Source organism: Ranitomeya variabilis, chromosome 7 (genome assembly GCF_051348905.1).
Source record: "Ranitomeya variabilis isolate aRanVar5 chromosome 7, aRanVar5.hap1, whole genome shotgun sequence".
Taxonomy (NCBI): domain Eukaryota; kingdom Metazoa; phylum Chordata; class Amphibia; order Anura; family Dendrobatidae; genus Ranitomeya; species Ranitomeya variabilis.
The window spans coordinates 26116381-27040264 of NC_135238.1; the positions used below are offsets into that span (position 1 = coordinate 26116381).

General features: G+C 44.0%; 14 protein-coding genes and 2 long non-coding RNA genes across 34 annotated transcripts; 11 read left to right on the plus strand and 5 right to left on the minus strand.

Annotated features, from left to right (window-relative positions):
- Positions 1-27403: 27403 nt before the first annotated feature.
- On the minus strand, positions 27404-56952 carry TEDC2 (tubulin epsilon and delta complex 2). Its single transcript, XM_077274658.1, has 11 exons — positions 56819-56952; positions 54735-54803; positions 54435-54533; positions 53444-53493; positions 41119-41587; positions 40623-40676; positions 39588-39666; positions 35483-35603; positions 32613-32711; positions 29756-29946; positions 27404-27740 (listed from the first exon to the last, which is right to left on the minus strand). The coding sequence occupies exons 2-11, from the start codon at positions 54761-54763 to the stop codon at positions 27600-27602; spliced, it is 1332 nt and encodes a 443-aa protein (XP_077130773.1). The 5' UTR covers positions 54764-54803; positions 56819-56952; the 3' UTR covers positions 27404-27599.
- A 70-nt stretch (positions 56953-57022) lies between these two features.
- On the plus strand, positions 57023-326160 carry LOC143785632 (ankyrin repeat and fibronectin type-III domain-containing protein 1-like). Of its 6 annotated transcripts, XM_077274664.1 has the most exons (26): positions 57023-57163; positions 59116-59240; positions 67904-68015; positions 70977-71114; positions 122620-122795; positions 126587-126801; positions 169894-169934; positions 225297-225425; positions 258091-258292; positions 258541-258748; positions 258940-259134; positions 260245-260358; positions 278477-278574; positions 284573-284663; positions 285754-285861; positions 286047-286146; positions 286807-286939; positions 287016-287135; positions 288882-289097; positions 290392-290558; positions 307465-307615; positions 307800-307968; positions 308890-309056; positions 321647-321860; positions 322238-322953; positions 324727-326160. In XM_077274664.1, exons 6-26 carry the CDS (start codon positions 126616-126618, stop codon positions 325015-325017), a joined length of 3816 nt encoding a protein of 1271 aa, XP_077130779.1. In that variant the 5' UTR covers positions 57023-57163; positions 59116-59240; positions 67904-68015; positions 70977-71114; positions 122620-122795; positions 126587-126615; the 3' UTR covers positions 325018-326160. The 6 variants fall into 6 exon arrangements, with proteins under 6 accessions (XP_077130779.1, XP_077130777.1, XP_077130775.1 ...); XM_077274660.1 differs by lacking the exons at positions 57023-57163; positions 59116-59240; positions 67904-68015; positions 70977-71114 and adding exons at positions 104916-105129; positions 115465-115755; XM_077274662.1 differs by lacking the exons at positions 57023-57163; positions 59116-59240; positions 67904-68015; positions 70977-71114; positions 225297-225425 and adding exons at positions 104913-105129; positions 115465-115755.
- Positions 169026-176051, minus strand: LOC143785635 (uncharacterized). The gene is made up of 3 exons (XR_013218041.1): positions 175986-176051; positions 172736-172853; positions 169026-169187 (listed from the first exon to the last, which is right to left on the minus strand). It is a non-coding gene; the product is annotated as an uncharacterized LOC143785635 (long non-coding RNA).
- On the minus strand, positions 324680-657999 carry LOC143785634 (uncharacterized). 10 transcript variants are annotated; one of them, XR_013218039.1, is made up of 6 exons: positions 657848-657890; positions 641492-641554; positions 584808-585017; positions 539424-539544; positions 326009-326117; positions 325145-325282 (listed from the first exon to the last, which is right to left on the minus strand). XR_013218039.1 is itself a non-coding variant. In XM_077274670.1 (4 exons), the coding sequence occupies exons 2-4, from the start codon at positions 641544-641546 to the stop codon at positions 325198-325200; spliced, it is 249 nt and encodes an 82-aa protein (XP_077130785.1). In that variant the 5' UTR covers positions 641547-641554; positions 657638-657836; the 3' UTR covers positions 325145-325197. The 10 variants fall into 10 exon arrangements, 3 of the variants coding, with proteins under 3 accessions (XP_077130785.1, XP_077130783.1, XP_077130784.1); XR_013218040.1 differs by having other exon boundaries at positions 657843-657886; XR_013218038.1 differs by lacking the exon at positions 657848-657890 and adding an exon at positions 657638-657836.
- LOC143785631 (noggin-2-like) lies at positions 414435-417705 on the plus strand. The gene has a single exon (XM_077274659.1). The coding sequence runs from the start codon at positions 415902-415904 to the stop codon at positions 416556-416558; it is 657 nt and encodes a 218-aa protein (XP_077130774.1). The 5' UTR covers positions 414435-415901; the 3' UTR covers positions 416559-417705.
- NTN3 (netrin 3) lies at positions 534140-600839 on the plus strand. The gene is made up of 7 exons (XM_077274667.1): positions 534140-534930; positions 551522-552492; positions 574773-574961; positions 585171-585320; positions 586078-586131; positions 594276-594350; positions 597573-600839. Exons 2-7 carry the CDS (start codon positions 551544-551546, stop codon positions 597899-597901), a joined length of 1746 nt encoding a protein of 581 aa, XP_077130782.1. The 5' UTR covers positions 534140-534930; positions 551522-551543; the 3' UTR covers positions 597902-600839.
- Positions 658000-658072: 73 nt separating the features above from the next.
- On the plus strand, positions 658073-692106 carry TBC1D24 (TBC1 domain family member 24). 2 transcript variants are annotated; one of them, XM_077274671.1, is made up of 8 exons: positions 658092-658247; positions 679287-680306; positions 683299-683316; positions 684979-685137; positions 685522-685585; positions 686451-686546; positions 687056-687281; positions 688229-692106. In XM_077274671.1, exons 2-8 carry the CDS (start codon positions 679342-679344, stop codon positions 688405-688407), a joined length of 1707 nt encoding a protein of 568 aa, XP_077130786.1. In that variant the 5' UTR covers positions 658092-658247; positions 679287-679341; the 3' UTR covers positions 688408-692106. The 2 variants fall into 2 exon arrangements, with proteins under 2 accessions (XP_077130787.1, XP_077130786.1); XM_077274672.1 differs by lacking the exon at positions 683299-683316 and having other exon boundaries at positions 658073-658247; positions 688229-692103.
- LOC143784736 (uncharacterized) lies at positions 666818-669112 on the plus strand. The gene is made up of 2 exons (XM_077273305.1): positions 666818-667177; positions 667256-669112. The coding sequence occupies exon 2, from the start codon at positions 667447-667449 to the stop codon at positions 668785-668787; it is 1341 nt and encodes a 446-aa protein (XP_077129420.1). The 5' UTR covers positions 666818-667177; positions 667256-667446; the 3' UTR covers positions 668788-669112.
- Positions 692107-733650: 41544 nt separating the features above from the next.
- On the plus strand, positions 733651-753574 carry ATP6V0C (ATPase H+ transporting V0 subunit c). 2 transcript variants are annotated; one of them, XM_077274673.1, is made up of 3 exons: positions 733651-733973; positions 752208-752391; positions 752565-753574. In XM_077274673.1, the coding sequence occupies exons 1-3, from the start codon at positions 733889-733891 to the stop codon at positions 752767-752769; spliced, it is 474 nt and encodes a 157-aa protein (XP_077130788.1). In that variant the 5' UTR covers positions 733651-733888; the 3' UTR covers positions 752770-753574. The 2 variants fall into 2 exon arrangements, with proteins under 2 accessions (XP_077130788.1, XP_077130789.1); XM_077274674.1 differs by lacking the exon at positions 733651-733973 and adding an exon at positions 744015-744060.
- Positions 753575-765196: 11622 nt separating this feature from the next.
- On the plus strand, positions 765197-784210 carry AMDHD2 (amidohydrolase domain containing 2). Its single transcript, XM_077274677.1, has 11 exons — positions 765197-765376; positions 766421-766557; positions 768048-768187; positions 769275-769329; positions 769623-769835; positions 769922-770010; positions 771067-771211; positions 771348-771455; positions 781683-781751; positions 782075-782176; positions 782480-784210. The coding sequence occupies exons 1-11, from the start codon at positions 765294-765296 to the stop codon at positions 782560-782562; spliced, it is 1224 nt and encodes a 407-aa protein (XP_077130792.1). The 5' UTR covers positions 765197-765293; the 3' UTR covers positions 782563-784210.
- An 8974-nt stretch (positions 784211-793184) lies between these two features.
- C7H8orf33 (chromosome 7 C8orf33 homolog) lies at positions 793185-798247 on the plus strand. 2 transcript variants are annotated; one of them, XM_077274678.1, is made up of 8 exons: positions 793185-793281; positions 793516-793568; positions 794531-794621; positions 795312-795449; positions 795826-796460; positions 796880-796970; positions 797146-797292; positions 797752-798247. In XM_077274678.1, the coding sequence occupies exons 2-8, from the start codon at positions 793560-793562 to the stop codon at positions 797973-797975; spliced, it is 1335 nt and encodes a 444-aa protein (XP_077130793.1). In that variant the 5' UTR covers positions 793185-793281; positions 793516-793559; the 3' UTR covers positions 797976-798247. The 2 variants fall into 2 exon arrangements, with proteins under 2 accessions (XP_077130793.1, XP_077130794.1); XM_077274679.1 differs by lacking the exon at positions 793516-793568.
- An 878-nt stretch (positions 798248-799125) lies between these two features.
- LOC143785642 (uncharacterized) lies at positions 799126-813623 on the plus strand. The gene is made up of 5 exons (XM_077274680.1): positions 799126-799915; positions 810242-810287; positions 810364-810445; positions 810805-810837; positions 813450-813623. The coding sequence occupies exons 1-4, from the start codon at positions 799520-799522 to the stop codon at positions 810812-810814; spliced, it is 534 nt and encodes a 177-aa protein (XP_077130795.1). The 5' UTR covers positions 799126-799519; the 3' UTR covers positions 810815-810837; positions 813450-813623.
- A 23044-nt stretch (positions 813624-836667) lies between these two features.
- Positions 836668-881147, plus strand: LOC143785643 (uncharacterized). Of its 2 annotated transcripts, none has more exons than XM_077274682.1 (16): positions 836668-836786; positions 836974-837058; positions 840211-840352; positions 843033-844009; positions 846109-846322; positions 847489-847631; positions 847831-847938; positions 848800-848991; positions 855008-855537; positions 857653-857977; positions 872651-872861; positions 874406-874557; positions 875623-875736; positions 875830-876012; positions 878112-878205; positions 880504-881147. In XM_077274682.1, exons 4-16 carry the CDS (start codon positions 843163-843165, stop codon positions 880565-880567), a joined length of 3177 nt encoding a protein of 1058 aa, XP_077130797.1. In that variant the 5' UTR covers positions 836668-836786; positions 836974-837058; positions 840211-840352; positions 843033-843162; the 3' UTR covers positions 880568-881147. The 2 variants fall into 2 exon arrangements, with proteins under 2 accessions (XP_077130797.1, XP_077130796.1); XM_077274681.1 differs by having other exon boundaries at positions 840288-840352.
- LOC143785644 (uncharacterized) lies at positions 872893-874399 on the minus strand. Its single transcript, XR_013218042.1, has 2 exons — positions 873922-874399; positions 872893-873344 (listed from the first exon to the last, which is right to left on the minus strand). It is a non-coding gene; the product is annotated as an uncharacterized LOC143785644 (long non-coding RNA).
- A 955-nt stretch (positions 881148-882102) lies between the features above and the next one.
- Positions 882103-891665, minus strand: LOC143785646 (uncharacterized). Its single transcript, XM_077274684.1, has 5 exons — positions 891541-891665; positions 888013-888508; positions 887699-887880; positions 886716-886823; positions 882103-885633 (listed from the first exon to the last, which is right to left on the minus strand). Exons 2-5 carry the CDS (start codon positions 888458-888460, stop codon positions 885325-885327), a joined length of 1047 nt encoding a protein of 348 aa, XP_077130799.1. The 5' UTR covers positions 888461-888508; positions 891541-891665; the 3' UTR covers positions 882103-885324.
- A 2231-nt stretch (positions 891666-893896) lies between these two features.
- On the plus strand, positions 893897-912655 carry RNPS1 (RNA binding protein with serine rich domain 1). Its single transcript, XM_077274685.1, has 7 exons — positions 893897-894044; positions 906344-906499; positions 906587-906781; positions 908014-908116; positions 908645-908798; positions 910336-910480; positions 911199-912655. The coding sequence occupies exons 1-7, from the start codon at positions 893968-893970 to the stop codon at positions 911296-911298; spliced, it is 930 nt and encodes a 309-aa protein (XP_077130800.1). The 5' UTR covers positions 893897-893967; the 3' UTR covers positions 911299-912655.
- The last annotated feature ends 11229 nt before the right edge of the window (positions 912656-923884 follow it).

Here is a 923884-nt window from a genome sequence, read left to right on the forward strand (position 1 = left end):
CAAAATTAAAAAAAAAATTAAAGTTCAAATCACCCCCCCATTTTGCCCCATTCAAAACAAAACAATAAAAAATACACATATTTGGTATTGCTGTGTTCAGAATCGGCCCGATTTATCAAAATTGAAAAAGAATTAACCCGATTGCTAAATGGCATGACGAGAAAAAAAACCAAACCACCAGAATTACGTTTTTTTGGTCGCCACAACATTGCAATAAGATGCAATAACATCACATCTACCTAAAATTGGTATTAATAAAAACATCAGCTCAGATCCCCAAAAATGGAGACGCTAAGTGTCTTGGGCCATTTTTTTATTTTATTTACAAATTTGGGATTTTATTTTCACCACAAGAACCTAGACATGTTTGGTATCTATGAACTCGTAATGACCTGGAGAATTATAATGGCTGGTCAGTTTTAGCATTTAGTAAACATGGTAAAAAAAAAAGCAAAAAAGAAATTGTGGAATTGCACTTTTTTTTGCAATTTCACTGCACTTGGAATTTTTTTTCCCATTTTCCAGTGCGCTATATGGTAAAATCAATGCTGTCATTCAAAAGTACAACTCGTCTTGCAAAAAAACAAGCCCTCACACGGGCATATTGATGGGAAAAATAGAAAAAAAAAAAGTTATGGCTCTGGCAAAAAGGGGAGCAAAAAACGAAAACGCAAAAATGGAAAATCCCAAGTTGGTGAAGGGGTTAAATCACAACAAGGAGAAAATATAACTTTTCTGTATACATCATAATAGTTCATAGAAAAGCAGATAAAGTAAATTTCCACTGAGCTCACATAATGGTTGCTAGCTACAAGCACATAATGAGGCCCGGTATTCTCGGAATATGATGGTCCGGCCATTTAGGAGGTGAGCAGAAACCAGTAATGAATAAATGGCTCTGCTGTGCTCCTATTTGGTGCCCCTTAAACAGACTCGGTATGGGCTTAATACTGTAATGGCGCAGACATTATTTGCAATTTACAATTCATTTCTTGCACGTATGTCAAATGTTACCAAAGACACATTACCTTATTGTAGGCTGGATAAAAAGACAAGGTCAGATCAAGCAGAGAAAAGCCAGAGAAAGCCCCAGGAAAATAGAAAAGAAGCGGCATAAGTAAAAATAACGTTCAGATTAAATCCAATATATATTAGTATAATCAAAATTATTCCCCCCCCCCCCAAATTAGGTTCAGTCGTAAAATGCACAAACTTTTTGCAATAAACCAAATGTGAACAATATAAGTAGCTCAACCCAACTAATATGACGAGTGGTTTCTCCAAATTCATCACAAAACGGACACTTAGAATTATTTAACCCATTGAATAGAATTCCTCAGAATATGTCTCAACACATCAGATGCAGACAATGAAAAGATAAAACAATCATGAGAAACATCAAATACCTAGACAGGCTGGGGGTTTGTTGACTGTGACGTTTTATTGCATGTTAGAAATATGGCTAAGGGCGCGTTCACATTTACCGATTCTGTGACGTTAAACGACCACTGATAGGTAGATATTTACCATATCGGCGGTCAATTAAAAAATATGCGGTGAACGATCCGTAATAGATTATTCAGTGCTCGTAGGCTGTCATTGTTCTCAGGAGCACAAGTCTCGTTAACACAGAATGATGATCTTTGGTCAAACTATTTCACCCTATTCGCCTTATTGTCAGGTGATTGCCAAACTGTCTACACTGTACGATTATCGGGAAATGAGTTTCTAGGAATGCTCATTCAGGATAATTGTGGAATGTAAATGCACCTTATGGTAAGAGATCGGTACAAACACATAAGAGGAAAAGAATACAAAATGCTGAAACTCCAAGATGTTCACCTCTACTGACCCAAAAGTGCAAGAGTTTGTCTCCAACAGGCTGAAAACCATACAAATAAGTCATAGAAGTTTTTGGACTTCATCCTGTGGAGCGATGAAACAAAACTGGTCCTTTCAGGCCTATGGATCAGCAGTAATTCTGGCAGTGAAGAAAGAAACACATCCTGAAAAGAACACCCTGCCTACAGTGAAGCATGGTGGTGGATCAGTGATGTTTACAGTTAAACATGGAGGTGGCTTGGTGATGCCTACAGTGAAATATGATGATAGCATGCTGATGCCTACAGTGAAGAATGGCGGTAGCATGGTGATGCATACAGTGAAGCATGGAGGTGGCTCTGTAATGCTTACAGTAAACCATGGCAGTGTCTTGGTGATGTCTACAGTGAAGCATGGTAGTGTCTACATAATACCTACAGTGATGCATGCCAGTGGCTCAGTGATGCCCTAGGACTAATTTGCTTCCTGGTTCCCTTTCTTCCCAGGTAAGGTACACGCACCGATTAACACATGATTCATCAGACCAAGCCATCTTCTTCTTCCTCTGCTCCTTGGTCTGGTTCTGATGCTCACATGCTCATTGTAGGTACTTTCGGTGGTGGACAGGGGTCAGAACGGTCAATCTGACTGCTCTGCGGCTACTCGGCCCCATAGTCAGCGAGATTTGTATCATAGCCAGCAGTAACGTTTCCAGCAATTAGTGCTACAGTAGCTTTTCTGTGGAATTGGTACAGATGGGCTAGCCTTTACTCCCCACTCATTAATGAGCCTTGAATGCTAATTACCCTGTAGCCTTTTTGTTGGTTGTCCTTCCCACAACCACTTTTGGTAGGTACTAACCACTACATACCGGTAATAACCCACAGGACATGCCAAATATTGGGAACACCACACAAGATCTGCTGTACACCAGGAGCACCCCACAATACCCGACATATACTGGGAACACCCCACAAGACCTGACATATGCAAGGAACACCCCACAGGACCTGCCGTATACAGGGAACACCCCACAAGACCTGTCATAATAATAATCTTTATTTTTATATAGCGCTAACATATTCCGCAGCGCTTTACACTTTGCACACATTATCATCACTGTCCCCGATGGGGCTCGCAATCTAAATTCCCTATCAGTATGTCTTTGGAATGTGGGAGGAAACCGGAGAACCCGGAGGAAACCCACGCAAACGCGGAGAGAACATACAAACTCTTTGCAGATGTTGTCCTTAGTGGGGTTTGAACCCAGGACTCCAGCGCTGCAAGGCTGCAGTGCTAACCACTGCGCCACCGTGCTGCCCACATAGACCGGGAACACCAAACAAGACCCACCATATAATGGTAACACCCCACAAGGCCTGCTGTATACAAGGAACACCCCACAAGATCCGCAGTACACCAAGAACACCCCATAAGACCTGACATACACTGGGAACAACCTACAAGATCCGCTGTATACTGTGAACACCCCACAAGACCTGCCGTACACCAGGAACACTCAAAAAGACCTGCCATTTACTGGGAAATCCCCATAAGACCTGCTGTATACTGTAAACACCCCACAAGACCTGCCATATACCAGGAACACCCCACAAGACCTGCCGTACATCCCGGGAACACCACACAAGAGCTGCTGTATACTGGGAACACCCCACAAGACCTGCCGTACACCAGGAACACCACACAAGACCTGCCGTATATCCCAGGAACACCCCACAAGACCTGCCGTATATCCCGGGAACACCACACAAGACCTGCTGTATACTGGGAACACCCCACAAGACCTGCTGTATACTGGGAACACCCCACAAGACCTGCCGTATACTGGGAACACCCCACAAGACCTGCCGTATACTGGGAACACCCCACAAGACCTGCTGTATACTGGGAACACCCCACAAGACCTGCTGTATACTGGGAACACCCCACAAGACCGGTTGTATACAGGGGACACCCCACAAGACCTGCTGTATACTGGGAACACCCCACAAGACCTGCTGTATACTGGGAACACCCCACAAGACCTGCCGTATACTGTGAACACCACACAAGACCTGCCGTATATCCCGGGAACACCACACAAGACCTGCCGTATATCCCGGGAACACCACACAAGACCTGCCGTATATCCCGGGAACACCACACAAGACCTGCCGTATATCCCGGGAACACCACACAAGACCTGCCGTATATCCCGGGAACACCACACAAGAGCTGCTGTATACTGGGAACACCCCACAAGACCTGCCGTACACCAGGAACACCACACAAGACCTGCCGTATATCCCGGGAACACCACACAAGACCTGCCGTATATCCCGGGAACACCCCACAAGACCTGCCGTACATCCCGGGAACACCACACAAGAGCTGCTGTATACTGGGAACACCCCACAAGACCTGCCGTACACCAGGAACACCACACAAGACCTGCCGTATATCCCGGGAACACCACACAAGACCTGCCGTATATCCCGGGAACACCACACAAGACCTGCTGTATACTGGGAACACCCCACAAGACCTGCTGTATACTGGGAACACCCCACAAGACCTGCTGTATACTGGGAACACCCCACAAGACCGGTTGTATACAGGGGACACCCCACAAGACCTGCTGTATACTGGGAACACCCCACAAGACCTGCTGTATACTGGGAACACCCCACAAGACCTGCCGTATACTGGGAACACCCCACAAGACCTGCTGTATACAGGGAACAGCCCAGAAGACCTGCCGTATACTGGGAACACCCCACAGGACCTGCCGTATACCGGGAACACCACACAAGACCTGCCGTATATCCCGGGAACACCACACAAGACCTGCTGTATACTGGGAACACCCCACAAGACCTGCTGTATACTGGGAACACCCCACAAGACCGGTTGTATACAGGGGACACCCCACAAGACCTGCTGTATACTGGGAACACCCCACAAGACCTGCTGTATATTGGGAACACCCCACAAGACCGGTTGTATACAGGGGACACCCCACGAGATCTGCTGTATATAGGGAATCCCCACAAATCCTGCCGTATACCGGTAGCAGGACCTGCTGTTTTGAAGATTCTCTCTCGGACTCATCAGTCATGTAGACATCACAATTTAGAACTTGTCAAATTCACGGAGATATTTCCAATTACTCATTTTTCCTTCTTCCAACATATCAACAAAGGACTGTTCACTTGCTGATAATATCTCCTACCCCCGACAGATAATCAATGATATTTACGTCACCTCTCAGTGGTTTTAATGTTATGGAATATATGTGTGCGCAGTCAGATGTACATTGTGAAGCTCGTGGGATCGAGTTATTCCGTAATTTTAGTCGGACTCGTTGCTTCAGTTAGGATTTTTATTTTCTGCGGTAAACGTGAATATCAGAATCTATCAATGTGAACATTTCAGGATGAGATCGGGGGAGGTTACAACGGCTGAAAATAGCACTTTTCTGCTCTTGGGAACCCTGGCTGCTCAAATACTGTCAAAAAAATTCTGATTAGCGGTGTTACTGTCAGGTTTCCTTTCAAAGTCGTTTTATTTCCAGAAATTCTGATCAGTGATTGGGAAACCGAGTCGCTTTTACCGTCACAAGAGGTTCACACATGAGCTGCAAAGCGACAAAAATGTACAGTATGGAAGGAAAAACGGCAAAGATGGCGGCGCATCCGAGCTCGGACCTCGGACCACATCCTCCTTTCTATTCATTATTCATCTAAGCTTCTCCACTTACATGGCCAGTGAAGCGCCTGTCGATACCAAGACTTCTCATGCAAATGGCGGTCACGTAAATTGGTTCTTAGGACGGGCATGACTCAATGAGCAGGATTTGCCGGAGGGTGGAATTTTGCTCTTCGTAAAGATATTCTTGATAAGATATTGTTGTTTTCTGGCTAATTGTCACATTGATCTAAGAAATTGTATGTTGCGTCTCAACTGAACAGGTTGATTCTCAAACCCCTTGATCCAGATGAGCTATTCTAATGCAGTACTGATAGGAGGCGCCGCTGCAGCAACCAGAACAGCAGTAACTGGAACAATGGCAGCAGAGCTGGAACCGGGATGCAGCAGAGGTAACTTAATAATGAGAAACCAGTGTAGGAAAGCTGAGATTGCAACTGTAGCTCAATGCTACAAAAGTGGAAAGGTGATGTAGTGGTTTATTCGGTAATAAGAAACGTTTGTAGCACAGATGAGTTTCGAACAGAGGCTGAATGCAGCAGAGCTGGAACAGCGATGTAGCTGAGTTGATTCAGCAATGAAGCAGTGTAAAAGAGCAGAGTTGGCAACAAAGACTCAACTGAGATAGCAGCATGAAAAGGAGGATGCTGAATATAGCAGATGGGGAGGAAAGCATTTATGTTATTATGGAGGGCAGCTAACTGAGGCTGCAGAAAGGGAGCAAAGCACATGAACTTTCACATGAGATGTAAAAGGGGAAATCACTCCAGGAATGAAAATGTGCTTTTACAGGAAAATTAGTGAAGACAGCAGGACCTTGGATAAACACCGACCTCACATATATCCAGCATGTATTACTGGGCGAAAAAAGACTGAGATGAGGAACCCTGCATATCTCAGGAATGGAGAGGAGCAGGAACAAAAGGAAAACAACGTCAGATTCAGGAGAACAGCGGCATTTACACCTGGTAAAAATTACTTTTGTATGGCAGTCATTCAAATCCAGAGCTGTATTCAAAATTCAGTTTGATGTAATGGTTTTCTGAAGAAATGGGGTTCAGTAATGTAATACTTTACGACTTCCTGGAATGTAAATCACCAGGACAAACTCTATACAGGAGCTGAACCAGCAGCGGCTGAACTAAGCTCAGAAGCCTACACGTGTAGATGAGAAAGGACTTAGATCAGAATACAGTAAAAATGGAAATCGTAAATTAGTGCAAATACATAAAACTAAAAACCAGTGTTCCATCCGGATTGGAACCGACCATTCCAACACCATTTGTAGTTTCATGATTGCTGGAAGCTGCAACTTGCAGCAAAATGCCCTATAATAATTAGAAAAATGCCTTTTTCTAAGAGGAATTGAGTAAAAAGAAAGTAGAATCGGATGCTGTCATTTATTGTTTTTTTGTTTTTGAATTTTTTTAATGTAATTTTTTGCGCAGTTACTCGTGGTAATTGCCTAATTAATATCCCAAGGCGCGCTGTATACCATGTGCATTAGAAATGATCGGTCCCGAGGGACGGTGGGGCTTTGTGACAGTAGAGTACACAGGTTGCTTAGCAACAGCACAGAATTCTGACCTCACCGATACGCCGCCACGGAAAAAAAAAAAAAATCTCTTACATAAAGAAAATGTATTAAAAACACATATCTTCCCATTACACGAGAGCATCAGAATTGAGACCCCGACTGGTGCATATGTAGATCAGAGGTCCCCAGGCTGCAGTAATGTCAGATCTATACAGAACGAAGAGACATGAAGGCACTGGAGGGTGATTTACCGGGAAATACTGATTTACTGAAGTGTGTGGGTATCAGTTAGGAAGCATGGGATTCATCACCGGCAAGATTGTTGGCGATACATCATGCGAAACCCCAGAGTAAACACAATGAACAATATAAACAGCACAAAACAATAAAAAAAAACATAATAAATCACATATATGAATATTACTATAGAGTTCTTACATCCCTGAGATGAGCGATACTGTGCAATGTGTCCCCAAGACCAGTACTAGAGTCCATATGTACGGATTGGGGTGCCGTGCACCGTCCATAGCACCACAAAGCCAAACTGTGCCCACGTCGTGTTAAATATTTCCCATGGAGTCTCGAACAGTTCCAAAAGAGTGTCCTATACCACCCACATAGATATATAGCGCTCACATAGCGACCAATGGAGCCATATAGTATTAACGCTGCTAAACAAATAAGCACATAAAGCGCCGTAGGTGCCAACATAGTCACAAGTTATGTTCAAATATATCTAAATAGTTAGAAAATGCCGTAATTTACAATAAAGTGGAAAATATGCAAGGGAAATCGTGAATAACGGAATAGTGTCCATTTAAGTCCCAAAGTTTAACAGTCCCCCCATTGCAGAGCAGCAATCATGTTCCTCTTCCCAAACTCCTGAGTTACGCTGCCTTCGCACTGGCACAGTGGAAGGTTGGCGATCTGCAGGATGGTATAATTTAGAAAAGTTTTCACATCAGGGTCGTATGAGAATATGTGCCATCCTCCCATCTCATTGAAAGACTGTTAAAGTGACCCTCCATGCCAGGACTGAAATGTCACAATACATTTCTCGCATATTGTACCAAGTGCCCTCCATTTACCTCCCGATGCCATGTAGCCTACCTGATGGCCTTGGCCTCCATCTGCCATTTACCCTACCTGGTGCCCTCCATCTGCCTCCTGATGCCATTTACCCTACCTGGTGCCCTCCATCTGCCTCCTGATGCCATGTATCCTACCAGGTGTCCTCCATTTACCTCCCGATGCCATGTATCCTACCCGATGGCCTCCATCTGCCTCCCAATACCATGTATCCTACTTGATGCCCTCCATCTGCCTCCTGATGCCATTTACCCTACCTGATGACCTCCATCTGCCTCCCTATACAATATATCCTACCTGGTGCCCTCCATCTACCTCTGAATGCCATGTATCCTGCATCTGCCTCCCGATGACATGTATCCTTCCTGATGACCTCCATCTACCAACGGATACAATATATCCTACCTGATATCCTCCATCTGCCTCCCGATGTCATGTATCCTACCTGGTGCCCTCCATCTGCCTCTCGATGCCTTGTATTCTACCTGGTGCCCTTAGTCTGTCTCCCGATGCCATATACCCTACCCAGTGTCCTCCATCTGCCTCCCGATGCCATGTATCCTACCTGGTGCCCTCCGTCTGCCTCTCAATGCCTTGTTTTCTACCTGGTGCCCTTAGTCTGTCTCCGGATGCCATATACCCTACCCAGTGTCCTCCATCTGCCTCCCAATGCCATGTACCCTACCTGATGCTCTCCATCTGCCTCCCAGTACCATGTATCCTACCTGATGCTCTCCATCTGCCTCCCAGTACCATGTATCCTACCTGATGCTCTCCATCTGCCTCCCAGTACCATGTACCCTACCTGATGCTCTCCATCTGCCTCCCAGTACCATGTACCCTACCTGATGCTCTCCATCTGCCTCCCAGTACCATGTACCCTACCTGATGCTCTCCATCTGCCTCCCAGTACCATGTACCCTACCTGATGCTCTCCATCTGCCTCCCAGTACCATGTACCCTACCTGATGCTCTCCATCTGCCTCCCAGTACCATGTACCCTACCTGATGCTCTCCATCTGCCTCCCAGTACCATGTATCCTACCTGATGCTCTCCATCTGCCTCCCAGTACCATGTATCCTACCTGATGCTCTCCATCTGCCTCCCAGTACCATGTACCCTACCTGATGCTCTCCATCTGCCTCCCAGTACCATGTACCCTACCTGATGCTCTCCATCTGCCTCCCAGTACCATGTACCCTACCTGATGCTCTCCATCTGCCTCCCAGTACCATGTACCCTACCTGATGCTCTCCATCTGCCTCCCAGTACCATGTACCCTACCTGATGCTCTCCATCTGCCTCCCAGTACCATGTACCCTACCTGATGCTCTCCATCTGCCTCCCAGTACCATGTATCCTACCTGATGCTCTCCATCTGCCTCCCAGTACCATGTACCCTACCTGATGCTCTCCATCTGCCTCCCAGTACCATGTACCCTACCTGATGCTCTCCATCTGCCTCCCAGTACCATGTACCCTACCTGATGCTCTCCATCTGCCTCCCAGTACCATGTACCCTACCTGATGCTCTCCATCTGCCTCCCAGTACCATGTATCCTACCTGATGCTCTCCATCTGCCTCCCAGTACCATGTATCCTACCTGATGCTCTCCATCTGCCTCCCAGTACCATGTATCCTACCTGATGCTCTCCATCTGCCTCCCAGTACCATGTATCCTACCTGATGCTCTCCATCTGCCTCCCAGTACCATGTATCCTACCTGATGCTCTCCATCTGCCTCCTAGTACCATGTATCCTACCCGATGCTCTCCATCTGCCTCCTAGTACCATGTACCCTACCCGATGCTCTCCATCTGCCTCCTAGTACCATGTACCCTACCCGATGCTCTCCATCTGCCTCCTAGTACCATGTATCCTACCTGATGACCTCCATCTGCCTCCTAGTACCATGTACCCTACCTGATGCTCTCCATCTGCCTCCTAGTACCATGTACCCTACCCGATGCTCTCCATCTGCCTCCTAGTACCATGTATCCTACCTGATGCTCTCCATCTGCCTCCTAGTACCATGTATCCTACCTGATGCTCTCCATCTGCCTCCTAGTACCATGTATCCTACCTGATGCTCTCCATCTGCCTCCCAGTACCATGTATCCTACCCGATGCTCTCCATCTGCCTCCCAGTACCATGTATCCTACCCGATGCTCTCCATCTGCCTCCCAGTACCATGTATCCTACCCGATGCTCTCCATCTGCCTCCTAGTACCATGTATCCTACCTGATGCTCTCCATCTGCCTCCTAGTACCATGTATCCTACCTGATGCTCTCCATCTGCCTCCCAGTACCATGTACCCTACCTGATGCTCTCCATCTGCCTCCCAGTACCATGTATCCTACCTGATGCTCTCCATCTGCCTCCCAGTACCATGTATCCTACCTGATGCTCTCCATCTGCCTCCCAGTACCATGTATCCTACCTGATGCTCTCCATCTGCCTCCCAGTACCATGTATCCTACCTGATGCTCTCCATCTGCCTCCTAGTACCATGTATCCTACCTGATGCTCTCCATCTGCCTCCCAGTACCATGTACCCTACCCGATGCTCTCCATCTGCCTCCCAGTACCATGTATCCTACCCGATGCTCTCCATCTGCCTCCTAGTACCATGTATCCTACCCGATGCTCTCCATCTGCCTCCTAGTACCATGTATCCTACCTGATGCTCTCCATCTGCCTCCTAGTACCATGTATCCTACCTGATGACCTCCATCTGTTTCCAGGGCCTGCTCCACACAGATTGGCAATCCTTCTTCCTGCTTACAAGATAGTTATCACAGTGGGAATCCAGTGGTAAGTCTATACCTTGGCTCCACTAGCTTTCCAGAGGAGGCGTAGTTTACACTCATCACTACTCTCTCCATTTTGCCGCAGCAGCCAGCATAGAATCAGGAGGAATGGAAGGCCAACCTGAGAAGAGGAGCCATTGGGGGGGAGCAAACAGAGGAAACCGGGCAGAATGATTCCAGTGTCCGGGTCGCTTAAACCTAAAAACCATTAATACAAATGTGTAGCCCATTAAAAGATAACGATGTTGATCCCTTGGTGACAGCAAAGTGCTGCTCTATCAGCAAGAAATCACATTTTTGAAGTTCAGTCTGGAAGTGCATTGGAGCATGATAATGCACTTACAGCTCCTTAGCTTCGGCTGTATTCCTATACTAGCAACACCTTCCTTTGGCTGATTAACAGGTCAGTGGCCAGTGTGCCAGAATAAACAACTTGTCAGTCAGCCAGAGAAGAGAAGAGAAGAGTGCAGCTAGTTTGGAAATACAGCATGAGGCTGAGGAGCTGTAAGTGCATCATCCTGCCCAATGCACTTACAGATTCAAAATGTGATTTCTCGTTGCTAGAGCAGCACTTAGGGTCACACAGGGATTGAATGGCCTGTCTTTTAAAGGGCTACACAATCATATAAATAGTTGAGGGGGGAGTTGCTAACAGGTTCCCTTTAAGACCCCCACACACAGAGAAAAATTGGCAGATTAACCGATCATCATATATCAACACAGAGCAGCCTGCTGCCCTCCTGCTATTGTTCAACTACATCTCTCAGCATCTTCTGGCAGCTATCTGATGACCTATGCTGGGAGTTGTAGTTATGCTGGATATTGCTGACCCCTGACATAGATGATGTTGGTGGCGAAGGACTGAACGTCTTGAATTTCACAGCTCGATCTTTTGGTTCTATCCGGAAGAAACGCCTCCATTGTTGGTACATGTATGCTCGGCCCAGCTGAACTTGTGCATGAGGAGCCGGGAGAGATAGCCAACAGTCAGTTGAGGTATAATAGCACATTTCGAAGTGACACTTTCGTGGCCACCATTAATCTCATCACTTTGACCAGCTGTAACACAGCTGGAGTACGACCCCGCTGGTGGGAGGAGTAAACTGCAGAAAAAATTATAAATCTTACCTGAAGACCAAAAGTAGCCTTTCCACCCTTAAAGAAATGGTTACCTCACAAAAGTAAGTGGATTATTTGTTTTTAATCATTGGGGTTGTGGTGATGTCTTGAAGGGTCCTCAATCCAAGCTGGCAAATACAACTGCAAAGCTGATCCCTTCTGTTGCGTTTTGCTTTGGTACGAGGCTCGAGGCAATAGACGGGGATGCCAGGGACACTGCAGTATTCATCATGAAAAGTTTTCAGCACATAAACACCCACTTCTCTCAGGCAATTCCGTCTGACTCATCTCAGAAATAATGGATCTGTTCAATCTCTTCGACGTGCCTGAGGCGGAGGGCGAGGGGGGTTACGCTAATGAATGTGAAAGGTGTACGCTACAGAAATAAATGTGATTGCCAACGCTTACCTTCATCAAGCTTGTGGCCAAGTGATCAGGGTAATTTGCTTATTAACATAAAATCTTAACTTGTGATTTTCAATACAATAGGACTCACTAGTAATACAAGGTGACATGCCTGTTATCAGGGGCACAAATGTTCAAATTAAGCAGTGAGTGCCCCATTAAAATTCATGGTACAGTATGTGTTCTGTGCAATGGATCCTCCATAGAAAGACAGAGACAATCTCTGTAGTAGCTCTCTTATTATCAGTTAATTCAGATTGCCCTAATAGGACATGTGAAAATGGGTGGTATACTAGACCACCTCTTAAAATTAACCTTTTTTTGTTAAAGCACCCTTTAAAAAAGGGTATTCTCAAGTTTGAAAGCTATCCCCGATAACTGGGATCTTGTCACAGTGGGAACCCACACGAGTTCCCAGCGCTCTGCAGCTCACTAAGTTCGCCGCTCTGCTCCTTCCCATGTCAGGCTGCTGCACCGAGTCCTCATGCAGCTCTTTCAACTCTGCTGCATATCCCTGCTGTGTCCACCTGGCTACAGGGAGACGTGGCCAGATCCTGCAGGAACATAACCCTGCTGGCGTGGACAGATCCTGCAGGAACTTAACCCTGCTGTCTACTGTAGGGTTTATCTTCCCCAGCCTATCCATAAGCAGCAGGGGGATTATTAAGCAGCTCCTAACTTCTTGCCTGAACATTTGTTCCTACTTAGTTTGTCTGCTAGTATCCTGTTTATGCACTTATTTGTATTGATTCTCCAGTTATCGACCAGGCCTGTACTCTGATCCTGTCATGTCTGCTGTGACCCAGGATTGTCTGACAGTCTTTGTCCTCCTGTACCTTGTACCCATGTCTGACTCTTCGGTCAGCTGCTAAAGTCATAGACTGCCCTGCAGACTGACTTCATAGACTGCCCTGCATCCTCCCATCAGAGAGGTTCTAGTGAATACCAGGATGTCACTTAGTGACGCTCCTTCAGGATAAGTCCGGCGCAATCCATGTCCAACAACGTTACAGACTAACTGTAAACCTGGGCTTTATTGGAACTGTGGTCAATCATACGCACTGCTGCTCCAGAGGAGCCCCAGAGATAGCCAAATGCTGCACTTGACTGGTCTTCGGCACCCCCATAACAATGAAAGGAGTGGCAGAGCGTATGATCAATTTCTGCTCCATTCATATGGGATCTTCGGGTTTGGTGGGGGTCAAAACAGTCAGAGATCAGAAAGTTATTCCCTATCTCACAGATAACTTTTCATACTTGAGAATAACCCTGTAAGACTATGTGGGAAACCACTGAAGTAGGTGCCATGGCTCAGTTTCGGGACTCGATCCTGTGACCTTTCGCTGCGTGGTCGGTTTCCCTCTCTGTTGAGCCACAGCCTGTGTGGTCTCTGTCCAACTCCATAATTCTCGTCATTTCCTTGGTTTGCTTTTACTCAGGTGTCTCTCAGTTCCCTATTTTGTTCTGTCCGATCACATCTGAGGAAGAGCTACTTATACTCACCTTGCACCTGCCATCTTTGTGGCTATACTTCAAGTTTGAAGGGTGGTTGGAGATCCAGCTCCTTAGCTAGAGATTATCTTATTTTAGTAATCTCAGTTGCTTTCCTGCAGTCTGTTTGTGCGTTATCCTCCCCAGCACCCTTTCAGTCCTTCTATTCAGCCAAAGTCGCCATGGGCCCAGGCGTAACTGGTACACCTGTATAGTTCAGGACTTGAGAGGGCAGAGCATAACATAGGTGTTTAGAGAAAACCCTTGTGTCCTGTTGTACCCCCTTGGGCCTTGCACTAGCCATAACACATTGTATCACTTTTATCTAGACAATCCCTTTAAATTACACTGTTCAACCACAATGCTCTATTCATAGTACTTAATCGATGCCAAAAAAAGCCATCCGCAACCTGTGTGTAACACAAGAGACACAAAAGTGACAATTGTACTTGTTCCTCCACGACACGTGCCTTGCTGATGAGTTGCAAAAAACCTGTTTAGAAAAAAAAAAGGAAACCAGTCCGTAAGTTGTATACAGTGTACACATAGAAACAGCAAGAGAGAAAACAAGAAATATCAAACATATTCTAGGTAACAGGTCTGCAAATCTCACATGTAAAAAGCTCATGAATAAGAACGTAGCTGTTTCTACACTCTTTCTAAAGTCTCACGTGTTTCTCCAAAATTCTAAATAAAATGCCAGAAAACAAGACTTGGGGAGAGGAGGGGGATGCAGTTGCAGTTTTTCCCAGTGTGTTTGTGGGACGGCATGTGAGAGGGGAGGAGCATAAGTAGGGAGACATCTGATTGGTGGTCAGCACTGTGGAAGCCCATCCCCTGTGCATCATAATATACCAGCACAGATGTCTAATGCATAATTGGAATTATTTTTTTTTTTCTTTACTGATCTGTGCTTTTTATTGTGTTCTGTAGCTCAGTACCACATTGAGAAAACTTGGCTTCATTTCTATTATTTTTTTGCAATGTTTTACAATAACTCGTTGCCAAAAACAACATATTTTCCCTGTGATCTCATGACCTAATTCACAAGTGGAAATCGCGCTTCTGTGGGTGACAGGAACACTGACAAATTGTTTCCTAATACCGTGTTTGGGTGAATTCACAGATTTGTTGCCGAAATTTCTATGACTGTTCTTTTTTATTTCCAGAGAGGGTTTTTCATGAATCCCGGTACCTGCTGCAGAAGCAACTGCATTCAGTATCTGAAAAGCTAGCAAGAAAAATATTCTTAAAGGGATATACCCCCAGTTTACATTTGTGTTTAAAGGTGTTGCAAAGGATTAGAAAAAAACATGACCTCCTTTTAAGAAAAACAACGCAAAATCTATGGTTTTTTCTTTTTTTTCAGTTTTGCAGTCCAGTCCCTTTTCATCACAATGAATAAAGCTGTAATAATTTACAACTTCTTTAAATATGTAAAAAGTGTCTAAGACAATTAAATGCGGTGAAAGATATGTACGCATACCTGCAACCTCGCAGGCCTGCTAGGTTACTGGTTTTCTATCTACTTTAGTTAGAATTCTGAAATTCTAGGTATTCCTTGGGTATATAATTGTTAGTAATTTCCAGTTGTTCATATATTTTTTATGTTACAGGCATTTCAGTATAACAACTCTTTTTTGGGGATACCCCATATTCACATACCTGGGGCCTTTTAGGCCTGTACTAGGTTTACATGTGATACTCGGTCTTTTTGTCTTTACTGTTGCTGGAGAAGACTTTGTCTTTATGACTCAGTCTTTGACTCTGGTCATGTGAGCTCCGTGTTGCTGGAGAAGACTTTGTCTTTATGACTCAGTATTTGACTCTGGTCATGTGAGCTCCAACATCATCACAGGTCCTTAACACACAGGACCAGGAGGACAGACAACATCCTGTTCATTGTGTGCTACTTGCTGAAGAGACTTTGGAGGAAGGAGTCGGCTTTCTTGCTTCTTGAAAAAGAAACTTTCGGAGATACAAAAATCCAGAGGCTTCTACTGCACCTAAAAGAAAGTGTTAACCTGATGAAGGTGAGAGGAGGGAGGCTGCACTTTACCCTTAGCACACACACTAACAAAGAGTGTACAACCCTGATTGTAATCATTATTTTATTTTTTTTTCATTTTAGTTTACTGACATCTAAGGTTACAATGGCACAGTCTACATCCAGGGGTTTGTCTGACCATGAAATCGAAGTAATCATTTTTGATAGTGATGAAGACAGTGTACTTTCTTTGTCTGATGAAGAGTACATGCCACCAGCTAATGTCTCTACTTCATTGTCCAGTGATTCTTCAGATGATGAAGAAGTAGTGGATCCAGCAGAATGTATAAATAGAACATCCAAAACTAATGTTTTTTTGGAACAGTACTGCTGGGGTTCTTGGATGCACCCCATCACATAATATTGTAAGAGTTGCTGAAGGAACTGTAGGAATTCCACAATTCTTGTCCAAAAGAGATGTTTTCTGTAAATTTTTTTCAGATGATATTGTAGATGAGGTAGTTTCGTGTACTAACTTAGAAGGAAAACGTATCGCTTCAGGAAGAAAAAAAAACATGGAAAAATATAACAAAAGAGGAACTGTATGCTTATATTGCCCTTACTCTTCTGGCAGGGTGTACAAAATCGTAAGATGTTCCAATCAGAGAATTCTTTCTGAACCCTTTTTTAGATCCACACTACAAAGCTACGATGTCAGTCCATAGATTTGAGAATATTCGGAGAAGCCTTTGTTTTGATAAGAGACCTCGTCCTGTGAGTTTGGAAACAGATAAATTAGCCCCTATTAGCTACATCTGGAATCTTTTTATCAAGAACTGTATAAAACCTTACCATTCTAGTGACAATGTGACAGTGGATGAGCAACTTCTTCCCTTTAGGGGACGTTGCAAATTCATTCAGTATATGCCCAGTAAACCAGCCAAGTATGGAATAAAAATGTTCTGGATGTGTGATTCTGCAAGCTATTATGGGATGAATGGTCTGATTTACTGTGGCGAAGAAGTTGATGCTCCAGTCCAGAAAGACTTATGTTCTAACATAGTAAAAACACTTGCTGTACCAATTTTCAATTCTGGAAAAAATATAACAATGGACAACTACTTTACCAATCTTGAACTGGGCAAATGTTTGCTTCAGAAACAACTTACACTTGTTGGTACTATGAAGCCAAACCGCCGAGAAATTCCTCCAATCATGAAGCACAATCCACAGCGAACACTTTATGAGAGTGTCTTTGGTTTCTGCAATCAAGCGACAATGGTGTCTTATAAAGCGAAGAAAGAAAAATCTGTGATATTACTGAGTACCATGCATCATGATGGAAGTATTGACACCAATGACAGAAAAGAGAAACCAGAAATCATCCTGCATTATAATAAAACTAAAGGAGGTGTGAACAAGATGGACGAAATGATTAGAGAGCTTTCGTGCAAGAGGCAGACAAAACGTTGGCCTGTAGTCATTTTTTCTAATATGCTCGATGTGTCAGCCCTCAATACCTAAATTGTTTATAGTGAAACTCATCCAGAATTCCACGCCAACAGGAAGGACAAGAGACATCTATTCTTGACGGAACTTTGCTATGAACTTTTAACGCCTACCATGATGGAGCGAAGCAACACGAAATGCTTGCCAAGGCAAACTACGGATGCGATGTGGTATACATTTTCAGGAACATCCAGAGCCAAGACAAAAAAAACGAAAGCGTTGTTATATTTGTCCAGCAAAGAAGGAAAGGAAATCTGAGCATATCTGTACTACTTGTGGACAAAATGTCTGCAAGGAACATTCTTCCGAACGGATAACATGTGAAAATTGTTGGGGTCATCAGTAAAGTTGAAAAGGAAAGTTTGAAAAGAAATATTCCTGCACCATGTTTACTACAACTTTTATATAAAAAACGTTTAGACAAAAAAATCGTCATTATAAAGAATTATATAGAATGCATATATTGGGCGTTTTAAGCCCGTGTACTTATTTTTTTGTTGTTTTTTTGCACATAATTATGTTCTGAAATATTCACATCTTAGGCTGAGTTCCCACTGGCACTGGGATCCGCCAGGAGGGGATCCGTAATGGATCTGACCACCTGGTAACTCCAGTTAAGGCTGCCGGAATGGTGGCGGACCTCAGCGCTAGTGGGAATGCATCCTTACTTTGCAATTTTCAAATAAACTTTGAAAAGTATTTTTATTTGAGTTATTCCATGTTAATTGCACACAGGCCTAAAAGGCACCAGGTATGTAAAGTGTAGATTTCTATGGTTATGCGTTCTAGGATGCAGGATGACATCTTGGGACGTGGAACAGCAGGACTGAGTGTGCTGGATAGCACTTTGGTAGTAGAATGGCCGAGCTGAGAAAGCAGGCAGGCATTTTGGAACAAAAGATTATGTAGACAGGCACCTTGGAATAGCAGAGCCGAATATATTGATAAGCACCTTGGAACAGCAGAGCTGAGTATGTAGACAGGCACCTTGGAACAGCAGAGCCAAATATGTACACATACAGTACATCTTGGTACAACATAGCTGAATATATAGATAGGCTCGTTGGAAGAGCAGAGCTGAATATGTCGATAGACACCTTGGAACAGCAGAGCCGAGTATTTAGACAGGCACTTTGGAACAGCAGAACTAAATATGTACACATACATCTTGGTACAACATAGCTGAGTATGTAAATTGGCAACTTGGAAGAGCAGAACAAACTATGTAAATAGGCACCTTGGAATAGCAGAGAGAAGTATGTAGAAAAGGCACCTTGGAACAGAGGAGCCGAGTATGTACACATGCACTTTGGAACAGCTTAGCATGTAAACAGGCACCTTGGAACGGTAGGGACGAGTATATAAGCAGATGCCTTGGAACAGCAGAGTCAAGTATGTAGCTTGGCTGTGTTTGTCTGAAGATTCACAGAGGCAGAGTTGAAAATTGACTCAACAAAGAAGTCAGCAATGCTGGAGCAGTGTGGCCCTACTATCTGAATACTCAGTCCGCATGTCGCTGCCTGAAGAGACCTAGCCACATGAAATCAAAGGAGCACGATTATGAAGCTCAAATGGATCTTCAAAGTAAGTACATGAGCCTCATCAGGTATAAGAGAACAATTTTTTAATTTGTCTTGTGAAATGCGGCAACAGATCTGCTTGAAGACATTATTCAGAGCAGGATTTTGGAACCCAAGACAATTTGAGAATGAACAGGAGGAGATTCGCCGTACGGTCTGCGTTGTCTTCAAGTGGTCAAAGTAGGTTATATTTACATATAAGCTGTATAGTGGTATTAAGGGGTAAGTATGATATCTGGTCAATGGGACTGTATTATTCCTGGTCTATTCATGTATTTAATAAAATGCCTATTTATTCAGACGTTGGAACAACTCTATGGAAACATTTGATGCCAACAAGACGTTCTTGGTCATCTGCTGCCACCAGCGTCTGTAATAAGGCAAAAGTATTCAAACCGGTCACAATTTATGTTCTGGATGAGCCTTAATTTGCCATCATTTATGTATGTTGAAGCAACATTTACTCGTATGATGAATATTTATGCTCCATTAGACATATTATTTCCGGAATGACGTATACGAAATGTTGATATCAAACACTCAAGCCCCATTCCTAAACTCCTCCATCCCCCCTCTGTATACAGTGTATACATGTGCGGCCTCGTCACCCAGATACTGACAGAGGAAAGGCACGAAGGGTGGAAGGTGGGCGCTAATGGAGCCGCGGTGTCTCCAGGCAGAAAAAGAGGAGAGGGGAGGACAATGTGACGGGGAGGACGAGACAACAATCTATACACGTGCAGGAAACGACACATCAACGCAATCTCATGTCTATCCAGTGCATAATGAACTACCTATAGTACATATCTCTGTTATGTCTCCATTTCTCACATCTAGAATACATCTTTGTATCCATCACATATACACTATATGGAGAAAAGTATGTGCCCCCTCCACATTACACCTCCGGGAGCTTTCCTGACCTCCCATCCTATGTCCATAGACATTAATATGGAGTCGGCCCCTCTGCAGATAGAACAGCTCCCGCTCTTCTGGGAAGATTTTGGAGGAGTCTGTGGGAATTTTTGCTCCTTCATCCAGAAGAGCATTTGTAAGGTCAGATACTGATGATGGGGAGATTGGTGTTTAAGGGGAAATATATCTCTTACCACTGTAAGGAGACTTATAGGCCTGATCTTCGATGGGGGTGAGACTGGGACATTGGACACAGTCACTGGGAACAGAAAAGGGTGTTCCCCAAACTGGTCCCAAAAAGCTGGAAGCTACAATTGTCTACAATGTCTTGTCTGATGAAGTATTAAGATTTTCCTTCAATGGGACTAAGGGGCTGAGGCCGACCCCTGATAACAGCCCATAGCATTATCCTCCTCCACCATCTGTACAGGGGGCACAATGCAGTCCGGGGGGAACGTTCTCCTGGAATCACCACAACCAAACTCCTCCATCAGACACCAGAGAAGTGTGAGCCGTCACAGCCGTCCAGTGATGGTGGCTTTACACCACTTCATCCGATGCTCGGACTTGTGCTTGGTGATGTACGGCTGCATGCAACTGCTCGGCCATGAAGCTCCCGGTGGGGGAGCAGTGTTTGTGCTGATGTTATACCAGACGAGGTCTGGACTTTGCAGTTATGGAGTCAGCAGAGCGTTGGCGACTTTTCTGCCCTCCACTGAGCTGAGTTGCTGTGGTTCCTTCCTCTTCTTAATAATATCACTCACAGGTGATGGGGGAAGATTTAGGAGGGAAGAAACGTAATGGATGGACTTGTTAAACTGGCGGCTCCTCTAAGGATCGTGCTGGTATCAGTGATCTCTGCAACACCAGCCATTCTGTTACGCGCTAGACGGCATGACGAGGGGCCGGTGCCAGTCTTCTATCCATCTATCACATGTGATGAATAATTGACTTTCCCAATTAACGATGTAAATTATTTTTTGCATGATTAGTCATCTATGAAATTGTGCTTATGTGCAAACAGATGTTAACAGATTTCCAGAAGACTGAGACCCGCTCGGGTTCTGTATCTCAGACTAGATAAATCCCTTGTTCACGCAGATGTCTCGCAGGGCACCGGCCATATAGGTCTTTGCTTGATGCCCTGATAAGAGAAGTCAGCTACTTCCTCCCTCACTGATGAGTCCTACTCTTCTCTGCCTCCTGGGTAAGTATCCATCACACAAGCGCTCGGCCACAGATTTCTCAGGTATATGGTCAACTTTAGATTCCATCATGGCTCTGCATAGTGAGCAGGATGGAAGGGAGAAGTGACCGAGTGACGAGGAAAATGACTACCACGAGAGCTAACGAATGGTAATCTCGGCACAAGAACTTTATATATAATAACCTGATGGCAGGCGAAGTCTGAAGCAAACGGAGACGGATCTTATTGTACATGACCATGTACAGCACTTCACATGGGTATATTGGTTTGTTAGAAAAGTTCCAGTAAAACTTGTGCTTATTTTTATTTAATTCTTTGCTTAAGAGTCCAATGGGCGGTCCTATCAGTGAAAGATAGCCATCTCTGTATGCAAAGTAGCTGTAGGCCTGCCCACTGGACTCTCTAACACAGAAAGAGCCGTTATTTGAATGACTAAAGAACAAAATATACTAGAACGTTTAACAAATCTATATATCAAACTCCTTCTGCTATATAACCTGCTGCCTGCAGATGGGACATTTTTTAATTTGATAGGTTCCTTTAACGCTGGCAACAAATATAATTGCTCAGAGAAGATTTTAAGTAAATTAATGACGCCCTCATTGACACATACCTTTGCCATCTTAAGGTGACCATACACATGATGTTACCTTGTCCTGGTGCCAGCACCAAGAGCTATAATGTGCCTCCTACTCCAGCTTAGTCCTCCACTACTGCTCCTCAGCTATGCTGCATCCAAGTCCCCACTACTCCAGCTGCGCTACACCCAAGTCTTCACTACTACAGCTGCGCTACACCCAAGTCTTCACTATTCCAGCTGCGCTATACCCGTCTTCACTACTCCAGCTGCGCTACACCCAAGTCCCCACTACTCCAGCTGCGCTACACCCAAGTCCCCACTACTCCAGCTGCGCTACACCCAAGTCTTCACTACTCCAGCTGCGCTACACCCAAGTCCCCACTACTCCAGCTGCGCTACACCCAAGTCCCCACTACTCCAGCTGCGCTACACCCAAGTCTTCACTACTCCAGCTGCGCTACACCCAAGTCCCCACTACTCCAGCTGCGCTACACCCAAGTCCCCACTACTCCAGCTGCGCTACACCCAAGTCTTCAGTACTCCAGCTGCGCTACACCCAAGTCTTCAGTACTCCAGCTGCGCTACACCCAAGTCTTCAGTACTCCAGCTGCGCTACACCCAAGTCTTCAGTACTCCAGCTGCGCTACACCCAAGTCTTCACTACTCCAGCTGCGCTACACCCAACTCTTCACTACTCCAGCTGCGCTACACCCAAGTCCCCACTACTCCAGCTGCGCTACACCCAAGTCCCCACTACTCCAGCTGCGCTACACCCAAGTCTTCACTACTCCAGCTGCGCTACACCCAAGTCTTCACTACTCCAGCTGTGCTACACCCAAGTCTCCACTACTCCAGCTGCGCTACACCCAACTCTTCACTACTCCAGCTGCGCTACACCCAAGTCTCCACTATTCCAGCTGCGCTACACCCAAGTCTTCACTACTCCAGCTGCGCTACACCCAACTCTTCACTACTCCAGCTGCGCTACACCCAAGTCCCCACTACTCCAGCTGCGCTACACCCAAGTCCCCACTACTCCAGCTGCGCTACACCCAAGTCTCCACTACTCCAGCTGCGCTACACCCAAGTCTTCACTACTCCAGCTGCGCTACACCCAAGTCTTCACTACTCCAGCTGTGCTACACCCAAGTCTTCACTACTCCAGCTGCGCTACACCCAAGTCCCCACTACTCCAGCTGCGCTACACCCAAGTGTTCACTACTCCAGCTGCGCTACACCCAACTCTTCACTACTCCAGCTGCGCTACAGCCCTCTTCACTACTCCAGCTGTGCTACACCCAAGTCTTCATTACTCCAGCTGCGCTACACCCAAGTCTCCACTACTCCAGCTGCGCTACACCCAAGTCTTCACTACTCCAGCTGCGCTACACCCAAGTCTTCACTACTCCAGCTGCGCTACACCCAAGTCTTCACTACTCCAGCTGCGCTACACCCAAGTCCCCACTACTCCAGCTGCGCTACACCCAAGTCTTCACTACTCCAGCTGTGCTACACCCAAGTCTTCACTACTCCAGCTGCGCTACACCCAAGTCTTCACTACTCCAGCTGTGCTACACCCAAGTCCCCACTACTCCAGCTGCGCTACACCCAAGTGTTCACTACTCCAGCTGCGCTACACCCAACTCTTCACTACTCCAGCTGCGCTACACCCCTCTTCACTACTCCAGCTGTGCTACACCCAAGTCTCCACTACTCCAGCTGCGCTACACCCAAGTCTTCACTACTCCAGCTGCGCTACACCCAAGTCTTCACTACTCCAGCTGCGCTACACCCAAGTCTTCACTACTCCAGCTGCGCTACACCCAAGTCTTCACTACTCCAGCTGCGCTACACCCAAGTCTTCACTACTCCAGCTGCGCTACACCCAAGTCTTCACTACTTCAGCACCACAACTCCACTATGCTACAACCAAACCTCCACTACCGCTGAGCAGCTCTGCTGCATCCAAATCTCCACTACTCCAGTATTGTTGTTCAGCTCCGTTACACATCCTAGTCTTTAAGTGTCACTTCTCGGCTCTGCTACATCTAAGTCTCTGCTACCCCCATTCCGCTGTTCAGCTCTGCTTCATTGAAGCCTCCGCTACTCCAGTTAGGTTTTTTCCACATTTTCACTACCCTGGTCGCTTTGCTTCACCGATACACCTGCTCCACTACATCAGCGTCACCTGTCCGTGCTGGATAAGATCTGCTCATCCTGATCTGAGGCTACGTGAATCCACAGAACCAGGTGAGACATAACCTATATAACAGATATGTTTTACGGCTACAATGAAATCTATTGATCTATGCTCAGCGGGATTACTTATAATAGCCAAGCTGGATACCCCATCCTCTGTGTGACATCAACGCTGTGTGATCTCTTGCTATTCATAGACCTCAGTCCCATTCATTCCTCCACTGAAAGGGTTGCCGCATCTATTTTAGTCCATGAATGCACATCCTCCATCCCCCAGGCTTTATGCTTTTGAAGCTTCTGGGCAGGAGGATGCACTTGGGGGATTTGCAAGAGATACTGCTTCCAAAGCAAAGAAAGAAAAAAAAACAAAACAAGTAAAAAGTCTTAAAGGTTTGCAAAGCTGATTATGTTAGAGAAAGTCGGTGTCGACCGCGTGCCTGCAGTCGAGAAGGTGTTGAGGGCGCTAGGATCGGCTCGGACATTAATGATCTCCATTATTGTATGGTAGTGATATAGGCAGAAATGGTACGTTGTATCAATGTTCTGCCACTAAGTGCAAACACCTACAGATCTACTTCTCAAGAGACTCTTATATTCTCCCTGGACCATTTATGTGAAAGAGCCGAAGCCATTAACAACAATTGACCACATCATAAAGAAAGGATGGAGGGTTCCTTTGATCTGAAATAGCAGAAAATTAAGACCAATGGCATCTATGATGGTACAATTACACACACACACGGACAGGTATACTGTATATAATACACACACAAAAATTTATATATATATATATATATATATATATATATATATATATATATATATATATTTACTGTATATGTGTGTCAGTTTTGTACAAAAATTTTAGGCAGGTGTGGAAAAAATGCTTCAAAGTAAGAATGCTATCAAAGATGGAAATGTTTTCATTTATTTAAATGAATAAATAAAAAAACCTTAAGTGAATGACCTAAGGAGAAATCTAAATCACATCAATAATAGGTGATCACCCTTTGCCTTCAAAACAGCATCAATTCTTCTCTGTACACTTGTCACTTACACACAGTTTTTGGCAGAGGTTGTTCCAAACATCTTGGAGAACTAACCACATATCTTCTGTGGATGTCGCTTGTGCACAACCTTCTGTGTCATCATGTTATCCCGGCAGACGGGATGATGTTGAGATCAGGAGGGCAGTATCATGACTTTTAGGCCTCACACGGGTCCTACTCTCGGTCATACAAAGTAGCGTTCATTCGGTACAGCGCTCTTGTGTTCCCTATGAAAAAGCTCCTGCGAAACATGCCTGGTGCCGTCTTATTTCTAGAGAGCAAGAAGATCAGCAGTTCCAAATCAAACCCTCTTAACTCCTCGACAATCAATTGTCTGGGCCCCCCATACACATAAGAGTATGGGCCAAATTCATCGATATGGGCAGGTTTGGCCGACATTAGCCTGATGTGTATGGGCGGACAGCATAAGAGGAAACTTACTCAGGAGATTCAGCCTACAGAGCGCCATGCTGCAGCTCTCACAACAAAATTTAGAGGTCTGTTAGAAAAAAAAAATGAAGATCTTCCTGCTACAGAGAAACAGATTATCGCGAGTGGCGATTGTGAGAGCTCGTCTCATTAGACAGCACCGCTGTTACACAAGGACCAGACAGCTCCAGTGTGTAAACAACAAAATCCATTTTGGTTCATCCTGAGTACATAGTTGGTGCAGACAGAAAATATCCTGGTTGTCTTCTCTCATGATTAGTTCAGTATTGATCGAGCAACAACCTTAGTACCGCAGACTCCAGAGCACTATTAACCATCTGCTCCCAGAAATCAGCCTGGTAAAAGAGATCAAAATGTAAAAGAAAGAACGCATAAGAGTGAGAAAAGCAAGCAAGCAAGCAAGGAAAGCGAGCAAATATATCAAAAGCATGGAAGAGAGGACAGTGAGGGAATGAACAGCGAACATGAGCAAGAAGGAGAGCAACCGAGTGCAAGGTGAGTGAGCAATCATGAGCAAAGTCAGCTCCTTTGAGAAGATGCGCAAGAGAGCTCATTCCAGAAAGAAAGCAACAGAGCTCGCTCCAGAAGGAGAGCAAGAGAGCTCGCTCCAGAAGGATAGCAAGAAAGCTCGCTCCAGAAGGATAGCAAGAAAGCTCGCTCCAGAAGGAGAGCATGAGAGCTCGCTCCAGAAGGAGAGCAAGAGAGCTCGCTCCAGAAGGAGAGCAAGAGAGCTCGCTCCAGGAGAGCAAGAGAGCTCGCTCCAGGAGAGCAAGAGAGCTCGCTCCAGGAGAGCAAGAGAGCTCGTTCCAGAAGGAGAGCATGAGAGCTCGCTCCAGGAGAGCAAGAGAGCTCGCTCCAGAAAGAGAGCATGAGCTCGATCCAGAAGGAGAGCAAGAGAGCTTGCTCCAGAAGGAGAGCAAGAGAGCTTGCTCCAGAAGGAGAGCACGAGAGTGTGAAAAGTATAACAAGTCAATAAGGAGAGAAGCAGACCAAATGAGAAGGCGGGCTAATGAGCAAGAGATGGAAAACAAGCGAAAGGGCAGGTGGGTAAGGAAAACTGTGGGTGAGCGAGCAAGGAAGAGAGGAAAAAAAAAAAAGAGAGGGCAAGAGAAAAGAGAGTGAGACTTAAATATTAATTATGGTTATTAATTTTTTACTCTCAACTCTGTACTGGGCATATTTGCTGACAGGACATTTATTCTTGCACACTTAGCATGGGTGGATGTACATCATATGGACATCCATGAATGGACAGAACAGGTGTTATGTGAGACTTATGCCTTGATACAGGACACTCGGGAAGAGGGGGAGCTGGTCACTCTTCACTCTCGCCATTTGGGGGTCTCTATGCTCAGCTGACATGTGCTCCTGGAGCCTACTATATCCTGGAAATGACACTAGTGGATAAGTAGCTGACACGCTTCTGCGACCTACTGCAACTTGGACGGACACTCATGGAAAAGCAGCGGATAAAACTTCTACGCAGGATCCAGAGAAAGATGAATGAATAAACCGCAATCAAATTAATGAGCTAATCATGGGACTAATTCACATATTTTGTATTTTGCTGCAATGATTCTTTTTGAGGACAATACAAATAAGCCATTACATTTTGAATTATCGTGATATTTTCTTTGGAGCATCGCATCTGGTAAGAAGTCCTGAATAAATAATTAAATATATGGAAAATGTATATTTAACAAACAGACAGTGTGAGATTTGAGACATTTCTATTGCAATTGTGTACTCACCCAGCTTTCCAACCATCCTGAACAGAAAGAGTGCACCTTATTGTAGATATACAAGAGCAGATGTTGGATGACTCCATGGTTTTGTTTCATGTACCAGTCAAATCGAAGGCCTGTTCCTGTGACAAATCTACCGATTGTATATACTTACATACTGATGTTAGGGAAGCAAATGTAGAAAATGACAGCAGTGATCTTTCTAAATTCATATTTATTAAAAAAGTAATTGACATATATATAATAAAACACACATATTACATCCGATTCAGATAAATGGGAGCAAACAGGAGATATTTTACCATTGACTACTGGGTGGGAGGGTTAAAAAAAAAAAAAAAAAGTGGACATGATCACTGGTATTTGACAGATGTGTTTTATTCTGGCCGGGCGTTAGCTATAGTCTTGCACCAGTACCGGGAACGTGTCTCCCCCCTCACACAGCTGGGTGTAGATCGCCCTGAACGGCAGGCAGGAGGTAGGGGCGCTCTCGCTCCAGGATTGTGCTTCGGCAAGCAGCTCCTCACTGAACACCTGGGAGAGATCACAGCTTTACACTAATGGCTCATTTACAGGGTGAAGGTAGCACAGCAGCAATTAGACGCTATTAATGTGGGCAAAGTGGATCCAAGGACGCTGGGGGCTCGGGAAGAAGATAATCAACAAATGAGAAAAAAACAAAGTAATCATAAAGAGGCAGGGTAATCACATGCAGGCCCAGAAGAGGAGGAACAGATGAAGGAGGGAGAAGCAAGATAACAACGGAGGTGAGATGAGAGAGAGAAATGGATATATAGATGAGGAGGAAGATGGTGATTGGGAATAGAGGGAGACAGGAATATTGGGAGACAGAGAAAGAGGTAGAAGGACACACAAAGAGGTGTGTGGGGAAAACGAGAGACCCAAAGAGGTGTGGGGTGCACGCGAAAGAGCCAAAGAGGTGTGGGGTGCACGCGAGAGAGCCAAAGAGGTGTGGGGGGCACGCGAGAGAGCCAAAGAGGTGTGGGGGGCACGCGAGAGAGCCAAAGAGGTGTGGGGGGCACGCGAGAGAGCCAAAGAGGTGTGGGGGGCACGCGAGAGAGCCAAAGAGGTGTGGGGGGCACGCGAGAGAGCCAAAGAGGTGTGGGGGCACGCGAGAGAGCCAAAGAGGTGTGTGGGGAAAACGAGAGACCCAAAGAGGTGTGGGGTGCACGCGAAAGAGCCAAAGAGGTGTGGGGTGCACGCGAGAGAGCCAAAGAGGTGTGGGGGGCACGCGAGAGAGCCAAAGAGGTGTGGGGGGCACGCGAGAGAGCCAAAGAGGTGTGGGGGGCACGCGAGAGAGCCAAAGAGGTGTGGGGGGCACGCGAGAGAGCCAAAGAGGTGTGGGGGGCACGCGAGAGAGCCAAAGAGGTGTGGGGGCACGCGAGAGAGCCAAAGAGGTGTGGGGGGCATGCGAGAGAGCCAAAGAGGTGTGGGGGGCACGCGAGAGAGCCAAAGAGGTGTGGGGGGCACACGAGAGAGCCAAAGAGGTGTGGGGGGCACGCAAGAGAGCCAAAGAGGTGTGGGGGGCACGCGAGAGAGCCAAAGAGGTGTGGGGGGCACGCGAGAGAGCCAAAGAGGTGTGGGGGGCACGCGAGAGAGGCAAAGAGGTGTGGGGGGCACGCGAGAGAGCCAAAGAGGTGTGGGGGGCACGCGAGAGAGCCAAAGAGGTGTGGGGGGCACGCGAGAGAGCCAAAGAGGTGTGGGGGGCACGCGAGAGAGCCAAAGAGGTGTGGGGGGCACGCGAGAGAGCCAAAGAGGTGTGGGGGGCACGCGAGAGAGCCAAAGAGGTGTGGGGGGCACGCGAGAGAGCCAAAGAGGTGTGGGGGGCACGCGAGAGAGCCAAAGAGGTGTGGGGGGCACGCGAGAGAGCCAAAGAGGTGTGGGGGGCACGCGAGAGAGCCAAAAAGGTGTGGGGGGCAAGCGAGAGTGCCAAAGAGGTGTGGGGGGCAAGCGAGAGAGCCAAAGAGGTGTGGGGGGCGCGCGAGAGACACAAAGAGGTGTGGGGGGCACGCGAGAGAGCCAAAAAGGTGTTGGGGGCAAGCGAGAGTGCCAAAAAGGTGTGGGGGGCAAGCGAGAGAGCCAAAGAGGTGTGGGGGGCACGCGAGAGAGCCAAAGAGGTGTGGGGGGCACGCGAGAGAGCCAAAGAGGTGTGGGGGGCACGCGAGAGAGCCAAGGAGGTGTGGGGGGCACGCGAGAGAGCCAAGGAGGTGTCGGGGCATGCGAGAGAGCCAAAGAGGTGTCTCAAGTTCGCTTGGTCGCTAAAAGACTCTACAGAAGAGATGGTATGGGATTGGGGTTGTGTTACTATTGTAAGAAAAGTTGGGGATCCCAGATCTATAGGATGCAGGTGAATGTGGGATATTTTGAAAGAAAAAAAAAAAAAAGATCCCACTTCTAGAAAATTCCAGAAATGTCCGTATAAAAAAAAAAAAAAAAAAAAAAAAAAAGAGACAGAGGAGATAAGCAGCACCACATCACCGATATCCCCTGAAATATGACAGCCGGATGGAATAAACTCCACTAATTACCTTTTGTAACTGAATCTTCTGCTGCAGCTCCCGCACTCTCAGCCGGCTGCGGCTCAGCTCACAAAGCTCGCTGGGATGATGATATACGAGTACAGGGGGAGACCTGATGTACCCAAAGGGGCAGCCTACGGACTCCAGACACCTCGTATTGATAGAAAGCTTTTCTGCCCAATGTCTATACTCTTCAGCCACTATACAGGGAAGCAAAACACAGAATTACATGAATAATGGGAAGAGAAGAGTAATGGCAGAAAATACTGAGATCTACGCATAACATTGATCACATATCGTGTCTTTTTAACATCAGGTTGCTAGAATTTTACATAGTTACCTAGGTCCATCAAGTACAACCTTTCTCCACCAATTATACATTCCTTTAGACTTTTGGAATCCATTTAAATTACTAATTGCAAATCTTCTACTTTTCTGTCTACAGATCATTTGCAAACCTATGTGTTTCCATGGTTACAGACCACAAACAAAGCTTTTGTAGTCAGATCCTGCCCCTTACTCTTCTGGCTGTAGGTTATAGAGGTAAGAGAGCAAAATAGAGGAATTTTTGGTACTTACAGTAAAATGTCTTTCTTGGAGCCTTCATTGGGGGACACAGCATAGTTACCTGTGTCCCGCAATGAAGCGATAAAGAAATATGTTTTTGGCAGAGATGAGCCATAACAGATCTGAGCGGCTTTGGCTCATGAAATAAAGACAGAAATGAACATGGCATTACACAGAGTCCGTTTCTGGATCCCCATAGTTCATGGCTGTCATTAAAGGTTAATGGTTTTATTACAATCCTGAGAAATATGGCGGCTGACGAGAAGCTATAAAACAAGGTTATTAAGGGCCAATACCGAGCACTGGTCACATCATTGCTTGTCTCGCTTTCCTGGAATTATATATTCGGCCGGTATTAAGAATATACTTTATGTTCTGTGCAGCCGTCATCATATCCCACCAGCTGTATAGCTGCAATGGCATCATTTACTGGAGGAGATACAGAATTTGGGAATGGGGCGAGGAAAAAGGTTATTCTCTATCATCAATAAGAATGAATTCTGTCATGTAGATCCCAGTAACGGATTTCACACAATATCAGGCAGAAACATTCTGCAACTTTCACTGATTTTATAGTGTGTTCTCTATGGATGGCCATCAGCAAGGAGGCTCCATATCTACAGACCTATGGGAAGAGATGATCAACCAGATCGGCCGCGTCCTGGTGGACACTGAATCCATAGGTGGCTCTTACCATCTATTCTCCTTCTGGATTTGGTACTATTGGTACAGTAAGTGGTGGTAATAAGAAAAAGTAGACACAATTCCAAGGGGGTCAAACTGTTGACATCTTGCATCTGGCCAAGATTGACCACACTACCCACCATCACTGAATATATCCTAGCTTTTCATGTACGACTTTCAGTTCCCGACTGGTGGGAGGTGGGTTAGACATTGGTTATAAGATACTCAAACTCTCAAAAGACCATCTGACACTTTAGATGACAGTGGAACTGGAAATAGTAAGTGATGTAAGGAAACCCTGAGACAGGTCTTACATCCGGGCCCAGGAGCCCCAAATCTCTGCCACTCACCATCATACTAATTTTCAGTTATTCTTGGAGTAAATGTGTCGTATTGTCTCCTCACACTTAGCCCCTAAGTCACTTGACACATGGTCTCCCAAACCACAGGCAGCATGAATCAAAAAACTGGATGCACAATTGCAGACAGATCTATTTTTCTATGAAACGTTCCAGTGTTTAGATCAACTTTCCCGGACCTGCTGGGTAGACCCGTCAGTCCCCCTCTGGTGTTGCAGGAAGGCCCGGACTGACTAGTCTGGTACCTGGCCTCCACTCCAAACCATAACTGTGTCTGAAAACACTGGAGCATTTCATAGAAAAATATTCCAGGCTGCAATCGTGTAGCCAGGATCGGATTCATACTGCAGGAATTTGGGCAGTGTGAATCAAGTGACAGGTTCCTATTAAAAAAAGTATCAAAACCATTACATAGTTGTAAACTGTTATGCAGGTACTGCTTGTGTGGCTTTTTAATGCCCGAAAACTGGCGTAGGGCCAGTTAGATATTATTATTATTTATTATTATAGCGCCATTTATTCCATGGCGCTTTACATTGTCGTATAGTTCTTCTAATTCGCCATGTCGCTTGTCTCATGTGCAGGGCATTGCAGTAGCTTAGGTAGCCATGGTTATGACCACTAAGAACTAACTAATTTTCACTATATAAGTGGCTGTAACCATGGATACCTAAGCTACTGCAATGCCCTGCACATGGGGTAAGCGACACAGCAAATCAGAAGAACTATACTACATGTCTAATTGGAGGTATTGGCTAATATTCTTATTATTACACCTACTACATACTGGGATAGGATCTTGGAGATGGGAATAGGTGCGACATTTGAGAAATATGGAGTGGCGGAGTTGAAAATAAAGATTTTTTTTAGTGCAAATTAGGCTATTTTTTTTTTATTAATGTGGGCCACTGTCTGTCCGGTAGGTACTGCTGTGCCTGGCCTCCTCATTTTAACACTATAAGGGGCACGGACAGATGCAGTGTACTAGTTTTCATTAACGATCGTCGGTGGCTGTGTTTAATGAATCTTCCAGAAATAACATGTTGGTTGAGACCAATTATTACAGTAGTCACACTGCACGGTGGAAGATGTTCTACAGAATATTCTGGTGTAATTCTGCACTCAGCTTTCCGGGCACACTGGGATTTATATGAAGCAGATGGCGACCTCCTGTAATCCAAATGATGGATAGTGACTTCAAAGCCTCCGGACGCGGCGCTCTACACTGCCTGGTGTGATAATGTGCCGTCACTTACCCAGCTGGAGGTTCTGCAGCTCCCATTGGTATTTGGCCACTTCTTCTTGTAGAGCTTCCAAAAGCAGCAGAGAGCGGCGATTCTGGCAGCGCGCCGGACCTTAGAGAGCGGAGAAATGTCAGTCCTCCCCACAAATGTCAATATAATTAGCAGACTCTGCTTCCTGATCTGTGGAGACGCCTCGATTCTTCATTCACGACGCAAACCTTCATCTGGAATGCCATCACTCTTGATAGTATGCCAAACGGAAGGATGTCGTCTGTGTGTGTCATATTGGAAGTATCTACTCTGTGGTTGAGCGCCTTGTTGTTATATATATCTATATATTTTTTAAATTTATTTACAGTAGTCAGAGATTTATTTTTCCAGATACAGAGCTCAAAATTCCCTGTATCTGCCTTAATCAAATGAGAAATGTTGTGCTACCTCCAGCTGCCTCTAGAGGGAGCTCAGGAGTTTTCTGTATGCAAAATATATATATATATCAGTATGCAGCAAGTGAATCAGCTCCCTCTAGTGGTGGCTACAGGCAGCTGGAAAATTGCAATTTATTAAAATATGGCAAAAAACTCCCCAAACCTTTAATAATACAAATAAATTACTGTATCACAGAACTTTGTACCTACTTAAAGGGATATTATCAAAATAGCAACTTGCTAATCGCCAAGTTCTAATCGTTGGGACCCTCCAGTGAAGCAGAGATCGGAGCTATGGAACCGGGCTAGAACCCTACCTAAGGGGACTGGAAGGGAGGTAGAACATAGGCACCTCTGCTACATTCAGCACGGGGCTGCAGAGCTCATTTTTGGGGGTTCCAATCATGAGATCTCAAGGGGGGGGGGGGGATGTGTTCCAGCGGTCACACTTCAAGCAATCAGAAAATGGTAACACCCAGTTCTTCATTTCCGGTAGGAATAATAGAGAAACAGCACAACATAGAAAAATAAGAATGTTAACCATTGTAATTAAGCCCTGGTGATGACCCCAGATCGGAATCTACTAATTGATTATGTTAGATCAGTAATGTGGGCACTTTCACACTACGATCAGTCATCTCATCGAGCATCGGCCTCAGTCTAACAATACGGACGGGATTAGATGTTAAACACACATGAAGACGAATGGCTCCTGTTCGCCCAATGTCAAATAATGAGCACAGGTTAATTAGGTGAAACAAATTTATCGCACGGCAATATGTATTTATAGCCGGCCCATAATACAAGCCACCGTGGGGGTCTATCTCCTATTAACATGCCTGTTTCTATCCAGAACACTCTCGCTGCCTGACGTGAGTCACATAATGCCGCCATACAGAACAGAGCCGGTGTGCCGCACACAATAAGAGGATTGCCTCTCATGCTTCTCCTGATATGAACCCATAAAGAGTAGGGGTTGTAAAATAATACACGTGTACACTAATATATGCAGCACATGTATATATTACATACTGTTCATACATATAAGTATGTACATATATACAAATGTATGTAATATATATATACACACACACACACATATATGCATACACACACATACATACATATTATTTATTATTATAGTGCCATTTTTTCCATGGACCTTTAAATGTGAGGAGGGACATATATTATATATATAAATATATATATATATAAATATATATATATATATATATATATATAAATATAAATATAAATATATATATATATATATATATATATATATATATATATATATATATATATATATATATATATACACTCACCGGCCACTTTATTAGGTACACCATGCTAGTAACGGGTTGGACCCCTTTTGCCTTCAGAACTGCCTCAATTCTTCGTGGCATAGATTCCACAAGGTGCTGGAAGCATTCCTCAGAGATTTTGGTCCATATTGACATGATGGCATCACACAGTTGCCGCAGATTTGTCGGCTGCACATCCCAAAGATGCTCCATACAAGGCAGGATGGATCCATGCTTTCATGTTGTTTACGCCAAATTCTGACCCTACCATCCGAATGTCGCAGCAGAAATCGAGACTCATCAGACCAAGCAACGTTTTTCCAATCTTCTACTGTCCAATTTCGATGAGCTTGTACAAATTGTAGCCTCAGTTTCCTGTTCTTAGCTGAAAGGAGTGTTACCCGGTGTGGTCTTCTGCTGCTGTAGCCCATCTGCCTCAAAGTTCGACGCACTGTGCGTTCAGAGATGCTCTTAGGCCTACCTTGGTTGTAACGGGTGGCGATTTGAGTCACTGTTGCCTTTCTATCAGCTCGAACCAGTCTGCCCATTCTCCTCTGACCTCTGGCATCAACAAGGCATTTCCACCCACAGAACTGCCGCTCACTGGATTTTTTTTCTTTTTCGGACCATTCTCTGTAAACCCTAGAGATGGTTGTGCGTGAAAATCCCAGTAGATCAGCAGTTTCTGAAATACTCAGACCAGCCCTTCTGGCACCAACAACCATGCCACGTTCAAAGGCACTCAAATCACCTTTCTTCCCCATACTGATGCTCGGTTTGAACTGCAGGAGATTGTCTTGACCATGTCTGCATGCCTAAATGCACTGAGTTGCCGCCATGTGATTGGCTGATTAGAAATTAAGTGTTAACAAGAAGTTGGACAGGTGTACCTAATAAAGTGGCCAGTGAGTGTGTGTGTATATATATATATATATATATATATATATATATATATATATATATATATATATATATATATATATATATATATATATATATATATATATATATATATAGGGAAGCAACTGTCCACAGGCCTGAATGCTCGTTATGGTGTAACTGACAAGACATGCGTTCCATGGTCACAGATTTTCCCCGGCACCTGATTGGGGGTGGTGCAGTGGGGATCACGGTGGTCGCGGTTCCTCACCTGATGCTTGCCAGTTACCGGCAGCGTCTGCTCTCTGCTGCCAGCTCCTGACCTCTCTCTCCCAGCGCACGGTCTCTTCCTCGATCTCGAAAAGGCTTCGCTTAGGAGCATCAGGATCAAACTGACTGGTAATTAAGGATCACAACATGAAAGTTTAATATTGTAAAACGGTGGAGCGGTAATACGTGCGGAGATTTCAGAAGTGATGAAGTAGAAGAGATTAAGAAGAAACGGAAGATGTCACAATTCAATAATTAATGAGAAAAGAAATCATTACATGTAATTAGATAGGATTATCGATTGATTTTTTAAATTTTTTTTTTGGGGGGAGGAGGTGCACCGATGTAGGATAAGTGATTTTCATCAAGTGTTGCTAAAATGAGCCATTGAGAAGACATGAAGCATCGCCATGGTCAGTCAGACCTCCGCATGTGGACGAATTGGGGTTTACTCAAATGGCGATTTATTGCTAGGACTAGTGGCAACTATGACCAAAAAAAAATGCTTTTTGATCTTAGTGTGTGAATACACACTTACAGTCAAGTTTTCCATGGGATTAAAAGGGAGGTGAGTGCCACTCACGACATCACGTCTGCACACACTGGCCAGGACGCACAAACATCAGGTCCTACCGATGAGGCATGGACGCATCATTGGCAGGTCCCGTGCAGGAGTCCTATTCTAGCGGATGCAGGATACCTGCTGACTGTACTTTTATCCGCATTTAATAAATTGCACAAATGCAAAATATCTGCCAATGATGCACGCTTCCACTTCTGTGTCTGACAAGGACAGGTGCAAGATACCTGCCCATCACACTCATATCCACATGCAACAGGAAAGTTGTATGATCCCAGGGAATCGAGCCGTGACCCTGAGTGGATACGCTCTGTCCCTTATAAGACAGGCTTAAAGTATGGCAGAATGGACCACCTTTCGAAGAAAAAAAAAAAAAAAAAAATCGGCTGAGCAGGAGACTGCGCCGAGGGAAGCCGACATGACATACTTCCCTGCGTGACCAATCTGGTCCGCTCTTTCGAAAGAGGAAGCGCCCGACAGAATTCATTAGCGAGGGGTGTGGAGTCTCACGTTGCGGAACAGAACAGGCAGAGGGCTTAATCTGCAGCCTCTAAGGCCAATTTGGCGAGGGCCTTGGTGTGCCTGTCGGAGAGCTCCTTTAGCGAGGCATCATCTGAAAGGGGGAGGATTGTGTTAATGGAGAGCCAGGAGACCGGGGGATCCACCGAGTGAGACTTTACTCATTTCTGTAGCACGTTGGTCAAAAATGGATACAAAACCTCCTTTTCGTCTCTGAAAACCCAGGAAAGGTGCTTCATCTTTCTGAAGGATACGGTCTGCTCAGAGGGTGAGGACTCTACGTCCTTTACATTAAGGGTCTCATTAACAGCTAGAATCAGACTACATCATGTCAAGCAGTTTTGAGATTTCTTCGGAGATCAGATCGAATCTGACTCAGAATGGGGAGTCTGACTCCTGGATCGCCGGAGGAAGGGGAGCGAGATGGAATCCTGGAGGATGTTGAGGGGGACGGAGAACTACATGATGAGCTAGTGTGGGAGCACTTTTTGCAACTCCTGCGTAATCTACCTTGTTTGGGTTGGGAAACCCCGAGGTCCAAAACGTCCATGGAAGTGGACAGGACCCCCGTGGTGGTGGCAAGATTGGGATACTTTGGTTAGGTCATCGAATGATTGAGAGAGAGCTGCAGCCCACTCGGGGTGGGGAGCTCCTGCGAAGATAGCATGGTCGATGGGCTGCAATCCAGGCAGAGGGAAGAGGTCTGACCAGAAGGAAACCTTGTGTTAAAGGGAAAACTTTCAAAGTGCAGGATAATAAGAGGAGGATGGGAAGACTCCTTGTGGTTAAGCATAGGGGAAGAGAAATGTCCAAAGGTAGCTATGCTGGGGATATACAGCTGCCCCCTGTGGCAGACCCTGGATCCTGTGGTCGCTGATGGCGGAGGTGGTACAGCGGAGCCAGGCAGTGAGGGGCAGAGTTCGTGGTAGCTGTGGCAGTAGAGTACGAACCGAAGACTAAATGAAGGAGCCGGGCAGAATTTGAAAAAGGCGGCGTCAGAAAATGCGTGCAGCGCTCCCGCAAGATAGAATACAAGGAGCGCCTAGATAGGCTGAGGATGGTGCGGCGAGAAACAGCCAGAAGACCGGCCAGTGGAGAAAGCCCAGGTTAAAGCCAGAAGCGACCTTTTTTAAGAGATGCTACCGAATAGTACCAGGGCAGGGCGGAGGCTGCAGCAGGTCTAGGGGGGAGAAATAAAATGGCTTTCGTCAGGGGTCAAACAGACCATGAACTGGGAAAAACTAGGACCTTCTGCAAGCCCTTTATTTTTCTTGTTTTTATAATTGGAGCCCCCTTCACTGTCACACCTGATCTGGATATACCTATCCTAAAGATCCCCAATACTTCTTTGCAGACAGGTAAAAGGAGATGGACATCAGATGTTGTGGGCGCAGACTGGTTGATAGGCAACGGATCCATCTTTTCCATCGGGCATTGGTGGCAAGGACCGTCTGCTGGGGAGCCCCAAACACTCTTGTGTTAGGGGGTTAGCCTATCCCCTGTGGTCTGCCTTGTAGACACGAGAGGGTACAGTAGTGTCGAGTCCACACTGCGCTCTCAGTCTCTAGGTGGGAGATCAGAGTGACAACTCCACACTGTGCTCTCAGTCTCTAGGTGGGAGATCAGAGTGACAACTCCTCACTGTGCTCTCAGTCTCTAGGTGGGAGATCAGAGTGACAACTCCACACTGTGCTCTCACAGTCTCTAGGTGGGAGATCAGAGTGACACAGCTCTACACTGTGCTCTCAGTCTCTAGGTGGGAGATCAGAGTGACAACTCCACACTATGCTCTCAGTCTCTAGGAGGGAGATCAGAGTGACAACTCCACACTGTGCTCTCAGTCTCTAGGAGGGAGATCAGAGTGACAACTCCACACTGTGCTCTCAGTCTCTAGGAGGGAGATCAGAGTGAAAACTCCACACTGTGCTCTCAGTCTCTAGGTGGGAGATCAGAGTGACAAAACTCCACACTGTGCTCTCAGTTTCTAGGTGGGAGATCAGAGTGACACAACTCCACACTGTGCTCTCAGTCCCTAGGTGGGAGATCAGAGTGACACAATTCCACACTGTGCTCTCAGTCTCTAGGTGGGAGATCAGAGTGACAAAACTCCACACTGTGCTCTCAGTCTCTAGGTGGGAGATCAGAGTTACAACTCCACACTGTGCTCTCAGCCTCTAGATGAGAGATCAGAGTGACAATTCCACACTGTGCTCTCAGTCTTTAGGAGGGAGATCAGAGTGAAAACTCCACACTGTGCTCTCAGTCTCTAGGTGGGAGATCAGAGTGACAAAACTCCACACTGTGCTCTCAGTGCGTAGGCGGGAAATCAAGAGTGACACAACTCCACACTCTACTCTCAGTCTCTAGGTGGAAGATCACAGTGACAGAACTTCACACTGTGCTCTCAGTTTCTAGGTGGGAGATCAGAGTGACACAACTCCACACTGTGCTCTCAGTCTCTAGGTGGGAGATCAGGATGACAACTCCACACTGTGCTCTGTCTCTAGGTGGGAGATCAGAGTGAGAAAATTTATTTTAAGCCCAAAATACACGTACTCAGCTGAACAGAGTAAGGTGTGTATTCACCTGTTATAATACAGGAAAATAAATATGTCTATTAACATATATTAATTTGTTATGAACTGTGTTGTACCAATATCAATTTGTGAAAAGAAATATAGATATAAGTCAGCAAATCGCAGATTTCCATGCACAGTCATATGGAGAGAGAACAGCATTTAACCTGTGCTGAGGCGCCCTGGGAAGAGGCGTGCAGACATTAGCATAAAGGAATATAATGGGATTCACAGACGCACAGTCGCCCCATTCCTTACATAGATCTGTACTGCTGCACGGATGTCACTCAGAATACAGGTCTGGCAGCTGGGAGTGCAGGACGAGGCATGGGATAAGCCTCTAGGAGCAGAAGCGCAGAGCACGGTACAATGGCCTATTCTCTAAGGACCACTGGACGGGGCTTTTACGTCACCCGGCAGGAACAGGATACAGTTGTTTGCAGCTTCTGAATAAATGAGGGTCTGGAGCCAGGAAGGTGGTCTTGAATGGCAAAGAACTTCTCCCATAATCTATAAAACACAGGAAAACAGTATGGTTATCTCAGTATGGAATCGCCAAACCCAATTTCCTCACCGCCTCTTATTACACTGCACGTAAAAAGCTTTATTGCATTTCTTGTAATGGAATCCGAAAATGTGAAATGTGCGCTACGTACGTGATGTGAGAAATATGAAGAACTGAACCTGCAACTATTACAGATAACTAAAATAAATACAATCCATTCTGACTCAGCAAAAGCATGTCAGAATTTAAAGGGGTTGCTCGGGCTTATCATGAAAGTCTCCAGTCACTCTGTGACTGCAGACTTGGGAATCCTCACAGTGTGTGCACGGCACTCTGCGAGGATTCTCCGGCGTTGGCGGCGAAGTGTTATCAGTTATTCTACAGGAAGATGAGGAGGTGAGCTGTGACTTATTGTGAATGGTGGATCCTGCTTTATTTGCTGTATATAGAGGTGTTATCAGTCATTGTACAGGAGGAGGAGGTGAGCTGTGACATCATCTATTGTGAATGGTGGATCCTGTATTATCTACTGTATATAGAGGTGTTATCAGTCATTGTACAGGAGGAGGAGGTGAGCTGTGACATCACCTATTGTGAATGGTGGATCCTGCGTTGTCTACTGTATATAGAGGGGTTATCAGTCATTGTACAGAAGGAGGTGAGCTATGACATCACCTATTGTGAATGGTGGATCCTGCGTTGTCTACTGTATATAGAGAGGTTATCAGTCATTGCACAGGAGGAGGTGAGCTGTGACATCACCTATTGTGAATGTTAGATGACTGACACTTTTCCCTTGTGAATGTGATAAATTTCCCTCACTTCAATGGAGCATCTTCGACAACTGGAAATGTAGTGTAGAAAAAAAGAAGCAAAAAATCATTATATAAAAAAGATCAATGCCTTTTCTATCAGTCACTGTGCAGTCCCCCTTCTTGTACAGTATACAGACTTATCTCACCTCGTCCGTCTCATGTACGCCCGCTGATATTCTGCTGGCAGTCTTAGGCTTGATCTATTGGGACACAAAAATAGCAAAATTCTTAAACCAACCATTAAAAAGCTGGGTTCATACATGGGCAGCACGGTGGCAGCACGGTGGCACAGTGGTTAGCACAGCAGCCTTGCAGCGCTGAAGTCCTGGGTTCAAACCCCACCAAGGACAACATCGGCAAAGAGTGTGTATGTTCTCTCTGTGTTTGTGTGGGTTTCCTCCAGGTTCTCCGGTTTCCTCCCACATTCCAAAGACATACTGACAGGGAATTTAGATTGTGAGCCCCAACGGGGACAGCGATGATAATGTGTGCAACCTGTAAAGCGCTGCGGAATATGTTAGCGCTATATAAAAATAAAGATTATTATGGGCAGTGATCACAAAAAAAGTTAACGGTTAATAGGAAAGACTTTGCCCAGGCACATGATAATTATATATATATAACAAATGAGATCAATCTCACCCCTTTTCTTTCAATGTAGAAGGTTTTTTTGGTTGCAAGGACTCCGGACATGAAAGGGTGGTTGGCGGAGACACAGGTTTTAATGCACTGCACGCTCGGGTGGGGCTCGCCTTCATCCCAGGTTGCTTGCCTTCACCACCATTGCTTTTTTTAGGGATTGGTGGCTTCGAAGGTCTTAGTTGTGCCGATTTGTTGCTTGATGTTCTTTGCCCGGGCCTAGGGCCCCTTCTACTGTCAGGGACAGTTTTGTATGGAGGGTTCAGACGGTATGTCGCGGACTTGGATGCTTTCTGTGTAACTTTAATTAAAGCTTTAAGGGGCCTTTCTTCAGTCACCGGGCAAGAAGAAGGTGCTGGGGCTTTATTACTGGGGGAGTCTGTCTTGCTGGTTTCTCTAACTTTTAAGGCCTTCTGTAGAGCTTTGTTTAGTAGTTCCACCTCCTGTAGATCTTCCGGTGATGGTTGGATCTCTAAGAGGGAGAAAAAAAAATGATGGCAAGAATCATTATAGTTGCTGCCCCGATGTCACCGGGGTGGCCACAGCAATACGTAAACTTGTACTAGGTCAGAACCACATATTACAAGTTCTGAGACCAGATGACAGACCATATTGCACAGAGGGTACTCACCTACATGCACGAGCCGTCACAAATGCTTCATCCTCTACTGGCAATGACCAATGTAAAAGATGTGCAACACAACATCCCACCTTTTCAGGGTCCCAAAGTGGGCAGTCACCCCTGGCACTTCTGCAAGAAAATGGCTAACACACTAGGACATGAGAGGTCCCAAAATCTTGTGAACTTTACTTGGGTTGTCAAATAAAGATAGATGAAAAATAAAAGATGATTAATGGGGGTCTGGCTGTTGAGACCCCCATGGTTCCTGAAATAGGGATCCAGAGTAAGTACTCTGCTCACTACCACTCCAGTCACACAGAACTTTGGGCCCTCACTCTTGTGATCCCAATGGTTGCACCCCCAGCAATCATACATGTATCACCAATCCTATTCTGTTGGGTTCCTGGAGCAAAGTTTTGACATTATTAAGTTTTTGCCATTAAATTACACTGCTTTTAGAACAGGTAATTTAAGGGTAAGCGTAGAAACCTGCATCAATCAACCCGTCCTCCCCCACACACTTCTTCCAGCAGTGGAGAAATGAACATTGTAGATTGCAGCCCACTGCTTCCACAACATAGTAATGCTAATAAAAGCTCACACCAGTCCCTGGAAGCACAGATCCATTGCTACCAACTCCCACCAAGCAATAAAACATTAGTCATGTGGCCTCTGTCATTTATAACTATGGCAATCGAGGGAAACACAACTCTTAAAGTTGTCCCAGATCCCTCATCTGCAATGCCTTTTCCATCAAAGCTTAAAAGGGATGTCTGGTGAGAAGCCATTACCTCTCCACGAGGCAACATTTAGATCAGATCGGTAGGGTCCCCAGTCCTGCGACCCCCATCGATCGGCACCTTTATACACGTCACAGTGCAGCAGTAGTGATCATGGTCGGCCGCCGCTCACTCCATATTCTATGGGACACTGCTTTTTCCTAAAAACCCCAGAGAATGAATGGGTTTGCTGGTCGAGGATAAGCACTGCCGCCCCAGACTAATTGGGATAAAAGTGTCCTATTCTGCTGATCGTTGGCGGTCTGAGCAGACAGACCCGCACCTATCTATAAGCTTTCACCTATTCCATGGATAGGTGATAACTTCTTATCACCAGACAATCCGTTTAACAGCACGTGCCACAAAGCTGACCTTAATATTTATCTAATAGGAAATAATTATAATAGTCCGCCATGTTACAGATGCCGTGGAGCTGTAGCCTGGTCCTGGTCTGTGCGCTTGCTAGCTCATATTAGCTGCTTGCTTGACTCAGAGCCAAGGCTGCTGTGATCCCAGGACTTTCTTAGTTGGCATGCTTTTCCTACAGAAAAAAACAGACGAATTTGTAATTCACTGCCTGGAAAAGATATCATGTTATTTCGGCCATTACTCTATTTGCAAAGAAAGAAAAGAAGCTGCTTCTTTGGATCAGTGCCAATGCTGCTGTGATCACAGGACTTCCATTAGCAAAGAGAAAGTAAAGAAACTGCTTTTTTGTATCAGTGCCAATGCTGCTGTGATTAAAGGACTTCCATAAGCAAAGAGAAAGTAAAGAAACTGCTTCTTTGGATCAGTGTCAATGCTGCTGTGATCACGGGACTTCCATTAGCAAAGAGAAAGTAAAGAAGCTGCTTCTTTGGATCAGTGCCAATGCTGCTGTGATCACAGGACTTCCATTAGCAAAGAGAAAGTAAAGAAACTGCTTTTTTGTATCAGTGCCAATGCTGCTGTGATTAAAGGACTTCCATAAGCAAAGAGAAAGTAAAGAAACTGCTTCTTTGGATCAGTGTCAATGCTGCTGTGATCACGGGTCTTCCATTAGCAAAGAGAAAGTAAAGAAACTGCTTTTTTGTATCAGTGCCAATGCTGCTGTGATTAAAGGACTTCCATAAGCAAAGAGAAAGTAAAGAAACTGCTTCTTTGGATCAGTGTCAATGCTGCTGTGATCACGGGTCTTCCATTAGCAAAGAGAAAGTAAAGAAGCTGCTTCTTTGGATCAGTGCCAATGCTGCTGTGATCACAGGACTTCCATTAGCAAAGAGAAAGTAAAGAAACTGCTTTTTTGTATCAGTGCCAATGCTGCTGTGATTAAAGGACCTCCATAAGCAAAGAGAAAGTAAAGAAACTGCTTCTTTGGATCAATACCAATGCTGCTGTGATCACAGGGACTTTCTCTTGCAAACTCTTCCTACACAAGAACATGCAATTACTTGCCTTGAAATATATATTGTTTTAGCAAATTTTCTATTAGCAAGGAGAAAGTCAAGAACCTGCTTACTTTGAATCACTACCAAGACTGCTGTGTCACATGACTATTTAGCGGTCAAGCTTCCTCTACAATCAAATTTAACAGCATGTAGTTTCCTGTCTGGACAAGGTAATAATAATACTTTAGGCTTATCACTATCAGAAAGGAGAAAGTAAAAGAGCCTGCTAGCTTGAACCAGTGCAGAGGCTGCTGTGATCACAGGACTTTATTAACAAGGAAGCAGCACCCTGTTTAAACACCCAAAAAGTTTGTAAGATCGTCTTTGCTGATAGAGAAATAGATAAAAAACAAACGATCAAGAATAAGTAAACGGCTCATCCTACTCCGGGCTATATTAGAATGAAAGAAGTTTGTGTTCTACAAATTAATTAAACTAATACACAGCACAGGGGGTACGATTGAAGAAAGTGAGCACACGGCTGACAAAGACATGCTGCTGGTGAATTCCTGTGCCCGGTGAGGCGTCATAGTACCAGGCTCATGTGCTTGAGAGAGTTGTACACCTCTTGAAAAAAAAACATAATTAGAGATTTCGGAGGGCAATGCTGGCTGATATTGAACAGAGGGAAAAACAATGCTAGCTGGAATAAACGGAATTAAAAAATGAATTACGCTCCGGCATAAAATGAGGGCATTCATTATGATTAACGCATCTCATTGTCCAGATAAAGGGCTCTATATATAGAAAGCAGAATCTCACTACTTCTGCTGGCGAAACCGGGAGAACAAACCTCATCGCCGAGCAGGGAATTAGCATACATTAGCTTGTTCTAATCTAAATATGTATTATGGCGCCTGTCTGTGAGATGGATCCTATTGTGAGGGCTGCCCGTCTTTTCAGGCTAATATGGTGAATTTATGCTGAAACTAAATGGATTTCAATCGCCGCTCAGGAAGGGGACGGCTGCCCCGCTGCTATACTTTCCTTACAGTCAAACATCAGCCTCCGTATTACAGAAACAAACCCCGGAGATGTTTAACGCTAATATCTCCAAAGTTATAAGATCGCAGTCCTCAGTCAGAGCGTCGCTGCCGGATACTTGCCAGGTCTCCAATTAATAGGAAAGGTGCGCGAGACCTACCGATATTTGCCGGCAGCTCGTCAGCGCCTCCTGATGCGGAGGCGAGAGGAACTGGATAAACCTTTAAGCACTTTTCTGTGATACTGACACATTAGTGTTTACCTATCATGAATCTGACTTTTGGGGCCATTTTAACCCCTTACCGACATGTGACGTACATTTATCAGCTTTTTGCTGGCAGATGATGGCTGTGCTATTCAGCCATCATCTGCCGCTAAGAGCTAGCATTTAAAGCACACGGTCCCGGTGGTGGCGCTGTTCTAATTGCCCATTGGCACCCCATGATGCGATTAATGGATCGCCATGAAAACTGGGGGTCTGCTGAAAACTCCCGCGCCTGTCAAGACGGTATTCTTATGAAGTCTAGCATACGTAGTTGACTGTGATCTTTGCTATGCACAGCAATACTGTATTGATATCGCAAGCAATCGTGCAATCTCAGGTTCAATATATACATTACATTTTATAAGTATATATATATATTTTTTTTTTTCAAAACACACACATATGTATGAAAAAAAACACTAAAAATTTTTATTTTATAAACATATATTTACATATATTTATTAAATGTCTTTCACACAACATGTGTGGAAAAAATAAATAAATAAATAAATCACACCCTTCCCCCCCCCCCCCAATTAAAAACATAAAAATAAATTATTATTTTTTTTTTAAAATACACATATATGGTGACGTCACATCCGTGAATAGCCAATCTATCAAAATATATATATCAAAAATAATAAAATGAATGTAATCAAATGCTATTGTAATGAGAAAAAAAATCGAATCTCCAAAACTGCGTTTTTTTTTTTTCCGGCTGCCAAAACAGCATATAAAAATGAAATAATAAGAGGTGATCAAAACATTGTTTCTACCCCAAAAAAGGATTCACATTTTCTCGGGGTGGGGGGATCTCGGAAAATGGCAATACGGGCAACCTTAATTATAAACTGTAATTTTTTTCCCACTTTTTTTTTTATTCCATACATGCTTGGTATCGCTGTAATTGTACTGAACTGGAGAACCATATTGATGTGTAATTTTTACCATATCATGAACAATATTAAATAAAAAAAATAAAAAAAAAATTGTGGAATTGCATTTTTTTCAATATGTTGGCGCGCTTGAATTTTTTCTCCCCGCTTTCCAGTACATCACACGATAAAATAGCTGGCGTCATTCAAAAGCACAACTCGTCCCACAAAAAAGTTCACTTTAATGGAACTGAGCTGCAATACCTGACACGATCTGCGGACAGGCGTGGCGCTGTTTCCAAAAGAAAGCAGTCATATTTTTCTAATTCTGATCACCTCTGGATCGTAGGCCCTACTAGTATCTATATACATCATAGAGTAGGTTCCTCTGCTCTCCGAGAACATCTCCCTCTCTGGTAGACGTGATCCGACCATGATTTACATGGACAGCAACTCATTTGAAAGAATACATGTAACATTACAAGTCCGACAGAAGTGTCTTTTCTTATCTTTTTCGATAACGGCAAGGGGTTAAGAAGTCAAATTTCTATCAGGAAGTGCATCCACGCTGGCTGTCACATTGTGATTATGGGTCTCAGCATGCGAGCGCTAAAATGTCGCTTACGAATTGACAGCGCACGTGACAATATGGCAGGCGGCTGTCATCCGATTCACTGAACACCTGGCAGCTGCAGAACAAAACCTGACACTATATGCAAAGTGTGAACTTCACAAACCCTTTCTAGAACACTACATTCCCCTGATGACCGGTCCAGGACAGGAACACGACAGACACCAGTGTTCGGTGAATGACATATAGTCATATACCACTCGTACCATTTGGGGCCAGAATACATTTATAGCGGTATTTAAAAAAACAAAATAAAATGAATGAGATGCCTTAACCCCTTAGTGACCGAGCCAATTTTGACCTTAATGACCAATTTTTACAATTCTGACCACTGTCACTTTATCTGGTTATAACTCCGGAATGCTTCAACGGATCCCACTGATTCTGAAACTATTTTTTTTTTCGTGACATATTGTATTTCATGATAGAGATAAAATTTCTTTGATACGACTTGCGTTTATTTATGAAAAAAAACTGAAATTTGGCAAAAAAAAAGTGAAAATTTAGCAATTTTAAAACTTTTCATTTTATGCCCTTAAATCAGAAAGATATGTAATAGAAAATAGTTAATAAATAACTATTATAAATTTCCCACATGTCTATTTTAGATCAGCAGAATTTTGGAAACATATTTTTTTTTTGTTAGGAAGTTACCAGGGTTAAAAGTTGACCAGCGAATTATCATTTTTCCAACAAAATTAACAAAACCAATTTTTTTTTTTTAAGGGACCACCTCACATTTCAAGTGACTTTGAGGGGTCAATATATCAGAACGTACCCAAAAGTGACACCATTATAAAATCTGCACGCCTCAAAATGCTCAAAACCACATTCAAGAAGTTTATTAACACTTGCGTTGCTTCACGAGATCTGAAGCAACATGGAAGAAAAAAAATTAACTTAACTTTTTTTCACCAAAAATTGACTTTAGCCCCAAATTTTTTTATTTTTACAACGGTAACAAGAGAAAAAGAACCACTAAATTTGTTGTGCGATCTCTCCTGAGTACGCCAATACCCCATATGTGAGGAAAATCTACAGTTTGGGTGAACGGCAGGGCTCGGAAGGGAAGGAGCGCCGTTTGACTATTTGAATGCAAATTTGTCTGGAATTGAGAGCAGCCGCCATGTCGGGTTTGGAGAGCCCCTGATGTGCGTTAACAGTGAACATCACCCACAAGTGACCCCATTTTGGAAACCACACCCCTCAAGGATTTTATGCAGGGGTATAGTGAGCATTTTGAACCCACAGGTAAGACAGAACATAACATTGGATTGTCATACTGAATACATTGCAATTAGTGTAAAGCGCAAGTGTTTGCTACTCCAGTTTGCAGCAGGTGCTCGGGTATGCACCAAAGATTGTGGGTGCTCGAATCTCTGCCCTGCATGTTTCATGGCTGTTAGACACCCCCAAAAAAAACATGTGGGGATCCGAGATATTCCGTGCATACCTGAGCACTCGCTGCACACTTGAGTTGCGAGTACATGCGCTAAACACTAACAATCATATCGCCATCATTTTTTTTCCCTTTTGAAAAACCCCAATTTTAACTCCAACCTTAACTGCAAAGAATGGAAATTTTTTTTAAAAAATTACTTTATAATTATTTTTCTAACTGAAGGGGTGACAAAGGGGGATTTGATTTACTTTTTTTTTTTTATTTTTTTTTATTTTAATCATTGTGACAGGGTTTATCACAGTGATCAAAAGGAACCGATAAGAAAAATTTCCTATTGTTGCCAGCAGATCCCGACGGGCGCGTGCTCTTGCGCCTGACATTTTTTTCCTGGCAGAGGATGAAAAGGACAGATCAGGAGTTCCCAGGGATGGCGGAGGTACTGGAAGGGCACGGGGGACTCCTTTTCTCTCTTCTCTGATATGCTAGATCATATTAGGTAAAAGAGAAATTAATTTTCAATCTGACTTTTTAATTTGCTATCGCCGTTATCACTTGACAAGGGCCCGTAAAAACCATCCCTGATCATGTTCTCCAGGGTCTGAACTACCCCCAGTAGCTGAGACCCTGGTGATTTTAAGACGCCGGGGTGTGCAATACCCTTATTTCTCAGCTCCATTAACCCCTTCACCCCAAAGCCTGTTTTCACCTAAGTGACACGGCCAATTTTTACAATTCTGACCACTGTCACTTTATGAGGTCATAACTCTGAAACGCTTCAACGGATCCTGGTGATTCTGAGATTATTTTCTCGTGACATATTGTACTTTATGATAGTGGTAAAACTTCTTCGATATGACTTGCATTTATTTGTGAAAAAAACAGAAATTTGTCGAAAATTATGAAAATTTAGCAATTTTCAAATTTTTCCTTTTTATGCCCTTAAATTAGAGAGTTATATCACATAATATAGTTAATAAACAACATTTCCCACATGTCTGCTTTACATCAGCACAATTTTGGAAACATAATTTTTTTTTGTTAGGGAGTTATAAGGGTTAAAAGTTGACCAGCGATTTCTCATTTTTGCAACAAAATTTGCAAAACCATTTTTTTTACGGACCACCTCACACTTGAAGTGACTTTGAGGGGTCTATATGACAGAAAATGCCCAAAAGTGACACCATTCTACAAACTGCACCCCTCAAGGTACTCAAAACCACATTCAAAAAGTTTATTAACCCTTCAGGTGCTTCACAGGAATTTTTGGAATGTTTAAAAAAAATTGAACATTTAACTTTTTTTTCACAAAATTTTTACTTCAGATCCAATTTGTTTTATTTTACCAAGGGTAACAGGAGAAATTGGACCAAAAAAGTTGTTGTACAATTTGTCCTGAGTACGCCGATACCCCACATGTTGGGGTAAACCATTGATTGGGCACATGGCAGAGCTCAGAAGGGAAGGAGCGCCATTTGACTTTTCAATGCAAAATTGGCTGGAATTGAGATCGGAACCCATGTCGTGTTTGGAGAGCCCCTGACGTGCCTAAACAGTGGAAACCCCCACAAGTGACACCATTTTGGAAAGTAGACCCTCTAAGGAACTAATCTAGATGTGTGGTGAGCACTTTGAACCTCCAAGTGCTTCACAGAAGTTTATAATGTAGAGCCGTAAAAAAAAATTAATATTAATTTTCACAAAAAATGATCTTTTTGCCCAAAATTTTTTATTTTCCCAAGGGTAGCAGGATAAATTGGACCCCAAAAGTTGTTGTGCAATTTGTCCTGAGTACGCTGATACTTCATATATGGGGATAAACCACTGTTTGGGCGCATGGCAGAGCTCGGAAGGGAAGGAGCGCCGTTTGACTTTTCAATGCAAAATTGGCTGGAATTGAGATCGGAACCCATGTCGTGTTTAGAGAGCCCCTGACGTGCCTAAACAGTGGAAACCCCCACAAGTGACCCCATATTGGAAACTAGACCCCCCACGGAACTTATCTAGATGTGTTGTGAGAACTTTGAACCAACAAGTGTTTCACTACAGTTTATCACGCAGAGCCGTGAAAATAAAAAATATATTTTTTTTCCACGAAAATTATATTTTAGCCCCCACATTTTTATTTTCCCAAGGGTAACAGGAGAAATTTGACAACAAAAGTTGTTGTCCAATTTGTCCTGAGTACGCTGATACCCCATATATGGGGGGGAACCACTGTTTGGGCGCACGGCAGAGCTCGGAAGGGAAGGAGCGCCGTTTGAAATGCAGACTTAGATGGATTGGTCTGCAGGTGTCATGTTGCATTTGCAGAGCCCCTGATGTACCTAAACAGTAGAAACCCCCCACAAGTGACCCCATATTGGAAACTAGACCCCCCACGGAACTTATCTAGATGTGTTGTGAGAACTTTGAACCCCCAAGTGCTTCACTACAGTTTATAACGCAGAGCCGCGAAAATAAAAAATATATTTTTTTCCACGAAAATTATATTTTAGCCCCCATGTTTTTATTTTCCCAAGGGTAAGGCTGGTTTCACACTTGCGTTTTTATCTGCATGCGTTTTTTTAAAAAACGCATGTGTGAAAAAACGCATGTAAACGCGGTAAAACGCATGCGTTTTTATAGAAAAACACAAGAAAAAACAAAAAAACCCTAACCCTACCCTAACCTGAAATACGTGGCACTGAAATACGTGGCACTGAAATACGTTTATATACGTATATAAGTGCCACGATATTTCAGTGGCCACGTATATAAGTGCCACGTATTTCACGTAAATGCCACGATATTTCAGTAGCCACGTATATAAGTGCCACGTATTTAAGTGCCACGTATTTAAGTGCCACGTATTTAAGTGCCACGTATTTAAGTGCCACGTATTTAAGTGCCACGTATTTAAGTGCCACGTATTTAAGTGCCACGTATTTAAGTGCCACGTATTTAAGTGCCACGTATTTCACGTAAATGCCACGATATTTCAGTGCCACGTATTTCACTGAAATATCGTGGCACTTAAATACGTGGCACTGAAATATCGTGGCACTTAAATATGTGGCACTGAAATATCGTGGCACTGAAATATCGTGGCACTGAAAGACATGGCACTGAAATATCGTGGCACTGAAATACGTGGCACTGAAATACGTGGCACTATGACTGTCAGAAAATGTTCATTAAACGGTTAGGGATGAGTTTAGGGGTAGGGTTAGGATCCCTTTATCACCTTGATGGTGGTGGGTGACTTTTCAGTGTGTTCTGTTTTTTTTCTATAAAAACGCATGCGTTTTTAACGCAAACAAACGCGTTGAGATCGGACGCCATGTCGCGTTTGGAGAGCCCCTGATGTGCCTAAACAGTGAAAACTCCCCAATTCTAACTGAAACCCTAACCCCAACCCTAACCCTAGTCCTAACCCTAGCGCTACTTTCACACTAGCGTTTTTTTGCATACGTCGCAATGCGTCGTTTTGGCGAAAAAACGCATCCTGCAAAGTCATCTGCAGGATGCGTTTTTTCCCCATAGACTAACATTAGCGACGTATTGACACACGTCGCAAGCGTCGTGCGACGGTTGCGTCGTGTTGTGGCAGACCGCCGGCAGCAACAAACGTTACATGTAACTTTTTTTGTGCCGACGGTCCACCATTTCCGACCGCGCATGCGCGGCTGGAACTCCGCCCCCAGCTCCCCGCACCTCACAATGGGGCAGCGGATGCGTGGAAAAACAGCATCCGCTGCCCCCGTTGTGCGGCGCTTGCACAGTATGCGTCGGTATGTCGGGCCGACGCAGCGCGACGGCCCCGTACCGACGCTAGTGTGAAAGTAGCCTAACGGGAAAATGGAAATAAATATATTTTTTAAAATTTTATTATTTCCCTAACTAAGGGGGTGATGAAGGGGGATTTGATTTACTTTTATAGCGTTTTTTGGGCGGATTTTTATGGTTGGCAGCCATCACACACTAAAAGACGCTTTTTATTGCAAAAAATAGTTTTAGCATCACCACATTTTGAGAGCTATAATTTTTCCATATTTTGGTCCACAGAGTCATGTGAGATCTTGTTTTTTGCAGGACGAGTTGACGTTTTTACTGGTACCATTTTCGGGTACATGATATTTTTTGATCGCTTTTTATTCCGATTTTTGGGAGGCGGAATGAACAAAAACCAGCAATTCCTGAAATTCTTTTAGGGGGGGCGTTTATACCCTTCCGTGTTTGGTAAAAAGGATAAAGCAGTTTTATTCTTCGGGTCAGTACGATTACAGCGATACTTCATTTATGTAATTTTTTTATGTTTTGGCGCTTTTACACAATAAAAACTATTTTATATAAAAAAATAATTGTTTTTGCATCGCTTTATTCTGAGAGCTATAACTTTTTTATTTTTCTGCTGATGATGCTGTATGGCGGCTTTTTTTTTGCGGGACAAGATGACGTTTTCAGCGGTACCATGGTTATTTATATCCGTCTTTTTGATCGCGTGTTATTCCACTTTTTGTTTGGCGGTATGAGAATAAAGCGTTGTTTTTTGCCTCGTTTTTTTTTTTTTTTTTTTACGGTGTTCACTGAAGGGGTTAACTAGCGATATAGTTTTATAGGTGGGGTCGTTACGGACGTGGCGATACTAAATATGTGTACTTTTACTGTGTGGGTTTTTTTTTATTTAGATAAAGAAATGTATTTATGGGAATATATATATTTTTTTTTACACATGTGGAAATTTTTTTTTTTTACTTTTTTACTTTGTCCCAGGGGGGGACATCACAGATCGGTGATCTGACAGTGTGCACAGCACTCTGTCAGATCACCGATGTGACAGGCACATTGCAGAGGCTTGCCGGCGCCTGCTATGAGGAATTCTCAGCAGACGCCGGCAAGCAGGGTCATCTCATGACCCGGAAGGAGTCCCGCGGCCATCTTGGATCCGGGGACTCCTTCCAGGTCACCGGAGCAGCGCGATCTCATCGCGCTGCTCCGGTGGGAGAGCGCAGGGAGCCCCCGTCCCTGCGCGATCCCCCTCTATGCCGCTGTCACTATTGACAGCGGCATCAGAGGGGTTAAATGCCCGCGATCGGCGACAGCGCTGATCGTGGGCATTGCTGCGGGGTGTCAGCTGTCATATACAGCTGACACCCGCACCCGATCACCGCGGCGCTCAGCGCGAGACTGCGGTGATCGGGGCGCCGTACTAGTAATGCGGCTGGCACTAATGCAGTGCCGGCAGCGCAGTACTAGTATGGCGCATGGCACGAAGGGGTTAAAAAGCACATTAGAGGTCGTTAAGAGGTTAAACAATTTTGTGAAGGTGTTGGAACGTCATAATTTCTACGGCAGATAACTCACCTTGTGGCTCACTGGCCACATCATCCGGTTTCAATGGCTTGTCAGCATCCCTATTGGAAGAAAAAATAAAAATAATGAATGCTGTTGTCTGAACATCTCGACACGATGTTCCCTTTTTCAGAAGAAAGTTTCCTAGCCAATCAAAAGATCATCGCAAGTCGAGGACATAAATTCAGCAGCGATTTGCTGTTAAAGCGGTATTCCCATCTCCGAGATTCTATCCCAATATGTAGTAGGTGTAATAATAATAATATTAGCAAACAACTCCAATTAGAAATGTAATATAGTTCTTCTGATTTGCTATGTCGCTCACCCCATGTGCAGGGCATTGCAGAAATTATGATATCCATGGTTACGACCACTAGCGACCTGCTAAGGGCGATGTCACAAGTGGTTCTACCATACATACAAGCATGAGCTAGCTGCTTATATGTGGTCATATGTCACATCAGAGAGGATCGGGTAAGGGAGGGGGGAATCTGTGATGGAAGTGGTCCCTCTAATGTAACATCAAGGACCGCACCAATCCTAAGAAACAAGGGTCTGCAGTGCTATTCTCTGCACAGAGAAATAGGGGGTACAATGTTTAATCAGTGCTTAAGCATCATTATTCTCAAAACCAGTGAAGGTTAGAGGTCGGATCCTCACCAAAGTGATGGCAAAATCATGCGGAGGGGGAAAATGGTTGGTATGATCTGAAATTATGTCTATTTAGCTTAAAGGGGTATTCCCACCTACAAGATCCTATCCTAATATGTAGAAGTTGTAATAATAATATTTGCAAATACCTCCACTTAGAAATGTAGTATAGTTCTTCTGATTCGCTATGTTGCTTACCCCATGGACAGGGCATTGCAATAGCTTAGGTATCCATGGATACAACCACTCATATACTGACCGTTAGTTGTTAGTAAACAACTGCAATGCCCTGTACATGGGGTAAGAGACATAGTGAATCAGAAGAACTACACTACATAGCACAGAGACATACCGGTTCTGTAGCAGCGCCCGTCCCTGCCTCAGCTGTTCTTCAAGTTGCTTCTCTTCTTCTTTGCACTTTAGAAAAGCCTGATTCAGCAGCGACAGCAGCCTGTGTGAGGAGAGATGTTTGGTAAAGAATAAGGGGCACCGATGAAATCAGATATGTTCTGTTCACACATAGGATAGGCTACAACACGTGCTGCTCCAACGCCTCACACTCGACAGGATGACACACTATATCCGGACATCCCATTTAATGCGCTATCTATGTATATGAAGTCTGATGTGTAGTACTACTCTTAAACAATACCTGTGAGAGCAGGCCGAAGACAACATCATCGGCCCATCTGGTCCAGACAAGAAATCCCTCTTCAGTCACCTGAGAAAAAGAAAAAAAAAATACAAAAGGTGAACAAAATACAAAGAAAACTTCCTAACAAAAATAAAATATACACTAACAATCCCAACACCACCATTATCCTGCACATCTGGATATGTATTTCAAGCGGATCTGTCACCAGATTTTACAATGCAACCTGCATCCATTATTAAACAGATGTGTAAGACCCAATGAGGCTGGTGTACTGACTTGTAAAAACCATGTCTGCATGGAGGTATAATCCAACTTGCCAAAGTGCCCAAATATTAAAATGCTTGTTTTAATGTTAGGATTACACAGCCATTCTGACATGGATTTTCACCATAAGTACACCAGCCTCATTAGGTCTAAGGAATATATATATATATATATATATATATATATATATATATATATACACACCTTTTTTTAAAATAATGTAGAAATATTGTATTGCGAAATTTGGAGATAGATCTGCTTTAACCTCAGCAGATGCCGGCCGACTATGGCATAACTTAGGCCCGGGAGAAAAAAAAAAATGTAAAAATCTAGACTGACAGACCAAAAAGACCTTGAAGAACGCTCGCTAGGCAGTCAACAATTTCGCCAGTTTCCCTCATTGAATGCACACTTGGAGCAAGGGGATTATGATGCCCCTCCAACAGCGGCTTCTCTACCTGGGGGTCCCAGTGGTTGGACTCTCAGTGATCAGCAAATTATTCCCTTTCCAAAGGATGCAGGATACCTTAATTTGTGGGAACCTTTGAAGCCCTTTGCACCCGTCCTCTGGCATTGGAAATTTGCTAATTTTACTACAAGTCTTTTTTGTTCACAAATTTGCAATTTCACACTTTTACAAATGGGAGGGGTTAATTATGCAAATTAGGGTTTTTAACAAGATAAATATACGAATTGCAACTTTTTAATAGCAAGTTGCACGCTGTCTACAATAAGAGGGGAAGCGCTTATAAAATATTTTTGGGCAGAAGTGCTATTTTTTTTCTCAAACGAGCCAAATTTATCAAGAATCGTGTGACGCTTTAATAAATGTGAGACAATTAATGGCTAATTGGCTAAAGTCCCGTGTTTATAACTCCCCCCAAATGTCTCTGGCCAGTTGTACTTGTGCTGTGTGATGGCCCCTAATCTAATGACATCATGCAAAAGGCTTGAAATTTGGGAGAATAAGAGCAGATCTTACATCCAATTTCCTGCAGACTCCAACGCTGTCCCTGCTTTTATGGCTGCCATTTTTTTTTTTTTTGCAAATCAGACAATGCACTGCTGCTATTCCTACTGCCAAAAATATAGGCTCCCTTATGAACCCTATTATGAGTTAAAGGGTTATTCCCATCGTCATAAACTGATACTTGGTTGGATAGTGCTGGTAAAATAAAGCACTTTTGCAGTTTACTGCTTATTAAAATGTGCAGCCGTTCTTGAGATATCAACACTTTTCTTTTGCTTCTAGCTCGTCACCTAGGAGACCGACCACCGCTGCCGATCTAGCTGGTAAGTGCTGCAATGAAGCTGGCTGCGATTAGGAGGCAACAATCGCGCTCCAGCGATCCCGGACAGCTTTAAAGCAGTGCTTACAAACTGAATAGAAAAGAGCTTGTAAGCACTGAGTGTGTTCTACTGTCCAACAGCGGTGGTCGGTTTCCAAGGCAACGAGATGTAAACAAAAGAAAAAAGTGATATTTCAAGAACGGCTGCAAATTTTAACAAGCAGTAAATAGCAAAAAGACTTGTATTTACCAGCTCTATCCGACATGTAAGAGGTGCAAAACTACAACTCCCAGCATGCCCTTACACCCAAAGGCTGCCATAGAACCGCCTGTGTGACTTATGCAAAAGTTGTCAGGGCAGGATGGGAGTTGTAGTTCCACAACAGCAGCAGACTGTCACTTAAATATACAGCCACTATGTCAGTGCACGTCCACAACCACCTGTAAGTGACCCTAGCCCACTATGCACAGATTACAGCCCTCCATGTAAGACCAGTTTATACACTGCACCCAGACTGGACACACAACCTGCAGCCGCGCTCATTCCCCGCCGTCCGTGCACTGGAAACGTCACTGCCCGGGAAAGAACACGATAACAGGCTCACAGGAAGTGCAGGAGCTACCGGCCATGGCAACTGTTACCATGCAGGGCAAGCGTTACCGCTCCACCAATCAGTGAAGGCGATAAATACCCGAAAGGGGACAGGCAGCCAATGAGAGGACGGCTTCTATTTTGATCCCTGCAGGCGGGAGATTTCTTTTCAACCGAACTTTATTGACACAGTGACATACCTACAAATTTGGATAGGGTGTGATAAATTCCTTTTTCCTCAGGCGGCACTCCGTCGCCTACAGGGGCTACAAGAAGCTGAGGTAATTCTGTGAATGTTCCTAGTAAAAAATGTGTACTCTACTAGGACCGAGTTCACACCATGGTTTCTCGGCTGTTTACTTGAACTACACGTTGCAGCTGTTCCTTTCCTTGATGCAGCACTGTCCTTCTCCAGCGGCTGCAACTCTCCTCTCGTCATGGAAACGCAGCGCCCTTAGAGACCACCGAGTATTCAGGTAGTTGGCATCCACGCCACTACTCCAGACTGCTCTGTCCTTTCTGAATTCCTAGAACAAATCCAGCCCCGCTATGTTATACTGATCTCTGTGGCAAACACAGCTCTGCTATATCCCAGAGTCATCTGGCAGCTCTGCACTGCACTCTGTGGCAAACACAGCTCTGCTATATCCCAGAGTCATCTGGCAGCTCTGCACTGCACTCTGTGGCAAACACAGCTCTGCTATATCCCAGAGTCATCTGGCAGCTCTGCACTGCACTCTGTGGCAAACACAGCTCTGCTATATCCCAGAGTCATATCTGGCAGCTCTGCACTGGGCTCTGTGGCAAACATAGCTCTGCTCTATCTCAGAGTCAAATTTGTCAGCTCTGCACTGTACTCTGTGGCAAACACAGCTTTACTATATCCCAGAATCAAATCTGTTAGCTCTGTACTGCACTCTGTGACAAACACATCTCTGCTCTATCCCAGAGTCAGATCTGCCAGCTCTGCACTGGACTCTGGCAAACAGCTCTGCTATATCCCAGAGTCAAATCTGCCAGCTCTGCATTGCACTCTGTGGCAAACACAGCTCTACTCTATCCCAGTGTCAAATCTGTCAGCTCTGCACTGGACTCTGTGGCAAACACAGCTCTGCTATATCCCAGAGTCAGATATGTCAGCTCTGCACTGGACTCTGTGGCAAACACAGCTCTACTATATCAAAGAGTCATCTGGCAGCTCTGCACTGCACTCTGGCAAACACAGCTCTGCTATATCCCAGAGTCAGATATGTCAGCTCTGTACTGGACTCTGGCAAACATAGCTCTACTATATCAAAGAGTCATCTGGCAGCTCTGCACTGCACTCTGTGGCAAACACAGCTCTGCTATATCCCAGAGTAATATCTGGCAGCTCTGCACTGCACTCTGTGGCAAACATAGCTCTGCTCTATCCCAGAGTCAAATCTGTCCGCTCTGTACTACTCTGTGGCAAACATAGCTCTGCTCTATCCCAGAGTCAAATCTGTCAGCTCTGCATTGCACTCTGTGGCAAACACAGCTCTGCTATATCCCAGAGTCATCTGGCAGCTCTGCACTGCACTCTGTGGCAAACACAGCTCTGCTATATCCCAGAGTCATCTGGCAGCTCTGCACTGGACTCTGTGGCAAACAGCTCTGCTGTATCCCAGAGTCAAATATGTCAGCTCTGCACTGGACTCTGGCAAACACAGCTCTGCTATATCCCAGAATCAAATCTGTCAACTCTGCACTTCACTCTGTGGCAAACACAGCTTTGTAATATCCAAGAGTCAAATATGTCAGCTCTGCACTTCACTCTGTGGCAAACACAGCTCTGTAATATCCCAGAGTCAAATCTGACAGCTCTGCACTGCCCTCTGTGACAAACACAGCTCTGCTTTATCCCAGAGTCAAATCTGTCAGCACTGCACTCTGTGGCAAACACAGCTCTGTAATATCCCAGAGTCAAATATGTCATCTCTGCACTGCACTCTGTGGCAAACACAGCTCTGCTATATCCCCAAGTTAAATTTGCCAGCTCTGCGGCAAACACAGCTCTGCTTTATCCCCGAGTCAGATCTGCCAGCTCAGCTATATCACTGTCTTTACTCTGCTGATCCAGATATGCCTTCCTGCGTTGCTCTGCTGTACCAGCTCCTCATGGCTGAGCATCCTCCTCTTCCTTGTGGTCTATAACTCACACACCTTCTGTCGTTTTCTCATCTGCTCCTGGGATTTCCATTTGCTTCTCCAGTTGCCGTTCTGCCAGCACAGTTTCCATTGTTCCATCTGGATCTCATTGCTGCACCAACGTCACCTGTCCGTGCTGCATCACAACTGCTTATCCGGACCAAGACCCTCGAGGATCCTCCTCACCAGGTGAGACATAAGACACGGTCTCTAACAATGTGGCTCATGGCATAATGGTGTCATAAAAATGGCATTCGTGATGAAAACCATGGGGTAGATGCAAACTTGCCTGTCCGGTAGATTACAAGGGTAATGGGATCACCTCCTAGACTCACGGTAGAGTTGGCAGCGGTTACAGAAGGTTTCTTGTGACCTAGTGTCCAATTGCACATTCATTGATCTGGGGGGCATTGCTGGAAACGGCCCGTGGAGAGGGGACGACAGTTATGGTGGTCTGTAAAATGTGCATGGCAATGGAGACAATTTTAGTCCGTGCTCTTTGCTCAAAAATTCATTGGCATGCTGCGTGCATAAGGACCGCACGGCCAGGAAGAGGGGGCTTCACGCATGCACATGGGGCAGTATGATAGGGCATTGGGACTATACCACAGTGCATGGGACAGTAGGGCAGGGCATGTAGGAGAGGGCACAACATGTGGGTTTCATGGGGGCTGCACAGCAGTGTGTGGTCTACATGGCAGGGTATGGGGAGGGCTAGTAGACCTGGCATGGGTCCTGCACGTCCGGCCATGGGGGCTGCATGCAAGGGCATTGAGCCTGTACCAGAAGGCATGGGGGGGATGTATGGCATGGGAGCCACACGGCAGTGTATGTGAGGTACATGGTAGGGTATAGGGGGGATATATGGCAGGGTATAGGGGGGATATATGGCCGGGCGTAGATCTTTAGGGCAGTGCATTGGGGCTGCACAACAGCGTATAGAGAGCTACACTACAGTGTACGTGGGCTATGCGGCGAGGTACTGGGGTGGGACGACATACGGCTGGGCATAGGGCCTGTACGGCAGTGCACGGGGGATTTACTGGTCCATGGTAAGAAGCCAGACGTGGTGCCCATACGAATGAGCTTTACTAATATATGTCCTAGGAAAGTCTGCAGCGGCTTTTATGCAGATTCTCACATTTTCTTGCTGCTTTCCATCTGTGTGACTCTACCATTACCTATTTCTAATTAACACAACCACAGATGCACCAATCACTGTATACCAATAACTTATAAGCCAAATAAATAAAATACAATAAAATATGTGTATATTATACCAGTGACTAGTGTTCTGTGGAGAAAAGTGTGGAAAACCACTAATCAGAGATAGCAACCACAGCCAATATAGAGTCACCCAGAAACATTACCAAGCAGAGGTGAGATATAAAAATGCCTTTATTATATTTAGTTTGGCAGCAATAAAATAAAATATAACAATTGTGCGCACAACAGGAACAATATAATAATTAAAATCCAAATCAATATGGGAGATGGTACAGGCTGACCCAATTATATATTCGAAATATCAGGTTAGTATAACCCCCAAGAAATAAGATGAATAAGGCTACTTTCACACTAGCGTCGGGAACAACCCGTCGCTGCGCGTCGGGCCGACGTTCCCGACGCTAGTGTGGTCTCCGCCGCACAACGGGGGCAGCGGATGCATATTTCCCACGCATCCGCTGCCCCATTGTGATGTGCGGGGAAGTGCGGGGAGGTGGGGGCGGAGTTCCGACTGCGCATGCGCGGTCGGAAAAAGCGGACCGTCGGGAGCAAAAAACGTTACATGTAACGTTTTTTTCTCCCGACGGACCGCTACCATACGCCCAAACGCCGCCAAACGCATTCACCGTTTGGAAATGCGTCGCAAATGCGTCGCAAATGCGTCGCTAATGTTACTCTATGACGAAACAACGTATCCAGCAAAAACTTTTGCTGGATGCGGCGTTTCGCAAAAACGACGCATTTGCGACGTATTGCAGTTAACGCTAGTGTGAAACTAGCCTAATCCGACAAAAAAAAATAAAAAATTCTATGACAAAAAAATCTATATGTGGGATATAGCATAAATAATACATGCATATGACAATTACATGCATATATATATATATATATATATATAGGCCCATATATTAACCACTCAAAACGTGAAAAAAATGTGTGCAAAAAAATGTTTTAAACAATATTACCAAATTTGTATAGTATGTGTGGAAAAAAGTTACAATATAAAGTGCCAAATAATAAGTATATATAAAAATATACTTTAAGACATATATAGCCTATATAATATGTTCACAATATTTTGTGCAATTGATGCAGAGGAAATAAAGTGCAGTGTGCAATGATTGTGCAAAAATCATGAAAATGATCACATCCGCACAGAGTGCATAAATGAAACAGGTGTGACTGTTATTGATAGTGCACAGCTACAAAAAAATGTGCAAATAGTGTCAATGAGGAAACTAGGTATAGATAGCTGGAATATATTTAACAGCACAGCACCCGAAGTGCCTAGATTATATGGTGATGGATGCAGAGTGCAGCGCTGTAATCCAGACACTGCCAAAATCCCACAGCAGGTTATCAAATGTACTAAGTAAACAAAGGGGGGAAAGATATATACAATATACCTGTATAGAAAGGGTCAGCCAGGTCCCGTGAGGCGCACCCCGACGCGCGTTTCGGATCTAAGTCCTTCGTCAGAGGGTGGCCATTGTATCAATAAGGGAGCCTTTTATATGATCCCCTTATCGAGCACTGCGGCCCGGGTGTGACCGGCGCATGCGCAGTTGCGATACTCAGGAACTTCCGCCGCCATGCAGCCGGACGTACGGGGGCAGAGTACCCGACGTCACCAAAGCAACAAGGACGCGATGCGGTGGAGCTCCATCGCAACAACCAGGCATGCGCACAACCAGGCACCGAGTCTCGAATGGTGCAAGGAGGCCATTAACTCTATTATAGCAACATAAAGGGGAACATATGTAGATTTAATTAGTGTCCTATTTTATAGTACAATATAACAATACTCATTTAAAAAAAGTGAATTATAAACAATATGTAAAAATGGAAGTAATAATAACCGCTATAGTGCATATAGATTATACTTAGTGTTATGGGTATATATATATAGTAAGAGTCATGTCGGTCTGGTAGTCGGGGGCAGGTATATCTCGCCCAGGTATTTGTCCTATGTGAATTAGGCCGCTCAGTATCTTCAGGATACCGAGGGGTTAATAAGTGCAGGAATAAAGGCTGACCAGCTGGAGGTTTCAGGTGTCAGCCTGGGGCACACAGAATGCCTGTCTGTGTGAGACAACGTGAGTGAGAGCTGTGCTCGTGATCTGTGTAATGTTAGCTGGGTGGGAGAAGCCCCCCCAGTTGTTAGATAGGAACGTATTTGTTTAGTTAGCGCCGGACAGGCTAGGATTTATTTTTATGTTTTGTTTTCTGTATTTGCTTTCACTTTAATAAACCTGACTTGAGGTCAGTCAACTTGGAAACCTGCTGTCGCCTCAGAGTTCAATGCACAAACCACGTGACCTTTGACCCCAGCAAAGGCGATCCCGGAGTGTTTTTGTCACATTGTGGTGGAGAACGCGGGCAACGCGTGGCACAGGCGACAGCATGGAAGACGTGGTGAAAGCCCTAGTACAGTCCACTGCCATACAGCAGCAGGCCACTGCGGCACAGCAGGAAGCTAATCTCTTGATGGCCGCACAGCTGAAGGAGTTACTGGACATGACGGCTGCAGACCGCCAGCTTCTCCAACAGGTGGCGCAGCGCCTGGTGAGCATGCCTGAGGTGGACCCGGAAGCAGAGTCCAGGAGGATCCATGTGAGTCGATACTGGCAAAAGCTGACTGCAGAAGATGATGTCGAGGCGTACCTGACAACGTTTGAGCGGACGGCGTTGAGGGAGAAGTGGCCGAAGGAACGATGGGCCGATCTAATTGCTCCGTTTCTCTCCGGTGAGGCCCAAAAAGCTTACCATGACTTGGACCCGGAAGTCGCTCAGGAATTTGAGAGGCTGAAAGCTGAGGTCCTGGCCCAGCTGGGTGTGACGACGGCTGTCCGTGCACAGAGGGTACATCAGTGGACCTATCGGCAAGATAAACCGCCGCGATCGCAGATGTTCGACCTGATCTACTTGATAAAGAAATGGCTGCAACCCGAGGTACTGACAACTCCGGAGATAATCCAGCGGGTCGTTCTGGACAAGTACCTAAGAGTACTACCACCGGCGCTGAAAAAGTGGGTGAGCCAAGGAAATCCCGCGATAGCGGATCAACTGGTGGACTTGGTGGAGCGTTATTCCGTGGCGGAAGGACTTCCTGATGATACTGCTACTACCCGAACTGTACCTCCTCCTCGTGGAACCGGTAAGACTGTTCCAGGGACTGCGGGGGAAGGAAAATTGCCAAAAACTGTGGGGGAGGAACACGGGACTGCTCGCACCCTGAGATCAAGGGTGTCGGACTCTGGTTTCAATAGGGGGCTTGTTAGGTGTTTCCGTTGCCATGAGAAGGGCCATGTTTCTGCGAACTGTCCTGTTACCACTGAACCCATGCAGTGCGACGTTACGGACTCTAAGAAACGCATGTCTTTGGTTACACGGCTAGTAAGTGTGGATGCGGGTCAAAATTATACAGTAAAATATCTGTGTGAATTGTCTGTAGATGGGAAAAATGTTGTGGCATTACTAGACTCTGGAAGTGTGGTGACTCTAGTGAAAGCCAGTCTGATAGCACGTCCAACTAGTCCGTCTAACAAGTTTTCTGTAACGTGTGTGCATGGTGACACCTGCTCATATCCTACAGCGGTCATATGTATCTCCACTCCCTATGGGTCTGTGCAACACAAAGTGGGACTCGTTCCCGCATTGTTACAGGATATAATCTTGGGCAGGGATTTTCCTCTTTTCTGGCAGTTGTGGGAGAATCAGTTGCTCCTTCACGGTAGCTGTGACCGTGAATCTTCTCCCATGCTACCTGGAGGTCCCGAGCTCCTGGAGGAGACCCCACAGGAAGATGCTGCTGGGGAGATTAGTGAATCTAACCTTCAGTACCCCTTCTCAGTTATGGCGGGGGAAACTGAGGAAACTCAGCGAGAGGCAGTACGCTTCTGCCTACCTAGACGACATCATAATTTACAGCGTGGACTGGGAAGCTCACCTCCGGAAGGTACAGGCGGTGATTGATGACCTGAGAGACGCAGGCTTAACGGCGAACCCCAAGAAATGTCACATCGGCCTTGAAGAAGCCCGATACTTGGGCTACGTGATTGGCAGAGGAGTGGTTAAACCCCAGATCGACAAAATACAGGCAATTCAGGGCTGGCCGCAACCAGTGAACAAGAAACAAGTTCAAGCTTTCCTGGGCATTGCCGGCTATTATCGCCGGTTCATACCCAATTTTGCAGCCATGGCTACCCCCTTGACGGATCTTACCAAAGGGAGGGATTCCGTCATGGTAAAATGGACCTCAGCGGCTGAAGAGGCCTTCCACAGTCTGAAACGGGCTTTGTGCTCTCAGCCCGTACTAGTGACTCCTGATTTCAGCAGCGAGTTTGTGGTGCAAACTGATGCTTCTGATACTGGTGTCGGAGCTGTACTTTCCCAGGTAAGGGACGGAGTCGAACACCCGGTCCTCTACCTCAGTCGGAAACTGAATGTACATGAGCAGAGGTATGCCGTGATTGAAAAAGAGTGCCTAGCCATCAAATGGGCTCTCGACTCCCTCAAATATTACCTGGCAGGTAGGAAGTTTAGGCTGGTCACGGACCATGCCCCTCTCAAGTGGATGCATCTCCACAAGGACCGTAATAGTCGGGTAACCCGGTGGTTCCTTGCCCTGCAGGCTTACTCTTTCACGGTGGAGCACCGCCCCGGGGTGCAGATGGGGAACGCTGATGCCCTGTCCCGAGTACACTGTTTCGAGAGTATTCTTGCTCGACCTGAGTGGTCTGAGCAGGGGGGGAGGATATGTAAGAGTCATGTCTGTCTGGTAGTCGGGGGCAGGTATATCTCGCCCAGGTATTTGTCCTATGTGAATTAGGCCGCTCAGTATCTTCAGGATACCGAGGGGTTAATAAGTGCAGGAATAAAGGCTGACCAGCTGGAGGTTTCAGGTGTCAGCCTGGGGCACACAGAATGCCTGTCTGTGTGAGACAAACGTGAGTGAGAGCTGTGCTCGTGATCTATGTAATGTTAGCTGGGAGGGAGAAGCCCCCCCAGTTGTTAGATAGGAACGTATTTGTTTAGTTAGCGCCGGACAGGCTAGGATTTATTTTTATGTTTTGTTTTCTGTATTTGCTTTCACTTTAATAAACCTGACTTGAGGTCAGTCAACTTGGAAACCTGCTGTCACCTCAGAGTTCAATGCACAAACCACGTGACCTTTGACCCCAGCAAAGGCGATCCCGGAGTGTTTTGTCACAATATATACAGTGCCTACAAGTAGTATTCAACCCCCTGCAGATTTAGCAGGTTTAATAAGATGCAAATAAGTTAGAGCCTTCAAACTTCAAACAAGAGCAGGATTTATTAACAGATGCATAAATCTTACAAACCAAAAAGTTTTGTTGCTCAGTTAAATTTTTATAAATTTTAAACATAAAAGTGTGGGTCAATTATTATTCAACCCCTAGGTTTAATATTTTGTGGAATAACCTTTGTTTGCAATTACAGCTAATAATCGTCTTTTATAAGACCTGATCAGGCCGGCACAGGTCTCTGGAGTTATCTTGGCCCACTCCTCCATGCAGATCTTCTCCAAGTTATCTAGGTTCTTTGGGTGTCTCATGTGGACTTTAATCTTGAGCTCCTTCCACAAGTTTTCAATTGGGTTAAGGTCAGGAGACTGACTAGGCCACTGCAACACCTTGATTTTTTTGCCTCTTGAACCAGGCCTTGGTTTTCTTGGCTGTGTGCTTTGGGTCGTTGTCTTGTTGGAAGATGAAATGACGACCCATCTTAAGATCCTTGATGGAGGAGCGGAGGTTCTTGGCCAAAATCTCCAGGTAGGCCGTGCTATCCATCTTCCCATGGATGCGGACCAGATGGCGAGGCCCCTTGGCTGAGAAACAGCCCCACAGCATGATGCTGCCACCACCATGCTTGACTGCAGGGATGGTATTCTTGGGGTCGTATGCAGTGCCATCCAGTCTCCAAACATCACTTGTGTGGTTGGCACCAAAGATCTCGATCTTGGTCTCATCAGACCAGAGAACCTTGAACCAGTCAGTCTCAGAGTCCTCCAAGTGATGATGAGCAAACTGTAGACGAGCCTTGACATGACACTTTGAAAGTAAAGGTACCTTACGGGCTCGTCTGGAACGGAGACCATTGCGGTGGAGTACGTTACTAATTGTATTGACTGAAACCAATGTCCCCACTGCCATGAGATCTTCCCGGAGCTCCTTCTTGTTGTCCTTCGGTTAGCCTTGACTCTTCGGACAAGCCTGGCCTCGGCACGGGAGGAAACTTTCAAAGGCTGTCCAGGCCGTGGAAGGCTAACAGTAGTTCCATAAGCCTTCCACTTCCGGATGATGCTCCCAACAGTGGAGACAGGTAGGCCCAACTCCTTGAAAAGGGTTTTGTACCCCTTGCCAGCCTTGTGACCCTCCACGATCTTGTCTCTGATGGCCTTGGAATGCTCCTTTGTCTTTCCCATGTTGACCATGTTTGAGTGCTGTTCATAAGTTTGGGGAGGGTCTTAAATAGTCAGAAAAGGCTGGAAAAAGAGATAATTAATCCAAACATGTGAAGGTCATTGTTCTTTGTGCCTGAACTACTTCTTAATACTTTAGGGAACCAAACAGAATTCTGGTGGGTTGAGGGGTTGAATAATACATGACCCTCTGAAAAAACTTTTCCCAATTTAAAAAAAAAAATAAACAAAGAAATAACATTCTTTTTTGCTGCAGTGCATTTCACACTTCCAGGTTGATCTACAGTCCAAATGTCACAATGCCGAGTAAATTCCAAATGTGTAAACCTGCTAAATCTGCAGGGGGTTGAATACTACTTGTAGGCACTGTATATGTGTATATATATATATATATATACACATACACATACATATATATATACCGGTGTGTGTATATATGTATATATGTATGTATATATATATATATATATATATATATATATATATATATATATATATATATATATATATATATATATATATATATATATATATATATATATATATATATATATATATATATAGGAGGGGGGGGTTCCTTATATATATTCACATATAAAAAGTGTTTAAACAGAACAGAGTATAATAGCAATAAGGGGTCATATTTATTCATCAGATAAAGTATAAATCCCACCCCTATACAACCACAATATAGTATACCAATGAACTATGTCAAAATTTTAATAACATATCCCCACTTATACAAATATTATACTGGGGTGGGACGACATACGGCTGGGCATAGGGCCTGTACGGCAGTGCACGGGGGATTTACTGGTCCATGGTAAGAAGCCAGACGTGGTGCCCATACGAATGAGCTTTACTAATATATGTCCTAGGAAAGTCTGCAGCGGCTTTTATGCAGATTCTCACATTTTCTTGCTGCTTTCCATCTGTGTGACTCTACCATTACCTGTTTCTGCAGATCAGCTGCGTATGTTGAATACATCCTGATTTTTTTTTTCTATTGACATCTCAGCTATTTTGCATGAATGATTCATCTCATCAGCATTTCTGAATATCTCCAGAAGTGCAGATGATATTTTGCATTCATACATTGGGAAAAGTTACACGAAATAAAGCTGAGCAATTACTGATAAAGTATGAAATGGAAAAGTAACAATTTCTCATTGCTGCGCAGGATTAGCGGTGTCTGGAATATCATACGTGACAACATGTGCTTGTGCTGGTTATGAAAACTGCAGTCTTCGTGAGATAACGACCACTAATTCTGCCTCGCTGCCAACACTCTGGTATTTAATGACTTTTATGATTACACTGTAATAGGATTAAGTGCCCTACATTATTCCCATTGCTTCCTTTCTGTGATGATTGTACATTGTGAATGTTTAAAGAATGAACTGCCCAATGGAATCATTGCTAATCTATCATGTACTGAGCTGGGAGTACTACCCTTTTTTATTGTTGTGCTGAACAGACATTAAACGGGAACACTGATCCATTACATGGGTCCCACAATATTTGGGATGCTCGGTCATTAACTGGAGCCTCGACTCTCCTAGAACGATAGGCTGGTTGTGAAGCCCTGACACCAGCGCTGTCCTGTAATAGGAACCATCACTGTAAAAAGTCCATTCATGACATTTCTTCCTCCTAAATCTACCCCCAGAGGGATATTATTGAGAAGTTGAGAGAATCGCAGCAACTCAGCCACAAAGTGGAGACCCCGTAATGTTACAGAGTGGGGGGCCGAGTGCTAAGGAGAAGAGGGGAGAAAATTCACCAATGCTCTACTGACCCTATACCTGCAGAGTCCATACCTTCTCTGGTATTAACAGCATCACAAACGCTGTGCCCCTGGCGGGAGCTTCATGGCTAAGCAGCTGCATGCAGCCGTACATCGCCAAGCACAATGCCGAGCGTCGGATGGAGTGGTGTAAATCTTAATGATTGAGCACAAAACATTGTGGACAATTGTAGCTTCCAGCTTTGTGGGAACAGTTTGAGGAAGGCTCTTTTCTGTTCCCCATGACTATGTACAATGTCCATAAAGGCAATGAGGGGTAGTCTGGTAGAAGAAATTGATCGTCCGAACAGCGGCAAAACCTAAACCGCATCCAACACCAAAAATGGAGATTGTGAGCCAGGCCTCTCGACGTCATCAGTATCTGACCTCATAAATGCTCTTCTGGATGAAGGGACAACAATTCCCACAGACGCCTCCAAAATCTTGCAGAAATCCACCCCCAGAAGAGCGGGAGCCGTTATATCTGCAGAGGGGCCGACTCCTTATTAAAGGGAACCTGTCACCCCCCCTAGGTGTTTGAAACTAAAAGAGCCACCTTGTGCAGCAGTAATGCTGCATTCTGACAAGGTGGCTCTTTTAGTTATTGGTGCTGTAACTGCAGAAATAATCCGTTTTGTAATTTGTCCTAAATACCTTTCTTCAGTCCTGGAGGCAGGCCTTTCCCCCCTGCTGCAGACGCCACACAGCTGTCACTCAAGTCTTCTTGGCGCCGGGCGCCGCCTCCTCAGCTCTGTTTTGAAATCAGCCGGCGCCTGCGCTCTTTTGTCATGCCTTGCGCAGGCGCAGTGAGCGCTGCCCGTCCTCTGTCCTCATATGCAGTCTAGCTGACTGCGCCTGTGCGGCCGCCCTGCTTGTGAATCCCAGCCCCGCAGTGTCTTCTGATTTATTCTCACTGATGGATTCCAGTACCACCTCTATGCTGATGACACTGAGATCTACCTCTCTGGCCCAGACGTCACCTCTCTGCTATCCAGAATCCCAGAGTGTCTATCAGCCACATCCTCCTTCTTCTCCTCTCGCTTCCTCAAACTCAATGTGGACAAATCTGAACTCATCATCTTTCCTCCATCCCATAGATCTTCCATACCTGACCTATCTCTCGCAATTAACGACATCACACTTGTAACCCTTGACTCTGCCCTGTCCTTCAAACCGCACATCCAAGCTCTCTCCACCTCCTGTCGCCTCCATCTCAAAAATATCTCCAGAATCCGTCCTTTGCTCAACCGTCAATCTACTAAAATGCTTGTGCATGCCCTCATCATCTCCCGCCTTGACTACTGCAATATCCTTTTCTGCGGCCTCCCTGCTAACAACTTTGCACCTCTCAAGTCCATCCTTAATTCTGCTGTCTGACTAATTGATCTCTCTCCTCGCTACTCCTCCGCTTTCCCCCTCTGCAAATCTCTTCACTGGCTCCCATTCCCTCAGCGTATCCAGTTCAAATTACTAATACTGACCTACAAAGCCATCCATAACCTGTCTCCTCCATATATCTCTGAGATAATCTCCCGATATCTTCCCTCACATAATCTCCGGTCCTCCCAAGACCTCCTCCTCCCACACTTATTCGCTCCTCACCCAACCGCCTCCAAGACTTCTCCCGAATATCCTCCATCCTCTGGAATTCTTTGCCCCAACACATCCGACTATCAACCACATTCGGATCCTTCAGACGGAACCTGAAAACCCACCTCTTCAGGAAAACTTATAGCCTGCACTGACCCCGCTGCCTCCTCATCACTACCGGAGCTACTGCCTCACCAACACCGGAGCTGCTGCAACCCCCAACCTATTGTCTCCTTCCCCATAACCCTGTAGAATGTAAGCCCGCAAGGGCAGAGTCCTCGCCCCTCTGTATCAGTCTGTCATTGTTAGTTTGCTTACTGTAAGTGATATCTGTAATTTGTATGTAACCCCTTCTCAAGTACAGCACCATGGAATCAATGGTGCTATATAAATAATAATAATAATAATAAAAAATAATGGTGTATAATAATAATATATACGACTTTCTTACTCTTTTATATATGGCGCATAGAAAACAATTTTTTGATATTGAGAACCTCTGGGACCGGTGAGCGTCAGAGGAGAATCAGGCATTGCTGCGGTGATTACCTACTGTAAACCGTACATTGTGCTTTCTAATTATACCGCCGTGTCATTTTGCACCTGATGTAGATTGCTGCTGAGAAACGCGGCCTCGTAATGAGATCTGAATCACAATCTTCAGTGTAAAATTAGCCGGATTCCCTATAAATAGAGACTTTCTGTTGGGTTATTGTGACAATCTGCATGAGGAGAACATTCTGCTTCCCTGGCTCTACATCTGATGCAGAGCTGCTGAGCTCAGTCAGTGCTATAGTGACATCAAATCTGCAGAAAACCCTTCGGACATTTTTTAAGCAAATAATTATATTTCCTAAAAAGAAAATATTTTTTGCAGGATGATCTGTGCATTGTGATGTTCCACTGTTATCCTTCCTGGAAATGAATGAATAAGGTGGCAAAGATCGCTCTATGCAGCCGCTACATTGCAGCGTAATGCAAGTGAATGGGGTCAAAGTTCCTGCGTTCGCGCCAAGTAAGTCTTAATTAATCCTAACCTGCTCAGACTTGCTTGTCATGGTTGTGGTCCCCTGACGGGGGGGATTACTGATGTCAATCTCTGAGATTTGGTTTCAAATGAGACCGTGATTTTGTCCATATACTGCAATAATGAACTCCTACAATGTATAGTACAAGGGATCAAGAGAGTACAGGTTCAAGTGTCCTAGGGGAGCTAAAAAATAAAGTAAATTGGAGTAAAAAAAAAAAAAGATTAAAATTGACCCTCTTTTCCCGCATCCAAAAAAACAAACATTTTTGGTATTGCCGTGTCTGTAAAAATCTGATTTATCAAAAAGATATCTAAAATTATTTAACCCATATGGTAAATGCTGTAAAGGAAAAATAAATCAAAACTGCAGCATTGATGTATTTTGGTCGCCGTTGTACCTTAATGTAATAAAAATGTATGAATCTCTAAATGGCAGCAATAAAAACTACAGCACGGCGTGCAAAATAACAAGCCATCACACCACTCCATCAACGGAAAAATATAGAAAATGACGACTCTTGGAAAATGGCAGCACAAGCCAATTTTATTTATTATTTTTTTTTATAAAGTTAAGATTTTTTTTCAGCTGATAAGATAATAATAAAAGGAAAAAAAGCTGCATAATTGCATTTTTTTCACCATTACAAGCCACTTCGGGTTAAATTAATAGTGCCCTTAGCTGCTCTACGTCAATAGAGCAGATTTTTTTTCCTGCTTGACTGCTGACAGCATGCTGATTGACAGCTGGCTCCCCGCTGTTAGGTAGTAGGGAGCCGGTCATCAATCAGCGTGACATAGTCAGTCGCGCCTGGTCAAAGGAACAGAGTGGAAGAGAAGCCTCTGCTCTGTTGACATGACGTCAGCAGAAGCCGCAGGTTCGGTCCGTGAGCACTCTCAGCCGGCAGAGAATGGCTGCATGTTAGTTCTTAGGTCCATAGTTAAAAAAAAAAAAGTCCTAGATATCCCCTTTAACTTGTTTGTTCCCTGGGTGAACAGAAGCTCTGACTTTTCATCAGTCATCAGTCATGCAGTAAGCAGAATTTTCCACTAGGTGGTGATGCTGAGCAAGGATTAAAAGATACCGCAAGTATTGGGGGAAAAAGTCTGCCTGATAGGAATGAAAAATGTAAAAGTTTTAGGCAGGTGCCAAACAAATGCTGCAAACTTAAAAGCTTTGAAAAATAGACATGTTGATAGTTTTATTTTTTATAATTAGATTCTAATGTATGTTAGAATTATACATTAAATGCATTTAATCAAATAAATAGATGTAATAAATACATTATATAAATTGTATATGAATTATTATACATCGGTACCAGATGAAGATGGGGAGGGGGGGTTTTGTCTGCTAACTCTTCCAGTAATGGTCCTTGAATGTCACATATATGATACAGATTTATTCATAGTCTTCATACAATCATTTTCTCGGCTCCGTCATCCTCTTCTTTGCCATCACAGAGTCCAGGATTAGACTCATTCCACAACACAACAACATCTAATCGATTTCCTGCGTGAAATCAATCGTCTGCTTCTTGAAGATGAAGAGTAAAAGCCACGCGGAGCTGTCAGTGAATAGATCTGCAGCAAGAGGTTTATGTACCGCCGGCGTGCTGCAACGGTGATTATATCGACCATACATACATTGTAATGTGAAACCGTGCCATGAGCATCAATGATGCCGCAACCCTGCGAAGGGCTTGTGCTTTAGATTTACATATAACATGGAAATCGTAATTATGTTCCTTGGCCGGAGTGCTGACTGTCTGAGCTGTATTGGGAGCCTGTATTTATTTATTTTTTTTTTTGCTTAGATCCAATGTTTTGTTCTTGTCACGTATCTGTACAGCGTTAATTTGGTCTGTGATCGGTGTCAGCTCCAGGCCCTATCACCGCAGGATAGGTGATAAATTGCTGATCAGTGGGAGGCCAGCGCCGATCGGGTGATCAGGGAGTCTTTATCCCTGTTACAAAATGGCCCGGCAGGTTGGACGCCGCACAATGCATTCTCTACAACGCTGCTGGGAAAAAAATGGAGCATAGCGCTCTTCAGCCTCATATAAAATGAATGAAGTGGATGTCAAGCCTAATAGGGTTCATCCTCTGCTCCTCTTGACAGCGTAGCGTTGCAGTATATCAATGACATTATACTCTGCCCCCCCTTCAGCTACAGACGTTTCTTAGCATTGTTACACACCTCTCCCGGATTCAGCGCTGTGCTCTGCATCCTATGTCCTCTGGTGCCTGCTCCCTGCCCTCCTCCACTTTTCTGGGCCATATTGGCCGGCTCTGGCAGCAGAACACTGCCTGAGTATTCAGGTAGGATGGGTCCTGTTAATGTTGGGATCCTCCCCAGCTACAACTCTGCTGTATACTGCCTGCACTGTGTCAGCTCTGCCATACTGTTGCACAGCATTTCTAGATCATGGTTATAGCACTGTAATTCTGTCGCCAACTCTGCCACATTAAATTTCAATTGCAAACCTAGCTCAGCTAAACATATTGCTCACCATATAGTCAACTTTGCTGCATAGCTGTACCAGCTCTGCCGCATTGAGCCTCTATTGCAAACCCAGCTCTGCTAAACATTTTCCTCACCATATTATTCACTTTGCTACATTGCTGTGCCAGCTCCGCCACATTAAACTTCCACTGCAAACCCAAATCTGCTACACAGGATCCTGACCATAGTCAATTTTGCCACAGCACCTTGCCTTTTCCACCACATTGAAACTCCACTGCAAACCCAGCTCTGCTTCACCATTTCCTAATTGCAGAGTGAGTACATCTCTGTGGCTCAGCCACATTGAACTTCCTTTGCATATCTACTCTTTTACACTTTTCCTCAACTTTGAGTCAACTTTGCTACATTAGTGTGTCAGCTCTGCCACATTGAAACTCCATTGCAAATCCAGCTCTGCTTCACGTGTTTATAATCTATTTTGCGTCTACGCCACCTGTATGTGCTGCATAAGAACTGCTCATCTGGACTAAAGGCTATGAGGATCCACCTCACCAGGTGCGACATAACACCCATTCACTGATAGCATGGTGGGTGCATAACCACGGAGAGGAAATGAGACAGAAAGTAAGTTTGAACATTTCAGAATGAAGAGCTGGAACATCGTGAACCAATTACTCTACGTGAATGTCTGCACATGCAAGATATAGAATATCATTCTAGTGCTGTCTAAGGAAGGGACGAGGCTGCCATTGAGAGGAAAGAAGACAGACTGTAAATCATATTCTGCCTGGAAAGTTGAGATGTCATCCAGAAAGAAGCAGCTGACGACCGCTGTATGAGAGGAGCTGCATTATAAGCGATGGCTTGTACACACAACTGATATATCTGTGCAGAATAAAGATCGATGGGCCGAATCACACCGACAACCTCAGTACTGAGAATGTCATGCTGCAAGAATCACTGTACAAAACCCATCGCAATGATTTCTGTGAAAGGCCAGTCATTCATATCATTCCTCTAGAAGCGCCGAACTGAAATGATCTATTATGCTTTCGTTCGCTGTGTAGATGAATGAAATATAATGCTCTCTGTTATCAGCCATTTTGGACAGACTAGTATATTCCTTGATGACCTTGTTATAAAATACAAACCAATCCAATTTTGCTCTGCGTGCACTAAGGTATATGCACAATTTTGACTTGCATTACTGATAGACTTTACTCATTTGATCAAATAGTGTGAGCCCATCTGTCCTGCTTTTGATCTGGGCCTACACTAAGAGACTTGACTCTCCTGGGCCTATAAAGTTAAAGGAGACAACTCTAAATAAAACTGGCCGCGGACAGATGGGAGTAGAGAGCAGACCAATATGGAGGCAGTCACTACCTTCAAATTGTAAAAAATGAAATTACCAAGCATCTTTTCTAATTAGAACTGGACCCTACCTGACCGTTTTCCAATTTGGAGACCTAGACATAGGAGAGTTAAGTCTGTTAATGAGGTTGCCTTCTTGCTGGCACATGGGCTCACACAATCTGATCAAAATGTGCTCACATTCTAGAGCATGGCTTATATAGCAGTAATGCAATTCACAAGTAAACTATTCGGTGGTCACACATAACTTGGCGAGCAAAGAATACATTTGTAGGTTCTCATCTATAGAAGTTGCTGACAAATGGGTTCACACAACTCTCAAATCTATGATATCATAGCACACTCAGTCTGTGCTTGTATTTGTGTGTATGCTATAGTGATGTAGTGATAATGATTAGGAGTTGCTTTGCTGACATAAAGCTCCTAATAATCCCAGCGCACATGGCCAATGTTTTGACATATTTCCAGTTCTTTTCCCTCCTACCAGAACCTTGTAATTACTGTACCATTTGTCTTCATGCTACTGAAAAATGTCTAGTCCATCAAAAATAATATCTAGTAGTAAACTGCAATTAATGCCCAGACTGGAGGATGTGGAGGGGGATGTAGCTGCAGAATCTTTGTCAGTGAGACTCCATGCTGTGAGAGGGGAGGAAGAGCAGCCAAGGGAGAATTAAAGGGCCGAGAGCCAGGGATCTACATTGCCCAATCCTGCAGTAACAAAGCATATGCTGAATGTCAGCTGAGGTGCCTATAAATCCTTAGAAGATTGATCTCATTGCCACCGTTAATAGAGACAAGATTTCAGGCAGATCTGGAAGCACACGCTTGTTCCCATTAATATGAGCATGAGTTGTTACGTGATGAATGAATTACTGTTGTATGGACATTACATTCATTATTTCTTCCTCAGGCACAGATACGAAGTGTCTGGAGGATTTTTAAGATTAGAGAAAAAATCTGAAATCCTCACATGACTACTTTATCTTGTAGCGTATGGTCGGCTTCGAACACCACTTCACGGTTTACTTATAGAATGAATGAGTATTTCTACGTTATCAAAATTAACACTTTACTGGCAGATATAAGGTTAACCTGCAGATAAATAGCATTACGATGCTGCCCGGCCGCCTAACTGAAAGTGCGGCTACTGGGAGAAAATTAAGTTATGAACCTCCAAGGAGGCACCGGCTTTCAGTCATGGGGGTGGTGCAGGTAGTGATTACAGTCACCGTGAGCGGTGGCTATATGCACGTACCGACGCTTTTATTGACAGCTCACTTTCCACTAATGCACTGCTCTGTTAGCTGTCAATCAAAGTGCTGAGGCACACATACAGTTGCTGCTGACAGTTTAGTGAGCGGCGACTGTAATCATCACTTCCTGCACCGCCCCCATAACTGAAAGCCAGCAACTTCTCGGGGGAAATCTCTCAGTAGTCGCACTTTCAGTGCAGATTAACCCTATATCTCCAAGGTGATTGGATCAAAATGCAAAAAAGTATGCCAATAAGAAACTCCCTAAATCTAAGTTCACATGTTGCAACAGCGGTACGTTTTAAAAACAAAATTTTTAATCAAACACTTTTGCCATCATTTTCTAAAATAGCAGCAAAAAGCTGCACTGTGTGAAGACATCCTATCTTAACTTCGAACGAGATGGGGTAGAAAATGTTTCATTCACGGAGCACTTCTCTCTCTGGAGCACCTATGGTATATTTGACAGAGAGGCCATTGAAAACAATTGTAATGTAATGCTTCATTTGACCTGTGATGGCGCTGTATGAAAATTGATCACTTGCTGTAGGTTACAGGTTACTGCTGATCGCTGGGGATTTAAAGACAGGAAAAACTAGTTAGGACTCATTGTAAGGCCATGTTCACATGATGTGTTCCCAATGCAAATTTTTATTTTTGCAAAAGTGTTGTTTTCAGAAAATGAAAAATCAAGCATCAAGAAAACTTTTTTCTCTTAATTTTTTCAACTAAATGTTTTAAAAAGTGCAATTTATTAACCCTTATAATCATTGTGATATATACAAAACACAGAATTCACTAATATCAGCTGGTGATAGGCGGGCAAGGCATGTGTCCCGGTGCCAGTTGGCATCAACAAAGCCTTTCCGTCTTGGTCAGGGTATTTAGATAGCGGGCTAGGATAGCAAACAAAATCTTTGCCCCAGGTGAAGAAAAGCCAAGCTACAGTGCCGACTGTGATCAGATTATATAAAGCACAGATAGTGAGTTGAAGATCAGGGTTAAACCATCACGAGGAGCTTCTCCTCCCAGTTCCCTTCTGCTCTGTCCCCGCTGGTGCTCTGTGTTACTTTGATGCAGATGAGTGATGGATCACCGTGATGCAGATGAGTGATGGATCATCGTTGTATGGACCGGCGGATTCTGGACGCTGCAAGCGGGTAAGTACCTGCCAAGATCCACATACTTCTGCCTAATTCTTAGTGCCGAGATCATCGCAATGCATGGAGCAGAGATACTTTAGATAACTGCAATATAATATATTCATTGTGAGAAGCAACTTCTCGAAAAACTAAAAGGGGTTGTCCACTAGTTTAAAGGGAGCCTGCTCCTTTGGAAAACAGTATTTACCTGCAGATATAGGGTTAACCTGCAGGTAAATCGCATTAAAATGCTGTCCCGCCATATTACTAAACGTGCAGCTACTGGGAAGAAATAAATCAATTTCCTCTCAGGAGCCGCCAGCTTTCAGTCATAGGGGCGGTGCAGGGAGATATTACAGTCACAGCACCACTCACTATACTTGGGCACTTTAATTGACAGCTCACTTTGCATTGCATGATGCGACATACATACAACTGCTGCTCACCGTGTAGTGAGCAGTGATTAAAACTAATCCGTGCACACCTCCATGACTGAAAGCCGGCGGCTCCAAGGAGAAAAAATTTTTCTTCCGGTAGCCGCACTATCAGTAAGGTTTCCAGGCAGCATTGAAGCGCTATTTACCTGCAGATTAACCCTATATCTGCAGGTACATAGCGTTTTCTGAGATGCATGTTCCCTTTTAAAAAGACATTCTCCGTATTCAACACTGTGTTCCTCACTGATCTCATGGATTCTTTTTATTGACGGAGGAGGCAGTGACCATTGTAGCAAATCAGCTTCACTCATCGGCTGCAACTTCACATTCGGATGGAATATGAAGGCTGCAACCGAACAGTGGCCTGTGATTAGCTGCAGCGGCCATATCACACAACCCTGAAAGGAGGAGATGGGAGACACTGCACAGAGTACAGAGAAATGGCACAATATTTTTGCAATTTTCCCACCAGCCTGGGCCCTGGTATAATGTACTATAACCACCCTGCACCACCTTCTCCTGCTTGACTGACGGCTCCTTTTCGTGAAGTCACACAGCACAGAGGATGTCAGTCAAGTAGGAGGCGGCGGCGCTGGATGTGGCATAGAGCTGGAGTGACAGAGGCTTTGGATCTTCAATATAATTTGCATATCAATTCAAACGCTGGTTTCTCAGTAACTGAGGAACGGACTGGTTATGTAAAGGTAATGCTGGACTTGTCTTTCAAAGAGCTACATACTCATATAAATAGTTTGGGGTGTGAAATCCTGCTGACAGATTCCCTTTAAGACACTGAACATTTGCCAAAAATAAAGAAAAGCCTTGCTCCAAACTTCCCTAGCAACACCTCCCATTAACTTTTCCAAGATTTCTCCTGTGCTGCACCTGTACTCTAGAATGCTTTTTCTCGGAAAATAACATTCACACTTTTAAAAAGTACTTTTCTTTTTGTAGTACTTATCACCTATCAGAAAACATTCCACAATACAGTTACGATTCTTGATTTTCACACCTCTACAGGGATCCATTTGTATTTTATTTTGCAGTGTTACTCAGGCGGCACGTCTACATTTCTATCTACGCGCTTTATTGTAATTGTTTTTTTAACTAGCTCCATTCAAAACTTATAAGAACTTTAGTCCTTTTTGCAGGGCGATATTGTCCCAGTGGGTCCTGAAGTATGTTACGCACGGGCATTTTGTGACTCTGAGACTGGCGCATCTCCGAGCTCTTGTTGTGGCATCTACGATGAGCCATCGTGCAATTTCGGCATCTCAACACCACATGTCTCATTTCACCGTTTTTCATCCCTTCGCTCGGAAATGTGTGTTTAGGGAGAATGCTCGATATTAGACATATACATTAATCTGCAGTCCCCAGACAATAAAGGTTAGAACAAAAAGCATATTTAGCTTTTCCTGTCTGCGCTCTCCCCGGGTGGATCCCCTGGCGCTCAGGGTGTGAATATTTTGTTGGTAAAGACTGAAGAGCCTTTATTGCATTTTCACACTTCAGTTCATTCACTCTATTTTTAATCGTCTAGTGCTTGGCTTGAAAAATGCAGAGCGTAGGCGTAAGGGTGGATGTAGTATCGTAGCGAGAAGCTGAGTATTATCGGCAGGAGGGTTTAGTCCCATAGATATATTCAATGAAGGCTCATTCACTTTGGACCGCTAAAGCATGGACTGGCCAGCGGCTCTCCCAACCCGAGTGTGACAGTTGCATAGAAATACATGAAGCTGTCACTCCTCTGGTCGGGAGAGCCGTCGGCCAGTCCGTGCACTGTGTTCCGATCTCTATCTGATTTATACGGCTATCTTTCTGCATCCTCGGGCGTAAGGCTGGGACGACATGGCGACTTTGGCTGCGCCACAGATCAAGCAGCTAAAGATCATTATGTGCCACTGCAACATTGCAGTTTAATGCAAGTAACCGCAAAAAGCAACTTGCAAAAAAAATCCTACCGGCTCAGACTTTTTGCAACTGGCTTGTCGCGGCCGCGATATACGGTAATAATAATAATCTTTATTTTAATATAGCACTAACATATTCCGCAGCGCTTTACAGACATTATTGGCATTGTCCCCGATGGGGCTCACAATTTAAATTCCCTATCAGTATGTCTTTGGATATACCGTGGGTCGCAATGTGACCTTTTTTAACGATTTTTGGTTGCACAACCTGTGTCACATTCAAAGACGTCATACAACTCCAGCTTTAGTCGATGTAGGAAAGAATTGCTGCAGATTTTGCCTGCAAGTGCTTGAGGTTTTGCATACTTTATCTGTGCGGAATTGACTAGCGATGCAGATTCTGTCAGTTTATCGCACATTTGACATTAATTTTTTATTTAGCGTGGAGTAAAATCATTATTGATATTTGCTTAAATGCAGATTTTTGCAGCAAATTCACAGCTGATTTGCAGCAAAATCTATAGCTGTTTTTTTTTTTTCCTCCAGTTCATGCGGATGTTCCCTAAATGGTATATCTTGATATGTCCACTATCACTCTAATACCCTTTTAAAGATTTCTGTATGATACATGTGAATGAATTGTTTGAGAAGAGGGTAACAAAAGGCAAATATAATAATGATTCTCATCTGGCAGGTATGGTGATGAACTTCAGAATCCAAGGGAGCTTTCACCACCCAGATTTCAGAAAGGTTGTTAAGGACTGAAAATAAAAAGATGTTTGCAGTCTTATAAAGACAGCGCCACATCTCTACTCTGGATGCACGTGGTATTGCAACTCAGTTTCAATCACTTTATGAGCTGCAATACCCAAAAAAACCTGGAACAGGTTTGGCACAATGTATTTTGGGAAGAAAGCAGCCATATTCTTACCGTGACACAACCTTTAAAGGGAATTTCCAATCATTTTCATTGTTACTCTGATTTTAAAAGCTACCTTTGCACCTTAAGAAGGGGAAGATGAGGGTCATACAACACAGATCAGAGGTCAAAGAGCATTCAAGTTATTAGTGAGGGCAGCTCAGATGGGGCAAAAAGCACACAGTCCTTCATGAGCTGTAGAAGGGAAATCACCGCAGGAATGAAGCTGTGCTGATGCATAAGAGCTAGTCAAGGTGGCAGCTTTCTGGGAACATACACCTTACACCTTCAATACATTACTAGGGAAATAAACTTGCATGAGAAAAGTGTAAAAGTAACTCGCACAAGGTTAACCTCGTCCAGTGATGCTCGTCCTCACTCGGGGTGGTCTTGTCTTGTGGCCACAAAATCTTCAGCTTAGTGGAACGACAGGATCTGGACTTCAGCAGAAACATCTGGTCCGGACACATGAGATCCCAGAAGATGTGCGGGGGACCCCTCTAACCTTTTCGCTGCATTTATAGAAGAACATAGATGACAAAATATAATGTGTCCTTTTACATAGAAAAAAAAATAATCTCTGGGGTGTAGTAAAAGCACAACACTTATTTATGGTCACAACAATGCAAGCCAATTAATGCAGGAGCCAAAGAAGGGAAGACACAGGTACCTAAGGAGTTACACCTTTGGATAATTTAAAGGTCCCAATACACAGTTAGGTCCAGAAATATTTGGATCGTGACACAAGTTTTGGCATTTTAGCTGTTTACCAAAACATATCCACTGTACAGTAATATAATCAATATGGACTTGTAGTATAAACTCTCAGCTTTAATTTGTGGGTATTCACATCCAAATAGGGAGTAAGGATTTAGGAATTACAGCTCTTTAATAAGTAGCTGCCCCTTTTTAAAGGTACCAAAAGTAATTGGTCAGTTATTTCAAATGCTTTTTAATGGGTAGCATGGGCTTTTCTTTTTTTAATCCATCATCAATGAAGCAGGTAAAAGGTCTGGGCTGATTCCTGGTGTGGCATTTGCATTTGGAAGTTGTTGCTGTGAACCCACAACATGCGATCAAAGGAGCTCTTAATGGAAGTGAGACAGACCATCATTAGGCTGAAAAAAGAAGATAAAATAAGACTTTGCCAAAAAACATCTAAGAAAGCCACCCAGTTCTGGAAAAGGAAAACTAAGATCAATCTGTACCAGAATTATGGGAATAATAGTATGGAGAAGACTTGGAACGGCTCATGATCCAAAGCACAGCACATCTCCGTAACACATGGTGGAGGCAGTGTCATGTCGTGGGCATGCATGGTGTTGTGAATTTGGATTCTGGGCTCCCCCGGTGGCTACTGGTGGAATTGAACTGGTGTCTTCATCTTCTCTGTTCACCTGTTCCCATCAAGATGTGGGAGTCGCTATATAACCTTGCTGCTCTGTTAGTTGCTTGCCGGTCAACAATGTTATCAGAAGCCTCTCTGTGCTTGTTCCTGCTCCTAGACAACTACTAGATAAGTTGGACTCTTGTCCATGTTTGTTTTTGCATTTTGTTCCAGTTCACAGCTGTAGTTTCGTTACTGTGTCTGGAAAGCTCTTGTGAACGGGAATTGCCACTCTGGTGTTATGAGTTAATGCCAGAGTTTTAAAGTAATTTCTGGATGGTGTTTTTGATAGGGTTTTCAGCTGACCATGAAAGTGTCCTTTCTGTCTTCTGCTATGTAGTAAGTGGACCTCAAATTTGCTAAACCTATTTTCATACTACGTTTGTTATTTCATCTCAACTCACCGCCAATACATGTGGGGGGCCTCTGTCTCCTTTCGGGGTATTTCTCTAGAGGTGAGCTAGGACTAATATTTTCCTCTGCTAGCTTTATTTAGTCCTCCGGCTGGGCTGGGCATCTAGAATCAACGTAGGCATGCTACCCGGCCACTGCTAGTTGTGCGTTAGGTTTAGTTCATGGTCAGCTCAGTTCCCATCTTCCAAGAGCTAGTTCCTATATATGCTTATGCTATGTTCTCTTGCCATTGAGATCATGACAGTTTGACCGGCCCGCAAAGTGTTAATTGTTTGGGCAGAAGCAGGAGAAAAAGAAGTGTTGAAGGGAAATTTTTTTTTTTTTTTTTTTTTTCCCCTCAGAGTTTTGCTGCCTAGCCCTTAATTGCTGTCTAGCTGCTTCTTACCTCCTCTTAACCCTTGAATGGCTCTGTGTCCACCTGTTTGTAATGGATCTTCAGAGTGTAACTGCAGGTTTGAATAATCTCGCCACGAAGGTACAAAATTTGCAAGATTTTGTTTGTCATGCACCTGTATCTGAGCCGAGAATTCCTTTGCCGGAATTTTTCTCGGGGAATAGATCCGGGTTTCAGAATTTTCGAAATAATTGCAAATTATTTTTGTCTCTGAAATCTCGCTCTGCCGGAGACCCTGCACAGCAGGTCAGGATTGTGATTTCCTTGCTCCGGGGCGACCCTCAAGACTGGGCTTTTTCATTGACACCAGGGGATCCTGCGTTGCTCAATGTGGATGCGTTTTTTCTGGCCTTGGGGTTGCTTTATGACGAACCTCATTTGGAGCTTCAGGCAGAAAAAACTTTGATGTCCCTATCTCAGGGGCAAGATGAAGCGGAAATTTACTGCCAAAGATTCCGTAAATGGTCTGTGCTTACTCAGTGGAATGAGTGCGCCCTGGCGGCGACTTTCAGAGAGGGTCTCTCTGATGCCATTAAGGATGTTATGGTGGGGTTCCCTGTGCCTGCGGGTCTGAATGAGTCCATGACAATGGCTATTCAGATCGATAGGCGTTTGCGGGAGCGCAAACCAGTGCACCATCTGGCGGTGTCCACTGAGAAGTCGCCAGAGAGTATGCAGTGTGATAGAATTCTGTCCCGAAGCGAGCGGCAGAATTTTAGACGGAAAAATGGGTTGTGTTTCTATTGTGGTGATTCTACTCATGTTATATCAGCATGCTCTAAGCGCACTAAAAAGCTTGGTAAATCTGTTTCCATTTGCACCTTACCGTCTAAATTTATTCTATCTGTGACCCTGATTTGCTCTTTGTCATCTATTACCACGGACGCCTATGTCGACTCTGGCGCCGCTTTGAGTCTTATGGATTGGTCCTTTGCCAAACGCTGTGGGTATGATTTAGAGCCTTTGGAGACTCCTATTCCTCTGAAGGGGATTGACTCCACCCCATTGGCTAATAATAAACCACAATACTGGACACAAGTAACTATGCGTATTAATCCGGATCACCAGGAGATTATTCGCTTTCTGGTGCTGTATAATCTACATGATGATTTGGTGCTAGGATTGCCTTGGCTGCAATCTCACAACCCAGTCCTCGACTGGAGAGCTATGTCTGTGTTGAGCTGGGGATGTAAGGGGGCTCATGGGGATGTACCTGTGGTTTCCATTTCATCATCCATTCCCTCTGAAATTCCTGAGTTCCTGTCTGACTATCGTGACGTCTTTGAAGAATCCAAGCTTGGTTCGTTACCTCCGCACCGAGAGTGCGATTGTGCCATAGATTTAATCCCGGGTAGTAAATACCCAAAGGGTCGTTTATTTAATCTGTCTGTGCCTGAACATGCTGCTATGCGAGAATATATAAAGGAGTCCTTGGAAAAGGGACATATTCGTCCATCGTCATCTCCCTTAGGAGCCGGTTTTTTCTTTGTGTCAAAAAAAGACGGCTCTTTGAGACCATGTATCGATTATCGGCTTTTGAATAAAATCACTGTTAAATATCAATACCCATTGCCGTTGCTGACTGATTTGTTTGCTCGCATAAAGGGGGCCAAGTGGTTCTCTAAGATTGACCTTCGTGGGGCGTATAATTTGGTGCGAATCAGGCAGGGGGATGAGTGGAAAACCGCATTTAATACGCCCGAGGGCCACTTTGAGTATTTAGTGATGCCTTTTGGTCTTTCTAATGCTCCGTCAGTTTTCCAGTCCTTTATGCATGATATTTTTCGCGATTATTTGGATAAATTTGTGATTGTGTATCTGGATGATATTCTGATTTTTTCGGATGACTGGGACTCTCATGTCCAGCAAGTCAGGAGGGTTTTTCAGGTTTTGCGGTCTAATTCTTTGTGTGTGAAGGGTTCTAAGTGTGTTTTTGGGGTACAGAGGATTTCCTTTTTGGGATATATTTTTTCCCCCTCTTCCATTGAAATGGATCCTGTCAAGGTTCAAGCTATTTGTGATTGGACGCAGCCCTCTTCTCTTAAGAGTCTTCAGAAATTTTTGGGCTTTGCTAACTTTTATCGTCGATTTATTGCTGGTTTTTCGGATATTGCTAAGCCATTGACCGATTTGACTAAGAAGGGTGCTGATGTTGCTGATTGGTCCCCTGATGCTGTGGAGGCCTTTCGGGAGCTTAAGCGCCGTTTTTCCTCTGCCCCTGTGTTGCGTCAGCCTGATGTTGCTCTACCTTTTCAGGTTGAGGTCGACGCTTCTGAGATCGGAGCTGGGGCAGTGTTGTCGCAGAAAAGTTCTGACTGCTCCGTGATGAGGCCTTGTGCCTTCTTTTCCCGTAAATTTTCGCCCGCTGAGCGGAATTATGATGTTGGGAATCGGGAGCTTTTGGCCATGAAGTGGGCTTTTGAGGAGTGGCGCCATTGGCTTGAGGGGGCCAGACATCAGGTGGTGGTATTGACTGACCACAAAAATTTGATTTATCTTGAGACCGCCAGGCGCCTGAATCCTAGACAGGCGCGCTGGTCATTATTTTTCTCTCGGTTTAATTTTGTGGTGTCATACCTACCGGGTTCTAAGAATGTTAAGGCGGATGCCCTTTCTAGGAGTTTTGAGCCTGACTCGCCTGGTAACTCTGAGCCCACAGGTATCCTTAAGGATGGAGTGGTATTGTCAGCCGTTTCTCCAGACCTGCGGCGGGCCTTGCAGGAGTTTCAGGCGGAGAGACCTGATCGTTGCCCACCTGATAAACTGTTTGTTCCTGATGATTGGACCAGTAGAGTCATCTCTGAGGTTCATTCTTCCGCGTTGGCAGGTCATCCTGGCATTTTTGGTACCAGGGATTTGGTGGCAAGGTCCTTCTGGTGGCCTTCCCTGTCACGAGATGTGCGAGGCTTTGTGCAGTCTTGTGACGTTTGTGCTCGGGCCAAGCCTTGTTGTTCTCGGGCTAGTGGATTATTGTTGCCCTTGCCTATTCCTAAGAGGCCTTGGACGCACATCTCGATGGATTTTATTTCAGATCTGCCTGTTTCTCAGAAGATGTCTGTCATCTGGGTGGTGTGTGACCGTTTTTCTAAGATGGTCCATTTGGTTCCTCTGCCCAAGTTACCTTCTTCTTCCGAGTTGGTTCCTCTGTTTTTTCAAAATGTTGTTCGTTTGCATGGTATTCCTGAGAATATCGTTTCTGACAGAGGGACCCAATTCGTGTCTAGATTTTGGCGGGCATTCTGTGCTAGGATGGGCATAGATTTATCTTTTTCGTCCGCTTTCCATCCTCAGACGAATGGCCAGACCGAGCGGATTAATCAGACCCTGGAGACATATCTGAGGTGTTTTGTGTCTGCTGACCAGGATGATTGGGTTGCTTTTTTGCCATTGGCGGAGTTCGCTCTCAATAATCGGGCCAGCTCTGCCACTTTGGTGTCCCCGTTTTTCTGTAATTCGGGGTTTCATCCTCGATTTTCCTCTGGTCAGGTGGAATCTTCGGATTGTCCTGGAGTGGATGCTGTGGTGGAGAGATTGCATCAGATCTGGGGGCAGGTGGTGGACAATTTGAGGTTGTCCCAGGAGAAGACTCAGCTTTTTGCCAACCGCCACCGTCGTGTTGGTCCTCGGCTTTCTGTTGGGGATTTGGTGTGGTTGTCTTCTCGTTTTGTCCCTATGAGGGTCTCTTCTCCTAAGTTTAAGCCTCGGTTTATCGGCCCGTATAAGATATTGGAGATTCTTAACCCTGTTTCCTTCCGTTTGGACCTCCCTGCATCCTTTTCTATTCATAACGTTTTTCATCGGTCATTATTGCGCAGGTATGAGGTACCGGTTGTGCCTTCCGTTGAGCCTCCTGCTCCGGTGTTGGTTGAGGGTGAGTTGGAGTACGTTGTGGAGAAAATTTTGGACTCTCGTGTTTCCAGACGGAGACTCCAGTATCTGGTCAAGTGGAAGGGATACGGCCAGGAGGATAATTCTTGGGTGAATGCATCTGATGTTCATGCCTCCGATCTGGTTCGTGCCTTTCATAGGGCCCATCCTGATCGCCCTGGTGGTTCTGGTGAGGGTTCGGTGCCCCCTCCTTGAGGGGGGGGTACTGTTGTGAATTTGGATTCTGGGCTCCCCCGGTGGCTACTGGTGGAATTGAACTGGTGTCTTCATCTTCTCTGTTCACCTGTTCCCATCAAGATGTGGGAGTCGCTATATAACCTTGCTGCTCTGTTAGTTGCTTGCCGGTCAACAATGTTATCAGAAGCCTCTCTGTGCTTGTTCCTGCTCCTAGACAACTACTAGATAAGTTGGACTCTTGTCCATGTTTGTTTTTGCATTTTGTTCCAGTTCACAGCTGTAGTTTCGTTACTGTGTCTGGAAAGCTCTTGTGAACGGGAATTGCCACTCTGGTGTTATGAGTTAATGCCAGAGTTTTAAAGTAATTTCTGGATGGTGTTTTTGATAGGGTTTTCAGCTGACCATGAAAGTGTCCTTTCTGTCTTCTGCTATGTAGTAAGTGGACCTCAAATTTGCTAAACCTATTTTCATACTACGTTTGTTATTTCATCTCAACTCACCGCCAATACATGTGGGGGGCCTCTGTCTCCTTTCGGGGTATTTCTCTAGAGGTGAGCTAGGACTAATATTTTCCTCTGCTAGCTTTATTTAGTCCTCCGGCTGGGCTGGGCATCTAGAATCAACGTAGGCATGCTACCCGGCCACTGCTAGTTGTGCGTTAGGTTTAGTTCATGGTCAGCTCAGTTCCCATCTTCCAAGAGCTAGTTCCTATATATGCTTATGCTATGTTCTCTTGCCATTGAGATCATGACAGCATGGCTTCCAATAGCACCGGATCACTAGTGATAATTGATGATGTGACTGAAGATAGAAGCAGCCGGATAAATGCTGCGTGTACAGGGTGAGACTGTCTGCTCAGATTCATCCAAATGCAGCAAGGGTGATTGGACGGCATTTCACAGGACAGGTGGACAATGACCCAAAACATCCTGCAAAGAAGTGGAATATTCTGCAGTGGCCGAGTCATCACCAAATCTCAGCCCCATCAAGCAGTATTTCACAGGCTTCAGACAAACTCTAGGGAGAAAGACCCAGAAACAAGCAACAACAGTCAGTGCAGTAAAGGCGACAAAGCATCACAAAGGAAGAAACCAGTGTTTGGTGACGTCCATGGCTTCCAGACTTCATGCCGTCATTGCTGAAAAGGATTCTCTGCAAAGTATTAAAATTGAACATTGTATTTATGATAAAGTTAATTTGTCCAATTACTTTTGAGCCCCTGAAATGAAGAGGATTCGTAGAAAAAATAGTTGCATTTCCTAATTGTTTCATGGGATATTTTTTTCAACCCCCTTTAATTAACCCTGAAACACTACAATTGCTTCTCGGTTGTTTCATTTTAAATCCAGAGTAGTGGCCTGCTGAGCTGAAATCACAAAGATTTGGTCACTGTCAAAATAATTCTGGACCTAACTGTACATTATAGTGAAGAAGGTCGACAGTCTAATGTGTGTGGGGCCTCTGACTTTCCCAACAAATGAGGTCCAGAGAGGTAAGGATCCGCCGAATTTTAGCAGCCGGTCCTTTTCTTTGGTGGGGAAATAAGCCACAGACAGGAGTCCGGCAGCGGCTCTCGGAGAGAGCACAGAAGCGCTCGTCTAGGTTGCTAGACAGGCTTTTTGCGTAGGGACATTTAAATTCTGCCCCAGTCTCTGTTGTGAACACTCACAACCTGCCGTGACACACATCATACAGCACATCCACTGCAGAAATCCGAGTGTCAGCCTCAGATATCTCATGTAGATACTCTAGCAAATAATTATTGGATTTGCAATCAGGATTAAATAGGCCTTGCAGTTTTGGAAAGCCCTGTCTGCAGTTTGTGTTAAATAACAAGCAAATGTGCTTTACTCACCCTCCCCAGGTCCTTATCTGAGTTTGCATTGCTGCTCATGGTGTCTGTTATTATCTGTAGTGCTGACGTCACATTCACAGCATTGCAGCCAGTAAATGGGCACTGCTCAAGGTGACGGTAGAGGCTGTTAAGAGCTCCTGCAGTGCTGTTGATGTGACCTCTGAGCCCCTGCAGCGCTGTCTATGTAACCACAGAGTTCTTGCAGCTCTGTCAATGTAACCTCGGAGCTCCTGTAGCGCTGTCTATGTAACCACAGAGTTCTTGCAGCTCTGTCAATGTAACCTCGGAGCTCCTGTAGTGCTGTCAATGTAACCTCGGAGCTCCTGCAGTGCTGTCAATGTAACCTCGGAGCTCCTGTAGTGCTGTCAATGTAACCTCTGAGCTCCTGCAGCGCTGTCGATGTAACCTCGGAGCTCCTGCAGTGCTGTCAATGTAACCTCGGAGCTCCTGCAGTGCTGTCGATGTAACCTCGGAGCTCCTGTAGTGCTGTCGATGTAACCTCGGAGCTCCTGCAGTGCTGTCGATGTAACCTCGGAGCTCCTGCAGCGCTGTCAATGTGACCTCGGAGCTCCTGCAGCGCTGTCGATGTAACCTCGGAGCTCCTGTACTGCTGTCGGTGTGACCAAGGAGCTCCTGCAGCGCTGTCGGTGTGACCAAGGAGCTCCTGCAGCGCTGTCGATGTAACCTCGGAGCTCCTGTACTGCTGTCGGTGTGACCAAGGAGCTCCTGCAGCGCTGTCGATGTAGCCTCAGAGCTCCTGTAGTGCTGTCGATGTGACCTCGGAGCTCCTGCAGCGCTGTCGATGTGACCTCGGAGCTCCTGCAGCGCTGTCGATGTAACCTCGGAGCTCCTGCAGCGCTGTCGGTGTGACCTCGGAGCTCCTGCAGTGCTGTCGGTGTGACCTCGGAGCTCCTGCAGTGCTGTCGATGTAACCTTGAGCCGCTGCACCGCTCTCAATGTAACCTCGGAGTTCCTGTAGTGCTGTCGATGTGACCTCGGAGCTCCTGCAGCGCTGTCGGTGTGACCTCGGAGCTCCTGCAGTGCTGTCGGTGTGACCTCGGAGCACCTGCAGCGCTGTCGGTGTGACCTCTGAGCTCCTGCAGTGCTGTCGATGTAACCTTGAGCCGCTGCACCGCTCTCGATGTGACCTCGGAGCTCCTGCAGCGCTGTCGATGTGACCTCGGAGCTCCTGCAGCGCTGTCGACGTGACATCCGCGTTGCAGACAGTAACAGACACTAGGTGCAGCAATGGAGACTCTGAGCTGGACCCGGAAAGAGGGAGTAAAGCACTGATTGTTTATCTTAAAACAAACTGCAGCTGGGGGACAGTGCTTTCCCGAAACTGGAAATCTGCTTTCATTTGATCTTTGTGTCTGTGTCCAGTACTGCTGCAGATTTTAGGATTTCTGTTTTTCCGGGCAGGAGATCCCGCCGTCAAGTCCGGCACTGCCTGTGCACTCTTAGCGATTGCACTGTACAGGACTGAGCACATTTCTCCTTTCTTCTTTGCCTTTGAGCACGGGAACTTATCTCTCTATAAGTACACCATCAAGCAATTGTAAATCATCTGGCAGATTTTATTTTTGTGCAGAATCAATTAGTAATCTAACCCTGCCGGAGGAAACGAAGTTGCTTTCTGCTGTGTACTTTGTTATATATTTATTACATAATAACTTATAATTAATTATTTAAGTAAAGCATAGAGAAATGCTGTTTTTCTGGGATTTTTCTTTTACATTTTTTTGTTGTTGCTATTTTTGTTACTATAGACGACGATGTTTAGTCCCCTACAATATTAATGGCATTCACATTCAGTATAATACTAAAATCGTCAGTCATATTCAGTACCCCCATATTAAAGAAGCACACCTCCCATCAAAATTTTTATCCTCTTACTATATTTCAGTCATCATATTATATAACACTTACAATTGCTCCTTTTGCCTTTCTACTCAGCTAATTCTCCTCTATTCCATTAGGTCTATGACATCACATCTGACCAGCTGAATTCTTCTAAGCTCTATGACTTTTCCCTGCATGAGTCATTGCTGCAAAAGCCCCTGACTGTAGAGAGCAGCTGGCAGGAGTTGAAGAGAGGGATGACTCATGCAGGGAAAAGAGACTTCCTGGTTCTACGTAGAGGAAAAAGAGAAATTAACTGGGTAAAAGGCAAAAGGAGCAATTGTAAGTACACAGTGCTACTTAGTATGACTGCAATATATTAGCAGGATAAAAACTTTGATGGGAGGGCTTCTTTAATGTCATTTGCTTTCAGTGCCCCCGTACTAATAATCTTCACATTTAGTTTAGCCACAAAATAAAAAGCCACAATGTAAAATGGGGAAAAGCTAGAATAATGGACCAATCAGATGGGCCAGTACTCGGCAAAAGACAAACTAGCTTGTTCCTAGCTATCAGCCCATCAAAGGAGGTCGGTAATCGCCCAACAAATGAGCAAAAACCTTTTTGATTGTTTTGTGCAATGATTTTTTAAAATCCTTGTTATTGGCGGCAATGATGATTTTTAGACCACACAAAAGAGGCAATAAAATGACAAGCGAGTATCTGGTAAGCTGATTGCAGGGCATGTTTACACAGGATGATAGTGTACTAATGCTCCTACGGATGTACGTTTGGCCAAATTCTCACTGCAGAAGGAGCCTTAGATAATGACTTGGACATTATCTCATAAGGGGTAATAATAATAATAATTTTTATTTCTATAGCACCAACATATTCCGCAGCAAGTTACATTACAGAAGGGACTTTTACAAACAATAAAGATTTAGCAGATACCAAGAGGACTGAGGTTCCTGCTCACAAGCTACTGTCTATGAGGGTATAGGGGAGACACGAAAGGTGGTTGGTAAAAAGTGCTTGTATTGTATGATCCAGCCATCAATATAATAAATACGGTATTTGCATAACGCTGCATGAACCGGTCACCAGCCAGAATGTGTGCAGTACAGACACATAAAGGGTGTGTGAACAGATGTTACAAGGGACCAGATTTGGAAGAACAATTTGGTAAGGCAAAACTAGAATAGTTAGATAAGTGAGGTTAGGTGATAGACCAGTCTAAAGAAGTGCGTTTTTAGGCCACGCTTAAAACTGTTGGTATTGGGAATTAATTGAATTGTCCTGGGTAGTGCAATCTAGAGAAGTGCCGCAGCTCGGGAGAAGTCTTGGAGTCGGGAGTGGGAGGTCTGAAATATTGAGGATGTTATGTAGTCTTAGGTCATTAGCAGAACGAAGGGCACGGGTAGGGTGATAGACAGAGATGAGGGAGGAGTTTAGGGTGGTGAAGAACTATGGAGCGCTTTGTGGGTGAGAGTGATACATTTATATTGGACTCTGTAGCAGATGGGCAACCAGTGCAATGACTGGCACAGGGTAGATGCATCGGTGTAGCTGTTGGAAAGGAATATGATCCTGGCAGCTGCATCCAGGACGGATTGGAGAGGTGAGAGATTAGTAGATAGTTGCAGTAGTCCAGACGAGAATGAATAAGAGCAACTGTAAGAGTTTTTGCAGAGGCAATGGTAAGAAAAGGTTGAATTTATAGATGTATTTTTGAGGTGTAGGTGACCTTGCGTATATCCAGGTAGTACAGTGTGCCCCTTTTAAATCGTACACATACTTTGGTCTTTGCTGGACTAAGGTGTTGGTGAAAGGAATTGCAAGTGGACACCAACAACATTTGAAATGGATTTTCTTTACTGGGAGGCAACAAGATTGATGGTTGCAGAATCTCTTTAAGAGGTAGCCGGTTTGAACAAGATGGTTAGATGATTAGAATACAGCACAAACTGTATATTAAATGCAACACTTTGCTTGTACTTTCCACAATCTGCTGGCAAACACCTCAGCAGCATTTCCTTCTTACTGACACAATCTCTTAATCTCTTACAGAGGACTCTGGGTGGTCTTTCCACAAAATCTATTGATTCACACGTCTCCAATCCACGTCTCCCATTCCTCCCTGCATCTCCCCTGGCTCACTCCACATTCGATCCCATCACAGAAGAAGAAGTCTCCAAGCTCCTCTCCTCTTCTCGTCCAACTACATGCACCACCGACCCCATTCCCTCACACCTCCTCCAGTCTCTCTCTCCAGTCATCACAACTCACCTAACTACAATCTTTAATCTCTCCCTCTCCTCTGGCATTTTCCCCTCCTCCATCAAACACTCTATCATTACTCCATTACTAAAAAAACCCACCCTTGACCCATCATGCGCAAACAACTACAGACCGGTCTCCAATCTCCCCTTCATCTCAAAACTCCTGGAGCGCCTAGTCTACTCCCACCTTACCCGTTACCTCTCCACTCATTCCCTCCTAGACCCTTCACAGTCCGGGTTCCGCCCCCTACATTCAACAGAAACTGCACTCATCAAGGTGACCAATGACCTTCTGACAGCAAAATGTAACGGTGACCACTCTCTGCTCATTCTCCTCGATCTTTCTGCAGCTTTCGACACTGTTGACCACCCTCTCCTACTCTCTAGGCTCCAGTCACTAGGCATTAAGGACACTGCTCTCTCCTGGTTCTCTTCCTATCTTTCTGAACGCTCCTTCAGTGTTCTGTTGTCCGGCTCCACATCATCTCCTCTTCCTCTCACTGTCGGGGTACCTCAGGGCTCAGTCCTTGGCCCCCTTCTCTTCTCCCTCTACACGGCCCCAATTGGACAGACCATCAGCAGATTTGGCTTTCAGTACCATCTTTACGCTGATGACACACAACTATACACGTCATCCCCTGACCTTACCCCCGCTGTACTACAGAACGCCACTGACTGTCTGTCTGCAGTCTCCGACATCATGTCCGCTCTCTATCTGAAACTCAACCTCTCCGAAACAGAACTTCTTATGCTCCCGCCTTCTTCTAACCTCCCTAAATCTGACATTTCCCTCTCCGTGGGTGGCACCATAATAACACCCCGGCAGCAGGCACGCTGTCTGGGTGTTATGTTTGACTCCGATCTCTCCTTCACCTCCCACATACAATCTCTTGCCCGCTCGTGCCGCTTACACCTAAAGAACATCTCTAGAATCCGCCCTTTTCTCACCATGGAGACAACAAAAACTCTCACTGTCGCCCTAATCCACTCCCGTCTGGACTACTGCAACTCTCTATTAATTGGCCTCCCCCTCAAGCGACTTTCCCCTCTCCAGTCTATCCTTAATGCAGCAGCCAGGGTCGTCCATCTGGCTAATGGTTACTCGGACGTGTCCGCTCTTCGCCAGTCTTTACACTGGCTGCCCATTCATTACAGGATACAATTCAAAGTACTTGTTCTCACCCACAAAGCTCTCCACAGTGCGGCACCCCCTTACATCTCCTCCCTCATTTCGGTCTATCGGCCTAGCCGACCGCTGCGCTCTGCAAACGACTTTCGACTAACCTCTGCACTAATCCGTACCTCCCACTCCCGACTCCAAGACTTCTCCCGTGCTGCGCCAATTCTCTGGAATGCTCTACCCCAAGATATTAGGACCAGCCACAACTTGCATAGTTTTAGGCGCTCGCTCAAAACTCATTTGTTCAGAGCGGCCTATCCCGTTCCCTAATCAGTCATTTTATGTTTGTGTGTGTGTAGCCCATTCACTATCTCCATCTACCCCACTCCCTGAAGATGGCTGGACCATCATTGTAAATACATCATTGTAAATACACACCTGTACTTTGTATCTCCCCACCTCATTGTAGATTGTAAGCTCTCACGAGCAGGGGCGTCTTATTTTGTCTTATTTTGCTTTATTACTGTATTGTTAACATTGTTACCTATGACTGTTGTGTTTGAAACTGTTAAACTGTAAAGCGCTGCGGAATATGTTGGCGCTATATAAATAAAGATTATTATTATTATTATTCTCTGGATCTGCCACACTTTTGTCACAGCATTCACATGACGTGACACAGTATGTCTTATTGCAGTGCATATAGATGCAAATGTTAACATTTAACCTGACGTATGCCTAGTGAGACAGCAACTTGGGCAACCATCTTTTGGATGTCATCAGCACATAGCAGTGCTCTGGTTATCTTGGAGAGATATCCCTGAAGGGGCTTTCTGAAGTCGCACATTTACTTCCAATGAGATTCCTTGGTCTCAGCAGAGGAGATGACTGAGGGGTCTACCCTCCATCTATACCGGGCACGTACTCCTCCACTTTTAATTGCATTGTTATCTTGGTCTCCCAGGGAGCAGGGTCTTGCAAGGTCCATATTTTCCTCGCTGCTTTTTCCTGAGGAACAATCTATATTCTTGTGAGGTCGTTCTACCTTTGGAAACATTTAATTAATCTTCAGACGCTTGTTCGCACATTTCTGCCTTTTAAGACGGAAATGATTATTAAAAATGTATAAAATACAAATTACGGCCACTGGGGCATTGCCTCGTCGAGTAATTAGATGTAATCTGCATCAAGGCTGCAATGCAAATTGTATTTAATTGGTCATCTGGTTCTGACACCCCTTTTCCATATTCCCTGTGAGTCCAGCGCAGCTCTTAGAGGGGGTGTCCCGATCTATTAATGGGAGCTGTCGTCAACATGCCCCCCCATCCTCCCACATCCATTGATTTCTCTATATTGATAGTCGATTCCTCCCTTCCCCCCACAATCTGTGCTCATCACCCCCTATACCAATCTCTCTGTGATGCTGCAGAAAACATTAGCCTTCCAATCTCTAGGTTTATAATAGGGGCTTTGGAGACTAGAATTTAATCACATAAGTTCTCTCACTGTAACAATAGGAGAGAAGAGATTAAATATCCTTTCTCCATTGTTCTAAGCCCCGCTGTGCCATGACTTTAGACTCTACACAAGAAGAGCCATAAACCTCTGCAGCAACGGCGTCTTACAATAGTGTCATTTAAAGCGGATCTGTCACCAGGTCAAAAGAGGCCAGTTTTTGCTTTCATTTTATTCCCCCTGCTACAGGTTTTTTTTTGTGTAAAAATCCGCCATACGGTTGCAGAGATATGAGCCTTTTTTTAGTGCTGATTTTTTAGTGGGCGTGGCCTATAGGATTCCCTGGGGGCGTGTCCCTTGACTGCTCTGCTTTGTTACCCTATGAGCCACACCCTCTTGATGAAGACCATAAAAAGCAGCACCAAATATAAAGGCCCATATCTCCGGAATCGTAGGGTGGATTTTAAAAATGAAAAAAGCAAAATACTCAGGGGAGAAGCAGGAATAAAATGAGAGAAAAAGCTGGCGACTTTTGACCTGATGATATGTCCCCTTTAAGATAATCAACCAGGGGTACCTGGCCTGTTCCTTGATTCTTATATATTACTCACTGAGTATGTGGGGCTTTGATACCACTATATAAGATGAAGGATGGTCCTAAGATGCAGAACCTATGTATTAATACTTCACTTGGAGGCAATAAAAAATAATTATACTGGATTAAATTTAGTATTTATTACCCTAAAAAATGTTCACATCCCTGTTAGGCAGCAATATATGTACATTAGATATAGTGCAGTCAGAAAATGTTATTGATAATGTGCATATTTTAGGTTTTATCCCTTTTATTGAGTTTTTTTAGATGAGTTTTTAGAGGAGAAACTCTTCAAAATAATCCTCAAACACAAAACTCTTCAAAAAGTTAGTGTTTCTGCTCTAAAAACTCAGCAAAAAGGTTCACACAAGTTTTTTGAAGCATTCAAAAATCACAAGTTTTTAAAGCTGAATCTTCTTCAGGAAGCGCTCCCTTTTATGGGGAGTTTTTGGATGAGTTTTTCTGTTCCTAAAGTGGTTCTTTGCTACTTTTTGACTTGTCTTGTATATAGAGATTACCTTCAGGATTCGCTTCAACAATGTGACATGTACTTTTTTATTTCTACCACGAATTTATCAAAATCTTTTCATGAAAAAAAAATAAACATTGAGTTTTTCAAGGAGTTTTTGGAACAGAACGGAGTGGAAACTAAGCAGAAACTGTCCAAATCATCCTCCAAATCTTAAGGCTCCTCAAAAACTAAGTTTCTGCTCCAAAAACTCAGCAAAAGACTCTGCGTGCACAAACCCTAAAGTAAATTTCCCATGTAAATGAATAGAGAGAGTTTTCCAAGAGTTTTTTTTTTTTTATGTTCTAAGATTTTAGAGAGGATCAGCTCCAAAAAAAATGTCTCCTTAAAACACACCATGTGAACATAGTCTGTAACGTCATAATGAACGTGGGAAGGTTGTGAGTGTGTAATGACGCACACTGCCCACATGATGGCGGTACGGGTTTGCTTATTGCGCATAGTTTATTTCTGCAGATAACCGTGAACGCCTGACTGATTTCATTCAAGATAAAAATGATTGGATATTTAGACGTGTATTGGATTTTCTGATCATCTTTGGTGCCGTCAACTTAAACCACTTTGTTTTTCTGCACAAATAAATCTGTTCAGAGTTCACATCTTCCATACATAATCGTACAGCTGATATTGCTCCCTCATAGGGGGTCTTGGACAGTGTTTTGTTTTGTTTTTTACATATTTGCTGTAGGGATTTTTTTTTTTCTAGAAAACACAATTAAGAGATTTAGGGCAGATTTACAAAAGTGACTGTCGACCGGTTGTGTCGAGTTGGGTATACGACCGTCTGCCATCCTCAGAATTAAGCTTTGGCTGCCGCTATCTGCTAGAGACATAGCTGACATATCTAGCCGTAAATTTACTGATTAAAGGTGTCCATGTACATCAGATAGTGGCCAGCCGAACCATATAGTGGCCCCATTAAATAGTAACATCCCTCTTTGTGTCCTCCATGTAACTGTAATATCCCCTTTGTGGCCCCATACAGTAGTAATGTCCCTTTTTTGTGGCCCCATACAGTAACAACTTCCCTCTGTAGCCCATGGAGTAGTAATGTCCCTCTTTGTGGCCCCATACAGTAGTAATGTCCCTCTTTGTGGCCCCATACAGTAGTAATGTCCCTCTTTGTGGCCCCATACAGTAGTAATGTCCCTCTTTGTGGCCCCATACAGTAGTAATGTCCCTCTTTGTGGCCCCATACAGTAGTAATGTCCCTCTTTGTGGCCCCATACAGTAGTAATGTCCCTCTTTGTGGCCCCATACAGTAGTAATGTCCCTCTTTGTGGCCCCATACAGTAGTAATGTCCCTCTTTGTGGCCCCATACAGTAGTAATGTCCCTCTTTGTGGCCCCATACAGTAGTAATGTCCCTCTTTGTGGCCCCATACAGTAGTAATGTCCCTCTTTGTGGCCCTATACAGTAGTAATGTCCCTCTTTGTTTCCCCATACAGTAGTAATGTCCTTTTTTGTGAACCATGAATTAGTAATGTCCCTCTTTGTGGCCCCATACAGTAGTAACGTCCCTCTTTGTGGCCCCATACAGTAGTAATGTCCTTCTTTGTGGCCCCATACAGTAGTAATGTCCCTCTTTGTGGCCCCATACAGTAGTAATGTCCCTCTTTGTGGCCCCATACAGTAGTAATGTCCCTCTTTGTGGCCCTATACAGTAGTAATGTCCCTCTTTGTGGCCCCATACAGTAGTAATGTCCCTCTTTGTGGCCCTATACAGTAGTAATGTCCCTCTTTGTGGCCCCATACAGTAGTAATGTCCTTTTTTGTGAACCATGAATTAGTAATGTCCCTCTTTGTGGCCCCATACAGTAGTAACGTCCCTCTTTGTGGCCCCATACAGTAGTAATGTCCCTCTTTGTGGCCCCATACAGTAGTAATGTCCCTGTTTGTGGCCCCATACAGTAGTAATGTCCCTCTTTGTGGCCCCATACAGTAGTAATGTCCCTGTTTGTGGCCCCATACAGTAGTAACGTCCCTCTTTGTGGCCCCATACAGTAGTAATGTCCCTCTTTGTGGCCCCTTACAGTAGTAATGTCCCTCTTTGTGACCCTATACAGTAGTAATGTCCCTCTTTGTGGCCCCATACAGTAGTAATGTCCCTCTTTGTGACCCCATACAGTAGTAATGTCCCTCTTTATGGCCCTATACAGTAATAATGTGAACCATGAAGTAGTAATATCCCCTTTGTGCCCCCATACAGTGCTAGTATCGTCCATTTTTTGTGGCCCTATACAGTAATAACAACCCCCTCTGTGGCCCCATACATGAATAATGTCCCCTTTTGTGGTCCCCATCTATTAGAAAATATCCCCCTTTTGCACCTCCATTACAATAATAATAGTACCCCAACAGTGATCGTCCTCGCACAGCAATTACAAACCCCCTCCATGCTTCTAACTTGACCCCCCACATATAACGAGCGTCTCGCTCTTCTTCCTCCATCGCCCGATGCATGCAGTCATTGTGCCGCCTAAGACACCGATGTGGAGCAGGGAGCCAGTGACCACAACAGCCTGGTAGCGGTTGCATCCTCTGCTGCCACGATCTTTATGCCTGAGTCCATTATCTATGGGCGGCTCTTCTGTAAATCATAATAATAATAATAATACATGGTATACTCTTTATTTACTGGATGCTTGTGTATGGAATAGCTTAGTCTTCTAAAAACAGGTATCCCTGACTAGTACGGCTCAAGACAGGCCAAACGAAGATGCTTTTAGTCACTTTTTATAGTAGCGCAAATGTTTTATTTGTTGTTATTATGCTCCATTTACAAACAGTATGCGGAAAACTCCCGAGCGCCCCCTAGTGGTTGCTGTAGTCAGACATAATTTTGTCACTTAGATCTCTGACAATTCAGGGAATTTAGAGCTTTGTATCAGGAAAAGTTCTAAAAATTATTCACCACAAAATCTTCAGCAAAAATGAGCATCTTTGCATTCATGATTCTAAATAATCGGTCCTTTACTCCAGAGCTGCATTCATAATTCTGCTAGTTGCAATTGGAAATAGAAAGTCCACCCTAACAGCTTTTGCTTTGCTGTTATACTACAGTGCTGCACTGCATTTGGGAAGAGTTTGTGCTTCCAAAATAACACCGAAAACCACTAATAGTCCTGTTTATGTACGCAGCACCTATGCAGACATATGTGCTTCCCACGATTATAGACTATAAACTCGCCCAGTGTTGCCTAATCCTGCAATCATTTGTTACTTCAGTCACTCTCCATTTCTTCTTGACAGATCGATAAAAGAAAGTGACACCTTACTGCAGGAACAGATGTAAACATAGATCTGCATAGGAGCTGTATACACAAAACGGTAAGATTTTAAAAAAATTCAAGACTGTTTGCAAAGTTGCTTAATTCTTTTTAGATGAAATACTGTTGCAATGTGCAGGTCTGTGATGGCCAAAATAATTTTCAGCAGCTGCATACGGGATAATGACTTTATCTCTTTGGTCACCTGCAGTCACCACTAGAGGGAGCTCACTGAAGACAGACTTGTAAAGCTCTCAGTGAAGTCAACAGTAAAACAGTGAGCGCCACCTAGTGATAGTGAATAGAATTACACTTTGATATATTTTTCTTCATTTATTGTCCATTTGCTAGGGAAAAAGCTGCATCACAAGTTTATTTAAGCTTATAAAAAGTTGATTTAAGTTGGCCAGGAACGCTGGAGTGCACTGCTACTCCCTAATCCCAGCCGGTATCAGAGCAGTATTTATAAGCTAGACCGCAGCGGTGGTCGGTCTCCTAGGCAATAAGCTGTAAGCAAAAGAAAAGTGGTAATATCTCAAGAACGGCTGCAAATTTTAATAAGCAGTAAATTGCAAAAGTGCTTGTATTTACTTCCACTACTCAAAAATACTCCTATGTGAAGACGGGAATAACGCTTTCAAGGCTTATTCCCTATGTAGATGCCAGCAACCATTGCGGTCTAGGCCCATATGATCGGGGGAGTCCTGATAGGGGTAAGTCTAACGTTCTCTCTCGTGTGCTTTTTGACCGACCGACATGTTAGGAAGCAAAGTAATATCTGATTGTGCATGACATAGGTAATATAGATTGTGAGCCCATTTGGGGACGGGGACTGATGCATTGTGTATACAGCGCCATACAGCACATCATTAAAGCAGCAGAGCTGTACCTTCCCGGCGGTTGATACTTTTCCTTGATTTATATTGTGGTCTTACCACGTCAAACTGTTTGAGCCAAAAATGGAAAGGAAAAAACATCCAGGCTACCCCCCAGGCACGGAGGCAATAAGTGAATTACAGGCAAGGGCAATGTATCCAGGCAAATACGTTCCTATAGGACTGGTCAGGAGCCGAGAGGGATCATCAGGTCAGGTAGATTTCTCATCACACTGTGTAATGATTGTCCTCAAATTAATGGGTGCTTCTGTGATTTTGATATTTATGCCCCATCCTTAGGACAGGTGTCAGATTAGTGGGGCTCATAGCCAGGAGCACTGCATCCACTATTTACTAGCCACAGCGCCGTACAATTTGTAGTGGCTGTGTCTGGTATTGCAGTTCAGTACAAGTCACCTGAATAGGACTAAACAGTAGTAAGCTGTAATACCAAGCACAGCCACTACAAAGGGATGGAGCTTGGTTATGCAGGACAGAGAGGTGGAGCTTAGTAGTGCAGCACTGAGGGGAGGAGCTTAGTAGTGCAGCACTGAGGGGTGGAGCTTAGTACTGCAGCACTGAGGGGTGGAGCTTAGTAATGCATCATTGAGGGGTGGAGCTTAGTAATGCAGCACTGAGGGGTGGAGCTTAGTACTGCAGCACTGAGGGGCGGAGCTTAGTACTGCCGGACAGAGGGGCGGAGTTTTGTCCTGCAGGACAGAGGGGTATAGCTTGACGATATACTATGTTTTGATGACTTTGACCATGACACTGGTCACACAGATCGCTGTATGCACCCAAGCAAAGTGCAAATGATCGGGATCACATTGTTCCCATGGCAAGTAAGTCTCAAAAAGTCAGAACCCTTTGTATTCTTTGTGACTTGCTTATCGCGGCACCATGCAGGTAACAGTATGGTCCAATTCACTTGCACTATGCCTCTATTTAGCAGCGTCCAAATTCACCGTGTAGCCCCAGAATTAGGGCGGTGCAACCTCCTCGTTACTGGCGGGCCCTGAAGTTTTGGCACTGGATTTAAGGATTTTATCTGCAGCCTATGTAGTAAATTAAGGACACATGCCTGGATGAATTACCTGCTGCCTCCAGAGTAGCGATGAGTTAATCCATCAATCTATCGCCCAGCTGCGACTAACCAGGTACTGTATGTAGCCGGCGCAGCTGTGGCGCACACCGCCTGCAGTCCTCTGCACAGCTGCCCCAGCGGTGATCACTGCAAGGGTTAACCTGCTATATATAGAAAGGGAGCCATGGTCTCTTCTCCTGTAAACGCTTCTGCACAGCGAGGATGGAAGTGATTTGCACTGGGCCTCTCCATTCATATTTCATGTTTTCCCTGCAGCGCGGCTGTTTACTGAGCTCAGCGGCGGCTTTGATGGAAATTGGCAGAGACAGCAACCAGCTAAGAGTAAATCCGAGGCCGCTCGGCATCTCCTGCTGCTTGCAGTGTGTCAGTATGCAGCGTAGTGACTGGTGGCAGCCGCAATGTGCAGTGTCCGATCCATGAGCATGCTCATTGTACGGCGCTGCATACGTGTGAGGGCACTAGGATTGTAGTAGATCATCTTTTTTTTTTAAGGGGTACTGTGGTCAATCAATGGTCTTTTACTGCAGGTGCAAAATGTTTTGGGGGCGAACTTCCTTTTTGTTAGGCCTTGAAGTATGAAAAGTTAAGGCCCGATGCAAAGTCCATACACTGAGGTGCATAAAATCACTCCAGGGGAGGACTGGGGTACATTTACCCAAAAGTTTAGCAACTTTTTTTTGCAAAAGTCGCCATCAATTGATCAGCTGAAATTGTCTGAAACCTCCCCAAACCCGGCCACATTGACTAACATGAAAAAACAACAATGTTCAACCACATATAAAATACACTGTAAAAAGGCACAAAATAAAAGCATAATAAGGTGCAAATCCAAAATAGACTAAAAGGAGCCAAAAATAGATAAAAAATGTACAACTGAATTGGACACTTGGAATTTTTAGGTAACTCGGAGAAATATATAATCTATCCTTAAAAATACATTACGAATGTAAAAAAACCCCCAAAACCTAATAAGCTGTGAAGGCCTGAGGCTGCACTACTGAGACACACTGATGACAACACTTCCTGCGCTCCTCTCTGTACGGTGCATGGTTGTCATGGAGACCTTGTGTGGTTCCAGTCCCCGGCTACAGCAATATCCACACATATCACTATATACCAGGCTGTGGATGGCGAGGATACGCTCAGTACCACGAGACAGGCTTACGATGATTTACTCTACACACTTTTTCTACTGCTTTTCAGTGGGAATCATCTTGGGGCCTCGGTATTATATGAGCCACCATCTACAAAGATGACAATCGCACCAATGGGACGGCCATGTCTCTCACACACGACCTGGTAAATGGACATTATATGGACAAGAGAATCAATCATTGAATTCCAGTTTCTCATTCAGTCCCATTGCACCCAGCATATAATGTCTGCCTCCTCGACACCCGATGTATAACATCTGGCTCCCCGGTCTGTAGAATATCCGGCCCCTCACCCCCTGGCAAATAACATCCGGCCCCTCGTCTCCTGGCAAATAACATCCGGCCCCTCGCCTCCTGGCATATAACATACTGCCCCTCGTCTCCTGGCAAATAACATCTGGCCCCTCGCCCCCTGGCATATAACATCCGGCCCCTCGTCTCCTGGCAAATAACATCTGGCCCCTCGCCCCCTGGCATATAACATCCGGCCCCTCGCCCCCTGGCATATAACATCCTGCCCCTCGCCTCCCAGGGTATAACATCCGGCCCCTCGCCTCCTGGCATATAACATCCGGCCCCTCGCCCCCTGGCATATAACATTCAGCCCCTCGCCTCCCAGGGTATAACATCCGGTCCCCTGGCATATAACATTTGGCCCCCAGGTGGAGTGGTGTAAAGCTACCAGGTGGACTCTGGAGGAGACGTGTTTTGTGCAGTGACTGATCACACTTCTCTCTCTGGCGTCTGATGGAGGAGCCTGGGTTTGGTAAATGCCAGGAGGACATTACCCGCCTTAAAGGGGAGGAGGATGATACTATGGGCTTGTTTTTTTCAGGGATCGGTCTCTGCCCCTTAGTTCCAGTGAAGGAAAATCTTAATGCTCCAACACAAGACATTGTGGACAATTGTAGCTTCCAGCTTTGTGGAAACCGTTTAGGGTAGACCCTTTTCTGTTCCCCATGACTGTGCCCAGTGCACAAAGTCTATAGCAGGGGGAGTTTCGCAGAAGAACATGACCGGCCGAGCGAAGGCCCAACCTCAACCCCATCCAACACCTTTAGGATGTGCTGGAGCGGAGACTGTGAGCCCAGCCTCTCCCCATCATCAGGGTTTGACCTTGAAAATGCTCTTCTGGATGATTGGGCAAAAATGCCCACTGACACCTCCAAAATCTTCTAGGAAACCTTCCAAGAAGAGCTGGAGCCATTATATCTGCAGAGGGACAGACTCCGTAGTAATCTCTATGGATATAGGATGGGAGGTGAGAAAAGCTCCTGGAGGTGTAATGTGGAGGGGGCACATAGTTTTGTCTCTATAGCGTAGCTCTAACCATTTATCTCCATGGGCCCACCAAGCCTAGTATCATCTGCCCAATTTTTTCTGGTGCTGACCCCCACCCTCATACTGCTGTTTTTAGGTGGAAAATTGAGAATATTTTAGTTCTTCAGATAAAATGCAAAAAATGAAAGGACTTCATTTACTTCGAGTCTGTAGTCCTTTCCCCCAGAGGAAGCATTAGGAGCTCTTGATGAGGTCCAAATCTGTAATACGGCAGGTAAATTGCTTAATTTAATTTCTTAGGAATGAAAAATCAATCCCTTAAACTCTGAAATCCTCAAGCGGCACATCTTCTCCTCTAGGAGTATGAAGCCACTTAATCCCTGACCCTTCATGGTTCCCGAGCATGGACCACCAAGCTGCCAGTGACTCGCCCAAAATGCAGAGGTATTGGTCCTTGATAATGAGCCCATGAGAAGGTGGTGGGACCAAGGTGAGTGCCAGGGATGATACGACCAACTCCTGACATCGGATGCTATCTGGTGATGAGCGGACTGTAGTGTTCTGGAGAAGGCGGGGGGGGGGGGGATTAAGTGAAAGATTTGAAGAATCACTGAGGAAAAGGGAAAACGGAGGGGGCGGGAGAAAGGTTTTGAAAAGGGAAAGGAGGGGCAAGGATGGAGAGGGAGAGACAAGCGAAAAGGCGAAGATTGTCTATAAAAGAAGGGGGGACCTTGCTGGTAGTGACTGACAGGGAGGTGATTCAGGAGCTCCTCTCTCATTAAACATTCCTGAGAGAATCAGTCTGAGCCACAGACACCGAGGATCCGGCTGCGAGGACCATACTGCGGAGACGACGACGCTGCTGCCTCTATGGTATCCTTTGAAGAGAGCATTAGGGGGTGGATAGATGCAGTAAGCAGGAGATCTATGCTCTGATTGCTTATGTTGTAGCGGATTGGGATGGGGGGGCGTTCTGGAAGCTGCAGACCCTTTGCCACCCTAAAGCTCAGGTAAAGGTGATATTATGGAGTTAACAGCTTTACCAGACAGGCTGGTACAGGATGCTCGGTGTAGGTTCACTGCCCTAAAAGATGGTTCCAACAGGATTAGCAATGACTCCTTATAGTCCCAGCTTAACTCTTGTGCTGCTAAGATTTCCGTCAACTGCAGCAGGACATGAACCCCGGGGTCATGTCTAAATTGGCAGGAAATTGGCATCATCATGAAAAACTTTGCTGTATTTTCGGGTGGCTGCAGCAGAGGTTATTACCATCGCACAGCAAAAACCTCTGCATCTTGTCCCCCTGCTTGGCTGGAGTTGATTACTCATAACACTCTGCATCTGCTGAACTCATCTGCAGATAGGAACAAACACACCGTCTGTTTATTTTAGGGAAGATAATATTTCCACCATCCCCCTCCTCAAAAAAATCCACTAAATTTCTAAGTGACCTCCTTACAAGAGCGCAGATGTTGCCGGGAGCAGTGGCATGCTTTACGCCATCAGTGTGATGATGGTGCGATCAGTCAGCAGCTGTAATTCTGTGAATGTCCGTGTGACTTCATGTCTGCTGGAGACGTCCCAGGTAGATGTCCCTGAATATCGCGGCTCCTATTATTGTGTCTTTTGTGTTCGCAAAGTTTGAGATGGCACTAGATGCTTTGTGTGACTAGATGAGTGTGTATGAAGGTTGAGCGCCCCTATTTCTGGAAATATATTTATGAATCGGTGTGATTATGTAAAGGTATTTTTATCCTGATGTCTGTGTGTGAAGCTATTTGTGTCTTCGTGTCTGTGCATGAGAATCCTGGTGAGCTGATATCTGTGTATGAAGCCATTGGTGATCTGCTGTCGGTGTATGAAGGTTTAGTGTCCCAATATCTAAAAATATTTATGAATCAATGTCTGCGTGTAAAGATAATGTTGTCCTAATGTCAGTGCATGAAGGATATTCGAGATCTGCTCTCTGCATGAAGATGTGTGTGAACCTATAGAATCCGTGATCTGATGTCTGTGTATAGAGAGGTTGGTGTCCTGACTCCTGTGTAGGAAGGAATTGGTAAATTGTCTTAGTATAAAATTGTTTTTGTCTAGATGTGTGTGTTTTATGGCATTGATGTCTGTATACTATATATTATATGTGTATGCTGATGCTTGTAATGTATCTGTGTATGAAAGGTCTGTGCAAAAAGTGTTTGTGTACTGATGTCTGTGTATGAAGGTGTGCGTGTGTGTCTAATCTAACACCTGTGTATGAAGGTGTGTATATTTGTATGTGTGTGTGTCCTTGTGTGTGTGTGTGTGTGTCTGATCTAACTCCTCTGTATAAAGGTGTGTATATTTGTGTGTGTGAGTGACCTGACGTCTGTGTATGAAGGTGTGTGTGTGACCTGATGTCTATGTATGAAGGTGTGTGTGTCTGATCGAACACCTGTATATAAAGGTGTGTGCATTTGTATGTGTGTGTGTGACCTGACGTCTGTGTATGAAGATGTGTGAGTCCTAACATCTGTTAATGAAGGTTTGTGTGTGTGTGTGTGACCTGACTTGTGTATAATGGTGTTTGTGTGACCTGACGTCTGTGTATGAAGGTGTTTGTGTGCGTGTGTGACCTGACGTCTGTGTATGAAGGTGTGTGTGTGTGACCTGACTTATGTGTATAATGGTGTGTGTGACCTGATGTCTGTGTATGAAGGTGTGTGTGTGTGACCTGACTTATGTGTATAATGGTGTGTGTGACCTGATGTCTGTGTATGAAGGTCTGTGTATGAAGGTGTGTGTGTGTGACCTGACATCTGTGTATGAAGGTGTGTGTGTGTGTGTGTGTGTGACCTGACTTATGTGTATAATGGTGTGTGTGTGTCCTGACGTCTGTGTGTAACCTGCTTTTTATGTGTGGCCAGACATCTGTGTATGATGGTGTGTGTTATTTCAAGTCTGTGTGAAGGTGTGTGACCTAACGTCTGTGTATGAAGGTGTATGACCTGACGTCTGTGTATGAAGGTGTGTGTGTGACCTGAGTGTGTGACCTGACTTATGTGTATAATGGTGTGTGTGTGACCTGACGTCTGTGTATGAAGGTGTGTGTGTGTGTGACCTGACGTCTGTGTATGAAGGTGTGTGTGTTTGTGTGTGTGTGTGTGTGTGTGTGACCTGACGTCTGTGTATGCTGGTGTGTGTGTGACCTGACGTCTGTGTATGCAGGTGTGTGTGTGTGTGTGTGACCTGACGTCTGTGTATGAAGGTGTGTGTGACCTGACTTATGTGTATAATGGTGTGTGTGACCTGACATCTGTGTATGAAGGTGTGTGTGTGACCTGACGTCTGTGTGTGAAGGTGTGTGTGACCTGACGTCTGTGTATGAAGGTCTGTATATGAAGGTGTGTGTGCGTGTGTGTGCGTGTGTGACCTGATGTCTGTGTATGAAGGTGCGTGTGTGACCTGACGTCTGTGTATGAAGGTGTGTGTGTGACCTGACGTCTGTGTATGAAGGTGTGTGTGACCTGACGTCTGTGTATGAAGGTGTGTGTGTGACCTGACGTCTGTGTATGAAGGTGTGTGTGTGACCTGACGTCTGTGTATGAAGGTGTGTGTGTGACCTGACTTATGTGTATAATGGTGTGTGTGACCTGATGTCTGTGTATGAAGGTGTGTGTGTGTGACCTGACGTCTGTGTATGAAGGTGTGTGTGTGTGACCTGACGTCTGTGTATGAAGGTGTGTCTGTGTCCTGACGTCTGTGTGTGCAGGTGTGTGTGACCTGACGTCTGTGTGTGCAGGTGTGTGTGACCTGACGTCTGTGTGTGCAGGTGTGTGTGACCTGACGTCTGTGTATGAAGGTGTGTGTGTGTCCTGACGTCTGTGTATGAAGGTGTGTGTGTGTCATGACGTCTGTGTATGAAGGTGTGTGTGTGTCCTGACGTCTGTGTGTAACCTGATTTTTATGTGTGGCCAGACATCTGTGTATGATGGTGTGTGTGATTTCACGGCTGTGTGAAGGTGCGTGACCTGATGTCTGTGCATAAAATAATTTTGTGATCTGATGTGTGTGTAGGAAGAGATTAGTGTCATGATGCCGGATTATAAAAGGATTTGTCCTGATGTTTCTATAAGATGGTATTTATAAAATGATGTCTTTATATGAAAGTTTTTTTGGCTTGTCGTCTGAGTTGATGTCTGCGCAGGAGGATGTGTGTGTGTGTGTGTGTGTGTCTGAAGATGTGTTACTTAGTGTCTGTGTATGAAGGTATTAGTGAAGTGATGTCTGTGTAAAGACACAATAATGGCCTGATGGCGGGACATGAACAGATTTGCATCCTAATGGTTGAGCTTGAAGCGATTTGTGTTCTGACCTCTGTGTGTGAATTCTTGTTTTCTGATGTTTGTGTTGCAGGTATTTGTGTCCTGATGTCAATGTGCAAAAAAATTGTCCCGTTGTTTGTGTAGAAACATTTTTGTAGTGATGTCCGTATACAATGACAGTGGGCTCATAATGTCTGTGTGTGGATGTGGTTTTGTTCTGCGGTGTGTGTGATGTGTACCACGTGTGTACGGCCTCTTTCTCACATCCAATGTTCCTAGTTATAGATCAGAATTACTAGTGATGAGCGAGTGTACTCGGTGATCGGGTCTTTCCAGCTCGCTCGGGTGGTCTCCGAGTACTTGGATGTGCTCGGAGATTTAGTTTTCATCGCCTCAGCTGCATGATTTACGGCTTCTGGACAGCCTGAATACATGCGGGAATTCCCTAACAAACAGGCTTTCCTCACATGTATTCAGCCTGTCTAGCAGCCGTAAATCATGCAGCTGAGGCGATGAAAACAAATTCTCTGAGCAGTCACAAATACTCGGAGATCGCCCGAGTACACTCGCTCATCACTAAAAATGACCTATTCAAGTGTATGGGTCAGTATAAACTCAAACAGCTTGGATGGCATCCTGGCGCTGTACGTTTTTTGCTGTTTGGTAAGAGAAGCTTCAGAAACCTACCTCCATCAGTTTAATCATACCTCCCAACCGTCCCGGATCCCGCGGGACTGTCCTGATTTTGACAGCCAGCCCCGGGATCCCGGGCGGGGACACTAATGTCCCGCACTACGTGCCTGGGGCGGGGACAATGCAGGGGGCGGCACCTGAGTAGCTTAGGTTTGTGGCTGTTTTTTTTTTCTTATACATGCTGGGTCTCCTCCCGACCGACCCCGCCCCCTGTGCGGCGCTGCCAAGCTGAGGCAGAGAGCCAGCAGCGATCAAGATGAGAGGTCAGCCACTCACTTCCTCCTGTGTGTGCACGGAGCTCCGGCGTCTCCTGCTCTTAGCTGCTATCCCGGCAGAGAAGGAGAGACGGGGGAGGTGCCGGGACAGTGCAGAGCTGTGAGCAGCCGGAGAAACTGAAGAGCTGCAGTGCACATGGACAGATCAGCCGCCCCTGCACCACAGAGGAGATTGTGTGTGTGTGTGATGTGTGTGTGATGTGTGTGTGTGTGTGTGTGAGATGTGTGATGCTGCATTTGTGTGTGTGTCATGTGTGTATGAGGTATCTGGTGTGTGTGATGGCTGGGTGTGTGTGTGATGGCTGGGTGTGTGTGTGTGATGGCTGGGTGTGTGTGTGATGGCTGGGTGTGTGTGTGATGGCTGCGTGTGTGATGCATTTGTGTCAAAGCTGCATGTGTTTGTGAGCTGCGTTTGTGATGCTGCGTGTGTATGTGTGATACTGTGTGTGTGATGCTGCATGTGTGTGAGCTGCGTGCGTGTGTGAGCTGTGTGTGTGAGCGTGTGTGTGAGCTGCATGCCTGTATGTCATTATACAGTATGGAGAACTGTGGCCATTATACAGTATGGAGCATCATGTGCGGTCATTATACAGTATGCAGCATCATGTGCAGCCAGCATACAGTATGGAGCATTATGTGCGGTCATTATACAGTATGGCGCATCATGTGCGGTCATTATACAGTATGCAGCATCATGTGCAGTCATTATACAGTATGCAGCATCATGTGCAGCCAGCATACAGTATGGAGCATTATGTGCGGTCATTATACAGTATGGCGCATCATGTGCGGTCATTATACAGTATGGAGCATCATGTGCAGTCATTATACAGTATGGAGCATCATGTGCAGTCATTATACAGTATGCAGCATCATGTGCAGTCATTATACAGTATGAAGCATCATGTGCAGCCAGCATACAGTATGGAGCATTATGTGCGGTCATTATACAGTATGGAGCATTATGTGCGGTCATTATACAGTATGGAGCATCATGTGCGGTCATTATACAATATGGAGCATCATGTGCAGCCAGTATACAGTATGGAGCATCATGTGCGGTCATTATACAATATGGAGCATCATGTGCAGTCATTATACAGTATGGAGCATCATGTGCAGCCAGTATACAGTATGGAGCATCATGTGCGGTCATTATACAATATGGATCATCATGTGCGGTCATTATACAGTATGGAGCATCATGTGCGTTCATTATACAGTATGGAGCATCATGTGCGGCCATTATACAGTATGCATGCGGTCATTATACAGTATGGAGCATCATGTGCGGTCATTATACAGTATGGAGCATCATGTGTGGCCATTATACAGTATGGAGCATCATGTGCGTTCATTATACAGTATGGAGCATCATGTGCGGCCATTATACAGTATGCATGCGGTCATTATACAGTATGGAGCATCATGTGTGGCCATTATACAGTATGGAGCATCATGTGTGGCCATTATACAGTATGGAGCATCATGTGCGGTCATTATACAGTATGGAGCATCATGTGCGGTCATTATACAGTATGGAGCATCATGTGCGGCCATTATACAGTATGCATGCGGTCATTATACAGTATGGAGCGTCATGTGTGTTCATTATACAGTATGGAGCGTCATGTGTGGCCATTATACAGTATGGGGCATCATGTGTGGTCATTATACAGTATGGAGCACTGTGTGGCCATATTTTTTTGTTTATAACTATTGTATATGAAACAGTGTGATCGGCAGTGCTAAATGGGTGTGGTTGGGACGTGGATATGGGTGTGACTAATTATGAATGGATGTGGTCAGAGGCGTGGCCTAAAATTTGCCGCGGCGCACTTTGCGCGCCGCAAACTTTGTCCCTCTTTCCCATCTTCAAAAGTTGGGAGGTATGGTTTAATTCATACAAGGAAAAAAAAAACCCGACAAATGGACTGAATGCTGATGGAAATCTGTTCCTGCACAATGATGAAATTTGGTAAAAAAAAAAAATTGTTGTGCTGTCCGTGTTAAAAAGGACCAAGTGCCCGGGGGGGGGGGGGGGGGGGGGGGGGAAATATATATATATTTTTCTCTATTGTTTTTTGCTCTCTCTCTCTCTCTTTCCTCGCAGTACACACTCACCTGCTCCTAAAGGGACAGCGTGCAAATAGTAAATGCCTTCAGCTTGTAGCGAGTCATAAGTAGATAGGTGTACTACTCGTGAGTTGTGAGGTCCCCTGGTCCTTGGATCAGCCAGTATTCGGAAGTCTTGTATCCGTAGTCCCCTGGTCCTGGATCAGCCAGTATTCGGAACCTGTACTCCTGGTCCTGGTGTGGCCAGTCTTGTATCCGTAGTCCCCTGGTCCTGGATCAGCCAGTATTCGAAACCTGTACTCCTGGTCCTGGTGTGGCCAGTCTTGTATCCGTAGTCCCCTGGTCCTGGATCAGCCAGTATTCGGAACCTGTACTCCTGGTCCCGGTGTGGCCAGTCTTGTATCCGTAGTCCCCTGGTCTTGGATCAGCCAGTATTCGGAACCTGTACTCCTGGTCCTGGTGTGGCCAGTCTTGTATCCGTAGTCCCCTGGTCCTGGATCAGCCAGTATTCGGAACCTGTACTCCTGGTCCTGGCGTGGCCAGTCTTGTATCCGTAGTCCCCTGGTCCTGGATCAGCCAGTATTCGGAACCTGTACTCCTGGTCCTGGTGTGGCCAGTCTTGTATCCGTAGTCCCCTGGTCCTGGATCAGCCAGTATTCGGAACCTGTACTCCTGGTCCTGGTGTGGCCAGTCTTGTATCCGTAGTCCCCTGGTCCTGGATCAGCCAGTATTCGGAACCTGTACTCCTGGTCCTGGTGTGGCCAGTCTTGTATCCGTACTCCCCTGGTCCTGGATCAGCCAGTATTCGGAACCTGTACTCCTGGTCCCGGTGTGGCCAGTCTTGTATCCGTAGTCCCCCGGTCCTGGAGCAGCCAGTGCCTAACTCTCCTCCCCTGGTCCAAGAGTGGCCAAAAACTGATCCAGAATTCTACAGCAGCGTGTCTGAATTTAGCCTGAATTTGTGTCCGCAACCGTTCTGTAGAGGTGTCTGAACGGAGACCTAGCCCTAATCTGTGTCCGCGTACCTGACCCCAGCTGCAGTGCTGGCCTCTGCCCATCAGTGGTACCTGGCAGCTCCCTGCAGCCCAGTCTGTCTCCACCATCAGGGGCTCCAGTGAACACAGGTAGCCACTTGGCTACGCTCCTTCCTAGGCAGGCCTGACCCTGTGGCACAGTGGGTCCACAAATCCACATATACGGCAACCTGATTGTCAGTGCTCAAAAAGTAATTGTAACCTGTACTGATCATCCGTATTGAATTCCAGTTTTACGGACACAGTGTTTGGTCTTGCAAATTATATTAATTGGTCATATATAAAAACGGGCACAAGGCTGACAACACATGTGCGGTCGTCTGAGCCCAGCCGTAGGCTGTATCGTGTGATGGGGTGCACTGCGGGTGTCTTCACGCACAGTGGTTACAATTAGATCTATGTCGTTCTCTGTACGGTTATTATTGTGCCTGTGTGTATTTTCGTGTGTATTCACGTAGAGCAGTTGCTTGTATCTGATGCTTATAAATTACTAGGACGGAGATATTTGATGCAGACAAAAAGTGGAGCAGCTTCACATAATAACTATTCAGATCCCTTTCTCGCTGCGATGTGGAGGACGACTTGTTACAGGAATCTGCTTTGCTTTTTTTTTTTTCTTGCATGGTCTTAAACAATGATGTCTGGGTCTATTTGACCCAATGACTCAACAAAGTACTTCTCTTTGGGTACATTGTATCAGCATCATGGCGGACACTTCTCCGGTATAGCAGGAGGGTCATTTACTGAAAATGGGTTTATGTTCTCGTAGAAGTTCCATGTCTTGTGTTTTGTTTTATTTTTTTATTTTCTTTTATGATATTCACATGTGGAACATTTGTGTTATGTTGTGTGAAGTCAACGTTTTGTGCATTTAGACAACATCTGGCTGTTCGTTTGGTTGTGTGGATGTTCGGTCCCAGTATGTTCCTTAGGCCACGTTCACACCTCAGTATTTGGTCAGTATTTCACATCAGTATTTGTAAGCCAAAACCAGGAGTGGGTGATAAATACAGAAGTGGTGACGAGTTTCTATCACACTCTTTTCTCTGATTGTTCCACTCCTGGTTTTGCCTTACAAATACTGATGTAAAATACTGACCAAATACTGACCGTGTGCACATGGCCTTATTATGTGAGTTGTGTGCTGCTCTCTTTATTTGGGAAAACTGGTTTCATAGTTTGTAAATTTGTGTCACGTTTTGGTTTTTCAGGTTGCATTTTCTTTGTTTGTATTTAAGACTTCAAAACTTTTAATTCACGAGGGGTCTGTGTCCTGACGTCTGTGTATTAGGAGGAGGACGGGACCGTGTCCTGATGGCTGTGTATAAGGAGGAGGACGGGGCCGTGTCCTGATGGCTGTGTATTAGGAGGAGGACCGGGCCGTGTCCTGATCCCTGTGTATTAGGAGGAGGATGGGGCCGTGTCCTGATCCCTGTGTATTAGGAGGAGGACGGGGCCGTGTCCTGATCCCTGTGTATTAGGAGGAGGACGGGGCCGTGTCCTGATGGCTGTGTATTAGGAGGAGGACGGGGCCGTGTCCTGACGGCTGTGTATGAGGAGGAGGACGGGACCGTGTCCTGATGGCTGTGTATTAGGAGGAGGACGGGGCCGTGTCCTGATGGCTGTGTATTAGGAGGAGGAGGACGGGGCCGTGTCCTGATGGCTGTGTATTAGGAGGAGGACGTGGCTTTGTATTATGAGGACAGGTTTTGTAGATGTAGGCTCTTGTGTACTTATTTAGTAAAGTATCTGATCCCTAATCATAGTGGGATGTACATATTTCCAATAGAACTTTTTCACATTGTCCCATTCGCCTTTTTGTCACTATTATCTTTTATGTTTGTGTCTGTTGTACTATTATAATACCCATTGTGTCCCAATGAGTCTGATGACTTTTATGATGCTTTTCACACATCCATTTCTTTTTGGTTTTCTTCCGCTCCATATGTCACATCTGCCATATTTTCTCTTGAGATATGTATATTTCGCTGTTGTTAAAAAGTCCTTAAACCTGTCGTTGAGTGTTCACATGGCAACCACTATTTCTATGAATACCACTATAATTAGGTAGCAAAGAGCTGGATTTTATTGTAGCCTGACTGGCAAAAAATTAAAAAAGTACAAGAAGTGTGGTGAATGAGTGTATACTTTCTATACAATCCATGGCACTGCACATGGGACTCGTACATTTCTCCATATTCACTGTTTGAGCTCTGCTGCATCGGTGACTCCAGCCTATCTGCATAGTCTGTTGGAGTTTCCAGTAGTGAAAAACGCATCACCGTTCATTGCTGCGTCATTTATACTGCCGCTCGGCTGGTTCGGGTTGGCTTCTGTGTATAAACACGAGCACTGCATGTTTTTAAGTGTCCCTGCATGGTATAATGACTCTCCTAACTTGCTGCTGGAAAGTGTTTTTCTTTTAAGAGGATGTGTCACTTGGTATAAAGGTTGATATTTTTTTAATCTGGTCTAAATGCCTCTGTTCTCCTGAATCCGGTGATGTTTTTCTTTTTTTCCTACCCCTCTCCGTCCCTGAGATATAACCTCCTCTTATCTGTATATAAATCTAGACTTTTTCTCCAACTGGGTGTGGTGCTCAAGAGAAGTGTTGAGAACCACACCCACTTGTAAAACAAGGTTTAATTTACCCACAGGGAAGAAAGAGCCATATCTCAGGAACCGAGAGGCGCAGGAACAAATGAAAAACAACGCCGGATTCAGGACAACGGCGGCATTTACACCATTTAAAAAAAATATATATATTCAGGGAAAGGAAACTTTGTACCTCAACATTGTGGTTGTCCTCTTTAACTTGAAGCCCATAGGATTGGTTGCGGTTCCTGAGATGATCATTACCTAAGACGCTCGGGATATTGAAGAGAGAATCTCTGCTCCTTCTCCCTCAGGGGATGCTGCCAGAATTCACATCATACCTGCCCAAGCTTTGGGGGCAGAGGGTGAAGTCCTCGTCACATGAGAAACTAGGGTGGCAGCATGTCCTCATTTGGGAAGCTGACCGAGTATTTCAGCTTGAGGAAATCAAGAGAGGACATCCGGCCCGGGCGCAGCACTGGAAGGAGGAGCGGCAGCTATTGTTGCACTGTCACACAGTCCAGGTAGAAAACTTATCATTGTTTGGATTGTTTTTTCATATATTTATGCAATATTTTTGCTTGCTGACAGTGAATGGAAACAATTATTTGTTTTTTTGCACTCAGCTTATTTAAAACCTGTACGCGCTATAGTGCCATACCAAACTGTGAAAGGGTGAAATACATGGTGGTCCTCTAATGTAATGTTGGTCATTCCATACCCTAGTCTGTGAGGTCCCAGTGGTCAGATCTCGACCAATTCAGACCCCCAGCAATGAGCAATTTATCACCGAATCCTGTGAATATGTAATAACTTCTCTTGGTTCAAGCCAGGCAAAATGGTGGTACTCCACTCGCCTATAAGGGTTGACCTGATAAAGAGATCTTTTCGGGTTCGGCCCTGAAACGCGTGGTCAAAGCTCAGTACAGTTTACCCCTTTCTTCTGAACTATTTTTTATATTGTAATGAGTTGTGTCATGAACGGGCATAAGTAAGAGGATGTTTCCATTCACTGATGGCAATTCGAGATCTAGTAGATGAGTTTTAACTTGACGTTTCTGTAACTGATCTGCATGATGACGGGTTTTTGTGAATCTTGCATTGATGGTTTATTGACCCGAGCCCATATATGCTTGATACTGAAACCCATTTGCGATTTTTAATTCTTTGGGTAAGTTACTTAAGTAATTATTGTTATAATTTACTCTAATCCCTTCCCCAGTGAAGTGTCCCTACCACAGGCAGCCATTGCTATAGTAGAAGTATGTAACTTTCTTCTTACATTATATTAGTCAAGTATGGCATTATCACATGGATCAGGGCCCTGGTGCTCCTCTAATCCCATTCCCGGTCTTGGACCCCATTATTCACTGTAGAATGGGGATTATCTGTGCTGCCATTTCACTGAGGGATCAGATTACAACTGCCTCTTAAAGTTTATAGAGAAGTAAGAAGGAGCAGAGTAAGAAAGAGAAGCAGAGAGACACACACAGACAATGCTGCAGTTTTCCAGTAAGTGTTTTATCTCACCTAGAGCTGGATTCATGGCTACACTGCTCAGTGCTGCTTTAGAATGTTCTACATCAGGGGTGGGCAATTAATTTTGCCATGGGGCCGCATGAGAAATTGGGATGGTTTTAGAGGGCCAGACTAATATATGCCCCATACAGACACTTGAGCCATATAGTGCTGCACAAACGTTATGGCCCCATATACTGCAGCACAAACGTTATGGCCCCATATACTGCAGCACAAACAGTATGGCCCCATATACTGCTGCCACACATTATGGCCCCATATACTGCAGCACAAACAGTATGGCCCCATATACTGCTGCAAAAACGTTATGGCCCCATATACTGCAGCACAAACAGTATGGCCCCATATACTACTGCACACACATTATGGCCCCATATACTGCAGCACAAACAGTATGGCCCCATATACTGCAGCACAAACGTTATGGCCCCATATACTGCAGCACACACATTATGGCCCCATATACTGCAGCACAAACAGTATGGCCCCATATACTGCTGCACAAACGTTATGGCCCCATATACTGCAGCACACACATTATGGCCCCATATACTGCAGCACAAACAGTATGGCCCCATATACTGCTGCACAAACGTTATGGCCCCATATACTGCAGCACAAACAGTATGGCCCCATATACTGCTGCACAAACGTTATGGCCCCATATACTGCAGCACAAACAGTATGGCCCCATATACAGCAGCACAAACAGTATGGCCCCCATATAGTGCTGCACAAATGTTATGGCCCCCATATAGTGCTGCACTGTCGGCTGCGCCTGGGGCCCCCTGGATACGCCACTGCTGAGACCACCGCTGATACTCACCCGAAGGACGGAGACCATCAGCCAGCAACTTTCTTCACCGCAGCACATCCCGCGCGGCGCTGGAGTGACGTACGCATGTGACGTTCGCACGTGACGTACGCACGTGACGTACAGGGCCGATGCGGAGCGCAGCCTCTTGTGACCGGTGGCATAATGCTGCCTCCGGTCACAAGAATAATTGACACAGCCGGGAGCCAATGGCTCCTGATGCTGTGTCAATCACATCCTGACCCTGGAGGACTCCAGTCTGGAGGAACTGTATGCGCTGCAATGCGCAGCGTGTGGATGAGCTCGGGGCCTTCACTCCAGCCGCCAGCCCTCATAAGCATCTGGCGGCTGGCCGAGCGGTGCCGGCGGCGGCTGTCAGAAGTGACAGCTAGCTGGCGGGCCGTTAAAAATCATCAGGCGGGCCGGATGCGGCCCGCGGGCCGCATCTTGCCCAGGTCTGTTCTACATGGTGCTGTCAGCCCTTACCCAGCTGTAGCGTTTTAGCATCCATAATCAATGATGAATTTGATGACTTTTCCAATATCGGGTATCGCCCTTTGATCCTTTGCTCCTAACTGGTAAATCTGCTTTGTGATATGGAAGCGACTGATCTAGAACTGACATTCAGAAGTGCGGGAAAGCTGAGTGATAATTCTGCATAGGATGTAATGTGAACAGACAACTCTGAGAGCTGATGTTGCCAGTTTGAGGCCACACAAGTGACAGTATATTTACCAGCTTGGTGTGTGGAAAGCTGTCTAATTACCGTATCGCTTCCTAATGTGTCACAGTAATGTGACGATGACTGCAATGCGCTTTTCCTATACAGCCAGGTGACGGGGCGCTGCCAACAATGTACAGAAATAGTTCACTTAGCAGATATATTTGTAACTTATGTCTCATTCCAAGTGTTTCCGCTTCTCGTGTTCTGTGGATGTTACCGTCAGGAGATTGTAGATGGATGTGTGCCAGCGAGATATAAATGAGAAGCTGATAACGTGTATCTATCCATCCTCACTGTATGGGGAAATGTATCAGGACACACGGAAATCAAAGAGTTCCGGTTTTTCATTCATCCCCATTGCCCCAGGTGTATAACATCCGGACCCTCATCATCTCATCTGCCGTTACAAACATGGTGGGGCAGAGCTCATCGATACCTGAACGGTCCTGTAATAGAAGCCACCGGGGTAACAAGTCCGTTCTTGACATTTCTTCCTTCCTAAATCATCCCCCATCACCTTTGAGTGATGTTATTAAGAAGTGGAAGGAAGCACAGCAACTCAGCCACAAAGTGGAGACCCCATAATGTTACAAAGTGGAGTCACCGATGGAAGAGGGTAGAAAAGTCACTATGCTCCGCTGATGCCATAACTGCAGAGTCCAGACCTCCTCTGGTATAACATCAGCACAAACACTGCGCTCCTGCCGGGAGCTTCATGGCCGAGCAGCTGCATGCAGCCGTACATCACCAAGCACAATGCCGAGCTTCGGATGGAGTGGTGTAAAGCCGCCACCACTGGACTCTGGAGGAGACGTGTTCTGTGCAGTGACGGATCGCACTTCTCTATCTGCGTCTGATGGAGGAGTCTGGGTTTGGTGATTCCAGGATAATGTTACCCCCTGACTGCACTGTGCCCCCTGTACAGATGGTGGAGAGATAATACTATGGGCTGTTATCAGGGGGCGGCCTCTTAGTTTCAGTGAAATCTTAATCCTTCAGCACAAGACATTGTAGGAATTGTAGCTCCCAGCTTTGTGGGAACAGTTCGGGGAAGACTTTTTTTTTTTTGTTCCCCATGACCATGCACAAGGTCCATACAGACATGGAGGGGCAGTTTGGTGGGAAGAACATGAGCAGGGGCACAGAGCTCGGACATCAGCCCCATCCAACCCCTATAATGGAGATTGTGAGCTCGTCCTCTCCCCAACATAAGTATCTGACCCCACAAATGCTCTTCTGGTTGAAGGGGCAAAAATTCCCACAGACGCCTCCAAAATCTTGTAGGAATCCTTCCCAGAAGAGCGGGAGCCGTTATATCTGCAGAGGGGCCGACTCCATATTAATGTCTATGGATGGAAAACGGGAGATCAGGAAAGCTCCCGGAGGTGTAATGTGGAGGGGGCACATACTTTTATCAGTTTGGTACAAAGTATCAGTGTAAGGCTACTTTCACACTTCAGGTTTTTGCCGTCTGTTTTGCACAATCTGTTGAATGTTGAAAAAAACGGATCCGTTGCAGAATCTGAAATACTGATCCGACGGATCCGTTTTTTCAACAGATCAGACTAGCATATCCAGATAATTGGATTAAAAAAAAATTGGAGCATGCTCAGTTTAAAAAATCGGAATCCGGTGCTGGAATCCGTCATTTTCCAGATCCGTCACTTTCCGGCTCCCATAGGCTTCCATTCTAGCAAAAAGCTGGAAGCGCCGTTACTGTGTGCGTTTTTTTCCAGACGCTGGAAACGACAATTTTCTCGGATCCGGCAAAAACTGGACGAAACGTAAGGTCATCCGGCGCTAATACAAGTCTATGGAAAAAACTTGATCTGGCGGCATCTTTCGCCGGATCCAGTTTTTTCAAAATTTGCCAGATTGAGCCTGACGGCGAAGACAGATGTGTGAAAGTAGCCTAAGCCAAATGTTTTACAAATATCTAGATTGAATTCAATAGTACATAAAGGGGTATTTCCATACCGGCCATTTATGTGATGAGAGAACCTCTCTTTCCGATGTCTAGAGGTGAATGGGATTTAGGAAGCACGAGCGGATGCGGCTACGCTAATGTCGTATCTTTCATGGAAGTGGATGGGAGTTCTGGCTGCCACATATAGATGGGTAATCTAACCCATCAGAAATGGTGCATGCGAGAACCCCAAAGAGAGAACCCCTGCCCTGCCCCCGTCCCTTTAGGTCCTGCGCTACAGTAGTGCAATGCGCCAGTTTTGGCCGAGAGCTTTAATTTGTATGTGCAGCATTACACAGGGAAATCGGTTTGTCAGCTCTCTTGGTGGCGGGTGACTTGTGAATTATGACTTTGCCCTGTAAATGAATGCTGAATGTGCTGGCGCTCTATAAATAAATGGTAGTAAGCAGATAATCCACAGCAGAATGAAGTATTGGCATCTTGCAGAACTGCTGGAAGCTTCAAATTAATTACAGTATTATCCGAGCCATTTGGAGGGTTACGTCTTCGCTGCCGTCCAACGCGAGCCAACCAGATCTGAACGTCAGGATTCCCAGCCAATTTTCAGAGTCTTGTAAATTCGCTCGTTAAGCCGTCTTTATGAAGGGCAAAGCTTCACTGAAGTCTTACAAATATATTCGTGTGTCTGGGCTCGGGTCGGGATAATTGGGCAGAGTCGTCCTCTGCCGTTGGGAAACTTCATGTTTGTTGACTGCAGACTTCGAATTAGTAACCCCTGTGGCGGGACACGCATCCAAAGCATGCGCTATACCACCAGGATGAGGAATGTTTTGGCCCCCTACACTTTTATATCTTTTTCTACTGTGGTTCCAACTCTTAAAGGGGTAGACCAAGGTTAGGCAAAAGGATAAGATTCAGCTTTTTTTCTATAAAAAGCACCGCTCTTGTCTATGGGTTGAGTCTAGTATTACAACTCAGTCCAATTAATATGCATGATGCTGAGCTGCAAGGCCAGACATGGTCCTGAAGCTTGAGGGGTGCAGTTTATTTTTGTAAACCTTTAAAGAGGGGACATGTCATTGTAATAACTATGTATTTTTTTTCTACCTCGTGTAAATGCCGCTGTTCTCCTGAATCCGGCAATGTTTTTCTTTTGTTCCTGCGCCTCTCCGTTCCTGAGATATGGCCTCCTCTATAAATCTAGTCTTGATAGCCAAGAAGGCGGAATCATCATGAAGAGTTGAGGATCCTGCCCCCTTGGCTAACAAGACTAGATTTATATACAAAGAAGAAGTGGCCATATGTCAGGAATGGAGAGGCGCAGGAACAAAAGAAAAACAACGCCGGATTCAGGAGAACAGCGACATTTACACCAGGTAGAAGAAAAAAATCCATATGACAAGGAGATATTAATCAGCTGTAAAGGAGGGTCTTCCATTTAAGGAGTTCACTAACTAAACCGAATGAGTCCTGATGGGACTCGGGTCTACTAGCATAACTTTATTAGGCTGGTTTCACACTTGCGTTTTGATCTGCAGCGTTTTAGCGCTAAAAAACGCATGCGTTTTTTTTCTATACTTAACATTAAAAAACGCATACGTTTTTTAGTATGCGTTTTGACGCGTTTTCGGAAACACATGCGTTTTTTGATGCGTGCGTTCAGTTGCAGAAATGCAACCTGTAGTAATTTCTAGCGGCGTTTTTTTGCGGCAAAAAAATGCATTGCTGTCTATGTAAACGCATGCGTTTTTAAGCACATGCGTTTGCTTGCGTTAAAAACGCATGCGTTTTTATAGAAAAACACAAGAAAACAAGAAAAAACAAGAAAACCCTAACCCTAAACACAAGAAAAAACAAGAAAACCCTAACCCTAGGGTTACTAGGGATCCTAACCCTAACCCTAAGGTTAGGATCCCTAGTAACCCTAGGGATCCTAACCCTAACCCTTAGGGTTAGGGTTAGGATCCCTAGGGTTAGGGTTAGGGTTAGGATCCCTAGGGTTAGGGTTAGGGTTAGGATCCCTAGGGTTACTAGGGATCCTAACCCTAGCTATTTCTGTTTATAGTGGGTTTTCTAGTTGATTTTGATGATTGGCAGCTGTCACACACTTCTCAGCATGCGTTTAAAAAACGCTAACGCAGGAAAAAACGCATGTAAACGCTGCAAAATGCCCGTTTTTTTTTTTTGCATGCAAAAACGCATGCGTCTAAAAAACGCGGCGTTTTGCCGCGTTTACATGCGTTTTTACACCACATGCTTTTTTTAAAAAAACGCTGCAGATCAAAACGCAAGTGTGAAACCAGCCTTACCCATGTATTTTTCATAAAAATGTATCGGTTTGGTTGTAGGTGTGATACATTATTTTTATTTGCTCTCACATTTAGGTCCCTGGATAGAAAGTTGCAGAGACCTGTCCTTGGGAAGTCCCTGACTCTTCCCAGCATCCCCCAATCTCCAGTCCTGACCAGGGTCCCGCAGCTCCAGGAATCGGTCTCTCGACTTCCTTCAACATGTTCAACAAGTACAGACACCTTAACGTCCTGCAAGTTGCCGCCGGCTGGTAAGTTTTTGAGGGTTTTATTTGGGCAATAAAGCTGGAAGATTTTTTTTTATAGCGGATCTATCACCAGATTTTACTATACAAACTGTATACACTGTTGTACTTACTTTGAAAATCTACATCGGAATGACTTTCCAACCCTGAAATTAAAAACTGCATTTTATGAGGTGGAAGCTCCATGTGATAGTTCTCCAGAGGTTCAGATTGGAGAAAGACGGCAGATACAGGACACGACTGGTGTGAAGGATGTGTGTCCGCTGTCGGTGGTGGCCGGGTGACTGCGCAGGGCCGGCTCTCTCCATTCAATTCTATTGAAGCTCAGGAAACTTCTGCATCCTGGATCCCAGTCTTGAAAGGATGGTGGAATATGCATCTTTCCTATTTCATTGCTATTAATATTCCCTTTAAATCCTCATTGGGCCAGAGTGGATTAGTAAAAGGGTAATCCAGTAAACATTGTCAGATCCTTGCACCACCACTCCATCTTGGAATCTTGGGTCATCTGTAGGCTAAATATCCATATGTATGGCAATCTAATTTTTTTTTTTAAAGGGATAGTCCCATCTTTATAAGTAACCATCTATCCACATGATACTTGAAGATTGCTGGGGGTCCAACCACTGGGAGCCTCATTGATCCCTAGCACAGGGCTCTGCATAGCCCCTTCTGAACGGAGCAGTGCTTGAACATGGGCAGCTCTGCTCCATTCATTAACTATGGGACTGCTGTAAAAGCCGAGCACTGTAGTTGGCTATCTCCAGAGAGAATAGATGGAGCGGTGGTGCACATGCCTGGCTACTGCTCAGTTCATAGGAGACAAGTCAAAACCCCTATCTCTGGATTACCGAGGGTCCCAGCAATATGCAACATATGACCCATCCTAAAGATGGGTGATAACTTCTAAGGATAACCCTATAAAGGGGTCCCTCACTATAAACATTTATTACTTATTCACAGGATCGGTGATAAAAGGCTGACTGCTGAGGGTCCTCATTATCACAAAATTGGGCGTCTCAAGTGCCCCATTGCTTCTTGCACAACTTTAGTGAGGCAGAGCATGAATGGAGTGGGGGTTTATTATGAGCACCGTCATTCCTTGTCAAATCTATGGGATTGGTGGAGACTGTCAAGCACAGCGCTTGCAATTTCTGTTATGGGGTGTATGCATGAGCAGCGCTCCTTTCCAGTTCATCCATGCAGTGAGGACCAGCAGGGAGAACAGGACCCCTATTCTGGTGATCGATGGGGCCACCATGATGAGACCTATGTCATTCATTCTGTGTAGTGTCTCTTGAGAGAAAAATCCTTTAACTTCAAATGCAAAGGCTCTCCAGCACTACTCTTGTCGAGTGGCGGTGTCTGGTATTGCAATAGTCCTCTAAATGATTGCAATATCATGCAAAGACTTTGGACAAGGGTAGTGCTGTTTTTTGGCCCCTTTTTTCTATTCTCAGACAACCCCTTTAAGCGTATAATAGTAGAGAGATATAGAAGATTATGTTACAAAGTGGATTAATAAAATCTAGACATATGGACAGGCCCTCGGGGGACAATGAACTCCAGCTCTGCTGGAGCAAAATCGCTCAAAGCTGACCCTTGTTCTACAAGTAAGAGTCTCGGGCTGGCTGCGTTCCCTGCACTCCTTGACATCACATCTGTGACTGGAGGAAGACATGTGCCGAAAGCTGCCAGAGCCGCTTTTGTTCTCCACTCAAACAGGCAAATGTTTTGTCAAGTAAAGCTCAGTCACCGAGCTGCAGATCCTGTGTGTGCGCTGCGTGCGTTATGTTTGTATTATCTTATTTTTCCCTTTATATTTATTTTTTTTACATTGAATGACTTGGTGTTTTGCTTGCTTATTTGTCTTCTCAATTAATGGCATTAATTACAACAAGACAACGTGTTTATGTATGGCTGCTTCTGGTCTGTGCTAACAGTGCAGAACAAGTTCTCACTGTCATTGCATTTTTCACCACTAGAGGGAGCTCTCTGCATACAGTTATTGCTGACACCCAATTACATAATGCAAGGTGTATACCTCCCTGTCTGGTGAGCTCCCCCTAGTGGAGGCTGCAAGTGCCAGAAATTTATCATTTGCATTTATTTTTTTAAAAATTCATCAAAAAGTAAATCGACAAAATGCAGATCTCACACAGTGTAACGTCCCCTCCAACGAAGAGCCTAAACTTGACCTTGAACCAGGGCTACCACTAGGAATATCGGAGCCCAATATTGGCAAAATTTTCAGGCTTCCTTGAGACTTCAGCCAGGCTCTGTCACCACCTCTCGAACCTTCCACAATCCCACCGCCCACTCTTGGAAAAACTCCACTTCTGCACCATGTCCTCACCAATCACACGTTAACAGTTCCCATCGAACACCAGATCATATACAATTTTTTTTTTTTTTAATTCTGTGGAAGCATGATTAAAAAGCAATGTCTGACTTTCATTTCATCATTTTCATAGATCTTTTATTTATTTTTATTTTTTCAGATTCAAGTTATTTCTGTGACCATTGTGTGTTTTTCTGTCATTAAACGAGGGGTACCAACAAATTTGACCACGTGTGTACATAGCCAACCGCTTTTGTTTTGGCCAAAAGATTTTTTAAGTCAGCACCGTACCAAGGGAGACTCTTTTGGCCGGGCCCTACTCTACTCTAACCTGTTAAACATTTTTTTTAAATACCAATACTCACAAGGACCCGGGACTTTGCTGGCAGCTTAGAAACAGACAATGGGCCGGCAGCATCTGGTGTCACTGGTGTCACACTTGGCCGATCCCCTCTGCTGCTGACATACAATCTAAGTAGCTATGGCTGTGACTGGCAAAGTAAAGTAATTACCCCAGGCCCTAGCGTGCCATGCAGTCTGCCAGGCCATTTATACAGTGGCTTGGCTGTGCTGCCTCAGCGCAGGCTGTCAATGTCTGGGCCCCCCTTTGCTTCTGCTCTCAGGGCCCCATACACCAGTAATAACAGTAATGCCATGATGGTGGCCCTGCCTTGAACTAAATATCATTATTTACTAGCCATGTAATTAGATATTCTTGTGTGTAACACATCCCACAGAAAGGAGGAAGGATTATACAGCTTATTTTAAAAGGTAAATTTTCAAGGAGAGGAGGCATCTGCTTCAAAAGCATTCATCTGCAGGAGGAGAACATAGCTCCTTATAAAGGGTTAGTATGCAAAAGATTAGTTGACTGCTTGTAAAAGATTAGTTACATGCTTATAGTTGATGTTTCTGGCCACCTTCTCCTCCTGCCCTCCGTTTCCTGACCACCCCCATTATTCTCCTACATAGTGGTATCTCCCATCTGAGAAGCAGGAAGTCTCACACAGCTGTAAAATAGTGAGACAACAATGGGCCCTGACTTCAGCCTATTTTTTTTACCTTATGATATACAGTATATTGGAACATTTTTTTTTTTCTTTTGGTTTCATGAAATTTCTTAGGAAGTGATAGATCCTCTTTAAATTTTACTTCTCCTAAGCTGGTCATACCTTCAATGTTGGATAAACGCTCCTGTTATTTCTCCTGATATTTCCATTCACATGCATGCTCAGATTGGCCAGTCGTGCATATATTCTAAATCGGGAAATGAGAATAAGTTGCTGCCAGACACCACTGAACAAAATGATCAGGCATGTTGAAATTCAGTATACCCTTCCTATGGAGTCTCTGATTGGTTACACCATAATTAGTGTGCTTGGCTGATTTTATTCTAGTGTGACTGGCCAGCTTTATTAGTATCTTATTTTAAACCAGTTTGTTTGTTTTCTCCCAGTAAACTCATGGCTGACTGGAGAAAGTCTGATGAACACCAGTGGTTTGGGTCCCACGCTCCTCTCCTCTCCAGAGGAAAAACGTCTAAATTTCCAGCGCTCCTTTCACATGCGGAAGAGCATCTCTGTAGACAACCACCTTAGTTCTTGTCACTACCCCCTGCAGCCGCCAGACGCCCAGGGACCGAAGGTGAAGAGCAAGCTGAGGAGGCAGTTTGTAAGTAACTCATCTCATAGCAATAAAGCCTATAGATCTCTGCTATCGGTCAGTGATTGGCAATTGTCTTCCTTGCATTTAGACGATAAAATCCCAGTGCAGACCCCGTCTGACCACAAATGAGGTGGACACAATTGTATGACGTATCTTGGACTCACTACTGATACCATATTGCACCAGACCCTCAGCTGTGAGCAGGATTTGGTCTGTGCAGGTAGTCACAAGATTGTGCCCATTCACTGTCTTGAAGCAGAGGTCTTTAAAAATGGTAAAGAATTGAATCAATAATTACATCCAGGACTAAACAATTGGGCAGAATTCACAAAAGATTTCTGCAAACTTCTGCAGTGCTGCAGATGCCCATTGCACCCTCAAGAGCTGGAATCATAATTATGCCCCGTTATTAATAACCCTAATAATTTGTGTTGCCAAATATGTCAAAATACCCATTTAAACATACAAAGTACTTGTTTTCTCACCATGTGTGGTGGGATTGATGACACTAAACAATATGTATAAAGTACAAACCGTAGTGATTGGGCCTGATCTTGTTGGTATCTGTTTGCTTAAAGGGGTTCTCCGTTTTCAATATAACTCATTGAGGGGTCCCCCAACAAGAAGATGATCATATCTTGCCCCAATGTTGAAATCCCTAGTGATTTGCTGTGATCTGTTGGAAAACCTTATAAGTGTTGTTTCCCTACACTGCCTCCGCAGTTAAAATAAGGAATTACACTTTTTCTACTGCATTCAATAGTCTGTCAGTGTAATGTATGGACGTTCCAGATCCTCCAGACTGAAAGGATATCTTCCTAATAGGTGAGGGTCCTGATGGGGCGTTACTTTTCTTAATTTTTTCTTTTCGTTACATTTTTTTTATTTCTCATACTATTGTGACCATATGTGATGCCAGACACTTTCTAGTGACCGTATTTTATGGGATGCAGTCATAAGAACATGTTTTTTGTATGTCACACCTTTAGTTTTCTGGGCATTTATTGGAATATTATTATTACTAGTGGATCCCGTGGGTAGTGACAGCTATCCACTACTAGTCTCTAGTTGGGTAGCTTCTTTTTCTAATGCTTCCAGACCTGTAGTAGGACTCTGAGCTTTTGGTCCCACCAGTGTCATCTCCAGCTTCTGCGTTCTACACCAGTGTTTCCCAAACTGGGAGGAGGGTGATGTCCCGCCAACCCCGAGGAGACACTTTTGACTGTCGTAAACCCAGGATTTGCCACATGTTTGACTCCCTGTGTGCAATTTTGTCATGGACCCCATGTGTTACCATGTTCTTGTTGGAAACGCCACAGGAGAACACACACGAAAGGCCTAATTTGGTAGAAAATATTCCTGCCCCTGCTTCTTTTTGGTCATTGTAATCTAAACCTTTAGTAAGTACTGGACTTCTACAGACGGTTATCAAGTATCTACCATTATAACCCTCCATCTTTGACCCCACGTTATGTCTTCAGATCTTTCTATTCCTCTATTTTCTTCTTGGTCTGGGTAATGAAGGGACAAGTGTTCCATGATAGGGGTGGTGACAGCTGAACTTTCTTTAAAGTTTAATGCCCGCACGTTGTGTCCTGTACTTTAGCAGTAACCCGATCCGGAAATTGATAGCCCTTTATTACCCTCCTATCCACGCTCATTACCAGCTCTGGGGCTGTAATGAGGTTCTCCAGTTACTCTTCCATGAAACCTAAGACCACCAATTCCTCTACAAAGAATATTCCAAAAAACGCATATCCTTCAGCTTTGAGGAAACATCTCGCTTCCATTTGGACCTTCAGAACCTCCCAGGAGGATCCATTGGATTTCGTCTAGAGATGACATCACATTAAGGGATAATCGGAGATGTTTTTGATGACTTCCACCTTGTCTTGTTCATCATGGCTGACAAAAATTATCCCAAGATAGTCCACATAATCCTCCGCTCATGCAGGTTGTAAGGTGCGAGGAGGAGAATTTATTCCTCCTGGATGACGAAGTCGGAGTTGGAGGATTTAGAATCCGAGAGAAGATCTCGAGCTTTCCTATGACTCTATATTAATTGACGAACAATTTTTGTTTCTCTCCTGGGATGTAATAATTTCTCTGACCGTGCAAAGTCTCTGTGAGGAGATGTCATAGGACACTTCAGTGTCAACTACTTGCTGCAGAGGCAGAGCGGAGGGGATGTTTAGGAGGGGAAAGCTGTGTTTTGGGGTAAGGACTGTTTATTATCCCAATTTTGTATCTCAAACGTTTTGTTGTGAGTTATAAAGGAAAGTTCTTGGTGAGTTTGCCTATCCAACGATCTATCGATCTAGTTCCTAATTAGTCATCTGCGTACCTAATTCTATTTGTTTATCTGTTGTATCTACCTACACAGTTCTCTATTGACCTTCTCTTTTCTATCTGTTTCTTTATGTATTTACCTATTCTACCTGTTTATCTCTCACATCCTCATATCTGTCCATCTACTGTATTTATCGTTTTGCCTTAGTGTCTGCTTACATGGAAACAGGTAAATAGTGAGCTGACGATGTAATAGGCCCCAGACACAAAGATGGAAGCAGCAGACGGATATGAGAATGTGAGAGATGGATAGAAAGGAATAATGGAGAAAGAGATAGAAATGGGGAGATAAATGGAGAACTCTGCCGAGAGAGAAAGTCGCTATAAGAGAGAAAAGACATGGGAAGGAAGATAAATGGCCAACTACTTACCTATCTCTCTATTTATTATTATTTACTTATATAGCACCATTAATTCCATGGTGCTGTACATGAGAAGGGGGTTACGTACAGGGTTATCGTTTACAGTAAACAAAATTACAATGGCAGACTGATACAGAGGGGAGAGGACCCTGTCCTTGCGGACTTACATTCTACAGCCTCTCTCTGTCTCTCTCTCGTGTCTCTCTCACCTTATGTCTCTTTTTATCTGTCTCGTCATCTTTTTACCTCTTTCATTCTCTCTCCCTCTACCGCTATCTCTCTTTAGTGATCTCTCTATCTTTCACTTTCTCTGTCTCTCTCCTTATCTGTCTCTCCCTCTCCCTATCTGTCCTGCTATTTCACTCTCTCGTTCTCTCTTAATCTCTCTCTAACAATATCTCTATCGCTCTCTATCTCTCTCCTTATGTCTCTCTAGCTCTAGATCTCTCTAGCTCTCTCCTTATCTCTTTCTTGCTCTATCTCTCTCTAGCTCTATCTCTCTCTGGCTCTATTTCTCTAGCTCTCTCCTTATCTCTCTTGCTCTCTCTCTAGCTATCTCCTTATCCCTCTTGCTCTATATCTCTCTTGCTCTATCTCTCTCTAGCCCTATCTCTCTCTAGCTCTATATCTCTTTATCTCTCTCCTTATCTCTCTAGCTCTAGCTCTCTCCTTATCTTTCTTGCTCTCTCTCTATCTCTCTCCTTATCTCTCTTGCTCTATCTCTCTCTTGCCCCATCTCTCTCTAGCCCTATCTCTCTCTAGCTCTCTCTCCTTATCTCTCTCTCCTTATCTCTCTCTGTGTCTCTCTATGTCTCTTTTGATGTCTCTATCTCTTGATGTGTCTATCTCTTTTTATCTCTTGACTGTCTCTCTGTTAGTGATGAGCAAATATACTCGTTACTCAAGATTTCCCGAGCACGCTCGGGTGTCCCCCGAGTATTTTTTAGTGCTCGGAGATTTAGTTTTCATCGCCGCAGCTGAATGATTTACATCTGTTAGCCAGCATAAGTACATGTGGGGATTCCCTAGCAACCAGGCAACCCCCACATGTACTTATGCTGGCTATCAGATGTAAATCATTCAGCTGCGGCGATGAAAACTAAATCTCCGAGCACTAAAAAATACTCGGAGGACACCCGAGCATGCTCGAGAAATCTCGAGTAACGAGTATATTCTCTCATCACTACTCTCTATCTCTCTTTTGATGTCTCTCCATCTCTTGACGTGTGTCTCTCTCTCTCTTTTTGTCTTTCTATCTCTTTTTGTCTCTCTTTGTCTGTCTTTCTCTATATGTCTCTATCTCTCTTGATGTGTCTCTATCTCTTGCTGTCTCTCTAACTTTTTGTGTCTCTCTTGATGTCTCTCTAGCTCTCTTGATGTGTCTATCTCTTGATGTCTCTCTATTGTTCTCTTGCTCTGTCTCTCTCTTTGTGTCTCTCTATCTCTTGATGTGTCTCTATCTCTCTTGATGTCTCTCTATCTCACTCTTGATGTGTCTCTATCTCTCTTGCTCTGTCTCTCGATCTCTCTCTTGCTCTGTCTCTCTAGCTTTCTCTTGCTCTGTCTCTCTAGCTCTCTCTTGCTCTGTGTCTCTATCTCTGTCTCTCTCTGTCTTTTTGTCTGTCTCTCTCTTTTTGTCTCTCTTGGTATCTCTCTCTCTCTTTTTGTCTCTTGCTGTCTCTCTATCTCTCTCTTGATGTGTCTCTATCTCTCTCTTGATGTCTGTCTCTCTTTGTCTCTATCTCTCTCTTGGTGTCTCTCTAGCTCTCTCTTTTTGTCTCTATCTCCGGCTGCCCAGAGTTATAGACCGTTCTGTGTGCTGCAGTATACCCGGATCTGTGTGATGAAGCTGATGACATTTGTGCCGTCCCTGTGCGGGCGCGGAGTCTGGATAATGTTCTGCATTCTGAGCACCGCTCATTTCCTCCGCGCTCCGTCCGCTGTTTCCCATGGTAACGTGCTGGAATATTATGGGGATGGTTTCACAAATAGCTGCACCTGAATACATCGCACCCAGTGATTTTTGCCGACCAACGTCATCTAATGCTCCATTATACCTGCTGATCCACTTACCTAGCCGAGTGCTATTTCCATTCTCTACATCCGCAGTACAGTAGATTTAATTAAGGAACATTTAAAGGAACACTAAACCTAACGCCAATGGCAGATAACGAGCCTGGGCGCTAATATAATTCACGGATTCGTATGTTACTAAGCACAGAAATGTGACGGTGGAAGAGAATCCGGACGTCCATCCGGTCTGCGGACATTTTATCTAATTTTTATTAACTTTTTTTTTGGTAATTTTGTCAGTGGTCTGTGCCCTGAGTAGCGCCTCCTACCTAATGGCATCCGCGGTTCTTCTTCTTGGCGTAATGTCATCCTTGCGGAGTAACGTGCATGTGACATCGCGCCAGAAGAAGAGCGGTCACATTAGAGGTGTCCTCTGGGCTCCCATCTAGCGGCCACAGACTACTGACATGGCCGACGGATCGGCTCCTGCAAATCCATGTGCCCCAAGTCTAGTGGCCACCAATCTAGGGGCACGTGCCCGATCGCTGTCCCTAAATGTTGTCCCAGTTGTCAGGACGAGAGTTAGGCAATGTGAAACTGTTGCCGAGAGGATCAAATATGGAGGTTTCTGATATTAGACAAGGAGCCTTCACATAAATACCGAGCCCAGGTCGTGAGGAGCGAAGTATTTACTGGCAACAAAGGCTTCGAGTGGCTCCCAATTAGAGGAAGGATCCTGTATATTAGCCCCCCGTGCCCCTGCACTTGTTGCCAGGTTGCACACTTGTTGTCATGACAACTGCTATTTGTCCTGCCTCGGTTTACCTGAACCACGGGATTATTCCTTCTCCGTCTCGGAGCGGCACATCCGTGATTTTATGTATCATCATTTATTGCTCGTGGTTTTTAGGATTTTTCAGACTGAAACCCATGAAGCGATCGGTGCGACGGCGTTGTCCTGGGCGAGCATCGGCTGCAAACTCTTACGGCACAGTGTTGCCAATAGGTTTGTGGCTGATGCTGCTGGTATCAGTTTTGTCAGGGACCTGGCGCTACAATGGGTCAGATGTGAGCAGATTTCGGAGAATAAAACTGAGCCATCGCTCTTGCCGTACTGCACCGTTCTCATTCCTTCAGGGGTGAGAATATAACGCACATCGACCCTAAATGGCCACACACATTACCCATAGGAAAGCAGTTCGGACCCTTTGGGACCCCATATGCTGCCTCATTGGGGTCTGTACGTTCAGCAATGCTATGAGAAAAAGAAAAACAAGCTTATGCTCACTCAGAGCTTTTTCTTTAATGAGAGAATCTGCTCCAAAGTCCAGATAAAAACAGTTTCAGATACTCCGTGATTGAGCGTCTTATTGATGTCAAGGTGAAATCATGTCACCCGGTGATCTTTTCTCTTTCCATATGGAAAAAGGAAGCAACATGTCAATTTTGGAGGCATTTCTGCTTGAAATTTGACTTCTGCAGACGCCTCCCCCCCTCCGAACACACACAAAAACAAGCAAAAACCCATTAAAAACTTCTTAACCAGACCAAAAAATTTATGTCAAAGAATCTGTGTGAATGTATCCCAATATGTCAATTTTGGAGGCATTTCTGCTTGGGAAGCAAAAACTATTCCAAATTTGACTACTGAATGAGAAAAAAACACCTATACACAAAAAGCATAAAAACCATAGCTAATGTTTTTTTTTCTTTTTCTTTTAAATATGTTGTTATTTGATTTTTTTTTTCAGACAGAAAAAATCAATATAAAGTATCTTGGTGTGAGCATACTCTTAGGGTATGTGTCCACGTTCAGGATTGCATCAGGATTTGGTCAGGATTTTTCATCAGTATTTGTAAGCGAAAACCAGGAGTGGAACAATTAGAGGAAAAGTAGAATAGAAACATATGCTCCACTTCTGTATTTATCACCCACTCCTGGTTTTGGCTTACAAATACTGATGTAAAATCCTGACCAAATCCTGATGCAATCCTGAACGTGGAGACTTACCCTTAGGTTAATTATAAGGAGCAGGTGATCTTTGTTAGTAGTTATTTCGTAGTACTGTTTACCACCACCAGGTGGCAGTATATCCACACTCTAAAGAAAGAGCCACCCGAAGATCTCTGGTTATAATGGTGGATGCTTTAGCTTGTAGAATTTAAAGAAAAAAGTTAATAATAATAATCTATTATCAAGCCTCCATTCTGGACTACATTGGATGGAGCAAAGATCATGTATCTGCTCAGTCCCATAGACTTACCATAGACATATGCTCAATCACAGTGAGGAGGAAAGGAGAGTGGGTCAGGACCCCAATTCTAGTTATTGTCGGGGGTCAAAGCAATTGGAACACTATGATTTATATGCTTTTCACCTTTCCAGAACTACTAACCAGTCGGCGTAGATGTGAACTCTGCTGTAGGTGGTGATGTCAGTTCTCACTGTGCTTGTACTTATTACATTCATTCTCTGCATCGGAACAGGGATTTTATTAGTATGGGTGACTTTTTCTATACATGATGATATTCTGGCTATCACCACTAGAGGGAGCAGCTGCATATAGATTTATAAGGGAGTGATGTAGGTCTGTGTACAGAGAGCTCCCCCTAGTGGTGACCGCTGCATGAGACCTGTATGACCATCATCATGAGCAGGAGATGCCGGTCAGTGTCCCAGTGTCACGGTCCCCATAGCAGTCGCATGGGGGATATCCCACCGAGCACATGCAGGAAGTGTAGTCATAAGGACATAGGACCAGAGAAGCCTTCCGGCCTAGAATTTGAGAAAACTGATGTGATGGCTCCTGTTACATGGTTCAGGTGATGTCCTGGTCTGTAAATAGCAGCCAGACAAGAGCTAAATCTGAGTAATCGTAGACGTACGAGCTTTTGGCTCCTGCGGGTATTAAGGATAAGGAAGTCTAGTCACCTCGGGACACTGTTACCTTGACAAGACAAATGTTTCTTCAAGTCACAGACTGTCCTCGGGCGGCTGGAGACACATTTTCCACCAGTTATCGAAGAAGCAAACCCTTGAAAATCTGCAGCATCTTAAAGGGCTTATGTGTGGTGCCATAAATAATGGTTAAAGGGGTGTTTATCACGTTCAGTAGTAAATTTGTCTGACTGTGGGAGCCCACTGCGGTCCCAAGAACAAAGCTCTTGTCCGAAAGGAGCAGAAGTCGAGCATGCTGCACCTCCGCTCCATTAATCTTATATAGGACTAGATGAAATAGAGCGCTGTGCATTGCAGAGCAAAATCGACCTCCACTCCATTCATCCTCTATGGGACTGGCTGAGATAGCAGAGCGCTGTTTATTGCAGAGCAGGATCGACCTCCTCCATGCATCCTCTAGGGTACTGACTGAGTTAGCAGAGCATGATCGACCTCCCCTCCTTTCATCCTCTATAAGACTGGCTGAAATAGCAGAGCACTGTGCATTGCAGAGCCAGGTCGACCTCCGCTCCATTCATCCTCTATGGGACTGGCTGAAATAGCAGAGCTCTGTGCATTGCAGAGCAGGTCCATTCATCCTCTATGGGACTGGCTGAAATAACAGAGCTCTGTGCATTGCAGAGCAGGATCGACCTCCGCTCCATTCATCCTCTATGGGACTGGCTGAAATAGCAGAGCAGGATCGACCTCCACTCCATTCATTCTCTATGGGACTGGCTGAGATAGCAGAGCATGATCGACTTCCGCTCCATTCATGCTCTATGGGACAGGCTGAAATAGCAGAGTGCTGTGCATTGCAGAGCAGATCTGTTCATTCTCTATGGGACTGGCTGAGATAGCAGAGCATGATCGACTTCCGCTCCATTCATGCTCTATGGGACTGGCTGAAATAGCAGAGCAGGATCGACCTCCACTCCATTCATCCATTAAGACTGGCTGAAATAGCAGAGTGCTGTGAATTGCAGAGCAGATCCATTCATCCTCTATGGGACTCTGGAACAAATTCCACACATTTGTGACATATGGATTGTGCTGCAGATTGTGCTTCCGATTTCATCTGTAGCCACAGATTTTATTTTATTTTTTGCAGCATTTTGCTGAATCTCATCCAATGTGCCACCTGGGAACCTGACATAAGGGATCGGTGCCAGTGTGGTTCAGATCTATGTACTGTTCCTCTGACTTAGGCCAGTGCCGTAGTCCATTGCCCAGGACTGAGGTTTTTGATGCCATCATCTTCCTCATTAAAGTTAATGGCGTCAAGTGTATGGCGAATTATTCCTCGTCTTTGGGATCCTGAGATTGCTCCTAGTCTTCTTGCAGTACGTGACGATGGATGTTATTCTACACGGCTGAAATTGTGCTGAAAAATGGTGTTAAAAAATATTCCCGAAAAAAATTGCAGTTTTCTCTGTTACCTCTGATGATCAAATGTGTGAAGTGCACAGAAAAGATAATATTTTATGGTAATTCTCATTAAGTGTTTGCTCTTCAATGCTGCATTTAGTCAAATACATGGAAACAGAAAGATGCAGGCGGCTGAGACGTGATATTAACCTTCGCTATATAGATAAAAGTATGTGCCCCCCTCCACATTACACCTCCAGGAGCTTTCCTGACCTCCCATCCTACCATAGACCTTAATATGGAGTCTGCGCCTCTGCAGATATAACGGCTCCTGCTCTTCTGGGAAGGATTCCTATAATATTTTGGAGGAGTCTGTGGAAGTTTTTGCTCCTTCATCCAGAAGAGCATTTGTGGGGTCAGATACTGATGATGGGGAGAAGCCGGGCTCACGATCTCCTCTCTAGTTCTTCCCAAAGGTGGTAGATGGGGTTGAGGTCGGAGCTTTGTGCGGTCGGCCACGTTCTTCCACCAAACTCCCCCAACCAATTTGGCACAGTCATGGGGAACAGAATCTGTTCTCCAAACTTCCCACCAAGCTGGAAGCTACAATTGTCCATAATGTCTTGTGCTGAAGCATTAAGATGGACCGGGGATGTAATACCACATACTGAGCAAATACTATGCATCAACTAAGAAAATAGCATTAGATAAACCCCAGTGTGGGATAGGTGATATATATATTGGCTAGGTGGATGAATGGTGAACCATTCGGGGAGACAGAGTACCAAAAGAAAACACCGAACTTGCGGTCCAAAGAAAAGAATTGTGGGACGAACAATGGTAGAATAAAAAAAGACTTTATTAGACAATTGTTAAGAAAAATGAGAGTTGACAATAAATAATAAGGTGTATAAAGGGGCAATGCTCAAGTGTGGCTAAAAAGACATATGTCTGAAGATAGTGAAAAGCGCACAGGTGTGGGGTGAAAAGTAATGTTGGCAGTCGATAAATACGGAGACAACCTAAATAATGAAGGTTCCCCTGAAATAACTAGTAGTCACATACACCTATCTGGAACTCATGGAGATAGCATAGAGATGACAGAACAGGCAATGTTGGAGTACCTGGGTGATCCATGGTCCAATTGCGGCGCAGTGTAGCTGTGAATCTAGCCCTGGGGTGAGATTAAACACTCACTAGAAAGCTGTAGCACCCACCCTGTAATATAGAAATATTACAGAGTGGGTGTTGCAGCTCTTTAGTGAGTGTTTAATCTTACCCCAGTGCTAGATTCACAGCTACACTGCTCACTACCGTTGTATAATGTCCTGTATGTCTTGTACCTCTCCTGCTGTGCTCAAGTCATTTGAGATGGCATGAAGAGAGGTAGAAGTATTTTTTTCTTTATACTTGCTCATACTATTGATTTATGCAAAGTTTGCTGCAGTGACAGCGACCATGTTAGTCTATGTTGGGGGATGCAGTGCAGCTAGCTCCGACCACTATAGCGATATATTAGGAAACTACCCCTAGCAGAGTTTTGCACAGGAATGGATATCCATTTTACCGTAAGCGTCACGTGGACTGTTACTTTGCGGTAGACTGAGAGGTGACAGGTCACAGGTAGATGCTCGGAGGTCTGCGGCACAGGACCCTCGCTCAGTATCTGACTTGTTTACCCCAGGTTACAGATTGAAGGTTATGGTGTAGTATGTGGCGGGGGCTTATCTGTCTTCTCACCAGTCCGAGCGGCATTGCAGCAGCTGCTGTTAATATCTCCACATTCATATAAATAGTCGTTCTACCAGTAAGTGGGGCGATTTTTAGACACATCAAGTTGCTTCTGTGCACAAGCTCAAAATACCCTCCGCTTGGTTTTCTTTTACTGGAAAATGGCTCTAGCCGATGACCTGTTAAATGCTGCGAACTTAGTGATGCCACTCATAGGAAAGGTGACTGAGCCTAGGGGGCACATCCGAGTACTGAGCACCCCCACAGGCTGTCTCCTAAAAGATAAGGAAAGGGAATGGCACAGTCAGCCAGGTAGTGTTACATGATGGCCGTTCATACTGTAAGAACACCCGGAGCTGTCCAGAACAGGAGCGGAGCTCGTAAAATTGGCTCATAGAGATGGGTGCTAGCAGGGGGTGCAAGCAGGGGGACCCCTCTGTAATGTCCAAGTACCGTACTAGAGAATATGGACTGGGGAGATCTCCATGTGACAACCCAATAAAAGGGACACATTGTCACAAAAGTAACTGCTTCTTTAAATCAAGTTTAATGTTGCAAAATTAAATAATTATTATTTTTTTTAAACTTTTTTTTCCATGTTGCTGTGTATTTTATAAATCCTGAAATTTTTCCGATTTCACTATGGCTACTATATCTCCTAAAAGGCTGATACTTCTAGGGATTACAGAAAACAAAAACCTGACCAGCACCTCCCATGCAATGTGAATAGGTGCAAGCTGCAATGACGGCACAATATGCAAAAAGAGAGCGCAGCAGCTCTCTAAGGGCCGAAGTATATGCAAACACTGTATACATGAGATCAAAAATGTATTGTTGCTAAATAAAATGTACTTCCAAAACTGAACTTGCAAAAATGAAGGTTCTTGTAGGGATTACTTCTCAGCAGTTACCTCATTGTTATCACAAGCAGGATTATAATGATTGATAACACATCTATGTAAAATGGATAACCTCAGCTCCACCATTCACAATAGGTGATGTCACAGCTCACCTCCTCCTGTACAATGACTGACAACACCTCTATATACAGTAGATAACACAGGATCGACCATTCACAATAGGTGATGTCACAGCTCACCTCCTCCTCCTGTACAATGATTGATAACACCTCTATATACAGTAGATAACACAGGATCCACCATTCACAATAGGTGATGTCACAGCTCACCTCCTCCTCCTGTACAATGACTGACAACACCTCTATATACAGTAGATAACACAGGATCGACCATTCACAATAGATGTCACAGCTCACCTCCTCCTCCTGTACAATGACTGATAACATCTCTACGATAGATAACACAGGATCCACCATTCACAATAGGTGATGTCACAGCTCACCTCCTCCTCCTCCTGTACAATGCCCACAACACTCTCTGATAGAAGCCAATGAGCATTTTGCAGACTGTAGACTCCTGTGCTCCATGTGACTGCTGTAAAGCATATATCTGAATGCTGGTAAAGTTAGCTAAAGTTATACAGGAAAACCATCCTATTGCCACCTACATCACCGGAAATACAGCGGATGTCCGTGCTACTAATGAAGGTAAAGTAGAAAGCAAACTTCAATAAAGCAAATATAAATTCAGAAAATGGACGCGGATTATAATAAAGAATATATATTAAAGTCTGGGGGTTTTTTTTAGCAAAAAAATAGATTCCTAATAAAGCCTTTGTCCCATCTTTAGCCTTCAGGAGCCCACTGCTCCCCTGCCTCCCAGCCTCCTGTGGTCCTGATGATTGACAGTTTGGACCAGTCACACGCTTGAGCCGCTGGCCCGAGCTATACATTCTCCACTGCTGTGGGCAGCATCGGCGGAGTGCAGCAGCTGGGTCCGGCTTCCATCAGGCTAGCTTCAGAGCAGCACATGCAAACTCTATAGCAAAGAGCTTGTAAGCGCTGCTCTTGAGAACAGAGAGGATTTTTAATTAGGTAAATCGCAAAGTTGCTTATTTTTAAAAGCCCTTTGCAATTTTATTCATTTTAAGAAGATGAGACAATCCCTTTATGTATGCCACACCTTAAAGGGGTATTTCCATCTCTGACTTTTGTAGCATATCCATAGAATATGCCGTGAATGTCTTATAGATGTGAGTCCCACACCAGACCTGCAAGTATCTAGAGTACGAGGGTCCTGTTGTTTCCAGTCACCAGGAATGGAGAAGTAGTGGTGGATATGAGGCTCCCTCCACTATTCTCTTCCCCCAAAATTTAGCAGGCCCTCTTTCCTTGAGGAATGTAAATCCAGATCTGGCAGTACTACAGCTGCACTATCACTCGGGATCCGTAAGCACAGTATGCATTATTATCCAGATTCAAAGATTTTGGTCCAAAAATGTGGAATATTACAACCTTTATCAGATGTTTTTCACCATTTCTGAGCCGTCAAGAGAACTCCCAGCACATAGTGAAGGGACTGTTGTTCTGTTACTTTCCACTAGACGGCGCTCTAAGCTAAGAGTCTTTTGGAAAAACACCTTTTTAGTTCAGAAACGTTTCCGGAGATCGATGGCAACATAATCTGCTCTGAACATTTTATAAAGGATTATATAGCTCTCTGGATTTATAAATTACTTTTTTCATTAAATGTTCTTTAAAAAGAAAAAACATAATTTTAGATCTATAATAAATATGCAACCGGTTGTGGCCTGCCTAGTCAAGTAATCACTAAGAAATTCTGCAAAATTAATTACAAGGTTATTCCTCTCCTCTAAAGTTGGCATTTCTCAAGGTTTATGATTGATGGTGGTCCGACCTCTGGGACCACCACCGATCTTGAGAATGACGGGGATGCAGCTTTTGTTTTAGCGCTGCGTTCCCTTCTCGGTTTTACGTGCACAGAGATGCCCCTGCCACCGAACTGTGCAGAGACCTGCGGTGCTGCCCGACTTAAATGATTGGCGTGGCCTTCGGTCCCTGCACAGTTGGGTGGTCAGGAGTGTTGCTGGACAGGGAGAAATAGGTGGGAACACAGTGCTGCACCAAAGCTATGACCCCTACACTCTTAGAACCAGTCATGTTGGACCCGGCCTATCATAAAGTGGTGGCATATAGCAGCAATATGCAATCGCTTTTCAAGAATACATCTTTCATACAGAATTCGTGAGATTTCTATAAATTTGTATTACATTTCTTCAGACATTATGGTTGTCCCCATTGCCCATATTTTAATACAGCGCTAAGAATAGCAACACCTATTACTTACGTTAGATGGATGACTGACTGTATGACAGTCTTAGAGGACTTGTTAGGCCATCATTTTTTACCCAGTATAAATGCCGTCGTTTTCCTGAATCCGGCGTTATTTTTCTTTTGTTCCTGCGCCTCTCCGTTCCTGAGATATGGCCTCCTCTTCCCTGTATATAAATCTAATCCATTTATACAACTGGGTGTGGTTCTCTTCTCTTGAAGACAGCACCCACTTGGCTAAAAACACTGGCTTTGTATGTAGTGAAAAAGGGGCTATATCTCCGGAACGGAGAGGCACAGGAACAAAAGAAAAACAATGCCGGATTCAGGAGAACAGCGGCTTTTACACCGGGCATTAATTGAAAAAAAAAAACATTTGTGGCAAATGACCCGGGGGAGACAAAAAAAATGTATTTCCCAAATTTTCCTTATTGAGAAAAATCTGTCAATGCATTCATAATCTCTAAAAGCACTCCTAAAATAAATCAGTTTATATATCAGGATTATTATATTACATGTCTTCAGAGAAGAAGTAGAAAACAAGCAAACAGGTTTATCGTGAAAATTCTTTGTGAAATGAGCTGTTGACTGTCACTGGATTACCTAGAGATCAGCTGTAATCCTGCAGAAGTTGGCAGCAAGTGTTCAATTTCCCCGCAGTGCTGCCACTGGTAAAATTAGGTATTACAGTAATATCATATGGTTGACTGTAATTCAGGACATGCTGGATCCTCCAGAGATTGAGACTCTCTTTATAGCCGATCTCCAATTCCACAAATTGATCTTAACTTGGGTCCCTTACCAGTTTAAAAGTATTTAAAGGGTAACTGTACTTTCAAGAAACTTTTCCTTCATATGTATATGAGGAATAACATTCTGTCTGGCCACTATATGGCTGTAACGAATGTCAGATGCCATAAGTTAAAAAGGCTACCTTGGACTGACTTGGCCCAAGCCACTCCATCTGACAGATTCCAGAGGAACTCCAAACCTTCACCCTTTAACCCCTGTGCAGGGATCTGGTCTTACAACGGGGTCCACTGGATTGCTTCCACGAAAGGGCTGCAGTCCGGTGGAGCGAACCAGAGGCAGGAAGGGTCGCTAAATGGGGTCAAAGCCAAGAGATCGTCAGGGACAAAATGGAAAAATTGGCATGTAGTCAAAAGTCAAGCAGAGGTCAAAGGATAGGAATAATAAGAACAACCAAACAGGAGCACAGCAGTATATACCAGGACATGAAGCTATTGACTGGCAGTGGGAGTCAAAGCTTCAGGGGTTTAAATAGCTCTAACGAAAGCAGTGGTCAAAGCCTGGACCTACAGTAACCCCATAGCTACCTATAGAGCAACACCAAAAGTCCCAGGAAAAGAATAGGACTGGCGCTGTCACACATCACAAACAATAAAGGCTGACCAGCGGCCAAAGCGGAAACAGAGGGGACACGAATTGGCATAGATATTACAATGGCTTGTTTGCTTCATTTTTGCAAGTCTCTCCCATGTAACATACAGAGAGGGATTTCTACTTTTCATTCTTTTTTTAGCACACAGAAAGAAGCAGCAAAACATGTAGGATAGTATAAAGCAGAGCTGAGCTGTCTGAATGTGAATCGGCTCTGGGGTTAGGTAAAAGACTTGTTAAAGCTGACCGCAATCTTTCTATTTCTCCCTCTGCCTGTTTCCCCTCCCTGCTCATAATTATCTCTCCATAGTATATAATGGGCAGTCAAGATGTAGGATATCATAAAGTAGAGCTGAGCTGTCTGAATGTGAATTGGCTCTGAAGTTAGGGAAGACTTGTTAAAGCTGACTACGATCTTTCTATTTCTCCCTCTGCCTGTTTCTCCTCCCTGCTCATAATCCTCTCTCCATAGATTATAATGGGTAGTCAAGATGTAGGATATCATAAAGTAGAGCTGAGCTGTCTGAATGTGAATCGGCTCTAAACTGAGGTGAAAGACTTGTCAAAGAGCTGACTGCGATCTTTCTATTTCTCCCTCTGCCTGTTTCATCTCCCTGCTCCTCCTCATCTCTCCATAGATTATAATGGGCAGCCAAGGTGGTTTTGAGTTTGTTTTTTTTCTGAGTGGATGACAAGTTGAGGTGGGAGAGGAAGAAGTGTCTGATAAGTGGGGAAGGCAGTTGATTTATCTGATAAGTGTCTTGAAAGTACTGCTCACATTTTAGAGGGATTGCTTAGTGGGGAAATCCAATTTTTAAAATTGAACTACTGGGCTTTCGAAGATGCAACTTGGAGCAATGCTCTAATGATGTGTAAGAGGGAGGTGAATCTGGATGCGGGATGGTCCAGATTGCTATCTGGTTGGATTTCGTTGCTCATGTAACTGACTCTCCTCGGTTGCTAATGTAGAATGTTTATCCAGGGGAAGCGATATGAGTCACAGCCTAGGCCATCCTGGCAGCCAATAGTGGGCTACTGTGCTGCGCTAGGAAAGGTAACATCTGGACTTAAACAGCTTTCGACTTGCAATGGGAAATCTGGTGCTCAGTAATGGAAAATAAGCACAGTAAAACTGCGATTGTTCCTTTAAGTTATTGTTCTAAGGCCTCTGAGAATTTGGTCCGGGGGACGGCTATAAAGCCCCCACTCTTCTCCTGCCAAGCCTGTCTGCATGTGCTAATTCCCCCTGTAGCTCTCTAAAGCTTCAGGTTTTAGAGATATATTTATATGAGGAGCAGCTGCTGGAGGTTTTATATTCGGGGTTTCTCTCATTCAACGAGTCTCTTTGATGCTTTGCTATAGGAAAAAGGTTATTATCTTCCGTGATCACGGCCCTCAAATCCTCCACGGCCCCATGATCTGTCCCCATTTGTGAGCGTCCCCCTAATAAAGTTATAGCTACTAAGGTTCAGATGTGCTCCCGAGTTTATATAAAAAGCTCAAAATGATCAGCAGTGGAACGATCAAGGAAAGCATTAACTGCGAAAATGTCCTGCCGTATTGTATATGCAGATGTGTCTTCATGATGGCCAGCAAACGGTGACGTCTGACACTGGAAGAGGGGACACATTGAGTAATATGTGACCGTGGGATCAAAACATATAGTTGTTGCTTTTTTTTTCATAAGTTCTCAATTTATCCCTGCAGACCTGTCAATTATCTGATCGTTAGAAAAAACAAAACGGAATTGTGAGAGTCCAACCGAATATCTCATTGGTCTGTAATCCGGTCTCCTGGTCTTCATCTCAGCCATCAAGAACATCAGCATATATCTGGTCTTCCATCCTTGCTCTTCATGATTGTTTTCCTACTCTCAAAAGTTGTGACTCTGAGGCCTGGACTCCACCAGACCTGTGAAGGTGTCCGGTGATATTTGGCACCAAGCTATTGCCTGCAGATTTTTTAAGTCTCGTAAGTTGCTCGCTGTCGTCTCCGTAGATCGGAATTTTTTTTCCAGCACATCCCATAGATGATGGATTGGACTAAGAATTTGGAAACCAGTCCTCGCCTTGATCTATTTGGGGTGTTCCTCAGACCATTTCTGAATGTTTTTGTAGTGAGGTAGGGGCAATATTCTTCAGAAATTATTCTAGGACCAATGGTTTCGCAGTACAACGTTGCCCATCACAGCACCAACGCCGGCTCGTCTTGTTCTCATAGTGCATTTTGCTGCCATCACTCCCCAGCATGTATCGGCTGTCCTCATGATTAATCAGACCAGGTGTCTTTTTCCATTGCTTCTTTGGTCCAGTTTCAGTGCTTTCATCCCCCATTGTGAGCACTTTCTAGAGTGAACAGTGTTTAACATGGGAACTGTGACCGGTCTGCTTCGACTCATCCCTATTCACAGCAATGTGCCATGCTCTGTGTGTACCCACACCTATCCGTCCCGGACAACAGTAACTTCAGCAATTTGTGCTACAGTAATACAATTGTAGGATCGGACAATATAAGCCAGCCTTCCCTGCTCCCCATGCATAACTTTAGACACCATTACCTGTCCGTGGTTCACAGGCTGTCCTTTCTTCCACTACTTTTAGTAGGTACTAACCATTGCATACTTGCAACACCCCACAAGACCTGCTGTATAGTGGGCACACTGCATTAGAAACAGTTTATGCTGGAAACACCACATAAAGACCCATCGTATACTGGGAACACCCCACAAGACCTGCTGTATACCGGGAACATCCCACAAGAGCTGCTGTATACCAGGAACACCCCACAAGACCTGCCGTATACCGGGAACACCCCACAAGACCTGCCGTATACCGGGAACACCCCACAAGACCTGCCGTATACCGGGAACACCCCACAAGACCTGCTGTATACCGGGAACACACCACAAGACCTGCCATATACTGTGAGCACCCCATAAGACCTGTATACCGGAAACACCCCACAAGACCTGTCATATACCGGGAACACCCCACAAGACCTGTATACCGGGAATGCCTCATAATATGTGCGGTTTTGGAGATGCCCTGACTCTGTCTTCTACCCATCACAATTTGGCCCATTAGAGTGCTGAGATTCTTACTTTCCCATTTTTCTTGTATATGAAACACATCAACTTCCATAACTGACTGATAATCTCTCCCACCCCTGACTGGGACCATTTTACTAGGATAATCAATGTTCTCCACGTCACCTGTCCTGATAATGTTATGGTTGATCATTGTATGGTCCTGTGTACATCACTGTATGGATTTATACAAATGACGGTGAGCTGGTGGTATTACATGGTGTTAGAATTGATGCAGTCATACGGACTCTCGGGTAGGAGTCATCACCTGCCGTAGGTAATGAATGGACCATGATGTCCCATAACGTCTCCTTGGACTGAGTCAGATGATTTTGGGCAGAGATGGCCGCGATCTGTTGTCCAGCGATGCGGAGTGGTGATGGGGAGGTGCGATTAGCACCGGGCAGCAGATGATGTCATTCTGATTTCCCAGGCTGGGGGGAGGGGAGTTATAATTACCATGACCATATCCCATAGTTTCCTCGTCACAACAGGGCATTCCAGAGGCATCGTTTCACCCATTCCCGGGCAACAGATGTTTCACACGTGCTAAGAATCGGAGTCAACAAAGAAGCCAGAAATAGAGTTGTGTGAGCTCATGGGGCGGGAGCCAGCGCAGCTTTTGGGCCCCCTTGTAAAAGGCTCTTGCACAAATCCATTGGCCACATGGATCAGATAGCCGTAGGGGTGACATCATCCGGTCTCTGGCCAACACAGGATTTTCGCTCTCACTGTGAATACCAGGGTACGGGGTGTCCATTTCCGAATGCAACCCTCATCCATTTCACTCGTGTAGATGATATGTTAATGGCTGGTGCTTGCAGAGGATTTGCGCAGAACCCCTCAGTGTTATAGACACACAATGGTGGAGACATAGGCTCCCCAGGTGTCACCTCAGAATAGGCGACAAATAAAGAAACACGACCTCAATAGGATCCTTAAAAGGGGCTATGCCTTAAATAACATTATTTGCATAGGTGATCAATAGATAATTGTTGTGAATGGATCCCAAAGTCCCATGGTGAATGATGCAGTAGCGCGCATGTCTAACCATCACTACATTAGCGCGCATGTGTATACAGAGGTGATCGTGCATGCGCACTAGTGCTTTATTTGCATGGAGGACACAGAACCAATGGGCATCTCAGCAGTACGACCGACAAATAATAGTATTTGGATAGGTGACAAATGTATGATCGGTGGGGTCTGATCCATGGGATTCTCACCAATCCTAAGAGCAGGGTCTTAAAGGCACATTATATATGAAGTGATAGTTCACATCTGGGATTATGGCTCCATTGACTTCTATGGCCACTCCTATAGACAGCAAAGAACAGTGGTCGCGCAGATCAATGGTGGGCTTTCCAGTAAGACCCACAAATAACATTACTTGGATAGTTGATTAGTGGGGGTCTGATTGCTGGGATCTCCACCGATCCAGAGAACAGGGGTCCCAAAGACCCGTGACTGGAGTCATTCACTATAGGCACCGAGCACTAGATGTTCTGCATGTACAATTCAAGACATGTAGTAGAGAAATAGCGTTTCTCGGTCAGTGAATAAAACACTTTTTAATTACTCCCAGAGAATAAAAACCTTCCTTTACAATTTCCGTGGCTTCCTTTATGACTAGAAACCACAATGCTAGTGTGAACAGGTCCTAAAGATAAATATATGCGCTGTTCATTTCAGCTTGAATAATTTGTGTCTGTTTATAGGGAATCCTAAACTATAAGATATTGTTAGCCTGACCTCCATTTCGCTCAAGATCACACCGCAAAAGCTAAAAACATTTTTTTTTTTTAATTATCTAAGTGCGTCTCTTCCTCTGGAGGCCTCGCCTTGTCCTTGCATTATATGCCCATCTTATTGATTTCAATGTGTAATCCTTTGTCTTAACTGGGGGGGCGCTGCAGGCAATTTGCACACTTGCTTCACAAATAGCATCTTATCCTTGGGGATCCCAATGACCTGTGATTTAGCTCATGGAAAGGGTTTGTCGGGGGGGGGGGGGATATTTTCTTTTAGAACATGAAATAGGCTATATTTACAAGCCATCACATGTTTGGAGATTTTTAGGTGTCCATTTAAATGTGGTTATATAGAGTGTATTAAGATGTTTGCTTGTAGTAATTATAATCCATCACTAGGGGGCACCAGAGCTCCTTCTTTCGCATACATAATTCCATTAAATACTCGTGTAGAGTTATATGGTCGTCTTCGACATCAGTAGAGAGCTGATAACACCTTTATCCAGGACATACAGAGATGAGTACAAAACTTTGTAATTTCTATTAATATTAACAACTATATATCTAGTTAGACAGAAATGTTCACCCCAAACTTTGTGTGTGCGCATCCAGACTCGGACTGGCCCACAGGGCAACAGGTAAATTCCCCGGTGGGCCCCCCACATAAGAAGTTACAATTAATACAGTATTTACACACTGAGACCGTATCTCCTCGTTCATTTCACAAACTACCCAGTTTATAATAGAGAGGCATAGTTAATTTTGTGAGCGAGGGTCTGGTAATATTGCCTGCGGCTGAACAGTGGGACCCCAGAGTCAGTACTACTGATGTACACTTGCCACCCCAGTCTGACACGGTCCATATCCAGAGGTGATTTCCTCCATTTTGCTCTGATTATTTGGTCTTTTTTTGGCAAAATTGTGAATGCACTTGACCTCTAGGGTTGCTTAGATTGCACTTGCACCCTGGTCCTGATGACCAAACATGGGCCCTGGGCCGAAGGGCCCAACTTCATTATTACAAATTATATATCCTAGGTGAGGGACTGATGCAGATCTTGTACTGGGGTCCGGGATCTTGAAGTTTATGCCTCTGGGGAGGGGTAATTTAGACTATATAGATTCATAGGAGCAAAGGCTCTCTGTGTACGGTCTGCTGACAATGGACCACGTCACGGCGCCCGCCACATTCAGCAGCTGCTTTAGCTTTTCTTCCAGGTTTGTAGGCACAACCAAGAGGGGTTAATCCCACTCCTAAACCTCCCCCTCCGTCTCCCCTCTGAACCACTTTCCCACGCCCTACTCTTTTTCCCTTCCTGATACTTCCTTTCATATAATGGAAGGGCTCAGATAGCGCTCACATCCCATCACTTTAAGACCCTCCATTTAGTGTGTGATGAGTTTGTTTTTTTGTCTGGGGACTGGTGGATTTTGAGTGTTGTCATCCCAGTAGAGTAAGGGGGAAAAGAAAACCCCCAAAGTTTTGCAGTGAGCAGAGAAGTGCGCCGTGTGGACCCCTCCCCGCGCCCATTGAGATGAGACACTATTTAATCTGATCTGTGTTTGCGGATCGAGCTGTTGTGTTGTGAGTAACGTGGCAACGAGCTGGGTCATCAAACGCATAAATCAGCTGCTCATGTTCGGAGCCCTCCAGCACTCTGCAAGTAACCAACTTACAAAATTAACGACGGCGGGGCATGGCCGCTGCAGATCTGGGATAAAGCCACATGTGACCTCGCTTCAACTTATGTCTTCAGGAAAGGCTTAGATGGCGCACCTGCTGCAGAGGCTGCTGTAAGCCCTTCTATGATCCCGTCACCACCGGGCCAGGGACTGATCTATACTGCACTCGGTCACAAATTCAGCCTAATATTGACGACCCCATACAGGTCCAACTGTGACCTTTTAATGTCTGGGTTACAACACCCATTTTCAAATAACCCATAAAGGAATCCCTTTTTAGGACCCCCATCTATCAGCCAAAGCAAAGATCATGGAGGACTATAAAGTCCGTGAATTATCGAGACAGCTCATTGATTTCAGTGAAAATTGTGTAATACTTAATTTCCTCTGTGGAGGCGCTGCAGGGAAACTGAACACCTGCAGATTAGATCTGATCGCTGGATGCCCTGGAATCACATGTGATTGACCAACATGGACACCTCCTTTTAATAGAGGTGTTGGATGATGATTTTTTTGTTTGTGGAGGCATTATTCTTTTCAAAATAACAGGGGTAAGGTTTCTCCTTCTGCAGAGCGCCAAGTCGATGTCAGGAGACTTATAGGCCATGCAGTGCTCCCCTGGGAATTTAAATGTGCAAATTCCCTCTTCAGAGAGGAAGAGAACTGGAACTCTAGTGCCACCTATTGGAAACGGCAATCCTGGAGGTCAATAATGACCCTTTAAATAGCCTCTTGCTCTCTGAAGAGGCTATTTGCATATTTAAATTCCCAGGAAGCACTGCATGGCCTATAAGTCTTTCTACACCAACTGGGTGAGAGACCTGTGACAGGTGGTCTAAACTTACTCCTTAGGCCAGCCAAATCAGTTTTCCTTCTTTGCACTGATGAGGGGCAGGGACCCCAAAACACATCTCCAAATGCAATTTCTGGTTTGGCTTCTTATCCAAAGTCACTTGAGAAGACCTTTTTAAAGGGTCGATATTGACTTTTAGGATTACTACATTCAATAGGTGGCACTTGAACCCCAGTCCTCTTCCTCTCTGAAAGGGGCTATATGCGTATAAAAAAATAAAAAACCTGTGCACCCTCTGTCACTGCCGTGGATCGAGAGCAGGCTACACTATCCAGATGGCAATGAGATCACTGAAGCCTGTGATTGGCTGCAGCGGTCAGGTGAATACAAAAGTGCATAATCAGAGATGCAGCGAATAACGTGCTCTTCTAGTCACCTGACCGCTGCAGTCAATCACAAGCTTCAGCGGTCCTGTTGACACGAGGAGAGGGTGACGGAAGGTGGGGTTAACTATTTTGAAAACATTCATGGCTGCCAAAAAAAGAAACCTTTATCGAACCCCTTTAAGGATCACAATTTGCAATGGTTTCTGCCTATGGATTGTTGTAATTTTGTAATTCGGAAGAGGTATATTTAAAAAAAATATATATATATTTCTGAAAATAAGTTTTCATTTTTGCTGTAGTCACGGCTTTTCCAACCCTCGAGGTCCCATGCTGCCTCGGTATCGTTACCACTAACACATTGTAACCGGTCTTTACGCTGGTGCATCACCCTCCGTCTGATGGTGCAAAACTACTACTGACAATGGGGGGGATGTTTAAAATTAAAATAAAAAGTATCCTTTGCTGAAATTTGGTGGCTTTAAAGGAGGGTTGAAATTGAGCCCCACAAAAAAACATGCAGTGAATTCCTGCAGGGTGGGATCATGGGAGGGAATTAGAGAGCTGTGAGATCAGGCGGGTGGAGGATGTCGCCCTTCTGCAGGACTCTTACCCCCGTTTCTCCCTTTCTATCCCCCCCTCCTCTTCCGAAAGTTATTCAACAGTTGTCTTTTCCATGCATTCCTGCGTTAAAGAGACGATCGGGTTTCCTCAGTGATAAAGTAGAGTCGTGGTATGAAGAAAAGTTTCCCTTCTCCCACCATGTGTTAGCGTATATCTCTATAAAAACTGGATAAAATGCACTTACATAAATGAAAAACTAGAAGTTGAATTACGATTGCAGTTAAATGACCGGAACCTATAAATTTCATCTTTTATAGATTTCAGCAGTGATCAATGACTACTTCTCTGGCTGGATGCAAAAAAAAAAGAAAAGCTTTTCATAGTTCCCTTTAGAAGGATACAGAGTATTCATGAGCTTCAGCCTTATACGTTCTGAATCTATATCCCTGAGAAAATATTTTAATCTCCTCCACCCTGAATCCAGTATTGTTTTCAGTATACTGTAAAAATGGAGATTGGAATCTATATTTATAGAGGTCAAAGGTTCCGTTTTTCTGATATAGAGATCCATATCCTCTGTATAGACCGAGACAAAAGAGATACCAAGTATTGCCACTAGAGGGAGCTTACTGCATACTGGGTTATTGTGGAGTTCTCTATATCTGCAGTATGCAATTAGCTCCTGAGCTCCCTCTAGTGGTGGCTGCTCTAGTGTTTTTTTTTTTAAATCTACGTCCATGTAATAGAAAAAGGGCTATGAATGTGATAAAAATGTATTCAAATAATTGTTAAAAGAAGAAATTTAAGCCTATTTATTTTGTATGGAAATTTGCTTTAAACCACTCATCTATACTGAAATAATAGAACATATATATGCAGGATATGTCCTCAGTCACTGTAGCATTGCTGTGTTAGTATATATGTATATTTGCAGCAGAGCTGTGTGTGTGTATATACTGTATATGAAGCTGAGATTTGTGTGTGTATGCAGCTGAGCGGTGTGTGTGTGTACAGCTGAGCTTTGTGCGTGTGTATGCAAGAGAGCTGTCCGTGTGTATGCAGCACAGTTCTGTGTGTAGCACAGCAGTGTGAGTATGCAGCAGAGTTCTGTGTGTGTGTTTGCAGATTTTTGTGTATGTATGCAGCAGAGCTGTGTGTGTATGCAGCAGAGTTCTGCGTGTAGCACAGCAGTGTGAGTATGCAGCAGAGGTGCATATGTATGCAGCAGAGTTCTGTGTGTATGTATGCAGCAGAACTGTGGGAATGTAGCAGAGCTGTGTGTGTATGCAGCAGAGATGTGCGTGTGTATGCATGTATGCAGCAGAGCTGTGCGTGTGTATGCAGCAGAGTTCTGCGTGTAGCACAGCAGTGTGAGTATGCAGCAGAGGTGCATATGTATGCAGCAGAGTTTTGTGTGTATGCATGCAGCAGAACTGTGGGAATGTAGCACAGCTGTGTGTGTATGCAGCAGAGCTGTATGTGTGCATGTGCAGAAGTGTTGTATCTCTGCAATACCCAGTTTTAACATTAGTGCCACTTACCCCTCCAATTGTTTAAACAACTAGGGAAGTTTTAATTAGCAGGAAACATGTTTTTCCTATTTTCTAATATCTAAACCCGAAGTGCATCTTATAGTCTGAAAAACACGGTACCGTACCAGTCAGCGTTAGGAGGGGACGTCCCGTTGCGGGGTGGGTGGGGGCTTGTTCCACAGTTTGCATTGGGAGCCTGGGTCTGCTGGTTGCTCCCCAGGTAGAAGGGCGGCATTACTTGCTGCAGAGTTGTAGTTGCGATCATAAGTCAACCATTTTGGAGGCTATGCTGCAGTCTTTGGTCACTTGCATACAATCTTACATAAATTGATCATGTTTCCTTTCTCTGTCCCAGCTATTTCCATACTTGTATATATTATGTAGCCACCCTTCTGTGTCTTCTGCATCAGCTCGGATTATTGCATATACTGGGATAGGAACGGCCATATGATAGCCCGCATACACCATGCAAGAGAGGAAGCCAAATTTCACCATTCATCTCCACGAGTTTGTTTATTCTTCAGTGCACAGGTTATATAAAAGGAAACATTTGGGTTTCCAAGGCATGCCCCATACCCCTGCCCCTGTGTACCCTGCATACCTCCCTAAGTGATTTATGTGCCTTGTGGCATTTACACTGAGCATGGATCCAGACATAGAGACCACAAATGTATTAACAGAGTTTGTGAATGTTTGACTAATTGAAGGCTGCACAAGTGTGAGGTGCAAGATGTCTCCAAATTTTGAAAATCTGATTGGTCATCTTGGGCCACCAAACCTAAATCTTAATGGCGTCCTTGTTGGCCATGACTGGTGGATGTTTTAGAGGACCCAAAATAAAAACAGATATCAGGGATGAGCGTGGGCTAGTAGGAAGTGTGCCATTTATGTGCCAGCTCTCTTGGAAGGCTCCTGAAATAAAGGGCAGACTTCCCAGACTTTGGGAAAAGTTGTCAAGTCCCTCGGATTATAAACATGTTTGTTAAGTTTGCGTTTAGTGGAACAACACAAAAAACAGAAGAAAAAAGGCAAATTGGACATAATTTCACACAAAACCCTAAAAATGGTTCAGTCAGAATTGTTGCCACCTTTCCAAATTTGTGGGTAAACAGCTTTGTTTCAAGCATGTGATGCTTGTTCAAGCTCACTTGTGGCAAGTGACCTGTGTGGGCAATACCTAATTACACCTGAAACCCGATGAAAAGGGGAGATGTTGTCTCAATCTTTGCATTGTATGTGTGTGCCACACTAAGCATGGAGAACAGAAAGAGAAGAGAACTGACTAAGGACTTGAGAACCAAAATTGCTGAAAAATATCAACATTCTCAAGGTTACAAGTCCATCTCCAAAGATCTTGATTTTCCTTTGTACATGGTGCGCAACATGATAAAAAAAAAGTTTACAACCCATGGCACTGTAGCTTATCTCCCTGGGCATGGATGCAGAGAAAAATTGATGAAAGGTTGCAATGCGGCATAGTCCGAATGATGGCTAAGCAGCCCCAATCAAGTTCCCAAAAAATTAAAGCGGTCCTGCAGAATCAGGGTGCATCAGTGTCAGAGTGAACTATCTGCCGACATTTGAATTAAATGAAATGCTATGGCAGAAGACCAAGGAGGACCCCACTGCTGACACAGACATAAAAAAGCTAGACAGCAGATTGCCAAAATGTACGAGAGTAAGCCAAAATCCTCCTGGGAAGGGACTCTTGTGGACACATGAGACCAAGATAGAGCTTTTTGGTAAAGTACATAATTCTGTTTTTTTACCGAAAGAGGTCTACAAAGAAAAGAACACAGTACCTACAGTCAAATATGGTGGAGGTTCCAGGGTATATGTTTTGGGATTATTTTGCGGTCTCTGGCACTGAGTGTCTTGACACAAGCCATCATGAAGTCTAAAGATTACCAAAGGATTTGGGATCGCAATGTAGTGTCTAGTGCCAATACACATAAAGGTAATAAACAGATGTATAATGTATAACAAAAGATATAACAATTTTCTGGAAGAAATACTTCATTTTCTGGGTGCCAACACTTTCGGCATGTCTGTATACACATACATAGACCCACACACATACATAAACACATACATAGTGTGTGTGTATATATACAGCTCTGGCAAAAAATTAAGAGACCACTGCAAAAGGTTCAGTTTGTCTGATTTTTCTCTTTATAGGTATATTTTTGAGTAAAATGTAAATTGTTCTTTTATTCTATAAACTTCTGACAACAGGTCTCCAAAGTTCCAAGCAATAAATTTTGTATTTTTTTCTGACAAAGAAAAATGGTCAAAATAAGAAAAAACCCAGTGCTTTCAGACCTCAAATAATGCAAAGAAAACAAGTCCATAATCATTTAGAAACAACAATACTAATGTTTTAACTCAGGAAGAGTTCAGAAATCAATATTTTGTGGAATAACCATGATTTTTAGTCACAGACTGTAGGTACTGTGTTCTTTTCTTTGTAGGCATCTTTCTGTTTTTGGTAAACAGTAGAATGATGTGCTTTACCAAAAAGCTCTATCTTGGTCTCATCTGTCCACAAGATGTTTTCACAGAAAGATTTTGGCAAACTGCAGTCTAGCTTTTTTATGTCTCTCTGCCAAAATCTCTGGAGATGGACTTATAACCTTGAGATTATTGATATTTTTTCAACGCTTTTGGTTCCCAAGTCCTCAGACAGTTCTCTTCTCTTTCTGTTTATCCATGCTTAGTGTGGCACACACAGACACACAATGCAAAAATTGAGCCAACTTCTCTTTTTATCTGAATTCAGGTGTGATTTTTCATATTGCCCACACCTTTTACTTGCCACAGGTGAGTTTGAACGAGCATCGCATGCTTGAAATAAAGTTGTTTACCCACAATTTTGGAAAGATGCCAACAATATTGTCCTATTTTTAGGGTTTGATGTGAAATGATGTCCAATTTGCTTTTTTTTCTCACTTTTTTGTGTTGTTCCAATAGACACAAAGGAAATAAACATGTGTATAACAAAATATGTGTAATTGCAATAATTTTCTGGGAGAAATACTTCATTTTCTGGAATAATTTCAGGGGGGCTAAAGACTGAATATCTGCTGTTTACAGCTCCTGGGAAATGTTGACAGTGTCCGGGGAAAGCTATGCTGGAAATGTTGGTATTTCAGATGTGTAACAATAGTGATACTGTGAGATGTAGGGACAGACAGTTTGCCTAAATCAACGACACATTCCCAGGAGATGACATTATGGATTGATGTCATATACAGGCAGCAGAGCAGCTGTATACGGTCAGATACGAGTGGGACAGGTGGGCCGAGGCCTCTGGCTGCCCGTGTGTAGCTGGGAGAACACTGTATTCGAAGGCTTAGAAAGTGGCGATGCTGCTTTTTGTAGCGACGGGCCGGGGGGGGGGCGCTGTTCAGTGACTCCTTATAGCGATGGGCCAGGAGGGGACGCTATTCAGTGACTCCTTATACCATGCTGATTTCTGCCAGCCCATGTGCTACACAGGAATGAAAGTGTCTTACAGTGTAATATAAGGAAGGCTTGTCACCAGCTCACAAGTGGCCAGTTTTTGATTTATTTTATTTCCACTGCTCCCCTGATAATTCTAATTTTTTTCTTTTTAAAAATCCACCATACGGTTATAGAGAGAGACTGGCCTTTTTATTTTAGGCACATTTTTGTGGTATTTTCCAAGATAAATAGACCTGCTGCAGTCTATAAAGACGCGCCACATGTGCATATACGCAGGTTTGCCCCCCTGCGTCTTTGTACGCATAGTGGAGATGGGATTTCATAAAATACCATCCACTATGCTGTAACATGTGGACGCTGCGGCTGTACGCAGCGTCCATTCCACATCAAATACGCCACGTGGAAACATAGCCATAATCATCAACATTTAGGGTGACAGCCAATGAAAACCCAAAAGTCATTATCTCAGTAAATTAGAATAATTAAAAACCCTGCAAAGGCTTCCTAAGCTTTTATAAAGGTCCCTTAGTCTTTCACTAGCTCCACAATCATGGGGAAGACTACGGACCTGACAGATGACCAGAAGGCAGTCATTGACACACTCCACAAGGAGGGGAAGCCACAAAAGGTCATTGATAAAGAAGCCGGCTGTTCACAGAGTGCTGTGTCCAAGCATATTAATGGAAAGTGGAGTGGAAGCAAAAAGTGTGTAGAAAAAGGTGCACAAGCAACTGGGATAACCGCAGCATTGAAAGTATTGTTAAGAAAAGGCCATTCCAAAATTTGGGGGAGATTCACAAGGAGAGGACTGCTGCTGGAGTCATTGCTTCAAGAGCCACCACACACAGACGTATCCAGGACATGGGCTACAAGTGTCGCATTCCTTGTGTCAGGCCACTCATGACCAATAGACAACGCCAGAAGTGTCTTACCTGGACCAAGGAGAAAAAGAACTGGACTATTGCTCAGTGGTCCAAGGTGTTGTTTTCAGATGAAAGTACATTTTGCATTTCATTTGGAAATTAAGGTCCCAGAGTCTGGAGGAAGAGTGGAGAGGCCACAATCCAAGCTGCTGGAGGTCTAGCGTGAAGTTTCCACAATCAGTGATGGTTTGGGGAGCCATGTCATCTGCTGGTGTAGGTCCACTGTGTTTTATCAAGACCAAAGTCAGCGCAGCCGTCTACGAGGACATTTTAGAGCACTTCTTGCTTCCCTCTGCCGACAAGCTTTTTGGAGTTGGAGATTTCATTCTCCAGCAGGACTTGGTACCTGTCCACACTGCCAAAAGTACCAATACCTGGTGTACAAACAACAGTATCACTGGGGTTGATTGGCAGCAAACTCGCCTGAACTTAATGCTATAGAGAATCTATGGAGTATTGTCAGGAGGAAGATGAGAGACACCAGACCCAACAATGTAGACGAGCTGAAGGCTGCTATTAAAGCATCCTGGGCTTCCATAACCCCTCAGCAGTGCCACAGGCTGATCGCCTCCATGCCACGCCGCATTGATGCAGTAATTGATGTAAAAGGAGCCCCGAGCAAGTGTTGAGTGCATTTACAGAACATACATTTCAGTAGGCCAACATTTCAGATATTAAAATAATTTTTCAAGCTGGTGTTATAAAGTATTCTAATTTACTGAGATAATGACTTTGGGGTTTTCATTGGCTATAAGCCATAATCATCAACATTAACAGAAATAAACACGTGAAATAGATCACTCTGTCTGTAATGACTCTATATAATATATGAGATTCACTTTTTGTATTGAAGGACTGAAATAAATTCATTTTTTGGCGATATTTTAATTTTGTGAGAAGCACCTATAGGTCAAATAGTGTCAGCTTCCCAAAGCTGGCCATAGACATAAGCGTGATCTACACTGAATATAAGCAGTGCATGGGTTTTGAGTAATGGGGCATTGAGTAGCCACTTATCTCTGGAACCAATAAAATAAATTCCTGTTCCTCCAGTGATCGGGGATGGTCTGCACTAACTACTGAAATAAATCTCATGTCTACATGGTATTTTGTCTTCACCAAATTTCCTCATAAGTTTTTAGATTTGGCTTAAAGGGGTTCAGTCACTTAACAAAAATATGTAATTTTGTTACCTGGTGTAAATGCCGCTTTTCTCCTGAATCCGATGAGGTCTTTCTTTTGTTCCTGCGCCTCTCTTGTCCTGAGATATGGCCCCTCATTTCTGAACATAATTTTAAACTTTTTAATCAGCTGTGATTGGTCCTCTTCACTGTGGGTGTGTTTTTGTGGACCACACCCAGTTGGCTTAAAAAAAGACTAGATTTATATGCAGGGAAGAAGGGGTCATAGCTCAGGAATGGAGAGGCGCAGGAGGAAAAGAAAAACGACGCCGAATTCGGGAGAACCGAGGCATTTACACCAGGTAAAAAAATACATATGTGTGTGTCAAGTGACCATTTCTCTTTAAATGATGCTGTTTATGCTGTCAGCTCCCCGGTCTGTAGGACACATAATAGTGATTATTTTTAGGAATTATCTGAAACCCTAATCCTTATGCGTAAATTCCCCTCCCTGCTGCGTAATCCTGATGTGTGTATGGATCCAGTTCCTAGCCTGACTGTGATCTTGGCCGTTGCACAGAGTATTTAGTCGCTGACACAGTCCTCCGGTGCCTCCTCTCATTCCACTGCAAAAATCTGGACAGCGAACAGCAGCCTCATTGCAGGCAGGGAACAACCGCGGTGGGTGGCAGTGGATGATTTAAATTTTGTTTAGGCAAGCGATTACTTTTCTAGCCGTATGAAATTGCATCTGCTGTGTGTCTGACCGTGCTGGGAGTTGTAGTTAGTGCTATAATGACGTGAATGGCATTAGGTCACCCATTTAGGTCCTGAATAACACAACCTAATGGACCATTACAGGAGTCCCGAAGCCACATTTTTCCATCCAAACTGACTGGAGATGGACAAGGAGAATGGAGGCTTAGTATATGTGTTGACATGTCCAGTAGGGCCATGAAAGTGCTCCATGTCTGTACTGGGAGCTCTTTTTGTCTAATTAAAGAGAAGTTGTCACTTGCCAGACATATATTTTTTTTTTACCCATTTTAAGTGCTGCTGTTCTCCTGAATCCGGCGTAGTTTTTCTTTTGTTCCTGCGCCTCTCCGTTTCCGAGATATGACCCCTTCTTTCCTGTAGATAAATTAATCTTTTTACAACTGGGTGTGTTCCATAAAATGTCTCCCAACAGATGAGGACCACGCCCACTTTTCTGAAAAATACTAGATTTACACACAGGTATGAAGGGGCTGTATCTTGGGAATGGAATGGGGCAGGAAAAAAAGAAAAACATCTCCTGATTCAGGAGAACGATGACATTTACACCAGATAATAAAAAATACTTATATATGGGAAGTTATAGGTCCCCTTTAAAGGGATTTTCCACCTTCCTTATGTATTAGAAGCGCTCCCTAACTCCCTGCTGAGACAGTCAGTCAATAATGAGTTGTGATCCGTGGAAGCAAATGGTCAATTTTCTTGCTGCGCCACCAAAGGAGAGAAGAAGCATGACATGCCCGTTCTACTGTAGGGCAGCAATTTGAAAGAAACTGTTTATAGCCACTCTCAATTCTGGCGAAAAGATTTAGATCCTAAAAAAAGGACACCCCTGTAATAACTCAGAAAATTCTTACAGGGTATATGGAGATGTTTTCTAAAGTGGACAACCCCTTTGAAGTAATTTTAGCTGCCTGTAGTCACCACTAGATGGAGCTAGCAGCATGTGATTGTAGTCAAGCAATATAAATATTGTAAGAAGTGGGCTCCCTCTAGTGGCAGCTGCTAAGACTGCATCTCGTAAAAAAGGAGTGCAAACAGCTGTACTAGTCTGCATGGTGTGATTTCTTTAAATGTTTTCCTATGGTGGTGTGTGTTATGATCAAATGGCAAGATTTGACTGTAGTCATTGGTCTAGATCTTTATTTCCAGGAATCTAGAACACATTGTTTCTGTAGCATCTTTTCAATCTAGTGATTCCTTGGAGTTATCGGATCAGTGACAGTCGGATCACCTGAATCAGCAGGTGAGGAGGTCAAAACCGTACAATCCGCGCAAGCAGAATTGGATTCTGTAGGAGTCGGAGGGAGTCTGAGAATAGCAGGCAGTGTGGGCTGATAGAAAGCTGACTCACGGCTGATGTAAAGTGCTCGTTTACCCTCTCAGCCTCCATCAGGGACCATCGCTATTGGACCTGCGGACAGTTGCGTCACAGAGGCAGGCATGGACTATATAAATATTCTGTACTGGAAGGAACGCAGCGTGATATCTGACGTGAGAGAGGAGCCTGACCGATCCGCCGCCCCGGAAATAGCACACTGGTCTCCATTACTTGTGACCTTCTTAAAGTTTTCCTAGTTTATCTTAATAAAGTTTAACCACCTTAAGGACACAGCCAATTTTAGATTTTGCACTTTCGTGTTTTCTTCCCTTTTAATTTTTTTTTGTATTTTCCTATTTTTTTTTTTTTTGTGGCACTTTTAATTCATTTTACCATTTAGTGAGAAATGGGAAAAAATCCAAGTGAGGTGCAATAGTGACGTAGTTTATTGGGTTTCATTTCAACTGCATTAATTGCGCAATAAAAATGACCTGGTAATATAATTCTCCAGGTCAGAACGATTATAGCGATACCAGGCATGCTGAGGTTTTATGTTTGTTTTTTTATTTTTACTATTTAAAATAAATAGTCTTCCTGGAGCAGAACAATATTGTATCATACAATTATTAGGTTCTGTAGAAGGACGTAGATCTGGGGATTTATTATGATGGAATATAGGCTGAACTGGATGGACAAATGTCTTTTTTCGGCCTTACTAACTATGTAACTATGTTTTTTATTTTTACTATTTAGGTAGCTTTAAAATAATTCTGAACTTTGTAAAAAAAATAAAAAATAAATAATTTTACAATTTTACAAGACTTTTTTCTATTTTTCTGCAGATTTTCTTTGTACAATACTATGTTTTCTTCCCTTTATTGCATTTTTTTCTGGGTGGTGCGGTGACCAAAAAATGGCAATTTTGCCTTTTTTTTTTTTTTTTTTTTTAAACGATATTTCCTTTACAGGAAAAAAATAAATAAATAAAGTTTATATTTTGATTGATTAGCCCTATACAGACCTGGAGATATACAACCCATACTGAAGCGGTAACGCTGCAGAACATTACTCCATCGCATTAATGCAGAATATTTCTTGTTCTTTCTGCACCTGCTGATAACTGCAAAGTTTTTCTCTACAGATATTACTTTTTTTTAATGAGAATTTGCTCCAGGAATTACTATTCTTAGTGGCACTGATATATCATTGCTTCGGGTGCTGCCGTTAGAGTTGTGACAGCGGCGGATCGCTGGTCCAGGATTTTATATTTTTTTGCTATTTCCTGCAGAGTATTTCCTTGGGCAGCTATAGCGCTTGTGATCAGCCATTTGTGCGGTATTATTACCGACAGCTGCAGCTTCTATATATGACTGTTTGTACGTCATGAAGAAAAAACAAAAAAGTTTTTATTGTTTTCACAGGTTGGATCTCCAGCATTAATATTAACCTATTTAGGGTGGATTTATATAAAACCCTTCTAAATCCAGTTGGTGTCAAATCCTCATTAGTGGTGACAAGTATACTCGTTGCTCGGGTTCATATCTCTCTTTCCGGGTAGAGCGTCATCGTCATTCATAAGGCTCGGTCTGGAATTGTAGCTCTGTCTCATTCAAGTGAAATCGGTTTACATGCAATACCAGACACCACCTATGGACCAGAGTGGCGCTGTTGTTAATTTTTTTTATATGCTGTGGTGTCTGCTTATCTATAGCCATGGTGAAGGCAGATGGGACAAGCGTCACGTACCCCACCCTCGAGCATGTAAGTGAGGCAACATTGTGCCCTGATTATTTTAGTAATGCATCTATTGATTGCCTGCAAAGTCAAGACTAACTTTATTTTTATTTATCCTCCAGCCATTGCAAAATTACAAATGTATGTAATACACTTAATTACCTCATTTTTCTTATTTCTGGCTCAACAATATGCTATTTTAACTGCCTAGTTCATGCTCCTTAAGAAGCTGCTTTCACCTGCTGCTCAGCAAGAATCGGTCCTCAATTTACAATCTAGAGTAAAGGACTTTCCCTGTATGAGCCTCTCTGATCCCTTCCTGATACTCGGACAGGTAGATACCTGCACTCTAATTGTAAATAGAGGATGGATTCTTCCTGAGCAGCAGGTGAAAGCAGCTTCTTAAGGAGCATGAACTAGGCAGTTAAAACAGCACTGTTTGGTGGAGAAGGAGGCAAAATAAGGTAATAAAGTATATTTTAAAATTGTTTAACTTTGCAAGGGCTAATATATATTTAAATAAAAAAAAAAATCTCTTTAACCTCATAACGACCTGTAACGTACTGTTCGTTGGAAGGGGTATGGAGTGGCCTGAGAAGCTGAGACCACTTCATACCCAGCAAATGTTGTTACATCGCTGGAATCTCCCTGTAACAGCAGCGACCGGAGGTAGCTCCTATCGCTGCTGTCAGTAAATGGTACGCTTGATGGTGCGATGGCTGAGCCAATGGGTTACTATGGCTACCTGAGGGAACTGAAAAACAAGGGATTTTTTTTTATATAAAAAAAAATATCAAAGTTTAAATCGCCCCCATTTTCCCCATTCAAAAATAAAGAAATGTGAAAAAAATAAATATATAATTGTATCTGTAATAAACTAGGAAAGTATAAAGTTATTTAACCTGTACATTAAATGCCAGGAAAAAAATCAAAATACCTGAATTACCGCATTTCTCTCTATATTAAAAAAAAAAAAAAAAAAAATACAAAAAGTGATTAAAATGTCGAATGTACCCCAAAATGATATCAATAAAAAGTAGGGCTTCGGGCAAAAAATAAACCCCGATAACTATTTTATATGTAAAATGAATAAAAAATAAAAAGTTGGATGCTCTCTATAGGCTGTAATGTAAATAATTGACCCAAAGTAGTAAAACTTATGCAAAAATATAAAAAATAATAATAAAAAAAATCTCGCCGTGCAAATAGGAAGGGGTTAAAGCTTGCATGGCACGGCAGACTGGGAAAAGAGCAGGCGGTGGAAGCGGCGCCCCGGCCACATGTCACATTTAATATGTCATCATGTACACAGCTTATGTAACAGAGCGCGTCCCCGCCACATAGGCTTTTACCGTCAGAGGTAATGGAGGCCTAATCTACTCAAACGGAGCCAAATTATCACCCAAATGGAAATCGGTAGAAACTGTGGTTTTTCGTCTTGGGGGTCTTTACGAAATTTGTAGAATTATAACCTGCGAGTTATGAGAAGAATGGAGCTTTTATATGATAATGATACTGCTGCTCGTAGGAATCGATGGAAGACTCTCCCGGAGATGGGAGCTGTTCTGTGCGTCGTGTGTCCTCATCACCAGGCCGAGAACCTCGGAAACACTAGAGCGGTTAAAGGGATTTCCCATCGAGTATTTAGGGACTTTTTTTCGCCTTGTACTGTTGTAACTCGTTAAAGGGGCTAGTCGTACATTCAATCCGATCTGTGGACAGCACAGAATAGAGGAGAAGCTGAGCAGAATGATGTATAGGTATGTGGGAAAAGATTCAGTATAAATTGTAATGTATTCACTGAAATCCCTGATGTTCGAATGCTTAGGAGTCCAGTGGGAGGTCCCAGTAGTGATTGACAGCTCTCTGCATCCACAGTATTACAGGGAGGACTGACAATCACTGACAGTCCTGATGTTTGTATGCTTAAGAGTCCAGTGGGAGGATCCTAGTAGTGATTGACAGCTCTCTCTACATGCGCAGTCACACAGGGAGAACTAACAGTCATTGAAATCCCTGATATTTGCGTGCTTAGAGGAGTCCAGTGGGCGGTCCTAGTAGTGATTGACAGCTTTCTTCACCCACGGTCTTACAGGGAAGACTGACAATCACTGACATCTGATGTTTGCATGCTTAGGAGTCCAGTGGGCGGTCCTAGTAGTGATTGACAGCTATCTCTGCATGCACAGTCACACAGGGAAGACTGACGATCATTTTCTGATGACATCTTGTCTTTGAGCTTACCTTTTTGTAAATGGTATAGAACTAAAGCCAAAACCTCATTATGCACGAGGGTGCACCTGCTCGATGTAACCAAGAACGTTTCCATTCACTGACAGCAAGAATAAAAAAAATTAAATATTGAGACTTAAATTTTATTAAAGTTGTGTGATTATTTTATTTTAATTATCTTTAGTTGATGGAAACTTTTACATTTCCGTCCTCGCTGCCTAACTGCAGAGGACGTAGCATTGGCGTCATCTGACAAGGAACATAAGTGAGGCGTGTAATCAGTCGCTGCCCGGCTCCAAATATCTGACCTCTCTAACAATAGATGTTTCCAGGCGGCTCCTTTAATATAGCGTTGGTGATGCAGTGTGGGTGGCAGCCGGATGTAATGCCGATCACCATCACCGCTGCCCACACTGCTGCTACTTAGCACTCGGGAACATTGGCCAGAAATTATGTTCTTGTGTTTTGTTTTTGTTTTTTATTTTTGGTATATAACTTGTATATTGGGAGGGGGAATGTACTACACTATAACCCATAGCAATAAGGTGGGAGCTGCACCTGATGTCTGTCCCGCCCTCTTATATGGACTAGTACTACAAGTGCCAGCGATGCCCAAATGAACTGCAAAAGGCCAGAAATGATTTTCTTCATCTGTCTTTATAGCGGTCTGAGCTGCCCTGTTTCCATACATAATTAGAGCGGTTATCCAGGACTTAGGCCAGAAGTTGCTGACTATCTGCCTGTTGTGCCCGGTGCCGATCTGCCGGCAGAGAGCAGTCGCAGCTCTGCTGACGTCACGGTGACAGCAGTGGCTTTTTTCCACTCTACTCTGTTGACGGGGTGTCACTGCCCACGTCATGCTGATTGACCGCCGGCTCCCTGCTACCTAACTGCGGGGAGCCAGCTGTCAATTAGCATGACGTCAGGACTCACGCCCCGTCAACTGAGCCTGAGCTGCTGTGTCGGCGTGGAACAGCTGAGTAGCTGGCAGGAGCTGTTGCTGACTGCTCTGAGACAGTGCTGGGTAGCCCAGGCAGGTAGTTGCCGCTGCTACCAACTATCTGTCTGTTCGTTTTTTAGGTCCATAGTAACAGAAAAATAAAAAATCGTGAACAACCACTTTAATACAATTCTTTCTTTCTGCAGCCACCACTAGGGGGAGCTCACAGCATTTGGTTTATTAATTGAAGTAATGAATAAGTGTCTGCAGTGAGCTCACAAGCTCCCTCTAGTGGCGGCTGCTGGCGGGCACTTGTAATGCAACTGTACAGGGGTTTTGGATCAGTATATGGCAAACGATAGACATATTATGACATTTGTGAGTCCATGTATGGTCCATAACAACTATCTGCTGTGATAGATAGATGATAGATTGATGATAGATAGATGGATCCATCCATATTTCCTCTTCTATCCATTCACCATGCTCTGTGTACAGACTGTGACATTGGGGATGCTTTCTGGAGGGATCGTGTGTTGTTTGGTGTCGGATCCCCATCCGCCCTCACATCTGATCACTGCGAGGCCTCGGGCTGTGGATACTGATATCTGTGTGAACGCGGATCCTAACAGGTTAACACGGTCATGTGAACAATGGGGGATATAAAGCCTGGGCATGTTCCCCTGCCAGCTCCTCCTGGTAGTACATATCGGACATGGCCGGCTGGGTGATGGTCCTGGGCAGGGGGGAGGAGGAGAAAGTAAACTTTTCTTTGCACCCATTAGCATGCGGCCTGTGATTTCCTCGGTGTTGTTGATTTTGCCTTTAGCCCATTGCCAAGCAACCTGATAGTAAAAGTACAACAGGCAGCGAGAGGGAAGCATGCACCCGGCTCTCCCCAATTCTCCCTGGGCGCTGCACAGGAGCTGGCTGCAGGATCCCACATTCCTCTGCGCTGCCCTCCTTGGCGGAGGAGATAGGGGTGACCTGCTGGCCCAGCGCCATGGGGCATCGGGGGCGCACCGGCTGCTCTCCAAATTTTGGGTGCTAAACCGAAGGCGGAAGGAAGGAAAGTTAAAAAGAGGAAGAGAAGGAGTGTCACCCTGCATGCACCCCGGTGCTTCAGTCAAGGTTTGCATTACGTTCCATTTCCTATTTAGTCTTTTCAGGAGTTTTTATCCCGAATTACTGTACATACAACCCCCCCAATTCATCCATCCCAAGACTACGGGGAGCGACTGCTGTGTTGTGTAGTGAAAAGTTCTGCAACTTTGCAATTTACTGTCTCTATAAATTCCTTATTCTTTGTTTTCAAGACCTCTGCTTGCTGTCAGCAAATGGAAAAAGCATTGTTTTATATGCAGGGGCTGAAAGTTGGTCCTGACACGACTGCAGGGCTCATCAGTACACGGCTGAGTCATGATACAATTAGCCTAAGGTTTCATGGCGACACAAGAGTCGTGGAAAGATAATGATAAAACCGTGACTGTAATTCTTCCTTACGACTGAGCCACCAATGTGAACACGTTGAGTTTCAGACCTTACGCCAGACTTCTGTTACCGCCACTTTAACGAGGTTTTGATAATGCACCAGGTGCTGTTGGCAGTGCCACGCTGCTCCGTAATATGAAGGGGTCATTTCAGAGCCATGTTGGTGGGATTTGAAGCCAGGACCCCATCTCTGTTAAGCAACAGTGCTAACCTTTGAACCACGGTACTACATGCTGCCCCGTCCTCACCCTAACACCACTGTTTGGATCTTGCACCAGTCTCCAACTTTCTTTCTCCTTTCAGTCCTGACAGACACCCCATTGTTCAGTGTTCTCCTGATGGTGGACTCATGAACATTAACATTAGAGGGGGGCCTTTAGTTGTTTAGAGGTTACCTTGGGTTCCTTTGTGACCTTATGAGGCTTATTCAGATTTCAGTTTTTCCCGTACGAGTTCTAGCCGTGATCTTCACAGATAATCTATAATAGCTGCTAGTTCACATGTCTATGTATTTGTGCACAAAGAATGGAGATATGTCCAATTTTGATCCGAACTTTTCTTATGGAAAAAAAAAAGATAATAAAACTCTAATAGTAGAAACTAATGCAGTGACCAAACACTGATGACACTCTGATCCAAAACATCAGAAAATCCATCTTTTTTTTGCCTTTAAGATTAATAACTGGCGTCTGAATAAGGCCTTGATCTTGGAGTGATCTTTGTTGGTCGACCACTCAGTCTTAAATTTCCCCTGTTTGTACACAATCTCTGTAACTGTGGATTAGTGGAGTACAAACTCTTTTAGAGATGGTTTTTTATCCTTTTCAGGCCAGATGTTTAACCTTTTCAGGCCAGATGACCAGAAACGACTCATCTTCTGAGGTCCTCAGAAATCTCCATTGTTTGTACAATGATACAGTATCACATACATGTTGTGAATGTCACACTTTGATAGATCCTTGTTCTGGAAATAAAACAGGTCGCCCACTCACTCCTGATCGTTATCCCACTGATTGACTCTAATTCCATCTTCAATTTATCTGCGAATCCTAAAGGTTCACATACTTTGTATCGCTTTAAATGAGGAAAATTATCCAATGTCACATGTCTGTGAGCGTCAAAAGTCTAATATTTTTGACACTTTCGTCTGATTTGCTTCCCTTTATCTACTTATAGGACCTGTGTGAAAATTCCGATGTTGTTTTACGTCAAGTTTAGGCAGGTGTGATTAAAAAATGCGAGTTGTGTATCTTTTAGAAGATGTGTGGTTAGTTCTCCCAGATGTTTGGAACAACCTCCATGCTAATTTCCTTGAAAAACTGTGTACAAATATCTAGAACTGAGAGTAGGGTACACCAAATATTGATGGCATTTAGCTTTTTCTTTTGTTTACTCACTTTGCATTTTGTCAATAGCTAAAAATAAACTATTAGCACTTCTATTTCTGAAAGATTCTTACTGGGCAGCATTTTTTTTTCACACCTGCACAAAACTTTTGCCCAGCACTGTGTGTATATAAATATATATATATTGGTATTACAGTGGCTTATATTTAGGTGTTGGACTCCTCTAATAAGTCAATCACTGAGTAAGTCATGAAGAGTCAGGCAGGAAGCCCCCCTCCGTCTCCGCAGAGTCAAAGGTTAACTCCTTATCCACACGAATCCCGGTATGAAAGCGGCGCTGGGGGAGCTCAGCAATTTACACACTGATTGCTTTGTGCCTGTAGCTGGAGGTGAGAAGAAGCAGTTGATAATGAAGTGGTAACTTATGCCCAATTAGTTTTTCCTTTGTCTGACAATGATTAGTAATCTGCAGAATTTCCTGTATCTCTGCAGGTGTATAATAGGGGCCTGCAGGGCTGGGATACCGCAGGGGCAGCATACCTTCCCCAGAGAGACTAATCACACCTTGTCAGACAGACCTTGTTCACACTGACCTTTGACATTACAGACAGGAGTCGTGTCTCTCCATTACGGGTCTATACATCATGACTGTGAAACATGAAACTGACTCTGTGTTATGAGTGCTCCATGTCTAGTCGTGCACATACAGTGCTGTGCAAACGTTGTCGGCAGGTAAAAAATAAATACAAGTGTTAATAATAGCTTTATTTTTTATCAGTTAACAAGATGCAGAGTTAATGAACAAAAGAGAAATCTAAATCACATTGTTTGGTGACCGCCCTTTGTTTTCACCAATTCTTCTAGGTAGTTGCACACAGTTTTTGATGGAATGCCAAACATCTTGGAGAACTGACCCCAGATCTTCTGTGTATGAGGCTTGTGTAGATCCTTCTGTCTCTTCATGTGATCCCAGGCAGATTGGATGATGTGAGACTAGGGCTGTGTGTTACGATCAGGCACCAGCAGAGGGAACTTCCATTTAACTGTTGATGTTGTTGCATGCCACAAGATCGCCCTCCATGAAGAAGTTATCATGGTTGCGGAACAAAGAAATCCGAACATCACCGGCTAGGAGATTGCACTGCTGGAACCTTGAACCTAAGAGCCTAGCCTGACTCTTGGGTAGATCCAAATCTCCTTACAAGATCGCTCAGTTCACTGTGTGTTATAAGTTCTGGTTCAGTTCAGGTTGCTGACAATCTGGGTCCTAAGAGGAAGATGCTTCACGACACCAAGCGCCCTCTTCTTTCTCACTTGACTCAACTGAAAATGTTTGTGATGCTTTTGGAACCGGTAGTACTTCTGTATGTGGGACTGGGTGTAGTGCAGATGGAGTGTTTGGATACTGTAAAGTCTAATGGAGAGCACCGTACAGAAATAACAAATGTCAGTGTGGTGGGTTGGCTCTCACCAGATCATTAGGACTGCAAAAGGCATAGATTGCTTCTTCCCACGCAACCACGGGGTAAGATGTGATGCACGTCTATTGCAGCTTATGTGTGGAGCCCAACTCTTGTCCCGATGCCCTATTCTGCAGCCAATATACAGGCTGTAGGCTTCCTGATCATCTTAGTCAAGTTTTGCCTTTGTGACTTCTCCACATATGTAGTAAAAATGATCCGCTGCGTTAATGCAAGAACGAGGCATATCTGGAAAAAATATTTGGAAACCTGTCAATATGCAAAGAAATCCTAAAACCGTATACCTTACACAGAGAGCATTTATAAAAGTTGCAGGCTTTCCTTATCCTGGGAGTCAAGTTTCGCCTTTGTGACACAAAAGTGTCTTCTCCGCCTTTCTTAATGCAAGAACGAGGCATATCTGAAAAAATATATAGAAACATGTCAATATGCAAAGAAATCCGAAAACCGTATACCTTACACAGAGAGCATTTATAGAAGTAGGTGACACAACTGTTGTTAGGATTACGTCATCGGAGCCGAGTTGGATTTTTTTTTCATTGGTCGCCCTAAGATGTTGTAATACTGAAGGCCCAATACATTAAACAGCTGATGAAATAGACGAGTTACTGACAATGCAATGATGATGATGAAATAATAAAGACGCAATTTTTCTATAAACCTGCATGAAATGTGTCATAAGTAATTACAGCCTCCTCTGCATCTTGACAATTAGAGCCAGTCGGCAAATTTAAGCATCATATTCGTATTCAACACCACAAAATTGGGGACCAACCATTGGGACCCCCACTGATCCCCCCCCCCCCCCCCCAGAACTGAGCTCTGCAGAGCCCGCCTGAATAGGGTGGTCGAGCATGCCCGCTTCTGCTCTATTCATTCCTTATGGGACTGCCGGAGATGGCGGAGTACCATGTTATCAGAGGGCCCCACTTAATGCCAAATATACGGCATGTTGGGGTCAGCATGGTGAGAGTAGTGGCTTTAGTTTCACTCTAATAATGTTGGGAACCATTAAGTTAATCCTTTCTCAAGTAAGGAATGTATGTGGAATTTCCTCCTCATCCTCCATGCAAACCATATCTAAAAGGGTCTTTCTTGTCTTACAGAGTCTGGGGTCAGCGGACCGGAAAGAATTTCAAACTCCAAGGTAAGAACTGCTTCCTTGTCATTTATTTGTTACTACAGCCTATTGTATGGGAATTAATACCGCAGGAAAGCGTAAATGCTGCGCAGTGACAGCGGGTAGTCATGGCGTGCCTATACAGAGGATATAATAACCTGCTATATACCGGTAATATACATCAGCATGAAAAAGAAATCCAGTGTAATTGTAGCATAGAAACAAACCATTTTATGCAAGCAGATTATAGACGGAAGAGAAAAAAACGGCTGTACGTTTCCAATAGGACGGTATAGGGCAGCGGTCTTTATACTTGTGGCTGGATCAAGTAGCACAATCACAGCAATAGTCCTTTAAAAAATGTCCATAATGTGATCAAATAAAGCAGTATGCAGTGCCTAAATAATACCGCTATACAGTGCCGAAATAGTCATACAGTGCTTAAAAAAGATGCAATACAGTGATTAAATAATACTGCCATACAATGAATAAATAATATTGCGAAACCGTGATTAAATAACACTGCCAAACAGTGATTAAAAAATGCAGTCAAACAGTGATTAAATAATACCACTATACATTATCCATATAATAGTTATAAAGGGCTTAAATAATATTGCCATACAATAACCAAATAATACTGCCAAACAGTGCTCAAATAAAACTGCCATAGCATAGTTAAATGATATTGACATACAATGTTTAAATAAATCCACTATACAGCGCCCAAATAATAGTATCGGTATATACTATACTATAGAGGTATAGTACAATAGAATGCTTAAATAATACAGCTGTGCAGTGCCTAAATAATACTCCCACAGTGCTCAAATAATACCACTGTAGTGTCCTAATAATACTGCCATTGAGTGCTCAAATAATACTGCCATAGAATGCTCAAATAATAGTGCCATAGAGTGCTCAAATAATAGTGCCATAGAGTGCTCAAATAATACCGCCATATAGTGCTCAAATACTGCCATATAGTGCTCAAATAATGCTGCCACATAGTGCTTAAATAATACTGCCATATGGAACTTAAATAATACAGCCATTGAGTGCTCAAATAACACTGCCATACAGTGCTTAAATATTATAGCCATAGAGTGCTCAAATAATACTGCCATACAGTGCTTAAATATTACAGCCAGAGTGCTCAAATGATACTGCCATAGAGTGCTCAAATAATAGTACCAGAGAGTGCTCAAATAATAGTGCCATAGTGCTCAAATAATACTGCCATACAGTGCTCAAATATTCCATAGAGTGTGCAAATAATAGTGCCATAGAGTGCTCAAATAATAGTTCCATAGAGTGCTCAAATAATACTGCCATACAGTGCACAAATACTGCCATAGTGCGCAAATAATAGTGCCATAGAGTGCTCAAATAATAGTATAGGTATATACTATAGAGGTATAGTACAATACAATGCTTAAATAATACAGCTGTGCAGTGCCTAAATAATACTCCCACAGTGCTAAAATTATACCACTGTAGTGTCCTAATAATACTGCCATAGAGTGCTCAAATAATACTCCCATAGAGTGCTCAAATAATACTCCCACAGTGCTCAAATAATACCACTGTAGTGTCCTAATAATACTGCCATAGAGTGCTCAAATAATACCGCCATAGAGTGCTCAAATAATACTCCCATAGAGTGCTCAAATAATAGTGCCATAGAGTGCTCAAATAATACTCCCACAGTGCTCAAATACCACTGTAGTGTCCTAATAATACTGCCATAGAGTGCTCAAATAATACTCCCATAGAGTGCTCAAATAATACTCCCATAGAGTGCTCAAATAATACTCCCATAGAGTGCTCAAATAATACTCCCATAGAGTGCTCAAATAATACTCCCATAGAGTGCTCAAATAATACTCCCATAGAGTGCTCAAATAATACGGCCATACAGTGCTCAAATAATGCCACACAGTGCTCAAATAATGCTGCCACATAGTGCTTAAATAATACTGCCATATAGAGCTTAAATAATACAGCCATAGAGTGCTCAAATAGTGCCATAGAGTGCTCAAATAGTGCCATAGAGTGCTCAAATAGTGCCATAGAGTGCTCAAATAGTGCCATAGAGTGCTCAAATAGTGCCATAGAGTGCTCAAATAGTGCCATAGAGTGCTCAAATAGTGCCATAGAGTGCTCAAATAGTGCCATAGAGTGCTCAAATAGTGCCATAGAGTGCTCAAATAGTGCCATAGAGTGCTCAAATAGTGCCATAGAGTGCTCAAATAGTGCCATAGAGTGCTCAAATAGTGCCATAGAGTGCTCAAATAGTGCCATAGAGTGCTCAAATAGTGCCATAGAGTGCTCAAATAGTGCCATAGAGTGCTCAAATAATACAGCCGTATAGTGCTTAAATAATACAGCCATACAGTTGCCAAGTACAGTACATAGGTAATACCACCATACATTACCCAAATAACAACATTACAGTGCTGTACAATGACAAAATAACAGTGCTCGGGCCCTAGGATTTTAAGACCAGCGGTAGTTTTATCCTGGAGTGAATTATTTTTGGAAGGTGGCCGAGGCGTCTCAGTGGTCTTTGTCCTTTCTGTCCTTCCCAGAACTGAACTGTGTTGGTTACAATGTATCCATTGCACACAAACTGATCAATATGTATTTCTTGGGTTTAATGTATTTGGCCTATCCCTCTGGCTGCTCGCGGGCGACCATGCTAGCCCAGAAATCACACTATGGAGGTGATGTGCATGTAGGAGTTTAAAGGGGTTTTTCAGATGATAAAAATGATTCTTTAAAGCACTTGGACCAGTTAAAAAGAAAATAAAAAAAGTGATACTCACTGTCAGCGATCCAACGCAAGTCCCATTCCAGTGCTTCACCCAGTCTCCTCGTAGGCTGGGCAGACACCTCCGTCCTGTCCACAGGCCAGCGGGGACCATATAAGCATTGGATCTGGGCCTGTGGGTGACACATGGGGGTGAGTATAATGTCTTTAATCATTTTTAACCATTTTGAGCTCTTTTTATGAATAATTTTCTTTGTCTGGGAGATCTCTTCACGGAGCCATAATCAGAAATTTCTCTGATCCTGGCTGTTGTAGCCAAATCCAAAATGCCAGTCACAGCCGTGTGAGTGTAAATACATTGGTGCATATTCAGATTAGTAGACTGCAATTAGAACGAAAAACTGTCTGACAGCTCTGATGCGTCACACCAGGAATATCCTGCCCTGTGAAAAAACTGCCAAAATTAATGTCCCGCTTATGTATCTCCTGGACTTGGATGCTCAGGAAATTGGGAAAGTTAGTCCATGCTAATAAACAGCAGCAGTTTAATCTGCCGGCACCTGTTCACTGCCACGGTCGGAGAATATTTTAGACCTCTATGTAAGCCAGCTGTTTCTGCTGGTGCTCTTCATGTGTGTGAACACGGGTCTCCTGCCGTCTGCTGCTCTGTGCACATTGCAGCACAGAAGTGAACCTGTCAGGACAATGTTACTAATAAAACTAGTGGTGTGACTGCATGGGTCCCAGTACAACAAGGAAAGTGATACCTGAGAAATCGGGACACGCTGTTACGACACAGTTGTCTTGTGACCCTGGACCAGAGGCTCCTTCCCTTTCTCTAACACTGGGGGGCGCCCTAGCTCATCCTACTCCCCGGGATACTTCTGAAGGTGAAGATGCCGGGGCCTCCAGCCTTGCCTTATTTCCTGAGTTATCCCGCCATCTGTTCTCTTCCCCCACCCAGGGAAGAGGGGCGCTACTGTGCACCGTAGTACACCAGCCCGACCAACAAGGCAACACAAACAAGGGTTAACAGAAAACTCCAGGCATACAAAATATTCACTCACATATAACAGAGAAATGCTCTGGGGTGTGGAGGCAGGGGAATAAACTAAAATACAGAATGATAAGGAATTACCACAAACCAAGCAACAGTCACAGATCTCTCCTCACATGAACACCTCTCCCTCCATTAGCCATGAAGCAAATGCTAGCTCTGACAAGGATATGTATCAGAGCCCAGGGGAAAAGGAGTGGTTAACCGAGCTCAGCTGCGAGCACAGAGATTTCCAACATGGCCGATTAACCCCTAAACACCATTAAAATGAAGAAGAGGTGCTTCTTCTCAGTGCCGGCGTAGGAGTAGTCAGACGCTGCGGTCTTCTGGCTCCACACTGTCGCGGTAACCCCGTAACACGCGATGAGAAATCGAGCTTTGACGTGTAAGGGCTTGATTTCTCAGTGCTGGCACATCAGATTACTAACGACAGACCAGTATATTTTTTATTGATGTACTGGGACTTGTATAGCCTTACCATTAGCCTTAGTGGTAAAATTGTCCTGACAGTTTCCCTTTAGTATGAGTATGGGATTTGTGGCTCATAACTGGATACCACAGTGTAGTCTGACCCACCGATATAATAGCAGAAAGAGCGCGCCATCTGTTATGAGCACGGTAATGGTGACTATACAGGTTACAGACTATTCTCATCACCGTAATGCAGCTTCCATATTTCGGCTTCATTTCCCATAAATCTGATGTCTAAGAGTAAGCGCAGCATATATGCCTATGCTGCTGTAAGCTCAGGTCAGGAGAATCTAGGCAGTGTGCCCTTCATACCACCCAGGTACTAGTCTAATACTAGCTTCACCTGGCTCCCCCTAGTGGTTGTCTTGGCTACACACATTTTTGGCAATCAGGAGAGGGACCGTTTTACAGTCCAGGATGTAAGACAATAAATCTGTTGTCTTTATGTAACGGCGATGTGATACGTGACCCCATACTTCCTCATTCTTCCTTCGCACTCATATTTCCCCCCAGCGGATCACAATATACTACAGGCTGGATAATCTCTGTGTCCTAGCAGTAAGAATACCCGGTGTCGTGAGTGCAGCTGTGCCAGCAATAATAGGGGATAGAGTTATAGGATTTCCCGCGAGGTGGTGCTGTATTATGATGCAGTGAGACCTGACTGCGAGCAGATCGTTAGGTACCTGGCACATTTATATAGTTATATCGCTGCAGTGAAAGGCGACGTTCACACTAAAATAAGGGACAGAAGGGGCACACAACTGAATGGGAAGAAGCTTATTATATTAAAAATGTGACTGCTGACCACGATGCAACATATGCCCATCTAATCACTCCTTCAGATTTTTAGGTCTTTATTGTAGTTAGCAACCTGCTTTTTTTCCTGATACAGAGCTCCAAATCCCCTGCAGAGACATAGATGCATGATAGAATCGGAATTACCGACAGCCACCACTAGAGGGAGCTCACTGCATACTGTTATTATTGAGTTCAATGTATCAACAGTATGCGGTGAGATTGTTAGCTCCCTCTAGTGGTGGCTGCTGGCAGCTAGAATGTGAAAATTATTATTTTTTTGTCTGTGCAGGCAATACGGAGCTCTGTATGAGTGGGAGAAATAGGGTCACTAATAGGTTGTACCTTGATGTTAAAAATGTTTTCCCACCAAATACTTGTATCACAAGATAGATAAGTAATTACTGGGGGTCCAAACATTGGGACTCACAAAATCACATTTGTGAGTTGAGTTTTAGTGCATATTTGTAACCATCGCTCCATTCACTGTTGATGAAGGTATCTCTAGTTACACTGGGGACAAAGGGACCACCTTTCTTATAAATCCTAGGGGGTCACTGTGGTCAGACTCTTCTCCACAATCATTTAATTAAAATCTAGGAACAGTTATAAATATTTAGTAGGAATTCCTTTCCAATTCACCATACCCTTTTTTCCCCATTAAAAGTGAATTAGATTATCCTGCAGTACCAGATACAGCCTCTGGATAAAGAGTGGCGCTGTTTGCAAAAAGAAAGTACAAAAATGTTTTACTTCTTTTCCCCCCGAATTTCCTACCACCCTCTGTAATTAAGTGGAAGCCTGCGCTATACTCCTCTTTTAGCATTTAGAAGATGTGAGATATATTAATAATACGTTATTCCCCCAGCAGCAGATCCCGGTTGGTTCGATGACTACGACGTATTTTACTGTTCGGTATGAGAAATGTGAATGAATTAAATTGCAAATGTGGCTCCCTGCTAGGAAAAAGGTTCCTTACCGTACAGAAAATCTTCAGCTGTCATGTTCGGGGGCAGACGTGGTGTCGTCTGAGATCAGCCTGGAGGGGAGAGGAGACACATTACGATATAAATGTATATATACAATGATCGGCCATAACTTTAAGACCACCTACCAAATATTTTGTGTTGGTGCGGCCTCCATGGATCAGCCGTGTATTTTCAGCACATCCCACAGATGATTGTCCCATTGAGAACTGGGGAATTTGGAGACAAGTCATCATCTTAAAGGGGTTTTCCAGGCTTATCTGTTCTTAGGATAGGTCGTCAATATCAGATAGGTCCGCTGTAAACAGCTCTGCTTGTTGTGTAGTGGCCGCTCCCGGTACTGCAGCTCACCTCATATTGAAGTGAACAGGAGCAAAGCTACCGCACCAGCAGCTGCCACTCCTCAGTATAGTAAAGGAAAGCCCCGTTATCATTTCTGCAGTTCCTACTAATAGTGTGACTTATTTTACTACGTTATGCCTTTCTAAGTTGTATTCAAAAATTATTTTACTTGGCTGGACAACCCCTTTAAGTGATGTTCTATAGATGTGTAACATTTATTTATTCATATAGCACATTGCAGGGTTAGTATCAGTGCGGCATCGTCTCCTTTTTGGCTCCGTTACGAGCTATGAAAAGACTTTCATGAGTCACCACACGTTTGGTGGTACACAGACTGCGAATAGTTTGTGTTTAGTAATGACGCTTCTCTTTATTGTATCCATGGCACATTGCTACGGATCATTTACTGCTCACTGATTACATGGCGTGCGTACACTGTGTGCAGTATTGTAACACCCCCCCCGTACACACCACACAGTGGTGACCGAGATCTATCTATTATCTATCTACTATCTATTATTATTATTATATTATTATAGCGCCATTTATTCCATGGCGTTTTACATGTGGGGAGGGTAGAGCTGGTCGTGCAGCGGTTTGGTTGATCGGTGGTTACTGCAGGTTGTAGGCTTGTCGGAAGAGGTAGGTCTTCAGGTTCTTTTTGAAGGTTTCGATGGTAGGTGAGAGTCTAATGTGTTGTGGTAGAAGGTTCCAGAGTAGGGGTGATACGCGAGAGAAATCTTGTATGCGATTGTGGGAAGAGGAGATAAGAGGGGAGTAGAGAAGGAGATCTTGTGAGGATCGGAGGTTGCGTGTAGGTAAGCACCCAGAGATGAGGTCACAGATGTATGGAGGAGACAGGTTGTGGATGGCTTTGTACGTCATGGTTAGGGTTTTGTACTGGAGTCTCTGGGCAATGGGGAGCCAGTGAAGGGATTGACAGAGGGGAGAGGCCGGGGAATAGCGGGGGGACAGGTGGATTAGTCGGGCAGCAGAGTTTAGAATAGATTGGAGGGGTGCGAGAGTGTTCGAGGGGAGGCCACAGAGCAGGAGGTTACAGTAGTCGAGGCGAGAGATGATGAGGGCATGGACTAGGGTTTTTGCAGATTCTTGGTTTAGGAATGTACAGATCCGTGAAATATTTTTGAGTTGAAGGCGGCAGGAAGTGGAAAGGGCTTGGATATGTGGTTTGAAGGAGAGATCAGCGTCAAGGATTACCCCGAGGCAGCGAGCTTGTGGGACTGGGGAGAGTGGGCAGCCATTTACTGTAATGGATAGGTTTGTTAGGGGGGTCACGTGAGATGGGGGAAAGACGATGAATTCTGTTTTGTCCATGTTGAGTTTCAGAAATCTAGCGGAGAAGAAGGATGAAATAGTGGAGAGACATTGAGGGATTCTGGTTAGTAGGGAGGTGATATCTGGTCCAGAGATGTAGATCTGTGTGTCATCAGCATAGAGGTGATACTGAAAGCCATGAGATTCTATGAGCTGTCCCAGGCCAAAAGTGTAAATGGAGAAGAGCAGGGGCCCAAGGACTGAACCTTGTGGGGCTCCGACAGATAGGGGGCGAGGTGAGGAGGTGGTGTGTGAATGGGAGATGCTGAATGTCCGGTCTGTTAGGTATGATGAGATCCAGGATAGGGCCAAGTCTGTGATGCCAAGGGATGAGAGGGTCTGTAGTAATAGGGAATGGTCCACTGTGTCAAAGGCAGTGGACAGGTCCAGGAGGAGGAGGACAGAGTAGTGTCGCTTGCTCTTGGCGGTTAAGAGGTCATTGGTGACCTTAGTTAGGGCAGTTTCAGTGGAGTGGTGTGACCGGAAGCCAGATTGTAAGCGGTCGAAGAGGGAGCAGGAAGAGAGATGGGAGGACAGTTCAAGATGGACGTGTTGTTCCAGTAGTTTTGAGGCATAAGGGAGAAGTGATATAGGGCGGTAGCTAGATACAGAGGATGGGTCAAGAGAGGGCTTTTTGAGGATAGGTGTGATGGAGGCATGTTTAAAGCTTGAGGCATGTTTAAAACACCAGTTGTTAGTGATAGGTTGAAGAGATGGGTTAGGGTTGGGATGAAGACTGTGGCGAGGTTTGGGATAAAGTGGGATGGGATCTATCTATCTATCTATATCTATCTATCTATCTATCTATCTATTTATCTATCTATCTTCTATCTATCTATTCTCTATCTATCTATCATCTATCTATTACTGTATCTTTCTATTATCTATATATTCTCTATCTTTCTATGATCTTTCTATGATCTTTCTATGATCTTTCTATGATCTTTCTATGATCTTTCTATGATCTTTCTATGATCTTTCTATGATCTATATATTATCTATTATCTATCTATCGTCTGTCTGTCCGTCCAGTCCGCTGTGTATGGAGGTCGCTGGGTTGGTCGGTCATTTCTCATACAGTGCAGTGTGACGGAGCCGCAGCGCCCTGAGTTAGTGGCTGCTTTTCTTTCCTGCACTGTATCTCGATGCTGAGAGCAGGAGGATCTTTTCTCCTTTGCAGCGAGCGCAGGGTCTGTACTGCGCTCACAATGCTGCTGCTCGCCAGCCCTATTTCTTTTCCTGGATCTGTGGTCTAACCACAGGAATGACAGCTTCATTCTGCTGCAGTGACTCCTGTAGGCCTCCCGCCCTCGTCCTATGGTCCCTACAGCTGCAGGGCATGGAAGGACTCATTTCTTACTAATCCTGAGATACCTTCTATCAGGCGGCCACAATTAGTCTGTGTAACTGTCTGCAGCGGTCCAGTGCTTGCCCAGCTGCTTGTCATCTAGGTAGTCACATCCACATGGCCATGCCATGACTGTGGCTTATGGCCTTAGGATGTGATATCTAAAACCGGCTTGTATGTCTCAATATCCAGCAAAGGAGTTTTAAGAATTTCACTTGGATTTTGGAAAACGCCCTTAAAGGGACCTGTCACTTTCCAAAAATTATGTAATTTTTTTTACCCGGTGTAAATGCTGTTCTCCTGAATCCGGCGTTGTTTTTCTTTTCTTCCTGCTCCTCTCCGTTCCTGAGATATGGCCTTCTTTTCCCTGCATGTAAATCTAATCTTTTTAGCCAAGTGGGAGTGGTTATCGACCTATATGTGGGCGTTGTCTTCTGGACCACCACGCCCATTTGGCTATTAAACCTAAATGACGTACAAGGAAGAGGAGGCCATATCTCAGGAACGGAGAGGAGCAGGAACAAAAGAAAAACAACACCGGATTCAGGAGAACAGCGGCATTTACCCTGGGCAAAAAATACTTATTTTATTGCAAGTGACACATTCTCTATAAAGGTTTTTTTTAGTGGAAAAAAAAATCATTTTTAAAGGGACTGGTAAAAATATAATAATAATCTCCTCACCAATCCCCCACAACGCCCATTCCCAAGGTTACTTACCTGTCTCATAGTTGGAAACTCCTCACGACTCACTGAAAATGGTAACAAGTGCCCCTCTCTATGATGCCCAGATGCACATCTAGAATTTGGACAGGGATTGTCTAGAACAGTGCCTTTAGCATGTCTAATATGTCCTGGACCTGTCAAGCACTATAGGTACTGGTATAGGTCATATGTCCTGAGCACTCTTTCAGCACTATAGGTACTGGAACTTTCCCTCACTTTGTTCGCATGCTGACATGCATATTACAGTTTCATACCACTTCTAGGTAATACAATGGTAATATGATACTTTGGAGATTTACTGATGTATGATACTTTATGGCCTTGTTTGTTTTTTTTAATGTATTTTTTGTAATGCTGTTTGAAAAATAAATACTGTATGAGCGGGCTAGTGCTTTAACCATGAAGAAATTACCTCACTTTATATGACAAATGAAGGGGGAAAGAAACGACTGATTAGAAGTCAGTGGCTTTGGTAAGCCCAGAGCTGCGGCAGTGATGGCCGGCTGCTGCTGTGCTGCTCTGCTGAGGTACAGGCGGAGCGGGATGTCACCGCACAGGGCCACCATGTTAATGTGTGCAAGCGCCAGTCTGTAATGCTGTATTACCAGCTATCACCTTCTGGTATTTTGGGGCAGTCATTAGGCAGGTGTCAGCCGTAGCTATGTGTGGCACATTTCCCTCATAGAAGGTAGCGGGGAATGAAAAATTACATTTGTGCAAACAAATCCATGTAAAATCCTCTGTACAGGCGCCGGGAAGCTTCATGTGACCTGATATGTCAGTGCATGGAGCGTCGATGGAAGTATATGGGCCTCATGTGAACGTGCATGAAATATGTATGGGAGTACAGGGCACTCTAGAGTGAGTGCGGGGGGCTTGTGCCTGAGTGCAGGGGGCTTGTGCCTGAGTGCGGGGGGCTTGTGCCTGAGTGCGGGGGGCTTGTGCCTGAGTGCGGGGGGGGGGCCTTGTGCCTGAGTTCAGGGGGTCATTGTGCCTGAGTGCGGTGGGTCTGTGCCCGAATGCGGGGGGGCTTGTGCCCGAGTGCAGGGGGCTTGTGCGCCAGGACCTGGGAACTCTTACTGAAGGTCATGTAGTTTATGATAGGGAATGTCTGGGAATTAGACGCCTTATCTTCACACACCTGCAGTAACTCTCTCCAGGCTGAGACATACATCGCCATATTAAGCTGAGCTCACACTGTAGTATACACTTTCTCTGTACATCAGGCTTTTATTTCAATTTCATGCAAAACCTATTTTTCCTAATCCTCCTGACACTCAGACCTCTCTATGGCCATTCATTTGCATGGCATTACCCAGAGTCCTCCGCTGCTGTTGTGGAATTATGTAGTAAGTCAGTTTCTTGGAGCCGTGTGTGAATGTGCTCATAAGTGTTCTCTATCATTAATGCACAAGAGAATAGAGCCCTCTATTCATACACAGAAAGAGGGCACTTCTACCACTATTTACAGCCACCTTGTATAGAACAGACATTATACCATGCTGAAGGACGCGGGAGGTACACCGGCCCCCCAGGGCTGGATTCAGAGCCTGAGCTGATGGAAAAATAATATGTTAATTACTTGGGAAAGTGGCATTAAAAACAAAAAAAATCTGTCTTGGCATGGGCTGGTGATAAATGTCAGGATTCAGAGGCTGGTGGAGGAAAATATTTCTCAGCAGTTTTCAGCGAGCCTTACACCGAGGGACCGGGCTGAATAGGATTTAACCCTCTTTATATAGTCAGTCTTCACCATGAGGTCCGTGTGAACCCCCAAAACAGCGTTATCATCCATGGAGTTTATATAGTGACTCTGATCCACAGACCCAGGAACTAGAGCAGCCCTGTAGCCAAAAGTGGCGCCGTGCATCATTCATGGGGCAGGCGTAGCGAGCGGCTCGGACTATGTGCCAAAATTGGCCCTTTTTCAGAACATTTCGGTGCCAATGTTTCTGCACCCTAATGGCAACGGGCACAGGACGCCCAGTTATAGACCCCTATAACAGCTGCAGTACCCTCAATCATTCTCCCTGCTGCCTGTAACAGCTACAGCCACAGGACCCCCAATAACATTTATAGACCCTTATAAGTACCATAGGAAACAAATGACCCTCACTAACCGTGAAGAACCATAGGGAGCAAAGGACCCTCAATAACTGTAACACCCCCTAGTAGCGGTTATAGACCCTTTAAGTGCCTTTGGACCTCCAAAAGAAAAACAAAAGGAACCTCAGTAACCATGACAGGACCACCAGTATCAGCTCTAGACCATTATAAGAACCATAGGAAGCTAAATAATAGTAATAAATCCCCCCCCATATGAAAGCTATGGCCACAGGTCTCCCAGACTTTTTAAGAGCCTTTGGAGCTCCAATTGGAACCAAAGGTTCCTCAATAATCATGACCGGACCCCCAGTAACAGTTCCAAACCCTGATAAGAGCCACAGGACCGTCGATAATGAGAACAGCTCCCCCAGTCACAGCGACAGCCACAAGACCCTCAATAACAGTAAAAGGCACAGGACTCCCAATAACTGCCACGGTCAGTGGTATCTTCTCAACCTTATGTCCTGGTGGCTCGGTGGTCCATTAGGAAAAACCTTTTTTTCCCTCCCTTAGGCCCCTTTCACACATCAGTTTTTTGCTGTCAGTTACAGTCCGTTGGCTCGACAGATCCATCGCAGATTGTGAAAAACTGATGTGACGGATCCATTTTTTCGATGGATCCGACTAGCGGATCTGGCTATTTGAATTCTAAAAAAGTCGGAGCATGCTCAGTTTACAGTTGCCGGATCCGTTTTTTTTCAAAATTCGACAGATTGGAACTGATAACAAAAAACTGATGTGTGAAAGGAGCCTTAGGTCTCTCTCAATTAAATAGTTCATTCCCCCCAAAAGAAGCAGACCCCATAATGAATATAGACTACACATTAGACCTCCTCACGAAGATATAGACTACAGCGGCCGGACCCTCCTAGTAAAGGTCTCTCCCCTGCTGCTTTTTGCAGTAAAAAGACAACTACTCTTTAATCGCCCTCCCCACGTCCAGCGCTGTCTCCGCCGTTGCTTTTGATGTCTGTTAATGTGTACAGGGCTGACATCACAGCGTCACCGCTGCAGCCAATCAGTGACCTCCAGCTGCACCGCTATCCGCATGTACTCATTTGGAGTACAGATGATGGCAGTGATGGGTCAGCACTTGTGTCTGTAGATGAACTGCTGCAGGAGATGATTCTGATAAGACAACACTGGGGCTGCTGACCCATCACTGCCATCATCTGTACCCCACATGAGTACATGCTGAGATCCGTGCAGCTGGAGGCAGGTATTAGGATTGGGTAAAGCCACATACATGCAATTTTGTTTTTTTTTTGTTTTTCCAAGAATGAGACAAATCCACCTAATAATGTAATTTGCAAAGTTTTGAAACTTTCCATGCTGGACAAAATTATAAAATAAAAAAAAATAGTTGCAAAGTATTTTAGAAAAGTTGCAGAACTTTTTTTTTTTCAATAAAAGTAGAAAATCCCTTTAAGTCTGTTCAGTGACCTGGATGAAAGATCAGTCCCATTACGGATGTGCCCTCCAGACCCTGCAGTCACGGGGAGCCTGGTATCGACGTGACGGTTTATATATGGCTCCTTGACATTAGCTGGAGGCAGGCGCCACAGGCAAGCGAGGTATCCACATCAGAGGTGGTCTTTCCTCTCTCTGCTCTGCTTCATACTGAGCCGAGTTGTCATTTTGGCTTCTTGCGGCAATGGTTTCCATAGAGACTGTATAATTCGTATTCTCGCTCCTCTCTTAATTGCTCTGACTGCAGTGTCATTAAAACTTTCCATCTAACTATCCAGATCTTACCTGTCGTGCGGCTCGCTCCGCGGTGCACGGATATATTGGCTGCTGAGCAGACCCTGGATCTAATGGGTACAGTCATCCCAATGTGGAGCTCACGGAAAATGCCTCCTCCGCGTGTGTGACAGTCGTTTCATCAATGGCCGCGTCGGGACACGGTTCTCCGTTTTCTGCACGCAGCGACAACGCCACGGACGGTGCACAATAAGTAATGATGAGGCTCTAGTACTTGGACTGATGATTGGCCCTGCTATGACGGCCAGACGACAGTCTAATAAATGATTTGTAGCAAAATGAAAATCATTTGCCGGAAGCAAAACGCTACGTATAAATTGGGTTGTGCTGCCGAAAATAATGAACTTGTGATCGACCGATCCACCACCAGGGCTGATGACTGCTCAAAGAAAATGGAGCTGAACAGGTGTAGAATAGTTCTCTTTCTGGAAGACATGTCTGGCTGCTGCTTTCCCCCCTCTCCACGTTGTGAACACATGTATGCATAGCCAAGCAGAGCGTGCATGTGTATGGGAGGGTGGGATGTATAACTGCATGCAACAGATGTGTGTTTGTACAATATGGACATCTCAAATATAGGAAAGAAAGTCCAGAGAAGGATATAACATGTCTGGCTGCTGCTTTCCCCCCCTCTCCACATTGTGAACACATGTATGCTCAGCCAAGTAGAGTGTGCATATGTGGGGGGCATTGAGATGAATAGCTGCTGTCCAGATGTATATTAGCCCGCTATAGGCATCTTTTAATTGAGGAAATAAAGTCCAGAGAGGCATATAAATATAATTACTATCTGGGTGCATGATATGGAGGGGCCGGCGGTGCTGTCTGTGGGGAGTAATCCTCTAATTGTACATTATCGAGAACGTTTATACTTTATAAGCACCTACAATTGTATCGCAGATCAGCTTAACCTCCCTTTATCCCGCAGCCTTTGTCAGTACCATGGACAGTAGTAAAGAATGACCTAGTCCGGGTTTCTTCCAAAACTTGGCAGCAAGAGCAGCTTCCGTTTTGATGACTACCTCCCCCATCCCAATATTGTCAGTGTCACGTTTTACAAATCCAGTCCAGATGGAACGACTGTAGATTTACATTCGCCACTTCCTAGTCATTAATATTTAAAGGGGTTGTCCACTTTTTGTGGGATTTTTTTTCCACTTACTGCAGGCATTTTTGCAATTGGGTTTCATTAAACCTTTTTCTTTTTTCCACGATTTACCTTTTAGTAGCCTCTGGGTTGCACTGTCTACAACTGGCTGCAGAATGATGTAATGGGGAATCTGTCAGTGAGATTATTCACATCATTCACAGAGATTGTAACTAGTGATGAGCGAATATACTCGTTACTCGAGATTTCTCGAGCATGCTCGGGTGACCTCTGAGTATTTTTTAGTGCTCGGACATTTAGTTTTCCTCGCCGCAGCTGAATGATTTAGCCAGCTTGATTACATGTGGGGATTCCCTAGCAACCAGGCAACCCCCACATGTACTTATGCTGGCTATCAAATGTAAATCATTCAGCTGCGGCGAGGAAAACTAAATCTCCGAGCACTAAAAAATACTCGGAGGTCACCCGAGCATGCTCGAAAAATCTCGAGTAATGAGTATATTCGCTCATCACTAATTGTAACTCTTTTATCTGTCTTTCTCCGAGCTCTTCTCAGCTGATTTATTGCCCCAGACCACATCAAAGTTGAATATCCAGGGAAGCAAACAGCCTGTAAAAACCAAATGGTCAAAATTTTTTATTGAAACCCAAATAGAAAAATGAGTTTTAGCCCCAAATACCTGCATTAAATTAAAACAAATAGTCCCTAAAGATGGACAACCCTTTAAGAAACAAACTGTTATTCTGCTTATTGCATTTATGTCATTATCTAGTAACGTGGCCACTTATTCTTTCAGGTGTCTGATAAGTAGCTGCCATAATTGATTCTTGATAATCACTAGTTCCAACACATGACCAGTGCTTTATGTAAAGGGAGCTGCTTGACTGTTCTTATCATTTGCTAAGCCAGCCCCCTTCTGTCAGTCACCGCCAATGTATAGGCAGAGCAGGGGACTAGGTTAGCTATTAAAATGAGCGGTCAGACAGTACCCTTCATACACCGCTTCGGTCACGTGTGCTGCTCCATCACATCCAGTAGGAAATTGGACCGGAAAATCTTTAGAAATGAACAGCCAGCCAGCCCCCTTCCAGCTTCAAATACTTTCTTCTGTCTGACCCAAACGGGAACCTGTGAGTACCGGAACTCGTAACTAAGGAGCAGGACACCTTTCAGACATAACAAAGATTAGTAAATTCCATAATTTCCTAATTTAGGTTAATTTCACGCAATTTTCATAGATCATGCACTCGGTTACAGCTTTGTTAAAGCGGTATTCTCAAGCTTGGAAAATCCATGGGATATGGAATACTTTCCCGATCGTTGGGGGTCTGAGAATTGGGACCACCGTTTGAATGGAGCGGTGGCCGCTCATACACACTGCTGCTCCATTCATTCCTAATGGGAGCTGGCTGAGCGGTGGACTCGGCCGGCCTTCAGCACTCCCATAAGAGTGAATGAAGCAGCAGTGCGCCTGATCGACCTCAACGCCATTAACATTGGGGTCTTCACAAAGAGCGCGACCATGGCTCTGAGTATGGCGGCTCCTCCAGACATAATTCCTGATGTGTTTGAGTCACGGACGGGACCGGATTACTCGCCATACGGCTATTTTTTCTGTCTCTCCCCACCATGGCGTTCAATATCGGTTCTGTTCAGGATGAATATCTCGGTGTCATTTCAGTCCTGACCGGAAATCGCAGAAACAATTTCTTTACTATGGAGTCCGGCTGCTATTTAATGAATGTGATGGCGGGGATACTATCAGTAATTCCCCTGACAGACGGGCCCTACAATCCTCAGTACTTCTTCCTAATCCCGGACTCCCTAGACTTAATATATCAATGGTCTGACTATTTATCCTCTCTGTTGCAGGTATACATGGCGGTGATGGCGGGGGGGAGCCAGAACAGCCCTGGTCCTGTGCTCGCTTCGCCCCAAGCTAGGACCGTTCTGTATAAAATTAGCTCTCCAGAAAAAGAAGTCTAAATTAAAAGCATAAATATTTGTGAGCAGCGTCCTCGCTTAAAGCCCCGGCACCCCCCTGCCAAACATTGGAGGTGTCACATGTGATTACAGTAGGACAGAGAGAGGCCTTTTCAGCCGCAGACACTACTCCTTTAATGCCAGAAGACGCGGCAGGCGGCTTCAGACCCACAGCCGATCGAGCTCTCATCAATCAGCTCTCGCTAGGGCTCTGAAAGGGCCAGTTTGTTAAACAAACACACTTAGTGTAAAAAGTTTATTCCAGGTAATTAGGGCTTCACTGCAATGGAAACAAATTATTCTGGCTACTGGTGCCAAGCCAAACAGCGGCGGGGGAGAGACTGGGGAGAGGGGAGAGCCACATACAGCGCCAAAGCAGAGTTATCATCAGCAGAAGTGACAAGTACACATCACGGCGACGTCTGACGTTTTAGTAGAGCCGCCGCGGAGGTTCTTTCTAGGTAATAATCTTTCATAATCCAGATTATAAAATCAAGGACGTGGAAAAGCCGATGACAACCCCACTCCTCCATCGCCATCCAGTAGGTTAGCGCTAGACCACATCTAGAAACCCAACAGCACAATATTGGCCACCAGGATCACCTGGCGGCATAGGTGGATCCAAGATCCCATATGCCATACGGCAGGCGGGTACTGGACTAGTGAAGACCCCTGTACAGCATATACGTCCCCTTCTACCTGCATACCCAGAACTGTCTATAATCTGGCTTTAAAGAAGGGTCCCGAATTGGGGACCCTCAAGTAAGAACAAGCCTGGTGATCTAGGGTGGGGAAGGGTTTAATAAGAGCATCCCTGCTAAACTAGGGCTTTCAAGTGAATTAGGATTATGGTAATATCCCTGGTGGTCCTTTCCTCCTCTGTACCAGTCCGTCACTGTTAGTTTATGTGTTATACTTATGTAAACCCTCTTCACAAGTACAACATCATGGTTTTAATAGTGGTTTAAAATAAATAGTATTAATAATAATGTTCCTGGTAGTCTAGGGCAATGAAGGGTTTTAATAAGAACATTTTTGGTTGTCTAGGACTGTGAAGTGATATGTGGTCCATGGCAGTAAAGGGTTTAGTAAGAACATCCCTAGGTTAATGAAAGGTTTAATAAGAACATCCTTTGTAGTCTAGGACAGTGAAGGGTTTAATAATAATATCCCTGGTGGTCTAGGACAGTGAAGGGTTCAATAAGAACATCCCTCGTGGTCTAGGACAGTGAAGGGTTCAATAAGAACATCCCTGGTGGTCTAGGACAGTGAAGGGTTTAATAAGAACATCCCTGGTGGCCTAGGACAGTGAAGGGTTCAATAAGAACATCCCTGGTGGTCTAGGACAGTGAAGGGTTTAAAAAGAATTTCCCTGGTGGTCTAGGACAGTGAAGGGTTTAAAAAGAATATCCCTGGTGGTCTAGGACAGTGAAGGGTTCAATAAGAACATCCCTGGTGGTCTAGGACAGTGAAGGGTTTAAAAAGAATTTCCCTGGTGGTCTAGGACAGTGAAGGGTTTAAAAAGAATATCCCTGGTGGTCTAGGACAGTGAAGGGTTTAAAAAGAATATCCCTGGTGGTCTAGGACAGTGAAGGGTTTAAAAAGAATATCCCTGGTGGTCTAGGACAGTGAAGGGTTTAATAAGAACATCCCTGGTGGCCTAGGACAGCAGTGGGTTTAATAAGAACATCCCTGGTGGCCTAGGACAGCAATGGGTTTAATAAGAACATCCCTGGTGGTCAAAACAGTGAAGGGTTTAGTTGAAACATCTCTGTTGGTGTAGGACAGCAAAGGGTTTAATAAGAACATCCCTGGTGGCCTAGGGCAGTGAAGGGTTTAATAAGAACATCCCTGGTGGTGTAGGTTAGTGAAGGGTTTAATAAGAATATCCCAGGTGGTCTAGGGCAATTATGTTTTTCCATAAATTTGGCTAGAATTCCAGTGTATTTAGCTTGATAAAGGTTTCTGGTATATTTAGCTTGATAAATCTCTCCACTGTATCAATTCTTATGGAGTGTTCCTTTTGAGATGCCCTTTTATACACATCTTTATTTGGATTTCTACCGTTTTACATTAAATTTATAGCACTTTTTATGTATGATATGTAGAAAGGAAATTCCACCCCCAAAAAATGAAATTTCCAATTACTGATGTTCGTGAAATCTACTGACCAGCCATACAATATTGCCTATTAGTCATTTCCACCACCCTTCTTTAATGGAAGTGAGTGGCATTTTGTTACCACCCTGGCCGACATTGGCATGATTGCATAGTAATAGGATATGGTTCAAAGCCTGATGAGTAACATGTCACCATGTTCCTAACCAAGTAACCGGCCTCCTTAATACCTGAGCATTAGTTTACACACATCTTATAGAATTTTTGTATCATACTCAGCACCTCTACACTTACATTTCCACAACAGTAATAGTGACATGTAGGAGTGTTCTGTGACATCACTGTGTGTATTATCCCTGCACTGTGACATCACTGTGTGTATTATCCCTGTACTGTGACATCACTGTGTATTATCCCTGTACTGTGACATCACTGTGTGTATTATCCCTGCACTGTGACATCACTGTGTGTATTATACCTGTACTGTGACATCACTGTGTGTATTATCCCTGTACTGTGACATCACTGTGTGTATTATCTATGTACTGTGACATCACTGAGTGTATTATCCCTGTACTGTGACATCACTGTGTGTATTATCCCTGTACTGTGACATTACTGTGTGTATTATCCCTGTTCTGTGACATCACTGTTGTATTATCCCTGTACTGTGACATCTATGTGTGTATTATCCCTGTACTGTGACATCACTGTGTGTATTATCCCTGTACTGTGACATCACTGTGTGTATTATCCCTGTACTGTGAAATCAGTGTGTGTATTATCCCTGTACTGTGACATCACTGTGTGTGTTATCCCTGTACTGTGACATCACTGTGTGTATTATCCCTGTACTGTGACATCACAGTGTGTATTATCCCTGTACTGTGACATCACTGTGTGTATTATCCCTGTACTGTGACATCACTGTGTGTATTATCCCTGTACTGTGACATCACTGTGTGTATTATCCCTGTACTGTGACATCACTGTGTGTGTTATCCCTGTACTGTGACATAACTGTGTGTGTTATCCCTGTACTGTGACATCACTGTGTGTGTTATCCCTGTACTGTGACATCACTGTGTGTGTTATCCCTGTACTGTGACATCACTGTGTGTATTATCCCTGTACTGTGACATCACTGTGTGTATTATCCCTGTACTGTGACATCACTGTGTGTATTATCCCTGTACTGTGACATCACTGTGTGTATTATCCCTGTACTGTGACATCACTGTGTGTATTATCCCTGTACTGTGACATCACTGTGTGTATTATCCCTGTACTGTGACATCACTGTGTGTGTTATCCCTGTACTGTGACATCACTGTGTGTGTTATCCCTGTACTGTGACATCACTGTGTGTGTTATCCCTGTACTGTGACATCACTGTGTGTGTTATCCCTGTACTGTGACATCACTGTGTGTATTATCCCTGTACTGTGACATCACTGTGTGTATTATCCCTGTACTGTGACATCACTGTGTGTATTATCCCTGTACTGTGACATCACTGTGTGTATTATCCCTGTACTGTGACATCACTGTGTGTGTTATCCCTGTACTGTGACATCACTGTGTGTGTTATCCCTGTACTGTGACATCACTGTGTGTGTTATCCCTGTACTGTGACATCACTGTGTGTATTATCCCTGTACTGTGACATCACTGTGTGTATTATCCCTGTACTGTGACATCACTGTGTGTATTATCCCTGTACTGTGACATCACTGTGTATTATCCCTGTACTGTGACATCACTGTGTGTATTATCCCTGTACTGTGACATCACTGTGTGTATTATCCCTGTACTGTTACATCACTGTGTGTATTATCCCTGTACTGTGACATCACTGTGTGTATTATCCCTGTACTGTGACATCACTGTGTGTATTATCCCTGTACTGTGACATCACTGTGTGTATTATCCCTGTACTGTGACATCACTGTGTGTATTATCCCTGTACTGTGACATCACTGAGGTGCCAGCGTTGCCGTCAGACCTGGTACTTGGAGTGGCCCAATGCTTCATCTGCCATATAAGAGGACACCGCCAGCGTTGTAAATGTCACGTACGGTCGCGTGCCCTACTACAGATTTAGCTTTTGGTCCCGAGAATGTCAGTTATGCTTTTTCTTGGGTTATAATTTTTACGGTATATGTAGCCGCTTCTCTGACATCAGTGCCCAATCTCAAGAACTTTCTAACTTGGTCTTTACCCTTCTGATTTGTACACTTCATCCTCACGATACGGACAGTTAGTCTTCATGAAATATCACATTCCAGATGTTCGATTGCAGTCGATGTGATTGTGATGAACTGGCTCCACTGCGTCTTTATCCTCAGACATGGATTCTTGGTAACAACACCCAAATAATCGGCTGGCACTCACTTTTCGTTGCTGTGACATATGACTGTGCCCCGTGTCGGTACTCTTATTAGGCTGTGGACTTTTTCCCAATCAACCTTAAGGCAGATATTTAACCTCTTAGAGTTTATTTAGATTTTCGGACCCTACTTCTTCATTTTTTTTGGCTCTTAGGTCTCCGTAGGCCACAAGAATGTAGCTGAGAGATATTAAGACCTTCCCGCTGAAGGAGAAACTGGTAATTATTATTTTTTTTAAGAGCCGGCTGCAGTTTGGAGCTCGAGCCTGAAGAAGAAAATTGAAATTTGGAATCATGGAGAAGCGTTCTATAGGTGGCTGTGTTTATCCAAACCTTTGGCGGCTCGTTCCTTCGGGGTGTCTGAGGTCAGAGCCTCCAGAACTCGTTTCCAGACTGGAGATCGGGTATTCCCCCCTGTGTTTTGCGGTGAGGTGGGCCGTGTGTTTGTGTTTTGTGGTGAGGAGGGCTGCGTGTGTTTTGTGGTGAGGTTGCATGTGTGCAGTTATAAGGGGTGGGGAGGTGTAAATAGGTTGGAATGCACTCGCATTCCCAGGGAGCATACTAGACCTTCTAGGGAACCCGCTCTCCATTGTCACAGCCCTTCTGATCCTCTTATAGGAAAATGCATGATGGACGGGATGTAAATCCATCCGTCGGAGTCTAGTGAAGTGGTAGAAACATAGAAAAAGTTATATAACTATGGAATGAATTAAAAGGAACCTGTCAGCAAGTTGCGACCAACTGTGTGCACTGCCTGGCAGGATCCAAAACCACTAGACTGCTAGATCAGCTGCCGAGCTGTGATTGTCAGCATCTGGGTGGGAGGAGTAAAAGTACACACCCCCAGAGAAGACTCTGAAGAAACGTCCAGTTGCACAACAGACAGAGATTTCACATACTGCGTTCCAGAAGAAACTGATATGAATATCTCTGCAATGGAGTGACGCAGCATAAAAACGGTAAAAAGCAGCAGAATTCGGGGAGCTTAGGGATTTTTGCAAGGTATTGATCCTACTTTTTTTGTGATAGTGACAGGTCCTTTTTAAAACCGTAATCTGCTGCTATTTTATGCTGCCTGTGATTAGGGCATAATCTGTAGCGCGGCCCCTCCATCTCCATCTATGGTCTGTTACTTTGTGCTGAAAGGTTTATGCATCGTGTACACAGCAGAATCCCCATAATTGTGTGTTATAGAACTATAGGAACTCTGTGCGCCTGCACAGCATCTCCACCAGGCTCGTATTGCTTCCAGGCGAGAAGACCCCTATAAAATTTGTGTAAACACTTTCTAATGTCAGACCCTGATGATTATATAGAGATAAGCAGTGTTATATGGGCACTGTTTATATCTCCTTGCAGAATCAATCTGATATAGGGGAAAGAACTTTCTGCATAAGTGATCTGTGACCACTGATATATAGTGCCCTCTCCCTCTTTAAGGGAGTTGGGCACCCCCGAAAAAAACACTAATTATACTGAGCACAGGGTCATACAGAGGACTTAGCCCTTGTAAAAGTGTAGTGATTGTTGCCTTTACTGTCCAGAAAAAGCCATTTATTCAGTGTACACATTAGGATGCCATTAGGGTTCCCATTGCACCCTTGGTGTGGCTGAGCGCTCGGTGTACACTTGGTGTGGCCGAGCACGAAGTACACTACTCCGCTTTCTTAATTACTATGACTTGCCGCCTACCTGTATGATGATTGACAGCACCCGCTTGTCCCGCTGCCTTAACAGAAACCATGGTTGTGTACTTTTGAGGGGGGGGCACTTCTTTGTAAAATTGAGGTTCTTCAACAGCTGTGTCTTACAGTACTGTTCCCTAGCTGCTACAAAGCATTGTAATCCACACCCTGTAGTGTAGACCACCCTTAGTAATAGGTAGATTTTATATGAACATAATCAAAGGAATGTCCCCTGTAGTCTTTAAAAAGAGGTTATGCATCAGCTGAGCCTATCAAAACTAAGTAATGTCACCTCAGTGTGTGGCCTGTACAAATGCCCCCCCAGGGTGCGACTCGGTGGTCACAACAGTCCTTTGTGACTTATGATATTCTTATAATGTCCGGGGGGGCATTATCTCTCTGTATAATGGCCGTTCTGTGGGTTCTCTGCCGTCGCTGGTAAACATGTTATTTGTGCTGTGAGAGATGTGGTGTTATTATCACTAGCCCCTTTTTCTCGGTGGAATGTTTGCCGGTTGTTTGTGCCGCTTTTCAGTAGCGCCCTGTGAGTCGCCCCAGACAAGAGATGGTATGTCAGGAGATCTGCCCACTGGAGCCTCTGCATTAAGTGAGACTGCTGACTCCACCGGTAACAAGGACTCACTTTGATTTCCCTCTTTTTGCTACTCAGCACCAAATGTTTTGATTCCTAATTTAGATTATCCATCCTGACAAGTTCCAAAACGTGCTGTCTCCTGAAACCAGCACTGATGGGTCTGCAGCGAAATGGTGCCCCCTCTTCTGCACCAGCGAAAATCAAGGAGAGAGCGCTGCTCTGGGAGCACAATGTAATACATGTCTTATTATTAACATATTGGGGTATTAAGAAGCCCCCCCAACAACAAGTAAGGGCTAAGAGTGACTATATTACCTTGTATAATATTAGGAGGCATCTTACGTAAAATAAGAACTCTGGAACGTCTTTTCTTAGAATATTACATTGTGCCATTCCTCTGTTATTCCTCCTGGTAGTGTATGAATAAATTAACAACTGGAGGTTAATATGCCCCTTGTCACAAAAGCATTTGCCTACTTAGTCTGACACTATCAGTGGTACTTGGAGATGAACAGATTACATGGGAACACACCTCACTGATAAGTTGAATGGTGACGCCCAGTTGTCAATTTACTTATATATTTCCAAGAGGAATACTAGAGGTGCAGGTTAGCACAGACTTATAAGAAAATATCCAGAATCCTCATTTAAGTGAGAAGGCAAGTATTTACCAAAACGGACGCGTCATGGGGGCTGACCGGTCCTGTTTAACATATCTATAGCATAAAAACCTGTAGAAAAGTGTTGGATTGTTGCCCCCCCCCCCCACACACACACACACACACACACAACAAGGTAAAACTGCTTTTCGTTCACATACCGGTTCAATATATCCAGAAACTGCACTGATTCTCATTCTCTCTAACATCCACTATTTCTGGTTTATAGTTACTCGCTATCAGGATTCTACCAGCATCATAGTAGCTGGAACTTCCTTTGTCTCATTTCCCAACATGCATTGCTTCTGTCACTGTCCAACAGTTTGTCTTTATTGGACTGAAAGCCTCACTTACTTTACATGGATAATGACCTGCCCCTACTTACCGTAGATGGATATTGACCCACCCCCACTTACTGTAGAAGGACCGACTTACCGTAGAATGACTGAGACCTGCCCCCACTTACCGTAGATGGATATTGACCCACCCCCACTTACCATAGAAGGACTGACTTACAGTAGAATGACAGACCTGGCCCTACTTACCGTAGATGGATATTGACCCACCCCCACTTACTGTAGAAGGACCGACTTACCGTAGAATGACTGAGACCCACCCCACTTGCTGTAGATGGATATTGACCCGCCCCCACTTACTGTACAAGGACAGACTTACCGTAGAATGACTGAGACCTGCCCCCACTTACTGTAGATGGTTATTGACCCACCCCCACTTACTGTAGAAGGACCGACTTACCGTAGAATGACCGAGACCCACCTCACTGTAGATGGATATTGACCCACCCCCACTTACTGTAGAAGGACCGACTTACCGTAGAATGACTGAGACCCACCTCACTGTAGATGGATATTGACCCGCCCCCACTTACTGTAGAAGGACCCACTTACTGTAGAAGGACCGACTTACCGTAGAATGACTGAGACCTGCCACCACTTACTGCAGATGGATATTGACCCACCCCCACTTACTGTAGATGGACCGACTTACCGTAGAATGACTGAGACCTGCCACCACTTACTGCAGATGGATATTGACCCACCCCCACTTACTGTAGAAGAACCGACTTACCGTAGAATGACTGAGACTCGCCTCCACTTACTGTAGATAGATAATGACCCGAACCCAACTTACTAGAGGGATAATGACCTGTCCCCACTTACTATAGATGGATAATGACCCACCCCCACTTACTATAGATGGATAATGACCCACCCCCACTTACTATAGAGGGATAATGACCTGTCCCCACTTACTATAGATGGATAATGACCTGCCCCCACTTACTATAGATGGATAATGACTCGCCCCCACTTACTATAGATGGATAATGACCCGCCCCCACTTACTATAGATGGATAATGACTCGCCCCCACTTACTATAGATGGATAATGACTCGCCCCCACTTACTATAGATGGATAATGACCCACCCCCACTTACTATAGATGGATAATGACCCGCCCCCACTTACTATAGATGGATAATGACTCGCCCCCACTTACTATAGATGGATAATGACCCGCCCCCACTTACTATAGATGGATAATGACTCGCCCCCACTTACTATAGATGGATAATGACCCGCCCCCACTTACTATAGATGGATAATGACCCGCCCCCACTTACTATAGATGGATAATGACCCGCCCCCACTTACTATAGATGGATAATGACTCGCCCCCACTTACTATAGATGGATAATGACCCGCCCCCACTTACTGAAGACTTGAAAAGAAGAGATCCTCCAGTGACGATCAGGTGAGTATATATATGTCCCCGCTTAATTGTAAAGTGCTGCGGAATATGTTGGCTCTATATAAATAAAAAATTATTATTATTCTTATATATGGTGAAACTTCACTTTTATTCCAGAGAAATTAAAACATTAAATAGTGAGAAGAGCAAAACCGGAAAACCTGATGGGCATACACGTTTTGGCATGTAGCCTCATTCTGGTACCATGAAAACATAGTTTGTTGGGGCCCCTACAGCTTGTGCGGAAAAATGGTATTATAGTGCTGCTCTTGTGCCGAGGCCTGTTCATAGTCTTGCTTTGGCCAATATAAAGCTTTGATGTCTTTGCAAACACCCAAGCTTCGTTATACAAAGGTCCACATGAACCTATAGACATGAGACTAAAGAAGTAATAGTAACCATGGAAGTAGCCATCAGAGTGTAGGAATGCAAAGTATGCCACTATAAAAGCTGCAATAAGGCTCCATACTGGATGTCGGCTATGGAATCTCGTTATGGTATAGGATGCTGCCTTTCTGGGCTATTCAGAAGCCTGATTTGAGGATTATACAAGCAGATTAGATGCCTGCTTTATGCATTAGCCACCGGAGGTCTGCTTTATAGACTAGCCACCGGACGTCTGCTCTATACACTAGCCACCGGAGGTCTGCTTTATACACTAGCCACCGGAGGTCTGCTTTATACACTAGCCACCGGAGGTCTGCTTTATACATTAGCCACCGGAAGTCTGCTCTATACACTAGCCACCGGAGGTCTGCTTTATACACTAGCCTCCGGAGGTCTGCTTTATACACTAGCCCCCAAAGGTCTGCTTTATACACTAGCCCCCGGAGGTTTGCGTTATACACTAGCCCCCAGAGGTCTGCTTTATACACTAGCCCCCAAAGGTCTGCTTTACACACTAGCCACCGGAGGTCTGCTCTATACACTAGCCACTGGAGGTCTGCTCTATACACTAGCCACCGGAGGTCTGCTCTATACACTAGCCCCCAGAGGTCTGCTTTATACACTAGCCACCGGAGGTCTGCTTTATACACTAGCCACCGGAGGCCTGCTTTATACAATAGCCCCCAAAGGTCTGCTTTACACACTAGCCCCCGGAGGTCTGCTCTATACACTAGCCACCGGAGGTCTGCTTTATACACTAGCCACCGGAGGCCTTCTTTATACACTAGCCACCGGAGGTCTGCTCTATACACTAGCCCCCAGAGGTCTGCTTTATACACTAGCCACCGGAGGTCTGCTTTATACACTAGCCACCGGAGGTCTGCTTTATACACTAGCCCCCAAAGGTCTGCTTTACACACTAGCCACCGGAGGTCTGCTCTATACACTAGCCACCGGAGGTCTGCTTTATACACTAGCTCCTGGAGGTCTGCTTTACACACTAGCCACCGGAGGTCTGCTTTATACACTAGCTCCTGGAGGTCTGCTTTACACACTAGCCACCGGAGGTCTGCTTTACACACTAGCCCCCGGAGGTTTGCGTTATACACTAGCCCCCAGAGGTCTGCTTTATACACTAGCCCCCAGAGGTCTGCTTTATACACTAGCCACCGGGAGTCTGCTTTACACACTAGCCACCGAGGTCTGCTTTATACACTAGCCACCGGAGGCCTGCTTTATACACTAGCCCCCAAAGGTCTGCTTTATACACTAGCCCCCAGAGGTCTGCTTTATACACTAGCCACCGGGAGTCTGCTCTATACACTAGCCACCGAGGTCTGCTTTATACACTAGCCACCGGAGGCCTGCTTTATACACTAGCCCCCAAAGGTCTGCTCTATACACTAGCCACCGAGGTCTGCTTTATACACTAGCCACCGGAGGTCTGCTCTATACACTAGCCCCCAGAGGTCTGCTTTATACACTAGCCACCGGAGGTCTGCTTTATACACTAGCCACCGGAGGTCTGCTTTATACACTAGCCCCCAAAGGTCTGCTTTACACACTAGCCACCGGAGGTCTGCTCTATACACTAGCCACCGGAGGTCTGCTTTATACACTAGCTCCTGGAGGTCTGCTTTACACACTAGCCACCGGAGGTCTGCTTTATACACTAGCTCCTGGAGGTCTGCTTTACACACTAGCCACCGGAGGTCTGCTTTACACACTAGCCCCCGGCGGTTTGCGTTATACACTAGCCCCCAGAGGTCTGCTTTATACACTAGCCCCCAGAGGTCTGCTTTATACACTAGCCACCGGGAGTCTGCTCTATACACTAGCCACCGAGGTCTGCTTTATACACTAGCCACCGGAGGCCTGCTTTATACACTAGCCCCCAAAGGTCTGCTCTATACACTAGCCACCGGAGGTCTGCTCTATTCACTAGCCACCGGAGGTTTGCTTTACACTCTAGCCCCCAAAGGTCTGCTTTACACACTATCCCCTGAGGCCTGTTCTATACACTAGCCACCGGAGGTCTGCTTTACAGACTAGCCACCGGAGGTCTGCTTTACACACTAGCCACCGGAGGTCTGCTTTACACACGCCACCGGAGGTCTGCTTTATACACTAGCCACCGGAGGTCTGCTTTATACAGTAGCCACTGGAGGTCTGCTCTGTACACTAGCCACCGGAGGTCTGCTTTATACACTAGCCACCGGAGGCCCGCTTAACACACAATCATTTAATGGTCAGAAGAAGTTGACCAATTTTAATTTTTTTTGCACTAAATTGCTGGTCCAAGATTGTTCCTTACGATGTGCCATATCTGCATGAGATGAAAATATACGGTAACTCTAAAACCTCCTTCTTATTATCGTGTAGCTTTGGGGTCTCAAGCTCTGTCAGGCAAATGGGCCGCAAATAGAAAAAAAAAATAATTTCACGGGCTGCATTCTTTGCAGGACAAAATAAATGATGTTTTCAGTGATAGTTTTTTTTCTATAAGACATTTCAATCACTTTCTTATCCATTTTTAGTGTCCTGACACCTTTCTATCATAGCTGCGATGCTCCGTGTAGGCTGTCACCTTTCTAGCATAGCTGTGATGCTCTGCATGTGCTGACACCTTTCTATCATAGCTGTGATGCTCTGCGTTTCCTGACACCTTTCTATCATAGCTGCAATGCTCTGCGTGTCCTGACACCTTTCTATCATAGCTGTGATGCTCTGCGTGTCCTGACACCTTTCTATCATAGCTGCGATGCTCTGCATGTACTGACACCTTTCTAGCATAGCTGTGATGCTCTGCATGTGCTGACACCTTTGTATTATAGCTGCGATGCTCTGCGTGTTTTGACACCTTTCTATGATAGCTGTGATGCTCTGCATGTGCTGACACCTTTTTATCAAATTACAACTCATTGACCTTAATAACAGACTGGTCATTTGCTGTCTCATATGTGACAGACAGGTGACAATGTACGGAGATAATCATTGTCATCCACTTGACCTGTCGACAGTTTTAATGCTGTAACTGATCAGTGTGTACACAGTCCTACAGAACGAGGTGTGTTTTATACTTTTTTCACTAAACTATATAACGGTAATGACTTTACATGTTGAATCTCTTTATGGATCCTTTGAGAAATGTACGTTGTTTTCATCAGCAGGAGCACTGCTGCTATACCTGCTAATTACATGGAGCTGATCTCATTAGAAACTAATCTCTATGGTCCTTTCATGCTAAATTATAATATTAGAGTTATTTTAAAGGGGTATAAACATTTTGGAAACACTTACCATGGTCTTCCGTCCGTTTTTGCGGCCCCTATAGATTTCTATGGGGCCGCAAAATTTCCACGGAGCACCATACGCCGTATGGCCGTGAGGGCCGTATTTACGGCCGTGAAAAAATATCAAGCCTGCTCAATCTTTTTTCACGGCTTACGGACACGGCCCCCATTAAAAATCAATGAGGCCTCCAAAACAATGGAAGCTTGTTTTTGCTGTGCACCGTAACTTCCAGTTTTGCGGAACGCTGTTATTTTGTTTCTAATACTTTTTCCATAGTATTGGAAACCCAAAAAACGGCGATCCGCAAGTTTTTTCCGTTATTGCAGCAGACCATGAAAATTGCGGCGCTACGGCCCACAAAAAAACACGGTAAGTATAAAAGAAGCCTAAAAGGGTTATTCCCATCTTCATACATGGATATTGCCGGATAGAGCTTGTAGAAGCAAGCACTTTTGCAATTTACTGCCTATAAAAATTTGTGTCCGTTCTTGAGATATTAACACTTCTTATTGTTTACATCTCGTTGCTTAGGAGACCGACCACCGTTGCTATCTTTCCTGTTATCACTGTGCTGAATCTGGCCGGGAATTGGAGTTAACGGCGCACTTCAGAGATCCTGACCAACTTCAAACACCTCTTACAAGCTCAATAGATCAGAGCTTGTGTGCACTGTGCATTTTCTACTGTCTAGCGGCGGTGGTCAGGTCTCCAAGGCAACCAGATGTAAACAAAGAAAAGTGTTAATATCTCAAGAATGGCTGAACATTTTAACAGGCAGTAAATTGCAAAATTGCTTGTATTTCCAAGCACTATCCGACAATACTCATGTATAAAAATGGGAAAATCCCTTTTAATTTTTTTTTTTTTGTGCACAGCTGTAATCCGTGATCAAATCTGAATACCGCTGCAGCGCCATCGCAGGAGAATAAAAGTATTAATATACACCCATTGACATCATTGCGATGGGCACTCCGGAGAGAGCTGCTGTCTGCTCCAGTTGATTCATGGGGGTCTTAAATGAATGGACCCACTGCATGCAAATGTAGCAATGAAATATCCCAGTGTTTTGGGAGCTGCCTGTGACTCATGGCTAGTGACCCTCAGATTTTAGTAATCTGGCGAGTGGCAGCTGTGAGTCTCTCCCACCAGGACCCACTTCACAGCCGCGCTCACCTCTCCCTCTCTCTGCCCTGTGCTCCTTTCACGCTGTGTGGTCGGTATCAAGGGAGGTTTACATTGCTTCATAAAAAAAAAAAAAAAAAAAATTCATCAAGGCAGTAGTTGCCAAGCCTGTGTAACCGCATCTCGGCATGGCTTCCCCCGTCATCACTGTCTGGGCTCCTGCAGAAAATCAGCTTTCCCAGGCTGAGAAAAAAAGTTTGCTTTTCAATCCTGGCACCACTTAAATTGTTAATATATATAAGGTTGTATTATGTTTGGGTGGCGTATTAAAAATCAGCTAAGCGTTGCCTCGGGATTAGCATTCAGCAAGGAGCATGGGGTTTTTGGTGGAGTTATTAGGTTATTCGATGCTCAGCTGACACCCTCGCTCTTTGCCACTTGAAAAGTGTTGATTTAGTTAAGGGGGCACTAAACTTGAAACGTAAGTCAGTCCAATAAGAAATAGTATCTGTTCCAATAATACTCAGAGTTCACGGGGCATCCCTCATAGCCCGACAACAGACACGCTGTTCTCCCATATCGCCACGATGTCTTCATGCCCTATGAGGGGCCCTTTCAGGATCTTTTTCTATAAGAAATATAGCTCCTGCTCTGGAGGACTCAGCTCAGCCATGTATTACATGATCACCCATTCATTTCAATGAATTTGACTTGTAATACTCAATTGGTCCAACAGAGGTCACTGCAGAGAAAATTGTGTGGCCGCGGCACTGATCACTGTTAAAAAGAGGATTGTCTTGGTGCAACAACTATTTCAGAATGGCGCAAAACCTTGTACCTACCCTTTCACATGACTTTCCAGAATGAGATGTTAATGGTGTGTATATGAAGGAGAATATAATTTATGCATTTATCACCAGTTTTCTCATCTGCCGGCCCTATCTCTAATTTACAGCCATCTCTGAGCTTTAGTGAAAGGAGACTAGCTGCTATATCTCCCATGCACTGTACCCACATACATGAAGAAATCATGCTCATCAGTCTCTGTATAGCACACATTCAGAACCTACTGCATGGAAGACATTTTACAGCCGTACTGAGCAGTGTAGCTGTGAATCTATCACCGGCATGAGAAAAAAAAAACCTAATAGAAAGCAGCAGCAATATGGAGGGCTTTACACAGCAGTAAAGAAAAGTGTATCTGTGAATCTTTCACTAGGGTGAGATAACTGACTTACCAGAAAGCATCAGCAGTCTTGAGAGCAGTCTTGAGAAGTGCAACTGTGAATCTTTCACTAGGGTTAAATAAACAAACTGCTAGAAGCAGCAACAGTATGAATGACATTACACAATAGTACTGAGCATCACTGCTGTGAATCTAGCACTGAAATAAAAGAGCTGCTAGAATGCAGCAGCACCCTAGAGTACATTATACAGCTGTATTGAGCAGTGTAGCTGTGAATTTAGCACTGGGAAGAGAGGAACCTACTAGAAAGCAGCAGCAGTATGGAGGACATTACACAACAGCACTGAGAAATGTAGCTGTGAATCTTTTACTAGGGTGAGATAAACAATCTACTAGAAGCAGCAACAGTATGGAGGGCATTACACAATAGTACTGAACAGCCCAGCTGTCATTCTAGCACTGGGATGAGATAAAAGACCTGCTAGAAAGCAGCAGCACCATGGACGACATTATACAGCTGTATTGAGCAGAGTGGCTATGAATCCAGCACTGTGGTGAATAAAAGACCTGCTACAAGCAGCAGCACCATGTACGACATTATACAGCTGTATTAAGCTGTACTAGAATCTATAGCATGATCTACCTCTGCTTTTTTTCCTCACTGTGCTCCTTAATTCTCCTCATCGCCTCCTGTATAACGGATCGCTAGCGATATCGTTTAGTGTGAAGGTACCTTAAGTAGGCAGCTGCAAGCTGATCCATTAGTGATCTATCTTACTGGCCATCTTGTCATGAGCAAGACTGATTTGAACTGTTTTCAGAATGAAGGATAAGTACGGGGGTGGGTAGGTGGGGAGAGGAATGGCTCATAAATAAAGTAGCAGATTTCTCTGATAATATACATTAGAAAGTTATTACTGCTGCTTTATGCAAAATTTGTTAAAGGGACAACAACCATTTATATTTTGGCAGATTATAAGAAATCTGGGAAACAATCAGCATTGCTGCCATCCCAGTTCTCACATGATGGTTGTTTTTGTTATTCTTTTCTATTGTGCCAACAATAGCTTACATAATCATCTCATGGTGAAGGTTGTCAAAGACCCCTGAGCAAAGAATATGGTTGGTACCATATCTGCTGTGATCTGCGCCTTTCCCTCCTTCATTGGATTTGCACCTTAGACATACATGGCATATAAACAGGATATTTTTTCTAAATGTCTGACAGATGTAGCTCTCCACTTATGACTTATGTGGAGAAAAGGGGGGTCTCATAACCTACTTGGCGACTAAGTAGAGAGGCCGTGCATGTCCGTTCATCATTATAGGAGGTATGGTAATGGCAAACTTGGTTGGCTCCACAAATCCCATAGAAGTGAATGGAGGGAGACACACAAAAGCACCATCTCCTCTCTATCCGTTCTCCCCCTAGATCTGGCAGATACTTCACCTGGCAGACCTGGGACCCCTGTTCTGCTTTGGGATGTGCATCAGACATTTATAATCTATTCTGTGGATATGCCATAAGTGTCTAAGGTGAGGATACCCCTTTAAATTGTGTGATATTAATGTAGCAGGTCCTAGATAGAGTGAGCTGGAAGTGAAAACCACTAGGTGGTGGAAAATCAAGAAGACTGTACTCGTTTCAGCCCATCCAAAGCTTTCATTAGCAGAGAAGATAATCACCCACCTGGCCTACACCTACACACACTGGCCGACTGTTCCTAATGCCAATAGGAAGTGCAGCTCTGAAGCACAAGCTGTTTCTATAGCAAGCGAATATTTCGTTTGGGTTCACACCTCCAGCATTTGTGATCTGGTTACAGAGCAGGATATCTGGACTGGCCATGGGTCTCCACCCAACCCGGAGAGCCTCGTAGGCACCCGTTACCGGTCCGGACAGCACGTTCCGTACATGGACCATGAATAGCTGACAAGTGAAACCGGCCTTACGATTACTTTTAAAGAGGTTATCCAAAATATAGAATTTAAAAAAAAATTCCAATAATGTAAAATACCAAAAGCAATACTTCTCGCCTGCTGTCTCCCAGCAATGTAGCACTGACCCTCCTGCAGCGCTCCTGTAAACAGCACATGACTGCTACAGCCAATCGGTGACCCAAGTGATCACATGATGTGTTACTGGCACCACCATTCAGTGATGATGGAGCCATGATGCCAGTAGTACAGCCATCTCCACTGTGGCCCCTGACTGGTCAGCTCTGGATAATTTTCATATGACCTTTGAGTTTTTATTATTTGGATGTGGTTGTGCTTTAAAAGTTAGAGATTGTGTCAAAATTTGATTTTCTGTAAAAGCATTGTTCAGTTTTGTTAAGAAGTTACTGTAGAAATAAGATGAGAAGGAGTCTCTCTGCTGCGATCCCCAGCGATTAGCTGTGATCTGCGCAGCTAGTGTTCAGTTTCCCTGCAGCACTCCCAGAGGTGAGATGAAGCATTACACATTTTTGGTTTCAATCAAATAGGGCATTCTGGAAGTAGTAGTTTCATAATAGTTGGAGACTTTTCCTTTTGTAATGATACTTAGTAGTGTGTTATATATTTCCTCATTATACTATGTCTCAATAATTGGCGTAACTGTAGGAAAGTGACATCTTCCGTGCTTTCCCCAAATGCCACGACGGCTCCGGGCACAGTTGAGGCTCCTCTCTCTGCCGATCCTCATGTTTCCTAAAACAACAGAATCATCCGAGTGTTTTCTCTACAGATCGTCTTATTGTTCTACAATTCATTGCCCGAGGCCTAAACTTTCCTCCCGAGCAGTGGCGTCTACGGCCGCTCAGGACTCAGCCTGCGACACTAATAGCTCCGCGCAACCTCCTCGTTTCCAGTGTTCACTCTTCTCGTCGGTGGCTGATTGCTAGGATTTTACTGGATCGTGACGGTGGTTTTATTTATAACTGTTGTGTGAATTTCCACTTCTCTATTGTATTTGTATCACACGCAGACCCTTTAGAGGACGTGTCCTGAATTAGTACTACATGGCTGATTTCTGCAAAGAAAACTGTCCTCAAGTTGTGTGCAGCATTGCAACTTCAATGAAATTGACCTACAGTACTTGCCACAACCTGTGGACAGCGGTGGCGCTGTTTCTGAAAGAAAGCCGCCATGTAATTCTAATCTGGTACAATCTTTTATTTAATCAGAAACCCAGAGATCGTCTCTGATTTTCTCCTTGTGCTGATCATTTCCCCTGCAGCGGCCACTACAGGGGATATATGGTATTACATGCAGCCATTAATATAAATAATCATTTTTGGAATATTATTTCTTGTTCTCCATTACGAGATCTACTGCTTGTTTAGCAGCCCTATAAAATGGATCATAGATCTCAGGAGAGCAGTAAACCATAATTAATTTTGTACATTTCTCCCTGGGAAAAAAAATCACAGCCATAAGGTAAAAACACCTTGTTGACATTTCTAGCCATACCGGAAGTGTTGTCATAGGGGAAAAAGGCAAATAAGTTTTTTTATGAGACGCCTGTGCCTTCAACCTCTGATACTTCGTCACATAAATTCATATTTTCTACCAGACTTATCTGCTGAATTGCTTGATGCATAATTATACTTTTAACGGATGAAACAGTCAGTGACTAACATTTGCCATAGATGTTATTACAGCCCATGTCAGGCAGTTCGTCAGCTGCATGAATTGAAAAATAAAATAAAAAAAAGTTGTGGGTATTTGCTTTACTCTGTAGACCACCATAGTGTAGGAGTGTGCGACGTATGAGCTGAAAGTATCGCCCTACCCTAAAAAAAAAAAAGTGTCTCGCCCTCTGGAGGACCAGGCACATCGCCGGCAGCCTATTCATTTAATTAGGAACTATGTGATGCTTCCTTTTTCCTGCGGGGGCACTGTAGGAAAATGAAAAACTCCCTACCAGGATCTCTTACAGATGTTGATCGCTGAAAAGTTCAACAGCAAGATGCCTTGTGATCCGCTTATTGTTGGGGGCGGCATTTTTAAGAATAAGGGAGAGTCCAGAGGGAAGAACCCCTTTAATAATATATTCTTATACAAGAGTGGGCTCCGCTATGTAGTAGAGATTTTGTAGATCCCCCTAAGGAGCAGCTGCAACCACTGCACCCCCTGTAGTCATACTATATCCTATAACAACCCACCATCACAGCGAGAGTGTGGCGACACACTGGATAATGCTGCGACTCTGAAGATAAAGCAGAGCCGTGAGTGAGGTCCGAGACCTTGTCAGACAAAGGGTTAAGCAGCGACACTTCTGCCTTGTATGCTGACTAATAGGATTATCCTTCATGCAGTGAATTGGACCCCTAAGGCGCGCTCAGGGGAGTAGAGACAAATGCTTCCAATATCTCCTGTCAGCAGTTCTGCCAAACATGGAGCGGATACATGTGTGATGGGAACAGATCGTCACCATTCATAATGTATCGCAAAACGCATCAGTGTATGGATTGTCCATGACACGTGGGGTGCAGCTGGAAGCTCGAACACCTTCTCCTCTAAATGTCATTTGCCAGCTATAGTGCCATGGTAAAGGGGTCTTTGGTCTCCCCCAGGCACCAGAACCCAAAACTGGCTTCCAAATCTGCAGCCCCGCTATTGATGGTTCTCTAAGTACATTCTGCCCCTTACTCCACAAATACAACTAATCATAGAAATACCATTTGGGCATGCTGGGAGTTGTTGTTTTGTCAACTGTCCCAATGTTTTTTTTTCCCTGCCGGTCTCCTCTTGTATTTTCTCACCACTGTGATTGTCCCATGGCTTAAATGGTGCCAACATCCAGTATATGGGGAAAGTATTGGGACAAACATCTTAAGTCATTGAATTCTAGTTTTTCCAGCCCCATTTCCCTGGTGTATAGCATCTGACGTCATCGCCCCCAGAAAATAACATCTGGCCCTGTTGCCCCCGTGGTGCATAACATCTGACCTTGTCGCCCCCAGAATATTCCAACCGACCCTGTTGCCCCCTTGCAACTTGGAGTATATCCTCTGCCCCTCCCGCCATGCCGCCTGTCTTTACTAACATGTGATAGAACTGCCGGTGGTGCAGAGCTCACGGATACCAGCACGGTCCTGTAATAGGAGCCACTGGGGTAACAAGTCCGTCCATGACATTTCTTCCTCCTAAATCTTCCCCCATCACCTGTGAGTGATATTATTGAGAAGTAGAAGGAACCGCAGCAACTCAATCATGAAGTGGAGACCCCGTAATGTTACAGGGCGGCGGGCTGAGTGCTGAGGACCAGGGGGCAGAAAAGTCACCACCGCCCTGCTGACCCCATAACTGCAGAGTCCAGACCTTCTCTGGTATAGCATCAGCACAAACACTGCTCTCCCGCCGGGAGCTTCATGGCCGAGCAGTTGCATGCAGCCGTACATCACCAAGCACAATGCCGAGCGTCGGATGGAGTGGTGTAAAGCCACCACCACTGGACTCTGGAGGAGACATGTTCTGTGCAGTGACGGATCACACTGCTCTAGCATCTGATGGAGGAGTCTGGGTTTGGTGATTCCAGGATAACGTTACCACCCAACTGCATTGTGCCCCCTGTACAGATGGTGCAGGAAGAATAATGCTATGGGCTGTTACCAGGGGACGACCTCTGCTTCTTGGTCCCAGTGACTGGAACTGTAAACTCTTCAGTTCAAGACATTGTGGACAATTGCAGCTGCCATCTTTGTGGGAACAGTATGGGGAAGACTCTTTTCTGTTCCCCATGACTGTGCCCAGTGCACAAGCTCCATACAGACATGGGGTGGGGGAAATTAGTGTAAAAATATGAGCAGCGGCACAGAGCCCAAATCTGTCACATCCAACACCTATAACGGAGATTATGAGCCTGTCCTCCCCCAACTTCAGGGTCTCACCTCATAAATGCTCTCCTGGATGAAAAATATTTACAATTGAGAGTCCTCTCAAGATATATCTCTTCTGTATGAAGGGACACACATTCCCACAGATCTTGTAGTAATTATCCCCAGGAGAGTGGAAGCTGTTATAGCTGCAAAATGGAGATGAATTCCATAATGTCCATGGAATGTAGCACAGGAGGTGAGAAATGCTCCTGTCGGTGTAATGTGGAGGGGACACATTCTCCATCTTGTATCCCACAGCTCTGTACTGACATTGCCATCAGTTGTCTCTTTATGACCTGACATTGGAAGAACAAGCTAACGCTATGAAGATGTCGGCCATAGTTGGATTGACCCCTAGATCAAAGTACTCGAAAATTACATGAATTCTTGGGGATACACACTTCTCTGTGGGCCGCATAGTGCCCCTGTGTTTGGCGCCGTTCTATTGCAGCATTGGAATCAGACCCATGGGAACATATCCTTGGATCTAGTCTGTTGTACATATTTTACTTGAGTTTCCTTTAATAATCTAAAATGTACGTTTTCTTCTTTTCAAGTTTTGCAACTTTTTGTACTTTGTGGTTCCATTCATCGCCATATTCTAGAATTCTCCTTTCTGTCAGTGAATGAAAACCTTGTGTTGGCACTCCAGAGTGACACAGCGATGCCCTTTATCCAAGCTAAAATTGTGAAATTACCCAGCAATGCGTCCTTATAAAATATAGTCACAAAAGACCTGCACATTGTCTGTCAGTGCACGCCAGACAAGGACAGTATATATATATGTATATATGTATATATATGTATATATATGTGTGTGTGTGTGTATATATATATATATATATATATATATATATATATATATATATACATATATATACATGCATACATACAGTGAGTACGGAAAGACCCCTTTAAAAATTTTTCGCTCTTTGTTTCATTGCAGCCATTTGGTGAATTCAAAAAAGTTCTTTTTTTTCCCATTAATGTACACTCTGCACCCCATCTTGACTAAAAAAAAACAAGTGTAGAAATTTTTGCAAATTTCATAAAAAAGAAAAACTGAAATACCGCGTGGTCATAAGTATTCAGACCCTTTGCTCAGGGGTAGAGAGTTCCAGAGTATGGGGGAAGCACGGGAGAAGTCTATGCGGTGGTGGGAAGAAGAGATGAGAGGGGAGTAGAGAAAGAGGTCTTGAGAGGATCGGAGGTTGCGTGTAGATAGGTATCGGGAGACCATGTCACAGATGTATGGAGGAGAGGTTGTGGATGGCTTTGTATGTCATTGTGAGGGTTTTGAACTGGAGTCTCTTGGCAATAGGAAGCCAGTGAAGGGCTTGGCATAGGGGAGAGGCTGGGGAATAGCGGGGAGACAGGTAGATTAGTCGAGCAGAAGAGTATAGGATGGATTGGAGTGGTGCCAGAGTGCTAGAGAGGAGCCCAGAGAGTAGGAGGTTGCAGTAGTCAAGGCGGGAGATAAGGGCATGCAATAGTGGTTTTGTGGTGTCATGGTCAAGGAATGTGCAGATCCGGTAAATATTTTTGAGTTTGAGTTAGCAGGAGGAGGCAAGGGCTTGGATATGTGGCTTGAAAGAGAGGGCAGAGTTGAGGATCACCCTGAGGCACCGAGCGTGTGGGACTGGGGAAAGTGAGTAGCCATTGACATTGATGGATAGGTCGGGTGGAAGGGGTAGAGTGAGATGGGGGAAAGATGATGAATTCTGGTTTGTCCATGTCCAGTTTTAGAAAGCGAGCAGAAAAGAAGGCTGAGATAGCAGACAGACCGTGTGGGATTTTGGTCAGTAAGGACGTGAGGTCGGGTCCAGATAGGTAGATCTGCGTGTCATCGGCGTAGAGACGATACTGCAAATCATGTGGTTCAATGAGCTGTCCCAGGCCAAAGGTGTAGATGGAGAAGAGCAGGGTCCCTAGGACTGAGCCTTGGGGAACACCGACAGACAAGGGGCGAGGTCAGGAGGTGGTGTGGGAGAGGGAGACACTGAAAGTTCAGTCTGTTAGGTATGACGAGATCCAGGATAGAGCCAAGTCTGTGATGCCAAAAGATGACAGAATCTGTAGCAGGAAGGAATGGTCCACAATGTCAAAGACAGGTCCAGGAGAAGGAGGACAGAGTAGTGTTGCTTGCTCTTGGCAGTTAGTAGGTCATTGGTGACTTTGGTTAGGGCAGTTTCAGTTGAGTGATGCGTTCAGAAGCCAGATTGTAACCGGTCAAAGAGGGAGCAGGAAGAGAGATGGGAAGACAGTTCAAGATGGACATGCTGTTCCACTAGTTTTGAGGCATAAGGGAGAAGAGATATCTGGCGAAAGTTAGACACAGAGGATGGGTTGAGGGAGGGCTTTTTGAGGATGGGTGTGATTGAGGCGTGTTTGAAGGATGAGGGAAATACACCATTTGTAAGTGAGAGGTTGAAGAGGTGTGTTAGAGTTGGGATGAAGACTGTGGCGAAGTTAGGCATTAGGTGGGACGGGAGCAGGTCAAGCGTGCAAGTGGTGAGGTGTGATCTTGACAGGAGGGTGGAGAGCTGATCTTCTGTCATGGTGGAGAAGCTGGTTTTGGAGGAACAGGGCTGAGCAGCTAAGAAGGGCATTGGAGGCGGAAGGCCAAAGCTTTCTCTGATCATATCAATCCTCTGCTTAAAGAAGGAGGCAAAGTCTTCAGCAGTAAAGAGTGGAGAGGGAGGAGGTGCTGGGGACGGAGTAGAGAATTGAAAGTGTTGAAAAGCTGTTTAGGGTTGTGAGACAGGGAGGATATGAGAGATGAGAAGTAGGTTTGTTTTGCAGCAGTGAGCGTAGACTTGAAGCTGGCGAGGGACTGCTTGTATGTGATGAAATGCTCAATAGAGTGGGATCGCTTCCATCTTCGCTCAGCGACCCTGGAAGCCCGTCTCAGTTCTTTGGTCAGGCTGGTCAACCAGGGCTCTGTTGATTGTATGGGTTTTGCTATGCATGAGGGGGACGGCCGAGTCAAGTGTTGCTGTTATTTTGGTGTTATAAAAAGTGGCAGCAGCATCTGTGTCATGAAGGGAATCTATGTCTTTAAGAGGGAGAAGGGACTCAGAGAGTGATTGTAAATTGAGGTGTTTGAGATTTCTGTGAGGGTGAGTGAGTTTGTGAAGTGGGGGTTGCACACTAGGAGAAGGTTGAGGTCAAAGAAACTGGCAAAGGAGCTCAGCGACAGAATTGTGGCAAGGCACAGATCTGGCCAAGATTACAATAGAATTTCTGCAGTACTCAAGGTTCCTAAGAGCACAGTGGCCTCCATAATCCTTAAATGGAAGAAGTTTTGGACCACCAGAAGTCTTCCTAGACCTAGCCGTCCAGCCAAACTGAGCAATCGTGGGAGAAGAGCCTTGGTGAGAGAGGTAAAGAAGAATCCCAAGATCACTGTGGCTGAGCTCCAGAGATGCAGTAGGGAGAAGGGAGAAAGTTCCACGAAGTCAACTATCACTGCAGCCCTCCACCAGTCAGGCCTTTATGGCAGAGTGGCCCGACGGATGCCTCTCCTCAGTGCAATACATATGAAAGCCTGCATAGTTTGCTAAAGAACACATGAAGGACTCCCAGACTATGAGAAATAAGATTCTCTGGTCTGATGAGACGAAGATAGACCTTTTTGATGATAATTCTAAGCAGTATGTGTGGAGAAAACCAGGCACTGCTCATCATCTGCCCAATACAATCCCAACAGTAAAACATGGTGGTGGCAGCATCATGCTATGGGGTGTTTTTCAGCTGCTAGGACAGGACTACTGGTTGTCATTTAAATAAACATGAACTCTTCCAGAGTGCTCTGGGCCTCAGACTTGGCCAAAGGTTCACCTTCCAACAAGACAATGACCCTAAGCACACAGCTAAAATAACAAAGGAGCGGCTTCAGAACAACTCTGTGACCATTGACTGGCCCAGCCAGAGCCCTGTCCTACACCCAATTGACCATCTCTGGAGAGACCTGAAAATGGCGTCCAGCAATGTTCACCATCCAACCTGACGGAACTGGAGAGGATCTGCAAGGAAGAATGGCCGAGGATCCCCAAATCCAGAGGTGAAAAACTTGTGGCATCATTCCCAAGAAGACTCATGGCTGTACTAGCTCAAAAGGTGCTTCTACTCACTACTGAGCAAAGGGGCTGAATACTTATGACCATGTGATATTTCAGTTTTTATTTTTTAATAAATTTGCAAAAATTTCTACATTTCTGTTTTTTTTCAGTCAAGATGGGGTTCAGAGTGTACATTAATGAGAAAAATGAACTTTTTTGAATTTACCAAATGGCTGCAATGAAACAAAGAGTGGAAAATTTAAAAGGCTCTGATTCTGAATACTTTCCGTACACACTGTATATTAGAAAAAAAGGAAATGCAAGAGACAGAATTTATATAAGTAGCCGGTTATGAGTATGGAATATTGCAAAATGAATCATAAGTTACAAATTTATTATTTGATATCATACAATGAATATTCTACTCTGCATCGATTAAATGTGCAATCTTCATCATCATCAATATTATGTGTAGTGTGTGAGATACAAGCTGTCTGTCATCACACATCCGATCCCCCGTGTATCTATAGATTTTACCATGTGGAGCCCTGTTGGAGCATACTGCAGCTGTCAGTTTCTCATCTTACTCTCTGTGGCAGAGCTGCGCTGCAGAGAAGGAGGATGCGATGATGTGACTTTCACTGCGGTGCAGAAATGATTATCATTGGTAGCATGTATGTATGATGGAGAATCTGATCACGTTTGTGTATAATGACGCAACCGGTCGTGTGTGTATAATGGAGCCTGGTAAAGTGTGTATAATGGGACAACCTGTTGTATGTGTATAATGGGGCGCCTCCTCATATGTGTGTATAATGGGGCACCTCATCATGTATGTGTATACTGGGGCACCTCATCATGTATGTGTATACTGGGGCACCTCATCATGTATGTGTATACTGGGGCACCTCATCATGTATGTGTATACTGGGGCACCTCATCATTTATTTGTATAATTGGGCACCTCATCATGTATGTGTATAATGGAGCCTTGTCTTGTATATGTATAATGTGGCCTCGTCATGTATTTGTGTAATGGGGCACCTCGTCATGTGTGTTTAATGGGGCACCTCGTCGTGTGTGTGTAATGGCACACCTTGTCATGTATGTGTATAATGAGGCACCTCGTTATGTGTGTGTGTATAATAGGACACCTTGTCATGTATGTATAATGGGGCCTCATTGTGTTTGTGTATAATGGGGCAACCCATCAGGTATGTGTGTAATGGGCACTCCGTCATGTATGTGTATAATGGGGGCCCTCATCATGTATCTCTATAATATGGCACCTTGCCATGTATGTGTATAATGGCTTACTCAACATGTATATGTATAGTGGTGCCCCCGTCATGTATGTGTGTAATGGGGCATTCCTTCATGTATGTGTATAATGGGCACCCCATCATGTGTGTGTGTGTATCATCAGACACCTTGTCATGTGTATAATTGGGAGCCTCATCTTGTAGGTTAATAATGGGCATCCCGTCATGCACAGTACTTGTATAATGGGGCCTCGTTGTGTATGTTTATCATGATCTCTTGGGGCACTCCATTATGAATATGTATAATGGGGTGCCCTGTCATGTATGTGTATAATGAGGTACCTCGTTTTGTATGTGTGTGTGTGTGTGTATATAATAGGGCACCTTGTCATGTATGTATAATGGGGCACCCCATTCATGTGTGTGTAAATAATGAGGCACCCCGTCACGTGTGTATAACAGGGCACTTCGTTCTGAATGTGTATAACGGGGCACCTCGTCGTGTGTGTGAATAATGGGGCACCCCGTTATATATGTGTATATATATGTATAATGGGGTACCTCGTGTGTTTATAATAGAGCACCTTGTCATGTATGTGCATAACAAAGCACCTCATCGTGTGTAGAACGGGGAACCTCGTCATGTGTGTATAATGGCACCTCATCATGTATGTGCATAATGGGGCATCTCATAATGTGTGTTTAATTGGGCACCCCGTTATGTATGTGTATAATGCGGCACCTCATTGTGTATCTATATAATGGGACACCCCATCATGTGCTTATTATGGCGCACCCATCATGAATGTGTACAATTGGGCACCCTGTCATGTATGTCTGTAATGGGGCACCCCATCATGTATTTGTGTAATGGGGAACCACCTCATGTATGTGTATATTTGGGCACCCCATCATGTGTGTATCATTAGGCACCGTGTCGAGTGTGTATAATTGGGGGCCTTACCATGTAGGTTAATAACATGGCACCCCATCATGCACAGTATGTGTATAATGGGGCCTCGTCGTGTTTTGTATAATGATATCATGGGGCACCTTATCATGTATGTGTATAATGAAAACATGGGGCACTCCGTCATGTATTTGTATAATGAGGTGTCATGTCATGTATGTGTATAATGAGGTGCCCTACCATGTATGTGTATCAGTCACTCCGTCATGTATGTGTGTATAAAGGGGCCTTGTCTTATATGTGTATAATGGGGCAACAGTCGTGTGTGTATAATGGGGTCTCATTGTGTATGTGTATAATGGGGCAACTCAACATGTAAACATGCATCTCACAAAATTAGAATATCATCAAAACGTTAATTTATTTCACTTCTTCAATACAAAAAGTGAAACTCATATATTATATAGAGTCATTACACAAAGAGTGATCTATTTCACGTGTTTATTTCTGTTAATGTTGATGATTATGGCTTACAGCCAATGAAAACCCCAAAGTCATTATCTCAGTGAATTAGAATACTTTATAACACCAGCTTGAAAAATGATTTTAAAATCCCAAATATTTGCCTACTGAAATGTATGATCGGTAAATGCACTCAAAACTTGGTCGCGGCACCTTTTGCATCAATTACTGCATCAATGCAGCGTGGCATGGAGGCGATCAGCCTGTGGCACTGCTGAGGGGTTATGGAAGCCCAGATTACTTTGATAGCAGCCTTCAGCTCGTCTGCATTGTTGGGTCTGGTGTCTCTCATCTTCCTCTTGACAATACTCCATAGATACTCTAAGGGGTTAAGGCCAGGCGAGTTTGCTGCCAATCAAGCAGCAATACTGTTGTTTGTAAACCAGGTATTGGTACTTTTGGCAGTGTGGACAGGGGCCAAGTCTTGCTGGAGAATTACAGTTCCATCTCCAAAAAGCTTGTCAGCAGAGGAAAGCATGAAGTGCTCTAAAATGTCCTGGTAGACGGCTGCGCTGACTTTGGTCTTGATAAAACACAGTGGACCTACACCGGCAGATGACATGGCTCCCAAACCATCACTGATTGTGGAAACTTCACACTAGACCTCCAGCAGCTTGGATTGTGGCCTCTCCACTCTTCCTCCAGAGTCTGGGACCTTGATTTCCAAGGTCTAGTGGAAATATTCACAATCGGTGATGGTTTGGGAAGCCATGTCATCTGCTGGTGTAGGTCCACTGTGTTTCATCAAGACCAAAGTCAGCGCAGCCGTCTACTAGGATATTTTAGAGCACTTCATGCTTCCCTCTGCCGAAAAGCTTTTTGGAGATGGAAATGTCATTCTCCAGCAAGACTTGGCCCCTGTCCACACTGCCAAAAGTACAAATACCTGGTTTACAAACAACACTATCGCTGTGCTTGATTGGCAGCAAACTCGCCTGACCTTAACCCTATAGAGAATCTATGGGGTATTGTCAAGAGGAAGATGAGACACCAGACCCAACAATGCAGACGAGCTGAAGGCTGCTATCAAAGCAACCTGGGCTTCCATAACCCCTCAGCAGTGCCACAGGCTGATCTCCTCCATGCCACGCTGCATTGATGCAGTAAATGATGCAAAAGGATCCCCGACCAAGTATTGAGTGCATTTACTGATCATACCTTTCAGTAGGCCAACATTTCAGATTTTAAAATCATTTTCAAGCAGGTGTTCTAATTTACTGAGATAATGACTTTTGGGTTTTCTTTGGCTATAAGCCATAATCATCAACCTTAACAGAAATAAACACGTGAAATAGATCACTCTGTCTGTAATGACTCTACATAATATATGAGTTTCACATTTTGTATTGAAGAACTGAAATAAATTTACTTTTTGATGATATTCTAATTTTATGAGATGCACCTGTATGTGTATAAATAATGGGGCATAGTCATGGATGTGTATAATGGGGCACCCCGTCATATGTGTGTATAATGGGGTGCCTCGTTGTGTGTGTGTGTATAATGGGGCACCCCGTTGTGTATGTGTAAAATAGGGCCATATCATATATGTGTATAATGAGGCCATATCATATATTTGTATAATGGGGCCTCGTCATGCATATGAATAATGGGGTTCACCGTCATTTGTGTATAATGGGGCACCGTCCTGTGTGTGTATAATGGGGCCTCATCCTGTGTGTGTGTGTGTGTGTGTATATAATGGGACACTCTGTTGTGTGTGTATAATGGGGCACTGTCGTGTATGTGTATAATGGGTCACCCCATCATGTGAGTGTATAACGGGGCCTCGTCCTGTGTGTGAATAATGAGGCACTGTCCTGTGTGTGTGTGTATAATGGGGCCTCATCCTGTGTGTGTATAATGGGGCCTTGTTGTGTGTGTGTGTGTGTGTATAATGGGACACCCCGTTGTGTGTGTATAATGGGGCACCGTCGTGTATGTGTATAATGGGTCACCCCATCATGTGAGTGTATAATGGGGCCTCGTCCTGTGTGTGTGTGTATAATGGGGCACTGTCCTGTGTGTGTGTATAATGGGGCCTCATCCTGTGTGTGTATAATGGGGCCTTGTTGTGTGTGTGTGTGTGTGTGTGTGTGTGTGTGTATATAATGGGACACCCTGTTGTGGGTGTATAATGGGGCACCGTCGTGAATGTGTATAATGGGGCACCCCGTCATGTGAGTGGGCCTCGTCCTGTGTGTGTGTGTATAATGGGGCACCGTTGTGTATTTGTATAATGGGGTCTCGTCATGTATATGTATAATGGGGCACCCCGTCGTGTGTGTATAATGGGGCCTTGTCATGTATGTGAGCAGTATAGACATGGGTTACAACTTCCACCACTAATGATAGACCCGTGCCCTGCCGATGGGCGTAGATTACTGTAGGGGCTCCGTGGACCCTGTACATCCTTTGTCGGCCCCATGCGATTAACCTACGAGTCGTGTTGTCTCCCCGTCGGCCAATTCTCACTCCTCGGGTACCAGCGACAATGGCTTGTTGTTATGTAAAGAAGCCTGTATCCAGCAAAAAACGTGGAGAGATTCTTCAGTATTGGAATCTTAGTCACATGGGGCCGTGACAGTCCACCCCCCCCCCTCCCCCAGCTAATCTAGTTTCTATAGAAACAAGATTGGGAAAAAAGACCGACAGAGAGGGGCAGAAAAGAGTAAGAACGAGAGGGATAGAGAGGTGAGCAGCCATAGGTACGAGGGGAGTCGGGGGGACCACAATGGGCAGCGAGGAATCTGCTGACGGACAGGTGACGCATCAAGTTCCTCCACATAACTGATGTGCCGGGATGCTGTTAACGGATCCTAGATTCTCCTGGAGGTGGACAAGGAGTCAGGGTAGAGTAAGAGCAGGTAAGTGTTAATGCAAGTGAGCGGGGACGGAGAATAACGCGGGTTTCCATCATTTGCATGGTACGATCCGATTACAGGATATTCATTGCATCTATCGAACCCACTGCAAAGTTGTTACAAGACCGAGTGGCAGAAATAGATACAGTATCTTGCTGAAAAACCATAGATTAACCCCCAACAGGTGGTTGGCACATCCTGCTCGGAGCAGGAACACGGGACGCCCGGGTCAAGAGACTCCTCTCCCCGTCTCCATCTGTTGTTCCCATTTGCTACAAACACCCGCCTGTCATTTTCATGCGTTTTTTTCCCCCCATTATTTGATTCGGGTCCAGAAGACGTCCACAGGATGGAGTTACAGCCCGTCTTAGGTTATCCTGCAATAACTCTTCTCCACTCCGGGGAAGGTACCTCTCATTACCTTTCTTGGCCCTTGTGCAGATCCCTCTATTAATAAGAACATCTGACGTGGACTCCGCACTTTCTGTAATAGTCGAGCAAGGTTTGCATCGCTCTCATCGACAAGTAAGTGAAGCGCTCCAGGATTATGTTAGTCCCCTTCTCTGCAAGTTAATAAAATTGCTTTTCAGTACGTGGTCTGACACTATTTCTTCATTTGCATATTGATATATTATGTAGATATTAGACTTTAGATTAGTAGTGTATACACCAGCCATCGGCAGCATAATGTCCACCATCACCAAGCTAGAGACCTACAAATTGCTCTTAAAGGGGTTTTATTACCAAGTTAGTTTTCACTCTTATTTTATTCATTCTCCTTCGCTGAGTATTTCAGTTTTTGTCTTTTTTAAATCTGCCATATGGTTCCAGAGATATGGGCCTTATTTACTGCTAATGTTTATGACCTAAGGGGGCGTGGCTCACAGGGTAATTATGCAGAAGTTCTTAAAGACACGCCCTCATAAACTCTTAAGAGACACCCCCCCTTTGGTATAGAACATAAAAAGTAGCACTAAATAAAAAGCCTCATATCTCTGGAACTGTATGGCGGATTTCTAAAAGGAAAAAAGTGGAATAATCAGTGGAGAACTGGGAATATTATAAGAGCAAAACCTGGCCACGTTTGTGCTGGTGACAGCCCATCCTTAAAGGAGCATTGCAAGCTTACACGTTGAGATTCTCGCCCACCGAATCATGACCCACACCCACCACTTCCGTTTAGCCGTCAGTGGCCACATTTACCATTATGAATGATGACATGGTTCCATGTTCTCTGCTGTAGAAAATGCAGCCACCTCTCCGTTGAAACCCATGTGTCATGCTATGGATGACAAGGGGACATTACTAAATGTTGCTTAAGGTTTTTCATTTGTACTTTGCTGTTTTATATGTAAAAGTCACTTGCTCGTAGTGGAAGTTGTTTCCGAGTTTCTTGTATCGACACTGATGGGCAGAAAGTAATGCAGGATACCCGTCTATGGTGGTCTACCGCCGAGGGTCTTGTTTTCTGTGTTTAAAACTATTTATTCAGAAATGCAATCCCAAAACCTAATACCGCCATCGATCCCTCGCGATGAAGTGACTGCTTTGCCGAGCGTACACCTGTTCTCTGGCTGATGACAGGTGCAATAATTGCGTCCTCTCGCCTGCGCTATTATTAAACCTCATTAACATATGTTGACTCCCATTCCGTACGGCAGATCGAAATAGGGGAGCGATATGTGAGATGGTCCTAAGCCTGGGCCACTAAAGGGGGAAGCGGAGCAGATCTGTTCATTGTCAGTACCTGCGGCACCCTGTAACCCTCCAACTGATAGAAGTAGCCGCATACCCCTCCATCTGCAGGTCACAGACATTATCAAGCCATTTTTAGATATTTTGTTTTGTGTATCCCTTTGTATCTATTTTATTTTTGTATGTATCGCCAACCTGTTCCACAGCGCTGCACATCAGTCCTTGTTCACAATGGGGCTCACGAACATCGGTCCTGCATTCATGGTATCCCCTGGCTTTGGACTATCTACCTACCTATCTATCTATCTACATAACTATTCTCGGAGAGTGAGTGGAAGTACAAGCAATTTTGCAATTTACTGCCTTTTAAAAACGTCAGCCATTCTTGAGATATTCATGCTTTTGTTTACAGCTCGTTGCCTTGGAGACAGACCACCACTGCTAGACAGCAGAACATCACCAGCGTTTACAAACTCTCTTCTATTGAGCTTGTAAACAAAGTTTTTAAACTATCCAGGATTGCTCTTAATCCCAGGAAGTTTCAGTGCAACCCTTAAACGCTAGACAGCAGCATTGGTCGGTCTCCACAACAATACGCTGAAAACAATAAGAAAAGTGATAACTGCGCGATCCTGGTCAGCTTCAAAACAGTGCTTACAAGCTCATTAGAGGAAAAAAAAAAGCATGTTCTGCTGTCTAGCAGCGGTGGTCGGTCTCCAAGGCAACAAGCTGTAAAGAAAATAAAGCTGATAATGTCTTAAGACTTCACATTTTTTTAAATGGTAAATTGCTAAATTTCTTGTATTTACAAAAGTGTCTGTCTGAAAATATCCCATCTAAGAAGGTGGAAATAAGATTTAATGGCGGCTGCCTGAATATTAATACTCGACCGATTCTCATTTAATCGGATACAATTGTATTTAGCCTGACGCTGATACAATGTCTGTTTTATGGTCCGATCCCTGGAACCGAACCTTGACCACCATGAGCTTCAATGTCACATGGAACAGGAAAACCGGAGCTGCAGTTACCAGAGAGCCCGAGGCGCTCTGATATCTCTGGATTTGCCCTGTGTTTCTTTAGTTACACCCAATTCACACTATGGTTTTTAATACTCTTTGTTTTTCTTAGCCAAAAAGTAGAAGTAGAGAGAAAAGCCTGACATGTCTCATCTGCTGCAGAACCTCTTTGTAAAGAGGAAGCTTGAGCTTCGTGAAAGTGTGATTAATTGTTCTTTTTCAGGCACCTATTCAGTGGCTCCGTTCGGGCTTGTGTGTGAACCTCCCTGCAAAACGGGATTCAGGCGTATGTGCCAATGGGGACATAAGAGATAATAGTGCCACTGAGGCACGTCTCACTTAACCCTATATGTGCACAGGTCTGACAACCCTTGCCCCACTTTTTCATGTCAGAGAATTTTTAATGATCTAGTGATCTCCAACCAAGATTATTGGTCCACCTGATCTAATAACCTTACTTTGTCCTGTAACTGATGAAGGTCTAATGTAAGACCAAAATGTTTTACTTACTACTAGTGTGGACAACATTAAATTATCTGATCACTTAAGTTGAGTGCCAAGTCTCTTAATATATGGTAATGGTGTGGGAGCCTACTCTGGCTGTGCACACGCCTATCTATTCAACCGTTAGTTCCAGTTGCATAGACCCGCCTACAGAGCACTTCCAATCTTATTTGCATATGGCTTCTACATCAGATTTTTAATCACTGGCACACCAGATCTCTACAAGAAAGGTATTATACAGTGCCAGCCACAGTATTTACACAGAGTGCCCACCATAAAACCATGTCAATGTATTGTCAGCCACAGTGCCCCTGCTAGCAGTACCAGCCACGTGTTCCTTGAATCATAGAATCATAGAATGGTAGAGTTGGAAGGGACCTCCTGGGTCATCTGGTCCAACCCCTGCTCGCTCAAAGCAGAATTCACTAAATCATCCCAGCCTCTGTTTGAAAACTTCCATTGAAGGAGAACTCACCACCTCTCATGGCAGCCTGTTCCACTCGTTGATCACCCTCACTGTCAAAAAGTTTTTTCTAATATCTAATCTGTGTCTCCTCCCATTCAGTTTCGTCCCATTGTTTCTAGTCTTTCCTTGTGCAAATGAGAATAAAGATGATCCTTCTACATTGTGAGAGCCCTTGAGATATTTGTAGACAGCTATTAAGTCTCCTCTCAGTCTTTTTTTTTTTGCAAGCTAAACATTCCCAAATCCTGTAACCGTTCCTCATAGGACATGGTTTGCCGACTGGTCACCATTCTGGTCGCTCTTCTCTGAACTTGCTCCAGTTTGTTGATGTCTTTTTTAAAATGTGGTGCCCAAAACTGGACACAGTATTCCAGATGAGGTCTGACCAAAGACACGTAGAGGGCAATAATGACTTCACGTGAGCTAGACTGTATGCTTCTGTTAATATATCCCAGAATTGCATTTGCCTTTTTTGCTGCTGCATCACACTGTTGACTCATGTTCAGTCTGTGATCTATTAGTATACCCAAGTCTTTTTCACATGTGCTGTTGCTTAGCCCTATGAATCCTGTTCTGTAAATGATTTTTTCATTTTTATTGCCTAGATGTAGTACTTTGCATTTTTCCTTGTTAAAACCCATTCTGTTAGTTGCTGCCCACTGCTCCAGTTTATTTATATCTTTTTGAATCCTCTCTCTCCTCTTCCCTAGTATTAACTATCCCTCCTAGCTTTGTGTCATCAGCAAATGTATTTAGTTTACCCTCAATACCTTCATCCAAATCATTGATATAGATGTTGAACAATACAGGGCCCAGGACAGAACTTCTGTGGTACTCCACTTGAGACAGTCTTCCAACTGGATGTGCAGCCATTTACGACCACTCTTTAGGTCTGATCACTAAGCCAGTTATGAATCCACCTAACAGTTGCCTTGTCCATTCCATACTTAGTCATTTTTTCAATAAAGATGGTGAGAGATACTTTGTCAAATGCTTTGCTGAAGTCAAGATATAATATATATCTACAGCATTTCCCTGATCCACCCAGTCAGTGATTCTGTCATAGAAGGAAATTAAGTTAGTCTGACATGACTTATTAGTTACAAACCCATGCTGACTTTGGTAAATCACTTCATTCTTATCCAGGTACTTACATACATGTTGTTTAATAATTTGTTCAAAGATCTTTCCTGGTATAGACGTCAGACTCACCGGCCTATAGTTCCCTGGGTCCACCTTCCCCTTTTTGAAGATAGGAATGACACAGTACAGTGCTGTGATATAATATCTGCTACAGTCCTAATGGAAACACAAGGACAGGGCATATCTACCCCCTACATGTCCTGTCGCTTCCTCCTTTTGTGCCAGCGACTAGTGAGATTAGTTCCTTGGGCTCATAGACTCATGGAGGGGTCCTGAATTGAGTATGCCCTCTATTATAGGGAACCAAGCAGCAGTGCTGACATTTTTACTCATATAATTACAGATTTTTAGACTTCCAATGCAGCGCTGTAAAGCGAGACTGAAATCCTGAAGAAGGACTTGACATTAACCCATTTGTCACTATTTTTCTATTCTAGAAAAATGTGGGTTTTATTTATTACTGTTTGGCCTTTTCGTGACCACGGTCTGACTCCAGGTCTATGCGGGGCTCCTGCCATTGTAAAAAGCGTGGAGCATAGTTATATCGGTCAGACTGGAACCACAAAGACAGGCCTTTGCCCAGTGTTCCTTATTTCTGCCTATGCAGAGTCCTTCACAGATCCCCAATATTAAAGAGAGGAGACCAACCTTGACTGTTGGGGCCAATATGGGGGATTCAGGGTTTGCCCCCTTTGGGATAGAAGCCTAGGCTGAGAAGTTGATCACTGGTTTGGATACGTTCCAGCCATGATGGGATTGTAGAGGAGATGGACAGAACCCACCCAGCACATAACGCACCCCCATCCAAGATCAGTACCCAGACCGGGCTGCGGCCATACTAGACAGTGGCTCCGTTCTTCCCTGCATGATGTATAGGTCATATATCTCTGTAAAGATCAAAACCAAAACCGACGCTGCTCGAAAAATCCTCTAATAAAAGCATTCTTCACTTCATTGCCCCCCTCGTTTATTCCCTTTGGTGCTCCCGTTTTGCATTCGGCAACTCCCCCCGCTAATGAGGGAAGAGTCGCTGCGCTCCACATAGCGGCTCCTCTGGATGAAGCAGAGCCGAACAATACCCAGCAGCGGGGCTGAACGTGCCGCCATCTCCCTTCCGGAGCTTATTTTGACAACCAGCTGACATCACAAATTCCAGATAATCATTGGGGCTGACAACTTGAAATGAGATGTGAAATCCGCGCTCAACTTTTCATCGTCAAAGAACAGTTATGAAGGTCGATCCCATAGGGGGCCCGAAAAATGTACATTGCCATGTAGTCATAAAGACGCATCACCGTGGGTCCCCCACCGCAGGGGATTCTGGGTAAAGACCATCACATTCTATGTCTGCTAATGAGAGTATGTGTTTTGTCTTACTCCCTGTCCTTACTCCATTATTTATTGCTTCCATGTCAGTAGGATGTTAGTAAAGGAAGCGGTGACAGGTGGTGGGAAACGGCCAGGGACAGAAATAAATGCTAAAAGAACAATAAAAATAGATCCCTGCACCTTCAGATAAGACGTAGACTAACCCCAAATAATAGAAAGAAGCAAGTCCAGAGTATAATCTCCATGCATTTGTGTACAGGGTTCCATTCACTTACAGCAAGCGGAGATCGTACAAAGGCTGTGGCCATTATACTGTATGCCATGTTAGGGCAGAGCAATGTGATAAAGGGGTGAAATTCTCATCTATTATCTATCGATCTATCTATTATCTATCTATCCTCTATGAATCATCTATTATCTATCTATTATCTATCTTTCCATCATATATCTATCATCTATCTATCTATCCTCTATCTATTATCTATCTGTTATCTATCTATCATCTATCTATTATTTATCCTCTATTATCTATCTATTGTCTATCCTCTATCTAGCATCTATTATCTATCCGTTATCTATTATATATCTATCATGTATCTATCTATTATCTATCCATCTATTATCTATCTTTCTATCATATATCTATTATCTATCTATCATCTATCTATTATCTATCTATTAAATATCTATTATCTATCCATATATTATCTATCTAATATCTATCATATATCTATAATCTAACTATTATCTATCTATCTATCTATCTATCTATCTATCTATCTATCTATCTATCTATCTATCTATCTATCTATCTATCTATCTATCTATCTATCTATCTATCTATCTTTCTATCTATCTATTTTTTTCAGTCTTTTAGCCGGGATATGTTCTATAAAGCAGCGCGGCTTATAATTACTAGACCTATTAACAAGGGTGAGATTGAAGCATTAGACAGAGCCATGAAGGTGATAAATGTGCGTTAAGTATCCTCAGACTGACAGGCGGATCAGCTGAGGGCGCGAGGTTTAAGTCGATGCTGGGGAATGGCAGGAAAAGAACTGAATTATGCGCAGGGCTTCACTGCACATGAACCATTCATTCCGCTCGCAGACATATCGGGGCTTCCCTCGAGAGCGGCTCATCATATCGCAGTCCATTTATAAATGAAGCGGGTTATTGAATTCCTCCATTTGCTTGTGCAGCGCTCGCAGCTGCATCTATACGCGCACGTCCATCGCACATACACACAAGCACTAAGTTTGTGCCCAAAGGGAAGCTGCCGCCTCACTGAGATCGCATAATGTGATTTCTCCTTGGGTTACAATTGTTTTCAGTCAAGACTTTGACCATCCTGAAAGCTCAGCCGTTACCCCGGGGCGAGCGGACGTCGCAGCCCATCCGAGCGCTGGTTGTTTGTGTGTGTTGGTAGGGGTTGTCCATGTTACTGTCAGTGGTATTGGTTACATATGCCTGCACAGACACTGCATATCTGCCATGATTCATCTCGCTGCTGCAGCACAGTCTGTGCACTCTATAAATAGCCGGTGATACAATGCGGTACAGTACCATTCTCCAACGTTTCTATTATTTAAGGAGAACCGTCATGGCTTAGTGGGAGAAATTGTGATTTTTTTTTTCCCTGAGAAGACCCATAGATGCTCTGTCCTTGGTCCTGAGAGCAGCGAAGAAGGAGAGTTGTCCAGGAGGCTCCAGTAACACCTCCTGTTTTTATCCCACCCGCAGGTCCACTGGAGGCTTCTCAAAGCTAACCCACAGGTTGTCACTGAAGGAGAGGTCCGAGAAGAAGAACGATGCTGAGCCCGCACCGCTGGAGCAGCCCGCATTCAGACCACGATCACTGAGCATTGAATGGTGAGAATAGTGGGACAGAGTCAGACTGGTCTGCGGAAAAGACATGGTGGTTGTAGAGTAGACCGTTCTGGTGTGGTGCCATGTTGGATGTTCTTCGTAGACTTTACAAGGTTTGGTTGGGGTATCTCAAGTTTTGCATGAGGCATAAAAATGGTTAAGATCTCATTGACCACTTTAAGTATTGCAAGGGTTGTTGTCTTACCAAACGAGACTTGGTCTAATGAAGGTTGTCTTGGTCTAATGAAGGTCGTCTTGGTCTAATGAAGGTTGTCTTCTACACAGCTTTATTGATATACATCCCTCATATGCAGATCACAGTTGAGAATAAAGATTTCAGTACTGCATGGACCCTGAACCAGAGCCCTGTGAACCTCCTACTTGTCGGCATCCCCAGCACCTCTTCTGCTTAGTAGGCCTGGCCCAATGTCATGCTATAACGATGATGTTGCACCAACCTGGTGGACATGGACAACCAGTGTGGCTTCTTGAACAGGTTCTAGGGAACCTTTTCGCTCAACTCTAGTGTAGATCCATTGTGACACGGAGAACCTAAACTCAAGTTTATGTATGTTAGGTATCAAATTAGTTTTGGAATCCCGTTGATCAACTTAGGATCTGGCCAAGTTCACCATGACCACCTTCCATTGGTGACACGATGGGCATGAAAACTTGGTGATATGTTTGGTCTTTGAATTCCTAGCCATCGGCATTTGTTTTTTTCTCTGCCATATCGACTGCTATGCCGGCTGCCATGGTGGTAGAGGTTCTTCAGAACTTTTGGGAAATTTGCCTCTTTCTTCTAAAATGACTGAAGATGCAGTTTCTTCCAGAATGATGATCATTTTTGTAGGCCCCAATTACTGTTTCATATTTGGAGGCCTTGGCTCTATGGAGTAACCAGACACTACGACCATTAGACAATCCATAACTGGGCTGTGGTAACAGTGATTGGGCAATTAGAAAGCATTTGGAAATGTACTAATAATGGTGGTGCCTAAAAACATGACACACCCTTTAATTCACAGTGTACATTAACAAAGACGTTTCACCCTAAAGATGTTCTCTACTTTGTCAATGGGCTCGTCTGACAAGTAGATGTTGTCCACACAGCCATCCCCCTGCTGGGACCTCCATTAATCAGATGTAATTCATGTGTAAAACGGGCAGTAAGTGTTCAGTTTTCCTGCAGTGCCCCCACAGGGGAAATTCAGTATTACACAGCTCCCATTGAAATCAGTGAGTTGTCTGTGAAATGCAGGACAGGACATGTCTGCCCGAGAGAGAGACGCTCTTTGTAACCATTTTTCTTTCTGGGGTAACAGATGAAAATCCTGAAGACTAAAGCGGATCTGGCACCAGATTTCACGATCCATTATGAAGTAGATTTCACAGACTTGATGAGGCCGGTGAACTTACTTTACATCCCTGTTCTGATATGGATTTTAAATCCTAAACTTGAATTGAGACTTTTATACATTGAACTGCTAAAAATATTATTATAAATTTTGATGGCAGCTTTTCTAATATGGATTTTCACAGTAGGGACACCAGCCCCATCAGGTCTAAGTGATCTAACAATGTACACGGTTTGTATTGTGATATCCGGTGATGGTCCTCTTTATGAGTGACGCTGAATCTTTATATACCGATGTGTCTTACAGGAATGACCGGTTTCCTGCCTCTTTAGCAGCGATTGTCTGATCTCACAACTTGGCCGTTGTCAGCCGTATATAATGTGCTTGACGAGAAGTAAACCGCAGTGGAGACAGTGCGATCTTTGTCATTAGGACTCGGCCTGACATTCCCTCATAACTAACATCATTGTCATATCTGCCAAATTTTTCTGAACCAGGTAATGTGCCCTAAGGAAGCAAAAAAAAAAAGGTATTCTGGTCACATCCATGGAAAATCGCGTCATTCCTGCTGTGCTGGCAGCCGTCACAAAGACGTATACAATGTGCAAGTGACTGCCGCCATCGGTCGGGTGTCTGCAGCTGGCGGAGGGGCTAGATGGGGCTGTATACAGGGGCGACACAGGTCATTAATATATACTGGAGTAAAGTCTTCACATCAATCAGTAACTTCTAATATATATTGTATGTCAGCTGTGCACTTTCAAGATCTGTATTTCCTGTCAATGAATGGAAACGGCCATTGGGAGCATCCAAAGACTGACCCGAAAATGTGCAGCAGGCGCAACAGCAAAGAGAGATCATCTAGCTGCGATCAGTCTCTCTAAACAATATTCCCTTCTGCCGCCCAGGAATATAAAGCAATGGCTCTGACAGCAAGCAGAGGTCCTGAAAATAGTCAGCAATGGGAGACTTTCAGCTCTGGAGTATAATACAGGATGTAACTCAGGATCAGTAATGTAATGTATGTACACAGGGACTGCACCAGCAGAATAGTGAGTGCAGCTCTGGGGTATAATACAGGAGGTAACTCAGGATCAGTAATGTAATGTATGTACACAGGGACTGCACCAGCAGAATAGTGAGTGCAGCTCTGGGGTATAATACAGGAGGTAACTCAGGATCAGTAATGTAATGTATGTACACAGGGACTGCACCAGCAGAATAGTGAGTGCAGCTCTGGGGTATAATACAGGATGTAACTCAGGATCAGTAATGTAATGTATGTACACAGGGACTGCACCAGCAGAATAGTGAGTGCAGCTCCGGAGTATAATACAGGAGGTAACTCAGGATCAGTAATGTAATGTATGTACACAGTGACTGCTCCAGCAGAATAGTGAGTGCAGCTCTGGGGTATAATACAGGAGGTAACTCAGGATCAGTAATGTAATGTATGTACACAGTGACTGCAGCAGCAGAATGGTGATTGCAGCTCTGGAGTATAATGAAGGATGTAAAACAGGATCAGTATAGAATAAGTAATGTATGAAAGTGACTGCACCAGCAGAATAGTGAGTGCAGCTGTGGAGTATAATATAGGATATATCTCAGGATCAGTACTGGGTCAGTAATGTAATATATGTACACAGTGACTGCAACAGCAGAATAATGAGTGCAGCTCTGGAGTATAATACAGCATGTAACTCAGGATCAGTAATGTAATGTATGTGCATAGTGACTGCACCAGCAGAATAGTGAGTGCAGCTCTGGGGTATAATACAGGAGGTAACTCAGGATCAGTAATGTAATGTGTGTACAGTGATTGCACCAGCAGAATAGTGAGTGCAGCTCTGGGGTATAATACAGGAGGTAACTCAGGATCAGTAATGTAATGTGTGTACACAGTGATTGCACCAGCAGAATAGTGAGTGCAGCTCTGGAGTATAATACAGGATATAACTCAGGATCAGTAATGTAATGTATGTACACAGTGACTGCACCAGCAGAATAGTGAGTGCAGCTCTGGGGTATAATACAGGAGGTAACTCAGGATCAGTAATGTAATGTATGTACACAGTGACTGCACCCGCAGGATAGTGAGTGCAGCTCTGGAGTATAATACAGGATATAACTCAGGATCAGTAATGTAATGTATGTACACAGTGACTGCACCAGCAGAATAGTGAGTGCAGCTCTGGGGTATAATACAGGATATAACTCAGGATCAGTAATGTAATGTTTGTACACAGTGACTGCACCCGCAGGATAGTGAGTGCAGCTCTGGAGTATAATACAGGATATAACTCAGGATCAGTAATGTAATGTATGTACACAGTGACTGCACCAGCAGAATAGTGAGTGCAGCTCTGGGGTATAATACAGGAGGTAACTCAGGATCAGTAATGTAATGTGTGTACAGTGATTGCACCAGCAGAATAGTGAGTGCAGCTCTGGGGTATAATACAGGATATAACTCAGGATCAGTAATGTAATGTGTGTACACAGTGATTGCACCAGCAGAATAGTGAGTGCAGCTCTGGAGTATAATACAGGATGTAACTCAGGATCAGTAATGTAATGTATGTACACAGTGACTGCACCCGCAGGATAGTGAGTGCAGCTCTGGAGTATAATACAGGATGTAACTCAGGATCAGTAATGTAATGTATGTACACAGTGACTGCACCAGCAGAATAGTGAGTGCAGCTCTGGGGTATAATACAGGATATAACTCAGGATCAGTAATGTAATGTGTGTACACAGTGATTGCACCAGCAGAATAGTGAGTGCAGCTCTGGGGTATAATACAGGATATACAGTTAGGTCCATATATATTTGGACAGAGACAACATTTTTCTAATTTTGGTTATAGACTTTACCACAATGAATTTTAAATAAAACAATTCAGATACAGTTGAAGTTCAGACTTTCAGCTTTCATTTGAGGGTATCCACATTAAAATTGGATGAAGGGTTTAGGAGTTTCAGCTCCTTAACATGTGCCACCCTGTTTTTAAAGGGACCAAAAGTAATTGGACAGATTCAATAATTTTAAATAAAATGTTCATTTTTAGTACTTGGTTGAAAACCCTTTGTTGGCAATGACTGCCTGAAGTCTTGAACTGATGGACATCACCAGACGCTGTGTTTCCTCCTTTTTGATGCTCTGCCAGGCCTTCACTGTGGTGGTTTTCAGTTGCTGTTTGTTTGTGGCCTTTCTGTCTGAAGTTTAGTCTTTAACAAGTGAAATGCATGCTCAATTGGGTTGAGATCAGGTGACTGACTTGGCCATTCAGGAATATTCCACTTCTTTGCTTTAATAAACTCCTGGGTTGCTTTGGCTTTATGTTTTGGGTCATTGTCCATCTGTAGTATGAAACGACGACCAATCAGTTTGGCTGCATTTGGCTGGATCTGAGCATACAGTGTGGCTCTGAATACCTCAGAATTCATTTGGCTGCTTCTGTCCTGTGTCACATCATCCATAAACACTAGTGACCCAGTGCCACTGGCAGCCATGCATGCCCAAGCCATCACACTGCCTCCGCCGTGTGTTACAGATGATGTGGTATGCTTTGGATCATGAGCTGTACCACGCCTTCGCCATACTTTTCTCTTTCCATCATTCTGGTAGAGGATGATCTTGGTTTCATCTGTCCAAAGAATGTTCTTCCAGAACTGTGCTGGCTTTTTTAGATGTTTTTTAGCCTTTTTATTCTTGATGCTTATGAGTGGCTTGCACCGTGCAGTGAACCCTCTGTAGTTACTTTCATGCAGTCTTCTCTTTATGGTAGATTTGGATATTGATGCGCCGACCTCCTGGAGAGTGTTGGTCACTTGGTTGGCTGTTGTGAAGGGGTTTCTCTTCACCATGGAGATTATTCTGCGATCATCCACCACTGTGGTCTTCCGTGGGCGCCCAGGTCTTTTTGCATTGATGAGTTCACCAGTGCTTTCTTTCTTTCTCAGGATGTACCAAACTGTAGATTTTGCCACTCCTAATATTGTAGCAATTTCTTGGATGGTTTTTTTCTGTTTTTGCAGCTTAAGGATGGCTTGTTTCACCTTCATGGAGAGCACTTTTGACCGCATGTTTACTTCACAGCAAAACCTTCCAAATGCAGCACCACACCTCAAATCAACTCCAGGCCTTTTATCTGCTTAATTGAGAATGACATAACGAAGGGATTGCCCACACCTGCCCATGAAATAGCCTTGGAGTCAATTGTCCAATTACTTTTGGTCCCTTTAAAAACAGGGTGGCACATGTTAAGGAGCTGAAACTCCTAAACTCTTCATCCAATTTTAATGTGGATACCCTCAAATGAAAGCTGAAAGTCTGAACTTCAACTGCATCTGAATTGTTTTGTTTAAAATTCATTGTGGTAATGTCTATAACCAAAATTAGAAAAATGTCATCTCTGTCCAAATATATATGGACCTAACTGTAACTCAGGATCAGTAATGTAATGTGTGTACAGTGATTGCACCAGCAGGATAGTGAGTGCAGCTCTGGGGTATAATACAGGATATAACTCAGGATCAGTAATGTAATGTATGTACACAGTGACTGCACCAGCAGAATAGTGAGTGCAGCTCTGGAGTATAATACAGGATATAACTCAGGATCAGTAATGTAATGTGTGTACAGTGACTGCACCAGCAGAATAGTGAGTGCAGCTCTGGGGTATAATACAGGAGGTAACTGTAGAAGGGATCTTAAGTGGGTTTTGAAGGTGGGCGATATGGGGGGTCATAGACAGCGTAGTTTGTTAATAAAACTGAGTAAATGTAATATTGTGTGTTTCAGTTGTGGCCTATCCCATAATCCATGTCTAACAGCAGCCGGATAATGATTCATGTTGTGACGATAATTTATTACAGATATACACATTTGCTTATGTCGTGTTTTTGGCCGGTGACCAAGTGATTACATTCTTCATGTTAAAAGATGCCAACGTCTGCCACATTTCCCATGCCGGCTTCCCTCGCCCTCCTTTCTCCAATCTCTTACTAATGACCCTGGAGTCTCTTTGCTTTCGCAAGTAATGCTATCTGGGAGTTGTTGTACAAGCCGCTCGGGTTCTTGGACGGGGCCCATGTTCTTGTGGACTGCGGTGTGTGTGTGAAAGTACTTCGTGGTGGGCTCATAAGCCAAGAGGCGAACGCAGAAACTTGGCCGGGAACTTTCAGAGGGTGGATGGAATCGGGACTGGAAGGCAGATAAACAGTAGGGCTTTTCCCACCCATTCTGGGAAACCTATGTGGGCCTGTGGTGGGGGGAAATAAATGAAGTCTGTCAAGTTCGTGGTTTCTTTTCCTGGTGCCTCGTTAATATCTTATTGAGATTCTGTCTCACAAAATAGAAATCATGTTTATTGGAGTCATTAGATCTGCTCTTAGGGGCAGGATACCAACGTGAAATTCATACTCTGGGTTTCCTGTATTAGGTTTCATGGCTTGCGGCGGAGCTGAGTACACATTACGCGGCCATGTTAAAATGTTCTTGTTGTTGAAACTCTGCAGATATTCTGGATGGTGCGGAGATGTGGACTCCAATCGAAAGGCCAAAAATGAGAGATCAGATTCAATTCTTCACCGCTGTCAAAAGTCCACTGTGATTGGTTGACGGACAGTTTTAATGTCCGATGTTTTTGATCAAGTGAAATTTAAAGGGGTTATTTTGGGAAATATCTTTGACTGCCCTAAAATAATGAAAGAATGGATAGTCTGCATCACCGGTCCCCTTCGGATCCTGTTCACACAGTTACCCAGTTTCCGCTTGTCTCTGTCCTTCTCTATTAGAATGGTGGAAATGTTTGCTTAGCCCATTATTGGCTGCAGCGATGACCCTCCTCATCCAGTGATTGGCTAAGCAGGCATTTTCGGCAACTTCTGGTGTGTCGAAAATGGAACCAATAAGCTTGAGGCCAGATGAGTGCCGAAACGAGATCAGCAGGGGATTGGCGAGGCCGAGCATAAGGGATAATTCACACATCCAATTTTATCATACCAGTAGTTTTCACTTATAGCACTCATACCTATGATATTCTATGGGCCTGCGCATATTTCTGATTTTTTTTTCCTCTGGCCGAGTGGTCCGTGGTAAATACCAGAGAAATGTTCGATCTTATTACTAGCATCCGATCAAAATCGGCAGCGCAAGTGCATGGGTCCGTGAAAAATTTGGACCACCCTCGGATGACATCGGAATAAGAGAAAAACTGATGATACTCAGACCAAACTCTGATCAGAATTATCTGTCCGTTTTTCCTACGTCTAAATGAGGCCTAATTGCAGTGCATGTAACAAAAAAAATCACTTTCAAGTAAAATTCTCCTGAATTTTGTTGTAATTTGCTCCAAAATGTAGGAAATGGCGCATAACTGGGGAAAGTTACCATTATTGGCACAGAGTATGCACAGTGCACCGATCGATGTTTCCAACAGGGTGCACGGCATTTTGGAGAATGTGTCGCTGGCAGGAAGCAACGCCAGGTAGTATAAAGGCTCAAAAATAAGGCGTTCAGCTTGAACCCCAGATTTTCCATAACATTTACTGCAGAAAACATGACATATCAGACCCCAGATAAAATTAAGATTTACAAAGCGAAAAGAGGAGAACACATGGGCCAAATTGAGGGTGTTCTAAACAATGTTTTGCACTGGGGCCACAACCAAATCTGCAAAAAAACTTGCCTCAATTTGTTTCATTATTATCATTTCATGTCATTTACCATATGTCACATCCTATTCACTTGCATGTAGAAAAGCCGCGGAGACACCATCACGTGTTTCTCAACGCAAGCAATGAATAGCCAGGTCTTTCACCGGGAAGGAAAGCATCCAATAAAGGAAAACCACCTATACCAAAACATGGTATCCATCCACAGACAGCTGTTTCGGGGTATTTGCCCCTCATCAGTGTGGAGTAGGAAACTGGCTATTAGGAGCAGTGCCTGGTGAAAAGGCTATAAACATAAGAATGAATGACCTCGGGGAGATCAAAACATCCAACACCTCGGAGAGGGACAAATACCCCGAAACAGCTGTCTGTGGATGGATACCATGTTTTGGTATAGGTGGTTTTCCTTTATTGGATGCTGCCCTTCCCGTGGTTGTTCCTTCCCGGTGAAAGGTCTGGCTATTCATTGCTTGCGTTGAGAAACACGTGATGGTGTCTCCGCGGCTTTTCTACATGCATTTGCATATTTCCCATAAGGGATGGGGGCAGTGTTCTGGATCACTGCGTTGAGAAACGTGATGGTGTCTCCGCGGTGTTGGATGTTTTGATCTCCCCGAGGTCATTCATCCTTATGTTTACATCCTATTCACTGTCACGGAGAATGTAAAAAAGTCACGTACGCCACTTTTGTGGTCGAGTTTACACCAGTTTACTTATCGGATCGGAGGCCTGGACTTGTGCCAAGGTGAAGGCAAATGTCCGTAGATGCAGCTCTCTGCCAGCTCCCCTATTCCATCTGTCAAACAGCAACTGAACGGAAAGAACTAAAGCAAATGTGGAAAAATGTAGCATTAAGCTTCTGTTCTGTATTCGTTAGAAAAAGAGAATTTACACCTGACATTGAAAACTGACGGACCTATGATAAATTGAATTTGCCTTACAATGGATCCATTACTTTTGTCATGACCCCCAAACCTGTGAATATATCCGTTATGACTCTCCAACCTGTGCGTATATTCGTGATTTCCGTGCCTGGGTGTACAGTATATCCGTCATGACCCAGAACTCATGTGCCCAAGGTTGTAGTCACTGGGGCTTCTTTTACAGCTGTAGTTCTCATCATCTCTGTTTGGTATCATTCACACGTCCGTTTTTCTCATAGGGTAATATCCATATTTTCAACTCTTGTACCTAGGATGAAAATCTACGAGGATGTTCACTTGTCAGATTTTTTTTCGTCGGACTGAGTGGTCCACACAAAAGTGCGGAGACTTGTCCAATATTAATCCAAGTGTCCAATAAAACTCACCAATGCAAATCTCTGGGTCCGTGAAAAATATTGGACAGCACTCGGATGCCATCTGTGTACTGTCTGGTTTTCACAGATTGTTTGATATGAGAAGCTGTAGAAACCTCCATCAGTTATTTATTTTTATTCTAGAAACACTGATGAAACCGTGACCAAACTCTGCTGACTCTGCTCAGAACACTGATGAAACTGTGACCAAACTCTGCATACTCTGATCAGAACACTGATGAAACTCTGACTAAACTCTGCTGACTCTGATCAGAACACTGATGAAACAGTGACCAAATTCTGCTGACTCTGATCAGAACACTGATGAAACTTTGACCAAACTCTGCTGACTCTGATCAGAACACTGATGAAACTTTGACCAAACTCTGCTGACTCTGATCAGAACACTGATGAAACTTTGACCAAACTCTGCTGACTCTGATCAGAACACTGATGAAACTTTGACCAAACTCTGCTGACTCTGATCAGAACACTGATGAAACTTTGACCAAACTCTGCTGACTCTGATCAGAACACTGATGAAACTGTGACCAAACTCTTCTGACTCTGATCGGGACACTGATGCAACTGTGACCAAACTCTGCATTCTTTGATTAGGAGACTGATGAAACTGTGACCAAACTCTGCATACTCTGATCAGAACACTGATGAAACTGTGACCAAACTCTGCTGACTCTGATCAGAACACTGATGAAACTGTGACTAAACTCTGCTGACTCTGATCAGAACACTGATGAATCTGTGACCAAACTCTGCTGGCTCTGATCAGAACACTGATGAAACTGTGACCAAACTCCTCTGACACTGATGAAACTGTGACCAAACTCTGCTGGCTCTGATCAGAACACTGATGAAACTGTGACCAAACTCTGCTGGCTCTGATCACAACACTGATGAAACTGTGACCAAACTCTGCTGACTCTGATCGGGACACTGATGAAACTGTGACCAAACTCTGCTGGCTCTGATCAGAACACTGATGAAACTGTGACCAAACTCCTCTGACTCTGATCGGGACTCTGATCAAACTGTGACCAAACTCTGCATACTCTGATCAGAACACTGATGAAACTGTGACCAAACTCTGCTGACTCTGATCAGAACACTGATGAAACTGTGATCAAACTCTGCTGACTCTGATCAGAACACTGATGAAACTGTGACCAAACTCTGCATACTCTGATCAGAACACTGATGAAACTGTGATCAAACTCTTCTGACTCTGATCAGACCATTGATGAAACTGTGACCAAGCTCTGCTTACTCTGATCAGAACACTGATGAAACTGTGACCAAACTCTGCTGACTCTGATCAGAATACTGATGAAACTGTGACCAAACTCTGCTGACTCTGATCAGAACACTGATGAAACTGTGATCAAACTCTGCTGACTCTGATCAGAACACTGATGAAACTGTGACCAAACTCTGCTGACTCTGATCAGAACACTGATCAAACTGTGATCAAACTCTGCTGACTCTGATCAGAATACTGATGAAACTGATCAAACTCTGCTGACTCTGATCAGAACACTGATGAAACTGTGATCAAACTCTGCTGACTCTGATCAGAACACTGATGAAACTGTGACCAAACTCTGCTGACTCTGATCAGGACACTGATGAAACTGTGATCAAACTCTGCTGACTCTGATCAGACCATTGATGAAACTGTGACCAAGCTCTGCTGACTCTGATCAGAACACTGATGAAACTGTGACCAAACTCTGCTGACTCTGATCAGGACACTGATGAAACTGTGATCAAACTCTTCTGACTCTGATCAGACCATTGATGAAACTGTGACCAAGCTCAGCTGACTCTGATCAGAACACTGATGAAATTGTGATCAAACTCTGCTGACTCTGATCAGAACACTGATAAAACTGTGACCAAACTCTGCTGACTCTGATCAGGACACTGATGAAACTGTGATCAAACTCTTCTGACTCTGATCAGACCATTGATGAAACTGTGACCAAGCTCTGCTCACTCTGATCAGAACACTGATGAAATTGTGATCAAACACTGCTTACTCTGATCAGAACATTTTTGAAACTGTGACCAATCTCTGCTGACTCTGATCAGAATACTGATGAAACTGTGACCAAACTCTGCTGACTCTGATCAGAACACTGATGAAACTGTGACCAAACTCTGCTGACTCTGATCAGAACACTGATGAAACTGTGACCAAACTCTGCTGACTCTGATCAGAACACTGATGAAACTGTGACCAAACTCTGCTGACTCTGATCAGAACATTGATGAAACTGTGACCAAACTCTGCTGACTCTGATCAGAACATTGATGAAACTGTGACCAAACTCTGCTGACTCTGATCAGAACATTGATGAAACTGTGACCAAACTCTGCATACTCTGATCAAACTCACCAAACTCTTCTGACTCTGATCAGGACACTGATAAAACTGTGACCAAATTCTGCAGATTCTAGTCAGAACACTGATGAGACTCAAGCATTTTTTGCCTACAAGAAAAATTACAGACAAGAAGGAGCCCTTAAAGGGGTTGCCCAATGAAAACCAGTTAAGCCTCCCATACACATTAGGTGGCTGTCGGCCGATGGATGGTTCTGCCGGCGGCCATCGGGTCAGTTCTCTCATACAACCCCTGGCAAAAATTGTGGAATCACCGGCCTTGGAGGATGTTCATTCAGTTGTTTAATTTGTAGATAAAAAGCAGATCACAGACATGGCACAAAACTAAAGTAATTTCAAATGGCAACTTTTTGGCTTTAAGAAACACTAAAAGAAATCAAGAACAAAAAATGTGATAGTCAGTAAGGGTATGTGCACACGATGCAGATTTAGTGCAGAATTGGTGCAGATCTGCAGCAGATTTTTCTGCTGCAGAACTGCACTGTGATTTACCAGGGGTGTCGAACTGCATTCCTCGAGGGCCTCAAACCATGAGTGTTTTCAAGATTTCCTTCTCATTGCACAAGGTGCTGGAATCATTCTGTGCAGGTGATTAAATGATCACCTGTGCAATACAAGGAAATCCTGAAAACATGACCTGTTTGCAGCCCTTGAGGAATGCAGTTTGACACCCCTGATTTAGAGTACAATGTAAATCAATGTGAAAAAAAAAAGCTGTGCACATGGTGCAGAAAAATCTGCGCAGAAACGCTGCAGATTTCAAATAAGTGCATGTCACTTCTTTTGTGCAGTTCTGCAGCATTTCTGCACCCTCCATTATAGAAATAAAATCTGCACAAAAAACGCACTAAAAACGCAGCTGCGGATTCTGCCAGGAGATGCAGATTTTGTGCAGAAAATTCTGCACCTCTTTTCTTACGTGTGCACATAGCCTTATAGTTACTTTTTTTACCCAAGCATAGGGAAAAAATTATGGAATCACTCAATTCTGAGGTAAAAATTATGGAATCATGAAAAACAAACAAACAAAAAAACACTCCAACACATCTCTAGTATTTTGTTGCACCACCTCTGGCTTTTATTACAGCTTGCAGTCTCTGAGGCATGGACTTAATGAGTGTCACACAGGACTCTTCATCAATCTGGCTCCAGCTTTCTCTGATTGCTGTTGCCAGATCAGCTTTGCAGGTTGGAGCCTTGTCATGGACCATTTTCTTAAACTTCCACCAAAGATTTTCAATTGGATTGAGATCCGGACTATTTGCAGGCCATTACATTGACCTTATGTGTCTTTTTTCAAGGATTGTTTGCACAGTTTTTGCTTGATGGCAGGATGCATTATCATCTTGAAAAATGATTTCATCATCCCCAAACATCCTTTCAATTGATGGGATAAGAAAAGTGTCCAAAATATCAACATGAACTTGTGCATTTATTGAAGATGTAATGACTGCCATCTCCCCAGTGCCTTTACCTGACATGCAGCCCCATATCATCAATGACTGTGTAAGTTTGCATGTTCTCTTCAGGCAGACATCTTTATAAATCTCATTGGAACGGCACCAAACAAAAGTTCCAGCATCATCATCTTGCCCAATGCAGATTCGCGATTCATCACTGAATATGACTTTCATCCAGTAATCCACAGTCCACAATTGCTTTTCCTTAGCCCATTGTAACCTTGTTTTTTTTCTGTTTAGGTGTTAATGATGGCTTTCGTTTAGCTTTTTTGTATGTAAATCCCATTTCCTTTAGGTGGTTTCTTACAGTTCGGTCACAGACGTTGACTCCAGTTTCCTCCCATTCGTTCCTCATTTGTTTTGTTGTGCTTTTCCTGTTTTGGAGACATATTGCTTTAAGTTTCCGATCTTGACGCTTTGATGTCTTCCTTGGTCTACCAGTATGTTTGCCTTTAACAACCTTCCCATGTTGTTTGTATATGGTCCAGATTTTAGACACAGCTGACTGTGAACAACCAACATCTTTTGCATTATTTTGTCTTATTTTGCTTTATTACTGTATTGTTAACGTTGTTACCTATGACTGTTGTGTTTGAAACTGTTAAACTGTAAAGCGCTGCGGAATATGTTGGCGTTATATAAAGAAAGATTATTATTATTATTATTTTGCACCATTGCATGATGATTTACCCTCTTTTAAGAGTTTGATAATCCTCTCCTTTGTTACAATTGACATCTCTCGTGTTGGATCCATGATTCATGTCAGTCCACTTGGTGCAACAGCTCTCCAAGGTGTGATCACTCCTTTTTAGATGCAGACTAACAAGCAGATCTAATTAGATGCAAGTGTTAGTTTTGGGTTTGAAAATTTACAGGGTGATTCCATAATTTTTTCCTCAGGAATTGAGTGATTCCATAATTTTTCCCCTATGCTTGGTTAAAAAATTAACCATCACCGACTACCACATTTTTTGTTCTTGATTTCTTTTAGTGTTTCTTAAAGCCAGAAAGTTGCCATTTGAAATTACTTTAGTTTTGTGCCATGTCTGTAATCTGCTTTTTTTCTACAAAATTAAACAACTGAATGAACATCCTCCAAGGCCGGTGATTCCATAATTTTTGCCAGGGGTTGTACACAGGAGCACTCGTTCGGCCGGGTGATCCTGTATTCTGTACGAGAGGGCTGTCGCCAGACACCTCCTGGAGACGATGCCATCGGCAGTCCGAGGCTCACATACACATTAGATATTGATGGGTTCGGCTGACATTAATCTTACGTATTTAGGGCAATTTTCACCTGTCCATAGGATAAATTACTGAACGGTGGGGGTCCAAGCTCTGGGACCTGAACTAATTAACAGAATAGGGACTTTTTCTCCTAGGGGGGAATGATTATCCATGTTACGACCTGAAGTGGCGGGTCGGATGCCCGGCTGCGGCCCCGTTCATTCTCTATGGGGCTGGCGGAAAAATCCAAATGGCACTGAGCGTGTGCACTGCCACTTTGCTCCAAAAGTGCCCCCTTCTGGTGACCGGGGTAGATCTCAGGGGTCGCATCCCAGCCGTTTACCTATTCAGCCATTTCCCCAGACTACCCCTTTAAACTTTTAGAATTTTACCTATGTCGGCACTGGTTGAACCACCTATGCCCACAACATGCCTGAAGCACAAAGCTAAAAGATTGCAAAAACAAGAGTTCTTCATCTCTGTTGAAGTCTATGGTCGTACGTGTCGTCACAAGTCTACTGTGTGCACTTGGTGGTTTCATGGTGCGGCTCAGACATTCATCGGGGCTTTACTGAGGAACATGCAGAGCTGGATGTGCTGCGACGGGGGGAATAGCAGGTAGTGTGCACAATATGACGCCCCGCGAAGGTGTCAGGGCTGTATGGACATAGAGGTATGTAGAAGATGGTCAGCAACACCCCAGGCTGTAGCTGCTTCTCCTTCATGGCCGAGAACAGAACGCAGATTAGAAAGAAGGGCCTGCACCACTGTTGTCCATGGGCTGTGTGTATGTATATATGTATATGCTTTATTTAACCCTAAACAACCCCTTTAATGCTCCAATTTTGCATAGTGTAGGTGTACATGTAGCTCCCATCATCGGGCGCCCGCGGCTCCATACAGGATCCAATACTTCTAGCCTACAAAGCCGAATACAGACAAAGGGTGATTAATTACACGAAAATATGTAATGTATTTATAGTCGACGTTCGGCCCCTTCATTAAAACTAGGTTAGGCGCACATTAGCGCTGTCTGTCTGCTGCGCTGTCATCCGTACCTCAGCTTATCCGGCCGCCGACGTCCGATTATACGTCTCCTCAAATCTCTATAAATAAACGTAATATAATTATCTGGAATCAAATTCTGCAAGATTTACAATTTACAGAGGAGAACCTCTCCACGGCGCTCATAGCCTGTATTGTACTTCAGAGCTGCGTGCACAATTCTGCTGGCTTCAGAGCAAAGCAATCTGATGTAATATAACGTAACTGGTCCGTTATTTTATAGACGCTTATCTAAGCTGTTAAGTGTATATATAAAGAAAAGATTGTTTACTGTTTCCACCGATGACGAGCAGAATTATGGGTGATGCTCTGGAGGTAATAAAGTATTTAACTTGGGATCAATACAAGATGGTGTAGGCGATGCGTCCAGGGAAAGGTGCCATTCCACATAAAGTTCCACCCACCTCAGGATTTCCAGATGTAGGTGCCTCTAGGCTCCTTTGCTTTACATTTTTTAAATGGATGCTTCTTCATACAACGGTGGAGCCAATGACCCTATAATATACAGCAGAGAATAAGAGGGGCATCAATATAAATCTGCACCCTGTCGGCGCCTGTCGGGTGAATGAAGACTGTATTTGGCAAATGCAGTGTGAATACACCCCAATACAGCGTACATTGCAGCATGCCATAAATCGCCCCTAAAATATCAGGTCCATGTATGCTGAAGACTAATACAGCCGTGTGCACGAGCGCCCTAGCTGTAGCCACTTTGTCCACAGTCATGCCCATTCGCTTACACTGCAGAGTGACTGTTGTGCCACAGGTATACAGGAGACGGGCATCATCACACCACATATACTGTCACATTGCATTCATTTTCACGGCAGGGCAGTAGGGGGCGCTCATGGCTCATCCTCCCCTTGTAAACCTTGCAGTTGTCCATCACATTCCCTAGGACAAGGATGTTCTCTGAATCCTCTTGTCCTATATAAACCATGTCGGTGCAGTACCATCATCATCATTGCACACTGCAGGGTCTGTAAACAATTGTGTATAAAGACCACTGCAAGGCGGTAGCCTGGAGCCTGTGATTGTGGGACTACAACCCCCAGCATGTCCATACAAGCAGCATTATCTCTTCCCTTCTTGCATTTTTATTCTTTTTTTTTATCACTATGTGCTTTGTGTGACAGCCGCTAAATATAGGCAGGATAAAGCGGATTGTATATGATATCCGCAGCGGCTCCAGCCATAGACGAGGTAAACATTCGCCTGCTGTAGGTGCGGACATCACAGGACGGCACTCCGGGAATGTGGCAGGATAATCTGCACCATGATTGGCGGGGGGAAGTCTGGCAAATATTTGGAGCTTTTAGGGGACAGATATTTTGGGCTGTCGGGAGTTTAATATAGTCCGGGTGCTTATCTATCTCCTATAGGAAAAGTTATATAGTTATTTATATTCTATTGCTAATTTCTGTGAAAAGTTCTGTGTATGGAACGTCCGTACACCCCAGGGAGAACAAACCAGAGGAAAGCCCCAAAGAAAGGCGCTGATAGCCCCAAAATGTTCTCTAAAGGAGACAAACACCTTTATAAAGTAGTACCATGTGATTAGTAAAAATGTTCTTAGAAAGCTGTTGTATCCTGTATTTCACTTCAGAGCTGCACTCCCTATTCTGCTGGTGCCGTCACTGTGTACATACATTACTGATCCTGAGTTACATCCTGTATTATACTCCAGAGCTGCACTCACTATTCTGCTGGTGCAGTCACTCGTCACTGTGTAAATACATTACATTACTGATCCTGTATTATACTCCAGAGCTGCACTCACTATTCTGCTGGTGCAGTCACTGTGTACATACATTACATTACTGATCCTGAGTTACATCCTGTATTATACTCCAGAGCTGCACTCACTATTCTGCTGGTGCAGTCACTGTGTACATACATTACATTACTGATCCTGAGTTTCATCCTGTATTATACCCCAGAGCTGCACTCACTATTGTGCTGGTGCAGTCACTGTGTACATACATTACATTACTGATCCTGTACTGATCCTGAGTTACCTCCTGTATTATACCCCAGAGCTGCACTCACTATTCTGCTGGTGCAATCACTGTGTACATACAGGTCCTTCTCAAAAAATTAGCATATAGTGTTAAATTTCATTATTTACCATAATGTAATGATTACAATTAAACTTTCATATATTATAGATTCATTATCCACCAACTGAAATTTGTCAGGTCTTTTATTGTTTTAATACTGATGATTTTGGCATACAACTCCTGATAACCCAAAAAACCTGTCTCAATAAATTAGCATATTTCACCCGTCCAATCAAATAAAAGTGTTTTTTAATAACAAACAAAAAAACCATCAAATAATAATGTTCAGTTATGCACTCAATACTTGGTCGGGAATCCTTTGGCAGAAATGACTGCTTCAATGCGGCGTGGCATGGAGGCAATCAGCCTGTGACACTCCTGAGATGTTATGGAGGCCCAGGATGCTTCAATAGCGGCCTTAAGCTCATCCAGAGTATTGGGTCTTGCGTCTCTCAACTTTCTCTTCACAATATCCCACAGATTCTCTATGGGGTTCAGGTCAGGAGAGTTGGCAGGCCAATTGAGCACAGTAATACCATGGTCAGTAAACCATTTACCAGTGGTTTTGGCACTGTGAGCAGGTGCCAGGTCGTGCTGAAAAATGAAATCTTCATCTCCATAAAGCATTTCAGCCGATGGAAGCATGAAGTGCTCCAAAATCTCCTGATAGCTAGCTGCATTGACCCTGCCCTTGATGAAACACAGTGGACCAACACCAGCAGCTGACATGGCACCCCACACCATCACTGACTGTGGGTACTTGACACTGGACTTCAGGCATTTTGGCATTTCCTTCTCCCCAGTCTTCCTCCAGACTCTGGCACCTTGATTTCCGAATGACATGCAAAATTTGCTTTCATCAGAAAAAAGTACTTGGGACCACTTAGCAACAGTCCAGTGCTGCTTCTCTGTAGCCCAGGTCAGGCGCTTCTGCCGCTGTTTCTGGTTCAAAAGTGGCTTTACCTGGGGAATGCGGCACCTGTAGCCCATTTCCTGCACACGCCTGTGCACGGTGGCTCTGGATGTTTCCACACCAGACTCAGTCCACTGCTTCCTCAGGTTCCCCAAGGTCTGGAATCGGTCCTTCTCCACAATCTTCCTCAGGGTCCGGTCACCTCTTCTCGTTGTACAGCGTTTTCTGCCACATTGTTTCCTTCCAACAGACTTACCATTGAGGTGCCTTGATACAGCACTCTGGGAACAGCCTATTTGTTGAGAAATTTCTGTCTGGGTCTTACCCTCTTGCTTGAGGGTGTCAATGATGGCCTTCTTGACATCTGTCAGGTCGCTAGTCTTACCCATGATGGGGGTTTTGAGTAATGAACCAGGCAGGGAGTTTTTAAAAGCCTCAGGTATCTTTTGCATGTGTTTAGAGTTAATTAGTTGATTCAGAAGATTAGGGTAATAGGTCGTTTAGAGAACCTTTTCTTGATATGCTAATTTATTGAGACAGGTTTTTTGGGTTATCAGGAGTTGTAGGCCAAAATCATCAGTATTAAAACAATAAAAGACCTGACAAATTTCAGTTGGTGGATAATGAATCTATAATATATGAAAGTTTAATTGTAATCATTACATTATGGTAAATAATGAAATTTAACACTATATGCTAATTTGAGAAGGACCTGTACATTACATTACTGATCCTGTACTGATCCTGAGTTACCTCCTGTATTATACCCCAGAGCTGCACTCACTATTCTGCTGGTGCAGTCACTATGTACATACATTACATTACTGATCCTGTACTGATCCTGAGTTACCTCCTGTATTATACCCCAGAGCTGCACTCACTATTCTGCTGGTGCAGTCACTGTGTACATACATTACATTACTGATCCTGTACTGATCCTGAGTTACCTCCTGTATTATACCCCAGAGCTGCACTCACTATTCTGCTGGTGCAGTCACTGTGTACATACATTACATTACTGATCCTGTACTGATCCTGAGTTACCTCCTGTATTATACCCCAGAGCTGCACTCACTATTCTGCTGGTGCAGTCACTGTGTACATACATTACTGATCCTGAGTTACCTCCTGTATTATACCCCAGAGCTGCGCTCACTATTCTGCTGGTGCAGTCACTGTGTACATACATTACATTACTGATCCTGAGTTTCATCCTGTATTATACTCCAGAGCTGCACTCACTATTCTGCTGACTTTAAAGAAAAAAAGAAAAGCAATCTAATGTAGTAAAAACTAACTGTCCCACTATATATACCGTACATACATATATATATATATATATATATATATATATATATATATATATATATATATATATACTGCTCAAAAAAAATAAAGGGAACACTAAAATACCACATCCTAGATCTCTCTGAATGAAATATTCCAGTTGCAAATTTTTATTCATTGCATAGTGGAATGTGTTCAGAACAATAAAACAACAATTATCAATGTAAATCACAACTAATATCCCACGGAGGTCTGGAGTTGGAATGATGCTCAAAATCAAAGTGGAAAATCAAATTACAGGCTGATCCAACTTCAGTGGAAATGCCTCATGATAAGGAAATGATGCTCAGTAGTGTGTGTGGCCTCCACGTGCCTGTATGACCTCCATACAATGCCTGGGCATGCTCCTGATGAGGCGGCGGATGGTCTCCTGAGGGATCTCCTCCCAGACCTGGATTAAAGCATCCGCCAACTCCTGGACAGTCTGTGGTGCAACGTTACGTTGGTGGATGGAGAGAGACATGATGTCCCAGATGTGCTCAATCGGATTCAGGTCTGGGGAACGGGCGGGCCAGTGCATAGCTTCAATGCCTTCATCTTGCAGGAACTGCTGACACACTCCAGCCATATGAGGTCTGGCATTGTCCTGCATTAGGAGGAACCCATGGCCAACCGCACCAGCATATGGTCTCACAAGGGGTCTGAGGATCTCATCTCGGTACCTAATGGCATTCAGGCTACCTCTGGCGAGCACATGGAGGGCTGTGCGGCCCTCCAAAGAAATGCCACCCCACACTATTACTGGCCCACTGCCAAACCGGTCATGATGAAGGATGTTGCAGGCAGCAGATCGCTCTCCACGGCGTCTCCAGACTCTGTCACGTCTGTCACATGTGCTCAGTGTGAACCTGCTTTAATCTGTGAAGAGCACAGGGCGACAGTGGTGAATTTGCCAATCCTGGTGTTCTGTGGCAAATGCCAAGCGTCCTGCATGGTGTTGGACTGTGTAAACAACAAGAAACAAGATAGACCAATATGGTATGCACAGCCACAATTAGTAAAACATATCAAAACACCTTTATTAACACCTCACAATATGCATAAAAACATTTAAAACACAGTACAAAAAATATATGTACAAAGATCACACCCCAACAACCTGAGTCCCTTATAATTGCAGAAAGGACATGACAAATATTGTTATATATGTGTTAAACTCTGTGTACCCAGAAATACAAACCCTACATAGGATCTATGTTCAGTCCAGACCAACAGTCTATATATCACAGGTCAACAAATGCTTGGATATCTCTGTAATTAAGAGCCAGGATAAATATCCCTAGAAACCGAAAAAGCCCCAAAAGGAAAGCAATATGTACAATCCAAGTGGATACAACCTGATCTTGTCACTGGTGGCAGGATCAAGGTACAGAGTCCCCTATTCCTGGGGTCATTAGATAAACAGGACAAACTGTGAAAGTACACCGGAGATGTATAAGAAGGAAGACTCCAAGAAGTCGCTCCCTATCAAGAGGGAAAGTCAGATGTAATAACCTAAGAATAAAAGAGGGGGGGTGTTGGGCTGTGAGCACAACACCATCTGTGAACGTCGGGCACTCAGACCATCCTCATGGAGTTGGTTTCTAACTGTTTGTGCAGACACATGCACATTTGTGGCCTGCTGGAGGTCATTTTGCAGGGTTCTGGCAGTGCTCCTCCTGTTCCTCCTTGCACAAAGGCGGAGGTAGCGGTCCTGCTGCTGGGTTGTTGCCCTCCTACTGCCCCCTCCACGTCTCCTGGTGTACTGGCTTGTCTCCTGGTAGGGCCTCCAGCCTCTGGACACTACGCTGACAGACACAGCAAACCTTCTTGCCACAGCTCGCATTGATGTGCCATCCTGGATGAGCTGCACTACCTGAGCCACTTGTGTGGGTTGTAGAGTCCGTCTCATGCTACCATGAGTGTGAAAGCACAACCAACATTCAAAAGTGACCAAAACATCAGCCAGAAAGCATTGGTACTGAGATGTGGTCTGTGGTCCCCACCTGCAGAATCACTCCTTTATTGAGGGTGTCTTGATAATTGCCAATAATTTCCATCTGTTGTCTATTCCAACTTCCTAAGTGAACAGTTTGATTTCACAGAAGTTTGATTTCCTTGGAGTTAGATTCTGTTGTTTAAGTGTTCCCTTTATTTTTTGAGCAGTGTATATATATGAGCACTTGCTCCTCTCCATCTCTGAAGTTCAGCATGATGACTATCGGATGGGTAGACTATATTCATGTCATTATTCCCCATCACACCCTTTCAGTCCTGTATTTTGCCCCATCACACATGTTGCCATAGGCAGCTGTCTGCGTTGCCTTGTGTCTCTTGTCAGGCAGCAATGTGTATGTAAGTCACTGGGCACAAAGAGACATTTACAATTGGACACCATTTACCATGGGTACGGAAAGTATTCAGACCCCTTTAAATTTTTCACTCTTTGTTTCATTGCATCCATTTGGTAAATTCAAAAGAGTTCATTTTTTTCTCATTAATGTACACTCTGCACCCCATCTTGACTGAAAAAATATCAATGTTCTGAAGCCACTCCTTTGTTGTTTTAGATGTGTGCTTGGGGTCATTGTCTTTTTTGAAGGTGAACCTTCGGCCAAGTCTGAGGCTCAGAGCACTCTGGAAGAGGTTTTCATCCAGGAAATCTCTGTACTTGGCCGCATTCATGTTTCCTTCAATGACAACCAGTCGTCCTGTCCCTGCAGCTCAAAAACACCCCATAGCATGATGCTGCCTCCACCATGTTTCACTGTTGGGATTGTATTGGGCAGGTGATGAGCAGTGCCTGGTTTTCTCCACACATACCGCTTAGAATTATCACCAAACAGGTCTATCTTCATCTCATAAGACCAGAGAATCTAATTTCTCATAGTCTGGGAGTCCTTCATGTGTTCTTTAGCAAACTCTATTTGGGCTTTCATATGTCTTGCACTGAGGAGAGGCTTCCGTCGGGCTACTCTGCCATAAAGGCCCAACTGGTGGAGGGCTGCAGTGATAGTTGACTTTGTGGAACTTTCTCCCATCTCCCTACTGTGTCTTTGGAGATCAGCCACAGTGATCTTGGGGTTCTTCTTTCCCTCTCTCACCAAGGCTCTTCTCCCACGATTGCTCAGTTTGGCTGGACGGCCAGGTCTAGGAAGACTTCTGGTGGTCCCAAACTTCTTCCATTTAAGGATTATGGAGGCCACTGTGCTCTTAGGAACCTTGAGTACTTCAGAAATTCTGTTGTAACCTTGGCCAGATCTGTGCCTTGCCACAATTCTGTCTCTGAGCTCCTTGGCCAGTTCCTTTGACCTCAGGATTCTCATTTGGTCTGACATGCACTGTGAGCTGTGAGCTCTTATATAGACAGGTGTGCGCCTTTACCAATCAAGTCCTATCAGTTTAATTAAACATAGCTGGACTCCAGTGAAGGAGTAGAACAATCTGAAGGAGGATCACAAGGAAATGGACAGCATGTGACTTAAATATGAGTGTCTGAGCAAAGGGGCTGAAGACTTATGACCATGTGATATTTCAGTTTTTCTTTTTAAATAAATTTGCAAACATTTCTACATTTGTTTTTTCCCGTCAAGATAGGGTGCAGAGTGAACATTAATGAGAAAAAAATGAACTTTTTAAAATTTATCAAATGTCTTAAACAAAGAGTGAATAATTAAAAGTGGTCTGAATAATTTCCGTACCCACTGTATATTGTGTTCATTGCCAAAAAGAGAGACTGTCGCAGGAGGAACAGGACTACACTCTGTCTTGGAGACCTTTTGGAGAACTTTCTCTTTGAAGCTGTTTTTCCTACCAAGATATTACACTTTTGATGCTTAGTAGAAGTGTGTCGTTTTCTTCTTATGTAAAAAGCTGAAATGACTCCATGTAGGAGTCGCGGATCAGTGTGAGACACCATCAGTTACCCATGGTGCCCAGGCCTCGGCTCTTTGTGATGAGGATGACAAGGTTATGATGATTGTGCTCCAGTAGTAATGTGATTGGAAAAGCGTTCTGTGCATTCAGTGCAGTGTCCTTGGAGCCTCATGAATATTGCTGATTAGTGCACAAGATATCGAGAAGGTGGAGGTCACTCTGATAATGAAAATTCAGAAAGCAGACAGATTAGGAAGGACATGGCCACATATGGTAATTACCCTGTCAGCTGCTGGCACGACAATCATGAGGAGGGCTACTAAAACGGTCAAGAAAATAGAACTGACGATGACTAGTACTGTAGATGAGCATTGACATCTTTAGTTCTTCAGCAGATCTTACGAGATGGACAGGTCAATGGTTTGGGGAAAGAAGTGTCACAAAAATCTTGGGAGTGAGAAGACACATGGGCAAGGCCACACTGAGTACCGAGCCATAAGGGCAATTCACAGAAGGACCGTTCGTTCTGGAGAGTCATAAAGTCGATCCTTGGCCAAAGGTTGTGATATGGAGGATCTGTGGTAACCAGAGTGGTACAGTATGGCTGTAGGGAAGGCAGCCAACTACTCATGAGGGGAAGTGTGTAGCTGTCTAACAGGGCAGCGTCTACAGCACCCACGGTCTTCCCCAAGACATCAGAAGTTCGTGATGAACCTGTGTGGTGTTCTTTCTTGGAGAACTTCTCAACATCTTTCCAAGACTTTGCACAGTATTTTCCCTTTTTACTCCATCTGTGAAATCTGGTGGGCTCTTTCTAATGGTTTCCCAATAGTTATAGACAATGCTGACTCTTCTTTGGGGACTTGACATGATTCTTTGTTTTTCTAGGCACCATAATATCGATGACTTCCCACCATAATAAGATGAAATATTCATTAGATAATGGGTCACAGTTTTGACCACCATTTAACACCACTGTACATTAATCAACTCAATTTGCATAGTAATTACATTTGCATTAACTCCAGATTCGATATCCGCTTAGTACAGAGAACATGACTATACTTCCACTCATATGCACCGAAGATCAGCATCCAAATGTTCCTATTCTTCTACAGTATATAGTGACATACACACAAACACTTGTTTGCTTACAATCTGCTAGGTTGGGGATTTTGTTGTGTGCTGGGCACTCTATTGTATGGTGGGCACTCTATTGTGTATTATGCACTCTTGTATACTGAGCACTCTATTGTATATTTGGACATTCTTATACATTGAGCACTCTATTGTATATCTGGCATTCCATGGTATATTTGGCATTCTATTGTATATTATATTGGGCACTATTGTATACTGGGTACTCTTGTATGCTGGACACTCTGTTGTATATTGGGCACCCTTGTACATTAATCACTATATTGTATATTGAGCATTCTATTGCATATTATATTGGGCACTATTGTATACTGGGCTTACTTGTATGTTGGGCACTCTTGTATACTGGGCACTTTGTATGATGGGCACTCTTGTACATTGAGCACTCTATTGTATATTGGCCATTCTATTTCATATGGGGCACTCTATTGTTTATTGTGCATTCTATTGTGTATTGGGCATTCTATTGTATATTATATTAGCCACTCTTGTATGTTGGGCACTTTTTAACATTGAGCACTCTTGTACATTGAGCACTCTATTGTATATTGGACACTCTATTGTGTATTGGAAATTCTATTGTATATTATATTGAGCACTATTATATATTGGGTACTCTTGTATGCTGAGCACTCTGTTGTATATTAGGCATTCTATTGTATATTTGGCAGTCTTGTACATTGGGCACTTTATTGTGTATTATTGGGCACTCTTGTGTATTGGGCATTCTATTGTATGTTGTATTGGGCGCTATTACTTACTGTGCACTATTGTATATTGGGTACTATTATATGCTGGGCACTATTGTATGCTTGGCACTTTATTGTATATTGGGCAGTCTCTTACCAGGGCACTCTATTGTATATTGGTCAGTCTTGTAGGTTGAGCACTCTATTGTTTACTGGAACTCTTGTATACTGGGCACTCTATCGTATATTGACCACTCTATTGTATACTGGGCACTCTAATGTATATTGAACACTATCATATACTGTGCACTCTTGTATATTGGGCACTCTACTGTATATTGAGCACTCTTGTATACTTGCCACTGTTGTACACTGGCCACTCTATTGTATATTGGGCACTCTTGTACAATGGACACTACTGTATATTGAGCACTTTATTGTATATTGGATACTTGTATACTAGACACTATTGTATATTGGGCACTCTATTGTATATTTGGGCATTCTATTGTATATTTCAGCACTCTTGTATACTGTGCACTCTATTCTATACTGGGCACTCTATTGTTTACTGGGCACTCTATTGTATACTGGGCACTCTATTGTATACTGGGCACTCTATTGTATACTGGGCACTCTATTGTTTACTGGGCACTCTATTGTATACTGGGCACTCTATTGTATATTGAGCATTCTTGTATACTGGTCACTCTTGTATACTGGTCACTCTTGTATATTGAGCACTTTATTGTATATTTCAGCACTCTTGTATACTGGGCACTCTATTGTATACTGGGCACTCTATTGTATACTGGACACTGTATTGTATACTTGGCACTCTATTGTATATTGAGCACTATATTGTATACTGGGCACTCTAATGTGTATTGAACACTATCATATACTGTACACTCTTGTATATTGGACACTTTATTGTATATTGAGCTCTCTTGTATACTGGCCAGTGTTGTATTCTGGCCACTCTATTGTATATTGGGCACTTTATTGTATATTGAGCACTCTATTGTATATTGGACACTCTTGTATACTGGACACTATTGTATATTGAGCACTATTGTATTTTTAGGCACTCTATTTCTCTATTTTATATTTGAGCACTTTTGTGTACTGGGCACTCTATTGTATACTGGGTACTCTATTGTATATTGAGCACTCTTGTATACTGGGCACTCTTGTATACTGGTCACTCTTGTATACTGGACACTCTATTGTATATTGAGCACTCTTGTATACTGGGCACTCTTGTATACTGGTCACTCTTGTATACTGGACACTCTATTGTATATTGAGCACTCTTGTATACTGGGCACTCTTGTATACTGGGCACTCTAATGTATATTAAGCACTCTATTGTATACTGGGCACTCAATTGTATATTGAGCACTCTATTGTATACTGGACACTATTGTATATTGAGCACTCTGTTGTATATTTGGGCACTCTATTGTAAATTGGGAACTTTATTGTATATTGAGCACGCTTGTATACTGAGCACTCTATTGTATACTGGGCACTCTATTTACATTGAGCACTCTTGTATACTGGGCACTCTTGTATACTGGGCACTTTATTGTATATTGAGCACGCTTCTATACTGGGCACTCTATTGTATATTGGGCAATGTATTGTATGTTGGACACTTGTATACTGCACATTATTGTATATTGAGCACGCTTCTATACTGGGCACTCTATTGTATATTGGGCACTGTATTGTATATTGGGCACTTAAGATGAGTTGTAGAATGCTGTATTGTTCCTTCATGCCATATCTATAAATTATAGCATGGGTGTGACAATAGCTGGACTGACAGGTAATTGAAGATGTACGCACCTTTTAAAAAAAACAAAAGAAAATTAGGAATGTTGTTGCTTATTTGTTTCTAAACTTCCAAACAACAACTTCCAAGGGGCTTTCCAGCTTTAAAGAAAACACTTCAAGCAAAACTGATATATTGTTACATCCTGGGCGAGTTCTGCGGGGCCGATTATGACATGAGATTTCATAGAAGCCTTGTGTCACGCTCTGCCCCTGCACAAGACGTAATAAGGTGTACTCTTTTTTGGATCAATAAATGGGGATGGTTCATTTTAGGCAACTCCTGAAGGTAATGTTAGCCTCTCTTCTTGCAAGAAGAATGATCTACAAGAACCTCTAGGCCAAAAGTGCCCGAGCGTCGGCCGGATTCTACGTATTTCACATTGTATTTTCTTCTGACCAAGGGCTGGTTGTGCTTATAGTTAAGAGGGAGGATTACTCCTTTGCCAAAGGAAATATATATTTATCATCATATTCTGCTTCCTTACTAAGGATTGCCGTGCTGGAGGCGGGTAGGAAGAGCCGCTAATGAGGGTTATTTACCATCTCGTGTGCGGTCAGACTCCGGCTTCGATGTATGTTCCCACAGCCTCGTCGTATGTTCATCATCCGCTCCGGCAGCTCCGATCACCATAGAAACACCTATAATGGCCTCCTCCATCCCATTATTACCCCCAGATCTTCCATTCTGCTCACGGACTGCTCCGACTTCCACATGTGACAGATATTTGGTGTCCATGGTTTTCACATGTAAAAATATTTGTTACATTTTGTACTAAGTATAGTGTATATTTTTGTTTGTATATGTATGAAGGCTGCAAGCTATCGATCCCGTCCTTATTGATACTCCCGCAGATCATTGGGACCTGTAGTTCCTCTTCTTTGCATTGTGCTAATTGTGATACACAGATGGGGTTGTCGCCCTTTACACCACAAATTATTCTCTATATGAATAGGGAAGTTATGTCTGGTGAGTGAATTCACACACGTACTTTTAATAATCAACCGGGTCCAAGGGATGGGGTGCTGAACAGGTTAATATCAGCATCCCTGGTGGTCTAGAGCAGGGAAACGGTTATTGTAAGTATCTCGGGTGGTCTAGAGAAGTGGGGGATAAGATGTAAACATTCCTGGTGGTCTAGAGCAGTGTGTGGGGGAGGGGTGTAAGCCTTCTTGGTGGTCTAGAGCAGTGTGTGGGGGAGGGGTATAAGCCTTCTTGGTGGTCTAGAGCAGTGTGTGGGGGAGGGGTGTAAGCCTTCTTGGTGGTCTAGAGCAGTGTGTGGGGGAGGGGTATAAGCCTTCTTGGTGGTCTAGAGCAGTGTGTGGGGGAGGGGTGTAAGCCTTCTTGGTGGTCTAGAGCAGTGTGTGGGGGAGGGGTATAAGCCTTCTTGGTGGTCTAGAGCAGTGTGTGGGGGAGGGGTATAAGCCTTCTTGGTGGTCTAGAACAGTGTGTGGGGGAGGGGTATAAGCCTTCTTGCTGGTCTAGAGCAGTGTGTGGGGGAGCGGTGTAAGCCTTCTTGGTGGTCTAGAGCAGTGTGTGGGGGAGCGGTGTAAGCCTTCTTGGTGGTCTAGAGCAGTGTGTGGGGGAGGGGTGTAAGCCTTCTTGGTGGTCTAGAGCAGTGTGTGGGGGAGGGGTATAAGCCTTCTTGGTGGTCTAGAGCAGTGTGTGGGGGAGTGGTATAAGCCTTCTTGGTGGTCTAGAGCTGTGGGGGGTAAGCCTTCTTGGTGGTCTAGAGCTGTGGGAGGTAAGCCTTCTTGGTGGTCTAGAGCTGTGGGGGTGTAAGCCTTCTTGGTGGTCTAGAGCAGTGTGTGGGGGAGTGGTATAAGCCTTCTTGGTGGTCTAGAGCAGTGTGTGGGGGAGGGGTATAAGCCTTCTTGGTGGTCTAGAGCTGTGGGGGTGTAAGCCTTCTTGGTGGTCTAGAGCTGTGGGGTGTAAGCCTTCTTGGTGATCTAGAGCTGTGGGGGTATAAGCCTTCTTGGTGATCTAGAGCTGTGGGGGTGTAAGCCTTCTTGGTGGTCTAGAGCAGTGTGTGGGAGAGGGGTATAAGCCTTCTTGGTGGTCTAGAGCTGTGGGGGGGTAGCATTCTTGGAGGTCTGGAGCATTGAAAGGGTTGATATAAACATCCCTGGTGGTCTGGAGCCAGAGAGATGGGGTGTAAGCTTTATTGGTGGACTAGAGCAGTGGGAGGATGGTGTAAACATCCGTGGTGGTCTAGAGCTGGGGGAAGGGGATGTAAGCATTCTTGGTGGTCTAGAGCAGTTGAGGGGCTGATGTAAACATCCCTGGTGGTGTAGACTAGTGTAGGGGTTAGTAAAAGCATTCCTGGTGGGCTAGAGCTATGTGGGGAGGGTTGTAATCATCCCTGGTGGTCTACACCAGTGTAGGGGTTAGTGAAAGCATTCCTGATGATCTACAGCAGAGAAGGGGTAATTGATCTGCTGCAGAACACGACAGGAAGTGTTGTCATGGGGACAAGGAAGAACAGACTATAGACGTTCTTCTATAGACGTTGTATAGACGTTTCAGTTTGCCTCCATTTTCCAGCTCCCTGCTTACTGTCAGCGATCAGAGCGATTCTCGTTAGTGTAGCGAGACGTGGACATTGGTCAGACATGATGGGAAGGTTCTTACACCTAAATGTAATAAATGTGGACTCTCTCCATTCACTGAAGGAAGCAGAGAGCTTGAAATGTAAAAAATTAAGCACAAAGTGTAGAAATCGTCTGACCCTGCAGTGTAATACTGATAACATTAGACATGCCCTCCTGTATCCTGTGTATACTAGCGCAACGTGGCCTTGTAACGAGGCCTGGCAGCCATTTTCTGCGGTCTACCCCTCGGTCCTGCATCATGAATGGCATCCAAAATTATATATATATATATATATATATATATATATATATATATATATATATATATATATATATAGACTTCAGCTATAGAATTACCTATTGTAATGGAAAAAGCCCTTGGAAGTACTGAGGAGGCCCAGAGAGCTACAAGCTGGGCCGGGGGGTGTATAAACTGGGAATGTGTGGTCCTCGTAACCCCGACCCTGTGCCGATTCCAGTCAGCCTGGTGCCGAGGTTCAAGTTTCACCCTGGAGATCGAAAGTAGCCATATTTAGCATGAACTTGTACTGGCCACGAGGGAAGAGAAGGGAGGGCTGCGGGAAATAGCCGGCCATACAACAAGACAGCGGCCCGTGTCTGAGAGGGAGAATGATCGGAGCTCTGCGGCCATAGAAAGGCAATCTAAGCATAAAAATATACAGCAATTAGCCAGATTACTAGCCACCTGTTCCCCAGACTGCGTATGGCTGCTACAATTAGCATGGTCCATGTAAACCTGCATTATTGGGCACTTTATATAGTGCAGACCCGCGGCCGGGGCCACCAGGGTGATGGCTTATAAGTGGCAGCCTGCTATATTCCTCAGCGGCAGGCAGGGCCCCTAGACGGGCTGCCCGGCCTCATTAAGTGGAGTATAGGCCACATTATAGGCCCGATTCCTATGGAGACAGCCGGAGGAATTCTCACCCGTCTCCCCCCAGTGCCGTATTTAAATGGTTTGAAGTGGCACCGTCTCCAGAACGAATTCTTGCACGGGGGACGCCAGTTCTTGTTGGGATATGTTTGACTTATTAGCTCCCCCCACAGAGACAGTCTGAGAGAGCGCTCCGCACCTAGTCTGGCACAAAGACGGTTAACAGATTAAAAGCCTGCTACTGTAAATCGCATCGGGGTATCCGATGAAGGGGTGCCAGGCTTACCATAACACTTCTGGGGAGAATGAGACGTGTTGTGACACTGCCGTGTAATAAATGTGTTCATGAGGTCATCTCCCTGCGCCACACGGACAAAGAATTTCCTGACTGTGTATACATCTGTCTCAAGTTTGTGAAACAAATCCCTCGTAAGGCCGCTCTCTTCCTGCGCTCCATAAATAGGGTTTCTTAAACAAAGGTTAAAATGCAGCCAAGCGCCTCCATGTACAAATGATCGTACTTTAAAGGGGACGGGTCATTTGCCTTAAGTATGTCATATTGTTGCAGCAGTGTAAATGTCGCTGTTCTCCTGAATCCGGCGTTGTTTTTCTTTTTTTCCTGCGTCTCTCCGTTCATGAGATATGGCCTCCTATTCCTTTTATGTAATTGTAGCCATTTTAGCCAAATGGGTGTAGTCCTCAACTCTTCTTCATGGGCGTGTTCTTGAAAACCACTCCCAGATGGCTAAAAAGACTAGATTTATGTGCAGTAAAGAAGGGGCCATATCTCAGGAATGGAGAGGAGCATGAACAAAAGAAAAGGAACGCCGGATTCGGGAGAACAGCAGCATTTACACAGGGTGAAAAAAATTACATATTTATGGCAAGTGACAGGTCCCCTGTAAGTCTGCATGGTGACTTTGTACCCTACAGTTTATTCTGATTTTATACTGTAGGTCAGCTCTCTATTCATAGGGCTTGTGTTTATTTACAGAAGTCAATCAAAATACAAAAAACGGGATGGATACAGGGGCAGCCTGAACCCCTGCAGTCATTGATAATGTGCCAAGCTAACCCCAAGACTGAACAATAATGGGACCATCATTATAGCTTGAGTGACTGGGAGGATAAAAAAAAGGCTCTGCCAAAAACAAAACACTCAAAGTGGTAATAAGTGGGTTTGCTTAGGATAAATGCACACCATGCATAGCTGGGGCGGATTTTCAATGCAGATTTGCATGCGGAAATTCTGCAGCAAAATTTAGTAGCAGCTACATAGATGAGCTAGTCTCATCTATACCCCATGCATAAATTGAGCTGTGGTGAGGATTCTGGAATCCGCAGGATATGATTTTATTTTCTGCTGATTTTATCTTTTGCAATGTAGAAGGTGAAATTCAGCACAAATCTGCATCAAAGTTTGCATGTAATACATGTGGATTTTGCTGCGGAAAATCCTCATCATGTGCACGTATCCTAAATTCTTGCTTTGTATTTTGGTGCCAGACTGGGACCTTCATTGGGTAACATTAGTGAAAGTCTGCAGTGACATACAGAAGTATGAGAACCTTCCCAACACGTTCTTGGGTCACTGTGGCCCCTTCATTTCCGAAATCAGTGTTGTTCCCTTGTGATCCCCATTTACTGATAAACATCTAAAAAGACTCAGTGGTGAACCTTCCCTTTAAGGGCAGGTAATAAGTGACACATGGTACAATATACAAGTCTTTTAGTTGTCATTTCCGTCTTAAAGGGTCAGTCCTGGAGTGCAGAACTTGATCTTACTCTTTCCTCTCTCTCCGACTTAGGTCTTCCCCACCAAAAATGACGCAGCAGATGAGGGACCTCCAGATGGGACAGCCCAAGAAGCCGTCAGGCCCCTCATCGCCCAATGCTGCCAAGAGACTCTACAGAAACCTGTCTGGCAAGTTCAGAGTCAACTACACGTCTTTTGACGAAGGCAGCCTGGCCGCGCGGAATGAAAAGGAGAGGCTGCGGAAGTCATGTCTTGTACGTCCAGAGTATATGACCCCCAAATTATTTTTTTCTGGCTGATCCAGTGAATGCAAAATAAGAAATTAAAAGTAATTTTCATCTATAGTCTTGCTTGAAAATGTCCTATTGTTTTGTGTATACAGCTCCCATGCTGATCTATGTGTCTCTATGATTACAGACTACAAAACCCTTCCTTTCATCTGCTGCCTTTTCAGGTCACTTAATATTAGTTGATTATATATAGAAATTGTTTTATTTTGCAGTTTCAGGGGAACGCTGCTCTCTTTGAGGCAGTTGAAATGCAAGATCTTGACCGGGTGCAGGAACTATTGAAGCAATACAGCGTGGAGGAGCTGGACCTCAACACTCCTAATAGCGAGGGCCTCCTGCCGCTGGATATCGCCATTATGACCAATAATGCTCCAATCGCTAAGACACTACTGCAGGCGGGAGCCAAGGAAAGTCCACACTGTGAGTATAGGCAGATGTCCGCTGTCCACGGTGTCGCTCGCCCTCACTAAGTATGTCCTTTGTCAGAGCTGTAATACCAGGCACATCCTATTGGCCAGAGTGGCACCCTTTCTGGAAAGATGCTGCTGACCCATTTGTTTTTTTCATTTTCACAGCACACATTTAACTATAGTCTCTCTGTTGCTCTATAGTCATGAGCTTGGAAAGCCGATCACTCCACCTGTCTACACTAGTCCGGGAGGCGGAGCAAAGGGTGAACGACCTCACTGCTCAAGTGGTCAATGAAGCCCCCAATGTTGATTGTTCAGAGAAAGAAAAGCAGCTGAAATCGTGGGAATGGAGATACCGGCTCTACAAACGCATGAAAGCTGGATTTGAGCATGCGCGTAAGTCCTACTTCTATGGCCGTCCTTCCTGGAGGTGATTGATCACGGCACGCTGGGCTCCCTCCACCCCAACTGCGTACCTCGTTCACACCCCCTTATGCCTCTGTCATGCACTTTTAAACGTACGCTTGATCTCGGAGCTCTGTCTAATGATGGAGTATCTCAAAGTCTACCAGAACTGCGGAAGGTTTCATTAGTGCACAGGAGATTTTCCAACTCTTCCGGGAGTCCTGGACGTCTCCCTCCTTTCCTGCAGCATCCTGGACATTCCAGTAGTGCTGGCAAGTATGTAATAAGTAAAGCTCATTCTGTACTCCAGGCAAAACTTAGGCTCACATCTTTCATTAAAGGGATTAGTCCAGGACTTTACCATTGACAGCTTATCCTTATGTGACACCGCCACCGATCAGCTGTTCCCCAGCCAGAACTGCTCATTCCATTGGTGGAATAGTGGCCACGGCCGGGTATAGCTCATCCACTCCTATTGGTTTGAATAGTTGGCGGATGTGCAGTCCCCGACTGCGGCCACTATACAGTTGACAGAGCTGTGCAGTTCCCGGCAGTGATGGGTGTCGCACGCCACCGATCAGACATTGATGACCTATCCTTAGGATAGGCCATCAGTGTTAAAGTCCTAGACAACCCCTTTAAATCCATGTGTAATGCACCAGCTCCATTAGGCACAAAGCGGTGCACCAAGTTTTGCCTGGAACGTTCCTTTAAGCTGATATCGTCTTGCAACAGAAAACTCTTGGCTACTTGGATATTAACGCTACAGGAACCGTAATAATGGCAGCTATCCTTGATCTACTCCTTCTTTGTTTCCATTCTTAGTTATTTCTAAGATCTCTGCCTGCAGTCAGTGAATAGCAACATTATTACCTCTACTTAGGGACTGAAAGCCATCCTGACCATATCACAGATGTATTACTTATTACTACAGAGAAGATCCAGCCTCTCCATAGAAACAAGAATATTTCCATTCAATGACATCAAGCAGAAATCTTGAAAATTGAAATATAAGGGACGTTTGACTATGTAAAATATTTAGCGCTTATTAACCCATTATACAAAGGAAGCATAATGTGCATCTTCTGTGCCGTTTTGTAGGTGCGCCGGAACCCCCGACCAATGTACGCCTGGCCGTCACCAGCAGCACCACCCTGCGAGTTACATTCCAGGAGCCGCTGAGCGTCAACTCTGCCGTTGTTACAAAATACAAAGGTAATGAGCAAAACGGAGCAGTCACTCCTCATTTACACGCTAAAATAGCGTTAGAAAATAATATTAAAGCTTCATTACCGAGAGCACCTGCTTCTTACAGGGCAATGCCAAGGCATCGATGCCAATGATAACTGTTGTGAATTCTGCTTTTGGGTTCCCTCCGGTGGTAGTAGGTGGTAATGCAGCTGTCCCTGGGTTGCAGTCCTGGTCAGGTGTGTCTGCTGATTGCAGTTCTGACTGGGGTATTTAGGTGTGCAGGATTCATTAGTCCTTGCCAGTTGTCAATTGTTGTTGGGAGGTGTTGGACCTCTGCCTGGTTCCTCCTGCCTTTCTGCCAAATCAGCAAAGATAAGTGTCTGGTTTTTTTTTCTGTGGCACACATGCTGTGTGCTTCACAATTCAGTGCTATTCTTTGTGTTTTCTTGTCCAGCTTAGATTGTGTCAGTATTTTCTCAGTCTTGTTGGATTCTCTGGAGTGGCAGATATACATTCCATGTCTTTAGTTAGATTGTGGAACTTTTTGTATTATCTGCTGTGGATATTTTTGGAAGGGTTTTAATACTGACCGCCTAGTAATCTGTCCTATCCTTTCCTATTTAGCTTGAGTGGCCTCTTTTGCTAAATCCTGTTTTCTACCTGCGTGTGTCTATTCTTCTCCTACTCACAGTCATTATTCGTGGGGGGCTGCCTATTCTTTGGGGGTCTGCTCTGAGGCAAGGTAGCATTCCTATTTCCATCTATAGGGGTATTTAGTCCTCCGGCTGTGTCGAGGTGTCTAGGGTTTGTTAGGCACACCCCACGGCTACTTCTAGTTGCGGTGTTAGTTCAGGATTTGCGGTCAGTACAGGTTCCACCGACTCCAGAGAAAGTTTCATGCGGCTCCAAGGTCACCAGATCATAACAGTACAACTGGCCAATAATGAGTTAAATGCATCTCAGAAGAAGGGAAGAAAGGTGTTGAGCCATTTTTTTTTCTGCAGTCTGTTTTGTCTTTTCTTCCCTCTTTATCTATGGGTGGCTGAGGAGTCTTGTGCCAGCATGGATGTTCAGGAATTAGCTTCTCGTGTAGACCAGCTTGCTGCTAGGGTACAGGGTATTTCTGATTATATTGTTCAGACTCCTGCTTTAGAGCCGAAGATTCCTACTCCTGATTTGTTTTTTGGTGATAGGTCCAAATTTTTGGGTTTTAAAAACAACTGTAAACTGATTTTTGCTCTGAGACCGCGATCCTCCGGTGATTCCATTCAGCAGGTTAAAATTGTCATCTCCCTGCTGCGTGGCGATCCACAGGATTGGGCATTTTCCCTGGAATCTGGGAATCCGGCCTTGCTTAATGTAGATTCCTTTTTTCAGGCTTTAGGATTATTATATGATGAACCGAATTCTGTGGATCAAGCGGAGAAAACCTTGTTGGCCCTGTCTCAGGGTCAAGAGGCGGCAGAATTGTATTGTCAGAAATTTAGAAAATGGTCTGTGTTGACTAAATGGAATGATGATGCTTTGGCGGCAATTTTCAGAAAGGGTCTTTCTGAATCCGTTAAAGATGTTATGGTGGGGTTTCCCACGCCTTCCGGTCTGAGTGATTCTATGTCTCTGGCCATTCAGATTGATCGGCGCTTGCGGGAGCGTCAAACTGTGCGCGCTGTGGCGTCGTCCTTAGAGCAAAGTCCTGAGTCAATGCAGTGTGATAGGATTTTGCCTAGAACGGAACGACAAGGATTCAGACGTCAGAATGGGTTGTGTTATTGTGGTGACGCTTCTCATGTCATTTCAGTCTGCCCTAAGCGGACAAAAAGGATCGCTAGTTCTTTTCCTATCAGGGCCGCCTTGAACTTAATGGATTTTGAGTTTGCCAGGCGTTGTGGTTTTCCCTTGCAGCCTTTGCAGAACCCTATTCCTTTAAGGGGGATTGATGCTACACCTTTGGCTAAAAATAAGCCCCAGTTTTGGACACAGGTGACCATGCACATGGCGCCAGCCCATCAGGAAGATTGTCGATTTCTGGTGCTGCATAATTTGCATGATGTTATCGTGCTGGGTTTCCCGTGGTTGCAGGTACATAATCCTGTGTTGGATTGGAAATCTGTCTGTGACTAGTTGGGGTTGTCAGGGGGTTCACAATGATGTTCCTTTGATGTCAATCTCCTCTTCTTCCTCTTCTGAAATTCCAGAGTTTTTGTCTGATTTTCAGGATGTATTCGATGAGCCCAAGTCCAGTTCCCTTCCACCGCACAGGGACTCTGATTGTGCGATAGACTTGATTCCAGGCTGTAAGTTTCCTAAGGGCCGACTTTTCAACCTGTCTGTGCCTGAACATACCGCCATGCGGAGTTATGTTAAGGAGTCTTTGGAGAAAGGGCATATTCGGCCATCTTCTTCACCGTTGGGAGCAGGGTTTTTTTTGTTGCTAAGAAGGATGGCTCCTTGAGACCTTGTATTGATTATCGCCTCTTGAATAAGATCACGGTCAAGTTTCAATACCCTTTACCTTTGCTTTCCGATTTGTTTGCTAGGATTAAGGGGGCTAGTTGGTTTACGAAGATTGACCTTCGGGGGGGCATATAATCTTGTTCGTATTAACCCCTTCCTGACATCAGACGTACTATCCCGTCGAGGTGGGGTGGGCCCGTATGACCACCGACGGGATAGTACGTCATCACCGATCAGCGGCGCTCACGGGGGGAGCGCGGCCGATCGCGGCCGGGTGTCAGCTGCATATCGCAGCTGACATCCGGCACTATGTGCCAGGAGCGGTCATGGACCGCCCCCGGCACATTAACCCCCGGCACACCGCGATCAAACATGATCGCAGTGTACCGGCGGTATAGGGAAGCATCGCGCAGGGAGGGGGCTCCCTGCGGGCTTCCCTGAGACCCCCGGAGCAACGCGATGTGATCGCGTTGCTGCGAGGGTCTCCTACCTTCTTCCTCCCTGCAGGTCCCGGATCCAAGATGGCCGCGGCATCCGGGTCCTGCAGGGAGGGAGGTGGCTTACCGAGTGTCTGCTCAGAGCAGACACTTGGTAAGCCTGCAGCCCTGCACAGCAGATCGTCGATCTGGCAGAGTGCTGTGCACACTGCCAGATCAATGATCTGTGATGTCCCCCCCTGGGACAAAGTAAAAAAAAATTTTTTCCACATGTGTAAAAAAAATTTTAAAAAAATTCCTAAATAAATAATAATAAAAAAAATATATTATTCCCATAAATACATTTCTTTATCTAAATAAAAAAAACAAAACAATAAAAGTACACATATTTAGTATCGCCGCGTCCGTAACGACCCAACCTATAAAACTGCCCCACTAGTTAACCCCTTCAGTAAACACCGTAAGAAAAAAAAAAAAAAAACGAGGCAAAAAACAACGCTTTATTACCATACCGCCGAACAAAAAGTGGAATAACACGCGATCAAAAAGACTGATATAAATATCCATGGTACCGCTGAAAACGTCATCTTGTCCCGCAAAAAACAAGCCGCCATATAGCATCATCAGCAAAAAAATAAAAAAGTTATAGTCCTGAGAATAAAGCGATACCAAAATAATTATTTTTTCTATAAAATAGTTTTTATCGTATAAAAGCGCCAAAACATAAAAAAATGATATAAATGAGATATCGCTGTAATCGTACTGACCCGACGAATAAAACTGCTTTATCAATTTTACCAAACGCGGAACGGTATAAACGCCTCTCCCAAAAGAAATTCATGAATAGCAGGTTTTTGGTCATTCTGCCTCACAAAAATCGGAATAAAAAGCGATCAAAAATGGTCACGTGTCCGAAAATGTTACCAATAAAAACGTCAACTCGTCCCGCAAAAAACAAGACCTCACATGACTCTGTGGAGCAAAATGTGGAAAAATTATAGGTCTCAAAATGTGGAGACGCAAAAACTTTTTTGCTATAAAAAGCGTCGCTGGTTTCACACTTGCGTTTTTGTCTGCAGCGTTTTTTGCACAAAAAAAGCATGCGTTTTTTCCCTATATTTAACATTGAAAACGCATGCGTTTTTTTTGTACGCGTTTGGTCGCGTTTTCAAACGCATGCGGTTTTTTTCTGCATGCGTTCATTTTCAGAAATACAACCTGCAGTATTTTCTTGCGTTTTTAAGCACATGCGTTTGTTTGCGTTAAAAACGCATGCATTTTTATCGAAAAAAAAACAGAAAACACACTGAAAAGCCACCCACCACCATCAAGGTGATAAAGGGATCCAAACCCTAACCCTAACTCTACCCCTAACCTCACCCCTAACCGTTTAATGAACATTTTCTGACAGTCATAGTGCCACGTATTTCAGTGCCACGTATTTCAGTGCCACATATTTCAGTGCCATGTATTTCAGTGCCACGTATCACGTATTTCAGTGCCACGTATTTCAGTGCCACGTATTTCAGTGCCACGTATTTCAGTGCCACGTATCACGTATTTCAGTGCCACGTGTTTCAGTGCCACGTATTTAAGTGCCACGTATCACATATTTCAGTGCCACGTATTTAAGTGCCACGTATTTAAGTGCCACGTATTTCAGTGTCACGTATTTCAGTGCCACGTATTTCAGTGCCACGTATTTCAGTGCCACGTATCACGTATTTCAGTGCCACGTGTCACATATTTCAGTGCCACGTATTTAACTGCCACGTATTTAAGTGCCACGTATTTCAGTGCCACGTATTTCAGTGCCACGTATCACGTATTTCAGTGCCACATGTTTCAGTGCCACGTATTTAAGTGCCACGTATCACATATTTCAGTGCCACGTATTTCAGTGCCACGTATTTCAGTGCCACGTATTTCAGTGCCACGTATCACGTATTTCAGTGCCACGTGTCACATATTTCAGTGCCACGTATTTAAGTGCCACGTATTTAAGTGCCACGTATTTCAGTACCACGTATTTCAGTGCCACGTATCACGTATTTCAGTGCCACGTATTTAAGTGCAACGTATCACGTATTTCAGTGCCACGTATTTCAGTGCCACGTATTTCAGTGCCACGTATTTCAGTGCCACGTATTTCAGTCACGGTTAGGGGTAGGGTTAGGGCTAGGGTTGGAGGTAAAGTTAGGGTTGGGGCTAAAGTTAGGGTTGGGGCTAAAGTTAGGGTTAGGGTTTGGATTACATTTACGTTTGGATTAGGGTTGGGATTAGAATTATGGGTGTGTCAGGGCTAGGGGTGTGGTTAGGGTTACCGTTGGGATTAGGGTTAGGGGTGTGTTTGGATTAGGGTTTCAGGTAGAATTGGGGAGTTTCCACTGTCCAGGCACATCAGGGGCTCTCCAAGCGCGACATGGCGTCCAATCTCAATTCCAGCCAATTCTGCGTTGAAAAAGTAAAACAGTGCTCCTTCCCTTCCGAGCTCTCCCGTGCGCCCAAAAAGGGGTTTACCCCAACATATGTGTTATCAGCGTACTCGGGACAAATTGGACAACAACTTCTGGGGTCCAAGTTCTCTTGTTATCCTTAGGAAAATTTAAATTTGGGGGGCTAAAAATCATTTTTGTGGGAAAAAAAAGATGTTTTATTTTCACGGCTCTGCGTTATAAACTGTAGTGAAACACTTGGGGGTTCAAAGTTCTCACAACACATCTAGATAAGTTCCTTGGGAGGTCTAGTTTCCAATATGTGGTCACTTGTGGGGGGTTTGTACTGTTTGGGTACATCAGGGGCTCTGCAAATGCAACGTGATGCCTGCAGACCAATCCATTTAAGGCTGCATTCCAAATGGCGCTCCTTCCCTTCCGAGCTCTGTCATGCACCCAAACAGTGGTTCCCCCCCACATATGGGGTATCAGCGTACTCAGGACAAATTGGACAACAACTTTTGGGGTCTAATTTATCCTGTTACCCTTGTGAAAATACAAAACTGGGGGCTAAAAAATCATTTTTGTGAAAAAAAAAAGAATTTTTATTTTCACGGCTTTGCGCTATAAACTTTAGTGAAACACTTGGGGGTTCAAAGTTCTCAAAACACATCTAGATAAGTTCCTTGGGAGGTCTAGTTTCCAATATGGGGTCACTTGTGGGGGGTTTGTACTGTTTGGGTACATCAGGGGCTCTGCAAATGCAACGTGACGGCTGCTGACCAATCCATTTAAGTCTGCATTCCAAATGGCGCTCCTTCCCTTCCGAGCTCTGTCATGCGCCCAAACAGTGGTTCCCCCCCACATATGGGGTATCAGCGTACTCAGGACAAATTGGAAAACAAATTTTGGGGTCCAATTTATTCTGTTACCCTTGTAAAAATACAAAGCTGGGGGCTAAAAAAATCATTTTTGAGAAAAAAAATAAAAATTATTTTCACGGCTCTGCGTTATAATCTGTAGTGAAACACTTGGGGGTTCAAAGCTCTCAAAACACATCTAGATAAGTTCCTTAGGGGGTCTACTTTCCAAAATGGTGTCACTTGTAGGGAGTTTCAATGTTTAGGCATATCAGGGGCTCTCCAAACGCAACATGGCGTCCCATCTCAATTCCAGTCAATTTTGCATTGAAAAGTCAAATGGCGCTCCTTCCCTTCCAAGCTCTGCCATGCACCCAAACAATGGTTTACACCCACATATGGGGTATCATCGTACTCAGGACAAATTGCACAACATTTTTTGGGGTCCAATTTCTTCTCTTACCCTTGAGAAAATAAAAAATTGGGGGCAAAAAGATCATTTTTGTGAAAAAATATGATTTTTTATTTTTACGGCTCTGCATTATAAACTTCTGTGAAGCACTTGGTGGGTCAAAGTGCTCACCACACATCTAGATAAGTTCCTTAGGGGGTCTACTTTCCAAAATGGTGTCACTTGTAGGGAGTTTCATTGTTTAGGCACATGAGGGGCTCTCCAAACGCAACATGGCGTCCCATCTCAATTCCAGTCAATTTTGCATTGAAAAGTCAAATGGCGCTCCTTCCCTTCCAAGCTCTGCCATGCGCCCAAACAATGGTTTACACCCACATATGGGGTATCAGCGTACTCAGGACAAATTGCACAACATTTTTTGGGGTCCAATTTCTTCTCTTACCCTTGGGAAAATAAAAAATTGGGGGCGAAAAGATCATTTTTGTGAAAAAATATGATTTTTTATTTTTACGGCTCTGCATTATAAACTTCTGTGAAGCACTTGGTGGGTCAAAGTGCTCACCACACATCAAGATAAGTTCCTTAGGGGGTCTACTTTCCAAAATGGTGTCACTTGTAGGGGGTTTCAGTGTTTAGGCACATCAGGGGCTCTCCAAACGCAACATGGCGTCCCATCTCAATTCCAGTCAATTTTGCATTGAAAAGTCAAATGTCGCTCCTTTCCTTCCGAGCTCTGCCATACGCCCAAACAGTGGTTTACCCCCACATATGGGGTATCAGCGTACTCAAGACAAATTGTACAACAACTTTCGGGGTCCATTTTCTCCTGTTACCCTTGGTAAAATAAAACAAATTGGAGCTGAAATAAATTTTGTGTGAAAAAAAGTTAAATGTTCATTTTTATTTAAACATTCCAAAAATTCCTGTGAAACACCTGAAGGGTTAATAAACTTCTTGAATGTGGTTTTGAGCACCTTGAGGGGTGCAGTTTTTAGAATGGTGTCACACTTGAGTATTTTCTATCATATAGACCCCTCAAAATGACTTCAAATGAGATGTGGTCCCTAAAAAAAAATGGTGTTGTAAAAATGAGAAATTGCTGGTCAACTTTTAACCCTTATAACTCCGTCACAAAAAAAAATTTTGGTTCCAAAATTGTACTGATGTAAAGTAGACATGTGGGAAATGTTACTTATTAAGTATTTTGCGTGACATATGTCTGTGATTTAAGGGCATAAAAATTCAAAGTTGGAAAATTGCAAAATTTTCAAAATTTTCGCCAAATTTCCATTTTTTTCACAAATAAACGCAAGTTATATCGAATAAATTTTACCACTAACATGAAGTACAATATGTCACGAGAAAACAGTGTCAGAATCGCCAAGATCCGTCAAAGCGTTCCAGAGTTATAGCCTCATAAAGGGACAGTGGTCAGAATTGTAAAAATTGGCCCGGTCATTAACGTGCAAACCACCCTTGGGGGTGAAGGGGTTAAGCAGGGTGATGAATGGAAAACTGCATTTAATATGCCCGAAGGCCATTTTGAATACCTTGTGATGCCATTCGGGCTCACTAACGCTCCATCTGTTTTTCAATCCTTCATGCATGATATCTTCCGGACTTATATTGATAAATTCTTGATTGTATATTTGGACGATATTTTGATTTTTTCCGATGATTGGAAGTCTCATGTGGAACAGGTCTGGATGGTATTTCAGATCCCTCGTGACAATGCTTTGTTTGTGAAGGGGTCTAAGGCTATGTCTCCACGTTCAGGATGGCCGGCGGTATCGCCGCAGCGGCGAAGCCGCTCGGCGCTAAGCCCCGCCCCCTTTCTGGGACGCGATCATGCCGGATGTGTTAACTCTTCACATCCGGGATGATCGCTCTGTCCCATAGCGCCCTGTGATATGCCTTGCGGGGACGCTGCGTCCCCGCAAGGTGTACGGACATGCTGCGATCTGAAAAGACGCGCAGCATGTCCGGAGTCGCAGGGCCGCCGTGTGCGGGTTTCCACGCATAGTGGAGACGGGATTTCATAAAATCCCCTCCACTATGCTGGAACATCTGGATGCTGCTTGTTTGACGCTGCAGCTCTGCGCAGCGTCAAACAAGCAGCGTTTCCTGACCGTGGAAACATACCCTAAGTGTCTCTTTGGGGTGCAGAAGGTTTCTTTTTTGGGCTTTATTTTTTCTCCCTCATCTATGGAGATGGATCCGGTTAAGGTTCAGGCCATTCATGATTGGATTCAACCCACATCTGTGAAGAGCCTTCAGAAATTTTTGCGTTTTGCAAATTTTTATCGCCGTTTCATTGCTATCTTCTCCAGCGTGGTTAAACCCCTGACCGATTTGACAAAGAAAGGTGCTGATGTGGCAAATTGGTCCCCTGTGGCTGTCTCTGCCTTTCAGGAGCTTAAACGCCGATTTACTTCTGCGCCGGTGTTGCGCCAACCAGATGTTTCTCTTCCGTTTCAGGTTGAGGTTGATGCTTCTGAGATTGGGGCAGGGGCCGTTTTGTCTCAGAGGGATTCTGTTGGTTCTTTGATGAAACCGTGTGCCTTCTTCTCCCGCAAGTTTTCGCCTGCTGAACGCAATTATGATGTCGGCAATCGGGAGTTGTTGGCTATGAAGTGGGCGTTTGAGGAGTGGCGACATTGGCTTGAGGGAGCTAAGCACCGTATTGTGGTCCTGACCGATCATAAGAATTTGATTTACCTCGAGTCTGCCAAACGGCTGAGTCCTAGACAGGCTCGATGGTCCTTGTTCTTTTCCCGTTTTGATTTCGTGGTTTCGTATCTTCCGGGTTCTAAGAATATTAAGGCTGATGCCCTTTCTAGGAGTTTTTTGCCTGATTCTCCTGAGGTCCTTGAACCGGTCGGCATTCTGAAAGAAGGGGTGGTCCTTTCTGCCATTTCCCCTGATTTACGGCGGGTTCTTCAGGAATTTCAGGCTGATAGACCTGACCGCTGTCCTGTGGGGAAATTGTTTGTTCCTGACAGATGGACTAGTAGAGTGATTTCTGAGGTTCACTGTTCTGTGTTAGCTGGTCATCCTGGTATTTTTGGTACCAGAGATTTGGTTGGTAGGTCCTTTTGGTGGCCTTCGTTGTCACGTGATGTGCGTTCTTTTGTGCAGTCCTGTGGGACTTGTGCGCGGGCCAAGCCTTGTTGTTCCCGTGCTAGTGGGTTACTTTTGCCTTTGCCGGTCCCTGAGAGGCCCTGGACGCATATTTCTATGGATTTTATTTCTGATCTTCCGGTTTCCCAGAGGATGTCGGTTATCTGGGTTGTTTGTGACCGGTTTTCTAAGATGGTTCATTTGGTGCCTTTGCCTAAATTGCCTTCCTCTTCTGATTTGGTTCCGTTGTTTTTTCAGCATGTGGTTCGTTTGCATGGTATTCCGGAGAATATTGTGTCCGACAGAGGTTCCCAGTTTGTTTCTAGGTTTTGGCGGGCCTTTTGTGCTAGGCTGGGCATTGATTTGTCTTTTTCTTCTGCATTTCATCCTCAGACAAATGGCCAGACCGAGCGAACTAATCAGACTTTGTAGACTTATTTGAGATGCTTTGTGTCTGCCGATCAGGATGATTGGGAGGCCTTTTTGCCATTGGCCGAGTTTGCCCTTAATAATCGGGCTAGTTCGGCTACTTTGGTTTCGCCTTTTTTTTTGTAATTTTGGTTTTCATCCTCGTTTTTCTTCTGGGCAGGTTGAGCCTTCTGACTGTCCTGGTGTGGATTCTGTGGTTGACAGGTTGCAGCAGATTTGGGCTCATGTGGTGGACAATTTGGTGTTGTCTCAGGAGGAGGCTCAACGTTTTGCTAACCGTCGTCGGTGTGTTGGTTCCCGGCTTCGGGTTGGGGATTTGGTTTGGTTGTCTTCCCGTCATGTTCCTATGAAGGTCTCTTCCCCTAAGTTTAAGCCTCGGTTTATTGGTCCTTATAGGATTTCTGATATTATTAATCCGGTGTCTTTTCGATTGGCGCTTCCGGCCTCTTTTGCTATCCATAATGTCTTCCATAGATCTTTATTGCGGAAATATGTGGTGCCCGTTGTTCCCTCTGTTGATCCTCCAGCCCCTGTTTTGGTTGATGGGGAGTTGGAGTATGTGGTTGAGAAGATTTTGGATTCTCGTTTTTCGAGGCGGAGGCTTCAGTACCTTGTCAAATGGAAGGGTTATGGCCAGGAGGATAATTCTTGGGTTTTTGCTTCTGATGTCCATGCTGCTGATTTGGTCCGTGCCTTTCATCTGGCTCGTCCTGATCGGCCTGGGGGTGCTGGTGAGGGTTCGGTGACCCCTCCTCAAGGGGAGGGTACTGTTGTGAATTCTGCTTTTGGGTTCCCTCTGGTGGTAGTAGGTGGTAATGCAGCTGTCCCTGGGTTGCAGTCCTGGTCAGGTGTGTCTGCTGATTGCAGTTCTGACTGGGGTATTTAGGTGTGCAGGATTCATTAGTCCTTGCCAGTTGTCAATTGTTGTTGGGAGGTGTTGGACCTCTGCCTGGTTCCTCCTGCCTTTCTGCCAAATCAGCAAAGATAAGTGTCTGGTTTTTTTTTCTGTGGCACACATGCTGTGTGCTTCACAATTCAGTGCTATTCTTTGTGTTTTCTTGTCCAGCTTAGATTGTGTCAGTATTTTCTCAGTCTTGTTGGATTCTCTGGAGTGGCAGATATACATTCCACGTCTTTAGTTAGATTGTGGAAGTTTTTGTATTATCTGCTGTGGATATTTTTGGAAGGGTTTTAATACTGACCGCCTAGTAATCTGTCCTATCCTTTCCTATTTAGCTAGAGTGGCCTCTTTTGCTAAATCCTGTTTTCTACCTGCGTGTGTCTATTCTTCTCCTACTCACAGTCATTATTCGTGGGGGGCTGCCTATTCTTTGGGGGTCTGCTCTGAGGCAAGGTAGCATTCCTATTTCCATCTATAGGGGTATTTAGTCCTCCGGCTGTGTCGAGGTGTCTAGGGTTTGTTAGGCACACCCCACTGCTACTTCTAGTTGCGGTGTTAGTTCAGGATTTGCGGTCAGTACAGGTTCCACCGACTCCAGAGAAAGTTTCATGCGGCTCCAAGGTCACCAGATCATAACAGATAACTTTGACAACTTTACACACACGCACTGTATCACACACATTTCATATAGTGGTTAGTGAGCACATTTCTGGCGGGTTAGCAATCAGTCATTAATGGGTTATTCTCATCTTCACAGAGGGGTATTATTGGACAGGACTTACAGCTCGTTGCCTACAAGACCGACCACCGCTGCTGTCTAGCTTGTAAGCGCTGCACTTAGGATTAGGAGATAACAGCGCACTCCAGTGATCCTGGCCGGCTTCAAAGCAGTGCTTACAAGCACTTTGCATGTTCGACTAAAGCTTCTAGACAGTAACAGTGGTCGGTCACCTAGGCAACAAGCTGTAAACAAAAGAAAAGTATTAATATCTCAAGAGCGTCTGCAAATTTTAACCCCTTAACGACCGCCGATACGCCTTTTAACGGCGGCCGCTAAGGGTACTTAATCCACAGCGCCGTTAATTAACGGCGCTGTGGAAAAAGTGAATAGCGCCCCCCAGAGTCGGATTTTCTCTGGGGTCTCGGTTGCCGAGGGTAGCCGAGACCCCAGAGAACATGATTCGGGGGGTTTTTACCGACCCCCGAGTTGCGATCGCCGGTAATTAACCGTTTACCGGCGGTCGCAACAAAAAAAAAAAAAACGCGATTTGCCGTTTAATTTCTCTGTCCTCCGATGTGATCGCACATCGGAGGACAGAGAAATGTGGTCCCCGATGGCCCCCAATAGCCCCCCAATACTTACCTACCTCCCCCGGTGCTCCTCGTGTCTCCCCATGGGCGCCGCCATCTTTTTTCCGGGAAAAAATGGCGGGCGCACGCGCAGTGCGCCCGCCGCCCGGCACCCGGATGTTCTTTGGGGTCTCGGCTGCCGGGGGTAGCCGAGACCCCAAAGAACATGATCGGGGTCGGTTTGCACCGACCCCTGCTTTGCGATCGCCGGTAATTAACAGTTTACCGGCGACCGCAAAAAAAAAAAAAAAAGCGATCAGTTATTTCTCTGTCCTCTGATGTGATCGCACATCAGAGGACAGAGAAATAGGGGGATTCGGGGACCCTATCATACTCACCCGGGGTCCCTGGGTCCTCTTCTGTCTTCTCCTGCCAGCCGGCTTTTTCATCATGGCGGGCGCATGCGCAGTGCGCCCGCCATCTGCTGCCATCTGCCGGCCGGCAGGAGATGACAAGTTGGGGCTAAAATTAGGGTTAGGGTTAGGGTTAGAGTTAGGGTTAGGGTTAGAGTTAGGGTTAGGGTTAGGGTTAGAGTTAGGGTTAGAGTTAGGGTTAGGGTTGGGGCTAAATTTAGGGTTAGGGTTAGGGCTAGGGTTAGAGTTAGGCTACTTTCACACTAGCGTTTTTTGGCTTCCGTCGCAATGCGTCGTTGGAGAAAAAACGCATCCTGCAAAAGTGCTTGCAGGATGCGTTTTTTCTCCATTGGCTTGCATTAGCGACGCATTGCGACGGATTGCCACATGTCGCATCCGTCGTGCGACGGATGCGTCGTGCTTCGGCGGACCGTCGACACAAAAAAAACTACATGTAACTTTTTTGTGCGACGTGTCCGCCATTTCCGACCGCGCATGCGTGGCCGGAACTCCGCCCCCGCCTCCCCGCACCTCACAATGGGGCAGCGGATGTGTTGAAAAAACAGCATCCGCTGCACCCGTTGTGCGGCGCTTACAACGCTAGCGTCGGTACGTCGGCCCGACACACTGCGATGGGCCGAGTACGACGCTAGTGTGAAAGTAGCCTTAGGCTTCTTTCACACTTGCGTCGGTACGGGGCGGTCGCAATGCGTCGGCCCGATGTACCGACGCACGTTGTGAAAATTGTGCACAACGTGGGCAGCGGATGCAGTTTTTCAACGCATCCGCTGCCCAGTCTATGTCCTGGGGAGGAGGGGGCAGAGTTACGGCCACGCATCCGCGGAAATGGCGGACGCGACGTACAAAAAAAAGGTTACATTGAACTTTTTTGTGACGACGGGGGCTAAAGTTATGGTTAGGGTTGGGGCTAAAGTTAGGGTTGGGGCTAAAGTTAGGGTTAGAGTTGGGATTAGGGTTAGCGTTTGGATTAGGGTTGGGATTAGTGTTATGTTTGGGATTAGGGTTGGGATTAGGGTTAGGGTTGGGATTAGGGTTAGGGGTGTGTTGGATTTAGGGTTTTGATTAGGGTTATGGTTAGGGTTGAGATTAGGGCTGTTTTGGGGTTAGGGTTGTGATTATCGTTAGGGTTGTGATTAGGATTATGGATCGGGTTGAGATTAGGGTTAGGGCTGTGTTGGGGTTAGGGTTGGAGTTAGAATTGGGGGGTTTCCACTGTTTAGGTACATCAGGGGGTCTCCAAACACGACAGCCAATTTTGCGCTAAAAAAGTCAAATGGTACTCCCTCCCTTCTGAGCTCTGCCGTGCGCCCAAACAGTGGTTTACCCCCACATATGGGGCATCAGCGTACTCGGGATAAATTGGACAACAACTTTTGGGGTCCAATTTCTCCTGTTACCCTTGTGAAAATAAAAACTTGGGGGCTAAAAATCTTTTTTGTTGGAAAAAAATATATTTTTTTATTTTCACTACTCTGCATTATAAATTTCTGTGAAGCACTTGAGCTTTCAAAGTTCTCACCACATATCTAGATAAGTTCCTTAGGGGGTCTAGTTTCCAAAATTTGGTCACTTGTGGGGGTTTCTACTGTTTAGGTACATTAGGGGTCTGCAAACGCAACATAACGCCCGCAGACAATTCTATCAAAGTCTGCATTCCAAAATGGCGCTCCTTCCCTTCCGAGCTCTGCCGTGCGCCCAAACAGTGGTTTACCCCCACATATGGGGTACCAGCATACTCAGGACAAATTGGACAACAAATTTTGGGGTCCAATTTCTCTTGTTACCCTTGTGAAAATAAAAATTTGGGGGCTAAAAAAATCTTTTTTGTGGGAAAAAAAATATTTTTTATTTTCACTACTCTGCATTATAAACTTCTGTGAAGCACTTGGGCATTCAAAGTTCTCACCACATATCTAGATAAGTTCCTTGGGGGGTCTATTTTCCAAAATGGGGTCACTTGTTGGGGGTTTCTACTGTTTAGGTACATTAGGGGTCTGCAAACGCAACATAACGCCCGCAGACAATTCTATCAAAGTCTGCATTCCAAAATGGCGCTCCTTCCCTTCCGAGCTCTGCCGTGCGCCCAAACAGTGGTTTACCCCCACATATGGGGTACCAGCATACTCAGGACAAATTGGACAACAAATTTTGGGGTCCAATTTCTCTTGTTACCCTTGTGAAAATAAAAATTTGGGGGCTAAAAAAATCTTTTTTGTGGGAAAAAAAATATTTTTTATTTTCACTACTCTGCATTATAAACTTCTGTGAAGCACTTGGGCATTCAAAGTTCTCACCACATATCTAGATAAGTTCCTTGGGGGGTCTATTTTCCAAAATGGGGTCACTTGTTGAGGGTTTCTACTGTTTAGGTACATTAGGGGTCTGCAAACGCAACATAACGCCCGCAGACAATTCTATCAAAGTCTGCATTCCAAAATGGCGCTCCTTCCCTTCCGAGCTCTGCCGTGCGCCCAAACAGTGGTTTACCCCCACATATGGGGTACCAGCATACTCAGGACAAATTGGACAACAACTTTTGGGGTCCAATTTCTCTTGTTACCCTTGTGAAAATAAAAATTTGGGGGCTAAAAAAATCTTTTTTGTGGGAAAAAAAATATTTTTTATTTTCACTACTCTGCATTATAAACTTCTGTGAAGCACTTGGGCATTCAAAGTTCTCACCACATATCTAGATAAGTTCCTTGGGGGGTCTATTTTCCAAAATGGGGTCACTTGTTGGGGGTTTCTACTGTTTAGGTACATTAGGGGTCTGCAAACGCAACATAATGCCCGCAGACAATTCTATCAAAGTCTGCATTCCAAAATGGCACTCCTTCCCTTCCGAGCTCTGCCGTGCGCCCAAACAGTGGTTTACCCCCACATATGGGGTACCAGCATACTCAGGACAAATTGGACAACAACTTTTGGGGTCCAATTTCTCTTGTTACCCTTGTGAAAATAAAAACTTGGGGGCTAAAAAATCTTTATTGTTAAAAAATATATATTTTTTATTTTCACGACTCTGCATTATAAACTTCTGTGATGCACTTGGGCATTCAAAGTTCTCACTACACATCTAGATAAGTTCCATGGGGGGTCTAGTTTCCAAAATGGGGTCACTTTTGGGGGGTTTCTGCTGTTTAGGCACATCAGGGGCTCTCCAAACGCGACATGGCGTCCGATCTCAATTCCAGTCAATTTTGCATTGAAAAGTCAAATGGCGCTCCTTTGCTTCCGAGCTCAGCCATGCGCCCAAACAGTGGTTTACCCCCACATATAGGGTGTCGGCGTACTCAAGACAAATTGTACAACAGCTTCTGGGGTCCATTTTCTCCTGTTACCCTTGGTAAAATAAAAATTTGGAGGCAAAAAGATCATTTTTGTAGAAAAAATGCGATTTTTTTATTTTCACGGCTCTACGTTATAAACTTCTGTGAAGCACCTGGGGGTTTAAAGTGCTCACCACACATCTAGATAAGTTCCTTAAGGAGTCTAGTTTCCAAAATGGTGTCATATGTGGGGGGTCTCTACTGTTTAGGCACATCAGCGGCTCTCCAAACGTGACATGGCGTCCGATCTCAATTCCAGCCAATTCTACATTGAAAAAGTAAAACGACACTCCTTCTCTTCCAAGCTCTGCGGTGCGCCCAAACAGTGGTTTACCCCCAATATATGGGGTATCAACGTACTCAGACCACAAAAGTTGTTGTGTAATTTCTCCTAATTTCTCCTGTTACCCTTGTGAAAATAAAAATTTGGGGGCAAAAAGATCATTTTTGTAGAAAAAATGAGATTTTTTATTTTCACGGCTCTACGTTATAAACTTCTGTGAAGCACTTGGGGGTTCAAAGTGCTCACCACACATCTAGATAAGTTCCTTAAGGGGTCTAGTTTCCAAAATGGTATCACTTGTGGGGGGTTTCCACTGTTTAGGCACATCAGGGACTCTCCAAACGCGACATGGCATCCGATCTCAATTCCAGCCAATTCTGCATTGAAAAAGTCAAACGGTGCTCCTTCAATTCCAAGCTCTGCGGTGCGCCCAAACAGTGGTTTACCTCCACATATGGGGTATCGACGTACTCAGGAGAAATTGCACAACAACTTTTGTGGTCTAATTTCTCCTGTTACCCTTGTGAAAATAAGAATTTGTGGGCGAAAAAATCATTTTTGTGAAAACAAATGCGATTTTTTATTTTCACGGCTCTACGTTATAAACTTCTGTGAAGCACTTGGGGGTTCAAAGTGCTCACCACACATCTAGATAAGTTCCTTGGGGGGTCTAGTTTCCAAAATGGTGTCACTTGTGGGCGGTTTCCACTGTTTAGGCACATCAGGGACTCTCCAAACGCGACATGGCGTCCGATCTCAATTCCAGCCAATTCTGCATTGAAACAGTCAAACGGTGCTCCTTCACTTCCAAGCTCTGCGGTGCGCCCAAACAGTGGTTTACCTCCACATATGGGGTATCGGTGTACTCAGGAAAAATTGCACAACAAAATTTGTGGTTAAATTTCTGTTTTTACACTTGTGAAAATTAAAAAAAATGGTTCTGAAGTAAAATGTTTGCAAAAAAAAGTAAAATGTTCATTTTTTTCTTCCACATTGTTTTAGTTCCTGTGAAGTACGTAAAGGGTTAATAAACTTCTTGAATGTGGTTTTGAGCAGCTTGAGGGGTGCAGTTTTTAGAATGGTGTCACACTTGGTTATTTTCTATCATATAGACCCCTCAAAATCACTTCAAAGGTGATGTGGTCCCTAAAAAAAACATGGTGTTGTAAAAATGAGAAATTGCTGGTCAACTTTTAACCCTTATCACTCCCTAACAAAAAAAAAAATTGTTTCCAAAATTGTGCTGATGTAAAGTAGACATGTGAGAAATGTTATTTATTAACTATTTTTTGTGACATATCTCTCTGATTTAAGGGCATAAAAATACAAAGTTTGAAAATTGCAAAATTTTAAAAATTTTCGCCATATTTCCATTTTTTTCATAAATAATCGCAAGTAATATCGAAGAAATGTTACCACTAACTTGAAGTACAACATGTCATGAAAAAACAATCTCAGAATCAGCGGGATCCGATAAAGCGTTCCAGAGTTATAACCTCATAAAGTGACACTGGTCAGAATTGTAAAAATTGGCTCGGTCATTAAGTACCAAATTGGCTCTGTCACTAAGGGGTTAACAAACGGTAAACTGTAAAAGTGTTTGTTTTTACACTTCTCTGTGAAGATGGGAATATCCCGTTTATATCCCTGGTGGTCTAGAGTGTTTTACTGGTCAATACCAGTTGGTGTAGGATGGTGGTAGTTAGTGCCGGTGGTTTGTAGATACTGTGTATATATTTATTTTTTGTTGTTTTATAGTGGAATGGAGTTTGTCATCCTCGTTCTCTCCGAACGTGGGAGAAGTCGTCATCGAGAAGCTGAGAAACTTACAGTTCAACATCCGGGGTCTTGTTTCAGTAAGAATTGTTTTACACAGCTACACTGAATATATGATGAAACAGAATGTGTGTTTTATCCCTAAGTTATTTACAGAAGTTTTCTACTTTTTCGTTTTAATTCATCACCATTTCCAAAAACCCTGTCTGCTGTCATAATAAAAAAGGTTTCCATTCACACTTTCAAGCCTGGAAGCCCATTCTGATTTTTTTTTTTCCCAGTTCACACAGCTGTAGTTTTGTATCAGTGTGTAAGAGAGTGATACATTATAACAAGCTCATCAGCTGTTGAGTTTTAATCCCCTGAATCTGTTTCCATTCACTGACTGCTAGAAAATCATGTGAATGGTGAGAATATTTCTTCATTTTCAAAGACTATTTTAGGAGACGGTTCCCCAAGTGGAGACTCGCCAGCATTTGTAAAACCAAAACTTCTTACCTGCTATGCTGGGAGTTGTAGTTTTGCAACAGCTGCATACCCTGTGTGTTAATGAAAGGCTATTGTTTTTTTCCCTGTGCATGGAGGGTATAAGTCTTCCCCTAAGCCGTAGCCATTATACTGGTGATAATGAACGGCCCAGCGTATCTTTGGCAGAGCCGCCTTGTCTGGTGGCGCAGCCTTCTCCTGGCTAGACGGTGGTGGAGCAGATGGGCCATAGACAATGCAGCAGGTGAATGCACATTTGCAAAGCAAGTTTCTGGGCCTGGGAAATAATGATCAAATTCCTAATTACGTCTCTTGCAAATTCCCTATCCTCTTCCATGTACAGATAATATTAGGTCCTTGACTCAGGCGTCTCCTACAAGTGTCTGTCATTCCTCCCACCCTTTATCCCAATGCTCATAATAAATCAGGACTTGGCCTCCCGCCACCTACTCAGATCAAAACCCTCTCACCAGCTCCATAGCTAATTGGAGAACAGGAGCTGTGACTCCACTCCGTCACCTTCTCTATCTCTGGGGCTCAACCCCTACAGCGAACAAGGTCACAGGCTGGTCGGGGGCGGTGAGCCCTGCTGTTTTATCTCTCTGAGAACTGGCATGACAGCTGTATCTGCATCCCCAGCCATGATTCCCCAAACCACTGCGGCCACCTCAGCATTGTGCCTGCACTGGGATCCTGAGCCCCCCCATACACATCAGACTAACAGGCCTACACTGGGATCCTTAGCCCCCTCATACACATCAGACTAACGTGCCTACACTGGGATCCTGAGTCCCCCATACACATCAGACTAACAAGCCTGCACTGGGATCCTGAGCCCCCTCATACACATCAGACTAACAAGCCTGCACTGGGATCCTGAGTCCCCCATACACATCAGACTAACAAGCCTGCACTGGGATCCTGAGCCCCCCATACACATCAGACTAACGTGCCTACACTGGGATCCTGAGCCCCCATACACATCAGACTAACGTGCCTACACTGGGATCCTGAGCCCCCATACACATCAGACTAACGTGCCTACACTGGGATCCTGAACCCCCCATACACATCAGACTAACAAGCCTGCACTGGGATCCTGAGCCCCCTCATACACATCAGACTAACGTGCCTACACTGGGATCCTGAGTCCCCCATACACATCAGACTAACAAGCCTGCACTGGGATCCTGAGCCCCCTCATACACATCAGACTAACGTGCCTACACTGGGATCCTGAGTCCCCCATACACATCAGACTAACAAGCCTGCACTGGGATCCTGAGCCCCCTCATACACATCAGACTAACAAGCCTGCACTGGGATCCTGAGTCCCCCATACACATCAGACTAACAAGCCTGCACTGGGATCCTGAGCCCCCTCATACACATCAGACTAACGTGCCTACACTGGGATCCTGAGCCCCCATACACATCAGACTAACAGGCCTACACTGGGATCCTGAGCCCGCCATACACATCAGACTAACAATCCTGCACTGGGATCCTGAGCCCCTCATACACATCAGACTAATGTGCCTACACTGGGATCCTGAGCCCCCCATACACATCAGACTAACAATCCTGCACTGGGATCCTGAGCCCCCCATACACATCAGACTAACAATCCTGCACTGGGATCCAGAGCCCCCCATACACATCAGACTAATGTGCTTACACTGGGATCCTGAGCCCCCCATACACATCAGACTAACAAGCCTGCACTGGGATCCTGAGCCCCCCATACACATCAGACTAATAACATGCCTACACTGGGATCCTGAGCCCCCCATACACATCAGACTAATAACGTGCCTGCACTGGGATCCTGAGCCCCCTCATACACATCAGACTAACGTGCCTACACTGGGATCCTGAGCCCCCCATACACATCAGACTAACAAGCCTGCACTGGGATCCTGAGCCCCCCATACACATCAGACTAATAACGTGCCTACACTGGGATCCTGAGCCCTCATACACATCAGACTAATAACATGCCTACACTGGGATCCTGAGCCCCCATACACATCAGACTAACGTGCCTACACTGGGATCCTGAGCCCCCTCATACACATCAGACTAACGTGCCTACACTGGGATCCTGAACCCCCCATACACATCAGACTAACAAGCCTGCACTGGGATCCTGAGCCCCCCATACACATCAGACTAACAAGCCTGCACTGGGATCCTGAGCCCCCCATACACATCAGACTAACGTGCCTACACTGGGATCCTGAGCCCCCCCATACACATCAGACTAACGTGCCTACACTGAGATCCTGAGCCCCCCATACACACCAGACCAATAACATGCCTACACTGGGATCCTGAGCCCCCCATACACATCAGACTAACAAGCCTGCACTGGGATCCTGAGCCCCCCATAAACACATCAGACTAACGTGCCTACACTGGGATCCTGAGCCCCCTCATACACATCAGACTAACGTGCCTACACTGGGATCCTTAACCCCCCATACACATCAGACTAACAAGCCTGCACTGGGATCCTGAGCCCCCCATACACATCAGACTAACAAGCCTGCACTGGGATCCTGAGCCCCCCATACACATCAGACTAACGTGCCTACACTGGGATCCTGAGCCCCCCATACACATCAGACTAACGTGCCTACACTGAGATCCTGAGCCCCCCATACACACCAGACCAATAACGTGCCTACACTGGGATCCTGAGCCCCCATACACATCAGACTAACAAGCCTGCACTGGGATCCTGAGCCCCCTATACACATCAGACTAACGTGCCTACACTGGGATCCTGAGCCCCCTCATACACATCAGACTAACGTGCCTACACTGGGATCCTGAACCCCCCATACACATCAGACTAACAAGCCTGCACTGGGATCCTGAGCCCCCCATACACATCAGACTAACGTGCCTACACTGGGATCCTGAGCCCCCCATACACATCAGACTAACAAGCCTGCACTGGGATCCTGAGCCCCCCATACACATAAGACTAATAACATGCCTACACTGGGATCCTGAGCCCTCATACACATCAGACTAATAACGTGCCTGCACTGGGATCCTGAGCCCCCTCATACGCATCAGACTAACGTGCCTACACCGGGATCCTGAACCCCCCATACACATCAGACTAACAAGCCTGCACTGGGATCATGAGCCCCCCATACACATCAGACTAACAAGCCTGCACTGGGATCCTGAGCCCCCCATACACATCAGACTAACGTGCCTACACTGGGATCCTGAGCCCCCCATACACATCAGACTAACGTGCCTACACTGGGATCCTGAGCCCCCCATACACACCAGACCAATAACGTGCCTACACTGGGATCCTGAGCCCCCATACACATCAGACTAACAAGCCTGCACTGGGATCCTGAGCCCCCCATACACATCAGACTAATAACGAGCCTACACTGGGATCCTGAGCCCCCATACACATCAGACTAACGTGCCTACACTGGGATCCTGAGCCCCCATAGACATCAGACTAACCTGCCTACACTGGGATCCTGAGCCCCCATACACATCAGACTAACGTGCCTACACTGGGATCCTGAGCCCCCCCATACACATCAGACTAATGTGCCTACACTGGGATCCTGGGCCCCCCATACACATCAGACTAATAACGTACCTACACTGGGATCCTGAGCCCCCATACACACCAGACTAACGTGCCTACACTGGGATCCTGAGCCCCCCATACACATCAGACTAACGTGCCTACACTGGGATCCTGAGCCCCCCATACACATCAGACTAATGTGCCTACACTGAGATCCTGAGCCCCCATACACATCAGACTAACAAGCCTGCACTGGGATCCTGAGCCCCCATACACATCAGACTAACAAGCCTGCACTGGGATCCTGAGCCCCCCATACACATCATACTAACGTGCCTACACTGGGATCCTGAGCCCCCCATACACATCAGACTAACAAGCCTGCACTGGGATCCTGAGCCCCCCATACACATCAGACTAATGTGCCTACACTGGGATCCTGAGCCCCCCATACACATCATACTAACGTGCCTACACTGGGATCCTGAGCCCCCCATACACACCAGACCAATAACATGCCTACACTGGGATCCTGAGCCCCCCATACACACCAGACCAATAACGTGCCTACACTGGGATCCTGAACCCCCCATACACATCAGACTAATGTGCCTTTACTGAGATCCTGAGCCCCCCATACACATCAGACTAATGTGCCTTTACTGAGATCCTGAGCCCCCCATACACATCAGACTAATGTGCCTTTACTGAGATCCTGAGCCCCCCATACACATCAGACTAATGTGCCTTTACTGAGATCCTGAGCCCCCATACACATCAGACTAGTGTGCCTTTACTGAGATTCTGAGTTGCCCATACACATCAGTCTAACGTGCCTACACTGGGATCCTGAGCCCCCCCATACACATCAGACTAATGTGCCTACACTGGGATCCTGAGCCCCCCATACACATCAGACTAATGTGCCTACACTGGGATCCCGAGCCCCCCATACTCATCAGACTAATGTGCTTACACTGGGATCCTGAGCCCCCCCATACACATCAGACTAATGTGCCTACACTGGGATCCTGAGCCCCCCATACACATCAGACTAATGTGCTTACACTGGGATCCTGAGCCCCCCATACACATCAGACTAATGTGCCTACACTGGGATCCTGAGCCCCCCATACACATCAGTCTAACGTGCCTACACTGGGATCCTGAGCCCCCCATACACATCAGTCTAACGTGCCTACACTGGGATCCTGAGCCCCCCATACACATGTCTAATGTGCCTACACTGAGATCCTGAGGCCCCCCCATACACATCAGACTGCAGAGATTAACACTGAAACGTTTCTCAGCTGTGATAAGGCAGGTGTGACATTCCGGATGTTGGCGTGCCTTACACAACACAATTCCATTGATTCCTGGCTCACATTACATAGGAGCGGACTGCGGACAGTACTGGAGCTCAATGACAATCATAGAGGCAGCTGATGTCCTCCACATGTGATTCCTGCACTGCTCCTCTGCTATTCCTCCTGGAAATGTAGGAATAAATTTAACGACTGTATGTTAGGGCAGGCGCAGACGACCCTGTATCCTCTCATCCGACAGAATTGGGTCGATTATACAAATCACACTCTGATCAAACTGTGATCAAACTCTGATCCGATTCTCTCAGATGAGGGTAAGATGGAGAAAAACATTATGCCAAGGGCACACGTACTGGAAATGGGCAGTCCTGATCTGTAACCAAACCAATGGCTAAACACTGTCCTCCGACCATAATCGTATCCAATCCGAGATCATGAGATTGTGGTCAGGGATGGAAGTAGAACTGCGCTGGTAATCCGGACAGAAATGTGGGGCTAGCCGGGTCGGCAACAGTGGGTCACCAGGCAAGGAGACTGAGCACATGGGAGCACGTCCGGCGATCAGAGGGTGGATCCAAATGTCTTCTGTGGCTTCTTACTGGTTCTGCTGGGCAATACGATGCCGTACGTGGCACATGTGACCCTACATGTGTATATGTGCGTGAAGCTTCTAATATATATGATTGTTCACAGGGCACAATATATTATGTCCAGGTTTCTGCGTATAATATGAAAGGTTGGGGGTCTCCGCAGACGTCGCTCCCAGCGTTTGCCATCCCATCCAGTAAGTGTATCACATTCTCACAGCACCTCGTATACATGGTATTATTCTTCTATATCGCTTCTAGAGAGACCAGTATAAATAGCTGTATAAATGTATAATCACTATGGTATGTACTGTGTCTGACAAAGTGGGGTTAGAAGCGCAATGGACTATTGTCATGGAAAAAGATGGAATCCTATATGCACCGATGTACCGAGGAGGGAGAAGCCGTGCAGTATTTTCAGCCATTTTTGGATTCCTTTTATTTTTTGGCTAGTCTGCTTGTGGATCTGCAGGTTCAGATCTCCCATGCTATTCTCCATGAAGGATACTCTGTCCTCTCACTTTGCCTCAGTTGTGTGGCTTCTCTTCTCCCTCTCTTACGTGGTCCTAGAAGCTAAGATTTCTGGGGGCAAATTCAGTCCTTGGGCATATTTAAAGGGAACCTATCATGTCCAGAACCTCTATTTCCTGCAGATGAACAGCATTTACCTTAAGTCATGTTTATCCGGCTTACTGGAAGCGCATCTACATGGAGAAAATTATGTTTTATTCTCCCTGCAGCCGCTTGCTTCCAGTCACCACTCACTATACTACCGTGAATGAGCTGTAATCGCTCCCTGACATCTTGACGGACAGCCTGCAGTGCAGCATATGTGTGCAGTGTGTCTGCAGGGAAGGCTGTCAATCAAAGTGCCAGGGAGTGGTCACAGCTGAGAGATGATCGAAGGTTCTCCCTGCCCTGCTCCAATGACTGAAAGTGAGCAGCTACAGGGAGAATAAAACATATTTTCTTCTCCAGTAATCTGGCAACTCAGGATTTAAACTCTTATCTTCTCACACATTACCAATATATCTGCAGATAAATTGCATTTCTGGATGTGACAGGTTCTACGATTACCTGCCATATGCTGGTATTACATGTGTTCTTCCATTTTGTGGCTAGAGCTTGTATGCGTACCTATGTGTTTCTATTTGCAAAATTACTTTATCATGTATCCCCCAATACATATAATTGTTGAAGGGTATAAATAGATATAAAGAACATATATATGTGACAGCCTGGGCCGAGAAATGAAAGCATCAATATTTTCCCATTGCTGTTCTCTAGATTGGCGCGAGTACGATGGTCGGCCACCGAGAAGAAGGGGCCAGGCAGAAGCCCTAGATCTTCTGCTCAGTCAGGTGAAGACCGGTCACCAGCATTGTGTGTGCCATGGTAAGATGCCATCACCATCTATATAGGCAAATCAATAACGGACATAGCCGTGTGTGAGAGATTGTCTATGGTGCCTGACAATACGGCATTGAGCAGTGGTCTCTTAGGGGGTGGTCTAAAGAGAGCTTGGATAAGGCGGTCTTTCATTGTATTACTGTTATATTCAGATATCATTTCTATTCCAGAGCCATTCAAGAACCAGCCACAGAGCAGAAAACATTCGGTGTCAAAAAGCTTGAAACATCTTTTCCATCCGAGTAGCAAGTTTCTAAAAGGCCTCAGGAGGTATTGTACAAGGGGACACCACGGCTGGTCCGTCGCCTGTTTGATGTTATCGAACGGTGCATTCCAGTGGTGTTTTGTGGTTTCCATCGGCAGTACAGCATACATCCCAACATATAGCTCCGAGCTGGACAGTGGAGCAAGATATGGGGTCTACAGAGGGTAGTGCCTGATCATAGAATAGGTCGTGGCTGGAAAACAACAATGTAGGGGTTGACTTAACAACAAGCCAAAAGTGTAGGGAATCTGTCAACTTTGCACATGTAGTCCAATCTGTGGACAGCACGGACCAGAGAAGTAGAAACTGGGCGGAATGATATATACGTTTATAGGAAAAGATTCAGTATAACTGGTATTGTGTTCATTGAGTCCAATGGGCGGTCCTACCAGTGACTGACAGCTCTCTGTCAGACTTCCCTGTTTGACTGTCCATGCAAAGCTGTCAATCACTACTAGCATGTAAACATCAGGGGTTGTTGGTCTTCACTGTATGACTGCAGGCAATCCCTGGTGTTTGTATGTGTATGAGCCAAGTGGGCGGTCCTATTCAATGAATACATAGCAAGCTTTACTGAAACTTTTCCCACCTGATCAGCTCGTCCTGCTCTGTAGCCTCTTGCCTACAGGTTCCCTTTTTTTGAGATGTTTCTGTTCCATTTCCAGGGGTCTGTATTTGGCGTCCATATTTTATAAGGATGACAATATTCTAGTGACTCATGAAGACCAGATCCCGGTGGTGGAGATAGATGACTCCTACTCCTGCCTCCTCATGCAGGACTTCCTGTGGTTCACTAAGGTGAGATCTGTGGCCACGTGTGGCAGTGGTAAATGGTTCCACAATACTAAAGACCCTGCATTGCTTCCCCCTCTAGGTGTCCTGTATGTGGGACGACATCTTGTGGCTACGACAGTGCGTCACGGTGTCACAATCCTCCTGCTCTTGCATTCTTCAAACCCGCTTTAAAATGCTGCTAGCCGTGTCACAGATGCAGGTATGAAGCCGAGTGTCATCCTGTCACCGTCCATGATTAGATCGATGAGTTCCAGGGACACGGTATTCATTTAGACGAGGATCCAATGTGGCTTGGAGTCGCCGCTATTGCAAAAGGATTCAAAGTTTCTCTATGGGATACAAAGTTGCAATCGACCTGGTAAAAATCTCAAAAAAGCTGAAGTCGCCGTTTACCCCGAATCACAGGCGGCTCCATGTTGTCGGGGAGTCGGAGCTTTATATTTTTCTTCTTTAAGCTGATTCCAGTCTCCAATTTGTGATCCTTGTCCTGATTATACCGTGGATACTACTATTATTGTTATGAGGCCGCACTTGTCACACCCGACATCTGTACAATGTCCGCAGGCAATTACCCTGGAGCCATTTAGCTCCCAGAGGATTCTCTGCACTGGATATGAATGCAGCCTCTTCCATATTTATGTAAATGTTTGCTCTCAATGAATGAAAGCAAAGTTGCTGAACATCATCTAGGCCGTATTTACAGTCCTTGCTTATTGGCGAGCATTGCGTCCAACATAGGTGAGCACGGTTTACAGCGGAGGTGAGCACGATGTACAGCATAATTGAGTACAGCATAGGTGAGAACCATGTACAGTGTAGGTGAGCACGGTTTACAGTGTAGGTGAGGACCGTGTACCACGCAGGTGAGCCATGGCCACTTACCACTCTGTGAATACCAGCCCCTAGCTGTCTGCTTTAGCTTGGCTGGTTGTCAAAAATGAGTGGGACCCCACAACTTTTTTTTTTTCATTATTTACTAAATAATGAAAAAAAAACCGGCATGGGGACCCCTCTATTCTTGATAACCAGTTTTGCTAACGCAGACACCTGAGGGTTGCAGCCCGCATCTGTCAGTATTGCCTGGCTGGATATCAGTAATACAGGTGAATCCATGCTGGAGCGCAGGCATCGGCTGATGAATACTCCTATCAGCCACGCCTATTCTCGCTGGCAATAGCAGCAGCAAGCATAAGCTGATGGTAGTAGTCACATCAGTCCTATGCCAGTGACCGGAAGAAAAGTATTTACCTCCGGTCACAGCTGCTCATCTCTCCGACCGGCGGTAATGATTTTACTGTCGATCAGAGGCAGTGTTTGCCCTGCTGTCATGCACATGACAGGGTGGCAAACACTGGATGTTCGGGCCCCCTATTCAAGTGAATGGGATCCGGGTTTTGTTACTGTTCTGGTACCTGAACCTAACTTTTTTTTTTTTTTTACATGTTCGGCCAAACCAGAACACCCAGGGGTTCGCGCATCTTCAGTGTTGGCCTACGCCAGGTGCAGTGCCCCCTACCTTGTATGCAGTGCCTCCTTAGTCTGGCCGCAATGCTGACCTACACTGGATGCAGTGCTCGCCTATGCAGGGTGTAATGCTCGCCTATGCAGGGTGTAATGCTTGCCTTTAAGCAAGGTCTGTAAATAAGGTCTATATGGTGTTCCAAAATATTACTTTCATTCATAGAAAGCAGAGATCTTGAAAAAAAAAGTAATCATATATAAAGTATATTAGAAAGTTCCAGAACATTTTGTTATCCAGCGATTGAGCTTTGTTATCCTAAAACCTGAAGAACCCTTTAAATTCCAATGGCGATGAGAAAAATGTCATTGCCATATGCAGGACTGACAGGATGGCAGTGAATCCGCTCCTAGTCATCAGCTGCTGCAGATCTGTCAGATCAGGTGTTACTGTGTGTCATTGTGAGCCTTTGCTCCCCTTCTCCAGGGTCTTTTAGGATTCCAGGACCTGGGACAAGTGTTCTTTGAGCCGATTAAAGATAAACAGGGAAATATTCTGATTGTGACTCTGAAGGAGGTGAAGCTGAGCCAAACGTTGGAGAATGTACGCTGGATACCCGTGTGCAAACTGCAGACTCACAGGAAGTCCGTCTCATCCCCGGACGAGCCCAGCGCCCTGGACGTCCTGCTGATGACACTGCATGTGAGTTGACCTTCTCAGCTTACAGTAGTTGGAGGAAGGAAGTGAGCGAGGTGTGTTATCTCCAGGAATGTGTTCTGATCCGACCTGTCACTCCAAATGCAGAAATGTATCCGTCCAAGAGGCGAATCCAGCTCCGCATTTACAGCAGAGGAAATCAATACATGCAATCAATATTTATCCGTTATATGCACTCGCCCTTTATTCTCTGTTAACTGCGTTAGTGCATCTAAAAAAAAAAAAGCAACTTTATAAAAAATGCTTTGCAAAAAATAATTACCGTAGTACTACAGTTTTGTGTTTCCAGCTGCTTTAATGTAGAGTTGGTGTGAATCGATTTAGCAAGATGCAGGCCACTGGCCACTAGACAGGAGCCCTAAGAGTCACCTGTTCTTTTGATTACCCGCCTGGAGTGACTTCATATTTCCGGCATGACAAATGTGACATGACGCCAGGCTGGCTAATCAAAAGAAGAGCAGATGCCGGGGAGGTAAGAGGCATTTTGGTGGCTCTTGTCCAGTGGCCACAGGTTACCAATATGGCCGATGGTCTGGATCTTGCAAGTCTTTTCGCACCATCTCACATCTGATGCACATTAGTAAGAAGCAGCCAGGTCAGATGGAAGTGTTGCATGCAGAAGACAAGTTGCCCCATAGCTGTGAGGTATATATTGCGCCAGGGTTTGCCACCTAGGTCAGAAGGCTGCTTTTCTTTCCATGACCCTTGGGTGGCTAGTACCTATGCTTGGTATGGTGAATTTGTCCTCGGGCAGGAGGAGACAACTACACAGGGTTTGTTTGTATTCTGTAACTGTGTAACCAGGAGCTAATAAATGGTGATGAGCGAATATACTCGTTACTCGAGATTTCCCGAGCACGCTCAGATGTCCTCCAAGTACTTTTTAGTGCTCGGAGTTTTCATTGCCGCAGCTGAATGATTTACATCTGTTAGCCAGCATAAGTACATGTGGGGGTTGCCTGGTTGCTAGGGAATCCCCACATGTAATCAAGCTGGCTAACAGATGTAAATCATTCAGATGAGGAAAACTAAATGTCCCCTGAGCGTGCTCGGGAAATCTCGAGTAACGAGTATATTCACTCATCACTACTAATAAACTTCATAACTCATGATTTCTGGGGAATGTTATAGAGAAAAAAAAAGTGCTTTATGATGAGCTGTTGGATAAGTTTAGTTCTTGCACTTGACTATGTATGAAGAACTCTACGATGCTGCGATCAATAGTTTTCCGGTTTCCATTAACCCTTGGTGTACTCGGCGACTTCTCTGTACACTCCAGGACAAGTTGGCTTATCACAGAAGAAGCAGCCAAGCTTTGCCCCCTGGCCTGTATTTGGGATATCTGAAGCTGTGCAGTGCCGTAGACCAGATCCGAGTGCTGGTGCCCGATAGATTACCAAATATCCTTTGCCATGTGAAGGTCAGAGCCAACGCGAACGTGTCCAGGTGAGTAGATATGGAAATATGTATATTGTGTGTAGAAGCGGCGCTCAGTCGCTGCTCCAGATCTTGGTAAGCCCAGACCTGTGACATCTTTTTCTGGTTCGATCAGTCTATGATGGATATCATGGACCAACTCACTTTGAGCAGGGGTTAGGTGGGCCGTTGGGAAGCACAGTCACAAATGAGCCCCCTACATAACCTACACTTAGCTTCACAAGCCCTGAGCAGGATCACTCGGGGGGACCATGGGCCTCCCATGTCTCTGACACCCGCCCGGGATTGCCTGCTGCAGATCTCCATCCTGACTTCATGGCCAGATCCCAGTCTTGTTCTTTTGGAAGTATTGAAGACCCCTGAATTTGCCCTTTCTTGTAAAGAAGTGACTAAAACTCTTGCATTTTTCGAAATGTTGTCAACAAAATGTTACGTATGTTTTATTTATTTTCAGATAGTAAAACAAAAGTTAATTCTAAATAATTGGGTTGAGGAGAGGTGGCGGTCAGTAATCTTTTCTTATCCCATGCTTGGCTCACACCTCTGGAGGCAGTTTATCTTGAATAAGAAAAAAAAGGATCAGGCATGTTGAAATCCAACATGCCTAATCATTCTTTTCCACAAAATCTGCTGTTGGGAAAGTTATCACACTTACCAGGTCCATTTGAGGTTCTTCTTATTTGTATGGCCACCTTAAAGTAGGGGGGAATCTGCGCCACTCACTTCCACCTGAGAAAGTTAGTGACCTTTATCTGCACACACCTTCCGGGACGGGTCCATTATACCCGGTCTTCGTGCACACATCCTGGCAGCCACATTGGTGTTCATCAACTTCTGTGTTGCCGGACAATCCCTTTTTATCTCTTGGATGTTTTCTCAGATGCCACCATATTCGTAGTCGCATACATCGCTTACAAGTCAGGAGTATTTGCCATTTTTAGCTCTCTGAACTTTAACAAGAACCTTGGTGTTTTGTGTTTTTTCATGGAAGTGAATCTTAGAAGAAATATTTGTGGTTCGCGTTGTGCAGCCTTTACACAGAGCCCATGCAGCAGTGCCAACAATAAGAGATGTGTCCTAACATTTCAATACATTTCCAAATATTTGTCTTCATATTATTGGAGTTGGGATCCTGCTTCCTGCATGCGGTGGACGTATGTAAACATTTATTGGAAGAGTCATTGTAAACGTTTAGAGAGAAAGTGATGGTCCGCAGAACGTTCTGGTCAGGAAGGTGGCGTCTTCTCCAAAATAGATAAAATACTTCAGCTCCTCTCGGTGATACACTGGAGCCTTGTTACTGTAACCAGAGACGCTTCTTATTTTTGCTCATGTAAACAAAGTGGTGATCGGCCATTCTGGTTTTCCAGCAAATCTTCTATTTCTATATTCCAATGAGGCGCTTTATGTCAGTAGTAATAATTACCCCGCCGCCGCTGTCTTTAGTGTGTTTTGCAGGATGTATGAGATCCTGTTGCCTACAAACCGCACAACTTCCTATATCGGTGACCACCATTGCAGAATATGTGAGCTTTTAAAGGGCTTGTTCTACAATTACAATACTATGCCCATGTCTGAACTCTCTCCTGCAACCTCTGCGCTTTCACTGCAGCTGGTGCTGGAGGAGGCCGGCGTAGTTCTGTGTTACATTAGTCTGGCTGGGACTTATGGTTCTGCCCAGATAGGAAGTCTCTATCTTGCTACAGGTTTATTATCTGCTGTAATCAGCTTTCCGTTGTGAGTCTTAGTCAGGACCAGTCCCTATTTAACCCTCAGCAGCTACTTGTAGCTGCCAGTCATAGCTTATTCTACCCTGGTTTGTTGCTGTGTCTAGCCCTTGTTTTTCTATTCACACGCCTCACAATTCTGTCCCTGATTTTTACCTCAACTTATCTCTGCCAGCTTGCTCCACCAGCCAGCAGCCACTCCGTGGACTTGACCCAGGAGGCCATGCTTAAGTTCAGATCTTCTATGGATTAAAGAGTGAAGATCGGGGTTACTCTTTGCCCTGCTAAGCAGGGTGGCTTGTGCAATGCCTATCTGCAGAAGCCCTTTTAAGAGCTACCAAAAACAGAATTTCATAACATACAACTTGTCACCTCTCCACAAGATAGGTGATGAGTATCAAATTGCTGTAATTCTCGCTGACGCTCCATTGGAATTGAATGAGATAGATAAAATTGCTCATGGCTGTCTTTGTCAACCCCCTAGACAATGAGTGGAGCATCTGTGCACAGGCATGATCACTGCTTCCTTCATTTGAGGAGTGCAGGACCCATCTTCATGATCTGTGGTAGAGGATATGTTTTAATTAAGGGCTTATATAGGGTTTTCCTACATCCGATGGGTCTGTACCGTGGAGCTGTAGAGCTTCTATAGACCCCCAATACAATATGGGCAGTATTATGCCTTGTACATGAGACCTACAAGTTACTGAATATATAATGCAATTCAGACAATTAAAAAGGAGGAAAAAAGATGATGGTAAATGATGATATTAAAAGAGATCCACGTTTTATAAAGTAGCTCACAATATTGAAAAAATAAATAAATAAATTGTACCGTTCAGCTCCCCAACCCACTGCAATCCTGTGCCTACAGTTCCCTGTAAGTGAATTTCATGAGGCTGGAAAACCCATTTAAAGGAAACCTATCAGGAGGATTAAACTAATAAAACTAGTGATGTGGCCGAAGAAAAAGATCATAGGAAAACAATACAAATTACACCATTTCTGTAATAATCGGATGTACCTGTGCAGGGTAATCGAGCTTTAAAAACACATGCAAATTAGCCTGGAAGTGCATAGGGGGTGTGCTGCTGCACTTGATACATTGACACGCCCACAATACACTAGCATGCTAATTTACATGTGGCTTCAAAGCTCGATCTCATTAGTACATTTTTGCTGACAAATTTTAGGTTTTGGAAAGGATTATGCCAGGTAGACTTTAAGAACTTGCCTCCCTTTTTTGTTTGAGGCACAGCGCCACTTTTGTGCAGGGGCTGTGTTTGGTATTGCATCTGACTTGGCTTGGATGGGACTGACCTCTAATTTTATGGATAGAAATGGCGCTGTTGTAGAAAAAGAAAACAATAGACCCATTTTTGCAGAACCTTATAACATTGAAGTGTTTTTTTTTCACTTTAAACTATTAACACAAGGTAAAAAAGAGAAATTTGGGTTTCACTTCTTTTTTTTTGTTGTTGTTGCTAAGCTTAATGCTGGCTATATCGGTCCATGTTCATGTGTGCCTCTATTTATATCTATATCTGACAGTAATGTAATGAGAGCTCTCCGTTACACTCAGTTATGAAAGCCGCGCATTGCTGTCTATCAATATTTACTTTAGCGCGGCGCTGGGTCAGGATTCCGGCGACTCCTGGACCGGAGTAATGGTGGACCGACACGCGCCCAGGAGGCGGCACCGATACCTGCAGATAACGGGACTAATCTCAGTCATTGAAAAAAATCTAAATTACTTGTAAATTGAGAAAGAGGGGTATAATACCAGGACACTTCCGATAGTGAGCCCCGCTCTGGGCACTCACTGATCCGCATTGACTCACCAGTGTGCTTCTATTTAAAGCTCCATATGATCGGAGCAGCTTAGCCGGGTCCTGGAAAGCTCAGGTTCTTGCTAGTGATGGCTTTCTCCACACTGGGATACATTTCATCGTGCATTCAGCTGTCTCCTGCATTCAGCTCCAGGAATGACGGACATAGGCGGCTCAAATACAATACAAGCCCCGGCCTTTGCTTATACGGGGGTCATCCATCTTATTTTTCGTGAATATACTCCTTTAACTCAATTTTTTTTTCTAAATGGGACTAAAATTTACCTGCTTGTTAAGTTCATAATATATCTATATTGCAGTATTAATTAATTTTTTTCATACAGAGCTCCGAATTCCCTTCATAAACAAAGTGAAATCAGAAAAAAAAAATCTGTCTTTCTGCAGTCACCACTAGGGGGAGCATAGGAGCTTATAGCAAACTGTTTATTCATAGGACTCAATAATAAATCTGTATGCAGTGAGCTCCCTCTAGTGGTGACTGCAAGTTGACTGCATTATATGATTGTAAGGGAACATCATCCAAGTTTGTATTAGTAAACTAATTGCCCTCTCTATTTTTGGGCATATATAGTGGACCTGACACTTGCTATAAATATGTATTTTTTTTACCTGATGTAATTGTACCTATTCTCCTAAATTTGGTGTTATTATTTGTTCCTGTGTCTCTCCGTTCCTGAGATATGGCCTCTTCTTCCTTGTAAATACATCTATTATTTTGAGGGTGTGGTCTTCAAGAAAACAATAGAAAAGAGTTGAGGACTATACCAAATGAATGTCCATCTTTAACACATTTTTTATCTGAACAGAATTAAAACTCTGTGCTGATTAATTTTATAACATAGCTTTATTACAGTCACAGTTATCTTTATTTTCAGAAATAGAGCTCCAAATCCCCTGCAAGGACATGAGTAAAATCATGTCTGCCTGTAGTCACCACTAGGGGGAGCTCAGGAGTTTATTGTAAACTATTGAGGCAATAAACGCAATAATAAAACAGTATGCAGTGAGCTCCCCCTAGTGGTGACTGCAGAAAGACAGTGCCACATTCTTAAAACTTAATTTTTACTATGTCCATAAAAATATTCAATGAACTAAGCAGAAGAGATCTATGTCATAATAAAACATTGGAAAGTTTATTAGAGAACTAGCTGAAAAGCCCGGCGTTGCCTGGGCATAGTAAATATCTGTGGTTAGTTATAGCACCTCACTTCTCTGATTTTCCCATCACGCCTCTCATTTTCCCCCTCACATCTCTCATTTTCCCCCTCACTCCTCTTATTTTCCCCCTCACTCCTCTCATTCCCCCCTCACACTTGTCATTTCGACCTCACATCTGTCATTTTCCGATCACTCCACTATTTTCCCTCACTCCTCTCATTTTGCACTCACACCTTTTCATTTTCACCTCACACCTCTCATTTTCCCCTCAGTATATACATGTTTGAAAAATATTTAGAATTGAGAGATATACATGATATACATGTTTGTCATCTCCCTTATATATAGTATATACCTGTATGTCATCTCCCCTGTAAATAGTATATACCTGCTGTATGTCATCTCCTCCTGTATATACCTATGTGTCATCTCCTCCTGTATATAGTATATACGTGTGTCATCTCCCCTGTATATAGTATATACCTGTGTCATCTCCTCCTGTATATAGTATATACGTGTGTCATCTCCCCTGTATATAGTATGTACCTGTGTGTCATCTCCTCCTGTATATAGTATATACGTGTGTCATCTCCCCTGTATATAGCATATACCTGTGTCATCTCCTCCTGTATATAGTATGTACGTGTGTCATCTCCCCTGTATATAGTATATACCTGTGTCATCTCCTCCTGTATATAATATATATCTGTGTGTCATCTCCTCCTGTATATACCTGTGTGTCATCTGCTCCTGTATATAGTATATATCTGTGTCATCTCCTCCTGTATATAGTATATACGTGTGTCATCTCCCCTGTATATAGTATATACCTGTGTCATCTCCTCCTGTATATAGTATATACGTGTGTCATCTCCCCTGTATATAGTATATACCTGTGTCATCTCCTCCTGTATATAGTATGTACGTGTGTCATCTCCCCTGTATATAGTATATACCTGTGTCATCTCCTCCTGTATATAGTATGTACTTGTATGTCATCTCCCCTGTATATAGTATATACCTGTGTCATCTCCTCCTGTATATAATATATACCTGTGTCATCTCCTCCTGTATATACCTGTGTGTCATCTGCTCCTGTATATAGTATATATCTGTGTGTCATCTCCCCTGTATACAGTATATACCTGTGTCTTCTCCTCCTGTATATAGTATATATCTGTGTGTCATCTCCTCCTGTATATAGTATATATCTGTGTGTCATCTCCTGCTGTATGTAGTATGTACCTGTGTGTCATCTCCTCCTGTATATAGTATATACCTGTGTGTCATCTCTCCTGTATATAGTATATATCTGTGTGTCATCTCCTCCTGTATATAGTATATACCTGTGTGTCATCTCCCCTGTAAATAGTATATACCTGTGTGTCATCTCCTCCTGTATATAGTATATATCTGTATGTCATCTCCTCCTGTATTAGACCTCGTTCACACGTTATTTGCTCAGTATTTTTACCTCAGTATTTGTAAGCTAAATTGGCAGCCTGATAAATCCCCAGCTAACAGTAAGCCCACCACCTGGCAGTATATATTAGCTCACACATACGCATAGTAGACTGGTCATGTGACTGACAGCTGCCATATTTCCTATATGGTACATTTGTTGCTCTTGTAGCTTGTCTGGTTATTAATCAGATTTTTATTTTTGAAGGATAATACCAGACTTGTGTGTGTTTTAGGGCGAGTTTCATGTGTCAAGTTGTGTGTGTTGAGTTGCATGTGGCGACATGCATGTAGCGACTTTTGTGAGATGAGTTTTGTGTGGCGACATGCGTGTAGCTACTTTTTGTGTGTCGAGTTGCATGTGACAGGATAGTGTAGCAAGTTGTGTGCAGCAAGTTTTGCGCATGGCGAGTTTTGCGCGTGGCGAGTTTTATGTGTGGTGCGTTTTGAGTATGTGCAAGTTTTGTGCGAGGCAACTTTTGCATGTGTTGCAACTTTTGTGCATGTGGCAATTTTTCTGCGTGTGCAAGTTTTGCGTGTGGCGAGTTTTCCATGAGGTGAGTTTTGCACGTGTGGCGAGTTTTGCATGTGGCGAGTTTTGCGCAGTGACTTTTGTGTTTCGACTTTTATGTGGCGAGGTTGGTGTTTGTGTGGTGAAATGTGTGCTGAGGGTGATATACGTGTTCATGCATGTAGTAGTGTGTGGCGCATTTTGTGTGTGTGTTCATATCCCCGTGTGTGGTGAGTATCCCATGTTGGGGCCCCACCTTAGCAACTGTATGGTATATACTCTTTGGCGCCATCGCTCTCACTCTTTAAGTCCCCCTTGTTCACATCTGGCAGCTGTCAATATGCCATCTCCTCCTGGCTGTCAATTTGCCTCCAGCACTTTTCCTTTCACTGTTTCCCCATTATGTAGATAGGGGCAAAATTGTTTGGTGAATTGGAACGTGCAGGGTTAAAATTTTGCCTCACAACATAGCCTATGACGCTCTCGGGGTCCAGACGTGTGACTGTGCAAAATTTAGTGGCTGTAGCTGCGACGGTGCAGATGCCAATTCCGGACATACACACACACATACATACACACATTCAGCTTTATAGATTAGATTATATTAAGACACATGGATAAAAAAATGTCTTGAAACAGGGACATAAACAAGCTGATTATAATTTCTAAATAGACACTGGATAAGAGAAAGGGGGCTCCCAACTCATTAATAATGTGTATTGGACACAGCGTATATGAAAATGGCCCACAAAAGCAAAGAGCTTATAGTCAATCACTGTGCAGCTATGTCAGCAGTGTTGTAGCTCTATAAAAGTTTATATAGAAAAGTACATAAGCGTTTCAACTAATGTAAAAAAAAACCTTTACAACTATATTGATGTGTAAAATAGAGAAGTCTCTAACATGGAGCACAAGGAAACACCATTGGTATCAGAAAACATCTACGTGTTTAAATCACAGGTACTAAATCAATGTGTAGGTATAGAAGGACGCTCGCAGGAAGAAGCTAAACGTCGCAAAACGCGCGTCGGGGTAGCGGGACTTTCGCATGTCGGTGGTCTGTGAACGCCATTTTATCCAAAGTCACCTTACCACGATAAATACCGTTTTGATAGCAGTATGTCCCTCTCTACAGGGTGGCACAGCAGTTGTTAACATGCAGTCCTAATGAACAGGATGTACTAATCATGTAGTAATATATAGGTGTTAGTATATGCACTGATATTGTACTATAACTATTCCTTCTACACCTACACATTGATTTAGTACCTGTGATTAAATCAAGTATGTGTTTTCCGATACCAGTGGTGTTTCCTTGAGCTCCAATTGTCAGTCTAATAGTAAGGAAATGTTATATGTCGGCACATGCTGTGTGTGAGTAGCATACCTTGAAGTCACCACGGTAGGATAGTCATGGCTCTTCATATGTCCCTTCCTCTTTGATTGACACCCCTGAGTTTACAGCACGTGCTCAGTTCTGTTTCCCCATTACTAGGGGTATTTAGGGATGTCTATGGTAAGTAACACATTATTGCTTATATTGTCAATACTCAGATTTCTAGATGGCGACGACCCAATGGCTAATTCTTATTATGACGTCCCTATTCTTCTCATTACCTGATGGCGGCATTGTTGTCCGGGAAGTTCTCTGTGCATGGGGTGATGTGTAAAGATCGCAGGAACATGGTTTTAAATAGGAGCGTGGAAGTACAGGAAATGGTGTGAGTGTAAAAGGATCATTTGCTGGCTGAACAAACAGGCTCTAGTTAGGGCTTAGCACGGATGAGTACAAGAACCTTTCTGCAAACATCTGCTATTACATAAATTGTAACAGCACTAGGGCAGAAGTCAATCCGGACAGACTTTTTCTTTATTAAATATATTATAATACAGTTATATGAAAAAGTTCGGGCACCCCTATTAATTAAGCTTAATGTTTTATAAAAAAAAATTTTTTTGCAACAGCTATTTCAGTTTCATATATCTAATAACTGTTGGACACAGTAATGTTTCTGCCTTGAAATGAGGTTTATTGCACTAACAGAAAATGTGCAATCTGCATTCAAACTAAATTTGACAGGTGCATAAGTATGGGCACCCTTATCATTGTCTTGTTTTAAATACTCCTACCTACTTTTTACTGACTTACTAAAGCACTTTTTTTGGTTTTGTAACCTCATTGAGCTTTGAACTTCATAGCCAGGTGTATGCAATCATGAGAAAAGCTACTTAAAGTGGCCACTTGGAAGTTGTTCTCCTGTTTGAATCTCCTCTGAATAGTGGCATCATGGGCTCCTCAAAACAACTGTCAAATGATCTGCAAACAAAGATTATTCAACATAGTTGTTCAGGGGAAGGATACAAAAAGCTGTCTCAGAGATTTAACCTGTCAATTTCCACTGTGAGGAACATAGTAAGGAAATGGAAGAACACAGGTACAGTTCTGGTTAAGGCCAGAAGTGGCAGGCCAAGAAAAACATCAGAAAGGCAGAGAAGAAGAATGGTGAGATCAGTCAAGGACAATCCTCAGACCACCTCCAGAGAGCTGCAGCATCAACTTGGTGCAGATGGTGTCACTGTGCATCGGTCAACTATACAACGCACTTTGCACAAGGAGAAGCTGTATGGGAGAGTGATGCGAAAGAAGCCGTTTCTGCAAGCACGCCACAAACAGAGTCGGCTGAGGTATGCAAAAGCACATATGGAGAAGCCAATTTCTTTTTGGAAGAAGGTCCTGTGGACTGATGAAACCAAGATTGAGTTGTTTGGTAATATAAAAAGGCGTTATGCATGGCGGCAAAAAAACACAGCATTCCAAGAAAAACACTTGCTACCCACAGTAAAATTTGGTGGAGGTTCCATCATGCTTTGGGGCTGTGTGGCCAATGCCGGCACCGGGAATCTTGTTAAAGTTGAGGGACGCATGGATTCCTCTCAGTATCAGCAGATTCTTGACAATAATGTTCATGAATCAGTGACAAAGTTGAAGTTACGCAGGGGATAGATCTTTCAGCAAGACAATCATCCAAAACACCGCTCCAAATCTACTCAGGCATTCATGCAGAGGAACAATTACACTGTTCTGGAATGGCCATCCCAGTCCCCAGACCTGAATATCATTGAACATCTGTGGGATCATTTGAAGAGGACTGTCCATGCTCGGCGACCATCAAACTTAACTGAACTGGAATTGTTTTGTAAAGAGGAATAGTCAAAAATAACTTCATCCAGGATCCAGGAACTCATTAAAAGCTACAGGAAGCGACTAGAGGCTGTTATTTTTGCAAAAGGAGGATCTACTAAATATTAATGTCACTTTTCTGGTGAGGTGCCCATACTTATGCACCTGTCAAATTTTGTTTGAATGCAGATTGCACATTTTCTGTTAGTACAATAAACCTCATTTCAAGGCAGAAACATTACTGTGTCCAACAGTTATTAGATATATGAAACTGAAATGGCTGTTGCAAAAAAAAACAATTTTTATAAAACATTAAGCTTAAGATTAATAGGGGTTCCCAAACTTTTTCATATAACTGTATATGCCAAATGACAAGAAATTTAATATTGTAGCACTATACAGGCACTGTTCACACTTCTGTTAAGAATTCTCCATTAAAAAAAAGTCTTTATGAATATATTGTTAAATACCTGTGTCTGGGAGAGTTTGCGCCCCATCATATTATGTGGGGGAGCTTTCATACTGATATTAGTAGATCAGATGACAGGGTGGGCAGCTGTGTGAGCAGCGTCTTCTTACCTCAGCACCCTGGTATCTCCAGTGCTAGGTCAGGTAGACACTGTGGATAGCAGTGTGAGCAGCATCTTCTTACCTCAGCATCCTGATATCTCTAACATTAGGTCAGGTAGACAGGGTGGACAGCAGTGTGAGCGGCGTCTTCTTACATCAGCACCCCTAGTATTTCCAGTACTAGATCAGGTAGACAGGGTGGACAGCAGTGTGAGCAGCGTCTTCTTACCTCAGCACCCCTAGTATCTCCAGTATTAGATCAGGAAGACAGGGTGGACAGCAGTGTGAGCAGCGTCTTCTTACCTCAGCACCCCTAGTATCTCCAGTATTAGATCAGGAAGACAGGGTGGACAGCAGTGTGAGCAGCGTCTTCTTACCTCAGCACCCCTAGTATTTCCAGTACTAGATCAGGTAGACAGGATGGACAGCAGTGTGAGCAGCGTCTTCTTACCTCAGCACCCCTAGTATCTCCAGTATTAGATCAGGAAGACAGGGTGGACAGCAGTGTGAGCAGTGTCTTCTTACCTCAGCATCCTGATATCTCTAACATTAGGTCAGGTAGACAGGGTGGACAGCAGTGTGAGCGGCGTCTTCTTACATCAGCACCCCTAGTATTTCCAGTACTAGATCAGGTAGACAGGGTGGACAGCAGTGTGAGCAGCGTCTTCTTACCTCAGCACCCCTAGTATCTCCAGTATTAGATCAGGAAGACAGGGTGGACAGCAGTGTGAGCAGCGTCTTCTTACCTCAGCACCCCTAGTATCTCCAGTATTAGATCAGGAAGACAGGGTGGACAGCAGTGTGAGCAGCGTCTTCTTACCTCAGCACCCCTAGTATTTCCAGTACTAGATCAGGTAGACAGGATGGACAGCAGTGTGAGCAGCGTCTTCTTACCTCAGCACCCCTAGTATCTCCAGTATTAGATCAGGAAGACAGGGTGGACAGCAGTGTGAGCAGTGTCTTCTTACCTCAGCATCCTGATATCTCTAACATTAGGTCAGGTAGACAGGGTGAACAGCAGTGTGAGCAGCGTCTTCTTACCTCAGCATCCTGGTATTTCCAATATTAGGTCAGGTGGACAGCAGTGTGAGCAGCGTCTTCTTACCTCAGCATCCTGGTATCTACAATATTAGGTCAGGTAGACAGGGTGGACAGCAGTGTGAGCAGCATCTTCTTACCTCAGCATCCTGGTATCTCCAGTGTTGGATCAGATACACAGGATGGACAGCAGAGCAAAGGGTTAATAGGGAGGCAATAGATTTATTGCTAGGGTTTCTCAGCAGCATGTGTATTATACAAGTATAACTTTACAGCACGCACATTATGTATACGCTGCATTGTGCACATATACACAACACTGCTGCATGTAAAGTGCAAGTACAACCAGCTCTGTTGTATATACAGTGGCATGTAAAAGTTTGGGCACCCCTGTTCAAAGTTACTGCTGTTGTGAACAGTTAAGCAAGTAGAAGATGAAATTATCTCTAAAAGGCTTACATTTAAAGGCTATATCCAAGACTTTATAAAAAAACAAAAAATGTACCTAAGCACTAACAGGCGGTTGATTGCAACTTACCTGCCTGATGTGCACTCCTGCTGGGGATTCAAAAGCCTCTTACCTGCCTGTTAGTGATTAGGCAAATTTTAAGTTTTTCCATAAGGTTCCAGATATACAATACAAGGATGACACCTTTACATTGTATTTTTGGCAAATAAAAAATATTTTAATCTTTTACATTTTAAAAAATTACAAAAAAGGAAAATGGGCCAATGCAAAAGTTGGTTAGTACCTAGTAGCACCCACTTTTGCAAGTATAACAGGTTTTTAACGTTTTTTGTATCCAGCCAAGAGTCAATCAATTCTTGTTTGATGGATTTTCATCCATTCTTTCTTGGACAATTCCTCCACTTCTGTGAGATTCCTGGGTCATCTTGCATGCTCTGTGATTTTGGTGTCTAGCCACAGATTTTCAATGATGTTCAAATCAGGGGCCTGTGAGGGCCATTGTAAAACCTTCAGCTTGTGCCTTTTGAGGTCATCTATTGTGGATTTTGCCGTGTTTAGGATCATTATCCATTCGTAGAAGCCATCCTCTCTTCAACTTCAGCTTTTTTACAGCTAGGGTTGTTCTTTTCCTGAAATTCTGTGCTCTTTTTTTCTCCACACATACCTTTGATCATTGTGGCCAAATAGTCATATTTTAAACTCATCAGTTCACAGGACTTGTTTCCAAAATGCATCAGACTTGCTTACATTTTCTTTTGCAGACTTCTGTCGCTGTATTATATGGTGAGGACGCAGGAGAGGTTTCTTCTGATGACTCTCCCATGAAGGCCATATTTGTGTCTCTGAACAGTAGAACAATGTACCAAAACTCCAGTGTCTGCTCAATCTTTCTGAAGGTCTTTTACAGTCAAGAAGGGGTTCTAATTTTCCTCTCTAGCAAACCTATGAGCAGCTCTCACTGAAATTTTGCTTGGTCTTAGGGTACTGTCACACTCTGCAACTTTCCAACGATCACGACCAGCGATACGACCTGGCCGTGATCGTTGGAAAGTCGTTGTGTGGTCGCTGGGGAGCTGTCACACAGACCGCTCTCCAGCGACCAACGATGCCGAGGTCCCGGGTAACCAGGGTAAACATCGGGTTACTAAGCGCAGGGCCGCGCTTAGTAACCCAATGTTTACCCTGGTTACCAGCATAAAAGTAAAAAAAAACAAACCGTACATACTCACATTCCGGTGTCCGCCAGGTCCCTCGCAGTCTGCTTCCCGCTCTGACTGAGTGCCGCCGTAAAGTGAAAGCAGAGCACAGCGGTGACGTCACCGCTGTGCTCTGCTCTCACTTTCTGGCCGGCAGTCAGTCAGAGCGGGAAGCAGACGGCAAGGGACCTGAAGGACACCAGAATGTGAGTATGTACGGTTTGGTTTTGTTTACTTTTACGCTGGTAACCACGGTAAACATCGGGTTACTAAGCACAGCCCTGCGCTTAGTAACCCGATGTTTACCCTGGTTACAAGCGAACGCATCGCTGGATCGCTGTCACACACAACGATCCAGCGATGACAGCGGGAGATCCAGCGACGAAATAAAGTTCCAAACGATCTGCTACGACGTACGATTCTCAGCAGGGTCCCTGATCGCTGCTGCGTGTCAGACACTGCGATATCGTATGGATATCGCTGGAACGTCACGGATCGTACCGTCGTAGCGACCAAAGTGCCACTGTGTGACAGTACCCTTACAGACCTTATCTTGACCTCAACTGTTCCTGTTAATTGCCATTTCTTAATTACATTTCAAACTGAGGAAAGGGAAATGTGAAAATGCTTGCTACCCTTCTTACAGCCTTTTCCTGCTTTGTGGGCCTCAACCATTTTGATTTTCAGAGTGCTAGGGATCTGCTTAGAGGAACCCATGGCTGATGTTTTTTGGCACAAGGTCAGATGAGGTTAGGAGTTTATAAAGCTGGAAAATTTGCACCACTTAGCCTTTCCTAATGATGATAGTGAACAAGCCATGTCACTGTATATACACACAAAGTTCTCCAACACACACACACCACATCTCTCCTACATACACACATCATTATTCTCCTACATACAAACTCCACAGCTCTCCTACATACACACCAGTTATCTACATGAACTCCCACATACACACCCCACAGCTTTCCTACATACCCACACCGCAGCTTTCCAACATATAAAAAACACGGTTCTCCTACTTACAGCTCTACTACATACACAACCCACAGTTCTCCCACATACAGCTCTACTACATACACACCCTACAGTTCTCCCAAATACACACCACAGCTCTGCTACATAAGCACACCACAGCTCTACTATATAGGCACACCACAGCTCTGCTACATAGGCACACCACAGCTCTACTACATAGGCACACCACAGCTCTGCTACATAAGCACACCACAGCTCTACTATATAGGCACACCACAGCTCTGCTACAGACAGACCACAGCTCTGCTACATACACACACCACAGTTCTCCTACATACAGCTCTACTACTTACACAGCCCACAGTTCTCCCACATAGACACACCACAGCTCTGCTACATACAAATCTGTACACACACACATGCTTATTATATGTAACAACTATTAGTAGACTGTCATTTTTATCGGCAGCACACATCCTGTTTCTTGGCGAGAGCGATTATTTTTAAGCAAGCTTGAAAATAATTTAATTCAACGAATCACCGTTTCGCTCGTTTATCGTGAAAAGGGCAGTCTGTTTTACACTGCCCAATTATTGGAAAATTACACACATTTGACAGGTCTTTTGAATCCTATTGTTGTTGCCAAGTCTGGGCCAACCGTGATATCCTCTAGACCTTTCTGTGGACCAGATGGACTCTAATAAGCACAATTTAGTGTGATGGAGGATACTGCAGATTTTGCCGCAGATACATTATATGGAGGTTGTAGGACAAGCAGCACACGCTTTCTTCTAAGGCATTTGTGCCTTCATACACACAGTGCCTACTCCTTGTCCTTTTCCCAGCACCTTATATAAGAGGAGATTATTTTTGCGTACACATTGCTCCCATAGGATGTAGGATATTTTGTTAGCATCGTTTTCCCAGAGTCGTAGTATCGTTTGGCTTAAGAATTTTGCAAGATGTATAGACTGGCATCACCCTAAACGAGGAATGGATGGAGACACCTTACACTAGGCAGCGCAGCATGCTCAGTTTACCTTCGCCATGCCAAAGTCATTCACTGAGGCACGTACCCGGCCACTGTGCTCTATTTAGGTCCTCGGCTAGCTTTCACCTTCCCCCATCCACCAGTGCACAGAGCGCACACACGTTGCACATTTGAAATTAACTCATGTTTCAGGATTTTAATCCCACCATCATCAGTTGCCTGGATGGACAGAATTGAAATATCTGCCTGTAGTATCACCTGTCGCTGCTTTTCCCGATGGTCACTAATCCTTGTGCACAGGGTTAAGCCATGAGAACTGAGGCTGCAAATTTTTTCTGATCTGTCTGTATCTGGGGATTTAACCCAGTCAATCCCCGAAGCCCCTTAACAGCTCCTGAGGCGCCATTCCTTCTGCAGCGTCTGAGCACATATTTCGGCACAGGGTTTTGAACAGCAGGAGAAGCAGACACATTTACTATACGCGGCCTCCATTGGCTGGAGTCTAGTCTGACCCTAACAAGCAACAAACTACCAATTCCTAGTAGCGGCAAAGACAGTCCTATCTCAGGGGAGAAAATCCAGAATGGTTCAGCATAAGGTCAAGCTAGTGAAAGTGTTGATATTGGATAAAGGGTCCATATTGTTTCTGGAACTCTTCCGCATTAGGTTCAATCAGTGTTGGAGCCGTTATCGTCTTCCTATGTATATTTATACTTGTACAGTCTAATGTGGTGAATGAAGAGCTAAATAACCATATATTTCGGCTTTGAGAAGACATACGGGCATATATGCTAATCCTATGTGATCTATAGATGACATAGACTTAGACTAGACAGTCTAAAAGTGAACCACAGTGGTGATAAATTGGGTGCATCTTAAGACACACTCTAGATCAGATTTTTTTCAACAATTTTTTTTCCCAATTTTTGCCACCTCTTAAGCCACCCCAACTAAGACACATCCTTGAGCTCTTCCGTTTTTTTACATCTAAAAGTAGACAATTTGCGTCAAAATTAGCCAATTTCTGCCAGATGGCTTCTGTCAATAAACAAATTGATTAGAATTCTTTATGATCAACTAATCAGTAAGGAAACCCGGAAGCAATTGCTCAGTTTCCCTGCAACGCCTCCACAGGGTAAATGGAGCATTACATGCTTAGTGGAATCAATAGGCTGTAGGGTCCTCCACTGTCAGAGACGTTCTTTGTAGCTTTCCTTTCACCTACATAATGGATATCCTGAACAGGGACATCCCCGCCTACTCATAGGAGCATCTGAAGGAGACCAGACAATCACTGTATAGCTGAGCAATGGCCCACATGTTCCCTAACCATAAATGAGCAACGATGGACTTTGATTGTCCCTTTCACAAGCGCTGCTACAAACTTATGAGGTCAAGAAGATTATTAATAAGTTTTACCCTGTACCCCATACATCATGCATGTTGTCGACAGCACATGCCAAATTTACACATGAGCTGCCAACATCACTTATTTCATGGCACACCTCAACGATCCAAGTAGCCAAAGAACAAGCTTGGTAATCGATGGCCGGGAACGAGCTGATTATTGGCTTTAAGGCTTTGTTCTCACGTGGAAACTAGCCATGATGGCGCCGTCTTAAAATGGGGTCTGTCATACTGTTTATCGTTTTGTTGCTACATTTCGAGGACTCATTTGATTGACTTTATCTATCACTTTGGCCTTTTTTCTGATTTACGTAGTTTTGCATGACTTTGTGTTTTCGGCTGTAAGGTGTAATCTGATTGTTGTATCCTTCCTAGGGAAGAATGGGAATGGCTCCAGACTTTGGCCAACGTGGACGAACCGATGAACAACGAGCAGGACTCAGAAAGCAGCCAAAACCTATTGCTGCAGGAACTTCGGACGGCTGTGAAAGATCTAATGAGTCAAGTCAACATTCCCCTGCAAGAGGTAGCCTTCCTCTGCAAAGCCGATATCTGTGTGATAAAGGAGAGGGCAATGTAACCTCACCCTTCTTAGTGCCACCAATACAACGTGGCACACTAATGTCAGTGAATTTCTTTTGGAGAAGTGTTCTAGTCAGGACACAACTGCGAGGAAAGCCACCTCATTGCTCATCGTACTCTGTTCACAGGCTAAAGATTTCCGGCTATACAGTCAAGAAGTGCTGGAGTTCGGGGGTCAGGTGTCTCTGCTGTTGTTGCTTCCTCCGTCTGATGATGTTTGCACAGCCCCGGGCCAGAACAATCCATATACCCCTTTCTCAGGATTCCTCACACTGCCACTGCAAATATTTGAGCTGGGTAAGAGTCCTAACATCACTGTCCGTCCCACTTATTCCCTGCCTGTCTTAGCCAGTAATACGCTATAGCACCATCACCGAGCCAGTGTTAGTCCAAGATGGCCATCAGTGGTTCAGTCAGTAAATGAAGACGGTGACGGCATCCAAAGTTAAAAAGGTTCCTGTTATTACAGGAATATGACAACATTTCAGCCCCAACAGATGGGTCTTCATCAATCCATAACAGTATCAATGCATAACTCACATATTTAACCTCTGAATCACTAATTTAACCAATTGCCTATAATATAAATATAGACAAATCATATGTGCTCATTGTCCTGATGTGAAGGACGTACGTCAAATAAAGACGCGACCGACTGTGTTTCGGAGCACAATGGTGGTCATCGAGGTCTCCCCGACCACATGCAACATCTACACATCACACAATGAACTAATAACAGATAGCACAGAGGCGGTATTACACATTGACCTTATTATTAACAGTTTTGGATTTAGTTTTTCATTTTCGGTGTGTTTCATTCTAGTAAACGTGACGTGAGCTCTTTGTATCAGGTACTTGTGATCACGCTGGGATAAGAGCTGTAAGGCATTATTAGCTGGGAACGTGCCAGTCCCTGGTGTCTTCCCAGGAAACCAGGGATAGAAACAAAAACATTCATGAAACCCACAATCCCATCAGGGGGCTCCACATCACGTCACACTTAATTAAAAAACAAACAAACACAACTGCCGAATCTGAGTAGTTTTTCTTGCTAAAAGTAAGAAAATAATTTCAAAATTAAAAAAAAAATTGTGGCGGCGATCACAGCGTGTGACAATAACAGACATGTGGAAAACATCCTAGGGCGGCTCTGCTTTTACTCCTCCATTAATTGTATATTGTAATGAACTGGGCACACTTTTCCTTTTATTTTTACAGTTCACTTTTTCACTTATGATCGGGATTTCATCAGTCAGTATTGTCAGTTATCAGCCCTGTTGGAATTGGAGTCTCTCCTGTCACAGCAGAGTCTCCGGGAAGCCTTCTCCGACACGGAGCTTACAACTGCAAAGCAGCGACATCAGCAAGTTCAGGACTTTATCCAGGTAACGAACACCAACCATAAAAAATGGAAAACTCCTTGTCTAGGGCCATATAATTGCAGTGACTCTCCTTGTTCAAGGCCACGGGTCACATACTGTACCAGAAGTATCACTCCTTGTCCATTATCATAGGCCACAGACGTAAATTCACACTGCTTACCAGTGCCATGGAATAGATACTTGCACTGTCCTGTTACATGGTCACATACCTGCAGTACCTCTCACTGTCCTGTTTCATGGTCAGGTCACATACCTGCAGTATCTCTCCCTATCCTGTTCTACGGTCACATACCTGCAGTATCTCTCACTGTCCTGTTCTATGGTCACATACCTGCAGTATCTCTCACTGTCCTGTTCTATGGTCACATACCTGCAGTATCTCTCCCTGTCCTGTTCTACGGTCACATACCTGCAGTATCTCTCACTGTCCTGTTCTATGGTCACATACCTGCAGTATCTCTCCCTATCCTGTTCTACGGTCACATACCTGCAGTATCTTTCACTGTCCTGTTCTACGGTCACATACCTGCAGTATCTTTCACTGTCCTGTTCTATGGTCACATACCTGCAGTATCTCTCCCTATCCTGTTCTACGGTCACATACCTGCAGTATCTTTCACTGTCCTGTTCTATGGTCACATACCTGCAGTATCTCTCCCTATCCTGTTCTACGGTCACATACCTGCAGTATCTCTCACTGTCCTGTTCTATGGTCACATACCTGCAGTATCTCTCACTGTCCTGTTCTATGGTCACATACCTGCAGTATCTCTCCCTATCCTGTTCTACGGTCACATACCTGCAGTATCTCTCACTGTCCTGTTCTATGGTCACATACCTGCAGTATCTCTCCCTATCCTGTTCTACGGTCACATACCTGCAGTATCTTTCACTGTCCTGTTCTATGGTCACATACCTGCAGTATCTCTCACTGTCCTGTTCTATGGTCACATACCTGCAGTATCTCTCCCTGTCCTGTTCTACGGTCACATACCTGCAGTATCTCTCACTGTCCTGTTCTATGGTCACATACCTGCAGTATCTCTCACTGTCCTGTTCTATGGTCACATACCTGCAGTATCTCTCACTGTCCTGTTCTATGGTCACATACCTGCAGTATCTCTCCCTATCCTGTTCTACGGTCACATACCTGCAGTATCTTTCACTGTCCTGTTCTATGGTCACATACCTGCAGTATCTCTCACTGTCCTGTTCTATGGTCACATACCTGCAGTATCTCTCCCTGTCCTGTTCTACGGTCACATACCTGCAGTATCTCTCACTGTCCTGTTCTATGGTCACATACCTGCAGTATCTCTCCCTATCCTGTTCTACGGTCACATACCTGCAGTATCTTTCACTGTCCTGTTCTACGGTCACATACCTGCAGTATCTTTCACTGTCCTGTTCTATGGTCACATACCTGCAGTATCTCTCCCTATCCTGTTCTACGGTCACATACCTGCAGTATCTCTCACTGTCCTGTTCTATGGTCACATACCTGCAGTATCTCTCACTGTCCTGTTCTATGGTCACATACCTGCAGTATCTCTCCCTATCCTGTTCTACGGTCACATACCTGCAGTATCTTTCACTGTCCTGTTCTATGGTCACATACCTGCAGTATCTCTCCCTATCCTGTTCTACGGTCACATACCTGCAGTATCTCTCACTGTCCTGTTCTACGGTCACATACCTGGAGTATCTTTCACTGTCCTGTTCTATGGTCACATACCTGCAGTATCTCTCCCTATCCTGTTCTATGGTCACATACCTGCAGTATCTTTCACTGTCCTGTTCTATGGTCACATACCTGCAGTACCTCTCCCTATCCTGTTCTGTGGTCACATACCTGCAGTACCTCTCCCTATCCTGTTCTACGGTCACATACCTGCAGTATCTTTCACTGTCCTGTTCTATGGTCACATACCTGCAGTACCTCTCCCTATCCTGTTCTACGGTCACATACCTGCAGTATCTCTCCCTGTCCTGTTCTACGGTCACATACCTGCAGTACCTCTCCCTATCCTGTTCTGTGGTCACATACCTGCAGTATCTCTCCCTATCCTGTTCTACGGTCACATACCTGCAGTATCTCTCCCTGTACTGTTCTACGGTCACATACCTGCAGTATCTTTCACTGTCCTGTTCTATGGTCACATACCTGCAGTACCTCTCCCTATCCTGTTCTATGGTCACATACCTGCAGTACCTCTCCCTATCCTGTTCTGTGGTCACATACCTGCAGTATCTCTCACTGTACTGTTTCATGGTCAGGTCACATACCTGCAGTATCTCTCCCTATCCTGTTCTGTGGTCACATACCTGCAGTATCTCTCCCTATCCTGTTCTGTGGTCACATACCTGCAGTATCTCTCCCTATCCTGTTCTGTGGTCACATACCTGCAGTATCTCTCCCTATCCTGTTCTATGGTCACATACCTGCAGTATCTCTCCCTGTCCTGTTCTACGGTCACATACCTGCAGTATCTCTCACTGTCCTGTTTCATGGTCAGGTCACATACCTGCAGTATCTTTCACTGTCCTGTTCTATGGTCACATACCTGCAGTACCTCTCCCTATCCTGTTCTGTGGTCACATACCTGCAGTATCTCTCCCTGTCCTGTTCTATGGTCACATACCTGCAGTATCTCTCCCTGTCCTGTTCTATGGTCACATACCTGCAGTACCTCTCCCTATCCTGTTCTGTGGTCACATACCTGCAGTATCTCTCCCTGTCCTGTTCTATGGTCACATACCTGCAGTATCTCTCCCTATCCTGTTCTATGGTCACATACCTGCAGTATCTCTCCCTATCCTGTTCTATGGTCACATACCTGCAGTATCTCTCCCTATCCTGTTCTATGGTCACATACCTGCAGTATCTCTTACTATACAACCAAATGCAACTAAAAAAGCTAAATAAAATAAAGTTAAGCGGCATCACCTCATGTCATTAGCTGGTGCTTTTATTGATGGAAATCTGGCTGACTCTTGCGATAAAAATGGAAAAACTACCCAGAGCAATATGGCTGTTACAGTTGAACACAAGGGCCTTACAAGAAATGCATTTTCACAGAATTGACGTTTAATTCCACGTAATCAAAAACACAAAGTGGCTGCAGTCAGATTTGCTTGGCTGAAAATGCCATACAAATACCATTGCACATTATGAAGCGCCAGCAAAATCCCACATGTCCTTTCAATCGATCATTCACACAATATTTTCACACAACCATCAGCCAAAAAATAGAAAAAAAATCATTTCAGCTCAGTTCTTTGTAACATATATAAACAGCAGAAGGATGATTCATGGCAGCGTCACTACGGCATTTGGGCACGGTGAGGCGCCATTATTTGGCCATGGTACGGAGGTGTGAATTTGTATGGGATTGTAGTTAGGGCACTGCTGTATCTGAGCTTCGTATGGCATAGTTATTTGTGTGGTAGTAATCAGCCTCTGTATAGCGGTATTAGTCGGGCACTGCATGCAGTTTTTATTTGCATTTTCTATGGTCGTTTTTAGCTGTATAGATTTGCACTTTTAGCTGTAGCCGTTGCTGAAATGTTCTACCTTCCTCTCCTTACAAAAAAAGAATGGGGACACGCTCTACAGATTGCTTCACAGATTCCAAACTAGTCCTGATGTTTCAGAAAAATGCTAAAAGCAGAAGTGGCTGTCCTCTGAGAACTATTCCCCTAAACCCCAATATTCCTACACGCTCCGTTCAGCTGAGTGTATATGTGTTCTCAATAGGGATTGGGTAGTAAGCCACTGCCAGACACATCTTGTGGCGGCTTATCTCCCAGAGGACAAATGATCAGGCATGTTGACTTCCAACATGCCCAACCTTTTTTTCCCCCCAAACTTTTGCCGTAGTAGGAGACTCTGTACACCCCATACACATTAGATAATAAAGTTTGGTTGATCTACATTGCCACATAAAGAGAAAGCAGTGCAAAAACATAGCAAATGATATTAACATCTAGAGGTGTATTTAGATATTTTATGTTTTTGTGTTATTTCCATTTTTACTTTTTGTTACATTTTTTTTTTCATCTTCTGTTGTTATCCTTCCTGTTATTACTTGATCTGTCATTATAAGAAGACAGACTCCGGAATAAGCAAATATATACCGCACTTAATTATGGAAATACCAAATAATGGACGTGAGCTAATTCCCCCCCGGGATGAACGTCTACTTTAGCTTGCGGTAGACAACATTTCATTTCGTCTGGCAGGAACGCATGTAAAGTACAGGTATGAAGCCAAGGGCAGCTCTAAATCAACAAGTCTATTGACGAGGACGCATAAAGTTTAATTGTAGGGAAGGGCTGCCTGATAAATCCGAGATCTCATTCATTCTTGGCTTCGGACTTGAATCTTGACAGTTCCTCCCATTACCACTTATGAAGCCTTTCTGTAAACACGGCCATTACACTGTGTGTAATGGGGGGTTGGATGGAGCCATTGGCATTCCTATAGATTGCATATTGTCCTGGTGTCTGGGTCAGGCAGTATGTGCTATTAACTATTCGGCTGCCCACAGGTGCCATGAGTTCTAAGATGATAATTTTACAAGCCGCATAGGACACTGGTCGTATTACTAACGTCTTCTGTGTTTTTGTTAATGATTATTACTTAGTAGAAGCCAGCGGTGTTTTTTTGCCCACGCATCCAAATAGCACTTCTGTGGCCCTGCTGGAAAGGAATAGCAAAGCAATCCCCCTATGAGTAAGACAAGTTTGCTGGCACGGAGCGGGTATGCGGGAGGAGATTTAATACATGCTTTGATAACCGTATAAGTGTATGGCTGCACCAGCCAACAGGATAAAGACTGGGAGACCTTTTCACCACTAATACAGACCTGGCCTTGCCAAGTCCCACAGAGGAAGTCGGGGAGATACGCTGTGTATGAAGGCGTGTGTACTGATTCTGCTTGGAGCAGACGTCTCCGTGCCATTTATTTATCATGGCAGTCTGTTCTTTGGCTAATGGGGCTATTGGTTGGGAGGCAATTGTAGGAGTCGTCTGGTCTGACCAGGCCGTGCTCCTGCAGAGTTGAGTCTGCAATTTTTATTCTTCTGCTTTTTTTTTTTTTGTTTTTCATTTGATATCTTGAGTTACATAAAAATGCAGGTTTTCTCCCATTAGGTTTGGAAAACCGAAACATTTAAGATTTGTTTTGTTTTGCAAAATATTGCGAGCAGATTATTGTTTGGATGGGGTGAATGTCTGTCGTATAGCACAGTCCGAAAATCTTTCCAGTCTTAATGTTTTATACCCTACTCTTCTCCTTGCTGTTTGTGTACTGGAAATATCCACAGTGGATAAAGCATTAAAGGCCACCAGATATTAGATGAAAGTCAGCCGAACCGGGCTATTTCAGATGGACCGGCCGACCATCTCATGTGTACGGGGGTCTCCCAACTATCGCCTAACAGATGATCCCGAAGTTGAAATTTCAATGCCTGATCCATTTGTTTTCAGGGAAGATAAGCCGCAGCCAGAGGTTTCTGGCAGCAGCTTTTATTACTCTCTCCCTCTTGGCCAAATCGAGAATTCCCATGTATAGCGGAGTTGGCGGTCAGTCTAACGATCGGCCGACTGATACCTCATATGTATGGACCGCTTTAACAAAAGGTCCTATGGGAAATACACTGATCGGAGGGCGTTTTACTGCTGGAACTTTCCAAGATCAACAGCGGAAACCTGGTATCGAGTGTTTGATTTCAATGTCACAATGTAACGCTGCATCTTCCCTGTGGTATCTCTGCAGGGAAATCAATGGGACGTCCATATAATGCATAAATCTAGCCAGCCATTCAGAGAGAGTAAGACAGTCTGTGTAGCCATTCACATTACATAGAAGTCTTGAGCCGTTGGACGGACAATCGTCTGGAGCGGTCGTTACACCATTCTCATTTTAGTCCACATTGGCAGTCACCATCATTCAACCCGGCCATCCGTGTTCACAAACACTGGGTGAAGGAGGATTCATCTTACTGGGAATATTTTTTCTAAGAAAGTTAGTCTATAGAAAGTTCTTTCTTTTTCACAGAAGAGCTTTCATTCATGAATTATTAGTTAAAAAAATGTAAACATGGCCAAATTAGTTTGGATCGATTAGCAGAGGTGTCAAACTGCATTCCTCGAGGGCCGCCAACAGGTCATGTTTTCAGGATTTCCTTAGCATTCCACAAGGTGCTGGGATCATTCTGTGCAGGTGATTAAATTATCACCTGTGCAATCCAAGGAAATACTGAAAACATGACCTGTTGGCGGCCCTCGAGGAATGCAGTTTGACACCTCTGGATTACGGAGTGTGATTGATTGGTGTTTAATTTCACCTATTACACAATAATATGGGTTGAAATAATTAATTTTCTAACTCCCCTCTCCCGCTTTCGGACCACAACCTTCTTTCCTTCTCTGTCAAGAATTGTCTCCTCACTCAGGACACCCCCACTTACCACACTTATCGGAATACACGTTCCATTAATACCCAGCAGCTTATGGACAATCTCCACACATCTTTAGCCCCCATCTCCTCCCTCTCCTGTCCAGACTTAAGGCCCCGTCTCACTTAGCGAGATCGCTAGCGAGATCGCTGCTGAGTCACAAGTTTTGTGACGCAACAGCGACCTCAGTAGCGATCTCGCTATGTTTGACACGTACCAGCGACCCGCCCCCTGCTGCGAGATCGCTGGTCGTGTCGGAATGGCCTGGGCCGTTTTTTGATCGTTGAGGTCCCGCTGACATCGCTGAATCGGTGTGTGTGACACCGATCCAGCGATGTCTTCACTGGTAACCAGGGTAAACATAGTTACATAGTTATTAAGGTTGAAGGAAGACTGTAAGTCCATCTAGTTCAACCCATAGCCTAACCTAACATGCCCTAACATGTTGATCCAGGGGAAGGCAAAAAAAAACCATGTGGCAAAGAGTAACTCCACCATGGGGAAAAAAATTCCTTCCCGACTCCACATACGGCATTCAGACTAGTTCCCTGGATCAACGCCCTATCAACGAATCTAATATATATACCCTGTAATATTATACTTTTCCAGAAAGGCATCCAGTCCCCTCTTAAATTTAATTAATGAATCACTCATTACAACATCATACGGCAGAGAGTTCCATAGTCTCACTGCTCTTACAGTAAAGAATCCGCGTCTGTGATTATGCTTAAACCTTCTTTCCTCCAGACGTAGAGGATGCCCCCTTGTCCCTGTCTCAGGTCTATGATTAAAAAGATCATCAGAAAGGTCTTTGTACTGTCCCCTCATATATTTATACATTAAAATAAGATAACCCCTTAGTCTTCGTTTTTCCAAACTAAATAGCCCCAAGTGTAATAACCTATCTTGGTATTGCAGACCCCCCAGTCCTCTAATAACCTTGGTCGCTCTTCTCTGCACCCGCTCCAGTTCAGCTATGTCTTTCTTATACACCGGAGACCAGAACTGTGCACAGTATTCTAAGTGTGGTCGAACTAGTGACTTGTATAGAGGTAAAATTATGTTCTCCTCATGAGCATCTATGCCTCTTTTAATACATCCCATTATTTTATTTGCCTTTGTAGCAGCTGCCTGACACTGGCCACTGAATATGAGTTTGTCATCCACCCATATACCCAGGTCCTTTTCATTGACGGTTTTGCCCAGAGTTTTAGAATTAAGCACATAGTTATACATCTTATTACTTCTACCCAAGTGCATGACCTTACATTTATCCCCATTAAAGCTAATTTGCCATTTATCAGCCCAAGCTTCTAGTTTACATAAATCATCCTGTAATATAAAATTGTCCTCCCCTGTATTGATTACCCTGCAGAGTTTAGTGTCATCTGCAAATATTGAAATTCTACTCTGAATGCCCCCTACAAGGTCATTAATAAATATGTTAAAAAGAAGAGGGCCCAATACTGACCCCTGTGGTACCCCACTGCTAACCGCAACCCAGTCCGAGTGTGCTCCATTAATAACCACCCTTTGTTTCCTATCCCTGAGCCAGCTCTCAACCCACTTACACATATTTTCCCCTATCCCCATTACTCTCATTTTATGTAACAACCTTTTGTGTGGCACCGTATCAAAAGCTTTGGAAAAGTCCATATACACTACGTCCACTGGGTTCCCTTGGTCCAGTCCGGAACTTACCTCTTCATAGAAGCTGATCAAATTAGTCTGACATGAACGGTCCCTAGTAAACCCGTGCTGATACTGGGTCATGAGGTTATTCCTCTTCAGATACTCCAGTATAGCATCCCTTAGAATGCCCTCCAGGATTTTACCCACAGTAGAGGTTAAGCTTACTGGCCTATAATTACCGAGTTCAGTTTTTGCCCCTTTTTTGAATATTGGCACCACATTTGCTATACGCCAGTCCTGTGGTACAGACCCTGTTATTATGGAGTCTTTAAAGATTAAAAATAATGGTCTATCAATGACTGTACTTAGTTCCTGCAGTACTCGGGGGTGTATCCCATCCGGGCCCGGAGATTTGTCAATTTTAGTTATTTGTAGACGCCGCTGTACTTCCTGCTGGGTTAAGCAGGTGACATTTAATGGGGAATTTTTATCACTAGTCATTTTGTCTGCCATGGGATTTTCTTTTGTAAATACTGATGAAAAAAAGTCATTTAGCATATTGGCTTTTTCCTCATCCTCATCCACCATTTCACCCAGACTATTTTTAAGGGGGCCAACACTGTCATTTTTTAGTTTCTTACTATTTATATAGTTAAAGAATATTTTGGGATTATTTTTACTCTCTCTAGCAATGAGTCTCTCTGTCTCAATCTTTGCTGCCTTGATTTGCTTTTTACAGAATTTATTTAATTTTCTGTATTTATTTAATGCCTCCTCACTACCTACTTCCTTTAATTCTCTAAATGCTTTCTTTTTGTCCTTTATTGCGCCCCTTACAGCTCTATTTAGCCATATTGGTTTCCTCCTATTTCTAGTATGTTTATTCCCATACGGTATATACTGTGCACAGGTCCTATCCAGGATGCTAATAAACGTCTCCCATTTTCTTTGTGTATTTTTGTGTCTCAGGATATCGTCCCAGTTAATTGCACCAAGATCCTCTCTCATCCGTTGGAAATTTGCCCTCCTGAAGTTTAGTGTCCTTGTCACCCCCCTACTACCCATCTTATTAAAGGTTACATGAAAACTTATTATTTTGTGATCACTATTCCCCAAGTGACCCCCAACCCTTATATTTGATATGCGGTCTGGCCTGTTGGTTAATATTAGGTCTAGCAGTGCCCCCCTCCTTGTTGGGTCCTGAACCAGTTGTGAAAGGTAATTGTCTCTCATAGTTGTTGTCAAAAACCGATTACCTTTGCTGGAACTGCAGGTTTCTGTTCCCCAATCTATTTCAGGGTAGTTGAAGTCCCCCATAATAATGACTTCTCCTTGAGTCGCAGCTTCATCTATTTGCTTTACGAGGCTATTCTCCATTGCTTCCATTATTTTTGGAGATTTATAACAAATCCCTATCAGTAATTTATTATTTTTTCCCCCTCCCCTTATCTCCACCCACAGGGACTCTACATTTTCATTAAATTCACCTATATTATCACGCAGGATGGGTTTTAAGGAAGATTTTACATATAGACACACCCCTCAGGGCCGGCCGGAAAGTGAAAGTGAGAGCACAGCACAGCAGTGACGTCACCGCTGTGATCTGCTCTCACTGTACGGCGGCACTCAGTCAGAGCAGGAAGCAGACGGCAAGGGACCTGACGGACATCAGATGGTGAGTATGTACTGTTTTTTTTTTACATTTACGATGGTAACCAGGGTAAACATCGGGTTACTAAGCGCGGCCCTGTGCTTAGTAACCCAATGTTTACCCTGGTTACCCGGGTGCTGCAGGGGGACTTCGGCATCGTTGAAGACAGTTTCAACGATGCCGAAGTCGTTCCCCTGATCGTTGGTCGCTGGAGAGAGCGGTCTGTGTGACAGCTCCCCAGCGACCACACAGCGACAAAACAGCGACGCTGCAGCGATCAGCATCGTTGTCTGTATCGCTGCAGCGTCGCTGTGTGTGACGGGGCCTTTAGCATTGTCACACTTCAATAATACACTGAAGAATGCCCTAGATGAAGCAGCACCTTCTACACGCAGAAAGACCCGACACAGACAATGGCAACCCTGGCACACTATGCAAACACGCTTTCTTCATCGTTGTTCAAGGTGTGCAGAGTGGCAGTGGAGAAAGTCTCTCTTAGCAGAAGACTTCATCCACTATAAGTTCATGCTCAAAACCTATAACTCTGCCCTTTATCTGGCCAAACAATCCTACTTCACCACCCTCATCACCTCACTATCCAACAACCCAAAACGACTTTCTGAAACCTTAAACTCCCTCCTGAAACCTAAAGTACAGGCCCCCATCACCAATCTCAGTGGTGAGGATCTGGCCACTTACTTCCTAGAAAAAATCAACCACATCCATCAGGATATCTCAGCCCAATCCCCTTCCCTGCCGCACCTCAAGCTCACTAGACATCTTTGAGCCTGTCTCAGAAGAAGAAGTTTCCAAGCTCCTCGCTTCTGCTCGGCCTACAACCTGCAACAGTGACCCCATTCCTTCACCTCTCCTGCAGTCTCTCTCACCAGTGGTCACCACTCACCTGACTAAAATATTTAACCTCTCTCTTTCTTCAGGTATCTTTCCCTCCTCATTTAAACATGCCATCATAACCCCTTTACTTAAAAAGCCATCCCTGGACCAGAACTGCACTGCTAACTACAGACCTGTATCTAACCTTTCCTTCATCTCTAAACTCCTGGAACGCTTGGCCCACTCCCGTCTAATCCGCTATCTCTCGGATAACTCTCTTCTCGACCCATTACAATTTGGTTTCCGCTCTTTACACTCCACTGAAACTGCCGTCACTAAAGTCTCTAATGATCTAATAACAGCAAAATCCAAAGGTCATTGCTCTCTGCTGATTCTCCTGGATCTCTCTGCCGCATTTGACACTGGATCACCAGCTCCTTCTCACTATGCTCCGCTCCATAGGTCTCAAGGACACATACCTCTCCTGGTTCTCCTCCTACCTCTCTGACCGCTCCTTCACTGTATCCTTTGCCGGCTCCTCTTCCTCTCCTCGTCCTCTTACTATCGGGGTTCCGCAGGGCTCAGTCCTAGGCCCCCTCCTCTTCTCTCTATACCACGGCCCCTATTGGACAATCAGCAGATTTGGGTTCCAGCACCATCTCTATGCTGATGACACCCAATTATACACTTCTTCCCCTGTCATCACCCCTACCCTAATTCAAAATACCAAGGATTGTCTGTCTGCTGTCTCTAACATCATGTCCTCCCTCTATCAAACTAAATCTCTCCAAAACAGAACTTCTTGTGTTTCTCCCTTCTACTAACCTCACTCTTCCCAACATCGAAATTACCCTGGAGGGTTCAACCATAACTCCCAAGCAGCATGCCCGCTGTCTTGGGGTCATATTCGACACCGAACTTTCCTTTACTCCCTATATCCGATCACTCACTCGCTCTTGTCACCTGCATCTTAAAAACATCTCCAGAATCCGACCTTTTCTCACCTTTGAAACTGCTAAGACTCTTACTGTCGCTCTTATTCATTCTCGTCTGGACTACTGCAACTCTCTTCTGATCAGTCTCCCTCTTACCAAACTTTCTCCTCTCCAATCCATCTTGAATGCAGCAGCCAGGGTCATATTTCTGTCCAGCCGCTTCACCGATGCCTCCATCTTGTGCCAGTCATTACACTGGCTACCCATTTGCTACAGGGTCCAGTATAAACTCATCGCTCTCACCCACAAAGCCCTCCACAGTTCTGCACCGCCTTATATCTCCTCTCTCATCTCTGTCTATCGCCCTACACGTGCCCTCCATTCTACAAACGACCTAAGGCTAACATCCCCCGTAATCCGAACCTCACACCTCCGTCTCCAAGACATCTCTCCTGCTGCGCCAGCTCTCTGGAATGCACTTCCCTAGACAATCAGACTGATACCTAGCCCCGACCTATTCAAGCGCGCTCTAAAAACTCATCTCTTCAAACAAGCCTACCACATCAACTACTCAGTAAACTAACTTAGCCCTGTTCCCTCCTTCCAAATATTATTCTAAATCTGCACCCTACTATTCATCTGTCTCCACACCCTCCATGCACATGATAACTGCACTTGATACTTGACTATTGCACTTAAACACACGGGCTGATGACCGGATCATGCAGTTTTATATGAAAATCCCTATTTATTATAATTGCCAGACCTGAAACAACAAGAACTTTTCACCTATTGTGTCCTCCCCATTTCCTTGTAGATTTTAAGCTTGCGAGCAGGGACCTCACTCCTAATGTCACTGTAAATTGTCTTAACTTGTATTGAATTTGTCTGTATATGTCCCCGCTTAATTATAAAGTGCTGCGGAATATGTTGGCGCTATATAAATAAAAATAATAATAATAATAATTATTATTATTATTATTATTATTATTATTATTATTAATTTTCACCAACTAAAGTCTAATTGATCATTACTCAATTTACTCAAAATCTTGTTGGTCAATTTTTGATCCTGACAGCAAATGGAAGAGATCTGGAGGGAGATGCGATGGATGATGGATGCCCTACAACATGCCAGGTACAAACAACCATCATGTGCTGTACCCCTCACCTGGTTCCTCAATGGTTCTGGAGAAATATTCTTCAAGGAGAAAGCTCAGTCTACTTCATCGCACCTGGACTACTTTCCATCTCCGACTCCCTCTCCTGAAACGAATCGAAAGCTGAACACAGGTCAGTAGGAACTTTTCTGTACTTTAGAAGGTCATAGTCAGTGGGTGGATGACGGGTCATATAGGTACAAGTCTGTCAATGGCTCTGTTTGTATCATACATCGTCTGTTTCGTCAGATTTGCATGCTTTGAAGTTCTTCCTGTGAAACTGACAGTAACCACAATGTCATACTCCATTTGTATCTGTTGTGAGGCTATGTCCACACAACCGCTGAGGCAAATCAGTCAAACACCATCCCCAAAAATTCCAAAAATGTACAAGTCCTGCAGTATGGGAACCTTATATATTGTACAATAGAAGTCCTTGTGCACAGATTAACTGTAAGATGTATCTCAATGAAAGTATTATAACCCATTTCTAATCATTTGCACTTCTAGATCTCCTTGCTGCTCCCTACTCCGATAATGAACTCTTGGATGTGAAGTTCACGAGCCAGTCTTCCCCTCTTCTAGATTCCCATGGTGTATCAGATGAAGAGGGCTCTTCAGAAGTCTTCCTTGCTACCGACAGTGATTATGACTCTAGCAGAGCCCAAAGTCCGAAAGAACTAGACCTGGTTTACTCCTCTGGGCAGGAATGCGGCAGGAGGACCATCCGTAGCTTCAGAGATGGAACGCCCGATGTTCTGCAAACACATGAGCCCAAAGTATTGACTCAGGAAGATGATCGTCCACAACAGCTTTATGACAGTGACTTTGTGCTTCCCAGCCGCCAGATTGAACTTTTACGCATTACTGAAAAGCGGCAAGCTTACTGCGTCCGTACCAGCAGCCTGGACTTTCCCAAGCAGCCTTACAAGGCCTCTCGAAAGTCCTGTCCAGGATCCGTAGACAGCTCTCCGACAGAGTCCAAACCTACAAGTCACCGCAGTGTCCGGGGCTTGAGGACAAGCACTTCTTTTACCCCGGACAATGATCAGCCGTGTGATAACTCACAGAGAATTTACCGCACTCACTCTGTGGAGTGGACACACGACTTCCAAGAGCCTTTGGAACGGAAAATTGTATCTGGCCAAGGAAAAAAGAATCACTCTGTAACTTTACGGATATATCCACAATACGAGACTGGTCTGTCTAAAGAGATGAGTGTTAAGGTACTGTAGCTGAAGGCCTGTATGTGTTGTGTGATTTGTGACATATTTTACTTTTACAATTTTCACAAAAACTAAAAATGTATATTTGTCAATAATCTTTGACTAAAGCGCCAAGATTTATGTTTATGTCTATCAGATTTTATATATCTCAGATTTTTTCATTTGCCCAGCACACTTAGTGATGAATACATTAATCATAGAGATATTTTAAAGATTGGAGAGATATACGACAGAATAAAATGAAAATGCCATTTTCTTTAAAAAAAAATAAAATATATATATATATATATATATATATATATATATATATATATATATATTATGCTGCATAATCGCGACCAGGGAGGATAAAAATATGACACCGCTGCTCCTTGCTCTAAATGAGAACTTGCCTGTTCTCTTACATCTTTGTACTTTTACACTTTTTCTAACATTAACTAGGGTTAGGGCTAGGAATTGGTTTAGGATTGTGCTGCGGTAATAAAATAGTTACATTAAAAATGTAATAAAGAAACAAAAAAGCAATGAAAAAAATTTAACAATATATAACACTTACGTATTTTTCTGCTTTTTGCTAAAAATAAAAAAAATAAATAAAAAGGTCAAAACTACAAACTATAATTACATCAATATTATCCTGAAATCAGACTGTTTAAAGGGATTGCTAATAATTCATTTGTTATGGGGTGCAAAATACTACATTGCCCGGGTTCTGGCACCCCATGCTACATCGCTGTGCGTACGAACAGCATACAGTCCCACGGTCGTCAACAGCCCTAGTTACATGACCTATTCTTCACATGGCGGCATCTCTGGTTTCCATTCAGTGTGGGTTCAATTAGGCCAGATGAGACACATGGATGTACTGCGGACTGGGATACAATTGTATTCACCCCATATGTGATACAGCCGATCCTCAGCGTGAAGATCATCATACTGGTCCAGGGCTTCTTAACCTATTTTTACTACAGTAGTTACACCAAAATAAGAATTGTTCAATTATTCGCAAATGGGGGAAGGACGTCCCCAGTGAGGCCTTTCCTAAGCTTTACAATGCACTGGCCTACACCAGGTCTCAAGTTGAACCCAACAGAGATGTAGCAGGAGCAACTGGTGAGAGCTAAACTCGTTCTGAAAGAGCAACATAACCGTATGGCTGCGTATTGATTATTAAGGTGGTGTGAATTTATAGGGGTTGCCCAGCTAATAATCATCCAGAAAAATGTTGGCAACTGTGATCTAAGAACTTTACAAAAAAAAGTTACGCCCTGACCCTTCCACAAACACCCAATTTTGGGCAGGAAGTACATAAACCCAGCCCCCTTATGGCTGAGAAGTCACAGGAAATCAGTAAGAGACGGCAACTATGGCTTAAACCGATTTTAAAGAAACTAAAAGAAGCCATACTGGTCTCTCTAGTCCTCAGCAGCTCCTTTTCTGAGCCTCACCTGGTCCACGCTGATATCTTCTTTCTGGTCTTGTCTTGATGCCAATCACTGGCTACAGAAGTGACCCACCTCACCCAATGATTGGCAGAGGAGACAATCGAGTCAGGACCAGGAACTGGAGGACCAGCACGCACGGGCGTCAATTACTTTTCCATATTGGCAAATTGCTGTGACAAATATGTAATAAAAGGGGACATCTGGAAGGAGGTGGGGGGCAGGATGCTTTAGTACAGAACTGTTAGGATTTTGGCAACTTTGATGTGGACAGAAGCACCGTACCGAACCAATAAAATATTTTATTTTTCTTTCCTTTCTGTATGACCAGTTACATATAACGAGCAAAACAGCAGCTCGGGAAGTTGTAAAGCTGGTGGTCCTCCAGATGAACGAGATCTCCAGGAGCATGCTTGGAACTTCAGAAGGCTACTGTTACGCTGAAGACCAGTTGGACCATTTTGCACTGGTTTTCACTTCTGAAAACAATAAGGAGCAGTGGCTGGACGATGACTTTCTGCCTTTCTCACTTCAGAGCTCGTGGAACATAGGTCACTTCTCTGTCCGCATTCGAGAAACCTCTCCTTTGCATTTTCAGTATGGTCCGGCGACAACAGTATGAGAGTCCTCCTCAGGTTGGGGCTTCACCCGGTCAACCTGTCAGGTCAAATTTAATGCTTCCTTCACGTAATAAAGTATTACTCCTTGCGCTGAATGGTAAACTCCAGTTGAAAAGTAAGAGGTTTAAGATGCATTTGCGCTTTTTTTCTTTCTTCTTTTTTTTTTTTTCCTCCTTTTCTTGTCAACCAAAGACTTTATTTTCCTGACCATGAAAGAGAAAAATTTGACTGGCACATGAGAATGTATCTTTTACCACAACGTCTTCACTGGAAAGGAATTTGGAAAGAAGTATTTTTAGAAGAACATAGAACATACCACTCACACCAAAAGAAGCAATACATATTTCTCCTCCCTTACCCCCATCCATCCTTTTTCACAAATAATAAAAAAAAAAAAAACATTTGGGTTTTATTGATGTAGAAACCGCAGAGACATAATGGGACATTGGATGGCGGTCCACCCGTATGTACCCAGAGGATAGAACAAACAAATAATAACCACAATATTTTTTTTTCTATTAAATAATATTGTTTTTTTGTGCTTGTTTTACTGTATCCTGGAAAAAAAAATATTTTGTTGCACAATAAGACAAAAAAAAAATCTAGGCATCTGATGCCGTCTGTTGACTACTCCCCTCTTCGTATGCTTTTGTTTTTAGGTAACTGCATCTCACTGATATATTTTCCCGTTATTGCCATAAAGTCTGTGCCACGGCGGAGTTATCCCTTCGTTTCAGTGCTGTGAATTGGCTTGCCTACGTCCAACCGCATGATGTTTTCAAGTACGCCTCTGTTTAGTCGATGGGTATATTGAAATCTTTTGTGCTTCACAGTACAGATTGGTGGTGCTGCCGTGAGAATTTCATTGAACTCGCTGCTCCTCGAAGGCCGTACCAGTCCAAGCTCCGACATAAGCAAATTGGTTTTTGGATTCTATTTGTTGAATGATGTGCTCTATACTGATGCCTAGATCTTGTTACTCTATGTTCCTACCTCTGATGCCCATCCTCCGCCATTCCGAACTTCTCTCTCTCTCTCCTCCTTTTCTTTTGTCTTCTAATGAGCCGGACGAGAAGAAACATATCATTGGTTGTTTCTATTTCTGTAATAATAAAGACATCACGTGGTGATGAACAAAACGTTTACAGCACTGGTGCTATGATTGTACAAACATTAAATTGTTTTATCATTACACTTGTCAATATTATAAGCAATTCTGTGCCGTGTATGTAGTCGGATCATAGTGGTGACTGCCGGTAGCCTTTATTAAATACTTAAAAGGGGTTATCAGGGACTTTTAGTATTTTTTCATGTTGGGCTAAGAATTAACAGACAAGTAGTCCCCCAGCTTCTGCTGACATTACGTCGACAGACCAACATCTTTTCTTCCACTTTCTCTGTTGTAGGGGCGCCTCTGCTAATGTTATGGTGATTGACAGGCTGGCTGTCAATCAGCATGACGTCCCGTTCAAAAGAGCAGAGCGGAATAGAAAATGCTGCTCTGTTGATGAGAGAGGAAATGAAGCAGGGGAATCGCCTGTAAACATCATCCCTATGCAGAACAGGCTACCTGCCTGTTAGTTCTTAGCCCCATATTAAAAAATATTAATAGTCCCCGTTTAACCCCTTTAAAGAGAACCTGTCATCAGATTTATCGATTCTAGTGTTGGGTCATTTACTGGGCTCCTTGCTGTTGTTTTGATAAAACAACACTTATCTGCTGCAGCTCCTTTTGTTTTCTTGCTCCTGTTCTCTAGTCCTCAATATTCATCAGCCCTGACCAACCTCCACCATTAATTGACAGCTTTCTGCTTACCCTGGGTATAGACAGAAGGCCAATCAATGGTGTGGGCTGGAGAGACTGAGCCTGTCAGTGAGGGGACAAACAGATAACACATTGATATCTTTAAAACTACAGCCAGGAGCGCAGCAGTATGTGACAGTGATGGAGTCAAGTATTGGCTCTCATTGTTCAGATCCAGCAAATGTATGAAGTCTTTAGGCTATGTGCATTGTGCACATGTGGAGAATTTCCAGCAGATTTTTTTTACATGGTTTTGATGCATTTTTACCCCATTCATTTGAATTGGTGAAAACCAGAAGTGACATGATGCAGAATTGAAAAAAAAAAAAAAAACGCTTTGATGGTTGAAATCTGCAAGGAAAAATAAGCAGCGTGTGCATGAGATTTCTGAAATCTCATTTACGTTGCTGATACTGGAAATAGGGTGTTTTTTTTGTTTCAGAGAAAAAAATGCAGCATGTGAAGAAGCCCTTACAGGAAATGCTCAATGGGAAAAAGTATGCAAATTAGCTCTCATCCAGAAGGAAGAAAACTTTCTCTCTAGTACAACCGGTAATGCCTTTAGTATGACTACGGAGCCAAACACCTATCTGTAGACAGCTGCTTTGGGGTTCTGGTACCGGATACTTGAATGTGTTAAGCTCCTGGACCAGACCCGCGTGCTGCTCCAGTGTCATATGGAATTAAAGGGGCTCCCTATATCAGATCGGTTAAGGACCGGCGCCCCACCAATCAGCTGTTCACTCTCGTGGCTGAATGGAGCTGAATATTACAGCTCTGTTCAATCTAATGGCTATATTCAAGTGAATAGGGTCTGAGCTGCAGTACCGGGGAACAGCCACTAGAGTGAGCTTATATGTGAGTGTCACAGGAGATGAAAACAGATGATTGCTGGTGGGCGGGTGTCCGGTTCCCCTTCATTTTAGTTGTCGTGCGCAATGTGATTTTTTTGGTACACTGAGTAATTAGCTTATGGCGGTGGGACCTCCCAAGTCAGAAGACATTGTTCAAACCTGATGCCTTAAGGATTGCTTTATTATATATTTGGTATATTTGTCTTGCACCCCTGCCACCCTTTGCATACTGTATGCCCCCCTCTTCAGTCATGCTTTGCAAAAAAAATTAAACAATGTTCCAAATGATTTAATTGAATGCTCTTAGTCAAAGAGATCTATCTCCATGGTAACAGACTACAAACAAACCCCTGACTGTAGTCAGATCCTGCACTCATTTGTTTAACTCTTTCATGCTCCTTCTCGCCTACATTTTGCAGGTTACCAAGGAGCAATGGATTAAATGAAAGGGTGTAAAGGTCCATTGACAAGGGTAGTTTTCTGCCATAACGAAGTTTGTGCAGAACGAAAAAAAAACTGTGTGGAAAGAACAATCGTTAATGACTGTTCTGTCCCCATGAATCATATTATTGTCAGAGCACCCCCTGCTTACACGGGGTGATGTGTGACCATGTCAATGATTTTTAGGCCACATACATGAGAAAATCAGCAGGTAACAAGTGTTTTGCTCTGCACGGGCCAATGATCGGGAATAAGTGCACTTATGAACGCTCATATTGGTGATTATCATCCTATGTAAAATCGCCTTAACTGCAGGGTTGGACGTACACAAAGTTTGTTTGTAACCATGGAGACGCATAGCTCAGCATAGGAGCTGTGAATGCAAAACGATAGAAAAATGAAGCAAAGTTGCAAATAGACCCAAAAATCTTCTGCTAGATTCAATGGAGTCTGAAATAATGATTGCACAAACTTTAAATAAGAAAGTCGCCCAAACAACTAGTGTAGTCCCAGAGATCTGTACAAGACCACCCATGAGGGCACAGCACCGTAGAGGAGGCCTGATATGGCCAATTATTTGTCTGTTTCCTCAGCAACTTGTCCTCTTGGGTTGACGTAAGGAAGCTATTTCTATGCTTCGGCGAGTACATTACACATTTCATCCAGCATCTGCCTTACTGGAATAATACAGCACAGATCTCAATCACTTTAATTGTCACTTAGTAACTAATCCTCTATTTACTTTCATCTCGGTTTACTCCCAAACAATGACATGTTAGCCGTGATGAACTCAGTTGTCTTATGGCTTTTATTAGACTCCACACAAGAGTCCATTAGCCATCGCTAATACATAAATAACTCAATATTAATAGCGCCATCCAGCAGCAGTCTAATATTACCGCTCTGCTCCATCTGGGCACTTCTGCTAGAAGCCCAGGCAGATCCTCGGCAGCCTGGCATCGGCGGGACATTTGCTGCTAAGTCTATGGCACAAGGGCAAGATCTCTAAATTCAGAAGTCTTGATGGATAACATTATAAAAGTGGAAAAAAACCATATCCATATAGTTTAACCTTTATTTCTCACAAAATAGAGAATATAGGGGCAACGAGATCTTAAATGGTCATAGCCGTTTTGACAAAGTTGCATAAATCAACAATACAAGTGAATACAAGCAACTTTATAATATATCTTAGAGAAATATGCTTCTTTCTCCACCTATGAGCCTCTTTATGTCCTCCCCACCTCCTGAACTTATAACTCACTCTGTCTTTTGACCAAGATGGATTTTAGCTGTTTTTCAGACTGCTGGCTCACTGAAGGATAAAATTACAGCTCCTTATTAAAGTCTATAAAGAGAGGAGAAGGGTGGAAGGGCATACTAATAAAGGCAATAGAGACAGACAACGTGCAGCTGCTTTCAAGTGTTTTATCTCACTTTAGAGCTGCAATCACAGCTACACTGCTCAGTACTGAAGTATAATGTCCTCCACGTTGCTGCTGCTTCTGCACATAAGCTGTATAGAAACAGGAGAGCAGGAATCTGTCCTGTGTGTCTGCTGTGTATGGGAGCTGTCAAACTAGCAAGTCTTTGCCAAGTACTTCTGAGACAACTGAAAATGAGAGATGGTTGAAAACTGGTGAAAAATGCAGGATACAAATCATAAAACGGCCAAGTGTTATTATTTATGTATTTACACAGTTTACTGTAAAAATGTACCTGAAAAGACAGAAAAAAGTCTTTAAGCGGCTGTCTGGTGCTTTAAAATGGACTCTCAGGATCGGTCATCAATACATAATTGGTGGCGGTGTGACAGCCAATCAGCTGGGGCCGTATATGATCAGTTACAAGGCACAGCTCCATCAACTGCATAGTGGCCGCGGACGGGTACTGCACATCCGCCCCTATCCGAACTCCACCAGCAGAATAGAGAGTGCAGCTCTGAAGTCTAATACTGAATGTAACTCGGGGTCAGTGCAAGATAGCTAATATGTAAGGTATTTACAAAGTTCAGCGGTGGATATAACCTTTAATACTAGGACTATGCCGTTATTAATTGTCTGCCAGTGTCCCATGGAGACAGCAGCATTCCTCCAAACTGCCAGCCACACTAACAGACGTAAGTAACTCGATTCTGGAAAATTAAAAAAATTGTGAGACATTTGTAGACACAAGCGAGCAGTGATCCTTATATTAGCCAGGCCGTCTGTCCTGTAGCTGTGACCTCGCTGGTGAAATTAAATGCTAACACTTTCTAAACCAGAAAGCAAATCTAATTTTAGGCCTGTATATCTTTAAAGAAAACATTCCTCGAGAGGCTGTAATCGATTCTGATTATTCGGTCTGTGCACTTAGGGGTGAGCCGATCTCCTCCCAAACACATGCACTTCTCCCGCTGGAGCTGGGGCTTCGCTTCCGCAATCCTCCCTTAGTTAAGTAGCACATTATTCTGCGCCATATAATGGTATTACCCCGTCTGGCATGTGTTAACGTGATATTCCCAACATGCCAGAAGAAGCTGTCTGTATTAACAATGCATCAGGCTTGTGTGAAAAACTACAAGTATTCTGCACAGTGCGCTGGGCCCTATCTCTCCACATATCCAGGCGGCTGCCGCCTCGGAGATCGCTAGTAATTGCAGAATTAGCGGTAGCCGAGTTGTTAGCATTTTGTCTGAAACATGTTAATGAGGTGCTAGATGTATGCAGTTGGCTGTGTACAAATGTTCCGTCGCTCGTACTTCTGACTAAGCAGGCCCATGTTAGCCTGTGACCTCATCCTGATACGGCTCACCCGCTCATTGCCATGATTTACTGAGAAGATCGCAGCTCTGGTCCTCTGTGTGTTGTGACACCCAGCATGGTCGATGCAGAATTAAAAAAAAAAAAGCCAGCCTTGCATCAAAGATGCCAACCGTCTGTATATTCATGGACAATCCAAAGTAGGACATATTTTTAAGAGTCAATAAAAAAAAATGATTGGTCAGTGCAGTGGGCCACAATTAAGGGTTTTATTGGACCTCATGATTACTGATAATACCTTTTGGCCCCTACCTTTGGTGGAAAAGATCAATTCCATTGGAATCATTTGAGCCAGTTCAAACTAGTTGGATTATCTAGGAGGAAATTCATATAATTGCAGCTTTACTAGACAGTTGGACAATCTATGGGACCTGTATGAAATAGAGGAAATATATATATATAGCTATATATAGTAGCAATGGAAGGTAGGATAGAGTTAAATCCTGGCTCTGGAAGCTTTGATTAGTACACCTAGCTAGGTCTCCATATAAACGGGCCAAGTGTTCATCTAAGGCAGTCCGCTCAGGGAAGTTGACCAGACTGGATGTGTTTTGGGGCTCGAAAGAGAGAGACCGCCATATCTCTCTCAGGAGAGTCTGCACGGGTCGTGTGCAGAGAACCACAAGTATCAGTGGTTATTATGGACAATACAGTGATGAAAATAAGTATTTGATACACTGGTGATTTTGCAAGTTTTTCCACCTACTAAGAATGGAGTGGTCTGTAATTTTTATCATAGGTACACTTACGTGCAGGTCTACAATTTCGTCCCTGGTGTCCTTAGACAGCATTTTGGTCTGAGCCATGGTGGAGAGGTTGGAGTGTGATTCATTGTATGGACAGGTGTCTTTTATACAGGTAACAAGTTCAAAAAGGTGCAATCAACCCCTTTCCGACATCAGGCGTAATAGTACGCCGATGTTGGACTACCTCCCTTTGGTGTGGACTCCGGCACTATGCCCACATCTTTTCCAGCACATGTCAGCTGTTTTGAACAGCTGACATGTGCCTCTAACAGCTGCGGGTGGAATCGCGATCCACCCGTCTGTTAACTAGTTAAATGCCGCTGTCAAATTCTGACAGCGGCATTTAACATGCGCTTCCGGCAAGCGCACCGGAAATCCCGCCCATCGGCACTTGTGTCACATGACCGCGGGTCACCGATGGGTTGGCATGACAACCAGAGGTCACCAGGAGACCTCTATGGTTGTCACTGCTGGATTACTATGAGCGCCACCCAGTAGTCGGCGTTCATAGCAAGTAAGCAATTCTGCTACATACAGGCGATCTGATCATTGCCTACATGTAGCAGAGGCAATTGGGTTATGACAGCTTCTATTTTCCCATGGAGACTATTGAAGCATGCTAAAAGTAAAAAAAAAAGGTTTTAAAAAATATTAAAAGAAATATAAAAGTTCAAATCATCACCCCTTTTTTGCCCCTTTCAAAATAAAACAATAAAAAAAAAAATCAAACACACATATTTGGTATCCCCGCATTCAGAATCGCCCGATCTATTAAGATAAAAAAGAGTTAACTCGATCGCTAAACAGAGTAATGAGAAAAAAAGTCAAAACGCCAGAATTATGTTTTTTTAGCCACCACAACATTGCATTAAAATGCAATAATGGGCGATCAAAAGAATGTATCTGCACCAAGAAGATTTTCGTCAGCTCGAAAAATGGAGATAATACGGGTATTGGAAAATGGTGCCATTTTTTTATTTTCTTTTTTTTTGTAACAAAATTTGGAATTTTTTTTTTACCACTTAGATAAAAAAATAACCTAGACATGTTTAGTGTCTATGAACTCGCAGTGACCTGGAGAATCATAATCAATTCAGTTTTAGCATTTTGTGAACATGGTAAAAAAAATAAAATAAAAATCTAAGATTGCACTTTTTTTTGCAATTTCACCGCACTTGGAATTTTTTTCAGTTTTCCAGTAGAAGATATGTTAAAACCAATGGTGTCGTTCAAAAGTACAACTCGTCCTGCAAACAACAAGCCCTCACATGGCCATATTGACCAAAAAATAAAAAAAAGTTATGGGTCTGGGAAGAAGGGGAAAAAAAAATGAAAACGCAAAAACGAAAATACTTCTGGAGTTAAGGTCTTAATACAGGTAATGAGTGCAGAGTAGGAGGCTTCTTAAAGAAAAACTAACAGATCTGTGAGAGTCAGAATTCTTGCTGATTGGTCGGTGATCAAATACTTATTTCATTGAATAAAGTGCAAATTAATTATGTAAAAACCATACAATGTGATTTTCTGTTTTTTATTGTTAGATTCTGTCTCTCACAGGAGAAGTGTACCTACGATAACAATTACAGACCTCATGGGATGTAGAAGGGAAATCAGTGCAGGAATGAAGCAGTGCCGATACATACGCTGTAAGGACACATATCCAGTGTCCACGTGATCTGTAGACAGAGCTAGTCTTACTAGACATTGGATGGCAGCTGTGAAAATATGGATCCAGTAAGCTCCCCCTAGTGGTAGCTACGGGAAGCCGAAATGCCATCATTGAACTCTATGGCTGTGTGACGGTGAGCAGGGGATTTGGAGCTCTGTATCAGAATTACAGAACGCCAACCTTTACACAGATATATGACAGATAATAACGCATAATTTTGGATCTCTCCAGATAAAAAAAAAAAAAATGGGTAAGGGCACTTCTGACTAATTACCCCCCACCCCTCTGAGCCTGATGAATAAATTAGACATGACTAATAATCCTTAACGTCGCATTCAGCTCCCAAGTAAGCAGCCGGCCATTATCCTATTTGTTCTGCCAGGTCCAGTTTCTCTTTCAGGAAGTTTCTAATTATCCGTGTACATTGTCCAATCATTAAGGAATGCACAATGGAATCTGGATGTGTTCAGAGCTTCATACAATATATTGACGGTGCAGATACATATCCCCTTGCCTTGCTTCTTTACCCCAGTGATTAATTAGTGGGGGCTTTGTTGCATGCTGCAAATCCACCACTTCTGCTAAGGCCGGTTTCACACGTCAGTGGCTCCGGTACGTGAGGTGACAGTTTCCTCACGTACCGGAGACACTGACACACGTAGACCCATAAAAATCAATGCATCTGTTCAGATGTCATTGATTTTTTGAGGACCGTGTCTCCGTGTGCCAAACACGGAGACATGTCAGTGTTCGTGGGAGCGCACGTATTACACAGACCCAATAGAGTCAATGGGTCCGTGTAAAACACGGACCTCACACGGACGTTCTCCGTCTGGGGTCCTTGTGCGTGCAGGAGACAGCGCTACAGTAAGCGCTGTCCCCCCCACATGGTGCTGAAGCCGCGATTCATATGTTCCCTGCAGCAGCGTTTGCTGCAGAGAAAATATGAATAATAGTGTTTAAAATAAAGATCTATGTGTCCGCCGCCCTCCCACCCCCTGTGCGCCCCCCCGCTGTCCTGAAAATACTCACCCGCTCCCACGTTGGCTGTCACTCCTTCCTCTCTGCCCCGCGCCTCCTACTGTATGCGGTCATGTGGGGCCGCTCATTTACAATCATGAATAGTCGGCTCCGCCCCTATGGGAGGTGGAGCCACATATTCATGACTGTAAATGATCGGCCCCACTTGACCGCATACACTAGAAGCCGCGGCCAGACCATTTTTCAGAACAGCGGGGGGGGGGGGGGGGGGGCGGACACATAGATCTTTATTTTAAACACTTATTCATATTTTCTCTGCAGCAAACGCTGCTGCAGGGAACATATGAATCGCGGCTTCAGCACGATGCAGGGTACCACACGCTCCGTGTGGTACCCACTCGCCATACGGGCGGCACACGTGAGTTCCCAGGCACACGGACACGGATAACTCCGGTACCGATTTATTCCGGTACCGGAGTTATCTGGACGTGTGGGACAGCCCTAAACCTCAACAGTGTTTGGTAAGATTCAGACGAGTGTATGGATTTATGAAGCGTTCGGTACGGGTCCTTAGACCCGCGGTCAGTCCGGGACTAGAATCCATAATATGGGGCACAATCCTCTTGAGTGAGTGAACCAAGGTGAGACCCGCTTTTTGCAGCCGCTCTGCACTGTGGCTCATTGACTTGTTCCCATAATTTTCATGAGGCTGAAGTCTGGGGGCCTTGCGGGTGCCAGGGGTACATAAATATTTTTTGCTGAGGCAATGTTAGCTGCACACTCTAATGGTTAAAGACATTTTGCACTGTAGCAATGCAGGTACCCATATATTTATCACAGCAGACTAACGGCGCACTAGTGTTGTGTGGACATCACACCGCCACCACCTTCCTTATTACACCTCCATGAGTAATACAGCCTTGTCGTGACTTTGCATATGCTTGAACATTTCTACAAACCACTGCGATCAGTCAAAATTAAAGTTATTTTTTTAGAGGACTACACAGGCTATAGGATGTAGAAAAGCCGCGGAGACACCATCACGTTCTCAACACAAGCAATGAATAGCCAGGTCTTTCACCGGGAAGGAACAACCACGGGAAGGGCAGCATCCAGTAAAGGAAAACCACCTATGCCAAAACATGGTGGTATCCATCCACAGACAGCTGTTTCGGGGTATTTGCCCCTCATCAGTGTGGAGTAGGAAGCTGGCTATTAGGAGCAGTGCCTAGTGAAAAGACTATAAACAGAAGGATGAATGACCTCGGGGAGATCAAAATATCCAACACCGCGGAGACACCATCACGTGTTTCTCAAAACAGTAATCCAGAACACTGCCCCCATCCCTAAAGGGAAATATGCAAATGCATGTAGAAAAGCCGCGGAGACACCATCACGTGTTTCTCAACGCAAGCAATGAATAGCCAGGTCTTTCACCGGGAAGGAACAACCACGGGATGCTGCCCTTCCCGTAGTTGTTCCTTCCCGGTGAAAGACCTGGCTATTCATTGCTTGCGTTGAGAAACACGTGATGGTGTCTCCGTGGCTTGTCTACATGCATTTGCATATTTCCCATAAGGGATGGGGGCAGTGTTCTGGATCACTGCGTTGAGAAACACGTGATGGTGTCTCCGCGGTGTTGGATGTTTTTATCTCCCCGAGGTTATTCATCCTTATGTTTATACACAGGCTATAGGGACATGTACTGCAGTGTAGGACTATAGTGGGATGAAAGATGGAAGTGTCTATAGGGGGTCCACAATGTCTGAAAGCCCATTCTTGGGTTCATACGGCCCCATGATGCCCATATGTAATAACAGACCATGGGCATTGCTGAGTGTCCAATTTAGACAACCCCATAAAAGTCAATTAAGGCCAACCGAACAGGTCTGCTGCCTAGGCCATCCGAAAAGTTGACGTAATATTCTCACATATCTCCAATTCTAATGGCCACAATACAAATTGGACTAACGTTGGCAAAAGTTGCTGATTTTGGCAGGGTCAGCCTTATGTGTATGGCCTTCTGAACTTTCTCTGACAGTTTATGTCGAGGAGACAGAAGGATCCAGCACATTGTATTTTCAATGGCTGATCCTTTCGTTCTTGGCAAAATTGACTGCCAAAAGAGGAGTCTGGCAGCAGTTCTCTCAAAGAGAACACAAGAGTTCTTGGCCTGTATATGGGGGACTTGGGAGAAAGTCGACAGTCTGTTCATATGATAGCTATCTCTTGTGTATGGTGGGCTTAAGACCCTCTGGAGTCAGGAATTCGGTACATAATTTACAAGATTGGACAACTAATGCCCAAAATACTTTTTTTCAATTTTGGATAAGATAATATTGAAAAATGTAACTTCTCAAATGGTTGGCCCTTGTTCAAGGATTAAAGACACGCTTCCCTTCAGATGACCCCCTTTTTGAGGTAATTTTAACGATAATCAGATAACAAGGTGGGAAATGTATCTGTCAGCAGCAGGTGCCCCCACAAGGGAAATAAGGCATGGCGACTTTCTAACTGAAATGAATGGGCTGCCTGTATAAGGTATGGACGTGCTAGGTCCTCAACAACGAGACATGCTCTTTGTAGGTTCTCTCCTCTCTGGATCACTGATGAGTGTCCTATAGTTGGATTCCCCTATATGTATCCATAATTCCCTAATCGAATATGTGAATACGGCTTTCAGAATCAGAACCCTTAAATGTTGGTTGTGCATTAAGTGAAGGACACACAAGAGCCGCTAACCTTAATTGTGGAACAGCCGTTCCTGCTACGTCTGCCAGCTCCTCCAACCATCGAGGGCAGATGTCATCTTGACTAGCCAACCCAAGCACATGCCCAGGAAAATGAGTGCAAACGCACAAAAATAGGTGAATGACATCATAAGAAAAAGAAGAATTAGTGTTTGCTCTGGACCACCGTATTTTCCTGAGCTTATAAATGATTCTTTAGACGTATTTATGGAAAATGTACAGTTTTATGCCAGACCTCAGAAGAACAAACAATATTAGTCTGCAGTAGTGATAGAAATACAGATCTCATGGACTTTCAATCACAAAAAGGGAGTAAGAGAAGAAAGGCCTCATAGTATAGACGGTCTGGTGAATTGGTGCGTGGGTTTTTATTGGGAAGTGAAGTCACATCGCGTTTTGAGACACCTGCTGGACCCTACAACAGTCACTGCCTTGAGTCCTAAGTTACGTTACAGAAGAAGACATTTGCCCCTCTATTAGGTGCCTATTTGTGGTTATAAGGTGCGCTAATACAGGGAAAAGTTGAGTGACCCTGCCAGTTACAGTAGGACTAGACGACTATCTAATATTATGGGGGAACCTTCATTTCCCAACGTCCTCCGTCAAGGAAACACCTGAAGGATCAGGCATGTTGAATTCTACGCCTAATCCTTTTGTTCTCATTGAAGATAAGCCACCACCAGAGGGGTTTGTCAGTGGCTTACTCTCCCCTCCCTATTGAAAACTCATATCTGCTCAATGGAACTGAGCATTCATATAAATGGGGGCATATGGGAAACAAGCAACTAGCCGACAACTGTTAATATGGACAATTGCAGGAACCGGCTGAAAAATTCGGCAACGACTTCTGGTTCTGGCATCTTTTATTCAAGTTGCTTCTTAACAAATAGTCCAAGGTATTAGAGTTGAACAGAAAAACCCGGAGAACCCTGGACCAGCGCCAACATTGGTAGACCATCACTGCTGGACAAGAGTCCTGTGAATCTCCTACTATCTGTGGCTTCTCTGATGTCTTTTTTTGATATTTAGGCCTTGCAACATCATTACGTTGAGGCGCAGCACATGCATGGCGTTACAGTGACCTATTAATCAGAAGAGGCCATGGGTATTAGAAGGATCCGTTGGTCAAGAACTACCAACATGGCCACTGCATCAAAGTTCTGCCAATATTTCTGCTCAATTTTACAAGGAATCATTAAGCACTTTGAAAGGACCCTCGAACAAATAATTAGAATTGGAAGGGAAATACCATACTAAAAAAAAAATTCAATTAGGGAAGCGACTTAATGTAGGAGGGTCTCCTGTTCAGGACCCTCATCTGTTAGCGACAACAGAATGGCTACACAGAGCATCTCTTGCTCTGGAGGACCCGAACAAGAAAAGAGTGTAATACCTCTTTCCACCTGTGGTGGTGCTGCAGGGAAACTGAACACTTGCTGTCAGATTCCCCTAAAGCTGGAGGATTGAGCACCATAACCAAAATGGGCAGGTGAAGTGTTTCCGTTTTATGACCCTTGTTATTACCTCCATACATGTCACTTCCCTGGAAGCTTCTGAATCAGTGGTTCACACATTGAGCGCCGCAATGACCCCAGATTTTATTACACAATGGTATAAGCTTGACGCCAATCATATTTCACAGTAAATAAAATAAAAACATCTGAACATGGTTACATACGATCTGCCGCGTAGAATATTACAGCTTATACAGCAGGTCAACCTTTGTGATGTGGCCACAAGTGACCCCATGAGAGATACCAAGTGCGTCTACATCTGCGAATCATTTCTCTGCTTGTTCTAGAAACGTTATTAGAGCCGGCAAAGAATCCAGGGAGAAATAAATGTCATTTTTACTATTTCATCTTGTATGAGTTTGGAATACCTGGAGATGGTCTTGGCAGACAATTAAAGAGTCTTTTTGGCAACCGGAGACGTAATATGGCTTTGGATCTGTGTTTCAGGCCGTTGGTGCCGTACATACTATATAAAATGGGAAATGATTAAAATGTGCACTGCAGGCTGACAGCTCACTTGTTACACCGAGAAGCATGTTACCGCGGAGAGATAAAGTGCTTTAGTCTGGTGATAGGTGCGTGAGACACAGCGGGACATGCTCTCCAGTGCGAAGTACAAAGCAAAATGACATATGGAGAAAATAGAGCGCAATCCCTTTACAAATGTATTTATTCAGGATATGAAATATTTACACTGCGCCGTTATGTGTCCCTTCTGCCTTAAAGCGGTCCATAGATATTAAAGTGATAGGGGCAGATTTTGACACTTCCATTGGCTGTGTATGGGTGAGGGGCTGCTCCTCGGGTGACCGATATAAGGGTCTCATATGGCATAAGTCCATAGACACTCCGGACTCGTGCACACAGACCCTGAATATAGTGCTAACGCATGCCCATGGAGGTCATATTGATACATTGGCATGCTAGGTTTGCAAAAACATAAAAACAATCCATTAAAAATACAGTATGTTGGACATATTCTCACTAATTTGTATTTATAAGGGGAATATGGTGCACTGTTGCATGTGGAGAAATAGGGGTTGTTAAAGCGACCTTCCACTGAGCTGAAAAGTGACTATGCGAGTGTATCCAGCACCCTAAATTTTCCTCCCACTGCGACCTCCACTAGAACTGGCCTTTAACCCCTTAGTGACAGAGCCAATTTGGTACTTAATGACCGAGCCAATTTTTACAATTCTGACCACTGTCACTTTATGAGGTTATAACTCTGGAACGCTTTAACGGATCCTGCTGATTCTGATTATGTTTTTTCGCGACATATTGTACTTCATGATAGTGGTAAAGTTTCTTCGATATTACTCGCGATTATTTATGAAAAAAATGGAAATATGGCGAAAATTTTTAAAATTTTGCAATTTTCAAAATTTTTATTTTTATGCCCTTAAATCAGAGAGATATGTCACAAAAAATAGTTAATAAATAACATTTACCACATGTCTACTTTACATCAGCACAATTTTGGAACCAATTTTTTTTTTTGTTAGGGAGTTATAAGGGTTAAAAGTTGACCAGCAATTTCTCATTTTTACAACACCATTTTTTTTTTTTAGGGACCACATCACATTTGAAGTCATTTTGAGGGGTCTATATGATAGAAAATAACCAAGTGTGACACCATTCTAAAAACTGCACCCCTCAAGGTGCTCAAAACCACATTCAATAAGTTTATTAACCCTTTACGTGCTTCACAGGAACTGAAACAATGTGGAAGGAAAAAATGAACATTTAACTTTTTTTTGCAAACATTTTACTTCAGAACCAATTTTTTTTATTTTCACAAGTGTAAAAACAGAAATTTAACCATAAATTTTGTTGTGCAAATTTCTCCTGAATATGCCGATACCCCATATGTGGGGGTAAACCACTGTTTGGGCGCACCACAGAGCTTGGAAGAGAAGGAGCGCCCTTTGACTTTTTCAATGTAGAATTGGCTGGAATTGAGGTCGGACGTCATGTCGCGTTTGGAGAGCCCCTGATGTGCCTAAACAGTGGAAACCCCCCACAAGTGACACCATTTTGGAAACTAGACCCCTTAAGGAACTTAACTAGATGTGTGGTGAGCACTTTAAACCCCCAGGTGCTTCACAGAAGTTTATAACGTAGAGCCGTGAAAATAAAAAATCTAATTTTTTCTACAAAAATGATCTTTTTGCCCCCAAATTTTTATTTTGACAAGGGTAACAGGAGAAATTCGACCACAAAAGTTGTTGTGCAATTTCTCCTGAGAACGTCGATACCCCATATGTGGGGGTAAACCACTGTTTGGGCGCACTGCAGAGCTTGGAAGAGAAGGAGTGCCGTTTTACTTTTTCAATGTAGAATTGGCTGGAATTGAGATCGGACACCATGTCGCGTTTGGAGAGCCCCTGATGTGCCTAAACAGTAGAAACCCCCCACAAGAGACCCCATTTTGGAAACTAGACCCCTTAAGGAACTTATCTAGATGTGTGGTGAGCACTTTAAACCCCCAAGTGCTTCACAGAAATTTATAAAGTAGAGCCGTGAAAATAAAAAATCCTTTTTTTCTTCCTCAAAAATGATTTTTTAGCATGCAATTTTTTATTTTATCAAGGGTAACAGGAGACATTGGACCACAAAATCTGTTGACCAGTTTGTTCTGAGTACGCCGATACCCCATATGTGGGGGGGAGGGGCACTGTTTGGGCACCCATCGGGGCTCGGAAGGGAAGGAGCGCCGCTTGGAATGCAGACTTTGACAGAATGGTCTGCGGGTGTTATGTTGCGTTTGCAGAGCCCCTGATGTACCTAAACAGTAGAAACCCCCCACAAGTGACCCCATTTTGGAAACTAGACCACCCAAGGAACTTATCTAGATGTGTGGTGAGAACTTTGAATGCCCAAGTGCTTCACAGAAGTTTATAATGCAGAGTCGTGAAAATAAAAAAATATTTTTTTTTCCACAAAAAATATTTTTTAGCCCCCAAGTTTTTATTTTCACAATCGTAACAGAAGAAATTGGACCCCAAAAGTTGTTGTCCAATTTATCCTGAGTACGCTGATGCCCCATATGTGGGGGTAAACCACTGTTTGGGCGCACGGCAGAGCTCAGAAGGGAGGGAGCACCATTTGAGTTGGCTGTGGTGTTTGGAGACCCCCTGATGTACCTAAACAGTGGAAACCCCCCAATTCTAACTCCAACCCTAACCCCAACACACCCCTAACCCTAATCCCAACCCGATCCATAATTCTAATCACAACCATAACGATAATCACAACCCTAACCCCAAAACAACCCTATTCCCAACCCTAACCATAACCCTAATCAGAACCCTAAATCCAACACACCCCTAATCCTAATCTCAACCCTAACCTCAAACCTAACCCTAATCCCAATACACCCCTAACCCTAATCCCAACTCTAACCTTAACCCTAATCCCAAACCTAACCCTAATCCCAAACGTAACCCTAATGCCAACCCTAATCCAAACCCTAACTCTAACCCTAACTTTAGCCGCAACCCTAGCCCTAACTTTAGCCCCAACCCTAAATTTAGCCCTAACCCTAAATTTAGCCCCAACCCTAACCCTAAATTTAGCCCCAACCCTAACCCTAATTTTAGCCCCAACCCTAACCCTAATTTTAGCCCCAACTCCTCTATCTGCCATTTTCTTACCGGATGAAGAAGCCAGCGGACAGGAGGGGACGCAGGAGGATCGAGGGACACCGGTAAGTATAACAGGGTCCCCGAATCCCCCTATTTCTCTTTCCTCTGATGTGCGATCACATCAGAGGACAGAGAATTACACATCGCTTTTTTTTTTGCGGTCGCCGGTAAACAGTTAATTACCGGCGATCGCAAAACAGGGGTCGGTAAAATCCGACCCCGATCATGTTCTTTGGGGTCTCGGCTACCCCCGGCAGCCGAGACCCTTAAAGATCTTTCGGGTGCCGGCTGGCGGGCGCACTGCGCATGCTCCCACCATTTTTTGGCCGGAACAAGATGGCGGCGCCCATCGGGAGCCACAAGGAGTACCGGGGGAAACAGGTGAGTATCGGGGGGCGATCGGGGACCCCATTTTTCTGTCCTCTGATGTGCAATCACATCGGAGGACAGAGAAATTAAATGGGAAATCACGTTTTTGTTTTTTTTTGCGACCGCCGGTAAATGGTTAATTACCGGCGATCGCAACCCGGGGGTCGGTAAAAAAAAACCCAAATCATGTTCTCTGGGGTCTCAGCTACCCCTGGTAACTGAGACCCCAGAGAAAATCTGACTCTGGGGGGCGCTATTCACTTTTTCCACAGCGCGGCGCTGTGGTTTAAGTACACTTAACTGCTGCCATTAAAAGGCGTATCGGCGGTAGTTAAGGGGTTAAAGGGAATTTTTTTTCTATGGAATCTGATAGTGGAATGATGTAGCGGCAGAGACTCTGATTACAGTGATGTGTCACTTGTAGCAGAGCTCTGAATACTAAGCAAGTCATAACCCCACCCACATCACTGATTGGCAGCTTCAGGTGTAGACTGAACATTGTCAGAAAGCGGCCAATCAGTGGTGGGGCGGGGTTACAGATTAGCAGAACTGCCAGGCACATTACACCTAGTCCTGCAGTGATAATCCCCTGCTGATAAAACACTGACTGTATTGAAGCAACAAGCTGCAGAGGAAGAGAAGCATCCCACAATCAGTCTCTCTGACTCTATAGTATGCTGCTCTTAGACTAAATAGCAAAAACCTGCCGACAGTCCCTTTAATGTCCTCCTGCATCAAAGTGGCATGGGGAGCAATGGTATGTATGAACCAAGTTTCTACAGCATAGGAAAGGCAGGAAAGCCATGGTGCAGGCTTACCCCTCTGCTCTCAATTCCACTGTAGAGTGCACTATGGAGGATGCAGTGGCTTAACTTGAAGTTTGTGGGCTCTAATGCAACATCACCATAACGGCTCCCCAACTATCAAGGATCTTCAACAGTATTGGTCCTCTCATGGGTCAAGTGGATTTTTTACCCCCCCCCCCCCCCACCACTAAGCTTCATGGCCCAGATGAAATTACAACCCCTGTAGCCACCTGTGAGGCAGTGACTGGTGTTACATGTAGGTGTTGCTGTATGTTCCCCCCAGGATGTGCACGGAGGCGCATTGAGGCCATTGGTGCAGTCCATTTCATTCCTGGCACGGGTATTCCATGTGGCACAAGGCCACAGGTTGCTAGTTAAAAACCCTGCAGAATAGGGTTTGTGTGTATCAGAGTCAGGATCAGTCTGGGGTATGCTAGAAGGCACAGCGGTCAGCTCTGCAGAGCTTCTGTGTGAGGCAACACAGGCAAGCAGAGCCAAGCAGCCAGGGGAGCTGAGACACCTGGCACCCACAGTGTGCACAGCGGTGCAATAGCCCACAGTAACAGGTCAGAGAAGGACTGGCATGTTTAGTGACCGTAATCCAGAGGATATGTGCCCAGCTACGATCCGGAGGATAACTTGTGCTGTGTTTATATGAGTTGGACATTAATGTACTTTCACACATCAGGTTTTTGCTTCAGGCATAATCCGGCAAGTTTTGAAAAAAACGGATCCGTTTTTTTTCTCATAGACTTGCATTATCGCCGGATTGCGCCTGATGGGCAGACGTTTCATCCGTTTTTTTCCGGATCCGTCATAATATTCGTTTCCGGCGGACGGAGAAAACATCCAGGGGAACATTTTTTTGTTAGGCGAAAAAAGAGCACAGTGACGAGACCGGCCAAAAACGCGTGAAACAGAGATGTGAAACAATCAATCCGGCATGCGGATCCGGTTTTCCAAGCATTTTCCATTGAAATCATGCATATTTTCCATTCTGGGGTCTCTCTTTCTCGCTCTTTTTTCCAGAAAGTCACTGTAAACTCCATGTTAAAAATAAAAACCGGATCCGGCAGAAAAACTAATCCGTTGCATCAGTTTTTTCACTATTTGCAACTGATCCGTTCTTTACAACATTATCTGGATTGTGCCTGAAACAAAAGACCTGATGTGTGAAAGTAGCCTTGCGCGGAGGAGTTGTCATGTTTTTGGAGGTCCTAGGGGAAGTCGCTGTAGGCTGGAGGGGTCCTACCTGCCACCTAGAACATTTTGAAGAGCTTACAGATATGTTAGGACTAATTAATGGTGTGAAGCACCACTACGGGATCATTCACATTGTACCTCCCTCGGCCTATAATTTTAGGAGTTAGTTTTTTTCCCAGTACTCAGCATTACGTTTCATATTAGAAGCTCGTGGTGCCACACGGGGCACCATACTGACATAAGGGAACTGGACATGTCTTGCATAAAGAGCCGGGATCATTATGTAATGGATCATTAGAGAAAGTTTACATTTGCTGTGTATACAGTAATCTCTGGATAAGAGATATATGACATGATTGATTTGTGCCATCATAGGAATAAATGCGTTCTGTCTCCTTGGCTGCATCATTGGCTTCATCACCACCAATCTTCCCCGCCAGCTTTATTTATGTGTCACGTCACAAGCACCATTAGCTAATCTCCATCCCAGACACAGCTTGTAGAATCCTAGAGAAGAGGCCGAGGCGTGACTACCATTTCTGCTGAGGACTGGCGCGGCATTGACATGTTGTTTAAATGCGAGAAGGATGTGCTGACAACATGCAGATAACAGGTCAATGGCTGCCATGTCCTCACAAGTACAAGGCTGCGTGATGCCCTGCGAGTGATAAAAAGCAGGAATTCAGTCTCAGCACCTAACATGGACTATCCATGTAGTAATGGAAGAATATCGCGTCCAATGTGTCTCGCTTATGTCGCGTCTTCAGAAAGAGAAGCAGAAAATATCAGATTAAAATAGTCACCAATTCTGAAAAAAATATATATTTTGTTGGCCACTGGCATACTGGTATTGTTGAGAAATGACCTGGGCTTAAGATAAATACTACAAGTGTCCCACAAAGGGAGTTATCAGAGTTTTGTGCTTTGCAGCGGTCACAGTCAAAATTGAGCCGAGGAGACAGAGGAGGCCAAAAGAGGCACAAACATTTGGGGAGACCTGAGCTGTGAAACCCTGCCACAAATTTTGCATAGTGCATGGTCTGCTTTTTGCAAGAGAGGTTCCCCGATAATATGTCTGCACAGGAGCTGTAGAAACCAAATGATAGACTTTAAAGGGGACTTGCTTATGATTGGCCCCCAAGTAAGTAACACTAGACATAAAAGAGTGACAGGAGAAACTATCGGACGCACTCCTCTTGAGAAAGCGAAACGCGCGTTGGGGCGTCTGTGGCATTGTACATAGTCCATTGACTTTATTATGGGTAGGCATTACATTACAACTGTCCATGTGGACTGATTAACTTCTTTATATGCATTATTTGAATCTTATCAGTATCCTTTGGTTTGACATATATAAATGCTGCTTTCTGACCTCACTCTACCACCTCCTTTTTTTCTACACTTGGTTAACCTCCTTTTTTGAATCCTCAAACATCTTTTGCAATAAATTTGTATTTAATCTTATATCTCTGGGAGGTGTTTTTGTATGCTCTGTATCCTTATATAGGTTGTATAATATAGTAACCCACCTGTTCACCATGTGAATAATGATGGGGAGATTAATATTGATATGTCTCTAGCCACTATAATAATGAATATCTGCTTTCTGGATATCTTTATAGTTGTATTTTGTAATATACAGGAAGAAAAAGATTTTTCCACCACCAGGAGCAAAGCTGTAACAATTCAGTGACATGACAAGAATCTGCATAACTAATCATATGCTAAATAGTTGTAAGTCAAATTTATGTATGAGATATACAAGATGATTGTCTATAAAATGATGGTAATCTCACGTTATAGTGGATGGTGAGATATGGAGCCTGAAAGCCAATATTTTAAAGCATTCTTACCCTTTTGTTCGTCAGTGTATGTAATTTTTTTAACCCATTGAAATTGCTGCTGTTCTCCTGAATTCGGCGTTGATTTTCTTTTGTTCCTGCGCCTCTCCGTTCCTGAGATATGGCGCCTTCTTCATTGTATGTAAATTTAGGATTTTAAGCAAAGCAGGCGTGGTCACTAATACTTCTCTATGGGTGTCGCCTTGATGACCACGCCCAGTTAGCTAATAACGCTAGATTTACATACAGGGAAGAGGAGGCCACATCTCAGGAACAGAGAGGTACAGGAACAAAATAAAAATGACGCCGGATTCAGGAGATCAGCGGCATTTGCACAGATGAAAACAGCTATATATCTATGGCAAGTGACCGAACCCCTTTGAATCAAGATTTTCTGCAAAGTTGCTTTATTTTAGATGCATTTGAAAAACAAAAATGCTCATTCTCTGTCAATGCATTGACCCAACAATAAAATATGAACCACCAATAATTAAGCTATGAAAAATACCAACTCCCTGTATTCTAGTATATCCCATTATACATGTTACATCCATTGGAGGTTACTGAAATGATAATGACAATAGGATCCACAATGACAATTGCATCCAACCCTGTTCACACCGAGGAGCCACTTAATTTGTAATGGAGCAATACTCGTGCATAAATCCCATAAAACAGCAGTCTCCAACTTGTGGCACTCCAGGCTGTTGCACAACTGTTGTGAATTAGACTTTTTGGCTCCCTCTTGTGGTTACTAGTGATATGACTCTGGGATTTTCTTCCCTCAGTTTGCACCCAGCTGGGTCGTTACTTCAGGGGTGTTGCTATATAAACCTCCTGGAACCTTAGTCCAGTGCCTGGCATCGTTGTAATCAGACACATTCTGTTTGCTCCTATCTGCTGGTCCTGGTTCGTGCAATATTAAGCTAAGTCCTGCTTCTTTGTTTTTTGGGTTATTTGCTTGCTCTCATTTTTGTCCAGCTTGTACTAAATGTGATTCCTGATCTTGCTGGAAGCTCTAGGGGGCTGGTGTTCTCCCCCCGGGCCGTTAGACGGTTTGGGGGTTCTTGAATTTCCAGTGTGGATATTTTTGATAGGGTTTTTGCTGACCATATAAGTTATCTTTCTATATTCTGCTATTAGCTAGTGGGCCTCTCTTTGCTAAATACCTAGCTCATTCTTATGTTTGTCTTTTCCTCTTGCCTCACCGTTATTATTTGTTGGGGGCTTGTATCCAACTTTTGGGGTCTATTCTCTGGAGGCAAGAAAGGTCTTTCTTTTCCCTTCTAGGGTTAGCTAGTTCTCCGGCTGGCACGAGACGTCTAGAACCAACGTAGGAACGTTCCCCGGCTGCTGTTATTTGTGGTGCTAGGATTAGATATATGGTCAGCCCAGTTACCACTGCCCTATGAGCTGATTTTTTGTGTTTGCAGACTTAGAAATTATTTCTGAGACCCTCTGCCATTGGGGTCATAACACACAACTACAAGCACCAGCATGCACAGACACCCATCCTGGGAGATGACATTTTACAGCAGCTGTAAAGCCACATACATGGGTCCACTAACAAAGTGTGACAACACCTGATACAATGAAGGATGATGTCTTCGAGATTTCCCTGCGCCTTGTGGACAGGGCTACTGTTCTAATGTGTGTTAGTATAGTTAAGATAACATTTGGCAGAGTTTACAAGTTTAAGGTATTGTGAAAACATCTGAGAGTGAAGAAATATACTGTAAAAAAAAAAAAAAAACTTCTAAAAATATAAGAATACTATCATTTTAAGTAGAAACATATCCAGTGGTTAGGAAGCAGCACCACATCTTTCAACATGATATATAACGGGGAAAAGAGATCAAGAGGATTAGTGAAATTGTGGTTTTGTTTGTATGATATATACCATAAGGGCAGCCGCTCTCCAGGGAAGAGAAATGTGAATTCCAACACCCACTCACCTAAACAAGGCGACCCCAGATGAGAGAGGACGTACACCCTTATCAGGATCACAGAGAAGTGGCGTGTGTGCCTGGGACGCCCATAATACCCCCTCATCATGTCCGGTCTTTTTGTGAAAATACAAGATAGATCTGCCGCTTACCGATCTAATAAAACAGCGACATTATAATGATTGATTATAAAGGTAATATCTATATATCATCATCCTCCATGTGTTGGCTAAGATATTTCAACTAAGCACGTTAGCCCAAACTACAAACAGATAAACATAAATATATTTATATATACCGTATCTTTAAAGGGAATCTGGCACCAGGTTTTGCTGTATAATCTGAAAGCTGCATGATGTAAGGGCTGAGGCACTGATTCCAGCGATGTGTCACTTGCTGGGCTGCTTGCTGTCATTGTGATATAATCCCTGTTTTCTCTGCTGCAGATCTAGCAGGGCTCTGAATGCTGAGCCCTGTATAACCCCACCCACATACTACTGACTGGTAGCTTTATGTGCACACTGTGCATAGGCAGAAAGCTGCCAATCAGTGGTGGGGGTGTGGTTGGTCCAGGAGGCACGAGGCAGTAATAATCTCTTGCTGATAAAACACTGATTTTATTGTAACAGCAGCACGCGGCCCAGTGAGTGACACATTGCTGGAATCAAGCTGCCCTCAGATTACATAGCAAAACCCTGCTGACAAATTCCCTTTAATAAGATGGGCTAGAGGATTAACTTTAGGTATCAGACTGCGCATGCGCTGCAGAGATCTAGAGCTGGACCTGGTTCATGTATGTGATATCATTAACAACAACCCGTAAATTGAGTGTTAATCTTTTGTCAGGTCTCATCGGGAGGTGACCATACATCTTAGATGGTCATCGGGTCCTACCAAAATAAGCAAAACTTTTTGGGCATTAGGAAGGCAGATTTGAGACTTTGATATTCAGGAATAAGAATTTCCACTGTCAGCAAGCATATATTTTGAAGATGGTGAAGAATTAAGTTTCTTAACTGTTTTCTTAAATACATTTTCTGGTTCTGTTCATTTCCACATTGGAAGGTGAGTGATTGTGCCGATTGGACACGTGTAGACGCGACGTCATTGGTGCTCCTCACCTTCTGATGTGAGACTGAGCGAAACCAGACACACCCTTTAAATTCTATGCCAGAAATGCGTATTAATTGCTAATTACAATCTATTCAGCCTATGCTTGTGGTCATTGTCACCCAGACACCTTGACCTCTGTCATCAGGCTCTGGAATGAAGCAAAATGTCCTTCATCAATGTAGGACTGTGGTGGTCAACACAAGATATGGAGAAGTCCTGTCGATGGGAGAAGCAGTAGATAAAATAGTGCCAGGCATGCTAAAATTGCACACACTCCAAAAAATGCAAAATAAAAGGGGAGATGTAATATTACACAATTCTAACAATTTGTTACAGTTTATTGATGTGTTTAAGCACGCACATAAATCAAGACAAGCTTTGATGACAGTTTCCCCTTTAAGTAACCCAAGATGGTAACGCTGCCCAAGTCCATTTTCCAACTTGATAAATCCAATAGAAACACATAGTAAATGTGGATTATAAATTCTTTATGTATGACTGCCAAGCTGGAGATGAAAGAATCATTAGAGGGACAGATCTGGGCGGCTGCCCGTGCTTTCTTCTTCAAAAGGTTATGAAGACCGTAAACGAATGTCGATTATTAAATGAGATATTCTTAGGTCTCTCTGTTACTATAAAGTTAGTTTGCTCAATCCGTCTGGGCACTATTAGGGGAGGGAAATGATTATGGCACCGTAAGGTGTATAGTTCAGATAGAACCACCGTTCGGCTCAGGCTCTCAACACAACATTAGGTCCCCAAGGTCCAAAGGCCATTTGACTCACAAATAACTTACTTGACCTTATTGATGACATGTACATAAGATGTTCTGTGTAGCTGGAACGTGGGTCCTTAGTCTCATGTCCTCTTGTGGACCTAAGAGAGGACACAGTCACCTAGTTACCCCAAGTTACAAGACCGCAGCTAGGAAAGGTTGGAATGGAGCGGAGGTCAGATGCACGCTGCCGCTCCACTTGAAGTCTATGGTATTAACGGAAATGAAACAGGCGAGTGTTGCAAAAATAATGCTCTTAACCATCAACTGATTCAAAGCCTTATTTGCTCTTGCCCTCAAACAATGTTCCAATGGTCCAAAGTGTTTAGGCCTTAGCTTTTTCCTGGAGTGCGGGCCTGCGCTTTCACTACAGACCCCTGCGGCGCATGCAATGCTGGGATGCGTCCTGATACAGTCTGGGTCCAGGTCAGGATGTCTTTGTCTGTACTTACAGCAGTCTCAGTGTATCCTAAGTGATGTATACAGCAGTCTCAGTGTGTCCCATGTGATGTATACACAGCAGTCTCAGTGTATCCTATGTGATGTATCATTATCCACTTCTGCTTTGACCTTGAGACTACCATAATTTTATAATCATCTTGGATATCTCATACTTAAATTTGACTTGCAACTATTTACCACATGATTAGTTATGCATATTTTTTTCATGTCACTGCATTGTTACTGTTTTGCTCCTAAAGATCTAAATTTAAATTTTTAGCATTTTGGAAATTCACCTTTGGCTTTCAATGCTGCCTGAATCCTTCTAGGCTGCTCGATCAGATTCAAACATGTGTCAACCGAAATCTGATCTCAGGTCTCTTCTAAACATAAAAGTTGGTGCACACTGGTTGCCTCACTTGGGTCTGTACACAGCTTTGTCTTCAACTCTACCCACTGTTTGATTGGATTGAGGTATTGGGACTGTGGGGGGCCAATGCAGCACCTCTTCTTGTCCTTGAACAATTTTTCGCCAATCTCAACCTATGCTTCTTATCCTAATGTCCTGCTGGAACACAATGTTGTCCTTTTTATACCAATGGTACTAGAGTGTGCGAAGTAACTCATCTTCTAGGATACTCACATACAGCTCAGCATTGAGACCACCATCCTGGTCAAGTATCCAACACCTTTGGCTGTGAAACAACTCTATATCATCAGGCTTCCTCCACAGAAGTTGACATTTTTTCAATTTCTTAGTCCATTAGCCCCTTTTTCTCTTGTTTCTTTTAGACCTGATTGCACCTATCTGATACTATTCTACTGACTTTCGCGTCATCGCTCCAAATCACCGGTTTAAAATCTTTAAATGTCCACTTTTCGTGCTTGTTTGCAAACTCAAACCGACACTTCTTATGACAATATTGAAGTTGAGGCTTCTTCATCTTTTTTCGAGCCACCATTCCAGACTTGTGTAATGTGTGTTGCACGGTGCTTGCATCGATGTCTGTGATCTCACTATTATGAAGAATATGAGCCTCCTCCACTACCGTGTTTGTCTCCAGAACTGATAGACCTTGGGATGAGCCAACTTGTTGACTCTGATATCTTGCTTGTATGTCCACCTTTTGGCTTCTGAATAGATGGACGGACTTAATTTCGTATTTTTCCAACTGTCATGGCACTCACATAATGCAGTTTGGCAGTTTTCTTGGCTAAGAGACCGCTATTGATGAGCTGGATGATGCGGTTTCTATTTTCTTGGGAAATCGTCTTCATGGCTGCTCTTCGTTTCAAGCCAATGACCTTTCACTGGAAAATCAACCTAATAATACACTGAGCCATTAGGGAATGTGAGAACAGATTGTATTTTGCAGTATTCAGGAAGAAAAATATCTTTCCACCAGAAGGAGCAAAACAGTAACAATGCAGTGACATGACGAAATTATGCATAACTAATCATATGCTAAATAGCTACAAGTCAAATTTATATGAGATAGCCAAGATGATTGCCTATAAAATGATGGTAGTCTCACGACCAAAGTAGTAGTGGATGGCGAGATATGGAGCCTGAAAGTTAACACTTTGCTCTTCAGTGTATATACAAAAGTCTGTCTCCTATGTCATGTATATACAGCAGTCTGTGTCTCCTATGTGATGTATATACAGCATACAGCAGTCTCAGTGTATCCTGTGTAACGTATATACAGCATTCTAAGTGTCTCCTATGTGATGTATATACAGCAGTCTTAGTGTATCCTATGATGTATATACAGCATTCTCAGTGTATCCTGTGATGTACATACAGCAGTCTTACTGTATCCTATATGATGCATATACAGCAATCTCTGTATTTTATGCAATGTATATACAGCAGTCTCAGTTTATCCTATGTGATATATAGACAACAGTTTCAGGGTCTCCCGTATGATGTATATACAGCAGTTTCTGTGTCTCCTATGTGATGTACATACAGCTGTCTCTGTCTTCTATGTGATGTATAAACAGCAGTCTGTGTTTCCTATGTGATGTATATATAGCAGTCTGTGTCTCCTATGTGATGTATATACAGCAGTTTGTGTCTCCTATGTGATGTATATGCAGCAGTCTGAGTCCTAAGTGATACATACAGCAGTATTAGTGTATCCTATGTGATGTATATACAGTGTTCTCAGTGTATCCAACCTGATGCATAACAGCATCCTCAGTGTATCCTATATGATGTATATACAGCAGTCTGTGAATCCTATGTGATGTATACAGCAGTTTCTGTGTATACTGTGATTTATATACAGTAGTCTGTTTATCCTATGTGATGTATATAGAGCAGTTTCAGTGTATTCTAAGTCTCTTATGCAACATATATACAGCAGTGTCTCCTATGTGATGTATATACAGCAGGCTCAACATATCCTACATGATGCATACAGCATTCTCAGTGTATCCTATGTGATGTATGTACAGAAGTCTCAACATATCCTACATGATGCATACAGCAAGCAGTCTTTGTGTATCCTATGTGATTTATACAGCAGTCTCTGTATTTTGCATGTGATGTATATACAGCAGTATTGGTGTCTCCAATGTGATGTATATAAAAAAGTTTCAGTGTATCCTATGTGATGTATGTACAGAAGTCTCAACATATCCTACATGATGCATACAGCAAGCAGTCTTTGTGTATCCTATGTTATTTATACAGCAGTCTCTGTATTTTGCATGTGATGTATATACAGCAGTATTGGTGTCTCCAATGTGATGTATATAAAACAGTTTCAGGGTCTCCTATGTGATGTATATACAGAAGTCTGTCTATATACGATGTATATACATCACATGTCTCAGTGTCTCCTATATGATGTATAAGCAGTCTGCTACAATGTGATGTATATACAACAGTCTTGGTGTCTCCTATGTGATGTATATAAAGCTTTCTCTGTGTCTCCTATGTAATTTATATATAGTAGTCTGTGTCTCCTATGTGATGTATTTACAGCAGTTTGTCGCCTGTGATGTATATACAGCAGTCTCGTGAGTCCTAAGTGATACATACAGCAGTATTAGTGTATCCTATGTGATGTATATACAGTATTCTGAGTGTATCCTATGTGATACATAACAGCATCCTCAGTTTATCCTATACATATTCATGTAAAAAATAAAAAAATAAAAATAAAAAATATGGATATACTCACCCCTCCGGCGGCCCCGGCTCTCACCGGTCCAAGCGTCTGCCTCCGTTCCTAAGAATGAGAGCTGAAAAGGACCTTCGATGATGTCGCAGCTTGTGACTGGTCGCGTGAGCTGTCACGCGACCAATCACAAGCCGCGACGTCATCTAAGGTCCTTTTCAGCTCTCATTCTTAGGAACGGAGGCTGCCGGTTGCAGCGGTTACAACCAGGGCGCGTCAGAGGGTGAGTATATCCCTATTTTTTTATTTTTATTCTTTATTTTACACATGAATATGGATCCCAGGGCCTGAAGGAGAGTTTCCTGGGAACCATCCAGGATACCTTCCGATACTTGTGTCCTATTGACTTGTATTGGTATCGGGTATCGGTATCGGCCGATACAATCCGATACCGATACTTTCAAGTATCGGAAGGTATCGCTCAACACTAATAGAGAGCAGTTTCAGAGTATTCTAAGTGATGTATAGACATCAGTCTCTGTCTCTTATGTGACGTATATACAGCAGTCTCTGTGTCTTCTACATGATGTATATACAGCATTCTCAGTGTATCCTATGTGATGTATACACAGCAGTCTCAAAATATCCTACATGGTGCATACAGCATTCTCAGTGTATCCTATGGGATGTATATACAGAAGTATCAACATATCCTACATGATGCATACAGCAGTCTCTGTGTATGCTGTGTGATGTATACAGCAGTCTCAGTATTTTGCATGTGATGTATATACAGCAGTCTCAGTGTCTCCAATGTGATGTATATAAAGCAGTTTCAGGGTCTCAAATGTGAGGTATATACAGCAGTCTGTCTCCTATGTGATGTATAAGCAACAGTCTCTGTCTCCTATGTGATGTACATTGTTGTGAATTCTGTTCTCGGGCTCCCTCCTGTGGTCATGAGTGGTACTGTGTGAGTTTGTTCTTGGGCTCCCTCTGGTGGCCTGTAGCGATATGGCTGGGCTCAGCTGCTTCATTTCCTTCTATGCTGGGCCTATTTAACTCACCTGGACCTTCATTTGTTGCCTGCTGTCGGTGTATTCAGTCCTGACTCTGAACTCTCCTGAATATTCCTTGTGACCAGTCTCCTGCTGGAGAAGCTAAGTTTGCTTGTTCATTTTGTTCATTATTTCCTTGAAAACGTTTCTCAGTATATTATGAGTTCAGTCCAGCTTGCTTTTATGTGATTTTTTGCTTGCTGGTTAGTTCTGGGGTGCAGAGTGCGCCCCTCACATCGTGAGTCGGTGTGGGGGTTCTTGTATTCTCTGCGTGGTTTATTTTTGATAGTTTTTGTACTGACCACACAGATTCCTATCTATTTTCTGTCTATCTAGTGTTAGCGGGCCTCATTTGCTAAACCTGTTTCATTTCTACGTTTGTGTTTTCCCCTTATCTCACAGTTATTATTTGTGGGGGCTGTCTATAACTTTGGGGTTATTTCTCTGAGGCAAGTGAGGTCTTTGTTTTCTCTCTAGGGGCAGTCAGTTTCTCAGGCTGTGAAGAGGTGTCTAGGTTTTTAGGTAACGCTCCACGGCTGCCTTTAGTGTGTTGGTTAGGATCAGGATTGCGGTCAGTATAGCTTCCACATCCCCAGAACTTGTCCTAACATTCTGGTTATATGTATCAGGTCAGTTTTGAGATCCTACCACCGGATCATAACAGTACAGCAGGCCGCAAAGTGTTAATGCAGCAGAAGAGGGAGAAAAGAAATCCTGAAGTCATTTTTTTTTTTCTCTGCACTGTGTTTAGTCTCTCTCCTCCCCTTAATCTCTGGGTGGTTCTGAACTCAGCTGCAGATATGGACATTCAGAGTCTGTCTTCTAGTGTGGATCATCTCACTGCAAGGGTACAGGGCATTCAGGATTATGTAGTCCGCAGTCCTATGTCAGAGCCTAAAATACCAATTCCTGAGCTGTTCTCCGGAGATAGATCTAGGTTTTTGAACTTTAAGAATAATTGTAAGTTATTCCTTTCTCTGAGACCTCGCTCCTCTGGTGATTCTGTTCAGCAAGTTAAAATTGTTATTTCTTTGTTGTGTGGTGACCCTCAAGATTGGGCATTCTCTCTGGCGCCAGGAGATCCTGCATTGCTAAATGTGGATGCGTTTTTTCTGGCGCTTGGATTGCTTTATGAGGAACTTAATCTGGTAGACCAAGCAGAGAAGGTTTTGCTGGCTCTCTCTCAGGGTCAAGATGAAGCAGAGGTTTACTGTCAGAAGTTTAGGAAGTGGTCTGTGCTCACTCAATGGAATGAGTGCGCCCTGGCGGCGATTTTTAGAAAGGGTCTTTCTGAAGCCCTTAAAGATGATATGGTGGGGTTCCCCACGCCTGCGGGTCTGAATGAGTCAATGTCTTTGGCCATTCAGATTGATCGGCGTTTGCGGGAGCGCAAACCTGTGCACCATCTGGCGTTATTTTCTGAGCAGAAACCTGAGCCTATGCAATGCGACAGGATTCTGACCAGAGTTGAACGGCAAAACCACAGACGTCAGAATGGGTTGTGCTTTTACTGTGGTGATTCTACTCATGTTATCTCAGAGTGCTCTAAGCGCACAAAAAGGTTCGCCAAGTCTGTCACCATTGGTACTGTACAACCTAAATTCATTTTGTCTGTTACTTTGATTTGCTCTCTGTCATCCTACTCAGTTATGGCTTTTGTGGATTCAGGTGCCGCCCTGAATTTGATGGATTTGTCATTTGCCAGGCGCTGTGGTTTTATCTTGGAGCCTTTACAATTCCCTATCCCACTAAAGGGAATTGATGCTACGCCATTGGCCAAGAATAAACCTCAGTACTGGACCCAAGTGACCATGTGCATGGCTCCTGCACATCAGGAGGTGATTCGCTTTCTTGTGCTACATAATTTGCATTATTTTGTCGTGTTGGGTCTGCCATGGCTGCAGGCTCATAATCCAGTCCTGGATTGGAAAGCAATGTCTGTGTCAAGTTGGGGTTGCCAGTGAATTCATGGCGATGCTCCTTTGGTGTCAATTGCTTCTTCTACTCCTTCTGAAGTCCCTGAATTTTTGTCGGACTACCAGGATGTATTTGATGAGCCCAAATCCAGTGCCCTGCCTCCTCATAGGGATTGTGATTGTGCTATAAATCTGATTCCTGGTAGTAAGTTCCCTAAGGGACGACTTTTTAATTTATCTGTACCAGAACATGCCGCTATGCGGAGTTATATAAAGGAGTCCTTGGAGAAGGGGCATATTCGCCCGTCCTCGTCCCCTTTGGGTGCGGGGTTCTTTTTTGTGGCCAAGAAGGATGGTTCTCTGAGACCCTGTATAGATTATCGCCTTCTAAATAACATCACGGTCAAATTTCAGTACCCCTTGCCACTGTTGTCTGATCTGTTTGCCCGGATTAGGGGGGCCAGTTGGTTCACCAAGATAGATCTTCGAGGAGCGTATAATCTTGTGCGCATAAAGCAGGGCGATGAATGGAAAACAGCATTTAATACACCCGAAGACCATTTTGAGTACTTGGTGATGCCTTTTGGGCTTTCTAATGCTCCCTCTGTGTTTCAGTCCTTCATGCATGACATCTTCCGAGAGTATCTGGATAGATTTATGATTGTGTACCTGGATGATATTTTGGTCTTTTCTGATGATTGGGAGTCTCATGTGAAGCAGGTCAGGATGGTATTTCAGGTCCTGCGTGCCAATGCCTTGTTTGTGAAGGGCTCTAAATGTCTCTTCGGAGTCCAGAAGGTTTCCTTTTTGGGCTTTATTTTTTCTCCTTCTACTATTGAGATGGATCCAGTCAAGGTCCAGTCTATTTATGACTGGACTCAACCTACATCTGTGAAGAGTCTTCAGAAGTTCTTGGGTTTTGCTAATTTTTACCGTCGCTTCATCACTAATTTTTCTAGTGTGGTTAAGCCTTTGACGGATTTGACCAAGAAGGGTTCTGATGTGACGAATTGGTCTCCTGCGGCCGTGGAGGCCTTTCAGGAGCTGAAACGTCGATTTTCTTCGGCTCCTGTCTTGCGCCAGCCCGATGTCTCTCTTCCCTTTCAGGTCGAGGTTGATGCTTCTGAGATTGGAGCAGGGGCTGTCTTATCGCAGAGAAGCTCTGATGGCTCTGTGATGAGACCATGTGCTTTCTTTTCAAGAAAGTTTTCGCCTGCCGAGCGGAATTATGATGTTGGTAATCGTGAGTTGTTGGCAATGAAGTGGGCATTTGAGGAGTGGCGACATTGGCTTGAGGGAACCAAGCATCGTGTGGTGGTCTTGACGGATCACAAGAATTTGACTTATCTCGAGTCTGCCAAACGTTTGAATCCGAGACAGGCTCGATGGTCGCTGTTTTTCTCTCGTTTCAATTTCGTGGTTTCATATCTTCCGGGTTCGAAAAACGTGAAGGCTGATGCCCTTTCTAGGAGTTTTGTACCTGACTCCCCGGAAGTTTCTGAACCGACTGGTGTCCTCAAAGGGGGGGTGATTTTGTCTGCCATCTCTCCTGATCTGCGACGGGTGTTGCAGGAGTTTCAGGCCAATAGACCTGACCGTTGTCCACCGGAGAGACTGTTTGTCCCGGACAGATGGACCAGTAGAGTTATTTCCGAGGTTCATTCTTCGGTGTTGGCGGGTCATCCTGGGATTTTTGGTACTAGGGATTTGGTGGCGAGGTCCTTTTGGTGGCCTTCCTTGTCGCAGGATGTGCGTTCCTTTGTGCAGTCCTGTGGGATTTGTGCTCGGGCCAAGCCTTGCTGTTCTCGTGCCAGTGGATTGCTTTTGCCTTTGCCTGTCCCGAAGAGGCCTTGGACGCATATTTCCATGGATTTTATTTCGGATCTTCCTGTCTCTCAGAGGATGTCTGTCATCTGGGTGCTTTGTGATCGTTTTTCTAAAATGGTCCATTTGGTACCTTTGCCTAAGCTGCCTTCCTCCTCCGATTTGGTGCCACTGTTTTTTCAGAATGTGGTTCGTTTACATGGTATTCCGGAGAACATTGTGTCTGACAGAGGATCCCAGTTTGTGTCCAGATTTTGGCGGTCCTTTTGTGCTAAGATGGGCATTGAATTGTCTTTTTCGTCGGCCTTCCATCCTCAGACGAATGGCCAAACCGAACAAACTAATCAGACCTTGGAAACTTATTTGAGATGTTTTGTTTCTGCTGATCAGGATGATTGGGTGACTTTTTTGCCATTGGCGGAGTTCGCCCTCAATAATCGGGCTAGTTCTGCTACTTTGGTTTCACCTTTCTTTTGCAATTCTAGTTTTCATCCTCGTTTTTCCTCGGGTCAGGTTGAGCCCTCTGACTGTCCTGGGGTGGATTCTGTGGTGGATAGGTTGCAGCAGATTTGGAACCATGTGGTGGACAATTTGATGTTGTCCCAAGAGAAGGCTCAGCGCTTTGCTAATCGCCGTCGCTGTGTGGGTCCCCGACTTCGTGTGGGGGATTTGGTGTGGTTGTCTTCTCGTTATGTCCCGATGAAGGTTTCCTCTCCTAAGTTCAAGCCTCGTTTCATCGGTCCTTATAAGATTTTGGAAATCCTCAACCCTGTGTCATTTCGTTTGGACCTCCCAACATCGTTTGCCATTCATGTGTTCCATAGGTCATTGTTGCAGAGATATGTGGTGCCTGTGGTCCCTTCTGTTGATCCTCCTGCTCCTGTCCTGGTCGAGGGGGAGTTGGAGTATGTGGTGGAGAAGATCTTGGATTCTCGTATTTCGAGACGGAAGCTTCAGTACTTAGTTAAATGGAAGGGCTATGGTCAGGAGGATAATTCCTGGGTTGTCGCCTCCGATGTCCATGCGGCCGTTTTGGTTCGTGCCTTTCATTTGGCTTGTCCTGATCGGCCTGGGAGCTCTGGTGAGGGTTCGGTGACCCCTCCTCAAGGGGGAGGGGAACTGTTGTGAATTCCGTTCTCGGGCTCCCTCCTGTGGTCATGAGTGGTACTGTGTGAGTTTGTTCTTGGGCTCCCTCTGGTGGCCTTTAGCGATATGGCTGGGCTCAGCTGCTTCATTTCCTTCTATGCTAGGCCTATTTAACTCACCTGGACCTTCATTTGTTGCCTGCTGTCGGTGTATTCAGTCCTGACTCTGAGCTCTCCTGAATATTCCTTGTGACCAGTCTCCTGCTGGAGAAGCTAAGTTTGCTTGTTCATTTTGTTCATTATTTCCTTGAAAACGTTTCTCAGTATATGATGAGTTCAGTCCAGCTTGCTTTTATGTGATTTTTTGCTTGCTGGTTAGTTCTGGGGTGCAGAGTGCGCCCCTCACATCGTGAGTCGGTGTGGAGGTTCTTGTATTCTCTGCGTGGTTTATTTTTGATAGTTTTTGTACTGACCGCACAGATTCCTATCTATTTTCTGTCTATCTAGTGTTAGCGGGCCTCATTTGCTAAACCTGTTTCATTTCTACGTTTGTGTTTTCCCCTTATCTCACAGTTATTATTTGTGGGGGGCTGTCTATAACTTTGGGGTTATTTCTCTGAGGCAAGTGAGGTCTTTGTTTTCTCTCTAGGGGCAGTCAGTTTCTCAGGCTGTGAAGAGGCATCTAGGTTTTTAGGCAACGCTCCACGGCTGCCTTTAGTGTGTTGGTTAGGATCAGGATTGCGGTCAGTATAGCTTCCACATCCCCAGAACTTGTCCTAACATTCTGGTTATATGTATCAGGTCAGTTTTGAGATCCTACCACCGGATCATAACAGTATATACAGCAGTCTCTCCAATATGATGTATATACAGCAGTCTTGGTGTCTCCTATGTGATGTATATACAGCAGTCTTGGTGTCTCCTATGTGATGTATATAAAGTTGTCTCTGTGTCTCATATGTGATGTATACACAGCATTCTCAGTGTATCCTATGTGATGTGTATACAGCAGCCTCTGTATCTTGTATGTGGCATACATACAGCAGTCTGTCTCCTATGTGATGTATACAGCAGACTGTGTATCCTTTGTGATGTATACAGCAGTCTGTAGTACATCAAGTCTGTAACTTGTGAGTAGATGATATTGGTAAGGTCTCTAATCTAAGATCCCCATTGACTTTCCGTAAAACAGAGCACTGAGTCCCTTTGGCGCTGCTCAGAGATTTATGTTACTGGAAAACTGAATCAACTCTGTAATCCAGGTGCTATTTAATCCTAGGTCATCAATTATTCGATCCGGAAAACAACCTATAAATAAATGACAGTGTGATTGGTACCAGAAATATCTAAGGGTGCTTTCACATTGCGTTTCGGCACCTCTTTGGTGGCCCTGTCGGAGTCTATGTCCAAACCCATGCAAAATGGTGGGCAGAGCGAACGTGCACTCTGACGTGCATCAGTTTCGGGCGTGGGTGTCCGCTTCCAGTAGGCATACACACCCAAAAACGATACATCAGAGCGCACATTCGCTCTGCGGGCACCATTATAGCATAATGCCCTGTCGGCGTATGCTTCTGAATTTCGTTTTACAGGTCAGTTTAGATGTAAGCCCCGACAGGGCCACCAAATGGGTGCAGGAATGCAATGTGAAATCACCCTAAGCAGTGCCAAAAGGGATGATTGTTCTGTAAGGCTATGTGCACACATAGGAAATGTAGTGCAGAATTTTCTGCACAAAATCCGCATCTCCTGGCAGAATCCCCAGCTGCGGATTTGCCGCGGTTTTTATGCGGTTTTTAGGCGGATTTTGTGCGGATTTTCTGCAGTTTTTGCCACTGCGGATTTCTATCATGGAGGGGTGCAGAAACGCTGCAGATCCGCACAAAAGAAGTGACATGCATTTCTTTTAAATCCGCAGCAATTCCGCACTGATTTTTCCGCACCATGTGCACAACTTTTTTTTTATCCATTGATTTACATTGTACTGTAAATCACAGTGCGGATCTGCAGCGCTTCTGCGCTGAAAAATCCGCTGTAGATCCGCAGCAAATCCGCATCGTGTGCACATAGCCTAAGGCTTTTTTTTTCTGGAAATTGGTAGTGATTTGGATCCTTCACTAACACGATCCTTTCTGAGGGGCTTCCTCTTTAACCATAACCAGAGTTTATTGCCTAGTATTTAAAGTCATGTCATTATTTATTTAAGTTTTAGTCATTGCTTTTATGTTTCTTAACGGAAACTACTGACTTCATGAAGAGTAAGAGATCTGGCATATCCTTTGGTTATTATGGATTATCTCTCACCCAAATCTATGAATCGATCTGCAAGTAGCTGGGTGGCCTGGAATAGAAGCAGTGTGTCATGATGACGCATACCTTACCGATACTTGCCCTGCATTTTTTCACATTGAGACTATGGGTATCAATGAGCTCAGCTTCCCACAACCCACTCCAGCCCCCTCCGGCTGGTCCTCCTTCCTTGCCTCACTGGCACTCCACTAGCCTCAATTTTTTTCCAACTTGTCACCACCACCAGTGACCTCATTCTTCTCCTCCGTGTCATCCCATTGGATTCCATCTGTGGGCAACTTTGATCTGTTTTAGGCTTTAATAAGAAATTAATTAATAACACCTGCAAGGATAAGACATGAAGTCTCCGATCCCTCTTTTTTTTTTTTTCCCGTCTACTTTGGAGCTCCAGTTTGTCATCCACATCCAAAAAATAACTAAGCAAATAAAGTCTACATAAGTACACAAAATCCGCCTTCTTATGGTAACTTTCATTTTTGTGGTGTGTGGCCCCGCAGGACTAGCGGCGGTAGAGTCCTGTCACGGGAAGATGGATCTTCAAACCGAATTGCCATAAATAGGGAAAAAAACACTAATATAAAAGGAATAAATTAGTGTTTTTATATTACTCATAACTTTTCCTGGCCTTTCACACATTGTTTTTATTACACCAGGTTTTTTTTTGTACAAGATGAACTATTAATTAATTGAAATATGCACTAAATATAAAAAAGACTTGTATCCGTCCATGAAAAATAATACTGGGCAAATGTGGGAGAAAAAATAATGGAAACATCTAAATTATGGTATGGAGAGTGGACGTACAGTACACGTTTAATTAAAGGGGCTGAGTATGTTAGAAAATCTTTTTTTAAATGTCCTATTAGGTCATGCTAAGACAAAAGTGAGTTAGTTGGTTGTTGCTCCCTTCATTACACCCAGTCCTCTTATTTTATTACAAATTGTGTAATTCTTCATTTGCCCTCTGGAGTCGCTGTAGAAAAGTTGAACAGTTGCTGCTGGTTCTCTCATTGTTTATGTGGAGTAGTTAAGGAAGGATCTCCTAGCTATGAGTGTGACCAGCAGCAAGAACCTTTAGCAATCAACTGAAGTCTATGCCACCCTTTAACTGCCCTGCAGCGCCCCCACAGGGAAAATGAAGCATTACACAATTATCATTCAAATCAGTGGTTGGGTCCTCCAGACCAAGAGATGCTGTTTATAGCTGCTCTCCATTGAGAATAACAAAAAAAACAATATAATTATTACCTGTTTAGGGGACACTAAAGGGGCATTATTACTTTATAGGCAACACTCAGTCAATTACTAATTTATATGGGGGCATTTATGCTTCTTAAATGGTATTTCTAAGAGGGACATTAATATTTTCTAAACGGTCTCTCAGGACATTATTACTTTATAAAGAGGCACTTGGGGTAATATATCCTTCAAAGGGATACACGCCTTTTAGATTTCTTAGCTTAGAATGAGGCGGGTGACCATCTTTCAGAGCTCAAAGTGAACCTGTCACGTCTATAAATGCTCCTTATCTAAATATATAGGTGTAATCTGCATTTTAATCCTGTGTAGCCGGCTTACTTGAGCAGACGATACAGGGAGAAAATTAAGTTTTATTCTCCTTGCAATCCCTCGCTTCCAGTCATCAGGGCAGTACAAGGAACCGATACAGTCACCGTTCACCATACAGTGAGGCACTGTAATCACTCCTCAGCACCTTGATTAGCAGCCTGCTCTGCGGTGTGAGTGTGCAGTATGGTGTGTGCAGAGTGGGCTGTCAATCAAGGCGCAGTGGAGTGCCCCTGCACCGCCCAAATGTCTGGAATAGAGCTGCTGCAGGGAGAACAACATTTTATTTTCTCCCTGTAGCTGCTGCTCCAGTAAACCGGCTTCAAAGGATTAAGATGCTAATTACCTGTAGATTACCCCTATATCTCTAGATAACTAGTGCTTCTGGATGTTAGAAATGTACCTTTAATGTAGCTTTCAAGATAAGAAATGTTTAGGACCCCTAGTAAGTACAGAATGTATGAATCCATATGATCAAAAACGGTCAACTAAATAAAAAAAATCTATTTTTCTTTCCATCTTTATCAAATTCCCCCAGAATTCCTCTAGTCGCCATCTGTTAAAAATAGAGCATTTCCTCACCTCTAATCCAGGTGCCTTTAGAGTGATTGATGGAGGATGAGGAATGGGGGTCAGAATAATCTAGCACCAGGGCCAGGCCATCTTCTATAACCTTCATTTTTATCCCCTAAATCTGTTTTGACAACTTCAAAGCGGGACGGCTTTTACAGGGCAATGATTACCGCACAGAAGATTAGACGCTCAGGCCCCTGGAAGCGATTGGATCACTTTATACACGTTCTCCAACTTGCAAAGTCAATGTCAGATATAATAGATTCATAGAAGGTGGTTATTACAGTGCAGGATACCAACTGTGGCCTCCAAACAGAACAGATAGGTGCATCCTTCCCCCACTCGGGCCTGGATGAAAATGGCACACCTCTTGAGGGAACTTCAAAGCCCAGCGGCTTGTCTTTGTGTGCGAGCGTGTGTTAGCATTTTGTGCCTACCCAGATAGATATGACATCATCTAGAGACAAACTGGGCCCGGCCATTGTGCTGCAGCAGTGTGAGGCCATGTCCGTCTCCTAGGATCCCCGGCTGGCAGCATCCAGGCATGCTTTCATCTGCTTGCTCTTCTCGGCTGGAGACTAGAGATGCTTCTCATGCACTAAGCAGCAAAGATGTCACTGCCACGGAGCATAAGGGGTATGGGGACGAAGCGGAGACTCAGCACGGATGGAGCCACTGTAATAACAAGGCTCGTGTGTAGCACTGCCAAGCCTGGCAACACATCAACAATATTCTTGTGTCTCCTCGTAATAAATGTTTTGTTATTTTTTTCTCTCTTTTTTTTTTTATAAACTGCAGATGAAAATAATTGTGAGTCCTTAATCAATGGAGATGACATCTTAGTAGGAGACGACATCTTAGTAGGAGACGCCATGAAAGTGTACAAAACAAACTGCAAAGCCGTCACGTCGCTGCTGTCATTTACCTTTAATGTTTGGCGGCAGTCGCCGTGCCGGCTCTGGCTGCTGAATCACTTACCAAAAATGAAGGGACTTTGTGCTAAGCGATGCCTTTCTGTGGAGGAGAATGGCTGCTTTATATCCGGCAAAGGGCCATGGTAAAAATGTTTAGGCTAAATTCACACAGTGTTTGCAAACGGCATTCACTGTATGCATCGGGTATAAGCTCCTGGCACGTACAGTACCTATCAAAAGATTGGACTCACCTGATCATGCAATGGTTTTCCTTCTTCTTATTGGAATGTGCACATTGTCAATTCAGAATGAAGGCAGAAAAAACAAAAAATAGGGACACATACGAAAACAAGAAGTGAAGAAACATGTGTGAAACAAACCACAATGTGTATTAAGCCTTAGAGTCCTCACAGTAAATCCTCCTGTACTCTGATGACCGCTTTACATCCCATTGACATTGTCTCCTGCTGCTTTGTCAGGTCATCACCTGGAATGTCTTCTAACAGTCTTGAAGGAGTTCCCAGAGGGGCTGAGCACTTGTTGCTGCTCTGCCTTCACCTTACGTCCTGCTCATTCAAAATCTTCTCAATTATGTTGAGTTTGTGTGATTGTGGAAACCATGTCATCTTATGCCGCACTCCATCCCTCGCCTTCTTAGTCCCATAATCCTTACATAGCCTGGACGTACTGTGAAGTATTGTCTTGTTGGAGCACAAATGATAGTCCCACTCAGTGAGAACCAGATCTGTTGGCATATCTCTGCAGAATGCTGTGGGTGCCATGCTGAGCAAGTGAGCCTTAAATTTGGAATACTTCACTATTAGTGTCACCAGCAAACCCTCCCCACACACTATCACACCTCCCACCATGCTTCATAGTGGACATCACACGTAGAACCTATCTGCTCACCTTTTCTGCATCTCACAAAGACACAAGGGTTGGTACCAAAAATCTCCAATTTTCACTTATCAGACCATAGTTCATATTTCCACTGACCTAATGTCCAGTTCTTGTGTTACTTGCCCCAAACAAGTCCTTTCTTCTTGTTTGTGGGTCTTAGTAGCCGATTGCTTGCATATCTGACCATAAAGGCCTGCTTCCTGCAGCCTCCTCTGGACAGCTGATGTTGAAATTTGTCTACTACTTGACGTCTGTGCATCATGTTATCTAAGGTGCTGTCAATTTATGTTTTCTGCAGCCGGTAACTTTGATGAACTTATCCTCTGCAGCAGAGATAATTCTTGATCTTTCTTTCCTGGGCAGTCTTCATGAGAGCCAGTTTTATCTTAGCGATGATGGTTTTTCTGACTGCACTTGAGGATACCTAGAATGTTCTAGCAATTTGCAGAACTGACTGACTGAACTTCATGTCTTAAACTAATGATGGACTGTCAAGTCTCTGTATTTAGTTGAGTGATCCATGCCATATTCTGGCTTAGAACAGTTGGGGAATAGGGCTGAGCATTGTATGGGACTGTACACAAACACTGCCTATGTAAAGCATGCCTGATGTGTGCAAACACTTTCTGAAGGTCTATGATTCTACAACCTGTCTGCGACCTGTCCATTGCAAGCCATTCTAGGTAATGACCTGATAAAGGTACATGAGAGAATACCGAGGAGGTGTAAAACTGTCTCAAAGTGAGTATACGCTCACACTAGAGTAGATTCTCTCATATGAGAAAATCAGGCAGATTATGCTAATGACAATTGGCTCAAACTCTGTTAGAGTTTAACCCAGGTGTCATCTTACTGTGATCCGATTCTTTTGCATGCGAGATTCATATCACAGGTGTGGAAAAGATGGAGAACATAATTTTTCCATCTTCTCCATTGTCTGTGTGTGCTTACATTGGACTGCACTCAGATGTCAGTTAGATGTTTTACACACACCCATAGACTTGTATGGGTGCACGTGGTCCGATTTGCAGAGCTACTCGCAGGAGCCGATTGTTTTCTGGTGCAGAATCAGCATGAGAAGGAAATTGATGATCTGCACTGCCCCATAGTATAACATTGTGCTATCAGATAAAACATCGGATAGCACTTGTTTTAGTTATACGCTAGCGTGAGTGAGCCTTAATAGGGAGAGTACTGGGGGTAACCTAAGGTGGAACACTTTCTGGTTTGTGTCTTTACTCCTTGTTTCTATATGTGCTTCTTTGTGGTTTTGCTGCCTTCTGTCTGAATCAACATTGTTCACATTCCACTAAGAACAAGGAAAACCATTCCATGAGAGGTATGTCCAAACTTCTGACCAGGCAGTGCCATACTTTTTTGGAAATGCTACACAGAGCAGAGGATACTTCACCAACATTTGGATGAGCTGCAGTACCAGACATGGCCAAATAACAAGGGAGGCGCTGTTTCTTGGAAAATGAGTAGAACATTTTTTTTCTAAACACGGACAAACCCCATTTATTGTTTTTAAACAGTATCCTCTGTTCTAGTTGGTAACAAGGTATAAGATGGTAAAGAGAACCCGCGGGACGACAGCGTTTTCTCTGAATCACTTTCCTCTCACTTGGACCTTGACAAATCTCCTTGGAAGATTCTTAGAAATTGTAGCATTTTCATTAAATTATTGTACATTCCACCATGGAGACTCTTTAAAGTGGGCCTGCAGCTGTATGTGATGTTATGGTGGGAACTGTCTGCAGTTTTATCTACAATCTGTGCTTTTATTAATAAAGCGAGGTCTTCACAATAATGCGAGAAGTCTGTTGTTTGAAGTCGCCTGCAACATACTGTTCTCAGTAAGATTCAATTAGACTGTGCAACAAATGAAACCGGTCAGAAATAGTTTTAAAACCATTATTCCCTTTAAGAAGTGTTATAGTCAAATCTGACATCGACCTGAGGTTCAGCCTTCACACTGCATGGCGGTGGAGGCTTTGTGGGCTGAGGCCGAATTTAGAAGGAAGCAGGTTACCAAAGAAAGTGATGAAGCTGAGCTGAACTGTGTTATTAAACTGAAGAACTGAGGACAACAATGACCGTGCCAAATAATTTCAGTATGGTGCCAAATGCTATCAGACTGTTCCCCATTAACAGTACCACCAGACTGTCCCCATTAACAGTGCCACCAGGCTGTCCCCAATTAACAGTGCCACCAGACTGTCCCCAATTAACAGTGCCACCAGACTGTCCCCAATTAACAGTGCTATCAGACTGTTTCCCATTAACAGTGCTATCAGACTGTCCCCCATTAACAGTACCACCAGACTGTCCCCCATTATCAGTACTATCAGACTGTTCCCCATTAAAAGTGCCACTAGACTGTCCCCAATTAACAGTGCCATCAGACTGTCCCCCATTAACAGTGCCATCAGACTCCCCCATTAACAGTGCCATCAAACTGTCCCCCATTAACAGTGCCATCAGACTGTTCTCCATTAACAGTACTATCAGACTGTCCCCATTAACAGTGCCATCAGTCTGTCCCCCATTAACAGTGCCATCAAACTGTCCCCCATTGACAGTGCCACCACTGTTCCCCATTAACAGTGCCATCAAACTGTCCCCCATTAACAGTGCCACCACTGTTCCCCATTAACAGTGTCAGACTGTCCCCCTTTAACAGTGCCAGACTGTCCCCCATTAACAGTGCCATCAGACTGTCCCCCTTTAATAGTGCCAGACTGTCCCCCATTAACAGTGCCATCAGACTGTCCCCCTTTAATAGTGCCAGACTGTGCCCATTAACAGTGCCATCAGACTGTCCCCCTTTAATAGTGCCATCAAGCTGTCCCCCATTAACAGTGTCATCAGACTGTCCCCCTTTAACAGTGCCAGACTGTCCCCCATTAACAGTGCCATCAGACTGTCCCCCTTTAATAGTGCCAGACTGTGCCCATTAACAGTGCCATCAGACTGTCCCCCTTTAACAAAACAAAAATTGGCGGCTGACAGCACATCTGACAAAAGAGCAGGAAAAGGCGGATGCCCGTCTATTTCCACTGGACCCAAGTGGAAGAGTACATACCCATAGGTTGAAGTGAAGGACAGCATCCAGTCAAGGTGAAAGAATTCTTCTTTATTGTGCCATAAATGCAACGTTTCAACCTCAGTGCCAGACTGTACCCCATTAACAGTGACAGACTGACCCCCATTAACAGTGCCATCAGCCTGTCCCCCATTAACAGTGCCATCAGACTGTCCCCCATTAACAGTGCCATCAGAGTGCTTTTTTTTTTAGCTGTGTCAAAAGAGTATCCCAGGGGCACACTTCTCTATCGGCCCATTTACACGGGTGAATTTTTCCCATAAATGGATTACATACACGTTGATTGGCACTCATTTATTGTCTCAATCAAATAGCGCAACCGCACCTGTATGGGGAGAGAACAATCATTAGTAGCATTGTTCTGTGCCAAAACAGTTGTCAGCAGCACATCCTGACAACGATGATTTAATGGTCCACCTGAACAATCCAATGGCTAGTGTTCTGATTAACACTCTATGTAATGGGTGGTGCATGTAGACAACGACTCTTCCATTGCAGGGCATTGGTTGGTGCTTTTTGCAATTGCTATATGTTCTGCTGGAACCCATTAGTATCACTTTCATGATGTGCCCTAAACTAACCCCAAAATTTGGGGTATATTTGCACTTTCTGGTTGTGCCGTACAAAACTGCAAATGGTTTTCCACCAAAATATTGTGGTGATGCGGCACGCACAGGTGAACTTTATTGAAACAGCAGAACCGCTGCTTTTTCAGATTAAAGGAGTTGTCCAGTGAAAAAAGTAGAAGCTGGATTGGTGCGTTGATGCGTGGGGGGTCCAATCATTGGGGCTTGCATCAATCAGCAGAATGGGGCACTCCTAGCCCTGTTACTTGGCACGGAGCAGGGCACATGGCGCACATGCAACCGGCAGCTCAACTCAACACCCTATCACCGTGGTCTTGCAGCCAGGGGAGATTGGTGGAAGAACCACATAGATTTATCAGATATTATCACCATTTATTCTCCATGTTGGTTCGGATGATGTTACTGACAATGTCCGAGTTCGGAGACAATGGCTGTGATATTCTTGGGGCAGGAGACAGAGGTCATAAACACTCTGCTTACAAGCTGTAAACCTTCTAATCTGGAGCACGACTTGTGCATACCACCCGTGTTTTACGGGGTCTACAAGACAACAATTGTGTCTTTGCGTCTTCTTACATTTATGTATCCGTTCTTTATGTATCTTCGCTTTTGTTCTCCATAAACTTTACAGGAGCCTCAGGACAAACCCAGCCTTTATATATCACAGCGGAGGCACACAATCCCCTGCAGTTATTCCTGCCATAAACACCTCCGGGGCCCTGTGTCTCTGTGGGCTCCACTTTACTGTCTGCTGGTCTCCATTGCTGGGAATCTAGATAAACTCATTGCAGTTTAACCCTCTTGCTGCCGAATTATATAAGCATTGCTTTATTGGGGTGCTAAATTATTTTTACCTGCGATATCGGTTGGGACCATGTCATCTGGCCCCTGGGCTGAAACCTCTATTATTGCCCTTTATGGTACATCGAACTTGTCAACTTTTCAAAACTTCCTTGAGGGAGATTGGTCATGATGCCCATTGGTGAAAATTGTGTGTATAGCCAGGCACCTTTTGCAATTTACAATTACGGGGTACCAATGATGATGTCAGGGGCCTACTGAAGGCCCCAGTGTCTGCAATGTTTGTCTAGCCTTATAGGAGATTGGTAATTTTATATTTTACATATTCCTTTGTGTCGTACACGCAATCGCACTTTCAAGTCCCCTAGGAAGACCTAAAAAAAAGCTTATAAAAACAATAAAAAAATATAAAAGTTCAAATAAAATCTTAAAATTATAAAAAAACCAAAGCATTTACATACCCACATGCTTAAACATTTATCCCATAGAGCGCATGGTAGAATTGCTGTTTTTGGGTCTTTTTGCCTCACAAAGATTTGGAGTAAAAATGATAAAAAAGAAAACAAATCACAAAGTTGTATGGGCTCCAAAATGGTGGTGATAAAAACTACAGCTCAGGCAGAAGGAAACAAGTCCTGATACAACCCTATCAGCTAAAAAATAAAAATGTTATAGGTTTTGAAGCGGAGGAGGAAAAGTCTAAAGTGACGAGGGACCTATTGAGATTCCTGGGGCCAGAGTAAACTCAGAGCCAGGCCTAAATACATCCATGTTATATTGTAGGAAAGAAGGAGAGTGTCTAATTGATCCATTTCTAGTTCTGGTGCCTACTAGGTGACCCTGAAAGTGCCCTGTGAGAGCCCAATCTGGGAGTGCCTGCAAGTCACTTCCTCCTACTGGCGACAGTACACAATTTATCATCCTATATAATTGAATGAAACAGTGGCAGGAAATATGTCCCTCGGAAAGCCCAGCAGTTTTACCTAATGTCATCTTTCTTACAACATGGACTTCTAAATATGTGAAAGCCAGATGACATTAGAGTTTCCGTCATTTCTGCAGGCAACACTTACATGTTTGCCACTAACATGATAGAATTTTTGAAGAATGCTTTTTGGGGATCGTTGTATGTCAATGTGGTCCATCAGTCTCAGCCAGGTTCCGTCCTACGAGAGCCTTGCCAGATTTAAAAAAAACGAGAAAAACCCCTAAAATAATAATCCAAGAGCAAATATGGGCACAGCTTACACATTTCTTGAGATGGTGGAGAGCAGCTTCACTTACATCGTGTTTGCCCAATTTGGGGGAAGGGTGGAAATTGTGATCCTCATCGGTGGAAATGGTTTGGTGTTGGAGTTACCACTGGGACACCCGCAGTTTGTGGAGGGGGAACCCCACAGAGATCAAACACTGTGTCTCTGTGAACTCAGCAGAGGTAGTCACACCCCATCTGTCATTAGCGCCAGTGCACTGAGCCCACACAGAACTGACATCTTCCACATGACGTCTTCTCTGGTTAAAGAAACCCTTCTAAAAGGGAATAAATATGATCCCACCTAACGCCTATGTAAAACAATGGAACGAATGTCTTCACGTATACACTTAACGCTCCGGAATGGAGCATTTTATGGGAAGTGGAATGTAAACACAGTGTTAAAGTGGCGCACGGAGGAGACATGGGGGAATAAACGCTGTGTCTCCGCTGCAAGTCTCATTCAGATTTCACACAAAGGCGCCAGAGTCAGACGCTATATAGGAAAAATAAAGACACTTAATCTGAAGCAGTTGCTCTCAGTGAATCGATGGGAAGACTTCTGTCATAGCTAGAGAATGTGATCTACAGACATAATCACTGGCGGGGAAGCCGTCGTGTCATCCATGCACAGGCTCCTATTATTCAACTTGTGCTTTCCAAGAAGCTTATTTTTTCATTCTAAGAACTTTTGGATTACAGAAGAAAAATATGAGGGTCCAGAAAAAAACGACAATTTTTCCTAAAATCTGCAGCATTCTTATCTGTCAGACTGTGTCCAATATTACAGTGTAATGTACTAGTAATGGAAAGAGCTGTAATACCATCTACAGACCATGGATGGCGCTGTTTTGGCAAAATCAGAAGAACTTGTTTTCTAGTCCTAGATATTCACCATACACATCAGATAGCTTTTGGCAGCATGATCACTCGGCAGACAGGTATCTTTCCAGACTCCCTCATGCACAAGATGTTCGGCTCCTATGTTCTCTGTGAGAGAGCTGGAGCCAGACTCCTCTGGGGGCTTATTATTTCCTGGAGAACAAAAGGATCAAAGGTCTGAAATGGGGAAGAATCAGGAGGCCCCCCCATAGACTGACTGCTGAACTCACTGATATTAACAGGTTTGGTCAACTCTAGGGAGAGTCACAAGGTCGTATCGGATGAGGATCGCAACGCAATCAGCAATGGCGGCTCTCCCAACTGGAGCGTGACCGCTTCATAGAAATCCATGCGATCACGCTCGGGTCGGTAGAGCCGCCGGCCAGTCCGAACATTGATTTGTGATCCTCATGCGACTTATAAGGCGGTCTGACTCTTCCCTTAGTCTAATATACCATATATGGGGGCCTGAAAGTAGCATGCTGTTTCTTTTTTTTTTTTACTTTGTTCTGTCACTAGTCTCCTACGTTATATAATTCCACTCCTACTACTGCCTGTATGATACAATTGTATGGAATGTACCATACACACACACACTTTCTCCATAATGGGGAAGAAAAGAAAAAACAGATATCACAGTTTATGATGATGATTGCACAGCTACTTTCACACAGTAGTAATTGAGAAGATTTTAGCTCAGCCTCCCTGACTGTAATGTAGAAGATGTAGCTCAGCCTCCCTGACTGTATACTGATCAGCTATTAGCTTGTGTAGGAGAATATAGAGGAGTGGATAAGTGCAGTTACCACACAAGACACTGATGGTACTGGTCCTAGCTGATCCTGCTGTGCTGATGCTTCACGAGATTGATAGCAGAGCACTATGGATAAAGAATCAGAGTCAAATCTGAAATTCAAGATGGAGTCTGAAGAGAAGTAAATAGGGGTCTGCAGTGCATGGAAGTAAGTACACCATAAATAATAGAAGTGCAGAGTGTGAAAGGCAATCAGAAGGATGTTCAGAAATGAAGAATAACACCGGAGTGCTTCTTTAAGGCAATATTCTATTACATATTACAGTACTCCAGATCTATCTGATGTTATTGCAAGGTGATTAATGTTCTGTTACACTTACAGTAGCTAAATGAACTGGAAAAGATTAACTAATCCAGTCTAATACTAAGGCTAGCCTGAAATTATCACAATTTATGAAGATGATTGCACAGCTACTGAAACACAGTAATAATGTAGTAGCCCTATTGTCTACATTTAGACCACCTATTTGGTTTACTTTGCACCACTATTTGTACCAAAAACTTTGCAGCACCACAGCACATTTTCAGCCACATTATGGCTTCCCCTTTTTTCCCACAAAGACAACACCATTTGCAGAGCGAGACACAAAAGCAAAAAAAAAAAATAAATAAATGTGATGTTTCATGGCTCACATGACTGTAAAGGGGTACTCCACTTCTCACACTCACTGACAATGAGCTATGTGCTCCTTACAGCCTGTCGACGCATCCACACCACACTTCTTCTTGCTGACACAGACTAGCCATTTTGTTAGGCCAGTGAGTCGCCTGTCCTGGGTAATACACTAGTTCAGAAGAACATCCACCTTTCCTGCACCAAACAGGTACACTTCTAGCTGCCTGGCACGCAGAGGGTAACACAACGAAGATCTGCTTTCCATCTTTAAGGTTGTGGGTATGTTTAGAGCAACAAGCTTATTCAATTTTATATTTAATGTTTGTACAGAGTGTACAGTGCTCACAAAATTACAAAACAGATGAAATAACAAAAAAAAGACCTACCCACAAGGCAAAACAGTACAAAAATAAAAGGGATAAATAAAGAAAGCTCTTACGGATTAGGTCAGTGAGCAATTGTGGAAATGTGGACGTTGTTTCTCCTGGGTTTGAGAATGGGTGTCTCTGGATGAGATATTATAAAGGGCCTCATCCAGGCCTCTCACCCCTCGTCCTGGTCAAGTGAGGGGAGGATGGCTAATTATATGCAAGGAAAGAAAGCTTAAGGACAAAATTATCATTTATGTGGTATTTTTTCCCACAGGATCCTCCATCAGATTATTATGGAAAACTTGAATTTTTATTGTCAGAGGAGGCGCTAGGATACAGCAGATAATAGGAGGTTTGCAGTGCTCTGGTCCAGGCAGCCATGGGCTACTGATATGGCTACTGGACCAGGGTTCTACTAATCTTTTTGCTCAGTTCTAGTGTCGACATGATAAGTAAGTGACCAGTGCAGGCAATCAGTGATCACGGCACACATCACCGTTGAAAGCGGTAATTGACAATGGCGATCATGTGTCGACACACCCAGAGACTGGAAGGCACCAAGCGAAAATTGGTATGGAAGAGAATTGGTAAAGTGAGTATTAGTCACCATTATTAACTGTTTGTATGCCACCGGACACCCCCCCCCTTTTTTTTTTTTTAACGATAAGGGGTAATAAAAGACTTTTATATGTCGGAGGTTCCATTTAGTCTCAGTTCCTTTTTTTCTTATGAACGCTGTTTCTGAGAACCGGCTGCCAACGATGCTGTCTCGCCACTGAAATGGTATCGTTATCATATTCTTTACACTGGTATCCTTCCCATCCTCATCTTCTATATGACCGCTGCGAGAATAAATGGTCTAGTATTGCCTTCCCTTAATCCAGCGCACAAGGAATCATTTTACACAGGCTTAGCAGAAGAGATCCGTTTATTTCATCCTTATAGATGAACTCTGAAATATCTCGCAGTAGAAGACATCTCAGAAACACACAAAAGAATGTGCTAGTGGAAAAAAAAAGCGCATTAACCTCTTGTCCACCAGTGGAGACTGCTCCAATTTACAAACGAATGTCTTACAGATGCCAGAGGGGAGATTACACTCCTGTAACGCCGCTTGCTAAAGGATGTCTAGTCATCGTGGATGAGAAGACTTGGAAAAAATATATACCGTAAATCATGAAAAAAAAATTTATATTTGATCCCTGAGGATTTCTCCTGCCTGTAAAGATAGAATATAAACTGCACAATATTCTGAACTGAAACATTTAATAATTTATCATTATTGCTTTCAGAGCTCTTTTTTTTATGGTACAGAGCTCAAAATTCTCTGTACTGACATAGAGGTAATTAAAACCTTTCTTACTGCTTGCAGCCACCACTAGAGGGAGCGCGCTGCATATTTGTATGCAGTGAGCTCTTGAGCTACCCCTAGTGGTGACTGCAGGGAGCAAAATATTTTTCCATTTTCTACATGTCAATTAGGAATTTGGAGATATCTATTAGAAGGAAAAGAAAGATCTGATTACGACAAAGAAAACTACAAAAAGGATTACATAGATAATATGCACCGAAACCATAAAGCTAAGCATTAGAGTAATATAATATATTCTATGAAATTACATATCTACTATTATGGGTCAGAAAAATACCATATGAAATTCTGGGACATGATGTCACATTGTTAGAGCTTTTAAAGGATTACTAACAACCCCATGTATGATTGAACTGCAGGCTTTTTTTTACATTTACTATGTATGTATTATTACATGTCAATTTTAGATAGACTGTCCATTCTTGTTCATAGAGGGTGGTCCTGAGTGGGGGACCCCTCTCTATGATGTCCATATGCCCCCAAAAAGCAGATAGACAGGGCTTGTTTTGCTAGACAAATATACAATATAAATGGCTACTGTTTTCCGAAGAGCTCAAAAACAATAAAGGTCTCCATGCACATTTGACTAAAGTCAGCCAAACCTGGTGATATCGGTGAGAGGGGCAGAGAGTCTAATGTGCATGGTGGGCCTACCGGCTCATTCCTGGCAGACTGTCACGGGGGCTGATCAACAGGATCAATGGGATGTTGATCAAGTTGGATTTCAGCGGCTGATACTTTTCTTTGGCCGCTGGAAAAGGAGTCTAGCAGCGGCGCTCTAACAGAGACCATAGGCGCGTTCGGCTAAGCTGAGCGTCGCTGCGCAAGAAAGAGAATCAGGAAACATAGCGGTCTGACAGCTATTTAATGTGTATGGGGGTCTTAAATGAAGATTACAAAAAATAAAAAGTAAGAAAAAAAAACAAGAAATGATGTACTTTTTTTGTGGAGGAGCCTTTTAAGTTCACATAGCTGTCAGTCTTCAGTTAAGCTCTGTTTAAGTCAGCTTAGGGTCTAAGTAGATGTCTTTCCTGATCTGCGAGATGACAAGTATGGGAGTCCAACAAGCTGCCCGCTCTGGAAATTCAACTCCTCCTTCCTGCATCTGCCTGTCAGGAACTCCCCGCAGCTGCCGCCAGTCTTCATAACCTGAACCTCTGACCCACTATTGACCTGTCATTAATATGAAATGAATATATAATGTGCGTTCCTATAGACTTGTAATGTACAAGACAAATAGGAAAGAAAATGGTAAGGGGGAAGCGGATAACATTGATTTTCTATGGTTCCTCTGTTTGCACAGGTACAACCAGGAGATCCAGATTCGGCTCAGACGGATGGCAGCCAAAATCAACCAAATTATATTATAGGAAATTTGATCTTTATTGTTTTACAACATCAACTTACTCCAGACAGTCGAACACAAAAAGTTAATTCTAACCAGTCCTTGTCCCAAATGGGACCAAATTACAAAAAGCAATTTCAAGCTCAAGTATTCTCGTCTGAAGAAGAACCAACACCTTGCACTGCCACCGATCCTGAACTCTGAGACCCCATCCGATGGGTTTTTGCTGGAACTTCGCACCCAACCTGCCAACCTTGATAAGAGGGTAATTGTGTTGCAGTTCCCCCGTGCAGCTGTGTAGGAAAAGACCGTGTAGGGCCAAAAGCACTGAATTAATGCTCTGGTCCCCATCACTAGTAAAATCACAGGGATCTAAAAGAAAGAAACTACTAAGCACTAATCCAACCTGATGCTCCTAGAAAAAAAAAAAAATTGTCACCCCCTACTTACACCTTCAGGAGCTTATCTGACCTCCCATTCTCCATCCATAGACATTAATATGGAGTCGGCCAAGATTTTGGAGCTGTCTAGGGCAGTTTTTGCCCCTTCATCCAGAAGAGCAAAGGTGTTGGACAGGGTTGAGCTCAGACTTCTGTGCAGCCGGCCACGTCCTTCCACCAAACTCTCCCAACCATGTCTTCAAGGGTTTGGGCACAGTCATGGGGAACAGAAAAGGGTCTTCTCCAAACGGTTTCCATAAAGCTGGATGCTGCAATTGTACATAATGTCTTGTATTCTGAAGTCTTTAGATTTCCCTTCACTGGAGGTCGACCACAAAAAACAAGTCCTTTGCATTATCCCTCACCACCTCGACTAAACTGTACAGAGGGCACAATGCAGTCAGGCCGGTAACGTTCTCAGGGAATCTCCAAACCCAGACTCCTCCATCAGACGACAGATAGAGAAGTGTGATCCGTCACTCTTTAGTGACAAATGAGGCACAAAAACACCTAAATGTGCCAAAACAACCATATTTTGGTGCATTTTTGCCAAAGTTTAGGCAAAAACAAAATCGTAAATCTCCCACACTGCACCAAGATAAACTGTACTTCATTGATTTTTTTTTTTTTCAATTATTTTTCTCTTAACAGGATTTCTTTATTATGGATAGTATATAATTGCATATATATATATATATATATATATATATACACCGGTATATATATATATATATATATATATATATATATATATATATATATATATATATATATACACTCACCGGCCACTTTATTAGGTACACCATGCTAGTAACGGGTTGGACCCCCTTTTGCCTTCAGAACTGCCTCAATTCTTCGTGGCATAGATTCAACAAGGTGCTGGAAGCATTCCTCAGAGATTTTGGTCCATATTGACATGATGGCATCACACAGTTGCCGCAGATTTGTCAGCTGCACATCCCAAAGATGCTCCATACAAGGCAGGATGGATCCATGCTTTCATGTTGTTTACGCCAAATTCTGACCCTACCATCCGAATGTCGCAGCAGAAATCGAGACTCATCAGACCAAGCAACGTTTTTCCAATCTTCTACTGTCCAATTTCGATGAGCTTGTACAAATTGTAGCTTCAGTTTCCTGTTCTTAGCTGAAAGGAGTGGTACCCGGTGTGGTCTTCTGCTGCTGTAGCCCATCTGCCTCAAAGTTCGACGCACTGTGCGTTCAGAGATGCTCTTAGGCCTACCTTGGTTGTAACGGGTGGCGACTTGAGTCACTGTTGCCTTTCTATCAGCTCGAACCAGTCTGCCCATTCTCCTCTGACCTCTGGCATCAACAAGGCATTTCCGCCCACAGAACTGCCGCTTACTGGATTTTTTTTATTTTTCGGACCATTCTCTGTAAACCCTAGAGATGGTTGTGCGTGAAAATCCCAGTAGATCAGCAGTTTCTGAAATACTCAGACCAGCCCTTCTGGAACCAACAACCATGCCACGTTCAAAGGCACTCACATCACCTTTCTTCCCCATACTGATGCTCGGTTTGAACTGCAGGAGATTGTCTTGACCATGTCTACATGCCTAAATGCACGGAGTTGCCGCCATGTGATTGGCTGATTAGAAATTAAGTGTTAACAAGAAGTTGGACAGGTGTACCTAATAAAGTGGCCAGTGAGTGTATATATATATATATATATATATATATATATATATATATATATATATATATATATATACATACACACACAGTACGGCCTCTGGTGGTGAGCGAGCACAAGTGCTGCCCAGAGAAGGCTCAAACATCTACTAAAGGTATACATACAGTACAGACCAAAAGTTTGGACACACCTTCTCATTTAAAGATTTTTCTGTATTTTCATGACTATGAAAATTGTACATTCACACTGAAGGCATAAAAACTATGAATTAACACATGTGGAATTATATACTTAACAAAAAAGTGTGAAACAACTGAAATTATGTCTTATATTCTAGGTTCTTCAAAGTAGCCACCTTTTGCTTTGATGACTGCACACTCTTGGCATTCTCTTGATGAGCTTCAAGAGGTAGTCACCGGGAATGGTCTTCCAACAATCTTGAAGGAGTTCCCAGAGATGCTTAGCACTTGTTGGCCCTTTTGCCTTCACTCTGCGGTCCAGCTCACCCCAAACCATCTCAATTGGGTTCAGGTCTTGTGACTGTGGAGGCCAGGTCATCTGTCGTAGCACCCCATCACTCTCCTTCTTGGTCAAATAGCCCTTACACAGCCTGGAGGTGTGTTTGGGGTCATTGTCCTGTTGAAAACTAAATGATGGTCCAACTAAACGCAAACCGGATGGAATAGCATGCCGCTGCAAGATGCTGTGGTAGCCATGCTGGTTCAGTATGCCTTCAATTTTGAATAATTCCCCAACAGTGTCACGAGCAAAGCACCCCCACACCATCACATGTCCTCCTCCATGCGTCACGGTGGGAACCAGGCATGTAGAGTCCATCCGTTCACCTTTTCTGCATCGCACAAAGACACGGTGGTTGGAACCAAAGATCTCAAATTTGGACTCATCAGACCAAAGCACAGATTTCCACTGGTCTAATGTCAATTCCTTGTGTTCTTTAGCCCAAACAAGCCTCTTCTGCTTGTTGCCTGTCCTTAGCAGTGGTTTCCTAGCAGCTATTTTACCATGAAGGCCTGCTGCACAAAGTCTCCTCTTAACAGTTGTTGTAGAGATGTGTCTGCTGCCCGAACTCTGTGGCATTGACCTGGTCTCTAATCTGAGTTGCTGTTAACCTGCGATTTCTGAGGCTGGTGACTCGGATAAACTTATCCTCAGAAGCAGAGGTGACTCTTGGTCTTCCTTTCCTGGGGCCATCCTCATGTGAGCCAGTTTCTTTGTAGCGCTTGATGGTTTTTGCCACTGCACTTGGGGACACTTTAAAAGTTTTCCCAATTTTTTGGACTGACTGACCTTCATTTCTTAAAGTAATGATGGCCACTCGTTTTCCTTTACTTAGCTGCTTTTTTCTTGCCATAATACAAATTCTAACAGTCTATTCAGTAGGACTATCAGCTGTGTATCCAGCAGACTTCTGCACAACACAACTGATGGTCCCAACCCCATTTATAAGGCAAGAAATCCCACTTATTAAACATGACAGGGCACACCTGTGAAGTGAAGACCATTCTCAGTGACTACCTCTTGAAGCTCATCAAGAGAATGCCAAGAGTGTGCAAAGCAGTCATCAAAGAAAAAGGTGGCTACTTTGAAGAACCTAGAATATAAGACATAATGTAAGTTGTTTCCAGGGCAGTTTCTAGCCAAAAAATGACACAGGGCGAGAGTAGGAAATTTCTCCCCCCCCCCCCCCCCCCCCGGCACCGAAAATAATAAACATTATTTTTGTGGGCTTGAGTAATAAATAGAGAGCAGGCTTGTATCTTCCCTTTTTTTAATAAATTATAATTTGCCTTTAACTTATATAGAACTTGGGGAAAAGGGACAAGTATGCTAATTATTAACGGTGAGAACAAAGTTGTAGGTAAATAATATCTATTAATTATTTTGGAAACAGATCCTAAAAATTGTAGGTTGCAGATTTATGAGAAACTGACTCTTCTAGATTTAGCCGCTGCAAAAGCATTAATAGCTTCCGAATAATTCAGCTTTTCTGCCAGTTCATTTTCTAATTCCAGGTCACATTTACTAATCTCTTCTAAAAGGAGATTGGCGAGACTTTCCCCAGATGTATCAGTAGCAGGACGATAGCCAATAAAATGTTCCTTTATTGCTACGTGATCATCATCTATATCAACAAATCTTAAGGTGTATGACAACTGTTCAGTGTGACCTGCATCTTGTGTGCAGTCCAACATTATTGAAAAATACTTAGATCTTTTGGCTTTTTCTAGAATACATTTCTTCACCTGAGAGGCCATCAAGCAGATAATTTCATTTTGAATTAAATTTCCACAGTAATGTGTATGGATTTCCTGGGAAGTAATTCGTTTTAAATGATCTCTCATTACTGGTTCAAATTTTCCAAGAAGCTCTATAAGCCCAAGGAAATGTCCATTATTTGGTGTAAACAATGTATTTGACGATCCTCGAAAAGCTAAATTATTGGTTGCCAGGTATACAGTTACTGCCATAACTCTTTCCAACACTTCTCGCCTGGGTGAGGATGCCACCAGACTGCCAAAGATGAGGTAAGTCAGCTGGGCCCCCTCCCGGGTTTCATGCTGTGGGGCATGCCAAATCAGCATGCCCCAAGGGTGGTTGGGGGGGGGGCAGGTGTGGGGGTCCCCATCCAAAAAAAAAGGCTAGCCCAACCCATCCCATCCCTCAGACCCCCTCACCTGTTCAGTGTGTCAGTGCCCTCTGCCCTCTGAGTCTGAGCGCGCTCAGACTGCTAAATGGGGCTGCTGGGAAGGGAAGGACTAATCCATAGGCAGGGGGTGGGCATTTTTGCTATACTGCTACCACTGTCAGACTAGACTGCAGCCTGTCCTGTCCAGCATTGAAATTGGCAACAGCCAGGCAGCCTAGTCTGACAGTGATAGTGTGTGTGCTTAGCTCTTTGATCACTGTCTCAGGGAGCGCCCGTGCTCAGCCGAGAGCGCGGCGCCCCTGCTATCAGTGTGGGAGTGGCCGAGCTGCCTCATCCTGGCTGTTCATTCTCGCTGTTCATCCAGCGCGGAGCGGAGGTGAGTCATACCTCCCAACTTTTGAAGATGGGAAAGAGGGACAAAGTTTGCGGCGCGCTTTGCGCGCCGCGGCAAATTTTAGGCCACGCCTCTGACCACACCCATTCATAATTAGTCACACCCATATCCACATCCCAACCACACCCATTTAGCACTGCCGATCACACTGTTTCATATACAATAATTATAAACAAAAAAATATGGCCACACAGTGCCCCATACTGTATAATGGCCACACATGATGCTCCATACTGTATAATGAACACACATGACGCTCCATACTGTATAATGGCCACACGTGATGCTCCATACTGTATAATGAACACACATGATGCTCCATACTGTATGACCGCACATGATGCTCCATACTGTATAATGACCGCACATGATGCTCCATACTGTATAATGACCCCACATGATGCTCCATACTGTATAATGGCCGCACATGATGCTCCATACTGTATAATGAACACACATGATGCTCCATACTGTATGACCGCAAATGATGCTCCATACTGTATAATGACCGCACATGATGCTCCAGACTGTATAATGACCGCACATGATGCTCCAGACTGTATAATGACCGCACATGATGCTCCATACTGTATAATGACCCCACATGATGCTCCATACTGTATAATGACCGCACATGATGCTCCATACTGTATAATGACCGCACATGATGCTCCATACTGTATGACCGCAAATGATGCTCCATACTGTATAATGACCGCACATGATGCTCCAGACTGTATAATGACCGCACATGATGCTCCAGACTGTATAATGACCGCACATGATGCTCCATACTGTATAATGACCCCACATGATGCTCCATACTGTATAATGACCGCACATGATGCTCCATACTGTATAATGACCGCACATGATGCTCCATACTGTATGACCGCAAATGATGCTCCATACTGTATAATGACCGCACATGATGCTCCAGACTGTATAATGACCGCACATGATGCTCCAGACTGTATAATGACCGCACATGATGCTCCAGACTGTATAATGACCGCACATGATGCTCCAGACTGTATAATGACCGCACATGATGCTCCAGACTGTATAATGACCGCACATGATGCTCCAGACTGTATAATGACCGCACATGATGCTCCATACTGTATAATGGCCGCACATGATGCTCCATACTGTATAATGGCCACACATGATGCTCCATACTGTATAATGGCCGCACATGATGCTCCATACTGTATAATGGCCACACATGATGCTCCATACTGTATAATGACCGCACATGATGCTCCATACTGTATAATGACCGCACATGATGCTCCATACTGTACAATGACCGCACATGATGCTCCATATTGTATAATGACCGCACATGATGCTCCATACTGTATAATGACCGCACATGATGCTCCATACTGTATAATGGCCACACATAATGCTCCATACTGTATAATGACCGCACATGATGCTCCATACTGTATAATGACCGCACATGATGCTCCATATTGTATAATGACCACACATGATGCTCCATACTGTATAATGACATACAGGCACGCAGCTCACACACAGGCACGCAGCTCACACGCACGCAGCTCACAAACACATGCAGCTTTGACACAAATGCATCACACACGCAGCCATCACACACACACGCAGCCATCACACACACACACACGCAGCCATCACACACACACACACGCAGCCATCACACACACACACGCAGCCATCACACACACACACACACGCAGCCATCACACACACATGCAGCCATCACACACACACGCAGACATCACACACGCAGCCATCACACACACACACACACGCAGCCATCACACACACACGCAGCCATCACACACACGCAGCCATCACACACACACAGCCATCACACACACACAGCCATCACACACACACAGCCATCACACACACACAGCCATCACACACACACAGCCATCACACACACGCAGCCATCACACACACACAGCCATCACACACACACGCAGCCATCACACACACGCAGCCATCACACACACGCAGCCATCACACACACGCAGCCATCACACACACGCAGCCATCACACACACACACGCAGCCATCACACACACACGCAGCCATCACACACACAGCCATCACACACACACACGCAGCCATCACACACACACACACACGCGCAGCCATCACACATGCAGCCATCACACACACACGCAGCCATCACACACACACACGCAGCCATCACACACACACACGCAGCCATCACACACACACGCAGCCATCACACACACACACGCAGCCATCACACACACACACACGCAGCCATCACACACACACACACGCAGCCATCACACACACACAGCCATCACACACACACACGCAGCCATCACACACACGCAGCCATCACACACACACACACGCAGCCATCACACACACACAGCCATCACACACACACACCCAGCCATCACACACACACACACGCAGCCATCACACACATCACACACACACAATCTCCTCTGTGATGCAGGGGCGGCTGATGTCCATGTGCAGCTCTCTGCTGAAGTCTTCAGTCTCCTGCTCACAGCTCTGCACTATCCCGGCACCTCCCCCGTCTCTCCTTCTCTGCCGGGATAGCAGCTAAGAGCAGAAGCCGGAGCTCCGTGCACACACAGCCAGAGGTAGTGAATCGCTGACCTTTCTTCTTGATTGCTGCAGGCTCTCTCCTTCAGCGTGGCAGCGCCGCACAGGGGGCGGGAGGGGGGGGGGTGTTGCGCGGGCGGTCAGGAGGCAGCTTTTATATAAAAAAAAAAAAAAAACAGGCTCTCTCTACGTCCCGGAAGTGGGCGGGGCTTCACCGGCGGCCGCAAATTCGGGATTTTAAATGCCCGAAGCGGGACAGCGGGACCCCGGTGCCAAAGCGGGACTGTCCCGCTGAAATCGGGACGGTTGGGAGGTATGGGTGAGTGGCGGCGCCGAGGTGGCCGCAACCATTATGTGCGGTGCGGGGGGGGGGGCGCGGCGACGCGAGGCGATGATCTGACCGCTCAGCTGTCAGATTTGCAGCTGAGTTCGGGCAGGGCGCGCCCGCGCTCAGCACTGAGCGCGGCATCCGCGCCCCTGACAGCCCTTAAACAGCAGCAGCAGCGGGCAGGGGACCACCGGGGCCCGAGGCCTCTCCTGCGCCCCCCGGCCCCACGGCGCCCCGTGTGGCCGCCCTGCCCGCCCTGTTGAAGAAACGGCCCTGGTTGTTTCACACTTTTTTGTTAAGTATATAATTCCACATTTGTTAATTCATAGTTTTGATGCCTTCAGTGTGAATGTACAATTTTCATAGTCATGAAATACAGAAAAATCTTTAAATGAGGTGTGTCCAAACTTTTGATCTGTACTGTATATATATATATATATATATATATATATATATATATATATATATATATATATATATATATACACAAACACCGTATAACTCCATTTTTTTTTATCAATTACTGTACTACGTAGCACTGGTCAGGCTACCAGTAAAACCCCCCAATTTTGCCTTTTGCCCATTATAAAGAAGAAAACAGAAATTCTCCAAAAACCCAGGTATATTTTGGATTTGATGACTGATATCTAATAAAACACAGACATATTCTTGTCCAGTCGTTTCTAATCTATATAGCCTGTATACATTGCATCCAGAAGATTTTTTTTTTATTGTAGCTCTAAAGCCCCTTTCAATCAAGGACTGGTTTTCGGTCACCTCTGCTGACAAGTATTACAGAGCGCCGACTTCCCAGCTTGAAATCCATCTGTATTTGTTGTAAAAATGGGTTTCATGGTCAATAAAAACAAATTCTTCTGATATTTAGTCCAAACAGATCTCATCTTTCATTTGTTATTAGTATGAATGTTGTTATTTGAGAAATATATATACGGAGCACATTTTTGGGATGTCTTCACACGAAGGTTGGACCATTGAAAATGTTTATCAAATCCATAACCGCAATCAAAACCAAACATCAAAAAGTCAAATCTAAACAAAAAGTCAGTGAAAGTTTTCCCACCCTTGGTTTATAGTTGACCGGGGAGGGGAGTTGTATTTTCGGTTCATGTGCTTGGATTTTCTGCAGCTACTAATATCTCCGTTTTAGGGGCTTTGGGAAGAAATGAGACATCTGCATCAGTTTACCACTGTGCCATAAATACAGAACGTTAATGGGGTATTTATGATTTCTAGGATATGATAAGTAGCATTCCGCTCTCTTAGCTAAGCGCGCCGCAGGCGCACAAATAGATCCGCTGGTATGACCAAAAATTCTGCACCCCCATAAGATGTATATGTCGTCAATTAAATAAGTTTTTCCATCATATAAAAAGATGGCAAGGACGTGCCATCACTATGATTGGTGGAAGTTCGACCTTTTAGGGCCCTCCCCGATCCTCAGTATGAAGGGGTGGCAGTTCCAAATAATGGGGACGTGATGCGGTTCCCTGCACAGCCGGGGGTCAATGTGCAGGAAAAAACAGTGAAGGGGACTCAGTGCTGAATTAGCTCCTTCCTTCTCAGGAGGTCAGATCCACATTAAAAAGAATCTGTCGTCTGGTTTTTGCTACATTTGAGAGCTGCATGATGTACGGGAAGTAACCCTGATTCTAGCGATGTATCGCTTACTTTTCTGGGTGCTGCCGTTTTGAGTAAAAATTGATTTCTCTGCTGCAGATTTATCAGTTCTCTAATGCTAAGCTCTGTGTAATCCCGCCCACATCACTGATTGGCAGCTTTCTGTGTGCCAATCAGTGGTGAGGGGGCGTGGTTGGACTACCTGGCAGCAAGTTTACTAGTCCTCTATGAAAATCTCCTTCTGATAAAACTTTGATTTTATAAAAAACTGTAGAAAGTAGTCCAGTAAGTGATACCGCACAGGATTCAGGCTCTCTGCCCCTACATTATGCTGATCTCAGATTAAGTAGCAAAAACCTGGTGGCAGATTCCCTTTAATTACAGTCAAGTCATATGCTAGTGACATGTCATCATTTTATGAGCTGGTAATACTACTTCATTATTTTATCCACTGACTGATTAATTGCATTTATCTAGAACCTATATTAGGTTGTAATTAAAACAAATTCTATAGAGGTGAAATTAGCAAAACTTAAGAGTTTGGCACTTTAAAAATAGGTAGCAGACAGGTATGTCAGCAAAAACATGCAACTTCAGCGCTATCTGAGTGGTTGTGCAAACACAGGACACAACTGCATAATGGGCTATGAGTATGAGGTGTTGGGATCAGGGGCGGCCTTCCTATTACAACGCTTCCCGTGACTAGGTGATCTGGCGCTCCAAAAGGCAAACAGCATAAGGTAAAAACAGCTTAATTAAAAATTGAATAAAAATACAACGCGTTTCAGCTGCATCCAGCCTTCATCAGGATGCAGCCGAAACGCGTCACATTTTTTTTTCACCTTTTAATAAAGCCGTTTTGTTGTCTGATGATGGTTTCTTTTTGGCGCTCCAGATCACCTAGTCACCTCATTCTTGATAATTGCCTTTGATGTGCATAAAAAACAGTCAGTTTGTCTGATATGCGAATGAGGATGTTCAATGCACCATATTTGCATAATTTTACAATTCGAGTACAATTTTTTTTTTCTTTTTGAGTGTTTTGCGGTATTCAAATTTTTGATTTTACCTAAAAATGCCCCCTCCCCCCCTAAAAAAAATAAAAAAATTAAAACTCCAGACGTAACCAAGGAGGAAACTTGAGGATAGATAACTACAGTTCCACCAAGCAGAACATAATGTTCACTCCTATGATCTCTGATCGTTTTCACAGATTTAGGGTTAATGCAGCTTAGTGTGTTCATATTTAATACCGCTGGCTCCATTTACCAAACCCAAATTATATCTGCACTTCAGAAAAACAAGAACTATTTTTTTTTTTCCCCTGCTTGAACTGGCATTAAAAAGGATTAGGAAACAAGATGGGCCGCCCGCCCAGTCGCCCCTTCAAAAAAACTATTGTTCTTTATAAAGTGTGTCTACCACTTTGATGATGTTCGCTGGATATTTTTCAAGAACCATGTATTATAACATCTTTAAGGGAAAAAAGGAATGGCATAACGTAATGCAGATTTTTGTCACTGTTCCACGGCTCCTGCTTTTAATTTCCACAGTACGAAGAGGCTCCAATGCAGTCTGGTGGGGAACGGCTCAAACAATCCTGTTGGCCTCCCGGGAGAATACGGTGGAATTTGGTTCCTCGAGGTTTAACTCCTTGAATATTCTCGAATAACGTAGAGATCAGTGACCCATGTGACTGACTTGCATTAATGGCCAAAATCATGCAAACATTAAGACTTGATGGATCAACGTAGACATCTAAAGTGAAGCTCAGAGGACCGTAGACTTCTAGATATTTATGATCTAAAAAAATTCTGTTTTTTTCCCATTCCAAGAAGGTCAAACAATCAAATGATTTACAGTAGGCTTCATCTTCATCGACATAATCTAAGAAAAAGCTTGGTATTAGTCTATGTATGTGGAACGTGTTAAATTTATGGCGCTCGGGACATCGAATCTGAACTCTTAACGTATGAATCACGGCAGCAAAAATGCTTTGTTCCGAGCTATTTGTATTGTTTCTTTAAACATATTAATTTAGAAGCTCCCAAGATGCTAATTTACCAGAATAAACATCATCAAGAAGTTTTTGTCTATAATTTAAAGCATCAAATGCTTTTATTACGGGGACGTTCCAGAATAGTCTCCGTACCATCAGTGATGTCTCGAATGTATGGGCCCCAACACCCATAAGCCTCATGTGTGCGTCTCCCCCACTTCTCCAGGGAGGATGACCAAATCCTGACTTAAATCCTACTGAATTATGTTTCTGTTTATGTCATTACAAAAATATAAATCGACCAAGTGGTTTTCTATACAAACGAATCAATAATGCAAGTTATACTTGTCGGAGAACAGAATAACTTTTTAGACAATTTGTTTTACACATCAGGAACCATTCTTGAACCTTGTGTCAGTTTTGACATTCCTCGTTTCATCCATTTTTCTCATATGAAGAAAAAAAATCTAAGTTTCTCCTACACACTAAGCAGTAAGATACAGACAGCACCAGATGACATCCTGGGGCTATACATTTTTTTTGTTTTGTTTCTTTAATGGTGACACTAACTTGCATTGGTGAGTTTGACGAGCAGCATAGATCAGTGGATACCCGTAGGACAGGTCTCCTTTTTTTGGAGGGGGAGGGTGGCAATCAGTCCAAAAACTAAAAAGTACATTGGAAAAATTGAAAGGTTCGTAATCTATCCATGAATCACATGTACAAAAAAAATGTTGTGTGAAAGAGTCCTAAGGCTATGGCACAATTTTCATTCATAAGTTGTGGTTCAGATGAAGATCAGGACTTCAGGAGCCATTCAAGCAGGGATGCAAAAAACCACTCCCTGAGGAAGCCCATGCGAAACATGAGTAGGAAGTAGTGGAAGGGGAACAAAACTCCATTATTACTCCTGTGCAATATTAAGGTACTTCCATTTCACTGTGAATTTTTTGACCCTAAGCACTAATATGCCTTCTACCATATTCCCACTCTACTCATTTTGATATTGTACATCATGCCTTTTCACCATCGCTTACTCATTGTTGTGTTTTTAAATGTCATTTCTCATTTATAGCCTTGTTTGTGCAATAAAATATATTTTCACTTTTTGCTTATATTGTTATCCTAGTCATTTATGTCAACATCTTCATTTTGGTTTTGGAATATTGTGGTATTCCCACAGTTTTGATGACTTATTTAGTTTTGGTAATTCTTTCTAATTTGGGTCTCAGATATGAAAAAAAAAAGCCTCAATGATCCCAAAACCTTTTTTGGTTTATTTCAGAAACCCATCATTTAAAAGGGACTCTGTCAGAAGACAATGAGTGTTCAAGCCAAGTATAGGCACTTGGTGCACCATGGCAGGGCCAAACATTTAAGTGCACCTTCCCGCCTACTTGTTTTCCATTTTTCTCCTCCCCCTATATTTTGATTGACAGTTACGATTTTATAGAGCCAGAGAAAGTTGGAGATATTTAGAAAACAAGTAGGTAAGTAGGTGCATTAAACTGTTTGGCCACGCACCAACAAAATAGTCAGAACCCGCCGATGTGCAAAACAATCTTAAAGGGAACCAGTCACCAGGTTTGATCGGTATGAGAAACGGCCACCATTTTTGAGCCCTGTTATACAGCATTCTAACTACTTGCATGCTGTATACATGCCCCAACCCGACCAGCAAGACAAGAAAGACATTTTATTATACTCACCGGGGCGGTCTGGTCCAAGAGGTGTTGCTGGTCTTGGTCCGGCGCCTCCCTTATCCTTCCGATGCAGTCCTCCTCCTTCTTGCTTTGTGTGGATGACGAATCCCTACATCATCCACACAATCTCCCTGGCATTGCGTTCCTACGTAGGCGTACTTCTTTGCCCTGACTAGGGCACAGTAAAGTACTACAGTGCCCAGGAGCCGGGAAAGATCAAAGAGCCCGATGCATGCGAACTGCAGTACTGTACTCAGCAGAGAAGTACGCCTGTGCAGGAGCATGATGCCGGAGAGATGGTGTGGATGACATAGGGATGCGTCATCCACAAGAAGGAGGATGGCATCGCAAGACGAAGTGAGGCGCCGGACCCAGACCAGCAACATCCCTCGGACTGGACCGCCCTGCAGGTGAGTAAAATGAAAGCTATTTTTCTTGTCTTGCAGGTCGAGATGGGGGCAGATATACAGCACTATATAATGCTATATATCAGGTCTAAGAGTTGGTGGCCTTATCTCATATCGGTCAACCTTGGTGACAGGTTCAATTTAAGCTGGCCATGCACACAAGATGATATGAAGATTGTTGGGACATGCCAGGCTAAACTTGCAGGTCAGGGAGGCAGGTAAAAATGAAAAATGGAAAATAGGAGTGTAGGCTGGCGCAAAATGGCCAATGACCGGCCAATCAGTTAATCACACCATGCATTTGCACTTTCTGCCAAGCGTGGTTGAAAAAAATCCAACCTAATAGATTATATTTTTGGTCATTTTTTTTGGAAATTTGTGTGGATGATTTGTGGTAATAACTGGAAGCTGGACAGCGTGAATTTGTGATCTTTTCATGTTCCTGATCCCTACTTATATACTTACTCCAGATAAAATACACTATATTATGGTTAACTCAGGGTCTAATGCAGCACCTACATTTTTCCTGAAATGTCCCTTTAAGAAATAACAAGGCAAACTGCATCCATACCACCGTGAGCCTCTGAGCTTTCAGCGCTGTGCTCCTGTTATCAGTATATATTATTAGAACTGACTGATAGTCTCCGCCGTTTGATCCTGATCACATATATCATGTGCTTTCTTTTCTAATGAAAAATACTCTTCTGCTTTATGTTAAAAGAAAACACTACTTCATCTGACAGCTCTCCAATACAACTTTTACTTTTCGCAGAAAAAAGAAACCCTAAAACATATTGTGCATGATTCTTTTTAATCTACAAAGAAAACTTACTAGCGTTTGTAATCTTATATAGTAATTTAAAAAAATAAATAAAACAAAATCACAAAAACAAAAATTTACAAAAATAACATCTGAAACTACCTTTTTTTGGCTCGATTGAAAAAACACTGGATGTTCATAAGGGTCAAATTCATCAACTACAGATGATCGAGTCAATTCAAATCTGAGTTGAATTTTACGAAATTCGCATGTTCTGGCCGAATTACAACAAGGCTGACATGACCTCACCTTTCCCCATAGTGCCTTGCACATCACATGGTATAATGCAGCCTATCAGGAGGGACTATCATAGCCAGTATAAAAGCATAAGCATGGAATGCAGCAGACATTTTAGGTTGATTTTAAGATAGTGTGAGGACAGAGCTCAGCAATAGAGATAGCAAGAGAAGGCCCTAAAACACTGGACAAATAGTCCAGTCAGTAATATTCTGAACAGCTGCAGAACTCATGAGAGTATTTGTCTGGAAATACTACAGAGATTCAGTTGAAAGGGGGACATAGATAAATAATAGAATAGTCAGCAGATATGCCAAACCCATTATGATTGATTAGTGATATTTTGTTCGATAGCTAGCTTGTTCCTTTTTTTAATTTGAATTACAATTACAATTTTTTCTTCATTCTTAATGCACTAAAAAGCAGTAGCAAGACAGCACACAATAGTTTGTATAGGAAAAAAAATCTGAAATCAGTGTCAGTAACAGATAAAGTGACAAGCGACTGTACTGAATTTTTACATTTTTTGTGCAATCATTTTTGTGAATAACTGTTAAAAAAATAATACAAAAGAAAATGCCCCAAAATCCAGACATTTATCTGCAATTGTCTAACAAAGTGTGTGTATAAGCATAATGTTTCACTGCAGGTACACAGAGTGCACCAGACAGTGCAACATTTTTTTTTGAGAACTCTAATAAAACACAAGCATATCCCACATCTGCAGACCTAGAAGGATACTAAGGATGTTTCGGCAGATTTTAATCCGCTATGCATAGCTGATTTTACTACCTATTTAGACACAAGTCAGATATGAGACAATTCCAACAATGCATGCAATAGAGAGTCCATACTGTTTAGCCCACCATTTCGGCCATATATTTAGACCATATGCGCAATGAGAATTTTGCCAATCTAAAGAATTAAAGATTAGATCAAAGTTAATGACTGTAACGAGCAATAGTCTTCTGGATTGATGAATTGAACAATCATTTATTTTAATGGTCAGCCGTTCACAAGCCAGTTGGACATGTTGGATTTTTTTCGTTGGATGATATGCACAGGTGGAATGCACATGGGTCACTCAGGTGATCAATGAACAAACTTTCTATAAGTTTTCCACCAGCTTTTACCTTATTGATCTGTTGCAAAAAACATTCGTACAATCGTTATTCTCGCAAAGGTGGTTTGATGTCCGAATAAAGATTGAACAAATGTTCGTCGGCCCATTTTTACCTAATATCCATGGCCAATTTATATACTAACGGTGGTTATATGGTTAAACAACCATTGACTAACCAATAGCTATACACACTTTATACAATTTTGGCCGTTACATTCGTCAACCTGTCCATTCAATTAAATTGGGTGATGAACAAATGATCTTTTTCGGACTAATCTATCAAGAAAAGTTAGTTTGCGAATATCTTTTGTCTTCTTTAAAAAAAAAACATCAAACATAGTCAACTTAATATCAGAAAATGCCGATTTGTGATCAGTCGTCTGAAACAATTGTTAATTTTTCATTTTTACCAACAATTATTTTGATTAGACTAAGGTCCAATGTTTATTGGCCCCTTAGGCGGTGTTGATAGGTGGACATACTGTAGATCAGTAATTTATCTCTCTTGAAAGTTTTTATACTAGCAGTCGAATAAAGCCAATAAAAGAGTCATCACTAAGATGTTTATTTGCCTATTCTAGCTGTCTCCAGGTTCCATAAACTAATCCAAGCAAGCTCATTCAGTTTCCTTTTTATCACCTTCCCGTGCTAATTATTGAGTTATTGTCTTGTAGTCTATTGAAAGTTAAGTTGGCATGAAAAATGTGAACAATGAAGAAATAGCTTTAATGCTGCTAAGCCTCTTGTCTAGGTTTAAATTCCTCGTCCATGTTCCTTGCATTCTTTCCAGAAAGTCCCCTCCTTTTGGGACGTCTCCCCACCTTTCTTTATCAAATACATGAGGTTTGTAGAGCTGGGGGGTTGATAAGGCTCCTCAGACATCTCACACACAAAAGGTAGACGGAGAGTGCCTTGAGGCCCGGTCCTCTGTAATTGGCTCAGTATGAAATCGGATGGGATTGAGAATCTCACAGGGTGGGCAGGAAATGTCTAAAATGCAAAAATGTTCAATCCTAATAATGAGGAATTTCAATAAAATTAATATTTTTTTTCGGTCAATTGAATTTTGGGGGAGAAAAAAAAGTTACGGTATTCTTCGAAAAGGTTTCTTTGTTCTATTGTTTTTCTATCTTTTAAAAAGCAAATATTAAACACATTAGAAAAAAATAACAAAAAGTTAGTGCGTGTTAAACGTTCTGGACACTTTCAGACGATCACATCTGTGAATTATTTACGCACACGAGGAACTAACAGATTTTCATCAATTCAATCATTTTGCAATACTCCATTAATCAGAAAATGAACGGTCGACTGGAGCACACAACTGTCTAAATCCAGAGCAGATTTCAACGAGACATCTACAATATACACGAACACTTCTTTTCTTTTTAGCATTATTTATTTATTATTTTCATTTTTAAACATTGCCAAACAAGACAAAACAATGTGTTTTTGGCAAAAAAAATATCAAGTGATTGTATTGGTTATCTAGAGTTGATAATAGAGAACTCTACAAAAGGATATTTCAGGAAGGGAAACTGATTTTTTTTACATATAAAATTTACTTTTTTGTGGTTGTGGCATGTCAAAAATTGTAGCGAAAGTCATATCCATTCGACAAATGGGATTCAGATGGAACATCCTTAGAGTGGAATGAGAAAAATAGAATTCATATGGCCTCCGTTTGTGCTTTTTCTGGCAATGTCTGTCTTTTCAGACAGGCAGAAGAACTTGGTCAACTACGCTCTTGTTCCTGCCCGAAAAAAATGTACACCACCAGACAAAATGCACAAATGGAGTCCATATAAACTCAGCTTGTCTCATTCCAGTCTATGGCTCCGTAGGAGGTTCTGTCTGAATCTTTTGGCACTAAGATGGAATATCTGATGGAAGGGTCAGAACACAATGTGAACAGTGATGACTTGGCGTGTTCTGTGTGTATTAAAAGGGATAAACAAGACTTAAAAAAAGGTAATTAGTTGCTAACAGAGGCAACTACCTGTCTGTCCCCGACGCCGGTCATTGACCCTCATGCCAGAGATTCAGCTGCTCCCTGTCAACTGAGCAGCAGTTTATCTTTCTGTTGACCGGGCGGAACTACTGGTGCCATGCTGATTGACAGCCAACTCTCTGCTGCCTACTTGGGGGAAGCTGGCTGTCAATCAACATGACACTTTAAAGTCTCGAATATCCCCATTAAAGGTAATATAGCAAATTAGTTTATGGGGATAGGCTCTCTATAAGAGGAGTCTTTGTGGTCTCTCATGCTCCTTATTTTATTTCCTCCATATCCTACCCATCTCAGTTTTGTACTTTGTCATCTTTTCCATTTTAAGGGGAGTTTCAATGAATCCAGCTGAAGGCCCAGATATCTCTACCTGTCGACTTTGTAAAACAGGAAAGAGGGACACATACTATAGCACGCGAAGCACACTGCAGCAATATTATTTTACACTAAACCACATCCTTAACATTGTTCAGTCATTTAGATGCGCACACAAAGACATACAGCCCTGGTGAGGCTCATCAGCGTTTCCACATAATACGGTAACCCTTTTATGGCCCCACACACAGTATGATTCTCCCACAGTACTTTGTCCAGCAAAAAGAACGATGGCCCCACAGTACATTCACCAACATACACAGTATGATGCCCTCACAGTATATTCCCCCACACACAATATGATGCCCCACAGTACATTCCCCCACACACAGTACGATACCCCCACAGTACATTCCCAAAAAAACCACAGTATTATATCCCCATGATAAAATCCAAAAAAAAACACAAAACAATGCCCATGAAGTACATTCCCCCACAGTGTGATGGCCCAGAATCTTCCAAACACAGTTGTCATGCTTCTAGTTTAGAATCCATGATCCTGTGTTCTGTGACCGGTGTCTGTTTCCGCTAAGCTACAACAGATACACTTTTTAATTGGTGTTTTAGTTCTGTTATCTTTTTTCTGTCGGCTTTGGGTAACAGGTGTTTTTCATTTACTCTGTCTGTCCTATCACCTTTCAGGTGCAGCTTCTTTTACTGGTGTTTCCTGCTGGTGATATACTTGGATGATATTTTGATCTACTCAGGCTCTCATGAGGAGCATGTTCAACAGGTGTTTCAGGATCTTCACGACAATAATTTTTTTTGCCAAACTAGAGAATTGTCAGTTTGAGGTGCACCAGATTTAGTTTTTGGGTAATTTGGTTTCTGCTGAAGGTTTTCAGATGGATCCCGTTAAGGTACAGGCTGTCCTTGATGGGGTGCAATCTACTAGTTTTAAAGCTTTACAGAGGTTCTAAGGTTTTGCTAATTATCATCATAAGTTCATTTAAAAATTCTTAGTCAAACCTCTTACTGATATGACTAGGAAAGGTGCTGACTTTACCTCTTGGTCTTCTGAGACTGTTCTTGCTTTTGCTGCTCTCAAGTTAGCCTTTTCTACAGCGTCGGTCCTTAGTCAACCCGATGTTGATTTGCCTTTTGTGGTTGAGGTAGACACCTTTTCTGTAGGCATGAGTGATATTCTTTCACAGGAGTAGGAAGGTTACTTTCATCGTTGTGCTTTTTATCTTGGAAATTCTCACAAGCTGAATCCAACTATAATATAGGCCATCAAGAACTCTGGGCAGTTAAGAGAGCCTTCGAGGAATGGAGGCACTGGCTGGAGGTGGCTAGGCATAGTGTAACGGTCTTCACTGATCACAAAAATGTACTGTATGTTGATGCTGCTAAGTGCTTGAATACTAGACAGTCTTGGTGGGCTTTCTTTTTCTCTCAGTTTGATTTTTCTGTAACATATCTCCCTGGTACTGAGAATGTTAATGCGGATGCCTTATCACGTAGTTTCATTGCGGAGTAGAAGGACAAAAATCCAGTCAAAATTCTTAGTGAATGGGTGGTGTTGGGTGCTTTGGGTATGAATCCCAAACAGCCCATTATGGAGGCTCAGAATCATGCACTGGAGGGCATGCCAACCGGTAAGTTTATTGTGACTTTCTCTATTTGCACTGATCTTCTTAATGAAGTACATGACTCGGTGTTTGGCCGGACATCCTGGTTCCTCTTCCACCTGGAGAGCTGTTTCCAGGTCCTTTTGTTGGCAGAGTAATCAACAAGATGTGGATGAGTTTGTCAGTAAGTGCAAAATTTGTGCCAGGTCTAAAGCCTTTTTGCCAAGCCTTGGCAGGATTTCTTGTGCCTAACGAGGTTTCGTCTCGACCTTGGACCCACTTATCTATGGATTTTGTCACAGATTTGTAAAATTCTGGAGGATATACTGTGGTGTCGGTAGTGGTGGACTATTTTAGCAAAATGGTTCACTTGGTTCCTCTACCAAAATTGCCTATGGAAAAAGGCTTAGCTACTTTGTTTATCTCCCACGTTGTTAGGTTACATGATGTTGCTAAAAACATTACTTCCTATAGAGGGGTTCAGTTTGTAGCTAGCTTTTAGCATAGCGTTTGCTCTAGGTTGAGAATTAAGTTTTTGTTCTCAGCAGGTTATCATCCTGAGACTAAACCAGGTATTCGAACAATATTTAAGATGTTTTATCTTATCTAATCAAGAGGACTGGGTGGATTTTCTTCCTCTGGCTGACTACGCACTCAATAACCGCACCTCTACTGCTTCCGGTACCACGCCTTTTTTGTTCTTGTTGGGATTTTCATCCGGTTTTTGGATATTTTTCCGGTTTGCAGTCCCAGTAGAGGAAAGATATTATTTTCATTTGCTTAATGTTTAGAGAGAATTGAAAAGAGGTCTTTTGATAACTTGTGATCAGACCGAGAGAACTGCCAACCACAGACGTAGGAGGGCTCCTGTTTTTAAGGTGGGGGAATTTGTATGGTTATTCTCTAAAGATCTCCGTCTTAATGTTCCATCTAGAAAATTTGCTCCTAAATTTGTGGGACCATATAAGATCATTAATCCAGTGAAGGTTAAGATGCTCTCCTGGTTGCATGGAGGATTAATAATTCCTTCCATGTCTCTCTTCTTAAAAAGTTTGAAGGGACGCTGGGTCCTCAGGACAGTATTGAGGTTGACTTGGAGAAGGACAAGGAATGTGAGGTGTCACACGGCAATTGCAGTTTCTCGTTAAGTGGAAGGGTTTTGGTCCGGAGGATAACGCCTGGATGGATCCTAAAGGCCTACATGCTGATCGCCTAGTGAGAGAGGTCAATCTGTGGTGTCAGCAGTTGAGGATCTCAGTGGGTCCAGTGGCCCCTCTTAGAAGGGGGGTACTGTCATACTTCTGGATTCGAACCCTTGATCCTGTGCTCTGTGGTTGGCATCTCTTTCCACTGAGCCATCTCTTGTGCTCTGTGGTTGGCATCTCTTTCCACTGAGCCACAACAGGGACATCTTTCTTTGGGTGTTTTAGTTATGCTATCTTTGTTTCCGTCGGCTTTGGATAACAGGTGTTTTCCATTTACTCCGTTTGTCTGTCCTATCACCTTTTGGGTGCAGATTTAAATACATTTCCCTACCGGTGTTTCCTGCTGGTAATAGGCTATGTTGGATTTATTCATTTTGCTGTAGTTTATGTTGGTTGCAGCGGTTTTGTTTGTGATTCCTTTATTCCTTAGGGAAATGCTACTCTATCGATCCTAGGAGTTGCTAAGGACATTCAGGGTAAGCTGGGGCACCATTGCATTATCTTTGGGTGCCAACCTCTGTGGTTAGGACAGGACAGACCAGGTCAGAGAAGGGCTTTTCCTAGTCTGAACAGCCATCTGTCAGATTCAAATATTTGTCTCCCTGGTTTGTACGTTACCCTTGTGAATGTGCTTTAGCAGTCATAACAACAGTATTACTTTCCTCCAGTATATTCCCCAACATAGTATGATGCCCACACTGTCACCAATCACACAGTTCCTCTGCACACAGTATGATGCCCCCATAGCTCCCCTATACAGTATCATGCCTCCACAGTTGCACCTTACACTGTATGATGCCCCACATAAGCATCACACTTGCTTGTCACATCTGTTGCTTCTGTGAAACTGAACTGGTCTCTGCTTCAAACTTAGGTATTGCCTGAATGTCCAGGCAAGTCCTTCAAGTGGAATGACTTAAAAGTCCTTGCAGTACATTCAGGCTCTATCTAGGCAGAATCGTGAAGCAAGGATCCATCGGCTCCCAGCTCTACCATTATATTCAACTGTATCTAAGTTCACAGAACTCAGATGCAGTTGAAGTCAGGACATCTCGGTTCAATGAGAAAGCTCCCTAAATTCAGAACTGTTCGACTGGTCCTGGACAGTTGGGAGCTGTGTACAGTATATCCTAATGTGCTTCTTTTTCTGTAACCTTCTATACAGACTTCATATGCTGCACTATATATTCCCTTTTTCAATTAACTTTATTTATAAAAAAAACCCCAAGACAACTTCTGCCATGGTAAAATAAATACGGTAGTTTGATTAGCACATCTCTATCTCTTAGCAACACATAATATATTGGTTAATTTTTGTGCGGATGTGACTGCGGCACCTGTTACAATACAGTTGGTAAACAAGGATACAAGACACGGGTTGACGTCACATTGCTCAGTTGTGTCCAGTGTTCTCCCTGTCATTGTCTGCTGTGCTAACAGCTAAGTCATGTCTTCTGGGAGTGACGGCTGTGGGTGAGAATGTGGCCGTAATGCCGTCACCATCAGCAGCCAGCTGTGTGTCCAATTTCTGGCAAGGATTCAATGTTGATGTCAGGGGATAGAAATTCAGGGGTTAAGGAGCAAGCAGATTGTGTGTTTTCACAAACATGATGATGATGCAAGACTGATATCCATGTGAGACCGTGATAACCCCCTTCCCAGGGAGAGATATGGCGGATTGCACATCTTCCCTGAGGGATTTCATCCATTTTATAGACTTGATAATACAGGACATACCTCAGGATCAGTAGAGGATAAGTAATGTATGTACAGAGTAACTTCACCAGCAGAATCGTGAGTGCAGCTCTGGGGTATAATACAGGATGTAACTCAGGATGAGTAATGTAATGTATGTACACAGTGACTGCACCAGCAGAATAGTGAGTGCAGCTCTGGAGTATAATACATGATGTAACTCAGGATCAGTAATGTAATGTATGTACACAGTGACTGCACCAGCAGAATAGTGAGTGCAGCTCTGGGGTATAATACAGGATGTAACTCAGGATGAGTAATGTAATGTATGTACACAGTGACTGCACCAGCAGAATAGTGAGTGCAGCTCTGGAGTATAATACATGATGTAACTCAGGATCAGTAATGTAATGTATGTACACAGTGACTGCACCAGCAGAATAGTGAGTGCAGCTCTGGAGTATAATACTGGATGTAACTCAGGATCAGTAATGTAATGTATGTACACAGTGACTGCACCAGCAGAATAGTGAGTGCAGCTCTGGGGTATAATACAGGATGTAACTCAGGATCAGTAATGTAATGTATGTACACAGTGACTGCACCAGCAGAATAGTGAGCGCAGCTCTGGAGTATAATACAGGATGTAACTCAGGATCAGTAATGTATGTACACAGTGACTGCACCAGCAGAATAGTGAGTGCAGCTCTGGGGTATAATACAGGATGTAACTCAGGATCAGTAATGTAATGTATGTACACAGTGACTGCACCAGCAGAATAGTGAGTGCAGCTCTGGGGTATAATACAGGATGTAACTCAGGATCAGTAATGTATGTACACAGTGACTGCACCAGCAGAATAGTGAGTGCAGCTCTGGGGTATAATACAGGATGTAACTCAGGATCAGTAATGTAATGTATGTACACAGTGACTGCACCAGCAGAATAGTGAGCGCAGCTCTGGGGTATAATACAGGATGTAACTCAGGATCAGTAATGTAATGTATGTACACAGTGACTGCACCAGCAGAATAGTGAGTGCAGCTCTGGAGTATAATACAGGATGTAACTCAGGATCAGTAATGTAATATATGTACACAGTGACTGCACCAGCAGAATAGTGAGTGCAGCTCTGGAGTATAATACAGGATGTAACTCAGGATCAGTAATGTAATATATGTACACAGTGACTGCACCAGCAGAATAGTGAGTGCAGCTCTGGGGTATAATACAGGATGTAACTCAGGATCAGTAATGTATGTACACAGTGACTGCACCAGCAGAATAGTGAGTGCAGCTCTGGGGTATAATACAGGATGTAACTCAGGATCAGTAATGTAATGTATGTACACAGTGACTGCACCAGCAGAATAGTGAGCGCAGCTCTGGGGTATAATACAGGATGTAACTCAGGATCAGTAATGTAATGTATGTACACAGTGACTGCACCAGCAGAATAGTGAGTGCAGCTCTGGAGTATAATACAGGATGTAACTCAGGATCAGTAATGTAATATATGTACACAGTGACTGCACCAGCAGAATAGTGAGTGCAGCTCTGGAGTATAATACAGGATGTAACTCAGGATCAGTAATGTAATGTATGTACACAGTGACTGCACCAGCAGAATAGTGAGTGCAGCTCTGGAGTATAATACAGGATGTAACTCAGGATCAGTAATGTAATGTATGTACACAGTGACTGCACCAGCAGAATAGTGAGTGCAGCTCTGGAGTATAATACAGGATGTAACTCAGGATCAGTAATGTAGTGTATGTACACAGTGACTGCACCAGCAGAATAGAGAATAGTGAAGCTTTGAGAAAGAACAAGCTATTGTTCGAAACGCATAACCTGTTACTCATTATCATGTGAATTCATCCTACTGGACTTCATGTTTTAGTCACAATAAATTTGGAATTTTTTTGGAAGCTGGATTTTCCTTTTCTTGCTTCACCAGCAGAATAGTGATTGTGGCTCTGGAGGATAATACAGGATGTAACTGCAAAACTGAGGTCACAGGTAAATCTGTACTTTTCAGTATTTTTGTGTTATTATTTATTAATTATCTGTATATTGGCAAGAGACATCTCATGAATATTCAGTGTGGTTTGTGAGACCTCCATGGTTCAGCTGTATATAGTGCTATCAGCTGTCACAGCACTTTATATATCACAATATAAAGTCCGCTCAGTTACTTAGATCATGCAACTGCCTCTGTCCAGCAAGGACATTGTGTTGACCATTAAAATAATCATCATAGACATTTATTTAGGAACGGTGAGATAAAGGAGCATCGCACGAATATACAGTTCACTACTAAATGTGTAAAACAACAACAACAAAAAAAACAGTGCTCCAATAGGCTGAAAATGAATACTAATACAAGCTAGGCAGAGTTTATCCCTTATCATTAGGCTATAATAAAGCACAAGCATCCTTGCACTTTGGAACTGTCTGCCACAGGCACCGACACATTATAAATATATATACTATATGTATATACAGGTGATTACAGCCAAGCACACGAGCTGACATATAGATAAACAGAGGGAGAGACACACACAGGGCTCTTTCCTGCTATCAAAGGTTTGGCGCCAGAGCTATTCCGCTATTATTGATGCGGTTTCCAAGGGAACACATTCATTATCACCGCCTGGCCTCATAATAAACTGTTTAGCACCAATAAACAGGCTGGAGCCTCTGTCTACACGAGCATGTGCAGAGATAACGTGCCGCGCAGAGGAAAGCATCGGCGGCCTCTGGTGGTGAGCGAGTACAAGTGCTGCCCAGAAAAGGCTCAAACACCTACTAAAGGTATACATACAGTACAGACCAAAAGTTTGGACACACCTTCTCATTTAAAGATTTTTCTGTATTTTCATGATTATGAAAATTGTACATTCACACTGAAGGCATCAGAACTATGAATTAACACATGTGGAATTATATACTTAACAAAAAAGTGTGAAACAACTGAAATTATGTCTTATATTCTAGGTTCATCAAAGTAGCCACCTTTTGCTTTGATGACTGCTTTGCACACTCTTGGCATTCTCTTGATGAGCTTCAAGAGGTAGTCACCGGGAATGGTCTTCACTTCACAGGTGTGCCCTGTCAGGTTTAATAAGTGGGATTTCTTGCCTTATAAATGGGGTTGGGACCATCAGTTGTGTTGAGCAGAAGTCTGGTGGATACACAGCTGATAGTCCTACTGAATAGACTGTTAGAATTTGTATTATGGCAAGAAAAAAGCAGCTAAGTAAAGAAAAACGAGTGGCCATCATTACTTTAAGAAATGAAGGTCAGTCAGTCTGAAAAATTGGGAAAACTTTGAAAGTGTCCCCAAGTGCAGTGGCAAAAACCATCAAGCGCTACAAAGAAACTGGCTCACATGAGGACAGCCCCAGGAAAGGAAGACCAAGAGTCACCTCTGCTTCTGAGGATAAGTTTATCTGAGTCACCAGCCTCAGAAATCGCAGGTTAACAGCAGCTCAGATTAGAGACCAAGTTAATGCCACACAGAGTTCTAGCAGCAGACACATCTCTACAACAATTGTTAAGAGGAGACTTTGTGCAGCAGGCCTTCATGGTAAAATAGCTGCTAGGAAACCACTGCTAAGGACAGGTAACAAGCAGAAGAGACTTGTTTGGGCTAAAGAACACAAGGAATGGACATTAGACCAGTGGAAATCTGTGCTTTGGTCTGATGAGTCCAAATTTGAGATCTTTGGTTCCAACCACCGTGTCTTTGTGCGACGCAGAAAAGGTGAACGGATGGACTCTACATGCCTGGTTCCCACCGTGAAGCATGGAGGAAGAGGTGTGATGGTGTGGGGGTGCTTTGCTGGTGACACTGTTGGGGATTTATTCAAAATTGAAGGCATACTGAACCAGCATGGCTACCACAGCATCTTGCAGCGGAATGCTATTCCATCTGCTTTGCGTTTAGTTAGACCATCATTTATTTTTCAACAGCACTATGATCCCAAACACACCTCCAGGCTGTGTAAGGGCTATTTGACCAAGAAGGAGAGTGATGGGGTGCTACGCCAGATGACCTGGCCTCCACAGTCACCAGACCTGAACCCAATCAAGATGGTTTGGGGTGAGCTGGACCGCAGAGTGAAGGCAAAAGGGCCAACAAGTGCTAAGCATCTCTGGGAACTACTTCAAGATAGTTGGAAGACTATTCCCGGTGACTACCTCTTGAAGCTCATCAAGAGAATGCCAAGAGTGTGCAAAGCAGTCATCAAAGCAAAAGGTGGCTACTTTGAAGAACCTAGAATATAAGACATAATTTCAGTTGTTTCACACTTTTTTGTTAAGTATATAATTCCACATGTGTTAATTCATAGTTTTTATGCCTTCAGTGTGAATGTACAATTTTCATAGTCATGAAAATACAGAAAAAATCTTTAAATGAGAAGGTGTGTCCAAATTTTTGGTCTGTACTGTATATACACAGTACTGTAGAAATGTTTTAGACAGGCATGGAAAAATGCTACGAAGTAAGAATTTAACTTTAAACAAAATGCAAAGAAAGATCTAAATCCAATCAATACTTGCCTTCAAAACAGAATCAATTCTTCTGGGTATGTTTGCTAAAATTCAAGGATTTTATAGGATTATAGTTGGGTGTATGAGTACCTAATTACACCAAACAGGTGATGAGAATTTTCATTTTCATTTTCAAATTGAAAGAGTCATCAACTGAAACACAAATAACTATGTGGGAGGCCTGGGTGGAGAACAGCCAAACCCTGCTTCAAAATGTGAGGCTGTGGAAGACATTTTCAGGTCACATGACGCACGCCATGGCATGCAGAGCGCAGTAACAAAACAGGTAGTTATACTGCATCCATAAGGTGTCTCCCAAGCAAAGATTTCATAACAGATTGGGGCTACAAGATGTGCTGTTCAAGCTCCTACAAGGTAGTTATACCGCATCAGCAAGGTATTTCCCAAGCAAAGATTTCATAACAGATTGGGGCTACAAGATGTGCTGTTCAAGCTCCTACGAGGTAGTTATACTGCATCAGCAAGGTATTTCCCAAGCAAAGATTTCATAACAGATTGGGGCTACAAGATGTGCTGTTCAAGCTCCTACAAGGTAGTTATACCGCATCAGCAAGATGCCCCCAAAGCACAGATTTTAAAGCAATCTGGGGTTACAAAATGTGCTGTTCAAACTCCTATGTAGGTAGTTATACTGCATCAGCAAGGTGTTTCCCAAGCCTAGATTTTAAACAAAACTGTGGTTACAAAATGTGCTGTTCAAGATCCTAGAAGGTAGTTAAACTGCATTAGCAATATGTCTCCCAAGCACAGATTTTAAAGCAAACTGGGGTTACGAAATGTGCTGTTCAAGATCCTACAAGGTAGTTATACTGCATCAGCAAGGTGTCTAGCAAGGAAAGATATTGAAAAAAAAATGGGGCTACAAGATGTACTGTTCAAGCTCCTTGAGGACCCGTGTAAGTTTCACGCTGCATTTTAGCAAAAGGATTTAGGGTTTTAGTAAGGAATAAAAATAATCTGTCACTTGATTCATGCTGCTAAAACTATGGGTAGCACGAATCAGAGCCTGGCTGCATAATAGCAACCAGGTATTTTTATTTCTCTGAAATACTACTGAGGAAAAAAAAAACAGCAGGGGACCATAAGGAGAGATCAGACTAGTACAGCGCAGCCCCTGGCAGTCATCTACCTGCGCCTTTCTAGATGATTGACAGATCTCTTCCTATAAACACACATGGGAAAGACCTATCACTCATCTAGAGTGGCACACAAGTGATCTCACATCATCCAGTCTGTCTGGGATTATATGAAGAGACAGAAAGATTTGCACAAGCCTCATACACAAAAGATCTGTGGTCAGTTCTCCAAGATGTTGATCTCTTTTGTCCATTAGTTTTGCATTTTGTTAATTTGTTTTCCTTTTTACTTTGAAGCATTTTTTTCTACACCTGCCAAAAATGTTTACACAGCAATGTACAATTCTTTGAAGTATGGGCTGAGTAATCTCAACTGATGAAATCTACAATTTTGAGATCAATGTACTGATATTCCCACTTTGCAACTGTCATTAAATATATCTTCCATTCAGATCCCTGATCACACACACACACACATGTCTACAGCTTCACAGCACCCAGTTCTATATCCTGCTTATTGCTTGAAATTTTCCCAAAAATATTAAGAAAACGAGTAATTGCTTTTTTTGCTTTGTTTTATAACTGATATGATTGACATACTGGGTAAAAAATTGTAAAAACTGCTAAAGTTCTGCAGTTGCATCCCCCTCCTACCCTTCTACCTCCCCTCTCCTCATATTGTTGTCCCAGGCTAAACTGAAGAGATTATAGAAATCCTGTGGCCTTTAAAGAAGAACTACAAGATTCTGCTTTTCCTTTATTACAATATTCCTCAGAGTGTAATCAAGCACGGTAACTTTCTTCGCTTTCATTCTTGTGAAGTGAAAACTCTTGGAGATGACCACCAAAAGTTGTGTTGAATAGTGGTCTTCTAAGAGGATGGTCTTCTCAACATAGCCAGCCAGTATGACATATATAGTGGAACCTTAATGAAATCGAATTGGGATAATGGGTGGAGAGGTTTTACTGTATATGGGTGTTTGCAAACATTCCTGACCCATCAGATTTTCTATCTACTCATCTTACTTTAATCTCCACAAAACTTGATATATAGAAGAGACAGTACAAGGTGGAGGATGGTTATCATTCTACAAGTCTTTCGACAGCAACCAGTAGACTACCACTAATGGTGACAGGCTACATGATGACTATGGGACCTGGGAGATGAGGGAGCTGATGCCGATTAGCCCTGACCCTTTTCTGCCGTTTGTCCACTTCTTCTGACCTCCAACAAATACAAATTGTAAAACTAATGAAAATTAGTAAAAAGTGGGCACAGGCTTTTTGAAAAATAGACCTGCTGGTAAGTGGTGTAAAGGGATCTGGCTCTGAACGCAGCAGTTGAACCCCCTGGATGCTGTGAGGAATAGCGACCATGGCATCTAAGTGGTTAGAAATGGGCCCTCTGTCACCATTAGTGGTTTCTCCCAGTTCTAATGGCTCCGTTGTGACCACCGGGGGCACCTAATTTGGGCCTTCGCTATTGCACTTCCATATTTCTACATACGGTCCCGTGTCCAACTTAAAAATATGTCTACAAACTGTTAATAACATTATTCTGTGTGCACTTAGAACAGATAGTTAATACGATTATTCTATGCGCATAGAATATCATTGTTCTCGGCAGCACATGTTTACACAGGACGATGTGCTCCGAGAACGATTATACTGAATGACTTAATTAATGAGCAAAACACTTGTTCGTCAGGTGAAATGAGTTTTAAACTTGCTTAATAATTATTAAACAAGCTTAAAAATCATTTCACCCGACGAACGAGCGATTTGCTCATTCATTGGGCGATTGGCAGATTATATGAACACCACACATATGAAAGCCATATTGTGACAACCCTGTTCAATATGGAAACACCCTTTAAATATTATACGGAAATTGATCAGAGAATGCAGATGATATCAGTTAATGGATTGAAGGCTGCCCTGTCAGTGAGAAAACACGCTTATCATTAGATCAGATGCCCTCCCTTCTCCAGGGACATAGTACTATATTATTTACAGGGCAATATGGCAGCCTTATGGGTCGCAATGACTCTTACTTCCTAGGGATGTTAGCCGGAGGGCTCGTCAGTGTCATAGGCTGGAGTAAGCCGTGTAATACGTCATGTTGAATAACCAACAGCCAATAAAAACTTGCTCAAAATCCAATCCGTTCTCGGGGGGCATTAAGAAAGCTATGTGAATCAGTCAGAGCATCATAAACTCACAACTGCTGCTATATATATCTTCAGTTTTACACGCTCCACAAACTATAACTCACTGTGTCAAGTCAGTCCATAGATGTGAAGTGGCCCATTAAGCTGTAAGTAAGTCTGTGTGCTTCATAATGACCTGAATCGAGCCTTGTAACAGGCCTTCCTTTCTCCAAAATGAAAACAGCCTCTGTCCCACTGTTCACCCCCCAGCATCTTTATGCTCCTCTATAGCAGTGGTTGAAAAACAACCCCCAACTAACCCCCACCCCCCTCAAAAAAAAAAAAAAAAAAAAAATTAGATGGTACACTAATGACCCACTTACCATCACCATATGCCAGTAACTGTAACCACAGTCAGTAAGAAAAAAAAACAACGTAAAAATATCTGCTTGTGTGTTTGCATTCACTCGTGAAAACTACTTTAGGTTATTAAAATACGTCGTGGCTAAAGGGAATTTTGATTGACTTGGAGCAAATATAACGTATTATGTAAGAAGTCTGAGATGTACAGAAAAGAAGATTGCACTGCGCTCTATCTATTCATATTTAAAGGGAATCTGTCACCACGTTTGTCCTTTCTAAACTATCAATATAGTATCACTACAATCAGTGTTTTATCAGCAGGAGATTATCACTGCAGGACAATGTGTCTTTTGTCAGGGAACTAATATATCTAACCCCGCCCTCACCAGTGATTGGCAGCTTCCTGACAGTGTACACAGGAATCTGCCAATCAGTGGTGTGGGCGGAGTTATTCACAACTCAGCATTCTGAGCTCTGCTACATCTACAACAGCTAACAGAGGGATTTTATCAAAACTGCATCAAGCAGTCCAGTAAGTGATACATTGCCTGAATCAGGGTCTCTGCCCCTACATCATGCTACTCTCAGATTACATAGCAAAACCTGCTGACAGATTCCATTTAACACCCATTTATCAATGCAGGTCAGATCTGTCCATTTAATATCTAACTCACATCTATGAATCTATGACATATCTATTAATCAATCTGTCTATCTCATATATGTATTTCATATCTATGGATCTAATATCCATGCATCTATCTACCCATCTACCTGAATATGTATAAACAGTATCTATCTACCAAGGTTAAAAATTCCACCTAATCTTATCCATCACCTATCCATTCATCCATTCAATCTCTATACATCTATCTATTCGGCATAATGGCCATACACATTAGATGGTCAGTGGCTCCTGCCAAACCCATCGGATTCATCTATTGTTCCCATACTGCGTGGCTTCAGAAATTCTACATAAGGAGATCTTAAACCCGATTAAATCTGTCGCTGTTATAGCTACTAATCCAACATCTATCTCGTATCTAATATCTAGCACAAATCTAATATATATATCTATATATATTTTATCCCATATTGATCTTTCCCTCTAATATCTATCTGCCCATTCGCCTAATATCTATCTCACATCTTTTATTTGTCCATGTGTCTAATATCTATTTAAAGGGAATCTATCACCAGGTTTTTTGCTGTGTAATCTGAGCGTAGCATGATGTAGCGGCAGAGACCCTAATTCCAGCAATGTATCACTTACTGGGCTCCTTGCTGTCATTTTGATACATTCACAGTTTTCTCTGCTGCAGATTTATCACTTCTCTGAATGCTGAGCCCTTTGTAACCCTGCCCACATCACTGATTGACAGATTTCTGTGTACACTGTATTTTGACAGAAAGCTGCCAATCAGTGGTGGGGGCAGGGTTGGACCAGGAGGCACAAGACACCTAGTCCTGTAAGTATAATCTACTGCTGATTAAACACTGTTTGTATTGAAACATCAGCACACAGCCCAGTAAGTGACACATCACTGGAATCAGGCTCTCAGCCCCTACATCATGCTTCTCTCAGAATACATAGCAAAACCCCGCTTTAATATATATCTGTCCCATATATCTCATACTGTATCTATCTCTTAACCTATCGTGTCTCTTCCTTTCTATTATATCTTTCATTTATCTCCTCTCATATCTACAGTATCTATTATCTCCTTATAGAACAAGCATCTATTTCATATATCATCTATTATCTATCTATCCATTGCTTATCTATATCATATCTTTCTATCTCATATATATCTATTATCTATCTATCTATCATCTAGTATCTAGGTATCTATTACCTAGCTCTCTATTATATTTCATCTATCTATTATCTATCATCTATCTATCTATCTATCTATCTATCTATCACCTAGTATCTAGGTATCTATCTCTCTATGACCTAGCTCTCTATTATCTCTCATCTATCTATTATCTATTATCATCTATCTATTATCTATCATCTATCTATTATCTATCTATTATCTATCTATTATCTATCTATCTATTATCTATCTGTTATCTATCTATCTATCTATTATTTATCCTCCATTATCTATTGTCTATCCTCTATCTATCATCTATTATCTATCCGTTATCTACTATATATCTATCATGTATCTATCTATTATCTATCCATCTATCTTTCTATCTATCATATATCTATTATCTATCTATCATCTATCTATTATCTATCTATCTATTATCTATCATCTATCTATCATCTATCTATTATCTATTTATCTATCTATCATCTATCTATTATCTATCATCTATCTATCTATCTATCTATCTATCTATCTATCTAATCTGTGCCCTGTGGGTCTCATCCATGTTTCAGGACTATATCCAATGCCACTATTGATCCACTATCGCCAGATCTTCCAGTACGAGGCACAAGCAATCTCTCTGGTGTATGAGTAAGTCACCACAACAGAGTTTACAAAAGCAGAGCTTGGTCATTAAACGTATGGAAATACCTCGGCACAGTGCAGCAGCCATGCCGTACAGGTGTTCAGCCGCACAAGGTGTACACAGTAAAAAGTAATTGCCACGCTTTTTACACTGGAACACTGTTATTGCTGCCAATTTTCTGAAACCGTGTAACTGATATAAACGTAGTAAAAAATGTGCCTGCCAGAACAATAAATACATTTCTTTGTGCTGTTGTGCAGATGAAAAATAAAATAAAAAAAAGTAAAGTTTTAAACAAAAATTATTTATAGATGCCGAAATATCTGGGCCACCAACGCTGACTATTTTTTTTCTTTATTAGTTGCTGTGTGAAGAAAACTTTTATTTGATCTGCATCTTTATTTTCCAGATTTTCATGGTCCCCGATGTCTGTATCCAGAATGTTTGTGATGAATTTAGTGCATTCTTCTATCGGGCCTGACTTCACCTACGTTGGGCGCCTGTAGTAATGCGGACATTGTGGACTTCTTTCCAATGTATCACGTGCGGCCGATCCTTAGGACACGCTATCAAATATGTGATTGCTGTACAAGAGGCAGAGCTAAGGGGGCGGCCAGCGGGCATTTGTCTGGACCAGGGTATTATTCTACAGATGAGGGCAGCACGTTGGTCCTTTTGTCCCAGTGAAGGAAAGTCTAGCGATAGCTCTGCAGGCTAAGAAGCAAGTGAAGAGGATTAAGCTGCAATACCAGACACAGCCAGACGGAGAAGAGTGGCGCTGTTAGGTACTACAGTACAGGTCTCCCACCTTTCAGAATGGAGGACCACCCTATAGTTAGAAGTCTGTCCAAGCTGTACCTGCCCACAACTGATGCCATACCAGGACCACAGGGTGGAAGAATCCTAAATTATTGACACCCAGGTAATATTGGCCGTCCCAAAACTGATTAATCTAATACTGCTCTAGTGATAGTTATTAGTATGTGTAATGGGTTTATAACTCTTCAAGTTGGTGGTCTTATAATGTTTTATGCGGGGGGACCAACTTATGTGGTAAAGAAGGATTGAGCTGTTGGATTTCAACATGCCTGATCCTTTGTTTTCAACAGTAATAAGCAGGCGACAGAAGTGTCAGGTAGCAGCTTATTCCCCTTTCCCTACTGAGAACAAATGCATGCTTGGTCGTACATTTTTATGGAGAGTCTGGAGGAATAGTTGTTGGCTGAAAGCGAGTTTGGCTTACAGTTATCCACCGTCACTTGCCATAAAAATGTTTTGTATTCTTTTACCCCATGTAAACGCCGCAGTTCTCCTGAATCCGACATTGCTTTTCTTTTTTTTCTACTTCTCTCCGTTCCTGAGATATGGCTCCCTCTTCCCTGTAAGGAAATCTAGACATTTTAGCCAAGTGGGTGTGATCAGCAGCTCTTCTCTCTATGACCTCACCCAGTTGGCTAAAAAGGACTAGATTTATATACACAGGGAAGAAGAGGTCATATCTCAGGAACATAGAGGCGCAGGAACAAAAGAAAAATATCGCCGGATTGAGGAGAACAGCGGCATTTATATCAGGGACATCTTTATGAATTGCCGCCATGTTATGTTATATGACAGGTGAGAGTAGCCAGACCGGCCATGATCAATTAACTTCATTTTAGGAATTGTCTTTTGAGTTCAGAACCAGGACTGAGAAGGGAGTAAGAACGTCCACATTGGAAATCATAGATAACTGATTTTATCTCATTTTATCCTTATATAATCGTTACCACGAGTACTTAATAAATCACATTGATCTAGACACTCTGACAAATAAGTAAGGCAACCTGCCGGGAGTATCCTAAATCATCATCGTACTATACCTGGATAGTAGGCTACCCCAAGCTGAATACATGACTGGTTGGCACCGTAGTCTCCGCTGGGATCCAGTCTGTACTAAGAGGCATATAGTTTTCCACCCTCACCCAGCCCCCACTGCTGGCTACAGAATACTGGGATTTACTATAGGAACGTACTGGCTGCAGAGAGCTGTGAGCCAGATAGGATCCATCATGAGTCCTCGCTATGAATATTTATGGCGCTAATTTAATTATCCGCATGCATTGAAATCTTTTGGAATCAGCCTGTTTGATTTATTTTAGTTTTTTAAGCCCTGAAAGTGCTGAACCGCACTAAAGAATTGTGCAAAAAGCTACTGAAAATCATGTGTCACTGGTGACAGGGGCGATCATTGCAAAAAGTTGAGCGCTGTCAAAAACTTTTATTAAGCCATGTTCACACGTTACTAAACCTGCTCTCTTGGCAGTAAAGAAGATGCTTACACAATGCAGGTTTTGCTGCGTTTTTTTCCTGCGTTTTTATTGTCTCTTGTGCATACTGACAAAGTTTAATTCCCCCCCAAAACATAATGCAACTTCTTTAGGTTTTTGCAGCAAAACCTGATGCTTGTGTTTTTTGGGTGTTTTCGCATTTTCTCACTGCTTTCTATGGGTGGAAAAAAACACAGCAAAATTACTGATAGAAATGACATGCCACAGTTTAAAAAAATGCAGCAGTTTCCCAATTCAACCAAGAAAAAAACCAACGTGTGTGCATGAGATTTCTGAAATCTCATAGCTTTTACTGGTACTGTAAAACGCAGATTAAAATTTGCATAAGAAAAGCAGCAAAAACGCAGAGTGTGAACATAGCCTTATTAGTGATATCTATGGACCGCTTCCCACGCACTCCTGAAAAATAGTGAGAGTCATCAACAAGCCCATGGCGGCATAAATTAATATACGGGTATGTTCCCACAATCCAGAATTAGCAGTGCTTCGGACACAGTGTATTTTCGCTACGTCCAACGCGCTGCAAGAACAATTTAGATGCTGCAGTCTTGAAAGACGTGCCGCATGTTAGTGTCCGCGGGTGATCCGCAGGCGACTATGCACGCATAGTGGACATGGGATTTCCAGAAATCCCATCCACTATGCTGTAACATCTGGTCACTGCGGGTTTGACGCAGCATAAATACGCAGCGTCAAACCCGCAGCAATTCTTGATCGTGGGCATGTACCCTAAAACTACCATATATATGACCAAATGTAAACAGATCCAGTCTTTAGGAGTCGTATTTGCCAACTGGTCAGAAGCATTTTTTATTTTTTTTTTACAGATTAATTCTGGCCATTTTTGCATGAAAATTTGTCACCCAGCTTGGTACATCCTATATAACCTATCAAAAAAATAAAATAAAAAATAGATACCCCGCAAGCCTGTCCAAGTGATTTCTGTCCAATTGTTGAAAAGTACGGTAATCAAAATACTTCTGGATAGCAGCAAAGTGTCTCGCAATTTGTGGGATCTTAGAGTCCTTGAATGCTGTCAAATTTTTCATCATTTTTTTTTAACCATTTACCGTACTTTCTATGTCGAATATCAAAATCTAATATAGAAAGCAAACGGTTAAAATTTTTGATAAAAAATTTGATAGCATCTTTTTTTTTTTGTTGCTGATAGCGACCTGAGACTTTAGTGCAGAATTGCCAGTAGTGTATGATAGCTGCACACTTTCCCCCCCCCCCTTCCATTCTGCATGGGATTAACAAGAGACGTCCCAGGGTCGCAGGACCCAGAAGACACACTCAATTGGTTAGGGGGTCTGGGAAGGGACGGAGGGGGGAGGCTGTTGTGGAAAGGCTGTCAGAGAGTATGTGAGAGTGTGTTTGGGGGGAGTGACTGCAGTGGGTAGTGTCAGTTAACAATTCACACCATCAGGGGGAGATATTTAACCTGCATTGGACAGTGGAGCGCAGCACATTCAGGAGTGAGCAGCACCAGGGAAAAGTCACTCTACTGCAAGCTCTGCACAGAGGAGGGTGACCAGCAGGTACAGAGGAAGGACAGAGCCCTGCAAAGCACCTGCACTGGACATCCCAGCTCACAGGCACCAGTAACCTGCTGCTCTCCAGCTCCCATCTGGCCACTGCATTGAGACAGACCCTGGGGCCATTCGCAGAGGAAGCCAGAATGGTAGACACCATGCTTGAACTCTGAAGGACATCTGGATATAAAGCTCGCTTGGGCAATGTGATACTGCGAAAGTTTGCGCGCTGTATTATAAAAGAAAGTTTTAATCCTCCGCAAGCAGCCACATCTCATTTGCACCCAAAGCAGCCAGAAAAAGAAAAGAGCTTTGCATTTTTTTTTTTTTTTAAAAAGGGCTCCCTTCTTGCACACACACAGCTCCATGTGTCTGCTGTCTCACTGCCCTCTATGTCTTTTCATTTGCTCCTAAAAAAAAGGCTCGTTACCTTCTCTATACAAAGACTGGAGCCAGAGGAATTGTGACAAAACCCCAATTCTTCCCTCGCGGCCGGCAGACTCCTTGGATAACAGCTACTTCTGCAAAAAAATAAAATAAAAAAAATCCTCCAAAATGAAGCCTTACCTCAATGCAGGTCTGGATCTCTTCTGGGATTTTGGAACTGTCTAAATGAAGAAAGAACGTTCTACAGTTTTAGGATATTTTGAAGGGTTGTCCTATTTTTGTCCGCAGAAGTTTTAAAGACTCAGAACTTGGAAAGTGTATGATTTTTTGGGATACGCTGGCAGCCATACCTCCCTGCCTATAATTTTCCCCCCAATTTGAAAGGATTAATTTTAATTATTTTTATACCATTGGCTCCTTCCCTGAGCCCAGACTGTATTGCAGAGTCTAGACAAGTTGTCCTGGATGTCACCATGGGGATGGAGACTATTCCACTGTGAATTTTTATGTCCTGAGAGCCAGATCCTTCACCGGAGTAAGAAAGGAAAGAAGGAGAGAGAGAGAGGGAAGGGGGAGGACTGAAAAAAAAAAAAAAAGTTGGAGAAAAGGGGTAAATTAAAGATCTTTGCTTTCCTTGTGTGGTTCTCCCTGCTGACGGACACAGCTACCTCTCTGTGAGAACTTCCTGGCTCCACAAGGCTGGAGATCACATACAGTATATCCATCTGTGTGTGTGTGTCACACGCGCCGCTGATCTATTTAAAGCATCTTCTCTGGACTTTGTGTCTATTTCTGAGCTTCAACCAAACGGGCCGAGGAAAGAATATAAGTGATTTGTTTTGGGGGAAAATAACATTTTACTAGAACCCAGGTGTCGTCTATACTGAAGGCTCTCGTTGGATTATTTGTAAAATTTACGCTTTCCATTGACAAAAAAACTCCATCGGGACGGTGGGGTTGGGAGAACTCTGTTCTTCTCCGAAGGGGGGGCACCAAAAATCATGAAGAGGATAAATCTGCCTCAAGCAGTTCTTCTTTGCTCCTGCCTGGTTTTGGTGCACCATCAGGGGTCTTGCCAACCGTTTCTCAGGTTTCGACCTTCTCCGAGTGGAGACTTACCTGTCTTACCTGTTATCGAGCAACCGGATCCAGAACAAGATCCAAAAGAGCAGGACTTGGATGAGAGGACACTGAGGAAGAAACTTGGCAGCAACTTTGACCCCAACTTTATGGCGGTGGTTTTGCCCAACCTTGTTAACATGTCTACCCAAGACTCATTGACAAAAACTAAAACCCTTGGCTCGCTACCAATTGAGCTCAAGAAGATGGACCTCAGCGAAGCACCTTATGGTGGCAGGATCAAGATAGGCAAGAAAGCCAGGCGGAAGTTCCTGCAGTGGTTGTGGGCTTACACCTACTGCCCGGTACTGTACACCTGGAAGGATCTAGGGATCAGGTTTTGGCCAAGGTTCATCAAGGAAGGACAATGCTTTGCAGAGAAGTCCTGCTCCTTACCAGAGGGTATGTACTGCAGACCCCATAAATCTGTCACCAAAATTTTTTTAAGGTGGCACTGCCAGGGCTGGTCAAGGCAACGGTTCTGCACATGGATCCCTTTCCAGTATCCAATATTATCCGAATGCAAGTGCTCGTGTTAATTGCTGCTCATCAGTGAAAGGACTCGAGAGCTGAATGGGTCACTGCTGGTTAATCCTTGCACTGTTAAAGGACAAGAAACCTGGTGCTTTTTTTTTTTGCCATTGACACTGGGGAACTGGATAGTGAATATAACCACAGTTCAACTGGTTGACAGCAGAAAACTATGGCGGTGGGGGGAGTGGACTCCCTTAACCCTTTCTGGGCTCTCCCCCCGGAGTTTACTCCTGAAGGTACTCACGAAGAGGCCAGACGGGGACAAACAAGAACAGCAACAAAAAAAAATAAAAAAGGAATTATTGCCATAAATTAATATTTTTTTTCTTTTTGTTGGGTTAATAACCAATTTATGCAGTATTAAAAAAAAGAGATAGAAAAAAAGTGTTATCCTCCCCAACCTTGCACTGTTAAGTATAATTATTCATATTATTATTATTATTGTATTATTGCTATGTATATTATTTTTAAAGCTCGATAAAAGCCTCCAGAACTAAGCACCTCCGGACAGATGTTTTATTTTTATATGTAATATAGCTTTTTAACATAATTAAAAAAAAGAAAAGAAACTAAGAAAAGCATAAAAAAAAAACAAAAGGGAATTTAAAATTCGAGTCACCGGCTTTTGTAAATAAAATAGATTTTTTTAACGTAATATTGGTGTAATTTCCCCCCCCCCCATTTACTGTTGTTTAGCTGTATTTTTTGGAGGGTATTTGTATAATATGAGACATATGGACCACATATTTTTATTCTATCTATCCATCCTTAATTGGTGGATATAAGCTTCTCCTTTAATTTAACCCCTGCCACACCTCCTACATCGTTGGATCTCCCAAACCTTCCATATGCCCCACCACCATGTACGATATGATCTTGATCTTGCTGACTTGTCTTGCTCCTTCTGCTCATTAATAAATAGTATAAATGTTATACAGATGTTTTATAAGAGAGTGATATCTTGGTTTACTTGTATTACGTTTTTAGGGTGCAGATCGGGATATCTTTGTCCATGTTATTTATTTGATGGTTTTGCGGTCACTTAAAGCAACAGGCGAACAATTGTAGCTATAAAAATAATGGACGAATATAATAATACTTGAAATTTCTCTTTTCATGTAACAGTGTAAATATCTAAGAAAAAAAAAATAAGAGCAAAAGTCAAAAAAACCAGCAAAACATTATAGCAATAAATAAACATTCAGTGGTTCAAGCTAATCCCTGGTGTCCGTTTTCTTCTATGTGACTGGTTGGATGGCAGTATAAAGTATGGGGGACGATAAAGCAGTACCAGTTTTACGTCTTGGGTTTTTCTATCCCTGGCCAATGATGATGCGCTATTAAAACGAGCCCTAATCTTTCTGTTTTCACTTGTGAGTGAGAGGCCGGAGCAGGCAGAGCACAGACAATACCCCAGCAATGTATTAAAGCCATTTAGATAGCACCGGGGTTGTTCATTGTAAAACTATGGGGGTCTCAGATCAAAGCGTCTCACAAAACAAAACCGAAAAAAAAAAAAAAAGCAACTGGTTTAATAGGCTGAAACCAAAGGCCCTGGGGAAGGTAATGGATTTATTTTATTGAGAAATTGATTATGTCCCAGTCTAGCCGCTATAACACATTTTAAAATGTAAGAATGAAACAAACGGCCCTTTGACATATATGTGTGTGACGCGTTACAAAGCCCCTCCGCTGGGCGAGAGCTGGAAATCCGAGGGGGATCAAAGAGGCCGAGGTCTACAACGTGCACATAGGTCGGACATGAGAGGGGATTGTGAAGCAGAGCGAGCGTTCTTGCTTTGTGCAGTAAAGAAACAAGTGACATCTTTGGTATCCATCAAAGAAAAGTTTTAGGCTAACCCTTAACTTTATGCACATAGCGGAGCTGCGTGCACCGAGGCTGCACCGAGGCACATGGGGCCATTGCACCTTCACACTACACTCCGCGTGCCCGATTATGCTGCTACCCTCCACTAGCTGCAGCGCTCCTAGAGGAAATTAGCTCAGTAATTTGGTCTTGTGGCGGATTCACACACATTGGAAGACAAAGCGATGGTCCGTGGGGCCGAAATGCAGCCGTCTGCATGTACCCTAGTGATGATCTTCAAAATGTAAAGGGTTTATTTGGTGCCGCTGATTATTACTTTGGATGACGCTACGAGACGAGTGCACAGGTATCATGAATGGGTCCTAATCTAATGGATGGGGAGATCATCATTGGGGTTCTTGCTCGCTGGACTGTGACTTTATGACTTTGATTCTGTATGATTCTGTCACAATGCCATATTACGGAGCTTTCCTGCTCTAGAAGCATTGCTTCTACCAGAAAATGTCACTATACTCTATGCAGGTGCCATATGGGGACTCCATGTGTCTCCCACAGCCTCCTTGCACGCCGTTCCGTCTTGGCAGGTATGTGACGTCACAACGTCATCAGCAATGCTCACCTCCACTTCCAAGCCCCTTAACGAAATGATAGCTGATGGAAGCATGCGGCAGGTCTTATGGGGTGTTCCCGGTATACGGCAGGTCTTTTGGGATGTTCCCAGTATGCGGCAGGTCTTATGGGGTGCTTCCAGTACACAGCAGGTCCTGTGGCGTGTTTTAGGTATACACCAGGCCTTGAGGCGAGCTCCGGGTATACAGGTTTTGTGGGGGGTGCTCCCAGTATACGGCAGGTCTTGTGGGTGATCTCGGTATATGGAAGGTCCTGTGGGCTGCTCCCAATATAAGGCAGGTCCTGTTGGGTGTTCCCAGGGTATGGGAGGTCCTGTGGGGTGTTCTTGGTATACAGCAAGCCTTGTGGGGAGCTTCCGGTATACAGCAGGTCTTGTTCAGTACTCCCGGTATACAGCCGATCTTGTATGGTTTTCACTGTATACGGGCCTTGCAGAGCGTTCTCAGTGTATGACAGTTCTTGACGGTCCTTTCCAGTATACGGCAGATCTTGCTTGATTTTCCCTGTATATGGCAGTATATGGTACAGTATATGGCAGGTCTTGTGAGATGTCCCCGGTATTCAGAAGGTCTAGTGGAGTGTTCCTGGTAGATGGTAGGGGTATTAGGCATTCCTGATATATGGCAGGTCTTGTGGGGCGTTCCCGATATATGTAAAGTCTTATTGGGTGTTCCTTATATATGGCAGGTCTTGTTAGGCGCTCCCAATATATGGTAGTTCTTTCTTGGGTGTTCCTGATATACGTCAGGTCTTATTGGGCGTTCCCATTATACGACAGGTCTTGTGAAGTGTTCCCAGTACACCACAGGTCTGACTGGGTGTTCTCGGTATACAGCAGATATTGTGGGGTGTTCCCAGTATACAGCAGGTCTTGTTGGGCATTCCCATTATGCGGCACGTCTGACTGGGTGTTCTCGGTATACAGCAGATATTGTGGGGTGTTCCCAGTATACAGCAGGTCTTGTTGGGCATTCCCATTATGCGACAGGTCTTGCTGGGTGTTCCCAATAAACAGTAGCTCTTGTTGGGTGTTCCCGATATACGTCAGGTCTTGTGAAGTGTTCCCGGTATACCACAGGTGTGATTCTGTGTTTTCAGTATACAGAAAATATTATGGGGTGTTCCCAGTATATAGCAGGTCTTGTTGGGCAATCCTATTATACGGCTGATCTATTTTGGTGTTCCCAGGCTATGGCGGGTCTTGTGGGGTGTTCCCAATACTTGCTCAGTCTTGCGGTATATATAGCGCGTCTTTTGGGATGTTACTGTTATACAACAAACCTTTTGGTGAAATGAGTCCATGCCTTGACCAATCAGATTTATTTTGGGGGAATGAGGGGGGTTGCCACAATATTAAGCAGGTAATTTATATAATGGCTGATGGATGTTCATACATGTAATAAGATGGCTGTAACTTTAAAGGGAACCTGTCACCCCCAAAATCGAAGGTAAGCTAAGCCCACCAGCATCAGGGGCTTATCTACAGCATTCTGTAATGCATTCTGTAATGCTGTAGATAAGCCCCCGATGTATCCTGAAAGATGAGAAAAAGAGGTTAGATTATACTCGCGCCGGGAAAGGTCAGAGAGGCCCAGCGCCTGCGCACTGCAGTGCTTTGCTCTGCCCTCAACAGGACAAAGTACGCCTGCGCCGGAGCCACAGCGTGAAGACAACAAGGGGACATCGTAAGAAGATGGGAGGCCCTGGACCGGACCACGACGCCCATCGGACCCGGACCGCAGCGGGAACGCCCCTGGGTGTGTATAATCTAAGCTCTTTTTCTCATCTTTCAGGATACATCGGGGGCTTATCTACAGCATTACAGAATGCAGTAGATAAGCCCCTGATGCTGGTGGGCTTAGCTCACCTTCGATTCGAGGTTTAACCATAAACAAAATGTTTTTTCCCTATCCACAGTATAAGTGCTCATTGTTAAAGGTATTGTCCAGGACTGAAATATTCAATAAATGATCAGCTGCAGGAACGGCCGCTAAACAGTGTGCGGAGCTGATCAGAGGGGGTGTCGGACCACGACTAATTTGATATTGATGAAGTATCGGACCGAGATCGGAACACAGAGCATGGACTGGCAAGCAGCTCTCCCGTTCCAAGCCTGACATATAGACATACATGAAGCCGTCACGCTCGGGTCAGGAGATACATGGCCAGTCTGTGCCCTATGTTCCGATCTTGGTCCGTTTTATATGGCCGTCTGACTGCACCCTAAGAATTAATCCCCAGTCACAGGTAACTCCTATAATTGCTCTGGGTCTGACTACTAGGACCCCTGCAGTTTATGAGGTTTTGGTAGCAGGCCCCAGTTGCAGCAAGAGATTAGATGAATCAGATGTTACACATTCGCACTGCCGTTCCATCCAATGTCAATGAGTCCAAGCACTGTGTTTGGACACAATGAATCCTGCAAATATAAGAGTTTGATAACTGTCTCCGAGAAGTACTAATAAAATTAAGTAAAAATTAAAAAAAATAAATAAAATTATCCATTAAAAATAAATATATTTGGTATCATTGTGTCCAAAAAAGTCCAAAATATCAAAATCAAAGTATCGGAGCCCCAGAAATCCAGAGCAGGAGCTGTAAACGATAAAACACATAACATGGGATCCTCCATGGCCATTTTGCTGCACATTCATAAGTCAATTAATTCCCCTGAACGGTGAATATAATGAGGACATGGTGAAGGGCACAGAGGGTACAAGTGGACGCTGACCTTGTTAGGGTATGTTTCCACGTTCAGTAAACGCTGCGAGTTTGACACTGCGCAGCACTGCAGCGTCAAACACGCAGCGTCCAGATGTTCCAGCATAGTGGAGGGGATTTGATGAAATCCCGTCTCCACTATGCGTGAAAACCCGCACGCGGCGGCCCTGCGACTACGGACATGCTGCGCATCTTTTCAGATCGCAGCATGTCCGTACACCTTGCGGGGACGCAGCGTCCCCGCAAGGCATATCACAGGGCCCTATGGGAGAGAGCGATCATCCCGGATGTGAAGAGTTAACACATCCAGCATGATCGCGTCCCATTAAGGGGGCGGGGCTTAGCGCCGAGCGGCTTCGCCGCTGCGGCGATACCGCCGGCCATCCTGACCGTGGAAACATACCCTTAAGGTGGAGTCATGGCACCTTACATTATATATGTGCGGTATAAACATGTCCGTCCTATGACTACAGAGACAGGTGTGTGCCGACCATGGGGTCAAGTATGTATGTAATGTGTAACATCCTGTACATGAGGCATAAGTCATTTTGATCACTTTTTATTGCATTTTTTAGGGAAGTGCATTGACCAAAAAACTACAATTCTGGCATATTGATTTTTTTGGGTGTTTAATGTACAGTTTAAATACTTTTATGTTTTGATAGAATGGATTTTTTTTTTACATAATGATACCAAATATGTTAATTTTCTAATTTTTTAATTTTTGAATTTGGAAAATTATTTTTTTAAAACATTTTTTATTTCTACGTTATTTTTCAGTTTGAGTGATTGTAGTATACACTTGAAATACACATTGTATAAATCTGTACGAGGCTGGCTCCCCCTAGTGGCAGCTGTGGGCAGTCAAGCTTCGATCAGTTAAGCGTACTGGCTCAACTGAGAAACCAGCTTCACCATCCTGACTATAATCCGGTCACTATCTGCCCAGATGATGAAACCACTGGCACTTAGCTAATTTTAGTGGGGGAAGATGCTGGGACCTTCATCTATACTGATAGTGACAAAATAGACAAACATATGAAAGGTCATACTGGCATCATGGAGGGAAGTCTCCCACTTGAGAGAGTACCTCTCCTCTCTGTATGAGTGGCTCCTGTTTTGGCAGGTTCAAGCCATCCATTGTACTACAGGAATGACTTCTGAGTAGCCGCCGTGCAGTACCTCAGTTCTCCTGCAGTGGCCACTGCAGATAAAATACCCAGCTAGTCGCTAGTTGCGGGTTCTACTGTCGAAAGCGCGACTTGCATTTTGAAAGGTGCAGAAAACCCTTTTATACGTATACAGCTGAATGGAGCCTTAAAGTAGATACATACCCACATAAAACCCTTGCAAGCATTTTTTTCGCAAGAGGAAATTTTATTTTACAAAAATCACTCAAATCCGAGCAAAATCCATAAAAATTGGGAAATTCTTAAAGGGGAGATGCTGCAATATGAAGACAGACCACCACTTCTAAATTCTGTATAGACCCCCATACATACCCTCCCCCGTGTGATAGGCTCTTTGAAAAAGATATAACCCATTTCCCCCCCCAAAGTAAGTCTCCATCGACTAGTCAAATAAAGCAGATGTATATACATATATATATATATATATATATATATATACACACACACACATACATCCGATGGTCAGATGCTTCCCACTTGCATTCCATTGAGCTCCATGGTAAATCGCTAATAACCCACTTACAGATAGAAAAGGCAATGATTTATTTTGCTACTGGGGCTTCGTTCAGTCTACAAGGGTCGGGGGCCACAAAGAGGACACGGAGGGTCTCATCTGAACCCTAACCCTAAATTCTATCCTAAAACATATACATTAGCTCATAGGTGGCCAGAGACAATGCAAAGGGTCTTCTGGCCTGGAGTCACGATATTGTATTATGGAGAGATTTAGGGGTTTTGTCTTGTTGAATGCTTGTCAAGGCAGTCAGCGAAAAGCAGCAAAACTTTAGTAGTGGGCGCTCGTATTAAAATCATTTACTTGTCCCCTACAGTAAGATTCCTTGAGGAGAAGCTCACTAGGAGTGAAAACCTATGAATGTCTATAGAATAAAGTCCAAAACGTAGCTTGACTGATAATTGGCCATGCACCTGGCATGAGGTGCTAAACCCCTTCATGCTCAGGACTGTGGAGTGTCGCAGTGGTCGGACCTCTGCCGATCCAAAGTGACGGTATATCCTACCGATATACAATCGCTTTATAAGATGGAAACACCCCTTTAAGGGCCTTCAGGACCCATCTTATCAATCTAGTACCTAGAGCTTGTAGCATTGAAGGGGTAACCCCATTTCAGACATTTATGGCATTTCCACGGCTGTGTTCAGAACTTCCTTGGAAGTGCATGGCGAGAGCAGCACATGCGCACCCACTTTTCCATCTATGATAGTGCGAGACGGGGTGCAGATCCAAGAGGTGGGACCTTCTTCTACAAATGTCTGAGATGGGGATACCTCATAAATCAAGAACCCTTTAAAGTCAGTTAACGAATTAACAATTAGGGCAGATAGTTGTCTAGTCTTACTGCACTTACAGTAAAGAATCTACTGGGATCTTCTCCCATAGTTTCAGGAATGGGCATACAGAATGTACAGACATCTGACACATTTAGACATGGCAGTTTATGTCGCCCCCTAAGATGTCTTCCATGATCTCTGTTTTCCAAAATTGTACCCAATATTTCATGCATGTGATGCGAAATGTGATGTTTTATTTGCATTCGCTGGCAGCTACTGCACCACTTCATGACATTACAAATAGAAGAACAGAAAAGACCCCGTCTCAGGATGACAACTCGTCTCCACTTCAGAGAACCTGCAGAAACATTAGTGTACAATGGTATAAATGATGTTAGAGACACCCTTATCATCTGTTCTTCTTTATAAATACACTTTACAATTACCTCCATAAAATCAATGTGATGAACGTGCTTTAGACAAAAAATAATTGAGCTATAGTGCCACCTAGAGATGAACTGTGGTCATTGCAACACTAATAGTAAAGTAGCCAAGAGGGCTACAATGAATGGACAGAAGACTAGGGTAGAACATCTACCAATATACAAGGAAAAAGAACATTTTAGATAATCGCATTTAAAATTCATTTTAATGTTACATTGTAGTTCCCCAAAAATTTGTAAAAAGAATGGTCTTGCTGCCCTCGGTAAACAAACGGAGTCTAATATGTCCAGAACCTGTCCTGATTCTCATGCTCTGTAACTTATCATTCATTTTTTATGTGGATATTTCTTCTCCAATCATATTCTGCCAGCACTATAGGTGCTGCAAATTCTTTTCCAACACTTGTCAGCATGCATTGCTTCTGCTATTATGTAACAGCTGGCCTGCCCTTAACTGATAGCCCATCTCACTGTTGTACCTGTATGCAGTATGACACTCAGGAGAGCAGAAGCAGAGAAATAAATACTTGTTCACGCTTCATGTAGAGACAAAGATCAGCCCCACCTCCTATTGTAATAAAGACCCGCTCTCACTTTCTGTAGAGACAAACACCTGTCCTCGCTTCCTGTAATTCGTCTCAGCGTCCATGGAGTTGATGGATTACACTTGTTAACAGGCAGTGGACAGCAAGCTACACAGACAGGAGAGCAGGAGCATAGAGGCAAAGATCCACTCCCACTTCCTACAGAGACAAATGCTGCCCACTTCCTCTGGAGTCAAAGACACATGCCCACTTCCTGTAGAGACAGAGACCCTCTCCCACTCCCCGTAATTGATCACAGTGGTTATGTTGCTGATAAATTATACTTGATAACAAGCAGTGGGCAGCAAGTTACACAGACAGAAGAGCAGGAGCATAGAAATAAAGATCTGCCCCCACTTCCTGTAGAGTAAAAAACATACTCACACTTCCAGGATTCCAGATCAATGTCTCTGTTACTGACAGATTACACTTGATAATAGACAGTGAACAAAAAGTTACACAGACAGGAGAACAAGAGCATAGAAACAAAGACTCACCCCCACTTCCTATGGACAAAAGCTGTCCACTTCCTCTAGAGTCAAAGACACGAGCCCGCTTCCTGTAGAGACAGAAACTCGCCCCACTTCCCATAATCCATAATAATATCTCTGTTGCTGATAAATTACACTTCATAACAAGCAGTGGGCAGAAAGTTACACAGATAGAACAGCAGGAGCATAGAAATAAAGATCTGCCCCACTTCCTGTAGAGAAAAAAAACACCCCAATTTCCTGAAGAGACAAAACAACGTTCAAACTTCCTGTAATCCATCTCAATGTCTTGCTGACAGATAACACTTGATAATAGGCAGTAAACAGCAAGTTACACAGACAGGAGAGCAGGAGCACAGAAGCAAAGACCCAACCTCACTTCCTATAGAAAAAAATGCCCACTTCAAATAGAGTCAAAGACATAAACCTGCTTCCTGTAATCCATCTCAATGTCTTGCTGACAGATAACACTTGATAATAGGCAGTGAACAGCAAGTTACACAGACAGGAGAGCAGAAGCATAGAAACAAAGATCCACTTCCACTTCCTATAGAGACAAAGACTCGCCACACTTCCTGTAGAGTAAAAGACCTACCCCACATCCTATAGAGTAAAAGACCTACCCCACATCCTATAGAGTAAAAGACCGACCCCCTACTTCCTGCAATTCCTCTTTGTGTCCCTGCTGCAGACGGATTACACTTGATAACAGCTAATGGGCAGCAATTTATAGAAGAGTGACATCTGGTGGCCGGCATTTTGGAGTGTTTTTTTGAGGGTAAGATAGCATAATTTATGAATGAATTTATGAACATAATAAATTGCAGATTGTCTATCACATATGTGAAACGAGATCAAAATGTTTGAAAGACCATTTAAATATAAAACACAAAAATCCCATAATATCCATAGAGAATTATTGGGCTGACCCTTATATTTCCCATGCTCATAGCTCTACATAACCTGTATACTCAGACCATTCACAGCTGGTAAGATTACAGAAAAATGGGAGCGATGGTCCTGAGATGATCCGACCGCTGCCTGTCATGGTCTTTGAAATGTGATGATGGTCGCTTGTCACCTCACAGCTTCCTTAGCACAACACACAAAGGCTGCGCTGCAGGCGATGGAGGTGCAGAGGAGGCTTCATGTTGTTACATAAACTTACATCTGTTTGTTCTGGTCCCGGGAACCGAGTTTGGAAACAAACAAAGAGATGGAGTTTCATTTGTCATCTATGATGCACAAGTGACAAGACACACAAGACAAGTGGGATCTCCACCACACATGGCAGCGGCGGCTCAGTAATGGATCTGGGCCTGCTCACGCATTTCTCTGTGCACCCATAGCCTTTAAAGAACCAAACACAGTAAAAAAAAATAATTTTGACTATTATTGACTGCTCTTCCGTCAGCATAGACAATGGCATAGTCAGCTCTAGCTTATTTTTTATTAAAGTGAAAGGGTGACATATGAAATAACAAAAAAAAAAAACTTTTTTGTAAACATCCGATGGGCCAATTATTAGAAATCTGGTGTTCGAGACATATGCAAATTAGTACGGAAGTGCACTGGGGGCGTGTCAATGCACTTGTAAGAAGCAGGCCAAGTGTATAGACACACAAAGTCTTTCCTACTGATCGGTTTATGGTTTTTACACTAGATTTCTCATGACTAGCAATTTTTATAGAGGCACAAGCGCCTGTAGAGCCGTACCACTACTTAGGGTGTATTAACCCCTTCCCGACAGAAGACGTAATATTATTCGGGAAGGTATTCCCACAAATGCGCGTACTGGTACGTCCAGGTGATTGTGTGGGCACTAGAGCTGTGAAATCCACGATCATTACAGGAGCTCACCTTAAGGCCCCTTCACATGTCCGTTTCTTACCGGCAGCACTTATGACAATGGCCAATACAAGTCTATGGCTCACTGATACAAAATACTGACACCGGTACCATTTTTATTATATTATACGGACACGTGAAGGGGCCTAAGTGACTGATCTCCTGCAGTCTAGAACCGATGCAAGCATTGATCCTGGCTGTTTAACCCTTTAAATGATACACTCAATAACAACCATGGCATTTAGGTGCTTGTGAAAGGGAAGGGGCTTTTTCTTTAACCCCATCAGCACCCCTGTGCCCCTTGCCGATGGTAAATATGACCTTTACTCATGCCAAGCACAGTGGACTGCTAGGCCTTGTCATGAGCATGGTGTAACAGGCCTCTTATCAGTGTGTAACACTGAAAGAAAGGTCTAATGCATTGCACTACACTTGTATTGCCATGCATTAGACCAGCAATCAGAATATTTAGTGTTCAAATCCGATATAGGAGCTACGTACCAAAAAAAATAATAATTTCATTGGCTGTACGCCATAATCAACATTAACAGAAATAAACACTTGAAATAGATCACTCTGTGTGTAATGATTCTATATAATATATAATATATATGCTCCAAAAGTCAAATAGCGCTCCTTCCTTCCGAGCCCTTACAGTGCGCCCAAACTGGAGTTTCCGACCAAATATGAGATATTCCCATGTTGAGGAGAAATCGCCCAACAACTTGTGGGACCGTTTTCACCTACCAATCGTGAAAAAAAAGCACATTTGGGGCTAAAGCAACAATTTACTAGATAAAAAAAAGTTATTGTTATACGATTCTGTAAATCATATGTGGGTTCTAAAATGCTCACCACGCCGTGATATGAATTTTTGAAGGGGTTTAGTTTCCAAAATGGGGTCTCTTCTGCTGTTTTGGCACCTTAGGGGCTCTTCGAATGCGACATGGCATCCGCAACTATTCCTAACAAAATTGTGATCCAAAAGTCAAATAGCGCTCCTTCTCATCCGAGCCATGCTGTGTGCTTTTACCCTCGTGAAAATGAAAAACTTAGGACTAAACCAACATTTTATACTGAATTTTTTAAAAAATTTTTCATTATTTCTTTGCGTTAATTCCTGTGAAACGCCTGAAAGGTTTAAAAACTTCTCGATTGCAGTTTTGAATACCTTGAGGGGTGCAGTTTTTAAAATTGAGTCTTGTTTGGGGTTTTTCCAAAATATAGGCTCCTCAAAGTCATTTAAAAATTAATGTGGTCCCTTAAAAAAACTGTTTTTATACATTTATTTGAAAAAAAATGAACAATTGCTGTTGAATTGTTAACCGTTCTATCGTCCTAACAAAAAAAAAAAAGATTTTTCAAAAGCGATGCTGCAGTAAAGTAGACATGTGGGAAATGTTATTTATTTATTATTTTGTTTTCGATGAGTACCTGGTTTAAGGGAAAAAAAAAATCAAGGTTAAAAAATTGCTAATTTTTCTCAATTTTTACAAATTTGCAATATTTTTATAAATAAGTGCAAACCATATCAACTCAAATTCACCATGAACATAAAACATAATGCGCCATGATAAAAAACAGTCTCGGAATCACTGATGGAGAAACAATCCAGAGTCATTATCACATAAAGTGACACATGTCAGGGTTGAAAAATTTGGACTGGTCAGGAAGGTGAAAATTGGCTATGACTGGAATGGGTTAAAGGCATTATCAAGCCGCATCCAAAACTCAATATAGATGTGGTATATAAAAAGATTCCATAATATAGCACAGGTAGTGCAATTTCCCCGACTGTCGAGCACCGGACCAGAAGTAAATCTGCTGGAACGGATCAGAGGCTACATGACAAAGAACCACGACGGTAAACATGTTAAGTGATCGCGGTAGACCAGGACCTTGAACACCGATGACTTCAGCAATATTATTTACAAGGGAAATTAGTAAGAATATAAAAAGTGTTTTATTGCTACATACAAAACGGTTGAAAAATATCTGGGGTTTGGGACCCCAACAGTCGCTAGAACTGGGTCTTCAGCCCCCCAGTGCAAGAGGAGGACTTTCAATGGCCCACCATCTCTATTCAAGTCTACAGGACTGATATAAAAACAGTATGTTCATGCAGTGAGGAGGAACCTGGGGCTTGGAACCCTCCATTCTCTTGATCGTGGGGGTCCCACTAGCAGAGCCTATGGATAGGTAATAAGTATCAATCGTGGGAATCACCCTTTAAGACTTCATTCCCATGTTTAAGACTTTATGCTATACATTCTTATGGGCTGTGTGTAAATCAGTGTGTGTACAGAGGGTAGCAACCATCAATGCCAAAGAATGACGCCATTCTTCAAAGTGGCCATATGGAGATGATAAGTGGAAGATTTCGGGCATCAAACAAGTTTAGGCCTCCTATTAAGCTCTATCAATTACGGTCAAAGCTAGAAACAAAAGCAAAACTGTACATAAAACAACTCCTTTTTGGTTTAGGTTACAAATCTCATTAAAGGATAACACCCCATGAAAGATTTCAATCGGGATCAGACTGGAAAGGGGAGCGAGGCCAGATGAAGCCTCAGCACAGGAGGCCGCAGCTGTGCTCAGATGAGGCAGATCACTGGCTTTGTAGAATTACTCAGAAGCCTCCGTGGTCGCAAAAATTAGAAGAAATTATATTGCAATTTCTTCTCTAACATCTAAGTACATACATATCATTTTTTTGCTTGGAGTTAGAATTTACATACACTCATACACTTGAGGTCCCGATTCATCATTTGTGATTTTTTTAAGTAATTTTTTACAAATGTTTTTTTTGTGGCAAATTCAAATGGGATAATGCGGTTCATGGAGTTTGGGCAAAAATAAAGAAAACTGTTTTAATTCATTTTGCTATTTTTTAGCTTAGGAAGTCGCACGCTCCACTAAAATATTTAAAAATGTGCGCAAAAAATTCACACTTGCATAAAATCACTATAGTAGGTGGGAGCACATTTGCACAAAAAAATGTACGCTATTAAAAAAGTCGCAACTGATGAATCAACCGAATACATCTGGAAACCCCAAACCTTTGCCCATATGACGAACATTTATATAACAACAAAAACAAACAAAAACAAAAACAACAGGCGAAATGCAAATAAAATAGACTTTAAAGCAAATTAAGAGAATAATAAAGTGCAAATGAGAGACCGGTAAAAACACCAAAAACTAGACAAAGAGCAAATGCAGCAATGAAAGTGTCCTTGCAATAAAACAAGCAAAAGACGAAACACTAAGGTTATAATACACTAAGTTTTTGCATACTTTGTCTAATTCTAACAAGGGTCAGGATTGGGACTATTGTCAGGGATAGAACTAGGGTTAGGGATAGACTTAGGTTTAGGGCTAGGGTAATAAAATGGCTACATAAAAACAGAAAAATATAATTAAAAAAGTATTATATAACGATTTAAAACTTTTTATTTTCAAAATTGTGCGTTGGATTTCAGCAAAAAGCAGAAAATAACTAGATGGTCAAAGGGCAAAATGATAATTGTATCACTATTTTCTTAATATACCATAAATGTTCTTGAACGATGCGGAAATGCCTCAAGGAGGGCTGACAGTCCACGGGTAAGGGTTGCAAAATACATGGCTTGCCTCAGGCGCTGGCAACCTACTCACACCTGCAGGGTCCCTTGGGACAAAATATCATCTTAGAGGGTCAGATTATGTGGAGACTGGCAGAGTGTGAGCAATAAGAACCTCTGAAACACCAAAGGAGAGTAGTATAGGGTTTGTTTTAATGCTTTTCTCCACATTTTTTTCAAAGGAAAATCAGCAGCAAGATCCGAACCAAAATCCACAGAATACTGTGCAAATTGCTGTCGTGGAATTACCCATGGTACCACGTCCAGGAAATGAGAGTCCTCTACTTCAATCCACGGTTCTGCGTTCTTCTTTCCCTTAGGGGAACTAGACTGGCACTATAGCCGTTACTTAACTTCTTTACTTGATGCCTTGGAACTACTGCCTGGCACCCTCTTTGTATCACATTCCCTATCTGACTAAAGTTACAGATAGCACATTTCTTTTGTATTTTGGTAAAAAATATATCTATATATTTTCACCTTCTACATTTTAAAAATTACAAAAATTGCCACCCTTTTTGAAAGCATCACAGCTTGTAAACACTTTTTGTAGCCTGGACAAGAGTCTTTCAATTCTTGTTTGAGTGATTTTCATTCATTCTTTCTTGGAGAATTCTTCCAGCTCTGTGAGATTCCTGGGTCGTCTTGCATCCTCTACTATTTTGAGGTCTAGCCAAAGATTGCCAATGATGCTCATATCCGGGGACTGAGGGCCATTGCAAAACCTTCAGCTTGCGCCTTTTGAGGTGGTATTTTCTGGATTTTGCCGTGTTTAGGATCATTATCCATTTGTAGAAGCCGTCCTCTGTTCACCTTCAGTTTTTTTTACAGATGGTGTTATATTTGCATCAAGAATTTGTTGAAATTTCATGGAATCCATTCTTCCCCCTACCAGTGAAATGTTTCCCGTGCCATTAGCTGCAACACAACCCCAAAGTATGATTAATCCACCCCTATGCTCAATGGTTGGCGAGATGTTCTTTTCCTGAAATTCTGTGGCCATTTTTCCCCCACCCATACCTTTTGATAACTGTGGCCAAAAAGATCTATTTTAACCTCATCGATCCACAAGACTTTTTTTCTAAAATGCATCAGGCTTGCTTAGATTTTCTTTTGCATACTTCTGATGCTGAATTTTATGGTGAGGATGCAGGATAGGTTTTCTTCTGATGACTCATGAAGGCCATATTTGTGCAGGTGTCTCTGAACAGTAGAACAATGTACCACAACTTCAGAGTCTGATAAATCTTTCTGAAGGTCCTTTGTGGGGGTACTGATTTGCCTCTCTAGCAATAGTTCTCACTGAAATTTTGCTTGATCTTGCAGACCTTATCATGACCTTCACTGTTCCTGTTAATTGCCATTTCTTAATTACATTTTCAACTGAGGAAAGGGAAACGTGAACACGCTTTTCTATCTTTTAATTGCCTTCTGCTTTGTGGGCCTCCACCATCTTTATTTTGAGAGTGCTAGGCAGCTGCTTAGAAGAACCCATGGCCGCTGTTTTTTGGCACAAGGTTAGAGGAGGCTGGGTTTTTATAAATGGGGAAATTTGTATCACCTCAAAGTTATCTGAGCACACAAATCTCCAAGGGTGCCCAAACTTTTGCATCGGCCCATTTTCCTTTTTTTAATTTTTAAAATGTAAAAAAAATACAATATCTATATTTTTAGCCTAAAATACAAAGGAAATGTTTCATCTTTAACCCCTTCATGACCCAGCCTATTTTGGCCTTAATGACCTGGCCGTTTTTTGCAATTCTGACCAGTGTACCTTTATGAGGTAATAACTCAGGAACGCTTCAACAGATCCTAGCGATTCTGAGATTGTTTTTTCGTGACATATTGGGCTTCATGTTAGAGGTAAATTTAGGTCGATAATTTCTGAGTTTGTGAAAAAAACGGAAATTTGGCGAAAATTTCGCAATTTTCACATTTTGAATTTTTATTCTGTTAAACCAGAGAGTTATGTGACACAAAATAGATAATAAATAACATTTCCCACATGTCTACTTTACATCAGCACAATTTTGGAAACAAATTTTTTCTTTGCTAGGAAGTTATAAGGGTTAAAATTTGACCAGTGATTTCTCATTTTTACAACAAAATTTACAAAACCATTTTTTTTAGGGACCACCTCACATTTGAAGTCATTTTGAGGGTTCTATATGGCTGAAAATACCCAAAAGTGACACCATTCTAAAAACTGCACCCCTCAAGGTGCTCAAAACCACATTCAAGAAGTTTATTAACCCTTCAGGTGTTTCACAGCAGCAGAAGCAACATGGAAGTAAAAAATGAACATTTAACTTTTTAGTCACAAAAATGATATTTTAGCAACAATTTTTTTTATTTTCCCAAGGGTAAAAGGAGAAAATGGACCACGAACGTTGTTGTCCAATTTGTCCTGAGTACGCTGATACCTCATATGTGGAGGTAAACCACTGATTGGGCGCACGGCAGGGCTCGGAAGGGAAGGAGCACCATTTGACTTTTTGAATGAAAAATTGGCTCCAATCTTTAGCGGACACCATGTCGCGTTTGGAGAGCCCCCGTGTGCCTAAACATTGGAGCTCCCCCACAAGTGACCCCATTTTGGAAACTAGACCCCCCAAGGAACTTATCTAGATGCATAGTGAGCACTTTAAACTCTCAGGTGCTTCACAAATTGATCCGTAAAAATGAAAAAGTACTTTTTTTTCACAAAAAAATTATTTTAGCCTCAATTTTTTCATTTTCACATGGGCAACAGGATAAAATGAATCCTAAAATTTGTTGGACAATTTCTCCTGAGTATACCGATACCTCACATGTGGGGGTAAACCACTGTTTGGGCACATGGTAAGGCTCGGAAGGGAAGAAGCGCCATTTGACTTTTTGAATGAAAAATTATCTCCATCGCTAGCGGACACCATGTCACGTTTGGAAAGCCCCTGTGTGCCTAAACATTGGAACTCCTCCACAAGTGACCCCATTTTGGAAACTAGACCCCCCAAGGAACTTATCTAGAAGCATAGTGAGCACTTTAAACCCTCAGGTGCTTCACAAATTGATCCGTAAAAATGAAAAAGTACTTTTTTTTCACACAAAATTTCGTTTAGCCTCAATTTTTTCATTTTCACATGGGCAACAGGATAAAATGGATCCTAAAATTTGTTGGGCAATTTCTCCTGAGTACGCCGATACCTCATATGTGGGGGTAAACTACTGTTTGGGTGCACGGCAAGGCTCGGAAGGGGAGGCGCGCCATTTGACTTTTTGAATGGAAAATTAGCTCCAATCGTTAGCGGACACCATGTCGCGTTTGGAGAGCCCCTGTGTGCCTAAACATTGGAGCTCCCCTACAAGTGACCCCATTTTGGAAACTAGACCCCCCAAGGAACTTATCTAGATGCATAGTGAGCACTTAAAACCCCCAGGTGCTTCACAGAAGTTTACAACGCAGAGCCGTGAAAATAAAAAATAATTTTTCTTTCTTCAAAAATGATTTTTGGCCCGGAATTGTTTATTTTCCCAAGGGTAATAGGAGAAATTGGACCCCAAATGTTGTTGTCTAGTTTGTCCTGAGTACGATGATACCCCATATGTGGGGGTAAACCACTGTTTGGGCGCACGGCAGGGCTCGGAAGGGAAGGCACGCCATTTGGCTTTTTGAATGGAAAATTAGCTCCAATCATTAGCGGACACCATGTCGCGTTTGGAGAGCCCCTGTGTGCCTAAACATTGGAGCTCCCCCACAAGTGACCCCATTTTGGAAACTAGACCTCCCAAGGAACTAATCTAGATGTGTGGTGAGCACTTTGAACCCCCAAGTGCTTCACAGAAGTTTATAACGCAGAGACATGAAAATAAAAAATGTGTTTCCTTTCCTCAAAAATATTTTTTTAGCCCAGAATTTTTTCATTTTCCCAAGGGTAACAGGAGAAATTTGACCCCAAAAGTTGTTGACCAATTTTCTTTTCTCAAAAATGATTTTTTAGCCCACAATTTTTTATTTTCCCAAGGGTAACAGGAGAAATTTGACCCCAAAAGTTGTTGTCCAGTTTCTCCGGAGTACGCTGATACCCCATATGTGGGGGTAAACCACTGTTTTGGCACACGTCGGGGTTCGGAAGGGAAGTAGTGAATTTTTGAAATGCAGACTTTGATGGAATGCTCTGCGGGCGTTAGGTTGCATTTGCAGAGCCCCTGATGTGCCTTAACAGTAGGAACTCCCCACAAGTGACCCCATTTTGGAAACTAGACCCCCAAGGGAACTTATCTAGATGTGTGGTGAGCACTTTGAACCCCCAAGTGCTTCACAGAAGTTTATAACGCAGAGCCGTGAAAATAATAAATGTGTTTCCTTTCCTCAAAAATATTTTTTTAGCCCAGAATTTTTTCATTTTCCTAAGGGTAACAGGAGAAATTTGACCCCAAAAGTTGTTGACCAGTTTCTCCTGAGTATGCTGATACCCCATATGTGGGGGTAAACCACTGTTTGGGCAGATGCCGGGGCTCGGAAGGGAAGTAGTGACGTTTTGGAATGCAGACTTTGATGGAATGGTCTGCAGGCATCATGTTACGTTTGCAGAGCCCCTGATGTGCCTAAACAGTAGAAACCCCCCACAAGTGATCCCATTTTGGAAACTAGACCCCCCAAGGAACTTATCTAGATGTGTGGTGAGCACGTTCAACCCCCAAGTGCTTCACAGAAGTTTACAACGCAGAGCCGTGAAAATAAAAAAAAACATTTTTCTTTCCTCAAAAAAGATGTTTTAGCAAGCATTTTTTTATTTTCACAAGGGTAACAGGAGAAATTGGACCCCAATATTTGTTGCCCAGTTTGTTGTGAGTACGCTGATACCCCATATGTGGGGGTAAACCACTGTTTAGGCGCACGTCAGGGCTCGGAAGGGAAGTAGTGACATTTGAAATGCAGACTTTGATGGAATGGTCTGCGGGCGTCACGTTGCATTTGCAGAGCCCCTGATGTGCCTAAACAGTAGAAACACCCCACAAGTGACCCCATTTTGGAAACTAGACGCCCCAAGGAACTTATCTAGATGTGTGGTGAGCACGTTCAACCCCCAAGTGCTTCAAAGAAGTTTACAACGCAGAGCCGTGAAAATGAAAAATAATTTTTCTTTCCTCAAAAAAGATGTTTTAGCAAGCAATTTTTTATTTTCACAAGAATAACAGGAGAAATTGGACCCCAATATTTGTTGCCCAGTTTGTTGTGAGTATGCTGGTACCCCATATGTGGGGGTAAACCACTGTTTGGGCGCAGGTCAGGGCTCAGAAGGGAAGTAGTGACATTTGAAATGCAGACTTTGATGGAATGGTCTGCGGGCATCACGTTGCATTTGCAGAGCCCCTGATGTGCCTAAACAGTAGAAACTACCCACAAGTGACCCCATTTTGGAAACTAGACCCCCCAAGGAACTTATCTAGATGTGTGGTGAGCACTTTGAACCCCCAAGTGCTTCACAGAAGTTTATAACGCAGAGCCGTGAAAATACAAAATAATTGTTCTTTCCTCAAAAATTATGTTTTAGCAAGTAATTTTTTATTTTTGCAAGGGTAACAGGGGAAATTGGACCCCAACAGTTGTTGCCCAGTTTGTCCTGAGTACGCTGGTACCCCATATGTGGGGGTAAACCACTGTTTGGGCGCACGTCGGGGCTTGGAAGGGAGGGAGCACCATTTGACTTTTTGAACGCAAGATTGGCTGGAATCAATGGTGGTGCCATGTTGCGTTTGGAGACCCCTGATGTGCCCAAACAGTGGAAACCCCTCAATTCTAACTTCAACACTAACCCCAACACACCCCTAACCCTAATCCCAACTGTAGCCCTAACCCTAATCACAACCCTAACCCCAACACACCCCTAACCACAACCCTAACCCCAACACACCCGAAACCCTAATCCCAACCCTAACCCTAATCCTAACCCTAATCCCAACCCTAACCCTAATCCCAACCCTAACCACAACTGTAACCCCAACACACTCCTAACCCTATCCGTAACCCTAACCGCAAGCCTAATCTTAACCCTATTTCCAACCCTAGCCCTAATTCCAACCCTTACTCTAATTCCAACCCTAACCCTAAGGCTATGTGCCCACGTTGCGGATTCGTGTGCGATTTTTCCGCACGATTTTTGAAAAATCTGCAGGTAAAAGGCACTGCGTTTTACCTGCAGATTTACAGCGGATTTCCAGTGTTTTTTGTGCGGATTTCACCTGCGGATTCCTATTGAGGAACAGGTGTAAAACGCTGCGGAATCCGCACAAAGAATTGACATGCTGCGGAAAATACAACGCAGCGTTTCCGCACGGAATTTTCCGCACCATGGGCACAGCGGATTTGATTTTCCATAGGTGTACATGGTACTGTAAACCTGATGGAAAACTGCTACGAATTCGCAGCGGCCAATCCGCTGTGGATCCGCGGCCAATCCGCTGCGGATCCGCAGCCAAATCCGCACTGTGTGTACATGCCCTAACCCTAACCCTACCCCTAGTTCTAACCCTAACCCTAGTGGAAAAAGAAAAAAAAAATATTTTCTTTTTTTTATTATTGTCCCTACCTATGGGGGTGGTCATTTACTATTTTTTTTATTTTGATCACTGTGATAAGTTTTATCACAGTGATCAAATTATACCTGGAACGAATCTGCCGGCCGGCAGATTCGGCGGGTGCACTGCGCATGCGCCCGCCATTTTGGAAGATGGCGGCGCCCATGGAGAAGACGGATGGACACCGGGAGCCTCGGTAAGTATAAGGGGGTGGAGATCGGGGCACGGGGGGGCCGTCGGAGCACGGGGGTGGCATAGGAGCACGGGGGGAGCGGACAGGAGGGCGGGGGAGCGGAGCACAAGACGGAGGGGAGCGGACCACAGATCGGTGGCTTGGGGGGGCGATCGGTGGGGGGGTCACATCAGTGTTTCCAGCCATGGCCGATGATATTGCAGCATCGGCCATGGCTGGATTGTAATATTTCACCAGTTTTTTAGGTGAAATATTACAAATCGCTCTGATTGGCAGTTTCACTTTCAACAGCCAATCAGAGCGATCGTAGCCACGGGGGGGTGAAGCCACCCCCCCTGGGCTGAAGTACCACTCCCCCTGTCCCTGCAGATCGGGTGAAATTGGAGTTAACCCTTTCACCCGATCTGCAGGGACGCGATCATTCCATGACGCCACATAGGCGTCATGGGTCGGATTGGCACAGGTTTTCATGACGCCTACGTGGCGTCACAGGTCGGGAAGGGGTTAACTTTTGGCCTTTTAGAGATCATTTTATCTTCAATTTGCTTAACTGTTTACAATAAAAGTAATTTTGACCAGGGGTGCCCAAACTTTTACATGCCACAGTATGTGTGGAGATTAGTTGCTATGTCTCTTATACACTGCACATACAGACATGAGGGAATCCTACCCTCCCATCTATAAGTAATGTGAAGGACATTATATAGCAATACTGAGCAATGTAGTCATGAATCCAGCTCTTGGCTGGGATAAAACACAACGCTAGGTCAAAATGTAATGGTTACCATACTTGCATGCGTTGAGACTAGCTGCTATGATGTCTCTCAAACACAGCACACACAGACACGAGGGAATCCTACTCTCTTGTCTATATGTAATATGAAGGTAATTATATAGAAATATTGAGCAATGTAACTGTGACTCCAACACTGGGGTGCTAAAAAAAACAATGCTCAGTTGGATTGGAGTGGTTACCATGTATGTGTGCGTTAAGACTAGATGCTATAAAGTCTATCATACACAGCAAATACAGAAATAACACAATCCTGCTCTCCTGTCTATATGTAATATGAAGGACATTATACAGCAATATTTAGCAATGTATCTGTGAATCCAACGCTGAGGTGGAATAAAACGCAATGCTCAGTTGGAATGGAGTGATGCCATGCATTCATGTGTTGAGACTGGCTGCTATGATGTGTTTTATAGGCTGCAAACACAGACATGGGGGAATCCTGCCTTCCCAGCTATATGTTATGTGAAGGACATTATATAGTAATACTGAGCAATGTAGCCATGAATCCAGCATTTGGCTGGGATAAAACACAGCGCACGGTCAGAGTGTGTGCCACCTCTTCGTTCATTATCTGCACTGGTTGAGTTCATGCGTGGCCACTGCTTTACTCTGACGGGGCATTCTGGAAATTTGTGAGGTTCCCAGAAACCAGGCCCACACCTGTCCCAAAGGATAGGAGATAACATTTATTGATGAAAACAACGCTTTGAGAAGAAAAATATTGGTATCCGAGGGTCGACACGAACTTTCAAGAACACCAAGTAAAGTTTATCATTGTCATCTTGAAATTTGTAGAAAGTTTTTTTCTGGTCGTCTTCATGACTCGTCCTATACAAGACCTCGATTATATAATCAATACTCATTCTTCAATGCAGTACAGACTCCCCAGTTATTGATTTCCCATCCCCCCCACGTCTTGGTCCTAATAATAAATCCTGAGTGACGCCTTTGCTCACTGCATATTCGCCTGGGTTTACTTTGTATAATATTTTCTGTTCCTGATTGTGTATATGTTGCTGATCCCGGCATACAGTATAGTATTGTGTGGATAACACCGCTGTGAATGTTTCCAGCTCCGCACCACTGAAGAACTACTATAGTAATGAGAGTGATAGGTGACAGCCCCGAGCCTGTATCTCTTCACCTGTCCTCATGGTTTGTTTACCTCGGTGAGAACAAATCCCACACGTGTACTAATTGTGAATGCAGCGGGTTCGTCTTCTGGAAGGTTTCAATGTACAGGACTTTTATTTTCCGGGAACCAAATTAAATGGTGCACAATGTAAGGCCTCTCCTAATGCTCCTCTCATCCATCTGTTTTTCTCTGCATTTATACTTTTTCGCTCATATTATATTTCATTTAATTTTCCAATCACCATAATGTCCATCAGGCCCTTCCCTGGGGCGATCCATTCATTCTGTACCAACCTCTTCTTGTTAGCTTCAGACTCATTGGAAAGTTGCCATATTTAGTGTGATTAATAAAGAAACTTTCATTTTTCGGGCAACTTTTTCCTAAATTCTGACGCATTGGAATATGGGAGTATGCACAATATAGAGAAAAGTATGTGCCCCCCCCCCCCCCTCCACATTACACCTCCGGGAGCTTTCCTGACCTCCCATTCTCCATCCATAGACATTAATATGGAGTCGCCCCTCTGCAGGTATAACGTCTCCTGCTCTTCTGGGAAGGATTTCTACAAGATTTTGGAGGAGTCTGTGGGAATCTTTGCTCTTTCATCCAGAAGAGCATTTGTGAGGTCAGATACTGATGATTGGGAGGGGCATAATGCAGTCAGAGGGTAACGGCCTTCTGGAATCACCAAACCCAGACTCCTCCATCACACCCAGATAGAGAAGTGTGAGGCATCACTGCACAGAACACGTCTCCTCCAGAGTCCAGTGGTGGTCGGCTGTACACCACTCCATCCAACACTCGGCATTGTGCTTGGTGATGTACGTCTGCATGCAACAGCTCAGCCATGAAGCTCCCAGTGGGGGCGCAGTGTTTGTGCTGATGTTATGAGGGAAGAAATGTGAAGAACTGAGCTGTTACCCCGGAAGCTCCTGTTATAGGATTACCCTGGTATCAGAGAGCTCTTTACCACCAGTCATTCTGTTAGCAAAGGTAGATGGCATGATGGGGGGCCAGATGTGATACACTGGGGGCGATGGAGCCATATTTTATACACGGAGGGAGAGGGGCCGGATGTTATACACTGGGGGGCGACGGGCCAGATGTTATACACTGGGGGGCGATGGGCCGGATGTTATACACTGGGGGGCGATGGGCCAGATGTGATACACTGGGGGCGATGGAGCCATATTTTATAGACGGAGGGAGAGGGGCCGGATGTTATACACTGGAAGGCGACGGGCCAGATGTTATACACTGGGGGGCGATGGGCCGGATCTTATACACTGGGGGCGACGGGCTAGATGTTATACACTGGGGGGGGGGGGGGCGATGGGCCGGATGTTATACACTGGAGGCGATGGGCTAGATGTTATACACTGGGGGGCGATGGGCCGGATGTTATACACTGGAGGCGAGGTGCCGGATGTTATACACTGGGGGCGAGGGGCCAGATGTTATACACTGGGGGAGAGGGGAAGGTTGTTATACACCAGGGCACGAGGGGCCGGATGTTATTCATTGTGTGCGAGGGGCCGGATGTTATACTCCGGGGACGAGGGGCCAGATGTTATACACCGGGGAGCAAAGGGTGATGTTATACACTTGGGGCGAGGGGCCAGATGTTATTCACTGGGGAGAGGGGCTGGAGGTTATACACTGGGGAGAGAGGCTGGAGGTTATACACTGGAGGCGAGGGGCTGGAGGTTATACACTGGGGAGAGGGGCTGCAGGTTATACACTGGAGGCGAGGGGCTGGATGTTATACACTGGGGAGAGGGGCTGCAGGTTATACACTCGGGGCGATGAGCTGGATGTTATACACTGGGGGAGAGGGACTGCAGGTTATTCACTGGGGGCGAGGGGTCGGATGTTATATACTGGGGGAGAGGGGAAGGATGTTTTACACTGGGGGAGAGGGGCTGCAGGTTATACACCTGCATAAATTGGACTGAATGAAAAACCTGAATTCAATGACTAAGACGTGTTCAATACCTTAGTCTGTATCTATATATATATATAAGAGGCATCGTGATTACTCGCTAATCCCGCCCCCCACACATCACCACACACAATCCCGCCCCCACACATCACCACACACAATCCCGCCCCCCCACTTCATTACCACACACAATCCTGCCCCCCCACCACATTACCACACACAATCCCGCCCCCCACCACATTACTACACACAATCCTGCCCCCCCACTACATTACCACACACAATCCCGCCCCCTACCACATTACCACACATAATCCTGCCCCCCACCACATTACCACACACAATCCCGCCCCCCACCACATTACCACACACAATCCCGCCCCCCACCACATTACCACACACAATCCCGCCCCCCACCACATTACCACACACAATCCCGCCCCCCCATTACCACACACAATTCCACCTCCCCACCACATTACCACACACAATCCCGCCCCCCCACCACATTACCACACATAATCCCACCCCCCACCACATTACCACACACAATACCGCCCCTCACCACATTACCACATACAATCCCGCCCCCCCACCACATTACCACACATAATCTCACCCCCCCACACATTACCACGCGAGGCTCCGTCCTCACATATTACCACACGAGGCTCTGTCCCCACACATTACCACACGAGGCTCCGTCCTCACACATTACCACACGAGGCTCCGTCCTCACACATTACCACACGAGGCTCCATCCTCACACGTTACCAAACGAGGCTCCATCCTCACACGTTACCAAACGAGGCTCCATCCTCACACGTTACCATACGAGGTTCCGTCCCTCCATATTACCACACGAGGCTCTGTCCCCACACATTACCACACGAGGCTCCGTCCTCACACATTACCACACGAGGCTCCGTCCTCACACATTACCACACGAAGCTCCGTCCTCACACATTACCACACGAGGCTCCATCCTCACACGTTACCAAACGAGGCTCCATCCTCACACGTTACCATACGAGGTTCCGTCCCTCCATATTACCACACGAGGCTCCGTCCCCACACATTACCACAGGAGGCTCCGTCCTCACACATTACCACATGAGACTGCGTCCCCACACATTACCACACGAGGCTCTGTCCCCACACATTACCACACGAGGCTCCGTCCTCACACATTACCACACGAGGCTCCATCCTCACACATTACCATACGAGGCTCCGTCCCTCCATATTACCACACGAGGCTCAGACCCCACACATTACCACACGAGGCTCCGTCCTCACACATTACCACATGAGACTGTGTCCCCCCACATTACCACACGAGGCTCCATCCTCACACATTACCATATGAGGCTCCGTCCCTCCATATTACCACACGAGGCTCCGTCCCCACACATTACCACACAAGGCTCCGTCCTCACACATTACCATGAGACTGCGTCCCCCACATTACCACACGAGGCTCCGTCCTCACACATTACCACACGAGGCTCCGTCCTCACACATTACCACACGAGGCTCTATCCTCACACATTACCATAGGAGGCTCCATCCCTCCATATTAGCACACGAGGCTCCGTCCCCACACATTACCACACGAGGCTCCGTCCCCACACATTACCACACGAGGCTCCGTCCCCACACATTACCACACGAGGCTCCGTCCTCACACATTACCACATGAGACTGCGTCCCCACACATTACCACACGAGGCTCTGTCCCCACACATTACCACACCAGGCTCCGTCCCCACACATTACCATACGAGGCTCCGTCCTCACACATTACCACACGAGGCTCTGTCCCCACACATTACCACACGAGGCTCTGTCCCCACACATTACCACACAAATCCAGTTTGCTTTTGATTTTACACTGTGAATAAAATGTATTAGTATTATTTTGATTTTTAATTATTATTATTGTTATTAACTTAATTTTAAGTTAATTTACCACCTGCGTAAGCGCTATTGAATGTTGTCATTATTTACTTTAATTTAATCACTAGCGGCGTTAATTAGATAGCAATGAGCATGCCGAGCGTTAGCTGGCTGGAAACAGCTAGTAGTGTATAAGACTGTATATAATAATTCTGGGGAACAACGTGGCTGGCAGTACAGTAGTATCTAACTAAATGTGGTATGTAGGAATTATGGACTTCGGAGGAGAAGGCAAACACCATGTTCCCGAGCTTCGGTGATGCTAAAGTTACCCAGGTATTCTCATCTTCTACAGTGATGGTAGAATTCTGGGATATGCTAATACTTAATGATCGGCGGAGGTCTGACCTGTTACTTATCCAGGCAATGAAGGAACAACAACAGTGATTCACCCCATTCACCAATCTGGCCTCCTATTAGCAGCACATTTGAGGTTTCTGTCTTTTTGGCTGTGTTATTCAATGCACTGACATCCAATATAAAATACACTTTTTTTCACTATAGATTCCTATGGAAGCTGAATGTGATGGTTTGGTATTTGTCACAACCGTCCACAGTATGCAGGAAGCTTTTCACTTACGGTATTTAATGAAGGTAAAAACACAGTCAAGAGAGCCGATGTCTGCCTATAAACAAGTGCCGATGGACTCTCATTTATGGCCCCATTCAGACTGACCTACAAAACTGTATGGGGGCAGAACTATTGTTAGTATGATCACTCTGGCCCCATACAGCATCATGTTGTTGGCAGCACATCCACATTTTCATGGAGCCTAATGGCCCACATAGACAATTCAATCAGCTGGTAAACGAGCCTTTCGCTTGTTCGTCGTGTCATCGGCGGCATGTTTATATGGGCCGATGCTACGTAATAAGTATTCTTATGTTTGATAATAATCAACCTGTATAAATTGGCCTTATATTACTGACCTTGGGTTCAGGCAATGATTACGTTCTCTGCTCCCTTTCCAACAAACCCAATTATCCCAACAACATCCTTGGAGATCATCCAATAACAGTCCTTGATTATCTCATATTCTCGGATAAACTATATAAAGTCCTCCAAGAAGGCTCATCAAGCCTTCTCCAGTTTTATTTACCCTGGCGCGCTCTTCTAGTAGCCGGCTGTCAGCTAGCTAGAAACTTTCTTGGTGCCTTTCTGTATTAACCTGTGCAGCTGAGCTCAGATAATGAACATTTTGTGCAATTTAATCTTCAGAAAATGTAGATACAAGACGCAACATCACTCGTTCCAAACGCGGCATCACTCATTACAGACGCGCCATCACTCGTTACAGATGCGCCATCACTCGTTACAGAAGCGCCATCACTCTTTACAGACGCGCCATCACTCGTTACAGACGCACCATCACTCTTTACAGACGCGGCATCACTCGTTCCAAACGCGGCATCACTCGTTACAGATGCGCCATCACTCGTTACAGATGCGCCATCACTCGTTACAGAAGCGCCATCACTCGTTACAGAAGCGCCATCACTCTTTACAGACGCGGCATCACTCGTTACAGACGCGGCATCACTCGTTACAGACGCGCCATCACTCGTTACAGACGCGCCATCACTCGTTACAGACGCGCCATCACTCATTACAGATGCGCCATCACCCATTACAGATGCGCCGTCACCCGTTACAGATGCGCCATCACCCGTTACAGACGCGCCATCACTCGTTACAGACGCGCCATCACTCGTTACAGATGCGCCATCACTCGTTACCGATGCGCCGTCACTCGTTACAGATGTTTTAATGGTGTTTTACATAGACGGTAATTCATTTGTAGATTGGTTTGTAATCACAGAGTGTTCAGTAATAGTATAAAGCTGATCAATCCATGCTCGAGCTCTGCTCTATTCATTGTCTATGAGACTGACAGAAATAGCCAAGCACAGTCCTCAATTTCTCCAGCAGTCCCATAGACCATGAATGGAGCGGAGGTCAATCATTTGCTTCTCCACATCAGGCGGGGACTGGCTGCTAAGACTCAACTTTAGGCACCCTTTACATGTGCATGTTTCAGGTATGTGTGGCATCCATTTTTTCACGCACACCACATGTACCCATTATAATCTATGGTGCATGTCTGTCTGTCTATGGGTCCGTATAAAACATGAACAGCACACGGATGGCATCAGTGTACAATCCGTGTGCTGTACATGTTTAACATTGCAAAGTACAGGAGAAGCTTTGGAATTGAATTTTCTTAAGCCATACTGAAAAAAATGGATGGCATGTGGATGGCTCACTGATCCAAAACATCAATGACACACTGATTACACGTGGATGGCTCACTGATCCAAAACACTGATGAGACACTGATTGCACATGGATGGCACACTGATTGCACTTGGATGAATCACTGATCCATAACACTGATGACACACTGATGGCATACTAATGACACACTGATGGCTCAATGATGACACACTGATGACCTCACTGATGGCACACTGATGACCTCACTGATGGCACACTGATGGCACATTGATGACCACACTGATGACCTCACTGACTGTCACTGATGACCACACTGATGGCACACTGATGACCTCACTGATGGCACACTGATGTCGTCACTGATGGCACACTGATGACCACACTGATGACCACACTGATGACCACACTGATGACCACACTGATCCAAAACACTGATGGCTCACTGATGGCACACTGATGACCTCACTGATGGCACACTGATGACCTCACTGATGGCACACTGATGACCTCACTGATGGCACACTGATCCAAAACACTGATGGCTCACTGATGGCACACTGATGACCTCACTGATGGCACACTGATGACCTCACTGATGGCACACTGATGACCTCACTGATGGCACACTGATGACGTCACTGATGGCACACTGATGACGTCACTGATGGCACACTGATGACGTCACTGATGGCACACTGATGACCTCACTGATGGCACATTGATGACGTCACTGATGGCACACTGATGACCTCACTGATGGCACACTGATGACGTCACTGATGGCACACTGATGACCTCACTGATGGCACACTGATCCAAAACACTGATGACCACACTGATGGCACACTGATCCAAAACACTGATGACACACTTATAGCTCACTGATCTAAAACACTGATGACACTGGTACCATTTTTTCCGGTACCGTATTATATAGACATGTGAAGGGGGCTTTAGATAGGGGCTAACTTACTATCTTGGGAATAACCCTTTAAATGGTTAAAGGAGTATTATCTAATGTGAGATGTGACATTTTCATTGCGGTGGATGACTAAGTCTCCCATTGTAGGGTTTGGTCCATGGTGCATCTAGGCTGCAGATCAGGCATTTATACTGTGCACTATAGGAATAAGAGATAATAATAACAAAAAATGGCATTTTATTTGCATAGTGAGATAAATTTGTAGAACTTTTAGAATACGTTATTGTGCCTGTACGTCTCCCCCTCCAGGCGCCTACGGGCCCACCTATAATACAACCATCTATCTTACTTATATAAGCTTTGAGAACCCTCATACCGCAGACACAAAAACTTTCCTTTTCCTCTAGTAAGAGATTAACCCTGACTCTCCACAAAACACCAAATAGATCTATATCCTGTCAAGGTCACATCACCGTACCCGTATTGAGGACTCCTAAATAGCATCCTAAAAAAAAAAAGGTACAAGTATTTGAATGGATGAGTGCTTTTCTATAGCTCCTGCTCAGTAAAAATGCTGCAGGCAGCGGAGAAAAGGAAATGTCTGCAAAGGGGTATTTTTTTTTTCGGGGGGAAGAAGGGGGATATATACTTCCATTGTATTGTGTCTCTGTACTCCTCCTGTATGTGTGTGCAGAGAAAGAGAGGTTTCTTCTTTAAAAGAGGCAAAAAAAAAAAAATCGGCAGCATGCCAGGCGAGAGAGAGGACCTGGCTTTCCACACTTCAAATATCAGGGGACTTAGAAGCTCCCTTCTAAATCGTAGGCGCCACTTAGCCGACTGATGAAGCTGTTAGATGGAACGGGGGATTATTCTCTTAAAGGGACAGTTGTTGCCTGGATAGAGGTTTTTTTTTCTTTTCGCACGTTCGTTCATAACGTGGTGCAGAAAGTTTAAATAACTCATTTTATGATTCAAGTGCAGAACAAGTGTAGATATATTTTAGCAACACTCTGTGTCCATAAGGTAAAAGCTTAAACTAGTCACTAGTCATCCTAAAGGGGTGTCCGCTGCATGGAGCCCCCTAATAAGAGCCACGACTGACAGTCGCTCTGTGGGAGCACCTTTATCTCTGCCGATCCGTCCCAGCCTTTCCACGATGTATGGAGATATAGCCTTCCCCTAAGCCACAGCAGCAGATCATACAGGGATGGAGAAGGCGATGTTCTGTTTAAAAGGGGTCTTCATTGGACAACCTTTAAATTGATCGTCCAAAAGTTGTTATTTTTATCCCTTTAAGAGCCTAAATGGCCCATATGGTGAAACCTATAGACCAAAGCTGCCCTGCTATTGGTGAGATTGTGGTAGCGGCCCATCTCCAACATTTGGAGTAACATTTCCAAGCACTTCTTGAGCAGTCAGCACACGCTGGGAGCAGTAGTTCTACATCAGATAAAGAGATGCAGGTTAGAGATTATAGATCTAGACGGACCAAACCCCAAAAATGGGATTATTAGTTTTTGATGCCGAAGACCATCCTGACGCAGACTAGACGTCATGAGATGCACAACAGGTTAATAACGGCACGGTATTAGATGAGTGCGGAGAGGAGCATAGCCTGGTGTGAGCCTGGGCAGGCACAGAGGCCTTAGTTAAGACAAGGCAAATAAAAAAAAATCGGAGCCCTGTGCTAGAAATTTAACTGGCAACTGCTGTAAACAAATTACTATTCATAAGCTGTGTGTAGCTGAAGAGGGGTTATGAATGCACTTAGTTCCCGATCAGGATATTTACTGCAGCCTGAACGCCAGGGGGAATTGATAAAATGCCTCTGTATAAAAGATCTGCTTTCTTCTCTAATAACACTGACGGATTGGTAAAGAACTTGTATATAATGCTACCCTTAGACCAGGCTGCTCACTCCCCTAATAACAGCAAAAATGTAACCCCTTCACAGGCTGGCAGGAATTCATTCTCCGGCGGTCTCATAGACTGCCGATTATATACACGTATAGGGGAAGGCAGGTGAATGGTGCCGTGGCATCTAGCGTCTTGTCTGATGCCAAGTAGCACGTCTGTATCTTAGAAAGTGTAGACACTGCGGACCCTTATATGAAGGGGGTAAACAAAGCGCCGTCAGCCTCGGACCACCATGTGCCTTAGATTGCACCTACTGTCTGGATTTCCATCAAAACACATGGCCTTAAAGAGTAACCATCATTATTATTTTATTTTTTTTCATATAAAAAAAATAATTTTGTAATATATTTTATTAGAGAAATCTGCTTCTTTCTCCTCCCGGACTGTTCATTCATTCTCAAAATTGTCATTTCATGGGAAGAATCTGTCTTCAATGAGCACAGATTTCCCCGTTACTGAGATAAGAGATGTCAGTTAGTGCTCATAAAGTTCTATGGAGAACTATAACTGTCGTACAAGGAGAACTTCCAGAAGGCCTGTGTGTTCCGCTAGCTCCTCCCTCCTCCGTAGAATTTTAAAAGCACCAACTGTCATCTCTCTCAGCAATGCGAAAATATGTCATCCACGAATACAAATTTTTGAGAATGAATGTTGTGTTTGGCGATTTCCGGCAGTCCCATGGAGAATGAATGCAAAACAGAGTTAAGACATGCAAACAGGGAGAAAAGCGCCCCATCATGGATAAAAAATGCCGCTTCTGCCGATCAGTGTAGGTCCCAGTGCTCGGACCCCCACCGGTCTTGGTAAGTAACCATAAAACGTAGCACTGAATTCATAGGCCCATATCTCTGGATCCATATGAAAAAAATGCTGGTGCCTTTATTTTTAGCAGGCAGAAAGTAGTTGGATTTCAATCTGAAAAGTAATAGGTTATAAAAAAAATTATGTGAAACATTTTTTTTAAGAACTTTTTTAAATGTCATTATCCATATTAAAAAATAAAAAAAAACATCCTGAAATCTTGCAGTTTTCACGCTGAGTCTTATAATAGGCTGAAACTTCCTATTCTGGAGATATCACTTCTCAACAGACACCTGATTATCATCAAAAGGCAGGGAATGTAAAATCTACCATTCACAATAGTCACAGCTCACCCTCTCTGCACTGTGTCCTCTGCACATATCACAGAGCATGCCCACAACACTCTCCCATAGAGGTCAATGAACATCGCCAGTCTAGTCGTACATATGATTCAGTTGGATGCTGTAAAGCATATATCTGAATGTGGCAAAACTGCATCTTGGGCAAGATGGTGACCCCTATAAATCAGGTACACAAAAAACATTTTTAAAATGGTGCCACAATGACATTAAACTGATTGGATAAAATGAATATGTATCACAATCTGGCTTTAATTCTTTAAAAAAACTCTGGTATTTAGGTGAAAAATTCCCCTTTAGGTCACGTTCAGTATTTGGTCAGTATTTTACAGTACATCAGTATTTGTGAACCAAAGTCAGGAGTGGAACAATCAGTGGAAGAGTATAATAGAAACACGTCACCACTTCTGTATTCTCCCCCACTTCTGGTTTTGGTTTACAAATACTGATGTGAAATACTGACCAAATACTGAACGTGTGAACATGACCTAAAGAGGTTTTGCACTTTAAGAAAAGTCACACTTTTGTACCTGTAAAATAACGTACATAGCAGGTACTCCCTCTCCCCAGGTACAGTGCCAGTCCAGGTATTTTGACTTCAATATAGATATCACAACTACAGTGCACATCACGGCTGCTCCCAAACACTGTGTTCAGAGGCTCTGCTGATGTACATGGCACAAGCCAGTGAACTCAGTGATTGGCTGCAGCGGTGATGTGAAATGTGGATGTGATGCCAGTCAAATTACAGAGACTGGCACTGTACCTGGGGAAAGAGAGAACCTGCTTTGTTTGTTATGTTACAGGTATAAAATGGTCACTTTTTTTTAAAGAGGAAAACCCCTTTAAAAGGATTTTTTTTCTATATATTTTTGTAATAATGAAAACCATAGAGTGATACATATTCATTTTATCCTGCAGCATTAGCACAGCAGGATCTGGAGATCCACCAGGGGAAGGTGATTGCCTGCTCCTTTTTTTAATTCTACAGGTATAAAAGCATTTGGGTGCCATTTTTCCTAAAGTGGAAAACCATTTAATGATAGGCCAATAGATTTTAGTCTCAGTCGGTGGATTTTCTTGGATGGATTTGGCCAATACATTAGATGAAACGGCAGTCGAAGGAATGATTGTTCGTCAACAGCCCCAAACACATCACAGACTACATCTGCCAATATTCCATTTTTTTTTTTCGGGCTGATGATGCAGCCAGGGCTGATCATCAGCCAAAAGATCCAACATGGAGCCAGGGCTGATCTTCAGCCAAAATATCCAACATGGAACCACTGCTGATCATCAGCCAAAATATCCAACATGGAGCCAGTGCTGATCATCAGCCAAAAGATCCAACATGGAGCCACTGCTGCTCATCAGTCAAAATATCCAACATGGAGCCAGTTCTGATCATCAGCCAAAAGATCCAACATGGAGACAGTGCTGATCATCAGCCAAAATATCCAACATAGAGCCAGTGCTGATAATCAGCCAAAAGTTCCAACATGGAGCCAGTGCTGATCATCAGCCAAAATATCCAACATAGAGCCAGTGCTGATCATCAGCCAAAATATCCAACATAGAGCCAGTGCTGATAATCAGCCAAAAGATCCAACATGGAGCCACTGCTGCTCATCAGTCAAAATATCCAACATGCAGTCAGTGCTGATCATCAGCCAAAAGTTCCAACATGGAGACAGTGCTGATCATCAGCCAAAAGCTCCAACAGGCCGAACTATTCTGAACATTTGTAGATCATAAAGAACAATGATTTGTTTCTCCAATGATCATTGGTTATGGTCAAAATCTGCCATTTCATTCCAGATGCCTGTGGGCTTCGTTACATATCAGACTCCCCAAAGAACTATTTAGTACATTTTTAAATATTTGTAGTCATGGTCATCATGTCACCAGCACTTCTACTACAAGGTCAAACTAGCAGTGAGATAGCAATAATGGAAACATGATAACTAGGTGTAAAGTATTTACATTTTAAGGGGGCAGCAGGGGCTATTTGGCAGCCTGCCTGACCTCCTGAGTCTTCTTCTGATTCTATAATTCATATAGACAAGGCAAGGAAGAATTTTCTGGATAAATGATGAAGCTGTATAGCGGATTACACCAAACATGTGGCCAATGCTGCCCTCCAGTATGGATTGCCAGAGATGAAAAGCTATTCTTGTGGATCTTAGTAACCCTCCTTAGCTTCAAAAGCCAAGAGAAGAAGAAAGAAGAAGCTTAAACCCTCCTTACACATGTTTATGCTGCTTCTTACTTTCCTCCCATTTGCTGGCAGAATCTTTGTCCTAAAGATTTCTTCCATTTGCCCATGTTGTGCAGACATCTCCATAAACATCTCACCCTCCCTCTTTCCTTCAGCCGACTCTTCCCATGAACTCATCTAAGTTGTCAAATGACTTCTTGTCTTCTACAATCCTCTGCCCCTTTCCCATGTGTCTACTGAAATGTGATCACTCTGAAAACTACTGAAATTTACCCGAGATCTTTCATCTCAAATCCCTTCTGTTGTATCATCAGGTCAGAAATATTCCCCGTGCCATATAGTGAACTGTACAATATGCGCTGCTGCGTAGGCAGAGCGGCAGGTAAGATATCTCATATATACAGAGGTGACCCTATAGCCATGAGCTAACTGAGCCCCTCTTATGATGTTGAATTTGTCAGTAAGGACTGGTTTATGTTTCACCCTCCACACCCTTTACACGAGGCTCTTTCACACAAAACCTGTAGAAAAGCATGGTTTGGGCTTCCCTAATTCCACAATCCATAGCTGTTGTTGGTGCACATACCTGTAGAGAGATAAAAGCCCACCCACCACTTCCTGAAGAGAGATAAAAACCCACCCACCACTTCCTGTAGAGAGATAAAGACCCGCCTACCACTTCCTATAGAGATAAAAACCCACCCACTACTTCCTGTAGAGAGATAAAGACCCGCCTACCACTTCCTATAGAGATAAATACCCATCCACCAGTTCTTGTAGAGCGCTAAAGACCCATCCACCACTTCCTGTAGACAGATAAAGACCCGCCCACCACTTCCTGTAGACAGATAAAGACTCACCCACCACTTCCTGTAGACAGATAAAGACCCACCCACCACTTCTTGTAGAGAGCTAAAGACCCGCCCACCACTTCCTGTAGACCAGTGTTTCTCAACTCCAGTCCTCAAGACCCCACAACAGGTCATGTTTTCAGGATTTCCTTAGTATTGCACAGGTGATAATTTCATCACCTGCTCAAGCATTAATTCTATCGCCTATGCAATACTAAGGAAATTCTGAAAACATGACCTGTTGTGGGGTCTTGAGGACTGGAGTTGAGAAACACTGCTGTAGACAGACAAGCCCACCTCTTCCTATACAGAAAAAGGCCTGTCCTCCACTTCTTGTAGAGATAAAGACCCGCCCACCACTTCCTGTAGACAGATAAAGACCCACCAACCACTTCCTGTAGACAAAGACCCGCCCACCACTTCCTGTAGACAGATAAAGACCTACAAGTACTATAGAGATAAAGTCCCACCTACCACTTCCTATAGAGAGATACATACCCACACACCACTTCTTGTAGAGAGCTAAAGACCCACCCACCACTTCCTGTAGACAGATAGACCTACCCACCACTTCCTGTAGACAGATAAAGACCCACCCACCACTTCCTGTAGACAGATAGACCTACCCACCACTTCCTGTAGACAGATAAAGACCCGCCCACCACTTCCTGTAGACAGATAGACCTACCCACCACTTCCTGTAGACAGATAAAGACCCGCCCGCCACTTCCTGTAGAGAGCTAAAGACCCACCCGCCACTTCCTGTGGACAGATAAAGACCCACCCACCACTTCCTGTAGACAGATAAAGGCCTGCCCACAACTTCCTGTAGACAGATAAAGACCCGCCCACCACTTCTTGTAGAGAGCTAAAGACCCACCCACCACTTCCTGTAGACAGATAAAGGCCTGCCCACCACTTCCTGTAGACAGATAAAGACCCGCCCACCACTTCTTCTAGAGAGCTAAAGACCCACCCACCACTTCCTGTAGACAGATAAAGACCCGCCCACCACTTCCTGTAGATAGCTAAAGACCCGCCCACCACTTCCTGTAGATAGCTAAAGACCCGCCCACCACTTCCTGTAGAGAGCTAAAGACCCACCCGCCACTTCCTGTGGACAGATAAAGACCCACCCACCACTTCCTGTAGACAGATAAAGGCCTGCCCACAACTTCCTGTAGATAGCTAAAGACCCGCCCACCACTTCTTGTAGAGAGCTAAAGACCCACCCACTACTTCCTGTAGACAGATAAAGACCCGCCCACCACTTCCTGTAGACAGATAAAGGCCTGCCCACCACTTCCTGTAGACAGATAAAGACCCGCCCACCACTTCTTGTAGAGAGCTAAAGACCCACCCACCACTTCCTGTAGACAGATAAAGACCCGCCCACCACTTCCTGTAGATAGCTAAAGACCCGCCCACCACTTCCTGAAATCTGTCTGGATGTCCCTGTGGTTAAGAGGATTACATTTGACAACAGGCAGTGGACAGCAACTTACACAGGAGGTAGAAAAAAGGCAGCCTTAACGCGGGTAGGAAGCTTGCATATCTTGGGAAAATATTGACTAATACCTCATCTATTTTTGTATGTGTTTTCTGAACTTTATTTTTCAAGGTGTAGCTGGGCCCATTTGGTCTTGTAAACTATGGTGTCTGTTCACATGGGATGCATTTGGATAGCACTGGGCAGCCCGCCTGATTGAATAGTATGGGCATCACTAATAGGCTGTAAGCCACATGCTGTGCATCACCTGTGTGTGAACAGCGCCGCATACAAGCCTCTATTGTGCATTAATATACCAAGCAACCACCCCCTCCATGGATTGGTAGGCCGAGAGTGGTTGTCTCATCAGTATTTTTGCACCTGTGCTGCCGCCATCTTAATTACATGGGTCCATTGCATCCTGATAGTGCATTTGTTTGGATGCCTGGGCAGGTAAACATCGCTGCCCTTTTTCTGCTGTTTTTGAATTTTTGGAGGATTTTTAAGACCTCTTTAGTGTTACACAGGAGGTAGCAGGCACTTTGGAGTGACATTTCGGGGTAAGACGTCATTTTTAAACAAAGTTGTTTGTAAATTGTCTATTTATCACGTAAATATCAAATGAAAGTCAAATAGTAAATATGTCCTTTATCCTATAAGAAACTAACCAAATATGACAAATTACTGTTTTCCTAATTTACTGGCCATTGGATGCTCTTGCCCTGTTTTTGCAAATTTCCATTGATTATCTATTTGATAAAGGGGTTGTGTATATTTGAAAAAGTCTGATTTTTTTTTCAAGAAATAGCACCACTTTTTCCATAGGTTCTGTCTGGTATTGCAGCTGAGTCCCATTGAATAGGACTTAGCTGTAACACCAGACACAACCCATCGTTAGACTCCTTTATCGCAAACAACCCCTTTAAATTTGTCAGCTATGTATTCTTCTTAAATGACCTTTCATAAACTTGTGCACAAGTTTACTAGATTAATTATTCTACCAAACTGCCCCAGAATCATAAAAAAGATGAGATGAGAATTATTTTTATGCAAAAACATAATCTGCGCCCAGTCCTTGTCACATAGACAGAATAACATATATTATAGGGCTGCGAACCCCCCAGTGTCAGCATCTGTAGTGCTGCAATCCCCCCGGTGTCAGCATCTGTAGAGCTGAATTACTTCATGAGGGTTATCCTGATATCACCTCACATGGTTTATTTCACATGTAACCAGGTTAGACAGCAGTGATAGAAGAAAAAAAAATAAATGCTGATATGAAGAGGGTGAAGCAACATCAGTCTGATTTTGAAGGGCTGTTACCCAAGGAAGCACTGTGGGGGCATCTTAAGATCATAACAACTGATATAATATTCCATACCGAATGCAGGGACTAAAGAAATGAAGTATTACAGTGAATCGGGTTTGCCCCAGAGTTTTCCCCCTGGTGGCTTTTGAACAAAATGAGTCTCCTTCCCCCTCTGGCAGCTGACAATATAGTCTCTTACTATCCTAGCAGAAGGAGTCTTCTCGGCTATAATGCAATGCTACAATAGAGACTTTGTTTTTGTTCTGACAAGCAGACCAGAAACCTATTTATAGTGAATGCCCTACTTTGTGAAAAACAAAACATCCCCGAGACCTGGCAACAGGGAAAGTGACTGATATACGACTATGTTATACCATGGGCAGGGACTGAAGGTGTGGAATATGGCATAGTGAATCAGGTTTACCCCATAGTTTTCACCCCTGGGGCTGCTAATCTGTTTTGCTGGGCTAGGATCTGGACAGAATCAGTCTCCTTCCACCTCTGACAACTGGCAATATAGTCCCTGATACTGCTACACTACCTTGTTCCTGTCCTGGCACAAACGGTAGAAAGAGTTATACTGGCGGCAGTGAACAGAGGATCTCTATGAAGAGACATGGCAGCGGTGAGACTGAGCATGTGTGACCACCAAATGCAGCTCATTGGGGTGGATGCGCATGTTGTTATACACTTTGAACACCAGGTGGCGGCATAGTATATATGTAAATCTAATGACCTTTTACAGGATAATTTTTACAAGCATATAAATGAAAAATAGCCTATTTTTTATGACCTTTACAATGAATGTAACATTTATTGGTGGAACATCCCCCTTTTAAGTGATTCTGTTTGGCTTGGATTTTTACTTGTCCACATTTTTACAACCCAACGAGTGCACAATTCTAGAAACAATTATCTGCCCCACTGCACAGACGTTAGCTTCGAACCAACCTGATGTAAGCAAATCTTATATAACCCTGAAGACGAAGCACTGCTGAGACTGACAAAACCATTGGCATGACTGCGTCCATCCATATCTGATAGGCAGACTGCACCTTTCAAACAAAGTGACAGACGGGGATTAGCGTCCTGTAATATGATCCAATAATAGTAAGACTATTCCTTGCACGGCGCTGACTTCTGGCCGGCTTTCATTCCATGCATTCTGGAAGTATAGTGGAATAATCTGAAGGTTTTATGTGTGGCAAGCTTTCACTGGAGGAATTTCGGGTGTCTGCCACCTGATCCCTCAGTGGTGTCATGGGATCTGACTTAAGCATGCTGGCAGGATCAAGCCCAAGGGGGCGCATACTGTGAGCAATTTCCATGTGTTAGGCTCCTAGATATTTAGAATAAATACAAATCACCCCACTTCGCCCCCATTGAAAATTAAGAAATCTAAAAATGCAAAAAAACACATATTTGCCACTAAAGTCCGAACAATCAAAATTTTTAAATTATTCAAACTGTACAATAAGAAAAAAAAAATAGAAAATCCAAAATTAACATTTTTTTTTCTTTGGAGCACTTCCCCCACAAATACAATAAAAAGTGATTAGTATCTCATATGTACTCCAAAATGGTATCAATAAAACCTCAGCTCGGAGTGTAGAAGACAAGCCGTCACCCATCTCTGTGGACATAAAAATTGAAAAGTTATGGGTTTCCGAAAATAGTGAAATAATAAAATGGGACAAGTTTGGTATCACCGCCGAAATAGAAATCAGTAGTGATGAGCGAATATACTCGTTACTCGAGCATGCTCGGGTGTCCTCCGAGTATTTTTTAGTGCTCGGAAATTTAGTTTTTATTGCCGCAGTTGAATGATTTACATCTGTTAGCCAGCATAAGTACATGTGGGGGTTGCCTGGTTGCTAGGGAATCCCCACATGTACTTATGCTGGCTAACAGATGTAAATCATTCAGCCGCGGCCAGAAAAACTAAATCTCCGAGTCCGAGTACTAAAAAATACTCGGAGGACACTCGAGCATGCTCAACAAATCTCGAGTAATGAGTATATTCGCTCATCATTAAATATCAGATTTTTTTTTTGCAATTTCACCACCACCTCCATTCATTCCTTATGGGGCAGCCGAGAGCTATGCTTGGCTTTTTTCAGGCAGCCCAATAAAGAATACCTATCAATGTAATCCTGCCTCTGATGATAAGGAGACTGCTGAAAATATTTCCTGTAAGAAAGAGTCTACAATTGTCCCAGTGGTCTTTTTCCAGCAACATTTTACTCACTACATATATCCGTCCTTGGAAATGTATGGGCTGATACCTTACCTCAGATGCATGCTTCTGATTTTGTACAATGGCCCGTACATTTATTTTTGCAGCATTGTGGCATTTTAACTGCACGCTGTATCATGTAGATGCTTTTTTTTACTACAATGCCTCACAGAAGCACCACGTGGCGGCACTGGAGCAGAGACTATCACTATTACCCTATACAACGTATCCTGCCTCCTTCCTTGTGACGCTCCTCATTTCATTAACATATACATTTAGCAAATGGAAAATCTTTATAGTTTACATTTTCTAACTGTAAGATAACTTGGTCCAGAGATCACGCTGCGAACCTCCACATTTCTGTTAGAATCTTCAGTGCTTCGACTGATTAGTAGGTCGAGCGTGACGTTATCGTTGCGGCATAACGTCGAGCTCGACCATGCAGTCAAAAGAGGGGGAGAGTGTACGAACAGGTTGGAGGAGGTTTGCAGGGCTCTGATCCAGAGGTCATGGACTATTGATATGACCACTGGACCAGGACTCTGCAAAGCATTTTTGCTTAACTCTACATTCTAGATCCTCTAGTGACAAGCTAAAAAAAACTTTGCCCAGGAGATGAAATATGAAAAAAATACCGGCACCCCTCAGGATCCAGCAAAGTCCGCTCAAAGACAGGAAGTGGTACTCAAGGTCACCTGACCGCTGGAGCCAATCACAGGCCGCAGTGGTCCGGCAGAACAATTACATCACCGCTTCCATTCTCGGCACGGACCATGGGGAGGCCTGCATTGCATCCAGGTGGGTGCCAATAGTATGACTAAGTTTATTAATTTTCACAAAGGTTTGTTTTCCTGGACAACCCCCTTTAAGTCTTATGGTAAATGAGTTGCAGGATTAACCAGCTTATTACATCACAGCCAGGCTCATTAACATATAAAATGGGAGCAATGATAGAGGTTTTCCCATTAGTGGTTTCCTTCCGGTGGCTCTTCAGCTGTCTGTGCATGCTGAAAGTTGTAGTTCTGCAACAGCCGAAGAAACACATGTTTGAGGTCAGTGCAGTACACCGTGCCCTGAGCACGATCCTCCGAACCTGCCCTTTCCCCTGCTGAGGATAGCTGTGTAAAGTGAATATATTACATTTTTTCTATATTGTTTCACTGCGACAGCCACTCCGATCTCCACTTCAGGTGGCAGACCTGCACAGTTGCATAAATAGAATGGGAGATCAATGCCAAACTTAAAGTAAGACAGGATTGACGTCTCGGCCGGCTGCCAACATGAAGGACTGCCAAGATCTGGGCTGTTTCTTTTAAAGAAGACAAGGAAGAAGTACAGAATGAGCTAAGAAAAATAAGTTACAGCTGAAGTAAACGCCGCAGCTCCGGCTTCCTAACCCAGAGGACACATCAACCACTTATATACAAGCGTTACTGGAAGTCGGCAAGAACGGAATGAGAAACTGTCAAGATGTACATCGATCCGCCGTAACAAAGACCACAGGCCTAAGGATGCGCAGTTCCCCTATGTAGCCCGAACCTGTACAGGCATAGACTCCACAAGATCTGTAAAGATGTCTGGTGGTATCTGCACCTAAAAATACCAACAAATCCCAAAATAGCAGCCTCAAAAGCATGTACACTAAATGCAGAAAAGTAAGTGGCCCTCCAAATTACCCCTAGAGGAGCACTTATGACCTCCCATTCTGCATCATAGACAGGGGCGGACACGGACAGCTTGGGGCCCCTGTGCAAGAAATGTGTCTGGGCCCGACTCCTTTTATGGCGACAAAGCTCTCTCTCTCTCTCTCTCTCTCTATATATATAGCCACACACACATATGTATATATATTACATAGTTTCCTTTATTATGTATATTGCCATCCCTTATTACACAGTGCCCTATCTTGTTATGTACAGCACTGTCCCTCACACATTGGATTATATAGAGTGCTGTTTTTTATTTCATACTATCCTATCTTATTAGCTGTATAATGCAATGATGGCTTGATGGAGCATGGGAAAGCTTCTTTTCTAATGGAGGAGCTGTTGGACTGATCGTCTGGTCACCGGCTCCTCCATCAGCAGTCATTTATATCTAAAAAGAGAGGGGACTATGTAATAAAAGAGGGCGCTGTGAATAACAAAAATAAAAAGAATGCACTATGTAAGAGACAGTACTGTACGTAACAACAGAGGAAGCTATATAATAAGAGACGGCACCATATATAACTAGAGAGGATGGTATGTAATAAGGGACGATGTAATACATAATAAAAGAGGAAACTATGTAACTAAGGGTGGCGCTATACATAATAAGTACGTACACTCTATACTAAGGGACTGTGTTAGACATAATAAGTGATAATAATTCCTTCCTCCACCTTCCCCTGTTCCTAAGTCCATAAGTCCCCCTTCCTCCCATCCCAATCCCCCACACCCCTCATTGTCCTCCTCCCCCCGCATCCCATTATTGTCCTCTCCCCCACCCCATCATTGCCTTCTCCACCACAATTGTCATTGCTTTCTCCCCCACTACCCCATATCATTGGCCATTTTACCACCTCCATCATTTCATCCTCCCCCACCACCCCTATCATTGCCCATTCCACCACCTCCATCATTTCCTCCCCCACACCCATTATTGCCTTCTCCATCATTGCATTCTCCCCCACCACCCCATCATTGTTCTTTCCACCACCTCCATCATTGCCCTTTCTACCATCTCCATCATTGCTTTCTCTCCTACACCCTATCATTGCCCTCTACATCACCTCCATCATTGCCCTTTCCACCACTTCCATCACAGCCTTCTCCTCCACATCCCCATTCATTGCCTCCTTCCACACCACTCCCATCATTGTCTTTTCCATTACCACCATCATTGCCTTCTCCCCCACCACTCCCATCATTGCCCATTCCACCACCCCCATCATTTCCTCCTCCTCCACATCCCAATCATTGCCCTTTCCACCACATCCAGTGTTTCCTCCTCCCCCACCACCCCCATTATTGTTCTTTCCACCACCACCACCATCATTGCATTATCCCCCACCACCCCCATCATTGTTCTTTCCACCACCTCCATCATTGCCCTTTCCACCACCTCCATCATTGCTTTCTCCCCTACCACCCCATCATTGTCCTCTACATCACCTCCATCACTGCCCTTTCCACCACTTCCATCATAGCCTTCTCCTCCACATCCCCATTATTGCCCTATCCACCACCACCATTGCATTCTCCCCCACCACATCATTGCCCTCTACATCACCTCCATCATTGCCCTTTCCACCACTTCCATCATAGCCTCCTCCACATCCCCATTCATTGCCTCCTTCCACACCACTCCCATCACTGTCTTTTCCATTACCACCATAATTGCCTTCTTCCCCACCACCCCCATCATTGCCCATTCCACCACCCCCATCATTTCCTCCCCCACCATCCCCATCATTGCCCTTTCCAACACATCCAGCGTTTCCTCCTCCCCACCATCCCCATCATTGCCCTCTCCATCACCCCATCATTGCCTTCTCCCCATCTGCCCCATCATTGCCCTCTCCTCCCCTACACACACACAGACACACACAGCACCATTCACCTCTCTGCACATGCACGTGTGCACACACACACCGCTCTGCTGCAGCATCACCGTCGGCTGCTTCCTCTATCTGGCACAGCGGGCCGCTGAATGATGACATCATCCAGTCGTGCTGCTGTCTGTGTGAGGAAGGGTGGGTAGGAAGCAGGACAGATCATTTCAACTCCGCTGCTATTTTCTCTTGTAGGCCGCGGAGCTGCAGGGATCTCTCCCTGCCCGCCGCACATGAGGGCAATCTGGCCAGGGGCCCCCCAGAGCCTCAGGGCCGGATAAACAGGCCAGATTGTCCTCATTATTAGCCCCCTCCACCTCCGGGCCCCGATGCAGCCGTACAGGTTGCACATGCGGTATCTCTGCCCATGATCATAGACATTCATATAGAGTTGTTCCTCCCCTTGCAGATATAATAGCTCTCTCTTATTTGGGAAGGATCGCTAAGATTTTGTGTCTATTTGGGAATTTTTGCCCCCTCATCCAGAAGAGAATTTATGTTACTATGAGTTGGATGGCTTTGACGTCCTGACTTTGTGAGGCTGATCACGTTCTTCCAAACTCCCCCAACCAACTGGGCACAGTTATGGGGAACAGAAAAGGGGGGTCTTCCCAAAACAGTGCCCACAAAGTTGAGAGCTACAATTGTCCAAAATGTCTTGTCTGAAGAATTAAGATTTTTCTTCACTGGAACTAAGGGGCCAAGGCCGATTCCTTATAACAGCCCATAGTATTATCCTCTACCAAACTGTAGAGCGGGCACAATGTAGTCAGACAGGTAACGTTCTCACTGGATGCCTACAAAGAATACACCGTAGAAGCAAAGTATTTTACTGACCTAACCCATGGGCTTGGATCACAAACCAATTGCATTTTAAAGGACCTTTTAAGTCCAAAACACTATTACCCTGCAGATATAGGGTTATTTTACAGGTTTATAGTGTTACAATGCCGCTATACTGAAAGAGGGCTAACTGGGAGGAAATTAAGTTTATTCCTCCCGCCGACTTTCAGTCTTAGAGGTGTGCTAGAGTGTGCTGCACTTTGATTGACAGTTTGCTATGCACAGATGCACTGCAGACCGAGCTGACAATCAAAGTGTCGGTGCGTGCTTACTGTGCGCTGAGCGGTGCCTGTAAACCCAATATCTGCAGGTTGAATGACGAATATGGTGGTTTAGAGTCCGCGCTGCCCAAAGTACAAAGGTACAAACACACACAAAGGTGAAGCATGAATTGTGACTGTCTCGACCCTATCAGGTGAGCGTGCCTATAATATTTTATACCGCTTGGTTATCAGATAAGATCCTGTTTTTGCTTTCTTTGCCTCTCCAGTTTTACTATTTGGTTTATATCTGCAGGTGAACAGCGTTTGGGGACGTGATACATTTATACATGAATACTGCTATGAATATAATGAGACTCCCTTCGCCCCATTTAGCCCCAGGTTCCTATTTCAAGGTGAGAATTTAATTTTATGCATAGACATAAAGTCCAACACGTGCTATCTCAGACTTTTTTATGTAAGAAGCCCTTTTAAAGCCTTCATTCTGTGCTACATCACAGAGATGGGCGCTTGGATGCCCCCTGCTGGAAGCTAAATGAAAGTGTTATTCCCAAAATCTCAATGTGCTGTTCTAATGCACATAAATATTTATTAATCTGTGCCAATATACTGTAACTGATTGTTAAATCTGCCCTGTTTTTCACATATCACCTCCCCCTAATGTTGCCCCTCCAGGCACTATTCAGGCCCCTCAGTTGGACCCGTCCTTTTCCACTGCTCCTGGCCCAGCACAGCTCTGGTCCTGCACACTTGTCTGTCCACCCATAATAAAAGTAAACCAAAAAGAAACATCTGCAGGAACCTATTACATTGAATACAGTAAATAGAAATGTCACAGCCTATTGTGGCAAAACGAGACATGTTATTCTACTGGAGACTCAATGTAATGGCAATTTTTAGCAAAACATAATATTGGAATTTTTTTTTACAGCATATGACATAATTGGCCAATTATGGTTGATCATTTGCTACTTTCCACAATCCAATTCTGTTAATTTAGGATTTTTTTTTTACTTCTGGCATATGGGATTGTTCACATGATCTGATATACAATTCATTAGCTGCATTCTGGCAGGCCCTAATCTTATGCGTATGGACAGTTTAAGAAATCTAAATGTAACGGTGATGTCAGAACTACAGTATACATGACAGCGGAGCCCAGTGATTGGCTGCAGCAGTACATGTATGTATGTAGTCAACCCTGCAGTCTGTCAGTAATAATAATGATCATTTATATAGCACCAGCATATTCCACAGTGCTTTACAGTAAAGAGAAAAGCAGTGGCAGAGAGACAATGGTAAGGGTGAATATTGATAAGTTTTATATATTCTACAGCAGCTATCCTATGGATAAAAAAAAAGTATCCCGGACAACCCCTTTAAGGCTACAACACACTGAAGTAAGCTGAATAGTTAGCACCTAACAGAATGCAGAAAAAGTATCTAGGAAGGTGCAATAGTGACATCTGGTGGCTACTTGTTATTAACGCAGAGTGTCAGAGATAAAGCTAATAAATGGCAACTGAAAAAAACACAAATAATAATAATCTATATTTTTATATAGCGCTAACATATTCCGAAGTGCTTTACAGTTTACACACATTATCATCGCTGTCCCCGATGGGGCTCACAATCTAAATTCCATATTATTATGTCTTTGGAATGTGGGAGGAAACCGGAGGAAACCCACACAAACACGGGGAGAACATACAAACTCCTTGCAGATGTTGTCCTTGGTGGGATTTGAATCCAGGACCCCAGCGCTGCAAGGCTGCAGTGCTAATCACTGAGCCACCGTGCTGCCAAAACAAATCAAAGCAGCCAAGGAACCTATACTGAGTGTAACTTCTAGATGTTCCAAGACAGATGGCCTGAATATTTTAAGAGGCAACTTCATTGCCTTGTTTTGCTTTAGTATAATGTAGTTCTGTGTCAATGCGCACATCTTTGCTGAGCAGCAGTTGAAAGTAGCTTCTAAAGGAGGATTAACTATACATTATAATCAAACAATGTGCAAGAATTCTTGTGTCTGAGTACAGGCTTTTGGCAGCAGAGAGGCTCTGACAGGGAAAGTCCTGTTTTAACATAGCGTACAGTTTTATACTAAGCAGCAGTGGAAAGCAGCTTTTAAAGAAACATGAACTTAATATTCACACAGCACTGAAGCATGGTGTTTGGGACAGAAAAAAGCAAACTAAGGTAATTAAATATATTACAAACATTCATAACTTTGCAAATGTTGCAAAAGTTACTTTTTAAAGGGATTGTCTAATGTTTCTTCTTCCACCTGCTTCTACCTTTCCCCAACCTCCCAGTTTCCTTCTTGCCAGTGGCTATTCGCTCCTGAAGATTGACAGTTTTGGACAGCAATTTGGCTGAGCCATGATACTCACAGAGGCAGCTTCACAGAAGCAGAATTGGAGAAATGCAGGGACTCTAACAATCTGGCATGCTTCAGAGCAGCGCTTGCAAACTGCTTAGGAAATAGTTTACAAGCGTGTGCTCCTTGCTTAGAAAAACAGGTTCAAACAAATTGCTCAGGATCACAAACAAAAAGGATACAGAATGATAGCAAAGACATTAAATGTTCCTAGAGATACAGATAGAAGCAGAGATCACAAGTTCAAAGCTATAGGAACATCGGCTACACTACCTGGACATGGCAGAAAGGAAGCTGTCACCGGCTGCCACCAGATTCCTGAGGAGTCAGGTAGTCAAAAACCCTTGACTGACTGCAAAAGACATGCAGGAACATTAGCTGCCACTAAAGTTTCCGCTTACACAGTAAGGCGCATAAAATACGCTGAAAGTCTCCATGCCCGAACTCCAAGACGTCTCATCTTCTGACATAAAATTGCAAGAAAATTGACAACCGTATGCTCAAAATTGTATCTACAAGTCACAGAAGTTTTAGGATTCTGTTCTGCGGTACCGGAATCCAAGGAGTAACGTTTCTCGTTGCGGAGAGTGACATGTCATTCCTGGCATGCCAAGGTCGGGAGACTTTTAAGGCTTGCCATGCTCCTCTGTGAAAATAAATATGCAAATTGTCTCTTCGGAGAGGAAGAGGAGTAGAAGTCTAATGCCACATATAGGAAGTAGCAATCCTAAAACTCAATATCGACCCTTTAACTAGCCTTGTCACATGACTTAGGATAAAAGCCAAACCAGAATCTCAATTTGCAGACACTAAGCATGGTGGTAGCCCAGTGATGTCTACAGTGATGCATGGGTGGGGGAGGCTCGATGATGTCTACAGTTATGCAAGGCAGAAGCTCGGTGATGTCTACAATGAGCACGGTGGGGGCTCAGTGATGCCTAAAGTGAAGCATGGTGGTGTCTTGGTGATGTCTACAGTGAAGCATGGCAAGGGTTCGGTGATGTCTACAGTGAATTATGGCAGTTACTCAGTGATGCCTACAGTGAAGCATGGTGGTGTCTTGGTGATGTTTACAGTGAAGCATGGCAAGGGTTCGGTGATGTCTACAGTGAATTATGGCGGTTACTCAGTGACACCTACAGTGAAGCATGGTGGTGTCTTCGTGATGTCTACAGTGAAGCATGGCAAGGGTTCGGTGATGTCTACAGTGAATTATGGCAGTTACTCAGTGAAGCCTACAGTGAAGCATGGTGGTGTCTTGGTGATGTTTACAGTGAAGCATGGCAACGGTTCGGTGATGTCTACAGTGAATTATGGCGGTTGCTCAGTGACGCCTACAGTGAATAATGGCAGGGGTACTGTGATATCTATGGTAAAGCATGACGGGTGCTAGGTGATATCTACTGTGAAGCATGGCAGGTGTTTGGTGATGTCTACAGTAAAGCACGGTGAGGGATCAGTGATGTCTACAGTGAAGCATGGCGATGGCTCAGTGACACCCACAGTGAAAAATGTTAATGTCTTGGTGATGTCCACAGTGAAGTATGGCGGCGGCTCAATGATGCTCTGGGGCTACTTTGCTTTTGCTGGCACTGAAAACCTGCAGCATGTGGAAGGCATGATGGATTCAATTGAGTATCATGTCATCTGGAGATAAAACGTTTAGTGAGAAAGATCAAGTATGAAAAACGCTTCAATGAGGTGAATAATCCTGAGACTGCAGTACTTAGTAAAAGTAGTATTTTGTGGTAAATTTGGAGAAAACACTTGTTATATTAGTTGTGTTGAGGTATATATATTATTCTTGTTTCATTGATTTATTGCAAACAAAAGACAGTTTGCACATTTTAGGTGTTGGATAATTTTGATTGCAGCTAAATGTTTTGACCTTTTACAGTGATGAAAGTATTTAGCTACAGACACAACTGGGAAATCATCAGAAAAGTAAGAATATACTGAGGATTTTCTGTAGATTATAAGGGGACATGCAAATGAACTGGAACTGAGCTGAAGGTGAACATCTTCTAAATGACTTAAAAGGAAATCTAAGCCAGAAATACTTAAATTAGCTCAGATTTAGGGGCAATAGATCTCTCTGGAATTAGTCATTTATATATTTTGGGCCTGATAAATGAGACACAATGCAGCTCACACGTAATGATTAAGATATACATTTTTAGTACTAATCGCTTAATGCAGGTCTGGATGAAGCCCAGCAATGATGTTACCGCTGGCACTATTTCTCGGAGTCTATGGCATCTGAGAAGGATTCCGCTGGCTCCTTGGTGCGTCGGACTCCTGAATTATACATTATTTTCTCCATATGTGAATAATGTTAATATAAAGTCTGAATAAAATATATTACTGGTGCTTGAAAATGGAGATGCTGACATTTATTTGGGCAGAATCCCGTATTACAGGCACAATCGATCTACATTGCCAGAGAAGATTATGTCAGGGAACTGAGGGTCTCCTATATGAGGCAGTACAAGATAGAGACAGCTCAAGGGCATATCGGTTTATAGGATTTGGTTTACTACTGTCAAACTCAAAGCTGTTTACCTGATACTCAAAGAAAGCCTGCAAGTCCTGCTTCTGCCATCAAATCAGAGAAAGCCTGTGAGTCCCTCTTCCCCACTTACTCATGGAGAAAACTTGTGAGTCCTACTTCTGCTGTGAAATCAGAGAAAGACTGCCAGTCCTGTTTCACTCATCAAATCAGAGAAAACCTGAGTCATGCTTGTGCCCTCAAATCAGAGAAAGCCTGTGAGTCCTGCTTCTGCAATCACATCAGAGAATGTCTGTTAGTACTACATCTGCAGTCAAATCAGAGAATGCCTGTGAGTCTTACTTCTGCAATCAAATTAGATAAAGCCTGTGAATCCTGCTTCTGCAATCAAATCAGAGAATGCCTGTTAGTACTACTTCTGCAGTCAAATCAGAGAATGCCTGTGAGTCTTACTTCTGCAATCAAATTAGATAAAGCCTGTAAGTCTTGCTTCTGCAATCAAATCAGAGAATGCCTGTTAGTACTACTTCTGCAGTCAAATCAGAGAATGCCTGTGAGTCTTACTTCTGCAATCAAAACAGATAAAGCCTGTGAGTCCTGCTTCTGCAATCAAATAACAGAATGTCTGTTTCGCTAATCAAATCATATAAAGCATGAGTCCTGCTTCTTTTAGAAAAAATCAGAAAAAGCATGTGAGTCCTACTTCTGCCATTAAATCTCAGAAAGTCTGCGAGTTCTGCTTCTGCCATGAAATCAGAGAAAGCCTGTGATTCCTACTTCTGAACTAAATAGCAAAGCCACTAGAGACTCAAGATCTACAAAAATTCAATTTTCAACAGCAGAAAAAAAAAGGCAGCAACACTTACCTGCCCAGATCTAGGAACAAATGCACTGCAGGGTGCAGCCAGCCCATAAAGCAAGATGTTAGCAACACAGGTGCAAAATACCAGATCAACAGCCACTCTCCACATAGCCACTCCTGGAGGGGGTGACTGCCCAGTATACAATTGCACAATAAAGGCCCACATAGGGTGTTGTTCACACAATGGTACTGCATAGTGTCTGGTTCACAGCCTATTAGTCACGCCCCTACTTTTCGATTAGGCGGGCTGGCCAGTACACTCTCAATGTATCCCAGTGCGAACACCTCTCATGCGAGACCGAACGTGTTTGGGCTTGGCTGCACCCCAAAAAATATAGTGCAAAAATATGCAAAAATAGTGAGGTATTGCTGCCTTTTTTTTCTGCTGTTGAAAATTGAATTTTTGTAGACCTTGAGTCTCTAGTGGCTTTGCTATTTAGTTTAGTGTAGGACTCGTAAGCGTGGCAACCCTTGGCGTGGGTTACGAGCTTGCATATTTTGGCCAAAATATCAACCAATACCTCACTATTTTTGCATATTTTTGCACTATATTTTTCGGGGTGCAGCCAAGCCCAAACACGCTCGGTCTCGCATGAGAGGTGTTCACACTGGGATGCATTGAGAGTGTACTAGCCAGCCCGCCTCATCGAAAAGTAGGGGTGTGAATAATAGGCTGTGAACCAAACACTAGGCAGTACCATGCGTGAAAAAAATTCCCATGCTCGAGTTCATATGAGTTTATGCCAGCAGGGGGCGCAGCATCACAAGTCTAGGTAGCTACGTTCCCCTGCTTTTCATTCATTCCCCACTTTTTACAGGCAGGAGCACAGCTGCATTAACAGGCTCCTGGCTGTAAAATTATATAACCCCTTCAGATGGACTTACAGCGTGGGACAAGACTGAACGACGGAAGGTATGGGATATTGTTGATTTTTTATTTTAACTTTGTTTCAGGTGACAAGGGTCTTCAATTGGATTAAGAGTATAATAAACTATTACAACACCCTGTGTCTTTATTTCATTAAAATACTTTTTTCCTAATGTGTGCGTGTTTTATTAACCATTTACTAGTATTGGATTAATAATGGATAGGTGTCTTATTGACGCCTCTCCATTATTAACCTGGCTTAATGTCACCTTACAATAGCAAGGTGACATTAACCCTTCATTACCCCATATCCCTCCGCTACACGGGAGTGGGAAGAGAGTGGCTAAGTGCCAGAATAGGCGCATCTTCCAGATGTGCCTTTTCTGGGGTGGCGGGGGGCAGATGATTTTAGCCAGGGGGGGCCAATAACCATGGTACCTCCCTAGGCTATTAATATCTGCCCTCAGTCACTGGCTTTACCACTCTGGCGGAGAAAATTGCGCGGGAGCCCACACCAATTTTTTCCGTGATTTAACCCTTTATTTTAACAGCTAGAGCCACCAAATTTTACACAAAGACACTTCTTACATTAGTAGTGAGGAATATGTAATAAAATAAGGGATAGGAAATGGTTTACTGTATGTAAACCATGTCTCATATCCTGTTGGGTTTGGGAAGGAGATAGCAAAAGCCGGCAATTGAATTACCAGCTTTTCTGCTATCTAGCGCTGCATTAAATATAAATATATATATATGTGTCTCACTGACATATATATGTATATATACCTATTCTATGTGTATATATCTACTCTATTCTAACCTGTCAGTGTGATTTTACTGTACACTGCGCTGAATTACCGGCTTTTCAAAGAACACCGGTGCATAAAAATCGGACAGCAATACGGATGTCATACGGATGTTGCGATAAAAAAATTGCATGACACTCGCATGATTTACCTCCGTTTTTTCGGTCCGCAAATCAGACTCTCTTTTTTCTCTCAAGTGGAAATGAGCCCAAAGACTGAGTTCTGCCTGTCCACCCACCCATAAAGCCTGTGAGTCCTGCTTCACATATTAATAGAGAATGCATGCAAGTCCTACTTCATTCACTCAGGAAAAGTATGCCACCCACTCATGAGAAAACAGAGTTGCAGTTCTGTGTCTAATCATAGAAAAATAAGAGCCTATGATGCCCTACATTTTTTCTTTATAGGGTTTTCTGCAATCATAGAAAAAGCCTAAGGCTATGTTCACACTGGGGGGTTTTGTTGCAGTTTTTGGCTGCCTTGTTTATACTAATTTTCAGCTGCGCTTTAAAGTACCCACAAAGCCTATGAAATTTTACAAATCCCATGAGCACAGTTTGGTTTTTTAGTCATCAGTATTTTGTGCTTTGCTGCGTTTTTTGGATATAGAGCATGTCACTTCTTACAGAGTTTTTTTAAGCATTTTTCACCAACTGAATTGAATGGAGAAAAAAAACATGAAAAAAAGAACCAAAAACTCAGGAAAAAACGCAGAAAAACCTGCGTTTTGGCCGCAGCTTCTTTCCTGCCAATCACTCAAATTTTGCTGCAGAAAAAAAAAATGCAGCAAAATGTCCAGTGTGAACTTAGCCTTAGTCCTTCAATGCTCATTCATGGAGAAATCCTTTGAGTCCTTTATCCCTGCCCACCTAGAGAAGGCCTGAATTCTGCAACCCTTGCAAACTCATTGAGAAAGATTCTGAGTCCTATTTTGGCACTCAATTTAGCAGGGCCAGAACTAAATCAGGACAGGGCAAGGGAGTCAAATCGGGGTTAACAAAAAGATGCAGGAAAACTTATGTGGCTGCCTTAGGTGGTTGGAGTTCTGATGGAGTCTGTTTTAAAGAGAGGTCAGTGGTACCAACTGACCTATCAGCCATCTTATCTGCACACCCTCCCACCCTTTCCTGGTGTTCTAATATGTAATATTTAAAATGATAATAACAATAAGTGGTAATAAAATGGGATAAACATGTACTTGTTTTTTGTTATGTTTAGTCAGATGTTGTCACAGATTGGCAATTATGTTTATTTTACAGGGACTGCTGTACAGAAGTGGATGGCCTTCAGTTTTTGTCAAAGAGAACGGTTGGAATTAAGAAGTAATGGACATGGATGGAGATGACTTGTAATGTACAGTTGTTGAATAGCAGCTGTGGCCAACCGATTTAACCCATAATGGCATTCAGTGCTTTTTATTGATAAAGTTATAGGATTTTAAGGCAGCCCAAAACATTTAGAGAGGGGCTGGAGTCTTACACTCCTTGTAGCCATAGAGAAAACTTGTGAAATGAAAAGAAAGCCCTGGAGTCCTTTTTTCCTACACACTCAGAGAAAGCATGTGAATGCTGCTTTCTGGGCTACTCATAGATAAAGGATGTGAGTCCTGCTTCCTCCACCAACTAATAGAGAAAACCTTTGAATCCTGGTTCCTCCACTCACTCAAAAAAAGCCTGTGAGTCCTGCTTTCTCCAATAACTCAGAGAAGGCCTATGAGTCCTGCTGTTATTCACTAACTCATAGAGAAAGGATGTGTGTCCTTCTTCCTCCACTAATTCAAAGAGAATGCCTGTGACTCTTGTTTCTTCCACTAACTCATAGAAGAAGTCTGTGAGTCTTGCTTTCTCCAATAACTCATAGAGAAAGTCTGTGAGTCCTGCTTCCTCCACTAACTCATAGAGAAAGCCTGAGAGTCCTGCCTCCTACACTAACTCCTAGAGAAAGCCAGTGAGTCTTGCTTCTTCCACCAACTCATAGAGAAAGCTTGTGAGGCCTGCTTCCTCCACTAAGGCTACTTTCACACATCCGTTTTTTGCCACAAGCCACAATCTGGCGAATTTAAAAAAAAACGGATCCGGCGAATGACGCCGCCAGATCCGTTTTTTCCCATAGACTTGGATTATCGCCGGACTGCGCCAGATGGCCTTCCGTTTTGTGGATCCGGCAGCCGGACAAAACGGACAGATGAATTTTTTTTGTGTCCCGCAAAAAAATCGGACAGCGCCTAATCTGGCGCTATCCAGCTTTTCCTATAATGGAAGCCTATGGCGCCAGACGGATTCCGTTATTTTCAACTGCACATGCCCAGACATTTTTTTTTCTCTCCTCCCCCCCTTCCCAGAACAGGAAGTAAAAACTCTATCCCCGGGTTTAAAAAAACAAAAAAACAATCCCACGAAAAAAATTGGAACCATCGATTCAGTTTTTCACAATTTGCAACGGATCTGTTTTTTAAAAAATTGGCTGGATACGGCCTGACTGCAAAAAAACTGATGTGTGAAAGTAGCCTAACTCATAGAGAAAGCCCGTGAGGCCTGCTTCCTCTGTAGCGCCCCCACTGCCGCAGGGCCGAGGGGTACCCGGTACCGGGCCTCTGAGTCTCTGCTCTGGGATTGTCACGGTGGCTAGACCCGGTCCGTGACCCTGCTGAGGGGTGCCCAATAATAGGTGTGGATGGTGGTGGTAGTGCGGTGCAGTGCCGGTCACAGTAAATAACGAGGACACCAGGTTGCAGTCTCTTTACCTCTTTACTGAAGGCTTCAGGATCCTCAGTCCGGAATACGGTCAACCAGGCTGCGCAAGTCCGGCCGGTCCGATGGCACCTCCAGAGCTTCCTTTGCAGGTGGAAATCTGTGCCTACCTTCTAGCGCTTGTGTGTTGTGGTCCTCCCCTGCTGTGCTTACGGGATAGTCCCCACAACTGTTGTGTCTGTTTCTCGTGTTCCCTCACAACTCGATTCTGATGTTCTTCTTCGTCCCCCAGATGATATGGCTAGGACGCACCCGTATGACGGGTAGGCAAGGAGCTCTTCCTGGACCCTAGTGTCGCCCTTCTCCTGTTGTTGCCCCCTGTGTCTTCGTAGGTGATTTGTGTGAGACAGCCAACCTATAATTGGCTGTCCTGCCGTGGTTTGAAGTAATGCTTAAAGTCTCTTACTTTCTCGGCGTTCCGGCCACCGACTGTTTGCGCCTCAGAAGGATGTTGCCTCGATCTTTCAGCACGACTCCTTCTGGTCCTATTGCCTCCTTGCTGTATTCCCGTTGCTCACTTGTTGCGTTGTTCTCTTAGGAGTCTGCCAGGATCCCATCCCTGACAGGTCCTCTCTCTAGCACTTCCCAGTTACTTCTCCCTGTCTTGCTGTCCAACCCCCAGTTTTACCAGAGTGTGAGGAGTGGCCTACTAGATAGAACCACCCCCCCTGGTGGCCGGAGTGTGAAGTGTAGTGTGTGATACCTGATCAGGTGAACTCCCTTAGTGCAATCAGATGCAACATCACTCCCCTTAGCGGCAGAGCGACGTTACTGCAACGACCAGGACTCTGGGGCGCTGCACCTCCACTAACTCATAGAGAAAGACTGAGTCTCGCTTCTTCCACTAACTCATAGACAAAAGCCTGTGAGTTCCGCTTCCTCCACTAGCTTAGAGAAAGTCTGTGAGTCTTGCCTCCTATACTAATTAATAGAGAAAGCCAGTGAGTCCTTGTTCCTCCACTAATTCATTGAGAACGTTTGTGAGTCATACTTCCTAACTGGTATTTATTGTATTATGGTGTCGATCGACTACTGTATGTTCAACAGCACAGCGCCATCTGTTTACATCACAATATTCAACAGCACATCATCTATTTGCGTCACAATATTCAACAGCATCTCATCATCTGTTTGCATTGCAATATTCAACAACACATCATCTGTTGACACTGCAATGTTCAACAGCACATCTGTTTTCGTCACAATATTCAACAACACATCATCTGTTTACATCACAATATTCAACAGCACATCATCATCTGTTTGCATTGCAATATTCAACAACACATCATCTGTTGGCACTGCAATATTCAACAGCACATCATCTGCTTACGTCACAATATTCAACAGCACATCATATGTTTACATCACAATATACAACAGCACATCATCATCTGTTTACGTCACAATATTCAACAGCACATCATCATCGTCATCATCTGTTTACATCACAATATTCAACAGCACATCATCATCTGTTTACATCACAATATACAACAGCACATCATCATCTGTTTACATCACAATATACAACAGCACATCATCATCTGTTTACATCACAATATACAACAGCACATCATCATCTGTTTACATCACAATATACAACAGCACATCATCATCTGTTTACATCACAATATTCAACAGCACATCATCTGTTTACATCACAACATACAACAGCACATCATCATCGGTTTATATCACAATATTCAACAGCACATCATCATCTGTTTGCATTGCAATATTCAACAACACATCTGTTGGCACTGCAATATTCAACAGCACATCATCTGTTTACGTCACAATATTCAACAGCACATCATCATCTGTTTGCATCACAATATACAACAGCACATCATCATCTGTTTACATCACAATATACAACATCACATCATCATCTGTTTACATCACAATATTCAACAGCACATCATCTGTTTACGTCACAATATTCAACAGCATCTCATCATCTGTTTACATCACAATATTCAACAGCACGTCATCATTTGTTTACATTGCAATATTCAACAGCACATCATCTGTCTACGTCACAATATTCAACAGCATCTCATCATCTGTTTACATTACAATATTCAACAGCACGCCATCATCTGTTTACATCACAATATTCAACAGCACATCATCATCTGTTTACATCACAATATTCAACAGCACATCATCTGTTATGGTTCTCAATGGCAAGAGAACATAGCCCAGCATACATAGGAACTAGCTCTTGGAAGGATGGAAACTTAAACTGACCATGAACTAAACCTGCCGCACAACTAACAGTAGCCGGGTAGCGTAGCCTGCGTTTTATCCCTAGACGCCCAGCGCCGGCCGGAGGACTAACTAATCCTGGCAGAGGAAAATATAGTCCTGGCTCACCTCTAGAGAAATTTCCCCGAAAGGCAGACAGAGGCCCCCACATATATTGGCGGTGATTTAAGATGAAAATGACAAACGTAGTATGAAAATAGGTTTAGCAAAATCGAGGTCCGCTTACTAGATAGCAGGAAGACAGAAAGGGTACTTTCATGGTCAGCTGAAAACCCTATCAATACACCATCCTGAAATTACTTTAAGACTCTAGTATTAACTCATAACATCAGAGTGGCAATTTCAGATCACAAGAGCTTTCCAGACACAGAAACGAAACTGCAGCTGTGAACTGGAACAAAATGCAAAAAACAAACAAGGACAAAAGTCCGACTTAGCTGGAAGTTGTCTGGTAGCAGGAACATGCACAGAAAGGCTTCTGATTACAATGTTGACCGGCATGGAAGTGACAGAGGAGCAAGGTTAAATAGCGACTCCCACATCCTGATGGGAACAGGTGAACAGAGGGGATGATGCACACAAGTTCAATTCCACCAGTGGCCACCGGGGGAGCCCAAAATCCAATTTCACAACAGTACCCCCCCCTCAAGGAGGGGGCACCGAACCCTCACCAGAACCACCAGGGCGATCAGGATGAGCCCTATGAAAGGCACGGACCAGATCGGAGGCATGAACATCAGAGGCAGTCACCCAAGAATTATCCTCCTGACCGTATCCCTTCCATTTGACCAGATACTGGAGTTTCCGTCTGGAAACACGGGAGTCCAAGATTTTTTCCACAACGTACTCCAACTCGCCCTCAACCAACACCGGAGCAGCAGGCTCAACGGAAGGCACAACCGGTACCTCATACCTGCGCAACAATGACCGATGAAAAACATTATGAATAGAAAAAGATGCAGGGAGGTCCAAACGGAAGGACACAGGGTTAAGAATCTCCAATATCTTGTACGGGCCGATGAACCGAGGCTTAAACTTAGGAGAAGAAACCCTCATAGGGACAAAACGAGAAGACAACCACACCAAGTCCCCGACACAAAGCCGAGGACCAACCCGACGCCGGCGGTTGGCAAAAAGCTGAGTCTTCTCCTGGGACAACTTCAAATTGTCCACCACCTGCCCCCAAATCTGATGCAACCTCTCCACCACAGCATCCACTCCAGGACAATCCGAAGATTCCACCTGACCGGAGGAAAATCGAGGATGAAACCCCGAATTACAGAAAAAAGGAGACACCAAGGTGGCAGAGCTGGCCCGATTATTGAGGGCAAACTCCGCTAAAGGCAAAAAAGCAACCCAATCATCCTGATCTGCAGACACAAAACACCTCAAATATGTCTCCAAAGTCTGATTCGTCCGCTCGGTCTGGCCATTAGTCTGAGGATGGAAAGCAGACGAGAAAGACAAATCTATGCCCATCCTAGCACAGAATGCCCGCCAAAATCTAGACACGAATTGGGTTCCTCTGTCAGAAACGATATTCTCCGGAATACCATGCAAACGAACCACATTTTGAAAAAACAGAGGAACCAACTCGGAAGAAGAAGGCAACTTAGGCAGGGGAACCAAATGGACCATCTTAGAGAAACGGTCACACACCACCCAGATGACAGACATCTTCTGAGAAACAGGAAGATCCGAAATAAAATCCATCGAGATGTGCGTCCAAGGCCTCTTCGGGATAGGCAAGGGCAACAACAATCCACTAGCCCGAGAACAACAAGGCTTGGCCCGAGCACAAACGTCACAAGACTGCACAAAGCCTCGTACATCTCGTGACAGGGAAGGCCACCAGAAGGACCTTGCCACCAAATCCCTGGTACCAAAGATTCCAGGATGACCTGCCAACGCAGAAGAATGAACCTCAGAAATGACTTTACTGGTCCAATCATCAGGAACAAACAGTCTACCAGGTGGGCAACGATCAGGTCTATCCGCCTGAAAATCCTGCAAGGCCCGCCGCAGGTCTGGAGAAACGGCAGACAATATCACTCCATCCTTAAGGATACCTGTAGGTTCAGAATTACCAGGGGAGTCAGGTTCAAAACTCCTAGAAAGGGCATCCGCCTTAACATTCTTAGAACCCGGTAGGTATGACACCACAAAATTAAACCGAGAGAAAAACAACGACCAGCGCGCCTGTCTAGGATTCAGGCGTCTGGCGGACTCAAGATAAATTAAATTTTTGTGGTCGGTCAATACCACCACCATAACATCCTTAACGGCATCAGAGAGACCCTCTCTGAAATTCGCCGCCAGGGCGCACTCATTCCACTGAGTAAGCACAGACCATTTGCGGAATTTTTGGCAGTATATTTCAACTTCATCTTGCCCCTGAGATAGGGACATCAAGGCTTTTTCCGCCTGAAGCTCTAAATGAGGTTCCTCATAAAGCAACCCCAAGGCCAGAAAAAACGCATCCACATTGAGCAACGCAGGATCCCCTGGAGCCAATGCAAAAGCCCAATCTTGAGGGTCGCCCCGGAGCAAGGAAATCACAATCCTGACCTGCTGAGCAGGATCTCCAGCAGAGCGAGATTTCAGGGACAAAAACAACTTGCAATTATTTTTGAAATTTTGAAAGCAAGATCTATTCCCCGAGAAAAATTCAGGCAAAGGAATTCTAGGTTCAGATATAGGAACATGAACAACAAAATCTTGTAAATTTTGAACTTTCGTGGTGAGATTATTCAAACCTGCAGCTAAACTCTGAATATCCATTTTAAACAGGTGAACACAGAGCCATTCCAGGATTAGAAGGAGAGAGAGAGAGGAAGGCTGCAATATAGGCAGACTTGCAAGTGATTCAATTGAAAGCACACTCAGAACTGAAGGGAGAAAAAAAAAAAAAAAAAAAAATTTTCAGCAGACTTCTTTTTTTCTCTCCTTTCTCTGCCAATTAATTTAACCCTTTGTGGGCCGGTCAAACTGTTATGGTTCTCAATGGCAAGAGAACATAGCCCAGCATACATAGGAACTAGCTCTTGGAAGGATGGAAACTTAAACTGACCATGAACTAAACCTGCCGCACAACTAACAGTAGCCGGGTAGCGTAGCCTGCGTTTTATCCCTAGACGCCCAGCGCCGGCCGGAGGACTAACTAATCCTGGCAGAGGAAAATATAGTCCTGGCTCACCTCTAGAGAAATTTCCCCGAAAGGCAGACAGAGGCCCCCACATATATTGGCGGTGATTTAAGATGAAAATGACAAACGTAGTATGAAAATAGGTTTAGCAAAATCGAGGTCCGCTTACTAGATAGCAGGAAGACAGAAAGGGTACTTTCATGGTCAGCTGAAAACCCTATCAATACACCATCCTGAAATTACTTTAAGACTCTAGTATTAACTCATAACATCAGAGTGGCAATTTCAGATCACAAGAGCTTTCCAGACACAGAAACGAAACTGCAGCTGTGAACTGGAACAAAATGCAAAAAACAAACAAGGACAAAAGTCCGACTTAGCTGGAAGTTGTCTGGTAGCAGGAACATGCACAGAAAGGCTTTTGATTACAATGTTGACCGGCATGGAAGTGACAGAGGAGCAAGGTTAACCCCTTCACCCCCAAGGGTGGTTTGCACGTTAATGACCGGGCCAATTTTTACAATTCTGACCACTGTCCCTTTAGGAGGTTATAACTCTGGAACGCTTCAACGGATCTTGGCGATTCTGACATTGTTTTCTTGTGACATATTGTACTTCATGATAGTGGTAAAATTTCTTCGATATAACTTGCGTTTATTTGTGAAAAAACCGGAAATTTGGCGAAAATTTTGAAAATTTTGCAATTTTCCAACTTTGAATTTTTATGCCCTTAAATCACAGACATATGTCACGCAAAATACTTAATAAGTAACATTTCCCACATGTCTACTTTACATCAGCACAATTTTGGAACCAAAATTTTTTTTTGTTAGGGAGTTATAAGGGTTAAAAGTTGACCAGAAATTTCTCATTTTTACAACACCATTTTTTTTTAGGGACCACATCTCATTTGAAGTCATTTTGAGGGGTCTGTATGATAGAAAATACCCAAGTGTGACACCATTCTAAAAACTGCACCCCTCAAGGTGCTCAAAACCACACTCAAGAAGTTTATTAACCCTTCAGGTGTTTCACAGGAATTTTTGGAATGTTTAAATAAAAATGAACATTTAATTTTTTTTCACACAAAATTTATTTCAGCTCCAATTTGTTTTATTTTACCAAGGGTAACAGGAGAAAATAGACTGCAAAAGTTGTTGTACAATTTGTCCTGAGTACGCTGATACCCCATATGTGGGTGTAAACCATTGTTTGGGCGCATGGCAGAGCTTGGAAGGGAAGGAGCGCCATTTGACTTTTCAATGCAAAATTGACTGGAATTGAGATGGGACGCCATGTTGCGTTTGGAGAGCCCCTGATGTGCCTAAACATTGAAACCCCCTACAAGTGACACCATTTTGGAAAGTAGACCCCCTAAGGAACTTATCTAGATGTGTGGTGAGCACTTTGACCCACCAAGTGCTTCACAGAAGTTTATAATGCAGAGCCGTAAAAATAAAAAATCATATTTTTTCACAAAAATGATCTTTTCGCCCCCAATTTTTTATTTTCCCAATGGTAAGAGAAGAAATTGGTCCCCAAAAAATGTTGTGCAATTTGTCCTGAGTACGCAGATACCCCATATGTTGGGGTAAACCACTGTTTGGGCGCATGGCAGAGCTTGGAAGGGAAGGAGCGCCATTTGACTTTTCAATGCAAAATTGACTGGAATTGAGATGGGACGCCATGTTGCGTTTGGAGAGCCCCTGATGTGCCTAAACATTGAAACCCCCTACAAGTGACACCATTTTGGAAAGTAGACCCCCTAAGGAACTTATCTAGATGTGTGGTGAGCACTTTGACCCACCAAGTGCTTCACAGAAGTTTATAATGCAGAGCCGTAAAAATAAAAAATCATATTTTTTCACAAAAATGATCTTTTTGCCCCCAATTTTTTATTTTCCCAAGGGTAAGAGAAGAAATTGGTCCCCAAAAAATGTTGTGCAATTTGTCCTGAGTACGCAGATACCCCATATGTTGGGGTAAACCACTGTTTGGGCGCATGGCAGAGCTCGGAAGTGAAGGAGCGCCATTTGACTTTTCAATGCAAAATTGACTGGAATTGAGATGGGACGCCATGTTGCGTTTGGAGAGCCCCTGATGTGCCTAAACATTGAAACCTCCTACAAGTGACACCATTTTGGAAAGTAGACCCCCTAAGGAACTTATCTAGATGTGTGGTGAGCACTTTGACCCACCAAGTGCTTCACAGAAGTTTATAATGCAGAGCCGTAAAAATAAAAAATCATATTTTTTCACAAAAATGATCTTTTCGCCCCCAATTTTTTATTTTCCCAAGGGTAAGAGAAGAAATTGGTCCCCAAAAAACGTTGTGCAATTTGTCCTGAGTACGCAGATACCCCATATGTTGGGGTAAACCACTGTTTGGGCGCATGGCAGAGCTTGGAAGGGAAGGAGCGCCATTTGACTTTTCAATGCAAAATTGACTGGAATTGAGATGGGACGCCATGTTGCGTTTGGAGAGCCCCTGATGTGCCTAAACATTGAAACCCCCCACAAATGACACCATTTTGGAAATTAGACCCCCTAAGGAACTTATCTAGATGTGTTTTGAGAGCTTTGCACCCCCAAGTGTTTCACTACAGATTATAACGCAGAGCCGTGAAAATAAAAATTCTTTTTTTTTTTCACAAAAATGATTTTTTAGCCCCCAGCTTTTGTATTTTTACAAGAGTAACAGAATAAACTGGACCCCAAAAGTTGTTGTCCAATTTGTCCTGAGTACGCTGATACCCCATATATGGAGGGTAACCACTGTTTGGGCGCATGACAGAGCTCGGAAGGGAAGGAGCGCCATTTGGAATGCAGACTTAAATGGATTGGTCTGCAGGCGTCACGTTGCATTTGCAGAGCCCCTGATGTACCCAAACAGTACAAACCCCCCACAAGTGACCCCATATTGGAAACTAGACCTCCCAAGGAACTTATCTAGATGTGTTGTGAGAACTTTGAACCCCCAAGTGTTTCACTACAGTTTGTAACGCAAAGCCGTGAAAATAAAAATTCTTTTTTTTTTTCACAAAAATGATTTTTTAGCCCCCAGCTTTGTATTTTTACAAGGGTAACAGAATAAATTGGACCCTAAAAGTTGTTTTCCAATTTGTCCTGAGTACGCTGATACCCCCTATGTGGGGGGTAACCACTGTTTGGGCACATGACAGAGCTCGGAAGGGAAGGAGCGCCATTTGGAATGCAGACTTAAATGGATTGGTCTGCAGGCGTCACGTTGCATTTGCAGAGCCCCTGATGTACCCAAACAGTACAAACCCCCCACAAGTGACCCCATATTGGAAACTAGACCTCCCAAGGAACTTATCTAGATGTGTTGTGAGAACTTTGAACCCCCAAGTGTTTCACTACAGTTTGTAACGCAAAGCCGTGAAAATAAAAATTCTTTTTTTTTTTCACAAAAATGATTTTTTAGCCCCCAGCTTTGTATTTTTACAAGGGTAACAGAATAAATTGGACCCTAAAAGTTGTTTTCCAATTTGTCCTGAGTACGCTGATACCCCCTATGTGGGGGGTAACCACTGTTTGGGCACATGACAGAGCTCGGAAGGGAAGGAGCGCCATTTGGAATGCAGACTTAAATGGATTGGTCTGCAGGCGTCACGTTGCATTTGCAGAGCCCCTGATGTACCCAAACAGTACAAACCCCCCACAAGTGACCCCATATTGGAAACTAGACCTCCCAAGGAACTTATCTAGATGTGTTGTGAGAACTTTGAACCCCCAAGTGTTTCACTACAGTTTGTAACGCAAAGCCGTGAAAATAAAAATTCTTTTTTTTTTTCACAAAAATGATTTTTTAGCCCCCAGCTTTGTATTTTTACAAGGGTAACAGAATAAATTGGACCCTAAAAGTTGTTTTCCAATTTGTCCTGAGTACGCTGATACCCCCTATGTGGGGGGTAACCACTGTTTGGGCACATGACAGAGCTCGGAAGGGAAGGAGCGCCATTTGGAATGCAGACTTAAATGGATTGGTCTGCAGGCGTCACGTTGCATTTGCAGAGCCCCTGATGTACCCAAACAGTACAAACCCCCCACAAGTGACCCCATATTGGAAACTAGACCTCCCAAGGAACTTATCTAGATGTGTTGTGAGAACTTTGAACCCCCAAGTGTTTCACTACAGTTTACAACGCAGAGCCGTGAAAATAAAACATTTTTTTCCCACAAAAATGATTTTTAGCCCCCCAAATTTTTATTTTCCCAAGGATAACAAGAGAACTTGGACCCCAGAAGTTGTTGTTCAATTTGTCCCGAGTACGCTGATAACACATATGTTGGGATAAACCCCTTTTTGGACGCACGGGAGAGCTCGGAAGGGAAGGAGCACTGTTTTACTTTTTCAACGCAGAATTGGCTGGAATTGAGATCGGACGCCATGTCGCGTTTGGAGAGCCCCTGATGTGCCTGAACAGTGGAAACTCCCCAATTCTACCTGAAACCCTAACCCAAACACACCCCTAACCCTAATCCCAATGGTAACCCTAACCCTACCCCTAACCTCACCTCTAACCGTTTAATGAACATTTTCTGACAGTCATAAGTGCCACGTATTTAAGTGCCACGTATTTAAGTGCCACATATTTAAGTGCCACATATTTAAGTGCCACGTGTTTCAGTGCCACGTGTTTCAGTGCCACGTGTTTCAGTGCCACGATATTTCAGTGCCACGTATTTCAGTGCCACGTACTATAAATACTATAACTATGTGGTTATACGTGGCACTGAAATATCGTGGCACGTAAATACGTGGCACTTACGTGCCACGTATTTAAGTGCCACGTACTTAAGTGCCACGTACTTAAGTGCCACGTACTTAAGTGCCACGTACTTAAGTGCCACGTACTTAAGTGCCACGTACTTAAGTGCCACGTACTTAAGTGCCACGTATTTAAGTGCCACGTACTTAAGTGCCACGTACTTAAATACGTGGCACGTAAATACGTGGCACGTAAATACGTGGCACTTAAGTACGTGGCACTTAAGTACGTGGCACTTAAGTACGTGGCACTTAAGTACGTGGCACTTAAGTACGTGGCACTTAAGTACGTGGCACTTAAGTACGTGGCACTTAAGTACGTGGCACTTATATACGTGGCACTTATATACGTGGCCACTGAAATATCGTGGCACTTATATACGTATATAAACGTATATTTTAGTGCCACGTATTTCAGGTTAGGGGTAGGGTTAGGGGTAGGGTTTTTTTTTTTTGTTTGTTTTCTTGTGTTTTTCTATAAAAACGCATGCGTCTAAAAACGCATGCGTTTTACCACGTTTACATGCGTTTTTTCACACATGCGTTTTTTTAAAAAACGCATGCAGATAAAAACGCAAGTGTGAAACCAGCCTAAAAGACGCTTTTTATAGCAAAAAAGTTTTTGCGTCTCCACATTTTGAGACCTATAATTTTTCCACATTTTGGTCCACAGAGTCATGTGAGGTCTTGTTTTTTGTGGGACGAGTTGACGTTTTTATTGGTAACATTTTCGGACACGTGACCATTTTTGATCACTTTTTATTCCGATTTTTGTGAGGCAGAAGGACCAAAAACCAGCTATTCATGAATTTCTTTTGGGAGAGGCGTTTATACCGTTCTGCGCTTGGTAAAATTGATAAAGCAGTTTTATTCGTCGGGTCAGTACGATTACAGCGATATCTCATTTATATAATTTTTTTATGTTTTGGCGCTTTTATACGATAAAAACTATTTTATAGAAAAAATAATTATTTTGGTATCGCTTTATTCTCAGGACTATAACTTTTTTATTTTTTTGCTGATGATGCTGTATGGCGGCTCGTTTTTTGCGGGACAAGATGACGTTTTCAGCGGTACCATGGTTATTTATATCCGTCTTTTTGATCGCGTGTTATTCCACTTTTTGTTCGGCGGTATGGTAATAAAGCGTTGTTTTTTGCCTCGTTTTTTTTTTTTTTTTCTTACGGTGTTTACTGAAGGGGTTAACTAGTGGGGCAGTTTTATAGGTTGGGTCGTTACGGACGCGGCGATACTAAATATGTGTACTTTTATTGTTTTTTTTATTTTATTTAGATAAAGAAATGTATTTATGGGAATAATATTTTATTTTTTTTTTCATTATTTTGGAATATTTTTTTTTTTTTTTTTTACACATTTGGAAAAAATTTTTTTTAACTTTTTTACTTTGCCCCAGGGGGGGACAATACAGATCGGTCATCTGCCAGTTTGCATAGCACTCTGACAGATCACCGATCTGAGGAAAGTGCAGGCTGCTTCACAGTGCCTGCTCTGAGCAGGCGTCTGTGAAGCCACCTCCCTCCCTGCAGGACCCGGATCCGCGGCCATCTTGGATCCGGGTCTGGGAGCTGCAGGGAGGGAGGTAAGACCCTCGCAGCAACGCGATCACATCGCGTTGCTGCGGGGGGCTCAGGGAAGCCCGCAGGGAGCCCCCTCCCTGCGCGATGCTTCCCTGCACCGCCGGCACATCGCGATCATGTTTGATCGCGGTGTGCCGGGGGTTAATGTGCCGGGGGCGGTCCGTGACCGCTCCTGGCACATAGTGCCGGATGTCAGCTGTGATAATCAGCTGACACCCGGCCGCGATCGGCGGCGCTCCCCCCGTGAGCGCCGCTGATCGCGTATGACGTACTATCCCGTCGGCGGTCATACGGGCCCACCCCACCTCGACGGGATAGTACGTCAGATGTCAGGAAGGGGTTAAATAGCGACTCCCACATCCTGATGGGAACAGGTGAACAGAGGGGATGATGCACACAAGTTCAATTCCACCAGTGGCCACCGGGGGAGCCCAAAATCCAATTTCACAACAATCATCATCTGTTTACATCACAATATACAACAGCACATCATCATCTGTTTACATCACAATATACAACAGCACATCATCATCTGTTTAAATCACAGTATTCAACAGCAGATCTTCTGTTTACATCACAATATTCAACAGCACATCATCATCTGTTTGCATCACAATATTCAACAGCACATCATCATCTGTTTACATCACAATATTCAACAGCACATCATCTGTTTACGTTACAATATTCAACAGCACATCATTTGTTTACATCACAATATTCAACAGCACATCATCATCTGTTTACATCACAATATTCAACAGCACATCATCATCTGTTTACATCACAATATTCAACAGCACATCATCTGTTTACATCACAATATACAACAGCACATCATCATCTGTTTACATCACAATATACAACAGCACATCATCATCATCTGTTTAAATCACAGTATTCAACAGCAGATCTTCTGTTTACATCACAATATTCAACAGCACATCATCATCTGTTTGCATCACAATATTCAACAGCACATCATCTGTTTACATCACAATATTCAACAGCACATCATCTGTTTACGTTACAATATTCAACAGCACATCATTTGTTTACATCACAATATTCAACAGCACATCATCTGTTTACATCACAATATTCAACAGCACATCATCATCTGTTTGCATCACAATATTCAACAGCACATCATCATCTGTTTAAATCACAATATTCAACAGCACATCATCTGTTTACGTTACAATATTCAACAGCACATCATTTGTTTACATCACAATATTCAACAGCACATCATCATCTGTTTACATCACAATATTCAACAGCACATCATCATCTGTTTACATCACAATATTCAACAGCACATCATCTGTTTACATCAGAATATACAACAGCACATCATCATCATCTGTTTACATCACAGTATTCAACAGCACATCATCTGTTTACATCACAATATACAACAGCACATCATCATCTGTTTACATCACAATATTCAACAGCACATCATCCTCTGTTTGCATCACAATATTCAACAGCACATCATCTGTTTACATCACAATATTCAACAGCACATCATCTGTTTACGTTACAATATTCAACAGCACATCATTTGTTTACATCACAATATTCAACAGCACATCATCTGTTTACATCACAATATTCAACAGCACATCATCATCTGTTTACATCACAATATACAACAGCACATCATCATCTGTTTAAATCACAGTATTCAACAGCAGATCTTCTGTTTACATCACAATATTCAACAGCACATCATCATCTGTTTACATCACAATATACAACAGCACATCATCATCTGTTTAAATCACAATATTCAACAGCAGATCTTCTGTTTACATCACAATATTCAACAGCACATCATCTGTTTACATCACAATATTCAACAGCACATCATCATCTGTTTACATCACAATATACAACAGCACATCATCATCTGTTTAAATCACAGTATTCAACAGCAGATCTTCTGTTTACATCACAATATTCAACAGCACATCATCATCTGTTTGCATCACAATATTCAACAGCACATCATCAGTTTACGTTACAATATTCAACAGCACATCATTTGTTTACATCACAATATTCAACAGCACATCACCTGTTTACATCACAATATTCAACAGCACATCATCTGTTTACGTCACAATATTCAACAGTACATCATCTGTTTACATCACAATATTCAACAGCACGTCATCATCTGTTTACATCAAAAATGTCAGGACTCAAATTGCTGAGACTTTCCGCCAATATTATGAATCTCTTTACAATCTGCCCCCCTCTGAGGACATGAAAGACTGCTCAATGGCCATAACCAAAATACAAAATTTCTTGGCCCCTCTCTCTCTCCCGACAATCTCCCCTAGGGACTGCGATACACTTCTTGCTGAAGTCACACTAAAAGAAGTAGAGGACACTTTAAAAGACACCCAACGGTAAATCCCCGGGCCCTGACGGGTTCCCGGTAGGATACTATAAAAAATTCTCTGATATCCTCCTACCCCATTTAGTAAATCTTTTTAACTCCTTTTTTGGAGGGATGACCCCACCCCGACAAGCACTGGAAGCTTACATTGCCATCATACCAAAAGAGGGGAGAGACGACAACCTCTGCAGTAATTACCGTCCCATATCGTTGCTAAATACGGACCTCAAACTGTGGGCTAAGATATTGGCCTCAAGAATCAATAAAAATATTAAGCGGGATTATTCGCCCTGACCAAGTGGGGTTTGTGGGGGGTCGTGAGGGCAAAGACAACTCTGTAAAAGTTCTACATGCTATTTCTTACGCTAGGAAGACCAGGACGCCGCTGGCTATCCTGTCAACTGACGCTGAAAAAGCGTTTGACAGGATCAGCTGGCAATATATGGTCTGCGCATTACAAAAATTTGCCTTCCCGCCCCCTTTCATAGACGCCATTATGTCCCTTTATGTGGACCCATCTGCTAGAGTCGGGGTGAACGGGATCTTCTCGGAACCTTTTAAAATACGTAATGGAACCAGACAGGGCTGTCCTCTCTCCCCTTCCCTTTTTATAGTGGTTATGGAAACCCTGATGGAAAGAATAAGGCAAGACACTGATATTAAAGGCCTTAAGGTGGGCGAGACAGAGGTTAAAATGGCTGCTTTCGCTGATGATCTCCTACTTCTAACCACTAACTCAAGTTAATCTTTCCCCAGACTTATGTCACTATTTGAAGAATTTGGTGAGATTTCTAACTTTAAAATAAATATGAATAAGTCAGAAGCTTTAAATATCTCAGCAAGCTCCACTGATGTCTCAATATTAAAAAAAGACACCCCCTTTAATTGGCCTGTAGATAAATTAAAATACCTTGGAATCTACTTAACGACTGACCCTTCATCCCTTTATAAGTATAACTACATTCCCCTCTTAGCCAACCTACAACTAGACTTAAAAGTATGACCTTCCATATCTATCTTGGATAGGTAGGATAAATGTTATAAAATCCTACATCTTTCCTAAAATGTTTTACATCATGAATATGGTCCCTATAACCCTTCCTACCTCTTTCTTCCTTTCAATTAACCAATTGGTCTCTTAATTTGTGTGGAAATACAAAAAAGCCAGACTCCCTCTAAAAATCCTCTCTTTACCCAGGGGTGAGGGTGGTCTCGGTTTGCCTGATTTTCGCACCTATCACAAAGCAATCCACCTTGCTAGATGGATAAACTTAGTTAAACCTAACCCGGAAAACCTAAACACGCAACTCGAGCTGGCCCTTTTGGGTAAAGGGGCTGATCGGTATATCTGGACATCTACCATCCCCCCGCAACAAAAATTCGACGACATACTTTTTAACACCTTATCTATTAGACGAAGCCTTATCCCAAATCGCCCTCCATTGTGCCATTTTCTCGATAATATTCCACTCAAAGTTACTCCCTGGCTAACAGACCCTAACTATGTAGATGCCTTTGGACTTTGGGATTCCCTGCCTAATGTTACAATTTCTCAATTTCTGTCCAAACAGATACATTGCACTGACAATTGGCCGTCTAACACGACTAGACAACCCTCCAACCTTCTTCAGAAAAACCATATTCGATATGTCATGTCAAAACTCAAATCAATAGAGAAACAACCCCCGGACGGGTTATGGCTAGAATTTCTGATTAGGCTGAAATCGCCAATTACTAGGTTAATTTCTAAGTTATACGCTAATCTCTTAAAACCCCCAAACCAATTTAAACCACTTTATCTTTCTTCCTGGGAGACAGAATTAAAAATTACACTATCCCCCCGAGAAACTAAACAAATACTTGCCAACTCCCATGGGTTTTCTAGATGTATTTTATTACAAGAGAACGCGTTTAAAATTCTTTCTAGGTGGTACAGAACCCCAGAGCGACTTTTCCACTTTGGATTAACGGACTCCCCATTATGCTGGAGATGCTCCCAATCTACAGGGACTCTTCTGCATATCTTTTGGTCCTGCCCGGAACTAGCACAATTCTGGACTGACATCAATAAATCTCTTCACATCATGGGCCTAATATCGCGAGACCTGACTCCCCAGGATGTATTGCTTTCCCTCCCTTCCACAACTTTTAATCCAGGGAAACATGAGCTGCTTCCCATACTAGTAGCTGCTGCCAAACATTTGATTTCTACACATTGGAGGCAATCAGCTTCCCCAACACTGAAAGAATGGACCTCAAAGGTCCAAGACTTATTTCGTCTGGAAGAACTTTCTAGTTGGGAATCTCGTTCACACGAGAAGTTTCATAACTCTTGGCTTCCCTGGATTAAATTTTCATCCCATCCGGGCGGACATGGCTGCCCCTCCCCACGACTCCCCCCATGAACCCATATTCACCTGTATAGACATTCATTGTTAATTGACTTTTCCCCCCCTCCCTCTCTACTCCCCGGGGTTCTATGATGCCTCGCCGTGGCCGTGCCCACCACCTTGACCATTTTGCCTTCTTGACTGACTTACCTTCTATATGAGCCTCATGTCATTCTTCACTTCTAGAAATAAATAAAATGCTTACAAAAACTTCCTACCGTCACACCCTATGGCCTTAACTTATTCTATATGTTTAATAATCCAATTTTAGGCTATCTTTTCCAGGCCTGAACCAGTTTCATCTATGTTGTTTATGCTCACTTGTCTACTTCAAGCTATATCTGCACTGGACTCCTGTTGTTTTCAGTGTTTCATGTCTCTTTTATGTCTATATACAATGGAGATGTATCCTGTGAGCACGAATGTTTTGATATTTTGTTTACGTTATTTGAAAACTTAAATAAAGAATTAAAAAAAAAAAAAGTCAGGACTCTGAACATTTTTTACCTTTTGTGCATTACTGCCCTTTTTCAAGATGGCGTCTTTGGTCTCATGTGCACTATGTCTCCTGCTATAAAACTCCACCCAGCCTTCAGTCTGTGCTAGAGTATTCTGCCTTGCATCCAGCTCCTGACCTGATTACTCCCTGGCTATACACCTGCTCCCGTGAACCTGTGTGTTATGATCTGGTAACCTTGGAGCCGCATGAGAGACTCTCTCAGGAGTAGGTGGTACCTATACTGACCGCAAACCCTAAACTAACACCGCAACTAGAAGTAGCCGTGGGATGTACCTAACACGTCCTAGACACCTCGACACAGCCGGAGAACTAAATACCCCTATAGATGGAAATGGGAATTCTATCTTGCCTCAGAGCAGAACCCCAAAGGATAGGCAGCCCCCCACAAATATTGACTGTGAGTATAAGAGGAAAGACACACGCAGGCAGAAAAACAGGATTTAGCAAAAGAGGCACTTCTAGCTAAATAGAAAAGGATAGGACAGAATTCTAAGCGGTCAGTATTAAAATCCTAAAAATATCCACAGCAGATAATACAAATATTCCACATCTAACTAAAGACATAGAAAGTATATCTGCATCTCCTGAGAATCCAGCATGACTGAAAAATCCAAACAAAGTCTAAGCTGGACAAAAACACAATAAATTGCACTGAATTGCAAAGCACACTTCATGTGTGCACAGAGACAAAAAACCAGACACTTATCTTATCTGAATTGGCAGCAGAGCATGAGGAACCAGAGAGAGATGCAATCCCTCCAAGTACAATGGACAACTGACACAGACTCATGGATCCTGCACACCTAAATACCTAATAGAGCTGCAATCAGCAGAAACACCTGCCCGGATTACAACCCCAAGACAACTGCACTACCATCAACAACCACCGGAGGGAGCCCAAGAGCAGAATTCACAACACCTGTGTGGTGATCCTGCTACTCTGCTCTGAGTTCCTGCTGCTTACACAAGTCTCCAGTAATCCTCCTTCATCTGCTGCTCGTGTTTACTTCCATCTGCATTTGCTGGTCATATAAGCTGTTGCTGGTTTGCAATAACCTGAGACTATTAACCAGGCCTCCCTGGTTGAGCTAAGATATGATTTGAACTGCCTAATAAGCATATCTATCTGTGCCTGGACTAAGACAAGGATTTATTCGTGTCAAGTATCCTCAAGAATAACTGTGCTTCATAGACTTTCTGCTTGATTGCATTTTCCTCTGAAGTTTCCTATAGACTGCTAAGCTGCGTTTATTATTTGCACGTGTTGTGGACTTGAGTTTCTCTCTGCACCTGTTTGAATCACCGTGTGATAATATAGACTTTACCACTTATAAAACTGTGTCCTGTAGTTGTCTTGTTCCACGCAAAGAGTCTCCTGAGTTATCCCCTATAATTATTACAACAATATTCAACAGCACATCATCTGTTTACATCACAATATTCAACAGCACATCATCTGGTTACATCATAATATTCAACAGCACATCATCTGTTTACATCACAATATTCAACAACACATGATCTCTTTACACTGAAAGATGTGCTAACGAGAACAATCGTTTTTATTCTGGCAAACAGTTTCATCACATGATGAATGAGCGTTGTGCTTGTTCGTTGGGTGGTTTCTAATATGCTAGTCTGAGCTGCTGTTATTTTTAAATGTGAATGCTACATACACACAGACACTGTATATTGCACACTATGCATGCCACGCGCACACACTTTGTATGCTACACAGACACTGTACATTGCGCATTATCCATGCCACACACAGACACTATGTTACACACATACTCTCCATGCTACGCACTGTATGCTATAAAACACACTCTATAATAAACACAGACACTGCATGTATTATACATGCACACTGCATTCTACACACAGAGAATGTTAGAAACAAAGAATCCATGCTATACACACACAGTGTAGAGAAGACATCACGCAGAGGAAGGAATGATGGGAGAGGAAGCATCGTATCATCTGTTCACAAACTCTACATGCATTTACAGGTGCGTCTCACAAAATTAGAATATCATCAAAAAGTTAATTTATTTCAGTTCTTCAATGCAAAAAGTGAATCTCATATATTATATAGAGTCATTACACACAGAGTGATCTATTTTCATGTGTTTATTTCTGTTAATATTGATGATTATGGCTTAGCCAATGAAAACCCAAAAGTCATTATCTCAGTAAATTAGAATAATTAACAAAAAAAAACCTGCAAAGGCTTCCTAAGCGTTTATAAAGGTTCCTTAGTCTGTTTCACTAGATCCACAATCATGGGGAACACTGCTGACCTGACAGATGTCCAGAAGGCAGTCATTGACACACTCCACAAGGAGGGGAAGCCACAAAAGCTCATTGCTAAAGAAGCCGGCTGTTCACAGAGTGCTGGATCCAAGCATGTTAATGGAAAGTTCAGAGGAAGCAAAAAATGTAGTAGAAAAAGGTGCACAAGCAACTGGGATAACCGCAGCATTGAAAGCATTGTTAAGAAAAGGTCATTCAAATATTTGGGGGAGATTCACAAGGAGAGGACTGCTGCTGGAGTCATTGCTTCAAGAGCCACCACACACAGACGTATCCAGGACATGGGTTACAAGTGTCACATTCCTTGTGTCAGGCCACTCATGACCAATAGACAACGCCAGAAGCGTCTTACCTGGACCAAGGAGAAAAAGAACTGGACTATTGCTCAGTGGTCCAAGGTGTTGTTTTCAGATGAAAGTAAATTTTGCATTTCATTTGGAAATCAAGGTCCCAGAGTCTGGAGGAGGAGTGGAGAGGCCACAATCCAAGCTGCTGGAGGTCTAGTGTGAAGTCTCCACAATCAGTGATGGTTTGGGGAGCCATGTCATCTGCTGGTGTAGGTCCACTGTGTTTTATCAAGACCAAAGTCAGTGCTGCCGTCTACCAGGAAATTTTAGAGCACTTCATGCTTCCCTCTGCCAACAAGCTTTTTGGATATGTAAATTTCATTCCCCAGCAGGACTTGGCCCCTGTCCACACTGCCAAAAGTACCAATACCTGGTGTACAAACAACAGTATCACTGGGCTTGATTGGCAGCAAACTCGCCTGACATTAAACCCATAGAGAATCTATGGAGTATTGTCAAGAGGAAGGCTGACGAGCTGAAGGCTGATATCAAAGCAACCTGGGCTTCCATAACCCCTCAGCAATGCCACAGGCTGATCGCCTCCATGCCACGCCGCATTGATGCAGTAATTGATGCAAAAGGAGCAGTGACCAAGTATTGAGTGCATTTACTGATCATACATTTCAGTAGGCCAACATTTCGAGTTTTAAAATAATTTTTCAAGCTGGTTTTATAAAGTATTCTAATTCACTGAGATAATGACTTTTGGGTTTTCATTGGCTGTAAGCCATAATCATCAACATTAACAGAAATAAACGTGAAATAGATCACTCTGTGTGTAATGACTCTATATAATATATGAGATTCACTTTTTGTATTGAAGAATTGAAATAAATTCACTTTTTGATGATATTCTAATTTTGTGAGAAGCAGCTGTCTGTACTAACTGTACACATACTGGTTGGTGACCGGTTCACGCAGCATTACGTGAACACCCTATTTATTATATTGATGGCTGAACCGTACAATACAAGCAATTGTTACCATCCACCTTTCGTGTCTCCTCTCTTCCTCACATTGTAAGCTTGAGAGCAGCAGGGCCCTCACTCCTCTTGGTATCTGTTGATTTATGTGATTACTGCTACTCTGTAATATCTTTTATTGTCTGTATAAGTCCCATCTAAAACGTAAAGTGCTGCGGAATATGTTGGCGCTATAGAAATAAAATTATAATTATTATTCATGAGTCTTATCAGTCTGTGATCCTCATGTAATGACGAACGAGTCCAGCAGATGGCGACACACACCGTTTTTTGTGATCTGAGATGGCTAAAGTTCCTTTTGGGTAAGTTCACCAGTAAATTACTTCTTGACAACCTTCCAACAAATCACTGGAATCTTCTAAGTTTTTGTCACGGAAAATGACAACAGGGGACAAAGAAATATTATTTCTTCATTGTAATCCTGTGATAGAGACAATGTTCGTTTGCAGTGCCGACAGGGCTGTTCACTAGCCTTGGGCAGGTGGCAATGAGTGTGCAGTCTGGTCAGCAGATCACAGAGTTAGTTGTCAGTGTTGGGCTATGTGCACACCACGTCTTGTGAACTCAGGGGAATCAAACTCAGGTCATTTTTTCTCACTCTGCTGAATAACGAAAAAACTACTAGATTTTTTTAAGCAAAAACGATAGCAAAATGCTCCAAAAAAAGTCAGAGCATTTTTTGAGCTTTCTTACTGACTTGTATTGTAAAGTGCAGTGCGTCTTCTGAGCGGAAAATGCCACTTTTTTTAACCATTTAATGTTTTCTAGAAACCTGAATGTTAAAAGACGTTCAAAGGCCTGAACATCTGAGGAAGTCATTTTCACATAGAAATGCTTCTGTTCATCCTGAGAGTTGTCAGATAGGTTTTTCAGGTGGTTTTCACAGCGTAATCCCCCAGAAAAAGACGTTGTAGGCACACAGCCAAAATGTATGTTCACCCAGAGTTTTGAGGACATTTTTTAGCAGATTTGCTACTAAATCCTGCTTAAAAATTCTTCAAAAATACTTGAAAACTCTTCACAATGCTTCTATAGGAAATCCATGCTGTTTATACAGTGGGGTAAAAAAGTATATCGTCAGCCACCAATTGTGCAAGTTCTCCCACTTAAAAAGATGAGCGAGGCCTGTAATTGACATCATAGGTAGACCACAACTATGAGAGTCAAAATGAGCAAACAAATCCGGAAAATCACCTTGTCTGATTTGGCAAAATTTATTTTGCAAATTATGGTGGAAAAAAAGTATTTGGTCACCTAAAAACATGCAAGATTTTTGTCTCTCACAGACCTGTAACTTATTCTTTAAGAGGCTCCTCTGTCCTCCACTCATTACCTGTAGTAATGTCTCCTGTTTGAACTTGTTATCAGTATAAAAGACTCCTGTCCACAACCTCAAACAGTCACACTCCAAACTCCACTATGGTGAAGACCAAAGAGCTGTCGAAGGACACCAGAAACAAGATTGTAGCCCTGCACCAGGCTGGGAAGACTGAATCTGCAATAGGCAAGCAGCTTGGAGTGAAGAAATCAACTGTGGGAGCAATAATAACAAAATGAAAGACATACAAGACCACTGATAATCTCCCTCGATCTGGGGCTGCACGCAAGATCTCACCGCGTGGGGTCAAAATGATCACAAGAATGGTGAGCAAAAATCCCAGAACCACACGGGGGAACCTAGTGAATGACCTGCATAGAGCAAGGTGATTTTCAGGATTTGTTTTCTCATTTTGACTCTCATAGTTGTGGTCTACCTATGATGTCAAATACAGGCCTGTCTCATCTTTTTAAGTGGGAGAACTTGCACAATTGGTGGCTGACTAAATACAACTTTTCCCTACCGTATACGCGTTTTAGTTTTTTTTGTTTTCTGAAAGTTTTGAAAAGAAAATAGTTTTTTAAAAAAAGTTAATGTCACTTCTTTGAAGTGGATCCGGAATCTGTCCAATCAAAAAACTGCAAAAACTTTAGAAAATAAAAACCTCCCAAAACTCTTTAAAACTTCTTTGAGAAAAGAAAAAACTTCTCCCATAGTTTCATTAACCAGTTTATGTTTCAAAATCCTCTTTGGTTTCCAAAATCTCAGTGTGAAAGCAATCTTGCTTCAGAAGCTGTTTTCTTTTTAAGTTTTCCCCTACAGACACTGCTTCAGAAAACTCTTTTTTTGGAACAAGTTTTAGAAGAAGTTTTTCTTTTCCTTAACCTTTTTTTTTGCAGTCTTTTGATTGGACGGTGTCTAGTTTGGAGCGGATTCCATCAGGATTTGCTTCGTAGAGATGACATACTTTTTTTTTTTTCCAATGACCAGGGCACGTCCCAAACGCAAAGTACTATACAAAAGACGATTGTGTTGTCATCTGGAAATGAACGTCTAATTTTTCTGCAAGACTCAACAGAAGTGACCCAATAACCAAGATCATGTTTCTAATAAAGATGTTCATTTCCGCGCGTGGCTATATACTGACCTCCATTCATCTGTCACACTGCGGTGGAATTGCTAGCATGGAAAGGGATAAATAAGATAGAAAAGTAGATGATGGATAAGTAATTAGAACGATAGCAAAAACTAAGTAAGGGTGCTTTCAAATTAGCAAAAATTGGGGTTTTTATTTGCCCAAATGCTACTATTCTGCCCAAAACTAGAGGGAAGAGGTTCGATTAAGATTGGAGTTAGCGTAAGCCGAATGAATGGCCCCTTAAAACGTTTCTCAAAGAAAATTGAGAAGTTCTGGGGGCCGATTCATCAAGATCGGCGTAGTGCACTCTAGTGCTATACCAGTCTTGGTTGAGTACAAGGAGACTAATTAATTAAGAGGTGCACGCCACTTAATGAATATGGCGCATCTCCGTGTGCTGCACCGGAAATGATGCTACTCCAGGCAGTTGCAACTTTTCAAAGGTTTTCCGCCATTTTTCTTGGAATGAAACGTCACCCTTAAATGGTGGGTCAATAAACCACTGTATTTTGGACTTTTGGAGCGCTACGTTCATCTTTGATTGATGCATGGATGGATGGAGATAGATAGATAGATAGATAGATAGATAGATAGATAGATAGATAGATAGATAGATAGATAGATAGATAGATAGATCTTATATGTTACTAGGGTCATCTATGCCATATTTTTCGGAGGGTTCGGGTGGGCTTACAATATTACAATCCAAGATTTACAGTTACAGACAAGAAATTTCCGATACCAAGGAGATTTATGATGCTGCCTGCCCGTCAGTAATGGATATAGGTAACCAATGAATTGATCACTTGCAAACCAACAAGTTTAAGATGACAGAAATGTCCACAGATGATGTGAGTGAAGCACAGAGAAAATAAAGAAATGTCTACATTTTTCACAGTAAATGAACACGGGTAGAGATGGCGGGATCTGGTCATGGGCTGCAGCAGTCTCTCCGGCAGGGGAAGGGTGCAGGAATACATTCCACTGCCACTGCTGCCCCTCCAGACAAAGTTGCCCCCTCACTGTAACCAGAGCCGACCCTCAGTATGTGGAAGGCACAGGGAGACCAGGCAGAGTTCTCTCTTGGTTTCCTGGCACTCCCTAGTCTGATCTGGGCCGAGACCCATTTAAAACAACACGCCTTATGTGTGTGTGAGAGCGTGTGTCTGTAGGAAGGTTTGTGGGGGGAAAGAGAAGAGAGAAAGAAAGGGAGGGAGAGCCATAGAGAAGGAAAAGAAATGGAGGGTCCCATGCACAGAGGCAGAGAGATGGGAAGAGTCAGCAGGAGTCGTGGACTGGGGGTGATTATTGCTGGATTTGAATATACACTAGACCTAAAAGTGGAAAAACTTCTAAAAAAAAAAAAAGCAGAACATTTTTTTTTTTTCTGCATTCAAGGGTAAAGTAAAATTGTAGCAGAACCACCAAGTATCTACCATTTATAGCACTCGCCTCATCATCTGGGGCAAGGGATATTTAAGACTTCTTCAATTTCCAGGGTCAGGTGCAGACTCTGGAAATTGAGAGCTATTTGAGGGGTTGGTTTTTTGTTGTTTTTTTAAGCAGATCCACTCCTTAATCCTCTTAAAAAAAACACTTGGAAAACTCTTTTATTACCGTAATTTCTATGGGAAATCCACTTTGCCGTTCAGGCTCGGACTGGCCCACGGGGTAACAGGAGAATCCTCCGGTAGGCCGCTCCTGTAATGGAGTGCTAATGAGCAGTGCTATTACACTTAATTCACAATTTGCAGAAAAAAGGTATAATCTAATAATTTATTAAACAAGCTAGCCAAATTAATATTATATAGAAGCAAAAATAAATTTGCGTACTACGGACAGGTTAATTTTGCATGTACCTGAACAGTGGGCCCCAAGAATCAATGTTACTCGTTGGGCCTTTGACAACCAAGTCTGATACTGTTGCTGTACAAATGAGGCGTTTTTCGAGCATTTTTTTCCCTGATGAGATTCTGAAAAACATCTAGTAGAAAAAAAGGAAGTACAGGTCACTTGTCTGAAGAGGATCCTGATGGAATCTGTTCTGATCTAGTCACTGTCCAATCGAAAGGCTGAAAAAAGCACTTCAGAAAACGAAAAACTTCTTAAAAAATCCAGTGTTTCCTGTTACAAAAATCAACACTTTCAACTCCTCATCAACCTCTGTGTGAATAGGGTGTCATGTTGTCAATGGCAAGAGAACATAGCATCAGCATATATAGAAACTAGCTCTTGGAAGATGGGAACTAAGCTGACCATGAACTAAACCTAACGCACAACTACCAGTGGCCGGGTAGCATGCCTACGTTGATTCTAGATGCCCAGCACCAGCCGGAGGACTAAATAAAGCTAGCAGAGAAAAATATTAGTCCTAGCTCACCTCTAGAGAAATACCCCGAAAGGAGACAGAGGCCCCCCACATGTATTGGCGGTGAGTTAAGATGAAATAACAAACGTAGTATGAAAATAGGTTTAGCAAATTTGAGGTCCACTTACTACATAGCAGAAGACAGAAAGGACACTTTCATGGTCAGCTGAAAACCCTATCAAAATACCATCCAGAAATTACTTTAAAACTCTGGCATTAACTCATAACACCAGAGTGGCAATTCCTGTTCACAAGAGCTTTCCAGACACAGTAACGAAACTACAGCTGTGAACTGGAACAAAAATGCAAAAACAAACATGGACAAGAGTCCAACTTATCTAGTAGTTGTCTAGGAGCAGGAACAAGCACAGAGAGGCTTCTGATAACATTGTTGACCGGCAAGCAACTAACAGAGCAGCAAGGTTATATAGCGACTCCCACATCTTGATGGGAACAGGTGAACAGAGAAGATGAAGACACCAGTTCAATTCCACCAGTAGCCACCGGGGGAGCCCAGAATCCAAATTCACAACAGTACCCCCCCCTCAAGGAGGGGGCACCGAACCCTCACCAGAACCACCAGGGCGATCAGGATGGGCCCTATGAAAGGCACGAACCAGATCAGAGGCATGAACATCAGATGCATTCACCCAAGAATTATCCTCCTGGCCGTATCCCTTCCACTTGACCAGATACTGGAGTCTCCGTCTGGAAACACGAGAGTCTAAGATTTTCTCCACAACGTACTCCAACTCACCCTCAACCAACACCGGAGCAGGAGGCTCAACGGAAGGCACAACCGGTACCTCATACCTGCGCAATAATGACCGATGAAAAACGTTATGAATAGAAAAGGATGCAAGGAGGTCCAAACGGAAGGAAACAGGGTTAAGAATCTCCAATATCTTATACGGGCCGATGAACCGAGGCTTAAACTTAGGAGAAGAGACCCTCATAGGGACAAAACGAGAAGACAACCACACCAAATCCCCAACACAAAGCCGAGGACCAACACGACGGTGGCGGTTGGCAAAAAGCTGAGTCATCTCCTGGGACAACCTCAAATTGTCCACCACCTGCCCCCAGATCTGATGCAATCTCTCCACCACAGCATCCACTCCAGGACAATCCGAAGATTCCACCTGACCAGAGGAAAATCGAGGATGAAACCCCGAATTACAGAAAAACGGGGACACCAAAGTGGCAGAGCTGGCCCGATTATTGAGAGCGAACTCCGCCAATGGCAAAAAAGCAACCCAATCATCCTGGTCAGCAGACACAAAACACCTCAGATATGTCTCCAGGGTCTGATTAATCCGCTCGGTCTGGCCATTAGTCTGAGGATGGAAAGCGGACGAAAAAGATAAATCTATGCCCATCCTAGCACAGAATGCCCGCCAAAATCTAGACACGAATTGGGTCCCTCTGTCAGAAACGATATTCTCAGGAATACCATGCAAACGAACAACATTTTGAAAAAACAGAGGAACCAACTCGGAAGAAGAAGGCAACTTGGGCAGAGGAACCAAATGGACCATCTTAGAAAAACGGTCACACACCACCCAGATGACAGACATCTTCTGAGAAACAGGCAGATCTGAAATAAAATCCATCGAGATGTGCGTCCAAGGCCTCTTAGGAATAGGCAAGGGCAACAATAATCCACTAGCCCGAGAACAACAAGGCTTGGCCCGAGCACAAACGTCACAAGACTGCACAAAGCCTCGCACATCTCGTGACAGGGAAGGCCACCAGAAGGACCTTGCCACCAAATCCCTGGTACCAAAAATGCCAGGATGACCTGCCAACGCAGAAGAATGAACCTCAGAGATGACTCTACTGGTCCAATCATCAGGAACAAACAGTTTATCAGGTGGGCAACGATCAGGTCTATCCGCCTGAAACTCCTGCAAGGCCCGCCGCAGGTCTGGAGAAACGGCTGACAATACCACTCCATCCTTAAGGATACCTGTGGGCTCAGAGTTACCAGGCGAGTCAGGCTCAAAACTCCTAGAAAGGGCATCCGCCTTAACATTCTTAGAACCCGGTAGGTATGACACCACAAAATTAAACCGAGAGAAAAATAATGACCAGCGCGCCTGTCTAGGATTCAGGCGCCTGGCGGTCTCAAGATAAATCAAATTTTTGTGGTCAGTCAATACCACCACCTGATGTCTGGCCCCCTCAAGCCAATGGCGCCACTCCTCAAAAGCCCACTTCATGGCCAAAAGCTCCCGATTCCCAACATCATAATTCCGCTCAGCGGGCGAAAATTTACGGGAAAAGAAGGCACAAGGCCTCATCACGGAGCAGTCAGAACTTTTCTGCGACAACACTGCCCCAGCTCCGATCTCAGAAGCGTCGACCTCAACTTGAAAAGGTAGAGCAACATCAGGCTGACGCAACACAGGGGCAGAGGAAAAACGGCGCTTAAGCTCCCGAAAGGCCTCCACAGCATCAGGGGACCAATCAGCAACATCAGCACCCTTCTTAGTCAAATCGGTCAATGGCTTAGCAATATCCGAAAAACCAGCAATAAATCGACGATAAAAGTTAGCAAAGCCCAAAAATTTCTGAAGACTCTTAAGAGAAGAGGGCTGCGTCCAATCACAAATAGCTTGAACCTTGACAGGATCCATTTCAATGGAAGAGGGGGAAAAAATATATCCCAAAAAGGAAATCCTCTGTACCCCAAAAACACACTTAGAACCCTTCACACACAAAGAATTAGACCGCAAAACCTGAAAAACCCTCCTGACTTGCTGGACATGAGAGTCCCAGTCATCCGAAAAAATCAGAATATCATCCAGATACACAATCATAAATTTATCCAAATAATCGCGAAAAATATCATGCATAAAGGACTGGAAAACTGACGGAGCATTAGAAAGACCAAAAGGCATCACTAAATACTCAAAGTGGCCCTCGGGCGTATTAAATGCGGTTTTCCACTCATCCCCCTGCCTGATTCGCACCAAATTATACGCCCCACGAAGGTCAATCTTAGAGAACCACTTGGCCCCCTTTATGCGAGCAAACAAATCAGTCAGCAACGGCAATGGGTATTGATATTTAACAGTGATCTTATTCAAAAGCCGATAATCAATACATGGTCTCAAAGAGCCGTCTTTTTTTGACACAAAGAAAAAAACGGCTCCTAAGGGAGATGACGATGGACGAATATGTCCCTTTTCCAAGGACTCCTTTATATATTCTCGCATAGCAGCATGTTCAGGCACAGACAAATTAAATAAACGACCCTTTGGGTATTTACTACCCGGGATTAAATCTATGGCACAATCGCACTCTCGGTGCGGAGGTAACGAACCAAGCTTGGATTCTTCAAAGACGTCACAATAGTCAGACAGGAACTCAGGAATTTCAGAGGGAATAGATGATGAAATGGAAACCACAGGTACATCCCCATGAGTCCCCTTACATCCCCAGCTCAACACAGACATAGCTCTCCAGTCGAGGACTGGGTTGTGAGATTGCAGCCAAGGCAATCCTAGCACCAAATCATCATGTAGATTATACAACACCAGAAAGCGAATAATCTCCTGGTGATCCGGATTAATACGCATAGTTACTTGTGTCCAGTATTGTGGTTTATTATTAGCCAATGGGGTGGAGTCAATCCCCTTCAGAGGAATAGAAGTCTCCAAAGGCTCTAAATCATACCCACAGCGTTTGGCAAAGGACCAATCCATAAGACTCAAAGCGGCGCCAGAGTCGACATAGGCGTCCGTGGTAATAGATGACAAAGAGCAAATCAGGGTCACAGATAGAATAAACTTAGACGGTAAGGTGCAAATGGAAACAGATTTATCAAGCTTTTTAGTGCGCTTAGAGCATGCTGATATAACATGAGTAGAATCACCACAATAGAAACACAACCCATTTTTCCGTCTAAAATTCTGCCGCTCGCTTCGGGACAGAATTCTATCACACTGCATACTCTCTGGCGACTTCTCAGTGGCCACCGCCAGATGGTGCACTGGTTTGCGCTCCCGCAAACGCCTATCGATCTGAATAGCCATTGTCATGGACTCATTCAGACCCGCAGGCACAGGGAACCCCACCATAACATCCTTAATGGCATCAGAGAGACCCTCTCTGAAAGTCGCCGCCAGGGCGCACTCATTCCACTGAGTAAGCACAGACCATTTACGGAATCTTTGGCAGTAAATTTCCGCTTCATCTTGCCCCTGAGATAGGGACATCAAAGTTTTTTCTGCCTGAAGCTCCAAATGAGGTTCGTCATAAAGTAACCCCAAGGCCAGAAAAAACGCATCCACATTGAGCAACGCAGGATCCCCTGGTGTCAATTAAAAAGCCCAGTCTTGAGGGTCGCCCCGGAGCAAGGAAATCACAATCCTGACCTGCTGTGCAGGGTCTCCGGCAGAGCGAAATTTCAAGGACAAAAATAATTTGCAATTATTTCGAAAATTCTGAAACCCAGATCTATTCCCCGAGAAAAATTCCGGCAAAGGAATTCTCGGCTCAGATACAGGTGCATGACAAACAAAGTCTTGCAAATTTTGTACCTTCGTGGCGAGATTATTCAAACCTGCAGTTACACTCTGAAGATCCATTACAAACAGGTGGACACAGAGCCATTCAAAGGAGAGAAAAAAAAAAAAAAAAAAAAAAAAAAAAAATTTTCAGCAGACTACTTATTTCTCTCCTTACTCAGTCAAGGATTTTAACCCTTTAGTGGGCCGGTCAAACTGTCATGTTCTCAATGGCAAGAGAACATAGCATCAGCATATATAGAAACTAGCTCTTGGAAGATGGGAACTAAGCTGACCATGAACTAAACCTAACGCACAACTAGCAGTGGCCGGGTAGCATGCCTACGTTGATTCTAGATGCCCAGCACCAGCCGGAGGACTAAATAAAGCTAGCAGAGAAAAATATTAGTCCTAGCTCACCTCTAGAGAAATACCCCGAAAGGAGACAGAGGCCCCCCACATGTATTGGCGGTGAGTTAAGATGAAATAACAAACGTAGTTTGAAAATAGGTTTAGCAAATTTGAGGTCCACTTACTACATAGCAGAAGACAGAAAGGACACTTTCATGGTCAGCTGAAAACCCTATCAAAATACCATCCAGAAATTACTTTAAAACTCTGGCATTAACTCATAACACCAGAGTGGCAATTCCTGTTCACAAGAGCTTTCCAGACACAGTAACGAAACTACAGCTGTGAACTGGAACAAAAATGCAAAAACAAACATGGACAAGAGTCCAACTTATCTAGTAGTTGTCTAGGAGCAGGAACAAGCACAGAGAGGCTTCTGATAACATTGTTGACCGGCAAGCAACTAACAGAGCAGCAAGGTTATATAGCGACTCCCACATCTTGATGGGAACAGGTGAACAGAGAAGATGAAGACACCAGTTCAATTCCACCAGTAGCCACTGGGGGAGCCCAGAATCCAAATTCACAACAATAGGGCCTAAGTATGAATCTGATAAATGTGGTTTTATATATTTGTGATATGCATTTAAGAAGCTTATTTTTTCATAACCCCTTCACCGTACTCACTGCAATTGACTTATTATATGTTGATGCCAAATATGTGCCTGTGTTTTTTTTTTACGGTTTAGTGACCCTAATACATATTTTAAGATTTAATCAAATAAAATCTTCACTTATTTATTGTACTTTTATTTTTCTCTTTTTATTGTTTTCTCTCTTCTTTAACCTCTGGTTAGTTCTCAGGATATTTAGCATAAAAGATTTTTTACAACACTAATTCCGTACGGAGGCCTTTCTACATTTTAAAAATGTAAGATTTTATATAGAAAAAATTATAATTAAAAAAAAAAAAAAACAATATAAAAAACTAGGAGGCATGTGAACTGCTGCTGATAAAATCCTCTCATTTATTCACAATTTTGCACAATCCCTTATAATGAAAGGGGTTCCCAAAGGTTCTACTCGTGTGTGTCAAATTAAATAGGGATTTTGGCCCAGACTCAGGGCAGAAATTCACGTCAAAACTTAGGATGGTTTGCATCTCGTGTGTGTGAATGGTGTTTTAAGAACCACAATCACATGCTATCGAATATTTTTGCTGTCCATCAATTGGGAAAAAAATTAAACAATGGAAATAAGTGGCAGTATTCTGCATGAAAAAGCGGCGGAGCACTAGTGCTATTGAAAAAAACACCAGAGATATGTCCGATTTTCATCTGAGTCATGGATCAATCTCATCTAGTCAATTCTATTCCGTAGACTGAGTAGTTGGACAAGGAAAGCTCCAAATTGGAATATGTCTAGCGGCACCATCAGCTCACAACCGGAGGAACCAGCGGGACCCAGCTACACCTTCTGGTTGTATTTTTATGAAGTCTGGACTGCACCAGTGTAACAAAAAGTTTATTTATTTCATCTAACAAGATGCAGATTCTTGGTTGATTCTTCGTATCTTCACAATCTTTACGTATTTATTCAGAAAATAAAGCTGCGGCCATTTTACTTGATTACAGATTGAGTTTGCTAATTGCGGAGAGTTGTGTAAACAGAAAGTGTCAGATGAAATGAATGTCTTTGTTTATCAGAGACATGGCGGCCATGTTATAATAACATTATTGTAACACAAACCAAAGGCCCAGCGACAATGTGACTGGAATCAAAACAATCTACAACTAATGGAGCAAGATGGCTGCCCTCTGGCGCTTCGTTATGCGTGTGAACGGTGCTGAATTCAATCGATCAGGCTGTTTGTTTCTTACATTTTCCCAGCAAATTGTGGCGTACAGTGACTGTGTATTGTGAAGACAAGATCTTGAGGCTTCAAATGCCTCTCAACAGATTTACTTATAATCGTCGTAGTAGGTATAGGCAACCTTGGAAACATATATAACATATTGATTGGACATGATATAAATCTTTTACAGATGCAGGTCCCAACTATCTTTAGAAGAAGTACTGCAAATGAACTGTATAAAGAGGGACAGAAATTAGAGTTATACTGCAGAATGGGTTGTAAATAGAGAGGACAGAAATTATAGTTATACTGCAGAATGGGCTGTATATAGAGGGGACAGAAAGTAGAGTTATACCGCGGGATAGGCTGTATGTTGAGGAGAAGGAAATAATAGATATATTGCAGAATAGGCTGTACATAGAGGGGCACAAGGAGACATATACTACAGGATAGGCTGTAAAGATGGGGCTAAGAGTAGATAAATACTGTAGCATGGGACTCTGTGATTACAAGTGCTGAAATTAGTTGAGATGTGTTTGTTGCCTGCTGCTGAGAGTTCAGTGCTGTCAAACTGCAAATGCCACTGTATTGACACATATGACAAAGGATAATCTTCTGCTATATGCATCAACAGAGTAGCATTTGAAGTTTCATATCACTAATCTGTCAAACACAGCTCTGCACTGCCATTGTGGAGGAGTGCAGGAGAGTTAAGCTTTGCAATAATGAGCTAATCATGATGTAAAACCACACAGGCAGTTGTACTGATGAAGATGGTAAAAGATAAAATCAGCCAAGCAGGGTAGTGCACAGAAGCATAAGGTGCATTCTACTCTTCGATTAGCTTGATAACTCAATGAGGTGTACAGTGTAGTGTGAAAAATAATGCAATTGTGGAAATAACATCTTTAATTGATATGATAACTCAATTTCCCGAACATGGATACAAGGACTAAGGATTATAGTCCACAAAGGTATTTACTTTAGGGTGCTGCAAGCATTCAATCTCTCTTACTTACATATAGGCCTGGAAAACTCAGCAAGAGATCCAACAACAACAACCGTCCCTTTTTCTGATGAGGCGCATTCTGGGAGAACCATCAGTCAACCACAAAGAGAGATACACAAATGTCCAAGGGAAATTGGTATTTTTGCATGGAGCCCTCCCACTCCTTTTCACACACACTGGGATGAACAGTTGAAAGACTGGTAAGCTGATTATATTAAGGCCCCGTCTCACATAGCGAGATCGCTAGCGATATCGCTGCTGAGTCACAAGTTTTGTGACGCAACAGCGACCTCAGTAGCGATCTCGCTATGTGTGACACGTACCAGCGATCAGGCCCCTGCTGTGAGATCGCTGGTCGTGTCGGAATGGCCTGGACCTTTTTTTGGTCGCTGAGGTCCCGCTGACATCGCTGAATCGGTGTGTGTGACACCGATCCAGCGATGTCTTCACTGGTAACCAGGGTAAACATCGGGTTACTAAGCGCAGGGCCGCGCTTAGTAACCCGATGTTTACCCTGGTTACCAGCGCAAATGTAAAAAAAAACAAACAGTACATACTCACCATCTGATGTCCGTCAGGTCCCTTGCCGTCTGCTTCCTGCTCTGACTGAGATCCGGCCGTACAGCGAGAGCGCAGCACAGCAGTGACGTCACCGCTGCGCTCTCGCTGTACGGCGGCTCAGTCAGAGCAGGAAGCAGACGGCAAGGGACCTGACGGACATCAGATGGCAAGTATGTACTGTTTGTTTTTTTTTACATTTACGCTAGTAACCAGGGTAAACATCGGGTTACTAAGCGCGGCCCTGCGCTTAGTAACCCGATGTTTACCCTGGTTACCCGGGTGCTGCAGGGGGACTTCGGCATCGTTGAAGACAGTTTCAACGATGCCGAAGTCGTTCCCCTGATCGTTGGTCGCTGGGGAGAGCGGTCTGTGTGACAGCTCCCCAGCGACCACACAGCGACTTACCAACGATCACGGCCAGGTCGTATCGCTGGTCGTGATCGTTGGTAAATCGCTATGTGAGACGGGGCCTTTAGATCGCTCTTTATCAACTGAATTGAAGTGGCCACTTCACAGGTGATAAGAGCCCTGAGAAAAGGCATAAAGTCAACACTTGCATGTTTATCTGTCCACTCCTGTGACGCCTTCATTTTATCTGATTCTTGCTACTCTTTAATGTCGATCTGATAGAGATAAATCAAGATCACTGAGAATTTAGTTTGAATTTGGATTGATAAAGAGTTTTAATTGTGACCGTACACAGAAGACGAATGTCAACCGAGCCTAATAATGGTTGCCTAACTGGATGATCACCTGATGTGGATGGAGATGTCCTGACCTTCCCCGGATGGCAGATGGAGGAAAGAAGAATCAGCATGTTGGATTACAGCATGCCCAATCATTTCCTTTTCATGGGAGATAAGTCACCACTGGAGATGTGTGGCTATGGATTACTTCCTTTTCCCAAAGGAGGACACATGAATTCTCTACCGATCCTAGTGTGCATGTGTATGGTGGCTATTGGGTGAAATAGCTGTTGGACAAATGAGCATTTGGTAAACCGATGTATAACTGTGTCCATATATCTTATTTGGTGCCAATATACCTTACATACATACAGTGGGGGAAAAAAGTATTTAGTCAGCCACCAATTGTGCAAGTTCTCCCACTTAAAAAGATGAGAGCAGCCAGTAATTGACATCATAGGTAGACCACAATTATGAGAGTCAAAATGAGAAAACAAATCCAGAAAATCCCTTTGTCTGATTTGGCAAGATTTATTTTGTAAATTATGGTGGAAAATAAGTATTTGGTCATTAACAAAAGTTCATCTCAATGTTTTGTTATATATCCTTTGTTGGCAATGACAGAGGTCAAACGTTTTCTGTAAGTCTTCACAAGGTTGGCCCACACTGTTGTTGGTATGTTGGCCCATTCCTCCATGCAGATCTCTTCTAGAGCAGTGATGTTTTGGGCCTGTCGCTGGGCAACACGGACTTACAACTCCCTCCAAAGGTTTTCTATGGGGGTGAGATCTGGAGACTGGCTAGGCCACTCCAGGACCTTCATATGCTTCTTACGAAGCCACTCCTTCGTTGCCCTGGTGGTGTGCTTGGGATCATTATCATGCTGAAAGACCCATCCACTTTTCATTTTCAATGACATTGCTGATGGAAGGAGCTTTGCAATCAAAATCTCACGATACATGGTCCCATTCATTCTTTCATGCACAGGGATCAGTCGTCCTGGTACCTTTGCAGAGAAACAGCCCCAAAGCATGATGTTGCCACCCCCAAGCTTCACAGTAGGTATGGTGTTCTTTGGATGCAATTCAGCATTCTGTCTCCTCCAAACATGACGAGTTTTGTTTCTACCAAACAGTTCTACTTTGGCTTCATCAGACCATATGACATTCTCCCAATACTCTTATAGAAAATCCAAATGCTCTCTAGCAAACTTCAGCAAAACTCTTTAGCAAACCTAAAAGTTCAAATCACCCATGTTTTCCACCATTGAAAATAAAGATATTACATTTTTTTTAAAACTACACATATGTGGTATCACCGCATCCAGAAAGTCAGATTTATAAAAATATAAAAACAATTAACCCAATCTGTAAACACCACAAGCGGGAAAAAATTAAAGAACGCCCAAATTACGTTTTTCCCCTATGGGAAATATGCAAATGCATGTAGAAAAGCCGCGGAGACACCATCACGTGTTTCTCAACGCAAGCAATGAATAGCCAGGTCTTTCACCAGGAAGGAACAATCACGGGAAGGGCAGCATCCAGTAAAGGAAAACCACCTATGCCAAAACATGGTATCCATCCACAGACAGCTGTTTCGGGGTACACGTGATGGTGTCTCCGCGGCTTTTCTACATGCATTTGCATATTTCCCATAAGGGATGGGGGCAGTGTTCTGGATCACTGCGTTGAGAAACACGTGATGGTGTCTCCGCGGTGTTGGATGTTTTGATCTCCCCGAGGTCATTCATCCTTATGTTCATATGATTAAAACCAGACCTGACCCTAATCGAGATGGTTTGGGGTGAGCTGGACCGAAGAGTGAAGGCAAAAGGGCCAACAAGTGCTAAGCATCTCTGGGAACTCCTTCAAGATTGTTGGAAGACCATTCCCGGTGACTACCTCTTGAAGCTCATCAAGAGAATGCCAAGTGTGTGCAAAGCAGTCATCAAGGCAAAAGGTGGCTACTTTGAAGAACCTAGAATATAAGACATAATTTCAGTTGTTTCACACTTTTTTGTTAAGTATATAATTCCACATGTGTTAATTCATAGTTTTGATGCCTTCAGTGTGAATGTACAACTTTCATAGTCATGAAAATACAGAAAACTCTTTAAATGAGAAGGTGTGTCCAAACTTTTGCTCTGTACTGTATATCCCAAGATGGTACTAAGAAAAACATCGTCTAGCCCTGCAAAAAATAAGTTATCACACAGCTACATCGGCAGAAAAATAAAAATGTTACGGGTCTCGAAAAAATGGTGACAATTCCTACATTTTTTTTTTTTTTCAAACTTCTGATATTTTTTAACCCCTTCCCGACCTTTGACGCATACGCTGCGTCATGAAAGTCTGTGCCTTCCCGACCTATGACGCAGCGTATGCGTCATGGAGGGATCGCGTCCCTGCAGATCGGGTGAAGGGGTTAACTCCCATTTTACCCGATCTGCAGAGACAGGGGGAGTGGTGCTTCAGCCCAGGGGGGGTGGCTTCACCCCCCCGTGGCTACGATCGCTCTGATTGGCTGTTGAAAGTGAAACTGCCAATCAGAGCGATTTGTAATATTTCACCTAAAAAACTGGTGAAATATTACAATCCAGCCATGGCCGATGCTGCAATATCATCGGCCATGGCTGGAAAACCTGAAGTGACCACCCCCCACCCCACCGATCGCCCCCCCAGTGCTCCGGTGCGTGGTCCGGTCCCCTCCGTCCTGTGCTCCGCTGCCCCGTGCTCCGGCCCGCTCCCCCGTCCTGCTGTCCGCTCCCCCCGTCCTCCGATCACCCCCCCTGTGCTCAGATCCACCCCCCCACCACCCCTTCATACTTACCGATCCTCCCGGTGTCCGGCCGTCTCCTCGCTGGGCGCCCCGATCTTCCAAAAAGTACGCCCGCCGGCCGGCAGATTCCTTACAGGTACATTTTGATCGCTGTGGTAGGTTCTACCACAGCGATCAAAATAAAAAAAAATAATAAATAAACCCCCCCCTTTATCACCCCCATAGATAGGGACAATAATAAAATAAAGAAAATATATATATTTTTTTTTTCCACTAGGGTTAGGGTTAGAACTAGGGTTAGGGTTAGAACTAGGGTTAGGGTTACGGGTAGGGTTAGGGTTATGGCATGTGTGGATTTGGCAGCGGATCCGCAGCGGATCGGCCGCGGATCCGCAGCGGATCGGCCGCGGATCCGCAGCGGATCGGCCGCGGATCCGCAGCGGATCGGCCGCGGATCCGAAGCGGATTGGCCGCTGCTCCGCAGCGGATTGGCAGCTGCGAATTCGTAGCAGTTTTCCATCAGGTTTACAGTACCGTGTACACCTATGGAAAACCAAATCCGCTGTGCCCATAATGCGGAAAATTCCGTGCAGAAACGCTGCGTTGTATTTTCCACAGCATGTCAATTCTTTGTGCGGATTCCGCAGCGTTTTACACCTGTTCCTCAATAGGAATCCGCAGGTGAAATCCGCACAAAAAAACACTGGAAATCTGCTGTAAATCCGCAGGTAAAACGCAGTGCCTTTTACTTGCAGATTTTTCAAAAGTCGTGCGGAAAAATCTCACACGAATCCGCTACGTGGGCACATACCCTTAGGGTTAGGGTTGGAATTAGGGCTAGGGTTGGAATTAGGGTTACGGGTGTGTTGGGGTTAGGGTTGTGGTTAGGGGTGTGTTGGGGTTAGGGTTGGGATTAGGGTTATGGCTACAGTTGGGATTAGGGTTAGGGGTGTGTTGGGGTTAGTGTTGAAGTTAGAAATGAGGGGTTTCCACTGTTTAGGCACATCAGGGGTCTCCAAACGCAACATGGCGCCACCATTGATTCCAGCCAATCTTGCATTCAAAAAGTCAAATGGTGCTCCCTCCCTTCCAAGCCCCGACGTGTGCCCAAACAGTGGTTTACCCCCACATTTGGGGTACCAGCGTACTCAGGACAAACTGGGCAACAACTGTTGGGGTCCAATTTCTCCTGTTACCCTTGCAAAAATAAAAAATTACTTGCTAAGACATAATTTTTGAGGAAAGAAGAATGATTTTTTATTTTCACGGCTCTGCGTTGTAAACTTCTGTGAAGCACTTGGGGGTTGAACGTGCTCATCACACATCTAGATAAGTTCCTTGGGGGGTCTAGTTTCCAAAATGGGGTCACTTGTGGGGTGTTTCTACTGTTTAGGCACATCAGGGGCTCTGCAAATGCAACGTGACGCCCGCAGACCATTCCATCAAAGTCTGCATTTCAAATGTCACTACTTCCCTTCCGAGCCCTGACGTGCGCCCAAACAGTGGTTTACCCCCACATATGGGGTATCACTGTACTCACAACAAACTGGGCAACAAACATTGGGGCCCAATTTCTCCTGTTACCCTTGTGAAAATAAAAAATTGCTTGCTAAAACATCTTTTTTGAGGAAAGAAAAATGATTTTTTATTTTCACGGCTCTGCGTTGTAAACTTCTGTGAAGCACTTGGGGGTTGAATGTGCTCATCACACATCTAGATAAGTTCCTTGGGGGGTCTAGTTTCCAAAATGGGGTCACTTGTGGGGTGTTTCTACTGTTTAGGCACATCAGGGGCTCTGCAAATGCAACGTGACGCCCGCAGACCATTCCATCAAAGTCTGCATTTCAAATGTCACTACTTCCCTTCCGAGCCCTGACGTGCGCCCAAACAGTGGTTTACCCCCACATATGGGGTATCACTGTACTCACAACAAACTGGGCAACAAACATTGGGGCCCAATTTCTCCTGTTACCCTTGTGAAAATAAAAAATTGCTTGCTAAAACATCTTTTTTGAGGAAAGAAAAATGATTTTTTATTTTCACGGCTCTGCGTTGTAAACTTCTGTGAAGCACTTGGGGGTTGAATGTGCTCATCACACATCTAGATAAGTTCCTTGGGGGGTCTAGTTTCCAAAATGGGGTCACTTGTGGGGTGTTTCTACTGTTTAGGCACATCAGGGGCTCTGCAAATGCAACGTGACGCCAGCAGACCATTCCATCAAAGTCTGCATTCCAAAACGTCACTACTTCCCTTCCGAACCCCGACGTGTGCCAAAACAGTGGTTTACCCCCACATATGGGGTATCAGCGTACTCAGGAGAAACTGGACAACAACTTTTGGGGTCCAATTTCTCCTGTTACCCTTGCAAAAATAAAAAATTCTGGGCTAAAAAAATATTTTTGAGGAAAGGAAACACATTTATTATTTTCACGGCTCTGCGTTATAAACTTCTGCGAAGCACTTGGGGGTTCAAAGTGCTCACCACACATCTAGATTAGTTCCTTGGGAGGTCTAGTTTCCAAAATGGGGTCACTTGTTAGGGAGCTCCAATGTTTAGGCACACAGGGGCTCTCCAAACGTGACATGGTGTCCGCTAATGATTGGAGCTAATTTTCCATTCAAAAAGCCAAATGGCGTGCCTTCCCTTCCGAGCCCTGCCGTGTGCCCAAACAGTGGTTTACCCCCACATATGGGGTATCATCGTACTCAGGACAAACTGGACAACAACATTTGGGGTCCAATTTCTCCTATTACCCTTGGAAAATTAAAAAATCCTGGGCTAAAAATCATTTTTGAGGAAAGAAAAATTATTTTTTATTTTCACGGCTCTGCGTTATAAACTTCTGTGAAGCATCTGGGGGTTATAAGTGCTCACTATGCATCTAGATAAGTTCCTTGGGGGGTCTAGTTTCCAAAATGGGGTCACGTGTAGGGGAGCTCCAATGTTTAGGCACACAGGGGCTCTCCAAACGCGACATGGTGTTCGCTAACGATTGGAGCTAATTTTCCATTCAAAAAGTCAAATGGCACGCCTCCCCTTCCGAGCCTTGCCGTGCACCCAAACAGTGGTTTACCCCCACATATGAGGTATCGGCATACTCAGGAGAAATTGCCCAACAAATTTTAGGATCCATTTTATCCTGTTGCCCATGTGAAAATGAAAAAATTGAGGCTAAAATAAATTTTGTGTGAAAAAACAGTACTTTTTCATTTTTACGGATCAATTTGTGAAGCACCTGAGAGTTTAAAGTGCTCACTATGCTTCTAGATAAGTTCCTTGGGGGGTCTACTTTCCAAAATGGGGTCACTTGTGGGAGCGCTCCAATGTTTAGGCACACGGGGGCTCTCCAAACGTGACATGGTCTCTGCTAGCGATGGAGATCATTTTTCATTCAAAAAGTCAAATGGCGCTCCTTCCCTTCCGAGCCTTACCATGTGCCCAAACAGTGGTTTACCCCCACATGTGAGGTATCAGTGTACTCAGGAGAAATTGTCCAACAAATTTTAGGATCCATTTTATCCTGTTGCCCATGTGAAAATGAAAAAATTGAGGCTAAAATAATTTTTTTGTGAAAAAAAAGTACTGTTTCATTTTTACGGATCAATTTGTGAAGCACCTGGGGGTTTAAAGTGCTCACTATGCTTATAGATAAGTTCCTTGGGGGGTCTAGTTTCCAAAATGGGGTCACTTGTGGGGGAGCTCCAATGTTTAGGCACACGGGGGCTCTCCAAACGCGACATGGTGTCCGCTAAAGATTGGAGCCAATTTTTCATTCAAAAAGTCAAATGGCGCTCCTTTCCTTCCAAGCCCTGCCGTATGCCCAAACAGTGGTTTACCCCCACATATGAGGTATCAGCGTACTCAGGACAAATTGGACAACATCGTTCGTGGTCCAGTTTTTCCTTTTACCCTTGGGAAAATAAAAAAATTGTTGCTAAAATATCATTTTTGTGACTAAAAAGTTAAATGTTCATTTTTTCCTTCCATGTTGCTTCTGCTGCTGTGAAACACCTGAAGGGTTAATAAACTTCTTGAATATGGTTTTGAGCACCTTGAGGGGTGCAGTTTTTAGAATGGTGTCACTTTGGGGTATTTTCAGCCATATAGAACCCTCAAACTGACTTCAAATGTGAGGTGGTCCCTAAAAAAAATGGTTTTGTAAATTTTGTTGTAAAAATGAGAAATCACTGGTCAAATTTTAACCCTTATAACTTCCTAGCAAAAAAAAAAATTGTTTCCAAAATTGTGCTGATGTAAAGTAGACATGTGAGAAATGTTATTTATTAACTGTTTTGTGTCACATACCTCTCTGGTTTAACAGAATAAAAATTAAAAATGTGAAAATTGCGAAATTTTCAAAATTTTCGCCAAATTTCCGTTTTTTTTCACAAATAAACTCAGAAATTATCGACCTAAATTTACCACTATCATGAAGCCCAATATGTCACGAAAAAACAATCTCAGAATCGCTAGGATCCGTTGAAGCGTTCCTGAGTTATTACCTCATAAAGGGACACTGGTCAGAATTTCAAAAAACGGCAAGATCATTAAGGCCAAAATAGGCTGGGTCATGAAGGGGTTAACCACTAAAATAATTAAAAACTGGACATGTTTGATATCGCCGTAATTGTATTGATCAGGAGGGAGAATCATATGGCATGGTCATCTTTATCACTAAATGTACACCGTAAAAAAACAATTTCCAAACAACAATGTATATCAGAATTGTGTGTGTGTGTGTGTGTGTGTGTGTGTGTGTGTGTGTGTGTGTGTGTGTGTGTGTGTGTGTGTGTGTGTGTGTGTGTGTGGGGGGGGGGTCACAATTTCACCGCAGTTGGAATTTTTTCACTTTTTTTGAGGACACTACCTGGTAAAATGAATGGTGTTATTCAAAAGTACAACTCGTCCTGCAAAAAACAAGCCCTCATACGAGTATGTGAACAGAAAAAAAAGAAGTATTTGAGCGGGAAAAAACAGAAATGCAAAAACGGAAATTGGTTGCAGTGTGAAGGGGTCAATTGAGTTTTTTTTTTTTTCTTAGAATGAATGATCAGTGCAGAAAAACGATGCAGAAGATTACAGAAATGCAAGTAAGACTACAAAAACTGACACCCGGACCAAAAATGGATCCTGAACAATGAAAAAACGAAACAAACCACAGACCGCTTTTCACCTATGAGAAGAAAAAACCTGATACAACGATATTGAGCACTTACTATAAGGTTTCCCTGATAATTTTTTGGTATTAGCAATTTTACAGAGGTTTTTCTAACCAAAAGGGATTCTTCAAAGTAATCTGCCCCTTCAATAAAAGTTTGGGGCTTTACCAATTTGCTAAATATCATCATATGAAAGAATCAATCTGTCTTTCTGTGATAGAAGTGAATATTTCATGGGCGAGCCGTCCGGCTACTTTACTGGTTAGTAACATATACAGGTCCTTCTCAAAAAATTAGCATATAGTGTTAAATTTCATTATTTACCATAATGTAATGATTACAATTAAACTTTCATATATTATAGATTCATTATCCACCAACTGAAATTTGTCAGGTCTTTTATTGTTTTAATACTGATGATTTTGGCCTACAACTCCTGATAACCCAAAAAACCTGTCTCAATAAATTAGCATATCAAGAAAAGGTTCTCTAAATGACCTATTACCCTAATCTTCTGAATCAACAAATTAACTCTAAACACATGCAAAAGATACCTGAGGCTTTTAAAAACTCCCTGCCTGGTTCATTACTCAAAACCCCCATCATGGGTAAGACTAGCGACCTGACAGATGTCAAGAAGGCCATCATTGACACCCTCAAGCAAGAGGGTAAGACCCAGAAAGAAATTTCTCAACAAATAGGCTGTTCCCAGAGTGCTGTATCAAGGCACCTCAATGGTAAGTCTGTTGGAAGGAAACAATGTGGCAGAAAACGCTGTACAACGAGAAGAGGTGACCGGACCCTGAGGAAGATTGTGGAGAAGGACCGATTCCAGACCTTGGGGAACCTGAGGAAGCAGTGGACTGAGTCTGGTGTGGAAACATCCAGAGCCACCGTCCACAGGCGTGTGCAGGAAATGGGCTACAGGTGCCGCATTCCCCAGGTAAAGCCACTTTTGAACCATAAACAGCGGCAGAAGCGCCTGACCTGGGCTACAGAGAAGCAGCACTGGACTGTTGCTAAGTGGTCCCAAGTACTTTTTTCTGATGAAAGCAAATTTTGCATGTCATTCGGAAATCAAGGTGCCAGAGTCTGGAGGAAGACTGGGGAGAAGGAAATGCCAAAATGCCTGAAGTCCAGTGTCAAGTACCCACAGTCAGTGATGGTGTGGGGTGCCATGTCAGCTGCTGGTGTTGGTCCACTGTGTTTCATCAAGGGCAGGGTCAATGCAGCTAGCTATCAGGAGATTTTGGAGCACTTCATGCTTCCATCGGCTGAAATGCTTTATGGAGATGAAGATTTCATTTTTCAGCACGACCTGGCACCTGCTCACAGTGCCAAAACCACTGGTAAATGGTTTACTGACCATGGTATTACTGTGCTCAATTGGCCAGCCAACTCTCCTGACCTGAACCCCATAGAGAATCTGTGGGATATTGTGAAGAGAAAGTTGAGACACGCAAGACCCAACACTCTGGATGAGCTTAAGGCCGCTATTGAAGCATCCTGGGCCTCCATAACATCTCAGCAGTGTCACAGGCTGATTGCCTCCATGCCACGCCGCATTGAAGCAGTCATTTCTGCCAAAGGATTCCCGACCAAGTATTGAGTGCATAACTGAACATTATTATTTGATGGTTTTTTTGTTTGGTATTAAAAAACACTTTTATTTGATTGGCCGGGTGAAATATGCTAATTTATTGAGACAGGTTTTTTGGGTTATCAGGAGTTGTATGCCAAAATCATCAGTATTAAAACAATAAAAGACCTGACAAATTTCAGTTGGTGGATAATGAATCTATAATATATGAAAGTTTAATTGTAATCATTACATTATGGTAAATAATGAAATTTAACACTATATGCTAATTTTTTGAGAAGGACCTGTAAATAATCCTAATTATCACAATTACTGCATCTCTTCCCTTGGATGAAAGTCGCCTCTTCTGCACCTCAGTCTGACTGTAAAGCCACCCACTTGTTTATGGAATCCATGCCTGGAATTCTTCTGCAGGTTTCACCATTCCCAGAAAAGTCGGCTAGTTCAAGAACGCTTATGTTATACACATCCTGGAGTCAGAGACATGGTTTATTGAGTCACCAAACCAAGCAGGGAAATTTGCTGAAAGGTAAAGGAATGCAATGAAAAATGAGTTCAATGATAGAGGAGCGGGGAGGGCTTGTACCGTAGGTCAGATTCTTCTCCAGCTTGTCGGAGTCATCCAGTAATGTAGAAGAATAACCCATATATCTACAACGGTAATAAAGACCACCAGTGGGTTTGCAGAGTAAACATTCATGAAACCAAAGTACTCAGCCAGATAAACTCCAATGTACTGACCTCCAGCACTACTACCCCCTCCTGAAGTATGTCTCCATTTGGTGGGGTCTCCGCACGTGTTGTGTTCTCATCTTTGGTGTCCTTCCACCAAATGGAGACATACATTTTGCAAGAGGCAGGTGCAATGTTGTGCACTAGAGCATTTCCGTAGTGGACCTCCACATAGAGAACAATGCAATATCTTTAATTTCAGAAATCAGTTGCTTTCTACCCCCCATCTACTTTGCATAAAGGAATACTTGACTTAATGAGAGTCTTCTCAGGTAGATAAATGGATAAAATTGCAAAGTGTATGTAAAAACGAGCAAATTTACCACCTATTAAAAATTCTCTTAATTCTCAAGAACTAAAGGATTTTTTATTTTATAGCTAACAGCTCATTGTCTAGATTACCGAGGATCCTGCAGTCTCAGCCTGACTGCTTACCAAGCAGGTGTCTCAAGCAGGCTCTATGCTATAAAGTCTTCACACCCCTCTCTGAAGCTGCTCGGATCACTGGATCAGTCCAGCCTCAGTCCCCCTGATCTCCTCCCATGCTGCAGAGGTAACGCTGCCTCTGCTAGCAGCCTGGCAGACAGCACAGTTTGGTCCAGCGGCATGACCATGCTGTTGGTCTGAACTGTCAATCTTCAGGAACGTACCAACCCTTGCAATGTAGAAATCCGGAGACTGGGAGCAGTGCGCTTCTGAAGATACAACTTGACCAATCCTTTAATGTAGCAGATCTTCCACCTAATCTGCCCTCAGACATTAGACTAACATCCGCCAAATCTGCCGATTATGGGACCATTTGTGTGATTAGTCTTTTCTGAAAGAAAAAAAAAATCAGACATGTTGGATTACAACTAGAGATGAGCGAATATGTTCATCTTCCTCCTTATTCAGCAAGCTATAGCGCTTACCGGAGTAGCTGCAGCGGGAACCTGGCTACCTGGAGCGCTCCGATAGTCAAGTGTCCGGTGCCGCAGTAGCATGTGTCACAGCTGTGTGATAGTCACAACACATGTATGGAGACAATACCTGCTCTGACAATATGTGGGGAACTACAGCATCTACTGTCACAGTAACAAGAGGGGACTAAAGAGAGAGATTTAGAGAGATGCAAACATAAAAATAAATAGGTGACAAAAAAACAAAAAAGCAATTAAAAAGATATTTAGAGAAATGAAGATCCAGAGCTAAATATGAGGAGTAAGAAATAAAAAGAAGGAAAAGAAAGAAAAAGCAAAAGAGAGAAAAAGAGAACGAAAAAAAAAAAGAGGAAAAAAAAAAGAAAGAACAAAAAAGCAAGGTAGCAATCGCATAGACCAATAAAGACCAACACCTTTTTTTTTTCACGCATCCCTTTTTTTGGCGGTCTGGGGAGGAAGACAGTAGGCAACAGAAATTAGCAGTTCGCTGAGAAATTCATGACTGACTAGTTGCTCCTGACCCAAAGGAAGAGAAGAGACCAAAATTGTAAAGGAGTGAATAAAAAGGTGAAATTACATTAGGGAGTAATGTTGGTTTTTTTGCATTGATATGGGTAAATTAATTATTTTGATCACTCCTGAGATGGATTCTTCATTTCTTTTTTTTTAATTTGTTGTGATAACCCTCTTTAAGTGAGATAAGCCACTGCCAGAGATTCCTGGCAGATGCTTATTCCCCTTTCGCCATTGAAAACACATGGCCGCCACAGACCATACTCATCCTTACGTCTACTGTACAGAGCGATAACCACACACCACATGAGCTAGACCTTTACTTTATTAACCATTCTGATTATAAGTCAGAGTTCGGGGGTGATTAATCATAATAGGGGAGCTCTGTTTCACCTGAAAAATGACACATGTCCGCCTGCCTGCAGACACCACTAGGGGGAGCTCACTACATATGGATTTATAATAGCAGCATTGAACTGGATGAGCGCTGCAGAACTCTGTCTGCAGCGGGCGCTCCCTACAAGCGGAGATTGCCATTGGTAGATTGCAAGACTGATGTTATAGGAAAGATGTCCTCATTTAAATCACCCTGTCCAACTGGCTTATGATTATATTGACCCTGTGCTCGTTGGTGTGCCAGCATTAGTGACACACACTGTTTCTCCAGGATGGGATGTGAATAAACACAGTGTCCTATGTACAAATACAGCAAATCAATAATACAGGTAAATCCTCATAATAGGTGACTGTCGTCCGACCGCGCTGTACAGGACGGGGAATGACATTTGCGATGGCTGCGAGACGTTGCTCCAGAGCTGTCAGCAGTCGTCACTCCTTGCGCTTACACTGCTCTCGTACCAGGATCAGTTGCCGGAAAATAAGAGGGAGACGTCTAAATTTAGATCCCTCTGACTCACTTTCGACCACACAAACTGATTTTTGCATTAAATCTTACGGCTGAGCGATGTGTCAACGTCACACCTGTTCAAGAGACGGACAGTCCGAGTGACCGCGGAGTTAATGCAATGCAAAAAAAAAGTAAAAAAGACCTGTCGGAGGAGAGATGGACCATACAGAGTGTGTGTCGGAGGAGGAGAGATGGACCATGCAGAGTGTGTGTCGGAGGAGGAGAGATGGACCATGCAGAGTGTGTGTCGGAGGAGGAGAGATGGACCATGCAGAGTGTGTGTCGGAGGAGGAGAGATGGACCATGCAGAGTGTGTGTCGGAGGAGGAGAGATGTACCATGCAGAGTGTGTGTCGGAGGAGGAGAGATGGACCATGCAGAGTGTGTGTCGGAGGAGGAGAGATGGACCATGCAGAGTGTGTGTCGGAGGAGGAGAGATGGACCACGCAGAGTGTGTGTCGGAGGAGGAGAGATGGACCATGCAGAGTGTGTGTCGGAGGAGGAGAGATGGACCATGCAGAGTGTGTGCCGTCGGGACTTTTCGGTCCTTAATTGGGAGCGAGCATTTGAAAAGTTAAAGAAATGAATGTTTACTGAGAAGACAGAAAGAAGAGAAGAGGCCAGCTCGCGAAATCCTGTGGGGACCCCGTATCATGGCTGCCCTCAGATCAGTACAGGTGGCCAGGTCTTGTTACGCACGCAGCCGTGCCGCGCTGAGAGATGTGTGCCGCCCTTTTACTAACGAGCCATTGGGCATTACGCTGGCAGCCAAGGGGCAGAGGTGTACTCAATTTATTGCCACACATGGAGCAGATGTAAATACAAAAGAGCCATGGCAGGCTCCAATGTGAACACTGAAGCCCTGGTAATTGATGCCCTTCTCCTTTTGTCTCGGAAGGGTCTCTGAGATTTTATCTAAAACTACGAATCGGGAATCACTCCAAATTACCAATATATCACCCAGGGAGGTTAAAGGGAGTCTATCCCTTAATTACATCAATGTTTAATGAGCAAAGTGCGTAATTTTCTGCTTTTGTTGGGAGGATATTTTGGGCATCATTGCGTCCAGAAAGAGGATGAATATGTGGCTACTATGGGGCCCAGCAACGGATGGTCTCAGCCCTTTTGACTTCTCTCTCAAAAGAACTTGGAATAAAAGAATTGGCCTGAAAAAGGGCATGTAATGGAACAAAAAAGCCCACCAGACCCTTCTGTCCATACCATCCGGGGGGCTGATTTCAATGCTTGCTACATATGGCACTGATGTGTCGAAGTGCTTACACATGGTACAAGGACACTCAGGCTAAGAGTCCGATTCATTATTTGTATTTTTTTTAATTTGTCTCTTATTTGTCTTATGATATGTGTCGCCGTAATTTTAGAGCCAAAATCTTCAAGCAGGCTCATGAATTTTTCACAAAATCAAAAATGCTCTTTATTTTTGTCTTTAACTTTTTTTTAGCCTTTTTAGAGCAAAATGTTCAATGATCCATTAAAACGATTTGTGCATTACATTAAAAAAAAAAATCCCTCCAAGGGGTGAGAGGACTGGAGTACATTTGCGCAAAAAACTGACTTTTTTAAAAGTCGCAAGTAATGAAATGGCTGCAAACATATGGGTTACAAAAACCATATCCACAAAGGTGAGCTGAGACCCCCCCCCCCAAGAAAGATTGCAACTTAGTACAAAACAAAAAAAACAGGAAAAATAGATTAGAGAGGTTGTCCAGGTTTGGGGTTTAAGTCTGCGGATACTCCGTATGACTGAAGAATTGTGAATACTCACAGAGTGCAGTGTGCGTGCTGTCAGGATTGTCCAGGAGCGGGATTTGCATGCATGCGGTCACATTTCAACTAGAGGTGCACAGCTGGACACGTCTAGTTGGAATGTGGCTGGAAGTATGCAAATTGCATACTTGTGTTCACACGTCCGCCCGCTCCCGGAGAATCCTGACAGCACACACACTACGCGCTGTGACAATTCACAAGTCTTCAGTCACATTTTCCATGCATAAAATTTAAAGGTTTTATTTTTATTATTTATTACTGGAGGTAAAATGTTTCCTCCTTCTATCCCTAATTTGCACATCATAAGTGAAAACATATAAAAGGTAATAAAAATTCTTCTTTGCTTATGATAATCTGGCATTACAATGACAAACGACTGAGTTTATTAAGTACTATGTAGCGCCCTATTTATTTTGTAGCGCCCCTCTGGGGGTGCTGCATGGAAACTGAACACTTGCAGGAAGGTTCTTCCACAGATTACCGCTGATCAGAGGGGGTTCTAAGCTGCAAGATGCCCTGTGATCTGCTTTTTTTCTAGGGAACCTTAACTAAAAATAGTAAAATGAAGACAATTCCTTTAACGGAGACTGCGAAAATAAAACTCCTGTCACCATATTAGTGGTGGTCTTATCTATCAGGCTCTACCATTAGACATTTAGAGCATAGCTATAGGAAAATCTTTGGTAGTATAAAAAATTTAAAGGGAATCTACCATCAGAAATTGACATACTGCTTAAAGGGGTTGTCCAGCAATTCAGCTGCTCAACATCTACAGAACAGATCTCTCCCTTCCGCTCTGCTGACAGGGTGTGATGACGATGTCAGTTAGGTAGTGGAGAACCAGCTGTCAATCAGCATGATGCCGGCAGTCACACCCCATCAACAGAGCAGAAGAGAAGTCGCTGCTCTGGGGAAGCTGCAGGAGATCGGTGCCGAATATCAAAGGCAGGTAGGTAGTGACTTCTACTGACTGTTAGTTTTTAGGCTTATAGTAAAAAAAAAAAAAAGTCCTGGATAGCCCCTTTAAACAAGGCTTTTGTGTTATATGTATTAAAAAAATGGCAATTTTGTTTTCAGAAAATCTTTGTTAGAAAAAAAGAACAACATTAGAAGTTGTGCAATGTTTACACTGGCAATTATGAGTAGCCTTTTACTTCCTGTCCTTTCTGGAAGTTTTCAGCAGTCTCCATATCAGGGCCGGCTTCACCACCCAACGCACCCAGGTAAGTACCGGGCCCTGGACAAACGGGGGCCCAAACAGTGGCGTACCGCCAATGGCGCCAGACTACGCGGATGCTATGGAGCCAGGGAGTTGGGGGGCTTCATCCTACATTCCACTATTTCACATAAATTGTAAGTCCGCAAGGACAGGGTCCTTTCCCCTCTGTACCAGTCTGTCACTGTAAATTTGATTACTGTAAACGATATCTATAACTCTGTACGTAGCCCCTTCTCATGTACAGCACCATGGAATTAATGGTGCTATATAAATAAATAAGAATTTCAGCATCATGTATGAAAAATAATATTGATGCTGATGCTCCATCTCCCATTATTACCCCTCTGTGTCTGAGCTCTGTGATGTCTCAGCGCAGAGGGCGCAATTACATCACTACAGCGCGTCCTCTGTGCCGAGCAATACAGAGGAGCAGAAAACCAGAGACAGCGGTGGAACGGGGAGAGATGAGATTTTGTTTATTCATTTTTAAATTATGGAGCAATATATGGGGCCCATTATACTGAGTGGAGCAATACATGGGGCCCATAATACTGTGTGGAACACTATATGGGGCCCATAATACTGTATGGAGCGCTATGTGGTGCCCATAATACTGTATAGAGCAATATATGGGGCCCATTATTTTGTATGGAGGACTGTTGTGAATTCTGCTCTTGGGCTCCCTCCGGTGGTTGTAAGTGGTAGCGCTGCTGTCTCTGAATCGCAGCATTTATCAGGTGTGTTCACTTTTTGCAATTTTGACTGGGCTATTTAGTCTTGCTTGCTTGGGTTATTGTATGACGAACCTAATTCAGTGGATCATGCTGAGAAGACCTTGTTGGCCCTGTCTCAGGGTCAAGAAGCGGCAGAATCATATTGCCAGAAGTTTAGAAAATGGTCTGTACTGACTAAATGGAATGAGGATGCCTTGGCTGCAATCTTCAGAAAGGGTCTTTCTGAATCCATTAAAGATGTTATGGTGGGGTTCCCCACGCCTGCTGGTCTGAGTGATTCTATGTCTCTGGCCATTCAGATTGATCGGCGCTTGCGCGAGCGCAGAGTTGTGCACACTATGGCATTGTCTTCCGAGCGGAGTCCTGAGCCTATGCAGTGTGATAGGATTGTGTCTAGAGCTGAACGACAAGGATTCAGACGTCAGAATAGGTTGTGTTTTTACTGCGGCGATTCTGCTCATGTTATTTCTGATTGCCCAAAGCGTACCAAGAGAATCGCTAGTTCTGTTACCATCAGTACTGTACAACCTAAATTTCTGTTATCTGTGACCCTGATCTGCTCATTATTGTAATTTTCTTTCATGGCATTTGTGGATTCAAGCGCCGCTCTAAACTTAATGGACTTAGAATTTGCCAGACGTTGTGGTTTTCCCTTACAGCCTTTGCAGAGTCCTATTCCTTTGAGGGGCATTGGTGCTACACCGTTGGCTAAAAATAAACCTCAGTTTGGACACAGCTGACAATGTGCATGGCGCCAGCCCATCAGGAAGATTGTCGTTTTCTGGTATTGCATAATTTGCATGATGCTATTGTGCTGCGTTTCCCATGGTTACAGGTGCATAATCCGGTATTAGATTGGAAATCTATGTCTGTGACTAGTTGGGGTTGTCAGGGGATTCATGGTGACGTTCCTTTGATGTCAATTGCCTCCTCCCCCTCTTCTGAAATTCCTGAGTTTTTGTCAGATTTCCAGGATGTATTCAATGAGCCCAAGTCCAGTTCCCTTCCACCGCATAGGGACTGTGATTGTGCTATTGACTTGATTCCAGGCTGTAAGTTCCCTAAGAGCCGACTTTTCAACCTGTCTGTGCCAGAACATACCGCAATGTTAAGGAGTCCTTGGAGAAGGGGCATATTCGGCCATCTTCTTCACCATTGGGAGCAGGTTTTTTTTTTGTTGCCAAAAAAGATGGCTCCGTGAGACCCTGTATTGATTATCGCCTCTTGAATAAGATCACGGTCAAATTCCAATACCCTTTGCCTTTGCTTTCTGATCTGTTTGCTAGGATTAAGGGGGCTAGTTAGTTTACTAAGATTGACCTTCGAGGGGCATATAATCTTGTTCGTATTAAGCAGGGTGACGAACGGAAAACTGCGTTTAATACGCCCGAAGGCCATTTTGAATACCTTGTGATGCCATTCGGACTCTCTAATGCTCCATCTGTGTTTCAGTCCTTCATGCATGATATATTTTGGAATTATCTTGATAAATTCATGATTGTATATTTGGATGATATTTTGATTTTTTCAGATGATTGGGAGTCTCATGTGAAACAAGTCAGGATGGTATTTCAGATCCTTCGTGATAATGCCTCTTTGGAGTACAGAAGATTTCTTTTTTGGGCTTCATTTTTTCTCCCTCATCTATAGAAATGGATCCGGTTAAGGTTCAGGCCATTCATGATTGGATCCAGCCCACATCCGTGAAGAGCCTTCAGAAATTTTTGGGCTTTGCTAATTTTTATCGCCGTTTCATTGCCAACTTCTCCAGTGTGGTTAAACCCCTGACCGATTTGACGAAGAAAGGCGCTGATGTGACAAATTGGTCCTCTGCGGCTGTTTCTGCCTTTCAGGAGCTTAAACGCCGATTTACTTCTGCCCCTGTGTTGCGTCAGCCGGATGTTTCTCTTCCTTTTCAGGTTGAGGTTGACGCTTCTGAGATTGGGGCAGGGGCCGTTTTGTCTCAGAGGAATTCTGATGGTTCCTTGATGAAACCGTGTGCCTTCTTTTCTCGAAAGTTTTCGCCTGCGGAACGCAATTATGATGTCGGCAATCGTGAGTTGTTGGCTATGAAGTGGGCATTTGAGGAGTGGCGACATTGGCTTGAGGGGGCCAAGCACCGTATTGTGGTCTTGACCGATCATAAGAATCAGATTTATCTCGAGTCTGCCAAACGGCTGAATCCTAGACAGGCCCGATGGTCCCTGTTTTTCTCCCGTTTTGATTTTGTGATCTCGTATCTTCCGGGTTCTAAGAATGTTAAGGCTGATGCCCTCTCTAGGAGCTTTTTGCCTGATTCTCCTGGGGTCCTTGAGCCGGTCGGTATTCTGAAGGAAGGGGTGATTCTTTCTGCCATCTCCCCTGATTTACGACGGGTTCTTCAGGAATTTCAGGCTGATAAACCTGACCGCTGTCCAGTGGGGAAATTGTTTGTTCCTGACAGATGGACTAGTAAAGTGATTTCGGAGGTTCATTGTTCTGTGTTAGCTGGTCATCCTGGGATTTTTGGTACCAGGGATTTGGTTGGTAGGTCCTTTTGGTGGCCTTCTTTGTCACGGGATGTGCGTTCTTTCGTGCAGTCCTGTGGGACTTGTGCGCGAGCCAAGCCTTGTTGTTCCCGCGCTAGTGGGTTGCTTTTGCCTTTGCCGGTCCCTGAGAGGCCTTGGACGCATATTTCTATGGATTTTATTTCGGATCTTCCGGTTTCCCAGAGGATGTCAGTTATCTGGGTGGTTTGTGACCGGTTTTCTAAGATGGTTCATTTGGTACCTTTGCCTAAGTTGCCTTCCTCTTCTGATTTGGTTCCGTTGTTTTTTCAGCATGTGGTTCGTTTGCATGGCATTCCGGAGAATATTGTGTCCGATAGAGGTTCCCAGTTTGTTTCTAGGTTTTGGCGGGCCTTTTGTGCTAGGCTGGGCATTGATTTGTCTTTTTCTTCCGCATTTCATCCTCAGACAAATGGCCAAACCGAGCGAACTAATCAGACTTTGGAAACTTATTTGAGATGCTTTGTGTCTGCTGATCAGGATGATTGGGTGGCTTTCTTGCCATTGGCCGAGTTTGCCCTTAATAATCGGGCTAGTTCTGCTACCTTGGTTTCACCCTTCTTTTGTAACTCTGGTTTTCATCCTCGTTTTTCTTCGGGGCAGGTTGAGCCTTCTGATTGTCCTGGGGTGGACTCTGTGGTTGACAGGTTGCAGCAAATTTGGGCTCATGTTGTTGACAATTTGGTGTTGTTTCAGGAGGGGGCTCAGCGTTTTGCTAACAGTCGTCGGTGTGTTGGTTCCCGGCTTCGGGTTGGGGATTTGGTCTGGTTGTCTTCCCATCATGTCCCTATGAAGGTTTCTTCCCCTAAGTTTAAGCCTCGGTTTATTGGCCCTTATAGGATTTCTGAGATTATCAATCCAGTGTCTTTTCGTTTGGCCCTTCCAGCCTCTTTTTCCATCCATAATGTTTTTCATAAATCTTTGTTGCGGAAATATGTGGTGCCCGTTGTTCCCTCTGTTGATCCTCCTGCCCCGGTGTTGATTGATGGGGAGTTGGAGCATGTGGTTAAGAAGATTTTGGATTCTCGTTTTTCGAGGCGGAAGCTTCAGTATCTTGTCAAATGGAAGGGTTATGGCCAGGAGGATAATTCTTGGGTTGTTGCCTCCGATGTTCATGCTGATGATTTGGTTCGTGCCTTTCATTTGGCTCGTCCGGATCGGCCTGGGGGCTCTGGTGAGGGTTCGGTGACCCCTCCTCAAGGGGTGGTGTACTGTTGTGAATTCTGCTCTTGGGCTCCCTCCGGTGGTTGTAAGTGGTAGCGCTGCTGTCTCTGAATCGCAGCATTTATCAGGTGTGTTCACTTTTTGCAATTTTGACTGGGCTATTTAGTCTTGCTTCACCCTTTAGTCAGTGCCAGTTGTCCATTGTTCCTGGAGGATTCACATCCCTGCCTGGTCTCTTCTGCTTTGCAGTTCATTTCAACAAAGATAAGGTCTGGCCTTGATTTTTGCTGTCCACATGCTGTGGCCTTATTGTTCAGTTCTTTTCCATGTTTTTGTCTTGTCCTGCTTGGTCTGTATAAGGATTTGTTTAGCCAAGCTGGTATCTCTGGAGATGCAGATTTACCCTCCATATCTTTAGTTAGCTGTGGAGATTTTGTATTTTCTGTAGTGGATATTTTCTAGTGTTTTAATACTGACCGCATAGTACTCTGTACTATCCTTTCTATTTAGCTAGAAGTGGCCTCCTTTGCTAAATTCTCATTTCAGTCTGTGTATGTTTTTTCCCTCTCCTCTCACAGTCAATATTTGTGGGGGGCTGTCTATCCTTTGGGGATTTTCTCTGAGGCAAGATAGTTTTCCCTTTTCTATCTCTAGGGGTAATTAGTCCTCCGGCTGTGTCGAGATGTCTAGGGAGCGCTAGGTACATTCCACGGCTACTTCTAGTTGCGGTGTTAAATTCAGGGTCTGCGGTCAGTACAGGTACCACCTTCTCCAGAGTACGTCTCATGCTGCTCTTAGGCCACCAGATCATAACAGAGGACTATGTGGTGCCCATAATACAGTATGGAGGACTATGTGTTGCCCATAATACTGTATTACTGTATGGAGGACTATGTGGTGCATATAATACAGTATGGAGGACTATGTGGTGCATATAATACTATATGGAGGACTATATGGCGCCCATAATACTGTATGGAGGACTATGTATTGCCCATAATACTGTATTTACTACTATATAGGAGGAAAAGGGTATACTGCTCAGGACAGTTTCTACTGATAATGTGTGCACAACTGTAAAGTGCTTCGGAATATGTTAGCGCTATATAAAAAATAAAGATTATTATTACTGGTAGAGTACATGTATGATCATCCAGTTTACCTCTAATACCACAGGTACTGAAACCCTTAAACTTGTGGAGCCTTGATCACCTGAATCCCCTCTGCTGGTATTGTAGAACTTACAATAGATATCACTCATGTAATGTAAGAAGTAAGTGAAATATTTGACATTGTTCTATACATATATTTCTCTGCTGTATCTGTGCACCATAACTCCTGGTATGTGTTAAAATGGCCCAATGAGACACTTTCACCCGGGGCAAACGAAAACCTGAAGTTGGCCCTGCTCCTTAACATCACAGGCAAGATTACAATGACAAGTATCACCTCTATATACAACTGATTCCTCAGGATTCAACTATCACAATAAATAATGTCACAGCTGACCTTTCTCCCTTCACAGTGACTTTTTAACACACACATTAGATGCTATAATACAGAAGATAAAATACAGAAGATGGGGTCGGAGTCGGATTCATTGCTGCTAATGTACATGTGTTATTTCCTGAAACAACGGGAAGTCAGGGTCTAAAAAAGCCCCAGAGGCCGGTGAGAGAATTGCAAGTTATATATTTTTAATACAAATTGTGAAATGGAGAAAAATACATTATAAAAAAAATTAACACAAACACCTGATATAAACAATAGGTCATTTTTTGGTGATCGTTTCCCATTAATTTGCCGTAGACTGTAACCCTATTCTCCTATGCAGAACTCATTAGTCTTTGGTAATCAGACATACTTCCTTTCCTAACGATTCTTTTAAATGGCTATAATCTCTTTGGTTTTCAGCTGCAAATACCTTAACTACTCTAACCTGTCAGTCTTTACATGCACTAATTCCTTGTTTAATATGGAAATCCTTCTCCAATAGTGCAACAGAATGAGCAATTGCCCATTAACACCTCTTACAAAGGACTCCACATTACGGTATTCATGGCCCTGGCAGGAGGCGGCACTGGACACAATAAGTTTCGCCTCAATGAAGGATGGACTCATTTGCTGGGGAAACCATCCCACCATTTGTGTACTAGAAGTGTGTATTGAGAGGAAGGGATATCTCAGACACACATTTTCTGTACAACTGGGACTACTATATACTTGCCCGCTCATCCTCATCCCAGCCATGAGGAAGAATCACTACTCAAATGTTGTCAGCGAGGCCGTAGAAAATGGAATCAAACTGGACAACAATCGCGTCTATCATATAAAGGTGTCCGAGCACATCAGAGCAAAGCTTTGGGCTACTCTTCAGAAGGATCAGGCATGCTGAATTTCAATGCCCCATCCTTTTCTTCTTAGGAGGGGAGGTCCCCATTGTAAACATATGCACATTCGGCTGTATTGAGAGTGCATGTGTACAAAGTATAAACTTCCCAAAAAAGCTGGCATAAGGATACGGTCACCTTAATGCTTAATGTCTGTTGTTGAATGGATCCATGGGACAGCAGCCATAAAAATCTACAGGCACATTAGTGTCCACAATGCTAGTATGTAGGGGTCACCGGAGGATATAAAAAACCTTGTTCCGGGTTTTTTTTAATACAATTCCAAAATTTATTTGATCATAAAATTCCACATGACTCATAGAAAAATAACCAGAGGGGAAAAAAAGCAATACATTTCGAACACAATCCAGCATTTTTTGTCTGAGCTAGGATGAATGATAATTTCTAGACTGGTGGAGGTCCCACTGTTGGGACCCTCACTGATCGCCAGAACAGGGCAGAAAGGGGAATCAGTGCGAACGTCCAAATACTGCTACATTCATTTTATATGGGGACTGCCGGAAAAAGCCGAATACAGCGCTATGGCAGTCCCATAGAGAATGAAGAGAGCAGCAGTCAGGAATGCCGGTCAATTTCCTGTTCCAAAAAATAGTGTTTGTCCCAGCGGTCGGATCCCCACCGATCTAAAAATGATCACCTGTTGATAAGCGATAACTTCTACCTACCGGAATAAACCTTTAAAAAGGAAAAGAGATAGGAAAAATTATGGCCTCCGTAATATGAGTGATTAGTGGCCACAGCTCCTACAGTGCAGGCTATGTGAACAAGGCTTTGTTGTGGCCATGAGGAAAATGGGTAGCCTCATGAAGACAACCACTTTAAGGTTGAAACCCGGTTAATTTTCGCACGTTCAACTTTTCTAATCCACATCAGTCAGCCGGCAATCTATTTCCCGTCAAATGAATGATCAATGCAGATCACGGAGAAATACTGCGAGGGGCGATATCACTGACACCAATGTAAGTATTCTCTCAAAAGAAAACGTAATGTAAATGCACTGATGTAGTCGACCAACGTATTTTTAATCCCTTTTACTACTTTTAGAATTCCCGGACAGCCGCATTTAGGAAAAAAGTATAATTTACTCTTCCAGACCCTTTGGGGCTTGATTACATTGCACGACCTGTGGTCAAAAACGACAGCTAATTAGCCACATGTTTGCCCAGTCGCTGAGTAACCTGTTTAGACACACCAGCAGAGCTTCTGATGTGCACAAAACAATCATTAACAGGATTGTCTGGCCTTGGGGTACAAGTCTGTAGTCATTTTATATCACTGCAGACTTGTGAATCCTCACAGCGAGGGCACGGCACACTGTCAGGATTCTCTGGTACTGGGAGCGGGCGGTCATGTGACCACAAGTATGCAATTTGCATACTTCCAGTCACAATCCAACTAGACTTGCATTGAGCGAGAATGTGCACGTCTATTCGGCATGTGACCGCAAGAATGCAAATCGCATACTCACAGTCACTGTTCCCAGCATGGGCACTGGAGAATACTGACAGCACGCAGTGCACAAGCTGTGAGGATTCACAGGTCTGCAGTCACACAGTGACTGCTGACTTGTAGCCAAAGGCTGCTCAACCCCTTTAATAGATTGTTCTGTGGGAGTGGACTGCAAAACACGTCGGCAGAATATGTTTACACAGAACAATATCTTATTGAGAATGATGATTCCTAGGTAACCTAAAAAATGATTGGCAGCCTGTTTACACTGCTCCATAATTGAGAGATATGCGTTCCTATCAAAGCTTGTTCCCAAAAATCAGGCAGTGGAAATGCACCTTTACAATCGTGTTTGCAAAAAAAAAAAATTAAAGATTTAAAGGTGTAAGTAACTGAAAGCAATTAAACAGAGCCGAGCATTTACGCCTTTGTAAAATAAATCAACAGACGGGGGTGTTATATTGTGTTCGGAGAAAGCATTTGGCCTTGTATATAGATTTATATAGCACTTTACTACTCTCCATTAGGAAATATATTTTTAGCTGTGGGATCAATAATGGAATTCACTCACAGACGTCTGTACAAAGTGAGATAGTGACCATAAAATGGTAACATCCTTGAAATTGAAAATCCAACATTTTCTCTTCTCGTAGACTGGATACACTCGGTCACTGGAGTACGGTGCTCGTATAGACAGTCACTGAAAGTCAAGAGAGCGCCTGATAGTCATCAGGATTTGTGATAGAAGTTGACAGCAAATTTTTCAAAATTTGGTTCCGATTACGATCGGTGGCGAATATTGTTTTTGCAATATTCGCCGAACACAGGGGGAACGTCATTGGAGTCAATGGGTGTAGAAATGAACTAGTATGTTCAGACCCGATCATCAAACACAAATTCGGCACAAATAGAGTACCAATATGGCACGAATATGGCAAATTCATATTCCGCGACTGTATCCGAACATATTTGCTCAACTTTAGTGTTGACATCTGGGTAGAGATGAGCTGCTAATCCAACACATACATAGAGGTCAAGGTGGAGTTCTTCTCATGTTCTGTATTACCGCCATGTAGTATGGGGTCGTAATACAGCACCCTTAGGCTTCTACATGACCATTCTGTACCTCCGTATGTCTCATATGTCATCTAGTTTTTCATTTGGACTTTGTATGAATCCTACCAATGAGAAATTCAAAAACATGCTCCATTGGATCCCTTAAGCTTGAGAAACAGGAGGCATCACTTGGTAATTTGGCACTGAACGGAGCACCATTTAGTGGCACATGGAGTCCACCTGGGGTCATATATTGTGTTTTTAGTTAGGATTTATTCCAACTGTGAGCAAAGCTTAACTGGATCAAGACTGTGCAAACTGACCTGTGCGGGGTACGGGAGTGAAGACAAGGCTCAACACATTTTAGGTTTAGGCTGTGTTCACATCTGCATTGAAGTGTTCGTCGTAGAATATACAGAATTTACCGGACACAAAGTGTTTTTGCTTTTTTGTCCAGTGAAATGTCGGACACCATAATGAAGACCTAAACTACGTTAGGTTACACATCTTCCAATGACAGTCTATGTGCACAGAACGATCTTTTACCAATTGTTCTGCGCGCATGGGAAGAGCTGTCGTCCTGTCTATCCAAACTATTAAATGGCCACCGAGAAAAAAGCAATTGATATCAGAGAGGCCAAAAGGGCTACTCTGCCTTGGCGAGGGTATATACAAGGGTTGCAATGTGATATCACAATACTTTACATGATAAGTGCTCAATGTGGCAGCCTCGTAAAAGGTTTATGACCATAGAAGCCAGCTATCACCTATCCACTTGTGAGGGTGGAAATAACAGGGGACTGCAAATTCTACCCCATGTGAAGCTCAGGGAGAATGCTGGTTTTCATTGAAGAGACCAAACCTAATCAGACTTCTTTACAAGGCAGTTCTCCACTGAAAACAAATATTAAAGTAACTCGTAACCAGAGGTTTATCTGTAGATAGCACTGTTTTGGGGTTTTTACCCCTCATCAGCACAGAATACCAGCCAAACCTGCTGATATCGACAGGTTTGGATGACAGTCTAATGAGTTTGGGGTTACTGACAGATTACTATAGGGGGGATAAGAATCTGGCATGTCTGATTATGGGCTGACGATCCTTTTTCTGCCTAGTGATAAGGTGCCGCCAGGGGAGTCTGGCAGCGGCTGTCTCAGAGAGAAGACAGAATCAGCAGAGAATCAGCAGAAAACGCTGCGAGTGACCTGACGAACATGTATATTAATTGAAAATTGGCCTACTAACAATTGTTAATCGATCAGTCCATGGCCCAAAATACATTACAGACCAGATCCAACAATATTAGATTTTTTTTCAGCCAGTTCTGACCAAGTAAAATCCAACGCGCCAACCATTGTTTTCAATGGTTACGAATGTTCATCGAATCAACCATCGATCGTTATGGTTGGAATTGACCATTTTGACCAACTTTAACCTAACGTGTATGGGCTCGCTTAAGCATCTTATTCAGCCAACCAGTATCTTGCTCTGTACTGATGAGGGGCCAAAACTCTGGAACAGCGCTCTCTTCAGATTCGGATGGGTCTATGGTTTGGCTGATAAGAGCTACCTGGCATATCCCACATGAAGAAAAGCCTTGCTATTTCTCTGCCCATGCTAGATATGTTTTGTCTTACACAGCAGGAGTATATTACCCACTAATATTATGCATATTGCAAAAACCTAATCTGCTATATCCTAAATGACGGCTGATGCAAAGTGACGTCAAATACCAGAGACGACAAGAACAGACTGCAGAGAATTAGGAAAAGAAGAAAAGAAAAAAACACAATGCAGCAGCGGAATAAAATAGAATGGAAAATTTGGAATTCCCGTCCCTCCGTAATGACTTCATTCTGGTGTTGTGTCCTCATCACTTGCTCTCTCTTCATCAGTAGTGTCGGAGACACACGCACACACACATTACTTGCTGGGACCCCCCTCCTTTCACACCGGAGAGCCTCGGAAGGAGTGATACTTAGAAGTGGGAGGGGGAGGAATAGCCAAAGCAAAGTGTATTGCCTTGAAGTGGTAGAGGAGAGGAAGCACACTGCTCCAGTATGTAGCACATCTCAGCCTGCTCTCTACAGCACAGCATCAACCACCAGACGGATCCTCTCCTACTTTAAGGACATTCCTGAAACTTCAACATTATTCTTCATTTTACATCCTCTTTCTTTTTTTTTCCCCCCATTTTTTATTTACACCCCACCACCCAAATCTTTTCTCCTCATTTGAAGGCTGAAATCTTACTGGGAGAAATTCAGCTTGTAAAATCCAATAAGAACCTTGTATTTCCGTGACTTTTCTTAGAAATCGCTAATGGAAATGGTCGGTGCGATAATGTGCGGATACTAACCCCAGATCGGAACAGAAGATTTGGTATCCGGAATATTCCCGCTGTCTCGAAATTGTAAGTTCCTGACTAATTGCAATCCAATCTCTTATCTTGCACAATATTACCTAGACTGTAAGATCCAGGGAAAGGATCATCTGTATTACATTCATATGTAGCCTTTTTGTTGCTTTTTTATTTTTATGTTTTCTGACTTTTTTTTGTTTAGTTTTTATATTAAGACCCATGAGAAACTGCTGCTTTCCTCATTAAACTTGCAGAATTCTTATCATTCTTCTCAAACAAGTGTTGCTGGACTTTTTATCTCATAATTTACTTTAAATCACTTGGAATTGTGTATATTATTTTTTTTTCATGGGCCGTGAGCCAAGTTCTTCCGTAATGAATGGTGTCTAGAGATGGGATCTTACTGTCACGCAATATCTACTGGGGAATCCAAAGAAGAGACCTGAGATTTGACAATAGTGCTGTTTGTCTATCTATTATCTATCTATCATCTATCTATTATCTATCTATTATCTATCTATCATCTATCTATTATCTATCTATCATCTAACTATTATCTATCATCTATCAATTATCTATTTATCATCTATTATCTATCTATTATCAATCATCTATCGATCATCTATCTATCATCTATCTATCATCTATCTATCTATCTATCTATCTATCTATCTATCTACTATCTATCTAACTATCTATCTATTATCTATCTATCTATTATTTATCTATCTATCTATCTATCTATTTATTATCTATCTATCTATCTATCTATCTATCTATCTATCTATCATCTATCTATTTATCTATCATCTATCTATTTATCTATCAATCTATCTATCTACTCTGCTTGGGCTCTAGCATTTGTATTAGACAATGAAATTAGTGTTTGACGTTAATTTTATTAATTATTATAATAATAATAATATAATTTCAGTTTTATTTCCTCCTATTAGGATGATCATATATAATTGATGGTGTATCTGTAAATTGGGGTTGATAAATATTGAAACACGTTAACTAAATGGTGAAGCAAAATTGAAAATATTGTGTAGTTTGTAGGAGACAGGAGAATTTTTCTAAGGGCGGAGAAAATTTTTTACAAGTTGAAAAGTTAAATTCCACATAGATAGATATATAGATAGATGGATATATATGAGATAGATAGATTGACAATAGATAGATGATAGATAGATAGATAATACCGTAGATAGATAGATGATAGATAGATAGATAGATAGATAGATAGATAGATAGATAGATAGATAGATTCTGGAGCTCTACTCTATAATCAGTTTTATGATCTCATTCATCTAGAATTGTATTTAAAAGGCCCCAAAGAGAGACAGACAGATGTGGGATAAGATAAGATGATAGATGAATGTTTTGGTATGTGTAGCAGTAATTGTTTTTAGCTCGGCTAATTATAAGCAAATATCAGCACCTGTAATAACCATACGCACGCAAAGATCTAATTGCCTTACATGTTCATGTGCAAAAAGTTGACAAATTTAAAAAAAAATAAAATAAAAAAATACTGCATATTAATATTAATACCATCTACAGGCAATTAAATCTTCTATACTGATTACATGGCAATTTTAATTTGGCCTGTTATGTGTGTACGCTGCTTGTCATTTTCCATTTACTCCACAGCAGCTGAAACACTACTGTGCATACTCCAGCACCTGTCCGGCGTCTATTTTACAGGCCGTGATTTGTGCATTTTACCTTGGACTGGTGCTGCCACTTTTCCTATCTCTTTATTAAGGATTATTATATTGTTATTTGTATTCTTATATTTTAGTTCACTATACTACTCCTAGTTGGACATTGTTAAGTATACTAAGCATGTACCTGTGATGAGACTTGCAATTCTTCCACTGACAGATTAACCAAATTCTAGTTACTGTCTGTCTGCCTATCTGTCTAATCTATCTATTATCTATTTAACTATCTATTTATCTATCACCCTCTGCCTCAGATCCATCCAATTGCTCATATAAGAATTTTTTTTAATAAATATAAATTTTAAAGAATTTTAGTAGCGTAATAAAACTGTTAGACAATGTCAGTTACAATCCCCTGTATGCTCATACTGACATATGCATCCATATAGATCCGTGCAGTATGGATTTGTGCTCATACAGGCTAAAGGTCCTTTTTGTACCTTTTCGTGTCCCTGATTTGTTTGCTACTGCTTCAAGTGCTTCCTTAGCTGGTGGGAACACCTGTTCGAGTGTGCAAATTTCCATTCCCCCTGTTGACCACTGCATTATTAACCTATTGTGATGCCGCTTACATCTTCACATGGCCACATAAACCCCTGTGTGAACGCGCCTCCGGTGTTTCCCAGGCTGCTTTCTCTGTACATGTATGCCCAGTACATACCAGTTTGCACCGCTGACATGGACTGAGCAGTAATTGACGGTGATTGTCTGCATCCATAGGTGGATCCTATAGTTGTACTATAGGTTGTGCGGACAAAGGCTTTTCCATCATCTGCACACAGAAATATAATAAGACAGGAGGTGTAGGGCTAAGAAAATGGAAAGTGTCCACCAGGGGGAGCTGCTTCCTAGCTGCAGCTTCTCCTCCTACTTTCGGAAAGGAGCATTATGCCCCATGTAGCAGGACGGGTCAGGTACATAACTTTTAGTGATTTTTTAATTTTTTTTTTTGACTCCTTGCTACTGTCATAATATTTCGGAACGCGCTCCACATCAAAGGTCTTTTGGGGTGAGGACGACATTCGCTCATTATTACTAGACCTGAAGACTCAGCAAATTACGGTGCAGCGGATATTTATACAATTCAGTATAAACCCAATTAATAAGGACGGATAAACTCCCTTGATTGACATTAACTGCTTTTTGCATGTGTAGAGAGTACAGTATTTGGGACAGGAGAGGATGCAAAACCTTTGATAGGAGTTTGTCTGATCGCTTTGCAAATGAGAACCGCAATTATCGATACGGCCTCATGTGGCCACAAAAAAATTACCAAAAGTCAACAAAGGGGATGTCTGGCACTGCTGACTTCCATTTGAGAGGTGAGCGACGCTCGTCACGTCGGCACATATCTGCTGGGATATGTAGAATCAGCAGGTGTCGTGCACCTATCGTAATGAATATGACAGACCTGCCGATCATGTACGTGTCCTGGAAAGTATGTGCAGACACAGCGCCACGGACGCCACTCACCTCCGGGTGCAAAAGTGATGCAAGCGGTATACCTGTCGCATGTATGGGGCTGTGGGCCAAGATCCAGAGCACTAAAACACACTGTAATATCAGAACCAAACCCCTGCATGTCTCTATGTCCAGTCTTGTAGGCATCTTAAAGGGAATCTGTCAGCAATTTTTGCTATGTAAACTGAGAGTAGCATGATGTAGGGGCACAGACCCTGATTCCAGCAATGTGTCACTTGCAGGGCTGCTTTCTGTCATTTTGATACAATCAGAGTTTTTTTTTTGCCGCAGAGCTCGGAATGCTGAGCTCTGTATTACCCCGCCCACATCACTGATTGTCAGATTTCTGTGTACACTGTGCACAAGCAGAGATCTGCCAATCAGTGGCAGGGGCGTGGCTGCATAAGCAGTGATAATCTTCTGCTGATAAAACAATGATTTTATTGATACAGCAGCACACAGCTGGAATCAGAGGATATTGGAGAGTTAGAACTAGATCACTCTAATGATGAGGTTAGAAAAATTGCTTTTGTTTAGCTTAGAAAACACACAGCTCTGAGGCGCTCTCACTTACGTGTAAGTACATGTGTGATTACTAAAAAGGGACTGGCACATCATTTATTCCTTCCAATTAATGGAAGAAAGTAAAATCTTCCAAGGACAAGGAGACAGCTAAAGGAAATGTGATTCCTGGAACTAAATAGGAAAGGATTCTTTACAGTTAGAGCAGTCAGACTGTGAAATGCCCGACCACAAGAGGCAGTAACGACAGGCACTATATCAGTACTTAAAAAAGGGCTGGATGCTTTCTCACAACAAACGATGGAGAAAGGTTGCACTTGAGGGACCTGTGCCTTTTTTCAACCTATGTAAAAATGAAAAATCTAGGTGGGATTTAAATCCCAGTCTTCTGAATGGGTGTCCCATGTTGCTACTTTGAATAGTTTCTCTATTAATGTTTTTCAGACTATTTCTCTTAAGTTTTCAAAAATCTGCTCCATTCTCATTCGCGATCTGTAGCTGTTTGAGGTTGAGATGCAATACCAGATACAACCCAAAGACAAGAGTGGCGCTGTTTCAGGATTAAAAACAGTAAAATAAAAGCAGATTCTTTTTTATTAATCTCATATAGCCTGTGGAAATTAAAACAGAAAACCTTCAAAATCAATATGAGGTATTACTCTGAATATTCAGACCTCAAGTTGTCCTTTGGCATTTTGGAAGAGGGGGTTACTCTTTGCTAGAGGCGATTGATGAAGACCTAAACATTTTGGGCATAGGTCATATTCCAGCTTTTCAGTCAAGGACTTGGTGACCCACTCTTAAAGTTTAAAGGAAAGTTTCATGGCGGCCTACCTGAAGTTCCTGAAATGTTTGGATTGGGCTCTTTGAATGCAGATGTTTGAGGAGGGAAACCTGGACCCCATCTCATTAAGGAGCACATGCACCGGTGGGGTCAGGAGCACGACACTCTGCCCTGCAAGAACAGAATTAACAATTGATCTCAGAGAAAAAAATAAATTACTTACAACACTGACAGTCCTGAGAAATACACCTAAAGAGTCCACGTAAAAAAAACCCCTCTCTATGAGGCACAAACCCGGGAGCGGTTAAGAACGCAACATTCACAAATGTTGTTATTGTTAAGCCATTTTTCAGTCTTGACCTTCTGTTTTAGCTGGTGGTGTTTACGCAAAATTCACCGAAAACAGAATGTTTTATGAAATTGGTCCAAAATGAAAAAAGCTTTTTCTTTTGCGCTCTTTTACAGTAAATTGTTGTACCATTCTTTCAATAAGCTTTAAAATGTCACGTTATTCTTCAACTGCACATCAAAAATTAGATTTTGCACTCCACTGGAATACTTGAGAATCATTGCACCACAGAGAAATTCTGAAAAGTTGCAAATGATGAATTAGCTGAAAACGTGGATAATGAAAACTACGTCCACACTGTCAAGGAAATCCTAAAAATGAGGAGGAATTTAAATTAATAAATTAAAAATTAAAAATTAAATAAAACAACGTACAAATTGCATAAAAATCCAGAATGAATTTGTCAGACATTCATTCATTAGAAAAGGCTAAAACTAAAACTTCTCCAAGAAAAGGTGCAAAAACAATGATAAATAATTATTTTCTTTCTTAACTGTTTTTCTTTCTCTCTTTTAGCGCTGTTTTTGTGCATGGGGAGTATTAATTATCCCTATTTTGAGCATTTTTTCCAAATAGAAATGCCTTAAGAACTGATGTGTTGCTTCTTTTCCTTGTGAAAAAAACAGCAACATGTGCATTTTAGGATTGATTTCCCATTGAAATAAGAAGGATGCAGACTCAAAGAGTATTTGAAACTTTTTTCCATATGGATTTTGAATTGGCTCCAAAATGTAATTATTTACACACTGACTGCACCACTATAGTGAGCACAGCTCTGGAGTACAATACAGGATGTAATTCAGGACCAATAATGTAATGTATGTACACAGTGACTGCACCACTATAGTGAGCACAGCTCTGGAGTACAATACAGGATGTAATTCAGGACCAGTAATGTAATGTATGTACACAGTGACTGCACCAGCAGAATAGTGAGTGCAGCTCTGGAGTATAATACAGGATGTAACTCAGGATCAGTAATGTAATGTATGTACACAGTGACTGCACCAGCAGAATAGTGAGTGCAGCTCTGTACAGGATGTATCTCAGGATCAGTAATGTAATGTATGTACACAGTGAGTGCACCAGCAGAATAGTGAGTGCAGCTCTGGAGTATAATACAGGATGTAACTCAGGATCAGTACAGGATCAGTAATGTAATGTATGTACACAGTGACTGCACCAGCAGAATAGTGAGTGCAGCTCTGGAGCTTAATTTCGGATGTAACTCAGTATCAGTATTTAATGCATTAAAGTATTTTCACGAGGTGAAAAGTGGGCAATCTTTGTTCTCGTTTTATTCCCGCTGTTTCCATGAGTATTCCATTTTTTTTTTATTTTGTTTTATTTAAAATTTTCCATACAGGTCTTTTATAGGCCTTTTTATTTAGTCCAAATTTAATGGCTCAAAATATTCTTTGTTGGCGTGTATTTAGGCAGCTCTGCATAAATCCCATTTTAGTACTTCCCCTTGGTAAAAGCCATAAAAATTATCACTAAATAAAGAGGAGCACATCTCTGAAACCGTATGGCGGGTTTAAAAATATATATATATAAAAAAATGGGAGTACTCAGAGGAGAAGCATCTTTCCATTTTTTTTTTTACCTAATTACAGATTCTCTTTAAATGAGTTGTCCAGTCTTAGAAGACTGACGAATCAGGACAGTGCACATTGTCATGACTCCCATTTTCTCCATGCGGGTAGATGGTCATGTGACTGCATGGATAAGATTTCTGTACTTCTGGTCACATGTAGACTAGTCTCATATGGCTTCTCTCAATAGAAAAGAATTAACAGAAGGGCAGAAGTCTAGTCGGCAAGTGACCGCAATTATGCAAATCTGATACATGCGGTCAAGGGGAGTGCAGAAGGGAGTTGTGACAAGTGTGCACATCACACACTGCCACTATTTGATGTCCTACAGTCACGTACAGTGACAGTAGACTGCACCTCTACCCCTAGACCGGTCATCTGTTTTAATGTAGATTATTAGAAAAGAACTGTAATCTACTATTTAAATTTCAATTATACTTTTTGGAACTTGCACTCGTTACTCTGCACACTGACTGCAATGAACAAACTAGCAGTCTAGCAATTGCCTGCACAGAGCAACCGTCTCCACCTGCACTTGTGGAAAGGCCATAAGTCAGCCTTCATTCCTGGCATTTGCTGGAATTAGCCCACGTAGCACAGCTTTAATGGAAACTAGGACTTTATTCTGGTGCTTTTCTATCAAAAACGGCAAAAAAAGGATTTTGGAGCTTTACTGCAGCAATTAAACTTAAGTTTACTGGGTCTGTATATTCGCTTACGTTTTTATGTGGTGGTCTCCATTAAAACAAATTTAAGGGTACGGGCCAGACAGATGTTTTTGTGACAAACCAGCAACCTACATACAACTGACACAATGTAGATGTACAGCGCTTAGCTGTGAGCTTTAACACTGCGCCATTGCAAATGTACAAAACAGTGTTAAAGCTCCTGCAATTAGCAGGAGCAGGTCCGGTCGCCTGCTCAGCCGCAGGCTCCGGGCAGAAGACAGAAGCGGTTTATCACCGTTTCTGTCTTTTCTTTTGCCGGCTACTTAGCGCTTAGTGAGAACTATGTAGTGAGAAGAAGCATCAGCAGCGCTCACTTCTGTAGAACCTGGCAATCATGTTAGCAAGGTCTCTCCCTGGCATAACAGAGCCTAGCAGATCCAGATCACCTCTGTCTGTATCTTTCATCACTGTTTTGTAATCAAATGTTGTGCTTGTCTCTTATTAATCTATTTGTAATCTTGCCTGAAGAAGGAGCCACTGTGCTCTGAAAGCTTGCAAACATATTATTTTCTGGTTAGCCAATAAAGGTATCACTCCTAGAATACTTCTGTCATCATCGGGCAGAAAAGTATTCACATTGATTTTTCTGGCTAACACCAGTTACCACAATACAATTTGTACATCATCACTGTTTTATAAATGTTTCCCCCTGTAACTGGGGCATCTATACGCCCCCCCAAAATATATAATCCCCAGAGATCTTTTATGATCTCTTGAGGGACAAATTATCTAAGAAAACAAAATCTTTGTATTTATAAAGAATGAAAAAAATGAACAAAAAAATAAAAAGATTACATCACAAAAATGTACGACAAAATCAAATTTTGATCATGTAAAATTTTATTACAAACATACAAAAAAACCTACACATATCAGGTATCTAGTTCTACAGTAGGACAGTAAGAGAATATTAAAAAAAAAATTGCTTTCTTATCTATTTGTATGGCAAAAGAAATACAGCACTGCAAAGTTTTAGGTAAGTTTGGAAAAAATGTAAGACTTTTTTAAAAAATAAAAGTGTTTGCCGATAATATTATCAATTAACAAATGCATTTAAGGGAATGAATAAAATCTGAAATCAAATCAATATTTCATCATTTCTTCTAGGTACCATCGGCTCAGTACACCTGCTACCATTTTCCAATGTTTTCATGCATAGTTATAATAATAATAATCTTTTATTTTTATATAGCGCTAACATATTCCGCAGCACTTTACAGGTTGCACACATTATCATCGCTGTCCCCAATGGGGCTCACAATCTAAATTCCCTATCAGTATGTCTTTGGAATGTGGGAGGAAACCCGGAGGAAACCCACGCAAACACGGGGAGAACATACAAACTCCTTGCAGATGTTGTCCAAGGAGGGATTTGAACCCAGGACCCAGAGCTGCAAGGCTGCAGTGCTAACCACTGAGCCACCGTGCTGCCCGGTGTTGTAGTAGTTGTGACACTTGCCCTTGTTTCCATGTCAAAGTTATGAGTTTGTAACTGCAATTCTTCCATAAAAACCACTGCTAGCCAGACTTCTCTAAACGGTAGACAGGTCAAGTTATGCCCCACTAGTGACTGACAGTTCTGAGCTGATGGCACTGCTGGACATCTTCCAATTTCGTACAATGTCTTTTATCTGCTGCTCTAAGTTGCTTTAGGCTGCTTTCACACTAGCGTCGGTACGGGACCGTCGCAGTGCGTCGGGCCGACATACCGACGCATGCTGTGAAAGAAATGCCCGACGTGGGCAGCAGAAGCAGTCTTACGACGCTTCTGCTGCCCCATTGCAAGGTCCGGGGAGGAGGGGGCGGAGTTTCGGCCGCGCATGCGCGGTCGAAAATGGCGGTCTCGACGCACAAAAAAAGTTACATGTAACTTTTTTTGTGCCGGCGGTGCGCCAAAACACGACGGTTGCGACGTGTGGCAATAAGTCGCGAGGCGTCGGTAATGTTAGTCTATGGGGAAAAAACGCATCCTGCAGACAACTTTTCAGGATGCGTTTTTTCTCCTGAACGACGCATTGCAACGTATTGCAAACGACGCTAGCGTGAAAGTAGCCTTAGCCAACCAGTGCGTCTACGATCCACTTTGCTGCCCATCTTTTGCTGCTTCTTCAAAAGACCTTGTACTGCACATCTTGAAACCCCAGTCTGCAGTAAAATCTTTGCTTGGGAGTGACTTTGCTGATGCAGTATAACTACCTTGTGTCTTGTTGCTGTGCTCTCTTTTGCCATGGTGGATAACCGGTAACATGAAATTGTCTTCCACAACCTAATTTTTATAGCACAGCTTATCTCTTCCTCACTCAGTTTTAGGCCTCCTACATAGCTGTTTCTGTTTCAGTTAATGACTGTGTTTCATTGTGCATATGACAATAATGATCATCATCACCTATTGGGTATAACTGGCTACTCAGACATCTAACTATCATCCTGCAAGTTTCCTGACTTTGTGCAAGTGTACCTCAAGGAATTAATGCTGTTCTGAAGGCAAAGTGCGGTCACACCAAATATTGATTTGAGTTACATTTCTTTTTTGTTTTGTTTTTTGTTCATTTACTTTGCATTTGGTTAATTAATTCAAATAAATTTACAATTTCTATATTTTTTTTAAAGCATCTCACTTTGCAGCATTTTTACCACGCCTGCCTAAAACGTTTGCACAGTTACTGTATATAAATGACATATAGTGCTAAAAAAAATAATACAATTTGTCCTGCATAAAAAACACTCATGCAGCCACAGGAGTGAAAAAATTGAAAAAGTATGGCTGCTAAAAATAGGAGAGGTAAAAATTAAGGGAAAAAATTGTTTTCTCATTAAAGCCCTTTTATGCCTAGTCACTATGGAGTTAAAGGCGTTGACCAGGATTAGTGACGAATTTAATAGGGTTTTATTTTCTTAAATTTTACAACATTTGAAATAGACAACACATGGATACAAGAAGAATGGCATCTGTGTGCTGTCCATTTGAAATGCGGATCCTATCATTAGAATTGATGAGTTTGGCTGGCAAATCGGACCAAAATTGGACATGTTTATGTTTTTTTTTACTAATCCACAAAAAAGGGGACATGTTGAAAAGGCCCACAGACTTTACTTCCAATTTAGTAAGTTTTCCCACCTACAAAGAATGGGGAGGTCTATAATTTTTATCGTAGGTACACTTCACCTGTGAGACAGAATCTAAAAATAAAAACCAGAAAATCACATTGTATGATTTTTACATAATTAAATTGCATTTTATTGCATGAAATAAGTATTTGATAACATACCAAGAAGCAAGAATTCTGGCTCTCACAAAGCTGTTAGTTTTTCTTTAGAAGCCTCCCACTCTGCACTCATTACCTGTATTAATTGCACCTGTTTGAACTCATTACCTGTATAAAAGACACCTGTCCTCACACTCAATCACACTCCAACCTCTCCACCATGGCCAGGACCAAAGAGCTGTCCAAGGAAACCAGGGACAAAATTGCAGACCTGCACAAGGCCGGGACAATAGGCAAGCAGATTGGTGAGAAGGCAACAATTATTAAAAAATGGAAGAAACACATTGGTACAATGACGATACACCAGACCAGCTAGTCAAACAAAAGCGTCACAGATACCAGGAGGTTAGAGGCAGTTCTCAGGTCTCGGCTGCGGGACTAGGTCCAGAAAATTGATTTGCATCAACTCTAATAAATAGATGGCGAGACAGATAAATAGGGATGAATAGATAGACGGATCCATAGATAGATAGATGGTAGATAGATTGATAAATAGACAGAAAGGGTTTTGATCTGCATTATGTTGTGTATTTGGTGAGCAAAATATGCAGCGTTTTACAGTACCAGCATAGTCAATGTGATTTCTGAAATCTATTTTTTTTCCCGCTAGTACTTTGAGCCCTGCTTCATTTTTGCCAAGTGTACGCCGCTTGTCAATTCTTTCAGCGATTATGCAGGGTTTTTCACCCATTTATTTGAATGCAAGTAAAAATGCAGCAAAAAAATAAACAAAAGACATAGTCAAAAACGCAGTATTTTTCCTGCCAACACACTGGTGCACAAAAAAAAATACTGCAAAAAACGCCATGTGTGCACCCACCTTTAAAGTCATGAATCTTTATACTACTGGGTACAGGCGACGCTGTGTACACCCCCGATAATAAAACATGCACTAACACCCACCAGGATGGTAGTGAGGTGTTAAATGGATGGTGATGTGGGTGGCTTTACCTACCGCTAACTAAACCGCCACCCTGGCACTAGCACTTGCGGAGTGTATCCCATGTCTCCCTCCCCCTCATTTCCAATCCCTTGGTCTTTTGAGAATTCCCCTTCTCAACTGTCTGTGCATCTAAAAAAAAAAAACACATCACTTCATGCTAAGCCCTCATCTCCTGCCCCTCCTTCTAATTACAGATGCAGAAGGCACATAATTCCCAATTGTACCCCTATAAACACAAGACGGAAGGGTCTGTGTGAGCTCCCGTGGAAGACTGATCCTTGGATTTCAAACCACAAAGAGGAGGAGGGAGTCGAGGCAGAGAGAGAAATATATATACTGTTCAGGACAATGGATCTCTGTGGAGGAGTTAGGATCCTGGAGATTCTAGGAGAGCATGCGAGCTGCTCTTTTGACCTTCCTGCCCTACAGCAGGTGCACAAGTATTTGTCCCTTTATGCTAGCAGAATGCCGTCATTGCCGGACAGAATTCCCATTGCTTGCCCCATACCTGAATTTGTTGGGGCCTCCTTCAATACTCTCTCATTCAGATAATAGTCTAAATGGCCAGACGGCACTTGTTATATGAGCTGACAAGTGAAGACGCTTGGTAGACAAGACCCATGACGTTGCCAATGTCACCATAAGACCTGCTTCTAGCTGCGTCACATTCACATGCAAATTCTATAAGTAATTACCTCAATTATAGGAGGCTTTTCACCTGTTCAATATTGGAGCCTCAAAGGGTTTGTCTGCTTTGGGCAATTACCTTTTGTTAGAAGAATACCCAAAAGAAGCTGATTAATACCGAAATCCTAAGCAATCAGCTGCAAACTATGGGAGAAGCTGGTGTTCTGTTTTTCTGCAGTGCCTCCGCAGGACAAATTAAGTATTACATGAGGTGCACAGAAATCAGACATTACTGAAACATCCATAGGTTATGTCATAAATATGTAATAGCTGGGGAGGGCTCCTCAGCGGGGTTCTCTGGCCACTATTCTGCAAGCCAAGATGATTGATGGTAGCCAAGTTATGGAAAAATCCAAACAATCAAGCTTCCTATTTCTGTGAATTCCTTAGACTTCAATAGAGAGTTCATTTTACACGTGTGCCTCCTCTAGGACCTTATTAATAATTAGAACAGGGCACTCTCTTGCCCTTTTTCTGAAAGCCAGATTTTTTTTCAATAGACCAAGGTCCAAAAGTTTGTACCCCTATATATTATTACACATTCTGGCATCATCTCATTAAACTGTTTCTTAGTTATAGTGTACGTCTTTTCTACAAACCTGAAAGACTTCCGATATAACATGGCATGTATGTTATGCAACAAATATAGTAGCACTATGTAGCGCTGTAGCATGAAAACATGAAATATATGAAAATTCAATTGCATTACTGCTCTAGAAAATTAGAAAATTGAGAATACTTAGTGCATACATTGGCCAATTCATGTGTACCCAGCAGCCACGATAAGGCGATTCTTTTTGCTGGGAACCTGCCTGTGTGAATCCTCTCTTGGGCTAAAGCCTACATTTTTATGGGAAGGTAGAATCCTGCTGTAATAACATTTTTCTAATATTTAGCCCAAGTGAGGATTCACACAGGCAGGCTTCCAGCAACGAGAATTACCTTATCATGGCTTCCGGGTACACATGAGTTGGCCAATTTATGCGCTAACTATTCTGAATTTTTCTAATTTTCTAGAGCAGTATATAAGACATCTAAAAACATTATAAAAAGAAAGATATTTTCTATATATTGTAAAAAGAAAAAGTGGAATATATAACTAAGAAACAATCATGTGAATCTATAGGCCCACCATTCTGGTGACATCAGGTTCCCTTCCGATTTCCGTCAGGTGCAGACCTGTGTGGGTTCAAACCACCAATTATACTGCTTCATGACTATTGTTGAAGAGGACCTGTCACCAGTTAAAAGTGGTCAGTCTTTGGTCTTATTTGCACCCCTGAGTATGGAATTTTTATGGTCTTTGACAAAGGGGCGTTGTTCATTGGTTTCTCAGAGACTAGACCATGTGTGCCACACCTCCTTGATAAAGACTTAGAAGCAAATAAAAAGGCCCATATCTCTGGGACCGTATGGTGGATGTACAAAACAAGCAAACCAAAGAATGGTGCCAAACCTAGCCACTTTCAACCTGGAGACAAGTCCCCTTCAAAGGTTTATTCTTGATTCTTCTTCAGGAGCGCCCTGCTCCCCTACCTCCTGGCTCCCTGCATGCTGGGGAGCAGTGCGCTCCTGAATGGTTCACAGTTCAGGCAAACAGATACCGCTTTGCTTATGCAGTATCAGACGAGCGCAGGAACACTGAAGCCAGCCGGACGTAGCAAATCAGTCACCACCTTTGATCAGCACTTGCAAACTCTATAGCAAAGAGTTTCCAAGCCCTGTGCTCCTTGCCTAAGAGATCGGCCACACCTGATACACTACAGCAGTGGCTGGTAAGCTAGGCAATAAGCAGTAAAAAAAATCAAATTGCATTCGATCCATTCTTGAGAACAGGAAGGATTTGTTGTTAACCAGCAAATTGCTAACTTGTTTGTTTTTACAAGAACTTGGCAATTTTATACCCTTTTATGAAAGTGAGAAAACCCCCTTTAGGAGCCACTGTATGATGTTTTTATGGTGACTGTTTAAGGAACTTTTTTCTGATGCGCAGTTTATTTATGGTGATACCTCAGAAAAAGTTTGCAGTGCTCTAGGTTGTAGAAACTCAATGCCCAGACTGCTACTAACAGCTCTGGCCATCAGGCACTAATCAATGGTTTGGTTTAGTCTTTCACTGTGGGGATACAGATATGGCATTCTGCATGAACAGCACAGAAAAACAACCAAAGAAAATCCAACACGGTAGCTTAACCTTTTAACGGGTTCCTGCTTTGGTCGGCACCTATCATGCTCATCTGTCCATACAAATTAATGTAACAAATTTGTGTATATGGATAATATACAGTTTTCAGATACTGTCCACACAAGAGCTTGCAATCTTTTTTTTAAATAATTCTCCATAAGAAATGGAAATGAAGTGTCGTTCAAGGTCACCAATAGTTAGATGCATGGAGTAATGTTAGAGCCTCCAGTGTTTCTTTGGTTCACAGCCAGCGCTTTTAACCACTGAGCCAGCTTTTTTTCCTCGCCATTGTAAATGATACCTGTTTATAAGAAGTTCCTGCAGTTCTGGTGTGTATCTGTCTGTGTGGGGCTTTTAGGAATGGATCTGGGGTCTATCTGTCTTTCGGGAGCTGTGATGAATAGACCTGGGGTGTATCTGTCTTTGAGGGGCTGTTTCCAGCAGTTCTGGGGTGTATCAGTCTGTAACTAGAAGTTTTGGCACAATGATCACATCATATTCCGTATATATAACTATGTTTAGTTTTGCACTGGAAGTATTTTGACTGTTATTTTTTTAATCTCTGCTGGGCAACCTTTCAACTATGTGCTCTTAAAAGTAAGAGCGAGAGACGTCTGGCGCGTTTAACCCTCTCTCTGCAAAGGGATATGTTTCCTTACACGAATAATCCTGGCAATGCAAATGTGGAGTGCAACCCCCAAAGTGCTCCTCTGGCTTGAACCTACAAGTCTAAGTGGCAATAGATATCAGATATGCCTTGGCGGACGTGCAATGTTTGCAGGGTCTGCTGACAATCTAATGTCTTGTGTACCTTAAAGGGGTTGGAAAAAAATCAGTATCTGGTACTGAAGGATTTGCGTGAATGGGACTAAGCTGTAATATTAGGCACGGCCCAGGAACAAGAGTGGACGAGGGCGATCTTGACTAGAGTTTTTGACCATCTAGATCAGTGTTTCCAAAACTTCAGTCCTCAAGTCACCCAACAGGTCATGTTTTCAGGGTTTGTCTAGTATTGCACAAGTGATGAAAGTATCATCAAGGCATGAGGAATTCTCTCACCTGTTCAATACCTTGGAAATCCTGAAAACATGACCACAGGTTAGGGGAAAAGAAGAGACAGCATGTTAGATTTTAGCACACCCAATCCTCAGGATCGGACATTATTTATATATGATACTTGCTCTATAGACTGTCCCCATTGGGGCTCACAATCTAAATTTCCCTATCTGTATGTCTTTGGAGTGTGGAAGGAAACCGGAGAACCTGGGGGAGAACCTACACACTCCATGCAGATGTTGTCCTTAGAGGGACTTGAATCCAAGACCCCAGAACTGCAGGCTACAGTGCTCACCACTGAGCTGCTGTTTTGCCCATTAAAATTAGAGCAGCAGAGTCCCGATTCTGAATACCCTGCCAATTAGATGTTTGATGGTGCCGTGACACTCATCCAACTGCACATTGTACACATAGCAGAGGCCGTGATTGATATGGCAGCAATGCCCCATTCACTATGGCCAAACCCAACAGCTGATCAGAGAGTGCCAAGAGTTAAACCATCACTCATCTGATATTGATGGCCAATCTGGGGGCGCCCAGAGTCGGACCCTACAGATCTTAAAAATAAGCCATCAATATTATGATCCCCAAAAATCCCTTTACATGTACGGGACTTTTTGGTTATCATCATAAAACCAGGTGTACAATGCTATTCCAATAGACTTTTCATCTGTGAATGTGTGTAAGGATTTCACTTAAACAATTGTTGAGCTGTTCAGCGATACTTGATATTTATGGGGGGATTCTTCTGGTTTTGGAGGGAAGTGTCACATTAAAATATGAAGACAGACTGACTCTTGTCCATCGACTCTGAATAGTTCAGAGAAGCAGGTTGAAGTTAGGCTCCATTCACACATTCATGTGACATGTCCATGTGCTGTCTGTTTTTTTCTATAGAGTTAAATTGATCCATACACTCATCCGTTTTATAAAAGGGTCCATGAGGGTCCATTTTGGCATTTAAGTTTATGTGGTTTGGTATAAAACCGATGAAACACCAAAGACCGACTTAATACACGTCAGTGTTCCTTCCAAGTTTCGCTGTTAAGAGTCAATAGATAAAAAAAAGTTCAAACTGGATGGTAACACTCACAGGGATGTGTGAACACAGTCTTATTTACACATCCTTGTATCATGGGCCAAGCATGGACCATGATGCACAGACTGTCTACAGGTCTCCTAACCAGAACCTGACAGCCTCATATATGTCTATGACACAGGGATGTATGATTGCGGCACTAAGGTTGGAGTCCATGACCTTATTCAGTTTTGTAGATGTATAGATAAAAATACAAACATGATCTGATATACTAATAAACCTTTCATTTTCTTGCTGTAGGCTGCTGTGACTTCTTCTGAAGATGCTTCATCTGTTATTCGTTTTTTCCTCTTTTCCTGTGCTGCTTCATTCGGCGGCGGCACCTTTTTCTGGACAGCAGCAGCATCCAATCCCAGATCCCTGCTATGATGAGCATGGCCTTCCCCGTCGATGTGTGCCAGAGTTTGTTAACGCAGCTTTTGGAAAAGAAGTCCAAGCCTCCAGCACTTGTGGACGTCCGGCCACCCGCATGTGTGATGTTTCTGATCCGAAGAAGGCTCACCCGGCCACCCATCTAACTGACCTTAACTCAGCTGGGAACATGACATGCTGGAGGTCAGAGAGTTTCCCACGTCATTCACCACAAAATGTCAGTCTAACCCTTTCACTGGGAAAGAAGTTTGAAGTGACTTATGTCAGTCTCCAATTCTGTTCTCCTCGTCCCGAGTCCGTGGCTATTTTCAAGTCTATGGATTATGGTAAGACTTGGGTTCCTTACCAGTATTATTCGTCCCAGTGCCGTCGGCTTTATGGGAAACCAAGTCGTGCTAGTGTCACCAAGCAAAATGAGCAAGAGGCACTGTGCACAGACGGGCACACAGATCTTTATCCACTCACTGGGGGACTTATCGCATTTAGCACCTTAGATGGAAGACCCTCAGCTCAAGATTTTGACAATAGTCCTGTGCTCCAGGACTGGGTGACTGCTACTGACATCCGTGTGGTCTTCAGCCGTCCTCACCTCCAAGGGAACAGGGATTCGGAGTTATCAGATGACGGTCCGGGTTTCTTCTACTCGGTTGGAGAGTTTCAAGTGGGAGGCAGGTGCAAGTGCAATGGACATGCCTCTCGCTGCGGCAAAGACAAAGAGGGACGGTTAATTTGTGACTGCAAGCACAATACAGAAGGACCGGAATGTGATCGATGCAAGGCGTTCCATTATGATCGACCATGGCAGAGGGCCAATGCCCGTGAAGCCAACGAGTGCATGGGTAAGTGTCTGACAGAAATGCAAATAAACATTCCTTTTTTTTCACCAAATCCTTTTGTTTTTTTTCACTTCGCTCCCCAAGATCTGTCTCGAATATTTGAGTTACGCAGATAGAAAACTTTAAAAAGGTTAAAATTTTATAAGACACAAGAAGATAAATATTGCCATGAAGGGAATAATGGATTTATGAATCATGGTTTACAAAAACTGTAATTACAGATATCAAGACTACATTTCGTCCACTCGTTCATCACTTAGAAGCCAAGCCTTGGTCTTCGAAAAAGGAATTTCATTTGTTAACATGAGTTTACAAGCTCCGATTTATAAATCCTCACCCCAAACATCTTTAAAGGGAACCTGTCACCCCCCCCCAGTCGTTTCAAACTAAAAGAGCCACCTTGTGCAGCAGTAATGCTGCATTCTGACAAGGTGGCTCTTTTAGTTCTGGGTGCTGTAACTAGAGAAATAATCCGTTTTTTAATTTGTCAGAAATACCTTGTCTTCAGTCAAGGAGGCCGGCCTTTCCCCCCTGCTTTAGATGCCACACAGCTGTCACTCACATCTTCTTGGTGCCGGGCGCCGCCTCCTCCTCACCGCTGTTTTAAAATAGCCGGCGCCTGCGCTTTTTTCCCCTGCCTGGTGCAGGCGCAGTGAGCGCTGCCCGTCTTTCCTCATATGCAGCCCAGCTGACTGCGCCTGCGCGGCCGCCCTGCCTGTGAATCCCAGCCCCGCAATGTGAATAAATCATAAGTCACTGCGGGTCTGGGAATCACAGGCAGGGCGGCCGCACAGGCGCAGTCAGCTGGGCTGCATATGAGGAAAGACAGGCAGCGCTCACTGTGCCTGCACCAGGCAGGGGAAAAGAGCGCAGGCTATTTTGAAAACAGCGGTGAGGAGGAGGCGGCGCCCGGCACCAAGAAGATGTGAATGACAGCTGTGTGGCGTCTAAAGCAGGGGGGAAACGCCGGCCTCCTTGACTGAAGACAAGGTATTTCTGACAAATTAAAAAACGGATTATTTCTCTAGTTACAGCACCCAGAACTAAAAGAGCCACCTTGTCAGAATGCAGCATTACTGCTGCACAAGGTGGCTCTTTTAGTTTGAAACGACTGGGGGGGGGGGGGGGGGGGATGACAGGTTCCCTTTAATCTTTGGTTGCCCATACTTTAGCTCTTCTGGATTATTACCATATAGCCAGTGTCACTTTCCAATTATTTTGTGATAGTTTATTAGTGCACTCATTTATTCTCTATCATTGTTCACAAAAGAATGGCACAGAGGTCGGAAGTCATACGTGGCATCAGTCTGGCGTCAGCTGGTGACATCGACAAACACTATTGTGCACTAAACACAACCGGGGAATCACAGAATTACTAAACCCTTAGCACCAGGGTTACGATTCTATCTCCTATCAGGAGAAATGATCAGCTTTTAGTTACTTCACCTGCCAAATTGAGCTGTTGGCAAAGTGGCCCTCAATAATTAGCTAGCTGACCTGGTGGCTCATAAATTAAAGGGGTTTTCTGTGATGAAACAACTGTCTTAACAGTAAGGTAGAAGTAACTTTACAGGACGAGCATTTGATATACTAGGCTTGACACTATTTTTTAGATTTGACAGTAGCGTGTGAGCTGGAAAAGGTTGAGGACAGCCGCTATTTTATGGCGCATCTCATCTTCTGCTCTGGATCTCATTCATCTTCTCTGTATTCTCTGGTCTGTTTCTCTTCTCTGTCTCTTCTGAGACTTTTTCCACCCTTTCATCCATAAAGCATGTGACTCTTCCCAAGCCTTTGTCCTTTCACTGTATATCGCTCGCCGTCTGCATCTTTTCTCCTTGACTTTTAGCAGCATGTGTTTCATCACCAACCTTTCCTTATACCAGTCCATTTTAATTTATTCCGTGCAGTCTCTTTTTTTTTTTTTTGCTTCTGCGTCCATTCATTTTTTTTTTTTTTTTGCATCAGTCGCTTTTCTTATTCTCTGCGATCCTTCACGGAAATTCAATATATCATCTCCATCCATATCGGGCAGATTATTGCCACCTCACACACAATCCTTTTTATCATGTTACATCTGTTCCCACTTCTTTTACAGCTTTTTACTATCTTTTCTCAGTCTTCTCCCTTCCCATTGCTTGTACCCCTCCTCCTGCCCTTTCACTCTCTGCATTTTTTTTTTAACAATGACACCTCATCTGCTTTTCCTGAACAGATGCTCTAATTAGCAGCAATTAAAGGAATCCTCTCTAGTCTTAGCGGGAGGTCTTCTTGCAAGGAGTCTCTCCCCATGTCTCTACTCAGTGGAAAAAGGAACCATCTGTGTATGCGGCATCAAAAAGTCGCCATGAAAAAAAAAAAAAAGTACCAGTGATACTGTGCCAATATCAGGAAACTCTACACCTGAGAAACTTGTGAGTCATATATACAGACCTCGAAGAGGCAATTTCTGACATTGTGGAGTGTAACGTTAATTGGTTTATTATCTGTTAATTACAGAAATTCCAAAACTCTTGCTATTGGCAACCAATGAAACAGCAAAGGAATCTTAAAGACACGGTAATTGTTGCCATCACTGATTGCAAACTTGCACTTGCCCAGTAGAGAAACGAGAGTTGTTTTACATCAAGGAATTGGTACGATGATCTCTATAATTATATGATTTACACCATTGCCGCTCGTTATTTCCATTGATCGATTGGACCTGTGTAGGGGATGTTCACACCATTTTATTTGCTGCGGAAAGTTGTGCAACTTTCTCGTTCATCTAAAACAGCTCCATTCAGAGGAACGGAAGGGATTTTCAGTTGCAATTTAAACGACAGCGTGAGAATTTATCCCTAGGCTTTGTTTACACACAGCGTTTTGGGGGTTTATTTTGCAGCTTTTTTATGAAAAAACAGCTGCATTATACAGCACCCAAGTATGTTTTTATCTCCGTTTTAAGTTGAGAACTGCACTGTTTTTTTACATCTACAGCACGTCAATTCTTTCAGTGTTTTTTTTTTGCACCATTTTTTCCCCCCTCGGTAGCAATGACAAAGAGCTAAAACATAGCAAAAAACACTGCAAACAAGTTTTGCTGTGTTTTTTGCAGTGTTTTTAGTGAATAAGAGCTCATTCAGATGTCTGATTTTCTTGCACGAGTGCTATCCATAGCTTTCATAGATGGCACTTCGACCTGTGGTAGTCTATGGGGCTGTGCATATTTCTGCAGAAAATCACAACGACATGTCCAATTTTGGTCCAATTTCACGGGGGAGAAAGTAAAGATTTTTTTTTTATTTCTCTATGTACGAGACAACTAACGAAACTCGGACCACACTCTGATAAAAATAATACACTCTGAGTAAACTGGACGTCTGAATGAGCCCTAAAACTAACTTTAGTAAACATTTACTGTAGACAATGCACGCATGTAATCCACACAAAAACGCAGCTAAGAACTGCTGCAAAAAAAAAAAAAGCTGTGGAAATGCAGCAAAACTTGGGTTCTGAACGCAGTGTATTAACTGCCAAGAGAGCAGGTTTTGGCTGCAGGCAAAAATACTGAGTGTGAACATAGCCTTACAGTCCAACTTTTGAGTGTGCCACTGTTCTCCCGGGCTGTAGAGCCAGTAATGAATCAAGACGATCTTACGAAATTGGAAAATTTGCCTTTAAACCACACGACTGTGGAAATCTTCTAGGGGACATTTGCTTTGTGTTAGTAGGTTTCCCTACATGACGTAAATTGGGAGTATAAAGCTGGAGGTACGCATAGACCCTCACACTATGGCCTTTTATTTGACATATACGTCAGACAACGTTCCTAATGTATCAGTACGGTAGAAGACTGCAATATGACCCGCTGCATAGGCCAAAAGTACAGAAAAATATATATACTACCAATGTTTTTTTATTGTACACTTTACTTTGGAAAATCGCAGTCTACTGCAAAAATCCATAGCTTTTCTCTGGATCATAACCCGGCCAATAAGACACTTTTTGGGCCTCCATCAGATGAATGGCGTCCATTAGATGCTTAGTGGGAACTCTAAGAGGAGAGTTATCATTCCCTATATGCCAGTTTGGTTTAAAAAATTCAAAAAAATTAGGGGTAAGGCATTCTTGTACTAAAACCGTCTTTTGTTTCCCCTTTTCGCCAGTCCAGTCACATAAAAAAGGGTGCACTTGGCAAAGTACAGACAAGCCAAGAGATATAAAATCTAAAATATTTGTATTAAACTTGTACTTTTTGATAAGTTTAGCGCATCTTACTCCAGCGGCCTTTTTGTTCAAAAGTGGGCAAATGCCAAGTGTTTTCCAATGACTCCTTGGCCAAAAGAGGGTGTTACCGATAGTGGTAGGATATTACTGAGATGGACATGGCTTACAAATCCTCAGAAATGTTGACAACTATGCACACCAGTCTTGAAAAATTCCCACCTAGATGTACAGCAGTAGTGTAATATAAATAGAGCTTAAAGTGGTGGTCTGATACCTGAAATGTCCGTTATAAATATCTATTTTACACTCTACACTTCTACTTAATCCCTAACGTTTTTTCTTACTTGACTTCCTATGATGTTTCATTTGAGGGACATCACAGGATGCTGGGGCTGCACTCACTTCCCCCGCAGTGTCTACCCCTCCTGCAAAAGGATGTCCTCAGGGGGTGTCACTGCAGTCACTTATCACAGCTTCTTTCAAAGCTACCCTCTAAAGGTGTCCTGAACACCTGATGCTGACAGAAGCTATGGGAGAAATGACCAATGCAATGGAACTCAGTTTCTGTCTCCGCAGTTTGTTACTGTAAAACAACAAATCATCAGGGGTCGTAATAGAAGGGTGAGTGACATCAGCAGCACCTCACGAACCATCATCAGGGGACAGCGCTTGGGTCACTCACCCTGCTTCTATCTCCGCACCCCGATGTCTCTTTCACAGTAAGAAGCTGCGGTGCCAGAGACAGAAACAGAGCGGAAGCTGCGGGGAAGTGATTGCAGCCCCAGTTTCCTGTGACATCCTGTTCGAGACTCCCCTCAAACTAAATATTACAAGAAGTGAAGTAAAAAAGCACATTTATGGACAATCCCTTAAGTCCTTCACATACTCTTATGTGTATAGGGACAACAACAGAAGACGTCTGGGGAAATAAGGATGGGGTGGTTACAATTTCAAATTCTTTTTTTTTTTTAGGTTGGCTTTCTCCTCTGTCCCAGTAGGAAACACATGAATGCTCGACCAAGCTGAGCACTCAGATATATGGAGAAGTCGGGAGAAATAGCGGTCTCCTGAAGACCGTTCAGTTGACAGCTGGCTTGCCAGCTTTAATCATTTGGCATCACTGACCTTACAGATCTCAAGTCAAACTATCTGAATGCCTACTGCCATTTAATAAAATATGATTTTCAGATAGAAGACTAATCTGTAACTGCAAAAAGTCAAACATTAAGTACTATAGCTAAATAGAGGAATTGTTGTAATCTGTCCACTTTCACCTTCAAGGTGACGATCTGCAGATTTTAGGGGAAAGCCTTCTTACATGAAAGGAATATGCCAACCGAGGTCCAATATCAAGGTCAGACAAAGGTCCGCGGCTATGGATTAATGTCTGCCATTACCATGTCCTTGAATGATCTCTTAAAAGCAATGGGCAACCCCAACAAGGTTAGGAAAACATCACCAATGAGGTTGCTGATAATTGCTTTAATTAACCCAGTGCCACTGTTGGAACAAGACTCCAGCTGTCTTGCACAAAACATTGTGTGTGTTCTTCGGGCTAGTGTGGATTAGGCGTGTAAAAATTGTTTGGGATGACTTGTGCCTCAGCAGCTGCTGAGGAACTACAACCACCAGCAGGGACTGCCAGCGAGAAGTGCTGCAGCTGGAGTAGCACACGTTGCCCACATCTGATTTATATCATCGATTGCTGCTACTTTTTATAGGAAGCAAATGTGTTCAGAATATCTGCAGAGCATTTATGTTCATTTAAGTAGCAAGCCACAAAACACCTATTTTATGACATCTCCGAGACTTGTAGCGCCCCAGGAAAAAAAATAATATTGCTATGTTGAATAAGTCACATGGGACTGGGAGTTATATGTACATACTACGTAATGAGAATAACTATCTATCATGCCTAAGGCCGGTTTCACAAGTCCCCTTGAATATCTGGACCAGTCACGGACTGACTGAATCAATCGCAGCAGCCCCATAGGTATTTGTAAGGTCAGATTGAGACGGGCATATTTCACGATCCATATGGGGACTGCAATGTCCAGACTGACAGCGGGTCTTTCTACCTGAACTTACAGTTTTAGATAAAGATTTACGTTCGGGACAGGAAACCCACGGTCAGTCCGGGCATTGTAGTCTATATACGATATCTGTCCCTCTGCCGAATGTGGGTCTGGAGATTCACAGCCGGTCCAGACATTGTGGTCCATACTCAGACCGTGATTGTCGGAGGTGTGAACCCAGCCATTAATGCCATCATAGCCAAGGTTTCCTTCACTTGGGTTATAAAATCTGCAAATTATGTCTCCTCTTCCTCTCTAAAGAGGCATTTTGCATATTAATTTCCCAGAGGAGCATGCATGGCTTATAAGTCTCCTCACTCTGACATGCCAAGGTTGACTTGTCACTCTCCATAAGAAGAAATGTAACCCCTTAGACTTCACTTGGAGCAAAGTTTCAGTTATCTCTCCTAGTCCGTTGACTTTCTAGGGCAGTCATAGCTGTATAAACCACAGTCGGACAATAAGGCTGCTATGTAGCTAGGTGGGTTTACTCTTAAACATTTATGTCCAAAGTGAGCTCATGTTGATGAAGAAGTCGATTTGCGCTTGTTTGAAGGCCCTTTTACACGGGCTGATGCCAACTGTATGGGAAATGATTATTAATATAATAGTTCCATTACCATAGACATGTGCTGCCGACAACAATGATTTTGACAGGTGGGCTTACATGGTCAGATTTCGGCCCATAAAGAGCACTGATTGATGAAACGACTAGTCGGTTAGAACTTAATTAAAGTCTCTTTTTCATGATCCAATGCAAACTATATGGGGCTGAAGGATCATAAATACGATCGTTAAATCCCCATACAGTTGCTATATTGTCGGCAGCACATCTTCTATTTACAGACACATTTGTAAAACCGGTTATCGGCCACTGTAAAGCCGCCGAGGTCTGGCTGGGCCGATCTCCTTTCTTACGGGATTGTGATAATTTTTTGAAGGATGAATGGGCATGTGGAATTAGTCCATGGGTCAGGAAGAAGGAAACGCCAAGGGACAGTTTGCTCCTGAAATGTCTTATGAAACTTTTTGAAAAGTCGTAAAAGTTTTGCGCAACTTATAGCACTGGAAAAGTTGGGGAACTTTTGGTGTTTTTTCGCTACGCTTAGTGCATTTTGCTCCAGTCCACTCAATCAAAACTGGTGCATAAAATACTAGTCTTGGGGAATCGGTCCTAGGTGGTAAAACCCAGCAATTTAAGGGAGTCCCAGTTTCTTTTTAAGAAGTGGCGCTCTACGGACACCACACCACAGAGCAGAGCGTTTATTTGCAACCCATCTCCTGGCTCCCAGCACACATATTCTGCAACCCCCCACCTACCCCCGATTTATCTGTCACTGTATGATAGGACTGTAGAGCAGTGACTGAGGGCTTTCTTAATTCATACTCTTTTTGTGGATCTGTTTTTAGGAGCCCATCTGCAAAAAGCAGATATGATTTTTATGTATTGCTCTCTGACACCTCTAAGCGCCGTACAGTCATTTGTCTTTCCTAATGTTTCCGCTGGGTTTTGATAGAGATAAAATATGAGCCATTTTCAAACCCCTTTTAAAAATTCCTAACGCTGCATGTGATTTATGCTCTCCTGTAGGAAAATGGTGACTTCTCTCTGAATATGTTAAATGCTTGTCATAAGGGCATTAATCCTACTGGGTTATTACAGTCAGTGCCATTAACTATGGAGCTAAATCAAAGCTCTCAGCCTGGAAACATCAATTATGATTTTTAACCCGTTCGTTTTTGCCGTGAGTCAACGCATCATTAACACCCCAAGAACATATTCTACTGGGAAAAACTCGCATATAACACAGCATCTGGAGACATGAATTTGTTTTCTTTTGCATATGAAATTAAATGATCACTTTTCTCTAAATCAATAGCACAAGCAAATATAAGAAACTTTTTAATATATATTATCATAGAAATTTGTTTTTTTCCTCCCATTTATCAGCCACTTGTTCCACTTCCTTCTAAAAACATAGTGCTAAAATCCCTCTTAGTCAAAATAAGACAGACTGACAGGTAACTGAGAGATCAGATTACAGCTCTCTAATAAAATCGAGTGAGGAAATGGAGAGCATATAAAGACATACACATAGGGTGGCAGTAAGTAAGTGAATTAGCTCACCCAGAGCTGGATTCACAGTTAGTCTGCTCAGTACTGAGGAATAGTAGCCTCCTTGCTGTTGCTGCTCCTGAATATCTGCTAAATAGAGAAAGCAGGAATCACTCATATCTGGGTGTGCTGTGAATGGGAGACACCAAAGGAGTTGGTCTCCAGCCACTAGCTCAGTGACAACTGAAAATTAGAAATAGAGCCTTCACAAGGGAAAACTACTAAATAAGTGCATGATACAAGTCATATAATGGCCTAGCATGCCGGTAACGTGCATGCCTTCTCAGCACCATCCTACTCACTGTATTCACCGCTCTGCTCCCCCCAGTGTCAGGACATAACGCTGATCTGCCTCTTGCAGCATTCCCAGTGCTGCTACATTCTCCTGTTGCTGCCCTCTCCTGGTTCTCCTCCTATCTTTCTGACCGCTCCTTCAGTGTTTTGTTTGCTGGCTCCACTTCATCTCCTCTTCCTCTCGCTGTCGGGGTACCTCAGGACTCAGTCCTTGGCCCCCTTCTCTTCTCTCTCTACACGGCCCCAATTGGATGGACCATCAGCAGATTTGGCTTGCAGTACCATCTTTACGCTGTTGACACACAATTATACACGTCATCCCCTGACCTTACCCACGTAGTACTACAGAACGCCACTGACTGTCTGTCTGCAGTCTCCAACATCACGTCTGCTCTCTATCTGAAACTCAACCTCTCCAAAACTGAACTTCTTCTGCTCCCGCCATCTACTAACCTCCCTATATCTGACATTTCCCTCTCTGTGGGTGGCACCATAATAACACCCCGGCGGCAGGTGCGCGGTCTGTGTGTTATGTTTGATGCTGATCTCTCCTTCACATCCCATATACAATCTCTTCCCTTCTCTTGCTGCTTACACCTAAAGAACATCTCTAAAATTCACCACAACAAAAACCCTCACTGTCGCCCTGATCCACTCCCGCCTGGACTACTGCAACGCTCTATTAATTGGCCTCCCCGTTACTCGACTTTCCCCCCTCCAGTCTATCCTTAATGCAGCAGCCAGGGTTGTCCATCTAGCTAATCGGTATTCAGACGCGTCCGCTCTTCGCCAGTCGTTACACTGGCTGCCCATTCATTATAGGATCCAATTCAGAGTACTTGTTCTCACCCAAAGCGCTCCACAGTGCGGCACCCCCTTACATCTCCTCCCTCATTTCTGTCTATCTGCCTAGCCGACCGCTGCGCTCTGCAAACGACTTTCGACTAACCTCTGCACTAACTCCGTACCTCCCACTCCCGACTCCAAGACTTCTCCTGTGCTGCGTCAATTCTCTGGAATGCTCTACCCCAAGATATTAGGACCATCCACAATTTGCATAGTTTTAGGCGCTCGCTCAAAACACATTTGTTCAGAGCGGCCTATCACGTTCCCTAATCAAAGTCATTTTATGTGTAAGTGTGTGTGTAGCCCATTCACTATCTCCATCTATCCCCCACCTCCTGAAGATGGCTGGACCATCATTGTAAACACATCATTGTAAATACACCCCTGTACTTTGTATCTCCCCCACCTCAATGTAGATTGTAAGCTCTCACGAGCAGGGTCGTCTTATTTTGCTTTAATTATTGTATTGTTAACGTTGTTACTTATGACTGTTGTGTTTGAAACTGTTAAACTGTAAAATGCTGCGGAATATGTTGGCACTATATAAATAAAGATTATTATTATTATTATTGCTGGAACGTCTCCCCCTGGCTATAGAGAGGCACGGGCAGTCTCTACAGGAATTTAATATGCTGTGTCCTAAGGAGTTTTGCTTTCCTGGTCTATCCCCTGCCAGCATCTTGACTGAACTTAGGTTCTGTCCAGTTAGTCGCCAGTTTCCTCTCTTGGTGCATTCTTGTTTTGACTCTTCTGTTACAGACCCGGCTTGCTTACCCTTTTTGTCTGATCTCTCTGTTCCTGACCACCGCTTCATCTGTGCTGCACGCCCAGATCTAGACTCGGACTGTCTAATCAAGCCTCTATCTTTGTCCATTGACCCTTGCATTTCTGCCTTGACCCATTGATCAGCTGCTGCTGATCTGGGCACTGTCCTGGAGTGGCAGCTTGTGACTACCCCAACGGCTCAAGCCTATCCTCACCCTCAGAGGCTGTATTGAAGACCACATAGCCACTTAGTCAAGCCCAGCCAGTGGCGCAGTGGGTCAACACCTACCGCCGCCACATTCCTCATGAACACACTACAGCGGATTAGAGGGGAAACTGAAAACAATTTTTAGTGGAAAAGCAATAGCTTGTAAAACGGCATAAAAACAAATTCTGCTCTGTGCATATCATTAGGTTATTTCTAATGAAAGTTTACTATAGAGAATAATTACAAGGGCTGTAGACATAGTAAAAGTGCTGCAGGGTTAGGTGTACATACAAATAGATTTGCAAGAAAAGTGTCTTCTTTCCAGAGTGTGAATGAGCGAATAAGTGACCGGTCCCTCACTCACCCATTAGGCGGGAGTCCTAAAAAGAGAAAGCGGGGTTGTGAACTGCTGTTAGAGCAGGCTGCTCCATTCTTGGTTTATGGCACTGTCGCTGTACTTCGCTATGACAAGTAGTCCCACAGACAATGTTGTAGTTCTCTGTTATAAAGAGAAATTTCAGAGCCCTGTTCTTGAAACCAAGACCCTCGGTGATCAGCAACTTCTTCTCTTTCCTGTGGATCGGTAACATCTTGCTGATGTAGGACTACGCCTTTAAGATGGAAAGATTCTCTATGAAGCATCATAAGTAGAAGGCTGAATGCAGACCCTGTGTCTCCGCACGATATGCCTGTGGGCTTACTCTCCAAACTGTGCCATATTACCCTCCATACCGCGCCGTATTACTTTGCATGTAGCACCCTGTTATCCTCCATACCACACTATTATTCTCCATACAGCACTCTTACCTTCTATATTATGCCCCTCCATTCCAAGACACACTACCCACCATACCATTTTACCCTTCATGCCGTGCAGTATTGCTCTGCAAACAGCACCATATCACCCACTTTATTAACCTCCATGTAGCACCATATTACCCTTCATATTATGCCATATCACCTCCCATACAGTGCCATATTACTTTCCATATGGTGACTTATTACCCTCCATACAATGACTTAGTACCCTCCATACAGCACCATATAACCCTCGAAATGGTGATTTATTACCCCCCATTCCACGCCGTATTACCATCCATATTGCAACTTATTACCCTCCATAAAGCGCCATACCACCTCCCATACTGTACTGTATTACCCTCCATATCGCAACTTATTGCCATCCATACAGCACCATTTTATCCTTCATATCACGCCGTATTACCTTCCATACAGAGGCATATCACCTTCCATATTGTAACTTATTACTCTCCATTTTAGCCTTCACACCAGGTCATATTACCTTCTATACAGCCTTATTTAATCTTTCATACCGCATCGTATTACCGTCCAAGAATCATTTTACCCTTCATACCGCGCTGTATTACCTTCCGTACAACTTAATTTCACAATTCATACCACACCCTATTACCTTCCATAGAGTGCAATTTCACCCTTCATACTTCACCGTATTACGCAGCGCCATTTTACCCTTCATACTGCTCCGTGTTACCTTCCATACAGCATTATTTTACTCTACATACGGTGCCATTTTACCCTTCACACCTCGCCATATTACCTTCTATGCAGTGCCATTTTATCCTTTGTACCACGCTGTATTACCTTCCATACATCGTTTTACCCTTCATACTGCGCCGTATTAACTTTCAAACAGCGCAATTATACCCTTCATACTGTGCAGTATTACCTTCCATACAGCGACATTTTACCCTTCATATTGCGACGCATTACCTTCCATATAGTGCCATTTTATTGTTTATGCCATGCCATATTACCTTCCATACAATGTCAATTAACCCTTCATACCATGCCATAATACCTTCCATAAAGGGCCATTTTATCCTTCATCCCGCTCCGTATTACCTTCCATAAAACATAATTTTACGCTTCATACCGCGCCATATTTTTACATACAGCATCATTGTATCCTTTATACTGTGCCATATTACCTTCCATACAATGCCATTTTACCCTTCATACTGCGCCATATTACCTTCCAGAAAGCCCCATTTTATCCTTAATACCGCGCCATCTTACCGTCCATACAGCACTGTATTACCTTCATATAGCACCCTTTTACTCTTCATACCCTGCCATTTTCCCCTTCATACTGTGCCAAATTATCTTCCATAGAGTGCCATTTTCCCCTTTATACTGTGCTGCACTACCCTCCATACAGCGCCATCTCACCCTTCATACCGCACCGTAGTACCTTCCATATGGCGCCCTTTTACCCTTCATATCGCGCCTTTTTACATTTCATACCGCACTGTATTACCTTCCATATAGCACCATTTTACCCTTCATACCGTGCCGTATTGCCTTCCATATAGCACCTTTTTACGCTTCATACCGCACCATATTAGCTTCCATACAGCGCCATTTTAACCTTCATACTGCGCCGTAGCACCTTCAATACAGTGCCATTTTATCCTTCATGCTGCGCCATAGTACCTTCCATACAGCGCCATTTTCCAGACTTACTTTTTTGTAGACACAATGGCATAATTGCACTTGGTAACCAAGGTCCTAGGTACAGTAAGGCCCCACAGACGCCTTCATAAATGTGCAGGGTTATATGATAAGTCATTACTGGCTGGAAATGATGCACTGATGAAGCAATGATGAAGACCACCCAGCTTCAATCCTGTGAAGTAATACTAATAATGTCACTTTAGCCGCCCGCGTTATATTTTCTTCCTGTCACCCCCGGTTGTGCCGCGCTCTCGCAGTGGTGGACCTCGTGACTGGACGGAGCGCCCCCTCTCCTTAATAAATTGCTCCTCTCTCAGGATGCTGTATTATTTCTCTGACATGTTAATGAATTTCACAGCATGTCTGGAAAAACTCGCACCTTTAGCTGAAGGTTTTCAGGAAGGTGGGGGAAGAGGGAAAGGGTGGGGGGCCTTGCAAGCTGAAGAAAATCTTGTTTTCATTATACCCTGCCCTAAAAAAAAAAGTTAGCGAGGTGGAGATGGTCTGCAGAGTTTGGGCGGAGGGGGAGGTGTGGGCCCTCGCTGTTGGGTTTTATAAAGCACATGTGGCCTATGAAGCCATCAGGCCCCCAACAGCTGTAAAATGGTCTGAAATTAGAAATTACTTTCACAGGGCATGATAGATATAACAGCCTTGGCATACAATCTGGGCGAGCCACGGTGGGCCGGAGCGAGCCGCTGAGGTGCCACCCTGATCCTCAAAGGCCAGCCACCGACTCGGAACATTATTTTTTCCACGTCTTCCTATGTGCCCCCCTTCTTATTAATTCCACCGTGTCCTTAATGTCTAACATTGTGACCTCGGCAGCACCTGGCTCTGTGGGGTAGTGAGAACACCCAGCATCTGGAGTACAGATTGTTCCCGAAACCTGCAGCAGACTCCATATACAAACAGCCATTTACACCGGAGCAATACACAGACATGTATTATATGGCCCAATGAAAGCAAATCATTAGCAAGGAACATGCGTCTCTGCCTGGTATATATTATATCAGCGTTACCCGAACTGTGAATTTCCAATTATTGGAATATTACAACATCAATCAAGCCGGAGGTTGTAATTTTGCAATAGCTGGAGGATCAGACGATAGGAAACACTCTCCTATATTTTATCTGCTTGTTCAGTGTTTTACTTTGGTGATTTTTATTTGGGGAAACAGTAATCTGATTTTTTGTTGTTGTTGAATTTTCTGGGGGAGTCTTTGCAAAAAATTGCAAATTATCCCCTATTCCCTGGCTGATCGCTGCTGGGACTTTCAAGGATCCTGAGAAGTGAGCTCAGTCTTGAAAGGAGGAGAGGTGAGCATGGATCTCTGCTCCATTTTTTGTCTATGGGACATTCGGAGAAAGCCATGGCTATTTCCAGCCAGTCCCATTGACTTCCCCTAGAGATTGATGAAGACCAACCTCCATTAGGTCTGGCTTAGGAGCTGGACTTTTGCTCCTGGTAGTGACCGGATAATGGGAAATCATTTTTAGACATTTAATTGATGTATTTTAAAAATGTCATAACTACATTTTTATTTTTTTTTTTACAAGGGTTTTCTAAAAAGTTCAGGAAATTACTCTCTGATCGATGGGGGTGTCACTGATGGGACCCCAAAAGATCTGGAGCCTTGTCTTGAAGGGCGTGACTGTGCCCATGCTCGACCTCAGCTTCACTGAATGTAAATGGGACTGCTGGAAATCGGCGATCTTGGCATTTTATCAGCAGTCTCATTGACAATGAATGGAGTGGAGTTTGAGCATGCACAGCACACCTCCCCTCTGTTCAAGATCACTGTGTGTTCCAGTGGACGGACCCCCAGCGATCAGCAATTTATCCCCTATTCTTTTGATGAGGAATAACTTACGATTTTGGAAATAAACCTTAAAACAGTAAATTATTGGGAACCTGAATAATTATCATAGGTAGCTGCTGATAATAAGTTATGCTTAAAAGTATAAATATATCCATCCACTTTTGTAGGGTTCCCAAAAATTAAAAGTGTAAAAGTGATTAGCAATTTTTCGCCATCCTGCAGAGGTGAATGGAGAGAGCCGCACATGCGCAGCCATCTCTCTTTTCACAGCAGCATCACTTTTCCCATCCCTGGCATACACACAGAGTGCCCATGAAACCGGGGAATGCACACCAGGCTCACTGAGCATTGACAAGGAAGCAGAGGTTTGCAAAGAGCCGGCAGTGACGCAGCTCTTGCACATCATATTATCATTAATCAGGTCACTGAGGGTGTGAGTAAGTCCTACAGAGACACAGATGCCCTTTGCATCCACCTTAACAGGAATCTGTCAGCAGTTTTTTGCTACATAATCTGAGAGCAGAATGATGTAAGGGCAGAGACACTTATTCCAGCGATCTGTCACTTACCGGGCTGTGTGCTGTTGTTTTAATACAATCAGTGTTTTATTAGCAGGAAATTATCACTAGAAGACTAGGAGTCATGTGCCAGGCAGTCCAGCTAATCTGTGGAGCCATATATCAGGATTTGACTGGCAGAACTGAGATATAAAGCGTATTAGAAAATCGATCAGTTGGAAGGATTATATCTACAGCGTGTGCAGAATTATTAGGCAAGTTGTATTTTAGAGGATTATTTTTATTATTCATCAACAACTATGTTCTAAATCAACCCAAAAGACTCACAAATATCAAAGCTTAATATTTTTGGAAGTTGGAGTGTTTTGTTTTTTTTTAGATTTGGCTATCTTGGGGATATCTGGTTGTGCAGGTAACTATTACTGTGCAGAATTATTAGGCAACTTAATAAAAACCAAATATATTCCCATCTCACTTGTTTATTTTCACCAGGTAAACCAATATAACTGCACAAAATTTAGAAATAAACATTTTTGACATGCAAAAACAAAACCCCCCAAAATTAGTGACCAATATAAACCCCCTTTCTTTATGATGACACTCGGCAGCCTCCATCCATAGATTCTGTCAGCTGCTTGATCTGTTTACGATGAACATTGGGTGCAGCAGCCACCACAGCCTCCAGACACTGTTCCGAGAGGTGGACTGTTTTCCCTCCCTGTAGATCTCACATCTTATGACCACAGTTCTCTATGGGGTTCAGATCAGGTGAACAAGGGGGCCATGTCATTATTTTTTCTTCTTTGAGACCTTTACTGGCCAGCCACGCTGTGGAGTAGTTGGAGGCATGTGATGGAGCATTGTCCTGCATGAAAATCATGTTTTTATTGAACGATACCGACTTCTTCCTGTACCACTGCTTGAAGAAGTTGTCTTCCAGAAACTGGCAGTAGGTCTGGGAGTTGAGCTTCACTCCATCCTCAACCCGAAAAGGTCCCACAAGTTCATCTTTGATGATACCAGCCTATACCAGTACCCCACCTCCACCTTGCTGGCGTCTGAGTCGGAGTGGAGCTCTCTGCCCTTTACTGATCCAGCCTCTGGCCCATCCATCTGGCCCATCAAGAGTCACTCTCATTTCATCAGTCCATAAAACCTTTGAAAAGTCAGTCTTAAGATATTTCTTGGCCCAGTCTTGACGTTTTATCTTATGTTTCTTGTACAAAGGTGGTCGTTTTTCAGCCTTCCTTACCTTGGCCATGTCCCTGAGTATCGCACACCTTGTGCTTTTTGTTACTCCAGTAACGTTACAGCTCTGAAATATGGCAACACTGGTGGCAAATGGCATCTTGGCAGCTTCACGCTTGATTTTCCTCAATTCATGGGCAGTTATTTTGCGCCTTTTTTGCCCAACACGCTTCTTGCGACCCTGTTGGCTATTTGCCATGAAACGCTTGATTGTTCGGTGATCACGCTTCAAAAGTTTGGCAATTTCAAGACTGCTGCATCCCCCTGCAAGACAACCAGGACCGGACTGGGACTAAAATTCAGCCCTGGCATTTGAAGTCACACAGGCCCACTTGTCACATGGTGACTGTATAATATCTTTGTACACTTGTAGCTTACAAGAAGTGAGGGGAGTGTAACACGACTATATAACATATAATTACAGCTGTATCCAGCATTACTGCTCAGTCCCCATAGAATGTAAAGCAGCCAGCCCCTATAGGATGTAATGCAGCCAGCCCCCATAGAATGCAATGCAGCACAGCCCCCATAGTATGTAATACAGCCAGCCCCCATAGAATGTAATACAGCACAGCCCCCATAGAATGTAATACAGCACAGCCCCATAGAATGTAATGCAGCCAGCCCCCATAGAATGTAATGCAGCCAGCTCCCATAAAATGTAATGCAGCACAGCCCCCATAGAATGTAATACAGTACAGATCCCATAGAATGTAATACAGTACAGACCCCATAGAATGTAATGCAGCCAGCCCCCATAGAATGTAATGCAGCCAGCCCCCATATAATGTAATGCAGCTAGCCCCCATAGAATGTAATGCAGCCCCCCCAATAGCCCCACAATCCAGTTATCACTCATTGATGTATAATAATAATTAAAAAAAAACAAAACACTCTACTCACCTTTCCTCTTGCCCCGCGCTGCTCCTGGCTCCAGTCTCAGCAGCTGCAGTCTACCCGCCCGGTCACACAGCAGGTGCGCGATGATATGACGTCATCGCGCATCTGCAGTGTCAGCGGCAGGCAGAGCGGGGAATGATGGGAGAGGGAGCGTCAGCAGACGCTCTCTCCTCCATCATTGCATGCAACTGTGCCGGCGTCTATGACGCCGGTATAGTTGACTGCGGGGCCGGGAGTGTGCCGACAGCGGCACACTCGAGTGGCCCACTACTGCCACCGTCCCTTCTGGCATTTGCCAGAACTGCCCAATGGCCAGTCCGGCCCTGAAGACAACTCACAATTTTGGACTTTTCAGAGCCCATCAAATCTCTCTTCTGACCCATTTTGCCAAAGGAAAGGAAGTTGCCTAATAATTAAGCACACCTTATATAGGGTTTTGATGTTATTAGACAACACCCCTCCTCATTACAGAGATGTACATCACCTGATTTACTTAATTGGTAGTTGGCTCTCAAGCCTGAACAGCTTGGAGTAGGACAACATGTGTAAAAAGTATCATTTGATCAAAATACAACTTGCCTAATAATTCTGCACACAGTGTGGTGGGAGATAATTTATCCTACATTTTATTTAAGGAAGGGGATGAGAATGGTAAAACTGGAAAGTGCACAATTATTTGCTGGGATTTCTGCAATGGGGCGGCACGGTGGCTCAGTGGTTAGCACAGCAGCCTTGCAGCACTGGGGTCCTGGGTTCATATCCCACCAAGGACAACATCTGCAAGGAGTTTGTATGTTCTCCCCTTGTTTGCGTGGGTTTCCTCTGGGTTCTCCGGTTTCCTCCCACATTCCAAAGACATACTGATAGGGAATCTAGATTGTGAGCCCCATTGGGGACAGCGATGGTAATGTGTGTAAAGCGCTGAGGAATATGATTAGCGCTATATAAGCAAAGCATAATAAATAAATAAATATATAAATGGTTACAAATGAAGTCAAGGGATGTTGTAAATCAACAAAACTATTGTTTGTGTGAATCATGTACACTAGTACAAGGAACATTAATAAATAGGGCCATAAATGAAGCAAAATAATATATTTGCTGAACTAAGAAATTATTCATTGTTACTATAGTTGTATCCTAAAATATCACCCTGTCCATATGGTGACCTAGTGGCTACAGGCTGTAACAAAATAACAACAGCGACACCTGCTGGTTATACCAGGCAAGGAACACAAATACAGGGAGGGGTGCATGGATGGATGATAAATAAATAGACACATCAAACGCTACATATATATTTAGATGATAGACAGATTTTGAAAGATAGAAAAATAGATTGTTGGGTAGGTAGGTACAAGATAGATAAATAAAATGTAAATAGATAAATCACTAGATAATGCAATAGTGGATTAAATAGATAATAATATAGTAGACAGATAAATAAAGAGATAAATAGAAAGACATATTTAGATAGATAATTAAATAGAGAAATAAATCAATGTATAATTAGATGATAAATAGACAAATATAAAGATAGATAAGAGACAGATAATCGATTGAGAGATAGATAGATAGATAGATAGATAGATAGATAGATAGATAGAGTAAAAAGCAGCACCAGTAAGTATAGAGTGCAGGGCCTCATAGGTACATAGGTGGCTTAAGAAAGGTCCACACTTTTGTACCGAAACGTCGCCACATGGGCTAATAAATAGAACATAGATTATATATTTATATGTTGTGCTGCCTCAATTATTTGGGATGGATAGATAGATAGATAGATAGATAGATAGATAGATAGATAGATAGATAGATAGATAGAATTACAGAAGGATACTGCACTTTTATTTTTCTGTAATGTTCTCAATTCTAATTTTCTCCCAATGACTTTATTTGGAGCACACACAATCCCAGAGGAAACTTTACTTGCAATAACATTGTGCAATGTGATTCAGCCCATAAATTTGCAGACACAGATCGCCCTCCGCACTGGAGGTGATACAGAGAAGGGCCCATGTTCCATATTTAGACCTTGGACAGAGATGCAGCTTGTTATCCTCCATCCGCATACAGACAGATAAAGGCTGTGTACACATGAATGGCAGCGCTCACAGCCACACACGCAGAAAGACATTTACACAGAGACAGGCGCACACAAACACAGGTGGACTGTGCCAAACACACACACGGACACACAGTCAGCGACAGGCTTTGCCATACACACAGGGTGAGCTCTGACAGCTGTGTGTGAGTGATGGCCATACCTGCTGCCTGCACAAATATACTGCTGGGACAGATTTGTAGTGGACCTTTTGCAGCTAGGGAGAATTTAGAGACACATTTATGGTGGGAATAGGGGTTAACATGATGCTGTAAAAATCTTCAGGCACTAAAAAGCATTGCAGGTTTTTTGTAGTCTCTCTGCTACAAAGAAAACAGCTATGGCTACTAAATGGTGGTCGCACACAAGATGAATGTTGGCTAAACTTGACGATTCCAGAGGGACTGGCCACCTAATATGTGTGTGGCGATGTCCTGACTTCTCCCCTACAACCCTGATATTGGCTGGAAAGTAGGATCAGGCATGGTGAGTTTGGATGATGGATGAAGGACTGTGGTCCCCTTTCTAGGAATTAGTGGGGATAGCTGGAGAATACAACAGCCATAGACTTATGTTGTGGGATCTCGTGCGGACAGCAGATAGTTTGCGGATATGTGTGGTAGGTCCTGTAGACCACACATGTAAAACTATGGCCCGAGGGCCAAATCTGGCCCACAGGGTGATTCGTTTTGGCCCGCGATGACGGCACCGCTCCCCATTATACTGTATGGAGAACTATGTGGAGGCCATTATATCGTATGGGGAACTATGTGGGGTCTATTATTCTATGCAGGACTATGTTAGGCCCATTAAACTGTATGGAGGACTATGTGGGCTCAATTATATTGTATGGAGGACCAAGTGGGGCCTATTATTCTATATGCAGGATTATGTGGGGCCCATTATACTGAATGGAGGACTGCGTGGGCCCATTATACTGTATGGAGGACTAAGTGGGGCCCATTATATCGTATGGAGAACTATGTGGAGGCCATTATATCGTATGGAGAACTATGTGGGGTTCATTATTCTGTATGGAGAACTATGTGGGGCCTATTATTCTATATGCAGGACTATGTGGGGCCCATTATACTGTATGGAGGACTATGTGTGGCCCATTATACTGTATGGATGACTATGAGGGGCCCATTAGACTGTATGGAGGACAAGGTGGGGCCCATTGTTCTATAAGAAGGACTGTGTGGCCCATTATACTGTATGAAGGACTATGTGGGGCCATTATACTGTATGGAGGACAATGTGGTGCCCATTGTACTATATGGAGAACTATGCGGTGCCCATTATACTGTATGGAGGACTATGTGTGGCCCTTATACTGAATGGAGGACTATGTGTGGCCCATTATACTGCATGGAGGACTATGAGGGGTCCATTATACTGTAAGGTGGACAATGTGGGGCCCATTGTACTATATAAAGGACTATGTGGGACCCATTATACTGTATGGAGGACTGCGCGGTGTGTTTGAGTTTGACATCCCTGCTTTAGACCTCTCTGTTTTGTCTATGTCAGTTCTGCCCTGTAATGCTCCATGTTATTTGATGATGAAGTTAATAATTATTTTTTGTCCTAAGTAGAGCAGTGTATTCTCCCCTAATCTGCTGATGATTCTGCTGGAAGCGGAAATCTACAATAGGGTTCCCATAGCTTTATCTTCACCCCACCTCCCCGAACCAATCGATCATTTACAGACCAATAGCAATGACTGAAGCTGTAATTGTCTATTAACACAGGATTTTGAGACTCTCCTTTTCAATAGCATCTGATGTAGTGTTTAAGGTCTATGTAGGTGATAAGTATTTTAGGTTTGTATATCCTGATTGTAAAAAGGCTTATTTTGAGTATTCAATCACTATGCAGAATAGTTTTATATATCTGAGGTCAAACATTGAAAAATAATAGTCTCCTTTCACCAATACACTTACTCTGTGCTGCAGAACCAAGCGCATCCACAAGGACAATGGCGGCACTATTCAGTTACTGCATTGAACCAGTTGCGACCCTATCACTAAGTTGGGACCCCTTCATTCAGCTGAACAGTTAGGCTGCGTGCACACGATGCGGATTTAGTGCGGATCCGCAGCGTTTTTTTCCGCGCAGAAACGCTGAACGCTGCAGATCCGCACTGTGATTTATAGTACAATGTAAATCAATGTAAAAATAAAAAAGCTGTGCACATGGTGCAGAAAAATCAGTGCGGAATTGCTGCGGATTTCAAAGAAGTGCATGTCACTTCTTTTGTGCGGATCTGCAGCGTTTCTGCACCCCTCCATAATAGAAATCTGCATTGGGAAAAACTGCAGAAAATCCGCATCAATTCCGCACAAAAACCGCACTAAATCCACATAAAAACCGCGGCAAATCCGCAGCTGCGGATTCTGCCAGGAGATGCAGATTTTGTGCAGAAAATTCTGCACCTCTTTTCTTACGTGTGCACATAGCCTTAGACCCCACAGATTACATATTGGGCACCTAAGCTAAGCATATTCTCCATGATCTACCCCACAAAGCCTCAAATATTGGACCAGGACCTATGTCATATGGGATAATATTGACTCTCGTTTTACTTTGAAACTTTTCAACTAAAAAAAAAAATCTCTGTTCCAAAAAGAAGTACTTTTTTCTCTAACAATCCTTTCTCTTTTTTCATCTGTCCTCAGCTTGCTCCTGTAATCTGCACGCCCGGAGATGTCGCTTCAATATGGAACTATACAAGCTGTCAGGAAGGAAGAGTGGCGGCGTGTGCTTGAACTGCAGGCACAACACGGCGGGCAGGCACTGCCATTACTGCAAAGAAGGCTTCTACCGGGATGTCACCCGTCCCATAACTGACCGGAGAGTCTGTAAAGGTAAGACACAAGCCTGCGTGGCTAAACAGTCTTCTACCGTTAATGCATATATTATCCTATATTTTCATCGGGCTGCAGGATAATGTGGACTGTCTCACTCAAAAGGTACCGGTTCTCCTTGTGGAGATCCAGGTTATGCAAAGAGTCTTCACAGTATGCAAATTAGCCTTTCTCCAGAAGGATTCCTGCTCTCGCAACTAAAAAGTAGCAAATGTTCAGAAGCAGCAGCATTGAAGACAATATTCAGCAGTACTGAGCATTGTAGCTGTAAATCCAGCTCTGGGGGGTGGCAAGATAAAACACTTACTAGAAAACAGAAGTACGGATCTGAATATATCTGTGCCTTTCTCGCTCTGATCTCTCCTCTCTATTGTCGTCAATAGGAGGCTTTAACCTGATCCCTCAGTGAGTGCTCTATCCATCTTGTTTTGAGTTTTTCAGAGTAATTGAGGAGAAAATTACTCATAGGAGGAGATAGAATACTTCTCTGATATGACAGATTACCTTTTTTCAATTTTCTTTTATTTATACGTTATGTTTCTTACTCTATATGGCATACTTGGGGTCACATGACTGCCCGCTCCCGATGCCAGCACCAGAAAACCATAATCGTGGCACTGTGAGGGTTCACAAATCTACAGTCACATACATTGCCTGCATACTCGAGCTCCAGGCCTGGGCAATCCCTTTAAGGAGCCTAGAAACTCAACTAGAAATATCACCTAAACCAAAGACTGCCCCATTCCCTGATAAATTTATAAATCCAAGAGATTATAAAGAATGTGAAAAGTCATTGTCATGCAAGGTTTCCTTGGTATATCAGAATTCCTAGACCTTGGAATGAACTTACAGGGGCTGTCCATCTTTACGGACACCGATATATATTTTTGTTATTATTATTTCACTTTAGTGCATGTATTTTGGGCTAAAAATCCTTTTTTTTTTTCAATTTGGTGTCATCAAATATGCTCACTGATGAATTCTCAGTTAACCCACTTTGCAGCAATAGTCAGTGTAAGGCCACGTTCACACGTACAATAAATATTTGGTCACTATTTTACATCAGTATTTTATATCAGTATTTGCAAGCAAAAATCAGGAGTGGGACAACCAAAGGAAAAGTATAATAGAAACTCGTCACCACTTCTGTATTTTTCACCCACTCCTGGTTTTGGCTTTTACAAATACTGATGTAAAATCCTGAATGTGTGAACGCAGCCTAACACTGAGGTTATAGAAGGCAAATGGTACAACATTTTTTAATAAGAACCCAATTACAAAAATTATTTTCAGCCAAAAAAAGTAAAAAAAAAAAAAAATTGTCCCAAAAGTGGAAAATCTTTTTTTTTTTTTTTGTTTTAATAGTACAACCAAAAATGAGGTTTATGAAAAATCCCACTGTATCTGCACTCACTACTGACACCTGGCACCGGGTGCGGTGCCAAAGCCAAGTGCAGTTAATGATGGAACAAGAGGCAATTATATTGTGATCACTGATCCCTGTGCCGCCCGCCTGCCCGCCAGGATATTGCACATGCCTCCTGTACACTCTCCTAATTGGCACCTGTGCATTGATTAAGCCTCCTCCTAGTGGGATCGTATATTTATTTTTTTTTCTTGCACCTTCGCTCCATGTTGCCCCCCTAAATTCAGCCTACGCACCTCTATTCTCTATATTCCTGAACTTTGCATTTTTCCTTGTAGCTTCCTAACACGTTTCTTTTTCCACAGTTAAAATAAAAAATAAAATAAAAAAAAAAGAAATCCTGGAAAGAATTTCCCTCTCGCTTTTTTCCTGTCCCATAACAAGGTGGCAATTAGTTTCTCCTAATGAGCCCTAACGTGCCCCCTCCCCCCTCCGCCTTTTCTTTCGCCAGTTTGCTATTGGATAAATGACTCTACCAGCTGTGAGTTTCCCCATTTGGGTTAAATTCCTCCCATTTTTCACACGGAAAATACAGCGCCGTCTTTTTAAACAGCTGCAGCTGAGGTAGCCGCTGCGAGAGGGTTTACAGACAGCTGTTTAGAGGGGCTCCTCCTTCCTAATACTTCTCTATACAATGCTCGCTGCAAAAAATAAAGCATTTACTTAACACTAGCATTAAACTGAGTGAATGTAATTATTATTTATTATTTTTAATTATTTTAGCTCCATTTATTCCATGGCGCTTTACATGTGAGGAGGGGTATACATAATAAAAACAGGTACAATAACGTTAAACAAAACAAGTCATGACTGGTACAGGAGGAGAGAGGACCCTGCCCGCGAAGGCTCACAATCTACAAGGGATGGGTGAGGATACAGTAGGCGAGGGGAGAGCTGGTCATACAGCGGTTTGGTGGATCGTTGGTTACTGTAAGTTGTAGGCTTGTCGGAAGAGATAGGTCTATAGGTTCTTTTTAAAGGTTTCAATGGTAGGTGAGAGTCTGATGTATTGTGGTAGAGCGTTCTAAGGTAGGGGGATGCGCGGCAGAAGTCTTGTATGCGATTTTGGGAAGAGGAGATAAGAGGGGAGTAGAGAAGATCTTGTGAGGATCAGAGGTTGCGTGCAGGTAAAGGCCCCGGCACACATAGCGATTTACCAACGATCACGACCAGCGATACGACCTGGCCGTGATCGTTGGTAAGTCGTTGTGTGGTCGCTGGGGAGCTGTCACACAGACCGCTCTGTCCAGCGACCAACGATCAGGGGAACGACTTCGGCATCGTTGAAACTGTCTTCAACGATGCCGAAGTCCCCCTGCAGCACCCGGGTAACCAGGGTAAACATCGGGTTACTAAGCGCAGGGCCGCGCTTAGTAACCCGATGTTTACCCTGGTTACCAAAAAAAACAAACAGTACATACTCACCATCTGATGTCCGTCAGGTCCCTTGCCGTCTGCTTCCTGCTCTGACTGAGATCCGGCCGTACAGTGAGAGCAGAGCGCAGCAGTGACGTCACTGCTGTGATCTGCTCTCACTGTACGGCCGGATCTCAGTCAGTGCGGGAAGCGGACGGCAAGGGACCTGACGGACATCAGATGGTGAGTATGTAGTGTTTGGTTTTTTTTACATTTACGCTGGTAACCAGGGTAAACATCGGGTTACTAAGCGTGGCCCTGCGCTTAGTAACCCGATGTTTACCCTGGTTACCAGTTAAGACATCGCTGGATCGGTGTCACACACACCGATTCAGCGATGTCAGCGGGACCTCAGCGACCAAAAAAAGGTCCAGGCCATTCCGACACGACCAGCGATCTCACAGCAGGGGCCTGATCGCTGGTACGTGTCACACATAGCGAGATCGCTACTGAGGTCGCTGTTGCGTCACAAAACTTGTGACTCAGCAGCGATCTCGCTAGCGATCTCGCTATGTGAGACGGGGCCTTTAGTCACAGATGTATGGAGGAGACAGGTCGTGGATGGCTTTGTATATCATGGTTAGGGTTTTAAACTGGAGTCTCTGGGTAATGGGGATTAGTTGGGCAGCAAAGTTTAGAATAGATTGGAAAGGTGTGAGAGTGTTCGGAAGGGGGGCCACAAAACACGAGGTTGCAGTAGTTGAAGTGGGAGATGATGAGGGCATAGACTAAGGGGTTTAGCAGATTCTTGATTAAGGCTAGGTTCACATTGCGTTAGGGCAATCCGTTTAGCGCTAGCGGATTGCGCTAACGCAATGTTTATTTAGGGGCCGTGTTAGGGGTCGCGTTAACGTCCCCACTCTCGCAGATCCCCGATCTGCGAGAGCGGGGAACGGACCTCGGGCGCGCCGCGGACGCTGCAAGCAGCGTCCGAGGCGCGTCACAGAAGAACGGCACATCACTAGCGCGAGCCGAAAAAGGCACGCGCTAGTGATGCGCTGCAGGAGAAATTGACATTGCTGTCAAAGGGCACGCTAACGGCCCCGTTGCACGGCGTTAATTGCGACATTTTCGCCGTGCAACGCTGTCCGTTAGCGTGCACACATTAACGCAATGTGAACCCAGCTTAAGGAATGTGCGGATCCGGGAAATATATTTGAGTTGGAGTTGGGAGGAAGTGTAAAGGGCTTGGATATGTGGTTTGAAGGAGAGATCAGAGTCCAGGGTTACCCCGAGGCAGTGAGCTTGAGGGACTGGGGAGAGTGGGCAGTCATTGACTTTAATGGATAGGTCTTGTTGGGTGGGGGGGGGGGGTGTCAAGTGAGAATGGGGGAAAGATGATGAATTCTGTTTTGTCCATATTATTTTTAGAAATCTAGCAGAGAAGGTTGAAATAGCAGACAGACATTGTGGGATTGATGATAATTGACAGAAAAGACCCCCTACATGTGCCTAAAGGGGTGTAATTTTTTACTTCTTCCATACTATAAAACACAAAAGTAGGGACATTATTGGGTCATTCCTTGTATAGGCGGAAATAAGCGCTGTCCACTCAAAATCTGCAAAAAAAACAAAAATTTCAGGCAAAAAAATTCAAGATTTTCTCGGGATACCTCAGGAACAGAAAAACTCGTAAAAAAAAAAAAAAAGATTTCTAAAGAGGTTTCTCCTTGAAAAACTAGTCTTTTTTTTTGTGTGTGTAAAAGAAAAAAACTTCATATAGACAAAAAGGCTGACAAAAAGGCTGTGTTTAAACTGAGTTTTTAGAGCAGAAACTGTCCAAATCCTCCTCAAAAATCCAAGACCCCAATTTATCACAGTGTTTACGCCAGCTTTCTGGTGTAAAATACTTTGAAGTGTCTAAAAATTTGGGTACAACTCAAAGTTGCTCAGAAATTTTGCAACTTTTGCCGTTTTTGGCCAGCCAAAGTGGGAGAAGCATGGGTGGGCCGCGGAGTGGAGAGGTCTGCTTGGCAAACTCTTAGTAGAGTTATGCCACTTTAGTGATATAACTTCTGCCAGAAATATGCTCCAGTCCCTGACTGTGGTAACAGTTGTGGCAAGGCGCATGCTGGCTGTAAAGTGGGCATCTTAATTGATCAGGTGCATCTTACTCCAGCGGTCCCGTTCATTAAGAGTAGCTCAGAAACCCACCTGAAAAAGAACGGAAAAAATGCTAAAAAGATTGAACATATGCACTGAAATGTCTAAACGTCTTGCTGTGCACATGTCCAGTTTTTTTAGCTTCTCTTAACTACTTCAGCCTTTGAAAGCTGTGAAGCGGCTGTAAGAAGTGACGGTTCTTCAGGCGGCTTCCATTTGGAAGCCACTCAATATTTTATGCATGCAAAAAAAAAAAAAAAGACCATGGTGGCAAAGCTGCCGCGAAAAGGACTAAAAAGACGCCAAATAAGTTGCTTCAGGAAGAATACCGCTGGCGTTGTAATGAAGGATCTTCCTGCAACAAAAACTCAGTGGTGTCTAAAAGACAAGTGTCGGTATGTGCACACGCTGCGGATTCCATTGCAGAATTTTCCACAGCGGTTTTGATAAATCTGCAGTGCAAAACCGCTGCGGTTTTTACTGCGGATTATCGCGGTTTTTATTGCGGTTTCTGCTGCGGTTTTTCACCTGCAGTTTCCTATTGGAGCAGGTGAAAAACCGCTGCGGATTCCGCACAAAGAATTGACATGCTGCGGAAAATAAAACGCAGCGTTTCCGCGCGTTTTTTTCCGCAGCATGGCACTGCGGATTTCATTTCCCATAGCATTACATGGTACTGTAAATGCATGGGAAATCTCTGCGGATCTGCAGCTGCGGAAACGATGCGGATCTGCAGCAAAATCCGCAGCGTGTGCACATACCCTAAGACTCCATTCCTATGATGAGTTTTTGTGGGGTTTTTATGCTGTGTGTTTTTGAAAAAATGCAAGTAACCTATTTAACTTAGCGAGTGCAGAAAATCTGCAACATCAAAAGCTCATTGTGGGAACGAAGCCTAAGACCGACATGCAAAACACCAGTCTTAATTTAGGCTACGTTCACATTTGCGTTGTGCGCCGCAGCGTCGGCGACGCAACGCACAACGCAAACAAAACCGCAACAAAACGCACGCTAAAACGCTGCGTTTTGCGACGCATGCGTCCTTTTTGGCCGAAAGTTGGACGCAAAAAAAATGCAACTTCTTGCGTTCTTTGCGCCCAACGCTTGCGGCCATGCGTCGCAAAACGCAGCACAACGCATGTCCATGTGCCCCCATGTTAAGTATAGGGGCGCATGACGCATGCGGCGACGCTGCGGCGCCGAACGCTAATGTGAACGTAGACTAACTGGTTCCCATGTTTTAAGTTTTTGAGATAGATTTGAAGAGTTTCTGTTCCTAAAATGACTCAAAACCTCAGTGTAAATAGACCCTTGGGGTTTATTACATTTTTTTCAGGTGATCAAAAACAATGAGTTTTTCCAAACAGAAAAAAACTCTGAAGGAAACACAGGCTTTTTCTTTTATATCCTGAAATGTTTTTGTTAACATTTCCCGAAGTATTTTGTTTAAGTTTTTCTGTGGTGTTTTCTGTAAATATTTTATTTTGAGCGTTTTTAGCATTTTTTTTGGTGCGATTTCCTATTAATATTTGAATAAATAAAATACTAATATTTTGGGGGTTTTGGGGAGTTGAAAATAGTTACAAAAGACTCCAATAGACACCCGGGCATCTTCTGGGCATTTTTTAAAAGCCTTCCGATTGGCTTCTATTGTAAAGTATGAAGCGTCATTTAAGCAGAAAAAGAAGAATGGTCGGGTCATTTTGTTCACATGTTTTAAAAAGACGCTCAAAATCCTGAACATGTGCACAGCAAAGTCATTTTTCAATAGAAATGAACACCCTTGGGTTCTGTTCATACTTTTCTGCCGAGTTTTTGGAGCAGAAATGCTCCAAAAACCACAAGGAGTTTTGGAGAATTGGAGAGTTTCTGCTTAAAAAACTCAGCAAAATAACCCAGTGTGAATACATCCTTAGGGTATGTGTATACTAACTCTTTTGAGAAGGTCAAAAACAACAAGTTATTTAAGTGCAAATCCCTCCAGAAAGCGCTTCTTCTTTTGGGAATTTTTGAAAGAGTTTTTCTTTACCATCAAATGGTTTTGAAGAAGAGTTTTGGAAAGGTTTTTCTCCTCCATTCAAAGATGTTATCCTGTTGATATATTGCAATCATCATATTATATAGCACAGTGTACTTACAATTGCCAATTTTGCCTTTCTACCCAGCTAATTATCCTCTTTTCTCTGCTCTATGAGGAAACAAAGTCTCTTTTCCCTTTTCCTGCATTTATCATCCCCTTCTTCAACTCCTGACCCACCTGCTCCCTCCTCCCCCCCTGCCAGGGACTTTTAAAGTGACTCATGACTCATACAGGGAAAACTGACCTCCTGTTTCTACGAAGAGCTTACAAGGATTCGCTTGTCAGTTTTTAATCACGTGAGGTCATAGACCCAAATCTCAGGAAATCTATGGAGGATTTAAAAAAAAAAAAAAAGTCTGAACACTCAGGGGAGAAGCGGAAAAACAATAAGAGCAAAAACTGGTCAATTCTGGCCTAGTGACATGTCCTCCTTAAAGCCACAAGGAGCTTTCCCTCTGTTCTTGTCTCATTTAATCTTTCGGTCTCTGTGATTCTCAGGTGGACCGGACATTGGGCGAGGCGGCAGCCCCATAGTGCACAGCTGTTGTATATGTTTCCATGCACATCATTAGTCCCTTTAGGCTTCATGCAGATAATCCAAAGTTTGAAATTATTCTCTTCCAATGACCTTAATCAAATACTCTATGCCTGTGAATGGAAATATTTGGAGACCTGACTACTCTGTGTATCTTACGCTTGCATTACTACAGTTTAGGTAATCAGGAGCGTTCTGCTGAGTTTAGCCATCACTTAGCTCCTTTAGGACGCGGCCAATTTTTGCGATTTTGGTTTTTCCTACCCTTCTTCCACAAATCAACTTTTTTACCCCTCCGCGTACATAGCACTACGAGAACTTGTTTGGTTTTTTTTGCAGGATGAGTTGTAGCTTTGCATAACAATATTCATTTTACGATTTAATGTGCTGAAAAATGGGAGAAATAATTAAAGTGGTTTAAAATGGTAAAAAAAAAAAACAGTTTTTAATTATACAATTTTGAGGTCCATACAAAATTTTGATCGCTTTTTTTGCATTTTTGAGGAGACGTGCAGAGGGGGAAAGTGTCAGTTTGGGCATTTTTATTTTTTTGTCTTTACATTGACTTATGGGATAAATAATTTTATATTTTGATAGATCAGACTATTTGTTTGGCAATACCGAATATGCTTATGTATTGTATTTTTTATTGTTAAATAGGGAAGAGGAGGGGAGATATACATTCTTTTATATATTTTTCCATTTTTTTTTTACTTTACACTGTATTTTTAGTCTCCATAGAGGCCATGAAACTACATTTGTTTGATCGAATGTACAATATACTGCAAATACGCAGGAAAAATCACTGTTTGCTGTGAAGCCCAGCTTATGACTGGGCTTCAGAAGGAGCACCAAGATAGCGGCAATAAGGGGTTGTCCAGGCTTGGACTTCAAGGCTGCAGTTACTCTATGTGACTGCAGACTTGTGAATCCACACAGCATGCACAGCACTTGCTGTCAGGATTCCCAGGTGCCGGCTCCAGGAGCGGGCAGGCGTCATGGCTGCATTTATGCGATTTGTCATGTGCCAACTAAACGTGTGCAGGCTGGACATGTCTAGTTGGAATGTGACCGGGAGTATGCAAATTACATACTTGCAGTCACATGATTGCCCGCTCCCAGTGCTGGCACTGGAGAATGCTGACAGCGCGCACTGTGCATGCTCTGAGGATTCACAAGTCTGCAGTCAAATGGGGTGACTGCAGATTGCATTCAAAGTATGGACAATCCCTCTAAGTAAGCTCCCTGATCCTATGGCAACCCATTGGCAATTTTGGGAGGTGTGGGGGTGGCAAGGGCACTGAACGGTCACGGGACCGGGATTGTGCATGATCACACTTCTTTCAACTGATACAAGTTGCCTGCTACATACAACTGCTTTCTGGCCTGAAAGGGGACGCTGCTCTATGACGTCCATATGCCCTAACAAGGAACACGGACTATGATTGTCTTCATGTGATAATTTCTGGACCATAAAGGCAGATATTTTTCTTAAAGCCCAACTGCAAAGTGTCAGAGGTTAAATCCCACAGACAGAAAGGACAATGTTATTGCTATTGTTCAATTATCGGTCGCTGAGCTAAGCTCCTTTAATAACTGGGAAGACGCCCACTGGAACAAGAAACTGCAACCGCAGCTCTATTAACTCATTACAAAATTATAGCTTTGCAATAAAGGAGCTGGCTGATGTCTCATACGTGCTACCTTCTCCTTGTGGGATGGATCCCACGAGTCCCTTCATTAGGCTCTCTTCCTCTTCATATACCTGGTATATTAATGATGGAGAAGGGTGAAATTCCCTACAACTACATTTTACCACCCCCACCTCATATAGTGAGGATATAATTTCATCATTCAAGAATGAATACCCCCCCATCATCCACTACCCGTCCAACGCCTGGGTATTGGAGCAGGTTGTCTCGTTAATATTCCCAGCATGTTTTATGGTTTATGGAAGCCTTGTAGTGGTTTCAAATCTATATTTAAGGACTTATCTAATGGAAACACACAGAAGGGTTATCATTAAAGGAACACAGAAAATATTTTGGCATTTCAACACCATAGAAAATTTCAAGGGAAATCACTTGTGGTAAAATCTATGAACTGTCAGAACATCTCTAACCATCCTTTTTTTCAGTACAATTATGCCTGGAGGTAAAGCTAGGAAATGCGAAGATGGGACTGGGCCCAGGGTGGGAAGAACTCAAGCATTATTAAAGGGGTTCTCTGCACTTCTTATTATTTTCAAAAATAGATGGATCTTTAGTGCTATAGTTCGTTACTTACCGTAGGTTACCGGCCACCTGTGCAGGCTATCAGAAGTAGTGGGTCTCCTAGGCAAGGAGAGCTCTTGGGTAAACCTCTGAAGCTGCCCTTTCCTGATGATGCCCAGGCAAAGATGCCTGCGGTGCAACCATGTTGCTGATCTGAACAACTGTCAATTATCTGGAGTACTGCCTTCCCCAGCAAGCAAGAAACCAGTGAAGAGGTGTGCTCCTGAAAACAAAAAATGTGATGAACCCTTTAAGTGAGGGCCGATGCACCCAACTATTTTTGCCTAGGATAAAGCCATCTCTTCATAAATTATTTTTCTTAGGAGATTTGATTTATTATGAGTAGTCATTGGCTTTATTGTTTCTTCTCTTCCAGCCTGTGACTGTCATCCAGTTGGGGCAGCAGGAAAGACCTGCAACCAGACAACCGGACAATGCCCGTGTAAAGATGGTGTCACTGGTCTAACATGTAATCGATGCGCCAAGGGATATCAACAAAGCCGATCCCCTATTGCTCCATGCATCAGTAAGTAGCTTAAAGGAACAGTTTCTTTAATAAAGGGGAACTCCTATCTTGTAAAGTGATGGCATACTGCCATATAATTGGTCTGACCTCTGGAACCTACACTGGTTCTGAGAATGAAGGGGCTGAAGTGTTGTGATGCCATTCCTAGCACTATACACGGGGCTACAAAGTGCCCCCAGAGCGGTTCCCTTCACATGCTAAATGTAAATGTTATTCTGCCTTATTTCCACTATGGATTTTGTACCTAAAGTTTAAAAAAAAACATAAAACAAGAAAATTCCATTCAGTTTAAAGATGTAATGCGTCAATAAATGTTGTGCGTAACCTACAGATTTCGGGTCTTTTTTCTTCCTGCTTGTTGTGTGGGTTCTTCCAGGGTGATATAAAAGCTGAACTCTTTACCTTCAGTCTCATCCCTCCTCTCTTATATGAAAATCTGAGCAGGAGGCTGCAGCAGCATCTCCCTCCTCCCCATCTTCTATGGAATTTACACTTGATAGATTTCTGAAGGTTGTTCACCATTGACTGACAACTTACAGCTAATAATTTCCTATACCGGGCAATATTCTGAGTTTTTTTTCTTTTACTACTACCAGGATTGCGGTTTAGGATAACATTTCAGAAAATGACTTTGCACTGTTCCTCTAGGGTTTTACTCCTAATACCTGACTGTATGGACTCTGATTTTTGCAGCATTTCATCTTCTCACATTGCATCAATAAATGTCATCTTTCCTTATTTTTTTCTCACCTTTCAGAAATCCCGGCAGTGGTCCCTACTCCAGCCCTCACTAGCACAGAGGAGCCAGCTGGTAAGTCTTACAATCTGCAGGATAAAGAAGTTGGGGCGGTATTCTAGATAGTGACCCAAAAGTAAATCAAATTAGCGTTGTTGCCAGTTCATCTTGTTGGGAGGAAAATGGTGGATGCCAGACGTTTAAAGAGTGCATCAAAACACTGGGAATTTTTCCCTGCTTTTCGAGACAAGCTGTTCAGAGACAAGTTTTCCAGGCTCATCGCCAGAGAATATGCCAGGCCGCAGGGGGTGGGAGCATGCAAAGCAATGGGTTAACTCGTCCTGGCCCCTCTCCCAAATATAATAAAAACTAGAAATGAAGAAGGAAGGAAAGGACACTTAGTTCAAGGGGAGGGTGACTAAATGTCAGAAGAAGGAAAACAATAGTCATCTTACAGGGATTTTGCAGAAGTTTTGCATTATTCCCTGCATCAGTCATGTGAGGACAGTTATGACAGTGATGTATTTACCAAGCTGCAGAAATCCAGGAGATTGAAGGGGAGAAAGTTCAGGGGCGGCAGAAAGGGATAATCAAAAAAAATAAGTCAGCGAGGACAATCGTAAAAAAGAGTGGGAAAACAGAAACGATGCACAGATTAAAACATGATGGGCTGAATTTACCATAGTGGAGGATGAAGAAGGAAGGAAAATAGGGATGTAAGCAATTATAAAAAAAAATGGGTCCAGAAACGGCACCACTCAGATTTATGGTATTGCAGCTCATTGCCATATATTTAAAGGGGTATTCCAATCTACAATAATGATCAATGTATAGGCTATAATTTTTAGATCATAGTGGGACTCCCTATTATTCCCAAAATTGGGGTCTGATGTCCACTGTCTTCTTCTAGTTCTCCCCTGGACACAAGACTGCAGCGAGGAGGACTTGAGAATAGCAGCCAGTTGAGCATGTATCCTGCATCTATTGCACTGACGATAGGTAATAATAATAATTTTTATTATTATTATTTATTATGTAGGTGATAATTTTTGCAGACTGGAATACCCTTTTAAACGGAAATGGTCAGCAGATTTTTACTATGAGGGGCTGAGAGCCTGATTTCCAGCGATGTGTCTCTTACTAGGATTTGTGTTGCTGTTTAATTAAAATCAATGTTTTATCAGCAGGATATTATCGCTACAGGACTAGGTGTCACAGGCCATATATCCTCCTGCTCTGTGTAACCCCGCCCCCCACCACTGATTGGCAGCTTACTGTCAATATACAGTGGACACAGAGCAGCCAATCAGTGATGTGGGCGGGGTTATACAGGACTCAGCTTTCAGCGCTCTGCTAGATCTGCAGCAGAGGAAGCAGGCATTGTATCAAAATGACAGCAAGCAGCCCGGTAAGTGATACACCACTGGAATCAGGATCTCTGCCTCTACATGATGCTGCTCTCAGATTACATAAAACCTGCTGATATAATATTATATATCAATTGCAGAGTATAAAACACACACTTTTAAATGGGAACTAGGGATACAAGAGATTATGTACCGCTCACAAATAATGTATGGATTTATACTGTGAATGTCAATGGCCAAGTAAGTGACCTATTGTAGTATGGAGTGTCAAGTAAATAATTCTCCCCCAAAAAACAATATATTGAAATCTCCACAAGAAAAACAATCAATGTGCAATACCAGTATTGGTGGTGGAACAGGGGCATTTGTCACTTATGTAGTGCTTTGCAGCTCAACTGGTCTAATAGTGTGGACATCAATGATAAGTTGTAAGCTGGCATGGTGCACTACACGTATCTGTAGTGTGAATGGTGCTCTATACAGGCCGTATACGCGTATATCTATAACACTAAGCAGCTGCTAAAAAATGGCAAAATAATCCCTTACTCACCTTCCCTGGGTCCAGTGATGCCTCTCCAGTTTTTGTTGATTAGCTGCAGCGGCGTTTTGTTTCCGTTGCAACCCATCGCTGGGCTCAGCGGCTCATGCCACCTACATCAGCAGATATACCGTGCTGAGCTCAGTGATTGTCTGCAGCGCTTTCAATGGAACAACACCATTGCTGCCAATCAACAAAGACCTGAGCAGCATAGATCTTAACAGCTCATTTACATATTAAGAAAAAGGTGGATTTCTCTGGAATAAGACATCAGATCGCAGATATCAAGGTATCATTTTATTCAGCTTCCTATGACCTACATTGCCCATGCAGACGCCTTAGGAGGGTTCATCTTACTGACGGATGCCCTTTAACCCCTTACTGACATCGGACGGGATAGTACATCCGATGTCAGCTCTCCTGCTTTGATGCAGGGCTCCGCGGTGAGCCCACATCAAAGCCGGGACATGTCAGCTGTTTTGAACAGCTGACATGTGCCCGCAATAGCGGCGGGTGAAATCGCGATTCACCCGCCGCTATTAACTAGTTAAATGCCGCTGTCAAACGCAGACATCGGCATTTAACTACCGCATCCGGCCGGGCTGCCGGAAATGACGGCATCGCCGACCCCCGTCACATGATCGGAGGTCGGCGATGCTTCTCCATTGTAACCATAGAGGTCCTTGAGACCTCTATGGTTACTGATCGCCGGTAGCGGTGAGCGCCACCCTGTGGTCGGCGCTCACAGCACACCTGATTTTCTACTACATAGCAGCGAACAGCAGATCGCTGCTATGTAGCAGAGGCGATCGTGCTGTGCCTGCTTCTAGCCTCCCATGGAGGCTATTGAAGCATGGCAAAAGTTAAAAAAAAAGTGAAAAAAATAAAAAAAATATAAAAGTTTAAATCACCCCCCTTTCGCCCCAATCAAAATAAATCAATAAAAAAAAATCAAATCTACACATATTTGGTATCGCCACGTTCAGAATCGCCCGATCTATCAATAAAAAAAAGCATTAACCTGATCGCTAAACGGCGTAACGAGAAAAAAAATCGAAACGCCAGAATTACGTTTTTTTGGTCGCCGCGACATTGCATTAAAATGCAATAACGGGCGATCAAAAGAACGTATTTGCACCGAATTGGAATCATTAAAAACGCCAGCTCGGCACGCAAAAAAATAAGCCCTCAACCGACCCCGGATCATGAAAAATGGAGACGCTACGAGTATCGGAAAATGGTGCAATTTATTTTTTTTTTTTATTTTTTTTTTTAGCAAAGTTTGGAATTTTTTTTCACCACTTAGGGCTCATTTCCACATGCGAGGCACACGTCCGTATCTCGCATGTGGAAACCAAGCTCTGGCGCCGGCACTTTGGAGCGGAGCTGTGCAGCTCCATGTGTTCCTATGCGGCCGCACGCTCCGCTCTGGAGTGCCGGCTCCACAGCTTGGTTTCCACATGCGAGATACGGACGTGTGCCTCGCATGTGGAAATGAGCCCTTAGGTAAAAAATAACCTAGTCATGTTAGGTGTCTATGAACTCGTAATGACCTGGAGAATCATAATGGCAGGTCAGTTTTAGCATTTAGTGAACCTAGCAAAAAAGCCAAGCAAAAAACAAGTCTGGGATTGCACTTTTTTTTGCAATTTCACCGCACTTGGAATTTTTTTCCCGTTTTCTAGTACACGACATGGTAAAACCAATGATGTCGTTCAAAAGTACAACTCGTCCCGCAAAAAATAAGTCCTCACATGGCCAAATTGACAGAAAAATAAAAAAGTTATGGCTCTGGGAAGGAGGGGAGTGAAAAACGAACACGGAAAAACGAAAAATCCCACGGTCATGAAGGGGTTAAAGGTGACCATACACTGAAGATAGAAGTAGGTTCAACATTTTTTCTTCTTGAACCCCCGATAAAAATGCACGCACGCCTCTACAGAGCATGCATGTGTTCCAAATAGACAGAGGCAAATAATCTGCTTTTTGACACTTCTGATAGCGGCTTTAGAACAAAAGGATTAGGCATATTGACATACAGCTGCCCCATCCTTCTTAGGCCAGTTTCAAACATCTGTTCTTGCATCGAAAAACCTGGACTGACCTCCGAATTTACTCTCCTGAGATAACTGCTTCATAGGCAGAGACCAAGAGGTACATGGACCGAAAACGATCTGTGTACATGAGCAGCGTGAAAAGGGCCTTTTAGAATAACAACGGTATGTGACATCATAGTAGGGACATTTTCTTTTTGCATTGTGCCCAAGTTTTTATTGGAGCAGTACAAGTGGGTATACTGATTTAGACGTCTGGTGCTGAAGGGTTAAGAAAAGCACTAGTGGGTCTGTGGGGTAGTCACGGCCCACGTGTGGTTGGATGCTGGAGTACCGTGTACCCATTGCTCTCTCATGATCGGTCTGAGGATCAGGGAGGGGAAGTGGCTGCTGGTCAGAAATCTTACACAGAACATTCTTGTGGTCGGGATAAGTTAACCCCATCACTACCAGGCCTTCTGCGAGCTTCCACTGTAATTATGTGTATGTATAGGGTCTTTCCTCCATAATGTACGATTTCTAGCAATACAGAAATATCCAGCTCTCAGATATCAGCATAGCAAAACTTCTTGAATGCTCACTCCTTTTTACTTAGCACAGCGACCGAAGACCACCATGACAGATACCACCAGTATGCAGCACTCCTCAGTACTCAGGTCTCCAGCATTCACTCCATGATCATTTATTGGGATCATTTTCTTACTAAATTTTTTTTTACTAAATTTCCCTCTTCTAGTTGTAATAATTACATTTTTCATGAATAATAAAAAAAGAGCGAATACTAAAACGAACGCTCAATATAGGGCTGCCTTGCAAGAATATGCCAACAATGTAAAACTGGTGGTGGTCCTACAGCTGTGACCCCACTAATCTCTAAAAGGGGCAGAATTGGATGGATGACTGAATAAAGCAATTGCACCATCAGTCAGACCCCAACGATCGGTGACATGCTGTCCGTACCTTTAGTTACACAACCCCTTTTAAAGATCATTCTCATACACAACCTATAAAGCAGATGCGGCTGATGCAGCAATACGGCGTCAAGGTGAGGCATCAGCCCAGGATCACGGTTCCATCTACCTCCGAGAGGGGTCCGCTCCCCCTCCTCCGTCCTGCAGTCAGGGTGGAGGCCTGTTCGGCTCTGTTTGCGTTGACATTTTTGAGAAGTTCTCCCCTCATTTTCTGAAACAAAATCTCCCAGCGGAAATAATGATACTGTTAACCCCTTGGTCAACGCAGGAAAGTGAAGCTAGAACTAGCTATAAAGTAAAAGTCAAAATCTCAGCAAGGGTGCAGTAACATACCAAGAAGAGGGGGAAGCAACCTGCGTCTTGGCACAGTCCTGACTGAAGGAGACTTTCCAGAAAATAACAAGACAAAAATGACTTTTTTTTTCTTCATCTAACTATAACACCAACACATTCCGTACCGGTGTACAGAGATTGCCATCACCCACATCGTTCCCTCTCCCCAATGAAGCTCACAATTTCAATTCAGAAATAATTTGTTAGTAATGGATAAGATGAAACCCACAAAAACACGGGGAGAATGCGCAAACGCCAAGCAGAAGATCATGATGTCCCTCGTCCGAACTGACTCCAGGTCTGCAAAATAAATGTATCAGCTGCTGATCTGCCGCAACAGTCATAGCACTGATCATAGAGGAAGACATTTATGTCCATTACATTGGGCCGACCCGATAACCTTTAATATAAGTTATACAAGTCCTAAATGAAAGAAAACTTGTCTGAAAGACGTGGCAGAATACGTCATCACGGTTGTTAATATGGGGAGTAAGATCTTCAATTGATGTCCATAGAAATGAAAGCAGATTGGCACATACCGTCCCGTGCAACAAAATCCTTTATTGTGGCATCATCATACCAACAGCAGGCAGATAAAACAGTGGAACAAATACAAACGACGATCGTCTGTATTTGCCCCACTATTTTATCTGCCTGCTGTTGGTATGATGATGCCACAATAAAGGATTTTGTTGCACGGGACGGTATGTGCCAATCTGCTTTCTTTTCTATGGACATACAGATTCTTTTTCTTTCGAAGTGGCACCCGTAATCCCTGGTGTGTGTGCAGCTTCATCAACCCGAAGTCATACAGCTGTGTCTTCATCCTGCTTCTCTCCCATGGTCTTCAATTGATGTAAATATTGTATTCTCTGAAGCCACAATTTGAGTGTAGGAAGTTCCTGTCATCTTGAAGGCGCTGGGACTGACGATCTTGCGGCTTTACCAAGATGGCGCAAAACAGAGCGGCAGGAGGTCTTCCGGGGAATGTCGTGGCGGTGTGCTGTGAAAAAGGGATAGCCAAGTCCATAAATGTGGACATAATTCTGCATACTCCTTTCCAGAACAGCAGGATAGGACATTCCCCAAAATATATGGAGGATAGAGCCCTCTGCCGGAAGACAGCGCCAACAGGCAGAAACTACAGTTGGCGTGTATCTTGGTAGGCACCCTATACCCAAACCTCAACCCCTGCCCCTATCGGCACAGTAAGTGTCAGCTCTTTCTATTGCTGCCCCCACTTTTGTACCACAAGACGATACCAGATCTCCTTTATCCACCAAATGGTCCTTGAAAGAACTTACTGAAGACTTGCCACTATAGTTTCCTTGCATTTTTAGATGGCAACCATTACCAGTGCTGAGAAGTAATATTTAATACTTATTTAGTGTCCAAAAATCGAATCTGAATAATTGTAATGATGCACTTTTTTGGCTACTGCTCAAAAACGTCCTTTCCCAGTAATTTCATGCCTTGTGATAGCGGCAAATAAATGTTACACAATCAGAAAGGCTCCGTACTGGTTGTATCACATGAAATGTCGCCACTTTTAGAGTCAGTTCAGGGTTAGTCCGATACATGGCTACTGTACATAGGTGTCAGGCCGGCACTACGGAATTATCAAGGTTATCTAGATTATTTTTGGCCACACAGTAATTGGATTATGAGCTAAGAAGGAGGTTAGGTATATAATGGGGCTTGTCGTTCATAAGCTGATTTCCTCTCTATCTGAATGAACGCTATGAGGCTGGGATCTGGGGAGATCCTGCCACGGACCAGAACCGAATCCAGATTACTGGACTTAACTTTTCCCTGCCAAAATCCTACACTCACTGAAAAGTCTGTCGTACACATTCTGCAGGAATATAGTATATTGCTATTTCTCAATACATACTTTTTTTTTTTTATTAAAAATCTTATCAGTTCTCAGGAATGTTTTCTTCTATAGTTTACTGCTTGTTGCCTTTGTTGTTGGCCACTTCTGCAGGCTTATCAGCGATGGCCAGTATCCTAGGCAAGTAGCGCAGCTTTGAAGCCGGCCAGGTTGTTAATAAGACCAGCTTCTATGTAACTGCGCTCCCCCGACATTGCAGAGGTACAGCTGCCTTTGCTTGCATCATCGTAGAGCCGGTGTCGCCGCCCTGGTGGAGAGGTCTGAACATGACATTAAGCTCATTTGTGATGCCACGTGACAAAGGAAGAATTACGTAATTCCTAAAAAGAATTCTCCGATCTTCATCCTTTTCAGATTTTGTCTTTTTTTTACCAGCTTTATATCCCCTTTAATAAATCTCTTTCCATGAATTAAATAATTAGTGTTTCTAATCGGCATTATATACCAGGTGATCCAGTTGCAGCTCTTTACATGACAAGCTGTACCTGCCTGTGCCCAGCGCTAGCATGGCATGTGACAGGAATCCTAATGTCACCCTGGCACGGGTCCCTGGCACACTGTATGCCCTCCACCCTACAACAGATGGCCTTTTCACCCTGGCTTAGACCCAAGGCTTTTTATAGGGTGTGAGGGGGGGAGCTTCTGTTTTTTTTTTAGTTTTTGTTTTGTATTTCTATCACTCCCAAAGCAAATTAAATATTAAACAAAGTAATGGCACAAAAAACAATAAGCGTCGGCTCATATCAGCAAGTCGTGCAGGCGAGTACATGGACTGGACCGTTACATCTGGAGGACACATACATTGATGGTTTTGGAGCTGCACGTGAAGGAATAGACCACCCCCGGTTCTCCGTATGTTGCTGGTCCATAACCCTCCTGGATCTACTGACAGCTGCACGTCTGTACAAAATACTTCAAAGCCGTACACCCTTCACTACAGACAAGGCTACGTACCACCATATTCAGACTAGTAATATAGTCCTAATATGCAGAATTTGGAAATATTTCTCCTACCTGTATTATAAACCTTATTGGAATAACCCTCTTCTGTATTTTTTTTAGATTGTGAACAGTACTGCAAGCCTCCGAAGGGGAATTATAAAATCAATCTGAAGAAATACTGCAAGAAAGATTTTGGTAAGAAACATTCTCGGTTCATATATACGTGTATATTGTGGGCAAGATGGTGCTCAATATCAGAAAAGTGCGCTAAGGCGAAGGCATGCCGTTCATGTTCGGGACAATGGGCTCTTACTGCCCGGGTCTCTATCAAAAATCTATATCAGTATTCAGCACCCAACTCGTGGATGTGCATATTATCAGATGGAGCTTGTAATAACAAGCACTTTTGCAATTTACGGCTTATTAAAATTTCACAGCCGTTCAAGACAAATAAACATCTTTCTTTTCTTTTGTTTACAGCTCATTGCCTAGGAGACTGACCACCACTGCTATCTAGTTTGTACGCTCTTTGCTAAAGCTGGCCGGAATTAGGAGGTAACAGGGCGCTCCAGTAACACCAGACAGTGCTTAAAGTAGAGTTGAGCGAATATGTTTGGAATCGGTCGCCGAATCTGAATTTGCCATATCTGTGCCATATTGGTACTCTATTTGTGCCGAATTTATGTTTGATGATCAATTCCGAACATATTCGGTCATTTCCACTAACATTGGTTCTAATGACGTTCGGTTGTGTTTGGCGAATATTGCAAATACAATATTCGCCGCCGATAGGAACCAAATTTTGAAAAATTCGTTCAACTCTAGTTGCAAAGCTCAACAGAAAAGAGCTTGTAAGCACTGAGAATGTTCTACTGTCGAGCAGCAGTGGCCGGTCTCCAAACTAACAAGCTAACAAGTAAATGAAAACAAAAGCATTAATATTTCGAGATGACTGAAAATGCAAATTAGCAGTAAATTGCTAAATTTTTTTGCACTTACAAGCCCTATCCGACGATACCTGTTTATGACAATGAGAATAACCCTTTCAGGAATACTTCTCTCCGATGGGCACCACTAGAATAATGTCAATAGAGAAGTAAAGGGGGTGTCCAGGACTATGACATTGATAGCCTGTCCTTTAGATAGGTCATCAATATCTGATCGGTGGGGATGCGACCCTCAGCACACCCACCTGTAAACTATTCCCGATGCCAGGCGGAGCGGAAGTGCTCAGTTGCATAGAACGGCTCCATCGACTGTATAGTAGCGGCGGCAGGGTACTGCACATTTGCCCCGCATTGATTTAGATGACAGCACAACGCTGAGTGAATGTGCTAGAATGGGCCAGAGCTCCAGAGCAATTCAGGGGTAAGAATGGCTGAGATCAGTGACTGATTACTAATCAAAGACCTCAATGCGAGTCCTTGGTACAGGGTGCCACTATATACAGCACTAGTTTCCAAAAGTTTTTGTTAAGTGCTGTATGTACTCAGGTCATATAAAGTTCAAAAAGTGAAAAAAATGTGCAACCAGGATAAATAGATATACCATATTCTTATATAACCCACATTTTACCCTACTTTTTGTTTTATTTGTGCTCTTCCCATCACTGGCCTTTGACAGCCGGGAGCATTGACCTTCCAGGACTGTTCGGCCATAGAGGAGTTAAGAGAGGCACAAAGAGGGGAGATGACCCCCGGGTTATAAAAGGACTGTATCCTCATTAGGGTGAGAGAAGAGATGACTCTCTCTGGCCTTTTAATTCCTAGGACGGTCTGATTCCACCTCTCCCTATTTCACATACTCGCTTCCCTCTCCCTATTTCTTTTCATTCCTGTCCCTTTCTCTGTCTGCCAGGAATGTTAAAAAGGATATTGCATCCCCCCCCCCTTTAAAAAAAAAAAAATATCCATGGGAGGGAACAATATGGTAATGAGATGCTAATAATCACCTGGCTGTTCAACCATTGGACGTAGACTGATGGCCCCTAATCAGTGTGACACGGTGACCATTCATCCTGAGCGCAGAGGGGAAGCAACACATTGATGTATGGCAGGGACTCTTGGCGTGCGGAGAATAGAGAAGGCGTTATGGCTCTGTGAGACGAGAAAGTCTGAACCAGGCCTCCCCAAGCTGTCCCTGTCAGAGAGACAAAGACCCCCCACTGATAAATAGAGCCTTTTTTTTCTTTTTTGGAAAGTGGGGGGTAGTGGGCTAAAACCATAACCTCAGAGCTTGGTACCTCATTTAGCGCAAACAAGAGATATTATGTGCCGGGATGATAAATCAAGGTTATTATCTATATGAATGAAGGCCCCCCCGCCCCGGTGTAATGGTCATCTACGTCAAGCAATGGCAAAGGGTTCATGTTTTGTTTTTAAATAAAACGTATTCCATAAAATTGTTCTATACATGTGCATTTGCTTCGATTTCTGCAAGCCATATTCACAGAAAAACCTGCAAGAAGTTAGGGGAAAACACTGAAATATCTGTAAATGCCTAAAATGTTGTTACATGTGTTAAAAGGGTTGTTTTATCTGGGATATTTCTGTCATATCTGTGGGTCAACAACGGGTACTCACATCTATCCTGAGAAAAGGGCCAAGTCACTCGCAACAGTCATTGGATGGGTGGAAGGTGCATGCTCTCTATCTATTGTCCTCTCTCTGGTAGGACGTTAAAAGGTTCCCATAAACTGGCAAAATACATTGGGCAGATTGTTAGGCTCACCAGGTGAGGTGGATCCTCAAAGCACAAGGTCTGGATTGGCACATGGGCCACCAGGCATGCGGGAAACAGGTAGCAGAGGTACAGGAGACTGCAGACAGACAGGAGTTCCAGAAAAGGTAGCAGAGGTCCTGGAGAACGCAGACAGGTAGCAGAGGTTTTGGAGGACCAGGAACAGTAGTAGAGGTCCTGGAAGCCGGATGAAGATAGGAGACCAGGAACAGGTAGCAGATTCTGGTACACCAGAACAGCCGCAGGTGGCCAGAGAATCGAGAAAAGGAAAACAAAGAGTCTTAATACCAAGACAAAGGTGTGTGTCTTGGTAGGCCTTATATAGGCCCAGGTAGATGATCACAAATTAGCAAGCCGGACTACTTGCACAGCCCGACGTGGTGCACAAATGAGTTTAGCAAACCGGGGTGAAGGGAGCAGAGCTCGGACCCGGGACAGTTCTGTAACACAAATATTAGATAGGTGACAAGAAGGGTATTAAGAGTGGCCACACATGCACTTTTATTGTTTGCACACAACAGACACCTTTCCACGGACAGCGAAGCTTTGATCGGGCCCTGTTTTCAATACAGATCCAATCTAAAGGACATTTATGGCATATCCCAGATGAAAACCTGTCAAGCTTGTGTTACCCATACAATATATAACGAGAACTTTCTTTCAATCTTTTTCCGACAGTGGTGCAGGTGAATGTTTTGGAGATGGAGATGGTCGGTTCCTGGGCGAAGTTTACAGTCAACGTACTTTCAGTCTACAAATGTCGAGATGACCGAGTAAAACGTGGAGATAGTGTTCTCTGGATACACATAAAAGATCTCTCCTGCAAATGCCCTAAGATCTTGCTGAGCCGCCGATACTTAGTGATGGGGAGCGGCGAAGGTCAAGGAGATAGGCCGGGACTTACAGCTGACAAAAACAGCATGGTGATCCAGTGGAGAGACGCTTGGACCAGGCGCCTGCGGAAACTACAGCGCAAAGAAAAGAAAGGAAAATGTGTAAAACCGTGAGGGTTGCCTTGAGAAGAGAACTTTAATTCTGTATATATATACAACTTCCAATGCTTGGAACCTCCCAACATGTCGGCCTCACCCGAGATTGAGAGTCTAGGTGAGAGCAAAAGTGCAGCATAGGCAAGATCCACCTATGCAGAAGGATTCACCCACCGATAGGGTTACAACATTAATAGTTCATCATTAGATCTGCAATGTCCAAAGCAAGAGACAAAAGCGCCAATGTCGATCATGACCTGGCAGCCAACTCGCTACCCCCCGAGTATGTTAGACACTGATCTCAGTCTTCAGATCTCCATTATTGGGCTCAACTGCGTCTTAATGACAAAACGCAGAAAGATTTAGGAAGGACCATGATCGATCTCAAGCTGTGACCTGGTGTCACTCATTTCTGAGGCCTATAATGTGTCTAAACTCTAAAAACCAGATGGTTTTAACTTTATTTTTTGTGATCTGTATTGTTTCCCCAAAGACAGACTCTTAGTTCTTTTATCATGATGGATCTTCAATGGGAAAAACATCTAAGCTCTAAAAATACATGTACTGATTTTTATCCTCAAATCCTAAGAAATTTTGAAAAGGTTTAAATGAAAATCATCTCGGGACATCACATCGCAAAATGCTTGTGTCTCTCAAAATGGGAGACAAACTCAATTTCTGAAAGAGTAAAAAATAAATAAATTAAAAAAAATGAAAGGCCGCTGCTAATTTATACTGGGCAAGAAAAAAAAAATAGAAAACCTACAGTATTTGCCCCCCAAATTGTAGCACCTTTGAACTGATCTGATCGCTTGCGGATCTTTCTATGGAACTGTATGGATTGTATTTAGCAATGAAGACTTGCAGAGCTTTGTACAGTAACGTTCCCTCTGCCAAACAGCGCGACACGGTATATGTTGCCTTTTAACGAAAATATTAAAAACAAAAGAAAAACCTACGGACCCGAGGACTTCATTCTGAGTGTGTAAAAAGTGTTGTGATATGCAAAATTGTGTAACATACAAGCCGGTATATTATCTTCTATTATCATGCATTAGACAGGACCTGCTCGCAGTGACGGGGTGTGTAATACAATGTGTGTTCTGTAGTAATATATCTGCGATTTTAACCACCGTTAGAACGTTTATGTACTTGTTTATTTAGTGTGTATCATATGTATAGAATATTTGGTGAATGCAGATGTTTTCTTCGTGCCCGTTGCTTCGGAATCCCAACATTAACTCATCTGCTGAATAAAAGTTCTTTATGGATTTTAAGGAAACTGGTAAACAGGAAAAATGTGCCGCATCCAGTGGGCAATTAGATTAAAAATGGACGTAAACAGACAATTTGCTACTCTGATGCGTATTTCTCCTGTGCAGCCAGAATGGAAATAACTGGCTGTTGGTTATTTGGACAAAGATTTGAGAAAATTCTTATTTTCTTCCCCTTCTATTTTTCACAATTTGTGAGATGTGCAGTGAGTAAAGGTGGGCAGAGCACTGATTAAATTTGATTAATATTTGAACTTAAAATTTATGGCAGATATATGCGGTAAATGTAGAATGTAGTCCCTTTTACATAATGGAGAAGTCATGAAATAAAAGGCTGTTCCCTTCTCAAGCATCTATGACATATCCACACCTTTCCAATCCCCATCTCAAGGAACCTGTGAACTGAGAGGTGGCGGCGAATGTTCATCTTTATTTACTACTACTGGAGGTCCAAAAATAACAGAGCAAACTTGTGCATTACCTGGTCCCCCAGGATGGTGAATGGGGGGGACCCTATTCTCAATACAGACATAAGTTCAAGAGGTTGGACCTGCATCGATCAGACATTTATGGCATATCCCGTTGACCTGCGACTATGTTGAGAATATCCAGCATGTGCTGCCAATGGAGAGATAACTGCTTGCTTGGTAATTTTTGGACCTCCAGTTGTAGTGAACGAAAAGAGATGTGTATGCCATACATACCAGAAATAGGAATACCCCATCAATCAAACCTGCCACATATTAAATGGGTTGTACCAAGAATATAACTTATCCCCTATTGATAGGACAGGAGCTAACTTATTTATTGTTGGCAGTCCCACTGATCGCGATAACTGAATAGAGATGTGCACCGCTGTTCCCTTCATTCGATTCGAGACTGTTGGACATTTATGGCAGTTTTCGGGATCGGTGAGAGTCCCAGTGGTTGGATCTCCAGCAATCAATAAGTTGTCCCTTATCCTATCAATAGGGGATAACTTTATCAAAACTAGAAAAAAGAAAAAGTGGCGAACCTACTCTAAGTTACCAGCTATTACAATAAAACTATCGATTACACCCAGGTACAAATAGGATACCTATTTGTGTGGTGATCCATTAGCTTTCCCAAAATTAGGATACTAACCGGCTTTTAGACAATCTTCGCAAAGCCTCATTCACACATCAGTAATTTCCTCATACGAGAAAATCGACCCGAGTTTCATAAGTGTTTTGTTAGTTTTTCTAATCCGAGTGTCATCAAAGCACGGTCAAAGTGTCAGTTTTTAACATCACAGTTTGGTCAAACTTTTTCACGGATGAGAAACAAACAAACAAAAAGTTTCTTTATCTTTTCCTACCCAGCAGTCTGTGAAAAACGCACGGCACTCAGATGGCCCATAGCCTTCCATTGTCCATTTTGATTCGACACGTTTCTCAGCGAAAAATCACAGACGTGTGAACGGCCCCATTGTAATTATAAGTATACGTGATATCGCTGAAAAGCACGGTTGGAGCTTGTATGACAAAAACTAACATGGGACTGAGGCCTTAAACCTTCAATTGGCTGGCATCTATGATTGTACACCAATATATTTTCCTCTCTTTAATGGATTTTGAGAATTATACGGCATATTTCAAAATGTACTTTATAGCTTAAGTGTAAAAAGTGTCTAAAACCAATAATAAATTTGACGTGCACCATGTACGGTGCTTCCCATTTCTACGTAATTTGAGAAAAAAATTGGGTGCATTTTCACCAATGTAAACATTTTTTTTGGTAAGGAGGCTCTAGAGGGACTCAGAATTCCTCTAATTTGCACCTGCTGAAAACAGACTTACAAAATAGTGCAACGGGGAAAAGCACCAGTTTTACAAATTATTGCTAAATATGGGGGATTACTTGGTAGTAGAATGCAGCAACCTTACAAATATCAGCTGTAGTTTGGCGGTCCCCGACTCTGTATGAATGTCCTTACTGTCCACCCTCTTCTGTACAGTGCCTTGTGAGTCCTGATGCCCACCCAAACCTTTACCCCTTTCTACCCTTCCCAGAATATTTTATTTAGACATTCTGACTGATCAATGAAGCAATTACTGTATCTACTTACACCACATCCTAAATTCCTTTTTCTTTGTGGCGAAGGAGCAGGCTCCTGACTTGTAAACACCTTTCCAACATGGAAACACATTCAATAAAAAGAAAAAAGATTTACCTGACTCTTTGTATGTTTTTTTTCTTTCGCTTTATTTCCTACATATCGAGTGTCAAGTAAATTTGTGCCATGGAAAGAATGCTTTTATGTGATCCTGAAATATTTTTGTGTGTGTTTGCAATGTGTTCCTTGTGTGTCTGAAATAATTCTGGAAATGATCTTTGAAAACATAATTTTGATGTAATTGGCTCACAGATGGCTGTGTGATGTGTCAGCGTATCTGATATATTTAGACTAGTTAAAGGGTGGCAGGGGTTTACCAGGGTGAAGGTAACACAGAAAATAAAGTAAAAGAAATTAGAAAATTGAAGAAAAGGAACAGAAAAGGAACAGAAAAGTTTAAAGGGGATGTCCAGATGCGAAAATACATAAACTGGAATTTACATAAGCTAGGCAGGTTAAACATGTCCAAAAATTATTAACTGAGTATATCCGGACCACCATGAGGTGGTTGAGTTTGTGCTAGGAGTCTACAGGTTGGTATTGAAATCTCCGTCATTACTCGGACCGTGATTCTCGGACATGTGAAGTCAGACTTACTGACATGGATCAATTATGCCAAGTGCCCTTATTATCTGGTAGCCATTGCATCATGGATGCCAGAGGCATCACTTCCGGTCGAGACAGTGTTTGGTGTCGCCATACGACTACAGCTGTGTGTGAGGGGGCTGGACGCATATGGCATTGACTGTGATAGAGAAGGGTTCTAGCTTAGCTATTGAAAGCAGCAGTCGGCCATTTAGAAAAAAAAAGTTTTGAAATATAATTAAAAAAAAAAAAAAAAAAGAAGAAGAAGAATGAAAAGGCTACAAAAACTCTTGCTATGTACAAGATAAATGTAAAATAAAAAAAATTAAAATAAAATATATTACTTCCAAAGAAACTGAATAAAAAATAAAAAAAGGTCTCCTATATATTGATAAAGAAATATACAGCTGTGCTCAAAAGTTTACATACCCAGGCAGAATTTTTGCTTTCTTGGCCTTTTTTCAGAGAATATGAATGATAACACCAAAACTTTTAATCCACTCATGGTTAGTGGTTGGGTGAAGTCATTTATTGTCAAAGTACTGTGTTTTCTCTTTTTAAAATCATAATAACAACCCAAAACATCCAAATGACCCTGATCAAAAGTTCACGTACCCTGGTGATTTTGGCCTAATAACATGCACAGAAGTTGACACAAATGGGTTTGAATGGCTACTAAAGGTAACATCCTCACCTGTGACCTGTTTGCTTGTAATCAGTGTCTGTGCATAAAAAGCTGAATGAGTTTCTGGGATCCAGACAGACCCTTGCATCTTTCATCCAGCCACTGACGTTTCTGGATTGTGAGTCATGGGAAAAGCAAAATAATTGTCAACGGATCTACGGGAAAAGGTAGATGAACTGTATTAAATAGAAAGGGGATACAAAAAGATATCCAAAGAATTGATAATGCCAGTCAGCAGTGCTCAAACTGCTATTAACAAATGAAAAATCAGGGGCTCTGTAAAAACAAAACCACGGTCAGGTAGACCAACAAAAATGTCATCCACAACTGCCAGGAAAATTGTTCGTGATGCAAAGAAAAACCCACAAATTACATCACCTGAAATACAGAACTCTGTGAAAACTAGCATTGTGGCTGTTTCAAGATGCACAATAAGGAGGCACTTGAAGAAAAACGGGCTGCATGGTCGAGTGGTCAGAAGAAAGCCATTACTGCTCAAATGTCACAAAGTATCTCGATTACAATACGCAAAACAGCACAGAGACAAGTCTCAAACTTCTGGAACAAGGTAATTTGGAGTGATGAGACCAAAATTAAACTTTTTGGCCACAACCATAAACGTTACAATTGAAGAGAGGTCAACAAGGTCTATGATGAAAGGCACACCATTCCTACTGTAAAGCACAGAGGTGGATCGCTGATGATTTGGGGATATGTGAGCTACGAAGGCACAGGAAACTTGGTCAAAGTTGAAGGAAAGATGAATGCAGCACGTTATCAGCAAATACTGGAGGCAAATTTGCACTCATCATCCCGGAAGCTGTGCATGGGACATTCTTGGGTGTTCCAACATGACAATGATCCAAAACACAAGGCCAAGTTGATCTGTCATTGGCTACAGCAGAACAAAGTGAAGGTTCTGGAGTGGCCATCTCAGTCTCCTGACCTCAATATCATTGAGCCACTCTGGGGAGATCTCAAGCGCACCGTTCATGCTAGACAGCCCAGGAATTTACAGGAACTGGAGGCTTTTTGCCAAGAAGAGTGGGCAGCTTTACCAACTGAGAAAATAAAGAACCTCATCCACAACTACCACAAAAGACTTCAAGCGGTCATTGACGTTAGAGGGGGCAAATACACGGTATTAAGAAATGGGGTATATAAACTTTTGATCAGGGTCATTTGGATGTTTTGGGCTGTCATTATGATTTAAAAAGAGAAAACACAGTAGTTTGACAATAAATGGCTTCATCCAACCACTAATTATGAGTGGAGAAAAGGTTTTGGTGTTATCATTCATATTCTCTGAAGAAAGGCCAAGAAAGCAAAAATTCTGCAGGAGTATGTAAACTTTTGAGCACAACTGTATATAGCCTCCACACAGCTGAAGATATCAGTTATGTTTTATAAAGGCCACTTATATACAAGCGAAAGGAACAAAATGATTACTTGCAGTTGTACAACTACCCTTACTGACTTGTGAGTGCTGGATAAAGAACTGTTCATCCTATGAGATGCAACTTCACATTGCTCTCAGGGCTGTGGAGTCAGAGTCGTGGAGTCGGAGTTAGTTTTGGTTGGAGTCGGAGTCAGTAGAAATGTACCGACTCCAGCTTTAAAAAAAATGTATTAATATTTCATAATTGAACTTTCATATGAATTTTTTAAAGGTTACTCAAATATATATGTTCTATCAAACTATGAACAACAGTGATAAGCAGTTCTGCTGGAGATAGAGACATTTCTTACTTCTTGTGTGTCTCTGTTCTCCACTGCCCTTATCTAATCTTATACTTGGTTAACCTCATGCTGCCCCAACCCCCCTACTTACAATGCATGAAACTGAAAGTGAAAATGTGTTGCAAATTCTTAGTAGTAAAGCTCCTCCTCTAGACTAGATGTTTACTAGGTGTGCGTCTTCCAAGCATCTCACAGCTGCTACTCAGAAGAGGAAGACTGTAAGAAGTATTATCCTTTCAACAAACTTTGCATCAGTTAACTGTGAGTACATGAGGAATAACAGTATTACTGACCACTATATCAGTTGTACGACCTGGCAATAATTTTGTACAATTGTTTTTAGGAAAAACAATTGTCATTTGGATTGTGAATGAAGAATTAAAAACCTAAGAATGTCAAAGAAGCGTCACATTAAATCAGCTGTATTTGAACATTTCACCATCACTCAAGATAGAAAACATTATGTCTGTCAGTGTATGACAAATGATCCAGACGAAAACAAATGCTGTGAAGCCAAGATCAGTGCATATTCAGGCAAAGATAAAAATGCTCCTACCAGAGCTTCTAATCTAAAGAGACATTTACAGCGCTTTCATCCAGAAGTACTGAAAGCAGTGGATGAGAAAGACTGCATCCAAACCAATGAACCAGTGCCCAGCTCTTCCAGCCAAACAAAGGAGCAGAGAACTTTGCAGCCATCAGTTGCAAGATATTTTGTCAGTGACAAAGTTACTGTGACAATGACAGTAGATGCATTAAAAAAAAAAAACAGATCATAGAGCTTGTTGTAAAGGATAGTGTGCCTATTTCATTATTTTCACGACCAGCTTTTATGTGTCTGAATGGGGAAATGGCCCGCAAGCTTGGTGTTTCTCTGGAGAGAGAGAGAGTATTAGAAAATTAGTAATCGAAGAAGCTTTTAAACAAAAGGAAGAACTTAAAAAAACTCTCAAGGGACGCTTTCTGTTTCTTAAAATGGATGCCTGCACACATCACAGAGTGAACTATTTTGCCATCAATCTCTGATTTGTTTGTGACAAAAATGAAATAGTTACCAAGACATTGGCAGTAAAAGACACCAAAGCTCATCACACCAGTGAGTTTCTCCAGGTCTTGGTGGAAAAGGTTCTGCAAGACTATGAACTTAAAAAAGAGCAAGTTCTTTCTGTCGTAACTGACAATGCTTCAAATATGATAAGTACTATTAAGCTAATGAATGAGAGTAATGATGGTGACCAGCAGCTAGAAGAACATTCTGGGTCCACAGACACAGAAATGTTTGAAATAGAGGAACACAGTATTATAACTGAGGAGCAATCTGAAGTTGCTTCAGATGAACAGCAACATGATAGTTTAGATGATCTTGTTGAAACTGTGTCAAAACGTTCTTTCATTCATCACATGCGCTGTCTTGTGCATACGCTACAGCTGGCTATAAGAGACAGTCTGCAAGAAGGACATGCTGCTGCACTGATTGGCAAGGTAAGAAAATTGGCTACTGTTGCCAGAACCCCTAAAGTTTACTCAATTTTGAAGAGACGTGCTGGAAAAGGGGCAATTATTGATCAAGCCACACGATGGGGCAGTACTTACTTAATGATTCAGCGCTTGGTTGAACTGAAAACCTTTCTTGTAGACATGGCTAACCCTCAACTGACGCTAAATGAAAGTCAGTGGAATCAGGTGACTGAGCTGGAAAAATTGCTATAGCACCCATTTACAGTGACTAAAAAATTACAAGCAGAGGACTTAACTCCAGGTATTTTCTTAAAGGAGTGGAAGAACCTGATGTTTCACCTGTCCCAAAGAGGAGGGTTAATTGCAAGTGGCATTGCTACATCAATGAAACGGAGAGAGGAGCTACTATTACAAAATAACATTCTTTTGGCAGCTGTTTATGTAGATCCAATGCATCGGATTCTTCTAGATGATCAACAGCTAACTAAAGGAAAAGAAGCTCTGTTTGAAATAGCAGTAAGGATGAAAGGGTTGCAGAACAGTCAGGAGGAACAAGAAGAATTTGGTCGTCCTGCCACATCATCACCCTCATCAACTGATGAAGAATTTAATTTCGAAAAATATTTGGATCACAAGGATAGTGCAAAGCGTTCCCACATAGAAGAGTCATCCCCATCAAAGAACACAGCCAGTACATTTCAGCAGAATTTTTCATGTGCACTAAAAGAAATTGAGAAATTTGACAGTTCATCAAAAATAACAGTGCAACAAGCGATTCCTCTGTATCCTGACATTGTCAGAGATGTTGCCCGGGTGGTTACTGCTTTGCCACCAACCCAAGTTAGTGTAGAGAGGTTGTTCTCTGCTCTCAAAATAATTAGATCAGATTTGAGGGCATCCATGAAGGAGGATCTGACAGAGGCAATACTTTTTCTGAGGACAAATTTATAGATTTCTTCTTATTAACTACATAACAGTGTTTATTGCATATTTACTTACAAGAGTTTATAAAAGTTTATAAAAGTTATTTGCTATATTCTAATTGTATTCTAATAAATATAGTTTTTGCTCTCTAAGTGGTCTGATTACTTATATGATGGTGAGAAACTGAATAAGCACGATGCTAATATTTTACAACAGTAAATTTATTGTTATGAATTGGCCATTTATGAAGGCGTCTGAGTCGGAACCTGATAAAATCCAGGAGTCGGAGTCGCAACTGTGTCTTACCGACTCCACAGCCCTGATTGCTCTCTCTGCCTCCTGCTTGTAAGAGCTGGAAGGGAGAAACCTATCACAAGCAGGAGGTAGGGGAAACACTATGAAGCTTCGTCACGTAGAACTACAAACTACACTAATATTCTGGAGTTTGAAGATGAATCACATAGGATATGAGACTTTGCAGTATGCATAACACTGGATACAATGAGATACCTATGCCTAAAAAATCTTTTTTGGAATGCAAGGATTAAAAATAAAAATATTTTGCTGCCAAAAATGACGGCAGATCCTAGGGGTTAACATATTATTTCCTGTCAATCAATGGCTTGGTAATGATGATTGCTGCACTAACAATTAGGCTGAGTTCACATGCTGCAGTACTGAATTAAGCAGCACAGCCTGCCGGGGTGAAAGATAGCCAAAACCCTGCTGTATTTATCAGAAAAATGACATATTGATTCAAAATTATTACTTGAGACGATTAAAAAAATAGTTCCAGTTTTACACTAATGCCATTTTTGGTTTCAGCACCTGGAGATAACCACAGGAGAGAAGGGCTCTTCCCAATGAAAAATCCCTGAGCTGAGTGTGCACGTGTATGGGAAGTCAAAATAAAAAGCAGGTCAACCATTATCTATGGGGTTAGGGTAGCTAAATATTATAATGGTTGGTGTGTCCCAACACGAAGATCTGATTTGTGGTACTTGACAAGATGCACGCTGCATAAAATGTACATTTATGTACTGGTCACAGGTAATCCTATTATATAATGTCACAGTGAATTTCCCCTACAGCCATAAAGCCAAATTTACTGTAGAGTAGACCTGGCTCATATTTTCTCTGTTTGTCAGCATTAATAAATCTATTCTGAGCTGAAAGCAATCATTGTTGCTGCTAGATTCAATTCCAACTTCACTACAGTTACCAATGCTGGCAATAAGCAGTACACAATATAAGACAAGTTCTCTTAGTGCCCAAATGCATGGGGTTTCACAATGTGCACCTTTGTCGCAAAATCTCAGCTCCCAACGTTCTGCAAGACAGCTGTTAGATGCACAAATCATCAATTTAATGACCCCATTAATCTTAGATTCAGAAGCAAAACATTTTTCTTAAGGCAGAACGTTGTTTTCCTTTCTTAAAGTAGCACTTCAGCAAAATAATAATGCTAAATAATGCTAACTCAACAGCTATATTTTATACAACTACCCTTACTGATTGGCCATACTATCTGTGAATGCTGGATGCAGAACTGTGCATTCTTTGAGGTCCAGATTCATACTGCTTTCCCTGCCTTCTGCTTGTAAGAGCTGATAAGGAGAAACTGATCACAAGTAGGAGGCAGGGGAAACACTGAATCTTCATCGCATAGAACTACACCAAAACTGTGGAGTGTGGAGATGAATCAAATAAGAGACTCTATAAAGAATACATAGCATAGGTTACAAGGAGATGCTTATCCTGTCCACAGGTAACCAGAAGCTAAACATTATTCACCAAACACAGGCTGATTGACAAATAGTGAAAAATATGAACATTTTAGAAACCCCCATGCTCTAAAAAAGAAAATAGCAAAGATCTTCTCTAGTCAGTCCTACACTTGAGCATTAGTATTCGCTGTGCACTATCACAAATAAATCTAAAGGACAATCTAGACGGCTAGGATATCGTGCTAAGAATAAAATATGGATTCACATAGTATAACACACCTGGAAATAATGCAACCCATCTTTCGGAGTGTCCTTTCAGGAACATTAAGCACAATTTCCTAAAGCAATGCATTATTAGTCGGCTCAGAGAAAGGCCACCTACGCTAAATTCAGCCGCCCTGGCCGCATTAAATACCGAAGCTGACATTTACTTCGTATTATATGTGGCAGGATTATTTGTGAACACAAGAAGATGAATGTCCTTGAATAAAATTATGTTATGGGGAATATATTAAATACGGTATGTGTATTATTCAGACTCTCATGGCGAGCTGTACAGGCTATTCACATGACAGATGTTAGCTGGATTTATTTTTATGTGTAGAAAGACTTCTCGCATTGATTCCCTCACGCTGTTAAAATGTGGAAAGGGTTTGGAATGGCGGTAGAAACGTGAATGACAGACAAACACCTGGAAGAATATGAGTAGAGTGAGATGCTGAAGGGGAGTGAGGACAGATTCGCGGAGGGGGATGAGATGATAATTCATCGCGTTATCATCAGTTGCACACCTGGGTGTTGTAAAAGCTAATGGATGAGCTGGGGGAAAAAGGCAAAATCATAAAAAGCCATATAAATGTCTCGTCACACCGATGTACTTCATACAATGGATTTCCAATGCAGTCGGGATGAGAGGCACATTTATAACATCTGTATAAATGCTTGTGCGGTGTACAGTAAAGCACACACCTGCTGTAAAATAACGCAGCATGGTGGCTCCGTGGTTAGTCTCATCGCAGACCAGGGATCCTGAGGACTAAATCTGCATGGTAGTCTACTCTGGGTGCTGTAGTATTGTTCCATGTGAAAAATATATCAGAGAAACTCCCTATAAAATGATGCATTGGAAGACAATTGACAGCTCAGGAGCCGTAATGGCCCTCAGGTGGCCCCTGGATCCTCAATTCCCGCTGGTCATACCTATATTTCTCTTATTTGAGGTACTATGTTTCTGGTTTGCAAAAGTGAATTATTGCCATTTTTCCGGGACAATCTTAGCAACATGGCCACAAAAGGTGCAAGGTTGAAAGGGGTTTTCACACCATCATTCTTCCAGAGCGGATCAATGCCCTATCAGCGCCGGCTCGGCGCTGGCACTGGAGGTGAGTATAAGGGGGAAACGTGGATTTGGATTGAGAAGGGGCTGGCCGAGTACTGGACAACTCCCTTTAAATGTAATCGTTTGGGGAAATATGTAAGTGGGGTGTCCACACATACTTATAATAATAAATAATAATAATAATTTTTATTTATATAGCGCCAACATATTCCGCAGCGCTTTACAACTTATAGAGGGGACTTGTACAGACAATAGACATTACAGCATAACAGAAATCACAGTTCAAAACAGATACCAGTAGGAATGAGGGCCCTGCTCGCAAGCTTACAACCTATGAGGAAAAGGGGAGACACGAGAGGTGGATGGTAACAATTGCTTTAGTTATTTGGACCAGCCATAGTGTAAGGCTCGGGTGTTCATATAAAGCTGCATGAACCAGTTAACAGCCTAAGTATGTAGCAGTGCAGACACAGAGTGCTATTAACTGCATAAAGTGTATGAGAACATGATGCGAGGAACATGATTATGTTTTTTTTTTGTTTCATTTTTTTTTTAAATAGGCCACACAGGGATAGTTAGGTTAATGCGTTGAGGCGGTAGGCCAGTCTGAACAAATGCGTTTTTAGGGCACGCTTAAAACTGTGGGGATTGGGGATTAATCGTATTAACCTAGGTAGTGCATTCCAAAGAATCGGCGCAGCACGTGTAAAGTCTTGGAGACGGGAGTGGGAGGTTCTGATTATTGAGGATGCTAACCTGAGGTCATTAGCAGAGCGGAGGGCACGGGTAAGTTGGTAGACTGAGACCAGAGAGGAGATGTAGGGTGGTGCTGAGCCATGGAGTGCTTTGTGGATGAGGGTAGTAGTTTTGTACTGGATTCTGGAGTGGATGGGTAGCCAGGGTAATGACTGGCACAAGGTAGAGGCATCGGTGTAACGGTGAGGAATATGATCCTGGCAGCAGCATTCAGGACAGATTGGAGCAGGGAGAGTTTGGTAAGAGGGAGGCCGATTAGTAGAGGGTTACAATAGTCCAGACGAGAATGAATAAGTGAGACAGTAAGAGTTTTTGCAGAGTCGAAAGTAAGAAAAGGGCGAATTCTAGAAATGTTTTTGAGATGTAGATAAGAAGAGTGAGCCAATGATCGGATGTGGGGGGTGAATGAAATCAAGGATGACCCCAAGGCAGCGGGCATGTTGCGTTGGAGTAATGATGGAACCGCACACGGAGATGGCAATGTCAGGCAAAGGTAGGTTAGTAGAGGGAGAGAACACGAGGAGTTCAGTTTTTGACAGGTTCAGTTTCAGATAGAGGGAGGACATGATGTTAGAGACAGCGGTAAGACAATCACTGGTGTTTTCTAAGAAGGTCGGCGTGAAAGCAGGAGAAGAGGTGTATAATTGGGTGTCCTCAGCATAGAGATGGTACTGGAAACCAAATCTACTGATTGTTTGTCCAATAGGGGCAGTATACAAAGAGAAGAGGAGGGGGCCTAGGACTGATCCTTGAGGAACCCCAACAGTAAGGGGAAGGTGAGAGGAGGAGGAACCAGAAAAACATAGTGAAGGATCGGTCAGAGAGATAGGAGGAGAACCAGGAGAGAACGGTGTCCTTGAGGCTGATGGAGCGGAGCATAGTGAGGAGGAGCTGATGATCCACAGTGTCGAATGCTGCGGAGAGATCCAAGAGAATTAGCATGGAGTAGTGACCATTAGATTTAGCTGTTAGTAGGTCATTAGAGACTTTAGTGAGGGCAGTTTCAGTAGAGTGTAAAGAGCGGAAGCCAGATTGAAGAGGGTAGAGAAGAGAGTTATCTGAGAGATAGCGGGTAAGACGGGAGTGGACCAGGCGTTCGAGGAGTTTAGAGATGAAGGGAAGATTAGAGACAGGTCTATAATTAGCAGCACAATTTTGATCGAGGGATGGTTTTTTAAGTAATGGATGTATGATGGCATGCTTAAATGAGTAGGGAAAAATACCGGAAGTGAGGGAAAGGTTGAATATTTTTGTTAGGTGAGAGGTGACAGCCGGGGAAAGGGACTGGAGGAGATGTGACGGAATGGGGTCACTGGTGCAAGTGGTCGGGCGAGAGGATGCAAGGAGCCTGCTTACTTCTTCTTCTGTAACTGGTTCAAAGTTACAAAGAGAGTGAACTAGATGCAGTGGGGGAGGGAGGACAGTGCATGGTATGAAGAGATTGGGAGATGATTTCCTGTCGAATGTGGTCAATTTTTCTTTGAAGTAATTGGCCAGATCGTCAGCGCGGAGATCTGTGGTTGGGGCCTGCTCTCTTGGGTTGAGTAGGGACTGGAAAGTGTCGAAGAGACGTTTAGGGTTATTGGACAGCGAGGTGATGAGGGTGTTGAAATAGGTTTGTTTGGAGAGGTGAAGGGCAGAGTTGTATGTTTTTAGCATGAACTTATAAATGGATGAAATCTTCGGGTAGATTAGATTTTCTACACAGACGTTCGGCGCACCTGGAGCACCGCTGCAGGAAACGTGTTTGCAGCGTGTGCCACGGTTGTCGCCGTCTGTGTCGAGTTGTTCTATGTATAGGAGGTGCAGCTTCATCCAGGGCACTTTGCAGGGTTTCATTGTAATGATTCAGAGCAGAATCATGACATGAGATGGAGAGGATTGGGGCCAATGAGGACTGCAAGTTCTTCATAAGTTTCTGGGTGTTAATGGCCTGTATGTTTCTATAACAGGTATGTTTCTAGTCATTCTCCTCTTAATAGAGAATGGGATATATGAAAAACAGGTTGTCAATGAGCTGGGAATGGCGGTATATATATGGCTACCTCCCCCAGACACATGGAAGACACTAATGTAATGTGAGGCTACAGATGTGGCCCCCATTTTGCTACACATAGGCCACCACTGCACCAAGTAAAGTACTTTTTGTTAAAGTTTTTTTCTTCATTCCTTGGAACTGTTGAAAGTACAAACACAAGGTGATCCCAGTGTGAATGCCTGAGGTTTTGCACATGTGTTTCTTCATGTCCCTCCCAGCACAAATGTGCACACCCAAATTCCGTTCTCAGGAAACGCCTCCACAAAATTGAATGTGTAGACCTGGAAACAAAACTGAAAAGAGACCTACAGCCAAAAACTGAACATAACTCCCAAGTGCCAGTCACTTAAATGAACCGCGACAACTTTCGAGCACAGAATATTTCAACATTCTTCGCTGTTTTTTATTACTATTTCACCATTTAAATTTAAAGAAAAGGTGTTGTAAATATGTCAGAATTTCTCTGTTCATCCCTGTCTGGTGGGCAGGGACTTCCTGTGTGATGTAAGAGCTGTGCTGAGCCAATAAGATGCCCTCCATTAGGTTCCGCCCCCTCTCCCAGCAGTTAGGCTCATACGCTGAGGCAGAGAGGCTGCAGCTGCATCTCCCTCCTCCCCATCTGATTTCTTTTTTTTTTTAAAGGAACAAATCAGCATGAATATTTAAAGGGAATTAGTCACCATGGAAATACTGTCCAAACTACTGCCATCATGTTATAGAGCAAAGTAGATTTCTATACGGTTTTGTGGGAAAAGATTCAGCATGTCAATCTGCTTAACTACTGCTCTTCGATGCCATTAGTTTGAACAGCTAACATCTAACACTCTCGCACCCCTCCAGTCCGTCCTTAACTCTGCTGCCCGCCTAATTAATCTCTCTCCTCGCTACACTCCTGCTTCCCTTCTTTGCAAATGCCTTCACTGGCTCCCAATTTCACAGAGTATCCAGTTTAAACTACTAACACTGACCTACAAAGCCATCCATAATCTTTCTCCTCCGTACATTTCCGAACTAATCTCCCGATATCTTCCCTCACGCAATCTCCGGTCCTCCCAAGACCTCCTACTCTCCACCACAATTATTCGCTCCTCATCCAATCACCTCCAAGATTTCTCCCGAATATCCCGCATCCTCTGGAAATCTGTGCCCCAACATGTCCGGTTATCCACCACATTTGGATCCTTCAGACGGAACCTGAAAACCCACCTCTTCAAAGAAGCTTACAACTTATAATGACCACATGGCTACCTCAACACCATCGGAGCTACTGCCACCCCCGACCTACTGTCTCCTTCCCCACTATCCCATAGAATGTAAGCCCGCAAGGGCAGGGTCCTCTCCCCTCTGTACCAGTCTGTCATTGTTAGTTTGATTACTGTAAGTGATATATTTATTTTGATGTAACCCCTTCTCATGTACAGCACCATGAAATCAATGGTGCTATATAAATAATAATAATAATAATAATAATAATAATAATAACAGCAATATCATGTTGACAGGTTCCCTTTAAGAAAAGAATGGAGGCAGAAAAAACTAAATTGGTAATAATAAAATAAAAAAACAGTTACTTCACAGTCCTGGGTAAAGTTTGGAATTTCTAGATGTTTTTGGCTGATTCGTCAATTGCAACCTTTTCGGAATTTAAAAAGTCACTAAATTTTGGGGGCAAATGTGCCCCAGTCCCTCTTCTGAAGTAATTTAGTGTACGCCCTAATTTTTTTTTTTAAATTGTCAACATTTCAGGGTAACATTCAACTTTACGAGGTAAAAAGTTGCAATTACGTTTAAAGACAAAAATATCGAGCACAATATATTTTGCGCAAAATTCATGGATCACTTGAACCATTTTGAAGAATGTGGTGCAAGAAAAACAAACAAATATCGAAAGACAAAAAAGAGAAGTGAATTAAACTGTCTGAGTCACTGGCAGGAGCGGACGGCGATCGCTCTGAGCCAGCACTGGGTAGAACAAGCAGGTAGCGGCCTCTGTCAGTAACTACCTGCCTGTTAGTTTTTAGGCCCATAGTAAATGAAAAAAAACAGTCCAGACAACTCCTTTAAAATAGATAAATATGGCCAGACTGTTATACAAGTGTATAAAATTATGGCACCTAAGGGCTCTCTGCTTTTTGCAGAGATTTGTTATATGCGTACTTGTCTTGTAGTGACATACGTGTACACGTTGCGCCATGTTTCGTCTGAAGAGGAACATGCCCATGAGGCTGTAAGTTTGGGTCAGAAGACTCACAATCAATCCGGGCACTGTATTATGTAAACGGACAGTAAAATACAGTCTGAACCTGACCTTACAGACTTCACGACACTGCCATACAGCACTAATTGGAGCACAGTAGGGCAGCTCACAATATGCCGTCAGTCTCCTTTCATACAGGTATATAAAAATGTGGTGTATACCAGCATAGTGAAAAAGGATATAAAGATGACCACACATCCTAGGTAGCAGTCGGCCAAATGATTGCTCATCTGAGAGCTATCCCTCCTAACCTCCTCATTTCTGTGTAGCGTGGGTTGCCACCGCCAAGGACAATACAAGTATTGCACCGCCTATCCCAGTAATAATGTCCTCTGAGTGCCTCCTTTACAAGTGTTAATACGCTCTTAGCACAACATTAAAAAATTATTATTCCTTCTCCAAAACTATTAACATCATCGTCATGCCACCCATAGTTTACACTCACCTAATTCAAGCCAACAAGTACTCTCCTCCCTGGCAGTGACGTCCAGTGTCGGGGCTCTGAAGTCTTGTAGGCCGTAGGCTTACAGAACCCTGCGGGTTACAGAATGGAGGGTGGTGGGGCCTATGGCCTGAGGTGGGGCCTATTGCCTGTGACTTCCTGCTCTACCACAAGATCTAACTGCTGATATAACTCAAAGTGACATTCGCCAGGAGATTCGAAAAGATCTTTGGTGGTAGCATTACCACTGTTACTTTGTTTTTGTTTTTTTTTCCTTTGTAAATTTTGTGCCCTTAAGAACTTTACACCCAGGGCAACCACCGTAGTGCCACCTCATGTAATGTCACTGCCCCCTCATACATATGAATGCTCGGCTGTACCTAGTGTGCATATGTTCCCAACAGACCTCTGGTAGCAACTTGTCTCCAATAAAAACAAAAAGGATTGGATGTGCTAAAATCCAACTTGTCCACCCTTCTGTCCCAATACCTGCTGTCAGAGAAGAATCAGGATATTTCCATACATATTGATGTGGAGTTCAGCATTCATCTGGCAGCAGTAAAGGGGGTTTTCACTTTTAGGAAAGTGGATCTCAAATACTGTAAAATACTAAAATAAACAGAGAAGATGCTCACCCCTCCCAGGTCCAGTGGCTGCTCGGATGTCGTGACAGCATGCAACATCACTGTTGTCAATCACTAAGCTCAGCGGCCAGCACTGTCTGCCTCGGCAAAGCTGCTGAGCTCAGTGATTGGCTGCAGCGATGACGTGACGCTGACATCGTGCATCATCACTGTTCTCAATCACAAAGCTCAGCAGCTCACACCATCTATCTAGGCACAGCTCCTGAGCTCAGTGATTGGCTGCAGCGGTGATGCAAGCTGTCAACGTGACCAAAACACCAAGACTCGAGAAGTTGTGGGAAGCCGATGCTGGACCTGGGAAGAGTCAGCACATGCACTGTTTGTTGTTTTAAGCATTGTAAAGTGCATCTCAAATTGCAAACCCCCTTAAAGGGTTTATCTACTACTCTACGATGTTACACTCAACTTATTGCAGGCACTAGAGTGATAGCTTTGTACAATGCATTGCACAGTGAATGTTAATGGTACCACAAGCCTAGCTATCCCCCAGAAGTGAATGGGAGGTGGATTGCTGCACCTGTCAAGTTAAATTGGTATTTTTACATTGGTGGGGCAGGCAGCGTGTCAACACCTCCCTTACCGGTCAGGGATAACATGCAAAAAAAAAAAGAAATTATATATATATATATATATATATATATATATATATATATATATATATATATATATATATATATATATATATATATATATATATATATATATATATATATATATATATATATATATATACTAGATTGTGGCCCGATTCTAACGCATCGGGTATTCTAGAATATGCATGTCCCCGTAGTATATGGACAATGATGATTCCGACTGTGCCCGTCGCTGATTGGTCGAGGCAACCTTTTTGACATCATCGTCGCCCAGGCGCCTCGACCAATCAGCGAATGAATAAACGGGACAGACAGACAGACAGACAGAAAAACCCTTAGACAATTATATATATAGATATAGATATATATATATATATATATATCACACACATATATATATATATATATATATATATATATATATATACGGTATATATATCACACACATATATATATATATATATATATATATACATATATATATATATATATATATATATACACAATACAGACCAAAAGTTTGGACACATCTTCTCATTTAAAGATTTTTCTGTATTTTCATGACTATGAAAATTGTATATTCACACTGAAGGCATCAAAACTATGAATTAACACATGTGGAATTATAGACTTAACAAAAAAAGTGTGAAACAACTGAATTTATGTCTTATATCCTAGGTTCTTCAAAGTAGCCACCTTTTGGTTTGATGACTGCTTTGCACACTCTTGGCATTCTCTTGATGAGCTTCAAGAGGTAGTCACCGGGGATGGTTTTCACTTCACAGGTGTGCCCAGATAGCTTTAATGAGTGGGATTTCTTGCCTTATAAATGGGGTTGGGACCATCAGTTGTGTTGAGCAGAGGTCTGGTGGATACACAGCTGATAGTCCTACTGAACAGACTGTTAGAATTTGTATTGTGGCAAGAAAAAAGCAGTTAAGTAAAGAAAAACGAGTGGCCATCAGTACTTTAAGAAATGAAGGTCAGTCAGTCCGAAAAATTGGGAAAACTTTGAAAGTGTCCCCAAGTGCAGTTGCAAAAACCATCAAGCGCTACAAAGAAACTGTGAGGACCATCCCAGGAAAGGAAGACCAAGAGTCACCTCTGCTTCTGAGGATAAGTTTATCCAAGTCACCAGCTTCAGAAATCGCAGGTTGACAGCAGCTCAGATTAGAGGCCAGGTCAATGCCACACAGAGTTCTAGCAGCAGACACATCTCTACAACAACTGTTAAGAGGAGACTTTGTGCAGCAGGCCTTTATGGTAAAATAGCTGCTAGGAAACCACTGCCAAGGACAGGTAACAAGCAGAAGAGACTTGTTTGGGATAAAGAACACAAGGAATGCACATTAGACCAGTGGAAATCTGTGCTTTGGTCTGATGAGTCCAAATTTGAGATCTTTGGTTCCAACCACCGTGTCTTTGTGCAGAAAAGGTGAACGGATGGACTCTGCATGTCTGGTTCCCACCGTGAAGCATGGAGGAGGATGTGTGATGGTGTGGGGGTGCTTTGCTGGTGACACTGTTGGGGATTTATTCAAAATTGAAGGCATACTGAACCAGCATGGCTACCACAGCATCTTGCAGCGGCATGCTATTCCATCCGATTTGCGTTTAGTTGGGCCATCATTTACTTTTCAACAGGACAATGACCCCAAACACACCTCCAGGCTGTGTAAGGGCTATTTGACCAAGAAGGAGAGTGATGGGGTGCTACGCCAGATGACCTGGCCTCCACAGTCACCAGACCTGAACCCAATCGAGATGGTTTGGGGTGAGCTGGACCACAGAGTGAAGGCAAAAGGGCCAACAAGTGCTAAGCATCTCTGGGAACTCCTTCAAGATTGTTGGAAGACCATTCCAGGTGACTACCTCTTGAAGCTCATCAAGAGAATGTCAAGAGTGTGCAAAGCAGTCATCAAAGCGAAAGGTGGCTACTTTGAAGAACCTAGAATATAAGACATATTTTCAGTTGTTTCACACTTTTTTGTTAAGTATAAATGAAAATACAGAAAAATCTTTAAATGAGAAAGTGTGTGCAAACTTTTGGTCTGTACTGTATATATAAATAATAATATGCACATATAGAAGCCCTTGGGTCAGAGATTTGTGTCTGATCAGCGGCATAGTTAGGGGGGTAATACCAGAGTGTAATATTTACTATTTCCCCATATATGCGACCACAAGCTGAAAGCTTTAGATAATTGCCCAATTGCCTGCAAACACATAAGTCCAGACAGCAAATAAAGTAGAAAAAGCCAGCAAAGCCTTTAGTGTGTGGTGGGTTAATGTCCGCTCGTTCTTTTCCTGTGTTGGCTAGTATGGTGGGGGACAGGTGCACAGGGGCGGACTGTTTTCCTGCCTTTCATTCCAAGAGGAAGAATTGAGCCTTGTGGCTGAGGCAAGATTCCTCCCGTTCTTCTCATTGCTGCCAGTAACCCAACGCCAGTTAAAAGAGCCGTCCTCTCCCCCCGTAACCCACCTCAGGCTGCCTGGACTCACACCTGCACTTCTGACAGTTCCCTGGAAACAGGAGACCCGCACTTCATTTTATATTTCAATTAGACCAAGCGGTGATTAACAGAAAACATTGCTCCCACTCCAAAATCTCTACCACAGCCGCACCGATCAGGGACACTTACACCCCAACCTGCTGCTGCAAAGCATCAGGCATCACTTACCTCACCCTCCCGCCAAACACAACCAGCACCACCGACCAAGTCTATACAATCAGGGGGTATCACATAGGAATAGTGATGGCATCCTGGACTATCTCCGAATACGCTGACATCAGGACACGGCCCCATCCTCCTCCTAATACACAGGGATCGGGACATGGCCCTGTCCACCTCCTAATACACAGCCATCAGGACACGGCTCCGTCCTCCTCCTAATACACAGCCATCAGGACATGGCCCCATCCTCCTCCTCATACACAGCCATCAGGACACGGCCGCGTCCTCCTCCTAATACACAGGGATCAGGACACGGCCCCGTCCTCCTCCTAATACACAGCCATCAGGACATGGCCCCATCCTCCTCTTAATACACAGCCATCAAGACACAGCCCCGTCCTCCTCCTCCTCCTAATACACAGCCATCAGGACACGGCCCCGTCCTCCTCCTCCTAATACACAGCCACCAAGACACAGCCCCGTCCTCCACCTCCTAATACACAGCCATCAGGACACGGCCCCGTCCTCCTCCTAATACACAGGGATCAGGACACGGCCCAGTCCTCCTCCTAATACACAGGGATCAGGACACGGCCCCGTCCTCCTAATACACAGGGATCAGGACACGGCCCCGTCCTCCTAATACACAGGGATTAGGACACGGCCCCGTCCTCCTAATACACAGGGATCAGGACACGGCCCCGTCCTCCTCCTAATACACAGCCATCAGAACATACACCTCTTCTCAGAGCTACTGAGCTAATCGACTGGCTGCAGCGCTGTTGCTGTGATGTCAGCCCTGCAGCCAATAATAGACGCTGGGAGCAGTGGTGGAGACTCAGAGCTAGACCTAGGAAGGGTGAGTAAAGCTCAGTTAGTTTTTTTTCTTTTAATGAAACTTCAGTCGGGGGAGAGAAGTTTTCCGAAACCAGAAAACCCCTTTAAGCTACATAATACAGTTGTTAATACATAGGTGCATATATCCAGGTATCATCGTTGTCGTTAGAACCTATGTAATACGCAGTGATCACTACAGGCACTTATTTAGGCAGTACAGCACTACAGAGCGGTACTTTAGTGCTCCGTTTCCTTTTATATGTGTCAGACTAGTCGCCGATGCTATTGGTCGGCCTCTGCACCTCGCTCAGGCCGCTGTTGCATGTCCTGTTTTCGCTGGCTAGCCTTACATCAACCCCCAATGTAACTATTTTGGAAGAAGATCATATATTTTGCTATAAAGTAGCAAGAATGTGCAAATAAAGTGTAGAGGAAGGAAGAAGTGAAAAGTTCATATTTTGGCTATGTGCTAGGAAGAAAAATAAACAAGCAAGCGGCCGATAGATCCTTATGAAACGGGGAAGCAAAAACACAAAGTGACGGAGAGCAGGGAACAGCATTGATCAGCACATTCGGTTTTGCTGAGTACTAGGACCCGTGCGTTCAGCTCCATAGGAATGCACATGTCGTCTAGATTGTACGCTGCCCCTATCAAAGAAGTATCGCTTCTCAAAGGAAAGATCATGCTATATTCACACTGTACATGGGCTGCGAAAGCCTCTATGAATTCACAATCCCCCCATCTATCTAGTGTATGTCTGGCCAACTGGCTGGTGTATGTCAGTATGCCTTTTTTGAGTTGCATAAAATAGCGTATTTTTACAAGCTTTTTTATTTTATTTATTTTCAGTGATTTCTTTTTTATAATTAATATGTACCTTATTGCAATTTTGTTTCTAAAAGGGACCTTTCGCCAGATCAAAAGTGGTCAGTTTTTGCTTTACTTTATTTTGTCCGTTAGGTATTCAATTTTTTGGGGGGGCACTTCACCATAGGGGTGTGGCATATAGGGTAATAATGCTATAGACACGCCCCTAGAGAATCCTGTGAGCCACGCCCCCTTGTAAAAAAGGACTATAAAATTAGCCCTAAAAAAAAAAAGGACCATATCTCTGGAACTGTATGGTTGACTAAAACAAAACAAAGCACAGCAAAAAATTAAAACACTAAAAATACAACTATTCTAAAATCTGCTGTGTGTGGCTCATTTAAAGGGGTTGCTTATTACTAAATATGTTATTTTGCAACTAGACCCTTTACCAGAATCCTTTACTTAACGAGATTCTATCAATTATCCCCCAAACTTTAAGAATTATATTTTTCTGCCATTGGAAGCTCAGGTTCCCTCCATCTCTAAAATTTCTTCGAAATATTGAGGACATAAGTATTGTAATAAAGTTGCTTAGTATGGGTTGCCAGGCTGCTGACATCTTCCAGGTTGCCTGCAGGAAAGACTGTGGTGGCGCAGGGAGTCTTTGGCTCCTTGGTCCACCGTGGGATCCAAATGTATCAGCATCATATTTGTGTTCATCTGAATATCTGGGGCACCTTGGCTAATAGTCTATCACATGTGGCACTGTCTCGGATCTTCGGCGCAAATTTTAAAATTGAAAAAAATATGTATTTTTTTTTAACTTCTGAGATCTTGCGCCCCTAAGAATTTTGCTCTCAGGGTAACAACAATCGAGACATTTGTAAGGTAGGAAAAGAGAGATGGAAGAGGAGAATAATGAGACAAGCAGAGGGTGTGAGGGTGAGAAAATGGAGATTAAAGGCACAAGGAATTTCTATTTAGAATCTGAGGAGCGGTGGCGGCGTTGAAATATTTATTTTAAGAAGGACGAGTCAATTTAACAAAACATGGGCAACGTTAACATCTTCTTTGGCGTTGATGGCCCAAAGAAAATTGACTTTTTTTATCTTTTAGCTTGGAAATAATTTTATGTGAATTATTAGTATTTTGCTGTTTACTGAGGACGACATCTTCATTTTACAGTCCAGCAGAGGACAAGACAGTTCCAGCTAATTCCTTATCATGTGTTAGGTTGTGAGCAGACATCATGAGTTTATTGCACTCGTTTGGGGACTGTTGTAGAAAAGAAAGCCCTCGCCAGACACTGGAGAGGAAAGTTTTTGGTGCTGTTTGAAATGTCTGTATAATATTTACAGAAGCGAGAGATGAATGAACTGACTCCGGGGACTGGAAGGCTGGAAGGACCTGAAGGAGGAGCAGTATTCTAAACGGTCCGTCCAGGGTCACTAACTATCCTGGCTCATGCAAAGACTTTACACAGAGGTAAAAGGAGATAAAAAAAAAAAAAAAGCAGAATAGTATTTTTTTAACCCCTTTCCAATCAGGGCAATTTTTCATTTATTTTAATCCGCTTTTCTTCTTTCCTACTCTTTTCCCAAGAGCCAAGTCTTTTTACTTTTACATCAATGTAGCTGTATTTCGGCATCTACTGAAAATACAAGGATCAGGCATCGTTCTTCAGCTTCGAGGATGTAATCTCGTAGCTGCCTCTAGGCAAAGCATTACCCGATAACCCTTGATATAAACCTAGTACCTTTTTGCTACGAATGGTTGACGCAGAGGGAGGAGGAAGATCAAGTCTTTTTTTCTTTCATTTCCTTTGTCATGGGTTGGTGCTTGTCAGCTATTTTCAGGTCACTTAGGCTAATGAAAATTTTCTACCCCATAACTCTGCAGGTACTTAACCGATTCAGTGCCCTATACTGCCCGCTTTAATACCTGAACGATGCAAATTGAGGACATTTTTACTGTACCTTGTAAATGCACGCATCCTCTGATAAGCATAAGGGCAGATTGACTGGCGTCAATGATGCACTCGGGCGCCACACAACTGCTGCATTCCAAAAAAGGTGAAGAAAATATACTATGCAATCATATTTATGGTTCTGAGTTGACTTGGTCATTGCAGGACCTGGCCCAGCGGCCACTTCAGGGATCTCTGGCCGTCAGATGGGATCCCTCCTACCTACCGGCTCTTCTTTTGATTAGTCGGCATCGCACGATGTCACGCTGCAATGATGAAGGCATATCAAGTCGGCTAATCAAAAAAGGATTGGGACAGACCACATCCTTGTACATTCCACTTTTTTCACACTTTGGAGCAAGAAGTCAAGTTCTTGTTGCGTTCAATAAAAAAAATTGCACTTAATTTCTAGGGAAAAATAGCTTAATAGGAGTAGGAGTGCAGTAGGATGAAAGAGAAATCTTTAGGTGCCATATTACAACTTTCCACACATTGGAGGCTGAAATAATGCACTAAGTACATACAATGATCAGTCATAACATTAAAATCACCTGCCCAATATTGTGTAGTTCTCCCTTATGCCACCAAATCAGCTTTGACTCATTACGGCCTGAGCTCCACAAGATGTCGTCGCCCTGTGGTATATGGCGCTAAGTTGGCCTTGGATTACTTTATTCACTGCACACTACAAGACTTGGCATATAGGGAAAAAAATCTCACAACCTCTTTTGTATACCGGAAACATCCTATTTGTATATTGTGAGCCCTCGCAGGCAGCGTCCTCTCTCCTCCTGTACCAGTCATGTATTGTTTAAGATTACTGTACTCGTTTCTATTATGTATACCACTCCTCATACGTAAAGCGCAATGAAATAAATGGAGCTATATTAATAAATAATAATACCTACCATATACCAGGAACACCATACAAGACCTGCTATTATATATATATATATATATATATATATATATATATATATATATATATATATATATATATATATATATATATATATATACTCACCGGCCACTTTATTAGGTACACCATGCTAGTAACGGGTTGGACCCCCTTTTGCCTTCAGAACTGCCTCAATTCTTCGTGGCATAGATTCAACAAGGTGCTGGAAGCATTCCTCAGAGATTTTGGTCCATATTGACATGATGGCATCACACAGTTGCCGCAGATTTGTCGGCTGCACATCCCAAAGATGCTCCATACAAGGCAGGATGGATCCATGCTTTCATGTTGTTTACGCCAAATTCTGACCCTACCATCCGAATGTCGCAGCAGAAATCGAGACTCATCAGACCAAGCAACGTTTTTCCAATCTACTGTCCAATTTCGATGAGCTTGTACAAATTGTAGCCTCAGTTTCCTGTTCTTAGCTGAAAGGAGTGGTACCCGGTGTGGTCTTCTGCTGCTGTAGCCCATCTGCCTCAAAGTTCGACGCACTGTGTGTTCAGAGATGCTCTTAGGCCTACCTTGGTTGTAACGGGTGGCGATTTGAGTCACTGTTGCCTTTCTATCAGCTCGAACCAGTCTGCCCATTCTCCTCTGACCTCTGGCATCAACAAGGCATTTCCGCCCACAGAACTGCCGCTCACTGGATTTTTTTTCTTTTTCGGACCATTCTCTGTAAACCCTAGAGATGGTTGTGCGTGAAAATCCCAGTAGATCAGCAGTTTCTGAAAAACTCAGACCAGCCCTTCTGGCACCAACAACCATGCCACGTTCAAAGGCACTCAAATCACCTTTCTTCCCCATACTGATGCTCGGTTTGAACTGCAGGAGATTGTCTTGACCATGTCTACATGCCTAAATGCACTGAGTTGCCGCCATGTGATTGGCTGATTAGAAATTAAGTGTTAACAAGAAGTTGGACAGGTGTACCTAATAAAGTGGCCAGTGAGTGTATATATATATATATATATATATATATATATGTGTATGTACATATATATATATATATATATATATATATATATATATATATATATATATATATATATATATATATATATAGCAATATCTCAATAATCCCATGCAAGACCTCCCATATACTGGGAACATGCCACACAGGACCTGCCGTATACTGGGAACACCCCACAAGACCTGCCGTATACCGGGAACACCCCACAAGACCTGCCGTATACCGGGAACATTCCACAGGACCTGCCATATACCAGGAACACCCCACAAGACCTGCCGTATACCGGGAACACCCCACAAGACCTGCCTTATGCTGGGAACACCCCACAAGACCTACCGTATACAGGAACACCCCACAAGACCTGCCGTATACAGGAACATCCCACAAGACCTGCCGTATACCAGGAACATCCCACAAGACCTGCCGTAAACCGGGAATACCCCACAAGACCTGCCGTACACTGGAAACATCCCACAGGGCCTGCCGTATACTGGAAACATCCCACAGGGCCTGCCGTATACTTGGAACATCCCACAGGACCTGCCGTATACTGGGAACATCCCACAGGACCTGCCTTATACTGGGAACACCCTACAAGACCTGCCGCATACCAGGAACATCCCACAAGACCTGCCATATACCGGGAACATCCCATAAGACCTGCTGTATACCAGAAAAACCCCACAGGACCTGCCGTATACTGAGATCATCCCAAAAGACCTGACATATACCAGGAATACCATACAAGACCTTCTGTATATATTGGCAATCCCATTCAAGACCTGCCATATATCAGGAACATCCTACAAGACCTGCCGTATACCGAGAATTCCACAGGACCTACCATAAACCGGCAACATCTCACAAGACCTTCCGTATAACGGAACATTCCATAAGACCTGCTATATGCCAGGAACACCCCACAGGACCTGCCGTATACCAGGAACACCCCACAGGACTGGTCATATACCGGGATCATGCCACAAGACCTGCCATGTACTGGGGACATCTTACAGGAGCTGCCGTAAACCGAGAACAGCCCACAGGACCTGCTGTACGTATATTGGGAATATCCCAGAACACCTACCATATACTGGGAACACCTCACAAGAACTACGTTATAACGGGAACACCCCACAGGACCAGCCTTATACGGGAACACTACAGAAGACCTTCGGTATTCTGGGAACATCCTATAAGACCTGTCGTATATCAGGAACACTACACAAGACCTGACAGCAGATGAAAGGGTCAATTCCGGAGACTATCTGAGACTTGTATTTTTTGCTTTGTCCTTTATAAAACTGATAAAGTGACTTGGCTACTAACATCTACTCAATGGCTATTAAAATCTACTGTATTCTGCCAGACGATACCTCGGACTTGCACCCGGGAAATGGGAAAGGGGATTGGTGCTACAGAGAGAGCGCACATCTGCGGAGAGGAAGTGGGTGCTTGTGTAACGCATACACACACATACCTGCGGAGAGACACCTGCAGACACATACACGCCACATGTCTGTCAATGCCAGGTAATATCAAGGAAATCCTCCTGTCTCTCTCCGCCGGGTGCTGATATTCATGAGAAAGTTCCCTAGATGTCTAGCTGTCTACCCGTCCTTCCTTGTCACTCTGTCCCCTTCCTCTGCCACCCACTTAGAACACCTGTGCAAGGAACATCCAAGTATGAGATCATTTTAGGACCATGGTTTTATGAAAGAATCCTTGAAGTAACCCTTTGGTAACCCCTTCCCGCTATGGCCAATTTACATTTTTGATTTTCATTTTTCAAGATTTTTTTTTTTTGGGCAGGACGAGTTGTAGTCTTGAGTGACATCGTTCGTTTTACCATATAATTTATTGAAAAATGGAAAAAATATTCCAAGTTGGATGAAAAGGTGAAAATTACGCAATTCCGTCACTGTTTTTTTTGTTTTTACGATGCTCCATAAGTGATAAAAGTGACTTGAAAACTTGATTCTGTAGTTTAATATGATAATGGTGATACCAAACTTTTATAGGTTTTTTTTTTATTATAATTGAAGTGTTAATTCTGGCATTTAGGTTTTTCTACAATGTTTTCGATATGAGATAAATAATTACATGTGCTGATAGGACTTGTGATGATACCAAATATGTTTATTTTCTATTGGGAAAAGGAAGGGGTTTTTTTTACTACTTTTACTTTTTTTGTGTGTACTATATACTGCAATATGACAGTATATTGTAAAAATCATGGTCTGCTATAAAGACCAGCCTGTGACGCAGTAAGATGGTGGCGATGAGGGTCTCCATAATGCCCCCAACTGCCATGACAACACATCAACACCCCACAATTGCGTTGCATGGGGGCCGATAGGTGCACAAAAGGACAATCCCCTGGGACAGAACTAATTAAAAGCTTCATTAAAAGATTGACGGCAGCATTTAAGTGGTTAAACAGGAGCAAGCAGGGCTAGGTCTGATTCTGATCACTGCTGGTAGAGACAGGTACTGGCAGTATAACACAGCCGGCAAATTGCTGAGTGCGGTGCAGGCTCACATAATGAGACCGCTCCATACACCCTCATCTGAGATAGGATGTGGTAGTAAGGCCTATGGCAGGAAGAGGTTAAAGGGATTGTCAAATACTCAACGGCCTCAATTCATGAAAATGCTTTTGCCAAAATACTAGCATAAAACATCAAAACATTTTTGTACAACAAAAAGTTGCGCAAAAAAATGTGTGACTTTTGGTGTTTTCACGACAGTTCTGGCTAGTGCCGCCAAAGTGGGCAGAGCTGGGTCAGGACCGGGTGTGGCGAAGCCCACCTAATAAATTCATCCAAAGTTGGGGCATAGCTTATTACACAATTGTTATTCCGGTCCTTAACTAGAGTACCGTCTCTGGCGAGGCAAATGCAAGTGATAAGATGCGCCTCCAAATAAATTACCGGTAAGTGCACGTTAGGCATGCCAAACACATTAGGCTAATGTCGTCTGAACCGATGGGGTCGGACAACGGTCTAATGAGTATGGGGGCCCCGGATGACTGGTGGTTGAGAGATGTTGATTGTGCATGTCCAATTTGGACTGTTGATCGCATTGTTCTCTCTGAGATAAGCCACTGGCCAGGGGGTCAGTCGGTGGCTTTATCACAGAGAACACAGGAGCGCTCAGCCCAACGAGTGCTACTGTGTATGAGTGTCGGCTGAGATGGCTGTCAGTCAAACAATCGACTGAAGCCCTGTTTGGCCGACAGTCATCTAATGTGTATGGCCAGCCTTATTCTTGATTGCCCATCAGTTTGAAATGCCAGTCTTAATGAATTGGATCCTATGAGTTATTAGGGCTGTTTCTGTTCAAGACCATCGTCTATTAGCAACAAAGTGCATTACTCACTTTGGAGGACTTGTGTAATGCTCTGTATCCCCTGTGGGTGTGCTGTGGGGAAATAGAGCTCTTGCTGTTGGGTTCAGCTGCAGATTAGAGCTGATTAGCTTAGATCCTGTTTCCAGAAAATTTAATAGAATGATTACAAAAACAAAGATCCACAGAAAAGTGACCCGTGTACACTTTTGGTACCCAGTCGGAGGCAGAATCCAGTACATACCTCTAAAATCCCAGTAACACAAAACATTATAGAAAGGTTTCCGCATCTCCTTCATAAAAAGGATATTTACACATCTCAATTTTAGTACATATCACCTAAATGAAGGCTTAGGATTTCCCCTCGGAGGCTGCCCTTGTACCCGGACCATGCCGCTGGTGTACATCACTGACATGCGTGTATCACAACTTTCATGCTGTCCTTTCAGACTTGTTAGTCCTCATCAGAGGTGGCAATAAGCAATAAGGTGCTCGATTAACAAATGCATTATTACAAACACTTTGACTGACACATACATAAAGATTTTTATGATGCATAAATATTTGGGAAGACAAAGCAGGAAAACATAAGCCCCCAGCAGGGTACACGAAACAGCACAAACACACACACAGGAGGACAAACACACACAGCAGGACACACACCTTTCACTCAGCAAGCTGTGATTAGCATGACAAAGTACTCATGGAGAGCAGCTCCCAGTGAGGACAGATTGGTCACACAGGATTAAAACGCTCATCTCTGTGTGCCCATGCCAGAGGAACCTTTGGGCCAGAAACCCTTCACCTTCCAGTGTAAGCATGGAGCCAAAAACTATTTATCTGCTGGGACCTTTATGTGCCAGGGAACACACAAGAAACTATTCATAAACCTGCACAATTGTATCCTTAAAGTGATTCCAAAAGCAAAACTTTATTTTTGCAAAAAAAAAATAGCCCTATAATTATATTTAGTTAATAATTTTCCAACAAACCCTCCTTCATTCTGCTTCCTTCTTTTTGCCATCAGAACTTGCAAATGTTGTATCAAATAGTCAATCTGTAAGACCTTACAACCAGAAGAGGGAGCTATTGGCTATACAGATCGGTTTACTTTATTTTTTGGACCAGATGTGATTGGTGTCATTATGCTGCCTAGAGATCATGGGAACCAAGGCAAATCTGCCATAACGCTGCACTCTACAGTGTTCATCTGAGATATATAGAAATTTGCAATCCTAAGCCTCCACTGGATGAACTCGAAACTATATACAGTGTCATCTGTCGTCCACACACACCTCATTGTGGTATAGTGCAGCAGACTGAACTTAGGCCGGTTTCACATTTGCGGTTGTGTCCGCAGCGTTTCTTCCGCAATTATCCGCATGCATTGTGTTTTCCTATATTTAACATTAAGGACGCATGTGTCTGCGATTGGTTGCGTTTTGCCGCGGTGACTTTTGTCGGGTGAACGAGGGTCTGTGAATACATTTTTTGTGAATGCCAAGAACTTTATGCGTAACCTGTCAGGAGCTTTAGGGTCACCAATCACATGACATGGTTAGGTAGGGTAGTTAAAGACAAGATTGATCAAACCTTCCTCACTGCAAATGTATATCCCATCTCTGAGAAAATCAACTTTATGTAAATAAGGCTACAAATGTCCTGCCCTCAGTAAACTTCCTGTGATTAATCCCGTTCTCAGTGCACTTCCCGTGATTCATCCCGCCCTCAGTGCACTTGCCAGGATTTGTCCTGCCCCCTGAGTACTTGCCATGATTCATCTCGCCCTCAGTGCACTTGCCAGGATTCATCCCGCCCTCAGTACACTTCCCGTGATTCATCCCGCCCTCCGTGCACTTGCCAAGATTCATCCCGCCTTCAGTGCACTTGCCAGGATTTATCCCACCTTCAGTGCACTTGCCAGGATTCGTCTTGCCCTCAGTGCAATTGTCAGGATCAGTCTTGAACCTCATTGCACTTGCTAGGAATGGTCAAGCCTCCAGTGTACTAGCCAGGATTCGTCCTGCCCTCAGTGCACTTGCCAGGATTCATCCCACCCTCAGTGCACTTGCCAGGATTCATCCCGCCCTCAGTACACTTGCCAGGATTTATCCCACCCTCCGGGCACTTGCCAGGATTCATCCCGCCCTCAGTGCACTTGCCAGGATTTATCCCACCCTCAGTGCACTTACCAGGATTCATCCCACCCTCAGTGCACTTGCCAGGATTCATCCCGCATTCAGTGCACTTGCAAGGATTCGTCTTGCCCTCAGTGCACTTGCTAGGAATGGTCACACCTCCAGTGTACTTGCCAGGATTCGTCCTGCCCTCAGTGTACTTGCAGCCATAAAGATTCAAAGTTGATTTTTCTCAGTGATGTTAGATTCATTTGTGTCAAGGAAGGTTCATTTTAACATGTCTTTCTCTAAGTTACCCTGCAATTTAATTAGTTTGGTGACTCCTGACAGGTTCCCTTTGACGAATGAAGACTGCAAAACGCCAACGAAATTTGCGGTTCCGTCTTTCCAGAACGCTTGCACATGAGCCTTTCTTCAGGAACATATTGAAGGTTTTTCGACTATAAATATTCCAAAAGTAACCACAGAGGATGTCTGAAAGACGGAGGATGGCCGGGATTTAGGCGATTAGTGCAATTCTAAACAAGACCTATGACATTTACCAAGGTTACCTTCTTGTATGCCAACCGTGCCAATCATCCTGTCTATATGTGTATAATGGGCGCATATAAATTCCAAAGTTGAACAAAACTTGATGTGTGCACAAGGAAATGAAGGTGAATACTTGATTGGTTACTATGGGATTCTGCACATTTGCCTCTTAGTAAATAACCCCCCCATTGTCCAAATGTCTACGATACCCGTCTACTGTAAAATATTAATCCTGGCTTGTATGAATGGTAATAATGGCTAAAAGGTTAGGACCACCCTTGATTGGGTATATCTTAATATGACATTATCCCGGAGACCCCATGTTTCATTTTATAACTTCTTTCTTCGGGCGATAATAGGAGATACCGTCCAGCTCGCTGCCACCCCATGTCTTTTGTGCCAGTCTAACACAATGGCATCCCCTGTGTGATGTAGGGGTGCTGCCAAGCAGTATTACTCCCCTGTGCCACACACTGGGGGGCTGGCACTGACCCCCCAACACCCTCTCCGTCTATTCAGTGGCGTATTACCATATCAATGTGACTGTCACCCAGCTCTATCAGCAAATGTCAGCGGGAGATGAAAAGATACAGGGATACGAGGGGGGCGCTGGGAATAGACGGTCGGGAGAGGGAAAAGTAACAAATGTGAAGAGAAAAAAAAAAGAAATGTAAAGAGCTGAAAATAAAGAACAAAAAAACCTGGGAACGGAAAAATGTGACCATAGAGATAAAATAAAAGGGCTTACACTTATTAAGATGAGCGAAAAGAGCAAAAGGCTGAATGGAGGGCGTAGATCTTGCTGAAGAAGAGTTTGCAGAAAAGTTACAAAATCGTGTGGTTTATTTTGTATCCGTGTTCGTCGGTCCACGAAAGTAACATAGTAATGATTTCTAGTGTTACCCTAAGGCTTTGTTCACATGCAGCTTTTTTAGGCCAATAAAAAGCTGCATTGTACAGTACCAGCAAAAGCTTTTTTCCCTGAAATCTACGGCATGTCCATTCTTTCAGCAACTTTTTTTTTCACTCACAGAAAGCAATGAGAAAAAAAAAAACCTGCAAAAAAAACGCTTGAAGCGTTTTTGCGGCATTTTTGCTGAATAAAACTAACTTTATTAAACATGTACTGAAGACAAAGCACACTTGTAATCTGCACCCCCAAAAAAATGCAGTAAAATGGACGTTTTGTGTTTATAGCCAAGAGAGCAGAGTTTTGGCTGCGGAAAAAAATAAAGCAGTAAAAATGTTGCATGTGAACATGGCTTAATACAGCACATGAGTAGAATACCGCTCTATCACACTTTATACATAGAGCACTACAACTCCCAACAAGCCCTAACCACTGAACAAGACATATTGCTACCCTATTATACTCTATGTATGGAAGACTACAACTCCCAGCATGCCCCGACCCACTGAGCAAAACATAATGCAATGCTATTATACTATATGCATAGAAGACTACAACTCCCAACATGCCCCGACCCACTGAACAAGACATATTGCAATGCTATTATACTCTATGCATAGAAGACTACAACTCCCAACATGCCATGACCACTGAACAAGGCATAATGCAATGCTATTATACTCTATGCATAGAAGACTACAACTCCCAACAAGCCCTAACCACTGAACAAGACATAATGCTACCCTATTATACTCTATGTATGGAAGACTACAACTCCCAGTATGCCCCGACCCACTGAGCAAAATATAATGCAATGCTATTATACTCTATGCATAGAAGACAACTCCCAACATGCCATGACCACTGAATAAGGCATAATGCAATGCTATTATACTCTATGCATAGAAGACTACAACTCCCAACATGCCCCGACCCACTGAACAAGACATATTGCAATGCTATTATACTCTATGCATAGAAGACTACAACTCCCAACATGCCATGACCACTGAACAAGGCATAATGCAATGCTATTATACTCTATGCATAGAAGACTACAACTCCCAACAAGCCCTAACCACTGAACAAGACATAATGCTACCCTATTATACTCTATGTATGGAAGACTACAACTCCCAGCATGCCCCGACCCACTGAGCAAAATATAATGCAATGCTATTATACTCTATGCATAGAAGACAACTCCCAACATGCCATGACCACTGAATAAGGCTAGGTTCACATTGCGTTAGTGGGTGATCGCTAACGGACAGCGTTGCACGGCGAAAATGTCGCAATTAACGCCGTGCAACGGGTCCGTTAGTGCACCCATTGACAGCAATGTAAATTTCGCCTGCAGCGCATCACTAGCGCGTGCCTTTTTCGGCTCGCGCTAGTGATGTGCCGTTCTTCTGTGACACGCCTCGGATGCTGCTTGCAGCGTCCGCGGCGCGCCCGAGGTCCGTTCCCCGCTCTCGCAGATCGGGGATCTGCGAGAGCGGGGACGTTAACGCGACCCCTGAACGCGGCCCCTAAATAAACATTGCGTTAGCGCAATCCGCTAGCGCTAAACGGATTGCCCTAACGCAATGTGAACCTAGCCTTAGACATAATGCAATGCTATTATACTCTATGCATAGAAGACTACAACTCCCAACATGCCCTAACCACTGAACAAGACATAATGCAATGCTATCATACTATATGCATAGAAGATTACAGCTCTCAACATGCCCTAACCACTGAACAAGACATAATGCAATGCTATCATACTATATGCATAGAAGACTACAACTCCCAACATGCCTTGACCACTGAACAAGGCATAATGCAATGTTATTATACTCTAAGCATAGAACACTACAACTCCCAGCATGAAGTAGCCACTGAAAAACCAAATTACAATTATGTAATAGTCAAGTACACTTCACCTCCCATCATGTCCGACTACTGCACATGACCACAACACAATTATATTATTATACTCTATATAATACAACTCCCAACAGGACAAAATGCAAATCTATTATCCTACAAAGACAGAACACTACAACTCCCAACATGCTCCAACCACTGAACAGGACATACTACAGTTCTATCATTCTCTATACATAGGACACTACAACTTCCAACATGACCGACCAGTAGACATGATCATAGTACAATCCTATCATACTCTATAAAAAGTACACTACAACTCCCAGCATGGCCGCAGTGTAATTCTGTACATGGTGAGAGTGGTGATCCCATTCCTAGTTCTTGTAGACGCTGGAGCTGGTATGATGGGTCCTGATAAAATGCAGGGAGCACGTGTACCCCCCATCCCATGGTATAAAACACTCATCTATTCCTAATACAGACGATGGGGGTAACAGTCCAAACACGTCGCTATAATCCGACTCGTCTGTAAGAAATTAGCCACAAGTAAGAAAATAAACAGCGGCTGGATGAATTCCACCATTGTGTCACTACACGGCCTTCCCGTGTTATTTCAGTTGTGGATGAGGACAGGCTCGCTGCCTTGACATATGGGAGAGTCACCTTCATGCCGCAGAGCGATCGCAGCGATCTTGTACCGTATGTGCAGCTTATTTATACAGAGCCGCCATTATACGTGTGATATGGGGGGACAGTGGAAGGGGTTTCATTCTGCAGCTTCAAGAGGAAATCGCCGTTCCCGGCCCCGCAGAGCTTACACCCCAGACCAAAAAAACTCAGCGGAGACTTGGCTATACAACTGTATGGGAAGAGTGAAAAAAATCCCACATAAAATGTAAGTGTGGATGATGGAACGCAATCTGTTATGTAACTTATGGTAGTAGTCCTAAAAGCATAACCCAGAGTTTTACCATAATATAAGGCTCTAGTTGGGTTGATGGCGTCTCACCCACCCCTACCCAGTACTCAAAATAGTATCAGTAATCATAATGCCCCCCATATGTACAATACCTGGGCGCCCGAGGGCTACATGCGTCCCTCATGTAGCTGATATGTGGCCCCCAGAAGACCTGCCTTTCCCAAGATGACGATCTCATATGATCTTTCTTATATACTTGGCGGGTTTGAGTATGCGTATGTGTGTGTGCATGTGAGAATTTATGTGTGTGTATGTATATATGTGTGTGAGAGTGTATGTGTGCATGGTTATGTTTGTGTATGTAAGTGTATGTTTATTTTTACGTGTCTGTGTATGTATGCTTATGTGTGTGTACATGTGTGTGCATCTCTATCTTTCTACGTATGTGTATGCTTATGTATGTACATGTGTCTACATGTGTGTATATACGTGTATGCTTGTGTATATGCTTCTATGCTTATGTGTGTGTACATGTTTGTATGTTTCTGTTTGTGTGTGCATGTGTCTGTATGTGTGTTTCTGCGTATGTATGTGTCTGCATGTTTGTATGTTTTTACGTGTGTATGTTTATGTGAACGTGTCTGCATGTGTGTTTCTGCATGTGTGTTTCTGCATGTGTGCATGTTTATTAATAATAATAATAATATTAGCAAATGCCTCCATTCAGAAATGTAGTATAGTTCTCCTGCTTCGCTATGTTGCTTACCCCATGTGCAGGGCATTGCAGTAGCTTAGGTATCCATGGTTACGACCACTAACAGAAAGCTGTCACTATTTAAGTAGTCGTAATCATGGATACCAAACCTACTGCAATGCTCTGCACCTGGGGTAAGTGACAAAGCCAATCAGGAGAACTATACTACATTTCTAATTGGAGGTATATGCTAATGCTATTATTATTATTCCACCTACTACATATTGGGAAAGGATTTTGGAGATAGGAATACTTCTTTAAGGGGTTAAATAAGAATAGCTGTTTGTAGGAGTAGTCCTTTTAGTGCTACCAGTGCAGTTCTGACCATGCAGACAGGAGGTGGCAGGCCTGGGTCCATCTATATGTGCCTACAGAGCTGGTAGCTTATCCTCTTGTATCTGCGGCTCCCCTGCTGTCACGTGCCACCTACATCTTCCTCTCCGGACACATCCAATAGGTTTCTATGAGGCGTAATTTATGCCGGCTCTGCTTTTTAGCAAGAGACATTTGGATGCAGATTTCCAGACATGGTCCTGGTGCGCTAGTGGTTAAATATAAACAACTTGTCACATTGCTGGATTCAGTCTAGGAGAATGGGTGTTCTTCTCCCCCTCTCCGAAATGCCAGCGCTCGTCCCATCTCTGGCCTTACTAGCTGTCTCCTTATATAGTATTAAATGTTATAGGCAGCCACATTCCTGGCACACGCAGGCAGCCTCACCCCTTCCTTCTCTCTGATCTTCATGACTTCTTTCAGTCTCCAGAGCTTGTACCTCTCATCAAAGACTCATTCACCCTCTCGGCATCAGTCATTCCCACAGCCCCTAAGAAACATTGTTTTCTCAGGATTCCCTCCCTCCCTCTGCCAATCGCTGCCCTAATCTGCCCTCCGCTAATCCCCCGCCACAATATGCCAGTTGCTGTACGCTGCCCTCCCATCTACGGATCACTTTTCATTGACAAGAAGGCTTCTCTAAACTGTCCCCAGTGAACTCTTAAAAGGTCACAACTTTTAAATTTTCCTGTGGAAACGCAGGTGAAACAATGGGAATATTGAGGACCTTCAGGGAGTATACATTTCAGAGGGCGCAGGCGGAATTAAAGAGGACCGGTCCGCACTCCTAACCTGCCTGCTATAGTGAATACTTGGATTTCTTATTAAATAAGAACGCTCCGGCATCTTTTCTTAGAAATGTGTTTCATTAGTTGCTCTATTATTCCTCCTGGAAATATATGGAAAAAATAAATGACTGCTGGGTGTTACCATTTCCTCTGCCAAGCTCCATGAGCCATACTCATCATCACCTATCCAAATCCATCAGATCGCTAGGACCCCCTCCGACCACTAGAATGGGGCGCTGAAATGCCCTACCTGACTATTTATGGCATTCCTACAGAAAACAAATGCAAAGGTGGTGAACATGCATTTCAGGGGCCCTTTCTCAGGATCGGCGGCGTTCCCAATGATTATATTGGGAATAATCCTATAAAAAAATATTAAAGGGTATGTCCACCTGTGTCTATTTTATTGATTCAATGTATTTAATGATCCTCATACACATTAGATGAAAGTCGGGCAAATTCGACAAATATGACAGGCGTGGCTGACTATCAGCATGATGTGTATGGGGACCTGCCGACAGATGATGCTGGAGGAGAGAAAGATGTGGCTGCTGGCACGTCAACAACTGAACCGCATATTGTCAGGGTAGACACGTCTCCTCTTCTCTCCCCAATGATGACCCCGAACACTAATCTGTAGGGGGAAGTTGGGAGGTATAGCTGCCTTCCAGCCAACAGTAATCTCAAGTGTATGGCCAGCCTTAAAAAGTAAAACAAATATAGACCAGCAAAAAACTTGATTAAAAGTCTTCTACTGTTTTCTGTATTGCAGCTCCAATGCAGAACTATGTGTTTCCAATGGTTACAGACTATAAACAAAACCCTGTGTAGCGTGCTCTTGCAGTCATTTGTTATTTCATCCCCCCCAATTAACGTAAAAAAAGAGGCCCTGGGATAAAACGTAGGTTTGGGTTATGGTCATATGTTGTGGCATTTTTCCTTTATGTATTTTACCATCACCGTATTCCTACATCCAGGACACATTAAGGCTATGTTCACACGTTCAGGATTTCCATCCTTTTTTTTTCCTGACTGAAACTGCAGGTCTCTGCAGAAAACGCAGGTGCGTTTTTGGTGCGTTTTTTGGTGCGTTTTTTAGTGCGTTTTTTGATGCAGTTTTGTCTGCAGATTGTCTGTGTTTGACAGAAATAAAGTTTACTGCAGTGGGGGGAAAAAAAAAAAAAAATGATGTCATTTCCTTGTCCAACCCTTTTCTTCTTCCATCCTCCATTTTGGGACTAAACACCAAAATGAGTGGACGTGTTTTGAATGACAGCGCTCCGCGTTTTGCGCCGCATGCGTCACTGCAGCGCACGCATCCGGGCGCAGAGGACGCAGCAAGTTGCATTTTTGCTGCGTCCAAAATCAATCAAAAAAAGGACGCATGCGGCGCAAAACGCAGCGTTGTGCATGCGTTTTGCAGCGTTTTACTTTGCGTTGTGTGTTGCGGCGCCGACGCTGCGGCGCACAACGCAAATGTGAACATAGCCTAAGTGCCACGTATTTCAGTGCCACGTGCCACGTATTTAAGTGCCACGTGCCACGTATTTCAGTGCCACGTATCACGTATTTAAGTGCCACGTGCCACGTATTTAAGTGCCACGTGCCACGTATTTCAGTGCCACGTATCACGTATTTAAGTGCCACGTGCCACGTATTTCAGTGCCACGTGCCACGTATTTAAGTGCCACGTATTTAAGTGCCACGTGCCACGTATTTAAGTGCCACGTGCCACGTATTTCAGTGCCACGTATCACGTATTTAAGTGCCACGTGCCACGTATTTAAGTGCCACGTGCCACGTATTTCAGTGCCACGTATCACGTATTTAAGTGCCACGTGCCACGTATTTCAGTGCCACGTATCACGTATTTAAGTGCCACGTGCCACGTATTTCAGTGCCACGTATCACGTATTTAAGTGCCACGTGCCACGTATTTCAGTGCCACGTGCCACGTATTTAAGTGCCACGTATTTAAGTGCCACGTATTTAAGTGCCACGTGCCACGTATTTCAGTGCCACGTGCCACATATTTAAGTGCCACGTATTTAAGTGCCACGTGCCACGTATTTAAGTGCCACGTGCCACGTATTTCAGTGCCACGTATCACGTATTTAAGTGCCACGTGCCACGTATTTAAGTGCCACGTGCCACGTATTTAAGTGCCACGTATCACGTATTTAAGTGACACGTGTCACGTATTTAAGTATCCACGTATCCCACGAAGATTTTCCATGGAGAACAGACACATCCAGAGATATGTCTGCTCTCCACGGATGCAGCAACACACTGACAGGAGCCATAGTTCCTGTCGGTGTGTCACTGCGCATGCGCGAGCGAGTTTACCGGCGGTCATTGACCCCGGCACTCTCGCTTAACGGCAGTGCTGCGTGGGAAAGTTCAACGCAGCTGTACTGCTGTTAACCGAGACGCCGGAGCCATTGAACTCCGGAACAGTACGCGATACACTGCTAGGAGCTTCGCTCCTGGCAGTGTATCGCCGGAGAGCAGGGGATCGGCGTGGGACACTCGTTTTATGGATTCTGCGGACAGGGAGTATGAATTTGGTTTATTATTTTTGGATTTTTTCCTGGAGGATCGAGGGCTTCGCCTACAAGTGTGCTGTTGGTGAGTATATACTCTGTGTTATGTGTTGTATGTACTGTACTGTGTGTCATGTATGTGTATTGTGTGTAGGTGTTTGGTGTAAACTTTACTATTGTGCTAAGTCGCCGGACACAGGGACAACTCTCCCATCCTAATACCGGATGGGAGTAGTAGTCCCATACGGCGACTTAGCACAATGGTGGCACTAGCGTCGCATGGGGACACACGCACACACGCACACACACACACACACACACACACACACACACACACACACACACACACACACACATACCAAATCAATCAAACGGCCGACACGATCCTCATGCGACGCTATGCCTCCATGTCTCTCCGCCCACGCACTTCCGGCCCCGCACTTCCGCCGGCTTCCCCGCACTTCCGGCTGCAGCGGTTCTGCACATCAAACCGCAGTAAAACACGCAGATATATTTTTGATCTGCGTGTTTTACTGCGATTTTGACCTCACAATGGAGGTCTATGGGTGCAGAACCGCTGCGGTTCAGGAAGAAGAATTGACATGCTCCTTCTTTTTTCCGGGAGCTATTCAGCACGGCTTTTTTTAAAAATTTCCGGACCATGTGCACAGTGTGTCCTGTTTTCCATAGGGTACAGTGTACTGTACCCTGCATGGAAAACAGCTGCGGAACCGCAGCGGCAAAACCGCCGCGGTTCCGCGGTAAAAAACGCACTGTGTGAACATGGCCTAAGAGGCCTTTATTAAACGATATATTAGAAAGAGTGTTTGGCAATTATAAAGCCCCGATGCCAGCTATAATACAGCCATGTTTGACTACAGGCCTAAATGTACAAGGAAAGTGTTGGGTATACCTGGTGGGAAGCCAGAAAGTTCAGTGCTTGGTGTAATATTACTATGTCTAATAGCAAATATAGAAGGGCACGTGCCAGTACAATATCGCCTGGTCTGATGCCAAGTCTAGAGGTGCTGGTCCCAGACACAACAATGTCATGTTAGATGCAAGTTATGAAGGAGCGGATGCAGGTATCAGAACACTAAGGGCGCCTGGTTTCTTAATAGTATATTGTATGGACGCATGAAAATATAGCCGGGGTATAAATAGTGCAGTACACCAAAGGCATAAAGTGACAAAAGTGGGATCCCCGACAAAAATAAAAATGGGTCTCACTTAATGTGCCAGATTTTGAGACTCGGGATAGAAGGATCTTGTTGTATCGCCATCCCCTGTAAAGTTGTATTCATGACCGTTGAGCCAATTCCCTACCGCGACACTTATAAATAATACCGTACGGTATGAAGAAGGGGGTCATCCATTGGCTGTCACCATCCTTTACCAAAAGAGACAGGAACAACCAGGGCTGCACCTCCTTTCTCCAGGGACGTGTAGCAGATATTGACACTTTTTGCTACTTGCTCGCTATGTTAGACAGATTATCAGGTACAACAGGAAGGTTGGGATTTTGAGATTTCTGAAACTTTTTTTTCCCCTTGGGATCGATAGGTTCTAGACCTGGAAAATGTAAAAAAAAAAACCATAATAATGGTTCTAGAACTGGAAAATTACATTTTGGGGCCGCAAAAGTGTCAGTGAAAAATTATGGGTTCTAGAACTGAATTTTTTTGGTGGTGGTAGTGGGGGTGGAGAGATTTCTAGATTTCCACTGTGTGTGTGTAGGGGTGTTTGTTTAAGACCTCAGCTTTTTTTATGGGGAGGGTCTCCTAAATCTGCCTCTGAATTTTGGAACAGTGGGGGAGAGATTTCCAGCAGAAACATGGATATTTGCTGGGTTCTAGAACAGAAAATTGCTTTTTTGGGTTCTAGAGTGGAGCTTTTTTGTGAGGGGCTACAGGCGTGCAGAACTTGAATTGCCATTGACTGTGTGTGTATAGAAGGGGTGATTGTTCTAGAATTGATTTTTTCGAGAGCCTGGAGGGGTCACTTAGAACTGTTGAGAGGAGAGATTTCTAGCACTAATGCTGGGATTTTGGGGGGTTCTAGAACTCACACCGTTTTCGAAAGTTCACTGCCATTTTTTGGTTGCAGAAAAGACACCGACGTCTTGCAGCGTCCACTGCTATTTTGGGGTTGTAGAACGGACACCAACGTATTGGGTTTTGGAGCGACACCAACGTTTTGGGTTTTGGAACGTTTACGGCCATGCTTTCAGTTACAGAAATGACACCAATGTTTTGGGTTTTGGAGCGTCCACTGCCATTCTCTGGGTTGTAGAACTGACCGTAAGATTTTGACCTTCAAATACAAACAGTATATAGACTTTGTATTGTTACCATGGTTTTCACTTTAATACAACTTTTAGGCCTAGATTAAAATACATTAAATATTTGCAAATTCAGCCCAAAAAACATACGCTAGCTACATCCAGTATTATGTAGTCTCAAGTGGAAAGAAGAGTCTTAGTTAATACAGTTTCCAATGATTATAGCAAATATGGTTAATTCAGCAAAGAAACGTGGGATTAAATGATTGCCCTTCGAGAACACACAGTGAGTACAAGCATCAGCGGCTAAAACCAAAGCCACACACTTGTGTGGTTAACACCAAACATGTAACCACTCCACCATACCTTCAATTACGTGGGGGATCCTGAGGGACGGTTCGGATGAATATGGCACCGGCATGTGGTTCCCTGAAATAATAGGAGTGCAATAAAATTAAAAATATTAATAAAACACTTGAGAAAAAAAAACAACTACAAATATCATATTAATGTGACCAGCTTATAGAAAAGTAAAATCATAGGTAAATTAATGTGATTCAAGGACAGTCGGCTGCAACAACAGTATTTCCTAGGAACACAGAAACGTGATATTATATTTGTACTATGAATATTGAGCTGTTCCTTCAGTCATTCTTGAACGTGTAAGTTCGGGTTTCTAATCTTGAAATAAAAAAAATAGCTCTTTGGTAGCTTTCTTGCAGCCTACCTAAATCTACTGGAATAAGGGGCAGAATAGAAAAAAAAACAAGATTGATAGAGATATAGCTATACAACTTGGATAAAATAGCCAGACAGGGAGTTAAAAGCGGTTTGTGGGTCTGAAGATGAATCCTGCTTCCCATGAAAGTCCTGTGATTACTGCAGCATCAGCAGTGAGTCAAGTAGTGTGTCAACTAGAAGAAGAGAGAGGAGAAGGTGGTAAGTGTTCAAGGCAAAGGCTCTGTAAAGGTGATTGCACATTAGGATCTAAAGTTATTATGGTAGTACTCTAATATTTAAAGGGGACATCCGACGCCACTCACTTCCGATATATGCCGACTCACAGACTGAAGAAGGAGAAATAAAGTTCTCCATTTTCTCTCCACCTGTGATACGATTCTTGCATGCGAGAGAATCGGATCACAGTAAAATGACACTCGGGTCACGTTCGCAGAAGAGTTTGAGCCGTGGGTGATTTGCACGTCTCTCGCAGGATAGAATCATCGGATGCTACTCGCTAGTGTGAGCGAGCCCTAATCAAAAGTGTAAAAATTATGTCCAGAATGGAAAGTTAAGAAAATTTCTAACTCACTTTTTAAGTTATCTGATATCTTTATTTTGTCAGAAAATAGCCCCAAAATGCCCATTGGTACCATGTTTTTCCCTAATAGTCTGCCTTATTTGTTTTGATTCTGTACTTTGCATTCATGTTCCCAGAGTATGGATTGTGTCTTGGGAAAAGGTGGCATCTTAAGGGGAATCATTCAGCATGTTTTGTTATATAATATGACAGCAGCATGATGTAGGGGCAGAGACTTTGATTCCAGCAATGTATCTCTTACTAGGCTGTGTGTTCCTGTTTCTATACAATTAGTGTTTTATCAGCAGGAGATTATCACAACAGGACTAGATGTCTCGGGCCTCCTGGTCCAACCACACCTCCGCCACCGATTGTCAGCTTTCTTTCAATATACAGTGTACACAAAAATCTGCCAATCAGCGATGCAGGCAGGGTTATACAGAGATCAGCATTCCAGCAGGCAAACAAATGACACATCGCTAGTCAGGGTGTCAGCCCCTACATCATGCTGCTCTCATCTTACATACAAAGCCTAAGATACCAAAATGAGCAAATACCCTTCGGTAAGTAAATAAATAGCAATAGTGTATGAAAATAACACAAGGTACTTACCGTAGTTAACACTGTTTTGATAAAAAATATATAAAAAATCCTTACCACCATGACAAGGTGAACCTACCCGGGAGTCGGGATGGTCACTTTTCACAGTTATGTGATTTCACAAACGGTAAGGTTTTAGTACTAGAGGTAGGACCGTCTGAAGTAGGGTCACCTTGACGTGATGGCTTTCAAGTTTTTTTATTAAAACAATGTTAACTACGTAGTGAGAAGATCCCCAGTGATCGACAATTGCCTACTCAAAAAGAGACACCCGTATAACTCAGACGAAGATCACAACGTAATGCTCAGGCTGGCCATCGGCTCTCTACACCCGGGCACGACAGATGCACAGAAATACATGCTGTCACGCTCAGGTCGGGAGAGTCACCGGTCAGTCCCAGCATTGCATTATGATCCTCGAGTTGTTTGGCTATCTGACTCTTTCCTAAGAATAAGTTTTGTGTAAAGTGCAAAGTGCTCCTCACTGTCAACAAAACAGAACAGACCAATAAAATGATCCTCTATCAAGTTTAAAAAGAAAATTGTACAAAACTTTTTGGATATTTTAAATATAAATTGATGGCAGAAGGAAATTTCTTCCCTGTCATACTGAGCCGCATCATTAGAAAACCATTAATTCCTTGTGAAAGCCAACCTTAGCATTATTATTAATCCTTCCACTTCCATATACCAGCAGAAATGTTTTTGTTAGGTATTAATTTTTTTCTCTATTTTCTCATATCTAAACCTGGGAGCATTTTATAGTAATAGTAAATCAAATTATGATGATTTTCTGCACTTTAGACAAATTCTCTTTAAGAGCCACCATGCATCTTCGACAGACGGCATTGTTCATATTAAGATTTCATAAATACTTAATTTCTGCTTCCTAAAAAGGCAAATAAACATCTTATAATGTCCAAGAGCTGCGTTTATAAACTGAAATGTTCTGGCTAAAGAAAAGCAGAGAACAGAAGCACAAAACAAGTAAGTGAACCCTGACAAGAAAACAAAAACTTCCCTTTAATAACTTATGAGTTTACGATTATACCGCTTTTAGTGTATATGTCCACGGTGTATAAATCTGCTCATTGTAAGTCTATGTATACAACTGGCATAAGTGCCAAGAGTCTTTCCCGTCATAGACCATGCATGTACACACCCAACGAGATGTGAATATACCATTAAGGGTGACCATATTACGTGTCCATACTTTAGTGTCTGTTTCTGCTCAGTAGATCCATGAAGGGTTCGGTTCTTGTGGTTGTAATGTGAACACTAGGTTTTTGGATCCAAACGTGGTGCAAAAAAAACAGTAATTAAGTGATAAAATAAATAAAATTGGAAAAAAAAACGTGTGAAAGATTTATAATTTAAACAGAGAATAGAGTCTAAGAAATTGTGAGGCCCCCACATTCGCGATGACCAGCGCCAACAAGGATTATGTGTGTTGGATCATGTGATTACTCATCAGTGATCTTGATCCCTGTTCATAGGATCTCTGGGGGCCCCAATGGTCAGGGCCCAAGGATAAGGGTAAAACTTTTTAACTTGGGAATGATCAGGTGCTATGATAGCTGAAAACTTTTTATCTTGAGAAAGCATCTTTGTCTTAAAGGTTACCTCCAAATGGAGTGGTCTTTTGCTCAACCTTTTGGTGCCCATTTTTGTGTCAGTGTCCATCGGATGAGTCACTAGGTTGAACTAGCTTGTTCTTTGACAAATTCTTTGAATTTATTTTAAAAAATGCCATGACCTGATGGCCTTCTGTAGTTTCCTATGGAGCCTCCTTCAGGTTTTTCTCACATACCGGCACATGACTCATTTCCTTCCTTCCAACACCTTGCTTGGCTCTCTATGATCTGGTTTCCAGACAAAACACTCTACTGGAAGAGCAAGGACAAGCCATGGCTGAAAGGACACACTCTTACTGTAAAACTTAAGGACCTGTAATTTGTTTGTGCTCTTCACGACCTTTTACATTAACCCTTCCACCCTGTCTCCATTTATAGGACTCTTCATCATGACATCCTCTGGTTGACTTTGCTCTTCTGGCTCCCATCCTAATGAAACTTCCTTAGGAGAGAAACACGGCAACCAGTGACATCCATCAGGTTTTCATCTTTTGCATTGGGTTTCAATTCCCATGTTTACTTTTCACTTCTATATAAGATATGCACAAGTGCTCCCGTTATCCTAATAGGATGAGACACGATGAGACTGGGTCAGACTGCGGAATCAGTGGATTCTGCAGTCATTAGAAAATAGAGAAGTCTGTGATGTTCCGAGGTCTGTACTACAGGCTGGGCCATGTATATGGAAACACCTAAATAAAATGGGAATGGTTGGTGATATCAGCTTCCTGTTTGTGGCACATTAGTATACGGGAGGGGGAAAACTTTTCAAGATAGGTGGTGACCATGGCGGCCATTTTGAAGTCGGCCATTTTGGATCCAACTTTATTTTTTCCAATGTGAGTTTTAACAACCCCAAAACGTGAACCAACAATGGATCAAACCCTGTTAAGCTTGGTATCCACCCACTTTTTGCAGATAAATAGGAGTATTGCCCCTATTCAATGCACGTCAGAGAACAAAAGGACACATTCTGGTCTCCGTCAGGAAAATGGAGGCCTGTTGATACGAATGATGTATATTACAATCATGGGACACAATAAAATGTTAATAGAGCCCAAGGTATTCTTCGTCAATTCAGTAATCTTAAAGTGGACAATTCCTTCTTAACAGCTAAATTGCCCATCTTAAAATTAAAAAAAACCCAAACATATACTTATCTCAAGGATTGGTGCTGTTCCTCCATTTTTACATTATGTGACCACTGCAGACAATCAGCAGCTGCTTATCGGCTGCAGCCTTTCAGTGTTCCGGTAAAGGAGAAGTCCGAGCGCAAGTGTAAACCTACATCTGGTGCGCTCCCTACCCGACATAAGCCATACCAACACCTGTCAGCTCTGCATCTGCGCAGGTTATTTATCAGGGAGTCTGAATGGAAAAGTAGGAAATATTGTAAAAAGAAGCTTCATGTTTTGTTTTTTGTTTGTTTTTAAACTTCCCTTTGCAAATAATATCTAAGATGTGCGAGTCACTAATATACGTAAACTCGGCACATATACTTCTACACTTTGGCTTCTCCGAGACTTTCACATGGAGAAGCCATATGTAGTTATCTGTCTTTCACCAGTAAAGATCAATGCTGCCCCCTAATGAAAAATGATTGAATTACACACATCAGGTCAACTTAGAAAAAACTCATTCCTTAGTCAACGGCTACATTTTGCTACATTGCAACATTATGTGGTTGGATATTTTTGTGACTTGCTTGTTGCGGTGGCAATACTTTGGGGGTCACAATGCACCCCCAATCACTTGCACTATGCTGCAATGTAGCAGCGGTATATAGCGATCGTTAGCTACGTGACCTGTGTCTTAGCCATGTAGCTCCAGCCTAAAACCTACTGTCTGAGATTTTCTGAAAGCTCCCAAAGAGCATCAAAATAACTTTTACTCCCCTATTAGATCTACAGCCACTTCTTCTCACCCGATAAAATCGGATGACACTCTGATCAGTTTGATCAAAGTGTAAGAAAGCATATTTGGCCCAATTCTCTCGGATGAGACAAAATACCCCGGTATTCCTATATACCATTTTTGACAAGCATCGTCTTCTTTCTCTCGCGTTCCTGCTTCTATCCCCTTTGGTCTCTAAGACACAGGGTAATAAAACATTATTTTTGGCCCCGTGTGTCCCTCGCCTTCCAGTAACCTGGTCAGGCGAAGGTCCAGGAACTAATGGTTTCCCAGTGAACACCAGATGTGTGCATGTAATGTACATCTGGGACTGTGTGGGCACCTGGACTACGGCCATTTATTAGCCGGACGGTGGAAAATATTGTTTTTCTAAACAATGTAACAAGGTTAAATACGCAAATATGTTGGGGGGAAAAAAAGAGTAAAAGGCAAAACTAACTGTGTAACGTCGCCCCATTCCTCAGCTGTTCCTATGAGATGTGCAGGTTCATGTTCTGACTATTAAATAGCATTTAACCTCTACATTACCAGATAAAGACACTTTAAAGAGACTGTCTACTTTTTTTTAAAAATAGGCTCTATGTCTGAAAAAAAAAATATTCACTTTGCAGACCCCTGCCCTTCCTCAATTCTGCTGTCCTTAACCCCCACCACTCTCCTCACTTCTTCTTACAGTCACGTGACTACTGTAGCTCACCAGCGGTCAGCCAATGCTGCGGTCAATCATTGGCTGCAGTGGTCATGTGTCATCTGAATCAGAATAGACAGTCGCCTTGCTCTCTCTACCAGCTTGGATGGTTGCGGTTAATGGCTTTTTTTAAATATATTTTGGGGTCAATAGTATATACTATACTTGCATACTCTGGATATAGCATTAGATTATTTATGAGACCTGAAAAAGCCAGAAAAAATGCATGCTATGAACTTGTACGAACTTGAAAAATGTCACCAAAAAGCTTTATTAAAGGGTTTTGCCCAAAATAGTAAGTCAAGTCATATCTGTACAATAGGGGAGAACTTGCCGATTGCTGCAGGCCCGACTGATGGAACCCTCAGTGATCCCAAGGTTAGGGCTTTCGAACCCAAAATCGGGATCTTGAATGGAGCACATGCTCAACCTCCGCTCCTTTAATTGTCAATTGGACTAACTGAAAAAAGCTGAGTCCAGCGTTGCACTATTTCCAGCAGTCCCATACACAATGAATAGAGAACAGGTCGAGCATGGGCACCTCCCCTCCATTCAGCACGGGACTCAGAACCTTATTCTCAAGATCTTAACATTGTCTTATTGGCGTATCCCACAAAGATCAGCAATTATTTTTTTATATTTATCCCTTGAAGATGCCCGACGTACATGAAGTGGGCCATCACTATAGGGAGCGGGGCAAGGAGCTGAGCCTGCTCCATACAGCGCAAGTGGTGACTGCGTTATACAGCCAGCACCCGAGAGTGACTGCAAGGGATCGACGCTAGCTCCGATCACAACAGCTTAACCTCTTCAAAAACCACTGATGATCATGACAGCGGCCTTTAAGAGGTTTGGATGGGAGATTGATGACCCGTTCATGGGTTGTCTTGTCAGTCTGGAGCATACTGAACATGGACGTGACTGCCATATTACTACTTCTATGAAAGCCTAAATGGGCCTCACATGAGACCGGTAATCATCATACAATATACCTCCTGCTCTGTGGCCTCCCCTCTAACACTCTTGCACCCCTCCAATCTATTCTAAACTCTGCTGCCCGACTAATCCACCTGTCCCCCCGCTATTCCCCGGCCTCTCCCCTCTGTCAATCCCTTCACTGGCTCCCCATTACTCAGAGACTCCAGTACAAAACCCTAACCATGACGTACAAAGCCATCCACAACCTGTCTCCTCCATACATCTGTGACCTCGTCTCCCGGTACTTTCCTACACGCAACCTCCGATCCTCACAAGATCTCCTTCTCTACTCCCCTCTTATCTCCTCTTCCCACAATCGCATACAAGATTTCTCTCGCGCATCCAACCTACTCTGGAACGCTCTACCACAACACATCAGACTCTCGCCCACCATCGAAACCTTCAAAAAGAACCTGAAGATCTACCTCTTCCGGCAAGCCTACAACCTGCAGTAACTACCGATCGACCAAACCGCTGCATGACCAGCTCTATCCTCACCTACTGTATCCTCACCCATCCCTTGTAGATTGTGAGCCCTCGCGGGCAGGGTCCTCTCTCCTCCTGTACCAGTTGTGACTTGTATTGTTCAAGATTATTGTACTTGTTTTTATTATGTACACCCCTCCTCACATGTAAAGCGCCATGGAATAAATGGCGCTATAATAATAATAAATAATAATAATAATATACATTTTATCGTAAAAAAAAATAATATTTTTATATTCTCTGTGTGCATAATTGTCAGCACTAAAAAAATATACAAATATTTATACAATATAATGAATGTTAAAATAAATATATATGTATGCAAAATAAAACAATAATCTATATATATATAATTGTCTAAGGGGTACTTCCGTCATTCTGTTGGCAACTTCCGTCACGGATATTCATTCGCTGATTGGTCTAGCCAGCTGCCTGTCATGGCTGCCGCGACCAATCAGCGACGGGCACAGTCCGATTAGTCCCTCCCTACTCCCCTGCAGTCAGTGCCCGCTCCATACTCCCTGCAGTCACGGCTCACACAGGGTTAATGCCAGAGGTAACGGACCGCGTTAAGCCGCGGGTAACTCACTCCGTTACCGCCGCTATTAACTCTGTGTGACCAAGTTTTTACTATTGAGGCTGCCTATGCAGCCTCAATAGTAAAAACATCTAATGTTAAAAATAATTAAAAAAAAAAATAACAAATCATTATATACTCACCTTCCGCCGCCTTTCCGACGCTCCGGTGACCGGTCCATGCAAGCGGCAGGTTCCGGTGCTAAGGTTGGTGTGCGACAAGGACCTGCCATGACGTCACGGTCATGTGACCGCGACGTCATCACAGGCCCTGCGCGCCTGTGCGAGAAGGACCTGCCTTGACGTCACAGTCATGTGACCGCGACGTCATCGCAGGTCCTGCGCGAGAAGGACCTGCCGTGACGTCACGGTCATGTGACTGTGACGGCATCACACCCTGGGACCGGAAGCTGCCGCCTGAACCGAACACAGGCGACAGAACTACAAGGGGCCCCTCGGAAGGTGAGTATATGTTTATTTTTTATTTTTTAACCTGTGACATACGTGGCTGGGCAATATACTACGTGGCTCTGTGCTATATACTACGTGGCTCTGTGCTGTATACTACGTCACTGGGCAATATACTACGTCACTGGGCAATATACTATGTCACTGGGCAATATACTACGTGGCTCTGTGCTGTATACTACGTCACTGGGCAATATACTACGTCACTGGGCAATATACTATGTCACTGGGCAATATACTACGTGGCTCTGTGCTGTATACTACGTCACTGGGCAATATACTACGTGGCTCTGTGCTGTATACTACGTAACTGGCCAATATACTACGTGGCTCTGTGCTGTATACTACGTCACTGGGCAATATACTACGTCACTGGGCAATATACTACGTCACTGGGCAATATACTACGTCACTGGGCAATATACTACGTCACTGGGCAAGATACTACGTCACTGGGCAAGATACTACGTGGACATGCATATTCTAGAATACCCGATGCGTTAGAATCGGGCCACCATCTAGTATATATATATATAGCAGAATTTTTAGGGTCTAGTCATCTAGTCACCTCCCAAAAGAAATGTAATTTAAAACCCCAAAGTGGTACAGAAAAATACAGCTCTTACTGAAAAAAAAACAGGCTTTACTACAACTATATAGATGGAAGAAAATAAAAAGTCAGTTGTTTTTGTTATTCTACAGAGGTAGAAAAGACTTTTTATTATAGAGGAACAAAAGGGGTATTATTATATTGGGGCTCAAAATGGGCATCATCATTGTATGGGGTGAAAGAGGAGCATTATTATTGTATAAAGAGAGCACAAAAGAGGCATTATTATTGTATGAGGGTATAAGGAAGGCGTGATTATTGTATGGGGCAAAAAAGGGGCATCATTATTGTATTGGGGTGCAAAAGGAGCCCGATTACGTAAAGCAGTCAATACAAGAGAAGATAGTATTCTGCTACAGATGGATCTGGATAAGTTGGAAACTTGGGCCGAGAGGTGTCAGATGCGGTTTAACAATGATAAATGTAAGGTTATACACATGTGAAGAAGGAATCAATATCACCATTACACACTGAACGGGAAACCACTGGGTAAATCTGAAATGGAGAAGGACTTGGGGATTCTAGTTAATGATAAACTTACCTGGACCAGCCAGTGCCAGGCAGCGGCTGCCAAGGCAAACAGGATCATGGGGTGCATTAAAAGAGGTCTGGATACACATGATGAGAACATTATACTGCCTCTGTACAAATCCCTGGTTAGACTGCACATGGAGTACTGTGCACAGTTTTGGACACCGGTGCTCAGGAAGGATATAATGGAACTAGAGCGAGTACAAAGGAAGGCAACAAAATTAATAAAGGGGATGGGGGAACTACAATACCCAGAGAGATTAGGAAAATGAGGATTATGTCGTCTAGAAATAAGACTGAGGGGCAATCTAATAACCATGTATAAGTATATAAGGGGACAATACAAATATCTCTCCGAGGATCTGTTTATACCAAGGAAGGTGACGGTCGCAAGGGGCTTTTCTCTGCGTCTTAAGGAAAGAAGGTTTTCCACCAACATAGAAGAGAATTCATTACTGTAAGGGTACCGTCACACTCTGCAACTTTCTAACGATCACGACCAGCGATACGACCTGGCCGTGATCGTTGGAAAGTCGTTGTGTGGTCGCTGGAGAGCTGTCACACAGACAGCTCTCCAGCGACCAACGATGCCGAGGTCCCCGGGTAACCAGGGTAAACATCGGGTTACTAAGCGCAGGGCCGCACTTAGTAACCCGATGTTTACCCTGGTTACCATTGTAAATGTAAAAAAAAAAAAAACACATACTCACATTCCGGTGCCTGTCACATCCCCGGGCGTCCGCTTCCCTGCACTCCTCCTGCATCCTGTGTAAGCGCGACCGTAAAGCAGAGCGGTGACGTCACCGCTGTGCTCTGATGTACGGCCGGCCGGCGCTGACACAGGATGCAGGAGGAGTGCAGGGAAGCGGACGCCCGGGGACGTGACAGGCACCGGAATGTAAGTATGTAGTGGTTTTTTTTTTTTACATTTACAATGGTAACCAGGGTAAACATCGGGTTACTAAGCGCGGCCCTGCGCTTAGTAACCCGATATTTACCCTGGTTACCAGTGAAGACATCGCTGCATCGGCGTCACACACGCCGATGCAGCGATGTCAGCGGGTGATCCAGCGACGAAATAAAGTTTCAAACGATCTGCTACGATGTACGATTCTCAGCGGGGTCCCTGATCGCAGTAGCGTGTCAGACACAGCGAGATCGTAACTATATCGCTGGAACGTCACGGATCGTGCCGTCGTAGCGACCAAAGTGCCACTGTGAGACAGTACCCTTAGGGCAGTGAGAATCTGGAATTCCTTGCCTGAGGAGGTGGTGATGGCAAACTCAGGCGAGGGATTCAAGAGAGGCCTGGATGTCTTGCTGGAGCGTAACAATATTGTATCTTACAGTTATTAGGTTATTTAGAAGGACATAGATCTGGGAATTTATTCTGACGGAATATAGGCTGAACTGGATAGACAAATGTATTTTTTCGGCTTTGCTAACTATGTTACTATGTTATTATTTTATGAGGGGGCACAAAAAGAGGCATCATTATTATATGGGGGCACAAAAAAGGGTATTATTATTGTATAAGGGTTGCAAAAGGTGCATTCTTATTGTATGACTGCCCAAAAAGGAAAACATTATTGTTTGGATGCGTAAAAAAAGACATTGCAAATGGGGCAAGACTTCTGTAAGGGAGCAGTATAAATAAGTAATGGTAGAAGGAGTGAGCTGTTAGTCATGGGGGCACGAACAGTGTACAGCAATGGGGGTAGAATTATTACTGTGCAAGGCACTGTGCAATCTGTTTTGAAGTGGTTAAAAGAGATGAGCAAAAGAATTATGGTTTAGGTTACATCCTGGGGACACAAGACAAGGATGGAAGGAGTGGTGATGGCAGTCTGGGACGGATGAAGAAAAACATGGAAATGAAGGACAACGATCAGAGAGAACAGGATGACTGGACTTATCTGTACAGTATACACCCATATGATGCATATAACACCTGTGTACAACTCATATATTTCATTATACAGTCGCTGTATGGTGGTAATATCTTGTTACAGTTGTTTTTGATAATGATTACTATGGTGGCATTATTCACTACCTGGTGTTATTATGTAGAAATGGTCTGGCAGTATTAAACTACCTTATATAGCAGTATTGTTGGTAGCACTGATGTCAGTAACAATAATGTGGTATTATTTGGTTATTATATGGTGGTATTATACTACCTTATAAAGCTTTATGATTGGTAGTACTGTTGTCAGCAACATTATGGTAGTATTAATTTGTCACTATGTGATGGTATTACATTGTTATGGTGTGGCAATATTATTTGTTCCTTATATAGCAATAATGTTGTGGCAATAACAGTATGGTGTAATTATTCAGTTGTTAAGTGGCAGTAATATCCTACCTTGTATAGCGATATTGGTAGTAGCATTGGAAACGGTGACATTATTTGGTCACTATGTGGTGGAAATATGCAGTCATGTTGTGGCGGTATTATACTACCTTACATAGCAGTATTGTTGGCAGAATTGGTGTCAGTAGCAGTATGAAGGTATTATTTAGTCACTATGTAATGTAGTGCATGGTCATAGTGTGGCAGTATTACTTGTTCCTTTTATAGTGGTATTGTTAATAGTATTGGTGATTGTGACAGTATGGTGGTATTATTTGGTCACTATGTGGTTACAATGGTGTTACACTACATTATGTAGCAGTATGGCAGTATAGTTACTTGTTTGGTGGTATTATTTGGTCACTATGTGTTGGTAATATATGGTCATGGTGGTTATTGGTGACACTATGGGGGTATTATTTGGTAACTATGCGGTGGTAGTATGTGGACATGGTGTGGCAGTATTATTTGGTAACTATGTTGTGGTAATATGTGGTCATGGTATGGCAGTATTGGCAACAGTATGGCAGTATTACTTGGTCATTATGCAGTGGTAATATGCAGTCACGGTGTGTATTGGTGACAGTATGGGGGTATTATTTGGTCACCATGTGGTGATTGTGTGTGGTCATGGTGTGGTGGTATTATTTGGTCACTATGCAGTGGTAATATGCGGTGATAGTGTGGTGGTACTGGTAACAGTATGGTGCAATACAGGGCCGGTGTCACCACCCAGGCAAGTGCCGGGGCCCTGAGCAAGTGAGGGGTCTCACTTGACATCTAGGACACCGACACGCTATGGGACCCGTGAGTCAGGGGGGCTTTAAACTGTTTGAAATACTTGCCTATCCTCGTTCCCAGCTGGCCACAGGTCCGGTCTCTTCCGCGTCATCTGACGTCTCAGGGCAGAGGATGCTATGATGTCACTGAACAACTCCCTTGTGCGCTGAAAAGTGCAGAGAGCCAGAACAGGATGAAGACACCGGAGCTGAGGAGACTGAAGCTACAGCCAAGGCGGAACGAGGAGATGTAAGTAGTTGATTATTTGCCTTTTATGTATGGAACCCATTCTGTGTGGAGCTATATATGTGGCCCACTCTGTATGGAGCATTATATGGGGCCCATTATTCTGTATGGAGCAATATATGAAGCCCATTATTCTGTATGGAGCATTATATGAGGTTCATTATTCTGTACGGAGCATTATATGAGGCATATTACTCTGTACGGAGCAATATATGAGGAACATTATTCTGTATGGAGCACTATGTGGTGCCCATAATACTGTATGGAGAACTATGTGGTGCCCATAATACTGTATGGAGCACTATGTGGTGCCCATAACACTGTATGGAGAACTATGTGGTGCCCATAATACTGTATGGAGCACTATGTGGTGCCCATAACACTGTATGGAGGACTATGTGGTGCCCATAATACTGTATGGAGCACTATGTTGTGCCCATAATACAGCATGGGTGACTATGTGGTGCCCATAATACTGCATCAGACTATTTGGTGCTAGTAATACTGCATGGTGAACTATGCTGTGCCCATAATATTGTATGGACGACTATGTGCCCATAATACTGTATGGGGGAGTATGTGGTGCCCATAATACTGTATGGAGGACTATGTGCCCATAATACTGTATGGAGGATTATGGGCCCATAATACTGTATGGAGGACTATGTGGTGCCCATAATACTGTATGGAGGACTATGTGCCCATAATACTGTATGGAGGACTATGGGCCCATAATACTGTATGGAGGACTATGTGGTGCCCATAATACAGTATGGAGGAGTATGTGGTGCCCATAATACTGTATGGAGGAGTATGTGGTACCCATAATACTGTATGGAGCACTATGTGGTGCCCATAACACTGTATGGAGGACTATGTGGCGCCCATAATACTGTATGGGGCACTATGTTGTGCCCATAATACGGCATGGGTGCATTGGACTATTTGGTGCTAGTAATACTGCATGGTGAACTATGCTGTGCCCATAATATTGTATGGAGGACTATGTGGTGCGTATAATACTGTATGGAGGAGTATGTGGTGCCCATAATACTGTATGGAGGAGTATGTGGTGCCCATAATACTGTATGGAGCACTATGTGGTGCCCATAATACTCTATGGAGGACTATGTGGTGCCCATAATACTGTATGGAGCACTATGTGGTGCCCATAATACTGTATGGAGGACTATGTGGTGCCCATAGTACTGTATGTAGGACTATGTGCCCATAATACTGTATGGAGCACTATGTGGTGCCCATAATACTGTATGGAGGTGTATGTGGTGGCCATAATACTTTATGGAGGAGTATGTGGTGCCCATAATACTGTATGTAGCACTATGTGGTGCCCATAATACTGTATGGAGGACTATGTGCTCATAATACTGTATGGAGGACTATGTGCCCATAATACTGTATGGAGGACTATGTGGTGCCCATAATACTGTATGTAGCACTATGTGGTGCCCATAATACTGTATGGAGGACTATGTGCTCATAATACTGTATGGAGGACTATGTGCCCATAATACTGTATGGAGGACTATGTGGTGCCCATAATACTGTATGGAGGACTATGTGGTGCTCATAGTACTGTATGGAGGACTATGTGCCCATAATACTGTATGGAGCACTATGTGGTGCCCATAATACTGTATGGAGCACTATGTGGTGCCCATAATACTGTATGGAGGACTATGTGCCTATAATACTGTATGGAGGACTATGTGGTGCCCATAATACTGTATGGCGGACTATGTGGTGCCCATAATACTGTATGGAGGACTATGTGCCTATAATACTGTATGGAGGACTATGTGGTGCCCATAATACTGTATGGCGGACTATGTGGTGCCCATAATACTGTATGGAGGACTATGTGCCCATAATACTGTATGGAGCACTATGTGGTGCCCATAATACTGTATGGAGGACTATGTGGTGCCCATAGTACTGTATGGAGGACTATGTGCCCATAATACTGTATGGAGCACTATGTGGTGCCCATAATACTGTATGGAGGACTATGTGCTCATAATACTGTATGGAGGACTATGTGCCCATAATACTGTATGGAGCACTATGTGGTGCCCATAATACTGTATGGAGCACTATGTGGTGCCCATAATACTGTATGGAGCACTATGTGGTGCCCATAATACTGTATGGAGGACTATGTGCTCATAATACTGTATGGAGGACTATGTGCCCATAATACTGTATGGAGGACTATGTGGTGCCCATAATACTGTATGGAGGACTATGTGGTGCCCATAATACTATAATGAGGACAATGTGGTGTCCCATATTGCAATGAGGACTATGTGGTGCCCATAATACTGTATGGCGGACTATGTGGTGCCCATAATACTGTATGGAGGACTATGTGGTGCCCATAATACTGTATGGAGGACTATGTGGTGCCCATAATACCGTATGGAGGACTATGTGGTGCCCATAATACTGTATGGAGGACTATGTGCCCATAATACTGTATGGAGGACTATGTGGTGCCCATAATACTATACGGAGGACTATGTGGTGTCCATATTGCAATGAGGACTATGTGGTGCCCATAACACTGTATGGAGGACTATGTGCCCATAATACTGTATGGAGGACTATGTGGTGCCCATAATACTGTATGGAGGACTATGTGGTGCCCATAATACTGTATGGAGGACTATGTGGTGCCCATAATACTATAATGAGGACAATGTGGTGTCCATATTGCAATGAGGACTATGTGGTGCCCATAATACTGTATGGCAGACTATGTGGTGCCCATAATACTGTATGGAGGACTATGTGCCCATAATACTGTATGGAGGACTATGTGGTGCCCATAATACTATACGGAGGACTATGTGGAGTCCATATTGCAATGAGGACTATGTGGGTGCCCATAATATTGTATGGAGGACCATGTGGTGCCCATAATATTGTATGGAGGACTATGTGGTGCCCATAATACCGTATGGAGGACTATGTGGTGCCCATAATACTATACGGAGGACTATGTGGAGTCCATATTGCAATGAGGACTATGTGGTGCCCATAATACTGTATGGAGGACTATACTGTCCGGTTTCTGAGCTATTGTAGAATTTACAATTGATATCACTCCTGTAATAAGAAGTGAAATCTTTGCATTGTACTATACCTGTATTTCTCTGCTGTATCTGTGCACCATGAATCGTGGTGGAATGTGATAAAGGGGCCACTGAGACCCTTTCACCCAGGGCCCAGGAAAACCTGGCGCCGGCCCTGGCGGTATAGATCTCTGTGTATGGTCGTATTTGCCTGTTGTCTGTGTAATTTTTGAGAGAGGAGGGAAAGCTTTACCTTCATACACAAGGCCACTGGGACCCCCACAAAGAAGCTGGTGGTTGTGGGGGCGTCTAGGACACTGGCTACACGCCTGGGTCTGGTAGTCCTATAGTTTCATATTAGAGCTCGCCTTCTCCCTCAGTCTGTCATTACTTTTCCTTACTCCTTTCACACAGTGCTATAAAACATGAAGGTCAGCCGTCTCCGCCATGACTGATACCTAACAGCAGCGGCTCGCAGACGTCGACGTCGCGTCACTGAGGTGTTTTCTGAAGTGTGGCAACTGCGCATGCGCCGACTAGCGGACTTGAGCTGGGAGTGGGCGGGTCTTAGCCTGTGACTGACAGCAGGAAGAGCGCGTCGCCTTACTGAGTGACAGCTGCGGTGAGGAGGAGGGCGGGGCTTTGATTGACAGGTTATCTGAAGGGGGGTTCAGTGGTGGGCGGAGCTGCAGAGTGTGAGTGACAGCTCCGGTGGAGACGCGGGGGGCGTGGCCAGTAGCTGTCTTCTACAGAATCTTAGGGAGGGGACGGAGCGGTAATTCGTTACTTGCAGCTAGAGATAAAGAGGGAGGAAATGAGAGCGGCCGCGGCCTCCCCTGCAAACACGACCCTGAGCATAACAGGTAAGACCGGTGAGTGCAGCCCCCAGCCTGGGGCCATCGGGTGTATCCAGCATGGGGCCTGGGAACCGATCCTGCCCCCTGGAATGTGACTGGGGGGCTTTAAAAATGGCAGCCTCCCTGTCTACATGTGTCTGTGATGGGGGCAGATTCAGGTGGGCTGCAAAATGGGCATTTAACCCCTTCCTGATAGGTTCATTTCTTTAGTACTTGTGCTTTTGTTTTTTTCCCTCAATTCTCAGGGCCATAACTTTTATTTTTGGTGTTGATGCAGCGGTATGAGGGCTGGTATGGGGCCATTCATTGTCCCGTATAATGTGCTGGAAAATGGGGGTGGTGGGGGGAAATCCATAAAAGAAAAGCCTCGTTTCACCATGTTTTGGGGTTTTGCAGCATTTAGTGTAAAAAATTATCTGAAAAATGTGATTCTCCGGGTCACTCCGATCGCAGCGATACCAAACTTGTAAGGTCTCTGGCTTTTTATTTTTTTTTAAATCTTTTAAAGGGGTTGTCCAGTACTCCATATAGTGATAGCTTGTCCATCAATATCAGGTCAGGGGGGGTGCGACACTCGGCATCCCCCCTACTGTTCCCCTCCGTGGCTGGATCTGATCAGTCGCAGAGCAGATCTGATATTGATGGGCTGTCCTGGGGATCGGCCATCACTATAAACAGACTGGACAGGTTTGGCCATCTTTCATCCAATGTGTATCCGGGCCTTTAGAATAATTTGCAACAATTCTGGCAAACTCCTATAGATGTATTTCTGGGAGACTGCCTTACAAAATTTGCCACATTGGAGCAAATGTTGCGTTATTTCCTCCACTAAATGGGAGTCTGGTGAAGCTGCATTGCTTTGTCAGTGCAAAAGATATGTTGCAGAACGGTACCTTGCTGGAGATTTGTGCTGCATCTGAAGCAATGGCTAACGTTTTGAATAAAAAAGGTTTCCCCTTTTTTTTTGGGGGGGGGGGGGGGCGGGTTCTTGAACGTTTTGTGAAAGTTGCCCTGTTCTTTTCCCTGGATGTGAGTCTGATGAAGCTCCATCATGGCAAGACAAATGTTAAGGAAAGCGGTACCTTGCTGGAGATTTGTGCGGCACCCGGGGTCATTGCTAATTGCTCCAAAGTCCAAGAGGTTTTCCATTAACATTTTTTATTAATATTATATACCGCAATCGTGTGCTAATAGTATTCGGGCACGCCGAAGATGCTCTGCTAGTCGCTGCAGTCTCCCAGCTGTTCAACAGCCGCAACACGTGCAGGGATTGCCTGTTTCTTAGGCAATCCCTCAATCCGTGCATGTGTTGCAGCTGTTGAACAGCCGTGAGACATGCAGGCACAACAAAGACACTTGTCGCACACGAGCATGCTCAGATGACGCCTTATCCAAGCACGCTCGCTCATCACTAATGGTGACCCCATCACAGTATGATTCTCCAACTATAATTGCCACTTGGCCCTCCATACAGTATAATGTCCACAAAAGGGCTCCATGCAGTATAGTGGGCACACATGGTCTTCCATACAGTAAAATGGGGCCCTGCATTGCCTTCCACTCAGTATAATTGCCATGATAACTGCTCCCTGCAGGGTCATGGCATCACGCGGTGCTCCCTAATATATAATAGGCACCACATGTGCTCCCTACAGTATAATGTGCCCTACGTTAAAAAAAAAAAAAATACTCACCTCTTCCCATTCTCCCTCTGCCCCAGTGTCTTCAGATCCTCTGTACAGGGGGTGTGTTGTAATTATGTGATCACACCCGCTGTGCTGATACCTCAGACGCAGAGAGGGAATGATGGGAGAGGGAGCGTCAGCTGATGCTCCTTCCTCCATCATTGCTTTCAACTCTTATCCGCATCTAGGATGCCAATATAGTTCAAAGTGTGATGTCAGGCAGGGGATAGGCCAAATATACTCGGGTACTTGCTTGACATCGAGGGCCAAATATACCCACCCTGCGGGCCCAGAGTTTAGCATGTGTAATAGTAGGATATCCCCATCACTGTATATACTGGAGCTCCTCAGGCACTATTGCTTGCTCCAGAGGCCCATTTGTTTTATTTCTCCGTGTGCCACTTGTCTGAATTGGGCACCCACTGCTGGAGAAGTCTCTACAGCCAGGTGACTGCTAAAATGACCATACTTTTGATCTACAGAAGACTTGCAGTATTATGTCACCCATACCAATGAGTGTAGTAGATGGTTACGATGGAGCCAGTCTGTTAGGACAAACTTTTCCTAATGCTTTTTTTTTTTTTCCTTTTTTGTGGGACCTTACCCATGTTAACCGAGGACAACAGGGCCTTTCACTTGGGCACCAGAAAAATGAATGCTGATCACTACTCATTGGACATGATGTATGTTTAGGTCTATCTTCTGTTTAAAGGGAACCCAAAATGGAAGCTGAGCTAAGGCTACTTTCACACTTCCGTCGGTACGGGGCCGTCGCCATGCGTCGGCCAGACGTACCGACGGACGTTGTGAAATAAATGCACAACGGGGGCAGCGGATACAGTTTTTTTGTTAGGCCAGGTGGACCTTTGCCCTGGGTGACACATTAGTGTACATTGGCATTTCCCTCTTTGAGGTTGTGGGTACGTGTAGAGCAACAATGAACAAGCATATTAAATTTTAGATGTGATCTACAAAAGGAGCATAGTGCTTACAAAGTTAGAAAAAGAGGAAACCATAAAGACATATAAAAGTAAAAAGCTAAAGGAATAAATGGAGAAAAATCTTACAGAATGGATCTGTGAGACCTTCTGGTAGGGGAGACCCCCTCAGAAATTTGGACAGATCTGATACTCGTCATTGCCAGGATGAGGTTTTAATGGGTCCCATTCACATTGCTCATCCGTTTTCCGGGTTAGATAAGAGTTAGGGGCAGCTAAATGCAAGGAAAAATTGGTGTAGGATCAGATGTATCAATGGATGGTGTTCACATAAGATTATTATAATATTGCATTTCCATTGTGCCATGTGATGTCCCTGGTATTAACTGGAGACTTCTAGTCTACTTTAGGGCCATTGCCCTGCCCTACACATATTAGTACCTCTTTGCTTGCAAGGAAACGCAAGACAGTATTTGGTCCCCCTGTAGACTGGCTAATTTACCATAGTTATGTACCACAATGATATAAGATTTTGATTTATCAAATCCATAATAGCAAGGAACTTAAATGGTATGTGTATGTATGCATGTATGTGTATGTGTGTATATATATATATATATTTCTATATCTCTCATACAAACTCTTTATTTGCTGATTTTGTAAATTTGCCCACCGTCAGACATGAACAGTCTATAATTTTGAGGGTAGGTTAATGTGAACATTGAGAGATAGAATATCAAAAATAAAGTACAGAAAATCACATTGTAAAAATTATATAAATGTATTTGCATTTTGCAGTGAGAAATAAGTTTTTGATCCCCTACCAACCATTAAGAGGTCTGGCTCCTACATACCAGTTAAGGCCCCGTCTCACATAGCGATTTACCAACGATCACGACCAGCGATACGACCTGGCCGTGATCGTTGGTAAGTCGCTGTGTGGTCGCTGGGGAGCTGTCACACAGACCGCTCTCCAGCGACCAACGATCAGGGGAACGACTTCGGCATCGTTGAAACTGTCTTCAACGATGCCGAAGTCCCCCTGCAGCACCCGGGTAACCAGGGTAAACATCGGGTTACTAAGCGCAGGGCCGCGCTTAGTAACCCGATGTTTACCCTGGTTACCAGCGTAAATGTAAAAAAAACCAAACAGTACATACTGACCATCTGATGTCTGTCAGGTCCCTTGCCGTCTGCTTCCTGCTCTGACTGAGCAGCCGTACAGCGAGAGCGCAGCGGTGACGTCACTGCTGTGCTGCGCTCTCGCTGTACGGCCGGATCTCAGTCAGAGCAGGAAGCAGACGGCAAGGGACCTGACGGACATCAGATGGTCAGTATGTACTGTTTGTTTTTTTTTTACATTTACGCTGGTAACCACGGTAAACATCGGGTTACTAAGCGTGGCCCTGCGCTTAGTAACCCGATGTTTACCCTGGTTACCAGTGAAGACATCGCTGGATCGGTGTCACACACACCGATTCAGCGATGTCAGCGGGACCTCAGCGACCAAAAAAAGGTCCAGGCCATTCCGACACGACCAGCGATCTCACAGCAGGGGCCTGATCGCTGGTACGTGTCACACATAGCGAGATCGCTACTGAGGTCGCTGTTGCGTCACAAAACTAGTGACTCAGCAGCGATCTCGCTAGCGATCTCACTATGTGAGACGGGGGCTTTAGACGCTCCTAATCATCTCGTTACCTGCATTAAAGAGGGCTGTCTTACATAGTCACCTTTATGAGGCTATGTGCACACGTTGCAGATTTGTGTGTGGATTTTTCTGCACCGTTTTTGCAAAATCTTGCGTTTTACCTGCGGATTTCACCTGCGGTTTTACACCTGACGATTCCTATTGAGGAGCAGGTGTAAAACGCTGCGGAATCCGCACAAATAATTGACATGCTGCTGAAAATACAACGCAGCGTTTCCACGCGGTATTTTCCGCAGCATGTGCACTTCGGATTTGGTTTTCCATAGGTTTACATGGTACTGTAAACCGCATGGAAAACAGTTGCGAATCCACAGTGGCCAATCCGCAACTTGTGCACATGCCCCAAGACTCCTATCCACAGACTCAATTAATCAGTCAGACTCTAACCTCTACAACATGGGCAAGGCCAAAGAGCTTTGTACAGATGTCAGGGACAAGATCATAGACCGGCACAAAGCTGGAATGGGCTACAAAACCATAAGTAAGGCTACGTTCACATTAGCGTCGGGCGCCGCAGCGGCGCCGCATGCGTCATGCGCCCCTATATTTAACATGGGGGCGCATGGACATGCGTCGCACTTGCGTTTTGCGCCGCATGCGTCGCTGCGGCGCCCGCGTCCAGGCGCAGAGGACGCAGCAAGTTGCATTTTTGCTGCGTCCAAAATCAATTAAAAAAAGGACGCATGCGGCGCAAAACGCAGAGTTGTGCATGCGTTTTGCTGCGTTTTTGTTTGCGTTGTGCGCTGCGGCGCCGACGCTGCGGCGCACAACGCAAATGTGAACGTAGCCTAAGACACTGGGTGAGAAGGAGACAGCTGTGTTGGTGTAATAGTAAGATAATGGAAGAAATTCTTATTTATTCAGTCGTCATGACAGCACTAACGAGAGAGGGGATCCGCCCTTCAGGGACAGGAAACCTACAGAGATAAAAGGGCGGCACCTCTCTCCCGCATCAGTTGGTTTCCTGTCCCTGACAGGGGACCCTGCAGAGGCCTTTGGAAGAAGGCGAAGAAAATTTGACCCAGGTCCGACTCACCGATCCTGGAGGCGGGATGGCCCCTTCCTCGGTGTTGATCGCGACGCTGGATGTGCCGCACCACAGAGGGCTGTGGGGGTAGGCAACAGCACGGCAGGAGCAGCCTTCAGGGGGAGTGCTGTCTCCAGGGGTGTCCCATCGCCAGGTACGCGTGAGTATACGGTGGGAGGCCCTCCATTCCCTGGCGTCCCCTCTCACCGGCGTTCTAAACGGTACTCACATCGCAGCAGCGGTACTCTTACGGCCGGCACTACACTCGAGCGTCCCCTCTCATCGGCGTCTAAAACTAACACACACAGCGCAGCAGCGATACTCTTACTGCCGGCACTGCGCTGGAGCGTTCCCTTTTCACCGACATCCTAACCAGCACGAGCGCTGCGTTCAGCGTCCAGGAAGCGTCGCACCGGAGGTGACGCGCATAGGGGGGCGGGGCTTAATTCGGCAGCAGGCAATGACGCTCGGCGCATGCGCAGTGCGTCGCACTGGGGAAAACATGGCGGCGCCCAGCGTTTTTCTTTTGTATAGGCGGCGTGCGCGGATTTTTCGGATATTTCTGGCGGCGCTACTTCCAGACGAGGATCGTGGTACCATTGGCGGGGGTCTTGGAAGGGGAGGGGCCTCCCACACGCCAGATTGTACCAGGCAGTTCACCGGGATTGGCCGGCTGTCCCCCATCAGGGGGAGGTACCTTTAGGGGGCCGGCTATTTAAGAATTCAATGATGGCTGCTTCATGCTTCATGTCCATTGTTACAATGGAGTCTCAGGAGCAGGACCAGTTGCCTTCTGTGCAGCAGTGTTTAACCCTGGAGAAGCCCCATACAGCGAACACCCAGCGACGTTCTAGTGGCAGTAGTCGTCCTGGAGGTAAAGCTGGGCAATCTGATAAAGCCGGAAAGTCCTCGAGCCGGATGGATATTGCTTCGGTGGAGAGGGTCCCCCCGCAATCTTCGGTACCACTTGGACACTGTAGGGGTAAGTGATCATCGTGAAAGTTCACTTAGTGATTAGTGTCCCTCCTTATTCCCTCTTTTTACATCAGGGAAAAAAGCGGTCCTCTAAATCCAAGCACAAGGAATGTGCAGAATGTGGTATTCCTCTCCCTGACGAATACGTTAAGAGACTATGTGGTCCGTGTATCCAGCGTCTAATAGCGGAAGAAACACCGGATTTCGCTTCTAGTCTAAGACAGATGGTTAGACAGGAGATTAGAAGCTCTACAAGATCTCAATCTCATAGGGGGTCTAAAATAACAGACCCTGGATCCCCAAGTTCACATGAGGATAGTGACTTAGGAGATCTGAAGTCGGAAGTCTCTCTCTCGTCAGTATCCTCCTCGGGTTCTGAATACGAACATTCTTGTTTTTCTTTTGACCGCATAGACCGCCTAGTTAAAGCGGTAAATAATACAATTGGGATTGAGCAGACGACACCAGAGAGATCCATGCAGGATGTCATGTTCCGAGGTCTGGACCGTAAATCCCGCCGATGCTTTCCGGTAGTGGAGAAAGTTAGCGCCCTAATTTCCAGAGAATGGAAAAAACCGGAAAGAAAAGGTTCTCTTCCTCCATCCTTCAAACGGAAGTATCCGTTCGAGGAGTCTGCTTCGGCCACGTGGGATAAAGCCCCGAAGCTTGATGCGGCGGTTGCCAAAGCTTCAAAAAAGTCCTCTCTACCATTTGAGGATCTTGGTACTTTAAAGGATCCACTGGACAGAAGGGCAGATGTGTTTCTCAAGGGAGCCTGGGAAACTTCAGCAGGGGCTCTCAGACCATCAATCGCCGCCACCTGCACGGCACGGTCTATGATGGTGTGGTTGGATAGCCTGGAGAGTCAGCTGAAGAACAAAACGCCGAGAGATGAAATATTATCCTCCCTCTCTATGATTCAGGGGGCTGCGGCTTACCTTGCTGACGCTTCAGCGGACTCAGTTAAATTGGCGGCTAGGTCAGCCGCGCTCTCTAATTCAGCCCGTAGAGCAATCTGGCTGAAATGTTGGCAAGGAGACATGCAGGCCAGATCCAAATTGTGCAACATCCCGTGTGTGGGAGAACATCTATTCGGTCCGGTTCTGGACGAGTTATTAGAAAAAGCGGGAGACAGTAAGAAACGGTTTCCCTACCTCGGTAGGTCCTCTTACAGAAGAGGCACTAATAGGAGGTGGTTTGATCGAACAAGACCAAATAGAGAAAGATCCAGATACGATGCCAACAAAAAGAAAGGTAGAGGCTACATGTTTAGCTCCTTTAGAGACAACAGGAAGCCGCAATGACTGGCGGACCGGGTAGGAGGCAGGCTTCTAGCCTTCTATCCGGCATGGCGTACTATATCCAATAGCCCGTGGGTCTTGAACATTGTGGAGTCTGGTTTAAAGTTTGACTTTCGTTTCACTCCTGGCGACAAGTTTCTGGTAACACCATTGCGTTCTTCCTCCACAGAACAGCTGGCGTTAGAGACTGAGGTCCAGGAACTCCAACAAAAAGGCGTTTTGGTGGAGGTTCCTGAAACACAGAGGGGTAAAGGATTCTATTCTCCCCTCTTCTTGATTAAAAAGCCAGATAACACTTTTCGCACAATTATAAACCTGAAAGGCCTAAATAGATTTTTGTGGATCCCGTCATTTAAAATGGAGTCGGTCAAGTCCGCAATAAAGTTATTGTTTGGCGGGTGCTTTATGGTCGTCTTGGATCTGAAAGACGCGTATTATCACGTCCCCATACACGTAGACCACCAGCGTTATCTAAGAGTTGCAGTCCTCTTAGGAGAATCAATAAGACACTTCCAATACAGGGCACTCCCCTTTGGTGTTGCGGTGGCCCCTCGGGTATTCACTAAAATAATGGTGGAGGTTATGGCGCATCTTCATGAGCAGGATATTCTCATAGTCCCATATCTCGATGACCTATTAATAATAGGAAATTCCGAATCACACTGCACGTCCCAACTACACAAAGTAATCGCAGCCTTGCAAAGGTTGGGGTGGATAATCAATTTTAAAAAGTCACGGTTGCAGCCTCTAGAGATCCAAGAATTCTTGGGTCTCATATTGGACTCAAGGTTACAAGAATGCCGTCTACCTGACGCTAAGTTGGAAAAGATCCAACGACAGATTCTTGGAGTGATTGCTAATCCAGTTATAACATTGAGGGGAGCAATGTCACTGTTAGGCTCACTCACGTCGTGCATCCCGGCAATACGATGGGCCCAGTACCACACCAGGGTCCTACAGTGGGAGGTTCTGTACAACACTCGTCGGTTAGAAGGTCACTTGGACAGTTTTCTTTCCTTGTCAATTGCCACTATTCAGTCCTTACGTTGGTGGTTACACGCTCCAAACCTTCGTAAGGGGGTACCCTGGATAAACCACATATCACGAGTATTAACCACAGACGCTAGCCCCACGGGATGGGGGGCACATATGGGCGAGATGTGGGTCCAGGGGGTTTGGTCACCCTCCGAACAGAGTTTGTCATCTAACCTCAAGGAGTTGTTGGCCGTAGAACGAGCTCTGAGATATTTCCTTATATCCTTACAGGACCATCACGTCAGAATATTCTCAGACAATCAGGTAACGGTAGCTTACGTTAACCACCAAGGGGGAACCCGATCCAGGTCCTTAATGGAGGTATCGGGTCGTATCTTACAGATAGCCGAGAATCATCTACGGTCACTAACATCACTGCACATAAAGGGGAAGCACAACGTTGTAGCCGACTTTCTAAGTCGCAGAAAGCTCGGGCAAGGAGAGTGGGTGCTCAATCAGACCATCTTCGATCAGATCACCCATCGTTGGGGATACCCACAAATAGACCTCTTCGCCAACAAAGAAAACAAAAAATGTCGTCGGTTTTGTTCCCTAAATCCCAGAGACAATCCGGTGGCGGTGGACGCTCTCCTGATTCCTTGGCACTTCGAAACAGCCTATGCCTTTCCCCCGTTGAACTTGATCCCGATAGTCCTCAGAAAGATTCGGGAGGACAGAGCTCATGTGATTCTGATAGCGCCATTCTGGCCCAAGAGGCCATGGTTTCCTTGGTTGAGGAAGATGTCCATTTCTCAACCATGGATTCTCCCAGAACTCCCAGACCTCCTCTCACAGGGTCCGATCTTCCATCCACGAGTGGCCAGTTTACATCTGACGGCGTGGGATTTGAAGGGTCATTATTAAGAAAAAAGGGATTTTCTGACGGACTTATTAATACCCTATTAAAAAGCAGAAAAAACTCCACTACAAATATTTATGTAAGAATCTGGAGAAAATTCCTTTCAGTCTCAGGATCGGTTATCGGTCAGAAAGCTAGTATTCCAAAGATCTTGGAGTTCCTGCAGAAAGGTCTCGAAATGGGGCTAGCTACAAGCACCCTCAGAGTCCAAGTTTCAGCCTTGGGGGCACTGTATAACTGTGGGTTAGCTAAAAATTATTGGATTGCTCGGTTTATTAAAGCGGCCGCTAGATCAAGACCCATCGTTAAGAATAAACTAGCCCCGTGGGACTTAAACTTAGTCCTCTCGGCGTTAACGGAACCCCCCTTTGAGCCTTTAGAATCTGCGTCTATAAAGATCCTGTCCTTAAAAACTGCTCTTTTGATTGCTCTTACGTCTGCTAGGAGAGTTAGTGATTTGCAGGCCCTCTCTAGACTAACTCCTTATATGCAGATTAGAGAAGATAGAGTAGTATTAAGAACGGATCCCCTCTATCTCCCAAAAGTAGCATCTAGGTTCCACAGACTCCAGGAGATAAATCTCCCTACCTTTTGTCCTAATCCTAAAAACCCAAAGGAACTCAGACTCCATACATTAGATGTCAAAAGATGCCTTCTTAAATATATTTCTTTAACAGATCCCTGGAAAAAAGACAATTCCCTGTTTATATCCTATCAGGGAGTCAAAAAAGGGTGTAGAGTGTCCAAAAACACCTTGAGTAGATGGATTAGGGAGGCAATTTCTCTGGCTTATTCAGCAGGTGGCCTAGAAGTCCCGGAAGGCGTAAAGGCTCATTCCACTCGTGCCATGGCATCTTCCTGGGCAGAGAGATCGGAGGTGTCAATTGAGGACATATGTAAGGCGGCCACATGGTCATCTCCGTCTACTTTCTTGAATCATTATAGATTAGATCTTGGTAGCTCCAACGATCTCACATTTGGTAGAAGGGTGCTGGAAGCAGTAATCCCACCCTAATACTCTTTTCTCTGTAATTCTCTCGTTAGTGCTGTCATGACGACTGAATAAATACTCAAGCTACTTACCAGGTAGCGGTGTTTTTCAGGAGTCCATGACAGCACTCCTATATTCCCTCCCTTTCTACTGGTATGGGTTTCATCACGATAAGTATATTCTAATGTAGGTTAATTTTCTACAAAATTTAGTCACAAGGTGAAATGTGTTAAGATATTTATGTGTTACTAATCAATGGAGGTCCTCTCATGCTCTGTAATCCAACTGATGCGGGAGAGAGGTGCCGCCCTTTTATCTCTGTAGGTTTCCTGTCCCTGAAGGGCGGATCCCCTCTCTCGTTAGTGCTGTCATGGACTCCTGAAAAACACCGCTACCTGGTAAGTAGCTTGAGTATTTCCCCCACTGTACATATACATACATGCAGGCGAGCAGCGTGATTGGAGTAAGAACAAAAACTATGCACTCTTTACCTGGTGATGGGTCCTCTTTAAATAAACCTATCTCTGTTATGTATTTAAAGGTACCTTCACACTGAACAATTTAACAACGATATCGCTAGCGATCCGTGACGTTGCAGCTTCCTGGATAGCGATATCAGGAGCCAGAAGTACAAATGTATAAAGAGGATCTTTATTAGTACAAAATATTAAAATCAGGACATAGGTATTTGTACCAAACATTCCACAGCACTACATGAAAGGGGGAGCAAAACAAACCCTTAACCGTTCCACCCCAACGCTATGAGAAATAATGATGCAAACAATTGTGAGCGGTAAACGCCATATAGCAAACGCTATAGGGAATAGTCCTGCACAGATGTATGAACAGTAAACACTACATAGCGAAAAGTAATAGTCGCATGGGAAGCAAGGAACACAGGAGTAAAGCAACTGTGTCAGTGACCGGCAAAAGATCTAAATGTTCGTTCACATTTGCGTTGTGCGCCGCAGCGTCGGCGCCACAACGCAAACCAAAACGCAGCAAAACGCATGCACAACGCTGCGTTTTGCGCCGCATGCGTCCTTTTTTTCATTGATTTTGGACGCAGCAAAAATGCAACTTGCTGCGTCCTCTGCGCCCAGACGCGGGCGCCGCAGGGACGAATGCGGCGCAAAACGCAAGTGCGACGCATGTCCATGTGCCCCCATGTTAAATATAGGGACGCATGCGGCGACGCTGCGGCGCCCGACGCTGCGGCGCACACCGCAAATGTGAACGTAGGGTACGGCAAGTGCACTAGTACATTATGATAAATAGCCCAAGACACAGCGGCGGAAGCGGCGTGTGTACGCTGCGAAACGCGCGTCGGGGTTTATCCACCGGCGGGATCCCTTCTCCTCTTCCCCCCTCTGCATGGGTAAGCATGGTTTTCACATTTGTTGCCGCTGTGTCTTGGGCTATTTATCATAATGTACTAGTTCACTTGCCTTAGATCTTTTGCCGGTCACTGACACAGTTGCTTTACTCCTGTGTTCCTTGCTTCCCATGCGACTATTACTTTTCGCTATGTAGTGTTTACTGTTCATACATCTGTGCAGGACTATTCCCTATAGCGTTTGCTATATGGTGTTTACCGCTCACAATTGTTTGCATCATTATTTCTCATAGCGTTGGGGTGGAACGGTTAAGGGTTTGTTTTGCTCCCCCTTTCATGTAGTGCTGTGGAATGTTTGGTACAAATACCTATGTCCTGATTTTAATATTTTGTACTAATAAAGATTCTCTTTATACATTTGTACTTCTGGCTCCTGGTTCTCCTTTCTTTTGATATTTATGTTTGGAGCGATGAATTAAACAATCTGGGCTATTACCTTATATATTTATTAGTACCTTTTCCCGGGTTTTGTCTGCTATGTATTTGGATTTCTTGCTATTATGGATAGCGATATCGTTGTGTTTGACACGCAGCAGCGATCTGGATCCTGCTGTGACATCGCTGGTCGGAGCTAGAAGGCCAGAACTTTATTTCGTCGCTGGATCTCCCGCTGACATCGCTGAGTCGGCGTGTGTGACGCTGATGCAGCGATGTCTTCACTGGTAACCAGGGTAAACATCGGGTTACTAAGCGCAGGGCCGCGCTTAGTAACCCGATATTTACCCTGGTTACCAGTGTAAATGTAAAAAAACCCCAAACACTACATACTTACATTCCGGTGTCTGTCGCGTCCCCCGGCGTCCGCTTCCCTGCACTCCTCCTGCATCCTGTGTCAGCGCCGGCCGGCCGTAAAGCAGAGCACAGTGGTGACGTCACCGCTCTGCTTTCCGGCGGCGCTTACACAGAGCAGGGAAGCGGACGCCGGGGGACGCGACAGACACCGGAATGTGAGTATGTAGTGTTTTTTTTTTTTTTACATTTACACTGGTAACCAGGGTAAACATCGGGTTACTAAGTGCGGCCCTGCGCTTAGTAACCCGATGTTTACCCTGGTTACCCGGGGACTTCGGCATCGTTGGTCGCTGGAGAGCTCTCTGTGTGACAGCTCTCCAGCGACCACACAACGACGAAACAGCGACGCTGCAGCGATCGGCATTGTTGTCTATATCGCTGCAGCGTCGCTTAATGTGACGGTACCTTAAGCTTCTCTGCGAAGGTTACAGACTACAACCACCCTGTGTGTCAGTGTATCCTGGATCTTGGTGTTTGCAAGCCTAGATACACATCTGTTTACATGGGAGCTGTAAGTACAACTGATTGCGATAATGTATACTTTGTTTTAGGACCAAGCGTAGTATATCTATTTGTTCTGCAATCTGGCTGTGATTTCATGCTTGGTCTGTGCCTTCTACAATCAGTGTTTCATGCTCCATACTATGAGGATCATCTCCAACTCCTGAGCCTTTTGCTTTGACCTGATCACCATTTTGTTTTGTTTTTTTGGTTACCTGGCTGGCTCTCCTGATCTACCCCTCTGTTCCTGTGTGCTTCCCCCCCCCCCCCTCTGAAGTCAGTATTGTCACCCTGGCTAACATGTCAATTATACTAATAAAATAAGGTGTGCATCAAGCGGCATGGAGAAAAGATCTCGTACATGTCACCATTTGCGTACAATGAGTTGTATCTGCAGGTAATTGGAATTTTTTTCTTTTTTCTTTTTCCCGTTTCCATATAGCAGAGATTTTTTTTTTCTGCCATATGGCTCATTTTTCTCCCCTCGGTGCTGATGTGCTGTCACGATGAATAATTACGCTCCGCTGTGTAGTGTCTGCCTCTCCTTTTTTTAAATTAAATGTTCCAGCAAGTGTGGAGTATGGCCGCAGTTAACAGCCCATATCGACGGCCTGCGAACAAAAGCATCATTCATGGAGGCATAGGTACCGGCACTCGGCATTACGTAACCTTGCCCCATCTCTTCTGAGATCATCTGCTGAATTAAGATCGCCCGCACTGATTTTTTTTTTTTATATGTGTAATAGTACATTACTTTTTTGCTTGGCTGACAGCTTCATACTTTAAGAGAAATAAATATACCAGAGCCGTTAATGGAGAATAAAAATGTATATATTTATACAGTGTTTTTTTAAATAAATATTTGGTTGTATTGAATCTATAAAATTTAATGGGGGGAGGGCAAATGGGGGGGGAAAAACAGCCTACATGTAAAGGGAGTGTTTTCAGCATGCATATATGTATGTGGATGTGCCTATATTTATCAATACACTGTCATGTCCTCCTATGTCTCCTTCCTCACCCTTCCGTACAGAATGAATATAGTAAAAACTGTTTTTCATTCTGTGTTATCATCTGAAGTAAGAAGGCATCAAGGCTCTGATCCAGCAGGGTCCTGAGACCCCCATTCATCCCCCAGATACACCAGGACACCAACTTTTGTTGTGATTGTGTATGTCATAGAGAAAGGATAAACCCATACAGACTCCCATCTGGGATTAATTAGACCTAGGAACAGAGAGCGATCTCTCATTTCCTTGGTTTTAATGAGTCAAACACGCCATCCCCTTTGAAGCTGAGATCTCCTGCCATAGACAGGTGATTAAAACAAGATATCTGCTGGGGGAATAAGACAATAAGCTTGAGATCTGTTTACGCACATGCGGAGGAGTGCAGAGGCTTCCTTTTTTCAAGGAAGGAGCACCCTCGGTTCAAAGGCTTTTTCTGAGAGTGTCTGAGAAATCTTGTCCCCACTGTCCAGATATGAATATTGGGGTTTTGTTTCTATCCAAAATTTATGGGTGATAGATTTATGGCATTGTAGCAAAGGGACAAAGAATCCATTAACTCGCATCACTGTAAGGCCATTAGAACCCCTCCAACTTAATAACGGTCCAATAGTTGATGCTATCAGTCATTATTATAAAATTGAATTGCTCTGTTCCTCTTGCTTTGTAAACCTCATGCTTGAAGCCATATGCTACCTGTAACTGGTGTCCATTCATCCTGTATAAATAATTGGTGGTGGCAGCTAGTGGTTCTTTTGTTATTGTGGAGCTGGCAGTGACCAAACTGGCCTGTGTGTATAAAATATAATTTTTTTTTTCCTCCATTAGCCGGAATCTGAGGTGTATATGCCATACACTCACCCTGAGTTTCCCAATAACCGGCCTAGTAGTGGAAGCAGTCGCAGCCTCGTCCATCAGTCGTTAGACAATTGCACAATTGCCCTGACAATTGAAGGTAACAGTGGTAGGATTTGTGCGACCTTCCCATCCCCAGCTGTTATCTTTAACTTGATAGTGTAAGTAAACAGTAATGGGAGAATGGTAACAAACCAGTTTCTTCATTCTGTTCCATCAGTTGGGATAACAAAGGAACGCCAGTGATGGTGGGGAGGGTGAACCTTAGCCAGAAGGTGGGGAACTATACAAGCTATCCCCCACACCTGAAACTGGACATTGCCCCTTTTTTTGATGGGCTTAAAAGCCAAAAAAACTGGACACGCGCTCCCTTTTGACCACTACCACCATCACAAGAAGATCCTACCATCCAGCCCTGCAGACCTTTCCTGAAGTTCCTCCTCCACCTGGCTGAGTACCCACTTACCCCGATTCATCTTCTACAGTACAAGGTTTATTCCCTCTGTATTCATCCTTTTCTCCCTGCATTCATCCCTTTCTCCCTGCATTCATCCCTTCCTCCCAGTCTATTATTTCATCCTACACCTCTCCCATGCCCATCTTCTGATCATCCCTGTATCCTTGTATTCTCCTCCAGAAATAGGCAGAGTCCTGCATTGTCGCGTGGTAGAAGAAGGGACGTGTCTGTGTGTTTTTAGATAACCTGGGTGGGAAAGTTATTAGGTAATTGTGAGTTTTGCGTGCTACTGCATTTTATATTAGTGTTGTAGAAAAATAATAGACTGTAGCCTGTTGTGTGCATAATAAATATTCTTTATTATTAGTAGATGGATTTGTCAGAAATGGCATAGGGAACACACAGCGTTGGGGCGTAGTGAAGTATAATCTATAATATCAACTACTAAACGTAAACCTATAATACTGCATATTAAGGATGAATTGGGACATCTGTGGAGTTTGTTTTTTTTTTTGTTTTTTTTTGTTTTTCCCTTACATTTTTGTAACACATCTCGTTCCTGCCCTGTGTGGACTGGACACTTATCCTGAATCGGCTCCACTCACCGAGACTCAACCCATGACATGTGTCAGTCATGAAGCATAAAGGGGATAAGCTGTTTGGTTTTTTTTTTTGTTTTTTTTAAAGTCACAATTTTATACACAGAATTAGGGCAGATTTGTCAAAACTGTCTTACTGAATTGCTGTTGCCCATAGCAACCAATCGCAGAGCAGCTTCCATTTTGTCAAAGCTGTTTTTAAAAATAAGTGGAGCGCTCTCATTGGTTGCCCATAGCAACCAAGAAAGGCCTCCTTTATCAAAAACCTAGCTGTGCTTTAATTTCCTGCTAATAAATCACCACCCATAGTAACTTTTAAGGGTATGTTCACACTGCAACGCTTTTTTTTTTTTTTTTTTTTTTTTTTTTTAAGCAGAACACCTAAAAAAATAAATAAATAGAAAAAATATAAACAGTTGTCTAATTTTTGGATGGGAAAACTACTTGCTATTCAGGCTTTTTAACTTCCTTTAAACAATTCAGGCCTTAACAGATGCCAAGTGGTTAAAATAAAGGACCAGTACCATCTTCTGGCATCTTCTACTAGGAAGGGCTTAATCTTGTACGACAAGTCAGTGGGAAGACTAAAAAAATACGTGTGCCTCAGATTTTTTTTTTTTTCCTCCAATAAAACGCACTATAATTATAGTATTTACATTAAAAAGGTGAAAAAAACACTCAAAGTACTACTTGGGAAATGACCAAAAAACATGGCTGGTACTCTCCTTTTTTGTTGTGACTTCAATGGCAACTTGACAGCAGTAAGGAAAACTGTCAGTGCATCAAGATCAGAACACCGGAGCAGTGGAAATCCACGGAGGCCGGTGGTGCGCAGTCCCATGTAAATCACTTGATAGTGTCATGTTGCCGCAGGTCTGTACAAGGATTAGCCCCATTGTCCTTGAATGGGGCGAATCTTCTGCATTTTTTGTTGACGCCAGTCTTGATGAGGAAATGTGCTGGCGTCAGAGGTGTATGCCTCTCCGTGAATCGGGAGTGTCGGACTAGTGGCCTACTTCAGTCTCTGCTGGAGTAAGATTTGTGATCGTTATGAATTTGACGAGCGGCGGACGCTGTGCTCACTGTCGGAGCTGGGATAAAATGGCGTCAGATCGCCAAGAGTCGCAAAACTTTAGCGCAGCCTCAAGTTTCAACTTCTCAACATTTTTGTATGTAGTAACTTAGATCAATCGGGGGCCCTAAATTGTACAGGGGGAAAAAAAAAAAACTAAACCTGTCGACATTTGATCCAAGTCATGGTTCAATCTTTCCCTTGATAAGTCTGTGGGTCCATGTACAGAAGAAGACAGGAAGGCGGTGGAAGTCCACATGGACGCCATATGTCATGCAAGTACTGTTTTTCAGTTAATGGCTAGGAGAAGCATTGAATTTTATTTATTTTTTTGTGCAAAAAATTCAGATGCCACACTGATGATGGGGGGGGGGGAGACATACGGCCCAAACATTAATGAACATGGCATCCAGCACACTGAAAAACTGTTCGATTTTTTTTTTTTTCACATGCCATCAAAAAACTGTCATCTATAGAATATTTGGATTTTTCATGATTTTTAGGTTTGCGTTGTTGGGCACAGCGTCGCTGACGCAAAACGCATACACAGCGCAGCGTTTTTTGACGCATGCGTTCAACGTTTACATGAATTTTGGCCGCAGAAAAACTGCATCATGTAACGTCGGCTGCACCCGGACTGTTGCGCCCAAATGACGCATGCGTCAGACAACGCTAGACAACGCATGCCCATGCACCCCCCCATGTTAAAGATAGGGGCGCATGACGCATGTGTCGGTATCCGTCGGCGACCCTGCGCCCAACAACGCAAATGTGAACGTAGCCTTGGGATTTTTCAGGACTACAGAGCTGAGAACTATAGCTGCATTCAGTTGACAGTAGTGATGCAGACGGTTGGTTTATTACCGTCCCTTTTGATGAGTCGGCCTGAATGTTAATTCCTGCAAAATCCATGTAGACGTGTCTATCATTGTCTTTTTGCATGAAGGTGTAGAGCGCTGCATGTGACGGTGTGGTCAGGCCGCTGATGCCTGTGTACTGCCGGGTGCACAGATGTGTGCGGTGCTCTGAGCCGCCGGCAGCTATTCTGGGGAGGATCGAATAGTGGTTAATCTCATTACAGGACATTATTGAATGGTGCAGTGATTCTGTAATGGAGCTTTGTCGTGGCTGTGAGCCTCCTCCTCCTGTCATGGCTGGGTAGGCACGCCGCACTATGGATGCTGCTGCTGCAATGCATCTCTATATTTACCTACTGGGAAGAAAGGGGGGTCCTCTCCTGAATTTTGAATTGGGGGACAAGTGCCATCAGCAGATCAGTGCCTGGTTTGTGCACGGCTGGCCCGTATTTTGCACGTGTTCTTCCAGGCATCTGCTGATACATCATCGTCTGTGCCGTTCACTGCCACCCAATGCGGAACTTGGTGACGCCAGAGATCCCTTCTAAGGCCATGTGCACACAGAGCAGAAAATGTGCCATTTGCTGCATTTTAGTAGGCCAATCTTGTTCTGAATATTTTGACGATTCTGCCATATTAAAGTTTTTTTGCCACTTTTTTTTTTACAATCGTGTTTTTGGGTGCTTACGATTCAGGATGATATACTTTGTGGCCTTGAGGTTGCACCGTTGTGTTATTCCAGATTCTTTGTATAATTCAACCGTCCTTTTTCATACAGTTTTCTCTGCCTCTGACTGTTATGCTGTAAACCTCAGAATCTTCCTGAAGCCAAAAAATACAAGGCTTTGTGGAATATGTCATCCTCCAGAAATTTATGGGAAGGATGTTAATGGCTGTGACTAATGGCGTAAAATAATACCCAGCAGCCAGTAGCCCGCACTTACTGATTATTTTTCTTTTCTCCCCTTACACCCTTCCGGTAATAGTTGGAAGCGGACCTGGCCATAGATTGGTGCGCCAGTTTTATAGATGCCCAAAAGTTGCCACTTCATCAGAAAAATCATTGTCTGAACTGCCCCGTACAGAGGCCGATGAGGAGCTGGAATGGCCTTAGCTGACTGCATGAACTGTAAAGAACCCTTTCCTATTTAGCTTCCAGAATCTCCTTTCCTCCACACATAATGAAGACCCCCCTGATCCTTTCGTAAGGCGCTTGCAAGGAATCAGTTTAGCAAGTGGTCCCTGCACTACTATGATGGCTGGATGTAAGTGGATGCAGGGAGAATAAAACTTCATTTTTTCCCCCCCTGCAACCGCTGCTCCAGTAAGCCGGATAACTAGGCTTTATGTGCAAATTTAGTGTTAACCTGCAGGTAAATATTAGTGGACGTGACTGGTTCCCATTTAAACACTTTTTTGCTTGTGTGCATATAGTGTCGCTGCTTCTAAAGCTTCAGTAAAAGGCTGTGTGCAGCCACCCGGTGTCGGATTATCTAGGTCACCTCTGACGGTATCTCCACTCGTGCAGGTTTACTGGGTTCTGCCGCTTGTACCTCAGATGCCACTATAAACTAGTGTATGGTTTTTTAGACATATCTACTAGATCATGAACATAGAAGCTTAGATCAGGGAAATTTGGATAATAGACGAGCTCATCTCGGGGAGTTCAGCGCTAGGATTTTTCTGGTAGTCCCATGCAAAACTATTAGACCGGTCGAGCATGTATACTGTCACTTTACTTTAGTTGGGGGACAAAAGTGTCCTGTTCTGGCGATCATGGGTGTCTTGGTGACCTGACTGTCAATCTCAAGAAGTTGTGGATGGGTGATAACATCTTGTAACTGGAATACCGCTTTAAATTTTGCTTATTAATTTTTAAGGGTGAAATGTCAGGTTAAACTGATTCATAGTTATATCTAATGTACAGTCTAAGTGATTCCTGCTCTTTATCGTAGCCTCCCCATCAGGCCTTGCAAAATAACAGATCGGTAACTTTTGGAGTGTGAATTGCCGTTTTAAAGGGAACCTGTCGCCTCGGAGGGGGACGCTTTTTATCTGTAGTTATGGGTTAAGTTTGCAAATAAATAATGTTTAAAATTCTGCTTTACTTAAAGTCCGGCTTCCGTGAAAAATTAAACTATTTTCTCGCAGGAGCCTCTGGCTTTCAGTCATGGGACAGGTACAGCCACCGCTCACAGCACTGGCCATTCATTATACTGTGAGCGGCAGCTGTAAGAACGCTCCTGCACTTTAACAGCTCATGATGCAGAACAAGCGATCATACTACATGGCCATAATTACAGCCGCCCTTCACAGCATAGTGAGCAGTGACTTTAACTTGTCCACACACGCCCCCATGACTGAAAGCTGGCGGCTCCTGGGAGAAAAAAAGATTTTTCTTCTGGCAGCCGCACTTTCAGTAGGGTGGCCAGGCAGTCTTAGAACTGTGTTTTCCTGCAGATTAACACTGTGTAGCATTTTTCGAGGTGACGGGTTTCCTCTTAAGTGTTTAACCTTTAAAACCTGCGATTGTCATGGAAATAGTGTGTTTACCATTGAGCCCCAAAGGAGCAATTTAGCTTGCGTTTTGCAATATGTGATCTAGTCCAGAGCTGAACTCACAATTCTGCTGATTGACATTGGAAACCATACACAAGCTGGTTATCAGACATACCCCTAACAATTCAGATCTATAATAATTTAAGAGAGTAAAGGCTAATTCAGATTTGCTGATTTTGCTCCATTGCTGAGTGATGACCAGCTACATCTAAGCCAATCTGCTCTTGTTTACTGGCCTATTCCCACAGGCCCAAAAAAAATAAAATTGTATCGGGATTATTAACACTTTCAATCTGTCCACATACAGCATCATGCATTCAGGAGCGCATCCACTTTTATAACGGATGATGTGCCATCACTAACTGGTATTTTTATGGCGTATAAATAATCCGATCACCCAACGAATTAGTGTTTTTCTCCATTTGCAGACATCACGAACACTGAATCGTATTCCTGAAGGACACCATCTTCCAAGGATTAGCCATGGACGACACTGAATATGGCCGATTTGTGGACTGGGATAAGATGGAGACAGGCGGCCAAGAACAAAACCCAAAAGTATTAAACTGCACAGATTTCCAAGAGCTAAAACAACTATCCCGTCAGGGGTATTGGGCAAAAAGCCATTCATTACGGGCCAAGGTATATCAAAAACTGATCAAGGAGATCCCATGCCGCACTGTAACGCCCGATGCCAGCGTGTATCGAGACATTGTGGGCAAAATAGTGGGCAAGCGTAATGCAAATACCCTATCTCTTCCGGAGTTTGTTGATGATCGACAGGTTCCCAGCTACTGTCTAAACTCTGAAGGTATCGGAGCGGTTAGGAAAATCCTCTTGTGCATCTCAAATCAGTTTCCAGACATCTCCTTCTGCCCTGTTCTGCCACCTATTGTGGCCCTTCTCCTCCACTACAGCAAGGATGAAGCAGAATGCTTCGAAAATGTTTCCAGAATATTGGCCTGTAATGACCCAAACAGACGACTTGTCGATCAGACTTTCTTGGCCTTCGAGTCTTCTTGCATGACGTTTGGGGATCTTGCAGGCAAGTACTGCCAGGGACCTCACAAGCTCATGGTGGCTGTGTCTGAAGATGTCCTTGAGGTTTATTCTGACTGGCAGAAGTGGCTTTTTGGAGACCTGCCGTTGACCTATGTTGCACGTATATTTGATGTCTTTCTGGTAGAAGGCTATAAAGTGCTATTCAGAGTAGCCCTGGCTCTTCTCAAGTTCTTCCATAAGGTAAGAGGTGGCCAACCGATGGAGTCGAACGACGTAAAAGGAGACATCCAAGCATTTGTGAGGGACATCAGCAAGTCTGTATCTCCAGAAAAGTTATTAGAAAAGGCCTTCGCTATCCGCCTCTTCTCCCGTAAAGAGATTCATCTGCTCCAAATGGCAAATGAAAAAGCTCTGCAGCAGAAAGGCATCACCGTGAAACAGAAAAGGTAAGTGGCCAGAGTATGCTAAAATAAAGATAATCCCAGCTTCCCAAAACTTTTTTTCCTTGTAGTGATTGTTGTGGAATTTGTGACTGTAACTACTTGCTGTTGCTAAGTGCAATTTTTACAGTCCCACATCTGGTACCAACACCAATCAACAGGGCCCATCTTGCGCCACCTGTATTGGAGAGGTCACCATGCATGCACTGCTTTCTCCATTCACTTCTGTGGGTGTTCTGAAATTAGCAGAGCATGCTTGCTACTGTATAGAGGGTACAACCTTATTTCCATTCTCGGTGGTTCAAGACAGGGTGCTATCTCGTGAAAGATGTGAATCCTACTTCTGGGAATTTCCAAAAGTTGACAGTAAAGTATGCTTGTGTATTTTGGAAACTTCAATAAAAGGTGACTGAATAGAGCTGTGCATATGCAATGATCTCCCTTCCTTCTTGCTCTTGATCTTTCCCTTCCTTCTTGCTCTTGTTCTTTCCCTTCCTTCTTGCTCTTGTTCTCTTTCCCTTCCTTCTTGCTCTTGCTCTTTCCCTTCCTTCTTGCTCTTGCTCTCTTTCCCTTCCTTCTTACTCTTGCTCTCTTTCCCTTCCTTCTTGCTCTTGCTCTTTCCCTTCCTTCTTGCTCTTGCTCTATCCCCCCCTTCATTCTTGCTATTGTTCTTTCCCTTCCTTCTTGCTCTTGTTCTTTCCCTTCCTTCTTGCTCTTGTTCTTTCCCTTCCTTCTTGCTCTTGTTCTTTCCCTTCCTTCTTGCTCTTGTTCTTTCCCTTCCTTCTTGCTCTTGTTTTCCCTTCCTTCTTGCTCTTGTTCTTTCCCTTCCTTCTTGCTCTTGTTCTTTCCCTTCCTTCTTGCTCTTGTTCGTTCCCTTCCTCCTTGCTCTTGCGCTCTTTCTCTTCCTTCTTGTTCTTGCTCTATCCCCCCTTCATTCTTGCTATTGTTCTTTCCCTTCCTTCTTGCTCTTGCTCTTTCCCTTCCTTCTTGCTCTTGCTCTTTCCCTTCCTTCTTGCTCTTGCTCTTTCCCTTCCTTCTTGCTCTTGCTCTTTCCCTTCCTTCTTGCTCTTTCCCTTCCTTCTTGCTCTTGCTCTTTCCCTTCCTTCTTGCTCTTGCTCTTTCCCTTCCTTCTTGCTCTTGCTCTTTCCCTTCCTTCTTTCTCTTGCTCTTTCCCTTCCTTCTTGCTCTTGCTCTTTCCCTTCCTTCTTTCTCTTGCTCTTTCCCTTCCTTCTTTCTCTTGCTCTTTCCCTTCCTTCTTGCTCTTGTTCCCTTTCCCTTCCTTCTTGCTCTTTCCCTTCCTTCTTGCTCTTGTTCCCTTTCCCTTCCTTCTTGCTCTTGTTCTTTCCCTTCCTTCTTGCTCTTGTTCTTTCCCTTCCTTCTTGCTCTTGTTCTTTCCCTTCCTTCTTGCTCTTGTTCTTTCCCTTCCTTCTTGCTCTTGTTCTTTCCCTTCCTTCTTGCTCTTGTTCTTTCCCTTCCTTCTTGCTCTTGTTCTTTCCCTTCCTTCTTGCTCTTGCGCTCTTTCTCTTCCTTCTTGTTCTTGCTCTCTTTCCCTTCCTTCTTGCTTTTGCTCTATCCCCCCCTTCATTCTTGCTATTGTTCTTTCCCTTCCTTCTTGCTCTTGTTCTCTTTCCCTTCCTTCTTGCTCTTGTTCTCTTTCCCTTCCTTCTTGCTCTTGTTCTCTTTCCCTTCCTTCTTGCTCTTGCTCTTTCCCTTCCTTCTTGCTCTTGCTCTTTCCCTTCCTTCTTGCTCTTTCCCTTCCTTCTTGCTCTTTCCCTTCCTTCTTGCTCTTGTTCTTTCCCTTCCTTCTTGCTCTTGTTCTTTCCCTTCCTTCTTGCTCTTGTTCTTTCCCTTCCTTCTTGCTCTTGTTCTTTCCCTTCCTTCTTGCTCTTGTTCTTTCCCTTCCTTCTTGCTCTTGTTCTTTCCCTTCCTTCTTGCTCTTGTTCGTTCCCTTCCTCCTTGCTCTTGCGCTCTTTCTCTTCCTTCTTGTTCTTGCTCTATCCCCCCTTCATTCTTGCTATTGTTCTTTCCCTTCCTTCTTGCTATTGCTCTTTCCCTTCCTTCTTGCTCTTGCTCTTTCCCTTCCTTCTTGCTCTTGTTCCCTTTCCCTTCCTTCTTGCTCTTGTTCCCTTTCCCTTCCTTCTTGCTCTTGTTCCCTTTCCCTTCCTTCTTGCTCTTGTTCCCTTTCCCTTCCTTCTTGCTCTTGTTCCCTTTCCCTTCCTTCTTGCTCTTGTTCCCTTTCCCTTCCTTCTTGCTCTTGTTCCCTTTCCCTTCCTTCTTGCTCTTGTTCCCTTTCCCTTCCTTCTTGCTCTTGCTCTCTTTCCCTTCCTTCTTGCTCTTGCTCTCTTTCCCTTCCTTTTTGCTCTTGCTCTCTTTCCCTTCCTTTTTGCTCTTGTTTTACCTTTTTCACCAAGGGGGAATTGTTCACAGATCAATTATGCAAAACAGCCTAAAGAAATACCCCCTTGGGTAAGGACTATCAAAAAATAGTGCTAAATAAAAGGGTCCATATCTTTGACCTGATGAAGGGTCGTCTTTTGAGTGGTGAAATTGCTATATAATGTTGGCCCTATAAAAGGATGTGGAACCTTTTAAAAAGATATATCCACATCTTGCACCTATAATCGTAACCAACTAAAGTGAATGATAATTTTACTTTTTTTTTAATTCAAGACTTTGAATTTTTCACCCCCAAAATGTTAGCAAATCACACAAAATGCTTCTAAAAACAGTTTTCTCTTTAGACTGCTTGCTCTAATGATGCAAGTGTGGTATCTAGCTGTGATTTCTGGATGATGCTCCATTTGCACAGGTTATTCTGGTGTAGCCACGTAGTAGACCTCCAGGATTCTGCACTGCACTTTCAGACTATTTTCTTTCCTAGGTGACCTTCTGGTGGACTCGGTCGGTGTTTTAATGTGATATGTTTCATTTATCTTATTTTTTTCCTTTCCCTGTTTTCTTTCTCTTCTTCTCTCTTCTTCTGCTGTCCTATTTCCAGAGTAAAGTCTCCTGTCCGGTAAGTGACCTTGCTGTCTCCCTTCCTCTCCCTACCCTGTTGCTGACTTTTTTTTTTTCTGCTTATTCTCCCATAACATTCTGCCGTCCTGCCTGTCTAACTGTTCCCAGCCTTGGATTGCAAATAATATCCTTCAACACTAAATAAATTATTTGCTCATTTTCCCAACCTTCTCTTCATTGCACACAGGATTTGTCAGGTATACATACAGGGGGCGACGGCTCAGGGGTGCACAAATACGTGAGCCTCCGCACATGGTATCGGCTGGTCAGCCATTGGCCTGTAGGGGATCACATTAGCCTTCGCTCCATGTCGCTGTCATTGACTTAGTATTCTCTTAGGTTCTCTTTCCTTATGCTTCGATATTACATCAAGATGTATTCGTTTCCAAAATTACTCAGGATCTCCCTTCTATTAACGAGGGTTACAAAAAAAAACAATACAAGGAGCAGATCCCCAGTTCCGCTGCAAAAACTCTTACATTAGGCATCCCATCAATTTAATGCATTCCGCATTTTTTGTGCCCATGCTGCGTTTTTTTTCCGTGGAAAAAAAAAAACGCATCGTGGAAAAAAATGCAGCATGTTCATTAATTTTGCGGAAAATTATTGTATTGGGAACCTCCAGAAAAAAAAAACACGAAAAATCTGAAAAAAAAAAGCGCTAAAAACGTGAAAAAAATGCAAAACATACCCGTGCGGATTTCCTGGAAAAGTAGTCCGGATTTGCTCAGGTAAATTCTGCAAACTTTCCTGAACGTGTGCACATAGCCTTACAGGTCGCGGTGTTATACAGCAGTGCCCGTGTCCCAGATAACCGCACCGTCGTTCATTTTTAATGCTGGTTTTATGAGCACGTCCATTCAGAAGGGAAAAAAAACATTGTTGTTCACCAATCTGTTACAAATCTAGACCAGTGCATGACACCCAATACCGTCCATTGTGCCGCACAGCTGAGCTTGTACACCTCTGCAACGAGGGGACTCTGCACCGCCATGAATCCCCCTCCATGCATGAGCGGCTTATACTAACGTCAGGCATGCCAGCTAATATCTGCGGCAGCGGAGCTTCTCCTGTACGGCTGTCTGGTATTGCAGCTTGGCGATAATGTCAGTATATGGAGTATATATCGCTGTTTTACAAAGTTGATTGCATTTGTGTTTAGTCATACGGAGTTTTCTGGTTTCAGGAAAGTTATGGAGTTTGTAATTTTAAAAAAGGGGGGAAAAAAAAAAAAGGGACTTGCGTACCCTCCCCAGGTCCAGCATTGAGTGTCTGTTGCCTGCCACACTGATGTGACGTTGACATCGTTGCAGCCAATAACTCTGCCCAAATTCACTGCACGAGCCGCTGAACACAAAGAATTGGCTGCAGACAACATATACCCTGAGCAGCAGCAGAGACTGAGCGCTCAGCTGAACCTGGGGAGGGGGAGCAAAGGACTTTTTTTTTTTCTTTTTTTTTTTTTTTAACTACAAACTGCACCAGGTTGGCACAACTTTCCTGAAAAAGTGATTTTCCACGAAGTCACTAAGTTGGCACTTGGAGCGCCAGTCTGCTCCTTACAGTGCCAGGCTTTTGCTCTGCGAACATGGTGGCCTCCTAATTGAGTCTTTTGCCTACTGACCTTTTTTCTTTTTTTTCCTGTCCGTATTTTTGACAGACAGAATGTCCACCTAGCCGTCCATGCCGAAAACTTCAAATCTGAGATTGTGAGCGTGAAAGAAATGAGAGATATATGGTCCTGGATCCCAGAGAGATTTGCCCTCTGCCAACCGTTACTGCTATATACCAATCAAGAGCATGGCAACACCCTGAGCAGGTGCGTCGTCTGCATGTAATGCGGTGGTGAATGGATGGAGAACATACAAGGCAGCCTCCATCTTCCTGCCCGGCTCGGTGTGATGGACAGGTCTCCTGTTTGAGGAGAGATCTGTCAATCACGCAGTTTAGGACTCGCCGGCGTCTTCAGCCTGCACCGTGGTTTTCTCGGTTGCACTATTGATGCCTCCATATCGCTGAGCTCCGTGCTCAGTTTGGCTTTTATCCATTGGGCACCAGTAATATCTTTTATAAACTGCAGCCATAACTGTAGTGTGAACACTGCCTATATCTGCACAATGGTGATGAGAACCTGATAGTTTTAATGCTTCTGATATACAAATATTTGGAGTCAGTCTGCTGTTTTTTGTCTCTCCATGGTCAGGTTTTACTTGCACTGTGAAGGACATGAGCCCACCCTGCTCCTCATCAAAACCAGCAATCGAGAGGTGGGTAAGCAGCCGCCACGTGGACCTTAGGCCTCTGTATATATTCTATATATGTGTTGGTAATCTGTGCGGCCGCGCCACCTTCCGTTCATTGTGCGTGCTCCTTCTGGTGGTGCACTTCCATAAAGGGAATATGTTATTAGAAAATGACCCATTTATTAAATCCGAATTCTATGTTAAATCTGATTTTTAAATAAAATATATATTTACATTTTACTATCCATAAGTATATACATTAGGATAATGTATATCTCACATGCCGAAAATAATATAATACAATCTTATTTAGGAAAAATATATATTTGGTGAAAAAAAAAAAAAAAAAAAATTTAAGCATATATAACACATTCTTTTCACTTAATTTATTATAATTGTGTATATATTTTTTCAAATATATTTATCCTAAAATCTAAAAAAATAACACTTGTGTTTTTAATATATATTTTTTTATTTTAGGATAATATATAAACTAAATTATAACATGCATAGAACAATATAATTTGTATTATTCAGCAATTTTTTTTTTTTATATAAATATATTATTTCTATTATCCTAGTGTACCATATATTGTTTTGTTCCCCCCCCCCCCCCCCCCCATTAAAAAATTAACACTCCACATGGGTAACTGCAGTAATGGACTGTCTAATAATGCCTCACTTACTTTTTTTTTTTCTGTAGAAGTAGAAATTGAGCATGTGCTAACCTAGGTAAAGGACACTGAAGGGAGGGGGAGGAGGTGTGCTGTGACATCACCTATAGTGTATGGAGGATGCTGGGTTAACAGTAGAATATTTTGGAAAGGGGGAAAGCAAAAGTCTTTTGAAGTAGTGGCTCACATATGGCTGCTTGCCCATCACTTCCCAGGTGTGCGGCGCGTACTTATCCACTGACTGGGACGCACGGAAGAAGAGCGGGAACAAGCTGAGCTTCTTTGGGACTGGAGAATGCTTTGTATTTCGGGTAAGGACTCGTACTATAATGCAATCACTAAACAGCTCGTTCGGTTTGATCTTGGTCCTCTGATCTTATGGATTTAGTACTCAAACAGATTGTATTCTGAACACAAGTTTTAGATTTAATTATTTTTCTAAACAAAAAAAACAAAACCAACAACTTTGTAATAGATCTTATCGGAGTACTCTGCCTCTTTCTTCACTTTTGATCAACTTCTGCCCCTGCCGAAATCATTTTTTTTTTTTTTTTGTGGCAATTTTATCGATATCATACATTTTTGTTTCCGCAACCCAAGTGCTTGACCTTACATTTATCTACATTAACCTCCAATTACCGTTCCTCGGCCAACTTCTCTAAAGTCAGATTACCTTGCAGAGCTCGGTGTTCTCTCCGAATATTAATGTTCTCTGCGTCCTCGGCAAAGTCATTAATACAAATATTGACGTGACTTAACACTCCCATCTTCTCCTGGACATAATGTCTCATTCTGTAGGTTCTTCCTCTTGTTCTCACAGCTGCAGCCAGAGGTGGAGCGCTATGAGTGGGTGATAATAAAACATCCGGAGCTCGGTACAGTTGCACCGCCGGCGGCCAACAATGAGTCCAACTCTTATCAGGACGCTGCTGAAAGCTCGGACCCTTCCATCCGACTCTCGCCTTTTCTGGCCACTCGGCACTTCAATCTTCCATCTAAAACAGCCTCCATGTTTATGGCGGGAAGCACAGACTGCATAATCATTGGTAAGTCTCCTGCAAACACATAGAGAAAAAAAAACCATAAATATATATTTTAAAAACATTATATATAAATAAAAAAAAAATTACATTTTCTTTTACTGAAATATTTATTACTTCAATACGTAGAAAAAACCCTATATTTGGAAAAATATATATATTTGCAATAATGAAAAAAATTGTGTGTGTATGTGTGTATGTGTATATATATATATATATATATATATATATATATATATATATATATATATATATATATATATGTATATTTACACACACACACACACACACACACACACACACACACACACACACACACACACACACACACACTTAAATAAGTATTTGATACACTGCCGATTTTGCAAGCTTTCCCACCTACACAGTATGGAGAGGTCTGTAATTTTTATCATGGATACACTTCAATTGTGAGACAGAATCTAGAAATAACGAAAGTCACATAAAGGTAAAAGAAAGCAGATGAGAGATCGATCATGCTGCACTTTCTAATAAGTGTGTTACCCTTCTCCAGTGCTGGATTCACAGCTGCACAGTTCAGTAATGCTATATAATTTCATCCATGCTGATGCTACTTGAACATGTGCTATATACAAGAGAACAGGAATCGTGTGTATGTGTGTACGTGTGTGCATGCAGGAGACATCATAGCCTCTAGTCTACACCCAGTAGACCAGAGGAAGATGAAAATTGGAGTGAGCCTGCACCCGGAAAAACTGGTGAAAAAAACCAGCATACAGGTCATGTAAAGCCATATAAAGTGTTGTTCTTCGGTTCCGTCACCACTAGGGGGAGTTGGTGGATAGACGTATGCAGTAAGCTCCCTCTAGTGGTGGCATCTGGCAGTCTTAATCTTTCATTTCTAAATATCTCTATTTACTACAAATCCTTGGATATGGCGCGTGCACTGTAACCTGACTGTTGTGTTCCCTCAGGAGGGGGCGATGGACAAGCCTTATATCTGGATTCTGACTTGAACTATGGACGAACCAGTCACTGCAATACTTTCAACAACCAGCCTCTGTGCTCCGAAACCTTCCAGATTGCCATCATCGAGGTGTGGGGCTTCAAGGACAATCTAAACAATGAGGAGCGCTCCTCTGCGTTACCGTGAGGCGGTCTGTTCATGTGATTGTGGACGTGTCTCGGTTGAGGCATCGGAGCAGATGTTGGCGGCACCTTCTGGACCTCCTGCTCGCCGTCTTATCAATGTGAAGAGTTAGTGTCAGACTTTAGGGGCCGATCTGACGACTGTTAATGGTCTCGAGGACGTCTACGTGCAAATGTCTCACTGGACCAAGCACTTACCAAGTCCTGGACTGGTTTCTGTTAGAATACATTCCCGCTAATTATCCTGATGGAAGCCCCCTGTATACTGTCCATCTCCCTCATGTGTTTGCTGTGCAGATCTACCCTGAGATCTATAGTTATCTTTTTTTGTACACTTCTACTTGTCTCCCCAATTTCCATGTTTTGCAATCCCTTTGACTTTGACAGCAATTTTCCATGTTATTTCTGATTTAAAGGATTTAGTCCACCATAACAATTTTTCTACTGTTCATAGGATAGACTGCTAATCGCTGGGGTCTTACCAGTGGGATCTTCTTGACCCTAGTAAGGAGGGTCTGGAGTCCCCAATTTGATAGTGGCAATGATCCACACGTCTATGCGTTGTCTATGGATCCAATGGACATGGGTTAGCACTGTCTTGCATATAGACAATGAATTGTGCAGTTGCGCTTATGAGCGGCCATTGCTCCATTCATAATGGGGGACGTTGGATCCTAATTCTCATGATCGGGGTGGGTCCAGCAGATAGACGGGTAGTCGATAAGTTATGGTGGGGTAACCTTTTTAAAGCGCCTCAAGTCTGGATTGATGTGAGAATATAGGAATAGTCCTGATTAGTGATGAGCGCAAGTTCTCGTCACTCGAGTTTGCCTAGGGTACTTCCCGAGTATCGCAAGTACCCGAGTGATATGTTCAAGTCCTGTGGCCGCACGTTAGACAGCCACAAAACATGTGAGTATTGCCTTACAAACACTCACGCACCCACAATACTCGAGAGCACTTGCGCTTATGACTAGTCCTGATCTATCGCTCTGTAAATCGAGAACATTGTAGGAATACAAAGAAAAATGCAAAAGTTTTTATATATAAAACTAATCTTCAAAGGATTTGCAGGCTGCGCATAAATTTCTGCACTCTGACTGTGGCTTATCAAATGCACCATTCACACTGTCAGGATTTCCCTCTATTTCCCGCTCGAGCGGTCGTCAGATGATTAGCAACTTTTATTGCTTCTCCAAATATTCTATTGAGAACACCTTTGTTGGTACTTGACCCCAACTATGCAAATTTACGAGCTGGAAATGGAAGGGAATCCTGGCAGTGTGCATATTGCTTGCTGTCAGTGCAGAAATTCATAAATTTATCCCTTTAAATTAATCTAGGTGTGAATCTTTATTATAGCCACATATCACAAGTGTTAATCAAAAAATGGAGAACAACCCCCACCGTAATGAGGCGACATCAGATCACTATATAGAGGTTGGACAAATGTCATCCAGATCCAAAGAGTGGATCCTAAAACTAATAATGATGGATGCGGACGGAAGATCTGTCATTTTATTATATGTGACTATAACGGGGATGTAAACTTATGGTTTGTGCTCTTTTTTTTTTTTTTTTTTTTCTTCATAGGTGTTTTGTATCGTAGTGTGACACGGGACACGTGTAATAAACCCATCTCAGGTGGTTAATTTCAGGAAGAAGTCATTTTTGGTGTATTTTTTGTTTGTTTGGGGGACCACATCGAGCTTTTCAAACTATGGGCCTAATTCATCATTGCATTTCCACCAGTTGTTTGGCGTGAATACCTCACCTAGTGACTTTTATAACTTTACCGCAAACTATTTTTTATTTATTTATTTTTTTTCAAAGTTGTCTTTTGTAGTTTGGTTAGTTTTCAGGTTTTTTTACTTTTCCAGATGCTTTAGGCGAACTCATAAAATCGGATAATATTTTTTTAAAATTATTTTTAAGTTACAAAATTTGGTTAACTGCTCCTCCCATTCTCCCACACGGGAACGCCAGTTAAATAGTCTGTTTTTACAAAATATCGGGAAAAAAAAAATTAAACTTTTTACGTAAGGTGGTAAAAAAACGCTAAGCGACAACTTTGGGCTTTGCACAAACAAACTTCATGAATTGTGTGACATTTTGATGAATTTGATGAGTTTGATGGGAATAAAAAGTGTAAAGCGACTTGAGGGGGGGAAAAAACCCTGCAGATAATGAATCTGGTCCTATGTGTTCTGCAGCGCTTCAGAATACAACCTACCCGGCTGCACTGCATTCGTGCACCCAAGCTCTGATTTTTGTGCTGCCCGTGATTTGGACTGCATGGATCCAAAATGGAACCTGATGTTATCGCCTTCCATTAGTCTGGTCTCTTTGTGTTTATAACATTTCCTGTAAATGGTTAATGTATATTTATGCCACCTGGAACTGGGTAACTATTAACTGGGGATTCCATGATTGCAAGGGAAAACCAGAATTTAACTGAATTTCTTTCTTTTTTTATTTCTATGTAAAAATTTTCTAAATATTGATTATTAGGAGATTCCATTTTTTTTGTTTGGTTTGTTTTTTTTTCTTCTCATCTTTAGTTGATGGATGTCGTCCCCCTACTTTGCATTGCTTTGGAAGACCGGATTAGGCCAGCTGTGTGTCACCATGTGTCCACTAGATGGCAGCAGTAACAGACCTTTAACATGAGCACACCATGGCCTCCTTGCTGCCAAGTGGTGAGATCCTCTCCTAGTGCTGGTCTGTTCCCATCATTAGCTATTACAGGGTCTGAATTCAGACTTAACCTAAAAAATGCTACAATTCTTTTTTAGGGACCATTATTTTGATCAACGGTGCAGGATTAAATGTTGGGGTTTTTTCTAGTTCCATGTGAGATCAGCTCCCCAGACATTTTGCAAGCTATTGACCTTGGTGTTCAACTCGCAGCCTGCCAGACATTGAGAAAATGGAGCATTGCAAAGCATGGTGATTGTACCAGATGGAAGGACTGCTTACAAGGAGGAGGGGGATCCTTCTTTATAAATGTTCATTAGAGGGTCGTGCAGACTGCATACAATCCATCCTACTGTGCCCTAAACTTTGCAGGTTTTGCCCTTTGTATGTACAGAAGTGATGTCCACTGACAGCAATCCGAGATCTTAACAGCAAGAAACTTGCTGTTTGAAAATAATACTAAAAAAAAAAAAAAAAAAAAAAATCTGATTGATTAAATGTAAATGACCATGCTCAGCCGAAATAAGTACACCCCTTTGACAAATAAGGTCCTGATTCATCATTGCCCCTGCTCCTTTTTTGTGTGTTTTGCACTTTTGCTTTTTGCTTTTTTTCTTTTTAAGTCAATCTTTATATGTGCCTGATAATTTTTTTTTTTTTTTGTTTCTTTGTTTTCTGCTTTGTAGCTTTAGTTTCGCGATTTTATTTTATTTTTTTTTCCTGATCGATTCTCTATTTGCATCTTTTTAAAAAGCTGCAAATTTGGTGCAATTTCACTCCAGTCTACCCTCCCAGGTTATTTTGGCAAAGGTAACAAAAGCTGTTTAAGGGCTGTCCCACACGTCCAGATAATTCCGGTACCAGAAAAAATCGGTACCGAAGTTATCAGTGTCCGTGTGCCTGGGAACTCACGTAGGCCATACGTGCGGCACACGTGTGCCGCCCGTGTGCCGAGTGGGTACCACACGGAGCGTGCAGGAGACAGCGCCAAAGTTTAGCGCGGTCCCCTGCATCGTGCTGAAGCCGCGATTCATATCTTCTGTGCAGCAGCGTTTGCTGCATAGAAGATATGAATAATAGTGTTTAAAAGAAAGATCTATCTGTCCGCCGCCCTCTCACCCCCTATGCGCTCCCCCGCTGTTCTGAAAATACTCACCCGCTTCCCTTGTTGGCTGTTGCTGCTTCCTGTCCTGGCCGTGCCTTCTACTATATGCGGTCACGTGGGGCCGCCGATTAGAGTCATGAATAGGCGGCTCCACCCCTATGGGAGGTGGAGCCACATATTCATGACTCTAATCGGCGGCCCCACGTGACCGCATACAGTAGAAGGCGCGGCCAGGACAGGACACTGCGAGGGAGGCGGGTGAGTATTTTCAGAACAGCGGGGGGGCGCACGGGGTGGGAGGGTGGCGGACAGATAGATCTTTCTTTTAAACACTATTATTCATATCTTCTATGCAGCAAAGGCTGCTGCACAGAAGATATGAATCGCGGCTTCAGCACCATGTGGGGGGGGACAGCGCTTATTGTAGCGCTGTCTCCTGCACGCCACACGGACTGCACACGGAGAACGTCCGTGTGCGGTCCGTGTTTTACACGGACCCATTGACTCTATTGGGTCCGTGTAATCCGTGCGCTCCCACGAACACTGACATGTCTCCGTGTTTGGCACACGGAGACACGGTCCGCAAAAAATCAATGACATCTGCACAGATGCATTGATTTTAATGGGTCTACGTGTGTCAGTGTCTCCGGTACGTGAGGAAACTGTCACCTCACGTACCGGAGCCACTGCCGTGTGAAACCGGCCTAAGACAAAAGAAAACACCCATTTTTTATACTTTGCGGCAAATTAATAAATTAGGGTGCATCATTTTGATGAATTTGGTGCTGTAAACAGCAATTAATACCAAAAGAAGGCGACTTTACAGAAAATATACAAATGGGGGAAATAGAGGCCTAACCTAATGGAAAGAGAATACACCAAACCTCTAATAAAAGTTTTGCACCTATTTCTCCAAAAGGGGGCAGCCTTGTGTAAGGAGATGGTGATCCATTATGATACACCTCACCTCTGATGAGTGTACATTGTGTGTGTATTATTTTAATGTAATTACCCTTTACTTTTTTTAATTATGTATAATATATACTGCAATATTCAGATTTTTCCTTTCCCTTGGCTTGACATAGCCAGAGATAAGTGATGGGAGATGAGCAGTATTCTGAAAAATAAACATGATTTTCTGACATTTTGTTAGGAGACGTGTATGCTATAGGTGTCTCTTTGTGGCCACCTAGTGGCGGCTTTGCTAATTGCAGCCTGTGAAGGTTTTTGCTAGGAAGTTGCAATAATGCAATAACCAAATTCAAGATAAGGTAACGATGTACGATTTATTAAAATTAATATTCTCACTCGTCCATTTTTTTGAGGGGGATATTATTATTAACTGTAAGGCCAGGCGTAGCTCGCAAAGAAAGAAACCAGTTTTCCCACAATGCAAGGGCAGCAAACCATTGTTGAAACAGGTGTCTATACATCACACACAAAACACTTTTCATCTTTGTTCCTGGAAACGTATAACTCTTTTAAATCGAGTCACTGGAGATGTTGCAAAATTTCCCCTTCTCCTGCCGGCAGACCACTATCTCACCGCGCCCATGGGGAGAATTGCTTAGCATGTTGCGTATGCCTGCAGGAAATCAACTTTTAACAAGACCGAGCGCCTAGCAATGGCCACTAGAATAACTACTATAAATTGTGTGGATCTGAACGAGAGAAGCAAAGAACACAGGAAGTGTTGTCATAGGGGCCTAGGAGTCAGGCATTATTCTCAAAATGTAATTTTTAATTTTTTTTTTATTGACTTTTTTCAGGGTTTCTTTAGTATGTATTTGAGCTGCAAAAAAAAAAATGCGTACATGAAACCTGCTGGTTGTGCACATTTAGGTATTTGTGTGGTTCATAGTTGTTCTGACACTGCTCACTTTTGATACGGAAGTATGCGCGGTGCCAGAAAATTCTTTTTTAAGGCTGTTTTCCTGTGTTTTTTTTTAAATGCTACGTTCTCAATATTAGATTGGTGGGGGTCAATTCTCCGCTTCCTGCTGCTCAGCTGTGTTGCTCCACTTGAATAGGATTGAGTTGCCCTTGGTTGTAATACCAAGCATAGCCACTACTGGAAGTATGGCGCTGTGCAGAAATGGAGCAAAGTCAAGGCTCTCTGCTGCCACTCCAATCACATGATCATGAGATTCCTGAGAGTTGAGCCTATCAATAAGCCACCAAACTTAAAGAAAAGTATAAGAGACCACGCTTTGTGGGAGCAGGTGGATGGAAAACAGGTCCATACCTCCCAACCGTCCCGATTTCAGCGTGACAGTCCCGCTTTGGCACCGGGGTCCCGCTGTCCCGCTTCGGGCATTTAAAATCCCGAATTTGCGGCCGCCGGTGAAGCCCCACCCACTTCCGGGACGTAGAGAGAGCCCGATTAGTACCCGCTGTTCGTTCCGTTCCCTGGGACTGCGTTGTAGCCACGCCCCCTTGAGTTGCCTCACCGCCCGCCTCCGGCTTCCTCCTCAACTATAGACGTGGGCGGACTCTGAGGACAGAGCGGCAGCACCCGGACTGGTTTCTGGCACGGGGGCAGAGTTGTGAGACACTCCGTGTCTGTGTGACCGCGGGAGCAGCGAGCGGATCTCCAGACTGTAAGTGAATGTATGTGTCTCTCCCCCTCTCCATGCAGCGCTGCCCTGCTGCGGTTACAGCAGAGACTCTGACAGCATAGGAGGACTGACAAACTAAACTTTGTCTCCCCATGGTGCGCGCACCCCGCTCCCACTCTCCCCCTGGTACCCATCCATCGGATTCTCCACCAACCTGGTGCAGCACCCCTTACATTCTATGGGGGCTGCCACCTGCCTGCGTTACATTCTATGGGGGCTGCCACCTGCCTGCGTTACATTCTATGGGGGCTGTGCAGCATTATATTCTATGGGGCTGTGCTGTATTACATTCTATGGGGACTGAGCTGTAATGCTGGATACAGCAGTCAGCGGCGCAGCTGGATGACACCATTCAGCGCCGTGGGAGTGGAAGCTGCCGGCTGCTGCGAGGGAGCGCGGTGAAAGGTGTTTGTGTGTACTGATGGAGAAGGCAATGATGGGGGTGGGGTAACCATGTGTGGCCATTATACTGCACCCAGCATTGTGTGGGGCCATTATACTGTACCCAGCATTGTGTGGCCATTATACTATACCCAGCATCGTGTGGGGCCATTATACTGTACAAAGCATCATGTGGCGCCATTATACTGTATGGACCATCACGTGGGGCAAGTATACTGTACGCAGCATCATGTGGGGCCATTATACAGTATGGAGCATAATGTGGCCAATGGCCATTGTACAGTATGGAGCGTCGTGTGTGGCCATATTTTTTTGTTCATAATTATTGTTAACGAAACATTGTGATCAGAAGTGCTAAATGGGTGTGGTTGGGGCGTGGCTAGTTGTGAAATGGGTGTGGCCTAAAATTTGCCGCTACGCGCGCCGCTGACTTTGTCCCTCTTTCCCTTCCCCTAAAGTTGGGAGGTATGCAGGTCTGGTGTGCAAAGTATGACCTCTCCCATGGAGCAAACAAGACCTATCACATATGAGCACTGACATCCTTTCTGCATAGTCTGCAAGATCTAGGAGAAGGAATGGCACTGGTAGTATAGGGCAGAAACGTGACCGAGAAGTGTTAAAACAGGAAGAAACAGTTGTGTAACCCATAAAAAAAATAGTGTATTGCACAAGTGGCCGCTGTGCAGACTTCTGTATTAATGGAACCACTCTGAGTTTTTGATGCTTATAACAAATCTACTCATACTTCTCACCCATATGGCCATATCACTACATTTCAAGTCATAAATACAGGGCTCTTACCCATCATTTTTCCCTGACACTGTGACCCACTGCTTTCCCACCCTGATGCACATTTCACCTTTCTCCAGACAACACTCGGATGCCATACTACCTTGGTCCGATTTTTATGGACTGACATAATGGAGAAGATGGAGAAACTTTTTTTTTTCTCCTCGTCCGAGAAAAACTGATGCCCCCTGTTCTCCTCTGGCCAGAAGACGGTTCCATCCCTGGGACCTTGTGCTTCTTGTTCTCCTCTGGCCAGAAGACGGTTCCATCCCTGAGACCTTGTGCCTCTTGTTCTCCTCTGGCCAGAAGACGGTTCCATCCCTGGGACCTTGTGCTTCTTGTTCTCCACTGGCCAGAAGACTGCTCCATCCTTGGTACCTTGCGCCCCTGTTCTCCTGTTACATCCCTGGGACCTTGTGCCTCTTGTTCTCCTCTGGCCAGAAGATGGCATCCAGAAGCTGCGGAATGAAGTGGAAGGGTTCGTTGATTTGGCGATCAGTGGAACCCACACTGATATAACCAACCTAAATTATCTAGTGGATAGAGGGGAACTTTTTAATGCCGGAATACCCCTTTAAGCAAAAGCAATTTGAAGCATGCACTATGCACTATGTCTATATGCACAAATTGCATCTAAATGCGAAAGTAAAACAGAAAATTACCGTAATTTATTCCTGGAGCTCATTACCAAGCGTACTCCTTGAGATGAGTAATTAAGGGAATGGGGTAGGGTAGTGTTTTGTGTCTATCCTAATTTATTTGCAATGGACTGGACGTCTGGGTTACATCTCATACACAATGGGCTGCTGTATTTCCAGCCTAACCTTTATGGGACAGGCTGTATGGTCGTGGCTTTGTAGAGCGCTGGGTGTTAATAATGCATATGCTACAGCTGCGACAGGATGATCAGATAATCTGTATTCCCAGGGGCCTCTTTCTGTCTCCTTGGAGAGATGCGAGTGTTAATGTATAGAACCATCTCAGGCACTTCAATAATGCAAATACAAGGAGATGAAACTATTATTCTGCAACTCACGACGGCACTTGATCTCCAATCCAAAAAGAGATGATTCACTTTAAAGATTATTAAAGGATGCACACTAAAGAACTCAATTGCTGATTGTGCAAGAATTGTAGTGATTTGACAAAGGGGAAATCCTCCATGAGATAAAAAAAATTGTAACTTCCCATTTATGAAAAAAAAAAAATTCAATTCGTTCATAGTCCCTTTCCTGTTTTTGGCCCTGGTTTATTTCCATAAAGCACACGCAGCTCAGTGTCTCTGCTTCCTGACATGCTGAACACTCACATCATGCCAGTGTTCAGCCTGCCAAATAGATGTAGCAGTGCTAGAGTCGTCTATGCACAAATAGATTATTATCTTCTCATCGGAGAGGTGAGGAATATGGTTGTTGTTATTTTTTTTTTACTTTTACAAGGAGACATGGGCATCCGAATATTATCTTCAAGTCGGGGACAGGTGAGGAATATGGTTGTTTATTATTTTATTTTACAGGGGACATTGGCTTCAGTCGATTGGGCGTAAAGGTGAGAATAAGTTTGCTTTTTTATTTTTAAATAAAACTATTGTCAGTGTCTTTATTTCAAGTAATTTTTTATTTACAATATGACTATGGGGTTAGTAATGGGGGCATCTTATAGATGCCTCTCCATTACTAACCCCCAACTTGATGTCAGCTGCCAGTACAAGGCTGACATCAACCCCAATACTATCACCCCATTTGCCAATGCATCAGGGCAAGTGAGGCTAAGCACCTGAAATGTGCCTTTTCTGGAGCAGCTGAGAGCTGATGTTTTTAGCTTGGGGGGTAGGGGGCAGTGTCCATGCCCCCTTCCTAGCCTTTTAATTTCAGCCCCCAGCTGTCTGCCTAGATTTTGCTGGTTATTAATTATAGGGGGACCCTACGTCATTTTTTTGGTGGTGCCCCCATTTTAATAACCAGTAAAGGCTTAGTATACAGCTGTGAGCTGATATTAATAGCCTGGGAAGCTCCATGGGTATTACCCCTTCCCAGGCTATAAACATCTGCCACAGCTGTCCACTTTCCCTCTGCTGGTTAATAAAACTTTGAGGAATCCCACTCCTTTTTTCAGATATTTATGTATTAATTAGACATGTACAGTAAGCTAGACACACACTGTAATAATTATTTGTAATGTTCTATGTACACTGCTCAAAAAAATAAAGGGAACACTTAAACAAAACTCTCACAGTCAAAAAAATAGACTTGGGGTAAATTAAACTAGACTCACAGAAAAAATCCCCAAAAAATCAACGAAAATGAAATGTGGGGATGATATATGGCTAATTTGTGCTTATTGTTCAACTAAGGCTGCAGCTTGATTCCTGTAGGGCTGTATGGGTTATGTTTGACACTACAGCAAATACATTCTCCCTATTGTCACAACAGTATCTGGTGACCACAATACATATATAGCTAGACCAAGATTGTATACGCACTTTTGTTCTCCTTGTAGCATCTCTACCTGTTGTTACATTGTCTGGCCTAATAAAAAATAAATAATAAAAAATTTTTTGAGAAAGAAGGGACACAGACTACCAAGTCAGTTGAGACCCTTAGATTTAGTTAGATATTTGACTGACATATTTATGTCCTCTCAAGCTATCCATATGTAATTGATTGTATATATGAGATTTCTCCCTTAATCCCATGAGGGCATTATAGGGATAGCAGGGCCAGCCGACGAGGAGCGGGGGCGCCACGGCGCAGGAAAAGAGGGTGCCAACCTCCGCAGGCAGGTAGGGAGCACTGAGAAAGCGTAGGGCTTGGCACTAACCCGGCCTCTCCTATAGTACGCTTGCATCTATTGGTGATGGTGTTGGCGGGTGCACACTATGGTTTTAACAAATATTAATAAAGGATAATTTTAAGGATATTTTTCATTTTCGTTGATTTTTTGGGGATTTTTTCTGTGAACACTTAAACAACAGAATATAACTCCAAGTAAATCAAACTTCTGTGAAATCAAACTGTCCACTTAGGAAGCAACACTGTTTGACAATCAATTTCACATGCTGTTGTTCAAATGGAATAGACAACAGATGGAAATTATTGGCAATTATCAAGACACACTCAATAAAGGAGTGGTTCTGCTTTCTGGCTGATGTTTTGGTCACTTTTGAATGTCGGTTGTGCTTTCACTCTCGTGGTAGCATGAGATGGACTCTACAACCCACACAAGTGGCTCAGGTAGCACAGCTCATCCAGGATGACACATCAATGCGAGCTGTGGCAAGAAGGTTTGCTGTGTCTGTCAGCGTAGTGTCCAGAGGCTGGAGGCGCTACCAGGAGACAGGCCAGTACACCAGGAGACATGGAGGGGGCTGTAGGAGGGCAACAACCCAGCAGGACCGCTACTTCAGCCTTTGTGCAAGGAGGAACAGGAGGAGCACTGCCAGAGCCCTGCAAAATGGCCTCCAGCAGGCCACAAATGTGCATGTGTCTACACAAACGGTTAGAAACGGACTCCATGAGGATGGTCTGAGTGCCCGACGTCCACAGGTGGGGGTTGTGCTCACAGCTCAACACCGTGCAGAATGCTTGGCATTTGCCACAGAACACCAGAATTGGCACTGGCGCCCTATGCTCTTCACAGTTGAAAGCAGGCTCACACTGAGCACATGTGACAGACGTGACAGAGTTTGGAGATGCCGTGGAGAGCGATCTGCTGCCTGCAACATCCTTCAGCATGACCGGTTTGGCAGTGGGCCAGTAATGGTGTGGGGTGGCATTTCTTTGGAGGACCGCACAGCCTTTCATGTGCTTGCCAGAGGTAGCCTGTCATTAGGTACCAAGATGAGAAACTCAGACGCCTTGTGAGACCATATGCTGGTGCGGTTGGCCCTGGGTTCCTCCTAAGGCAGGACAATGCCAGACCTCATGTGATCTGAATCCGATTGAACACATCTGGGACATCATGTCTCGCACCATCCACCAACGTCACGTTACACCACAGACTTCCAGGAGTTGGCAGATGCTTTAGTCAAGGTCTGGGAGGAGATCCCTCAGGAGTCCATCTTCTGCCTCATGAGGAGCATGCCCAGGCATTGTAGGGAGATCATACAGGCACGTGGAGGCCACACACACTACTGAGCATCATTTCCTTGTCTTGAGGCATTTCCACTGAAGTTGGATCAGCCTTCATTTTCCATTTTGATTTTGAGCATCATTCAAAGTCCAGACCTCAGTGGGATATTAGTTGTGATTTACGTTGATCATTTTTAGGTTTTATTGTTCTCAACACATTCCACTGTAATGAATAAAGATTTACAACTGGAATATTTAATTCAGTGATAGTTTTGTTTCCGGTTGGGGGGTTTCTCGGCTGTTTATCATCAATTCCTAAAAATACATAAATTTGATGCTTTATAGCCAAGGTAGGCAGCCAATAGGGATTCACTAGTAGATCTCCAACAGATTCTGAGTAGATCACGGCTTTACATGAGATATTTACGTTTTCTGAAGGACTTGTTGGTCGAAGGTTGTCATTCCGGATGACAAAGTCATGAATTACGACAAATTGACGTCTTGAGCTTCTGCCTTGATCCGGGATTTTATGAATAGTGTACACTAACAACTTTACAAGTGTTTTTTTTTTTTGTTTTTTTGTTTTTTTTTTAAGTCCAACACGTAAAATCAGATTTTTTGCAAATCAGTCTTGTGGTCGGTGTCAAACACGATGTTTCGTGTCAATTAAAAATATTGAATGGCAGAAATAAGTAGTGGAAATCGGTCATTATGGATGACAACAAACATTGGTGGATATGTAGGGAGTCACCGGGGGGTCGTTCTACACTTGTTTCTTTATCAACACGACATACATTCTTCAATAAATAGGTTAATTTGTGATAAGATATTAAAATGCTGCAAATATGTCTGTTTTTTCTTTTAAGAACAGTTTTGCACAAATAAATGTGATTTTTTTTTATCCTGTTAAAAGCCAAAAAAAAGTGCAGCCTGTAGCCTAAATGTGTGTGTGTGAAAATGGAACATTTTTTTTACAAATGGTAACGTCTGCATTAAAGGGTTGTCCAGAACGACACAATTGATGACCTCCCTGTGGGATAAAGGTCTGTGAATGTGAGATATAGAGGAGAATCTAAACTGTGTTCTGCCCCAAATACCACTTACATCCAGAACAGACTTCTCCTAATCGGTGAGGGTACCCACTGTCGGACCTCCACAATTCTCATATTGATGACCTATCCTAATCGTTTAGTTCTAGACAAGCCTTTTAAGGCCCTCACTGGATAAAAGTTGGGCATACATCTTTCTACCGACAGATAATTTTGGGGGGAAGATAAGGTTTGAGTAGCTGATACACAAAATAGAAGATTTTTTTGGTTTCTTGGGAGGCTGATACTTGGCATGGAGCTGTGACCCCACTACCCACTGAAAACACAGAGCCCATTGGCTGAGCGTTCACGTTTATGGGCGAGTCGATGGAGATAGCTGTCGATCTCCTGGTTTGCTGCAGTGGATCAATACCTGACCAAGGTTGCATTCTTGTGCATTGGACAAATAACTGGTGTTGGTTATTGTTAATTGAGGCATTAAAGGTGTGGGTTCAGTCTGCCAAAAAAAGCTTTAAATGTGGGGTTGTTACTTAGTCATTTTACTAGGGCACATTAGCCCCCTTTCCCTCTCCACTGTACTGAGTGCGTGATCCATGGCTGTCAGACAGGACCTCTTAAGGTCATAAGCTGGGGTGACAGCAGGTCTCCATTGGATGGCCCGGGTAGTCCTAAAGGCTGACTCATAGATCCAATTGTGATCTTGGCGATAGTGAGGTGTGAACAGGTCCAACTGGTTAGGATGTAGGAGCTGTCAGACTCAATCCACTAACTACCAAAGCTAGCACCTGATGTAGCCCCATGCACCCACTAAGTAACCTTCCCAGTGCTCTAGTAGCTGGTTTATGACTTCTTATAAGAGTATTTGCTTTGTATAAATTGCGGCTTTTAGTCCAAGTCCCACAATGCTTAAAGGGTTATTTTATAGTTTTCATCATCTCTGATTTTTAGTTGAATACTTGCAGGCAGGATGCAGCACGGAACCTCAAAGACATAATTGCACTCAGTACTAACTGCAGCACTGACAACGCAACGCCATCTACGATAATCCGAGTTGTCTGCAGGGGTCACTGCGTATAGTATAACAGACCCTATTGTCCCGTCCTCGTTTGCTTTGTCTCTTTACCAACAAACATATCATCTGGGACCCATGACACTCACCCCTGCTCCGGGCAGACACAAGGAAGATCTGGCCGGTTTTGTCGGAGTCTGTGTCATTCATTGCTTGTCCTACCGGAGCCCAGCCAGTAAGCTGCAGTCTGACAACGGCCGTCACCGCAGCTCTGGAAATAAAACATGTTTAGAAGGACAACTATATCTGGATACAACCAGCCATGAGTGCTACTAAAGAGATGGATGACCTCTAAGTGGCTGCGACTCATGTATAAGTCACATAAGAAAAGCTCCCACACACGACTAATGATCAGAGTCGGACTTTATGCCCTGAGATATATAATAACGCCAGTCTTCAGAACAGGTGTATTTTCTTTTTTTAAAAAGTTAGAAAAAAATCAGCGCCACCCTCTGTACTATGCACTTTAATAGAACTGAGCTGCAGTACCGAATATAACCCGTAGATAGGGGTGGCGCTGTTTGTGGAAGAAGACAGCCATGTTTTTTCTAATTATTGCATCTTTGCTGATGACCCTTATTGTGGTTGGGGATAATTCTGACTTCATTTTGAGGTATGCTAGGAGTTGTAGTATGCTAGAAACCAATTTTTCTTTTAGCAGAACTTCTGTTAGTTGGTGGCCACATATCCTATCAGTATCTAATCTCTAAGACTGAAATGACCTCTAAGGATTGGTCCTGTATTAAAGTTTATTTTTAAAAATTGCAAGTCATGTCGTATCTATAGGATTGAGAGGTAACTTACTAGTTGCTGGGACCACCCTCGGCGCGATCCTAAGAACGGTGATCTGTAGCACACTGTCTTGAATGGAGCGGATTTGTGAAAGCTCTGTCTCTGCTCCATTCATTGTGTTGGGTCGTCTAAAGAAAGTGGAACGTGGGGCGGAGGAACTTGCGATTTTGGGCAAAGCCTATTATATCCCAACCTCAAGACTACAATAATCCCATCCCTAACCCATCTCTTCAATCTATCACTAAATTCTGGTACCTTCCCCTCTGCTTTCAAACATGCCACAATCACACCTATCCTCAAACAGCCATCCCTTGACCCAAGGGCTATGTCCAGCTATCGCCCCATATCTTTGCTCCCATTTGCTTCCAAACTCCTTTAGCAGCACGTCTACGTTGTACTTTCCTCTCACCTTGCATCTAACTCGCTCTTCGACAACCTACAATCTGGCTTCTGTCCCCACCATTCCACTGAGACTGCCCTGACAAAACATACGGACGACTTACTTACAGCCAAAGCTAACAGACAATTCTCTATACTCCTCCTTCTAGACCTGTCCTCTGCCTTCGACACAGTTGACCACTGCCTCCTACTACAGATCCTCTCTTCCTTTGGCGTCAAAGACCTTGCCCTATCCTGGATCTCCTCATACCTTACCAACCGCACAATCAGCATCTCCCACTCCCACACTACCTCTTCATCTTGCCCCCTCTCTGTTGGTGTCCCTCAAGGCTCTGTCCTACAAGCCCTTCTCTTCTCAATTTATACCCTTGGCCTGGGACAACTCATAAAGTCCCATGGATTCCAGTACCACCTCTATGCTGATGACACTCAGATCTACCTCTCTGGCCCAGATGTCACCTCTCTGCTCTCCAGAATCCCAGAGTGTCTATCAGCCATATCCTCCTTCTTCTCCTCTCGCTTTCTCCAACTCAATGTGGACAAATCTGAACTAATTAACTTTCCTCCATCTTGCATATCTTCCCTACCTGATCTATCTATCACAATAAATGAAATCACACTTTTCCCTGTCCCGGTAATCCGCTGCCTCAGAGTAACCCTTGACTCTGCCCTGTCCTTCAAACCGCACATCCAAGCTCTCGTCACCTCCTGTCGCCTCAGCTCAAAAATATTTCCAGAATCCGTCCTTTCCTCAACCCTCTACCAAAATGCTTGTGCATGCCCTAATCATCTCCCGCCTCGACTATTGCAACATCCTCCTCTGTGGCCTACCCTCTAACACTCTCGCACCCCTCCAGTCCGTCCTTAAATCTGCTGCCCGACTAATTAATCTTTTTCCTCGCTACACTCCTGCTTCCCCTCTTTGCAAATCCCTTCACTGGCTCCCAATTTCCCAGCGTATCCAGTTTAAACTACTAATACCGCCCTACAAAGCCATCCATAATCTGTCTCCTCCATATATCTCTGAACTAATCTCTTCCCTCAAGAAATCTCCAGTCCTCCCAAGACCTCCTCCTCTCCTCCACACTTATTCGCTCCTCACCCAATCGCCTCCAAGACTTCTCCCGAGTATCCCCCATCCTCTGGAATTCTTTGCCCCAACACGTCCGGTTATCCACCACATTTGGATCCTTCAAACGGAACCTGAATACCCATCTCTTCAGGAAAGCCTACAACCTGTAATGACCACACGGCCACCTCAACACCATTGGAGCTACTGCAACCCCCGACCTACTGTCTCCTTCCCCATAATCCTGTAGAATGTAAGCCCGCAAGGGCAGGATCCTCTCCCCTCTGTACCAGTCTGCCATTGTTACTTTTGTTTACTGTAAGTTATATGTGTATTTTGATGTAACCCCGTCTAATGTACAGCACCATGGAATTAATGGTGCTATATAAATAAATAATAATAATAGAGAAAGTTATCCTTAAATCACATGTTTGCTGTTATCTTCTATATTGTTGGGGTCTGTTAAACCCCTAGTAAACGCCATAATGAGGGTTTTATGTCTCCTGTATGAATAGAGATGTGGTTCAGCATGCGGACAGAGATAGCTGGATACATTTCTGGAAATAATCAGTGGGTAAAGAAGGAGTCTCATTAGTCAAACTTCCTCCGATTCTGCGGATAGGTGAAAATTTCTTTTTACTGGAATATCCCTTTAAGCGCCATTGTATCTAAGCTGCCACTCAAAGAACATTTGTACTGACAAGTAAGACGTGATAACTGTATACCATAGTCAAACTTAAAATAGTATTCCTATCTCGGACATTAATGGCATATCCATATATTTGCTCTGCAATTTGTAGAAATCCTATGGAAATGATCAAAGAGAGGTCTCTTTCCATTCCCTGCGGTGCAAGATGAGGCCAAGTTCTTGAGAACATTCATGCCATATCCTGTGGATATGCATTATTGTCAGAGATGGGACAATCCCTTTAAAGGGGTTCTGTGTTTGTTTTAAAAAAAAAAACATTGCCAAATGTTACCCTTTTAGGGGATTCGGAGTTAAAAGGAAACAGAGCACCTACATGAAGTGCGTGTAGCTCAGGAGGACCTGGTGCATCCGTGAATTAGGTGGCGGCTCATGGACTTTTATGGGCGCCATGTACTGGTTCATTTGTTCCAGTGGTAGCGCTGTTGCACTCACGTGTTATTTGCTGGTTCTTACAGCAAGACATCCAATGACTCAAGACGGTTTTATGTCTGAAACGCGTCGGTTTTTGCCGTGATGCAATATGTTTAAGTTATACAATTAAATTTAAGAAGTTTTACATCTAAACAGCTGGATACCTTGGTTTGCCTTTCTCCACATCTCGAGTTGAGCAGAGGCTTTTACTTTCTGTGTCGAGGTCTACGGGCGCTGGTGAACTTAACTTATTTTGGGGTACCCTTCTATCATAAAAAGGGATCATCCAAAGCGGGAAAACCCTTTAAAAAATCAAAGGCAATATGACAAGCATAGCAGTTTGAAAATTTTCCATCCCGTCGTCCTCTGCCCTTGTGGAGATGTTACTTGTGGAATGAATGCAATGTCACACCTTTTACTGTTTCCCTTCAGTATTTCCATAGCAGAGTCCGACCAACGACCGGCTCCACAGCTTCCAGTAGCTTCCAGGGCCGTATTTGCGTTAGACACACGTGACACACGAGGACTATTTAGCGTCCTAATGAGAAAGGTTTCTCCTGGAACAAGTCGTGCACTCAGGGTCCACGTAGCCGGTGTCATCCTGCGCTGTGCTTACAGTACACAGAGGCACGACCCAATGTGTACACCGGCAACACCATCTTCAGAAAGTGTTCTCAACTTGGAAACTCTGTAACCCTTCACTCGATCATCTTAGAACAATTAATGAGTTATTATTATGTGGTTATACAGAGTGGCACAGACCTGACGATAATGGAGGGTTACCAGCTTATTATTAATAGCGATAAATTAAAATTATCGCGGCCGATATCGAGATGATGGATTTATTTCAAAGAAAAATGGAGGGGGGTGGGGGGTAAAATTTTTTAGAACAATGCATTGGTAAGATGATTTTTTTTTTTCTACTACAGATATAATATATACCTATGTGAAAAACTAAGTACACCTTTTTTTGAATTCTGTGGTTTTGCATATCAGGGCATAATAATAAAGTTAAAAAATCTGGTTCTTAGGTCTAAAAATTAGGTAAATCCAAGGTTTATTTGCAGTGTCTCTGAGCATTGCACGGTCTGACCTTGGGGTAAATTTTCTGGAGAAGATTGTCAGCTGTTCTGAATGTTTTCCTATTTGTGAATAATCTTTCACATTATAGAATGGTGAACTCCAAATTGTTTGGAAATGGCGTTACAATGCTCTACAGATCGATGGCCAGCATCAATTACTTCTCTAAGATAATTGCTGATTGCTTTCATCCTTGGCATTGTGTTAACTCTTGTCTGAATGCTCCAGACCAGCAAACTGTCAAAATTTCTGCATTTATAGTGGTGGTCACACTTGCTGACAAAGAGCATTTGATAAGCAGCACCCAGATGCTACTTACCCTCTTCATTTCTATGGAAGCAGTAAATTTGTACTTAATTTTTCACAAACTCCTTCTGCTTTATTTTTATTAACTAAATGACGACACTATGTAATCTGTCATCGGCAGACGACAGAAGGTGAGAATAGCAGGTTTTTTGTTTTTTTTAAATTATTTTTAACATTAGATGTTTTTACTATTGATGCTGCATAGGCAGCATCAATAGTAACAAGTTGGTCACACAGGGTTAATAGCAGCGTTAACGGAGTGCGTTACCTGCGGCATAACGCGGTCCGTTAACGCTGCCATTAACCCTGTGTCAGCGGTGACTGGAGGGGAGTATGGAGCGGGCACCGGGCACTGACTGGACGGAAGTAGGGAGGGACTAATTCTCTGCCGGATTGTGCCCGACAGACGACCAGTCAGCGACGCGGGATTTCCATTACAGACAGACAGACGGAAGTACCCCTTAGACAATTATATATATATATATATATATATATATATATATATATATATATATATATATTCATTTTATTTTTTTCACTCCTTTGCATTGAAATTGCAGCTCCAAGAAGGAAATGTCATGGAGTGATGGTGATCACAGAATGGACAGATACGTTACTGATCTGAAAATGATGAGAAAATGGAAATTAAATTTTCAACACATCTCAATTTATTGAGTATCGAGCATCAGCGCCACGTTCAGAAATCCAGACACTTACAGCCTCGGCTTCTATCACTGAGGTTATTAATGGTCGTCTGAGGAAGGTTCTGCCACTGAATGCAATTTGGCAAATCATCAAGATCCACTGCTGGCAGCAATCTTTACAATTGCTGGCTAATGATGTCCCATATGTGCTAGATGGTAGATAATCGGTAGATAATCGCTCTCACATCCAACATCTGCAGCTCAGGAACGCATATCCACATAGTACAAGCAATCTTGCTCAAAGCCAGTAACTATTTGATATTTTAAAAGCATGAAAGAATTTTGCTGAAAAGTATGGAAAAAACTACTAAACTCCATACTCTTATGTCCATCTTTGGAACTAGAGACAAAGATAAGTATTCTTCTTTGCTCGGGCTCTTGTGGTTATACTTTGCTTGTCCTAAAGAATTTCCCAACTCGTGATCATCTGTCTGAATAATAACTTCTGTTTTCCTCTAACCACCACTTACTCACCGTGGTTCCCTATTCATTGTAATGAAACAGGAGGAAAGAATGAACAGAATAAAAAAAACTTGGCAGAAAACAGCATGTATGTCCTTCAGTTGATCTCTTCCTTAGGAGACATTCTGTGTGCATTTACTATACACCTGCACACAGTATCTACACTGTCGCATCAACCTCATATCTCCATAGAAGTCCTGCAACTGTACATGTTGGTTTACTAGATACAGTTGAAACCAGAAGTTTCCATACACTATATAAAAAGACACATCTGCATGTTTTCCTCAATATCTGACATGAAATCGGAATAAACCTTTCCTGTTTTAGGTCAATTAGGATTACCATAATTATTAATATTATTATTATTTATATAGCACCGTTAATTCCATGGTGCTGTACATGAGAAAGGGGTTACATACAGGGTTATAGATATCGTTAACAGTAAACAAATTTACAATGACAGACTGGTACAGAGGGGAGAGGTCTCTGTCCTTGCGGACTTACATTCTATGTGATAATGGGGAAGAGACAGAAGGTCGGGGGTACGGCAGCAGCTCTGGTGGTGGTGAGGCGGCAGCTCGGGTGGTGGTGAGGCGGCAGCTCGGGTGGTGGTGAGGTGGCAGCTCGGGTGGTTATTGTCGCAGCAGCTCTGGTGGTGGTGATGTGGCAGCTCTGGTAGTGGTGACGCAGCAGCTCTGGTGGTGGTGACACTGGAGCTCTAGTGGTGGTGAGGCGGCAGCTCGGGTAGTGGTGAGGCAGCAGAATGGTTATTGCAGGCTGTAGGCTTTCCTGAAGAGATGGGTTTTCAGGTTCCGTCTGAAGGATCCGAGGGTGGTGGATAACCTGACGTGTTGAGGCGTGGAATTCCAGAGGATGGGGGATATTCAGGAGAAATCTTGGAGGCGGTTGTGTGAGGAAAGAATAAGTGTGGAGGAGAGTAGGAGGTCTTGGTAGGATCAAAGATTACGTGAGGGAAAATATTGGGAGATTAGTTCAGAGATATCGGGAGGGGACAGGTTGTGGATGGCTTTGTAGATCAGTGTTAGCAGTTTGAACTAGATTCGTTGGGGAATTGGGAGCCAGTGGAGGGATTTGCAGAGGGGAGAAACAGGGGAGGAGAGAGGTGGATTAGCCGGGCAGCAGAGTGGAGCAAGAGAGTTAGCGGGGAGTTCACAGAGGAGGGTGTTGCAGTAATCGAGGCGGGAGATGATGAGGGCATGCACAAGAGTTTTAGTAGATTGTGGGCTGAGGAAGGGACGGATTCTGACAATATTTTTGAGTTTGAGTAATATTTGCCAAATGCCAGAATAATAAGAGAGAGAATGATTTAAGGCATTTTTATTGCTCACTGCAAAGTCAAAAGTTTACATACACTAAGATTACTATGCCTTTAAACAATTCTGGATTGCCCATATGATGATGTCAGGTGTTTGAAAGCTTCTGTTTTTTTGGCAACATCTGAGTTAATTAGAGACACACCTGTGGATGTATTTTCATGCACACCAGAAACACACTGCTTCTTTGTGCAGCATCATGGGAAAGTCTAAACAAATCAGCCAAGAAATCAGGAAGAGAATTGTGGACTTGCACAAGTCTGGCTCATCCTTGGGTACAATTACAAGATACCTGAAGGTGCCTCGTTCATCTGTACAAACAATTATACACAGGTACAAACAAGATGGGAATGTCCAGCCATCATATCTCTTAGGAAGGAGACAGGTTCTGATCTAGTAGAAGGTGAAGGAACAATATACTTTTAGGGTATGGGGCAGATATGCTGCATATTTTACGGCCAGCAAATCCAAAGTGTATTGTATTAGAGACAAAGTACATGAGATTTTGCTAAATCTTATTCACACGCTGCGTAAAAAAAAGAAAAAGTGAAGATTTTAAATCCACAACCTGCTAATTTATGCTTTATGTTTTCTCCAGGACTTTAGCTCTTTGCAATGCAAAGGCTGTAGTAGTGGCAAATCCATCAGGAACAAATCATGCATTATGTCTCAAATAGACACACTCATATATTTATACACATTTTTTTTATTCTGAAAACCTGCACATTTTCATGTCAAAAATAAAAAAATTCTAAATAGTAGTCCTTCAAAATTTTAAACCATTTTTCTGCTGCGTCTGTAAGTCCTATATCTAGCTGAGTGACCTGCAAAAATGTTACAAATCCATCAGAGCCCCGTCTCAGTTCTTACAGCTCTCTCGGCTCCCCTCTCCTTTCTCTCAGTGTTAAAAAAGCTGTCCAGGGTTGAGGATAAAGTCTGCAGTCACTCTATGTGACTGAAGACTTTTGAGAGAAGGGTGTGGGGAACAGAGAGAGCCATAAGAACTGAGTCGGAGCGCTGATGGATTTGTAACATTTTTGCAGTCACTCGGCTCCCGGTGCTGCTGACATTGGAGAATCCTAACAGTGTTCGGTGCACGCACAGTGAAGAATGAAAAGTCTGCAGTCACATAGTGTGACTGCAACATTAACCTCAAACCTGGACAAGCCCTTTAATAATAGTAGGAGGGATAGAAAGAGGCAAGGGCATATATAGAAATCATGGGTCCTCTTAGGAAAAATCTAGAATGGGCTACACATCAATTAAAAAAGTAATTCTGAGGGGGAAACAGCACCAGTGAATAATTGCCCCTAGAGACGCCCCTTATTGTCCCCAATACCCAGAATATTCCTTTCATGAAACACAGTGTGATACTTCCTTATGTAATATGCTTCCCCCAATATTGTACCTACAGACAGTATTATGCGCTCACAAATTCAATACAGTATGGTGCCCCTTAAATAAAGAATGATGACCTCAGTGCAGTATGATGCACCCAATGCAGTACTGTGCCCCCCCTCAAACACATTATGATAGCCATCTTGCCCTACAAATGTTCCCATAAAAAAAAGCAGGAAAACACATGAAAAATTATCCGGAAAACTTGGACAATTTTCATCCGTATTGTGATCCATGTGTCCGTATTTTACATCTATGTGACATCATTGTGGCATCCGTATTTATACATCAACAGTGTAGAATGCACATGGTCATATACAGTTTCCTATATTAATAATTGAAATCTATCGGTAAAAATCAGATGTAATACGGATATTCCGTATGGGATACGTTTAGGTTTTTTTTTGCAGACCCATAGACTTGAATGTGCAAGCTTCATCTGATATATGGAAGGGTGCACACTGTGATTTTTTCACATGGACATACGGTGCGTTTGTGAAAGCTGTCATCTGGACAGTCTGATTTCTACCGGGACAACACACGTCCGTATAATTTGCTCATCTGAACGTGCCCTTAAAATGAGTCAAGGGGCTAACGATGGATGGACACTATAGAAGCCACATGGGTTGCCACAATAGTAGGTAGCACTCTTAGTAAGGCTAAGTTCACATGAGCGTATAAAAAATCATCACACATAATTCTAAATATACAGAGTAACACAATCTGTTCGTTATCTAAATAGAGGACGCTGCACTAGTCTTTACGTCCAGACAATTCTGCCTTGTTCTATACATATAGCGGTTTTCACTATAAACAGACAGCTGTTTATATTCACACGCTGGGATCGCTGTCATATGGATGTCATATGCAGGGTAACTTTAATCAGCAATGCCTCAGGTCACATTAGTAGTATAATATAACATAATGGTATCTACAGGCTGGGATTGATGGTCAGAAACAAATGAAAAGAAAAAAAAAAAACACTTTTTTTTCCCTGTTCTGTTTTAAAGGGATTTTCCTATCTCCACATATGGGTATTGTTGGATAATGCTTGTAAAAACGAGTATTTCTGCAACTTACTGTTTGTTTAACATTTTCAACCATTCTTGAGATATTAACCGTTTTCACTTGTTTATAGCTGGTTGCTTAGGAGACCGACCACCGCTGCTGTGTAGCCTGTAAGCACTGCACTAAAGCTGGCTTGGATTGGAAGCTAACATTGTGCTCCAGACATTCCAACCAGCTTCAGAGCAGTGCTTACAAGCTCAACAGAAAAGAGTTTGTAAGCACTGCGCATAATTGACAACAATTGCTATACTGGCTGGTTTCTCAAACAAGCTATATACAAAACAAAAGTGCTACTAACTCGAGAACGGATTTTTTTTTTTTTTTTCAATAAACATTAAATTGCAAAAAATAATTTTTTTTCAAGCACTATATGAAAATATCCATCTATGAAGATGGGAATAACCACTTAAAGGGGTTGTGCAATTCACAGCTTCTCCACTCCTCAAACAATGCACAGAGACAGAATGGAAACAGGGTGGCTCATAAGTTACACCCTGTACACACTTGCCAACGTTCAGAGCGGGTTCACATGAGTGTATTTCACAATCCGTATGCGGACTGCAATGCCTGGACTGACACATATAAGTGCTGTACATCATTTGGGTCGGGGTGACCACGGTCAGTCCCGGCATTGCAGTCCGTATACGGACAAATACTCTTGTGGGAACCCAAATTAAAGGGGATGCTTGTGATCAAAGACCCCATTATGTTAGTTAGTGCAATCAATATTCTGTATCCCTTATTTCCCCCTAAATATTTATAGGTAACGGTAAGGTTTGTGTATATCTTCATTTTGGACTCATTCTTCGGTGATGATGATGACTTTTATGGCAGCCTTGTATAGATCTGATCTTACAGGCAATCACCTCTGTATATGTAGATTGCATTGGCAGAAATACATCCCGGCTCACCCTATGGCAGGACACCATAGACAGTGCTGACAATTCACACATCAGCTCATGAATCTCAGCTCTTCCTCTCACCTCCGCACCTTCCTTTATCTCAGCACAGCAGAACAGGCTGCAGTAAATACGCTTTATTTTCATGTTTGTGGGGGCGTCAGGCTGCACCCTATACCAGTCCTACATCATGCACATATTCATCATGCCCCTGCTGATCAGAGCTTCATCTTCCCCCGTATGACATTATTCATGGCTTCCCTTTATTTTGTTGTCTCGGTGGCACAATCTGGACTCGTTTCTGAGACGTCTTGAAAATATACTAGACCTCATATACCAAAAACCAACCAATCAGAGAGCAGCTTCCAGCTAAGAAATAAAAGCTCAGCAGTCGTTACTTGCTATGGACAACACAGCCAGTTTTTTTTTGGTAAGGGTCAATTCACACTGTGTAATCAATGTATGTCGGTGGTGAGAAAATATGTCATCAAATTCCTCACTGACATATGCAAAGGGCTGCAGCCGAAACACTGAGATTGCCCTTGGCCATGCAAGTTAATGAGACTGTGGAAACCACAACTATCGAGATTTTAGAAAATTCTTAGTGCTGTGATCGAGCTTGATTGCGGCACTAAAATGTGTTGGACCCCCTCGTAGTCCCAGCATAAGGATTGATGGGGTTGGCATCACTTTAGAGATAGTTTAGGACCAGATAAAGGTCCTTAAGTCCTGTTAGGCCCACACACATGCCAAACTCTGGCCCCAAGGTGAGTATATGTGTCACGCGACGCCGGACAGGCCTCCTCTGCGCATTATCGCACTTTCAACTATATCAGCATCCTGGATGCCGATACAGTTGAAAGCAATGATGGAGAAGGGAGCGTCAGCTGGCACCCCCTCTTCCATCATTCCCCCTCGGAGTCTGATGTCTCAGTGCAGTGGGCGTGATTATTACAAGATGCTCTCTGTACCAAGCAGTGCAGAGGATCAGATGAGCTGCAGAAACAAGAGCAGCAGGGGAATGAGGAGAGGGGAATAGAATATTTTTTTTATATGGTCTCGTTATATTGTATGGAGCACTATGTGAGGCCATTATACTGTATGGAGAAATATGTGGGGCCATTATACTGTATGGAGCACTATGTGAGGTCATTATATTATATGGAGTGCTCTGTGAGGCCATTATACTGTATGGAGAAATACGTGGGGCCATTATACTGTATGGAGCACTATGTGAGGCCATTATACTGTATGGAGAAATATGTGGGGCCATTATACTGTATGGAGCACTATGTGAGGTCATTATATTATATGGAGTGCTCTGTGAGGCCATTATACTGTATGGAGAAATACGTGGGGCCATTATACTGTATGGAGCACTATGTGAGGTCATTATATTATATGGAGTACTCTGTGAGGCCATTATACTGTATGGAGAAATATGTGGGGCCATTATACTGTATGGAGCACTATGTGAGGCCATTATATTATATGGAGTACTCTGTGAGGCCATTATACTATATGGAGAAATACGTGGGGCCATTATACTGTATGGAGCACTATGTGAGGTCATTATATTATATGGAGTACTCTGTGAGGCCATTATACTGTATGGAACACTATTTGGTGCCATTATACTGTATGAAGTTCTATATGGGGCCATTTTACTGTATGGAGCACTATGTGGGGCCATTATACTGTATGGAGTTCTATATGGGGCCATTTTACTGTATGGAGCACTATTTGGTGCCATTATACTGTATGGAGTTCTATATGGGGCCATTTTACTGTATGGAGTTCTATATGGGGCCATTTTACTGTAGGGAGCACTATGTGGGCCCACTATACTGTATTGAGCATTATGTAGGGCCATTATACTGTATGGACGATGTGGGCTATATTATTTTTAATGCTCTTATATAATTCCAATATCCTACGATATATTAATTAAAATGTACTTTGTTTGTGGGACAACCCCTTTAAGCTTGCTTCTGTATGAAAAGGTTCATTATTGTATTTGATGATAAGGAAACACTTCCTCAATTGTAGTTTTTAAATATCAAGGTTGGCCCACGACTTTGTCCAAAGTTTTAATTTTGGCCCTCTATGTATTTGAGTTTGACATCCTTGTTGCAGGGCATATTATACCAGATACCTCCACTTCATTTTAGTTTTATTTAGATGTAATCATCACTAATGATAAATCGAGACATAGAAACTGCAAAAGTGTACACTCCTAGAACACTGTGCATAATATAAGTGGCCGGATTGTAATACTACTGATTAAAGGGAATTTCCTGTTTTATATAATAAAGCTCAATAACTGAATAATAAAGAGTCCTTCAACTTTCTAATATCTTTTGTATTTAGAGGGCATCTGACAGTAAGATGAATCCTCTTGCGCCATCTATATGGGCATGCAGGTCACAGGAAGCTGAATAAAATTACTCCTTGATATCTGCAATCTTATGTCTTAGTCCAGAGAAATCCAAAAAGCAAGTACGGTAACTTAATTTACTTAATAGGTGAAGAAATGCTGCAACATGAAAAACTCACCAAATATTCATCTTGAGGACGTAGCCTTAAATTAATGTTATGGCAAGTTAGGCTTCTTTCACATTTCCGTCGGTACGGGGCCAAAATTTTGGAAAGATGTCAACAATTTTGTCCGGCCCTTTTTTTTTTTTCTTTTTCCTTTGTTGGGTTTTTGTGTAAAATGATGTCCAATTTGCCTTTTTTAAAATCTATTTTGTGTTGTTTCAATACTCACAACAGAAATAAACATGTGTATAACAAAACATGTGTAATTACGATAATTTTCTGGGATAAACACTTCATTTTCTGTAAAAATTTAAAGGGTGCCAACACTTTCCACCATAACTGTAGGGGCCTGATTACAGTGATGGATATTATCACAACAGGTCTAGGTGTCTTGTGCCTCCTGGTCCAACCGGGCTCCCACTACTGATTAGGAGCTTTCTGGCTATGCACAGTGTGCACAGAAAGCAGCCAATCAGTGGTGCGGGTGGGGTTATACAGGGGTCAGCATTTGATCTGTGATAGTATCACAACTGCTAAACTAAGTAACACATCGCTGGAATCAGGGTCTCTGTCCCTACATCATGCTGCTGTCAGGTTAGATAGCAAAAAACTATTGGCAGATTCTATTTAATGCAGACAAAAAGACAAAAATAAAAGTGAAAGGAAATGTCAAAATATAATGATTGCCTTTTTAATCCTACGAATTCAAGCTGGGTGTGCCTACCATGCAGTTATGAAAAAGTCAACAATCAGGTTATGACCCAGGAAGGTTAGTCTTAGGAAGCAGTCATGTCACATAACATTCTGTGTCACAATTGCTGAATGTCCTTGCAAAAATATGCAATATGTTGGGTGAATAAAACCTAAAACTTTAGCTGTATTGCATGTAAAAGTGCCTGCATGAAGGTGGACAAACAGTATTTTTGGCTAAACATTATAAATGTTGTTCTCCCTGCAAATGAGAAAAAAATATCAATTGTAGTAAACTCATACTATGCTATCAGATGAGGATCGGAGCAGCTGAAGAGGAGTGTGCAGATTATGTGGGAGGCAGTGACATGTTCCTATTTACACGCAACATTTATTCATATGTTCTATTTGATTCTGGCTGAACTTAATGATAGTAATGATAATTATGTAAAGCTTCCTTCACATAAAGGTTTTTGTTTTGCAGAATTTTATTTTATGGCTTATAAAATAACACCATGATTTTTTAGCCTTTTCTACAAACTTTTTGTTTTTGTTTGCACACATGCATTTTTATATACCCTGCTCAAAAAAATAAAGGGAATACTTAAGGCCCCTTTCACACATCAGCTTTTTGTTCAGTCACAATCCGTTGGCTTGACGGATCCATCGCAGATTGTGAAAAACTGATGCGATGGATCGGTTTTCTGGACGAATCTGACTAGCGGATCTGGCTAATTGGATCGGAGCATGCTCAGTTAAATAAAACGGAATCCGTCGCCGTAGGCTTCCATTCTAGCAAATGTCGGATGGCGACGGATCCGTCAGTATCTGTTTTTTCAACGTACACAAAAAACGTTTCTTTTGTCCGCTGTCTCCAACCGCCGAACAAACAATTTTCAACAGATCCGACGAATGACGGATGAAACGTGAGGCCATCCGTTGCAATCTGTCGCTAATACAAGTCTATGAGAAAAAAATGGATCCGGCGGCATCAGTCGCCGGATCTGGTTTTTTTTTTCAAAATTTGACAGATTGCGACTGATGGCAAAAAACTAATGTGTGAAAGGGACCTAAACAACAGTATATAACTCCAAGTAAATCAAACTTCTGTGAAATCAAACTGTCCACTTAGGAAGCAACACTGTTTGACAATCAATTTCACATGCTGTTGTGCAATGGAATAGACAACAGATGGAAATTATTGGCAATTATCAAGACACACTCAATAAAGGAGTGGTTCTGCAGGTGGGGACCACAGACCACATCTCAATAACAATGCTTTCTGGCTGATGTTTTGGTCACTTTTGAATGTTGGTTGTGCTTTCACACTCGTGGTAGCATGAGACGGACTCTACAACCCACACAAGTGGCTCAGGTAGTGCAGCTCATCCAGGATGGCACATCAATGTGAGCTGTGGCAAAGCATAGTGTCCAAAGGCTGGAGGCGCTACCAGGAGACAGGCCAGTACACCAGGAGACGTGGAGGGGGCAGTAGAAGGGCAACAACTCAGCAGCAGGATTGCTATCTCAGCCTTTGTGCAAGGAGGAACAGGAGGAGCACTGCCAGAGCCCTGCAAAATGACCTCCAGCAGGCCACAAATGTGCATGTGTGTGCACAGACGGTTAGAAACCGACTCCATGAGGATGGTCTGAGTGCCCAACGTCCACAGATGATGGTTGTGCTTACAGCCCAACACCGTGGAGGACGCTTGGCATTTGCCACAGAACACCAGGATTGGCAAATTCGCCACTAGCGCCCTGTGCTCTTCACAGATGAAAGCAGGTTCACACTGAGCACATGTGACAGACGTGACAGAGTCTGGAGATGCCGTGGAGAGCGATCTGCTGCCTGCAACATCCTTCAGCATGACCGGGTGGCAGTGGGTCAGTAATGGTGTGGGGAGGCATTTCTTTGGAGGGACGCACAGCCCTCCATGTGCTCGCCAGAGGTAGCCTGACTGCCATTAGGTACCGAGATGAGATCCTCAGACCCCTTGTGAGACCATATGCTGGTGCGGTTGGCCCTGGGTTCCTCCTAATGCAGGACAATGCCAGACCTCATGTGGCTGGAGTGTGGCAGCAGTTCCTGCAAGATGAAGGCATTGAAGCTATGGACTGGCCCACTTGTTCCCCAGACCTGAATCCGATTGAACACATCTGGGACATCATGTCTCGCACCATCCACCAACGTCACGTTGCACCACAGACTGTCGAGGAGTTGGCGGATGCTTTTGTTCAGGTCTGGGAGGAGATCCCTTAGGAGACCATCCTCCGCCTCATCAGGAGCATGCCCAGGCGTTGTAGGGAGATCATGCACGCACGTGGAGGCCACACACACTACTGAGCATCATTTCATTGTCTTGAGGCATTTCCACTGAAGTTGGATCAGGCTGTAACTTCATTTTCCACTTTGATTTTGAGCATCATTCCAACTCCAGACCTATGTGGGATATTAGTTGTGATTCACGTTGATAATTTTTAGGTTTTATTGTTCTGAACACATTCCACTATGTAATGAATAAAGATTTACAACTGCAATATTTCATTCAGTGATATCTAGGATGTGGGATTTTAATGTTCCCTTTATTTTTTTGAGCAGTGTATATAGCGAAATGCATACAAAATGGCACAAATAGAGCATGCTGCAATTACAAAACAAAAACACAACACCACATTGTTCGTAGTGCTTTTTTATATTTTCCTATTGCACAAAACATTTGTCTGTAGTATCTTTGGCTCCAAAATAAAATTTGAAGAAAACTCTAGAAAGAAGTCACAAAAACAAGGTTTTCTTGAAGTAAATACTGTGTGGATGTAACACACCACCAGCATTGTGAATGAGAGCTAGGCAACTTTATCCACAAGCCGCAAAGAAAATCTGCAGCAACAATTGAACAGCACAGCGAATAAGCCATCCACAGCCTGTCCAATGGTTGCTGAGGCTTTTTACCAAGGATTTCATTGCGACGGGTCAATTTTCAGCATTTCTGGATTCAAATCCAACCTATTTGCATCTTGCCTCTTCAGATTTTTTGCAGACGTACCCTATTTTCTACGTAAAGGATCATCATCCTGAGATACCTGCATCACATGCTATGTACCTTTTTTCTTCAGACTGCAGAGCATCTGCAATCAGGGCATGAGAAGGAGAAGCAGGACGATGCCTCAGGCCTCTGGGCTGTTTTTATACGTTATATATATATATATGTCAATAAATTATTAAACGACTTTAGATAATAAATTGCTACATTTACTGCAGACGTCAGAGATCTACGGTTATCCACTACTACCATCCCACTGGGGAAAATAAAACAACAACTAGTGACGGTGACCGAGGAGATTATAATAATAATAACCTGTTTTCTGCAGCACTTTACAATTAGACAGAGACTTATATCCTCATTAGATGGGGAAATGATAAAATTATCTTTAATTAACCCTCTGTCGCAGAACAATATATCCTTAGAAGAAGGGCAGAGGTGCCTTTGTAGTAAGGGATGCTATGTAAAGCTTTATTCCATTTTTAGCTGATGCTATAGCCTCACACCCTGGGTCATGTTCCTGCAATTGTCAGAGGATCCCTCACTGGTTAATGCTGCAGGGAAAGCCATTGATAAAACAGTGACTGTGTATCCTACAATCAGCTCAGGGCTCCAGACAACCCCCTCTACAGTCACTGCTTTTCCTTCTCCACCCCCTCTTCTTCTCCTGTCTCTTCCATCAAATCCATCGCTGTCAGTATTCTCTCCCCGCTCTGTGATATAATACTACATTCAGGCCTTCTGTAACATTCTGCTTCCCCAATCATGGATACAGTGTTGCATTGTTGCATCATTTCCTGCTGTATCTATATCATGTATCTTCTGCCTGCCATCTTGGGTCTCAGCCTTTAATGCTGAAATCATACAATAGTGTTGTGCCAGCATGATCTCTTACAATCAAGAAACCAATAGATCTCAGCACCTTTACGTCTACTGTTCCCTCATCCTTACGGTGGGCACAGATTTCCTGACACCATTTGTCACGCAGCAGACATGCATTCACAGCAAAAATGTCTTATTTTATTTATTACGCTTATATAGCACCATTAATTCCTCAGCACCTTACAGACGTCATCATCACTGTCCCCATTGGAGTTCACAATCTACATATCCCCTATCAGCATGTTTTTGGAGTGTGGGAGGAAAACGGGAAAACCGAAGGAAAACCACGGCTGCCCAAAAAATGTGACAATTGGATATTTTGAACATCAGGGATTCGGTGGCGAAACTAGAAGCTTGTGGGGCCCTGAAATGACATCTTCAGAAGAACTGGTGGAAGCAGACAAAAGAGGGTCCCTGTGCAGTCCATAGCTCTTCATAATGTACAATTTCACATATTTTGGAGGTGGAAATGGGCCCCGTTACCACTTTGGCACCTGTGCGGCTGCACAGGTTACACCAATGATATGTCTGCCCCTGTTTAGCAGGGCTCCTTTACAGTATTTGCCTTTTCATACAGATCAGACTTTTTTGGCACCCGACTGCAACCCCAGCACACATAGTAATTACACCCCTGATGAGATATTCTTACTTGATTCAAGGATGAAACTGATTTTAATCAGCCCCAAACAATTCAGTGTACATATAATCCTCTCTATGCAATTAATGTTGGTAGAATCTGTTGACGTTAGCAGGATCGGCTGACCATCTAACATGTAAGGTGGTCTCCCAACTCAACACGCTGTAACGAGTGGGTCACGTCCTCCTGGTAGATCTGGTCTTAGATTACCACGTATTGTGAATCGCACATCTTCGATTTAGCGGGTATGTTTGTGTCCCATATTAAATGGATTTGGTTTCCTTTGCTGCTGAAGAGGTTAACGACTCTATGCTGATCAGAAACTTGCAGCTCCATTTTCAGCTGCTTCTGATCTGCTCTTTACCTCTCCCTATAAAACCTGGCCATACCTTCTCTGTCTTGCCAGTGAAACCTTTGCTTACTAGCTCCTTGGAGACGCTGTGCTGAATAGGAGATCATTGTTGCTACAGGAGACTGTTGCGTACTGTTTTTGGGTGCATGCTTTCCTCATTGTCCTATTCCTATTTGGTTGGTACATTCCTATCCTTCCCTATATACCTGTTTATCTTTGGTAGTTGTATGTTTGTTGCTTTCTGTTATCCCTGTTTTGGCTATATGTTTTGTTTACCTTCTATTTCTGTCCCAGGCCTCATGGGGTGAAGGAGGGGACAGATCAGGATTTAACAGCAGCATAATAAGGTCGGAGACTCGGGCATCTATACCTTCAAGAGTACCCCCGGGACAGGGATAGTTGGTATCCCAGTTCCAGGTACAGTTTTAGGTCCCCCTTCCTTACTGAAGACCGTCACAGCATGACACATGCCAGATCCTTAGTCTACCAATCTCACCTACCAGGGAATGGAAGCATGTTGACCAAACAATGCGGCCAACTGTTTAGCTAAGGCGAAGCTTGATGACAACAACCAGCATCCGATTAAGGGTACCGTCTCACAGTGGCACTTTGGTCGCTACGACGGCACGATCTGTGACATTCCAGCGTCGCTTGATTGTCGCTCCAGCGTCGTAGACTGCGGTCACACTTTGCAATGCACGGCGCTGGAGCGATAATTTCATGACGTATTTGCGATGTAGAAGCCATTGGTTACTGTGCGCACATTGTATACAATATCGTGCACACCTTTGTTACACGATGCAATCATGCCGCCACAGCGGGACACTTGACGACGAAAGAAAGTTTCAAACGATCTGCTACGACGTACGATTCTCAGCGGGGTCCCTGATCGCAGTAGCGTGTCAGACACAGCAATATCGTATGGATATCGCTGGAACGTCACGGATCGTGCCGTCGTAGCGACCAAAGTGCCACTGTGAGACAGTACCCTAAAGTTTCTTTGCACCTGCCATAGAAAATAATTCCAATGGTCCACCCTCCATCTATACAGAATTTGTTCCCACCCACTTGTAATTGCATCATGGACTATGTCAAGATGCATCATCAATAAGATCTAATAGGATATTTGTGACTCATCCCATAAGAAATAGACCCTAGAGGTATGAGATTGGAAGCAAATAAAGTTGTCTTCTGCTGGACCCACTATTGTGTCAGAGCCTGGACCTGCTGCAGGATCTCCTGGTTCCCTGATGGGCCAGTCCAACCCTGCTAACCATAAAAAAATAAAAAAAAAATGCAAGAGATAGACTTGTGTGTATCTAGGCCCAAATATCTTCAACTTTCACACTGAATGTTTGTAAACTGGTAAAATGTACTAGAATGTCTCAAAAAAAATGGTTGGCCTTGTCAACAGAAGTACTCCGTTAACTGTATTTGTATGTGATAGCGTATATCCATAGTGCAGTCACGGGCTACTCTGAAGGGCAATTAAAATGTTATTCCTACATATAGTATAGATAATAACCTGAGGGTCAATGGTGGTCGACTACTGGAACCCTCAACCATCCAAAAGGCTCTAAAATGCCCCATTGGAATCATTATCTCCATTCATTCTCTGAAGAAGTAGAGCACAGAGGCACATGAGTGCCCACCACTCATTTCTAATGGGGCATTCGTAGCCCTGTTTTTGGAATCATGCTGTAAGCACGGTCTGTGTTGCCTCTAGTTGGTAACACTAGTAGTAGAGCTCTAGAGAAAACCTAAATGAAGGCACCTATATGTATTAGATAGAAGTTGGCGAGACCGGACAAACATCTGATGCATATGGGGGACTCTTGACTTTCCCCGAGGCTTTAACCTCTTTCTCCATCAAAAACAGATGAATGCTCAGTCAGAAATACTCTCATCTAGCCAAATCAGTTCTCATGCTTCGCACTGACGAGGGCCAACAGCCCAAAACACCCTGTCTGCGAATTGAGATACTGATTTGGGTTTTATCCTAAGTCATATTGCACGACTCGTTAAAGGGTTGATTATGACTTGTAGGATCCCTACTTCCAACAGGTGGCACTATAGAGTTTAAGTCCTCTTTTTCTCAGAAGAGGAAATTCGCAGTGAGAAATAAAACCCCAAACATTTCTGATGATTTTCCTCTGACACAAGATATTGAAGGAAAGAAGGATCAGGCAGTTTGAATTCTAGAGCCTGATCTTGTTTTGGGGAATTGGGAGAGATAGCTGTTGGCTAAGTGAGTTACCACCCATTGAAGGTGCATGGGCACATAAGGGAATGTTTTTTCTTGTTTCTGTATGACAGAACACTTGAGAGAATCTCCAAAAGGAAAGTCCATGCCTATTACTACCTATCTCAGTAGTTGTTTTATAACCTGTGGATGATAAGAGAAAATGTTCGTTATTGATCGCCACTCTGGGAGAGAGGCATGGTGTGACAGTGGGGAGTGACCGACCGCTAAGTAAATGTATCGCCCCTGTGTCTGATATGGTGAGGAGAGCAACGAACCGTGACTCACTTATTAAAAGTTTCCAACACTTTTCTTGGTAGGCATCAGCGCACGGTCCTGTGAGCCCATATAATAACCAGGCACCATCTTACGGTTTCCTGTGAATGACTGCTGGTGACCACAGCTATTACGTGCATTACATGTATAGACAGCGCGGACATAGCCACCGATGCAGGAAGTCACTGACGGCCAGGGACAATCAGGTGTTTTTTTGTTATCAGGCTACACAACACTAGTTCTGCAAGTTTTTAAAGTCTTGTGTAAATAAACCTGAGTTATATGACTGTCTAATATACTTTGTGATTCAGCTCTTCACAGTTTTTAACATCTCTGCTAGCTGCCAATGAATAGTTTACAACCAGAGGCTCATCGAAGACAGTTCATGCAGCTCCGGGATGGTAAAAGGCAAGGGTGGACATATCATTGGTGCAACCTGTGCAGCTGCACAAGGGCCCAAGAGGCAAGGGGACCTATTTCCACCTTGAAACAGGTGAAATGGTGCATTACAATGAGCTATTAGACAGTAAAGGGCCCATATACTGCCCTCTTCTGTCTGTGTCCGCCAGTGGTAAAAGGGAGTCACGATCCTCTTACAAGATCCATCTGTGTTGGATTCTTTGCAGTTTCTACATGATCATTTGCAACTTTCTTTTTCCACAGGAAAATATTAAAAGTCATCTTCAAGTTTCAGTAAAATCTCAACATTTACATGAATAGGACAGTTGAATAGTGGGCAACAAATGTGCCCATTCCGGAGCTGCATTCACAATTCTGCAGGCTTCACAGCTAAAATCCCCCAGCATTCAATGAGGAATGAATGTCATTTTCTGTAGAATGTGCCTGGATTTCAGAGAACGGGAACAGTAGCATAAATTTCTACAGCTCTGCTATAAATGAACGAATCTAAAGGGTATGTTCCCACTTGTATATGCAGTAATATCTGCAGTGGATTTCAAGGAAACCTGTCACGGGGGGCTCTTTTCGTTAAAAACGCCTAGGGGGGCTAGGCGTTTTTAACGAAAAGAGCCACCTTGTGCAGCACTAATGCTGCATTCTGACAAGGTGGCTCTTTTAGTTCGGGTCCCTGCCAACGCTGCAATAATCGCTTTTATAATTTGTCCCTGATACCTCGAATTAGACCTGGGGGCAGGTCTTTCCCCCCTGACACAGACGCACCACAGCCGTCACTCAGGGCCTCGGCGCGTCGGGCGCCGCCTCCTCTTCCTTCATTAGCGTCCCCGGCGCCTGCGCTGTAAGTTCGAACGGCAGCGCAAAAAAAAACTTACAGCGCAGGCGCCGGGGACGCTAATGAAGGAAGAGGAGGACGCCCTGAGTGACCGCTGTGGTGCGTCTGTGTTAGGGGGGAAAGACCTGCCCCCAGGTCTAATTCGAGGTATGAGGGGCACATTATAAAAGCGATTATTGCAGCGTTGGCAGACCAGAACTAAAAGATCCACCTTGACAGAATGCAGCATTAGTGCTGCACAAGATGGCTCGTTTAGTTAAAACCGCCTGGGGGGGGGGGGGGGGGGGGGGGTGACAGGTTCCCTTTAATTTCAGAATTTCTGTGGATCTGCTGCACATTTATTTATCTACTAGCTGTACTACCCGGCTTCGCCCGGGTTAATGACTGCTGTTAGCAAAATAGAATGTGTTAACAAAAATTTATTCTGCACACAAAAAACACAAAACAAATAGATAGAAATGTAATTATTAAAAGGCAAAAACTAAGCTAATAGAAGAATTTCACAACATATATTAGCTTTGTTATACTGAGAATGTCTTTGTTGCCTATTAACCAATCAGAGCTCAGATTAATTAACTGTAGCAAAATAGAAGCTGAGCTGTGATTGGTTGCTATTGGCAGCCTGATAAATCCCCAGCCAACAGGAAGCCCTCCCCCCTGGCAGTATATATGAGCTCACACATACACATAATAGACAGGTCATGTGACTGACAGCTGCCGGATTCCTATATGGTACAATTGTTGCTCTTGTAGTTTGTCAGCTTATTAATCAGATTTTTTTTTTGAAGGATAATACCAGACTTGTGTGTGTTTTAGGGCGAGTTTCATGTGTCAAGTTGTGTGTGTTGAGTTGCGTGTGGCGACATGCATGTAGCGACTTTTGTGAGATGAGTTTTGTGTGGCGACATGCGTGTAGCAACATTTTGTGTGTCGAGTTGCATGTGACAGGTTAGTGTAGCAAGTTGTGTGCAGCAAGATTTGTGCATGGCGAGTTTTGCGCGTGGCGAGTTTTATGTGTGGTGCGTTTTGAGTATGTGCAAGTTTTGTGTGAGGCAACTTTTGCATGTGTTGCAACTTTTGTACATGTGGCAATTTTTCTGTGTGTGCAAGTTTTGCATGAGGTGAGTTTTCCATGAGGTGAGTTTTGCACGTGTGGCGAGTTTTGCGTTAGCCTAGTTTTGCATATGGCGAGTTTTGCATGTAGCGAGTTTTGCGCGTGGCGAGTTTTGAGTGGTGACTTTTGTGTTTCGACTTTTATGTGGCGAGGTTGGTGTGTGTGTGGTGAAATGTGTGCTGAGGGTCGTATATGTGTTCAAGCACGTGGTAGTGTGTGGCGCATTTTGTGTTTGTGTTCATATCCCCGTGTGTGGTGAGTATCCCATGTCGGGGCCCCACCTTAGCAACTGTACGGTATATACTCTTTGGCGCCATCGCTCTCATTCTTTAAGTCCCCATTGTTCACATCTGGCAGCTGTCAATTTTCCTCCAACACTTTTCCCTTCACTTTTTCCCCATTATGTAGATAGGGGCAAAATTGTTTGGTGAATTGGAACGCGCGGGGTTAAAATTTCACCTCACAACATAGCCTATGACGCTCTCGGGGTCCAGACGTGTGACTGTGCAAAATTTTGTGGCTGTAGCTGCGACGGTGCAGATGCCAATCCCGGACATACACACACACACATTCAGCTTTATATATTAGACTAGCTGAAGAGCCCGGCGTTGCCTGGGCATAGCAAATATCTGTGGTTAGTTATAGCACCTCACTTCTCTTATTTTCCCATCACGCCTCTCATTTTCCCCATCACATCTTTCATTTTCCCCCTCACATCTCTCATTTTCTCCCTCACACCTCTCATTTTCCCCCTCACACCTCTTATTTTCCCTCACTCCTCTCATTCCCCCCTAACACTTGTCATTTCGACCTCACACCTTTTCATTTTCACCTCACACCTCTCATTTTCACCTCAGTATATACATGTTTGTCATCTCCCTTATATATAGTATACACCTGTATGTCATCTCCTGTATATAGTATATACCTGTATGTCATCTCCCCTGTATATAGTATATACCTGCTGTGTGTCATCTCCCCTGTATATAGTATATACCTGTATGTCATCTCCTCCTATATATAGTATATACCTGTATGTAATCTCCTCCTGTATATAGTATATACCTGTATGTCATCTCACCTATATATAGTATATATCTGTGTGGCATCTCCTCCTGTATATAGTATACACTCACCGGCCACTTTATTAGGTACGCCATGCTAGTAACGGGTTGGACCCCCTTTTGCCTTCAGAACTGCCTCAATTCTTCGTGGCATAGATTCAACAAGGTGCTGGAAGCATTCCTCAGAGATTTTGGTCCATATTGACATGATGGCATCACACAGTTGCCGCAGATTTGTCGGCTGCACATCCCAAAGATGCTCCATACAAGGCAGGATGGATCCATGCTTTCATGTTGTTTACGCCAAATTCTGACCCTACCGTCCGAATGTCGCAGCAGAAATCGAGACTCATCAGACCAAGCAACGTTTTTCCAATCTTCTACTGTCCAATTTCGATGAGCTTGTACAAATTGTAGCCTCAGTTTCCTGTTCTTAGCTGAAAGGAGTGGTACCCGGTGTGGTCTTCTGCTGCTGTAGCCCATCTGCCTCAAAGTTCGACGCACTGTGCGTTCAGAGATGCTCTTAGGCCTACCTTGGTTGTAACGGGTGGCGATTTGAGTCACTGTTGCCTTTCTATCAGCTCGAACCAGTCTGCCCATTCTCCTCTGACCTCTGGCATCAACAAGGCATTTCCGCCCACAGAACTGCCGCTCACTGGATTTTTTTTCTTTTTCGGACCATTCTCTGTAAACCCAAGAGATGGTTGTGCGTGAAAATCCCAGTAGATCAGCAGTTTCTGAAATACTCAGACCAGCCCTTCTGGCACCAACAACCATGCCACGTTCAAAGGCACTCAAATCACCTTTCTTCCCCATACTGATGCTCGGTTTGAACTGCAGGAGATTGTCTTGACCATGTCTACATGCCTAAATGCACTGAGTTGCCGCCATGTGATTGGCTGATTAGAAATTAAGTGTTAACAAGAAGTTGGACAGGTGTACCTAATAAAGTGGCCAGTGAGTGTATACCTGTATGTCATCTCCTCCTATACATATACAGGTATATGCTGTCATCTCCTCCTGTATATACTATATACCTGTAGGTAATCTGCTCCTGTATATAGTATATACCTGTATGTCATCTCCTGCTGTATGTAGTATGTACCTGTATGTCATCTCCTCCTCTATATAGTATATACCTGTGTGTCATCTCTCCTGTATATAGTATATATCTGTGTGTCATCTCCTCCTGCATATAGTATATACCGGTGTGTCATCTCCCCTGTAAATAGTATATACCTGTGTGTCATCTCCTCCTGTATATAGTATATATCTGTATGTCATCTCCTCCTGTATTAGACCTCGTTCACACGTTATTTGGTCAGTATTTTTACCTCAGTATTTGTAAGCTAAATTGGCAGCCTGATAAATCCCCAGCCAACAGTAAGCCCACCCCCTGGCAGTATATATTAGCTCACACATACACATAATAGACTGGTCATGTGACTGACAGCTGCCGGATTCCTATATGGTACATTTGTTGCTCTTGTAGTTTGTCAGCTTATTAATCAGATTTTTATTTTTGAAGGATAATACCAGACTTGTGTGTGTTTTAGGGCGAGTTTCGTGTGTCAAGTTGTGTGTGTTGAGTTGCGTGTAGCGACATGCATGTAGCGACTTTTGTGAGATGAGTTTTGTGTGGCGACATGCATGTAGCAACTTTTTGTGTGTCGAGTTGCATGTGACAGGTTGGTGTAGCAAGTTGTGTGCAGCAAGTTTTGCGCATGGCGAGTTTTGTGCGTGGCGAGTTTTATGTGTGGTGCCTTTTGAGTATGTGCAAGTTTTGTGTGAGGCAACTTTTGCATGTGTTGCAACTTTTGTGCATGTGGCAATTTTTCCGCGTGTGCAAGTTTTGCGTGTGGCGAGTTTTCCATGAGGTGAGTTTTGCACGTGTGGCGAGTTTTGCATGTGGAGAGTTTTGCGCGTGGCGAGTTTTGAGCGGCGACTTTTGTGTTTCAACTTTTATGTGGTGAGGTTGGTGTATGTGTGGTGAAATGTGCGCTGAGGGTGGTATATGTGTTCGAGCACGTGGTAGTGTGTGGCGCATTTTGTGTGTGTGTTCATATCCCTGTGGTGGTGTGGTGATTATCCCATGTCAGGGCCCCACCTTAGCAACTGTACAGTATATACTCTTTGGCGCCATCACTCTCATTCTTTAAGTCCCCCTTGTTCACATCTGGCAGCTGTTAATTTGCCTCCAACACTTTTCCTTTAATTTTTTCCCCATTATGTAGATAGGGGCAAAATTGTTTGGTGAATTGGAAGGCGCGGGGTTAATATTTCACCTCACAACATAGCTTTGACGCTGTCAGGGTCCAGACGTGAGACTGTGCAAAATTTTGTGCCTGTAGCTGCGACGCCTCCAACACTTTTGCTTTCACTTTTTCCCCATTATGTAGATAGGGGCAAAATTGTTTGGTGAATTGGAAAGCGCGGGGTTAAAATTTCACCTCACAACATAGCCTATGACGCTCTCGGGGTCCAGACGTGTGACTGTGCAAAATTTTGTGGCTGTAGCTGCGACGGTTCAGATGCCAATCCCGGACATACACACACACACATACATACACACATTCAGCTTTATATATTAGATTATGCTTACTTATATAGCAGATTCATACTCCGCTGTGCTTTACAGATATTGTCATTGCTGTCCCCATTGGGGATCACAATCTAAATTCCCTTTTAGTATGTATTTAGAGTGTGGGAGGAAATCGGAGACCCCAGAGGAAACCCAAACAAACATGGATTTACCCTCTATCAGATCTCTTTTAGCACTTGCTGCTTGATCAATGGCACGAGACAATGGTTCTTCCATCCCCATTTTATACATCCAAGGTCCATCTGCATAACAATGGCCTCTTGGAAATCTTTCCACAGATTCCTTTGTAATTCTGTGAGGTCAGGGGTAGGGTTCAAGCCTAGTTGGGAAACTTTATCCAAGGATTGATGGGAGGCTATAAGTTTTGGGACATTTTCCTAGTTTCCGCTTGCACACTGAATGGTTCTAAATTATCTGGGCCTGACACACAAGTCTATTTCGTGTACCTTTGTTGATAGATTTAAGGTTAGCATGGTTGGACTGATCCAGTCTCTGACAAGGAAGGATTTGATTTTCTGGATTGCATAAAGTTTTACTTAGCAGCAGTCCAAACACGAATATTAGACTCAAAGGAAAAACTGGATGCAAATCATGCAAGCCATCGATACAAAAACCCCAACTACCCTTCTGTGGACACAACACACCACAGACCTCTCCGAATTCTTTGTTATTGCCATATATTATGCCAAAGTAGCCCCATATCTATCTGAAATGATTGGCGATATTGTACACATGTACAGTGCTGGAATCTCTCTAGCAGTCCTATAGGCAATGATTGGAGATATTGTGCACATGTGCTGTACTGGTATCACTCCAGCAGTCCTATAGACAGGTACAGAATAGGGCTGAAAATCATCCCTGGAATTTGAAATCACACAGGCCCGTGCTGTCCCCGTCCCCAAGCACCATATTACCCTGGATGGAGGAAAGCAAGATTTACTACAAGACCAGTATTTCTAATGATACCTGTGGCCTGCTGGGGCAAGTGATGGAGTCAGCGACTTTGTGCTCCATCACAACTCTTAACAGTATAGGTGTCTTGAGAACACAAATTCTGCTAACAACGTAGCAGACAAGGCAGCCCATGACCAGACAGGCCCTTCTGGCATTTGCCGAATTGCCAGTTGGCCAGTCCGACCCTGCTTACAGACAATGATTGGAGATATTGTACACATGTGCTGTACTGGTATCTCTCCAGCAGTTCTATAGACATTGATTGGAGATATCGTACACATGTGCTGTACTGGTATCTCTCCAGCGGTCCTATAGACATTGATTGGATTATTGTACACGTGTTGTACTGGTATCTCTCCAGCAGTCCTATAGACATTGATTGGAGATATTGTATGACCCGATCCCTTCCCACTTCATCCCAAACCTCGCCACAGTCTTCATCCCAACCCTAACCCATCTCTTCAACCTATCACTAACAACTGGTGTTTTCCCCTCAAGCTTTAAACATGCCTCAATCACGCCTATCCTCAAAAAGCCCTCTCTTGACCCATCCTCGGTATCTAGCTATCGCCCTATATCACTTCTCCCTTATGCCTCAAAACGACTGGAACAACACGTCCATCTTGAACTGTCCTCCCATCTATCTTCCTGCTCCCTCTTCAACCACTTACAATCAGGCTTCCGGTCACACCACTCCACTGAAACTGCCATAACTAAGGTCACCAATGACCTATTAACCGCCAAGAGCAAGCGACCCTACTCTGTCCTCCTCCTCCTGGACCTGTCCTCTGCCTTTGACACAGTGGACCATTCCCTATTACTACAGACCCGCTCATCCCTTGGCATCACAGACTTGGCCCTATCCTGGATCTCATCATACCTAACTGACCGAACATTCAGCGTCTCCCATTCACACACCACCTCCTCACCTCGCCCCCTGTCGGAGTCCCGCAAGGTTCAGTGCTAGGGCCCCTGCTCTTCTCCATTTACACCTTTGGCCTGGGACAGCTCATAGAATCTCATGGCTTTCAGTATCACCTCTATGCTGATGACACACAGATCTACATCTCTGGACCAGATATCACCTCCCTACTAACCAGAATCCCTCAATGTCTGTCCACTATTTCATCCTTCTTTTCCGCTAGATTTCTAAAACGTAACATGGACAAAACAGAATTCTTTGTCTTTCCCCCATCTCACGCGACCCCCCCAACGAACCTATCCATTACAGTAAATGGCTGTCCACTCTCCCCAGTCCCACAAGCTTGCTGTCTCGGGGTAATCCTTGATGCTGATCTCTCCTTCAAACCGCATATCCAAGCCCTTTCCACTTCCTGCCGCCTTCAACTCAAAAATATTTCACAGATCCGTACATTCCTAAACCAAGAATCTGCAAAAACCCTAGTCCATGTCCTCATCATCTCCAACCTCGACTACTGTAACCTCCTGCTCTGTGGCCTCCCCTCTAACACTCTCAAACCCCTCCAAATCTATTCTAAACTCTGCTGCCCGACTAATCCACCTGTCCCCCCGCTATTCCCCGGCCTCTCCCCTCTGTCAATCCCTTCACTGGCTCCCCATTACCCAGAGACTCCAGTACAAAAGCCTAACCAAGACATACAAAGCCATCCACCTGTCTCCTCCATACATCTGTGACCTCGTCTCCCGGTACTTACCTACACGCAACCTCCGATCCTCACAAGATCTCCTTCTCTACTCCCCTCTTATCTCCTCTCCTTACAATCGCATACAAGATTTCTCTCGCGCATCCCCCCTACTCTGGAACCCTCTACCACAACACATCAGACTCTCACCTACCATCGAAACCTTCAAAAAGAACCTGAAGACCCACCTCTTCCGACAAGCCTACAACCTGCAGTAACCACCGATCCACCAAACCGCTGCACGACCAGCTCTATCCTCACCTACTGTATCCTCACCCATCCCTTGTAGATTGTGAGCCTTCGCGGGCAGGGTCCTCTCTCCTACTGTACCAGTTGTGACTTGTATTGTTCAAGATTATTGTACCTGTTTTTATTATGTATACCCCTCCTCACATGTAAAGCGCCATGGAATAAATGGCGCTATAATAATAATATATTGTACATGTGCTGTACTGGTATCTCTCCAGCAGTCCTGTAGACAATGAATGTAGCGCGGTGGTGCGCATGTTGCTGTACTCATCTTTCATATATGAGACTGTGGTGTTAGAGTCAGGATACTGGCGGCCCCCGGACACCATGGTCCATAATCAGCCTTACCCTTCTTCTAAGATCCTATAATGTAGCCAGACTCATAGGGCAGATTCACGAGGCGGATTTTGTTACAGAAATTTCTGCGCCCTTCATCTGAAAGAAAATTACTGCCAAAACCTCCCCATTCTGCCATGAATCTGCCACGTCGAGAGCTCAGCTAAATCCTCGGGGGCAGTCCGACAAGCTTGTGGACTGTTACCAATGGCAACATGCAGAATTATGAATGCAGCTCCGGAGTATAACACCCACTGCTAAAGGGGGGAATTCATGGAGGGGTACGTTGGCTTTTCTGCGATCGCGCCTACCTATGGCGGTAAAACCTCCGCGCACCGTGTACCTGCGACACAATGTGATCACCCTACTGCCAGCAGGTCAGAGATGTAACACGGCCATTTGTATAATGGTCCTTTCTGTAAGGTTTCTGACTTTTGCCATTCTGTAGTGTCTGCCATCTTGTCTCTGACACAAACCTCGCTCCCCTTACTTTATCTAACTTATTCCTGTCACTTTTATAGTTTAACTAATATTGTTTGTAATAAAAGACAGAAAAAACACCTCGTCCTTTCACGTCACTCATCCGCAGCCAGCCCTGACAGAACCGGCTCTACCTCACACCGTGACACTATTCTAATGAGCGCTGACTGACGCACCTTGTGCTACACCCCGCTCGGACCGTACCAAGTACTACCACTATCGATAATGAAAACCCACTATTACGGACTCATTTATAACATAAAATATTCCGTTATAAAGTAACTAGCATAACGAGATAAATTTTTATCATTATAATGGACGAATTGACTGTATTTCTATGCCTGTAGCTTTTACTCCCCCCTTCTCTGTCGAGAAATGGTTTGGTCCGGCAAAGGGCGGGATCGAGGGAAAAAAAAAAGCAGGAGCCTTGGGAAGCGCCGCGTCACGTGACGCGCAGCCGGCCGCCATTTTGTGCTGCGGTGAGGTATTTAGAGCAGTGAGCGGCGCTTTAGCTCTTCCAGTGTGAGAGCCGCAGCGTCTGTGGTGACAGCCCCGCTCCCCTCCTTCCTTCCGTAGCTCCGTGTCTCCAGCACGTCCCTTTTCCCCCCTCGGTTTCTCTGTTTTCTCCCCTTTGTTTTTGGCTTGTCACGGTCTGAGGAGACGTCTCGTACCCGCCGCAGCCATGTCTTCAACCGACTCCGGCTCAGCTCCTGAGTACTCCGCCTTCTTCGCGGTGATGGGCGCCTCGTCTGCCATGGTGTTCAGCGGTGAGATGTTTGTGTAACGTTTGTCAGTAATGGCGGCCGGGTATCCCCCCGCCATAGCGCTGTATTACACGGGGGTCCGCTCCTTACCCCGCTATCATGTGACCGGCTCCATCCTGCCATCTTTTCCATCCGCTCCTTCCTCGGTCACACTTCGGTTATTTCCGGCTTCTCAGCCGAACCGACTCGGGTGGTTCCCATCCCCCCCCCCCCCCCTTCTCTGCTCATTCATCTGATCGGATTTAGGGGGCGATCATTGATCTCTAGTATTGGAGAGGGGGTGATGGGTGGCAGTGACGTCACTCGGGTGATTCCAGCAGCTGCTGAGGTCACATGACTGCAGAGGGAAGAATGGCTGGATGGGGAGGGGTCGGTCAATGCTGGGCACCAGGACTGGGGTGGGGGAGATCGCAATGGATTCGTGGTTTTTCTTATGCAAACCTTAAAAAAATATATATTTTTTTTCTGATGTCATGTTCATAGGGTAATAGTGCAACTGTACTAATTATGCAGAGGTCTCCGCCTCCAGTCCGGGGATACAAGGTGTATATTTACTTGTCAGATTGACTTCTGAGCAAGAAAATAGCTTCTCCTGCCTATATATAGCTCTGTATCTATAATACAGCTATTGTATCTAGCACTGGGTCTCCTTAAAGAGATCCGGATGGAATATGGAGATTTGAAGGCACTTCTTTTTTTTTTTTTTTCCTCCCTGTAAATTTGGGGCCAAACAACTTTTGCAATTTGGTTTCATTTTAAATATCTTGCACAGTTTACTTTCTATAACCTTTGGGTTGCACTGCTGCGAATTGGTTACCTGAGAATCTGGCAGTGAACTTTTTTGACAGTGATACTTTTCTGTCTTATGACCACATGAAAGTTGAATGGACAAACACGATAAACCTATAACTAGTAAATGGTGTGACATTTTTATTGAAGCCCAATGATTTTTTTGTAGCTATATTTACATATAATTGAGTGAAATGCTCACCAGAGAGGAACCACTTAAGTTTTGCTAAGATGAGTGTATCTGATGGTCATATGCCTATTGTGTGGCTCATGGACCAGCACAAGTCAATTGTGAGGAGTTGACACAAACCAATGGCCCACATGTGAAGAAAAAAAACCTGCAACCTGCCCAACTGAGTTTTCAGATTGGACTCCTGCTAAACCGGCATCAGGGGCTTATCTACAGCATTCTGTAATGCTGTAGATAAGCCCCCCATATGTATCCTGAAAGATAAGATAAACAGGTTAGATTATACTTACCCAGGGGCGGTCCGGTCTGATGGGCGTCTTGCTCCAGGTCCAGCACCTCCCATCTTCATGCGATCACTTCCTCTTGTATTCACGATCCGGCGCAGGTGTACTGTCTGCCCTGTTGAGGGCAGAGCAAAGTGCTGCAGTGCGCAGGCGCCGGGCCTCTGACCTTTCCCAGCGCCTGCGCACTGCAGTACTTTGCTCTGCCCTCAACAGGACAAAGTACGCCGGAGCCGCGGCAGGAAGAGGACGTCATCGTATGAAGCTAGGAGGCGCTGGACCGTGACACCCATCGGACCGGACCGCCCCTGGGTGAGAATAATATAACCTGTTTCTTACCTTTCAGGTTACAGTGGGGGCTTATCTACAGCATTACAGAATTCTGTAGATAAGCCCCTGATGCCGGTGGCCTTAGCTCATATACTATTTTTGGGGTGACAGATTCCCTTTAATGGCCTTTAATTTTTTTTTTTTTACTGTTGCAGTTAATAACCAACTGTATTTGGCCTGTTAGATATCAACACTATTGTAGAAATAAGCAGATGAGTGCTTAACATTTCAGGAAGGAAAGCTGGCCTTGACCTGAAGGAAAGGTTTCATGGAGATGAGTATGCAGACCAGATCTCCTCCAGAAGGAAGGCTCTCATTAGCCAAACACATACATCTATAGATACTGTTTTGGGCTTCTTGCACCTCAGTGATACAGTACATAGTATTGCTGGGTGAGGGGTGACACCTCCATAATGACTATCCGACTGCTGACTGTTTTGAATAATGGGTACTCCGTTTGGAGGAACTAAACCTCCATACTGCCCATCAGTACCCTTCTCTACCAGGCCTGACTGCTGTGACTCCTGTCCTGAGCAGTCTCATAACCAAAAATAAGGTAAGTAACTTTGGTTGGGATTCTGTGGCCACCTGGGCATTCCGACCGAAGCCACATCTGTGCTGCAGAGATGTAACCGGCCTTGGGCAGATGCCAAACTTTAGGCTTCATTCTGGGGGGGGGGTATTTGCCCTTTATATAGAGCTAGGCACTTTCTGATTTGTTTGAGGGTCAGTCTCTAAAAATCTCTGGTTTTGTTAATTTGAGTGCTTTCCTTTTGGAGAAGAGCTCTTGCATACTATTCCCATGAAGCTAGGTCTGTTATCAATCCGTACCCTGAGCTGTATCACAAAGCGGTTTTCTTTTCTGGAGTGCATATAAACCAAACCAACCACCCATCTGAATGTAGCGGTCTTGGGGGTTCTAGGTTTCTCAGACATCTTGGCTGCTAACAGTACCCTTCTCTGTACTAGTAAAGGGGGTAAAAACAGTTCTTCACAAGCTTTTTTTTATTTTTTTATCCTCCTGGAGAGCAGCTAATTTGCATTTTCTGCATACCTATTCCTTAATCTCTACAAATTTCAACTCCATCTATGCAGCTACCAGTTTCTGGGCAATCTACTTGACAAAAGCTCAAACAAGACTTCTAACCCAGCTTTTCCAGACTCCAGCATGAGTTGTGCTTTGATGTGCATCTTATATTTACATGTCGAGGGAACAAATGTGCCTACGGGAGCTGCTGTGGTGGCCATCTTGGTTGAAGTCTAGCTTTCTTGGATGTATTTGATGAATGGCAGCAATTTTTAAACTGCTTGAAAGGACTGAAGGTCCAGTGTTTGCTGGTGGTCGTGTTTGATCTGTATTTGTATCGATATACATAAGGCTGTAGTAGCAGATGGGCTTCTGCTGCCCAGTGCAGCGTTTCTGTGGCTGCTGATGTGGAGCAGAATGTCTGTGCTGTGGTCACCATGACCTGAGCTGCTGATGTATTGAGGCCTGGTATGTGGCATGTTATCACCAAGGCATGTATGAGGATATGTGCTGTTCCTAGAACTGCTGACCTTTGCACTGTTGTATAGCTGTTACTGCCAAATCAAGGGCAAGGGTTTCATCTTGTTTACTGGTCCTCTTATACATAAAATGGTGACTGTTCCTTTAGACCTACAAGCGTGTGGGATGTAGGCCCTTGCGGATATTCCTGTGGCTGTATCAGCATGTGACCTTCATGAGGGTTGTTGCATTATCAGCAGCGTCTTCTCAGGTTCTTCCTCCTCTGCATTGTTGTGGGAGACTGTCTATCCATTTCTGGCCTGGTCCTTGCTGTACCTTAATCTGCCATAGAATCTGCTGCTAGTTATCGGGGAAGGTATGAAAACCTAGGTTCTCTGTGCTGACAGATGGTGTTATCACATCCCTCCTTCCCCCGGATACTGCTCACATTAACACTTTGCAAATTGATGTGGATGATGAGGTTCCTCACGAAGCGTGCGCCTGCAACATCTATCACCTCAGCGTTTCTTAACCGATCTGTAGATACTGAATTTCAACACAATTGATGCAATTGTGTACTTTTGTTTGCTAAAATGGGAAATGAAACCTGTGTAAGCTACTGTGGGAGTTGGTATGGCATTGCACAAATGACAAGTGCCTGATGTCAGTGCAACATAATGGCAGAATGATGTGTAGCTGCAAGGTACATTCCTACTGGATACCATCGAGCTGCTGATCTTGTGTGCTAATAGTGGGCTCCTTTAGCAAAAGCATCATGCTGATAATAAAAATAATAATAATCTTTATATAGCACTAACATATTACGCAGCGCTTTACAGGTTGCATACATTATCATCGCTGTCCCCTGTTAGGGAATTTAGATTGTGAGCCCCATCAGTAGGTCTTTGGAATGTGGGAGGAAACCAGAGTACCCAAAGGAAACCCACGCAAACACTGAGAGAACATACAAACTCTTTGCAGATATTGTCCTTGGTGGGGTTTGAACCCAGGACTCCAGTGCTGCAAGGCTGCTGTGCTAACCACTGTGCCACCGTGCTGCCCACATAATGGTAATACATATTTGTCCCTAATGACAAAAGTAAGACGGGGCATGTCAGTGAAAAATAATTTGTTTGTGCAAGCTTCTTTCCAGCCCTTTATTCATGGTTGCCGCTTGATATCTTGTGTTATACAGAGGCCATCCTCTATGCAGTGCTGTCGAATGGCCCTGGATGTGGCTTTGCTTCTTGGAACACAGGGTTTACCTGCTCAGATCTCTTTTTGGAAAAACTGCCCAACAAACGATCAAATTGTGCCTTCCCTAGTGGAAAACTGCATGGTCTCTGCTGAGGGGAGAGGAAAGGGCCTTTTTGACATGTTATATCACCAATCTGTACTTGTTTCATGCAACATGTTGAACAGGCCTCATTTAAGAACGCTTGTTTTGGATTTTTAATTACATTTTTAAATGTACACTAGTTGACAAGTCAAAAATATGCTTGAATGTCTTGTAGAATGTAGTGGTTGTGGCCCATGGCAGTGCATGCTGTTTACAAGGGTGGACTGAATGCCAACGAATATCTATATATCTATCTCATAACTGACAGTTTACTTAACCCCTTAGCGACTGCCAATATGTCTTTTTAATGACCTGAGATGAGACTAGCATCCCCATGCAGGTGACAATCCAGCAGTTGTCAGCAGTACACTATAGTGGACAACTTGCTTCATCAGTGTTGGCACTGTCCTTATCTGTTTATCTCCTTAGATGCTGCTGTCAATAATGACTATATCATTATGTGGGGGCTCCCTCTTTATCCCAATCAGCACCGTGAGATCATGATTTTACCTGATGTTTATCATGGCAATTCATGGCCTAATAGCAGCCTTGGAGTCTCCGGGCTATAGCGGCCCTTCAGACGTTGGCGACATTTAGGTGGTGGAAATAAACTTCGTTCTGGTCATGCAACTTTGCATTCATTCCTGAAAATCACCTGAAGGGTTAATAAACTACCCGACAGTAGTTTTCAAAATGTCAAGGGGTGCTGTTTTTAAAATATCACTTTAGGAGGTTTTCCAATATATAGGATCCCCGGTCACTTCAAACTGAATAGGTTCTTCAAAAACATACATTTTTAAAAAATTTCCCTGAGAAAATGAGAAATTACTGCTACTTTAAGCCTCCTAAAGGCTAACAAAATAAAATAACTTACAAATGGTGCTGATGTAAAGCAAACATGAGGGAAATGTTTAATGCTTTTGGGTGGTAGGACTCTAGGTTTAAAGGAATAATCATTCAAAGTTTGAAAGTTGCTTTTTTTTCAACCTAAATTTACCATTATCATAAATTATAATGTGCCCCGAAAAAACAATCTCATTCACTGGGATTTGTTGACACTCGTGTTACTACCACATAGTGACTGCGCCAAATTTTTTAAATCTGACCAGTGTAACAATGGGGTTAAAGAACATGGCCTTTTTTGGTGACCAGTAAAACTTGTTTGTTTTTTTTTTTGTTTTTTTAAGAGCGTCATTCCCATTTATTAGATGCTCCCAGGTGTTAATGTTTTAAAGGTGTTAAAACTTGTTCAAATGTTCCAGTATACCAACAGTGGAAAACCCATAGGTAATGGTGACCTTGTCTGGTCTGTGTAAATTGAGGTGTTTCTTCAATTTGAAAAAAACTTGCCGGGAAATGAGCACAAAAGTTTCACGTTCTAGAGACAAAGATGGCAGGCAATCTGAAAACTGCTGCATGTGCTAAAGGGAGTGTTCCCTTTTCAGGATATCCTGGTCACCAGGTGTGGTTTAAAAAAAAAAAAAAAAAAAGATATATAGATATATTCTAAAACCTCTTTACTTGCCCCCCCAGGTCCACTGCCAAGACTCTACTGCAGCTTTTGGTTTCTTCTATTGGCTGCAGCACTAATGTCATATTGACAGCAATGCTGCTAATCACTGAGCTTTTCCATGCTGATGGAACACTTTGCTTAAAGCTGCTGGTTTCACTGGGTGCGACTCTGTGGTGCCAATAGTGGACATTGAGAGCAGCAGTGTGAAGACTCAGTGCTGGGGATGGTGAGAATTGATGGCTTTAAACTGCCGGGGGACCAAGATCTTCTGAAAGGAGAGCTAATTGGGTTAAGATCCCACAATGATTTTTTTTCCACCGTGCATTTGTGCAAAAAAGTGATTTACAGATGCTGCGACGTGGCTGGGATTTATATAAATGCTGCAGAGCCTGACCTGTAGTGTGATTTTTGAAATCTGAAATGTCAATTTCTCTTCCTGTAAATGTTTGTGGATTTTTCATTTAGACTTTGAATTGGACAAGGAAAGCTGCAGATAAAAACCCACATTTCTGCTGCAGAAACTAAATCCATGTAATCTGCAGTTTTATAAGGCCAAGTAATGGGAAGCTTCCAACACAACAGTTTTATTTGAAACATGTCATAAAAAATGTGTAAATGCATCAAAAAAGCACTAATAACTTAATTTGGATAATTGATGCAAAATACAAACAGAATTTACAGCACCAAATGTTAGCTGAACCCACCATTATCTACTGATTTGTCTGTGTAGGAGCCCCTATAGTGGGAATTTAAGCAGGACATGCATATTAGATAGCAGTCTGACAAACAATGCTGTGGCCTGCAGCTTTCTCAGCCATCTCTCCCATATGCAGGAGCCCTTGGCCCTGCCTTATGGCCCCGTCTCACTTAGCGACGCTAAAGCGATCCCGACAACGATACGACCTGTCAGGGATCGTTGCTGCGTCGCTATGTGGTCGCTGGTGAGATGTCAAACAGTGAGATCTTCCAACGATCGCTGCTGCGATCTCACTGTTTGACATCTCACCAGCGACCTGTAGCGACCTGTACAACGATGTCACATGGGAGCTCTTATGACGATTCAGTGTCTGAGTCGTCAACGAGGTCGTTGGTAAGGTGTCAAACACAGCGATGTGTGCTACCCAGCGGGACCTCAACGATCAAAAAAAGGTCCAGGCCATTCCGACACGACCAGCGATCTCACAGCAGGGGCCTGGTCGCTGCTATGTGTCAAACATAGCGAGATCGCTACTGAGGTCGCTGTTGCGTCACCAAACTTGTGACTCAGCAGCGATCTCGCTAGCGATCTCGCTTAGTGAGACGGGGGCTTTACTGTGCTTTCCATGAGAACCCCCACCAACAAATCTGACTTTATCTCCTGGAGAACAAAGTGATTGGCAGTCTATCAGCCATGTTGAATTGACATCCTCCCCTGACAGTCAGACTGCTCCCACATAAACACTAGTATTGGCCATACCCATCACTATATGCAGCTTGTATTATGCTAGTCTAATGTGTATTGGGGGCTTTAGCCTGAAGATTGGTGTGGTCATATGCCACCTTTCAGAATCAAGACTTTAAGGGAAGAGCCACTATTTCTAATCCTCTTCGCTAATTGGTGTTGTCCTATTGTGGGAGGTAGATAAGGTTTGGCAAAATAACACTTGAGGTGTTTGTATAGCAGCAGTTCAGGGTTATTTCTGTTTAGGCTTTGTATGCTTGGCTTGTAGCTGTTTCTCTTCATACCCATGTCTCAGTATTTGCCCAGATTGTCTGCAAATTGTACTTTAACTTTGCAGTCATTCACACAGCAGTGAAAACTAAAACTTCCTGCAAAAGTAGGCATTTTTCCTCAAACTGCTGAAACATTGACAGATGAGTATCAATAAGGATCTTGCTGCAAACAGGAACTCAGCCTTGGCGTTTGACCCTTCACAAAGCTACTGATGTGACCTCTTAACAGATTTACGTTTTCAGCAGACTTCATTCACACCCGGATATAATTCCAGAGTATAAATTGAGTGTTCTAGTTTCGAAAAAAACACCTTCAGGTGCTTTTTTTATTTTTTATTATAGAAATGTTATTTTATGCACCCTCCCCTGGTCCAGTGCGGAGTTTCTGTTGCTGCCCCTGGTCTGTAAGGGTAGGTGCACACTGTCAGTAATTGGCAGCATGTTGGACGTAGCACATGTCTGCTGCGTCCAAAGCGCTGCCATCTATTGGACCAAGGTGAATCCGCATGAGTTAATTGAACCGTGCAGATGTGTACAATACACTGTACAGGTGAAATTTATCTTGTGGAGACTTGCTGCATGTCTGTCTCTGCAGGTGATCTGCAGGTGTCTGTGGATGCATAGTGGACATGGGATTTCTTGAAATCCCATCCACTATGCTGTAACATGTAGATGCTGCGGGTTGGACAACCTGCATCGTTTACTGACCTGTGCACCTCCCCGAAGTGTCAGCAGTAGTGTTGAGCATTCCGATACCACAAGTATCGGGTATCGGCCGATATTTGCTGTATCGGAATTCCGATACCGAGATCCGATACTTTTGTGGTATCGGTATCGAAACAACATTAATGTGTAAAATAAAGAATTAAAATAAAAAATATTGCTATACTCACCTCTCCGACGCAGCCTGGACCTCACCGAGGGAACCGGCAGCGTTGTTTGCTTAAAATTCGCGCTTTAACTTCCTTACGTGAAGTCCCGGCTTGTGATTGGTCGCGTGCCGCCCATGTGGCCGCGACGCGACCAATCACAGCAAGCCGTGACGTAATTTCAGGTCCTTCAGGATTTTAAAATTACGTTCCGGCTTTGTGATTGGTCGCGTCGCGGTCACATGGGTGACGCGACCAATCACAAGCCGTGACGTCACGGGAGGCTGGACACGCGCGCATTTTAAAATGCGCGCGTGTCCTGCCTCCCGTGACGTCCCGGCTTGTGATTGGTCGCGTCACCCATGTGACCGCGACGCGACCAATCACAAAGCCGGAACGTAATTTTAAAATCCTGAAGGACCTGAAATTACGTCACGGCTTGCTGTGATTGGTCGCGTCGCGGCCACATGGGCGGCACGCGACCAATCACAAGCCGGGACTTCACGTAAGGAAGTTAAAGCGCGAATTTTAAGCAAACAACGCTGCCGGTTCCCTCGGTGAGGTCCAGGCTGCGTCGGAGAGGTGAGTATAGCAATATTTTTTATTTTAATTCTTTATTTTACACATTAATATGGTTCCCAGGGCCTGAAGGAGAGTTTCCTCTCCTTCAGACCCTGGGAACCATCAGAATACCGTCCGATACATGAGTCCCATTGACTTGTATTGGTATCGGGTATCGGTATCGGATTAGATCCGATACTTTGCCGGTATCGGCCGATACTTTCCGATACCGATACTTTCAAGTATCGGACAGTATCGCTCAACACTAGTCAGCAGCGCTGACATATTGACAGTGCTGCAGCACGATCTGTGATCTTGCTCCAAAGGAAGCTTGGTGATGGACCTAGGGAAAGATAAAGCAGGGTTATGAACTTTTTACATTTTTGGGAGCATTGCTCAGTGTTAATGTAAATTTAATATAGCTGCAGTGATATTCTTGTCTCAAAGTCTAACCCAACTTTATTACGAACGTACAGGATTGATTTTTGCCATGGTGACTGTTAGTGTTAATCGGTTTGCTGGGTCAGTAGGGCATCATGTACTTGTGGTCCTGCCAGTGGCTATTAAAGGGAATCTGTCACCTACTTTTTCCTATATAAGCTGCAGCCACTGCCATCAGGGGCTTATCTACAGCATTCTGTAGCCTGAAAGATAAGAAAAACAAGTTAGATTATACTCAACTGGGGTGTGGTCTGGTCCGATGGGCGTTGTGGTCCAGGTCCGCCTCCTCCCATGTTCATGCGATGACATCCTCTTCCTTGCTTCCTATCACGTCTCCTGCTTAGTTCTCTATCTGCCCTGTTGAGGACAGGGCAAAGTACTGCAGTGTGCAGGTGCCAGGAAAGGTCTGAGAAGCCCAGCGCCTGCACACTGCAGTACTTTGCTCTGTCCTCAACAGGGCCGATAGAGTACACCTGTGCAGGAGCCACGACAGGAAGCAAGGAAGAGGATGTCATCGCATGAACATGGGAGGCGCTGGACCCAGACCATGACACCCATCGCATCGGACTGCCCCCCAGGTGAGTATAATTAACTTGTTTTTCTTACCTTTCAGGATACATGGGAGGAGGGGTGGGCTTATCTACAGCAATACAGAACGCTGTAGATAAGCCCCTGATGGTGGTGGCTGCAGCTGATATACGAAAAAGTAGGTGACAGATTCCCTTTAAGGTAACACTTTCAGAGACTTCAAGGAAACCAGTCATTAAATTTATGCTGCTTGAATCTATCCAGCTGCATGATTACAGCCAAGTGTCTTTTACTTTGAATTCCTGGAGCATTTCAAAGTAAAGGTGCTTTGAAAAAACAGCCAAGTACTACAGGCAGAGACCAGACTAGGCCAATACGGTCAGTTGCTGGGGTTTCTCCCCATGACCACATGGAATGGTTAACAATCAACTGGAGAGGGGAGAAGCTGGCCAGAAATCATATTGGACTAGTCTGTCCCCAAACCCAACCCCCCATAATCGGCTTTTCAAATAATTTTTCTTCAGCATTTCAGAGTAAAATACGGCCCATGGACACATACCCTTATTTATGCTTTCTGTATATAGCACAATCATATTCTGCAGCTCTTTAGACATTAACATCTGTGAGTCCCACTGGCGTCCATCTAAATTCCCAATCGGTAAGTCTTTGGTATGTGGGAGGAAAACTAAAGATCCTGGAGGAAACGCACATAATCCTTGCAGATGTTGTCCTTGGTGAGATTTGAACCCAGGACCCAATCACTGCAAAGCTACTGGGCCGTACTAGACTTCAAGGACAGATCTAATTGCTGGTGGTTATGTGATTTATAAAATAGGACAAAATGAAATAAACATGCTTTGAGTCGTTCCCTAGGTTGGGGGCAGAGGATACAGCCACTTGTTGATACTTTAAACAGAATATGCTGCAGTCAATAAGTTTCAGGCTGAGCAGGTTTCTTCTAGTATTCTTCTGCATCAAAATGAAGTCCATGACCTTGAATGTACATTGAGCTAGCCACCTTATTCTAGAAGTCATGCAAATGTGATCAGGTTTTTTTCTTTAACAGAATAAATGATAAATCATTGGGGGCATGACTACTGCTGTATTTTTCATGCATGTTGGCTGCCACTGGTGCAGATGTGGCAGTTCATCACTTGTTAATGACAAGCGGGTATCAGGGCTGAAAAGCCAGTTACTGGTTGTATGACTGACGACAAGTTATTTTGGCATCTGAAGGTTTATCTCCCATATACATGAGTATAGTGCAGTTTTCATATGGCTCATCACTTCAGGTACAATAGTTACTAAAGTTTAATGTTCTCATAACTGTTAACCTTGTGGTACAATGAAATAGATTATGTTGTTGGCACATGATCTGGTCAGTACTTGGAAGATCAAATGCTATTCTGCAGAGTGAGCTGCAGCTTTCACATGACTCCTGAATTGGTGGAGTGCGATGGACTAGAACGACTTTCATTGTAGAAGCTCTGTGCCTCCTCAGCTGTTGTATGCTTGTTTGTACTTTTTCACAATTATGGTATTGGAGGAAGTTGCTCACTATTAATGTGTTAACCTATTTCCAGAAGCTTTCTTGAATCATAATGGTATTATATCAATATTCAGTGGGGTCCAAATCACAATACCCTTAATCTGCTGCCTTTCCAATGTTTACGTTGGGGCTTTCTTCCTGTGCAGTATAGTTGTAGCAGCTCTGCTGTGCATTACAGCCTTGTCCCATTCACTGCTGTTAGGCACGCAGCCCTGCAGATCAGCTACGGTACATAGTGGGACCCTGATTATCTGATAGTGAATGCTGCTTGACTTCAAAAAATCCCACTAAAGCCAAAGTTAAGATATATACACATGTGACACTTTTTTTTTTTTTTTTTGACTGCAGACAAATGAATGGCTACCTGCAAAGCCGAAAACCATTAGTGCGCCGGTGCACTATGTCCCGGAACACAGCGAAATACTTCCCGGACATAGTGTGCCGGCGCATGCTCACTAATGTTTTTCGGCTTTGCCCACAGTTGGGCAAAGCATACTGCGCGTGCGCAAGGCAAGATTGATTTGTGCACACATTAACTAGGGAGGAAAGCAAATCAATATCAAGTCAATTTCGTGGCCAGTGGGGGGAAAAAGGGGTTAATAAAAGACCTGAAAATGCCACCCATATGACCCAAAAAAGGACCCGCCAAATTCAGGTGACAGATTCACATTAATGCATCTGCACTCCATACACTGCTGATTGGTAACAAAGGGGCAATAACAAACATGCTGGAGTGCACTTTTAAAGGGAACCTGCCCCCCCCCAGGTGTTAGTAACTAAGAGCCACCTTGTGCAGTACTAATGCTGCATTCTGACAAGGTGGCTTTTAGTTGTTCCTGGCACTGCTGAAATACTCGTTTTTGAAATTTGCCCCTCATACCTTGAAATCGCCACAGGGGCAGGTCTTTCCCCCCCAATCCAGACACCTCACAGCTGTCACTCATGGCCTCTGCGTGCCAGGTGCCGCCTCTTCCTTCATTAGCATCCCCAGCGCCTGCGCTGTAAGTTCGAAGGGCAGCACAACTGTGCATGCCCCCCCCAAAAAAAAACAGCGCAGGTGCCAGGAATGCTAATGAAGGAAGAGGAGGCAGCACGCAGAGGCCATGAGTGACTGCTGTGAGGCGTCTGGATTAGGGGGGAAAAACCTGCCCCATGGAGATTTCAAGGTATGAGGGACAAATTTCAAAAACTATTATTTCAGCAGTGCCAGGAGCAAGAACTAAAAGCCACCTTGTCAGAATGCAGCATTAGTGCTGCACAAGGTGGCTTTTAGTTACAAATGCCTGGGGGGTGGTGACAGGTTGCCTTTAAATCCAGCATGCTCTATGGGGTGCTGCCTTCACCCCGTGTTTGATCGGAGAAAGAATCAAAGTGTGATCTGATGCCTGCCTATGGTCTCACTGCTGGCTCAGGCATTTGCTTTTTTACAACCATACTTTACACTGTAGATCGATGTGATCAACCTGTCTGACAACCCCTAGCTCTTATGACAATGTTAAAATGCTTATATTAGTTTAACAAGTTCTAAACTTTTTTTGTGGTATTATCTGGAGTTCACAGCCTGTGCATGAATAGATGGCAGATCATACATGGTTTTGTGGAGTCCACCAGACTCTGAGCAGTAACTACTCCTCAGAGAGGCCTGATATAATGTACCGTATATTGAAAGATTGTTCGGCTAGTACAACTATTAAAGGAATCTGTCACCAGTTTTATGGCATTATCAGCTAAAAATATCACCTTTTTTTAAGCATCTGCGATGCATTCCCTACATCCTTATAGAACCCCCCTGACTCCCCTTGTATACTCACAAAAACATTTTTTAATGTGTCCCGCGCTGTATGTTAATTTCTGTCCTATCCGATAGGCGTGGTTTCGAGTCTCTACATCACATCCATCAGCTGTTGATCACCATTATAAATCATAGATAACGCCTCTTGCCATGTGACATCTCGTGCCTGCTCAAAAACATAGCTTTTTGTGCCTGCGCAGAGGCTTTGCCCTACTGCAGGCAAAGCCAAAAAACATAAGTGTGCATTTGCCGACACACTTGCTTCCGGCTCATGTACCAGAACTACGTTTGCCAGTGCATGCACTCATGTTTTTCTGTTTTGCCCATAGTTGGGCAAAGCATACTGTGCAGGTGCAAAATCCATGCATTCTGGTCTACATGAAGTGGAAGTGGGTGCAACAGATGTGAATCTGGCCTTGCCAAATGAAGAGGGCCATTGCTTAAGACTAGAACTTTTTTTTTTTTTTGCGTGAAATGTATGTTGCCAAACTGATATGGGATGTCTGGACTCCGTGAGGTTGTGGAAAGGATGGAGCATTTAGAATTCAGGTTCTCCCAGGTGGATTGTTTATAGCAGCAAAAAAGTATTGTCGGCACATGGCCCTGTACAGACATGTGCTGCAGATCTGAGACTGTATGGACATGGAACAGTTGACCAACTTGTGTTACATGACTTATCAGCGCCTGCTAAAGAGCCCCAACGGGCTGAAAACCACATGTCTACACGTCTTAATCCAGCATTGGCTTTGGAGTGACGCAGCTGGTTTCTATGCTGCCATGAACTATAATAAAGCTGCTGGTGGTTAAGGGTATGCACACACGTTGCTGATTTCCTGCGGATCCGCAGCGTTTTTTCAGCATAGAAACGCCGCAGATCTGCAAGTGATTTACAGTACAATGGAAAAAAAATGCTGTGCCAATGGTGCAGAAAATTCCACACAGAAAACAGTGGATTAAAAGGACCATGTCAATTCTTTGTGCGGATCTGCAGCATTTCTGCACCCATTCCATAATAGAAATCCGCAGGGGTAAAAACACATGAAATTTGCACAGAATCTGCTCAAAATGTACCTACAAAACGCACAGATTTTGACCTGCGTTTTCGGCCAAGAGATGCAGAATCTTCACAGAAAATTCCACAGGCAAATCCGCAACGTGTGCACATAGCCTAAGACTATGGACTTTATAATGTTGGAAAGCTTGGAGGTGAAGCAAAAGTTTCCACTTGGAAATGCTTCTGTGCATCTGATTATCCTGTACAAGGAGCTGAGACAATTCTGTGGTTTTGATGTCCTGCCCACACAAGGGCTCATATAGCAATGTCACTAGTTTATGGCCCTACTGGACCTCATTCTTCACACTGAATAGAGGTTTTCTGTTTGAATCAAACTAAAGAAAATTACTTCTAGAGGAAAACTGAACGCTTGTGGATGTCTATGGCTGTATGAGGGAGCTATAGGAATGCTCTGTACAGGACCTGCATACATCTCTGCTACAGATTTTCCACGAAATCACGTAAATGTGAGAAGTTCCTGTTTCTTTGGAATCTCTGCATATGGTTATTGTAATGATGTTGACATGATGGTTTCATTACTGGTTTATAACCAGAAACCAAACTTGATAACCTTCCTTCTTCTGGCCTCCAGATACTATATAGGTTCTATAAATTGGTCAAAATTAAAGATGGTTCATGTCACGCTTTAGAATCTGTGTGGATGTAATGTTAGTTAGGGGGTTTCCCAGTGAAAACAAGTGACCCCCTGATAGCTTTTTGTTGTCTGGCCACTGGGACAGACACCAATCAGCTGAGGGATGTTTCATCCCAGCTACAAAACAGAGGCAGGTTAGACTTTGACCATTGCTCTATTATCTGTGGGGCTGAAGGAAAAAGCTGAGCCAAGAGCTCAAATCCCCAATGGGAGCAAGTGGAATGGAACCACAGTGCACATGTTCTACTGCTGCTCCACCAGGGATACAAGTTCCCTGTTCTGGTGGTAACTGTAAGGGTAAGATCACACAGGGCGTTTTTGTTGCTTTTTTTTATGATTTTCAGCTGCTTTTTACAGTACCAGCAAAGCCTATGAGATTTCTGAAATCTCATGCACACATTGGTTTTTTGTGACCAGTATCTTGGGCTTTCCTGCATTTTTTGGACATAGAGCATGTAGCTACTTTCAGCGTTTTTGCTGTTTTTTTTTTTTTTTTTTTTTTTTGTTTTTCACCCATTGACTTGAACGGGTGTTGAAAAAACACAGGTATCCTTATTTGCTGTGTTTTTACTGCTGAAAATTCAAGGACATTAGCATGGACAGAGAAAAACACAGAAAAATGCAACAAAAAACGCACCTAAACCTACGTTTGACACAGCTTCTTTCCTGACAAGACTATCAGATTTTGTTGCAGAAAAAGCAGCAAAAACACCCTGTGTGAACTTACCCAAGTCCCAGAAACTGAACCCCACCACCGATCAATAAGTTATTGCATATCCAACTGATAGGTGATAACTTGTTTTCCCAGACCACCTCTTCTAGGGTATGTGCACACGTCAGGAATTTATGCAGAAATTTCCTGAACAAAACCGGAGATTTTCTGCATAAAATCCGCACGTGGTTTTGTTGTGGTTTTGTCACATTTTTTCCGGAGCTTACTAATGCATTAAATAGCGGGAAATCTGTGATAAATCGGCAAAATTAATGAACATGCTGCGTATTTCTCAGCAATGCTTTTTTTATCGTGGAAAAATACGCAGCATGTGCACAAATTGTGGAATGCATTCAAAATGATGGGATGCTTAATGTATGCATTTTTTAGTTGTTTTGTCACGGAAAACTGTGAAACACGAAAAATCCAGAACGTGTGCACATACCCTTAACCCCTTCCCGACATGTGACGGTATAGTACGTCACATGTCGGGACCCCCGCTTTGATGTGCGCTCCGGCGGTGAGCGCACATCAAAGTCGCGACATGTCAGCTGTTTTTTACAGCTGACATGTGCGCGCAATAGCGGCGGGTGAAATCGCGATCACCCGCCGCTATTAACTAGTTAAATGCCGCTGTCAAACACAGACAGCGGCATTTAACTACCGCATCCGGCCGTGCGGCCGGATATGAGCGCATCGCCGACCCCCGTCACATGATCGGGGGTCGGCGATGAGTCAGGAAGGTAACCATAGAGGTCCTTGAGACCTCTATGGTTACTGATTGCCGGTGGCTGTGAGCGCCCCCCTGTGGTCGGCGCTCACAGCACACCTGCAAATCTGCTGTGTAGCAGCGATCTTATGATCACTGCTGCATAGCAGAGCCGATCGGGCTGTGCCTGCTTCTAGCCTCCCATGGAGGCTATAGAAGCATGGCAAAAGTAAAAAAAAAAAGTTTTTAAAAATGTGAAAAAAATAAAAAAAATATAAAAGTTTAAATCACCCCCCTTTCGCCCCAATCAAAATAAATCAATAAAAAAAACCCCCAACCTACACATATTTGGTATCGCCGCGTTCAGAATCGCCCGATCTATCAATAAAAAGAAAGCATTAACCTGATCGCTAAATGGCGTAATGAGAAAAAAATTCGGAACGCCAGATTTACGTTTTTTTGGTCGCCACGACATTGCATTAAAATGCAATAACGGGCGATCAAAAGAACGTATCTACACCAAAATGCTATCATTAAAAACGCCAGCTCGGCACGCAAAAAATAAGCGCTCACCTGACCCCAGATCACGAAAAATGGAGACGCTACGAGTATCGGAAAATGGCGCAATTTTGTTTTGTTTTGTTTTTTGCAAAGTTTGGAATTTTTTTTCACCACTTAGGTGAAAAATAACCTAGTCATGTTAGGTGTCTATGAACTCGTAGTGACCTGGAGAATCATAATGGCAGGTCAGTTTTAGCATTTAGTGAACCTAGCAAAAAAGCCAAGCAAAAAACAAGTGTGGGATTGCACTTTTTTTGCAATTTCACTGCACTTGGAATTTTTTTCCCGTTTTCTAGTACACTACATGCTAAAACCAATGATGTCGTTCAAAAGTACAACTCGTCCCGCAAAAAATAAGCCCTCACACGGCCAAATTGACGGAAAAATAAAAAAGTTATGGCTCTGGGAAGGAGGGGAGCGAAAAACGAAAACGGAAAAACGGAAAAAGCTCCGGGGGTGAAGGGGTTAATGTTGAGTTTATGTGCACGTTGTCTTATTTTCTGTGCACTGCATTAACTAGCCTTGTGGTTATATTGTGTACTAGACACGTATGGTCTGAAGCATTGTTTTCTGCAGTTGCCTATAATCTTAACAATTTGCTGTCTGAATTAGTTCAATGCTGAGGAGTGTGATCATAGTCTTGCAGTATGGTCATGTGAAATAATTGTGGTCACATTGCTGTCATGTGCATCATCCTTTCAAGTTACTCTGTAGTATTTCTGCCTTGCAGCTTAAGGTCATTGATAAGTTTTTATTGTGGTTATTGGCTCTGCACTCATTCATGCATTTTATTTGCTGCTCACTATAATTATGGATGCGGGAGATTTTCTAAATGTGAGCTTGCAGTAATAGATGGTAAAGTAGCTGCATTGGCTACAATCTGTAATGGGAAATGACAGGGTTATAGGTACTTAAGTTATTAATGTCCACCATTAAATGCCATTCTTGCAAAAAATAATGAGCAGCCATTTCCATCACCACTGTTGGTACAGTTTAATGAATCTATACTAGAACTTGTGTCCAGCACATATTGCAAACAATGACAGGTGCCCACTTGGTATACTGGATAATCTGACTTCCTGTAAATTATTTGCTTTAAAAAAAAAACTAAATGTTTTGACATGTTTGTTACTACTTTCTCTAATGTATTTTCTTTTGTTCACAGCATTGGGAGCTGCCTATGGCACAGCGAAGAGCGGCACAGGGATTGCAGCAATGTCGGTCATGCGGCCTGAGCTGATCATGAAATCAATCATTCCTGTGGTCATGGCGGGTATCATTGCCATTTATGGACTGGTAGTTGCAGTGCTTATTGCAAATTCTCTAACATCAGCTATCACATTATACAAGTAAGCAGCCTGGAGGGCATTCCTGCACTGATCATGAGGTGCATGCCACTGATCTATAAAATGGGGAGACTTTTCAAGTTGTGGTGGTGTCATGCCCACTTATATTTGTTCATTTACTAGACTTGTTTTGCTGTATAAATGAAAAATCACTAACTTTTTTTTTTCTTTTTTAGGAGCTTCTTACAACTAGGTGCTGGTTTGAGCGTAGGACTGAGCGGTCTTGCTGCTGGGTTTGCTATTGGCATTGTTGGAGATGCAGGCGTGCGGGGTACAGCACAACAACCTCGGCTATTTGTAGGCATGATCCTGATCCTCATTTTTGCTGAAGTCTTGGGTCTGTACGGTCTCATTGTGGCCCTGATTCTGTCCACAAAATAAAAAATTGATTTTCCACCCCGTTCCTTGACGTTCCAGAAAATCGCCACTTACAAATAATGGTTTTATCTCATGTGTACAGTCATCCTTCACCCGCCCCTGATTCAGTAGTTTCTCCTCCCTCCTTTACCCTGTAACTGCGCAATTGTAAGTTAGTGACTGTTGTGTGTAACCTTCTAGCTATACTCATCAAGAGGACTTCAGGGCAATATGGGGTCCTGATGCCAGTGTTGTGGGCAGGAAGCAGGCATCACTTCCACAATCCTCACCCAACAACCACCCTTTCCGCGTGCAGTGTTTTTTTTTTTTTTTTTTTTTCTTGCCTCCCATATTGACTCTGGATGTTTCCTAACAGAAGTATAATGTATAAATGATCTAGACTGTAATTTCCCAACTTCATTCAATGTTTTATTTATAAATACAAGAATCTTCATTGTTCATACTTTAAGATGAGAGCCAGCTGTTTCTTTCCTCTTGTAACTTTTCCCAGCCCCCTGTCCCTTTGCTGCATATATATATTTAATCTTTAGCTGTATATCTGTGTGGGGTTTCCTTGTAAGTGCTGAGAATTCCCTGGATGTAATTTGGTTCGAGATTGCTGTAATGTTCTGACATTGGAGTGAGGTCTAATATATATATATTTTGTTCTAGTTTTTTGTTTTAATTCACGAAAAAAAAAATGATTCCCGTCCGTGTTAACTGGTGACCAGAACAATATTTTAAAGCAAAACCTTGACGTATGGTACAGATGCACCTGCTGCTGGGCATCAGTGACACATTTCCAAATAAAACATCTCGATACACAAAAGCTGTCATTTTATTCACTGCTCCCAGATACAGGATAAATGCATGAAAATAACAAACATTGATTTATAAAGCTAGATGACCAAAAGACTAAGGTTTGTTGCAATGCCATCTTATCATTGGTGGATTTTGACCTAAGATTACCTCTGATCCTAAATATAGAGTTTGAGTCCGGTTTACACTGCATGATGTTGGCTCCTGTCCTACTGTGGACTCTGCTACATCAGCGATCCCTAAATTCTCAGGATCAGGGGTCAAAAGTTGTCATAAGTAATAACATATCCTAGAAAAATTCCAAAAAAGTTACAGGTTTCCCCTGGTTGCAGGTTCATTTTAATGCACATCAATAGTACTTCAGTCTACAGAGCTCTGCTGGAGTTTGACACAATCTGCTCTGAGCTACCTGTCATGTCAATAGCACTGCAGGCAGTCAGTGAGCTCCACAATGGTTGAGATGAGCAAACATGCTTAATAGCACCTGAGCATGATCAGATAAGACAAAGTGTCTTCTGTGTGCTCAAAGACTGTTTGTCACTGGTTGCATGTCTTGTGGCTGTTCAAAAGCTGCAACACATGCAGAGATTGCTTGTTAGTAATCCTTTGTATTGCAGCTGTTGGACAGCCACAAAACATCCAGCCATGGGGACTTGAATATAGTGTTTGAGCACACTGAAAATACTGTTGTACAAGAGCATGCTCAGCTAACACCTTATTGGAGCATGTTTGCTCATGTCTGCCATCAGCTCTAGTGCCAGAAGCATTGGATGCAACAGTGGAGACTTGGTGCTGATCCTGGGGAGGATGAAGAGGTCTTTTATTTCCATTTTCAGCTGCAGTTACAAAAAGTAAAGTCATATGTGCACACGTCAGGATTTCTTGCAGAAATTTTCCCTACAAAACCGACATTTCTGCCTGAAAACCGCATGTGTTTTTTTTTGTGTTTTTCATGCATTTTGACACGTTTTTGTGCGTTTTTTTTCCAAATGCATAGAATTGCAGAAAATCCACAAAATTAATGAACATGCTGCTTTTTTTTACCACGATGCGTTTTTTGCAGAAAAACGCACCATGTGCACAAAACATGCAGAATGCATTCTAAATGATAGGATGCATAATGTATGCATTTCTAATGAGTTTTTATAGCGTTTTATCACAAATCTGTGAAAAAACCTGAGCGTGTGCACATAGCCTAATACTACAGATTTTCTTTTCATTTTGAATCGCATTGTGTGACTTTTGTTTTTCTACTGTGTAAAGGCAAGCATTATTAACAGACAGTTATTAAACAGCAAAAATACTGCATAATGGCCTGTCTTACTAGAGAGCAAATTTCATCCTATTCTGTAGTGCAAACTTTATGCTCATTGACTTTATGACTATTAAAGGCAAGAAGCTGCTTATGTACAACATGGTAACTGACATCAAGGGAAGGGAAATGTCATGGTTGCTCTAAACTTACATCAAGTTTATGAAGTTCTTCTGTTTGACTCTTATGAAGAAAGTTGGATTACAGTATATGAAATGCACACTCAACTGGCTGGCCATGTGCTTGCTGTAGTACATGGTCTCTTTGCCATTTAGGTTCCCTAGAAATAGAGGGGAAAAAAAAGTGGAGAAGTGTCAAGCTCCTAAAAAGCCTTAATTTGCAAACTGCAGGAGTTTTGCATAGGGAGGTATCGCAAAATAATTCAGACAGCAATCTTGTATCACTGGCAACCAATCCCAGAATATCAGGACAGAAGCCTGTGCAGCAGGAAGTGCTGCTGATGTGACCTGGATATAACAGGTGCTGGTGGACAGCAGTGTGAGCAGCCTCTTCTTACCTCAGCACCTTGGTATCTCCAGTATTAGATCAGATACATGGGGTGAACAGAAGTGAGCAGCCTCTTCTCTCATCACCCTTGGCTTCTCCAGTAGTTAGATGCTCCACATCTTCCTACACATAGCCTTCTCTTCCAAGAGATTCTCTAATAGTGTTAATTTTCCCATTGTTTGCTGCAGAGACTTGGATGAGCTGTACTGCCATCTTTCTACTGTGTATGGGACTTTATTTCTTGAGTTGTGACCGTTCCAACTCTGTACTCCTATATAAATATATATAGTCCTGATGTGTTCACACAGAAAAACTCAATATTTACTCCATGCATACTAGAGGGTACATGCCAATACCATACAAGACTGGCTCAGAAGATTCTCCAAGCACAAAGTTTTGTATAACTAACAAATCTACTGTATTTATGAATGCTGGTGATGTGACTTCAGCACTAGTTCCTTACTCCAGGAACATCCTCGGCAGCATTCATTCTGATAGCTTTTTCCCTCAAATTGAGCCAGCCCCATTTATGCCCATCTATTAGCGAAGCTGGCTCCCCCACCCAATCTAGCATGTCTGACACAAAGGGAAAGAAGTGCAATGTGTGGGCTTCCTGGATCACAGAACCAGCACTGCAATTAGGCTATCAATGCAGGTAATTGGTGTTTTAAATATATTTTAATTTTGCAAACTGAAGTAAAACAATTTTGTCTCTGGCAAACCCTATTAATGTATGCAAAGAAATCAGGAGCCAAGGTTGATCAGTTAAGCGTGACGGAAGTTTACAACCTAGCTATGATCTAAGCGGCAACCACCAAAATGCAGAGGGAGTCTTGGCACAAAATTGAGTGCTCATGCACGTGGTCGGCTTACCCTTGGCGTGGCCAAACAATGCCTTCACTTGTAGACAGAGTAGGTAGAGCAATGTGAATGTTGACAAGGCTGCAGCGCTTACACTGACACCATGTTCCTGTCAAACAGCTGATCAGCGAGGATGGAGTCAGAGCCCCACCAATCTGATTTTGTTGACCTGGAAAATCTTGTGAAGAGAAGTTTGGCACAAACTGTTCAAACTAAGCACTGATGCTTAGTGTAGCTTTGTAGTTGCCAAACGGGTCAGTGCACCTGCCTGTCTATCTCTCCTCCCTGCCTCATGTAAAGCCAGAACTATCAAACTAGGCCAGGTTAGATGGAAACTACCAGGGTACTGTTTGACTGCACCTAGTGCCTGTGCTTGGTTCGAACAGTCATTTTGTACTGACAGACTGCTGTCATCAAGTTTACAATTAATAAATTGCCAATTTATTAGGTTCCTAATTAGGAATAACCAATGATCCATGTGCCCTGGCGCACCTCTGATGGTACTCCGCCTGAAATGGCAAATATCAAGGAGTAATGATCATTTTGGGAACAAAGAAGGAAATGAGGTCAACAGGAATTTAATAACGGGAAACTTGATGACCAGTTCCCTTTAAAGGCCTTGACATAACATTGTGACAACTAGGGGAAAAGTGAGGCTGGTTACAGTAACCGGTTTGCTAAACTATAAACATGAGCCAAATTAATAGCACGTGATGGAACGCCTTACCGATCCCTACACCAAGCAGTAATGGCATTTTGCTATATTCACATGGAGCTTTTTTTTTTTCTGCAAAAAGCTACATTTTACAGTACCTAGAAACATGAGATCTCAGAAATGTCATGTTTTTTTTCTTTCCCTGACTGATTTTGAGAACTGCAGCATACTAATTATTTCAGCAGTTTTGCAGCTTTTTTTTTTTTAATCCGTAGAAGGCAATGAAAGTGCAAAAAATGCGGTATTGGTGAATTAAATGAACTTTATTAAATGTGCACTATAGACAACACCCATGTACTTTGCACACAGTGATAAATAAAAATTCACCAAACCTGAGTTTTCACTGCCAAGAGCAGGTTTTGGCTGCAGAAAAAAAAATCACTGCATGTGAACATAGCCTTATCCTATAGCTGATGTCCTTCACACCTTTGTCCTGTATGAATAAGAAAGTTTTTTGTTTGTTTTGCCCTGGGCAGGGGGATGTGCTGCGAATCTCCCAGGTTTTTCAGGAAGGTGCAAGCAAGATGTAGTGTGTGGTATATACTATCCATAGATATATATCTCACATGCGACCAAGGTAAAATGTGTACAAGGTTTAATACAATGATTTCCACACACCTTAAAAAAAAACAAACAAATAATATTTCCCGATTCCAAGCCTTTGGCTCGCCTTGGAACTTGTGTTTCCAGTCCAACTTCCAGCTATTGTTAATCACGAGACTGCACACTGTCCATGACTCATCAGCACAGAGAGTGCAGCTCTGAAGGACAGGCGCTTTACTTGATGGGCCTGGTCTGTAAAATAAAAAAATTGTGTTCCAGATAAAAAGATTTTTACACCTGTGAGAAGACGGTAAGGTGAATGAATCTGGGGAGGTACCGTATAGGTGACCACTTAAAGGGGTTATAAAAGTAATTATTATTGGTACTGTAATGTGAATTGCATGTGTTTGACACGTCAGAAGGTGCGACTGGAACAAAGCCCCTTCCCTGGCAGTGACTTGATCAGTAGTGCACCCACGGTGTATATACAGGTCCTTCTCAAAAAATTAGCATATAGTGTTAAATTTCATTATTTACCATAATGTAATGATTACAATTAAACTTTCATATATTATAGATTCATTATCCACCAACTGAAATTTGTCAGGTCTTTTATTGTTTTAATACTGATGATTTTGGCATACAACTCCTGATAACCCAAAAAACCTGTCTCAATAAATTAGCATATTTCACCCGGCCAATCAAATAAAAGTGTTTTTTAATAACAAACAAAAAAAACCATCAAATAATAATGTTCAGTTATGCACTCAATACTTGGTCGGGAATCCTTTGGCAGAAATGACTGCTTCAATGCGGCGTGGCATGGAGGCAATCAGCCTGTGACACTCCTGAGATGTTATGGAGGCCCAGGATGCTTCAATAGCGGCCTTAAGCTCATCCAGAGTGTTGGGTCTTGCGTCTCTCAACTTTCTCTTCACAATATCCCACAGATTCTCTATGGGGTTCAGGTCAGGAGAGTTGGCAGGCCAATTGAGCACAGTAATACCATGGTCAGTAAACCATTTACCAGTGGTTTTGGCACTGTGAGCAGGTGCCAGGTCGTGCTGAAAAATGAAATCTTCATCTCCATAAAGCATTTCCGCCGATGGAAGCATGAAGTGCTCCAAAATCTCCTGATAGCTAGCTGCATTGACCCTGCCCTTGATGAAACACAGTGGACCAACACCAGCAGCTGACATGGCACCCCACACCATCACTGACTGTGGGTACTTGACACTGGACTTCAGGCATTTTGGCATTTCCTTCTCCCCAGTCTTCCTCCAGACTCTGGCACCTTGATTTCCGAATGACATGCAAAATTTGCTTTCATCAGAAAAAAGTACTTGGGACCACTTAGCAACAGTCCAGTGCTGCTTCTCTGTAGCCCAGGTCAGGCGCTTCTGCCGCTGTTTATGGTTCAAAAGTGGCTTTACCTGGGGAATGCGGCACCTGTAGCCCATTTCCTGCACACGCCTGTGCACGGTGGCTCTGAATGTTTCCACACCAGACTCAGTCCACTGCTTCCTCAGGTTCCCCAAGGTCTGGAATCGGTCCTTCTCCACAATCTTCCTCAGGGTCCGGTCACCTCTTCTCGTTGTACAGCGTTTTCTGCCACATTGTTTCCTTCCAACAGACTTACCATTGAGGTGCCTTGATACAGCACTCTGGGAACAGCCTATTTGTTGAGAAATTTCTTTCTGGGTCTTACCCTCTTGCTTGAGGGTGTCAATGATGGCCTTCTTGACATCTGTCAGGTCGCTAGTCTTACCCATGATGGGGGTTTTGAGTAATGAACCAGGCAGGGAGTTTTTGAAAAGCCTCAGGTATCTTTTGCATGTGTTTAGAGTTAATTAGTTGATTCAGAAGATTAGGGTAATAGGTCGTTTAGAGAACCTTTTCTTGATATGCTAATTTATTGAGACAGGTTTTTTGGGTTATCAGGAGTTGTATGCCAAAATCATCAGTATTAAAACAATAAAAGACCTGACAAATTTCAGTTGGTGGATAATGAATCTATAATATATGAAAGTTTAATTGTAATCATTACATTATGGTAAATAATGAAATTTAACACTATATGCTAATTTTTTGAGAAGGACCCTGTATAAGTATGTGTATAGAGCAGCGGTCACCATCCATGGTCAGTCGTCATCACTGCCTTCAGACTCTTCTTATTTGCACCATATCCTGTAGTTAAATCCACAGCCGGAGACCAATTTACCAGAAAACAAAAGGAGCTCACCCCCCAATTAAACCCAATCACAACAAGTCTGGAAGATAATTCGGTATAAATATAGACTCTGGTTTAGAGCGAGATGTGGCCAGATGCTTGAGTGCTGCCCCCTAAAGGTTCGCTGGCGCATTACACGTCCAATTTTAGCCTATAGACAAAATGTTTATCATTAATTTTTGGCATTGCTAAGGTGAAGGGATATAATTAGTGATGAGCGAGTATACTCGTTGCTCGGGGTTTCCCCAAGCACGCTCGAGTGGTCTCCGAGTATGTGTTAGTGTTCGGAGATTTAGTTTTCATTGCCGCAGCTGAAAGATTTACAGCTACTAGCCAGCCTGAGTACATGTGGGGATTCCCTAGCAACCAGGCAACCCCCACATGTATTCAGCCTGGCTAGTAGCTGTAAATCATTCAGCTGAGGCGCTGAAAACTAAATCTCCGAGCAGTCACAAATACTCGGAGACCCACCCGAGCGTGCTTGGGAAAACCCGAGCAACGAGTACACTCGCTCATCACTAGGTACAGTGTGACCACATCAGGTGGAGCTTCAAATTTTATATTTTACTCTACATAACAGTCCACAAGAGGCACATGAATTTCTGATTATTTCTCATGGAGGGGCTTATATATGTGCAGTCTCTATAGCGTGCTGAGCTTCTTCGAAGGTACTCCAATTTTGTTAGTACCGTCTTATAACTATCTCAGACATACTTAAAGGGCACCTGTCGGATGATCAGTCGGCAGCATGAGTGATGCCAGGCATGTTATTATCTGATGGTGTTTTAGAGAAAATATACTTTAAAGATCCAGTTTGGTATCATAAGCGGAGAAGAGACTAGTTTGTATCCAAAGCTGGCGAGATCTTGGTGCTGCTGGTGATTGATCAGTGTGTACACGCGAAGGAGAGACCTGTCAATCATCTGTCACGGTGCTGGATAGAGCCGGCCTGGGCCCACAATCGAAGGCAAAACAAGTCCGGTTCTGTCCATTGTCCGGCTCTTCCCAGCACCTCGGCAGATAATTGAAAGGTCTCTCCTTCACGTGTACACACCTGTCAATCACCTGCAGCCGAATTAGTCTCGCCTGCAGTTGTGATCCCTGTTCACAACGTCAAACTAATTTCTCTCGCTTCATTGGGGTACACAGGAAACCATGGGTGTATGCTGCTGCCACTAGGAGGTTGACACTATGCAAAAAAGAGTTCGTTATGTGGCTGCGATTCATACTGCCCGTGGTTTGGGCAGAGGGAAATTAAGGACTCTGCCCCCAGCAGCAGATATTTGGCCTGAAGCCTGGGTGTGTGACAAGACGCCTTTGGGTGGTACACCCTTGTTATATGCACTATTCCCTCAGAAAAGGTGAGTCCTTGATGGGGAGAGTGCTGAGAATCGCTGAGGCTAGGTTCACATTGCGTTAGGGCAATCCGTTAACGCAATGTTTCTCTAGGGTCTGCGTTCGCCGTCCCCGCTAGTGCACATCCCCGATCTGCGCTAGCGAGGACCGGACCTCGGACGCTGCAAGCAGCGTCCGAGGTCCGTCACAAAAGAACGGCACATCGCTATAGCGCGTGCCGAAAATGGCATGCACTAGCGATGCGCTACAGCCACAAATCACATTGCTGTCAATGGGTGCGCTAACGGACCCGTTGCACGGCGTTAATTGCGACATTTTTGCCGTGCAACTCGGTCCGTTAGCGTTAACCCATTAACGCAATGTGAACCTAGCCTGATCGTGAGGTCTAGCAGGTCGGAGATTTAGGCTTTAGCTGTACACCTATAGGACACAGACGGCTGTATAAATCAAACCGATATTGGAATGCAGTGCACCAACTGGCTGGCGGCTCTCCTGAACGAAACGTGGCAGCTTCATGTATTTCTATGCAGTTGTTAAACTCTGCTAGGGAGAGCCGCCAGCCAGTCCGAGCAAGGCATAAAACTTACAATATCCCCTGTTGGACTATCAGAAGGAGCTCACTGACGGATTCTTGGATAATTCCCCAATCCATGTATTTATATAAAAAAAAAAATAATGTCCCTTTTAATCGCTTTGCATATGCCATAATGAAGGACAGCATGACAGCAATCATTCTCCGTGGAGCGCAGGCTGCATTACTCTCATTCTGACCAGCACAGCTGCTTCTCTATGGTGTCCAGCTCCAGAGCTCGTCCACACCCCCAACATGGAGGAATGGGGGATACCCAGCACTGGTGTCCACATGCCAGACTTGATTGTGATGGTGCTGAACACTGGGGGAAACCGGAGTCTCAAAAGAAACCAACACGGGGAGAACATGCAAACTCCATGCAGACATTGCCCTTCGCTGACCACCGGACCCCAATAATGCACCGCGCCAACTCTAACCACTGAGCCTCGGCGCTGAATTACTTCATCGGCAGAAAAGTTCTCCAAATATGGTAACGGGAAGAAATTATTACATTTTGCAGAGTAATCATGATTTTAATATTTATTAAATAAATCAATAGTACACATGAAAATAAGCAACTGTGTAATAGATATCTTCTGAAAGAAATCTGCATCTTTCTCCCAGACTGATCTTTTTCTCTTGATTCATGGATTAAATGTGTATTCAGTGAGGACAGATTTTCCAATTACTGAGATAGGAGATGATAGTTGGTGCTTATAAAATTCTATGGAGGAGCTAAAGGAGGAACACAGACCTGCTACAAGTTCTCCTGAAACTATAGTAGCAGTTCTACATAGAACTTTACAAGCACCAACCGTCATTTATCTCAGAAATGGGAAAATCTGAATTCACTGGAGGAGACACATTTACCTGAAGATTGAGAATTAATGAGTAGTTCGGGAGGAGAAAGAAGATAAATTACAAAGTTTCTTGGGCACTATTGATTGATGGGTAAAAAAAAAACCTAAAATGATGGTTACTCTTTAAAGTATATTTACTGTGTAAAAAAAACCTAACTATAATATAAATTTGGTATCACCGTAATTATATAACTAAAAATGTGACATTCATGCCACACAGTGAAACCAAAAATTAATTACAGAATTAAGTATTTTCTATCACCCCCCCCCCCCCCCCAAAAAAAAATAAATGTAAAAATGATATTATTGTGTGCAAATCGGCTGCGTTGCTGCTATGCTGAATGAATGCGGGGCCGGTAGAGCCGCTCCATTCCAACGGGTATAAAAGTGGCGATCCCAGCGGTCGGATCCCCACCAATTGCAACGTTATCACCACACAACCCCTTTAAAGAAGTCTTCTGGGAAAAAAAGGGGGACCTGGACTTCTAGAGGAGTTATCGAAGCCCTCAAGCACATGGTGAAGCCTTTACCAAAGACGTTTGAAAACTTTCTTACGTGTACCGTTGGGATGTTGCGTCCTTAGACGGAGCTCCGGAATCCAAACGTACACGTGGGGGTGGGGGAGGAAGAGGCGTGGCCTGTAACAGTGGGAGGAGCCATGTATAATTATTATAGTGCTATATATATACACACACACACACACATTGCTCAAAAAAATAAAGGGAACACTTAAACAACAATATAACTCCAAGTAAATCAAACTTCTGTGAAATCAAACTGTCCCCTTAGGAAGCAACACTGTCACCCTCAATAATGGAGTGGTTCTGCAGGTGGGGACCACAGACCACATCTCAGCACCAATGCTTTCTGGCTGATGTTTTGGTCACTTTTGAATGTTGGTTGTGCTTTCACACTCGTGGTAGCATGAGATGGACTCTACAACCCACACAAGTGGCTCAGGTAGTGCAGCTCATCCAGGATGGCACATCAATGCGAGCTGTGGCTAGAAGGTTTGCTGTGTGTCAGCGTAGTGTCCAGAGGCTGTAGGCGCTACCAGGAGATAGGCCACTACAGGAGACATAGAGGGGGCCGTAGGAAGGCAACAACACAGCAGCAGGACCGCTACCTCAGCCTTTGTGCAAAGAGGAACAGGAGGAGCACTGCCAGAGCCCTGCAAAATGACCTCCAGCAGGCCACAAATGTGCATGTGTCTGCACAAACAGTTAGAAACCGACTCCATGAGGATGGTCTGAGTGCCCGACGTCCACAGATGGGGGTTGTGCTCACAGCCCAACACGTGCAGGACGATTGGCATTAGCCACAGAACACCAGGATTGGCAAATTCACCACTGGCGCCCTGTGCTCTTCACAGATGAAAGCAGGTTCACACTGAGCACATGTGACAGAGCCTGGAGACGCCGTGGAGAGCGATCTGCTGCCTGCAACATCCTTCAAAGTGACCAGTTTGGCAGTGGGTCAGTAATGGTGTGAGGAGGCATTTCTTTGGAGGGCCACACAGCCCTCCATGTGATCGCCAGAGGTAGCCTGACTGCCATTAGGTGCCGAGATGAGATCCTCAGACCCCTTGTGAGACCATATGCTGGTGCGGTTGGCCCTGGGTTCCTCCTACTGCAGGACAATGCCAGACCTCATGTGGCTGGAGTGTGGCAGCAGTTCCTGCAAGATGAAGGCATTGAAGATATGGACTGGCCCGCCCGTTCCCCAGACCTGAATCCGATTGAGCACATCTGGGACATCATGTCTCGCACCATCCACCAACGTCACGTTGCACCACAGACTGTCCAGGACTTGGCCGATGCTTTAGTCCAGGTCTGGGAGGAGATCCCTCAGGAGACCATCCGCCGCCTCATCAGGAGCATGCCCAGGCATTGTAGGGAGGTCATACAGGCACGTGGAGGCCACACACACTGCTGAGCATCATTTCCTTGTCTTGAGGCATTTCCACTGAAGTTGGATCAGCCTGTAATTTGATTTTCCACTTTGATTTTGAATATCATTCCAAATCCAGACCTCCGTGGGATATTCATTTTTACTTACATTGATCATTTTTAGGTTTTATTGTTCTGAACACATTCCACTATGCAATGAATAAAAATTTTCAACTGGAATATTTCATTTAGAGATATCTAGGATGTGGGATTTTAGTGTTCCCTTTATTTTTATTTTTTGAGCAGTGCATATATACTGCATATACATATGAAAAGTTTGTAAAACAAACTAGGAGAAAAAAAAGACCGCCATACTGAGCTGGTGCCGTGTGTGAATCCGGCCTAATAATACCGCACAACACCAAAGCCATGGCACTGGTTTACTGTAGAGCAGAGCAGATTTTACATAAAAACACCCCACTATAGATAGACCAGGTGCATAATCCACAGAAGACCACCCAACCATCTCAGTTCCTATGTACTAGCCCACATAGAGGGCTTGGTTTCCCAATTTTATATCTAAAAGTTTTAGAAAACATAAATAAGGAGCAGATTATAACCCATAATATTTCCTGCTCCTACAAAAGACGTAAATCTATTGAACGGGTTAAGCTGAGCAAGGCGACCTTCGCAACATGGCTGACCTGACCTTCTCAAGATGGCCGCGGTGATGCACCATGTCACGTGGCGGCCGCACGGATGTCCTGTCATGTGACTCGGGCTCACGTGACTGAGTCAGCTTTTATTTTTCTTCCTCCCAGCGAGCGAAAGGCCGGGCGAGGGGAGGATGAGGGAAGGCACGGGCCGGTAGATTGATGCTCAGCGATGCCGTCCAATAAGTCCGTGTCTGACGCCCCCATCGTCCAATTTAGGAACTGCCGGATCCTCAGAGATCATAGACTACAATGGTGAGTGACCTGCGGGCGGTAGTAATGTAGTGGGCGGGGTAGCAAAACACGTCCAATCAAAAGTGAAGCAGCCTATCAGAACGCTTACCAAACCTTTACCAACCTATCAGAACGTTGCTTTAATTTATAATTGCGCCGTAACGAAATGTAAGGCCGAATCTGATTGGTTGTTGTGGGGAAACTCCTCCCTTTAACTTTGCTTTAGGTGTAATCATTTCTCCGTCACCATGGACACTATATTATGGTCTGTGGCCAGATTTTTGGGTATTTTATTAAAAATAAATAAATAATCTCTATTAAAAAGTGGGTACGATGGTCGGCTTCAGTCAACGTAAATGTGCTGCCTGCAGTAAAATTCCTTTAATGTTGCAATTGAAAATTTGGAAAGCAGGAAAAAGGCCGATTGTGTAAAATGTATAGTACAGAGGTTGTCCCCGTTCACACCGGTCTCTGCTAGAGGTGAGCAGTTCGATTCGCACCACCCTAGTCCAGTCTGGTCCTCCATGGCAGTCGGTCTTGGCATTGTGTGAGGCCTAGGAAGAGCCCCAGACGCAGAAATGGAGACCGTGGGGGAGTGGACTGGACACCGGAATATCTCCTCTGCAGTCCCTTCCTAAGGGGACGTACAGACACGGCGGAATATCCCCCGTAGACCTTGCTGCATTTCTGCGGTGAATCCACAGCAAAATCTGCATTGATTTGAGCGGCAGTTTGTTACGTATTTGCCCTTCGCATGCGGCTACTCGTACAGCCACTGTGGCCATAGATGCAATGTAATGCGACCCGCAAGGCCTCAGCAAGCAAGTTGCAAAAATTTGGAATTTTTGCGACTTGCTTGCAGCGGTACCGTGCGGGTTACGATCTGTCACCTGTAGCAGCGGCGTACAGCTATCTTTGCTAAGTCACCGCATAACCCCAGCCTTACTGAGGCGTCAGGTGCGCTGGGCCTCGTTACTACAGGGATCAGGTGACATTCTCCCCTCTTTGGGTGCTACGGGGACTAGGTCTGGTCACCTGAGCTGATATCTGTCCCTTCTCTCACAGGGAGGATCTCTGGGTGCGACAAGGGAAGATTCTTAACCCCGAAAAACTTTTCTTTGATGAGAAAGGTGCAGCCGATGTCCAGGTGGACTGTCGGGGGAGAATCCTTGCCCCCGGATTTATTGACCTCCAGATCAATGGTAAGAGACTGCCGCCTAGATGAGGCTCTCATTAGCTTATGTACACGGCGGAGGCGGCTCATAGTAAGATTATAGCTTTTTTTTTTTTTTTTTTTTTTATTGATACTGTTTTGGAGTTCGTACAATGTTTTGATCACTTTTTCTTGCATTTTTCTTTATTTATTTATTTTTTGGGAGGGAGGAGAGTTAGTCGATTAATTAACGGCAATTTTTTGGTGCTTCCATTTTTCAATTCACCATTTTATAGCTTAAATAATTTAATATTTTGAAAGATTGCACTTTTATGAACACGGCAATATCAAATATTTTTTAAATTTTTGAACAAGGTTAAGGAGTATGTGCTGTAAATGATGGTCTTGGTGAAGGCGAGTCTATGGCTTGGCTTAACAGACATACCAAGGTGACAGCAGCCCCCTCTTCTCCATTGCCCAATGCTCAACCCATTTTCCCCTTGTAACGTAATAACACTTATACTCGCCTTCCTCTGGATCTTTTTGATTTGTACTAAGACAGGGTGAGTGAGTGAAGCCAGCGCTGATTGGCCTCAGGGATCGCGTGACATAAAAATGTCACGCAATCTCTGGGAGAGCCAATCCCAATAGGTGTTGTTATTTTACATGGGGGTTGAGAAGGGATTGTCTGAGTAGTGGACAACCCCTTTAATCCATCAGCTCTTCGCACATGCTATAATATAAATGCCACAGTCAGTAATGGACAGCAACATCTAAATGGTAGAACAGCTGTGATTGGAGCTGGCTCTGGTTGCTGCTGTCATAGGCCGGAGACACACTGGTGCGAGATACGGTCGAGTCTCGCTGGTTAAAAGCAAGCTGTGGCACCGGCACTCCGGAGCGGAGCGTGCAGCACCATGTATTGCTATGCAGCTGCACGCTCCGCTCCGGAGTGCCGGTGCCACAGCTTGCTTTTAACCAGCGAGACTCGGCCGTATCTCGCAGCAGTGTGTCTCCGGCCATAGACAGATGCCGGCTGTTTAGCACAGTCGGGATCTACTTGGTACGGACCGGGCACAGCTCCTCGGCCCGCTCCGTACACCACGCACCCTGTGGCGTAAATGTATGTTGAGGGGTTATTCTGGAAGCCTTCACTCTCACATTGGGAGGTGAGTGGCTCTGATGGCGTCACGTCTACAGATGCCTACAGGGAAGCACGATCGGGGGGTATCGGGCACCGCTCACCTCCCAATGCAGAAATCAGCGCTGCCACCAAGACCCTTTAAATCATTGTGTAATGCAAAATTCTGCAACTTTGTAAAATCACAATCCCTTCCCATGTTCAGGATGTCTGCTTGCTGTCAGTGAATGTGGACTTTCTTGGATACATCTATCCTAGTTAATTCCGCACATTTTACAGGTGGAACAACCCTAAATATCGGGACGGGGTCGGCTCTCGCTCTTTATCTCTTGCGGCCAGAAGGTTGTGACTGTTCAGACACCGTTTTCCTTCCTGTCTGTGTTTTTCTTCCTTTCTAGGGGGGTTCGGCGTGGATTTTTCTCAGGAAACGGATGACGCGGGATCAGGGATCTCTCTGGTGGCTCGCAATATCCTGCCGCACGGTGTGACCTCCTTCTGTCCGACCATCGTCACCTCACCCTCATCCGTCTACTACAAGGTGCGAGGTTTTCTGCCGGTCTGAGGATACAAACCGTGCGGAGATTTAATGCCATCGCCCATGTATTGGATCTAATTTATTTTACTCTATTCCTACATAGTATATTTCCATGTGGCGCAGCCACGGACAGGTATCACCACCAATGGGGCAATGTATTGGTTTCCTTTATAGTTCTAGCCCCAGGTATGTGTTAACACAGTAATAATCACCCGTGCTGCACGGAAGGCCGACCTTTGCCCGTCTCGCAGGAATTATCATGTGCCTGTATGATTTTATGGCCAGTGCTTTTATTTTGTGATCATTGATCCTGGGGTATATGCCAATAAAAAAAAAAAAAAAAAAAGAGTAAAATAGAGTCTTAAAATTTTATTTTTTTTAAAAAAGTAATAAAAAAAAAATGTTTATATAAAATATTTAAAAAAATATATAAAAATAATTGTACTGAAATCTGTTTTTTCTTAATTCACAAATAAGGAAAAAAAAAGTAAAAAAAAAAAACTCTCGGTGATGGACTTGACCTTCTGTTATATTCTCATGTATTTTACCGACAAAAAATCCAAAATTGTGTGTGTTCGTGTATAGATAGATTTTTTTTTTTTTTTCGTAAAATACATGAGAATATAGTGGAAGGTTAAGTCCAGCACCGAGGTTTTTTTTTGTTTTTTTTAACCTTTTATTTCCTTATTTGTGAATTAAGAAAAAAACTGATTTACGTATATATATATATATATATATATATATATATATATATATATATATATATATATAATTATTATTATTATTTTTTTTTAAATATTTTATATAAACACTTTTTTATTACTTTGAAAAATTAAGACTCCCTTCCCTCCCCCAGGCGACTTGAGCTCCCTTTGATCACTTGTTCTATATACTGCAATGTGTATATATAGTTGAAATGACAATCTCCTGTGAGGCCCAACCTTTGACGGAGGAAGGGCGATGGGCGCTATAAAGGTTTTATCACATGATCTTGCCTCCTAAATGTCGCTGTGAAAGATTCTTTTTATTTGCAATAAAAATAATAGAAATTATTCTTTCCTTTTTTTTTTTTTTCTTTTCCCTTCCATAGGTGCTTCCCCAGATTTCTGTAAGAGATGGTGGACCAGAGGGTGCTGGAGTGTTGGGTAATGATACATCAAACTCCTAATTTACCTAGATCACAGTTTCCAAACCAGGGTTACGTTAAAGCCTGATATTGCTTGAAACCTGTACTGCATTAGAAAAGGCGGCGCAATATATCGAAATGTTGTCCCTGATATTGCAGCTCAGCCCTATTGACTTCTATGGAGATGAGCAGCAGTACCAGAGGCAGCCTAAAGGTGGCACAATTTTCTTTCTCCCATCTTTTCCATTCCTTATGGTGATCTATGTATTATGTTTGTCGCTTAACGTCACCTATAATTTTACCGGTCGGCAGGTCTCCACCTAGAGGGTCCTTACATCAGCGCTGAGAAGAAGGGAGCCCACCCTGAGCACTGCCTGCGCTCCTTCTGTAAGGGGGGATTCCCTGAGCTCCTGAACACCTACGGATCTCTGGATAAAGTCAGCATTGTCACGATTGCCCCCGAGATGGGAAAGAGTGAGGAGGTGATCAAGGAGCTGGTGAAGCGCGGGATCTGCGTCTCCTTAGGTGCGTGCGGTCTTCTTCCATCACATTACAGAACGATCTATAAGAAATACTACCGCCATATGACGTCTGATCTCCACTGTCTCCAGGGCACTCTGTGGCCAATTTATCTCAGGCTGAAGATGCCGTCAAGTCTGGCGCCTCGTTCATCACACATCTCTTTAACGCCATGCTGCCGGTACGTGGATTGTTGCCACTTCATTATATGTCTGCCCGAGCCGTATGCCATTTAAAGGGGTTGTCCATTGGCCCACCCTTCGTCATGCCAAAATGGACAAAGCTGGCTGTCTCTGCAGGGGTAAATTATGAATGGTCATAGCCCCCCATGTGGAAAATATGCTCATGCCAATCATGCGAGCGCCATATTGTTTCCTTTTCTTAACCCCTTCATGACAGAGCAAAACTGTTTTTTTTCTTTTTTGTTGTTTTGTTTTTGTTTTTTTTACATTTTTCCATCCACATAGCAGTGTGAGATCTTGTTTTTAGCGAGACCATTTGTATTTTTGAATGACACCATCCATTTTATCACGTGATGCACTAAAAAGCAGGAAACAAAATATATTGGAAATTGCAAAAACAAAGTGCAATTCGACTATTGTTTTTTGAGTTTATTATCATGTTCACTATATGATAAAACTGACCTGGGACTATCCGGGAACTATGATTTTCCAGGTCAGTACAAGTATGCAGATACCAAACATATAGCTCTTTTAAATTTATTTAATATTTTTTAAAAAATTTTGGAAGTTTGTAAAAAACAAAACAAAACAAAAACGTAGCTTGTGTCGCCATTTTCCGAGACTCATAACATTTTCAATTTTTGGGATATGGAGTTGGGTGAGGGCTTATTTTTTTTGCGCCCTAGGCTGACATTTTTATTGATGCCATTTTGGGGTAGATACAATGTTTTGATCGCTTCTTACTGCAGTGTTGTGCGAGCAAAAAAACATAATTCTGGGGTTTCATTTATTTTTCTTACTACGTCGTTTACTTTTCCGTAGTTCATTTATGCCTCAATAGGTGCTGCCACATCCGCAGACACCTGTGAGTGAGCGCCATGTATTTATCCGCCCCGGGAAACCCCTTTGGAATGACATCTTTTATTTCTGGTTGCTCTGTAGTTGAATGCATTCTGTTGTTCCCTGTTATCAGCCATGCTCGCCCTATTATACCTCGCTTCAATCAATATACATCTACTAAAGTAGCAAATATCCTTTTTTCATCATGTTTTCAGTTTCACCACCGGGACCCTGGGATTGTGGGTTTACTGACGAGTGATCAGATCCCGGCTGGGAGGACGGTTTATTATGGGATGATTGCGGATGGAATACACACTAATCCCGCTGCTTTAAGGATCGCCCATCGTGCCCACCCTCATGGTATGTCTGGGGTACACTGGCAAGAACTAAACAGCGTATTATGCTGTGTCCATTAGTTGGGGTTTGTAAAATACTTGCGATTATTGAGCTTTTTTTATTATTACAGATTTTTTTTTTTTTTGTGTGTGCATTCTAGGTCTGGTGCTAGTGACAGATGCCATCACAGCCATGGGGCTTGGACCGGGCCGACACACCCTGGGTCAGCAGGAAATATTGATAGACGGCCTTGATGCTTATGTAGCCGGTGAGTAGGGATGAGCAAACCCGTAAAAGTTGAGGTTTGACCGAACTTTAGCCCAAAGTTTGGTTCGAGTACCAGAACTCTCCCTGAACTTGAACCTGAATCCCATAGAAATCAATGGTGACTCAAACTTTGGAGTTGAAATCCTTCTCTCCCTCCCTCTATCGCTCCTTCCTCTCACCCTTTACCTCTCTCTCTTTCCCCCCCACCTCATCCTCCTTCTTCGTCTCTCTCCCCCCCCCCCCCACCTCATCCTCCTTCTCCGTCTCTCCCCCCCCACCTCGTCCTTCTCGGTCTCTTCCCCCCCCACCTCGTCCTCCTTCTGTCTCTCCCTCCCCCACCTCGTCCTCCTTCTCCGTCTCTCCCCCCCACCTCGTCCTCCTTCTCAGTCTCTCCCCCCACCTCGTCCTCCTTCTCCGTCTCTCCCCCCCCCCCCACCTCGTCCTCCTTCTCCGTCTCTCCCCCCCCCCCACCTCGTCCTCCTTCTCCGTCTCTCTCCCCCCCCTACCTCGTCCTCCTTCTCCGTCTCTCCCCCCCACCTCGTCTTCCTTCTCCGTCTCTCCCCCCACACCTCGTCCTTCTTCTCGGTGTCTCTCTCCCCCCCCCCCCCACCTCGTCTTCCTTCTCCGTCTCTTCCCCCCACAACCGTCCTCCTTCTCCGTCTCTTCCCCCCACCTCGTCCTCCTTCTCCGTCTCTCTCCCCCCCACCTCGTCCTCCTTCTCCGTCTCTCTCCCCCCCTACCTCGTCCTCCTTCTCTCCCCCCCACCTCGTCCTCCTTCTCCGTCTCTTCCCCCCACCTCGTCCTCCTTCTCCGTCTCCTCCCCCCCACCTCGTCCTTCTCCATCTCTCTCCCCCCCACCTCGTCCTCCTTATCCGTCTCTCCCCCCCACCTCGCCCTCCTTCTCCGTCTCTCTCCCCCCCCTACCTCGTCTTCCCTCTCCGTCTCTCCCCCCACCTCACCCTCCTTCTCCGTCTCTCTCCCCCCCCACCTCGTCCTCCTTCTGTTTTCTTCTCCCCTTGGTGCAAATCAATTCGCCAGACATACTGATAGGGAATGTAGATTGTGAGCCCCATCGGGGACATCGATAATAATGTGTGCAAACTGTAAAGTGCTGTGGAATATGTTAGCGCTATATAAAAATAAAGATTATTATTAAAACAAAAATAAAGATTATTAACCCCTTCATGACCTTGGGATTTTCCATTTTTCCGTGTTCGTTTTTCGCTCTCCTCCTTCCCAGAGCCATAACTTTTTTTTCTCCTACGCCTCATTGGGGGACACAGACCGTGGGTGTTATGCTGCTTGCCACTAGGAGGACACTAAGTGATACAAAGAAAGTTAGCTCCTCCCCTGCAGTATACACCCTCCTGCTGGCCCTCAGCTAACCAGTTCTTGCTTAGTGTCTGTAGGAGGCACTTGGGTCTGTTTTCAGACCCCAACTTTCTTATTTTAATTTTAATTTTTATTTTTCTGTAAATTTTTATTTTTTATTCAACGGAGTGAAGGGGGCGACGGATCCTTTTTTATGGGACCCGCTCTCCCCCGAACCAGCAACAGGCGAGCACGGCGAGTATACCTCCCCGTCCCTCTCCTGCGACGCGGGAGCACGCCAAATTTTACTCGGGCAACGGGTTTCCATCTTTGGTCCCGATTTCCCTTCCCCCTGCAAGACGGCGAGCACATAGAGCCTGCTCTAATGTTCCTCTCCGGGGGCCCGACATACAAGGCCCACATCACATGGCGTTGCATAAAGGGATTACAGAAGAGGATGACAGGATGGATGGAGCGCGCAGGGACAGGGGGACCTGCATTACCGGACTGTGAGTACATCAGGAGTTCCCCTCCTGCGCTCCGGATCGCTTTGCGGCCGCGCCACCTCACACCGCCGGGCAGGCCGGAAATTTAGTCCCCGGCTTTTCAGCCGGAGTAGGCCGCAGTGGCCTCTATGGGGCAGGCGCCGGCGGTACTTGCAGCAGAGCCCCTGGGGACAGGCGCCGGCGGTCGGGAACTGCGGCGGTTAGCGTCGCTCCGTTGCGGCCGCCGCGCATCCCCAGGCAGGCCGAAAATTTAGTCCCCGGCTTTTCAGCTGGAGTAGGCCGCAGTGGGCAGATCCCTCCCACGGCCGTAACTCCGCCCCCTATATCGGCGCTTCTCGTCTGGGACGAGAGGCGCCCTGCAGATCTCGGGGGCCATGCTTCCTCACGCTGCCTGCCTGGAAGATGCGGTCTTGGGGGTGCCACTGGCCGGTACGCCAGCGGCAATCATTCGACAGACAGCCTGTCCTGTCGCGCGGCCCGCCGACGCGCTCCACCGGCAGGCTCCATAAATTTAGTCCCCGGCTTTTGCAGCCGGACTAGGCCGCAGTGAAATACCTTTCAGGAGCGGAGGTGCTTTCATGGTCCCGATGGGCTGAACTTCGTGGAAGAAGCCCCCCTCCATGGTCCGGGCAGCCTCCACCACTGTGAAAGCGGACAAGGAGGCGGACGGTTCCTCTCCACCTCCCTAACAAAGGGATGATGGATTGAGGTTTATCTCTCTACCCCTGCACCGTCCACGCTGCAATACCCGACATCCGCGGCGGCTCCATGCCGGGACGCGCACCGTTGGTAAGTGGATCCTGCCAGCAATGGGCTTCTGCAGCGGGATATTGACAGGCAGTCTCAGACTTCCCTGTGACCACCTCCCTGAGGTAACGCTCCAGCCGGCTAACAAATTTAGCTCCCGGCTCCGGCCGATGTGTAGTCCGCACCTCCAGAAGCGCACTGTGTCGCCTCAAGGCGGCTTAGCCTTTTTTCCTGGCGCTTAGCGCCTGACGCGGAAGCGCTCAATTTTCTCGAGCAACGGGTGACCACCCCTAACTCTTACGCTGACGCCGGCTGCAGAAATTTACGCCCCGGCTGGGGCCTATCATGGAAGTTTCGAGGCTCCGCCCACGTCGTGCCTGTAGCTCCGTCCCCTAAATTGGCGCTTCTCGCTCGCTGCGAGATTTTACCTAAACCCGCATGACCAGTATTCCCGGTCTTAAAGTCACACGACCAGTATTCTCTGGTCTTAAAGGCACGTGACCAGTATTCCCTGGTCTTAAAGGCACGTGACCAGTATTTCCTGGTCTTAAAGGCTCGTGACCAGTATTCCCTGGTCTTAAGGGTACGTGACCAGTATTCCCTGGTCTTAAAGGCACGTGACCAGTATTCCCTGGTCTTAAAGGCACGTGACCAGTATTCCCTGGTCTTAAAGGCACGTGACCAGTATTCCCTGGTCTTAAAGGCGCGTGACCAGTATTCCCTGGTCTTAAGGGCGCGTGACCAGAATTCCCGGGTTTTAAAGGCACACGTCCAGTTTTCCCTGGTCTTAAAGGCACGCGACCAGTATTCCCTGGTCTTAATGGCGCACTACCAGTATTCCCTGGTCTTAAAGGCACACGACCAGCATTCTCTGGTCTTAAAGCCACACGACCAGTAATCTCTGGTCTTAAAGGCACACGACCAGTATTCCCTGGTCTTAAAGGCACACGACCAGTATTCCCTGGTCTTAAAGGCACACGACCAGTATTCCCTGGTCTTAAAGGCACACGACCAGTTTTCCCTGGTCTTAAAGGCACACGACCAGTTTTCCCTGGTCTTAAAGGCACACGACCAGTTTTCCCTGGTCTTAAAGGCACACGACCAGTTTTCCCTGGTCTTAACGGCACACGACCAGTATTCCCTGGTCTTGAGGGCACCATGACCAATCCGAAACTGGTCATAATTGAGGAGCCCTCTGCCGCCGAGCCCAGTTTATCCCAGTGTAACTAGTTCCCTCAGCCTAAACTCCCTCGTAGAGCTTTTGCCATCCAGTCCGGATATGCGATTCACTGGACAGAAGCCTCTACGCGGGACGCTATGCCTGGTCTGATTTTTAAGGGCGACAGGCACTTTAAAGGGCGCCGGTCTCCCCACACCATCAACAGACGGGCACTCGAAGGTCCAGGCCTAACGCCAGACAGCCTGTCCTGTCCACCCGGAGACCTGCACTCTGTGGATGTACAGAGGCATCCTTTTTTTTTTCGGGCGTCTGAGCACCCCCCTCTGCATCACCACTATTTAACAGAAGATGCAAGTAGGCGAATTTCCCTCTCCACTTCCTTGTTAAGAGGATGGTGGATCGAGGCTCCTAATTTTTAACTCTGCAATGACCTGCTGGAAGCAGCGGCGCATTCTGCCACTCGGCAGATTAACCGGGTACAATCTCCTGTGGGTTACCTACCAGTATCCCTGCCCGATATGTCCTTAATTAAAAATGCCACGATCTGTCAAATAGCACATCTGGTTTGTTCCGTTTGGCAACTACGGGTCCAGCCCTTTAACCTCCCTATCCGCCGCATGGATGCTAGAGCAACGGTCTCCTGCTTAGAGCCCTTAACTACTTTGATTCACACCAGTATCCCTTTCCTGAAGACAGTTCAGCTGGTCAATCATATTCTTGAGCGGGAGACTAACGAACAATCGTACGTTTCCGCAGCCCCGACCAACAGTGAAAGGGTTGTCCAGGACAGTCTAGATCTAAGGGATCTTGGTTACTAAAAGGTGGAACGATAAGTAGGACCGATTCCGGACCTCAAACTTCTAACAATCTTTTCACAAGGTTCCTCTTCTTCTTCGAATGGAGTCTCATCCGCTCAGCCATTACTTCAACAAAAAAGGTGCAGTTTCGGGCATCCATCGACATTCGGGATGCCTAACCTCTTCAAAAATTCCTTTGCTTTTCCATTCGTGAATAGCATTTAAGTCACGACCTTGTTCTTCGGCCTTGCTACCGCATCCAGGTTGTTCGCAAGGGTCATGGTGGCTGTCATCTTGCACCTAGAGGCGTGGTCATCCTATCCTGTTTGACCGACTGTTTACCCACCCTTGCAGGACTACGCTAAGTCGTCTATATCTCTTGCGATACCCTCTCACCTGGGCTGGTGGCTAGACTTAGACAACTCCTCATTTCCAGCCCAGCAGATATCCTTTTTGAGGATGATCCAGTATTCCTCCAGAAGGGTGGTAAATCTCCCCCCGGACAAGGTCATGGTTTTTCAACGGGAGCTCGCGCTCTTGCTCACTCATCCCCTCATTTCATTCGATTTGCTGGGAGGGTTCCAAAAAAAAAAAAAAAAAAAAAAAAGGAGACGACAATGGAAACAGTTTCCTTTGCTCCGTTAGTTTTCAGCAAGTCAAGCAGCCTTTCAGACGATAGTCTCTGAGTTCCTTCTTCATCCGGAGTTTTTTTCTCCCGGTTCCATGGTTACTAGTAACTTCCAATGCCAGTCCTCTTCTCCCGATCATTGCTCTGGAGATCTCAAGGGTAGTCCTATAGTAGGTCCACTCCTTATGGCGGGTCAACCCATCCGAATTCAATTGGACAACGCCACGGCTGTGTCATACGTCAATCATCTAGCGAGTACCCACGTTCAAGCACCATGGCCAAAGTACCTCACATGGGCCGAGATCTATCACTCGGTGATATGGCAGTTCATATCCCAGAAGTAGAACTCTGGGCTGCGAACATATTTAGTCGTCAGGGTTTCACCTCAAGTGAGTGGGAACTTCACCGGAAGTATTCCATCAGACCCGCCTTCACTGGAGCTCTACAGTTGTAGCTCGGATAGCGTCCTGACTGATCGCCGGCGTACTGGAGTTGGTTGTTCGGCCTCGAGATCCAGGAGCCTTCGCACTGCATGCTCCGGTTATTCCGTGGTACCAGTTTCCACTTCCGAAAACTTTTCAGAAGCAGAAAGGGCCCCAGTGATCCTCGGACATCCGTACTGACCACGTCAGTTCACTTGCGGAGCTGGTAGCTTTCTGTATTTCTGCAACAAAACTGCAAGTAGGGACCACCTCGCAGGATGTTTTTTCACATGTAATTCTTCCCTATTGCATACCGTTAGATCATTGGGATCTATTCTATTAGGGAAGGTTGCCCCCTTTTCTCTCGGCGATATCCTCATCCTGACGAGTCTTCGGTGCTAACGGGTCTTTTCAGACTTTTTTCTCTTATTTCCTTCAAGGCAAGGTTGTCCTCAAGCCTTCCCTGTCCCTAGTTACCAAGGTGGTATTGTATTACTACTGTCATGAGGGCATAGTTCCTCCCTCATCTCTTTTGGCACCACTCCACAAAATGGAATGAGGTCCCCATATTCCGGACAGAGCAAGTGCTCTGAGTAGGTATGTCTTGAGGACGGCGTCCTTCCGAAGGTTGGACACTGTATCTTGGGTTTCCTACCGGTAAGAGGAAGGCTTCCTGACCTTTACAGGAAGGGTTTGGCCGTCTCCATCGGCCATTTAGCCTGGTGTATTCTTTCACCATCCAGTAGTCCTTCCGTGTTAGATGACAGCCTATCTCACCGTCTATCGTGGGTTCCAGGCACCAGGCGTCAACAAGACACGCCTGCACGTTTGCGGATTCGTCCAGTCCGCATGCATTCTTGAAGCATTATAATTCCCAGACTTCCACAGATGTGACTCTGGGCAGGCGGACTCTGCAGGCCGCGGTGGCGCACTTGTAAGTAGCGGTTACACAGGGCCTGATCTGATGTTGTCCCCACCCAGGGACTGCTTTGGTACGTCCCACGGTCTGTGTCCCCCAATGAGGCGTAGGAGAAAAGGAGATTTTTGTTTACTTACCGTAAAATCTTTTTCTCCGAGCCAATCATTGGGGGACACAGCTCCCACCCTAGTATTGGCTTATGCTTGTTTTTACAATCCGATATGCTATACTCTCATATATGATATGACATGCTGTAAGCTAATATGTTGTTACTGATCTCCTACTGCTTTTTGCACCGAACTGGTTAGCTGAGGGCCAGCAGGAGGGTGTATACTGCAGGGGAGGAGCTAACTTTCTTTGCATCACTTAGTGTCCTCCTAGTGGCAAGCAGCATAACACCCACGGTCTGTGTCCCCCAATGATTGGCTCGGAGAAAAAGATTTTACGGTAAGTAAACAAAAATCTCCTTTTATTTTTCCGCCAATTTGGCCATGTGAGGGCTTATTTTTTGCGGGATGAGTTGTAGTTTTGAACAACATCATTGGTTTTACCATGTTGTGTACTAGAAAACGGGAAAAAAATTCCAAGCGCGGGGAAATTGCAAAAAAAAAGTGCAGTCCCACACTTGTTTTTTGTTTGGCTTTTTTGCTAGATTCACTAAATGCTAAAACTAACCTGCCGTTATGATTCTCTAGGTCAGTACGAGTTCATAGACACCAAACATGACTAGGTTTTTTTTCTTATCTAAGTGGTGAAAAAAATTTCCAAACTTTGCTAAAAAAAAAAAAAATGTGTCATTTTCCGATACCCGTAGCGTCTCCATTTTTCATGATCTGGGGTCGGTTGAGGGCTTATTTTTTGTGTGCCGAGCTGGCGTTTTTAATGAGACCATTTCGGTGCAAGTACGTTCTTTTGATCGCCCGTTTATTGATCGGGCGATTCTGAACGCGGCGATACCAAATATGTGTAGGTTTGATTATTTTTTTATTGATTTATTTTGAATGGGGCGAAAGGGGGGTGATTTAAACTTTTATATTTTTTTTTTTTATTTTTTTCACTTTTTTTTTTTACTTTTGCCATGCTTCAATAGCTTCCATGGGAGGCTGGAATCTGGCACAACTGTATCAGCTCTGCTACATAGCAGCGATCTGATGTTCGCAGAAATGCAGGGTGGCGCTCAGAGCTACCGTGGATCAGTAACCATAGAGGTCTCCAGGACCTCTATGGTTACTATTCAGAAGCATCACCGACCTCCGATCATGTGACGGGGGTCGGCGATGCGATCATTTCCGGCCGGAAGCACCGGTTAAATGCCGCTGTCTGCGTTTGACAGCGGCATTTAACTAGTTAATAGCGGCGGGTGAATCACGATTTCACCTGCCGCTATTGCGGGCACATGTCAGCTGTTCAAAACAGCTGACATGTCCCTGCTTTGATGCGGGCTCACCGCGGAGCCCTGCATCAAAGCAGGGGATCTGACCTCGGACGTACTATCCCGTCCGAGGTCAGAAAGGGGTTAAGACCCGATCCAGCGGTCTTGTTGCTAATCTGTGGCCATCGGCCTCCTGTTACCTGATTACATACCCAGCTCCACTCTTGATTAGCCGGCCTGGCACAATGTCATGATTGGCTGCATGACACATATACAGTTATATGAAAAAGTTTGGGCACCCCTATTAATCTTAAGCTTAATGTTTTATAAAAATTGTTTTTTTTGCAACAGCTATTTCAGTTTCATATATCTAATAACTGTTGGACACAGTAATGTTTCTGCCTTGAAATGAGGTTTATTGTACTAACAGAAAATGTGCAATCTGCATTCAAACAAAATTTGACAGGTGCATAAGTATGGGCACCCTTATCATTTTCTTGTTTTAAATACTCCTACCTACTTTTTACTGACTTACTAAAGCACTTTTTTTGGTTTTGTAACCTCATTGAGCTTTGAACTTCATAGCCAGGTGTATGCAATCATGAGAAAAGCTACTTAAAGTGGCCACTTGCAAGTTGTTCTCCTGTTTGAATCTCCTCTGAAGAGTGGCATCATGGGCTCCTCAAAACAACTGTCAAATGATCTAAAAACAAAGATTATTCAACATAGTTGTTCAGGCGAAGGATACAAAAAGCTGTCTGAGATTTAACCTGTCAATTAACCTGTGAGGAACATAGTAAGGAAATGGAAGAACACAGGTACAGTTCTTGTTAAGGCCAGAAGTGGCAGGCCAAGAAAAACATCAGAAAGGCAGAGAAGAAGAATGGTGAGATCAGTCAAGGACAATCCTCAGACCACCTCCAGAGATCTGCAGCATCAACTTGCTGCAGATGGTGTCACTGTGCATCCGTCAACTATACAACGCACTGTGTTGCCGCCATGCATATCGCCTTTTTGTATGACCAAACAACTCAATCTTGGTTTCATCAGTCCACAGGACCTTCTTCCAAAAAGAAATTGGCTTCTCCAAATGTGCTTTTGCATACCTCAGCCGACTCTGTTTGTGGTGTGCTTGCAGAAACTGCTTCTTTTGCATCACTCTCCCATACAGCTTCTCCTTGTGCAAAGTGCGTTGTATAGTTGACCGATGCACAGTGACACCATCTGCAGCAAGTTGATGCTGCAGCTCTCTGGAGGTGGTCTGAGGATTGTCCTTGACTGATCTCACCATTCTTCTTCTCTGCCTTTCTGATGTTTTTCTTGGACTGCCACTTCTGGCCTTAACAAGAACTGTACCTTTGTTCTTCCATTTCCTTACTATGTTCCTCACAGTGGAAATTGACAGGTTAAATCTCTGAGACAGCTTTTTGTATCCTTCCCCTGAACAACTATGTTGAATAATCTTTGTTTTCAGATCATTTGACAGTTGTTTTGAGGAGCCCATGATGCCACTCTTCAGAGGAGATTCAAACAGGAGAACAACTTGCAAGTGGCCACTTTAAGTAGCTTTTCTCATGATTGCATACACCTGGCTATGAGGTTACAAAAAAAAAAAAAGTGCTTTAGTAAGTCAGTAAAAAGTAGGTAGGAGTATTTAAAACAAGAAAATGATAAGGGTGCCCATACTTATGCACCTGTCAAATTTAGTTTGAATGCAGATTGCACATTTTCTGTTAGTACAATAAACCTCATTTCAAGGCAGAAACATTACTGTGTCCAACAGTTATTAGATATATGAAAACTGAAATAGCTGTTGCAAAAAAAACAATTTTTATAAAACATTAGGCTTAAGATTAATAGGGGTGCCCAAACTTTTTCATATAACTGCATAATATCTCGCCACGCCGGTTAATCAAAAGAGCCATGGATGCCGGGAGGTAGGAAATGGTTCTCACGGCTCCCATCCAGTGACCAGATTACCAACCTGGTTGCTGGACCAGGTCCTGCGAATTGACTTGCACCATCTTTAGTGATCATGGTCTTGTTGAACCCTCCCCTGGTGCGGGCGCTTATCTTTGCCATTGTTTTCCACTCTGTGTCAAGAGGGGTAATAAATGTCTGACCCTACCGGCCCCTCTGTGATGTCCATGTGCCACATAGAAGGTTTTTTCCTTGATGGAACATCACCATTATTAAGATGAGTAGGTTAAAAAAAAAACAAAAAAAACCAAACAACCTGCTTGTTGATGGTTTCCAGATATTTATTTTCCCTACACAGGCAAGTTAGAGGTTATAATGCAGAGAAGTGTAATTGTCTGGTGAATTTTTTTTTTTTTTCATTTCAAGGTACTCGCACCCTGGCGGGCAGCATTGCTACCATGGATATGTGCGTCCGGCACTTTCATGAAGCCACAGGTATGTGACATTTATCATCGGGTGGGCTGCGGGCCTGGATCCATGCTGGCAGCGGCGTCTGGCCACTAGATCTATGGCATTGTAGGAATTACGCTGGGATGTGATGAGAATGAATCTTCTCCACTGACCCCGTAGTGACTCCCTGCTGGGAGTATTGATTACATGAAATCACACATTGACAGCGGCTGGTTGTAATGCCGGAGGCAGACTGGCCTTGATACTGCGGCTCCCCCTGCTCACCTCCATGTCATCTATCACATATCTGCTCAAATAACTCCAATAATTAGAACTGTCTGATGCTGCGACCCTGAATATCCCGGCAGGCTGCACACTGGAGGACGCATTAGAAGCCGCATCTCTTCACCCAGCGCAAGTTCTGGGCCTGCAGCATCGCAAGGGGACGCTGGATTTCGGAGCAGATGCAGGTCTGACCTATAACGACCCTGATCACCTTTGTATATGTAACACTTCCGTTAAGGGTGTAGAAAAACACAGCTACTTTCTTCCTAAACAGCGCCACATCTTGCCACAGGATGTACGGGGTACTGCAGTTCAGCCTCATTGCCTTTAACGGAGTTGCAATACCAGAAGCCTCTCTTTGATAGATGTGGTGCTATTTTGGGAAAAATCAGCCATGTTTTCCAGCCCCTTTCACGTAGAGGGAGTGGGCACCACATGTTCCCATGGATGTTTTATTTTTCTCAGTATTTCTTCTCTCCATTTCTCAGACTTTTTACAGTTGGACAACAGTCTGAACGTGAAAGCGACCTACATAGCGGGTGACGTTGTCTGGAGTTCCCCGGCAATCTGAGGCTCGTCGGGACAGCCATCTTAGGATCTATTCTGCTGCTGTGCCTTATTTACCAGCTGCTCTTCTGCATCACCTAACGACGGCCACAAGATGGCGCCAGAGTCCTGATTCTGCTGCGATGCTCTGCGGCCCGTCATCCATTATTGTTTCTGAACGAGACCTAAGGGGGTCGGTGACCGGACTGGGATCCGCTGGCGTCAATGCAGGCGATAAGTTGCTGTCATGTAGCGATAAAATGTGTCTAAAGACAATTCAGTGCGAGCAATCGGAGGTATTGACTTAACTCTGGGCAGTGGAGGCAGCCATTTTGTGTCATCCTAAGATGGCCAACAATCATTATAATACATTGCTGCTTTTGCCAAAAATAGCGCCACGCATGGCCACAGGTTGCATGTGATATTGCATCCCAGACCTAGTCACTCGAGTGACACTGGCCTGCAATACCAGAAGCGACCTGTGAAAAGTGGTGGAGCTGCTACTGAAAGAAAGCACTCAGGTTTTTCTGAATCTGTAGCATCCCCTCCCCCCACTGTTTAAAGGGGCAGTCCCATCTTAGTCATTTGTAGCACATTCGCTGGATAAATGTACATCTTCTGCACCTCTCTCCAGAAAGTGGGTTCTGTACTCGGAGAATGAATGGAGAGAGGACCGCTCCCAGCTAGATATACGGAGCTGAGCAAGCGCACCAGCGGTCACCTCACCATGGGGGATGGGTGTCAGGAAGACCCCCCATTCTAGAGATAAGTGCGGCCGCAGAAATGAGACCGGCATCTGTGTCTGATGTGCCATAGATATGGGAGCTGTAATTCCCTCCGGTCTGGTAGATGGAAACTCATATAAATTCACAATATTACTTCCCTTTTCTTTAGATATTTTACGTGGTATTGCTGAAAACCATCCCAGCCGTGGCACATGAAGGAGCGCTCCATCCAAACTCACAGACGTGGAAGCAGCCTCCGTCGTATCCAAAAAAAGTGACTATTAGTGATGAGCGAGTGTGGCGGGATAAGGTGTTATCTGAGCATGCTCATGTGTTAATAAAATGTTTTCGGTGCACTCGAATAATATGTTTGAGTCCCCGCAGCTCCATGTCTTGTGGCTGTTTGACAGCCGCAACACATGTAGGGATTGTCTAACAGCCACGAGGCATGGAGCTGCGGGGACTCAAGCACGCCGAAGACCCTTTATTATCACACAAGCATGCTCAGATAATACCTCATCCCAGCACACTTATCACTAGTGACACTACCTCTGGCCTCAGCTCGTCTCCATCACTCAGCGCACGGAAGACCCCTACACAGGGTTAGGCTTATAACGGCCGATGCCATCGTGCCAGTCATGGTGGATTGCATGAAGACCTGATCGCTGGGAAAACGATGGAGGTCAGTAGGGAAAGAGACGAGATGCAGAATGTATCCTTGGTTCTTTAGGTGTAGGGAGGAGGACCACTTTAAAACTAGACTCCAAGATTTATCCCAGTGGTGCTCGCTGGGTGATTTTGCTTCACTTTGTGAAAAAATAATAATAATGCATTTTTTTTTTGTAGGCTTATCTACTTTTTGTTTTGCTTCTATGTTCAGGTGCTAAATGTTCTTCTTAGCTCCGTTTGGAAAGCAGGAGGCCATATTATGTATAAAAACATACGTGCTGTAAGCTTTCCGTTTGCAAAAACCTGGAGTTTCACCTTGGAACTGACGCCTCCTTACTTGGGCCACATTCAGACCCCCAAGGAGTGATCACCGGTGTCCGGACCCGACCTCTGCACCCTCAACCTCGTATATAAGGATGTTCAGCTCACAGCAGGAGTCCGTCAGTCAGTCTGTACACGGCCATGTTTCACTGAATTCAGCCGTATTGGGATTTTGTTGGGGAGGGTCTGCGAGTTTAGCCTTTCATCGATCCTATTTAAAAGGAGATTCCATCTTAGACATTCCTCTGGATCTGCTATAAATGTCTGATAGATGCAAGTCTCCCTCCATCTCCAGAATAGGTGTCCTCCAATCCCCCTCTCGCCTATTTAAGTGGCCGCTCTGTGGCTCTTCTCCATTCACTTCCATGGAAGTTCCAAACGGGTGAACACACATTATAAATGAGAATTAAGAGAGTAGCTGCTTTAACAAGCGGAACGAGGTAGGTTCTGGTCCTTCAGTGGGACCCAGCTCTATCAGGCATGTATGGCAGATCTTCTGGATATGCAAATAATGTCTAAAATGGGAACAATTTTTTTTTATGTGATGACATCTGGCCAGAATCTGCCATTAGTTGGTGATTGCTGGTGGTCTGACCTTTGGAAAACACACCAATCTGCAGGATAAAGGGGCTTCAGGGTTACTCTCTACATTTTTACCCTACACAGCAGCGCTATTGAGCTCCCAGCTGAGCAGGGAATGACAGCACTCCTGAGCTCCCGCCTCCGCAGGGAACGGCTGAGCTCCCGCCTCCGCAGGGAATGGCTGCGCTCCTGAGCTCCCGCCTCCGCAGGGAACGGCTGCGCTCCTGAGTTCCCGCCTCCGCAGGGAACGGCTGCGCTCCTGAGTTCCCGCCTCCGCAGGGTACGGCTGCGCTCCTGAGCTCCCGCCTCCGCAAGGAACAGCTGAGCTCCCGCCTCTGCAAGAAACGGCTGAGCTCCCGCCTCTGCAAGAAACGGCTGCGCTCCTGAGCTCCCGCCTCCGCAGGGAACGGCTGTGCTCCTGAGCTCCCACCTCCGCAGGGAACGGCTGAGCTCCCGCCTCCGCAGGGAATGGCTGTGCTCCTGAGCTCTTGGCTGTGCAGGGAACAGCAGTGGACCCCATAAAGTTAAATGGAGCCCCTGTACCTCTTCATTCTCCAGAAGAGGTCGCAGTATGTCATCACTTTCTGAGATCGGAATAACCCTATGAGGAGGTCTGAGAACCTGAACCCCATCTATCAGTTCATCCCTGTACAACTATAACACAACTAACGGGAATCTCAATGGACTCGTCATAACCACCAGTCATAAACTACAGCTCTCATTTTGGTATAATGGTGCTATAAACTGTGTTCTTGTCCACATCCTTCTCTGGTTCTTCCATTTCAGGTGTCATATACGCTATACCAGGTTCTTTATGCCTTATGTAATAAGGACCTGTACGCCCTCCTGACACTTTTGTTTTACTCATTGATGTGTTATGCTGCCCCTCTATTATTCTTCCTGGACATGTAGAACTAAATTTACCACTGTCATTAGGATATGTTCCTACATGGGGTCAGCATTAGGGGCAGTGTCAGCCTATCGCCCATTTGTCAATTTACTCATACATGTCCAGTAGGAATAACGGGAACAGGACAATTCAGAGCAGATTTTTGTGCGTCTTTACACTCCGTCATCCCTCGTTAAGGATCATGTATTACTGATATTTGGCATTTGTTATAATCTGATTTATAGATAATAAATATACTGTAAATTGCGCCTCCTGTAAATGTCATTATTAAGGACTCAACCAATTTGGAAAGATTTCATTGTAAGTATTTGGTATATAGGTTGGTTCAGGGACCATAGACTATAACTACAGAAGCGGATGAGCACTGCACTCAACTCCAGCGGTAAAATCCTGGGTGCAAACATGGGGAAGATTCACTAATCTTGTCTATTATATACACACTGTAAACTGAGAGCGGACAGGCTGAAAACGGAGCAGATTTCATGTGGTTCACGCTGGATGGACGATCCCTTTACTACAACTTTGGACAATGTTCTCTAACGTTCCACGGCCTCCTTCTTGGTTTAGTTTGTGCCAATTTTTTAATCCCCATCCTCGCTAAGCGATGTCCCTTCTCAGGTGACCTATATAGAACTAGATTTTTGCTAAAACGTGCGCACAATAGATTTTTGTGGGAGTTTTTTTTTTTTTTTGAAGAGTCCCCTTTTTAAAACCATTATAAACACTTGTCCCCTTCATTTCTACTGTAAAAACACTTTGCTGTTTATATTTTAGTTTTTTTCCTGTTTTCAGATCTTGGAAAAAATAAGTATATGAAGCGTCTCCTGATGGAAAACTCTCCCAAATAATCATTGTTCAATTAAAGACTAAAAAAATGCATTAGCAAAAAAACTCTTCTAAAACCTCTTTTTGGTGATTTTTACTTTTTTTTTTTACGCTGTAACCTATTTTATGTAATGGGTGCAGAAATGACAAAGAAAATCTGCAACAACAAGCTCATGGCGGGAACGTAACCTTAGGAAACACAAAAAAACTTCCCAAAAAAGGCTGTGTCCACACAGAGGTTTTTTTTTTTAGAAGGTTTTGGAGTAGAAACTGAGCAAAAAGACTCCGAGTGCACATATCTAAAAGGAGAGTTTCCTGAAGTGGTTTCCACTAGAAAACTCATCATTTTTTTTACCTAAAAAAATATTTTCAAAACTCGAGAAGGGAAGGAGGAACATTTATTAATTTTACAAACGCTAAGGGCCCGAATCATAATTTCCAAAATTTATTTGAATCACTTTTCCTTATAGTATTTGTTGAATTTTTTTAGCGCCAAAGTCTTTACAATGGCGCACTCGGTTCATGACTTTAGCGCATCAATTTAAAATGCTCTTTATTTTTGTCTTTAACCTTTTTTTTTTTTTTGCAGCTTTTTAGTGCAAACAGTCGCAATGCTGCAGAAAAATGTCAGCCTTGCATCGAATAACTCTGGGGGTCTTAGAAGTAGAATACATTTGTTCAACAATGTTGAGTCTTTTTCTAAAGTCGCATTTGATTAATCGACTACAAAGATCTGGGAAATAGGAAAAAAAAACAATGCTCCTGATGGTTAACATACAAAGCTAAAACAGACGTAAAAAAAAAGTGCAAATTATAAACAGGTTGAAGACATCAAAGGCTAGACAGGCATAAATGCAATAATGAATTGGGTCCTATGTGGCCTGTTTATGGTCCCTCAAAGTAGGTAAAAGACACTTAAGTTTGCCTAGAGGGGTAATCATTTACATAACCCCTTTAAAAATTCAATGTTTATGAAAATATTCTAGAAAAAGATCCCACCTAAAATAGGAAACTTATCGATCCACATGTTCTTCTAGGATACATCTCTTGTGATTGGAGGCACCACTGGTGATGTGATTTGGGTGCCAACCTCCATGGACCGGAAAGGTGAGACTAGGGGATCTTGATGAGTAGTTATTCCCCCCTACCTGGGTATGTGAATTGACTGTAATATTGAGTTAACAAAAGGTTGTGTACCGTGTATAGCACTTTAGATGGGATTTTTTTCTAGAATATTGAATATCTTTAATAAACATTTATTTTTAAAGGGTTTATTTATGTAAACAGTTATGTCCTTACCATTACTTAGACTTTTCTCACTTTAACAGAAGCTACCAACAATCTTGTCCGTGTAAGTGTGTTTTACTCAGACCTCGATGATCGTAAGCATTAATTTTTCCCTTTTCTTCTCTATTCAGCCCAGACCACCTTGACAGCTTCTTAAATCCATCACTCGTCCCTGCATAATGTAACACACAGACATCTTCGGCTTATCACTTTTCCAGCCCCTTCCTCACATTGTGCCACATTTACATGAACCATATGGTGCTATAACCAGTGTCCTAGACAGTAATAATGCCTCCTCTGTGCCATGCACACTACTAGTACCCTCCTATTATGCCCCACAAAATAAGAGTGCCCCTACACAATAATATAGCCTCTGTACTTCCATGTAGTAATAATGTCCCATTGCGCATCTTTTCATAATTATTACCCTTGACCCCTTATAATAATGACCCAGTACTCACAATAACACCGCTACAAGCCACTATGGCACCTGTAAATGCATGTTTTAAGCTTTAAAAATCATCAGTCTCATCATGTGTATATGTACTCCAAATCGAGTAAGATTAGAGGAAGGGGGTGGTGATGGAGGCACAGGCTGCTTTTTAGATGCACCCAATTATCGGATGCACACTGGGGCCAGGCCGGGTCTCGGACGCGCACTGGGGCCAGGCCGGGTCTCGGACGCGCACTGGGGCCAGGCCGGGTCTCGGACGCGCACTGGGGCCAGGCCGGGTCTCGGACGCGCACTGGGGCCAGGCCGGGTCTCGGATGCGCACTGGGGCCAGGCCGGGTCTCGGACGCGCACTGGGGCCAGGCCGGGTCTCGGACGCGCACTGGGGCCAGGCCGGGTCTCGGACGCGCACTGGGGCCAGGCCGGGTCTCGGACGCGCACTGGGGCCAGGCCGGGTCTCGGACGCGCACTGGGGGCAGGCAGACTGATGTATCATGGAGACTTTGGCTACATTATACACCATCTATTTAACTGTACAAATTGCAGAAATTGTGACAACAGAAGGAGGGGGAGGTCCAGTGCTGTGCATGGTCTACCACTATGGATGGAATACCCCTGTTGGTGGGAATCAAACGTCTCGGACCTACACGATCAGCAGAATGGGCACTTTTATCAGCGTTACAGGCATGTGCAGTGCCACTTCATTCTATGGGGCTGCTGAGAGCTGCAATCTGCCGATCGGTGTGGGTCCCAGAGTTCCAACCCCCTCCAATCAATAAATTATTACCCATCCTGTGAATAGATGATAACATGTTTTACCGGACAGCACTTACAGCTTCTTGGTCTATAATTATCTGGGAAAAACCTACAGCCCTTTATGAAAACCGATTTCTCCAGCAAGAAGCAACTAATACAGACCTTTTCCTAGGTCCAGACCAATGTTCACGGGCAGGCTGGATATGATGGGGAGCTCTCCCTTTTAGCGGTCCCAACAAACACATCACTGGTTAGCAGAGTTTTTTTTCGTTCTAGCAGAACTCATCTTCTCTGTCTTATAAAGGCACTACCCACTTTTGTTACCGCTAGAGCTGCACCCAGAGCCTTAGCTCAGTAGGTTTAGTGACCATCCGACCCCGGCTCTATAGTCATTCCTAAATCCTGGACCCTAGAATCCACAACTTGGCAAATAAACTTTTTACAGTGTTTTGATATATTTTTGCAAAGTGCTGTATGTTACTAGGGACCAATATTTGTCAGGGGGCAGGTACAGAACGACAGACCACACGCTACACATGGCGGACAGGTAGAGAGCGACAGACCCCGTACTATACATGGAGGACAGGTAGAGAGCGACAGACCCCTCACTACACATGGAGGACAGGTAGAGAGCGACTGACCCCTCACTACACATGGAGGACAGGTAGAGAGCGACTGACCCATCACTACACATGGAGGACAGGTAGAGAGCGACAGACCCCTCTACACATGGAGGACAGGTAGAGAGCGACAGACCCCACACTACACATGGGACAGGTAGAGAGCGACAGACCCCTCACTACACACGGAACACAGGTAGAGAGCGACAGACCCCACACTACACACGGATGACAGGTAGAGAGCGACAGACCCCATGCTACACATGGAGGACAGGTAGAGAGCGACAGACCCCTCATTACACATGGGGAACAGGTAGAGAGCGACTGACCCCTCATTACACATGGAGGACAGGTAGAGAGCGACTGACCCCTCACTACACGTGGAGGACAGGTAGAGAGCGACTGAACCATCACTACACATGGAGGACAGGTAGAGAGCTACTGACCCCTCACTACACAGGGAGGACAGGTAGAGAGCGACAGACCCCATGCTACACATGGACAGGTAGAGAGCGACAGACCCCCTCATTACACATGGGGAACAGGTAGAGAGTGACTGACCCCTCATTACACATGGAGGACAGGTAGAGAGCGACTGACCCCTCATTACACATGGAGGACAGGTAGAGAGCGACTGACCCCTCACTGCACATGGAGGACAGGTAGAGAGCGACAGACCCCGCACTACACATGGAGGACAGGTAGAGAGCGACAGACCCCGCACTACACATGGAGGACAGGTAGAGAGCGACAGACCCCGCACTACACATGGAGGACAGGTAGAGAGAGACAGACCCCGCACTACACATGGAGGACAGGTAGAGAGAGACAGACTCCGCACTGCACATGGAGGACAGGTAGAGAGTGACAGACCCCGCACTACACATGGAGAACAGGTAGAGAGCGACAGACCCCGCACTACACATGGAGGACAGGTAGAGAGTGACAGACCCAGCACTACACATGGAGGACAGGTAGAGAGAGACAGACCCCTCACTACACATGGAGGACAGGTAGAGAGCGACAGACCCCTCTACACATGGAGGACAGGTAGAGAGCGACAGACCCCACACTACACATGGGACAGGTAGAGAGTGACAGACCCCTCACTACACATGGAGGACAGGTAGAGAGCGACTGACCCCTCACTACACATGGAGGACAGGTAGAGAGCTACTGACCCCTCACTACACAGGGAGGACAGGTAGAGAGCGACAGACCCCATGCTACACATGGAGGACAGGTAGAGAGCGACAGACCCCCTCATTACACATGAGGAACAGGTAGAGAGCGACTGACCCCTCATTACACATGAAGGACAGGTAGAGAGCGACTGACCCCTCACTACACATGGAGGACAGGTAGAGAGCGACTGACCCCTCACTGCACATGGAGGACAGGTAGAGAGCGACAGACCCCGCACTACACATGGGGAACAGGTAGAGAGTGACAGACCCCACACTGCACATGGAGGACAGGTAGAGACAGACCCCACACTACACATGGAGGACAGGTAGAGAGCGACTGACCCCTCATTACACATGGAGGACAGGTAGAGAGAGACAGACCCCTCACTACACATGGAGGACAGGTAGAGAGTGACAGACCCAGCACTACACATGGAGGACAGGTAGAGAGAGACAGACCCCTCACTACACGTGGAGGACAGGTAGAGAGCGACAACCATCACTACACATGGAGGACAGGTAGAGAGCGACAGACCCCTCTACACATGGAGGACAGGTAGAGAGCGACAGACCCCACACTACACATGGGACAGGTAGAGAGTGACAGACCCCTCACTACACATGGAGGACAGGTAGAGAGCGACTGACCCCTCACTACACATGGAGGACAGGTAGAGAGCTACTGACCCCTCACTACACAGGGAGGACAGGTAGAGAGCGACAGACCCCATGCTACACATGGAGGACAGGTAGAGAGCGACAGACCCTCTCATTACACATGAGGAACAGGTAGAGAGCGACTGACCCCTCATTACACATGGAGGACAGGTAGAGAGCGACTGACCCCTCATTACACATGGAGGACAGGTAGAGAGCGACTGACCCCTCACTGCACATGGAGGACAGGTAGAGAGCGACAGACCCCGCACTACACATGGGGAACAGGTAGAGAGTGACAGACCCCACACTGCACATGGAGGACAGGTAGAGACAGACCCCACACTACACATGGAGGACAGGTAGAGAGCGACTGACCCCTCATTACACATGGAGGACAGGTAGAGAGCAACTGACCCCTCACTGCACATGGAGGACAGGTAGAGAGCGACAGACCCCGCACTACACATGGAGGACAGGTAGAGAGCGACAGACCCCTCACTACACGTGGAGGACAGGTAGAGAGCGACTGAACCATCACTACACATGGAGGACAGGTAGAGAGCGACAGACCCCTCTACACATGGAGGACAGGTAGAGAGCGACAGACCCCACACTACACATGGGACAGGTAGAGAGTGACAGACCCCTCACTACACATGGAGGACAGGTAGAGAGCGACTGACCCCTCACTACACATGGAGGACAGGTAGAGAGCTACTGACCCCTCACTACACAGGGAGGACAGGTAGAGAGCGACAGACCCCATGCTACACATGGAGGACAGGTAGAGAGCGACAGACCCCGCACTACACATGGGGAACAGGTAGAGAGTGACAGACCCCACACTGCACATGGAGGACAGGTAGAGACAGACCCCACACTACACATGGAGGACAGGTAGAGAGCGACTGACCCCTCATTACACATGGAGGACAGGTAGAGAGCAACTGACCCCGCACTACACATGGAGGCCAGGTAGAGACAGACCCCGCACTGCACATGGAGGACAGGTAGAGAGCGACAGACCCCGCACTACACATGGAGGAAAGGTAGAGAGCGACAGACCCCGCACTACACATGGAGGACAGGTAGAGAGTGACAGACTCCGCACTGCACATGGAGGACAGGTAGAGAGTGACAGACCCCGCACTACACATGGAGGACAGGTAGAGAGCGACAGACCCCACACTACACATGGAGGACAGGTAGAGAGCGACAGACCCCACACTACACATGGAGGACAGGTAGAGAGCGACAGACCCCGCACTACACATGGAGGACAGGTAGAGAGAGACAGACCCCACACTACACATGGAGGACAGGTAGAGAGCGACAGACCCCGCACTACACATGGAGGACAGGTAGAGAGCGACAGACCCCACGCTACACATGGAGGACAGGTAGAGAGCGACAGACCCCGCACTACACATGGAGGACAGGTAGAGAGTGACAGACCCCGCACTACACATGGAGGACAGGTAGAGACAATTATGTGACCCCTATGTCTCTCCTTTTATAGTGTGCAGTGACCTGATATTAGAGCAGGTTACATACAGGGAGGACACACTGTACACTCGGCTGCTGCTCCTCCACCTCTGCTGTCCCACGACGTCACTGCACTGATGTTTATAGCTTGCTTTTTGTTTCCGGAACTGTTGTTCTGGTCTCAGTTTCCGCATGGGGAGATAAACTGAGCGGACCCAGCAGGGGAGTGAATTCACAGACGGACCGTAATGACCATGCGTCGTTAGGTAGGTTCTTGCTCCCCAGCCTGTCATGTACGCATTGTGCATGTGGTCTCTGTGTGTGGAGGGGGTCTGCACAGGTGGAGGGTCTGCATTACCTCCTTTTATGTTAATTATTTCTGTCCTACTTCTGCACTGTGCCTGACCCACTATAAGTCCCAGCATGCATGGTGCCCTGATACACTGATGACTATTTTATATGAGTGATTTGATTTATGTTTTTCTGAACCATTTATTCAGCGTTGTTATGAAAGTGTCCTGGGGAGAAATAATATACCGCAGGCATGGAGGAGGTGAGTTATGTCCCCATGTGGGAATGTAGGGATTAATTACTGTGACAGCGCTGAGAGGTGACCCCCTAAACCACTGCAAACTGTGGACCGGACCCCTACATAGCCCCAAAGCTAACTCCATCTAAGTAACTACAGATATGCCCGCCACCCCCCCCAAAAAAAACAAAAGCTGATCTCTGAGCACACACAGCCCCCTTAAATATATACTGCAGACCCCACTAAAAAAAGGGAAGTAGACCCCCTAAATAATTACCGGCATCAAAGATCAGTCCCCATAAATGAATATAAATCCCAGAGATGACCCCCATAAAACACCAGAGGCAATCCTAGACTTGTACGGAATATACTATATGCCGACCCCCCTCAATTAATATGGACCCCAGAGCAAGCGCTGTCAGTAAATGGAGCCGCTCCAGTAGATCTCGCGGGAAGACCACCTAAATAAATTAAAATAATCCTCAGAATAGACCACTTAAAAATGCAGACAACAGAACAACCTTTGTAAAAAACAAAAACAAAAAAACCCCCACAAAATAATCCCCCATTTCCACACAAAGACAGGTCTGGCATTAGTTTGGGGACCTGGTGAGGATGGGGGGTCCGTGACAGTATATGAGATCCTGAGGGCGGTAGTAATGGCTTCCTATGGAGCCATGAAGACGTGCTGTGCTGTTATATGGACAGGTCCGGTCTGATGGGGTAGGAGCTGCTCTCTGACATCGGGACGTCCTCCCAGGACATGTGGACTGGGGTTTTCTCAGCAGGGGATGGCGCCTGCAACATTTCCTGCTGTGAGAGATTGTGTGTCCGCCACTGATCGCTGCTCTGCAGGAATTGTACTGTAATAGGAGGCACAATCCCCATAATGTGCAGTGAGCGAGCACATAGAAATGCATCTGATATGTGTCGTGTTGATCAGAACTAGTTTGCAAGACAAAATCTTCCCCATGTTCATTTCTCAGGCTCCCAAAGGGACGTTTGAAGATGAGTTGGAGTGGTGCATCCGTCAGCTGGAAACTGGGCTCCTGCGCCGCAATCCAACGCCGAGACAAGGTGTGTGCAGTGTGACCTCCGGACAATCACAACCCATTCATAAATGGGCTTTTTGCACTTTTTCTCTCCCAGGAGCCATAACTTTTTTTCTGTTATTTTTTCATTTATGGAGTTGTATGAGGACTTTTTGGGGGTACATACAACTTTTTTTAAATTCTTTTTATTTTAATAAATTGCTTGAATAACTTCATTTATTTTTTATTCATTTAATTTTGAAGTGGGCTAAATGGATGTGATCTGTATTTTTTTTAAATATATTTTATATATATATATATATATATATATATATATATATATATATATATATATATATATATATATATATATATATATATATATATATATATATGTTTTTAATTTATTTTAAAATCTATATACGGTATTTTTTCTTTTTCCATTCCCATAGATGTGATTGCATGTTGTGTATACTGCAGTTTTGCAATACATAATAGGAATATTATTAATCTCAAAGGGGCCTGCAGTAGGCCCCTGTCTGCCATTGCAAACCATCAACTCCCTATGATCTCTTCTCCTTGGGTGGCAATGTGTGCTTGAAAAGTTGTGCCATGCAATCAGGCTATTTTACACGTCATTGTCAATGGTTAACAGCAGCATTTAGAGGGTTAAGCAGCAATTTGCGCTCACTGTAATAGAAAAACAAATGGTTTGTGACTAATGGTATTTCCTTAGTGGAAGATACTCAGCGGGTACTGCGAGTCCTGCGCTCTCGGAAAGCTCCCTTTGTGAAGAAGAGGCAGGTGATGAACCAAGTTTTTGGAAACTACCGTCTTCAGATGGCCGAAGAGAGACGGGTACAAGAACAAAGTGGTGAGTGATAACTATTCAATGGGGTCAAATAAAAAAAAAAAATTTTCCCTAGAAAAAGCGCCACTCCTGTCCGTAGGCTCCTTCTGATATTGCAGTATTGACTTCAATTTGCAATCCCAGGCACGGCCATTGACAAGTGTGGCGCTGTTTCTGGAATAAAATAATCAATAGAATAGATGATAAATCATTGACCATGGAGGTCAGAGCTCTGGGACCCCTCGGTGACCACTGTGCAAGAGCGGCTCCTGCTCCGGCAGACTCGGGTGATCCTTATATGCCATAATCTGTGTTCCCCCTATATCCGCTGCTTTGTATAAAACAGCTGTGAAATCTTCTTACTCCTCAATAACTAAATATCTTCCTTTTCCTTTTTAAGCCAATAATCCTCCAGAACCTAAAATTGAAGAAGTGACGGCTCGAGATGCCCACAGCGTCGCCTATAGAAAAAGTGCAAAAGATGCACAAAGTGGCGCGAGGCGCTGGTTCACACCATCTGGCAGCGAGTTTAACTTCAACTTCTTCCCAGATCAAGAACATCGTAATGCAGGGAGACAAGCGGAGGATGAACTGGAGGACAATGCCAAGGAGGTGAAAAACACCGAGCCGTCAGAAATCCAACAGGATGGGGCTTTATGTTTAGTCGGTGGCTCGGACTTCACCTTCAATTTTCAGATCCCTGAAGAAACATGTAGCACTACAGAGACCTCCACATCTCCGCTGACCACGCTTGGCACTGACGGTGACCACCTCGGTGCTTCCCATATGACTGTGGAAACTGTACCGGAAAGCTCGTCGCAGAAGTGCTCTAACTTAGACATTGCAGCCAGTACCCTTGGGGTGACGGCTAACCGGACACAAATTGGTGACGCTGAAGAGAAAAATACAGCGGACTCTCCAAAGAAGAAGAAGAAAAAAGAAAAGTCCAAGTCTAAAAATACGGAGGCTCAGAGCAAAGCGAAAGACCCTAGAGAAACTCTGCATCCAAGTCCACCAGTAAAGGAGGAAGCCAAGGTAGGTGCACAAGGGGGGATTAGGACCACCAGTATCGGGCAGGATGTAGGTTACAGGACCAAACCATGGCAGCTTTACCTGGTAAGTCCAAATCTGCAGTGAAGCCCAAAAGGTCCTGGCTGTATTTAAGCTCATTGAAGAAGCCATATACTTGGTGCCAAGGAAAGGATGTGATCCAGTCTCTGGCATGATATATCCTTGTTATATTGGGCCTTAGTAATTAGTAAAAACATGGCTGCTTTTTTCCAGAAACGGTGCCACATCCTTCCATGGGTGTTGTCTGGTATCTCAGCTCAGCTCCATTGAACGGCGCTCGGATGCCGAACCTGCGGACAGGTGTGGCACTGGTTCTAGAAGGAGTTAGCACTTTTTAATACTTTACATCCCTTTTATGTATCACTGTATTACATGTTCCATAGTCAGGTGACGATGAGCTGCGGAGGGAGCTGGACTGGTGCGTGGAGCAGCTTGAAATTGGACTACAGCGTCAGAAATCGACTCCCAAACAAGGTGAGGTTTACGTAGATTTACAGCTCGGAGTTGTAGAAGCTTAAGTGGACCTCCATCTTTGCCATCCGTTATTAGGGAATTGCATCTCAAGGAATTACCCGATGGACACATGGGTGTGAATAATATGATATTGTTTGATCTTCCCTGTGAATTTATTATTCTCTCCTCTGAGTAGTGGAGGAAGCGGTACAGGTTATTAAGACTTTGCGGAGTGCGAAAGTCCCATTGGTGAAGAAACGGCAAGTGATGCGGGTAATGTTTGGTGATTACCGCCGCAAGATGGAAGAAGAAAGGGTTAAACAGCTGAGAATCATGCAGGCTGGTAAGTTACTGAGCGAGGGCTTCACACTTCGTGCGGGTTATTGACGCTGAGGTTTTCTGGCTGCATTTTAAAAAAAGGGGAAGGGAAAGCATTAAAACCTGGTTGGTGATGTCCACCTGTCTATTCATTGTCTATAGGACTAAAGATGGTCCAAGCTTTGTACTCGGCAATCCCATAGATAAGGAATGGAGCGGTGATGCACATTCGCAGCCACTGCATCTTTCCAATGTGGGGTATTTAATAGGCCCTGTTCTAGGGAGCGCTAGATATTCCCCAGGGAGGGGTATGGGCTTCCCGGGAAGGGGTTCCCCTGAGAGTGGTAGGGGTTCTCCGGGGTTGAGCGGTAGAGGTACCCCCAGAAAAGGGTATGGATTCAGCAGGCTGTCACCTATCCATTGTTCATCATATGATGGCTGCAGTATCGCTATCAATCATTTGCTGCATTTTTATTTTTCACAGCAACTAAATCGGCAAAGATGACCGAAGTGACTTTGATGGCGAGACAAAACCGCAGCAAGGTTTTCCGTAAAAGTATTCACAAATCCCCAACGAGCGCTGCACCAACCTCTGCTGCACCTGCAGACACCCAGGGAACCTCCGATCAGTATACTGCACCATCCTCCGGTCAGCAACAATTCACCTTCAGACCTTCCCAGGTGGCCTTTTCCTTTAACTTCTTCTAATGGGGAGAGCCGCACCGTGTGGCAGCCATTTTCTTCTGGACTTCTCTGCAGCGATACCGTGCTTTTTTCATTTGGACACTGAACAATAAGCCAATGAATGAGAAATTGGCGCCGTTGTTTATTACAAGTTATATTGTATGAACAATTTAGTTCTAGAAATGTTTTTTGTTTTGGTCCATTTTATTTTTTTATTTTTATTTTTTTAAAGCAACAAGCGGGAAAGTGTGAATTTCTGGGTGCAGCGACAGTGCTGAATAAAGTGGTTAAGTAGATGAGCTGTCTCGGATTGTGCATTGGCCGCTGGGATCATGGTTTCTGTTTCTTTTTTTTTTCCTTTTACAGGAACTTTAATAAATTATAAATCGATCCCCCAAATACTTGGAAAAATATTGAAGACTTGTATCAATTGATGCATATAAAAAGTGGAATTCAACTACTTTACTTTTCTATTGCATCAATTTTGATATGTATTTCCCTCATGGGTTAAACTTATTTCTCTAGCCAGTAGGTGTAGTTAAAGGGATTATCCATTAAAGGGATTATCCAGCGCCCCTGACATCCATTTTACGTTGGGTATTGTAGTTTTGCAGGATGGATATCGCTAGGGAGTTGGAAGTTTTGTAGCAGTTGTATAGTCGTAGGTTGGAGACCACTGTTGCCTAACTGTGACCCCACAACCCCTCCATTCTGGCATAAGAAATCCTCCATTACTGCAGCCTTAAAGGGATATTACCCTCTACATAAATGACGTTCTACATAAATTATCTCTGATGCACAAAGCAAGCATAGCCATGCGTGACCGGCTGCTCCATTCCACTCCGTGCAGTTTGACGGCCATAACTAGGTGACTTATGGAGACCGGAGTGCTCCTTTAAGATAAATCTCACCCATTATTAGTGAAATTATTCAAAACCAGTGCAAGGGAACTTTGCAGCAGCTGCTCATAACATGTCACACATATTCCAACGCTCACATTGGGGGTGAGCCGTGCCCTGCCTGGTTGTTTGGAGCATTTGCACTACTTTTCCTTATGCACCGGTCTCATGGCAGGAGGTGCAGAGTCTTAGCTCGCCCCACCAATCGCAGCCCCTGGGTACCACAAGCCCTGCCCTGCATACACTGAAATATCCACACACTCCAGCAGACGGCCAGTATGTGAACAGGGGGTTAAGGGGACAGGTACATTTTATATGATACAGAATAAGAGGACGACAACCACAACGGGACGTGACAATACAAAGGAAACTAGACTACAACTCATATCCAAAATTCTACATTTATCCCTTTTACTTACCTGGTGCATTGTTTTTGGATCTGTATTACACCAGATATTTTTATATAATTGCTCAACACCATTTTTTTTTTTTTTTTCTTTTGTGACGTCAATAGCAGGGGACACTTGACATTTTTTTTTTTCTCTCAATTTCTGACAATTTTTTGGGGAATTTTAAACTTTCAGCAGCTTTTTTTTTTTACTTTTGTTTTTTTTTCTGGTGCTATAAAGGATATCCCAAAATCTCCAGCCGGAAATAAATAAGGGGGAAATGGATGAAGTTTGGATCCTGTCTCTGTGCCTCACCTTATTTGGATTTTTCATTTTTATTTTATCCTTAAAAACCAAGCAAGAGCCGGAGCCAGAAAGTATCAGCAAGTCGTGTGGGTCCTCCGCATCGGCCTATGCTAGCTCCGGGGGTAAGAGCCTGGAGGTCGGTGACGATGAGGTGGAAAAGATGATGGAGCGGCTGAATAAACTCTTAAGTGGAACCGAGGCGACGAAAAAAGAGATCCAACCGGAGAGGAAAAAAGTTGTTCTGGAGAAACAAGAAGACCTTCCCCATCGCAGAGCAGACATGGAGAGTACTAATGAAACCCAAGAGCCAGTGGGCAAGGTGCCAGGGCATACCCAGCCCGCCAATCAACCAAGTCATCACAGGGTTCAGGTATGGGCCAGCCCAGTCAGCAATGCCAGCGAGAGCAGAATTAGCAGCCCGGGAATTATACGGGGATATTAATATCACCTCGCTATCAGACCAGGGTCCAAATCTGGAAGTTTGATTTTTTTTTTTTTTCTATTTAGCCACATCTGAGTCATTCCACTTTCTTTTAAAGGTTTTTTTTTATTTTTTATTTAGCTGCTAGAGCTTATCTGCTGCGTTGCGAAAAATTCTGCCACTTTCACATATACTTTGTGTATTAAGTTCCTGACGTTTTCAAGATCTCTGCTTGTTGTCAGTGACAGCTAAAAACTAGAGTAGAGCATGGAGATATCCAGTGGCCACGACGGTGGACCCTTAAACCCTGCCTTGCGACCCTCCTGCCACCTTCTGGCACCCCCAGCTCCTCTTCTGATTAGTAGGCCGATGCGATGCCACGCTGCAACAATTGCATCTCTCCAGAGCTACTAATCAGTAAGGATGCCGCAGGTAGGAGGAGAGCCGCAGGGCTTTGGTCCCGTGGCCACCAGCTACCGACATGTCCAATGGATCCGGGTACTAAGAACATTTTTGCTCATGAAAGCCTATCCTGACGTTTTCTGGCTCATACAGCTGCTTGGGGGTTGTTGTGGAACTCAGACCATGCTCCCTGTTCTCTGGGGGTCTCCTGCATGACTACGAGGCAGTTCGCTCAGGTCAGGAGACCACCACTCACTGATATTTGTAACTGACCTAAGTGTATTGATGCAATACACCTGCATATTTGGCGTTTGTGAAGCCCCCAATCTGATGTTGTTTTGGGCCTATGCTCTATTTTTTAAGAAGGCTGTAATTTTTCAGAGCATATCCTGAGTGATAAGGAAGGAAAAAGATGGGGAGGAGGGAGATGCAGCTGCAGGCTGTTTTTTTTTTTTTAATTTTGCCTGTGAAACTGCATTCTGTGACATGGGAGGTATCTGATTGGCTAATAGTCCTCTGTACAGTCCCATCATCATTATAGGAAGAGCCTATCTACCCGGAGAGAGAAAATATGAGAAAATCAATATATTGTTTACAGGAGACACAGTCATTCATGTGATTTCGTCCTTGCATTATATTCAGGACTGAATTTCTGTTTGGACGACAGTGAGGGCCCCTGAGCAAGAACAATGTGTAGATGAAATCTCATCATAATGTACAACTCCACCTGCTTTGGAGCTGCTAGTGGCCCCGTTTCCACTTTGACCCCTGGATGCCACAATAATCTGTCCACCCCTGAATGGGGGTCCTCCAAATATGTCACATCACTGACTGTTGATAATGTAAAACATGAAATTATAAAAAGTTCCAGAATGATTTTTGTTTGGAATATGCTATTCCTAGTTTAGGACCTCAGGGGTACAGCACGACACGAGGATTACACAAATCACAGAACATTGGGTGTCAGGCAGTCAGCTTTGCCCTGAGTGCTCTGGTAAAGGCAGCCTGGCACTTGTCATAAATATGTATTTTTTTAATCTGAAAAAATGAATCCGGCGATGTTTTTCTTATGTTCCTGAGCCTCTCCGTTCCTAAGATATGGCCCGTTCTTCCTCCTATGTAAATCTACTTTCAGCCAAGTGGGCAGGGGCCTCAAGGAGACTCCCATGGAAAAGTGGATGACCACACCCAGTTGAAAAAATATTTATATACAGGGAAAAGGAGGCCATATCTCAGGAACGGAGAGGAGCTGGAACAAAAGAAAACCATCGACGCATTCAGGAAAACAGCGGCATTTAAATCAGGAAAAAAAGTACGTATTTATGGTAAGTGATGGGTCCTCTTTAAGTCAGAAAAGAAAGAAGGGATGCTCAAAGAAATTCATTCATTCCATTACAACAGCAGAAGGGGATGTGATGGGTCAGCGATGTGGTTCATCCTCCCGTCATAGTGCGCTGGAGGAAATGCAGAAGTGTCTGCTTCAAGAAATTCTGTCTGGGGAAGCAGGACAATGGAGACAAAGCATTGCTCAATATATCCAAAAAGTTTGGTAACGTTTCATAGCTCCACTAGTGATAACTCTAACAATAGTGGTCAGTTCTTCATAAATTGGATGAATCTATAGAAACATTGGGTTGGGCAGCAATGGTAGTAAAGGCTCAGACATTTTAGGTCTTCATCCACCCAATATAACTCCGCACCTATACATGTCAATATATTGTGCCTTACTGTAGGCCTCTAATATAAAGGGGAAGCTCAGGAAGAAAAAAGTGATCACCATTTTACAGGATTACTTCAAGATGGCTGGGGGTACTATCACTGAGACGACCATTGATCACCAGAACTGGAGACTTATGTCCCTTGTTTGAATGCAGCAGCAGTCATCTCTTGAGGTCTCGTAGGGAATGAATGGAGCAGCAGTCATCTCTGGAGGTCTCGTAGGGAATGAATGGAGCGGCAGTCATCTCTGGAGGTCTTGTAGGGAATGATTGGAGCAGCAGTAATTTCTGGAGGTCTGGTAGGGAATGAATGGAGCAGCAGTCATCTCTGGAGATCTCGTAAAGAATGAATGGAGCGGCAGTCATCTCTGGAGGTCTGGTAGGGAATGAATGGAGCAGCAGTCATCTCTGGAGGTCTCGTAGGGAATTAATGGAGCAGCAGTCATCTCTGGAGGTCTCGTAGGGAATGAATGGAGCAGCAGTCATCTATAGAGGTCTGGTAGGGAATTAATGGAGCGGCAGTCATCTCTGGAGGTCTCGTAGGGAATTAATGGAGCAGCAGTCATCTCTGGAGACTCGTAAGGAATGAATGGAGCAGCAGTCAACTCTGGAGGTCTCGTAGGGAATGAATGGAGCAGCAGTCATCTCTGGAGGTCTGGTAGGGAATGAATGGAGCAGCAGTCATCTCTGGAGGTCTTGTAAGGAATGAATGGAGCAGCAGTCATCTCTGGAGGTCTGGTAGGGAATGAATGGAGCAGCAGTCATCTCTGAAGGTCTGGTAGGGAATGAATGGAGCAGCAGTCATCTCTGGAGGTCTCGTAGGGAATGAATGGAACGCAGTCATGTCTGGAGGTCTCGTAGGGAATGAATGGAGCAGCAGTCATCTCTGGAGGTCTGGTAGGGAATGAATGGAGCAGCAGTCATCTCTGGAGGTCTCGTAGGGAATGAATGGAGCAGCAGTCATCTCTGGAGGTCTCGTAGGGAATGAATGGAGCGACAGTCCTCTCTGGAGGTCTCGTAGGGAATGAATGGAGCGGCAGTCATCTCTAGAGGTCTGGTAGGGAATGAATGGAGCAGCAGTCATCTCTGGAGGTCTCGTAGGGAATGAATGGAGCAGCAGTCATCTCTGGAGGTCTCATAGGGAATGAATGAAGCAGCAGTCATCTCTGGAGGTCTCGTAGGGAATGAATGAAGCAGCAGTCATCTCTGGAGGTCTCATAGGGAATGAATGAAGCACCAGTCATCTCTGGAGGTCTCATAGGGAATGAATGGAGCGGCAGTCATCTCTAGAGGTCTGGTAGGGAATGAATGGAGCAGCAGTCATCTCTGGAGGTCTCGTAGGGAATGAATGGAGCAGCAGTCATCTCTGGAGGTCTCGTAGGGAATGAATGGAGCGGCAGTCATCTCTGGAGGTCTCGTAGGGAATGAATGGAGCGGCAGTCATCTCTAGAGGTCTGGTAGGGAATGAATGGAGCAGCAGTCATCTCTGGAGGTCTCGTAGGGAATGAATGGAGCAGCAGTCATCTCTGGAGGTCTCGTAGGGAATGAATGAAGCAGCAGTCATCTCTGGAGGTCTCGTAGGGAATGAATGAAGCAGCAGTCATCTCTGGAGGTCTCGTAGGGAATGAATGGAGCAGCAGTCATCTCTGGAGGTCTCGTAGGGAATGAATGGAGCGGCAGTCATCTATAGAGGTCTGGTAGGGAATGTATGGACCCCCTGACGAAGGAGTTTTCCGAAACGCGCGTGGGGGTGCGCAGAGATGGGACCCAGCTTACCCCCCAGGTATAGAACATATACTTTACTGTGCCATTATGTTCTATGTGCATTTGTCCTTATTGTGGATCGTTGGAGATTTTTGCACACCATTTGGCCCTAAATGTGCGGCCCTTTTCACTTTTTGCACTTCAGTGTTTATCCCAGGTATAGGTTATATGTCTCACCATGATATATTCTCTATATATTTGCTAGTTTTATAGATCTAGGCGTATTTTGCACATTGGTTTGCCCTAAGTGAGTGGCCTTTTGCACTTTAATGTTCAGGTATAGGATGTATATCTCACTATGATATTTTCTTGTATGTATTTGTTAGTAGTATATACCGTATCTATGCATAATTTGCACATTGGTCTGCCTTTAATGTGTGGCTTTTTGCACGCATGCACTTTATTTTATGATTTATTGATGATTGATTCTTTTATATATTACACTTGGTCTATAGTTGTATGCACTTTTTTCACCTTATTGTGGTATAAACACTTCCTTTGTGTTTTTTTGTGCTTTTTTTACAATAATATATACATGGTTGAGTAAATAATCATCCTTACACTTAGTTCTTTTCCGGGGTAGCTATGAATATATAAATATTACATTAATTAGTTCTGTTCTTGCGCACGTTCTTAATTATTATAATTTTTATTTTATTGTAACCATCTGCCACCTTGAGAGAAATAAAGGCATATTTTCATCTGAATCTAGCCTGTATACTTCCTGGTAGTCTCATGTCCGGTATTACTTTGGCTTAGGGAATGAATGGAGCGCAGTCATCTCTGGAGGTCTGGTAGGGAATAAATGGAGCGGCAGTCATCTCTGGAGGTCTCGTAGGGAATAAATGGAGCGGCAGTCATCTCTGGAGGTCTCGTAGGGAATAAATGGAGCAGCAGTCATCTCTGGAGGTCTGGTAGGGAATGAATGGAGCGGCAGTCATCTCTGGAGGTCTCGTAGGGAATAAATGGAGCGGCAGTCATCTCTGGAGGTCTCATAGGGAATGAATGGAGCAGCAGTCATCTCTGGAGGTCTCATAGGGAATAAATGAGCAGCAGTCATCTCTGGAGGTCTTTTAGGGAATGAATGGAGCGGCAGTCATCTCTGGAGGTCTCGGGAATAAATGGAGCAGCAGTCATCTCTGGAGGTCTCGTAGGGAATAAATGGAGCGGCAGTCATCTCTGGAGGTCTCATAGGGAATGAATGGAGCGGCAGTCATCTCTGGAGGTCTCGTAGGGAATGAATGGAGCGGCAGTCATCTCTGGAGGTCTGGTAGGGAATGAATGGAGCGGCAGTCATCTCTGGAGGTCTCGTAGGGAATTAATGGAGCGGCAGTCATCTCTGGAGGTCTCGTAGGGAATGAATGGAGCAGCAGTCATCCCTGGAGGTCTCGTAGGGAATGAATGGAGCGGCAGTCATCTCTGGAGGTCTCGTAGGGAATTAATGGAGCGGCAGTCATCTCTGGAGGTCTCGTAGGGAATGATTGGAGCAGCAGTAATCTCTGGAGGTCTCGTAGGGAATGAATGGAGCAGCAGTCATCTCTGGAGGTCTCGTAGGGAATGAATGGAGCGGCAGTCATCCCTGGAGGTCTCGTAGGGAATGATTGGAGCAGCAGTCATCTCTGGAGTCAATTGGACGTCAGTTTCAGCAATCAGACCACCAGCAAACTATCATCTATTAATTTGTGGATTGGTGACGACCTTTCTTACAGAATACCCCTTTACGGCAGAGGATTATAAGATCTGTTTCTTTTAGCAGCGCATCCCATCAGATGTATTATGGTGGGACAATATGACGGCACATGAAGTGCCAAGGCTCCACACTGCAGAGCGGTAGGGTTTGTGTATTCTTAGAAATGTATTTTAATGTTATAATATCCAATACTAAAATCTTCATTGAATTGCCACGTAATGTCACTGGAGTTTTCATTTTGGGGTCAGATTGCAGGTCAATCCCAAACTGTACCTAAAAAAAGTGTGCACATAAGGGACACAATATTCAATAAATTTAGAAAATGAGAATCTGCGTTATCGGGTAATATCCTGGCCTACAGTGACAGCTGCGTACTGCTAATGCCAGCGCTGATTGCCAGTATTTGTCAGTCCCAGTGAAATGATACTGTGACCCGATCTGGATGTCGCAGTGTTAGTATTTCTCCAGTGTCGGTGTCTCTCCCGGTGATGATGCATCTCGCTCTCCTTTGGATGTACGCTTCGTATACTGTAGCCCTGGGGGGTTTTTTGGAGGCTTTTCCTTGGTCAGATTTGCACTCCGGATCTCAGAGCATTCAGCCATTTTCATCACTACTCTGCTCCTTTTGCCCCCTTCTTCTTACTAAGAAAAACATGGTTGCAAAAATGTCCCTAATAATGGCTCTTAGGAGTGCGAAGAAGGCGATATATGCATGTTACAAGGAAGCCGCCTCCATCGCTCGCTTAGGTGCTGATTCATTATTGCATTTGTGCCTGTTTTTGACTCGTTTTTTTGTGTTTTTAATTCACATGTTATATGTGCTCACCTTATTTTCATGTTCGTCATTATGGGTAGATTTTAGGGTTTCTGAATATTTATTGGCCGATTCTTCATTTGTGATATAATTATCAAGTGATACTTTTTAAAAAGTCACAAAATCAGTGGAGTAAAAATTGGAGTAGCAGCTACAGACAGAAGTGTTTGGAATGACGCTGTACCAAATCTAACAAACATTGTCAAATATTTTGTAGATTTGGTGCAACACCCGATGACTTAGAACTTATCTGTAGCTAAAAAAATGACATGGAAAAAAATACAAAATTCTCTATCTATCTCATCCATCCAAAAAAAGGCAGAGCGCCAAATATGAAAGGAATTGATACTGACATTTTATTGGAAAGCTGTACCTTATCCCCTTATACAGTAGAAGCTTTATTTTCCGAAAAGCTAATTTTCTTTTACGTTGATGATACGCTCATTGTAGGTTTGGGTTATTCTTCATGCAGACTTTCCAGAGTTATCTATGTGTTCTATCTTTACACTCTTTACATGGGTATACCATGTACTCGTAGTCTTCGCTGCTGTTCACATGTCATTTTTTTTATTTTGCAGACTGTATATCTACAAAAAAAGTACACTAGACATAATCCGTTTTAGATTATCATCTCAGATCAAGATTATCCATGAGAAATCACAGATGGCAAACATTCACATTGCCCTCAGTGTACAATCCCTGTGCTGTCCGTTCTTAAAGTTTTTAGAACTCTGCTTTGTTTTGTTCCTCTGTTATTCCTTCTGAAAATGCTGGCCCTACTGATGAGGTGAATGGCATCATCCCTAATGGGGTTGTCCTTCCTTGGGGGACTCAAGTCTGCAGTTATTCTATGTGACTGCAGACTTGTGAATCCTCACAGTGCGCACACTGCAAGCTGTCAGGATTCTCCAGCATCGGGAGCGGGTAGTTATGTGACCACAAGTTTGCGATTTGCATACTTCCAGACACATTACAACTAGACATGTACCACCTAGCTCAATTCACTTGTATTGAGCAACCCCGCACACGTCTAGTCGACACATGACCACATGTATGCAAATCGCACACTTGTATTCACGCGCCTACCTGCTCCCAGTGCCCATACGGGAGGATCCTGACTGTGTTCTGTGAGGATTTACAAGCTTCCAGTCACATAGAGCAACTGCAGACTTGAACCCCGAGCATAGACAATCCCTTTAATCCTACTTGTAATAAGTCAGATATTGGTGTAGTTTGCAGCTGAGGATATAAGATCTGTAGGACTTCATTACCCAGAGGCTTTCTCAGGAATCTTGGACCGTCCAGCGCCATGATCCAATATAATATCCATTACTTAGATTATCATGGACTGACCTCCGAAATGTCACAATCACAGTCCGAGGGAAGCAGCTGGATGGCGTAGTGCTGTTTCCTCACTGGAATTGCTTAATCCTACATAAATCTTCAAGGATTTCTACAAAGAATCAGAAATTCCGACCAGACCTGAACCGCCGGATCTGATTGTCTGAGCAGTCTGTAATCTGATTGTGATGTAAATGCATGACCTCCATCCAGCCTGCAAGGAGCTATAGATTTACAACTTCTGGAAAAGAGATGCTGTAAATGATGCAGGCACAGACAGTACTATCTCCTAGTCTCTACTTATGCATTGTTTAGACACAGATATGACTACCTCCATGTATCACCCTGTAAATAATGTAGGCACATATAGGACTGCCTTTCCTTTCGCCTAGGAAATACAGTAGGTAAAGATGATGCTGTCTTTCTTTTTCTCCTTATTAATGATGTAGTTACAGATAGTACTGACTCCTTGTTTCTGCCTGTGCATTGTTTAGACACAGATATGAATATCTTCATGTAGCTCTCTGTATGTAGGAACACACAGGGCTGCTCTTCTTTTCACCCAGTAAATACAGTAGGTAAATATAGTACTGTCTTCCTTTTTCTATTTCTTAATGATAAAGGTACAGATAGTACTGCCTCCTTGTCTCTCCCTGTGCATTGTTTAGACACAGATTACACTACCATCAGATTAGCTCTGTGTGTAGGTGCACATAGGACTGCCTTTTATTTTCACCTACAAAACATGATAGGTATAGATGGTACTGTCTTCCGTTTTCTCTTTGTTAATGATATAGGTACAGATAGTGCTGACTAGTGATGAGTGAACATATTCGTTACTCGAGATTTCTCGAGCATGCTCGGGGGTCCGACGAGAATTTTTTAGTGCTCAGAGATTTAGTTTTTCTTGCCGCAGCTGAATGATTTACATCTGTTAGCCAGCATAAGTACATGTGGGGATTCCCTAGCAACCAGGCAACCCCCACATGTACTTATGCTGGCTAACAGATGTAAATCATTCAGCTGCGGCAATAAAAACTAAATCTCCGAGCACTAAAAAATACTCGGAGGACCCCCGAGCATGCTCGAGAAATCTCAAGTAACGAGTATATTTGCTCATCACTAGTGCTGACTCCTTATTTCTAACTGTATTAATGTAGTTGTATAAAGTACTAACTCCAAGTCTATTTCTGTAAATGATGTAGACCCCGCTATTACTGCCTTTATATCTCTGTAAAGGATATTAGAAAGACTGTAATGCATCCTTGTTTCTGGCTTTAAATGTAGTAGATATAGATAAATAGATAATGTAAAAAAATGGTTTTTTTAGAGAGAATTTTTTGTAGAGAATGTTCCGTCTATCTGTATCACCCTGTACATTGATAGTACTGGCTTCTTGTTTCTTTTGGTAAATTATGGCGGAAGGTGCTGGGGTTAGATGAGATCAAAATGTTACTTTTTGGTCATCAAGATAAACGCTATGTCTGGCGCCAAACCACCACAGTTCATGACCCCAAGAACACCATCCCCACAGTGAAACATGGTGGTGACAACATCATGCTGTGGGGATGTTTTTCGGTAGCAGGGACAGAGAAAATGGTCCGAGTTGAGAGGAAGATGGATGATGCGAAATACAGGGATATTCTTGATCAAAACTTGTTACAGTCTGTCAGTGATTTGAGACTGGGATGGAGGTTCCCTTTCTAACAAAACAATGACCCAAATCATACTGCTACAGCAACACTCGAGTGATTTAAAGGGAAACGTGTAAATGTTTTGGAGTGACGTAATTAATCCCAGACCTTAATCCAATTGAGAATCTGTGGTCAGACTTAAAGATCGCTGTTCACCAGAGGAAACCACCTAACGTGAAGGAGCTGGAGCAGTTTTGCCTTGAGGAATAGGTAAAAATCCTAGTGGCAAGATGTGGAAACCTCAGAGACTTATCCAAAGCGACTTGCAGCTTTAATAGCCACAAATGGAGCCACTAATGAACAGATAGTATTGCTAGCCTGTCCATCCCTGTAAATGATGCAGGTACAGATAATACTGCCTCCTTTTATGTTCCTGTAAATACTGCAGGCACAGATAGTACTATCTTCCTTTATTTCCCTGTGTGTAATGTAGCCACAGATAGTTCTGCCTCCTTGTCTCTGTCTGTAAATAATGTAGACACGGATATTTATATCTCCCTGTTTTTCGCAGTAAATGATGTAGGTACGGAATATTCTCTGCTGGCCTCTTCCTGTGAGTAATGCAGGCACACATAGTGCTACCTCGTCTCGTTGTGTAAATAATGGAGGCACAGATAGTACTGGCTCCATTTTTTAACTGTAAATATCATACGCACAGATTGTTGATGCTTTCTGTAGTAATCAATATGGACTCTGTGTGCAGTTTAGCAATAGGATATTGATCTGTTAGTTATTATGGGAAATACAACCACGTTCCTTTGCACCCATTGACGACACTGTATATGGCTGTTGAGTTCTTGCCACCTGTCTACAGTCTGCTGCTTGATGAATTGGATGTTTTCTATGTTTTAGGAGAGATCTGCCCATGCTGCTGTCGAAAATATAATGGATGAAATTGGTAAGTAAAAGTATTCAGCTATTACATAAAGTGCTGTGTAGCGTCACCCAACTACAATATTCTGCTTTATTTCTAGAACAAGCCGTGCAGGAAACTGAGGAGTCAGATTACTATGCCAGACGCAGGCAGGAACGGGCGGCAGCTCGGGCTAAGCAATGGCAAGTACAAAATAAGAATTTACTAGCCACAGCCTGGATGCAGTGAAGGAGCCAGTATACTCCAGTGAACCCCACAACTTCTTCATTTTGCTGATCATGGGGGCTCAAGGGTGCAAGCTCCAGCCAATCATACGTTGATAGCCTACTGAAGTGAACAGGAGCTGAGCTGCAGTACAGGCGAATGACCACTATACAGTGAACGGAGCTGTGCTGTTCTGGCTCAGCTGATGAGTGAAATGTGTCGGACCGCCTCCCATTTGATATTGATGACCTATCTTAAGTTTGCGTCCAGGTGTTGTTTACAAAAAAAAAAGTTGTTTTTTTTTTAATATCTGAATTAATTGTACTTTCTTTGGCAGGACTGAGTGAATGTGAGGAGATCCGCCCGCCTGGTAGGTAGACAAACGGGATTGCCATGTTCTGCTATAGCAAGTTAAACATTATTTATTTGTTGAAACATTAATAAAAAAAATGTTTTATCACCACCACTAGGTGGAGTTTACTGCATACTGAGCATACATTGCGGTCATTATTAATCCCTTCCCGACATCTGCCATACATGCAAGTGTATGGAGCGGGGTCAGGAGCTGAGCCTGCACCATCCCTGACAAATGTTGACTGTGTTACACAGTCAGCATTTGCCTCAGTAGCTGTGATAGGATCTCAGCTGTTCACCCCTTAAATGCTGCTGTAAATCTCTGACAGCGGGCATTTAAGGCCAGCAATCCGGGTGAGCACTGTTTTGTACAGCCATCATCCCCCTCGCCACACGATCGCGTGGTGCTGATTGTTTGCCATGGCAGTCAGGGGCCTGCAGTATCTGTACTTTTATGAAGCCAAGTAATTAGACGATAACAGGTTTAAGTTCTCTAAAACCCCTGGAGGACTGCAAATAAGTAAATAGTAAAAATTATTGCAATTACACACATTTTGTTACACATGTTTATTTCCTTTGGGTGTATTGGACCAACACAAAAAAAAAAGAGAAAAAAAAGAATAAAAAAGGCCAATTGGACATAATTTCACACAATACCCCAAAATTGGGCCGGACATAATTCTTGGCACCTTCAACTTAATATTTGGTTGCACAATAAATAACTCCAATCAGTCGCTTCCTATAACAATGTACAAGATTCTTACATCTCTCACCTGGTATTTTAGATCACTCTTCTTTTGCAAGCTGCTCCAGGTCTCTGATATGTGAAGGCGCCTTCCCCAAGAGCAATTTTAAGATCAATGGGATTTATATCCGGACTCATTGCTGCCACTTCAGAACTCTTCAGCGCTTTGTTTCCATCCATTTCTGGTGCTTCTTGAAGTATGTTTGGGGTCATTGTCCTGCTTGAAGACTCATGACCTAAGATGCAAACTCAGCTTTCTGACACTGGACACTACATTGAGACCCAAAATCCTTTGATAATCCTCAGATTTCATGATGACTTGCACACAGACAAGGCACCCAGTGCACGAGGCAGCAAAACAACCCCAAAACATCTTTGAACCTCCACCATATTTGACTGTAGGTACTGTGTTCTTTTCTTTGTAGGCCTCATTCTGTTTTCAGTAAACAGTAGAATGATGTGCTTTACCAAAAGGCTCTATCTTGGTCTCATCTGTCCACAAGACGCTTTCCCAGAAGGATTTTGGCTTACTCATGTATATTTTGGAAAACTTCAGTCTAGCTTTTTATGTCTGTGTCAGCAGTGGGGTCCTCCTGGGTCTCTGGAGATGGACCCGTAACTTTGAGATTGTTGATATTTGTCAACAATTTTGGTTCTCAAGTCCTCAGACAGTTCTCTTTTCGATTTCCTGTCCTCCATGCTTAGTGTGGCATACACAGACACATAATGCAAAGATAGAGTCAACTTCTTCCCTTTTCATCTGGTTTCAGCTGTGATTTCCATATTACTCACACCTGTTACTTGCCACAGGTGAGTTTGAGCGAGCATATAGATTTCACATCGCCTCACTTTTCCCTATTAAAAACAAAGATCTTTAAAATTAACCAATTTGGTATTGTCATGTTCACAAAAGTCTTATCTGACTACACCTAGAATTATTTAATCCATGTGGTAAACGACATAAAGCAAAAAAAAATTTGAAACCTCAGAATTGACATTGTTTGCTCGCTTCTCCTCTGCAAAATAAATGCAATAAAAAGGTAACAAAAAGCATCATATTTACCCTAAAATGGTGTCAATAAAAACATCAGCTTCTCCTGAGAAAAGCCTTCCCACCGCTCAATTGTTCTAAATATAAAAAAGTTCAGTCTCAGAAAATAGCGACCAGAAAATTTTTTTTTTTTTCAAATTTCTGACTTTTTTTTACCACTTAAATAAAAAAATTTATAAAAGTTTGTTATCGGCGTAGTCGCACTGACCTGGAGAATAATGTTATCGGGTCATTTTTATCACACAATAAACGCTGTAAAAACAAAACCCGAAAAACAGTGGCAGAATTGCAGTTTTTTTGTGATTTCACCAAACTTTTTCAAATTTTCCATTGAATTCTATGGTAAAATGAATAGCGCCATTCAAAACGGCAACTTGTCCCACAAAAAATAAGCCCTCGGTACTGCTATGTGAATGGAAAAATAAAAAGTTATGGCTATTGGAAGAAGAGGAGGAAAGAAACAAAAGTGCAAAAAAAAACAACAAAAAAGACTGGCTGCAGCTGGAATAGTATGCAGTGAGCTCAAAAGCTCCCTCTAGTGGTGGCTGCAGTCAGAATTTTATCACTTAACTGCTTATTTACAGGAGATTTGGAGCTCTGTATCAGAAAAACTAAACATTAACCGCTATAAAGATATATTAGGAAATTAATTATCACAATATATAAAGAATTTTACTATGTTTGAATTTTCTTGGCTGATTATCGATTTTGAGCGTTTGATTTATGGAATTGTTATTTATTATGTCTGAATGTTATGTCTGGCTCTGTGAAGTTCTTCTTGGTATATAGACAACCTTCACATTGTTCCTGTTCTTCCGCTTATCTTATACAGGGTCAGCCATGGAGTTTCCAAGAATGAACACCACATCCTGCCATCCGCTTCTGCTCACATCCATGCAGACAACAGAATCGTCACTTCTAAAAAAAATAAAAATACATGGTCACTTACGTGTATATATATATGACTTGTATCTATTTGTACTGTGGATTAAAGGCTTCATGGCTCATTTATTGGATTGTTGCATGGTTTATCAGTACAGCCATATACATGGAATTGTCAGGGTTTGAAGAAAAAAAGGCCTTTTTTTTTCACCAGAAACAGCGCCAATCTTGTGAAGTGGATATGTATGGTATTGCAGATCAAAAGTATGGAACACAGTATGCAGTGAGCTCCTCAGCTCCCTCTAGTGGATGCAGCAGGCAGTAACAATTTTATAATTTACCAACGCATTTACAGGAGATTTGTAGCTTGGTATCAGAAAAAAAATAAAGATAAATTAGGAAATGAATTGGCACATAATTTTGTATCATCTTACATATTTTTTTTTATTAGTTCTGATTTTTTTAAACTTTTTTTTCAAATTAAGCTTTTGATTTACAGGACGATTATTTATTATGTCTCAATGTTATGTCTCTCTCTGACAATCTTTTTGGGAAGTTTTTACCTTATGTGAATGAGACTGACCTGCAATACCAGATTTTACCTTTGGACTAGAGTGGAGCTGTTGTCTGCAAAGCAGACATTCATTTTATTCTCCGACAAACTCAGTATTCTCTGACAATATTAGTTCACATGGCAGTTTGGCAACCTACATATGCAACTCTATAGGCGTAAATGTTTATATAGCCCCAAATGTGGGTCATATCTGACCCTAAACTAATTATTCACTAATTAATCACTTATATTAGACCTGTAATTGTTACAATGTTATGCAGTACAGAGACACACTGCTCCTTGCAGGTATATTTCGAGATGCGCCCATAGAAGTGTCTACCAGGTGAACACACCCTGCACGTGTATACATAAGATTCTGCATATTTTGGTTAATGCAGTGACCATGGACCCTATGGACGAGACTGGTAATGAAGAGGAGGAAAGTCATAATTAATTCCATCATTGCTTTTAGGTTTTGTTTTTTCACCAATTTTCTAAGTAAATATATTTCTAAAGGTGCTATTGGCATGACATTCTCACCAGATGTCAGTAACAAACTACCCAAGCAACACAGGCAAAGAAATCCAACCATAGAGGTCCATAAATTAAGTTATGCGTAATAATGAAAAATGTCAGGTGGAAAGTGTTAAAGACATGAAGAAAGAGAGGTGTAAAAAGCAACGGAAAGTTCTGACACCAGCTGAAATCTGTTAGTAATTAGAAAGCAATCCTACCACGTAGTGAAATATAAAATATCAGCTGGTTCAACTGTGGCCTATAAAAGGTGTCTCATTACTAAGGTGCCACCCAAGAAACAATCGGGATGTGTAAAACCAGTGAGCTGTCTCAGGACCTTCGCAACCTTATTGTATACTGATCGCATTGGTTACAGAGCATCTGCAGGTTCCACTGAGCACAGTTGTGGCAATAATCTTGAAGTGGAAAGAACATCATTTTACCATAAACCGGACACGACCAGGTGCTCCACTCAAGTTTTCAGACAAAGGAGTGAAAATAATTATCAGAATATTTGTCCAAGAGCCAAGGACCACCTGTGGAGAGCTATAGATAGACCTGGAATCGGAAAAGTATAATTGTTTCAATGAAAACTCTGAGTAAAGCATTCAACCTCCGTGGGCTGTATGCACGATTACCATGCAAGACTACATTGCTGAACATAAAGCGTGTTCATATGTGTTGCTCAACAACATTTAGACAAGCCTGTGAAATACTGGGAGAATATAGTATGGTCAGATGAGACCAACATTGAACTCTTTGGATGCCATAATACACATTATGTTTGAAGGCCAAAAGACACTGCATATCACCCCAAAAACACCATACCAACAGTGAAGTTTGGAGGTGGGAACATCACGCTGAACAGCTGTTTTTCAGCACACAGCACAGGCAAACTTCATATAATTGAAGGAAGGATGAACAGACAAATGTACCGAGACATTCTTGATAAAAATCTGCCATCTACCAGGATTATGAAGGTGACACAAAGGTGGACATTTCAGCAAGACAATGATCCCAAACACAACACAAATTAGTTTCAGATAAAGAAAATAAAGCTGCTGGAATGGCCGAGCCGATCACAGGACCTGAATCCAAGAGAAAATGTATGGCTGGAACTAAAACGCAGAGTTCATAGAAGGAGCGTTCAGGAAGTGAGGAGTGTTTGTGTGGAAGATTGGGCCAAAATCACACATGAGCAATGCCTGTGACTACTTTCTCCATACAGGAGGCATCTTGAAGCTTTTTTTTTTTTTTTTTTTACCAACAAAGGCTTTTGTACAAAGTATTAAACAAATTTCAGTAAGCGTGTTCAATACTTTTTTCCTGTGTAATTGCTCATTATTATACATAGCGTAATTTATGGACATCTATAGATTATTTCTTTGCCTGTGTGGATTGGATCAGTTGTTACCAACACCTGGTGAGAATTTCGTGTCAATAGCACATTTAGAAATATAATTACTTAGAAAATTTGTGACAAGATCAATATACTTAGTCAGCAGCTGTATCCTACATTGGGAAGGGTTTAAAGACCAAGAAATAAAAAGAAAGTGGGGGGCAATCATGGCGGAGTACCCCCTTTGCTTTCTCAGTAGCTCAGCTCTGTATGGGTAGTATCAAGAGTTGACCTTCCTACTTAACATTTTGCATATTTTTTCACCAGCCTGCAACATACCTTAGCGGGAACCCGTCAGCTTGGAGATACCGTGCAATTAACCAGCAGCGCGGTATAGCAGAACAGATATGCATATCCGTGGGACAAAATTACGGCCCCATTCATCATTTATGGTTTTTTTTTGTATAAATCAAGTTTATTGAAGCAAATAAACAATACAAAGAAGGGATAACGCTGAAACATAAATGATCAAAACAATAGGACACAGCCTACATTTCTGACGTGGAAGTAATGTCCCAACGTTCTCTGGGTTTTATTGGCCAATGCCAATATTATCACTTTTCAGTATAATAATGGTAACTGTTATTATTATAGTAAATAGACATCAGAAAAGCTATTCATAACTCAAAATACTAAGTTACCTATGTTGATAGGAAATATCATAAAGAAGAAAAGGCAATTAGCGAGAAGAAAAGATAGTGACAGGAAAGAGGGGGAAAGGGAAGGAATGTGGGTAAGAACAGTGTTGAGAACAGGAGAAATGGTCTCCCTCCCCCGGGCGGACCCCCGTCCCCATCCAATGGTGGAGGAAATAATAAATTAATATTGGTTTCATACCATGGAAGCAAGTGGAAATAGAAGAACAGTGTTCATATTGTGGAAGGCTCTAGGGCCATATCCAATATGCTTAGCTGTGGTGTAATCCTCAAACTTCAATAGATATAAATAATAGGATTAAAATATAACTTTTACTGGATATATATAAAATTTCTGTTTTTAAAAGTGCAAAACAAAGATCAGACAAACGGACAAATACAGCGTGGGTGGTGCTTATAAACAAAGGCTATAATATTGCCCCATAAAGTCACAGCATTCCATCCATCAAAGTACTACTACTGTAGCCAGGTATATGTATATTTATCATTCAAGAAAACAGCCTGCCACAAAATAGTATATGGTACTCAAAATACGCTATTATGCGCTACCAGGTTCATTAACACCTCTATAGGGGTATCAGTCCTAAATCCTTTATAGGACCCCTTATTGTGAAACAGAACTCTGGAATATTATACCGTACTTTCCTGCTATATCACATGGCATTTAGCCCACAGGATTTAATACGGTGTAGCGTCATCATAAACCCAGAACAGGCTTGGACGTATAGTAAGGAACGGTCTCACCCGGAGCTGTGTCAGTTACTTTCTTTCCGCTCCCTCGTAACGGTGGGCCTCCTCCCCTCCTCTTCCCGACGCGTTTCGATACTTCTCATCAGGGGATAGTGTTGGGGTTAACTCATATCTCGCATCCAATTGCCGCTGTCATACCTATGACAGCGTCAATTGGATGCGAGATATGAGTTAACCCCAACACTATCCCCTGATGAGAAGTATCGAAACGCGTCGGGAAGAGGAGGGGAGGAGGCCCACCGTTACGAGGGAGCGGAAAGAAAGTAACTGACACAGCTCCGGATGAGACCGTTCCTTACTATACGTCCAAGCCTGTTCTGGGTTTATGATGACGCTACACCGTATTAAATCCTGTGGGCTAAATGCCATGTGATATAGCAGGAAAGTACGGTATAATATTCCAGAGTTCTGTTTCACAATAAGGGGTCCTATAAAGGATTTAGGACTGATACCCCTATAGAGGTGTTAATGAACCTGGTAGCGCATAATAGCGTATTTTGAGTACCATATACTATTTTGTGGCAGGCTGTTTTCTTGAATGATAAATATACATATACCTGGCTACAGTAGTAGTACTTTGATGGATGGAATGCTGTGACTTTATGGGGCAATATTATAGCCTTTGTTTATAAGCACCACCCACGCTGTATTTGTCCGTTTGTCTGATCTTTGTTTTGCACTTTTAAAAACAGAAATTTTATATATATCCAGTAAAAGTTATATTTTAATCCTATTATTTATATCCATATCCAATATGAGTTAGGATCTAGATAGCCACAAGTCTAGTTCTGGGGTCTCTCTGAACACAATCCAGGGAGCCCAAGTGTTGTAAAATTTTTCAGGGTCCCCAGTGATCTGGCCTATCAGTTGTTCCATTCTATAGATATCGTTAAGTTCTGCAACAAATTCAGAACATGAGGGGGTTCTATCCTGTTTCCAATATCGGGGGATCAAGTTTCTGGTGGCCGTGAGGAAATGTCTGAGTAGGTTCCTCTTGAACCCAGAGACCGACAGGTCACACCAAGGACAGGAGGGTTAATTCTACTGTGGGTTGAAATTTGCAAATAGATAATTTATTATAAAGGTCAAAAATTGACATCCACAGTTTCCTTATGGGTGGGCATTCCCACCAGATATGGACATATGTCCCCTGTTCCACTGCACATCTCCAGCATGTATCTGGGATCAGCGGGAACATAGTATGTACCCGGGAAGGGCATCTATACCACCTCGACAAGATCTTGTAGCTCCTCTCCTGTGACACAGAGGACAACGAGGTCCTAAAGGTAAATAATAAAATCTTGTCCCTCTCCTCCGGAGACAATGATCTCCCCAAGTCATTCTCCCACTTCAAAAAAAATATTGGGAAACTGTGTGTTGGGGATTGACCCTCTTGGAAAAGATTATATAGCAGAGAGACCGTGTGGATCGGGGGTTCCCCAACAAGACATATCTTCTCAAAAGGAGTCAGTGTTCTTGCGATATTGTTATGTTTGGATATCATGTTTATAAAGCTTTTTAACTGTTCATAGAAAAAACATGCGCCCACGGGGGGCTCCCTCCCCTTGTGTATTTCGTGCATAGGTTTGATGCCAGTCTGATTTATGAAATCATATATGATGGGTCTTGAGACTCTGTCCTTGTTCAGGAAGGTCTCCCTATGAATTCCTGCGGGGAAGTGAGGGTTGTTGTCACATATTGGGGTTAGGCTACGTTCACATTTGCGTTGTGTGCTGCGTCGGTGACGCAACACACAACGCACGCAAAAACGCATGCAAAACGCAGCAAAACGCAGCGTTTTGTGATGCATGCGTTCATTTTTATAGCGCAAAAAAAATGCAACAAGCAGCGTCCTCTGCGCCCTGACGCGTGCGCCCAAAAAACGCATGCGTCACAAAACGCAACACAACGCATGTGCATGCGCCCCCCATGTTAAATATAGGGGCGCATGAGGTATGCGTCGCCGCGGCTGCGCCCGACGCAACGCAAATGTGAACGTAGCCTTAGTGGCCCAGGGGATGTCGAGATTTGTAGGCGCCTGCCACTCTGCTGGATAAACAATGTCATGTTTCTAGTCATGAAAGGTAGGCTAGGTCCCCCCCCTCCCCTCGTGTTCCATAGTGTTATCTGAGGATCGCCGCCAATAAGGTCACCCTCCAGGTTAACCCACTTCTTATTATTTCTACTGTGATATAGATCTAAAATACAAGTTCCCATAGATAAGCCAAGGTTGATACACAATACACAGTGTGTCTTGAACAATACACCTGTGCCTATATAAGAGATTACTTACAAAGAAATCCCATGCAATTATAACAGATAAACCCTACATAGAAATATTGCACAAAAAGGGATCATATCAAAACATCTTTATTGGATAACCACAATATTATTAAAAATTACATCAAACACTAGATGGAATACTCTGAAAGGTGACAACTACACCGGGGCCGCAGGTGAGAGGATAATAACATGCTCTGATCAAAAGTACCGTTCTTATAGCAAACATAGGTGTGCTAGTGATCCATATATATTGGAGTAAGTAACACTAAGCTGGTAAAAAGCGTCCAGCAACCACATCCAAGCAAACATACAGGACAATAAATAAAGTTAGTAAAGCATAATTACCTCAGACCTGCGGCACCACCACCCCTACGCGCGTTTCGGCGTGCGTGCCATCTTCCTGGAGAGTGGCGTCGTCAGGTCATGATGCAATATATATATACATATATACAAAAGGCCGACCAATGGGGAACAGATCGTATAATGGCACTAAATGCCGGCCGTACATCGGCGCATGCCCAGTCCGGGACAGGAAGAACACGCATCACAGAGTGCGTCATCGCATTGTGACCGAACAGGAACCTCCCACAATGACGTGGACAGGCGCCGCCCGCACAAAATAAGGTTGCGATGGAGACGCCGTCAGCAATAGTAAACAACCTGACACAGCAGGCATGCGCACTGGCCATAAGAGGATACACCGGATAAAGAATAGAAGCAACAGAACCGTGGTACATAAAGTGCATTAGTGCAAGCAGTAAAATATACCAACTGCCATATTAACACAAGATGACATAATATGGATAAAACTAGTTCAAATATATAAGTAGAAGTAGTGGAGTGCAAAATAGTGCTATACCACAATATATAAATAAATGCAATAAATGCTACAGTTAATGAACGACCCTATAGATAAATACATACATATGAGAAAACTATGACACATACAAAAAAGGACCAAAGTGAATATTACAAATAATTATAAAAAACCAGAACAAACTGTGCTATATCACAGTGTATAAAAAATTTTTTTTTATATAATACAATATACATAATACACTTACCGGCCACTTTATTAGGTACACCTGTCCAACTTCTTGTTAACACTTAATTTCTAATCAGCCAATCACATGGCGGCAACTCAGTGCATTTAGGCATGTAGACATGGTCAAGACAATCTCCTGCAGTTCAAACCGAGCATCAGTATGGGGAAGAAAGGTGATTTGAGTGCCTTTGAACGTGGCATGGTTGTTGGTGCCAGAAGGGCTGGTCTGAGTATTTCAGAAACTGCTGATCTACTGGGATTTTCACGCACAACCATCTCTAGGGTTTACAGAGAATGGTCCGAAAAAGAAAAAAAATCCAGTGAGCGGCAGTTCTGTGGGCGGAAATGCCTTGTTGATGCCAGAGGTCAGAGGAGAATGGGCAGACTGGTTCGAGCTGATAGAAAGGCAACAGTGACTCAAATCGCCACCCGTTACAACCAAGGTAGGCCTAAGAGCATCTCTGAACGCACAGTGCGTCAAACTTTGAGGCAGATGGGCTACAGCAGCAGAAGACCACACCGGGTACCACTCCTTTCAGCTAAGAACAGGAAACTGAGGCTACAATTTGTACAAGCTCATCGAAATTGGACAGTAGAAGATTGGAAAAACGTTGCTTGGTCTGATGAGTCTCGATTTCTGCTGCGACATTCGGATGGTAGGGTCAGAATTTGGCGTAAACAACATGAAAGCATGGATTCATCCTGCCTTGTATGGAGCATCTTTGGGATGTGCAGCCGACAAATCTGCGGCAACTGTGTGATGCCATCATGTCAATATGGACCAAAATCTCTGAGGAATGCTTCCAGCACCTTGTTGAATCTATGCCACGAAGAATTGAGGCAGTTCTGAAGGCAAAAGGGGGTCCAACCCGTTACTAGCATGGTGTACCTAATAAAGTGGCCGGTGAGTGTATATGACCATTGAACAAAATACCTATATGTGAAAGAATGGCCATTTATAATAAATATATATAAATACAAAAACTATTAAAGTGCAATATGTGCAATTAAATCCACATTACAAAAGTCCGCAGCCTTTATGCAGGATCCTCTTCATGATGCAAGGAAAATTATTCACCACAGGGACAGCCAGAATAGACAAATCATACTCAATGATAATTTAAAAGAACTAAGAGAAAGAAAGAAAAATGCAAGTTAATATATAATATAAAATTAAAACAACAATAAAAAAAACCCTGACGAGGCCATTTAAAAATCTGATGACGGAATACTCAGAGAAAAGGGGCGTAGCTTATCATTTCATTTATCCCTTGTGGATATATTGTGCGTAATTCCCAGATCCAACGGGCCTCCTTCTGGGCTAACAGACGCCCCACATTACCACCCCGAAGGTTCAGGTGGACACAGTCAATCCCCTTAACTTGAAGGACCGTGGGGTCACAGGCATGATATTGTTTGAAGTGCCTCGGTACACTTTTCAAAACCTCAATGTTTTCCTCATCTTTGGCAGCCAAAATGTCTCTTACGTGTTCCCTAACTCTAACTTTTAGGGCTCTTGTTGTCAGCCCAATATAGACATTAGTGCAAGGACAGAACGCATAATAAACAACAGCCGTCGTAGCACATGTAATAGTATGTGTTATTTTAAATATACGTCCATCAGTTGAAGTGAAGTCCTTTGCTGACACAACATTAGGGCATGCCACGCATTTCCCACATGGCTTACATCCCCAAATTGATAGTGGTTTCTGTTGATCAGTGCAAAAAATGGAAGGGGGAGTTTTAGGTGTGTAATAACTCCTAACCAGTATATCACCCAAACTCGGAGATCTCCTGGCTGTTAACGATGGTTTACGCGTCAAATATATCGTCAGCCAAAAGAATAGGCCAATGTTTATTCATAATTTCATACAACTTGTTCCAATGAGAGTTGTATGTAGTAACCAGCCTTACCTGGTTACTTGGTTCTTTCTTTTGGGATGCATATAATAATTGATGACGATCCGTATTCCTTGCTCTATTATACGCCCTTTTGATAGATCTTCTACTGTAGCCTCTCTCCAAAAACGGGCCTTCATCTCCTTCGCTCTGGTCTCAAAATCCGATATATCAGAACAAATTCTTCTAATGCGTAGAAACTGTCCAGTGGGGACAGCATTAACCACATGTGGAGGATGTGAAGAGCTGGCATGGAGAACCGAGTTCACAGCCGTGACCGTATGGAAGGCATCAAAAGACAACAGACCATCAGGGCTCCTTCTGACCAAGACATCCAAAAATTCAACCTGATGATAACTGAAGTTAAAAGATAAATGGATATTCAAATCATTGTTATTAAGGTCTTGAAAAAAAGAATTTAACTCATTAGGGGTACCTCGCCAGATCAGGAATATGTCATCGAAGTAGCGGGCCCAAAAAATGACCCGCTCCATCGATACACCCCGATCTGACGAGAACAGGTCCCTCTCCCACAGCCCCAGGAACAGGTTGGCATATGAGGGCGCACATGCCGCCCCCATTGCTGTACCCTGGAGCTGTAGGAAGAAGGACCCGTTAAAAAGAAAAAATGTTTTGATAAGTAAAAATTCCAACAAAGCCAACAAAAATTCCGCATCATCAGCTGAAAGGTCCGTCATGGTCAGAAATTGGGAGACCGCCCTCAAGCCATCCTGGTGGCGAATGTTAGTATATAGAGACTCGACATCACAAGTGGCGAGGATCATGTCCTCGTCATTGTGAATCGAATCAATCTTTTTTAGAAAATCTGACGTATCCCTGGTATAGGATGGGATAGTCTCCACCAGGGGCTTGAGGAACGAGTCAATATATCTCCCGATACCCTCCGTAAGGCCACCAACCCCAGATATGATGGGCCTACCTGGGGGAACCTGCAAACTCTTGTGAACCTTAGGCAGAAGGTATAGTGTTGATATTCGGGGATCCTTGACCATTAAAATATCACGTACTTCCGTGGTGATTAGATGCCTCTCCTCTGCTTTCCAAAGAATTTTCTGTAGTTGCTCCTTATATGAAGCCGTTTGTATATATATTGCATCATGACCTGACGATGCCACTCCCCTGGAAGAAGGCATGCACGCCAAAACGCGCATAGGGGTGGTGGCGCCGCAGGTCTGAGGTAATTATGCTTTACTAACTTTATTTATTGTCCTGTATGTTTGCTTGGATGTAGTTGCTGGACGCTTTTTACCAGGTTAGTGTTACTTACTCCAATATATATGGATCACTAGCACACCTATGTTTGCTATAAGGACGGTACTTTTGATCAGAGCATGTTATTATCCTCTCACCTGCGGCCCCGGTGTAGTTGTCACCTTTCAGAGTATTCCATCTAGTGTTTGATGTAATTTTTAATAATATTGTGGTTATCCAATAAAGATGTTTTGATAAGTTGCCATAGATGCACGGCTATAAACTAGAAAATCCGGTAGTCCAATCCCCCCCATTTTCTTGGATCTGCTTAAATCAAAATAGGATATTCGTGATCTAGTATGTGACCAGACAAATCGGGTGATCGCCTTTTTAAGACGTGAGAAGAAGGAGGCAGGCAAATATAATGGGATTGTCTGGAAGTAGTATAAAAGGCGTGGCAATAAGTCCATCTTAATTACATTAACTCTGCCAAACCAGGACAGCTGGAGTTTGTGCCACCTCTCCAGATCCAATTCTGCTTTTTGCAGAGCAATTTTAAAATTTGCATCATATAATCCAGAGATTTTAGCTGTTATTTTGACTCCTAAATAAGTGAGTGAGTCAAAGCGCCACTTAAAGGGAAAAGAGGTGCGCAGCTGGTCCACCTCGGGTAGTGGCAATGATATATTTAGAATCTCAGATTTGTGGGAGTTCACCCTAAAATTGCTTAGGAGTCCAAATCTCTGCAACTCTGAGATAATGTTTGGTATACTGGTTATAGGGGAAGTGTTGTGAAATTGGATTTTGGGCTCCCCCGGTGGCCACTGGTGGAATTGAACTTGTGTGCTTCATCCCCTCTGTTCACCTGTTCCCATCAGGATGTGGGAGTCGCTATTTAGCCTTGCTCCTCTGTCACTTCCATGCCGGTCAACATTGTAATCAGAAGCCTTTCTGTGCATGTTCCTGCTTCTAGACAACTCCCAGCTAAGTGGACTTTTGTCCTTGTTTGTTTTTGCATTTTGTTCCAGTTCACAGCTGTTGTTTCGTTTCTGTGTCTGGAAAGCTCTTGTGATCTGAAATTGCCACTCTGATGTTATGAGTTAATACTAGAGTCTTAAAGTAATTTCAGGATGGCGTTTTGATAGGGTTTTCAGCTGACCATGAAAGTGCCCTTTCTGTCTTCCTGCTATTTAGTAAGCGGACCTCGATTTTGCTAAACCTATTTTCATACTACGTTTGTCATTTTCATCTAAAATCACCGCCAATATATGTGGGGGCCTCTGTCTGCCTTTCGGGGAAATTTCTCTAGAGGTGAGCCAGGACTGTATTTTCCTCTGCCAGGATTAGTTAGTCCTCCGGCTGGCGCTGGGCGTCTAGGGATAAAACGTAGGCACGCTACCCGGCTACTATTAGTTGTGCGGCAGGTTTAGTTCATGGTCAGTTTAGTTTCCATCCTTCCAAGAGCTAGTTCTTATGTTTGCTGGGCTATGTTCTCTTGCCATTGAGAACCATAACAGTTTGACCGGCCCAAAAAGGGTTAAATTAATTGACAGAGAAAGGAGAGAAAAGAGAAGTCTGCTGAAGATTTTTTTTTTTTTTTCCTTCAGTTCTGAGTGTGCTTGTAATTGAATCTCTTGCAAGTCTGCCTATATTGCAGCCTTCCTCTCTCTCTCTCCTTCTAATCCTGGAATGGCTCTGTGTTCACCTGTTTAAAATGGATATTCAGAGTTTAGCTGCAGGTTTGAATAATCTCACCACGAAAGTTCAAAATTTACAAGATTTTGTTGTTCATGTTCCTATATCTGAACCTAGAATTCCTTTGCCTGAATTTTTCTCGGGGAATAGATCTTGCTTTCAAAATTTCAAAAATAATTGCAAGTTGTTTTTGTCCCTGAAATCTCGCTCTGCTGGAGATCCTGCACAGCAGGTCAGGATTGTGATTTCCTTGCTCCGGGGCGACCCTCAAGATTGGGCTTTTGCATTGGCTCCAGGGGATCCTGCGTTGCTCAATGTGGATGCGTTTTTTCTGGCCTTGGGGTTGCTTTATGAGGAACCTCATTTAGAGCTTCAGGCGGAAAAAGCCTTGATGTCCCTATCTCAGGGGCAAGATGAAGCTGAAATATACTGCCAAAAATTCCGTAAATGGGCTGTGCTTACTCAGTGGAATGAGTGCGCCCTGGCGGCGAATTTCAGAGAGGGTCTCTCTGATGCCATTAAGGATGTTATGGTGGGGTTCCCTGTGCCTGCGGGTCTGAATGAGTCCATGACAATGGCTATCCAGATCGATAGGCGTCTGCGGGAGCGCAAACCTGTGCACCATTTGGCGGTGTCTACTGGGAAGACGCCAGAGAATATGCAATGTGATAGAATTCTGTCCAGAAGCGAACGGCAGAATTTTAGACGAAAAAATGGGTTGTGCTTTTATTGTGGTGATTCAACTCATGTTATATCAGCATGCTCTAAGCGTACTAAGAAGCTTGATAAGTCTGTTTCAATTGGCACTTTACAGTCTAAGTTTATTCTATCTGTGACCCTGATTTGTTCTTTATCATCTATTACCGCGGACGCCTATGTCGACTCTGGCGCCGCTTTGAGTCTTATGGATTGGTCCTTTGCCAAACGCTGTGGGTATGATTTAGAGCCTCTTGAAACTCCTATACCTCTGAAGGGGATTGACTCCACCCCATTGGCTAGTAATAAACCACAATACTGGACACAAGTAACTATGCGGATTAATCCGGATCACCAGGAGATTATTCGCTTTCTTGTGCTGTATAATCTACATGATGTGTTGGTGCTTGGATTGCCATGGCTGCAATCTCATAACCCAGTCCTCGACTGGAAAGCTATGTCTGTGTTAAGCTGGGGATGTAAGGGGACGCATGGGGACGTACCTTTGGTTTCCATTTCATCATCTATTCCCTCTGAGATTCCTGAATTCTTGTCTGACTATCGTGACGTTTTTGAAGAACCTAAGCTTGGTTCACTACCTCCGCACCGGGAGTGCGATTGTGCCATAGATTTGATTCCGGGTAGTAAATACCCTAAGGGTCGTTTATTTAATCTGTCTGTGCCTGAACATGCTGCTATGCGAGAATATATAAAGGAGTCCTTGGAAAAGGGACATATTCGTCCTTCGTCATCTCCCTTAGGAGCCGGTTTTTTCTTTGTGTCTAAGAAAGATGGCTCTTTGAGGCCGTGTATTGATTATCGGCTTTTGAATAAAATCACGGTTAAATATCAATATCCGTTGCCACTGCTTACTGATTTGTTTGCTCGCATAAAGGGGGCCAAGTGGTTCTCTAAGATAGATCTCCGTGGAGCGTATAATTTGGTGCGAATTAAGCAGGGGGATGAGTGGAAAACCGCATTTAATACGCCCGAGGGCCACTTTGAGTATTTGGTGATGCCTTTTGGTCTTTCAAATGCCCCTTCAGTCTTTCAGTCCTTTATGCATGACATTTTCCGTGATTATTTGGATAAATTTATGATTGTGTATCTGGATGATATTCTGATTTTTTCGGATGACTGGGACTCTCATGTCCAGCAGGTCAGGAGGGTTTTTCAGGTTTTGCGGTCTAATTCCTTGTGTGTGAAGGGTTCTAAGTGCGTTTTTGGGGTTCAAAAGATTTCCTTCTTGGGATACATTTTTTCCCCCTCTTCCATCGAGATGGATCCTGTCAAGGTTCAGGCTATTTGTGATTGGACGCAACCCTCTTCTCTTAAGAGTCTTCAGAAATTTTTGGGCTTTGCTAACTTTTATCGTCGATTTATTGCTGGTTTTTCTGATGTTGTTAAACCATTGACTGATTTGACTAAGAAGGGTGCTGATGTTGCTGATTGGTCCCCTGCTGCTGTGGAGGCCTTTCGGGAGCTTAAGCGCCGCTTTTCTTCCGCCCCTGTGTTGCGTCAGCCTGATGTTGCTCTTCCTTTTCAGGTTGAGGTCGACGTTTCGGAAATCGGAGCTGGGGCGGTTTTGTCGCAGAGAAGTTCCGACTGCTCCGTGATGAGACCTTGTGTTTTTTTTTCTCGTAAATTTTCGCCCGCCAAGCGGAATTATGATGTTGGGAATCGGGAGCTTTTGGCCATGAAGTGGGCTTTTGAGGAGTGGCGTCATTGGCTTGAGGGGGCTAGACATCAGGTGGTGGTATTGACCGACCACAAAAATTTAATTTATCTTGAGTCCGCCAGACGCCTGAATCCTAGACAGGCGCGCTGGTCGTTGTTTTTCTCTCGGTTTAATTTTGTGGTGTCATACCTACCGGGTTCTAAGAATGTTAAGGCGGATGCCCTTTCTAGGAGTTTTGAGCCTGACTCCCCTGGTAATTCTGAGCCTACAGGTATCCTTAAGGATGGAGTGATATTGTCTGCCGTTTCTCCAGACCTGCGGCGGGCCTTGCAGGAGTTTCAGGCGGATAGACCTGATCGTTGCCCACCTGGTAGACTGTTTGTTCCTGATGATTGGACCAGTAAAGTCATTTCTGAGGTTCATTCTTCTGCGTTGGCAGGTCATCCTGGAATCTTTGGTACCAGGGATTTGGTGGCAAGGTCCTTCTGGTGGCCTTCCCTGTCACGAGATGTGCGAGGCTTTGTGCAGTCTTGTGACGTTTGTGCTCGGGCCAAGCCTTGTTGTTCTCGGGCTAGTGGATTGTTGTTGCCCTTGCCTATCCCGAAGAGGCCTTGGACGCACATCTCAATGGATTTTATTTCGGATCTTCCTGTTTCTCAGAAGATGTCTGTCATCTGGGTGGTGTGTGACCGTTTCTCTAAGATGGTCCATTTGGTTCCCCTGCCTAAGTTGCCTTCTTCTTCCGAGTTGGTTCCTCTGTTTTTTCAAAATGTGGTCCGTTTGCATGGTATTCCGGAGAATATCGTTTCTGACAGAGGTACCCAATTCGTGTCTAGATTTTGGCGGGCATTCTGTGCTAGGATGGGCATAGATTTGTCTTTCTCGTCTGCTTTCCATCCTCAGACTAATGGCCAGACCGAGCGGACGAATCAGACCTTGGAGACATATTTGAAGTGTTTTGTGTCTGCAGATCAGGATGATTGGGTTGCTTTTTTGCCTTTAGCGGAGTTTGCCCTCAATAATCGGGCCAGCTCTGCCACCTTGGTGTCTCCTTTTTTCTGTAATTCGGGGTTTCATCCTCGATTTTCCTCCGGTCAGGTGGAATCTTCGGATTGTCCTGGAGTGGATGCTGTGGTGGAGAGGTTGCATCAGATTTGGGGGCAGGTAGTGGACAATTTGAAGTTGTCCCAGGAGAAGACTCAGCTTTTTGCCAACCGCCGGCGTCGGGTTGGTCCTCGGCTTTGTGTTGGGGACTTGGTGTGGTTGTCTTCTCGTTTTGTCCCTATGAGGGTTTCTTCTCCTAAGTTTAAGCCTCGGTTCATCGGCCCGTACAAGATATTGGAGATTCTTAACCCTGTGTCCTTCCGTTTGGACCTCCCTGCATCTTTTTCTATTCATAATGTTTTTCATCGGTCATTATTGCGCAGGTATGAGGTACCGGTTGTGCCTTCCGTTGAGCCTCCTGCTCCGGTGTTGGTTGAGGGCGAGTTGGAGTACGTTGTGGAAAAAATCTTGGACTCCCGTGTTTCCAGACGGAAACTCCAGTATCTGGTCAAATGGAAGGGATACGGTCAGGAGGATAATTCTTGGGTGACTGCCTCTGATGTTCATGCCTCCGATCTGGTCCGTGCCTTTCATAGGGCTCATCCTGATCGCCCTGGTGGTTCTGGTGAGGGTTCGGTGCCCCCTCCTTGAGGGGGGGGTACTGTTGTGAAATTGGATTTTGGGCTCCCCCGGTGGCCACTGGTGGAATTGAACTTGTGTGCTTCATCCCCTCTGTTCACCTGTTCCCATCAGGATGTGGGAGTCGCTATTTAGCCTTGCTCCTCTGTCACTTCCATGCCGGTCAACATTGTAATCAGAAGCCTTTCTGTGCATGTTCCTGCTTCTAGACAACTCCCAGCTAAGTGGACTTTTGTCCTTGTTTGTTTTTGCATTTTGTTCCAGTTCACAGCTGTTGTTTCGTTTCTGTGTCTGGAAAGCTCTTGTGATCTGAAATTGCCACTCTGATGTTATGAGTTAATACTAGAGTCTTAAAGTAATTTCAGGATGGCGTTTTGATAGGGTTTTCAGCTGACCATGAAAGTGCCCTTTCTGTCTTCCTGCTATTTAGTAAGCGGACCTCGATTTTGCTAAACCTATTTTCATACTACGTTTGTCATTTTCATCTAAAATCACCGCCAATATATGTGGGGGCCTCTGTCTGCCTTTCGGGGAAATTTCTCTAGAGGTGAGCCAGGACTGTATTTTCCTCTGCCAGGATTAGTTAGTCCTCCGGCTGGCGCTGGGCGTCTAGGGATAAAACGTAGGCACGCTACCCGGCTACTATTAGTTGTGCGGCAGGTTTAGTTCATGGTCAGTTTAGTTTCCATCCTTCCAAGAGCTAGTTCTTATGTTTGCTGGGCTATGTTCTCTTGCCATTGAGAACCATAACAGGGAAGTAACATATAAGAGAACGTCGTCGGCAAAAAGTGCCAGTTTATGCTCCTCAGATTTTAGTTTAACTCCCCTAATAGAGGGATTGTTACGTACGGCGGTGGCCAGGTATTCCATCGACAGGATGTACAATAGAGGGGAAAGCGGACACCCCTGCCTCGTGCCATTCCTGACGCAAACGCATCTGAAAGGGTGCCGTCTACCTTTACCTGAGCGCTAGGGGAGGTATATAGGGCCCTAATTCTATGGAGCAAATTTTTTCTCAAACCAATCCCCCTCAAGGCCTGAAATAAAAATTCCCAGTGCACCCTGTCGAAGGCTTTTTTCAGCATCAATCGACAGAATGCACATGGGATCCCCCCTCTCCCTTCCCACTCGGTCTATCAATGAGATGGTCCGTATGGTGTTATCTCGCGCCTCCCTACCCGGTACAAAACCCACCTGATCCTGATTTATTAAATCCGGAAGAAGAGGTCCCAATCTGTTTTGCATAAATTTTAACGTCTAGGTTTATCAGAGATATTGGGCAGTAGTTATTACACAACAAGGGATCCTTATCCGGCTTTGGTAATACCCTAATGTGGGCGGTTAGGGCCTGAAGAGGGAAGGAACCACCAGAGGAAACAAAATTGCATACCGCGAGAAAGATTGGGCTCAGCGATGTGGAAAATAATTTATAAAAACCAGCTGAATACCCATCCGGTCCTGGACTTTTCCCATTTCATGTTTTTAATAGTTTCTGACACCTCCTCCAGCGTAAATTCCCTTTCTAGATCCAGTGCCTTATCTTCCGATAGGAGGGGTATATTATTCTGTTGCAGATATGTGTTTATTTTGTTATGGAGTGAAGATGTAGGCATGTCTTTGTAATGTCCAGCTATGTTATATAGATCGTTATAGTAGTCACTGAAGCCTAAAAGGATGTCCCTGGTATTGTGTACCCTCCCCCCTCTTCCGTTTTTGATAAAGGGAACAAATGTGTTTGGACCACGAGGGTTAATATATCTGGCCAAAAGCTTACCGCTTTTATTTCCAAATTGATAAAAGCGGTTTCTGAGCCTTTCCCTGAGGCATCGTGATTTTTGATCCAATATGGCGAGCAGCTTTTGCCTTGTTGTAGATAGGTGTGCAAACGTGGCATCATTAAGATCTCTTTTATGTTGTGTTTCTAATTTATGGATTTGGTCTGATAATTTAATTATTTCCGCAATTCTCTCTCCTTTTAAGCGAGCACCATGTGAGATGAGAACGCCCCTTATTACGCTTTTTAGAGCTTCCCACTTCACAGAAGGAGATGTGGAGTCTCCATCGTGATCCATTATAAAGTTGGAAATCGTTTTCGTTACATCGGATTTACATAATATATCTTGAAGTAAATTCTCATTTAGACGCCATGAGAAGCCCGGTTTTGTGTTGGAATGTAACAAAATTGAGAAATATATCGGGGCATGATCCGACCACAGGTTCGAGCCCACCTCAGCCTCCACTGGTATATCTAATAGGTTATGTGAGATAAAAAAAATAGTCTATTCTGCTATATATGTTATGTACTTGTGAAAAAAAGGTATAATCCCTTGTGTCAGGGTGGAGAACCCTCCATACATCCATCAGCCTCCTATCATGCATTTGTTTCCTTATTCGACTAATAGAAGAAGAGGGGTATGAGGTCTTACCCGAGGAGACGTCTACTACTGGATGCATGGGGATGTTGAAATCTCCCCCCAGTATCACAGGAGAGGAGCCAGCGAACTCCCCGAGGCGTCTCCGACACTCCGCCCCGAAATTTTGCTGACCTTGATACGGAAAATAAACGTTAGCTATGACCAACTGACGTGCAGCACAGGAGATTTTTAGGAACACATATCTACCATCTGGGTCTATTAGAGAACTCAGCACCTCAGGCATGACATTTTTATGAAAAGCTATCGATACTCCCTTAGATTTGGCATATGGATTGGAACTGTGGTACCATTTGGGATAATATTTTGAGATACATAGTGGGATAACTCCAGTTTTAAAATGGGTCTCCTGAAGCATTAAAACCGAAATTTGCTGTTTGTGACTTGTGTATAGAACCTGTCTTCTCTTTTCAGGAACATTTAGCCCCTTGACGTTAAAGGAGCAAAATTTTATTTTATCCATGGTCTCGATATTTCAAAATACGACAAATTTTCAAAAATCCACCCGAGGGAGGGACCCACAAAGGTAAAAAGCATTTAGGTGGGAGAAGAAAGGGGAAGAGCGTAGAGTAGAGAAAGAGAGAAACAAAGGAAGAGAAGAACGTTACGATGGAGCTGGAGCTTAATAAGTCATGTATCGCTAAGGAAGATTTTGGTAGCATACTACCGGAAAACCCAACCAAGGGGAAGGAAGCCCAAAAGGAGCCATGTACCCCCCTCCCCCATCCCAAAAAAATCATAAAAGATAACAGATAGAAATATGTCAACACTGCTAAATGTGAATATTACATATAAATACAAGATGATTAACTATCTATGCAGACACTATGGTGTAAGGTCAAGGCTATTTTATATTCTATAGGAAATGGCGGTATATATCTCTATACATAAGAAGGGTCAACAACCGAAAATAGATGGGTCATATAATCTTGTCTAGGCAGACATACCTCCCATATAGCAGGATGGGGGGGGGGAAGGGAGGAAGAGAAAAAAAAAGGGGGGGAGAGAGGGAGGATTTGGGGGGAGATTATTTGCTACGAACCTATGACCCCTTATGACCCGTACTGTCTGCACTCAAGAAGCTGAAAATATGGAAGTGAAGTGTTAATAAAATGGAACTATGCAACGATTGCAGAACATCTATGTCAAACATAACAGAGAAAAAAGAAGAACCAGGCTATATAAAGCCACCATGTGAAGCCTGCTTCATCAATAATCAAGGCCCACACAACAGGAAATATAAACAAAAATAGGGAGTCCTCATGGCGGATCAGATGAAGCTCGCTTGTTGTCTCGTTTTTAGGTCTGCTGAACTTTGAGCCATTTTGGTGGGGCATCTGGAAGCATCGGACTCATGGGCCACTCAGGAAGATTTATGTTTTTTTTTTAATCACTTTTCTTTTTTTGTCTTGTATTATTTGTGGACATTTTTTCTTGCACCAAATTCTTTAAACTGGGCACATGCGCAAAATTAAAAAAAATGCTCTTTATTTTTGCCCTTTACACACCTATTTTAAAGCAGAAAGGCACGTTTGGCTTAAATGTTGCAAAATTTACTAAAAAACAAACAAACAGGCTTACATAAAATTACTATGGGGAAGGAGGAGGCTGGACTGGAATACATTTGCACAAAAATATGCCTGCAATGGAAAGCATAAAACAAGTAGGAGAACACATTGACTTTAAAAAAAAGGCTCAAATTAACAGAAAAATTTAAACAAAAAAGTGAAAAAAAACTAGACAAAAAAAAAATGCAATAATGTAATAATGAATGGGGCCCTTTATATGTATTGTATTTTACTCATTCTATGACTAGGAGTCCAGGGTGCGGTGCTACTCAGTAATGATAGATTAATAGATAGATGAATAGATATGTAGATAAATATGTAGATAGTGTGAGGCAGTGACTGGTGTTACATGTAGGGGTCACTTTATGTTCCCCCCAGGATGTGCACGGATGCGTACTGAGGCCATGAGAGTTCATTGCAGTCACAGGCGTAGCTGTGGTTGCAATGCAGAGTAAAGTGATTAATAGGTCTTGGACATGCTAGTAGTCCAAGGCAGATTTAAGGGAAACCTGCTCTGGGTTTTTGTGTTTTGAAACAGACTACAGTATGGTAGTGGTGCAGTTCATTTCATTCCGGGCTGGGTTTTCCATGTGGCTGAAGGCCACAGTTTCAAGTTAAAAAACCTGCAGTATAGGGTTTGGGTGTGTCAGATTTAGAGTCAGTGTCAGTCTGGTGTTGGCAGAAGTACAGAGCAGGAGGCTTTGCAGGGTTCTACCTGTGTGAGACAACACAGGCCAGCAGAGCCAAATAGCCAAGGCAGCTGAAAAGCCTGGCACCCAATGACAAGTAGTCTCAGGAGGTGGACTGGGGTGTTTAGTGACTGTAAACTGGAGGATATGGTTCCCGGCTGCGACCTGGAGGATATTGTGTACTGTGTAATGCTGTGAGTAAAGAGACATTAACATGGTGGTGCAGTCGCCCACGGCAACAGGTAAGAGGTGGACTGGCATGTTTAGTGACTTTAATCCAGAGGATATGTGTTTGGCTGCGATCCGGAGGATATCGTGTGCTGTGTTTATGTGAGTTGAACATTAAAGAGACATTTTGCTTTGAACTTTACCGGGTCACTGCCTCATCCCTTCACAGAGTGCTACCGCTGCACTACAATAGATAAACAGAAAGATACATGATAAATAGATATGTAGATGGATAGAAAAATAAATAGATTTATCTATAGCTAAACTCAATGTTAGGCCCTCATACACATTAGAGTCTAGCTGATATCGACTGGTTCGGCTGACAGCCTAATGTGTATAGGGTCCCCGATAGATGGTGGGAGATAAGAATTCGGTTTGCTTGATTTTGGACAGTTGATTCTTTTGTTCTCCTGGAAATAAGCCACCACCAGAGATGTCTGACAGCTACTCTCTCGTATAGAACGTAAGACCACTGCCTAGCAGAGCTCCTGTTTATGGGACAGTCAGATGAGATAGCTGCCGGCTGAGCCAAAGCTCCTCTCTATGGGATAGTAGGGTGAGATAGCTGCTGGCCAAGCCATGGCTCCTCTGTGTGTGAATATTAACCAAGATAGCTGCCGGCTGAGCCAGGGCTCCTCTGAATATGGCAGTCGGGCGAGATAGCTGTTGGCTGAGCCAGGTTCCTCTCTACAGACAATCAGGCGAAATAGCTGAGCTAGAGCTCTTCTGTGTGAGACAGTTAGACGAGATTCCTCTGTTTGAATCTATTGGGCGAGATAGCGGCCCGTCAATCCAGGGCTCCTCTATATGGGACAGTAGGGAAAGATAGCTGCCGGACAAGGCAGGGCTCCTCTGTATGGGACTATTGGGAGAGATAAGCTGCCAGACGAGACATGGCACCTTTGTATGAGACAGTCAGGAAAGATAGCTGCCAGATGAGACAGGGCTCCTCTGTATGGGAAAGTCGGGAAAGATAGCTGCCGGACGAGCTTGGGCTCCTGTTGTGAACTCTGTTTTTGGGTTCCCTCTTGTGGTCACAAGTGGTACTGTGTGAGTGCTGTCTTTGGGCTCCCTCTGGTGGCTCTTTGTGTCTTTCTGCAGGTCTGAGGCGGATCAGCTGTCTCGTTATCTGTTAGCTGGTTTCCTATTTAGCTCACCTGGACTTTCAGTGTTTGCCTGCTGTCGATGTATTCAGTGCTATCTTGATCCTCCTGAATTCCTTCGCTATCAGTCTCTCCAAGAGAAGCTAAGTTTTCTGTTTGGTTATTTTTTGCTCATTAGTGTTCAATGTTTTTCTTGGTTATTTACTTGTCCTTGTCCAGCTTGCTAATATGTGATTTCCTTGCTTGCTGGTAGCTCTAGGGGGCTGAGTTTCTCCCCTCACACCGTTAGTTGGTGTGGGGGTTCTTGTATTCTCAGCGTGGATATTTTGTATAGGGTTTTTTACTGACCGCACAGTTCCCTGCCTGTCTTCTGCTATCTAGTATTAGTGGGCCTCATTTGCTGAATCTGTTTTCATTTCTACGTTTTGTATTTTCCCCTTACCTCACCGTTAATATTTGTTGGGGGCTTACTATATCTTTGGGGTCATTTCTCTGAGGCAAGTGAGGTCTTACTTTCTCTATAGGGGTAGCAAGTTTCTCAGGCTGCGTCGAGACATCCAGGAATTTAGGCACGTTCACCGGCTACCTTCAGTGTGTTTGGTTAGGATCAGGTTTTGCGGTCAGTCCAGTTACCACCTCCCTAGAGCTCGTTCTATGTTCAGTAACTTAGCTAGTTCATTCTGTGATCCTCAGCCACTAAGGATCATAACAGGCTCCTCTGTTTGGGACAGTCATATGAGATAGCTGCCAGCTCAACTAGGGCTTTTCTGTATGGGACAGTCAGGTGAAATAGCTGCCGGAGGAGCCATTTTTCATCAGACAACCATCTTGAGTGTATGGGGGCTTTACTCTCACAGACAAACACGATTGAATATGATAGTACTCGTTGATGGCTGGTGGTCAGTGTGTGTAATCATGAAGGGTTAACCAGACTCCCACCAGCAGTGACCAACATCTGGCAGTGATCAGGCCCGCTCTCTACTCCCAGCCCTAATCCCTTCAGTGGGGAAGGATCCTAAAACAGATCTTGGTGTTTTACAGCGACGTGTACATTAAAGGTTTCGGATTTCAGAGAAAAGTAACTAACGCATTTTTTTTTTATCCTGGGTTTCTGGGAATGAGAGGGGTGGAGAAGAGGAAGCTGGGAAGTGGCCTTCAGAAAAAATTAGGGCAGACATGCGGTGGAGGAGACAGGATGCTCAGTAAGTTTCTGGGGCCTGTAACTACTAAATTAGTGGTGGGATTATACTGATGAATACAGTAGTGATGGGCCGGGGGCCGAAAGAGCACAAACTTCTAAAATCACAGCAGTCAGTGATGTCGCCCAGCACGTCCCGGGGTGATTACTGTAAATGGTCAACGAAGAAAACCATCTTATATTTCTTCCAGGTCTAATGCCGTTATCAATGATAATATGTGAATAGGGCGGAAATAATCTGTGGTATTAGATGTGGATAATTGTCACATTATACATGTAAGTAATGCTTTAAAATAAATCTATCTATGTATTATCTATTATCTATCTATCTATCTATCTATCTATCTATCTATCTATCTATCTATCTATCTATCCATCTATCCATCTATCATCTATCTATCATTATCTATCTATTTTCTATCATCTATTTATCTATCTATCTTCTATCTATTATCTATCTATCTATCTATCTATCATCTATCTATCTATTATCTTTCTATCAATCATCTATTATCTATCTATCATCTATTAACTATCTATCTATCTATCTATCTATCTATCTATCTATCTATCTATCTAATCTATCTATCCATTATCTATCTATCTATCCATCCATTTATCATCCATCAATTTATTTTCTTTCCACTAAACCACCACTGTGACTTATTACTTTAAATATGTTCCTAAGGATAGGGTTACATGACCATGTTATCTCCACTCAAGAAAAAAAAGGTCAAAATATTCTGACTCTGATTTGACTCTGATCAGACTCTCATTAGTTTTTCTCAGAGGTGAAGAGGAAAAAAGTTTCTACACCCTCTCCATTTTGTCAGTCCATTAAAATCGGAATCACACTTTGATGTCACCCGAGTGCGGCCTGATGTTCTTCACATACTCATAGGCTTGCATTGCCAATTTTAATCCAATACTCGGATTAAAATCGGACATGTCTCCGATTTTCTCCCCGCACTAGTCGATCTGAGATAAAAATCAAACATGTGCACAGACACATATAATACAATGGGTATGAGTGCTATCACAGGTAGCACTACTCAGATATATGCTTAGCGCTTCTCTGGTCACACCTAGTGAAGACAATTGTCAGAAACAATTTCTTGAAATGCTGCACTCTGTCATAAATTAACTTTGAAGTGTAATTGGGGTGGTGTCAAGACCTCTAATTTATAGTGATAGTCTATGTAGTAATGCAATTCACAATTCATATACTAAATTTCTATCTATCTATCTATCTATCTATCTATCTATCTATCTATCTACTGTGGGGGCATCATACTGTGTGTGGAAATGTACTGTGGGGACATCATACTGTGTGTGTGGGAATGTACCGTGGGGACATCATACTGTGTGTGGGGGAATGTACCGTGGGGACATCATACTGTGTGTGGGGGAATGTACTGTGGGGACATCATACTGTGTGTGTGGGAATGTACCGTGGGGACATCATACTGTGTGTGGGGGAATGTACCGTGGGGACATCATACTGTGTGTGGGGGAATGTACTGTGGGGACATCATACTGTGTGTGTGGGAATGTACCGTGGGGACATCATACTGTGTGTGGGGGAATGTACCATGGGGACATCATACTGTGTGGGGGAATGTACTGTGGGGACATCATACTGTGTGTGTGGGAATGTACCGTGGGGACATCATACTGTGTGTGGGGGAATGTACTGTGGGGACATCATACTGTGTGTGTGGGAATGTACCGTGGGGACATCATACTGTGTGTGGGGGAATGTACCGTGGGGACATCATACTGTGTGGGGAATGTACTGTGGGGACATCATACTGTGTGGGGGAATGTACTGTGGGGACATCATACTGTGTGTGGGGGAATGTACTGTGGGGACATCATACTGTGTGTGTGGGAATGTACTGTGGGGACATCATACTGTGTGTGGGGGAATGTACCGTGGGGACATCATACTGTACTGTGGGGGAATGTACCGTGGGGACATCATACTGTGTGGGGTAATGTACCGTGGGGACATCATACTTTGTGTGGGGGAATGTACTGTGGGGACATCGTACTGTGTGTGGGGGAATGTACCATGGGGACGTGGACATCATACTCTCTGTGGGGGACTGTATCGTGGGGACATCATACTGTGTGTGGGGGAATGTACTGTGGGGACATCGTACTGTGTGTGGGGGAATGTACTGTGAGGGCATCATACTGTGTGTGAGGGAATGTACTGTGGGGACATCATACTGTGTGTGGGGGAATGTACCGTGGGGACATCATACTGTGTGGGGGAATGTACTGTGGGGACATCATACTGTGTGTGGGGGAATGTACTGTGGGGACATCATACTGTGTGGGGGAATGTACTGTGGGGCATCATACTGTGTGTGGGGGAATATACTGTGGGGACATCATACTGTGTGTGGGGGAATGTACTGTGGGGACATCATACTGTGTGTGGGGGAATGTACTGTGGGGACATCATACTGTGTGTGGGGAATGTACTGTGGGGACATCATACTGTGTGTGAGGGAATGTACTTTGGGGACATCATACTGTGTGTGGGGGAATGTACTGTGGGGACATCATTCTGTGTGTGGGGGAATGTACTGTGGGGACATCATACTGTGTAGGGGAATGTACTGTGGGGACATCATACTGTGTGGGGGAATGTACTGTGGGGACATCATACTGTGTGTGGAGGAATGTACTGTGGGGGCATCATACTGTGTGTGGGGGAATGTACTGTGGGGACATCATACTGTGTGTGGGGGAATGTACCGTGGGGCATCATACTGTGTGTGGGGGAATGTACTGTGGGGGCATCACACTGTGTGTGGGGGAACATTATACTGTGTGTGGGGGAATGTACTGTGGGGGCATCATACTGTGTGTGGGGGAATGTACTGTGGGGACATCATACTGTGTGTGGGGGAATGTACCGTGGGGACATCATACTGTGTGTGGGGGAATGTACTGTGGGGGCATCATACTGTGTGTGGGGGAATGTACTGTGGGGACATACTGTGTGTGGGGGAATGTACCGTGGGGGCATCATACTGTGTGTGGGGGAATGTACTGTGGGGGCATCACACTGTGTGTGGGGGAATGTACTGTGGGGACATCATACTGTGTGTGGGGGAATGTACCGTGGGGACATCATACTGTGTGTGGGGGAATGTACTGCGGGGGCATCATACTGTGTGCCGCCTAGGTCTCTGATCACTGAGGTTAACCGTTAAGCTTTCAGACTTTTCGTTACTCGCGGCCATTAAACTTTTTTGATATTCTTCTACATCTTTGCAAGTTGAAAGTAATATTTTCTTATTTCCTTTGATCATAATGACATAACAAATTTTTGTGCTATTTATGACTTTTCATTAGTTTTGGAATGTAAACTTTTTTTCCACATCATAACGATTACTAAATATCCTGTGCAGTCACCACTGAGTCATCAGAATATCGGCGACTTATAAACACCCTGCAGTTTACGGTCATTTGTCTTTGTGTCTAAAAGGAGAGAAAATGTGACCTATGTAACCGCTTCCCCGAGATGTCTGAATCCAGGAGCATCTACATTTGGTTAGTATCAAGATACAACTTTCTTTGTGCATATTTTATGTATTTTGTCACTTTTTGATTTGTGTCACCAGCCTGGAACTTCCACACAAATCATAAAGGGAACCTGGCAGCTTGGAAATGATGTAGGATCTATGGGCAGCAGGTTACAGAGCACAAGGTGCTGAGCAGATTAATATATAGGTTGGTGGGCAAAGATTTAGAATGATTTTTTTTTAATTGAAATTACAGCATTTACTATTAGGAGTCCGATAGGCTGTTCTACTCTATTAGGACCGCCCACTGGACTCTTAAATACAGAAAGAGTCAAGAATTAACTGAATGAATTACAAGTTATACTAAATTTTATTTCCACAAACCAAGATATAAATCCGCTCAGCTCCTTCTGCGCTGAAATATTCTGCTGGAAGGTCAGAAATTGCCAGTTGCCCAAGAGAATATAGAAATATGTATACATACATGGAATACAAGCACTGCAAGTAAAGTATAGAGAGGACTGACCAAGGTACCCAGCACTCACTGTGTGTGTGCCCAACGCGCGTTTCGCCTACGCTTTGACAAGGGAACCAAGGGTGAGTGAGGTGTATGTATACATATTTCTATATTCTCTTGGGCAACTGGCAATTTTCAGACACTTGTCACTTTATTCAATTTTCTCTTCTGAATGCTGTCCGCTTTCAATCTCCCATCCTGTATGCACTTGGCACTTTACTTAATATTTTGTTCAGTGGAATTTAACTATTAATTTTATTCATGCCGTACATTCCTGATTTTCTACATTAAGGTCAAATCTCCCACATGATTTATGCACTATTATGTTGTTTCATTTAGAGTCTGATGTGGAAATTTTAATTTAATTTTATTTCTTGAGTTTGGACTGATCTTTGTTTATATGGCATAATCTCAGGTTTATAATATTAGAGTATTATAATTCTTTATATTATCATTATTTGTTACTTACCTGACCTGGCTATCCATCATATATATGTAATTTCATAGAAATTATTATATAATCTTGCTAAATCCACCTCCTGTGCAAATTTATCACCTTTTATCTTTTTTTTTCCTTTTTTTTCATGTGATTTTTGTTATTTTTCTGATGTAAATAAAAGTGTTACTTTTTCTTGAATATGCGTTGTGAATCATGTTTTACGTTACTGCTCCAATTGGATACACAACGCAGTTGGCTATTTTGCATTTTTGCTTGTATAACAGTTTTTTTTTGTGATAAATGCATTTTTTTCATTTTTACAATGTGTTTTTCATATCACAATCTGCATTAAAAAAAAATTGAAAACTTGCAATTTTCACACTGGGGCTATTATAGACTTACATTTCATGTAGTTTAGAAAATATTATAGACTTAAAAAGTCTCATTATCATCACAGACAGGATTACAATATCAGGGAACACCTACTGTATATGTACAGTGGATAATACAGGAGCTACCAAATCCTGTACAATAACTGATATCACCTCTATATGCAGTAGATAACAGGATCCACCATTCACAATAGGCAATGTCACAGCTCACCTCCTCCTCCTCCTGTTTAATGACTGATAACACCTCAATATACAGCAGATAACACAGGATCCACCATTTACAATAGGTGATGTCACAGCTCACCTCCTCTTCATGTACAATGACTGATAACAACTCTATATAAAGTAGATAATACAGGATCCACCATTCACAATAGGTGATGTCACAGCTCACCTCCTCCTCCTGTACAATGACTGTGATAACCCCTCTATATACAACAGATAACACAGGATCCACCATTCACAATAGGTGATGGTACAGCTCACCTCCTCCTCTTGTACAATGACTGATAACACCTCTATATACAGTAGATAACACAGGATCCACTATTCACAATAGATGTCACAGCTCACCTCCTCCTCCTGTACAATGATTGATAACACCTCTATATACAGTAAATACAGGATCCACCATTCACAATAGGTGATGTCACAGCTCACCTCCTCCTTTACAAATAATGATAACACCTCTATATACAGTAGATAACACAGGATCCACCATTCACAATAGGTGATGTCATAGCTCACCTCCTCCTCCTGTACAATGACTGATAACACCTCTATATACAGTAGATAACACAGGATCCACCATTCACAATAGGTGATGTCACAGCTCACCTCCTCCTGTACAATGAATAATAACACCTCTATATGCAGTAGATAACACAGGATCCACCATTCACAATAGGTGATGTCACAGCTCACCTCTTCCTGTACAATGACTGATAACACCTCTATATACAGTAGATAACACAGGATCCACCATTCACAATAGGTGATGTCACAGCCCACCTCCTCCTTTACAATGACTGATATCAGCTCTATATACAGCAGATAAAGTGTCCCTTTAAGGCAGATGTTTTGGATTTATGATGTTATGCGCTATACTATATTGTAAGATTAGGTTTTAGATTTTTTTAAATAAAACAAGGGAGAAGCAGGAATAAAATACCGTAAGTTAAAACATTGTTCACTTTTGACCTGGTGACAGGTTTTCTTTAAGAGTGGAATGGACTGCGATATCCACCTCTTGTGAACTTGCCCTAAGTTTGGATTTAGTTGTAAAATTTAGATTGATGGATGATTGTCATTTTTTATTTAGTTCTTTGATATATTGAATCATTATACCTCCTGTTTACAGAATAGAAGACATTGCGTCCTCGAGATCCCCAACATCATATTCCCTTACTCTCTACTAGATTGAACGATACCTTCTTCTTTTACTCAAGATTATCGATATTTAAGGACTTTGTAGAGAGGTAAAGGGAGATATGGCCTCTTCAAAATCAGCAGTGGTTGTGTTGCTTGGAATTTTCTTGGTTGTCAAAAGTCAAAACCTTATTAAAAACTCCAAGGAGGTGAATTTGGAAGGACATCTCTTCATCAGTGAAGTCAACCCAGATAACCCCGGGCATGACACTGCTGAATTTATTGAACTCCGTCACATAAGCGAGCAAAATGTCTCTCTCGATGGTTTTACACTGGTTCTCTATAATGGAAAAACGAACACAGCCTATAAAGTCCTCGACTTAACTGGAAACTTTACTGATAAAAAAGGATTTTTCCTAATTGGATCTGCAAGTGTTAAACCAGTTCCCACCATTATCCTCCCACCCAACACCATTCAGAACGGACCGGATGCCATAGCTCTTTATTTTGGAAAGGGACCTTACGTCAATGCAATGGGTGTAACCCGTGAGGGGTTGGTGGATGCCCTGGTACACAAGACGAAGAGCACGGACCAAGCTGATGAGCTTCTCAATGTCCTCACACCAGGAATGGAGGCCTTCTTGGAGGATGTTAATTTTCAGATCTCAGATGAGTCCATTGGGAGGTGTTTGGACATTAATGGCCAATTGACCTTCCAGCTGACGCATCCATCACCAGGCAGTGAGAATTATTGCAGTGGGTCTTTAGTCGTGCTGAATGAAGTCTCATCTCCTTACGCTGAGGATATATATGTAGAAATCCATGGGCCGCCATCCACCCTCCTCTACGGTCTGACCTTGGCATTTATTAGTGCGATGGATCAACTGGTGTATTACACAACAGAAATTAGAGGTCAGACTGACACCAATGGATTGTTTTTGCTCGTAAGTGAAAAGCATGATAATCGAGGTATGCAAAATTTACACTTACGTTTTTATTTCTCATTTGACTAGATACGATGAATATTATCTGGGGTGGTGATTTCCTTTTGGAGACATGTGGGTTGGTAACTTCTTTTTGGAGACTCTGTAGACATTTTGCAGTGATTATCATTTGCCTGCCTGTTGTCTAAATATGTGTTGTATGACTCCGTACACCAGTGTCCAACAACAAAGGATGGATGTAATAGATAGTGGACTTCTGTTACAACCACTGGGATCAGAGAAAACTCTGATCTCAGTCTTTTAACCAGTAGACAGTGTCGTAACTTAAAGATCCTGAGCCCCAATGCAAAATTTACAACAAGGCCCCGAGTCCAGGTGTGTTTTATAGTTATGTGTGCTCAAGCAGCTCCTTGGTCCCAGTCCCAGGTGCGACTGCACCATCTGCACCCACTGTAGTTAAACCGTACCTCCCAATTCTGAAGGACAGGAAAGAGGGACACATATTGCAGTAAATTTTTCTACAGTTTAGTCATCACCTATCCCCACCCATATTATTTGTGAGTCCACATAGAAATAGTGAAACCTTTAGTGTTCCCACACAATTTGATACCCCTTTTGTATCCCAAATCCACTAGGATGCTGCACAATGCCCTCACACACAGTGTGACACCCCAGTGCCCCTCCCATACAATGATTCCCATACAGTGCCCTCAATACACAGTATATGACCCCCAAAGCCCACCCCACAATTTCATGCCCTCTCATAATATGGCGCCTCTACAGCTACCCACAATATGTTGACCTCACAGTCCTTCCACAATATGATGCCCTCACAGCCCACTACCCCACAATATGTTGACCCCACAGTCCCTCCACAATATGTTGCCCCCACAGCCCACTACCCCACAATGTGTTGCCCCACAGTCATACTTCCTCACACAGTAGTATGCCCTCACATTGTCCACTTCCTTCCCAGTATAGTGGCCCCCAATACACATTATTGGCAAACGAATGGTGGAGCGGAGTACTGGCAGCTCCACCAACATAGTCAACTGTATTGGCGTTCAAAGGAAGCAAGTACAGCTTAAACCAGGACATGACTGCGACCTCCCAGGATTGTCCGTCTGGATCTGGGACGGTTGGGAGACATGGTTAGACCTCTGTCAGCACAGTAGAAGCAATCTCGTCATCTATACAGTTAGTCAGAGGAACAGGGCTCCCTTTGTTAGCCCACTGGCATCACTACAATGACACTCCATTGTGCCAATGGGTTGCTATGGCAGCCAGAGGCCTAACCATGGTCTTCATGTCTGCCATGTGCAGAAGCCTACTAGGCCGTGCATAATACTCTGAGGTGCGCAAGTAATATAGTGTATTATGTAAGCAATTTAAGGACTGTATGCTCAAATCCCCTCAAGGGACGAAACCTTATTATTAAAAAATGTTTTGAAATGTAAAAAACAAAACCAAATTAAAACCTAGAAAAATCAGTAAATACTATAACTCTTCTTATCTCTTCCCTTCCAGCAAAGGCTAAAAAAAAAAGATAACCTAAAATTTTCAGCTCATCCTCATAAAAAAACTATCCCAATAACTATGAGAAAAGTTAAAATATCATGGCTTCTTGAGACATAATGAAAAAGTAAGAAAAAAATTACTATTGAAATTGGTTGTTCCCTTTCAGCAAACTGTTGCCTACCGGCTCAGTTCATTTTAAAAATCACAAGTCGCACCTTACCTACCCTCCCCGGGTCCAGTGCTGAATCTCTACAGCTGCCCCACGGGTCTTTGTTGTTTGGCTGCAGTGGTGACATCATGTCGAGGGTGCTGCAGCCAATCTCTGCTGTCTACGTCGGCGGAGCCGCTGAGCTCATTGATTGGCTGGAGTGATGATGTGACGTAACCGCTGCAGCCAAACAACAGATACAGGAACAGCACTGGAGTCGGGGACAGCCATAGGTCATTGCATTTTTGGCTGCTCAGAAAATCGGAGAGCAAATTTGTAAATGAGACATGGATGTTGTACTATTGGCATTTTCCACATATATGGACATATGGGATGTAGGTGGGTGTCATTTTGTCCCGTGTTGTGAAGTATGTACCATTTATTTCCCTGGCATCCAGCTCAGCAGACACTGCCTAACAACGCTCGCGTGCTCATCAAGGGTGGCGGAGCGGTAGCGTTGTATATGGGGAAGAGCAGTGACATTTTGCAGGACAAACGATACACTACGAGTGGTTTGATCAATGCTTTGGTGTACGGTGACTACGAGGACATGGCGGCTCATCCCCTTCAGGATCTAACCATAGGCAATAATATAATTTACTGGCAAACGTGGTAAGTGGGAAAAAAACTGTTCCATACTAATAAACATTACTATATTTTTGTATTATTTTTCTCCAATTTAAAGTGAACCTGTAATTTGCGATAAATATGTCATTTTTTAACCCAGTTTAAATGCCGCTGTTCTCCTGAATCCGGCATTGTTTTTCTTTATTTCCTGCGCCTCTCTGTTCCTGAGATATGGCCTCCTCTTCCCTTTATATGAAGTTAGTCTTTTTAGCCAATGGGTCATTGTCCTCAAGAACACGCCCGCATAGAAGAGTTGAAGAACACGCCCACTTGGATAAAAATTACTAGATTTATAAACAGGGACAAGGGGGCCATATCTCGGGAGCAGAGAGGAGCAGAAATAATAGAAAAACATTGCTGGATTCTGGAAAACAGTTGCATTTACATAATGTTAAAACAAATGGGAAAGAATTAAAATGAAAACATTAAAGAAATGAGGTTGAAAAAATAGAAATAAACCAAAAAATGGAAAAATTAAATGTGAATATATTTGTATCACAATATGGTACCTGATAAAAAAGCATTGGCCTCATCTAGCCACATTGGAGTAATATGTAAGTGAATGGGTAAGTAAAATAATTAAAAAAAAGGTCCTGGGGGGCAAACTGTCTGGATTCTGAAGGGGTTAAAGAAACTCTTTTAATAGATTATTTAATTACCTCATCCGACTGCTGCTGCTCCACTGATTCTGGAACAGTTTTTCTTTTTCTTCTGTACCCCTCCGTTGCAAAGTTATGCCCCCAGGAAATAAAGATGCAAATTTTCAACAAACCACAGAACTTCTCTATGGGTGTGGCCTTGTTTTGATTGGCTAGTGTCTATGGAGAAAAAGGAAACGCCCACAGAGAATTTCTGTGCTAATCGCCCGGTTTGTTAAAGCAAAAATTTGCATCTTTATTTCCCGGCAGCATAACTTTGTAATGGAGCGGCGTAGAAGAAAAAGAAAAACTGTTCCAAAATCAGTGAAGCAGCAGCAAGTGGAGGAGGTAATTAGAAAATCTAGTGAAAGCGCGTCTTTAACCCCTTCAATACCTGTTCCAGAACCAGTAGAGCAGTGACAATTGGAGGGAGTGTTCAGTTTAAATACAAGAATATACGTGGCGATATGTTCTGTTAATCACAGGTAGTGCATTGTTTTTTTTCAACTTTAGGGATGTAAACATTTCGGCCAATCTATGCAGCGTGGGTGAAGACCCCATTTTTATTCTTGGAGGGAGCACTCCGGGGCTGCCGAATACCTGCCCCCAAAATTCGGCCTATCACAGTTTGAGGCTTTGCTTTGAGATAACTACAGGTAACGAAAATTTACATTTCCAATGATGTTCTTTATCCTTTTATGTGATTGATGTAAATACGTGAATATGGCTGAACCGCAATACCAGTCACGACCTATTGACCACAGTGGCGCTATTGCATTATATATAATCAGATTATTCATACTACTCCTAAATTAATGGCCTTGTGTTTCCTCCAACCTTGCTGCCTCATTGCAGATTGCTCTGAATGGGAGGGAGACCAGATTACCTCTAAGGTCCTGAATGCGGTGGTCCGGTCCTGGCAGTCTCTCTGCAAATGTCACGTACATTCCAACTTATTTACAGGTGAGATGAAGCAGTGAATCGGGACCATTGGAGCAGGACTGGAATGTCACCTATACTAACCCAAATAATGCCACATTTCCATCCCATGTGGTCATACGGACATTTCTCAACTGTAGCGAGCCATGAACATTATATGACCAGACCAATTAATCAATGATCTAATCAATGAAGGTGACCACTGATTGTAGCAGATACAAAACAATGGAAGGTTTAACCCCTTCCCGACCTAGTATGTTATTTCCTATGTCGGTTCATGTGTATGGAGTGGACACCTGCCTCTAACAGCAGCGATCACAGTTAGCTCCGACCGCTGCAGCTTAACCACTTAAATGCTGCTGTCAATTTCTGATGGTGTCATTTAATCGTGCAGATTCCAGTGGAATGCCTGTTTAGATGCCTTCTGGCCTGACGCGATCACGGGGTGCCTATGGGATGCCATCAGTCGCCACCATGTTGAAAGTTTTGTAAAAATTCCTGGGCTTCACTTGACACCTTGATTTTCACTATATACTGCAATACCAATGTATCGATCAAATGACTGAAGCTTCAAGTAAAATATAAATATATATAAAAAAAGTCTTAAAATAGATAAATACATAAATGAATAAATATATAATATATAAATAATATTATATATAAATAAATACATATGTGTATATATATATATATATATATATATATATATATATATAAAGAAAAAATAGATCTAAATATAAAACTATATAAATATATAAAATATATATATGTCTGGGAGCCGGACCCATACATGATACAGCCTTTATCTGCGTGTTATAAAGGTCTGGTAGATGGAGATCAGGGGCCACACTAATATCACTACTTCTGCTTTCTGTATTTGTATAGATGCCAACCTTACATGCCAATCACACCAGCTTACTCTTCATGTCAAACCCAATGCTACATTATCTCAGCAAAATGTCGAAATAGATGTGGGCCTGCACTTTGTATTGATGGGGAGAGTTATAACGGTGCAGAACAAGAATGCCACCTTCACCGTCTGCCCGCATCCTAGTGACATGCCGACGTCACCTCCAGGTAATTGACCTTGGGATTTTTTGTGCTCTAAAGTGTTATTGGAGCGCCCCCACACCGCCGCAGGGCCGAGGGGTACCCGGAGCCGGGCCTCTAGGTCTCAGTCCTGGGGTTGTCACGGTAGCTAGACCCGGTCCGTGGCCCTGTCTGTCAGTGGGGGACGTCCGGTGCAATAAGTAATGTTGTAGCGGTGCAGTTGTGGGGTGCAGGTCGCGGTAAATAACGAGGACACCAGGTTGCAGTCTCTTTACCTCTTTACTGAAGCTCTCTGGGTCCTCAGTCCGGAATACGGCTCACCAGGCTGCGCAAGTCCGGCCGGTCCAATGGCACTTCCAGAGCTCTCCTTGCAGGTGGAAATCGGTGGCTTCCTTCTAGCGCTATGTGTTGCAGTCCTTCCCTGCTGTGCTTACGGAAAGTACCCCACAACTGTTGTGTCTGTTTCTCGTGTTCCCTCACAACAACTTAATTCGCAATGATCTTCCTCGTCCCTCCAGATACTATGGTAGGAACGCACCCGTATGACGGGGAGGCTCGGAGATCTTCCGGGACTCTATCTGCGCCCCTCTCCTGTTGGTACCCCCCTTTGCCTTCCTGGGTGATGCGTGAGACAGTCCGCCTCAAGCTAACTGCCCTGCCGTAGGTCTGAGGTATGGCTTGAAACTCTTTACCTCCTCGGCGTTCCGGCCACCGGTAGTGCGCCTCAGTAAGGTGCTGCCTCTTTCAGCACAACCCTCACTGGTATCTCCTTTCGCTTGATTTCGTTTCTCACTCAGCACAATCTATCTCGCTTCTTAGTCCTTCCTTGGGCACCGCCGCTATGCTGAGCAGGCACGGTCCCTTTACGTTCTTTCCATGCCAAGCCTCTGCCAGGATCCCACCCCTGGCAGAGACCCTACAGTCTCTCCCTTCACAACACCCTCTGCCACCAGGTGTTGCTCCGTTCAATCCCGTCAGCGTTCTCCCTAACTTTCTGCCTGACCCCCAGTTTACCCACTATGGTGGGGAGTGGCCTAATGAATAGCACCCTTAGCTCCCCCCGGAGGCCCAGCTGTGAAATGTATTGGTGACTGTGATACCTGCTCAGAGAACTCCTTCCGTGCCATCGAACGCAGCATGGCCCCCCTTAGTGGCTGAACCATGCTACTGCAACGACCAGGACTCTGGGGCGCTGCACTCCCCCCTGGTTAAACACAGTACTCCGGGACTGGGAAGAAAAACAACAATACAGGTTAGCAAAAAGACATACAATTTTGTTGAGTGCAAATAACAATAAGTATACTTAAGTAGGCTTCCCTTTATGGGAGGTGAGGACACTTGTAACGTTACAAACATAATTAACCTTATAATTTACAGAGTATAAATAACTTCTGTTACCCAACCGGGTATTCTATTTAGTGCAATTTTTGAAATAATAACTTAACATTGCCTTTAAGAAACTCACACTCTTAGTCTATCAAAGGCCTTCCTATAATCACATTATAAGGCATTTCAACTTTACATTCTCCTTCTTGTGAACCTGCAGGACCGCCTGTCCCTACGGCACCAGACCTACTGCCTCTCCTTTCTTCTACAGGACCGCCCTGTTCAGCCAGGGCCTACTGCCTTTCGCTACTATACATAGTATAGACATAACATTCCTTTCGTTTAAAGAACTCTGAGCCAGCTCTACTCGGCTCCTTTAAGGACTCACTCTCTAACCCCTACGGGTTCGCTTTCTGTCCTTAGCAATAAAGTAACTTTTCAGTGGGGACGCAGGGTTTACCTTCTATCCTCACCCTCATTATTACTTCTCTTACTTTCAACTGTGCAGACCTCTACTTCTACCCCTACGGGCTCTCTGCATCTTTCCTGTCTTCAAAACATTATTCAAATTTCACATTTTAACAAATTCAACACATATAACTTAGCATGTAAAACAGTTACATTTCTTTTCAAGGCATCATTATGGCATTACTGTTCTGCAACAGTATCTCTCTCAAGTTCAGTTTCTCACATCCCCTTTAAGAGGAGACCAAGTCTTTCTAAGGTAGCTCATCTCCTCAGCCTACCGGCCCATGCAAAGGTTCCGGCATGGTATCTTCGCAAAGTGTCTTTAACTAGAACCGGTAGGAAAGGTATCTTCGCAAAGTGTCTTTGACTCAAACAAATAGGGCAAATATCTTCGCAAAGTGTCTTTGGCTAAAACCAGTAGGGAGCACCTTTAAGAAGGTGCAAACTATTTACAAGGGAAGTTCGAATCATGCACAGTCCATGATTTCTGCAGTTCTTTAAACTTGTGCAAAAATTTTAGGAAAGGAAAACAAACAAAGAGGATCCCGGGTGAACAGAGGGATCCATTAACCCTGGGCGGGTTTAGCAGCAACTTAAAGGAATAAAAGACAAACAGTAACTATTTACATTTTCCATAAAGTAATAAAATCTTACTGGGGTTCTACGGGAGGTGACCTTCTTCCTGGCTTCACCAGACTCACAGATCGGCCAGGTGAGCCAGGACGCCGTTCTGGTCCCAGTAAGGATAGAATCCCTCTCCGGGAGGTCCTTCTCGTCGGTAGGCGTACCCGCCTCTCCGGGGCGCGGTGAGGTCGAACTTCCCCTGGTTCCGCGGGATCAGGTCCCGCTGCCTTTCCTCCAGGACTATCCTCTTCTGGTGTCCCAGCAGCAGCCTGGAGGGCGACACATCGTTGGACCCCCCGGGCAAACCAGCCCGTCTCACTGGTGTTCTTTCTCCACCTCGTATAGGTGACGGCGTCCCCCGGCTCCAGATTGCAATCAGACCGCCTGCCAGAAGGTTCCACCTCTTCTCGGTCCACCCGGACCTGGATCGGCTCCCCGATCTCCTGTATGACCCCTCTCCCTTGCTGAGGATGGAAGGCCACCACAACACCCCAGTGTGAGGGCGAAATCTCGGGGACACTAACCAAGTCCACTTGTTCTGCAGGCTGGGGCCGGTTCCGCCACTCTGCCATAAGGCGCCGTAAGTGCTCCGCATCCGGCATGATCTTCAGACCCGGTGCAGGTAGGGCGCCTTCAGCCGGGTCCGGGTAAGGAGCAATGGGAGACAGCTTAATCTCGGTGGGTTGGCCCACCCGGGTGAGCACGCGGGCATCGGCCCTCAGTCGGCGGGTCAGCTGGCGGGCCTCGGCCGCAGCCACACGTTCCTCCGATAACGGCGTCGGAGGTCGGCCCATCAGGGACTCGGTAAGGGTCAGACCTCCCAGCAGCGGTGCCTCGGAGCCTATCTCTGACGCCGCGGCCTCAGACTGAGCCGACTCAGCTCCGCGTGGTGCTTCAGGTGCCGCCATCTTTTTCTCCTCTCCCGCGTCTTCTTCCCGCGGTCTCTTCCGTGGGCGGCCCCGTCCCCATGGTCTCCACCCTCCGACCAAGATCAGGAGGCGTACCTCAGCTGTTGACGGGCACGTCCTCAGGACACAGAAATACTTAGACTGGGCGGCCATTACTGTTCGTGCTCTCCAGCTCGGCTACGCCCACTCCACGCCCCTCTTCTCTTCCTGCGCTCTCCTCAGCGCTGCAATGGCGGCGGATTTTGGCGGCAAATGGCACAGCACACAGTCTTGCAATAAAGTACAGTCCAAGCACAGTAAATCACAGTCTCTAGGCACACATGACCTGATTCTTCAGGCTTAAGTAGATCCTGTTCGTGACGCCAAGTTGGAGCGCCCCCACACCGCCGCAGGGCCGAGGGGTACCCGGAGCCGGGCCTCTAGGTCTCAGTCCTGGGGTTGTCACGGTAGCTAGACCCGGTCCGTGGCCCTGTCTGTCAGTGGGGGACGTCCGGTGCAATAAGTAATGTTGTAGCGGTGCAGTTGTGGGGTGCAGGTCGCGGTAAATAACGAGGACACCAGGTTGCAGTCTCTTTACCTCTTTACTGAAGCTCTCTGGGTCCTCAGTCCGGAATACGGCTCACCAGGCTGCGCAAGTCCGGCCGGTCCAATGGCACTTCCAGAGCTCTCCTTGCAGGTGGAAATCGGTGCCTTCCTTCTAGCGCTATGTGTTGCAGTCCTTCCCTGCTGTGCTTACGGAAAGTACCCCACAACTGTTGTGTCTGTTTCTCGTGTTCCCTCACAACAACTTAATTCGCAATGATCTTCCTCGTCCCTCCAGATACTATGGTAGGAACGCACCCGTATGACGGGGAGGCTCGGAGATCTTCCGGGACTCTATCTGCGCCCCTCTCCTGTTGGTACCCCCCTTTGCCTTCCTGGGTGATGCGTGAGACAGTCCGCCTCAAGCTAACTGCCCTGCCGTAGGTCTGAGGTATGGCTTGAAACTCTTTACCTCCTCGGCGTTCCGGCCACCGGTAGTGCGCCTCAGTAAGGTGCTGCCTCTTTCAGCACAACCCTCACTGGTATCTCCTTTCGCTTGATTTCGTTTCTCACTCAGCACAATCTATCTCGCTTCTTAGTCCTTCCTTGGGCACCGCCGCTATGCTGAGCAGGCACGGTCCCTTTACGTTCTTTCCATGCCAAGCCTCTGCCAGGATCCCACCCCTGGCAGAGACCCTACAGTCTCTCCCTTCACAACACCCTCTGCCACCAGGTGTTGCTCCGTTCAATCCCGTCAGCGTTCTCCCTAACTTTCTGCCTGACCCCCAGTTTACCCACTATGGTGGGGAGTGGCCTAATGAATAGCACCCTTAGCTCCCCCCGGAGGCCCAGCTGTGAAATGTATTGGTGACTGTGATACCTGCTCAGAGAACTCCTTCCGTGCCATCGAACGCAGCATGGCCCCCCTTAGTGGCTGAACCATGCTACTGCAACGACCAGGACTCTGGGGCGCTGCACTATTACAGTACCGTGGCTTCCTGGCAGTGTATTTGTATACTTCCTATAGGGAATGTGTGATCAGAAAATTAATTATTGTTGAAATCAGGTTTTTTATGTTGAATGTGTTTTTTATATGTATCATTATTTATGTTGGAGAAAAAAAATCTTAAATCTTTAAATTTTAACATTGGCCGCTAGGTCTAATGTTAGAAAATCTTACCAATCTGAGCGTGCTGTGTTCTCAATGGGAGGAGTAAGCTGGCAGGCAATAGGGTTGAGTGTTGAAATTCAACATGTCCGATTCGTCTCTCTTTCTCTACAGTAAATGATCATTACGGGGAGAGGCTGCAGTAGGTTCCTGCCATCACTGTCCCCATCGGGGCTTACAATCCAAGTTCCTTATCAGTGTGTCATTGGAGTGTGGGAAAAAACCAGAGTACCTGGAGGAAACTCAGGCAGAGATGGGGAGAACAGACAGACTCCATAATTGCCATAATTATTGGGGGGCACAAGGGCGGACTGGCCCACCAGAGTACTGGCTCTATCACAATGATGGGACTGGAGGTCCAGCAGATGACAGTTTCTCTTGGAGGTGGCTTTGGAGCCATTCATTCCCCGCTAAGTCTGATTGATGATATCTCCTATATGGGATGTTGATAGTCTCCTGTTCTCTATAGATGGAGGGTGCTCCTTGTATTACGTCCTCTAGTGGGCGCCACCATTTCCAATCTGACCATATGTGTACATTTTACATTTGGGCTTAATTTCCTCCGAATTTTACATGTAATAAATACAGGCTGGAGCCAATGATAAAATTATTCCTCCTTAGTGGATCTGTTTGCCATTGCCCCTGTTAAAACAGGATCATAAAAAGTGCAAAAAGTGCTAATATTTACATAGATGGTAATATGGATGATCTTCCCCATATTGGCTAATTTACGCTGTGCATCAAGGAGGCTCCCGAATAAGGGGGGATAGTTATCAAACTCCCAAAAGAGTGCTCACTTCTTCCAGACACCGGGAACCTTCTTAGAACCATCCTATGACCAAAAGTCCCTGAGACTTCTAGAGGGCAGGGAACAAGTCATGGCCTGTTAAAAATAAAGCTCATTGATGCACAAGGGTAGCCATACGAGCCAAGAAAGATGCTGCCCACAAAACTTGGCCAAAAGTTGACAAGAAGGAGCTCCCGGGTATGCGAAACACCACTGAACTCCTTACTTCTATTTCTACAGCTCGGCCGACCGGCACGTCTCCAGTTCTGCTGATCAGCGAAGTGAACCCGAATACCCCCGGATCAGCTGAAGATACTGAATTCGTGGAGCTCTACCACACCAGTGACAGCTCAGTTAGCCTGGCGGGCTACTGGCTCGTGCTCTTCAATGGGAAGAACAATTTGGCTTACAGCGTCATTAGCCTCACGGGACACTATACAGATAAAAATGGCTACTTGCTGGTGGGCAGTGCCAGGATGACCCCGAAGCCTCACATTCTGTTACGTCCTAACACCATACAGAATGGGGCAGACGCGGTTGCTTTGTATTATCGCCCAGGAAAGGCATATGTCGTTAACATGCCTGTGACGGCAGATGGTCTGGTGGATGCTGTGGTGTACGTCTCACAAGCCAGAGATGACGCTTCCGGCCTTCTAAATGTTTTGACGCCAACGCAGGTGGCAATACGTGAGGATGAAAAATTTTTCTTAGAGGATGAGTCTTTGAGTCGCTGCCATGGGTTTGCACCGTTGGACCATAACAGCTTTCAGGTACATTGGTAAATGAGGGTTGATGGTTCCTGGGTCCACCAGCATCTAAATGAGATGAGTTTTAAGACACAACATGAAACTCCCAGGACCTAATGCAAAATATGTATCCCCCGCCTAACATATGCCACGCACAATACTATGTCCTCTTCTGGGACCCTTCACCAACTTTTGGAACAAAGGTCCAGGTCCAATTACAGGTTTCATTGCTGGTGTTTATAGAGAGATCACTTAGCATGTCTGACAATGAGGGTGAGGTACAATGAGGCATAAGTACCTCTAGGTAACAGGTGCTTAATTATGGGGTACTCTCATGCAGTGACTAGTTAGTGCTTTATACTCCTGCATCCATTCCTGCATCCATCTAGACCCGCCAACATGCCCCAAAAATTACAGTCCATGAAGATCTTGTTGGGTGTTTGTGATATACAGTGGATCTTGTAGGGTGTTTCCGATATACGGCAGGTCTTGTGGGGTGTTCCCGATATACGGCAGGCCTTGTTGGGGTGTTCCCGGTATACAGCAGGTCTTGTGGGGTGTTCCCGGTATATGGCAGGTTTTGTAGAGTGTTACAGGTATTCGATAGGTCTTGTGAGGTATTTCTGTATGCAGTGAGTCTGGTGGTATACACTGGGTCTTGTAGGGTGTTTCAGGTGTACAGAAGGTTTGGTGGGGTGTTCCCATTATATAGCAGGTTTTGTAGTGTGTTCCCAATATTTTTTGGTTATTGTGGGGTGTTCTCTGTAAATGGCAGGTCTTGTGGGGTGTTCCCGATATACAGCAGATCTTGTGGGGTGTTCCCAGTATATCGCAGGTCTTGTTGGATGTTCTGAGTATACGGTGAGTATTGTGGGGTGTTCCCGGTATATGGCAGGTCTTGTGGGGTGTTTCCAGTATATGGCAGGTCTTGTGGGGTGTTCCCAGTATACAGCATGTCTTGTGGAGTTTTCCTGGAATACTGCACATCTTGTGGGGTGAACCCAGTATATGGCAGGTCTTGTGGGGTGTCTCCGGTATACGGCAGGTCTTGTGGGGTGTTCTGAGTATACGGCGAGTATTGTGGGGTGTTCCCAGTATATGGCAGGTCTTGTGGGGTGTTCCCAGTATATGGCAGGTCTTGTGGAATGTTCCTGGTATATGGCAGGTCTTGTGGGGTGTTCTGAGTATACGGCGAGTATTGTGGGGTGTTCCCAGTATATGGCAGGTCTTGTGGGGTGTTCCCAGTATATGGCAGGTCTTGTGGGGTTTTTCTGGTATAAGGCAAGTCTTGTGGAGTGTCCCCGGTATATGGCAGGTCTTGTGGGGTGTTCCTACTATACGGCAGGTCTTGTGGGGTGTTCCCAGTATATGGCAGGTCTTGTGGAATGTTCCCAGTATATGGCAGGTCTTGTGGAATGTTCCTGGTATATGCCAAGTCTTGTGGGGTTTTTCTGGTGTAAGGCAGGTCTTGTGGGGTGCTCCCAGTATATGGCAAGTCTTGTGGGGTGTCCCCGGTATATGGCAGGTCTTGTGGGGTTTTTCTGGTGTAAGGCAGGTCTTGTGGGGTGCTCCCAGTATATGGCAAGTCTTGTGGGGTGTCCCCGGTATATGGCAGGTCTTGTGGGGTGTTCCCAGTGTATGGCAGGTCTTGTTAGGTGTTCTGAGTATGTGACGAGTATTGCGAGGTGTTATTAGTACACAACAGGTCTTGTGTGCTCTTCCTGGTATACAACGGGTCTTGTGAGGGGTATCAGGTATATGGTGGGGCTTGTGAAGTCTTTTAGGTAGACAACAGGTCTTGTGGCGGGTTTCAGGTATGCGACGGGTCTTGTGGTGTCTTCTTGGTATACTACAGATCTTGTGGGGTGTTTCCGCTATGCCGTAGTTAGTGCCAACCAAAAGTGATCAAAGAAAGGGCATCCAGTGAACTCGTCACAGTGTCATGGGTGCTCAAGGCTCATTGATGCACTTGGGGAGCTATATGAGCCAACTAATGGCCTGAAGCCTAAGTCTGAGCCCAAAGAGGATTTCTCCATAGGAATTGTTGGTGCAGAGTGACTATATAATATGACTATTACACTGAACATATGAGATGAAGACATTATACACTGCGTAATGTTTTTTTAATTTCTGCTCCAGATCACCAGGATTACTCCTCTTACAAAGAATGAGTGTAAGGCTGTATTATCTTCTGAAGCTCCATATGTGACCTCACAACAGGGGCCAATCTCCACTTATCCCGGGAAACCGTCCACCCCCGGCAGTCTTGTAATCAATGAGGTGGGGGTGCTGCAGGGATCTATGCCATACAGCTTCATTGAACTGAAGGGTCCCCCTGGAGCCCCTGTTCAGGGTCACACTTTGGTCATCTGTTCTAGCGATGGGAAAGTCTATTATAGGATTAGCTTACAAGGCAAGATCAGAGATGACGGGCTGTATCTCATCGGCACCAATGAGACCAGCGGTAAGTGGCTCTTATTTTACTGTTCACATTATGAGAATTGAAATACTAAAGGTACCTTCACACTAAACAACTTTACAACGAGAACGACAACGATCCGTGATGTTGCAGCGTCCTGGATAGCGATCTCGTTGTGTTTGACACGCAGCAGCGATCTGGATCCCGCTGTTATATCGCTGGTCGGAGCTAGAAGTCCAGAACTTTATTTCATCGTCAGGTTGGCGTGTATCGTCATGTTTGACATCAAAAGCAACGATGTCAGCAATGTTTTACTTGGAGCGAGAACGATAAGTGAGTCGCCGTTACGTCACTGGATCGCTCCTGCATCGTTCTGGAGCTGCTGTGTTTGACGTCTCTACAGCGACCTAAACAGTGACGCTCCAGCGATCGGCTCGTTGTCTATATCGCTGCAGCGTCTCTGAGTGTGACGGTACCTTAAGAGTGTAGGTAGGTTGTCAGTGTCTGTAGGAGAGTGAGGGATCTGTTGTCAGAGGATAGTCTGGATGCCCTCATACATACTAGGCCCATTCCCTGCACCCTCAGGTTGGGGAAAAGTGGGATTGAGCATGTTGGAACTCAACAAAGTCATTGATGGCATATTTATTATTTTCATGTCCTAATGAGGAACCATCTGCAAATATAATCACATCTTGTACACAGACTATATGCATACAGTGGAGATTAGGCAGGGGTTACACTGAGACAGTATCAGGTATTCTCATATTCTTGGTCTGCTGCACAGTGTCCTATTCTTAGCCCAGTATTGGCCGTCAGTCAGCGGATAAACCCAGAGATGTTTCCAGCTGGACTGTAATGCGATGTCTAAAATGCTAATGAGTCATTGCTACAAGTGTTCATTAAGTGCAAACTAATTTATCATTTAGGTGTTGAGTTAATTATGTCTCCTGGCTGATCAATCTATCTATTATCTATCTATCTATTATCTATCAATCTATTATCTATCAATTATCTATCTATCTATCTATCTATTATCTATCATCTATCTATCTATCTATCTATCTATTATCTATCTATCTATTATCTATCTATCTATCTATCTATCTATCTATCTATCTATCTATTATCTATCATATATTGTTTATCTATCTATCTATCTATCTATTATCTATCTATCTATCTATCTATCTATCTATCTATCTATTATCTATTTATCAATCTATTATCTATCAATCTATTATCTATCAATTATCTATCTATCTATCTATCTATCTATCTATCTATCTATCATCTATCTATCTATCTATCTATCTATCTATCTATCTATCTATCTATCTATTATCTATCATATATTGTTTATCTATCTATCTATTATCTATCTATCTATCTATCTATCTATTATCTATCTATCTATTATCTATCTATCTATCTATCTATCTATCTATCTATCTATCTATCTATCTATCTATCTATCATCTATCTATCTATTATCTATCATCTATCTATCTATCTATCTATCTATCTATCTATCTATCTATCTATCTATCTATCTATCTATCTATCTATTATCTATCATATATTGTTTATCTATCTATCTATCTATCTATCTATCTATCTATCTATCTATCTATCTATCTATCTATTATCTATTTATCAATCTATTATCTATCAATCTATTATCTATCAATTATCTATCTATCTATCATCTATCTATCTATCTATCTATCTATCTATCTATCTATCTATCTATCTATCTATTATCTATCATATATTGTTTATCTATCTATCTATTATCTATCTATCTATCTATCTATCTATCTATCTATCTATCTATCTATCTATCTATCTATCTATTATCTATCTATCTATCTATCTATCTATTATCTATCTATTATCTATCATTTATCTATCTATTATCTATCTTCAGTACCAAACATTTTGACTCCTTATTTTTATTGGAACCTGCACCTTGTAGATTCACACTGAAGGCAGCACAACCACGCTGGAACCCACCTTTTACTCTGATAGTGGATTTACTCTTCAAAGCTTCATCAGGTCAAAACCTGGAATGATTTCCATCAGTCTTGAAGAAGTTTCCATTGCGGCTGAGTACTCATTGCTGCTTTGTCTTTATGTTCAATTCATCCCAAACCATCTCAGTTCAGTTGAGGTTGGGTGATGTCGGAGGCCATGTCATCTGACACTACACTCCATCCCTCTTCTTGGTCACATAGCCCTTAGCCTGGAGGTGCGCTTGATCCCACTAAGTACAGACCAGATAGGATGACATGTCACTGCAGAATGTTGTGGCCACCATGCTGGGTAATGTGCCTTGAATTTAGAATAAACCACCAATAGCATAACTAGCAAAGCCCCACTACACCATCCCACTTCCCCCTCTATGCTTGAAGGTGGACACCACATATGTGTAGAAATCATCAGCTCAACTTTTTTGTGTCCCACAAAAACATAGTGGTTCATGCCAAAAACCTCTAATTTTGACTCATCAGACCACAGTGCAGATTTCCACTGATCTAATGTTCAATTCTTCTGTTCCTTGGCCAAAACAAGTTTATTCTTCTTATTTGCAGACGTAAGTAGCGGCTTCTTTGCATTTCTGACTGCTTTCCGTAGTCTCCTCTGGACAGTTGTTTTTGAGATGTGTTGATGTCTGTTGACATCAAGTCACAGACTTGATGTCTGTGCATCATGTATTAGGACTTTCATTTTGTGTTTTCTTAGGCTAGTAACTCTGATAAACTTATCCTCCGCAGCAGAAGTAATTTTTGGTCTTCCTTTCCTGTGGCAGCCCTCACAAGAACCAGTTTCATCATAACCTTTGATGGTTTGTATGATCAGACCACAGTTGAAAATACCTTCAAGGTTCTAGAAATTTTCCAGATTTTTAAAGTAATGTTGCACTGTTGATTTTCTGTACTTAGTCGAGTGGTACTTACCATTTTCTGACTTAGAACAGTTATGGAATAGGGCTCAGCACTGTACGAGACTGTGCACAAACACTTGCTCTGCAAAACACACCAGATGGTTGCAAATATTTTCTGAAGGCCGGTGATTCCACATATGGGCTTTTTATTATTATTATTATTATTATTATTATTATTATTATTTATTTATATAGCACCATTAATTCCATGGTGCTGTACATGTGAAAAGGAGTTACATACAGGGTTATAGATATCATTAACAGTAAAAAAATTACAATGACAGACTGGTACAGAGGGGAGAGGACTCTGTCCTTGCGGACTCAAATTCTTCGGGATAATGGGGAAGAGACAGGAGGTCGGTGTGCTGCAGCACTGGTGGTGGTGAGGCGGCAGCTCTGGTGGTGGTGAGGCGGCAGCTCGGGTGGTTGGTGAGGCGGCAGCACTGGTGGTGGTGAGGCTGCAGCACTGGTGGTGGTGAGGCGGCAGCTCGGGTGGTTGGTGAGGCGGCAGCTCTGGCGGTGGCGACGCGGCAGCTCGGGTGGTTGGTGACGTGGCAGCGGCTCGGGTGGTTGGTGGGGCAGCAGCTTGGGTGGTTGGTGAGGCAGCAGAATGGTTATTGCAAGCTGTAGGCTTTCCTGAAGAGATGGGTTTTCAGGTTCTGAAGGATCCGAGGGTGGTGGATAATCGGACGTGTTGAGGCATGGAATTCCAGAGGATGGGGGATAATCTTGGAGGCGGTTGTGTGAGGAATGAATAAGTGTGGAGGAGAGTAGGAGGTCTTGGGAGGATTGAAGATTACGTGAGGGAAGATATTGGGAGATTAGTTCAGAGATATAGGGAGGGGATAGGTTGTGGATGGCTTTGTAGATCAGTGTTAGTAGTTTGAACTGTATTCGTTGGGGAATTGGGAGCCAGTGGAGGGATTTGCAGAGGGGTGAAGCAGGGGAGTAGCGAGGAGAGAGGTGGATTAGCCGGGCAGCAGAGTTGAGGACAGACTGGAGTGGTGCAAGAGAGTTAGCGAGGAGGCCACAGAGGAGGGTGTTGCAGTAATCGAGGAGGGATATGATGAGGGAATGCACAAGAGTTTTAGTAGATTGTGGGTTGAGGAAGGAACAGATTCTGGCAATATTTTTGAGTTGGAGGTGACAGGAGGTGGCAAGAGTTTGGACGTGCGGTGTGAAGGACGGGGCAGAATCGAGAGTTACCCCGAGGCAGCGGATTTCAGGTGCGGGAGAGAGCGTGATGCCGTTTACCATAATAGATAAATCAGGTAGGGGGGATACGCGAGATGGTGGGAAGATGATGAGGTCAGTTTTGTCTACATTGACTTTTAGGAAGCGAGAGTTCAAGAAGGAGGATATGGCTGATAGACACTCCGAGATTCTGGACAGCAGAGAGGTGACATCTGGGCCAGAGAGGTAGATCTGAGTGTCGTCCGCATACAGGTGGTACTGGAAGCCATCGGACTTTATGAGTTGTCCTAAGCCAAGGGTATAGATGGAAAAAAGTAGGGGCCCTAGGACAGAGCCTTGAAGGACTTCAACAGAGAGGGGGCGGGGTGAGGAGGTAGTGTGGGAGTGGGAAATGCTAAATGTGTGGTCGGAAAGGTATGAGGCAATCCAGGACAGGGCAAGGTCTTTGATGCCAAGGGAAGAAAGAATCTGTAGCAGCAGGCAGTGGTCGACTGTGTCGAAAGCAGAGGACAGGTCGAGAAGGAGGAGGATGGAGAGCTGTCTGTTAGCTTTGGCTGTGAGTAAGTCATTAGTACCGTATACACTCGAGTATAAGCCGAGATTTTCAGCCCATTTTTTGGGGCTGAAAGTCCCCCTCTCGGCTTATACTCGAGTCATACCCAGGTGTCGGCAGGGGAAGGGGAGCGGGGGCTGTCTAATTATACTCACCTGCTCCTGGCACGGTCCCTGCACGTCCCTGGCTTCCCAGCGCCCCAGCTTCTTCCTGTAGTGAGCGGTCACATGGTACCGCTCATTACAGTAATGAATATGCAGCTCCACCTCCCACAGGGGTGGAGCCGCATATTCATTACTGTAATGAGCGGTAACGGTGACCGCTCAGTACAGGAAGAAGCAGCGGCGCTGGGGAAGCAGGGACTGCACTGCGCCAGGAGCAGGTGACCATAACGGTGAGGGGGAGCGCTGCGCGATATTCACCTGCTCCCCGTTCCGGGCGCCGCTCCGTCTTCAGCATCTTCTGCAGTGACGCTCTGGTCAGAGGGCGCGATGACGCAGTTAGTGCGCGCCCTCTGCCTGAACGTCAGCGCAGAAAACGCTGAAGATGGAGCGGTGCCGGAATGAGGTCAGGTGAATATTGAAAGTGCCGGGGGCCTGAGCGACGGAGAGGTGAGTATGTGATTTTTTTTTTATCACAGCAACAGCAAATGGGGCAAATGTCTGTATGGAGCATCTATGGGGCCATAACGTTTGTGCAGCACTATATGGGGCAAGTGTCTGTATGGGGCCATAAGGATTGTGCAGCACTATATGGCGCAAGTGTCTGTATGGAGCATCTTATGGGGCCATAACATTTGTGCAGCACTATATGGGGCAAATATCTTTATGGAGCATCTTATGAAGCCATAATTAACGTTTATGGAGCATTATATGGGGCAAGTGTCTGTATGGAGCATCTTATGGGGCCATAATCAACATTTGTGCAGCATTATATTGGGCAAATGTGTCTATGGAGCATTTTATGGGGCCATTATTAACCTTTATGCAGGATTATATGGGGCATATTTTAATATGGAGCATCTTATGGGGCCATCATAAACTTTATGGAGCATTATATGGGGCTCCTGATTCAATATGGATATTCAAAAACACTTAACCTACTGAATTATTTAATTACTTTTACTTTTATTGGTATCTATTTTTACTTTTGACATTTACCGGTAGCTGCTGCATTTCCCACCCTAGGCTTATACTCGAGTCATTAAGTTTTCCCAGTTTTTGTGGCAAAATTAGGGGGGTCGGCTTATACTCGGGTCGGCTTATACTCGAGTATATACGGTAATTTTGGTCAGAGCAGTTTCGGTGGAGTGGTGGAGGCGGAAGCCAGATTGGAGGTTGTCAAGGAGAGAGTTAGATGAGAGGTGGGAGGAAAGTTGACCATGGACATGCTGCTCAAGGAGTTTGGAAGCAAAAGGGAGCAGTGATATAGAGCGATAGCTGGGCATAGCAGTTGGGTCAAGGTTAGTTTTTTTGAGGATGGGTGTGATGGTGGCATGTTTGAAGGCAGAGGGAAAAGTACCAGAAGATAGGGATAGGTTGAAGAGATGGGTTAGGGCTGGAATGAGCATGTTAGTGAGGTTGGGGAGCAGGTGGGAAGGGATGGAGTCAAGTGCACAGGTGGTGAGGTGTGATTTGGAAAGGAGGCGAGTAAGTTCTCTTTCAGTCATGTTGGAGAGGGAAGTTATTGGGGAAGGGCAGAGGTCTGGTATATGGAGTGGTTGGGGTGGTGGAACAGTAAAGGTTTGCCTTGTTTGGTCTATCTTGATTTTGAAGTAGGTGGCAAAGTCCTCAGAAGAGATGAGGGGAGTTGGAGGTGGCAGTGGCGGGCGGAGGAGAGAGTTAAATGTGCTGAACAGTTGTTTTGGGTCGTAGGATGGTGAAGATACAAGGTTAGTGAAATAGGTCTGTTTAGCAGAAGTGAGGGCTAGTTTGAAGGCAAGTGTAGCTTGTTTGAAAGCGGTGAAGTCGTCTGGCAGGCGTGTTTTTTTCCAACGCCGCTCTGCGACCCTGGATGCTTGTCAGAGTTTTTTGGTGAGATTGTTATGCCAGGGTTGCCTATTAATTTGTCGCACTTGGCCATGCATGAGAGGGGCGAATGAGTCTTTGGCTGATGTGAGGGTGGAGTTATAGAAAGCTGTGGCGCTATCCGTGTCGTGGAGTGAAGATATGGAGGACAGGGGTAGAAGAGAGTCTGTGAATGTCTAGGTGTGCGAGGTTTCTGCGAGGATGTGGTAGTGGCTGGACATGGGGGGTGGGTGAGGAGGACAAGGAAGAGAAGGTGAGTAGATGGTGGTCAGATAGGGGGAAGGGAGAGGTTGTGAGATTAGATAAGGAACAGAGGCGGGTGAAGATGAGGTCTAGTATATGTCCGTCTGTGTGGGTGGCTGTGGAGGACCACTGAGTAAGTCCAAAGGATGAGGTAAGGGCCAGGAGCTTGGAGGCTGCTGGTTGGCGGGTGTCAGTAGGGAGTCAACGTTTTAGCACATACAGTATATTCATATGATACATTTCTATCTGTGTCCCTCTAGGCTACATCTGGTGAAGCCAAATCTCAAAAATCAATAAAAATGCTACACTCTATAAGTAAATTACCTTCAAAAGGTAAAACCTTTCAAAATAAAATGTCTCTTATACCCTGCACACGCATGAGGGATTCCTGGTCTCCTGACTCTAAGTAGCTCAATTTCAGAAGCAGCAGCAAGGATATTATACAGCAGCACTGAGCAATGTACTTGTGAATCCAACACTGATCTATGTGTGTCCCTTTGACTCTTCTTCTCTATCTGCCTCTAAAATTCTAAGAAATACGTTTTTAAAATACTTTATTTTTTCCCTCTAACGTTTTTAGTCCCCTCAGGGGTCTTGAACTTGTGAACATCCAATTGCCTACAGTATATACCACAATATTGCAGTCTATAGTGTAAATCATGGTCTCCTATGAAGTGTTAACCATTTAAATTAGCTCAGTTGTAGGCTGTCAGAAGGGCTGGACACTCAGTTCTAGCACGTTTGTTAGACACAAATGCCGGCTTTGTCATTTGAATGGTTAACAGCTCCGCTCAGCTCCGGTATGGTTGTTAGACACAGGTCTCGAATGTGTAATCTAAACAGTTAACAGCAGCCAGTGATGCACAGCTCTGGTATGGTTCTTGGACACAGAGGTTGGCTGCATCATCTAAATGGTCAACAGCAGCCAGGGACGCACAGCCCCTTTACAGTTGTTAGACACAGATGTCAGCTGCATCATCTAAATAGTTAATAGCTTCCAGCGATGTACAGCTCTGGTACGGTTCTTAGACACAGAAGTTGGCTGTATCATGTAAATGGTTAACAGCAGCCAACAAGCACAACTCTGCTATAGTTCTTAGACACAGAAGATGGCTGCATCATCTAAACGGTTAATGTCATGTTCTCAATGGCAAGAGAACATAGCATCAGCATATATAGGAACTAGCTCTTGGAAGATGGGAACTGAGCTGACCATGAACTAAACCTAACGCACAACTAGCAGTGGCCGGGTAGCATGCCTACGTTGATTCTAGATGCCCAGCACCAGCCGGAGGACTAAATAATGCTAGCAGAGGAAAATATTAGTCCTAGCTCACCTCTAGAGAAATACCCCGAAAGGAGACAGAGGCCCCCCACATGTATTGGCGGTGAATTAAGATGAAATAACAAACGTAGTATGAAAATAGGTTTAGCAAATTTGAGGTCCACTTACTACATAGCAGAAGACAGAAAGGACACTTTCATGGTCAGCTGAAAACCCTATCAAAACACCATCCAGGAATTACTTTAAAACTCTGGCATTAACTCATAACACCAGAGTGGCAATTCCTGTTCACAAGAGCTTTCCAGACACAGTAACGAAACTACAGCTGTGAACTGGAACAAAAATGCAAAAACAAACATGGACAAGAGTCCAACTTATCTAGTAGTTGTCTAGGAGCAGGAACAAGCACAGAGAGGCTTCTGATAACATTGTTGACCGGCAAGCAACTAACAGAGCAGCAAGGTTATATAGCGACTCCCACATCTTGATGGGAACAGGTGAACAGAGAAGATGAAAACACCAGTTCAATTCCACCAGTAGCCACCGGGGGAGCCCAGAATCCAAATTCACAACAGTACCCCCCCCTCAAGGAGGGGGCACCGAACCCTCACCAGAACCACCAGGGCGATCAGGATGGGCCCTATGAAAGGCACGAACCAGATCAGAGGCATGAACATCAGATGCATTCACCCAAGAATTATCCTCCTGGCCGTATCCCTTCCACTTGACCAGATACTGGAGTCTCCGTCTGGAAACACGAGAGTCTAAGATTTTCTCCACAACGTACTCCAACTCACCCTCAACCAACACCGGAGCAGGAGGCTCAACGGAAGGCACAACCGGTACCTCATACCTGCGCAATAATGACCGATGAAAAACGTTATGAATAGAGAAGGATGCAGGGAGGTCCAAACGGAAGGAAACAGGGTTAAGAATCTCCAATATCTTATACGGGCCGATGAACCGAGGCTTAAACTTAGGAGAAGAGACCCTCATAGGGACAAAACGAGAAGACAACCACACCAAATCCCCAACACAAAGCCGAGGACCAACACGACGGTGGCGGTTGGCAAAAAGCTGAGTCTTCTCCTGGGACAACCTCAAATTGTCCACCACCTGCCCCCAGATCTGATGCAATCTCTCCACCACAGCATCCACTCCAGGGCAATCCGAAGATTCCACCTGACCAGAGGAAAATCGAGGATGAAACCCCGAATTACAGAAAAACGGGGACACCAAAGTGGCAGAGCTGGCCCGATTATTGAGAGCGAACTCTGCCAATGGCAAAAAAGCAACCCAATCATCCTGGTCAGCAGACACAAAACACCTCAGATATGTCTCCAGGGTCTGATTAGTCCGCTCGGTCTGGCCATTCGTCTGAGGATGGAAAGCGGACGAAAAAGATAAATCTATGCCCATCCTAGCACAGAATGCCCGCCAAAATCTAGACACGAATTGGGTCCCTCTGTCAGAAATGATATTCTCAGGAATACCATGCAAACGAACAACATTTTGAAAAAACAGAGGAACCAACTCGGAAGAAGAAGGCAACTTGGGCAGAGGAACCAAATGGACCATCTTAGAGAAACGGTCACACACCACCCAGATGACAGACATCTTCTGAGAAACAGGCAGATCTGAAATAAAATCCATCGAGATGTGCGTCCAAGGCCTCTTAGGAATGGGCAAGGGCAACAATAATCCACTAGCCCGAGAGCAACAAGGCTTGGCCCGAGCACAAACGTCACAAGACTGCACAAAGCCTCGCACATCTCGTGACAGGGAAGGCCACCAGAAGGACCTTGCCACCAAATCCCTGGTACCAAAAATGCCAGGATGACCTGCCAACGCAGAAGAATGAACCTCAGAAATGACTCTACTGGTCCAATCATCAGGAACAAACAGTTTATCAGGTGGGCAACGATCCGGTCTATCCGCCTGAAACTCCTGCAAGGCCCGCCGCAGGTCTGGAGAAACGGCTGACAATACCACTCCATCCTTAAGGATACCTGTGGGCTCAGAGTTACCAGGCGAGTCAGGCTCAAAACTCCTAGAAAGGGCATCCGCCTTAACATTCTTAGAACCCGGTAGGTATGACACCACAAAATTAAACCGAGAGAAAAATAATGACCAGCGCGCCTGTCTAGGATTCAGGCGCCTGGCGGTCTCAAGATAAATCAAGTTTTTGTGGTCAGTCAATACCACCACCTGATGTCTGGCCCCCTCAAGCCAATGGCGCCACTCCTCAAAAGCCCACTTCATGGCCAAAAGCTCCCGATTCCCAACATCATAATTCCGCTCAGCGGGCGAAAATTTACGGGAAAAGAAGGCACAAGGCCTCATCACGGAGCAGTCAGAACTTTTCTGCGACAACACTGCCCCAGCTCCGATCTCAGAAGCGTCGACCTCAACCTGAAAAGGTAGAGCAACATCAGGCTGACGCAACACAGGGGCAGAGGAAAAACGGCGCTTAAGCTCCCGAAAGGCCTCCACAGCGTCAGGGGACCAATCAGCAACATCAGCACCCTTCTTAGTCAAATCGGTCAATGGCTTAGCAATATCCGAAAAACCAGCAATAAATCGACGATAAAAGTTAGCAAAGCCCAAAAATTTCTGAAGACTCTTAAGAGAAGAGGGCTGCGTCCAATCACAAATAGCTTGAACCTTGACAGGATCCATTTCAATGGAAGAGGGAGAAAAAATATATCCCAAAAAGGAAATCCTCTGTACCCCAAAAACACACTTAGAACCCTTCACACACAAAGAATTAGACCGCAAAACCTGGAAAACCCTCCTGACTTGCTGGACATGAGAGTCCCAGTCATCCGAAAAAATCAGAATATCATCCAGATACACAATCATAAATTTATCCAAATAATCGCGAAAAATATCATGCATAAAGGACTGGAAAACTGACGGAGCATTTGAAAGACCAAAAGGCATCACTAAATACTCAAAGTGGCCCTCGGGCGTATTAAATGCGGTTTTCCACTCATCCCCCTGCCTGATTCGCACCAAATTATACGCCCCACGAAGGTCAATCTTAGAGAACCACTTGGCCCCCTTTATGCGAGCAAACAAATCAGTCAGCAACGGCAATGGGTATTGATATTTTACAGTGATTTTATTCAAAAGCCGATAATCGATACATGGTCTCAAAGAGCCGTCTTTTTTTGACACAAAGAAAAAACCGGCTCCTAAGGGAGATGACGATGGACGAATATGTCCCTTTTCCAAGGACTCCTTTATATATTCTCGCATAGCAGCATGTTCAGGCACAGACAGATTAAATAAACGACCCTTTGGGTATTTACTACCCGGGATTAAATCTATGGCACAATCGCACTCTCGGTGCGGAGGTAATGAACCAAGCTTGGATTCTTCAAAGACGTCACGATAGTCAGACAGGAACTCAGGAATTTCAGAGGGAATAGATGATGAAATGGAAACCACAGGTACATCCCCATGAGCCCCCTTACATCCCCAGCTCAACACAGACATAGCTCTCCAGTCGAGGACTGGGTTGTGAGATTGCAGCCAAGGCAATCCTAGCACCAAGTCATCATGTAGATTATACAGCACCAGAAAGCGAATAATCTCCTGGTGATCCGGATTAATATGCATAGTTACTTGTGTCCAGTATTGTGGTTTATTATTAGCCAATGGGGTGGAGTCAATCCCCTTCAGAGGAATAAGAGTCTCCAAAGGCTCTAAATCATACCCACAGCGTTTGGCAAAGGACCAATCCATAAGACTCAAAGCGGCGCCAGAGTCGACATAGGCGTCCGTGGTAATAGATGACAAAGAGCAAATCAAGGTCACAGATAGAATAAACTTAGACGGTAAGGTGCAAATGGAAACAGATTTATCAAGCTTTTTAGTGCGCTTAGAGCATGCTGATATAACATGAGTAGAATCACCACAATAGAAACACAACCCATTTTTCCGTCTAAAATTCTGCCGCTCGCTTCGGGACAGAATTCTATCACACTGCATACTCTCTGGCGACTTCTCAGTGGACACCGCCAGATGGTGCACTGGTTTGCGCTCCCGCAAACGCCTATCGATCTGAATAGCCATTGTCATGGACTCATTCAGACCCGCAGGCACAGGGAACCCCACCATAACATCCTTAATGGCATCAGAGAGACCCTCTCTGAAAGTCGCCGCCAGGGCGCACTCATTCCACTGAGTAAGCACAGACCATTTACGGAATCTTTGACAGTAAATTTCCGCTTCATCTTGCCCCTGAGATAGGGACATCAAAGTTTTTTCTGCCTGAAGCTCCAAATGAGGTTCGTCATAAAGCAACCCCAAGGCCAGAAAAAACGCATCCACATTGAGCAACGCAGGATCCCCTGCTGTCAATGAAAAAGCCCAGTCTTGAGGGTCGCCCCGGAGCAAGGAAATCACAATCCTGACCTGCTGTGCAGGGTCTCCGGCAGAGCGAAATTTCAGGGACAAAAATAATTTGCAATTATTTCGAAAATTCTGAAACCCAGATCTATTCCCCGAGAAAAATTCCGGCCAAGGAATTCTCGGCTCAGATACAGGTGCATGACAAACAAAGTCTTGCAAATTTTGTACCTTCGTGGCGAGATTATTCAAACCTGCAGTTACACTCTGAAGATCCATTACAAACAGGTGGACACAGAGCCATTCAAGGGTTAAGAGGAGGTAAGAAGCAGCTAGACAGCAATTAAGGGCTAGGCAGCAACACTCTGAGGGGAAAAAAAAAAAAAAAATTCCCTTAAACACTTCTTTTTCTCCTGCTTCAGCCCAAACAATTAACACTTTGTGGGCCGGTCAAACTGTCATGTTCTCAATGGCAAGAGAACATAGCATCAGCATATATAGGAACTAGCTCTTGGAAGATGGGAACTGAGCTGACCATGAACTAAACCTAACGCACAACTAGCAGTGGCCGGGTAGCATGCCTACGTTGATTCTAGATGCCCAGCACCAGCCGGAGGACTAAATAATGCTAGCAGAGGAAAATATTAGTCCTAGCTCACCTCTAGAGAAATACCCCGAAAGGAGACAGAGGCCCCCCACATGTATTGGCGGTGAATTAAGATGAAATAACAAACGTAGTATGAAAATAGGTTTAGCAAATTTGAGGTCCACTTACTACATAGCAGAAGACAGAAAGGACACTTTCATGGTCAGCTGAAAACCCTATCAAAACACCATCCAGGAATTACTTTAAAACTCTGGCATTAACTCATAACACCAGAGTGGCAATTCCTGTTCACAAGAGCTTTCCAGACACAGTAACGAAACTACAGCTGTGAACTGGAACAAAAATGCAAAAACAAACATGGACAAGAGTCCAACTTATCTAGTAGTTGTCTAGGAGCAGGAACAAGCACAGAGAGGCTTCTGATAACATTGTTGACCGGCAAGCAACTAACAGAGCAGCAAGGTTATATAGCGACTCCCACATCTTGATGGGAACAGGTGAACAGAGAAGATGAAAACACCAGTTCAATTCCACCAGTAGCCACCGGGGGAGCCCAGAATCCAAATTCACAACAGGTTAACAGCAGCCAGCGACACACAGCTCTGCTATGATTCTTAGACACAGAAGATGGCTGCATCATATAAATGGTTAACAGCAGCCAGGAATGCACAGCCCCTTTACAGTTGTTAGACACAAATGCCAGCTGAGTCATCTAAATGGTTAACAGCAGCCAGTGACGCACAGCTCTGGTACAGTTCTTAGACACAGATGTCAGCTGCGTCATCTGAATGGTTAATAGCTGCCAGCGTTGTGCAGCTCTGGTACGGTTCTTAGACACAAAAGTTGGCTGTATCATGTAAATGGTTAACAGCAGCCAACAAGCACAACTCTGCTATAGTTCTTAGACACAGAAGATGGCTGCATCATCTAAATGGTTAACAGCAGCCAGCGACATACAGCTCTGGTAGGGTTCTTAGACTCAGAGGTTGGCTGCATCATCTAAATGGTTAACAGCAGCCAGGGACGCACAGCCCCTTTACGGTTGTTAGACACAAATGTCAGCTGCGTCATGTAAATGGCTAACAGCAGGGAGCAGAGCTCAACTCTGGTAGTTTTCAGACACAGTTGCCTGCTACATAATGAAATTTGCATCTGCGCCGTCTGCAGCAGGCTCAGTTCCTGACCCTGATCCACACACTCCAATCCTGTCCATGACGGATATATCAACCATGGAGTATGAACTGGTTAACGAGTCATCGGGGCAGTATCATTAACAGGAAGAACCACACGATCCTGAGGCTTGATGCTGGCAGATGGGCTCACACTATATGATCAATGTGGGCGCCAAGAACCTCAGATTTATAGATATAGCTATATATAACATATTAAGTTGAAAATTATTCAATGGTTATATAGACCCTAGTGTCCTCAGAGTGCAGATATATATGTTTGCTTGAACGCAGTCCTGGTTTTAAACCTGCCCGTGTCTCCATTGCTTTATACTCACAGACCAACAACTTCCTCTGATCTCCAGACCACACGTTCTTAGCCCTGAGACCCTGGCTCTCTACAGGGGGCGCCCAGAATCATTCCCTGTTGGATCGTTCATAACCAAGAAAAATATTTTGGATGCAATTATATTTTCATGGGAATATAACTCAACTACGGAAGTTCTCAGAGATTTGACCCCGCACATCGTCATCTTCTATGAGACTAAACCGTGAGTATCATCAGCGACCACAGGGCTGCAATAAAGTAAATGATCACTTTATTTCATTTAGCAGACTTCAACATTTTCTCTTGCAGTTTTAACTAGATAGATGATTCCTAGTGTGTCTCCTTCGGACGTTCTCCTCGATACTATTTCTTATGTCTTTTTTTATGTTCTTTTCTATGCTATTTTTTATGCTCTTTTTGATCTTATATATCTCTGTGATGTTCTCCGCCCTTTCTTCTCTTTCTTTTTCTCTCTTTAAGGACAATTTCACACTTTCTCCCATTAATTTGTTTGTCGCTAAAAGTGATCTGGAGCGTATAAAGAGGTCATTCTTGTCCTCCGGTCTATGGAAGTAGCCTGCCTCGATATCTTCGACAGCAAAACGTCTTCTATTCTTCCTTTTGAAGTACAGATAAAAGCCAATGCTTGCTGCGATCCATGCAGATAATAGCGCAAAACTAGTCATAGCAAAAATCATATGGTAACCTGTAGAAAGATAGATGGACTTTGGGTTTCTTGGGTGTATAATACACAGATCTCCAAGAAAATATGTCCCTATTAATAAAACTTCAACGAACGCTTTACGCGAGTACTACCGGCTCTATGGTAGCGAGCCCAGTGTAATAAAATAGCCCTCCAGGAGCTGTGCCGAGTCCCAGGATCCCCCCCATGAAAGGCAAACACGCCAATCGCCTCCACATAGGAGTCAAAATCCTGATCTAAGGTGATGGAATTGTGCGCTGCCGTCAGTAAATGATAAGAAGACCGGAATCCGAAAAATCAATTGCTGCGGTTTATTGGTCAATGCGTTTTGAAGTTTCAAACTTCTTCATCAGGTCAATAGCACGACAACCATGGTTTACTGAGGTTTTGTCCTGATGAAGAAGTTTGAAACTTCAAAACTCGTTGACCAATAAACCCCAGCAATTGATTTTCTGATTCCGGTCTTCTTATCAGATCTAAAATTTAATCAGAAGTTAACAAGCCAAGTTACCAGTAAAGAGCCGTCATTGGTTTTGGCTAAAGTTTGCCCCCCGATCCCACAATTGGTATTTTCACCTACTTTCTAGTTTATCCATTGGAATTTCTTTTTTTACGATAATCCTAGAATGAACCTGACATGTCTCTTGCGGTCTTCAAAAACCTGCAGACACTTGGGTGATCATCCCGCTAACATGGAATCTACTTTAGTTGCGACATCATTGCCCAACATGGCCTTCATTATGACACGGTAATGCCATGATGTCATAGTCCGCTCTACTAACCCTTGTGTGGGTCAGACCTTATACGTGACGTATTAACTGACCGTGCATTTTGCATTTGGAATGCACAAGCAACGCATCATTATAATAAAAAAAAAATAAGTCTATTTGTAGGATAAAATAAAAAAATAAATAAAACAACTAAATTGAAGGTTTTCATGGTTAATCGCAGTAGTAAATATGAGCCCCTCCGCTCATCTGCTCCACTTGCAGTTATTGGTCTCTTTACATTGTATTATGTGCCGTTTTACACCGTTTTTTTTTCCTTTTTATGTCTCACTCCAGATTGGTGTCAGTGAGTCTCTGCCCTTGGCCGAGTGGCGGATCCCCTACCCTAATTTTGCCTGTCCAACAGCCGAGCCCAGGCTCCAAAAATATCTGTCCTTCCACAGTCACCGCGATCCAGCTTGAGCTTTGTATAAAGGGCTCGAACATTGGTAATATAGGACTGTTCTCTGACATCGGCTGCCACGTGCCTTCTATAAGGGTGGCTGGGTTTATTGACCCATATTAGTAAGATTCTGCTGTAAAGGGGTTAGGTCTCTCATAAATTGCAGGGAATAGGTTACTAGGCAGCTAAAGGCGTTTTTCACTTTCAGAAAAAAAAATGGACAAAATGGGTAAATGTGATAAAATTACAAAAGATTTAGTACTTGTTGTCCCCCCCCCCCCCCCTTAGAGCATCACTGTTTCAGTGTTCAGAGAATTGGACACGTGTTACCCACTGCATTCAGGTTCTATACTTAGTCCCATTGACCCCGGTGTATAACTGCCGGTAAAGACCTCACTAATACCAGCGCGGTCCTGTAATAGGAGCCACCGGTGTAACACGTCCGTCCATGACATTTATTCCTCCTGAGTCTTCCCCCATCACCTGTGAGTGATATTATTGAGAAGTAGAAGGAACCGCAGCAACTCAGCCACAAAGTGGAGACCCCGTCACAAAGCAGGGGGTCGAGTGCTGAGGAGCATAAAGTCACCAAAGCCCTGCTGACTCCATAACTGCAGACCTCTTCTGGTATAACATCAGCACAAACACTGCGCCACCGCCGGGAGCTTCATGGCCGAGCAGCTGCATGCAGCCGTACATCACCAAGCACAATGCCGAGAGTCTGATGGAGTGGTGTAAAGCCGCCACCACAGGACTCTGGAGGAGACGTGTTCTGTGCAGTGACGGATCACACTGCTCTATCTGCGTCTGATGGAGGAGTCTGGGTTTGGTGAACAATACCCCCTCACTGCATTGTGCCCTGTACAGATGGTGGAGGAGGATAATACTATGGGCTGTTATCAGGGGGCGACCTCGGCCCCTTAGTTCCAGTGAAGGGAAATCTTAAATCTTCAGCACAACAATTTGTGGACAATGGTAGTTTCCATCTTTGTGAGAACAGTTTAGGGAAGACCCTTTTCTGTTCCCCATGACTGCGCACAAGGTCCATACAGACATGGAGGGGGAAAGTTCATGAGTGTATGTAGAAATAATGTTTCTCCTCTTCTTACAGATTGCTCTGAATGGCAGACAGTAAAGCAAGGTGCCCTGGATGGCCTGAAGATCACGCTCAGCCAGTCTTTGCAGAATCACTGCTCATGCTCAGCCCCGCCATCCTATATACAAGGTCACCTGGCCAAAAATGGTTTTATTTTTCCCCAATAATTAGGGAGGACTTAAAATGCAACTTTCCTGTACTTAACCTGTTCTCTCCTTTTAGATGTGACCGTTACATGTAGCCCAGAGAAGCTGTCCATCTCTGGCAACGTCTTGACCATAGACGGTGATCGACACCTTATAGAAAGATGGAGCACAGACCTACTCAACCATGGAGAACCCTTCACCTTGCAGGGAACCTCCATAGGCTCCATGACGGGGTGCCTTATGACAGTGAGGAGACTAGGTAAATCCATCCTTGCCAAATGTTACTAACTGCGGTCCGGGTGAACACATGTCCCCTTTCTCACAGACCTTAATTGGGTCTTACAGCCTTAATGTTTGTTTGGACACCAGAAAGTTTGTCAGTGGCGTATTGTGAAGCTTATGGGCTCCAATGCAAAATCTCCAATAGGACCCCCAACTAGCATTGACCTTCTCATATGGGCCAAAGGGACCTTTTGGGACCACCTAAGCCTCATGAACCTCTGCACCCACTATAGTTACACCCCTGAGGTTTGTGCTGCCCTAGTTAGTTCCAGGGGAGCTCAGAAGGTTTCTCATTTTTCCTCTAGTTAGTTCCAGGGGGTGTTTCTCTTTTTTTCAGGAGTTTCCTGGACAGAGAAAACCATGGGAATGGCAGCTACGGGTGATCCCACGGATTTATCAGTCAATTTGGTGCTCCGTCCCCACCAGGCCCTGTACATAATACAGTATATCAGATTTGTAGACTTTTCCTTTAAATCATACATGGACTTCAATCTATTCTGAAGGCCACCAAAGTTCTGCACTCCCGAATGTCATAGTTCTTTTCCATTTTGACCTTTAACTTGCAGTGTCATCGTTTTCCTGGCCCGAACCTTCGGTCGCTCACTTTCCCTGATACCGCTGCTACAGGAAGGAGCCAGATGAAGACATCTAATCCCTAGTTATTTATAGGGCATGGCGGAGGTGTCCGCAGCCAGAAGTGATGGATGATATCATGAGTATATCCATCCCATCATCTGCTGTATTGCTCGTCTGTCTGACAATTTTTGCACTTTCGTTTTTTTTCCTCCTAGTCTTCCAAAAGTCACAACTTTTGATTTTTACTTTTCCGTTGATGGAGCTAAATCGGGGATTGTTAGGTTTACTGGACGAGGGGTAATTTCGAATCACATCCTTAATAAATGTACCGAAAAAAATGGAAAAAAAAAATCCAAGGTGATTGAAGTGAGAAAAAAAAATATCCAACGTATTTTGTAATTTGTGTTCGCCATGATCAATCTGCGACAAAAAATATTTGGTAGCAAGATTCTCCAAGGCATGATGATTACAGAGATACCAAACTTGTATACATATTTTTTATACATTTTTTTAGTTGTTAAAAAATATTCAGAAGAAAAAAAAATTGTTGTGTGTCGCCATTTTTCCGAGATCGCAAACTTTCTCTATTTTTCCATTGAAGGAGTTGTTTGTGGGCTTGTTTTTTTGGCGTGCCAAGCTGTTGCTTTCATTAATACCATTTTGGAGTAGATTTTATTGCATTTTTTTTGTAGGAGGTGAAGAGTAAAAAAACAGCAGTTTTGATTTTTATTTTTTCTTGCAATATATTGAATTTGTGGGGATGTGGCTATGTAAATATGTTTATTTTTTATTTTTTTATTTTTGTATTAACAAAAAGGGGACAATTCAAACTTTTTTTTGTATTTTTAAAAACATTTTTTTTTATAGTCCCACTTGTCCTATATAATTCAGTACTGAAGGTGTCTGGGTTAGATATTTTATTGTCACCTCAAGTCACGATGGAAGGCAATGGGAGCACAAAATGACTTGCCTAGATTAGGTTTTTATGTTACATGTATTTTTTTATTTTATTGAAAATAAAGGATTTTTGCTTTTCATACTATGATGATGATTAAAAAATAAATGTAGTATTCTTGTAATTTTCACATTAAAGACTGGGCCATTATAGCCTCATACTTCCTGTATTTTCAGGAAGAGTTTACAGCAGTCTCAGTATCATTAGAGGCAGGATTACAATGACAGGTAACACCTCTATACACAACTGATAAAAGGAAACAGTAATAAAAAAAATGATATCGCAGCTCTCCTCTTCCTCCCTTCACAATGACCTTTGTACACGCTCATTAGATGTGTCAATACCAAAGACAGGGTCAAAGTTGACTTGTTGCTGCTAATGTACATGTGTTGTTTCCTGAAACAACAGGAAGTGGGATTCTAAAAAAGCCTCAGTGACCAGTGTAGGAAAAGCCAGATTTCTCATTTTTAGTGAGCTACTGAAAAAAACATTTACAACTTTTTTCTTGTCCTGATGTAGAATAATCTTTGTATTTGTGTTTCCAGGATCCTTTAAATCGTGGCAAATCTCCCTCCTGGTGCTGCTGTTACTGGTCATGATATGTGGAGTCATTGGATTTATAATCTATCTACGGAAAAGGTAAAGAGGTGCCTATATCCTGAATGGTTTGTCGCGCTCGATCACAGCCCAAGTCATGCTCCGGGGTCCCAGAAAGTGAGATTTGGGATGCTGCATGCTGGGTTATTGTCCGTTGTGGCCAGTGATTAGCTCAGCAGCATCTCCGTCCTTATTACAAGGAAGGGAGGGTGATACATTAACACCATCTCACACCACGTTAATGATTACATCATGAATGGGATGGAGCGGGCTCAGGTGCTGGGCCTGCTCCCACAACACATTTGTCTCCAACAGCAGTGATCGGAGGTAGCTCTGGTCGCAGCTGTTTGCTATATTTTAGTGGTCAATCTCTGACCGCGGCTTTTAAATGGTGTGATCCCAGTTGGGCGTCTGTTTGAGGGCCCATTACCAATGGGTTATGAGGTCAGTCAGGCGCCTCCTGACAGTCCCTGTCCCTAAAACCTTGATGCCCCAGTGAAGATAAGTCAAAGGCTATGATTTTTGCTATATCCTTCAATACTCGTATACTGCAATGTATATGTGATCAGATGCAGGTTCAATAGGGACTAAAATATACAGTGGAAATAAAATAAAAATGATAAAAATATAAAAATACACAAAGTAAAAACATTTGAACCCAATAAAAAAAAAAAATGCTAGCAGTTTGATCAAAATATAAAATTATTTAATCCGTTCGGTAAATGCCATAACATGATTAAAAAACATGAAATGTAAGAATAGCTATTTTTTTCGGTTGCTGCACTTTCTGATCCAAAATGCAACAAAAATGGTTCAAAATATCGTATCTACCCCAAAACAATACCTATGAAAACAGCTCGCCACTCATTAGACAAGCCACAGCCCTCACACAAAAGGTTATGGGGTCTGTAAATGGCAAATCCAAATATCCGCCGATATGCCTTTTAACAGCGGCAGTTAAGGGTACTTATTCCACAGCGCCGCTTTTTAGCAAGCAATTTTGGGTACAAAAAGTCAAGCGGTGCTCCCTCCCTTCTGAGCCCTGTCGTGCTCCCAAAACAGTGGCTTTCCCCCACATATGGGGTACCGGTGAAATTGTACAACTAATTTTGTGTTCCACTTTCTCATGATACCTTTGTGAAAATTAAAAAAATTGGGTCAAAAGTAAATTTTTGGTGAAAAAGGCGAAATGTTAATTTTTTCCTTCCACATTTGCTTTAGTTCTCGTGAAGCACCTGAAGGGTTACAAAACTTTTTGAATGTGGTTTTGCGCACCTTGAAGGGTGCAGTTTTTAGAATGGTGTCACTTTTGGGTATTTTCTGTTATATTGACCCCCCCCCCAAACTCACTTCAAATGTGATGTGGTCCCTAAAAAAAAAAATGGTTTTGTAAATTTTGTTGGAAAAATGAGAAATCGCTGGTCAACTTTTAACCCTTATAACTTCCTAACAAAAAAAAAAAATATATGTTTCCAAAATTGTGCTGATGTAAAGGTGACATGTGGGGATTGTTATTTATTAACTATTTGTGTGATATGGCTCTCGGATTTAAGGGCACAAAAATTAAAATTTAGAAAATTGCAAAATTTTCAACATGTTTGCAAAATTACCATTTTTTTTCATAAATAAACACAAGTCATATCGAATAAATTTTACCACTAACATGAAGTACAATATGTCCCGAAAAAAAAACAGTCTCAGAATCAGCGGGATTCGTTGAAGCGTTCCAGAGCGATAACCTCAAAGGGACAGTGGTCAGAATTGTAAAAATTGGCCTGGTCAATAAGGGGTTAAACAAAAATGGATTTTTTTAAAGCCACTAAAATATAATAAACACTATACAGTTTTGTTTGATATCGCCATCATTGTACCGATCTGAAGAATCATGTTACCAAGTCATTTTTACCGCCGAATGAACGCAGTAAAAATAAAGCCCCCCAAAAAACAGAGGTGAAATTGCAGTTTTTATTTCCAGATTTTTTCCCACTTGAATTGTCTTTCACTTTTTAGGACAGTAAACTGCAACGTGTCCCGCAAAAAAAAATGACACAAACTCTCATATGGATATGATGGATAAAAGATAGAAATTATGTGAAGGGGAAAAAAAAAACAAAAGTGTAAAAATGGAAATTTTCTGCATGGTTTAGGCGGGCGTTTATGTAATAAAATAAACTCCGGACTTCATGTTTCTTATTTTTCACTAAAACCAATTGTAGATTCGGAGGAGACACCAACAGCAGGTGTAATAATAAATAATATAATAAATTACATATTGTTTGCCCAACCTGAAATAATTTTTATTGTATCTAAAACCTTCATAAATTTACATTTATTTTCCAGGGCCCCTCAGAACTACACAACCATGGAAATGAATCTACACACAGACTTAAGCTCCGACTACTGAAGATCTAGAGGAAGGAAGGCGGCCTACAGACGTGGGCCATGTCCAGGACCACAGGCTGGACTTCCATTAGGCTTAGTGTTGTCCTCGCGGTCTCTTCTGTAAAACTCTTCCTTCTTCCTTGGAGGAACTCTTCTACGAAGATAAACAATTATTACTAGGAGGACATGGAGCAGACATGACAACGCCTTGGAAAGAGATGGACCCTTAGTCTGGATTATACCTAATCCCAAACTGTAAGGCAACCACATTTTGGACTGAAAAGGGATCTCGGATTTTCCTCCATCTTCTCAGAGATCTGAACTTGTCATCATTCTTCTGGTCTTAGAAGTAGACCGTCGTCATACTAAAAATATCCATATTTTATGTCTGAGGGACAAAACTTGTTCTTCATGGAGGAAACATTTGAAGGACATTCAGTCCTTTGGTTCCAAATTGAAGGTCAATAGAACTCACTTTTGACAAAATGGAAGTTTAGTAACCTTGAAGATTTCTTCAGGTTCTCGAGTTGAAGGACATGATTATTTTTTTTTAAACAAGAATATTAGTTTTTAATATTAAAAAAAATAAAATAATAGAAGTAGATGTGTGTGATCTAGGCCATGAAAGAAGAAGAACATGGAGGATAAACCAACTGGCCAAAGCCCACATCGTGGTACGTTACGGCTATTGGATCAGTGGAATAAATCCAATTGTTGCTGACCCTAAAATACGTAATCTCTATAGACAAGACCACTTTCTTTTATAGAGCCCATGCACATCACAAAGGGGCATAGGACCCCCTCCATTATCCAGACTTTATGGAGCCGATCTCACTGTGACGGTCCAGCCCATTCATTTACTATATGGCTGGTGTGTAATACCACATTTTACATGTCCAACCCACACGGTTCGCTGTATACAGCCCTCATGGAAGTCAATAGAGATGACCAAAAAGTTTCGAACTACCCTGGTCCGGCGTCTAGTTCAGTCCTTCGTGGCAGCTGGACCGGGGCAGTGCGAACTTCTATACCGGCAATCCTCTGCCACTTACTAGGTGCTCAGGACATCATAGGACGTTACAGGGCTCCTTGTAAGCGGAAGCAGCACGCAGGTAGAGGATGGCCAGGGCATAAGTAATACCACCCTCATCTGGTTGGCATGGAGGGCCAGGGTAGTTCAAAACTTTTTGCTCATCTCTATCAGTGATGAGCGAATATACTCGTTACTCGAGATTTCTCGAGCATGCTCAGGTAATCTCCGAGAATTTTTTAGTGCTTGGAGTTTTAGTTTTTCTTGCCGCAGCTGAATGATTTATATCTGTTAGCCAGCATAAGTACATGTGGGGGTTGCCTGGTTGCTAGGGAATCCCCACATGTAATCAAGCTGGCTAATAGCTGTAAATCATTCAGCTGCGGCAAGAAAAACTAAGTCTCTGAGCACTAAAAAATACTCGGAGGACCCCCGAGCATGCTCGAGAAATCTCGAGTAAATAGTATATTAGCTCATCACAAATCTCTATCAATAAAAAGATGACGGAAAAAAAGGAGAAGGAAAACGTCAAATAAAAGCTTTTATTTTTCAAACCTTACAAGGAGTATATGGAGCTTTTTGAAGGTAAAGAATCATTTATAAAATCATCACATATTTCATTTACAAATTACATTTTTTTTCCTAAAAAAAAGTCATAATTTCCGTTCTTCTCATTGGAATTATAAAAGTAAGAAAGGAATTCTGTGATCTTACCTGAATGTAATAATCTAGTCAATGGCTTGTAAGAGAGAGGGAGGCATGCGGACTTTCTCACGGACACCCACCTGGTATGGAGCAGCCGTATAAGGCGGGAATCACACCTGCAGTTTTATAGAACCAAAGCCAGAAGTGGATCCAGGGGAAGGAGAAGTATATGTCCCTTTCCTTTTGAATCCACTCTTGGCCTTGGAAGACTAGAAACATTTTTTTTTAATGGGCATTTTTCCCGATGATGAACGACTGTCCCTGTAAGGGGGTCATCATCAGGTCTCCAGACTTTCCAAAGCGGTAGAAGACACATTTAATCTGCTGATTATGTCTGGAAATGATACAGTTTTACAGCACATTTCACCATTTACATTGCAAAAGGTGAAAATCTGCAGTTATTGGAATCGTGGGAACTTAACCCAAGGCTAAATTCAGGTTTTTGTGATGCACAGACCTTGTACGGACCGGCCGAAGTTCTCCCGACCGTCAACTTTCAGTACAGACCAAAAGTTTGGACACGCCTTCTCATTTAAAGATTTTTCTGTATTTTCATGACTATGAAAATTATACATTCACACTGAAGGCATCAAAACTATAAAATAACACATGTGGAATTATATACTTAACAAAAAAGTGTGAAACAACTGAAATTATGTCTTATATTCTAGGTTCTTCAAAGTAGCCACCTTTTGCTTTGATGACTGCTTTGCACACTCTTGGCATTCTCTTGATGAGCTTCAAGAGGTAGTCACCGGGAATGGTCTTCCAACAATCTTGAAGGAGTTCCCAGAGATGCTTAGCACTTGTTGGCCCTTTTGCCTTCACTGTGCAGTCCAGCTCACCCCAAACCATCTCGATTGGGTTCAGGTCTGGTGACTGTGGAGGCCAGGTCATCCGGCGTAGAACCCCATCACTCTCCTTCTTGGTCAAATAGCCCTTACACAGCCTGGAGGTGTGTTTGGGGTCATTGTCCTGTTGAAAAATAAATGATGGTTCAACTAAACGCAAACCGGATGGAATAGCATGCCGCTGCAAGATGCTGTGGTAGCCATGCTGGTTCAGTATGCCTTCAATTTTGAATAAATCCCCAACAGTGTCACAAGCAAAGCACCCCCACACCATCACACCTCCTCCTCCATGCTTCACAGTGGGAACCAGGCATGTAGAGTCCATCCGTTCACCTTTTCTGCATCGCACAAAGACACGGTGGTTGGATCCAAAGATCTCAAATTTGGACTCATCAGACCAAAGCACAGATTTCCACTGGTCTAATGTCCATTCCTTGTGTTCTTTATCCCAAACAAGTCTCTTCTGTTTGTTGCCTGTCCTTAGCAGTGGTTTCCTAGCAGCTATTTTACCATGAAGGCCTGCTGCACAAAGTCTCCTCTTAACAGTTGTTGTAGAGATGTGTCTGCTGCTAGAACTCTGTGTGGCATTGACCTGGTCTCTAATCTGAGCTGCTGTTAACCTGCGATTTCTGAGGCTGGTGACTCGGATAAACTTATCCTCAGAAGCAGAGGTGACTCTTGGTCTTCCTTTCCTGGGGGGGAATCCTCATATGAGCCAGTTTCTTTGTAGCGCTTGATAGTTTTTGCCACTGCACTTGGGGACACTTTCAAAGTTTTCCCAATTTTTCAGACTGACTGACCTTCATTTCTTAAAGTAATGATGGCCACTCGTTTTTCTTTACTTAGCTGCTTTTTTCTTGCTATAATACAAATTCTAACAGTCTATTCAGTAGGACTATCAGCTGTGTATCCACCAGACCTCTGCACAACACAACTAATGGTCCCAACCCCATTTATAAGGCAAGAAATCCCACTTATTAAACCTGACAGGGCACACCTGTGAAGTGAAGACCATTCGTGGTGACTACCTCTTGAAGCTCATCAAGAGAATGCCAAGAGTGTGCAAAGCAGTCATCAAAGCAAAAGGTGGCTACTTTGAAGAACCTAGAATATAAGACATAATTTCAGTTGTTTCACACTTTTTTGTTAAGTATATAATCCCACATGTGTTAATTCATAGTTTTGATGCCTTCAGTGTGAATGTACAATTTTCATAGTCATGAAAATACAGAAAAATCTTTAAATGAGAAGGTGTGTCCAAACTGTTGGTCTGTACTGTACATACATACGCCTATGAGGCTGTCAAGTCCGGGTCACGTGCGGCTGCTCCGTGCATCGCGGTGTGTACTCCGACCATGCTGCACAGACATCTGAATGAGGTCTTATACACAGGCAGATATATCTGACAGACCAGGAATGACTCGTTCACATTTCTTATAGAAGGAGTGCCCCTTTATGCTGTCTGTATGCCCTTTGTAAGACAGCACCTTAATGCGCAGCTAACGCAGAAGACACTTTTATATCAATGGAGGAGTATGTGACACTAATTCTTTCAAAAGTTACTCAACTATAATATGATAGAGCAGATAAATACCAGTTTGACAAATTTCTGTAGACCACTATGCCACTAATATTCGAGGTCTTGCACGGTGCATTTATATAGTGTGCAGGTGTCGATCTCCTCCGGTATAAGAGGTGTACTATCCCCTAGTTTATTTTCTGTGTCCCTTTAAAGGGCTATACGGCACCTTGGACATTTTTAAATACCATAAAAGTCTAATAGATGGGGGTCTAATCATTGGGACCCCATACTTATCTCTAAACTAGGGCCCTCTCTTGGGCCGCTGAGAATATAGTATAGTGGTAACTGCGGATGCGCAGCTCTCCACTCACTTGCACAACAGCTGACCGATAGACGTGGCTCCCTCTACTTGTTAGCTATAGATGTCCAAGCTGTGATTAACCCTTTATTATCCTGGAGATCGGACTTATCTCTGTTTCTAGTGGGAGCAGCAGAGAAGAGTATGATCAAATGATACCATTGTGCCTGCAGAGTTCTCCTGCTTTTCCGGTGGATCCATCTACAAAAGAAAGGCAGCTACAGAAGAATATAGAAGAACAAAGCCTCGTATAAAAGATGGAGCCCTCTGGTCTGGAGATCTTCTGTCCACCATGATTTATGTGGCTGCTCCTTCAAAAAAGTTCCATCTTAAAATGCCCAAAATCGGGCAAGTGAGCATCAGTCTCTTGGCTATTACTCAAGGGCATGCAGGTTTGAGAAATCTTTGCCCCCAGCTGCTGGATCTGTGACAATACCTCTTGGTGGTTGCATTGTCGTTGTCTCATTTGTTCTTGTTCCCACCGATTCTGCCTCTCTATAAGAGTCTGCATGACTTGTGTCAGTCTGTGAAGCTCCCCTCTTATGGAGTCCAATTGCTCCACATTGGTTTCTGGCCTTGCTGGAGGGAATGCGGGTGCCGTCTGTGTGCTGGCATCTTTTAGCTGGTGAGCAAAAGCGGAGAACAGTATGACAATTAATACAAGTGACAGGCAGAAAGCAGCTAGAATATAATATTTAGCTTTTCATCATCCCAAGCACAAAGCTTCTGCTGAGAACTGGAAGGTGCCCGAACACTAGGACACCAGGGACATATCATCACCAATCAACACAGCTTGGATGTAAATATAAACACACTAACGTGGTATTATTACCCTTACTAAACACATAATGGTACCACCAGACTATCTGCACAAGATGGAGTCACAAGCCGCACCAGAACTGAAGGGATGGAGGCCACAAGTCCCCCCAACGCGCCAGAGATGGGGTGAGCCCCGCCAGAGAGCCAGGGATGGGGGCCACGAGCCCCGCCAGAGATGGGGGCCTGAAGGCCAGCCAGAGCGCCAGGGATGGGGGCCAGGAGCCCCGCCAGAGAGCCAGGGATGGGGGCCACGAGCCCCGCCAGAGATGGGGGCCAGAAGGCCAGCCAGAGCGCCAGGGATGGGGGCCAGGAGCCCAGCCAGAGAGCCAGGGATGGGGACCATGAGAACCGCCAGTGCGCCAGGGATGGGGGCCAGAAGGAGCACCAGGGATGGGGGCCAGAAGGAGCACCAGGGATGGGGGCCAGAAGGAGCACCAGGGATGGGGGCCAGGAGCCCCGCCAGAGAGCCAAGGAAGGGGGCCATGAGCCACGCCAGAGTGCCAGGGATGGGGGCCGTGAGCCCCACCAGAGATGGGGCCAGGAGGCCAGCCAGAGTGCCAGAGATGGGGGCCACGAGCCCCACCAGAGATGGGGGCCAGGAGGCCAGCCAGAGCGCCAGAGATAGGGGCCACGAGCCCCGCAAGAACCCCATGGATGGGGGCCACGAGCCCTGCCAGAATCCAGAGGTAACAATATCAACCTCAACAGCTACTATACAAAATTATATGAAAACCACTAGACCACCAGGAACAATACTAAACTTATTAGGTAATAGAAAGTATTAAGTCTGATTGTTCACCATGGTCTTTGGATTGCACAGCTGATTCACTGGGCAGTATGAATTGGAATTAGACCCGTACCCTTTCCCTTCCCAGTTATTCATACCCGAGTACTGACTTTGGCCGCCTGGCTTAAATCATGCTGCTGACTTGTTGCCGGAAGTGGATACTGTCCTCCTGGATTCAAGGGTTGACTTCCATTTTGAAATATTACCTAGTAACAAAGCAAGAAAAAGCATTTCACTTTCTCAAAGCTATAGGTATGGGGCTGGGACTCGCACATTGGTGACCTGTGGGTTATGTGTGACAGATGTGTGTGTGTGTGTGTGTGTGTGTGTGCGTGTGCGTGCGTACGTGTGTGTGAGTGGGGGTAGTACATCTGGCACCCCATCATTCTGGCAGATATCCGCTGATCGGTGGGGCTAAGAAGCAACAAAGCACCAGCAACAGTTTATAATCCAAAATAGTGAACAAATAAACCATAAGAAGGGGTCCCTGAGGAAGGTTTCATTCCAAAACGCGCGTCGGGGTGGGCTGTGGACGGCGTGGTGGTTGGAGTTTACATTAAGGGTATTTCCCCTTCTTATGGTTTATTTATCTCTATTGCTGAGACGCTATGTAGCCCTGGATGTTAGCCCATTGCCGGCTGTGATATATATCAGCTTCATTATGTTTCTGTTTGGTGGAATTGCCCTTCTACACCTATGATTAACCCCCTGTGCTGTTCACTGCCCTTATGTGCACTTTCATGTGCCGCATTGCTGCATGTCTCTCTCCTGCTGTACTGTGTACCTGTTTGTTATTTATTTACAATAAATTATATTCACTATTTTGGACTATAAACTGTTGCTGGTGCTTTGTTTCTTATTGAATGTGGCAGTTTGTCCTATATTTGTCCATAGATGCAATGGGTTGACTATTTGGCTATAACATCTTTGGGCCTTTTTTAACTATTCATCTCCTATATTGCACATGATGTTATTACTTTTCATTCGCTGATCGGTGGGGCTGCCCAGTGTCTACAGAGGCCGTCAATATGTGAAGCCCCAGACAACCTGGCCCGGTTTGCAGTAGGATTCCTCACTTTACCTTCTTCTGTAGGATGATGGCTTTGTCTACCAACTTCTTCGTGACCAGAAGTGCTGGGTTCTTGGGGGTGAGGAGGGGAGTCCTTGCTCTCCCATTGTTGTGATTATGCGATGTCAGATATGTAGGGTTGGGACGAGGTGCACTTGGCAGTGGATGCTGGACAGCACGAATAGCACCGGGTCCTTACAACGCAAATGGAAAATAGTTAGTATTTTAAGGTATGAATCTCCCACCTGCCTCCACCACAAGGTCTCCAGTCACATAGACCATGTGATGACTCAGCAGCATTTCTGCACACACTTCACAATACTCACGCGTCTCCTGCACCCTCTGTGCTTGGGTCACGGCCTGAGGCGCAGTCCTCGGAGCATTGGTCGGCGGCTCCAGGGAAGGATTTCCCTGAGAAAGAGACGTCACGCTCACAATTTTAATCCTTCCCTCTGTGTCCTCTTGCGGTTTTATGTTTGGAGTTGGCTGTGCATTGGGCACCTGAGGACCCTTCTCCTTTCTCTGGCCACTATTGTCCTGCAGAAGTCTCCAGAGCTGGGCCTGTTCCCACGGTTGTCCCTTTGCAGGAAGGTTTTGTGGGGAAGCGCTAGACTTCTCAGGTTCAATATTCTTACGTTTCAAGAAGAGGTAGATTGCTTGTGGCGTCACCTTTATATTGTCAAGCTCAAGGACCTTCTTGATTTTCCGAAAGCTTAGACCGGCTTTCCTCAACACCACAATCCTGTGCTTTGCCTGATCATCCAGACGACCCATCGCGTCAGATGTCTAGGACTTCACAAGAGGATTGGAAGACAACGAATCCTGAAAGAAATGGAATATCCAGTCACAAAAGTAACAAAAGCCCAATAGTATGATCGACGCAATACAGAGAACGCGGCTGCGCCTCATACACAGCCATCAGGACACGGCCCTGTCCTCCTCCTAATACACAGCGATCAGGACACGGCCCCGTTATCCTCCTAATACACAGCCATCAGGACACAGCCCCGTCCTCCTCCTAATACACAGGGATCAGGACCCGGCCCCGTCCTCCTCCTAATACACAGCCATCAGGACACGGCCCCGTCCTCCTCCTAATACACAGGGATCAGGACCCGGCCCCGTCCTCCTCCTAATACACAGCCATCAGGACACGGCCCCGTCCTCCTCCTAATACACAGGGATCAGGACACGGCCCCGTCCTCCTCCTAATACACAGGGATCAGGACACGGCCCCGTCCTCCTCCTAATACACAGGGATCAGGACACGGCCCCGTCCTCCTCCTAATACACAGGGATCAGGACCCGGCCCCGTCCTCCTCCTAATACACAGGGATCAGGACCCGGCCCCGTCCTCCTCCTAATACACAGCCATCAGGACACGGCCCCGTCCTCCTCCTAATACACAGCCATCAGGACACGGCCCCTTCCTCCTCCTAATACACAGGGATCAGGACCCGGCCCCGTCCTCCTCCTAATACACAGCCATCAGGACACAGCCCCGTCCTCCTCCTAATACACAGCCATCAGGACACGGCCCCGTCCTCCTCCTAATACACAGCGATCAGGACACGGCCCCGTCATCCTCCTAATACACAGCCATCAGGACACAGCCCCGTCCTCCTCCTAATACACAGGGATCAGGACCCGGCCCCATCCTCCTCCTAATACACAGCCATCAGGACACGGCCCCATCCTCCTCCTAATACACAGCCATCAGGACACGGCCCCTTCCTCCTCCTAATACACAGGGATCAGGACCCGGCCCCATCCTCCTCCTAATACACAGCCATCAGGACACGGCCCCGTCCTCCTCCTAATACACAGCCATCAGGACACGGCCCCGTCCTCCTCCTAATACACAGCCATCAGGACACGGCCCCGTCCTCCTCCTAATACACAGCCATCAGGACACGGCCCCGTCCTCCTCCTAATACACAGCCATCAGGACACGGCCCCGTCCTCCTCCTAATACACAGCCATCAGGACACGGCCCCGTCCTCCTCCTAATACACAGCCATCAGGACACGGCCCCGTCCTCCTCCTAATACACAGCCATCAGGACCCGGCCCCGTCCTCCTCCTAATACACAGGGATCAGGACACGGCCCCGTCCTCCTCCTAATACACAGCCATCAGGACACAGCCCTGTCCTCCTCCTAATACACAGCCATCAGGACACGGCCCCGTCCTCCTCCTAATACACAGCCATCAGGACCCAGCCCCGTCCTCCTCCTAATACACAGGAATCAGGACACGGCCCCGTCCTCCTCCTAATACACAGGGATCAGGACACGGCCCCGTCCTCCTCCTAATACACAGCCATCAGGACACGGCCCCGTCCTCCTCCTAATACACAGCCATCAGGACACGGCCCCGTCCTCCTCCTAATACACAGCCATCAGGACACGGCCCCGTCCTCCTCCTAATACGCAGGGATCAGGACAGGGCCCCGTCCTCCTCCTAATACACAGTGATCAGGACACGGCCCCGTCCTCCTCCTAATACGCAGGGATCAGGACAGGGCCCCGTCCTCCTCCTAATACACAGGGATCAGGACACGGCCCCGTCCTCCTCCTAATACACAGTGATCAGGACACGGCCCCGTCCTCCTCCTAATACACAGGGATCAGGACACGGCCCCGTCCTCCTCCTAATACACAGCCATCAGGACACGGTCCCGTCCTCCTCCTAATACACAGTGATCAGGACACGGCCCCGTCCTCCTCCTAATACACAGGGATCAGGACACGGCCCCGTCCTCCTCCTAATACACAGGGATCAGGACACAGCCCCTTCCTCGTCCTCCTAATACACAGCAATCAGGACACGGCCCCGTCCTCCTCCTAATACACAGGGATCAGGACACGGCCCCATCCTCCTCCTAATACACAGGGATCAGGACACGGCCCCGTCCTCCTCCTAATACACAGGGATCAGGACACAGCCCCGTCCTCCTCCTAATACACAGGGATCAGGACACGGCCCCGTCCTCCTCCTAATACACAGCCATCAGGACACGGCCCCGTCCTCCTCCTAATACACAGGGATCAGGACACGGCCCCGCCCTCCTCCTAATACACAGCCATCAGGACACGGCCCCGTCCTCCTCCTAATACACAGTGATCAGGACACGGCCCCGTCCTCCTCCTAATACACAGGGATCAGGACATGGCCCCGTCCTCCTCCTAATACACAGTGATCAGGACACGGCCCCGTCCTCCTCCTAATACGCAGGGATCAGGACACGGCCCTGTCCTCCTCCTAATACACAGCCATCAGGACACGGCCCCGTCCTCCTCCTAATACACAGGGATCAGGACACGGCCCCATCCTCCTCCTAATACACAGCCATCAGGACACGGCTCCGTCCTCCTCCTAATACACAGCCATCAGGACACGGCCCCGTCCTCCTCCTAATACACAGCCATCAGGACACGGCCCCATCCTCCTCCTAATACACAGCCATCAGGACACGGCCCCGTCCTCCTCCTAATACACAGCCCTGTCCTCCTCCTAATACACAGCCATCAGGACACGGCCCCGTCCTCCTCCTAATACACAGCCATCAGGACACGGCCCCGTCCTCCTCCTAATACACAGCCATCAGGACACGGCCCCGTCCTCCTCCTAATACACAGCCATCAGGACACGGCCCCATCCTCCTCCTAATACACAGCCATCAGGACACGGCCCCGTCCTCCTCCTAATACACAGCCATCAGGACACGGCCCCGTCCTCCTCCTAATACACAGCCATCAGTACACGGCCCCGTCCTCCTCCTAATACACAGCCATCATAATAGCTGCTGTTGTGCTGAGACTTGTAGTCCCTGTGTCAGTGTACTGTACATACCTCTGCACTATCTGTATCCGGGGCTGCAGCCATGTCACTGCCTTTGTTTACGTTGGGTGAGACGGTGTCCTACAGTATCACGTGATTTGTGAGGAAGGGGCGGGGCTTCCTCTGGTGCCTCTTCATTGAGGAGCGGAAGTATCAGCACATAAACACCGGGCGCGCTGCACTGACGTCATCAGAACGTGCTGCACTGACGTCATCAGAGAGCGCGCTGCCTCCTTTTCTCTCTCCCAGGGAGGTGCAGAGGAGGAGGCTGTTGGCAGGAGGCTGCTGTACCTGAGCCTGACACTGCCCCCAGTCTGTAGAGCAGCCGTCAGATATATGTCAGTACTTGGTGATTGCCTGTCTGCAGGCTGATAACAGAGAGCACTAGACTGCACTCACCTGTAATCCAGTGAACATCCTGTACTGACTGCAGACTGCTAAAGATTTCCATTTCCATTCTAGAGACACTGAAACTTTTACACTCTGGAAAAAATAAATTGACATTTTGTGAAAAATCATGTCTTCTAGGCACAGTTTTATTTTATTCTTTTTCCTATATATGTATATATATATATATATATATATATATATATATATATATATATATATATATATATATATATATATATATATATATATTTATCAATCTTCACTTTTTCGTTATTCCCCTTCGGGACGGTGGAGCCGCCACCATTTGGTTGCTTGCTATAAGCGCCAGTAGTTCCGTATATTGCAGTATATGGTAGAAGTCAGAGTCTCCTATTCGGAGTACCAAGATGGCAGCGATGTGGGTGATGGCGACCCCTTGGCGCTCCTCAATCACAAAGTCAGGGAGTTGTCGGGAGAGGAAAATAGTTTTTCAGGCAGGAATATTTTTAAAATAATAAATGGAGGCATACTCACCTTCCAGCATCCAGCATAGGCCGCTACAGAGGTTTGTGCAGGCTCTTCTAGTCATCTGACTGCTGCAGACTCCCAAACCTGAGCAGCTGAATCTGGGAGGTGAATATATATTAAAACCACCTAAGCCTAAACATGTTTTTGCGTGTGTCAAACAATCCCTTTAAATACTATTAATTGAAATGGTTAAATAGTAATGATAAGAACTGACTCCAGTTGCTGATTTATAGGGAGGTGGCGGCTGAATAACACAGCCAACATCTGCCCTATGAGCGGCATATACAGTTGGTACGGAAAAGTATTCAGGCCCCTTTAAATTTTTCACTCTTTGTTTCATTGCAGCCATTTGGTAAATTAAAAAAAATATATATATTTTTTCTCATTAATGTCCACTGACGAGAGCTCCAGGACCGCGAGTGCCGACACAGGAGGTGGGTATAGGTTTTTTCATTTTATCGGGGCCAAACATTTGGGTCTAGATGGGGTTGTCTTAGTAGTGGACCACCCCTTTAAGATCTTGGGATTTTGCATTCAAAAGTTTTCAAGAGTTTTGAGATTTGGAGAGTTTCCGCTCAAACAAGTCGGAAAACCTCTGCGCACAGGACTTTCGGAGTATTTGGGAAAGTTTCTGCTCGACTCTTCCTCTTGTTTTATTGCTCTCCATATGTTAGAGACTTTGGAGCATTTTTCTTCTCATTCAGGTTTTGAAAAATATCAGGCGGGAGAAAAGAAAAAGGACGTCAATTCTCTGAGCGACTGATGGAAAATGCTCCAAACTAGCAACCGTCCAATCAAAAGCCTGGACACAACGATTCTGGGTAAAAAGGAGCCTTTCCCGAACACTGGAAAACGCAAAGGTTTTTGTCCCCCCATGAAAACGTCATCATCTGCAGATAAACTTAGTCTCTGTTCACACTGAGGTATTTTTTTTTAGAGCAAATCTTCAAAAAACGCTTGGCCTTCTTTTCAATTCTATTGGAAATCCACTTTGCTGTTCATGTGAAGTTTTTTTTTTTTAGTGTTTTTGAAAAACAAAACACATTAGGAAAAAAAGATGAAAGTAGAAAAAGTCTGAAAACAAGGCGCTGTCCAATCAGAAGGCTGCAAAAAATAATAAAAAAAAACGCTTTAGTGAGAAACCTATTCCAAAACGCATGTGTGAACGAGTCACTTCCTGACTAGTTGTCTCCCACATTTCCTAACTTGCAGTGTTTTTTTATGGACGTGCCCGACCTGTCACCATAGGCGCAGGCACATAAGAGGTTAAAGTGTTGAACTTGGCGCTGGCTGCAGTTAGGCGCCATTTTTCCACTCCCTTCCAGCCGGCTGAACCTTCCGGGACCCCGTACATGCTGAGTGTCTGGAGTGGGCGTGCACTTGAGGTTAACCCTTTAGTTAGGAACGTGCAACATCTCCTTAATTGTAAAGTAACGTAGCAGCTTCCTTCCCCTTTAAAACGCCTGCCGCGGAGGACACGCCCCTTTCACGCTTAGGTCGTGACGTCATCTTCCGAGCGCCCGGACATTCTCAGTCTGTAGGATGGCGGCGCCGCGTCACAAAGAGCGCGACGGCTTATCGGAGCTGAAGAGGGAGAAGCAGAGAAAGGCCGCGAAAATGTAAGTGTCGCCTTCCCCATCCGCCTCCATCCTGCGGCGCGGGCGCTGCCATCACCCCGGGAGGACATGCTCCGGGCTCTGCGGGCCGGAGGCCTCGGTTATCACCCGGTATTACCGCCGGATGGTGAATTGTGTGTACGAGCTGCTCCTATGGCTGCGGGAGGCCTTGTATAGTGGGGGCAAGATGGCGGCTCCCAGTGCAGCATTCGCCCCTCGTCATCCTCCTCCGGGACCTGTTATGTGGCGCTGGGACCTCCCTTTATAGACATGTTTACCGCCATTTTTACTGTATGTGACCCGCCGTAGCGCTCCACACTGATACATTGTAACAAACCCTCAGCTCTGCAGGCCGGGGAGAGTTTGTGAAATGGGCTTTGTCACTGACAGCAGATATCTTAGAAATGAGTAACAATATGGTGTGAAATGTAAGAAATGAGGCCGAGTGACCACCATCCACCCCCAGGACCGACCCTGTAAGCCTGGGCGGTCTCTAAAGGGATGTGAGGCTTTTCTTTCCTTCTTTCCAGAGGAGATTATCACTGGTAGTAATGGGGGAGCCCCGATCCTCAGGAGACGAGATCACTGGTAGTAATGGGGAGCCCCGATCCTCAGGAGAGGAGATCACTGGTAGTAATGGGGAGCCCCGATCCTGAGGAGAGGAGATCACTGGTAGTAATGGGGAGCCCCGATCTTCAGGAGAGGAGATCACTGGTAGTAATGGGGAGCCCCGATCCTCAGGAGAGGAGATCACTGGTAGTAATGGGGAGCCCCAATCCTCAGGAGAGGAGATCACTGGTAGTAATGGGGAGCCCCGATCCTCAGGAGAGGAGATCACTGGTAGTAATGGGGAGCCCCGATCCTGAGGAGAGATCATCACTGGTAGTAATGGGGAGCCCCGATCTTCAGGAGAGGAGATCACTGGTAGTAATGGGGAGCCCCGATCTTCAGGAGAGGAGATCACTGGTAGTAATGGGGAGCCCGATCCTGAGGAGAGGAGATCACTGGTAGTAATGGGGAGGCCCGATCCTGAGGAGAGGAGATCACTGGTAGTAATGGGGAGTCCCGATCCTGAGGAGAGGAGATCACTGGTAGTAATGGGGAGTCCCGATCCTGAGGAGAGGAGATCACTGGTAGTAATGGGGAGTCCCGATCTTCAGGAGAGGAGATCACTGGTAGTAATGGGGAGCCCCGATCCTCAGGAGAGGAGATCACTGGTAGTAATGGGGAGCCCCGATCCTCAGGAGAGGAGATCACTGGTAGTAATGGGGAGCCCCGATCCTCAGGAGAGGAGATCACTGGTAGTAATGGGGAGCCCTGATCCTGAGGAGAGGAGATCACTGGTAGTAATGGGGAGCCCTGATTCTCAGGACGTGAGATCACTGGTAGAAATGGGGAACCCTGATCCTCAGGAGAGATCACTGGTAGTAATGGGGAGCCCCGATCCTGAGGAGAGGAGACCACTGGTAGTAATGGGGAGCCCCGATCCTGAGGAGAGGAGATCACTGGTAGTAATGGGGAGCCCCGATCCTCAGGAGAGGAGATCATTGGTAGTAATGGGGAGCCCCGATCCTCAGGAGAGGAGATCACTGGTAGTAATGTGGAGCCCCGATCCTGAGCAGAGGAGATCACTGGTAGTAATGGGGAGCCCCGATCCTGAGGAGAGATCACTGGTAGTAATGGGGAGCCCCGATCCTCAGGAGAGGAGATCACTGGTAGTAATGGGGAGCCCCGATCCTGAGGAGAGGAGATCACTGGTAGTAATGGGGAGTCCCGATCCTGAGGAGACGAGATCACTGTAGTAATGGGGAGTCCCGATCCTGAGGAGAGGAGATCACTGGTAGTAATGGGGAGTCCCGATCTTCAGGAGAGGAGATCACTGGTAGTAATGGGGAGCCCCGATCTTCAGGAGAGGAGATCACTGGTAGTAATGGGGGAGCCCCTATCCTCAGGAGAGGAGATCACTGGTAGTAATGGGGGAGCCCCGATCCTCAGGAGAGGAGATCACTGGTAGTAATGGGGAGCCCTGATCCTCAGGACAGGAGATCACTGGTAGTAATGGGGAGCCCTGATCCTCAGGAGAGGAGATCGCTGGTAGTAATGGGAAGCCCTGATCCTCAGGACGTGAGATCACTGGTAGAAATGGGGAACCCTGATCCTCAGGAGAGATCACTGGTAGTAATGGGGAGCCCCGATCCTGAGGAGAGGAGATCACTGGTAGTAATGGGGAGCCCCGATCCTCAGGAGAGGAGATCATTGGTAGTAATGGGGAGCCCTGATCCTCAGGACAGGAGATCACTGGTAGTAATGGGGAGCCCTGATCTTCAGGAGAGGAGATCACTGGTAGTAATGGGGAGCCCCGATCCTCAGGACAGGAGATCGCTGGTAGTAATGGGGAGCCCCGATCCTCAGGAGAGGAGATCGCTGGTAGTAATGGGGAGCCCCGATCCTCAGGACAGGAGATCGCTGGTAGTAATGGGGAGCCCTGATCTTCAGGAGAGGAGATCACTGGTAGTAATGGGGAGCCCTGATCTTCAGGAGAGGAGATAACTGGTAGTAATGGGGAGCCCCGATCCTGAGGAGAGGAGATCACTGGTAGTAATGGGGAGCCCGATCCTCAGGAGAGATCACTGGTAGTAATGGGGAGCCCCGATCCTCAGGAGAGGAGATAACTGGTAGTAATGGGGAGCCCTGATCCTGAGGAGATCACTGGTAGTAATGGGGAGCCCGATCCTCAGGAGTGGAGGTCACTGGTAGTAATGGGGAGCCCCGATCCTAAGGAGAGGAGATCACTGGTAGTAATGGGGAGCCCCGATCCTCAGGAGAGGAGATAACTGGTAGTAATGGAGAGCCCGATCCTGAGCAGAGGAGATCACTGGTAGTAATGGGGAGCCCCTGATCCTCAGGAGTGGAGATCACTGGTAGTAATGGGGAGCCCCGATCCTCAGGAGAGGAGATCACTGGTAGTAATGGGGAGCCCCGATCCTGAGGAGAGGAGATCACTGGTAGTAATGGGGAGCCCTGATCCTGAGGAGAGGAGATCACTGGTAGTAATGGGAAGCCCTGATTCTCAGGACGTGAGATCACTGGTAGAAATGGGGAACCCTGATCCTCAGGAGAGATCACTGGTAGTAATGGGGAGCCCCGATCCTGAGGAGAGGAGATCACTGGTAGTAATGGGGAGCCCTGATCCTGAGGAGAGGAGATCACTGGTAGTAATGGGAAGCCCTGATTCTCAGGACGTGAGATCACTGGTAGAAATGGGGAACCCTGATCCTCAGGAGAGATCACTGGTAGTAATGGGGAGCCCCGATCCTGAGGAGAGGAGATCACTGGTAGTAATGGGGAGTCCTGATCTTCAGGAGAGGAGATCACTGGTAGTAATGGGGAGCCCTGATCTTCAGGAGAGGAGATCACTGGTAGTAATGGGGGAGCCCCGATCCTCAGGAGAGGAGATCACTGGTAGTAATGGGGGAGCCCCGATCCTCAGGAGAGGAGATCACTGGTAGTAATGGGGGAGCCCCGATCCTCAGGAGAGGAGATCACTGGTAGTAATGGGGGAGCCCCGATCCTCAGGAGAGGAGATCACTGGTAGTAATGGGGAGCCCTGATCCTCAGGACAGGAGATCACTGGTAGTAATGGGGAGCCCTGATCCTCAGGACGTGAGATCACTGGTAGAAATGGGGAACCCTGATCCTCAGGAGAGATCACTGGTAGTAATGGGGAGCCCCGATCCTCAGGACAGGAGATCACTGGTAGTAATGGGGAGCCCCGATCCTTAGGAGAGGAGATCACTGGTAGTAATGGGGAGCCCCGATCCTCAGGACAGGAGATCACTGGTAGTAATGGGGAGCCCCGATCCTCAGGACAGGAGATCACTGGTAGTAATGGGGGAGCCCTGATCCTCAGGAGAGGAGATCGCTGGTAGTAATGGGAAGCCCTGATCCTCAGGACGTGAGATCACTGGTAGAAATGGGGAACCCTGATCCTCAGGAGAGATCACTGGTAGTAATGGGGAGCCCCGATCCTCAGGACAGGAGATCACTGGTAGTAATGGGGAGCCCTGATCTTCAGGAGAGGAGATCACTGGTAGTAATGGGGAGCCCCGATCCTCAGGACAGGAGATCGCTGGTAGTAATGGGGAGCCCCGATCCTCAGGAGAGGAGATCACTGGTAGTAATGGGGAGCCCCGATCCTCAGGACAGGAGATCACTGGTAGTAATGGGGAGCCCTGATCTTCAGGAGAGGAGATCACTGGTAGTAATGGGGAGCCCTGATCTTCAGGAGAGGAGATAACTGGTAGTAATGGGGAGCCCCGATCCTGAGGAGAGGAGATCACTGGTAGTAATGGGGAGCCCCGATCCTGAGGAGAGGAGATCACTGGTAGTAATGGGGAGCCTGATTCTCAGGAGAGATCACTGGTAGTAATGGGGAGCCCCGATCCTCAGGAGAGGAGATAACTGGTAGTAATGGGGAGCCCTGATCCTGAGGAGATCACTGGTAGTAATGGGGAGCCCGATCCTCAGGAGTGGAGGTCACTGGTAGTAATGGGGAGCCCCGATCCTAAGGAGAGGAGATCACTGGTAGTAATGGGGAGCCCCTGATCCTCAGGAGTGGAGATCACTGGTAGTAATGGGGAGCCCCGATCCTCAGGAGAGGAGATCACTGGTAGTAATGGGGAGCCCCGATCCTGAGCAGAGGAGATCACTGGTAGTAATGGGAAGCCCTGATTCTCAGGACGTGAGATCACTGGTAGAAATGGGGAACCCTGATCCTCAGGAGAGATCACTGGTAGTAATGGGGAGCCCCGATCCTGAGGAGAGGAGATCACTGGTAGTAATGGGGAGCCCCGATCCTGAGGAGAGGAGATCACTGGTAGTAATGGGGAGCCTCGATCCTCAGGAGAGGAGATCATTGGTAGTAATGGGGAGCCCCGATCCTCAGGAGAGGAGATCACTGGTAGTAATGGGGAGCCCCGATCCTGAGCAGAGGAGATCACTGGTAGTAATGGGGAGCCCCGATCCTGAGGAGAGATCACTGGTAGTAATGGGGAGCCCCGATCCTCAGGAGAGGAGATCACTGGTAGTAATGGGGAGCCCCGATCCTGAGGAGACGAGATCACTGGTAGTAATGGGGAGTCCCGATCCTGAGGAGAGGAGATCACTGGTAGTAATGGGGAGCCCCGATCCTCAGGAGAGGAGATCACTGGTAGTAATGGGGGAGCCCCGATCCTCAGGAGAGGAGATCACTGGTAGTAATGGGGGAGCCCCGATCCTCAGGAGAGGAGATCATTGGTAGTAATGGGGAGCCCTGATCCTCAGGACAGGAGATCACTGGTAGTAATGGGGAGCCCTGATCCTCAGGAGAGGAGATCGCTTGTTGTAATGGGGAGCCCTGATCCTCAGGACGTGAGATCACTGGTAGAAATGGGGAACCCTGATCCTCAGGAGAGATCACTGGTAGTAATGGGGAGCCCCGATCCTCAGGACAGGAGATCACTGGTAGTGATGGGGAGCCCTGATCTTCAGGAGAGAAGATCACTGGTAGTAATGGGGAGCCCCGATCCTCATGACAGGAGATCACTGGTAGTAATGGGGAGCCCCGATCCTCAGGACAGGAGATCACTGGTAGTAATGGGGAGCCCTGATCCTCAGGAGAGGAGATCACTGGTAGTAATGGGGAGCCCCGATCCTCAGGACAGGAGATCACTGGTAGTAATGGGGAGCCCTGATCCTGAGGAGAGGAGATCACTGGTAGTAATGGGGAGCCCCGATCCTGAGGAGAGGAGATCACTGGTAGTAATGGGGAGCCCCGATCCTCAGGAGAGGAGATAACTGGTAGTAATGGGGAGCCCCGATCTTCAGGAGAGGAGATCACTGGTAGTAATGGGGAGCCCGATCCTCAGGAGAGATCACTGGTAGTAATGGGGAGCCCCGATCCTCAGGAGAGGAGATAACTGGTAGTAATGGGGAGCCCTGATCCTGAGGAGAGGAGATCACTGGTAGTAATGGGGAGCCCGATCCTCAGGAGTGGAGGTCACTGGTAGTAATGGGGAGCCCCTGATCCTCAGGAGTGGAGATCATTGGTGGTAATGGGGAGCCCCGATCCTCAGGAGAGGAGATCACTGGTAGTAATGGGGAGTCCCGATCCTCAGGAGTGGAGGTCACTGGTTTGCAGTGTCCCAAAAAACTTAATTCTGGTGTTCTGATTTTCTTTCTCGTTATGCCGTTTACCGATTGGAGTAATTTACTTTATATTTTGATCAGATATTTCTCTAGTCACCTTCCACGACAGCAGTATCGGAGGATGTCTCCCCGCCCTAATAGGGGACAGGAACAGAAAGAGGTTAAATACCCCTCCCCTTCCTGCAACCACCAGTGTTTTTCCTGTCCCCTATGGGGCATGAAGAGGTTTCCGATAGTGCTGCCGTGGCCGGCGAACGAGAGCACTAGTTACCTGTCAGCCGGGCAGTCGCGGTCGAGAGCTCCGTCTCCTCCTCCGCCTCCAGACTGCTCCCATCTCCGCGGTCCCCGCGTGACTTGGGACCCCCACCCGCTCTTCCTGCGCCACCTTCGGGTGGTAATGCAGAGCGGTGTAGTGCTCCGGGGTCCTCCTGTAGCTCCCCGGCTTCCTCCTCTCACCACGCTGCTGCGGGGTTGGCGCGCGCACACCGGAAGTGACGCTCCGGGACTTCCGGTTGTTTGAACTGGAGCTTGGCGCGCGCCGGCCGGCGTCCTGAACATGGGGAACAGCAGCGGCGGCCAAGGCGGGCGTCTCAGACCCCCCCCCCAGGGACATTTTTCGAGGGAGGAGCACCAAACTCGCTGGAATCTCGGTAAGACTATTTATTCTTGACTGGGGAGCCCTCCTAGTGAGACGTCGGTCGGTGACTGCACCTCTAGCGTTATGGACGGTGACAAACCCCCTCACTCTGCTACTGCAGAGCCCAGCGTGCACCCCTCTACTGTAAGTAGTGGGATGATGTCCCTTGCTGTCCATTCTGTAAAAGTGTAGCGGCTCAGTCCACCTTTCTCTCTCGTTTCAGGGAGACAAGGTCACTGGCACTAGGAAGCCCAGCCGCAAGTGTGGTACTTGTTCAGTCAAGCTCCCCTCAGCATACACTAAGAAGCTCTGCCAACCATGCACAGACGAAGTGCTGCGTAGCGAACAGCCTTCTTTAATGGATAGTATCAGAACCCTCATTAGGGAGGAGGTTCAGTCCTCTATGGCGACCTTCTCTCGAGCCCCGACTCCGCAGCCTCCCCCTCCGACTCCGCAGCCTCCCCCTCCCAAGAAAAGGAAAGTGGGCCGGGTAGCCTCAGACTCTGACTCAGGCGAGATACATACCTCGGATTCAGAGTACAGCTGGGAGAAAGAGGGTTCTACGTCTACTCCTGCTCCCAGATCGGATAGTAGGAAGTACCTCTTCTCATCTGAAGATTTGGAGGAGTTAATTTCCATGTTGAGGGGCACCATGGGGGTAGAAGAGGAGGTAGAGGACCATTCTGTGCAGGACGATATGTTCGGGGGTCTGAAACCTAAATCGGTAAAAGGATTCCCCATACATGAAAACATAGAGAACATTATCCTCCAGGAGTGGAGCCTGCCAGAAAAGGGACTGAACGTTCCATCCGAGTTCAAAAATCGCTTTCCTCTGGAGGGAGATTGTTCTTTATTTGATATGCCCAAGGTGGATGTTCAGGTGTCAAGGGTCACTAAGAAAACGGCCCTACCCTTCGAAGACTCCTCCCAACTTAAAGATCCTATGGATCGTAAGACTGAGAGCTTACTGAGGAGATCTTGGGACACCTCAACTAACTTATTAAAATCCAACGTGGCCTCAACATGTGTGGCCAGATCATTGGTTATCTGGCTTCGTACCTTAGAGAACCACCTCATACAAGGTACATCCAGGGAGGACATCCTTAATTCTCTCCCCTTGCTCCAAAAAGCATCCGGATTCCTCGCGGACGCTTCAGCGGAATCAGTACGGGTAGCCGCTAGATCCGCTGTCCTTACAAACTCAGCAAGGAGGGCCCTGTGGCTTAAATCTTGGGGGGGAGATGTTACCTCAAAGTCCAAACTTTGTGGTATCCCTTTCCAGGGCCATCATGTCTTTGGACCAGCCTTGGACGACATCCTGGACAAGGCTTCAGACAAAAAGAAGGTTCTCCCAGAACAACGGAACCCGAGGAAGCGGTTTTTTCGTCCCCCCCGGGAACAACCACCCCAACAGAAATATAGGGGAAAAGGCAAAACGGGGCGATGGAGCTACCCTAAAGGTGGGAAAACCAGAAACATCATGGTTCCCCAGCCCCAGCAGCCCTCTGAAAAACAATGACTGCTTTCAGGTCGGGGGTCGACTCTCGAATTTTCTCCCCAGGTGGCAGGAGATCACCAGGGATCAGTGGGTCCTGCGTACCATACAGGATGGCCTAAAATTGGAATTCGAGAGTCCTCCTCCTCACCATCTAACAATCACTTCTCCACAATCTCCAAAACTTCAGGAGGCTCTGAGGTCGGATATTCTAAGTCTGCTCCGAGAGAAAGTGATTTCCCACGTACCACATCGGGAAAAAGGAGAAGGCCATTATTCCCATCTCTTTCTGGTGAAGAAACCCTCAGGGAAACACCGTATTATCGTAAACCTCAAACCTCTGAATCAGGTGATAAGATATCGAAGATTCAAAATGGAATCTATCAGATCAGCAATCCCGCTGATTGGACAGAACTGGGTAATGGCCACATTGGACCTGAGGGACGCATACTACCATGTGCCAATCCACCCAGACCACAGGAGGTTCCTCAGGTTCGCCATTTCCCAAAACAAACGGATCAGCCATTACCAGTTCAACGTCCTTCCCTTCGGAGTATCATCAGCTCCACGGGTCTTCACCAAGATCATGCTGGAAGTGATAATCTTTATACGACAACAGGGGATCTGCGTCATTCCATACTTAGACGACTTCCTCCTTATTGCTCCATCAGCTTCTCGCCTCAATCAAGACGTGGCGAGGGTTCTCAGCATCTTAACGTCTCTCGGGTGGATTCCAAATCTGGCGAAATCAGATCTCCGGCCATCTCCCCAGAAGAAATTTCTAGGAATTCTGCTGGACTCAGAAAAGAGAATGTCCTTCTTACCCAGGGACCGTCGGATAGATCTGGTCCACAAAATCTCCAAATTCAGAGACCAGAAATTCCCAACTCTGAGAGACTCTATGTCAATCCTGGGTTCTCTAACATCATGCATCCAGGCAGTCTCCTGGGCCCAGGCCCATACAAGGACTCTCCAATCTCACATCCTGTCGTATTCAAGAGGACACCAGATGGCTTTATCCAGAAGAATTCCTCTTCCTACTCATGTAAGATCCTCCCTCTCATGGTGGCGGAACCCCCGAAACTTACAGCGGGGAGTCAGCTGGGATCAGACCCCTCTCCGAGTACTTACAACAGATGCAAGTCAGAGAGGTTGGGGTGCGGTGATCGAGAAATCACACTTTCAGGGTCTATGGTCCCTAGAGATGAGACGCAGCTCCTCAAATCTGAGAGAGTTAAAAGCAGTGGAGGAGGCGCTAAAAGCCTCATCGGCCCTCATCCAGGGTCACCATGTTCGGGTGATGTCCGACAACATGACCACTGTCGCCTACCTCCGACACCAAGGGGGCACGAAATACTCAAGCCTAAAGCTAACTGCTGGAAGGATTTTTTCCTGGGCAGAGAAACACCTCCTGTCTATTTCGGCAGTACATATAAAAGGGCTGGACAATTCCCAGGCGGATTACCTCAGCAGGAGGGACTTTCATCCTGGGGAATGGTCCCTAAATCAGGAGGTATTCCTATCCTTGGTCCAGAGGTGGGGAACCCCCGAGGTGGACCTGTTCGCCAGCAGACAGAACAAAAAGTCAGACAACTTTTTCTCCCTGAACATCTCAAACGAGACCCAAGGACTGGACGCATTTTCACATCCTTGGGAATTTACCCTAGCGTATGCCTTCCCGCCAATCCCACTGCTATCCAGAACATTGCAGAAAGTCCGGATAGAACAAGTCCCAACGATTCTGATAGCCCCACTGTGGCCAGGAAGAGGCTGGTTCAACGCGTTAACAGACATGTGCTTAGAAGGTCCAATCCTACTTCCCCAGAGACACGACCTGCTTCAGCAGGGTCCTCTATTTCATCCAGATCTGCACAAGCTAAAGTTAGCAGCCTGGCTTCTGAAGCCGAGATCCTGAAGGCCAGAGGGCTCTCTCAAGACGTGATCGAAACCCTACAAAAAAGTAGGAAGCCGATCACTAATGCCATTTATGGGAAAATATGGAAGAAATTTTCTTCATGGTGTCTTCCGAACAAACCAGATCCATTTAACCCGGAAATTGCTCAAATCCTTCAATTCCTCCAGAAGGGCTTGGAGATGGGACTCTCACCAAGTACCCTGAAGGTCCAAGTGTCGGCCCTCGGATCTTTCTTTGACCAAGATCTGGCAAGTCACCGATGGATCAAACGGTTTATAGCTTCAGCAACAAGAATCCGTCCAAGACGTCTCGTCCACACCCCTCCGTGGGACTTGAATCTTGTCCTGAACAGTCTGACCAGTGATCCCTTTGAACCCCTCTCAGCCGCCAACTTAAAAATCCTGACCCTAAAAACGGTCTTTTTGGTGGCCATCACTACCGCCAGGCGTGTAGGGGAGATACAGGCTTTATCAATCCAGGAACCATTCCTGACCGTAACTATGGACAGCATAATCCTGAAATTGGATCCTTCCTTTATGCCTAAAGTGGTCTCTGATTTCCACAGAAATCAAGAAATCATCTTACCATCTTTCTGTCCGAATCCATCTAACCCAAAAGAAGAGATCTTTCATACCCTGGACGTCCGCAGAGTGGTCCTATTCTACCTTCAACAGACAGAAGGTTGGAGGGTGGATCAAAATCTATTCATCCAGTGGTCAGGACGGAATAAAGGCAAGAAGGCAGCCAAAAGTACAATAGCAAATTGGATCAAACAGGCCATTAGCCTTGCCTATTCATCCCAGAATCTGACTCCTCCAGCTTCTCTAAAAGCACACTCCACCCGTGCAGTCTCAACTTCCTGGGCAGAGAGGGGTAGCGCATCTTCAGAGCAGATTTGCAGAGCCGCCACCTGGTCATCAGTCCACACATTCACCAGGCACTACAGGCTCAACTTCAATAGGGACCTTTCGTTTGGCAGACGAGTTCTCCAGGCTGTTGTCCCTCCCTAAAGAAATTAGCGGTTGGTATTACTCCGATACTGCTGTCGTGGAAGGTGACTAGAGAAAATAGAATTAGAACTTACCGGTAATTCTCTTTCTAGGAACCTTCCACGACAGCACTAATTTCCCTCCCTATCTGATTTATATACTGATTGTTTCCTGCACTTAAGTGGTAACTAAATATGCTACTGTGTCCAGAAAAAACACTGGTGGTTGCAGGAAGGGGAGGGGTATTTAACCTCTTTCTGTTCCTGTCCCCTATTAGGGCGGGGAGACATCCTCCGATACTGCTGTCGTGGAAGGTTCCTAGAAAGAGAATTACCGGTAAGTTCTAATTCTATTTTCTGAACGCTTAGATACAAAATGTGTTTTTTAAATTTTTTTTATTTTTATTTTGCATCGGGGCAAAAGGGGGTTGATTTGAATTTTTATTTAAAAAAAAACAAACACTTTTTTTTTTTTTTTACACTTTTTACTTCCTTCAATAGTCTCCGATCGTTTGCGCTGCACGTAGCACGGTTGCAGCCCTGCTATGTGTAGAATAAGTCATGATTTCCTATGAACGCTGACCACGGGCCGGCATTCATAGATTTACAATGACGGGCAAGGGGGTCTTCTACAGATCCACTGCCATCATGGCAATCATTGGCGCCCCACAGTCACGTGGCGGGCGGAACATGTACGTATAAGGTCGTGAAGGGGTTGAAGGGCTTTTTCAGTCTTATGACGTCCACCTAACAGATATTACCCGCTCCAGTCAGATGTGAGCGGAGTACGAGGGGCGCATGTCCGACCACCTCCATATAGAATTGTGGCTTCTGCAAGCTGCTGGGGTTTGTGTGCATCAATACTTATGGCTTCTTTCATTGATAAGTGGCACCATAGTCTTCTTGTAGACACTGGTCTCCCTAAAAGCCAATGATCGGATTGGGTACAGTCGAGCCGGTCTCACATTAGTCAGGTTCGCTGCTCGTGGACAAGTGTATAGTAATGTGATGAATGCGGAGTAATCAGGAGCTCGGACCTCGTCACATACTAGTTTTATTTTTATTTTTGCTTGGTTTCCAGGGCTCCCTCTCCTAGCAAACGTAAAGAACGGTCTGAGGACCGGGCGAAAGAGCGAACAAAGGAGAAGGTGCCCAACAAAGAGGCAGGAGAAAAGGACCGCGGCCGGGACAAAACCAGGAAGAGGCGCAGCGCGTCCAGCGGCAGCAGTAGCAGCAGGTACAGCTCGTCTCAATGTGTTGGATGCTCTGATGCTTCAGCGTTGCGGTCGCCGACTGACTTTCTTGCTCTGCTCCCTTCCTTTAGTCGTTCCCGGTCGAGCTCATCATCCAGCTCGTCCTCTGGCTCCAGCTCCGGATCAAGCTCAGGATCAAGCTCTTCTTCCGCGTCCAGTCGGTCCGGCAGTTCTAGTTCATCCCGAAGCTCCAGCTCCAGCAGCTCCTCCGGTTCACCAAGTCCTTCCCGGCGTCGCCACGATAATCGACGGCGCTCCCGCTCCAAGTAAGATGAGGCGACTACTGTTTGGTTCTGCTTCAAAACATATTTTCTGCTCCCTTTCTTTTCTGTGGAGTTTTTTTTTTTTTTAATCAGATCATTTTTATTGTTAACTATATACCATCGAATAACAACTTGTTCATAATTACAGATTAAGCCTTTACATTACTGTTATGCATTTAAATGTATCAACAACTCTCCATATATCCATCTGTAACTCAGTTTTATTGATGATATTTATAAATGAGAACAAAAACCAACACCCCTCCCCCTCCTTCCAATAACACAGCAGACCAAACTATATTCATAGTGCCTTACATCCAATGTACCCTAACTTGCCTGACACAGTAGTCGCTTGTATTTACTATGTCCATTAACTACCCCTATATCCAATACCCGGAAATATTGTAGCCGTCTATCCTGGAACCACTGGCTGCCATAGACTATCTGTCACCAGCGCTCCAGATGGTAGGCCTGGCTTATTTAACCATGATCCCCATATATTTTCAAATATTGTTGAATTATTTTTTTTCCATAAACCCTCTTTTCCATCTAAATGTTATAATTTATCCTGTTTATTAGTGCATTGACCGACGGAGGTTGGACATCTAACCAATGTGACGCAATCAGTTTGCAAGCCTGATAAAATGTTCACAATAACCCAATGGCCAGCGGAGATTCAAAGTCCGTAGACTCCCCCAGATATCCCAGCACACACACCTTTGGGTCTGTCTAAAGTTGCACTCCAAACACCCTTTGTATTGGAGCTAACATGCTTTTCCAATATGAGCCCAGTTTACTGCATCCCCAGAACATTAACTGCGCATCCTCTGTTCCACATCTAGGACAGTCTGCATCTGAGCGGACCCCAATCTTTAAATTAAGCTCGGCGTTCTATGCACTTTGTATATATCAAATGCCAAATCATAATCCAACTACTAGTTATACTGGATGGTTTGTAGATTTTGATGCACAATGTAAATTGGACTCATTCAGTTGCAAAACTGTAAGTGTTGTCATGTGGACCGTGCAATAGGGCAGGTTAAGGCCTTCTGGCATAAATCTTTCTGCCTTGTACAGTCATTGTATGGATTTAGATTACCTTACACTTCACTGTGATAAGATTGAGCTGCCACAACAAGAAGTGTTGTCATGAGCGCGTTGGTGTAAAAAAAAAAAATCAGTCGTTATTTTAAGGAGAACCTACATTTGTAACTTTTTAATTTTTCTGGTAACAGATCAAAACAGCTGAAACGTGATGAAAAAGAGAGAAAGAGGAGAAGTCCGAGTCCAAAACCCACCAAAGTGCACATTGGGAGGCTGACCAGGAACGTTACCAAGGTTTGCTCAGATTTTGGCGTTTCTCACAATCGTCTACTTTTGTCTGATCCCTCTCGCATGCGCGGTCCGAATCTCCTGCCTGGACAGCAGCAGGTTGTGCCGCCACATGGTGACACAGCCCATCTGTTTATTGCTAAGCCCATGGGAAATACGCGGAGGAGTGATGGATGAAGCAGGGCCCGTCCTGAGAGCTTACACGGACTGTTGGGGTAGAAGCTGCTCATTCGCTTGTTGTTCCAGGTTGTTGGCTTTTCCGCAGGGCGGTGAGGAGAGGTGCAGGGTAGATTTACTGCTTAGGAATAGTGAATACTGAGGTTCAGCTTGTGCCGGCCATGTATCCTATTCTGAATAGTAGGAAAGGCACAGGATACATGGCAGACCTGCAATGGACGGCACATCAGCCGACTCCTCTAGTTATCGGGTGATGCTTTATAGCACATTTGGCTAATGTTGCTTCAATGCCAACAGGTCGCGGCAGCCATCACGCCATGAATTAAACATCTAATATTCTGCATTTTGTTCACCTAGGACCACATACTGGAGATCTTTTCCACGTACGGGAAGATTAAGATGATCGACATGCCCATAAACCACTTACACCCCCATCTCAACAAGGGCTATGCATACGTGGAATTTGAGGGTTCAGATGAAGCTGACAAAGCTTTGAAACACATGGATGGAGGTAATGGGGGATGTGGTTGATTAAATATCTATATATTTAATGTATTTACACTAAAAGGATAAAAGTACTGGACTCACATCTTAATCACTGAATTCAGGATTTTCATTCAGTCCTGTTGGGGGGGGGGGGGGGGGCGCGACTCCATACTAATGTCTATGGAAGTAGAACGGGAGGTCAGGAAAGCTACTATAGGTGTAATGTGGAGGGGGCACATACTTTTCTCCATGCAGTGTATATTATAGGCAATATCCTTAGAATTGTCTTATTATGGCCGCTCTTGTGGCTTTCTGTGCATCACTGCTAGAGGCCATGTAATCCATACAACATGGACCTGTAATATCACCCCAGCCAGGACATAAGTGTCAGCTGCAGGCGCTGGGATGAGTCCACAGATCGCTCTGCTGCCATATGGGCTCCAGCCTCACTTTGATGGCTCAGGACTTGCTGCATATACATATATGGGCCCTTCCCAGCTGCTTATACATATACTAGATGGTGGCCCGATTCTAACGCATCGGGTATTCTAGAATATGCATGGCCACGTAGTATATTGCCCAGCCACGTAGTATATTGCCCAGTGACGTAGTATACAGCACAGAGTATATTGCCCAGCCACGTATGTCACAGGTTAAAAAATTAAAAATAAACATATACTCACCTTCCGAGGGCCCCTTGTAGTCCTGTTGCCTGTGTGCGGTGCACGCGGCAGCTTCCGGTCCCAGGGTTGGTATGAGCACAGGACTTGTGATAACATCGCGGTCACATGACCGTGACGTCATGGCAGGTCCTTCTCGCATAGCATCCTTAGCACCTGAACCTGCAGGCGCGAGCGCATCGTCGGACTCCGGAAGGTGAGAATAGCAGGTGTTTTTTTTTTTTTTTTTTTTGTATTATTTTTAACATTAGATCTTTTTACTATTGATGCTGCGTAGGCAGCATCAATAGTAAAGACTTGGTCACACAGGGTTAATAGCGGCGGTAACGGAGTGCGTAACCCGCGGCATAACGCGGTCCGTTACCGCTGGCATTAACCCTGTGTGAGCGGTGACTGACTGGAGGGGAGTATGCGGGCGCCGGGCACTGACTGCAGGGCAGTAGGAAGGGACTAATCGGACTGTGCCCGTCGCTGATTGGTCGCGGCAGCCATGACAGGCAGCTGGTGAGACCAATCAGCGATGATTGGTCGCGGCAGCCATGACAGGCAGCTGGCGAGACCAATCAGCGACGCGGGGTTTCCGTGACGGAACTTGCCGACAGAAAGTACCTGGAAGTACCCCTTATATATATATATATATATATATATATACCCTTCCCAGCTGCATATACATATATGGGCCCTTCCCAGCACAGTGAGCTGAGCCAATCGTCCTCTTAATTCGCTAACAAAGCTAAGGCTCTGTCCTAGGAAGACCTGTAGGTGTGTAGGTAAGCGGCAGCATCCGAGAGCTGCCAACGTGATGGCGTTTGTGCCTTGTGTTCATGGTGATACTAACGGGAATAAACCAAGGATTGACTGAACTTATTTTGTCCCTTTCAGGACAGATTGACGGCCAGGAGATCACGGCTTCTGCAGTGCTTACCCCACGACCCATGCGGGTGGTGCCTCGAAGATTCAGCCCTCCGCGTCGGATGTTGCCCCCTCCCCCTATGTGGCGTCGCTCTCCCCCGCGTATGAGGAGGAGGTAGTGCATATTCTGTCTTTGTACAAGCCTTGTGTTACCCCTGCTCTCCTGTCTGGGGGTTTCTCTTTCCAGTTCAACTTTTTTCTGTTACCGTCCATGACTGTGAGTCGCTCTACTGACATGCGGCTATTTTCTCGCACACCAATGCCGGCTTTCAGCTTTGCCTAACCACTGATCTCTCAGCTGCTTGCGCCTCCCTCTCCTGTACCACTCTTATGTTTTGTCTGACAGGACTAGTTACCTGCTCTCTTCTAACTACTGTACAACATGGGCCAAGTAACATGGGCTTTACCCCACACTGGCATTTTCCTTTAATGGAACACTCCTGGCTAAAGTCATATTGTTGTGTCTATGGCCGGGGTCTTTAGGGTGGGACGTGACACTAAATGAGAATCCTCATGTCTTGCTCCTTCAGGCCTTGTGTTAGGCTTAGCACTGTGTCACACTTGCCTGTAGAGTTCCCTTAAAGAACCCCTCCCTGGATGGACCCCCAGGAAGGATGACCGTTCTGTCCTATTGTGTTTGGGAGCCAACGTCAAATCTTTGCTGAAATCACCAAAACTCCTACACAGATAGAGAGGGTTGCATGTTACCCCTCCTCCCCCAAACAGCACATACACCCCCTTTTCTACATACAGCCCCTTTTAGATTTTGTATTTTTTTTTGTTTTCAATGTGAAGTGTATGGAGTAGCAGGTAACACTCTGTTCCGTCCGCAGGTCCCGTTCCCCTCGCCGACGCTCCCCTGTCCGGCGACGCTCTCGGTCCCCTGCACGCCGCCGTCACCGCAGCCGCTCCAGCTCCAATTCATCACGGTGAAACCTCGTCTTCCCTCTCACAACGCCCCATCCACCAGGCCACCACACACACAAAGAAGCAGACCACGATTATTGACGGCACAGCCACATCCAGGACTGTTGTACGGGACGCCACGGCTGTAGCCGGACCGTAGTGGCAATCTTGTAAAATATGGTGATGAAGGACTTGATGTTGCAGAGCGTCGCCATATTGTAAGAATTAACAGCAGCCCGAGTTTATCATTTAATATTTTAATGCCTTTAATTAAAACTTTCCCCTCTCATTTGACTTCCCAATATCAGCCATAGGTGCATGAGCCTAATTGGGGTTTACCGTATATTGTTATTAGAAGGTTGTATTGTTCTTCAAGAGCCTCTGTCCCAACAGGAACGCCCTGTGTAATCGGGGGGCCGCCTCATACTGGATGGGTTATGACTTTGTTCAGGTAGTAGTTATATACCACTCCACCTCTTTTCACAAACCACCGGACACTGCAAAAGCATTGCAGTCCGCTAGAAACGTATACCGTTATAGAAAAGGACAATTAAGTACGCAACTCGTTTTACTTGTTTTTAGTGATTTTATATTTTTTTCCTGCATAGTCGAACTATAAAATTGTTACCATTTACAGCCACCACTAGAGGGAGCCTTTCCTGTTCATAACTATACATTGAATTCAGTAGTAACAGTATGTGCTAAGCTCCCTCTAGTGGTGGCTCCAGGCAGCAAGACATTTTTTTTTTTTTTGTAATATTTCAATTTTTTTTTAGTCAGGAATTTTGAGCAGTGTGTTAGGAAAGCAAAAATCTTCCTGCCATAAGGATATGCTTGTAGATGTTTCCAGTCTTTTGTAGAGCTCTGGATAACCAGGTTTTTGGACCCTATCCGGTAGCCATTGAGGGATTGGGGGTTCATCTGCTGAATCAATAAAAAAAACAACAACCCTCTTTACATTTGTTGATGATGCAGCTTTATGTGATGCCATATTCAGGTTATACTGTATCAGCGGATATAAGGCATGTCTGTCCTTACCTGGCGGTCATGGTTTCATCTTTCAGTCATTTCGCCCTAATAAAGGCTCGAACGACCTTAATGTAATAAAAATATTTTTAAGGATAAACGTGATGATGCAGCAGTAACTTACAGGGATCCCCCCAATGTTCCCGACGGGGTGCAATGTGGTGTAGCCACTTTCCCAGTTGCATTGTTTGTCCCAACCTTCATATGGAGAATATAATTGAAGGTAGAACTTGTACAGTTGACATTTTTACATTTAATGTTTTATTGTTTTTGTAGTATTCCATTTTTATTTTATGTCTGTTCCATATCTGTAAACTGAAAAAAGAAAAGCTGTGGAATAAACGGACAATTTATGTTGTGGAGTCTTCATGTCTGATCTCACTGTTAGATGATATCGGTAACGACTGGTCCACGGGAGAACTGCTGCCGCCATCTGCTGGACACTTGAGTGAACGGTATAAAATTACTGGATTGGCTAAAGGAAAATTTTTAAGTCAAAATGACCTAAAATATGATTTTGGACTGCTACTGAATGGTCCCTGTATGTTCAGACATTTTGACAGCGATAAGCAGAATTAGTTGTAACATGTGGTCTTATGCTTGGAAAAAAAAAAATCACTTTAAAGCTCTGGTCACTAGGGGCCTGATTTTACTAAAAATGGCATTTTGTAGGCCAATCTTAATAAATTAGGTGGATTTTGTCACTGCTATGCATGCATTTCTGGAGTAGAGTGCGCCACAACTTTTAATGACTTTGTTGGGTGGGTGATGTCACGCCCCGGCCCTCCCAGCTCCTCTCCACTTTGGCGGATCTGGCCGTAGCATATGTGAAAATGCGAAGTAGTTAAATTTTTGCACAACGTTTTGTGATATTGTAAAGGTACTTTATTCCAGATTTCTGGGGCCCAGGTGTCTCCTGTCTAATGTGCTGTCAGCTAAGTGTTGTCCAGTGTAATCCATCTCTAGCAGCACAAATGCTGCAATGAATTATGGGAATTGGGCACAGGTCTCTAACTCTAGATGAAGTGGGAGAGTTTCTTTGTCTCTTCTTGTCAAACTGCATGCAGGCAAGTAATTGGAAAAAGATTGTAAAATGTTGGGAAGAGAAGTGGTTAAAGGAAGTCCCAGCACCTACAATGCTGGCAGAAAGCTGAACAGTAATAGCACATTCAAAAAGAGTGGCAGACTTGTTAAGGCGCATAACGGTATCTATGATCCTGGCAGAAAGCTGAACAGTATGAGCACATTCAAGAAGAGTTTCTGGCAAGATAGCCCAACAAAGATCTGCATTGTGCAGGACTCCATGACCACATCCTGTACAGACATACCTTCATAAAGGCCCTACGTGGCCAAAACGTTGGCTCATTTCTGTTTCTTGGGTTGGTTCACTTAAATAAAATAATTCACATTTTCTACAAATTTGTTACAGAGCACAACAGCACCTATGATGCTGGCAGAAAGCTGAACAGTATTAGCACATTCAAAAAGTGTGTCTATCAAGTACCAGAACCCAGGATTCAGGGCAGTTCATGGACACATTACTCTTGTCTGCTGAACTAAGAACAGTCTTCTCCTCTCTAGTGTCTGGTCTATAGATGCTTCATGTACTTCACTACTCTGCTTCCAGAATGGAAAGAATAAAACTTAATTCAGGAACACTCCAATAGAAGTCCAATGAAAAAAGAAGAAAAAGGGAGCGCACTTACCCCTGTTGTAAAAGGTATCACTTTATTAGAACATCTTTAAAAACAGATTGCTGGGAGGGCCTCGAGGACCCGTTGAAGTGCTTGTACGCACGAAACGGCCGTTGTCCGGAGCTGCTCCTATCCCTCCCAGCAATCTGTTTTTAAAGATGTTCTAATAAAGTGATACCTTTTACAACAGGGGTAAGTGCGCTCCCTTTTTCTTCTTTTTTCATTGGACTAAGTGCATACTTGCTGGATGTCGCACCCCTTAGTTGATAAGAGATACATACAGCTACCCTAACCTATAGAGTGTGAAGTGGACAATAACACATTTGGATTGTGCTCAGCTGGCAGTGCGGTTTGGTGTTTTTTCTTTTTGACTCCAATAGAAGTGATCCTGCGTGAAGCCGAGCAGAGTATCTGCAGGGTGTGGTCACTAGGGGGCAGCACTTAGTTATGTATTACCTGCTGGAAGCTTCTGGTCGGAGGCGGCTGCTATGATCTTGGCAATATATGTGCTTCAATGGTTTAGTGTGACTTTTTTTTTATTAATTCTGGTGCCATAAGCTTTGATTTGGTGCTGAGACATCCACTAATTGCAAAAAAAACCAACAACCTTGTTCTAGTTCACTCTTTTTATATGCTCCCCAATGGCGACTTACAGGGTCTAGGTATTAGAACCTATGCACAATACTTGCTGGTCTTATGCCTGCCCACCGTGCCCTTGCTCCTTGCTCTTTTAAAAGTAATGTCCAGGCTCGGAATCAAACTGCGGCCACTCTACCTGCATATGGTTTCTCTTAATAGAAGTGAATGGAAGGAAGCTGGAGGAGACGAGGCAGAATACATGCACGTAACTGCTCACATGCTGAGGAATTGTGATCATGCACGTGTATCAATTTGTTCTTTTGTGGGGCGAGTTGAGGTAACCCCTATCTGATATTTGCAGTATATTCACATCATGGTTGGAAAATACTTCCCGACTGAGGAGATAGAGAAAGATATAGATATAGATATATATATATATATATATATATATATATATATATATATATATATATATATATATATATATATATACACACACACTAGATGGTGGCCCGATTCTAACGCATCGGGTATTCTAGAATATGTATGTAGTTTATTTATGAAGATTTTAGAATAACACATTGAATATACAGGATTCGGCCAACCGCGACCAATTAGCGAAGCGTGGTTCAAATCCCGCGCCAATTCGCGGCCGGACTGCGCCTGTCGTTGATTTTTTGCGGCTGGCCATGTAGTATATAGCACAGCCACGTAGTATATAACAGCCCATGTAAATAGCACAGCCACGTAGTATATAGCACAGCCCATGGAGTATATAACACGGAGTGTATAACAGCCCACATAGCATATAACACAGCCACGTAGTGTATAACAGCCCACGTAGCATATTGCACAGCCACGTAGTGTATAACAGCCCACGTAGCATATTGCACAGCCACGTAGTGTATAACAGCCCACGTAGCATATTGCACAGCCACATAGTATATTGCTCAGCCCACGTAGTATATAGCACAGCCCACGCAGTATATAACAGCCCAAGTAGTATATAGCAATGTGGGCATCATATCCCTGTTAAAAAAAAAAAAAAATTAAAATAAAAAATAGTTATATACTCACCTTCCGTTGGCCCCCGGATCCAGGTGAAGCGTTTACCGATGCACTCTTGGGACCGGAGCGCGCGAGGAGCATTGCAGTCTCGCGAGATCGCAATGCATGGCGCGGTCACCGGAGCGTCGTGAGGAGCGGGAAAGGCCTGTTCTGGATCCGAGGGGGCCGACAGACGGTGAGTATATAATGATTCTTTATTTTTTTTAATCATTTTTAACATTAGATCTTTTAACTATTGATGCTGCATAGGCAGCATCAATAGTAAAAAGTTGGTCACACGGTTAATAGCAGCGGTAACGGAGTGCGTTACCCGCGGCATAATGCGGTCCGTTAACACTGCCATTAACCCTGTGTGAGCGCTGACTGGAGGGCATTATGGAGCGGGCACTGACTGCGGGGAGTAAGGAGCGTCCATTTTGCCGCCGGATTGTGCCCGTCGCTGATTGGTCGTGGCTGTTTTGCCGCGACCAATCAGTGACTTGGGATTTCTGTGACAGACAACAGAAGGACAGACAGAAAGACGGAAGTGACCCTTAGACAATTATATAGTAGATGTCAGGGTGATCGCCCGTACACAGAAGCTGTGAGCATGTGACGGCCGCCGGGTGTTCAGCGTACATCACAGCGGACACTCTGCTCTTACTGCCAGGAGGGATGCCGGTAGTTCAATATCGATTGCACCATTTAGGATGAAGGAAGAGGGAGCTCCATATCCCCTCCAATTGATGCTCCACGATATCACGAAGGCCCGATCATTGCCATGGTAATCTGAGGTCGTCATGATGATATCCGGGTCACCAGGCTACGGCAAGCCCCTTAGACCATGTGCAGAGCATGTGTACGGGGCTTGTGTCAGTGCAGTACTGACATATATAAAGTATTGTAATGCATTACACCAGAGATCAGACTGGTGAAACTCCCATAGAGGGACGAAGTAAAAGAGTAAAAAAAAAAAAACCACAAAATTTATGGGTGTGTGTCTCCAGAAGCATGGGCTGGGCACAATATACTGGTCACTACAACGTACTGGTCACTACAACGTACTGGTCACTACAACGCACTGGTCACTACAACGCACTGGTCACTACAACGCACTGGTCACTACAACGCACGGGTCACTACAACGCACGGGTCACTACAACGCACGGGTCACTACAACGCACTGGTCACTACAACGTACGGGTCACTACAACGTACGGGTCACTACAACGTACTGGTCACTACAACGTACTGGTCACTACAACGTACTGGTCACTACTACGTACTGGTCACTACAACGTACTGGTCACTACAATGTACTGGTCACTACAATGTACTGGTCACTACAACGTACTGGGTACTACAATAGCAGATTTGCAATTTTCACTCCGCAACATCCAGTGGAGCTTGGTTTTGAAAAGCATTTGAAAAGTTTTGAAAAATTGTCACTACACCTGCAGATATATTTCCAAAGGGGTATAATTTTCAAAATGGGGTCACTTGACGAGGGATTCTGCTCTTCTAGCACTTAGGGGTTCTTTATATGGAGTCTGCAAACTATTCTAGGAAAATCCAGGAGGCAAATAGTACTCCGACTCTCTCTCGCCTCACTGTATGGCTCAGGCTGGTTTCACATTTGCGTTGGGCAGAGCTGCGTAGTTCCTCCGTTAAGCCCCGCCCACTGCCACACCTCTTCCATTCAGCTCCGCCTACGTCGGCATGCGTCCTCCGTACCTATCTTTAACATTGGGTACACAGGCCTTGCAAATCTATGCGGATGCCTCTGCCTGCGTCGTTTTGACGCTGCGCTGACTGCAACAAAATGCAACATGTTGCGTTCGACAGTTCAAAACGACGCATTTAGGATTTAGGCAGCACGGTGGCTCAGTGGTTAGCACAGCAGCCTTGCAGCTCTGGGGTCCTGGGTTCAAATCCCACCTTGGACAACATCTGCAAGGAGTTTGTATGTTCTCCCCGTGTTTGCGTGGGTTTCCTCCGGGTTCTCCGGTTTCCTCCCACATTCCAAAGACATACTGATAGGGAATTTAGATTGTGAGCCCCATCAGGGACAGCGATGATAATGTGTGCAACCTGTAAAGCGCTGCGGAATATGTTAGCGCTATATAAAAATAAAGATTATTATTATAACTACGCAGCTCTGTGAAACCAGCCTAAGCAGTACTGTACAGCCGCATAAGGGGTATTTCTACGTTCAGCAGAAATTGCGTGACACATTTTGGTGCTATTTTTATCCATTTCCCAGTGTGAAAATGTAAAATCTTGGGCTAAAACTAAATTTTTGTAGTATATATATTTTTTTCATAAATGTTTTATTTTATTTTTTTTAGTTGCCGTAGGGGTCTTGAACCTGCAATCATCTCATGTCGGTTACCCATTGATGCCCCTCAATTGCACCATAGGGCTGTGTTTGGAGCCAGCGGGCACACAAAGGCTGTGACGTCATTTAAATGCTACCGTCAGGGGTCGACGGTGACATCTAAACAGTTAGCTGCTAGACAGATGGCCTTTACGTAGTATCTGTAGTATCCCCTCCACATGTGCCTGAACAGTTACGTCCATGTACACGAAAGTCCATTCCAGTGAATTGCTTTTACTGAAGAGACTTGAAAGATGATGTGGACCCATGACGCAGGTTGTGAACTTGTGCATTTTAGCCAAAATATGAATTAATACCTCATTTATTTTTTATCTATGTGTGATGGAGCCAGGCCTTGTAATATTGGTGGGTAGAAATAGGGCGGGGTGCACTTACATAGTGCGCAGGAGATAATTACACACTTGTCTGGAGTTGAGCCAAGAGAAATAAGGAAACTCTTGATGAAAATGATGCTGTCTAAATACTGAAGTACACATGGGACTATATAAAGGGACTCGGGAGGGATATACAAATATAGAATCCAAACAAATTGGGAAATTCCCAAAAGAACTCCCACTAACGAGCCCTAAAACATTTTATTAAAATTTAAAAAGCGGAGTATTTAGATATTTATTTGTACATTTTTGTCCCTACACAGCCTAAATAATTCTACTTGTGTCGTAAGTCAAGATTGTCTGATGGTGGCAACACAGAAAAAATTGTTAGAACAGCACAAGTTCCCCCAACATGTTTCACTGCAAAAGAGGCGTCATCAGGGGCTGGGACAACAGCTAGAATGTTACAGTGGGGAAAATAAGTATTTGATACAATGAAGATTTTGAAAATTTTGCCACATACAAAGAATGGAGAGGTCTGTAGTTTTTATCGCAGGTACACTTCACCTGTGAGAGACAGACTAAAAAAAACAGAAAATCACATTGTATGATTTTTACATAATTAGCATTCTATCACATGAAGTATTTGATCACCGACCAACCAGCAACAATTTTGGCTCTCACAGACCTGTTAGTTTTTCTTTAAAGGGAATCTGTCACCTCAAATTGGCGGGATATGTAAATGCCTTTTTTTCCCCGTCCGATGGGCGGCGTTTCGTCTACATTTCTCCACCCCATCCGTCCCTGGTGTCCACAATATGTTCGAAAATTAGGTTACTTGTCCTCCATAGTTCATACGTGCGCAATGCAATCTTCGCAGTATGCTTTGCCCAACTGCGGGCAAAGCCGAAAAGCATTACTGCGCCTGCGCCCGCGCACTATGTCCCAGAACACAGTGAAATACTTCCGGGACATAGTGCGGCGGGCGCATGCGCAGTAATGCTTTTTGGCTTTGCCCGCAGCTGAGCAAAGCATACTGCGCGTGAGCGAGCGAAGATTGCATTGCGCACGCGTGAACTATGGAGGACAAGTACTCTAATTCTCGAACATATTGCGGACAACAGGAACAGACAGGGTGGAGAAATAAAGACGAAACGCCACCCATCGGACTGGAAAAAAGGCATTTACATATCCCGCCAATTTGAGGTGACAGATTCCCTTTAAGAAGCCTCCTACTCTGCACTCATTACCTGTATTAATTGCACCTGCTTAAGTGTGCGGACAGGTGTCTTTTATACAAGTAACTCGTTCAATCACACTCCAACCTCTCCACCATGGCCAAGATCAAAGAGCTGTCTATGGACACCATAGACAAAATTGTAGACCTGCCCAAGGCAGGGATGGGCTACAGCACAATAGGTAAGCAGCTTGGTGAGAAGGCAACAACTGTTGGCACAATTATTAGAAAATGGAAGACACACAAGGTGACTGTGAATCTTTCTCGGTCTGGGTGTCCATGCAATATCTCACCTCATGGGGTAATGATGATTCTGAGAAAAGTCAGGAATCTGCCCAAAACTACATGAGAGGACCTGGTCAATGACCTGAGGAAAGCTGGGACCACAGTCTCAAATATTACCGTTAGAAACACACTACACCGTCATGGATTAAAATCCTGCAGGGCACACAATGTCCCCCTGCTCAAGCCAGAACATGTCCAGACCCATTTTAAGTTCTCCCATGCCTCTGGATCATCCAGATGGTCATTGGCTAAGGTCATGTGGTCAGATAAGACCAAAATAGAGCTTTTTGGTATCAACTCCGTGTTTGGAGGAAGAAGGATGATTACAACCCCCAAGAACACCATCCCTACCGTGAAGCATGGTGGGGGAAACATCATACTTTGGGTGTGCTTTTATACAAAGGGGAGGGGACAACTGCAATGTATTGAAGGAATGATGGATGGGGTCATATATCATGACATTTTTGCCAACAACCTCCTTCCCTCAGTAAGAGCATTGAAGATGGGTCGTGATAGGGTCTTCCAGAGTGACAATGACCCGAAACACACAGCCAGGGCAACAAAGGAGTGGCTCCATAAGAAAAATGTTAAGGTCCTGGAGTGGCCCAGCCAGTCTCCAGACCTGAACACAATACAAAATCTTTGGAGGGAGATGAAACTCAATGTTGCCCAGTGACAGCCCAGAAACATGAAAGATCTGGAGAAGATCTGTATGGAGGAGGGGGCCAAAATCCCTTCTGTGTGTGCAAACTTGGTCAAGAACTAGAACAAACGTCTGACCCCTGTAACTGAAAATAAAGGTTTCTGTACCAAATATTATGTTCTGTTTTTATATTATAACAAATCGTATCATAAAATGAAAATTAAGTAAATATCATACAATGTGATCTTCTGGATTTTTTTTAGATTCTGTCTCTCATAGGTGAAGTGTATCTACGATAAAACTTACAGGCCTCTCTATTCTTTGTAGGTGGGAAAACTTGCAAAATCGGCAGTGTATGAAATACTGTGCCCACTGTATGCATTAGAACATTGCGTTAGTGATTGTGGATTACATTTCTACTGTACCTCTGGCATTGTTATGAATCTGCTGAAGGAATGCACCCGACAGAATGCTGTCCTGTAGCTGTTCAGCCTAGCTGATGGTGTCCTACCAACCCAGGAAAAAGCGAACATTGGCCTGAAAGCCGAATCGAGAGCTTTATAGGAAAATGTTGTAACTCAACTACTCATTATTGCAGTGTTGCAGGTCCTGGAAGGAGGCTGCATCTGCCATAGATAAAACTGTGTGCTTTGCCAGATGGGAAATTGGAGGGCCTAGTGAATTTTCAAGGAAGAAATACTTGACATCTAAACATTTAGGTTTGGTGAAATGCCTTTCCTTAGAAAGTTGACAAAATCAGGATGTAAAGGGAAAATTCTTGGAATTCGGTGAGGGTGCCGAAAAGAAATGGTCTCCTGGGAGGAAGAGGATTCAACATCCGTGACATTCGGAGTCTCCTTGTTGGCCACTATAAGGCTATTGACCTTAGAGAACAGTTTGGAGGCATGTTCCTCATCCAGGCAGGATTGTGGAATCTCTCCTGAGCGGTCTTCAACTCTGCGCAAAACTTCTGAACATTGTGCCTCAAGTGAAAGGGAGGGCAAAACGAAAGCTAGGTAGAGTATTTGTACCTCAGTTTGTTACAGGATCTGCCATGGGATCCTCCTGCAGTGGATCTTTCTTCAACATGAAAGGGAGCTGGCAGAAACTGTGGAGTTAAGCAACCCAGGATGTCCATGATGGATTTAAGGGGAAATATTTCTCCTTAGGACGGTTTCACACGTCAGTGGCTCCGGTACGTGTGGTGACAGTTTCCTCACATACCGGAGACACTGACACATGTAGACACCATTAAAATGAATGTGTCTCTGCACTTGTCAGTGTGTTTTCCCGGACCGTGTGTCACTGTGCAAAAGACGGAGACATGTCAGTGTTCATGGGAGCGCACGGATCACACGGACCCATTAAAGTCAATGGGTGCATGTAAACACGTACCGCACACGGATGCCGTCCGTGTGCTTTTTTAAAGTCATAGGGTTAAAATTTAAACAAATTGTTTCAAAACACAGACACTGACAGCACACGGATGGCCTACGTGCACACCCGGACAGCTCCGAGACCGTTTCTTCACGTACCTGAAAAATCTGGACGTGTGAGACTGGCCTTATGGAGAGTGTGAAGCCAGCGTAAGGAGACTTATAGGCCATGCCATTCTCCTCTAGGAATTTAAATAAGTAAATTGCTCCTTTAGAGAGGAAGATAACTTAAATTGTAATCAACGAAACGTTGCATGATGGCAGAATAAAGCTCTTTTAATCTTTCATCACCTGGATGGAATGCTGTTCATTTTTTGTACTGAACTTGAATTGTAATGTCACCTATTGGAAGTAGCAAAAAACTCAATATCTACCATTTAATGAGCCTTGCCACATAACTTAAGGTACCGTCACATTAAGCGACGCTGCAGCGATATAGACAACGATGCCGATCGCTGCAGCATCGCTGTTTCATCGTTGTGTGGTCGCTGGAGAGCTGTCACATAGACAGCTCTCCAGCGACCAACGATGCCGAAGTTCCCGGGTAACCAGGGTAAACATCAGGTTACTAAGCGCAGGGCCGCGCTTAGTAACCCGATGTTTACCCTGGTTACCAGTGTAAATGCAAAAAAACCAAACAGTACATACTTACATTTCGGTGCCTGTCGCGTCCCCCGGCGTCAGCTTCCTTGCACGGTGTAAGCGCCGGCCCTAAAGCACAGCGGTGACGTCACCGCTGTGCTTTGCTTTACGGCCGGCACTGACACATTCAGTGCAGGAAGCTCTGAGCAGCAGCTCGGACGCTGGGGGACGTGACAGACATCAGAAGGTGAGTATGTAGTGTTTTTTTTTTTACTTTTACAATGGTAACCAGGGTAAATATCGGGTTACTAAGCACGTCCCTGCGCTTAGTAACCAGATATTTACCCTGGTTACCATTGTAAAACATTGCTGGCATCGTTGCTTTTGCTGTCAAACAACGATACACGCCGATCTGACGACCAAATAAAGTTCTGAACTTTCAGCTACGACCAGAGATGTCACAGCAGGATCCAGATCGCTGCTGCATGTCAAACACAACGATATCGCTATCCAGGACGCTGCAACGTCACGGATCGCTATCGTTGGAAAGTTGGTCAGTGTGAAGGTACCTTTAGTATAAGAGCCAAACCAGAAACTCCATTTGCAGATACGTGTTTTGGGACGTTTGCTCTTCATCAGTGCAAAACAAGAGATTTGATTTGACTAAGTGAGAGGCCACTGCCTTGGGTTATATGGGGAAAGTTTGTCGTTATGGAGCCTGCCGGTTGCTGGAAGTGAAGCAGAGAGAATTGCTTCTGGACACATACAAGAGGGAAGCTTCCAGCCAGAGAGGGGACTTATGACCACGAGACCAGTGAGGACACAGGATTTTGGTGTGAAAAGCGGGTCTATTCCCTGGGATTCACACCTAGTTGGGAGATTTCTCATCCCCAGTCTTGCAGGAGCCAAAGCCAAGGACTGAATTTGAGGTGGGAAGGGGAGGCAGGTGTGAGCTAGGACTGACCGTGACAATAACGCATCCTGTGACATGCCAGGAATAAATACTTACGGCTCCCCACCAGATAATGCGGATCCCCACTTATAAGTCTGATAGCTGAGTGCTGGGAAATGAACAGCCTGGCTTGATGCTGAATTAGGGCACTTTGCTGTCCAGCTGGCTATACAGTTTGCCCGTCCGGCTGAGCGCCAGGAATGCACTGCCAGGCTTCATGCTATGTAAGAAAGTGTTTGGCGTCATGTCAGGGAAGCATCATGTCGGTGATGAGCCAGGCCGGTTGAGAGGCTACCCTGTTTAATTGCTGGGTAAATTATGGATTTGGCCGAGATCCTGGTGTAAACCAGATGAATAATCCGGCACCCTGCTGGAAGAATAAAGTACAGTACTGCAAGGAGGTAGCTTCAGCTACAATAA

What these genes read in the sequence shown, in the direction of transcription:
- TEDC2 (XM_077274658.1), bottom strand. Translation starts at nt 54,763, where the DNA reads ATGATGTTGTCTTCGGCCTGCTCTCACAG. An exon ending in TCTACATTGAAAGAAAAGGG is followed by an intron (nt 40,677 to 41,118) that starts GTGAGATTGATC and finishes GTGTCCCAATAG; the next exon opens with ATCAAGCCTAAGACTGCCAG. An exon ending in GCGTACATGAGACGGACGAG is followed by an intron (nt 39,667 to 40,622) that starts GTGAGATAAGTC and finishes TGTGTTTTATAG; the next exon opens with ATTATGGGAGAAGTTCTTTG.
- LOC143785632 (XM_077274660.1), top strand. Translation starts at nt 115,634, where the DNA reads ATGTCCTCATTTGGGAAGCTGACCGAGTATTTCAGCTTGAGGAAATCA. An exon ending in TGCACTGTCACACAGTCCAG is followed by an intron (nt 115,756 to 122,619) that starts GTAGAAAACTTA and finishes TCTCACATTTAG; the next exon opens with GTCCCTGGATAGAAAGTTGC. An exon ending in CTAAAGAGATGAGTGTTAAG is followed by an intron (nt 322,954 to 324,726) that starts GTACTGTAGCTG and finishes CTGTATGACCAG; the next exon opens with TTACATATAACGAGCAAAAC.
- LOC143785631 (XM_077274659.1), top strand. Translation starts at nt 415,902, where the DNA reads ATGAAGAGGATAAATCTGCCTCAAGCAGTTCTTCTTTGCTCCTGCCTG.
- NTN3 (XM_077274667.1), top strand. Translation starts at nt 551,544, where the DNA reads ATGCTTCATCTGTTATTCGTTTTTTCCTCTTTTCCTGTGCTGCTTCAT. An exon ending in TAGCACAGAGGAGCCAGCTG is followed by an intron (nt 586,132 to 594,275) that starts GTAAGTCTTACA and finishes TATTTTTTTTAG; the next exon opens with ATTGTGAACAGTACTGCAAG. An exon ending in ATACTGCAAGAAAGATTTTG is followed by an intron (nt 594,351 to 597,572) that starts GTAAGAAACATT and finishes TTTTTCCGACAG; the next exon opens with TGGTGCAGGTGAATGTTTTG.
- LOC143785634 (XM_077274668.1), bottom strand. Translation starts at nt 650,999, where the DNA reads ATGTGTATCCAGACCTCTTTTAATGCACCCCATGATCCTGTTTGCCTT. An exon ending in CCTGGCACTGGCTGGTCCAG is followed by an intron (nt 641,555 to 650,920) that starts GTAAGTTTATCA and finishes CTATTATTTCAG; the next exon opens with GGAACCACATGCCGGTGCCA. An exon ending in GCGGAGGATGGGCATCAGAG is followed by an intron (nt 325,283 to 326,008) that starts GTAGGAACATAG and finishes ATTCCTTTCCAG; the next exon opens with TGAAGACGTTGTGGTAAAAG.
- LOC143784736 (XM_077273305.1), top strand. Translation starts at nt 667,447, where the DNA reads ATGTCGTCGGTTTTGTTCCCTAAATCCCAGAGACAATCCGGTGGCGGT.
- TBC1D24 (XM_077274671.1), top strand. Translation starts at nt 679,342, where the DNA reads ATGGACGACACTGAATATGGCCGATTTGTGGACTGGGATAAGATGGAG. An exon ending in CATGGCAACACCCTGAGCAG is followed by an intron (nt 685,138 to 685,521) that starts GTGCGTCGTCTG and finishes CTCCATGGTCAG; the next exon opens with GTTTTACTTGCACTGTGAAG. An exon ending in CACAGACTGCATAATCATTG is followed by an intron (nt 687,282 to 688,228) that starts GTAAGTCTCCTG and finishes GTGTTCCCTCAG; the next exon opens with GAGGGGGCGATGGACAAGCC.
- ATP6V0C (XM_077274673.1), top strand. Translation starts at nt 733,889, where the DNA reads ATGTCTTCAACCGACTCCGGCTCAGCTCCTGAGTACTCCGCCTTCTTC. An exon ending in GTCTGCCATGGTGTTCAGCG is followed by an intron (nt 733,974 to 752,207) that starts GTGAGATGTTTG and finishes TTTTGTTCACAG; the next exon opens with CATTGGGAGCTGCCTATGGC. An exon ending in TCAGCTATCACATTATACAA is followed by an intron (nt 752,392 to 752,564) that starts GTAAGCAGCCTG and finishes TTTCTTTTTTAG; the next exon opens with GAGCTTCTTACAACTAGGTG.
- AMDHD2 (XM_077274677.1), top strand. Translation starts at nt 765,294, where the DNA reads ATGCCGTCCAATAAGTCCGTGTCTGACGCCCCCATCGTCCAATTTAGG. An exon ending in AGAGGGTGCTGGAGTGTTGG is followed by an intron (nt 769,330 to 769,622) that starts GTAATGATACAT and finishes ACCGGTCGGCAG; the next exon opens with GTCTCCACCTAGAGGGTCCT. An exon ending in CCATCGTGCCCACCCTCATG is followed by an intron (nt 771,212 to 771,347) that starts GTATGTCTGGGG and finishes TGTGCATTCTAG; the next exon opens with GTCTGGTGCTAGTGACAGAT.
- C7H8orf33 (XM_077274678.1), top strand. An exon ending in CAATCCAACGCCGAGACAAG is followed by an intron (nt 794,622 to 795,311) that starts GTGTGTGCAGTG and finishes GTATTTCCTTAG; the next exon opens with TGGAAGATACTCAGCGGGTA. An exon ending in CAGTAAAGGAGGAAGCCAAG is followed by an intron (nt 796,461 to 796,879) that starts GTAGGTGCACAA and finishes CATGTTCCATAG; the next exon opens with TCAGGTGACGATGAGCTGCG.
- LOC143785642 (XM_077274680.1), top strand. Translation starts at nt 799,520, where the DNA reads ATGGATGAAGTTTGGATCCTGTCTCTGTGCCTCACCTTATTTGGATTT. An exon ending in CAAGTCATCACAGGGTTCAG is followed by an intron (nt 799,916 to 810,241) that starts GTATGGGCCAGC and finishes TCTATGTTTTAG; the next exon opens with GAGAGATCTGCCCATGCTGC. An exon ending in AAATATAATGGATGAAATTG is followed by an intron (nt 810,288 to 810,363) that starts GTAAGTAAAAGT and finishes CTTTATTTCTAG; the next exon opens with AACAAGCCGTGCAGGAAACT.
- LOC143785643 (XM_077274682.1), top strand. Translation starts at nt 843,163, where the DNA reads ATGGCCTCTTCAAAATCAGCAGTGGTTGTGTTGCTTGGAATTTTCTTG. An exon ending in ACATTCCAACTTATTTACAG is followed by an intron (nt 847,939 to 848,799) that starts GTGAGATGAAGC and finishes GTATTTGTATAG; the next exon opens with ATGCCAACCTTACATGCCAA. An exon ending in TATAAAGGGCTCGAACATTG is followed by an intron (nt 874,558 to 875,622) that starts GTAATATAGGAC and finishes CTCTTCTTACAG; the next exon opens with ATTGCTCTGAATGGCAGACA.
- LOC143785646 (XM_077274684.1), bottom strand. Translation starts at nt 888,460, where the DNA reads ATGGGTCGTCTGGATGATCAGGCAAAGCACAGGATTGTGGTGTTGAGG. An exon ending in CCATCATCCTACAGAAGAAG is followed by an intron (nt 886,824 to 887,698) that starts GTAAAGTGAGGA and finishes CTTTGTTACTAG; the next exon opens with GTAATATTTCAAAATGGAAG. An exon ending in CGGCCAAAGTCAGTACTCGG is followed by an intron (nt 885,634 to 886,715) that starts GTATGAATAACT and finishes TTTGCTCACCAG; the next exon opens with CTAAAAGATGCCAGCACACA.
- RNPS1 (XM_077274685.1), top strand. Translation starts at nt 893,968, where the DNA reads ATGGCGGCGCCGCGTCACAAAGAGCGCGACGGCTTATCGGAGCTGAAG. An exon ending in CAGAGAAAGGCCGCGAAAAT is followed by an intron (nt 894,045 to 906,343) that starts GTAAGTGTCGCC and finishes CTTGGTTTCCAG; the next exon opens with GGCTCCCTCTCCTAGCAAAC. An exon ending in TGACCAGGAACGTTACCAAG is followed by an intron (nt 908,117 to 908,644) that starts GTTTGCTCAGAT and finishes TTGTTCACCTAG; the next exon opens with GACCACATACTGGAGATCTT.